Source organism: Mastigoproctus giganteus, chromosome 1, assembly GCF_048544385.1.
Source record: "Mastigoproctus giganteus isolate SK-2022 chromosome 1, ASM4854438v1, whole genome shotgun sequence".
Lineage (NCBI taxonomy): Eukaryota > Metazoa > Arthropoda > Arachnida > Uropygi > Thelyphonidae > Mastigoproctus > Mastigoproctus giganteus.
The window spans coordinates 68,766,267-69,850,240 of NC_143575.1; the positions used below are offsets into that span (position 1 = coordinate 68,766,267).

At 37.8% G+C, this 1,083,974-nt stretch overlaps 2 protein-coding genes across 7 annotated transcripts in view; both read right to left on the reverse strand.

The window, feature by feature from the left end:
• Positions 1-48,944: 48,944 nt before the first annotated feature.
• bru3 (CUGBP Elav-like family member bruno 3) lies at positions 48,945-763,321 on the reverse strand. 6 transcript variants are annotated; one of them, XM_090373320.1, is made up of 13 exons: positions 763,200-763,321; positions 551,623-551,671; positions 393,835-393,963; positions 343,407-343,486; positions 333,100-333,243; positions 312,046-312,190; positions 256,776-256,802; positions 235,398-235,526; positions 219,933-220,004; positions 189,186-189,266; positions 182,369-182,512; positions 156,142-156,298; positions 48,945-50,577 (listed from the first exon to the last, which is right to left on the reverse strand). In XM_090373320.1, exons 2-12 carry the CDS (start codon positions 551,669-551,671, stop codon positions 156,171-156,173), a joined length of 1,128 nt encoding a protein of 375 aa, XP_090229446.1. In that variant the 5' UTR covers positions 763,200-763,321; the 3' UTR covers positions 48,945-50,577; positions 156,142-156,170. The 6 variants fall into 6 exon arrangements, with proteins under 6 accessions (XP_090229446.1, XP_090229438.1, XP_090229464.1 ...); XM_090373312.1 differs by having other exon boundaries at positions 763,186-763,258; XM_090373338.1 differs by lacking the exon at positions 763,200-763,321 and adding an exon at positions 763,069-763,091.
• Positions 763,322-815,354: 52,033 nt separating this feature from the next.
• LOC150090877 (CUGBP Elav-like family member 4) overlaps positions 815,355-1,083,974 on the reverse strand; it is a 358,549-nt gene continuing 89,929 nt past the window's right edge. Inside the window, exons 3-4 of the mRNA XM_090375848.1 lie at positions 848,416-848,457; positions 815,355-815,564 (exon numbers count right to left, since the gene is read on the reverse strand). Coding sequence (XP_090231974.1) covers positions 815,355-815,564; positions 848,416-848,457 — 252 coding nt within the window. The remainder of the gene's footprint in view (positions 815,565-848,415; positions 848,458-1,083,974) is intronic.

Consider the following 1,083,974-nt stretch of genomic DNA (forward strand, 5'->3'; position numbering starts at 1 on the left):
AAATAACGATCCCGCATTACCCTGTACTTGGTGATTAAAAATTTGAATTTTTTTCTATCTTCCTATGTATAGAGAAACTTTTACTGCATCTCTGAAGGATTTTTTTAGTTTTCACAGTGTAACAGTGCAAGAGCCTGCCAGGTGACCTGCAACAAAGTTTAGAACCCATGATTATATAAAGTTTCACATTACTTATTTCTACTTTTCCACTGATTCAATAAAGATATGTAGAAAGCAAGATATGTAGTTTAAAATTTTGTGCGCTGTGAAGCATGCCAAATTTGAAAAAATTTGTGTATATACATATACACCCTTTTCTAAAATGAGGCTTCCAAACCTATATGCAATACGGAAGATGCAACCAAACCACTGTCTTATATATATATTTTTTTTATGAAAACCCCAAACACGAGAGGTATTAGAACCTATAGTACTCAGTACCATGCTTGGGTTGGAAGTTGAGAAAACGAAAGAAGATATTTGTTGACATTATACTTGAACTTCTGAAGACTGTAATTTTCAGGAAATACGTATGAAGGAAGGTTGTTCCAGAGAATGGCAGTTGAATTAATAAATGAGGAAGATGAAAAGTTGGTTCTGTGAGTTTGAAGTTGGACAGTAAATGGATTTGGCTGGTGGCAGCATGTGTTCGGACTGTTTTGAAAGAGAGAGTGGGACTTATAGAAGACAATTCAGAAGAACAGCGCCCATAGAAGTATCTGTAGAAAAGGCATGCAGCAGAAACAGTATGTCTATGAGACAGTGAGTGGAGCAGACTCTGTTAGAGATGAGTCATTAATTAACCTAACTGCCCTCTTCTGAATGGAATCTAGACGCCTAAGAGAGGTATTGGGGGCACTGCCCCAGATGTGGGAACAATATTCCATGGTAGGGGGATTTTCAAAATTTGTACGGAGTGAACAGCTGTTTGAAAGAAAAGTAACCCCGAGAGCAAAAGAGACAACCAAGTTTTTTTGATGCAGAGGAAGAAATATTTGTAATGTGTTTGTGCCAAGAGAGATTAGAAGTCAAGGTAATCCCAAAAAGAGATATATCATTTTGCCTAGAAATTGGAATGTCACCAAAGATAAGCATAGGAGCAGAAGAATCCTTTTTGCGAGACATAAGACAAGACTGAGTTTTAGAATGATTGAAATCAACTAAGTTGTCTTTGCCTCACTGGAGAATTACCTGCAGATCGGCATTTAAGGTATTGGAGGCGGATATTCGAGAAGTTTAAGTTGATTGAGCAGGGCAAGGTTTCTCAAAATGGAAAGTGGAATACAACATGCTATCATTGGCAAAACTATGGATAGGATTTCCAGTCAATGGAAGAAGGTCATTAATATACAAGAGGAAAAGAGTGGGGGAAAGAACTGAACCTTGGGGGACACCAGCATTAGTGGAGAAGTCAGACGACAGAGAGCCATCTACCTTCCCACTCAGTGAGCGATCAGAGAGAAAATTGGATAACCAATTGCAAAAAACAAACACGATCGAAAGCCTTTAAGATATCAAGAGCAACTGCTTGTGTTTCCCTGAACTTTTCCATTGAATTTATCCATAAATGAGTAACATAAGCCAGAAATCACCAGTGGATCGACACTGACGGTATGGATAGGATAGGGTACCGATCATTGATCAGATGGAAGGTTTCTAGGTAGCTTAAGAGTTGGCAGTTAATTGATTTCTCCATTACTTTAGAAAGAGTAGAAGTAATTGCAATGGGACGATAATTGGATGGGAGGGATTTGTCACCCTTTTTAGGAATTGGCTGGATATGAGCAAATTTCCAAGCAAAAGGAAAAACACCTTTGGAATAAGAAAGTGAAAAAAGGCAGCAAAGAACAGGAGTAAGTTCAGGAGCACAGGTTTTGAGAATAAGTGGAGAAATACCATCAGGACCTGGAGCTTTCTTAGCATCAAGATTCGTCACAATCCTTCTGACATCCTTTTGATGGAAGACCACAGGACGCATTAAATGGAATGTGTTGGGAAAGGTAGGTGTTTTACCAAGATCATTAATCCATGAGTTCAAAGAAAAATGGGATGCTAGCAGGTCAGCTTTATCTTTGGCTGAAGTGACAACAGAACCATCTGGTTTTGACAGAGGTGGGAGCACAGATGGGCAAAAGTTGCGGCCAATAGCTTTGGCAAGAGACCAGAATGCCCAGGACCATTAGGGCAAGAAGCAAGTTTTCTACTCTTAGCCTGTTAAAAATCTAGTCTGAACTGATTAATAACTGCTTTACAATTGTTGTGATCTTTGGTGTAGGCAGAAAATGAAACTAAAGAATTGGAAACAAACCAATTGTGTTTGTTTGTTATTTGATTTTTAGGAGCATTAGCAACTAAGGCCATATTCCTCCGTGAATATGCGTTGGTCATTCCCTGACCTTTCCGCATCCTCCATATTTGGTGGTGATGGGCTCAAACCCCGGTCTAATCAAAAAGCGTGTGCTGCGCACTGCTGCTCCTTCTCACCTGTCTCCAGAGGCGCCTCAAGCCAATTATGATATGCAACGTTCTTCTGTTGAACAGCCTTAGCACATTTATCGGAAAACCAAGGTTTAAATAAAGGACAAGATTTTAAAGTGGAGTGTGGAATAAAGGATTCCATTCCTACAAGAATAATTTCACTGACACGATCTAAGCAAACTTTGACATGAGAAGTTTTGAAACAATAATCCGACCAAGGAAAAGAAATCTCGCAGGTCATCCCATTTTGCATTCTTGTAATGCCAAACAATACGAGGTTGGGAATTGCCATGAGATAAAGGCTCCATTGGAGAAGAAACAATCACCAAGTTGTGATCTGAGATGCCTAAAGGACCACTCACTTTGACTGTGTACTTAAGGGGTTGTTTGTGAGAAAAAGATCAAGCGTGTTGGCTGTATGGTTAGGATTGTCTGGTAATCTTGTAAGTAAAAATCAACCTTCTGTGCAAGGTCATTAGTAATTGAAAAAGCCTCAGCATCTCGACCAGCTGGAGTTGTGAACATTACAATCACCAAGTCTCTGACAGGGAATATCGGAATTGACATATGCACAAGTACCACCTTTGAGGCAAAAGAAATCATACAGCGAATAATTTGGGCAACTAAGATGACGTAATGGGATAATCACCTCATTGCTGGCAAAATTGCTTTATATCATTGCTAGAACCTCCCTAATTGCTTTTTGTTATGCCTTGTAAGAATATAAGTTTTCCATTGGTCACTATATATATGCAAATTTCAAATCTGACAAGAAAATGAAGTTTTAAGCATTTTTATGAAATTTGATTCCAGTGTCATTTTAGTGGATTAACATATAGTGAGCAGCTGTACTCACATTTCAGGGGGAAAAAAACCTTTGTGGTAGAAAATGTACACTTAGGGTGGTAGAAAATGAAAAAGACATGGCAGTAATTGTGCAGTCAAATATGAAATTTTCTGAGCAGTGCAGACAGGCTGCCAGAGCAGGTCATGGGGTGTTGTCAATGATATACAGGAATTTTGCTAGTAGGGAAAAGGAGGTGATTATCCCTCTGTATAAGGAAATGGCCTCCAGACCTGTAATGCAGTACTCCTTGAGTACTGCATTACAGGTCTGGAGACCTCATTTTAGAAAGGATGTAGAGTATATATCACCTTTTGCCTTTCTTACTTTTAGAAAACATAAGAGAATATATATATATAATAGAATTCCGGTTATCTGAACTATTTTTCAGAATTTTCTGTCCTGTCTCTCCGTCGGCACAGAACAACTTGATAAACAGTATGTGGACTTTAATAAAAGTTTATATTTAGTTTTTTAGAAAAATTTGTCGAGCCATCCGAAATTTCATAAAAAAAAAAAAAAAAAAAGGGAATCCAGCAGTTATTATTTCTTTATTTCCACAGATTTGTTTATTTCTTTTTTTTTTGTATGGAAAAAAAGAAATTCATAGATTAAATGTAGTTTTAATGTTGTAGAGTTATGTAAGACTCATGAAGATGGTATCACTTGATGAGATATATATATATAGTAGAATCCAGATAAGAAGTTTTCCAAGGGACTGGAGGTTTAGAACTTCTTATGCGAGACAACTTCTTAGAAGGGAAAATGGCCTAAGAGTATGAAATATTAACTACACAAATAAAAATGAAAAGACACATACATATGAATGATTATGTGAATTGTAGGAAAAATATATGAAGAATAAAAATTGTCATTTAATGCAAAACAATATTTATTAGTCACGATTTAATAAGATTTCAAAATCATAACAAGGATGCAGTGAGAAGAAAGGCAATGAGAATGATAAAAATCAATTACAATAATTATGAGTAGTACAAAAAAAAAAAAAAAAAAAAAAAACTAAAAATGTTTGTAATTTTTTTCAAGTAGCTATCCAGAGAAGACTGCTTCAAATATTTTGGCGAGAGCTTCATACAGAATAAATCAATTTCCCTAACACATTTCAACACTGACTCAGGAACGTCAGGTACACTATGAATGAATTGCTGCAGTGAAGAGAAGCCAATCATTGCATCTCGGAATGTTGGTACAGTAGGCTCATCTTCTTGTTCAGACTCACTATCAGTCATGTTTTGATCTTCCTTGCAAATATCTTTAATACTCTGCAATTTACATGCGATAACATCATTGTCTACATCAACATAATCATAAAAATTTACTGTAAATCCCAAACTACTCTGTAGGAAATCCTTTCCTTTTCATCACTTTCAACACTATCAACATTTTCTTCTTTATCATTATAGAATGATAAAAATCATTCTGAGGGCCTTTTAAAAGGAATCATGAGGGGGCCTTTTAAAAGGAATTAATTTTAACAAGAGGGCTTAGGCTCAGTGTAATCCATGATGCTTCTAAATAATGCATTGCATCTAACAAAGAAAATTTCAAATTTTTCAGTTTTTCCATTGTTTTACAAGGGTAAGCAATTTATGTACAAGGTGCTTACGAAAATATATCTTTAAAACTTTGATCACTCTTAATCTGTTGGTTGTACAACTAACGTGGAATCCCCAGGGAAGAACTCCACGTGGACATTGTCAAAGTGCTCACTGTTTTTAGGATGAGCAGGGCAGTTATTGACAAATCAAAGAATTTTTCTATTCTCTCTTGCCATCTTTGAATCTAGATCTCTTAAATACTCATCAAAAAGAGCACAGGTCATCCAATGCTGTTTTATTGTTCCTGTATTTACATGGAAGTGTTTTTACAATCTTGAAACCATGGTTTCTTGTGTTTTTGTATTGGAAGCAGTGGTAGTTGTTACAGTGGTAGAAAATGTACATTTAAGGTGGTAGAAAATGAAAAAGACATGGGAATAATTGTGCAGTCAGATATGAAATTTTCTGAGCAGTGCAGACAGGCTGCCAGAGCAGGTCATGGGGTGTTGTCAATGATATACAGGAATTTTGCTAGTAGGGAAAAGGAGGTGATTATCCCTCTGTATAAGGGAATGGTCAGGCCACTCCTTGAGTACTGCATTACAGGTCTGGAGGCCTCATTTTAGGAAGGATGTAGAGTTGCTTGAGTGAATACACAGAAGGGCAACAAGATTGGTGAGGGGAATGAAGGGGGGTCCTATTACCAAGAAAGATTCAAGTTCTATGAATTGCAGAATCTGTAGACTAGGCACCTGCGAGGTGATCTGATTAAGGTGTATAAGGCCTTGAATGGGTTGAGCAGGCTCAGTTTTGATGGGATTCTTCCTCTTGCTTAGATTATGAACTTGAGGGTGCATAAACTCAAAGGGTAAGCTGTAGAATAGATGTGCGGAAATTTGCCTTTAGCCAGCAAATAGTTGATTGCTGGAACAACCTTCCATCTGACGTGGAAGTTGATAGCTTAAATAAATTCAAAGAGGAATTGGACAAATGTATAGACGGAATGGATGTGTGAAATGGTTTTTTTTTTTTTTTTTTTGGCTGATGCTAAATAAGCTTGCTTTCTTGCATCACATGCCTCTGCTGTTGCTGCTACAACTACTACTAGTTTCTCTGAGGCATTCATATTAGACCCACTAGCACTGTAATTCTCTCCTTACTCAGTTTACCACCATGGCTAGTTGCTTGTTTTTGGTTTTATTGGCACATCAGCGACTAAGGCTATAATGTGCCTTACCACCATGGAAATTCTGTTCTTTGAATGCATAAGTCTTATTAGGAAGCAGGCTATAAAAGAGTCCTATAAAGAGTCCGAACAGGTGGATCAGAAAACTGATAGCTTGGGGAAATACACAGACCAATACATTAATAGAGTTGAGCAGAGGTGAAAGTGATTCTTGCACTGCTTCTATTGGATCATGCAGCAGCCCGGAAAGCAAGGTGTCAAGGATTTTGAGCCCTGCTTGCAGGTCTTCATGGAATAAGTAAACACATTGGTGTGTTAGGATAACTAAGAGTAAGAACGTGAGCATGTATACTAATGTTAGGAGCACTGTAAATAAATTTCATGAATTTGAAGTTTTTTTTTGATTAAGTAATCAAATGCAGACATTGTGGGAATATCAGAGATATAGTGTACATAAGGGATTGAGAATTTGAATATGGGAGTACAATATGTACAGAAAGAACATAATGTATAGTGTAATTTGACTAGCAGCACCTGGAGTTCCCTCCAAACTCCACAATTGGGTCTCTGTGACATGTACAGAACTCTGTAGAGGCCAGATGGTGTGAGTCAGTGAGTGTTTGTGAAGTGCTAGTGTAGGGTTGTGTTATGTTATTCATCTGGCCACTTAGCCTAGGGATCTGTGGAGGCAGCAAACCTTTAGTTATCGTCCTTCACCACAGGTCGGGTCAGTAGGAAGAAACAAACTAACGGGGCAAGCCCTGGGGTTGCCTGAGCTTCACAGGGAGGACCCAGGAAAAAAAAAAGAAAAAAAGAGAGGGATAAAAATGGAAGTGGAAAAAGGATGACAGTTGGAAGATCCCTGAAACTGGATTCCCATCCTGCTGAAGGGGGTGTATTAAAACAGGAAGTGGATTTTTTTACCAGGTGAGAAGGGGCTCCATCTAGGGAGAGGAGGGGAGGAAAAGTAATAGGGAAAGGGATCCTTAGGGTAGTGAAGGGAAGGATAGAAGGGGGAGTTGGAGTCATGCTCTTAGTTTAGAAGCATATTTAATCTAAGGTAGTGCATCCAGTTAACATGGACTGCCAGTGCAATGTTTAGTCAGTTTGGTGTGACATAAGCACTGGGAAAACGAAAATAGGAGTGTGCTATAGGCCTAACGACAATGATCAGTATAACAAACAGCTATACAACGGAATAGAGTGAACCAGCAAATCAAAATATCTAATAATGGGGGATATTAACTTTCTAGATGCTGATCGGAACTTGAGGGATGGTCAGTCACACACTACCAAGAATTTGTGGATTTATTGGGTGACTGTTTTCTACAGCACAGCACCATGTTAGGGAAGCAAGAGACCAAGAGGAATACTACTCTTGATCTGATTATCAGCAGTGACTCTTGATGCATTAAGACACTGCAGGTAAAGGATCCTCTGGGTGGCAGTGATCAGAGTGTGCTGATGTTTGTCTTATTTAAAGACATGACTACTATCAAGGGTAAAGGGAAGGGCTTTTGCTTTTGTAAGGGTGACTACAATGGTCTCTGAGAGGTTTTAAATTCTGTATTGTAGGACTGTCTATTGATGTTTCCAGCAGCAAATACTATATGGCAGCAAATACTATAATTGTAGATGCTACTAGGCTTGTACTACTTACTACTAGACTATCTACCAAGAAATACATTCAATTTAGACTTAGACCTAAATGGATGTTAGATAAACTGACGAGACCTGTGGCTCAGAAGAAAAATGCATAGGATGCACATAAATTATCTGGTGATACAGAAGTCTATGATATATATAAACTAGTCTGTAATCAAGTCACAAATGAGGGTAGGCAAACTAAGGCGATTACAAGAAGTCTCTGGCAAACGGTACCATGAAATGCGGAAAAGACTTCTTTACTTATATTAACAATAGAAGGAATGGAGTAAATCACACTGTCCCACTTGATGGGCTCCTCCATAGCCAGGTGGGCATGAGCAGCAGTGCATAGCACATGCTTCTTGATTAGACCGGGGTTCAAGCCCGTGACCACCAAATACGGGGGATGCAGAAAGGTCAGGGAATGACTACTGCATTTCCCCGGAGCAATATGGCCTTGGTTACTAATGCTCCTAAAAACCAAATAACAACAACAACCCACTTGATGACAATGGTTTAACTGTTGATGATCCTGCCTAGGTGGCTGACAGATTTCATAGGTATTTTTAATCTACATTCACGCACGAGTTCTTTACTGAGGGGGAATTCTAGAAGTTCAACAGAATTTAGTTCAACATGGAACTAAATAGTTTTTAATAACTGAGAGGAAAGTGGAAGAGAAATTGTTGAACCTCAACATGAAAAAGGTGCCTGCATTGGATGGGATCTATCCAATTATATTCATGGAGGTGGCAAAGGAGGTAAGCAAACCCTTAGCCACAATTATGAGAGCATCTCTGGGTTCAGGAGAGGTCTCTCTATGAACCAGAAATGTGAAAAGGTATTCCCAATTCACAAAGGGTAACAAGTAATTACAGACCTGTTAGCTTATCTTCTGTTCCAGGGAAAATAATGGAGTCTCTGGTTAAAGAAGTAATGCAGAATCATCTAGACAGGAATGAACTTATACTGCAGTCGCAGCATGGATTTGTTAAGGGGCAATCTTGTCTGACTAATATGACTGGATATCGTAATGCAGCAACAAATAAACTGGATGCAAGAAATAATTTTGATTTTGTACTTGTAATTCAGGAAAGCTTTAATACTGTCACACATAAAAGACTGCTGTACAAATTGGAGCTATATGACATTAAGAGTAAGTTACTGTTCTGGATAAAGGGATGGTTAAGTGCGAAAAGACAAAGTGATTTTTAATGGACAATGCTGTTCATGGAGTAATTTTATTAGCAGATTACCCCTGGTTTCTGTGCTGGGTCCATTGTTGTCTATATCAAAGGCTGACACAAGTAATTATAGACCTGTGAGTTTAACTTCTGTTCCCGGAAAATTAATGGAGGCACTGGTGAAAGAAGCACTGCAGGATCATCTAGACAAGACTTCAGTTATAGCTAGGACACAGCATGGTTTTGTTAAGGGGAAGTCTTGCCTGACCAATTTGATTGGATACTATGATGCAGTCACAAAAGAACTGGATGCAGGGAATAACTTTGATATTATATACTTGGATCTTAGAAAGGCTTTTGATACTGTTGCACATGGAAGACTGCTGCACAAATTGGAGCAGTGTGGCATTGGAGGCAAGTTGCTGCTATGGATAAAGGGGTGGTTGAGGGGGAGAAGACAGAGAGTGGTAATCAATGGACACTGCTCATCGTGGACTAATGTTATTAGTGGAGTCCCTCAGGGTTCAGTATTGGGGCCTTTATTGTTTTCTGTATTTATAAATGATATTGATGATGGTATATCAGGCTTAATGTCCAAGTTTGCAGACGATACGAAGGTTGGCAGGGTTGTCAAGGACACTACTGACACTATGCTGCTGCAACAGGATTTGGAAAGGTTGAGCAGATGGGCTTCGAGGTGGCAAATGAAGTTTAACATTGACAAATGTAAAGTACTACATATGGGAAACAGCAACCCCAGAGCAACGTATCAACTCTGTGGTACTACACTGACAGTGGTAGAGAATGAAAGGGACCTGGGGGTGGTGGTGCAGGCAGATATGAAGTTCTCTGAGCAGTGCAGACGAGCTGCGAGAGTAGCTCATGGTGTATTGTCAATGATATATAGGAATTTTTCTAGCAGGGATAAGGAGGTGATTATTCCCTTGTATAAGGCAATGGTCAGGCCACACCTAGAGTACTGTATACAGGCCTGGAGGCCTCATTTCAGGAAGGATGTAGAGCTGCTGGAACGAGTACAGAGAAGGGCAACTAGATTGTTGAATGGGACAAAGGGGTTCTCTTACGAAGAAATGCTTAAGTTTTGCAAATTACAGTGTCTGGAAACTAGGCACCAGCGGGGTGATCTGATAGAGGTGTACAAAGCCTTGAATGGTTTTAGCATGCTCAATGCTGATGGGATTCTTCCTCTAGCTCAGAAAAATCACCTGAGAGGGCATAAATTCAAATTGAGGAAAGACAGATGTAGGATAGATGTGCGGAAATTTGCCTTTAGCCAGCGGGTGGTTGGTGGGTGGAACAGACTTCCATCCCTTGTCGTGGAAGTTGATAGCCTAAATAAGTTTAAGGCTCAGCTGGACAGGTATTTCGAACGAACAGAGGGGTGAAGTGGAAGTGGTTATTTTTATTTATTTATGTTACTTTTTTTTTTTTTTTGGCTGATGCTGCATAAGCTTGCTTTCTTGCATCAAATGCCTCTACTAATGCTAATGCTATATTTATTAATGAAACTGATGAAGGTATATATCAGGCTTAATCTCTAAGTTTGTAGATGATACAAAGATTGGCATTGTGGTTAATGGCAGTAATCAGAGTAGGCTTCTGAAACAAGATCTAAACAAATTAGGCCGATGGGCTGATAAATGGCAGTAGAAGTTTAACATTGATAAATGCAGGTACTGCATATGGGTAGCAGTAAATCCAGATTAATGTACCAAATGTGGTATTACACTCAGGGTAGTGGAAAATGAAAGAGATCATTCAAATAATGAATTTCTCTGATCAATGCAAACAGGCTGCCAGTCCAGCTCATGGAGTTTTGTGTATGACATACATTAACTTTGCTGGTAGGAACAAGGAAGTGCTTGTATAAGCATTAGCATTTAGCATTAGTAGAGGCATATGATGCAAGAAAGCAAGCTTATGCAGCATCAGCCAAAAAAAAAAAAAAAAAAAAAAAAAACTTCCACTTCACCCCTCCGTTCGTTCGAAATACCTGTCCAGCTGAGCCTTAAATTTATTTAGGCTATCAACTTCCACAACAAGGGATGGAAATCTGTTCCACTAACCAACTACCAGCTGGCTAAAGGCAAATTTCTGCACATCTATCCTACATCTGTCTTTCCTCAATTTGAATTTATGCCCTCTCAGGTGATTATTCTGAGCAAGAGGAAGAATCCCATTAGCATTGAGCATGCTCAAACCATTCAAGGCTTTCATCATCAACATCATCAGCCATTTTCGATCCACTGCAGGATGAAGCCTTCTCCAGCAACTTTCCAGTTCCTTCTGTTTTGAGCACTGGCCATCCATTTACTACCCACAAACCCATGAATTTCATCTATCCATCTCCACCTTTGTCTTCCAGGTTTTCTTCTAGCTCCTCTTGGGTACCATTCTTTTATTTTCTTAGTCCATCTGTCATCATGTCTACGAGCTATGTGTCCTGCCCAAGACCATTTTAGTTCTTTAGTTTTGATAAGAATGTCCTTTACTTGTCCAATCCTTGGCAAAGGATGCAAAGAAAAACAGTAAAGAGTTCTTTACCTTATTTAAACTCAAGAAGGAAAGGGATGAATCAGATTGGTCCACTGGATGTTGATGGTTTAACAGTTGAGGATCCTGCTCAGGTGGCTAACAATCTAAACAAGTATTTTGCATCTACATCCACACATGAGGAGTTATTCAGGAAGGGGAATGTCGTAGGTGAAGTAAACATTGGCAGTGAGCTAGATGATTTTCTAATAACTGAGAGAAAAGTGGAGGAGAAATTGTTGAGGATAAACATAAAAAAGGCACCCGGGGTGGATGGGATCTATCCAGTTATATTAAAGGAGGCAGCAAAGGAAGTAAGCAAACTCCTAGCCATAATTACGACAGCTTCTTTGGATCAGGGGAGGTACCCATAGACTGGAGATGTGCAAATGTAACCCCAATTCACAAAGGAGGATCAAAGGCTGACACAAGTAATTATAGACCTGTTAGTTTAACTTCTGTTCCAGAAAAATTAATGGAGGCACTGGTTAAAGAAGCACTGCAGGATCATCTGGACAAGAATTCAGTTATAGCTCAGACACAGCATGGTTTTGTTAAGGGCAGTTCTTGTCTGACCAATTTGATTGGGTACTATGATGTAGTCACAAAAGAACTGGATGCAGGGAATAATTTTGATATTATATATTTGGATCTTAGAAAGGCTTTTGATACTGTTGCGCATGGAAGACTGCTGCACAAATTGGAGCAGTGTGGCATTGGAGGCAAATTGCTGCTATGGATAAAGGGATGGTTGAGTAGCAGAAGACAGAGAGTGGTAATCAATGGACACTGCTCAACGTGGACTAATGTTATTAGTGGAGTTCCTCAGGGTTCAGTGTTGGGTCCATTGTTGTTTTCTGTATTTATAAATGATATTGATGATGGTATATCAAGCTTAATGTCCAAGTTTGCAGACGATACAAAGGTTGGCAGGGTTGTTAAGGACATTACTGATGCTATGCTGCTGCAACAGGATCTGGAAAAGTTGAGCAGATGGGCTGAGAGGTGGCAAATGAAGTTTAACATTGACAAATGTAAAGTACTACATATGGGAAACAGTAACCCCAGATCAACGTATCAACTCTGTAGTACTACGCTGACAGTGGTAGAGAATGAAAAGGACCTGGGGGTAATTGTGCAGGCAGATATGAAGCTCTCTGAGCAGTGCAGACGAGCTGCAAGAGTAGCTCATGGTGTCTTGTCAATGATATACAGGAATTTTTCTAGCAGGGATAGGGATGTGATTATTCCCTTGTATAAGGCATTGGTCAGACCACACCTTGAGTACTGTATACAGGTCTGGAGGCCTCATTTCCAGAAGGATGTAGAGCTGCTGGAACGAGTACAGAGAAGGGCAACATGATTAGTGAATGGAACAAAGGGTTGCTCTTACGAAGAAAGGCTTAAGTTTTGCAAATTACAGAGTCTGGAGACTAGGCATCGGCGAGGTGATCTGATAGAGGTGTATAAGGCTTTGAATGACTTGAGCATGCTCAATGCCGATGGGATTCTTCCTCTTGCTCAGAATAATCACCTGAGAGGGCATAAATTCAAATTGAGGAAGGACGGATGTCGGTTAGATGTGCAGAAATTTGCCTTTAGCCAGCGGGCAGTTGGTTTGTGGAACAGACTTCCATCACTTGTTGTTGAAGTTGATAGCCTAAACAAATTTAAGGCTCAGCTGGACAGGTATTTCGAACGAACGGAGGGGGGTGGTTGTGTTTTTTTTTTTTTTGGCTGATGCTGAATAAGCTTGCTTTCTTGCATCATATGCTACTGCTAATGCTAATACTTGAGTTTGCTGCCTAATCCATGTGTTTCTCTTCTTATCTAACAGTCTGATTCCCAATATAATTTGTTCCATTCTTCGCTGTGTAGTTCTCAGCTTCTCTTCCATTCTTTTGGTGAGTGCCCAAGTTTCACATCCATAAGTCATGGTGGGGAGTATACATTGGTTTATTATTTTACATTTCAGACAAACTGGGATATTGCTCTTCAGTATGCGGCTATATTTCCTGAATGCTATCCATCCAAAATTTATTCTCCTCTTGACTTCCAGCCATTTATCATTAGTAAAGCTAATAACTTGTCCCAGATAAGTATATGACTCCACCTTTTCAATTACTGCCCCTTCAATCAATATGTCCCTTGGTGTGGCATACTTGTTCATCATTACTTTTGTTTTAGCCATATTCATCTTTAGTCCAAAATCTTTACTAACTGTGCATAACTGATTAAGATTTTCCTCTAATTCTTTGGCATCGTGGCTTATGACGACAGTGTCATCTGCAAATCGTAAATGGTTTAGGTACTCTCCATTAACATTGACTCCTTTCTGCGACCAGTCTAATCTTCTGAAAGCTTCCTCAAGGGCAGCAGTGAACAGCTTCGGAGATATTGTGTCTCCTTGTCGAACTCCTTTCTCGATTTTAAATTTGCTACTGTCTTTGTCTAGTTTAATAAAGGAGGTAGCACTCTCATATATTTTCTTCAAAATCATAATATGTGGGGTATCTATGCCTTGTCTTTCCAGTGCCCGAAACATTGCCTTATGCTGTATGGAGTCAAATGCCTTTTCATAATCCACAAATGCCAGGCATAATGGTGTTTTATATTCATTTGCTTTCTCCATTAGCTGTGATATTACTTCAAGGTGATCCATAGTTGAGAATTCTGTCCTAAAGCCAGCTTCCTTTTTCAGTTGATTCTCATCAAGTATTCTTTCTAATCTGTTAGTAATGACCCTTGTGAACAACTTGTAGATGTGGGATAACAAGCTAATTGGTCTATAATTTCCAATTTCTGATTTATCTCCTTTCTTATGCAGCAAAACTATGATTGCATTATTCCACTGCTAAGGCGTGATTTATCTCCTTTCTTATGCAGCAAAACTATGATTGCATATTCCACTGCTAAGGCATCACACCTTTTCTTATGCACTTTGTGAAGTCTTGCCAGTTTTTGTGTTATGTCTCTTCCTCCCAATTTTAACAACTCTACAGTAACTTCATCTTCCCCAGGGGCTTTCTGATTCTTCATTTTCTTCAATGCATGTTCTACCTCATCAGGAAGAATATCGGGTATGTCGTATGTGTTGCTACTTTGCAATCCATCTTCCACACTGCTGGCATCATTCCCTCGTTTGTTATTTGGTTTTTTGGAGCATTAACAACTAAGGCCATATTGCTCCGGGAATATGCGGTGGTCATTCCCTGACCTTTCCGCATCCTCCGTATTTGGTGGTGACAGGCTCGAACCCGGGTCTAATCAAGAAGCGTTGCATCATTCCCTCGCTCCTTGTATAATTCTCTATAGTAGTCTTCTGCTTTTTGAATTATGCCTTCTCTGCTGTTAATAAATACACCATCGCTATTCTTCAGTTGTAGTATCATTTGTCTTTCTGTATTACTCTTCATGGCTGCTGATTTAAATCCTTTGTTTTCCCTTAATGCTTGTTCTACTTTTCTTGTGTTAAATCTTCTTATGTCCTCTCTGAGTCTCTTTCTAATGACTTTGCATAACTCAGTATACTGAATTTTTTCCTTGTTAGTATTTATCTTGCTCTTCATTTTTCGCCTTCAGTTCATCATATCAAGTGTTTCTTGACTAATTTTTTCTTCTTTGGATTTCTTTTTCCCTATAGGTTTCTTGGGCTTTATCGCTTTCAGAAAGTTGTAATATTCCTCGTCAATATCTTGGTCCTGAGCAGTATGCAGAAGTTCAAACTTGTTCTTAAGTTTCAGTACATACTGCTTTTTCTCCTCTTCTGTTATCTCAAAGACCTTTGTATTATTTACTTGATTTCATTAGTTGTTAATCCATTTAGACTCTTCCATGTTCACCCTTTTCTTGAAAAAAGTGTTCATTACTTACAATCCTTGAGATTCTGCAAATTCCACAAGTCTTTCTTTCACCTCTTTCATTTCTTTCACCAATTCCAAAATTTCGTATAGTTCCCCTTTCTGCACTTTGTCTTTTTCAAACTTTAGCATTGAAGTCCTCCATAATAATAGTGTAGTGGGTTTTCTGCTCATCTAGAAGACTCAATTTCGGTGTACATTTCTTCAACTTCTTCATCATCACGGCTCGATGTTGGTGCATAAATCATTATAACCTTTAGTTCAAGGCTTTATACACCTCCATCAGCTCACCTCGCCAGTGTCTAGTCTCCAGACACTGTAATTTGCAAAACTTAAGCCTTTCTTCGTAAGAGCACTCCTTTGTTCCATTTACTAATCTTGTTGCCCTTCTCTGTACTCGTTCCAGCAGCTCTATATACTTCTTGAAATGAGCTGTATACAGTACTCAAGGTGTGGCCTGACCATTGCCTTATACAAGGGAATAATCACCTCCTTATCCCTGCTAGAAAAATTCCTGTATATCATTGATAAGACACCATGAGCTACCCTTGCAGCCCGTCTGCACTGCTGAGAGAAATTCATATCTGCATGCACAATTACCCCCAGGTCCTTTTCATTCTCTACCACTGTCAGTGTAGTACCACAGAGTTGATACGTTGCTCTGGGGTTGCTGTTTTCCATATGTAGTACTTTACATTTGTCAATATTAAACTTCATTAATCACCTCTCAGCCCATCTGTTCAACCTTTCCAGATCCTGTTGCAGCAGCATAGCATCAGTAGTGTCCTTAACAACCCTGCCAACCTTTGTATTGTCTGCAAACTTGGACATTAAGCTTGATATACCATCATCAATATTATTTATAAATACAGAAAACAATAATGGACCCAAAACGGAACCCTGAGGGACTCCACTAATAACATTAGTCCATGATGAGCAGTGTCCATTAATTACCACTCTCTGTCTTCTCCCCCTCAACCACTCCTTTATCCATAGCAGCAATTTGCCTCCAGTGCCACACTGCTCCAATTTGTGCAGCAGTCTTCCATGTGCAACTGTATCAAAAGCCTTTCTAAGATTCAAGTATATAATATCAAAGTTATTCCTTGCATCCAGTTCTTTTGTGACTGCTTCATAGTATACAATCAAATTGGTCAGGCAAGACTTCCCCTTAACAAAACCATGCTGTGTCCGAGCTATAACTGAAGTCTTGTCTAGATGATCCTGCAGTGCTTCTTTAACCAGTGCCTTTATTAATTTTCCTGGAACAGAAGTTAAACTCACAGTCTAAAGGCAATTACTTGTGTCAGCCTTTGATCCTCCTTTGTGAATTGGGGTCACATTTGAACATCTCCTGTCAATGGGTCCCTCCCCTGAGTCCAAGGAAGCTTTGATAATTATGGCTAAGGGTTTGCTTACTTCCTTTGCTGCCTCCTTTAATATAACTGGATAGATCCCATCCACCCCCAGATGCCTTTCTTGTGTTTATCTTCAACAATTTCTCCTCCACTTTACTCCCAGTTAATACAAAATCATCTAGCTCACTGCCAGAGTTTACTTCACCTCTGGCATTCCCCTCGCTGAATAACTCCTCATGTGTGAATGTCGATGCAAAATATTCATTTAGTTTGTTCATCAACATCAGGATCATCAACAGTTGAACCATCGATATCAAGTGGACCAATCTGATTCATCCCCTAATGATTCATAAGGTAACAGTTGGGCCAAATCTTGAGTACTGCATACAGGTCTAGAAGCCTCATTTTAGGAAGGAGGATGTAGATCTGCTGGAATGGGTGCAGAGAAGGGCGGTTATACAACACAGGCTTCAGTTCTGAAAACTGCAGCATCTTGAGATTAGGTACTTGTGAGGTGATCTGATTGAGGTCTTTAAGGCTTTGAATGGATTGAGCAAGCTCAATGCTGAGGGCATTCGTCTTCATACTACATCCATGATGGGGCATAAATTCAATTTGAGGAAGGATGGTTGCAGTATAGATGAGAGGAAGTTTGCTTTCAGCCGGTGAGTGGCTGGCTGGCTGTTGGCAAAAGTTTCATCTGGTGTTGTGGAAGTGTGAATAAATTCAAGATAAAATTAGACAAATTATTGGAGGGATGGACAAGTGATATGTCAGGTCCCCCCCCACTGATGCTTTATAAGCTTGCTTCCTTGCGTCATATGCCACTAATAATAATAATAATAATCCATAAGACAATCTCACACAACAGACTGGAGATAACCCTTATCCAGTATAATATATTTTAATTTGACTGTACTCTCTTTCTTCGAGAGTCATCAATAATATTGAAATTGTCACAATCTTACTGGAAATCCATACAAGCCATTAAAAACAAATTAAGAAAATATTAAAATCAAGTATTAGAAATCATTATGTATTAGTATTAGCAATCATTATTTATATCATTATTAGTATTAGCAATCAGGGCTGCCACAAGTGGGTAGGCGAGGTAAACGTCACTTACGGGTGGCAGCTCAAGAGGGCACCAAAATTTTTTTTTGATATTGTTTTCTGATTGACAAATGCTTATCGGTATTCAACATTTAAGGCAGCAGATTTTGCTTTACTTACTAGCAGCACAATTCTACTGTTAGCAATCATTATGTTCATTCTGCACTGTAAAACAGTCAGACTGGCAGGAGTACTGATAAAGTATTTTCTTTCATGGAGTAAAGACACTAACAACCATAAGAACTGTATGAAGCAACAGCATTAACTAGCCATGCAATGTGTCGGAGTTCAAGAACAAAGTGGAATGTTATGTAATCACTTCCACTGCACACATGCAAACAGCAGTTTCTATGTACTCATATATGTCTGATCACATCTTCATAAGAGTGATAACATTATGTGAATGAAAACATATCTGGGATCACAATAAGCAGTGCGCACTGTATACTATATAGAAAGTAAAAAGCTGTAGAGTGCATAAAATTTCCCCACTCTTTCTTTCTTCTTAATACAGGCTCTCCCTAGCTTACGTAATACTCAACTTACAGAAATTCGACTTTATGTAAGATTTTGCCGGCTGATGCACACCCGTTGCATCCCGTAGGAATAAATGGAGGTATCGTGAAAATATCGTAATGTGGACCCAATAACACATTGTTTTTTGACATTTCATTCCAAGACCTCGGAAGTTGAAACTTTCGCTATATAACTTTAGCTCTCTAATCTATCTAAAAGGCCATTTTTATAATGGAAATTGACCATACTTTCATCGTTATCATATGTTCCATTATAAAAATCAAATTTGAACGCCTTTGTGATATTTTTCTAAAACACATTTCTGGAGGTCACTACCATAATACAATAAAAACAGTTTGCAATTTCTGGTTTATTGGGCTTTTCTGTTATTATAAACAGGTAGTAAACTCAATCTTATTGCATTTGTGATAATGCCGATAACTTGAATTGTGTGGGATTTTACATTACAGTATTATGGTGAAATGAGTTCCCCTTCACTGAAACCTTCAATCATATAAAAAACAAATAAATTTTCAGAATCTTCTCTTCATTCCTATTCACTTATTACAATGGTGAAGGGAAAGGGACCAACAGAAAGTTCAAGTGCTGGCAGTGCTAGGAAACAAAACAAAATTGATTTAGAAATGAAGATAATTAATTAAGAAGTATGAAGCAGGACAAAGTTTGTCATCTATTGCACAGAATTAGGTCTCATTGCTTCAACAGTGAATACTATTTTAAGGGACAGTGCACACATAAAAGAATATGTTGAAGGATAAATGCATTTAAGATCAGTAGTGATCACAAAACAGTGTTCAGGTGCTATATATCGAAGATGGAAAAGCTATTAATAATATGGATGGAAAATCACATTCAGAAGTGCCCCTGAGTCCAATGGGCATTCAAGCAAAAGCAAGAAGTATTTATGAAGATATTAAGGATAAGTACAGCAAACCCCAAGCCAAATTCATGGCAAGCAACAGATGGTTTAATAGGTTCAAGCATCGCACTGGTTTCCAAAACATTAAAGTATGCACTGAAGTCCCCAGTGCTGATTCTGCAGCTGCAGAGAAATTTTATGATGTGTTGGAAAAAAACCCTTCAATCTTCACAATCCTCAACTTCCACAGTGGCGTGCTTATCAGCTGGAGTGTTAATTCTGGCAACAATGCTTGAAAGGTAAAACTTGCTGAGGTTTGCCTGTCTCCTCTCTCTTTTTGTAATTTTATAATTTTGAAATTTTTGTAATTTTTCCTGCGCATGAGATAAAAAAATCGAATAAATGATTCTATTTACATGTTCATCGAACATTTCTTTTTTGCTTCAATCAAATTCAGCACACATAGTTGCAAGTGCTGCATAAGCATTTAGGGAAATTCCGACTTACGTAGAGTTCTGCGGAAAACAACCCTTACATAAATCGGGGAGTGGCTGTATATAGCTTATTCTTCTATTCCTTATTACTATAAATTGTTTATCTATGAGGGTCATACAGTCATGAGACTGATTTTATGTGGCGTTTACAGCATGATCTGCATTTGCCTATGGAGACATTCTGTCGCATTTCATTGTGAACAGAATTCATATCCAGGTATAGGAAAACTATGCAGATGCCTGATTTGCCTGGAAAATGACAGTAGTGGTGGGAAGAGGTAAAAAATCATTATTTCAACTTGTGAGATAAAAGCACATCATTTTTGGGGACTTGTGAGTTAAAATTTGCAAAAATTACTAATTATTTATCTTATTATTATTTTGACTACGGGAGACCATGATTACCTACACTACTGATTGTCAATCAGTAATTAGTATTAGCATTAGCAGTGGAACTGATGAAATGAAGCAAGCTTATAGAGCATCAGCCCAAAAAACAAACATTACTCACCTTATGTGACCCCCCCCCCTCTAATAATTTGTCTAATTCTTTCTTAAAATTCAAAGTACCCACCTCCACATCATATGGAAATTTATTTCAACAATCTCTTTCTAGCTGAAAACAAATTTTTGTACATCTATCCCACAACCATACTTTTTCAATTTATATTTATGTTCCCTTATGTCTGTCATCTAAGCAAGAGTTAGGATGCCATCAGTATTCGATTTACTCAATACATTCAAGACCTTAAATACTTCAATCAGGTCTCCTCACAGGAGCCTAGTTTCCAGATGCTACACTTTTCTAGAACTGAAACCTATCTTGGTAAAGGGTACTCTTTTGCATCCCTGACTAATTTTGTTGTTCTTCTGTTCAAGATTCAGACCTAAATAGATGTCAGATAAATTAACGAGGCTCGTGGCAGAGAAAAAAATTGTGTGAAGCATATATAAATTATCAGGTGACACAGAAGCCTATAGCAGATATAAGCTGGTCTGTAATCAAGTCACAAAGGAGGCAAGTGAAGGCTGATTACGAGAAATACATGGCAAAGAATGCAAAGAAAAACAACAAAGACTTCTTTACTTATGTAAACTCTAGAAGGAAGGGGTGAATCCGATTGGTCCACTTGATGCTGGTGGATTGACTTTTGATGATCCTGCTCAGATAGATGACAAACTGAATGAGTATTTTGCAGTGTACAATCACACATGAGGAATTCTGTAAGGAAGGGGAAGACAGACAATAACTAAACTCTAACAGAGAACTAAATCATTTTGTAATAATGGAGAGCTAAGTGGAGGAGAAATTGTTGAAGTTAAACATAAAAAAGGCACCTGGACAGATGGAATCTATCCAGTTATATTGAAGGAGATAGTGAGGGAAGTAAGCAAACCCTTAGCCATAATTATGAAAGCACCCTTGGGTTCCTGGCGCCTCCGTAGCCAGGTGGGAAGGAGCAGCAGTGCGTAGCACAGGCTTCTTGATTAGACCGGGGTTCGAGCCCGTCACCACCAAATACGGAGGATGCGGAAAGGTCATTCAGGGAATGACCACCGCATATCCCGGAGCAATATGGCCTTAGTTGCTAATGCTCCTAAAAACCAAATAACAACAACAACAACCCTTAGGTTCAGCAGAACCTAAGGGTGCTTTCAAATGTATCCCCAATTCACAAAGAGTGACACAAATAATTATAGACCTGTTAGTTTAACTTCTATTCTGGGGAAAACAATGGTCACTGGTTAAAGAAGTGATGCAGGATCACCTAGACAAGACTGCAGAAATAGTTCTGACACTGCATGAGTTTGTTAAGGGGAAGTCTTCTCTGACCAATTTGATTGGATACTATGATGTGGTCACAAAGGAACTGGATGCAAAAAATAATTTTGATGTATACAGCAGACTCTTGATTTTCCGGGATAGATGGTAAAAAAAAATCCTCCATAATCGATTTCCTGGTTAATCCAAAAATACAGTAAATACCCGCATACGTAAGAGATACATTCCAGAAATTCTTACGTAGTTGAGTTTTGTGTAACTCAGGAATGACAAATAAAATATTGCTACTATATCCCTGATATGCCAAAATTTTAAAAACCACATAATATCCTCAGAATAAAAATAGTTATATATTTTTAATTCGTTCAATTAAAAACTTTATCTGGGGACAGCGGTGAAGTAGCCAGAGTGGCACATAAGAAGAGAAAACATAAAAGGAATAAAAAAAAAATGCATGATTTTGTAAATGATGTCTTTACACCGATATTATATAATTTTTGTACTGTAAAAACCAATTCGTATTTCATAGCCTTGGCTATTATAGTTGATTCATTGGTGCCGATCGCTTCACCGCTTCTTGTAGTGTCTTTCTCCTTTATTGTGTTCACCGTTGGCACTGACAAATCTGAATTCCATGCGATACGTCTTAATGTTTGGCCATTTTCATACATCCTTATTATTTTAATTTTCTGATCCAAATTGATCGCTTTCCTGTTTTTTATGATGTTGATTTTTAATCGAATAGCTTCCCTTTATTTTTTACAATGTCGCGTATGTTTTGGTCACCAACATTATAATTAGAGATTTAACGGATCCACAGTTTTGAAACTTTTGAATAATTTCAAGTTTTTGTTTAATTGAAAGCACAACTCCTTGCCCATCATTTTCATGATTTCTAAACAAAAAAAAAAAAAAAATCTGGAATTCCTGACATAAATAATGAAACAATTTGTCCTTTTGCAGTGTGACAGAACCCAACAATCAACACGACACACTAAAACAAACTAAACATTTGGTCTCTCTCTCTCTCTCTCTCTCTCTCTATATATATATATATATATACAGGGTGATTCACTACCAGTGCGACAAACTTGCAGGAGATGTAAGGGGCACAAAGCAGGGTCCGAAATGCCTTCGTCATGCGGTAGAGGACGTTGAACGGGAGGTCGCGTGAACAGCGATCCCGCTGGAAGTCAGCATTTGCGAACCGGTTCCCGAGGCAGTAGGATGGATGAGTATTCAAACATTGAACTGGCCGACATGCACCTTGCGTATGGAGCTGCGGACTGTAATGGGCGCGCCGCTCTGCGCTTGTACCAGGAACGTTTCCCGCACAGGCGTGCTCCTCATCATACGATTTTCGCACGTGTGCACACAGAAGGTTACGTGAGACTGGTTGTTTCATGAGAGGTACCATGAATCAAGAGCGAACGACGAGGATGCCAGACAATGAGGAGAATGTCCTACGTCTTGCAGAAGGCAATCCAAGTACGAGTACTCGAGCGATAGGCCAATGATTGGGTATTTCCCAATCCACTGTATGGAGGATACTGTCAACAAACCAAATGATCATTCCCTGACTTTTCCGGATTATCCAATCCGGAGGACTTTTGCTACTTGGTTTCTTCAACAGAAACGGTTCGCAGATGCTGACTTCCAGCGGGATCGCTGTTCACGCGATCCTTCCGTTCAACGTTGTCTACCGCATGACGAAGGCATTTCGGACCCTGCAATGCTATGTGATTCTGATTTGTCTTTTTACTCCCTACACCTCCTGCAAGTTTGTCGCACTGGTAGTGAATCACCCTGTATATATATATATATATATTTTTTTTTTTTTTTTGAGGGCAGATTGTGAAGACAGCGGGGGTTGCAAGATAATAGGCACACAAATGTTCCAATGCTGACTTATAACGCCGCTTCTTGTCCCTTGTTTACAATTTTGCTGCAAAATATCTGTTTATACCCATTCTAGTTATTACTTGAATTTTATGATTTCTGGTTGATTGGTTTTTTTTTATTTTTTTAATTTGGAATCTTGAAGTATCCCTGTTAATCCAATCCCGGTAAATCGAGAGTTGGATTTCAGGAAAGTTGATGCTGTTGCACGTGGAAGACTGCTGTACAAATTGGAGTGGTATGGCATTAAGGGCAAGTTGCTGCAATGGATAAAGGGATGGTTGAGTGGGAGACGGCAAGAGTGGCAATAAATGGACACTGCTGTACGAGGACTAATGTTACTAGTGGAGTCCCCAGGGTGTTCTGTGCTGGGCTCATTGTTGTTTTGTGTATTTATCAATGAAGTATATCAGGCTTAATGTCCAAGTTTGCAGATGATACAAAGGTCGGCATGGTTGTTAATGAGAGCAAAGACAGTATGATACTGCAACAGGATCTAGAAAAGTTAGGCAGATGGTCTGAGAAGTGGCAATTGAAGTTTAACGTTAGGTAGCAGTAATGCAAGAGAAATGTACCAACTGTGTTGTATTACATTGAGGGAGCTGTTGTTGTTGTTGTTATTTGGTTTTTAGGAGCATTAGCAACTAAGCCATATTGCTCTGGGGATATGCGGTGGTCATTCCCTGACTTTTCCGCATCCTCCATATTTTGTGGTCATGGGCTCGAACCCCGGTCTAATCAAGAAGCGTGTGCTACGCACTGCTGCTCCTGCCCACCTGGCTACGGAGGCGCCTATATTGAGGGAGGTGGAGAATGAAAAAGATCTGGGGTAATTGTGCAATCAGATATGAAGTTCTCTGAGCAGATGGGCTGCAAGAGCAGGTCATGGAGTTTTGTCAACGATATATAGGAATTTTGCTAGCAGAGACAAGGGTAGAAAATGAGGGCATGGAAGGTTGCAGAACAATGAACAGTAATGAAGCTTGTGACAGCTACGAGTCTGATCTGTGATGGTACCACAGAAGGGGTTAAGCTGGCAAAGGTTGATTATGCAAAATTTACCTTTAGATGGGGAGAAGTTTACGTATGTGAATAAAGAAAAATATTAATCAGACTGGACCCCTGTGTAATGGATAAGGGGAAATGGATAATGGAGTCTTAGCTCACTAGCTGATTAATTGAAAAGGTACTTTGCATTAAATGAAAAGGTACTTTGCATATACAGACAAACAGTTATGAAGGGAAACCGAGCAGTATGACATCAGCAGTAGTTACAAATAAGCAAAAAAACTTTCAATTAAAAATTAACAAAAACTTTGAGCTTAAAGGCATATAAGACTCCTGATGTTAGAATTAGTATTGGTATTGTCAAATGATGCAAGGTAGCAAGCTTATATTGCATCAACCAAAAAAAAAAAAAAAAAAAAAACCTCACTTCCCACATCACATGTCCAAACTTTAATAATTTGTCTAATTCCTCCTAAAATTTATTCAGACTGTCCCCTTCCACAACACCACATGGTAGTTTGTTCCAACAATAAACCATCCACTGGCTGAAAGCAACCCACAAATCTATCCTGCAACCATCCTTCCTGAGTTTAAATTTATGTCCCCTCATGGAGGTTGTCTAAGCAAGAGGAAGATGCTATCAGCATTTAGCTTACTCAATCCAATCAAAGCCTTAAACACCTTAATTATATCTTCTAACTGGTTGAATTTTGAGGGAGGTGGTAAGAGGGTGCACTGAACCACCAAGATTAATTATAACAGCATCACTGGACTCAGGAGAGATTTCTTTGGACTGGAGAAGTGCCAGTGTATTGTCAATACATAAAGGCAGTTCTAAGAGTGAAGTGGGTAACTACAAACCCATCAGTCTGATTTCAGTAAAAGGGAAATGATGAAAAATGCAATACTAGGACATTTAGATAAAAATTCCTAAAAAAAAAACAAACAAAAACGAAACAGATTTTTAAAGGGAAATCATATTTTAACCATTATAGGAGCTGGAACATGTTGGGATTATGGGTTAGATCCAAAAATGAATTGCAGGTGGCTGCAGGGCAGGAGGCAGAGGGTTGTGATTGTTTTTTTTTTTTTTTTTTTTTTTTTCCAGATTAGTCTAAGGTAAGAGGGGTCTCACCACAAAGATCAGCACTGGGTCTACTATTGGATTTTCTTAAATGACATCAATGATGGGATGAAGGGTATGATTTTGACGATTGGGAGAGCAGTTAATGATTACTGCCAGACAGTGCTCTTTCAGGATGACTGGGTTAAGCTTCAAGGATGGTCAGAAAAGTGATAGTTATGTTTAAATGCAGCAAAATCTTACACTTGTGGGAATAGCAATAACAAAATAACCTTTACACTTTGTGGGGTTGAGTTAAAAACAGTGTGGAGACAGGCAGCAAGAAAAAACCCAGAGTGTTATCAATGATTTAGCAAACATATGCTTGTAGAGATAGGGAGGTCACAATCCTGCTGTATAAAGCAATTGTAAGACTGCACTTGGAATACTGTGCCCAAGTCTCTGGAGCCCACACTTAAAAACAGACTTAGTGCATCTTAAATGGGTCTAAAGCTATGCAACACGCCAGATGAGACTGGTAAAAGGGTGCCGACACAAGGAAAGACTGAATATGTGGGTTAACAGAGTTTGATAACCTTAGAGGGGGATCTGACTGAGGCCTGTAAAGGTCTGAGTTGGGATAGTATAATGCATGAAGGTGAAATTTTTGGTTATAAATGATTCCAGAGCCAGCGGCAATAAATTCAAATTATAAGGGAAGAGGTTTTTAGACTGGATTGTTTCAAGTTTTCATTTAGCTAATGAGAACTATTACTGGACTAGCTACCGTCTGTGAACAGTTGAGTCTGATAACTTGGAGAGGCCGACGGGGTAGCCAGGTGGGTAAAGTGCCTGCCTGGCAACCCAAAGGTCGCGGGTTCGATTCTCACCTCGGGCTTGGATCAAAGTACTGCAAAAACCTTGGGAGGTGCATTATGGCTACAGAAGCCTATGCGCCAACAACTACCAAAAAAAAAAAAATAAAATAAAATAACTTGGAGAAATTATTCAATTTCCCCAAGTGGATAGGTATCTATGAGAGGAGGGCAAATACACAGGTATTTCACTTCATTTTATTCTATTTTTTTAATTTTTTGCTTATACAGCAAAATTCTGATGCTTCCTTTGTACTATACCATTAATACTGATATAGTATTAACAACATGGTGCAAAGTTACTCACGTACTGACCTATATATAATGTGGTGAATTTATAGATAATGAGGGAGGGGCATTAGAAGAATTGATTAACGTATAAACACAAAAGTGTAAACAAATATCACTATCAGTTGAAAAGATTTTCAAGGGAGAGACACACCAAATCTTATGATCAAATTATGGCAGATCACTTTTCATTTGAATTAGATGAAAGATAGGAAGGTACATCAGTGAAAGATATAGTCAGTTCAAGTCATCCAAGGTGGGCTTATTGAAGTTCCTAAAGGTTTAATGAAACAAGTAAAATATTATACTCATATCATGTCTTGGTGGTATGGTTTGACCCTATTAAGAAAACAGATAAAAGAGGACTGATAGAAAGTATCATAGAAATAGGAGTTGTAACTTACAGGAGGTAAATACATATAAAAATAGATATATAATTTTTAGAAATCAATATAATAAACTTATATATGAAAAAAAGAATCACAGACATCCTTACTACAATATCAAAGTAATAAACACCCTTGAAATCTTACACACAAGATAATGGATAAGATTAAGTTGGACCCCATATTATTATATAGTTAGGCAGTAAAGAGGAAAAAGGGGTTTAGGGCTGAAAACCTCAAACTACGAGAAATTTACTAATCAAACAAGTTAGTGCATAGCATAATTTTAGGTCGTAGTAAATCACCAAAGTAGGTGAAATGGCATCATTTTTGTTACATCTTATTGTGAATGCCTTCGCAATAAGTTGCCCTGATATTGTACTACTTCAAATAAACAACGCTTTGCCAGTAAAGAAGACTAATGTTACTTATTCTCGGTGGATACCACCACCTAAACCCCTACTTAGTCTTCACTGTTGTGCATTGTGGAGTTATATTTCATAACTGGGTTGTCACTCATTGTATCACCAGGGTACTCATCCACCCACCCACCAATGACAGGTCAACAAGCTTTGAAACAGTGCCATCTGGGTGCTGGTATCTGTCGAGAATAAGTAATATTAGTCTTATCTTCTGGCAAAGCATTGCTTATTCACGGTAGTGCAATATCAGGGCGACTCGAGAAAGCATTCACAATATGAGATGTAACAAAAAATAATGCCATTTCACCTACTTCAGTGATTTACTACAAACTAAAATGATGTCATGTACTAACTTGTTTGAAAGTTGCGCAGTTAAATGGGTTAGAAACTCTGAATTGGAGAGAGTCAATACAGAATATTTTGGATTCACCTTTTTAAGATGAAGAGATATCAGATGAAACTCAGTTACAAAAAGATATTCATTCAGCAAATGAATATTATTGCACTGAAATTACTGAATTTGAATTTATGTATCAAGAGGTAACAAAAGCAGTAAGTTTAATTAGAAACAGGAAAGCTAAAGCTCTGGGGATGGATTTGGCAGAAAGTAAAGTTGTTAAATGCTTAATACCTCAAGATCCAAAGTACTAAATTTGTTTTTAATATAGTTCTAAAAAGTGGGTGTTATCTTAAAGATGAAAACAAGCAGCCATCAGGATTTTTTGACTTAGATCTGGGAATGTGGGGTTTTCAAGATCCACATGATATTGTGAATTTTGTCTACTCGGTCCAGCCAACTGATATATCTTTCAAAAAAGAAGTGTTTTCATTGATTTTTCCATTGAAATCAAAGATAACTTTTCAGATATCCCTGTTAGTTATCACACAAACAAGAAAAATGCAAGATCAAGTTATGCCTATTCTTGATAATTATATACATATGTTTAAAAACTAGAATATAAAATTAGCTGCATCTCTCATTGAAGTGTACTGGCTCATGTCCAGTCGCTAAAGCACACAGGTTTTTCAATTTCTATTTAACTTGGCATCACTGTTGGTAAGTAAAATGTAAATCATAACCCAAATAAGGGAAGTAATAAAAAAAAAAGCATGTCTACAGCACTACTGAAAGGATTTTATTTAAAAATATATTATATATTTTTTTAAATTAAATTTTTTATATTAAAGACAAAAATAAGAGATTGAAAATAAAGGTGGCATCAAAAAGTGAACAATTCTGAATTATTTCTTGCTGATTTTTAAGGTTACGAATGGGGTAACTTTTTACAAGTGTATGTGGGATCCTCAAAATATATTGGCATGACAGGTTATGGATTAAAATCAAATAAAATATATAAAGATCCAAACACACATAGACTAACAGCACTCTTTACATACATTAGGTAAGATGATGGAGAAGTTATTAGTCTGGAGGTTCAAAATAAGTATCTGGAACCGTGTAAATTCGAAAAAACAGTTAGGATTCACAAAGGAATTTGTAAATCCAAACTAATGTTGGAAGCTATTAAGACATTTGCTGCCACATATATTTGAGAGAGTTTATCCAATGTGCCACAATTTTTTAAATGCTGAGGAAGAACAACATTCTGAAAATTTATAAATAATGGATGAAAAATAAAGGTCTGGAATTTATAACTGAAAGCGAACACTTACTTTTGGGCTGAACTTAAGAAATCACAAAATTTTATCAAAGTTTATTTTGTGTACACAAACCAACCTTAACACAAGCTTGTTGTTATTTGGTTTTTAGGAGCATAAGCAACTAAGGCCATATTGCTCTGGGGATATGCAGTGGTCATTCCCTGACCTTTCCACATCCTCCGTATTTGGTGGTGACAGGCTCGAACCCCGGTCTAATCAAGAAGCGTGTGCTACACACTGTTGCTCCTTCCCACCTGGCTACGGAGGCGCCTCTTAACACAAGCAAAGGCCAACCGGGCTAGCCGGGTGGGTAAAATGCCTGCCTGGCAACCCAAAGGTCACGGGTTCGAATCCCACCTCGGGCTTGGATAAAAGTACTGCAAAAACTTTGGGAGGTACATTATGGCCACAGAAGCCGATGTGCCAACAACTACCAAAAAAAAAAAACACAATCAAAGAATAAATGAAATTGGGCAACAAGTTTATAAAGAAAAACCAAGTTTTGCTGCAAAAAGCAGTGTTCAGTCAGTGTGCTGATATTGAGCCTTGTTAATTTCATGTGCCTTTACTTTTACAGCAATCATTTTTTGAGTGCTTAAGAATAGCTGCTCATATGCAATATGACAGCACCTTGGATGCCTTTTTTTGAATGTAAAGTTTGAAACAAAAAGCTGTACTATTATGCATAATGGCACTGCACTTCTAGTGCCATTTAATGCTTATTTGCATGAGGCAGCAAATGTGTTAAAAGAGTTATTGATATTGTTCAAGGTTCAAAGTTTAAATATATATTGAATATATCAGTAGATATTTGAGGAACTTTTAATCATCTCTGGAATCAAAGTGCATTGTAAAGATTTAGCCAGTCTAATTTTCACAGAATTGTGAAAGATTACTTTAGAAATCAGAAAATTATAGTAAGATGTAACTGATGGGATCCACCAGTTATATTAAAGGAGGCAGCAAAGGAAGTAAGCAAACCCTTAGCCATAATTAGGAGAGCTTCCTTGGACTCACACATGGACTGGAGATGTGCAAATGTCACTCCAATTCACAAAGGAGGATCAAAGAGGAGACAAGTAATTACAGACCTGTTAGTTTAACTTCTGTTCCAGGAAAATTAATGAAGGCACTGGTTAAAGAAGCACTGCACGATAATCTAGACAAGACTTCAGTTATAATTCAGATACAGCATGGGTTTGTTAAGGGGAAGTCTTGTCTGACCAATTCGATTGGATACTATGATGTGGTCACAAAGGAACTGGATACAAAAAATAATTTCGATATCATATATATGGATCTTAGAAATGCTTTTGATACTGTTGCACATGAAGACTGCCACACAAACTGTAGCAGTGTAGTATTGGAGACAAATTGCTGCTATGGATAAAGGGATGGTTGAGTGGGAGAAGACAGAGAGTGGTAATCAATGGACACTGCTGTTCGTGGACTAATGTTATTAGTGGAGTCCCCCAGGGTTCAGTCCATTTTTGTTTTCTGTATTTATTAATGACATTGATGATGGTACATCAGGCTTAATGTCCAAGTTTCCAAACGATACACAGGTCGGCAGAATTGTTAATGACACTAATGACCTACGCTGCTCCAACAGGATCTAGAAAAGTTGAGCAGATGGAGTGAGAGGTGGCAACTGAAGTTTGACATTGAAAATTTAAAGTACTGCATATGGAAAGCAGTAACCCCAGAGTAATGTATCAACTGTGTGGTACTACACTGACAGTTTTAGAGTGAAAAGGACCTGGGGGTAATTGTGCAGTCAGATATGAAGTTTTCTGAGCAGTACGGATGGTCTGCAAGAGTAGCTCATGGTGTCTTGTCAATATTATATATAGGAATTTTTCTATCAGGGATAAGGAGGTGATTATCCCCTTGTATAAGGCAATGGTCAGGCCACACCTTGAGTACTGTATGCAGTTCTGGAGGCCTCATTTTAAGAAAGATGTAGAGCTGCTGGAACAAGTGCAGGGAAGGGCAACAAGATTAATGAATGGAACAAAGGGTTGCTCTTACAAAGAAAGGCTAAGTTTTGCAATTTACAGCATCTGGAGATTAGGCACCTGCGAGGTGATCTGATTGAGGTGTATAAAGCCTTGAAAGGGTTGAGCATGTTCAATGCTGATGGGATTCTTCCTCTTGCTCAGAATAATTGCCTGAGAGAGCATAAATTCAAATTGAGGAAAGACAGTTGTAGGATAGATGTGCGGAAGTTTGCCAGCGGCTGGTTGATTGCCAGAACAAACTTCCATCTGTCGTTGTAGAAATGACAGCTTAAACAGATTCAAAGCAGAACTAGACAAACATTTGGAGCGAGTGGATGGGTGACATGAGAAGGGTTTTTTTTGGCTGATTCTATATAAGCTTGCTTTCTTGTATCATGAGCCTTTACTAATGTTATTGCTAAAGAACAAAATCCAATAAAATAGTGAAAGACAATACGTGTACTGCTTAAAGAGATACACTAAGAAATTCACATCATAGAGTAGTTATAATAATTTTTAATTCAATTCCATATGCTTCACAGATAGATATCTTGGAATTTATTTTGGTGAGAGATGTGATTTCTTTCCTATGTAAGTTATCGCAAAGATAGGATTAAGACTGTGTAAGTTAAACTAGAAAAGGTAAAGCCTTGAACTTATAATTGTGTGTTTATTCCTATGATTTCTTATGAAGCCAGTATCACAGAGCAACTAATGTGGCAATTAAGAAATATCTGTTTCAGTAAAGAGATTTATCCTTAACCATATCAAGAGAGCTTAATATGGTTATTGAGAGCTATACAGATCGGTCTCAACAGATATTTCAGATATTAACAGGAAGGCCACTTGTGGATTTTGTTGATTACTCAGAAAGGAATGGAGTATTTTGTTAAACATGGCTTGGAAGTAAAATAGATTTTAATAATTATGTTATTTATTAGTATAAGGTCTGGCAACAGAGGTAGGTAAATAGTTAGAAAAGTCAAGTAACCATTTATTTATTCTTGATGTGAAAATAGTAAATATCAAAAAGAAGCTTTGGACAAATTTTGGTCTTTCTGCAACTTTTCTTATTACCGCTTACACTTCATAAAGTAGGCTATTTGATAGCAATACAAAATTTTAATCCCAGGGGCTCACATCTGGTGATCATGGGCTTGGCACACACAGGGTCCTGAGCTAGATATCATCATTCTTCTCTTTCTTGGTGATGATTCCCTTCTACATCTGACTCTTGTTCTCTTTCTGGGTAACTCAGAATTTTTTTTTTTTTTTTTTTTTGGCTGGTGCAGAAAAAGCCTTGGACTTCCTTGCACTATATGGCTAATGATAATAATAATAAAAAGACCTTCCTAACAAGGTCAAAACGACCCTTCCTAAGGGTCGAGTCCTGAATTTTTTCAGGATCAGTGGTGATCCATAGTGTTTCTACTGCGTGGATTCCTATTTTGTTTCCAGATCCCAGTAATGCATCCATATTTCATCACCAGTAACAATTCTTGAAAGGAATCCTTGTGGATTTGCATCATATGTGCTCGTATATTTTCCTCACAAAATTCAGCTTTGCACTGTTTCTGAAGAGGTTTGAGCATTCTTGGCACCCAGTAAGAACTCATCTTTGACATAGCTTTTGACATAGCATTGACATATGATGAGAGCCTTGTCGATCAATTTGGCCCTGGAAAGATTGTGCAAGGCTCAAGGGGTAGAATTTTTTTCAGCCTGGTCTGTACTTGTCAACAGAAGGGACTGCTTCTACAGGGATTGGATACACTTAAATAGAAAGGGTGCAAGAATATTTACTGATGCTATCGAGGCAGTGTTAGGTGGGTTGGAAAACTGCTAGCTTGGGAGGATACAAGGACTAATAGATTAACAGTAGCCACTGGCAGAGGTGAAAGTGATTCTTGCACTGCTTCTATTGGAATGAGCAGAAGCCTGGAAAACAAGGTGCAGGATATTTCAGAGACTGCTGGGAGTCATTGCGGTACAAGTAAACACATGGCTTGTGTTAGGGTAGCTAAGAAAAAGAACAGGTGCATGTATATTTGCGTGTCCACCAATGCTAGGAGTTTGGTAAATAAATTTGATGAATTTGAGGTATTGCTCAAAGCATCAAAGGCATATATTGTTGGGATATCAGAGACGTGGTGTCACACAGATATAAGGAATGCAGAACTGGAATTTGGGGAGTACATCTACAGAAAGGATAGGAAGGGAGGAGTGGTTATGCTATTAGTTAAGAAACACATAAAATCCAAGGAAGTGAAGCCAGTCGACATCGCTGGACAGTGCAGTGTCGAGTCAGTTTGGTGTGACATAAGCATTGGGAGGGCAAAATTGATAGTAGGAGTGTGCTATAGGCCTAATGACTCTGATAAGTATAATAAGAAACTGTACAGGGAAATAGAGTGGGCCAGTATATCAGAGAATCTTATAATGGGGGATTTTAATTTCCCAGATATTGACTGGATTTTTGTGGGTTGGTCACTCACACACTAGCAAGGCTTTTGTGGATTTATTGGATGATTGTTTTCTACATCAGAATGTTCGGGAGGCAACTAGAGGGAGTAATACTCTTGATTTGATTATCAGTAGTGATTCTTCATGCATTAAGAATCTGCAGATAGAGGAACCACTAGGTGGCAGTGATCACAGTGTGCTGAAGTGGGATTTACTCAAAGAGGTAACTACCATCAAGGGTAAAGGGAAAGGTTTTTGCTTTCGTAAAGGCGACTACGATGGTCTGAAACAGTATTTAAATTCTATACAGTGAGACCAACTGATGATGTTACCAACAGCAAATTCAAAATGGGAAGCATTCACCGAACTTATCTTGGAAGCTACTAGGCTTTACATACCAACTAAGAAATATTGTTCAAAGTTTAGGCCTAAATGGATGTCAGATGAACTAATGAGACATATGGTAGAGAAAAAAATGCATGGAATACATATAAATTAACACGTGACACAGAAGCCTATGATAGATTTAAGTTGATCTAAGTTGATCTAGATTTACGTTACAAAGGAGGTTAGGCAGGCGAAGACAGATTACAAGAAATCTTTGGCAAAGGATGCAAAGAAAAACAGCAAAGAGTTCTTTACTTATGTAAACTCTAGAAGGAAGGGGATGAATCAGATTGGTCCACTTGATATCGTTGGTTCAGCTGTTGATGATCCTGCTCAGGTAGCTAACAAACTAAATGAATATTTTGCATCGACATTCACACATGAGAAGTTATTCAGCAAGGTGTATTAAACTCTGGAAGTACGCTAGATAATCTTGTAATAACTGAGAGTAAAGTGGAGGAGAAATTGTTGAAGGTAAACACAAGAAAGACACCTGGAGTGGATGGGATCTATCCAGTTATATTAAAGGAGGTAGCAAAGGAAGTAAGCAAACCCTTAGCCATAATTATGAGAGCTTCCTTGGACTTAGGGGAGGTACCCATAAACTGGTGTGCAAATGTGACCCCAATTCACAAAGGAGGATCAAAGGCTGACACAAATAATTGCCTTTAGCCTGTGAGTTTAACTTCTGTTCCAGGAAAATTAATGGAAGCACTGGTTAAGGAAGCACTGTAGGATCATCTAGACAAGAGTTCAGTTATAGCTCGGACTATGATTCTGTTAAGGGGAAGTCTTGCCTGACCAATTTGATTGGATACTATGATGCAGTCACAAAAGAACAGGATGCAGGGAATAACTTTGATATTATATACTTGGATCTTAGAAAGGCTTTTGATACTGTTGCACAGGAAGACTGCTATACAAATTGGAGCAGTGTGGCATTGGAGCATTGCTGCTATGGATAAAGGCGTGGTTGAGGGGGAGAAGGCAGAGAGTGGTAATCAATGGACACTGCTCATCGTGGACTAATGCACTGCAAATTAGTGTCTGGAGACTAGGCACCAGCAAGGTGATCTGATAGAGGTGTATAAAACCTTGAATGGTTTGAGCATGGTCAGTGCTGATGGGATTCTTCCTCTAGCTCAGAATAATCACCTGAGAGGGCATAAATTCAAATTGAGGAAAGACAGATGTAGGATAGACGTGCAGAAATTTGTCTTTAGCCAGTGGGTAGTTGGTTGGTGGAACAGACTTCCATTCCTTGTTGTGGAAGTTGATAGCCTAAATAAATTTAAGGCTCAGCTGGACAGGTATTTCTAACGAACGGAGGGGTGAAGTGGAAGTGGGTTTTTTTTTTGTTTTTTTTTTTGGCTGATGCTGCATAAGCTTGCTTTCTTGCATCATATGCTTCTACTAATGCTAATGCTATTAGTGGAGTCCCTCAGGGTTCAGTGTTGGGTCTATTATTGTTTTCTGTATTTATAAATAATATTGATGATGGTATATCAAGCTTAATGTCCAAGTTTGCAGACGATACAAAGGTTGGCAGGGTTGTTAAGGACACTACTGACACTATGCTGCTGCAACAGAATCTGGAAAGGTTGAGCAGATGGGCTGAGAGGTGGCAAATGAAGTTTAACATTGAGAAATGTAAAGTACTACATATGGTAAACAGCAACCCCAGAGCAGAGTACCAACTCTGTTGTACTACACTGACAGTGGTAGAGAATGAAAAGGACCTGGGAGTAATTGTGCAGGGAGATATGAAGTTCTCTGAGCAGTGCAGACGGGCTGCAAGAATAGCTCATGGTGTCTTATCAATGATATACAGGAATTTTTCTAGCAGGGATAAGGAGGTGATTATTCCCTTGTATAAGGCAATGGTCAGGCCGCAACTTGAGTACTGTAGACAGGTCTGGAGGCCTCATTTCAAGAAGGATGTAGAGCTGCTGGAACGAGTACAGAGAAGGGCAACAAGATTAGTGAATGGAACAAAGGGTTGCTCTTACGAAGAAAGGCTTAAGTTTTGCAAATTACAGTGTCTGGAGACTAGGCATAGGAATGGTGATCTGATAGATGTCTATAAAGCCTTCAATGGTTTGAGCATGCTCAATGCTGATGGGATTCTTCCTCTTGCTCAGAATAATCACCTGAGAGGGCATAAATTCAAATTGAGGAAAGACAGATGTAGGATAGATGTGCGGAAATTTGCATTTAGCCAGCGGGTAGTTGGTTGGTGGAACAGACTTCCATCACCTTGTGGAAGTTGATAGCCTAAATAAATTTAAGGCTCAACTGGACAGGTATTTTGAACGAACAGAGGGTGAAGTGGAAGTTTTTTTTTTGGCTGATGCTGCATAAGCTTGCTTTCTTGCATCATATGCCTCTACTAATGCTAATTCTTGGAGATGGTCAGTACTGACCCATCAGAAATATTATAGTGAAACCTCTCTATGGGGAACACCACTGGGACAGAAGAAAGTGTCTGCTTCGCTAGTCTGTGTTACTTAAGACAGACTTTTTTTTATTGTTTATCATTATACATTTGTGGTTCAATTAACTTTTAATAATGCTTAATTACTTTTTAATAAATAACAAACTTTTATTTGTTATTTATTATAAAACATTAACTTTTGGTAAATAATTTACAAATTTCTTTGTTTAGAGTTTTGATTTTCTTGTGGATAATTAGCTTGTTTTATTCCCTATTCATCATTTTTGCTCACATAGAATTCCTTTGAAGATGTATTTAGGTAACTAATGCATCAGAATATTTTTTTAATTTGGAGTCATGCTGTTGTTCGTCCTTTTTAAGTTGTTCGTCTTCCTCTATAACTTCTTCATTGTTCTTACATTCCCTTACAATGTCCTTTACTTCAGTGTATTGCCTTCCACCATTACATTAGAGTCTACAGAAACATATTCATCACTGCTCAATGAAGAATTTCCTAGTGTCCATAGCAAGCCATTAAGTGCAGACACATTTGCAAAGTCACCATCACACTCACTAACACTCAAATCAAATCCTGCTTTATGGAAGCAGTTTTTAATTGTAGAGGGGCTCATACATTCTATGCTGAACTAATCCAGATTATTGTTTGTAGTACATTTATACTTTTGCAAAGTTTTGAACAACTTTTTTCTTCATTAAGTTTTGAAATCAGGTGTTTAAGAACCATTTGTTGACCTTAAAGTTTGCAATTATTTCTTGATCTAGTGGTTGAGAGGTGAATGTGATGTCAGGAGGTAAAAACATTGTTTTAACATTATTCAGTTTAATATGTGGATAAGAAGTGGCACTGTCATGAAATAAAATAATTTTTCCATTCTGGCAACTTATTCTTTTATCCAACTGCATCAGCCATTCTGCCATTATCTCCCTAGTCATCCATGCCTTATTATTTGATTTCCAATGCACATTGAGTTTGCTTAAATCCAAACCTTTAAAACATCTTGGTTTCATAGATTTCCTATAACAAGAGGTATTTCACAAGTATCCAGTCATGCTTGTTTGCAAAAGTACAGTTAGACGTTCCTTTGCCACTTTACCTCCAGTACATTTTCCTTCTAAGGTGCATTGTTTTATCTGGAACTGTGGAAAAAAAAAAAAAAGAAAGACCTTTTCATCAGCATTCAATGTTTTCTGGTGAGTAAGCAACAAATACTGATGGCCGCCTTTTTTTTCCACTCAGCAATGGTTTCGAAATTAATATCAGTAGACTCCTCACAAATTGCTTTGAAAGAAATTTTGATGACTATGGAACTTACTAACTAGCCATTAGATGCTTTAAAGTCAATGATGCTAATTTCTTTAGCAATTTCTAAAGCACTGGTTTGAGTCATAGTCCCAGAGATGGGAATGTTTTGACTGCATACTCAACTAAACCACTCAAATGTCAATTTATCCACCAAAGCACCTTTTTTTGTCATGACAAAATGTATGGTACTGCTTTCCATTTCCCCACCACTGTTTTAACAAAGTTTCTTGATTTTTAATAATTTCTGCTGCTGAAATCTTTACAACTTTGAAATGATCAGCTAACTTACAACTCCATACTTTTATTTTCTAGAATATCCTATCAATTCTGTATTTTCTTTCAAAGTTAACTGCTTTTGAGACATGCTGTAGTTATAGTACAAGTATGTAACTGTAAATTCTTACCTGAGCCTGGAATTCTGCACAAAATTTCACAAATGTCCAGAATCTGTCCACTTGAAATTTACTACAGTACTATAATAACCATACCCTCTGAGGAAACAAAACTGAGCCTTACAGAACGGACACATGGTAGCACCAAGTTTCCATTCTGTCAAGCTCACATATCTGGTAGTACCAGATATGCGAGTCTGTGTTTCTACACTTTGAAGATCTAGACATATCATTTGTTTAGTGGTGATGGACTATGGAGCAGTTTAAATCAAAGTGTTTGATTAAGTGTGACTGACAATTTTATTAATGTAGCATGTACTTGCAGAGGACTAATGAAAATGCACTGGAGTCTGTTTGTTGTGTTAAATTTTTTTAAAGAAATTTATTGTAAAGCACTGTATTACAAATGAATTCTCATGTTCACACTAAAACTCTCCCCTTTCCCTCCTAGCAATAGCATCTCTCAGGTTTACAATTTTATTGCCTTGCTAAGTGATGCGGATACCAGTAGAACATTTTTAGACAGTCAGAACGAAGTTTGTAAATTCAATATCAGCAGTGGTAAGCATATTAACAACATATTCTGCAATCTGCTCCATAAGAAATCCATGGATATCAGAATTTTAATTAGTGTCACTGTTAATGTAATGACCTTGAAGTTCGCTTGCCTTCATGGCTAAATGAAGACCTATAAAAATGTGTAGGTTGTGCCACCAGCAATGAATGTGTTTATGTGGAATGTTAACGCTGAAAAAATTTAAGGGTCCACTGCACGGAGGTCGAAAAATCAAAAAAGACAGCTAAAAAGTGTCTGCGTCCATACTAGAGTGTCTACTTTGGAGAGGTCAGTTAACATGTAATTTCAAATACTTATGGCCAGGACCCAAGCGTGAGTGTCCAAAAGATGTGTCCACTTTGGAGAGGTGTCCATTAAAGGAATTTTCACTGTACATTCTTTGGCACTCGTAGGTACTTTAATGTCTATCCTGAAAAGCAGGGCTTCAGTTTTTTAACACATTTTCTAGAGTTGTTACTTTTATCAGTTGTCCCAAGGTATGGGGGGGGGGGGTCATCTACCGTGCAATTCTTGATCTGATTTAAATTGCTTAGACCAAAATTTTAGCTGGTATTCAGTGGAGGTAGCATCACCATATGCAGCTTTCATTCATTCATTCATTCATTCATGAATAACTTTTTGTCTGTTCCCTTGTTTTGTCAAAATTTGATGACGGTCTGATGCTTCGATTTTGTGACATCAATCTTTTCCTTTGGGTTGGCTATTTTAAATATATTCTGCTCTTCCATACTTTGCTGTATTGGATTGGACTTGCCCAAATAAAATACAGACATTTATGGGATTATAATAAAACTAGTTTTGTATATATATATCAGTCAAGGTACGAGGAGCAGTATGAAAGTAATGCCTCCTATTTTTTTCCTCAGAAAATTTAATTCCTACAGCTATGCCTTTTACATCAATTAATCCTCAATCATTAATAAACACACTGTTATTTTTCCACAAAGTCACCATCATTTTCTGTGTACTTCTGCCATCTCTGAGTCATATTCCAATCCTGTAAAAGTCGCTACTCTTGCTCTGGAGGTTTTGCAAACACTGTGCCTGAGCTAGTTGTTGTATGCAAAATGGGTTACATGGAGTGCAAGATCCGGGCTATGAGATAAGGATGAGGAAGAACATTGCACTCCAGTTTCTCCAGTGCACCAACAGTGCTCAAGTGTCAGCATTTTCAGGACCCACCAGGTGCAAACCATGTTGTAGCCTAGCTCCTTTATGATGGTTATTACAGTAAGTTTCCCTGCATCGCACAATTCGTGTGTTGTGATGAAGCGGTCCGCTTTGATCAGCATGTCGATCCAGTTCTTGTTATCTGTTATCACTGATGTTACTGGCTGCTTCAGGGCTTGTCAACAATGTCACTTTCCCCACTTTTAAAGTGTCTTACTGAATGTCTAACTGTACTCATATCAGTATTATCACCATAAACATTTTTGAGATGCGTATGGATTTCGATAGGCGTCACTTCTTCCTTGTCAACAATGTCACTCTCCCCATTCTTAAAGTGTTTTACCCAATGGTCTAACTGTACTTACATCTATAGTATTGTCACGATAAACATTTTTGAGATACGGATGGATTTTTATAAGAGTCACTTCTTCCTTGGTAAGAAATCCAATCATGACTCTGCTTGATACGTATATTTGTAACATCCACCCTTTTGAACTATCCATGTTCTGCACTCACGAGACCGATCACAGCGGCATTCAGTGACACACAAAATGATCTATGGTGCCACATTTGAAAGCAAAAACTTTCGTACCACTCCTCGTAGATAACTTACTGAACACTTCTTATAACAATAACCTGATATAAATCAACTTTTCTGCATAACTCGGGAAAAGTATTAAACAGGATGAGAATTTACAGTTAAAAGAAGCCATTGCACTTGCTTGACAGCATAATGTTCCATAAAACAATCAAGTTGATTGATCACAATTTGTGAACTTATGCAATGAGCAAATTGCTCATTTGTACAAAATCTAAATGAATTTTGCAAATTTCCCTAACCTAATATACATAATGAACCTGTTTTATATAGTTATATAATGGAAATCAATTAAAATACTATACTAGAGAATAAGCTCAGTCAACAAGTAGTCAACATTCAAGTACACATTTGAATTTACTCTGTGAGGTGGTTGCCAATGACTAAGTTGGCAAGTGGAAATTTTCATATCCATTTTAAGATCTGTTTAAAATTAAAAGTTTTGACAGCAAGTAAATTTTCTTCATTTTGATAATTTACACATTCATTCAATAGTGGTACAATGCATACAGGTCTGCAGAATAAAATTAGCATCATGCATCTGAACAGTAAATAACGTTAAACAATCTACTCATTAAGTGATAGGTGGGAGTAACAGATAACAAGCTGATTACCTTCTAAGCGTAATAACAGGCTATGATCATACCCTTAAGGTCATTGACTAACGTGGTGATTTAGACCAATAAAATTGCTTAACCCATTATCAGTGATGAAAAGGATTGTTCTTATATGCATGTGGGTCAAAGTGACCTCATGCATTTGAATTTGAAAAATCAGCGAAAAATAATTCAAAACCTTTATTTTCAATATTTTCTGAACACAACTGCAAAAAATCCAATTTTTACATTAAAAACATATTTTTAAGTAATTTTAAAATTAAAACTCCTTTTAGACCTGATAGCAAATAAAATGCAAATCAAGAACCCTATGTGCTTCAGCAAACATCCAACAATTGGGTGCCAGCCCATCACTAATAAGAGCACTGCTACACAAAACATGAAATGCAGGCATCAAGATTCTGATTCCAGATGATGTTCATTGTCATGAAGTCAGAGGGCATTACTGATTAGAGGAAAGTAACTGTCAGGAAAGCTTGCTTTCTTTAATCGTACATGACAGATGCCATTCAGCATGTGCATATAATTGGGTTTAATTTAATTCCTGAATTTTTGTGCAATAATTTATTAGAAAAATCAAAGAAAACATTTTCAAAATCAGCTCTTAGGAGTTTCAATTGTTGTTTGTTTGTTTGTTATTTGGTTTTTAGGAGCATTAGCAACTAAGGCCATATTGCTCCGGGATATGCGATGGTCATTCCTTGACCTTTCCGCATCCTCCGTATTTGGTGGTGATGGGCTCGAACCCCGGTCTAATCAAGAAGTGTGTACTACGCACTGCTGCTCCTTCCCACCTGGCTACGGAAGTGCCAAGAGTTTTAACTGTGTGGCTGGAGTAGATGAAGGCATGAATTGCTGAAATATTGTCTGTGATCTCATTGACACCATGTGCCACTTGGGGTTAATTAACACCTAAGTCCAAAACTTTTTTTTTTAAAAATAAATGAGTAATAATTGATAAAATATTCACTAAAGGAAAAGGCTAATAGCAAAGTATGGTAGAATTATAGTTATCTGAAATTTTGATCATCCAAATTTTATTTTGCTTTTAGTTTCTCTCATATTTCACTCAAAGATATTGACATATTTCATATTTAAACTGTAGGAAACAAAATTATAACCCAAATATAATAAATTGTGATTCCACTTAAAGCATTATGAATGAAAAAAAAAATAATAATAAAACAATAATAATAATAAATAAAATTAAAAAAAAAAATGATAAGAGTAAATTTTATCAGTATTCCTTCTGTGCAATATAACCACACTAATATGATGCATAAAACCATCATCAAAATTTAAAAAAAAAAAAAAAAAAAAACTCCATAAATTCACAATTACATAAATTACTGCAGTTTAATCTGTTTTCAGCAAAGTTTTATGCATTATATTAGTATATTATGTAGAAATGGCATGGATAATTTATCTGACACATCAAGCTTCTTAGTATTTTCACCCCCTTCATATGCCTTGTTTTTTTAAAGTGTTATATGTATAGTCACTAATTTTAACTTTCCATAAACAGGAAGTTTTCCCTATACAGTTTGATGACTTCTGTGTAATAAATTCTTTCTACATTTTAACAGAAATGCACAAAATCAGAGATGAAGCATGAACTGTATGTCGTAAGTAGGTTTCTTTCATAACCACGTGACTTTGTTTGTGGATAAGACTAGCATGGTCTACTACCTACTAATTACTGAATTTGCTCTCATCAATTTTCTTTCTGCTTACTTTTTGTACTGTAGCTAGAGTGTTTAAAATTGATTATCCAAAAACACTGACTATCCAAAATACCATCAGTCCCAACCTTTTTGAATAAACAGGAGTCTACTGTACTGTATTTGCACTCAATAAAGAGGTACTGATAATTCCCCTTAATTTAAAAAAAAAAAAAAAAATGTCAAATGGAAGATGGAAATATATTTTTCAGAATATTTTGATATTCTGTGCAAATGCCAATTAAGTTAAAAGCAATTACAGTTTTTCAATAACAATGTCAAAGTTAAAAGAGAAAAAGAATTTTGTAATGGTTTGAATCATGTTCTGCAGGGTAGGATTAGGACTAAAATAACAAGTTTAAGTCAGTAAGTTAGGCACAGCACTCAATATTTCTAAAAATATATGTAAGGTAAAGTGTATACAGTATTTAGTTTATTGAATATTCATTACTGATGAAGTGACATCACTGGCAAACTCAGTGATATCATTTTCTAAGTAGCAGGGTATGAGCGACAAATGTGAAGCCATGTAACACAATGATGGCTGTGCGAGTTCACCATTTGCAAAAATTTAAAACAGCATGTGGCAGATTTACACATGAAATATGCTGATCCCAGAGGGCTAATTTTTTCACAAGTAATCTAGTGTGGAAGATTAGCCTGTATTTGGAAGACCTTAAACCACAATTGGCAGAATTATTAAAAAAACAAAGAGCTGTCACAAGAAGAGTGAAGACTTGATTTGTGGTGAGATTGTATGTCTTGCTGGCATTATTCATATCACAGTTTATACCATTTTTTTTTTTTTAGAACATCTGATGAATCAAAAAATTTCATTTCTTTGGGTAACCCACCTTCTGTCTGAAGGCAAAAGAGATAATCAGTATGTAATGTCTTTGTTACTGTCCAGCTGGAAAAGCTTTCCTTTTTGCAGTAAATCACTGCAAGTGTAGTTACAATGTTTTGAACTTGAATTAATCCTCTTGCTGCTCATGTCCTAAGAAATAAAAGGAACAAATATGCTTACGCGGCACCTTTGAGACACCTTTTTTGTTTTAATTATTAAAAAACAAAAATAGTTGCCTTGTTTTACTGAACTGAACATAGTGTTCTTATATGATTTTCTAAACTCAATAACAGAATATTGAAAAAAAAAAAGTAAATGAGAGAAACCAATCATAATAATAATGTTTTTATCATATTTCCCAGAACTTAAGGCCACTCATCCCCAAACTGAGATGCAATAGCTTATGTGGCACTTGGCAGACACAACAGAATGTGATCATCTGCATTTCTGTCAAGCTATTTACATTTAATTTCTAGGATGCTGGCACAATCAAGGCCCTACAGCAAATTAGGCAGCTCTCACTAGTGTCTCACATTAGTATAGTATAGGGCTTGAGTACAAGAAACATGGATTTTATCACACATTTGACATCTATTTTAATCCCAAATAAAGAATTTATTTCTCATAATTCATAGTATACCAAAATGAAGACAGAAAATTCTGTAGAGAATATTGGTAGGAAATGGAACACAGGAGGATTTTATTTCCAAATTTAAAAAAAAATAATAAAAATTTAAAAAAGTGGTACCAGTTAGATACTATATTAGCAGCTGATTAAAATGGCTATTTGATTAATGGCACCACCCTTCATCTTCCAGACTCAAGTAAAATGAAACAAATGGCCATTGTTGCTTACACATTCTCATATATTCTTGGCATTCATGTTGCACAAAGGTCAACAGTCATTTCTAGTGAAATTTGGAGAACTTCAACTGTAAAAAAGCAATCAGATAAATTCTGAAATATGACACAACCTATCAAGGTCTGTATATAGTAATATATGTATATATAGTACTACTATATATATAGTTATTGAGCTGTTTTCTGGGAGGTTTTTACATATGATCTCAGTCCTCAAAATTTTGGGTTATTTTCAAAGGATGAATTCTTGTTAGTATTAACAGTGGCAAATGATGCAAGAAAGCAAGCTTATACAGCATCAGCCAAAAAAATCCCATTTCACTTATCCATCCCTTCCAATAGCTTGTCTAGTTCTTTGAACTTAATCAAACTATCCACTTCCACAACAACAGACGGAAGCTTGTTCGAGCAATCAACCACCTGTTGGCTGAAGGTAAACTTTTGCACATCTGCTCTAAAGTCATCCTTCCTCAATATGAATTTATGCTCTTTCACGTGCATAGCCTGGGAGAGAAGGAAGAATCCCATTAGCACTGAGTTTGCTCAAGCCATTTCAAAGCCTTAAACACCTCAATCACATCACCTTGCAGGTGCCTAGTCTCCAGAAGCTGCAATTTGAAGGAATGAAGCATTTTTGGGTAAGAGCATCCCTCTGTTCCCGCACAAATCTTGTTGCCCTTCTCTGTATTCTCCGGCAGCTCTACATTCCTCTTAAAATGAGGCCACCAAACCTGTATGCAGTACTCAAGATGTGGCCCAATCATTGCCTTATAGAAAGGGATAATCACCTTATCCCTGCTAGCAAAATTCCTGTATATCATTGACAAAAACCAAGGAGCTGTCCTGGCACCTGTCTGAACTGCTCAGAGAACTACATATCAGACTGCACAATTACACCCAGGTTCTTGGCTAGCAATAGGCAGCCTCCCCAGATTTCACAATTTAAGTGTTAAACTTAATGCTAATGCTAATATAATGAAAACACTTAAAGGAGATAACACTAATATAAGATTTAAGTAAAATTCAGAACTTATATGAACTTCATAAATATTAATAGTCATGAGATTGCAAATATTTACAGGGAAATATGTGAAAATATTTTAATATATTTTTTTCGCTAATGCTACTGGTGCATACAGTACTCTACTGGCATTAGCGAGGCCCATGTGCTTCCAGAATCATTTGTGCAGCCCACTAGCACTTTTGAGTTTGATACCCCCTGCTTTAGAGATATAGTAAACATCATGTAATTCTCACTGTGAAAGGAGTGATAGATGGTATTAGCTAGATGGTTGATTAAAGTTTGGTGGCAAACTTTATGGTTGATTAAAGTTTAGTGGCAAACTTTTATCAACAAGTAGCAGGATACTGAAGGTTCATAACTGTACTTTGTTCAGAATTAATAATAAGCAGTGTGCAAAACTTATTGACGAGTTCTCATATTCAAGAGTTACTTCTCCATGTTAAAAAGAGAGAGAGAGGGAAGAAGAAAAGAAACATGCTTATTAGGATGATACTAATAAGGAATAAAAGAGAAATCTCATTACTTTTGTAACTGCTTCAGGTGAAAGAACTGTGAACAAAATATATCTAAGTAATTAAGGGAAAAGATTTTTAAAGTTGTATTATTACATAATATTATGTATATATTGCAAACTTTTGATAATTTTCTGAAGAATAATAATCCATTTAAGAAGTGATAACTGAATTCTCCGAATCTCTTATTAAGAATAAAAAAAAAAAAAAAAAGAAAAAAAAAAGTGGACTGAAAACAACATCATCTACTATACGTATAATGTGATCGTTAACAAAACTCCACCTTTTAGGCTTCAATAATATACAAGGTAACATTTACATACATTTTCATCCAATATGTAAAATGGTGGTGTAGAATTGACTATTCAATGAACATGTCGTAGAAATGAATCATCAAAATAAAGTCTGCACTTTTTTTTTTTCCAAAGCTGTATTTTATTGTTATAAGGTAAACATTAGGGTACAAGTTTGATATAATGAATCTGACAGAATAGGCCTAATACAGTGTTCATGATAACAAAGTCTGCAGTTGCAGAGATTGAAAATGGACCATTCCACTAAAAAGAATAACTTACAAGAAATAATTACTGAAGAAAATAAATGCCCTTTTTTTGCGAAATCACAAGCCTTTGAAAATGCGAAGTGTAGCAAATATATATATAGTCACGAAAGTTTCGTGCTGAATATAAAATAAAAGCTTGCTGTTGTGCTATGTATTCTATCAAGCCCTGTTTTCTGTAATACCACTGCATTCAGATCACAGGAGGAATATACCTTTCCGAACTTAACAGTTGGTCAGTCACTTCAATCCACAGAAGAGGAATGGCCCAACAGAAACATGCCATGAAGCCTGCAATATTCCCCACTAGAGGAGCGACGAATGACTTTATAATGTGGTGTGGCACGGCAGGGCAGGGCAGGGCATGAAATTAAAGGAATGCCTTCCGTCCTTGTAATGAGTGATATGCTATATACATTGTACAGTCCAGGCTCTCATAACATTTAAAAACTGCAGCAATACCATCAGGTACCCTAGAGAAATAAACTACTTAAATAGTTCGAAGGTGCTGTACAAATAAATAAAATAAATAACTCTACCTCTGTTTGTAGAGAACTAACAAACCACGGCGGCCATAATTAATGGTAGTCAATCATTTCCAACCATCAAAGTGCATGATCTATATAATAATAATGAAACTCTTAAACTACATGTATTAAACAAAATGTGTAATTACATTCTATGCAATAAAGAAGCAGAATAATATATGCATATATGTGTGGAAAATTATGTAGACTCACATATATGTATATACATCCTAATGGTGATCATGAACTGATACAACTTGAACCAAGCATCCAAGTGATGCTGGTACCTGAAACATGTGCTTATACTTCTAATCAATGACCTTTCATCAATCATAAAATCACTTTCCTCATTATTTACTAGGCAATGCTTATCTACTGATATATTATCTACATTTTCTCTAAAATTGTGAGAGAAGCAACATGATGAATGATATCACTAGGTCTGAACTAATTACAGGGCTAAGCTAGTCATTATATATAACAGTAACTATCAATCAAATAATATTACAAAATGGGGAAGAGATTTCTTAGTTGACAATACACCAAGTTGTTGTTTTGGCACATCTCACAGCAGTTAACTATGCCAAAGAAATTTCATCCATATAAAATGTCCATATAAAAACAACACTATGGAGTCAATTCCCAACTTAATATGCTCAGTGAAAATGGCAGCACTATATAATTCTAGTTTATTCAGACAAAACAATATTAATGAAACACTATTTTCCTGACTGACACAGCACATAAATTATGCTTCCAAACGTAGTTCATAGTTTTGCTATTTAAAACAGTTATTTAGTAAACAATAAAAGATCATCCTATTAATGGAGATAACAGTACTCTTGATAGAGATATCACAGTATGTAGTGTTGTCAAGCTCTGACATGTCATTATCAATTATATCATTAATGTTAGGTTTCTGTACAAGATCAATACAACAACATAAATCAATGTTTTTTTTTTTTTTTAATTCATCATGCTGCTTCTCACTAAACTACTACTGGCGATATACTAAGTAGTATGTAAACTAAGTTATTGTGAACCTACTACTAACTGAGGTAAATACATGACAATCCTTTCTCTCTATTCCCTCTACTCTAGACTTTATCTGCGATAGTCCAGAGTAAAAGGGAGAATTACCTAATATGGCAAAATTTGAGAATGCACACAATGGTGCAATCTTTTGTGCCAAGGCATTTGATGTGTATTCACTGTTTATGTGGTGTGTTCAGTGAGTGAATGGCATGTGTCTTTTTGGCGTATTAACATGTTTGTTTCAGTATTACCGTATTTATATCTACGAAAAACATTTTTATAAAAAACACCTTTGGCAACTGGGACAGGAAAAGCATCTTCATCTGATACATTCAAGTCAAAATTTTTTTTTTTTTTCGGTGCTTATTAAAGACGGGAGAAAGGGAAGGGGCGGGATGACCCAAAAGAGATATTTTAACTTTCTATGGAGATGTGGATACCAACAAAATTTCTTTTATCTCCCTAAGCCTTCTTAATAGGAAGCTCTGACAATGTGGATTATTTTTCTATTTAACTTACCATAGAAAAACTAGGGCAATAATTGCCTTACCCAGTCCCCAATATAATTCCCAAAACTTCTTTCCAAATCTCCCATAAGAAAGGTGGAGACCTGTTATCTGCTTCATTTTACATATGAAAAATGATTTTCTTTCTTTCTTTCTTTTTTTTTTTTCTTTTTTTTTTTTGGTAATAGGAAATGATGTCCAATGCACATGTTTGATAATTAATGTAGCTACTTCTATAATAAACAGGTAACATCAAAAAGTGCTTTTCCCCATAAAAAAGCTAATTTTTCTATGAACTAATTCACAAGAATAGGTTATAAAAAAACATTAAAATTTAAAATAAAAGGGATAGGGGAAATGAACATATGAAAAAAATCAGCACACACCGCAAAGATATATATATTTAGCATGCAACAAACATTGCACTGAGATGGAATGAAACACTACTAAGTACAGCAGCTGGAATGTTGAAATGGAACCTACAACTGTACCTATGATGTAGCCTAAACATTTTTATACAAGTCATTTAAATTGAAAATAGGTCTTCTCTGGCAAGAACCATCTCAAGACACAGTTGGGACACGATGTTGCCTGATATCATTAATGTTAAATGTAACTTTCAAAATAAACTCCGCAGGCAGCCCAGGACAGGTGTGCTTGGTCTCTCTTTCTCTAGTCTTAGAAGAGGGACCTCTAAACTATCCAGATTACTGGTACTGCTCTAACGGTGGACATTACCCAAGGTCTAGGAGTGATGAACAGTATAAGCTCGTTGAAGTATGGTAATACTGTGAATCCTTAGTCACACAAGAGCTGTTAACATTAAAGCCATTGACGATGGTGGGCAAAAATACGTTCTTGCCCATCTAAGTAACAAGATAAAAAATGTAATGTCCAACCCATTCATCCAGCACAAAATCTCTTATACATTTAAACCAGTATATGTAAGGCTCCTTGCTGTATGCTGCACAGTATAAAGCTGAACGAGGAGCTATCTCCAACAGAGAATGATACGACCAGTACTTCTCACAATGGAATCCTGTCATCATATGATATGGTAAAAGTAATTGTCTTCTTGTACAGCATTTCACAATTTTCCACACAGACAGTAAACAGTCTTGCATTTCAGGTATACTGTGACTTCAGGAAAGTTAATTTTCCTATATATGCTGACTTTGCAAACCTTAATCTGCCAATGGGTGAAATCATACCCTGTAATATGTGGTTACTTTACAAGTAGACTAAAGGCAGGAACTACCCCCCCTTTTTTTTCCATAACACTCCAGATGGCTGTGAATGGCACTAATTTTCACTTTTTTAACACCACTAAATTCCTTAATACAAATTCACAGAAAACTATTCTTTTGAAAACATCATGAATATCCTATATCTTCTTATTTCAGTCAGAAAAAGTTTTGCTGAAAAAATGATCGACCGTAGTTTAAAGTATCACTGAAGAAATTTTGTAGAACACAAAACTTTGCAAACTCTGGACACTATAATATGAGTGGATATAAATTTAAATGCTGTTATCAAAATATTCTGACAAAATAGTGTGCAGATATGCTACATTAACAGGTTATGAGTTTCAAGATACTCATATAAATATCTTTTTCCCTTGAAATACTGATTCTTGGATCACAGTACATCTGGAGTGTGCCCCAGCTAAAACTAGCAAATCTGAATAAATATTATACAGTCCATAAGTAAAGGTTTGCAAATACTATCCTACATCTATAAATGCTTGTTTTAAAGCTTCATATCTACAAGGTCCTTCTATGATAAGAACTTTCATGAAAGCATTTTTTGAGGGTCCACTTTTAGATTCTATGTAAAATTAGTGCCTGGTACAACATGATGGAGATGAAATGGTCATAATTCTTTCATCCTTTCTATATTTCATTCAATCCTATATCTGTTCAAGGCATGAAGGATCTCCTACTTAACTTAGCTCTTCTGTGGCATCTGAAATAAAAAAATATATATATATATAATGAAGCAAACAAATTAATATGGTGTTTCTAACTGAAATATCAAACCAGCAAACTAAAAAATTTATTAGTCATCTAGTTATTCTTAAGAAAAACAAAAAGACAAAGCATGTATAAAATATAGCTAAATTTACTTTATTCAAAAAAATAAGCTAAAGCAGAGAGAACAGAATAAGGGAAACTATTAAATTAAGAATAAATATAAGAATTTTCAAATCCTATTAATCTGGTAATGGTCACTCCTTGATAAATGCAGCAAAAAGTATCTTTGTAATTTTTGGTTCAAGGTGTATTCTCTACTTTCCTAAATATAGACACTATTTTACCACAGTAGTTTTTGAAGTGAAATTTTACATTTTTAACAGAGTAATTGCATGAAAGAAACTGTCATGTGTTGCAACCTATATATCTGCTGTATGCATGTACAGTATAGAAGTGTGTATGTATTTTGTGTGTGTGTGTGTGTGTGTATATATATATATATATATATATATATATATACATACATACACCTAATTGGTCCTTATACACCTAATTCCCTACAGATAAATACCATTTAATTAAATAAAATCGACCAATATATATATATATAATTTAATATTTATATACTAGCATATATGCAGAATTGTGTGCATATGTAATTTTGAATTTCATGTGATTATAGCATGAGAAATTTGAAAATGGAAGTGATTAACAATTTAATGTTTACATTTTATAATTTTTTTTTAAAAACTAAATAAAAGTTGTTTTGTTGAAAACTGCATGTAAAAAAAAAAAAAAAAAAAAAAAAAAACCATTCTTAAATTTTCAAATTTTTCATTAAAAAATAAAAATTTCATATAATAATTAATGCAATTCATTATTAGGAGATTACTCATTATTATTAGCATTAGTAGTGACAAATAATGCAAGAAAGCAAGCTTATAGAGCATCAGCCAGAAAAAAAAAAAAAAAAATAATAATAATAAAAAAAATCACTACTCATCTCATTCATCCATTCCCTCAAATAGTTCTTCTTTGAATTTATTTATGTTATCAACTTCATGCATTAAGAATCTCCAGATATAAGGAACCACTAGGTGGCAGTGATCACAGTGTGCTGAAATGGGATTTACCCAAAGAGGTAACTACCATCAGGGGTAAAGGGAAAGGATTTTGCTTTCGTAAAAGCGACTACATGGTCTGAGAGAGTATTTAAATTCTATACGGTGGGACCAACTGATGATGTTACCAACAGCAAATTCAAAATGGGAAGCATTTAAAGAATTAATCTTGAAAGCTACTAGGCTTTACATACCAACTAAGAAATATTGTTCAAGGATTAGACCTAAATGGATGTCAGATGAACTAATGAGACATATGGCAGAGAAGAAAAATGCATGGGATACATATAAATTAATGGGTGGCATGGAAGCTTATGATAGATATAAGCTGGTCTGTAACCAAGTCACAAAGGAGATTAGGCAGGAAAAGGCAGATTATGAGAAATCTTTGGCAAAGGATGCAAAGAAAAACAGCAAAGAGTTCTTTAACTATGTAAACTCTAGAAGGAAAGGGATGAATCAGATTGGTCCACTGACATTGATGGTTCAACTGTTGATGATCCTGATCGGGTGGCTAACAAACTAAATGAGTATTTTGCATTTACATTCACACATGAGTTATTTAGGGAGGGGAATGTCAGAGGTGAATTGAACTCTGGCAGTGAGCTTGATGATTTTGAAATAACTGAAAGGAAAGTGGAGGAGAAATTGTTGAAGATAAACATAAAAAGAGGGCACCTGGGGTGGATGGGATCTATCCAGTTATATTAAAGGAGGCAGCAAAGGAAGAAAGCGATAATTATGAGAGCTTCTTTGGACCCAGGGGAGGTACCCATGGATTGCAGATGTGCAAATGTGATCCCAATTGACAAAGGAGGATCAAAGGGCAACACAAGTAATTATAGACCTGTTAGTTTAACTTCTGTTCCAGGAAAATTAATGGAGGCACTGGTAAAAGAAGCACTGCAGGATCATCTAGACAAGATTTCAGTTATAGCTCGAACACAGCATGGTTTTGTATTGCCTGACCAATTTGATTGGATACTATGATGTGGTCACAAAGGAACTGGATGCAGAGAATAACTTTGATATCATATATTTGGATCTTAGAAAGGCTTTTGATACTGTTCTACTGTTGCACATGGAAGATTGCTGAACACTGTGGCATTGGAGACAAATTGCTGCTATGGATAAATCGATGGTTGAGTGGGAGAAGACAGAGAGTGGTAATCAATGATCACTGCTCATCGTGGACTAATGTTATTAGTGGAGTCTTTCAGGGTTCGTGTTCGGTCCAATGTTGTTTTCTGTATTTATATATGATATTGATGATGGTATATCAAGCTTAATGTCCAAGTTTGCAGATGATATGAAGGTTGGCAGGGTTGTTAAGGACACTAATGACAGTACGCTGAGAGGTGGCAAATGAAGTCTAACATTGACAAATGTAAAGTACTACATATGGGAAACAGCAACCCCAGAGTAACGTATCAATTTTGTGGTACTACACTGACAGTGGTAAAGAACAAAAAGGACCTGGGGGTAACTGTGCAGGCAGATATGAAGTTTTCTGAGCAGTGCAACTGACTCATTAAATGGTGAATTTCTGTGGAATGAGTTTTTTTCCTGGAATTTTGAAATTTTTATATAAATGCTTTAAAATCAAATCTGAATTTAAAAAGTATATATATATATAAACTAGTCATTCCCCCCCTTTTTTTTCTGATGTAATATCACCCCGATAGAATTTGGCAATTTTTTTTCTCTTTTTCAATAAAATTTCAAGTTACCATATGTTTATATACAAACGGTGGTAGTATTTTTTGGATGTTTCGGTATTACTTGAAATTTCTAACCGGCTGTCATCTACACAGCTGGAGTGGATCCATACACAGGCAAGTAAGGCACATGCGGTAATAAGTAAATGGTTGGGGGCATGTGCAGGCCCATAGTTTGTAAACTGGCCTGTACACATGGGTTTTCTATAAACTGAAGTTTGATGTACTAAAACATCCAGAAAGGAGAGGGTGTTATTTGTCTTTAGTTCAATCATAAACTGGATGAAGGATGAGAGGGAGTTGAGATGTTGCAGCAGTAGGGTTTCAGATCCCTGGGGGACAAGCAGACACCCACTCCTTTCTGATAGTTTTAGTACATCGTATGGGCCCACATTTAAAAACTTCAGTTTATGGAAAATGCATGTGTGCAGGAAAGTTTACAAACTATGGGTCTGCACATGCCCCCAACCATTTATTTAGTACCACACATGCCTTACTAGCTCGGGTATGGACCCACTCTAGCTCTATAGATGACAGGCAGTTAGAAATTTCAAAGGTAAAAGCTGACTTTTCAAGGGCGGTTATCCAGCCCATATGCTAAATGAATGTGATTTACAAGCCCGTGAGTTTGTTATGCAGCCTAATAAATCCTGTAACAACAAAGTGATCTCAACTGCCTACATGCCCAGTCCTATTTTGACATTCTATATACATTCCCTATTACCCAGGGCCTTTCATAATGTCTTTCCAGAATCCTACGTCCTGCCATATAAGGCGTTTACAACTTCCAGGCAGAAAATTGCGATCACTACTTTCTAGGGTGAAAACACCAATCACACCTTTCTACATAGTCATACTCTACACCGAATCACCTGCTGTGATTGCGGTAGTTGTTACATGGGTGAAATTGCTAGAAGGCTGCAAGATCGGGTTTTGGAACACAAAAGGGCCTTCCGGTCTGCTGATACCGAACATTCCGCAGTTACCGAACGTTATTGGTTTGAAAACAGAACGGCCTTGATCCCCGATATGATGTGGAGATTACTGACCACTCACGTAACTACTGCAAATGCATGTGGCTTAAAGCTTTGCACATTGCCAAATGTAGTAGTGTCTTCAATCACAATAGAGATTTACACATGCACCCAATCATAGAGGCAACTGATTGGGTGCATGTGTGATGAACACTGGCATATGTCTCATCCTGCCCAGTGACTCATTCATTGATTATAACGTACGTCCACCTCATGCATGCACCTACTTTGTCAAATACATGGTCAGGCCCAGTCCTATTTTGACATTCTATATACAACATATTTTCAGCTGAAGAAGGGGCACGTTGTCCCAAAAGCTCCTGTTTTGTATTTGTACCTTATTTTATTCTCTAATAAATACAGTGTTTTCAGAAGTCACAATATTCCTTATTGAAATTATGGAATTTGAAACTAAAGGCCTATTCATATATTTGATAAGGAATGTTAATATGGAAATAACTATGGTATGTGATCTTCTAACAACCCACTAACACTGCATAAAACTACCTATTCCACAAATACCAAATATTGATATCTATCCCCCACTACCCTGAGTGCAGTACTACACAGTTTGTAGGTTTCTCTGGGGTTACTGCTACCCATATGCAGTACTTTGCGTTTGTCAATGTTAAACTTCCATTGCCACCTCTCAGCCCATTTGTAGATCCTGTTGCAGTACATACTATCATTACTGTAATTAACAATCCTGTAACCTTTCTTCATCTGCAAACTTCAACATTAATCCTGAGATACCTTCATCAATATCATTGATAAATATAGAAAACAACAATGGGCCCAACAACAAACCCTGGGGGGATTCCATTATTAACATTAGTCCATTGATTACCACTCTATATCTTCTCCCACTCAACCATTCCTTTATTCATAACAGCAACTTGCCCTTAATGCCACCAAGCTCCAATTTGTATAGCAGTCTTTTATGTGCAACAATATCAAAATCCTTCCTGAAATCCAAGTATATGCTATCAAAATTATTTTTTTGCATCCAGTTCCTTTGTGACCACATCATAATATACAATCAAATTGGAAGAGGTTAAACTAACAAGTCTGTAATTACCCATGTCACCTTTTGTGAAATGGGGATGCATTTTTACTTCTCCAGTCAGTGGATACAACCCTGAATCCAAGGATGCTCTCATAATGGCTAAGGGTTTGCTTACTTCCTTTGCTTCCTCCCTTAGATCCCATCAAGTGCCCCTTTTCTTATGTTTAACTGCAACAATTTATCCTCACTTTTCTCTCAGTTATTACAAAATCATTTAGCTCCCTGCTAGAGTTTGATAAACTTCTGGCCTCCATTTCCCTACAAAATTCCTCATGCGTGAATGTAAACGCAAAATACCATTCAGTTTTTCAGCTACCTGAGCATTTAAAATAGTTTCCGTAGAACAGTTTACGAGACTTAATTTTATGTGCATTGTTCCCACCTCTGGCCTTTAGGCAATTTAGGTAGTCTGAAAGCACGAATTAAGGGTTAAAGAGATTACCATTTCATAATGTTAATGTTGCCCATAAAACCTATGCAGCCACCTATCCCACCTACTGCGAAGTTGCATAAGTCAATATGCTTTCCATAGCTAGTCAGAAGAGTAAGGCGTATTCCTGACACATATAATTGCCTTCAGTCAACCTGTGTTGTGGTTCCCCTTTACTCTGGAAAGCAGTCATCTAGAGTGATCCGTGCCTTTCAGTAAATTTCTCCTGTCTAAGTTTACGCGGTCACAGTAGCTTAATATCCAAGTGATTCTGACAGTTTTATTCAATGAACTAGTCACAGTAGTGATGTTTTGGGGGGGGGGGGACAACTAAGATATTAAATAAATTTGCAAAGATGAAATGTTGCCAGATTTTAAAACTGTACAGTGGTATTCACTGTGAAGAAAATGTTCCAAAATATAATGGTATACTGGCAATAATAATAAAAAATAAACTGTATGCATTATATCACCAATCTCCATAAAACCAGCACGATTTGACGATGATTGCTAAAGCACTTGAAGTGGAAATTATAAAGGTTGGTCATGTGTTTGGGCCACGATGGGCAGCTTGTAGCTTGCGGATGGCAATTGTGGTTTGGAGGAATTAACCTGCTGTGTGCAAACATTTTGAATTAGAAGTTAAATATTCTGTATTATTAAACCAACTTATAAATCTGGAATTACGATCTGGAATCGTAAGAACACGATTTAACACTAATGTTTGCCATCATGCAGTAGCTCTCTTACCTTTCAGAAGCTTTACAAAGTTGCAGCATCACTATAGTAAAAAAGCAGTTAAATTAATTATTCGAACTATCGATGCTATTGCTAATTTGAAAAATTCTAAAAGGAAATTATAAAGCTAAAATTGAGAGCATGTTGAAGTCAAAAGAATTTGAAGGAATCAAAATTGAAAGTAAGAACACATCTAAAAAATTACCTCGTGACAAATTAAACTGTATTGTTTTACCTTAAAGGATTGGTTATAATTTTAAATTAAATAAAGAAAATAATGATGTCATTAACAATGAGGAATTGAAAGAAATTTTAAACATATATTACCCAAAATCGTGGAATAGAGAACTTTTGTCTCCATGGCAAGAGACATGAGAGCCATATTTTTATTTCATATTAAAATATGAAATAAAAATTAGTGATTTCAGAAATTTTATCAGATTTTATCTTTAAAATCGAGTGAAATTCCCTTTTCAATTAAAAAAGGCCAGAAACATCCTTGAAACCATCGCGATTAGCACAGCTGAAGCTGAGCAAGCTTTCAGCATAATGAATAATACTGTAACAATAAAAATCTTTGACAATTAAACATGTTGCAGATATGATGACCATACATCTAAAATGGAAAACCATTGCTTCAAATTGATCCAGGTTGTTACATCAAATCTTTCCTCTGTAATCATCGCTCAGCTATTGAGAAAATCAGAAGACTGACAACAAATATTAATAAAGTAAATTCTATATGGCAATTCTTAGAATAAATTTTTCTTGAATATTTGTGTAATAATTTTTTTTATGTAATCTATGATTTTTGTGTACCTTTTCTAGAATAGTTTGTTTTTTTATTGTAGAATATTTTGTGATATATTTTATGTTATTTGTGATATGAGAAATATTTCATGCAATTTTTTATTTGCAATATTAAAATTTTATCAGGAAAAAAAAGTATCCATTATATTTTCCTAGTTGAAAAAAAACAGAAAAGAAGAATAAAAAGTGGCACATGTACCAAGCACATGCAGTAGATGGTTTTATGTGAAATTTCCTTCACGTTTATTTTAGGTATTTTTATATGTATATATTGATTACTTGGGATGATTTTGGGATGCTGGAATATTCAAGGCCTTTCAACTAAAAGAAACTTTCTTTCGGATGAACTGCAAAAATTCAAGTTAGACATCGTCGTGTTATCAGAGACAAAGAAAAAGGGATGTGGAGAGGAAATAATGGGAGAATACTATCATTTTTGGAGTGGAGTTGATAAGAGTGAAAGAGCAAGAGCAGGAGTTTCTATTGCTGTTAAAAAGAAATTGAGACACAACATCAAAAACTGGCAATTTATTAATGAAAGAATGATCTCACTGGAACTGAAAATGCACGGGAGAGAAATATGTATGTTGGGAATATATGCCCCAACTAATGACACTGCCTAATGAATCTGAGAGAACTAATAGAAAAAATTCCTAAGAACAAAGAGATATTTCTAATGGGAGATTTAAATGCAAGAGTAGGAACTGAACAAAATAGCAAAGTTATTGGAAGATTTGGAGAGAAAGAGAGGAATGACAATGGAGATAGACTGTGAATAGTTCGACTTGAGAATAAACAACACATTTTTCCAACACAAGGATATCCATAAATATATTTGGTCACAGGAGACAAGTCAAATTAGATCAGTTATAGATTACATTATTTCAAAACATTCAGGGACATATGTATTGAAAGATGTCAGAGTTTATAGAGGAGCTGAATGTGGATCTGACCATTTTCTTGTTAAAACAACAGTGAGGTGGAATTGGATTAAGAAAATATGTGTGGACAACCAACAATGCAGGGAAGGAGAAATGCTACAAGTGGATCAATTTAACACTGACCTACTCCAGGACGGCAGCATTAGAAACAACTTCACCCAGAGACTGGATGCTGCAATTAACATAGAGATAAAAGTTAATACTGAAGAAATCTATGAATATTTAAAAAATACTGTTAAAAAACATAGCTCATGAAAGCCTAGGCAAAAAGAAGAGCCAAGGACCAAAAAAGACCTGGATTACAGAGAAAGTAAGAGCTGCTGTAGAGGAAAAGAAACTTGCATATCAGAAATGGCTGGGTGATAGGAACATTTATGTTGAAAAAACATTTATGTTATGATGCATATAGGAACATTTATGTTGAAAAAAAAAAAAAAAGAAAATAGCCAATCGGTTAGTAGTAGAAGCGAAAAATGAAGAGTGGGAAAGGAAATGCACAACTATTAATAGCAAATTGGGCTTCAATTTATAAGAAGGGCGATCAGAAAAGCTGTTCAAATTACAGAGGAATATGCATCCTGAACCTGCTAGAAAATGGATCAGGAATCATTTAGAAGCCCGAATCGAGGTATCAGAAGAACAAAGTGGTTTTTCAGCTGGGAGGTCATGTATAGATCATATCTCAACAGTACGACAGATCCTTGAAAAACGCCAATCAAAAGGAAAAAAATCTTGGATTTTCATTGACCTTGAAAAGGCATATGACAGTGTTCCAAGAAAACTCTTATGAGAAGCACTGAAAGAGGCAAATATTGATGGACAACTGATTAACATTATTAAGGCAATTTACAGGAATAATAGATGCAGAATTAAAGTGGGATCAGCTTTGTCACCTGAATTCCACACTTCAAAAGGCTTATTACAAGGTTGTTGCATGTCACCAACACTTTTCAAAATTTATATTGACATCTGCCTAAGATCCTGGTCAAAAAAATGTAATAAAATGGGATTGCCGATTAATAAGAACACCTATATTCACAATTTACTTTTTGCAGATGATCAGGTGGTGATAGCACAAGACTTAGAAGATGCAAAGTATACATGTCGACAATTGTTTGAGGAATATAAACAATGGGGTCTAAAAATCAATTTTAGCAAGACTGAAATGTTGTCTTCAGGGCCAGGACACGTTCTAAATACTGCAAGTTTTAAAATCAAACAAGTCGATAAATTCAAATATTTGGGATCAATCTTACAAAGTGATGGATCATCCCAAGCAGAGATCAATAAGAGAATTACAGATGGCAGAAAGGCTATCGGCATGTTAAACTCTGTTCTATGGAGCAAAAATATCCTAAATAAAACAAAGAAACTTATATTTCAAATGATTGTACAGTCTTCTATTGTATGGAGCGGAAACATGGACATTGAATAGGCGAGCGGAAAACAAATTGCTCTCCACAGAAATGGATTTTTGGAGATGCTCAGCAGGAACTTCTAGAAGAGACAGAAAACGGAATGAAGACATACGGGAAAAAATGGAAGTGAAAAAGACTGTTATTGACACCATCAAAGAAAACCGTCTAACATGGTATGGACATGTAAAACGGATGCAAGAAAACAGATATCCAAAGGCTATCCTGGAAGAAGGAGAAGAGGAAGACCTAGGAGGACATGAATGGATGGAGTATGGGAGTGCATGACAGCCCGAGGCTTAACCGACCAAGACACCTTCAACCGCACTTTATGGCGGGAAAAAATTCCTAACAAGAAATAACTTGTAGGCCGAGGAAACCCATTAAATGGAAACACTCCTCTTGAAGAAGATATATTGATTACAAAATAAAAGAGCTTTTGTATTGTAAATATTTTATTGATCATTCACAAATTTCCACAATTTATGGAAGACAAGATACAATGGATTTATGATAACTAAAGTAAGAGACGTGTACTTGCAACTGCAACGTATCTAAATGTCTCTGAAAAACAGTGTCGACCGAGGTATCCAACCTTGAAGTTGAAATGACATAGGCAGCTGTTGGGTGCACCTAATAATGGAATGTAACGAAAATGCAAGACGAAAAAAGAAATTGTTGACCAATATTTGTATTGTTGCAATCATACTTACTGCAGGAAGTATGATTGTGGCATCACACTATTCAAAAATTATAAAAAGTCAGAACTGAAGATATCTGAAGAGAGTATAACCTTGACTTGTTTATCACCAGTGATTATTCATGCATTAATAATCTGAAGATACAGGAACCACTATGTGGCAGTGATCACAATGTATTGATGTGGGATTTACTTAAAGATGTAACTACCATCAAGGGTAAAGGGAAGGGTTTTTGCTTTCATAAATGTGATTACAGTGGTCTCAGACAGTTTTTGAATTTCATCCAGTGGGACCAACTGATGATGTTGCTATAAGCCGATTCTAAATGGGAAGCATTCAAAGAATTAATCATGGCAGCTACTAGGCTTTTCATACCAACTAAGAAATACTGTTCAAGGTTTAGGCTGGAATGGATGGCAGATGAACTAATGAGACTCTTAACAGAGAAGAAAAATGCATGAAATACATATATATATTATTAGGCGACACAGAGGCCTAGCTATGGTAGATATAAACTTGTCTGTAATCAAGTCACGAACAAGGTTAAGCAAACAAAGAGAGACTACAAGAAATCTTTGGCAAAGGATGCAAAGAATAACAGCAATAACTTCTTTATGTATGAAAACACTAGAAGGAAGGAGATGAATCAAAGTGGTCCACTTGATATCGATGGTTTAACTGTTGATTATCCCGCTCATGAATGAGTATTTTGCATCTACATTCACACATGAGGAAGTCTTTAAGTGGAGGCCAGAAGTTTATCTAATTCTAAGAGGAAGCTAAATTATTTTGTAATAACTGAGAGGAAATTGGAAGAAAAATTGTTGAAGTTATTCATAAGAAAAGTACTTAGGGTGGTTGGACTCTATCCAATTATATTAAGGGAGGGAATCAAGAAATGAAGTAAGCAAACCCTTATCAATAATTATGAGACAGTCCTTGGATTCAGGAGTTGTTCCCACGGACTGAAGATGTGCTAATGTATTCCCAATTCTCAAAGGCGTGACATGAGTCATTAAAGACCTGTTAGTATAACTTCTGTTCCAGGGAAAACAATAGTATCACTGGCTAAAGAAGTAATGCAGAATCATCTAAACAAGACTGCAGTTATACTTCAGACACAGCATGAGTTTGTTAAAGGAAAATCTTGTCTGAACAATTTGATTGAATACTATGATGTAGTAAGAAAGGAAGTGGATGCAAAAAATAATTCTGATATCATATATTTGGATTTCAGAAAAGCTTTTGATACTGTTGCACATAAAATGACTGCTGTCCAAATTGGAGCAGTGTGGCATTCAGGCCAAGTTGCTGTTATGAATATAGGGATGGTTAAGTGGGAGAAGAGCAGAGAGTGGTAATCAGTAAACTAATGTTATTAGTGGAGTCCCCCAGGGATTGGTGTTAGGCCCATTGTTGTTGTCTATATTTATCAATGATACTGATGAAGGCATAAGTAGAAAAAAGGTAAGCAACAGCCATTATCGATCCACTGCACGATGAAACAATTCATCAATTCATGTTGAGGGAAATGGAATATAATCTGCAATGCTGTTCCAGTGCGGGTTGGCAGATTGACTGTATTTAGCAGTCAGGGGCTTAAACACCGGTCTACTCAAAGAGCATGTACTACTGCACTCTTCCTCCTGGCCACTCAGCTATGGAGGCCTCTATGAAGACATATAACAGGCTTAATGTCCATGTTTGCAGAAGACAGAAAGTTTGACAGGGTGATTAATAAAAGTAATGATGGTACACTACTGTAAAAGGATCTAGAAAAGTTAGGCAGATGAGCTGAGAAATGGCAGCTGAAGTTTAACATTGACAAATGAAAAAAAACTGCACACAGATAGTAGAAAATGAAAAAGACTTGGGGGTAACTGTGCAGTCAGATATGGAGTTCTCTGAACAATGCAGCAGGCTGCGAGGACAGCTCATGGGGTTTTGTCAATGATACACAGGAATTTTGCTAGAAGGGTAAGGACATTATTATTTTATTATTATTATTAGCCATATGGTGCAAGGAAGCCTGATGCTTATGCTGCACCAGCCAAAAAAATTTTCAGCATTACCCTGAGAAAGAGAGTCACAAGTAGAAGGGAATCACCAAGGAAGCAAGAAACAGAAGGACCCTGGGTTATCCCATTGTATAAGACACTGGTTAGGGTATGTGTTCAGTACTGCAAACAGATCTGCAGGCCTCATTTTAGGATGGATGTAGAGCTGCTGGAAAAAGTACAGAGAAGGGAAACAAGAGTGGTGAGGGGAAAAAAAAGAGGTGTTCATAACAAGGTAGGCTTCAGTTCTGAAAATTGCAGCATGTGGAGGCCAAGCACCTGTGTGGTGATCTGATTGAGATGTTTCAGGCTTTAAAAGGATTGTTGTTGTCGATGCTGTTATTTTTGGCGCAAGGGATGCTTAGGCCATATTGCGCCTATCAGTGATATGAAAGTTATCAATGGTGACTGTTATGGAAACAGTCAGAGAGGACTGTATAATCAAGATCTTATCTCTACGAGGGTTAAATCAGCTTGTTAAAAAGTAAAAGGTAATTTACTTTTATTAAAATTTTGATTGATCATACGTTAACTCTTTGTGCTGTGTTTATTCTGCATATGCCTGCAGAAGGACAAAGACCACAGCTTGTCAGGCCAATGTCAAAGCTACTACACAGTTTATCTTCTGTTTTCTCCTCGGTTTGTGGTCAGCCCTGAAGCAAAAGATTAAATTTAGATTGTGCTCACGGGGTTGGAAAAAGAATACACCGATTATTGCCATACAGCTTAGATTATCAGAATAGTTTTCTTCAGTTACAAACACACTTGTGATTCTCGTTTTTTTCTCTGTTTTAATTAAAATTAACTTCTCATATTCGTAAAAAACTGACTGCTTCTCCCCAAAATTATCCGGGTAACTATCGAAATCAATATGAGTGAGAAAGAAGTTCAAAATCTTGAAAATGAAAGCGTAAGCTACTCTACATGATCCAGGAGCAAAGCTCCCTCTGTTGTGGAAGAGATAAACAAGTCCATCAAGGATAATTTCAAGAAAAAGGAGAGAAGTAGAATGATATCGGCTACAGATTCTGTAACACCTAAAGACACACCTGTAGAGGGCGGAAATGAGTCCTGCAGTGATTCAGAATGTGAAGAATCTATAAGTCAAGTGCCTAAGCATCAAGATCCCCCACTAACGGGTTCTCCGATTGATCAGATCAGGACAATCAGAGTGTCCTTAGAAAAATATATGGCAAAGCAATCGAGCAGGATCACTGCTGCCATCAGGTCTGATTTAATTGGTATCTTCAGCAAAATGGAGACTGGTTTTAAAACTCCATGTAGAACATGAAAGATCAGAAGCCAAAATTGACGTCCTTAAACAGGAGCGAGGAAATCAAATGCAACAACGCCCCTGCTTCTTCGCAGAAGCATTGAGGAGTGGTGCAACACAATCGACCACCAGTTTACCTGAAAAAGTACAAGATAAAAGGATAGCCAAGAAGCCTGAGTAGCATGTAATCATAATTAAACCAGCTGAAGATGCACAACTGGAAACTAGTGATGCAGTTAAAGACGCCTTAACAAAAAAATATGAAGAACCAGATGAAAACCATTAGAATTAAGAGCATCAGGAAAACCAGACACCCTGGAGTCATAATTGAAACTAGTACCAGGGAAGAGGCATTAGCCATCTTAAACACAGAAATGACCAACTATGGATTAAGAGCTGAAACCCCCCCAAAAAATGGGCCGTCGATTATACTTTTCAATATAGACCAGAATATGACCCCAGAGGAACTCAAAGAAGAGATCTACCATAAAAACTGAGTATGTAACTACTGGATGAGACTGCGATAGAAGACATCAAACCAAAATACAGAGCTAAAACGAAATCACCGACAAGGGTTAATTGGATAATTGAACTATCCCCAAGAGTGTGGCAGCTCGTTGAAACCCAAAATAGAATTTATATTGGCTGGGGCAGCCATAGGTTTAAAGAGCACATATCGGTTCCTAAGTGCTATAGGTGTCTCCGCTTTGGGCATACGTCCCATACCTGCAACCAGCGTGAGACCACCTCTGGCCACTGTGCTCAAAAGGGCCATGTTTTTAAGGCCTGCCCCAACAAGGTACAGTCACCAACCTGCGCAAACTGTAAGGCTGCTAGGGCACCACACAATCATTCATTTCGTGACACAAACTGCCCAGTATACAAAAAAGTGAAGTGCCTTTACCAAATGAGAGTAAATTATGGATAGGTGCCCCACAAGAAAGAGACGACAAGAGATCAAGTTACTGCAACAAAATATGCAGAGAGCGAGAGTAGTCACAGACCAGCTAAAGATCAAAGCTGAGGAAAATCAAATTGATGCCATGATGTTGCAGGAACCCTACGTCCACTCTGGGAACATCGTGGGATATCCCACTTCATATAAAATCATTTACTGCAGTGAAGATCATCCATGGGCAGCTGTCGTTGTGAGAAGTCCAGAAATAACGGTGACTAAAATCACGCCATTATACACCTCCATCAGCACCTGTGCGCAGATTATGACATCTCTTGGGTCCCTATTTCTTCTCTCACTATATTCTCACCCGGGTGAGGATATTACTACTGCAATCTCCATCATCCAGGAAGCATTCAATCTCCTCCCAGGTGGGCGGTTGCTGATAGGCATGGATGCTAACTGCCGCTCAGCACTTTGGCATAGCCTAACTCCAGACAGAACACCAACCAGAAATGGTACAAGACTTGAAGATTACATAATTTTGTCTGGTCTGCAGATCCTGAAACATCCAGGTCACCTCTCCACCTTCAGCAGTTCCCTCTGGGAGAGCACAATTGATGTCACTATAGCAACACCTGACATTGAAAGTAAACTAATCAACTGGGCTGTTCAAGAGTCATGGACAATGTCAGACCACAGAGCGATCACCTTCTCTCTCTTTCGTTCTGTGGAACATGCACCACCAATTCCTAGAGACATAGTTAGATACAACACTAAAAAAGCAGATTGGGGCCGATTCCAAGAGGAATTGGTCGTTTCTCCCAGAAGATATTCCACTACCTATTACATTCACACCTGAAGAAAGCGTTACCAAGGTAACAACTGCCATCAGGAGTGCCTGTGATGCTTCCATCCCGTGTAGAAGACAATACAGGTATGCGGTCCCCTGGTGGAATACAAATTTGCGAGATCTGAGAAGAAGAGTCTACCTAGCCAGGAAGACATTTCAACAAGCCCGTGTACACCTTCCCCCCAGAGAAGTAGCTGTGGCATGGGAGGCTTACCATGTGATAAGAAATGAATACTCCAAAGAAATACGCAGATGTAAGGAGTCATGGCAAACTCTAGTTTCCACAGTGGGAAATGGCGATCCATGGGGCATTGTATTTCGGATCATTACAAACAGGCTACCCAGAGGTGAAGTTTTGGAAACCACACTCAGGCCAGATGGAACCTCGACATACTCTTGGTCTGATTCTCTCAACAACATACTGGACAATATCTACCCAACTGATGACTTGGCACTGACACTGGAGCAACAAGAAATCATTGACAGAAACAGGGCATACATATTAGATACTAGTGAACCGCTCTTCACATCCCTGGAAATGAATTTGTCCCTGGACAAAATGAAAGAGGGTAAAACCCCAGGCTTGGACTTGCTGGAAGTCGATGTAGTAAAAAAGTTCACAGAAGACTATCCTATAACTCTCTTAAGTTTATTTAATAGATGCCTTGCTGAAGGAACATTTCCTGATTTCTGGGAAATTTCAATGCTCAAGTTAATCCTAAAACACACGAAAAAACCACCTCAAGTACCGACTTCTTACAGACAAATAGCCCTGCTTTATGTTTTGGCCAAACTCCAAGAACCTCTTCTGCTCTCCCATCTCACCAACTACTACAGAGAGCAACAATTACCATCTCCGCATCAATTTGGATTTAAAACAGGCTGCAGTACAGAAGATGCTATCTGCAGATTAATCTCTCTAGCTACCCAGACAGAATCTTAATACTCTCTAGCCATAATAGTGGACTTTGCGGGGGCCTTCGATCGACTATGGTGGCCCAACATACTTCAAAGACTTCGGCAGGCCAAGACGTCCGGCAGTCTATATAACAGTATAAAGTCTTACCTCAGCAATAGAACAGTGCAGGTAACCAACAAATACCAAACAGTCACCATGAATATACTGCGAGGCTGTCCTCAGGGCTCTGTTCTTGGACCATTTCTTTGGTCCATTGTCTTGGACGAGTTCCTGGGGATGGATCTCGGCGGGGTCAAGCCCCTGGCCTTTGCTGATGATCTCGTACTGGTTGTTCATTCTGGTACAAGAGCCACATTGGAAGTACAAGCCAACTTTGCACTGGGAAAACTTCAAGACTGGGCTGCCATGCACAAATTAACAATCTCCAATGAAAAAACAAAGTCCATCCTTCTAAAAGGAAAGCTCCAAATCCGACGGCCACCAGTGATGAAAATTAACAACACCCCGATCCGTCTCTACACAGAAATCAAGTATCTGGGCCTGTATCTAGACACCAACTTATTTTTCCACCCCCACTTAATATACCTGTCAGCTAAAATCCGAAAATACACTGCAATGATAAGGTGGATTAGTAGAGTGGATTAGTGCCTAAAGAATAAAGCTCTATCATTAATATATAAGGCAGTATATGTCCCAATTGTGGGCTATGGAGCCTCATTTCTGGTGTGAAAAGGCAATCCTGGAAAGGAACAAGCGCAAGCTTGATTCCATTCAAAGATTTATGTTACTATCGGTTAAAAGGGTGTGCTGTACTGTCAGCACCCCTGGATTACAAGTCATTGCAGGATACTTACCTATCTGGAAGTTGTCAAGAGGGGTCTCTTCCAGCGCCTGAAGAAGGGAATCCCAATGCAGTTGTTAAATCTGCAGTTGAATCATGCAAATGACCCTAAGAAGGAAAGAAGAAAAATTGCAGACCACCTACAAAACCTATGGCAAGAAACATGGGACACAACGCTGAAAGGAGCAATCACCAAAAGGTTTATTCCCTTAATAAGTCAGACTTCCCCAAAGCCTCCTTCCTGGTACTCGCCTGGATTGCAAGTCATCTTCCTGCTTATAGGCCACGGACTGTTCCAGCAAAAATGAACAGCCATGGGAATAGAAAATAACCCATATTGCCACTGTGGTGAAGAGGAGTCCCGGGAACACCTTATGTACGAGTGTCTCACTTACGACAATGCCAGACTTCAATTCCTCACAGAGATTCAAGGAAACCACCACAATCAGGAGTCAACTTTACTTCAAGAAGAGGCCACATAACACACTACCTTAACACGCTACGCCCAGGCTGTTTTCAATTCTAGAAGAGCAAGACTTGCGGAACTCAGGGCAGAATAGAATAATGTGCCACCCCTGCGATCCCCGACTGGGGTAGGATAATGCAAGCACCCTGGGTTCAGGATTCACACAGGAGCACCTACTCCTGCGATTTTCAACTCCCTTCTCCACCCTCTACCTTAGAGTGGACTGCCTTCCCTATTGGTCTACTCCAACTATTGTTCCCCACATTCTGACCTCTTCTTCTCTTACTCCCCCATATGCTCTCTTCAGAAAAGAAAAAAAAAAAAAAATCCTTTTATCTTTTTATTTTATTTAATTTTTTTATAGCCTGAACCTTTTTTTTTTTTTTTTTTAATGGCCTCTGTCAGGAAGCTCAGGCAACCATGGCAGAGTCAGCCAGAGTATAATGGGCAGCCTGGCTCACCTCCCAGCGGTTGTGGCAGGCAACATAGGGTCCCAGTAGTGGCCCTGTCAAGCAGCTAGACACAACAACAGAACAAAGCACAATACTACATTAACAAGACATTACACTTTTTTTCTGGCTGTGCAGTAGTTCTGCATTCCACCACAGAGTACATATGGTGCAGATGTGGGAAACCACCGGTGGCACCTGAACCTAAATACTATGCTACTATGTATAATTTTATTGATTAAGAAAGCAGAATAACTCTATGGGATTAGCATCGTTGCCTATGACATGAGAGAGTTTTAAAGGTTCTTTTAGATTTGGAAGGAAGCTGAAAGAGCGTTGCCAAGCTTGTTTGTACAGAGTGCATTCAACAAGAATGTGCTTCATTGTGAGTGGACAGTTGCAGTGAAAACACTGTGGAGGATCATTTCCTGTGAGGAGAAATAGGTGAGTAAACTGACTGTGACCGATTCGTGCTCTGGCTAAGATTATTTCTTCCTTTCTATTAGCATGAAAACTATAGGTCCATAACTGTGGTTCTGGTTTTATTTGCAATAACTTATTATCTGTGTGAGCTTGCCATAGAAGTGTCCATCATTCCTTATATATCCTTCATATCATAGATCTGTAATCAACATATGGAACACAAAAACCTGAAGATGCTGGGTTAGATGGATGTTTTGCAGCATAGTCTGCGCATTCGTTTCCTGATATCCCAGTGTGCCCTGGGATCCAGCAGAAGATGACTACTTGCTAGCGTTCCTGAATATGAATCATCTTACTTCTTATGATTTTTATTAAAGGATTGGTTGGTGAGAAGGTGTTTTGTAAGGCTACTAGTGTACTCTGCAAGTCCGTATATATTAAACTTTTTTTGATGGAGAGATGGAGAATATTTTCTAGGGCAAGCTTCATGGCGAATAACTCAGCTGTATAACTGCTGCATTCAGTAGGCAGAGATACAGAGATAGTGTTAAAAGGAAAAACTGCTGCAACACCTACTCCACTATCAGACTTTGATCCATCAGTATATATTTTCGTGAAATGCAAATAATTTTGTGTGCAAGCAGTATGAAGTTGTTGCATGTTGATATTTGCAAGAGAATCTTTTCCCCAGTTTAGGAAGTAATTGTCACAGGATGGATTAATACAGGACCATGGGGGAACTAAAGTGTTTGAATCTTGGAGGACTTTTTCAAGGTGTACATTCCAACTTTCTGATAGTATCTGTCTGCAATCTGATAAGAGTAGGTTGAACTACTCTGGGTTTATTTCTGTAGAACATTTTAAACTGTGGATCACTAAGTATTGGCCAAATGGGATGGGTAGGCATGCTTTGAATTTTAGCAGCATAATTCAAAATTAACACCTTTCTTCTGAGACAGAGTGGAACTTCGAAAGGATTGAGAAATCTCAATGCTGATGGATTTTATTTCTCTTGGTCAGACTATGCATGAGGGGCATAAATTCAAATTGGGGAACAATGGTTGCAGAACAGATGTCTGGAAGTTTGCCTTTAACCAGTGAGTGGTTGATTTCTTTAACGAACTTCCATCTGTTGTGGAAGTTGATAACTTAAATAAATTCAAGAAAAACTAGATAAACAATTGGAGGGAATGGATAGGTGAAATGGGAAGTGGTTTGTTTTTTGGCTGATGCTGTAGAAGTCTGCTTTCTTGCAACACATGCCACTACCTATGCAAATATCATATATTTGCAAGTCTGAAAGCTTTTGATACTAAAAGATTCTTTTGCATTAAAACATTGCAACACAAACTTGAGCAGTGTAGCATAAGGGCAAGTTCTGCTATGAAAAAAGGGATGGATGAGATAGGAGACAGAGAGTGGTAATCAATAGACACTACTCTCTGTGGACTAATGTTATTAGTGGAGTCCCTAAAGCTTCAGGGCTGGGCCCATTGTTGTTTTCTATATTTATTAATGATAAAGGTGTATCAGGCTTAATGTCTAAGTTTGTAAATGATCGTAAGGTATGTTAGTGCAACAAGAAGTAGACAAATTAGGAAGATGGACAGAGAAACGGTAATTGAAGTTTAATATTGAAAAATGCAAAGTACTTCATATGGGGAGCAGTAATCTCAAATTAATGTGCGAACTGTGTAAGTATTATGCTCAGGAATCAAAAAGACCTGGGGTAATTATGCAATCAGATGTGAAGTTTTCTGGGCAATGCAGACAGATTGCCAGGGCAGCCTATTGGGTTTTGTCATTGATATACAGGAATTTTGCCTGTAGGGATAAGGAGGTGACCTGTTGTATAAGGCAATGTTTAGGCCCCATTTTGAGTACTGCCTAGAAATCTAGAAGCCTCATTCATAGGATATGAATCTGTGGGAATGGATGCATAGGAGCAACCAGATTAGTGAGGGAAAACAAAAGGATTCTTTTGCCTGGGAAGGCTTCATTTCTGCAAATTGTAGCATCTGAGAGATCTGATTGAGATGTTTAAAGCTTTGCATGGATTGAGCAAGATAAATGCTGATGTCATTCTTTCTCTTGCTCGTACTATACATGAGGAGGCATAAATCCAACTTGTGGAAGGATGGTTGCAGGATAGATGTGTGGACAGCTTTGCCTTTGGCCAGCAGGTGGTTGATTGCTGGAACAAACTTCCATCTGTTGTTGTGGAAGTGGACAATTTGAATAAATTCAAAGAACTAGACAAAATATTGGAGGGGATGGCCAGGTGATAATGTACGAAGGTTTTTTTTTTTGGCTGATGCTGTATAAACTTGCTTTCTTGCATGAATGGCCACTATTAATAGTAACAAGACGAAAACACTTCACTTGGGATGGGAGTTAAAAAGGGAAAAGGTAAATTGCAGCCATTATGAATTCACTGCAAGATGGAAGCCTTCTCAATGATTTATGTCGAGGGAAATAGACCATAATTTGCCACGAAGGTCCAGTGAAGATTGGCAGATCAACTGTATTTAGCAGTTAGGAGCTTGAATCCTGCTCTACCCAAAGAGTGTGCATTACTACACTACCGATCCTGGCTATGGAGGCTGCTTTTTCCATTACTTTAGAAAGAGTAGAAGTAAGTGAAATGGGACAGTAATTGGATGGGAGGGATTTCTTACCATTTTTTGGAACTGGCTGGACATGAGAAAATTTCCAAGAAGGGAAAACACCTTTGGAATAAGAAACTGAAAAAAGGTGACAAAGAACAGGAGTTCAGGAGCACAGATAAATTGAGCAAGAGGAGAAATACCATCAGGACCTCAAGCTTTCTTAACATCAAGATTGATCAAATTCCTTCTGACATCCTTTTCATGGAAGACCACAGGAGGCACTGAATGAAGTGTGCTGGAAATGGTGGGGGGTGGTTTATCAAGGTCATCAATACATGAGTTGGGAGAAAAATTGGATGCTTTAACCTTTATCTTTAGCCAAGATGGCAATAGAACCATCTGGTTTTGACAGAGGTAGGAATTGAAATGGACAAAAGTTGTGGCCAATAGCTTTGGTAAGAGACCAGAATGTTTGGCTACCGTTTGGACAAGAAGCAAGTTTTCTACTCTTAACATGTTTGAAATTTATTTTCACTGATTAATAACTGCTTTACAATTGTTGTGAGCTTTGGTGTAGGTAGAAAATGAACCTAGAGATTTTGAAATATGCCAATTATGATATGCAACATTCTTCTTTTGAACAGCCTTAGCACATTTATTGGAAAAGCAAAGTTTAGGTAAGGGACAGGTTTTTAAGGTGGAGTGTGGAATAAAGGATTCCATCCCTACAAGTATAATTACACTGACATGATCTTAGCAAATGTTGACATCAAAAGATTTGAAACAGTAATCCAACCAAGGAAAAGCAGAAAATAAACCTCTCAGATCATCCTATTTTGCATTCTTGTAATACAAAACAACACGAGGTCGAGAATAGCCATGAGAGAAAGGCTTCACTGGAGAAGAGACCATCAACAAGTTATGATCTGAGATGCCTAGAGGACCACTCACCTTGACTGTGTACTTAGACGGGTTGTTTGTGAGAAAAAGGACCAAGTTCGTCAAGATGCTGAGGCTTTTGCAATTATTGACTGATTACTAATGACTCATTTACCTAGCAGAATACCAGACAATCCTAACCATGCAGCCAACACACTCTCTTCATAGGTGGTACTTGTGAACATTAAAATCACCTCACTATTAGGAAAGTTGGACTAGAGAGAGAGAGAGAGAGAGAGAGAGAGAGAGAGAGAGAGAGAGAGAGAGAGAGAGAGAGAGAGAGAGAGAGAGAGAGAGAGTCAAGTTTCAAAGAGAGGAAGTTAAAGAGTTCCAAGTGATTAGTGGAGTTGGGAGAACAACAGAGGCAACAGATGAATTTGATAGGATGTGGTAGAGAGATTTTAAGCCAGTGAGGATCGAAAAGAGGTAATTTCAAATGACTAGATCTCTGACAAGGAATATGAGAAAGGACATATGCACAAGTACCACCCATGAAGAGAAAGAAATCATACAGCAAATAATTCAGACAACTGAGATGAGTAGTAGTTGAATCAACTGATAACTGGGATTCTCCCAGAAAAAAATACATGGGATTTGGCACTCTGTAAGCGGAAATGGCCATCATTGAGATTAGAACTGAGAATAAGTATATTTATGAAATGAACAAGGCAGTGTTTGGGAGGTTTAGATCTTTTCACAGATAAGTTTGTTCTATTAGTTTGACAATTCATAGCGTATACAGTAGTAAAAAAAAAAAAGGTGAAGGGGGGAAATGCTGTATGAAGTAATGAAATTTTTGGACATTGCATACACATGGTAAGAATATACTCAGCTCCTTCACATAGCATGGCTTTGACAATGTCCCCCCCCCCACATACACAGTACTAAAACTCCCTCCAGCCACTATCTGGCAGAGTAGAGGCAGTGAGAGTATACACTAGCTGATTTGGAAGCCTCCTAGAGATTTACCAATAGGTTCGGTCTGGTGAACTATCTAGCAGCTGGTCTGCGAAAATCATTTTAGAGCTGTACCCTTGAAATTTAAGGAAGATTGGATCTTGCCATGGTGTCCATCATAACCTCAAAAGACATCAATCATACTGAATGATGGAAGAAATAATATGTATCAATATCTATAAAACCATAGAGGAAATTTTTGGTGTGGACTCAAAATCTTAAATTCTTCTGCCGTTTGAACTCTTTGCTATATACAGATAATGTTGAGAAGGTGGCAGTTGATTTATTGTTTGTGAATTGAGTTCACAAACAATAAATCAACCCTTTTCCAAGTTATAAATAAATTTTATTAACTTATAACAGGCACTTCTCTTTTGCTAAGAGTTATTAATTTCCAATTCCTAAAAAAAAAACATAGATAATTAATTTACAATTCCTAAAACATGGTTTCGAAATGATTAAAAATTGCAAAAAAAAATTAGCTTCCTCTTTTTGAATCACTGATATTTACAGGGTATACCAAAACGACAATCTAGTATTAAATGCATATAAACTCAAATTTTATAGTGACTCCTGGGAATTATAAAAATGGTTGTCATATTGAAAGAATGTTACATCGATAGTTCATAAAATCAGAAAAGACCAAAGAAAAGTTGGAAAAGTTAATGTAGGCCTACTAAATACAATACAGCATAATCTAATTTATAATATGTACTACAGTATGAAACAAGATAAAGATTATACATTCTGCATTAATTGTATGGTGTAGTAAGATTAGTTTGTAAATTACATATGTATAGTAATTGCTGTATACCTGTATGGTATCTATGCATATATGAGGGACAGTCAGTAAGTATTTACCCTAACATAAAAATGAGTTAGGGATTTGATATTATGTGTATATATATACTGCTATTAATTCTCATAAGTTAATGTATAATTATTTGATTTTCTAGATCCATTAGTTACCTAACTAGAGCTATGAATACAGTGAGAGGTGGTATGTTGGAGAAGGCTGAGGTCCAAACTGTTATAAGGTTTCTTCATTTGTAAGGCAAAGAAGCAAAACAAATGCACAAGGAGATGAAAGCTGTATTGAGGAAGATTGCCCATCATATGAGATTGTGAAAAATTGCAAAGCCAATTCAGGTGTTGGCAAAGGAGTGTGCACAATGAAACAACAAAAGGAAGACCCAGCTCAGCCACAGACCCTGCCATTGTGCCTAAAGTGGAACAGCTAATCATTGAAGACAGATAAATTTAATGACAAACAAAGTGGACAAAGCCACATTTGTGTTTGTACTATAATGCATGAATTCCTGCACATGTGTAAGGTGGCAGCCTAATGGGTTCTGAGACTGACACCTTGAAAGCTCCAAAAGGAAGTGTTCTGCACAACTATTGAGAAAGAATGTTGATGATTTCTTTAACCAAAGTGAGTTGATGGATGAATGCTGGGCACATCATTATGACTCAGAAACAAAACAGATGATCAAACACTGGGAAACATACATTTTGCAACAACCCCCAAAAATTCCAAGGTTCAATTTTTTGCCAATAAGGTCATGTTGTCAGCCTTCAGTGACTCTAAAGGTTTCATAGTTACAGCTTACCTCCCAATATGCAATAGCATCAATGTGGAGTAATACAGAAACCTCCTGGGAAGGTTAACAGAGGCTGTCAAGTTGAAGAGACATGGAAAGCTTTCCAAAGGTGTCTGCCTCCCAGCTGACAATGGTTCTGCTCTTACAGTGAACTTTGAAAATCAATTGTGGCATCGAAAATCTGCAGCATGCACCTTATTCTCCTAACCTTTCACCTTTAGACTTTTATTCTTCCATAAAATGAAGAAACAATCATGGGACCACCAGTTTCAAAATGAGGGGGTAATTAATGAAGTGGAAGCCTGGTTTTCTGCTCAAAATAAGGAGTTCTATTCAAAATGCCTGAAAGAGCTTATCCACAGATGGGAAAAATGTGAAGAAGATAGCCATATAGGAGAAGATCAATACTTATTGATTGCCCTCTCATATATATATATATATACTTAATTTATTTATATATTATTACCTTTTAAAATTATGGTACTACTTGGGAGCATCAGGTTTGTAGTAACCTCAACCGGTACTTTATCCAGTACCCACATAAAATCTTAGAAATGCGATCTGAAGCAACTGGGTAATACGAGATGTAGGCAGTAGAGATTGTCTTGTCACTATGGGGGGGCATGGAGCTGGAATGAGTCTAGGCCCGAGAGTGTAGTGTGCGTGCAGTACTTTTTTTTTTTTTTTTTTTTCCCTTTGTTATTTGGTTTTTAGGAGCATTAGCAACTAAGGCTATATTGTTCCGGGAATATGCGGTGGTTATTCCCTGACCTTTCCACATCCTCCATATTTGGTGATCACGGGCTCGAACTCCAGTCTAATCAAGAAGTGTGTGCTACGCATTGCTGCTCCTGCTGACCTGGCTACGGAGGAGCCGCATGTGCTGACCTGTAGTTGGTAAATTGGCCAATGCACATGGGCTTTTGGTGGACCAAAGTTTCCAGATGTGAGCCTACGCGTTGCTACAGAACATCCAGGAAGGAAAGGGTTTGACTCTAATCTACTGCGAACTGGATGAAGGAAAATAGGGAGTTGAGATGTTGTAATAGTTGTGTCTCTGAACCTCGGGGGATAATAGTGAAGACATCGTTGACATATCTACACCAGAGGGTGACGGGGACTGGCAGGTTCAGGAATATATGTTCCTTCATCGCAATGTTTGCAACAACTGAACTGACTAGGGCACCCATAGCTGTGCTGTGGATTTGTCTCAAGAGGGAGTTTGCCAAACATAACCACACTGCTGGACAAGCACAAGTTAAGGTACAAATATCCTCCGTGGATAGTGAGGTTCTGTCTGGTAAGCTGGTGTCACTATTCAAAAGGTGTCTGGCATATTATGATGGCTTGCTGCACAGGTATGATGTGAATAAAGAGACAACATCAAAAGAGGCCATGATCTTGTCTTCAGGGATAGTGAGGTCTCTGATAACATGCAAGAATCCTTCACTATTCAAAACGGTATAACTGGTATTTCCTACTAGGGGTGTTAGTAGGAAATCAGTCTTAAAGGAATGCCTAGCTTGTACACTTTCGATAGGCCATAGAAGTGGGGGAGCTGGCAGCCCGTGGTGTGTAGTTGCCAACGTGTGGACTATGAAATCTTCTCGGACTTGAACCAACCATTAACTAACTTATTGACCCTAGATTCCAATTGCTCCAAGATTTTGATGGGAGGGTCTTGCATTGGTTCACAGACACTGGGATTGAGTAGAAGGGAGAGAGCCTTACTTAGATATTCAGGTCGATCCATCACAACCATACAGCGCCCCTTGTCAGTGGGTAGAATGGTATAAGGGCCGCATGCTGGTGACAGTTGAGATTAGAGGCAATGGGGTGGATATGCTGAAGAACTGAAGCCATCTTAAAGCGAATTTCATTTGCAGTTTCCTCAGGAAGGTGGGTTAGAGATGCCTCCACCTCCATAGCAAGCTGTGTGATGGGAGGTCTATGTGGTAGAATAGCAAACTTCATACCGAAGGTGAGGAGTTTGGTCTGCTCACTAGTTAAGTGTTTGATGCTGAGGTTTAAGACAAAGTAAGAATTGTCTGCTCAGGGATTCTTGCACATGTTGGAAGTGTGAGCCTCTTGGAGTAAGCCCTCGAATTTATGCTGCTAGCAGAGGCAGAACTAGGGTGGTACAAGCGGAGCACTAGCCCCAGGTAGAAATGCGATTTTAGCATTTTAAGGGCATATTCTACCATTTATATTTTAAAATTGCTTAATTTTTGATTTAAATACAGTCAGACCTGTGTTTAATGAACTTCTTTATAGAGAATTTTTTGAATTCCTTTTGGTAATTACATTTCAGGAATGAAGAAAATTTTCATATAAAGAACGGATCACGAGTGACTTAACTTTGTATGCTTTGTTTCCACCTCTGGCCTTTATGCAGTTTAAGCGATTAGAAAGTGCAAGTTAAGGGTTAAAGGGATTACCATTCCACAATGTAAGGTGAACGTAAAACGTATGCAGCCACCTATCCCACATACCGTGAAGTCATGCTACTTTCAACTGCCTTCTATAGCCAGTCAGAAGATTAAGGCATATTCTGGACATGGATAATAGTTTCTGATCAACTTGTGTTCTTTGTTTAAAATAAAAATAAAAATTTTATTAAAAGAAATACTGCATTATCTTTCTACATGCTACTTATGATTCCAGAATTTTTTTTGACAGTGAAAAAAATTATAAATTCGGCATTTATAATCACTTACGGAAAAAAATATCAGGGAGGAACAGTGTTTTACAAATTTTGAAAATAACAGAAACTCCAATTACAAACTTGTATAAAGTATGGTCCGTTTTGTGACGTCACACCTCAGCTTTTTGGTTTGTCCTCCAGTGCTAATCACTGGAGGACAAACCAAATTTTTCAAATATCTGTTGATATTTCATCAGATATTTGAAAAATTATGTTTTATCAATTCTACAGGATATAAAATTTATAAAACGCTGTAAACTACAGCCATTATCAACCCACTACAAGATGGAAGCCTCCTCAACAATTCATGCTGAGAGAAATGAACCATAATCTGCCACGCTTGTCCAGTGCAGGTTGGGAGATTGACTGTATTTAGCAGTCAGGGGATTGAATCCCGTTCTACTCAAAGAGCATGCGCTACAGCACTCCCGCTCCTGACCACTCGGCTACGGAGGCGTAAACCTGTAACCCCTTTACAACCTATCCAATTCATTCATGAGTATTGTGTAATAAAATCTTATCCAAATATAGAAATAGCTTTATGAATTTTTCTTACCCTGCCTGCAACAGTAGTGTTTTATGAAATGTCCTTCAAAACGAGAAAAATTAAATTAAAATACACCTTCATTGCATATTTTTAGTTTATGTTATAATGTTAAAAGTACTATATTTCACATATTTTGTTTCTATGATTTTATACTAGATATATAAACATAAACTATCTGGTTTTCTGATTTCTTTGTAGTTATATGTACTTTCTTTGTAATTTAGAATTAAATTCTCTGTAGATAAAAATGAATATTTGTAAGTTTCTTTTTCTTTAATATTTTTGTTTTGTTATATTCATTGTATTATTTAAATTATTTTATTAATAAATATATACAAATCATAGACCGTTGAAATGGTACTATTTTATAAATTCATAAAAATTGCAGAGTCATAGCAAGGGGGAAATTCCCCCAGGTGCCGAGCTTCAGGGGCACACACTGAAGGAATTATCTATCACAATCAGGGGCACTGGGAAGAGATGTTCTCCCGGGCGTCGACAACCCTAGCTAAGCTACTGAAAGAATGACTACCTGCATATAATAGGGATGTACTTCTAACACTTTTGCCCCAGGCATAGGATTGCCTAGGCTCTGGCTGCTAGAGCGAGCAGTGTATATAAATCAAGGTTGTCTAATCATAGATGGGAAATTGGTTTCAGATTTTAAATCAATCTTTCAAAATGTGCTGTTTCACTGGCACAACATGCTTCAAAAGGAATTAGGAAGGCACATGATAGCAGTCAGCTTGTGCTTTAAAAAAAATTTATATACAAGTTCTAATACTTGATGAGTGTCCTTCAATAAAATTTCTTGATCAGCCACAGTATGTTCTCATCTCCATCACTACAAATTTCATATTCCTTTTCGTTGGTGCATCGGCTTCTGTGGCCATAATGCACCTCCCAAAGTTTTGCATTTTCTACTCTGATCCAACCCTGAGGCGGGATTCGAACCTGCGACCTCTGGGTTGCCAAGCAGGCACTTTACTCACCCAGCTAGCCTGGTTGGCTTCAGGTTCCATTATGATTACAATGTATTCTCTTCATTCGGGCATATCCTGAAATACGTAATGTCTACATCCAGTTTGGTATAGCCTTCAAAACCTTTTTCCCTCTATTTTTTAGGCAATGATGTACAAACTCAATTTTTTTCAATATTATGGGACTGTTCTTCACAATTAATTGGGTAAGAAAAACAAAAATGAGAGTAGGGGTCTGTCAGTAGTATTAGTACAGTCAAATTTGTCAGGCAAGACTGCCCCATGCTGAAGTAACAAACAAACTTTTAAACAAACCTATGCTGTGTCTGAACTATTACTGCAGTCTTCTCTAGATGATCTTGCAATATATCTTTAACCAGTGACTCAACTATTTTCCCAGGAACAGAAGTTAAACTAACTGGTCTTTAATTACTCATGTCACCCTTTGTAATTAATTACTCATGTCACCCTTTGATCTTCCTTTGTGAACTGGGGATACATTTGCACATCTCCAGTCCATGGTGACTTCCTCTGAGTCCAAGGATTCTCTCATAATTATGGCTAAAGGTTTTCTTATTTCCTTTGCCATCTTCTTTAATATAACTAGATAGATGACATCCACCCCAGGTACCTTTCTTATATTTAACTTCAGGAAATTTCTCCTCCACTTAGCTCTCAGTTATTACAAAATCATTAAGCACGCTGTTACAGTTTGATAAACTTCTGGCATTTTCCTCCCTTAATAACTCATGTTTGAATGTAGATGCAAATTGTCATTCAGATTATCAGCTATCTCAGAAGGATCATCAACATTTGAACCATCGATATCAAGTGGACCGATCTGATTCGTCCCAGTCCTAGAGTTTATACAACTAAAGTCGTCCTTGCTGTTTTTCTTAGCATCCTTTGCCTTTGCTTGCCTAACTCCTTTTGTGACTTGATTACATACTAGTTTTATCTATCATAGGCTTCTGTGTGTCACCTGAGAATTTATATGCATCTCATGAATTTTTCTTCTCTGCCAAAAGTCTCATTAGTTCATCTGACATTAGTGTCATTAGTGTCAAGATTTAGGTCTAAATCTTGAACAGTATTTATTAATCGATTGAAAAGCCTTCCACTATTACTTCCTTGAATGCTTCCCATTTAGAATTTGATGCCGGTAACATCATCAGTTGGTCCCACTATATAGAATTTAAAAACTGTCTGAGATCACTGTAGTCACCTTTATGGTAGCAAAAACCCTTCCCTTTACTTCGGATGGTAGTAATATTTAACCCAGGGGGTTCACATCTGGTGAGTATGGGCTTGGCACACCCAGGGTCCTGAGCTGGATATCATGGTGATTCCCTTCTACTTTTGACTCTCTCTCTCTCTCTCTCTCTCTCAGGGTTACTCGGGAACTTTTTTTTTTTTCCTGGTGCAGCATAAGCCTCAGGCTTCCTTGCATCATATGGATATTAATAATAATAATAATAATAATATCTTTAAGAAAATCCCACATCAGTACAATGTGATCACTGCCACCCAGTGGATCCTTTATCTGCCAATTCTTAATGCACAAATAATCAGTGCTGATAACCAGATTAAGAGTATTGCTCTCTCTGTTTGCCTCTTTAATGCATTGCTGTAGAAAACAATCATCCAATTAATCCACAATAGTCTTACTAGTGTACGAGTGGCCAACTCACAAGTTTCAGTCAATATCTGGGAAGTTAAAATCCCCCATCATTAGACAATGTAATTTTCTGGCCCACTCTATTTCTCAGTACAGTTGTTTGTTGTACTCATCAGAGTCATTAGGCTTATAACACACTCCTACTCTTATTTTTGCTTTCCCAGTACTTATATCACACAAAACTGACTCAACATTGCACTGACCATCTATGTCAACTGGATGCACTTCCTTAGATCTTGTTTCTTCACTAACAGCATAACCCCTTCTCCCTTTCTATCTTGTCTGTCCTTTCTGTACACTCTGTACTCCCCAAATTCCAATTCTGCACTACTTCTATCAGTCTGGCACAAAAGTCTTGCTAGTGTGCAAGTGACCAATCCACAAGTTCCAGTCATTATCTGAGAAGTTAAAATCCCCCATTATTCGACAGTCTGATTTACTGTCCCACTCTATTTCTCTGTACTGTTGTTTATTGTATACATCAGACTCATTAGGCAGCCTATAGCATTAGTAAAGGCACATGATTCAAGAAAGAAAGCTTATACAGCATCAGCCAAAAAAAAAAAAAAAAAAAACCTTCTCATTTCACCATCTACATGTGTTCCAAATGTTTTCTAGTTCTGCTTTGAATCTATTTACGATATAAACTTCTACAACAGATGGAAGTTTGTTCCAGCAATCAACCACCCACTGGCTAAAAGAAAACTTCTGCACATCTATCCTACAACTGACTTTCCTCAATTTGAATTTATGCCTTCTGAAGCGATTATTCTGAGCAAGAGCAAGAATCCCATCAGCATTGAGCATGCTCAAACCATTCAAGGTTTTATACACCTCAATCAGATCACTTTGCAGATGCCTAGTCTCCAGACACTGCAATTTGCAAAACCCAAGCCTTTCTTCGTAAGAGCAACCCTTTGTTCCATTCACTAATTTTGTTGCCCTTCTCTGTACTTGTTCCAACATCTCTACACCTTTCTTAAAATGAGACCTGTATATAGTACTCAAGGTATGGCCTGACCATGCCTTATACAAGAGGTTTATCATGTCCTTATCCCTGCTAGAAAAATTCCTGTATATCATTGACAAGACCCATGAGCTACTCTTGCAGACTATCTCAGAAAACTTCATATCTGACTGCACAATTACCCCCAGGTCGTTTTCATTCTCTACCACTGTCAGTGTAGTACCACACAGTTGATACGTTACTCTGGGGTTAGTACTTCCCATATGCAGCACTTTACATTTGTCAATGTTAAACTTCAGTTGCCACCTCTCAGCCCATCTGCTCAACTTTTTTTTATCCTGTTGCAGCAGTGTACTGTCATCAGTGTCATTAACAACCCTGCCTAACTTTGTATCATCTGCAAACTTGGACATTAAGCCTAATATACCATCAATATCATTAATAAATACAGAAAACAACAATGGACCGAACACTGAAACTGGGGGGCTCCACTAATAACATTAGTCCATGAAGAGCAGTGTCCATTGATTACCACTCTCTGTCTTCTCCCCCTCAACCACCCCTTTATCTATAGCAGCAATTTGCCTCCAATGCCACACTGCTCCAATATGTGCAGCAGTCTTCCATGTGCAACAGTATCAAAAGCCTTTCTAAGATTTAAATATATAAAATCAAAGTTATTCTCTGCATCCAGTTCTTTTGTGACTGCATCATAGTATCCAATCAAATTGGTCAGGCAAGACTTTCCCCTAACAAAACCATGCTGTATCCGAGCTTTAACTGAAGTCTTGTCTAGATGATCCTGCAGTGCTTCTTTAAACCAGTGCCTCCCTTAATTTCCGTGGAACAGAAGTTAATCTAACAGGTCTGTAATTACTTGTGTCACGCTTTGATCCTCCTTTGTGAATGGGGGCCACATTTGTACATCTCCAGTCCATGGGTAACTCCCCTGAGTCCAAGGGAAGCTCTCATAATTATGGCTAAAGGTTTGCTTCTTTAATTTAAGTGAATAGATCTCATCTACCCCAGGTGCCTTATGTTTACCTTCAACAATTTCTCCTCCACTTTACTCTCAGTTATTACAAAATCACTTAGCTCACTGCCAGGGTTGAATTCTGGTATAACACACTCTTACTCTCATATTTGCTTTCTCAGTGCTTACCAAACTGACTCAACAATGTACTGACCATCTATGTAAACTGGATGCAATTCCTTAGATTTTGTGTGTTTCTTAACTAACAGCATAAACCCTTCTCTCTTCCTATTCAGTCTGTCCTTTCTGTACACATTGTACTCCCCAAATTTCAATTATGCACTATTTATATCAGTGTGACACCATGTCTCTGTTATCCCAACAATATTTGTCTTTGATGTCTTGACCAGCACTTCAAATTCATCAAATTTATTTAGTATACTCATAGCATTCGTGTTCATGCACCTATTCTTAGTTACTCTAATACTGCCCATGTATTTATTTGTTCCATGATGGCTTACACCATTCCCTCAAAACTGCAGCATCCCGCCCTCCAATCTAATAGAAGGAATGCAAGAATCACTTGCACCTCTGCCTGCGGTTGCTGTTAATCAGTTAGTCTGTGAATCCGGCCAAACTAGAAGTTTTCTGACCCATCTAACACTGTCTCTTCTGTTAGCAAGCACAGACCATGCTGAAAAAAATTCTACTCTGTGAGCCTTGCACACTCTTTCCAGGGCCGTATTGATTGATAAGGCTCTTATCATATACTCCCTCCTATCATGTCTGGGCAGAATTGCAGACTCTTTAAAATTTAACCTTAACTCACGATTTTTTTTCAACAGTGACCTATATTTGTTAAGTAAGTCTGCAGATCTCCTACTCTTAATGTCATTAGTGCCAACATGTACAACAGTATCACCCTTTGTGCCCTTAAAAGATGATATCTGCTATGCAATGTCATCAACTTTTGTCCCTGGCAGACACACCATGGTCCTATTCCACCTATCCTTTTTACACAATATATTACCTGTCTCCCTGACAATGGAGTAACTGAAAATAACTATCTCCTGAGGGACCAGCACATTCTGCTTTTGAGACTGACGCTATGTAGCCTGATGCACACGAGGGAAGTCTGGCATTAAGTTGGACAGCTAAAAGCTTGATGGGTCGCCCACTTTAATACCTTCGAGGGCATCTACCCAACTCCTCAAACTCTCACAGGCACTCACCAGAATGCTGAGTTGGTTCTTAATTTCTTGATTCTCTCTTTACCTAGCACACACAAAGACATCAACCATGGCTAGATCGTGTCCTGTTCCAGAATGATCCACAAATATTTCACAAGCTGCACATTTTTTTAGGTTGTGATGCATTGGAGAATCACCCTCCTCGGTTCTCCCCCATACCACAGCATTCCTGGAACTTTGTGCTCATTGCTTTGCTGCTCTAGTCTGGGCCATGATATCTGATTGAATACAATGAAAATTAATAAGATTAATCAATACTACTCTATCTAATAGAGTTCTAAATGCAGTGATATGTACTACGCTATCTAGTTTTATGTTAGCTACCTATTTACAACAATTAAAAATTTGCATATTATGCATCTGCATCAAGATCACTGATAAATATACAAAACAACAATGGGCCCAACACTAAAACCCGGGGGGGGGGGGGGGGGGGGGGGCTCCACTAATAACATTAGTCCATGAAGAGCAATGTTCATTGATTACCACTCTATCTTCTCCCACTGAACCATCCTTTTATCCATTGTAGCAACTTGCCCCTAATGCCATACTGCTCCAATTTGTACAGTAGTCTTTCATATGCAACAGTATCAAAAGCCTTCCTGAAATCCAAGTATATAACATCAAAATTATTTTTGGCATCTAGTTCCTTTGTGACCACATCATAGTATCCAATGAAATTGGTTAGACAAGATTTCCCCTTAACAAACCCATGCTGTGTCTGAATTATTAATGTACAGTAGTCTTGTCTAGATGAACCTGCAATGGTTCTTAACCAGTGACTCCATTATTTTTTCTGGAACTTAAGTTAAACTTAATCTGTCTGTGTCTCCCTTGGTGAATTGGAGATACCTTTGCACATCTCCATTCTGTGGGGAACTCCTCTGAGTCCAGCGATGCTCTCATTATTATGGCTAATGGTTTGCTTACTTCCTTTGCTGCCTCATTTAATATAACTGGATAGATCCCATCCACCCAAGGCACCTTTCTTATGTTTAACTTCAACAATTTTCCTCCACTTTGCTTTGTTATTACAAAATCATTTAGCTCCCTGTTAGTGTTTAACAAGCTTCTGTTCTCTAGTTCCCTACAGAATTCCTGATGTGTGACTGTAGTAGCAAAATACTCATTCAGTTTGTCGGCTATCTGAGCAGGATCATCAACAGTCAAACCCTCGATATCAGGTTGACCAATCTGCTTCATCCACTTCCTTCTAGAGTTTATATAAATAAAGCAGTCTTTGCATCCTTTGCTAAAGATTTCTTGTAATCTGCCTTTGCTTGCCTAATCTCCTTTGTGACTTGATTACAGACTAGCTTGTATCTAACATAGGCTTCTTGTGTCGCCTGATAATTTATATGCATCCCAGGCATTTTTCTTCTCTACTACAAGTCTCATGAGTTCACCTGACATCCATTTGGGCCTAAACCTTGAACAATATTTCTTAGTTGGTATGAAAAGCCTAGTAGCTTTCAAGATTAATTCCTTGAATGAATGCCTCCATTTTAAAATTTTCTGTTGGTAACATCATCAGTTGGTCCCACTGTATAGAATTTAAAAAATGTCTGAGACCACTGTAGTCACCTTTATGAAAAAAAACCTTTCCCTTTACCCCTGATGGTAGTTACATCTGTCAGTAAACCCCACATCAGTACACTGTGATCACTGCTGCCTACTGGTTCCTTTATTTGTTATCAACATGTTGGAAAAGATTTTGTAGCTCCAGAAACACTAAGTTTTTGATAGATTTTTGCCATTTTATTGACTTAATTGTCATATTAATATATTTTATAGAAGTAGCTTTATAGTTCAAAATAAACTATGGAGTCGCGCTCCTTAGTTTATTTTGAATTTAGATAGAGATTTTGTAGTTTACTATTTAATATCTGTAGAATCTTCTACCATTGAAAACTTTCTGCCATTGTTGCAGTATATAACATATCGATACAGAATAGCGTAACATGTATCTTGAACTTGATAATGTAGGTTATAGCATAAAACTAAATAACGTAATACATAGCACTATATTAGGAATCTGTTAGCTTAGTATAGTATTGTCAATTATCAATTTAATTTATTAATCTTATTAATTTTCATTGTTAATTAAACTTTAAGGAGAAATAAAATTTCTTTTGAGTGATGTTTTTTTACTTTCCTTAGGCATAATTTACGGTTGGAATTTAATTCACAACAAAGAAATTATTCCAATACAGTTATTTATAACAAAGTTTAGTAATACATACCTGGAAAAATTTATAAACAATGAAATAAAAACCAAAACAACCTTACAAAAACCTTAAAAGTCATGAACTGCACGCTTCAAAGTCACAATTTTTTAAGGTCTGAAAAAAGCTGAAGTTCAATAGCACAGAACCTGACACGGGAATTTTCCAAAAAAAATAAAATATGGGGATTCCCCAATAATTTTTTTTTCTTACATAACAACTAGTGAGTCAACAGCAGGGTTTCACAAAAGAGAATGGAAATGTTGAAAAATGACATCCAGCAAAATAGCAGGGTTCCCACTGCACAAAAGTTCAAAAATACAGTGTGATATGAGGTTTGCTGCAATTCTCTAACCGTCTTATATAAGTACTGTGTTGTGGAAGGATTGAGCAAAACCATGTTGTAGAAGTACCGTAATGGGCGATGCTTGTATAATGAAATATTTCGTACCTTACCTTATAAGATATCTTCTTCAAAATAACTGCCTTGAGCTTGCACACACTGTTCCACGTTTCTTCAAAGTACAGAAATATTTAAGGAAGTCACCTTTTGTAAGCCCTTTTAACATTTAGATTGTTTTTTGTTTGTTGTGTCTTCAATGGACTGAAATGGGTTCCCTTACTTTTCAATTTAGGGAAGAGAAAAAAGTACAAAGGATTAGGCCTGGTGAGTAGAGTGCACATTCACACACAGGGATTTATTTTTTGGCTGGAAACTAGTGAACAGAGAGCAAATTGTGTGCTGGAGCACTGTCTTAATAGAGCATCCAATCATCCTTCCACAAATTCAGGTGTGTTAGAACTTCAATGTACTATGCTTGATAGACAGTCTGATTTGGTGGGATGTATTCAGCCATAAAAATTCCTATAATATCAAAGAAAAGAAGCATGGTTTTCATTTTTGATTTCGACATTCTTGCTTTTTTTGGTCTGGGGGACTAATTTGTCTTCCACTGCACCGACTGTCTTTTATTTCTGGATCATACTGAAACAGCCAACTTTCATCACAGATAATTACAGTACTTAGAAAGTCTTGATCTTTTTTAATGTTTTTTAAAAGATCTTCACAAACTTGGAGGCTTCTCATCGTTTGATCTTTATTCAAAATTTCTGGCACCATCTGGGCACATGCACGCACACACACTTTTCTTATGCCTAAATTTTCAGTTAAAATTTGTTAACTGTTTCTTTGTCCATATTGAGTTCTGATGCAACTATTCTAATGGTTAAACAACAATCACTTCTAATCAATATCCTTACCAGGTCCACATTTTCATCAGTTTTCATGGATACCAGATAGCCTGGTTGTTCATTGTCTTCCACATCTCTTCTACTAAAAATCTTTTATGCCATTCAAACATGCAAGCTCTTGACACAGTATCTTCCCCATAAACTTGACATAACAAATGATAACTTTCATCATCAAAGAATCAATTTTGAGATTGATTCTTTGTTCGATTCTTTTGCTGTCATTTTTCTGGCAAACTGCAAAAATACAAGGTAATGAACATCTGTCTAAATGCAAAGCAAATGAGCATGTTGGATGTTGTTGTTAGATTTGTTGGTGCAACAGCAACTTAGGCTATAATGCACTGAGCATGCTGGAACGTGATTTTGCAGACAACTAGGTAAAGGTTCAAAGTCAACTGCTGTGCCTTTGAATCTGTAATGGCTGTGCACACAGTCTCATTATTTAATAGCCACCCTCATATATATATTTTATATAATGTGCAATCAAATGTGAAATAAAAGAAAAAGTGCAGTAAAATATCACAAAAAGATAGTTTGAAAAAACTAAATTCAAAAAATAAAAATACAAAATATATCATAAATCATAGCTATTTTATCAAGATGCCACAGCACTGCCATAGTTTATGGGCAGATTATTTCAATGACTAGATAATTCAGTTTTTATGGATTGAATGGCAATTTAGCAAATGTTAATTTCAATAAAAACTGTTTCAATAAAACTGAATTGAATAGCACTGACTTTGATACTTTGTTTAACATTGACTGTAAAACAGATATATGATGAGACAGAGCATGCTGGTCTTGCCTGCTATGATACAAATTATTATGCGTATCCCCTAGATTTTGGTAATACATCTAGTTAATTAATTTTGATAAAAGGTTGGAGATATAACACAGATACAAACATATATATGATTTTAAATACACATTTTGAAAAAAAAAAAAAATATATATATATATATATATTCAAATGCAGATGTAATGATCATGAAAATTAAAAAAAAATTAGTGAGGAATGATCATGAATAGAAAAAGTTATTGCCTTCTATGGAGGGGTTTTTCAATTCACAGTATTGGAACAATCAACACAGTCAGCTTAGTGCCAAAGCAAGTATATATACAATATATACAGTTGTAATTGCTGACTTCAGAGTAGTTAGTTAGTTAATTAACTGTACAGTATTGGGAATAAACTTTCAAATTATATTTTCGTTCAACTTGGTAACCAAAAGACATCAATTTTGTTGAAACTGCTTTTATATAAAATTTGATGAGATTCTGTAAACCAATTTTTGATAGATTTTTTAAATGCATTTTTTAAAACCATAATTTCAGATGTGGAAATTTTATTTGATTTGTATAAATATAAATCAAATAAAATTACCACAACTGAAATTCAAAATTATGGCTGGCCCTCTTATTTTCTATATATTCGTTTCAAAGTTATCTGTCGGGGTAGCTATAATCTTGCCTGTTTGCTGATAAATTTAAATTATAACCAAATTAGCCTTTATGTTTATGTTTAATAATTGGACTTAGTTAAACAGGCAGATAGCAATCAGAAACAGATAGCTCTGTTAATTCTTGGTTGGATATATTGAAAGGGGTTAGCCCTCGAAAGAGTTCCATTCAATGTATTTATATATCAATAATTAACTACATAATCATTATTGTATTATATATTTATATATTATTATTGATTATATGTTTATTTCCAGGGATGGCATTGTAGACCTACACAGGCTATCTTAGTTTTTATAAGTTATTTTGGCCTTATGGCCCACTGTATACTGTTATGTTTATATACATATTCAGCATCTATATAGTACATATTATACTTTTACTATAATAACTACACACACAGTCGAACTTGGTTACAAGGAGCATGGAAATAATGAGATCACGGCTATAATGAGAAAAAAGCCGTAATGATTTTAATTTACATGTATTCCCATACATCACTCACTGTTATAACGAGGGTACTACACAGATAAACAGAACAAATTTTGATAACTATGCAAACATTCTTAATTGCTCGGGTAGTCAAAAATACCCAATTCTTGGAATAGATGAAAATGAAATGGGCGACTTAGCTTTATAACCACCTGAATCGGATTAGAGGCCAGTTTATGACCTTGTTCTACTGGGGACAGGGCTATACAATAGTGCATTGGTGTTCTGCTTGTCGTTACCCTATTTACAGATTGTCTTGTATTCACTGAACCATAAATTTATTTCAGGATTTCTAAGAACTTTGTATTCAGATCACTTTATTATTTTAAAGTAAAATCAGTTAGAAACCAACCCTTCCTTCGGAAACATGCAACTAACAAAACAAAGTGTCTCTCGATTCGCAAAAAGTCAAAATTATTTGTAAATCTGAACATGGTGCAAAAAATGTTGAAGTGTGTAAAAAGTTTTATTTGTCCTGTTCAAGTGTATCAACATTGTGGAAGAATAAAGATGTTTGCATATCGGCACTGGAAAAGAACATAACTGAAAAAAAAAAAAAAAAAATTAGAAAGTGCGAGTTACAAATGTTGAAGCACTGCTTCAATGGTCCACCACACAAAGAAGTGCTGGAAATTTGCTAAACAATTTGGATGCAAAGATTTTGTGTGTAACAACGGTTGGCTGGATCTATTTAAAAATCAACATAACATCATTTCATGCAAAAATTAGCGGAGAATCTCGATCTGCAGATCCAACAATGGCAAATGAATGGATTGACTGTGTTTGGGCAGAAATCAGGAAAGATTTCAATGAAGAAGATATCTACAACAGTTGTACTACTGTAACTGGATCTAGAAAATTTTTGCAGATGGGCTGAGAAGTGGCAACTGAAGCTTAACATTGACAACTGCAAAGTACTGCATATACGCAGAAGTAACCCCAAAGGAACATACCAACTGTGTGGTACTACACTTAGTTAGGGTGGTAGAAAATGAAAAAGATCTGGGAGTAATTGTGCAGTCAGATATGAAGTTTTCTGAGAAATGCAGACAGGCTGCCAGAGCACATCATGGGGTATTGTCAATGATATACAGGAATTTTGCTAGCAGGGAAAAGTGTGTGGTTGTCCCTTTATATAAGGCAATGGTCAGGTCTTAAGTACTGTATACAGGTCTGGAGGCCTCATTTTAGGAAGGATCTAGAGTTGCTTGGCATTTACAGAGAAGAGCAACAAGATTGGTGAGGGGAACGAAGGGGTTCTCTTACCAAGAAAGGCTTAAGTTCAGCAAATTGCAGCAGCTGGAGCCTAGGCACCTGCAAGGTGATCTGATTGAGGCGTATAAGGCCTTGGATGGGTTGAGTATGCTGAATTCTGATGGGATTCTTCCGCTTTCTCAGATTATGAACCTGCAGGGGCATAAATTCAAATTGAGGAAAGACAGCTGTAGAACAGATGTGTGGAAATTTGCCTTTAGCCAGCAGGTGGTTAATTGCTGGAATAAACTTCCATCTGTCATTGTGGAAGTTGATAGCTTAAATAAATTTAAGGAGAACTGGACAAACTTTTAGAGGGAATGGTTGTTTGTTTGTTTGTTATTTGGTTTTTAGGAGCATTAGCAACCAAGGCCATATTGCTCCGTGGTATGCAGTGGTCATTCCCAGACCTTTCCGCATCCTCCGTATTTGGTGGTGACGGGCTCGAACTCCGGTCTAATCAAGAAGCATGTGCTACGCACTGCTGCTCCTTCCAACCTGGCTACGGAGGTGCCAAAGGGAATGGCTGTGTGAAATTGTTTTTTTTTTTTGCTGATGCTATGTAAGCTCATATGCTTGCTTGCTTTCTTGCATCACATGCCTCTATTATTATTACTACTACTACTATAACAACAACGCTGATGAAACAGGACTTTTTTAAAATTTGACACCTGACAATACATTTAAATTCAAAGGAGAAAAATGTGTTAGTGGAAAAAAAACAAAGGCTTGCTTGATGGTGCTCGTATGAGCAAATATGACAGGAACTGATAAAAAAAAAAAAAAAAAAAAAAAAAAAAAACTGTTTGTTACCAGAAAATCATTAAAACCTCAGTGTTTAAAAAATGTAAGGAAATTTCCTGTGGATTACACTGCAAACAAGAAAGCTTGGATGATTTTGGATATTTTTTGGGAATATGTAAATGATTGGAATAAGGAGCTATTCAAAAATTAAGAAATATATATTATTATTAGTTGATAACTGTCCTGCACATCCCCAGATTCAAAATTTGTCCAACATTAAGCTAGTGTTTCTGCCTCCCAATGCGACATCAGTTTTACCACATAAGCAAATTAGATTATCAGATTATGAAAATAACTTACGTTATTTGCATAATCATAAATTGTTTCCATAGCACCACTACTCAGCTATACTGTACTGTACTGTATAAAAGCAAAGCAGTCTCTTCAAAATCATAGATGTTTGCCTGCACTACAGCAGCAATGCCAACAGCGTTGCAGGAAAAGGTGCTATTAGTGAAGCTGTACTATCAGAACAGCAACAATGCAGCTATGGCTATTAGAGAATTCTGGCGTCAGAAGGGCATAAGGTGTGGACCTATGATTGTTTGTGCTGTCTGCAAAATGATTGCAAAAATTTGAAGCAACATGACATCTTGGTGTTCAACCAGGTAGCAGTCGAAAACGAGTGGACTCCTCTCATGTTGAAGATGTGGCTATGGCTGTCGTGGATTTATCAAGTCAATCTCCATGTGGTAGCGCAAGTGTACCAGCTGTTTCCCGTATTCCACTGTAAGACTAGTAATGCATCAGGTATTGCGGTACTATCCTTAGAAGATGAACATGCTACAGCAGCTAAAGCATGGTGATGCAGATATTTGTTTCACATACGCACTTCAGTTTCTAGTGCGAATGACAGTGCATATCACTTGGCCATGGAACATCCTTTGGAGTGATGAAGCCCACTTTTGCTTAAATGGACAAGTGATTGCGCACAACTGTTGCATTTGGGCAACAGAAAACCATCGAGTAATCCAAGAGGTCCCGTTGCATTCTCCAAAAGTGACAGTGTGGTGTGAATTTACGGCCACATTCATGATTAGGCCATTTTTTTTTGAACAGGTAACACCGACTAGATCCCGCACCTGTTCCGTCACTGGACAGCGATATTATGAAATGTTGGCAAATTTCACAATACCAGAGCTGCAACAACGTGGGTGCCTTCAGGATGCCATATTCATGCAAGATGGTGCACCACCCCATATCTACTGTTGTGTTTAAAGATTGCTAAGGCAACACTTTACAGGTGAACGGGTCATCAGCCGTTGTTTTCAGACATCTTGGCCACCTTGATCACCGGACCTCACCCCATACGACTTCTGGTTGTGGATGTTTTGAAGAACCAAGTGTATCGGGAAGGATGTCAAACTGGCAGATCTAAAGGACAGCATTGGAAGTCATGTGCTGGCTATTCTAGTTGACATGTTACGTTCTGCTGTAGAAAATGATGTTCTTCGAATGGAAACTGTTGTTGACTAAAATGGAGGCCACATTGAACAATTGTAGCACTATTCAAGTGATTTGTATTGCCACAGTGCCATATAGTGACAAATTATGTAACTAATTTTTTTCCCCAATAAATGCCGAGCGTATTCTTTATTGTACATGTTGTCCAAATTTCTCTTCAGTACGAGCCTTAGAACTTGCTCCAGAGCCCTCTACATAGGGATACTTTAATTTTAACAACCCTGTACTTATATTATTTTTTCCTCTCTATTTCTTTTGTTTTTTGAATCTATCTTTTTATCAAGTTATTGAGAATTTAAAAAAATAGGAGGTAGATTGAACTCATCACTAATATAAAGTGATCATTATTTAACAGCCCCAGGGGGTTTCCCATCTCTGCTATCACTGATATAGCGAGTAATGGTTATAATGAGGAAATTTTGTCCGTCTCTTGCTACTCGTTATAATCTAGTTCAACTGTATATATAAATATATATAGGTAGTTCCTGACTTTACGAGTTAATCACAGATGTGATGTTAAAAAACGGGGTTATGTTCTGAACAATGAAATTTGACCCTAGTAATGTTAAATAAAGAACAAACAATGCTTAAACAATGATCTATTTATCCAAAGAAATGAAAACATAGCCTTTAAAATCAAGAACATTATAATAAGAAAAGAAATTATTTATGTCATACAAAATGTTAAAGAATGTTTATTCTTATCATCATCGACTAAATGCACATTCGATGATGGTTCATCACTCACTGTCGGCTCGGCACTCGTTGGTTTGTTGAAAGCACAGGAAGTAGTCTTATTCTTCTTTGGAAATTTTCAAAAGTTGTTTGTTTCCAAGACAGTCTTCCCTTTTCTTATAAATTTCAAGATAGCATACATAAGCATTTTTTAAATCTGTAGCAACTTTTCTAGTGTGCTCAAAATTTGAATCTTGTGACTTGAAAATCTTAATTGGTTTTTCTGTGTTGAAAAGCTTCATCAAGCCCCTTGAGAGTTAAGGAACGAATAGGAATTTCAGATGCTAACGCTTCTTCTTTCTAAGCTTCTTCACATTTTGTCATTTCACAATGAGGTCTTCATTTGTGAGCTCTCCATTGTGTACTTGAAGCAGATCAGTGATGTTCAGTTGTAGAAACCTCAAGCTGCAATTGGTTAGCAACGTTTATGACAACTTCTGTTTCATTTTGTATGATTTCTGCTGGTTCTTGAAATCCTTCCCTCATCAATAAATTCATGATACGGTTTATTCCTTCATGTTCTTCTCTGTAATTTTGTTCCACACTCGTTTTATTATTTTGATTTATCTAAAATATGGAATTCTTTCTAAAATTCTTTAGGAGTTGAACCTCCCTCTTTATCTGTGCCTGAACAAACAAACAGACATAGAGTAGCACTTTATTGTATAGCTATGCGAGTGGTTTGAAATGCTGTATTTATGAATGTTTAGCATTTATTTATTTCAAATAGTGTTTATATTTTCGATGGTCTTGATACTTGAAAAAAGAACTCGTAAAGAGAAAACCCGTAAAGCGGGAACTGCCTGTATATATATTAGATTTTGGAAGTCAAACGCTTCTGTTCTATACATCATATTGTTAGTATTTAAAAATCCAGAAACATCTTTATTATTGTTTATAATCCACATACATTTTAAGTTATTTAAAACATGCAGACATGTAAGTTAGTGCAAATGGATGATATCTATACACAGTAAGTTAACCGAAGTTAATTACGATGGCATCATTTAATTACATCTCACAATGAGTTGCATGGGATCCATTTATAAAGGAACCACCAGATGGCAGTGATCACAGTGTGCTGAAGTGGGATTTACTCAAAGAGGTAACTACCATCAGGGGTAAAGGGAAGGGTTTTTGCTTTTGTAATGGTGACTACAGTGGGACCAATGTTGGTAACTGGTGATGTTACCAACAGCAAATTCAAAATAGGAAGCATTCAAAGAATTAATCTTGGAAGCTACTAGGCTTTTCATACCAATTAAGAAATATTGTTCAAGATTTTGGCCAAAATGGATGCTGGTTGAACTAATTAGACATGTGGCAGAGAAGAAAAATGCATGGGATACATGTAAATTAACAGATGACACAGAAGTCTATAATAGATATAAGCTGGCTTGTAACCAAGTCACCAAGGAGGTTAGGTAGACAAAGGTAGATTATGAGAAATCTTGGGCAAAGGAGGCAAAGAAAAACAGAAAAGAGTTCTTTATTTATGTAAACTCTAGAAGGAAGGAAGGGGATGAATCAGATTGGTCCACTTGATATCGATGGTTCAACTGCTGATGATCCTGCTTGGGTAGCTAACAAATCTAATGAATATTTTGTATGTACATTCACACATGAGGTGTTATTCAGGAAGGGGAATGCCAGAGGTGAATTAAACTCTGGCAGTAAGCTATATAATCCTGTAATAACTGAGTAAAGTGGAAGAGAAATTGTTGAAGATAAACATAAGAAAGGCACCTGGTTTGTTTGTTATTTGGTTTTTAGGAGCATTAGCAACTATGGCCATATTGCTCCAGGATATGCGGTGGTCATTCCCTGACCTTTCCGCATCCTCCGTATTTGGTGGTGATGGAAAGGCACCTGGGGTGGATGGAATCTATCCAGTTATATTAAAGGAGGTAGCAAAGGAAGTAAGCAAACCCTTAGCCATAATTATGAGAGCTTCCTTGAACTCAGAGGAGGTACCCATGGAATGGAGATGTGCAAATGTGACCCCAATCCACAAAGGACGATCAAAGGGAGACAGAGGTAATTAAAGACCTGTTAGTTTAACTTCTGTTCCAGGAAAATTAATGGAGGCACTGGTTAAAGAAGCATTGCAGGATCATCTAGAGAGGACTTCAGTTACAGCTTGGACACAGCATAGATTCTTAAGGGGAAGTCTTGTCTGACCAATTTGATTGGATACTATAATGTAGTCACAAAGAAACTGGATGCAATGAATAATTTTGATATCATATATTTGGAACTTAGAAAGGCTTTTGATACTGTTGCACATGGAAGACTGCTGCACAAATTGGAGCATGTAGCATTGGAGGCAAATTGCTGCTACTGATAAAGGGATGGTTGAGTGGGAGGAGACAGAGGGTGGTAATCAATGGACACTACTCTTAGAATTAGCATTAGTAGAGACATACGATGCAAGAAAGCTAGCTTATGCAGTATCAGCCAAAAAAAAAAACACTCCCATTTCACCCCTCCATTCGTTCCAAATGCCTGTCCAGCTCAGCTTTAAATTTATTTACGCTATTAGCTTCCACAATAAAAGATGGAATCCTTTTTCATCAACCAGTGAAATACCACCACTTTGCTTATTGGAGGCTTGAAGTGGTGAAACCCGTGTTTAGTCTCTAGAGCAAAGTTTCCGGCATCCCCCTCTCACCATACTGCTCCTTCAACCCATGCACGGTACTAAGTACCATAGGTTTTGATACCTTTTGTGTTTGGGGGTTCTCATAAAAAAAAAAAAAAAAAATCAACTATGTGCTGGCTAAAGTCAAATTTCTGCCCATCTATTCTACAACTATCTTTCCTCAATTTGAAACTCAGGTTCTTAGTCTGAGCAAGAGGAAGAATCCCATCAGCATTCAGCTTGCTCAACCCTTCAAGGCCTTATACACCTCAATCAGATCACCTCGCAGATGCCTACTCTCCAGGCATTGCAATTTGCAGAACTTAAAAGTCTTTCTTGGTAAGAGCACCCATTTGTTCTCATCACAATTCTTGTTGCCCTTCTCTGTACTTGTTCTAGCAACTCAACATCCTTCTTGAAATGAGGCCTCCAGACCTGTATACAGTACTCAAGGTGTGGCCTGACCATTGCATTATACAAGGGAATAATCACCTCCTTATCCCTGCTAGAAAAATTCCTGTATATCATTGACAAGACACCATGAGCTACTCTTGCAGCCCATCTGCACTGCTGAGAAAACTTGATATCTGCCTGCACAATTACCCCCAGGTAATTTTTCATTCTCTACCACTGTCAGTGTAGTACCACAGAGTTGATACGTTACTCTGGGGTTACTGTTTTCCATATGTAGTACTTTACAATTGTCAATGTTAAACTTCATTTGCCACCTCTCAGCCCATATGCTCAACCTTTCTAGATCCTATTGCAGCAGTGTACTCTCCTTAGTGTCATTAACAACCCTGCCAACCTTCATATCATCTGCAAACTTGGAATACCATCATCAATATCATTTATAAATACAGAAAACAACAATGGACTGAACCCTAAGGGACTCCACTAATAACATTGGTCCCCAATGAGCAGTGTCCATTGATTACCACTCTCTGTCTGCTCCACCTCAACCACCCCGTTATCCATAGCAGCAATTTGCTTCCAATGCCACACTGCTCCAATTTGTGCAGCAGTCTTCCATGTGCAACAGTATCAAAAGCCTTTCTAAGATCCAAGTATATAATATCAAAGTTAGTCCCTGCATCCAGTTCTTTTGTGACTGCATCATAGTATCCAATCAAATTGGTCAGTCAAGACTTTCCCTTAACAAAACCATGCTGTGTCCGAGCTATAAATGAACTCTTGTCTAGATGATGTGCTTCTTTAACCAGTGCCTCCATTAATTTTCCTGGAACAGAAGTTAAACTAACAGGTCTCTAATTACCTCTGTCTCCCTTTGATTGTCCTTTGTGGATTGGGGTCATATTTGCACATCTCCATTCCATGGGTACCTCCTCTGAGTCCAAGGAAGCTCTCATAATTATAGCTAAGGGTTTGCTTACTTCCTTTGCTGCCTCCTATAATATAACTGGATAGATCCACCCTGGGTGCCTTTTTTATGTTATCCTCAACAATTTCTCCTCCACTTTCCTCTCAGTTATAACAAAATCATCTACCTCACTGCCAGAGTTTACTTCGCCTCTGGCATTCCCCTTCCTGAATAATTCCTCACGTGTGAATGTAGATGCAAAATACTCGTTTAGTTTGTTAGCCACCTGAGCAGAATCATCAACAGTTGAACCATCAATATCCAGTGGACCAATCTAATTCATCCCTTTCCTTCTAGAGTTTACATAGGAAATCTCTAGAAGGAAAGGGATGAATGTTTTTCTTTTTTTCTTTGCATCCTTTGCCAAGGATTTCTCATAATCTGTGTTTGCCTGCCTAATCTCCTTTGTGACTTGGTTACAGACCAGCTTATATGTATCATAGGCTTCCATGTATCCCATGCATTTTTCCATTAATTTATATGTATCCCATGCATTTTTCTTCTCTGCCATATGTCTCATTAGTTCATCTGACATCCATTTAGGCCTAAACCCTGAACAATATTTCTTAGTTGGTATGTAAAGCCTAGTAGCTTCCAAGATAAATTCTTTGAATGCTTACCACTTTGAATTTGTTGTTAGTAACATCAGTTGGTCCCACTGTATAGAATTTAAATACTGTCTCAGACCATCGTAGTTGCCTTTACGAAAGCTAAAACCCTTCCCTTTACCCCTGATGGTAGTTACCTCTTTGAGTAAATCCCACTTCAGCACACTGTGATCACTGCCACCTAGTGGTTCCTTTATCTGCAGATTCTTAATGCATGAAGAATCACTACTGATAATCAGATCAAGAGTATTACTCCCTCTAGTTGCCTCCTGAACATGCTGATGTAGAAAACAATCATCCAATAAATCCACAAAAGCCTTGCTAGTGTGTGAGTGAACAACTCACAAATTCCAGTCAATATCTGGGAAATTCAAATTTCCCCATTATAAGACTCTCTGATTTACTGGCCCACTCTATTTCCCTGTTCAGTTTCTTATTATACTCATCAGAGTCATTAGGCCTATAGCACACTCCTACTCTCAATTTTGATCTCCCAATGCTTATGTCACAGCAAACTGACTCGACACTGCACTGTCCAGCAATGTCGACTGGCTTCATTTCCTTGGAATTTATTTGTTTCTTAACTAATAGCATAACCCTTCCTATCCTGTCTATCCTTTCTGTACACATTGTACTCCCCAAATTCCAGTTCTGCATTCGTTATATCTATGTGCCACCACGTCTCTGATATCCCAACAATATATACCTTTGATGTTTTGAGCAATACCTTAAATTCATTTATCAAACTCCTAGCATTGGTGTACACGCAATTATACATGCACCTGTTCCTATTCTTAGCTACCCTAACAAAACCCATGTGTTTACTTGTACCGCAATGACTCACAGCAGTCTCTGAAATACCCTGCATCTTGTTTTCCAGGCTGCTGCTCATTCCAATAGAAGCAGTGCAAGAATCACTTTCACCTCTGCGAGTGGCTACTGTTAATCTATTAGTCCTTGTATCCCCCCAAGCTAGCAGTTTTCCGACCCACCTAACACTGCCTCGATAAATTCAGCAAATATTCTTGCACCCTTTCTATTTAAGTGTATCCCATCCCTGTAGAAGCAGTCTGTCCTGTTAACAAGTACAGACCAGCCTGAAAAAAATTCTACCCCTTGAGCCTTACACAATCTTTCCAGAGCCAAATTGATCAACAAGGCTCTCATCATACACTCCCTCCTATCATGTCTGGGCAGAATTGGAGACACTTTTAAATTCAACCCTAATTCACAGCTTTTTTTCAACAGTGACCCATACTTGTAAAGTAATTCCGCCAGTCTCCTACTCTTAATATCATTAGTGCCAACATGTACAACAATATCACTTTTTGTGCCCTTAAAAGATGATATCTGCTCTACTACATCAACCATTGCCCCTGGTAATCATACTCTGGTCCTGTTCCACCTATCCTTTTTACATACCATGTTCCCCGTTTCCCTGACAATAGAGTCACCAACAACTACTAGTTATGTTGTAGATCTTTAATTTTATTTTGGAGAGTGCTAATTTTGATGCCTATATTTTTCTTATTTTTGTGGTGGTGTTTGCTAATTTGTGTGCAAATGGCATTAAATGGCGATTGATTTCCTCTCAGGGGCTCGCATCTGGTTAGTATTGGCTTCAGGGTCCCAAGCTGGATATCATCATTCTTCTCTTCTCTTCTTTGGTGATTCCCTTCTGCTTATCTCTCTCTCTCTCTCTCTCTCTCTCTTAGGGGTACTTAGAGGGTACTCTCTTAGAGGCCGCCGTAGCCTAGTGGTCAGGCGCGCGGGTGCATAAGTACGCGTGTCTTGAGTGACCGGGGTTCAAGCCCGTGACTGCTGAATGCGGTGCTGTTTCTTGTAAACTCCACTGACCGTTTGGTCGTCCCGGAGTATAAACAGAAAATTTAAAGGCCGCCGTAGCCTAGTGGTTAGGCACGCGGGTGCATAAGTACACGTGCCTTGAGTGACCGGGGTTCAAGCCCGTGACTGCTGAATACGGTGCTGTTTCTTGTATTCTGTCTACCTTGTTAACTCTTCTGACTGTTTGGTCGTCCCGGAGTATAAACAGAAAATTTATTATTATTTATTACTTAGAAATTTTTTTTTTTTTGGCTGGTGCAACAAAAGCCCTAGGCTTCCTTGCACTATATGGCCAATGATGATAATAATATTTTTTGGTATGATAATAACAGGGTGCAAGAATATTTGCAGATGCTTTCGATGCAGTGTCAGGTGGGTCGGAAAACTGCTAGCTTGGGGGGGATACACAGACTAATAGATTAACAGTAGCCCCTGGAAGAGTTGAAAGTGATTTTTGCACTGCTTCTATTGGAATAAGCAACAGCCTGGAAAACAAGGTATTGGGGATTTTAGAGACTGTTGGGAGTCATCACGGAACAAGAAAATACACGGGCAGTGTTAGGGTGGCTAAGAATAAGAACAGGTGCATGTATACCTGCCTATAAACCAATGCTAGAAGTTTAGTAAACAAATTTCATGAATTTTAGGTGCTGGTCAAAACATCAAAGGCAGATACTGTTGCGATATCAGAGATGTGGTGTCACACAGATATAAGGAATGCAGAATTGGAATTCAGGGAGTACAATGTTACAGAAAGGATAGGAAGGGAGGAGGGGTTATATTCTTAGTTCAGAAACACAAAATCTAAGGAAGTGCATCCAACTGACATGGGTGGATCGTGCAGTGTTGAGTCAGTCTGATGTGACATAAGCACTGGAAAAGTAAAATTGAGAGCAGGAGTGTGTTATAGACCTAATGACTCTGATGAGTATAGTGAACACCTGCACAGAGAAATAGTAAGCCAGTAAATCATATTGTCTTATAATGGGAGATTTTAACTTCCCAGATATTAACTGGAACTTGCGGATTGGTTACTTGCACACTAGGAAGTCTTTTGTGGATTTATTGGATGATTGTTTTCTGCAGCAGCTTGTTCGATAGGCAATAAGAGGGAGTAATAATCTTGATCTGATTGTCATAGCGATTCTTCATGCATTGAGAATCCGCAGATAAAGGGACCACTAGGTGGCAGTGATCACAGCGTGCTGATGTGGGATTTACTCAATAATGTAACTACCATCAGGGGTAAAGGGAAGGGATTCTGTTTTCGTAAAGGTGACTTCTGTAGTCTGAGACAGTTTTTAAATTCTATACAGTGGGACCAACCGATGATGTTACCAACAGCAAATTCTAAATGGGAAGCATCCAACAAAGTAATTGTTGAAACTACTAGGCTTTTCATACCGATTAAGAAATATTGTTAGGCCTATGTGGATGTCAGATGAACTAACGAGATCCATGGTAGAGAAGAAAAATGCATGGGATGCATATAAATTATCAGGTGACACAGAAGTCTATCATAGATAGAAGCTAGTCTGTAATCAAATCACAAAAGAAGTTAGGCAAGCAAAGGCAGATTACGAGAAATCTTTGGCAAAGGATGCTAAGAAAAACAGCAAGGACTTCTTTAGTTATATAAACTCTAGAAGGAAGGGGATGAATCAGATTGATCCACTTGATATTGATGGGTCTACTGTTAATGATCCTGCTCAGGAAGCTGACACACAATGAGTATTTTGCATCTACATTCACACATCAGGAATTCTGCAGGGAAATGGAAAGCAGAAACTTATTAAACTCTAACAGGGAGCTAAATGATTTTGTTGAAGTTAAACCTAAGAAAGGCACCTTGGATGGATAGGATCTATCCAGTTACATTAAAGGAGGCGGCAAAGGAAGTAAGCAAACCCTTAGCTATAATTATGAGAGCATCACTGGACTCAGGGGAGTTCTCTACAGACTGGATATGTGCAAAGGTATCTCCAATTCACATACGGGATATAAACGGTGACACGAATAATTACAAGCCTGTTAGCTTAACTTCTGTTGCAGGGAAAATAATGGACTCACTGATTAAAGAAGCATTGCAGGATCATCTAGACAAGACTGCAGTAATAATTCACACATGGCATAGGTTTGTTAAAGGGAAGTCTTGTCTGACCAATTTGATTGGATACTATGATGTGGTCACAAAGGAAATGGATGCAAAAAATAATTTTGATATCTTATATTTGGATTTTAGGAAAGTTGACACTGTTGCAGTATGGCATTAAGGGCAAATTGCTGCTATATATAAAGGGACGGTTGAGTGGGAGAAGAGTGGCAGACCCAGGGTCCAGAACTGAGTTGGAAAAAAAAAAAAAACAGAGAGCAGCAGACACACATGTGACTGGTAGCAGCACTGAGCCAACCGACCAAGCAATAGCATGGCAGTATAAGCAGCATATGGGCAGGAAACAAATGTTTTCAGATTTTATTCATTTGTGATCTTTGATAAGAAACTTTTAACATAATTAAGATGTTAAGATATTAATTATGTATATTAGTGTTATTCAAGAATCTAAATATAAAATCCTGTTTATAATAAAAATAATCTTTATTATTTGTTATTGTCTAACAGTGAAAACATAAAAGTTTTATACTTAATAAAAATATTTTTATTGCCAAAATTTTTAAATTTTAGAAGTCACAAATGTACAATTCTCTAAAATCAGTTAACAAATACTTGAAAATTTCGCCAATTAATTGTTGTCATAATGTGGCAACATTGACAATGTAAAATGCATTTATGTTCATAGTATTGTCTGGGTTATTGTATTACTGTGGCTCATCTATAATAGAATATAAGGATCTTGTCTATGCAAATTATGCCTCACCTGCTTGGGTCATGTTGTGCACATGAGTGGCACTCAACAAATAAACTTTCGGGTTTCAGAGCTTTTTGAATTTCAGATAAGGGATTGTGGACCTGTATTAATATCTCATAATTGATATAAGAAACCTAGTATCATCTATGATTACTTCAAAAGAATGCTTACCATTTAGAATTTGTAGCTGGCAATGTCATAAGTTAGTCCCATTGAAATGAATTTAAAAACTGTCTAAAATCATTTTATATTTTGGACTTTACGAGAGTATTATGATCTCTTCCACAAAGCAGTTCTTATCTAGGTAAGGATATTCTTAATGCATAAGGACTCACTGCTGATAAATGAAGTAGTGTTGTTTTTTCTTGTTGCCTCTCTCAAAATCTCTTGTAAAAAACAGTAATTTAATTAATTTAGAAAAGCTTTGCTACCACGTGAGTGACTGATTCACAATTTACAGTCAAAATCTGGAAAGTTAAAATCCCACATTATAAGACATTCTGATTTAATGGCTCATTTTATTTTTCTGTGCAGTTGTTCATGACGATGAGGCTAGTGGGAGCCAGAGGTGTTCAAAGCTGCTAAGTGGATTTTCTTATTTATTGATTTGAAATTATTGTTTTTCTGTTTTTCTAAAACTTTTGATTTAAAATTAGTAGTACAGCATTATTTTGTGATTTTCTGATTAATCTGGTGTATGTATTTATTCTTTACTCGGCCTTGTAATTGCATAAAAGTATCGGTAAGGGTATCAAATCCACGTGTTACAAGTTGCAGCTCTGCTGAACGAGAAGTTTTATAGCCATATTTAGCCGCTTTATTGACCAATTGATACATCAAATTATTTTCTATAAGTAGCTTATAGACCTAGTCAGGATCGTTAGTTTTTTCTGAATTGAGACAGTGAGATTTCGAAGTTAATACTTAAGCGTCCGTAGATTTACCGTTCGTAACTTGCCGGCATTGTTTTAAGATACAACGTTATATCCTGAACTAGACAGCGTTAGTATAGTGTATAATATAATATTGTCAATTAAATTGTACTTTTAACTAAATACATATAACGACTTAGATTACAAATGTAACATAATTAATTAATATATAACTTGATACGGAAGTTATATAAATGGAACTCGTAGATAATACTTGATACTGAAAAATATATATAGCGTTATAACTGTTGGGATACAAGTTTAGAGTTATAATTTTGTACTAAAATTGAAATTTTATTGAAATTAAATCAAAATCATGACTCAGACCAGAGCAGCAAAGCAAAAGGCTCAAGCTAATGGGAGTGCTGTGGTTCAGGGGAGAACTGAGGGGGGCAGTTGCCCTCTGAATCACAGCCTTTTAAAATGCACTGCTTCCTTGATGTTTGTGGAGCAATCAGGTACAGAACATGATATTGCCATGGGGGATGTCTTTGTGTGTGTGCGCAATGCAAGAAGTGTAACAAAATCAGGCGATAACTCAGAGTTGTTATGGGAGTTTGAAGAGTTTATATGAGAGTTTGAAGGACAGCGTGGATGCCCTCGAAGGATCTAAATTGAGGGGCCCATCAAGCTCTCAGCTGCCCACATCAACGTCAGAGCTTGCACTTGGTCATCACACAACACAGCGGCAACCCCCAAAGCAGAATATGCTGGTCCCACAGGAACTAGTAGTTGTTGGTGACTCTATTGTCATGGAAATGGGGAACATGCTTTGTAAAAAGGATAGGTGGAACAGGACCAGGGTATGTCTGCCAGGGACAAAGGTTGATGACATTGTAGAGTGGATATCATCTTTTAAGGGCACAAAAGGTGATATAGTTGTACACGTTGGCACTAATGATATTAAGAGTAGGAGACCGGCAGAATTACTTAACAAGTAGAGGTCACTGTTGAAAAAAGCCATGAATTAGGGTTGAATTTGAAAGTGTCTGCAATTCTGCCCAGATACGATAGGAGGGAGTGTATGATGAGAGCCTTGTTGATCAATTCGGCCCTGGAAATATTGTGCAAGGCTCAAGGGGTAGAATTTTTTTCAGCCTGGTCTCTACTTATTAACAGGAGAGACTGCTTCTACAGGGATGGGATACATTTAAATAGAAAGGGTGCAAGAATATTTCCTGATGCTATCGAGGCAGTGTTAGGTGGGTCGGAAAACTGTTAGCTTGGGGAGGATACAAAGACTAATAGATTAACAGTAGCCACTGGCAGAGGTGAAAGTGATTCTCGCACTGCTTCTATTGGAATGAGCAGAAGCCTGGAAAACAAGATGCAGGATATTTCAGAGACTGCTGGGAGTCATTGCGGTACAAGTAAACACATGGGTTTTGTTAGGGTAGCTAAGAATAGCAACAGGTACATGTATACTTGCGTGTACACCAATGCTAGGAGTTTGGTAAATAAATTTGATGAATTTGAGGTATTGCTCAAAACATCAAAGGCACATATTGTTGGGATATCAGAGATGTGGTGTCACATGGATAAAAGGAATGCAGAACTGGAATTTGGGGAGCACAATGTGTACAGAAAGGATAGACAGGATAGGAAGGGAGGAGGGGTTATGCTATTAGTTAAGAAACACATAAAATCCAAGGTAGTGAAGTCAGTCGACATCGCTGGACAATGCAGTGTCGAGTCAGTTTGGTGTGACATAAGCATTGGGAGATCAAAATTGAGAGTAGGAGTGTGCTATAGGCCTAATGACTCTGATGAGTATAATAAGACTGTACAGGGAAATAGAGTGGGCCAGTAAATCAGAGAGTCTTATAATGGGGGATTTTAATTTCCCAGATATTGACTGGAATTTGTGGGTTGTTCACTCACACACTAGCTAGGCTTTTGTGGATTTATTGGATGATTGTTTTCTACGTCAGCATGTTCGGGAGACAACTAGAGAGAGTAATACTCTTGATTTGATTATCTCTAGTGATTCTTCATGCATTAAGAATCTGCAGATAAAGGAACCACTAGGTGGCAGTGATCACAGTGTGCTGAAGTGGGATTTACTCAAAGAGGTAACTACCATCAGGGGTAAAGGGAAGGGTTTTTGCTTTCGTAAAGGTGACTACACTGGTCTGAGACAGTATTTAAATTCTATACAGTAGGACCAACTGATGATGTTACAAACAGCAAATTCAAAATGAGAAGCATTCAAAGAACTTATCTTGGAATCTACTAGGCTTTACCTACCAACTAAAAAATATTGTTCAAGGTTTAGGCCTAAATGGATGTCAAATGAACTAATGAGACATGGCAGAGAAGAAAAATGCATGGGATACATATAAATTAACATATGACACAGAAGCCTACGATAGATGTAAGTTGATCTGTAACCAAGTTACAAAGAAGGTTAGACAGGCGAAGGCAGATTACAAGAAATCTTTGGCAAAGGATGCAAAGAGTTCTTTACTTATGTAATCTCTAGAAGGAAGGGGATGAATCAGATTGGTCCACTTGATATCGATGTTTCAACTGCTGATGATCCTGCTCAGGTAGCTAACAACCAAAATTAATATTTTGCATCAACATTCACACATGAGGAGTTATTCAGCAAGGGGAATGCCAGAGGTGTATTCAACTCTGGCAGTAAGCTAGATAATCTTGTAATAACTGAGAGTAAAGTGGAGGAGAAATTTTGAAGATAAACACAAGAAAGGCACCTGGGGTGGATGGGATCTATCCAGTTATATTAAAGGAGGCAGCAAAAGAAGTAAGCAAACCCTTAGCCATAATTATGAGAGCTTCCTCGGACTCAGGGGAGGTACCCAAGGAATGGAGATGTGCAAATGTGACCCCAATTCACAAAGGAGGATCAAAGGCTGACACAAGTAATTGCCTTTAGCCTGTGAGTTTAACTTCTGTTCCAGGAAAATTAATGGAGGCACTAATTAAAGAAGCAGTGCAGGATCATCTAGACAAGAGTTTAGTTATAGCTCAGACACAGCATGATTTTGTTAAAGGAAAGTCTTGCCTGACCAATTTGATTAGATACTATGATGCAGTCACAAAATAATTGGATGCAGGGAATAACTTTGATATTATATACTTGGAACTTAGAAATGCTTTTGATACTGTTGCACATGGAAGACTGCTGCACAAATTGGAGCAGTGTGGCATTGGAGTCAAATTGCTGCTATGGATAAAGGGGTGGTTGAGGGCGAGAAGACAGAGAGTGGTAATCAATGGACACTGCTCATCGTGGACTAATGTTGTTAGTGGAGTCCCTCAGGGTTCAGTGTTGGGTCAATTATTGTTTTCTGTATTTATAAATAATATTGATGACGGTATATCAAGCTTAATATGAAGTTTGCGGACGATACAAAGGTTGGCAGGGTTGTTAAGGACACTACTGACGCTATGCTGCTGCAACAGGATCTGGAAAGGTTGAGCTGATGGACTGAGAGGTGGCAAATGAAGTTTAACATTGAGAAATGTAAAGTATTACATATGGGAAACAGCAACCCCAGGGCAACGTATCAACTCTGTGGTAATACACTGACAGTGGTAGAGAATGAAAAGGACCTGGGGGTAATTGTGCAGACAGGTATGGAGTTCTCTGAGCAGTGCAGATGGGCTGCAAGAGAAGCTAATGGTGTCTTATCAATGATATACAGGAATTTTTCTAGCAGGGATAAGGAGGTGATTATTCCCTTGTATAAGGCAATGGTCAGGCAACACCTTGAGTACTGTATACAGGTCTGGAGGCCTCATTTCAAGAAGGATGTAGAGCTGCTGGAACGAGTACAGAGAAAGGCAACAAGGTTAGTGAATGGAACAATGGGTTGCTCTTACGAAGAAAGGCTTAAGTTTTGCAAATTGCAGTGTCTGGAGACTAGGCACCGGCGAGGTGATCTGACAGAAGTGTATAAAGCCTTGGATGGTTTGAGCATGCTCAATGCTGATGGGATTCTGCCTCTTGCTCAGAATAATCGCCTGAGAGGGCATAAATTCAAATTGAGGAAAGAAAGATGTAGGTTAGATGTCCGGAAATTTGCCTTTAGCCAGCGGGTAGTTGGTTGGTGGAACAGACTTCCATCCCTTGTTGTGGAAGTTTATAACTTAAATAAATTTAAGGCTCAGCTGGACAGGTATTTCGAACGAACGGAGGGGTGAAGTGGAAGTTTTTTTTTTTTTTTTTTGGCTGATGCTGCATAAGCTTGCTTTCTTGCATCATATGCCTCTACTAATGCTAATGCTATTAGTTGTCATATATGTGTAACTACAAATCTAAATTAAAATAAACTTGTAATGCAGTAAACCTTAGAAATTAGGATTATTTTTCACTTCAATGCTCATACTCTAAAGCATGTATTTGGTGTTTCATATTTAATAGAAATATGAAATATTTGTACACATCATATTTTTTTATGTACATTACTACAAGAGATACAATTTATTATTTTATTCCAGAAGACCCAATTAGCCCTTTTCTTATCTATTATGCCAAAATCAAATTTTCTATCTCTTCTGAATATATTTGCACATTCATGCAAAAAATAGAAATAAAATAAAATTAATTAAACAAAATGATATATATATATATATATATATGTATGTCCGGGGTGTCCAAAAAAAATCTTATACCCTTTATCTGACCTTTTTTCTTTTTCAGTTGCAAGTTGTTGGTAATAATGGAGAAGACCAGACTTATATTTGAACAGTGGAAATTTGTGTTCCATTAGAAGTCAGAAAATATCAACGAAGTCCAGAGACAGTTTAGGAGTGAATACCACAATGAACCACCAACACATCTCACAATTTTGCATATTCGTGATAAATTTGAAGTGGATGGTGCTGTGCAAAATGTGCATAGGCTGGAATACTTCGCAAATCAGGTTGGTTGGGTTTTTTTTTTAAGGAGCATTAGCAACTAAGGCCATATTGCTCAGGGGATATGCGGTGGTCATTCCCTGACCTTTATGCATCCTCCGTATTTGGTTACGGGCTCGAACCCGGTCTAATCAAGAAGCGTGTGCTATGCACTGCTGCTCCTGCCCACCTGGCTACGAAGGCACCCACAAATCAGGAAGACTTCACATATCCACAAGCCCCACGAGATCACAAATCTGTCTGACAAGCGCCTCGTGAAACCTCAACTCCAGTGTGCATAACATTTTAAAGTGTGCAAAATGCACTTGCTTCCGGAATCAATCATCCCACAGATTCGTGAACTATTTGAGGACGATGATGAAGTTTATTTTGAACACAATGTGGCACATCCCCATTTTCATCGCGATGTTAGGGCTTATTTGGATGAAACTTTCCCAAACAGATGGACTGGATGAAGAGGCCGTGTTGAGTTCCCTCCGCATTCTCCATATCTAACGCCATTGGATTTTTATTTATGGGGATACCGCAAAGATAAAGTTTATGCCACAAAACCAGCAACAATCACTGAATTATGGCAAGCAGAATTTGCAGCAATATCACAAGAGATATCTTAGGCGATGTATGCACTTTAGTTTCTCGACGATGTCAACAATGCCTGGATGAGAATGGAGGACAATTTGAACACTTGCATTGATGTATATTTTTTTTTCACATTTTTTTTTTCATTACAAAATTATAAAACTGAATTTATGCAAATAAACACAGAAGTTATTAACAATCAAAGTGTGTACAGATTTTTTTTTTCGACACACTGTACCCAGGGTGTTGAAAAAAAGTAGTTTGAAAATTGTAGCCAATCGGTGGGTACAAGTTTTCTAGACTGTAAGGCACCAAAGAGCCGGGTGTATTATCTGTAAAATATGTACAAGCCTGTATGCAGAAGGATAACAGCTAGCTATTATATTATGGATATCAGCTAGGTGGTGAAACATCTTTTTACATTTGATGATATGGAGTGCTTTGTTTTAATTAATTTAATTTCTATTTTAACATAACTGACTTAAACACACGAAGCATACTCCCAGAATTATGTTCAGGGTCCTACTACAGGAACGGAAAATGCAACCCAGGACTGCCTGAGCCTGTTTATTTTCCTTCGCCTTCCGAACTCTTTTCACTGCCTTACTTTTTTTATTTCTCGTGAGCCATTAGTGTACCGAACACAATATTGAGATGCTATTTTTCTACTATAACATACTTTTCTCGCCTTTCACAAAGTTTAGTGACTATTTCCGCTACTTTGAAAGCTTATAATTTCTCTTCTATCCTGGAACGTACTACTTCATTTGTGTAATGCTGATATCCCTATACCCTTGTAATTTTAATTTTGTCTAACTTACTGTCTCCCTTTTCCAACAAATGGAGTCACTGTGACATACCATAAATACTTCAAACTGATTACCAGTACTCCTTGGGCTTCATACCTTTGCAGCATGCAGTGTCTGTCTCTCTCTCTCCACTGTCTGTATACTGTCTTGAACCCTGTTTGGTATTACAGTAAGTTATTTTTCTTTTCTTTTTTGCTGTCTCACTTCTGTGCCTTTGTGTGGTAAGCCATGAAATATATGTTAGCTTTACTCTTGCTTACCATTACTATTTGACCTTACTTCTGCTACCACTTAATTTAATATTTAATATGGCTTCACCCTTTCCACCACGTGCTATGTATATTTCATGTCAGAAACAGAGGCCTTCTCGCTGTCTTTCCTGTGGCTTCGACAGTTGACCCTTGATGAAGACGTTGAAATCATGGCCTCTACAGCATTAATTACTGCTTTTCATTTCTTATTTTTATTTTTCATGTACCTTCTGGAATTTTCCGTAGTTTCGACTTTCAGTTTGGTTAGCTCATTCCCATTCTCTTCTTCACTTTCTATCTATGTATATTCCATTATGGTCATTGGGTTCTTTCTACTATATATAGTAGGTCCTGGTCCATAAACAATCTAAATAAATTTCAATTTAACCATTTTCTACAACCTCTTATTAATACATTATATATACAGTGTCAGACAAAAAAAACTGCATCACTTGTGACTTTTGTAAATAATGTGTTTTGCACTGCATTGTGGGTTGCAGAAATGTTTGAAATGCATTTCTTAGATGAGATATATATCTCTGTGAATGAAATCCAATAAAAAGACTCCCCCTGGTATACCTAATTAATGGAAATATGAAAAATCACGCAAATGGCAATCATGACAACCAAACAAATTTTATTGCATTTACATGTACAAATTGAAATGACAAGTTAACGTAATAGTATTATGTACTGTAAATCGGCAAAATAAGTCCTCGATATTTTGTTGTTCCTCCTTGAGCTGCAATTACAGCCTTGCAACAATCTGGATAGAGTTAATCAACTTCTGGATATCTGGTTGCCCAATTTCATGGTACCACCCTTACAATGCTCTCCTGCAGCTAAATTTTACTTGTTGGCTTCTTCTGAGCAATTTTAGATGACATTATGTACCAGCAATTTTCAACAGGGCCAGTCCAACACTGTAATGCCAGCATTTCTGAGGCATGACTACACCTTAAGGGAGAAAAACGAGGGAGAACATTGGTATTAGTATATTTTAAGCCTTGTGAGACAAGAAGACAAACTTATCATTAAATCTAAATAGCATAAAACTTACCAATTTGCTGTGTGGTAGGTGCTGAGTCCTGGTCCTGTTGAAAGTTATGTGTAGTGATCACTAATAATGGGTTTCAGGCACTCCTCCAAGATAGCAGTGTAGGTTTCTGCATTCACCGTTCCGTTTATAAACTTAATTCGCCACACCCCTTTGTTTGTTATACATCCCCAGACCATCTGACCGGTGGGGAACTTTACAGTTGGTGTTATGCAGTCAGGATGGTATTCTGCCAATTTTCATCTTCTGACATTTCGCTTACCATCTGAGCAATGCAGGTTGAATTTCAATTCGTCAGAAAAGATGACAGTGTCCCATTGCTCTTTTGTCCATGAAACATGAATTTTAGCCCAAGAAAGTTGCTTCTTCCTTATTTGTTGAGTCAATAAAGGTTTCTTGGGCCAATAGGCATGCAGACCACATTCCAAAAGCCATCTTTGGATAGTTTATGCATTTGTTTCAACACCAGAGACTATCTAAAAGTCCAGTTTTATATCAGGAGCACTAGCAGGCTGATTATGAAGGCATTAGCCATTTCAAATATCGATCTTAGGAAGGTGTAGTTACTCTCTTACGGCTTGATCCAGGTTTTCTATTTACATCACCGGTTTCATGCTTTAATTTCAGCACCCAGGATACTGTTGACTGGTGGCAGCCTATTTTATCAGTGATAAAATAGGCTGCCACCAGTCAACAGCACGTATAGAAAGCCCTTCCTGGGACAGAGACAGCTACACTTTTTTTTCTTGGTGTCAACTGAACATATGTAGCCATGCTTACACCTCCGCAAAACAGGATACTAATGAGTGTGTATACCCTTCCAATGCCGTATTTACACAAATGGCTGATGCAATACCTTGCAATCACTGTACCTGATGCAATAGAAGTGTTATCTGATGCAATACCATTGCTTTGTGACAAACAAAATGACTGTAATCAAACAATATCTTATATGTTTCACTACAAATGTTCCTTTTTTTAAGATGATGCAGTTTTTTTGTCAACCACTGTATATATTTAGAATTTCTTTGTAAAATAATAAGAAAAGTTTACCTCAATATACAAGGTAAATTTATTTAACCAATATATGAGGTATTTTACCAATTTATTTTACCAATATACAAGGTATATTTATTTTACAAATATTGATGAGGCGCCTCCGTAGCCAGGTGGGAAGGAGCAGCAGTGTGTAGCACACACTTCTTGATTAGACCGGGGTTCGAGCCGTCACCACCAAATATGGAGGATGCAGAAAGGTCAGGGAATGACCACCGCATATCCCGTAGCAATATGGCCTTAGTTACTAATGCTCCTAAAAACCAAATAACAACAACAAATATTGATATCAACGTAGAATGTATTGAGCATTACAGCTCTGGTTCATACTATCTAATTTAGAATTTCTTGCTATTAACCTTCTGTGCTTAGTCATGCAGATATAATACTGATATGGTTCAGCCCTGCTTCACCCCAGAGAATTAAAGGGACCATTTCTGAATGCTTCCTTTAATTCTCACTCCAGATTTGCCATTTTTATACATATAATATTTTATTTCTCTTAAAAAAAAAGTTATCCTTGATGCTATATTTTTCTAAAATTCAGAAGAACAAATTTTTAGATGCTTTGTTATACTTAACAGTTTTTTTAATATTAATGTTTTAATGTTAATACTAAACAGTTTTTTTGTCATGCACTCATAGCTTCTCTATAATTTGTCTTAGTGCAAAAATTTGATACTGATATTCTTTGTTTAACCCCAAACCTAACTGTTCTTCCCCAAGATTACTAAAAATAACATTAACAATATAGCATTCACAATACTTCTAATGCTCTTCTCTAATATATGTAGATTTAACTGGTAGAACTCACAAGAAGCAAAAGTCCTCTGTAATTTCCACATTCAGCTTCAGTACTCTTCTTCTATACTTGTGCAATTAATGCCTTGATCTAATATTAGTATTAGTAGTGGCAAATGATGCAAGAAAGCAAGTTAATACAGCATCAGCCAAGAAAAAAAATAAATAAAAATAAAATAAATATATATATATATATATATATATTCTAGAAATTTCCCTTTGGAAAAGGACCTTAGATAATATGATGTGGCCACCGTGATACTATTTTATCTGGTTTTCAGTAGTTTTGGTCTAATTTCATCTAATGCTTTTGCCTTTCCATACTAGAAATTTTACATAGCTTTTCTACCTTAATAATAGAGATATTATCCATAATTACTAATTTCCACCTTTTAATCTTTTCTTCTTCTTGTACTGTGATTTTTCCTTTAGAAATTGATTAATGCATTTACTCCATACTTCTAAAACATCCTTCTATTCTGTTTTAATTTTATTCTTATCATTTCTGATTACCTTGGTTATAGTTTTACCCCGTTTTGAGATGAGATTTTTAATTAAACGGCAAAACATTTTTGCACCCTCCTGATACTTGTTTACCATGCCTTTCAAAATCTTCTCAAGACATTTCTTTAGCCACTTTCTTTATATTCCAATAAAGAGTGACTAATTTTATTTGCCAAAATTTTTTTCTAATATCATATTTTTTCTTTTCTATAACTACCTTTCCCTTTTTGGATCCTCCAGAGGCACCTTGAATTTCCTGTCCTGATCATCTTCCTGCACCACCTCTTTCAATTTCCCCTAAAGTTCTCTTAAATTTTTGAAAAAATTCAATTCAATATCAAAAAATTCATGTTTATCATCAGACATTTCATTTAACTTTTAAGTAAAAATGTTTCTATTTTTAATCGTTGTTAAATCTTACGGGTTTTTGTTTTAACTTTTTTTATTCTTATTTTTGGCACTAATTATGATTTTTAATTTGCTCAATACGAGGTGATGGTTACTTCCAGTCTTGAATCATCTATATACCCTTGTACCTTCATATAGTTTTTTCAGTTCCTTTCCTATATTAAATTGTAAATTATACTTTTCCTGTTTCTGTTATGTTTTCTCCATGTAAACTTGTGACTACCTTTATGCTGAAATACTATGTTCAAAATTAAAAGTGCATGATTTGTCCAAAATTTTAATAGCTTTCTACCATTTTTGTTAAATTTAATTTTTTTTTCTCTACATTTTCTAACTGGTTAAACATCCACCCATTACTATTTTTGTTTTTAAGACTAGTTTCCACTGCTATTTCTGATATATTAAATAACTCCTTCTATTTGCCCTTTTCTTGAGCTATCAATTGAGCCATATGCACAGACTAATGTTATCACTCAACTTTCCATCTTAAATTTTGTCCACATAACTTTACTGAATAATGCTTCCCAATCAATTAAACTTTCTTCTAAACAAACTCAAAAAGCTACTGCTATACCTTCCTTGCACTGTACCTTACTATCAGAATAAATCTGTTTGCAATTATTAAGATACAGTTTACCTCAATTCATCCTCTTGCTTTCTGTGATACTTGGTATTCTAATATCATACTGACCTAATTCTTTCGCCAATTCTACTTCTTTGATATTTATCACTAACATTGATGCTACTAACAAAAAGGCGCCTTCATAGCCAGGTGGGCAGGAGCGGCAATGCGTAGCACACGCTTCTTGATTGGACTGGGGTTCGAGCCCGTGACCACTAAATCCGGAGGATGCGGAAAGGTCAGGGAATGACCACCACATATCCCCAGAGCAATATGGCCTTAGTTGCTAATGCTCCTAAAAACCAAATAACAACAACAACTAACAAAAAAACTCGAAAGGCTTTTCTTTTTAGCTGTTCAAGCTCAATATGCTACTTTTGTGGCTCTGCAAACATTTGTTCCCTTCTGTTCAAATTATCTAAAGGTGTTGACAATCATGGCAGAAAATCTTCACTACCCCCAGAGGGGGGGAAAAAGGGGAAATGTAGATTGGTCAAATGAACCAGCCAAGGAATTGTTTATTCAGGAATATTGTAACCACATTAACCCATTAGTTCTTGCTCCAAATTCAAAAACAATAGTGGGTTATAATTTATCTTATATGCTAATTAGTGTTTTGGTGGGAAAAAACAGCAATAATTCAAAATTGTTCACTTTTTTTTATTTTTATGCCACATTTAATTTTAATCAATTAGGAACACAACTATACACAAACCATTTTTAAATATTTTTTTTAAAAAATATCTCCCCCTCTAGTACTCGTTCTAAATCATCTCACAAACTTAGGTGTACTCTTGGCAATTTCTGTGTGAAGAAAAGCTCACTGTTATGCCTCTTGTAATTACAACTAGCTGAGAGCATCTCAGTATAAATGAAATGCCTGTGTGATACAGTACATAGCCAACAACATCAGAAATTGGAGAGTCTGCTACATAATGCGACTCAAGTGTCCTGAATAAATGAATGTGAGAAATTTTGCTAATCTTAAATTCTTGTTTTAGAATACTTGATAATTATATGCAGAAAAGCATAAAAAAACTATTTTATTTTAAATTTTTAATGGCCAAAATCAATTAATGATATGATACAAATTAAACATTAAATCAATAATGAAAAAAAGACTAAAATTCACTTGATGTCACTGTAATAGATATTTTTATTTTTAAATTTATGTTGTTTTGGCATATGGAATAAACCAGCATGCTCAAAAATGGGTTATATATGGTAGCACACCACTGTGCTAAGAGAAAGCATCTGGTTTTTCATATAAAGGCAGAGGTTTCAGCTACACCTCTAGTATATTGCATTAGGTAATAATGTAAATTGTTGATTTAGCAAAGAAGAATAGCCCATACACTTTCTTTCAGTAGTATTTGTTAGTTGTTAATAACAACTAACAAATAACTTTAAGGCTATCCCCGAAGTATTCAATATAGGTATGCAAATTTTCAGTGCCCTCACAGCTAGCAAGTGGCTGTGGTATTTCTGCACCACATAGAAAAGGCATGGATTCAACATAACAGGTTTTCCCATCAAGGATAGGAGTCAAACCCATGCTAGATTAATAAATGCTTAAAGCCCTACTCCTTTACTAATAACTAACCTTGGGCATAGGTTCATAGTTGTACCCCCCCTCCACCCAAAAAGAAAAATCAGTAATCAGACACATACAATTTACAAACACAACAGAGGCCAACTGCTGTCTCAGGCCATGACTGCCTTTCTTTTATTCTAAAATCCAAAAATCCAATGGATTTTCACCTCTTCATATACAGGGCAAGTAAAAATTATGCATAAACATTTTGACCTGGTGTATCTCAGAAAGTTTATTGAGTACAGATGAAACAAAACCAAAGGATTTCAAACAGATATACAGAAATGGAATGCATTTCATAATTATGTCAAGTGTTCAAATGGCTGCCTCCAGCAGAACACATATATGAACAGCATTGGACACATACATGAATGACACCATTTTTCAACAGCATGACCAGAGGCGGATTTAACGGCGGGCGCACCGGGCACGCGCCCTGGGCCCCGACTTCTGAAGGGCCCACGCAAAACCCCAACAAATTAGTTGAACATATTAGTTCAAAACTTTGTGATTATTATTATGCTATTATTAATTATATTATACATATATTATATTCAAATTGTATTGGAAATAAAAAATTAATAGTACATAATATTTTTTATTTATTTTAAAAAATGGTTAACATGTAATTTTATTTTCCCTGTCTCTCTCTTTTTTTTAAGGGGCCCAATATTTTCTTCTGCGCCCGGGGCCTCAACCGACTTTAATCTGCTTCTGAGCATGACATATGGAAATGCACCTGCTTTCTGTTATAATCACTCACAAATCTTGCAGTATTTGATATTCATGAGTATGCACTTTATCTTTCAGGTATTTTCATGCAAAATAAGTCCAGGGAAGAGGTCTAGAGATCTTGAGGTATTCAAATACCACATCTACCCCTAGAGATCTTGGGACAGATGTGATATTCAAAAGAATTCACGCCACAACTTATCCACCTCACAATATTTTTTGAGAAATGCACAATCCAGAGGGTAGCAGGCATCAGAGTGAAAGTGTGGAAGTGCACCATGTATTACTGGATACACTGAATATGCACCAATTTTTCTGGGCACACATTTTTTTATTATGGAAATTGCATAATTTATAAAAAAAAATCAAGATAACTCTGCCAAATAAAAGTCTCAATAAATTTTTAAGGTCCAATTATCTCACTGAGTAGAGAGTCCTATCCACACAAACTTATCCCTGGTAGATTAACATCTTTTTGCAGAGTAAAGTGAAGACTGTTTCTGGCCCAGTAAACAGAGATGTGACAATTCAAATGCTGTTAAGTTGGTGATTTTTGGATGTAATCCAAAAATCACCAACTTAACTGGTCTTCTGACAGTGCCACTTACAGAACTTGTCTAGATGGATTATTACCCTGAATGGCATGCAAGATATGAAGGGTTTGAACTTTGTGCCCTTTACGATTCTCACAATAATCAAATGACTAAAATGCGGTTCTTGGGAATTCTGTCTTATTGATTTTTTTTGGGGACTTCAAATGGCTTGAATGTTTTTGGCATTTCTTGATGTTCTTTTCCCATAACTCTCTTTATTAAAGTTGTGAATCTTTCACAATGTTAATAAATATTATTTATGCTCATCACCAAGGCGTAGATGTATTGGTACATTGTCAATTATTAACATTCCCATAAATGCTGAACCCCAATGTTTTGATAATTTCCACTACCAATATCATAATACCCTTTTTTTTTTTTTTCAAATGTTAGTTAATTATTCTCTATACTCAGTGGGCCAGTACTAAGTATAGAGTTCATCTGAAACAAAATAAAAACTTATCTGTTCATTTTAGCTTTAAAATGAACAACTTTTTATTCAGACTTGGTAATCCATCTACAAAATATGGTTATTTAAATTGCTCGTACATAATTTTGATTCATCCTGTATGAAGAGTAAGTCTGTTAAATACTTCACTGAGAAGAAACATTGCCTCATCACTAAAAAAATTTTTGAGCAGTAGCTGTTATCATCAGTAAAAATTCATAACATTTTACTTTGTCATCCCCTGCTACAGGCTATAACATTTGCAGTTTGCAAGGGCAAGATGATTTCTGGAAACTTTCACTCTGCTGGCTGAGGTAAATTAAGTTTACAACTGGCACAATGCATAAGTTTCCTTGAACTACAAAGAAAGGAATTTCAAACATGCTCCAACGTTGCTGCGCTATTAACAGACTGTTCACAGCTTTCCCCATTGAAGTTGTATTTATTGTGGGTAAGTTTTCAATACCAATAATTTATAAAATTCTTCTTTAACAGTAATAATAGATTTTGTTGTGTAATAGGTGACTTCAAGAAACATTTTTTGGGTTGAGATACCATTTTCAAGGCTGAAAAAGCAGTGCCTCATGAGGAAGAAAGGCATAACAGCCAATAGCTTTTTTATGCTTTTGTTTATTAGTATAGCTTACGTTTCACTATCTCTTTCTTAGTTTTTTCATGATACATTTTTAAAATCATGAAGTTCATCTGCAATAACCTTGTATATCCAATCCCTGGTGGTGCAAACTTGATCTACAGCATACATACAATACAGCAGTCTCTGACCAGTGGCAGCATTGCCTACAAATCATAAATCACTACAAATCATTGCCTACAAATCACCCAGTATTTAGCAGTTATCAATGAAGATATAGAAAGCTTATACATGATCTATAAATCAAAACTAAACAAGTAATGGAATGTAAGTATTATTTCAGTATATCTTAAACCTGAGTCTGACACATGGGGTTGATGAGAAGCCAGACAATACTTCAGCAATTTGTGTGCCTTATCTACTCTGTCCAAACAGCTGAAACTCCTAATAGCTGTATTTTGAAAATGTTTTCTTTGATTTCTCCACTGAAGGTGGAGAAATCAACATGTGCATATAATTAGTTAAACGTAATTATATGCACATGTTGAGTGGCAGTTGTCATGTACAATTACTGATAGCAAGTTAGATTTACTGATGTGTGCTTCCTCCAATTGGCAATGTTCACTCACTCTGTGACATTGAAGCATCATCTGGAATGAAACTGTTGTTGCATGCATTCGTTGAAATGTGTGGGTTTTTGATTGCATTTCATTCACAAATAGGTCTAAAGGAGTTTTAATTCCAAAATTATATGTAAATTAAAAGTATGTTTTTAATATAAAAAATGTATTTTAATGGTTACGTTCAGAAAGATTGAAAATAAAGGTGGCATCAAAAAGTTAACAATTTTGAATTATTTCATTTTCTGCTGATTTTTCAAATTCCCAGGAGCAAAGAGGAAGATCAATTCTTCACACAACTGTTGAGAGGTTAAAATCAAATTATTCCACGCCATTTCTATATTTCATTAAAATATTAAAGAGAAAATACTAACATTTCAAATGAAATATATAAGGATTAAAAATTCCACAGGAACAAAAATTTATAAATAAGCATACAAGTATAAATTTAATAAAAATGACAAAGCTACTGGAGAAAAAAATTACAGAGTTTGATTTAAATGGCTAAATCCCATTGAACTGACAGAGAAAATAGAACCAAAAGGACCTGATTGAAGCAAATAAATAAAAATCAAAATGGACAAATTTAATTAGAAAAATTAAGGTGTAGGAGGCACTGATTAGGGATGAAAGACAGAACTTAGTTAATGGATTAGTTCTAAGAAACATTTCTGAAATGACCTTTAATTAGCAAATATCAAAATAAAAATGTTTATTTAAAAAAAAAAAAATGAAAATAATTGGTCAATCAAATGGTTTTTTAAATATAATTTTCATAGCATCATAGATTTCTTTTATGTTTGATCAATGAAACTGCAGTAAATGACCTATATTAATACATTTCTAAAATTTATACCTGCCATGTATTTCTAGATTACACTTCAACAATAGTCATTTTAAAGTCTGCTCAAAAGGGACAACATATTATTCTGCTATTAACAGTAAACTGAATCATTAGCCTTATACTTAACAACATACCAAAGACATGCTAAAGCAACATATGTGAATGCTATTATCTACAGAATAATCTAAAAGTTGCAAAAATGCACAGTACAAAATACAGTAGCACCAATGGATATTGAATGCCATATCCTTAACTACAGCTATTGCAGTGAGCTGTCAACTTTCTAAATTACATAAAAAAGAAGCATGCTGTGTTAGTTAACACTATAAAGCCATTAAAAAATAATAACAGCAAACCCATAAAACACAAAACAATGTTGAGCACAACTATTCACCACCACCAACCACCACCACCATCATCACAAGATACATCTAACCCTCACAAGATACATCCAAAATTAAGCAGAAGTGTAGCACAGCACTACAGATACCAACACACCACAACAGCGTGACTTACTGAGATGCCACAATATTGTTGTGGTGGTGTGCTTTCCCCCTTTGATGGCACTGATTCCATGGAACTAGGCCAGAAAGACCAAGAAATATTTAGTAAGTACTTTAGTAATTTAGTGGATTTTCACAATTCTAAAAACTTATTTTGAAGTTATATGAACAAAATATTTGTTTTTAACATTATCAATCTGATATTTTCAATAAAATTTTAATCTATAAGCTGCTAAACAAAAAATACTATAAAAATACAAAAAAAAAAAAAAAAAAAAAAAAGAAGAAGAAGAAAAGAAAAGGTAATTAAATAAATAACTTGTATAAAATATCAATAATAATATTAAACATTTTTATATATAAATTTAACAACAAAATTAATAACAATATAATTTTTTTACACTGTAGAAAATTGGATAAGACATATATATTAGGGCTGCCAACTGTATATTTATAACATGGAGACTCGAGATAAGAACTCTTTCTCTGGATTCACGAGTTCATTAAAATTCTCTGGGTCAGCATATCTTTCAAAAAATAAAATAATTCTTGGCATGCTGGTAAAGTAATCTTATAATTAATTCAAATATAATCTAGAAATTATCACTAAAAAGTGAGCATCATTAAAATTTGTTAAACATTTATTTTTCTTCCAAATATTTTCGGTCTGATTTCGTGAAAAAATGCAAACAATATGCCTTTGTAAGCTATATTTAGAAATACATATGAATAACACTGCATTACAATAAAAAAAATTAACTTATTTTATCATTTTAATCCCCTCCCATACCACAAAAAAAAGGACAAAAAAAAGAAAGAAAAGAAAAGTCTCCATGTCAGCAGCCAAGTATTAGAAACCCTAATATATATATATATATATATATATAATTATATTTAAATAATGTTGAAAAAGAAGTATTACTTAATAAAAATACTCTCCTTTGCTGTACTCTCCTTTTACTTTTATTTTTATTAAGTAATACTTCTTTTTCAACATTATTTAAATATAATTATGTCACATGATAGTATTGGGCAAATTGCTAACGCTGTGCCTGTACTGCCATCTATAGTTTATTCATTTATATAAACGGGTTAAGTGTATTTGTGTCAGTAGTGTGGCTTTGCACTGGAGTGCTTTTGTCTGTTCTATTTTTGATTTTCGCTGCATCAGGACCACCGCTGTTCAATTCCCTGCATTGGCGGTTCGATCTGTGGATCGGTGTGGCGGACTGATCTTGCGGTCGTTTCGCCTTTGCGGTGATTTGTTTAGCGTTCGAAATGCAGCGATTCCCTGACCATTATTGGCCTTGTGGTCCTCTGTTGAGATGGGGCATAATGGTCAGTCTATATTTTATATTTTTGTTTTGTTGTGTATGGTTTAAATCTCTGTTTGGTGATATTTCACATTAATTTGGACCTGGTGCCCATCAGAGGGGGCACCACTAAATTTCTATTTAATTGGCTTTAAATTTTAATGAATTATTATTCGTATAATTAGATTTTCTAAATTAATTTAGAGTTTCCATTGCAATATTTTATTCTTACTCCCTCTCTCTTCCCTCCCTGTTTAGATTTGAATTTAGGTTTAATTTTGTTTTTTCGCTCTAGTCTTGCCGTACTGCTGGTATTATTTTGTTTTATTTTAAACCTTATTCTAATTTATATGATTATATATATATATATATATATGTGTGTGTGTGTGTGTGTGTGTGTGTGTGTGTGTGTAGTGAGAGAGAGAAAATCAGTTATTGTGAATAATGCCTATAACATCAAGACTACTATAACAATCATTATTCATATACCATCAGTTCAACATTAAATATAAGGAAATTTTACAACTATAACAAAATAAATATATGTAAATATGAAACTGTTCACTATGACGAGTGCTTTGAACTGCAGTAATGATGTAATTTTTGTCAAGCATTTTTGCAAATATATAAGAATCTAGTTTAGTTTACTGTTGATGATAATAATAATGATTTACTATTCTGCTGTTGATGCAACTTTACACATGCTATAATGTTTTCATTCTTTAGAGTTATGGGAGAAAGTCCACAGCTTTAGCATAAAACAACTACTCAACAATGAATCTAAATTCAACAATATAAACTTATTATCATGCAACAATACACAATATGCAATTGCAAAACAATGAAAAGCCATTGTTGTATGATTTTGGTTTACAAAAGCTAAAATACTTCTGAATTCAGATCGAGAAGTTTATGAAATTGAGGCAAATGATATATAAAAAGATGAAGAGGACAGTATCACATCAATGATTTTTACATTTTTTTTAAACCGATTAATTTTTGACAATAATTACACTCTCTAATGTTGGGCAACCAAGTCAATATCAGAAAAAACATTAATATTTAAAAGCATTTATGTACAAAATTTAATTTTTAAGAACTTTCAAAATTTCACAAAGAAATTCAAGCCAGTCCCTAGCAGAAAACTCGCTACTCGGGAGCCCATACACCTTCAGGAACTCTCTTTGGAAAGGGTTAATTAATCTGAAATGACTAACAATTGAAGGAGGTGCTATTTTAATCATCTGTTATTATAAAAATGGTTCTTCTGCCCTGGGATGCTTTAAAGTGTTAGAAAATGGGGAAAAAGATAAAGAAGAATTGTGGTCCATGCTCTGCTAAAGCATTCATTGCTGTTCATGAAAAAATTTAAACAATGGAAATGTGCTTCAGAGAACTTGAAGAGTTAGGCATTTGTAAAGATGCTAACTGAAATGTGGATATTCCACAGAGGGTTGTTTTAAAAGTCTTGAAGAAAACATATTAGGGTTACATCCATGTGAGCTCAAGTCTGTTCAATTAGTAATTACAAATGATCATGCTAGCAGATAAAATAAGCATCACATCACTTACACTGAACTGTAACTCTTCTCAAGAATGTATTTTGCAATTTTAATTACACAGAATGTCAATATTAAATGATCTCTGTGAAGCTCTGATTTAAATCCTAGTGGCTTTTGCATATAGTGATTTATGAAAGATTGTGCCTGTAAAACTCAGCCTTCAAATTTATTAGAATTGAAACATGCAGTTTATAAGAGAGATTATCAATATTGTTCCAGAGCACTTTAGTAACTCTATACGTAATTCTGCTTCTTGATAGCCTTAATAAATGAAGGTGATCATATTGAACGCTTGAATTGATACTTTGCCTCAAACATATTTTTCAATATTTTATATACACTTGAACTAATAAATAAATATCTGTTTATACATTCATCATGGGTAGTTATTTTATACCTGTATACAACTGGAGGAGTGAATGTTTCAAGCATGAGAAAGAAGTTGAGCACTGCAGTTATGTTGCATATCATTGAAATGATGAAAGGAAAGAAGAGCACGCCTGTCACTGTTTCTATGGGGGCAGCATTAACCACCAGTAAAAATGAAAACTGCTATTTCTGCCCTAAAAAACAATTCAGGATTTCCAAAGGGCAACAAAAATAAAATTTAAAATATCAGAATGTTGCTTTTGGGATGAAGTCATTCTTACAAGGTCTTTTTACTCCTCCGCTACCAGTTAATTGGAAAAAAAATTCCCATTTCACAATAATGAAGAGGACACGATGGAAGATCCAAGTGACATTCTAGAGAAGCAAGGAACCATAACTAATTAAAGAAAGTTATCTCAACAATCTAATATGTGATTTAAAATCTATAAAAGCAAAAGGCAGAACTTGTGGAACCAAGACTGCAAGAAAGGAATTGGTTAGCTGGTACAAGAATTTCCATATTTAGAAAGAGAAATAAAAAAAAAAAAAACACCAACAACAATTGTTGACATTTTATGGTATGCAGGATTCCTTTTGAGTGAGCCTAAATATAAATGGACTACGATCTTTATGCAAAGATGAAGAATGGCAGCTGTTCATTATTCATCGAAAGTACATTTAAAGGAAATTTTATCAAATAATGAAAATGCAAGGCCTTTAATGCATGTAGCCCATTCTGTTGAAATGATGCAAACATGTGAGAGTATGCTCCATATACTGAATGTAATCAAATATAAGAAACATCACTGGTGATTATGTTGATTAGTTTTTTAAGATTTTCATTTATTTGGACTGCAGGCTGGATTTCCCATCCTATTTCCTGTCCTTTTGGGATAGTTCATCAACAGAACAGCATTATGCCATCAGGGATCAGCCAACACAAAGAAGTTTTTTCCATGGGAAAGGTAATGTCAGATATGTGCCACTGGTGGATTTTCAAGTGATACTTCTGTTTCATTTAAATCTTGGTTTAATAAAAAAAAAAACCCAACTCTGTAAAGGCCTTGGAGAAAGGAAGTGTTACTAAACTCTTGATTCATTACTGGATCACAAATTAGGAAATTGCTGCATGATAGCAGTCTTTTAAGTCCTTAATTCGGTGGTTTTGAGGTAATAATGAAAGAACCATTGCACTGCCAGATAGCTTCTTAAAATACACTTTTTACATTCCATCTGGATTTCCCCCTGATAACTTGTACACTTTTAGTGATGATCCAAGTGAATAGGTTGATTAGAAATAAATAAAATGGAAGAATGCAACAAATAAAGATAGAATCTAACATAATGGGTGACTAATTTTGGTTCTTGGAAAGAGAAGGTGAAACCATGTATAAGAGAACTTACTGAATTAACTTTTAAGTTAATTTTTAGTTACTTTTATATATTTTTGTCTTAATCTTTCTATACAATGTAAGTATTTTTTAATGAATAAATATTTATTCTCATTTAAACATTATTATTTCAAAATGCAATATATGCTCATGGGTCACATTACAACTTTTCTTATTCATTTTCATGATCAATGTAGGTAGCAATTTTAGTCAAATGTAGCTTATTTTATCAATAAACTTCATTTTGTATTATCAACAATGCAATCATTTTGTTAATACAGATTAGAAAAATTATTATTGATAGATTATAATCAATAATAATTAACAGGGTGCTTAATGATTTTGTAATAACTGAGAGAAAAGTGGAGGATAAATTGTTGACATTAACCATAAGAAAGGCTCCTAGGGTGGATGGGATCTATCCAGTTATATTAAAGGAGGCGGAAAGGAACTAAGCAAAACCTAAGCCATAATTATGAGAACATCTTTGGACTCAGGGGAAGTCCCCATGGACTGGAGATGTGAAAATGTATCACTGATTCACAAAGGGGATCGAAGGGTGACACGAGTAATCAGACACCAGTTAGTTTAACTTCTGTTCCAGGTAAAATAATGGAGTTACTGGTTAAAGCTGCACTGCAGGATCATCTAGACAAAACTAAAGCAATAATTCAGACGCAGCATGGGTTTGTTAAGGGAAAGTCTTGTCTGACAAATTTGATTGAATACTATGATGTGGTTACAAAGGAAATGGGTGCAAAAAAATAATTTTGATATCATATACTTGGATTTCAGGAAAGCTTTTGACACTGTTGCACATGGAAGACTACTGTACAAATTGGAGCAGAATGGTATAGAGGGTAAATTGCTACAATGGGTAAAAGGGTGGCTGAGTGGGAGAAGACAGAAAGTGGTAATCAATGGAAGCTGCTCTTCGTAGACTAATGTTATTAGTGGAGTCCCACAGGGTTTGGTGTTGGGCCCACTGTTGTTTTGTATATTTATCAATGATATTGATGAAGGTATATCAGGCTTAGTGTCGAAGTTAAACACAATTAAACTTCAGTTTAATATTTGTCAATATTAAACAAGAAGTAACCCCAGAGGAACATATTAACTGTGTAGTACTACACTTAGGGTGGTAGAAAATGAAAAAGACCTGGGAGTAATTGTGCAGTCAGATATGAAGTTTCTGAGCAATGCAGAAAGGTTGCCAGAGAAAGTCATAGGGTTTTGTCAATGATATATAGGAATTTTGCTAGCAGGAAAAAAGAGGCGATTATCCCTTTGTATAAGGCAATGGTCGGGCCATGCCTTGAGTACTGCATATAGGTCTGGAGGGCTCATTTTATGAAGGATAGAGATTTGCTTGAGTGTGTATAGAGAAGGGTGGCAAGATTGGAAGGGGGTGAAGGGGGTCCTCTTACCAATAGAGGCTTAAGTACTGCAAATTGCAGTGGCTGGTGACTAGGCACCAGCGAGGTGATCTTGATTGAGGTGTATATGGCCTTGGATGGGTTGAGCATGCTGAATTCTGATGGGATTTTTCCACTTGCTCAGATTATGAACCTAAAGGGGCATAAATGAGGAAAGACAGCTATAGAAGAGATTTGTGGAAATTTGCCTTTAGCCAGTGGGTGGTTAATTGCTGGAAAAACTTCCATCTGTTGCTGTGGAAGTTGATAGCTTAAATAAATTCAAGGAGGAACTTGACAAAATTTTAGAAAGAATAGTTGTGTGATTTTTTTTTTTTTTTTTTTAGCTGATGCTACAAAAGCTCATAAACTTGCTTTTTTGCATCACATGCCTGTATTACTATTATGATATCAATTATAATACCATTTTTGATGCACAATAAAAATTATATATTATTAACTGGAATAATGTTAAAAAACCCTCAACTAGTTCCTTTATCACATGCATCTATTACTTCCATCAGGCAAGAATACTTTAATGTATAGATTAACTCAGGAATAAGGGCAATGCTTGATTGCTAATAATGTAGAATTTAGACCAACCATCCTTACCTTACCCAGAAATCCTTAGTGTCTCTTCACATAATTCTGTTGATTGTGCTATTATTAAGTTTTCTGTTAAAAATAACTTGGTTAATTTTTCTTTTTCACTTGAAAATTATGGGGAAAGACGGATTTTGTAAAAATAAAAATTGAAAGAGTTATGTATATCAGAAAATTGAACAATAAAACAATTAAAAAACAAATATAGAAAAAGACATTAGAGAAGATGAATAAACTTATTTGGAAACAGAATTTAAAGGCATATAGTTGATACCAAGAAATTAAAGTCAAGTTAAGTGTACAATACATGTATTTACAAGGCAGAGGATGAGAATAAAAGAAAATTAACAAATCAAGTACTGTCTTAATCACTGGGTTAATGGCCATCTTACTTATGATGAGGTCACCCAAGTTTTAGTGTGTATTCACTGATTGTAAGGTATTTCTGCTCAACTTCAGTAGTGGATGCATCTGATCAAGGAGCCAGCAAGGCTTTTTAATGCTATTTTTTAGTAAATAATTAACTTTTTTTTTTTCTTTTTTTTTTTTATTGTGAAGTAAAATTACTTTGAAAACTGAATTGGAAATTACAAACTAACTCATGAAACTACTGAGACATTTAAGGTCGTGATTAAGGTTAAATAAGGCACTTTACTAGTTTGTAGCTGGTACTTCTAATAAAAATACAAAAATATTCCTGTACATTACTGACAGAACCGCACGAAGTGTTTTGTTAATATGTAACTGGTACTACAACTGGAGTGCTAGGAAAGAGAAGGGGAGGGCTAAATGCTACATAGAGAATGCTATGTAAAATGTTTATTGTTAATTTTTCAGAATCAACATTCTAAGTACACTGTCAGAATAAATTTACTGGAAATTTATTCAATCAACCAACTAACCAACCAATTTTCTGGCGGAAAGAAAGCAACTATTCTACACAACTGCTCTGCACCATTTTTTTCCGAGTTAAATTTATGTCTTCTTGCATGTATCATCTGAAAAAGAGTAAGGTTGTTATCAGCATTTAGTGAGGCCCATTTAAAGCACTAAACAGGTCACATTAAGTTATAGATGTCTAGTTTTTTTTTTTTTTTTTTTAATGCTGCAATTCACAGAAAAATGTCCATCTTAGGAGAAGTATTCTTTTTTGCCACTGATTAATCTTGTTGCTCTTCCTTGCACCCATCCTAACAGATTTACATTCTCTCTAAAATGAGGCTTCCAAACTTGTATGCAGTACCCAAGATGCAAAATAACCTTTGCCTTATAAAACAGAATAATCACCTCTTTGTCCCTACCACTGGTAGAATTCCTATATATATCATTGACAGAGCCTCATGAGCTATCCTAGGAGCCTGTCTAACTGCTCAGAGAATGTTGCATTGGACTGTACAATTACCACTAGGTTTTTTCAGTCAACAGTAACTTTAGTTTGGAGCCACCCAAATAGTATGTTATTCTGGGTTATTAATATCCATATACAGAACCTTTCATTAGTACATTTCATTCATCAATGTTATGCCTCGACTTCCATTTTTAAATCTGCATAATTTATCCACATCTGTCTATTTTGGAATAGCATACCATGATTACCATCATTAACCACCTTGTTCAGCTTATTGTCATCAGAAAACTCATATATTAAACTTCACATGCCTACATATCACTAATTAAATACAATAAGGGGTGCAACCTTGAGTGCTGAGGCTCCACGTATAATATTAATTCACATTAACAGCGACTCACTGAAACATATCCTCAGCTACCAAACCATCTGATTACATTCCGCAGCACCTTGCCACAATGCTCAAATTTGTACATCATTGTTCATGCTGTATTGTATCAAAAGTCAAGCTTATAGGTTTATAATTATTTACTTTGCCTATAGATCCCCACTCCCCTTTGTGAATAGAAGAATTAAGAGAGGAGCATACTGAAGTCATGGATGCTCTCTTAACTATGGTTAAAGGTTTATATCTCATTTGCTGTTTCTTTAATAGAAATGGATAGTTTCAATCAGCCTCAAGTGCCTTATTTACTTTTAGTATCAACAAATTCTTTTCCAGTTTCCTTTCAGTTATTATAACTGACATCTATTTTTGTCTAAACCTTGCACAATACCCTTAGTTGGTATAAAAAACTTAGTAGCATGTACAATTACGTCTCTAAAAAATTTAGCATTTGCATTAGTTAACATCAGTTTATGCCACTGAAAATAACTCAAACATTGTCTTAATATTGTATTTGTATTAATATTGGCAATATTATGCAGGAAAGCAAAGGTTACACAGTGCCTGCCAAAAAAAAACAAAAAAAAACCCCAAACACCACTTTGTTTGCTTGCTTATTTCTTTCTTAAATCCCACCACACAATACTTGGTGAAATTTTATTCCAACAGTGATTATTCTTTGGGTGAATGCAAATTTCTGCACAGCTTCTCAGTTAATATCAACCTTCATATCATTGATGATATGAAGGTTGATATTATATGAAGGCCAATTTCTATACATATGCAGAGAACTAGAAATACAGAAGGGAAATTCAAGCAAACATATATAAATATGTTTGAAACTCAAAAGCCATGGATCAATAACTTAAAAGTCTACCAGCCTTAATGAGCCTTTGAACAAGCTTCTATATATATAAATATGGTTCTAAACCACAAGTACAACCTTGCAAATTTAAATGATCTTTACCAGCCATTTCATTGTAATTTTACTATTATTTATTTACTGTTATTTGCCTTTATTTTAATTTTATCATTAATTTAAAATTTACTTGCAATTCTATTGTTATAACAGAATTTAGGCCTTAACAGCAACCTGCTGGTACTGTTTTGTTGTTGTTGTTTGAGAGCTATTGGCACAAGAGTAGCTTAGGCTATAATCGCCTAGTCTAGATTAGAGAGTTTCATATTTCGACATTTTTCATTTTTCTTGATGTTGTTTAGAAGGAAGCCAAGATTTTCTTTTATAATTATGTCGCTGTTTCGTAAATATTATACTATTAATTTTATGTTTTGGTAGTATCAGATTAACTCAAGGAAAAAGAAAATGTTGTTAATATTTGGCTAATCATCTAAAATTGTTTTTAGCATTAGGTTGTTTTGTGCATTCATTATTGTTTGAAAGGCTCTTATACGTTCTCTATTAAATCTTGGACAGTTCACCATGAAGTGATGGCTGACCGTAACTTGACAGTTTTGGCATTGAGGAAGGTCATATGGGAATGCCTGATCCGCAATTGAGCAAGGATCATTTCTTCATGTCTGTTGGATTGGCAGCTAGTAGTCTATGGTCAAAGTGTTTGTTTAATTACACGAAGTTTGTTGTTAGTTTGATCTTGCCAGTGTTGTTGCCATTGTTTTGAACTGCTTTGGTGGATTAATGACTTGTAATTGGTATATGGCATTGAGTGAAAGGCATAGTCAGAGGTAGCAGCTTCTCTTGCTGCTTTGTCTCCTCTTTCATTTCCAGTTATTCCTGTGTGGCCTGGGATCCAGCAGAATCTGACCTTGTGATTATTTTGTAACAGCTTTGATACTGACTATTGGACTTGTTGTAAAACTGGGTGGCTTCGGTATTGGCATTCTGCAAGGCAATGACAGAGCTAAGCGAGTCAGTGAAAATTATGCTGTCTGCTATCTGTTTATGTTTAATTTTGTTTATGGCCATCACAAAATGGCTTGTAATTGGGCTGTAAAGACACTGCATTCTTTTGGAAGTCACTGCATGAGAGTACCGCCTTTGAAGTGAATCACAGCTCCTACACAAGTCTCTGTTTTTGACCCATCCGTGTGTATTAAAGGGTGATGTTCATATTGTTCTTTGTATGCTGCACGTAGCGGCTGGTAGTTAGTTCTCGGGAGAGTTATTTTCCCCCATGATTGAAAGTGCAGGTCATATGCAGGTTAAATGGCGGAATGATCTGTGTAGTCATAGAAGTTATGCTGTCATAATTAAGCTTTCAGCTTAACAGTAAGTTTTTTTAGATGGATGTTTGCAGGTCGGTTCATCCGTGGGTGGGCTTGGTATAAATTTTCCCACTAAGATGAAAACAGAACCTCTCTATTTAGATGATCGGTGATGGATTTTATCTTGACAGCATAGTGTAATAATAAGTTCTGTCATCTAAGTTGAAGTGAAGGTTCATGGGCTTCTGCATATAGGCTTTGTACAGGTGAAGTGTGAAAAACTCCAAGTGCTATACAGAGTGCACTGTGGTGTCGTGAACAGGTGCTCCCTAATCCAGCTTGGAACGTACTATTGCTTGATAAAGTTTAAGTAGTGTATGTCGATCTGCACCCAAAGTTGTAGTGAAAAGAACTTTGAGTAGGTTTAACTTCTTGATGCATGAATGTCTTAGTTGCTTAATATGTTCAAGGAATGTCAGTTTCCTATCCAAGAGAAGCCGTAAGAATCTTATGTTTGGTACAACTGGGATCATATACCTGTTCAGTTTAAGTTCAAGATCAGGGTGTAGATTTCGTTTCCTGCAGAAGTATATACATGCAGTTTTTTGTGTGGAAACTGGAAGCCATTTGTTTGCGCCCATTTGCTTATTTTATTTATTGCTCCTTGTAGCTGCCGTTCTATACTTCGCATATTCTGAGAGTGATAGGAAATACTGAAATCGTCAATGTATAAAGCAGTATCAACAGGTTTGGTATATGTTCAGTTATGGAGTTTATTTTGATAGCAAAGAGGGTAGTGCTAAGCACGGACCCCCGAGGCATGCCCTCTTCTTGGGTGAAGACTTTTGAAAGAAAGGGTATTCTGCAACTTGACTTGAAATGACCTGTGGTGTAAGAAATTTTGAATATATTTAGTAAGATGTCCATAATCCAAGGTGATATAGGTTTTGGATAATTCCATAATGCCATGCTGCATGATAAGCTTTTTCTATATCAAAACTGATAATTACCTGGTAATCTTTCGGATAAAGGCATTCCGCACAGTGTTTTATAATTTGATGAGTAAATCTAGTGTTGAACGATTTTTCCTGAAACTATGGTGTTCTGGATTGAGAAGGTTATTTCTGTTCAAAAACTATGTTAGACCAGTAGTTGCGTGGGTGAGAGAGAGAGAGAGAGATCTTTCCCTGGTTTTGGGAAAGCAAGAATTATTGCATGACGCCAACTGTCTGGAAAATGGTTTTCTAGGAAGATTCTGTTATATAGTTCTAGTATTGCCATTTGGGATTGATCATCTGCTTTAACATCATATAGTGAATTTTGTCTTGTCCTACAGACTTTGCTTTGTCTGTGATAGAGTACGTTTCAATTCATGGAATGTTAAAGGTAGGTACTCCATCGTTTCTTGTGAAAAAATTCAGTTTATGTCTTTCTATTCTTGCTTTGTATATTTGAAAACTGGGAGTATATGAGGTGGTCGCTGATATTTTGGCAAAGGTTTCGCCCAGTGCACTGGCTATTTCTGACAGCTCTGCAGTGACTTGTCCACTCGAGTTTAGGTTTGGAGTTGGAGTAAACTAGTATTTGTCATTCGTTTTGTTAATTTTATTCCAGACAGTTTTAGATGGTGTGGAACTTGTTAATGTAGATGCAAATTTTATCCAGGATGTTTTCCTACTGGCTTGCCTAATATATCTGGCTCTTGCTCGTACCTTCTTGAACAATATGAGGTTCTCTATAGTTGGATATCTTTGAAAAGTATTCCAGGTTTTGTTTTGCTCTTTTTTAGCCTGCGCACATTCTGCATTCCACCACGATTTTGGATGGCAATAGTCAGGTAATGCCTTGAGTACTGTGTACAGGTCTGGAGGCCTCATTTTAGGAAGGATGTAGATTTGCTTGAGCATCTACAGAGAAGAGCAACAAGAAGGAATGAAGGGATCCTCTTACTAAGAGAGGCTTAAGTTCTCAAACTGCAGTGGCTGGAGACTAGGCACCTGCGCGGTGATCTGATTGAGGTGTATAAGGCCTTGAATGGGTTGAGCACGCTGAATTCTGATGGGATTCTTCCACTTGTTCAGATTACGAACCTAAGAGGACATAAATTCAAATTAAGGAAAGACAGATGTAGAATAGATGTGCGGAAATTTGCCTTTAGCCAGCGGGTGGTTAATTGCTGGAACAAACTTCCATCTGTCATTGTGGAAGTTGATAGGTTAAATAAATTTAAGGAGGAACTGGACAAACATTTAGAGGGAGTGGTTGTGTGAATTTTTTTTTTTTTTTTTTGGCTGATGCGGCATAAGCTCATACACTTGCTTTCTTGCATCACATGCCATCACCACTACTACTACTACATGTTGGAAAGTGAGACGATGTTTTTTGGATAGAGTACTCAGCGGTTTGAATTATTTTATTTGTTACATATTGTACTGCTGCATCTAACGGTTTTTGCTTGATAGTATCAACATTTAGTTTTACACATGATTTATAAGTTTCCCAATCTACTTCATCTATTTTCCATCTGGGAGAATAAACTGGGAATTTTACGTGACTTGCATGTGGTTCCTAATGCCATGGTGATGATTACTGGATAGTGATCGCTACTGAGAAGACCACAGTGCACTGATCAATCAAGTATTGGTGAACATACAGACAGGTCTATAGCTGTAGTATTCCCTGATGGAAGGTGTGTATATGTATGTGTGCCATCGTTCAACAAAGTTAAATCATTCTCATCTATCCATTTTTCAATTTGTTTTCCTCTCCGATCTGTGGTTGTGTTAGCCCACACAGGGCTATGCCCGTTGAGATCACCTAGTATGCAGAAGGGGGTAGGTAACTGCATTACTATGCCTTCTAAGTCTTGTAATAAATCTTGGTTTGGTGGAACATAAATTGTTATTACTGTTATGAGGGATCTAGTGGCTATGCATACTGCAACAGCTTCAAGGTTGTTTATTGGAACAATCTGGGAAGGAATGCGAGAATTTACTAGTATTGTCACACCATCATGGGTTAATCTGTTAACCACCTGTTAATCTGTCCTTTCGATATACTGTATAGTTCTTTAATAAGGAAGAGTATTGAGGTCTGAGGTAGGTTTTTTGTAAGCAAAGACATAGCGGTGCATACTGTGCAATTAGATTGTATATGTCACCTATGTTAGTGCAGAATCCTCTACAGTTCCACTGGATTATGGTTTTCATTATTTGGTTTTGGAGAGGTTTTCGGACTGTTTCCTAGATGCTGTTTTAAATCTTTCACACATAGGTTTTTTCTTTTTGGAGAAATATGGTTTTCCGGTATCCATCTCTTCTTCTGCAAAAATCTCTAGTACTGATTCGTCTGGTCTTGGTGCATTATAGCCTTAGTTGCTAATGCACCAATAAAACCCAAACCAAACCAAAAAAAACCTGATTCGTCTGCTTGGTTGGTCACTTCTGTCTCCATTTGTTCAGTTTTTTTTTTTTTTTTTTTTTGATTTGGTAGTTGTTGGCGCATCGGCTTCTGTGGCCATATTGCACCTCCCAAGGTTTTTGCAGTACTTTGATCCAAGCCCGAGGCGGGAATCGAACCCGCGACCTTTGGGTTGCTGGGCAGGTACTTTACCCACTCGGCTAGCCCGGTCGGCTATTTGTTCAGTTGACTTCTGGCTTATGACATTACGTTTTCCTTTTGGAGCGCTTTCGTTTCTGAGTATTTTACAACGGGAGATACAGATAGTGGTGTGTTGGTGAGTTTCTCTTGATGTTTTGGCTGGGTTACTGTAAATAGTGCTCGTGCCCAGTCTGAGATGGACTTCTTTGAAGGAATTGTAAAATCTGTTTGGGTTTCTATTGTATGCCGATTTGTTATGACCTGTGCATAGGAAGGTCTGTTTAAGATAGTCGGGAGTACAGTTCTCTTAGCTTCTTGGTATGTGACAGAATGTTCTACATTATACAGTTGAATCTGCTTTTCTCTTTTCCACTATTCACAGTTCTTGGAATAGGCGGAATGGTCCCCCTTGCAGTTTGGACATTTTGGTTTCTCACCTGAACAGTTCTGATTGCTGTGCTCCTGAGACCCACAGTTGGCATTTAAATCAGTGGAGAGGATTCGGAATGTATGGTCTGATGTTGCGATTTAGGTATCCGGCCTTCACAGATGTAGGTGGTTTAAGAGTATTAAACGTCACTGGTTGGGGTAAGTGTCCCATTTCTAGTAATTTTAATCCTTCTCACAGCTATGATGCCTTGATCTTCAAGTTCATTTTTAATTTCTTCTTCAGAGACGCTGATAAGGTCCCATTCAGAAATTACTCCTTTCGATGTATTTAGCATATCATGGGGAGAGAAGTTTACTGGGATCCCACTAAATGTTTTCATATGAAACATTCTGCATGTTTGGAATTTGCTGTCTTGACTAGAATGTCGTCTGATTTTAGTCACTTGACATTTTTTGGTGTTCCAGTCACACTTTCTAAACATTTCTGGATCACAAATGGCGACAGTTTTCCTAATGGCTGTTCTGTCGTAGAATGAAAGACAATAAATGTAGGTGCAAGAAGCGATGTCACATCCTTTTTTTGTCTATCAGTTACAATAGTCTCATTATCCTCATTTTTCCGACTCAAAGGAGTCAGATCTTTGGGATCCATGGTTGTAATGTTTGGATCATTCATGTTTGCTCCTTTTAGCCCTGGAAGTGAGAGCTTTTCCTCCTAGGTTTCTGGCCCCACCATGGGGAGGCAGGAGCAGTGCCACCTAGTGACCAATCGGAAGTAGATTAGTGGTTAGTAGGACTAGGATATAAATAAAAGGTGTCTTTCCTTTCTTAGAGACCATTGCACTGACACGTTTCAGCAACTATATATATATATACAATAGAGAATTAGCTTTAAACTCTAGATATAAGTAACACTATCACTTTAGAAATCACCTGATCACTAGAAATGCTTGGCACTCTGGGCCCAGTAACCTGCTGTTCAGGAGCAAAACCATTTGGGTGCGTAAACTGGCTAAATATTCTTCAGCCATCCTTTTCCAATTTAAATTTAAGTCCCTTTCGGTTTCATTTCAGAAAGAGTAACGACTACCATAAGCATTTAGTTTACTTATTCCTTTTAAATCCTTATATGCTTTAATTATGTCATTACACAGATGTCTTGTTTCCAGAGACATGTGTGTAATGACCAAATATAAATCTGCAATTTACAAAACCCCAGTCTTTTTTCGCTTTACTTTTCTTCTAAACCACTACTCACTCTGTACAATGTCAAGATATACAGTGTCAAGATATTTCTAGGTCCTGCATCATATCAGGTTAACTGAATAAATCTTGATATAAAATATTAGCATTAGCATCAGTAGAGGCATATGATGCAATAAAGCAAGCTTATCCATCATCAGCCAAAAAAAAAAAAAAAACTTCCACTTCACCCCTCCGTTCGTTCAAAATACCTGTCCAGCTGAGCCTTAAATTCATTTAGGCTATCAACTTCCATAACAAGGGATAAAAGTCTGTTCCACCAACCAACTACCCGCTGGCTAAAGGAAAATTTCCGCACATCTATCCTATATCTGTCTTTCCTCAATTTGAATTTATGCCCTCTCAGGTGATTATTCTGAGCAAGAGGAAGAATCCCATCAGCATTGAGCATGCTCAAACCATTCAAGGCTTTATACACCTCTGTCAGATCACCTCGCCGGTGCCTAGTCTCCAGGCACTGTAATTTGCAAAACTTAAGCCTTTCTTCGTAAGAGCAACCCTTTGTTCCATTCACTAATCTTGTTGCCCTTCTCTGTACTCGTTCCAGCAGCTCTACATCCTTCTTGAAATGAAGCCTCCAGACCTGTATACAGTACTCAAGGTGTGGCCTGACCCTTGCCGTATACAAGGGAATAATCACCTCCTTATCCCAAGGAGGTGATTATTCCCTTGCAAGAAAAATTCCTGTATATCATTGACAAGACACCATGAGCTACTCTTGCAGCCCGTCTGCACTGCTCAGAGAACTTCATATAAGTATTTAACATGCCAAACTAATGAAAATGCCACATTCGTGAATCTGCATGGTGAGAAATGTTTTTTTTTCCCCACAGATAAGTGAAAATGCATGTAACATTTTCAACCACTTGGCTTTGAAATACACATACACGTCTCTGGCGTGGTGTAGTTGACCAAGAAACAACCTCAAGAATGAATTTAGGTAAAATGTGCCAAATTTGCATATATGTGCTGATGATATATGCACGTTTACTAAAGAAGATATAAGATTGAATAGGACTTTTATTATACAAGGACAGATTGAACAAATATATTTGGAATTTACCTGTTATTTAAGTATCCTTCTTTGGAATTTCTTTATCAGGATATTGACAATCTATATACTGTTTACAGCAGCTCAATACTTTTAAAAAATGTGCTACAGGCTATTTTCCAGGAGCAATTTTAGTACAGCAGAAGAGGCAATTTCTGTACTGCTTGAGAATTTATTATGCCCTCATATTTGTTTTTTTTTTTACATTGTGTTCCACCAATGCTCAATAGAACATCTTGCATCACTTGTGTGATACGAGGTCTTCCATTATTCTGCAAAAAAAAAAAAAAAAAAAAAACCTGTGGTACATCTTTCAATTCAGGTTTTGATTAGTGGAAATAGCCTAGCTAAATACACTCACAATATGTTAGCATAATAAGTATTACAGTTCAATTTTCTGGGACAAAGTGCTGTAAAATTTTTCCAGGTAGTATCAAAAAACAGAATCAACATCAATATTTTAGTAGATTGATCAACACAGAATTTCTTTTAGCAGCAGCTATTCCTTATGCTTCTGAATACTGGATTACTACTCAATCTCTGGATCATAACACCATATCCATCATGATTTGTCAGAAGTGACAGATGAGAATAAAAAATCTGGGTTGTGTTCTGCCTGTGCCAGTAATCAGTGACAAATTTCAACTCACTTTTTATTTTTCTGTAAAGTCATGCAAAAACCACCTGGTAGATATTCAATTTTGCTGCTAATTCTCACTACATCTTCTGTCTTTCTTTAACAGCTATTCCAGTTCTACTCTTGCAACATACATATCTGTTACAGTGGTGCTCAGTTTGCTGCTTTTTTGCTGGTTTTTCACAACTTTTAAAATGTTTTGCCACTGCAATTCTAAATGCATGAAGAGTCACTGCTGATAATCAGATCAAGAGTATCACTTTCTCTCATTGCATCTCTAACCTGCTTTTGTAGAAAATAGTCATCCACTAAATCCAGAAATTTCTTGCTATGTGAGTGATTAATCCACAAGTTTCAGTCAATATCTGAAAAGTTAAAATCTCCCATTATAAGACATTCTAATTTACTGGGCCACTCTGTTTGTAGCAGCCATCACAGTAGTTTGGTCTAAAACACACTCCTCACTTTTTTTGTCTTCAAAGTACCTATGTCATACCAAGTCAACTCGAAATTCCACTGGCCACCCGCACCAACTGAGTGCACAGCCTTATAATCTAAATGCTTTTTAACTAAGAGCATAACTCCAGCCTCTCTCTTGTCTCATTTGTCCTGTTTATTGGTGAGCTGCATGAACAGTACAAAAGAAGGATAAATTATGGATAATCACAATACTCACAAAGCACTGAAGTTCCTCAAATTAAATGGTTAAAGAACTCATGCTGTAGTTGGCCATGTGAAACTCAAAACTAAAGAGTAAAACATAGGTATCTTAACCATCCAGGAACTGTACACTCATGGGGGTGTGGTCAGAGGTTACTCCCGATCCTTCAGGGTGGTGGCAACCACACCTGACAGAACCCTAAGAGAAACCTACAGAACCCTCAGAAACAATTACAGAACTATATAAGGTGCAGGAAAAGAGTCCTGGCAACAACTAGTTGGGACAATCAGGAATGCTGACCCTCGAGGAGTTGTATACTGTATTGTCACAAACAAGCTTCTGTTAGGCAAGAAGGTAAACAGCACCACAACCACGACTGGTATCCCTACCCTCACTTGGGAGAACAGTGAATAACATCCTAGATGCTCCATTCTCCAATGAAGACACAGCTCTGATTCCAGCCAATCAGGAAATTGATAATAATAACCTAGTCTATCACTCTACTGAGAAAGAACCCCCCTCTCCTCTCCAAGGTCAAACTAGAGGCTGCTCTAGACCACATAAAAAATAGAAAATGCCTTGGACTAGACTTACTGGAGGTGGAAGCTATTAATAAATTTGCTTCAACAGACCAACTACTTCACCTCTGCAATCACTGCCTTGCCCATCCCAGAGAATCCACATACTAAGCCCAGATCATATCAGCTGATAGCTCTGCTACCTGGGTAGGCTCCTGGATAGATTGGTATTGTGCCAGCTACTCAACAACTACCAGACAGTAGCACTGCAACATTCTGATAAACAATCAGAATGTTAGAGTGCTCAGTTGAGTGGCCACTCAACTGAAGATGCAATGCAACAATTAATAAGTGGAGGACACACAGCAGAAATACATGCTAGATTGCTGTAGATTTTGCCAGTGCCTTTGACACCCCATGGATGCTCAGCATTCTCAGAAGGCTACACCAGGCTAATGTGCCAATTGATCTGTACACTACCTTTATTGATAATAGAAATGTAACAGTTCAGTGCTTGCAAGTTCTTGGACATGGACCTGGAATTTGCAGTGCAGATGCCTTTGCTTTTGCAGATGATCTTGTTATCATTGTAAGGGCAGAAATACCATGAAAGGCTAGAAAACCAAGCAAACCTCACCTTCATGCACTGTGGACACAACTCCATAAAATAAAAATCTCTCCAGAATAAAACAAAAACAATTCTGCTGAAAGAATCACTAAAAAGATCACCTGTCATAAAAAAAAAATTATGTTCCAGGTACATAATGAGTTGCTGCCGCTAAAAACGTCTTTACTGCAAGAACTCATTATGAAACTGGTACAGTAAAATAAATAAAAAAGTATTGCTACATTATTTTTATTGAAAAAATAATTTCAGTACAATTAAATACAATGAATGGAAATTTTCGTTGTACTAGCGTACAATGAAATAATTCGTATAAAATATATTATAATAACACTAAAATTATTGGTCTATGGTAACTGAAATAAAATATATAATTTTGACACTGAAATGATTTTAATTCCCAAGTGAATACTCCATCAATCGTCATTCCATTACGTGTGGTATTTACTAAAGTATTTGACTTAATATCTAAATTTAAGACATCATTCATAAATTTAAAAAACTACTTTCCAGCTTCAGAATTTAATTCTAGATTGAAATCACCAGGGAGAACTATAGGTATATGATCCAGTGGCCCTTTCAATAATTTTGCACCTTCAATGGAATACGGCATCAAATTCTTGTTTATGAATTTTTGAATTATATCTAATGACATCCCTGGAGTGTTGTAAATGGCAACGATGAAAATAGATTCACTATTGAATTTGCACAAAGATCCACAAATGTCTCCAGTTTTTCATCTGATACTGCTGTCGCATTGCTGCTATTACATTGTGCAAAGATATGTGGTGTACTGATGATAGTTGAACCTTCATGTTGATATATCGCAACACCACCACTACAAACATCCAATCTTTTAAATTGAGTCACACATCGGAATGGTTTAAGTAATATATGTTCATCATTATCCAACCACGTTTCACTTAATATCAAAATTTTCGATTGCTGTAAGATTGTGTCCATTTCGATATCTCGAACATGGGCCTGTAAACTTTGTACATTCACTGACGATATAGATATACCACTTTGTATGAAATTTTGCAGTTCATCCTGTAGAGATGGTAGCTTATTTTTCAAGCAATCTAGTTCAGCATGAAGTTCTATATTACTAGTAGCTTTGCCATGGTGAAATGTGAAATCATCCTGGGAATTTGTAATATTTAAACCTTGGAATGAGGTCACTCGAGATAACGCCGTGTATACAAGTTGCTGTTGATGATCTTTCTCATAATTATACACAACTTTGTCGAAGGTCCCTCCTTGAGATTTATGTATAGTCAAAGCACAAGAACATACTAAAGGAAATTGTGTACATCTACATGTTAATTTCGTATTGTTCTTGAATGGAATCATAGTTGATCGTTTTATAATAGGTACAGATTGACTAGGCAAATGTTTATCTTTCACATATTGTTTCTAATGAAATTGAAGTTATGTCCTATTTTTGACTCAGGAAATTTCATCCATACTCGTTTAACTGTTTCGTCATCCTCAATTTTGAAATATACTAAAGTACTGATTGCACCATTTACCAATCCATCAACCACATCTATATTTGTAGTAATCGTGTATGGTTTTCCTTTCAATAATGGTAGAATGTATGGAAGTCCTGCAATTTCAGTCACTGACATTTTATGAATTTTATTTCGAATCCCTTGTGGACATAAATTAGTAGCATTTTCTTTGGTAACAAATCTCGATTCTATAATTTTAAGCTCATCTGATAATAACGCTTCTCCATTGCCTATTTTTGTAAGAATTTTAGAAATTATACTATCGGACTGTTGAACAACTTGTACTAATTCATGAAATTGTAGTGAATGCCATAATTCTGGAGCAATCTCTAATGACTTCTTTATAAATTCTTTCAATTCCAATATAGAACGAGTAATGTTAGCTGTTATTCCTAGTGATTTAAATGCAATTTGCAAATTTTCTGCGGTACACATTCGCATAATTTTCATTGCCATATATAGCAAATGTTTGGGAGTTACTCCCCAACATTTGCTATATATGGCAATGCAAATTATGCGAATAATTTTCACGATGATCAGACCTACAAATTTCACTCGATGCCATCATAAAGGGAGTAATTTTCAATCCAATTTTAAATTTTTGTGCATGTCCCAAATATATAGCTGGAAAAGAAATTCTTCTATGTGTATATGAAATATGAAACTTGTTGGAGATGATTTCTGACCCGGTGCTATATATAAATATTTATCTTCAGACCATAATAATGTTTGTTGTTGAATTAACAATAGTTCATCATCATTGTTAGCAGTTTCCACAATTTCATCTGAATGTTCCTGTTCACTATCATCATTTGTCCCCAAGAAATCGTCACTCACTTTTATGCTGTGGAATTTATACAAAGGTGAATTTATCAAATACCGTAACCATATTTTCATTATTTTCTTCTGCACACATCCTTGTAGATATGATTTATGTATGAGTCTTCATTTTATATGTACATTAATGGAATAATCGTCATCTAATTCTTTAGGTAATTGATGAACCATCATATTTACGTTAACTGGTACATTTATTACTTGTCCAATGATCCTATATTCATAACATAAACGACGAATTTGCATAAAGGGTAATTGTGGGATATCAAATGCTTAGTTACAACATCCAGTGGAGGCAAATGAGTAGTATATGTAGGATATATAAATCCATTTGACGTGGCCATAGTTGGTATCTATCCCTCTTTTAATGAAGCATGACATGCATTACACGTCATGGAAGTACTCACTTCTTGTAAATAAAATTCATTTTGAAGTAATTCATATGAAGTTGTTGGAAATGGTTTCAAATCTAACTGAAACCATAAACGATCACAAACATTACAACTAAATCCAAATGGGTTTTTGTATACTAGTTTTTCAAACTCACTGTCAGCTCATGTAGACACTATAGGGATATAATCAGGAATCTCATTACCATTTCTAATTTTGCTTTTTTTCGTGCACGATATTCCTTCATTTATTCTGCTGGAGTTTTAGATTCTTCATAAGTATCAGGAATCAAAGTAGAACTCTGTGGTTGAATTTCATTATTATTCGGAATAGTTTGAATGTCTAATTTCCTTTTCTTCCATTCAAGATATTCATTCGTTATTTCAGCTCGAGTTTTTTTGGGTTCAGTTTGAGAACTCCCAGGCATAATGAAACACTCTTGTTGAATTTAATCTGGATTCACATTTCTGTCCAACTTCCCTTTCTTTCTTTTCCTGATATTCCTTCGAATGCTGGGCTGTAGATTTTGGCACAGTCCCTCGAATATTAATCATTATGGTGATTAATGTACAAGTTAGTGCATTCATCATTTCTGTACATAGCCAACTACATAAGTAGTTATAAAAAAATTGGCATCATTAAGTATATCTCATATTGTGAATACCTTCACGAGTTGCCATGATATTGCACTACCTCGAATAAGTAATGCTTCATCATAGGAGAAGACTATTGTTACTTATTCTCAGCAGATACCATCACTCATACGGCACCGTATCGGAGCTTATTGGCTCCTCATCAGTGTTTTTGGTTTAGTTTTTTTTTTTTTTTAGGAGCATTAGCAACTAAGGCCATATTGCTCCGGGGATATGTAGTGGTCCTTCTCTGACCTTTCCACATCCTCCGTATTTGGTGGTCACGGGCTCGAACGCTGGTCTAATCAAGAAGCATGTGCTATGCACTGCTGCTCCTGCCCACCTGGCTACGGAGGCGCCTCTCCTCCTCCTCATCAATGGGTGGGCAGGTACCCTGGTGTTGCAATGATGACAACCCAGTTGAGAAGTATAAATCCACAATATGAGAGATGCCTGATGGTGTGGAGTAATTTAGATTACGGTATAGTTTAGGGCTAAAGCCTCAGATTACATAAATAGTTTAACTAATGTACAAGTTAGTGCATTTGCATCATTTCTGTACATAGCCAACTACATAAGTAGTTATAAATTGGCATATACCATAATCTAAATTACTCCACACCATCAGGCACCTCTCATATTATGGATTTATACTTCGCAACTGGATTGTCATCGTTGCAACACCAGGGTACCTGCCCATCCACTGATGAGGAGCCAATAAGCTCCGAAACGGTGCCATATGGATGATGGTATCTGCTGAGAATAAGTAACAATAGTCTTCTCCTATGATGAAGCATTACTTATTCGAGGTAGTGCAATATCATGACAACTCATTCTGATGGTATTCACGATATGAGATATACTTAATGATGCCAATTTATAACTACTTATGTAGTTGGCAATGTACAGAAATGATGCAAATGCACTAACTTGTACATTAGTTAAACTATTTACGTAACCTGAGACTTTAGCCTTAAACTATACCGTCATTATAATGGTATAATGTAGCACATCACTGCTCACTTGTACTTGTTGTGTCACTGCACTTGTTGCATCACTGCAGCAACAAGTACAACACATGCACATCGGGTTTCATGATGACTTTTAGGTAACGTAACGCTTTTTTTCAAATAATGCCAGTAAAAACATTTTTAACGTCAAAAATCTCAGATATCAAAATGATGCAGGAATTAAAATACCTTGGTATCATTTTTGATAGCAAGCTCTCTTTCTAATCCCATATTAACTAACTGGCCAAGAAACTTAAGAATTATGTAGCCATGATCTGGATCACCAGATCTAACTGGGGACTTAAAAAAAACACAATTATTCTGATCTATAAAGCTGTTTTCATTCCAGTCATGTCTTAGGCTGAATCTGGTATAACTGAACTACAATATATAGAATTAAAAGAAAACTAGAAAGTATACAGAGAAACATTCTACTAGCCATAACAAGAGCTTGCTGTATGATAAGTGCCCTGCCCTCTTGGCAGGTTCTCTCTGCATACTATTTCCAAATCCTGCCAAGGGTTTTGGGAAATAGCATGCCGAGGTCTTTATCATAGACTTAAGGAAAAGCTATGCCCAATCAATATATGTGTATCACCCTAGATTTGGCAGTTGATCCAAAGAGAGAAAGAAAAAGAACGGCAACTGAGCTTACACAGGGGTGGAAAGCAAACTGGGAACAGTCCACAAAGGGAGAGATGACATGATGGTTCATACCAAATGTGGCTATAGTCTTTCCGAAATCACCTCCTTGGCTTGCCAGTTGACTGTATATGACATTCCTATTAACAGGATATGGGTCCTTCAATCTGATGACCTACAGTGTGCCCGGTGTGCACTTGCAGAATTGGAAACACTTGCTATGAGTGTCCAATCTGCGACAATAATCCCCAAAGCTTACTTATCTCAAGGATTGGCCCACTCCCTTCAGATCAAGGACACCTCTTTATCAATAAAGAGGAATACTACAAAGCTTTTGCAGTATGCCCACTCTATATTTGAAGCAAGGAAACAGAACATTAGACAAAATAGAAATGCTACTCCCCAGGCACCTTGCATCACTAAATTGCATATGGTACTATAATTCAGGCCCAAAACCTTCAGGCTGATCTGCCCCTAGTCTTGACGTTACCACCCAGACAGTGAACTATGCTTGACTCTTAGAGCCCTGTCTGGTATGAATGCTACTATATGAGGTGGTACTATCCAACCTCAGCCTACAAAAAAAATAAATTAATTAAAAAAAAAAAGCTTGAACCATCTATATTCTGAGTGATGTGACAAACAGGGATAAATGTTGGCTGAATGAGAATGCACAACTGGCTGTTTAATTTTATTTAATTATGCACAATGAATATATGGTCCTTTTTAGTCCTCGAGGCTGTCACAGACATTCTCTCAGGTATGCCAAGTTGGGCTTGCTACCTGGGAGTCTAAAACGCCGATGGAACTGATATTTCGGTTACACACAAATCAAGTGGATCTAATTTAGGCAAAGTCCGGTTGGTCTGTGACAGCCAAATTCCCTTCTTGTACCTTCACGATGGTGGGACTGTTAGTAACCCCAGGTATAAGCTCCATGTGCAAGCCCTGAAATATGACACCCAGCATAATGTAGATGACCACCCAGGCGTACACCAATGTAAGTAGGGGTTGAGGTGTGCCACACACAGCATGCAGAAGAATGTCACCCCTCTGTGTTACCAGGCAATACTAGGTGGTAGATGACTCTCATCAACCAGTGAGTGCAATACCACCACTTTGCATACTGGAGGCTTGAAGTGGTGGAACGAATGTTTAGCCTCCAGAGCAAAAATTCCAGCAATCCCCCCCCCCCCCATATCTCTTTCATCATGCAATATGATTGATATCTTTTGAGGTTATAATGGAAATCATGGAAAGATCCAATCTTTCTTACATTTCAAGGGAACAGCTCTAAAATGGTGTTTCTAGGCTGGCTGCTAGATAGTCTAGCAGACCGAACCTATGGGTAACTCTGTAGGGGGCTTCTGAATTAGCTAATGTATAATCTCACTGCCTGCACCCTGCCAGATAGTGACTGCAGGGAGCCCAAGTAGTATGCATGTGGAGAGGGGGGCATTGTCGAGGCCATGTTATGTGAAGGAGCTGGGTATATTCTTAACACTGGTACCAGTATACAAAAATTTCATTATTTCATACAGCACGAATTGTCAAAATAAGATAAACTTATCTGCAAAAAGAAGTAAACCTCTCAACTACTTTCTCATTCATTCCATATATATATATGGAATGAATCTCTAGAGCCCTATGTCTCAGTGCTAATACCCATGATGTCCATTTCCACTTACAGTCTGCAAAACCCCATGTGCTTTTTAAGAAATAATCCCAGGCATCGGTTGATTCAACCACTGCTCATCTCTGCTGCATGAATGATTTGCTGTATCATTTGTTTTGCTTCAAAGGTAGTAATTCTGCATTTCTGTAATTTGCAAAACTTAAGCCTTTCTTCATAAGAGCAACCCTTTGTTCCATTCACTAATCTTGTTGCCCTTCTCTGTACTCGTTCCAGCAGCTCTACATCCTTCTTAAAATGAGACTTCCAGACCTGTATATAGTACTCAAGGTGTGGCCTGACCATTGCCTTATACAAGGAGATAATGACCTCCTTATCCCTGCTAGAAAAATTCCTGTATATCATTGACAAGACACCATGAGCTACTCTTGCAGACCGTCTGCACTGCTCAGAGAACTTCATATCTGCCTGCAGAATTACCCCAGGTCCTTTTCATTCTCTAGTACTGTCAGTTTGGTACCACACAGTTGATACATTACTCTGGGGTTACTGCTCCCATATGCAGTACTTTACATTTGTCAACGTTAAACTTCAGTTGCCACCTCTCAGCCCATCTGCTCAACTTTTCTAGATCCTGTTGCAGCAGAATACTGTCATTAGTGTCATTAACAACCCTGCTGACTTTTGTATCACCTGCAAACTTGGGCATTAAGCCTGATATACCATCATCAATATCATTAATAAAAACAGAAAACAACAATGGACCCAACACTGAACCCTGGGGGACTCTACTAATAACATTAGTCCACGAACAGCAGTGTCCATTGATTACCACTCTCTGTCTTCTCCCACTCAACCATCCCTTTACCCATAGTAACAATTTGCCCCCAATGCCACACTGCTCCAATTTGTACAGCAGTCTTCCATGTGCAACAGTATCAAAAGCCGATCTAAGATCCAAATCTATGATATCAAAATTATTCTTTGCATCCAGTTCCTTTGTTACCACATCATAGTTTTTTTTTTTTTTTTTATTTGGATTTTATTGACGCATTAGCAACTAAGGCTATAATGCGCCACGACCACCGCATCATAGTATCCAATCAAACTGGTCAGACAAGACTTCCCCTTAAAAAACCCATGCTGTGTCTGAGCTATAATTGAAGTCTTGTCTAGATGATCCTGCAGTGCTTCTTTAACCAGTGCCTCTATTAATTTCCCCTGGAACAGAAGTTATACTAACAGGTCTGTAATTACCTCTTGTCTCCCTTTGATCCTCCTTTGCGGATTGGGGTCACATTTGTACATCTCTAGTCCATCGGTACTTCCCCCGAGTCCAAAAAATCTCTCAGAATTATGGCTAAGGGTTTGCTTACTTCCTTTGCTGCCTCCTTTAATATAACTGGATAGATTCCATCCACCCCAGGTGCCTTTCTTATGTTTATCTTCAACAATTTCTTCTCCACTTTACTCTAAGTTATTACAAGATTATCTTGCTTACTGCAAGCGTTTAATACACCTCTGGCATTCCCCTCCCTGAATAACTCCTCACGTGTGAATGTAGATGCAAAATATTCATTTAGTTTGTTAGCTACCTGAGCAGGATCATCAGCAGTTGAACCATCGATATCAAGTGGACCAATCTGATTTATCCCCTTCCTTCTAGAGTTTACATAAGTAAAGAACTCTTTGCTGTTTTCCTTTGCATCCTTTGCCAAAGATTTCTCGTAATCTGCCTTTGCCTGCCTAACCTCCGTTGTGACTTGGTTACAGACCAGCTTATATCTATCATATCTATCATAGGCTTCTGTGTCACCTGTTAATTTATATGTATCCCATGCATTTTACTTCTCTGCCACATGTCTAATTAGGCACCTCCATAGCCAGGTGGGAAGGAGCAGTAGTGCGCAGCACACGCTTCTTGATTAGACCGGGGTTCGAGCCCATCACCACCAAATACGGAGGATGCGGAAAGGTCAAGGAATGACCACCGCATATCCCGGAGCAATATGGCCTTAGTTGCTAATGCTCCTAAAAAAAAAAAAACCAACAACAACAAAAAACATGTCTAATTAGTTCATCTGACATCTATTTAGGCCTAAATCTTGAACAATATTTCTTAGTTGGTATGAAAAGCCCAGTAGCTTCTAAGATTAATTCTTTGAATGCTTCCCATTTTGAATTTGCTGTTGGCAACATCATCAGTTGGTGCCACTGTAAAGAATTTAAATACTGTCTCAGACCACCGTAGTCGTCGTTATGAAAGCAAAAACCTTCCCTTTACCCCTGATTGATACTCTGGTCCTTTTCCACCTATTCTTTTTTCACACAATATGTTCTCCATTTCCCTGACAATAGAGTCACCAACAACTGCAGTTCCTGTGTGGAATAAATAAATAATAAAAAAAATATATGCTCTTTTTTTGCAGGCTAAGCTGTATGATGAATGTGGTATCATGTGTTCTGTCTATTTTAAAAAAAAAAAAAAAAGAAAAATGCATGTGATGTTTTTTATCTTTTTATTCAGGTGCCATTTTGCCTGAGTGCAAGAGTGATGGGCAAACGATAAGTGAGTGCAACTATGTCAGTGTTTGGTTACTTGTGCACATGAATATATGTTAAAAATATATATATTTGTGCCTTATTTACATTATAGAAATGACAGGTATGTGCCAGTCTGGTGTGGATGTATTGTGTTCTTGTAATAGAAAGATCCCAGTGCTCTGCTGGCACCATGCTGTTTTCTCCTCTTAGGCAGTATTGTGTGGAATGTTTCATTCTGACTGAGCAGCCAAGATGGTCACCTGTACCCCCCCCTCACTTAGGGCACACTGGGTATAAGACTTTAACCCCTTCTTTCTGTAGGACCATGCCCACTTCCCTCTCCACCCTGCCACCTCCACCATCCCAAACACTTTCTCTACTCTTAACAGTCCTGCCTTATGGAGGGTTGGTTGCCTCTACAGGGTGCCCCTCTGTTCCTTTATTTTCTAATTCTTGGTGGAAGTCTTCTTACCATCTACCCCATTATCTTTCCTCCAAGGCTCAAACTGTCACTCTTGTGCTTGTTTCTAATAAAAAAAAATTTCCTTTTTTTGGGCCCTCCCTGGCAATGCCTAGAGAGATTTATGCAACCCCATTGCATGGCCACCTCTACGTGGTAAAGGATGGGTAGTGGTAAGACCTTGGGTTTCCAAGGGCCCAAGAGCAAAGAGGCCAGATATAAAACAGACCAACACACTCCAATAGTAAACTGTGCAAACTACACTCTGACCTATTGGCATTTACGAGGTCTGTTTTGAGTCACAAAAGATCACTGTGGAGTTAGGGAACCCCCTGGGCCACAAGATCTGCAACACTATATATTCCTTCAGTGCACATTGTACTCCCATTATTCAAATTCTGCATTCCATATGTCTGAGTGTCACCACATCTCCATTATCCCTACAATGTTTGCATTTGATGACTTAACCAGTACTTGAAATTTATCAACTCTTGTTTACTACACTTAAAGCATTAGTTTACACACAAGTATACAGCATCTGTTTTTATCCTTAGTCCTAGCACAGCTCATGTATTTGTTTGTTCCATTTTGACTCCCAGAAGGCCTTGTAACTCCTAATACCTTGCTTTCCAGGCTGCTGCGTCACAATAAGTGTCACAATACAAGCACTCATGCGTCTTCTTGCAGCTGCTATTAATCTATTATTCTACAGTTAATTCTGTGTATCTCTCCATCTCCCCAAGCTAGCGGTTTTACAACCCAATTCAATGGCATTAGAAAATATTCATGCATTTTGTATCCTATATAGATGAACAGTGCACTGTTGAGTCAGTTTGGTGTGACATAAGCACTGCGAGAGCTAAAATAAGAGTAGGAGTGTGTTATAGGCCTAATGACTCGAATGAGTACAATGAATTATACAGAGAAATAGAGTGGGCCAGTAAATCAGAATGTCTTATAATGGGGATTTTAACTTCTCGATATACTGACTGGAACTTCTGGGTTGGTCACTCACACACTAGTAAGACTTTTGTGGATTTATTGGATGATTGTTTTCTGCAACAGCATGTTCGAGAGGCAACCAGAGAGAGTAATATTCTTGATCTGGTTATCAGCAGTGATCATTTGTGTATTAAGAATTTGCAGATAAAGGAACCACTAGGTGGCAGTTATCACAATGTACTGATGTGGGATTTACTTAAAGATATAATTACCATCATAGGTAAAGGAAAGGATTTTGCTTCCGAAAAGGTGAGTACAGTGGTCTCAGAAAGTTTTTAAATTCTGTACAGTGGGATAAAATGACGATGTTACCAAGAGTAAATTCTAAGTGGGAAGCATTCGAGGAATTAATTGTGGATGCTACTAAAAGTTTCATACATAATAAGAAATATTGTTCAAGGTTTAGGCCTGAATGGTTATCTAGTGAACTAATGAGACTCATAACAGGGAAGAAAAATGCATGGGGTACATATAAATTAACAAGCGACTCAGAAGCCTATGGCAGATATAAGCTAGTCTGTAATCAGGTTACAAAGGAGGTTAGGCAGGCGAAGGCAGATTACGAGAAATCCTTGGCAAAAGATGCTAAGAAAAACAGCAACGATTTCTTTACTTATTATATAAACTCTAAAAGGAAGGGGATGAATCTGATTGGTCCACTTGACATCGATGATTCGACTGTTGATGATCCTGCTCAGATAGCAAACAAACTGAATGAGTATTTTGCATCTACATTCACACATGAGGAATTATTAAGGTTTGAAAATGGCAGAGGGATACTTAATGATTTTGTAATAACTGAGAGCAAAATGGAGGAGAAATTGTTGAAGTTAAACATAAGAAAAGCACTTGGGGTGGATGGGTTCTATCCAGTTACATTAAACAAGGCGGCAAAGCAACTAAGCAAATCCTTAGCCATAATTATGAGAGCATCCTTGGACTCAGGGGAGGTTCCCACGGACTGGAGATGTGCAAATGTATCCCCAATTCACAAAGGGGGATCGAAGGGTAACACGAGTAATTACAGACCAGTTAGTTTAACTTCTGTTCCGGGTAAAATAATGGAGTCACTGGTTAAAGATGCATTGCACATTGCAGGATCATCTAGACAAGACTGCAGCAATAATTCAGACACAGCATGGGTTTGTTAAGGGAAAGTCTTGTCTGACAAATTTGATAGGATATTATGATGTGGTTACAAAGGATCTGGATGCAAAAAATAATTTTGATATCATATATTTGGATTTCAGGAAAGCTTTTGACACTGTTGCACATGAAAGACTTACAAATTGGAGTAGAATGGTATTAAGGGTAAGTTGCTACAATGGATAAAAGGATGGTTAAGTGGGAGAAGACAGAGGGTGGTAATCAATGGTTGCTGCTCTTCGTGGACTAATGTTATTAGTGGAGTCCCACAGGGTTCGGTGTTGGTTCCACTGTTGTTTTGTATATTTATCAATGATATTGATGAAGGTATATCAGGCTTAATGTTGAAGTTTGCAGATGATACAAAGGTTGGCAGGGTTGTTAATGACAGTAATGGCAGTGTGCTACTGCAACAGGATCTAGATAATTTGGGCAGATGGGCTAAGAAGTGGCAAGTGAAGTTTAACCTTGACAAATGCAAAGTACTGCATATGGGTAGAAGTAACCCCCAGAGAAACGTACCAACTGTGTGGTACTACACTTAAGGTGGTAGAAAATGAAAAAGACCTGGGAGTAATTGTGCAGGCAGATATGAAGTTTTCTGAGCAATGGGAGGTGATTATCCCTCAGTATAAGGCAATGGTCAGGCCATGCCTTGAGTACTGCGTACAGGTCTGGAGGCCTCATTTTAGGAAGGATGTAGATTTACTTCAGCGTGTACAGAGAAGGGCAACAAGATTGGTGAGGGGAATGAAGGGATCCTCTTACCAAAAGAGGCTTAAGTTCTGCAAATTGCAGTGGCTGGAGAATAGGCACCTGCGCAGTGATCTGATTGAGGTGTATAAGGTCTTGAATGGGTTGAGCACGCTGAATTCTGATGGGATCCTTCCACTTGTTCAGATTACGAACCTAAGGGGGCATAAATTCAAATTAAGAAAAGACATCTATGTAGAATATATGTGCGGAAATTTGCCTTTAGCCAGCGGGTGGTTAATTGCTGGAACAAACTTCCATCTGTCATTGTGGAAGTTGATAGGTTGAATAAATTTAAGGAGGAACTGGACAGGCATTTGGAGGGAATGGTGTGATTTTTGTTTTTTTTTTTTTTTTTGGCTGAAGCTGCATAAGCTCATACACATGCTTTCTTGCATCACATGCCACTACTACTACTACTACTATCTCTGTAAAAACAGTCTTTCTTGTTAACAATCACCGACCATGTTGAAAAACCTCCACCCCATGAACCTTGCACTGCATAGTCTGTCCAAAATGAATTGATTGATAAAGTTCTTATATATACATTGTATATTTCATTACCATATACATTTCCCTATACTTGTTAAATGAATCCTCCTCGTATCTCCTACTGATAATATTAGTAGTACTAACTAATATTAAGTGTAGGAGAAATTAGTGCCAACATGTACAACAATATCACCTTTTGTGCTCTTAAAAGAAGAAAGCTACTCTGAAAAGTCATTACCTTTTGACTCTGGCAGACATAAACTGGTTCTATTCCACCTATCCTTTTTACAAAACATACTTTCTGTTTCCTTGACAAAAGATTGTGACAATACTGTGGGACCAACACATTCTGGCATGGTGGATTTTGTATCATGTTTAGCATGGCATAGTTTCAGCATTGTGCTGGGTGGTTGAGTGCTTCATAGGTTCCTCTTTTCAATTTCTTCAAGCGCATAAACCCTAGTCCCTATGCATTCATAATACCATCAGAATGCTGAATTGGCACTTAAACTCCTTACACTGTCTCTAACAATGCACACAAGGACATCCCCTTTGTCCCTATCTGGTCCTACTATAGTTAATTGGCGCATCCGTAGCCAGGTGGGAAGGAGCAGCAGTGCATAGCACATGCTTCTTGATTAGACCGGGGTTCGAGCCCGTCACCACCCAATACGGAGGATGCGGAAAGGTCAGGGAATGACCACCGCATATCTCGGAGCAATATGACCTTAGTTGCTAATGCTCCTAAAAACCAAATAACAAACAAACTATAGTTAATTCTGAAAAAATGCAATAAGCAGCACAACAAATGTAGCTGTGATTCCCAAGGGAACCACCATCAACAGTTCTCTTCCAAGTCAAAGCATTCCTGCTAATTTGAGCTTTTGCTTTGCTACCCTTGTTTGAGGTGTGATTCTATTCCAAATTTAATATAAAATTATTGCATGATCTAAGAGTTATATGAGAGTATGGCTAAACAATGCTATTCTCAAATTTTGCCACACAATATGTACTTTACTGTTATGTTTTTAAATACATTCCTTACTTTCTTAATTCCTAGCTTAACACAAACATATGCAAACCTAAGTGATTACGACCTTTAAGATACTTATTTATTAAATTTAAAATACTGCACTTACTATTACGATGTAATACACTACAAGTTATTAATTATGGGATACAATTTTTTCACTAAAATTGGCAAGGAAAGAGGCTCTAATAATATTAAGTTGTAACTTATAGAAATTTGAAAATAAGCTAATGTACATGATTTGGATAATTAAAACTACTCATTACGCACAATTTAATATGTTAATTAAGTGAAAAAATGTCAAAATATTCCAAAAATTTATCTAATTTCAGCAGCTTGAAATTTTCTGCCTCCAGTTACTGTAATCCTTCTCTCCCTTTGTCAGGCGCCTCCGTAGCCAGGTGGGCAGGAGCAGCAGTGCGTAGCACATGCTTCTTGATTAGACCAGGGTTCGAGCCCGTGACCACCAAATATGGAGGATGCGGAAAGGTCAGGGAATGACCACCGCGTATCCCCGGAGCAATATGGCCTTAGTTGCTAATGCTCCTAAAAACCAAATAACAAACAAACAACAAACAAACTCCCTTTGTCAAGCAGTATTGGAAGGAACAAACGAAATCTCAATGGCAGAGCCTTGCTGGCTTTTGATAATGTGCCTGGCCACCCCAAATGAAAAAATGAGAAATGAGAATTTCAGCTGTTTCTCTCATCTTAAGTGATATCTTGCGGGATAACATTTCACTAACAATGTGGTTATATCAGCAGCAAAACAGTATTACAAGTGACATGACATCAGGGTTTCAAAAATTTCATTAAACAATGGGATAAATATTTGAATATTCATGGTGATATATTGGAAAACAGACTACTTCCTCTTTGTATCTACACAATTTCTTTTCTCTTCACCAAATGTTGAAAACAAAACACTGGATATATTGCTTTCTGATTTTTTGTGCGCACGTGCGTGTGTGTGTATGCAAGTAATGTGTATGTGGGGAAAAATACACACAAGGCATTGAAGAAATGATTCTGTGTTGCTTGATCTCCCTTTTTATGTTTCTCTTATCAAAATTTATATGTTGTATTTCTAAATTTCCAACCTAGGCATTAAGAAATGTAAGATGCAAGCAGATATAATAGTCTGAGATTATTATTATTATTTTTTAATAGATATAATCAAGTGATTGATTTAGAAGTTATAAATATATGCAAAATATTACATTTCTTTATTCATTTGAACACAAATATCAGTAATTCAACTGCCTCCAGATTGGGTTAGACTGTTAAAGGAATTTACTCAGGAAACTAAGGCCATAACATGTTTGTTTTTTTTTTTTTTTTTTGGTAGTTGTTTGCGCATAGGCTTCTGTGGCCATAATGCACCTCCCAAGGTTTTTGCAGTACTTTGATCCAAGCCCGAGGCGAGAATCGAACCTGCTACCGTTCGGTTGCCGGGCAGGCACTTTACCCAACCGGCTAGCCCGGTCGGCTGCCATAACATGTGAATGTCTCAGTGCTTGCGTTTAGAATCCAACTCCAACTTAAACAGGCTAATGCAGTTCTGAGAGAGAGAGAGAGAGAGAGAGAGAAGAGACCGGGAGGCCTTTCACAGAACATTTGAACTGTCTATAATGTCAATGATTAGAAGTGAATCCCATATATATTTTCAAAACAGGGGTTATATGGCATAGCAACTATACCATCCAAAAGAACCTTTCACTGTAAATGCACATGTGTGTGTGTGTGTGTGTGTGTGTGTGTGTGTGTGTGTGTGTGTGTGTGTGTGTGTGTGTCAGGATGCCAAGTATAGTGAAGCATTAAGTAGGATGAAAGAAAATGCCAAGACAGGACAAAAATCTGAAGATTTTTGATTACAACACATAATTTTGATTACTACATATAATATTTGAAAAAGATACTGTATATTCCGACACTCACCTTAAATAAACTTCAATGGGATGGGAATGTTAATACGGTCTGTTGGCATCTTTGGGGCGTTTCAACTGAACCTTGAGGCGTTTCATTCCTATCTGAAACCCATTCATAGCTTGGATGGCAGCCTGGGCACTGGCAGGGTTGTCAAAACTGACAAAACCTGGTTTTGGGTGGGGGAAGAAAAATCAGTGGTATACGTAAAGATAATATAAAATAATGATCAGTCACAGCCAATAATCATAAGTACAAAAACCCCTTGCAAGAAGATACATAAATAAATTTCTGTAACTTTTATATACAAACCAGATTTTGAAATTCCACCAGTTCCTTGTGGAATTTCAAACAAAATATAATGCCTTGGCAGCGCAGAAGCTTGCTGCTTTATAAATCATGCTGACAAATTGCTTTCATGAATGCTCTGAATAATTTAGAAATTACAAGGAACTCTTTAAAATCCAGCATTCACAGTTGAAATTCTGGATTTTAAAATTTTCCAGATTTTAGAGAGGTTACTTAGCAGTTAAACAATTTTAGAGAAGGACATTTCAATGAATATTAAGCACTAATAACTGAACTTGTTTACATATGCAAACATTTACAATGACTAAAAAATAGTACTAGTAGTTAAAACGTAAATGGTTTGTTAAATTTAAACAAAATCACAGCACATGTTTTCAAGTACTGTAATGCCAATTTTTAATGCTTGCCTTGTTACAGCATCAGAGAGAACAGCGATGAATCTGCCTTAGAGAGATTTATATTTTATTGGCGCAAAAACGACTGTGGTTATACTGCACCAAGAAAACTGCCTCAGAGAGAAAATACTGACTTGTAGAGTGAGTATCAGAGAGAATAGCAATAAATCTGCTTCAGAGAGAAAATACTTTCACACTGGAGGATAAAAAAAACCCCAACTAATCTTCTCAAGGGAATAATTATAAAGAGGCATGAGCAGTTTTAATCAATCCACATGATATTTTGATTCTAATAATGTACCTGGAGAAATTCAACCAATTTTTTACACATAATAACAAATATTGCTAAGTTTTGTTTTTGCTGCCTTTATTACTGTAGCAGATACAAAAACAAGAAGGGGGGTCATGATCACTCAACTTGGCTTCCGAATTCTCACTGACACGGTGGAAGAGAAGGTCTAATGACTGACCTAAGTTGCCTGTTGTTTTTCCCTACTTGAGTCCTGCAGCTGATGAGCTATATCAGTGGTGTCCAACCTTCTCCTGTAAAGGGGCCATATTCAAAGTTAGATTTGTTTTGTGGGCTGTACTGAGTGATTTGAGAAAGAGTAGTGTGTTACATTTTCCATATCATGTTACATGTAAAAGGAAATTTCTATTTTCATGTTGCCGTTTTTTATTTTCAGGCTATATATAAAAAATGGAAATTCACAACACCTTTGTGTGCAACAAATCTGTGTCAGTGATTTATTTTTTAGATGTTATTAAACATCATAAAAACATTACTTACTTTTGTTTTTTCTTTTAAAAATACTTTACTTTTGCTTTTAGCATTAGCATTAGTAGAGGCATTTGATGCAAGAAAGCAAGCTTATGCAGCATCAGCCAAAAAAAAAAAAAAAAAAAAAAAAAAAAGTAACATAAATAAATAAAAATAACCACTTCCACTTCACCCCTCTGTTCGTTCGAAATACCTGTCCAGCTGAGCCTTAAACTTATTTAGGCTATCAACTTCCACGACAAGGGATGGAAGTCTGTTCCACCCACCAACCACCCGCTGGCTAAAGGCAAATTTCCGCACATCTATCCTACATCTGTCTTTCCTCAATTTGAATTTATGCCCTCTCAGGTGATTTTTCTGAGCTAGAGGAAGAATCCCATCAGCATTGAGCATGCTCAAACCATGCAAGGCTTTGTACACCTCTATCAGATCACCCCGCTGGTGCCTAGTTTCCAGACACTGTAATTTGCAAAACTTAAGCCTTTCTTCGTAAGAGAACCCCTTTGTCCCATTCACCAATCTAGTTGCCCTTCTCTGTACTCGTTCCAGCAGCTCTACATCCTTCCTGAAATGAGGCCTCCAGGCCTGTATACAGTACTCTAGGTGTGGCCTGACCATTGCCTTATACAAGGGAATAATCACCTCCTTATCCCTGCTAGAAAAATTCCTATATATCATTGACAATACACCATGAGCTACTCTTGCAGCTCGTCTGCACTGCTCAGAGAACTTCATATCTGCCTGCACCACCACCCCCAGGTCCCTTTCATTCTCTACCACTGTCAGTGTAGTACCACAGAGTTGATACGTTGCTCTGGGGTTGCTGTTTCCCATATGTAGTACTTTACATTTGTCAATGTTAAACTTCATTTGCCACCTCGAAGCCCATCTGCTCAACCTTTCCAAATCCTGTTGCAGCAGCATAGTGTCAGTAGTGTCTTTGACAACCCTGCCAACCTTCGTATCGTCTGCAAACTTGGACATTAAGCCTGATATACCATCATCAATATCATTTATAAATACAGAAAACAATAAAGGCCCCAATACTGAACCCTGAGGGACTCCACTAATAACATTAGTCCACGATGAGCAGTGTCCATTGATTACCACTCTCTGTCTTCTCCCCCTCAACCACCCCTTTATCCATAGCAGCAACTTGCCTCCAATGCCACACTGCTCCAATTTGTGCAGCAGTCTTCCATGTGCAACAGTATCAAAAGCCTTTCTAAGATCCAAGTATATAATATCAAAGTTATTCCCTGCATCCAGTTCTTTTGTGACAGTATCCAATCAAATTGGTCAGGCAAGACTTCCCCTTAACAAAACCATGCTGTGTCCTAGCTATAACTGAAGTCTTGTCTAGATGATCCTGCAGTGCTTCTTTCACCAGTGCCTCCATTAATTTTCCGGGAACAGAAGTTAAACTCACAGGTCTATAATTACTTGTGTCAGCCTTTGATCCCCCTTTGTGAATTGGGGTCACATTTGCACATCTCCAGTCAATGGGTACCTCCCCTGAGTCCAAGGAAGCTCTCATAATTATGGCTAAGGGTTTGCTTACCTCCTTTGCTGCCTCCTTTAATATAACTGGATAGATCCCATCCACCCCAGGTGCCTTTCTTGTGTTTATCTTCAACAATTTCTCCTCCACTTTGCTCTCAGTTATTACAAGATTCTCTAGCTTACTGCTAGAGTTGAATACACCTCTGGCATTCCCCTCGCTGAATAACTCCTCATGTGTGAATGTCGATGCAAAATATTCATTTAGTTTGTTAGCTACCCGAGCAGGGTCATCAACAGTTGACCCATCGATCTCAAGTGGACCAATCTGATTCATCCCCTTCCTTCTAGAGTTTACATAAGTAAAGAACTCTTTGCTGTTTTTCTTCGCATCCCTTGCCAAGGATCTCTCGTAATCTGCCTTCGCCTGCCTAACCTCCTTTGTAACTTGGTTACAGATCAACTTGTATCTATCATAGGCGTCCGTGTCACGTGTTAATTTGTATGTATCCCATGCATTTTTCTTCTCTGCCATATGCCTCATTAGTTCATCTGACAACCATTTAGGCCTAAACCTTGAACAATATTTCTTAGTTGGTATGTAAAGCCTAGTAGCTTCCACGATAAGTTCTTTGAATGCTTCCCATTTTGAATTTGCTGTTGGCAATATCATCAGTTGATCCCACTGTATAGAATTTAAATACTGTCTCAGTCCATTGTAGTCCCCTTTACGAAAGCAATACCCCTTCCCTTTACCCCTAATGGTAGTTACCTCTTTGAGTAACTCCCACTTCAGCACACTGTGATCACTGCCACCAAGTGGTTCATTTATCTGCAGATTCTTAATGCATGAAGAATCACTACTGATAATCAAATCAAGAGTATTACTCCCTCTAGTTGCCTCCCGAACATGCTGATGTAGAAAACAATCATCCAATAAATCCACAAAAGCCTTGCTACTGTGTGAGTGACCAGCCCCCAAATTCCAGTCAATATCTGGGAAATTAAAATCCCCCATTATAAGACTCTCTGATTTACTGGCCCACTCTATTTCTCCGAACAGTTTCTTATTATACTCATCAGAGTCATTAGGCCTATAGCACACTCCTACTCTCAATTTTGATCTCCCAATGCTTATGTCACACCAAACTGACTCGACACTGCACTGTCCAGCGATGTCGACTGGCTTCACTTCCTTGGATTTTATGTGTTTTTTAACTAATAGCATAACCCCTCCTCCCTTCCTATCCTGTCTATCCTTTCTGTAGACATTGTACTCCCCAAATTCCAGTTCTGCATTTCTTATATCTGTGTGACACCACGTCTCTGAAATCCCCACAATATCTGCCTTTGATGTTTTGAGCAACACCTCAAATTCATCAAATTTATTTACTAAACTCCTAGCATTGGTGTACACACAAGTATACATGCACCTGTTCTTTTTCTTAGCTACCCTAACACAACCCATGTGTTTACTTGTACCCCAATGATTCCCAGCAGTCTCTGAAATATCCTGCATCTTATTTTCCAGGCTGCGGCTCATTCCAATAGAAGCAGTGCAAGAATCACTTTCACCTCTGCCAGTGGCTACTGTTAATCTATTAGTCCTTGTATCCCCCCAATCTAGCAGTTTTCCGACCCACCTAACATTGCCTCGATAGCATCAGCAAACATTCTTGCACCCTTTCTATTTAAGTGTATCCCATCCCTGTAGAAGCAGTCTCTCCTGTTAACAAGTACAGACCAGGCTGAAAAAAATTCTACCCCTTGAGCCCTGCACAATCTTTCCAGGGCCGAATTGATTGACAGGGCTCTCATCATATACTCCCTCCTATCGTGATATACTCCCTCCTATCGTTTTAAATGCTTACTTTAGAAATTTTACAACCTGAAAAGGATCACTGCTTTTCAATATTAAGGTGAATAAATAAATATAATACAAAAAAAAATTTGTATAAACTTTGGTTAAAAATTTGTGAGGCCAATTCTCAATACAGAATAAAGATGCTTATCTGTTATTGTTTCTTTTAAAATATTTATTTGATTTCTTGCATGAAAAAGTTTGCTTGCAAACATACATTAATCCAAACAAAGTAGCTATTTTCATGGCATTTTCTTTTATTAGCGGAAAATCTTCAGATGAGAGAGAGACTTGTAGAATTCAAGTAGTTTTTTTACCCAGTCCATATACTTATTTTTGAACAATGTTTTAGCTTTAAGATCAATAATTTGAAGTTGCAAGCTGGGATTGCAACTTCAAACTATTGAAGTTTTCATCTATAGAAGTACAGTAGAGCATCAGTTATCTGGAATAACTGATGTCAGACTTCATCTGGATAGCCAAATTTTCCGGATAATTGAACGTAAGGTAAGATTAAATAAATTTAGATTTTACCTTACCATTAAATTAAATAATGTGTGTGTGTATATTGGTTTATAAAAAAATTTTATAAACCAATCTTGGAAAACAGATTCATCCAGGCATTTTTATGATTTTTATACAAAACAGGGAAATTAGAAAGATTTTTAAATGCTCTCAGTTTTTTCTACTTACCGATAACGAGCACAAACAATCTGTTCATCCCAGTAGCATTTGCACACATAGCAATTGTAACTCGCTCTTTTCTCATCTTAAAATCTGGCACGGGCATTTCTCTTTTAGTGGCTAGGGTTTTTCTCAGTAATGCTTACCATAATAAGCCTGTCTTATCAACATTATAAATGTTTTCTTTCTCATAATTTGCTATAACTGAAGCAAACTTGCAAGGACACCGCTGCTGATTCATCTGCAGAAAGTTTCTTGCTAGTTCATGTATACGATGTCTCAGTTTAAAATTTTTTCAGACAACCTGCGCTTGCCTTAAAATCTTCATTACCTCTTAATTTTTGATTAAAATCCAATGCTTTTTCACACAAACCTTGGGCCACACACTGGTTCACCTAAACTTTGCTTCTGAAGAAACCATAAATAAAGTGCACTCTCTAAAGTGGCATTCTCAGGTTTTGACATTGTCTTTTTCCTGCCAGAACTTCCTCACAATCCATAATCGACACAAATTCCGTTATAGCATTGGAATTTTTCTTGATGTCATAAATTGTTGAAGTTCCCACATTAAACTCTTTGGAGAGATTTCCTAAAATTTCACCTCTTCTAATTGTAATAATTTCCACTTTATGTTGCAATGTTAAAACTACGCCTTTTCTTTTTGTTCACATTTTCCCGTAAAAACAACTGAGAAACAAAATAAATCTCACAGTTTCGGGCCGATATTATTCTTACCGAATCTGGAGCTAAACTAATCAGAAATTCACTCATGGTTTCCGAGAAAACCCAGTAGTCTCTGTGTTATTTTTCTAAAGCACATTTCTGAAGGTTACATAAGATTCTAGAGGTCACTACCATAAAACAATAAAAACAATTTGTAGTTTTCTTTTTATTTTTCTGTAATCTGTTATAAATGGATAGTAAACCTGATCTTTCACTGATTAGAATCAAAATTCAATTTGCAAACATGATCACTATAACTGGCGATACCGTACTACCGTTAATTAAAAGAAAGATCAGCCTTTCAAGTTATTCTGGATAAATGACTTTCCATATAACCGACATTCTACTGTAAATGAATTCGCAAACAAGCTTGTCTTTTTCACAGGATCTTATATCAGCAATCAATTTTCAGACTCGTCAAAAACTAATTGTAATAACGAGAGGCAACGATTTTTTGAAAATAAGCGTTTCTCTTTTAGCTTGGTACAACATTCAAAGTGAACTATATTGTCTTGCTCAGTATAGAATTTAAACAATAATGACTTATTCTGAAATGATTTGATGTTACCATACAAATGAGAGGCCAATTGTCCTTTCCCTTGTGGTTTTAAATTAAGAGCATTTATATAACTAGAAATGTCTGTAAGAATTGCAGGATAAAACAGTCACTCCATATTCAACAGTTGTTTCATTGGTTTCCTCTTTTCTGTCATAAAAATATCAATTTCATGATGCAGTTTAAAGAAACAATACAACACTGTGCTACGACTAAGCCAACTCACTGCAGTAAGTAAAATTACATCTTCATATTCAGCTTCAATTTCTGAAAGAAACTGTTCAAACATAGGGTGATTAAGACCATGTAAAATTTACAGTTGAAATATCCACATTCATAACATGTTGGAGATACTTTTCCACAGATAGCTTCTTGATGCACAATGCAACGAATTTCAATCGGAGGTTCAGCTCTAACATTTTCTTGGTTATTCTACCCATAAGCCCAATGTTTTTACCAATCATAATTTTTGCACAATCAGTTATGACTCCTACTAGGTTTGTAATATTTAATCCTAACTTTTCATTAGACTGGCAAAAATTTTCAAAAAGATTTTCATCTGTAGTTGTTCCGTGCATACTCTGTAGAGCAGCTAAATCTTCAACTGGTACAAAATTATCATTGATTCCACATATGAAGATAAGGAGTTGGGCTGTGTCATTTACATCAGTACTCTCATCCAGTGCCACACTAAAATATTAATATTATTTAATTTGTTTTATATTTTACAAAAGTTGTTGGAACAAATTCTTTCAAATATCTTCTACTCTTCACGTAATTGTTTGTCAAGACAAACTAATGTCTTGTATCATTGTTCCTTTCTCTGGACAAATTTCTTTCACGACTTTTAACAAACAACATTTACCAAATTCACCATCACTGAAGGGTTTATTTTAAAGAGCAATCAAATGTGCAACTTAATAACTGACACTTACAGCAGATAAATTTCTTGACTGATACGTTTTCAGTGTGTTTTGATGTTTTCTTAATTCCTTTTGTAACTTTAAACACTTTTCTTTTCACAACACTCATGTATATTGATCATAAGATTTAAGCTGGGAATCATAGTGTCATTTTAAATTATATTCTTTAAAAACTGACAGTCTTCTTACACACCAAACACACTGCTTTTTTGTCGTACTCAATGAAGAAATAGTAAGTCCTTTGATTAAAAACACGCCACTCCAAACTGATTTTCCTCTTTCGGAACACTTTTAAGAATAATTTTTTAATTCAGTACAAATTAATAACAATTCAATACAATGAACAAGTTATATCAAATTAGAATTTCGCAATATGAAAAGATTGATACATAATATGACTGCACTAGACTACATATACATGTTTGATACAGTCCAGCTCAATGCTTGCATGCCTGTACACACAGTGGCACAACTCTCTAAATTGCTGTTTTAGTTCACTTTCTGCTCAAGACATATTCTGCCCATAAGTTGGACACCCCTGAGCTATATGACTAATTATAATGGAGGAAAAAACCTTAGTTGTGATGAATTAAATTCATTGTTTGTGCACATCTACAAGTTACTGTTTGAAAGAGATTAGCATTAATAGAGGCATATGATGCAAGAAAGCAAGCTTATATAGCATCATCCAAAAAAAAAAAAAAAAAACCCCACCTTCCAATTTCACCCATCATTCACTCCAGATTGCCTTGAACTTTTTAAGTTGTTGACCTCCACTACGATAGATGGACGTTTGTTCCAACTGTCAACCACTCGCTGGTTAAGGCAAATTTCTGCACCTCTATTCTACAATTGTCTTTCCTCAATTTGAATATATGTCCCCTCAGGTGAGTAATCTGAGCAAGATTATTTTTTAATTAACCAAAGATTTGATGAAACATACATTTTCCAACTGTATCCACACCAGACATTTATTATCTTTCTTCTAAAGTGACATCAAAATGGTAATCAGCTCATATAAATGCTGCATGACCAGTCACATAGCTGTAATTTGCAAGAGCAGTTTGCACTAAAACAGAGAGATTCCAATAACATAAGGTAAGCTGTATGGCTTAAGGTAAGGCTTTGATTCGTGTCCATTGATTACCATTATCAGTGTTATCAGTGTTAAAACCTCAACACTTTTCAGCCCATCTGCCTAATTTCTCTAGGTTTGTTGAAGGAATAAGGATAATCTACTAGGTTGAAGTAGATTATCCTTATTCCAGTCATTAACCACACTACCAACCTTTCTATCATTAGGAAACTTAGACATTACACTAAATATGCCTTCATCAACATCATTAAGGAAGTTTATCAAACTGTAACATGGTGCTTAATGATTCTGTAATAACAGAGAGCAAAGTGGAGGAGAAATTGTTGAAGTTGAACATAAGAAAGGCAGCTTAGGTGGATGAGAGCTATCCAGTTATATTAAAGGAGGCGGCAAAGGAAGTTTGTTATTTGGTTTTTAGGAGCATTAGCAACTAAGGCCATAATGCTCCGGGGATATGCGGTGGTCATTCATTGACCTTTCCGCATCCTCCATATTTGGTGGTCACGGCCTCGAACCCCGGTCTAATCAAGAAACATGTACTACGCACTGCTGCTCCTGCCCACCTGGCTACGGAGGCACTGGCAAAGGAAGGAAGTAAAGCCTTAGCCATAATTATGATAGCATCCTTGGACTCAGGGGAGGCCTCCACGGACTGTAGATGTGCAAATGTATCCCCAATTCACAAAGGGAGATCTAAGGGTGACACGAGTCAATAGAGTCATAATGGAGAAAATAATAGAGTCACTGGTTAAAGATGCATTGCAGGATCATCTAGACAAGACTGCAGTAATAATTCAAACACAGCATGGGAAAGTCTTGTCTGACAAACCTGATTGTCAGACAGTTTCAGATTGGATACTATGATGTGGTTACAAAGGAGCTGGATGCAAAAAATAATTTTGATATCATATACTTGGATTTCAGGAAAGCTTTTGACATTGCTGCACATGGAAGACTACTGTACAAACTGGAGCAGTATGGTATTAAGGGTAAGTTACTACAACGGATAATTGCTAAAATGAGTGGTTCAGTGGGAGAAAACAGAGAATGGTAATCAATGGACGCTGCTCTTTGTGAACTAATTAGTGGAGTCCCAGGGTTAGGTGTTGGGCCCATTGTTGTTTTGTATATTTATCAATGATATTAATGAAGGTATATCAGGCTTGATGTCAAAGTTTGCAGATGATACAAAGGTTGGCAGGGTTGTTAATGACAGTAATGGCAGAGTGCTACTGCAACAGGATCTAGAAAATTTGGGCAGATGGGCTGGGAAGTGGCAACTGAAGTTTAACATTGACAAATGCGAAGTACTGCATATGGGTAGAACCAATCCAAGAGAAACGTACCAACTGTGTGGTACTACACTTAGGGGTAGAAAATGAAAAAGATCCAGGAATAATTGTGCAGTCGGATATGAAGTTTACACAGCAATGCAGACAGGCTGCCAGAGCAGGTCATGGGGTATTGTCAATGACAGGAATTTTGCTAGTAGGGAAAAGGAAGTGATTATACCTTTGTATAAGGCAATGGTCAGGCCATGTTTTGAGTACTGCGTACAGGTCAGAAGGTCTCATTTTAGGAAGGATGTAGAGTTGTTTGAGCGAGTACAGGGAAGGGCAACAAGATTGGTGAGGAGAATGAAGGAGTCCTCTTACCAAGAAAGGCTTAAGTAGAGCAAACTGCAGCGGCTGGAGAACTAGGCACCTGCAAGGTAATCTGATTGAGGTGTATAAGGCCTTTAATTGGTTGAGCATGCTGAATTCTGATGGAATTCTTCCACTTGCTAAGATTACAAACCTGAGGGGATTATAGATCCAAACTGAGGAAAGACAGTTGTAGAACAGATGTGCGGAAATTTGCCTTTAGCAAGCAGGTAGTTGATTGCTGGAACAAACTTCCATCTGTCGTTGTGGAAGTTGATAGCTTAAATAAATTCAAGGAGGAACTGGACAAACTTTTAGAGAGAATGGATGTATGAAATTTTTTTTTTTTTTTTTTTTTTTGGCTAATGCTACACAAGCTCATACGCTTGCTTTCTTGCATCACCTGTCTCCATTATACTACTACAATTAATAAATACTGGAAACAATAAAGGCTCAGCATGCAAGAGGGACTTCACTAAAAAACATTAATTCAAGAAGATCAATGTCATTTATAACTACACTCTGCCTTCTGCCACTAAACCATTTTGCTCTGACTAACCATAGCAAAAATTTGCATCAATGTTGTACTCCAATTTGTACAGCAGTCTCTCATGCAGAGTTGTGTTAAAAGCTTTGCTGAAATCTAAGTATACATTGTCAAAATAATCTTCTGCTTTCAGTTGCTTTGTTCCTATATCATAGTGGCTAATCAGATTGGTCAGACAAGATCTCCCTTTATGATTTCTGTACAACTGCAGCATTCATCTTTAATCACTGACCCCACTGTTGTTGTTGTTGTAGTTGGGTTTTAGCAGCTTTAGTGACTAAGGCCATGTTACTCTATAATGTGCAAAATGTTTGCCGACCTTTCTAAAACAGGAAATATAGCTAAGGAGGATGCCTTTGTGTGTTCTAGGTGTTTCAAGAAATTAGGTGTTAACTGAGCATTCTGATGGGAGTCTGTGAGAGCTTGAGGTGTAGGGTAAATGCCTTCGAAGAAATTAATATGAGGTGCCCATCAAGCTCTCAGCTGCCGAGCTCAACAACAGAGCTCACTCCTGTGCATCGGACAACACAGAGGCAATCTCCAAGGCAGAATGTGCTGGTCCCAAAGGAACTAGTTGGTGACTCTATTCTCAGGGAGACATGGAATATACTATGCAAGAAGGAGAGATGGAACAGGACCAGGGCTAGGGCCAAAAGTTGATGAATTTGGGCAGATGTCATCTTTTAAGGGCACAAAAGATGATATTGTTGTATACATTGGAACTAATGACATTAAGAGTAAGAGATCTGCAGATTTACTCAACAAGTACAAATCAATGTTGAAAAAAAAGTCACGAGTTAGGGTTGAATGTGAAAGTGTCTGCAATTTTGCCCAGACACGATAGGAGGGAGTATGTGATGAGAGCCATATCGATCAATTCGGCCCTGGAGAGAGAGAGAGAGAGAGAGAGAGAGAGAGAGAGAGAGAGAGAGAGAGAGAGAGAGAGATTGCGCAATGCTCAAGGGGTAGAATATTTTTCAGCCTGGTCTGTGCCTGTTGACAGGAGAGATTGCTTCTACAGGGATGGGGTACACTTAAATAGAAAGAGTGCAAGAATATTTGCTGATGCTATCAAGGCAGTATTAGATGGGTTGGAAAACTGCAAGCTTGGGTGGGATACACAGACTAAAAGGTTAACAGTGGCCGCAGGCAGAGGTAAAAGTGATTCTTGCACAGCTTCTATTAGAATGAGCAGCAGCCTAAAAAGCAAGCAAGGCAATGGAGATTTACAGAACTGCTGGGAGTCATAATGGAACAATTTTTTTTTTTTTTGGTAGTTGTTGGCGCATCAGCTTCTATGGCCATAATGCACCTCCCAAGGTTTTTGCAGTACTTTGATCAGCCTGAGGTGGGATTCGAACCCGCGACCTTTGGGTTGCCAGGCAGGCACTTTACCCACCTGGCTAGCCTGGTCGGCAGTGGAACAAATAAATAAATGGGCTGTGTTAGGATAACCAAGAGTAGAAACAGGTGCATGTATACTTGCTTGTACACCAAAGCTAGGAGTATAGTTAATAAATTTGATTAGCTTGAAGTGCTAGTCAAGAGGTCAAAGGCAGATATTGTTGGTATATCAGAGACGTGGTTTCACACAGACATAAGCAGTGCAGAATTGGAATTTGGGAGTACAATGTGTACAGAAAGGATTTTTTTTTTTTTTTTTTTGTAGTTGTTGCCGCATAGGCTTCTGTGGCCATAATGCACCTCCCAAGGTTTTTGCAGTACTTTGATCCAAGCCTGAGGTGGGAATCGAACCCGCGACCTTTGGGTTACCAGGGAGGCACTTTCCCACCTGGCTAGCCTGGTCGGCCCAGAAAGGATAGACAAGACAGGAAGGGAGGAGGGGTTATGCTGTTAGTTAAGAAACACATAAAATTTAAGGAAGTGCATTGAATTGATGTTGGTGGACAATGCAATGTTGAGTCTTTTTGGTGTGACATAAGCACTGGGAAAGGAAAAATGATAGTAGGTGTGTGTTATAGGCCTAATGAATCTGATAAGTATAATGAGCAATTGTGCAGAGAAATAAGAGTGGGCCAGTAAATCAGAATGTCTTGTAATGGGGGATTTTAACTTTCCAGATTTCAATTGGTACTTGTGGGTTGTTTACTTGCATACTAGCAAGACTTTTGTGGATTTATTGGATGATCGTTTTCTACAGCAACATGTTCGAGAGGCAACCAGAGGGAGTAATACTCTTGATCTGATTATCAGCAGTGATTATTCATGCATTAAGAATTTTCAGATAAAGGAACCGCTGGGTGACAGTGATCACAATGTACTGATGTGTTAATTACTTAAAGATGTAACTACCATCAAGGCTAAAGGGAAGGGCTATTGCTTTCGTAAAGGTGACTACACGGGTCTCAGAGAGTTTTTAAATTCTGTACAGTGGGATCAACTGATGATGTTACTAACGTTGAATTCTAAATGGGAAGCCTTCAGGAACTTAATTTTGGAGGCTACCAGGCTTTTGCTTTTCATTCCAACTAAGAAATACTCTTCAGGGTTTAGGCCTAAATGGATGTCAGATGAACTAATGAGACATATGGCAGAGAAGAAAAATGCATTGGATGCATATGAAGTATCAGGTGACACAGAAGCCTATGGCAGATATAAACTAGTCTGTAATCAAGTAAAAAAGTAGGTTAGGCAGGCGACGGCAGATTAAGAGAAATCCCTGGCAAAGGATGCAAAGAAAAATAGCAAAGAGTTCTTTACTTTTGTAAACTCTAGAAGAAAAGGGATGAATCAGATTGGACTACTTCACATATATGGGTTGACTACTGATGATCCTGCTCAGGTAACTGATAAACTGAATGAGTATTTTGCATCTACATTCACACACAAGGAGTTATTCAATGAGGGGAGTGCCAGAAGTTTATCAAACTCTAACAGGGAGCTAAGTGATTTTGTATTAACTGAGACATAAAAAAGGCATCTGGGATGGATGGGATCTATCCAGTTATATTAAAGAGGCAGCAAAGGAAATAAGCAAACCCTTAGCCATAATTATGAGCATTTCCTTGGACTCAGGGTAGGTCCCCATGGACTGGAGGTGTGCAAATGTATCACCAATTCACAAAGGGGGTTCAAAATGTGACACAAGTTACTATAGACCTGTCAGTTTAATTTGTGTTCTGGGGAAAATAATGGAATCGCTGGTTAAAGAAGCATCGCAGGATCATCTAGACAAGACTGCCGTGATAGATAAGACACAGCATGGGTTTGTTAAAGGGAGGTCTTGTCTGACCAATTCAATTCTGTGATGTGATCACAAAGGAACTGAATACAAAAAATAATTTTGATATATACTTGGATTTCAGGAAAGCTTTTGATACTGTTGCACATGGAAGACTGCTGTACAAATTGGAGAGATATGGTATTAAGGGTAAGTTGCTACAATGGATAAAGGGATGATTGAGTGGGAGACGACAGAGAGTTGTAATCAATGGACCCTGCTCTTCATGGACAAATGTTATTAGTGGAGTTCCTCAGGTTTCAGTATTGGGCCCATTGTTGTTTTGTATATTTATCAATGATATTGATGAAGGTATATCAGGTTTAATGTCCAAGTTTGCAGATGATAGAAAGGTTGGCAAGGTTGTTAACGACAGTAAAGACAGTATGCTACTCCAACTGGATCTAGATAAGTTGGGCAAATGGCAACTGAAGTTTAACATTGACAAATACAAAGTACTTCATATGGGTAGCAATACCTGAAGAGAAACATACCAACTGTGTGGTACTAAACTCAGGGAAGTGGAAAGTGAAAAAAACCTGGGGGTAATTGTGCAGTCGAATATGAAGTTCGCTGAGCAGTGCACATGGGCTTGCAAGGCAGGTCATAGACTTTTGTCAATGGTATATAGGAATTTTGCTAGTAGGGACAGGGAGGTGATTATCCGATTATAGAAGGCAATGGTGAGGCCACACCTAAAGTACTGTGTACAGGTCCAGAGGCCTTAGGAAGGATGTCGAGTTAGTAGAATGAGTACAAAGAAGGGCAACAAGATTGGTGAGGGAAACAAAGGGGGTGCTCGTACCAAGAAAGGCTGAATACACGATCAGTTATTCTCTGGCTAAATGCAAATTTCTGCATTCGGCCAGTAATATACAGTTCTGCAAATTGGAGAGTAGGCACCTGTGAGGTGATCTGAATTGAGGTGTATAAGGCCTTGAATGGCTTGAGCAAGCTGAATGCTGATGGGATTCTTCCTCTTGCTCAGATTAAGAACCTGAGGGGGCATAGATTCAAACTGAGGCAAGACAGTTGTAGAACAGATGTGCGGAAATTTGCCTTTAGCCAGCAAGTGGAACAGACGTCCATCTTTTGTTGTGGAAGTTGATAGGCTAAATAAATTTAAGGCTGAGCTGGACAGGCACCTGGAACGAATCGAGGGGTGAAATGGGAGGGTTTTTTGGTTTTTTTTTTTCAGCTGATGCTGCATAAGCTTGCTTTCTTGCATTGTATGCCTCTACTAATGCTAATGCTATCTGTAAATTGCGTGTGTTCTGTGGTCAGTTTTCTGTTTGCTGAACAAAAAAACAATTTCTGGGAGAAAAAAACTGTTATCCTCACCTGAGACCGACTAAATCAGCCATGCTGTGAAAACGGCTCATAAAAATTCCTCACGTCACCAACCCCACTGACGCCCATTATTTTCTCTGGATGAGAAGTCAGTTTTACAGGTGTGTAGTTGCTCACTTTGCCCTTTGATCCCCTACCTTTATGAACAGGAACGATATTTACATGCATATCTGTAATCTGTGGGGACACAACTGAATCCACGAATGCTCTTATAATAAAGGCCAAAGGTTAAATATAATATAAAGGTGGTGAATTAATTAATACAGTAACTAATAATAACAATAGTAATTCATCATAACGTTATAAAATTTAACTATTATAGAAGAACACAAATCTGCTTTCTTGGGAGAAAGCACATGCTGAATTTTTTTAACAGTTATGCGCATAGTTTAAATATTCAGAGATAGTTTTTATTATATAATATTGTAGCTTTGATCCTTATAATCTCCACAAAACAACAGTCATCAGTATTAAGTCAAAATGTTAGCGCATACTGCCATATTCATATAGCAGTTTACATATTTGTGCAAGAAATAAAGGATGCGGCTTGTATGTTGTCTCCGGTATGGGTGCTGCGATTGTCCAATTTATTTTAATAAGAGGTATAAATGGTCCAACATGATTTCAGTAACTGAATCGTCTTTAAAATTAAATACATAATACTGCATGTATTTAGTTTTTAAATACCATACTGTGAGCAAGTGTTGAATGTCTTGAAAAATGAATGGTTTTATATGTTGAAAACACAAAGTAACAATTATGAAGAGCATATGAAACATGTAAAACAGAAATAAATTGGTGCTTGAAAATTATTAATAGAATAATGCATAAATCCAGCACCTGTGGTGCTTGCTTGCCTCCCCCCCCACCCAAGTTCAGCTAGCCTATTTCTTTCATGCCCTACTCATACACACGATTATATCCAGACATACTGGAACAAGAAATTTTTACAAGAGGCTTTAATTTTATTAGGAGTAACAGAAAAGAAAGAATGGGAGAGAGATGCACTAATTCTGCCTCAAAATTTAACTATTACAGAAGAACCAAATTAGATAACTATGAAGCAATCTATACAAAATTAAGCCTATAAAGAGAGAAGAGACATTTAATATAAGAGGGCACAGCAGCTGACCACATTTTGACTGTATGCTACACAGAGGAAAGAATATAGCAGATGATGATAACTAGTTTCAAGATATGAAGTTGTCTCAGTACCCATATCTTACAGAGAGAGAGAGAGAGAGAGAGAGTTTTAAGATAGTTGATGTGAGAATGAAAGATAAATGAAGTATCAAAGAATATCCCCCAGACCTCTAAAGGACAGAAACGATACAAGCTGAGTTCCAATATGAGAGGTAGGAATTAAAAGGAGATATTTTGAGAAGGAAAAAGATACTAGCACTTAGTATCAAAAGGGCTAAAATAATTAGTAACTGCAGAAATAGCACTGTTAATTCTTAGTTTGTTTTGCTGTGCTTCTCAGGTGAGGTGGAAATGAACCAGATTTTAACGTCTCAGTTTGGGGCAACAAAGGATATTCTTACCAAGAAAGATTGTGGTTCTGTGAATTGCAGCCCTTGGAACTAGGCAGCTCAGTGGTGATCTACTTGAAATTTATGTTTTAAAAGGGTTAAGTAAATAAAATACTGATGGCATCTTTATTTTCTTTCTCAGATGATATCATGGGACATAAATTTAAATTAAAAAGAATAAATGCACAATCAGTTATTCTCTGGCTAAATGCAAATTTCTGCATTCAGCCAGTAACTGCTTGTTGGAAAACAATTAATTACTCACTGGCTCATTTGTAAAGGAAGAGCAAAAAGAGCTTATCATTCAAAAATCTAATAGACAGGAGGACCGCCTCTGGGTTGTATGATAGCATCCACTAACATGGGCATCTTATATCTCAACTTATGATGGATACCAGCTAGAATTTACCTCCATTCTTCCTGAAAAGCAACTGCTAGAGAGCCAATTTGGAAGAGAATTGTTTTGGCAGCAGCCTAACCTGGTGCTTCATTTCATTCTGCAGGCGGGATTGAGATCTCAGGTTTGAGCTAGCTAAGAAAACTTGATGTCATTATTCACAAACTGATCCTGTGTGACACGGAGTGTTATCATGCCATTACTGACAAGGCTCATTCCATAGTGCTGCCATGGCATAGGTAGCACATAATTATTGAAGACATTCAAATAGGTCATGGATCTCATGGTTTCAGACATCACCACAAATGGACCAAGTTCAAAACAGCCCCATACTATCAAGCCACACCCACGATTCACAGTAAATGGTTCTTGTCCAAGTGTATCAATCTCTGATGAATACTCTGACATGAAGCATCCTGAAGGCAATCTCTACATCTAAAGACATCCATCAGAAGGAAACTGTGTATCAAGATCCTTCACTCTTAGCGCCCCCTTCTGACAAGGTTCTAGAGTTCATGAATGTTGGAATGACACCACTCTAAGTGAAAAACAGCACTGGTAACTGTGATACTGGGTTAGGCACAGCTAACCGAATATCAGCTAATCCTATAATCTAAGGATATGCAGTTCTTGTGACCTCTTGGACCTGCTCCATGATGTTTTTCCACAGATGACATGCACAAAATATGAATTATGACCTTCAGGATTCATCAAACCTATTCCATGGGTTTGTGAGGCTGACCAGACTTTTTTTTTTTTTTTTTGAGGCATCACCGATGGTATTCAATCATGAATAACTTATGCCAAGCAGATTTTGGGAGGTTCAGATTAGTCACAGTTGTGCACTCTGAAAAACTGATGATGAGGCATAAAAACAACATCCAAAATTGAAAGTTTGTAAGTACTCACTCAGAAACTCACTATTTTCTAACATAATCAGACCCACATGATTTATGTTGGTAATCTGAGCTGATATACATATATAGGGGACTTCTAGGGCAGTACACAATATTTTGTGGCTGTAAGAATACTTTTTGGCCATTTCAGTGTATATTCAGGCAAGTCTGTTAGCCATTGTTTGGGTACTACCAAATAAACATGAATTAATCTATCCACTTAGTTAGTATTACTGGAATTTAAAAAAAAAAAAAAATTATTTCTAAGGTAAGAAACAGATATAATAATACATTCAAAATTGCATTAGTATGACATCTGCATTCCAATACATTATTGGTAAGCCAAAGCATATGCTATACAGTAAACCATCAATTTTACAGCTTAATGGAAGCAGGGAAGGGAATGTGTATTGTTACGAACTGCCCATTAAATTAAAGGTGTTTTTCTTTCTTTTTCCCCATACACCAGTCTAAATTCTCTAACAGCTTTAATTTCCATGCAACACTCAGTGCACACACTTTCACTTTTCACCAGTTTTCTTAAGGGTCATGATGATACACTGCAAGTGAGGTTATAATAAAGAAGCAGGGCATAGATAAGCACTTAATATGATAGAAAGAATATCCATAAACAGATTGAGAGTTGTTTATGGTGGCTGCTATGACTCACAAGTTCATACTCAATACTGACAATCATGCTAATGCAAAATTTTTCATCTGGTAAATCGAATGTCCATTAACCCTCCGTTAGTGTGGCAGGGTATCCTATACTCCATCACACTTAATTTGTAAGTTACCTAATTAATTAAAAGAGTATCGTCTCAACACTAGCCTTACAATACGTAGACATTTAGCATTTCACTTGTACATTAGCTAGCGGTGAATTTTCATGATAATACAAGTCTCTGGGGTGCCATGCACCCCATAGCACTAAGCATGTAATTTTGGTGTATAAGTAAAGTTTCCAAGGCAAACCTTCACCTTGTCTCTGTCGGTTGTAGGGCTATCCTCATGTGGAGCATTTATTTGATTGAAAATTATTTTCAACAGACCAAATTTTAATAATTAATAAAAAATAGATAAACTTAATTCTAACATATGACAGTTAAGCCAGCTTCCAGTATCTTTTATCATCATGTATATTTTTTGCATCATGTGGTCACATGCAACAATAAAGTACTTCTTCCTCACTGAACAAAAGAACAGAATCTTCTCCTTGTCCATGACCTTGGCAGAAGAAAAATCTATGACTAAGTCAGAATCATCCTTCTCGGTTAGTATGCTGTGATAATCAACTTCCAAAATGGAAGTGGACAATGTACAAACTGTTGAAATAATAAATGGGAAAATAAGATTCTTCAATATCTCTAAGATAATGACCTCAGTAGTACATGGACGAGAAGTATTCTGGATTGAAGAATTATGTTTAAATTTATGTTATTTATATTATGTTAAAATTTTCAAATGTTGTCATAATTGTTTAAAAGAAACATGCAATCTGCTTTATTCAAATCTGAAGGGAGGAACATAAAGAGGCTTTTTGCTCAAGTGAGAATAACAGACTCAATGGACCAGTTTTGGATTTGCAATTCAGAAGTTCATTTTTCTTGAGTTCATCAATTTGCCTTCTTTCAAACTTTTGGATCATGAATTGGATTTTAACATGAGTCAGTGCAAATCACTAGTGATTACTTGTTGTACTTTTCAATTTGGTAACTTTGAAAAATGTTCCCATGGTTTTTCTTCCACTTCTAACTTCTTCTTTTTAAGTAGACTTGTTAGTAGCATACATCTATTGAAATTGTTTAAATCTATCTTTCCTTGTAGCAATTCTTTCTCAACAGGTATTAATTGTCTAGAAACTAACTATTCACCAAATATCTGTCTTCATAGGAAGGCATGCGGTCCCCTTTTCAGAACTTAAATTAATTAGCTGACAAAGCCAGCCAATTACCACCAACTGCTCAACTCCTGTTTTAATACCCTTGCTCCTCTAGTTTTTAGTCATACCATAACTGAGGCATTATTAATGATAAATGCCAGACAGTTTTTTGAGGGAATTCCACTTTCAGGTTGCTCAGAAGATGCCTGATGCTGTACCCAGTAGAGGCACCTTCCTCTACACTTCGATTACTGCCACCTGTAGCATCAAAAAATGGCCCATTTTTCAGAGACATTACTACCACTTCTTTCCCTATCTGTGTATTTCCACTAGCAATGCCTGTTGTTTTTGTATTCCACAACTGTATTTTTTTTGCTATTTCAATATTGGGAAATATATAAATTTATTGTAAAATGTATATAAATGTTGTTGTTTGTTGTTATTTGGGAGCATTAGCAACTAAGGCCATATTGCTCCAGGAATATGCGGTGGTCATTCCCTGACCTTTCCGCGTCCTCCGTATTTGGTGGTAATGGGCTCGAACCCCGGTCTAATCAAGAAGCGTGTGCTACGCACTGCTGCTCCTTCCTACCTGGCTACGGAGGCGCCTGAATATATATAAATGTATATATTGTATATAAATTTCTTGTTAAATTATTGTAAAATGTAAAAATGTGCCTGTATGATCAGCACAACTTAGAGGAAGATTATGTTCTACAACAAAATATGACAACAAACACTTGGCATGAATGACAACATTAGCTAATGTGAAATGCTACATCTATTTTTGTATTTATTTTTATACACTGCATGTCATTATGTTTTGTTTGCAGTGTGATTACATCACTTTTCTGCCACTTAAAATTGAAAACCACACATGCATACAGTGCACAAGGCAAACATATTGCTTTTTTAGATTTTACAATATATGGAAAATTGGGCCTATTATTAAAAGTTAACTGCAGCCATTATCAACCCACTGAAGGATGGAAGCCTCCTCAACAATTTATGCTGAGGAAAAGGGACCATAATCTGCCACACTGGTCCAGTGTGGGTTGGCAGATCGACCGTATTTAGCAGTCAGAGGCTTGAACCCCCGGTCTACTCAAAGAGCGTGTGCTACTGCACTCCTGCTCCTGACCACTCGACTACGGAGGCCGCTGGGCCTATTACATGTCTTCTGAACTTTAATGTCATATTTCTTTGGCTTCTTATTGAAAGAAATTGCTAATTAGCTTTGCACCACACAAGTGTCATGATATGGTTGAAGTATAGACAACAAAGCTATTATCCAGTATATATATATAAACAAATATAAATATATATAAACAAATAATAATCCATTATTATATATATATGTGTGTTTTAAAGGAAGCAACAGTTTAAGATATTATTAATAATAATAATAATAATGGATTATGGACCTGGGACACTGCTATATGTAGTAAGTACCCAATGACCATAATTTCTACATAAGTTAGTAGTCGTGAAGGGCAGCTAACTTTACGGTACTAGTAAACTAATCGCTATCACGGTGAACAAAGAAGGGAGCTAAGATAAAGGAGAAGTAATAAGGAATAATAAGAATAACTTATTATTCTTAAGTTATAAAAGGAGGAAACGGCAATAAGTGGGTATAGCCTCTGGCTATACCCACTTATTGCCATTTCTTCCTTTGATTTCAGCGGCTGGCCACTGAAAAAGGTGCTGAGGTCACAGGACAAACAGCACTAAGTTATTCTTATTATTCCTTATTACTTGTTTATCTTAGTTCCCTTCTTTATTCACCGTGATAATGATTTCTGTTCTGTTCACCCTTTGTTCTCCATAATTAGCGTTACTAGTACCGTAACGTTAGCACATTGCCCTTCACGACTACTAACTTATATACACTAGACTCCCGGTAGTCCGAACTAATTGGGACCGAGCCCTGTTCGGATTAGCAGAATTTCGGATTAGCCGAATAACTGCAATAATGCAGAAGCAAGCAGTAAAACAGGTCTGGGTTATTAAGGAATGAATGTATAGTAAGCCTACTAGCGTTTGTACGCGAGCGTAACACACCGGAAGCAACCCCCCCCTCCACGTATGACTAATTGCACATGACATTGTGCATTAAACGTGAATGTTTATATCTTCGCTCTACATTACATTGTATAGTTTAGTTTAGTTCAGTCTGCTGCCACAATGGCCACGAAACGGAAACACACAACGTGTACATTGAAAGATAAGCTGGAAGTTTTGAAAAGACTGGACAAGGGGGAAAGTGCAACGAAATTAGCAATAGAGTTTGGAGTGGGCAAGGCCACAGTAACTGACTGGAAAAAAAACCGCGCAAAGATCGAGCAGTTTTGTACCTCTACTTCAGAAAAATCAGTTGAAAATCGACAAACAGTAAGGCCCTCAACGTTTGACAAGCTTGATGAAGCCTTATTCACATGGTTCACTCAGGAAAGAGGAAGGGGAACACCCCTAAGTGAACCTCTTGTTAGAGAAAAGGCCATTCATCTCAACAAACTAATGAAAGGTGATGAATCATTGAGTGCGAGTACCAGTTGGTTTGATCGCTGGAAGAAGCGCCATGGGATTCGCCAGCTAACGATCACCGGGAGCAATTATCAGCTGATCATGCTGCAGCAGAGAAATATTTGGGTGAGTTCGCTGATTTGGTATCACATTATTCACCTCAGCAGATATATAACGCTGATGAGACAAGTTTAAATTTTAAGGCTTTGCCCACAAAAAGTCAAGCATCTCAACAAGAAATGCGTGCCCCAGGTTTTAAAATGAATAAGGAGCGAGTGACGTTGATAGCTTGTAGTAATGCTTCAGGAAATCACAAGCTACCTTTGATGATGATCGGTAAATCAGCGAAGCCGAGAGCTTTTAAAAATATGAACATTAACAATCTTCTAGTTCATTATAAAAGTCAAAAAAAAGCTTGGATGAACAGACAGCTTTTCATTGAGTGGTTTCATAATCAATTTGTTCCAGCAGTGAAACGTTTCAGCAATGAAAATGATTTGCCACCTTGTGCCATTCTCCTCATAGACAATGCGCCGTCGCACCCAGACGTTTCCGAGTTGACATCAGGGGATATAAAGGCAGCTTTTTTACCGCCTAATGTAACACCATTATTACAGCCCATGGACCAAGGGGTGTTACAGTCTATCAAGCTTGCATACAAAAAGAAATATCTTAGGTCCTTGATAGAAGATAACACCAATTCACTTTCTTTACATGAGAAAATTAAACAAGTGAACTTAAAAGATGTTGTATATTGGGTTGTTGAGTCGTGGGAGGGTGTAACCGAGCAGTCCATACAAAGATCATGGAAGAAATTATGGCCCTCTCTCAGCTTTGTCGATAGCTCTGACGAAAACAATGACATAGAACAATTAATTCATCTCGTAGAGGAAATTCCCGGGTGCGAGGAAGCGATAAAATCTGACGTTAACGAGTGGATTGCAGCGGATGGAATAGGTCATGAAAACCTGTCGGATGAGGACATCGTGGCAGCTGTCACCCAAGAAGACTCCAAGCAGAATGATGACGAGCCCGGTGTTTCTGAGGAACTTGTGTCGCACAGAGACGCGACAGCGGCCCTTGACCTCGCTTTACGCTACTTAGAACAACATCCCAGCGTTACACTGGCAGACTACATGTTTATGAAGCGGTGGCGAAACAGCATCATCTAGCCGATTTTCATCGTTACGTCAAAAGAAACTAACAGAGTTTGTTACTTCTGAAAAATGACTTTTGTTCCTGTTTTGGTGTGTAAGTATAGATCTGTAATTTTAATAGGCCATGTCAAACACTGATTTATTAATTTTGTATTAGTACAGTACTACAATAAAATACAATTGTTTTGTGGAATTCTAAATGTTTTTGTACCATTAATGCCATTTAAATTTAACTGGAAAATACAAAAAACGTATATTTTGCGAACTAAAAAATTTCCTCTCCGCCGACCGAAACGTGTTCGGATTAGGCGGATGTTCGAATTAGCGGGGTTCGGATTAGCGGGAGTCCACTGTATATATATTGGCTTACAACTTACAACCCACTGGTAACTTGTAAGCCTAAATCAATAACATACTGGTTACATTTTGAAAAGTATAGCACATTTGTTTATTTAAAAAAACACATATTACAGACTTCACTGAAATCCAGACAAAGTTACATTTTTTGTAAATTTTAGAAACTATTTCTTAACGTCTTAATTTTGACATTAAGAAACTAAATTCTTTTAATTTCTTGTCTCAGAGGATTCTTAATGTTTTTTATCTTTTAATATTTGTTTTTAAAGTGTTAAAAGAATGGATTCAGTATGTAAATTGGTTTCAAAGCATTTAATTTGTTTTTAAAGTATGGACTTATTGTCCTCGATCACTCAAAGAGTAGGGTTGGAGATTCGATGTATTCTGGGCTTGGGGTCCGCAGGCCTCCGATTCTGGGGTGCATTCAATCATTGATTTCGTCTGCGAGTGTGAGGAATACATGTAAACTATTTGTATAAGTGATTCAACAAAGGAGAAAATCAGCACAGAAGTGTTCTACACGACATCACAGAGGCAATTCCTCCTTTTCTTAACTAAAAGAATTATTCAGCACAATAAATGATTTGAAAAAAAACCCAGAAGTCACTTGAATATAATATATTCCTGATTTTAGAAATTAAGGAATGTAATAAAAAACATGGCAATTAAATTAAGTACAAAAAGGTATTTTAGTGCAGTATCAACTCATATTTCTATCACATTCAATATTTAACAGTCATGTGAAAATGGCTGCACATGTTTATTTCACAATTTTGCCGTATATACCATGGCTAGAAGAAATTACACAATTTTGCTTTTGGTAATCCTGATAAAAACAAAAAAAAAAAAAAGTATATCAAGTGTCAAAACAAATTATCATATGGTTACTTATGCAACAAAAGTACATATGGTTTGTAATGGGATAAACTTATTTTAATTTGTACAAATTAAAAAAAAAATAAAAGTTATGTTATACATCTGGCACCTTGCTTTTACATATGCACATTTTAGTGTTAAAATGCAGGGGTCTGTAATGTTGTTTTCTGATTTTTTTGTTTTTTAATTATTTATTTCAGTTGATACGTTCTACAGTTGCTTTCGATACTTTCAATATATGGAGAGAAAGTACCCAAAATAAGGTGGGGGTGAAGAAATGGTGATAGAAATGGTTGGAGAATTTTTCTGTATCAATTAAGATATACACTGGCTGAAGCCAACGTTTATAAATATATATATATATAAATAAGGAATCCTACCACATACTTTCAATCATACGTTTCCTATTAATTATTTTTTTCCATAAGTATCTGCAGTGTCTCTTATTTATAACTTTTTTGTGGTTAAACATCAAGTAATGTTTTACAAGTTTGCTGCAGAGTGATGGCGGGTCAACCACATTTACCCTTTTTCTCACTTGAAAACTCAGACAATGCTCTGATAATCAATCTGCACAAATAAATAAATAAATATTAAAATTTATTTTATCATTTGTTTTATTTAATTATTTATGCTGAGTTCAACAAAGTCTTCATATACACTCTGCTTTGCATACAGTGTCTATATGATCCAAACATTAGATATATCTACATTCCATGTGAGCAATACATATTACTATAAGTATGATTTTGATAACTCTGCCTAAAGTAACTGGAAGTGGGAGAAGGAAAATTAGTTTGGTGACTATGTAATGTATGTAAATGATTTTAGTAATATTAAGTTTAATTTAAGTGACAATAAAATTTAAGTCGCAGTTTAATCTTTTCCCGTATCAATTCAATTCACAGTTTAGTCTTTTCCTCAATTGTGTATTTCATACTTTATATTACATTACACAGAAAGGAAGAAATATTTTAACAGGCTCATGATATTAATCAAAATCATACCAAAGCACTTGCTTTGATTAGTGGCACGATCAATGAAGACTTTTGCACTGATGACACTGCCAAATGGCATGAACATCTGCATTAATTCAGCATCTCCAAATTCTTGAGGTAAATGGTAAATAAAGAGATTGCAACCCTCAGGACCTGAAAGAAATTAACATTTGTACTTTGCTGCAAGTTAACAAAAATGTTTTTTGTATAAATATATATATAAACCTTTTATTTACAGTTAATAATATATTTGCTAAAAGATATTTTATCATAGTGTGTGTGTGCGCGTGCGCTCGCACGCATTAGATGCAAAGAGGGTGAAAAATTTTTTAAAAATCTGCAATTTTGATAGATGTGAATAAATGTGCCCTAAAGAAAAGGAGCTGATGCCCTGGAAAATATCAAATAAGAAGACATTATGTACTGATATCTTCCTATTAGATTTTAACTTTCTAGATACTGATTGGAACTTGTTTGTTGGTCATTCATGTAGTAGCAAGGTTTTCTGGATTTATCGGATGCAAGAATATTTTACACATGGTTTTAATAGTTATTTAGTAAAGACTTATGTTGCCTGTTTGATACTCTAGATGAATGAAATACACTTAGATATTGTGTTGCCAGTATTGTTAAAACATATTTCACTATGAACACAGTAATTCAAACTGTTTCGATCAGCACATTTGATGTTAGTATAAGATTATTATTATTATTATTATTATTATTTATTGCTCTTATATTATTTCTCCCTGATTGGTGTTCCACCTCATCATGGGTATTGCTACCAAGTACACAGGGTGGTTGTTGTTATGTCTGGTGTTACTGTTGGTTGAGGAACTCTCTGACTATCCTAGAGGTGTTCAGGACTGTGACTTTCTGGAGTTCCTTGTAGGTGTTTGCTGGAAGACCTATTGCTGCTAGGCTGTTATGTAGGGTCTTTGGCACCATACCCGTGGTTGACACGATGATTGGAATGGTTGTTACTTGTTACATATGCTACATCTCTTTCATCTCCTGTCTTAGGTTCATGTACTTCCTGATTTTTATCCCATGGGTTTTCTGCAGGTTGCCAGTATTGGGTACCATTATGTCAATCAGATAGGTAGCTTTTCCTTCTTGTCCACAAGGGTTATGTCCGGCTGTTTTGTGGGATTGTCCCATCCATTATTATGGTGCAGTCCCAGTACAGCTTGTGGGTTGCGGTCTCTAGTACTGCCTGTGGTTCATACTTGTAGTATGGTACACTTTCTTCGATCAACTGGTATTTCCTTGCTAGCTTCTGATGTATTATCCTGGCTACCTGGCCGTTTCTATGAGTGTACTCAATCTGGGTGATCACCTTGCATCCCGCAGTGATGTGTTGGAATGTTTCTGAGGCCAGGTGGCATCGAACAATCAGGGCTATTTGGCTATGTATTTTCTATAGCTCCTGATGTTGATTACTTGGTTCTTGGATAGCGAATATGAATCCTTCAGTCGCGGGGAAGAGCGCCCTGCTCGTGAGCCATGCATTGGAAGTAATTTTATCTACGTGATCTTGATGGAGATCATTGTAGTGTCTTCTCTGCCCATCTTTCTAGCCTCGTTTGTGCCTCCTGGTTTGGGGGGGGCCTCCTCGCTTAGGGTGAGTGGGGCATATCACTTGTCTATCTTCCTTATGGCTTGCTGGAATTCTGCTGTGTGTTTTTGGAAGTAATCCTTCAAGTTAACTATCACTGTCTTCTGTTGCTCAATGAGGTCTATCAGGCCTCTTCCTCCTTCTTCCTGGGCATTTGTAAATCTCTTCACGGCAGATTTCGGGTGATGTTGGTGGCTTTTGGTCATCATTGTCCTTGTCTTTTTCATGATATCCTCCAGCTCGGTGTTAGTCCAATCTACGACCCCGAAGGAGTACGTTAGTACTGGGACTGCATAGGTGTCTATGGCTTTAACTGTGTCCTTCCATTCAGCTTTGCTTTCAGCAGGTTTCTGAGTCTTATTATTATTATTATTATTATTATTAGCAGTAGTAACAGTGGCAAATAAGGCAAGGAAGCAAAATGGGGGGGGAAATACTATCCGTTCATCTGTCCATCCCTCTCATGATTATGTCTAATTCCTCTTTAAATTTATTCAAACTCTCCACTTAAACAAGAAAGATGTGTCTTCCAACAATCAATTACTCTCTGGCTGAGAGCAAATTTTCACACATCTATCATGAAGCCATACTTTTTCAATTTAAGTTTATGTTCACTTGTGTGTTGCCCAAGAAGTGTTAGAATACCATCATCAATAAGTTGAGTCAATCCATTTAAAACAGATCTCCTTGCACTTCAAAACAAGGCAAGTGTCTAGATTCCAAGGGCTGAATAAGGTAAGAGAACTGTCTTTGTGTTCTTGACCATTCTGGTTGATTTTCTCTACTAGTTCCAAGAGATCCACATGTTTCTTAAAATGAAGTTTCCATACCTGTATGAAGAACTTCAAGATGTGGCTTAACTATTATATTATTAAATGGGATAATTAACCTTCTTGTCCCCACTAGCAAAGTTCCTGTATGCCACTGACATGTTCAACCTCTGTAAGGCAAGGTAGTTGATTACAGGAATTTTTTCCTCAAATTTTCTTAAGTGAGAGAATTTTTCATTCACACTATATATTTGCATTTTCAGATGGATGTATAAAACTTATGTTTATATAACATAATATATATAATACACAATTAGTATAATTATAATTGAATTATAATTGTAACTATAACACTTATCAGTTACAATGCAATTATAACTGATAAAGCATTATACTGTTAATAACTTTCAAGATGATTATAATATACAGGATGTCTCAAAAATATTGGTACAAACATTTAGGGGAGGTAGATAACATCTAAAGGAATGTGAATCGCGTAGGAACCCATAACCGGAAACGTCATGGGAAAGTAGTAGCAGAGGCACAAGAAGCAAAAATGACACAAGACAGCAATTAGTGGCAAACATTTATTTGACATAATATTAACAATGGATGCATTTCATGATGTTACAACAGATGCTCGAAGGTTCCACCATGAGACGCGATGCATGTGTGACACCGATGCAGCATGGATTGGCGGACACGGTCGAACACACCTGGAGTTTCTTTGACAGTAGCAGCGCAGACGAGTCTCACCACGAGATCCATTTCCATCTCCACAGGCGATTCATACACGACAGATTTGAGGGCCCCACCCACAGAAAGAAATCAAGGCTCGATAAATCAGGTGAGCATGGGGGCCAGGCAATGGGTTCACCACGGCCAATCTATTGATGCCCAAAACGCCTGTTCAAATGGTCACAAACACACCTTCCATAATGGGCAGGCACCCCATCATGTTGAAACCAAATGTTGTGTCTCACATTTGCTGGAACATCGTCAAGTAACTCTGGTAGAACTTGTTCAAGAAAGATCTGATATTTAGCGGAGTTCATGTGGGATGGTAACAGGTATGGGCCGACTAAGCAGTCACCGACCATACCTGCCCACATTTATTGCGAAGCGATGTTGTGCAGCATGGGGGCACACGTTGGGTTGTTGTGAGCCCACACATGAGCATTGTGTTGATTGAATAAGCCTCATCGTGAAAAAAACATAGGCTGGAAAATTCAAGTCTTGAACACTTTCTTGGAGAAATTACTGCACAAAAGCCACACGTGCAGGATGATATTGGGGGAACAGTAACTGAACCCTTTGGAGATGAAAGGGGTGTAATGTAACGTCGTGCCAGACACGCTGTATACTGCAACGAGACACTCCAAAGGCAGAGACAACGGCACTTGTGCTGGTAGTAGGATTATTCTGGACAGCATTCAACACACTTTCTTCCATGGCGGGAGTTGCTTCAAATGTGGTCTGCCCGCACTACTCCTGTTACCTCTAAATGACCTATAATCGCACAAATTTTGATGCACACATGCAAATAAACGATGGTCTGGTATATGTCTGTCTGGGAAGCATTCTCCATAAATTCGTTGAGCGGCTCGTCCACTGCCCTCTGCTAATCCGTATGCTAGGTGCTTGTCTGCCAGCTCACAGTTTGTATATCAATGCATGCTCTTCGTGCGGCAACTACTGCTTGAATTAGTAAACCAGAAATTTTCCCTCTCGCGAACTGATGAACAGCGCCATCTACCGACTTACAGTAACATTTCTGGTTATGGGTTTCTATGCGATTCACATTCCTTTAGATGTTACCTACCTCCCCTAAACGTTTGAACCAATATTTTTGAGACACCCTGTATATGTATATATCACTCCCATGAATCGATGCCTTATCATGGCAGGAGTGTTTGTGCATGTCAATGAAGCTGTCATCAGGAACATATACTCCTATCAGAGACACCTATGATGGACAGATCAAAGCTAAGATACCAGACTAAATCGGTTCGATCCAAAATCTGCCAACCAGCACTGGACCAACATGGCAGATTATGGTCTATTCCCTCAACATGGCTTCAAAACAAAATAAACAGCCCTCATTCCCCCAGAGGCCTGCGAGCTACTACCTAAGGCAGCAGGAAAACCAGCTCAATGGTAGAGGGTGCTACGAATCACTAAGCTCGATCAGGCTGCTTTTGGACATTAGAACACTTATCATTCAGTCTATGAGTACAGATAAATGCTTTTAAGAACTATTGGGACATCATCCGTTTATGTGAGATTCAAAAAAGATTTGGTCAAACTAGAAAATGGACATTGGCTATACTACAAAGGAACAAATAATAGACTGTGTAGTGAAATTGGGTTCCTGACCAACAAAAGCTTTTAAATGCTTTTAAGATGCTAAAATACTTTTAAGCCAAACAGCCATTATTTTCTTCAAATTATTCAAGCTTATGCCCCTACAAGTAATCATAGTAATGATGAAGTTGAAGAATTTTATGAAGACATTTTGCACCTTTACAAGCAGGATGATTACCATTGTACAATTGTAATGGGCAATTTCAATGCAAGAATTGGTAAGATCAAAAACGGAAAAATCTGTCAGCCCATATGGAACTGGAAAAAGAGATGATAGAAGCAGTCTAATTGAATTTGCGGAGGAGCAAAATTTTTTCATCATGAATTGATTTTTCAAGAAGGCCCAACAAAAATGGACATGGAATCCCTCTTTTTTTTTCCCTTTTGTTAGTTGTTGCCGCATTGTCTTCTGTAGCCATAATGCACCTCCCAAGGTTTTTGCACTACTCTGATCCAAGCCTGACCTTTGGGTTGCCAGGCAGGCACTTTACCCACTCAGCTAGCCGGGTCGGCGAATGCCTCTTGGAAATGCTAGTGAAATTGACTTTGATAAACAATAAAATGACATTCACTGCTGCTCAGTCTTGAACCATTTTAATGTTGGAAGTGACCACTGATTACGGAGAGCAAAAATCAGAATTGACACAAGAAAGAAAGAACAAAATTGGTCAAGTCAAATAAAGTTCGACACTAACCAACTATTGAAAAAAATTGTCAAAACTTTGAACTAGAACTGTGCAATCATTTTTGTGTGCAGCAAGACCTTCCCAACACAGGTATTTTGACTGATAATGACAAAGTCACTAAGACTATTGTAGACACTACCTATCCCCTTGCACTTACTGTAAAACAAGAAAAACCAGCCAGAATATCAAAAGAAACAACTGCCATGATGAAAAAGATAAGAGAAATGAAGCAAAGGCAACATAATAAATAAAGTACAATATGTAGAAATGTCCAAGACCATAAGAAAGCACATAAAAGAAGAAATGTGCAAGTTCAACACTGACCTCATTGGAAGAACAATAGAATAAAATCAAGGGCTAAAGAAAGCAAAACAAAAAATGGTTATACACAAGAGTCAAATGTTTGCTTTGAAGTTTCAGGATGGCACAACAACAACAAATACTAAAGCAAGTGGAAGAATTTTATTCAAATCTTTATAATGATAAAGGACAACAACTAGATCTAACACCAGATGCAGAAGCTGTACCAGCAATTTTGGCAGAAGAAGATGATGCTATAAAATCAATGAAAAATGGTAATGCAGCAGGACCTGATAAAGTCACTGTTCAAATGTTGAAAGCTGGAGGCCAGCCGCTATGTAAAGCTCTAGCCAAACTATTTTCAAAATGCCTTCTACTTAAAATACCCGTAGAATGGAAAAATGCAGAAGCAATCCTACTGCACAAAAAAAGTGGCTTTCAAACAGATTTGAAAAACTATCGACCAATAAGCCAACTGCCAGTTGTTTACAAGGTTTTCACAAGATACTTTCAAAAAGAACAGGCACAACACTTAAGCAACACTTACGACCCAAATTATTGCAAATAGTGGTGCAAACACTACAACCATTAAATAACTTCAACAATTTATAATTACAATATATTCGTTTTGAAATTTTGGCCTGTATAGAAGTTCCTTACCCTGTTTGAAACAAAAATAAAAATTATTTCCTTTATTCAAAATATTCAGTGATGTACAGACTTTAAGCAAGACGTAACACAGTTGCAAAGCAACACTGTTATAAGGGTGGTCTCATATTACATTAAGAATGCCTCACAGGTGTGTTACACCTGTGAGGCAATTTCCATTAAAAGACAAAAGAAAAATTTTTTTTTTAAATATAACATTACATTTTCCAGGGATTTCCCCAATGTCAGTAGCAAAAGGCTTATTCCACTTCAACAGTCCTTTTAAAACCCTTATTACATTACTAACTCTTTTCAAAACTAAATTTTTGAATTTTGTGAAAACAAATAAAAGTGTAAAGAATTTCATTTCTCAAAAACAGAATTTTTGATTCAACATAAATAACTTTTGTATATTTAGAAATGATATAAAAATTGCTTACCTTCCCTTTGAGTTTGTGGAACCACAGCAGGCTGCTGTGTTAAAGCCTGGGCAAACTGGCCATATGCAGCTGGGTATGTAGCTAGGGAGGAGGTGAGAGGCAGAGCGGGGAGAGAGCAGTTTATATAATTTATATAACATAAATAAATACATAGATACATAAATTCAAAAGTAAAATTAGAGTTGTAAAATATAGTTAGGGAAGGACGTTACATGGTTGTTTTCCATTAAGATTATTACTAAATATATTACCACTCTTATACCATGTGAAATTAATAATATAGTTTATTAATCTACCCAATGCACATCAGGTTTTGGTGAGCACTGTCAAGAGGAGTCTTTCAGCAGTATGGTCTGATGATGGGTATCTGTAAGATACCTGAAACTACCTTATGTATAGTAGTTTAGGTAGAATAGATAATAAACTACATTATTAATTTCACATAGTGATAGTAAACTATATTATTAATTTCACATAGTGTAAAAGTGGTAATATATTTTTTTTTTATATTTAAAAAATGCATAGTATTAGCAGGGGCAAATGATGCAAGAAAAAAAGCTTACAGAGAATCAACCAAAAAAAAAAAAAAGACACCTCCCATTTCACCTATTCATTCCCTCCAGTAGGTTGTCTAGTTCTCCCTTGAATTTAGCATTAGTAGAGGCATACGATGCAAGAAAGCAAGCTTATTCAGCATCAGCCAATAAAAAACAAAAAAAAAACACACCACTCCCATTTCACCCCTCCGTTCGTTCGAAATACCTGTCCAGTTGAGCCTTAAATTTGTTTAGGCTATCAACTTCAACAACAAATGATGGAAGTCGGTTCCACCAACCAACCACCCGCCGGCCAAAGGCAAATTTCCGCACATCTATCCGACATCCGTCCTTCCTCAATTTGAATTTATGCCCTCTGAGGTGATTATTCTGAGCAAGAGGAAGAATCCCATTGGCATTGAGCATGCTCAAACCATTCAAAGCCTTATACACCTCTATCAGATCACCTCGCCGGTGCCTAGTCTCCAGACTCTGTAATTTGCAAAACTTAAGCCTTTCTTCGTAAGAGCAACCCTTTGTTCCATTCACTAATCTTGTTGCCCTTCTCTGTACCCGTTCCAGCAGCTCTACATCCTTCTTGAAATGAGGCTTCCAGACCTGTATACGGTACTCAAGATGTGGCCTAACCATTGCCTTATACAAGGGAATAATCACCTCCTTATCCCTGCTAGAAAAATTCCTGTATATCATTGACAAGACACCATGAGCTACTCCTGCAGCTCGTCTGCATTGCTCAGAGAACTTCATATCTGCCTGCACAATTACCCCCAGGTCCTTTTCATTCTCCACCACTGTCAGTGTAGTACCGCAGAGTTGATACGTTGCTCTGGGGTTACTGTTTCCCATATGTAGTACTTTACATATGTCAATGTTAAACTTCATTTGCCACCTCTCAGCCCATCTGTTCAACCTTTCCAGATCCTGTTGCAGCAGCATAGCGTCAGTAGTGTCCTTAACAACCCTGCCAACCTTTGTGTCATCTGCAAACTTGGACATTAAACTTGATATACCATCATCAATATCATTCATAAACACCAAAAACAACAACGGACCCAACACTGAACCCTGAGGAACTCCACTAATAACATTAGTCCACGTTGAGCAGTGTCCATTGATTACTACTCTCTGTCTTCTGCCACTCAACCATCCCCTTATCCATAGCAGCAATTTGCCTCCAATGCCACACTGCTCCAATTTGTGCAGCAGTCTTCCATGTGCAACAGTATCAAAAGCCTTTCTAAGATCCAAATATATAATATCAAAGTTATTATATATTTGTATCTTAGAAAGGTTTTTGATACTGTTGCACATGCCTTTCTAAGATCCAAATATATAATATCAAAGTTATTCCCTGCATCCAGTTCTTTTGTGACTACATCATAGTATCCAATCAAATTGGTCAGGCAAGACCTGCCCTTAACAAAACCATGCTGCGCCTGAGCTATAACTGAATCCTTGTCTAGATGATCCTGCAGTGCTTCTTTAACCAGTGCCTCCATTAATTTTCCTGGAACAGAAGTTAAACTAACAGGTCTATAATTACTTGTGTCAGCCTTTGATCCTCCTTTGTGAATTGGGGTTACATTTGCACATCTCCAGTCTATGGGTACCTCCCCTGAGTCCAAAGAAGCTCTCATAATTATGGCTAGCGGTTTGCTTACTTCCTTTGCTGCCTCCTTTAATATAACTGGATAGATCCCATCCACCCCAGGTGCTTTTTTTATGTTTATCCTCAACAATCTCTCCTCCACTTTCCTCTCAGTTATTACAAAATCATCTAGCTCACTGCCAATGTCTACTTTACCTACGTCATTCTCCTTCCTGAATAACTCCTCATGCGTGAATGTAGATGCAAAATACTCGTTTAGATTGTTAGCCACCTGAGCAGGATCCTCAACTGTTGAACCATCAATATCCAGTGGACCAATCTGATTCATCCCTTTCCTTCTTGAGTTTAAATAGGTAAAGAACTCTTTTCTGTTTTTCTTTGCATCCTTTGCCAAAGATTTTTCGTAGTCTGCCTTTGCCTGCCTAATCTCCTTTGTGACTTGGTTACAGACCAACTTGTATCTATCATAGGCTTCCATGTCGCCCATTAATTTGTATGTATTCCATGCATTTTTCTTCTCTGCCACATGTCTCATTAGTTCATCTGACAACCATTTAGGCCTAAATCTTGAATTTATTTAAGCTATCAACTTCTAAAATGACAGATGGAAGTTTGTTCCAGCAATCAACCACCGACTAGTTAATGGCAAACTTCTACACATCTATTCTGCAACTGTCCTTCCTCAATTTGAATTTGTGCCCCCTCTTGCGTCGTCTGAGCAAGAGGAAGAATCCCATCAGCATTGATCTTGCTCAACCCAAACCCTTAAACACCTCAATCAGATCAGATCACCTCGCAGGTGACTAGTCTCCAGACGCTGCAATTTGCAGAACTGAAGCCTTTCTTTGTATGAGCACCCCTTTGTTCCCTTCACCAATCTTGTTCTCCTTTCTACTCAATCTCAGCAGTTCTACATCCTTTTTACAATGAGGCCTCCAGACCTGTATGCAGTACTCAGATGTGGCCTGACCATTGCCTTATTCAATGGAATAATTACCTCCTTATCCCTGCTAGCAAAATTCCTGTATATCTCTGACAAAACACCATGAGCTGTCCTCCTGGCAGCCAGTCTGCACTACCCAGAGAACTTCAAATCTGAATGCACAATTATTCCCACGTATTTTTCATTTTCCAGTACCTTGAGTGTGAGTGTAATACTACACAGTCTGTACTTTACTCTGGGTTACTGCTACCCATATGTAGTACTTTGCATTTATCAATGTTAAAACTTCGATTGCCATTTCTCAGCCCAGCTGCCTAAATGTTTCAGATCCTGTTTCAGTAGCATACCATCATTACTGTCATTAACCACCCTTTCAACCTTTGTATCATCTGCAAACTTGGACATTAAGCCTGATATATCTACATCAATATCATTAATATAAACAGAAAACAACAATGGACCCATCACTGAACTCTGGTAGACTCCACTAATAACATTAGTTCACAAAGAGTAGCTTCCGCTGATAACACTATCTGCCTTCTACCACTCAGTCATCCTCCCATTATCCATAGCAGTAACTTGCCCTTAATGCCACACTGCTCCACTTTGTAAAGCAGTCTTTTACTTGCAACAGTATCAAAGGCTTTCTTGAAATCCCAGTATATGATATCAAAATTATTTTTTGCGTCCATTTCCTTTGTGATTTCATCAGTATCCAATCAAATTTGTCAGACTAGTTTTCCTCTTCACAATGTTGTTGTTGTGGTGTTTTCTGGTGCAAGGGCAACTTAGGTCATATTGTGCCTCACAAATCAATTGAATTTATGTATATGAACTGCTTGTGCAGCACTTTGAAACGGTCATACATTTGAATTTGTTTTAAATAGAAAAAGAATTCAGAGAGAGAGATTTGCTTCTTTACCTATGATGCTATTGAGAAACAGAGGTTGTTGTAGACCTCAAATGAAACTAAAAGCCGTTCTTCGGGCATTTCTGAACAAGCTACATTCAAGGAGTATATGTTTTACTGTAAGTGGTTGCGAGCAGTGCGCACACCGAGGATAATCATTTCCTGTAAGCTGATATAAATGTGTGAGGTGAGTGTGACCTATTCAGATTCTGGCTAAGATTACTTCTTTTCTATTTTTATGAAGGCAAGATGTCCATAATTGCGGTTCAGATTTTACTTGAAATAGCTTATTTGTTTGCATTTTCCACAGAAGTGTCCACTGTTTCATGCATGTTCTCCATATATTGTGTCTATAATCAGGATATGAGACTAGATCATTTGCACATTCATTTCCTGGAATACCACTGTGGCCAGGGATCCAAGAGAAGATAACAGTTTCCTGATGCTCATATAGTTGCATCAGCTTATGTCTTATGAGTTTTAATAAAGGATTGTTAGGTGAGGAAGTGCCTTTTAAAGCTAAAATAGCACTTTGTGAATCAGTATATATTATGCTTTTATTTATTGACAGGAGTGAGATGTTTTTCAAAGCATGCTTAACGGCATGGAGCTCAGCGGTATAACTGCTGCATTCGGATGGAAGTGAAAATGAGACAGTTGAATTAGGGAAGACACCAGCTGCACCCACTTCATTTTCACACTTTGACCCATCAGTATAGATCTTGGTAAATTGGGGATACTTTTTTGTATGAGCAAAATGGAGTTGTTGGATCTTTGCTATGGAACATTTACCCCATTGCTCAAAGTATTCATCAGAAGAAAGTGTGAAGATAGTCAGTCCACAGTGGATCTGGATCTTTTGATTCTGAAGATATTATCAAACTGAATGTTCCAGCTTTCTGTTTGATTCTGCAGTCTGATACCAGTAGGCCGAATTGTTCTGGGTTTATTTGCATAGTGAGTTTTCCACTGAGGATCATGAAGTAGTGAACAAACAGGATGAGTAGGCAGGCTTTTAATTTCAGCTGAGTAGTTCATCAGCAACATCTTTCTTCTGATGCTAAGTGAAGGTTGGTGAGCCTCAACATAAGGACTTTGAACTGCTGATGTTCTGTATGCACCATGACTATCCTAAGAGAAGAGTGTTGGATGGGCACAAGTCGGGCTAAGGTGTTCTCCTCCCTAGCTGAGTCATAAACAGGTGCTCCATAGTCTAGCCGAGATCTAATTAGGGACTTATATAAGACCCTAATTAGATCTCAGCAGATGACCCGGAGTATATTCATTTTCTTTGCACAAGTAGTTCTTATTTTATGTGCTCCAGGAAGTTTAACTTATCAAAAATTAGCCCTAGGAGATGAATACTGTTCACGACTAGTAGAGGGTAATTGGCCAAGTGCAACTCAGGTTCAGGATGCATTCTGTGCTTTGTGCAGAAATGTAGGGCTGTAGATTTGTGGCTTGACAGTCTGTATCTATTTTGTGCCATCCATAATTCAATGTTATTTATGGATATTTATAGATGCCTCTCGATACAGTTCATATTCTGGGAATGGCAGGATATGGTAAGGTCATCCGCATAGAGATATGAGACAACAGTGTTTGGAATGCGGTTTGTGATATTGTTTATTCGTATTGAAAACAGAGTGCCTAAGAACAGAGCCCTGTGGTATTCCTTCTTCTTGTATGTATGTTTGAGATAAAACCTGCCAGTACCTAACTTGGAAAGATCTGTGTTGAAGGAAGCTTTGAATAAAATATGGCAAATGCCCTCTCATATGAATAGAATGGAGATCTCTTAGGATACTGTATCACCATGTGGTATCAAAAGCCTTCTTTATGTTGGTTTCTGATGAATGCGTTTCTTATGTTTGATTCAGCTTTTGTCATGAGGTCTAGGGAAAATCTATTCTTTTGAAAACTAAACTGATTGTTAATGATTATGTTTCGGGATTCAAGATACCAGCTGAGTCGATGGTGAACCATTTTTTTCCAAAGTCTTACTCAAGCAGCTGGTGAGAGAAATTGGTCTAAAATTGAGAGGAATTGAATGATCTTTTCCAGGTTTCGGTATAGCCATTATACATGGTGTTTCAAAAGTGATGTTCAATAAATTAAAGGTGAACTGTACAGTCTACAATATGCAAAAAAAGCCTAGTAATCACGGGTCCTTGAGTGAATCGTTTTTGAGATATTGCACATTTCTAGTTGGGATCCACCACTGGCTTGTTTTTTTAGGTTAGGTTATGTTCATTCTCTCCCTTTCTCCTCTCTCAGTGCTCTGAGACGTAGCAGGCACACTAGTACTTGCCAAAGGATAGTCAACATGGAAAGAGGTTACAGCAATGAAGAGTATGCGGACATGCACTTCATGTATGGTAAAGCCAATGGCAGTGCATGTTTGTACCAAGAAGCATTTCCACACCAAATGCAGCCCAGCAGCTGCACATTTATCAGGGTACGTCAACACCTTAGACACCATGGGCGCTTCACACATGGAGTACGAGCAGGTAAGTCCAGCAGCATAACACCTGATGTTGAGGAAAGGGTGTTAGAAAGAATAGAACAAAATCCAGGAATTTCGACATGGAGGGTTGCTCTGTAAGAGTATGTACTGAGTCATAGCAGTGTGTGGCAAATTTTACATAGTCAATTACTGTGCCCCTACCATATCCAGCGTGTACAAGGTCTCAGAAATAAAGACTACCCTCCCATAGTGAACTTCTGCCAGTGGATGCAACAACAGCATGTCCTGAACCCCCAATTTTTAAACAACATTTTGTTCACTGATTAAGCTGGGTTTACTCGTGATGGTATTTTTAATTTTCATAACTGTCACGTTTGGTCTGACGAAAATCCTAAGTCACAATATTAGCAATGTTTCTCGTTGAATGTCTGGGCAGGACTACTAGGAGACTGTCTAATTGGACCATACTTTCTGCCACACAGGCTAACAGGAGAACTGTACCTTCAGTTCCTGCAGAATGTTCTTCCAGACCTCCTTGATGATGATAATGTTCCACTTCAGCAAAGCCAGAACAAGTGGTTTATGCATGATGGTGTACCGGCACATTTTGCTCGAGTTGTGACTCGGTATCTAACTAGAGGGGAACAGGCATACTGTGTGTTATCCAACACTCAGTCTAGAACTCTGATGGATCCAATATCTTTCTATTTCAGAAGATTTAGGAGAAGTCCGGTTGGTCTGCCTCCCTAAAATCCACTCATGCACACCTTCTCGACGGTAAGCCCTGCTACGTCACTTAGGTGGCAACGAACGTGTAGAGTGGTTCTCTTCAAGACGTCTTTGGTCAGCATGAAGAGGAAAAGACCAAACCCTCCAGCACATGACGCCACAACAAAACAAGTGGCCCTCAGTCCCCAGTGGCTTTCACTCCTCCTCTTGCGGTAGTGAGTGGAAGCAGAGGGTGTAAAGAATCTCTGGGTATGCCACGCATGGAAACTGAACTTGGCGTGTTGCAATGTAAGTATCATTCATATCTTAAGATCACTATCATCAGTGAAGATAGCATATTAGAGCTGGAAAAGGAATTAGAAAATGTGAATAGGAATATCATTGGTCTGGCTGAAGAGGAAGAAATGAGAATTATACCACTTAAAGTTTATCAAGTGGAAATCTACTGTACACCAATGGAAACAGTGAAAGGAGCGAAGGTGGAGTTGGATTTCTAGTCCAAAAAGATAAAAAAAAAAAAACAACATTTTGGAATTCAAAAGTAATCACCAAGGGTGTCAAGACTGCTACTCAGGATTTCTAAGAGGTATAAGCTAAAGTTTATAATGATTTATGCACCAACATCGAGCCATGATGATGAAGAGGTTGAAGAAATGTACACCGAAATTGAGTCTTTTAGATGGGCAGAAAACCTTCTATACTATCATTATGGGAGACTTCAATGCTAAGGTTGGAAAGAGACAAAACAGTGCAGAAAGGAGAACTATAGGAAATTTTCGAATTGGTGAAAGAAATGAAAGACTTGTGGAATTTTCAGAATCTCGAGGATTGTCAGTAATTTACACTTTTTTCAAGAAAAGGGTGAACAGAAAGTGGACATGGAAGAGCCCAAATGGATTAGCAACTAATAAAATTGACTTCAACCTCACTATCAGAAGATATCCTTTCCAAGGAAGTGAAGTCGACATTGCTGGACAGTGCAATGTCGAATCAGTCTGGTGTGACATAAGCATTGGAAGATCAAAATTGAAAGTAGGAGTGTATTATAGGCCTAATGACTCTGGTCAGTATAATAAGAAACTGTACAGGGAAATAGAGTGGGCCAGTAAATCAGAGTGTCTTATAATGGGAGATTTTAATTTCCCAGATATTGACTGGAATTTGTGGGTTGGTCACTCACACACTTGCAAGGCTTTTGTGGATTTATTGGATGATTGTTTTCTACATCAGCATGTTTGGGAGGCAACTAGAGGGAGTAATACTCTAGATCTGATTATCAGTAGTGATTCTTCATGCATTAAGAATCTGCAGATAAAGGAACCACTAGGTGGCAGTGATCACAGTGTGCTGAAGTGGGATTTATTCAAAGAGGTAACTACCATCAGGGGTAAAGGGAAGGGTTTTTGCTTTCGTAAAGGCGACTATGGTGGTCTGAGACAGTATTTAAATTCTGTACAGTGGGACCAACTAATGTTGTTACCAACAGCAAATTCAAAATTGGGAAGCATTCAAAGAACTTATCTTTAGAATTTATTAAATTCTTAGATAAAAGAATTTATCTAAGATACTCAGATACTAAATGAGTATCTTGGAAGCTACTAGGCTTTACATACCAACTAAGAAATATTTTTCAAGGTTTAGGCCTAAATGGATGTCAGATGAACTAATGAGACATATGGCAGAGAAGCAAAATGCAAGGGATACATATAAATTAATGGGTGACATGGAAGCCTACGATAGATATAAGCTGATCTGTAACCAAGTCACAAAGGAGATTAGGCAGGCAAAGGCAGATTATGAGAAATCCTTGGCAAAGGATGCAAAGAAAAACAACAAAGAGTTCTTTACCTATGTAAACTCTAGAAGGAAGGGATGAATCAGATTGGTCCACTGGATATTGAGGGTTCAACTGTTGATGATCCTGCTCAGGTGGCTAACAAAACTAATTAACCCCAGGAGCCTGAGCTGGATATCATCATTCTTCTCTTTCTTGGTGATTCCTTTCTATTTTTCTCTCTCTCTCTCTTCCTCTGTGTCAGGGTAACTCGGGAATCCCCCCTCCCTTAAATCAGCAGTCATGTGCATTAATACAGAAAGACAAATGATACTGAAACTGAAGAACAGTGATGGTGTATTTATAAATAGCAGAAGACTACTACAGAGAATTATACAAGGAATGAGGGAATTATGCCAGCAGTGGGGAAGATGGATCACAAATTAATAAAACATACGACATACCTGATAACCTTCCTGATGAGGAAGAACACGTGTTGAAGAAAATGAAGAATTGGAAAGCCCCGGGGGAAGATGACGTTACTGTAGAGTTGTTAAAATTGGGAATGGCACAAAAACTGGCAACACTCTTCACAAAATGAATTAGAAAAGGCATGATGCCTAAGGAGTAGAATAATGCAATTATAGTTTTGCTACATAAGAAATGAGAAAAATCAGAAATTGGAATTTATAGACCAATTTACTTGTTATCCCACATCTACAAGTTGTTCACAAGGGTCATTACTAAAAGATTATAAAGAATGCTTGATGAGAATCAACCGAATGAGCAAGCTGGCTTTAGGACAGGATTCTCAACTATGGATCACCTTCATGTATATCACAGCTATTGGAGAAAGCAAATGAATATAAAACACCATTATGCCTGGCATTTGTGGATTAAGAAAAGGCATTTGACTCCATACGGCATAAGGCATTGTTTTGGGCACTGGAAAGACAAGGCACAGATACCCCACATATTATGATTTTGAAGAAAATATATATGAGAATGCTACCTCCTTTATGAGACTAGACAAATACAGTTGGAAATTTAAAATCGAGAAAGGAGTTCGACAAGGAGACACAATATCTCTGAAGTTATTTACTGCTGCCCTTGAGGAAGCTTTCAGAAGATTAGACTGGTTGCAGAAAGGAGTGAATGTGAATGGAGAGTACCTAAACCATTTACGATTTGCAGATGACATTGTAGTCATAAGCCATGATCCCAAAGAATTAGAGGAAAATCTTAATCAGTTATGCAGAGTTAGTAAGGATTTTGGACTAAAGATGAATACGACTAAACAAAAGTAATGATGAACAAGTATGCCATAGAAAGGGATAAATGATTGAAAAAGCAGTAATTGAAAAGGTGGAGTCATATACCTATCTGGGACAAGTCATTAGATATAATAATGATAAATGGCTGGAAGTCAAGAGAAGAATAAATTTTGGATGGATAGCATTCAGGAAATATAGTTACATACTGAGGAGCAATATCCCAATTTGTCTGAAATGTAAAATAATGAACCAGTGTATACTTCCCACCACGACTTATGGAAGTGAAACTTGGGCACTCACCAAAAGAATGGAAGAGGCTGAGAACTATACAGTGAAAAATGGAACGAATTATATTGGGAATCAGACTGTTAGATAAGAAGAGAAACACATGGATTAGGCAGCAAACTCAAGTAAAGGACATTCTTACCAAAACTAAAGAACTAAAATTGTCTTGGGCAGGACACATAGCTCGAAGACATGATGACAGATGGACTAAGAGAATAACAGAATGGTACCCAAGAGGAGCTAGAAGAAAACCTGGAAGACAAAGGCGGAGATGGATAGATGAAATTCATGAATTTGTGGGTAGTAAATGGATGGCCAGTGCTCAAAATAGAAGGAACTGGAAAGTTGCTGGAGAGGCCTTCATCCTGCAGTGGATTGAAAATGGCTGATGATGATCTTACTAGAAGATATGATCAATGGTGGATAGGTAGACGTGGGCCTGTAATGTGGCCTCCCAGATCACCAGACTTAAATCCTATGGATTTTTGTATCTGGGGTCATGTAAAAAGCTTGGTGTATACTTTTGACATTAACACAACTAAGGAATTGCAGCGTCAAGTTGAACGAGCCTTTCAGCAAATCAGAAATGACCCAGGAATGCCTGAGAGGATTCGCAACTCAATGCAAAGAAGACTACAAAGCTGTGTATGGATGCAAGAACAGCATTTTGAACACTTTTTGTAACATCCTGTAAAATCCTGTGGTTTTGAAACCAAAAATTAAAAATGTATTATCTTATGTTTAATAAAACCATCCTTAGCAAAGGATCCACAACTTTTTGCTACTATAGTCAGTGGCAGATCTTAACAGAAAGTGTGCATTATCTCGAAAACGGTTCATATGCGGCCCGATGTTCACTGGGCTTTTTTGCTTATTTTAGTTTGTAATTTTCACCTTTAAGTTATTGACCATAATTTTTGAAACACCCGAACAATATCTCCTGGAGAGTGAGGACAACTATAAAGCCTTAACTCAGTTTGCGCAGGATCTTTTTACTAGAAGAAGAACATACTCACAACCTTAGCTGGAATTTTCTCACAAATTAACCACTCGTCATCCACAATAAAGATCCTTAGATGTGTCAACCAAACAAAAACCTAACAGCTACAATCTGAAAAACTAATCATTAACTTAACCTGGATCTGACCACTGGCTTAAACTGGAGTCATTATCTGGACTTGACCACTCATACAGACGGGACAACATATCCCAGGAATGGCATACGAAGACCTGACAAAGACATTGTGCAGTTTGCTGCCGAAACATCATTAGGCGATCTGAATCGGGTACCCTCACTTGGTTCACTTTCTTTCCCTTCCCTTGGCAGGGACTGGTTACTCTGTAGCCCCCCCTGCCATCCCCTATCTTCACCTGGTGAGGCATGGGCCTGCCCTGCCGACTTTTGGGGTTATCCCATTGACTATTGACCCCATATTTCTGTCTTTCACCCCCCAGTCTTCAGTCTCCCTTCCCTCTCTAGCTATCTTGCGACTAGTGTTTGACCCTTGCCAAAACTACTCAAGCCCCACACTAAATTAAAAAAAAAAAAAAAAAAAGAACTCTAACCCATATAACTTATATCTCGGCCTGACCCAATTTCTAGCTTTTCTCCCCCCCCACCCACCATTTTTTTTTTTTTTTTTTTTTTTTTTTATAGGTCCTAGCCACTGAAATCTCAGGAAATTAGGTGGCAGGACCTGCTAGAGTAAATAGTAAATTTCTAAAATACTGGTGTACCTGGTCTGCCTCCACGAGGTATAGTGTGGGCAACGGTGGGCCTCAACGGTGGACCCAACGGCTAAAAGACCAGATGAACAACGGTACAAAACATTACATGCCACAATATCCACACACTTTTAAACCTCTGGCCTCTACAGTGTTCTGTATAACACCACAATGTATATTACGCGGAGATGGGGGAAACCCCTGGTGCCGTTAGACCCTAAACACACTATACACTATATAAGAATGTTGTTAGGAAGTGGGGAATATATGTTCTGAGAATATCCGATTGAAAAATTTTAGTAATGATGATAGTGGTTTCTGATTGAGAAGTTGAAGCATTGTATAGTAAACCCCTGTCAGGGCCAGGAGCACTGTTTCTTGAAGTATATATAGATTCTTTCAGTTCAGATTTTGTGAGTGGCTGGTTATATAGTAAATGACATGTAGCATTGAAATTCAGTTTCCTTTTCTCAGTTTTGGCTTTAATTTTTTGGAAAGATAGTTGATATGCGCTTGAGGCAGACAGTTCACAGAACACAGTTCCTAAGGCCTTGGCAATCTCTCCAGGAGAGGAAATCTCCTTCCCATTCCAGTTAATAATATGAGAAAGTGATACATGATATTTCCCGCTTAGCTTAGCTTCTTTATTTTTTCCCAGATTATTCGATATCGGTATCTTTGTTGATTGTGAGGATGCAAATTTTACCCATGAATCTTTTTTGGCCTTTCGCCAGATGAAATGAGCTTTGGCTCTCAGTCTCTTAAAGTTAATAAGGGTGGCAGTGTTGGGATATTTGTGGAAGGTGTTCCATGCTGTGTTTTTTTCACTTTGTTACAATCACCATTCAAACAGTGATTGATATGCCGATTGTTTCTTATTTGAGACTGTGGGATGGCAGCTGTTACAGCTGTTAGTATCTGCGTTGTGATATGATCAGTGGCAGTGTCAATAACAGAAGACTCAATCATATCCTCATCAAAAGATACTTGATTGGTAAATTTTGTCCAGTTCACTTTGGAAAATTTCCATTTCGTTTTTGTTTGTTTGTACTGGGCGATTTGAATGTTAATCAGCGGAAAATGATCACTGTTTAGAGGATTGTCACGTACTACCCACTTTATAGTTGGGAAGAGGATCAGAGAGTAGATTGAGAGAGCTATAGCAGTGCTTGGCCAAGTAGGAAAATGGATGTAAGTGGATAAGCCAGTGTTCATTAACATCAAATTCTCTCTGTTAAGTAGCATTTCAATAAGCTCACCATGTCTACCTGAGACCAGAGAACCCCACAATGGATGAAGTCCATTAAAATCTCCTAATAGACAGATAGGAGACGGTAATTGAGAAATAAGGTTTTCCAGATCCTGAAATGTAGTAGTAGTGGCATGTGATGCAAGAAAGCAAGTGTATGAGCTTATGCAGCATCAGCCAAAAAAAAAAAAAAAAAAATCACACCATTCCCTCCAAATGCCTGTCCAGTTCCTCCTTAAATTTATTCAACCTATCGACTTCCACAACGACAGATGGAAGTTTGTTCCAGCAATTAACCACCCGCTGGCTAAAGGCAAATTTCCGTACATCTATTCTACATCTGTCTTTTCTTAATTTGAATTTATGCCCCCTTAGGTTCGTAATCTGAACAAGTGGAAGGATGCCATCAGAATTCAGCATGCTCAACCCATTCAAGGCCTTATATACCTCAATCAGATAACCGCGCAGGTGCCTTGTCTCCAGCCACTGAAATTTGCAGAACTTAAGCCTCTCTTGGTAAGAGGATCCCTTCATTCCCCTCACCAATCTTGTTGCCCCTCAAGTAAATCTACATCCTTCCTAAAATGAGGTCTCCAGACCTGTACGCAGTACTCTAGGCGTGGTCTGACCATTGCCTTATACAGAGGGATAATCACCTCCTTTTCCCTGATAGCAAAATTCCTATATATCATTGACAAAACCCCATGACCTGCCCTTGCAGCCTGTTTGCATTGTTCAGAAAACTTCATATGTGACTGCACAATTACTCCCAGATCTTTTTCATTTTCTACCACCTTAAGTGTAGTACCACATGCATGGACAGTTTGGTGGAAGATATATCAAGACTACTGTCAATGTGATACTGATAATTATACGTGTGGCAACAACTTCTAATGATGTTTTCAAAGATGCACCTGGCAAGTGCAGCTACTCTTCGATCGGGGACTGTTAGGTTTAGATCAATCTTTACTGAAGATGGTGTTTGGAGATTTTTAGTGTTAAATTTGTTTCTTGTAGGCACATGGCATCAAGATTGAAATAGTGAATTAATTCACAGATATCGTCAATATTGATGTGAAAATCTCTGCAATTCCATTATTTAGTTTTGTGAGTGGAAGATGAGTCTGTCTGTTTTTTGTGGGTGGCTTGTTTGAGTTTTGATTTTTCTTTTCTTGGAAAATTAGGGTGTCCTGAGTCATTGCTTTCTTCCATATTGTCATCTGCATGTATTTCAAGCAGATCTTCTTGGTTGGTTGTATCATCTGTGTCCAAGCTTGATATATGATATTGCTTCATCTCAAGAGGATCTGATTTCTGCAAATTATCTACTGCTTGACAATGGGGAATTCTCTGGGATGGAACTGTCAGTGGTTTATTGTATTGGTCTACTACATTTGGTAGAGATGGATGCTGGAGTCCAGTTTGAAACTGATGTGTCTGGAGGGATGGTCACTTCTGTCTGACATACTACTGATTGGTGACTGTAAGTAGCAGAAGCATAAGTGCATTTTGGCATACTTAATTTTACTTGTTTTCTTGCATCTTGGTAGGAAAGCTTATTTTCAATTTTATATTTTTGTATTTTTTTCCCCCAACTTCCAGAGGTTGCAATCTTTGGAATATGCTGGATGGTTGCCCTTGAAATTCAGACAATGTTGATGCCTTACATTCTGTTTGTGCATGAGTTTCACACCTACAGTTTGCACATGTTGCGTCTCCACAGCATGTTGTCTGGGAATGGCCAAATTTCTGGCATTTAAAACATCTTAGAAGGTTTGGGATATAGGGCCGAATGCGACAGTTTAATGTGACCGAATGCGGTGCGTTGACTGAAGATGGTAGGTTTGGAGAACTGAAAGTTAGAATTATACACTGGGTAGGAACTAAACTGCCATCTTTACGGTTCTTGATCCTTTTTGCCCGAGTGACTTTTTTGATCTTTAAGTTGCTGAATTATTTCATCTTCAGGAACGTTCATAAATCTCATTCAGTGATCACTCTCTTTGAAGAATTGAAGGTGGTATGTGGCATGATCTGAAGTGGGATTCCACTCAAGGATGTCAGACGTAGTAGTAGCTCAGAGTGTCTAGAATTGGTAGTCTCTTTTAACAAATCTCCAGATTGAAGACGTTTCACCATTTTTGGTGAACCTGCAGCATGTTCAAAGCATCTTTGAATGATGATGGGGGGGGGGGAGTTTTCCAATAGGTTGTGTTGACAGTGAATGTATAATCAGTAATTCCTGTCTGCCAGTGTCTTTCTTCATTCTCTTCGAGATAGAGAAGTCATGGTCAGTATCGTGATTGTCACTTTGTTGAGAGCTCTTTGACTCTAAACGTGGCAATTCATCTGTTTTCATCTCTGATATTTTTAGCCCTGAGGGTTGTCTTATCCACTAGACCCACCACGTGGAGGCAGGAGCAGTGCCACCAGTGACCAAGTGGTTGTTGAAGGAAGTAGAGGGTTGTAAGTAGTAAGTTGAAGTAAGTAGCGTAATGAATATATAGAATAAAAAAAAGGAAAGGTGAATTTCCTTTCTAGGTTCTTACTTTTAACCTTTAAAGTACAGAACCACTTCTGTACTTTAAAGGTCTTTAAACTATATCACTTTGGGAGAGCACTATATATTTGCAGGAAGAAAATTGCTTGTCACTCAGGGCCTCCTCTTCACAAACCCATACTGTTTCTGAAGTATAATTGTAGCCTTGTCCAGACAATCCTGCATTGCTTCTTTAACCAGTGACTCCATTACTTTCCCGGAACAGAAGTTAAACTAACAGGTCTGTAATTACTCATATCACCCTTTGATACAAGTAATTACGGTAATTACTGGAGATGTGCAAATGGTTCTCCGATTTACAAGGGGGGGGGAGTAATTACTCCTCCCTTGTGAATTGGAGATACATTCACACATCTCCAGTCCCCAGTCCCCAGGGCCACCCCTGAATCCAAGGATGCTCTCATAATTATGGCTAGGGGCTTGCTTACTTGCTCACTGCCTCCCTTAATATAAATGGATAGATCTCATCCATCCCATCTCTTCCACTTTCCTCTCAGCTATTACAAAATCATTTAGCTTCCTGTTAGAGGTTGATAAACTTCCAGCATCCCACTCCCTAAAGAATTCCTCATGTGTGAATGTAGTTGCAACATTCAATTACATAGAGATTTAAAAATTTTGCAAATAAATGGTCAGTGCTGTCGGGCAGTTGCTGATGAAATAAGGGTGACTACCATGGAGCATTGTATAGACATTGTTTGTATCCAGGAGCCATTTTATTCCTCACAAGTGGGAGGGGCAGCCCATAAGATTATGGGTTTTTCTTCTTCTATTAGAATAGTAGCAGCTGTGGATGTTCCTCCAAAATCTGTTATTGTGATTTTTAATCAAGACCTTGTTGTAACGTCGATCACGGGTTTATGCTCGGCGTGAGCATAAACCCGTGATCGACATTCTTAACATTTTTGGCACAGTGGATATACTGATATGAGAGGGAACCAATTTTAAGATCTCATAACAGGCCTCCATAGCCGAGTGGTCAGGAGCGGGAGTGCAATAACACACACTCTTTGAGTAGACCGGGGTTCAAGCCCCTTACTGCTGAATATGGTCTATCTGCCAACCCGCAATGGACCAGCGTGGCAGATTATGGTCCATTTCCCTCAGCGTGAATTGTTGCGGAGGCTTCCATCCTGCAGTGGGTTGATAATGGCTGCACTTTACCTTTTTATTATCTCATAATCTAGTTGTTCAAAACCTTCCAAATAAGCCGTTCACCTTTTCAACTGTAAATGGCGAGTCTAATATTGACGTTACTGTGACATCTCTTCATATGTGCGATTCTATTTTGAAATGGGAAGTCAATTCTGGCTAAGTAAATAGTGATCACCATGCAATTTCATTTGATCTATGTTTCAAAGGAGGGGGAAAAGGGCTTCGCTATGAGTGATCTGTCTAGATTTTGTATGGACTGTGTTAACTGGAACAATTTCGAAATTTATTTGACTACAGTTTTCAAGTGATAATAGTGAGATACCTGGAGAGAGTTTAAATGCTATGACAGCTTATGAATATGTAAACTATGTACAGTATCATGTTTTCCAGGCTTGTGTGCACTCCACCAGGAGAAAAAAGGACTAAAAAATTTTCTGTCTGATGGTGGACTCCCTGCTTTGTCTGCTCTAAGATCTCAGGTATGGCAGGCTAGGAAAGTACACCAAAGAAATAGACAACTCTTTAGTGTTGATGTGGAATAATTTAAAAATGCCTATAAAGAGAGAAGAAAGGCTTTTCATAAGGCTATTGCTGAGAGCAAGAGAACTTGTTGGCAAAATTTGGTTAATGAGGTTGGTAACACTGATCCCTGGGGTCTCGTGTAAAAAATTTCTCATAATAAATTGCTTTGTGGAGAAATATACAACGCTGTATTGAACAATAATGATAAGACATCGGATTGGTTTTCTACTATGGAAACGATTGTTAAAAGACTATTTCCTCAGGATCTTCCTCATGATGATTCACCTGAACAAGAGCAGATGCACCAGATTAGGTCTGAGTTTACAGGAGCAGGTGACTCTGATATTGAACTGTTCAGTTTGGTAGAGTTGGGTGCAGCTGTAGCTAAATTAAATGTTAAGAAATGTTCGGGTTTGGACTTAAATGAAAATCAAGTAATCATTAAGTTTTATGATTTTCCTCAAATTATGTTAAATTTATTTAATAAATTTTTCCCTAAGGGTACTTTTCCAAGACCGTGGAAGCTGGCACTACTAAAGATATTGCATAAACCTGGTAAGCCTAGGACTGATCCAAGAGCATACAGACCAATTTCTCTCTAGGCGAACATGGGTAAGGTTTATGAAAGATTACTTGCTCCCAGAATTTCTGCGATGTTAGAGGATAAGCATCTGTGTTCTGCTGATCAGCATGGATTTAAGAATGGGCACTCTACAAAGGACGCCATAACATCTCTTTTAAACTACATCAAGGATTCTTCTGATAAATATGTTCTTATGGTCTTTATAGACTTTGAAGGAGCATTTGATTTGGTATGGTGGGAAAGTGCCCTTCAATCTACTGTGCTTGCACAGTGTATGGTGGGAAAGTACCCTTCGATCTCTTGTGTTTGCACAGTGTATGGTGGGAAAGTGCCCTTCGATCTCCTGTGCTAGCACAGTTATAGTGTTAACTATGTAATAGTTACATATTTAACATTATAAGGTCATTTTCAGGAACAGATTTATTACTGTGTGTGCACGTCATCTGTCATATAGTGCCGGTGTCTCGAGAGGTTGTCCTCAAGGTTCGGTTTTGGGACCTCTCTTTTGGAACGCAGTTTTAGATCAGTGGCATGTTAAGGAGGGTACAGAGTTTGTTAAGATAGCCTATGCTGATGACCTTGTGATTGGAGTTTCTGGGCACTCCAGACTTATATTGGAAGAAAAAATACAGTCAGTTTTAGATGATTTAATGCAGTGGGCCGAATTGAACAAATTGAAGATCTCTGCAAGTAAGACCTGTTTTATGGTTTTTAAGAAACAATTTGATTACAGCAGACCTCCAAGAGCTATTTTAGGTAGAGTTCAGATTCTTATGTGGCTAAAACTAAGTATTTGGGATTAATCATAGATGACAAACTTTCCTTTTTGCCACACGTTTCATACCTGAATGTAAAAGTAAGACACTTTACAGCCTCCATTGCTAGGATTTCTCGTAAGGAGCGGAGATTGAATAAGAGAGTGTTGTCATTGTATTATAAGACAATTTTTATCCAGATAGTGGCATATGCTGATGTTGCTTGGTTTTCTGTGGTAACTAAAACTAGGATTCGATCGAAACTTTTATCGCTTCAGCACTCGTATGTTACTAACTTTACTGAAAGTACCTAGAACAGCGTCTACAATTACCCTACAGGTAATTGCTGGTATCATGCCATTGGATTTATTTATTGTCTACAGAGGTTTTTTGTACAAATTGAGAGAAAAAGGGTATGTTGTTAACTTTTTTGGATATCACAATCGATTTGGAGAATAATATTAAAGAATAAAAACAATGATTATGGAAGAAATTAATGGATTTATGGCAGACCAGATGGGAAAGTGGTGATGTTGGAGCTGTGACGAGGAAATACATTCCCCAGGTGAACTATGCATTGTGAAAAACCATGGCATTTTGGTTTGCGTCTTCTATGTATACTTCTTTTTTGTTAACAGGACATGGCTCACTTAGGGCCAAATTATATGAGAGAGGATTGGAGACAGATCCTTTCTATACATGTGGTGAACAGGAGACTTGGATGCATGTAATTTTTTTATGTCGGGAGTATGAAGACCAAAGGCAGACTCTGATGACACCATATTCCTTATCTTTGATACAATACATTTACTTATTGTAAATCGTGACTGTTTTAATTATTTTCAGGAGTTTTGCTCCGGTTAGTTGTCTTTTGTGCAGCGATAATGAATACTTCCTTCTGGATTCTAGGGTGCTGGACCTGTTTCACTGCTTGGGGTCTGGTGCTCTAATGGTTCTATTATGGTGTATAGTTGGACATTTGCTGGAAAGTACCTTTATTGGATTTGGAGGTTCCAGTGCATGTGGAAATATTTAGTCAAACTGTGATTTTTGAAGTTTATAGTTGTGCCATCCAGACTACTGATTACTAGTGGTCCCCCCCCCCCCGCTGGCTACCTGGTATGGACAACCGGGGAGTGGGATTGCTGGCACTCACTGGTATTGCATTACCTCCAGTGGGTGGGGGATTTCATGCACGAATTGCGCTACAGTTAAATCAGACTCAGGTAATTCTACATACTTTTCCAGGCCTGCTTTGTAAAGACTACATATTCACAAGTTCTCAGGTAGAGTTGGGCTTATGCCTGGGAGCTACCCTGATTAAAGAACACACATACATACACGAGTGTTTAATGATATGTACAGAGCATCTAATTATATGTAAATATATATTGTATAAAAATCATGTATATACTTTGATGTACATAATCTTGAGACTATATATTGTGTGTATTTAATAAATGAATGAATGAAAAAAAAAATGTATATATATTCAAGATCTGCCTTGGAAGCATCAGCCAGAATAGTCCTAGAAGACCTACAGATTTGTACCCACGAAAATAAGTCCTTCCAAGACCAAGTTCATGGTTCTTGGGGGTAAACTTGACATCCGGCATCCACCTACGTGTAAAATTGGCAATGCTCAAATCCCTATGGTCAAGGAAACTAAATTGCTGGGAGTTATTATTGACCAGAAATTGAATTTTGGGGTGCATTTGTCAAGCCTTGGTGCAAAATTTAAATGCTTTACCAATGCTGTAGTTAGAGTTTCTCGAAATGAGTTGGGCCTCTCCAGATGATCCTTGAGGCTCTACTAAACAGCTGTGTTTGTCCCTGTAGTGGCCTATGCTGCAGGCACATGGTTCCATAGGGTCAAAATTCTAAAGCTCCAAGCTAAATTGATGACACTTCAGAGAATAATGTTACTATGTGTTCTGAAAGCCTGCCGCACAGTCTCAACGGACGCACTTCAGGTCCTGATGGTTTTTCTGCCTCTCGACTTACACATGATCTACAGAGGATTGACCTACAGACTAAAACATAAAATTCCCTCATAACTCTTTGGAATCACAATTCATTTAGACTCTGAGGTCAAACATGAATGTAAAAGAATTTGGAATGAACTAATAACCATTTGGCAATCTAGATGGGACACTTCATCAGTTGGCTGTGTTACGAGAAAATTCTTCCCCGAAGTCTACACATTGATGAACAAGAAGATGAATGTCTAGTTCAGTATGGATGTGTTTACTTCATACTTGTTGACTGGTCATGGTTCGATGAACATGAAATTATATAAATTTAGGTTGTCAACAGCAGATCTATATCAGTGTGGAGAGATTGAAGACTGGCAACATGTACTGTATTCATGCCCAAACTATACGGATTCTAGGGCAAGGCTTAGGGAAGCAGCGCCTACTCTTTCCAGTGGTCAAGAGTCAGTGTTGGTGCAGGATGCTGATAATTACCGAGCACTGCACTCTTTTGCAAAAGAAGCTTTTATGAGAATTGTACAGATTAAGATGACAGCAGTTATTCACAGCTCTGGCCCAAACCCAACTTGACATTCAATTTGATGTTTATGACAAACTGTTTGGCTGTGTCCTCACCAGTTTATAGAACAATAGATTTTGCTGTATTATTATGTTCTTGTTTATACTCCGGCACGACCACCAGGTCAGTGGAGTTTACAATAAATCAATCAATACAAATGTTAATCGTATTTAGTAGTCACGGGCTTGAACCCTGGCCCACTTAAAGAGCGTGTACTACTGCACTCCTGCTCCTGACCATTCGGCTTTTTTTCCCTCTGGAGTAGGCCACCAGGGGAATCTGGCCCACTTTTTGGCAATATCAGGTGGGTCAGAGTCTCGAATTGAGACATCACGAGTACTACTGGGACTGGCCCACCTTCCTGTGGTGTGGATGAGTACCCAGAATCATCTGTCCAGGTGACTGATGCTTCTGGATAGCCAAGAGGCCAGAACAGAACACACATAAAACTCCATTACACACATACCTGGCCCATTTGCAGTGATACTGTTCTTCACAGAGATATGAGGTGGAGTTGAACTGACGTTCAAGGAGCCGCCCTTTACAAAAACAAATGTCCACACATGTATATATATTGGGGCAAGATTTTATTTAAGTGATTTTTATTTGTGTGGGAGACATTTCAAGCATTAAGGCCTGACTGTCTGGCCCAGATTTTCACACCAAAATTCAATATAGGGGACTATGTTGTGGTGATGTATAATGATAACTATTATACTGGGAAAATCATTGACTTGGATCAAGATGATGTGCAAGTTAGCACAGTGATTAGGAATGGTAAGTACTGGAAATGGCCAGATAAGGAAGACATAATATTGTGGACTAGAGGCAGTACAAAAAAAAAAAAAAAAAAAAAACTGCTGAACCCAAACCTGTGAGCAAGAGGCCTATTTTTTTGTTGATACGAAGCCATGAATGAAATTTTTGGCTTCTCAATTTCTATGAAAATTCATACCTATTATTCATTTTTGATATTTAAAAATAAATAATAGGTATGAATTTGGCATAATACACGAATTGTATTATGCCAAATTCGTACACGCAGAATACACGAATTGACCTCAGTACATTGTGCCTTAAAGTTTCTGGGTTTTGTTTTATTTTTTATTTCTCTAAAATTAAAAAAAAAAAAAAAAAAAAAATTTATTACAGGACTAAAATTTTATTTGTAATGTCTCAGAATTATCCTTGTTGGAGTATCTTTGGGTAACAGGCCTGTGGAAGCAGGGCCGACTCAAGGGTTTTATTTCTCTAAAATAAAAAAAAAAATAAATAAAATAAAAATTATTACAGGACTAAAATTTTATTTGTAATATCCCAGAATTATCCTTATTGGAGTATCTTTGGGTAACAGGCTTGTGGAAGCAGGGCCGACTCAAGGGTATAGGCACCCTTAGGCCACATTGATGGATGGCATTCCCCCTCCTGACAATACGAAGATTTTCATTTTTTAGAATGATTAATTTTACTAATTTGCACCAAGGTTTAGAGGGTTTGCACCCCCCCCAAACCTTGCCGCCCCTAGGCCAGTGTTATTTCAAGGAAAAATCACGATGTCCCAAAGTCACTCCACTCCACGGGGTGACATTAGAATAACAAAAACTTTTGCTTTTTCTCCTTATAGCATTCACCAAAACTGAAAATATCTTAAATGAAATTGTAACAGAAGAGTGTGACATTGATGCTGCGTACAGATCAAAGCTAAATCGGTCACCTGTTGGATGTGAGAACAAAAAAACATGAACCATCAAACCATTCCACTGATATACTGGTTTATAGGATTGCGCGAGATGTTTTTGGGCAAGGATACCACATTGAGAGATAGAACCTCACTCTCTAGAGATGATATTTGTAATGCTCTCAATCTGTGTTTAATGGGGGGGGGGGTGATCATGTTCAATGACTCTCTGTTGTGCCAAATACAGAGCACGGCTATGGATGCCCCTGTTAGTCCTATTGTGACCAATATCACCATGAAGGATCTTGAGTCAGATTTTCTTGAACTTACCTATTCCTATCGCTCTCTGGTGTCGTTAGGTTGACGATATTTTTGCAATAGTACCTCAGGGATCAGAATATGGGCTGCTGCAATATCTCAAATACCTGTCGCTCATCATTCAGTTTACGATTGAACTAGAGGTTAATAATACCCTTCCTTTTTTAGATGTGTTAGCCGAAAGCAGGAATTCACGTTTAGTAACTTCCGTTTTCAGGAAGCCAATGTGTGCAGGCCAATTTACCAATTATGGCTCTGCGCACACCCCTGGTCATTTACGTAGCACTGCTCGTACTTTATTCTCCTGCGCTTGGATGCACTCTAGTTCGACTAATGACAGGCAATTGGAGATTTCTAAAATTAGGGGGCTGAGCTTTCAAATTGCGGCTATCCACCTCATGTTCTAGATGGATGTGAGTTTCAGGCTCACAAATTTTTTACGAAATCTAACCCACCTCGTGTCAATCGATTTATCTCTCCACATATTATCCAGGTATATCGGAACGTCTTGTTAGGATTTTGCATCTCCATCATATACGATGTGTGCAACTTCTGGAAGGAAATTACAATCTATTATTTCTAAGGTGAAAACACCTGTTCCTCCTTTCCTACGGAGTGGTTCCATATACCGTATTACATGTCCGGATTGTGGGGGGTGTTATGTAGGTGACTCTGGCAGAAGATTGAAAGATCGAGTTTCTGAGCATGAGGTGGCTCTACGAAATGCCAATTTTGAACACTCGGCAGTCGCCGAACATTATTGGGTTGAGCAGCACAATCTTGATCCCCAACGGGACATTGAAATCGTCGACTATTCACGTGATTACCGCCAGCGCTTGTGGCTTGAAGCACAACACATAGCCACCAATAATAGTACTGTGAATCGGACGAGGGGAGTACGCTTACACCCTATTATAGAATGTACTGTATTGCAGTGCGATGAGCACTGACGATCATTACGTGTACGTAATTCTGCTTTACCGATGCCAAACTTGTGATACATGATCATGCCCAGCTGACTTGTGCTATTGTAACCACCAATATATACTGAAGTAAACCATTCACAGACTAGCTGATGAAGAGGCACTTCGCTTCGAAAGCTACTATGTATTTTAACGCTTTTATTATATTATATTTTAACTCTTTTATCTTATTTTTTAATGTATTTATCTTATTTTGTTTCTGTTTTATCTTATGTATATAACATTTTTATTTTAATAAATTTATTTTAACCAGTTAGTCGGTCGTCGCAAGAAACTTTGATGATATAATGCAACCCGACGTACAAGGCCTGTTTTCTAATAAAATTGTGTTCATTCATAAACTCCACTGAAGATGAAGTTGGCCACCAAAGAACGAAAATTAGACTTTGTGAAAACAGTGATGAGGACCAATGCTTATACAAGAAGCATAGTGAAGGAGCACCGATAAATGGGTAATTTTGAAAGCACAGGCACTTAAATTTCATAAGTTACTTTGTGGAGATAATGACACATTTAAAGCTTCCAAAGGGTGGCTTCAGAGATGGAAAGCTCCTCGCGGGATATCTCAGGTTAGTCTTGTAGGCAAATCTGCATTTGGTGACATTACAGCATCAGAAGTATTATCTGAATTTCTGTGTAATTCAATTTAAGATACTGTGAGCAAACAAGCCTGGAAATCACAAGCTGAAGCCACTGTACATCGGTAAAAGTTGAAGTCACCAGTGTTTTAAGCACATGAACATGAAATCTCTATCTGTGGTTTATAAAAATAGCTCCAACACTTGGATGAGAAGTGATATTTTTTCTTCGTGGTTTGAAAGTGAGTTGGTACCATCGGTTAGATGCCATTTGATTTCCAAAAAAAAAACTGAAGAAAAGGCTCTGTTACTATTTGATAACTGCCTGGCTCACCCTTTGGTCGATGTCCTGAAACTGAAAGATGACATGATCAGAGTCACGTTTCTGCCAAGGAACACAACTGCACTAATTCAGTTCATGGATCAGGGCATTATTTGAAGCCTAGTAATGTGATGAGCTACTTTCTGGTGTTATGAAAGCAGAAATTCAAGTTTTACAATTTCTGAAAACATTAACACTGAGAGATATTGCATACAATATTAGATTAGTGTGGTAGAAAGCTCAACAGCAACTGAAACTTGCTGGAAAAAATGTATTGGAAAAGATGAGATCACTAATAATAACAATGAATCAGCAGCATTTTCAGAACAAGAAGCAGAGGCTGCTTGTAATGAATTTGATGGCAGTCTTGGAGCAAATTAACTGGCTGCTTGGATTGAGGTGGATGCAAAAGCTCCAGCTGCACTTTACCTGAACAAGGAAGAAATTGCAGCCTCTGTGAAGAGAAGACAATTTACAAACAGAAGGCCAGTGAAAATAAGGAGTCCCTCAGAAGAAAGTATGGATGACTTGTGCAAGGAAAAAGCACCAGAAATTAACAAGTGCTTGAAAACATTAATGAGGTGATGGTGTGGTTAGAACGTCAGAGCGATAGTAAACATCTTCATTTATTGCATCTGACCAGACAAGAATTATGTACTGAAAAAACACTGTCATCAGTTCTGGCAAACTAAATTACATGACTATTTCAGAATGGATGTGTAAAGTGTAAGTCCATAACAGCATTGTGTATTAGTAGAATGTAAAGAGAATGATATAACTTTTAATACTTTGTATTTTAGTCTGTCTGTATATTCATAAAACATTAGTGAATAAATTATTTATTTACTAATGTAGTAAATAAATACTTTATATACCAACAACAATACACAGTACAGTCCGGGACTGGGCTTATCAAATGTTGGCCCGCCAGGTTGTTTGAAATGGCCTGCCAATTAGTAGCTGAAGAGTATGGAAATTACAGAAAAATCAGTATAAGTTTAATAAATATGAATTTATTTTCATAAAAGTTATTTTGAATCTGTCGCCAAGCTGAGAACAACTAAGTTGTTTTATTACTGATATTACATGGTGCTACCCAAAAGTTCCTGAAATGTATTTATAAAATAAATTAGACTCACCATGGATCTTATTCCCCACAGTCACCTTTGAAGTAGTCCCCTTGAGAGCATAAACACAGATCCCAGCACTTCTCCCATGATTTGAATGCGTCCTCAAAGTCCTTCATCATAGTGTTCAGCACCACCTGCGATTCGATTTGGATATCCTCTATGCTATCAAATCTTCAGCTTGATTTTCATTCTTGAGAAGAAGAAGAAGAAGTCATGGGGGCTAAGTCTGGCAATTGGATTGGATTGGATTTTTCTGGCGCATTAGCAGCAGTGGCTATGATGCATTCTAGAAAATAAGGGGGGATGAGGGACGACTGTCGTGTTGCTGGAAGCCAAAAACTGTGCCACAGCGAGAGATGTGGGGACCAGTGTTTTGTCATGATGAAGGACTTAGTTCTGCTTTGGACGTTTCCTCCTGACAGCTTCCCTTAACCACCTCAGGACGGATGAATTCCTTATGGATAATCCCGTCAATGTCCAAAAAACAGATCAGCATGGACTTCACATTGCTCCTCACTTGTTGGGCTTCCTTTGGTCAGGGCGAAGATGGACTATTCCACTGGGATGATTGTTGATTGGTTTCTGGGTTATACCCATATATCCAACTATTGTCACTAGTGACAACTGTAGATAGGAAGTTTTGATCACTCCTGACCTGTTCTTGAAGGTGTGCTAACTTCCATGTGATGCTGCTTTTGGTCTTCACTCAGTAACTGTGACACGAACTTGGCTGCAATCCTTCTCACGTCCAACTCGTCTGATAAAATCCGCTGACATGTGCAGTACATGTGATAGTCCCACAATGTCACAAATGTTATGGATGGTCAGCCTGCGGTCTTCACGGATCGCCACCCGAACTTTTGCGGCATTTTCCAGGGTGGTGCTTGATGATGGATGCCCAGAGCAATCATTGTCATCAACCGACATTCAACTGTTTTTAAAATGGTTAAACTAGTAGTAGATTTGCATCTGGCCTAAAGCATTGTCACCAAAAGCTTGTTTCAACTTATTATGAGTTTCTGCTGCTGTATCATTAAGAAGGGAAAAAAAACTTGATGCAAGCATGTTGTCCACTCACATCAGCCATTGCAACAATCGCAAACTATGCGAAACACACTGCCAAAGAACTACGCATAAATATTCAATGACTTTATCCAGCCTGACGCCACGTGCGACACTGATTCACAAAGGATGCATGCAGTGTTCCCTAGCACCATAAGTCCATACTAGATGTAGTTCCTGCACAACATTCAAATTTTGGGAAAATTTGGGTAGCACCTTGTACCACTGGAGCATAGCAATTCTCTGTCATCGTGAAAGTCGCTTCCTGAGAGCTAATATCTACATGTTTGCCAATATAGCCATTTTATAATTAAATGTAAATGTTTGAAATCTAACCAATTTTCAGAACTTGAATGGCTCTTTAAAAAAATTGAAAATTTGTTCTAGAGTTCCTGAATTTGTGTCATTTACATAGCAGGCTTTTTAAAACTAATTGTTCATATAAATGAAACAAAATTAATTACACCCATTTTTTTTATCTTTATCAGATGGTGATATTGTGTTCTAGCAAGCCATGAGTTCGCATGAACTGTATTATAATTGTTTTATTTTTTTTATTGTTTTTATTCAATTTTAGCTGAAAATGTCTTTCTTCAAATGAAGGAAAGTTCACAGTGAAAAGGGTCAGTTTAAAACAGAACGGACAAACAACTTTTGTTTCATACTACTTAATAATTTACCCGTGTGTTTAATCTGTAACGAAATTCTGTCAGTTGTTAAAGTATGTAATCTGAAAACACATATGAGACCAAGCATAATGATTTTCATGTAAAATTTCCCCAACTCGAAATCCAGAGAAAGTAAGCTAGATAACCTGAAAGCATTATACAGGAAGGCCAACATAATTTTGAGGATCTTCTGCATCACAGGAAAAATGTATGGAAGCTTCTTTGAGAGTATTGTGGATTCTCGCTAAGAAAATGCTACCCTTCACTCTTAATGAGGTGGCGAAACAATGCATATAAACAGACAGTAAAAATATTAGAGGGGAAGAAACAGTGAAAAAGTTTCAAATGATACGGCTACACTACACTGTCACGAACTTGCAAACAATGAAGCTGATCAATTATTTTCTGAACTGTCTGTAAGCAAATACTTTTCTTTAGCCACTGCACAGATACAGCCCAGCTTGCAGTTTTTTGCAATTCTTTAATGGTACTGTATTTGTTGAAGATTTGTTGGGACTGATAATTCTACATAGATGGGCAACAGGTGAAGTAATCTGTAATGAAGTTTTAAAATTGTTTACTTCCAAAGAACTTCGAACTGAAGATGTGCTTTCCATTACAACAGATGGGCTCCAGTGACGACAGGTGAAAGCAGAGGTTTGTTGGCAGGCTTAAAGAAACAATATACAATTTTATTTCCTATCACTGTACATACTGCAACACTGTTCGAAACTGAGTGGGAACTTTCTCCTGACTGAAATGACCAAATCAGTTAATTTTCTCGATCAAAATCTGCACTGTCACATAGGCAGCTAAAATAGTTTTTAAAAGATGCTGATGCTGCGTTTCCTGACCTGGCTGCTTACCACAACATGAAGTGGTTAAGCAAGGGAAGAATGCTGAAAAATATGGGATTTATGAAGTGAAATTTTGAGTTTTTTGCAGTAGATTCAAGACAGTTACAAAACAATATTTTGCTGACATTTTGAGGGATGCTCAATTTTTCCAATCTAGCATTTTTGATTGAGAGGGAAGCAAAAAAGAAACTTTAGCTTTTTATTGAAAATGTAACGAATTTATTTTCTTCCCACTCTTCAAAATTTTCAAGATAAAGTGACAATGAAACTGATATATTATTAGAAATATTAAAGAAACTGAAAAGTGAGTTTGATCAGAGATTCATAAATCTGGAAGGCAAAGAGAGTGTGCTGCAATTTGCTGCCAACCCTCTATCAGTAGATATCACATATGAATGGATGCAGGAAATAAAAGAATGTTTTAAATAGATGAGGCCCAGTTTAAATTGGAAATGTGTAAATTAACAAAAAAATCAAGGGTTACCGAATTACTTAAGTCTACTTACTACACAAAATTTTGGATAGAACTACACACCAACAACAAATATCCTGAAATCATAACAGTGGTTATAAAAATTCTAAAAATGTTTGGATCAACCTGGATTTGTGAAGATGCTTTTAGTTCATTAACATTCATCAAGTCAAGATACAGGGGCTCACTTACTGATGAAATCATGGAACAGTTCCTGTGCATTGCACACACCACCTATGAGCCAAACTACAAGGATATGCCAAGGAACCAGAAGTGTCACTTTCCCCACTGACTGACAACTGGCCCAGCAGAGATTCAACAGTCAAAGTTAGTGGCCGTTTACTTAGTTTAACTGAGAAGCCTACATCGAGGAAATATGTAAAACAAGAAGAAACTGCCGTTTGGAAATTATTAATGGAACCTAATGCACAAATCTGGCACCTTGTAGGGTCAACTATCCTTAAAGAGAAATATTCGCTAATTCAGAGAGGATTCAAAAAAGAGAGGGTTTAAAGGCCTCTTCAACTGGGAATGCAGTTAGCCAATCTCAGGTGGGAAGAGTAGGGTTCCCCCATGAATTATTCCAGGCTTTTCATCCTACGTAACATGTAAATCATCAAATGAACTCAACTAATACATAGAATGAAATAAATCGTTAGATGCTAATGCACTATATAAAACAACAAAAATAACACACATGCAGATATTAAAGCATTTAAAGTGAAAAAGCGGGAGAGATTTTACATCGTAAATTACTGTTTCATATGTGAATTAAAAAATACCTACACCTATCTTTAAAAGGAAAAATGAAATTTCTTAAAAATTATGAAAACTATTCATTGTGTAAATTCACATAAGTTGCAAAATAATTTGTAGAAGTACAAGATCTTTAGCCCTTCAGTTGGTAACAAAAGGGAAAACTTCACTATGAAATAGTTTTTAAAGAAACTAAATATAAAACAATTAATAACCAGCAGCCACATAGTGAGTTCAGGGAAATAATAATGACACATGAATATTTTAACTTACGAATGCCTGGATAAGGCTGCAAACTAGGATATGCCGCAGGCTGGAGTGCATCACCATTGGGTATTGCTTGGGCTGAAAGTAATATTTTATATTTTAATATATGATATTACATGTGTATGAGAGAGAGAGAGAGAGAGAGAGAGAGAGAGAGAGAGAGAGAGAGAGAGAGAGAGAGAGAGAGAGAGAGAGAGATATTGAGGATTAATGGTAAAAGAATTACAACAACCATATTGAAGCTGTATATCAGCTACTGATAGGGAAGAGGTATAAAGCTTACAAAAGTAATAAGTTAATTCATTTTCAATAACTATTCAATCAAGTTAGCAATATTTTCCATAAGGTGATATAAAGGCTCAGGCAGATTCAACAAAGATATAACAGTTGCAGTCCCATCAGTCTGACAGGGTGTGCAGTCTGTAAGATATGTTTCACAGTTAGCTATCTAGAGGGTGTGCAAAAAACCATAATGAGAGTTATGGTTGGTTTTTTCCCTATGCTCTCTACTTCGCCAATCAGATTTTTAGGAAGAAAGAAAGTAATGGGAAACAAATTTTTTTTTTTTTTCATAACTCTGACATGATACTGTGCAAAAAGATCATTTTAAAAAAAGACAAAAAAAAAAACCAAACCACGTGCTGAGCACATTTGGTTTTACGTGAAACATCCTTGGGGGGACACCTACAGTGGATTTATATAACTAAAGTAAGGGATGTATACTTCCGATTACACCATATCTAAATGTCTCTGGAAAACAGCATCGATTGAGGTACCTGATACTAGCGAACTTCTTCATTATTTTCTTAGTTTTTGTCACTTTCATTCTTGCTCGATACTCTCGAGAACGCTCTGCACTTGACTTCGGCTCTTTTTTTCATCTTGCATTTTTGTTACATTCCATTGTTAGATGCTGCTATTGTGGCACCTAACAATGGATTGTAACGAAACTGCGAGATGGAAAGAGAAATAGTTGACAAATATTTGTATTGTTAGCATTAGTAGAAGCATATGATGTGAGAAAGCAAGCTTATACAGCATCAGCCAAAAAAAACCCCTTCTCGCTTCATCCAACCATTCACTCCAAAAGTCTGTCTAGTTCAGCCTTCAATTTTTTAAGCTGTCAACTTCCACAATGAGAGATGGTTGTTGTTGTTGTTGGGTTTTTAGAAGCATTAGCAACTAAGGCCATATCGCTCCAGGGATATGCAGAGGTCATTCCCTGACCTTTCCGCATTCTCCGTATTTGGTGGTTAGAGACTCGAACCCCGGTCTAATCAAGAAGCGTGTGCTACACACTGCTGCTCCTGCCCACCTGGCTAAGGAGCGCCATGAGAGATGGAAGTCTGTTCCAGCAATCAACCACCTTATGGCTAAAGGCAAATGTCCACACATCTATTCTACAATGACAACTGTCTTTCCTCAATTTGAATTTATATCCCGTCACATGATTAATCTGGACAAGAGGAAGAATCCCATCAGCACTGAGCTTGCTTGCTGAAAACTATTCAATTCCTTATAGACCTCAATCAAATCACTTCGCAGGTGCCTAGCCTCCAGACACTGCAATTTGCAGAACTTAATCCTTTCTTCATAACAGAAACCCTTTGCTCCACTTACTAATCTCGTGTCCTTCTCTGTACTCGTTTCAGCAGCACTATATCCCTCCTAAAATGAGGCCTCCAGACCTGTATGCAGTACTCAAGATGTAGCCCAACCATTGCCTTATACAAGGGGATAATTACCTCCTTATCCCTGCTAGCAAAATTCCTATATATCACTGACAAGACAACATGAGCTACTTTTGCAGCCTGTCTGCATTGCTCAAAAAACTTCATATCTGACTACACAATTACCACAAGATCTTTTTCATTCTTCACTACTCTTAGTGTAGTATGAGTGTAAAATACCAACTGAGTGCACAGTTGGTATGTTACTCTGGGGTTACTGCTACCCATATGCAGTACTTTGCATTTTTCAATGTTAAACTTTAGTTGCCACCTCTCAGCCCATCTGCTCAACTTTTCCAGATTCTGTTGCAGTAGCATACTGTGCTTGCTGTCAATAACAACTCTACCAACCTCCGTAGCATCTGCAAACTTCGACATTAAGCCCGATATACCTTCATCAATATCATTGATAAATACAGAAAACAACAATGGGCCCAACACGGATCCCTGGAGAACTCCATTAATAAAATTTGTCCATGAAGAGCAGTGCATTGAATACCACTCTCTGTCTTCTCCCACTCAACCTTCCATTGTAGCAACTTGTCCTTAATGCCATACTGCTCCAACTTGTACAGAAGTCTTTCATGTGCAACAGTATCCAAAGATTTCCTAAAATCCAAGATTATGATATCACAATTATTTTCTGCATCTAGTTCCTTTCTGACCACATTATATTATCTGATCAAATTGGTGCTTCATGCTGTGTCTGAACTATAACTGCAGTCTTATCTAGATGATCCTGCAGTGCTTGTTTAACCAGTGACTCCATTATTTTCCACAGAACACAAGTTAATCTAACAGGTCTCTAATTACTCGTGTCACTTTTCGTTCCCCCTTTGTGAATTGGGGGATACATTTTCACATCTCCAATCTGTGCAGCCTTTCCCTGAGTCCAAAGATGCTCTCATAATCACGTTACAGAGGACAAATACAGTAGAGTCCCGATTATCTGAGATCCGATTTTCTGAGGTTCTGTGTTATCCAAGATAGCTCTTGGATAACACAGAACAATAAATTGTTTATACAAATTGTCAAATTTACAATAAATTGTCAATACAAATATTTATCATATTTAGTAGTCACGAGCTTGAACCCTGGTCCACTCAAGAAATGCATGCTATGCACTCTCGCTCCTGATCATTTGGCTACGTCAGGCCTACGACTAGTTTATCGCTTCCGTGTGGCTTCTTTATTTTTATTTTATGTACGATGGGTGCAAAATGGAAACATGTCGTGGTTTCATTAGAGACTAAGTTTGATGCCATCAAACGGGTAGACAAGGGCGAAACAATTAAAAAGCTGTCTAGAGAACTAGGTGTAGGTGAAGTGACTGTAGGTGAGTGGGTGAGAAATTGACAGAACATTGAAAAATGGTGTTCACAAAGATCATCTAAGAAAAGTGATGAGCACATGAGAAGAAAAGCAATGAAAAAGGGAGAGTTTGAACAAACATCTGAAGCACCTTTTTTTGAAGTTCATACAAATGAGACAGAAACGAAGCCTTATTCCTGGACCGATTCTACAAGCAAAGGCTCTGCAATTTCAGGAAAATTTTCGTGATGGTGATAAAAGTATTTACGGCTAGTGTGGGATGGTTAGATAGATGGAAAAAGAAGTATGGAGTAAGACAGCTGAACACAGCTGGGAAAAATTATCTACTTGTCAGGAAGAAGTGCAGTCTTTTACCAAAAAGTTGGCAGAAGTCAAAAAGGAGGAAGATTTAAGTTTGGATCAAGCTTACAACTGTAACAGGTTTAAATTATTGAATGCTTCCGACCAAAACACTCGCATCACAAGAAGAAAAAGAAGCACCCGGATATAAACGTAGTAAGGAGAGACTAACAGCATCGGCATGTTCAAATGTTCAGGAAGTCACAGTATCCAATAAGTAGCAACATAAGTTGCTACTTATTGGATAGGCTAAGAAACCAGGAGCCTTCAAACACATACATGTGGAAAGTCTTCCTTGTAAATATGCTAACCAATCAAATGTGTGGATGGATTCATGTTTGTTGAAAAAATGGTTCCACGAAGACTTCGTTCCTGCAACAAAGAAACTACCAGAAAAAGCATTGTTTCTTCTGGACAATGCACCATCTCAACCAGATGAAACTGAACTAGTCTCTGGTGACATTAAAACTTTTTTTGGCTCCTAATGTAACGTTTCTAATCCAGCCACTAGATAAAAGTGTCCTGGAGACTTTGAAATGGAACTACAGACAACAACTTTTAAAACAACTCCTGGAAGACCTTGAAAATGGTAGAACTGTTGCTGAAAGCCTTAAAAACATAAACGTGAATGATGTCATTTACTGACTGGCAGACTCATGGGAAGAAGTAAAAACATAAACTATCATGAAGTCCTGGAAAAAAAATTCTCAGTGAAGCTGAGGCAGAAGATGACGATAATCTTCCGCTTACAGAGCTAGTAAAAAATCTTCCAAATTCAGAACCTATTACGGCAGAAGACATTCAAGATTGGATGAATGAGGATGAACAACAGGAGATAACTGATGATATGATTGTAAATTTAGTGAGTGAGGGAAAACAAGAAAGTGAAGGTGAAGATGATGTGTCTCCAGGAGAAGGCTCAAAAATTTCATATATGGAAAGTCTAAATGCGATTGAGACCACACTGCGATACATCGAACAGCAGAATGAGAGTACGCCCACCGACCTACTGTTGTTGAGATGCCTGAGAAACATTGCAGCAAACAACAAGGAATTTCTTTAAAACAGAAGACTTTTTTCATAAAGCCTGATGCTGTAATCACGATGATGCAAGCACTGTACATACAATATGTACAGTACAATACTATGTAAGTAAATAAACAGGGGCTAAGGTAAAGAAAGTCCACTCGAGAAGCATGGAAAATTTCGGCAAAATTTAGCCATGAAAGTACAGTATACATTACCGTACTGCACATGTAGTGTTGCTTGCTCAGTAAACAGAAGGTAGATGTTATCAGTCTGTAGTAGAAGTCGATATTGATTGACAGGTAGGCGTGACAAATGATGTACTGATTAGTGCATGAACAAAACAGATGATAACATCGGTTTAGTCATTGGTTGGCATTATAATGTGTATTAATGAATAAAGAACGGTGCATAATTAGTTTCGGAATGAACGTCATATAGACAATATTAGCAATGAATCTTTTAAAGTTGGAAGAAATTTGTGGGGAAAAATGAAACGTTGCTTCAACTTCCTTGATTTTTTGATGAAATCTAAATTAATAAGACCAAAACTGTACTGTTTTAAGTGCAATAATTATTTTAAACTAATTGAATCATGAACCGAGTCAAGTAGAGAGTTCTGGTATTGTAAAATACTGTATGTTCTGCACGAGTGAGTGTCTTTAAAAATAAAAATGAAAATACAGCAATAATAAACAAATTATCCTCTAATACACCCATGATTCTAAAGAAAAAAGGTCAGGTTATCCCCTCCACTCGGGGAGGGGTTCAAGCTCCCATGGGATTCAATTTTTACTCCTGCCCGATAACACCCAGCGTCTGTTTACTGAGTGAGCAACAATACAAATGCCATCATGGATTTGCCATACTTGTCGTGTGGGATTTCCTTATCTTCGCCATAAACACAATTACAGTATGTAATTACATACATACATGTACATGTATTACTTTTCTTACAATACATGGAGAGTGATGACATTCTGGGGGATTTCCTTTCGCGAGTAAGTACAAGTTTGTGAGATGCGTATGTCCGATGTGCAGTCTGGTTAGACTGACTTCTTCGTGCCGATTATTACAGAGACTCGAATTCCATGGCTGTTCATGTTTTATTTGAAAAAGTTTATTGTTTTTGTTGATTTTGCCAGATTTGTGACCCTGAATGTTGAGAATCTGTTCGATGATAGGTCTGTAATCGGAATGTGGAACTTTGTAAACCCTTAGGTTTGTATATGTAGGGTTCTTTGCTGCTCGATCAGCACTTTCATTACAATAAATGCCTGCATGTCCTGGGATCCAACAGAAATTTACTTGTCTTCTTTTTCTTTTCAGCTTCACAAGATGGGCTTGTATCTGGTGAAGGATGGGATGTGATTGTGTCTGCTTTTGTTGGAGAGCACATATTACACTTAATGAATCTGTGTATATGAGATGTTTCATTAGAGGAGAGGATTTAATGTATTTTAAGGCTATTAGTATGGTGAACAGATACTACATTCATTTGGGAGCTGCTCTGAGATGACAGTGTGTGGCAGGACCATAGCAACATCCAATTGGGTATCTGTTTTGGAGCCGTTGTATATATTTTTCCCCGTTGTTGAAAATAAGTGTCACAGTTAGGTGTGAAGGCGTGCAGTGCAACAAAGACAACGTTTAACGTTATATACAAGATGCAGGATATTTCAGAGACTGCTGGGAGTCATTGCGGTACAAGTAAACACATGGGTTATGTTAGGGTAGCTAAGAATAGGAACAGGTGCATGTATACTTGCGTGTACACCAGTGATAGGAGTTTGGTAAATAAATTTGATGAATTTGAAGTATTACTCAAAACATCAAAGGCAGATATTGTTGGGATATCAGAGAAGTGGTGTCACACAGATATAAGGAATGCAGAACTGGAATTTGGGGAGTACAATGTGTACAGAAATGATAAACAGGATAGGAAGGGAGGAGGGGTTATGTTATTAGTTAAGAAACACATAAAATCCAAGGAAGTGAAGCCAGTCGACATCGCTGGACAGTGCAGTGTCCAGTCAGTTCGGTGTGACATAAGCATTGGGAGATCAAAATTGAGAGTAGGAGTGTGCTATAGGCCTAATGACTCTGATGAGCATAATAAGAAACTGTACAGGGAAATAGAGTGGGCCAATAAACCAGAGAGTCTTATAATGGGTGATTTTAATTTCCAAGATATTGACTGCAATTTGTGGGTTGATCACTCACACAGTAGCAAGGGTTTTGTGGATTTATTGAATGATTGTTTTCTACATCAGAATGTCGGGAGGCAACTAGAGGGAGTAATACTCTTGATCTGATTATCAGTAGTGATTCTTCATGTATTAAGAATCTGCAGATTCTTAATGCATGAAGGTGGCAGTGACCACATAATCACTACGATGGTCTAAGACAGTATTTAAATTCTATACAGTGGGACCAACTGATGATGTTACCAACAGCAAATTCAAAATAGGAAGCATTCAAGGAACTTATCTTGGAAGCTACTAGGCTTTACATACCAACTAAGAAATATTGCTCAAGGTTTAGGCCTAAATATGTCAGATGAACTAATGAGACATATGGCAGAGAAGAAAAATACATGGGATACATATAAATTAATGGGTGACATGGAAGCTTATAATAGATATAATTATAAGCTGATTTGTAACCAAGTCACAAAGGAGATTAGGCAGCCAAAGGGAGATTATGAGAAATCCTTGGCAAAGGATGCAAAGGAAAACAGAAAAGAGTTCTTTACCTATGTAAACTCTAGAAGGAAAGGGATGAATCAGATTGGTCCACTGGATATTGATGGTTCAACAGTTGAGGATACTGCTCAGGTGGCTAACAAACTAAATGAGTATTTTGCATCTACATTCACACACGAGGAGTTATTCAGAAAGGGGAATACCAGATGTTTTTGTAATAACTGAGAGGAAAGTGTTGGAGAAATTGTTGAGGATAAACATAAAAAAAGTACTTGGGTGGATGGGATCAATCCAGTTATATTAAAGAAGGCAGCAAAGGAAGTAAGCAAACCCTTAGCCATAATTATGAGAGCTTCTTTGGACCCAGGGGAGGTACCCATAGACTAGAGATGTGCAAATGTGACCCCAATTCACAAAGGAGTATCAATGGCTGACACAAGTAATTATAGACCTGTGAGTTTAACTTCTGTTCCAGGAAAATTAATGGAGGCACTGGTTAAAAAAAGCACTGCAGGATCATCTAGACAAGACTTCAGTTATAGCTTGGACACAGCATGGTTTTGTTAAGGGAAAGTCTTGCCTGACCAATTTGATTGGATACTATGATGAGTCACAGAACAACTGGATGCAGAGAATAACTTCGATATTATATATTTGGATCTTAGAAAGGCTTTTGATACTGTTGCACGTGGAAGATTGCTGCACAAATTGGAGCAGTGTGGCATTAGAGGCAAATTGCTGCTTTGGATAAAGGGATGGTTGAGGGGGAGAAGACAGAGAGTGGTAATCAATGGACACTGCTCATCGTGGACTAATGTTATTAGTGGAGTCCTTCAGGGTTCAGTGTTGGGTCCACTATTGTTTTCTGTATTTATAAATGATATTGATGATGGTATATCAAGCTTAATATCCAGGTTTGCAGACAATACAAAGATTGGCCGGGTTGTTAAGGACGCTACTGATGCTATGCTGCTGCAACAGGATCTGGAAAGGTTGAGCAGATGGGCTGAGAGGTGGCAAATGAAGTTTAACATTGACAAATGTAAAGTACTACATATGGGAAACAGCAACCCCAGAGCAACGTATCAACTCTATGGTACTATACTGATAGTGGTAGAGAATGAAAAGGACCTGGGGGTAATTGTGCAGGCAGATATGAAGTTCTCTGAGCAGTGCAGATGGGCTGCAAGAGTAGCTCATGGTGTCTTGTCAATGATATAAAGGAATTTTTCTAGCAGGGATAGGGAGGTGATTATCCCCTTATATAAGGGAATGGTCAGGCCACGCCTTGAGTACTGTATACAGGTCTGGAGGCCTCATTTCAAGAAGGATGTAGGGCTGCTGGAATGAGTACAGAGAAGGGCAACAAGATTAGTGAATGGAACAAAGGGTTGCTCTTACGAAGAAAGGCTTAAGTTTTGCAAATTACAGTTTCTGGAGACAAGGCACTGGCGAGGTGATCTGATAGAGGTGTATAAAGCCTTGAATGGTTTGAGCATGCTCAATGCCGATGGGATTCTTCGTCTTGCTAAGAACAGTCACCTGAGAGGGCATAAATTCAGATTGAGGAAAGACAGATGTAGAATAGATGTGCAGAAATTTGTCTTTAGCCAGCAGGTAGTTGGTTGGTGGAACAGACTTCCATCCCGTGTTGTGGAAGTTGATAGCCTAAATAAATTTAAGGCTCAGCTGGACAGGTATTTCAAACGAACAGAGGGGTGAAATGGAAGTGGTTTTTTTTTTTTTTTTTTTTTTGGCTGATGCTGCATAAGCTTGCTTTCTTGCATCATATGCCTCTACTAATGCTAATGCTAATACGTTGTTAAAGCTTAGGCCCCATTTTGAAATAGTTCTTTTAGTCGTATTCCAGCTAGTTTATTTAGTGTGGGTTTATTGCTGTAGAGCAGGGGTTCTTACTCTTTTGCTTTAAGCGAGCAAGGTTTTGCAGCTTAGAATATGTGTGCACTATATATTAAAATATGAATTTTGTTGCTTAAAGATTAAAAGATTAATTTTTAGTCGGATTATTCAAAGAAGAATTATATTTCGCAATTAAAATTTTTGGGCGCTAAAAATTAACTATTACCTTATCAGTGTGAACCTTGACTTTGAAGAGATGATGCCAAGCGTATGAAATTAATTTCTCCATTATGAACAGATAATCACAAATATTCTTCAAAATGTGATGTCAACAGTGTTGTCTTTTTTTTTTTTTGTCTTTGATTTTGAAATCAATGAAAAAGAATTTTTACACGTGTATGTAGATCCAAAAATAGAAAGTACTTTGAACACTTCTCTTTGTAATAAAGGAAATTTTTTGCACCCGGAAGAACCCCAGAATTTTAAAATACTTCTGTGTTGGAAAAGATATTTCTGAGCTAAAGATGACTGCATATCCAAACGTCTAACTTGGTAGCTGCTACTTCATTTTGATGAAAATTTTTTCCAAGTTAATGATTTCAAAATTTGTTTAATTTATCGTAAATTCAAATTTTAGGAGCTCTTTCAAGTATTCAAATCTTTCTCGGAATTGGTCACTAAGTAACCTATTGTTAACTACATTTATTACAAACAATGGGCACTCCCAGCAGTTTCTTCCAGACATGTTGTAAGAGTAGGAAAATGAAGAAAATTTCCTTTTAAAACTTGATTCTGAAAAACCTGAAGTTTTTTCTCAAATGCAATAATCTCCTCGTATTAAACTACCACAAATTTATCTTTTCCCTGTAGCTTCAAAATTTAACTCATTTAAATCGTTGAAGATGTCAACCGTGAATGAAAGTGTAATCTCGAAATATTAAGTAAAAATTTCAGTGAAAAGGTTTTCTTTATTGCTTTCTATCAGAAAAGCTTTTACTTCTTCAAACAACTCCAAAATTCTGGAGAACACCTTTCCACAACTGAGCCAATGAATCTCTGTATGGGTAATAAGATCAGAATGTGGTGCTTGAATATCTTCCAAAAATAATTTTAGAAGTCGCTTGTTGTTGTTATTGTTGTTGATGGGGTTTTAAGTGCAATGGCTACTTAGGCCATATTGTACTTATGAAAGTGGTTCATACTGCCTGTGTTGGTTGATTTAGAAGCAGTTAGAAATGGCTATACAGTCCTATTCATTTTAGGAAGGAGAAGATTTCTCTGAGATTTGATTTTTCGCCTATGATATAATTAAGCAACAAAGGTTCTGTTAAGCTTGCCAGAGAACTGAATGACACTAGTCGAGCATTATTATATAGAGTACATTCAAAAAATATGTGTTTGACTGTGAGTGGTGTATGACAATGATTACACTGAGGAGGATCATTCCCTGACAAAAGGAACAGATGGGTTAAATGAGTATGGCCGATTCTGGCTCTAGCTAGAATTACTTCTTGTCTGTTTGCAATGACGCTGGAAACCCATAATTTTGGTACAGGTTTCATTTGAAGTAGTTTATTATGAATTTTTGCTTGCCATTGAAGAGTCCATCGATCTTTACATATAATTTGTATATTTATTTTATAATTTCTGAATGGTACTAGGGAATTCATTGGGGCTGAGCTGGATGGATGTTTGGCAGCATGATCCGCAGTTTCATTTCCTGGTATTCCAGTATGGCCTAGGATCCAGCAGAAGATAACCTTTTGTTGATGCTCTCTGAGACATACCAACTCTGTTCTAATGGGCTTTAATAACAGGTTATTAGGTGGAGAATTGCTTTGCATGGCTAATAAGGAACTTTGCGAGTCTGTGCATATTATGTTCTTTTGAATTGACATATGGAAAATATTTTCTAAAGCAAAGAAGTCAGTCGTATATAATTTAGTCGTGTAACTACTACACTCTGTTGGAAGATATAGAGAAATGGTAGTATCAGGTTGTACCACTGCTGCACCTGATCCACTCTCAGACTTCAATCCATCTGTATATATTTTAGCAAAGTCAGAATAATGTTGAGTATGCGCAATGTGTAGCTGTTGGATGTTAATAACTGATAGAGAGTGTTTTCCGCACAGGTTGAAATAATTGTCACAAGATGGCATGATGACAGACCATGGAGGGATCAGGATCTATAGGATCTTGAAAGATTTTATTGAAGTATATCCCAATCTTCTGATAGTTGCTTTAGCCTAATACCAGCAGGCCGAACTGTCTGTGGTTTGTTTCTATAGAAGGTCCTAAAACTGGAGATTATAAAGTATCGACCAATTAGGATGGGTCACCTGGCTTTGGATCGTGGTTGCACAGTTCGGCAGCAACATCTTTCTCCTGATATTTAGAGGAAGTTCATGGGCTTCAGCATACAGACTTTGAACTGGAGATGTTCTGAACGCACCTAGTGCTGTTCTAAGAGCTGAATGTTGAATAGGGTTAAGGCGAGATAAAGCACTCTCCCTAGCAGAATCAAAGACAGGTGCACCGTAGTCCAGGCATGATCTGATTATGGATCTGTATAAATGAAGCAGACTGTAATGATCTGCTCCCCATGCTGTGGCTGATAAGACTCTGAGTATGTTCAGTTTTTTTTGACAAGCAGTACGGAGATGTTCAATGTGCTTTTGGAAATTTAACTTACTGTCAAAGAACAATCCTAGTAGACGAATACTATTAACTATTGGAAGAGGATGGTTATTCAAGTGGAGCTTGGGTTCAGGATGCATACTGTGTCTGGTACAGAAGAGAATGGCAGTAGATTTCTAGCTGGATAGTCTATAATAATTTTGTGTCATCCATGTCAGGATGCGATTGGTTGATATTTCTAGTTGGCATTTAATGTAATGCATGTTTTGAGAATGACAGGAAATTGTGAGATTGTCTGTGAAAAGATATGAATCCACAGTTTTTGGAATGAGTTCAATTATATGATTCATTATCATTGCAAACAAAGTGGCACTGAGAACAGATCTTTGTGGAATTCCTTCTTCTTGGATAAAGTTTTTAGAGAGGGTCCCCCGATAACGAACTTGAAAGGATCTCTGTTGAAGGAAATTTTGGATAAAATATGGTAAATTACCTCTCAGACCAAGAGAATGTAGATCCTTAATGTAGTGTCAACATCAAGACAGACCATGATGAGATGTTCCTTTTTGATGAAAGCATTTCTGATATTTGTCTCGGCTTTGATCACGAGATCCAATGAAGATTGGTTTTTCCGGAATCAAAATAAATTGGTTGTTGTTAATCAAGTTTTGAGACTCGAGGAACCAAGTGAGACGGCAATGTATCATTTTCTCAAGAGTTTTGCTGAGACAGCTGGTAAGGGATATAGACCTGTAAATTTGAGGAACAGAATGATCTTTACCAGGTTTTACAATTGCTAGTACATAAGAATGACGGCAGGAACTTGGGAAGGTATGTTCAGAAAACATTAGATTATAAAATATGAGCAGTGAAGAGACTGATAAATAGAAACCAGATAAATAGTAGAAAAAATGCAGAACATAATTAAGAGATCGATAAAAACCAAAAATACTACTCAAGTGAGAATGGCAAATACAGGATTAAATGAAATTAATATCACTAAAAATAACTTAAAAGATGCGATTAGTAGTCACCCCAATAAGGCAACAATAGGAACAGACCAATCCCCACTATTCAAGATAAAAATATGAAGTACATACATAAATGATTCAATCCATACTTATTTCAAAAAATATTCAAAGGCATTATTCTAAAAATTATAGAATAGCCATTATGTAGAGCCAATTAACCAAAATCAACAATCCTAAATCCAGTAAATATTTCAGGACATATTCATCCAATGGCCCACTGCCATTGGATGCTCTCTGTAAAAAGTATTTAAAAAAGCAATCTTCAAAACCACCAATTGGCACTGCTTTGGTGACACACCAGAATACTAAAACTTTGTTGTTCCACAAAGATCAGCTGTAATCAATAAATCAACAAATTTAATCAAAACAATACAATGCAGCAGGTATTAAATAATAAACAGCAGTTGGACATAATTTTTTTTTTTTTTTAATGTAGCATTTGACATCTCTATCCCAGCATGGAAAGTAATCCTGAAGGAGTAATTTAATATTACGGGAAGCATCTTAACTGTTCTAACCAACATTCTCCAGGAAAGACAAGTTTGCAACCAATAGCAATAAAACAGCAACTTAATATGTGACCAGAAGCGTACCCATAAGGGACTTCTTGCTCATTACCCTCTTTTCAGTGCTACTTGCCAAATATCTGGCACAAAACTGTAAACAATTCATTATCTATGTGGACGATATAAAATTTTTTGTTGCTTCTTAAGATGTTTGTTTTTTGGTTTTTAGGAGAATTAGCAACTAAGGCCATATTGCTCCGGGAATATGTGGTGGTTATTCCCTTGACCTTTCTGCATCCTCCGCATTTGGTGGTGACGAGCTCGAACCCCGGTCTAATCAAGAAGTGTGTGCTACGCACTACTGCTCCTTCCCACCTGGCTAAGAGCTAAGAGGCTTCTTAAGAGCAAGAGACTGCATTTCAATATAATGAGGAAGCAAACAGCACAATAAGGAAACTTGAAGACTAGCCAGACTGTATTAGTTTGAAACTAAATGAAAAGACAATTGCCTAAATGATCCTCACAAATGGAAAGAATCAAAATCACATTACAATTTTTGTGAATAATACAATAGTACAAAAAGTTCAATCTTAAGTGGGGTGATGGGTTAACATGTCTCATCTTGAGTATGTAAGAAACACGTATGCAGCACTCTGGATCACTAGACAGCAGCTCACCAGCCTCAGAAACCTTCTCTAACGATAAAATATGTTGTTAAACAGGTTAAACTAATTCTGCTTTATGCATCAATTATATGTCAATGTTCTCTTAGAGTAATATCAAGGCCTTCCTAGGCAGAGAATACCAGCTGCTGAGATGGCTAAATTGGTCTGCTGGCAAACCATTTACCATTTCAAGAGAAGTATTGTATGTAAACCTGGATTTCGCATTTCAGATACAAATTACTACAACAAGAAACATTTAACTCTGCCTCAGTTATTAACAGACAGACTAGATGCACCTAAAGTGAAAAGTTTGACAACTGAACCATGGGTGATGCAAAAGAAAAGGTGAAGAACCAAAACTCAAATTTATATACAAATCAGTTTTGCAGTTAAACATACTATAATTCTAACTGAGTAACTAATTGAGTAATAAAAATATGAGAAATGGACAATTAGAAGGGATAGGCAAGCAAAGTGGATTATTTTTATTATTTTTTTGGCTGATGCTATAGATAGCACCATTGCTTTCTTGCATCATTTTGCACTACTAACACTAATTGTGACATCCAACACAGTGAATTTTAGGCAGTTAAGACAAGTTGCAGCTGCACATACAGAAAGATTACTATGTCACATCCAGCTATCATCCTGTTTTGAAAACCTACAAAATTGTAAACTGGTTTCTAATGTACTATAGCTGCACTTGGCTGGACCACAAAATTTTGGTATGTCTGAGCTGAGATACATGTGTAGTTTACTTCTGGCACAGTGCACAATATTTGTGGTGGGATGTCTGATTACATTTGGACACAAAGCATATAAATTACTGGATTGACTGTATTGGAAAATGGAGACAATAATTTGTTTACTAATGAGAATTATTTTGATGGGAACTATCAAAATTTTTTTATGCTCCATAAAATAATTCTTTGAGTTATAAACTCATCTGTCTTGCTCTTAAAATGAGCGCTATTTACTCTGTCAGAATTGGTACTGAGAGCTAGAATAAAGTTGTTTATGAAATTTAAAACTCTCATTGAGATTCTTCCCCATATTCCTGACTTTTTTTTAAATATCAGCTACTATTTCTTCCATATCTAATGAGGAAAAATTTAGTAAAATGGTATCACAAAATTTTCTCACTATATTATCACCATACTGTTTTCCCTTGTGAATTTTCTTACCACAATAGTCTTTTGTAAACTGCAAAAGTATAATCCTGTAAAACAGTTACAATACATATTTTAAACAAATATTATTTCAGATGAAAAACACAAAACACTGTGAATTGGTGTAACTATGCTCAAGCATACAGCTGTTCACATCAATATGAGATGCTCAGATTCATTAATTGACAATTATTAGTTAGTCATTTTTTATAAATACGGTGATAAATAATAATCACATTTTATGTATTTAATGTAAAAAGACATTGCAGTATAAAAAGAATGAATAGTCAGTATAATAAGCAATGGAGAAAGAAGATCAAAAGATTTATCGACCAAAGAAGAGCATGTAAAATATCTTTTGGTTTATATTTCTGAAAAGTATTTATGGTAAATTAATTCAAAATTCCATTGTAAATTTAGCTAGATGAGGTGCTATCAATGAGTTGTCCAACAACAACACATACTTACGTGGATAGTGTGGCATACCATTAGCATACACCTCAGCAGTTTGGCCATTAGCCTGAGCCATGGTGAAATTCGGCATTGTAGGGGAAGGCAAATTAGGGATAGCACCATTCACTGGCTGGGTCCCTGCACCTATAAAAAAAATCGAATAATATTAGAACTCATCTGACACTGAATATGGATCTAATTAATATTTTACAGTAGTAAGTAGAGATTTTATATTTTAAACTATTTAGATGAAAATTATTTATGGTTATTGGAGATTTGGATATGATTAATATTTTACAGCAATAAGTAGAAATTTTATATTTGAACTATTAATATTAAATTATTTGTGGTTATTAATAATGAGGGTGGATATATAATCTTCTCATTTGCATGTCAAAATTCATGTAACACCTGGAATACACACTGAATAGCAAATTTAATAGGTACACCAACCTAATAGAAGTAGCAACTCAGTTCTCAAAACAGACTCTAATCATCAGAGCATAAACTCCACAAAGTCCCGGAAGTTTTCTGTGCAAATGCTGGGCAATAAGACTTAAAGTTGCATCAACAAGCCTGTGAACCAAGAATCTGCCCCCCCCCCATCTGACTGCTTCAGATAGGAGGGGGGGCAGATTCTTGGTTCACAGGCTTGTTCCACTTCGTCAAAAAGATGCAAAATCAGGTTGAAATTCTTAATTTCTTTCAACGTTTTTAAACTAGGCTTCACTAAACACAAAACAGAACTCCACAAGATACTGATAATAAAGTCACTCTTATTGACCCTGGAACTATTTTGGAATGGTTTCTGCTTTAAGACATGGTATATTATCCTGCTGAATGTTAGCATTACCAGATAAACTGTGAGCATGAAGAAATGCATTTAGTTGGCAGCATCAATATTCAAACAGGCAGGTACTCAAACACTAAATGCTTGTCAGATATATTAGATATATTAAGAGGTATAACATGAAAAACACACATCACACTTTCACCACCAGTGAATGGTGTTGACACCTAGCACTAGACATCCATTGATTTATGCTATAATTAGCATGGAACATATAGATATGGGATTCAATGAACCAGATAACCTGCTTTCCATTTCTAAAATGGCTGGTGTTGGTGTTCCCGTGTATATTCCTGTATCCATTGTACCTACAGCTGCTTGTTTTTAACTGACAGGAGTGGAATCTTGTTAGTTTATCTGCTACTATACCCCACCCATGAGACGACTGAATGCACTGTACATTCCAACATGCCTCCTTATACACACCACTGATATGATTCAGCACCATGATTCAAATGAATGCAACTCATCTGTTAGACCAGTGGGGTGCAAATTGTGATGTGCTACCCCCAGAGGGGTCACAGAAATTTTTAAATAAATTTATTTTTTGTGCATATAAAAGCTAAAAACCTGTTGTTAAAATTTTTTTTTTAACACTGTAGATGTAGAGACCTTACTACTCAAACTAAGTCTGAGATACGAATGAACCCTACTCTGTCGGAAATATGCCTTAATTTTCTTCTGACTATGGACATACAAAAAGCAGCTGACTAGTGCAACTTCTCAGTATGCATTAATACTTCTCAATACTACTCAACAATTGAGTAGTACTGCTTAATTAATACTTTTAGCTCTTAATTTGCACTTCCTATCCTACAGCACAAATTCTCAATTTACCTAAAGGCCAGAGGTGCAAATATGCAGTAGCAGTAAATACATACAGCAAACTCTCAATTTACCAGGATCGGATTAACCGGGACACTTAAAGACTCCAAATTAAAAATCAACCAGAAATCATAAAATTCAAGTAATAACTAGAATAGGTATACACGGATGTTTTTCAAGTCATAAATAAGTGACAAGGAGCGGCATTATAAGTCGCCATTTGGAGATTAGTGTGCCTATTATCTTGCAACGCCCACTGTCTTCACATCCGCCACTCAATAAAGGAGACCAAATGTTCAGTTTGTTTTAGTGCATCGCGTTGATTGTTGCACGCACCGCAAAAGGTCAAATTTTGTTTCATTATTTATGTCAGGGATGTCAGATTTGTTTTTTATAGTGTATATATATATTTTGTTTAGAAATCGTGAAAATGATGGGCAAATGCAAGAGTTGTGCTTTCAATTAAAAAAACACTTGAAATTATTCAAAAGTTTGAAAACAATGCATCCGTTAAATCTCTAAAGAACCATTATAATGTTGGTGACCAAACCATACACGACATTGTAAAAATTAAAGGGAAGCATCGTATTGGACACGCAGTAGTGCATGGTAAGGTTTTTCATTTTTTATCTATTGGCATACTTTTTTATGTAGGTTGCTGAACATTTTTTGATACAGTAAGTCCCCAACTTACGTAGCTTCAGACTCACATTACGTTATTTATATATATATATATTTTTTTTATATGACTGAAGATTTCGGTGAAGGGGACACATTTCATCATAATAACGTAAAAACTCACAGAATTCCAGCTATAAGTATCATCGCAAATGCAATAAGATCGAGTTTACTACCCATTTATAATAACCCAGAACGTGTAGATTGCACTAACAGAAAAGCCCAATAACCCAGAAAGTTCAGATTGCACTAACAGAAAAGCCCAATAACCCAGAAAGTGCAGATTGCACTAACAGAAAAGCCCAATAACCCAGAAAATGCAAATTGTTTTTATTGTTTTATGGCATTGACCTCCAGAAATGAGCTTTAGTAAAATGTGAGCTCGTGTGGGGTGATAATACAGTAGCGAATTTTTGCTTTAACCGTGTGAAGTTCTTTTCAGAAAATTTAATTTTGACCATTATCATAGTGCCGACTAAGAGAATAAATGACAGTGGTACTAGTAAACCTATCAGGAAAAGGAAAGCGATCGAGTTGGATCAGAAAATTAAAATAATAAGGATGTATGAAAATGGCCAAACATTAACAAGTATCGTGCGGAATTCAGACTTGTCAGTGGCAACGGTGAATATAATCATAAAGGAGAAAGACAGAATATGAGAAGCAGTGAAGCGATCGGCACCAATGAAGTCAACTATAATAACCAGGGCCACGAAGTAAATATCAATTTTTACAGTACAATAACATGCGTTTTTTGTTCCTTTTATGTTTTCTTTTCTTATGTGCCATTCTGGCTACTTCACCGCTGTCCCCAGATAAAGTTTGTAATTGAACTAATTAAAAATCTATAACTATTTTTCTTCATTATTCTGAGGATATTTTGTAGTTTTTGTAATTTTGGCATATCACGGATATAGCAGCAATACTTTATTAGTCATTCCCGAGTTACATAAAACTCGACTTACGTAAGAAGTCCTGGACGTATCTCTTACGTATGTCGGAGACACTGTATTTTTGGATTAACCGGGAATTTTTTTTTTTACCATCTATCCCAGAAAATCGACAGCCTACTGTACATACCAGTTTTTACAGTACAATAACGTGTTTTTTCTTCCTTTTATGTTTTCTTTTCTTATGTGCCACTCAGGCTACTTTACCTCTGTCCCCAGATAAAGTTTTTAATTGAACTAATTAAAAATATATAAATATTTTTCTTCATTCTTCTGAGGATATTATGTGATTTTTTGTAATTTTGGCATATCAGGGATATAGCAGAATATTTTATTAGTCATTCCTGAGTTACGCAAATCTCGACTTACGTAAGAAGTCCTGGAACATATCTCTTACGTATGTCAGAGACACTGTATTTTGGGATTAACCGGGAATATTTTTTTACCATCTATCCAGGAAAATCGAGAGTCTACTATATAGCAAGTGTCAGGCACGCTTTATTCTGCTTCATAATTTGGTGCTTTCATATCTACTTGGATGTGTTTTTGATTCTTCTACTACTTTTATATTGCATGTTTCATTTGTTATTATTGTTGTTTTTAAGAAGAAAAAAATAATAATAATACCATTGATAACTGGTAATCAGAACAAAATGCCGAGAAGGAATATTGCTACAGCTATTTCAGAAGCTAATAAGGTAAGAAATATTACATCATGTGAAAATTTGGACACTAACAATATTTCAAGTGTAGTGCAACCATCAATTTCTGGTAGAGAGCCATCATATTCCAAATCAAAAGGAATGAAAAAGAACAGAAAATATCGAAGAGAATTTATGAAGTACAGCCTCACCTACAGTGTTGTTGATAATGGGCAACGTCCCATGTGCGTAATATGTTACTAAAAACTGGTTAACGAAAGCATGAAAGCTGTTAAATTAAAAAGACACATACGAAACATCCAGAGCTAATAAAAAAAAAATTAATCCTTTTTCAAAAGCCACGCCAATGCCATACATGGTCAGAAATCTTTCATGAAGAAACATACGGCAACTCCAGGGGATCACATCTTGTGATTATGGGCTCGGCACATCCAGGGTCCTGGGCTGGATATCATCATTCTTCTCTTTCTTGGTGATTCCCTTCTACTTCTGAGTCTTGTGCACTCTCTCTCTCTCTCTCTCTTTCTCAGGGTAACTCAGAAATTTTTTTTTTTGGCTGGTGCAGCAAAAGCCTCAGGCTTCCTTGTACCATATGGCTAATAATAATAATAATAATATAGTTCCTTGTAAAGCTTTAAGAGCATCATTGGAAGTTTTGTTTTTAAAAGGAAAAGAATTTGAAATCACATACTACTGCTTAATCTCTTGTTCTCCCTGCTGCAATAAAAATGATTTCAATAATGCATGAAGAAAAGTAGCAAAGATTCAAATCCATTCCTCTATCCAGAGACACAGTCTCGCGGACAACATAAAATTCAATTTATTAAATCGATTGAGAGAAAGTCCGATTTCGGCAATGCAGTTAGATGAATCCATAGATATTTAAAACCTTGCTCAACTTATTATATATGTCAGATACTGCTACGAGGAAGATATTTTGTAAGGATTTTCTATTTTGCAAAGCTTTGGAAGAAAGAACGGCCGGCAAGATTTTTGCGGTAAATATTTTCTTTCAAACAAACAATCTACCGTGGAACAACTGTGTTTAAATTTGTACTGAAGGTGAGGCTGCATTAACAGGAGAAAATAAAGGTTTAAAAGACAAAGGAAAGGAAATTGGTCCAAATATAGGTTTTAATCATTGCATTATACATAGGGAAGCAATAGTATCAAAGGAAATGCAAAATGATTTGCACAAGTATTGAAAGATGCAGTAAGTGTGATCAACTTTATTAAAAGTAGAAGCTTAGATAGTAGACATTTCATTATACTTTGTAATGAAATGAGATCTGCTTATGAAATGCTTCTTTTATATATGAAAACGAGGTGGTTGTCCAGTGGTAAAGTGTTGCGACGTCTTTTTGACCTCAAACATGAAGTTTTATTGTTTTTATCAGATACAAATCAGAACCTTGCTCAATTGTTTACAAATCAAAAATGGCTTGGAAAACTTAGTTACTTTGTTGATATATTTGAAAAACTTAATTTAAATTTAAGTTTTAATGATAGGTAACAAATATATTAATACTCAGTGATAAAATAGAAGCTTTCAAAAAGAAGCTTAATCTTTGGCTATGGAAAACCAAGTAATAACACTAAAACATTATCACGATTTTCTTATTTTGTTAAAAGCAATAATATTGACATTTTACATTGCAACCCACCTGACAATGCCAATTAAGAATTTTTCCAAATGATTTATTTTTCTCCAGAAAAAAAGTTGTATTGGATTCGTGATCCCTTTGCTTTTGATATTTCTTTATGCCCCGAAATTACCAATCAGCAAAAGGAAGATCTATCAACCTGTCGTTTGAAAAATCATTACATGCTTGTTTCAAGACAACGTGTGAAAAATTCTGGATTTCTTTTCGAGATGAGTATCCAGAATTATCGAAAATGGCAATATAAACATTGCTACCCTACCTTTGGGGTCTACATATTTGTGAGGTTGGTTCTCAAAATTAACAGATATAAAAACAAAATAGAGTTCCAAACTTAATCCAGAAGATGATATGAGATTAGCATTTTCAAATATTGAGCCAAATATGGACCAAATATTATCGGTTATCCAGGCTCATCCTTCTTATTAATTGCTTTGTTTTGTTATTGTTAATTCTTTATTGTTTTATAATTGTTCATTCTTTATTGTTTTATAATTGTTCATTCTTTATTGTTTTGTAATTTTAATTGAAGAATAAGAAGTTCATTTGTTATTTTTACTCTATTCAATTAAAATACAGTGGATTCCAGTTATTTGAGCCACCGGTTAATCAGGGCAGCCGTTTATTTGGGGCAAATCTTAAAAAACAGAACCTAATCAAGAAAATAGCCAGGGTTTACTTCACTTAATTGGGACAACATGCCATTTAATCGGGGGAGGAGACTGCAGCACTGGAGATTACCCTATGATTATCTCCGACCGTACCACTTGGTTCGGTCGGATTTGTGGAGGTCACAACCATAAAACAATTAGCAGTCACCTGTTTATTGGACTTTTTTGTTAATGAAATCTATCATAAACTGATAGTAAACTTGATCTTATTGAATTTTTGATAACACCGACAGCTGGAATTCTGTGCGTTATTATGGTAAAATGTGTTTACACTTCCATGGAATCTTCAGTCATATAAAAAATTAATTTTCAAAATCTTCTCTTCATTCCTATTTTTAAAGCTTCATAACTTTTACTCCATTCTCACTTGCGAGTATCGTGTTACTTGCAATTTATGTGTGCAGTGTTCTTTGTTATTGATTGCTTATCTTTTTACTGTTTTAAATTTTAACCCCCACCCACAAATGTCAGTGAACAGCAATGTCAACTAGTTAGTATATGTACATATTACAGTACGTATTAATTATTCTGATTATAACGTATCATTTAATTTTTTTAATTGGTAAGGTAATAAAGGGTAAATTACTGCTTAATATATCTTTACTTTTATAGCCTGTGGATAATATTCCTCCTATTTTCACTAATTAGAATCGTTGTTTAATAGAATTAAAATTCAATTCACAAACGTGAGCACAATGACCAGTGCTTACTAGACATCATATACTGAACAGTACTTTACTATGGTGAGTACATCGTAACATGATTTTATTGTACAGTGAACCAATTGTAAAGCGGGGGTCCATTATATTTTTAACTATTTACGTGAAACTTCGGATAATTGGGGCAGCCACTTAATCAGGCCAAAATGCACTAGTCCTGATGTGTCCCAAATAACCGGAATCGACTGTATTAAACTATTATTTTAATGTGTAAATTAAAAAGGAAGCAATTTTTTTTTATTCCTTTCTCAGTACTCAAAATTTTCTATGATATAAAAATTATTCTTTGCATCCAGTTCCTTTGTGATTATATCATAGTATCCAATCAAACTGGTCAGACAAGACTTCCCCTTAACAAACCCATGCTGTGTCCGAACTATAACTGAAGTCTTGTCTAGATGATCCTGCAATACTTCTTTAACCAGTGCCTCCATTAGTTTCCCTGGAACTGAAGTTAAACTAACAGATAGGTAATTACCTGTGGTGCCCTTTGATCCTCCTTTGTGGATTGGGGTCACATTTGCACATCTCCAGTATATGAGCCCTGAGTCCAAAGAAGCTCTCATAATTACGGCTAAGGGTTTGCTTACTTCCTTTGCTGCCTCCTCTAATATAACTAGATCGATTCCATCCACCCATTTGACAACCATTTAGGTTTAGGCCTAAATGGTTGTCAAATGAACAAATGAGACTCATGGCAGAGAACAATGCATGGGATGCATATAAATTATCAGGCAACACAGAAGCCTAGGATATATATAAGATAGTCTATAATCAAGTCACAAAGGAGGTTATGCAGGAGAAGGCAGATTACGAGAAACCCTTGGCAAAAGATGCGTAGAAAAACAGCAAGGATTTCTTTACTTATATTTACATTAGAAGGAAGGGGTTGAATCACATTGGTCCATGTTTAAGATGGTTTAATTGTTGATGATTCTGCTCAGGTTGCTGACAAACTGAATAGGTATTTTGCATCTACATTTACACATGAGGAGTTATTAAGGTTTGAAAATGCCACAAGGTTATCAAATTGTAACAGGGTGCCTAATAATTTTGTAATAACTGAGAACAAAGTGGAGGAGAAATTGTTGAAGTTAAACATAAGAAAGGCACCTGGGGTGGATGGGATCTATCCAGTTATATTAAAGGAGGCGGCAAAGGAAGTAAGCAAACCCTTACACATAATTATGAGAGCATCCTTGGACTCAGGAGAGGTCCCCACAGACTGAAGATGTGCAAATGTGTCCCCATTTCACAAAGGGGGTTCAAAGGGTGACACGAGTAATTACAGACCAGTTAGTTTAACTTCTGTTTCAGGTAAATTAATGGAGTCACTGGTAAAAGTTGCATTGCAGAATCATCTAGACAAGACTGCAGCAATAATTCAGACACAGCATGGGTTTGTTAAGGGAAAGTCTTGTCTGACAAATTTGATTGATTATTATGATGTGGTTACAAAGGAACTGGATGGAAAAAATAATTTTGATATCATATACTTGGATTTTAGGAAAGCTTTTGACACTGTTGCGCATGGAAGACTACTGTACAAATTGGAGCAGAATTGTATTAAGGGTAAGTTGCTACAATGGATAAAAGGATGGTTGAGTGAGAGAAGACAGAGGGTGGTAATCAACGGGTGCTGCTCTTCATGGACTAATGTTATTAGTGGAGTCCCACAGGGTTCAGTGTTGGGTCCACTGTTGTTTTGTATATTTATCAATGATATTGATGAAGGTATATCAGGCTTAGTATCGAAGTTTGCAGTGATACAAAGGTTAGCAGGGTTGTTAATGACAGTAAAGGCAGTGTGTTACTGCAACATGATGTAGAAAATTTGGGCAGGTGGGCTGAGAAGTGGCAACTGAGGTTTAACATTGAAAAATGCAAAGTACTGCATATGGGTAGAAGTAACTGCAGAGAAACATACCAACTGTGTGGTCCTACACTTAAGGTATTAGAAAATTAAAAAGACATGGAAGTAATTGTGCGGTCAGATATGAAGTTTTCTGAGCAATGCAGACATGCTGCCAGGGCAGGTCATGGGGTGTTGTCAATGATATACAGGAATTTTGCTAGCAGGGAAAAGGATGTGATTGTCCCTCTGCATAAAGCAACGGTCACGCTACGCCTTGAGTACTACATGCAGGTCTGGAGACCTCATTTTAGGAAGGATGTAGATTTGCTTGAGCGTGGACAGAGAAGGCAGCAAGATTGGTGAGGGGGGAATGAAGTGATCCTCTTACCAGGAGAGCCTAAGTTCTGAAAATTGCAGCAGCTGGAGACTAGGCACCTGCCAGGTGATCTGATTGAGGTGTATAAGGCCTATAATGGGTTGAGCATGATGAATTGTGATGGGATTCTTCCATTTGTTCAGATATTACGAACCTAAGGTGGCATAAATTGAAATTGAGAAAGGACAGATGTATAATAGATGTGCGGAAATTTGCCTTTAGTTTGGTTTTTTTAGGAGCATTAGCAACTAAGGCCATATTGCTCCGGGATATGCGATGGTCATTCCCTGACCTTTCCGCATCCTCCGTATTTGGTGGTGACGGGCTCAAACCCCGGTCTAATCAAGAAGCGTGTGCTACGCACTGCTGCTCCTTCCCACCTGGCTACGGAGGTGCCAGTAAAATGCATATTAAAATCTGAGCACTAAATTAAATTATGTTTTAGGGATAAAATTCTGTCACAGGACTTGCACAGAAGAGGGTCACCAGCCCTCAGCAAAAACGAATGTGTCAGATGACTGTGTTCTATGGGGGTCTGGACAAAACCAACTTCCCTCTTTAAGATTCCTGTGCAGACTAGACTGCCACAGTTCAATTACAGGCTTTATCTGATGAAATTTATTTATAGTCTATCTATTCCATGAATCCTGCCATTGGGAGTTGTCTTTTGGCGTATTATTTGCTTGTAGTCTGTACAACTTATAGTTGTACAGGGGACCGACAGGCAACAATTATTAGTGGGAATTGCTGATTTGGTGGCGGTGTCAGCCAAATCATTGCCCCTAATCCCAATGTGGCTGGGAATCCATCAGAAGCGGATATCGTATTCACATTCATGGAGAAAGCGGATCTTCTGCTGAACTTGAGACAGAACTGGGCGAGGATTATATCTCACCGATAGTAAAGTCTGTAAGACACTCAAAGTTTCAGAATATAAAATGAACAGTTGGTGCTGGTATTTACTAATGTGGTCCAGGGCTAACTCAATAGCGTGCAGCTCTGCAGTAAATATTCTGCATTCAGAGAGAATCTGCTCTGATATAGTGGTGTCTGGAGAGACAGCAGCATATCCTACATATGATTACGACTTCGACCCATCTGTGTAAACTGGCACAAAGTCAGAATGTTCAGCTTGGTGTGTTGAATAGAGATGCAGGTAGACAGATGGAGTATCTGACTTTCCCCAGTTTTTAAGGGAAAAGTCACATGTTGGAACATGAGCATGCCAGGGTGTAATGGGCTTATTTGATGTTTGGGCAACCTTGTCTACCTTCATTTCAAACACTCTGAGTGAACACAAATACCAAAAGGAAGATTGGCAGTCTGATGAGCATTGTACAAACTTTCCCATTGGGGCTCAAAAATGGATGGCCACATAGGATGGTCTGGCAGGGATTTAAGTTTTAAAGCATAATTTAGAGACAACTGTTTAAGTCAAAGTGATAACAGTGGTTCATGTGCTTCAACATATAGGCTCTGGACAGGAGATGTTCAATATGCTACAGTAGCAAGGCAGATATGTAATAGAATGTATCAGTAAATATGTAATAGGATGTATCGGTCTGCACCCCAAGATGCAGAGGACAGAGAGCAGAGAATATTCAGGCCTCTTGTTCACTTTGTGTGGAGTTCATGGATGTTTCAGGAAGGTTAACTTTTTATAAAATATGAGTCCCAAGAATTTTCTCTCTTGCACTACTGTAATAGCATTTTGTCCAAGACTTAATTCAGGTTAAGGATGAAGATTCTGCTTATGACAAAAGTCACAAATGGTCTTCTGCAGCGAGAGCCTGAATCCATTAACAAGTGCCCAGGAATTAAGGCGATCAATGGCTTGTTGCAGTTGTCTTTCAATAATCCCCATGTTGCATGACTGAGAGAATATGCTAAAGTCATCAACATAGGGGGTGCTGTTTACAGTACTCCCTTCTCTTGGCAAAAAGAGTGAGAGTGAGGATCCTCAAACTTGGAAAGGCCAACTGACTAAAATGTTTTTAATTAACATGGGATGATGCCCTCTAAGAGCGATGCGATATAAATCTTTTAAGATGCCAAATCTCCAAGTTGTGTTGTGCTTACTCCATATCCGATTTGATTGGATACTATGATGCAGTCACAAAAGAACTGGATGCAGGGAATAACTTTGATATTATATACTTGGAGCTTAGAAAGGCTTTTGATACTGTTGCACATGGAAGACTGCTGCACAAATTGGTGCAGTGTGGCATTGGAGGCAGATTGCTGCTGGGGATAAAGGGGTAGTTGAGGGGGAGAAGACAGAGAGTGGTAATCAATGGACACTGCTCATCGTGGACTAATGTTATCAGTGGAGTCCCTCAGGGTTCAGTGTTGCATCCATTATTGTTTTCTGTATTTATAAATGATATTGATGATGGTATATCAAGCTTAACCAAGTCTGCAGATGATACGAAGGTTGGCAGGGTTGTCAAGGACACTACTGACACTATGCTGCTGCAGCAGGATCTGGAAAGGTTGAGAAGATGGGCTGAGAGGTGGCAAATGAAGTTTAACATTGACAAATGTAAAGTACTACATATGGGAAACAGCAACCCCAGAGCAATGTATCAACTCTGTGGTACTACACTGACAGTGGTAGAGAATGAAAGGGACCTGGGGGTGGTTGTGCAGGCAGATATGAAGTTCTCTGAGCAGTGCAGACAGACTGCAAGAGTAGCTCATGGTGTATTGTCAATGATATATAGGAATTTTTCTAGCAGGGATAAGGAGGTGATTATTCCCTTGTATAAGGGAATGGTCAGGCCACACCTAGAGTACTGTATACAGGTCTGGAGGCCTCATTTCAAGAAGGATGTAGAGCTGCTGGAATGAGAACAGAGAAGAGCAACAAGATTAGTGAATGGAACAAAGGGGTGCTCTTACGAAGGAAGGCTTAAGTTTTGCAAATTACAGTGTCTGGAGACTAGGCACCAGCGAGGTGATCTGATAGAGGTGTATAAAGTCTTGAATGGTTTGAGCATGCTCAATGCTGATGGGATTCTTCCTCTTGCTCAGAATAATCACCTGAGAGGGCATAAATTCAAATTGAGGAAAGACAGATGTAGGATAGACGTGCGGAAACTTGCCTTTAGCCAGCGGGTGGTTGGTTGGTGGATCAGACTTCCATCCCTTGTCATGGAAGTTGATAGCCTAAATAAGTTTAAGGCCCAGCTGGACAGGTATTTCAAACGAACAGAGGGGTGAAGTGGAAGTGGTTTTTTTTTTTTTTTTTCCTTTGGCTGATGCTGCATAAGCTTGCTTTCTTGCATCAGATGCCTCTACTAATGCTAATGCTAATGCTATCAAAGAATACAGATACAAGATGTTCACATTTTAGGAAAGCATCCCAGGTGGATGTTTCCAGTCTAATAATATGGTCCAGAGTGGACCAGTTCTTCGGAAGCTGTATTGGATGCTAGAGAGAAAGTAATTTGATTCTAAATACCACATTAAACGAAAATTAACTATTCTCTCTAGGATTTTGCACAGAGAGCTGATCAGAGCAATACGACGATAATTAGTAGGGATTTTAGAATCCTTTCCTGGCTTGGCAAAGGCAAGAATGATTGCCTTGAGTCAGGCATCCGGAAACTGCTCTTCAATGAAGATTCTGCTATATAGAAGGATTAGCTGATCCACAGATTTTGGTGAAAGATGCTTAATCATTTCATAATGGATGCCATCTGATCAAACAGCACTTGCCATAGACAGGATGAGAGCTCTTTTCAGTTCCTGTACAGTAAATGGCCTGTTGTAGGGATAAAGGCCCTTTAATGTAAAATTAAGTGCCTGTTTTTCGATTTTATGTTTCAGGACCAGGAACTCTGGGGAATACAAAGATGTCACAGAGATGTTAGAGAATGTTTTCCCTAGAGAATTGGCTATTGCAGTTGGATCTGCAATAGTGCATCCATTATAATCTAGGATTGGGGAAGCATGGGATGTATATTTTCCCTTCATTTTCTGTATTTTTTCCCAGACCAACTTAGTACAGTAAACCCCCTATTCGCGGGGGTTACGTTCCTGAGAAATGTCATGAATACCGAAAACGCGAATACTGAGTAATGGGAGCCATAACTCATATAGTAATAAAGGGTAAAGTTCCAAAGCTAGAGAGAAAGTAATTTGATTCTAAATACCACACTAGTTTAAAATTTTGTCTACATATGTATTATATGTACCTTCATAATATGACTATGTATATAGACAGTACATAGTGAAATGCATGCATATAGCATCGAAATGAAAATAAGAAACAATTTAATATTAAATGTAATATTTATTAGAAATTTCAAACCAGTGCCTTTGCTAGCAAAAAAACTTATCCCACCAGTCCTATCACCAGTTTCGCTAAAGTGTTGATAAAGGAGTTTTGTCTTTTTACGAATGATGAGTGAACTTAACGGAATTTTATTTTGAGTTTGGTCTTCTATCCACAGATTTAAAGCCTTTTCCATTTTTTCTAATTTAACATCACGAGTTACAGAGCAAATTTTTGAAGCAATTAGTGCGTTTTCACGAATTTTTTCTTCCGATTTTTTGATTGATCGTACCGTTGACTCATTGATTTTATAATGTTTTGCCACTGAGGAGACACTTTCACCATTAGAAATTTTGTCTAATAACTCAATTTTATTCGATAATGTCATCACCTTCTTTGATATTTTCACATTTCCCTTGTTATTCGTAGCCATATTTTTGTACGGGTTAGAAAGAACTTGTCCACAATAAAGTCACTTTTTTCCATTAACACACTCAAGAAAGTCTGTTTTACTCTGCAAAATGGTAGATTTATCACTTTTTTAAGCATATCAATTTATAAATTGATAAATTTATTCAATTTATAAGATTATAAATTAAAAGCAAACGACGATACCTTCCATGGCAAGCACATAACACACGCTTGCCATGGAAGGCTGTACTGTACAAGGATTAGCGAGAAATATCCACGCTCGCGAGTTTGTCACCCCTCCCCCCCCACCCACTGAGCGGTTTTTTGACCGGGAAAGATAATTTTAGCCACACCCATGTTTTTTTATGGCAGAAAATGTTCACGGCGCTTTAAAATTCACATTTTTTTAGGTTTCATTTTATATTAAATCAGCAATCGCGAATATGTGAATACAGATACCGCGAATAGGGGGGGGGGTGTTACTGTACTGTTTTTTTTTTTTTTTTTGTTAGTTATTGGCGTATCGGCTTCTGTGGCCATATTTCACCTCCCAAGGTTTTTGCATTTGCTACTCTGATCCAAGCCTGAGGCGGGATTCAAATTCACGACCTTTGATTTGTCAGGCAGGCACTTTACCCACCCGGCTAGCCCGGTCTGCAACTTGGTACTAGTGGACTGAGTAATTGATGAATGATGTAAAATGAATCCACGATTCCTCTTGACTCTGACGGCAGATGTGGCATGCTTTGGCTCATGCAGATTTAAAGGCTATAAAAATGGCTGCAGTAGGATATCGTCGGAATACCCCACAGGCTTTGTTTTGAGCTTTTTTGCTGCTGTGCATTGTGAATTTCACCATGGTTTGGTAAAAGGTGGATGTTTTTGGAATGGTATTTGCAGCTGTTTGGATGATATTTTTTGGGATGTACATGACTGCATTATTGATAGGCTCCTGACTGACTGCAGCGATGTCAAACTCTACCAGATGTTGGAAGGCTGTTGTTGTTGTTGTTATTTGGTTTTTAGGAGCATTAGCAACTAAGGCCATATTGCTCCGGGTTATGCGGTGGTCATTCCATGACCTTCCCGCATCCTCTGTATTTGGTGGTGATGGGCTCGAACCCCGGTCTAAATGTTGGAAGGCATTCCAGTCAGCCTGATCAATCTTCCACCGCAGTAACTTATAAGGAAGACATAGTCTCCCACTACTGATCACTTCCGTATGGGTTCCCCTCCACTTCCCAAGTGAGTGAAGGGAGTAGAGAAGGAGATCAATGGCATAAAACGTATGGGCAGGCATGTGGAAGAAGGTGTTAGTTTCCACATTTAGAAGGGAAAGGTCAATATCATTGAGCATATGCTCTATGACTTTTCCCCTTCCATTAATACTAACACTACCCTACAGGGTGTTACGCCCATTAAAATCCCCGAGAAATAAGAAAGGGGAAGGCAACTGCATTACAAGATGATTAAGGTCTTTCTGGGAGATGTCAGTCATGGGTGGCAAATAAATGGAGCAGATGGTTAATAAAAATCCCACTGTAAGGTGAATTGCAACAGCTTCTATGCTGGTTGTAAGTAGCAAAGGCTGAACTGGATGTGGTTTCCCACAAGAATGTGCACTCCTCCATGAGCAGGACTATCCGCAATTCTATCCTTACGAAAAATTGTGATGTTGCGCATGGTGGAGTCATCATTTGACTCCACCATGACTCTATCCGCAATTCTATCCTTACAAAAAATTGTGATGTTGCGCATGGTGGAGTCATCATTTGACTTTAGATAAGTCTCCTGCAAGCAAAAGCACACTGGCTTGTGGTTCTGCAGGAGGACCTTGATATCATCAGTATTTCGCCAGAATCCACATAAATTCAATTGTAGGAATTTAGCCATTATTTTGGCTTTGTGGGTCCATCAGTCAGCTTCAAAGGTGATGAAGGCTTACTTTTATCAGTTGGATTTATTTTTTTTTTGGGGAAGTATGGACACTGTCCCGTGTCCATTTCCTCCTCTGCAAAGAGTTCCAAAACTGAATCATCCGGTACTTCCTTCTCCTTGACGTCCATTTTTTCTTGGAAGCTACAGTATATTTCAGGCTTCTTATTCTTTCCTACAGTAACTTCTTTGGGTACTGCTGGAGCATTAACAGGTATGGATATAGGAGTGGCAGCTGATTGGTCCTTCTGTGTGGGTTTTCTACCTGTTAAGGTAGCATGTGATAGGAGTGAATGACTCTTTTGGTGGAATGGTCATTTCAGTCTGAGTTCCAATGGAAAAGGCACCTCTGTAGCCAGGTGGGGCAGGAGCAGCAGTGCATAGCACACGCTTCTTGGTTAGACTGGGGGTTCAAGCCCGTGACCACCAAATACGGAGGATGAGGAAAGGTCAGGGAATGACCACCGCATATCTCCCGGAGCAATATGGCCTTAGTTGCTAATGCTCCTAAAAACCAAATAACAACAACAATCAATGGAACATCTCCCTGCTATCTTCTAAGAATAGGTGGGTTTGTTTGTATTCATAGTTTTCACCATTTTTCTCACCTCCCGATATGATATGTTCAGCCCTGCCTTAAGTCTTTGAATTTCTTTTCCTTCTTTTGACCTCTAGCATGCTTGCAAATAAGCAGGGTATTTTCCTTGGCAGTTAATACAGGTGGGTTTTGTGGTTGAACACATTGTAGTTTCACGGTCCTCTGCAGCACATTGAGCATATGTAAGGGCTCCACGATAGGCCATTTGCAAGTGTCCGATTTCTAGCACTTAAAGCACCATAAAGGATCTCGTATGTATGGACGGACTGGACAGTTAATATAACCAGGATTGAACTTCAGTATAGGGTATAATAGTCACATCCCAATCAGTGCTGTGATTGGTGGTTAAGTTCTGTGATTGGGTGATTATTGTGGAGGCATTTTCTTTTTGATTGTTTTGTGTGTCGTCGAAGAGGGGGGGGTGCTTAGCTTAGGTAGGGTATTTATCCCCCATCCCGCTGTTTTTGAATCGGAAAATGAGTTCACGATCTAAAAACAGTGGCAAATGGGGGGGGGAAACGCCCCAGGTAGATCAACCTAGGAGGACAGTGGGCGGAGTCACACCTTGCCGATCACTGCTTTCCCACTGTTTTGCTAGCTGCCATGTTGGATGGCATACCCTAATCTGCAGCTTTACCATAGCCAACTTTGATTTCATTGGGAGATGTTGGTGAATTAAATGCCAGGATGATATTTCTTGTTGGAACAATTTTCCCATTCCTACGCATGGATATTCGTTTCACAGTTATCACTCCTTGCAGGTTTAATTCAGAACAGATTTCCTCTTCAGTCATATCCATAAGATCCCATTCCACAATAATACCATGGGATGAGTTCAAAGTATTGTGGGGGTGGTAACAGTGATGGGCATTCCCCCAACAGATGTGGCTCAGAGGAGCTGGTCTGAATGTTTGTCACTTCTGGTCTGTATAAGTATGTTGCCTGATCGAAGCTGTTTGACAGATTCAGGAGAACCTTCCAACCCTTCCAAATCCTTCTGGATAAAGAACGGTGACATTTTCCCTAAGGGCTTCTCACCAGTGGAGTGAATTATCAGATAGCAAGGTGTTGGGGCTGATTTACTCGTAGCTTCTGTTTTCTGTCTTTTAGCATAAGTGATGTCATCTGGGTCAACGGTCAAATTTTCAGACAGGGACCGGGTTGTGCCCCCAAAAGGTATATATTTATCAGAATTCATGAAGTTTTTGAAGTGATCCAGTGCCTAGACTCCCCACCCACCACGAAGCCCAAAGGAATGCCCACTACCCGGCAAGCAATAAATGTGCACAGGATTGGAACACCAGGGCTACCCAGACACCATACCTGCACCACAAAGCCAGCCTGAATCCTGTCCCTCGGACCATGGCATTGACATGGTTGACCCTTGCAGGCAAACCCACTAGTTGATTGATCCTAGCCGGGCCATCCAGGACTACCTGTCTTATCAAAGTAGGGGCCGGCCAAAGTGGTGTGTTGAAGATGGGCCCCTCAACCACCAGGATCCCCCTTTCCCAATTTTCATGGGTCGCATCACATGGCAAACATGCCGGATTCTATTGATGTTAGCCTGGAACCTAGGTTGTGGGCATTGGATCCTAGTAATACTGATCTGGAAGACCAGCAGCGTCACTGGGAGGTCCTCTCACCATGTACAGGTGCCCAATTGAGGGGCCATCTTGTGCACTTTTCTTCTATGCCACAAGGGACACCCACTACCTGGCAAGCAATAAATGTGCACAGGAAGCAATAAATGTGAACATTTGGTCTAAGCCTGGAATGGTATTTCTCAGTTCATATTAAAAGCCTAGTAGCTTCTATGATTATTCTCCTGAATGCTTCCCAAATGGCACCTCCATAGCCAGATGGGCAAGAGCAGCAGTGCGTAGCATAAGCTTTTTGATTAGATCGGAGTTCGAGCCCGTGACCACCAAATACAGATGATGCGGAAAGGTCAGGGAATGACCACCGCATATCCCCGGAGCAATATGGCCTTAGTTGTTAATGCTCCTAAAAACCAAATAACAACAACAGCTTCCCAAATAGAATTTGCTGTTGGTAACATCAGATGGTCCCACTGTATAGAATTTAAAAACTGTCTGAGACCACTGTCCTTACAAAAGTAAAAGTCCTTCTTTTTACCCTGAACAGTAGTTAGGCCTTCAAGTAAATCCCACTCAGCATACTGTGATCACTGACACACTAGGAAAATGACATACACATCACTAACATATTTTTACATTTATACTTTACCTACCAGAAATCTGTTTTATTTTCAAATTTATCCCACCAATCTTTCTGGAATTCATGGAAGGCCACTTAAAAATTTTTTTAATATATTTGTGCATAATGATTGCCTATGAATAAAGATTTCAATTTACTCACTCTGGCATCTCTGTTAACTTTATTTGTTTAAATTTACTGGTATGTCAGAGTGTATAATAAAATGCAAACAACTGATTATTGTAATGTGAATTCTATTCTGAATCTCAACATTCAATTTAGCAGAAAAATTCTTCAGCCATAATAACATATTTTCCCAATTACAATATCTATAATTGTTTGGTCTCTTCAAAACATCTGAAGCAATTTTACTGCATATAAAAATAAGCATTTCTGGAGCCAGGAAAACTAGGTGTGATTTATAAAATATGAACTATATCCTGGGTGCCTTGCATGGGGGGGAAGAGAGAGAGGTGGAGGTCCACTCATACTACTAAAGACTGTTTCAATAAAATTCAACTTCAATTGTGTAAAGAAGTTGACAATTTATAAGAAAAATAAATTTTCTCTGGATGGGCTATGGCCACAACTTTTTAAAGTTTCATTATTTTACCCCAGGGGCTTACATCTGTTGAGTATGGGCTTGGCACACCCAGGGTCCTGAGCTGGATATCATCATTCTTCTCTTTCTTGGCTCTCTCTCTCTCTCTCTCTCTCTCTCTCTCTCTCTCTCTCAGGGTAACTCGGGAATTTTTTTTTTTTTTTTGGTTGGTGCAGCATAAGCCTCAGGCCTCCTTGCGCCATATAGCTAATAATAAGCCATCAGACCCATGCACATTGAAAATGTTTGTTTGTGGAATGTCTTCACTTGTTTTTATAAAAGTGATTTTTGATTGCACTGTCGTTCCTCTTTTTTTATAGTTTCTTTTGAAAAACATCAAGTTGTTTTCTTTTCACCAAATTCTTCACAGGCTTTCAAAACTTCATCTATCAGTTTGTGCCAATTACCATACATTCCAGAGTATATACACACTTACAGTAAAGTTTGTCTTTTATATTTTGCCTTAAAATTCCATGCTTGATGAATTATATATTCACTGTATAAGTTGATTCCCTTTTTATAAATCATCTTTCACATACTGCATAGTAGTATATTACAGTAAAATCTGCATTAACAAATACTGTCTCTACTGTACTTTTCATTTTTACTCTTTCCTTTAAAAGGTTATATTGTGACATTTTAATTACACTCACAGCTGTAAAGAAACCAATAACCATACAGAATACTCCTTAATGTGGAGGATCTTGAAACCAAAACCTACAGGTTGGTTGGGCGATTTCATTTTCAATGACACATTGACAGTTTAGGCTGTAATACATCAAGTCAACCAAAACCTACAGGCACAGATCATAACTTAACATTGCTGTTATTGATTCTATATGTATAAACGTGAAGATTTAATTAAGTAATTGAGCCATTCCCTGTTGACTGTTAAGTACTGTACTGTAAAAGATTTCTCTGTAAACAATGCATTGATATGGAAGAACATTCGTTATAAAACACTGATAATCTTAAAAGTATTTTTCTAGAACTTGAAAAGTAAACCGGAAAGCAAACCTTCTGATGTATTCTACAAACTATCACCTTATGAAGAAGATAAACAAATTATTTGTTTTTAAAAGGTGAGAAACAATATATTTGTGTAAAAACATATAAGTAATAAATTGTAAATGTACTGGTATTATTTCATACCTTTCTAACACTAATCAAGTACTTTTAATTATTTAAGATTAAGAGTTTTATACTCAGCGTATAAGTCAACTTTAAAATTTTTCACGAATTTCTGATACTGCAAAAGTCAACTTATTTTTGTTTTTGGTTTTGGTTTTTTTTTTAGAAGCATTAGCAACTAAGGCCATATTGCTCCGGAATATGCGGTGGTCATTCCTTGACCTTTCCGCATCCTCCATATTTGGTGGTGACGGGCTCGAACCCCGGTCTAATCAAGAAGCGTGGGTACGCACTGCTGCTCCTTCCCACCTGGCTACGGAGACGCCAAAAGTCAACTTATGTGCTGAAGGTAGCTCCTTCAGCACATAAGCATAAACCATGAATTGAAAAGCCTGCAGGCTTCAACAAATGAACACCAGTCAAACATAATAAAATCTGAAGCAAGCACATGAAACAGTTAGGAGATGCTCTAATAAGACTGCACGTTTTATTAGACGTGAAGCCAGCATGCTCCGATAATTTTAAATTCTTGCTTCTCGATAAGTTGCCTTAATTAGACTTAGGAAAGCAAGTTATTTTACTTTTTTTTTTATAGCCAAACTTTTTCAATAACAGAACAGTTAATGATATAGATCAAAAGTTGAACAAAAACTACAATATTTTTTGACGTCACTTTAAGTATTTTAGGTTTAAGCTGTTTTGAACATATGGCATACCCCATTGTGCCCATCTCATGGTTACCTATTTTAAAATCTATCTAGTTATCTATTCTAGAAATTTTTTCTGCCAAAATGTTTTACTGTTCTTTTCTAAAGTTATTTAATACATTAATGTGATATTACATTTGAATATCCTGAAAAATAACAAACTGCATTTTCTTATATATTCACGTTCATATATATTCACAAATTTTACTTCATATAACTTTTTATAGCACAAATTTTAAAAAGGGATGAAACAGAGGTATTTACCTTCATGAAACAGGACCGCATCAGTGGCTAAAAGAAATCAGAGAAGGTGTGCTGTTTTATTAAGACATTGTAGTACTCATAACACAAATCAGTAGTAATCATATTTTCATTATACATGATAAAATAATTCTCTTCATTTTGAAAAGCATACACAAGTTAATGAAATTATAGTCAATCAAGCCATCACCAACAGTATGAGGATATAGAAAATAATTAAAAAAAAAAAAAAAAAATGTTTTCCACTTCTACTGTATTTTTCAACACCTTTCAAAGATGTTCGGAAGGATGGTCCAGTACTAATAAACTAAATTTAAATTCAGTAAATGTGTAAATCAAAATTCATCTTCCAAATGCCTTCACTCGTAAATTTTTTTGAACAGGCTTAGCTACATTTACTTCAGTGAAGTAGAATACCTGCGGCAGTTGTTATTGTTGACAAAATATCATAGGGCCAATATGTGCCTTTCAATTTCTTTAACTATTTACAGGTTGGTTTTGTCAGCTAGCAATACCAAACCAGGTAATACATTTGGAGATGATTAAGATATAGGAATAATTTACAAATGCCAGTGGCATTAAAATTAATGGATTTTAAGCTTAGAATCAATTGAAAACTTCGCCTCAAACAGAAAATGGGTATGGACAATCTATCAATATATGCCAGACGGTAAGTTGACTGACAACTAGTGCATATTGGCAGTTTTCACTGCAATGCAGATAATATGTGAAGGTATGCCTAATGTATAACGAGAAATGAAGTTTCTTTTGGGGGTTGTGTTACATCTTTTCTCTCTTTTTTTGAGACCACCAGTATGATTGCATGCTGTCACGAAGAGAACTACTGGTTACTGAAAAATATACAATTTATACAGATCTAATTAATTATTCAAAGCATCTAAATAAAGACTGCATATTATGCTATAATACGAGAGTTGATCATTGAATTTTCGGACTGCAGCTAGATTTTATGTTTACTATGCGAACTTTCCATAACTGCCGCTAAAGGCACTCTCCCTGATCGCTACTGAGCAGCAGACTGTGTGCACAATCCAGTACTTGGTTATATGAAGAGAGATTTGCTAATCACATGTCACTTGCGATCGTTTTGAGATAGCATCATGTCTGACATACAGATTGAACTATGATATGTAATCCGTTATTGTGTCAGATGGGGACTTAAATGCATCAGAAACAGTTAAAGAGATGAATGAAGCATATGGTAATGAGTGTCTTGGTAGGACAGCCATATTATGGTTTGACCGAACATTCTGGTGTGAAGTAGTTTCTCCATCAAGACAATGCCAAGCCCCATACGGCTAATATTGTGCAAGCAGTTATCACTGCCATAGGCGTTGAGGTTTTGCCACATCCCCCCTTCTTCACTGGACTTAGCCCAATGTGATTTCTTCCTGTTTCCTCATCTGAAGAAAGCACCTGAAAGGCAAGCATTTTGCATCCAAAACAACGATGCTCGCAGAGCCATAAAAGAAGCATATAATGCATGGATAAGAGTATTTCGAGACAGAGAAATCCACAAAAGATTCAGATAAGACAATTAAGATAAGATCTTGCACCAGTCTGCAAATTAAATGATCATCCCTCGTATATTGTCAGATTCAGCTTACTTCTGGACACATTATCAAAGGTTGCAATTAATTCGGCTTTTAACAAACACTGATTGTACAAGTAAGTCACAGCTATTCAGAAGTTTATAGGAATTTTTTCAGCCAGTGTTTTATATAATTGAAAAATCCAAAGTATATGAAGAACTGCACATTTGAGCAAAGAAATTCATAAGAACTTTAATCATTTGATTAGTAGAGGCTGTTGTTGTTGTTATTGGTTTTTAGGAGCATTAGCAACTAAGGCCATATTGCTCCAGGGATATGCAGTAGTCATTCCCTGACCTTTCCACATCCTCCGTATTTGGTGTTACGGGCTCGAACCCCGGTCTAATCAAGAAGTGTGTGTGCTACGCACTGCCGCTCCTGCCCACCTGGCTACAGAAGTGCCATTTGTAGAGGCATTTATCTTGGCACCTCCAATGGAATATCAGACACTAATAGAGAGGATATCCATTATCCTTCTATCAGATCTTACGCTATTAAATTACTATCAGATCTTACGCTATTAAATTACTATCAGATCTTACAGTGTTCATTCAGCTTTTGTTTCCTTATAAACATAAAGATTGGTCATGATGACATATTTTCAAAATTTATTCACAATTTTGTTTTCATTTTTCCAAAACACACTCTGGTTCACCATGAATTGTAATACTTTCAAATGTTTGAACTGGACTGAACTCAGAATTCAGCAGCTCTTAGAATAGTATAATAAAACATTTGAACGAAAATGTTTGTTTCGAGATCAGCTAAGTTGCAGTTCTCAAAAAAGAGTTATTTTCACTAAAGGAATGGCTCTCTCTCTCTCTCTCTCTCTCTCTCGCTCTCTCTCTCTCTCTCTCTCTCTCCCCCTTTCTAAAACAGCAGTTTGAGCGAATCTCTTCCAGTACACTTTTATGAAGTTACAAATTTTTTTTTTTTTTCCCCTGCAAATTATTACTTATTTGGGTCTATATCATGCATATTATAGGAAAGTGTTCATTATTACTGAGATCCTGTTGTCTGTATTTGTGAACAGTAAAAGGGAATGTAGATAAAGCAAAAGCTGTCATCAACAAAATAGTATCTGTTAACAAAATTATGTATATATGTAATCTTGAGTTTAAAAATTTAGTCCAGTGGTTCCCAATCTTTTGTCACTCAAGTCACACTTTAAGTTAAAAGATGAATATTAATGGCATACCAAAATAGTGATTTTCATTGAACTCAATGTAATTTTTCCTAATTTAGGGGCACACTTGAAAAGGGCCACAGCACACCGGTTGGGAAACACTGCTTTAGTCTATCAAAGGTCATTCATAAAATATCTTATCAAAGCTTTGATAGATGCATTTCTTAAATGCAAACCATAAAAGATGGTGTGCATTCATGCCACCTGGTAAAGAATGTACCAGGTGGCTTGGATGCACACTTAAGAATGTGTCATTGCAGTAATAGTATACTGTTGAAGAAGGAGACAGCAGTCTCCGAAAGCTTCAGGTTTTATTGCTTTTAATCCAGTTTATTTTAGATAATTTTATTGCTTCGGTATATTTTTAACGTTTTATCGTAGTTTATTTTATCGTAATTTATTGTAATATTTTAGTCTTTCGATAGTGTATTACATTATTTTATTATTTTTATAGTAAAAATTTTTTATTCCTTGGCTGGTGTTTGTCTTTAATTATTGCAGCACCTGATAAAGAGTTCAGAGCCAATATCTAAGTTCAACTCACAAAGGAAGACCACACAAAGACCAATATCACAGCTATTCTTGCCACAAAAACTTCAAGATTGGTGTGTAAAGAGATTGTTTTATAAGTAGACTAACTCAAGTAATTTTTGGCTAATTAAGTTTACTGAATCCATATAGCTGTATATCGAAGCCAATACAGTGAAAGTGAAGCCAATTTTGCAACTAATTTTGCCAGTGGCAAGGTGTCACTCTGCTATATCGAACTGTATGGTATTAAATGAACGCTTACATTACAAAACAATGAAAACAAGAATTAATTAGAAGATACAAAATATGATATAGGATTTTTCACTTGAAATATATAATAATCATGGCTAATGTAAATAAGTACATTGGCAACATGACGCAAGGAAGCAACACATATACAAACTACCCCTCCATAACATTAGTAAGTTTATTTCATCAACTAATTTAAATGTATTACTGCTAACGAAAATTTCCACACATCTATTCTGAAATATTCCTTTTACAATTTAAATTTATAGCCTTTGTGTATTTCACCTGAAAAAGGATAAAGATGTCATCAGCATTTACTTAACTCTTTTAAAGTCTAATACAAAAGAACCTTCAATTAGGTCACCATGCAAATGCTTAGTTTCTGCAATTTACAGAACTGGTCTTTCCTGGAAAAGATATCCTTTTATATCCCCAACTAATCTTGATGCTCTTCTCTGCACACTTTCCAACAGATTTATTTCCTTTTTAAAATGAATTAAAATAGATTTGAATCAATTAACCTTCTTAAAATGAAGTTTGGTACCCTCATTTTAAGAAGAACATGTATGCAGCATTCTGGACGTAGACTAACTATTGAATGATAAAATGGAACAATCACCTCTTTATCTCTAATGTCAAAGTTCCTGTATATCATTGACAGAATCCACGGGCTATTCCAGCAGCTTGCTTCCACTGCTCACAGAATTCCATGTTGGACTGTAAAATTACCTCTAGAGCTTTTTCATATTCCATCACCTTGAGTTTGGTACCAGCAAGTATTAATTAAAAATCTCTTCTTCTTCTTCTTTACTGCTGCCGAATGGCGTTTGCGACTTCGTTTTGATATTGTTCTCTGTCTAGCGCTGCGTGTAGAATTTGTGCTGTTGTCATGTGAAGCCAGGTGTTGATGTTATCTAGCCATGCCATTTTCGGTCTGCCTGGGCGTTTCTTGCCTTCGATCTTTCCCTCCAGGATGAGTGGTAGTAGGTGATATTTTTGTTGGTTCCTAGCGATGTGACCTAGGTATTTGCATTTCCTGCTGATGATGGTTTTGAGCAGGTCCCGTTCCGTGTGCATGTCCTGCAGGACCTGTGCGTTGGTTATCTTGGCTGTCCACGGAATTTTCAGCATTCTTCGGTAGAGCCACATTTCGAAGGTCTGGAGCTTTATTGTAGTGGCTGATGTTAGAGTCCAGGTTTCTACACCGTAGAGCAGTATTGGCCAGATGTAGCATTTCAATGTGCGTAATCTATCATTGAAGTTTTCAAGGGAAGGATAATCCAAGTAGTTTCCCGTTGCTTTCTTGGATCACAATTTAGTTGAAAAGGTCGTGTGTGGACCTTTTGAAACGGGTTTCGTCTGACGTCTCCACTGAAACCTTTCCGCCATGGGAGGCCCTTCTGGGAGCATATATCTTTCGGTGCTTTAGTAGTTTAACCAATTAAACTACTAAACCTGCCGCAGCCATATAAATGGAGTAGCTCTTATTCAGTGATGAAGCTGCCTCGTGATGTCATAATTTTACGCAATTTATGCCGAATTTCTAGTCACCACTGACCAAGCAGGTGGCACTGCTGTAGTTTTATCTCCTGGAAACATCTAATGGCTGACTCGGTAAAATTACTGTGACCTTGAAAATACCAATAATGTATAACTCAGCAAAACGTGAGTATTTTTAAATACAATTTGGTATCCTGAAAACTTCTACATCAAAGCTATCATGTAGCACAACTATTCTACTAAGAATTCCCAGTGACTGATTATAGTTCCTTAAAAATTTAATGACCTTGAAATTTCCTATGTCCGAACATAATAATGATAACCATTTTAAAAAGTTCAGTCCAAAAAATAAAACCACGTTTAGGTCCCAAATCTTAACCTATCACTCACCCACACTTATTTTATCTAAAATATAACTTCTTTTTGAGCAACACTCCCGAAAACCTTCTTTATTTATTAATTTTTAAGAGCGCACTAATTTAGCTAGCATACAGCTGGTGCCACCAGCGCCTCCTATATTTAAAAATCTCTAAATCATTAAAATCATCCTTTTTTGATTTGAATATATATTCAAATAAAAAAAGGATGATTTCTAGATAGATGTGTGAAAATCTGCTTTTTTCCAGAAATTAACAGAAGTGGAGATGGGCAGGTGATGTTTTTTTATTTTATTTTGCTGATACTGTATAAGCCTGCTATTCCTTGCATAATTTGCCATTACTAATACTAATAACAGTAACTGCACTTTTCGCATGAGGCTATGCATTTGTCTTCCGACAATTAGATTCAAAATTTTGGAGGTTCAGAGAATCCAAATTTAGGGATGATAAGGATCTAGTAACATATTTCAAATAATTTTGCATTTCATGTTAAATGCAAGAAGTAAAATACAAGCAGAAGTATGGAGAGAATGTGTGGTAATCTGCACCATCAGCAAGCATACTTTGATGTACATGCATTTAACCTTATTCTCTCTGATACATCTGTCAGATTTCTTTCATAGAGCTTTATGTAACAGCTTCATTATTATATTAAATTAAGTAAATTTGCAAATGTGCATAGTTAGTAGTCAAAAATAAAGTTCATAATTAACGAACATTATTTTTGACTTTATGAACTTTATTTTTTTGGAAATACAAATGCATAATGTTGCATTCTCCCTTTATGACTGCTTGGAATTTGTGGAATATTTGTTTCTTCACTTCACAAACTGAAAGTTACCTTATTTTAAATATTCCTCATAGTTTTCTCCATTTAACAGAAATAAACAGTTTGCATTCATTATATGTTATTTCAAGAAATTTATGTAGTTAAAAATAGGGAACATAGATAAATCAAAAGATAAACCACTCATTATTTTGTAACATTGTTTATTATATCAATTCAGTATAGTACTACTTTTCTATTTGTTCTATTTTAAATTTAAAATACAAATAAAAAGGATGCTGGCAATAACAACACTATGTATGCATACACAGTCCTGTTGCCACCAGCTTTCACTGCCTTGAAAATATTTAAATGCTCAAAATGGTTCCAAAACACTCACTATTAGTATTCAGGATTGAATGATTTAGTTTAGGGGCTTACCTAGGTGTAATAGATTTCACTGTAAGGTTCAATAAACATAATTAATTAAGCAAAATATGCAAGTTAATGAACTTTATTTATATATTTTGTAAGATCTAGTTTAATGTGACCTTGGTGCAACAATCAAATGATGTGTTGCAATCCACTCCCCTTTTGCAAAAGGACATCCATTTATATCCTTATGGTATATAGGATACTTCTGTAATTCTGAATTGTGTTTGGGATGATAAATATGTTTCCTGCACAGATAATCTTATGAGTTTGTACTGTTGCACATACCTTTTAGTTACTTTGAATTTCCATTATTTGGTCTTTACATCATGGGATTGGTCAGACTTTTTGTATTGGATCCTTTGGTTTTGTCGTGCTGATTTTGCCCCCCCTCCTTTATTTATTTATATATATATATATAAAAACCTGAAGTTTTTGTAATAGTTTTTTTTAAAAGATATCAGATTTTTTGCATTATCAGAAGGCTGGGTAGCAGTTTTGTTCAAACTACGGGCTTTTGCCTAGAGTTCAGTGGACATGTTAATGAGAAAGGTCATCTCTGTGTTTTCACAGACTACCACTACTTTACTATTGAGGTACATGTATACAGTGTTGGCTGGATAACATATTTTTCTGGGATTCCATGTATGTTACCTTGTGTTCCACTCTGTATTACTGCATTTCTCCTCTGTTTTCCACACTTCACAGTTTTTCATATATCAGTCACCATCTGCTGAAGTTTTTGAGGCATTCATTCTATTATGAGATGAGTATCTATTACAACTCATTTTTGCACTGAGATCTCTTTTCACCAGGTTACCAGCTCTACCATGGAGCGGCAGGAGTAGTGGGTGTGATCAAGCAAAGATTAGTAAGAATTTATAACTAAACTGTGCTTTTCGAACTTTTTTTTTTGTTGTAGGCACAGTATGTGTGTGCCAAAAACAATTTGACATCCCACCCAAAATTATGTTATCATTTGATGTCCTACCCTTTCGGTTCCTTATCTGTAAAATAATGGTATATGCAACTGTACTCAATTTCCTTTGTTTTGGGTGAAAACCATGTAAAGAAGGAAAGATGTGTGGTATTAAAAATAAGTTTAACTAAGACCACCTAAAACTGATTACATCAATTATTAGCTTTCAAAAAGTAAAAACATATTCCAGAGCTCACCATCTGCTGCATTTGAAGCAGGTGAAGAAATAAATATTGGAAATTTTTAAAGTATTACTCAAAAATTGTATTTTAATCAGTCATTTATAACAATATATACAGAAAAAGGAAATCAGAGTGTAGAGAATGCTGATATGATGTCAAAATTAGAAACATCCTTTGGGACATGATGTGGACTCCAAAGTGTTGCAACGAAAAGTAAATTGGAAATAAGGTTTGATAAGAACTAGGCCTCAAAAAAAAAAAAAAAAAAAAACCCTGTAAAATCACACTTGAGATGCATAGATAACATCCTGCCACAAAAAATGCTTGGCATCAATACCAAAAGCTCTCTGGATACAGAGAGCTTTTGGTAGTGATGAGAACTGCTTGCAGCAATGAAGTGCAACTATAACTTTACTATTAGTAAAGTTTATTTTTGTTCTTTATATGATTTTGTTATAGAAGGTTGTCTATATGCTAGCCATTTTATAAGTTATTGTTTCAAAGTTTTAAGGAAAACTATCAAAAATTCCATACACAGTAGTGCGCAATGAAATAACATCACCTAGATTTTTAGTGTTTATTGATATCTTGAGGGTAACTGCTTAACTGAAATTAGCATAAGATACTAATGCACAGAGTATTTAGAAAAAGTATGAAACCAACTATAGTAAATTTTTATTTTCTTTCTGCTCCATTGGGACTGGCACAAGGACTGAGAAAACAAAAAATCCAGATATAGGTCAGTTATTTCTAATTGTTCAATAATAAAAATTTATATAAACAATGTATAATGCAACAAAAAATCCTTGGTCTTCCCCTATTAGCATTGGAAGAGAAGCAACATCTGAAAGTTTGAGCTAAAACCATTCTTATGAAAACATGCCAACGTTAGCATTAGTAGTGGCATATGATGCAAGAAACCAAGCTTATACAGCATCAGCCAAAAAAAAAAAAAAAAAAAATTCCAATTTCATCCATCCACTCCAAAGGTTTGTCTAGTTCAACTTTAAATTTATGTAAGCTATCAACTTCCACACTTGAGAGATGGAAGTTTGTTCCAGCAATCAACTGCCCACTGGCTAAAGGCAAATTTCTGCACATCTGTTCTACAACTTTCCTCGATTTGAATTTTCCCCCTTCAGGTTTGTAATCTGAGCAAGAGGAAGAATCCCATTAGCACTGAGCCTTATCAAACCATTCACAGCCTTATACACCTCAATCAGTTCACCTCGCGGGTGCCTAGTCTCCACACACACAGCAATTTGCGGAACTTAAGCTTTTCTTTGTAAGAGTAGCCCTTTGCTCCCCTCACAATTCTTGTTGCCCTTCTCTGTACTCATTCTAGCAACTCTGCATCCTACCTAAACTAGGCTTCCAGACCTGTACTCGGTACTCAAGGTGTGACCTGACCATTGCCTTATACAAAGGGATAATCACCTCCTTATACCTGCTCGAAAAATTCCTGAATATCATTGACAAGACCCCATGTTCTGCTCTGACAGTCTGTCTACACAGCTAAGAAAACGTCACATCTGACTGCACAATTCCCCAGATCTTCTTCATTCTCCACTACCTTGAGTGTAGTACCGAACAGTTCTATTGTTACTCTGGGGTTACTGCTACCTGTGTGCAGTACTTTGCATTTGCCAATGTTAAACTTTAGTTGCCACCTCTCAGCCTATCTGATCAACTTTTCTTGATGCTGTTCCAGTAGTGCACCATCCTTACTGTCATTAACAACCCTACCAACTTTCGTATCGTCTACAAACGTAGACACTAACCCTGATATACCTCCATCAATATCACTGATAAATACAGAAAACAACAATGGGTCCAACACCAAACCCTGGGGACTCCACTAATAACATTAGTCCATGAAGAGAAGTGTCCATTGATTATCACTCTCGGTATTCTCCCACTCAACCATCTCTTTATCCATTGTAGTAACTTGCCCTTAATGCCATATTGCTCCATGTTCAGTAGTTTTCCATGTGCCACAATTTCAAAAGCTTTCCTGAAATTCAAGTATATGATATCAAAATTACTTTTTGCATCCAGTTCCTTTGTGACCACATCATAGTATCCAATCAAATTTGTCAGACAAGACTTCCCCTTAACAAACCCAAGCTGTAACTGAATTATTACCGCAGTCTTGTCTAGATGATCATGCAATGCTTCTGTTACCAGTAACGCCATTATTTTCCTCGGAACAGAAGTTAAGCTAACAGATCTGTAATTAGTTGTGTCCACCTTTGGTTCCTTTTTAAATTGGAGATACTTTTGCACTTTACCAGGTCGTGGGATCCCCACAAAGTCCAAGGATGCTCTCATAATTATGGCTAAGGGTTTGTGTACTTCCTTTAATATAACTGGATAGATCCCATCCACCCCAGGTTCTTTTCTCTATGTTTAACTTCAACAATTTCTCCTTCACTTTCCACTCAGTTTTTACAAAATCATTTAGCTCCCTGTTCGAGTTTAATAAGCTTCTGTCCTATAATTCCCTACAGAATTCCTCATATGTGTGAATATAGATGCAAATACTCATTCAGTTTGTCAGCTATCTGAGCAGGATCATCAACAGGCGAAACATTGATATCAAGTGGACCAATCTCATTCATCCCCTTCCTTCTAAAGTTTATATCAGTAAAGAAAGTCTTTGCTGGTTTTTTTTTTGGTTTTTTTTTCCCGTCCTTTGCCAAAGATTTCCTGTAATATGCCTTTGCTTGCCTTAACTCATTTGTGTCTTGATTGCAGACTAGCCTATATCTACCATAGACTTCTGTGTCGCCTGATAATTTATTAAGTTTTGCTGCCTGAGTTTTTGCAATGGTTTGCATAACATATACCTTTTATCCTATGTCTTTTTATTTGTTATTATTTGTTTTAATGAAAACCTCAAACACTAGAGGTATTAGAACCTATAGTACTTAGTACCGTGCATGGGTTGGAGGTTGAGAAGATGAAAGAAGATATTTCTTGGCATTAGATCTGAACTTCTGTAGATGTAATTTTCAGGAAATATAATATGAAAGAAGGTCGTTCCAAAAAAAAAAAAAAAAACAACCAGAAGTTGAATGAATAAATGAGAAAGAAGAAAAGTTGTTTCTGTGAGTTTGAAGTTGGACAGTAAAAGGAAGTTGACTGGTTGCGGCATGTGTGCAGACTGCTTTGGAAGAGAGAGCGGGAATTAAGCAGCCAATTCAGAAGAACTATGCTCATGGAAGTATCTACAGAAAAGGCATGCAGCAGAAACAGAACGTCTATAAGACAGAGAGTAGAGAGACTGTTAGAGATATGCCATTAATTAATCTAATTGCCCTCTTTTGAATGGAATCTAAAAGCACAACAGAGGTTTTAGGGCAGTGCCTCAGACATGGGAACAACTTTCCATGATAGGGCAAATTTGCAATTCGTACAGAGTGAACAGCTGTTTGGCAGAAAAGTAACATCGAGAGTGAGAGACAAAACACAGTGTTTTAGATACAGAGGAAGCAATATTTGTAATGTGATTAGGCCAAGAGAGATTAGAAGTCAGGGTAATCCCCAATAGAGATATATGATCTTTCCCAGCAATTGGAGTGTCATCAAAGATAAGCACAAGAGCAGAAGAATCCTTTTTTGCGAGATATAAGACAGGACTGAGTTTAAGAAGAATTGAAATCATTAGCATTAGTAGAGGCATATGATGCAAGAAAGCAAGCTTATGCAGCATCAGCCAAAAAAAAAAAAAAAAAAAAGAAAAAAGAAAAGAAACCACTTCCATTTCACCCCTTCGTTCGTTTGAAATACCTGTCCAGCTGAGCCTTAAATTTATTTAGGCTATCAACTTCCACAACAAGGGATAGAAGTCTGTTCCACCAACCAACTACCTGCTGGCTAAAGGCAAATTTCTGCACATCTATCCTACATCTGTCTTTCCTCAATCTGAATTTATGCCCTCTCAGGTGACTATTCTTAGCAAGAGGAAGAATCCCATCGGCATTGAGTATGCTCAAACCATTCAAGGCTTTAAACACCTCTATCAGATCACCTCGCCAGTGCCTAGTCTTCAGAAACTGTAATTTGCAAAACTTAAGCCTTTCTTCGTAACAGCACCCCTTTGTTCCATTCACTAATCTTGTTGCCCGTCTCTGTACTCGTTCCAGCAGCTCTACATCCTTCTTGAAATGAGGCCTCCAGACCTGTATACAGTACTCAAGGTGTGGCCTGACCATTCCCTTATATAAGGGGATAATCACCTCCTATCCCTGCTAGAAAAATTCCTGTATATCATTGACAAGACACCATGAGCTACTCTTGCAGCCAGTCTGCACTGCTCAGAGAACTTCATATCTGCCTGCACCACCACCCCCAGGTCCCTTTCATTCTCTACCACTGTCAGTGTAGTACCACAGAGTTGATATGTTGCTCTGGGGTTGCTGTTTCCCATATGTAGTACTTTACATTTGTCAATGTTAAACTTCATTTGCCACCTCGCAGCCCATCTGCTCAACCTTTCCAAATCCTGTTGCAGCAGCATAGCATCAGTAGTGTCCTTAACAACCCTGCCAACCTTTGTATCGTCTGCAAACTTGGACATTAAGCTTGATATAAAAAAAAAAGTAAAGGGCCAGGATGGAAGCCTCCTCAACAATTCATGCTGAGGGAAATGGACCATAATCTGCCATGCTGGTCCAGTGCAGGTTGGCAGATCGACCGTATTCAGCAGTCAGGGGCTTGAACCCCGGTCTACTCAAAGAGCATGTGCTACTGCACTCCCGCTCCCGCCCTCTCGGATACCATCATCAATATTATTTATAAATACAGAAAACAATAATGGACCCAACACTGAACCCTGAGGGACTCCACTAATAACATTAGTCCACGATGAGCAATGTCCATTGATTACCACTCTCTGTCTTCTCCCCGTCAACCCATTGATTACCACTCTCTGTCTTCTCCCCCTCAACCCATTGATTACCACTCTCTGCCTTCTCCCCTCAACCCTTTATCCATAACAGCAATTTGCCTCCAATACCACACTGCTGTAATTTGTGCAGCAGTCTTCCATTTGTAACAGTATCAAAAGCCTTTCTAAGATCCAAGTATATAATATCAAAGTTTTTCCCTGCATCCAGCTCTTTTGTGACTGCATCATAGTATCCAATCAAATTGGTCAGGCAAGACTTCCCCTTAACAAAACCATGCTGTGTCTGGGCTATAACTGCAGTCTGTCTAGGTGATCCTGCAGTGCTTCTTTAACCAGTTCCCCCATTAATTTTCCTGGAAGAGAAGTTAAATTCACAGGTCTATAATTACTTGTGTCAGCCTTTGATCCTCCTTTGCGAATTGGGGTCACATTTGCACATCTTCAGTCTATGGGAACCTGCCCTGATTCCAAAGAAGCTCTCATAATTATGGCTAAGGGTTTGCTTACTTCCTTTGCTGCCTCCTTTAATATAACTGGGTACATCATCCACCCCAGGTGCCTTTCTTGTGTTTATCTTTAACAATTTCTTTTCCACTTTACTCTCAGTGATTACAAGATTATCTAGCTTACTGCCAGAGTTGAATACACCTCTGCCATTCCCCTCGCTGAATAACTCCTCATGTGTGAATGTTGATGCAAAATATTCATTTAATTTGTTAACTACCTGAGTAGGATCATCAACAGTTGAACCATCGATATCGATATCGATGGCAATATCTGATTCATCCACCTTCCTCCTAGAGTTTACATAAGTAAAGAACTCTTTGCTGTTTTTATTTGCATCCTTTGCCAAGGATTTCTCATAATCTGCCTTTTCCTGTCTAATCTCCTTTGTGACTTGGTTACAGACCAGCTTATATCTATCATAGGCTTCTGTGTCACGTGTTAATTTATATGTATCCCATGCATTTTTTTCCTCTGCCACGTGTCTCATTAATTCGTCTGACATCCATTTAGGCCTAAACCTTGAACAATATTTCTTAGTTGGTATGTTAAGCCTAGTTGCTTCCCATTTTGAATTTGCTGTTGGTAACATCATCAGTTGGTCCCATCATCAATTCCCACTGTATACAATTTAAATATTGTCTCAGACCATCGTAGTCGCCTTTACGAAAGCAATAACCCTTCCCTTTACCCCTAATGGTAGTTACCTCTTTGAGTAAATCCCACTTCAGTACACTGTGATCACTGCCACCTAGTGGTTCCTTTATCTGCAGATTCCTAATGCATGAAGAATCACTATTGATAATCAAATCAAGTATATTACTCCCTCTAGTTGCCTCCCGAACATGCTGATGTAGAAAACAATCATCCCATAAATCCACAAAAGCCTTGCTAGTGTGCGATTGACCAACCCACAAATTCCAGTCAATCTCTAGGAAATTAAAATCCCCCATTATAAGACTCTCTGATTTACTGGCCCACTCTATTTCCCTGTACAGTTTTTTACTATGCTCATCAGAGTCATTAGGCCTATAGCACACTCCTACTCTCATTTTTCCTTTCCCAGTGCTTATGATACACCAAACAGACTCAACATTGCATTGTCTACCAACATCAATTTGATGCACTTCCTTAGATTTTGTTTCCTAACTAACAGCATAATCCCTCCTCCCTTCCTGTCCTGTCTATCCTTTCTGTGCATATTGTACTCCCCAAATTCCAATTCTGCACTGCTTATGTATGTGTGACACCACGTCTCTGATATCCCAACAATATCTGCCTTGGATGGCTTGACTAGCACTTCAAGCTCTTTGAATTTATTAACTATACTCCTAGCATTGGTGTATATGCAAGTATACATGCACCTGTTCCTATTCTTAGCTATCCTAACACAACCCATTTGTTTACTTGTACTGCAATGACTCCCAGCAGTCTCTGAAATATCCTGCATCTTGTTTTCCAAGCTGCTGCTCAACTGCATTTCAATAGAAGCAGTGCAAGAATCACTTTCACCTCTGCCAGCGGCTGCTGTTAATCTATTAGTTTGTGTATCCTCCCAAACTAGCAGTTTTCTGACCCACCTAACTCTGCCGCGATAGTATCAGCAAATATTCTTGCACCCTTTCTATTTAAGTGTATCCCATCCTTGTAGAAGCAGTCTCTCCTGTTAACAAGCACAGACCAGGCTGAGAAAAATTCTATCTCTTGAGCCTTGCACAAATCTCCAGAGGGCCGAATTTATCGACAAGGCTCTCATCATATACTCCCTCCTATCGTGTCTGGGTAGAATTACAGACACTTTCAAATTCAATCCTGACTCACGGCTTTTTTTTCAGCACTGACTTGTACTTCTTAAGTAATTCCACCAGTCTCCTACTCAATATCTTTAGTATCAACGTGTGCAATAATATCACCTTTGTGCCCTTAAAAGATAATATCTCTACAATGTCATCAACCTTTGCCTCTGGCAGACATACCCTGGTCCTGTTCCATCTATCCTTTTTATACAATATGTTCTCCGTATCCCTGACAATAGAGTCACCTATCACAACTAGTTCCTTTGGGACCAGCACATTCTGCCTTGGGTGTGGCCGTTGTGTTGCGTGATGTTCAAGTGCAAACTCTGGCATTGATGTGGGCAGCTGAGAGCTTGATGGGCCCTCAATTTAAATCCTAAGAGACCATCCACCCTGTCCTTCAGGCTCTCATATAAGCCCATAACAATGCTGAGTTGGCACCTGATTTCCTCACACTCCTTACATTTTACATTTCCTCACACTACTTTCAAGAAGACTTCACTTACATATTCGTATAATAAATATAAGAATAAGAAAGAATCTCTTTATAAATGATTATCTAAAGTCATGATTTCACCGAGAACCAGGGATCAAATTTCTTGAAAACATTGATGGGAGAGTGCTACATGACATGATCATGTTGCTACTTGTTACAAATGCATTAACTATAGCACATGTAGTTGAAATAATCTGAAACAATCAGCAATTACAATCAGCAACAAATACATGGGCAAGGTTCAGTGAACGGTATGTTTGTGTGTCACAGGTTGTCAATAAAAAAAATAAGGTTGCCTTTGAAAGAAACAAAACAGAATTTGTGGAACTGTTTCTGTAGATAAAAATATTTTATTGCTGTCAATATAACTAAATTTTAAATGTCCTTGAAAAGTAAAAGGAGACTCAGAAAGTCCAAAGAAGAAGAATCTTATAAACAAAGGGTGGGAAAAAAAAAACCAACTAGGGTATAATTCTGCCTCACAAGGTTAAACAGTTCACCCACTGTTTATGAAGCACTGATTAAAAATGTTATCAACAGCTCCCTAATAATTCTTATTAATTCAGTTTGAACAGATTATTAATTGATTTAAATCTGCTCATATTATGTTTAATGAAAAGCATTAGCCTTTTGAACTGGCTCCATAATTCTAAATCATATTATTCCCAAAGTTGATTTTTGTAAAAAATCAAAGTGGTGCTGGATTCCAAACTTGTGTTAAAGGGCCTATTAACTGGTTAGAAACTACGTGTCTGAATCAAATGTGGATTCTTTAGCAAAATCTTCTTGTTTCAGATAAAGTTATTCTACAAAAACAGATTCATTCATTCTCACCTTTCCTTCACAATGTATGGAAATGAGACAGTCTGTTTTAGTTAACCCCCCCAATTCTTAATACCTCTTTTCAGTTGAATTTTTGAGCCTTTAATGGACCACTTTATTTCCCTGGTATAGGTCCCATATTCTAGATCTAAATCCCATCTAAAATTTCCCTCCATTTATAATTTTAAATCACATTAGATGAGAAATATATTTACAAAATTATATACACTGAATACAAGTCAAATTGCTCATAAACTTTTAGTGTGGTTTAATTAGTTCTCAACCTATTTTGGATAAATTCAGGTGGCACTTCACCCCCTCTCCCAAGAAAAACACAAAAAAAACCTGCCCTTCTTCTTCTTCCATCAGCCAATAGGATCATTTCAGTGGATAAGTCAAACACCCCATCAACTGCCACGTTGCTTCACTGCTCTATCGTAGCAGTGAAGCAACACAGCAGTTGATGATCTCCACTCTGTACCAGTGGAGGCACAGTATTAGATTTAAAAAATATGGAATAAATATCCTTCCAAGTAAATCCAATAAGTCCCTAATTTGCTAGATTTATGAGGTTCTGCTGTATTTCATTTCCTTTATTGTTAAATCTCTAGTCTCAGTCATAAAGGGTAGGTGTCCTAGAAAATTTCTGTAATAAGTGTTTATGACCAATGTAATTCGTATTTATTTTATTAAATACTATTACTGCTCTCACAAGTTCAAGAGGCTGCACTATATTTGTTCCAAAGAATACTTTCAATAAGCAAACAAGAGTTAGTCTGATATGTGCATACATGCAACATAGTTGCATGTATGCATGCACATATCGAAGTAAGTAATTTGTTGCTCAAAATCTGATTCAGTAATAACATTTTGCATTCTGTGTTCTGAGAAAAGAGTCAGTAAGTCACAAAGTAAAGAAAAAAAAAAGTAAGAAAGAACTGACCAGAACAGATAATTTATTTTTCAAGATGATCCCAAAAACATTTATATGATTTCTCCATTTGTTTATCAATTCTGAAAGTTCGCTATATAAAGACATTGTACAGGTAATGTACATCATTTTCAGCCTCTACATTGTCAGTAAAATGTTTGCCACCAAGCTGTTGTTAAGCAGACTAAATAAAGGAAAACTATTAAGGACAGAAACTGGGTTGTAAGCAGAGTGATGGAGTTTCCACCCCAAATCATTAATAGTCATTTAGTTTGAATATGATGTGTGCAGCCTTGTATCATCATGCAACAGCTGCACTAGTCTTGAAACTCAAATCATTTTCTGTGAACTGAAGCATTCAACAAATTTCATGGTATCTGCAAACCTTTGAAAATGCACATGGAGAATGCAATGACAGTCCCAGGAAAAAGTCACTGTTACCTTCCCTGCTGACAGCACAGCCTTAAACTCTTAAACTTCTTTTTTCAGGAATGAACCAGGATACATCTGCTTCCAATGCATCAATGGAAGTTTGGATTTGGATTGAAAGTGAAGAACCCAAAATTTATCCCATGATTACATTTCTGACAATGCAGAGGTTGAAAATGATGTCCCTGGTTATAAAAGCAAACATCTTTTTACATAGTAGATTTTTAGAATTTGATAATGCAATGGGACAAGTGTATAAATGTCTTTGGTAATTATATTGAAAAATAAATGCTATGCTCAGGTCAGCATACTTCTTCATTCTTTTGTAATTTTTTCCTTGTTTTGTGACTTATTTAGTGATTCTTCCATGCACAAAACAAAACAAATATCAAGAAAACAGTAAAATACAAGACACGAATTTTGTAAAAATTTGCCAAACATACTCCTAATTTTTCCAGAAGAAATGCAGTTTTCTGAAATGATAGATTATAACTTAACCTCTTCTGCACAAAACCGTGTGCAAGTATCAGTCAATATAGGTTCAAATCAGTACGGTGGAAATATGTAGAATGGGAACATTCCTGTCCTTTATTTACTATTCTATCCGGCAAAAAAAAAAAAAGAAAAAAAAAGTCTTTCTAATATGGTCTTAGTTCTCTCACCTGGCAACTTCGCCTTTTCAATGAGCATTGCACTAATTTCTTTGCAAGTGAGCCATCAAAATGAGCTTGAATTGGTATGATGGAAGTATGAAAAATGGAAGGAACATCTCCATCCCTTTATCCTAAGAAAAAGATAAAATTTGCATCACTATTTGGTGTCCATCTGCTCTTTGATGAGACAGCATCACAAAACAGCTGTCAAGGCAGAAACATCTTTTAAATAAATGAAACTTTTGGTGGGGGAGATATTCTGTTTATCTGAAAGGAGGCCAATATTCAGACAATTTACAGAAAGCCAATGGCTCCAAATGAGAGAACTAAGACCACCTTTTTAAAACTTTTGTCTTTTCTGCAGACTAAAAAGGAAATAAAGGGATGACAACATTTCTTATATTCATGTTATTTCCATCAGTTTCACTTAGCCGGTTACTTACCTATCATTATTTTTGTATCTACTATTCTAAATACTTCCATAATTCACTTGGCCTACTACTCACCTATCTTTAATTCTTGTAAATGAATCATTATTTTCTAACAAGGATGCAACATTCCTAATTTATCTGAGTGTTATTTAACAACTTACTGTGTAAAGAGTATTTTTGATGAAAAGAGTAAAGGACAAAATTCATATAGCACGGTGCAACTATTTCATTCCTTTTGATTATCCTAAGCATGAGAAAAAGATGAATCTTATGGTTTTAGTTCTCTCATAAGTAGCCAACTTTAGATTATAAAAAAGCAGCCACTTATTGAAATATTAAACTTTCAAGCAAACAGCTACCAAAAGGAACAGACTGCTATTTATTTAAAGGGTGTCACTGCCACATCAGAACAGTTCTTCCATTACTCTGCATGGATTTATATGCATGGCCAGCCAAACTCCATGAGAAACAGTAATTTAGGCATGAAAAAAAAAAAAAAAAAAAAGCAGCATTTGTTGTGATATTTGTTAGTTTTCCTTCTGCACTGTATAATAATGGACAGCTGCAGAAATCTGGCCAAGTCAAAGTAGAGACCATCATCTCTGCACTCTTCACTGTTGCTAGTCACAATTAGGCTTTAGAAGCACAGTTATTACACAATGGTAAGGTTAATTAAACCTAAGTTCAGTAACCAACTATGTACCTGAAGTGCAAAAGCACACAAGAAATAGAGCACGATCCAAAAGTTTAAAAATTACTATAAAAATACTTTTAGGTTTTTACTTTTTATAAAATCACTAGTAACCAGATTAACAACAACAACATTATATACAATAACTGTAATTGCATTAAAATGATCCTATTGGCTTTTAGATGAAAGAATTATATGTAGAGTCATTTAAAAATATGGGATGCAGGAAAATGTGTTAAACGACAGTTTTAAATAATTAAAAAAATAATTATTTTTTCAATGAACTTCATTGAAAAAGGATGGAATACACTCGGCAATTTCTCTAGAACAGGCATGAAACTCTGCACAGTACCCCAAGTGATGTTTACTATTACAGTTAACAATTTAAATCTATATGAAAATAATGATAAATTGTGATATTCAAAGCAGATACATTAGCATTAGTAGAGGCATTTGATGCAAGAAAGCAAGCTCATGCAGCATCAGCCAAAAAAAAAAAAAAAAAAAAAAAACATTAATATATAACATTTAAATAACACTTATAAGTTAAACAAACCTTCATATATATTGCTGATCATGAGTCACATATTTTTGTACAAGGAAAAATAGTGAAAATCTTCAATATATTTCTTTCAGTTAGCATTCTGTGTGCACACAAATGCAGCCCAAGATCCTCAAAAAAACTGTTGTTTCACCTGCCCACAAGAAATCAAATCCTCACAGTACTTGAGTTTCAATGCTACATGTGGAAAATATATTGAAGCAATCACTGCACCATTTCTTGTATATTACAAAGATGTATGCTTTATATATCATCCCACCCAGCTGTGTTATTGAAAAGGAAGTGACCGCTCGATAGTCCTAATTGGCAGAAGTTTACTGACGTGTTGTTTATAAAACTTCTCTTTAGGAACTGTCGTTTCCTGATTGGGAGTTGCTTTTACCTACAAACAGTGCAGTAGCACCGGTTAGCAATGTTATTTTCAGTTTAGTTTTCATTTCCAGGCAGTTGTGATTTATGTATTGTTTATAAGCATTTTGTGTCCATATGGCTGATTTAGTGTACTGTGTAGGTAGTCCCCCCCCAACCCCGTCCTTTTTAATGGCCCTAAAGATCAAGTCAGACAACTAGTGCTAACACAAAAGATGGTGAAAAGCTGTCTGAAAACCTTTTGTCTGGAAACCAAATTGAGCATTCTAAAAAGATTGGATTTGGGAAAATACTAGATTAACACTGCATTTAATGGCTTTGGGCAATTTGAAAAAAATCAACAGTATTGCAAACTGTTATTATAAATAATGTAAGTACAGCCTAAATAAGGAGGTATCAAAAAGTTCATACCCTTACCTATAAATAATAGCCCTAGAAAGCTGAAACTTCACAGGAACTTGAATTCTTTTCTATGTACTCTCCATGTATAGTAACACATTTCTTTCATCTATGGATCAGTTGTTTAATGCCTTGATCATAGAAGACTACTTTTTGTTTGAAACCACAATTCCACTTCACTGATGACTTCCTGAGACAAATCAAAGCAGCATCCACACAATGGTTTCTTCATTTCTCAAAATGAAGTATGATGGTGCTAAGTCAGGAGAAAGTCTGGAACTGGGTGCTGCAGCAGTTCGAAGCTGCACTGGGCAGCAAAGTTGGTGGTGGCGGCAACAGCCGTGTGAGCCACTGCATTGCCTGACAGAAGACAGACACCTTTGGTTAACATTCCTGCCTTTTCACCTTCAAAGCATCATGTAAATTTTTCAAAGATTTCTGTAGTATTCTCCAGTAAGTGTGGAACCACGAGGTAGGTAATCTGTCAGGATAATCCCTTTTCTGTTCCAAAACACGGACAACATCACCTTCTTCACAGATGGAGTGGTCTTTGCCTTTTTGGAAGGAGGTGTGCTTCCGCTGCTTTGACATGTCTTTATCCTTCTGATCATACAGGTACAACCAGCATTCGTCATTTGTCACCAAATGATCAAAAAAGTTCTCAACATCTGCATTACACAAATCCAACAGTTGGCAAGAACATTGCTTCTGCAAAGGCATCAGCAATCTTGGAACCCATCGTGAGGAGACCTTAGACATGTGCAGATGGTCATGTAAAATGCCGTGGACAGACCTATCACTAATTCCCACTGCATTTGCAATGAAATGTCACACGTTTGTCTCTCAGCACCAGCAACCCAACTTTTGCAAACGTTTCACTCTCTGTGGATGTTGATGGCCTTCCTTCTCTTGGCTCACCAAGGACACTTGTACAACCACACTGGGACTCCTGTTTTCATTTTTTTACAGTGTCATAGGATGGACAATTCTGCCCATACACAGATTTCATTTCTTCGTCAATTTCCTGAGCTTTGTTGCCCTGCAAATGCAGGAACTTGATCACTGCTAAATACTCCAATTACTCCAATTTGTCAACCGTAAAGTCCTTCCTCAGATTCCGGGCTCCACCTCTGGCGTACGATCACCTACGGGAATGAAATTTTATATGTTAGTTATGAATACGTAGACAACTTATATTAAAAACAGCATCTTCCTACTGATGTTTTATCTAGGTCAGGGTATGAACTATTTGATAGCCCCTCATATAAGGTTCCATAATTTTAATTAAGCTTTCTTACATTTGATTAAGCATATAGTGTATTTATGTTTTATTGCATATATTATACCAGCGTTTCGTGGAACACTAGTGTTCCATGAGATGTGAACAAGTGTTATGCAAAAAATCGTAATTAATATTTAAAAAAATAAAATAATTAAATTTTGCATATTTGTGGTTTGTTGTTTGTTATTTGGTTTTTAGGAGCATTAGCAACTAAGGCCATATTGCTCCGGGAATATGCGGTGGTCATTCCCTTGACCTTTCCGCATCCTCCGTATTTGGTGGTGACGGGCTTGAACCCCAGTCTAATCAAGAAGCGTGTACTACGCACTGCTGCTCCTTCCCACCTGGCTACGGAGGCGCCCCATATTTGTAGTATACACCACTTTTGTATCATTATAATATTTAACATAATTTTTTTTTTCGGTTATTAATATACGGGCATAGACTAATAATCAAATAGATCGCAGAACACTTTATTTTGGTGGGCTCTGAATATAAAGTATGCGTAGAGGAAATGACAGCTAGAAAAAAAGTGTGATCTAGGTGATCAAAATGTGGTGATCTAGTAGGCCATTCATATGCGATTTAGCCTGGAGTACATGGATTGTGGGAGAGGAGAAAGTGAACAGATATCATAACTAAACTCACTTCCTTGTATAAATTTTTTTTTGATAATTATTAGTATTTCGAAATATTATTATTAAAATATGTGACCATGGATTTGTGGCTGGAAAAAGGAACTTTAAAATGCGAAGCAAAGTACTTCTAGTAGCACAACTGTGGTCAATGAAAACAAACACAATATTGTCACACTTCAAAATGAGCATGAACAATCACAGCCTTTTTTTCCCCCAGAAATCTGAAGTGAAAAAACAGGAACCAACTAACAAAAGTATAATGACAGTTATTTCAATTTCGGATTTACATGCATTGGAAATAAAGATGCTCCTGACACAGTATGCCATATGTAATAAAATATTAGCAAACAGTTCTTTGGCCCCTGCTAAAAATGTGTTTTTCGTAAGTGTTCCGTGAATATGTTATAAGATGAAAAGTGTTCCGTGACTAAAAAAGTTTGGGAAACGCTTTGGAATTTTTTTTTTTTTTTTAAATTGGAAGCCAAAGGTTTTAGTCAATAATGTTTTACTAAACTTCATCCTGCTTAATCATATTTTTGTCATCACATTAAAATCTTGTTGTTAAATTTACATAATTTAACAACAATTTCACGTATAGAAATTAATTGTGTTCACATTCGGACAGTTTTTTTCATCTAACCACTCCACATTTATTTCTGAAAATATTCTTTCAGCATTTCTATTATGTTCAGAATGGAAAACAGAAAGTCACACAATTTTTTAATTTCAGAGGACTTCTCTTGATGGGGGCGGGGGACCACCAAACATTTCTCACTTTTGGCACTGTTAAAAAGGAACTTTTAGGCAAAGAAAACCGATTAAATATTAAGACTGTCAATTTGAAATAGCATATAAATAATACATGTATATATATATATATATATATATATATACACAGTAGACCCTTGCTAATCTGGATTGAAATATGAAAAATTCTATTCACAGTTGAGTACTGTAATTGGAAAGACACATGACATTGAGGAAGGTAGATGAGTCACTCTGAGTGCACAGAGAGAGAACATATACCACATTGTCTTGCATGTTGTTGACTCCGAGTCAGAGGGATGATCGCTTATATCGCTTCATTTACGCACTTCTTTATACGTATATATGTACACAAGTTAACATATTTTATATATTATGAGTTTATATAATTGTTGGCCAAACCATAACACTATTGCCTTGTTGAGGTCCTTGTATGAGATCCTTTCATTGTTTTTCTGATAGTCATGCATAATGTCATGTATGGTTTGGTTACCAACATTATAATGGTTCATTAAAGATTTAATGGATGTATGGTTTTCAAACTTTTGAATAATTTCAAGTTTTTGTTCAATTCAAACCAACTCTTTTGCATTTAACCATCATTTTTCCGATTTCTAAACAAAAAAAAAAATATATATTTACTATAAAAAAATTGACACTCCTTACAAAATTTGTCAGGAAACAAAATTTGAATTTCTGCAGTGCAACAGAACACACTAATCCATGCGACGCACAAAAATAAACTAAAACTTTGTTCTCTTTCCATTGTTTTTTTTTAGTGGTGGGTGTGAATAGGTACATTCATCTCTCAATCACGACTCATAATGCTGCTTCTTATTACTAATTTATGGCTTGCGAAACATCTGTTTGTATCCATTCTATTTATTACTTGAATTTTTTTTTTTTTTTTTTTTTTTTAACTTTGGAGTGTTGAAAGTGTCCCAGTTAATGCGATCCCGGTAAATTGAGAGTCTGCTGTTCAACTTCTGAGTCTTCTGTTGATAGGTAAAAAAATGTATTGTCTTTTTATAGTTTTAAAATAAAGGCTCTACAGTGATATTTTTTAAAATTTATTTTCATTATCACCTATATCATTAAATTTTCTATTTTTTTGTGTTTTAAGTTTTTTTGTCTTTTAGGGATATCCAGATTAGCGAGGGTTTACTATATATAATTTTTTACTATATATATAAAATATCATCATGAAAACACCGTAGACAATCCTTAAAGGAAAAAACTGCGATAGTGGTGTTTTCAACTGTATCTCATATTGTACTCATCCTTCACGAGTTGATGAAAGGCCAACAAGCCTTGAAACGGTGCCGACTGGGCTAGCCGGGTAAAGTGCCTGCCTGGCAACCCAAAGGTCGCGGGTTCGAATCCCGCATCGGGCTTGGATCAAAGTACTGCAAAAACCTTGGGAGGTGCATTATGGCCACAGAAGCTGATGCGCCAACAACTACCCAAAGAAAAAAAGAAAAAAAACAAGTCTTGAAACAGTGCTGTCTGGGTGGTAGTGCCCACTGGGAATAGGTAACAATAACCTTCTCTATTAGTGAAGTGTTACTTATTTGAGGTAGTGCAAAACATGGTAACTTGTTGTGAAGAATGAGCAAAATATGAGATACAGTTGAAATGATGCCCTTTACACTACTATCGTAGTTTTTTCCTTTAAGAATTGTTTATGGTGTTTTTCCACAGATATTATATAGATAATTATATCTCTTAAAAATATTATGGCTAGTTACATTTAGTCTTACTTAAATTATTTTTTACATACTTCATTTTGTACTTCCTCCCAAACTGATGTATTTGTTTTAAATGCATTCATTCCATAATTTTTAATCTATTGAAGGGTTCAGCTCATAGGTGTAGGTATTCATAAGTTGCTTCATATATATCAAATATTTCACCTTTAAATCATTTAATTTCGTCATCCTGAATATAGTTCAAATTTTTCAAGCACTTTTTTACTTGTTCAACTGCAATATAAGCAAGGAAGAAAATTTTTCTTAAATGCATTATTTCAGCATTTTGATCATCTCAGGCAGTTAATTTATAACTTTTATTTGCAATTTTCAGAACTTCAGTTATTAGTAATGAATATGTCAACTACATCGTACAAATTCTAATAATTGTATGGTATAAACTTAAAGAGTGAGCCTTAAAACTGAAATTGAGGATTTGGAAAGACAAAAGACAATGGACAGCAATAGATGAGTTGAAAAAGCGAATATTTAAAAATATTCTGCTTTTGGACTTCTCAGTTTTTTGTTCAACGTATTTCTGTGGGTGAATATTTTTGAACATGAACTATATTAAAAATAAACAAAGAAACCATCTGAACAATGTGACTCTCTCAGCATCTTTAAAGATGAAAATTATGGCATACTTGCCTAATGTTGAGAGACTCGCTCAAGAAGTCCAGCAGCAAAAGTAACGTTAATTTGTACATAGTTGGATGTTTGTTAAATTTTTTCAGTATTAATAAATATTTCAAAATATATATATTTCAAAATACCGGGTGGTTATAAAATAAGTTTCCCTATTCAGGATACCCTAGTGTCAAAACTGTTAGAGATGGCTGTGAAAATCAGTGGGTATGTCATTTTAGAGTATGGGGAAGCGATTTGTAAAAGAAAAAAAATTAATTCAAATTTCTGCAACCAGGGAAGAAATTTGCACTATAAACATGAGATGGAATACTTAACTTAGGATTACATTTTAATATCAGAACTTAAAAATCTACAGATATTGTTCTATGTGCTTTCCTTCACTTGAGATGATATTCTAAAAATGGAGGACTGCGTGCAGCACAGTTTCGCATAGCATCTTACTGGGGGATGTTTGGCTACATGCTGTTTAATGCTTGCTTTCAAATCTACAAGCATCTGTATGCCACCATGGTAAACTTTCTGGTATCCCCACAGTCAGAAATCACAAGGATTGAGATCTGCTGATTGGGCTGGTCAGAATTGCGGAAAGTCTCTAGAAATGATGCGATCATTTCAAAAAGTTGAACAGAGCAGTATCTTCATTTGTCGACCAACATGGGGAGGAACACCATCTTGCATGAACACTACAGTCTCCAAGTATTGCCAGTCTTGAAGAGCAGGAATAATGTGATCTCTTAGAAAAGCACACTACCGTGCACTAGTTACCACACACCTTACGGAGCCATGAGGTGTAGACCCTTCAAAGAAAAATGGTCTGATTATAAATTCTGCTGCGAATCCACACCATACTGTAATGTATGAACTTTGTAGTGGTCTTTCATGCACAGCAGATAGATGAGAAGTTCCCCCATATTTGGCAGTTTTGTGCATTTACAACTCGATGAAGATTGAAATGTGCCTCATCGGACCAAAACATCATTCGAGCCAGAAATCGTACAGCAAAGTCTGTTCATTGTTGTTGATCACATCACAAGATTTTATTAGTTCTTGTTTTATGTGAATCTTGTATGGGAACCAGTGTAAAATTATTCAAAGCACTTTACATACAGTAAACCAAGGAAGGTTCACGTCTCTCGATACACCTCTGGCACTACTGACTGGCAGTGTTTTGCATTCTGGCCATTGCAACCTCCACTTCATCCACTACATTTGTTCTTATAAGTGGTCGTCCCCTGCCTGGAATTACACCTAACTTCCTGGTCGCTTCAAATTTCTTTATTAGTTTGCAAAGCCCCACTGATGTCGAAGGTCCTTTACGCAAACCCTTAAGTTACAGATATTCATGTAGTGGTGCATTAGTGTTATTATTATTCTGGTAGAACAGTTTTACCAAACAGTTTTACCAAAAGAGCACATTCCTTTTTTGTAAGAGCCATAATGGTTATTGGCGGTGGCTTTTCTGCTTTTATCTAACAGGATGTCACTGCGTAAGCAGTGTCTTGAAATAAATGACAACTTTTACATATGTGCAGCACCGTTTTTACCCTGGTGGCGGAAATCCAAACTAATTTTTTTCTTCTACAAATTGCTTCCCCATTCCCTAAATGACATAACCACCGATTTTCACAGAGCTAACTCTAACCGTTTTGACTAGCCTCAGGAAATTAGGTGGCAGGACCTGCCAGAGTGAAACTAAAACTACTGGGTTCCTGGTCTGCCTCCACAGGGCGAAGGTGGGGCAATGTTGGGCCTCAGCAGCTAAACGACCAGAAGAACAACGGTACATGATACTACACATATACAATATCCATACACTTTTAAACCTCTGGCATTTCCAGCAAACTGGTACACCCACAATGAAAGCAACACGGAGATGGGGGGGAACTCCTGGTGCCATCTGACACTAAATACACCTTACACCTACCGTTTTGACACTAGGGTCTCCTGAATGGGGAAACTTATTTTATAACCACCTGGTATATATATTTTGGCTCTTTGGATTCTCCTTTTTTTTTTTTTTTTTTCCAACTAGATCAAAAATGGCTCCTCATTCAAAAAAGGTTTCTGATCCCTGTAATAGAGTCAGCTTGTCTAGAAATCTGAGTATCATCAAAGATGAGCACAGAAGCAGTAGACTTTTTTTATGTGAAAAAAGAAGTCTACTGCTTCTGTGCTCATCTTTGATGCTAAAGAATTACATGGAGATCAGCATTTAAGGAATTGGGGTGAATATTCAGGAAGTCAAGGCTGTTTGTGTAGGACAAACCTTCTGAAACTGAAAGATGGAATGTAGAGTGCTAGATAGAATTGACAAAATTATGGATAAGGTTTTCAGTCAGAAAGAAGGTCATTAATAAAGTGGATGAAAAGAGTGGTTGAAAGAAAAGAACCTTGCAGAACACCAGCATTAATGGAGAAGCCAGCAGGTTACAAGCCATATACCATAACTTATAGTGAACGGGTCAGAGAGAAAACTGGCTATCTTATCACAAAAAACAGTTGGCAAGCCATAAGATGCGAACTTATTTAGAAGACACCTTCACTAGCCAACATGATCAACAAGACACCTTCACTAGCCAACAAGCCTTAGAAATGTCAAGAGCAACTGCTTAAGTTTCATCAAATTTGTCAAAAGATGAATAATATAAGCCAATATATCACAGTAGACTAACGCTGATGAAATTCATATTGGCAATAATTGATCAGACAGAAAGTTTCAAGATAGCTTAAAAGTTGGCAGTTGATAGATTCCTCCACTACTTCGGAAACAGTACAGGCTGGAGGGATCTGACACCCTTTTCAGGAACTGGCTGGATTGGGTAAAAAATAGTGCAATAAGTAAGTGTAAAAAGGTATACAGAACAGGAGCAAGCTCAGGAGAATATTTTTTGAGAACAATCGGAGAAATACTATCAAAACCTGGAACATTCTTAGCATCAAGATTGTTCAGAATGCATCTAACATCACCACATCGTATTCAGTAGAGTGTATTGGGTATGGTAGGAGGTGTTTACCAAGATCATCAAGTAAGCTGATGATGCAACAGAACAATCATATTGTAATAGAAGTGGGAGTACAGATGGGCAAAAGTTGAGGCCAACAGATTCGGCAAGAGAACAGAATGCTTAGCTATTCATTTGGACAAGAAGCAAGTTTTCTACTCTTAGTCTACTCAAAACTGAGTTTTGATTGATTAATTACTTTTACAAGAGTTGCAAGTTTTAGATAGGCAAAAAAATGAAGCTGGAGATTTGAATACAATGTTCTTATCTTGAACACCTTAGCACATTTATTGGGAAACCAAGGTTTACATAGCTGATGAGATTTTAGGGTGGAACGTGTAATAAAAGATTTCTTCCCTACAAGAATAATATCACTGACCAATATAAGCAAACATTGGGAATCATAAGATTTGAAATAGTAATCAAACCAAGGAAAGAAGAACAGAAATCATTCAGATCATCGCTGTAATATCAAACGATATGAGACTGAGAATAACTGCTAGAGGGAATCTTCCATAGAGAAGAGACGTTGTTTGTTATTTGGGTTTTAGGAGCATTAGCAGCTAAGGCCATATTACTCTGGGATATGCGGTGGTCATTCCTTGACCTTTCCGCATCCTCCGTATTTGGTGGTGACGGGCTCGAACCCCGGTCTAATCAAGAAGTGCGTGCTACGCACTGCTGCTCCTTCCCACCTGGCTACGGAGGTGCCAGGAGAAGAGACCATCACCAAGTCATGATCTGAGCTGTACAGAGCAGTGTTTCTCAATCTTTTTTTGTTTGCGTAGACCAAAGAACCATGTTCTTATTTTTGTACCCCCATATATGTATGTCTACTATATTTTACTGCAAGTAAACCTCTACACTTGAATTCTAAGTGTTTTAAAAAATGAGTTAACTTCTTTGTACTTATATAGTAAAATAGATGATAAGATGCCTTTTATGCATGTTTTGTGTTGCATGACAAATTGTCGAAATTCAGACATTTATTCTCATTATAATATCGCTTCTACAAAAACAGTGTTTGAAAGAAATACAAACATTTATTCACATTATAAATAACAAAAATTAAAAATAATACAAAAATTTATTCTCATTATAAATAACAAATATTAAAAACTCAGTGAGATTACTGAGCTTGTTTTGTTGAAGCCAGCAATTCAATTTGTGGCTGAGTAGAAGTTAGGGCAAGAATGATCGCTGACTCTGGATTCAAATGGTTTCTGTCCTTAACTTTTATTGATATTAAGGCAGAGAAGCCTTGTTCACACAAATAAGTTGAGGGAAATAAGAGAAGCGTTGAAAGAGCTTCATCGCTAATTTATTTGAACTGTTTTCAAGTTTTGGACCAAAAATCGCATATTATCAAGCTTTCAAAAATTGTTTTCAATGAATTGTCAGCTGCAATTTCTAATAAACTCTCTTTTAAATTGACTGGAATGTCAGCAGTTATGGCATTGGCTGTGACGAAAGGATTTAATACCAAATCGTTTATTTTTTTTTTTTTCGTTCTTGATAAGCAGAAAATATTGTGTGAGGGCTTCACTCAGACGCATCAAGTGACATTTAATTATTTTAGTCACACTGACACTTACGGGAACTCCATTCTGAACAGTGAATTCGTTAAGATCTGGAAAAGCTGCGATATTTCCATCCTTGATACATTTTGCTCACAACAATAATTTATTATAGAAACCTTTTATTTTATGTGTCTTGAAAATATTACTGTTGAATTATTGAAGTTGGAGATTAAGTTCGTTTATCTTGCTGAAAATATCAGAAAGGTAACTGAGTTGTGAAAGCCATTCAATGCTTTCAAAATTGGACACACAGTCCGATTTTATTTTGTCTAGGAAGCACTTCACTTCCTCCCTCAGTTCAAACAGACGAGTTAAAATACGTCTTCGGGAGAGCCACCCCACCTCGGTATGCAACAATAGGTGAGTGTGTGCTGAACCCATCTCTTCACACATGCATTAAAAAGCTGTGAATTTAGTGCTCGAGACTTGATCAAATTGACTACCTTAATAGCAATACTCATTACTTCATGCAACTCTGGAGTCAGCCAGTCGATGTCAGGATTCATTTCACGTACTTGCAATAAGACCACTTTTTTGTCCGGGCATTGAGTCCGCTCCATCTGTGGATATGCTGTTATATCATTCCCACTGGAGTCCTAATTCAAGTCTCACAAAATTTTCCAAAGTTTGAAAAATATCTTTTCCCTTTGTATGTTCTGGCATCCGTTTAAAACCCAGTATGTCATCCTTAATAGCACCAATTTCAATATCAAAATAGTGGACAAACGCAATAAGCTGGGCATTGTTTGAAATGTCTGTAGACTCATTGATTTGCACTGAAAATCTTTTATCCAGTTTGATCTTTTCAACAATTTGCAGAATTACATCTTGTGCAATTTCACAAATTTGGTGACCTACAGTAGTATCAGAAGTTGGTATTTTTTTATTATGTTTGAACACTTTTTATCTAACATTTTATCGGTGATAATTAAGGCACCAGGAACGATGACTGTTTCAGCCGCTGTGTGCGCCTTTTTATTTTTAGCAACTAATAAATCTAATTCGTAAGCTGTTTCTAAAGAATCTTTAGAATTCGAAGTTTGGGTAAAACTTTGAATACCGTTTTGATTTTTATCATAGAGTTAGCTTTGCGTTTAAAAAAATCAATAGCTTTATCTTTCAATTTCACACGATTTGTTACAAGATGTCATTCTAATAGAGAGGTCTTCATGCTATTATTAGACAAAGTTTATATATTGCATATTACACAGACTGGAAGAGGTGGATCGCACTTGTTTGAAATGAAACTATAATTAACATAACTTTCATTATAATAATGATATTTGGATTTAGTCTCAGCTTTCAAAGATTTTGCGGTATTATGTTTAGTTTTAGTAGATTTTACAATGACATTCTCAACATCACTCGGTTCAGATTCAGTAACAAGTGTAACTTCATTAAATCTTTGCAATTCATTATTTTCACTACATACACTGCTGTTCTCACCTTCACATTTTTGTTTTAAAATAAACTTATCCATAATGGGGTATTAAAATAATCACATGGAAGAATTAAAAGGAAAAATCACCACACAACTGCAACCATGCACGCACAACCGTCCCAGAGAGCTTACAAAACAGAACTAAAACAAAATGGATGGTGAACGGCCAGTAATCTAACAAACATTGGACTCAGTTCGGGTGATTTCATAAATACTCTGTAGTACTAGCAAAATCCAATTATACGCACATTCCATTTTTGGATTAATTAAATTTGATTAAAAAATTTGATTAAGAACAAAATTGGATTATGTGTATTAATACCCGCCAAATTAAGGGGCAGTAATTTTTTTTTACCACTAAATTAACAATAATTAAAAAGAAAATTTAATTATAAAGCATCAATATATACTTAAAAATATCACCATTTTGCATTTCTTAATAGCATAAATAAATATAGAGATAAATTAGTTTTTTTATTAGATAATCTAATCATGTATTTCATTAATTATTAACTCCATAAAGTCTTAAAAAATCATTTTTTTAATATAAATTTTTCGAAAATATATATCATTTCGATCAGAATGTCAAAATTTTTAATCAAATTTAATTAATCCAAAAACAGAATGTGCGTATAATCAGATTTTGCCGTACCTCACACTTCAACGCAGCACTTTGGACGAATCATCATTTAAATCGCAATAGTGTATATACAATGATACAAAACACGCTTAACTAAAAAATATGATAAAACATTAATTCTAATGAATCACCACTTAGCTTAATAATGGCAATAGTGTAATTACTACAGAATCTGGTTAAGTAAAAAATACGTTTCAATTGTTCCAAAATATTTCTTGTTAATATCTCTCGCGTACCCCCGGGTTGAATAATGCTGGTCTAGAGGACCACTAACATTGACATTTTACTTTGAAGGGATGTTAATGAGGAAAAAATCACGAGTGTTGCGTGTGATTTTAGGAATGTCTAATATTCTAGTAGGTAAATGAACAAGATTGGACAGGTAAGTAATAGCAATTGCTTCAGTATCTCAATCAGCCGAGTCTGTGTAGCTAGAAAACTGAAATTTTCTTTGGCGATTTTAATGTTCACTGTGAACATTAAAATTGCCAAAGAAAATTACTTCACTGTTATGACACTTATGACTGGAGAAAGTTCAGTTTCAAAGAAAGGAAGTCAAGAGTTCCAAGTAATTAGTATAGTTGGGAGAATGATAGAGGCAACAGATGATTTTGACATTATGGGGTAAAGATATTTTAAGCTAGAGCAGATGAAAATTAGAATATTTCAAATTAGGAAATCTTTGACAAGGTTGTTGTTCTTTGGTTTTTAGGAGCATTAGCAACTAAGGCCATATTGCTCTGGGGATATGCGGTGGTCATTCCCTAACCTTTCCGCATCCTCCGTATTTGGTAGTCACGGGCTCGAACCCCGGTCTAATCAAGAAGCGTGTGCTAGGCACTGCTGCTCCTGCCCACCTGGTTATGGAGGCACCTCTTTGACAAGGAATTGAAGAGTGAATGTATGTATGCAGAAGTATCCCTTACAGTGAAAGGATTCCCGAGGGAAAGTTTGGTAAATCTAGTTTTCAACTGAAAATTAATTCATACAAATGGAGATGATAAAAACTGCTGGGTCAACAATCACTTAAAATTTCAGAAGAAACAGGGCATTTACGCATCCAAAAAATTTTTCAGGACCCCCCAGGACATATGGTCACTCATTTACAATGCCAAAATATCTTGACAAATACTTCCACTGTACAGCTCAGAGAAATAAAAATAAAATTTAATAACAATTGATATCAGCCAGTTCTTTACACTTTTCATTTCACACTGTAGACTTAACAAACAACATACCTATGCAGTTCTCAGTAAAACAATGCTTAATACAATAAAGCATATAATAATAATGCTTCCATATCCTTCATTAATGAAGCTTTCTTCCAAGCAACCATTATTACTAAGAGGTTTCTGAGCTACACTGTGATGTTTTAATTCTTTTAATAAAAATATGTTTTTAAATTCTTTAGAAATGGCTTGACTAGAAAACAAAATTAATAAAAAGTTAGTATTCTCTGCAATGTTATAATTTGCTGAAAATTAATTAGATGAGATCGACAAAAATGCCTAGTTAGGTTGAAAAAATTAAAACAAAAATAACAGTTCCTATAGCAGGATATTTCCTATAGCATGATAAAAAATAAAAATAATTGTTTTTATAACAAGGTATTTTATTTCTGATAATACACAGAGTAGGCTCAATAAAAACTCTCTATTCACTATCATGTTACATAAACCTTTAACACATTAATCAAGCAGTAGTAATCTGTATCCTCACAGGGCCAGCTGTAAAATATTTATTGTTGGTGACTCACTTGTTAGGAATTAATAGTTGTTACTTTGTGTACCTTCTTACTGGCATCTTTAGCCTTGTATTTGATGCATTCACGTTGTTACAAATTGTGATCCCCTGCGAGAGGTGCCATACCCTTTATATTACTTTATGTTGTAGTTGCCACATACAATTCGTTATTAGTAGACCACGTTCTTTAGGCACAATGCTAAGTTACATATGTATTTTCAGTTTTCGCATTAGTAGAGGCATATGATGAAAAAAAGCAAAATTATTAGAAGGTACATCAGCAAAAAAAAAAACAAAAAACACCTTCCCGTTTCACCATTCATTCACTCCAAATGTTTGTCCAGTTCTGCCTTGAACTTATTTAAGTTGTTGACCTCCATTAAAACACATGGAAGTTTGTTCCAATTATCAACCACCCGCTGGCTAAAGGCAAATTTCCGCACATCTATTCTACAATTGTCTTTCCTCAATTTGAATTTATGTCCCTCAAGTGAGTAATCTGAGAAAGAGGATGAATCTCAAAAGCAATGCGCTTGCTCAAACAAGGCCTTATACACCTCAATTAGATCACCTCGCAGGTGCCTAGTCTCCAGAAGCTGCAATTTACAGAACTTAAGCCTTTCTCGGTAACAGCAACCATTTGTTCCACTCACCAATTCGTTGCCCTTCTCTGTACTCGTACCAGCAGTTCTACATCTTTTCTAAAATGAGGCCTCCAGATCTGTATACAGTAGTCAAGGTGTGGCCTGACCACTGCCTTATATAAGGGGACAATCACCTCCTTATTCCTGCTAGCAAAATTCCTGTATATATCATTGAAAAGACACCATGTGCAACTCTTTCAGCCTGTCTGCACTGCTCAGAAAACTTCGTACCTAACTACACAATTACACCTAGTTCCTTTTCATTCTCGACTACCCTGAGTGCAGTACCTACCACCCAGTTGATATGTTACTCCGAAGTTACTGCTACCCATATGCAGTACTGTATGTCAAAGTTAAACTTCAGTTGCTACCTCTTAGTCCATCTGCTCAACTTTTCTAGATTCTGTTGCAGTGGTGTATTATCTTTACTGTCATTAACAAGCATGCCAACTATTGTATCGACTGCAAACTTAGACACTAACCCTGATATACCTTCATCAATTAACCCCAGGGTGAGTATGGGCTTGTCACACCCAGGATCCTGAGCTGAATATCATCATTCTTCTCTCTCTCTCTCTCTTAGGGTAACTTGGGAATCTTTTTGGCTGGTACAGCATAAGCCTCAGGCTTCCTTGCACCATATGGCTAATAATAATAAATAATAATAATAATCAATATCATTGATAAATACAGAAAACAATTGGCTCAACACCAAATCTGGGGGACTCCACTAATAACATTTGTCCACGAAGAGCAGTGTCCATTGATTAACACTCTCTGTCTGCTCCCACTCAACCATCCTTTTATTCATTGTAGCAACTTGCCCATAATGCTAAACTGCTTCAATTTGTACAATAGTCATGTGTCACAGAATCAAAAGCTTTCCTAAATTCCAAGTATATGATATCAAAATCATTTTTTGCATCCAGTTCCTTTGTGACCACATCATAGTATCCAATAAAATTTGTCAGACAAGACTTCACCTTAACAAATCCATGCTATGCCTGAACTATAACTGCAATCTTGTCTAGATGATCCTTCGTTGTTTTCTTAACCAGTGATTCCATTACTTTCCCTGAAACAGAAGGTAAACTAACAGGTCTGTAATTACTTATGCCACCCTTTGTTCCCCTTTGTGAATTGGGCACACATTCACGCATCTCAAGTCCATGAGGACACCTGAGTTCAAGGAAGCTTTCATAATTATGGCTAAGGGTATGCTTACTTCCTTTGCCACATCCATTAATAAAATGTGACAGATCCCATCCACTGCATGTACTTTTCTTATGTTTAACAGCAAAAATTTCTCCTTCACTTTGCTCTCAGTAATAACAAAATCAGTTAGCTCCCTGCCAGAGTTTGATAAGTGTCTGGCCTCCACTTTCCTACAGATTTCCTCTTGCGTGTAAATGTAGATGCAAAATACTCATTCAGTTTGTCAGCTACCTCAGTAGGTTCATCAACAATCAAACTGTCGATGTTAAGTGGCCCAATCCGATTCATCCCTTTCCTTCTATAGTTTATGTAAAATAAGTAAAGAGGTATTTGCTGTTTTTCTTTGCCAAAGATTTCTCGTAATCTGCCTTTGCTTGCCTCACCTTCTTCGTGACTTGATTACATACCAGCTTATATCAATAAGCTGGTATGTAATCTATGTCTTCTATGTCACATGATAATTTATATGCGTTCCATGCAATTTTTTTCTCTGCCACAAGTCTCATTAGTTCATCTGCCATCCATTTATACCTAAACTTTGAACAGTATTTCTTAGTTGGTATGAAAAGCCTAGTAGCTTCCAAGATTAATTCCTAGAATGCTGGTGAATTTGCTGTTGATAACATCATTAGTTAGTTCCACTGTATAGAATTTAAAAAATCTCTGAGACCATTGTGGTCACCTTTACAAAAGAAAAAACCCTTCTCTTTACCCCTGATGGGAGTTACATCTTTAACTAAATCCAACATCAGTACACTTTGATCACTGCCACCTAGTGGTTCCTTTATCTGCAGATTCTTAATGCATGAAGAATTGCTGCTAATAATCAGATCAAGAGTATTACTCCCTCAAGAGTTGCCTCCCGAATATGGTGCTGTAGAAAATAATCATCCAATAAATCTACAAAACCTTGTTAATGTGTGAGTGACCAACCCACAAGTGCTGTAGAAAATAATCATCCAATAAATCTACAAAACCTTGTTAGTGTGTGAGTGACCAACCCACAAGTTCCAGTCTATATCCAGGAAGTTAAAATCCTCCATTATAAGATAATCTGATTTACTGGCCTACTCTATTTCATTGTACAGTTGTTCATTGTACTCATCAGAGTCATTAGGCCTATAGCACACTCCTACTCTCAACTTGGTTTTCCCACTGCTTATGTCTGACCAAACTGACTTAACACTGCACTGCCTACCCATGTGAACTGGATGCAATTCCTTAGAATTTATGTTTCTTAACTAACAGCATCACCCCTCTTCTTCTATCCTGTCTACCCTTTCTGTACACATTGTACTCTTCAAATTTCAAATCTGCATTCCTTATCTCTGTGTGACACCATGTCTTTGATATCCCAACATCAGCCTTTGATGTTTTCACCAGTAGCTCAAATTCAAGTTTATTTACTATACCCCTATCATTGGTGTAAATGCAAGTATACATGCACCTGTTCTTATTCTTAGTTATACTAACACAACACATGTATTATTTACTTGTTCCTTAATTACTTCCAGCAGCTCTTAAAATCCCCAGTACCTTGCTTTCCAGGCTCATAGCTGGTGAGTATGGGCTTGGCACACCCAGGGTCCTGAGCTGGATATTATCATTCTTCTCTTTCTTGGTGATTCCCTTCTACTTTTGACTCTGTTTCTCGGTAACTCCGGATTTTTTTTCCCCCCTGGTGCAATATGGTGCAGCATAAGCCTCAGGCTTCCTTGCACCATATGGCTATTAATAATAATAATAATAACAAGTCTGCTTATTTCCTACTCTCTTAATGTCATTAGTGCCAACATATACTACCAGGGCAGACATACCCTGGGCCTACTCCACATATCCTTTTTGCACAATATATTTCCCATCTCCCTGACAATATAGTCACTGACAATAACTAGCTCCTGTGGAACCAGTGCATTTTTGCCCTGAAGGTTGTCACTGTGTTGACTGATGCATGAGTGAGCTTTGGCGTTGAGTTGTACAGCTGAGAGTTTGATGGGATCCTCAATTTAAATTCCTTTGAGGGCATCTATCCTACTCTTAAAATTCTCATAGATGCCCATCAGAACGTGAGTTGGCACCTAATTTCTTGACACTGTGCACCTAGCACATACAAAGACATCCTCCTTGGCTAGATCATGTCCTGTTCCAGAAAGATCCATAAACATTTCACAAGTTGCTCACTGTTTTGGCTGTGATGCATTGGAGAATTTCCCTCTTCGGTTCTCCCCCGATCCATAGCACTCCTGCTATTTTGTGCATGTTGCTTTGCTGCTCTAGTCTTTTCTGCTGTAGTAAATAATTAACAATGAAAATTAATAAGGCTAATAAATTTAATTGATTAATTTACTGTACTATACTAAGCTAATGCAGTAATACGTATTCTGCTATATAGTTTTACGTTATACCTTAGCTAAATACAAAAAATATATGCCTAAAAAGTGATTAAAACCATCAAAATACTTATTTATTACAATTAAAACTTTACTATTCTTCTGCACTACTGGTTATGCTACGATATTCCCGTCAAAACACCAATATGATAGTGGTACGGTAGGGTGTTGTAACTTACAAAGTCACTAGCTAAATTTAAAAAATACATTAACGAATGGTACTAAGCCTATTAATCTCTTTGTAAAACACAAATTAACACATTAACTAATCAAAAATATGATACAATTTCAAGGAAAACTTATCCATTTGCAGCAGCTACAGAAGTCTCTATTTTCACTAAGTGACACCTGGTGGCCAAAAGAATGTTTTTATATTTGAATTATTACATTAAAATGTACCTTTTATTATTATTATACAATTAATAACCAAATTTCATGCAGTAAATGTCACAGGAACCTTGAAAAGAATAGAGATGAATGATATTATGTAATTATTTTATTTTAAGTTTACATAAATAATAATAATTTATTACTTTTATTTTTACTTATTTTTTTCACTTAAAAATGTTAATTTGAAGCTGTTTTCTGGATAAATTCTTAGCACTGGAATAATGCCAAAGTTCTGCTCAATAAACATCTTGACAATTTTAAATTTGGCAGTAATTAATAAAAGCAGCATGCTTAACTTTTGTACCAAACAATTTTTGAAATTTTAAGCATAATTAATAAACTTTTTTTTGTTTTATTAAAATTAACAAGCATTTCTAGTGGTCAAAAAAAACACAGCATTTTAAAAAAAGTTGAATTATTATTAAAAAATAACATGGAATAAACTTAAATAAGTTTATTCCAATAAATAATATACACAAAATTCAAATTACCAAACACTTTGCTTAAAACGTAAGGTTAAAGTTCACCTCTGTCAGGCAATGGCATACCACTTATGGAAGTGGGTCATATTACAGCAGGGTTAATGTATGCAGAGAATAACATTTCAAGCACACTAGTAAACAGTAATAATTCATGATTTATGAAAATAATGAACTGAGCAAATAGCAACAACTTTTATGTGTGAACCAAGAACAATTCGAAGCAAGAAGCATTTTGTTTCAGTGTATCTGCCATACTGTTCATTCATTCCTCTAATCAGTGCAGGACAAAAAACAATATTCAGTGCTTCAGCTACAGTATAAGGTGAGTCTCTGTAATATGTATGAAAAAAAAAAATAATAATAATAATTTTCTGATTTTAATGAAATCTGGGATTACTTGACAAGTTTTTCTCAAAATCAAAATGTAAAATAGTGGATGGAAATCCATCCACTAGGAGTCTAGTTATGACAATAGGTGCTTTACACACACACACACACACACACACACACACACACACACACACACACACACAAACCTCCCTGAAAATGCAATTCTATAATTACCAAGAGTATTTATGATAATTTCTATTGGTAAAAAATATGAAATAAAATAAATTAAATAAATACTCTCATTATAAAATTTGTATTTTATTTTTATGGTGCATATCAGGAAAAAAAAAACAAAAAAACCCTCCATGGAAAGGTTTCATATGCAGATGCATATGAAATAATAAGCTATTAAAAGGGCAACTTAGAGAAGTAGGAATTTATAAAAATATTTTTAAGTTTATTTTTTTATTTATTTGAAACTTAAAATGCATCATTATTATAATTTACTTTTACACAAAATGTAGTGTTACTAAGAAGAATAATATATTCATATCTGGCCACGTTATAAATTTATTAAGGTTGAGGAGTGAAAATTAGCCTCTGTGACCAATCAGGTACAAAGTAATTTTCTATAAAAACACAAATGACCAAGAAGATAATATAGAAAATCCCCCTGCATATGTAACCAAGGATAAAAAAAAAAAAAAAAAAAAATGAAAATCATTCATATGTGACATTATAAGCCTTTAAAATTGGGATGTTTCAGACAGTACTTGCAACCACTCATGACAAGAAGTCTATCAACCGATGAAGGGTTAATTAATTAGTAGCTGGAAAGGTGAAGAAGAGACCCATGTAATAATTATTAAATAAAGACTTTTATCTGTCATTTTGTTTCACCAATGGGGAAACAAAATGACAGATTCACCAATGGATGTGCATATATTAATGTTTTGTCAAATAAATAAAGAAATAAACAGATCAATAAGAATAATAATAAAGACAAACATTTGTACAATAATTAAACATAAAACAAAGAGTACCTAATTTCTGTAGTAGATGCCTCAGCCATCAAGTGAGATTATGTCATGCTGAAATCGAAAGTAGCAAGTTGAAGCTGAAAGCAAAAATAGTAACACAAACAGTCACACATCATCTGACAGGTTCTTTACACATATAATTCGAAATAAACAGTAGCTGTTCATTTCCAAACCTCTTGAAATAAAACTTTGTCTACATTTAAAAAGGTACAGAAAGTTTCAACCATTAACTTTGAACCACAATATTTTTTTCCAATTGTTATTTTGGAGAGGGACCTGTCAGGTATTACACGAGCAATACAGTAATGGGATGTTCCTATGCTTTTACCTCTCCAGTGCATGGAGGGGGAAAAGCATAGGAACTAATCACATATACTCAACAACAGCAACTTGAATTCAAAAATAACAGTTTGAATTCAATACAAAATCTTTGCTGCTTGTACTGGCATTGCTTAGTCTAAGACCTGCAGAAGAGAAAAAACATACAGGAAGTGGCTTGCTGACAAGTTTCAGTCAAGGCCATTAATAAAGTTAACTATTTCTAAATGAAACTCTGAATAATTATAGTATAAAATTAATCCTTTTTTGGAATTAACCCAGCAATGGTTGTGCAGGACCTGAAAGGTTCCTCTCCAAAATAACATGCATTAATTGTTGGTCCAGGATTAATGTTGAAACTTTCTATGCATTCCTAAATAGAGAAAAAGTTTTACTTCAGTAGTTTTGGAAGTGAATAATTATTGTTTACTTTGAAAAACAACAGAGGAAGAAATGTATTTGGGGGTTACAATACCAGCAGACATGAAGTTCTCCATGCAGTGTAGACACACTGCATGGTGGCCTTTCAATGATTAATTTACTTGTAAAGATAGAGAAGACATGATTGCACTGTATAAGGCAATTGTAACACAGCACTTGGAATACTGCATCCAAGTATACACTATTCCAAGACAAGAATCTATAAGGCTCTGAGAAGGAAAAGTAAAATTAAGGTAAAATTACGGTAAAGTTATAAATAATTCCAGAACTAGGGGCTATAAATTCAAATAACAGGAATAGAGCTTAAAGTTATTGTAGGATTTTTTTTTTTTTTTTTTTTTTTTTAAGTTAACAAGTTGTAAATTAGAATAAGTGACTTCCATGGGCAGATGAGGCTGACAGTCTGGCAAAATTAAAGGTAAGCTGGATAGGTGACTACATGAGTAGGGAAACAGACAGGTAGTTTATTTTTATTAGTATTATTTTGCTGGTACAGCAAAAGTCTGAGGCTTCCTTGTACCATATGGCTAATACTAAACTAATACTTCTTATATTTGTAAATGACCTGTTAAGGTCCTGTGTGACCATTTGCAATACTATTTTTTCTTACCACTTCCAACTTTTGACTTTCAGTGTAACATAAACAAATACATTTTTCACCTGATGATTGGTTGATGCATCTTTCTACAGAAATTAGATACTCCTTGTTTCATGTTTAATTACTGCATAAAATGACTTTTTGTCTCAATGTACACATATATATGTTTGAATTTTCACAAGATTAATATGTTTTCTGAACTGGAAAATGGAAGTGACTATAGTTTCATTTATTTTTTCATCTATTTTTTTCCTTTTCATTTTCAGCAAACATTAATTAATAAAAGTTTCATTTCAATGATAACAGGTATAATAAACAAAAAATTTTTAAATTGTCAATTTTTCATAAAAAAATAATAATAAAAAATCACATTTAATGAATACTGCAATTCGTTAGTAAAAGATCAAGCATCGGTGTACTTCAAGCAGGATTTAAACATATATAAAATGAAAACCTTTTCCATAAATAAAAAAACAAAATCAGGCACCTGTCAGGTGCTGCACAGCCACTTCTATTATTCAGGCTGTGACCAATGCTGGGTTAAGTATAAAGAAATGTATATAGAGGAAAGTATATTGGGTATTTAGCAAAATGAACTTGAAAAACACAGTGGAAAATGCTTGGGATTATTGTAATAATTTTTTTATCAAAAGTGAACTGTAGACTCTCTCTTTTTCTAATTATAGATGTTGTTGCTTTTGGTTAACCAGCTGCTTTAGTCATAGTTGCCAACATATATGTAATTCCAATTCATTTGGCTTATTGTATATTATATCAGTATTAATGGGTCACAGATGATTATAAAATATATTATTGATTAATATAAATACATAAATGCCTCTTTGTTTGTTTGGTTTTTTTTTTTTTTTTTTTTTTTTTTTAAGGAGCATTAGCAACTAAGGCCATATTGCTCCGGGATATGCTGTGGTAATTCCCTGACCTTTCTGCATCCTCCGTATCTGGTGGTGATGGGCTCGAACCCCGGTCTAATCAAGAAGTGTGTGCTACGCACTGCTGCTCCTTCCCACCTGGCTACGGATGCCTCTTTGCCTTGGTGTAGTTGCTTATTTGCCAAAACAACACACGCAAAACACTATACACAATTCTAGGTCCAACACTGTGTGCAGAAATATGAGGATCAAACTTTTTTTTTATGAGATAATGGCTGAAACAGTATTACAGTGACAAACCAATAACCATTAAAATGACATGTAATACAAAAATGTAAATATTAATAACTTCTGCAGAAAAAATTAATAACTTCTGCAGATAATCAGCACTGAAGAAACCTGAGGGCAATTCTCCATGAGTCATTGTCATGTGACTGTTGCTGATATCAAACTGCACACAGGGATGGACTGGCCCAGGTGACTGGTCAAGTGACTACCGCCAAGCCCAATAGCAAATTTTATCCATGGATGACAATGCAACCATACTCAGAGAGAGAGAGAGAGAGAGAGAGAGAGAGAGTCATACTGCCATGAGAGCGAACTCAAAGTCACCATGAAATGCAATCTATTTTAGTAGTAAACAGGTGATGGGTGCGACCATGATCCTTTGATTTTTAGATTAACTCTAATTTTAAACAAAAAAGTAACAATATAAGTGTACAATGCAATAATGTAAAAAAATTGATTCTGATCTTGGTTTATAATATATCTATATTCATCCCCTTTTTCCCCTACTTTTTATTCCCTCTACTTCTTAAAAAGACTGTTTTCTGGTGACCTTTAGTACTTCCTTGACATTTCACTCTGTGCATGTTGATATGCACACTCTTATCACTCTCTCTTCAAAGATAATCTGTTCATTAACAGGACTGAAGTAATAATAAAATATTTCCATGGTTAACTCAACAAAATTTTCTTTTTGTACTCTGGGGTGATCACATAGGATCACAGGAATTCACAAGGTAGAAAGAATAGAAGAATTTCACTGCATTTAACACTCACTCAGGCCTGAACCATATCAACTCAAATACATGTACTACTGCATTTTTTCAATTGACCACTCATGAATAGTGGCTAAAAAATATAAAATTAAAAAATCCATAAAATATATATAAAAAAAACAAAACAAAAATTCAGAATCATTAATAAATGCTGCAAGCATTCATGTATATGTCAGAAAAAGGAAAACCAGTCAAAAGTTAATAAATAACAAAGTGACCAAAAACTGAAAAAATTACATCAAATTCAGATGATGTGCTGTTCAATGATTGACAGTTTTATTCTTTGACAGGTACAGAACAACACCACAAGAAACTGCAGCAGATCGTACTACTGATGCATAAATCATGGTAATTTGTTAGAACTGGTGTTGTTACACTGGTTGTGTGGTATAGGGTACATAAAAAATAAATGGGCTGAATCTTTTAAGAAAAATAAGACAAAAATACTCTGGGGCATATTTGGATTAAAAACATTGCTTCTAAGGAACTGACAAACTTCTTCCAGAACTCCTAGAACTCTTGAGTTCTAGTACTTTTTCAATCTGCATCAAAACTGTTTTTCAGTGTTTCTATTGAGGTGTAATAAAATTAAATCTGTAACATTTTCAATAAAAATAGCTTAATCTTTTCACGTGGTAGATTAAGTGCCACTTATTGTATTGTATTTCATATCCATAAGATGTATAACCATTTAATGCTCCTATTTGAACTAATTAAAACCAGAAGAAACTTACTGATATTGTAGATTATAATTTTTAGGAATAAATAACAAGGAGGGTTGTTCCAGAGAACAAAAATAGAGATACTAAATGACGAGAAGAAGAACCATTAATATGATGAGTATGGAGTCAAACCACACCTTCCTGCTCTCTAGTAAATGCACATATTCAGAATGGCTTGCAGGAAAGGCTAAATACAACTGCCAATTCAGAAGATCAGTGCACTGTGAATTGCTAGTTATAAATTTTTGTAGAGAAAAAGGCATTCAGAAGGAAAGAACAGTGTAAATATCAACAAAAAAGGCATTCAAATAGAAAGTGTGTGTGTGTGTGTGTGTGTGTGTGTGTGTGTGTGTGTGTGTGTGTGTGTGTGTGTGTGTGTGTGTGAGAGAGAGAGAGAGAGAGAGAGAGAGAGAGAGAGAGAGAGAGAGAGAGAGAGAGAGAGAGACCAATTAATCTGTAAGAGAGGAGGTTTAATTAACCAGACTGCTCTTTTTTGGGCAAAACCAAAGAATCTTAAAATTGTTTTAGGGGACCCTCTGCACACATGGAAAAATTTTCATCTGCACACAGCTAGCAGCTCCTTGGAGACAAAATAAACACCCTAAGTGAAAAATAAAACATTTTTTTTTTTTTTTTTTTTTTTTTGCTGTAGAGGAAAAACACAAAGAAGTTAAAACACAGAGTTAATCCACGTAAAAATATATCTTCTTGTCTAGAAATCTCAAATTTGAATATGACCATAGGTGTTGAGAAAACAGAGTGCCACACAGCGTAAGCTATTTAGATTAGAGAGAGAGCAGGCGAAATTTCAAAAAAAAAAAAAAAAAAAAAAAACCACAACAAATTATACCCCATTTTGTACTGCTCAACTCACCACTATAATCTAATCTACCTTTTCCCAATTTTAAAAACTTAACCTACTTTTTTGTTGTAAATAGTTCAGCCATATTTCAACAAAAGATACATTTTATCTTCTAAGTTGTTCTACTGTTCTTGAATTTCTATGAATCACTCCTTGAGATTTGTTAAAAGAATATTCTATTGATCTATCAATTGAGTAACATGGCCAGCCTTACATTGCTAACAACCTATCTTCTAAGATTCCAGAAGTTTCTGAGGCAGTGAATTATATGGTAGGATGAAGCAATCAGTTTGTTAGCAATGTAGACCTGAAGGACAAATTCCTTTGCCTTGTCAGCTTTAGCTAGAAATAACTTTTATCCCTTTCTTTACTGTTCAGAGTAGTGGTAGCAAGTAAGTGCTAGACAATTTTCAACTTAATTTTTTTTTAATTAGCCAGGAGGAAGAAGCCATAGTACATTAAAGGTATACAGTCTTTTTCTTCATTATGGTAACTGAAATTTTAACATGTAACAATACAGTGCAGTGCAATCTTTTTCATATCAAGTCAGTTTTGCTTTTAAACAAATGCTAAAATTATTTTAAAAAAAAATAGGAGCCTATGTTACAGAGGATTGCTGAATATAACTCTGTTACCATGTGGTAGGTTTCTCTAAAAAAATAATGGAGCAGTTTCTCATCTCTAAGATTAAACTTGGCAAAAAATATTCTTTCTCAGAAAATATAGCTCATCCTCTTCCTCCACTGATACAGTATGGGGTAGTAATTGGAATTTATGTTGTTTCAAATGCCTCACTCTTCTGAAAATATGCCCATTTGGCTAGACAACCCATTTTTACAACACATAATTTACAATATTTCATTTATTTGTGATAAAATAAAATGTTTAATTAACAAGCTGCTTCTAATAAATATCCTTTAATTATTCCAACAAAGTTGTTTATACAGCTGGAGAATCCTTATAATATATTAATTTAAAATAACATCTATATGGACTTAGGAGCATTTTTATCAAATATTAATTAAGCCCATTTATAAGAAATCATTATACATTAATCCCAGGGGCTCACATCTAGTGAGTATGGGCTTGGCACACCCAGGGTCCTGAGCTGGATATCATCATTCTTATTTTTCTTGGTGATTCCCTTCTATTTCTCTCTCTCCCTCTTGGGGTAATTCAGAAAAATTTTTTTTTTTTGGCTGGTGCAGCATAAGGCTAAGGCTTCCTTGCACTCTGTGGCTAATAATAATAATAATAATAATAATAATAATTTAGAACTCATAAAACCAGAAAACCAAAACTTTAATACTAAACATCAGAACTTTTGACACTAAAAATGCAACTATAAAAATATGAATTAAAACACAGAGAAGCCATGAGGATATATATATTTTATCAAAAAGAGGCCATTTCAAAGCTTAACTGAGGAGCTAATCTTTATTCAGGAAGTGGTGAAAAGGTGGAAAAGGGTTATATAGGGTGTTCCTGAGGAGGGGAACTTAAAGGTGACCATATGTCAATGGTAGAAACTTCATTGTTTAGAGTTTTAATAATACTGACAATGGTTATATTATTGTAAGATGAGACATCAAGATTTCAAAAATGGATGTCGAACACTGATATCAGTAATTTCAGTGTATATACTGGTAGCTTTGGAAATTAACTGTTAGCTTATAAAGAACTAGCAGTCTATAATGGACCTGGAGGGGGAGATTCAGAAAGAGCATGGGCTGTGAGTTTAATGGCAACAATACATTTTGAAGACAATGTCACTGAAGATGAAAGGAGTCATATTGCTGGTTGAACTTATGGAAACTAAATTACAACAGCAACGAATAAGAAACTATGGCTATTAATTATTAAAATTTTGGGAATAATCAAGATTAGAATGGAAGCCATCAGAAAGTTGGCAAGCAGTGTTAGTCCCCCCCCACCATTTCAAAGCTAATCAATAGCATAGGTACAAACTCAATTGAACTAATCTCTTTTGAAATACTTTCACCCACTGCTGCTTCCTCATCTATAAAACTACTTCAGAGAAGTATTCTTACTGCTGTCAAAAAATAAATTTTCCCATTCCACTTTTGGGACATTCATTATGTGAAGAAAGCTACCTCTCCTGTTGATAATTGTTAGAGGCATCCATACTTCTTTCAAGACATTTTAATCAGAGAGCTCATCTGAATCTGAACTACCCTGGTACGACTTCACCATTTGATCTGGCCAACCCTTTTATTCTTGCCTCTCTACTAGACTCTGTTTATGTGGGATTGACAGTAATAAATTCCCCCCCCCCCCACACCAAGTAATATCCATTTTTGCACAGTCATGTTAATAATGTTTCTGTGCTGATACATTGAAATATTAATAGTGTTGTGTTGTCTTGATGCAAATAAGCAATCTACCTGGAAATTTTAGTAAGTGAATAATGTCTTTTTCTGTGACCTTCACAAAACAATTTGGATGTATCAGAGGCATCAGACATTAGATATACTACGCAGTATGAATTCAATAAAGAGAACAGTGACCACAGTGATGAAAAAAAATTCAATATGTTTTTATGTGAGAAAGTGTTGTCACTGGTTTCAAAATTTCAAGTCTGATGGTTACAGCATAATTGGTAATGACCAATCAGGAAAACCTTTTGAATTTGAGAGTGATATTGGCTGATGCCAATCCTATCACAACAGTCAGGGAACTTGCTGAGAATTCAACCCATTCCACTATTTGTTGCCACTTAATATGACTGAGAAAAGTGCAATCCCAGCCACACAGAATAGCCAAATGGATTTTTAATGAATATCTATAAAAGCTTTGTGTTTCTTCCATAAAAAGTTTATAGAGACCTAGATAAAATTTATTTCATGCATCTATTACTCTAACAATCAAAAAAAAGTACATTCCTCTCTCTTCCCTATTCTCCTCCGCACTATACATTGCTGACAACCACTTCTAATTCTAACCTTAAACTCTTTTCAGCTGAATATAATAATGTGGAATGGGCCATCATTAAATCTGGCTTTCAGTCCTATTTCTAGACCCCAAATGCCAGCTAACCTTCAGTTTCCTTCTTTATCTTTAGGATTAAAGTGTACATCAGTTACATTCTTTCAAAGTTTCATTAAAAATTACATAAGATACTAAAGTGCGACAACCCTCCCAAAAACACTAGGTTTACACCCCCTTTTATTACTTCTAGACCTCTTTATAACTTCTAGATAGTATAATTAGATTCAGAAATAGAATGTTCTCATCTCCTATATTTAAGGTTAACTATACAAGATTAATTTGGCCCTGTCTTTATTTCTGATGATGCTAGCCATTTTAAACAAACTGCTAAAAAATTCTAGAAGATAAAACATTACAAAGTGTTACTTTGATATCTGATCAATATATTAAAGTAACTAAACTTTACCTTGTTGACACCTGTACTGCTTTCTTCAAACAGAATATTTTCTCTCTCTCTCTCTCTCTCTCTCTCTCTCTCTCTCTCTCTCTCTCTCTCTCTCTCTCTCTCACACACACACACACACACACACACACACACACACACACACACACACACACACACACACACACACACACTTTGTTTCTATTTGAATGTCTTTTCTGTTGATATTTACACTGTTCTTTCGCCAACCAGGCTAGCCAGGTGGGTAAAGTACCTGCCTAGCAACCCAAAGGTCGCAGGTTCGAATCCCGCCTCGGGCTTGGATCAAAATACTGCAAAAACCTTGGGAGGTGCGTTATAGCCAAAACTACCAAAAAAAAAAAAAACTGTTCTTTCCTTCTGAATGCTTTTTCTACAAACATTTATAACTAGCAATTCACAGTGCACTGATCTTCTGAATTGGCAGTTGTATTTAGCCTTTTGTGCAAGCTATTCTGTGTAGACCCACATAAAGTATGAGATCAATCTTGTAAACCTATGGTTCACTTCTGAATTAAGAGATGTACACACAAAGCAATAAAAAATAAACGTTAAAATTTATTTGCAAAACAAATATTAGAAGCACTACACAAAATTAAAAAATAAAGATATAAAATGTAAATCTGGCTTTACATAATCTGACTTGAAAGTTCTTCAAACCTTAGTCATGTATTTATAGTTGGTTTTGGAGTTTAGATTTTATGATGGTAATTGCTAACAAAACAGTTTTGTTAAAAAAACTGCCTATTTTGTTAAAATATACCTGTGCTAACACAGCTACTCGGAAGCCAGCAATGATCAAGAATTCGTTTTGCCATGCGCTATATGACAACATTCCGTATCTCAGATAATGAGCATTTTCATATTTCCAGAAGCAAATTTAATTTGGGAATGATGCAATATTATTATCTTCTATTTTCCTCTCCTGCAACTTCAGCTTATCTTTGAAAGCTGTGAATTTCTCATTTAGCCTTACAATGGCTTTGTACAAGAATAGTTGAGTTACTGATTACACCAAATATATCTGAAATATAAACTATTTCAACATCCACTCTAAATGTGAGAAACTTAGAACCAGAGAGGTGATTTTTTTTTCAGACAAGAAAGTTCCAATCTCATTGCATCATACCACAACTCATTACGGACAAAGCCTTGTGACAATGACCTGACCCCAAAATGGTAAAAGTATCTACCATCATCATACCTCTCAATATCTGAGCACGTCAAAGTAAAAATTGTACTGAGTGACATTGTTCTTATGAAATTCACAACAATGACCTCTTTCTTCACAAAATCCAACTCCACTAACGGCCTCTTAAGAAACAGTAAAAAGTGTTCACCTGCAGATTTCCTACCTTTACTCTGGCATATAAATCATGGATATTTTGAATATTGAAGGTACACCATCAGTGCATACACTGAAACAATGATTCCAGTTTAAACCACCTTCATTAAAATATGAATTTACTTTTTAAAAAATATCTTCACTAGCTGCGATGACAGCTGGTGGCTGACAAAACAAAAATTCTTCTTTTATACCTTTTAGCCCTGGAAAACAGTCATCCTAGGGAGCTGTGCATCATAATTTATAACAGTTGTTTCCTCCAGGTCAAGGTTAAATTGCCCACTTGTTTTTTTAAAGAAGTAATTACCTGTTCTTTGATTTCACCCAGCATAACACAGACACATAAAATGGTGTCATTCAACAGTAGATCTGCTTGATTTTCTTAGCAATGTCATCTCCACAAGTAATGGGCACAATGTTAATAGACAGAGGTTTCACCAGTTTTCCTTATTAATGGTGTGTGGCTCATTCTGATTTGTAATTTGTCAAGCAATCTGATGAGGCTAGAGTGGTTTACTGAACAGAATATCCAGTTGTTTGATGTAGTAATTTGATTTGGTGTTCTTTCATTTCAAATTAGCATAGGACCTTACCAACAGAAGTGCCATGTATAGCTTCAAGAAGCTTCCTTAGCTTATTCTGCTTCAATGAATCATTATTCAGCACTTCACCACAGATTGCATGCTGTGGTTTGACTACTCCATACTCAGTGATGAACAGGAACCTAGGTCTAAAATCTTCTCATTGTACTAATGTGTTGCCATATGAAAGTGTTATACATGTCTAAAATTTAATAAATATAAAAATAAATTCACTATTTACAAAACATAAATAGTCACACATTCACAAAGCATGCAGTGAAAAACACATCAAAACATTCATCAAGGCACGTGAACTAACAAGTACCTGCAATGAGTAAACAAAAACCTAAGTTTTGAAACAGATATACTCACAACAACATTCAAGAGAATTAGTGCACTGGCCATTAACATTCTGGAATAGCTCATTTGTGTAGAACTGAAGGACTGCCAGACTTCTATTATAGTATCATACCTACATTTTCTAAGAAATCAGTTATTCCCTTCCAATACAATGGCAAAGCTGCTATTTTATCCCAGTGACAATAGATGAAAAGCAAAAGGATTTACTCCTGCTGAGAGGTCTATAAATTATTGCCAACAGAGCACAAACATGGAGGACTTTATTCAGGCCCACAATGGAATGTGACAAATTAGTACCTGTCATTTATAGCGATCATAGCTGAATAGTAGGGGGAAAATTTCCTATTTTTCTTTTCTTTAATTTAGCCTATTTTTCAGGCTGCATTTTTTTTTTTTTTTCCCCATTACAATCACAGTTGAAGCATAGATCTTCTCATGAAAATTACTGTATGTTCTATTTATTAGGATGATACAACACATACTGAAAAAAGTTTTCATACTAATACTTTCTTCTGAGAAAACAAGTAATACACATTTCTGCCACAATATTAAAATTTTAAGAAAAACTGTGAAGACACAAAGTGTAGAATTTAAGCACTTTTATAAAAAAAAGAAATCAGTCCCATAATCCCTCAGCTAATTGTCACTATGCCCTGCCAATACAAAAGATTAGATTCCTGCTCCACCACGTTACATCATTTGAAAATCTTCTGCCTGTGTGATGAACTTTACTCACCCCAATTCTTGTTACAGCTTCCACATCAATTTCCATGCTAATAAACAGCAAAAATTTGAAACATTTAACTTTTTTTTTTAATAGCAAGTATCCATTTTTAAAATAGATTAACAAGTACTTTGCAAAATAATAATAGACGTTTACCTCAATAGAGTACGTAAAACACTTCCGTATGATACTCTCCAGAAATTAAAATGAACAAATCAAAAAACTTACATTAGAGTAAAAAATAATTTAAAAAAATTTTAAAATAATTAAAAATCAATTTAACACGAGGAAGGAAAATTTTTTTTCAATTTATATTGTAGTTTTAAATGTTTTTTATAACCTTATGTATTAAAATATACTGGGTTAAGAACAATAAAATACATTAAAATATACTAAATTAAAAGCGATAAAACCATAGCGTTCGAAGACTCCTGCCTTCTTCTTCAGCGGTATTTTCTTTGTTCTGCGGTGTGTCTTTAAATACCAGCAGGTTCACGGTACTCATCACGTGTTTCATTCCCACGTGTTCCGTTCTCTTCTGTTATGGAATCGGAAGTGGCTCGAGAGTGGGCCGTATGGAACCGTTCATCCCTTCTGAGGATAGTAGCCCAAAAGAGGGGATGGATCCACGTTCCTCTAGCTCTATTAATGTTCACTGTGGAACAGATCCGCAAACTCTCGAGCCACTTGCGGTCCCAGAGGACGATGCTATCATCACCGATCGGGCGCATAAGTGGGAATGAAACACGTGATGAGTACCGTGAACCTGCTGGTATTTAAAGATGCACCGCAGAACAAAGAAAATACCGCTGAAGAAGAAGGCAGGAGCCTTCGAAAGCTATGGTTTTATCGCTTTTAATTTAGTACATTTTAATGTATTTTATTGTTCTTAACCCAGTATATTTTAATGCATATTTTATATGTATATTTCATATATTTTAGTTGTAAAGTTAAATATAGTTTATTGTAAATACAGGCAAATATAATTTATTATAAATAGATAGTTATCAAGATTCCAGTTTTCTTTTCCGTTGTGTTTTATTTCTACATAAGGTTGGTGAAAAACATTTAAAACTACAATATGAATATACCCAACCTCAGAGACCTGTTTGAAGAATTGTTTTGCAATTTTTTCGTTAATTGCATTATATAGATTTTTAATTGTGTTAAATTGAGTTTTATCATGTTAAATTGATTTTTAATTATTTAAAAAAATTTTTTAAAATTATTTGTTACTGTAATGTAAGTTTTTCAATTTTTTTGTTTTAATTTCTGGAGAGTATCATACAGGTGACCCCTACTTAACGCTGATAATTCGTTCCCAAAAAACAGAGTGCTAAGTGAATCCGCGTTAAGCGAACGCAGCATGCCCATAAGGTAATATATGTATTTGTGACTTGCGGTCAGTGCCATAGGATATTTCCTAATTAATAATAAATAGCAGTGAAAAGATGCACAAATGTTGGTCAAAATATTTAATATTCAAATATTTGTACATATAAAATATTCTGCATTACATATTTATATAATTATGTGGTAACTACTTATGTATCAAAATTAAACTTAAAATTCCAATTAAAATCATGAATTTAATTGATCTAAATTGATTTAATTTAATCATGAAAAATGTTTCGATTTTGGGTTGTACTTTGGTTCTCTTCCTGATAAACTAAAATGGGTTTTAATTTTAAAACCCCTGCAACATTACCACCCAACAATAAAGCTTTGAAACGTGGCATATTTTTTTCTTCTTTCAATATGAAACTTCTTTTAGGCATTCATTTCCAAAAAATTCCTGCTTCACCTATGTAAAAAAAATGTTGAGAAGTATAACACATAATACCCCTCATCAATAATTTTAACAAGTTTTTTTTGAAAGTTTCGGCCCCTTGATCTGCACTTGCGGATTCTCCCTGGATTTTAAATCGGTTCAACCAGCCCTTACTAGTTTTAAATGGTTCCACATTTTTTTTTTTTTAGGTAAGTCTTCTTCAGATCATCATACAGGCTAATCTCACTCCCTCTATCTTTTTTTTTTTTTTTTTTTATAAAATTTAACTTAACTGAATTCTGCATTGGATATTATCTTCAATAAAATTAGTTAAAGTCTCTCCATTTCAATCCTAATAGCTGGCCCAGCCCTAGTTTGCTTGCAGTGGAACAGTTGTATTTCCGCTGCTAAAATTAATTCTTTATAATTGTTCTTATAGTAAAAACTTGTCAGTCCTAAATTATGGCAGCCATCCACTTGTCGTTGACCGGAATCAATTCACTTCAAAATGTCTAATTTAATTTTCAAATTCAGTCTTTTTCTTACATTTGTAGTCTTCGTACTGCATCCAGACATTGTTACATTTTCATTCTTATCCGACATTATTAACTCTTCGAAAATGTAACTGTGTTGGTTGCATTAAAATTATGATTCAATGTGCAAGTAAACTGTCCATTACGCACGATGTTTAATACTGTACTGAGTGATGACTAGACTTCGGATAAATGCATATAACGCAAATATTACCAGCAATATAATTGATCATTTTTTTTTTAAATGTTGATCTCGGAACTACGTAACAAGTCACTGTACTGCAATTAAATTAGCGTGCGAGAAAATTTCACTAAGCGTGGGAAAATTTCTCAAGTCAGCTTTTTAATGCTGTTTTGCTATTCATTTTCGAGATATCGACTCCATCAGATGAAACATTTTTGTTAAATATGCCAAAAAATGCAATCTATACACTGGTAAAAGAGGGTTATAGTGATTTCTAACAGTGTTATAATCAGATACGGGTTATATATAAGAACAGTGTTATAGCGAATCAGCATAAAGCGAACTGCGTTATAAAGCGGGCCTGCTGTACTATATTGAGGTAAGCTTCTCTTATTATTTTACAAATATTGATTTCAACGTAGAATGTACTGAGCATTACAGCTCTGGTTCATACTATCTAACTCAACAAGTACAAAATAAAGTTACTGCTACTTTAACTACTATTCTCTCTCTCTCTCTCTCTCTCTCTCTCTCTCTCTCTCTCTCTCTCACACACACACACACACACACACACACACACACACACACACACACACACACACACACACACACACACACACACCCACACACACACACACACACACACAGTAAATAATATTTACCTGATGTAGGTGTAATAGCAGGACTTGCCAGGCCATTGGGTACAGCACTCATCTGTGGCAATTGTGCTGCTGCCAAAGCAGCCATTGGGTTTATATAGCCTCCCTGGGCTGCTGCTGCCATAATTGCAGCTTGCTGTTGTACAAACTATAAATAAAATATTAAATTAATTATTTATGTATAACAATGAAAAAAGAACAGCCACAAATTAAGCTGGAAAGAAAGTCAAAATATGCACCAAACTTTCACTTATTATTTAAAAATAAACAAAATAATATAAAATTAAGAACAATTCTAGAGATTTCTCTGTTTATGCGATAGATGTGTTCCTGAGACCCTCACGTAAACAGAAACTGCATAAATTGAAAAATATTTTTTCATTCAAATACATGCAAAACAGGGAGGTGCATCCTATCGCCACTGAAAACAATAAAAATAAATAATAACAAACGCATTTAATTAATACATACCATTAATATTAAATACAGAAAACAACTTATATGAATTATTTGACATTTGAGGGTTGGGAATTCTCCTTGGGGCAGGATCATTAGCTTCTTTACCTTCCTCAACTTCTAACTCAACAAAGGGCGAACACGATGAAGCATGAGAGAATTTCTTAATAGGAAACAGCAGATTCCATTTTTCTCCTAACCATAGATCTCCTGTCCATGTTGGGATCATCTTCAAATATCATAAGGCAGGATTTAAGATGTCGAGAGGCCTCCTTTAGGCATTTCACTATAAGTTAGGGGCCTGGTCGCTGGTGGAAGCCAATACTGCTTCTTGATCTTCTTTTGTGGCTATTTTCCCCATCTCCAATATCTCTTAAATACTTGATTCTATTGTCTAATATTCAAAAAATGAGATTCAAAAAATTTAATTTAATTTTCATTAACTTCATACAAGTCAGCTCTTGAGGCCATCCTGGTGCTTATCGATAATAGCAGTGCTAATGGTGTCATCCACAATGAAGCCTTTAGAGTCATGGCAGAATTGAGGGCACCGTTCCATCAACCCACCATTCATGCATTGCTGTGGAATTTCGATCTATGCAGACTTGATTAATCAACGGGACTGTTTTATGGTGAATGCCTTCCAAAATTCTCTCAAAGAAATGTTTAAATTGTCCATCTGGTTGACAATTTTCGACATTGTAGAGGGCACATATTACTTACACATTTTAATTATACCTTGGTCCATCGACTGCACAAGTGAAGTCATATTATGTGTCAGAAAAACAACTTTGATGTTGTCACTCTTACTAATGGTCTGCACGTGACTTGGGGAATTATCTAGGATGAGAATTTTGAAAGGAATTTCTTCCTGCATGCAGTAGGACTTTAATTCTGGATGCAGCTCTTTGCTGATGTAACTGCTGAATATGCTGCTTGCCATCGTGTCAACCACAGGTATGGTGACAAAAACCCTATATAACAGCCTAGAAGCAATAGGGCTCCCAGAGAACACCTACAATGAACTCCAGAATGTTGCAATCCTGAACCCCTGTAGGATAGAGAGTTCCTCAACCAACAGTAACACCAGACATTACAACCACCATGTGTACTTCATTACAGTACTCGTCACGAAGTAGAATCCCACAATCAGGGAGAAATAATATAACAGCAACAACAATAATAATAATAATAAAAAATGATTTACAAAAACAATGGGCTTGCAAATTTAAAAAAAAAATAACAATGGGCTCTCGCAAGCCCATATAGCTCACCACTGTTAGTACCACCCATTAGTGATCACTTATACTTTTCAATGCGGTAACTCCGAAAACTGACCATATGGCTTTTCTTGGCACTTTATTCTTTAAATAGACTTTTCAGAGGTTACCATTGGCATTAGTAGAGGCATATGATGCAAGAAAGCAAGCTTATGCAGCATCAGCCAAAAAAAAAAAAAAAAAAAAAAATCCACTCCCATTTCACCCCTCCGTTTGTTCGAAATACCTATCCAGCTAAGCCTTAAATTTATTTGGGCTATCAACTTCCACAACAAGGGATGGAAGTCTGTTCCACCAACCAACTACCTGCTGGCTAAAGGCAAATTTCAGCACATCTATCCTACATCTGTCTTTCCTCAATTTGAATTTATGCCCTCTCATGTGATTATTCTGAGCAAGAGAAAGAATCCCATCAGCACTGAACATGCTTAAACCACTCACGGCTTTATACACCTCTATCAGATTACCTCGCCAGTACCTAGTCTCCAGACACTGTAATTTGCAAAACTGAAGCCTTTCTTCTTAAGAGCAACCCTTTGTTTCATTCACTAATCTTGTTGCCCTTCTCTGAACTCGTTCCAGCAGCTCTACATCCTTCTAGAAATGAGGCCTCCAGACCTGTACACAGTACCCAAGGTGTGGCCTGACCATTGCCTTATACAAGGGAATAATCACCTCCTTATCCCTGCTAGAAACATTCCTGTCTATTATTGACAAGACACCATGAGCTACTCTTGCAGATGTCTGCACTGCTCCGAAAACTTCATATCTATCTGCACAATTACTTCCAGGTCCTTTTCATTCTCAACCACTGTCAGCGTAGTACCACAGAGTTGATACGTTGCTCTGGGGTTACTGTTTACCATTTGCAGTACTTTACATTTGTCAATGTTAAACTTCATTTGCCACCTCTCAGCCCATTTGCTCAACCTTTCCAGATCCTGTTGCAGAAGCATAGCATCAGCAGTGTCCTTAACAACCCTGCCAACCTTTGTATCGTCTGCAAACTTGGACATTAAGCTTGATATACCATCATCAATATCATTTATAAATACAGAAAACAACAATGAACCCAACACTGAACCCTGAGGGACTCCACTAATAACATTAGTCCACAAAGAGCAGTGTCCATTGATTACCACTCTCTCTTCTCCCCCTCAACCATCCCTTTATCCATAGCAGCAATTTGCCTCCAATGCCACACTGCTCCAATTTGTGCAGCAGTCTTCCATGTGTAACAGTATCAAAAGCCTTTCTAAGATCCAAATATATAATATCAAAGTTATTCCCTGCATCCAGTTCTTTTGTGACTGCATCACAGTATCCAATCAAATTGGTCAGGCAAGACTTTACCCTTAACAAAACCATGCTGTGTCCGAGCTATAACTGAAGTCTTGTCTAGATGATCCTGCAGTGCTTCTTTTACCAGTGACTCCATTAATTTTCCAGGAACAGAAGTTAAACTCACCGGTCTATAATTACTTGTGTCAGCCTTTGATCCTCCTTTGTGAATTGGGGTCACATTTGCACATCTCCAGTCTATGGGCACCTCCCCTGAGTCCAAAGAAGCTCTCATAATTATGGCTAAGGGTTTGGTTACATCCTTTGCTGCCTCCTTTAATATAACTGGATAGATCCCATCCACCCCGGGTGCCTTTTTTATGTTTATCCTCAACAATTTCTCATCCACTCCTCTCAGTTATTACAAAATTATCTCTCAGTTTCCTCTCAGTTATTACAAAATTATCTAACTCACTGCCAGAGTTTATTTCACCTCTGGCATTCCCCTTCCTGAATAACACCTCATGTGTGAATGTAGATGCAAAATACTCGTTTAGTTTGTTAGCCACCTGAGCAGAATCATCAACAGTTGAACCATCAATATCCAGTGGACCAATCTGATTCATCCCTTTCCTTCTAGAGTTTACATAGGAAAACTCTAGAAGGAAAGGGATAAATGTTTTTCTTTTTTTCTTTGCATCCTTTGCCAAGGATTTCTCATAATCTGCCTTTGCCTGCCTAATCTCTTTTGTGACTTAGTTACAGACCAGCTTATATCTATCATAGGCTTCCATACCCATTAATTTATATGTATCCCGTATGTCTCATTAGTTCATCTGACATCCATTTAGGCCTAAACCTTGAACAATATTTCTTAGTTGGTATGTAAAGCCTAGTAGCTTCCAAGATAAGTTCTTTGAATGTTTCCAATTTTGAATTTGCTGTTGGTAACATCATCAGTTGTTCCCACTGTATAGAATTTAAATACTGTCTCGGACCATTGTAGTCACCTTTACGAAAGCAAAAACCCTTCCCTTTACCCCGATGGTAGTTACCTCTTCGAGTAAATCCCACTTCAGCACACTGTGATCACTGCCACCTAGTGGTTCCTTTATCTGCATATTCTTAATGCATGAAGAATCACTACTGATAATCAAATCAAGTATATTACTCCCTCTAGTTGCTTCCCGAACATGCTGATATAGAAAACAATCATTCAATAAATCCACAAAAGTCTTGCTAGTGTGTGGGTGACCACCCCACAAATTCCAGTCAATATCTGGGAAATTAAAATCCCCCATTATAAGACTCTCTGATTTACTGGCCCACTCTATTTCCCTGTACATTTTCTTATTATACTCATCAGAGTCATTAGGCCTATAGCACACTCCTACTCTCAATTTTGATCTCCCAATGCTTATGTTACACCAAACTGACTCGACTCTGCACTATCCAGCGATGTCGACTGGCTTCACTTCCTTGGATTTTATGCGTTTCTTAACTAATAGCATAACCCCTCCTCCCTTCCTATCCTGTCCTGTCTATCCTTTCTGTAGACGTTGTCCTCCCCAAATTCCAGTTCTGTATTCCTTATATCTGTGTGACACCACATCTCTGATATCCCAACAATATCCGCCTTTAATGCTTTGAGCAATACCTCAAATTCATTAAATTTATTTACCAAACTCCTAGCATTGGTGTACACACAAGTATGCATGTACCTGTTCCTATTCTTAGCTACCCTAACACAACCCATGTGTTTACTTGTACCGCAAATTGATTAACACACCAGTGGGATGACAACAAATTCTGCTTCCCTGTGAAGTTTGTATTACCCCACCATGGTAACACACTTGGCAGTATGATTATTTCACCACTGTGTAACAAACTGAAACATCCTGAACCCGGGATTTTAATATAGAACAATATGAAGTTCTCTGAGCAATATAGCAAGGCTGGGTGGCGCCTCCATAGCCAGGTGGGAAGGAGCAGCAGTGCGTAGCACACGCTTCTTGATTAGACCGGGGTTCGAGCCCGTCACCACCAAATACGGAGGATGCGGAAAGGTTAAGGAATGACCACCGCATATCCTGGAGCAATATGGCCTTAGTTGCTAATGCTCCTAAAAACTAAAACAACAACAACAACAACAACAACAGCAAGGCTGTTAGGATAGCACATGAAGATTCTTTTAATGATACAAAGGAATTTTGCCAGTAGATATAAAGAGGTCTATCATTTGAGTGAGCTATCATCAAATCGCCACAGCTTTCATCTACATGCAACTTATTGTCATCTGTCTATTGCAACAGACCTCAACATATAGTTGGAACTGTTAAAACAACAAACAAAACAACAACAACTGTAACAACTGTTAAAACAACAAACAACAACCCCACTTGGCTGAACTAAAGAACTAAACAAAACAAAATAAAAAGATTTAACAACTGACCATTTAGCCTTGTAGTGGGGATTGGCCATCACACCCTCATCATGTGTTACTGTTCCCATCATGAGGTCTCTATTATCTTAATCTCCTCCAAAAAAACATTTTTAACAAAGTCACAGAACATAGAAAAGATTCTTTAGATGTAAAGAGTACACATGCAGTGTCCTCATTCAGAGAAAGCATTCCTTGCTACAGAAGCCCACATGAGTCCATATACTGTGGACATTGCAGCATTATGTAGAGACCGATCTCTGGCTCTCCACAAGAGCACAAATCTGAGTTGACCAAGCCCAGCTGGAACAACCTGGACCTCAAGCCACGTCCAGTCAGGATGAAGCAAGCTGACATCCCAAACTGCAAATGTAGGTTAAGCTTCTGGTCAGCAGCTCAAACAGAGGGTAAGAAAGTATATAAATACCTTCCTTCCTCATAATTCATCCACTGGCCTTGCCACATGGTATCTGATTCATCATGAATATGCTCCCTTTCAGATGATAAAACCAGATCACTAGCTGCCCAGCCAACTGGGCACCAGACACCCAAAATTTATTTGGGAATCCCTTTCATCAAGGTGTACACAGCCAAGCCTCGCGTAACGCGAGTTCAATTAACACATTTTTCAGTTACCGCTATTTGAAAAAATTATACCACTTTTCACTTTACACGATGCAAATTTCCAGTTAATGTGATCTTTTTTTTTTTTTTTTTATGCGAGAGTTGAAAAATATTTTAATCGCACATTAAGCTTACTGCACGTCGGATGGGCAATAAACAAATGTTTGCCTGCTGCCCGCCTCAGTGTGTTCCATCAACCATCGGAAAAAGACGTTACTTCTTTGTGTCCCGCTAATAAAGTCAATGCAGACTTGCATTTAAAAATTAAAATTTTTAAATGAGCCAGATGAAAATGTTACCGCAAAGGAGATAATGGTAAAAGAACTAGATGAAATCTTTCATATCGCAGAGAATCTCAAACAAAAGGTTTGAGGTTCTCTGCGATATTTATTTTGCCAAGGCCCAGAGAAGATTGTTGTCAACTATCGGAAATTGACTGATGAAAAGAGAAATTCAACACTGTTCAAATATATCTGCAACAGTCATTTCTTCATTGTGTATTTTATGTCAGAGGTTCCCAAACTTTCTCGGTTCACGGCGCCCTTAGTGTCTCAGTAATTTTTTCACGGCGCACCTAGACCAAAAGAAATACCTAACAGTTCCGTTTATTAAGTAGTTAGGTCCAAACAACTTAATAAGAAATGTTGAAATTGTGAACTACCTTGAGCTAATAGTTTGCGCAGTATCCAACAGATGTCAAGTATTACCGTGTTTCCCTCGAAAATTTTAAATATTCCACGGCGCAGTTTGGGAACCGCTGTTTTACGTAATAAACATTTAATTACATAATTATTTTCATTATCTTCTACTTTGTATACAGTTAAAAAGTTATTTAAAAGGTATTTTTAAAATTCTTTATGGACTTTCCAGAGGGTCAAGGACCAATTATAATTTTTCCTATTCATTATTATATTCGATTAACGCATTTCCATTTTGTGGGATGTGCTTGCGGAACGAATTAATTGAGGCCAGCCTGTATTGTAGACAAGACCTCACCACCAGCAGGTCAGCATGGATCTTCCCTGCTAACACATAAGGCTTCGGTGGTGACATTTTGACAAGCCCTGGTGATGCACTCAGAATAATCACCTGAGAGGGCATAAATTCAAATTGAGGAAAGACAGATGTAGGATAGACGTGCGGAAATTTGCCTTTAGCCAGCGGGTGGTTGGTTGGTGGAACAGACTTCCTCCCTTGTTGTGGAAGTTGATAGCCTAAATAAGTTTAAGGCTCAGCTGGACAGATATTTTGAACGAACAGAGGGGTGAAGTGGAAGTGGTTTTTTTTTTTTTGGCTGATGCTGCATAAGCTTGCTTTCTTGCATCAAATGCCTCTACTAATGCTAATGCTAATGCCCAGAACAGCAAATCTGTGCAGAAAGGACTTCCAAACTTCACTGTTAGTAGCTCTCCCTCCCCAAGCCCTGGCTGTATATTGTCATGATTGAAGTATGTTATCATAAGGGGGATGGAGGGCTTCCCTTTTATATCCCAATCACCGCACATGATGCACCAGAGCATGGCGTACATGCTTCATCTTTTCCTTTACATAATATGCATGGGCTAGAAAACCCATCCAATCCCAAAAGCAAACACCCAGGTACATATATCCTAGAACAACAAATGGGTGGCTGCATCCAGCTAAGCTCCCCCCCCCAGCGATAGAGCCACAGATTTTTGCACAGAGATTTCTAACTTATACAGACTGGACAGCAATATAACAATAGAATGGATCCCAGGATAACAACAGATGGGCACCAAGAGAACAAATGGTCCAAGGAGGCAGGTGCCTTTTCTTCACGCTTCTTGAGGGAGTTGTGCCTTACAAGGAAAACCAAATCACCTGTATAAATGATAATTAACATCATGCACCAGTAAGAACTCAACGAGCACCATACTCCAGAGAACAGATCCAAGGACAGACCCCCTGAGGACAGCCACATTCCATGGTCCTAGTCTGTTCAGTGTAGGTTGTCCTAACCATCACCTGTCTCTTTTTTAAATAGTCAAAAATCAAATTGGAGATTATGGAGGCAGAGGGATGCTCAAAGCCTGCAGAGGACACTGTCCCACTACAGCACATTGAACAGCCCTCGATAGTCCACGAACAAGTCCAGGATGTTCATTTAAAAGGGACATTCAGAGATGTCCCTTTTAAATTTAAATTGTCTATAATAGGACAGGCCCTGAGCACCATAATTAATCATCAAGCACTCAAGGGTATGCCTCTCCAACACCTCGCCCAAAATGGGCAACAAGGAAATAGGTTGATACAAGCAAGCCTCATTCATGGGCTTCTCTGGACTCTTGAGGATAAGCCTCAATATAGACTTTTTCCACACAGAAGGGGAAACTTCCTTCTCAAGACAGGTTTAAAAAAGTCAATGAATAAGCAAGGACAAGCATTAGCAGCAAGAAAGCAGGCTTATGCAACATCAGCAGAGGCATATGCAGCAAGAAAGCAGGCTTATGCAGCATCAGCCAAAAAAAAAAAAAAAAAAAGCGTATAATGGACCTTTAGAACAACTGCTTCCAGATTTCCTTGATGATACAAAATAATTTTGCCAGAAGACATAGAGCAAAGTAGTGATTGGATGTATGACTCTAACTAGGTAAAAAATTTACATATTACAAATAACAAACCTTATGTGGCATTGATGTATAGATGCATCCTCTCCATTAGTCTAGACAAAAGAATGAAACTGAAATGTATAGTCATATATTTGGTTTGAGTGGCATAGTTCTGTTTAGATGGATTCTTTAGGGATAAACTTTGACTTCAACAAATGAATGCAAACATGCTGGAAAAGTGTATCACATCCCCTCCAACATTCAATATAAATATGAAGGTATTTCTTCCATTGTTCCAGGAAGTTGGAACATATCTCGAGATCCTACTACAAGAAAACTAGTAATAAAAAGGAACACACAACCCAGTAATAAACCATGCCTATGACATGGTTTATTAACCAGGTTGATATACACCCTATCCTCCTCTTTTTCCAGATTCTTTTATCTCAACTGAAATAATCCGGAATTTCCTCTCCACATTCTTTCAGTCTTGACTGAAAGAATGTGAAGAGGAAAGAGGATGGGGGAGGGAGACTCTGTGTGTTGGGAAAAATAGTAAACAGTGGAATAGCCATTCTGAGCATTGACAAAACCATGAAGTTCTTCTATAGAATCATCAATATTGTCCAGAATCACAGAAGAAAAGAGTTTTTTAATACCAGAATGATACAGACAAGCCCATAGAATTTAAAACAGAAACAGAGAAAATCCTCCATCCCATGGCTTGAGATCTACAAGCCATGTGTGGGGGTCAACTTTTATCTAGTCAGAAGCCTACCACATAGTGCCAAATATAGGAATGCAGGTTTCAGTTTCATTATTTTACCTGCAGTCTAACAGAAAGGCTGTATTTGCATATCAGTGTCATATAAGTTTTATTATTTTCAATATGCAAATTTTGTATATAGTTTATTTTCGGCTACCATGAAAGGACAAAAGGAATTGCCAGAGACATAATTCTAATTATAAATTTATTTTAATGTACACTATCCAAAATTTTAAATTAAAGTATTCAATTTAGAATTTCAGATTCTGGTAACTGATTTGTAGAGTATACAAATCAGTGGTCAAACCACATCTTGAATACTGTATTAAGTTTGGAGGCCAGAAAGATATCAACTTACTTGAAAGGGTACACAGGGGAGACAATCAATAAGACTATTTGTTGATGCAAAGATACATTCTTATAAGAAGAGATTTTAGTTCTGCAAGTTATACAGATTGAAAACTAGATCTAAGTGAGGTATACAAGGTCTTACGAGTGATGAACAAACTTAATGACTGCAATGTACAGCACACTTTCAGAATAACAGAACCTTCGGGGATTAAAGGAGCCATTATTTTGATTTTACTGTTATCTAGAATTCTTTATTTTTAATATATTTAATGCAGAAATAATGAGGCTAAATAAGAAATGAAGAGATTAAGAATGCAATTTTATTAACTAAAACATAAACATCCTGCAATACGCATACAAAAAACATAAACTTGCTTTAGTATATAAACATAAAAAATATAAACATACTTTAGTATATAAACATAAAAAAGCAAAAAAAAACATTTCTATTCTAGATGATCTCCTTCAAATATGTCTCCTTTAGATGTAGAGGGTGCCATTTATTTCTTCTAATGCTTCATCTCTAGTAGAAGGTACATTTTCTTGATGGTTTTCTTTAGGAATAGAAACTGCTTTTTTCAAAAAATTTCTTATATCACTTTGTTTCATCGATGTTCGTTTTTTTTTTTTTTTTTTTTTCCATTATCATGGTGTTTCACAGCACGTGCGTATTTGGTCGTATTTTCTGCCAGAGGCAGAAAATACGACCAATGTCCAGACTCAGAAAAGGAAAACGCTATTACAACACCAAATCTAGTAATCCTATGTCCCACGGAGGAGAAAAACAACACCAGTGAACAAATTAAACAAAAGGTAATTGAAAACACGAAGAGAGATTTTGAAAACACAAGGATTAAGTCAATAAGAAAAACTAGAAACCCGGGGATAGTAATAGAAATGGCAAGTAAAGAGAAGCCGAACAGATCCTAACAAATATCAAAATAACAACGCTTGGGTTAAGGGTGGAGATCCTGAAGAAAAAGGGTCCCTTCATGGTCGTGTTTAACGTTGACTCCGAGATGACAGCTGAACAGCTAGCACACGAGATCTACAAAAAGAATCTAAAACATGAGATCTCAGACCAAGAGGCCAAAAATCTTATAATACCGAAATTTAAAACAAAAGCAAGAAATGGAATTGACTGCAACTGGAGCTGGCCCCCAGTTGCTTGGCAAGCGATCAAGGCACAATCAAGAATCTACATTGAGTGGAACTGTCTGTGCTACAGGGAGCACGTGGCCATTCCAAAGTGCTTTCGATGCTGTAAGTTTGGCCACACTACACACACCTGCTCCCAGAAGGAACCGACCTGCAGCCACTGCTCCGAAAAAGGGCATGAGTTTAGAAACTGTCCAAATAAAGCTAGCGAACCTGTTTGTGCCAACTATAAAAGCCTTGAGTTAGAGCATGCGCACTCCTTAAGAGACGCAAAATGTCCAACATACATCAGAACCAAGGAGTTATACTGATCCAGGATTGATTATGGGTTCTCTCCCTAAAAAACCTTCAACACCGGGATACTGAAAATACAACAGCTTAATGCGCAGTGTGCTCGGGCAGTGGTCGAGCAGATCAGAAAGAAGGCAGACGAGGAAAACACTGACCTCATAATTGTACAGGAACCGTACACCCACCAAAAACAGGTGAGAGGATACCCCATATCTTACAAAATTGTGCACTGCACAGAGGATACACCTTGGGCAGCAATAATCAAAAGGAATACGGATATAACTGTTACAAAAATCCAGCAGCTCTGCACACCTTGGGCAGCTTTTTTTTTTTTTTATGGAAACCCCAAACACGAAGGTATCAAAACCTATAGTACTTAATACTGTGCATGGGTTGAAACTTTGCTCTAGAGACTAAACATGGGTTTCACCACTTCAAGCCTCCAATAAGCAAAGTGGTGGTGGTGTTGCACCGGTCGATGAGAGTCATCTACCACCTGTGCCCAGTTAATCACTTCGATTAGAACCATTTACGTCACAGCTCTGTACAGTAGACCTGTCATAGAAATTGACTTTGCCACAGCATACTTAGAGAACGTACAATCAATCTTAGCCGGACACAAGATAATTATTGGGGCAGACGTGAACTGCAGATCACCACTGTGGCATAGCCGCACCCCCGACTGCAGAGGAACGGCTAATGGACAGAAGTTGGAAGACTTCCTAACAAACTCGATATTCACTGTTATTAACTAACCCTTCTGTCTCCGAACAGTCTGCAACACGCTTTGGGAGGCAACCATAGACATCACTATGGTAACAAAAAATATAGAGAATTATATGACAGACTGGACAGTCCAAAGTGATTGATCAACATCTGACCATAGGACAATTACATACTCCATAAAAAGAAACCTACAAAGAACACTGATAATAAGGCAGATGCAGAGCAGATTCAACGTTCACAAAGCTAAATGAGACGTATTTAAAGAGAAATCTTCGTAACCCGGAGCAACTCTACATGGAAACGCATGGAAATCTGGCTCCTGAGGTGGAAAACCCAGAAACACCGCAAAGAGAAGTGACCGAAATGATTACCATGGCAGCCGATGTAGCCATGAAAGAAGAGTACCCAACACCGGACTGAGAAAGATAGTACAAGCGAAATGAAAAGAATTCCAAAGGGTAAGAAGAACGTGGCCGGCAGCGGAAGTTGCGGAACTGAGAAACCGATATCGTCAACTCAGAAACCAGCACACAGACAAAATCAAAAAGAGCAAAAGGGAAAATTGGCAGAACTTTGTCCAAACAACAGGAAATATTTACCCCTGGGGGTGGTGTACAAAATCACAACCAGCAGGCTGCCCAGAGGCGAAGTGACAACGGCAATCTAAATCCTGCAAGGCACTATGACCACAACGTGGAAACTCAGTAACAAATATTCTTGCAACAATCATACAGGAACTGCCAACAGAGATGACATTGGAGCAGACAGAAATATGCCAAACAAACGCGCAATATGCAAACACCCAAAGAGAACCACCAATTCACTCTTGAAGAGATATAAGAGGCTACAAGCAGAACAAAAAACAAGCGATGTCCAGGTTCAGATCTAATCGAACCAGAAATGATTAAAAAGACAGCAGAATATGTTCCCCAACTCCTTCTGTGACTCTATAACTGCTGCTTGGCACAAGGCCACTTCCCAACTCAATGGAAAACAGCTATACTAAAATTGATACCAAAAAGCCAAACAAAACCGCTGGAGTTACCATCATCGTATAGACCGATAGCCCTGTTATCGACAGTTAGCAAGATTTACGAAAGGCTATTGCACAAGAGAATCGAACACTACTACACAGAAGCAAATCTCAGCACTCCAAAACAATATGGCTTTAAACAGGGTTCTTCAACCACAGATGCAATTCTGGATCTTCTCAACAAAGCCCCGCAATGCACCAACAAGTATTTTCTAGTGATTGCAGTGGACTTTGCTGGGGTGTTCGACACCCTCTGGTGGCCGAGCGTCCCGGCAAGGCTCCGTGCTGCATCTTTGCCACAAAATCTTTATGACAGCCTAAAATTCTATCTCAAAAAACAGGGAAGTGCAGATCCTCACACCATATGCTAGCCTCACCCGTCTTGTCCGCAGGGGCTGCCCCCAGGGATCGGTCCTGGGACCACTCCTGTGGAACATTGTTCTAGATTACTTTCTCTGCAAGGACCTGGGCAATGTGGAGGCACAGACCTTTGCTGATGATTTGATCTTATCCACAGCAGCGGACTCAAGAGTAAATCTGGAAAAGCAAGCAAACAAAGCACTGCAAACCCTACGGGAGTGGGCCAAAATAAACAATCTAAAAATAGCAACGGAAAAGACCAGCTCCGTCCTTCTTAGAGGAAAGCTTAAATTAAACAGTCTGCCACAAATCAAAATAGTAGGTACCACTGTCAGACTAACCAACCAGAAAAAGTACCTAGGGATAATTATAGATAGCAATCTCTCATTTAAACCCCCATCTAAATTACCTCAGGAAGAAAATATACAAATATACAGGACTCATACTAAGAATAACACAAAAGGACTGGGGACTAAACAGGAGGACCCTCTCCTTATATTATAAAGCCTTATTTATACCAGCAATTATCTACGGCTCACCTGTATGGATGACGAAGACCAATACAGCAACAAATAGGAAAATATTAGAAACAATACAAAGGAACATACTACTAACCATCACTAGGGCAAGCAATACAACTAGTATGGCAGCACTTCAGTTCACTGCTGGTGCACTGCCCCTTGACTAAGAGGTAGTACGAACTGGATTAATGTATTATTACAAAAAGGTAATACCAATCACAACTAACGGCTTAACCCTCAATGTTACCAATGATTGGAAGCAGGAGTAAAAAAGAACGGATGCACACCTAACTCACATTTGGCAGACAAGGTGGAATGAAACCACCAAAGGAGCAATAACCCACAAATTTCTTCCCCTTGTAACAAAAATGTACCCAAAAGCACCAGCATGGATATACCCGGGCCTCAACACTACCTACTTCTTATCAGGCCATGGCCCGTTCAGAGATAAACTAAACACAATGGGCATAATAGAAGACAGGAATTGTCCATGTGGAGAACCAGAGACTTGGAGTCACATCATGCATGACTGCGACAACTATAAAGATATAAGAGCAAGTCTTATTGTAAGAATTCAGTATAACCCAATCCACCAAGAGTCTCGACTATTGGACACTCAGGAAGAGTACACAGCACTAACTAACTAACTTCTCAATACAATTATTCACAAGAGGGAAAACAATTATCGAATTCAACCTGATCCTCGGGAGGATAATAACACCAATAGATATATCACAAACCAAATGTCATGGATGAAGTAAAAATAAAGGGGACACACAGAAGAGTCAAAGCAAGAGCAAAAGAATAAAATCTCAGCATGAAGAAATAGACATGCCATTTGAAACTCAAGAGACCTGCATAGGGCTACTCATCCTGGGAGAGACCAAAGCAAGAATCCTGCAGCCGACCATCTCTGACTTGATACAAATGCACCACAACGAAGTTCCTGAAAATGATGAAAACTGGAATGACATCAGAACTAGAGTGCCATCTGGCTATCAAATCTCGCACCTGCGAGATTTCTTTAAAACCCTAATCCCTGGTGGGGGGGAGAGACACGCTCCCTTCCCCCTTGCCTACCCTATTTCCCTCTGGTGAGGCATGGGCATGCCCCACTGAAAAACAGGGGGGGCACCTTCTCTATCGACCCCTTTGCTTCCTATTTCACCCCCAGCCTTTTGCCTCCCCACCCAAATCTGTCATCTCACACGGCGATTAGCCCTACATCAAAATTCTAAGCCACACCAAAATTCTTGCCTGACCCAATTAGGCTTTATCAAAACCTTCAGCGTAAAACCCCAAATAGTGCTCCTAAAGCAAAAACCCAAATTCGTTCGCAATAAAACATCCTCGCAACTATTTATTTTTCTAATTTTTATTTTGGTCCTAGCCACTGAAATCCCAGGAAAGTAGGTGGCAGGACCTGCCAGAGTACTGATTCAATCACTGGTAACACCCGGCTGGCCTCCACGTGGCTGGTATTGGTAATGTCATGCCCCACTAGGGACCTGGCGGCTAACAGGCCGGATGAACAATGGGCACAACATACTACATAGTACATATTCCATACACTTTTAAATCTCTGGCTTGACCGATACAGAGAACATATGCGGAGATGGGAGAAATCCCAGGAACTGTTAGACCCCCAACATTTTTTTTTTTTTTTTTTGATTTGGTAGTTGTTGGCGCATCGGCTTCTGTGGCCATATTGCACCTCCCAAGGTTTTTGCAGTACTTTGATCCAAGCCCGAGGCGGGAATCGAACTCGCGACCTTTGGGTTGCCGGGCAGGTACTTTACCCACTCGGTTAGCCCGGTCGGCGACCCCCAACATACCAAATACCAAAAATATCAATCAGACTGACTGTGGTGCTACACCCCAAGAAGTCCACAAGCAAGATCCCATCTTTGTCCCAAAACACTTTTGCCATGAATTTACTGACAGAAGGCTGTCATTTCAACTTTTTCTTGCATGGTGAATTTTGATGGTGCCACCATAGACTTCTTCATTTCAGGGTCATAATGATGGACAAAGGTTTTGTTACCTGTGACTATGCATGAAAGAAAAACCTCTCCATCACTTGCATAGCGCTGGAGAAGTTCTGTACAGATGACTTTCTGAGATTCTTTATGCTCATTTGACAGCATTTTTGGGAGCCAACCGGGCGCAAACCTTGTTGTAGCCTAGTTCCTTTATGATGGTTATCACAGCAAATTTCCCTATACCTAAACCTACTGTATCACCCAATTCAATGTGTTGTGATCATGTGTTGCAGCAGTTGTCTTTGATCAGCACGTTGATCTGGCTCTTGTTGTCTGTAGTCACCGATGTTGATGGCCGGTCGCTCCGAGGCATATCAACAATGCCACCTCCACTCAAGTGTCTTACCCAAAGCCTAACTGTATTCACATCTACAATATTGTCACCATAAACATTTTTGAGATACGTATGGATCTTCTTCCTTGGTAAGAAATTCAATCACCACCCTTTGCTTGATATGTATATCTGTAACATCCACCATTTTGAACTATCCATGTGCTGCACTCATGAAACTGATTACAGCGCCACTCAATATGGTGAGACTAGAGACCTCTAGTGACCACTCAGTGACATGCAAAATGATCTATGGTGCCACATTTGAAAGCAAAAAATTAGGAGGCATTACTTTCGTACCACTCCACATATTTTCCATGCTTGATTCTGCAACAGCCTAAGTTATCTTTTCAGCTGTGCCAATGTCCTCTTCTACATCTGAACAAATTACATCATCTAGTTTCCCAGGAGTAATGACAATGTCAATGATTTCTCGATCTGAGAATGACTGTGATAATTCAGCTCGTTATCAATGGCATGCCATGCATCAATATCTCCATTTCAAGAATATGTACAGGATTTTCTGTTGTGGTGGACTGCACTGTTTGCATTATGGAGGGTTGATTCAGACTTTTGATAATGATTTTGACAGTCCTTTAAAACTACAAAATTCTGTGCCACCACCACCGGTTGTGTTCTCTTTGTTTTCCCTGCTCGTGGACTATCGCATAGCATCGCAATTTCTATTGAAGTAAAGCCCACCATAAAACTGCCAAGTCGATCTTGTCCCATTCCTGCTGGCAGACTTTCAACAAACCTACAACAGTTCTGGGGCGGCAGTTTATATCTTCAAATGGGATTAATGGAGACACACAGAAGATTCAAAGCAAGAGCAAAAGAATAAAATCTCAGCATGAAGAAATAGACATGCCATTTGAAACTCAAGAACCTGTCACCTGAACGAATACCTGTCACCGCTTCCATTCTCTGCAAAAAAGCATGGGTGGAATGTGACTGTGGCTGGATACCTTATCCTGGTGCACCAAGACCTTTTCAGCATCAGAGCCGTACAATGTGGGTATTTCACGTTCAAACCACGGCTGCAGAACTTCAGTCTGGTAATACACTGAGTTGACTTTCACATTTTTAGCGACTCTACACACAACTCAAATTTGCCGTTATAACAAAAACCAGCTACAATTATAAAACCTTGGCCAAAACTTTCCTTGCACTGATGCGCCCATGTTGGAAAGGCCTTGTCACCCTGTGGACGGTAATAAATTGCCCGAATATTTTTGCAAGGAGAGGTATACCCACGCTTCGTCCAATGTTGCTACGAATTTCCATCTTTCAGCTGCCAGATATTTTTCGTAGAGTTTTTCAGCATTGACCCACCACTCTGCAATGTGCCTTGCTCCTAGGTGGTGTACGAGGGCCTTGTGCTTCTTCTCCAGTTGCAAATTTTCATTGATTATGTGACAAATGGTTGACTGGTACGTTCCCACATGTCACACTATAGCTCATTGGTTTTTGGATTTTCACCGACGAGCGACTGCACTTTTCATACTACCTCCCTCGTTCTACTTGGAGCAGGTTGCAGTTTCTTCGGTGTTTTCCACCCACTTGCAGCAGCTTCGTGGAATTTACCTTTGCCATTCAAAACCTTATGGATACCGAACTTCGATACACTAAAATTTTTCGACTTGCACCTATCAATAATTTTCACATAACTGTACCATTCTTCAGAAATTGTGGTTATATAACCTTCCAACCATGGGTCCAATTTCCGAGGCATGTCAACATTAAAACAACTTCTACAAGTGATACATCTGTTCATAAGGTTTGGGACTGCGCCTGCAGAAAAAAAATTACATTGCTGATATGTCACAAGCAGGATTAATGTCAAAATCATTATCAAATGGCTGAATCAACCATCCGTATTTCTTCAATACTGCTTTGCCTTGACCTTTCATTAAAACCATCAATATCATCTTCATCACTATCTCCAGATCAATCCTACAAGCAAATCTGGGCACCATTCCCTGGAGACATATTATCATGACAAAAAATGTCCTCACGCTTGCATGGCTTATAACGGAGCAAACTGATACTCCATCGGTATTCACATTAATCTCAGGCCCGGGGAGGGCAAGAGGGGAGCACCCCGACTCCTGTCTCCCTCTGCGGCTTACGTTGTCAGCCTCAGAGGGACAACGTATCAATGCTCACGTTGTCAAGCATTGATTCCCTGAGGAATGTTTCCACCCAACTGTATTCGGATCTTCAATAAATTTAGGATCCACCCTGATAGGTTCTGTGAAGACAACCCCTACAGGAAGGAAATCCTCAAGAACTGCTACCAGATAATGAATCTATGATACTCACCAGCTCCTGGACATGACTGACTGTTGTTTTTTTTTTTTTTTTTTAACTTGCCTATTTGTATTTGACAAAGACTTTTTGTCTTCATGCAATTATATATTTTGTATATTACTGTATATTTTGTATATTATTGCATATTTTGTATATTTAATCCTGTAAATGTCTCAGGTCAAGACTGCACGTACTCTTGTTTATTGTACTTGTGTTCATCACACTTTAGTCTGTAAATATTCACACCATTCTGGCACAGAGCTGTCCTGGGGTGACCCAAAATTTCTTGGAAAATAAATTGATTTTAATAATAATAAAAAAGTAAGTTGGCAGACATGACACTTGGCCATAATTTCCTCCATTCTCAAACAAGAGTGTTGGGTTTCACAGTAATCGAAGCAATTGCTATAGAATATATTGCATCTCTAATTGTGAAGCCCTGTTGACAGTTGAGAATGGAGATATCCTTGCTAATCATTTGTTTCATAAAAGAACTTCAGTAATGACATTTAAAATTTTGGATAACTCCTTGATCCATGGACTGAATGAGAGAAGTGACATTGGATGGTAAATAACAGGAAAAAATATTTCCACAATCAGAAACTAATTTGGATTCATGAGAATGGTCTCTACAGTTATCACGAAATAAGACACATTTAGAATTTGGACTCTTCCACATATCACATAAATTCTTTGAAACTGCTGGAAAAAATTCATGAGGGAACCAATCTTGAAAAATTTCCTTATCCATCCAATCATTTTTTTGGGCCTTATAAGTCACTGGAAAATCCATAATTCCCTTCAAGCCTCGTGAACGATGGTATTTACAAATTACTAAAGGCTTAATTCTATGTTTGCCCTATGCATTTGCACACATAAGCACTGTCACTCTTTCTTTATTTTGCTTAAAACCGCTTGCACTTTTTTCCCTTGCAACCTGCCAATATTTTTTGTGGCAAACGTTTCCAGAATGTTATTTGTTGTTATTTGGTTTTTAGGAGCATTAGAAACAAAGGCCATATTGCTCTGGGGATATGCGGTGGTCAATCCCTGACCTTTCTGCATCCTCCGTATTTGGTGGTCAGGGTTCAAACCCCGGTCTAATCAAGAAGCGCGTGCTGTGCACTGCTGCTCCTGCCCACCTGGCTACAGAGGCGACACATTTCCAGAAAAGACTGGTTTCGTCAGCATTGTATATGGTTAGCTGTAAGATTATTGTCATTAACAAACTTCTCAAATGTCACACTGTATTCTTTAGCCACCTCTGTGTCAGCAGACTGTTTTTCTCCCACAATGTCTAATTTTCTAATTCTGTGTCTTATCTCATCCATCAGTAAAAGCAATTGTTGTATAAATGCCCATTTTTTTCTTTAAAAGCTTTTGCTACTGCAATAATCATTAACCCTGGTATTGCCATACCTTCTGATCATTTTAATAAAAACCACTCATGCAGCACTTTATCTAAGTTTTCTAATTTTGGTTTGTGTAATCTTTTTCTATCATCTATCTTATTGTTAGGTTCTGAACATGCAGTAAATTCTAAAAGTTTGTGCTCTGAATGTTAATATCATACAATGTGGATGATCCAATGTTATATTCTGCTTTTCACTCCAACTTAAGACCCATTCTATTTTCTTTATTATATCAAGTTTGTCACTAAGCTTTAATATTGTTCTTTACTTCTCTGTGTGAGGTTTATTAACTTTAGGAGCCATAGTGAAAGGTTTCTAATTTAAAATAAATGTAAAACAGCAGTATAATCCGTGATATCAGTACAGAATTCATTTTCAAAATGGTGAATGCAAACAAATACAGTAATCGGCTGACTTGTCATTTTCTTTCCTTTTTTTTTTTTTTTTTTTTTGACACTGCAAGACATCTGCATTGTATGTAAACATCTGATCTCAATATGCAGTTAGCTCAAATGTTCCATTATTTGGGATGCCATTATTTCGACAATTTACAGTATTTCATCTTTCAAGGAAAATACACACAGAAGGAGAGAGAGAGAGATTCAAGTTAAGAAAAGATAATAGTAGATAATGGAGGGTTGCATTGGATGTGCTGCAATAGGGCTCCCAACCTAGGGGGGCCCAATTGAGTGAGCCTCAAAGTTTCAATATAAATAAATGAGGACATTAACCCCCTTTACATCTTGGGCCCCAAGTACTTTTGCACTGCCCTGCTGGAAAATATAGATTAGTAGGTATTGTAGAGTTGAAGAACTCTTGTGGACTTAAGAAGGGGTCAGATAAATGTTTGGAAGAAGTGGACAAAATATAAAAGTATAGAGAAAAAAATAAATAAATACATACATTTTTTGTTGTTGACAGCAGGTTCTACAAAAGTTTTGTTTCTTTCTAGCATTCTGTCATTTTAATACTAATTGAGCCTGTAGTTATGTATAAAAAATATGCTTCTTTCTTAAATGCTATAGGTCACATAAAAATTTAAATTAAACCTAGAAACAGACTTTACTCAAACAAAGAAGGATAAATTTTGAAAGCTTCTTACCTGTGCATAAGCACCATAAGCACCAAATTGATTGAACATAAATGGATTAAGGAGACCCATGTTTCCTGCCATCTGCTGCATTCTGCGTAACTGCCTTTCTTTTTCTGTATCTGCAAACTTAACCACCAAACTCGATGAAGCTCCCTATAAAATCATAACTTTGTAAAACTATACATAATATTGTTATAAATTTTATTTTATTTTTTAAAATTCAATTTGAATTTGTAGACAATTCAATTCAATTTCCTCTACAGTTAGTTGAATCTGTATTATCTATGTGAAAAATAACTTTCTGTAATTCCATGGTAAGCAAAAAAGGAAAGAAGAAAACTCTCATACACTTTCATTCTGAAATAAAATTAATCACAACCCTCTTCAAGTAATTTAAAGTTTCAAAATCAGCATTTGGGTGGGGTGTGCATACAACATTGGCGGGTGTGTGTGCGCGCGCGCGTGTGTGTGTGTGTGTGTTCCATACAATAAAACACTTTCACTGTATGGCAAAGCAAACTTACAAGGATAAGATCACTGGTTGTTCAGTATTATACCCTTCCAGAAATAAAACACAGCCACCTGTCTCATAATTGCTCTCTTTCATATTTTCTGTTTTTGACAATTTACAGAAAGAATAAGAATTTCAGATATTACTTTTTATTTATTTATTTTATTTTGTGAATAAAACTGTTCTATATACTTCTCCCTCACCAATATTCTCTATGTGATTGACTATTTTCTTGCTTTTGTTTCAATTATTATTATCCATATGATGCAAGGAAGCCTGAGGCTTATGAAGAAGAATGATGATATCCAGCTCAGGACCCTGGGTGTGCCAAGCCCATACTCACCAGATGTGAGCCCCCGGGGTGTCTTTATCTAAGTTACAATTTTGTTTCAATTTATCTAAGTTATTTATCTGACACATGGCATCCAAGTGAATATACTTTTAAATAAATTTGGGATTCATTATTATGGCATTTACTAATCATGGGTAATATTTTGCAACCTCAAAAACTGATGGCAAGTACTCTACATTAAGGCTTTGTCTTATGTCCAACTTAGAGAAAAGTATTGTTATCCACAGTTTTGCCTAAGTTGCTAATCTAGACCCTGCATATATGCAATTTAAAGACAAAACTGCATTTATGAGGGATACAATGGGCAGATTATAATCCAAATTTCAGCCCCCCCCCCTGGCTAACCTTCTAAAATAGTGCATCCACTACAATAGTGGATGTACCCATTGTTTTTCTATACATGGCCTGGATTTGATTCATGTTGGGATGGAGGAGCTTTTATGAGCTATTTTCATAATAGTTGGGCTAGTTCTGTGTGGCAGGGCCATGGCTTTTTCTCCAAGGAACTCTTGTTTTAATTGAGAGAAAACAGTGTCATTAAAAGGTGCTGTAACTTATGTGTGCTTCCTATATGGCTGGTATGCCATATAAGAAACACCCATAACTGACACCACAGGCAGTTAGTATCCATTCCTCCCCACCCTCTGTATGACACTGATATTATTAATGTATTCTTTGATCAGTAGTTTTCTCTTATTCAGCAGAATAAACTATGGTAGAAGCCAATGATAAATATAAATAAGTATGTAATCAAGTCACAAAGAAGGTTAGGTAAGTGAAAGCAGATGAGGAATCTTTCGCGAAGGACGTAAAAAAAAACAGCAAAGACTTCTTTACGTATGTAAACTCTAGAAGGAAGGGGATGAATCAGATGGGTTCACTTGAAATCAATGGGTTGAACCATCAACCCATCGATGCTTCAATGATTCTGCTCAGGTAGCTGACAGACTGAATAAGTATTTTACATCTACATTCACACATGAGGAATTCTCTAGGGAAGGGAAGGCCAAAAGTTTATCACACTAACAGGAAGCTAAATGATTTTGTAATAACTGAGAGAAAAGTGAAAGAGAAATGGTTGAAGTTAAACATAAGAAAGGCATCTAGTGGATGGGATATATCCAATTATATTAAGGACGCAGCAAAGGAAGTAAGCAAATCCTTAGCCATAATTATGAGAGCATCCTTGCATTCAGGGGAGGTCCCAGTGGACTGGAGGAGTGCAAATGTATCCCCGATTCACAAAGGGGGATCAAAGGTTGAAACAAGAAATTACACACCTATTAATTTAACTTCTGTTCCAGGGAAACAGAATGGAGTCACTGGTTAAATATGCAATGCAGGATCATCTAGACAAGACTGCAGTTATAGTTCAGACATAGCACAGATTTGTTAAGGGGAAATCTTGGTTGACCAATCTGATTGGATACTACGATGTAGTCACAAAGGAACTGCGTGAAAAAAAATAATTCTGATATTATATACTTCAATTTCAAGAAAGCTTTTGATACTTTTGTGCATAAAAGACTGCTGTACGAATTGGAGAAGTGTGACATTAGTCCAACCATCACTATGCCACCACTGATTTCATCAGCTCTGCACTTCAAGTCTAAGGTGAATGCTAATTTATTGTTCGTTTTTTATTTTAAGATGTTTTATGACTATTTATTAAATAATCATTATAAAACACAAATTTTTAATGTAAAAATAAAGTGTAATATGTAAAAAATACTATTTCATGTGTTGTTGGGGAACGGATTACCATCGGATGTTGGGACCCCACTGTATATGTTTGTATACAGTATAAGTTAAACACAAATATCCAAACTATTTCACTCGCATTCATATTCCTGAATGAGAATGAAACTGAAAGGTTAAACAGAAGTTCGTATGATCAAGCTACAAGTTCATAAACTGGAAGTTTGGAAATTGAGTCATTACTGCATTTTTAAAATATTTACCACACAAAATTCTGCATTCAAAAGCCAGCACTGTATCAGAGATAGAAGAGAGCAGAAAGAGTTTCAGCACTGTTCAGGAATAACATGGCCAACTCAACGAAACTTTCTATACTGAGGACTGGTAAATCACCGAGGCCAAGGTATTCTATAGGTGTTAAACCCTTTCTGGTAAACTATGAATCGAGCAGAAATCATGGTGTTCATTCAATTGTTTGTCACAAACAAATCAAAGGTTTTTTTTTTTTTTTTTTTTCTAGTAAACAACTGTTTGGGCACATACTCTCAGAATATAAGTATGCTTACAAAAATACTCATAAGTCTACAAGTGTAATGCTTTTAATGAATGAAACAAAGAGCTGCTACATAATGTGCATATTTAAATTAAGTTTACTGAGTAGTTAAAGATATAATTACAATATTAATAAAATACTGAAAACTTTATAATAAAATCCAAGCACAACACTAAAAAAAAATATTCCTACATTTTAAAATTCACTGTGGAATTTCACTGCTGTTATTTTAATGGCACATCGGCATCTTAAGCCATACTGCACTGGCATATTTTCTTGTATTCTGTGTATCTTGTAAACTCTTCTGACTGGTCGTCCCGGAGTATAAATAAAAAATTTATTTTTTATTTTTATACTGAAAAGAGTAATTCTTAGGCTGATTTGTGTGTTGTGAGGAACCTTAACTCCCTTCACCTTACCTAGAATAACAAGTCTGAAATTCCATTCAGTCTGTTGAGGCTGTAGGTTATTTCTACAGCCTAAACAACAGACTGAATGGAATTTCATCTTTACGTAATGAATAAGAAGTCATAAAATGGAAATGTACATTATTCCAGTTGTAACATAAAGATATTAATATGTTTTATACTAGTTCAGTTATGAAAATTATTTATGACTTACATGAAAAACATACACTTAATGAAAACTGATGTATAGCAAGTTACATGCATATTGGCTGTTGCTGATTTTATGAAATAAAACAGAGATACAGTAAACCCCCGCTATTCGCGGGGGTTACGTTCCTGAGTTATGGCTCCCATAGTAATAAAGGCGTTCCCTTCCAAAGTATGAAATATATAAGAAAAACTAGTCTAAAATTTTGTCTATGTATGTATTACATGTACCTTCATATTATGGATATGTACATAGTGAAATGCAAGCATATGGCATCGAAATGAAAATAAGAAACAATTTAATATTAAATGTAATATTTATTAGAAATTTCAAACAAATCTTTCAAACCAGCGCCTTTGCTAGCAAAAAAACTTATCCCACCAGTGCTATCACCAGTTTCACTAAAGTGTTGATAAAGGAGTTTTGCCTTTTCACGAATGATGAGTGAACTTAACGGAATTTTATTTTGAGTTCGGTCTTCTATCCACAGATTTAAAGCTTTTTCCATTTTCTCTAATTTAACACCACGAGTTACAGAGCAAATTTTTGAAGCAATTAACGCGTTTTCACGGACGCTACGGCAGATTTTTTCTTCCGATTTTTTGATTGATCATACCGTTGACTCATTGATTTTATGATGTTTTGCCACTGAGGAGACACTTTCACCATTAGAAATTTTGTCTAATAACTCAATTTTATTCACTAATGTCCTCACCACCTTCTTTGATCTTTTCACATTTCCCTTGTTATTCATAGCCATATTTTTGTAGGAGTTAAAAAAGATTTTGTCCACAATAAAGTCGCTTTCTTCCGTTAACACACTCGAAAAAGCCTGTTTTGCAAAACGGTAGATTTATCATTTTTGTAAGCATATCAATTTATAAATTGATAAATTTATTCAATTTATAAGCATATAAATTAAAAGCAAATGATGAAACCTTCCATGACAAGCGCATAACACATACTGAACAAGGATTAGCGAGAAACATCCACGCTTGCGATTTTGTCACCCCCTCTCCCCCCACCCACTCAGCACTGGTTTGACCGGGAAAGATAATTCTAGCCATGTTTTTTTATGGCGAAAATATTTACGTCGCTTTAAAATTCACATTTTTTTAGGTTTCATTTTATATTAAATCGGCGATCGCGAATACGCGAAACTGTGAATAGCGGGGGTTTACTGTATATAAGTCATAAATACCAATATCTAAAATTTTTTGTGATAGACCACTATATTTTGAATTTGGGGAGTATGATAAAGGTTGAGATGCCAAGAATACAAACAAAACATTTAAACTATTTAAAAGTTTATAATATGGATTAAATATAATATAAATTTCAAGAGCTTCATAAACAAAATCTTCAAGTTACAGAAAAAAGGTATATAATGTCTCAAAAGCTAGTGAGCAGAATCAGTGTTGTATAAATGTAGTTTGAATAAGGTGGCAAGATTATACATCTCATATTGTGAACCACTTACAACTGTCTACTCACGCAATCTGAATAAATAATGTTTCCAACAGATATGACTGCTCTTACTTATTCTCAGATGAGTGCCACCACACAGTGGTATAATTTCAGGGATTCTTGTCCTATCATCAGTAGGAGGGTAGGCACCCTGAGTGTAGTGCTGACAAGATGGTTGTGACTTGATTGTAATGGCATCTCCATAGCTAGGTGGGCAGGAGCAGCAGTGCATAGCACACGTTTCTTGATTAGGGCAGGGTTTGAGCACGTGACCACCAAATACGGAAAGGTCAGGGAATGACCACCGCATATCACCGGAGCAATATGTCCTTAGTTGCTAATGCTCCTTAAAAAAAAAAAAAAAAAAAAACCCAAACCACAAAAACTTGATTGTAAGACAGAAGAGGTACCAAATGAGTGCTGGATTGTCAGCTGCACTCAGGGTGCTTGCCCAGCAATGAAGTTCAACAATTCTTGAATCAATGCTGGCAGAACTCAACTGAAAAAAATAAAAATAAATAAATAAAAATAATAACAATAGTCTTCGCTACTTGGGAAGTATTACTTATTCAAAGTGCATCATTAAGCAACTCGGGAGGTATTCACAATAGGATATGTTGTATAATGATACTGCTTTGTTGTAAACTGCTTTTATATAGCTATGTATAAAACTAATGCTATGCAACTAGCCTATACAATGTTATATACCTTTTCTACAGTTTGAAGTTTCTGCTTGAAAATTACTGGAGAATTTAAACTTCCTACACTTTTTGGTATTTTTCATATTGTTCAATTAAATCCCAACTGGTTTATCAGCCCTACACTCAAAGTGCTTACCTACTCACTGACAAAGGGACAACAATCCCTGAAATGTAGTGACACTAGCACTCAACTCAGACGTCTCTACTTGGGAAGCATTACTAATTCAAAATGTGTGAGTAAGCAACTCTTCAAGAGTTATAATAATTATAGTGGAAACGTTGGAAAATTACATCCAACATAATAGCAAGGTTTTCCCTGCAAAAAAGCTCAAAAATTCCCTGTTATGCGAAGTTTACCGAAATTCTCTAACCGTGTTAGAGCGAAAACATGTTTATATAAGTATCGTGTTGTGCAAGGATTGCCGCAATTTATCAATCGTGTTAGAGCGAAACCGTGTTGTAGAAGTACTGTGTTATACAGGGTTTGCCTGTAGTTGAAACTTTGGATTCCTTTCCTGGCTTATCAAAGAAAAGAATGATTGCTTTATTCCAGGAGTTCAGAAACTGCTCCTCAAGAAACATTATGTTATATAAAAAGAGCAGGTATTCCACAGATTTTGGTGAAATATATTTAATCATTTCATAATGAATATCATCTAGTCCAACAGCTTGCTTTGGTAAGAGTTTAAGCAGTTTTAACTCTTGTGTGGTGAATGATCTATTCTTAGAGTGAAACTTTTTGATCTGAAGTTAAATGCATGCATTTCATTTTCCTGTTTCAGATCTGGAGAGTATGATGTTGCAGAGATGCTCAAAAAAAATTTCTGCAAGAGCACATCCATTAATATTCTAAGACTTTGTCCCAGACCACCTTAAGGCTGGTCAACAGGGTAGAGGTTTTAAAATGGATCTGTGATTCCTTTTGGCTCCAACATCAAACATAATATGCTTTTGTACATGTACATTTAGACTAGGAGATGGGTCATGGTGGAATATCATCATAATATCCCTCAACTTTTTTTTTGGGCCATTACAGTAGCTGTGCATTCTGAATTCCACCATAGATTTAGAAATGGTACAACCAGGTAGTTGTTTTTTGAATTGCAATTGTGGCAGCATGGCCAATATTTTCTTTGATAAATCATCAGTACATCATTGACCAGAACTTGACTGTAATGATATGTTTGTTATTTGGTTTTTAGGAGCATTAGCAACTAAGGCCATATTGCTCTGGGAATATGCGGTGATCATTCCCTTGACCTTTCCGCATCCTCCGCATTTGGTGGTGACGGGCTCGAACCCCGGTCTAATCAAGAAGCGTGTGCTACGCACTGCTGCTCCTTCCCACCTCACTACGGAGATGCCTGTAATGATATAAAACTCTGCCAAATAAGATATTCCAATCAGCTTGATTAACATGCTGAATACTGCACACGGGTCTGGATGTCACACTTGGGGAAAGATATGTATCTTTGGAGTGTGTGTAGAGAAGGGCAACAAGATTAATGAAGGAAATAAAAGGGTACTCTTATGAGGAAAGGTTTCAGTTCTGCACACTGCAGCATCTGAAGACTAGACACTTGGAAGGAAATCTCACTGAGGTGTTTAAGGCTCTGAATGGATTAAATAAGCTGAATGCTGATGGAATCCTTCCTTTTGCTCAGACACACATTAGGGGGACACATGCAGATATTTGTCTTTGGCCAACAGGTAGTTGATTATTGAAAAAACTTCATCAATATCATTAATAAATAATGATTAGTAAGGATCCAGCAATGAATCATGATTTCACTAATAACATCAGTCCAAGAAGATCAATGCCCATTTACAATAACCCTCTGCCTTTTGCCACTCAATCATCCTTTTATCCATATCTGTAACTTTCTCCTAATGCCACACTGCTCCAATTTGTACAACAGTCTTTCATGTGGAAGTGACAAAAGCTTTACTAAAATATAAGAATATCATGTCAAAATATTTTTTTCCATCCAGATCCTTTGTTAATGTGCCATAGTAGATAATCAGATTGATCAGACAAAATTACCCTTTAACAAATCTAAAACTTGATTTATGTAAACTAATGCTTATGAAGTGATCCCACAACACTTCTTTATCCTCTGACTCCATTATTTTCTATCAGAACTGAAATCTTAGAGGAATCTAATTGTCCGTTTTATGCTTTTGAAAGTAAAGACATTTTCACATCTCCAATGTATAGGAACCTCCTCTGAATCCAAGGGTATTCTCATAATTATGGGACAAGGTTTGCACACCTCTTTTGCTGCTCCTTTTAACACAACTGGGTAGAACCTATCAGCCTCAAGTGTGTTATTTACTTTTGGCTTCAACAATTTCTCTTCCACTTTATCCTCAGTTATGACAAAGTCATTTGGCTCCTGGTTATAACATGGAATACTTTTGGTATTCCCATCCCTAAAAACTTCTTCTCAACCTAAGTGAACCTAAATGTGACCCAAATTGGTTCATCCTTCTCCTTCTAGTGTAAAGATATCTTTGCTATTTTTCTTTGCATTCTTAGCAAAAGACTTTTCATAATTGAATCTAGTTTGCATAACTCCTTTGGCACTTGACTGCAGACTAGTTTATATTTACTGTAGGTTTCTGTGTCCCCATATAATTTCTGATTATCCTATGCATTTTTATTTCCTGTCCTTAGTCTCACTAGTAAAGCTAACATCCATTTAGGTCTAAAATTTGACGAATATTTCTTAGTTGATATGAAAAGCATAGCGGCTTCTAGGATTATATCCCCAAATACTTACTATTTAGAATTTGCAATTAGTAACATCATCAACTGGTTTCACCGGAAAGACTTTTTAAAGACTGAAAAATAATATAATATGATGGTAATCCACACAGGTGATGAAGTGAAAGTAGGTGCAAAACAATGGTTTCAACAGCACCAAAAAAAATTAAAAAAAAAAAAAAAAAAAATGTTTCAACTATGTTAAGGGTTTTTTTTTTTTTTTTTTTTTTTTTTTTAAATAAATGACCAGTTACTAGCCAAATTTTATATTTCATTCGGTATTTTCAAATAGTTTATCTTTACAGAAAAACAATACTATTACAATAATTTTAATGTAAAACCATTTCATTCAGTATTTTGTTAGTATTTTCTTAGTTGTAAAGGCTTAATGATAATCTTCTATTGAGGAATCAAACAGCGCCTGTATGTTAATTAGTTTAAGCATTTATATATACTAAGTCAGGGGCTGGCAACCTTTAATGAGTGAGGTGCTGAGTTTGCTGAAGTGGAGAATCTATTGCTAGCAGTGAATTTTGAAACAAGGGAGTATGTGTAAGGTAACTATCTGCTGTTGATTCCACAAATCAGTGCTTTGAGGGAGTGAGGAATTTCTGAATCATATATAGGGCTTTATTTTGAAACTAGATAGAGCAAAGACATACCTGAGTCTTTCAGTGGATTTCTGTAGATATGCCTTGTTGGATAAATAAATAAATAAATAAATAATTCATCCTTGTTGGATCAATAAATTCAATTGTCTGGTGATACTATGTCAGTACTGCCCTTGGTACTAGTGTTGTTTTGTGTGATGCATGTGATGCCAACCCTTGGATAGGCTTTAAAGTTTCAAATTTAAATTTTCCAGCATTAAGTGTTCAATAATCTAATTAATCATATCACAGATGTCATGTGAAGAGTTTTCATTTTGCACATAAATGATTCTCTTGTTAACCAGATGAGTAATCCACCTCTAAAGCTTCTAAAGAAGGTGGAATGAGAAATGTTAAGGCTTCGCTAGGTGGCAGTAGGGCAACATAGGATGGTACAGAGACATAATATCTGAAACCTTCTTTATACATTGAAATGTTCACCACAGAAAGGATCATGATGATTAATGGATACCCTGCCCTACCAAATTTGAGAAATTACAAAGGCACAAACATCCAACAAATACATAGTCATCCTTCTAATATTAATTGGAAGAGCTACTATAACAGATGTACGGTGCCCAGCTATTTTTGGTCACCCGTAAACATTTCAAAACAGGCTTTGTAAAAAAATTCGGCGCAACGTAAAATCTTGTGCTTGACCTACTTTGAACCAGTACAGTATCTACAGACATAGCAGACATACTCAAGTGAGAGCTTATAAGCTCAACTGGTAGCTATAAGAAATTGAAACTAAATAATTCCATTATTTATATATATTTGACAGTATCTGTGTAACATACACAGTAATCACAAAAAGTCAAAATGTGGTTCTTTACAAACATTGTAACTTTACAGAAAAACCAATGCCAAAAATTGTACTAAGTGCACCTAAATTATGAAAGAAGCAAATACAGGAAAAGCAACATAAAGTTTTCTAAACCAGTATAAAGAAACAAATAGCTTAAGCAAAATAACTAAATGCTACTACTTTTATTTACTTACTGGCATTGTTTGGCTACCATGTAAAGCATTAATTGCAGCCTGAGCTTCAGAATGAGAACTAAATTTCACAAAGGCGCAGCCTACAAAAAATAATAATAAAAAAGTTTATATATATATATAAAAAAATTATATACACACTTTTATAGAATTTATAGTATGTGCACGCTTTATATCTATATTACATAAACATATACATTTCCCTCTTTCTATCCTCTTTATACTTATGTATTTTGATTTTATATAGTTACAATACTGTATGGGTAGTGGCAGTTGATAATGATATATTGATTAGTTTTTTCTCATTATTTAAAGCAGATTACTGGAGTTCATGAGTGGGCTGAAATTTACTTACGGGTACACCCTCCAGACTGCTCAGTCTTAGGGTGTTTATTCTCCCTTCCTGCTGTTTTAAAATAGAAAAATAACTTCTACTGCCACTACCGATAACACGCACCATATGTAGAAATCATTTTCCTATTTTAAAACAGCAGGAACTACAACTGAAGCTGTTGTTTGTTTGTTTGTTATTTGGTTTTTAGGAGCATTAGCAACTAAGGCCATATTGCTCTGGGGATATGCGATGGTCATTCCCTGACCTTTCCGCATCCTCCGAATTTGACTGAGGCAGTCTGGAGGATGTACCCATAAGTAAATTTCAGTCACAAAGGCATTCCACTCATGAACTCTAATAATATGCTTTTAATAATGAGAAAAAAACTAATCAATACATCGTTATTGACTTCTACTGCCACTAACGATAATACACACCATCTGTTTACCAAGAATGCAGGGAGAAACCACGGTAGAGGGAAATGAGTTTGTCTGTTAAGTTTCCCAAAGTTTGTTGTGGTTCTCGTGTTGGCTTTCTTTATTTAGGAAAGATATGACAGAAATAAAATTCAGCATTCTGGGTAGTGTTCTAGAAATTCAACTTTTTAATTTACAACATTATAAACATTTCTGGGTTTACCAGGTAAGATCCACCACTATAGATTTGCTGATTGCTAACATATATTCAAAAACAACCCCAGAAACAGGTAACACATGGATGGGTAGATGAAGAGGTGTACTCCGAAAATATAAATATTATCAAGATAAAATTTGTTGTTTTATTTGTCATGAACAGCTTTCACAAAACTGTTACACAATTTAACACTGCTTAAGTTTAAAGCTATTCTTAAGTAAATAGCGATGTTTGCCTGCACTACAGCAGCAATGCCAACAACGTTGCAAGAAAAGGTGCTATTATTGCAGTTGTACTATCGGAACAGCAACAATTCAGCTGTGGATATCAGAACAGCAACAATTCAGCTGCGGATATCAGAAGAGCAACAATGCAGCTGCGGATATCAGAAGAGCAACAATGCAGCTGCGGCTATCAGAGAATTCCAGCATCAAAAGTGCATAAGGCGTGGACCTATGACTGTTTGTACTGTCCGCAAAATGATTGCGAAATTTGAAGCGACAGGACATCTTGGTGTTCAACCAGGTAGCAGTCGAAAACGAGTGAACTCATTCGTGTTGAAGATGTGGCTATGGCTGTCATGGATTTATCAAGCCAATCTCCATGTGGTAGCACAAGTGTGCCAGCTGTTTCTTGTGAAGTGGACATGCCGTATTCCACTGTAAGGCTAGTAATACGTCAGGAGTTGCAGTACTATCCTTACAAGATGCATATGCTACAGCAGCTGCGAATATCTGCATGGTAATGCAGATATTAGTTTCACATATACACTTCAGTTTCTGGCATGAATGACAGTGGATATCACTTGGCCATGGAACATCCTTTGGATGTGATGAAGCCCACTTCTGCTTAAATAGACAAGTGAATAAACACAACTGTTGCATTTGGGCACCAGAAAACCCTCGAGTTATCCAAGAGGTCCTGTTGCATTCTCCAAAAGTGACAGTGTGGTGTGGATTTACGGTCACATTCATGACTGGGCCATATTTTTTGTGAACAGGTAACACCGATTGGACCCCGCACCTGTTCCATCACTGGACAGTGATATTATGAAATGTTGGCAAATTTCACAATACCAGAGCTGCAGCAACGTGGGTGCCTTCAGGATACCATATTCATGCAAGATGGTGTGCCACCCCACATTCACCGTTGTGTCCAAAGATTGCTAAGGCAACACTTTACAAACGAATGGGTCATCAGCCGTTGTTTCCAGATCTCTTGGCCACCACAATCACCAGACCTCACCCCATGTGACTTCTGGTTGTGGAGGTTTTTGAAGAACCAGGTGTATCGGGAAGGATGTCAAACTTTGGCAGACATCATGTGCTGGCTATTCTAGTTGACATGTTATGTTCTGCCATAGAAAATGCTGTTCTTCACATGGAAACTGTTGTTGACCAAAATGGAGGACACACTGAACAATTATAGCACTGTTCAAGTGATTTGTTGCCACAGCACCATATAGTGACACATTTTGTAACTATTTTTTTTTTTTGTTTCCCAATAAATGGCAAGAGCCTTCTTTATTGTACTTGTTGCCCAAATTTCTCTTCAGTACTATCCTTAGAACTAGCTAAAGAGCCCTCTACATAGGGATACTTTAATTTTAACAACCCTGTATATACAAACAAAACACAAAATATTAATGTGGATTAACAAAATGTTAATCCACTGATGATGATATCTTTGCTTACATTACTCATCCTGAGATAAGTTCAGTGAAACTCAAGAAGTTGCTGTAGGCATTTCTGAAATAAAGGTCATCTAAACACACTGCCATATTATGGTTTGTATTTATAGATGTAAATGTAGTAGTGGTGTATGTTTAGGTATAAAAGCAACAATGGCTGTGGGGGTGTCAAGTATATTGAGGTCTGTATACTGAATATATACTTTGGTTGGTTTGCCTCTTTGCTGGACCAAAAAACCTGTGTTTTCAGGAGACAAAATTATGGAATCCTTGCTGAAGACTGACTACTTCAACCACATGCTGTTTCCTACAACTGGCTAGCCAATTTTCTCTGCAACTACTCATAGTGAGTGACAGAAAATGGCTCTATATCCTTTCTCAACCAATGCTGGAGCTCCAAGATTCTGCTCTTTCTAGTACTCTTTTTGTCCTGTATATAGTGACCTTCTTTCACTAACTGCAAATTCTGCCAATAATTTTGATGAACATGGCACATTATATTTCACCTTCTATGTGACATATCCATGTGTCATTCTCCAAAATGATGCTGTATGTTGTTGTTGGAGTGAGTTTTTGGGCAAGGGTTGCTGTAGAAGGGCCTATTATGGCCAAAATGCACCTATTCCTGTGAAGTAAGTAAGACTGTGCATGTTATTAATATGGCTTTAGAAGAGAATATATAAATTAATCAGTTTTAGATAGTGTAAAATGTCAGTTAGATTGTAATTGTCTCCAATAATATGACTAACCTGCAGAGACACTTGAAAGTTAGAGAGGGATCAGGATGATGTAGATCTAGCAAAATTATGACGATGGGTGCATTCAATAAGAATATGTTTTACAGTTAGCGGTGAACCACAGTGAAGGCAAGGTGGGGGGGGGGTCATCTCTAAGCAATAAAAATAAGTGGGTATGACCAATACATGCTCTGGCCAGCAAAACCTTTTCATGACTGTTTGATCAGAAGCTGCATTTCCATAACTGTGGATTCTGTCTTATGTTTATTCTTAACTCATTACATAAATAGTTATGCCAAATTTCTATCTACTTTTCAATGCATACTCTGTGTATGATTGATTTATAATCTGTATAAGGAAACTGGATGTGGTTGTTGTCAGAGGGTTTCTTGATAATTTATCTGTACTCTCATTTCCTGGTATTTCAGCATGCTCAGGGATACAATAGAATATGACAGTCTCTGTTTACTGTTATTTTCAATTGATCACTGAAAATTGTTTTGGAGGGCTGCTGTCACTGCACCCAAAGAGTGTGTATATACATAGCCTTTGGACTGAAATCACTGGGAAGAAAGCTCAAAGCCATCTTAATGCCACAGATCTCTGCAGTGAACATGCTATGTCCCTGTGGTGATGAGACAGAGACAGTTGATGTTGGCAGGACCACAGCAGCTCCCACAGCTGTGTCACTTTTGGAGCTGTCAGTATAAATTTGCAAAATTTGTGCATCGGCCAACATGTAGGCTGCATGTTGGCCAATGCAGCCTACATTTCAAAAGGTTTGATTGTTCAGGAACACTTTCCCCTAACAGTGGAAGGAATTATCACATGAGAGTATGTAAATTTTCCATGGAGATTGTATAATTTTTGTGTCTTGATGAGTATTGGTCATACATATATTCTACTGCTGAATTAGAACTTGTAGGAAAATTCCTGTGGATCTGTTTTCATGAGATTTATTTCTAAAAAGGTTTACCCACTGAGGATCACAGTAGATAAGATGACCAGATAGGATGAGAAGAGAAGCTATGAATTTTAACCACATAATTAAAGAGCAGAATCTTTCTCCAAAGGTGAAGTGAAGGTTCACTGGATTTTCTATATAGGCATCAGACTGATGATGATGTCCTGAACCCGCCAAGAGCAATCCTAAGCGCACTATGTTGTACAGCATTGAGACAGGCTAATGGAGTCTTTGGAGTACAGTCATAAATGCAGCTTCATAATCTAATCAAGATCTCATCAAGGCTCAATATGGGTGGAGGAGGATTTAATGATCAGCTCCCTATGTCGTGGACAAGATGGCTTCAAGTATGTTTGGTTATTGAGTAACCGGGGTTCAAGCCCGTGACTACTGAATACGGTGCTGTTTCTTGTAATCTGTCTATCTTGTGAACTCCTCTGACCATTTGGTCGTCCCGGAGTATAAACAGAAAATTTATTTATTTATTTATTATTTCATATAGAGAGTTTGTGTTCATAGTATATGTTTCTGGAATTTACTTTGGTGTCAAACATTATGCCTAAGAATCAGATATTATGGATGAGTGGTATTGGTTGAGTTCCCAGAAATAATTCAGGTTCCGGAGGTAGGCATCAACTCTCTTTTGCAAATGTGAATAGCAACAGTTTTTGAAGCCAATAGTCAATAACCATTATGACACTATTTTTATTATTGTGAGCTGTAGTTGTTGTTATAGGGAATATACACTGGTGTGCAAAACTTAAGGACCAACACTATTTCTAAAGGTTACAACCACAAAATCTTTACTTAAGATACTCTTTACTGATGAGAGTAGATTCAGTCTCAGCAGTGATTCTGGATGTCAGCTAATCTGGCAAGAGGTTGGCGCATGGTATCACCCTGCAAACATCACTGAAAGGGACTGATATGGCGGTATTGTAACTGGTGCACGCTACTGAACTGAGGTAATCCTTCCCCATGTGCATCTGTTCTGAGGTGCTATTGGCCCCGAGTTCGTTTTTATGGATGATAATGCCACATCTCATCGCACTGCAGCTGTTGATATGCTTTTGGAAAGTGAGGACATTGTTTGTATGGATTGGCCTGCCCGTTCCACCGATCTAAATTCCATCGAGTGCACATGGGACGTTCTGGGGAGATACCTAGCGGCATGTTCACACCCACCAGAAAATGTTCACCAGCTGAAGATGGCACTGACAGAGGAATGGATGATGTTACCACAAGAACTCAACAACATTGTTCTAAGTATGGAGAGGCGGTGCAAAGCTTGCATTGACATTAGGGGGTGGCCATATCTCCTACTGAGGACCACCTCTTCCTTTGTTCCATCTTTGGCAGTGATGCATCTGTATCATGGCAGCCAATGCTATGTTGCCATTTTTGAATAAAGTCCCCCTGTACAGGTTTATTTCCATAGTAGTGTTGCTGTTGTTTCCTTCATCATTTCTGCACCTCACGAGGTTCCTTTGGTATGCTTTTCCCATATCCAGGCCACCCCTATCAGAAGCTACAGGTGAAAACCTGACTGGCCCTTAAATTTTTTGTATATTCTGTAAGTGGAAGGATATTGCAAGATCATCGGCATAAAGGTAGCTGTCTACAATATCTGGAATATTGTGTGATAAATTGTTTATTCTAATAGCAAGGAGCGTAGTGCTGAGCAATTATATCTGTGGACAACAGATTGCAAAACAGCATTGCAAATAACACTTGAAAGTTCTATTTTAAGGCAACTCCCTATAATCATTAGTAGTTCACTTCAATGCAGGGCTGCAGTGGAGGATATACACCATATACCCTCTGAAGTTTCTTAGATGAATAGCATATACCTTCTGGTTTCAGCATATATATATATATATATATACATATGGGTACATACATATACATACATATGCCATATATCCTCTGGAATTCCATTAATAAGCACAGCGTAGTCTCTGCATACATAACATTCACAGAGTATAACTTCTGCTAATTTTACGACTACAGCACTGCCTCAGAGTCCTACGGCATACAGATTTTGAAGAATGCCATGGCGGCAGGTCATGTCAAATGCTTTTTCAATATCCAAATATACCATGGCAAGATGATTTTATCAGATAAAAGTGTTCCATATTTTTACACTCAGCTTTCACAATAAGGTCCAACGTGGATCAATTTTAGCAGAAGTCATACTGATTATAATTGATAATTGAGTGGGATTCCAGGTACTGTACAAGTCTATTTTGCATCATCTTTTCTAAACTCTTGCTCAAACAGCTAGTAAGGGATCTCAGTCTATAGTCACATGGACTCATCTGGTCTTTTCCAGATATAGGGAAAACTAACAGTGAACCACATTATAACAAGAACCACATTCACTTTACGCTGATTCGCTATAACGCTGTTCTTGTATTATAACCCATATCTGACTATAACACTGTCACAAATCACTGTAACACTCTTTTGGCATTTTTAACAAAATCGTTTCATTTGATGGAGTCAATAGCTTGAAAATGAATAGCAAAACAGCATTAAAACGTTTCAAAAGGCGACTTGAGAAATTTTCCCACACTGAAATTTTCTTGCACGTTAATTTAATTGCAGTACAGTGACTTGTTACAGAGTTCAGAGACAACATTTTAAAAAATGATCAAATATACTGCTTGTAATATTTGCGTTATATGCATTTATCCAAAGTCTAGCCATAACTCAGTACAGCATTAGACATTGTGCGTAATGGACGGTTTTACTCGAACATTGTATCATAATTAATGCAACCAACACAGTTACATTTTCGAAGAGTTAATAATGGCAGATAAGAATGAAAAAGCAACAACGTCTGGACACAGTACGAAGACTACAAATGCAAGAAAAAGACTGAATTTGAAAATTAAATTAGACATTTTGAAGCGAATCGATTCCGGTAAACGACAAGCGAATGTGTGCCCTAATTTAGGACTGGCAAGTTTAACTGTAAGATCAATTATAAAAAATAAAGAATTAATTTTAGCAGAGGGAAAGACACCTGTTCCACTGTAAGCAGCTAGGGCTAGGCCGGCTATTAGGATTGAAATGGAAGACTTTAACTAATTTTATTGAAGATAATATCCAATGCAGAATTCAGTTAAGTTAAATATTATAAAAAAAAAAAAGAGAGAGATTAGCCTATATGATGATCTGAAGAAAACTCATCTTAAAAAAAAAAAAAAAAAAAAAAAATGTGGAACCATTTAAAACTAGTAAGGGCTGGTTGAATAGATTTAAAATCCAGGGAGAAGCCACAAGTGCAGATCAAGGAGCCGAAACTCTCACAAAAAAACTTGATAAAATTATTGAAGAGGGGTAATATATGTTATACTTCTCAACAAGTTTTTAACATAGATGAAGCAGGACTTTTTTTGGAAACAAATGCCTAAAAGAAGTTTCATATTGAAAGAAGAAAAAAACAAGCCAGGTTTCAAAACGGCAAAGGATCGGTTGACTTTATTGTTGGGTGGTAATGCTGTGGGGGATTTAAAAATTAAAACCCATTTTAGTTTACCAGGAAGAGGGACAAAGTACAACCCAAAATCAACACATTTTTCATGATTAAATTCATCAATTAAATCCATGATTTTAATTGGAATTTTAAGTTCAATTTTGATACATAAGTAGTTACCACATAATTATATACGTATGTAATGCAGAATATTTTATATGTACAAATATTTGAATATTAAATATTTTGACCGACATTTGTGCATATTTTCACTACCGATTAGGAAATACCCTATGGCACCGACCAAAACTCACAAATACATATGTTGTTACCTTATGGGAATGTGGCACTCACAGTTAGTGCGGATTCACATAGTGCTCTGTTTTTCCGGAACAAATTTTCTGCATTAAGCAGGAGTCACTTGTGTGTGTGTATATATATATATATATATATATGTGTGTGTGTGTGTGTGTGTATATATATTCATAGTCAGACGACGATGAATCATTTTTACAAGGGTTTTGCTCAGACAATTGGTAAGTGAAATTGGTCTATAGTTATGAGGAACAGAATAGTCTTTACCAGGTGTTTTGGGATAGCCGGTACGTAGGAATGACGCCAGGAGCTTGGGAATGTATGTTCAGTGAAGATTAGATTGAAGAAGATGAGCAGTGACAAGTGTGATTTTGGATCTAAATTTTTGAGCATAACATAAAATTTTCCCATCAGGGCCAGCAGCGCTGTTCCTTGTGTTGTTAAGAGCATGTTGCAGTTCAACCATGGTGAATGGTTGATTATACGTTAATGCACATGCGTCAGTGAAATTCAGTTTGGATTTTTCAGTTACATCTTTAATTTTTTGAAATGATTGGTCATAAGCAGTTGGGGACAAATGAGAAAATATAGAACCTAGTGCATTTCCAATTTCTGCAGGGGTAGAAAGTTCCTGACCATTCCAGTTAATTAGTGGAGTAGATGTTGGAGGAAATTTGCCATTTAACAGTTTTATCTTGTTACAAATTAGTCTGATGTCTGTATTTTTATTGACTGAGGAAACGAATTTAATCCAAGATTCTTTTTTTGCTTTTCGTCTGATATAACGGTCTCTTGCTCTAAGTCACTTATAATTAATAAGATTCGAAGTGGTTGGATGTTTGTAGAATTGATTCCATGCTTTGTTTTTCTTTTTTCTTTTTTTTTTGTTTGTTACACTCTTCATCCCACCAATAATTTAATTCTCGTATTTTCCTGACTTTTTATTGTGGAATGGCAGTAGTTGCGGCTGTTAGAATTTGGTTTGTAATGTGTTCAGTAACATGGTTGATAGAAGAGCACTGTATGATATGGTTGTTGAACGAGACAAGCCTGCTGTATTTTATTCAGTCAGCCTTTGGAAATTTCCATTTTACTGGATTATCTCTTTGTGATGAACAGGAAGTTTGAACTTTGCATATTATTGGGAAATGATCGTTGTTGTGAGGATCATTAAGAGTTACCCAATCGATACTTGGATAAAGCACTGGAGAACAAATGGAAAGGTCTATTGTGGAGGTTGATCCGGTAGGAAAATGAACATAGGTAGGTGAGCCAGTATTCAACAATGTTAAATTCCTGCCTGTCTATCACCATTTCAATATGCTTACCACGACTGTCTAAGCTAGGTGAACCCCATAATGGATGGTGAGCATTAAAGTCACCTAGTATACAGAAGGGAGGTGGTCGTTGCAACACAAGATCTTCGATTACCTGAATAGAGTATGGACAATTAGGTGGAAGATAAATCGAAACTAATGTAACAGTGATTCCAATTACTATCGTGCGGCAATGGCTACTAAGCAGGTTTGCAATGGAATGCATTTGGAGGGAACTCTTGAATCCAACAAGATGGCTACTCCTCCATGAGCACTATTAGTGTCGGAACTATCCTGTCTGAAGATAGTGTAATTTTTGACTGTAGGGAAAACTTGGGGCGTCAAGTTGGTTTCTTGTAGGCACATGGTAACAGGATCGAAGCAGTGAATTAGTTCATTGATATCATCGATATTGCTGCAAAAACCTCTACAATTCCACTGAATGATTTGTTCCATTATTTGATTTTATTCGTGGAAGATGTATATGGCTGCTTTTTATAAGCGGATTGTTTATGACAATCTGGTTTTGATTTTTCATTTCGAGGAAAAGTGGGACATCCTGATTCATTGCTATCGTCCATATCACCTTCTGCATGTATTTCAAGCAATTCTTCTTGATCGATAGTATCATCTGTATCCATGCTTGTTAGGCATGATTCTTTCGCCTCAACAGGATACGATCTTGGCAAATTTTCTGCTACTTGAAAATGCGGAGATCTCTGGGATGGAATTGTAAGTGGCGTATTGTTGCTTTGGTCTACTGAATTTGGTTTATATGGATGCTGGATTGAGAGTACTGATCGAGCCCAGTCTGATACTGATATATTTGGGGAGGGGGTCCGGAAAATTTACTGCCAGCAATTTACCGTCATGTCAGTTTTTCGGTGGAATTTTTGAAATCAGAAAAAGGAAACCCGAAATTGTGCTTTAGTGGACATTTGTTTTATAAAGACAGGCAAAATGAAACAAAAATTCATTGGAAGTGACAAAATTACCGAAAAACCAAATGTGCTGCTCGAGTTACTACGGTAGATAACACCATCGTTAAAACATGGAAGGAGCACAATCATTGTGGAGACGCAGCAGGAGTTGAGGCAGCGCAACTTCTTGATACCATTCGAACTTATGCAGAAACAAATAATACGCCTCATAGTATTATTTCAAATGTTTAAAAAATCTGTAGCCAAGCAGCAGCCCCTAAGCTTCCAAGTGTAGATACAATGAAACGAACAATCCAAAATATAAGAAACTGAAATTTTGATGTAGAAACAATCAAATTGTAGAAACAATGAGAATTGTTTCTACAATTTGATTCTGGACCCGAGTACAGTCGTATGTTAATTTTCAGTACGAAAAGAAATTTGCAGTTGTTAGCGCGAAGTGAACACTGGAATGCCGATGGGACTTTCAAAACTGTTTCCTTATTTTTTTTATCAGCTGTATATGATACATGGATTCAAGGACAAAAGATCGCTTCCATTAGTTTATGCATTATTGCCTAACAAGTCTGAGGAAACGTATGTATCTCTACTACAGCAGCTGAAAGTATTGGAACTGGCTTGAGAAGGCAATGATGGCCAGAAGAGTTTTTTCTGACGCTTCGCAACAGGGTTATTTTTTCCACTTTTCACAATGTATTTTTTGTTCCATTCAGAATAATGGATTGAAATAACATTATGAAACTGATGCTAATTTTGCTTTAAATATGCAAATTTTGGCAGCAATTGCATTTGTGCCCATTCCTGTTGTGACAGTCATTTTTGAACATTTGTATGAAAATGGTGTTTTTCCTCCAGAATCGCAAGAAGTTGTTGATTATTTTGAGGATGCATGGAATAATTCTGTTGAAGGGTGGCATAGAGGATTTGAGGAACAAGTCGCTGCTTATCATCTCAACATTTGGAAATTTATCGATTGCATTCAAAAAGAACAAAGTATTAACGAAATGCACATTGAACAATATTTAAGTGAAAGTTATCCGGGCAACAAAAAAAAAAGAAGTATCGTGATTGTGATGATCGAATTAAAAGGCTTGTTAGTGCATACAATGAACGGGGTGATATCTAAGAGGTATAGCACATAATATTTCTTATTAATAATGTACATACTGTGTTGTAAATATTACAGTTTCTTAATAATTAATTATCCCAACATGACTGATTCTGAAGATTGCATAAACATTCATTTTGAATTTTTGCAGTGCACTATGACATACCTAATGTTATAATTAGTTTATTTTAAAATTAACCAATTCTTATATTGTTCAAATAATGGATTTTTTACTATTTTTGTGATACATGTAACTATTAAAATACATAATCTACCTATTAAATTACATATTTCCATACGTGTTTTTTTTATTTTTTATTTCCGTACTATTCCCTCATAGTTCATAGAATTCCAAAAATATGCTAATCATAGCTTAAGGCAGAAACTTAAATAAAAAATAACTTTTTATGATTTGACCAAACACATCTCATTGCTTCTAGACGGTAAAATGCGATAAACTGACACGGTGGTAAATTTTCCTAGACTCATTTGGGGAGATGGATACTTCTGTCTGACATACTACCGATTGCTGTGTGTGAATGGTAGAAGCATAAGTGCATTTTGGTATACTTAAGTTGATCTGTTTTTTCGCTTCTTGATAAGAGACTTTATTTTCAGTTTTATATTTTTGTATTTTTTTCCCTATCTTCCATAGATCACAATCTTTGGAGTAAGCTGGATGCTTGCCACTACAATTAGGACACTGTGGTGTTGGAGCCTTGCATTCTGCTTATGTGTGTTTTTGCAGCCACAGTTTGGACATATAGCATCTCCACGGCATGCTCTCTGAGAATGGCCAAACTTTTGACATTTATAACATCTAAGTGGATTTGGGATATATGGCTTAATTGCGACAATTCAAGTAACCTGCTTTGACAGAACCTGGTAGATTTGGAGTACGGAAAGTAAAGATTATGTTTCGCGTGGGAGTTAAGTTGCCGTCTTTTCTGATCATGATTCGTTTTGCATGAGATACATTTTGCTCTTTTAGCTCCTGGACAATTTCTTCCTCAGAAACGTTTAACAGATCCCATTCGAAGTTCACTCCCTTCAAAGAATTCAGTGTGTTATGTGGGGTAACCTTAATCGGTATTCCACTTAAAGAAGTTTCCACTTAAATATTAAAGGAGGCAACAAAGGAAGTAAGCAAACCCTTAGCCATAATTATGAGAGCTTCCTTGGACTCAGGGGAGGTACCCATAGACTGGAAATGTGCAAATGTGACCCCAATTCACAAAGGAGGATCAAAGGCTGACACAAGTAATTATAGACCTGTGAGCTTAACTTCTGTTCCAGGAAAATTAATGGAGGCACTGGTTAAAGAAGCACTGCAGGATCATTTAGACAAGACTTCAGTTATAGCTCAGACAGAGCATGCTTTTGTTAAGGGGAAGTCTTGCCTGACCAACTTGATTGGATACTATGATGCAGTCACAAAAGAACTGGATGCAGGGAATAACTTTGATATTATATACTTGGATCTTAGAAAGGCTTTTGATACTGTTGCACATGGAAGACTGCTACACAAATTGGAGCAGTGTGACATTGGAGGCAAATTGCTGCTATGGATAAAGGGGTGGTTGAGGGGGAGAAGACAGAGAGTGGTAATCAATGGACACTGCTCATCGTGGACTGATGTTATTAGTGGAGTCCCTCAGGGCTCAGTGTTGGGTCCATTATTGTTTTCTGTATTTATAAATGATATTGATGATGGTATATCGGGCTTAATGTCCAAGTTTGCAGACGATACAAAGGTTGGCAGGGTTGTCAAGGACACTACTGACACTATGCTGCTGCAACAGGATCTGGAAAGGTTGAGCAGATGGGCTGAGAGGTGGCAAATGAAGTTTAACATTGATAAATGTAAAGTACTACACATGGGAAACAGCAACCCCAGAGCAACGTATCAACTCTGTGGTACTACACTGACAGTGGTAGAGAATGAAAGGGACTTGGGGGTGGTTGTGCAGACAGATATGAAGTTCTCTGAGCAGTGCAGACGGGCTGCAAGAGTAGCTCATGGAGTATTGTCAATGATATACAGGAATTTTTCCAGCAGGGATAAGGAGGTGATTATTCCATTGTATAAGGCGATGGTCAGGCCACACCTAGAGTACTGTATACAGGTCTGGAGGCCTCATTTCAAGAAGGATGTAGAGCTGCTGGAACGAGTACAGAGAAGGACAACAAGATTAGTGAATGGAACAAAGGGGTGCTCTTACGAAGAAAGGCTTAAGTTTTGCAAATTACAGTGTCTGGAGACTAGGCACCAGCGAGGTGATCTGATAGAGGTGTATAAAGCCTTGAATGGTTTAAGCATGCTCAATGCTGATGGGATTCTTCCTCTAGCTCAGAAAAATCACCTGAGAGGGCATAAATTCAAATTGAGGAAAGACAGATGTAGGATAGACGTGCGGAAATTTGCCTTTAGCCAGCGGGTGGTTGGTTGGTGGAACAGACTTCCATCTTGTGGTGGAGGTTGATAGCCTAAATAAGTTTAAGGCTCAGCTGGACAGGTATTTTGAACGAACAGAGGGGTGAAGTGGAAGTGGGTTTTTTTTTTTTGGCTGATGCTGCATAAGCTTGCTTTCTTGCATCAAATGCCTCTACTAATGCTAATGCTAATGCTAAAGTGAGTTGTAGTATTAACTCAGAGTGTCTTGAGTGAGATGTCATTATCAGACAATCTCCTGATTGGAGACATTTGACCATTTTTGGTGAACCTGCAGCATTTTCTAGGCATCTCTGGATGATGAAAGGGGGGGGGGGTTGCTCACAGGTTGGGAAGACAAAGAATTTACTATAAGGAAAGATGGAAATTCCTGCTTCCTATTTTTAAGTTTCTATTTAAGCACTCTATTTTTAAGTTTCTTTGAAAGCCAGAAGTCATGGTCAGTGTCACTGTCATATTCATGTTGAGAGCTCTAAGCGTGAAAATACATCAATTTCCATTTCTTCTCCTTTTAGCCCGAAGGGATGGATTTTTCCTCAGGTTACTGGCCCCGCCACGTGGAGGCAGGAGCTGTGCCACCAGTGACAAACAGGATATTGAAGTTAGTAGAGTGGTTAGTATTTGATATGAAGACTAAGAAAAGAAAGGTGGATTCCCTTTCTGTGTTTTTACTTCTGACGTTGCAAGCAAAAAACCACTTGATGCAAATAAAAGAGGAGAAAATCGCATGAGAAAAGAAATAAAACTATTTTTTTCAGAGCACTCTATAAATCACACAGAGAAAAACGCTTGGCACTCGGGGCCTATGGAAGAAAGGGAGCAGAGTGACAGTTAATAACAAGCTGTGGTGTTTTTAACTCGTTGGAATGATGTTGTATAGGCTGATGCTGCTAAGATTTCAGCAAAAGTATTGCCCAAAGCATTAGCAATATCTGAGGGATTGGACAGATCTTGCCTATTCCAGGAAAGGATTTCTGTTAATGCTCGATGCAAAATGTGTCCAGGATTCTTTATTGGCTTGCCTTTGTATGAAATGTGCTTTTGCCCTTAACTTCTTAAAATTAATGAAGTTGGCTTTGTGTGGCTGTTGTCGAAATAAATTCCAGACTTCATTCTTTTTTTTCTTTGCTTTTGTGTATTCCTCATTCCACCAGTTATTATAATGCTTTTTGCCCAGAGGATATGATAATGGTATTGTGTCTTTGGCCACTTTTAAGAGATGTGATGTGATGTAAGCTGTCACACTATCAATATGATGGAGGATTTTTTGCTGATTGAGAGAGAGAGATCGGGGACTGAAATTTTGCCCAGTTTGCTCAAACAAATTACCATTTCATGCATGATTTAGTTGAAGGCATCTGTGCTAGTAGAAAGTTGCATACAATTGGAAAAGTCACTGACCATGGGATCATTTAGAACGTACCATTCTATGGTTGTGACCAGCACAGGAGTATGGGCTTGGGAAACCCAGGGTCCTGAGCCGGATATCATCATTCTTCTCTTTCTTCCTTTCTTGGTGATTCCCTTCTATTTCTGACTCTCTCTCTCTCTCTCTCTCTCTCTCTCTCTCTCTCTCTCTCTCAGGGTAACACGTGGGAATTTTTTTTCCCCTTCCTCAGCAAGGAAGCCTGAGGCTTCCTTGCTGCATCATCATCATCATCATCATCATCATCATCATCATAATAATAATAATAATAAAAATTCTTCTTTAAAGGGGCACGATGGCCCAGTGGTTAAGACACTGGACTATCAACCGGATGGACCCAGGTTCAAATCCCACCTTGGTGGAAGCAACCACGGCTCTATTACGCTGGGAGACCGATATAATAATAACATTAAATGATGATAATAATAATAATATAAAAAAAAAAAAAAACATCGCAAAAGTTACTCCACTGGACTTGCATTCCCCAAGGGCGGAGTGATGGCTGAGGCACATAGTGGTGGCATCTGGTGTCACCTGCAAGAAATAAAAACCACTGAACATAAGCTAAACAAGTCCACTGCCATAGATGGATGATGTCGCAGAGAAATATTATTCATACTCGAAAAGTTGGAGACAGTCTCCCAAGCAAGACAATGGAGCAAGTGGCACTGTCCCCCCTAAGGCCACCACAAGAGAAGGGCAAGACTATCCAGCCCCATCAACTGGAAGTGCTTGTTGCGGAACTGTGCTAGTGACCACCCAGGAAGGAAGAAAATGCCAATACATGAAGTGGAGCATTGAAATGAATACATACACCATGCGAGCATACTATGAAATAACCAGGCTAGAGACCGATATGACAATGTACACGTCGCGACTACATACCAAGTGGTTGGAACGATACAAGGATATTCAGGTCACCAAACAGCGATTAGTGGACCACAGAAGGATCATCGTCACAAAGAACCTAATAGCTCCTGCCATCTTCGAAAAAATCAAGCAGGACATAAGCGATCAACTAGAAAGCACAAAAAATATGGTCAATTTGGAACCAGGATTCGAACAGAATTCTGTTCGAATCCTGCTTCCTTCGCTAACAGAATTCGAAGGAATGGACCCCAAAAGAACCCAGGTGATACCTAAGAAGAGGCCAAATAAAATCCTGTGGAAAGTAGCAGACCATCTCAATCAGCAAATAATGCCACATTACCTTGACAACAATGGTGCAATGCTGGAGGCTATCCACACAGCCATATACTGTGCTGCCATAGCAGCAACTAGGATTAATGGAAAAGAAACGAGAGACCAGCAGCAGAAGAACCAAAAACACAAGGAACTGCCAACTTGGGAAAGAAGACTTCAGCAGAAGATAGAAGAATTAAGAGCCAAGATAGGTCAGTTCACCCAGTACCAACAGGGTAATAGAAGTAAGAAATTGATTGGAAAGGTGAAGAACATCCTCAAGAGAGACGGCTTCCATAGCAAACATGAGACCAGAAACCAGAAAATAGGAGAATACTTGGACACACACTGAAGCAGAACCTCCTCGCACTCAGCAAGAGACTACACTCATACAAAGAGAGGTCCCAGAGGAGAATAAACAACCAAATCTTCGATGAAGACCAAAAAACCTTCTACAGGAAACTGAGTGAAGATGAGAAAGCAGGAAAAGGACCACCCGAGAAGAAGATGATCGAGGAGCTCTGGGAAAAATTTGGAGCAGTGAAGTAAGACATAACAGCAGAGCACCCTGGATAGAAGTAGAACGGAAGAAAACCAAGGACATACAAGAGATGAGAGAGAGTGGGAGATTCGAGAAGAAGAAGAAGTAAAACAGTCAATCAGAAACACCAACAACTGGTGAACCCCAGGAACTGATAACATCTACAAATACTGGTAAAAGAAGCTCACCTGCACACACACAAGCACCTAGCAGAGCAGTTCACTCGAATGATAAGGCACCCGGACACAATCCCGAAGTTTCTCACTGAAGGAGTCACATATCTTAAGCCTTAAGATGAATATCAGACCGATCAGAGAGTCAGAACTTAATGGCCAAACAGCAGAAAGGATGCAAGGAGAAATTAACCATAGATGCCACAGTTATGGAGCAAGTCTACAAGAAGCACCGCAACCTATACATGGCCTACATCGATTACCGCAAGGCCTTCGACTCCATACCTCATAGCTGGCTAATAGAGACCTTGAAGATCTACAAGGTCAATCCGATAGTGACAAACTTCCGAGGAGCAACAATGGTGAAATGGAGTACCACCATTAAAGTCGAGAACATCACAACCAAGCCAATCCCCATTAGAAGAGAAATTTTTCAGGGAGATGCTCTGAGCCCACTGTGGTTCTGTCTAGCACTCAACCCACTATCCAACATGCTTAATGGCATCAAGTATGGATATAACCTCAAAGAAAGAAGAAAGAACCTGTACACCTTCATCCACCTGATGTACTTAATTGACATCAAGCTCTATGTGGCAACCGAGAAGCAACTACAGCAACTACTCCTGATCACCGAAGAATTCAGCAAGGACCTCAGGATGGAATTTGGTCTAAACAAATGCAAGACTCACACACTGCACCAGGGAAAATTAGTTGGCCGAAACACCAGCTGCAGACTGTTAAAGAGATCGAAGCTATGATAGAAGGAGATGACCTACAAATACCTAGGGATGATGCAGGCTCAGCAGTTAGAGCAAAAGGAAATGAAGAAGTGCCTGACTGAAAAATATAATCAAAGACTCAGAAGCCTGCTGAAAGCAAAATTGAATTGAGGAAACACAGTTAAAGCCATAAACACCTATGCAACTCCAGTTCTAACGTACATAGACTGGGCTAACACCGAGTTAGAAGATATCATGCGAAAGACAAGGACAATGATGACAAAGAGCTGCCAACACCACCCGAAGTCAGCAGTGGAGAGACTAATAATAGCCTGGAAAGTGGGAGGAACGGGCCTGATAGACCTGATAGAGCAACAGAAAACAGTGATAGTTAACTTGAAGGATTACTTCGAGAACAACACAGCATCACTCCACCAAGCCATAAGAAAGATAGATAAGTGGTATACCCCACTCAACCTAAGCGAGGAACCCACTCCTGCCTAGACAGCACAAGAATTGAAGCTAGAAAGATGGGCAAAGAAAGCCACTCCATGGCAGATACTACAATAACCTCCATCAAGATGACATCAATAACACTGCTTCCAATGCATAGTTCATAAGCGGGATGATCTTCCCAAGACTGAAGGATTCGTGGTGGCCACTGAAGACAAGGTAATCAACAATCAAGCCATGCATTGCTTCCAATGCATGGCTCACAAGTGGGATGCTCTTCCCAAGACTGAAGGATTCATGGTGGCCATCCAAGACAAGGTGATCGACACCAGAAACTATAGAAAATACATCGCAAAGGAGCCCAGAATGTCAGATGATACATGTCAACGATGCCAACTGGCCTCAGAAATGATCCAACACATCACTGCAGAGTGCAAGATGATCACCCAGAATGAGTACACTCATAGACACGACCAGGTAGCCAGGATAATACATTAGAAGCTAGCGAGGAAATACTAGTTGACTAAAAGAAAGTGTACCATAATACAAGTATGAACCCCAGGCAGTACTAGACACCCGAACCCACAAGCTGTACTGGGACCGCGCCATAATAACGGATAAGACCATCCCACACAACAGACTGGACATAACCCTTGTGCACAAGATAGAAAAGGTTACCTACCTGATCGACACAGCGGTGCCCAACACTAGCAATGTCAAGAAAACCCATGAGGAAAAAGAAGTACACGAACCTGAGACATAAGGTCAAGGAGATGCAGCATATTCAAGAAGTAGATTATCCCAATCATCATGTCAACCACCAGTATGGTGCCAAAGACTCTACATAGCAGCCTAGCAGCAATAGGTCTCCCAGAGAACACCTACAAGGAACTCCAGAAAGTCACAATCCTGAACATCTGTAGGAAAGTCAGAGATTTCCTTGATCACTAGCCATTACAACCAGCCTGTGTACTTGGTAGCAATACCTGTCAGGGGGTGGAATCCCCCAATTATGGAGAAATAAAATAAGAGCAACAATGATAATACAGGAATACCTCGCATAGCACAGTTTCGAACAGCGCGAGTTTCCCTATAGCGCAGTTTACAAATTTAAAAAAAATTAGCTGCATTATGCTCCAATACATTTGATATGTATGTATGTATTATAATGCCAGCACGTAGGCCAATGCGCTATGGATTCAAGGCCATGCTGACTGTTGTCGCAACTCCCATTATATACGGACTCTGCTAGCATTCATACATTAGTAAACAGTCTGTTGTCACAACTCCCATTATATACGGACTCTGCTAGCATCTCTGTGCATAATTTATGGTAAGAGAGGTTGTTCACTGTGTGTAAGCTGTACAAATATTTTTCTCTGTGTATTTTTATTAAGGATTATTTTTTTAAAAACGTTACACCTTTTATATGCAAATATGAGTGGAAAGAAGAAATGTAATGGCGCTGAGAGTTCTTCTAGATCCAAACATCGAACAAGGTATGAAAGTAAGGCAGGCATTGCAAAATGACATTCGATGTTATAAAGAGATGTATGCAGATAAAAAGAAGGAAAAAAACTGTGCAAACTAAGCTGATCAGTTATTTTTCAAAATAAAAATATAGTACTTACTTCAATTATATTCTTTTGGTATATACATACTGCAGTAAAAATCATTTGCACTGTACTTACTAGTATTTTTCATTTTTATCATTTTAATTTCTTTTTTTGCAAAAACTTCGTGTACATCAATTTATGATAAACGAACACCTATATATTTTTGCAACTCCACCCATATAATCAAATTATCCGAAAGCATTACATTAAAATACATAATAATAATACCTCGATCAGCGCAGTTTCGCATAGCGCAGTATTTTTTCTTTTGGCACGATTAACCACACTATGCGAGGTATTCCTGTAATAACAATATCAAAGCTCTACATGAGTGTGTGCACCAGTATTGAGTATTGTGAGATTTTGTACCTCTAGAAAGTGTTCAATGAGTCGACTACGTCTATCTAGTTTAGGATCGCCCCATACAGGGTGATGCCCATTAAAATCTCCTAATATACAGACAAGTGGAGGTATCTGTATGAAGAGATCTTCAAGATCTTTTAAAGGATAATTATGGTTTGGTGGTAAGTAGATTGACACAAGTGTTATTGACATATGAACAGTTATGCATACAGCAAACAGCTTCTAATTCAGTCTGAAACGGGATATGTTTAGTTGAGATCTTTGCATTTATCAGAATTGCTACACCACCATGGGGAGCATCTATATTATGATCTCTTTGATAAAGGCAATATTTCTTTATCGAGAAATTTGCGAGGTTAGGTAAGTTTCCTGAAGAAAAATTGCAAATGGTGAATATTGGTTAATTAGGTCTGTAATATCATCTGTGTTGCAATGAAAGCCTCTGCAGTTCCATTGTAAAATATTAGTTTAGAAATAGATTTCCCTCCATGATGTCTTGTAGAACACTTCAGTGCTGATACTCTCCGTAGTTGAATAATTATAAAAATAGATTTCGTGTATTCCACTCCCTCATAGACAAGATCAGTGACCCAATGCACCCCGTAGACTTGAGAACCCAAAAATATATTGAATCACAACCCCAATCTTTGGGCGAGCGAATACAACACATCCGTATTATAAAAACAATTTAAATGATTTGAGACCAAATAAATACATAGTGAATCCATACTCTTAATACTTTACAAACTAATATTAAAACATAAATATTAGTTTTTAAAGTATTAAGAGCATACACAAGCAGATTGTTGAGGCTGAACAATCTGCTTGTGTATGCTCCTTGGAACTACAAATAGGACTCATGGCATCACCCCTACATGCCTGCTGGGAGTGTCCGTATTTCTGGCATTTAAAACAATGAATGGGATTAGGAATATAACAATAGAGTCACCAACAACTAGTAGTTGTTGGTGACTCTATTGGCAGGGAAACGGGGAACATGCTTTGTAAAAAGGATAGGTGGAACAGGACCAGGGTATGTCTGCCAGGGGCAAAGGTTGATGACGTTGTAGAGCAGATATCATCTTTTAAGGGCACAAAAGGTGATATAGTTGTACACGTTGGCACTAATGATATCAAGAGTAGGAGACCGGCAGAATTGCTTAACAAGTACAGGTCACTGTTGAAAAAAAGCCGTGAAATAGGGTTGAATTTGAAAGTGTCTGCAATTCTGCCAAGACACGATAGGAGGGAGTATATGATGAGAGCCTTGTCGATCAATTCGGCCCTGGAAAGATTGTGCAAGGCTCAAGGGGTAGAATTTTTTTCAGCCTGGACTGTACTTGTTAATAGGAGAGATTGCTTCTACAGGGATGGGATACACTTAAATAGAAAGGGTGCAAGAATATTTGCTGATGCTATCGAGGCAGTGTTAGGTGGGTCAGAAAACTGCTAGCTTGGGGGGATACAAAGACGAATAGATTAACAGTAACCACTGGCAGAGGTGAAAGAGATTCTTGCACTGCTTCTATTGGAATGAGCAGAAGCTGAAAAACAAGATTCAGGATATTTCAGAGACTGCTGGGAGTCATTGCGGTACAAGTAAACACATGGGTTGTGTTAGGGTAGCTAAGAATAAAAATAGGTGCATGTATACTTGCGTGTACACCAATGCTAGGAGTTTAGTAAACAAATTTGATGAATTTGAGGTATTGCTCAAAACATCAAAGGCAGATATTGTTGGGATATCAGAGACTTGGTGTCACACAGATATAAGTAATGCAGAACTGGAATTTGGGGAGTACAACGTCTACAGAAAGGATAGACTGGATAGGAAGGGAAGAATGGTTATGCTATTAGTTAAGAAATACATAAAATCCAAGGAAGTGAAGCCAGTGGACATCGTTGGACAGTGCAGTGTCGAGTCAGTTTGGTGTGACATAAGCATTGGGAGATCAAAATTGAGAGTAGGATTGTGCTACAGGCCTAATGACTCTGATGAGTATAATAAGAAACTGTACAGGGAAATAGAGTGGGCCAGTAAATCAGAGAGTCTTATAATGGGAGATTTTAATTTCCCAGATATTGACTGGAGTTTGGGGGCTGGTCACTCACACACTGTGAGTGTTTTTGTGGATTTATTGGATGATTGTTTTCTACATCAGCACGTAAAGGAGGCAACTAGAGGGAGGAATACTCTTGATTTGATTATCAGCAGTGATTCTTCATGCATTAAGAATCTGCAAATAAATGAACCACTAGGTGGCAGTGATCACAGTGTGCTGAAGTGGAATTTACTCAAAGAGGTAACTACCATTAGGGGGTAAAGGGAAGGGTTATTGCTTTCGTAAAGGCGACTACAATGGACTGAGACAGTGTTTAAATTCTATACAGTGGGACCAACTGATGATGTTACCAACAGCAAATGCAAAATGGGAAGCATTCAAAGAACTTATCTTGGAAGCTACTAAGCTTTACATACCAACTAAGAAATATTGTTCAAGGTTTAGGCCTAAATGGATGTCAGATGAACTGATGAGGCATATGGCAGAGAAGAAACATGCATGGGATACATACAAATTAACACATGACACAGAAGCCCATGATAGATACAAGTTGATCTGTAACCAAGTCACAAAGGAGGTTAGGCAGGCGAAGGCAGAGTACGAGAAATCTTTGGCAAGGGATGCAAAGAAAAACAGCAAAGAGTTTCAGAATCAGATTGGTTCACTTGATATCGATGGGTCAACTGTTGATGATCTTGCTCAGGTAGCTAACAAACTAAATGAATATTTTGCATCGACATTCACACATGAGGAGTTAATTAGCGGGGGAAAGCCAGGGGTGTATTCAACTCTAGCAGTAAGCTAGAGAATCTTGTAATAACTGAGAGTAAAGTGGAGAAGAAACTGTTGAAGATAAACACAAGAAAGGCACCTGGGGTGGATGGGATCTATCCAGTTATATTAAAGGAGGCAGCAGAGGAAGTAAGCAAACCCTTAGCCATAATTATGAGAGCTTCCTTGGACTCAGGGGAGGTACCCGCAGACTGGAGATGTGCAAATGTGACCCCAATTCACAAAGGAGGATCAAAGGCTGACACAAGCAATTATAGACCTGTGAGTTTAACTTCTGTTAAACTCACAGGAAAATTAATGGAGGCACTAGTTAAAGAAGCACTGCAGGATCATTTAGACAAGACTTCAATTATAGCTCGGACACAGCATGGTTTTGTTAAGGGGAAGTCTTGCCTGACCAATTTGATTGGATACTATGATGCAGTCACAAAGGTACTGGATGCAGGGAATAACTTTGATATTATACACTTGGATCTTAGAAAGGCTTTTGATACTGTTGCACATGGAAGACTGCTGCACAAATTGGAGCAGTGTGACATTGGAGGCAAATTGCTGCTGTGGATAAAGGGGTGGCTGAGGGGGAGAAGACAGAGAGTGGTAATCAATGGACACTGCTCATCGTGGACTAATGTTATTAGTGGAGTCCCTCAGGGCTCAGTGTTGGGTCCATTATTGTTTTCTGTATTCATAAATGATAATGATGTTGGTATATCAAGTTTAATGTCGAAGTTTGCAGACGATACAAAGGTAGGCAGGGTTGTCTAGGACGCTACTGACACTATGCTGCTGCAACAGGATCTGAAAGGTTGAGCAGATGGGCTGAGAGGTGGCAAATGAAGTTTAACATTGACAAATGTAAAGTACTACACATGGGAAACAGCAACCCCAGAGCAACGTATCAACTCTGTGGTACTACACTGACAGTGGTAGAGAATGAAAGGGACCTGGGGGCGGTTGTGCAGGCAGATATGAAGTTCTCTGAGCAGTGCAGACGGGCTGCAAGAGTTTGTTGTTTGGTTTTTGGAGCATTAGCAACTAAGGCCATATTGCTCCGGGATATGCGGTGGTCATTCCCTGACCTTTCCGCATCCTCTGCATTTGGTGGTGACGGGCTCGAACCCCGGTCTAATCAAGAAGCGTGTGCTACGCACTGCTGCTCCTTCCCACCTGGCTACGGAGGTGCCAGGCTGCAAGAGTAGCTCATGGTGTATTGTCAATGATATATAGGAATTTTTCTAGCAGGGATAAGGAGGTGATTATTCCCTTGTATAAGGCAATGGTCAGGCCACACCTTGAGTACTGTATACAGGTCTGGAGGCCTCATTTCAAGAAGGATTTAGAGCTGCTGGAACGAGTACAGAGAAGGGAAACAAGATTAGTGAATGGAACAAAGGGGTGCTCTTACGAAGAAAGGCTTAAGTTTTGCAAATTACAGTGTCTGGAGACTAGGCACCAGCGAGTTGATCTGATAGAGGTGTATAAAACATTGAATTGTTTGAGCATGCTCAATGCTGATGGGATTCTTCCTCTCGCTCAGAATAATCACCTGAGAGGGCATAAATTCAAATTGAGGAAAGACAGATGTAGGATAGATGTGTAGAAATTTGCCTTTAGCCAGCGAGTGGTTGGTTGGTGGAACAGACGTCCATCCCTTGTCGTGGAAGTTGATAGCCTAAATAAGTTTAAGGCTCAGCTGGACAGGTATTTTGAACGAACAGAGGGGTGAAGTGGAAGTGGTTTTTTTTTTTTTTTTGGCTGATGCTGCATAAGCTTGCTTTCTTGCATCAAATGCCTCTACTAATGCTAATGCTAATGCTAATAAGGTCGAATTCTGCAGTTTAAACAGCCAGCTTTTACTGAGGATGGCAATTCTGGGGTGCTGAAAGTTAAGATTATGGATCGTGTCGGAACGAGATTTCCATCCTTTTTTGTCATTACACGTTGGCACTGATTACTTTTTGATTGCTCAGTTCTTGAAGTAATTCCTCTTCAGACAATGTAATTTGGTCCCACTCTGTGATGACACATTTGGTCGAATACAACATATTGTGGGGAGTGACAGATACTGGCAGCACACCAAAAGTTGTTGTTTTGAGGTTGTTGTTTCAATCAGGAGGTTTTCAGATTGTAGCCGTTTAACCATTTTTGGTGTCCCAGCAATGGATTCCAAATATCTTTGAATGACAAAAGGTGATAACTTGCCTATAGGCTGGGCGGAGAGAGATAGAGAGAGAGTGTATCACCAGAAATTTTGGCATCTCATTGCACTGTGCTTCTCTTTGAAATCTTTTCGGTTGATTTTGTCATTGACATCAGAAGGAAGTTTTCTACTCTCAGCCTCTTCAAAATCTAGTTGGGACTGATTAATAACTGGATTACAATTGTTGCGGGCTTTGGTGTAGGCAGAAAATGAAACCGAAGAATTGGAAACAAGCCAATTTCAATATGCAACATTCTTCTCTTCAACAGCCTTAGCACATTTATTGGAAAACCAAAGTTTGGATAAAGGACGAGATTTTAAATTGGAGTGTGGAATAAAGGATTCCATTCCTACAAGAATAATTTCACTGACATGATCTAGCAAACATTGACATCAGAACTTTTGAAATAGTAATCCAACCAAGGAAAAGAAGAAAAGAAATCTCGCAGATTATCCCATTTTGCATTCTTGTAATGCCAAACGACACAAGGTTGGGAATAGCCACAAGATAAAGGCTCCATTGGAGAAGAGCCAGTCTCCAAGAGGTGCCTAAAGGACCACTCACTTTGACCATGTACTTAGAAGGGTTCTTTGTGAGAAAAACATCAAGCATGGTGGCTGTATGGTAAGGATTGTCCATTATTCTTGTGGGTAAATGAACAATCTGTGCGAGTTCATTAGTAATTGCAAAAGCCTCAGCATCTCAACGATCTGGGTCGATGTGACTAGAAAACAGAAGCCAGCTGGAGTTGTTTAACATTAAAATCACCAAAAACATAAAAAAGTGAACATAAAAAAGTCTGACTGGAGAAAGTCAAATTGCAAAGAGAGGAAGTCAAAGAGCTCCAAGTGATTAATGGAGTTGGGAGAATGGTAGAGACAACAGATGAATTTGACAAAATGAGGTAGAGAGATTTTAAGCCAGAGAAGATCAAAAAGAGGAGATTCCAAATTACCAAGTCTCTGACAGGGAATAATTTGGGCAATTGAGATGAGCAGTAGTTGAATCAACCGATAACTGATGGTTGGTTGGTTAGGTTTTATTGGTGCATTAGCAACTAAGACTATAATGCGCCAAAACCTGGTCATAAAAAGGTAAAACTTTCAGTGAACCGATAACTGAGATTCAGACAGAAAAAGTATATGGGGTTCAGCAGACTGCAAGTGGAAATGGACATCTATGACATTAGAATTGAGCCCAAGTATATTTGTGAAATGAACTAGGAAGTGTTTAGGAGGATTAGATCTTTTTGCACATAAGCTTACTGTATTAGTGTGAGATTTATTTTTGAGATGCCCATATGATAATAATATGGAAAAAGTGCTAAAAGTCTTAATTGCTAATGTGTATTCTACTATTAGCCACACAATAGATATTTGTGATGTGCTTGTGCCAAGACAGATTAGCAGTCAGGGTAATCCCTAATAGAGATATGTGACCTTGTCTAGAAATTGGAGTGACATCTTCGATGGAAGATAAGCATAGGAATAGTAGAAACATTTTTTTGAGGTATAAGAGAGGAATGAGTGGTGTCTCTGTAGCCAGGTGGGCAGGAGCAGCAGTGCATAGCACACGCTTCTTGATTAGACTGGCGTTCGAGCCCGTGGCCACCAAATACGTAGAATGTGGAAAGGTCAGGGAATGACCACCGCATATCCCCGGAGCAATATGGCCTTAGTTGCTAATGCTCCTAAAAACCAAATAACAACAACAACAAGAGGAATTAATTTTAGGAGGATTGAAATCAATTAAGTTCTCTTTGCCTCACTTGAGAATTGCACGAAGATCAGCATTTATGTTTTGGTAAAGAATGTTTTGTTTGAGAAGTTGAAGCTGTTTGTGCAGGGCAAGGTTTCTCAAACTGGAAGGAAGAATGCAATGTACTATCATCAAAACCATGGATAGGATTTCTGGTCAATGGAAGAAGGTCATTAATATACAAGAGGAAAACAATGGGAGAAAGAACTGAACCTTGGGGAACATATGCATTAGTAGAGAAGTTAGAAGATATAGAGCCATCTCCCATCACCCACAATGAGCAGTCAGGAGAAAACTGGATACCTAATTACAAAATACAGTTGGCAAACCATAAGACAGAAGCCTTTGAAATGTCAAGAGCAACTGCTTGAGTGTCATTAAATTTTTCCATTGAATTTGTATACAGTATACCTGGATAAAATAAATGAATATATCACCAGTGGATCAACACTGACGGAATCCATACTGGTGGTCATTGATCAGATGCATGATTTCTAGATAATTTAGGAGTTGGCAGTAAATAGATTTCTACATTTCTTTAGAAAGAGTAGAAGTATGTGTAATGGGAGGATAACTGGATGGAAGGGATTTATTTGTCACCTTCTTCAGGAACTGACTGAATATTAGCAAATTTCCAAGAAGGGAAAAACATGGGTGAAATATGAAACTGTAAAAAGGCAACGTAGAATAAGAGTAAGCTCAGGAGCATAGGTTTTGAGAACAAGTGGAGAAATATCATGAGGACCTGGCACTTTCTTGGCATCAAGACTGATCAAAATTCTTTTGACATCCTTTTGACAGAAGACCACAGGAGGCATTCAATGGAATGTCCTGGGAATGACAGGAGGTGGTTTAGCAAGATCATCAATACACAAGTTAGAAGAAAAGTAGGATGCTAGCAGATCAGTTTTATCTTAAGCTGAGGTGGCAAGAGAACCATCTGGTTTGGACACAGCTGGGAATAGAGATGGGCAAAAGTTATGGCCAATAACTTTGGGAAGAGACCAGAATGGCCAACAACCATTTGGACAAGAAGCAAGTTTTCTACTCATAGCCTGCTCAAAATCGAGTTTGGACTGATTAATAACTGCTTTACAATTGTGTTGAAATTTTGTGTAAGCAGAAAGTGTACCTGGGTATTTGGATGCAAGGCATTTGCGATATGCAACATTCTTAACTTGAACAGCACTTGCACATTTATTTGAAAACCAAGGTTTAGATAGAAGACAAAATTTCAAGGTGAAGTGTGGAATAAAGGATTCCATCCTTACAAGAATAATTTCACTGACATGATCTGAACAAATGTTGACATTGGAAGATTTGAAACAGTAATCCGACCAAGGAAAAGAAATCTCGTAGACCATCCCGTTTTGCATTGTTGTAATGCTAAACAATGCAAGGTAGAGAAGGTTCATGAGAGAAAGTGTCCACTGGAGAGGATTACAAAGTTGTAATCTGAGGTACCTGCCTAGAGCACCACTCACTTCAACCATGTACAGTATGTTGATATAAATGCACCCCAAAGGACTAAATACATTTTCTGACTGTTTGCATTTCTTGCTCCAACTCAATTAATCAGATGGAAGAAAATTCCATTATAAAAGAGGCAGAGAATTATTCACAAATTTGCAGAACAAGTCACAGTAAAATACTACGACATGAGTGCTGGTTTTTTGGAAGTGTGCTTCTTATTGATATCATTTTGACAATTCCGGTTACTGTATCAACTGTGAAATGCTCTTTCCCAAAATTAAAATTAATTAAGAATCATTTGAGAAACACCATGGGACAAGAATGTCTATCAGAGCTAGCACTGCTGAGCATCAAAGCACAAGAAAGAAGCTGAAAGAATGGATGTTTCTAAATTAATTAATGATTTTGCCATTGCCAAATTTAGACAAAAACCATTCTAAATTAATAAGTCAATATATTACTTCATTTAAAATCATTAAATTCATTCAGAATTTAGTTTACATTTTTATATTTACAGAATTTAATATTATTTTTGTTTTTATATTGTATTCATGAAGATTTTAAATACATGTTTACCGTTCTATTGTTAATTTTTTTATTTTTACCAAAGACCCACCCACACTGAACTTTGCATTGGGGGGCCCGCTCTTTCTAGTTATGCCATTGGATAAAGAGCACTGCTTCCTTTTGTTGCTTCTCTAATATGCTGTTATATAGAAAACAGGAATCCAATAAATCCACAAAAGTCTTGCTAGTGTGTGATACCAACCCACAACACCCATTATAAGACATTCACATTTACTGGCCCACTCTATTTCTCTGTATAGCTGTTTGTTACATTCATCATAGTCATTAGGCCTATAACACACTCTTACTCTCATTTTTGTTTTACCAGTACTTAGGTCACACCAAACTAACTGAGCACTGCACTGGCCACTGATGTTGACTGGATGCACTGTCTTATATTTAATAAACTTCTTAACTAAGAGCATAACCTCTACCCCCCATTCTGTTTCTCCTTTCTATACACATTATTCTCCACATATTCAAATTCTGCATCCCCTATGTCTGAGTGTCACCATGTCTTTGATATCCCCACAATGTCTGCATTTGATGACTTAATCAGTACTTGAAATTCATCAAATTTATTTATTATGCTCCTAGCATAAGTGTATGCAAGTATACATGCACCTGTTCTTACTCATAGTTACCCTAACATAGTCTGTGTATTTACTTTACCATGACAACCAACAGCAGGGCTGAAATCACTGACACATTGCTTTCCAGTCTGTTGAAAGATTCAATAGAAGCAGTGCAAGAATCACTTTCACCTCTGCATGTGCCTCTAGATGACCTATTGGTCTGTGTACCCCCAAGCTATCAATTTTCCAACCCACCCTGCACTGCCTCGATAGCATCAGCAAATACTCTTCCACCCCTTCTATTTAAGTATATCTTATCACTGTAAAAACAGTCTTTCCTGTTAATAAGCACAGACCACGCTAAGAAAATTTTACCCCATGAGCCTTGCCCCGTCTCTCCAGGACCAAACTGACTGACAAGTACTCTCAACATGTACTCCCTCCTATTGCATCTGAGCAGGATTGCAGTCACTTTCAAATTTAATCATAACTCATGACTATTTCCCAAAATTTCTCTGTACTTAGTAAGTCCTCAGATCTACTCTTAATATCGTTAGTGGCCACATGTACAACATCATCACCTTTCATAACCTTAAAAGGTATTTGTTCTGTAACTTCACCTACTTTTGCCCCTGGCAGACAATCACTGGTCTTATTCCACCCATCCTTTTTGCACAACATAATTCCCATTTCCCTTAACAAAAGAGTCACTGACAATAATTACCTCCTGTTAGACCTGCACATTCTTGCCTTGGGGATTGGCACTGTGTTGTATGACACACAAGTGATGGCTCTGGTGTTGAGTTGGGCTGCTGAAAGCTTGATGATCCCCAATTTTAATTCTTTCAAGAGCATCCAGCCTGTTCTTCAAACTCTCATAAACACCCTATCAGGACGCTGAGTTCATGCCTGATTTCCTCATAATTTTTGCACTGAACATACACAAAGACAACTCCATTGGCACCATCATGTCCCATTCCGGATTGTCCACAAACGTAGCACAAGTAGCACATTTTGTTAGATCGTGATTCATAGCAGAACCTCTCTCCCCACCACTTTGGTTCTCTCCTGGGGGCAGAACTCTCTCTGCTTTGCTGCTCTAGTCTGAGGCATGATTTCCATTTCAATTCAATTTAACTTGAGAAAAATACACTAAACTGATAGATACCTAAATGCAAAAATAGGTATTATGCTATCAAGTTTACATTATATGCATTATGCTATCAAGTTTACATTATATGTATTATGCAATACTGATACATTCATAAAGTTTTAAATTAGTTATAGCCTAACTAGAATAAAGATTATAAGCTAAAACAAAATATATATATATATATATATATATATATATATATTTTGTTTTATTTATATACACCAGCCTATGTGATTAGAACCTATAAGCTAATTCTTTACCACAATTAAAAACCTACAATTCCATTATTATACACTACATTACAAGTTACGTGATACTATATTCGAGTCAAATCACCAATACAAAAGCTCCACTTCTATTAATGCCATATTTATGTACTACTGACAAAGTAAAGTTATTAAAGAACATTTTTATTGCTATAAATTCTAATTTATAGGTCTCTACTCATCACTGATTACACTGGTATAAAACTAGGTAGAAAACTCCAAATATCGCCTATATCAATACTATAGCAATAGCGGCAGAAGTCGACATACCATAGCAGAACTCATTATCATTAAATGCTATGTCATTTCAGGTGCCATCACATTTCCGTTAGCCCTATTATGTCTTCATTAGATGTCCCATCTAGCAGTTTGAATTAACTCATTTTATTGATGACATTCCTAACATTACTATATATACAGTTGTTGTTGTTGTTGTTTTTTTTTTGTTGTTTGGTTTTTAGGAGCATTAGCAACTAAGGCCATATTGCTCCGGGATATGCGGTAGTCATTCCCTGACCTTTCTGCATCCTCCGTATTTGGTGGTGACAGGCTTGAACCCCGGTCTAATCAAGAAGCGTGTGCTAAGCACTGCTGCTCCTTCCCACCTGGCTACGGAGGCGCCTATATATACAGTATTAGTATCAGCTTTCCATTTATTTGAAATGTTCACGTGAATTTATTTTATATGTTCTCATCTACAGAATAGGTACTTGTAATTGTGTCATATAATTACACAGCACTATGAATATTTGAACAGAGATGCTTTGAAAATTTAGGTTAATACAGTATTAGTATTAGCTGTATGATGCAAGCACGCCCTGAGCTTTTCTTGCACCACCCAAAAAAAAAAAAAAAAATATATATATATATATATATATATATATATAAATATATAATAATAATAAACCACATGATTGACTCCCTCCTCAAGTAGCCATCTATCCAGATGAACTGTGAAATTCTCCAACTTATTCTAATAATTAAAATGTCACTAGCAAAAAGAAAACATCCTATAATTCAGTCTACCTCCCATAATTTGAATTTATGGCCCCTAGTTCCAGAATCATTTATAACAGTGAAAATTTTGCCCTTGTTCATTTTATTTTCACCTCTCTGAGCCTTATATACCTCAATAAAATCTTCAACATGTCTAGTTTCTAAGCACTGCAGCCCACATATTTGAAATCTTTCCTCATTTGGGTGTCCTTTTGCTAATCTCACCAGGCATTGGTTGCCTTTCAAGAAGTGCAATGTCTTTTCTTAGATATGGTCTCCATACTTTGACACAGTACTCAGTAAGTAAGTGTGTGTGTGTGTGTGTGTGTGTGTGTGTGTGTGTGTGTGTGTGTGTGTGTGTGTGTGTGTGTGTGTGTGTGTGTGTGTGTGTGTGTGTGTGTGCAGTAAGTGTGGTCTCACAACTGCCTTATATATTGGCATTATGATCTGCTTATCTCTACAAGCAAAAATATAGACAGAGATAAAATTAAAGCAATTAAATAACTTATGAATACAGAGGCAAAGAGAAAGAAATTTTTTACTTCAGATTGACAGAATAAAAAAAAAAAAACAAAATGGCCCAATCCACAAAAGTGATATGCAGTACAACTCTCAAGTTGAATCCAAGGAAGGATTAAGCTTGACAATGAATACAAGGGTTCGAGCCTGTCACCACCAAATATGGAGGATGCAGAAAGGTCAGGGAATGACCACCGCATATTCCCAGAGCAATATGGCCTTAGTTGCTAATGCTCCTAAAAACCAAATAACAAACAAACAATGAATACAAATTTTTGCTTTGCCACAGAAAATATACAGCAAGCACCAGTTAGAGAGAAGGGGGAGGCATATTACTCCACATATCCCCAGAGCAATATGGCCTTAGTTGCTAATGCTCCTAAAAACCAAATAACAAACAGTCACACATACATTTCAGTTGACTATGATTCAAGCCCAGATGACTGCTAAATATTATTAACAACTGCCTTATTGTTAAAATTATTAGTTATAAACTCCTCTGATCTATCTGGTTGTTGTGCCAGAGTATGAACAGTGTTTTTTTTTTTTTTTGTTTTGTTTTGTTTTGTTATTGGATGAAAGGAATAACTTTGGCATTATCTAATAAAGTGCACAAAATGTTAACATAATTAAATGTTCCTAAGCAAATAATTCATTCAATAATAACTGTCAAAAATGTTATAAATTTTCATACTCAGATTCTGAGAAAACACATATTCCATCACATGTTTAATATCTCCTCTACTTTGAAAAGTTCCTTAAATCATACATAAATGTTTTTAATGATGCAACAACGTGTTCTCTTGCAAGAAACACCACACGAAAAAATTATATAGGTTCAAGTCTATCCTCAAAAGTAGCCAAAAATGGTAGTTGCAGTTAAACAGGATAACACAAAACAATAATATGTGAAGGCCAAAAACAGTGTGCAAAAAATCCAACATGACATTAGCTATACTGGAGTGATGCAGCCTTGAATAAACCACTCAGTGTTCAAAGGAAATTGCATTGCCATAAGCCAGTAAAAAATGATTAAGAAGCATATGTACTACTATATGTTAAAAGTTTTATTCAAGAAGAGTCTAATAAAACCATGAACTGACAGGGCTATTACCTACAGGGTCACTTTCCCTCAGCAGCTACTTTTCTCATGAAGCTGGTGGGAAGATTCTGCTGCCCAGAATTCTGCTTAAATGAAAATAAGTTTCATCTGAAAACCTGACTGGGTAAAACTGAATTTCTCTCCTCGGCCTAGAAGAAAACTGGAGTCTTCCCTGCTTATCATTTTTAGAAAGGTTTATGCAGCATTCTAATCTTGTACACCAACATCTTGAAATCCCATTTAAGCATTCATTGAACAGAATAACAAGATATTTCAAATTAATGAGCTGCTCTTCTTGTTGGCATACTTGGAATAATGCTACATTACAATTCCAAGGGCTTTAGTACCTTCCAGAGAACAAACACTGATTGTACGGCATTATTTCATCCATTATGCAGCTTTCCTCTTCAAACTACTAGGATAAACATAGAAAATCAAATCATGTTTCCCGAAATGCATAGGAATAAAGTATTCCCAGCAATTTTAAAATAAGGCCCAAAATGTTCCTTGTACATAAGTTACACACAAGTTTCAGAGACAACAAAGCAAAACTTTAGCCTTCAGCTACACTGTAACCACAACTTCTCCATCCTGCTTATGGGAGCATCTGGGGTTAATGTACAGTAAGTCCCTGACTTACGTAACTTAGGACTTACATAAACTTTTTTTCACTGATTTTTTTTTTTTTTTTTTTTTTTTAGGATTGTAAAATTTAAAACAGTGTAAAAAAAAAAAAAATATATATATATATATATATAATAAATAAGCAATCGAATAACCCCAGGGGCTCACATCTGGTGAGTATGGGCTTGGCACACCCAGGGTCCTGAGCTGGATATCATCATTCTTCCCTTTCTTGGCGATTCTCTTCTACTTTTGACTCTCTCAGGCGCCTCCGTAGCCAGGTGGGAAGGAGCAGCAGCAGTGCGTAGCACATGCTTCTTGATTAGACCGGGGTTCGAGCCCGTCGCCACCAAATACGGAGGATGCGGAAAGGTCAAGGAATGACCACCGCATATCCCCAGAGCAATATGCCCTTGGTTGCAAATGCTCCTAAAAACTAACTAACTTCTCTCTCTCTCTCTCTCCCTCTCTCTCTCTCTCTCTCTCTCTCTCTCTCTCGGCACCTCCGTAGCCAGATGGGCAGGACCACCCGTGACCACCAAATATGGAGGATGCGGGAAGGTCAGGAAATGACCACGGCATGTCCCCGGAGCAATATGGCCTTAGTTGCTAATGCTCCTAAAAAAAATTAAATAAAATAACTCTCTCTCTCTCTCTCTCTCTCTCTCTCTCTCTCTCTCTCTCTCTCTCAGGGTAACTCGGAAATTTTTTTTTTTTTGGCTGGTGCAGCATAAGCCTCAGGCTTCCTTGTACCATACAGCTACTACTACTAATAATAATATTAATAATAATAATGACAAACACAGCACATACAAATTGCACAAGTGAGTTATGGAGTTACAAGTTTACAGGGCTTAAAAAACAAGAATGAAGAGAAGATTCTGAAAGTTTATTTATATATATATATTTTTTTATATGACTGAATATTTCAGTGAAGGGGCACACATTTCATCATAATAACGAAAAAACGCACAAAATTCCAGCTATCAGTATCATCGCAAATGCAATAAGATCGAGTTTATTACGCATTTATAATGATTTACACTAACAGACTAGCCCAATAAACTGGAAAACTGCAAATTGTTTTTATTGTTTTTTGGTAGTGACCCCAAAACCTTGGTTTAAACTGATGATACATCGATTTAGATCAGAAAATTAAAATAATAAGGATGTATGAAAATGGTCAAACTTTAACAAGTATCGCACGGAATTTAGATTTGTCAGTCAATGTCAACAGTGAACACAATAATAAAGGACAAAGGCAAAATATGAGAAGGGGTGAAGGGTCAGCACCAATGAAGTCAACTATAATAACCAAGGCTATGAAATACATATCAGTTTTTACAGTACAATAACATGCGTGTTTTTTTTTTTTTTTTTTTTGTTCCCTTTTATGTTTTCTTTTCTTATGTGCAACTCCAGCTACTTCACCACTGTCCCCATATAAAGTTTTAAATGAAACTAATTAAAAAGATTAACTACTTTTCTACATATACAACTAATATAAAAAAAATAACTAATTAAATGAAAAATATAATTATTTTTCTTCATTCTTCTGAGGATATTATGTGGTTTTTCTATGGCATATGAGGAATATAGTAGCAATATTTTATTAGTCATTCCTAAGTTACGTAAAACTCGACTTACGAAAGAAGTCTTGGAACATATCTCTTAAGTATGTCGGGGACTTACTGTATATGTAAAGTTCTGTAATGACTTAACAATGATGTCTAAGAAAATTTCCAGCAACTACTGCAGATTACTACCAACTTTAAATGAAATTAAACAAAGCTTGGTTTAAACTGATGATACAAATGTGCCAACATTTTCTTTTATTCCCTAGATTTTTGCAAAGCTTTTTATACATTGCCCAAAATTATATAACAATTCTTCAAATAGGTCTTGGGGGTTGGAAAAGTTGACTCATACTAACGACAATCGAATACACCAAGTGTATATGACTAAAACTTTATTAAAATAAATTAAAATAAAACAGGAAAAAAATTATCCTGTTTTATTTTTATTTTAATAAAGTTTTGGTCATATATGGCTCGTGTATTTGGTCATATATGGCTGGTGTATTCAATTGCAGTTAGTATTAGTTAAATAACAACTGTTTCATGATGATTACACAACAAATTATATAACTGTTGCATAAAGTAGAGCAATATGATATTAAAGAAAAGTAACTATAGATAAAGGGATGGTTATGTGGCAGGAGGCAGAGAGAAGTTACAAATGATCACTTCTGTTCATGAACTGATGTAATAAGTGGGTACACCATAGAGATCAGTTCTCAGCCCTTACACTTCTGATACTTATTAATGATACTGATGTCATATGAATTATGTGCATTTTCTGAAACTCACTGAGCACCTGTGAGGTTCAAGCAACATGATAATTTGTTTATTGCAGCAGTCTAAAGAAAGAGGAAACTGCACCTTATCTACTGATCCCCCCTAAATATTTGTCCTTCCTTATCTTTATTCAGACTACTCAGTATCACAACACCAAATGGAATTTTGTTTCACTAAATAAGTATTCTCTGGCTGAAAGAAAATTTTCCACACAGATATTCTGCAATGATTCATTTCGTTTTAAATTTATATCCCCTTAAGTGTGATATCTGAGAAATTAGAATTAGCATTAGTACAGGCATATGGCATATGATGCAAGAAAGCCAGCTTACGCACCATCAGCAAAAAAAAAAAAAAAAAAACTCTCCCATTTCACCCCTCCATTCGTTCCAAATGCCTGTCCAGCTCAGCCTTAAATTTATTTAAGGCTGAGCTGGACAGGCATTTTTTTTTTTTTTTTTTTTTATGAGAACCCCAAACACGAGAGGTATTATAACCTATAGTACTTAGTACCATGCTTGGGTTGGAGGTTGAGAAGATGAAAGAAGATATTTGTTGATATTGGACTTGAACTTCTGTAGATTGTAATTTTCAGGAAATACGTATGAAGGAAGGTTGTTCCATTTGACATTTGTGTTTGACACCATTCCGTTTGACATTTGACGTCTGGACTGGCAAATAATAATAATGCCATCAGAATTTAGTTCACTTAATTCATTTAAAACCTTAAACACTTCAATATGGTATCCTCAGAGATTCCTAGTCTCGAGGTGCTGCAATTTTCAGAACCAAAGTCATTCTTGGAAAGAGTGCCCTTTGGTGTTCTAACTAATCTTTCTCCTCTGCTCTGCGACCATCATAGCAGAGTCATGTTATTCCTTAAATGAGGCCTCCAGACTTGTAAAGCAGTACTCAAGTTGCAGCGTAACAATTCTTATACAATGGATTGATTACTTCCTTCTCCCAGATGGGCAAAACATCTGTATCTTGGGGGTTGCCGAAACCCCCAAGGCAGAATTTGCTGGTCCCACAGAAACTAGTAGTTGTTGGTGACTCTGTCAGGGAAACAGGGAACATACTATGTAAAAAGGATAGGTGGAACAGGACCAGTGTATATCCCAGGGGCAAAGGTTGATGATCTTGTAGAGTGGATATCATCTTTTAAGGGCAGAAAAGGTGATATTGTTGTACACGTTGGCACTAATGATTTTAAGAGTAGGAGACCTGCAGAATCACTTAACAAGTACAGGTCACTGTTGAAAAAAAGCCGTGAATCAGGGTTGAATTTGAAAGTGTCTGTAATTCTGCCTAGACAGGATAGGAGGGAGTATATGATGAGAGCCTTATCAATCAATTCGGCCCTCGGGAGATTCGTGCAAGGCTCAAGAGATAGAATTTTTCTCAGCCAGGTCTGTGCTTGTTAACAGGAGAGACTGCTTCTACAAGGATGGGATACACTTAAATAGAAAGGGTGCAAGAATATTTGCTGATGCTATCGAGGCAGTGTTAGGTGAGTTGGAAAACTGCTACCTTGAGAGCATACAAGGACTAATAGATTAACAGTAGCCACTGGCAGAGGAGAAAGTGATTCTTGCACTACTATTGGAATGAGCAGTAGCCTGGAAAACAAGATGCAGGGTATTTCAGAGACTGCTGGGAGTCACTGCGGTACAAGTAAACACATGGGTTGTGTTGGGGTAGCTAAGAATAGGAACAGGTGCATGTACACCAATGCTAGGAGTTTGGTTTAATAAATTTAATGAATTTGGAGGTATTGCTTAGAATGTCAAAGGCAGATATTGTTGGGACATCAGAGACGTGGTGTCACACAGATATAAGGAATGCAGAACTGGAATTTGGGGAGTACAATGTGTACAGGAAGGATAGAGAGGATAGGAAGGGAGGAGGGGGTTATACTATTAGTTAAGAAACACATAAAATCCAAGAAAGTGAAGCCAGCCGACATCGTTGGACAGTTTGGTGTGACATAAGTATTGGGAGATCAAAACTGAGAGTAGGAGTGTGTTACAGGCCTAATGACTCTGATGAGTATAATAAGAAACTCTACAGAGAAAGAGAGAGGGCAAGTAAATCACCGAGTCTTATAATGGGGGATTTCAATTCCAGATATTGACTGGAATTTGTGGGTTCGTCACTCACACACTAGCAAGGCTTTTGTGGATTTATTGGATGATTGTTTTCTACATCAGCACGTAAAGGAGGCAACTAGAGGGAGTAATACTCTTGATCTGATTATCAGTAGTGATTCTTCATACATTAATAATCTGCAGATAAAGGAACCACTAGGTGTCAGTAATCACAGTGTGCTGAAGTGGGATTTACTTAAAGAGGTAACTAGCATCAGAGGTAAAGAGAAGGGTGTTTGCTTTCATATAGGCGACTATGGTGGTCCGAGACAGTATTTAAATTCTATATAGTGGGACCAACTGATGTTGTTACCAACAGCAAATTCAAAATGGGAAGCATTCAAAGAATTTATCTTGGAAGCTACTAGGCTTTACATACCAACTAAGAAATATTGTTCAAGGTTTAGGCCTACATGGATGTCAGATGAACTAATGAGACATGTGGCAGAGAGAAAAATGGATGGGATACATATAAATTAATGGGTGACATGGAAGCCTATGATAGATATAAGCTGGTCTGTAACCAAGTCACAAAAGAGATTAGGCAGGCAAAGGCAGATTATGAGAAATCTTTGGCAAAGGATGCAAAGATAAACAACAAAGAGTTCTTTACCTATGTAAACTCTAGAAGGAAGGGGATGAATCAGATTGGTCCACTGGATATTGATGGTTCAACTGTTGATGATCCTGCTCAGGTGGCTATCAAACCAAACGAGTATTTTGCATCTACATTCACCCATATTCAGGGAGGGGAATGCCAGAGGTGAGTTAAACTCTGGCAGTGAGCTAGATGATTTTGTAATAACTGAGAGGAAAGTGGAGGAGAAATTGTTGACATATTTATTAATTGTTAAAATAAAAAAATATAAAAAAAATATGAATTGTTAAACATAAAAAAGGCACCCGGGGTGGATGGGATCTATCCCGTTATATTAAAGGAGGCAGCAAAGGTAGTAAGCAAACCCTTAGCCCTAATTATGAGAGCTTCTTTGGACACAGGGGAGGAACCCATGGACTGGAGATGTGCAAATGTGATCCCAATTCACAAAGGAGGATCAAAGGGCAACACAAGTAATTATAGACCTGTTAGTTTAACTTCTGTTCCAGAAAAATTAATGGAGGCACTGGTTAAAGAAGCACTGCAGGATCATCTAGACAAGACTTCAGTTATAGCTCGGACACGGCATGGTTTTGTTAAGGAAAGTCTTTTGAAAGTCTTGCCTGACCAATTGGATTGGATACTATGATGTTGTAACAAAGGAACTGGATGCAGGGAATAACTTTGATATCACATATTTGGACCTTAGAAAGGCTTCTGATACTGTTGCACATGGAAGACTGCTGAACAAATTGGAGCAGTGTGGCATTGGAGGCAAATGTTGCTATGGATAAAGGGATGGTTGAGGGGGAGAAGACAGAGAGTGGTAATCAACGGCCACTGTTCATCGTGGACTAATGTTATTAGTGGAGTCCCTCGGGGTTCGGTGTTGGGTCTATTGTTGTTTTCTGTATTTATAAATGATATTGTTGATGGTATATCAAGCTTAATGTTCAAGTTTGCAGGCGATACGGAGGTTGGCAGGAATGTTAAGGACACTAATGACAGTATGCTGCTGCAACAGGATCTAGAAAAGTTGAGCAGATGGACTGAGAAGTGGCAAATGAAGTTTAACATTGACAAATGTAACGTTCTACATATGGGAAGCAGTGACCCCAGAGTGACGTATCAACTCTGTGGTACTAGACTGATAGTGGTAGAGAACGTAAAGGGCCTGTGGTAATTGTGCAGGCAGATATGAAGTTTTCTGAGCAGTGCAGACGGTGTGCAAGAGTAGCTCATGGTGTCTTGTGAATGATATACAGGAATTTTTCTAGCAGGGATAAGGAGATGATTATCCCTTTGTATAAAGCAATGGTCAGGCCACACCTTGAGTACTGTATACAGGTCTGGAGGCCTCATTTTAAGAAGGATGTAGAGCTATTGGAATGAGTACAGAGAAGGTTAAGAAGATTAGTGAATGGAACAAGGGTTGCTCTTACAAAGAAAGGTTTAAGTTTTGAAAATTAGTGTCTGGACACTAGGCACCTGTGAGGTGCATAAAGGCTTGAATGATTTGAGCATGCTCAATGCTGATGGGATTCTTCCACTTGCTCAGAATAATCACCTGAGAAGGCATAAATTCAAATTGAGGAAAGACAGATGTAGGATAGATGTGCAGAAGATTGCCTTTAGCCAGCGTGTAGTTGGTTGGTGACTTCCATCCCTTGTTGTGGAAGTTGATAGCCTAAATAAATTTAAGGCTGAGCTGGAGGTATTTGGAACGAACGGAGGGGTGAAATGGGAATGGTTTTTTTTTTTTGGTTGTTGCTGCATAAGCTTGCTTTATTGCATTATATGCCTCTACTAATGCTAATGCTAATCTTATTCACAGAAACAAAACACATGAGCTGCCCTAGCAGTCTGTACAATTATCCATAGTTCTTTTCACTTTTTGCCAGCTTGGGTGTGGAACCACCTAATTGGATTGTTATTCTGGGATGACTGCTACCTATATGCGGTATCCCAATATTGCATAAAAGTTAGACATTCAGCTTGATATGACGTCTTCAATATTATTAATAAATATTGAAAAAAGTAAAGACCCAGCAAGAACCCCAAAGGGTCTCTGCTAATAACACTGGTCCAAGAAGAGCACTGCCCATTAATAACCACCCTCTGTCTTTTGTCACTAAATTATCCCTTTGTCTATTAGCTGTAACCTTTTCCTAATGTCACACTGCTCAAATGTGTATGGCAGTGTTTCATGTGGAACAGTGTCAATAGCTTTACTAAACTTTAGGTATACGATATAAAAATTATTATCTTTATTACCTCAACCCTGCAATGGGGTATGGTATACCAGGTGAATAGGGTAGTTGTTACATCCAGCTATTATTATTGCCAAACTCCCTGGCTTCCAATGTATGGCTCGCCAGCAAGCCATGCATTGGAGCACTCTTTCTATCTATGTAGTCTAGATTTTTTTTTTTTTTTTTTTTATTTCTTTGTCATCATTCTTTCTTTGTTTCTTCATTATGAGTGGTGGGGTCTCCGTGATTGTCAAACTTCAATTGTGACTTAGCCCATCTGCCAAATTTATTTAGGTCTTGCTGCTGTAGAATGGCTTGAGTTCAGTAATTACTCACCCTGCCAACTACAAATCATCTACAAACTTAAAACCCATACGTTTCATAATCTTCAGCAGTCCTTCAAATACTGTAAACAGCAGGGAGCCCTGCAAAGAACTATGAGGGAATCCCTGAAATCCATCACAGTTCCACTAATAATATTTTTTCAATATTTATAAAGATTATTTATATTTAAAAAGAATCTACAAGAAGAACAGTGCCCATTTATAAACAGCCTCCATCCTCTGCCACTCAACTATCCCTTTATCCACAGCAGTAACTTGCTCCTAATGTCACACTGCTTAACTTAAATCTAAATATATGACATTAAAATTATTACTTCCATCTTCCTTTTGTTATGATCATAGTAGATAATCAGATTGGTTAGAGAGGTTCCTGCACATTTAAAAACCCATATTAATTTCATTCATGTCAAGATGATCCTGCAATATTTCTTTAACTACTGATTCCACTATCTTCCCCTGGAATGGAAGTCAAGCTTACAGGTCTATAATTGCTCATGTTGTCCTTTGATCCCTCTTTGTGTAAAGGAAACAATTTACACACCCTCAATCTATAGAAACTTCCTCTGAATCCAAAGATGTTCTCATAATTAGGTCCAAAGAATTGGTTACCTCTTTTGCTATTTCTTTTAATCCAACTGGATAGAGCCCATCAGCTCCAGGTGTCTTATTTACTTTTACCTTCAGCAATTTTCCTTCCACTTTTTTCTCAGTTACAAAAAAAATTATTTAGTTCCCAGTTTTAACTTAGCGTACTTCTAGTGTTCCCTCTCTAAAAGCTTATTCATCTGTGAATATAGATGCAAAATATTTATTTAGTTTGTCAATAACTAGAACATGATCATTAACAGTTATTCCATTCTTCTAGTGGACCAATGTTGTTCATTCCTCCCATTCTAATGTTAACATAAGCAAAGAATTCTTTGCTACTTTACTTTGCATCCTTAGTCAAGGACTTCTCACAATCTGCCTTAGCCTGCCTAACCCATTATTGACCTGACTGCAGACTAGTTTGTACTTTGTTAGATTCCATGTCTCCTGCTAATTTATAATCATCCCACACATTTTTCTTTTCTGCAACTAGTTTCAACAGTTCATCTGACACCTGTAACTTCTAGGATGATTTCCCTGAATGCCTCCCACTTAGAATTTTCAGGTGGTAAACATAAGTTAGTTCCACTAAAAGAATTTAAAAACTGTCTAAGACCACTTTAGTCAATTTTGTGATAGCAAAATTCTTTCTCCTCACCCTTGACAACAGTTATATCTTAAGTACATTCCACATCAATATATTATGATCACTGCCACCTGGCCGGTTTCTTTATCTGGATATTCTTAATGCATGAGGCATCACTGCTGATACACTGTAATCTCGGCAGTCTTCTCCATAAACAGCAACCATTTCTTCATGGATTGTTTTGGGTATTTCCCCTTTGCAGAAAGAGGAACCGAATCACTGATCGGTATTCCTCTTCATCTATTGTGACCTCCCTTCATTCGGTGTTGCAAAGAAAAAATAAATAAATTGTCAGATCAAAATTTGTGTGATTTCTAGGTATCAAACAAAAAAAATTCATCTTTTTATCACAGCTACTTCTGGGTGAATACAAATATTTTTTGAAACCCTCCCCCACAGTGGTTCCTTTGTCTAGATATTCTTAGTGTGTGATGAGTCACTGCTGATAATCAGAGCAAGAGTATTGAATTATCTTGTTGCTGCTCTAATGTACTGCTGCAGAAAAGAGCATAAAATAAATCCAGCAAATTTCTGCTATTCTGTGAGTGACCAAGTCATAATTCCAGTCAAAATTTGTAAATTAAATCCTCCATTATATGACATTCTGATCTACTAGCCTACTCTACCTGCCTGTGTAGCTGTTAATTATATTCACACAGTCACCTGACCTACAGTGCAGACTCCTATTCTCATTTTAGTTATGTCATGCCATTCTGACTCAACATTGCACTAGCCACTCCTATCATCTATGTCTAGTGGTCAGATGTGATTCTTCTAGCATTAATGTCATGATAAGGAAACAAGGGTTAGCATTAAGGATCTGAATTAGCCCTGCCTAACCTCCCTCCCTTGGCTTCATTGCAGACTAGTTTGTTACTGTTTGTTTTTGTATCCTCTAATAATTTATAATCATCCATTCATTTTTCTTCTCTGTCACTAGAGTCATCAATTCATCTGTCATCCATATAAGTCTCAACCTTGAACAATATCTCCTTAGTTGTATGAAATGTTTCATAGCTTCTATAATTACTTCCATGAATGCTTCCCAATTAGAATTTGTAGTTCGCAACATTATCTGTTGGTCCCACGGAAAAGAATTTAAGAACCATCTAAAACTATTGTAGTCTTAGATAGTTTTTAAATTCTTTCTTCATCTTCCAACTGACAACTGCATCAGTTGAAAGATGAAGATTGATGTTGTAGTAGTCAAAGGTAAAGGCATCGGTTTTAATTTCCGAAGGGGGACTTTGACAGTTTAAGGTATTATATAGCATCTATTAATTGGGTAGATTGCAGAGTAAGGGTGAATACATTTGAATTAGGGAATACCTTTAAAGCAAAAATCACAGAAGCCATGAATGCATACATAACATTAAGAAAATATTTCAGCAGGAGGATGCTGAAATAGATGAATGAGGAGAAGGCTAGTGAAAGTTAGCATGGGATAGTTACAGAACAATGAAAACTATTGAAGCCTACAACAGGTAAAAACTAATTTGTAATAGTACAACAAATAAGGTTAAGGATGCCAAGGCTGCATATGAGAAAGCACTGGCTAAGAGAGCAGCAAAAAATGGGGACAAGGAATTTTTCATGTGTGTGAATACAACAAAGAAAACAAATCAGACTGAACCCTTGTGCATCGGGTGCGAGAAAGTCTTAGATAATCCACCTGATGTTGCAGATGAATTGAATAGATACTTTGCATCTGTCTTTACTGACAAAAGACCTTACGTGCTGAGGAGAGACTGTGTGAGTGAGGCTTAGCCATATGAAATTACTGATTTCAAAATTACAGATGACTGTTTATAAAAAAAAAAAAAAAAAAAAAATTCCGAGCATAAACCATAAGGCTCCCGGAATTGATGGCATATACCCAGTGATTTCTGAGGGAGGCCGTCACGGAGTGTATCGAACCACTGAGGTTAATAATGAGGGCATCTTTGGACTCAGGAGAGATTCCTCTGGATTGGAGAAGTGCCAACGTATCACCAATACTTAAGGGTAGTTCTAAAGAGAAGTTGGTAACTACAGACCAGCCTACAGACTTGACTTCAGTGGTAGTGAAAATCTTAGAGGTAATGATTAAAATTGCAATTCAGGGACATTTAGATAGATATGGCATTCTGAATTCATTTTAGGGGAAAATCAAGTTCAACTAACTTAGTAGACTATTTTGATACAATTACTCATGAGCTGGATGTAGGGAACAATTTTGACATAGTTTATTTGGATTTTAGCAAAGAATAACTCAGTCCATCATGAGAAGTTACTGTATAAGCTGGAACATGTTGGGATTACTGACTGGAAAGATTCTAAGATGGATTGTTGAGTGGCTACAAGGCAGAAGCCAGAGGCTTGTGATTAATGGATATTCTTTAGTCTTCAGATTGGAATGTCAGGAGTGGGATCCCATAAGGATTATTCATTCTTGAACTACTGTTGTTTCTGATTTTCATAAATGGCATCGAGGAAGGAACAGAAGACATTATGTCAAAATTTGTAGACAACATAAAGATTAGTACAGTCGTTAAAGGTCAGTGCCAAGTAGCATTCCTTCAGGATAACTTGAACAGACTTCAAAAATGGTTAGAAAAGTAGCAGCTATGTTTTTATGTGGCAATATGCAAAGTCTTACAACTTGGAGTAAGCAACCCCAAAATAAATCATACACTTGGTGGGATTCAATTAAATTAAAAACAATAGAGGAAGGAAGGGATCTGAGAGTTATGATGTGGGCAAATATGAAGTTTTTTGAGCAGTGTAAACAGGCAGCAAGGAAAGCCCATTGTGTCCTTTTGATGATTTATAAAAACATTATTCTGCAAAGACCACATTTCAAATACTATGGTCAGGTATGGAGACCTCATCTGAAAAAAGATATTGAGCTTCTTGAAATGGTCCAAAGAAGAAGAGCATCTAGCATGGTGAAATTGGAAAAAAGGCAACTGTACAAGGATAGCCTCTGATTATGTGAGCTTGGCAGCCAGGCACTTCAGAGGTGACCTGATTGAGGTTTATAAGGCTCTGAGAAGGGGTTAGTAAAATGAATGAAGATAGAATTTTCACTGTTATAAAGAATTTCAAAAATAAGGGCCATAAATTCAAATTACAAGGAAAGAGGTTTAGACCAGATTGTAGAAAGTTTTATTTTAGCCAGCGAATTGTTGATTGCTGGAACAAGCTTCACAGGTAGCTGAGGCTGACAGTTTGAATAAATTCAAAGTTAGTTAGTTAGTTTTTTTTTTTTTTTGGTAGTTGTTGGCGCATAGGCTTCTGTGGCCATAATGCACCTCCCAAGGTTTTTGCAGTACATTGATCCAAGCCCGAGGCGGGAATCGAACCCGCGACCTTTGGGTTGCCAGGCAGGCACTTTACCCACCCGGCTAGCCCGGTCGGCTGTTAGTTAGTTATTTGGAGCATTAGCAACTAAGGCCATATTGCTCTGGGGATATGCGGTGGTCATTTCCTGACCTTTCCACATCCTCCGTATTTGGTGGTGACGGGCTCGAACCCCGGTCTAATCAAGAAGCGTGTGCTACGCACTGCTGCTCCTTCCTACCTGGCTACGGAGGCGCCTTAAATTCAAAGGTCAACTGAATAGTTACCTATGTGAGGATGGAAGAACGTATTTTCTTATCTGCTTGCTTTTTTTTTTTTCTTTTTCCAGTGCAGCAAAAGCCTATGGCTTGCTTGCACTACGCAGGGTTGATTCAGCCTTTTGATAATGATTTTGACAGTCCTTTAAAACTATGACATTCTGTGCCGCCACCACCGGTTGTGTTATATTTATTTTCCCTGTTCGTGGAATATCACATGGCATCACAATTTCCATTGAAGTAAAGCACGCTGCAAAACGGCCAAGTCGACCTTGTCCCATTCCTGCTGGCAGACTTTCCACAAACCTTCAACAGTTCTGGGGCGGCGGTTTCCGAGAGCTCTTTTCAAAAGTCCGAAGCCGCAAAAATCTATGGGTGCGGCGTCAGGTGATTTAACAGGTATATCTTCAAAGGGGATCGAACAAATAGCTGTTGCCACTTCAATTCTCTGCAAAAAAGGAGGGGTGGAATGTGACGTGTGGCTGGACACCTTATCCTGGTACCTTTTCAGCATCAGAACCATACAATGAGGATATTTCACGTTCAAACAACGGCTGTAGAAATTCAGTCTGGTAATACACTGAGTTGATTTTCATGTTTTTAGCGACTACACAACTCAAATTTGCTGTTATAACAAAAACTAGCTACAACCATAAAACCACGGCCAAAACTTTCCTTGCAGGTTGGAAAGGCCTTGTCACCCTGTGGACGGTAATAAATTAGCTGAATATTGTTGCAATCAAAGATATACCCATGCTTCGTCCAATGTTGCTACAAATTTTCACCTTTCGGCTGCCATATATTTTTTGTAGAGTTTTTGAGAATTAACCAAAAACTCTATGAAATACATTGCCACTCTGCAATGTGCCTTGCTCCTAGGGGATGTATGCGGGCCTTGTGCTTCTTTTCCCGTTGCAAATTTTCGTTGATTATGCAACAAATGGTTGGCTGGGAGGTTCCCACACTTGATGCTATAGCTCTTTGGGATTTTCACCTGACGAGTGAAAATTGAAGTAGGTAGTACTAAAGTGCAGTCGACAACGACTGCACTTTTAGTATTACCTACCTCATTCGACTTGGAGCAGGTTGCAGTTTCTTCGGTGTTTCTGCCCACTTGCAGCAGCTTCGTGGAATTTTCCTTTGCTATTCAAAACCTTATGGACACCATACTTTGATACACTAAAATTTTTCGACTTGCACCTATCCAAAATTTTCGTATAACTGTACCTTTCTTCGGAAAGTGTGGGTATGTAACCTTCCAACCATGGGTCCAATTACTGAGGCATGTAGACATTCAACTTCTACAACTGATGCACCTGTTCATAAAGTTTGGGACTGTGCCTGTGCAAAAAAAAAAATTTACATTTCTGCCATATGTCACAGGCAGGATTAATGTCAAAATTGTTATCAAAAGGCTGAATCAACCCTCCATATATGGCAAATTCTATGTCCACAGCCTTGGATTCTGTGATGTGCTTTTTAACCAAGCACAATCCCCTTCACTCCCTTTGGACTTGATAAATTTTTGTCGCTGATTTCACAATGCTTTAATTTCAACTGTAGCAATGGTATCACTGTATGTGGGAAAATGTATATTAACAAGGTATTTTTTTCAAATTAAGAAATCAGTGAAAGCCCTATAGAGCTAGATCTGATGAATATGGGGAATGCTCCAAAATTTCAAAGCCACACTTAAGAAGTGCAGCCATGTTAATGACAGACTTGTAAGTAGGTGCACTGTATTGTTAGAACAAGACTCCTATCTATGCTGAGTTTTCCTTATTGTTTGTCTTCGATGTTTTCATGCAAATGCCTCCCAAGGTCTCTGTGACTGTCTGGCCTTACCGAAGGTAATCCACTAGCAACACTACACCAGCATCCCAAAAAACCAGTGTCATCACCTTGCAAGAAGAAGGAATTGAACTGGCTTTCTTTCGGGGGGGGGGGGAAGAAGGCTGTGTTTCCACTGTTTGGACTATTTCTTTGTCTCTGGATGAAAGTGATGGACTGTCTCATCCATGGTTATAAACTTTGCCTTGACTTGAAACTTCTTGTGTGTTTTTGATCTGCTGTCAACAACTTTGGGACCAATTGTGTTGACATCTTTATCACAGTTATTATGTAATGCAAAAAATCCAGATGAGACGCCCAAGATGTGGTAATGTACCAAACTGTCACTCATCACCAGATCTTGCACACTATCAACAACTTTTGGAGTGATGAATGTTGTAGGTCTTCCATGCTCCCCCTCACTCATTTAAATTCTGCTGCTGACTTCTTAACCAGGGAATAAGAAGGGGCATCTTCCCCAATGTTGTAACCATATATTCATGAATTGCCTTTGGCATTAATTCCATTTCCCCCCAAAATACTAGATGAATGTACAGTGACTGATTTTGTCTGTCTTTTCTCTCTCTCTCTCTCTCTCTCACACACACACACACACACACACACACACACACACACACACACACACACACACACACACACACACACACACACACAGTTGCTCACCTTTTAAATCCTAAGAATTTGTTAAGAGGGAAGTTTGAGTAGTTAACGGCCTGAGTATGATGAAATGGCAGTGGTAGTACAGTGTTAAAAATTTCTATACTTAATGTATAACATTACAAATAGTAGCCCACCAAATTTCATGCAGTTTTAGTAATATATTTTTTTAATTACAGGTCCTAACAAATCATTTGCTTGTGATTTAAATAATATCAATATACTCCATTATGAAAGTACTTTAATCTCACAGCATTTCAGAACGTAGTAACTGGTCATCAGTGATAAGGTGGGTCATAGTAGTATGAAAAAACTGAAATCACTGAAAGACACTTCTTTTTAGGCTTACAACAGTAAAGTGTACCAGATTAGTTTTGTTACTCAACAAGAAATTTTATCATTTACTTGCTTGTAGCTCATCTGATTTTATATTGTATCCTTTTACATCATTACCTGTTCTTGCTTAACAAGTCAACCGGAATATATATATATTTTTTTTTCCTGAAAGTGTCAAGTATATGCAAAGCTTATGTGCACAAAACACTAAAAAAAAAACTGCAAATCTTCTTAAAACACAACAGCATTAATAAAACAATCATTTAATAAAGTAAGAAATCAAGGAGATCGCTTAGTTCTTATTTCTCTTGAAGAAATTATACTCCAGAAAAGAATCATACATCATTTTATAAGCTCACGGTGTCAGATATTTGTATCTTTATATGAGTTACTAAAATTCCTTAGGGCATCCCGACAACCATGTAATATGTTTAGGTAAATAATTGGTGAACTGTCCTCCTCAGGTTTAGTTCTATTTCTGATATGCTACTGGCAGTAGTAATTTCCCATGGTAAATATTTACCTTTACTCTGTCCATCTGGCCCTCTCAGGATCGTGCACTCTTCTATTGTTCCATATGGCTGAAATAACTGTCTAACATCATCTTCTGTTTGCTGTTTACTTAGCATGCCTACAAATAACTTTCTGTCTTCTGAAAAAATAAAAAAGAATATCCCTAGAGCATTGCAGATATATAACAAAAATGTTTAGTGCGTCAGCTAAAACTTTCACCATTGAGTTTCAGTCAAATTTTATTCTACAACTGCTAACGGTTGACTAGACTTTTCTTTGAAGGAGCCAGCCATTTCCTACATTATAAAACTGTTTCCTGCTATTAAAAACTTTTAAAAGTGTATCCTTCAGTTCCCATACACAAGGATTATATAAAAACAAATACAAGAAAAGCATGTTAACATGAACTATCTTGATATTAAAGGAAAATTTTAAGGATACATCAATATAGGATAAACATATTTCTTCAGTTCAGCTTTATGCTATAATGGCTGAACTAACATAATGGTACTGTCATTATAGCAGAAAGACATTGAATATATACACTTCTTTTGTATTTAATACCTTACAATTTGAATTGGGACATGGAAGTTTGCAAATCATTTGCAGAAATTAGCTGGATATGACTTTGGAGTTTAAAAATTGGCTGCATAACAACAAATCTTAATTTAAATTGAAAAAAAAATTAATTTAATCTTCAAAAAACACACACACAAAGTTGTATATTTATTGCTGAAAAAAAAGCATAAAGAAACTAAAGAGAAACAAAATTAATCAAACAGAAATTATTTATTATTATTATATTACAATGGGGAAAAATAATGTAAATATCACTATCTAATGAGTTCTGGTTTGATCTATGTATTTAAATTAATACGAATACTCAACACACACACAGAAAATGGGAACAACAGTCCTATCTAATATTAAGTCATAATGAACTATGACTCACAGTTTTTTTTTTTTTTTTTTTTTAAAGATACAACTCCAAGAGGCACCTCTACAGTCAAAATACAAGTAGTAATTATTATTCTTCAGCCTTCTATGATAATGAAATCAAACTTCAGGGTGTACAAAAACTTAATGAACAGCTGCAGGTAAGGGTACTCTATTCTTTTAGGATAGCATGCTTACTGTGACAAAACAGCTAGAGATATGGAAAAGTAGTCCTAAAGAATCAGCTTGTTATTTGTATTACTGCAATTAACATATAAGTAAACTATTAATCAGTAAAATCAGTCACATAAACTTACCTATTCTATTTACTCCATCCCTGTTACTAAGTAGGAATGGAAATGGATTCACTGCTATTAATTACTTTATCATTCAAAAATGTGGACTTCCAAGGTTAAAATAGTTGGTATTTAAAAGAAAGAAGAAATTTGACAGTATTATATGTGAGGCAGATATTCAATCAATGGTTAGCAGAGGTATTATTATCATTTAAATCCCTTTTTTTTTTCTTTTTTTTTTTAATGTGGTATTAATCATACACTTAACAAATTTATTTTTGAATCAGGATGAATAATATCAATTAATGGAATTAATTCCCAATACGCAAAGTTATCCTGCATATCAGGTAACAAAGGACTTCAAAATAGATGCATACTGATCTGTTATTCCAAAACTGAACCAACTGACTGATACACGCAAACAGTGTATCAGAAAATGACCAGATTTCAAATAACCAAATCAACTTTTTGCTTGTAATGTGCTTTACAATCAAACATCTATTGGGCCATTAAATAAAAAAACAACTGTAAAAAGGCAAGTAGCAATTGATATACTGTTACACCACAATTATTACCTTTGTTAACAGTATTATGTTCTAAGACTTCTTCCAGTTCCCTGGTAAGATACAGTAGTACATGTGATTAAGTGCATTAATTGGTAGTTATCTCTTAATGGAAATAAACTGAAAAGGAACTGACTCCTTTAAATTCACATTTAGGAAAAAATAAAAATGGTACAAAAAGAAATTTCTCTGTGCAGACTGGAACCTTACTACACTCTTCCAGTGAGGCTGCAGCTAGTTCTCTGTTTAACCCAGGACATCTGTTCTGAGATCTCAATTTTTGTTCAGAAACATTAAGGTGTTCAATTGACTGATTCATAATTGAGTCAGATTTCGGCTCTGGGATGGAAATGAAATATTCACCTTCCTCAAACCATGACCATACTTTGTGGTAGGGAGGACAGTCATGCTGATACAAATACAGCCCAACTCAAAAGAACTTCCAAATTACAGATAAGGCAGAATTGTTCTGAATATCACAAGAGACAACTGCAATCATGGATTTATCAATGACAACTAGGAGACCAAGTCCAAATAATGAAAGAGTTCTTTCTGATGGTTGTTAGTCCTACTCTATCAACTGTCTCTTGTTTAAGCTCACAAAGGGTGCTGTTGTGAGTTTTAAGCTTTTGATTGGTCTTATGACATTAATGGTGATCAACTTGGCTTGGGAAGAATGGTTGCATTGCTATTTACGTATATTCTGCATAGCGTGATGCTGTACTCCACATAGTGGAATTCGAACCATCATACTTTTATAAGGAATTGTTAAATTATTAAACTGACAGGAAACCATAACCCACCCCATAACACTGCTATATATTTGTACTGTGCAAGCAGCAAGAGGGGGGGGGGAGAGTTGTATTATAACCACCAAATTTGTTACATCCTCTACCATTTAGTTCAACTTTTCCAAGAGTATAAGTTATTTTAAGTTTACTATCTCCCAAACTGTTTTAATGCTCCAAAATGCAAAACCTTTCATACTGGTTCATTAAAACAGAGTTTCCACTATCTGACCATTCCCAAACCATATCCAAGTTGTCTAGAAGCTGCTTGATGCTGTTCATTGACCACTCCAACAATCTTGACAACAAATTTTGACATCATTAGCATCATGATGTGGTTAAAAAGGAACTGGATGCAAAAAATAATTTTGATATCATATATTTGGATTTCAGGGAAGCTTTTGACACTGTTGCGCATGGAAGACTATTGTACAAATTGGAGCAGAATGGTATTAAGGCTAAGTTGCTACAATGGATAAAAGGATGGTGGAGTGGGAGAAGACAGAGGGTGGTAATTAATGGGTGCTGCTCTTCGTGGACTAATGTTATTAGTGGAGTCCGACAGGGTTTGGTGTTGGGTCCTCTGTTGTTTTGTATATTTATCAATGATATTGATGAAGGTATATCAAGCTTACTGTGGAAGTTTTCAGATGATACAAAGGTTGGCAGGGTTGTTAATGACAGTAATGGCAGTGTGCTACTGCAACAGGATATAAATAATTTGGGCAGATGGCCTGAGAAGTGGCAACTGAAGTTAAACCTTGAAAAATGCAAAGTACTGCATATGGGTAGAAGTAACCCCAGAGAAACGTACCAACTGTGTGGTACTACACTTCAGATGGTAGAAAATGAAAAAGACCTGGGAGCAATTGTGCAGTCAGATATGAAGTTTTCTGAGGAATGCAGACAGGCTGCCAGGGCAAGTCATGGGGTTTTGGCAATGATATATAGGAATTTTGCTAGCAGGGAAAAGGAGGTAATTATCCCTCTGTATAAGGCAATGGTTAGGCCATGCCTTGAGTACTGCGTACAGGTCTGGAGGCCTCATTTTAGGAAGGATGTAGATTTGTTTGAGCGTGTACAGAGAAGGGCAACAAGATTGGTGAGGGGAATGAAGGGATCCTCTTACCAAGAGAGGCTTAAGTTCTGCAAATTGCAGTGGCTCGAGAATAGGCACCTGCATGGTGATATGATTGAGGTGTATAAGGCATTGAATGGGTTGAGAACACTGAATTTTTATGGGATCCTTCCACTTGTTCAGATTACGAACCTAAGGGGGCATAAATTCAAATTAAGAAAAGACAGATGTGGAATAGATGTGCAGAAATTTTCCTTTAGCCAGCGGGTGGTTAATTGGTGGAACAAACATCCATCTGTGGTTGTGAAAGTTGATAGGTAAAATAAATTTAGGGAGGAACTGGACAGGCATTTGGAGGGAATGGTGTGATTTTTTTTTTTTTTTTTTGGCTGATGCTGTATAAGCTCATTCATTTGCTTTCTTGCATCACATGCCACTACTACTAGTATCAGTAAAGGCATATGATACAAGAAAGCAAGCTTATACAGTATCAGCCAAAAGAAAAAAAAACAAAAAAAAACAAAAAAAAAACAACCTTCTCATTTCATCCATCCAATCGCTCCAAATGTTTGTCTACTTCTGCCTTGAATCTATTTAAGCTATCAATTTCTACAACGACAGATGGAAGACTGTTCCAGCAATCAGCCACCCACTGGCTAAAGGCAAATCTCTGCACTTCTATCCTACAACTGTCTTTTCTCAATTTGAATTTATGTCCTCTCAGGCGATTATTCTAAGCAAGAGGAATAATCCTGTCAGCATTGAGCATGCTCAACCCATTCAAGGCCTTATACATCTCAATCAGATCACTTTGCACATGCCTAGCCTCCAGACATTGTAATTTGCAAAACTTAAGCGTTTCTTCATAAGAGCAACCCTTTGTTCCATTCACTAATCTTGTTGCCCTTCTCTGTACTTGTTCCAGCAAATCTACATCCTTCTTAAAATGAGGCCACCAGACCTGTATACAGTATCAACGTGTGGCCTGACCACTGCCTTATACAGGGGGATAATCACCTCCTTATCCCTTCTAGAAAAATTCCTGTATATCATTGAATAGACACCATGAGCTACTCTTGCAGACCATCAGCACTGCTCAGAAAACTTCATTTCTGCCTGCACAATTACCCCCAAGTCCTTTTCACTCTCTACCACTGTCAGTGTAGTACCATACAGTTGATATGTTACTCTGGGGTTACTGCTTCCCATATGTAGTACTTTACATTTGTCAATGTTAAACTTAATTCGCCACTTCTCGGCACCGTACTGTCATTAACAATCCTGCCAACCTTCGTATCATCTGCAAATTTGGACATTAAGCCTGAAAGACGAATCTTGCAGCCACTGTTTTTGTATATAGTGGTAGGGAATTCAAATTTTTAATTGAGGTAGTTAGGTAGCTCTAATGTATAATTTATAGAGTCGTTTTTTTTTTTTTTTTTTTTTTTTGGAGCATTAGCAACTAAGGCCATATTGCCCCGGGATATGCGGTGGTCATTTTCTGCATCTTCCGTATTTGGTGGTGATGGGCTCGAACCCCGGTCTAATCAAGAAGCACGTGATATGCACTACTGCTCCTTCCCACCTGGCTATGGAGGCGCCCCTATAATTTATGGAGTAATATGCTTCACTGTTTCTATTAGATAGCATAGTATTGACATTTAATTTATTGATTTTATTAATTTAAAGTATCATGCCCCAAACTAGAGCAGCAAAGCAATGGGCACAAAGTGGCAGGAGTGCTGTGACTCGGGGGAGAACTGAGGGGGACGATTCTCCAACGCATCAGAGCCTAAAAAAATGTGCGACTTGTGAAATGTTTGCCAAACTCTCTGGAACGGAACATGATATTGCCATGGGGTATGTCTTTGTGTGTGCGCAATGTAAGGAGTGTAAGGAAATCAGTCGACAACTCAGCATTGTTACGGGCCTATATGAGAGTTTGAAGGACAGGGTGGATGCCCTCGAAAGATCTAAATTGAGGGGCCCATCAAGCTCTCAGCTGCCTACATCAACGCCAGAGCTTGCACTTGGTCATCACACAACACAGGGGCAACCCCAAAGCAGAATGCGCTGGTCCCACAGGAACTAGTAGTTGTTGGTGACTCTATTGTCAGGGAAATGGGAAACATTATTTGTAAAAAGGATAGGTGGAACAAGACCAGAGTATGTCTGCCAGGGGCAAAGGTTGATGTTGTTGTAGAGCTGATATCATCTTTTAAGGGCACAAAAGGTGATATAGTTGTACACGTTGGCACTAATGATATTAAGAGTAGGAGACCGGAAAAATTACTTAACAAGTACAGGTCACTGTTGAACAAAAGCCAAGAATTAGGGTTGAATTTGAAAGTGTCTGCAATTCTGCCCAGACACGATAGGAGGGAGTATATGATGACAGCCTTGTCGGTCAATTCGGCCCTGGAAAGAATGTGCAAGGCTGAAAGGGTAGAATTTTTTTCAGCCTGGACTGTACTTGTTAATAGGAGAGACTGCTTCTATAGGGATGGGATACATTAAATAGAAAGGGTGCAAGAATAATTGCTGATGCTATCGAGGCAGTGTTAGGTGGGTCGGAAAACTGATAGCTTGGGGGGATACAAGGACTAATAGTTTAACAGTAGCCGTAGGCAGAGGTGAAGGTGATTCTTGCGCAACTTCTATTAGAATAAGTAGCGACCTGGAGCATGGGGTGTTGGGGGTTTCAGGGACGGATGGCAGTCATCCTGAAATAGGTGGGTATATGGGATGTGTTAGGGTAACTAGGAATAGGAGTAGGATTGTTTTTTGGTTTTTAGGAGCATTAGCAACTAAGGCCATATTGCTCCGGGATATGCGGTGGTCATTCCCCGACCTTTCCACATCCTCCGTATTTGGTGGTGACGGGCTCGAACCCCGGTCTAGGAGTAGGAGCATGTATACCAATGCTAGAAGTATAGTAAATAAATTTGATGAATTTGAAGTGTTGGTCAAGGCATCAAAGGCGGATATTGTTGGGATAGTAGAGACGTGGTGTTACACAGACATAAGGAATGCTGAACTGGAATTTGGGGAGTATAATGTGTACAGAAAGGATAGACAGGATAGAAAGGGAGGAGGTGTTATGCTGTTAATTAAGAAAAACATAAAATCAAAATAAGTGCATCCAGTTGATATAGATGAACACTGCACTGTTGAGTCAGTTTGGTGTGACATAAGCACTGCAAAAGCAAAAATAACAGTAGGAGTGTGTTATAGGCCTAATGACTCGAATGAGTACAATGAACAATTGTAACAGAGAAATAGAGTGGGCTAGTAAATCAGAATGTCTTATAATTGGGGATTTTAACTTCCCAGATATTGACTGGAACTTGTGGGTAGGTCACTCACACACTAGTCAGACTTTTGTGGATTTATTGGATGATTGTTTTCTGCAGCAGCATGTTCGAGTGGCAACCAGAGAGAGTAATACTCTTGGAAACCCTTGGCAAAAGATGCTAAGAAAAACAGCAAGGATTTCTTTACTTATATAAACTCTAAAAGGAAGGGGATGAATCTGATTGGTCCACTTGACATCGATGGTTCGACCGTTGATGATCCTGATCAGACAGCAAAGAAACTGAATGAGTATTTTGCATCTACACTCACACATGAGGAATTATAAAGGTTTGAAAATGCCACAAGGTTATCAAATTGTAACAGGGTGCCTAATAATTTTGTAATAACTGAGAACAAAGTGGAGGAGAAATTGTTGAAGTTAAACATAAGAAAGGAACCTGGGGTGGATGGGATCTATCCAGTTATATTAAAGGAGGCGGCAAAGCAACTAAACAAACCCTTAGCCATAATTATGAGAGCATCTTTGGATTCAGGGGAGATCCCCACGGACTGGAGATGTGCAAATGTATCCCCAATTCACAAAGGGCGATCAAAGGGTGACACGAGTAATTACAGACCAGTTAGTTTAACTTCTGTTCTGGGTAAAATAATGGAGTCACTGGTTAAAGATGCATTATCATATAGACAAGACTGCAGGATCATCTAGACAAGACTGCAGCAATAATTCAGACACAGCATGGGTTTGTTAAGGGAAAGACTTGTCTGACAAAATTGATAGGATATTATGATGTGGTTAAAAAGGAACTGGATGCCAAAAATAATTTTGATATCATATATTTGGATTTCAGGAAAGCTTTTGACACTGTTGCGCATGGAAGACTACTGTACAAACTGGAGCAGAATGGTATTAAGGGTAAGTTGCTACAATGGATAAAAGGATGGTTAAGTGGGAGAAGACAGAGGGTGGTAATCAATGGGTGCTGCTGTTCGTGGACTAATGTTATTAGTGGAGTCCCACAGGGTTCGGTGTTAGGTCCACGGTTGTTTTGTATATTTATCAATGATATTGATGAAGGTATATATCAGGCTTAATGTCGAAGTTTGCAGATGATACAAAGGTTGGCAGGGTTGTTAATGACAGTAATTGCAGTGTGCTACTGCAACAGGATTTTTTTTTTTTTTTTTATTTTATGTGAACCTCAAACACGAGAGGTATTAGAACCTATAGTACTTAGTACAGTGCTTGGGTTGGAGGTTGAGAAGACGAAAGAATATATTTGTTGACATTGGACTTGAACTTCTGTAGGTTGTAATTTTCAGGAAATACGTATGAAGGAAGGTTGTTCCAGAAAACGGCAGTTGAATGAATAAATGAGGAAGATGAAATGTTGGTTCTGTGGGTGTGAAGTTGGACAGTAAATGGATGTTGGCTGGTGGTGGCACGTGTTCGGACTGTTTTGAAAGAGAGAGCGGGAATTATAGAAGCTAATTCAGAAGAACAGTGCCCATGGAAGTATCTGTAGAAGAGGCATGCAGCGAAAACAGTGCGTGTATGAGACAGCGAGTGGAGAGACTCTGTTAGAGATGAATCATTAATTAACCTAACTACCCTCTTCTGAATGGAATCAAGAAGCCTGAGAGAGGTTTTGGGGGCACCACCCAGATGTGGGAACAATATTCCATGGCAGGGTGGATTTGCGATTTATACAGAGTGAGCAGCTGTTTGGAAGAAAAGTAACACCAAGAGCGAAAGAGAAAACCAACTTCTTTAGATGCAGAGGAAGCAATATTTGTAATGTGCTTGTGCCAAGAGAGATTAGAAGTTAGGGTAATCCCCAAAAAAAATATATCATTTTGCCTAGAAATCGGAGTGTCACTAAAGATAAGCATAGGAACAGAAGAATCCTTTTTGCGAGATATAAGACAAGACTGAAGTTTTAGAAGGGTTGAAATCAACTAAGTTGTCACTGCCACACTAGAGAATTACCTGAAGATCGGCATTTAAGGAATTGGTAGCACATTTTCGAGAAGTTGAAGCTGATTGAGCAGGACAAGGTTTCTCAAAATGGAAAGTTGAATGCAATGTGCTATCATCGGCAAAACTATGGATAGGATTTCCAGTCAATGGAAGAAGGTCATTGATATACAAGAGGAAAAGAGTGGGGAAAAGAACTGAACCTTGGGGGACACCGGCATTAGTGGAGAAGTTAGAAGACAGAGAGCCATCTACCATCACCCTCAGTGAGCGACCAGAGAGAATATTGGATAACCAATTACTAAAAACAGTTGGCAAACCATAAGATGGAAGCTTGTTTAAAAGACCTTTATGCCAAACACGATCAAAAGCCTTTGAGATGTCATGTTTCACCGAACCTTTCCATTGAATTAGTCCATAAATGGGTAACATAAGCCAGAATATCACCAGTGGATCGACTCTGACTGAATCCATACTGGCGATCGTTGATCAGACAGAAGGTTTCTAAGTAATTTAAGAGTTGGCGGTTAATTGATTTCTCCATTACTTTAGAAAGAGTAGAAATAATTGCAATGGGAGGGATTTGTCACCCTTTTTAGGAACTGGCTGGATATGAGCAAATTTCCAAGCAGAACGAAAAACACCTTTGGAATAAGAAAGTGAAAAAAGACGGAAAAGAATAGGAGTAAGTTCAGGAGCACAGGTTTTGAGAACAAATGGAGAAATACCATCAGGACCTGGAGCTTTCTTAGCATCAAGATTCATCAAAATCCTTCTGATATCCTTTTGACGGAAGACCACAGTAGGCATTGAATGGAGCGTGTTGGGAATGGTGGGAGGTGTTTTACCAAGATCATTAATACATGAGCTGGAAGAAAAATGGGATGCTAACAGGTCAGCTTTATCCTTGGCTGAAGTAACAACAGAACCATCTGGTTTGGACAGAGGTGGGAGCAGAGATGGGCAAAAGTTGCGGCCAATAGCTTTGGAAAGAGACCAGAATGCTCGGCTACCATTAGGGCAAGAAGCAAGTTTTCTACTCTTAGCCTGTTCAAACTCTAGTTTGGACTGATTAATAACTGCTTTACAATTGTTGCGAGCTTTGGTGTAAGCAGAAAATGAAACTGAAGAATTAGAAACAAGCCAATTACGATATGCAACATTCTTCTCTTGGACAGCCAGCACATTTATTGGAAAACCTAGGTTTAGATAAAGGATGAGATTTTAAAGTGGAGTGTGGGATAAAGGATTACATTCCTGCAAGAATAATTTCATTGACATGATCTGAGCAAACGTTGACATCAGAAGTTTTGAAACAGTAATCCAACCAAGGAAACAAAGAAAAGAAATCTTGCAGGTCATCCCATTTTGTATTCTTGTAATGCCAAACAACACAAGGTTGTGAATAGCCATGGGATAAAGGCTCCATTGGAGAAGAGACAATCACGAAGTTGTGATCTGAAGTGCCTAAAGGACCTCTCACTTCGACCGTGTACTTAGAAGGGTTGTTTGTGAGAAAAAGATCAAGCGTGTTGGCTGTATGATTAGGATTGTCCGGTATTCTTGTAGGTAAATGAACAATCTGTGCTAGGTCATTAGTAATTGCAAAAGCCTCAGCATCTCGACCTGCTGGGTCAGTGTGACTAGAAAACGGAAGCCAGCTGGAGTTGTGAACATTAAAATCACCAAAGAAAATAGATAATTTGGGCAGATGGGCTAAAAAGTGGCAACTGAAGTTTCACCTTGACAAATGCAAAGTACTGCATATGGGTAGAAGTAACCCCAGAGAAACATACCAACTGTGTCGTACTACACTTAAGGTGATAGAAAATGAAAAAGACCTGGTAGTAATTGTGCAGTCAGATATGAAGTTTTCTGAGCAATGCAGACAGGCTGCCAGGGCATGGCATGGGGTTTTGTCAATGATATACAGGAATTTTGCTAGCAGGGAGAAGGAGGTGATTGTCCCTCTGTATAAGGCAATGGTCAGGCCACGCCTTGAGTACTGCATACAGGTCTGGAGGCCTCATTTTAGGAAGGATGTAGATTTGCTTGAGCATGTACAGAGAAGGGCAACAAGATTGGTGAGGGGAATGAAGGGATCCTCTTACCAAGAGAGGCTTAAGTTCTAGAAATTGCAGTGGCTGGAGACTAGACACCTGCATGGTGATCTGATTGAGGTATATAAGGCCTTGAATGGGTTGAGCAGGCTGAATTCTGATGGGATCCTTCCACTTGTTCAGATTACGAACCTAAGGGGGCATAAATTCAAATTAAGAAAAGACAGATGTAGAATAGATGTGCGGAAATTTGCCTTTAGCCAGCGGGTGGTTAATTGCTGGAACAAACTTCCATCTGCCGTTGTGGAAGTTGATAGGTTGAATAAATTTAAGGAGGAACTGGACAGGCATTCGGAGGGAATGGTGTGATTTTTTTTTTTTTTTTTTGGCTGATGCTGCATAAGCTCATACACTTGCTTTCTTGCATCACATGTCACTACTACTAATAATAATACCATCATCAATATCATTTATAAATAGAGAAAACAACAATGGACCCAACACTGAACCCTGAAGGACTCCACTAATAACATTAGTCCATGATGAGCAGTGTCCATTGATTACCACTCTCTCTGTCTTCTCTCACTCAACCATCCCTTTATCCATAGCAGCAATTTGCCTTCAATGCTGCACTGTTCCAATTTGTGCAGCAGCCTTCCATGTGCAACAGTATCAAAAGCCTTTCTAAGATCCAAATGTATGATATCAAAGTTATTCCCTGCATCCAGTTGCTTTGTGACTGCCTCATAGTATGCAATCAAATTGGTCAGACAAGACTTCCCCTTAACAAACCCATGCTCTGTCCGAGCTATAACTGAAGTCTTGTCTAGTTGATCATGCAGTGCTTCTTTAACCAGTGCCTCCATTAATTTTCCCTGGAACAGAAGTTAAGCTAATAGGTCTATAATTACTTGTGTTGCCCTTTGATCCTCCTTTGTGAATTGGGATCACATTTGCACATCTACAGTCCATGTGTACCTCCCCTGAGTCCAAGGAAGCTCTCATGATTATGGCTAAGGGTTTGCTAACTCCTTTAATATAACTGGATAGATCCCGTCCACCCCAGGTACCTTTCTTATGTTTATCTTCAACAATTTATTCTCTGCTTTCCTCTCAGTTATTATAAAATCATCTAGCTCACTGCCAGAATTTAGTTCATCTCTGGCATTCCCCTCCCTGAATAACTTTTCATGTATGAATGTAGATGAAAAATACTCATTTAGGTTGTTAGCATCCTGAGCAGGATCATCAACAGTTGAACCATCAATATCAAGTGGACCAATCTGATTCATGCCCTTCCTTCTAGAGTTTACATATGTAAAGAACTCTTTGCTGTTTTTTTTTTTTTTGCATCCATTGCCAAAGATTTCTCATAATCTGCCTTTGCCTGCCTAACCTCCTTTGTGACTTGGTTACAATCCATCTTATATCTATCGTAGGCTTCCATGTCACCCATTAATTTATATGTATCCCAGGCATTTTTCTTCTCTGCCACATGTCTCCTTAGTTCCTGTGACATCCATTTAGGCCTAAACCTTGAACAATATTTCTTAGTTGGTATGTAAAGCCTAGTAGCTTCCAAGATTCATTCTTTGAATGCTTTCCATTTTGAATTTGCTGTTGGTAACATCATCAGTCGGTCCCACCGTATAGAATTTAAATACTAGATTAACTGTAAATTATATTAATTTACTAAAAAAATTATATTAATTATATTAATTTACTAAAAACAAACTAGATTAATAGTAAATTCAGTGTTCTACAAGAGAAAAAATGGTAAATTTTTTTGGAGAAAATACCACCCTTAGTGTTTGTCTACTGATAAAATTTTGTGTAAAAAGTATTTACCTATAAAATTTTACCCCAAATAGTTTTTCTAATGGATCCACAGCCTTGGACATCAGGTCTGAAGCGGCACAGGAATGGAGAGTGTGTCAAAACCGATGACATTGAATCAACTTTTTTTTTATATGTCATCACATACTGACACTGAATGTTATTTAAGTGATGCAGATTCTGAATCTCGTTCAGATGCATCTGTTGATGTTAGCATTATCATAGGCATATGAAGCAAGAAAGCAAGCTTATGCAGCATCAGCCAAAAAAAAAAAAAAAAAACTGCTCCCATTTCACCCCCCCCCCATTCATTCCAAATACCTGTCCAGCTCAGCCTTAAATTTATTTAGGCTATCAACTTCCACAACAAAGGATGGAAGTCTGTTCCCACCAACCAACTACCCACTGGCTAAAGGCAAACTTCCGCACATCTATCCTACATGTGTCTTTCCTCAATTTGAATTTATGCTTCCTATGTGATTATTCTGAGCAAGAGGAAGAATCCCATCAGCACTGAGCATGCTGAATCCATTCAAGGCTCTTATACACCTCAATCAGATCACCTCACAGGTGCCTAGTCTCCAGACACTGTAATTTGCAAAATTTAAGCCTTTCTTCGTAAGAGCAACCCTTTGTTTCATTCACTAATCTTGTTGCCCTTCTCTGTACTCGTTCCAACAGCTCTACATCCTTAAAATGAGGTCTCCAGACCTGTATACAGTACTCAAGGTGTGGCCTGACCATTGCCTTATACAAGGGGATTATCACCTCCTTACCCATGCTAGAAAAATTCCTGTATATCATTGACAAGACACTATGAGCTACTCAAATGTTAGAACTCTACACACGACACATGCTGGCATTACTTGGAGTGACAATCCTTCAGAGATCAAATTCCTTCCATTTACCAAAAAAAAAAAAATGGGGGGCTATTTGTTCCAGCTCTCCAGAGAAATAATCCAATTAATTATTTTGAACTGTTAACAACTGATGAATTTTTTCAGTTGCTTGTAAACAAAACTAATGCCTACAGAGCCATCCATCATAAGATGTAAAGTAGGCGTGAAAACCAGCTCACAAATAAATGCATGGAAAGATGTTAGAATGGAGGAGATGGAATTTTGGAAAAATTCTTAGGATTAGTTCTTTAGACAGAGACAATGCTGTGCAGCAAAAATCCAAGACTGCTGTAAAAAATACCAACTATTTGCAATGAAGTATTTTTCATGATTCCTCAGGAGAAACAGGCTTTTAGTAATAATAAGATGCCCACACTTTGCCAAAATGTCAAACTGCCTACACACTGTCTTTATAAAATTCAGCCTTTATTGGACCACCTAAATGGCACAATGCCAAAAACTTATTATCTGGGAAATAGCTGTCACTAGAAATCCATGATCCTCTGTAGAAGCCATTTACTTTTTTACATAATACATGCAATGTAAAAGAGACGAGTGTGGCATAATATATATGTGCTGACTGAGCCAAATGGTCTAGTACTGAAGTGTTTAGTACATACAGGAGTATGGGTGATTTGGGAGGAAAAGGGTTTGTCACAATGTAGTTCTGAAACTTCTGGAAGAAAAATTGTATGTTGGACATTCTCTACACATGATGGATAGTTTTTACAATTCCTATGCTCTTGCAATACAATTACTTAAAGCAACACATACTTTACTGGTACATTATATGCTGACAGAAAAAAAAATTCCAAAAAGAATGTCTCAACAGTAAAAATAAAAAAGGGTATGCTGAAGATGGTATGGCTGTTTCATAATGGAAAGACATGAGAGACGTTCTAATCTACCATGGGCTTTCCTGACTGCTTGTTTACACTGCTCAGAAAACTTCATATCTGCCCATATTATAATTTCCCGAACCCTTTCGTCTTCTACTGTTCTTAACTCAACCCTACAAAGTGTATGAATTTTTTTGGGGTTGCTATTTCCCAAGTGCAAGAATTTGCATTTTGCTGCATTAAAACATAGCTGCCACTTTTCTGATCATTCTTGAAGCCTGTTGAAATCAACTTAAAGGGGTGCTGCTTAGCACTGAGCATTAACGACTCTCCCAATCTTTACATCATCTACAAACTTTGACTTTGCACCCTTTATTGCTTCGATGATGTGCTTTATGAAAATGAGACACAACAGTGGTCCAAAAACTGATCCTTCTGATGTGAGGACCTTACATCTTGGTGTAATATTAGAAGTCTGGACCCCACTTCTGACGTTACACCAATCAGAAGAATATCCATTGTTCACAACCTTCTGCCATGCAGCAACTCTGCAATCCGTCCGTCTTAGAATATTTCCAGTCATTCCAACATGTTCCAGCTTATAGAGCAAGCTTTCACGAGGGACTGAATTATATGCATTTCTATAATTCAATAAACTATGTCAAAACTGTTCTCTACATCCAGCTCATGAGAAACATGATTTTCCTTTAACAAAACCAAGTTGTATGTGTCATCCAGAATGCCATTCACTCTTAGAACCACTTTTATGTACTGGTTATACATTGGTACTTACCCAATCCAAAGGAATCTCTCCCAATTTCAATGTTGCCCTCATAATCAACCTCACTGGTTCTATACACTCTTTCACCATCTTCCTAAAAATTAATGGGTAAATGCCATCAACTCTGGGAGCCTTACTTGCCTTTATGCTTGAAAGTTATTCTAATAACCAGTTATAGGTATGCCTTCGGCATTGGGGGACTTTCATCAGTAAAGAGAGATCCGAAGTATCTATTTAATTCATCAGCAACATCAACTGGATTATCTAAGACTTTCCCATACCTAGTAAACAAGAGTCTGATCTGATTCATTTTAATTTTTTGTATTCACATGCATTAAAAACTCCTTGTTCCCATTCTTTGCTCTCTTAGTCAGTGCTTACTCATACTTAGCCCTGGCCTCCCTAACCTTATCTGTGGTGCTATTACAGATCAAATTTTCATCACTCTGAAACTTTTCCATGTTGTCTTTTTCTGCTCTATTAGACTGGCCAGCACCGTATTCATCCATCCCTGCATCCTTCACGTGATATATTTGCTTAATGGTATATACACATTCATGGCTTCCACAATTATTGCTTTTAAGGTATATTTCATGATTCTAGTGTATTTGCCCTCCCTCTGCAATCTATTCAATTAACAGATGCCATGTAGCACCTAAAATTGTCATAGTCCCCTCCTCTGAAATTAAAACCAGTGCCTTTACCTTTAAATACTTCAACATCTTTCTTCATCTTCCAACTGATGACTGCATGATCACTACCTGCCAATGGTTCCTATACTTTAAGCCCTGTGATGTCATCTGATTCATGAGTAATGAGGTCAAGAATATTCTTACCCCTAGTATTTTTCTATGACATGCTGTTAAAAATAATAATCATCTAATTAATTTAAAAATTTTGCTTCCTGCGACAAGTTTCCCTCCGCTAAGGGGCACATTGAAGTCACCAATAATAAGATTTCACACTTGCTTGCCCATTCCATCTGCGTATAGAGGCTCTTGTCATACTCTACCCAATCTTCTGGTCTCTACATTACTCCCATACTCATTACACCTTTGCTTCCAACTAACTCACACAGATTTTATATTGTCAGAAGTAAACTTCTGACTGAGAAAAGGCTCTTTTCATGCTCAGATTTCTTTTGATAAGAAGCATGACCACACTATCCCTTCTATCTTCTCTATCTTTCATAAATACATTATGCATACCATAATGGAACTCATCATCCCAATTTCCAAAACTGTCATTCCAAGTTCATTCTAATACTCGATCACCTTCTGGATGAAAGCAAATTTTTCTTAAACCAAACTTTCTTAAACCATACTTTTTCAAATTAACTTTATGTTCTCTTTATGTGTATTGTCTGCAAATGAGTACTGGGAAATATAAACTCTTCCTCCCATTCAGATTTAAAACTTTGATATTTTCTTCTTTTTTATATCTTCTTCTCTTGTTATCTGACATATTAAAAAATAATTTACATTATTTATGATTGTATCAATCATATCAATAATTCACTGAGGATAATCTGATTATCCTCAATGAATATTTAAAAAAAACCTGGAAAGAGGAGTTTAGAAAATCAGAAAATTTCATTTAAAAATCCATAATCCATCAATTATGGTTTGTTATTTGGAGCATTAGCAACTAAGACCATATTGCTCCAGGAAATGCGGTGGTCATTCCCTGACCTTTCCGCATCCTCCGTATTTGGTGGTGACGGGCTCGAACCCCAGTCTAATCAAGAAGCATGTGCTACGCACTGCTGCTCCTTCCCACCTGGCTACGGAGGCACCATCAATTATGGTCCTTGAAGCTTGTACTGTATGACGAACTAGGGCTTGCTTCTGGAAATCTAAAACACTGATAGTCAGGCAGCACTTCAGTAAAGTATTCTAAATTTTGGTGAAGTCCAGTCATTCTGCAACAACCGAATCCTCTACTTGTACTTTGCGATAGTGGGACTGTTAGTAATCTTGAATATAATTCCCGCATGCAAGTCCTGAAATACAGCACATAGTATACTGGAGTTGACTACCCAATGTAAGCAGGGATCATCAAAGTGTGGTTTCCACACTGCACAGAGGAATGCAGCATCTCTGTGTTACAAGACAACACTAGATGGTAAATCACTCTTGTAAACCAGCACAATACCACCACTTTGCTTATTAGAGGCCTGAAGTGGTGAAACCCATGTTTAGTTTCCATAGTAAAACTATGCCAACCCTGCCATCTCTTTCATCATGTAATACGATTGATGCCTTTTGAGGTTATGATGGGTACAGCTCTGAAACTGTTTGCACACTGGCTGCTAAGCAGTTCACTAAACAAAACCTCTTGGTATCTCTGTATGAGGCATCTGAATCTGCTAGTGTATAATCTTGCTTCCTCTATTCAGCCAGAATGGAGGGAATCCGAGAAGTGCAAATGTGGGGGAGTGGGGAATTGTCAAGGAGCTGGGTATATTCTTAATATATAAAAAGAGCTACAATGGCTCAATAAATCCCACATTATATCGATAGCTAGAAAATATAAGAAGTTACCTTAATTCTGCTTCGTAGGATGTCTTCCATTCAACACTCTCCAAATATAACCGACCAAATCATGTGCCATTATTATTTACGCATGTGCCAGAACAAATAATCTCTTATAAGTATCTTAGCTTGCACATGCTTTGCGTCATTTTCCAACCTGTGAACAAGATAATAGTCAAAAAGCTGAGTCTGCTTAAAGGAAGGAAATCATTCATAAATTAGTTTATCTCATTCTCGCAGTTTTATGGAAATTTTATCATCGAAATTTATTTTTATTATTGAAATTTATTCTTATGCTATAATGTATTTGACAATGTCTTCTATCACTCGGGTCTATGGGGATTTGATATGTTTTGGGGTCGGGTTGGGGCCTTCATCTGTGATCTCAGGGTGTCGGATAATTCATGGACTATGAGTGAGGAATACATTAAAATTATTTTAAGTGTGTTAGTAAAGTTTTAGTGGATTATATTTGGAGAGTGTTGGATGGAAGACATCCTACGAAGTAGTATTGAGGTAGCTTTTTACATTTTCTAAAAAATTCTTGCTGTGTGTACAGCATAAACAAACATTTAATTTTCTCATAAAACAGCACCCCCCCACCACATTTTATTTACTGCTGAATACATCAATAACAGTCAAATTAATACTTCTGACTTTTCCGACAACTTTTTCACACAGCATTCAGTCAATTTCAATTGAAAAGGGCACAGATATTTTTGGACATTCCTCTCAATATGACTGAATTAATCAGTCATTAATTCAAAGAAAAAGTTTTAACACTACGCTGATTTTCCCCCTCCAGGTGGATTAAAAATCTGAAACCACATATGGTCTCAGTTCCAATTTCAAAGATGCCCATTTCCACTTAGTCTGCAAAGTCTCACTTACTTTTTCTGACAGAATCCCAATTATTGGTTTATTCAATCACAGTTCACCTCAGTTGTCCTAATTATTTACATACCAGAATACCAGACAATCCTAACAACATAACCAACACTTCGAACTTTTTCCTCACAAACAACCCCTACAAGTATATGGATGAGGCGAGTGGCCCTCTAGGCACCTCAGATCACAACATGGTGATGGTCTCTTCTCCAATGGTAACCTTCTCATCTGGCCATTCTCAGCCTTGTGTTGTTTGTCATCACAAGAATGCAAAATGGAATGATCTGAACTTTCTATTCTTCTCTTTTTTTTTCCTTGGTTGTATTATTCTTTTATCAATTTTTCTGGTCTCTTGCCAAAGTTATTGGCCATAACTTTTGGCCATCTGTACTTCTACCTTAGTGAAAACCTAATGGTTCTATTGCCACCCCAACTAAAGATGAAGCAAACTTGCTAGCATCCTACTTTTCTTCTAAATCTTGCACTGACAACCTTGGTAAACCACCTCCTATCATTGTACACTCCATTCAATGCTTCCTGTGGTTTTCTGCCAAAAGGATGTCAGAAGAATTTAGAGCAATCTTGATGCCAAGAAAGTTCCAGGCCTTGATAGTATTTTTCCATTTCTTCTCAAAACCCATGCTCCTGTTCTGTGTCACCTTTTTACATTTTTTATTCCACTGATGTTTTTCCTTCTGTTTGGAAATTTGCTCATATCCAGCCAGTTCCTAAAAAGGTCGATAAATACTGCCATTCAATTACCATCCCATTCCACTTAATTCATCTCTTTCTAAACTAATAGAGAAATCCATTAACTGCCAACTCTTAAATTATCTTAAAATTTTCCATCTGATCAACGATCACCTATATGTAATCATTGATCAGATGTTGATCCACAGGTGATATACACAGACTTATGTTACCCATCTATGGACAAATTCAATGGAAAAGTTTGGTTTAATTGAAGTATCTGCTCTGCACATTTCAAAGGCTTTTGATCGATTTGGCATATTCTTCTAAATAAGCTTCAATGTTAAAGGATGCCCACTGTTTCTGTAATTGGGCATCCAGTTATCTCTAGTAGCACTCACAGTGGGTGATATTAGATGGCTCTCTGTCTTCTAACTTCTCCACTAATGCTGTTTTTACACAAGATTCTTTTCTCCCATTGTTTTCCTCTTGTATATTACTGACATTCTTCTAATAATTGGAAATCCTATCCATAGTTTTGCCAATGAAAACACACTGCATTCCACCTACGAGTCTGAGAAACTTTGCCCTGCACAAATGCTGATCTCCAGAAAATTCTCCAATGAGTGCAAAGATAACTTAGTTTACTTCAATCCTTCTTAATATCAGTCCTGTCTTATATCTTGCAAAAAGGATTCTTCTGCTCCAATACTTATTTTCGATGACACTCAGATTTCTAAGCAAGAACCACTATTAGGGATTACTATCAGAGAAGTCAGTTATTAGGGAAGTCAGAGTAATCCCTAATATCTCTATTAGGGATTACTCTGACTTCTAATCTCTCTTAGCATAATCACATCACAAACATTGGTTCCTCTGCATCTAAAAAAAAAAAATAAATAACTGTGTTTTCTCTTTTTACTCTCAGCATTCTTTTATTCTACACAGCTATTCGCTCTGTACAAATCTTAAATCCACCCTACGATGGAATATTGTTCTCACATCCTGGATGGTGCTCCCATAAGCACTCTCAGGCTTCTAGAATCCATTCAAAAGAGGGAAGTTAGATTAATATAATGATGCAATTACAAAATCACTCCATTCTCTGTCTAATAGACTTTCCATTTCTGCTGTATGTATTTTCTATAGATACTTCCATGGGCACTGTTCTTCTGAATTGATTTCTATATGTTCCTCTCTGTATTCCAAAGCACACCCAAACACATGCCACCACAAGTCATTTATTGGCATACTTCAAACTGATATCAGCTACTTTTCTACTTCTTAATTTATCCCTTTAACTTCCATTTTCTGGAACAACCTCCCTTCACTCCATTTCCTGAAAATTACAACCTACAGGTATTCAAGTCAACAAGTATCTTCTTTCATCTTCTCAACCTTCAACCCAGATATGGTACTAAGTACCATAGGTTCTAATAGCTTTTGTGTTTGGGGTTTTCATTAAAAAAAATAAATAAATAAAATAAAATAGTAATATAAAATATTTAAAAATCAGGAGTAATTTATTATAAGCTTGGTAGGAAAAGTACCGTGAAATAACTTGTGATTTGTGAAGGTTAGAGGTAGCACTGTCAAACAAAACAAGGTGGTAGATCAAAACAACATAAAATAAAATAAATTTTCTGTTTATACTCCGGGACGACCAAACAGTCAGAGGAGTTCACAAGATAGACAGAATACTAGAAACAGCACCGTATTCAGTAGTCACGGGCTTGAACCCCGGTCTCTCAAGGCACATGTACTTATGCACCCATGCGCCTGACCACTAGGCTACAGCGGCCGATCATAACACAGAAGCATAATAACTTGTAACAACAAGTCAAACGATTGTGGACGAGCAATGAAAATTATGTAGGCAAGGGTAGCGCATGATGTTGAATCAAAGTTTTATGCAATCTCATTTATTTATAAATATGCTTTATATTTATATATGCTTTATATAACTAAATTTAAAGTTGACTAATATTTTGTTGTAAGCAGCACTGAAGGTATGAAAGAGATGTATGCAGCTAATTACCCACAGTTTAGCCATGTCAGTTATATAATAATAGGTATGGAAGCTCGAAGAAAAAAAAAAAAAAAAATTTCATGATAACTGAATATCACTAATGCTACTGTGCCGTTATTAATCAAAGAAAACTGGGTGCAACTCTTACCTGTCCTTACTACACTCACTTCATGGCACAAACTCATGACAGTCACTAGACCAAGAACGAGAGGTTCTTGGTCTAGATTTGATACAATTATCTTATCCTCTAAATCTGACTTTCCTGCTTTTGCTCATTATGACAGCAAAACTTTCTACCCTGGAATATCACTTCTTGGCACCTTCTTATATATCCAACTTCTAATAAGAAGTATATCCAACTTCTTATTAGAAGTTGGATATACTTCCTACCATAACCCTTAGAATTTCTTCTGCTATTCCCAGGCTGCCTGGGCTGGGAATAGCAGGCTGACCAGTTGACCTTGGCTTTTCCTAGGTGGATCAACTAACTGCACCTCTTCCTGATGTGCATTTATGGACAAAGTGGAGTGCCTCCATCTGTGTGAGATCCTTTATGAAATTTCAAATGAAAACGTGGTAACTGTTCAAGGGTGGAATAAACTGCTGGCTCTGAACTTGTGTGCAAGCTAATAATCTTCAAATTTCCACAAGCTATTCCTATTCTAACAGCCTCCTGCTTTTCAACCCATCAGGGTTGAAAACCTTCCTTTTCTTATTAAAATTTTCATGGGCTAACCTTCCCACACAAGTACCTTGCAAATGGCCCACCTTCTTATGGCAGAGGTGGGTACTAGGAAGAAGCATTCCATGTGAATGCTGTTTCTGGTAGTTAAGTGGTTACTAGATCACATAATTACCAGGCTACAATACACACAAGAATTACAGTGGATATCAGTGGAGGAACCTCAAGAATTGCAACCACATCAGATATATAAAAAATGCCTTTCTTTAGTTCTCTGTAGTAGCTTTGTCAGCATGATATATAACCATCTGCCACCCATTTGGAGAGGTCTAGGTTTCATTAACAACTGTATTAATTTCTCAAGTTCTTTTCAATTGAGGCTGATTTCAAGACAAAAAAATAGGAGTTTTACAGCTCACACAACATGCAAATGTACTTGTGAACACACAATACACATATAGATAGGAACAAACTCCAGTGTCATTAACATTGTTTAGACTGACAAAAAGCAGTTTACATCAGGAGCTGTCATAAACATTATTAAGACCCTGTTTGGGAGAAAAATAAAGTTCTCATTGGTTTTGGTCAATCATGTAATTTAAGAGGTCAAGTGGACCAACGAAACTTTGCACCTTGTGAGATCACGCACATAAGCACGGACAGTAAAAAGTGCACAGCCAATTGTTAAATTGTTGTATTGGTATATATCAACCACAGGGTAGTAAGATACCGAGTGGACACTTGCTCAATTACTTCCAGCACCATCATTGTATGAACATGGAACTAACACAGCCATCAAAATCCAGAGAGTACTAACATGCATGCCCAATGCTAATAAAGCCGTTACTGTATTTGGATTTGATTAGTGTTAATGGAGCACAGCAAGTTCGAATTACATTGCTTTTATCGTTATTACAATTATAATTATTTGTGTAGTTGTCTACTGACATCACGGACAGAAAGAAATATTTCTTTTGTAACACAGCTGGAGTGCGATTCCACCAATTTCCGAAAGAACATTTAAGGTAATTTCTCGTAATTTGATACAACTGGAAAATATTTAATGAAATGTTTAAAAAAAAAAAAAAAAAACTTAATGGCTATTTAAGTTTTTTAATGGCTAATTGTTAATGGCTAATTAATAACTAATTCATAACTTATTACATTAATTAATATGAATAATGCATTAATATTAATCGAAGTAATGGTTTATCGAATAGTTAAATAAATTAAATCTAGATATTTCTAGATGACAGCTCCCACTTGTTTTAGTCTAGTGAACTGTCCACAAGAATGTTCAAGGCGTCTCTGTAGCCAGGTGAGCAGGAGCAGCAGTGCGTAGCACACGCTTCTTGATTAGACCAGGGTTCGAGCCCGTGACCACCAAATACGGAAGATTCGGAAAGGTCAGGGAATGACCACCGCATATCCCCGGAGCAATATGGCCTTAGTTGCTAATGCTCCTAAAAACCAAATAACAAACAAACAAAAATGTCCACAAGAAAGTCATAAGCATGTTTCAGTCTTTATCTGTATCTTTCTTAAAACTGCAATATCAAAATTATCTGAATTTTGTTGCTAGAGTTGTAAGAAAGATACTAATATTTGTATTAGCAAAGGAAGAAAAGCTTATCTCCCAGTAACAGCATGGAATATATGTCATAGCATCTTTATCATTTATGAAATCAGGGATTGTATTAAAGACTGTGACACACTGCTTTATTATTAATTTATTTAGTTTTGTTGCTTGTACTGGGCATTTAAGTTTAGTTTTGCTTTTAATTTTATGACTTAAATCAACATGCCTTTATATATATATATATAAAAGTTTGTATTATTATATTGAATAAAGTATGCATAAATGGATGTGAAAGTTATACAAAGTGCCAGTAACTAGAAAGGTGAGGATAGCTGAAAAAGAAGTGTAGTAGATATGTGAAAGGTGAAAGAATGTTAATATCCTAAAAGTTATGATAATTAAGAAAATTATGGGCTAAATTACTAAGCCAATAGAAGGTGGGAGAACTGTAAAATAAAATTAGTACAGCAAAATACCAATAAAACAAAAATAAAAATAAAACTAGAAATTGGTACAGCTGTTATCATGTGTCAATATTTGTTTCAGCTTATTAAAATTTCACTTATTGCTCTGTGATATATTCGACCATTATCTAATTATGTTCCCCCCCATATCTGATGACAGCTGTACCACTTTTTACTTTTATTTTATTGGTAGTTTGCTGTACTAATTTTACTTTACTGTTCTCCAACCTTCTGTTGGCTTAGTAATTCAGCCCATAATTTTTTGGATATTAACATTGTTTCACATTTCACATATTTACTACAATTATTTTTCAACTATCCTCACCCTTCTAGTTACTGGCACTTTGTGTAACTTTCACATCCATTTATGCATACTTTATTCAATATATATATATATATATAGTGCTTTTTTTTTTTTTTTTTTGAAAAAAATAGGTGCCGGTACTGAAAAGCTGAAAATTAAAAGGATATGAACAGTACTCTAAAATTTTTTTTCCTGATATTGTTACTTTAGTAGTAATGTTTTTAGAATAAGAACAACAAATTAAGTATATTAACACAGTTTATTAAGCATAAATTTATTATTCAAGTATAAAAAAAAATAAGTAAAATGTGAGTAAAATAAGTAAAAAATAATAACATAAATAAAAATAATTTGTATTGCAATTGTGTATTGTACTTAATAAAAGTTTTGAATATTTTCAATTTTAATTTTACATGCAACAAGATATGGAAAATGTAACGCACTAAAGAAATCTAACTTTGAATATGGCCACTGTATGGGGAAAAGGTTGGACACCACTGCAGTAGAAGGTGGGCCAGAGCCCATTCAGAATACACCTTGAACTGCTCACTCTTGACCAGTGCGACTTCTCCATATGTGGGACAGGTAAACGGATAGGTTTTACCAGATACCACCAAGTTGTAGAATGGTAATCCCTTTAGCTCTCTTAATTCGTGCAGCAGCAGCACTAATTGCTTAAATGCCAGAAACGCGAACAGTGCATACCGAGTTAATTCTCTCCTAATCGGTTCGCTATATGAAAATTTTCTTTGCTCAACGGAAACTATTTTTAATGTAACTTCCAAGGGGAATTCAAAATAATTCACTATAAAAGGACTTTGTTAAACAGAGGTCCGACTGACTAATTTAGAATTATAAAAATAGTTATACACTTTTATATAGTAAATATCTTAGCAGTAGACAGTAAAAAATGCAAATTTAGTTAAATAATTTTAAGCTTATTTGAATAGTAGGTAAACGTGAAAAAAATTTACGGAATACAGTATTACAAATTTTGAAGTGCATTGCATCCGAATGTCACTGTTAATAAAGGTGCCGGTATGCTGTACTGTTGCATACCATCCCAAAAAAAGCACTAAGTTGTGTGTGTGTGTGTATATATATATATACACACACAACTTATATATACTCTTGTATCCTGTAATGCTGCTTTGCACTTTTAGGTGCATCTGTCATACCTGACTTATTAATCTTTCATTTACTGAAACTATTTCATCAACTGAATACCTTTTTATTCAATGTAACTTTTGAAACATTACCTTTAATGGATTACATTTAATATTCATTTTTATATATATATATGGCTAAATTAAAATAGAATATTTGCAGTAGCACGGCAAACCAGTAGAGTGAAAAAGAACTTAACCAAATAAAATAACATAACAATAACAGAAAAATATATATGCGGGGGGGGGGGGAATAAAAAAGAAAAGGGTAGTGTTGAAGCAACGTTACTAAAATAATTTAGAAAATTAAGCCAATTGAAAGAAATTTAACGGCATTCCCTCAATGGCACCTGTTTCCGAAATATGTGAATTGCTAAGGTGGAAAAGTAGACTAACAACATTACAGGACCAAATAAACTGAAAATAATAATTAACAAAATGAAACAAAACACTTACTATTCTACTTTCCTACTATTTTTAATATATATTTCATTAATTTCTATCTCTTTATTTAATTTTTTTCATTAATTTGATCATATTTACATGGGGCTAGCATGATGATGTGCGAACGCTGCGTTCGTACCGCCATCTATGGCCTAATTTGATTCTATATATTTTCAGTTCAACTATTGTTTTGTCAGTGGTAGGGTTTGGTCATGCGAGTAATAGGCTTTCTGTTTTATTATTTTTTGCTGCATAAGGACCACCGCTATGCAACTCTATTGCATCGGCAGTCTGATCTTTAGTATCATTCCTGACTATTATTGGCCTCGTGGTCCTCTGTCAAGATGGGGCATAATGGTCAGTCTATTTTATTTCATTTTATTAATTACTATTTTCAATTTATTTGTCATGTAATGTTGTTAGTCCACGTTTTCACCTTAGTGAGATTTCACGTAATTTGGAAACAGGCTAGGGAGTGCCACTAAATTTCTTTCAACTGCCTTAATTTTCTAAATTATTTTAGGAACGTTGCTTCAACACAACCCTCTTCTTCTTCTATTTCATTTTATTAATTACTATTTTCAATTTATTTGTCTTGCAATGTTGTTAGTCCACGTTTTCACCTTAGTGAGATTTCACGTAATTCGTAAACAGATGCCATCGAGGGGGGCGCCGCTAAATTTCTTTCAACTGCCTCAATTTTCTAAATTATTTTAGGAACGTTGCTTCAACACAACCCTCTTCTTCTTTACCCCCCCCCATATATATTTTTCTGATATTGTTATGTTATTTTATTTGGTTTAGTTCCTTTTCACTCTACTGGTTTGCCATGCTACTGGCAAATATTCTATTTTAATTTAGCTTATTATAAGCAACATGTAGTGGATTGTGCTTTTCTGCTGCCACTGATGTTAGCTTTCGTACTATTTCTTCTTATTTATTTTTAATATGTATTTTATTAATTTCTATCTCTTTATTTAATTTTTGGATTAATTTGATCTGATTGATTTGATATATATATATATATATATATATATATATATATATATATATATATATACACGATCAAATTAATCCAAAAATTAAATAAAGAGATAGAAATTAATAAAATACTGTATATATTAAAATAATTAATAATATATATATATATATATATATATATATATATATTAGTATTTCTGGTTAGCAGCTAAATGATGCAGGGTTGTTTCATAGGATGCCAGGCCTAAATTAATAAAAAAATAAAAATTAAAACCGAAGTCAAAAGAAGTTCAATTCATTAAAAACCATTAAAATATTTTTAAAAAAATTGCTTATTAAATTATTATATATGTGTGAAAAGATAAGTAAATTACCATATTACACTGAAGAAATAAATATAAAGTATAAGAAGGATAAAAAAAGGGGGGTAAGAAAAACGTTGGGGCGAAAATAAATGAATTTGGACTGAGGAAGGAGAAAACCAGAGTCTGCAGCGCTCCCACACGGCTATCATAACCACTGTTTTTCTATTCTTGAAATATTTACTTATGTTCAAAGTTCACTATTCAGCCGTCTTTCATAGCGTCTTTTTTTGTATAGATATAATAATTAATTATGAATATCTCATACTAATAATCAGAGAATCGATATAGTATCCATCGCAACTACAAAACTATAAAATTCTCCAGGAACTCTTTGCAATGTTCCGGCCTGTTTCCATGTTCATACAATGATGGCTCCACTTTCTATACGCTAACATGTAAAAGGAATTAACATTATCGCCTAAGGGAGTGTCCACTCTGTATCTTATTGCTCTGTGATATATTGCTCGACTGCAATAAAACAGTCACAGGGAAGCTGCACTCTTTTGGCCTAGGCATCCAGAGTAGAAATAGAAATTTATTTTTTAGAGTGCAATTTCGATATAACGGAATTCCTCAAACCGCGGTTTCGGATATACCGTGAGTATAATCATGTATCCCAAAACGAATGATGAAAGAAGTTATTCGAAAAACTAGCAATTTCATACTGGAAAAAGCGAATCCTACTAACGTATTTCCAAAAGGGGAAATTAGCTGTATATTCGCTTCGATGTAATCAGTTGCAGAGTAAGTTTCGTAAATAATAGGACGCGTCAGATACTAATTACTATAGACATCAAGTTTCTCCACTCAGCAAGAGATGCAATAAAAGAGTATACTAGTGGAACGCTAATTACAAACAACTACCTACAGAGGAGAATACGGCTACCGTTCGTCTAGTCTAGTGCCTTACATTAGTTACAAAGTAAATTTTTGTAAACAAAAGCACATGGCATCCTTTCTTCAACTGGAATTTGCAAGTTAAGATAGCAAAATTTGTTAAGGGCTAAACTAGACAAAAATATACATTAACTGACAGGTTATTTATGGAGAAATTACGTGACTTCACTTCGGCACTATGGTAGGCTGCATAGTTAGGTATGATCACGTTTTCTCAAAAATACTGTAAATAATCAGACCTCAGAAATAAATACACGGCAAAAATTTTGTAAATGAGTTGGAATAAATTAATGGCCACCAAAAGGAAAAAAATTATACAGTTAAACAAAAGTTAAAGATTATCGAAACAGTTGAGTGGAGAAACCAAATGCAGTATATTTCGCGAATGTGGAATTCCAGAAGGAACGATCCGCGATTGGATGAAAGAGGAAGAAAAATTGCGCAAATTAAGACTGAGAATCACAAGCTAAAGCCATTGTGCATCAGTAAAAGTTGGAAGTCCCCAGTGTTTTAAGCTGGTCAACATGAATTCTCTACCATGGGTGACGAGTGATATTCTTGCTTTATGGTTTAACAGTGATTTTGTACCATTGGTGAGACGTCAATTGCTTCCAAAAAAAAAAAGAAGAAGAAAAAAGCTCTGTTACTGTTGGATCACTGTCCAGTTCATCCAACAGACATAAAACACACAGCACGGCAGATGAATTTAATTATTCGGGTGGCCTAAAAATAATATAGTTGTTGTCCAGTTCATTCAGGACAACAACTATATTTCCATGTACTGATTTCGGGACATCATCCTTCGGCTGATGTCCTGAAATCAGTACATGGAAAGATCAGAATCGCGTTTCTGCCAAGGAATACAACTGCACTAATTCAACCTACGAATCAGGGCTTTATTCGACCTTTCAGAGTCTACTATCGTAGTGAGCTACTTAAGTGTGATCTCAGAAATTGGAGTTGTGAACTCAGAAATTCAAGTTCCAAAATTTCTAAAAATTACTTTGAGCAAGTTGCATACAATGCTGGATCACCGTCGGAGAAAGTAAACTCAACAGCAAATAGAAACTACTAGAAAAGACGTGATCAACAATAACAACCGAATTGAAAGCAGTTTCAGAACGAGAAGCAAAGGCTGCTCCTTGGACAAATAACCTGGCTTCTGGGATTAAGGTGGATACGGAAGCTCCATTTGCGCTTTACTTGAGGGAGGAAGAAATCGCAGCCTCTGTGAACAATGGGAAGACAATCGAAAAACAGAAGGCCAGTAATATGAGGAGTGACTCAGAAGACAATTTGGATTACACTTGTGCGGAAAAAGCGCCAAAAATTATCAAAATACTTGAAAACATTGATGAGGTGATGGCACGGTTAGAACGTCAGAGTGATAGTGAACATCTTCATTTATTGCATGTGACCACTATTAAGAATTATGCATTGAAAAAATACTGTCATCAATTTTAGAAAACTAAATTGCATGACAATTTCAGAAAGGATGCGTAAAATCCATAACAGAATTGTGTATTAGTAGAAGTACGGGATGATATTACCTTTAATACCTTATAATTTAGTCTGTATACTCATAAAATATTAGTAAATAAACTATTTATTTACTAAATGAAGTGTTTTTATATTAACAAACTGTGGAATCTGTTTATATTAAATTTCTTTATTTTTGTTTTCCAAAATTTTGTTTTAAAATTTTGAGCGATAGTCAGTTGGCAAAATGATTGGAAGGGAGAGATGGAAAAATAATCGAAAGTTTCTGCTTTTAAATATTTCTTAAACATTGTGGTCGTCACTACGGTAAAAGTTTTCTCATTTATCATATTTTTCCGTGTTGGAAATGTTTTTATAGAATAGAAAGCCACAATAAATCTCTCGGGTGGATTTTTTTTAAACACCTTTCAAGTAAAGCGAGAGTAAAAAGCGAAGAGGAAAGCCTGAATATCTACAGCCTGTGTAATTTATGTTACTTAAGAGAATTTGACAAGTTGGGAATGTTACACAGATGTATCATTCTCTGAAATGCTCATCACTACTGTACTACTCTTCAGACTTTATCATGAAAAGTCTCAAAAATAAATAAATAAATAGATAAGAGGAAAGAAAAGGAGTACAGAAACATTAATGAACCATTAAGTGAAGAAAAATGCAATGCATAAATGATATCACTCTGTACATTAAAAAAGTTTTCCTCCTAGTGATATTTATTGGAGCCAATGGGAGAAGAGGGCGGGGCAATTCTGTCACTACAAATGCGCAGGTAAATAATTACATTGTTGTCTCCCATTGAACGACAACCGCCTTCCTAACGTTCACCAACGTCGCGCATGTTCTTCACTCTGTAATACAGTACATGACCACGCATGGCATCATTTGATGTTCCATTGTAATGTCAGCTGATGAAGAGAACCGATATAGTTTGTATATTTGTAAACAGTTTATTATTTTGTAATTATTTTAAATGTTTGTATAGTTGGTAAACATTTTAGTCCTGCTCTTTCGGATGCAACAATATTCCTCATGCATTAAGAAACCCAAAGCAAAAGGCCTTTTCCTAAGTGACCTAAGTAAACTTTTAATTTAAAATATACAATAAAACAACAACAATTTCACTGTTGAACTTATTTATCTGCACGAAATGTGTACTGTTGTTAGGCATAGAACAGACCAAGTTCAGACATTAGCATTAGCAAGGGCACATGATGCAAGAAAGCAAGCTTACATAGCATCAGACAAAAAAAAAAAAAAAAAAAAACGCACATATCCCCTTCTCATTTCACCCATCCACTCACTCCAAATGTTTGTCTAGTTCTGCCTTGAACCTGTTTAAGCTATCAACTTCTATTACAACAGTCCAATTATCCTACAACTGCCTTTCCTCAATTTGAATTTATGCCCTCTCAGGTAATTATTCTGAGCAACAGGAAGAATCTCATCAGCACTGAGCATGCTCAATTCATTCAAGGCCTTATACACCTCAATCAGATCACCTCGCAGATGCCTAGTCTCCAGACACTGTAATTTGCATAACTTAAACCTTTGTCTGTAAGAGAAACCCTTTGTTCCATTCACTAATCTTCTTGCCCTTCTCTATACTCGTTCCAACAGATCTACATCCTTCTTAAAATAAGGCTTCCAGACCTATATACAATACTCAAGGTGTGGCCTGACCATTGCCTTATACAAGGGGATAATCACCTCCTTATCCCTGCTAGAAAAATTCCTAAATATCATTGACAAAACACCGTGAGCTACTCTTGCAGATCGTCTGGACTGCTCAGAGAACTTCATATCTGCCTGCACAATTACCCCTAGGTCCTTTTCGCTCTCTACCACTGTCAGTGTAATACTACACAGTTGATACGTTACTCCGGGCATACTGTTTCCCATATGTAGTACTTTAGTTTGTCAAGGTTAAACTTCATTTGCCATCTCTCAGCCCATCTGCTCAACCTTTCTGGATCCTGTTCCAGCAGCGTACTGTCATTAACAACCCTGCCGATCTTCGTATCGTCTGCACACTTGAACATTAAGCCTGATATACCATCATCAATATCATTAATGAATACACAAAACAACAATGGACCCAACACTGAACCCTGATGGACTCCACTAATAACATTAGTCCACGAAGAGCAGTGTCTATTATTACCACTCTCTGTCTTCTCCCACTCAACCATCCCTTTATCCATAGCAGCAATTTGCCGCCAATGCCACACTGCTCCAATTTGTGCAGTAGTCTTCCATGTGCAACAGTATCAAAAGCCTTTCTAAAGATCCAAATATATGATATCAAAATTATTCTTTGCATACAGTTCCTTTGTGACTACATCGCAGTATCCAATCAAATTGGTCAGACAAGACTTCCCCTTAACGAACCCATGCTGTGTCCGAGCTATAACTGAAGTCTTGTCTAGATGATCCTGCAATGCTTCTTTAACCAGTGCCTCGATTAATTTCCATGGAACAGAAATTAAACTAACAGGTCTGTAATTACCTATGTCTCCCTTTAATCCTCCTTTGTGGATTGGGGTCACATTTGCTTATGTCTGTGTGTGTCACCACGTCTCTAATATCCCAACAATATCTGCCTTTGATGTCTTGACTAACACTTCAAGCTCATGAATTTTTTTTTTTTTTTTTTTGGTAGTTGTTGGCGAATCGGCTTCTGTGGCCATAATGCACCTCCCAAGGTTTTTGCAGTACTTTGATCCAAGCCCGAGGCGGGATTCGAACCCGTGAACTTTGCGTTGCCAGGCAGGCACTTTACCCACCCGGCTAGCCCGGTCGGCATCAAATTTATTAACTATACTCCTAGCACTGGTGTACATGCAAGTATACATGCACCAGTTTCTACACTTAGTTACCCTAACACAGCCCATGTATTTACTTGTTTCACTATGACTCCCAGCAGTCCTGGAAATCCACATTGCCTTGCTTTCCAGGCTGCTACTCAACTGCATTTCAATAGAAGCAGTGCAAGAATCACTTTCATTTCTGACAGTGGCTACTGTTAATCTATTAGTCCGTGCATCCCCCAAGCTAGCAGTTTTCCGACCTAACTAACTCTGCCTCGATGGCATCAGCAAAACATCAGTTTTGCTGATGCCATCGAAGCACTAAAAATAACGTCGTGCTGCTATAAACATGGAATTAATTTAATTAGTGGCATCAATGGCATTATTATAATGGTGCATAGATAAGGCATTCGCTACCAATGTTTCAATACACGATTTCATGTAAAAATCGAAATTATTCATATTAGTAATAAGCAGACCACGTTTTCCTGTTTATTACTTACATCACGTTTTCATTACCATGTAACAAGGAATATTTTTAGTTTATTATTTTTATTTATCCCTCCCTTCCTACCCACCACCATCAATAAGCTTAGGTTTGTACGGTAAGGGGACCACCGTTCACAGGCCACAAATTCGTGAAAATAATTTGCCTGGAATGAATTGTGAAATCATGTGTCTATACCTCATGACGGCATCCGGGAGAACTTATAATTTGGGACATACATAACGGAAACTCCCGATTTCTCCTGAGCTTGAATTTTCTTTATCTCTTGGAGTTATGAAGACCACACATCTGTAATTTTCAATATAAGTTGTTCCAACCCAAAACCTCTGATATTTAACGCTGTTGAAATGCTGTGTGCAGCTTAAGCGCGTGCATCCAGATTTTGATATTTTCTAAGCCTTCATATTCCACAGAAAGAGTGTCTCATCACTGTTCGTTTTTAATATACCACCGTTTTATTTTTAAATTAGTGTAGGGACACTCAATTAAATAAATCTGAATTTAAATAAATATTAAGATTTGTAAAGACTACTCAAAATAAATTCAATCCTAAACTTACGAAGATATTCTTGTTTCATTGCCGCCTGAAATAGTCTCATTATTTGTTAATTATTACTTCGAGCATATTAATTCCATTTCTCATACTACCTTTCTATTGCTCGAACCTGGTTATCAGTTGGCAACTTAGCTCGTACATTCCCAACAGGCATGTCGCGAAAAACTCGAGGCGTGCAACAAAAATTTAACACACATGAATTTTAATGAAGTACGGGCTAGGCTCTCATAGTCTACAATCGCCATAACTCAATATAAAACACCGTTGAATATAATTTAAAGTAATTAATTCTGCAGAACCAGTAGCAACAAAAGACTGCAAAGACGCGTGACGCTTGATATAGTACCACCACCACTACGCCACCATTGATTTCATCAGATCTGCACTTCAAGTCTGTTTTTTTATTTTTTTATTTTAAGATGCTTTATGACTATTTATTAAGTAATCTTTATAAAAAAAACCTTCATTTGTAATGTTAAAATGAAGTATAACAACATGCAAGAAATACCTATTTTATGTGTTGTTGGGGAACGAATTATAGGAAATCAATGTATTACTGGTTTCAACTAACAATATTTTCGACTAGGTTTTGTGGAACGAATTACCATCGGATGTTGGGGCCCCTGTGTGTGTGTGTGCGCGCGCGCGCGTCAAAAGCCGAGGCTGTACTTTAAATGAAAGATAAGAATTAAAACTTTTGGGAATTAGAAAACATATACCACTCTTTCATTACGCATTTTATGAAACAAACCTTATTTCTCAATATATAAAAAAAAAAAAATATATATATATATATATATATATATTTTTTTTTTTTTTTTTTTTAAATTACAAAGTTTAAGAAACGACTATAACACACCATTACTAAAAACAAGTATATTTTTTAGCATTACGTAAATAAAACACTCGACTTAAAAAACACACAATCTGGTTTATCCAATGATATTTTATTAAAAAAAAAAAAAAAAACCCTACAACTATCGGAGGATAATATTTAAAAATATACAAATATTAAAATAAAAATTTGGAACTTCAATAGTATATATTTTGAAAATAACATTTAAAACTATTAGTAACGAACTTTTTTTAATAGTTGTTTCCATTACCACTGAACAAATGGTACTTGTTTCTTCTGAACTACATTTTCCGCGTGTCAAATTTCTGTCATTTCTTTCCATTAAAACTTTACTTGTTTTTAGATTTTTTCCAACAAAATTCCATCTCATGAAGAATTTTCATAATTTCCCTTTGACAATTAATTTATTTTTCGTTTTAATTAGGATTAAATTAATTTAAAATCATAAATATAGGGTAGCCACTGAAAGATTTGAAAAAGTCATAACTTGTTCATTTTTAATCTTTTTTATTTTCTTTTTTTACAGGTTATAGAGCATCCCTTGGAGATTAAAATGTGGCCACTGAAAGACTGACCACCCTTTCAGAATCTTCTGAAGTGATGTTCTGGCGATGCCTAGTTGAGCAGAGCGACGACGGGTAGAGGCAGATGGATCCTCAAGGACACTCTGCCGTACAGTTTCCACCGCTGCGTCAGTGCGCTTAGGACCCCTTCTCGGAAGATCGGTGACTGATCCAGTTCTTTCAAACCGGGTGATTGGGTTTCGAATCACTTGGGTTATCGCTTGGAGGACTTTAAAATGTTGCCGGTATTTTCTCTGAGTTTCAATAATTGATCTTTCACTGGAATAGAAAAACCCAACGAGTTTTACTCGTTGCTGGATATCATACGTAGCCATTTTAATCTCCAAGGGATGCTCTATAACCTGTAAAAAAAGAAAATAAAAAAGATTAAAAATGAACAAGTTATGACTTTTTCAAACCCTTCAGTCTTTCAGTGGCCACCCTGTATAAACATCCTGGATTGTTCGCCTTATGACATTGCAATCAAACTGTTCCATTGTATAAGATTTTTTTTTTTTTTTTTTTACGTTTCGTGGGCGATAAGAGACTTGGACAAAGTTTACCTTTTTGATTCACTTAAGGCCGCCGTAGCCTAGTGGTCAGGCGCTCGGGTACATAAGTACACGTGCCTTGAGTGACCGGGATGAAAGCCCGTGACTACTGAATACGGTGCTGCTTCTTGTATTCTATCTATCTTGTGAACTCCTCTGACCGTTTTGTCGTCCCGGAGTATAAACAGAAAATTTACTTTTATTAAATCCTTTTCATGAATCGCTCTGAAAATCCTGCTGTTTACTTGACTGGGTATACTATCATTTATTTTTATTTATTTTATTATTATTTTTTTTTTTTTTTTTATCAAAATGATCATAAATTTTGAATACAATTTTCTACCCTTAATTATGTACAGATTTCCCTAATTTTCTCTTTAATACAGATGACGGTTCATCTATTTGTATATTTTTACAATGATAATCACTTGTGTATAACCATGAGAACACAGAAACGCATCAAAACGTACGTTTAAATCTATCGCTATGATGTGGCTCTTCCCACTACAGAAATGAAATACTCTTAGTATACTGCCAGCGAGGGGACTAACTAACGTAGATGATTACTATAAAATCCCAAATATTTTTGTATCATGTTTCACACCGTGTCAGCTCCTTGCAACTACGGGAACTCGATGCGCTCTGACGCTGACCTCTTACAGTTGTCACGATCCTTGATGCTGAAGGAATTAAAATTCAGTGAACAGGAAACTTTGGCTTTATGATGTTTAAGGTATTTCATAATTTTGATTCATTCTTTCAATAAATACGCATTAGTCTAATTATGAAGAAAAGCTGTTTTAACCTGTCTATTTTTACCACTGAATACAACTAAACTTTAGTACAAAGGCTACATTAAGCGCAATGGGGTAAGGTACTGATGAGAGTAGATTCAGTCTAAGCAGCGATTCTGGACGTCAGTTAATTTGGCGAGACGTTGGCACACGGTACCCCGCAAATATCTCTGAAAGCGATCGATATGGCGGTAGAGGTGTTCTGGTCTGGGGAGGCGTTATCTTCGATGGACGTACACAACTCTGGATACTGGAAGGCGGTACTGTAACCGGTGCATGCTACTGTACTGAGGTAATCCTTCCCCATGTGCGTCTGTTCCGAGGTGCCAATGGCCCTGAATTCGTGTTTATGAATGATAATGCAGGTGGTAGATGGCTTTCATCAACCGGTGAAATACCACCACTTTGCTTATTGGAGGCTTGAAGTGGTGTGAAACTCATGTTTAGTCTCCAGAGCAAAGTTTCCGGCATCCCCCTCCCTCCATACTTCTCCTTCAACCCTAACCCAAGCACACTACTAAGTACTATAGGTTCTAATACCTCTCGTGTTTGGGGTTCACATAAAAAAAAAAAAAAAAAAACCATCGAACTGAAGCTGTTGATATGCTTTTGGAAATTGAGGACATTGTTCGTATGGACTGGGCTGCCCGTTTACGCCCGTCTAAATCCCATCGAACACATATGTGACACACTGCGAAGACGCCCAGCGTGACGTCCACACCCACCAGAAAATGTTCACTAGCTGAAGATGGTGCTGACAGAAGAATGGACGATGTTACCGCAAGAACTTATCAACAACATTGTTCTAAGTATGGACAGGCAGTTCAAAGCTTGCATCGACATTAGAGTGGCCATATCTCCTACTGAGGACCACCTCTTCCCTTTGTTCCATCTTTGGCAGTGATGCATCTGTATCATGGCAGCCAATGCAATGTTGCTATTTTTGAATAGTCTCTCGGTACTGTTTGGTTTCCGTTGTTGTTTCCTTTATAACTTCTGTACCTCACGAAGTTATTTTGGTATGCTCTTCCTATATCCAGGCCACTCCTATGAGAAGCTACAGGTGAAAACTTGACTGGTCCTTAAGTTTTGCACACCAGTCTATTTAAAGCAATCTTTAGTGACTGAGAAAAAAATTAATAAGCATAATCTATTACCAAAGTCATACCAGTCTAAAATTAGTTATATATATGTGGTAAAAATGTTTAGTCTCTAGAGCAAAGTTTCCGGCATCCCCCTCCACCCATACTTCTCCTTCAACCTAACCCAAGCACGGTACTAAGTACTATAGGTTCTAATACCTCTCGTGTTTGGGGTTCACATAAAAAATATATATATATATATATTTTCTCCCCCCCCCTTTTTTTTTTTTTTTAGTTTGCGTGTCCATGTCTCTCGCATTCGGAATGATGACAAAGAACAACACGGTGGCACCTAAAGCCTCAGTTGCACCCTAACGAAATGTTTCAGAATTAAGATCATAATGCGTTAGGAATAATCCCTCCCTGAGAGATAACAGTCAAATGTAATTGGGAATGATTATTTGGGGCTCACATCTGATGAGTATGGGATTGGCACACCCAGGGTTCTGAGCTGGATACCATCATTCTTTTCTTCCTTGGTGATTTTCCTTCTACCTCTCTCTCTCTCTCTCTCTCTCTCTCTCTCTCTCTCTCTCTCTCTCTCTCTCTCTCTCTCTCTCTCTCAGGGTAAGACAGAAATTTTTTTTTTTTTGGCTGGTGCAGCAAAAGCCCCAGGCTTCTTTGCACCATATAGCTAATGATGATAATAGTACATGAAGCTATTATGAGTACAACTATGTGTGTGTGTGTGTGTGTGTGTGGTAACTTTGCCTAGACAAATTTGTGCATAAATGCCTGATCTGGTCAACATTACTCATCACACCAGTAATTTATACACCTTTATAAATAATCTAAACTTAGTTTTTGTAGTTACATTTTAGCTGTTTTAGAAAAAAAAAGGTTTACTGCTAATCCAAAACGGAACAGAATTTTTACAAAAAAAAAAAAAAAAAAAAAATTAAAGTAGTTCACAAACCTGAAAACGCAACTTTCTTGCTTAAGCTCAATAGGTGCACAAAAGAAAACTCCCTTTGAGCCGAGGGAGGAAAGGTATTGTCCTACCATACACTAGATGATATGACTTCGCTGGCAGATTTGGGGGTGGGGGGAAAGAGCAAAGAGATAGAAAATGTAAGAAAAGACCATGGAGAGACAAACTAGGGTGAACAACATTCCTGATGACTTCAGCCCCCTGGTCTCAGCGTAACACAGTTGTAAACGTGAGATCACTATGCGACATTCGAAAAAATTCTTTGCGGTAAATGAAGCAATTGATTGTGGCATACAACACTGCTGAGCACAGTAGTTCCAATATACAGATTTCATTCAGTTTGATGCGAATAGCACTTTTTCTATAATTATTTTAAAGGATTAGCGGCTATATCCAAGGATATTAGCACTTGACTGTTCATATTAAGGTATTCTTCCGCATATTTCTACGGTTCTGTCTATGTATTCCCTCCCATTTTTAACTATAATTAATTTCAAAGCACAAGTTGAGATATCAATTGCTTGAACGGCGTATAAGATGACCGGCTTTTCAAAATAGTTAAGATGGATGAGAGTGACGAATTCCTCCAGGAATTGGGGCAGCAACTAACCAAGAACCAAGACAGCGTTGATTGAAGTGCAAAGTCTGAAAAGCTGAAAATGCCAGACGTGGAAATTTCAGAGAAAACATCAGAACTATTACTTGCTCTTGCAGTGGACAAGAAGAGTTCTATGAAAGTGTCATATGGGAAAGTCTACCGAAAATAATGAACGACTTTGGACTTCTCCCCCCACTAACAAAATAATAATTTTCTGTTTATATTCCAGGGCAGCCGCATGAGGTCAGAAGACTATGCAAGATATCCACACTAATTTACACACTACGACGGAATGTTAAGAAGAGTCCGTCGTAGTGTGAATATTAGTGAGTAAATACGCCATAGGATTTACTAACACACAAATTTTTTCCATTAGAAAATGTTCTTGTCTATATTCAGGAACAACTACCAGGTCATAGGATTTTAGAATAAATTGCGAATGCAATCGTTAATCGTATTTAGCAGTCATGGGCTTGAATCACGGACCACTCAAAGCGCTACTAGCAACCGCGCTCCTGACCACTCGACTACGTCAGGCCTGGTGATGAGTTAAAGAAGGGAATCGAACCCGACTTCTCCAAACAAGTGACATTCCATTTATTTGTACACACAATTATTTACAAATTATATACAAAACTTACAAAGTTGTTGTTTGTTTGTTATTTGGTTTTTAGGAGATGCAACTAAGCAACATTAGCAACTAAGGCCACATTGCTCCGGGAATATGCGTGGTCATTCCCTGACCTTTCCGCATCCTCCGTATTTGGTGGTGACGGGCTCGAACCCCGGTCTAATCAAGAAGCGTGTGCTACGCTCTGCTGCTCCTTCCCACCTGGCTACGGAGGCGCCAAAAACTTACAAAGAAGATATATATACAATTTTATATACATTAGCATTCTCATTATACATATAAAAAATACTATATTATATATATATGAAAACTGTGTGTGTGTGTGTGTGTGTGTGTGCGCGCGCGCGCGTGTGTGTGTGTGTGTTTTACCTGTATCAAGGGTGGCTCCTAGGCCTTAGCCCATCTCCACCTTGCACGTCTGTGTTTGTGCAGAAACTCTGCAAAGCTTTTTATCGCTTGTGTACGTCCACCTTGCCACCAGGGAGCAGCCAACACCTAGACAGCCACTGCCCGCCCCCAGGCACAAGCAGTCGAGCCTGGGTCTACTATCACCTTTAGTGCCTTGTGCACAAATCCCGCACCCAAACAAGTGACGAAACCACTATACTGTCATGGAAGACGGGATGGCATGTAAACTTGTGTATACCTTATTGTTGACATACCCAATTCACTCGCCGTCCTCGGATATTCACACTTCTGTCTGCAAGTAAGGCCTTCCACTTGTGGAATGTCCATTCGATTTTGCTTCACCATTGTCAATTTGTTTTGCATGATGTTGTGTGTTTTCTGCTAAACTAATTAAGGTCATGAGACGCCACTATACTGGATCTGTATGCTGCGTTAATATTTTACTCTTGTCTAGGATCGCTTTAAACTTTTAATTAAGTGTAAGACGTTTTAAAAATATAAAATAAAATCCTACCGGATTGGAAATATCAGTGAAAAACTCTCAAAAATAGATAAACATTTCTCGTTAAACACTAAATCTGAACGCCATATGAAAAAGAAAAGAAACCTATTATCCTCCTCTCCGGCCACTCTAAACAGGCTATAGTCAACTTCTGTGAAATACGCTCTTATGAGAACAGCACCACGGGTGATCGCTGTAGGTGAGTGTGTATTAATGGTCATGTCAATAAAATAAAATAAACAAATATAATAACTAGGTGCTCCGGCCCCTGCTCGCTAACCCTTGCACACGCTTTTCTACGTAATATGTAGAGGTATGACGGAGCAAGTCAAATCTTTTCTGCGTAAAAGACGCCTGTGAAAAGCACTGGTCGATATCTAATCAGGAAATGACCTATGCAATTATTTACCTGTGCATTTGTAGAGCGTGGCATTCTCAAGCTCGAATAAATATCACTATGTAATTATTTACCTGTGTTTACATAGGTCACTTAGGAAAAGGCCTGGTAAAAATTCAGATATTGGGTACCACACCATACTTCGACTAAAAGTCAGGAAGAAGGCAGTGATTAGAAGGAGCCACTCACTTTAGCCCTGCCCCCTTTTCCCCCCATCCCCCACTTTCCACTGTTTTAAAATCGGGAATTTGACCATACAATCACCCCGTTCTACTTGTCTCCACTGCGCGAAGACAAGTGGTACCCAAATAACAGATTTTAGCCAAAGGCCTTTCGCTTCGGGTTCCATATTGTTGCATCCGAAAGAGCAGGAATAAAATAGTTAACTGAAATATTTACAAACTATATAAATATTTAAAATATTAACAAAATACTAAACTATTTACAAATATACAATATTCATTAATATACAACAAACGTTACAATAGAACGTCACATGTTAGACAGTGAAGCACCTGCAAGAGGTCAGTGAACGTTATGGAGGCAGTTGTCAATAATTAATTGCATTTGAGGTGACGTAATTGCCTCGCCCTCTTCTCCCATTGGCTCGAATAAATATCACTAGGAGTAAAATGTTTTTAATGTATAGAAAGATAATAATAATTATTATTATTATTATTAACATTAATTGATAACAATTATTATTAGAAATCTTTATTGTAATACGTATATAATAATAGATGAATAAATAAATGCGTGCAAAACGTTGCAATATTGCCCCTCATAGCCATCAGACCAGGAATATGTGAAAGATGGTAAGTTAAAATGAATAAATAATAATAAGATGCTTGCAAGAGAATTAAATTAACAAGTTACACCTTAAAATGAAAACAGAAATACCTGGTATAGATGATCCATTCAGTTATTATTATTATTATTTATATTTTATTTCATCATTAAAAATGATCCACAAAAAGTATGCCCCAAGGACGGTTCCTCACGTTCAGCTCTGAAACCTATGTATCTTTCTCAATACGTTCTGTGGCAATTAGGGCTTGCATAAAACCGAGTTTAACCGAAGTTTACTCTTAAAACCGGTTTTAAAACCGATTTTCTCAGATTTATGGAAAATGATTAAAAGCTTATAACACAGGTATATTGGGTAGATTGTACAAATCGTAATCAAATCTTTTAAACAAAATCTATCACCTCTTATAGTAAAAAAAATAAAAAAATTAAAATGCTCCAAAAAAAGTAACCAGCTTGAGATTATACAAAATTACAAATTGTATTCAAATCCTTTGAATAAAAACTATCTTCTCGTATAGTAAACAAAAAAATAATAAGCCCTATAATAATAATAATAATAATAATAAAATAAAAATAATGTGAAAAAAAAAACAGCTTGGGAAAATTACTTTACTATTTATTGCTCAGATTTTTTCTGAAAATGATCCTTTAAAAAACACAGTATATTAAGCATTTTTCCTGATAGACTTGACCTTATTTTTGTGTTAAAGAGACCAGTGATCGAAAACACTCTCTCAGATTGGACACTTGTTGGTTTAATGGTCAGCAGCGCCCTGTAAACTTTCTCCAGCTTTTCACTTCTACTGCTAGTTGCCTCCAAAATTTTAAATTCTTTGATGATTTCCAATTCACTCGGATATTTTGAAGGCTCTTCAGTTAATCTCTTTATTACACTATCATACTCTCGCATGAGTGTATCTCCAACATCGGAACTAGATGAGTCTTTGTTTTCTTCTAAAAGAACAGTTCGTTTATTTTCAGTTTCTTCATTCAACGCTAAGACTCCTTCGGAATGTTTTGCAAATAATCTCTGATAAATCTCTTCAGCATGCTTTTTCAAAACTTGCTTACTTGGGAAATCAAAAGTTCTTAAACCTGAATCTTCTTTCCTAAACTTTTTGGGGTTGTGTAGATAGCTTAGCAAAGCCACAGTTTGGCAATTTCGTCTTGAATTGTAACCCTGCAAAAGGCTTTGGTGAAACTTTAAAGCAAATTGGTTTTCTGCTGTATCAAGCTTAGCAAGCATAAATTCTAATGAAGACTCTGCTTTAAGTAAGTCTGTATCTTCTGAGGTTATAGCCTTCAGAATAATTTCAACTGGTTGCAAAGTTTCACATAGCAATTCAAGTGTTTTCCAGTCATCGTCAGACACAGCTTCAGTTGACAGTACTGCACATAGAGCATTTGGAATGCAATTTTTCAATTTCAAAAATCTCTCAATCATATAGAATGTGCTATCCCATCTAGTCTTGCAATCTAATATAAGTTTATATTCTTTCCCATTAAATTTTGCAATTGTCATTTTTGGTAGGCGATTTTCGAAAATGCTTGCACATTTTTCTGACTTTGTTAATAGTTTGTGCAATATTGGCCATTGGACTGAAGAAATAAATGAGCTCATCGGTAAAGTCGGTTTGATAAAGCATGCCTTGCTGTCTTTCTTCAACTTCTTCATCATCACTACTTTCTTCATTATTTTCATTTTCTTCATTGTCTTTGGGAGACTCAGAGACTGTGGCACCATAACTGATTACTTTTTCATAAAGCACATCTATAACTGACAGATGTATACAATGGGCTATACATTGTTGATGATTAGGCGTAAATTGCTTGCCAAACTTAATCATCATTGCTGCTCCATCGGTAGTGCAGGCAACAATATCCTCATCCAAGTTCAAACCAAATTCCTTCAAGTGTCCATTCACAGTTTGCTCAGTTCTTCTGCTATCAAGTGAACCATTAATCTCAATAAGACCTAACACCCAATGATTGTCTTTTGAATGCATATTTATATTCATATACCTTTTATTTTGTATATAGACGTATATTCGTCTAGAATCAATGAATACCGTGCACCCAAAACCAATGAATGTTTGAAATGCTGAATGAGTTCTTCTTTCTTAGTTTTATAATAATTCAGAACCATATTTTTAATTCCATTCACTGAGGCTGGTGGTAATTTATCGTATTTATTTCTCTGAAGGTGAAGGCTTGATTGTATAAACTCACTCTTGGCAATTGAATTAAAAGAAAATCCATCTAAAGCAGCTAATTTTGAAATCTCTTCTTCCATAGATTTTTTAACGATAAAGTTTTGTAATGTTCTTATCATTTTTACGGGAGGTTCACTGTTATCTTGTTTAATGTCAATCTGATGCATTTTCTTTAAATGCAACATCAAAGATGATGTAGATCCTCCAGACGACTTCATTATTTTCTGACATTTCGAACATTGTGCTCCATCTTTGCTTTTTCGAGCAAAATAATTCCATACATTTGATTTAATCTTAGACATATTAAGAGTAATAAATATTAATTAGTAGGAATTTATATCACCGACAATTTTAAATAAAAATATTGAAGGTAACAAAGGCACAATACTATGCGTCACTCCTGCAAGCACTGAATGAAGAGTCTAAACGAGGCAAGTTTCAAAATTTTCACGAAAGAAAGTTTTAATTTTTTTATCTTGCAATTTTTTCCCCCAATTAAATCTATTGTATTTTCAAAATTACATAAAAGCTAAATTTGGTGAAGCTGCTTTTTGGAGAACATTTGATCGCAAATTTAATAGGAATAAAGAAGCAAAAAACTTTCTACGATTGAAATTTTATGCAATATTCAGCGAATCTGTTCCTAGTGGGTAACCATCAATAATGCGCGTTCCATAACTTGCCTGGCGAACAAGATAGATGGAACGGAGAAATTCTGAGCATTTTCTTTTACGCTATCGTTCCGACTCACTCAGTCGTAAATGAGTACACCTGCATCGTGCCATGATACAGGTGGGAAGATAAAAGGTACCCCTCCTAGATTTGGGCCACTTGCCCATGAGATTCGTACCTAAACATAAAATCAAATAAAATAAAATAAAAAATGTTTAAAACATAAAGCAGTTGAACGATCCAGACAAACGAACAAACAAAAGAAAATGTGCGTAACAAAAAACTATATTCGAGGGCTAACTAAGAAAATATTCAAATCCGGTTTTAGAAGCTTGGTTTCGGTTTTAACAACTCCATATGAAAACCGATTTAACCGGTTTTATAAAACCGGTTTGCAAGCCCTAGTGGCAATATACAATGGCCATCGCTGTTATATTACACATAATATGAATAGTGGAGAAAATACAGTAAAAGTTTATAGGGTTATTCAGTACAGATCCAAAAGGTTGATTTCATTTTGCTGAAGAGTATATATTTTATGGCACCACCCTACACATTAAAGGCAGCTCTTAGAATGCAAAAAGAAAAACAGTAGTAGAGTGCACAGTTCAACTGCCATCGTAAAGGCCAGGTGCTCCAGCAAATGTTTGTTGACACAAGAGTTAGGATTCGCTTACATTTCGATACAACACAAACAGTCTTGAAAGAACAGCATATGTTCTCCAGACTGGTACCAAATTTCATCTCCTCAGCTGGGCTTCACATGCACACAGAACAAACAATCTTCTCTAGGAAGTGAAAGCTAAAGTGCTGGCTCTTCCAGAAATGGCAACTAGCAGCTTCATTACCAACAGAAGAGAGCAAGTGGGCTGAAAAGACTGAATTAATCGAATGCAGCACTTAAAAACCAACGTAGCTAGCTCAGCTATACATGTAAAGAAAATTACATGAAAAGTTAATATCAAAATTAAGAATAATAATGCAATATATAAAAATTTCAGTAATCGTGCATTATATTTTCATATACCAGGGTGTGTGCCAATTTGTTACAAAGGAGCTCGCGTAAAAATAAAAAATAAATAAAAAAAAAAAATAAAAAAAAAAATTCAGCTAAAGTTCATTCCCGGTTAAAATAGTCTGTTATATTTTACCAAACAAATTTTTTTAACAAGGGGCTCATTTGAGTCCCTACCAGCGCGCGCGCACGCATATATATATATATATATATGCGTGTGTGTGAAAGAGAAATGTACAACACACAGAGACATTATGTTTTCAATTCATTAGTTTGTTTGGTTTTTTTTATTCCAAACTGATGAGTTTAGAACATACACTGCTGTGCAAAATTTAAGGACCAGTCAGGTTTTCACCTTTAGCTTCTTACAGGAGTGGTCTGGATATGGGAAGAGCATACCAAAGGAACCTCGTGAGGAACAGAAATGATGAAGGAAACAACAACGAAAACAAAACGGTGCAGAGGGGACTTTATTCAAAAATGGCAACATAGCACTGGCTGCCATGATACAGATGCATCACTGCCAAAGACGGAACAAAGGGAAGAGGTGATCCTCAGTATTAGATATAGCCACCCCTAATGTCAATGTAGGCTTTGCACCGCCTGTCCATACTTAGAAGAATGTTGTTGATAAGTTCTTGCGGTAACATCGTCCATTCCTCTGTCAGCGCCATCTTCAGCTGGTGAATATTTTCTGGTGGGTGCCGCTAGGCGTCTCCCTAGAGCGTCGCATATGTGTTCGATGGGATTTAGATCGACAGAAACGGGCAGGCCAATCCATAGGAACAATGTTCTCACTTTCCAAAAGCATATCAACAGCTGCAGTTGCGATGAGGTGTGTCGTTATCATCCATAAACACGAACTCGAAGCCAATGGCACCTCGGAATAGACGCACATGGGAAGAATTACCTCAGTACAGTACCGCCTTCCAGTATCTGGAGTTGTGTACGTTCATCCAAGATAACTCCTCCCTAGACAAGAACACCTCGACCGCCATATCGATCCCTTTCAGTGATGTTTGCGGGGTGATACCGTGTGCCATCCTCTCGCCAGATTATCTGACGTCCAGAATCGCTACTGAGACTGAATCTACTCTCATCAGTAAAGAGTACCTTAAGTAAAGATTTTGTGGTTGTAAACTTTAGAAATAGTGTTGGTCCTTAAGTTTTGCACACCAGTGTAGGTTATTATTCGCACACAGGATATTATAATAATAAATACTGCATATTTTAGTATCCGAAATACCAAAACAGCGCAAAAACAAAAATTCGATGAGACCCCCCCCCCCCAAATGTAGTCAGTTAAGTTAATTCAAAATGTATATGCTGTTAAAACCATAGCACCATCGCTGCTTGTTACTTTGTTGATTAAATTTTTTTTTTTTTTAATTTCAAAAACTAAGTAATAAATAAATGTATATTAATGAGAAGAATACGGACAAACACATTAAATATCATTACTGACTGCGATAGTACGGTTTTAGGAGCATTAGCGACTAAGACCATATTGCTCCGTCTATACTATCTATAAATTACGTGCGTTCAGAGGTCAATTTTCTGTTTGCTGGACGAAAAACTCTACTTTTGGGAGAGAAAAAAAAAAACTATGCTCACCTCGTCTGGACCCGACTAACTCAGCCACATTGTGAAAAATACCTATAAAAATACCTCCCTTCATCGACGGGAATCGAACTGAGGTCTTCTCCATCTGGTGTGGAGAGGGGAACAGCGATCCTACCAACTGTACTGTCCACGAGGGTGGTAGGGTCGTTAAGGACAGTAATCAGGGTAAGCTGCTGCGACAAGATCTAAAAGAATTAGGCAGATGGGCTAGAAAATGGCAGTGGAAGTTTAACACTGACAAATGCATGGTATTACATATGGGTAGCAGTAATCCGAGATTACTGCTACCCAATAATGCTAATTAAGGGACAAAATATCACCTTATCGGAAAAGATATAGATTTTTAAAGACAGAGTTTTAATTGGTAAAGGGCTATATAGCCATATAATAGCGCCACCGCTGGAGAAAGACTGGTGACTTACTCCCGTATTTTTCACCAGAAAACTTTTATGAACGAGCTCAAGAATAAATCGATAATGCTATGAAATGTCAGTGGAACAAGAAGAAGAGGTCGGCAAAGGTCACCATCAAGAGCATGAAGGACTTGGAAGAAGCTGTTGAAGATGGAGGCAGCTCGCCCATAAAGTCTACAAAAGTCGGCTGCGACTGAACGGATGAAAACAACAACAATCCCAGATTAACATGCCAAATGTGAGATATTACACACAGCACAGTTGAAAATGAAAAAAACACCTGGGGATAATAGTGCAATCAGATATGAAGTTCTCTGGACAATGAAGGCAAGCGACCAGGACAGATCACGGGGTTTAGTCAATAATATACAGAAACTTTGCTAGCCTGGATAAGGAGGTGATTATCCCATCGTACAAGGCCATGGTTAGGCTGAATCTTGAGTACAGCATGGAGGCTTCATTTTAGGATGTAGAACTGCTGGAACGGGTGAAGAGAACGAGAAATGATATTAATGAACGGAACAAAAGGGTGGTCTTACGAAGAAATGCTTCAGTTTGAATGGATTGAGCAAGCTGATGACATCCTTGCACTTGCTGAGACTGCACACACGAGGGGATGTAAATTCAAATTAAGGAAGTATAGTCTCAACACAGATGTGTGAAAGTTTGCTTTCAGCCAGCGAATGGTCGATTGTTGGAACAAACTTCCATCTGTTGTTGTGGAAGTGGGTAGTTTGAATATATTCAAGGAAAAACTAGACAAATTGTTGGAGCGGTAGCTTCTTTTTTTTTTTTTTTTTTCTGATGGGTCATACGCGTGCTTGCTTGCCACAACTAATACTAAAAGAGATGTAAAGATGTATCAGTGTGTGCGCTATCCTGAAGCAGTATTCTATTACATTGAGTTCAAATTCTGGATGACACGAAGAAAAACACCGCATTCGCAGCACTGATGAAGATATTCATATTCTCTCTATACATATTTAGAGCGCAAACACTAAAAACAGATAAATGCGTTTCAACAGGAGCAAGGTGCACACTTCCAACACAATCCGTAACAGATTTAATTGAATTCTGTGTTCGTTTTTAATAAAATTTTATTGTATTACAAGATGTTTATCAAATCGACATATAATGAATTTTCCTTTATGCGCCCTTATGATCAAACGAGATCAGAGGACTTCGCAAAATAGAGAGAATACAAGAACACTGCTGCATTTAGAAGAAGAGCTCTTTATTATATACAGAGTAGTCATATATAGTAGTCATATTAGCGTGAGCCTCGTATATTCGCCGACTTCGCCACACCGAACAGAAAATATCTGAATTCGAATCCTGCTAATGTTGTGAGGAACTTGTAAATAAATAAATTCCGTTTATTAGTTCTCCGTCACTCGTTCCTACAATGCATGGAGGCAACGTCTCCAGACAAGCCAGTGGTTGCAGGTTTGTCCAAGAGACATCCTGGACAAAGTGCCAGACCAGCGTGGCCAAGTGGAGATGTGCCATCAATACAGTATAATAAACATGCTGAACTTACCCCGGGACAAATAATGCAACAGCTATAGGGGCATACAATAAAGCATAAAAACACATACAATTAGAATACAGTACAATTAATAGGAAAGGCAAAATTATATTACGCACGTAGTTGACATAAAGGGCACACAACTGCGGGACTTGGCTATCACTAAATTCTCGAGATCAGCTCAGCTAATGCATGAGAATTGCGATTTAAAAAAAAAAACATAAAATACCGGAGTTATCTGATGAGTGGAAGGTGGGTGTTCCCCTAGATAGCTAGACTGTAAAGTCAGGATTAAAGGAGAGGAAGGATGTAACATTGTGGTAATACTGTATTTAGTTCAGTGTAGATTCGTTAGTATGAGTTTAGCCGCTTGTGACAGGAGAGCTCTGTTTTGGGCTATTAGGACCGGGGTCGTAATAGCCTAAACGGAGTCGGTTTAGTAAAGGGACTAGTGTTGGCTTGAATCTTACTGCTTTCCTGGGTCTTCTCCAAGCTATAACTTCCCAAATTTCTGGACAATCAATGTCCACGTTGTACAGTTTTGTAAAGAAAGAAAGGTTGTACCAGACTGAATGTGAAAAGTCGGAGGACCCAACCATGAAAGTTCGGGAAGAGACAGGTTCATAGCTGGACTTGAAGAAAGTCCATTTAAGAAACCTTTTTGAAATTTGCATTGGCCACGCCGGCCCATACAGGACAGGGGAAGCATAGAGAATTTTTGGCTTGATTATTTTGGAAAAGAACTGTATTATAATATGGGCAGAGTGTGAGTGTATATGATGAAGGTTTTGTTTTGCCAGCCAAATGGCTCTTGTGAGTTTTTTGGACAGGTAGTTCAGATGAGTAGCGAAGTTGAATTTTGAGTCATAGAAAATTCCCAGATCCATATGGTCGGTTACGATAGGAATTGTTTGGGCATTCAAGGAGGCGGTTATAGGAAAGATGCTCTTTTTAAGCGAGATTTGGAGGTGACTGAATTTTGAGGGGTTGAGTGCGAGATTGAAAGTTTTGAGGTATAAAGCGAACTCTTGGAGGGTGTTACAGATCAGTTCTTCAGTGCATTTAGCTGATTGACTTGAGTTGGCAATGATTTTAACATCGTCCGCATAAGACATTACATGCTTATGGGTTAGTAGGAATGGCCTGATAGGATTTGTTTTTGAAGTTTGCTATCAGGACCCTATCTTTGAGGAGGTTGGCAAAGAGATTTAATAGATTACCGTTGATGAGGTAAAACTGTTCTAGGCGTTTCAGGAGAGAGTGTGTGGAGACCGCATCGAACGCAGAGCTGATGTCTGTATAAATTATATCGATTTGATTTTTTGAATCGAGAGCTTTCAGGATTATTTGGTTTGTTGCGATGAGGTTGGTCGATGTGGATCTTCCGATAATTCCGTAGTGAATCTGGTTATGATGTATTGGAAAGAGTTGCTTTCTCACTGTCGGTAGCATATATCTTTCTAGGAGTTTTATTACAGAGGATGAGTTGATATTGGCCTGATATCTTTGTTGCTTTTGATGTTTTTGCATTTCGGTAGTGGGAATATTTCGTAGTGAGTCCATTCTGGGAGGAAAAAGTTGTTATTTATGGCCTTTAAAAAGAAGACAAGAATGTCTAGAATGTAGAATAGCGATTTTGATCATGAAGATCGGTATATTGTCGTGTCCTGCGGTACCTTTAGAAGGGAAATTTTTAATTGCGTTTTTCATTGCCTCTTTCGAGACAGCAATACTGCTTAATTTGTTGATGGACGGCATACATTCTTTAAATTCTAGGCAGGGATTTGTTTTGCCGTTGAAACCAGTTGTGTGTTCCAACCAGCAGTTGAAGTTGAAATATGACGGTAGCGGATGGGATATTTTGGGGTATATTGTTGAGTTTTTCTTAATCCTATTAGCTGGGAATAGCTGAATTTCTCTTTAGTTTGTTAAATTTATTATGGTGAGCTATAAAATTTAGATAATCGTTTTCCGAGTTAGATTTTTGAAAGTTCCTGAAAGACGTTTGCTTTAATTTGAAAAGAGACTCAAGTTGTGGTGTTTACCAAACATTTGAGTTGAAAGAAGAAGTAATTTCTGATGCCGCGATTTTTAAGATCAAGGTCAACCAAGTCGAGAAGAAGGTAAGGTGTATGTTAATTCTGCAGTACAGTTGACTAAACTGGTCCCAGGGGAAGAGGCTTAGCAGCTCTAGGCAGATGTCCTGTGTCAAATGTTTCAGGTTAAAGGTTTTAGGGAACCTTTTCACAGCGTGGCTGAGTTAGTCAGTCTCAGACGAGGTAGTGGGTTTTCCGCCCTGAAACTCGGTTTTTCTTCCAGCAAACAGCAGAACACACAATTTGTAGACAATATATATATATATATATATATATATAAACTTAAGTGAGAATAATGATTAAAGAATAAAAAAATAAAAAAATAAAAATGCCAGCAGCATGGCAAGACAGAACAGCGAAAATTGTGAAAATATACATAACGATCAAACCAACAGGGAGGGAAGAGAATGAAATTATTGTAGCAGAAACTCTCGAAGATAATTTAGAAGTCTAAATACAAAGATAATAAAATATAATCAATTAAATTTTGTATAGCCAATTAAATGAAATTTAACGGCGCCCCCTCTGACGGGCACCAGGTCCAAATTTATGTGAAATATCACGAGCAGAGATGTGAACAACTACAATAAAATAAAATATAACAAAAACAAAAATAGACTGACCATTATGCCCCATCTCAACAGAGGACCACAAGGCCAATAATGGTCAGGGAATCGCTGCATTTCGATCGCTAGACAAATCGCCGCAAATGCGATTCGATCGAAAGATCAGTCCGCCATCCGATCCCCAGATCGAATCGCCAATGCAGAGGATTTGAATAGCGGTGGTCCTGATGTAGCGAAAATTAAAAATAGGACAGATACAAGCACTCAAATGCAAAGCCACACCACTGTGAAAAGTAATCTAAAAGTAATCTTTAGATTACTTTTGTCAGTATCAGGAACCAAAACAAGGACAATGGTCTTTAAGGATCAATTTTCGAGTAGAAGACCCTCGGTTGTTAGAATGAAAGGGTCGAGCCTAAAATCGGCAAGGCAATTAAAATATCTAGGCATTATGTTTGACGGATCTTTGAATTTCACCTCACATGTTACTTATCTATCAGAAAAGGTGAGGAAATTTATTGGGATGATTACTCGAATCACTAGAGCTGGCTGGGGAATAAAAGGTAAGGCGCTGAACTTGCTATATGAATGTGTATTTATCCCCATGGTAACATATGGTGCACAAATTTGGTTTGAACGTGTAAGTGGAAAGTATTTACTAGAAAGCTCATTTCCATTCAAAGAGTAATGCTCCTAGGATATGCATGGCATGCAGAACTGTGTCGACCCCAGCTTTGCAGATTGTGACTGGAAAATTGCCTATTGATCTGCATTTATTGTATTGTGCATTGGCTTACTTCATCCACCGTAGCATTCCCTGTTATTTTCTGAATATACAAGTGGACATTTTGGCAGATCCCAGGAAGGAAAGGACAAGAATCTGAGATGCTTTGGTAAAAGTCTGGCAAGAGCGTTGGAGTATTTGTGATAAAGGACAGATTACACAAAAATTTTTTCCCAGATTTGCGAAATGCAGCCTCGATAAAATTCAAATGATTTGCCCCAAACTTACAAGCCGTGTTCTTATTAACTGCTCATGGTTCAATTAATGCAAAGTTGCATGATTTAGGAATTAATGAAAGATCTAGTTGCCATTGTGGCGAAAGAGAATCATGGGAACATATTATGTACAATTGTGAGGAGTACTGGGATCTACGAATTGAATTGGTATCTCGGGTTAGTAATCTCAATCTTATGGCAGAAGGCTGCGAGACAATTCTAGTTAATAAACAGGAGAACTTCTTGGCTTTCCAAGCCTCTGCAATATTTTTTAGGCGGAAGACTCTTCTGCATCTGGAAGCCTTGGATTTGTAATGCGGTATGGTGTATGCCGAATTACCTAGATTTCTGTGAAATCGTGGAGGCTTGAGTCTGCTATATCCACTGCAACTCCAGCTCCTTGTGCTGGCATTTCTGTTCTCGGCAGTTCCTTGTGCTGGAATTTCTGCTCTCGGCAGTTCCTAGCGCTGCTGGCTTTCCAACAGACTGAACAGATGCAGATCTTTCCAATGAAGTTTGGACTTTGTCTGAAATTTAATTATATGTATATTTTATTTTTTATGTAATTTGATTAGTTTTCAATTTATTCATATCAATCTTTTTTGGTCATGGCAGGTTTTTTGCCTCCCTGTACTTGGGCACACAGGAGAGGGGGTATATAAGAGTACTGCTAAATTATGTGTAACTGACAGCGGGGTTGCCATTGGTTCGCTGGGACCGCTTTATGTAATAAATATCAAATAGCAATGTACCCTCTCTTTATGTTGCGAAGTCCTCTGATCCCATGTGATCATCCGGACGTATAAAGGAAAATTCATTATATGTCGATTTTTGATAAACGCGTGTACTTCTGTACCCTCTTACTAAATTGGTAAGTTTATCGTTCTCTTTCTTTCTCTGAATTAAGAATAGAACAAACTTCGCAAAAACATTTTATTTGATTTGGATTCTATATTAATAAATAAAGGTTTTAATGTAGCTGAGTTTCCAAACGTGATGCAAATATGCTCCTGAGAGTAACAGTAATTATTATTTTTTATTTATTTATTAAGACAGGCGGTTTTTCCTCTAAGAAGACAGAGAGAGAGAGAGAGAGAGAGAGAGAGAGAGAGAGAGAGAGAGAGAGAGAGAGAGACCTTTAGCACATGCTACCAGCCAACAAATGGTTGGTCGATATAATTGTAGGCCATTTCCCCATTTTAATTTAATTCCTTTCAGTCTAATGGCAGGCCTGTATTGCAAACTATAATCATCAGTTGTTGTTGAAGTATCTCACCCCCCTGCCGCCACCACCATAATTTTCTTATATATAACTGTTGGCAAGAGCTCTTTATTGGCAGCTGGCTTAAGGATGAAACGCTCACAACAATTTTAATGGTTACCTGGCCTACCCACTGCAACATCAAGGACGAGAAATAACAATAATAATAACAGGGCAGTCGCGAAACGATAACTAGTTATAATCGTAAAATAAATAGAAAGTAGATGTGAGATGCGTCAGAACGGTGGATTAAATGGTTGCCTAACTGTTTTAGACTTGAATGGCGCAACGACAGCTACGGTCGTAATGAACCACGTGTTGTAACCATGTACTGTAAATTAAAAACAAAGTTTGAAGGAGGATTGTCCTTCAATGAGGCTCAATGATCTTGTCATCAGAACAGGCTATCAGCGAATATTTATAATCTGAGTCAATAAAATTTGAATGTCCAAGTGGAAAGCTAACCACGTTTGTAGACACCTAAAGACACCATAACATTTACTTAAATGTAAACTCCTGTGGTATGCCTATATACTGTGAATGGTTCTTGTCATTCATTGTTATACAAAGGCTAATATATGAAGATCCAGTATTTCGAATTTCTTAAGTTGTATTAATCTCCTATAATAAGTAAGAATACGTTAAGTAAGTTCAACTATTCGGAATGGGGAAAAATGACTGCTCACTTTAGTTTCTTTCGTGGGCAAGTTAAAGCCATATTGCACAGGTTCCGAATTGGTCACAGTTACGACTATTAGTGTAATTTAGCAGAGTCTGCCGTTTTCTTGTTCCTTGCATGCTGCTTACAGTCACGACATTTGTTAAAGGATTATTTTGCTTCAGTCAGTACACGGAATAAAAAAAGTTCTGTCATTCATGAAATAAATAGCTGTTTTTGATACTTCATATACTAATTCGTTTTCCTCGCTCCCAGTACGGTCAGGGATCCAGCAAAACAGATATCACATTCTGCTTTATTTAAAGCACACAAAATTTGTCGAATACGAGGGAGAATATGTGGGTGGAAATTTTTGGTCCAGTTGGGCTACGAAAGCCAGTTGAAATGATTAATGTTATAAAATGAGTCACCAAAAGTGAGGTGAATGGAAGATAATAACCAAGCAACATTTAGCATGCTAATATCAAAATCAACAGAACTAATTTCTGTTGATTTTGATATTAGCATGCTAAACCAATTTGATGAAAACTTAGGTATTCAAGTAAAAACAAAAATACAATACTTACAAAAAAAAATTAGACAAAAAAGAGACAGGCAAGTAAGATATGCATTCATTTCATACAAAGGAGAAATCAAAACAGAGTAACTGCCAAAGAAAAATAAAACCTTAAAACCTGAAAACATTTTAAATCGTAATAGCACGGTAGCTTTATGGGAAATTCAATTAAAATGGAAAGAAGACTGAAACCTTCCATTTTTGAATTCCATTTTCAACTTTTGAAGTAAACTTATTCAGAAATTTAAAATCTGTGTTTTTCGTATGGTGTATTTGTTGAAAACGTTTAACTAAAATATCATGTGGTCGTGCGTCTGTAAAGCTCTGCACTTTTTAGTAATTTTTTCCAGTGTACGAGAACTCAAAAATGATCCAGGAGTCGTCTAAAAGTGCATGAGATGAAAAATCACAAGGAAGTATTTACCAACAAAAGTAATGCCTGTTAACACAGGTAAATGTTAATGCTAATTAATCATTAACCTCTCAGAAATGTTTGAATTCGTTTAAGAGCACTGTTAGGGGTAGAAAGACACCAGCCCATCAGTAGTGGCTTTTATGGAACTGCCAACGTCCAGTGGGAAGCCTATAACAAACTTTTTTTTTTTACCCTTCTTAATTCGGACATACTTCGCTATCCATTACCAGTTAAACTACGGAAAACATTTCCAGTTAACAAAATAATAAGTATCTCACATACAAAGGGAAAAAAGTAAGCAGAACAGACCATTAAAACCCTTCATCACGGGTTGATAAGCCTGAAGACGTAATCTCCTACTCCACTCCCCCAACCTCAAACATTATATGCAATGAATGACCAAGAATCGCAAATTGGTCATCCAATTGCAAAAGGTAGAAAAAAACATGCAATGGGAACTTATTAGATTTTTTTTTAAAGCCAAACACGATCAAGTGACTTTCAAATCTGTATAGCAAAAGGTGAGTACCTCGCAAATTTTCCATGAATATGTCCAACAATTAGGGATAAAAATTGTTATTGGAGTACTATTAACACCTGCATAACCAGGAGCGTAAATTTTCTGAATGGCACAACGATAGTGTTTAACTTCTGCTTTAAGATTTTTTCGTTTGAGTTTTATGAGGGAAGATACGGATTACTTCACGTGCTGATTTTGAAACTATCTTATTTTATGACCTCACAATTATTATACAAACTATGTTTTTTGTTTGATTTTGTTATAAAACACCCAAATATTGCTTTGTTAATACTGTCGTGTAATTTTTGGACAAGAAACAGCATTTTTCAAGCAAAAGTTTCTAATAGAAAAAATTCGAATTAACTATTGTGTACGCTGATACTGAAGCTGCCTTTGACAGTCTAGACACCATAGTTGTTGCAAATTAGATAGGGATATTCATGTGTTGTTGAGGTGGATCCCATGGTTCCCCCATCAACCGCCGTCGTACATCTTGTGTAAAAGTTTACGCCAAAACCGGCCATTTTTATGGAGTGTGTTGGATGTGGCCGGTTTTGGCGTAAACTTTTACACAAGATGTACCATTTTTATGTAGTGTGTTGGATGTGTAAGTGTAGCTATATGATGTGTTGTTATGTTTTCGGCCGGTACCTGGCTCTTAGCAGATGGGAAGTAGCAATACTTGGTCACCATGTCCCACCCCCTATCCCCGCCACGTTGAGACGGCCAGGATCTACTATCACCTGCTGGACTAACCCAGGGCAAAAGACCCGAGAAAGCACAAATTGGGATGAAATGAAAAGGCTATAGAAGGAGAAATTTGGAAGCTGGAGAGGAGGATCAAACTGAGGAACCGCTCCAATAGTTAGAAGGTAAAAGAAATAAAGCAAGATTAAAGGAAATAGAGGTGGAGAAGGGGATTGACTTCTCATGCTATGGGAAATAATCCCATGGAGGATAACATCCTAGAAGCTAGGATCAGCACGATTTCTTGAGATACAATTGCAGATATATTAAGACATGTGTTTATCCGGTCATACTCTATGGCGCCAAAGTCTGGACTTCAACTGCTACGACCCATCTTTTCGCGGGGGAATTCTGGCTAATGAAGTGGACCATATGGAAATTTCGGCTTCCTCCTGCACCAAGGACGACCCAGATGGCGGCAGCGCTCAACATCAGACGTCTTCCTGCCATCATTCACGAGAGAAGACTCGTCTTTGCCATCAAAATGATGGTCGGCATTATTTCAGTACCAGATTTCTGTGCTAACTGCGGTTGGAGGATCCCGGTCCAAGCCTGAGGGCTAATCCAATCCTACAGGCCATTCCAAACCTGTTAAAGCTAGTTGATCGGTTCCTACCCATGCAAATGCTGCAAGGCATACAATCCTTGGACGGCAGCCTCTACAAATTCGCAGTCGACAAGGAATATAGGCAGAAAGTACTCGGTTGACATCTTTCCCAGGACCACGTCAGAGGACATTAGAACCTTCTCCCGGAGACCTATTCATCACGGCCAGGGATCCATCACCCGATGTTCAAACTTTTCAGGAGTCATAATGTTTTTTTTTTTTTTTTTTGTGTTGTGTTTATTATGTTGTGTAATTTCTTTTATGTAAACCCCTGGCTTGTAGCCGTGAAGGGAGTTGTATACAGCAATGTGCCTTCTGTATATAATAAAGAGTTGTTCTTCTTATGTCTAATCTGTTATAGAAATTGCTCCAGGCACTACCTCAGAGAAACAAGTTTTTGTTTATTTATTTATTTATTTATTTATTTTATTTTTTTTTTTACCCCAAGAATTTACACTATATACAGGAACACGTTCAATGTCCAGCAGGGTATATTTGGTTACAATAAGTATCCAATCATCATCAACTCCTGATAACATTATCCCAAATTAGCAAGTCTAAGCTCCTCTCTTCTTTTAAAAGCACGTGAGGCAAAGGTGTTCAGTACTATAAATGCTGATTGAGATCGGAAAAGCGCAGGTTTATTTCCCAATGTGAAGGTATCTGAAACAAGCTGCAGTTCACGCCTATAGTCTTGATAATATTGACATTCGAAAATAATGTGGTCAATACTCTTCTTGTCCACAGAGACAAAGCAGGGTAGGAGACAATCCTAATTTGAATAATTTTCTGTTAATACTCCCATGGCTGGTGAGTATAAAGGTACAATGTAATCCAGGTGCAAACCACAAAGATTCTCTCTTCCTGAACTCCTTCACCGATGGTAAAAACTCTCTGGACACGGCGCCAAGTTCCGAAGCTGACAAGTCTCTTTGCCATTTATCTACATAAATGGAACGAAGCCTTCTTTTCTCAGATGTTAAAGACGCATCTAGGTCAAATTGCACATCATCCAAAGTAACAGGTATTGATTTCTTCAGGTGATACATCATATCTGTATTGTATTTCATAGTGTAGAGGTAATTTTCCAAATAACAAAACCATAGCAGAAGTAGTCCTATACACGTCCGTGGCATCATCAGGAGGGCAGCACACTGGGCCTGCAGAAGCTGTTTCATAATTGAAAATTATATATATATATATATATATATATAGGTAAGGCGGCTCCCAGAACGTCCGTTCAAATCCGCCTCGTTTCGTTGTACATTATATAAGGACTCTGCAAAAAAAAAAAAAAAAAAAAACACCTCTGGAGACCCAGTCCACAGTTAAAAAAAAATAAATCCTTCACATTCGCTCAAAGCATCCAGAAAGGCATAAGAACCAATCAGGCATATGTCGACCTATGACAAATATCAACTATCTATACAGAGATCTTTTATGTTGAAATACTGCTTGCGAGAACTCTTGAAAAGCATAAAATGTACGCTGCCCAGGTATCAAGGATCCAATAACTCCACAAAGTACCGTCCTGTAGGTTTCATAGAGAGAACAATCATACAAAATGTGATACCAGTCCTCATTAGCGTCACACAGACACCTATCAGTATCAATCAGTCCAAGTGCAAACAACTTCCCATTCAGAAGTGTCACCAAGAACAATGCTTCCAACCCGGAAGATGCCTATTAACCAACAAAATAACGTCAGGGATAAATTGTCGCGTAACTCTTCCTGTAGTTAGAGTGTCCCTTTGTGTTTGCCATTTGTTTATGATTTCATTAAGACACCGCTTTCTGTCACTATTAATACTAGTAAAATTATTAAGCTCAATACCTAAAATTGTAGTGGGTATCTGTCTCTTTTTACAATGACACAATCCACGGTATACAAGAAACAAGTAAAACGGAATCGCTCCGGCAAATTAGATAGTGTGTTTGGGGTCAAACGGCACCAGGGGTTTCCCCATCTCCGCAAATTAGATAGTGGCCTAGTATTTAGGCTCAGGCGCCACCGGTGGTTTCCCACATCTGCGCCCCGCAAATCAGATAGCTGAAGATCTCTACCCTGAAGAGCCCATTCCACAGGTGATCAACTGGATTGAGATTCGATGACTGAAGCGGCCGCCACAGTAAGATTGATTGATTGATTGATTGATTGATGAGTTCTTGGAGCAAGAGCTACTGTGGCTAAAGTGCGCCTTGATGGTTTTATACGGCAGTTCGCCACAGTAAGTTGAATTTACTGTCGTGTTCCTGGAACTATTTCTGTACATTACTGACTTCGTGACAGGGCGCATTGTCCTTTTGGAAGAATTCATTCGCAGATAGATACACCACAGCCATGAAGGGATGTACTTGTAAACAATTTCCAGATAACCTGTGACATCTAAATGTTGCTCCACTAGTAGCAACGGACCCAATGTGCACGATGAAAACACTCTACACCGCCAGCACTAGCCTACATTGCTTACATCTGCCAGGATGGGTTCATTTGACCCCACTGTTTGGGGTCAAACGGGACCAGGGGTTTCCCCATCTCCGCAAATTAGATAGTGGCATAGTATTTAGGTTCAGGCGCCACCGGTGGTTTCCCACATCTGCGCCCCGCAAATTAGATAGTAAGGTAAGGTGTAAGGTGTGTTGGGGGTCTAACGGCTCCCGGGGTTCCCCCCATCTCCGCGTATTTTCTATGTTTCGGGCAAGCCTGAGATTTTTTTAAAAAATATATATGGTTCATGAGCTATGTGGCGTGTTGTGCCCTTTGTTCATCCGGCCTATTAGCCGCCAGGCCCCTAGTGGGACCTGACGTTTGCACAACCTGCCACGGGGAGGCTGGCCAGGTGTACCCAATGAGGCTATTTTACTCTGGCGGGTCGTGCCACTTACTTTCCTGAGATTTCAGTGGCTAGGACCTTAAAAAAAATAATAATAAATAAATATATATAAAATAAAATACATTGGAGAAGTCGCGAGCGTAGTTTAGTTAGTTAAGGTTCTTTTAAACATCGTTTGGGGTTTACACTGAAAGTCTGTAAGGCCTAAAAGGTCGGGCATAAATTTTGGTGTCTTAAATTTTGATGTTGGGCTGATCGCTATGTAAGATGACAATTTTGGGTGGGGAGGTAGAAGACTGGGGGTGGAAATAGGAAGCAAAGGGGTCGATAGAGAAGATAACCCCCGTTTTTCAGTGGAGTATGCCCATGCCCCACCAGAAGGAAAGAAGGGTGGCAAGGGGAGAAGAGGGTTCTCCCCCTGCGAGTAAATGGGGTTAAAGAGGCTCCTGCAGGTGCAGGATCTGAGAGTCAGATGGCGCTCTACTCTAGCTCTGGGACGCTTCAGTGTTGGTCTCTTTCAGGAATTTCGTCAGTGTGACGAGAATTTTTCTTGTCTGGGGAAGTTTTCCTCAAGACAGTTGTTTTCTCCTTTTCCTGTGAGTAACTTTGATTAGTCTTTTAGGCACTAATGGTGCATTTTTCTGTACCGCAAATTAGATAGCTGAAGATCTCTACCCTGAAGAGCCCATTCCACAGGTGATCAACTGGATTGAGATTCAATGACTGAAGCGGCCGCCACAGTAAGATGGATTGATTGATGAGTTCTTGGCGCAAGAGCTACTGTGGCTAAAATGCGCCTTGATGGTTTTATACGGCAGTTCGCCACAGTAAGTTGAATTTACTGTCGTGTTCCTGGAACTATTTCTGTACATCACTGACTTCGTGACAGGGCGCATTGTCCTTTTGGAAGAATTCATTCGCAGATAGATACACCACAGCCATGAAGGGATGTACTTGTAAACAATTTCCAGATAACCTGTGACATCTAAATGTTGCTCCACTAGTAGCAACGGACCCAGTGTGCACGATGAAAACACTACACCGCCAGCACTAGCCTACATTACTTACATCTGCCAGGATGGGTTCATAGACTCATGCTGTGTTCGACATATTTCCTTCCAACAGCGAACGACAGCAGGAACCGGGATTCCTCAGATCAGGCAATATTTTTCAAATCCTCCACTGTCGAGTGTTGGTATTCCTGATCCGGGTGAAACAACACTTTCTCCCCCCCCCCCCCCCCCCGACAGGAGTGGAACCCGGTTCTATCGTCGACTGCGATACTACATCCGTAACAAGTTACGACGAGTTGTGTATTCTGAAATGCCTCTGTGGTAATCAATTGTTGTGGATGAGTGTTTGACTGAAGCCTTTCCAGCAACCCACAAGTCCTTTCAGCTTCCGCTGGCCTCTATCAGTGGGCTGTTTCCTACCACAGAATCGCCACTGTCTGGATGTTATTTGGTTATTCCTCGATAAATGTGAGACGCAGTTAGAGGTGAAAACCCGAACAGGGCTGCAGTTTCCAGGATACTAATTTGCATTTATCCTGGGCTTCTGAAGTCGAAAATCACGCCACGTTTAAAGTCACTTTAATCTTTCGTTATGAGATTCTCGCACTGAATTGCGCACACAGAGCATCTCTACGTATATCTCACCTGCTTTTTACTGCATGGCACTTCAATTCATGAAAAGGGTAGATGTATCTACCAGACTTGCTATTCAGTGCAAAACACATCTTTATAGAAAAGGAAAATTAATAGATATTAAAATTCAGGGTGGGCATAACAGTAGAAATATCGTACAAAGATCAAGATAGCTTTGAAACTAACAAACAACACTAGTGAGTTTTAAATACTTAAAAACTTCGATTTCCTAACGTTTTATTCTAATTCAGTTATAAAAATTATGTGAAGAAACAGAATGCAACATAAAAAAGGCCAATTCTTTTGTTTTTTGTCTTCAGTACAGTTTTGCACAAAAAGTTTGAAAAATTGTAGTTCTTATATGTCCTAATTGCACATGGCTGCCTTAATAATGCTACTATTTTTAGGTTGGTTGCTATCGTCTAAAGTTCATACTAAAAAGAAGAGTACATAAAATTTGCATCCAATTACCACTTAAAGAACGTGCTCAGACAAAAGTATGCAGTACTAGTCATGAGGCTATTGGCTTTCGGCTAGTATAAACATGACTAACCTCATGGAGCCGCAAAGCACCAGATGTTATATAAGTACACAAGGAGCGACGGAGGATCAAAAAAACTGTTCTAGTTTGCAGGTTAATATTTCTGACGTATATTCTCTCCTCTGGGTTGTTTGGCCATGTGTTCAATTTTAATTTAAGGAGTGATGGCTTCCAGTGACCTAGCTTGAAGTAAAAAATCTGTGACACTTTAAGCCGAGGATCTCTAACCTAGAAATCTGTATTACCTCGTGCTGGTACATTACACAGAAGCGGGAGTAGAAATGGGAAGTTATATTTAATCTTTTCACTTCTAAAAGTCAATTATATACATATTTTAAACTGTGTATAGTGGGAAAGCATCAATAATATAGTCTAAATACATATTTTAATTTAAAAAAAGCGAAAAAAAGTTATCTTCCCATTTCCACCCCGCTTCTGTCTTTTCTCTCTCTTTTTCTCTAGTTTATTTTACCTTTTCACTATTTCCACAATTTTAATTCAACATTTATTTCCACAGTTTCAATGAAATAAACATATAAATTAAAAAAAAAAATAAGTTTAAGTAACTTAAACCCAAATTACACGGCACCTCTGGAATGTTATTGCGGCACTCTAAGGTGCCTCGTTGAAAACACCGCCTTACAAAAACTATACCATTTCCGCGGTAAAATAACAGGATACCCTATCTCTTTTAGGGTTATTCAGTCGGAACATGCTGAACCACGTACGGCCTTCGTCATAGTCAATCCTAAATTGGACGCAGGCAAGATTATTAACCCCGGGGATTCACATCTGGTGAGTATGGGCTTGGCACACCCGGGGTCCTGAGCTGGATATCATCATTCTTCTCTTTCTTGGTGATTCCCTTGTACCTCTCCCTCTCTCTCTCTCAAGGTAACTCGGAATTTTTTTTTATTATTTTTTTTTATTATTTTTTTTTATCTGGCGCAGCATAATCCTCAGGCTTCCTTGCACTGTATGGCTAGTAATAATAATAATTAGTCTTACCAATCAACACGCTGTCTGCGTAAGTGTGTCTACTCCTCATGGCTCTTATTTTTTAGTTTCACTATACTTCCCACCAACTTCCGACATTACACTTCATCTTGCCTACCTCGATCAAGTTGTTTCGTTGGTACGTACTGCCAAACTCATTATAATATCAGACGTTAATGCCAAATCCAGTCTATGGCACTCCGACCAAACTGATAACAAGGGTTCACGAATAGAAGACTTTCTCCTTTCAGATGAGCTGACGGTTCTAAATAAACCCGGCTCACCTTATACTTTCAGCTCTCTAAATAGCGAATCAAATATAGACATCACTGCTACTTCTTACACCGTTTCTTCAAACATTAATGACTGGACAGTAAATACCATCAGGCGATCACCTTCTCCGTGACTTGCTCTGCACAATCATATAATCCTCCACTACAGGACCTTAGATTTTCTTTGCGACGCATCATGTGGAACCGGTTTAATGACTCAATCAACACTGATTTCCCAACTGAAACCATAAACTTCATCCACTACTTTACAATTTCTGAATTAGCTTCCTATGTTAATGATACTCTCAGCCACGTCTGTTATAAAGCAGCCAAAAAGAAAATTCAGTCTTCCCATCCCACTCCATGGTGGAACCGAGAACTTACTTTGCTTCGTCAGCAAGTGCATCGGGCTAGGCGTAATTACCAACGACATCGCAGGAGCTGGCCACCTCCTGACGTCGAAAGTCTTAAAACAGAATATGAGGTTCTCAAAAGACAATACGTCAAAATCATCACCACCTGTAAAATAAAATCTTGGCAGAACATGGTTACTTCTACTGGCAATCGGGACCCAAGGGGCCTTGTTTATCGCCATACCAGGAACAAATCCTATTCCCCTGCTGTTTATTAGTCGGTAACCGCAAACGGCACCGAAACTCTCACTTGGAAGGACACCATCAAAACTATCCTGGACAATCTGTTTCCTTCTGATCGCCCAGAGGATGACTTGACTACTCATCAACAAATAAGACAGCTCAATAACTCCTACACTACTACTTCTGCATCTCAGCCATTTAAGCAGCTGGAGGTGATCACAGCTGGCCTAAAAATTAACAACTCTGGTTGTCTAGGCCTCGACCTTCATGAGTGCATCTTTATCAAACAATTCCACAAACTACGTCCAACGGTTCTTCCGACTCTATTCAACAAATATCTGAATGAAAGCACTTTCCCTGTTATCTGGAAGATAGCTCTTCTTAAACTAATTCCTAAAACTTCAAACACCCTGAGTGGTAAGTCCTTTCGTCCTACTGCTCTGTTATCGCATTTGGCCAAAACACTTGAAAGATTGATTGCTATAAGACTCACTTCTCTTTTCACTAACACCTCCCTTGTATCAGATGAGCAATATGGTTTCCGAACTGGACGAGGAACTGAAGAAGCAGTCGTTGAATTTCTTTCTCGAGTTAACTCTGCAAGCTCTAAACACGTTCTTGCTATTTTTGTTGATTTCTCTGCGGTGTTTGATCTGTTATGGTGGTCTAGTTTGTTTGCTCGCTTAGGAGCTGCCGATTGTCCTCTTCCTGTCTATAACCTTTTAAGAAGTTATTTTGAAAATCGTACAGTTTCTGTTATTTCTGTATCTAACTCAGCCTCCCGCTCTGTCACCAGGGGCTGTCCCTGGCTCTGTTCTTGGACCACGCCAATTTATTCTACAACTATCTTTCCTAAATTTGAATCTATTCCACATCAGGTTCTTAATCTAAGCAAGCGGAACTATCCCATCAGTATTGAGCCTGATCACACCATTTGAGGCCTTATACACCTCAATGAGGTTGCTTCGCAGGTGCCTAGTACACAGAAGCTACAACTTGCAAAACTTAAGTCTCTCTCCTTTGTTCCTCTCACCAATCTTGCAACTCTACATCCTTCCTAAAATGAGGACTCCAGACCTGTACGCAGTACTCCAGGTGTGGCCTGACCATTGCCTTATACAAGGGGATAATCACCTCTTTGTCTATGCTAGCAAAATTTCTATATATCATTGACAAAACTCCATGACCTGCTCTAGCAGCCTGTCTGCACTGCTCAGAGAACTTCATATCTCACTGCACAATTATCCCCAGGTCTTTTTCATTCTCCACCTCCCCGAGTCTAATACCAAACAGTTGGTACGTTTCCCTTGAGTTACTGCTGCCCATATGAAGTAATTTGCATTTGTCAATGTCAAACTTCATTTGCCACTTCTCAGCAAATCTACCTGACTTTTCTAGATCCTGTTGCAGCAGCATACTGTCTTTATTGTCATTAACAACACTCCCAACATTTGTATCATCTGCAAACTTGGACATTAAGCCTGTTATACTTTCATCGATAAATACACAAAACAACAATGGGCCCAACACCGAACCCTGGGGGACTCCACTAATAACATTAGTACACGTAAAGCAGAGTCCATTTATTACCACTCAACCATGCCTTCTTCCACTCCACCATCCCTTTATCCAGTGCAGCAACTTGCCCTTAATGCCATACTGCTCCAACTTGTAAAGAAGTGTTCCACGTGCAACAGGATCAAAACCTTACCTGAAATACAAGTATATAATATCAATATTATTTTTTACATCCAGTTCCTTTGTGACCACACTGTAGTATCCAATCAAATTGGTCAGACAAGACTTCTCATTAACAAACCCATGACCTGCTCTGAACTAGTACTGCAGTCTTGTCTAGGTGATCGTGCATCACTTCTTTAAGCAGTGACTACATTATTTTCCCTGGAACATAAGTTAAAATAACATATCTATAATTATGTGTCACCCTTTAAACCCTCTTTGTGAATGAGTGATACATTTGCAAAACTCCAGTCCATGGGGACCTCCCCTGAGTCCAAGGAAGCTCTCATAATTATGGCTAAGGGTTTGCTTACTTCCTTTGCTGCCTCCTTTAATATAACTTTAATATTTGAGTCTTCTTTGCTCATTCGAGGTGAGCGGACGCGCTTAGACAGGGCTCCTCAGTTAAGTGGTTTACTTTTGGATAGTGCTTTTAAATATTTGATTTATTTAGATATTGTTGGATTATTTTGTCATAGGTTTTCCTGTAACTGTTTGATTTTAATAATATTATAGATATAATTTTTTAAAGTTACTTTCATTGATATTTATTTAATTTTATAATGGTAGTTACGAGATCTGCCTTAAACACGTCACAGGGTATCGTGACTCACACGGAAATAGCAGATGGCGATTTACGGGTGAGTCATGATTTAATCCGTTGTGGAACCTGTGGAATGTTTTCCAAGGTCGACCTGGTGACTAATCCTACCTCACCTGGGGATTCTTTTCTTTGTGATCGATGTAAGGAGTGCACCGATCTTAAATTACAATTTGGTGCACTGATGGAACAATTTGAGTCCCTGAAAAAACAAGTGCTTGCCCTCGAAAATAATGCTTCTGGGAGCTCGTCAGGGACTCAAAACTCCAGCAATCTACCAAGTAATGCACACCCGATTCGAGCCTCAAAACAGAAAAACCAAGTGCAAACTACTCTGGTTAAAAAGGACATTGTTTTATTAGGAGACTCCATTGTCAGGGAAACGGGGAATATTTTTTGTAATAAAGATAGGTGGAGCAGAACCAGGGTATGTCTACCGGAAGAACTATTGATGATGTCACCAACAGACTGTCAGATTTTAAAGGGGGTAAAGAAAATATTATTATTCATGTGGGGACAAACGATATTAAACGTACACGATCTGACGATTTGTTGGAAAAATACAGGACCATGCTGAGGAAATGTCGCGAGCTAGGCCATAATGTCTATGTGTCTGCATTCTGCCCAGACACGATAGGAGGGATTATATGTTAAGAGCCTTGTGGATTAACTCAAGACTTTGAAGGAATCTGCAAGGCTTTAGGGGGTAAATTTCTATCAGCATGGCCCACACTTGTAGGTAGAAGGAATTTGTTTTGTAGAGACGGGATACACTTAAACAAAGGTGGTGCAAAAGTTTTTGCCAGTATTATTGAGGATACCTTAAAGGCTCAGGGAAACTGCTAGTTAGGGGGGATGTGGGTAATACTGACACGCGTTTATCTGATAATATTGGTCAATGTAACTCTTGCACATACCTTAAGAGTTCTTATCTGTTACCCCAACTGGACGTATTATCTAGATGTTCTGGGGCCAAAGACGTTTCACGTGAGCGGGTAGCTAATATCAGGGAAGAGAGCCTAAAAAACTTCAAGGGTTGTGTTAGGGTTGTTAAATATACAAGAACAGTAAATCTTAATTGTTTATACAGTAACGTTAGAAGTGTCGTCAATAAAATGAGCGAATTCGAACTGCTGGTTAAAACAAGTAACGCGGACATAATAGGGCTTACAGAGACGTGGTGCCACCCGGAAATTGGAGATGATGAGTTTCAGTATGGCTTGTATAATGTATTTAGGAAGGATAGAGTAGATAAAAGGGGTGGTGGGGTAATGCTTCTTATCAGAAGCAGCCTGAGTGCGACGATAGCTTTCCCGGATTCAGACATTTCACATGCTAGTATAGAGTCTGTATGGTGTGAGATAGTTGGAAACAAAGGTACAATGCGAGTAGGAGTAATCTACAGACCAGGTGATTGTGAAGACTATGACAAAAGCCTCTACATGCAAATGGAATGGGCGAGTAAGCGTCAATGCCTTATTATGGGTGATTTCAATTTGCCTCTAATTGATTGGAGTAAATGGGAAGGAAACTCGACATGGGGAACAAAATTTTTAAATCAACTAGATGACTGTTATTTGTATCAACATGTCAGGGAAAGTACTAGAGAAAAGAATATCCTAGACCTCATCATAACACATGAAGCAGATGACATAACAGGGCTGACAGTAGAGGAACCAGTAGCAGGAAGTGATCATGGAGTTCTACGGTGGATGATGACGAGAGAGGTAGCAGAAGTAAAAGGCAAAGGAATGGGTTTTAATTTCAGAAAAGGAAATTACGATGCCTTAAGGTACTACATGGCCTCTATTAACTGGGTAGATATCGCGCAGAGAATGAATACAATTGAACTGTGGTACGCTTTTAAAACATTAATCACAGATGCCTTGAATGCGTATATACCATTAAAAAAATACTCCACGAGAAGGGTTCCAAGTTGGATGAATAGTGAAGTTGCCACATTACTTGAGCAGAAAAAGGTGGCATGGAAAAGTTACAGAGCAATAAAAAGTACTGAAGCCTATAACAGCTACAAGGTGATGTGTAATAGAGCCACAGAAAAGGTTCGACAGGCAAAGGCAGTTTATGAGAAATCACTAGCAAACAGAGCAAAGAGGGGGGATAAAGAATTCTTCATATATAATTGCCAAGAACAGCAGGACAAACCAGATCGGACCTTTACGTAAGGGAAAGGGGATAGTAATAAATACACCAGCTGCCGTTGCAGATGAACTCAACAGTTATTTTGCATCGATATTTACAAATGAAAAGCCTTTTGTGGCAATGGGAAATTGTGGGAGCGAAGTTAAAAAATATGTAATTAATGATATTGAAATTTCGCAAGATTATTTAATGAAAAAACTTTCAAGCCTACAGACCAGTAAGGCTCCTGGAGTTGATGGAATATACCCTATAATCTTAAGAGAGGCGGCAAGCGAGTGCATTGAACCACTGAGGCTAATTATGCGAGCATCACTAGACTCTGGGGAGATTCCCTTGGATTGGAAAAGTGCAAATGTATCTCCCATACATAAGGGTGGCTCTAAAAGTGAAGTGGGAAATTATCGACCTGTCAGTCTGACTTCAGTAGTAGGGAAAATCATGGAGGCAATGATCAAGGGTGGAATTCAGGATCATTTGGATCGAATTGAAATTCTCAAGGATACTCAGCATGGTTTTGTAAAGGGAAAATCATGTTTAACAAATCTGGTTCGCTATTTCGAAAGGGTCACTCACGAGCTGGATTTAGGGAATAATTTCGACATTGTTTATTTAGATTTCAGCTAAGCTTTTGACTCAGTCCCACATGAGCGGTTGCTTTATAAGCTGGAACAGGTTGGAATCACTGGAAAAATCCTTAGATGGATAGAAGGATGGCTTCAGGGCAGAGGGTTGTGATAAATGGCTGTTCCTCAGATTGGGTCGATGTAAGAAGTGGGGTTCCCCAAGGATCAGTATTAGGACCACTGTTGTTTTTAATTTTCATAAACGACATTGATGAAGGGATAGAGGGCATGATGTCTAAATTTGCAGATGATGTTAAAATTGGTAGAGTAGTTAATGATCACTGTCAAGCTGAGCTTCTTCAGAGAGACCTAGATAGACTTCAGGAATGGTCAGAAAAATGGTAGCTGTGCTTTAATCCAACAAAGTGTAAGGTATTACACCTGGGAAACAGTAATCCCAAAAAAACGTATTCACTTGGTGGTGTTCATCTAAACCCAGTACTGGAGGAAAGGGACTTGGGTGTTACGATACGGTCAGACATGAAATTCTCTGAGCATTATAAACAGGTTGCAAGGAAGACCCATGGTGTCCTATCGATGATCTATCGAACTTTTGCAAGTAGAGATAGGGACGTGATAATCCCATTATATAAGGCTTTTGTTAGACCACACTTGGAATGCTGTGTTCAAGTATGGAGACCGCACCTAAAGAAAGACATCGAGCTTCTTGAAAGGATGCAAAGAAGGGTAACTCGCCTGGTGAGATCGGCAAAAGGGCGTCCTTATGAAGAAAGACTTCGAATATGTGGGTTGCAGAGTTTGGAAACTAGACTCCGTAGAGGAGATTTGATTGAGGTGTTTAAAGCTCTGAGAGGCATCAGTAAAATGAATGAGGACAAAATTTTCAAGATTATAAATGATGTTAGATCTAGAGGACATAAATTCAAGTTACGGGGGGAAATGTTTAGATTGGACTGCAGGAAGTTCTATTTTAGCCAGCGAGTTATAAATTACTGGAATAAGTTGCCTTCATCGGTGGTACAGTTTGGGGAAATTCAAAGGTCATCTGGATAGTACTTTCGGGTAAGGGAAGCACATAGGATGATAGGATTAATTTCCTTTTTATTTATTTTTTATTTCATTTTATTATTTTTATTTATTTATTAATTATTATTATTTATTTATTTATTTAATTTTTGTTTTTATCATTGTTTTGTTCGGATTTTTTTTTTTTTTTTTTTGGCTGGTGCAGCATAAGCCATAGGCTTTCTTGCACCATACGGCCGTTACTAATACTAATTGGATAGATCCTGTCCACCCCAGGTGCCTTCCTTATATTTAACTTCAACAATTTCTCCTCCAATTTGCTCACCGTTATTACAAAAGAATTTAACTCCCTGTTAGAGTTTGATAAACATCTGGCCTTCTCCTCCTTGAATAACTCCTCACGTGTGAATGTAGATGCAAAATCCTTATTTGTTTGTCAGCTATCTGAGCAGGATCATCAATAGTCGAATCACCAACATCAAGTGGTCCAATGTGATTCATCCCCTTCCCTCTACAGTTTACATAAGTGAAGAAGTCTTTGTTTTTCTTTGTATCGTTTGTCAAGGATTTCTCATAATCAGCCTTCCCTTTCCTAACCTCATTTGTGACTTCATTACAGGCTAGTATCTGCCTTAAGCTTCTGTGTCACCTGATAATTTATATGCATCCCACCCATTTTTCCTCTCTGCCACGAGCCTCATTAGTTCGATTTGACACCCATTTAGGTCTCAATCGTGAACAGCATATCTTAGTTGGTATGAAATGCCTAATAGCTTCCAAGATTAATTCTTTGAAGGCTTCCCATTTAGAATTCGCTGTTTTTAACATCATCAGTTGATCCCGCTGTGTAGAATTCAAAAACTGTCTGAGACCACCATAGTCACCTTTACGAAAACAAAAACCCTTCCCTTTACCCTTGATAGTAGTTACATCTTTAAGTAAATCTCACATCAGCAGACTGTGATCACTGTCACCTAGGGGTTCCTTTATCTGCAAATTCCTAATGCATGAATCATCACTGCTGATAATCATATAGAGCATTACTCTCTATGGCTGCCCATCGAACATATTGCTGTACAAAACAATCCTGGAATAAATCAACAAAAGTCTTGCTAGCGTGCGAGTGACCAACCACAAGTTTCAGTCAATATCTGGAAAGCTAAAATCCCGCATTACAAGACATTCTAATTTACTGGTCCACTCTTTCTCTGAACAATTGTTTCTTGTACTCATCAAAGACATTAGGACTATAACAGACTCCTACTCTCATTTTCCCTTTCCCAGTGCTTATGTTACACCAAACTGACTCAACATTACACTGTTCACGCATATTAACTTGATGCACTTCCTTAGATTTCATGTGTTTCTTAAGTAACAGCATAGCCACTCGTCCATTCCTACTCTGCCTATCCTTTCTATACACATTCTACTCCCCAAATTCCAATTCTGCACTGCTTATATCTGTGTGACAGCATGCCTCTGATATCTTGACCATCAATTCAAATTCATCAAATTTATTTACTATATTCCTAGCAATTGTGTACATGCAAGTACACCTACACCTGTTCTTACTCTTAGTTACCCAAACACAGCCCATGTATTTACTTGTTCCATGATGACATCCAGCAGCACTTAAAATCCTCAGCAACCTGCTTTTTAGGCTGCTGCTCATTAAAATAGAAGCCGTGCAAGAATCACTTTCGCCTCTGCCTGCGGCTACTGTCAATCTTTTAGTCTGTTAGACCCCAAGCTAGCAGTTTTCCGACCCACATAACACTGCCTGGATAAGATCAGCAAATATTCTTGCACCCTTCATTTAAGTGTATTCCATTCCTGTAAGCAAGCACAGACCAGGCTGAAAAAAATTCTAGCACATGAAGCTTGCACAATCTCTTCAAATTTCAAATTTAACCCTAACTCGCAACTTTTTTTCAACATTGACCTGTACCTGTTAAGATACAGGTCAATGCAGATCTCTTACTCTTAAAGTTATTAGTGTCAACGTGTACAACATATCACCTTCTGTGCCCTTAAAATATGATATCCGATCTAGAATGCCATGAACATTTGCCCCTGGTAGACATACCTTGGTCCTGTTCCACCTATCCTTTTTGCACAATATATTCTGTCTCCCTGACAATAGAGTCACCGACAATAACTAGCTCATTTGGGACCAGCGCATTCTGCCTTGGAGATTGCTGCTGTGTTGCCCGATGCACAGAAGTGGGCTCTGGAGTTGGGCAGCTGAGAGCTTGATGGGCCCATCATAAATTTCTCCGAGGCATCTATCCTACACCTCAAACTTTCAACTGAGCATTCATCAGAACGCTCAGTTGGTGCCTAATTTTTCACAGTCTGCACCTAGCACACACGAAGCGAAGACATCCTTCTTGGCTATATCATGTCCTGTTCTAGACAGGCCTGCAAACATTTCAGATTTCGCACTTTTTTTTAGATTGTGATGCCTTTGAGAATCGCCCCCTTCGGTTCTCCCCCCGAGCAATTTAATTTAATTAAGTGCAATTTAATTAACAATGAAACTGAATAAGATTAATACATTTATTAATTGATAATACGATACTAAGCTAACAGATTTCTAATACAGTGCTACATATTTTCGCTATCTAGCTTTACGTTAAACCTTACGCTACCAAGTTCAGGTTATACGTTACGCTGTTCCGTATCGGCAAGTTACAAACTTTTAAAATCTACCGACACTACCTATTAACTTTCAAAATCGGTATCTAAATTCAAAATAAACCAAGGAACTTCACTAGGATTATAAAGCTACTTATACAAAATAATTTAATATAACAATTAAGTCAATATAACAGCTAAATATAAATAAAAACTTAGCGTTCGCCAGAGCTGCAAAATATTGTCCAACATGTGGATACCCATGTAACCGGAATTGAATAATAGCAAATGATGCAAGAAAGCAAGCTTAGCATCAATATCAGAAGAGAAGAGAGAGAAAGAAAGAAAACACCACTGTCTGCATCACTTTTCCAACCCTCTAATAATTTTCCTAGTTCTTTCTTAAATTTATTTAAGCTACCCACTTCTACAGCACATATGGAAATTTTTCACACAAACAGCGCTCTGGCTAAAAGCAAATTTCCGCACATCTAGCCTGTGGTATCCATCCTCAATTTAAATCTGTGCTCCCTCCCCCTGTGTTGCCCGAGCTTGAGTAAGGATGCCATAAACATTTCATTTACCAAATACATCCAGAGCCTTAACACCTCAATTATATCCCCTCACAGGTGCCGTATCTCCAAATGTTGCATTACAGAACTGAAGTACAGTACTTCTTCTCCTCACAATTCTCATTGTCTTTCTTCCAAACCATTTCCTTCCTCAAATGGTGCTTCCAGATCTGTATGCAGTACAGAAGATGTGGCCTAATTACTTGATTGATTAAGAGAGAGAGAGAGAGAGAGAGAGAGAGAGAGAGAGAGAATATATATATACAGAAGGGGGGGAATATATATATACAGAGTGATTCACTACCAGTGCGACAAACTTGCAGGAGGTGTAGGGGGCACAAAGACGAATCGGAATCACATAGCATTGCAGGGTCCGAAATGCCATCGCCATGCGGTAGAGGACGTTGAACGGGAGGTCGCGCGAACAGCGATCCCGCTGGAAGTCAGTATTTGCGAACCGGTTCCCGAGGCAGTAGGATGGACGAGTATTCAAACTTTGAACTGGCTGACATGAACCTCGCGTATGGAGCTGCGGACTGTAACGGGCGCGCCGCTCTGCGCTTGTACCAGGAACGTTTCCCGCACAGGCGTGTTCCTCATCATACGATTTTCGCACGTGTGCACAGAAGGTTACGTGAGACTGGTTGTTTCACGAGAGGTACCATGAATCGAGAGCGAACGACGAGGAGAATGTCCTACATCTTGCAGAAGGCAATCCCAGTACGAGTACTCGAGCGATAGGCCAACGATTAAGTATTTCCCAATCCACTGTATGGAGGATACTGTCAACAAACCAAATGAGTTCATACCATCTGCAACGCGTCCAATCATTGGAGCCTGCGGATTATCCACTCCGGGGGACTTTTGCTACTTGGTTTCTTCAACAGAAACGGTTCGCAAATGCTGACCTCCAGCGGGATCGCTGTTCACGCGACCTCCCGTTCAACGTCCTCTACCGCATGACGAAGGCATTTCGGACCCTGCAATGCTTTGTGATTCCGATTCGTCTTTCTGCCCCCTACATCTCCTGCAAGTTTGTCGCACTGGTAGTTAATCACCCTATATATATATATATACCGATGAGCCAAAACATTATGACAATCCAGTCGTTATGAAAATTGAAGCAACTGAAGGTGAACTACAGCGTGTGCGCGGGTCGGGACACGGTATAAACAACATCTGATACTGAGCTCGGTTCATCAGTGTTACTCTTGTTCTTCAGATGAGAAAGACAGCAGATGTGAACGAGTTTGACAAAGGCCAAATTGTAATGGCCAGATGACTCGGTCAGACCCTATCCGAAACGGCAAGGCTGGTGGGATGCTCATGGTTGGCCGTGATTAGTACCTACTGAAAGTGGTCCAAGGAGGGGAAGCCCTCGAACCGCCGGTGAGGTTTTCGACGATCATGGCTCATCGATGCTCGAGGTGAGCGAAGGCTGTCCTGGATGATATGTGGCAACAAAAGGGCGACTGTGGTACAACTAGCCGGTAATTAATTGGAATGCTGGTGACGGGAGTAATGTGTCTCAATTTACAGTACGTTGAACCCTGCTGAAAATCGGGCTGCATAGCCGCAGGCCGCTCCGAGTGCCCATGCTAATCATGGTTCACCGACAACAGTGCCTACAATGGGCATGCGAGCATCGAAACTGGACCTTGAGTTATTGGAAGAACGTCGTCTGGTCCAATGAATCGCATTTCCTGTTGCACCATGTGGACGGCCAGCTACGTATGCATTGTTTACCTGGGGAAGTGATGGCACCTGGATGCACCGTGGGATGAAAAGAAGGCGGTGGTGCCGGTATCACGCTTTGGGTAATGTTCTACTGGGATACCATGGGTCCAGTCATCCATGTGCTGGGCACTGACGTCTACTGCCTACCTAAACATCATGGATTTGCAGGAATTGTCGTAGCATGATGCACATGTTATTTTTAGCTCCTGTATTACCGTGTCAGAACTATGGATTTATTTCGTGTTAAAAGTGCAGTTTGTTACCAAATTGATAATTACAACTTGAGGATTCTGTAGGTAAGCATAGTTCTGTGTTATTAGGGCTCTTCTTCGAGTATCTTCAATTTTATTCTCACCGCTATTGTCTTTGGTCACTCTGCTTAGGCGCTATAGCCGAAGGGAGGTAGCCAAATTGTATTAATGTCCTTATTTCAGCGGATTGCCTGACCGCCACAGTTCTATCGTCGCTAATTTGACTGGGGCTGTTTTTCCCCCTTCCATGACCTTCGACGGCCATTACATCGGAGCTACCAGTTTCACCGTTTTGTGCCAGCAGTGTTTGTTTTAACAGCACACACGCGTCGCAAGTTTTCACCGTTTATAAAGATCTGTATGCCCATTTTCTGCCAAGATCAGCTACCAGACTGCAAGGAGTTGATCTGACTTCAGGTCAACTCCTGGAGAACAGATCCTGTTCTCCTGGACTCTGCAGACTGAAGAGGTTTCAAGATAAACTCTTCGTTTGTCTCACTCATTATTTTTAGACATTAAATTCGCACTACGCATATACTTTGATTTTAGTTAACATGGATGATAATCAACCCTTTGCAGCTGATAACTTTCCTCCATTACCATCTTCTGGTGAGATCTCAACACTTCCGACCCCTCAAGTGCCATTAATTCAATCACCGAAACCAACTATTGCCTGTCAGGAAAGTTCATCTTCCAAAGGTGCTAGTGATTCTCTTTTACAATATAGTCTTGACAAAGAAAGTCAGACGGATCTCCGTTCGAGTAATAAACTTGGAACTGCACGCGCAGATGAGAAAAATAATTTAACAAATGTTCAGGCAAGTGATCCGGGACAGAATTGAAAAAATGAGACGGGATCTCTCTAGTTTCCTTTCTTACGAAGGCAAAAAGATTTCCAAGTAACACTATAATGGATAAATGGCTCAATTTGGAGATGGCTGCGACGACTTATCTCCTTGTAGAGAATGAAAAGCTAAAGGCCCTAAATGTAGAAATAAATACACGTATCAATCTTTTGGAAAGAGTTATAAATAAGGTTTCCAGTATAACAGCAAATATGTCTTGTTTGGCCAAATAATCTGTTCGTGACAGTTCCTCTACAGACAAAGCTACATTAAGATATGTGTCCCCTGCCCCGTTTATCACGGATGATTCAACTTTGCAGGAAAACATAGCTACTGATACCTCTCCTGTCAGGAGCTTTGCTGATGCTACCCGTTCCACTTCAAATGTTCCTAAAATGAAACCTGACAATGTCTTAATTCTTAGAGCTTCTGAAAACAGCAACCATAAGTAAAGTGCTGATGTTAAGACATTGGTGGCCAAAACTCTTAAATCGGATTTAAAAAATGTTAAGATCAAGTCTCTTAGGCTAGTGAGGGACAAAGAAGTCTTGCTGGAAGCGGCCTCTAAAAGAGATCTCGAGTGTTTGTCTTCCTCGGAGTCCTTTATATCTGGATATCAGCTCATGTGTTCCTCGCAAGGGAAACCCCACTGTGTTGATTTTTGACGTCCCAAAGGAACTGACACATGATGAGATACTTGAAAATTTATATAATAAAAATCTTGGCAATTCTGATTTTACATTTCAGGAGGTTAAGAACGGAGCTTTCTTTCGCTTCTCAACTAAAACAAAGTCCAATTTATCTGTAAACTGGGCTGTTCGTTTTTCTCCCATGATTTACAAACATATAATTACTTTGGAGCGCATATTTCTTGCCTGGAGCTCTCATAGACACAGACCTTATACTGTTGTGATGAAATGTTTTCGCTACTTGGGATACGGTCACGCCGCTCAGTACTGCATGCACGAGTCCCCGTCTTGCAGTCACTGTGCGCGTAGTGGTCATGTGTTTAACGAGTTTCCTAACAGAAACGAAGAGCCATCGTGTATCAATTGTAAGAGAAAAAAAAAACGCGACTTTCACCATTCGGTGAGAAATAGCAACTGTCCTGTCTACAAAAAAGCCTTGGAAACAGCACGACTGACGATTGCCGATGAGCAGCACACACAATTCCAGGGTATATAGTGTAAATAATTCCCCTGCTGGTGATGTTAATCGTAAGAACTTGCCTAGTGTTCAGTCTATTAACCTGAACATTATGCAGAAAAACGGGCATCATTCTAGAGTTGTTTTGGACAAGATTAGATTAACAGCAGAACAAAACTCAATCGACAAGATCACTATTCAAGAGCCATATTTTGATAGGGGGCGAATGGGAGATCGTTCAAAGATCATGGGGTATTCTCTTTCCACCCAAGTAATCCAACCTGTTCACCAGGAATGAAGACTTGTATTGTATTAAATGACAAAATTGATGTAACTGTCATTAACGGTATCTGTCACCAAACTGCTACTTGGATCCTTGTCACATATTCTACCATGACCTTCTATATCATCTCAATATACTGCCCCCATTGGAAGACTTAAATAATTCGTTAAATTATCTAGAATCAACATTGAATTTTCTGGGTCCTCATAATGTCCTTATTTCAGCGGATGTAAACGCCAAGTCTAAGTTTTGGTTTAGTGCACGCTCCGATGCTCAAGGACAGTTACTGAAAGAATTTATTATTATTAATAACATGAAGATTCTTAACAGACCTCAACAGTTTACTACGTTCTCCAGCTTCCCCGGCGAATCAAACATTGATGTCACTTTCTCAAATTCCTTGTGTAAGCTAATCAATGATTGGATTTGATTGGATTGATTGTTTCTAGCTAATCAATGATTGGACTCTACAGCCTAACTGGACAACTACTGATCATCGGGCTATTTATTTCTCAGTCTCCATACCTTCTCGTCCCCCAGTTTCGAGTATCTGTGTGCCTGATTTTTTTTTGCTTCTCAATTAATAATATTAACTGGGACATTTTTGAATACTCTCTAAATGCTGATTTCTCCAAACTGACTAACTCTCATTTTGACGCTATGTCTGTGACTGAAGCTGCGACACAGATTAAAAAAATTCTGATTAATGCATCATACAAATCATCAAGGAAAAAACGTGTCAATTCCAAAACTCGTTCCTGGTGGCCATCAGAATTATCTTTGCTTCGGAAACAGGTCCACCACACTCGACGCAAATATCAGCGTAATTGTCATCTGTCTCAGGCTGATGTTCGCACCTTTTATAATTGTTACATTGATCTCAAGAAACGGTATGCGAAGGCGATTGTTATTAGAAAGAAGGAAATGGACAAAATTTGTGTACAACTCTGGTAATGCAGACCCGTGTGGGCTACTTTATAAAATTGTAAGAAATAAATTATTTACACAAGAAGTGTATGAAAAGGAGGTGATTGTCCTTCTGTATAAGGCAATGGTCAGGCCACCCTTTGGGTACTGCGTACAGGTCTGGAGGCCTCATTTTAAAAAGGATGTAGATTTGCTTGAGCGTGTACAGAAATGGGCAACAAGATTGGTGAGGGGAATGAAGGGATCATCTTACCAAGAGAGGCTTAAGTTCTGCAAATTGCAGCGGCTGGAGACTAGGCACTTGCGAGGTGATCTGATTGAGGTGTACAAGGCCTTGAGTGGGTTGAGCACGCTGAATTCTGATGGGATTCTTTCACTTGTTCAGATTACGAACCTAAGGGGCATAAATTCAAATTGGGGAAAGACAGCTGTAGAATAGATGAACGGAAATTTGCCTTTAGGCAGCAGGTGGTTAATTGCTGGAACAAACTTCCATCTGTAGTTGTGGAAATTGATAGGTTAAATAAATTTAAGGAGGAACTGGGCAAGCATTTAGAGGCAATGGTTGTGCGATTTTTTTTTTTGGCTGATGCTACATAAGCTCATACACTTGCTTTCTTGCATCAAATGCCACGGTTACTATTACTATTACTATGACACTAGCTTGGTTTCGTCACATGGTGCATCTAGGCACCATCACTTCCCCAGGTAAACGATGCACACGCACCCGGCCATCCACATGGTGCAACAGGAAACGTGATTCATAAGACTAGGTGATCCTCTTCCAATCACTCAAGGTCCAGTTTCGATGCTCGTGTGCAGATTGTAGGCGTTGTCGCCAATGAACTGCGGTCAGCATGGGCACTTGGAGTCTACGCAGCCCTATTTTCAGCAGGGTTCGATGTACTATGTGTTGTGGCACATTACTCCCGTCACCAGCATTCCAATTACCAGTGAGTTGCACCACAGTTGCCATATACCATCCGGGAGAGCCTTCACTCACCTCGAAGAGCCATGGTTGTCCAACACCTCGTCGGCGGTTCGTGGGTTTCCCTCCTCGGACCACTTTCAACAGGTACTAACCACGGCTGACCGTGAGCACCCCACCAGCCGTGCCATTTCGGATATGCTCTGACCCAGTCATCTGGCCATTACAATTTGGCCTTTGTTAAACTCGCTTAAGTCCGCTGCCTTTCCCATCTGAAGAACAAGAGTAACCCTGATTAACGAAGCTCAGTATCAGGTGTTTTATACCGTGTCCAGAACCATGCACGCGCCGTATTTCACTTGCAGTTGCTTCGATTTGCAAAACGACTCGATGGTTATAATGTTTTGGCTCATCGGTGTATTGCACATACATATAAATACAAATACTACATAGATTTTTATATTTATATTATGAATAATAATTCCTTTATAAATATGTAAACTATGAAGTCAAAATATTTTGTTTTTTGACTTGTAAAATAAAGTAATAATAAAAACAATTTTAATGGAAACTTAACTTATTTATTGGACAATAACAAGGTATAAGAATAAAATTTAAATACTTAACAAGTTTAGTTTAAGAATGCTTTTATATTACACGTTTTCTCCGTTTATTATTATTAGAAATTTTATCACTACTTTAGAAAATATTTACACTGAAAATGAGCTCCCTCTTCACGTGAAGCCCACTGGCCATGGCTCCTTTGGCCGTAGCGTTAAAGCGGCTCTACTTAAACAGGCTACAAGAATGGGCCCTCGTGGGTAGCACAGTTGGTAGAATCATCGTTGTCCCCACACCGGGTACAAAAGACACGAGTTCGGGTTCTGTCAATGACGTGAGTAATCTTTATGGGCCTTTTTCACAATGTGGCTGAGTTTGTCGGTCTCAAGCGACAGTAGCATGGTTTTTCTCCAGGAAACTCAGGATTAACGTCCAGCAAACAGAAAACCGACCACAGAACACATGCAATTTACAGACAGTATATATGGAGCAGTATAGTCTTAGTTGCTGATGCTAGAACAACTGCAAGAATGGTCGGAAAAGTGGCAGATATGCAGCAAAATGCAAGGTCATACGCTTGGGGAATAGCAATCCCATAATAAATTATACACTTGATGGGGTTGAATCAAAAACTGTAGAATAAGAAAGGGATCTGGGAATTATATACGGGCAGATATCAATTTCGATGAGCAGTGTAAACAGGCAGCGAAGTAAGACCATGATTTCCTATCGATGATTTATCGAAAATTATCTTGTAGAGATATGGAGGTCACAGTTCCACTATATAAGACATTTGCAAGACCACATTTGGAACACTGTGTTCAAGTATGGAGACCTCATCTGAAAAAAGCCACTGAAAAGTTGTTCTTCTTGTGGGGTTTTATGAGTATCACCGATTAAGACCAGATTGCTCCGTGTATACTGTCTGTAAATTGCGTGTGTTCTGTGGTCGATTTTTTCGATTTTCTATTTGCTGGACGAAAAAGCCAAGTTTCCGGGAGGAAAAACCATGCTACCCTTGCATGAGACCGACTAGCTCAGCCGCGTTTTGAAAATGGTCCATTAAAATTCCTCACATCATAAATGGGACTCGAAGTTAGGTCTTTTCCACCCGGTGTGGGGAGGACAACAATTCTTCCAACTGTGCTACCCACGATGGCCTTCTTGAAAGGGTCCGAAGACGCGCAACTCGCATGGTGAGGTCGGAAAAAGAGCGACCATATGAGGAAAGGCTCCGCATTTCTGGGATACAGAGCTTGGCAACCAGACACTGAAAGGAGTTGATAAAAGAAATGAAGGTGATGTAGGAAGTTCTCTTTTAGCCAGCGAGTCGTTGATTGATGGAACAGGTTACCTTCGCATGTAGTTGAGGTTGACAGTTTGAATAAATTCAAAGTTCAACTGGATAGTTATTGGAGGGAAGCAAATAATCTGTATTTTCTTACCTAGTCTCTCTCTCTCTCTCTCTCTCTCTCTCTCTCTCTCTCTCTCTTTTGCCAGTGCAGCAAAAGCCTGTGGCTTCCTTGCACTAATGGCTATTACTGTCCTTATTTTTATATTTCGAGCAGGGAAAAAAAAGAGAGAAAAGAAAGAGAAAAAAAACTGCTCACTCGATGCTAAAATCTAGGAACTGCTCTGGCGTTTTATATGTAAATCTGTTTTTTGTTTTTTAATTTCAGAAGAATCCCTCGTCTCGCGTATGGGACTGAAAGTTCGACCCAAGTTCATTCGCTTCCACAAAGGTAAACAGTCCCTCAAAATTTGTTACGCTAACATTCATTAAAAATCCTGGGTGGCTATCAAACTATGGAATAATTTTACCACTGCTGAACAGTTATACATGAATTCAGAAACAGCTTAACTTTTTGTATAAATTTCGCACTCGAAGACAAACATGCAGGCATTAAAGCTCATCCTCGAGCAGGCTGGATGATAGTATACCGCCTGAATCTGAGAATATATATACCTAGCACATCGCTTGAATATCGACCGTAGAGGGAAACGACGAAGAAAAATAAACTGCCTGAGAAAATGACTTGTGTGTGAAACGTGAGAAGAGTAAGCGGACAGCAGGGAAAGAATCGATGAATAGAGGAGATATGATTTGGACTAATGTATAGGTGAGACTGAGTTTAGAAAGCAGGGAGGTTATGTGCAGAATAATTAGTGTGTTCTGAATAGATGAATCTGGAGCTTGCATGAAAGTGGTGTACATTTAATAAGTGTAACGACACAGCAGTTTACGCGCTGGCTATCCTGATCCAAAAGAGCTTATTTTCGTTGGGAATATACAAAAGATCTCGGGTAGAATATGTATAAAATCTTTAGTGCTTAATTTTTAAAATATACGATGCAAATATCTATGAAACATTAGAGATTAATAAACTATTATTAATTGAAAGCACAGTGATACTTAGGAGTTTAAAACAAACCGCTGACATCAGTAATTTACTATTCTTATAATGCCAATCAATATTCACACCTGTTAGAAACTTTTAAATACACACTAATATTTAATGTTACGTATGCTTAATTCCTGAACACCTGTCAGTATTTTATTTTGTATTAGTTTTAGTATTATAAGAGCTAAATCATACAAGGAAGCTGTTCAAATAATTACTTCCTATTTTCGAATACTATTCAAAGGCTTACTCTAATTTAAAAAAAAAATAATAAATAAATAATTTTCGGAAGTAGGATCGAATTTAAGTATTAAAGTTTTAAAATATTATGTTATATTGCATAATTAATGTTTAGAAGCGTTATTGATTTCATTTTGGACATTGACTCATTTTCATTAATGTCCGGTTGAAATGAAACTTTTTATGGCATTCCCAAGAAATCTACCTCCACTTCACCTTCCCCCAAATTGCAGCAATGCATCATGGGAAAAAATGCTTGCAGATTCGCATTAGGACAGTTATGCAATTAAGTGGTGCAATTAATATTTGTTTATAAGCAGTTGATCGGCACCAATACTATGGTACAAGAGTAGGAACAAATAGATGGTATTTGTTCTGAATCATTAGACAATCTCAAGCTTTAGCCATGAAATATCCTATGTTTAGGGTTTTGTGATATAAACGAGTACTAAATGTACTTACCGCTCTCTTTTACAGCTGTACAATGCAATAAAATGTTACAATATAAACTTTTAAAACAACAAAAATTGTTGAATTAAAAATAAGACAGTGGTTCTTAACACAGATTTTATAACAAAAGCGGGTATTGACTTATACGACGAATATATGATTAAGCACGACTTTTTAAGGCAAAAAAACAAAACAAAAACACATGGAGCTATTCACAAATTACACAGCGCAAGGAGGTGAGGCTGGACATATAATGTGACTTGAATTACGTAACGAAATACTACTGTATTTCGTTACGTAAAAGGCTGGAGGGGAGGAAAGTGAGGAACAAGACTTTTGTTACTTTTGTTACGGTGAGAGTACTTAAAAGTTTTAAAAAAAGTGTTACATAATTGTGAATAGTGCCTACAGGCGAAGCATTCTGAAAGTAATACGACTCACTTTCTACTCCCACAATGCCCACATGCATAAACATGCGTTTCCGTGGTACTGGCAGCTTGCCGGAGACAGGCTGATTTCAAACGGTCAGCTAGTTACTTCGTCAAGAATCTGTGACAAAGACCACTAGACGTCAGTATATCGCGTCAGTGAACTACGTGAATTGTGCGGTTCTTTTTGCCTGTCTAGAAGGATAAAAATACCCAAGCCTTTTTCAAACCAGAGATATCAATCGCTAGTCTAACCGCAAGGGCCTCATTTCAAAGGTAGTAAATAAACATGTGCGCTCACGTGTTTGCAAAACACAACAGTGAATTCAAAACTGAACATTCTTGCGTAGTGTCAGGCTGATACCAATGAAATCATTCACCAGGTCATCAGTGTTCAAAAGGCTCAGACGGCATTTCGTCATACTTTTCCATTCTCATAATTTAATTGGGGTTATATGCCTGCACACAAGCGTAGAACTAATTTCACCGTACATCCAAATTTTTTGTGAAAATTTGATGAACTGCACATCAACAGTTCAGTCAATGTGCAATCTAATTAATATATTCGTAGATCCATTTGATCCCATTTTCTGATTCTCTGCAGCGTTCTATGATAAAAGTAATCCTGAGTGCGACTCGTCCTGTAGAGCGATTTCCTTTGAAAAATTCCTCAAAAAAGGGGGTACCCGAAAAGAATGGTCAATCCATTTCCTAGACTACGGAATTTTCTCAGCTATTTCTAAGTTATATGAGGTTCTCCGCGAGAATGGCATTCTCTCCTATTTCCCATGAAGTGAAGAGCAGTGTATGAAACACAAAGAGCTATTGATTTCATGCAAGGCACGATCTCATGGAGTAGTTGCGTAACAGACTATCAATGCTGCTCTTTAAACCTAGAATTTCGAGTTTCTTGCAGAGTAAGGAAAAGCAAACAGATTCGAAAGCATCATAAACATCAAGAAGCAGGGTGTAAGTCCGCAAGTGTGAGTAATTTAGATCGTTTGGGCTTCATGTATACTACAAGAGAATGAAGCTTCTAATGGATTTCAATGTGAATCACGATTAGCACAAGGAAAGTCTTCTGAAAAAGTTTAACCTGTTCTGAGATAATGAGAGTACCCTAATTGTTCTTTTCTATATGGATGATATTATTTTCTACTGGATAGAAAAAGAACTTGGGGGGGGGGAAGTTGAATATGTGCATCAATGGCCATCATGTACTGCCTTCAGATTTCTCGGTGAAATACTGTTCAGGCCAGGATCCCCATTTTTGTGTAAATGGGGATCCTGGGGATTCATTGACTCAACGAAGTAAAGTAATACCACCCCCCGCAATGAATTATTTTTGAATTAAAGACTCAATAAAAAGGAGAATGCCACAGAGGATGTAGAGTATTTAGATAGACAAGACTTGTTGTGGTTTTTTTTTTTTTTAAACCTCTGTTACTGCTGACTATACAAGATTATGTTTATGTGTGTTAGGTGAGTTTAGTGGCGCCTTGAGCTGAAGTGGTTATAATGCGCGACTAGCAACTACGTCTAAAAGGCATCGCCTGCAGGGTGGTCTGTAAGTAATAAAACTATCTTGAAAATCTGCTATTGTAAATATATATAAGTTATTTTAAACAGAGTTTAATTTTTTTGTTATTGTTTCAGAGTATTTTAAACGTAGGAAAGACAGACTTTACAATGAAGTAGAGGACTTAAATCGTAAAGTGACATGCAAAATATGAAAATGTTGCAGAATTTCCACGCCAGTTCAAGGTGTTTTTTTGAACATAAAACACCCATAAAGCAAATTGTGAAGAACACTGATAAAGCGGAAACAATGCACAATCTACGAAACGTGTAGGTCAGACATCTGCTGAATTGGAACTTGTAACAGAAAATACTGAAATAAGACCGAAAAAATCTCAAAGAACGCGAAGTTTGGAACTTAAAATACCTAAAATAAACTTAAATCGAATTATAAAGGAACTTAACTAATTCAAAGGTCATCATCCCATGTTGCTACAAAATTTGAACACGGCGGCTGCCGTAGCCAAGTGAATGGGTACATAAATACACATGCTTTGAGTGACTGGAGATCAAGCTCATGTCTCTACTAAATACGGTGCATTCTTTCGATCTTGTGAACTCTCCTGACCGTGTGGTCGTCCCGGAGTATAAACAGAAATTTCATTTATTTTTATTTTAAAAAGAAGATTGGAATATGCCGAACGTTTTTTGGCCGTGAGTCAAACGCAGATATCGTTGACAACGTTTTGTGGATTAATGAAGTCAAATTTAACTAAATGGAACTGTTAATCACCATAACTCTTAACAACTCCCGTTGATTCTTTAAGGACTTAAACGCTCCTGGCTTGACAGTTTGGGGCGGAATTTTTGACAGGTGTTATTCTCAAACCTTTTTTCTTTAAGTGAGAGGAGAAAAAATCTAAGACCGCTAAAAGACAATCATTCCATTTATATAGCCTAAAATCAAGTTTCAGCATTGTTTTTTATGCAATGGAGCACCAGCTCACTATGCAAAAATTGCCCACGAATTCTCAGACGAAAATTCCCAAGTTGAATCATCGGGGGAATTCCCAATGACTGGGGGAAATTATTAAAAGGAAACAGTATTTAGTAATAAGCTCAGGTTTCTGCTGGAGCTTCAACGTTCAACAGTTACAAAATTTGAGAAAAAAATTGAGGAATTTTTATGTGTCGCAGTGTACTCAAAAGAATACAATTTTGTGAAAACTAAAATGGCGCCGAGATGTAAATTAAAAAAAAAAAAAAAAAATTCTCTAAGTTTATTATTTGCCTTTTCTATTAGGCTAAAATTAATAACAATATACAGGGGGTTTCAAAATTACGCATACACACTTTAAAACTTTATATTTAAGGAAAAATATATACAAATGTAATTTTTTTTAAACAATAAAACTTCACTTTGATTATTCAAAATGCCCTCCATCAGTATTAATGCATGAGCAGCATCTATCTTCAACAGATCTACATACTGAAATGCACAAATCAGGTGAAATGTTTTCTGCTTCTTGTTGAATTTTTTAATTCCTTCATCATTCTAAAAAAACGTGTATGGTTTAAACCTAGCTCTTGTGAACACAGTCTTGTTGATTTTCTTGGGGTGCACAAGATTGCATCTCTTACAGCTTCAACGCTTTCATCAAGAAGTAATTCTTGATGTCCTCTTCCTGCCACATGCTAAGTTATTGATATTCTGAATGGTTCCATGCTACTCAAATTTATCCCGCAAACGAGTAATTGTTAAACGTGTGGGCGCTTTTGTTCCATATCGTGATTTCCAAGCACGCTGAACTTCATTGACATTTTCATATTTCCAATACCATTTTATAATTGCCTTTCTTTCTTCAAAACTTAATTGGGTACTCTCCATCCTTTTAGAGGTATCTATAAAATTAAGCAAAAATTAAATTATTGTAAAAATATTGTCTATTTTTAAGTTCCAAAAATGAGTTTAAGAAAATTAAATTGGTGCATACTGTTCATTAAATATAAATTTTTAAAAAGTGTATCCATAATTTTGAAACACCCTGTATATTTAAAATAGTACTGTTATTTACAGTCAAACGTGTTTCCTTACTTATGGATGAACACCCTGTATTTGTTTGTAATTCCATGCGTTCTTCGATTGGTTTGTTGCTTTATATAACTTGGTTTATATAAAGCAACCTGATTGGTTTATATAACTTGATGGACGAAAACTTAAGTTTGTGGGATTGAAAAAACCAACCACGCAACCCACGCCAGAGACGGAACTATCTGAGACAAGTTGCGAAAAAAGCCCGGCCCGTACAAGTCCCTCGCACTATTGACGGGATTCAAACTAAGGCTTTTCCACCCGACTTGGGAATTCATTTATAGCAGTTAATCTCAAAATAGCCTCTTTATATGCAATAAAATAGAGAATTGCAGATAACTCTACATCACCTTATTTACAAATTAATGTGTTTCATAAATTTTTCGAGGGGTTCAGCTGAAGTTTGCTAGCTAAATTAAAAGAAAATGCATTCAGTCGGAACGAGACAATCAGGTATGGGCAAGTGAAGATCACTGAGAAAGACAATGCAACAGAGTAACCCTGCTGTGCATACGTACTCCTCCCGCCCCTTCTTTAATTAAAATGACACACTCATATGTAAAGCTCAATTTTAGTAACAGTGTGGATAATGTAGTTCAAATAACAGCAGTGAGTCCAAACAAAGAGTGGATTCATCATGCAGAAAAGGAAAAAGAAAGTCTACATAAAAGAACAACAAATTTATTCAGTTTCTCGAAACAAATGAAGAAATCTTCCACCATTTCCTATATCTTACAGAGCAACGTCAAAGAACTCTTTTATTTAGAATCTTGTAAGCGTAAAAATGCAAGGAACATGTGAATCGTAGATCTCCTGAAGCTCAATGTGAACGTGACGAGTTTTTCATCTTCGGTTTGTCTGATTTAGCAAGCCAACCTCGTCAGGTTTCCCACTGAGTGAAGTGTGCTCGATGCTTCTGCGATCATTCCACAAACACAGTGAGACTGTTTCTCGCCGCAGGACTCTACAACTTCCATGTTCTGCCCAGCGGGAAGCGTCAAGTTCTCTGAGAATCGCAGTTCCGCCACAAAAGGAATGCCAACTCTTAAAAGATACCTCCTTTCAGAAAAGCGTGGTGTGGTTTTAGTGGTTTTACTAGGGCAGATAAATCGGGTAAATTTCAGACAAACCAGGCCTTTGGTCTTATCTGAAAACGGTTGTATATGCAAGAGCCTTGCATGCAACTAATTTATCATCAGTAACTTTTAATAAAGGGACCGATCATTATAAATGTAAACAATTACTTTGAAAAAATAAGCAAATAAAACAATTGAGTAAAAAAATCGTTCTTGCTCCTTCTGCTTTCAGTTATATTTTATAGTTTTATAAAATATATTTTATAATATATTTTATAACTGAAAGAAAAAAAATAATAAAAAAAGTTATGGAAATAAGGTACTGATGACAAGGGTGCTTTTTTTTGTTGTTGTTTCTTATAAATAATTTTATGATGTCAGCGAGTAGTAGTAGTAGTAGCAGTGGCACCCGATGAAAGAAAACAAGTGTATGAGCTTATGCAGCATCAGCCAAAAAAAAAAAAAAAAAAAAAAAAATCACACCATTCCCTCCTTAAATCTATTCAACCTATCAACCTCCACAACGACAGATGGAAGTTTGTTCCAGCAATTAACCACCAGAATGATCTGTCGAGAACTTCTAAATTTCATTAAAATAGGCCCAATACAAATCCGGCAATTATTATTATTATTATATATTTTTGAAGCTTATAATATAAGCTATTCATTCGCTGTGTATCGCAGCTGAAGCAATGGATGTTATGTTTGTTGCCGTCTACTGATTGAAGGAATGAACAGGCAATATGACAGATGTACAGGACAGAAATGCTCTCGGTTTGCGCGCATAAAAGAAGCTGCCTTTTTATTTATTTAATATATACACCAGTGTTCACTGAATTATTACCACCTACCTAATACCGTGTTGGGCTACCGCTCGCAGGGATAACAGCCGCTCTTCGCCTAGGCATGAACTGAACTAGATATCTGAAGATGCCGGTAGGGATGTGCATACATGCAGCAAGGCTCTCCACAGTGTCGAAATAGATGACGACAGCGCGTCCATACGCCTAACTTCCCGTTCCAAAGCATCCCACAGGTTTTAGATTGGATTGGGGTCAACCGAATTTGGAGGCCAATCGCGATGGGTGATATCTTCACTGTGTTCCTCGAACCACTTGCACAGTGCAGACCCGATGACATCCAACTTACATAATACTTTACAGTTCTCTTGGTGGTTTGAACAGTTCGCCACCATTCTTTGTACATTTTATCCACAGTGTGCAGTGAGCAAATGACAAGACATGCCGTTTCCTATATGGAAGCACACGACGCACGAGCTCCTACACCCATGCTCTTTTGAAACACCGCGATATCTTTACTACGTCCCATAACTGACACTTCATCACTGTGCCTTACACTACCACATTTAAATTACCACTGCTCTAGTGTAGGAAGCTGTTCGGCTTTTTATACATATTGCGAGCTATACGGCATAGTCCATTACGGATGGTGGTCATAATTCAGTGATCACTGAGTGTATATATAAATCATGAATTATTACTATTTGCTAACAAGCCTTAAATGTAATGCATTGCATACATTAAATAACTTATTTTAATGTATTATGTCCGTACAAATACAAAGATGTTTACGGGCCGAACTTCACGTTGTGCAGAATGAAAAATCTGGAATGGCTGACGAGGAGAACCCCTAATTCCTCTACTTGACATTAAATAACTATAGCCCCTCCTCATCCCCGGATTGAAGAGAGCCTTTAATACTTCCTCCATTCGCCAGCGGATATAAACCCAGACCTTTCCAAACGAATTAGAGTCGAACTAACACATGAGAGAGAGAGAGATTGCTGCATCCTCACAGTATGAAATAAACCAAAAGGTTCAAAATGCGTGCTTTTTTGAATGCAAAATAATTATATTAATATTTATCCTATTCCCCTTTTAGGAATAAAATTGATGTGATTTGCTTAAAAAATGCTGATTCTGTCGAAAATATAACTGAAAGAAAAAAAAATAAATAAATATAAAAAGTCATGAAAATAACGTACTGATGACAAGAGCTTCCCCCTCCCTTTTGTAACAAAGTTTTATTACGTGACCGAGTATGATGCTCAGATCAGCGATTCGTCTTATGGATAAAATCAAACATAAAGAAAGGAAACTGGGGAGAATAAGTAAAACAAAAAAAAGTAATGATAGCTTATTACTTTGACGTAATAAATGTAATACAGATGCATTAAGTTATATATTGACCTGATCAGGAAACTCTCCTTCATTGACGAGAAAGTCTTCGAAGCAGAAAAAATAAATTATTAGGTGAGAATTGGCTGTCTCGACTACGCTTCTTTCTTTCAAAACTCCATTTCTAACTTCGATTTAAGGATGTTAAGAAAATTCCTTATTACGATGGAGGTGCTCATATAGTTATATCCACATCCCAAAATAGCTGCTTATCAATAACTTCCACTAAATATATCATAGCTCAAGTCAAACTTTTCTGCATGTGACAGCACGAACCATCACTCACTGCCGATAAAAATTTTATAATGGCCGCAGCTCCGCCAGTGGTTCTCCGAGAGCGCGTTTTTCTTGACAGTGATGGCTTCAGAAGCAGACGTGCGGTGCTAATATTCCAACAGAACAAAGGCTGCGCTGGGGAGCATAATGAATACACACACACCTGTGCTCACTGACACAGGATAGCCAATAGCATTCACGAAGGATACTCCATATGCCACTAACCATATAATTTAATGACTACAGCAGGGCCGTTTAAAATCACACTGTAACTTTCCACTGCATGTGTGCTAACGAAAAGCAGAGGAAACGTAACAGTTATACACTGTGCAAGTTTTTATTAAATATTTATTAGCGTTTCCAAGCATAAAGAATGAGCTACCAACTTCAATTAAGTGTTCCAAGTTACACGTCGGGAGGCGGAAGAAAACCAAAAGTGGATGGGGAGGAATATTTCGCTATCAGTTTTTAAAGGAGAGTAATTCGTAATAAATACTGACTGATTTATTCGGAAAACTAACTTCTACTGTTAAAGCAGTTAAAAGAAGAGTGTGAACATATCTTATCGCTTTATACATTAGGACCATAAGGTGATACAGTTATCGTTGATTTCTCGAAACTGGATCATTACTTTAGTGGGCAGTTGAATTAAAGAATTATTACTCAATCATTATGATTTCCAATAAATATTCAATGAAAATATGTACTAGTGAGAAACACGGTGCAATGAAAAAGTCTTCATAGTTCATTATCCCGCTACTCATATTATTCTAATACAGGGGCGGGCCAACTTTTCAAGATTACGGGCGATCTAATATCCTAATGATCAGTCGCGGATTATATCTAAGCAACGAATTACTATTCATATTGTATGGTATGCTATTTACGCTTAATAATGTTAAAATTATAACAATAATTCATTTAATTTTATAGTTTTTTTTTTTTTTTTTTTTTTTTTTACATAAATAAAAGCAGCTGTCCTTACAACAGAGAATGAAATTTTTCATGATTAAAACTGGTTGAATGTCAATCATGCTTTCAAATATTTGCCGTAATCATTTACATATTAATTCAGTGGCAACGTATTTGTCCCCCCCTTCATATCTACAGGGGGAGAACTGGTTGAGAGTGCTCCACCATATATTGATGTTGTCATTGGGGCCAAAGTTGGGAATGTGCCTTATTGATTTGTTCATTAATACTCGTGTTTATTTTAAACGTCATGATGTCCACATACTGTTGATAGGATAGTATATTAAAGAACAGGATGATCAACAACATATCTCAAAATATTGGGGTACCAATGAGATCTGAACGAAAACCAAAGTTTTTCACCTACTCGCATGTTCGATAGCGGAAAAAAAAAAAAAAAAAAAGGTTCAACATATAATGTACTCTGCATTAGGATGTCGTTCCTTACTACTAATTACACATCCACCATGCAGAGAATTACAAAGAATATAAGCTCCTAAGTCAAAAATCCCGTTGAATTCAATCATTGGAAATGATACCAACTTGGCTGCCAGCAGCGTATCGATCAAAATATAACCAGTTTCAGGGTCGTCCAACCTTTAGGGCAGGAGTGTTCAAGCTTTTTTTTTTTTTTTTTGGATAGGGGTCAAAGCAGACTAAAATGCTAAAGGTCGCCTTTATATTTCCGGGGTTTTTTTTTTAACATTTCTTTCTATACATTAAAAAGCTTTTCCTACTAGGGATTTTTTATTCAGCCAATGGGAGAAGAGGGATGCGGGTTACATGGTAATACGTAACAGAAGCTTTTACTGTGGTAAAACAAGCTTCTGTTTTAGCGTGGTCATGCACCATTCTTGATTTCCATATGTAACGTATTTATGTATTCGTAGCTGAGGAAGACACACACACAGTGTCGAAAGCTTCCGTAAGTATTTTATTTTATTTCATCAAAAGAAGCGAGCGATGCGCGAAGCCCCCTAGTAATAACTAAATACAAAAACTATTACAGAACACTAAAAACATTCTTATTATATACTTATAATAATATTGTTAAAAAGTAAGGAAGATACATCGAGGAAAATCGAATATTAGTAGATATGGTATTTTCCAAAGTCGATATGAAAATATATTTTGTGATAAGTTACTTTTCAATTCGAAGGTAGGAGTGGGGTTATAGACAACGAAATAAAAAAAAAAATAAAAAATAAAAAAAATCCGTAACTATTCAGAATTAGGCTCATGTTTACGTGAACTTTTTGTTTTCAAAATTGTTTTCAGGTCCTGAATCGATCCTGAAAGTATAACTCACCTGCTATTAAACACCCTGTATGTATATAACGTGTACTATGAATAGATAAAAATCAAATCGACCAAATTCAATCAAACGGAAAAATCTAAAACAGGTAAATCGAAACAAATGCAGTGAATCAGAAACGTGTGATGGTTGAATTTAAAGAAAGAAATAATCATTAAAAAAAAAACTGTGTGTCGAGCACGCACGTATAGCGTAAGTTACATGAAATTTAGTTAGGCGAACATTTATCACTTGACCGAGGATCCCGTATTGACCGCATGAATGCCGCAGGCGACGAATCTGCATGAATGGGAGCCTCGGAAAGATGAGACGTTCCGTTACCAAATCTAGTTTCGGTAAGTGCTGTGGCAACAAATGATATTTAAAACCATTTGACTTCGATAGAGGGCGCCTCCGTAGCCAGGTGGGAAGGAGCAGCAGTGCGTAGCACACGCTTCTTGATTAGACCGGGGTTCGAGCCCGTCACCATCAAATACGGAGGGTGCGGAAATGTCACCGCATATTCCGGGAGCAATATGGCCTTAGTTGCTAATGCTCCTAAAAACCAAACAACAACAACTTCGATAGAGCCGGAATCACTTTGTTCTTGAAAGAGCCAGGACAGCTGCTACTGCGACATTTGACTTATATCCTCATTTGGAAATGCTGTTTGAAGACAACGTGATCTCGAGCTGCTAAATTCTTCACCTCGTTTTTGAACCAAAACCGATCACACACGGTACAGACTGAACCGAAATCATTATCCAGGAATGTACGTTTAAATTGTTCGTGGTTGCTTCGGCGTTTCTTAAAACACCTGTTGCTGCTCCTGCTGTGTATTACACCCGCTACGTGTTGAACGATTTGATGGAGTACTTCTGGCTGTTGTTGTTATTGTTGTTGTTATTTGGTTTTTAGGAGCATTAGCAACTAAGGCCATATTGCTCCGGGATATGCGGTGGTCATTCCCTGACCTTTCCACATCCTCTGTATTTGGTGGTGACGGGCTCGAACCCCGGTCTAATCAAGAAGCGTGTGCTACGCACTGCTGCTCCTTCCCACCTGGCTACGGAGGCGCCTGTGTACTTCTGGCAGTCGGTTTTGGCTTCTCTTTTCATTTACGACTGGGCTTCGATGATTCTTCATCGTTTTCATTTGCAATATCAACTTCCATGATTCTTTCTTCCAAATTCACTTCTAACGTTTCTGGGGAGATGTAAGGCTCTAAAGACGTGGATGGACCGTCTCAGGCTTCTCTGTTCAACTCCAATTGCATGCTGTAATTTCTTCCGCTGTGGCAATAGCTTAGATCTCTCCTTTGTACTCAATGGTGGTGGATTTCGGTGGTCGCATTGCATGTATATGTACTCTATACACCTTACAACGCTCGCTATTAGTCTTCGACATTTTGAATTATAAATGTTTTTTCCGTCGAAAATTTTTATTAAATACTGTGAAGAATGACGAAAGCAATAGCATGACGGAATCAGTAGGGGTACCGATTGGGTCATACGTCGCTCGTGCCTGGTACGGAGTGGTACAATGGTGGAAAGGGAGATGAATAATTTCGTGTGGCATTTTCTTGACCATTTTTGTCAATCCACGGACGCATTGTATGCGTACTATACGCCTTACAACGCTCACTACAGTGGACTCCCGCTTTACGCTTGGTTCACTGTACGATCAAATCACTTAACGATGGACACTCATTAACAAAATACCGTTTACTATACGATATGTAATAAGCGCCAGTCATTGTGATCACGTTTACGATTCTATTAAAATTAAATAGCGAAAATAGGAGGAATATTATCCACAGGCTATAAAAGTAAAAGATTTTATGCACAGATTTACACTTTATTACCTTACCAATTAACAAAATTAAATGATACGTGAAAACCGGAAGAATATTTTCCACCGATTAACAAAAGAAGAAAAAAAAAAAAAAAAAGTTAAGGCAACTACACCGGGTATTCCCAGATGATCACCCTCCCAATTACTAACCCAGCTTCTTAACTTTGGTGATCGCACGGATACAGGGGGAATTTATTCTAATACGATAGTTGGCTGTTCAGAGTGCCTATAACGCGTTTACTTATGACAACGGTCGCATTTTCGTTGCGTTTTTTGTGAATCTACGAACGAAGTTACTCCCATTTGAAAACTGCCTGGAGCGCGCCTATAGAAGTTTCACTTCAAAACAAATAAAAGTATTAATCATTCGCTCACATTGAATTATCAGATCGGCAGTGACATCGAAAAATCTGCTAAGTGGGATGACATGTGTGTTTCTAATCGAACTTTGACTGATGAGATGGCGAAAGCCAACTGAGTAAATGTAAACTTGAACCCTGTGGAATGGTCCTTACCTGGCTTAGATAGTACGAATTTCTAACTGTTAACCTAATTTATATTTTTGTTAAAGAGACATTAACTTTGAGTTATCTTTTCTGAAATGAACACAATCAATAGAAACCTAAAGAAACAGGGAGGAAAAATAACGGTGATGAAAGCTGCTTTAAATGTAAATACTGTACAATATATCGTAATTTAAAAGAGATCTTAATTTGATCAGTAATGGGATGCATAATGTCACATGAAAAGAAGTCGAAAGAATGAGAGGGGGGAGGGAAATATTATAATTCGTTTAAATAAATTCTGGTCTTTATATACTGCAGCGCATTTTTCTTTTAATAAATTTACTATTTACCAAAATAAAAATGCAGGTTTGCCAATGTAAGTTGTTTCCTAAAGTCCATTAAACTTTATAGCAGTTTATCTCAGGATAGCGCTATTACCTTTTAAATGCTACCATTAGTGTAGAAAGAAATTTACCGATTTATTTAAAAAAGCTGTTACACAAATAATCTTAAATTAATATGTAATTAAATAAAAAAAAAAACAAATTTTGAGCAGAAGCGTGAGAGCTACAGATTAGTGCACAAAGGTGAACAATAGCATCAGCCTTATGTTTTAAAGCAAGTAACCACAGGTTGTCTTAATACTACACCCGCAATTCAAATAAAGAGCACTGCTCTGAAAGAGAAGCATGCTAAATGCTGAAGGAGAAAATACTAAAGCATGCTTTCTCTCGTCTTGTCAAAATATTATACCATTGGTTGTGAAGGCTTCACTAACTGTGCCCACCGATGAGTTGCTTGTTAGCACCAAAAGGCAGTAGGGATTACGGTCACATTTCAGATAAATACAGTAGCAGAATACCCTCTCCTTATAGAGCAGTTTTATTTGTACTTTGATGACATCGATGTATTTTGTAACCAACTTAGTTTACGCTTGTCTGTATAGACAATTTGAGTCAATTAGAATACTGCAAAAACAAGGTGCTGTCATAGCAGCACAACTGAGAGGAGTCTGTAATTATGTCGCTATATTGTCAAATTTCGTGTCAATTTAAACTTTTGGAAATTGGTGAAATAATGAGCACTTAAACCTGCTTGGAGTGTACTCTACCTTCAATATTTTAAAGAATTACAGATTATTCTCAGACGTTTCGTGGTACTTTACCACTTCTTCAGTAGAAGAAATGGTACAGGAAGGAAAGAAGGTCGAAAGTACCACGAAACGTCTAAGAATAATCTGTAATTCTTTCAAAAATGAAAGGTAGATTACACTCCACGGTTAAAGTGCTCATTATTTCACCAATTTCCAGTTCTTGATATACCTGCGCACCATGCCGCTAAAAGAATGTTTAAAGAATTTAAACTTTTACGATCAACAATTGCTTTGTAATAAATTTTTGTACATTCACGTTTGCAAGAAAGTGCGACCACGCGGTTGATGTGGCCCTACTCTTATCACTTTGGAAGAGGTTTGCGGTTTGATTGCCATCACGGAAGGAAACAATTCTCTATAAAAGCTTTTTCACTAGAGGAGAAGGCAAGATGTAATCAGCCGGTCTCAGGCTGAAGTTTAAGTGCTTTCTACCGGAAAGAAATCCCACACGTATATCCAAAGTGACACTGAATATACGCAATTTACTCATACTTCATGGCCTTATTTTTGTGTTCCTGTTTATTTTAAACAAATCAACAAGAAAATAAGATAACGGGTTGAAATCTAATTAGAGAGAGAGCGCAAATGGTTCCTCTTAAAAATAACCCGGATGATAAAGGCCCAGGTGGACTTCTTCACCAATCAATAGTTAAATAAACAAAAACAGCAAATACAACGAGCTGCGAATATTCTGAATGAGTAATATGCACGTGTGCTAATTTTTTACGAAACAAAACTCAGTAATCCTATTAGATTGCTGGCGAATTCAAAGCCACCAGTTACTAAATTTAATCGAAACACACCCATTAAAAAAGTTGTCATTAAATCAACTATCAGAGCAATGTGACTGGAATTCTTATATAACTGAGGGGGCAGAATAGGCTTTTCATTAAAACATCACAATTGCTCAGCGACCAATGATGAATTGAACGGTAACTGTACAACTAACATTTCTGAGTGCTGCTACACACGCATACGAGGTGCCACAAAATTAATGAGACCGATTTTATAAAATTTCATTGTAAAATTTTCTGCAAATGAAGGTTCTCTCCTTCAAAGTAGCTATACATCGCCTCCAGCGCTCCATACATCCTTGAAAGTTTTTTCCTGTGAGGTGTTTCAGTGCACCGTTTAAAGCCCTTTGGATGTTGTCGATCGCACCAAAATGATGTCCTTCGGGCGATTGTTGATCTTTGGAAAAAGAAAAAAGTCGCATGACAAAAGATTCAGAGAATAAGGTGGTGCGGGGGTTAGAATGTTTCTGGAGGTCAAAAACTCCTAACAGACAGCGCAATGGCATAGTTCATTATCGTGATGCAAAATCCCATTTTTGGCATTTTCAGATCGAATGCGCAGAACTCTTTTTCATTGGCGTTCAAGGACTTCTTGACAGAAAGTTTGGGTGACAGTTTTACCTTGAGTCACGAACCCTTTGTGCACTACTCCACGCTGATCAAAAAAAAAAAAAGATGGACATCGATTTCATCCTGGATTTGTTCATTCGTGCTTTCTTCTGGAGTGGGGAATTTGCAGTGTGTTATTCTTCACTTTGTCTTTTTGTTTCTGGATAGTACTAAGCAATCCATATTTCGTCAACTGTTATTGGTCGCTGAAAGAACTCGGGCTTTATGAAGGAACTCTGTCAGACCTTCAGTATGATTTTTTGATACCGTATTCTCACAAATTTTGCGCATACTCAAATATTCTGTTAAAATTCATGGGCAGCTCGGTGACTCATGTTCAGCTCACCTGCTATGAACCTGAAGATCAACTGTCGGCCACACACAATCAAAGCTCTTGCCCTCTCACAGTCTACAGTACTCTGTTGTTGCCAAGACAGGTCTCCATGCGCGTGGTTCATCTTCAACGGCTCTTTGTCCTTCCAAAGAGGCCTCGTGCCATCGAAAAACTTCAGATCGGGATAAAACTTGATCTCCATCCATAAGCGCTTTGTAACTTTTCACACGTTTCCATCGCGCTTTCGTTGAGTTTGACGTAAAATTTGATGGCGAGACGTTCCTCCATATTTCTAAGCTTCATTCTGTGTGACACAGCTAACCAACACGGGGTTGCTTACTTCATGATGACTTGGCACATACTGAACGCAACAAGATGCGACTGCTTTCGTTGTGTAGCTGTGGATCACTTTGCACTAATAGCGCAAAGTGATTTAAAAATTAAGAAACCCAAATTTTTATTTATTGCAAAAAATATGCAAAAAAAAATAGTTTAATACTTTAAAACTTTCATAATAGATAGCGCAATGTGCATGGATGAGTGAATATACCAACGACAAACGATAATTCCAGATAATAGACCTGCAGCAGAGTTGTTTTCTCTTTGAAAGTTACTCTTACACATACTTTATTCATATAAACATGCGGTAAACATCAATTATCCATATTTGGAATATTGCTTTTAATGTGGTTTTAATCAGTTCAAAAATGAGTTAGAAATTGGGAATAGTAATCGGTAAATGTTAAAAGAGTCAAGTTTGTGTTCTAATTAACTGATTGATGACCTTAGTTAATCACATCTAAGCGCGAACTCCCAGGTGCAGAAAATGAACGTGCCCTTTGATATAGTGATTCAGCATATAAAATGCATACACTATTACCGGTACCATTTCAAGTCAGGGATTGGCATTTTTTTGTTTGTCTCCGGGAATTTAAAAGTCTTGACACGTCCTTGCATCTAATTAGCGCAACCACGTACATTTACGAATTTTTTAATTCATTTAGTGAAACTGCTATGTACTGAAAATAAATGAATGCAAGAAGATACCAGCTTATGAGAGTTTTGTTTCGAACTGGGAACGCATTTTCCAATAGAAACAATGTGAGCATTTAATTTGTAATTTGGATAAAGCAAATACAATGAATATAAACTTTGTTCTAAAAATTAAAGTAATGAAAAAAAAATTGTAACTCAGAATGATTATTCAAAAAAATCGGTCATCTGTCGTTTGCATGATATCGTCCCCAGCAAAGTCAACCTGTTTCTGTTTTAATTCCCCCCCCCCCCCTTTTATTTCGTGTATCACTTTAACCTCTTCACTTATAACTATGCTCTGAATTCACTGTTACCATTATAACAAAAAAAGTATACTCAGCGGGCTTATTCTTCAGTAACTGCGCTGGATGGGGACATAAGAGCCATAACAGCACTACAACCATCTTGAGTGAACACACAGTAAAATAGAAATACAGAAAGAGATCTAAATAAAAATATCTTTAAATAAATTTCTAAATAGAAATTTCGAAAGCAGGTTAACGATTTAGTGATAATTAGTAATGAAACATTTATTTTTACTGTCCCAGGTTCCTGCGATTACATGAAGCATTCAGCTGACCAATTTGCTGAATACTTTCGAAAAATTTTAGATTGTCTTGTTTATAAACAACGTCGTTAGAGCTTTCACCAACTTGTACTTGAGAAAAAACTCAAGAAGCCGTACTCTATGCAGTCTTCATGTAGTCTTATATCGTTTTCTGGAATTCGTGGGGTGCTTTGTTATGTCCACTATATAACAGAGAGAAATTTCACTGTATGATGCCCTGTTCGGCTGTTGCACATGCTAAACGCGACTCTACTACATCTTTGACAATAATCATTTATTGTCAAAATGTAATTGGTGCAAACTTATGTATATTTTGCTGCTTAAATTGAATTTTATCGAAAAAGTTTTGAAATTTACTAAATGTAAAGTTTATATTAATTTAATAACCATTACTGAAGTTAAAGATAAAACAAAAATAAGTTTTAAGTAATTTTTTTAATTGATACGTATAGGGCTTAAACAGAATTATTGATAAAAACTAGAAAATACCATTACTGACATATCTAAGTTCTCTTAGAGCCCAGGACTGGGCACAAATTTGTGGTCCCAGATAATTTGGAATTATTTTCATTTTAGGATTGATTAAGTAGTAGATGAAAATAATAATGTATATGACATTCAGCACAGGTTTTACGTTATATAGGTTCATTTTATATTTAAGTACTTTTACTTCCTTTCTTTCTTTCTTCCCCCCCCCCTTTTTGTTATAAATATTCGATCAATCAACATGTATCCTAGATTCCTATATGCCTCTGTGTATGTATGGTCTGAACAACAAGGTAAAAAAAAAAAAAAAGATAAAAGTGCAGCCATTATCAACCCCACTGCAGGATGGAAGCCTCCTCAACAATTCATGCTGATGGAAATGGACCATAATCTGCCACGCTAGTCCAGTGCGGGTTGGCAGATCGACCGTATTCAACAGTCAGGGGCTTGAACCCCGGTCTACTCAAAGAGCGTGTACTACTGCACTCCCGCTCCCGACCACTTGGCTACGGAGGCCGCGGACCGAGCTCCAATGCCTACTAAGGGCCCAATATTGAATTTTCCGGTGGTTAAATCGCTCCGTAGGAAGACACTTCCATAGAATGAACCCCTCTGACAAATTTTACTCGTGAAAACGAACATCCTCATTCGGCCAGTATGATCCAGAGAACCTAATGCAGCAGCAACTCACTGTTATTCCTAGGAGAAAACTGCCCAAAGTCTCTCTCTCTCTCTCTCTAAAGGTTTTTACCGTATAGCATGTACGACACCTTTAACTAGCTCAGTGCTCACTGTAAACAGATATGTCAAGATAAAACTTACTACACAAACCACACTTCAACATATCTCCTTCCTCAAGTTCAGCCAGCACCATGTGGATCACAACGCATATAACAAAATGGCCTGTCTTTCACATTAATTAAATTATTATATGTATTAAGTATTATTAATATTAAGTGTTACTACACTGGTGTTCAAAACTTAAGGACCAACACTATTTCGAAAGGTTACAACCACAAATTCTTTTACTTAAGGTACTCTTTACTGATGAGAGTAGATTCAATCTCAGCAGCGATTCTGGAGGTCAGCTAACCTGGCGAGAGGTTGGCACACAGTAGCACCCCACAAACATCACTGAAAGGGATCGATATGGTGGTGAGGTGTTCTCATCTGGGGGTGGGGGCGTTATCTTGGATGGACGTACACAACTACAGATACTGGAAGGAGGTACTGTAACTGGTGCACGTTACTGTACTGAGGTAACCTTCCCCTTCTGCGTCTGTTCCGAGGTGCCATTGTCCCCGAGTTCGTATTTATGGATGATAACGCCACTCCCCATCACAACTGCAGTTGTTGATATGCTTTTGGAAAGTGAGGATATTGTTTCTATGGAGTGGCCTGCCGTTTCTCTCGATATAAACCCCATGGAACACGTATGGGACGCTCTGGAAAGACGCCTAACGGCACATCCACACCCACCAGAAAATGTTCACCAGCTGACAATGGCGCTGACAGAGGAATGGACGATGTTACAGCAAGAAGTTATCAACAACATTGTATGGACAGGCGGTGCAAAGCCTGCATCGACATTAGGGGTGGCCATATCTCCTACTGAGGACCACTTCTTCCCTTTGTTCCATCTTTATCAGTGATGTATCTGTACCATGACAGCCAGTGCTATGTTGCCATTTTTGAATAAAGTCCCTCTGTACCGTTTTGTTTCCGTTGTTGTGTCGGTGTTGTTTCCTTCATTATTTCTGTACCTCACGAAGTTCCTTTGGTATTCTTTTCCCATATCCAGGCCACTCCTATGAGAAGCTACAGGTGAAAACCTGATTGGTCCTTAAATTTTGCACACCAGTGTACTACTAGGTAAATACCTCTTATTGCTATGAAAGGACTCCTTTATGGCGAGATAACCCCCCTGTAATATACGATGTTATAGCAAGAACTTATCAACAACTTAAGACTCCGGTCTTAAGTCGAAGTGAAGAATTCGATTTGATCTATATTAAAAAATTTGATCTGATTAAAAAAAAAAAAAAAAGATATCTCTTTACTACCAAGATTCAAACTACAAGTACAGTAAAACAAACAAGACGGAACTTGATTGGAATATTAATAAGAAGCTATTTGGGAACATCAATATCGCAAAAAGATTTGATCATTAAAAATCAGAATGTATCGCTCACTGGCTGCAATAGTGGCATAACTCAAAAATCGCAATTCTGAGATAACCGATGAGAAAAATTTGGCTTTAAAAATTAGTTTCTTTAGAAACGAAGAAATTATGTGATTGTTGAAATATATTGTGATTCATTTAGTCATACCCAGTGGTACTCAAAATTAGCCTTGTCTTGATCAATTAGTCTTGATCAATATTCCCTTATGGGCAACCAGAATTTTGAAAATTTAACACCCCTCCCCTTTTGAGTTGTGCCACTATTGCGCCAACAAACACTCAAATTTGGGAATTGAGTCTCCTAAAGTTCGAAGGTAAAAACTCAGGAACATGCATGAACTAAATTTTAATCTTTGAGATCATAATTGTGGTAAAACATAAATAAGAACAAGAAGTTCGTAAGAAATTATTGTAGCACAAACAAGCAAAAATTTGGAAGAATTTAGTCATTCTTAGAAAAATGCAATTCTTCCGTAAATTAACTTTTAGACTTATTAAAACCGGCGTGACATTTGGGAATTGTGTTAAAAAAGTAAACTGAAGCCATTATCAACCTACTGCAGGATGGAAGCCTCCTCAACAATCCATGTTGAGGGAAATGGATCCTGGTATGTGTCGGGGATATGACAGTATATATAGGTCGAAGTTATTAAGAGAGTTTGGAAGGTCGTTCCTGTTGTTTTTCTAACCTTGTTTAATTCATGTCTTGCACACGGTACTTTCCCTGTCGTTTGGAAAGTTGCCAATCTAAAGATACTTCTCAAAAATCGTGGCAGGCCTACCTCAGATCCAGCTTCTTATCGTCCTACTGCTTTGCTCCCCGTCTTGGGCAAGGCATTACAGAAAGTCATTGCTTCCAGGATCTTAACAGTGTACAGCTCCAGGGGATTGTCATCGTCTGCACAATTTGGCTTTGTCCGAGGAAAAAGTACTGAAGGTGCCATTGCCTCCTTACTGGCTCTCCAAAGAGAATGCACATCAAAATACCTTATTGGCATCTTTATGGACGTCAAAATGGCCTTTGACACCCTTTGGTGGCAAAGTGACATGGTTCCGGGAGGCTGAGGTCTCTTTACTTCTGTTTAACCTGTTGAAAAGTTCTTTTTCTCAACGATATCTGGTTGTTATATGTTACTAGAGCCTGTCCACAGGGGTCCATCTTAGGGCCCTTGTGTTGGAACTTAGTGTTCGATTCATGGCTGCCCTAAAGGTTTGATGCTACTTCCATGATAGTATATGCAGATGATCTCACTTCCATGATAGTACAGGCAGATGATCTCACAATCCTGATCAATGGCAATTCTAGGAAGTCACTAGAAGACGTTGCCAATCATGTCCTCAAAGACCTTTCGGACTGTTCAGATATTCATGTTACAGGTGTCTACTAGCAAAACCTCACAGATGTTGCTCAAAGGCAGACTGGTTAAAGGGCGCCCTCCTGTGATCAGATATAATGGACAAGCAAATAAATATACTTCTACTACCAAATATCAAGAAATTATGCTAGATGACTCGTTGAGCTTCATCTCGAGTGCAAAATTTATCAAAGAAAAATGCAGTCATTCCTATCCGGACTATGGCAAGTTACCAGAAAAGAGTGGGGCTTGAAGGGCCACACGTTATGTTTATATTACAATTGCATCTCCATCTCGATCCTTGCTTATGTCGCTGGTGCTTGGGAATATAGAGTCACGAAAACAGCTGTCATCAAGCAACTCCAAGCACAGCGGGCGGCAGGTCCTGGACTACCACAGTTGAGGTAGTCCAGGACCTGCAGGACTACCTCAACTGTGGCACCTCAAGTTTTAACAGGAAGATTGCCTATTCATTATGAAGTAGAATACAGGTACTTGAAATATAACTTAAAAAAATGGATATTCTATTTCTCTCGATAATATACAACTTGATTTAAATACTTCAATTTCTACAGAGCTAAAACGTCTTAGATCCATTTTTGTTAACAAATGAGAAGATGACTGGAACACTTCTGTGTTTGGTAAGGTAACAACAGAATTATTCCTACTGTCATAGAATTCAAGAAAGGGAATTTCCTTTGGTTTCCCACTGGTGGGTGTGGATCTTATATACAAAGGGTACTAGGAAAGTTTTGCAATACAGCTTTGTTTATTTAATTTTTTCAAAGTAATTTCCTCTACATTCAATACACCTCTCCATCCTCCGAAACCAATCTTTAAACCAGTTCTGCCAAGTTTCACTAGGGAGTAAAGCACACTCGTTGTCCCAAGCCCGTAGAAGGTCCTCATCACTGGAAAACCGCCTCCCTTTTAGCTTTATTTTCACATGCGGGAACAGTGCAAAGTCGCAGGGAGCAAGGTCTGGCCTGTAGGGAGGGTGCTCGAGAAGTTTCAGTCCTGTCGTGGTCAAATATTCGGTGCAGGCTTTGGCGCGGTGAGCTGGAGCATTATCGTGATGGAGGTACCAGGTGTCCATTCTTGACTTTGGCCGCAGGTTCTTCATAGATCCAATGACTTTAGGCAGGCATTGTTCAGTATACCACTTAGCTGTGACTGTCTTCTGCGTGTCCAAAACGACACGTTCCACAATTCCACTCCATTGACAATTACGGGTGTGTCGTCATCATCAAAGACCCAAACTTTGTTTTGAGCCTTGGTCGGCAGATCGTAATAGTACAGCCAAGTCTCGTCACCTGTCACGATGTTGTTCACATACCGAGATTGTCCCTTATCAAACTTTGTTAACATCTCCCGGCACCAAGTCACACGTCCTGTCATCTGCTCTTCAGTCAGTTGATGCGGCACCCCCAGAGAGAACAAAGTTTCTTCACGTGCAAATGATCTTGCAGAATCGAACGAAATCCTGGTGCATTTAGGCCCAAAGTATCCTCTATCTGTTGGTAGGTCACTCGCCTGTTTTCGTCAAGCATTTTCCTCACAGCAGTAACGTTTTCCTCCGTAACTGACGTTCGTGGCCTTCCCGGCCTCTCAGAATCCTCCAGAGTGAAATTTCCCCTTTGGAATTCTCTATACCACCTGAATATCGTTGTACGATGTGGACAATCATCATCTAGTGCAAGAGTCATTTCTTCTAAGCACTGGTCTATGGTTAAACCACGCACGAAATTATACCGCAAAACTGTCCTTATCTCATTTCGTGACCACGATGCCATCGCAAGCACTTTACACTCTCACTACTAATGAATAACTGAGCCCATCGACTTGGCGCGGCGGCTACTATGCACGTATGAACATGTCTTAACATGCAGCAACAAGCAGCTTCCTGTGATTCATTGTTGCGTCATATTGCAAAACTTTCCTAGTACCCTTTGTATATATTGCAAATACAGCCCATCACGGCCCATGGCTAGGGACAGATAATAATACAAAGGAAATAACATATAATAATCGAATATATAGCAGTTTTTATATAAACATTAACAATTACTAGGAATTATACTTATGAATTAAAAAAGAATTTGCAGAACAGGACATCTGGCTTTCAGTTGTAGTTATTGGGTTGGAGGTATCGCTGCTATTTTATTTTTCTTCAGTTTATCGGATATCTGACTCCTATAAGGCTTCACAGTTCAGTAACCTGTTGCAATCAATGTTTTGATGATTTATGAACTGAAGGAATGCATTGGGGAACATTCTGTCCATTTGTTTGAGCCTGGTGAGGTTGGATTTGAATTGCTGGTTTCTTGAATTTTCCATGTTGGGAGCAGCTATTATATTTGGCTAAGTTTGGTGAATCGCGTGCAGAAGTGATTAACTTTCCAAGAAGCAGGACTCCAGAAGCGTTGATCATCTGTTGCAGAGGCTTTGTTTTTCAGTTTTCATAAAGGTGTTGCCTGGATATTATATAGGGGAAACGAAGCTTACTATTGAACCATGTAAGAACCCAATATCTTTTGGCAAGGAATTTCTTGACGGTTACTTGGGGAGCTCCAGACCAGATTTTGAAGCATAGGACAGAATGGGAGAGAGAGATGCAATCTATGAACATCCTTAATGACTGTTTTTCTGTCTTGAATCGCTGCTGTTTCTTGTTTGATTACCATTTTGCTTTTTGAATTTTTTGAGCAACATATAAACAGTGGGCATTAAAGGAGAGATTTTATCAAAAACAACTCCAAGGTCTTTGTGTGCATAAACACTTGGGATTGGACATCTGCATTTTTTATTTCTGTGTGGTTGGGTTGTTTCTGAAGGGAACAAGTAATTTGAGTAGATTTGCTTGCATTTATAGTCAGATTGAGATCTTTCCGTTACTTGATTATTTCACAAATCTGTGAATTCGCATCATTGATAACTTTGCGAATATCATCACTGGCTTTGGAGTTTCTTGTAGAAGTGGTTGAAGACATGCTGAAAATGTAGTACTGGAGAGAGCGGTTCCTTGAGGAATGCCTGTTGAGACTGTGACGAGAATATTGTCAGTGCTAGTGGGGAAGAGGAGAAATCTGTGATTTAATCTGGACTGAAGACAGGAAATAATCATTGTGCCTTATCTTGAAACGCAGTTTGGATACGCACAATGGTGACAGCTATGCTTGTTGTTGTGGAGCACCCTCTAGTACCAAAATGCATATGGACAGGTGCATTAGAGAAGATTGCATGTTGAAGATATGGGAGTATGATTTGTTCAATAATTGACGAAACAGCGATTGGTCGATGGCCGGTATGATTATTACTGCAAGCTTTTTTAGGAATCAGCATAATCCTGAAAGTTTTCCAATATCTTGGAAGGAATGGCTGGGATTTGCACCTGGAAATGGTATGCACTAACGAATCAATGAAGTATACACTGGAAAATCTAATAATAAAACCAGGGATGCCGTCAGGACCTTCACTACTATCAGGGAGTATTTGGTATGTTGAGGGTCTAACGGTTCCTGGGATTTCTCCCATCTCCGCGTATGTTCTCTATATCGGTCAAGCCAGAGATTTAAAAGTGTGTGGGATATGTACTATGTAGTGCCCATTGTTCATCCTGCCTGTTAGCCGCCAGGCCCCTAGTGGGACCCGACGTTACCTGGTTAACTGCAGGATGAACTGTATTCTTGTTCACAAGTTGGTTAATTAGCAGGGCTTGACCGGGAGACATATCATGTTGCACGCTGTCTGCTTGTTCATAAGAATTAAATTCTATAAATCTGTTTTGTGCAGACGTCAGAATTGCTTGTTTCCATATTGCATGTTATCCATTCGAAAACTAGATCATGCTGTACGGTAGCTGTTGTTTTTGTAGAAAGTGCTCTTTTATTGTGCTTTAGCGTGGACATACATAATTTTTGTACGACTGAATTTTCTTGAGTTGGATGTTGTTGTTATTTGGTTTTTAGGAGCATTAGCAACTAAGGCCATATTGCTCCGGGATATGCGGTGGTCATTCCCTGACCTTTCCACATCTTCCGTATTTGGTGGTGACGGGCTCGAACCCCGGTCTAGTCAAGAAGCGTGTGCTACGCACTGCTGCTCCTTCCCACCTGGCTACGGAGGCGCCTCTTGAGTTGGAACAAAGCTCTGTTCTTTTTATGTGTGCTGATGAAGTGCCGTATTTCTTCCGCTGTCTGTGATATTTTTGCTTACTTTTAAAAGTATGGTTTCAGGTGAGATTTGAAGATATTAAAACAAGTTTGGATGCCGACTCTGTTTTCAGTTGATGCAGCCACTTTATAAGAAGAAAGGCGGCGTCCTGTATAGGAATATTTTTGAGAGAATCCTATGGGTGCGTCCTGTATAGGAATATTTTTGAGAGAATCCTATGGGTAGTATTTTAAGAGCTGCAAAAACTTTTCTTTCTGAAGGAATTTAATTGATAATATTCTTTTGGTAATTTCCAGAGGGGGGCGAGAATTCCAGCAGGAAATTGTTGCTTGCAGTTCTATTCATCTGTGGTCAGATTTAAATGCAATGTTACTGCTAAGTTTTTTTTTGCAGTGGATATCAGGATTTAGATATTGTTGTAGGTCACAATTCTTTAGCTGAATACTGACTGGACATGGGAGTTTGAATCGTAAACTCTATGAACAAGGATTGTCTGCCACTCCATTATGTATTTGTAGGCTCGAGGAAGATGTTGATCACATTCTTGTGGATATAATATAGCGATTTTAGAAATGAGCTGCAGTTAACCAGATGCGTCTTTTCTAATGATAATAAGGCACTGTTGATTCGAAAGTTAGATGCTTTTAAGGCACTCAACTTGGTTGCTATGCGTACTTTCCAGAGAAGAGTGGAACTTAGTCTCTTACGGCTGATTAACATGTTGGATTCTGTCACGTAGACATGATTGATGGTTAGACTGAAATTCACTTGTTTGTTATGCCATAAATCTCTGTTATGTCGTATCGTCAGGTAAATTTCTTTCTTTACGTTTTAAAATTTCGCCTAACTGAAAACATGTTTGGATAAACTGTGTTGATTGACTTGTATATAAACTGTATATAAGGTATTCATTTCTTGGGGTGTAAAGTTCCTAACTGGATTAAATCTGATAAATTAGCTGAATAACAACTTTAACCTTGACGTTTGTGCAACACATCTTAAACCAAGTGCTGTGTCATTGTTGGACCTGTGACTGATGGACTCAGAACTAAACTCTACTCCGTATTTCTTCAAAAGCATGGACCAAGAATGGGAAATTACATTGCTAATTCTGGTGTGATGTGGTACACCAACCTTCTTCATTCCCTCAAGAGGATGGCACCATGGAGATAACTTTAACTTGCTGATCCTGACTGGAAGTGGTTGTGGGATGATTCCCCATGACTGCGGCTTGCTGAAGATCTTCGAATACTGATGTTTCTATGTCGGGATGAGATTTTACAAGGAAAATTTCTCCTGAAAGGTGTGTATTTTACCACTTCCTCCTATGTCCTTAACCTATATTCTTCTATAACTGCCATTTCGTTGGCTGATCCATCTGTTTGATCCTCAGCTTTTCTATACTATTCCCACTGTATCCAATTTTCCTTTCATCCACTAAATTGATCTTTGCTTGGGTTTTACCCTTGTATGGATCAGCAAGATGATAGTAGATCCTGGCTGCCTCCACGTGGCGGGGATTGTGGGTGGGACGTGGTGACCAGGTGCCACTTCCCACTTGCTAAGAGCCAGGTACCGGCTGGTACCTGGGTAAAGTGTAACATTTACACTTTATCCAATACACTCACAGGACAGGACATGGACCCTTCAACCAGAAACTGTTCGGCTTCGGCCTCGCCGATGACCCAAATTGCACGTGCGGGGAGGTCGAAAGCTGGGACCACCTGCTTTACAACTGCCCATAATACGAAGATCTCAGATGCATCCTCATCACGAAAATCCATTACCTCCCCAAAGGACTTGAACATCACTTCATTGACACGGAAGAGGAGTACCGAGCGCTTTCCCAGTACGCACAGGACCTCTTCACAAGGAGAAGGGTGTTAATTGCCATACATCGAGACTGATAGTACAGTAACATAAACAAATCGCATAAGACAGAGACAACTCCTGGAAAAGAAAACTGTGGAAGAAAAGAAAATGAACGGAAAAGAAAGGAATAAAGAAAAGAAGAAGGGAAAAATAATAAGAAAGAGAATCAACGGGAAAAAAAAAAAAAAAAAAAAAAGGACAGGGATTACCCCATGAGGGTCCCAACCTGAATCAAGTGGACAAGAATAGGGACAACGAACTGCACCCTAGCCTCCTTCACCTTTAAACCCTACTCCCCGGGGAGACTATTCTCTGGTCCCCCACCCACATTTCTACTCTGGTGGGGCAAGGGCATGCCACACTGAAACTTGGGGCTGTCTTCCCTATTGGCCCCATACTTCTGTCTTTCTCCCCCTCTCTATCTTGTATGCACGTTGTCTTTCTGTCTTTCTCCCTTTCTCCCCCTCTGTGTATGCACGTTGTGTGTACATTTGTGCATGTATACATGTGTGTATATATGTGCTTGTATACACACATATATGCATGTAATATAATTTTATTTATTTATCTTTTTATTTTTATTTTATTTCTTTACTTTTTTTTTTTTTTTTTTTTTTTTTTTAGGTCCTAGCGACTGAAATCTCAGGAAATTAGGTTGCAGGACCTGCCAGAGTAACTTATGTCTACTGGGTTCCTGGTCTGCCTCCACGGGGCGAAGGTGGGGCAACGTTGGGCATCAGTAAGGGTCCAGCGGCTAAACGACCAGATGAACAACGGTACATGACACTACACATATATAATATCCATACACTTTTAAATCTCTGGCATTTCCAGTGAACTGGTACACCCACAATGAAAACTACGCGGATATGGGGAAAACCCCTGGTGCCGTCTGACACTAAATACACCTTACACCCAACACACTACATAAAAATGGCTGGTTTTGGCGCAGGCTTCAACACAAGCACAATAGCGACTAATGGGGGAAACCCTAGGGTCTCAAACAACAACAACACATATTTCTGAATATCACCCGAGGGAAATGGACCATAATTTGCCGCGCTGGTCCAGTGTGGGTTGGCAGATCGACCGTATTCAGTAGTCAGGAGTTTGGACCCCGGTCTACTCAAAGAGAGTGTGCTACTGCACTCCCGCTCTTGACCACTTGGCTACGGAGGCCTGTTGTGTTTATTGTTCAAAAAAAATTGGACGTCACTGTGCTTCTTTATTGGGGTTCGAGCCCGTGACCACCAAATACGGAGGATGCGGAAAGGTCAAGGAATGACCACCGCATATCCCCGGAGCAATATGGCCTTAGTTGCTAATGCTCCTAAAAACCAAATAACAACAACAACAGCTTCTTTATTGAAATCGGGATGGAACTCTTGTAGGACTCCAAAGGCTTTCTTGTTTTACTAGCGTTAACATTAATTGATTTATATTAGTCGTGTTTGTATGTTGTTTTATAAAAGAAAGAGTCTAAATGCTGCTTTTCTGCTTTAAAGATAACAATATCAATGAAGTGGAACTTCACTTCATCAGTATTTTCATTAAAGTTTATAGAAGTTTGTCGGGCCAAATCTTTCAGGTCATAAAAATTGTAACGACTCTTCTCTATCAGCTTGAAAAGGTTTCCTGTCTTTCTAGCAGCTCTAGTTAATGTAACATATTGTCATGGGAAGAACAAAGGACCAGACTTCAACAATCTTTTAATATTTTTCTAAATTAATGAGTGTGCACATTCAGCCTCGTTTTGCGTATGAAGAAATTTGTGTGTAATGGTTTTAATTCGAAAGTTCGGCGCAGTATACATTTGTTACAATAAATTTCGAGTACAATAGTGGCGCAACAAAAATAATGCCAACTGATATTACAAGTAAGAAGGTTGCATTACTATCCAATATTGGGTAAAACATATTTTTTTTTTTTTTTTTTTTTGGCGCATCGGCTTCTGTGGCCATAATGCACCTCCCAAAGTTTTTGCATTTTACTCTGATCCAAGCCCGAGGCGGGATTCGAACCCGCGACCTTTGGGTTGCCTATATGGGCTGCCTATATGCAGTCTCTCTCTACTGCAGACCTGGCGTCGAGATTGACTTCGCCATTACATATCTCCAGGATGTCCAAACTACCCTAGCAGGACAGAGGATCATAATAGGTGCCGACGTCAACTGCCGATCCCCAGTCTGGCACAGCGCCACGCCGGACCGGCAAGGCACCAGAAACGGCCAAAGACTGGAAGAGTTCCTGGCTAACTCAATATTGACGGTTAAAAATCAACCTTTCTGCCTCCCAACCTTCTGTAATACACTTTGGGAGGCGACCATTGACATCACCCTAATCACAAGAAATATCGATTCCCACGTGACCGACTGGACGGTGCAAAATGCTTGGACCACGTCGGATCACCGTACCATCACCTACAGGATACAGAGAACCACAGCAAGAATCGCAACAGAAAGGACGATGCTAAACAGATTTGCAATCTCCAAAGCCAATTGGGAACTCTACCGAGAACAGCTTATTAGTAGAGCCCAACATGATAGAATTGGGCAAACCAGACAGTATGGCCAAGAAATAAGAGAGGACCCAGACGAACTGCAACAAATAATAACAAACATCATAACCAAGGCAGCTGAAGTTGCCATAAAAAGAAAAACGCTTTCGAGCAAGACCATGCCCTGGTGGACCCCAGAGCTGCAACGACAAAGGAGATTAGTCCAACAAAAAAGGAAGGAATATCAGAGAGCACGGAGGTCGTGGCCACCCGCTGAGGTCACTTACCTGCGCCGCCAATATACAGTACTGAGAAATACTTATACCGAGAGTATAAAGAAAAGTAAAAAGTCCTCCTGGGAACGACTGGTCTCAACTAAAGGTAATGAGAATCCCTGGGGAGTGGTCTACAAGATCACAACAAATAAACTCCCCAGGGGGGAAATAACCACAGCAACTATAACGCCGCAACGCACCCTCACCACAACATGGGACGACTCGGTGGCCAACATTTTGAACACCATTATAAAAGACCCACCGAATATACTCACGGAAGACCAACAAGCTATCATACAGGCAAACGAGACCTATAACACCCAACAAATGGAGCCGCCAATTACCATGGATGAGCTGCAGGAAGCTGCAACACAAATGCGCAACAAGAAATGCCCTGGCCCTGACCTCTTGGACCCAGAACTCGTTAAGAGGGCGGTGGAGCACATACCGGAACCCCTGCTGCACCTCTTCAACTGCTGCTTCAGAGTGGGCCATTTCCCAACTAGCTGGAAAACAGCACATCTCAAGCTCATCCTGAAAAACCCAACTAAACCACCTGAACAACCAAACTCTTACCGTCCCATAGCGCTGCTATCAACACTAAGTAAACTCCTGGAGAGAATACTACATCGAAGAATACTCAGCCACTACAAAGAAGCTAACCTAGAGTCACCCAGACAATATGGGTTCAAACCCGGACTCTCCACGATTGAAGCAATTCGGAACCTCCTAGAAAGCGCAGCACAATGTAATGAAAAGTACTTCCTGGTAATTGCGGTCGACTTCGCCGGGGCGTTCGACACCCTCTGGTGGCCGAGCGTCCTGGGCAGACTCCGCAAGGCAAAAATCCCCATGAATTTATATAATTGCATTAGATCCTACCTCTCAGATAGAAAAATCAGGGTAATGGCACCATTCCGGAGCCTGACAAGATCGGTCCGCAGGGGCTGCCCGCAGGGATCTGTCCTGGGGCCGCTCCTGTGGAACATTGTTTTTGATGAATTCCTGGCACTCGACTTAGGTAATGTCAACGCACAAGCTTTCGCGGATGATCTCGTCCTAACGGTGGCAGCGAGCTCTAGATCACAGTTAGAAGCCCGTGCAAACCATGCACTGCAGGTGCTCCAGGACTGGGCAAACCTGCATACACTGGAGATTTCCCCGACCAAAACGAACTCAATTCTACTGAGAGGAACACTCGACATCAGACGGCCGCCCCAGATAAAAGTAAGGGGAAGCACAATCAAACTGGCAAAACAGATGAAATACCTAGGCATTATCCTAGATTCCAACCTGTCCTTTAAACAACACCTCTTATATCTGAAGGAGAAGCTGAGAAAATACGCAGCACTAGTAGTCAGAGTAACACGCAGAGACTGGGGACTAAAGAAAAGAACATTATCCCTCTACTATAAAGCAATTTTCGTCCCAGCAATTACTTATGGAGCCCCAATATGGTACGTCAAAGCAAGAACTGCAGTAAATAAAAGAATCCTCGATACAATACAGCGAAAAATACTCCTCACCATCACCAGGGCGTGTAACACGGTGAGTACCTGTGCGTTGCAGGTCCTGGCGGGAATTCTCCCTCTGGACCTGGAGGTGGCGAGATGTGGGTTGATGTACTACCTGGCAAAGGGAACACCGACCACGTTTGACACTTTTACACTGGACCCTACAAACAACCACCGAATGGAAAAACAGAAAATCATGGAACACCTGAAAGAAACTTGGCAGAGGAGATGGCAAGAGACGACCAAGGGTGAAGTCACACGGAAATTTATACCCTACGTAGACAAGACCTATCCAAAAACCCCCAAATGGTTCTACCCAGGACTGAACACCACCTTCCTCCTGACGGGCCATGGGCCCTTTAACGCAAAACTGAATTCATTCGGACTGACCGAGGACCCAACTTGCACCTGTGGTAATATGGAGACGTGGCAACATATCATGCACAAATGTGAATGCTATGAGGAACAAAGATCAGTACTCATCACCAGTATAAAATTTGTACCAAAAGACAATGAGCATTACCTCCTGGATTCGGAAGACGAGTACACCGCGTTCAGCCGCTACGCCCAGGACATCTTTAACAGAAGGAGAACAGAAATCGCTATCCGCAACAATATGGAAACATCTGATTAGAAGAACTCCATTGAAACTAACCAAGGAGGAGACTACAGCATGAACATACCGCATGACTACAACCGATCAGAAGAAATTACCAACAAAGATAACTCTCCATTCATGACCTGGTGCAAATGGCCAGGACTGATGCTCTCAACGAATATGACTACCTGAATTGACATCAAAGCAGTACTACAAACTGACCAGAGTCATCACTCCTCTTCCTGATCCCATAAGATGAACACGAGACAAGTGAGACTGAACCAAGACTGTGACCTACCTGAAGCGACACTGAACTGAACATCCAAAAACCATGACTGTGACTGCAGCTACGCTGTTGCCTCGCCTTTTGGCGATCTGGGTTGGACACCTAGTCTGTCCCACTTTCTCTCCATATCCTGGCGGTGGGAGGGGCCTGGACCGTCCCCTCCCCCGTCTCCCCCGTTTACTTCTCCTGGGGCGGCATGGGCATGCCACACTGATATCTGGGGTCGTCTACCCTATTGGCCTCATACTTCTGTCTTTCCCCTCCAGTCTTCAGTCTTTCCCCCCACTCTCTCTCTATACATCACAGTGTACGCCCCACACGACAAAAACTTAAACTTCCAAATTATAACAGCGAAATCGTGCATCAATTCCGAAACTTAACCTCATTAGCGAACCACCCCTTAAAATCGCGTTATTATTATTATTTTTATTTATTTTATTTTATTTATTATTACTATTTTTTTTTTTTTTTTTTTTTTAGGCCCTAGCCACTGAAATTTCAGGAAATTAGGTGGCAGGGCCTGCCAGAGTAAATAATTATGCTGGGTGTACCTGGTCTGCCTCCACGGGGCTGAGTGTGGGCAACGTTGGGCCCCAACAGGGGTCTAGCGGCTAAATGGCCAGAGGAACAACGATACACAACACAATACTTCCAAATCCCATACACTTTTAAATCTCTGGCCTTAACAGTGATCTGTTACACCCACAAAGAAAACCACGCGGAGATGGGGGAAACCCCTGGTGCCGTTTGACACGAACACACTTTACATACTTTACACACCTTTGGGTTGTTAGGCAGGCACATTACCCACCTGGCTAGCCCGGTCGGCCGGGGTAAAACATAAAAAGGGTCACTGTTGTACACACAGACCGCGCCCATGCACTCCCAAGGTCGGGGGCACACAGAAGAAGTGCCACTGTTGACGCATCTCGATGATAAAAACTCAGAGGGCATAACGACACTTGTGCCATTAGCGAGGAAATATTGAACTCACTTTCTCAACCTCATTAGTTGTATTAATTCAAAAATTAATAATTTTTAGTTATGGCTTACTGGAGCCAGTGAACGATATGGCAATCGTATTCTGTTTTTCATTGGGGGGGGGGGGACGAATAGCTAAACTCAACAGTAAAATAATTTAAAAAAGTAATTATAAGTGCAAATCACTGTGTACCAACCATCACCCGATAATTCTCTTGTAACGCAGCGGCAAGCTTTGCTATCAGAGTTTGCTCTTTAGTAGCAGTGTTTTACACGTGTTTCTCTTGTTATATTATATTATATTTTTCCGCAATCACTGGGGGGGGGGAAATATATATCTTTATAGTATTTGTTACTGAATGAATGAAAACTATTCGTGGTCCGTATAAAATTAGGATGGGTGACCGGATGAGCTCAATTTTACCGCCGAAGTGCCCACTTCGCACAACACCCACTTGCTGCGACCCTGTAGTGCAATAAATTTGAGAGAGAGAGAGAGAGAGACTTTTATTAAGATACTGTATAAAATGCAAAATCCCAAATGAATTGAACAAGAATGATCGAAACAACTGAATTCAAGTTTAAATTAAAGGTTTTTATACACTTTCCAACGAGGTAAGTACTGCATAGGGTAGAAGTAACCCCAGAGAAACGTACCAACTGTATGGCACTACCTTAGGGTGGTAAAAAATGAAAAAGATATGGGAGTAATTGTGCAGTCAGATATGAAGTTTTCTGGGCAGTGAAGACAGGCGGCCACAACAGGTCATGGGGTGTTGTCAATGATATACAAGAATTTTGCTAGTAGGGAAAAGGAGGTGATTATCCCTTTGTTTAAGGCAATGGTCAAGCCATGCCTTGAGTACTGCGTACAAGTCTGGAGGCCTCATTTTAGGAAGGATGTAGTTGTTTGAGGGAGTACAGAGAAGGGCAACAAGATTGGTGAGGGGAACGAAGAATCTGATCAAGAAAGGCTTAAGTTCTGCAAATTGCAGTGTCTGGAGACTAAGCACCTGCGAGGTGATCTGGTTGACGGGGGATTCACACTGAACCCACATGAATGGGTTCAGCAGGCTCAATTCTGATGTGATTCTTCCCCTTGCTCAGATTACGCATCTGAGGGGGCATATAAATTCAAATTAACGAAGGACAGCTGTAGAACAGGTGTGCGGAAATTTGCCTTTAGTCAGCGGATAGTTCATTGCTGGAACAAACTTCCATCTGTCGTTGTGGAAGTTGATAGCTTAAATAAATTCAAGGAGGAACTTGTTTGTTTGTTTGTTTGTTTGTTATATGGTTTTTACGAGCATTAGCAACTAAGGCCATCTTGCTCCGGGATATGCGGTGGTCATTCCCTGACCTTTCCGCATCCTCCGTATTTAGTGGTGACGGGCTCGAACCCCGGTCTAATCAAGAAGCGTGTGCTACGCACTGCTGCTCCTTCCCACCTGGCTACGGAGGCGCCTAAGGAGGAACTGGACAAACTTTTAGAGGAAATGGATGTGTGAAATGTTTTTTTTTTTTTTTTGTCTGATGCTACATATTCTTGCTTTCTTGCATCATATGCCTCTACTATTACCTCTGAGCCAGAAACGGCAATGGGTTACTCATAATATCAATGGCAAACGAAACGAAAAATTACGTACAAGATTTGATGGGCGTTTTGTGTGTGTGTGTGTGTGTGTGTGTGTGTGTGTGTGTGTGTGTGTGTGTGTGTGTGTGTGTGTGTGTGTGTGTGTGTGTGTGTGTGTTATTCCTATAAACTGACACATACACTGAAATACTTAATGTCAAAACTGGCAAAGAAAGAAAATTGATAATTCCTTTGCGAGATCGGGATGTTATTCCGAAAATAGAATTTACCGTGTATGTAAACCTTTAAGAGGTATCCCATTTTAGGAATGCACCAGAGAGCTACAGGAGTTTGATACCCATACAGAAGAAATAGTTTATATAAGTCAACGAGTTTCCTCTATCAATCAGCAAATTCTATCACCTTCACATACACAACACATGGTACTTTAGAATAAACAATTCATCGCTGAGATAGAAGCCAGCACACCGGAACAGTTGCATTGAAAATATCACAAAGAAAACAGAGGGCAGAGTTCTTTTGGCTGTTGCTCAAAGTAGTAGAAGACGGCAGCGAATTTTAAATCTTCTTTCATAAAAAGATTTTTATAGGAAGAAAATACTTAAATGGCGAATGCGGGACTAACAAATGAACTTAAATTATCGTTCTACCGAGAGCAACTGCACTATAAAAACAATAATAAACAAGTAATCCGACGAATCAGAATCAACACGACGTTAGTGACTACTACTAACGTCGTGTCAATTCTGATTCGTCGGATTATTTATTTGTCAAAAAAAAAAAATTTTTTTTTGACAATATTTTTTTTATAAACGAACAGAATAGAAAATTTTATAATCAGCATACCAAAATTCTGACAATCATACTACTCTTTCAGTACTGAGATCATTATGCATATACTGTATTATCAAAACCGTTCTTTACTGTACGTATGTTTTTCCATCTTGTCCTTAACTTTTTCATGTACAAAGACGTACAATATATCATTCGAAATATCGTGATGAAGAAGCGAGATCGTGACATTAACCAAAATTAAATAAACCACAGTAATTGAGGAAGGATGGTTGCTGGATCGATGAGCGCAAATTTACTGTCAGGCAGAGGGTGGTTTATTGTTGGAACAAACTTCGATCTGGGTGTTGTAAAAGTGGATAACTTCAATTTAAGAAAGAATTAGAAAAATTATTAGAGGGGATGGACAGGTGATGTGGGAAGTGTTTCTATCCCCAATACTTATTTTTAATTATGAAATTGTGCAGTTAGATGAGAGTTAGATTGCCCTGTGAGTGAAAGGCTGAGTGAAACGAGCAATGTATATTTTTCAATCAGTTTTAGAAACAAACTGCATAATGTGCCATGTAAATAAATAAACAGCTCCAGCTCGGGAGAAGTGTCCTTTCTCCGAGAGTCGTTTTACTGCCCCAGATACTGTCGTTTTACTGCTTCCTCTGGATCATGATACAGGGGATCCTCATTATCAGAGGTTAATTGATTCCAAAATATTCCACTTGAAACGGGGACCAATTTTTGTAACGTTTATTATTTAAATAAAACTAAATAGAACTAGGCATAATATTTTAAGATTCTATATCTATATAATATCGGTGTAGATACAGCAGAGACAACTCCGAAAGAAAAACTACGATAGTAGTGTGAAAGGCATCATTTCATCTGTATCACATATTGTGCTCATCCTCCACAACGAATTGCCCATGTATTGCACTACCTCGAATAAGTAACGCTTCACTAATAGAGAAGACTATTGTTGCTTATTCTCGGTGGGCGCCACCACCCATCGGCACCGTTTCAAAGGTTTTTCATCGGTGGGTCGGCAGGTACCCTGGTATCGCAAGTGAAGCGTTTCTTATTCGAGGTAGTGCAATACATTGGCAGCTTGTTGTAAAGGATGAGTAGATATGGTGTATCTACACCGATATTATATACAATAGTAATGGTTATTATGTACTTGTACATAGTAAAAAATGGATGAAGAAACTGAAAAATGGGAAAATTATTTTAACAGACATTTTTATTATAAAAGATCGTTTTCACAAAAAAAAAAAATATTCAACTGCTTGGTCAATTTTTTCAAGGGAAAAAGCTTTGATTCTTTAATTTTCAAATTCTCGTAACTGCGGGGACTCGGATAATGAATACTCGGATGCCGGGGACCCTCTGTACCAGGAGCAATGCTCCGTCAGCGGGTACATCACGTCGGATCTGTAAATGAACTCAGCCTATACATATTGTTTGCCAAATATACAGGAACAAATCATACTGTGACGTTGTGTGTGTGTGTGTGTGTGTGTGTGTGTGTGTGTGTGTGTGTGTGTGTGTGTGTGTGTGTGTGTGTGTGTGTGTGTGTGTGTGTGTGTGTGTGTGTTTTCGCAAAACATGCGAACCCGTCCTATTTCCTTTCGCAAAATATATTTTAACGTTACATAAGGAAACACTAAAATAATAAGTGTAGAACCAAGAAAGTTAAAACGGCATTATCATATTCTTCTCTTGCACCTCTAGAACGGCGGATGAAGTGAAGTTCTCCACCCTGGGGTCAATGAAATCCAGAGGAAGAGGTAGGAGGAGCTCTAAGAATACAACGATATATATATATATATATTTTTTTTTTTTTCCCCATCAGCTGTTATTATTAATATTATTTACCTGTTGCGTTTCAAGTTGTTGGAATATACATAATGTAGCTTTAAACAAGGCTTTTTCAAAACTGAATTTTTTTTTTTTTTATCCTTGTATTTCATTTACAAATTTGAAACTAAAATAGGGGTGGTGAAGTAGCAAGGCAAAATTGGAAGAGAAGTTTATTTGTTTGTTATTGGATTTTTAGGAGCATTAGCAACTAAGGCCATATTGCTCCGGAGATAAGCGGTAGTCATTCCCTGACCTTTCCGCATCCTCCGTATTTGGTGGTGACGGGCTCGAACCCCGGTCTAATCAAGAAGCATGTGCTACGCACTGCTGCTCCTGCCCATCTGGCTACGGAGACGCCGGAAGAGAAGTGACTTTACAAATTGGTTAAGAACCGCTGCCATCTCACTTCTGTAGCTGTATGGTAAGGAGACCACGACTACTTAGTATCCAAAGCAGGCACCTCATATTTTGTATGAGACGTACCGTCTTGCGAACTACCCCAAGAAGATATCACGAACGTATGCGTTTTTCGGTCAGCACAGAATAGGACATACGATAAATTTGTTTTTAGACATTCTTTATTGTTCAATTTCTCACTGAAGAATCGCCAGTAATGGCGCATCCAAATTGGTTAAAGTTTCTTTAATTACGTAGTGTATAACTAGTCAAAATGCCAGGTATACTGAGTGTACAATTCCAACAGAGCTGTTTAAATAGAACGTCTTTTATTTTTTTATGCCTCTAATTTGTGAGTAGTAACTCACAAATTAGAGGCATAAAATTAATTTATTTTTATCATTAATTTATGACTTCTTTCTGAGTTACTGGAATTTCTGTATATCTTGTATTTGCATATACTGTACTTGTATTAGTCCACCTCAAAGCTGCTTACCAGAATCCGACGTTCTGCAACCTACTGTACTTTATTTACTTATCTTTCTTTGTCTGTAATTTTCTTTATGCTACATTTTTTTATCCTCTTCTATATTCTGTATTTGTATACTTATTTTGTATCCTTTTTGTATCTGTACGCTGTATTCGTATCCGTTGTATTTAGTATTCTGTATTTTATTGTTTTCCTCATGCGGCTACACGTGAACCCCTGGTGGTCGTCGCCGTGATGGGATATTGTGTTGTAATTCTGCACTTCAGCAATAAAGATTTATTTATATTCTTATAAATCCTGATGACTAGCGATCTCGAGTGTATCCTCAGGACTTCAGTCAACTCCCCTCCCCGCAACTGAATAAGGTTCCTGAAGGCGGAACCCTGAATAATTCAAATTCAGGGTTCCGCCCTGAATATAATTCAAATGCATTAATTCTCTTTAATTTTTATTCAATCTTATTAAAAATAAAGAAACAATAAAATCTAATCTTAAAATTTTAAATGTATCTTTATATTTCAGCAGTCCGATCCGGGACCGTGCAAATGAGGGGTGCACTGGATGAGCCGAACCAGGGTGCCCGATCTAGGGAGTTCCAATCGAGGAAGCCATCAAAGTCTCGACAAAAATAAACGAGGTCCCTTAACCTGGTTTTCATCCGGGCCCCCAAGTACCTCTGCATTGCCGTGGTCCGAACAGACTGCATGTTCATGAAGTTAAGTCCAGAATGCGAAAAAGTTGTGCTCTGGTTTGCACTATCATTCATTACTACTTCCAGACAGTACCCAGATTTCTGTTTGTTATTATTCAAAAATGATCGTTGCAACTAATGCATTAAAACTCCATTAAAATTCGTTATGAATTTACTTTGATGTATTAATCCAGCGAAGAGTTACTTAAGTCTTCCAGAGTGTTATTCAAAACGGGTTCACACTACAAAAATATTTGCAAAATTTGTTCCAGTGCGTTCGGCTCGTCTGGACGTACCTTTAGAATATTAGAAATATGCATACATCAAACTTATAAAATCCAAACTATAAGGGAGGAAAGTTTTTATTTTTTCATAAAACTTGCTATATACTGTATATAAGTAAACGAGCTGGAGTTGAATGTGGAGTCCTTGAAAAACAGGGCACAAAGTTACTGTTGGAAAAGATAATTACAGAACAACTTTACTTTAGACATTATCGGAAAGTAGTCTGGAAACAAGGAAAACCGCAGGTAGTAAGAAAGAAGAGTATTTCATCGTTCTGACAGCTGAGGTGTAATAAAACTTGGCCTTCTCTATTCCCATCATAGTCATATCTTATAATGGTATCCTAAGACCTTCGTGACTTACATTACACTATTCTTATCAACCTTTCTCAGTATACACTGAGATAGCGACCGTGTACAGAGATAAGCGCGATCAATCCTACATATTCTACGGTTACGCAGAATACATGTCAAACTGCGATTTTTATCAGCCAGTATACAGCCTAAGAGTTCAAGGCACATCGCAGAAGTAGGAAGGCTTAGCCCTCCCTACATTCTCCTAGTGAAATACGTTCTTCATTAACGCAAAGGTGAGGGCCACAATGCTTATCTGCGAGCGCAAAGACAAAAAAAAAAAAAAAAAAAAACTAATCTGATAAAACAAAATTAGAGTATTCAGTTGCAAAGCAAACCTAGAACTCATGAGAACAAAAAGAAAATCTAAAACTGACCAACAACACCCTTGAGTTTTAGGGTTTCCCATTGCAATAGCTACTTATCTGCTCTGTAAAGATAAAAGAGAAATAAAATTTAATATTCAAATAAACATCGTAAGTAATTTAATTTCTTAAAAAAAAATCTTAATTTCAGGAAATAACGCCGAAGTGTCTAGGTCACAGAAAACAAAACACGCCAGTTAATATAATCATTGCATTACAGTCCAGGTGCGTTAGCAAATAGTAAAAATTCACGATTTATACGAGAGATATCAAAAATAAAAAGTTCGTACCCTTTACCTAGAAATAATAGCCCTAGAAAGGTGAAACTTCACAGGATCTTTAATAATTCTTTTCTATGTACTCTTTATGTATAGTAACACATTTCTGCCATCTATGGATCAGTTGTTTAATGCCTTGATCATAAAAGTCCGCACTTTTTGCCTGAAACCACGATTCCACTTAACTGATGACTTCCTGAGATGAATCAAAGTGGCGTCCACGCAATGGTTTCTTCATTTCTCTAAACAAGAAGAAGTTGACGGTGCTAGGTCAGAGGAATAGAGTGGGTCCTGCAGTAGTTCGACGCCGCACTGGGCAACAAAGTTGGTGGTGGCAACGGCTTCTGCAATCTTGGAACCCATCGTGCGGAGACATTAGACATGTGCAGATGGTAATGTAAAGTGCTGTGGGCAGACCATAACTAATTCCAGGCGCCTCCGTAGCCAGGTGGGAAGGAGCAGCAGTGCGTAGCACCCGCTTCTTGATTAGACCGGGGTTCGAGCCCGTCACCACCAAATACGGAGGATGCGGAAAGGTCAGGAATGACCACCGCATATTCACGGAGCAATATGGCCTTAGCTGCTAATGCTCCTAAAAACCAAATAACTAACTAATAACTAATTCCCACTCCATTTGTGATGAAATGAATTGTCACACGTCTGTCACTGAGCATTAGCTGCTCAACCTTTGCAACCGTCTCACTGTCAGTGGATGTTGATGGCCTTCCTTCTCTTGGCTCGTCAAAGACAATTGTACGACCGCACTGGAACTCCCGTTTCCACTTTTTTACAGTGTCATAGGATGGACAATTCTGCCCATACACAGCTTTCATTTCTTCGTCAATTTCCTGAGCTTTCTTACCCTGCAAATGCAGGAACTTGATCACGGCTCGATACAATACTTTGTCAACCATAGCGTCCTTACTCAGATTCCGGGTTCTACCTCTGGTGCACTATCACCTACGGGAATGAAATTTTCAGATGTTAGTTATTGAATTTGTAGTCAACTTATCCTACTGATGTTTTATCTAGTTCGGGGTACGAACTTTTTAATACCCCTCCTCGTAAATACATGTGTATTTAAAAAATAAAATGGGGCGTATGCCGAGCGTGTGCGGTAGACGGTTTTGTGAAGCATCCTTGGCTTGAAAGAGGTTAGCAAAATCCCAGCCAATAGCGTAATTACCCATTTCATTGTGGTCACTAAATGGCTAGAATCAAATGGCAGCTGCAGGAAGCATAACTGCAACAATGTAAGTTACAATAATTCGCCTCTGGTGGAAACTGCAGATAACGTCACTTCCACGTCGCATTTTCGTGACCGATCAAATTTACTCGGCTGAGGTGCCCCAAGAATGTTTCATATAAAAAAAATAAATAATAATAATAATTAAAAATTAAAAAAAAGAGCAAAAAGCAACGACTTCTATGCATGAATCAAGAACATTTCATTATATGGATAATAATAATAATAACTGCACATTCGCCATATTGTCTATTCATTTCTCCAACCAGGACAACAAACAATACCAGTGCTTCAACTACAACATAAGAATAGCCTATGTGATATGTAGGAATAAAATAAATAATTGGCGAATTTCTACTGGTACGATTTTAATGAAATTTGGTATGGCTTCATAAATCTTTCTAAAAGATAAATCTAAAATTTCATGAAAATCCATCCGCTGGAAGTTGACTTATTACATGCAACAAAGAAATAAATCTTAATTTATCCTACCAAAATAAAGAAATAAAGTATTACATTAGTCAGCGACAAATTCTCTACACGGCAGTAAATATCGGATTTATATTGGACTGTTTCCATGAAATTTGGAATGATTCAAGAAATGTTTCTAAAAGAGCTAAAAATAATATTTCATTAAATCCATGGACTGGAATACATGCGAACTGACCGACAGACGTGATGGGTCTCGTGGGTAGTAGCACTGTTCATAGGATCGCCGTCCTCCCCACACCGGGTGGAAAAGGCCTGAGTTCGAGCTCGTCGTTCACGAGAGGAATTTTGATGGGTCTTTTTCACAACGTGGCTGAGTCAGTCGGTCTAACGCAGTGGTTTTCAACAGGGGTACCGCGGCACCCTAGGGTGCCGCAATAACATTCCAGGAGTGCCACGTAATTTGGGTTTAAGTTACTTAAATTTATTATTATTTTTTTATTTATATGTTCATTTCATTATAAAAATGTGTACAGTATCCTTTTAATTTTGTGGTGATCTATAATTGATGTTTTCTTAGTACCTCTATATAAAGAATAAAATTATATAATATATATATATATATATATATATATATATATATATATATATATAAAATTTGTATTATGAAATGTAATTTTTATAATTATATTATTGTAATAAATATTATATAACATATATATTTTTAATATTTTATATATATATATATATATATATATATACAGAGAACGAATCGGATCTAACAGGCAGAAAATTGAGTACGGGTGCCGCAAAATAAAATAAATTACTTAGAGGTGCCGTTATTAAAAAAAAAAGTTGAAACCACTGGTCTAACGGCTGCACGAAAAACTGGAGTTTCCCGGAAAAACTCTGGTTTTTCATCCAACAACAGGAAAATCGACCTCAGAACACACGCAATTTACATACAATACACACGGGGCAATATGGCCTTAGTCGCTGATGCTCCTAAACCCTACTACAGCAGCAGTAGACATAATGAAGACAACTGGCTCTTTAAGCATATATGCTAAAACGGCACATAAAATTAGAACAGTTTACAGGATAGAAACAATATTACCATAACAATCATATAGAAACAATATGATTGTTACATATATTGCTGCTCAAAAATTTTGAAGGAAATTTTTACAGGAACAGACACACATTCACTAAGTTTTGTTTAAAAAAAAATAATAAATAAATAAAATAAATCGAGAACTAAGGCTCCTGCGCGATAGCCAAGGAGTGAGGGCTGTTATTATCACTTCATGCATTGGCTCGATGATATGATCCTGAAGCAAACCTATGATCTGATTCTCAAATTCAGTGAGATCAGATCATAACCACTTGGAATAACTAACCTGGAATATTCACGTGGTATAAGTGTTTCATTACATAATTATTTTTTGAGAGTTATTTAAATGTACTTTCCCACGTTATTCGAACGTATTTTTCATGGAATACCCCTGGGTAATTCAAGCTAAGAAAAAGGGGAAATGGGGGGGGGGGAGTACTGCAGATTATATTTTTGCCTAAACTTTCATTCGGCAAAAGCTCGACTAACTCTGAAGGCAGTGCAGTGGCCAGTATACTTCCATTGTTAGTATTAATAATGAGCTGCTACATACTTGCAATTTTTTTTTTTTTTTGTTCAAATGTTGTCGTCGTACTTTCATATGAATGCACGACCAATATTTTCGGCACTGTGATCTTGTTATCTATTATTATTTATTTTTATTATCATTATGTATATATATATATTTTTTTTTCTCTTATAGTCTGGGAAGGTCAAATAGAGCCAAAGGAGTTTACAAAATAAAGTACAAGAAATGCTACCGCATTTTGTAACATCATGTGGATTGGAACACGCGGCATGTGTAACCGTATACTTTGACCCTGATCACTCGGCAACAGTAGTGCCTATAATTGTGCCAATACAAGTATTAAACATAAGTTATGATTAAACGTAGTTATATTACTTTTCTACCAGATTACATTTAAATGTGGTCTGTCTCACATATGAACGAATTAAAACACCCAGAAAAAGAAAGGCGATGTTGTATTACGAAATCTAGTGACCTACCCCACCCAGGGCGAATGGTTAAGGTCCCATTCACTTTACTGCAGGTTGTAGGCTTCAATCATGCAGAAATGTCTTCTCCCGGACTGCACACCAGCTCTCCGAGCAACGATAATGAACGGAAGACACGTGTCAAGTTCAGAGGAGGTGGAGCATGGAATCTATGGGATCATTCTCACTCTAGCAGCGCAATAACAAGTTCCGGGTGTTGTTTGCACTGTTCGCTGCTTTAGGAGGGATTCTATGGAGACGCACAGGCAAAATAAATAGAATTCGATAGTATGTAGGCGTTATTATTCGATACTAATATCATCTCCAGTAAGGATTTGGATATTTGAATTTAAATAAAATCTTATTTTATTTAAGTAGTATAGGGAGTTATAATACTGTATATTAGACCTTTGTTTGTTTAAGACTTTTATGGCGTATTAGCATCTGTGGCTATAATGCGTCAAGTCAAAGAGGTGAAAAAATGTAAAAAAATATAATAATATTAAAGCAAAAACTACAGAAAAAGCTTAGGCTGCACCTGATCTCTGTGCACTTCTCTCCTCCTCCTTCTCTTCCATCCAGCCAGCTAGCTCCAGTAGTCAGTATAATACCGACCCTTATTATTATTATTATTTTTTTAGAATTACAGTGAGGCTCAGGTATACTCTCTCTCTCTCTCTCTCTCTCTCTCTCTCTCTCTCTCTCTCTCTCTCTCCAGCTGTTTCTATCTAGCTCTATGTCCACGTGACTCCTAAAGAGATTACGTTCTCTGTCTTTCCACCCAGTGAAAGGGAAAGTAGTCTGGGTACGATTCTCTTCTAGGGAGAGGGACTCTTTTCGCACTCCGACAAACTATCTAGATCCAACCTCACCCATCCCCTGGAAATTCTGAGTTTTCATCCCATGTAACGACCACAGAACAAAAGCAGTTTACAGGCAAAATATTCTGGAATCATACAGCTTTTAGTTATATATATAAGCGCATAATCTAAATTACCCAAACAACAGTATTTATCTCTAATTACACAATCCAAACGACAAAAAAAAAAAAAAAAAAAAAAAATATATATATATATATATATATATATATATATATATATATATATATAATAATTAAATAGAATTCGGTACAATAACGAAATAAATTGAAATTATGAAGTGATTATGAGCCAAGCAGTCTGCTTAGTGAGAGACAAAAAGGGAAAATGATGAAAGCACAAATTAAGTCTCTCTTCCCACCACCATACTGTTTCGCCAATGAGCGATTCGAACAACGATCTTAAGACTAAAATTAATTAAAAATTCGCAAATGATAAGAGAGCTGAGAACGTGACTGCTAGATCTCAGACTGAACTTCCCAGAGAACATATGGCACAATAAGATCGAAAGAATGGACCACAAGACCCAGTTTGACTTATGATTAAAACAGAAGCAACTTGTTTTGGCTAACCACATCAATCTATACAGACGAGAATATTATCGAATTGAAACTGAAGCTAAAACTAAAAATGAAATTAAAACATTACATTTTCACCGATATTTTAAGCGAGAATGGTTAAAATGATCAGGAAGATGAAGCAGCAAAAGGTTTGCGTTTCCAGTTTTGCACTCTAATAAATAAAACTGATGAGAATCCTCGCACCTTCAGTAAGAGTGTCCAGATTAAAAACCACTGTATCGGCGATTAACGAACCAGGAAAACTTGGGTGTAAACTGGGAGCAACAGAGTCTGTGGATATTATGCACCCAATATTCTAAAACATAAAACCAGTGGATTAAAAAAATTGATATACTGTTTATGTATTTATTTCAACAGCTAAGGGTAAATATATCAGGAACAATAATAGTAACGAAATTTTTTTTTTTTTTTTTCTCAGGAACAATAATTGTCTGAAATGAGAAAGTCAACAAGATGAAGCGAAAATTCGGCTTATTCAATATATCAAAAATTACTGAACTAAAAATAAACTTTTATTTAATTATTAAATCTGATATCGAATAGTGCTGAACACATGCTGTCAACAAAGTTATTAATCAACAACACATGTAAGAAATGCAATCCCACTAAATATACTCTGAATAACTCATTGTCTTTTCTTATAGCTGTGGAAAACAGCTGAGGAAAAAAACTGTGAAAAAGCAATTGTTGCCATCTCAGTTTCGTTTCACATGTTTTAGAAAGTAAGTACAGCTATTTCTGGAAACATAACAGAGAACAACTTCATGCATAAATGGTACCATAGCACCACCTGACAGACGGACGTGCCAAGACTGTTAACGATATACCGTCTGGACTTGAGTCCTTTCTGGTCACTATTCTGAGAACGGCGTTATGTTTCTGGCATACGAGTATCTAGGTAACTGCCTGACAAAATATTCAAGATTTACAACACTAAAATGAGTATGAACTTCTAATTTTTACAGCAAAATAGGATTATACGTATAAGATGACAAGAATCAGTAATGTGAATGACAAGAGAACGATTGCCAATATAAAAAAATAAAAATTAAAATTTAATATGGCAACTACCCCAACATATTGAGTTCATCATTTTACTAGACAGATATATTAACTGTGTTGTTGTTTCTGGCGCAAAGGCTGCTTAGGCCACATTGCGCCCATTAACTGTGTATAAAAAAAGTATATTTACTTTACTCATAATGTAACACCTAATTTCAGCCATAAATATGATATTACTGAAAGAGGGGATGATGATCATAATTAGAATAAAAACTCTAGTTTCCATTCCAATTCCGTTTTCTGTCTTGCATGTTTAAGAATGAATGGCCACATAAATTACCTTCTGTGCTAATAAGGACAGCTAAAGTTTTTTTGTTGATGTTTTTCCCCCTCCTTTTGTTTAATAATTCTTCTGAGTAAATATTATCTGGACATTATCTAAATTAGTGATAAATAAAACTCCAAAAACTGAATTTTGAATTAACACGTCACCAATTCATGAACGCTAACGGTTTGAGAATAAGTTGCGATACTCACATAAGGGTTTGGAAAAAGAAAGCAATAAAAATAAAATAAAAATAATAATATCTATGAAAGTGGAGCAACTGACTGAAAGCCAGTTTATTTATTTATTATTATGTTTCGAAATTTCAAAAACCTTGGACAACAGGTCCAAAAATGGCATCATCTTTAGTATGAAAATGAAATAACGTGGATTGACTGAGGTTCTAGAATAGTTTGCCGTAGATCATTCAGTTTCCTTCACAGCAATACAAAGTGCCGGCACAGTTGTCGTTTGCAACTATTCGTTAAGAGTAAAGTGAGATGGATATTAAGAAAGAAAGAAAAAAAAAATGCCCGCAATGTGGGGTACTCCATGGATGCAGTATCCCGCACTGTTATGTGCCTATTACTCATGACAACAGCTAGCATGCAACTATATGAACATCGGCTGTTGCTTTATTACGCTTTCAAAGAAGCTATTCATTGTCAACATATCTTCCTAACTAACGAAGAACGTGATTCTTAGAAAGATTAGTCACCGTTTAAACACAAAGTGCAATCGTTTAATAAGAATTTCGTTCACTCGTATAGGCGAATGTAATCCATTTTAAATAGCTCTGCCACTACCCCTTTATTCATTATCTAGTGTACACTGAAATTTAAACACTTCATTTCATTTCAATTGTGCCTACAGAGGTATCAGACTTCTAAAACTTAATGTAATGTTTCACAAAAGTGCAAAACAACCATCAAAATCACTAATTCACACCTAAGAAGAATCACTCTCTCTCTCTCTCTCTCTCTCTCTCTCTCTCTCTCTCTCTCTCTCTCTCTCTTTCTATTTATATTAAAATAGTTCTAAAAGTTTTATTAGGTCAAAATACTTCAGAATTAATCATTCTGACAATGAATGCAATTCCTAACCACATTTAGCAGTCACGCAGAACCACAGCTGACTCAAATGCAGGGCCTATCTTAGGCCAAGGCAAACTCGGAATGTGTATAGGGTCCGTACTTTGAGGGGGCCCCATAAATGGCAATGGACACAGCCAAAATCAATGATATCAAGGAGCGTAACGACGAGCATGAGCGTCATGCTCAAATGCGTGTGCTACTGCACTCTCGCGCTTGACCACTAAACGTCGAGTTTACTTTTTCTAATTACATTAATAATTATAATAAATGATGATTAGAAGCTGAACTAGATATTCGTCGTCTGGAGAGTAGGCAAATAAGGCCAAAACATGAATAGATTAAGCAATGGTTGACGTTTAGGAAGTGAACACCTAAATACTTATCTATATTGGAATAAGCTTATGGTCACGCAGCACTGATATAAAGAGTAATAATTTTGTCGACTTCGATAAAAAGTAGTTCCAATTTTTAAAAACCCATGTTAATCTAGTATTAACATAAGTATCTAGTATTAAGAATGTTAATCTAGTATTAACATTCTTATAATCTAGTATTAACATATAATCTTTAAAATTAGGTATAAATGCAAATTTCTAATCCTAAGAAAAGAAAGAAAGAAAAAAAAAAAAAAAAAAGACAGCTCAATTTCTAAATTACGATGAATTTCAATATTAAGCAACAAATAGATATCTACTTGTAAACTTTCTTCCTTCATGCTGTTGCAATTTAACCTTGCGGGTTTAAGCGAAAGAAATTATTGATTAATGGCGCATTTTCGTGATTACAAACGCTTCCAGGATAGTGGGAGCTGAGGAAAATCTGAAAACCACAAAGGAGCTTTCATCGCGACACATTAAGTACATGATGTTCAGAACCACTCTTATGCTATCTTCCCCTTGGTCTCTACTTTGGCTATTAACTAAACGAAGGTCAAAACAGATAACTCTGAACATCCACGTGAAAGCGATGGCACAGGCTAATCACAGTGGGGAGCCTCTATGGACGATGAAATGATCTGTAATAGCACATTGGCAAGCTTGATTACAGGGCTATGACTTCCGTTAGCGTTAAATGCGCTTGAGGAGCAATTCGGCAACTTAACCAGAGCGGCTGCGTGATGTCAGTTATCATGAAGTAAGATTTCACTTTTATCTTTGCAGTTATGGTTTGTTTTACTATCATGCAATCAATTAACCTCACTTTCATTCTACGTAGAATGATCAAAAACCTCCAAACGGCGCACTTTTCGCAGCGTTTATTTGCCATTCTCTTCAGCAAATGTATTTTCAATTACAGCAGGTGAAGAGTACAGATACAGGAATGAATGTTCGGCGGCATTATTGCAGAGAGAGAGAGAGAGAGAGAGAGAGAGAGAGAGAGAGAGAGAGAGAGAGAGAGATTACTCCACAATTTGTTTCGCTCGCCATTAAAAGCCTTGTCAGCATAAATACCTGGGCATCTGGATAGATGACAAGCTATCCTTTCTGCCACACATCAGGCATATCGTCAAATCAATCAGGAAAATAGCAGGATGGCTCATTAACATCACAAAAGCCATATGGGGAATTAAATCCTCCACACTAAGCCTATACTACTCCTGCTTGTACATTCCCATTGTCTGCTATGGAGCCGGGGCCTGGGGTTACAGAGCACTGAACTCGGCTTGCAAAAAATACTTATTGCAGTCACAAAGAGTCTTTCTCCTGGCAACCTGCAGAGTATGCAGGACAATTTCTACTGAGGCCCTCCAGGTACTGTGCGGGAGACCACCCGTATACTTTGATGTAATCTACCACTACCTGGCACACAACCAACGGCTAGGCATACAGGCTACGCTGGGAGGAATTGCCAACGACACCAACCAAAGTATAAAAGAAAACAAAGCAAGAATTTATAGGGACATAGGCACAAAATGGCAGGATATCTGGCAAACAACAACTAAGGGAAGAGACACCTTCACCTTCTTCCCACAAATATATCTGCGAGACAAATCCAGGAACTGGTGGACACCAAGCATGCATACTACTTTTCTAATCACAGGACATGGTAGTCTCAACTCCAAACTCCACAAATTAGGCCTAACTCTCTCCCCCCTTTGTCAATGCGGCGAAGAAGAAACAGTGAAACACCTCATACTTGACTGTTACCTCTACACAGATCTGAGACATCCCCTGCTATTGGGGACTAACGTAACTAACGCTGGAGAATTCGCACAACTGATAGCTGGGGCAGAATCGCTCAAACTTCTTTCAGCTTTTGCAGGAAAATTATTCAGGCGAAGGGCGGCCCTCCAGCAGGAAGCACAGAGAGACAGTAGGTAAATGGGAAAATGAAAAGAAGGAATGAAGTGGAAGGGACTCAACAGAACAAGAAAATAGGAAGTAACGCAGAACGGAAGCACAATTATACTGAACTGAATAAGAAGCAAAAGTAAGGACTCAAGAACAAGACATCCCACAGCTTAGGAGCAGCGGAGCACACATAACTGTGATGTAGCTTCCTTGAAATTAGTGACTAACACTGATCATGCCCTAAAGAACTGGGTCGATGTCATAGGCCACATAGTGTCTTCAGTATGTGCGTTTTTTTTTTTTTTTTTTTTATTTATTAGTGAGGACCCTACCTTCATAGGACAGGACCGAGATCTACGAGAAGCTGAGCAATCGAGAATTTCACTTGGTTATAGCCCTACAGGACTGGGTCGAAGCCACTGGCAATAATCATGTTTCCCGTTAACTACCCTGCCACACTGGCTTGTCCGTCCTTCTACTCGCAAAACACACAATGAACTCATCTCCACACACTCTAGGACAGGATTGAGCCCTGCAAGAATGTGTGTCTTGAATGCGGTGCTTCCCCTCAAGATGAAATTAAACCCTGTAGGACGAGCAAAGATAACTGTGAACTGTATAGCTATGATAATTATAAGATATTCTTAACTACCTTAGAACTGTTAAGTTGCTGTTGCGGTAGCGCTGTGGTTAAGGACACTGGTTGTGTCTTCGGCCGTAGTGTTGTTGCGACAGTGGCTGTTTTGCCAAGTATTTATACTGTCAACTGTAAAATTGTAGTAATTACTAACTTAGAAGTGTTCACTTTTGTTCAGGTTTGCTGTGGCTCCGGGGGTGCCGCGGTTGTGGTGCACTGGTTTGTGTCTGTCGCCGCGGCTCCGTCGTGGCTGCCGCAGGTGCATGGAATTGATTGTTACGCCGTGCCCTCTTCTGGCAGGATGGGCCCCTACTAGGGCCAATATTTGGTATAGATCACTGGACAACCTAAACATTGAACATGCTAAACTCACTAGAAACACCCACCACTTTACTGCTCCCCTTAACTAAATCTAAATTCATCCACACGCTATGTTTTAATCTCCTGACGAAACTTAACTTATTTTAAATTATTACCATATTGTATGTAAAACACACTAGAAACATTCACTCCATTAATTGATCCCCACTCAACTAAACCAACTCTATCCACACTTGATGATTTACTCTTTTATTGCTATATTTATCTCTATTTTAATATTATTGTATAAACATATAGAGGTTCAAGAACCTCCTTTTGTGAAAACCAGACTCCCTGGAGCGCCTCCACGTGGCTAGGGACGGGAGTCAGGACGCAAGATATATCTGTTCTTGCCTCCTGGCTGCAAAGTCTCCAGGTGCCGGCATACAACACTCAACAAAACAAACACTCAAACAAAAACCTCCCCATACACACACTCGCCGGCTTAAAAAAAAAAAAACCTACAAGAATCATTGCGGCAATAGGGGAAACCCTGGAGGCTGCAGTAAACAAAAATACTTTGAATATACTTTGTTCAATACAGGCTTCAGCTATTTAACTTCACAATAACAGCCAAAGAAAAGCTCAGACTAGCCTACTAAAATGTGAACAAAATGTAAACAGTCACGCAAGTTCTTTTAAAAAGAACTTTTTTTTATATATAATTAAATTCTTTAATTATTTAATTTTTGCGTGAACACGGCATCTTGTATCCATTTCCATTTATACTCTGGCCGATCGAGACCAACAGAGTTTATAATTTCATTGTAACTGTTTTATTACAGCCGAGAGAGAAAGAGAGAGACTACGTCCCACTATCGTATCTCAATTACAACCGATGGATCAGGCAATTATGCCTGTCTTTAAGCTTTAGAACATATTACCCCTGCCCCTCACCACCTTCTGGGGAGAATGCTTTCGCCCAGGAGGTGGTGAGGAGCGGGAGTATTTCCAACCAATTTAAGAAGGGATGCAATGTATCCAACCAAGCAATGCATAAAAATTCGATTCGATTCCCAGAATAGTGAACGGGGTCTAACAAAGGCACTAGAAAGACTTGGAGGAATTTAAGGAACCATTTAAGGGAATATCGTTGAAGCGAATATTCAGGAATTAACCAATTTCAAGGTAGTGGTTCTGAAAAATGAAGATCTCATTCAAACAAAACAGCATAGAAACCAGGAAGGGGAAATAAATAAAATAAATTTTCTGTTTATACTCCAGGACGACCAAACGGTCGAATGAGTTCACAAGATAGACAGAATACAAGAAACAGCACCGTATTCAGCAGTCACGGGCTTGAACCCCGGTCACTCAAGGCACGTGTACTTATGCACCCGCGCGCCTAACCACTAGGCTACGGCATTTTCGCCCAACAAGGGTCTTAACCAGTAAAAGACAACTGAAATTTTCAAATATCTTCAAGTTTCTCTTTCTTGCTTTTAAAAGTAGCAGTCTATTAATTCTAACATGCAGCACAATTCTAAACTGCAAGAAGAGTTGCAAATAAAGTCAACTGTCATAAAATGCTTTCCACTGGAAAATAGAATCTCAAAATTCAACTACCAGTGGATTCCTTCTACAGGAAGTATCAACCCCTGCGAGCAAAACTAATCTCCTGAAACTGAGACGATTCCTAAAGTTTTGATCATTTATTCTTTTCCATCTTGAGCTTTCATGTGTGATTTCAGTAGTTTTATCACCTCAAGATCTTGGGAAACATTTTAAATGCTCTTCGATATACGCTGATCAATAATTTATTTTAAGATATGTCTTGTTGCAGGAGTGGCCAACTTAATTTGTGATGTGATGTGATGTACTTTTTTCCTTCAAAATGTGCTGCGATTTACCATCTCAAAAATTTCATTGCACAAGATGCACAAATCGAGGGATGACTGTATATTTAAAATTCGTCGTGATCGACCAAAATTAAATCCGCGATCGACTCGTTGGCCATCCCTGTCCTATTGTATTTTTATCTTTATTCTGTACTTTTGCGTATACTTTCATGACAATAAATTCATTAATTTCTTCTGTAATTTTAATGAAGTGAACACATTTGGCGAGCCAAGTATAACAATTTCATAGTCTACATTAGAAGGGGCCCAAACTTCTATACTTGGAGCCCCTTAAAATTTTTCATAAATTTCACGTGTCCCCCAAGTTGCACAAGTGAAAATAAACAGATTTCGCATGAAATTTAGCTATGAATATACATACAGTACTTCTATATATTATGAATCTCAAAGAAATAAAATTCAAATAAAATACGAATAATAGAAATAAATAAATATCTAGATTAATTAGTGGGATGGTTTGTCCATATTTCTTTAAAAATGTGCTTAATGAAAACAACAAGCACCCCCACCAAAAAAATAATATTAATAAATAAATAAATAAATAAATAAAGTGTCCCAGCGAGGGACGCCCCACACTTTGAGAATCTCTGATTTATGTACTATTAAAATTTTATCGGTTTATATATTTTTTCTGTACAATTTTTGCAAGAGATTTAAATAATACAGTAAACTCTGTAAAATACAACACTCTGAAGACTGTCACATTTTACAAAAAAAAAAAAGATTTTATATACAGAAATATTAAGTAGCCAGGCATTCGTATTAACAATCGTATTTTTCTTTATGAATACATGCTAAAAAAGAATGACATTTCTTCATTTATAAGATGCTTACAGGATTATCATGTCCTTCAATCTATTTTTACGGCCAGTAGCATTTATAATGCATAGATTATTGATTCAGTCTTAATTCTCATAGCAGAACAAACTTGCCTTTGCAATTAGTTGCCCTGGTATTACACTACATTCAAACAGATGGCCTCTCCAAAAGGTCATTTCCAAAATTTCATTTGTTTAAAAAATGAGACACGTTGGTGATAGCCTGTTTCGGGGTTAACTGGTCCCTCATCAGTTAGCAGATGTTCTCTAGTAACAACACGCAGACAAAACTGGTGTAAAGAATTGTTCCATGTTATCCCTATATACGAAATCTGTTTTTAAAGTGGTAATATAGCTAAAGCTATATATCTGAAAATCGTGCAATATTAGGGCAACTCATTACAAAGGCAAGTTTGTTCCGCTGTGGAAATTAAGACCATTGTATTATCCGTGTAGTTTAAATCCTGTCGCCGGCAAAAACATATGCAAGCACAATATATTCGTTATAAATCTTTACAGTAAATAATATATTTACAGTGTAAATAATTTCAGTTATTTGAATTTATTGAAATGTGCTCCTCTAAAATTCCCCAACCACTGGGTAAACCTCTCAAAAATCCGGCAAATCCCAATCCCCCAGACTGCTGGATTTTAAAGAGTTTACTGTATAAAACGTTATTCCCATTACAGAAATTGTATTTCCGCACATAACAGCTTGTAGTCACTTTTTTTGTCCAATGTCTATATACAAGCAAGATACAAATTTTGTGTGTGTGTGTGTGTGTGTGTGTGTGTGTGTGTGTGTGTGTGTGTGTGTGTGTGTGTGTAAAAACATATGCAATTCAAACGGATCCACATTTCATTTGTATGCGCCCGTGTGTAAACTTTATCGTGCTATTTTTGTTTGGAAAAAGCTATTCGGAAAATAGCTACGGCCCCACCAAAGAAGATCGTTAAAGTTTATTTTTACGTAAATGATTGATTCATTTTATTGTGGGTTTGGCCACAGCGTCGGAATAGTTGCTCAGAATGTTCGATTTTACTCTCTAAAATTACACAAAGAATCAGTTTCCGGTGGGAGGGAGGGAGGCTGAAGAGAAAAGTAAATCTTAAAGAATTGTTGGATGGTTAAACGTCTTTGGGAAAACAAAATGCAAACCTGTGCGTATATCTTTTCGCCTAGTTCAAAAACAAAATTCCACGTGCTTACTATTATATAGACTTTCCATCTGCAAAGCATAGAAGGCGTGGTTTTAGTACGGTGAACGAGGACTTCAAATTTGTGACCAATGTAGCATGGCAGAAGTTGCCATTTCATAATTCTTCTGATACGCTTACGTTTTTCGGAATTGCAGCGATCTTTACCAATGATAAATGTTGGTCTATATGGGAGGAACCTCATAGCTCTGTTCATCGCTCAAGCGGGAAATCTTGTTTCTTGTTCCTTATAGGCTGTTATAATATATCACGTTCTATTGTCTTCCAATGCCTTTTTATAAGCGAGGCAGAGGCTATGTGAACGAAAGTCTTCGTCTAGAGGAAAACGATGCATGTTCATTAATTAAGAAAAATGGTAACACATAAACATAAAACCCATTGGATACTAAAGTACATGCAAATATTTCTGACATGAACAGTCAAAAGCAGTAAAACTTGATAAAAAAAAAAGTGACGTTTCATTTAGTAATTCGATCACTGTCGTTTCATTAAAGGAAAACATTAAATACACATAAAATACCTAAGATTTTTTGAAACGTGGCTGAGGCGGCTCAGTTAGTCGGTCTCAGGAGAGGGTCTCATGATTTTTCTACCTGAAACTCGGTTTTTTGTTCAGCAAACAGCACACGCGCAATTTATAGACATATTATATACGGCGCAATATGGTCTAACTCGCAAATTCGCCTAAAACCCTATAACAACAACGTTTTGTTTCAATATTTTTCTAAGTTACTTCATGGTGTATACAGAGAGGTTGAAGGTGAAATGCAATTAGAGAATCAATATTTATGAGATGTAACTAATATCATGTTCCTCTCAGGACCGTGTTAGAATTTTAAACGTGTAGACGCAAAAAAAAATTCCCTACATTAATAAGCACAAAAAGTCTGTCCTTATTTTGTCGCCTTTGAACGCTGTGTAAGACTACTGGTCTTACAAGTATTATTATTTATATCGGAGAGAAAAGGAAAAATATATTATTATCATCATTATGATAACTATATACATCTGTATACTGAATGATACTGGAAGGATTTACGTGTAATAAAACAGTTAAACAAAGAAAGGAACTGGAAACTTAAACATTAAAACCGGAATATACAGAATTAATTAGAGATAAAACAAAATTTTCTAGAATTTCTTTAAATAGTAATTAACACAACAAAAGAAGTCCCTTACGTGCCAGCATACCTGAAAGGTAAGGCTAATTACGAAGCAGTCAGCATGCGAACTGGTGCCCAAAACAAAGTAATCAGGAGCAACGCCGTTCGTTTGAAAAAGTGCAATAAAGAAAGAAACGTGAATACTTATAAAATTAAAGGCAGATAATCAAAGGTAACAGTTTTTATTGGGCAATTTCTAATGGGTAAGGAGAGTTATGATAATCAAAAGAGTATATGCAAATTTTCGCGCGGAAATGGGGAATGTGGAGTGGAGATGGCAATTCGATTCTGAGAAGTGAAGATGTAGTTTTAAAGTGTACATATCGTACCTAGAGTAGGCCCGCTCAGCCCTGCCTTAGATAAAGAAAAGAAATAGAATGCAGTGTTTAACCGTGAAGGGCATGTTTTAATAGTTAATAATGAAAAGAAAAATTTTACGTGATGTGAGGAAGGGGGGAAAAAATGGAAAAACGCAGTCGATGGCCGCAATCAAGACAGACTTCCATTAGAAAGACAGCGACCTGTTCCTTATTATGGAACAGGCCATAAGTGTAATGACATTGTCTGGTTGAGCTCAGGTGAACAGTTCTATTACCCAGAAGAATTCGGAACTCGAGACATGAAAATATAAGGTCTGCAGAGAGTGTGAAGTATTCTTACCCCATAAGGATCGTCAGGAGGTTGCAAAGAAGTGTGTTAGTAGGGAAGGGGGGCTAACGTATGAATAAAGTTTCAATCTGAAAGTGAATATTAAGGCAGAATGTATCATTTATTGGTTGGCTGGATCTTTTATATTGCTATTAACACAGAAAATATATGTTGGTTATGATAAACAAGAGTGCATTTCAGATTAGATGTGAAAAGAGAGAGGAAAAGAGAAAATATATGAGAAAGAAAAATAAAACGGTAAAACTAGGTAACAAGTGAAGACAAAATAAATATTGAAAATAAGATAAGCTGAAAATAAACGTTGTAGGTAAGAATAACCAGAAAGTAAATTTCGGTTATGATTGAATAAAGAAGGTAATTAGAGTAGAAGATATTGACTGAATGACGAATTCGGCCCTTATGAATGGTAAGTATTATGAACTGTAGATATTCTCTAAGATAGAAATAGGTGAATGACCGGCTATGAATTATAGTCACTATGTACGATACTATGTGACTTGTGATATGTACTGTAATAAGAACTTAAAAGGAAGAAGACAAAATTGTGCAAGTTTAGTATGATTCAGACAACATTACATTGGCAATATTTGACATATGTTAGTTATAGGGGCTGAATTTGGAAATATATTGGTTGCAATGATACTTAATTGGAAATATACTGGGTATAATGATAATGAATTTGGGAATTGAAGATATACTGATTGCAATGGGGAATGGTTACTAAAGGAAGCAGAATCGCTTCTCTGCCCATAGCTGCTTTTGTGTGATAATCATGTCATGTCATATCATATCATATCATACATGTCTCCTAGAATAAATTTACACGATTCTAATATCCGAAGAGAGAGAGAAAGGGGGGGGGGGAAAACTGCGTTAGCGAACCCATATAGCTCATTTACAATCTCCCTTCGTCGTCTAATCCTGCTTATCATTTCTTTTTCACAACGTTGTAAACGTATTTGCTGCTAGTTTGGATGATTGTGTCAACTGGTGTATAGTCCACGTGAAAATCCACCAATCTTTCTTCTATCAAAAGATCAACGATGGGTGCGATTAAAATTCCAGCAGTATCTACTGTAACTGTCAGTTATAAAGAACGAAATTCCATAATTTCATACTAATTATTAATATTAGAATTAGCAAGAGGAACAAGGAAGTAATAGAAATAATAGCGAACTTTATAAATATTTTGGCAATAAAAATTATTGTCAAACGTATTAGGACACCCGCATGTTTTAAAGAACCTTTTATTGATACAGTATTTAATAATATTGTTTTGTCGATTTCCTGAACTTAATGATGCACTGTATCCTTGTCTGTAGACTCTGAACCAGACGTTGATAATAGGAATGTGGAATTTCGATCTACTCCTCCTCCTCCTTCAAAACAGCAGTCGACTCAGCGATTGATTACAGGCATGTTTGCCTGGCCCGAAGATGACGTTCCGGTTCTTTCCAAAGGTGTTCAATGACGTTATAACGAGCATGACGTTAATGGTAGCCCAATAAAACTTTTGCACGCTCATGTCTTCAAACCAGGTCACTACAGGTGAGCAGCAAGACATGATACATTGGCATACTTAAACAGAAAAGGGCATTCTGTTTTTCTTGGTGGTGACAGCACCTTCGCCAAAATTCACAGTTGGATCACACACTTTGTGGTAAATAATAGGCTTCGAATGTCAAACGCGACCATCAGATCGAAAAACAACATACCATGTTATTTCACTCCATAATACAGCTTTCCAACGATCGAGGGACCAGTTATGATGGGTTGTTAAATTAACAGGAATGTTAACGCGATGCATTGTGCGCCTTGGTGTTTAGTTTGCGTGCTACAACTTTTTCGGCACCTCCGTAGCCATGTGGGCAGGAGCCGCAGTGCGTAGCACACGCTTCTTGATTAGACCGGGGTTCCAGCCCGTGACCACCAAATACGGAGGATGTGGAAGGTCAAGAAATGACCACCGCATATCCCCGGAGCAATATGGCCTTAGTTGCTAATGCTCCTAAAAACTAAATAACAACAACAACTTTTCCGTAAGATACGATGATGTATAGCTACCTAAGTATTGCCGTTGTACTAATATACGAGGAATGACCATTTAATTCCCGGACTGTTGCAAGACCTTATCTTATCATCATCTGAATCTTCTGTGGATTTCTCCTTCTCGAAATACTCTCCCTTGAACTTGACACACTTTCGACCCCGTCGTACGCACGCACTAAATGCTACTTGCAAGCCATTTTTCGAAAGACTGCGAAGTGCTTCCGTTGTGACTCTGCGAGCATCGTTGTATCGGACGCGAAACGCTTGCCTTTCAGAGCTAAGTCTGGTGAATAAGGGGGATGTGGCAGAGATCACTGCCTGCACAATATGAGCCTGGCATTGGCTTGATGAAGAAACCACTTCACACCGGAAAGTTAGGTTACACCGTAATATGGCCGTCCTACCAAGACATTTATCACTATACGCTTCATTCATCGCTTTAACTGTTTCTGATGCATTTACGCCCCATCAGACACAATAACGAATCACATATTGTTGTTCAATCTGTATGTCCGACATGATACTGGCTTCAAAACGATCGTCAGTGACACGTGGCTAAAAAAAAACTCTTCACGCAACACTAGTTCGTGGAAATGCAGCTTTGCTGCATTTGTACGAACAGATTGATTGCTAATATGGCATCTTGTGTATGACTCCTCGCTGGAAGTCGCTAAGCGAAATATCTCTCCTCGTGTTCTGTTTACTTGTAGCGCCAGCGCAGTTGCTTTTATATCTATTTCTGACACCTCGATATACGGTTCATTTCCCCAAAATCCCAGGGTGGCCGCATAGTTTTGGAAGTATAGTGTATATTTTATGGAATTGTTTTGCTTTGGAGTTATTCTGTAGCGATTGTTGTAGGTAAGTATAATTTTTGGTTATTTATTTATTATTTTTTTTTTTGTTTCCTTACAACTTTAGAACATTTCCATTCGCTTTTATCTCTTTAATAAGTTATAAATTTGTTGCTTTACATGCATGTAACAGTGGCGTGCAGTGGCCGTTGATTCATGTAGACGTATAAAGCATTAAAGTAATACTTGCATGTATTGTTAAAAATACTTATCAAGTTTAAATGGGCAGTTTTCCTACGAACGGTATAACTGTACAAAGCACTGTCTAACGAAAGGGTTATAACAAGTACAAATTAGCTGTATGATATTCAAAACAGAAAACTTTATCTCAAGTAATCAGCATTGAGACCACGCATATATCGTTCGGGAATGAAAACCTTCGTAATTTGTAAGGCTGTTCTGCCCTTCGTTGTTTGAAGCAAACTTGTATTTTGAAGAGTCGTAGATACTTGAATTAAATATTTACTATTCAATACTAAAACGTCCACAGAAATGACTATATGTACTCATTTTATTTCTTAAGCAATTCTTTATCTGTTTCAAATAACTTCTCTAATGAAACATTTGTGGCAGGAATCGCATTTACTAGTTCATTTTCTTTCAAGAAGTTAAAATTTTTTGTAGGGACATTTAATTGTTTTGTCGAATGTTTGTACAATAAATTCATTTTTTAGCTTTACAAAATTAAAATAACAACCATGTGTTACATTTATTGGAGATCGAGCGAATTTTTATTGTTTTATTATTTTTCCTGTGTACGGTATGTGTGCAATCAGAAAATTTCCAAACCGCATGTTTTTTCTTTGTACATACGGCATTTCCAACCTTCCAAGAAGTTTCCTTGCACCCCAATACCGCTAATCCTGCGAGTAGCAGTTGGAGTTGGAAGCATCTCTTGTGTTACATGCTTTCAACAGATGCTGTGTTGGACGTTTATTACGACCCAGAATGTCACTATAGTATTTATACTTTTAATTTTATCTGTCACTATTTATACTTCTGTATTTCTGTAAATAAGCGTTTGTAATTAACCTGTACAGTGCAGTTTTTATTTTGTAGCAGGGAACACTCCTTTGAAACCTTTGGTTTATATGCGCTGCCTTTCCACTGATGCTCTCTGTTTTTATATATATCAAAGGATAAATAATAGTACGATACAATATAATGCACCTTTATCATCAGAATTTTGTGTACAGCGAAAACTTAAGGAAAATTAAATTCCTTAAAAACAAGTTTTTACTCAAAAAAATTAAGGAAAATTTCAGTACATTATTTTAACTTCCAGTCATTTAAAAAAAAAAAAAAAAAGTGACTGATTCATTACAAACAATATATTCCACCTTCTTATGACCAGATGACAATACAAAGAAAGTTAATCAATTAGATCATTAAAAAAATTCATGATTAAATATTTGAATAACTGTGAAATCCATATTTATCAAATAAAAATAACATCATCATTATTGTTATTATTTTCTCTTTATGGGAATTTTTCCATCCCGTGATGGATACTGGTACCAACTGCATTGGTGGGTGGTTATTTGTGTCCGGTTTCTATTATTATTATTGTTGATCTAGGAACTGTCTTGCTGGCGTTGGTATGTCGATCAGTTTACTTTGCCTTTTCCTTGTTGAGGAGGGTTATGTCTGGTGTGCGTGATCGTCTTTTCCTTTATTATGGCACGGTCCCAGTATAGTTTGCAAGTAGAGGTTTGTACTTGCAATACGGTATACATTCTTTGATCAACTGGCATTTCTTCGCTAGCTTGCGATGTATTAACCATGTCGACCCTGGTCGTATTTGTGAGTGTACTGCGTCTGAGCGATCATCCTGCGGTGATGTGCTGGATTGTTTGTTTGGCAAGGTGACAACCTCAACATGTGTCGTCTGTCACCCTAGGATGCTTGGTGATTTATTTTCTGTAGTTCCTGGTGTTGATTACCTGGTCTTGGATGGCTAGTATGAATGCTTTGGTTTCGGGGAAGGCGGTCTCGCTGGTGAGCCGTGCGTTGGAAGCCTCATTACCTATGTAGTCTTGATGGGTATCAGTGTAGTCCTGCCATACGCTATTCTTTACCCATTTCTCTGCCTACAGTCCTTCCGTCTTTGTCATCGTTGAGGTTTAGGAAGGTGTTTGTCTGTCTTTTTTATGGCCCGATAGATTGGCGCTCCGTTTTTCAGGTTTTTAATCCCTTTAATCTGTTGTTCGATGAGATTTGGCAAACCCCTTCCTTCTTTCCAGGCTATGGTTAGTCTCTCAACGGCCGCCTTCGAATCGTGTTGGTGGCTCTTTGTCATGACTCTCCTGGTTCTTCTCACGATCTTCCTCAGCTCGGTGTTAGTCCATTCTGAGATGACGAAGGAGTATATTATAGGTGATACGGCTTTGACTGCCTTATCTCGGGTTAGCATTAATTTTAGAAGGAATTTTGCTCTGATGGTACTTCTGAGTCAGGCGGGCGTTGAGCTCCTTGTATTCTAAATGTTCAGCTTGCATCATCCCCAGGTACTTATAGGTTTTTCCCTCTGTCTTGGCTTAGATCTCTTTATCAGTCTTCATTTCGTAGTTTTGTCCTGCCAGTTTTTCCTTATGGATTCCATGAGTCTTTTATTTGTCTAGTCCGAGTTCCATCCCGATGTCAGTGCTGAAATCTTCGGCGAACGGGAGTAGCGTTTCGGTTTCCGCGTAAAGCTTAATATCGTCCATATACCTCAGGTGGGAGAGGGTGTACAGGTTCTTCCTCCCTTCTTTTAGAGTATATCCCTGCTTTCTGGTATTAAGCATAGCGGATAGTGGTATGCGTGCTACACAGAAGGACAGTGGGTTCAGGGCTACTCCCTCGGAGATTCCTCTCTTGATGTGGATCTGTTTAGTCGTGATGTTCACAACCTTGATTGACTTTGTGGGTATTCAACGTCTCTGTCAGCTAGCGAGCTATGAGGCAGTGAGTCGAAGGCCTTGCGGTAGTCGGTATAGGCCATACAGGTTGTGGTGCTTCTTATAGGCTTGCTACGTAACTGCCTTATCGATGGTCAAATTCCTTGCATCTTTTACTCATTTGTATTTGTATCCCTTCTGTTGTTTAGCCAATATTTTCTGGTTCTCTAAGTGGCTCGATATCTTCTTGGATATGCTTGTGGTCAGGTTCTTGTACATTTTTAGAAGACAGGTCCGTCTGTACTTTGACAGATTTTTTTTTTTTTTTTTTGCTATCTTTGTTTTTAGCCTTCATTTAGGACCAGCGGTTCCCAACCCTTTTTGACTCGCGCATCCCTTTCAACATAATATTTTTATTGCGAACGACTAAGCTTATATTCTCTGAACTTGTATAATAGTTCTGAATTTTTATTATGAAATATTTCTAGTACAGTACTATGTTTTTATAAGCGATATTGCGTAATAATAAAAATTATTATTAATGTAAAGTACCTATACGTAATGTGCCTCCGTAGACGAGTGGTCAGGAGCGGGAGTGCAATAGCACACGCTCTTTGAGTAGACCGGGGTTCAAGCCCCTGACTGCTGAATACGGTCGATCTGCCAACCCGCACTGGACCAGGGTGGCAGATTATGGTCCATTTCCCTCAGCATGAATTGTTGAGGAGGCTTCCATCCTGCAGTGGGTTGATAATGGCTGCACTTTAACTTTTCTTTTTACCTATACGTAACGATGGGTCTTTGGGGGGGGGGGGGGAACAGTATATGTTTCCATACTAAAAAAAAAATAGTATGGAAACATATATTTAACACGATATACTATTATAAGGAATTTTGGGAGATGTGGTTTCTTTCGTTGGCAGTTCTTTACTTTATATTTAATTTTAGTCTATTGTTTATAATTAGTTATATTTTGAAGTTTACAAAAATATACTTATGTAAATCTAAGCAGACGCCATTACAAAACTTTTAGTGCGAATCCCCTGGAATACCGTCTCGAACTACCAGTTGGGAACAGCTGCAATTTATTTTGTATGTGATTCCTTGGGTCAAATACTTTGGGATCCTCTAAGGGTGCTTTATCATGAGTGAATTGCTGCCCTAGGTGGTTGCGTGTGTTGCTCAATTTCTTGCACCATTAGTTGTGGATGTTGTTGTTGTGTATTCCTGGCGTTCGCCAGTTGTGGGATTTCCTAATCACCTCGTGAATCTCCCATTCTGTCATCTCTTTTGTGTTCTTGGTTTTCTTCCGTTCTGTGTCTATCCAGGAAGCCTGAAGTTTGTCTAACTTCACTGTTTCATAGGTTGTTCGGGTACCCTCATTCTCCTCTTGTTTGATACTCCTGTAGAAGGCTCTTTAGTTTTAATTGAAGATCCGGTTGTTTGTTTCTTCTGAGTATGCTCTCTCTGTATAGCCTTAGTTTCTTTTTGAGTGCGAGGAGGTTCTGCTTCGGGTTGTTTAGGTATTCTTCTGTGCTCTGATCCTTGGCCTCGTCTTTGTTGTGGGTGTTGATTTTCTTGAGTATGCGCTTCGCTTTTCCGATCAGTTATTATTATTGCTCTTATGTTATTTCTCCCTGATTGGGGGTTCCACCTCGAGATGGGTATTGCTACTAAGTACACAGGGTGGATGTTATGTCTGGTGTTACTGTTGGTTGACCAACTCTCCGACTATCCTACAGATGTTCAGGATTGCGACTTTCTGGAGTTCCTTGTAGGTGTTTGCTGCTAGGCTGTTATGTAGGGTTTTCGGCACCATACTTGTGGTTGACACGATGATCGGGATGGTCGTAACTTGTCTCATGTGCCACATCTCTTTGACCTCTTGTCTTAGGTTCGTGTGCTTCCTGATTTTTCCAGATGGGTTTTTTGAAGGTTGCAGTGTTGGGTACCGTATGTCAATCAGATAGGTAGCCTTTTCCTTCTTGTCCACAAGGGATATGTCCGGTCTGTTGTGCGGGATTGCCTTATCCGTTATTACGGTGCAGTCCCAGTACAGCTTGTGGATTAGGGTCTCTAGTACTGACTGGGGTTCGTACTTCTAGTATGGTACACTTTCTTCGATCAGCTGGTATTTCTTTGCTAGCTTCTGATGTATTATCCTGGCTACCTGGTCGTGTCTATGAGTGTACTCAGTCTGGGTGATCACCTTGCATCCCGCGGTGATGTGTTGGATCGTTTCTGAGGCCAGGTGGCATCGTCGACATGTGTCATCGGATACTCATGGCTCCTTGGCGATGTATTTTCTATAGTTTCTGGTGTTGATTACCCTGGTGTTGGATGACTAGAATGAATCCTTCAGTCTTCGGGAAGAGTTTCCAGCTCGTGAGCCATTTTGCAGAGGTTCTGCACAAAATCAACTTTATCAGGTGGAGATAGATGGAAGTCTAGGTGCCACCTTAGACATAATAATAATAAATAAATAAATAAATAAAAAGCTCGTGAGCCATGCATTGGAAGCAATTTTATCTATGTGATCTTGATGGAAATCATTATAGTGTCTGCTATGGAGTGTCTTCTCTGCCCATCTTTCTAGCTTCCTTTGTACCTCCTGGTTGGGAAGGGACTGCTCGCTTAGGTTGAAAGGGGTATACCGCTTGTCTACCTTCCTTATGGCCTGGTGGAGTGCTGTTGTGTGTTTCTGGAAGTATGTCTGTGTGTTTCCTTCAGGTTAGTAATCGCTGTTTTCTGTTGCTTATTATTATTATTAGTAGTAGTGTTTTAAAATCTTCGAAGTATAGTGTGCGATTGTTCTTGGATTTCGATTATAATTAAATTTCCTGCTCTTCTGGCAAACTTTAATTTTGAAAAGATCAAAAAAAAAAAAAAAAAAAATGTCATGTTTGTATATATATATAACGAATGCAGAGCTTGGGTTGATCTGGCCTGCAGTTGTGGTTCGAGTTTTCTACACAAAGCAGAGTGAGCGCTATCGTTTCGAAGAAACCAGTCGCCATTGCACACTTTCTTAGGACCCTTTCGTCTTACATCTTCGAGTAATCGACGTAGAATTTCTACAGAAATTTTTATCAATTTTTTTCCCTGTTGGACGAATTCTTAATGTAAAATTCCATTAGTATCGAAAAAAGACAATCAATGTACCCTTCACGTTGGAATAGACTTGTTCAGTGTCGTTCGGGTGCAGTGATTTTAGATTCTTTCCTTGTGTAGATTTGCTATATTTCAGGGTTATACCCTATAAAACTCAGTTGCACCACCTGTGATGACAGATCTTTCCTGAAGGCCCTTACACATTAACACGATTCTACTTTTACGCTTCAGTCAGCAGACGAGGCACGAATATCGCAGCAGTTCGTTGTATATTCAAATCTTGCCAAAATGTTCTGACATGAGATTCCAAACGCATTAGCAAATTCACCAATGTGGAGACGCCTGTTCTCGTGAATAGGTGTTTTAATCCACTTTACATTTTTATCCATTTTATCCGGATCATTCCTCCTCAAGGAGGAATGATCTGAATATTTTGCATCGTAAAGAGAAGCCATTCTACTGTTTAACTTTTAATATCCCTGAAATGTTAGCATTTTGCTCAGTGTTTCTCGCTCTGAAATAAATTATTTTAGTATGTCATAAGCTGCCATCGCAGTTTTGCCCACTTTGAAACAGAATTTGATTTGATGCTCATGCACTGACTTCAGAGAAAGTCAGTCATTTTCTGAAAATTGCATATCATGAGGATGACGCATCTGGCGATTTTAAATAAACATCAAGTTACAGCTGTGACAGATTGCGTTCCATCACATCCTAACATGAATTTTGTGTTCCTCCTAATTAGTGATATCTTGCGGCCTGGATGAAGACTTTCGATCATACCTCGTATTTGAAAGCGAACATTTGCGAGAAGACACCATCTTCAGGGAAGATTGACCGGTCGTGTGTGTGTGTGTGTGTGTGTGTGTGTGTGTGTGTGTGTGTGTGTGTGTGTGTGTGTGTGTGTGTGATTCAGAAAGATATACTGTATTTGCTATAGTCTTATAAAAATGTTAAAACCGCCCTTCATCTTTTATAAGTTAAGATTTATTTTTTAAATGCAATTAAAAATCAGTGTTTTATATTAGAGTATATTGTATAGTACGTCCCTATACGAAATATTTTGAGCTAGAGGAGTAAGCTGTAAAAAAAATTAAAGCAAAGTAGATGTTTTCTGAAACTACCTACACACAAAACAGAGTTTCTGTTCTGTTTGTCTGGATTGCTTATTTTAGTATCACGAGGTTATTAGTGAGTCCCCTTCATATTCCTAATTAATGAGTCATGGGTGAAGTTCACCTTGTTGGCGCTGCTTTTGGTAGTCGCCATTAAAAGACTTCGTGCAACGCATCTGTTCTTTCACTAGACTTACAAAAAAATGTCGATAGTTTTTCCAGTTTTTCCAAAAGAGAGAGAGAGACAGACTTTCATTTATTTATTTTTGACAAGTCAGGAGATAAAACTTAGCTCAGAATTATGCGCATAATAATGAAAATACGATCTCTTTCGAAGAGTTTTCCTTGTGATTTTAGCTTGGAGTTTATTTCACAGTTGATGCAACAGCCTTGGGGCTCCATTTTTACCTTCGAGAACTTGCAATCTTTGTATGCATTACAGGTTCGTACAGATTGCATTCAAAAATGTTTCTTAATACAAGCGATAAATGTTCTTTCTTAGAAACTTCATGCTTTAACTGCCATAATCCTGTGTTTATTTATTAATGATCGCACCTGTGGCATCTATAAAATCATTTTGAATTCGATCTGACAATCCGCCAGACACACACACACTGAAGGTTCATCGCTAGTATTTGAATAATGTAACTTATTTATAAGTTTCTTTAGTTCAGAGAATTTTTAATCTTTCATATTCCTCTTAATGCCAATTCTTTCTTACCGAGAAAATAGCAGGTGTGTAGCCGCTTGATGAGGTACCTCTTCTCTTAGCATTTGCATTATACTCTGATATTTGTTCTGTTCTCTTGAATCAATACAAACTTTAACAAAGGTTGCGAAAGATAATTTAGATCTTTATGCACACGTGGGGCTTCGTGCCCTTTTAATAGCATGGTATAAATTTTGCAGATCTTTGTGTCCATTGTTTGCTCATACATTTTTCTCACTAGAAAACGGTAAATATGGCAATTAATAGCAGTGCCTTTTTCTTTCGTCTTTCCTCATTGCCAGTTTGGTTTATTATACGTTATCGTATGAAATAATAGTCAGGCTTAATTCATTTATGTTCGAATTGGTTTAAACATTTATGGAATTTTATTTGTAACTTATCTTAACGGCAACATTCCTTGTTGACATAACGGATGCATAGCTTCGTGCGGTTTCCGACAGATACGCACCCTCCCGTCCGCTCGAAATAACTGGAAACGGGACTCGTCGGATCAGGAGAACCATCTTCAATCATCCAAGGTCCAGTGCCGATGTTCTTTCGCCCAGCTGAGGTGTAGAGTCCCGTGTCGTGGTGTTAGCAATAGAACTTCGGTGAGTCGGCGGCTCGGATAGCCTACTGCAGCTAATGATCGCCTGACGGCTATGGTGGAGACGTTTCTGGCACCCACCTCCCTCGTTGAAGTCGGCGGTGATTTGTGCCACTGTCGCTCTCCAGTTGGCTGAAACAATGCGAGACAAAAGTGTACGGCCAAGTTCATCCACCACAATTCTCTGCCCACAGCGCTGTCTTTTACCCTATAACCTATGCTGCCGGGGTTCTGGTTTCACAGAGTACCCATCATTAAGCTGAAGGAAAAGCTAAACTCTATATAAAGAGCTATGTTACTGGCGACCCATCGAATCTGCCGTACAGTTTCTATAGCAGCTCTCCAAGTTATAGCAGGCACCCTCCCTCTCGACCTTTATGCAATCTACAAGGGGCTCTGTTATCGAATTAAAAAAGGTATTCCGGTAACGATTCTGGATATAGAACTCTCACTAACTACGGATGTAAAGCGGGAGAAATCTTGTTGTCTCAATAAACTCTTCAATGTATGGCAGACCAGATGGGTTACTTCTACTGTAGGGGGTGGTAACTCGGAGTTTTCTTCCGGAGGTAGCCTTTACAACCACATAAAAGAACGCCCGATGGTTCTCCCTCAGCCTCGAATCTTCCTTTCTCATTATCGGACACGGTTCTCTAAATGAGAAACTGCATACACTGGGACTCATTGACACTCCCTACTGCTTTTGCAGACAAAGTGAAAGTTGGAAACACTTGCTTCTGGAGTGTGTACATTACCACGACATCAGAAATCGTCTCCAGAATAACATCCAGGATTTCCACCCCAGCAGATCTGCATCAACTGATATGTACCCAGAACAACCTCGAAGTCTTCCAGACGTTCACAGCTAAGGTCTGAAAGGAGGACACTGATCGCCAATCACCAACATGGATGTCCCGATCATTGTCCGGGATAGAAAACTACTCTCTCATTCTCCTCCCCTCTATCTTTCTCTGCTGGCACCCCCGACTTATCTCTTTCTTTTCACTGTAGCCGGGGTTCGGGATTAAATCTATTTATTTAGTATTTTATTTTATTATTATTATTATTTTTTTTTATTCGTGCTCTCTTTCGGCACGTGGGACTTGGGCTGTCACTGGTGACAGACAGCTTTTTTTTTTCTTTTTTTTTAACCACGGGGATTTTTTTATTATTATTAGTAGTAATTAATTAATTTTTTTATTTATTTTATGTTGTTTTAATTATTTTTATTTATTTATTTTTTGCACCACGGGATATTTTTCTCCCTCTGTGGAGTGGACCCCAGAGAAATCTGGCCCACCTTTTGGCAACATCAGGTGAGTCAGAGTCTCGTATCGAGACAGTACGTACTCCATTGGGACTGGCCCACCTTCCCGAGGTGTGGACGAGTACCAAAAATCATCTGTCCAGGTGATTGATGCTTCTAGGTAGCCAAGTGGCCAGAACATAACAGAACACACACAAACATATACTACTCACATTTCTAGCCCTCTTACAGTGATAATGTCCTTCACAGAGATACGAGGCGGAGATGAACTCACGTTCTAGGTGCCGTCCCTTACAAAAACACATGTCCACATGTTCATGCCCACAGCGCTGTTCACAATGAGATGTTTTTGTTTATACTCCGGCACGACCACCGGGTCAGTGGAGTTCACAATAAATCAATCAATACAAACTTTAATCGAATTTAGCAGTCGCGGGCTTGAACCCAGTCCACTCAAAAAGCGTGTGCTATTTCACTCGCGCTCTGACCACTCGGCTACGTCAAGCCATGTTATACCGGAAATGGCATATTCCCGATACACTCTTGATACTGTCGAACGGAGATAGTGCAATTTCTGTACCACTTCCGCGAGAGAGTGACCTCATGCGTCGGGCACCCACTATCATCCCTCTTTCAAAGTCGGTTTACTCACGACGTTTATCCCTACTGACATCGAATTACAATCTACGTGGATGCAGTCTACCTATATACCTGAGAAGCGGTGGTTTCGTCCACTAGCGAAAGGGGTTAGCCAGCGTCGCGTTGCACAGGAACTGGGTATCCCATGAATTCTGTCCTTTCAGTGTATACTGAGCAGCTCTGGGCTCAAAAACACTGCAGTAAATGATCATTCTCACGCATTCTCCCACGCTTCACAGTGCATCTTCCCACTAATCTACAGTTCAAGTACGTCTGCTGGCGTGCGGTGGTGTTATGAGCAGCAGTTGTGCCAAGTAAATCACTCCTTGCAGCTCCATACGGTTCATGGATGAACTTATAAACTTTCTAAAAGTCAAATGGAAATTTAAAAGTTTGGAAAGGTGCTGCTCAGTTCGCTTTAACCACTTGCTTCAGAGTCGGCTATTCCTGAAGCGCCCACAGTCCCCCCCCCCATCTGCCTACCTAATTGTTCGCCTACAACGTTTCGGGTTGGTCTTACGAAGTTCAGGAGTACGGATGTCGCACGCAATGGTAAATTTTACAGTTTTTACAATTTTACAGGAAGCCAAGAAGCGTAATCGTCAAATACTGATATGACATTTGACGATTAGGCTTCCCCGAAATTCCGATAAGTTCACCGCAGTGATTCATTATGTTTGTGATATTTCTGTTATTGTTTGCACACTTTTAAATATGTCCCTGCTTGGTGCACATCCCTTTCACACAGTTCGCTACACTGGAAGTGGTGTCTACTTACTTTTGATAAAGTAGTGTGTATTCAGATAGATATCACCAAACTCCATTCTTTTAATAAAAATTCAACATTCTTTGTTTCTAATAGCTTTAGCTTTGTTCGCCTTAATTCTTTTCCGAAGGTAATGTAAACCCTAATAAATGCCAAAGAGAAAGGAAAACGACTGCTATTAACAGCTGTACGACCGGTGTCGTTTACTTTTTCTCTCATTAAAAGCATTAATTTTATCTAAGTGTGAACAATCTCCTATTATGTAAGCCAGAACGGTTAGTCTTAATAGCAATTACGTGCATGAAGCTAACCGATATTCGGTAATATGCAAATCTCATGACTCCACAGTTTTAAAAAGTGGGGGGGGGGGGAGAAAAAGAAAAGCTAACTAAATTCCTCGCTCAACAAGTATATCATTATGGAAATCTAAAACTATCTAACAGAAACAGAAGCAGTATGGATATAATTTTGGAGATATTATTTGTCCTAGCGTTCTGGAATGTTCTATCATGTGCAGCTCACAACTAAGATTGAACTACACAAATCAGCAAGGTGGATAATATGAAATAATGGGTAAAACAACAGATCTCAACTTTCAGAAAATATGTATAAGACCACTAGTTTTAACCAAACCCAAATTTCTCCAATGCTCCCCCCCAGATTGTACCCAAAGTTACAAATAAACAAAATTAAAAAAATAAAAAAACTGAGGAACACATCATAAAAATAACATACAGTACAGCTGACCTGCCTTCAAGGAAATAAAAACAATAGGCGGCAATGTCCATTGCCCTTCGATTCGTTACCGCGAAAAAAGAAATTTAAACTGACATAAAAATTGAAACAATTAAACAGCAATACAAGTAATTAATGAAAGTTGTGTGGTCAACGTTGAAATGAATTTGTGAATGTATAAAAATTGTTTTCGACACATGCGAATAATGAATGTTCACGAGCCACCCATGATTTTCCCCTTTACCTTATAACTTCTGTGTGCATCGTTGTTCAGTTTATTCCTAGTTAATGACAGATCTGTGATGAATGCACGTTAACTACTTAATTTCAGGTGCAATGACAGCGTTCAATTACAGAACTCTGCTGATCCTAAAAATGTAAAATGTTCTCTTCCTCCACTTACAACGGACATCTTTCGGTAGGGTAGCAGATAAAGAACATAGTACGCGAAATGAAGATGACACGAACAGCAAGATTCCAACATCTTGGACCAGGTGGCCAATAAGCGGATTTATAACATACAGTACATCCTGAAGAATTTCATGTACGCAGACAGGAACAACAAAAACAAAATAATAAATAAATAATCATAATCTTATCACGTGTATCGTTTACCAGAGTGAACAATTTACATTGATTTGCAATAAACCATTTATGCTACAAAAAGGCTTTTTCAGAAGAGATAGCGGACACCATAAATCACTAAGGCCATTATTCTCCAAAGATTGGATTCATTTCACTCGAATCACTGCACAAAATAAAACTAATGCAACACAAGAAAACAATCTAATATTCTGAATTATTTCAATGGTGAAATAGCTCCTGTTCGAGATTACTACTATAAAGCGTATACAAATAAGTTTGTTTATGTAGAGGTTCCTTAATGTTCTATCCTTATTCTTATTTCTATTCCTTCATCCTAATTAATCATTATTCTATCTGTATAACTGGCTTCTAACAGAGAAACGAAGTAATTAAAAAAAGTTAACAGCTCTTTGAATAAAAGGTGTAATATTCGATAATATTCCTTTTAAAATAAAAATCTAACAAATCAGTTAAATGCTTTAAGGATAATTACCGAGTGCTAAAACAAATTTCCTTCGTCGTTCAGCATATATTACAACAAAAGTGAAATGGCTAAACTTTTTTTTACACAACAAAGGAAAGTATTGTGGATTTGGATGGCACACGGTGATCATTTTCGAATTATCCTGTAGGCGATCTGCACACGATACAGACATAAGCAGTCAATTAATCAACAGAAACGATGCCATACAACCTGTACGTATCTCTTATTCAATCATATAATTACCAAAACCAAAAGGCGCACTATAGCCATAGCAGCTAATACTCCAATAAACAGCCATACCACACATATCCAAAACCAAAGTTGACGCATTTCTCCAATCGGCGAGGCAGACAATCAATTGTAGTGATGTAATCTGCCATGTTTAGGCGACACAATGATCCTGAAACGTTGAATATCTCAATGGGGATAGAATAATGCATTACAGTGGCAACAGGTAGGAATGTTCAAACGAAATTTCCTGAAGAGCGAAGAATAAAACGTCCAGAGCGCTTCCATTGCGTCATGCAACTTTCCACCTTGAAAAGAGAGACCAATCACCACTTGAGTTTCGGATCAAACAGATGTATCCATGTTCCGCCATTGTCAAAATGCAATCAAATAATGTTGCTCTTAACCACCGCCAACGTTAGAAACTTGGCGATGAACAACAAAGAACTCTGTTCAGTACATGTAGAATCTACTTTTCCCAGTGCATAAGTACACGCTTTACATGTGATGTATATGTGGCGATTTTGGGAAACGGCACTAACTGCAACATCAACATTTTGTCCGAGCAAATAACAATCACTCACCACTGAACAGTTTCATATGGGGTGGGGGTGGGGGGGGAACATGGATCTCTAAGCATTTATTCAACAGTTTATGGCATCCTTTGGAATATATGAAACCTAATTCAACCATTCGACACTGTTCGAACATGTGTCCGAATATTAACCTCACTTTCACTTTTTCATGAAAATAGCTGAAGATTGAATAAGCAGACGCTTTCTTGTGCTATTTATACAGTTTGGGAAGTTGATAACAGCACCTATTCATAACGGAAGTCCACTCGCGCAAGCCTTAACATGGTACAGTCGACACAGGAAATTTCCGAAATGTCCCTCCCAAAGGAGCAATAAAAATAAAACAAAATAAACAATTCTATAAAACTTCCAAGTTACTCTCCAGAAAATTAAATTGGGATAAAAATCATAATTTTCGCCCAAACTTAAGATGGTCAATATTGAAATAAATTAAACTTTGTCTATTGGCCTACTTGAAATTCAAGGCAAAAAGTAGCATGCGATGCTTTTCCGAACACAGATCTATTCTTATACTGAACGAATTAAATGTGTGTGTTTTTTTTTTTTTTTGGTGCAAAACTTAAATATATGACTGAAACCTATAGCTCCAATATTAGTTGCTGAAAACAAGGCGTACTACTTAGTAGGGTATAGTCTTACCTCCTCTGTTTTCACTGTCGGCAGGCTTCACTTGAATTGGACGGTTCATCTGAAATGACAAGAATACATTCATTTTAAGTAAAATTTCAATGACTATTTTTTGATACATCCAGAAACAAAAAATGTTACTGAAAATTCTGAACTATCCTACATCTAAACACAGAATAAGAGCTATATTTTGGAGGACGGTCGACCAGGGTTACCCATGTTTTCTGAAAGTTCAGAATGGAAGAAGAAATCTCACACTCAGTAGCAAACGGAATTTGGATATTGCAACAAGATGAGATGGGCACCAGGAAAATAGCGATTTATATTCAGATACAGAGACCAGGTGGAATAAGTTCCATGGAGTTAGCAACGTGATGTTGTGGTATTTTCGTTTTTCCCAAGTAAGTTGTGCAATTTAGAAGAGTAAATGTTGTGAGCACACTAAAATCTTGTGCTCGGAAAAAAAACAACCGGGTTACGGCCACACAGAACATCCACGATGCCATCGCTGATATATTAATATTATTATTAGCCATATGATGCAAGGAAGCCTGAGGCTTATGCTGCACCAGCCAACAAAATTTCCCGAGTTACCCAGAGCGCGTGCGCGCGCGCGCGCGAGAAAGAGAGAGAGAGAGAGAGGGGGGGGGGACCATGATATTCAGCTCAGAACCCTGGGGTTGTTGCTAATTACTGAAGAGTACATCTACTATCAACAATGCAATGTAAAATGGATAAGACGATTAGCTCTTGTTCTTCAATATCCTTCTAAATTAACAAAACAAGTTGCTTCTTATTACAACTAACATATCAGCACCACCAGTTAATAATAAACGGGGAATTTTATAGTAGATTGCAGAGCCAATCGCCCAACGTGCGTATTAATCACCATGTAAATTGCATTACTAGGTTCAGTATTTTTAACTTTTTTTTTGACTGATTCAGCAAAAGCATAGGGCTTTCTTGCATCATACAACTAATACTAATTCTGTATTGCAGAAACATCTCTTGATATCAGTTCAGTGGAATTTATTTGACCCAAAAAATTCTTGATTTTTCATCCAAACCAAAAAATGAGTTATACATTTTGAAGTTAAACAGAGGAAAGGCACCTGGGGTGGATGGGATCTATCCAGTTATATTAGAGGCGACAAAGGAAGTAAGCAAACCCTTAGTCATAATTATTAGAGCATCACTGGACTCTGGAGAAGTCTCCACTGACTGGGGATGTGCAAATTTATTCCCAATTCACAAAGGGAGATCAAAAGGTAACATGAGTAATTACAGGCCTGTTAGTTTAACTTCTGTTCCGGAGAAAATAATGGAGTCACTGGTTAAAGAAGCATTGCAGGATCATCTAGACACTACTACAGTAATAATTCAGACACAGCATGGGTTTGTGAAGGGAAAGCCTTGTCGGACAAATTTGATTGGATACTATAATGTGGTTACAAAGGAACTGGATGCAAAAAATAATTTTGATATCATATACTTGGATGTCAGGAAAGCTTTTGACACTGTTGCGCATGGAAAACTACTGTACAAATTGGAGCAGTATGGATATCTAGGGCAAGTTGCTACAATGGTTGAGTGGGAGACGTCAGAAAGTGATAATCAATGGGTGCTGCTCTTCGTGGACTAATGTTATAAGTGGAGTACACCAGGGTTCGGTGTTGGGCCCGCTGTTCTTTTGTATATTTATCAATGATATTGATATATATACAAAATATACAAAATTAATGCCCACGTATGTGCAGATGATACAAAGGTTGGCAGGGTTGTTAATGACAGTAATAGCGGTGCAACAGGCTCCTACCGGATTGCTCACGAACGGGAAGCTCTAACCCAAGAACGGAAGGAGTCATGCTCGCCATCCAAGACCAGGTACTAACACCAGAAACTACAAGGATATACAGTGGCGGACAAAAAAAAAAAACTGCATCACTTGTGAATATATATATATTCACATGTGATATATATATATATATATATATATATATATATATATATATATATATATATATATATATATATATATATATATCTGAATGAGTAAAATCCAATAAAAAGATCGACCTGATGTACCTAACTGCCATAAATATCTTCCCAAAGGGGAAAATGCGTAATTAATGGAAATATGAGAAATCATGCAAATGGCAATCATGACAACCAAACATACATTTTATTGCATTTACGTGTACAAACTGAAATGGCAATTAACGTAATAGTATTATGTACTGTAAATCAGAAAAATAAGTCCTCAATATTTTGTTGTTCCTCCTCGAGCTGCAATTACAGCCTTTCAACGATCTGGCATAGAGTTAATCAACTTCTGGATATACGGTTGCCCAATTTCGTGGTACCACACCCTTACAATGCTCTCCTGCAGCTGAATCTTACTTGTTGGCTTCTTCCAAGCAATTTTAGACGACATTATGTACCAGCAATTTTTAATAGGGTTCAAATCTAGACTGCTGCCGAGCCAGTCCAACACTGTAATGCCAGCATTTCTCAGGTATGACTGCACCTTAAGGGAGAAAAACGAGGGAAAACATTGGTGTAAGTATGTTTTAAGTCTCGTGAGACAAGAAGATAAATTCATCATTAAATCTAAATAACACAAAACTTACAAATTTTGCTGTGTGGCAAGGTTCTGAGACATGTTTGAAAAATGCAGTTTTGGACGTTTGTGTGGTGATCCCAAATAACGGGTTTCAGGCACTCCAAGCAGTGTAGGTTTCTGCATTCACCGTTCCGTTAATAAACTTAATTCGCCCAGCTCTTTGCTTGTTATGCATCCCTAGACCATCTGACCAGCGGGGAACTTTACGGGTGTTATTCAGTCAGGATGGTATGCCTCTGATTTTCGTCTTCTGACATATCGCTTCCCATCCGAGCCATGTAGGTTGAATTTAGATTCATCAGAAAAGATGACGGCGTCCCACTGCTCTTTTGTCCATGAAAAATGCGTTTTAGCCCAAGCAAGTCGCTTCTTCATCATTTGTTGGCTCAACAAAAGCTTCTTCTTGGACCGATAGGTATGCAGGCCACATTCCGAAAGCCGTCTTTGGATAGTTCATGCACTTGTTTCAACACCAGAGGCTATTTCAAGGTCCTGTTTTACATCAGGAGCACTAGAATGGCGATTACGAAGGCATAGCGGTTCAAATATCGATCTTGGGAAGACGTAGTCACTCTCTTACGGTGTGATCCAGGTCTTCTCTTCACATCACCGGTTTCACGCTTTGATTTCAGCACCCGGGATACTGTTGACTAGTGGCCGCCTATTTTATCAGCGATAGCACGCGTAGAAAGCACCTTCTGGGACAGAGCAACAGCTACACATTTTTTTCTTAGTGTCAACTGAACATATGGGGCCATGCGTACACCTCCGCAAAACAGGATACCCTTCCAACGCCGTATTTATAGAAACGGCTGATATAATAATACCTTGACATTACTGTCTGATGCAATAGAAGCGTTATTTGACGCAATACCTTTTCTTAGCGGCAAACAAAATGACTGTAATCAAACAATACCTTATACGTTTCACTACAAATGTTAATTTTTTTTTTTTTTTTTAAAGGTAATGTAGGTTTTTTTTTTTTTTTTTTTTTTGTCCACCACTGTACATTACCAAGGATCCCGGAGTGACAGATGACACATGTCGAGGATGCCACCTGGCCCCAGAAACATTCCAGCACATCACCACGGGATGCAGGAAGATGATCACCCAGACAGAGTACACACTCAGACACAACCAGGTGGCCAGCATAATACATCAGAAGCTAGCAAGGAAATACCAGCTGATCGAAGAAACTAAACCTTACTACAAGTACGAACCCCAGTCAGTACTAGAGATCTCAACCCACAAGCTGTACTGGGACCGCGCCATAATAACAGATAATACAATCCCGCACAACAGACTGGACATAACCCTTGTGAACAAGAAAGAAAAGGCTACCAACCTGATCGATATAGCGGTGCCCAACACCAGAAACCTCCAGAAAAATCTACGAGGTAAAGGTCAGAAGGTCCAAAGACCTAAGACAAGAAGCTAAAGAAATGTGGCAAATGGAACAAGTAATGACCATTCCGATCACCGTGTCAACCACCGACATGGTGTCAAAGAGCCTCCATAAGAACTTAGCAGTAATAGGTCTTCCAGAGAACATTTAGATGGAACTCCAGAAAGCCATGATCCTGAACACCTGCGGACAGTAAGAGTTCCTCGACAAAATGTAACACCGGACATAGCAACCACCTTGTAACCTCGGTAACAGCACCCGTCACGGGGTGGAAACCCCCCCCCCCACCAAATCAGGGAGAAATAATATGATAATAGCAGTAAATACGAAGTGAACTTTTTTATTATTTAATACAAGTCATTAAACTTGTATTAAACCAGTCATCACATGAGATGGCTAGCAACAAAGTAGAAAACGATGACTCAAAATGTGGGAAGTGAATATATCTTAACTGAGGTGTAGCATGGTAAAACAGCACTCCCAAAAATCCGAGGTCACCATTTGCGGAAAAAAACACCTCCTCGTGTTTTTGCAGAATTTTAACTGCCAATTAATGCAGTATAAGAATACTCCCAACAGGACGAACTTTGCTTTTATCACCAGATACCTTAGCAATGGACTACTCTGCAACAAACAGCATCACTAAAAGGTTCAATCTTCCTTTTATTTAAAAGGTGAATCACCGCTACCACAATGTTTCTTCATTAGACATCAGCTGGTTTCTAGAGACCATCTATTATTTGTCATACCTATCTAATATCTTCATGCATTCATAGAGTGTATCCAGGAATTACACTACCATGTACTAAACTCAAGGCGCTTCCGTCGCCAGGTGGGCAGGAGCAGCAGTGCGTAGCACACGCTTCTTGATTAGACTGGGGTTCAAGCCCGTGACCCTCAAATACGGAGGATGCGGAAAGGTCAGGAAATGACCAACGCATATCCCCGGAGCAATATGGCCTTTAGTTGCTAATGCTCCTAAAAACCAAATAACAACAACTAAACTCAAGTGTGTAAACACTGGAGCGTAGTACATGGCGAGTCAAGAAAAAGAAGTAATTTATTTATCTGGTTCAGGAAATCAAATCTGCTATATCTTTAAAACATGCAAGTGGCAACAGGCATCGCCGTGGAAACAGCTAACTGTGTTTATATGGTTTACCTATGCAGTCCATAAAAATTACTGATGAGAGTGGTAATGAGTTACGCACACAGAATCTCATGTGTGATAAATGCACTAATGTCCAAAAATTATGTTACTGATCATTCTTTTTATTTTGTAACGTAATTGTGTAAATTTTTACATCAACATCAAACACTGAAGTAGTCAGCAGAGTTCTGCATCCTCAATATCTACATAAAATTGGGGCAAGACCAAAATATTTTCATTAGTGGAGTTCACAAATGCTTTAAAGAAGTAGAGGAGCACACTACCACAAATTATGGCTAACTGCAAATGTGCTATAACGTTTTGCTACAGCAGCGTACTTTAATAACTATATATTGCAATGTTTGCAAAAGCTTCTGTATCATTCGTATCACATATTCAGGGGGGGGAGGGGATTGTATTTCTTGTAATGAGATGTTTTGTGAGGTAAATAAACCAATCTGTTGGGGGAAAAAAACCCTTGTTAATTCATTCGAAGGGAGGAGGGGGACTTCACTGAGCTTGCATTTCTCCTTTCTTGTACAGACACCACGATGTAAATGCATAACAGTTTAATATTTATTTACAACAATTGAGAAACACTACCATTTGTCTGCCCAACTTAACTGCCTTGTTAGTTAGTTAGTTATTTGGTTTTTAGGAGCATTAGCAACTAAGGCCATATTGCTCCGGGATATGCGGTGGTCATTCCCTGACCTTTCCGCATCCTCCGTATTTGGTGGTGACGGGCTCGAACCCCGGTCTAATCAAGAAGCGTGTGCTACGCACTGCTGCTCCTTCCGACCTGGCTACGGAGGCGCCCTCAACTACCTTGTAATTTTGAAAATTAAACAATGATACCTCATATCGAGGGTTTAATGTCAGACAACGTTAACTACAAAACCATTTAGTAGTAAAAGTTTTTGTAATTAACCAAGAAAAAGTCACTTGACACTTTCTTTGTTTACTGAAAATGTGCCTATAACCTAAGCTAACTTGTAAAGTACTAGAGAAATATATTTCTATGACATGATATGCATTGTTATTCGTATAAAGTTAAACTAAAATTATCTCAAAACAAAAATGCAATTTTGTAGTTAAAGTTGTCTGACACTAAGACCTCGAAAGTGGTATATTACTGTATACGCGAAAAATGTAAAATCTCAGCTTTAATAAGAAACTAAGGGGCTGTGCTCGCTTCTTTTGATAAAGTAAAATAAAATACTTACAGTAGCTTTCGACACTGTGTGTCTCTTCCTCTGCTATGGATACATAAATACGTTACATATGGAAATCAAGCGTGGTACGGCACAGTCATGTTAAATAAACATAGCGCGTGACCACGCTTAAACAGAAGCTTGTTTTACCACAGTAACACAAGCTTCTGTTGCGCATTAGCACGTAACCCGCATCTCTTTTCACCCATTGGCTGAATAAATATCACTAGGAAGAAAAATATTTTAATGCATAGATGGAAAAGATATGGCATCTCCTTTTGCCTATGCGAATTTTATTTAAAAAGATTTGGATTCTTTTATTTAATTGTGAATAAGAAATGTCTTTTTTTCCCCTTCTTTAATAGTTAATATAACGCAGAGGTGCTGTAATTGATGTAGGTGGTTTAGTATTCCCCCAAAGCCAGCAGTATAAACATGAATACAAATAGTCATTAATGAATTAACTCTCTCCAAGCACGTAAAAATACAAAATTGTTTATCAAAAAGGTTTTTAAATTTAAACGCTGCATTCGATTACCATTTCTGGTCGACGTTCAGAAATGTTACTAAAATGGAAGGGTTTTAATTTTTTTTTATTTCTTTTTTAGTTTTATTTATTTTAATTTTTTTTTTTTCGCGCCATTAGCGAGATAATCAGTCTCAGCTTGTATGCCCTTTCTCTCAGAAACTCTAGTTTTTCATCCAGTATGTAGGCAACCACACCATAAATTATATGCAGTTTACGAACAAGATATACTGACGCCTCGTGACTTCAGCAGCCTTGATGTAAATCCAAAATAACCTGAACTATAAACCATTCGTCAATTAGTCACTATTTAGTTATTCTCTGTTACCACCCTTATAATTTATCACCACATTTTCAATTTTACTACATTTGTTGCCTTAATTCCCTCTTTTGCTAATTATTTTCCGCATACCACTATGATTTTTTTTTTTTTTTTTTTTTTTGTCATCCTTTACTTTTAAAACTTATGTATATATAGGCTTCCATACAGAAATTAAATTCACTATTTCTCTAATGCTTATTTTGTTCAAAATTATATTTTTTAATAAGTTTTATATTTTCAAATATTGTTCTATGTTTTAACATGTTAATTATTACATGATTACCATTTGATTTTCTGGCAATGATTTCTTTAACCTTTACCAAGAAATGATTATGTTTATAATTATTTCGCAAATAACTATTTCTGGTCTTCGAGAGAGAGCCTCGCCTCAGAAACCAGAAAAGATTATACATGCAAATAAATGAGTATATGGAGGCGAATATTGCACTAAGTCCGCCAAGTGCGTTGCACTGACGCAAAGAAAATACGTCATGGTGATGTACGTCAACACAACGCCAACGTTCCCTAGCCATACAGGGTTTCTTCTGTAAACAGTGCCACAAAAATTTTATTTATAATCATATAAATACCAACAGGAACACTATCCCATTTTAAAACTGAATGGAAAGGTACTAAAAATATAAATTTTTAAAATTAAAAACACTTTGCAATGTAAAACTACAGGTAAGAAACAAATGATAATACATAAAACAAATAATAATAATAAATACTACAACGTAAAAGGACTAGTCTAAATAAAATAATCTATAATTTGGAGATCATTTAATGCAGTAAGAAAACACTTATTTCCCAAAATTAGTTTCGAACACCAAGAATAGTTTTAACACCTGTTTCTTCTCACTAGTTCAGTTAAGTTACGTCATAAATAAATAACACGATAGCATAATGAATAGTAAGCTACTAATGAATAGTAGCTGGATCTACACTACAACAGCACGTTAAAGGTTACTTTCCTTGATTACTAAAATCACAGAGATATTATTACGGCTCTTCATAAGAGTGATGTTATTTAAGGTAAGCGCTGAAGCAACTAAGGTCATAAAGACATCCAATACAGAATACCGGTAAACTAGGTGTATTTTATTCATTTTCCATGTCAATGAAAGAAAAAAAATCTATATATCTTGGAGGAATTTATGTGGGATTTGCAAAATGTGCACAATATGTCGAGTTAAGTACAGTTTTTTTTTAAAGCGTTCAATGACAAAAAATAAAACGTCAGAAAAATTTACTTATTCTAATATATCACATTTCAGAGTAATATTTTGGTATGCGTAAAAAATTCAGGATAAAGAGAATAACACTGGCATCAAGGTTACACTCGAGCTAGCAAGCACAGAACGAAGTGAAGACCAGCTAATCAAAACTTTTAAAATGATTCTTTATACCACTAATGGTTAACCATTTTTGTTTGGTATCCCTTAAAATATTTTTGAAAGCCCTTGCATCCCAATATATATATAATGAGTGGCCAGTTTATTAGGTACAGCCCACCGCCATCCCCAAAGAAAGGGGCGGTTTTGTCAGAGATAATACTACGTGTTCGCACCACCTTATATAAATGGAGGAGTCAAATAACGAGCGATAGAGTATATGTGAAAGTCATAGAGGGAATGGGCCAACAGCGCGACCTAAGTGGTTGAGTGCTACATGATTTCAGCGTGCTGGAAAAAAAAAATTCGGTTCCACACATGCTGATGCGAGTATCATGACACTGCTGTCTTGCTGTGGTGTTCTTGTGCAAGAGTGCCGAGAGTGGTAACCGAAGAGAGTTGCTGATGTGAGAGGACGGACGACAAAAAGAATTATGGAGTTTAACCAATTGCCACAATGGGTCAAAAAATAGCACAGTACAACAGTATACAAAGGAATATATCGGATTGCAAAATGCGCCGAACCCTGTCATGGATAAGATGTGATGGGCATACTCAAAAGATTAATAACACTGGTTTACAGTGTACCTGGGGTTTGAGTAAAAGTGTGTGGCAGTTATTTATGCATGTTTACTGATTACCAAACGAAGTCCGTTTGTTTATATCACGTAAAGATTTTTCACAATTCATTAACAAAATATTATACGCAAATGTGTACATAACTATAGTTTTTGCAATGATTTACAAGTTTTATACCCTTATATTCGTAATCAGTATCAAATAAACTCCTCTGACCGTTTGGTCGTCCCGGAGTATACACAGAAAATTTATTATATTTATTTTATTTGCCTCACATACAACAGATTGTGCATGTTTAACCCGTAACTACACACACACACTGCAAGGTAGCCGACTTTGACCTAGGAAGGTAGACACCCCCCCCCCCACCACCCCGCTCTTCCGGCCCATCTGTGATTCCCAGAATTTTATTTTCCGAGTGGAGTCTGGGAGACTGTTGTGTGTAGTTACGGGTTAAACTTGTCTGAGCATGCACTCACTTGTTTGTACAGTCCACTCAACCAAAGAGCTTATATAAGTGGCACATCCCTTATGCTGTCACAGTACTCCTGTAAAAACCGTCGTGAGCTCTCATTGTGTGTTAGTTTTCTTTTAGTATGGCAACCAGAAAGTGTATAAACAGTCCCGACATATTTTGTTACATATGTGGTTGTTTTGTTCCTGTTAAGCAGAGGCGAAATATTACCGATTTTGTAAAAAAATCGTATTATGCATACTTTGACATAAAACTAGGCGATCAGGATAAATCGTGGGCACTGCATAAAGTATGCCATACATGTATCGAACATCTTAGAAAATGGAGTCAAGGAAAAAAGGTGTGCTTGCCATTGCTATTCCTATGGTGTGGCGCGAGCAAGTAAGCCATGCTGAATGTTATTTTGTGTATGTGACCTTAAAGGTTACAATTCAAAAAATAAAAAGGACATCAAATATCCAGATCTGCCGTCAGCCATAAGACCGGTTCCGCATGGACCTGATCTGCCTGTAAAACCTCCACCAGAAACTTTGGAATCCACATCTTCTTCCACCGAAGCAGAAACTAAAGAGATTAGTGAAGAGGTATGTTATCAACCAGAAAATAATTTAACGGTAAATTCACGTGGCAGAGAATACACGTAATTTATAGCCACAGTACACGTGGGTAAATTCATTTACCCACGTGTACTGTGGGTAAATGAATGTAAATGAATGTCCAGTTCGACTTGCAATTCACGCAAGTCGAACTGGACGTTTTAGTAAGGGACTTAAGACTTCCAAAGTATGCTGCTGAAATTCTGGGATCCAGACTTCAAGCGAAGAACTTACTTGCTCCAGGTACATCATTTTCCTAGTACAGAAATCGTGAAAGGGAATTTTTCGCTGGTTTAATAAGTGCCTTAGAAGCTCCATCATATATTCCTAGTGAATGGCGACTATTTATAGACTCTTATAAGACTAGTTTAAAAGGTGTTCTCTTGTATAATGGAGATAAGTACACATCTGTGTCAGTTTCTCATTCAGCCTACTTAAAAGAATCTTATGACAATCTAAAGTTGCTTCTGGAGAAACTTAAATATCAAGATCATGAATGCCAACTACATGGAGACTTAAAAGTGTTATGTATGTTGTTGGGGCAACAGGGTGTGTATACTAAAATGTCATGCTTTATTTGTGAATGGGATCGCAGAGCTAAAGCGCTGCATTGGACAAAGAAGCAATGGCCTCGGAGGCAAAATCTTACACGGGGTCAAAAAATATTGCGCACGAAAGTTGGGTGAAGCCAGATAAAATACTTTTACCTCCACTGCATATCAAATTAGGCATAATGAAGCAATTTCTTAAAGCATTAAATAAGGATGGCAACTGCTTTAATTACCTTTGCAGTAAATTTCCCGATTTATCTGACGCAAAACTTAAGGAGGGTATCTTCATTGGTTCCCAAATTAGAAAATTAGTTTTAGACGGTCAGTTTGAAACTACTATGACTGACGCTGAAAGTAAAGCATGGATTGCTTTTAAAAGTGTAATGGAAAACTTTCTAGGAAATCATAAATTACAGAATTATGAGAAAATTATTCAAAATATGCTCGAAAAGCTTCGCAATTTATTTAGGTTGCAATATGAGCATCAAAATTCACTTTTTGCATGCCAATCTTGATTTTTTCCCCCAGAAAATCTTGCACGGATGAGCGAAGAACAAGGGGAGAGATTCCATCAGGACATAAAGGAAATAGAGCAGAGGTACCAGGTAAGGTGGTATACAAGCATGAGGGCCGACTACTGTGGTGTTTAAAAAGAGAGAAACCTGGCACTGTACATAAAAGAAAAACGATTAAACGTTCTTTTCAAACAAAGACAGGAAGGTCTGATTAATGAAAGTTTCAGAATTTTGATTAATACTTGTTAGTATTTACGTATTTTTTGATATATGAAAATGTAATCCTATCAATTGGTCATTACTAAATACAATAAAGTTATATACTTTTAAAAAACAATGCTTTTTTTTATTTCTTAAATTGTGATGTATCTGGATGTGATAGAAAAAAATCCAAGTAATATTTGAAATCACAGCAACATATTTCGGCAGTAGGACCTATTGAAATTCAAACCCCAGTGAACAAACTTAAATTTGTAAACTAGTGTAATCGATTATGAAATTGGAAAACAACAAAAGTTAAAAAAAGAAAAAGAGATGACAGTGGGCGGATTCGAACTGATGTTATCAAAAACCGAAGATTAAGTCCTGCATTATCATATGCCAATTTCTCTCTATCTCCCTCTCCGCGGCTGATGGTGAAACTGTTACGAGTGTTTTGTGTCCCATTTCGTGATCGTGACATAATAGCGCCCCCCCCTGTTGTTACCGATAGATGAACATCTGAAATGACACAGCCCACTTGAACATTACTGTCGACCGCATGCAGCCTTTCATGCTCACACTTCATCCACCTGATAACAGTCACTTCCAAGAGGCTAATGCTCCACATCACAAGACACTCATCAATCGAGAATGGATCCAGGAGCATTATGATCACATTATCATATTTCACTGGCCTACTCAGTGACAGCACTCAATTTGATTGGGCGTCAATGGGATGAAATGAAACGCACCGTTCACGGCAGGATTCGACACCGTCCACTCAGAGGAAATTGCGGTATGCCATCGAGCTTCAATGGGCTATGAACCCTGTAGAACGATTTGGCACCTTGTGGAGTTATGTCCGACGACTGGAGGCTGTTCTGAGGGCTAAAGTATGTGTTCTAGGGCTTACAATACCGGGGATCCCGGTCATATTTTTCTGGTATTGAAATACTGGTTTTCCGGTACTAATTAAAAAAAAAGTTTATAATTTAATCACATAAAGGTTATAAAATCACCTTTATGTGATTATGACATAGTTATCTCTACTAGCAAATGTTCGATAAATCATCGATAGGACACCATACAACATTGCAACCTGTCCACAATTCTCGGACAACTTCATGTCTGACCGTATCGTAACTCCTAAGTCCCGTTCCTCCAGTACTGACTTTAGTTCAACTCCACCAAGTGTATAAGTTGTTTTGGGGTAGCTGTTCCCCAGCTGTCACTTTCCTGACCATCCCGGAAGTCTATCTAGGTCACTCTGAAGAAGCTCTTCTTGGTGGCGATCATTAACTACTCTACTGATCTTTACATCATCTGCAAGTTTAGACATCACGCCCTCCATCCTTCATAGATGGGATGGAGGTCATGATCATGATCAAACCAAACCAAAGCAAGCAAGATGAAAAGACGTCCGTTGTCAAAACATAAAAATCAGGCAAACAAGGATGTTCAATAATTTGAAAGAATTTTGGAACAGCAGAAATTGCAACGAATATATTTTGAAAAACGAATGTCAGTCACAGATAAGATGCAGACTGTATCTTACCAAGTGGAAAGTGGATAAATTCACTGCTGAACACACAAAGCCACATACAATATCTGAAAAAGTGATTCTGCCTGCCAGCTGCTTGGTTGTGAAAACTTTGCTGATGATGCTGAGCGAAAAGTTATGAAAATTCCTTTGTCGGATATTTCAATTCGCAGAAGAATAGTTGCTATCTCGGCTAATATCGAGAAGCGTGTTTCCGAAAGTATCAAGAATTCTAAATTTGCCACTCAAGTTGATCAATCGAGTGACATTAGTGGAAAAGCACAGTTGCTTGCCTATATCAGATTCATTCACAATAACGAAATAATCACAGTTTTATGTTGCAAGGAACTTGAAAAACATATCAGAGGACAAGATATATTCCAAACCTTGTCTGAGTATTTGGAAAAAGTTGAGATTTCATGGGATTCTTGTCTTAGAATTTGTACAGTTGGAGCCCCATCTATGATAGGGAATGTGAGACACTTGATGTCAATCATCAAACAGAAAAATACAGATGTAATATCAAAACTCACTGTTTTTTTTACACATAGAGGCATTAGACAACAACACCCTTGTAGCTGATTCGAAGTTGGTTCTATATCTGTGCATGCTGCGAACTTCAAAGAAAAACCACTAAAGGCGCGGTTATTTGCTAAACTCTGCAAAGACATGGAATCAGAACACCAATACCTAATTTTGAACACCAAGGTTCGCTGGCTGTCTTGCGGAAAAGTGTTTTAAATAGGGGTTTTGGAACTGAAGAACGAGTTGAGAGCATTTTTGGAACAAGAAGGGAACCCATTGTACCACCATCTCGGTGAGAATGACTGGTGTGCAAAACTGGCATATTTAGCCGATATCTTTTCCCGGTTGAATGTGCTCAACGCCAGTATGCAAGACCGCGATGGCACTATGCTCAGGACTACAGATAAACTAACTGCATTGAAAAAAAGAGCGATGCAACATAACCTCGAAATGTTCCCACTAGTAAAATGTTTAAAAAAGAGCAATGAATTCTACAGCGTTGTACAGGAACATCTTGCAACCCTGGTAGAAAAAAATTGATCAATACTTCCTATCGCCAACAGAAAAATTCGACTGGGATAGAGATTCCTTTGCGAATTCCAACTGTTCAGAACTGACATTACCTGTGGAGGAGGAAATGGCCTGCATTTCGAGTGATTGCCCCCTTGAAATTGAAACACGAGAGTATGTCACTGGACTCTTTTTGGATATACAACAAGAAACGCATCTCTTGTTGTTCATCTTATTCACGAACCTCTTCAAGAGCATTATCCATTCTTCTACAGTTCTCCACGACACATTGTTGTAAACAAGGATTTTCAGTTCTGACAAATATCATTTAAAGACCAGAAAAGAGAAACGCTTATTTGTGTTAATGAGGAGACAATGGTTTGTTTGTCTAAAATTAGACCTAATATAAATGAAATTACCAGACAAAAAAAAAGCTTACGCCTCTCATTGAATTTGTATATTTTGTGAATGAATCATGTTTTTATGTAGCTGTTTTATACTTTCTGGATGTCTCATGATCATATTATAAAGTAGTTATGTTCTAAGTTATGAATAAAGCGTTGCCAGGAGTTGATTTCTTATTGTTTTTGAAGGTATTTCTTATCAATAAAAAATTCAGTGTGGCGCGAACAAATTTTAATTCCGAAAGTGCGGCCCAGGGAAAAAAGTTTGGGAACCACTGTGCTAGATTGTTCTTATTGCTCAGACCTCCCAGCGAAGCTAGAGGGAGGGATGCTCTGTCTCTCTCAGTCCACACTGGTAGAATTGTGTAGTGATAGAATTATATTCGGCAGGTTTGTCGATTTTGTGAAAGGTGTCTTTGGACGCCGGGTACAGTTCGCTGGATAGGTCAACCCCCGTAGTCGGGGTGGAGCCGCCGTCCCCGCCGAGAGGCCAAACGGTCGTTCCTGTTATATTTGACTGTTAATTGTTATTTAAGTTGATTGAGATGACTTGTGTTTTGTATTAATACGATTAACACACTAACCTTTGAAAAAGGTTAATTCAAATCACAAATGACATCCAGCCGTGCAAGATTTTGAATCTCTTCGATGAAGCATGCTTAGCATCAACAGGTTTTACTACATTGCAACCTCAAAGACACAAAGGATCCACCACACTTTAGACTTTAAGCAGCACATAAAACTTAAGAACACTTTTCTGTGTTAATGATTAAAACTTTTAATAATTAAAAAATAATGTATAGTAGGGATATAAACTGAGACTGGTTCGGGAGGACCGTTCTGTGCGTAAATTAGTTCTCACAAACGTGCACACGCTATTACAACATTAGTGACAGAATTATACTAAATATTTTAGTGGCTCAATACACTAAACTGCTCAAGAGATAATATAAACACATTGATCCCTGCTCAAGAAAACCCTGTCTTTTGGCTCATAGAAACCACAGGAACATGAGAATACGGATATAATTATAAAATATAGTCAACTACTCTTTAAATACAATATGACTATTTTTAATTACTGGTTCTCAAAAAAAAAAAATAAAATAAAATAAATATATATATATATATATATATATATATATATATATATGTATGTATACAGGACGAGAACATGCAAATGAAGGCGTGCAACTGTTTCGTTATATACTAGGCCACATCGAAGACCCTTATTTATTCGCAACAGCTGATTCTTGTTTATACTCCGGCATGACTACCGGGTCAGAGGAGTTTACAAAATATAATGAATAAATTTTTTAATCGTATTTCGCAGTCACAGGCTTGAGCCACGGTTCACTCAAAGAGCGTATGCTTCTGCACTCTCGCTCCTGACAACTCGGCTACGTCGGGCCTATATATCTCATTCGCGAACTACAGTTGCGAAAGACAACTCGCGTTAGATTATTGTAGCGATGCATCTGAAAATGTCATCTCAGACGGATTTGACTAAGTCTACCGCTTGGAGTATAATGGGTAGATTGGAGGCAGGGCAATCACAACGCCAAGCTGCGGCATGGCTTGGTGTGTCACAAAGTTTCATCATCAGGAGGATGTGGAATACATTCCAAGAAACCCGGATCGTTCGCAGAAATCCAAGTCAGGGTTGTAGACCATCAACAAATCACAGGCAAGATCACCATCTCTTTTAATCCTTGCCTGTCGCAATCGAGATATACCTGCATGTAGTCACAAGACAGTGACTACATGCAGGTATAGAGATTAGATCCTATGACTCACGGTCTTTCCGTATGCTAGTGCTACAGCCGAAGTTATTCTTAATGGACGATACTCTCATCTTCCAACATATTTTTGAGCACTTGTGCTCTGTGGCCTATGGGATTGAGCGTTCAGATCAATCCCATAGTGTACAGTAATCGTTCAGGTTCGTCCTCATGAACTGGCCTACCTGTTACCCCCCCCCCCCCAACTGATATTATCGAACACGACTGGAACGCTCTGCGAGCACCTAATGCAACTTGTCTGGACTGTCCAGTTTTATTTAATCAGCTGGAAGTTACTTAAACATGAGTGGCGGCAGATGACGCAACATCTCATCTATAATTTGATTTTATTTTGAATGAATCGCAGGCACGAATATGTCCGATCGATGCACCTTCCTTTCCACGATCGGGATGCAGGATATTTTGATACTATCATATCTTAATTCATATTTTAACTCGAGGTAGAAAAATAAAACTAACAAATTTGCTAAACTTCTATGCCATTTGAAATTTCTATAAAGGAAATTTGGATGAGAAAGAAGTTGCACAGAGACAGTCTACTGGATTTTTTTTTTTTTTTTTTTAATATGTCAAAAATGTGGTAAACTTAATGAAAACCAAGAAACGAATTTCGGACATTTTGACAGAAATTATACTACTTAGAAGACTAGTACTCACCATACCAATAACAACTTATACTACCGAAAGATATTTTTCTGATCTCAGGGCACTAAAAAAACTATTTACAATCAACAGTGACACAGCAAAAGGCAGAAGTGTGGCCATTATCAACACCTGTGGGGGACATCATAAAAAATATCAAGCTAAAAACCTTGACGGACAATTTCATAAGTAAGAAGAACATAAGGCAACAAAACATTCATCTCATCACAGTACTAATGAAGAATAAGTTATTTAATTTGTTTGTGCACGTTTAATGGCAATGCTCTAAAAATTATAACAGGAGGCAGTTATTTATTCATAACTGCATTCATATGGATTGTGTTCCTCAAACTACGTTCACACGTAGCAATTGAAGTCCAATTAATCTTTCTTTTAACTATATATTTTAACTTGCATCGTGGGTTTTTTTTTTTTTTTTTTTGCGATAAAACATAAAATAATAGCGGTCTCCAATTATAGTCAATGCCCATCTACAAACACCAATGATGTATACGTGAATAACTTTTTTAAGTATTATATTTCGACAGGGTAATATTACAAATTAATAAAATCAAATTAAAGATATTGTAATGCCACAGTTTCATTGACTTTTTGCAACGATTTTTCCCTGCTATTCATCTTAATCATAAATCAACCGACACTTCAGTATTTTATTCGCAAACCATAAGAGTATCAGTGCTAGACTTTCGCTAAACGTAATTCTTAAGATCAATTGCAGATTATTTTGACACTTAATATTAACATAATACAAAACAGCACACTTCCTCTCATTCCCCAACAACTGATGGAAGATTTAATATTCATTTAATCTGGTAATAAAAAGAATATTCAATGCGTTTATGCATGAGAATGAATAGTACCGTCTTCAGTTTAATTTAGATTTTAATAGTTTTAATAGATTCTGATTTCGTTAACACATGCAAGATACCACCAATAAAAGTGTTACTATCTATACTAAAGTCAACTTATAAAACCAAAATCGATTACACAAAGAAACAGACTGTTCCATTTTTCATGAACTCCACTGTTGCATTGCCAACAGGCAAGACAAACGATCTCTGTTATGATTATGAGAAGAATTAGTCAGAGAACTGCTCACAAATCTGTATAACACAAGCGTGGATTTGAGGAGGGGGAACAGTACCAAGAGGTCATTGTGTTTCTCTCCACAGGTGGAGTGATAAATATTAATATTTTTGGCTGTCAGTTAGTTAGCCAAAAAAGCAGTACTTTTCAGAAATGAGTTTTAATTCCAGCAGTTTTCATCTGTTTAAAAGTTAAGAAAAAATTTAGATCAATATCTACGAGTAACTGATGTTATGGAATGTCATTATTCAGTACACTAAGAATACTGGGTTAATTTTTAACAGTTAAGAGATACTCAACGCAGTTCAACCAGTTTTATAAACTGAAATGCACTTGGGCAGGACACATAGCTCGAAAACATGATGACAGATGGACTAAGAGAAGGGAAAAAAAAAAAACAGAATGGTACCCAAGAGGGGCTAAAAGAAAACTTCGAGGACCACAACGGAGATGGATAGATGAAATTCAAGAGTTCGTGGGTAGTAATGGATGGCGATTGCACAAAACAGAAGGAACTGGAAAGTTGCTGGAGAGATCTTCATCCTGCAGTGGATTGAAAATTGATGGTGAGTATGTAAGTATACAAATATAAAAATTATGAGCAAGCACGTTTGTTATTACTAGCACTTTATCTTATTGTAAAAATATGATTCCCCTCCTGCTGAGATGTTCTGATTAAAACATAACAGTTTAACTAAAAATGTAATTAAAGAGGCAATTGGGGGAGCCTGCGGTCACCTACATATTCTCAGTAAAATCTTTAACATTAGGATGCATTCTTGCAGTTGCGATTTTTACATTGAGCCGTATATGAGCATATCCTTTTTAACTTTAATATCATAAAGAGTATTATTCTTAATTGTAAAAAATTTTACATAGAACACTAATTTATCAACAATGTGTCGAAATAAAAACTAAAATAGCCCGACTGACTCCTCTGTCACAATATTGGTGATATCGTCTCTCTTCCAGATTCGAATCCCGTCGGAGACCAGTAGAATCCTCAAAAGCCTCCATCTCAGACGGACAGGATGCAGCATTTTCCCCAGTGAGTTATTTCGAAATTTCCTAACATGCATAATTTCATGCAGTGGAAATAGTAGTGTTTAGTGTTTCAGGTCAAGCAGCACCAGCATCTCCCCCCCCCCCACAAATCCGTGTTGTGTACGTTTGTGATGCAATACAAACTTTGTGAAAGCTAGATAGTGCGTGTTAATGTGTGCTCTGCGTCGTGTTGTGTTAATCTGGTGTTCCTCTGGCCTCTTAGCCGCGAACCCTTGGAAAACCAAGGTACCCTCGTTTGGTAGTGGTAACAGAAGTAAAAGGGCTAGGTACAACTTTTCTCTATGGTGCGTGTATGCACATGTGTCAAGCAGCACCTCTAACCAACCAACCGTAATCTGATTTTCAGGTGAGCTGGTTGGTTTTCTATAAATCTGTAATCATTTTTCTTATCGCATTCTTTAAGTTCGTGATGCAGCTAACTACGATATCGACAGAAGTGGTAAATTATCAAAAACCAAAAAAAAATAATGTGGTAATGGCAGTTCGTTCGTAGTTGCGTTCAAGCAAACCGTATTGGGCGACTTCAGTTTCGTTATTTATGTTATTCTTGACTACAGAAGCTCTCTCTCTCTCTCTCTCTCTCTCTCTCTCTCTCTCTCTCTCTCTCTCTGTTGCTAAAACATACATACTATATAACGGATTGAACCATATTACCTTTCTTTGAAAAGGGTAAAATTTTCATCGGATACGGTAAATGATGATTACTTGGTATCTAAGCCACGATGTACAATACGTTTATTATATACTGCAGACCACAGCATTAAATATTTCGTGGGCGGTTTTTTTTTTTTTTTTTTTTTTGCGATTATATAAATTAAAACTTTTTTTAACTCTTCTTCCCTTATATAATTTATAACTCAAAAGAAAAACACAATAAGTTTGTTCATCCTTTATCCACTTTCAGCTCTTCTGTCACTATCACTCCTTCCACTCTCTCAGAAGTTCATTAGTTATTAATTTTTGAATGCATTTTCGTCTGAGGTCAAAAAAAATAAAAAAAAAAGAGTGGAACAAAAGTTTACTGGGGCGTACGTTTTTTTAAAACAAATCAGAATGCTGTATGCAAAATTTCAGGTACCTTTCCAGATAACACAGAGTGAGTGGCCACAAGTTGCATCACGAAATAATTTTTGGTCGCAAACTAATAATAAAAAAAATGACATTGTACTTTAAATTAACACATTTTTATACTTATAGTATCGGCCATTACGTCTTTGAGTAGAAGACATATAATGTACTACAATAGAAGACTAGTAGCGTAACGGAAAATCGAGCTTCTCCTCTTCCAGAAAAACTAGCATGTAACTATAATATTTTAAAGTTTATATTTACATTATATGATAAAGCAGGGCACTAAATGAAACACAAAATACAAACACACAGAAAGTAAAGAGTAAAATCATTACAGTCATGGAAAACAAACTATGCATAAAATATTTTACCAAACTGAGCTTGAACAGCAGAAACAAAAACAGAAAGTTAAAAATATTAAAGCAGGAAAAAAATCAATCCACCGTGTGAGCCATCGCTAGAGAAAATCTAGCACCAAAAATCAAATCTAATTCTCCAAAAGACAATTCTAGTTTACTAGGAGGGAATTTTTTATTAACTGTGGACTGCGGGGAAATTAATTAAACTAGAAAATTTAGTTTATATTATAATCTCTACCTACAAAATACAGAGTGATTCAAAATTCACGCAATAATAACTGTAAATTTAATTTTGCATTGACAACTTGATGGAATTTGATTCTAACTATTACATGAGCAGTACTGATGATTCCAGCTTCCAACAGTTATATGTTAACTTTCAGTCGCTAGAGCAGGGAGAAAAACAACTGGACGCTCACGGCACTTGGCTTCCCATTCGATACTAACGTTACAGAAAGGAAAGCTTAGAGAATGCCCATGAGCCGCCTCTAGTTCTTCACCTTCATATAACCAGTGGCGTGTTGTTCACAACGAAGACAGCATGTCATTTTACAAAGTATGGCCCATGTTCACATATGAACATCCATGTTCATCAGATTTCTATTTTATGACCTACTCAAAAGGAGAGATATACACTAACAACTTTAATGTACTGGAAAAATTTAACTGTAATGACACTATGTTGAGTCTTTTCATCAAACATAATCAAAAGGGTTTGTGCTTTCATTTGGGAAGGAACACGCTTTCAACGTTTATTGCAATCTCTATTTATAATTAATAATAATAGAAATAAAACTAAAATATACTGCGGGTTGCGTATTCTTTCAACCACCATGTACTTTATACTTGAAACGTCCATCTTCTAGAATACTTTTAAAAAGATGTTACGAACTCCACCCTCTTACAACATAAAACTGTACTTCAATGAAGCGGTTTTAATCAAACTAACCCTGCATCTTTTTGCCAATACTAGTACTACCATGAATTACACTGCCCCCCCCCCCCCACACACACACACACGGCGCCTCAGTAGCCAGGAGCAGCAGTGCGTAGCACACGTTTCTTGATCAGACCGGGGTCCACCAACCTTTCGACATCCACCAAATACGGAGGATGTCGAAAGGTCAGGGAATGACCGCCACATATCCCCGGAGCAATATGGCCTTAGTTGCTAATGCTCCTAAAAACCAAATAACAACAGAGAGAGAGAGAGAGAGAGAAAATGGGAAGTTCTGTAACATTCCAAGCTATCCTAGATATGAACCAATTCTAAAAAAAAAAAAAAAAAAAAAAAACCAAATAAAATAAAAATACTTAAAAGAGGCAGCTAATAATAACAAGCTAATCAGAAATATCTATCATTAGCATATCTTGGACAGTTAATATACCTCGATTAAATTTGAACATGAATTTTGCGTCTGAGATTGCATTTATAACTACTGTTATAAATGCAATCTTAGACGCAAACTTGGTTCATTTATATGCATTTTTTTTGCGAGAATAAAATATTACTTTAGGAATTTAGAACAATCATTTTAAAGTGTATATATATAGCAATCTGCAACACTCGAACATAAAAGTAACACAATACAGAATATATTTTTCCCTTCTAATACTTCAAGGAGTTACATATGTGATTTTGTGAATCTGATATCATTTCGATAGAGAAGGACATATTTCTGCCAATGGAAAATTGCAACTAAAATTAGTCTGTGGAATTTCATAACAAGAAAAAAATTGTTTATATAGCACTGGTACTTTCAATTTGCATCCCACACAAAGATATTAGTGGAATGTTTGGTTGTCAATTTATTAATTTATTTAATTAATTCCATGTGACAAGAAGGACAATTTATTAATTGTCCTTCTTGTCACATGGAATAAAAGGAAATGCAATTTAGCATCTTCGACGATAAGATGAAAAGACAATGTGAAGCATTCCAAAGGGAAATAATGAAATTATGCAAGGACTTTGGGAAAACGCCACACTAGTTTATCACGTGTCGTTTGACGATACATATGTGGCATATACTATTTCATTTAGTGGAGGGAATATATATATATATATATATATATATCTGTATATATATATACACATACAGGGTGTCTCAAAAATATTGGTACAAACGTTTAGGGAAGGTAGGTAACATCTAAAGGAATGTTTTGTTTGTTTGTTTATTTATTTTGATTTTAGGAGCATTAGCAACTAAGGCAATATTGCTCCGGGATATGCGGTGGTCATTCCCTGACCTTTCCGCATCCTCCGTATTTGGTGGTGACGGGCTCGAACCCCGGTCTAATCAAGAAGCGTGTGCTACGCACTGCTGCTCCTTCCCACATGGCTACGAAGTCGCCCTAAAGGAATGTGAATCGCATAGGAACCCATAACCGGAAACGTCACCGTAAGTCGGTACACGGCGCTGTTCATCAGTTCGCGAGAGGGAAATTTTCTGGTTTACTCATTCAAGCAGTAGTCGCCGCACGAAGAGCATGCATCGATATACGAACTGTGAGTTGGCAGACATGCACCTAGTGTATGGATTAGCAGAGAGCAATGGGCGAGCTGCTCGACGAATTTATGGAGAACGCTTCCCGAACAGATATGTATCTGACCACCGTTTGTTTGCGCGTGTGCATCAAAATTTGTGCGATTATTGGTCATTTAGAGGTAACAGGAGTAGTGCGGGCAGACCACGTTTGACGCGAACTCCCGCCATGGAAGAAAGTGTGTTGAATTCCGTCCAGAATAATCCTACTATCAGCACACGTGCCGTTGCCTCTGCCTTAGGAGTGTCTCGTTGCAGTGTACAGCGTGTCTGGCACGACGATTCCTTACACCCCTTTCATCTCCAAAGGGTTTAGTTACTGCTCCCCCAAGATCATCCTGCACATGTGGCTTTTGTGCAGTGGTTTCTCCAAGAAAGTGTTCAAGACTTGAATTTTCCAGCCTATGTTTTGTTCACGGATGAGGCTTATTTCACTCGGGAAGGCTTATTCAATCAGCACAACGCTCATGTGTGGGCTCACGACAACCCACACGGTGTGCGCCCCCATGCGGCACAACATCGCTTCGCAATAAATGAGTGGGCAGGTATGGTCGATGACTGCTTAGTCGGCCCATACCTGTTACCATCCCGCATGAACTCCGCTAAATATCGGATCTTTCTTGAACAGGTTCTACCAGGGTTACTTGACGATGTTCCAGCAAATGTGAGACGCAACATTTGGTTTCAACATGACGGGGCGCCTGCCATTTATGGAAGGTGTGTTCGTGACCATTTGAACAGGCGTTTTGGGCGTCGATGGATTGGCCGTGGTGGACCCGTTGCCTGGCCCCCATGCTCACCTGATTTATCGAGCCTTGATTTATTTCTGTGGGGGGGCCCCTCAAATCTATCATGTATGAATCACCTGTGGAGATGGAAATGGATCTCGTGGCAAGACTCGTATGCGCTGCTGCTACTGTCAAAGAAACTCCAGGTGTGTTCGACCGTGTCCGCCAATCCATGCTGTGTCGGTGTCACGCATGCATCGCGTCTCATGGTGGAACCTTCGAGCATCTGTTGTAACATCATGAAATACATCCATCTCGTACTCCATTGTTAATATTATGTCAAATCAATGTTTGCCACTAATTACTGTTTTGTGTCATTTCTGCTTCTTGTGCCTCTGCTACTACTTTCCCGTGACGTTTCCGGTTATGGGTTCCTATGCGATTCACATTCGTTTAGATGTTACCTACCTTCCCAAAACGTTTGTACCAATATTTTTGAGACACCCTGTATATATTAGATACGCTTTAGCTTCATAGCCCAGAAACTTTCTAAGAAATTAACCACTAGACGTCCTAAGGCAATCAATATAATCATACATATATTATAAAATATTCAATTACAAAAAATAAATCAATTTGACAAAAAAGTTTTGTTTCAATTATATAAAACTTCACTTTATATTTTGTATTGGTATGTTAATTCTTCTAACAATAAACTACAAAAATCTAACGAAGAAATATCAGTTGATATTTCTTCCCTAGCCGTACCAGTGATCCCGTCATAAAAACGGACAAGATGTACCCCCACAACAGAGCGGACATAATCCTCACTGACAAGAAGGAAAAGATTTACCTACCTAATCGACATACTGGTACTCAACACCAGCAACCGCCAGAGGAAGAGATCAGGAAGTACTCATCATAGAGTGGACCGCCCATCAGGGAGAAATAACTAATTATTATTAGATTTTAATACTAACACTATATCCAGTTAATAAGCTCAAGTGATGATATGACATGTTGGACAGATCAGAGGCAGCCGGTCTAAGGTTTACAAGGAAATAATGGCAATAGACTCAATAATCAGTACATCAAAAACTGAGTAAATCTGCACAAACTGCACTGTATGTTCAATAAATCTATGAAGCAATCACAGAAAAAGCTACTGTGCAAAATCTATTCATAAAAAGGAATATATATGTATCAAGATCCAAAACTGAGCAAAATGCATTACAATATGTTCTGCCAATTTTTGAATATGTAGCCAATTGAACCCATGAGGCAGCTTGACAACTAAAAATGTTGTCAAGAAGTTGTCAGAAGAATGCAAAAACATTTTAAACGCATTTCTCTTTTATTAAACTATTTGATCTTCAACCTTAATTAATCTCAGAAACAATGCCGCACAGCACCTCAACTTCTAACAGACACATCTCAATTGCTCACCGACAGAAATATATATATAAAAGAGAAATATATAAACTCCGGAAAAGAACAGCATCGTTAACAGGCTGTCCAACCTTGAAAATGACAATGAAATACTTTTCGTTTATGGGATCACCATAAAGATTAGATTATATTTGAAAAAATGTATACTCAAAGAGCGATCAGCATATACCTATTCTCAATATATATTGTATATATATATTTTTTTTCTGGTAGAACACTCGGCATAATCATCTTCCTCCCCCACATCGGGTGGAAATGGGCCCGAGTTAGTCAATCTCAGGTGAGAATCGGATGGTTTTTCTCCCGAAAACTCGAATTATCGTACAGAAAATAATCAAATCGACCACAGAATACAAGCAATTTACAGAAATAATACACTGACCTTGGAAATTAACACACACACCTAACCTAATCAACCTATATAATTGCGATCAGCTAATCAATTAATTTTGTAAAGAATCGCATGAATACTGATATCATTTCTGTAGCTAATGGCATAAAAATATTATCCCATAAAGTATTATCGAACAGATATAGCACAGGAGCGTTTCTTGGGGGAGGGGAGGGGAATCCTGCCAGTTCCATGATACCGTGTTCCAAGCAGATCCGTATACTACTGCCGAAAGGGGGGGGGGGAACTGTTTTACGATTAGTGCATTTTTTTTTTTATAAATAACTTTTTTCCCCCCTAAATAATATTTATTTTTATTATATATCACTTAGCATTGCTGTTATGGGTGTTGCATCGGCCATCGACGTAACCTACATATTACTATTGACTTCAATATGCAGGGGGAGTCAGAATTATGTATACACTCTTTAACATTGCATAATTTGTGAATATGATAAAATTTTAAATACTTTTATTATTTAACGGCTGAACTGCATGTTTAGCTTGTATTTAAAAGAAATAAAAAATAAAAAAAAACCTCATTTAAGATAAAAGAAAATGACAATACAGTATACATCCAGTGACAAATTTTAATGACTAAAAAATGGATGTACTGTATACTGTATTGTAATTTTCTTTTAGACATGGAATGCAGTACCACAGGCCCCTTTTCACTCATTTAAGATATTCAAAATATGTCCTCCTCCAGCACGTATGCATAAACTACATCTTTTGTCAACACACCTACGTACAACAGTTCACAAATCAGAAATTCTGCGTGTTTCCTACTATATCAACATCCATGGATTAGTACAATATATTCATTTAATTTCATTTTACAATGTTTTTAATTTTTGAATTTACACCTTATCTTTCAGGTATCTCAATGCGAAAAAAAAAAAAAAAATCTAAGTGATTGAAGTCTGGAGATCTTGTAAGACATTCAAACGCACTCCCCTTACGACATAACCATTCATGAAATTCCCTGTCCTGATAGTTACGAGCGGCAGTTGGAAAATGTAGCAGTGCGCCATCCTGTTGAAAAACGACCATTATATCCAAAAACATGCTGTTTATATTGGGTACTGGATAATTCCCCAATATTTCAATGGTAACTCTCCCCAGTAACAGCACCATTAAATCTATAAGGTCCAATAATCCCTCGAGAGGGCATTCTCATTCACACAGTTATCCCTACCAGGTCAGCATCTTTCTGCAAGGTGAGATGGGGATGATCACTGGTCCACTAAACACAGTTGTGATGATTCAAATGCTCATTTAGTTTGAACGTGGCTTCCTCTGACCACACAACTACATCCTCAAAAGTGCCAATTCCGCCATTTTTACGATAAACATCACTTCATAAAATTTTGTTCGTTTTATCTGGATTATATTCCTGTAGTGCATGCAGTAATAGAGGTCTGAAAGGCTTCAAATTGATGTCCTTTTAAATAACACTCGACTGACTCATTTGCAGTTCTTCTTGTGAACACTGCCATGCTGACTTCTTTGAGGAACGTTCAAATGCATTCATAACAGCTTGGCGCCTCCGTAGCCAGGTGGGCAGGAGCAGCAGTGCGTAGCACACCCTTCTTAATCAGACTGGGGTTCGAGCCCGTGACCACCAACCAAATACGGAGGATGCGGAAAGATCAGAGAATGACCACCGCATATCCCCGGAGCAATATGGCTTTAGTTGCTAATGCTCTTAAAGCCCAAATAACAAACAAACATGACAGCTTTAACTTTTTCGATACTTTGATGCCGTTCCTTCCACTGCTTGGCTTATTGATATTGTGTATAGTTCCATCTTCCTCAAATTTATCGTAGAGAGATTATTTTAAGACGAGTAGCCCGTTTCTTCCATATTGTTTTCCCATCAACGCTGAACCGCTTCAACATTTTTAATTTTTCAGTACCATTTAAGAATCGCCTTTCTCTCATCAAAATTTAATCGCGTGTTCTCATTTCTATGGGTTTTAGCCAAGCTGGAAAAAAGAAATACAAATCGGTAATCTTATTCACGAATTATGGAGTCTTAATTAAAGTGTGTTTATATAATTTTGCAGAGTGTGTGTGAAAGAGAGAAAGGCAATAAGAAAAAATAAAAGTTCTCATTAAAAACGTTATACAGTATAAGTGAATTCAGTCATCAAAACATACATGCATTCTGAAAAGTTTCAGTTAGACTACAGATTACTTTTACAATACTGTTTTTAATATTGTTTTTATAGAGTCAACAGCCCACAACCAATTCTTCATCTCTTTGCAGAAAATCCATTCACGAAATGGAAAGCATTACTATTGTAGGAGCAAATCTGTAGCGCAGCAATGTGAAGCAAAGTACGTGCAAAGTGGATTATTCAGAAACTACATCAGTAATGAATAGAATGAAGCTCTTTTGAAATTCAAAGACGAAAGTATAATTTGTAAAGTAGGCGGTACGATACACACAATTAATGAAAACTAAGTTCCCCCGTGTGTAATGTGTGCGCGCGCGCAATACACCTGACAGTGCAAGCATGGAACGAGAAAACGTACTTGCCCCTTCATCACGTGACCTGCATAAAGTGATTTTCAGTGCAAATGTAGCCCACACCTAGTCTTCAGGAGATGATTTATGACTGCCAATTAGTTCAAAAGAAGAAGAAACATGAATCACAATGCGTGACATAAGTATGGATGATTCATCGGTATCTGTAAGGAAACATTATCCAACGAAACAGATTTCAGCAGTAATTAAAGGGCGCTGCGTTAGCTGCAGTGGAGCAATGAACTGATGCACAAGAAATCTGAAACGATAAACACTCATTCTATCGGCAGAAAGAAGCGCAACTTACATTTTTCCCTATAAGAATCTCTTCCTTCCGCTCTCTTCCTCACACACACAATTACTCTGCAATTGGTGTGTCTACTAGCATCATTCGGTTGTTACTGAAATTACAGTAGTTCCGCAATGACTTATTTTCGGTGTCATCTTGCAAGCAACGAAATTGCTTAGTTGCAGATCAACACAATGTTCTTTCAAAAAATAAAAATAAAATAAATAAAATAAAAAAATACCGCAGCAAGATAAATACAAAGACCTCTTTCTGAAGGAACACAATACAAACAAACAGTAATATCTGTTAAAACCAATAATTTTACAAATAATTAAGAACCAGATGCTTAAAGGATTGATATCTGAAAGAGGTGGAAAGGTAACTTCCCCGAAGCACGGGTACACATTTACACGAGATAAAAGAGGTCTAAAACAAAAATAAGAGGCACACTAATTTGTAACAGCAATTATACGGATAATTAGCGATAATCTCTATATGGCGACTTCTGGGGTGGGGAGGAAATAACTCCTCCAATTTAAATAGCTATTTAATTGTTATTTTTGGTTTTTAGGAGCATTAGCAACTAAGGCCATATTGCTCTGGGGATATGCGGTGATCATTCCCTGACCTTTCAGCATCCTCCGTATTTGGTGGTCACGGGCTCGAACCCCGGTCTAATCAAGAAGCGCGTGCTATGCACTACTGCTCGTGCCCACCTAATTTAAATAGCAGTATACACTATTTAATGCCACGACTATACCAGAGTAGACATCGTTAGCTATTCCTTTGGGTTGATGGCATACACGCAGTAATCTGGAAGGCTGCAGGAGAATACATAAACCATTCAGTTTAATTATCATGGCACCACTGAAATCCTTTGGACTAGAGATGTGTCAGCGTATCACCAATTATAAGGGCGAAATGGGTAACTAACGACCAGTAAATCTGGTTTCAGTGGTAGGGAAAATGAAAGCAATGACAGAAGTGCTGCAATAAACAGTCATTCTAAATGGGATGCTGCAGGAAACAGAGCAAGGGATTGTAAAAGGGTAAATTATGTTCAAGCAACTTGGTTAGCTGTTTTCACAGAGACTTTCGAGCTGTATGTAGGAAATAATTTTGACATTGTTTATTTGAAGCTTAGCAAATAATTTTACCTCAGTCGCTGAAGAGAAATTACTGTATAAGCCGGATCACGTTGGGATCGTGGGGAAGGAGGCAGAGGGGTGTAATTAATGATTAGTCTTCAGATGGGGCTAAAGTAAGAAATGAGGATCCCTAAGGAACTGGAACCTCTGTTGTTTCTGATTTTCTTAAATGGCATCAACGAAGGGATACAGGTAACATGTGGTTAATGTAGTTAATGATCGGCGCTTCCTCAAAATGACTTAGACAGGTTTCGAAGATGGTCAGAGAAGTGGCAGCTATGTTTTAATACATCAAAATACAAGGTATTATACTTGGAGAATAGCAATCCAAAAATAACTTACAAATTTGGTGTGGTTGAATTAAACACACACACACACACACACACACACACACACACACACACACACACACACACACACACACACACACACACACACACACACACACACACACACACCAAAGAGATTCAGGGATAACAATACGGGCTGAAAGAAGTTCTCTGTGTAATGCTGGCAGGCGGAAAGGAGGGCTCATGGTGTCCTATCGACGATTTATCCAACATTTGCTTTTAGAGATGGGGAAGTCATAGTCCCACTGCATAAGGCAACTGGTGAGATGAGTAATGAGAGTTTATATGAGGAAAGACTTCGAATATGTGGGATGCAGTAAACTAGGCCTTAGTGAGGCTAGTAAAATGAATGAGAGCGAACTTTTCACTGTTATAAATGATTCCAAAACTAGGGACGATAAATTCAAATTAAGGGAGATGAAGTTTAGATTGAATTGTAGGAAGTTTTCTTTTAGTTAACCAGTTATTAATTACTGGAATAAGTTTCCGCCATGAGTGGCTGAGGCTGACAGTTGGAAGAAATTCAAAGGTCAGCTGGATACGAGTATGTACCTACGTAAGGATGAAATCACACAGGTAGTTTATTTATTTATTTTTATATTTTAATTTTCTTTTGGCTGGTGCAGCAAAAGGGTGGGCTTCCTTGCATCATATGACTAATCCTAACTGCAGAGTTACGCATCGCAGATGTTCGAATTCACGTAGACTCTCATGAAGTGCCTACCTTCTGCTGACACCTCCGGGTCTATTCAGGGGAAGATCATAAAGAGAATGCTTCCTCTCCCTTCTCCTATTCTCACTTCCTTAACTACCCCCTTCCTACCACACCTTGGTTGGCACGGAGGCGACCGAAGAAATTCTCATGGGCTAGCTCTGAAGACACAGCTCGACGAAAGAGGCCCTCCGCTCCTTCTACTCTTAGAGCCCACTTCCATGTGACAGGACGGGAATCAGCTAAATGCTCTCTAGGTGAGTACTGTCGGCTGGTTACGAAGTGGCCAACCACACAATAAATACTCTACCACACAAAATACAGCAACCTCATCACAGACACCACTACTTAGGCAAATTACGGGAGAAGAGGTTTAAACCGCATTGTACAAAGTTTTCTTTAAGCCTGCGAGTCGTAATTTAACGTCATAATCGCACTCGGGGGATTTGAGGAAATCTTCAGAGCCGCCTAGACAAATACACAATATATTATACATTACGAAACACGTTAGTTAATATATGCAGGGCATTACATTTCAAGAGCATTCAATTTTTTTTCTTAAGTTAATTGATTTTTTTTCTTTATGTCATTACGTAGTTAAGTTAAAAGGAAATATAGTTACCTCCTTATCAATTAATTACCAGTTTATAACTTTCTAAAACACTTAATAAAACACTCTATAGGTTTACGTTCTCTAGACTTAGCCGTTGTTTAGTTACAACTGCATAATAATTCTTACTTTTCTTGCGCACTAGTGGGTAGCACAGTTTGTAAGATCGCAGTGCTACCCACACCGGGTGGAAAAGACTTCAGTTCGAATTCCGTCGATGATGACAGGAATTTTTGTGGACACACACACACACACACACACACACACAGTGTTCAAAGACAGTGCATCACCCCTTAAAACTGTAATTGTCGTCCGAATAACGTAAGTATATGACAATATTTCTTACAGATTGCATTAGATAAGATTGACACGCGTAGGTGATGACGTATTATTGCATCAGCTCTTACTTTCAGCTATATAAGCACGCTCTGCAAGAGTTGCAGTCATTCCTTGCTTGTGTCAGGCTGGCGAGTTACGTGCAGTTGATGCCACTAAGAAGAAAGAGTGCTATTGTTGCTTTACATAAGGAAGGATGTTCTTTCCATCATATTGCTTATAGAGTGCCTTGTAATCAGTCGACAGTGAGTAGATTTCTATCCAAATTCAAGTATACTGGTTCTGCTGATAGGAAAAAAAGGAACCAGATGCAACCGAGTCTCTACGCCAAAACAGGACCGCGTTTTAAAGCGCTTATGCCTTAAAAACCGTAAAGCTTCTTAGTTTGAGCTGAAAAGAGAATGGGAAGAACATACAGGAATGGTAGCAAGTGCAATAACAGTCAGAAGACGCCTCTTCAAAAATGGAATTGTAGCCCGTCGTCCTAAGAAGCAGCCCCTCTTCGCACAAAAAATAAAAAAGGCCCGATTAATTTGGCGTAAGGAGCATGTCAAATGGACCCCCGGGCAGTGAAAGTCAGTTACTTTTCTTCAATGAGAAGAAATTCAACCTGCATGGCTATGATGGGAGACAAACGATTCACCGTAGACGTGGTGAAGAATGCCATCCAGACTGTATGGTGTCTACAGTGAAATTCCCTACCAGCCAAATTATGTGGGGGTGCACGTCGTATTATAAAAGGTTCCATAAATGCCAATGGATACCTGGATATATTGGAAGGCAAATTGATGCAACCATTAGAGACCATTTCAACCTGGCAAGTAAATGCATCTTTCAGGACGACTCTGCTCCTTGTCATCGGGTAAAAAGTGGAAGTAGGCACTTCTGTAGTTACTTTAGGTTCATTTCTGCAGTATAGGTTCGACAGTAATGTGTTTACATTTGTTACAAGTGAAAAAAATGGTTGGAAGAACCGTGTGGAATCTACAGTTGCCAGAAAGAAATCAATGACTCTTCGTGACCTTCAGGAAGCCATAATTCGTGTTTGGAACCACGAACTATCAGTTGATTATCTTCAGAAATTGGTCTTGTCAATGCCTCGACGGTGTGCTGCTACCATCAGACCCAGAGGCGTTTCAACTAAATATTAGTTTGCACCTGGTGAACTTTTCATTTTGTCTTCCCTTTAAAATGATAAACTGAGTGCTTCTGATAACATTTCAGCCATAATTGTCGTGTTTACCAAAATTGTTGTATAAAGGTTGCAAATGCTCATTTTGGAATATTTTGAGAGCACCTGTCAAATATTACTTAGCTTTGCCTTAACTATTAATAAATAGCTTTTGTTTACATTTCTATTTGTGATGCTAGTCACAAATAGAAATATAAACTATTTGTAATAAATATTAATGCTAGTCATTAATGTAACACACCATTGCGAAAAAAGGTTAGAAATGTTGAAATTCCTAGGTGATGCACTTTCTTTGAACGTGTGTGTGTGTGTGTCCCGCATAAAACGGTACTTCTACAACACGGTTTCGCTCTAACACGATTGATAAATTGCACTATACTCGCACAACATGGTACTTATATAACACGGTTTTCGTTCTAACACGGTTAGAGAATTTCGCCAAACCTCGCATACAAGGGTATTCTTGAGCTTTTGTGAGGGGAAAACACTGATATTATGCTGGAGGTAATTTTTCAACATTTCCTGACTCGCTAGTAAAAAAAAAAAAGGAAAAAAATATATATATTAAGAAATCACTGTATCTTATTTTGTTGGGAAATCCCCATGTTATGGTCGGTGCTATTGAACTTGAGGAAAAATCTAGATTTCAAAGTTTTATTACTATTGGATAGCAAGCCAGGCCATCCAAAAGATTTAAGTCATCCAAACGCTGAAGTTATATATCTACCACCACAGTTGTACTAGGTTAATACAACTTCTTTCATTCAGTCATTAGATCAAGGCATTATATTTACCTTTAAAACTCATTACATCAAAAAATCGTTACAATGGATTTTGGAAAAAACTGATTCTGAATCTACTGAAGTAATGGAGGCATGGAAACATTTCTCAATTGTGGACTATATCAGAATCATAGCTTTATCGCTCAAAGAAGCAAAACCATCAACGTTAAATGCATGTGAAAAAATGTATGGCCAGAATCAGTTCATTCAAGAAATACGGTCGAACCGGCAGAAAACGGAATCGGTGCTATAGTAGAAACTACTACGTCGGTAGGAGCGGAAGGTTTTGATGCTATTACTACTAAAGCCCTTTGGCGTTAATGCGCCATAAAACTCTTAATAACCAACCAACCAAACTGAGCCCTCGTGGGTAGCACAGTTGATAGAAACGCCTTCCTCCCCACACCGGGTGGAAAAGATCTGAGTTCAAATCCAGTCGGGGGGAAATTTTTATGGGCCTTTTTCACAACGTGGCTGAGTTAGTCGGGCTCAGGCAGCATGATTTTTTTTCTCCCGGAAACTCGGATTTTACGTTCATCAAAACAGAAAATCGACCTCAGGACAACCACGAAATTTATAGACAATATACGCAGAGCGATATAGCCTTAGTCGCCGATGCTCCTAAAAAAATAAAAAAAGATATGCTTACTCAAGACGATCAAGAATTACTGGTAGAAAAAGAGGCTGGCGAAGAAGATTTGGTGCAAATGGCATGGAAGGTTTTTTTTTTTTTTTTTCTTTCTTTCTTTTGTTAGTTGTTGGCGCATCGGCTTCTGTGGCCATAATGCACCTCCCAAAGTTTTTGAATTTACTCTGCTCCAAGCCCTAGGCGGGATTCGAACCAGCGAACTTTGGGTTGCCAGGCAGGAACTTTACCCACCCGGCTAGCGGCATCGGAGGTAAAACCAAATCAATTCAGAGGATGACAGCGAAGATAAATTCTAAACTTCCAAATTTTACACTAAAAAAAAAAAAAAAAGCATACGGCAGGGCATAAAGTTAGCCGAGCAATTAGAATCTTATTTTTTGAATGCAAATTCTTGAATAAAATGAGCCCAAAAATTCAAAAGAGAGCTTCAAAAATGCTTAGTTCCATACGATGAAATTCACGAAGATTTATCAAGCAAAAGCAAACAAACCCAGATTAATGATTTTTTTTTAAAGAGAGAAGAAGATACACGAAATCTAGAATGGTGTGTTTTTGTTAACATTTTATTAACGAAATAGTGTATTTTTGTTAGCTTTTGGACGGTAACCCCCCCCCCCCCTTTGTACTTTTTTCTTAGTCCCATATAACATGGTTTCGCACAACACGATATTGTATAGGAACCTAACTACTGTGTTTTACGAGGGTTATACAGGGTGTATCGTAAATAGTGGTCCAGAGTAAAGGAGTCGGTACACTGTGTTCTTAGGTATCACGTACAGGAATTTCAGTTACTTTTAGTGAAGATTCTCGGAAAAAAATAAATTTCATTTTTTTTTTTAAATTTCTGTGTCTTGCATCACTAATTTGCCTATAATTTCAACAAATATCAATATTTTTTAATTCTGTTTTTTTATTATTACTCCTGAATAGGTGCACTATCGTAAACAAATACATTCGACTAATTTAAAGTCAAAGGTTTTTAAAGAAATTCATTTTTTTCCTATTTCGATACTCATCTCCAAAAAGTCATGTGACTCTAGGTGCATATTGTCTAAAAAAAAATGTACTACACTGTCAGTGCCTATTAATTTAAAAAAATCATTATTAAATCAAGATTCTAAAATGGTACAACATTAATTGCTAACAGTTCAGAAAAAAAAGTTATTGGCATTTAAAACAAAAAGCAGCTTAATTGCCTAAGATATTTTGGATTCAAAGCTTTTTTATTCTAAGTTCTTTGATTGGGTTTTTTGAAATAAAACATTCTTTTCAAATTAACTATTTATTTCAACTAAACGAAATGCTCAAAATGGCCACCATTAGCGGTGATGCATGCTCTGCATCGCCGAATAAAAGATCGTTTGAGTCTGCGAGCAAATCCGTTTGCATTAATTTCTTCAGCCGCTGTTTGAATCCTTTGACGCAATTGTTCGACAGAAGTGATTTCCTCTTTGTAGACCTTTTCTTTCAGACACCCCCAGTAGAAAAAATCTAGGGGGTTCAGATCCGATGAACGTGGTGGCCATAAAATTGGGCCTAACCGCCCAATCCATCTTTGTGGAAAAGTTTGATTTAAATGTTCTCGTACAATAACAGCGAAGTGAGCGGGACAGCCATCATTCTGCAGCCACATTGTGTCTCGTATTTCTTGGTCGACATCTCTCAATAACTCAGGGAGGTCGTTTCGCAAAAAATTTAATCTTTGCGAATCTTGACTAAAAGTAACTGAAATTCCTGTACGTGATACCTAAGAACACAGTGTACCGACTCCTTTACTCTGGACCACTATTTACGATACACCCTGTATATATATATATAAACACACAAGCCTCACGAGTCTAACGTTACAATACACGCGAAGATTGCATGGACTTCTAAAGCTAGCAATACTGCATTCAAACTATACCCCGAGTCGACAGAAATCATGGGATACATACTAACGCCCAGATGAGGGCAGACACACGGCAAGGCATTGAATCCACTAGTTAACGAAAGCGTTCCACAGGTATTTCCATCCATGCTTGCTGCACCGCTGTCCATCATTCCGTCGCATATCTGGGTGGAGAATCCAAAGCTCGAACGGACCTTTCCACAGCAGTCCAAAGATGCTCCACAGGGTTCATGTCCGGTGAACGGGGAGGCTTTTCCATGGTGATAAAATTTGCGGAATGCTCTTTGGACCATGCTGTAGTAACCACGGCTCTGTGGGGAGGCGCACTGTCCCGCTGGATGAGTCCATTCTCCTATGGGTTTACCAATGACCATGAAGGGATGCATATGGTCTGCAAGGATGGACACGTAACCTGGACCGTTCAGAGATGCGTCTAAACGTACCAGAGGTCCTACCGTGTGCAAGCTCAATACCCCACAGACCATTACCGACCTTCCACTGCCTGAACAGTTCCTTGTTGACATGACGGGTGCATAGCTTCGTGCGGTTTCCGCCAGATACGCGCCCTCCCGTCCGCTCGAAATAGCTGGAAACGGGACTCATCGGACCAGTAGACCCGTCTTCAATCATCCAAGTCCAGTGCCAATGTTCTTTCGTCCAGATGAGGCGTAGAGTCCTGTGTCGTGGTGTTAGCAATGGGACTCTGGTGGGTCGGCGGCTCCCATAACCTATTGCGGATAATGATCTTGGTGGAGACGTTTCTGGCGCCTCCCTCGTTCAAGTCGGCGGTGATTTGTGGCACTGTCGCTCTCCAGTTGGCTTAAACAATGTGAGACAGACGTCGACGGCCACGTTCATCCACCACCTTTCTCAGCCCACAGCGCTGTCCACGATGAGATGTTATTCCGGAAATGGCGTATTCCCGATATACTCTTGAATCACGTCGGGCACCCACTATCATCCCTCTTTCAAAGTCGCTTAACTCATGACGTTTATCCATACTGACATCGAATTACCGTCTACGTGAATGCAGTATGTAGTGTACCTATATCCTGCCAAGTGGTGGGTTCGTCCACTAGATAGAGGGGTGACACAGTCGCGTTGGCCAGGAACAAGGTATATCCCATGAATTCTGTCCTTTTAGTGTACTTAATCTAGGAATCCCCCCCCTCTCCATAGAACTGGAATGAAAAAAAAAAAAAAAAATTTCTATTCGGATTTCTATTCTTCTGAATTTAACGAAATTTGGAATGGCTCGACAAATATTTTTGAAAGGCTCAAATATAAAATTTCGTGAAAATCAATTCACTGGGAATTGATACATGCGAACGAAGGAGCACGGAAATGGTGAAGACAACAGGCGTGTATCATATATAATACATATGAGAACGCGCCTAAAAAAAGCATATCACAGGGAAGGGAATTTCCCGATTAAAATAAAACAATCATTGAACGTTAAACTATAACCATATTTTTCACCTGATTATTTCAATCTCCTTGGCATTCTGATATCCACTTGGATCACAAATATCACAATCCGGCATACCCACAGTTAAGTAAAATAACTATTTGCATATGCAATATGTTTCAGAAGTATACTAAATTTCCAATTGAAGTACTGTTAAATTAATAACAGCACTACGCATTATTAGATATCTTTGAATACAGTGCATTCTTCAAAATCATTTATTACCAAATTAAATCATCATCCACTGTGAGGTCTAAAAGCACTAACTCAGGGATAGGTATTTATTACCAAATTAGATATTACAAGCAAAGAACTCTAAAAAGAGATTTCCGACCACCGTAAGTAAACTTGAATCTCTAAATTTAATAACAATTTGTTATTAAAATGAAATGAAGTGTTTCTCCCATTCTATTTTGTAGACTTCCGTGATTTATATCCTTTAAGCTATCTGAACAATATTTGAATGAACAATATTTGAATCGGAAGATTTAAAGCAGCAGTCGAACCATGGGACATAGAAATTCGTGCACATTATCCTTTTTCACATTCTTGTAATGCTACGACGCGAGACTATGGACAGCCATGCGACAGTCTTCGCCTAAAAAGACACAATCACAAAGTGTTGTGATCTCAAAGATTAGCCCTGTACTTTAAAAGGATATTGGTGAGGTAAAGATCAAGACAGTGGATGAATGGCTAGGAATGAATGGAATTCTGGTAGGTAAATGAACAAGCTTTGTAAGACCATTAGTGTTGTGTCTGTAATTGCGAGTAAAATATCGTTGGGTAACTTTGTTCGTTTTCTGGGCACGCGGTCATCATCCATCGTTACACACTGTGGAAAAGGGTCTCAGGAAAGAACTTTTATTGCCCCCCCCCCCACACACACACACAAGGTGGCCGGATTAGTTGATCTAGGGCGATGATTATATAGGCTCCCAAAAACTCGCGTTTCTCGTCTAGCAAATAACAACCTGACGAAAGAACAGTCGCTATTGCAAACACAGCAGATTATTAAAAAAAAAAAAAAAAAAAGGTGGGGACTGACTTTGTATCTTAAAATTGCGATATCGTAAAGACCTGCAACTTGTCGCAAACATGTTCCGTGACTCATTTGAACATTGAACACAGTAACGCAAGGAACACTCAACTGTTCAAAGTAATTGATTTTTATCTGCAGCAATTCGAATTACCGCGCGTAAAGGAGATGTTTTAATTATTTTGTTGCATTTTAAAGTGATATATATTTACTGAATAGCGAATTTGCCTGAAATTGAGGAAACTGCAACAGAAGCTCGCAAAATCTTAAAAACAGCTTTGGAAAAGACGCTATATATATCGTCCTAAGACTTTTCAGTGGTTCGCAAATTTTAATGAGAGCTGCTTATGCATCAAAGATGATCCTCCATCTGGCCGCCCTTCAAAATCCAACAATTCAATCGGTTGTGTTCGTGATTTGATCGGGAGTGATCAACAAGAAGCTGCTAGTGAGGCTGGTATTTCTTATAGGACATGTGAATCAATTTTAACACAAGATTTGGGAATGAGACGCACTGCAGTTAGTTTGCCTCGGATTCTCGCTGATGATCACGGAGAGGGGGGGGGTCTCACAAGTCAAGATCTTCATCAATATTCTGTTGCTGATCCAGACTTCATTTCTTCAATATTATTGGAAACGAATTATGGGTGTAGGCAAAGAACCAGAAACAAAACAAGTCTTCTCCAAGGCTCAAAAAAAAAAAAAGAAAAGAAAAAAAAAGAGAGTCTTCATCAAATGAAAAGGTCATGCTTGCCATATTTTCTGATTCACACACTGTTCATTACGAATTTCTCCCAAACAGTTAAACAGTGAACAAGGAAACATTTCTAAGACGATTCCGCAATGCTGTTCAAAGTGGGCAGAAAAGTGAGCTTCACTGGCGCTTGCATCATAACAACACCTTTGCAGCTACGCTTTCCATTCAAAAATTTCTTGCGAAGCACTCCTCATCACTTTGTTTCTCCCCCGCCCTCATCCGTCACACTCAGCAGATTTAACTCACTGTGATTTATTTATTTTATTTTTAATTTATTTATTATTATTATTATCATTTTCTGTTTGGCAAGATTAAAGCTCACTTGAAAAGTAACGATTTGCAACGACGGGAAATTTAGAACGTGGCAGAGAAAATATGGGCAATTCCAAAAGCAGTTACAGAATCCTTCCAGAAGTTGAAGAAGAACCGGTAAGTTTCATCAATTGCATCAATTATTTAAAAAATTTCCCAAATATTAGTTGTCCCAAACGTTTATATCACACCTCGTATACTGTTTCACACAGCTTAACCATACCACCACACTGTTTTCGAGCCCGTCACTACCAAATACGTACGATGCGGAAAGATCAGGGAATGACCACCGCATATCCCGGAGCAATATGGCTTTAGTTGCTAATGCTCCTAAAAACAAAAAAAAAAAAAAAAAAAAAAAAAACCCACACTGTTTGCTGAATGAAATACCGAGTTCGTGGGGGGGGGGGGATAAATACCGATTAACTCAGCCACTGTATGAAACAGTCCACAAAAAATTCCCCTTGTCTCGAACGAATTCGAAGCCAAGCTTTGCACATCGTGGAAGAGTGGCGATCTGCAACCCACCGAGGGTCAAATTGTAAACATTAACACGATTAAAGAAAATTACTCCCCTTTTAAAAAGGTTATGCTGAAGAAAGAGAAAACGTTCTGAGTAATTTATCGATTTGGGAGAGCGATAAGGCAACAAATGAATTTAAGAACGGTCTAAAGACAATTTCAATCAAAGAAGAGCACAATTAGCAGTTAAAGACGTCATTACCTAAGTTCGAATGTTTACTTTCGTTTAAACTGACCTATGATATTTTGCAAACCTACAAATTGATCCGCGAATGTTGTTGATCGCTGCTATATATAATGAAAAAAAACTAATCACTGCTGCTGCTGTGCATTATTTTTTGACTCCTTTAGAGAGCAAATATTTTTACTGTTCTATCTACAACAGTATCGAAACTGTTCAGTACAATCAATTACAGTTAAAAAGATATAGTATTTCAATAGTACAAAGGGTACTAGGAAAGTTTTGCAATATGACGCAAACAATGAATCACAGGAAGCTGCTTGTTGCTGCATGTTGAGACATGTTCATACGTGCATAGTAGCCGCCGCGCCAAGTCGATGGGCTCAGTTATTCATTAGTAGTGAGAGTGTAAAGTGCTTGCGATGGCATCGTGGTCACGAAATAGATAAGGACAGTTTTGCGGTATAATTTCGTGCGTGGTTTAACCATAGACCAGTGCTTAGAAGAAATGACTCTTGCACTAGATGATGATTGTCCACATCGTACAACGATATTCAGGTGGTATAGAGAATTCCAAAGGGGAAATATCACTCTGGAGGATTCTGAGAGGCCGGGAAGGCCACGAACGTCAGTTACGGAGGAAAACGTTACTGCTGTGAGGAAAATGCTTGACGAAAACAGGCGAGTGACCTACCAACATATAGAGGATACTTTGGGCCTAAATGCACCAGCAATTCGTTCGATTCTGCAAGATCATTTGCACGTGAAGAAACTTTGTTCTCTCTGGGTGCCGCATCAACTGACTGAAGAGCAGATGACAAGACATGTGACTTGGTGCCGGGAGATGTTAAAAAAGTTTGATAAGGGACAATCTCGGTATGTGAACAACATCGTGACAGGTGACGAGACTTGGCTGTACTATTACGATCTGCCGACCAAGGCTCAAAACAAAGTTTGGGTCTTTGATGATGACGACACACCCGTAATTGTCAGAAAATCCCGATCTGTAAAGAAGAAAATGATAGCTGTATTTTTCAAATCGAGTGGAATTGTGGAACGTGTCGTTTTGGACACGCAGAAGACAGTCACAGCTAAGTGGTATACTGAACAATGCCTGCCTAAAGTCATTGGATCTATGAAGAACCTGCGGCCAAAGTCAAGAATGGACACCTGGTACCTCCATCACGATAATGCTCTAGCTCACCGCGCCAAAGCCTGCACCGAATATTTGACCACGACAGGACTGAAACTTCTCAAGCACCCTCCCTACAGTCCAGACCTTGCTCCCTGCGACTTTGCACTGTTCCCGCATGTGAAAATGAAGCTAAAAGGGAGGCGGTTTTCCAGTGATGAGGACCTTCTACGGGCTTGGAACAACGAGTGTGCTTTACTCCCTAGTGAAACTTGGCAGAACTGGTTTAAAGATTGGTTTCGGAGGATGGAGAGGTGTATTGAATGTAGAGGAAATTACTTTGAAACAATTAAATAAACAAAGCTGTATTGCAAAACTTTCCTAGTACCCTTTGTATATGTAAACAAATCCCTAGTTCAATGCGTTTTCGAACTATGCGTTTTTGTTATTAGGTAATGGTTTTCTGTTATGGAACGTTTTTCACCTAAGACGAAACGCTCCACTGATTACTTGTTTTTTGTGTAGTAGACAAGAAACTAATTTCTTGACAGTTATTTGATGATACTGGGTATATGCCACGAGTGTGATACACATTATATACCCTTGTGCTGTTTTTTTTTTTTTTTTTCTCCCAGAATATTTATGCTAGAATGTAAATCATATCTGTACAAACTTTTATTTTGATTTAGCTGTATCATTAAATACAATGAACGGTGAGGAGACTTAAATGAAGTATTGTCACAACCTTTATTGAGTTTTTTTTTTTTTTTTTTAATAAAAATTGACATTTTCAGCTATTCGTAGTACATATCATTCATTTCAATCATTCGTAGCGCACGCTAATTATATAAAACAGCATTCCAGGAAGAAATTTGTGTTTAGCAACTATTAAAATAGGTAACTTACATTTCATTATTTACAATTAACTTAAGGATTAAAAGTTATACATATAAAAAACAACACGGTGAACGTTCTTATTAAACTCGAAATAACTAGTATCTACTACATTCAGCGTACACCAGGAAGTGAATGAGGAGCGTTTCTAATTTTTAGAATTAAAAGAAAAATTTTGCGACAACATACAATGAAAGGTAATACTTTATTTCCCAGCCATTACAAACATATGGAACATTTTTCAGGATTTGCAACATTCTTACCCAAAATTAACGGAGTTTTTTTTTTTTTTTTCCCCCTTCTTCTTCTAAGTTGATCCTAAGTGAATATTTAACTGCCAGCCAAGGTGAAATAAATAGGCAACATTTCAAAACATCTATCTAGTCACCTGTAGCATGTTCGTAAACTTTTCAAATCGGATTACCATATCCCATTCGTATTAATAGTAGTTCAAATCAACGGTATCTAAGGTCGAGATATCGTAATTGCTCATGTAAACTATTATTACGTTTAGAAGAATATATTATTTAATTAACTATATAATACTGATTTAAATACACCATAGTTTACCCATAAATTTAACTACATAAGTAGTATAACGGCATCGTTTGATTATATCCCATATTGCGGATATATATATATATATATATAATAAAACGATTCCGTTACACTATTTATGTAGTTAAATTTATGGGTAAACTACGGTGTATTTACACCAATATTATATAGTTAATCTCAACCCTTAACATATTATGCCTTGTGCATTTAGTCTTCAAAATATTATTTAACAGACTGGATACTGACAAAGATTAACTGCATAAACAATGCAATGGGTATATTGCAAGCTTATTGGGTAACGAGAACAACGAATATTGTATCATTCGTGGCAATGCAAGATGGGATAACCTGTCAGTTGTTGTAGCTGACAGGTTATCCCATGACAAGTAGCTGACAAACGTATATTTTAGTGTTACAGGCATATATACATATGTGTGTAGCACCAAAATACAGTCGAAGCTCTATATAACGACCCCCCCCAAGAATGAGAAAACGGTCGTTATATCGATTATTCATAAAATAACATTATTAATGAGAAATTGGCCACATAGGAGGATATAACGCGTGGGACGTTAAAAAGAGGGTCACTATAAAGAGCTTCGACTATAATGCTGTATTTTTTTTTTTTTATTGCTAACTTTTAACATCAGTGTATTACACAAAATGCACCAAAGTATAAAATAAAGTTTATAGAATATACTAACGGTAATCCCTATTCATCAGGTTATTCCTAACGGTGATCATCAGTCTCCTCATATAGTGGGGGGCTGTGGGGATGTTATACTCCAGCACGACAAAAAACAGAGATAACAGGAGTTTACACCAAACCGTATTTAGCGGTCACATGAAATCGAACCATGGTCAGTTCAAACGTGTGTAATGTTGTCCCGCGTTGAACATTCCGATAAGAAGCCTATTTGTTCACGGGCCGAAGATTAGATTTTTCATGTACGTAAAAGACTAAAATGAATATAAATTACAGGCCAGTTATTTACAATTACAACTGTCCTCCCCCGCTTGTATCCTTATTTCAATTTCGAATTAATAATTGAAATAGAGGAAAAATACAAGTCATATGAGCACAAAATAAAAACACAAATTATCTATATCTAGAAAAGATTTTCACGAATATCTAAACCTATGCAATCAACTTGCAACAGTTCATAAAATTACCATGCAAAATTTTGGGATGAATTTTGCTCAATGTATTTTGTCCGCGTCGTTTCATATACAGAAACGTCAACTACCTTCTTTATTACTATGCCTGTACACTCAAAACCAAATAGGGACGTCTCTCCTTAAGCTAATCCTAAAAGACATTTAACAAATTACTTGCTTTTAGAAGAGTGCATAGTGTCACGATTTCGGACAGCTGTAGAACCCAAAGTACTGACTTTTAAAGAATATATTCATACACACACTCCTTTTACAGGGAAATCTGTCTCCCATTTTAATCGAAAAGTACTCAAGTGCACAATCTTTCTGAAAGAAAATAACTATATGGCACTGCCTAAGCAGGTATATTAGCCAGATAATGCCCTATACAACATCGGCTGACCTATTGTGTATGTGGGTATATATCGTGTTAGGTCAATATATCAGCATGATAAAACTTTTCGAGATCCAACCAGACACGAATTTATGCAAAATTCTGAAGGCACTAAAATTCTGCGCTTTTAATGAATTATTAATTTATAATAACAATAACGGTAGCATCCTAGTCAGCACGGTACATCGCCGTATGCCACTCGTTTGGATAAGTCTGCGTTCGATTCCATTCCACGACTAGAGGAATTTCTAAAGACCCTTCATTTGAGGTTGTAGCTAAAGCCGATCTAAAGCCGAGAGTGTGGGTTCCCCTCCACGAGTTCTTCGAGTTTTTCAACCATCACAGCATGCAAATTGGTCCCCTGAATGCACGCTTAGGAGCCGTTAATACCACTTTTTTATATACTCGTATATAATACAATAATAATGATAATACTAGGAGGAAAATTATTTAAATATATAGAAAGATATGACTAATGTACATATTCTTAATTTTGATAATCTGATCCTAGATTCAGCCCTCAGAAACTGAAGACAGAGATAAATTGGAAACTACAAAAATCGGCTCGATTGATTAACTATCTGAAATTACAGTTCGGGGAAAAGTGCTTTTCCTTCCTTAAAGAATTTCAATATTGTGCCATACATATGACACTCTCAGGCTGTGATATAATAATAAAAAAATAAAGCACACACGTAGACCCAATGTCCGTAAAATAGAGTGCATTTTCCCCCTCTATTCTCCCCCCCCCCCGTGTGTGTGTGTGTGTGTAAAGTGGAGAATACGCAATGAAGATGAATATACCTGCGCCATGTCGGTTTAAAATGATAACACTTAGCAGATTTAATGTTCCTCTAGGAGAATATTATAAAGGAAGAAATATTTAGAAGATGTGGAAAACGTATAGCGGGCATAACTGCTATAAATCTGCAGCATTATTGTGAGTCGAAGCGGCTTTTTAAAATAGGCTATGGAAGACCGTTTTCCAAATTACGGTTATCATTAATGTCCTTGCGGGCGATAAATAGGCAATCCGTTGAAAGAAGGAAAAAGGGCGATATTTCTTGTGATGGCGATAGCACTATACGTATGGCAGTGATGTGCCACTAGCACACATAAGTGCAATATTGGAGACATCAAGGAGTTACTATAAATGTTTCCTCTGGTCCAATTCACCGAGGAGTTTTCAAATGGCGAAAACTGAATTTTGAGGTGGACGCAAAATAACCGGGATGGTTTCTTCAATACGAATTTTTAAATGTACTCCTCTGTACATATTTGTGCATTTAATTTTTAAAGGATAATGCTGTTTAAAAATAAAAAAGGGGAAAAAGCCAGCTCTAGTATTACAAGATTTGCTTATACGGCAAAACAAATTTAAGGCAGCGTTCTCAGACTAGAAATTAAACAAAGTGGCTTTGAAAAAAAAAACATAAATTAACCAAGTAATTATTTACAATCATAGTGCAATTAAATGCAATATGACATTACACATCATTAATGTTCACCAGAAAAAACGTTGGCAAAGCTGCTTTCATCGTAACAAAACCTAAATTACACGAACTAGCAAACAGATTGATATCCAAAATGAACGTCAGCAACTTACAGCGTATTATACGATCAAGAATATACAGTACATGAAACTTATAACTTTAATATATTGTTTATTTCCATTGTAAATTTTAAATTTATTTAATAAACAGGTATTAGAAACTGAAATGATCTCCCTGAATTACTAAACAAACACCTACAAATTTATTTGTTTAAATTAAGAAAAAGAAATCAAACCGGGAAACATAACAATAGCAATGTAAACTGTTTAAAGTAGTGTGGGGGGGGGGGAATAAAGAACAACCGGATTCCCTAATTTATACGAATGACTCAGATTTACGGTACCGCTATTTTAAGACTTTGGGGGGGGGGGGACACGTTTGGAGAGGCCTAAGGTCGAATGCCGTCTGTGACCGGTGTAATTCATACAGGACTCTTCGCTCAAGGCTATATCAGGAGAGAGTAGGTTTCCGGCATTTTCCTCTTTACAATCATAGTGCAATTAAATGCAATATGACATTACACATCATTAATGTTCACCAGAAAAAACGTTGGCAAAGCTGCTTTCATCGTAACAAAACCTAAATTACACGAACTAGCTGGGTTTTTTAGCCCACGCAACAGGGAAGTACATTTCAATGAATATTAAGCACTAACTTATTCAAACATAGAGGAAGTTTTAAAAAAATGTATAATAACTAAAATGTAGTGCTAGTGGTTATAAATGAAATTACAGAAACAGATGAAAGGAGAGGACTCTCCTTTCATCTGTTTCTGTGATAATCAAGATTTGACCTGCATAGATAATGCGATGATCTTAATTCTCACGGCAGAATAAACTGGTCTTTGCAACTAGTTACTCTGATATTGTTAATTATTAATAAATAGGAGTAATTAGATGAGGAAACACTGAATGTTTAGGTAATACAGAGTTATTCTTATTATATGAGTCATCATCCCCAAAACACAGCGAGTTTCGTCATCATAAGTAACAAAGCGTGCTGCTATTCTACAGATGACACATCTAGCTAAGCCAAGAATGGTCTACCATTCTTGGTCAAAAGTGGTAATAAAAAAAAATATAATAAATAAAATAAATTCACTAAAGGATGAACTAAAATACCACAGCTCGCGTGCCGATTTTGTTCCTTCCATCCACAAGGAGCAGACGAACAAGCTCTCACACTCTGTCAAGTTGGAAAGCAATGACAAATTCAAAATTTATCAGTGTCATCTCCAGCGGACTACACAACGATAATGTGCAGTACACAGAGCCCACGTAATGTAAAAGAAATACTAAGTAAATGTTCACTTCAGGCAGATGTCTAATTAAATAGTCACAATTTTAACGCACATCATCAGTCATAAATGAATTAAAAATGATAAAACTACTTTGTTGAGTAAGGAAACTATCACATGACTTAGAAATCTTATATGAAGGCGATTTTTATGTAATCCAATAAAAATATTACAAACGGAAAACATTCTTAATTCTCTAGCAGTGGTGTGCAATCAGGGTAAGCGATATATCATTTCAGTACGCAGAGCGTATTCAATTGACAAAGGTTTAAAATAAACGTTTCATTGATTAAACATTTTGTTAAAAAACAAATGTCCTCAAGAACAACCATTTTCTTTTTCCTATATATATATATATATATATATATAAAAAAAACTCAATCATGTATCATTTGGTCTGCAATGACATAATTGAAAGCAAGATCTCACGCAATAAGTAAAATGCAAACGCTGCGTCGAATGTTAATAAGGTGTGTAAATACGAAGCATCTCTGCATCTCCAGCCCAAGAAGGAAAGCTAATTCTGCGTTGCTTCATTCACTTCCCATAACCATAACTCCAATTTTCCCTCGGAGACGTTTCCATGATTCTAAAATGCTGAAAAAGAAAAGCAGAGTACGCACGACTAAGGCAGCGTCGCCTCACCTGAATCGACAAATAATAAAAACTGTTTCTTTTCTTTTGGATGCAAGCCTATTAAAGAAGAGGAGAAGCAGTAAATATAAGTTAACATACAGTATAAGAAACATTGAATAAATGAAATCAAAATAGATTGCTGCCAGACACACAACAGGAAGTCCATACATATAGGAATTCCAATATCATATATCTGTACTTTGAAATAGAAGCCCGAATTCTGTACAATAACATCAGTTAAAGCATATAATTAATATATTATTTAAAAATAGACTAGTTTCCATTAAAAGGTATATGTATTAGGAGAAATTTGCATTACGCTAATACGACTGATGAAAAGCAGGTTTTTCGCAAAGCTGACTTTGCATCAGCTTACCAACATGTTAAGAAAAAAATACTTGTGTATGATAGGCCCTAATTTGTACTTTACAATAACTAAATATTGTCAGAAAGGTATCTAACGCATAACTATATTGTGCCTAAGAAAACTACTCATTTATACTTGCATTTTTATTAATGCCTATTTTTATAAAAGATACTCTCATAAATACGAAATATGAATGAAAAATTTCTATTACAAGAAATTCTTCGAATGCGACTTCTAATGAAATTAAAGAAAACTACACTTCAATTTCAAGACCTACTTCACACCCTTCACTAATGTTAAACTCTAAACTCCTTGTTGTTGTTATTTGATTTTTAGGAGCATTAGCAACTAAGGCCATATTGCTCCGGGGATATGCGGTGGTCATTCACTGACCTTTCCGCATCCTCCGTATTTGGTGGTCGCGGGCTCGAATCCCGGTCTAATCAAGAAGCGTGTGCTACGCACTGCCGCTCCTGCCCACCTGGCTACGGAGGCGCCCTAAACTCCTTACTAATGCTACTAAAGCAATGCAGTAAATGGAAATGCTAAACCAGGCTCCTCAAAATCTCGAATGTGGATTCAGCAGAAATCTTTGGGGACATTCGATTGACATCTCCGATCTCGCTGTTTCAGCTGCTGGTGCAAAAACTGGAGTATATATAAAGCTCAACTACCTACATAAAAATATGGAATATGTAAGATATAAGATCACTTCCGTAAGAGAATGTGTTGAATACACATGAGGATTCTACCAAACACTGACCATGTTTATGATCTCCATGTGTATGATCTCCATCAGCCATGATAAATACAAACTTGTGATTATGAGGACCTCAAATTCATACATTATTCATAAAATTCGCCCATATGTCAACTACAAATAGCTTTGCTGCACAAAGAAAGAAATAAATACGGACTGAAACTTAGAAATGAATTTGAAATAAGTACAGGGCACAAAAACATGTTTACAAATTCGGACGGCCATAAAATTACGCTTGGACGATAGAGTGCATTAACGCCCGCGTTTGAACTGATCACGGTTCGATTAGCCCGCATGATTACTAAGTACTTTAATGCTTGTATTTTTTGCTAAAATAATTAGCTGTGAACAATTCCTCTGAAAAAAAAAAAAAACATATTCATTGAAAATTTCTTAAAACACATCCTTAATACTGCATTATGTTCGGAGCACCATTCTAGCATATTCGTAATGGCAACACTTCCTCGTATATCACACTGTAAAGTAAACACCTTAATTTTATTACGTTAAATAGAAGGGACGTTATTTATGAAAAATAAATTGAAAAAAAAAAAAAAAAAAGTGCCCAAAATAACAGGGTAAAGGGAGACAACGCCGAAAGTATACAGCGAAACACAATTCACTACGACACTACCCAACAAAAAGCAGGCAAAGTTACTACATCTCTCTCTGCCACTTCAAGGATTAACTGCGGCATCATTATTCTTAGTGACATTGTACAAGTAAGAGAGAGAGAGAGAGAGAGATCTATTCATAATCATTTGTTAGAAGATAACTATCATATTAAACTCAGAGGAATCGCGAAAATAAATATATTTTCCTTCGAAAATAAATATATAAGCGGCATTAACCTCTGGATGATTTTCATCTTGTGCAAAAATATAAATACTTTGGGGTATAGGGGATGAACAAGGATATTTCATTTCTACGGCTACAGGAATGCCTTCACAACACCAGCTGCATGGCATTTTCGTGAAAATCCCACCGGTTCTATTTCCAGGGATTGGCGGAAATACTGTTGTATTACTAGAACCAAATAATTCTCCAGAAAACAGAGCCGACCGGGCTAGCCGAGTGGGTAAAGTACCTGCCCGGCAACCTAAAAGGTCGCGGGTTCGATTCCCGCCTCGGGCTTGGATCAAAGTACTGCAAAAACCTTGGGAGGTGCAATATGGCCACAGAAGCCGATGCGCCAACAACTACCAAAATCAAATCAAAAAATCCAGAAAACAGTGGCAGCAAGTCACGTCCCACTCATGCAATAACTGAAGTCGCTCACATTTTCTGGTTCTTCCGTTCTTCACGGCGAAAACACCGTCTATCTGGCATCTGCTTTCTGCAAATCATGAAAACGTTCCTATAGTTTCATCCCCATGCGACTTCGTCTTTACATTCTGTTATTGTGTCTACAATTATGCCAGACATGAAGACTTTGAGCGTTAAATGGAAAGTTAGGGGAATAGGCAAGGCGTATGGGGGAAATTTTTTCTCAACTTGAAAAACACATACATATCATGAATTATCGCGATTTATTTTGTGAAGATGGAATTCGCTTGTATTGGTGCAGAGGTATCTGATAATTCCACAGAGAAGACTTTAGGGGTTCAGGAAATCGGCTAATTGGGGGGTTATGGAAGTAAACTGAACCTCGATACTTACTGATCTTTCAACGGTTTATGAAAATCACTATTTGCATTAAAAAACTTAATAGTAGTAGTAATAATGGAGGCATGTGAAGCAAGAAAGCAAGCGTATGATCTTATGTAGCATCAGCCAAAAATTACGCACACCCATTCCCTCTGAACGTCTGTCTAGTTCCTCCTTCAATTTATTTAAGCTATCAACTTCTTTATTCCAGCAATTAACCACTCGCTGGTTAAGCGCAACTCTCCGAACTTCTATTCTACAACTATCTTTCCTCAATTTTAATTTATGCCCCTTCAGGTTCGCAATCACAGCAAGCAGAAGAATCCCACCGCAATTTAGCGTGCTCAACGCATTCAATGCCTTATACACCTCGCAGGTGCCTAGTCTCTAGCCGCTGCAATTTGATTTGCAGAACTTAAGCCTTTCTTCGTAGTAGGGACCCCCTTCGTTCCCCTCACCAATCCTGTTGCCCTCTGTACACGCTCAAGCAACTCTACATCCTTCCTAAAATGAGGCCTTCAAACCTGTACGGAGTAAGGCGTGGCCTGACCATTGTCTTATACAAAGGGATAATCACCTCCTTTTCCCTACTAGCAAAATTCCTGTTTATCATTGACAATACCCATGACCTGCTCTGGCCGCCTGTCTGCATTGCTCAGAACACTTAATATTTGAATGCACAATTACTCCCAGGTCTTTTTCATTTTCTACCACCCTAAGTGTAGTACCACAGATTTCGTACGTAAGTATCTCTGAGGTTACTTCTACCCATACGCAGTACTTTGCATTTGTCAATGTTAAACGTCAGTTGCCACTTTTCAGCCCGTCTGCCAAAATTTTCTAGATACTGTTGCAGTAGCACACTACATTTTACTGTCATTTTCAACCCTGCCAACCTTTGTATCAATTGCAAACTTCGATATTAAGCCTGATATACCTTTATCAATATCATTGATAAATATACAAAACAACAGTGGGCCCAACATCCAACTCTTGGGGGGACTCCACTAATAACATTAATCCACGAAGAGCAGCGTCCATTGATTACCACTCTCAGCCTTCTACCACTCAACAACCCTTTTATCCATTGTAGCAACTTACGCTTAATACCATACTGCTTCAATTTGTACAGTAGTTTTCCATGCGCAACACTATCAAAAGCTTTCCTGAAATCCAAGTATATGATATCAAAATTATTTTTTGCATCCAGTTCCTTTGTAACTTCATCATAGTATCCAATCAAATTTGTCAGACAAGACTCTCCCTTAACAAACCATGCCGTGTCTGAATTATTACTGCAGTCTTGTCTAGATGATCCTGCAGTGCACCTTTAACAAGTGACTCCGTTATTTTCCCCGGAACAGAAGTAAAACGAACTGGTCTCTAATTACTCGTGTCACCCTTAGATCCCCTTTGTGAATTGGGGATACATTTGCACATCTCCAGTCCGTGGGGACTTCCCTTGAGTCCAAGGATGCTCTCTTAGTTATGGCTAAGGTTTTGCTAACTTCCTTTGCCGCCTCCTTTAATATAACTGGATAGATCCCATCCACCCCAGGTGCCTTTCAACAATTTCTCTTCCACTTTGCTCTCAGTTATTACAAAAACATTAAGCACATTGTTACAGTTTGATAAACTTCTGGCACTCTCCTCCCTTAATAACTCCTCATGTGTGAATGTAGATGCAAGATACTCATTGAGATTATCAGCTATCTGAGTAGGATCACCAACAGTCGAACCATCGATATCAAGTGGACCAATCTGATTCATCCCCTTCCTTCTAGAGTTTATATAAGTAAAGAAGTGCTTACTGTTTTCCTTAGCATCCTTTGCCAAAGATTTCTCATAATCTGCCTTCGCTTGCCTAACCTCCTTTGTGACTTGATTACAGTCTAGTTTATATCTGCCAAAGGCTTCTGTGTCACCTGTTAATTTATATACATCCCATACATTCTTCTTCTTCTTCTCTGCCACGAGCCTCATTAATTCATCTGACATCCACTTAGGCCTAAACCTTGAATAATATTTCTTAATTGGTATGAAAAGCCTAGTAGCTTCCACGATTAGTTCCTTGAATGCTTCCCACTTAGAATTTGCTGTTGGTAACATCATTAGTTGTTCCCACTGTACAGAATTTAAAAACTGTCTGAGACCACTGTTGTCATCTTTACAGAAGCAAAAACCCTTCCCTTTACCCCTGATGGTAATGGTTAGCTTTTAACACTGAAACTTAATGCTTTAATTTTTCTTTAAAATAAACACCAAAAAATCCAGTGTATTTAAATTTCGTTCAAATTTTAAAACTAAAGATAACATTAAAGAATTAAGTCTTGCAGGATTACACAAGGCAAGAGAAAAGGACATTTAAAGAACAGCTTCGTAGAAATACATAATTTATAACCTTTATCTACTGAAAATAACGATTCATTAAAAATGTAAGAGCAAGTAACAATTAAGCATAAATGCGATTGTGAAAGATATTTTTCAAGCGTTCGTGTTTGATACTCCTTGTTGTGTGAATGGCTTCTTTCGTGAGCAGAACAGAGTTGGAATAGTTCATTTTCTTTAATTGGATGTAAAGCCGATGTAGAGAATTTGTCCGCTACGCTGAGACAATAGCAAGCTTGATTAGGAACAGCCCATGAATGCAATCCGTGAACTGTAAACTGTTTAAGCGTAAAGTAGGAAATTAGTTTCACAGATGTTTGCGTGATTTCTCTATTGTAAAGACAAATTAGTTGTTTCAAAGAAACTGAAGTAGTAGCTTATTAGCTGGGAAAACAAAATCTGAAGTTCTTAGAAAGCGACAATTTCATCTTCGTTATACAACCTCGCATGAACAATTTGATACTTGAAAAGAATAAGAAATATCTTGGAAGAAAACAACACTTTCGGTAGTCTCATAACATCACTGCAGCTTTTGTAAAAATACTACTAGAAACACTTCTCTTATAAATAATAGTATTAGAAGATGGAGAAATGTGGGGGGGGGAGAGAAACAATTACTTGTACTTGGCTCAATTACTACACCACTTTATGGTCTCACTTATGTATCCCATTTCCTTTCCCATTTAATCCTTTTTCGGTATTTATTTATTTATTTTATTTTTTTTTTTTTTTGCCCTTTTACGTGGTTTCTTATATTATGCGTTTCTTATCACCACCACTTTCTTTACCGACACCCTTCCAAGAGCAACGTCAGTCTATTCAGCAGTGATTGTAGGGAATGGGTAGAAATTATCCTCCTGCAATCTTCTAGAACAAAAAGTTTCTAATGGTGCTTGATCAGTGAAGTGGCCACAGCTAGAAGCTGCAAAGAACCATAATCGAAATACTGTACTCACAAGCTTGATGACGCAGAAGAAAACTGGAATGGCTGAGCAACAGATCAATAGGTACTGTTGATACAGGCTCTGGAAAGACGGCAGCGCTTTAGAATTCGATTTAGGAGAGAGAGAAAAAAATGGCACGCATTAAACAATTTTAAGGGCATAAATTGTCAACTAAATTGCAATACTATAAATCATAATCTAAGAAAACGGACGGCATATACACATATATATATATATATAATCAAGAATAATGATATAGTTAACATGTTCTACCTACAATATTTTATACTTAAAATATTTTATATATATATATATGTGTGTGTGTGTTTGTGGGGATCAACTGGTACCGATGAGACATACACGCACACACCATAAAGGCTGGGGAGGAGTGTCAGTTCAAAATTGCGAAACGTGTCTTTCTGACTTGGTGGGGGGGGGGGGGGGTATGTTTCTTCCTTTCACTTCCGGCGAAATAAAAACACAAGAAAATCTAATGGGAAAATTTATTACAAGTATTTAAGAAATATCAGGTTTTTTTTATGTGTCAGAAAAACAAAAAAAAATTGCAGTGAAACAACTTTCTAATGTAGTTGAAGCTCACATACACCATCAAGAAAACTGTATACTGTCACATAAAAGGGAGGATACGAACAGATTACTTTTCATTATGCTACCTAATGCGCAATTTTTATATTATGTCAAAGAAATCAGATATATATATATATTACTTTCCGTATTTACCGGACCATATAAAATTCCCTAAGTCACAATCCGGAGGTGTACCAGGTCACCGTAGATAAATCACTATATATTGTTAATAACAATAGTGTGTATATATATATATATATTGTTCAAAATAAATAATAATATGTTATTAATAATACGCTGTTTCCCAGCATTTCCGAGTCTCCACCCATGTGTCATTACAATTCGCCCTTCTCAAGAAAGAAAGAATGAGTTCTTGAAATATAACCTCAAGTCTTTCAAGAAATGTAGTCAGCAATGCTCTTAATGGTAACTGGAGACTTTTCACTCCTTGAAGAAAGTTCAGTTCATAACATTGGTAATGACGAGAATGACAGTTGCGAAAAGTTTTTGGAGTTCTACACTGTCAATTTGTTCAGTAAGCACTTGTGAATCGGTTTCAGATATATGCAATAAAAAAAAAATATATATATATATATATATATTTTTTTTTTTTTCCCCCAAAAATTTCCTTCTGCACTGGTGTGCAAAATTTAAGGACCAAACAGGTTTTCACTTATAGCTTCTCATAAGAGTGGCCTGGATATGGGAAAAGCATACCAAAGGAACCTCGTAAGGTACAGAAATGATGAAGGAAAAAACACCGACACAACAACGGAAACAAAGCGGACAGAGGGACTTTATTCAAAAATGGCAATATAGCACTGGCTGCCATGACACAGCTGCATCACTGCCAAAGAGGGAACAAAGGGAAGCGGTGGTCCTCAGTAGGAGATATGGCCACCCCTAATGTCGATGCACCTGTCCATACTTAGAACAATGTTGTTGATGAGTTCTTGAGGTAACATCGTCCATTCCTCTGTCAGCGCCATCTTCAGCTGGTGAACATTTTCTGGTAGGTGTGGACGTGCCGCTAGGCGTCTCCCCAGAGCGTCCCATATGTGTTCGATCGGATTTAGATAGAGGAAAGCGGGCAGGCCAATCCATACGAACAATGTCCTCACTTTCCAAAAGCATATTAACAGCTGCAGTGCGATGGGGTATGGCGTTATCATCCATAAACACGAACTCGGAGCCAATGGCACCTCGGAACAGACGCACATGGGGAAGTATTACCTCAGTATAGTAGCGTGCACCGGTTACAGTACCGCCTTCCAGTATCTGGAGTTGTCTACGTCCATCCAAGATAACGCCTCCCCAAGACGAGAAAAACCTCGACCGCCATACCGATCCCTTTCAGTAATGTCTTGCGGGTTAATTAGTTAGTTATTTGATTTTTAGGAGCGTTAGCAACTAAGACCATATTGCTCAAGGATATGCGGTGGTCATTCCATGACCTTTCCGCATCCTCCGTATTTGGTGGTGACGGGCTCGAACCCCGGTCTAATCAAGAAGCATGTGCTACGCACGCACTGCTGCTCCTTCCCACCTGGCTACGGAGGCGCCTATGTCTTGCGGGGTGATACCGTGTGCCAACCTCTCGCCAGATTAGCTGACGTCCGGAATCGCTGCTGTGACTAACTCTTCTCTCATCAGTAAAGAGTATCTTAAGTAAAGATTTTGTGGTTGTAACCTTTAGAAATAGTGTTGGTCCTTAAGTTTTGCACACAAATGTATAATCTTACAGTATATTCTAAATATTTTAACAGTTATATCCTCGGAATTGCATTCCTTTTTATCGTTCTCGGGAACGACCCAAAAACTGAAAAAATTATTTCCAAAATAAAATCAAGCACAACAAAAAAGAAATAGCATTTATCGATCTGCTACTGTAACATAATAATAAGAATAGAAATACGAGATCCCTTGGCGAAAAGCAATTTCTGTTATAATAACAGAAACAGCTTTTGGTCCAGGGGATATCGGAGTTAAGTTAAAATCACATCGGCCTTTTACAGAAGCAGCCGAGTGGTCAAACACAACGTTGCATAATTGCATGCGCTTTGGGTGACTGCAGTTCAAACTCACATGACTACTAAATACATTGCTTTTTTTTTTTTTTTTTTTCCCCAATCTTAACTCCTCTGACCGAGTGATCATCCCGGAGTATATAACGGAATTATTTACTTTTTTAATTGCCCATGAGCAGTTAGTATGCCACTCTACAACAGACAAATTCAAAAGTGAACCGACAATAATGGCTAATGTCTTTTCTATCTTGTCTTTTCTGTCGTGGAAGTTGAGAAGTTAAATAAATTTAAGGGGGAACTGGACAAACATTTAAAGGGAATTGCTTTTTTTTTGGCTGATCGCTGCATAAGCTCATACACTTGCTTTCTTGCATCACATGCCACTACTACTATTAACCAAAGCGTGCAGAGCGAAACAAGTAACCCGATTTTAACAATCAAAAAATTAGCAAATTAATTCTCGGATCAAGATTTTACATCAGAGTCGCAGTTTTTATCACAATCCAACGAAACCGATAAATTTTTAGATCATGAAATCGTCTAATTTCTGTTCGTGAATTAGATCAGCGGGTCAATGATAAGGGGCGGATCATCAGTTTCGGAGTTTCGTGATTCTTACATGACGCCTTAAACGGTCTACAGGTATTCCATTTATGACGAGTGCTGTACTGAAATGCTTCGAGTAGTGTCTTGATGTTATAATATGTCTGCTTTAAATGATTGGACAACGAGGATAGATGACTTTAAGTTTTATGCAAGAGGACAGCTTCGAAACTTCGTTATTCGGAGTCGATGAAGAGGGGCCATTCAGATGTAACAGCACTTGTGACAATTCCCTAAAAAATCCATTAATAACGTGACAGTAGCTGAGCAGATTACCGCAACGAATCTCGCCGAAACCTGGTTTCTTTTAGTGAGCCAGTGACATTCTTCTTAACCAAATGTTTCTGCTTTAGTTTCGAGGAGAGAAGTCCGGCTTTGGAGATGGCGATCTCTAATGAGGTCACTCAACTCATTTAGAGCAAACAGCTCCAGCACCGCTGTCTCTTCCTCGGATATGTACTCAGAATCGGTTTTCAAAAGAATTTACTCCATGCTATATATAGAGCAGCGTTTCCAAAACTGTGGTACGCAGACCACATATATATATATATATATATATATGCATATGTTATATATATATATATATATATATATATATATATGCATATGTTATATTTATATATATATATTGCATATGCATTTGAAGGAGTCCGTGAACTCAGTAGTTTGGGAACCACCACTATAGAGGTACCGGAATTGGCATATTGTCGTCGTGAGCGATTGGTCTCATCAATGAATCCAGATTTACAAAAACAATGTTGTGCTTATTCTTTGCTGAGAATCCATTTACATTCACATTATAAAAATAACAATTAATATCTTGGTCCTCTGGCTCTCTCCATACCACGGGTATATAACAGCACCGACTCCCCCCCCCCCCCCGTTTGTTCAACCAGTCACGTAATCCATTCGAACAAGCGATACAAATACCATGCAGTAACCAAGCCTTATCCTGATCACCCAAAGCAGTGGTTTTCAACCTTTTTTTTAATAACGGCACCCCTAAGTAATTTATTTTGTTTAGCGGCACCGTTACTCAGTTTTCTGCCTGTTAGATCCGATTTTCTCTCTCTCTCTCTCTCTCTCTCTCTCTCTCTCTCTCTCTATATATATATATATATATATATAATATTAAAATATATGTTATATGATATGATAGAGGTACTCAGTAAACATCAATTATAGATTACCACAAAAATAAAAAGATATTATACACCTTTTTATAATGAAATAAATATAAATTTTTAAAAAAATAAGTTTAAGTAACTTAAACCAAAATTACATGGCACCCCTGGAATGTTGTTGCGGCACCCCGGTTGAAAACCACTGACCTAAAGGATAGTCAAAGTATAACTGGTAAATTTTCCGAATATCCGTCGGAACTGTGATTTAGTAATGAAGAAATCAGAGTCCACATACATGTTTCCCGGTTTGAAGGGGGTTGCATTTGAAGAGTCCACAGCTCTATACAGTCTACATATTTTTATTTCCTGCGTAAATAACGAGAAATTACTGAGTTTCACGATTCGCAGATGAAGCATTAGACTGACGCAACTGATTCAATGAGCCAAACACCACTCATTCAATTTTATTTGTTCTTAACTGCTAATATGCTGTGTGCGTAAAAAATAATAATAATAATAAAGCAAGTAGTCCAGAGGATTACGATGATTCAAACTGCGAACACAAGTCATCAAATTAATTATGGACAAGGTTTGCATTTTTAAAGAAACTTGAGAGCGTGACTTCATGAAGCTTTTGGTGTTTGTTTTTTCAACTGTGTACGTATATTTTAAAGCGGAAATAATATTTTTACTATAATGTACACTTTAATAATTTTCTATATACGAGAGAGAGAGAGAGAGAGAGAGAGAGAGAGAGAGAGAGAGAGAGAGAGAGAGAGATTCATAAGCGTGCCATCATTTTAAACAGGAAAAATAAATAAATAAATATATAAAAACGCAAAACCTGTGCTTTAAAAACAACATAAGCCAAATCATGCATGAACCTAATTTCAAATCTGTACAAAAGAATCTGCTAAAATACAATACAATCTATATGAAACGTATATAACACCTAAAAAATGGAGGGAGATATGGGTGAAATGTATTCCAAAAGAACTCTTTAAATCGCTTGACCCGAGGCTTCGGCACACATACGATCGCTTCTCCGGAGAAGTTTATTTGGTTACTAGAGTAAGAATATCGAACAAAAACCACGACTCTCAAAGAGAAAAATGCAGCTTTACTGCTTTCATTTATTGCACATATTCTCGACTGCAGCCTTTCTGAAACATTTCGGCTAAGAGATAAAACGAAAGAGATTGCAAACATGTTTGCATTGGAGCATTATTGAGTATAGTATATTTCTAGCAAGTAACCCTGCGCAGTGTAAGCTATCGGCCGATGAAGAAAGTTAAAAAAATAAAAAATGTGCGTATTCAACACTGCAGATATACTTCAGGATGGCGGTATACAACCTGACAAAAGTAACCAAATAAGTAATAAGAAGAATCAGTATAAAAACTTTCATGAACTCATTATCATAATACAAGAGAAACTTTATCTAACTTTAATTAAATTAAATCTTAAAGTTAGAAAATAAATCCTTTCCCGTTATCTTGAAATAAAAGAATAAATTAATGAAGCTATATAAACTAATTCTTTTTGGCCGTATATACAGCGCACAGAACACACTGCTCAAAATAATTCAATGTGTACTTCGATTTCTCACGCCACAAATCTAGAATATAAAATCACTGATATGGAAATGTTTAACTCATCAAATGGTAGCTGTTGCTGGGCTACAAAAGGTATATCGTGGCAAAATATTATAATTAAATAAGTAACTATACAATCAAAGAGAAGTTTGGTCTTTCTCTTTAACTCATCTCTTATTTAAAAATAATGTCACAAAAGAGAAGTAACTAATGAAATACTTTTTCTTCCTTTCTACAAAGTACTTTCAGTAACAGCTACCACACCGTGCAATACTCAATGATTCGGTGCATGAGCTCTGGATTTTTTCCCCTCAACGAACACTTTTTGATGTCCTACCTATTTTCTAACCTGAACTGTATAAACTCCCATTCTGATGTAATATGATAAGGATTTTTCGTGCTCCTCTCTAGCATTAAACTATACCAGCAACATAATTATTGTTACAAACTTGAACTTAACTCTTGCTGTAAAGGGATACCTAAAAACTTCACCCTTGACTTTCCCTCAAAGTATAATTAAAACAAAACAAGAATTCAACGCTGATGAGGAAACACAGTTGCCTCTGTTGCCTTGTGGCCCCTTATTAAACAAACAGTAGTTCCCCACGTCTCCGACTGAATCTGTCCTTCTAAATCTGTGAATTAATGTTTCAAACCTCTATTCAAAAATTTATTCCAAGTACTACTTAAGGTACTAATACAGCAACATTAATTCCCAGACTCAGACACGATGAGTACTATTTAGGAGCCGTGGCTAAAACCATATTTAACAATGTACCTAGAACTTGGTTTCTGTACGGATACCAGTGCTTACAGACCTCGGGCAAATTAGCACTGAGATAATCCCAATCGTGATATGTTATGAGGTATAATGCTCCACACTCACACAATCGCGTATGCCACTAGAGTAGAGAAGGATCTAAAGGAGCATAATTCCAATATAGGATTAACGGCTACTATCCTTAATCTCACTCTTTCTTCTACGCAGTCCTCTTCTCGTGATACAGCAGCATATCTCAGTTCCTCTACCTAGGAGAACAATAATAACTGGCTTTCTTCCACACTGCGTGAAAAAAAAAAAAAAAGGTCTTGGTTCAAATGCACATTGCCCGAGGAAGACAATCCTTCCCCCCCCCCATCCCAAACACATCGTGGTCGAGTTAATCAGTGTCACATGAGGAATACGTGTTTTCCCCCACCTCGGAAACTCAAGTATTTCATCCCTCAAATATAAGAAAACCAACTTTAGAATATAAGCAATTCTCAGACACGAATTTACACACATCGCACAGCTTTAAATGCCTCGGTGCAAATACAAAAGCAAGAATTCAAATAAGTTCCTCCCTACTCTACTAATCTCTTTACACTTCTTCACACCGATGTAACGTCAAAACATGCTATCAAGTTGCAAATTATAAATATCAAATCATCAAACAGATCAACTGTTCAATCATATTGCAGCGCCTTTTGCTGCTAGAGAGTCCCCACGGAGCTGGACTGCATCCACAGCTCAGATCTTACAGACAATCAGGGACAGATAACGATCGTCTTGGGAAAATTGGCTGATATAGTACTTGTCGGTCTTCCCTACGCTGTTCATGCTACATCAATTCCACAGCTGACCACACTGTTGTGAAGCTACAGAGTAACGTCATTCCGTTTGACTGAATCAAATACCATATATTCTTATCTCATTTTCTCAAAAACATCTGCAATAAATCGTAATCTTAACATTACCGAACGATATGCGGACATCGAACTCTCACACACACACACACACTCTCTCTCTCTCTCTCTCTCTCTGATTAACGTCACTGTGCTATATAAAAATCCTCTCTGTGAACCCGACATCTAGTAAGTTTTCCAACCCCACGACTGACTGACTGTGCGTAGGTGGTTTCGTCTTAGAATCTTCATTTCTTTTATTTTATTTTATTTATTATTATTATTTTTTTTATCGTATGATGTGAGCAATACACGAAGGAATCAGTTTTTTTTTCCTGCGTCCTTCATGTATCGTGGCCGTGAGGTCCAACAGGAGAGTACAGCACCATCGTAATATCCAAGCCCGAGGCGGGATTCAAACTCGCGACCTTTGGGTTGCCAGGCACTGTCGGCTTTCTTTTAATAAGCTCCCGTTATACATATATAGTAAAATTTAAGAACAATATTATATTAATAATTCTCGGATTCTGCTATGTCGTTATAAACATAGTCCGCCAGTTCACATCGTACTCCATTTAATATGATTTATCGTGCATGTGTAATTTCCGGCCTATCTGGGAGTTTAAAAAAAAAAAAAAAAAAAAAAAAATCTTGAAATATCTGCCAATCGCCGCTAAGATTCACGCTGTCTTTTGAATGTCTTTTTAACTTTAGGATAATCTAAAATATATATTTTTGATTATTCTAAACATAATCTTTAGTCCTCGCGGGTAGTATTGTAGTTATAATCACATCTCCCACCCTAATACCGGATCGAAAAGATCCAGGTTCGAATCTCATCAATAACGCGAGGAAATTTTATTGGCTTTTACAGTGTTTTATTTTTCCCTCGCTCCGTGGCTGAGTTAGTCGGTCTTAGGCGATAATAGCAAGGTTTTTACCTCCCAGAGACCTGGTATTTCATCCAGCAAATTGACCAGAGAACACGCAATTTATGGACACAATTCACATGTGTATATGAGCTTGTTGCAGGGTTACCCTACTATGACAAGTTTGTTTATCTTTTTCTTCTTCTTCTTCTTCTTCTTCTTCTTTAACATACGCTTTGTTGGCTACAATATGGTTTAAATTGGTACATATCCAAAATTTCAGCTTTACTTTTTCCTAGGTTGATGGGACACTCAGATAACTGATTTTGATAACCGCAACACTCTTATCTCCGTACGTGATGGATAATAAAGCTTTTACTGTATCATTAATCTCTATCAAATGCAGTGTCACCGAAAGGATATGTCTCAATAAAAATAGTGAATCAGCTAAAAAAAAAAAAAAAAAACTGATCTTGACCTGTATCTTAAGGACATTAAAGCCCATTTTAAATAAAAGTTAGTCTACTTTTCAAATCTTAACACATTTATAATTATAGCAATCTGTTAGGCGAAATCATTTACTGCAACATTAAACATGAACAAAAAAAGAAGAGTTCATTTGGACAGCTGCTTATTATAGGAAATGATGAAATAGTAAAGGAGAAATTACACAAGACCAATTATTGAATTAGCAATATCCTGTATGACTGAGTGCAAATGTAAAACTACAGACCCTACTATCATTACTGTAATATTTAAATTAGGTAAGCCCTTTTGAGATGCGAATCGTCACGTGTAATATGTACACACACGCATAAATACAATACTGTCCGCAAAACGCAACAGGTGCAAAAATTTATAAATGGGTATAAAAAAAAATAAAAAAAATGAAGATTACGTCCCAGGAAAGAATTTTATAATGAAATTTTTTGGTCAATCCAAATGGATAAATAACATTAATTTTAGGAACATTTATATCTCTAGTACTGCTACTTTCAAATAAACAGCATTTCCAAAAAACAGAAAAATTTTATATTTATTTAAAAGGTGTCTCTGTACCCTGACAGTCACTTTAATGGTACTGTCATCTCATCACAAAGCAGGTACACACCAAACAACTCATACTGGCATAACAGTTAATAAAGTGATAAGCAAGCCAGAAAACATTCCTCATATTCTACACATTTCCATAGTATTCACTTCGTCCGGTGCTCATGTTATATTTAATTTTAATATTAAAAATGGTTTAGAAGAAGGTGGGTCTGAGTGAAGATAAATCCCCAAATCTTTAAATGAATTTGAGTACATTAGGTCTAACCATTCACAGAATAAGTAGAAAATAGGGGCATATCGTGCAAGTAGTTACAATAAAACAAAAATAATTACTTTTTGTTATGCTGTTATACAAGAAATTATTCCGTAACCAAATTACACATTACTGTAATGGCTGGCTGGTAGTCAGCTGCAGACAAAAAGCTTTATAAATTTTAAGACGAACTTCAGACCTCTTAATCTCAATTTTTAAGTTATTAAATAAAAATTATATTTAAAATAAACTAACTCTAGACCCGTACTTTAAAACTATTGAAAACATGGGACTGTTGTGTGAGCATTTAGAATTTGGTTCGAGGGAACAAAGACCATTGGTGCCAAGACATCATTTTTTGATAAAAACAGCGGGCAACAGGGGAGTGTGAAAAGAAAAATTTCTCCATAACGCTCATTCAGAAACTGAAGAACTATTAACAACCACAGTCTAAACCAAGGGTTCGCAACCTTTTTTTGCTTGTGGACCCCCTGAGTCCTAACTTTATGTATGTGGCTCCCCATATACGCATATGTAATATTCCTAAATGAAATATTTATTTGTAGGTTAGTAAAAGCTAATAATTAAACAATTCAATACAATATACAAAATCTAAATTACAAAAATTTTGAAAATTTTAATTGATAAAACTGAAACATATTTTTACTTGTAATGACAGAATTAGTAAAAAAAAAAAAAAAAAAATTTAAATACTATTTCAAACAACATATATAAATTTATTCCTAAACTATTAAATAGGCCCTACTAATGATATCCTTGTGGCTGATGTTTTGATATTAGCATTTTAATATCTGGCTCCAATTTTGTGAGAGTCAGACGAAGATCACCTCTTTTTACTATATCAAGTCGATTACGATATTTTGTTAACAACTGTGTTACACGACTAAAGCCAGATTCCACAAGATAAGATGATGGGAAAACAATAACATACATTTTAGCTTTCTCCCATAAAAGCGGATATTTACATGCAATGTCACTATTCTTCCATACATCATGCTTTCCTTTTTTGAATAGACTCGGACTGTCTCATCAGACCGCAAATCAACAAGTTCCTCTTGTAAATTAATTTCAACATCAGCAGCATTTACCTCAAATGGAATCAGCACCCAATCTAGGATGTTCAGTTCTAGTAGGTCCTTGAACCGAACTTGCATGTCTTCATAAATATTTTTTAAATGATCAACATACACAACACAATCATCATCTTTTAAATCACTGCTAACTGAAGCAAGGTTTGAAAACTCGTCAAACGCACGGCGTGAGATATTAAGACTGTACAATTTGAGTTTTCCTAGGAATACACTAATGGCTTCTTTGCTAGATATTTAATCACAATTATGTCCTTGCTGCAGCTTATTAAGAGAATTCAGTTTTTCAAACATATCTGAGAGGTAAAATATGTCTGTTTTCATGGCAAGCAACTGTTTTCCAATCTCCTTTTTGTTTAGAAATGATACAATACTGTCCCAAAGGACGACGAAGAAAATTGCCTTTAGACAACCATCTCACCTCTGTATGCAGTACAAGACGGTCAAATCCTTCATTTTCATCACAAAATTTGCGAAAGAGACGATCTTGAAGAGCATTAGCCTTTATGAGGTTGACAGCTTTTATTACAAGAGTTACACTCAATCTCTTCGCCACCAGATGTTGGCGGTGAATCACGCAATGTATGCAAAATACTTTTGGCAATGCATTTTTTAAATGCGTGATAATCCCTCTGTACCTACCGACCATGGAAGGAGCGCCATCAGTTAGCACAAGCCATTAAATTTTCGAGTGGAATATTTTTTTCTCTAAAATAAGACTGGACTTCCTTAAATATTGTTTCACCTTTAGTATCTGTTTTGAGGAATCTTGTAAAAAGCATTTCCTCTCTGAGTTGATTATCATCCATACATCTTACATATGCCAATAAAAGTGCTTCATTGCCTATCAAAGTTGATTCATCGAGTTTCATTGCAAACTGTTTCACTCGTAATTGAGCAATAAGTTGATTTTCTACATCTTCAGACATTTCATCAATGCGTCTGGATATTGTGTTATTGCTCAAAGGAAGGTTATCGGTAATTTCACGTGCATTTCTGTTTAACATTGTTGAAATTACAACTTATATCGAAGGCAAGATGACAGTTTCACCAATGCTATATGGCTTTCCAGATTTTGCTATTACTTTGCTGATTTCATATGATGCTAATAAACCGCTATCTTTATTGCTTGCTTGTTTACTAAAAATCTGATCCAATTTGTTTCTTCCTTGAAAATTGTCTCGTAGTTTTCAGAAATACTCCACTGATTTATTTTTCTTTTCGCTCTGCCTTGTCTCTAAATGGTGACGAAGCTTACTTGGCTTCATTCTATCATTAGACAGCACAGTCATACATATAAGACACATTGGTTTTGTGATATTCTCTGGTGATTCAATAAAACCATACGACAGATATTCAGTCAAATATTGTCAATCAATAATAATAATAATAATAATAATTCAGTCAATCAATAATAATATTATTAACCTATAATATTTAATGTTGGAAATGCTCGTAGGTACTAATGGAAATATACTTCACTAGAACAATAACGTTCAATAACATAAACAATAGATTTCATCACGACGATGCCGATTACTCACTATAGAATGAAATGACTGCCTCTGACTGACTCTTTCTAGATCAGTCGGTGCTTAAATAATGTTTTCTTCTTCGAGAATTTTCTATGGAAAGATTTTTTTTTTTTTTTTTTTTTTCGTCAACTAAAGAAGGTACCAGAAAATACGAGTATCTTCTAACTGCGAATTTCTGGACTTTTCTATGACATTAGTTTATTTAATTATTATTATTTTTATTTAACAAATTATTTTATTTGTAATATTTTATCATGAACCCCTTAGCTCATATTATGGACCCCCGAAATACAATTTTTTTCTTGTGGACTCCTCAAAGCTTCTTTGGATCCCTGGGGGTCCATGTGGACCCCGGTTGGGAAACGCTGGTCTAAACCATTCTACAAAACAAAAATGGCGTCATTGGCCTAAGCTTATTATTATTATTTTATTTTATTTATTTATTTTTTTACATATATGCATATAAACAAACACTTTTCATATACAATCATCCAGTTCTGCTGGGAAACTCCGGATTATAAACCATCTCATAAAAATCCATAAAAAGCATTAAAAACATGTATGCATGTAAGTGTTCTTGTAGCGACGGCACCTCGAACGGAGGTCAACTCCGCCAGTAATCACAGTATTGTTTACAGAATGCTGCAGTTGGCCAAATGTATATCACATGTGGTTTGTATGTGCCTAACCTGGCAGCACCAAAGGGGTACCCATTCTTAACACAAGGTGGGCTTAGCTTAATGAATTGTCCTTAAAACATTTATTTATTATTATTTATTTATTTTTTTTTAAGTATGCATTTACCGTATATTCTGGCGTATACGTAAACGAACACGCCGAGTATAGTATAAAATCGTAACTGGAATTAAAGGAAAGATATGAATTAATACCAATATATGTCCTCTAATTTTTATACAACCATATGCTACTGCTCACTTTTTAAAACGAAAGCATTTCGTTTTAAATTCTTCATCAAACGAAAACATCTCAGAAAACTCGACGGAAGTTATCTTTACGGGTTTACTTTTTCAAGTTCTCGAAAAGTAAATTTTCAAGAGTGCCAGTTTCTTAAAGCAAGCATATTTCCAAACTGAGAAATCAATTACGAAATTACAGAGAAATAAATTTGCAGTACAGTATTGAATAAGAAAAAAGGAAATCTCCCATACACGTCTCCAATAACAAGTCACGTCATCGCCTTTCCTGTAAACTTGAAATTTCCTGACCTGCATAAAGGAGTACTGTATACGTTCACCGAATTCTTTTCACTTTACTGTGCAGTGTAATAAAATATCACAATGTAAACTTCTTTTTTTTTTTTTTTTTAGAAAGCTTACATTGTGAATATTATTTCACATTAATTCTACTCTTTTCAAAAAAAGCAGGAATAAGTGAATTAAAAGGTAGACTGATATTTAATAAGTGATTCTTCCACATCTAGTATAATGGTGTCACTACGTGAGATTTGAATGACTAAAAAATGGCGCAGAACCGAATTATATGGCGAATATATGACTAAACACAACCTTAAAAAAATAAAAAAAGAAGAAGAAGAGGAATAAAAAAAGAAGAGGAATTTTAAAAAATATATATAAAAAAAGTCGACTTATACGCGAATATCTGTATTCTTCACTGCCAAAATGATCTAAGAAGAGTGCATATATTTGTACCTATGTCAATCAAAAGACTATGAGAGAGAGGGATTTGTGTAAACACTGCCAGAAAATGGGTGAAGAAGAAGACTATAAATTAAAGTTTTACTATTATTAGGCAAAGAATATCCAGCAATGTTTTTTTCAAGTTATGTACGAGAAAAATTATCAGTCGATGCGAAGTTCTTATCTCCATGGTAAGTATACGAGATCAAACACTTATGATACTGGCAGTATTACTTGGACCTAGGTAGAGAGGAGTAACAATCTCCTGTGTGTGTGGGCACTTTTATTTGTTTTTTGATGAAAATGGAAATCTAATCAAGTTGTTGTTGTTGTTATTATTATTATTTTGTTTTTAGGAGAATTAGCAATTATTATTATTATTTTGTTTTTAGGAGAATTAGCAACTAAGGCCATATTGCTCCGGGGATATGCGGTGGTCACGGGGTCGAACCCCGGTCTAATCAAGAAGCGTGTGCTTCGCACTGCTGCTCCTGCCCACATGGCTAGGGATGCGCCATCTAATCAAGTGCTGGCATAACAGCACTATAACGAGCAGTATATTGTGCTTTTGAACGAATTGCCTTTCTTGGATTCTGCTTGCATGTCCAATAAATCCAGTTAATTTTGATTGGTTAGCGGTGACGTTGGATGAAGACACAGTTCCCTCTTAAGGACGAAAGAAATTCAGAATGCTCAAGGACGAAAGAGCCTATGAAGTCGGGTGTTTGTTGCTATATTCGTATGAAGCGAATTAAAACCAAGCTTTTCAACAAAGTTTAATCTTCAGTATTGCGCGAAAGTGACATAAGAATAGGCTCTTTCGTCTTTGAGCGTTCTGAATCTCTTTCGCCCTTAAGGGGTAGCTTTGTCTTCATCCAACGTCACCGCTAACCAATGAAAATTAACTGGGTTTAGTGGACATGCAAGCAGAATCCAAGAAAGGCATTCGTTCAAAAGTATCCACACCCAGGAGATTGTTACGCTACCCAGGTCCAAGTAATACTGCCAGTATCATAAGCGTTTCATCTCGTACACTTACCACGGAGATAACAACTACTACATTCTAGCAACGACTGATGCTTTTTCTGGTACAGAACTTGAAAAATACACTGCTGAATATTCTTTGCCTAAACTGCAAAGGCTGGCAATCTGAAAAGTCTAGGGTGCACCACGACAGGATCTATCAACTGCTTTATATACCAAACACCCGAAGGCCAACCCAACTTCTAACTGTAGCAATTCTTTTATACACAAGCTCAACTCTATTCAGAGAACTGCATCCACAACAAAATCGGTTACCTAGAAAATTATTCCAAGTGCGACAATTTTTGACATAGCTGAGACACGTGTCTCTCAACAAGTTATGAAATCAGTGTCAGTGCTCCTACGTCATTCTCATGCATACTCCAACAGTATCCAGCAGCATCAACTCATCTCTAGTGAGATGGGGTTGAAAAATATGATAGGATGCACATCACAGAGCTGTTTTCTTGCTGATTAATTTATTTTCCAGATTTTGAGTTGCTCCCATATGTCTTCACTGATATGCTTGTTGCTATTTCAAAACATCATTCACCTAGTCCAGACCACTTGAACTGTAACTGAAACACAGTGTATTTTAATTTAAATTAGATGCGGCAAAGGAAAATAAAATAATTTTCATTAAATACAGAGCCAAACTCTCTGACGTAGGCCTAAAAATAGTTAATAACTGCGGAGCAACTTGTGATTGTTGTAAATGCCTATTGACAAATACAAATTTGGTAAAATTAGGTCCTACACCAACTAAGAAGTCCACTCGCCATGCAAGGGCAGGATTTGTCAATACATAAGAGAGTACACTGAAAGGAAGGATTTCATGGGATACCTGATTCCTGGGCAACGCGACGCAGTCACAGCTCTAGCTAATGGAAGAATCCACCGCTTGGCAGGTATATAGGTACAATACGTTCACGTAGACGGTAATTCGATGTCAGTATGGATAAACGTGAGTTAACCGACTTTGAAAAAGGGATGACAGTGAGTGCCCGACGCGTGGATCACTCTATCGCGGACGCGGTACAGAAATTGCACTATCCCCGTTCGACAGTATCAAGAGTATCGGGAATAAGCCATTTCCGGAACAACATCTCATAGTGGACAGCACTGTAGGCATTCCATTTAAGATGCCTGATCCTACCACTCCCTGTGCCACAGCACATCCGTGGCTAGGATCTTATTTTCTTGGGATCAGGCGCATTATAGCCTGAGTTGCTGATGCGCCAATAAAATACAAACAATCTTGGGATCAGAATCTTAGAATTAAGTTAGTTTAAAATTTTAACTCAAATTAAAAACAAAATAATTCAACATAACGAACAAAACCACTTAGCCTACTCTGAGAAAAATTGCATTTTGAGTTTTCTTTCTCTATGCAACCTAATAAGAATAGTTTCCATCCCTGCCTCGGGGAGACGGGTTTCTTCTATCTAACATAGTCTGCCGTACAAACACATCCTTGACAAATTCATTCAAGTATGAAAAGGTTCTTCTATCCAAGAACAGAATACAAAGTCGACCTTCATCAAGCAAACCCAGTCGGGCTTCCAACCTCCATCTTATTTCAAGATATAAACTGCAGTCTAACATTATATGTTTAGAAGTTTCATTACTTCCACAATTGCACAGACCAACATCATGTAGTTCTAATTCATACAATTTATATTTTAAGCCATATCCCATTATTAAAAATGTTGCATTTAATCCATACTGCAACCAAGGTTTGGTCTTCGGTTCGACCATTCTTACATATGGGAAAAAACAAAGTTTTGACTGCCTTTTTACTGCAGTTAGCCACTTTTCTTGCCACAAATTTTGTATTGCACTCGTTATTTTTTTCTTCCCTTATATCAACTCTTGAATATTCATGTCCTTCATTACTGCAAGTTGTTATGCCTAGAATAGTCTTTCTTACATTTTTCTTTGTATAATACATCATTCCTTTTATTAAGACTTCATAATATGCAGGCATTCTTCCAGCCAACACTTGCAGCGCTTCTGATGAGACAGTTCGGCATGCACGGGTAATCACCAATAGGGAAAACCTTTGTGCCTGAACAAGGTACTTTTATACCATCACCGTTTCCACACGATGAACCCAAGCTCCAGAGGCATAAGTAATGATTGGAACAAAACAGACATTGATATAGTAAGTTCAGGGCATGTCCTTTTATTCCCCAGTCTGTTCGTATTACTCTCCGAAGCTTGGCATAAAGCAATCTTGTCTTGTTCTTTAAGTACTTTACATGCTCAGTGAAAAACGTGTTCTTCCAGTTGTAGTCCAAGATCCTTGGTTGTTTTCACATATCTTATTGCCTCACCATTCAGCCGCAAGGTAGGAGGCCTGTTCATGCTTAATCTTCCTTTTACTAACATTTGGACTGTTTTCCCCAGTGAAATTTCCAGCCTATTTAATTTGGACCATTCATTCAGTGAGCTTAGAGCTATCTCAGCTCTAGCCGGGAACGTGATCCACCTTGGATTAGCATCACTAAATCGAAGGCATACGCTATCATATCTACCCCTTCAAAGTGTCGTTCCAAGAAGGCATCAAGCACGATATTCCAGACATACGGTCCAGCCACTGAACCCTGATGACATCCTCTACACATAACCTAATAATTTGCTCATATTTGTTCTTAACAATTACCTTTCTATCCTTGAAATAATCCCTATATACATTGTACAAATTTTTAGAGCATCTAGCAATTCTTATTCTTGAAAGGATGCTTTCCCAACAGAGTCTGTCAAAAGCACCACGGAAATCTATGAAAACGGCCAGTACATACCTAATATCACTCCCTTCAACAGTACGAACAAGTTTATAAATTGCGTCCTCTGTAATGTTTCTTTTCTAAAACCAAATTGGTTTCTTGAGGACATAGACATGCTTTCATATGTAATTATTAATCGACTTATACATAGTCTTTCATATACCGTGCCCATAAACAGAAGGAGAGCAATGGGTCGGTACGCACCATTCTCGTTTAACAATCTCTGTTCCTTTCACAATTAGTTTCACGTCTGCATCCTTCCAGGCTCGCTCCGAGAAAAACACTCTCATTTAAACATTTATTAAACATTTTAACAAATTTTTCCGGAGTCAAATCAAAAGCTTTTTTCATCACTGCAACTTCAAGGCCCGGCGACTTTCCGTTCTTTACCCGATCTATCTCACCATTAACTTCGTTTAATGTAATCTCGCTTACTTCAGGTAGATACTGCATATTATCCATAATTATCTGATTCTGTTCTTGCATAATTTGTTCTTCCTCCAAGCTTGGAAAAAGGTCGCTCAGTACTCTGTTCAAATCTTTCCAATTCAGTGTTTGATTACCCTCCACTCCAATAGTCGTTGTTATATCCGTCAAATTCCCCATGGATCTCTGGATCCTTGCTCTTCAACGTACATTTTCCAGTGGTTCATTTTAGAATTATTTATAGCTCTAACATAATCACGCCTTTTTGCCTGATATAATTCCACATAATTCCTCACTAAATCTTCATTGCCATTCCTTCGATGTCTTTGATATAATCGTCTTAACTTATTTACATTTTTCCTTAAATTAGTAAGGTCTCTGGATCACCAACAGACCGGTCTGCCAGCAATATATCTTAATTTCATACTAACTTTACAAGATTGTATGATTATATTTGACATTTCTTGAGCATATTCATTTCCATTTAAGTCATCCGAGTTAACTCGATGGATCAGATTAAGATACAGTATTTATCTTGAAATCTAGGCCATGCAGCATCCTTTACTAAAAATCGTTCCAATTTGTACCATTCACGAATTTGATCTTGAATATCCAATTTGAACATAATCGCATTGTGGTCACTCGTAGTGTAGTTCTCCACTACTCTCCAATTTAAAACTTTATTTCGAACAGCCCTCTAGCAAGAGTAACATCAATATGTGAGGAACCATGCACTGTGTATAAGTTGTCATATGAACAGGAACATTTAAAACCTCCATACCTGTTGTGGCTATATACTCCTTAAGCAACATTCCTCTATCATCAGAGTTTTCACCACACCAGAGTGGAGAATTGAAATTTGAGTGAATGGCAATGACAATCCTTTCGGAACCAATTAATCTGTTTAGTTTTTCAAGATAAACCAAACTAGATTATAAATTGTCAGAATGCTGACAGTAAAGTGTTACTAGGTATATACTTCCAAAGTCTCCAATCAGTTCTGAACATACAGCGTTTTTATTACACAAAGTCAGCACTTTCGTAATCACTATTTCTTTTGTTCGAACTATTATGGCTGCATTTGGAAGATCACCCTCCGATATAACTCGATATCCTTTTGGGTAACATCTTACTTGAACTTTAACAGCATAAGGCTCCTGTAAGAGTGCCACAGCCACATCATCTCTTTCAATTAGAAAATTAACTTGCATGGCCACACTTTTGGTTCTCTGGGCATTTAAAAGAATGATTTTAATAGATTTACCCATAGCTTATTTTCTTTTTATAAGTTTCTAAAGCCTTTTTATACTCTGGACAATTTTTGCTCACAGCTGCATGATCTGCCTCCAATCGATTCCTCTTGCAATTACAACAACTTGGTTGTTATTCTTATTTGATCAATCTTTAAAAGAGTGTTTCACCCCACCACAGTGGCCACAATTTGATTCCTTTTTACAGTACTTTGCTTCATGGCCATACATTAAACATCTATAGCACTGAGTTGCTGGGAAGATTTCTTCAAAATCTGCTAGCTGACCAGCCAATTAATAGTCTAGTTCTATATTTCACTCTTTTCCATATATTTGAACTAAACTGCACTATCCAGTTTTCAATGTCCAAGTTCCTTGTTTTATTAATAGTTAACACCCGTATTCCGTCTTGGCATTTCTTCTCACTAACACCCATGTCCTTGAGATTTTTCAACCATATTTCTTTAGAAAAGTCCTCTTTCTTAGTGCCTTTTTCGACATCGAAGATCACAACTTTTGGCAATACCGATCTTGGGATTGTGCTTTTTAACTCCAGGGCATCCAACCCAGAACAACCTTTGATCTTAGCAATATCATCATCTGTTGCTGCCTCCACAATAACTCCTCTATCTCTTATTGGACTTATATTGTTCACTTTCACTTCCTTTAGCATGGGACGAATTTCTTTTAATACTTCCTCTTTAACTTCACTTGTTTTGTATTTCTGAGAAGTTACCTTCAGAATAATAACTTTCGATGGCTTTTCCTGGTATTCCATGTTCTTCTTTGCTGCGCTTACGTATGACTCTTTTCTATATTTATCTTCTTTCTTCTTTAATTTTTCCTTAAGTATTATATTTTCCATAAAGACATCATAAGCCTTTGTTTCCAGTTGGTCCCAAATATCCAATATTATTCGGATTGAAGCAGAAGGAACCTTACTATATTCATCCCAAAAGAAAGTTTTTAAACGATTTCTTTGATCTTGGACAAATTGGAATCCTTCATGCAGAGACAACATTATCAACTTTCTTTTGCTTTTTTCTTGTCTGGGACTTCTTGGATATACTTATGTCAGATTCATTTCCTTTTGATCTTTTCTTTTTCTTAGAGTTTTGTACTTGTGCAACCTGTGAAGAAGTTGCGTCATTTTGAGTTATTTGTGAAGCACCAGGAACAGACGATGATCGACAGTACGTCCAGAGTACGTCCTGAGAAAACCTCAATTTCAATTATTTCCTGAACATGAGAGAAAACCTGTTGGTTAATTTCCTCTCGTTCTTTCTCGGTTAATTCTGAGGCTGCTGACATGATTTCATGTCCCATTGGTTCTAGATAACTACTGTTAGAAATGGACATAGTATAAAATAAAAAAATATATATTTACAATTTAAAAACCAACTGCCAACAGTGGCAAGTGATAGCTATATACAAATTTACAAAATCAAAGAGCAAGGAGCCGTTAATCCAACGATTCCATCTAAAATGGAATTATAAAACTTATGAAAACTTCCACCACCCAAGTTTAACGGGTGGTGGTCCCAGGGACAACTGCCAAAGGGCACAGAAATGCAAAATGCAATTTTCCCAAAATCCCTTCTACAGTCTTTAACCCGTTTAGCCGAGCACGGATTCACCCTGCTCGCCCACCCCAGACTGCGTGGAAGTAGGGCAGCCAAACTACGGCAACTCAAGAACAAGAATTAACGAAAAACTGATATTAAATCAAAAATTCGACAACTAAGTAGTATTCAACTATTTAATTTATTCTACACTAGAATTGCCCCAGAATAGCCCCTGGGGCAGCACTGTGGATAGAGAAAGGTGGCGGATGAACTTGGCCGTCGACGCCTCATCTCGCATTGTTTCAGCCAACCGAAAAGCGACAGTGGTACAAATCACCGCCGACTTCAACGGGGGAGGTGCCAGAAAAGTCTCCACCTAGACCATCAGGCAATCATTACCCATAATAGGTTATGGGAGCCGCCGTCCCACCAGAGTCACATTGCTAACACCACGACACAGGACTCTATGCCTCAACTGAGCGAAAGAACATCGGCACTGGACCTTGGATAACTGGTTTTTTTTTTTTTTTTTTTTGATTTGGTAGTTGTTGGCGCATCGGCTTCTGTGGCCATATTGCACCTCCCAAGGTTTTTGCAATACTTTGATCAAAGCCCGAGGCGAGAATCGAACCCGCGACCTTTGGGTTGCCGGGCAGGTACTTTACCCACTCGGCTAGCCCGGTCGGCTGGATAACTGGAGATGCGTTTCCTGGTCCGATGAGTCCCGTTTCCAGTTATTTCGAGTGGATGAGAGGGTGCTTATCTGGAGGAAACTGCAAGAAACTACGCACCCATCATGTCAACAAGGAACTTGTTTGCTTGTTTGGTTTTTAGGAGCATTAGCAACTAAGGCCATATTGCTCCGGGATATGCGGTGGTCATTCCCTGACCTTTCCGCATCCTCCGTATTTGGTGGTCACGGGCTCGAACCCCGGTTTAATCAAGAAGCGTGTGCTACGCACTGCTGCTCCTTCCCACCTGGCTACGGTGGCGCCTTCAACAAGGAACTGTTCAGGCATGTGGACGGTCTGTAATGGTCTGGGGTGTGTTCAACTGGCAAACGTTGGGACCTCTGGTACGTCTTCCAGCGTGTCCAGCATTGTTAACAATCTGCATCCCTTTATGGTCATTAGAAAACCCACAGGACAATGGACTTTTCCAGCAGGACAATGCGCCTCTCCACAGAGACATGGCTCGAAGATCATTACGCAGATTTTACCACCATGGAATGGCCTCCCCTCCCCGTTCACAGGACATGAACCCTGTGGAGCATCTTTGGGATGCTGTGCAGAGGTCCGTTCGAGCTTTGGATGCTCCACCCAGGAATGCGACGGAATTATGGACAGCGGTGCAGTAAGCATGGAAGGAAATACCCGTGGAATGCTTTCGTGAACTAGTGGACTCAATGCCTAGCTGGTGTGACTGTCCTTATCCGGACGAAAGAGGAGCCTACCCGTTACTTGGTAGGCATCCCATGATTTCTGTCCACTCTGTATATTCTCCTTTAGCAGACAAAATACAAGGCAATAATCATGATAGCAGTCTATAAAAATAAGGAAGACAAAATTTAGCGGACTGTTCGATAACTTTACAATAAATATCCAGTATATAACGTTACCTTCTATTACAGTTCATCATATATCGTTTCACTCATTATAAAAAATAAAAAAAAATTCTAATGATTTAATGCAAAATTTTCAAAGTAATTTTTTAAAGCATCCAGACTTTTAAATTTTATGGTGAAGTGTATCCATCAACTGTCCTTAATCAACTGATAAATAAAACAGGTGCACTGTAGGCATTCTTTGCGAGAACAATTAATCGCACATAAACTCAATATTTATTCATAAAATTACCACAGTAAGTTATTACCATAGTACGGCATGTAGTGAAGTATAAATAGTGTAGTATCAAATTCAGATACAAAATGCGTGTCAGCAAATCACTGCAGGAAGTGAGCAAGAATGGGTGGTGAGAAAGTTCTCAAGGGGTATGTTAATCGGATGTCATTTAAAGGATGAGTCGAGGGGATGAACCCCTGCGATTCTGAAAAAATTAACACCCATTATGTGATGAGGAATACATGTCGATAGGCCTTGATGGCAGTAATCTCATCGAATGGGTTATGCACAGAAGTAAGATAATTGCGATAAATACTGAACGAAACTGTCAAGAAAAGGAGATCATCAACTCAGTGACGTGCACAGGTACTTACTTTATGATCGACGGGGGAAGGACGTAATCAGCACATCGCTTTTACTATTCATTACTGGAACTAACATATAAATGAGTGGTCTGCAAATCTACTTCTAAGACTCTCCCTCACTTATTCTCTATCTTACAGTTACCAACCATGATTTAACATGCATAAGCATGTTGCTTTCAAGGTTTCAGTTTCTTTGCTATGTTAGAGCAAGATGACTGAAATCAACTTTAGTAACATGAGAATCTTTATCAGTTGTAACTTTTTAACAATCAAAGTGCTGTATCATTTCTCTATCTTGGGTATCTTAAATTATCTGTGCTACCTTTTGCGATAAAACGATTTCTAAACTGTTCTTTGTATTCCCTTCTCTTAACATGCCATTCTGCTATTGCTCCCACTTCGTTCTTAATGGAAATTTCTTAGTACTTTAGAGAGAGAGAGTGTGTTATTAACAATATTAAACTGTACTATTCTTATCTAGACTTATTTTTCATGATCTTTTATCCTTTGTATGTTTCTTACTGCTATCAATCTAGTTGTCTTCTACTATCACGCAATTTGCTGAGACAGAGCTGTAATGTATTACATAGTATAATAAATAAAGGAGCTTTTTCTTTTAAAATAAATTTGTGATTTTTCAGTTGCCCATATTTATATTAAATGTCGAAACCGTCATTGCTGTGAAAGGCACAGGAAACTCACAGCTTCAAAAGGCGGCAGACCAATGGAGAAATTTAGGAGGGGGGGGATTCATGTGCAGTATTTCTGCGCTAATTGGGAAGCTAAGCGAGTTGTCAAGATAAAGAATGATCTGCACGAAAACGGGTATTCTAAGGCATATTTTGTTACGATGGACAAGCAGCTGCTTAACAAGCCTTTGATCACGAATAACGCGTGAATGGTAAAGGTTAGAATAAAATACTATATGGTATCGATAAAGACCATGTGAAAAGCTGTAACGTGAAGTGAGGATTCACCTATAACATTATTTCACTCGGATCGATCCGAAAATCATGTGAAATCTTTCGACTTGAGTGTGCAGTGCCACCATTTATAGGGTTATTCCAACGTCTACGTTGACATTCTAGATAACTAACAAACTTGCAGCTTTTAAAACTTAAAATGACAGAAGGAAACGTCTAACGCTGGAAACAGAATGTGTGGGGTCGACGAAGGATGTGCATATTTGGTGATGTGATGTGAAGTGAAGAACCATAATTCACATTATTTCGATGAGACGGGCAAGTTATCTTTTCCAGCAATATAAGGCCCATTACAATGTCCCGTTTAATGGTAATAATATACTGAATAAAAAAAAACAGATACAATACTGAGACAAGAGGGGTGTACTAGAGATTTTAATGCCTTCAGCTATCATCCTACTTGTTATTATCTCGGATGAGTACTACCCTGACTATTCCGTCAAAAGTGCTGTGAAATATTCTGGGGCATCATGTTCGGCCTTCAGGCTTCAGACTTTCAAATACCGGAAAGAAAACATTCACACGATCAATTTAAATGGATGGGAGGTGGTCATTTCATGATGAAACATACTAGACATTTTTTCGAAAATACAAAAATACATACTGTTTTCGCTACTTAAGTGAGGTACGGGGACGAAACTCGATACCAGGTATTATCTCTATAACAAGTGTAGTGGCATAATGTAACAGAGTGCAAAAAGTGGCATGCGTACACTTTTTTGTAAACATCTCGCCGAACAGCGATGATAGTGTTGTATCGAGACAAGCGCACTAATATAGGCCAAGTTTCTCTTGGGAAATCTTTGTATACTGTTAACTAACGTGTTTCCCTCCCGCTTACCGTCAAAGAAGTTACGAATAACACACGTCTCACTAAGAGGAAACAGGGCCTACCTGAGGATATGCTGGCCCTAAGCAAAAGTTTTTTGGGCCCCCTGTAAAAATGTTTATTATGAAACACCCTAATTTAATAGTGAAAATATGGGACATGGGGCCCTCGGAAAATTATAACTATACAATCAATATAAAAATGTAAAGCAAATAAATCTGCATATATTTCTAAGGAAATATATATACAAATTTGAACATATCGGCGGCACGCGCATTTTGACTAGAAGCTACGTTACAACGTGAAAGTATATTTTATTTGCAAATTTTATAAGGAACAGGAGCACTCATGCTTGTTACACTACTGGATATCACCTATTTTGGCTGTGTCCATCCCTTTGCAGGCGTATTTGCCTCATTTGTTTATTGCTTACTTCCCGGTCACACGGGCACTGTTCACTGGCTGTGTCCATTGCCATTTAAGGGTCCCCTCAAAGTATGGGCCCTAGGCACACGCCTAGTTTGCCTAGGCTTAAGATAGGACCTGGGAAGAAAAGAGCGGAAACAGATATAACTGTAAAACGCACTGCACAAAAGTGAGTTGAGAGTCGGCACTTCAAAGATTTTGGAGAATGACAAAGTTTTTCTTAATCTGATTTATCAGATATGGGTAATTTATGCTAGTGAAACATTATGATAGTTAAAAGCTACAGATGAAAAATTACAATGAATTGTATTAGCGATCATCAACACTCTGGTCACGTAGAGTAAATTTCCGTAATGTTGCTGTACGTTTCTGGATGGTGGTGGTACCGTCACGGTTTCAACTCAGGATAACATCAATGATCGACTCTGAATGGTGTAGATTGTCAGCAAATGCGTGAATCGACAAGCCAGCAATGCCACAAAAATAACCTCTCGAAATCAGTCAGCTTGGCACTACGTGCCATAATGATAACAACTAACTTGCGGCTCGCCTTTCTTATACTATATAGCGGTCTGAATCACTTTATCCGGAAAGGTTCAATGGAACATAAAAATAGGGAGTTTTCGGATATTTTGGAAAGTAGTGTACAACGCACTGTCCTAAATTTAAATGTCTAGAACCCTCTCCCTTGTGTAATTTGTACTCGTTAAAATAAATAAATACACATATAAATTACCTTGCTGAAAATTCTTAATCCGCTTGAGAAATAAACACGAGATTTCAGTACCAATCTCAATTACGTCCATTTCTACCTACAACCTTCCAAGCCCCACTTGCTTTTTCATATGATTGCTCTTATATTTCTTCTCGTGGACTTCCTAATATGGAATTGCCTCTAACATCCCCTGGCTTCAAATCTCTTCACCCCATTCTGTCAAATTCATCTGTTGTTCTATCCTTCTCCAAGCTCTACAAACTAGTCAGACACTTTTAACTTGCTTTCTTTGAAATCAATATTCTAAATAATTTTCCTTGCCGATTTTAACGTTATTTAACCCCAAGCGGATTCAATTTATAGTTGCAAGAAGCCAGCCAGTAGAGATGATGATAATTACATATAACACATTCACTTACCTATCAGAATACCAGACACACACACACACTTTGTCTTTTCCTCAACAATCCCTGAAAGTACATAGTTAATTAACATCAGTTGTCCTTCAGGTACCTCACATTACAACCTGGTGACATTCGCTTAACTTAGTTTTTCTTCCATAGTCATTCTCAGCTTCGTATTATTTCGCGACATGGGATGATCTGAGTGATGCTCATTCCTCTTTTCTTTAATTAGACTATCATTTTATTAAATCTACTGATCACAATTTTTGTTCAGACTGTGCCAGAGAAATTCTACCTGTAGGAAGGAATTCTTTTATTATTAACACCATTCTAAATTCTCGCCTTTTATCCAAAACTTGGTTTCCCAATAAATGTTCTGAGGCTGTTCAAGATAAGAACATAACTTATCGCAGTTGGCTTGTATCCAAATCTCCAGCTTCATTTTCTGCCTACATTAAAGCTTGCAACAGTTGCAAAAAAAGTTATCAATCAATCCAAACTCAATTTTGAGCAGGTTAGAAGTAGGAAACCACTATCTTACCTAAATAGTTGCCAAGTCTTCTGGTCTGTGGCCACATGCAATTTCAGTCCAATCTTATTTCTACCCACTGATACCTCCTGACAGTTCTGCTGCATCCTCATCTAAAAATAAAGCTGCTTTATTAGGATCCAGCTTTCCCCACTAAGCTTGTATCGATAATCTTTATAAATGGTTGTAACAATAGAAAATACATTCTATTCGATGCCTCCTTGATCTTCTGATAGAAAGACATTATAATTCTAAACAAACTTGATGCCAAGGAGTATCCATTTCATGACGGAAATTCTCCATTTGTTCTCAAAACCTATGCTCCAGAGTTACTCGTGCTTTGTTTCGCCATTTTACACCCTTATTTTACTAGCGTTCCTTCTACACTATGGTTATACAGTTCTTTGCCACTTTTAATAACTCGATACGACTTCGGTTTTTGAACTGTAATCGACATATGCGGGATTTTTTAAAATAAAAATTAGACCACCAAGATGCTAAGCAATTTATTCTAATAAACAAATAGCTTTCTCCTTTTCGTTATAAAAAGTAATGACACTGAGATCGGAGAAATGGGGTGCTTGTTGTGTCTTATTCTTTCGTCGTCAAGATAAGAATGCTTTTAAATACAGGATGTCACAAGGCCAAAACTGAACAGAATTAGTTCCAGGGACTAATTATGTTCAGTTTTGTGAGTTTGAGAGTGAATTCAGCTTATTGTGGTGGGCTCTCTAGTCACACCAGATCTCAATCCAAGTGAGCACATGTGGGATGAGCTCTTCGGAGTAGAGATTCGCAACCATCCAATTTTCAACAACTGTGAGAAGCAAACGAGTCAGCAAAGACAAAAATCCGCTTCACTATCCACGTATAGGTCTTTGCCACAGTATCTGGGTTGTTCTGAAAGAGGGTCTACTCACTGTTACGTAGCGGTGCCTAATAAAATGGCCACTCAGTGTATGATTTGGGACTGACCGTAGTTCGTTTGGCTGTGCAGCAGGCCAGATTTTGCAGTTTCCCCCATTAAAAACTAGAAAGCCCCCCGCCTTTTTTTTTTTTTTTTTTTTTTAACAAAAGTGATGTCCAAATACTTTTAGCAGTGTAATGTATGTATGCGTGTATTTTCTTACGCATGTTCTATAATTTACATATAAATAAATAAAAATCTGTCATCAACAAATGTTTTTTTAACATATTATTACCCATATCTTTACTGTTTTATGTACTGTACCTAATTACTGTGATCTTTTATACCTCTGAACTTCAGATCTAGGTAAGAGCGCTTAGTAAACTGAGTTTATGTTCCTGCTCTACCATACCATGAATCTTTATTGGAAGATTATAATACCCGTTATTCCCTAAAACGCACAAATCCTTACCTCTCATAAATCAGTTTTACGTACAGGGTTACATCTTCGCAAATTTTACATCCTTTCTGGATCAATTCATGTTTCCTTGAAAATTTCAAGTATAAACGCTACACGTACATTCTCTCTCTCTCTCTCTCTCTCTCTCTCTCTCTCTCTCTCTCTCTCTCTCTCTCTCTCTCTCTCTCCACAATATTTATTTGCATCTATTTTAAACGCATTATATATTCCAAGCGTGTTAGCTGGAAACATGTTCTTGAGGCATGTCAGCTCGTTTAGTATTACACGTAATATTGATTAGAGTTCCAGAATGTCGAGTAAAGATTTATGGTCCAGAGATTAAAGATGTTACATCTGGCTAATCAATTTGACTAGTACCTAGATGAGCCAGAATGTGAGAATTCTAAAACACTATTTATTACCTAGAAGCAGCGTTTAGGTTAGCATACAGGACGGACCTAAATATGGTGAATGAGTTTTAATTAATTTTCAATTATCTAAGTGTGTCCAACATTCCAATCCAAGGAATTTTATTTGGATATGCTCTGGGTGCAAAAAACCGGTACCAAACAGATTCTGTCTTACTAACCCATTTGGCTGTATATGTTCTCCATTTCGTTTTATTACACGTTTACTCAAAAATTAATCCTTCACCAGAAATAAAGCCAAGAGCAGTATGGGGTTTAACTTTCTGTACCCTCAAACGGTCGAGATAAACATTAATATAATTATTTTTTTTTCATGTTTCCTCTTTGTAATTTACACTGGTTTCCATTGAATTATTTCTAATTCAGTAACTTCTAAATAAAGCTGAGTGTGCTCCTCTACCATAAAGATAGCCAGCCTCCTGGTTGACAAAATTTTAACGGTTCAATTCTGACTTTCATACTTTTCCCTGCATTTCACTGGAAAATTGCATTTCTTCCAGTGCCTTCATATCATATAGGATGGCGCCTTCGTAGCCAGGTAGCAGGAGCAGCAGTGCGTAGCACATGCTTCTTGATATAGACCGGGGTTCGAGCCCGTCACCACCAAATATGGAGGATGCGGAAAGGTCAGGGAATGACCACCGCATATCCCTGGAACAATATGGCCTTAGTTGCTAATGCTCCTAAAAACCAAATAACAAAACATAACAACAACATATCATATAGGATAGCAGACAGTTCTTTATATGGGACAATACGAGTTATTGAACATATTTTACTGAACTTTCCTTTGAACTTCCTCCCAAACCGAAAAGTTTTGAGTTGAACAGTAACCCAGCATCCATGAATCACTGGATACAAGCTTGCACTTGACATTTAAATATGTAAGTGTTTTTGATGGCACTCTTTCAAACAGCAACACGAATGACAGACACCAGAGAACAGAATACAGTGTGGCTGCTACTAGCTAAGAAACGTGCCAGATGTGAGTGACAGATTTAAGTCCAATGGGTACCTTACCAGGTAAACTATCTACCAGCACTGCAGAACATTTCAAGAATACAAGAATCACTGTTATCCAAAGAGATTTCGTACAGTGGCGATTTAAATAAAAGCCGAGAAGAAGTGGAGGGGGGATGGCCTGTATTTTTTTTTTTTTTTTTTTTTTTGAATAAGGCTGAGGAAAGGTTGTTCCCAAATGCAGCGAAACAAACTGAAAAATAAGAGTACAAAATTCCAGAAATTTCCAAAGAAAGCTATTCTTCTGAAAAACAACTATTCTCATCCTTGTAGATGACAGTGTCGACGCGGGGAAGAAAAGATAAAAAGAGGATGTCCTTTTAGATAAAAAGTATTAAAAATAATAAATACAATTTCTCTATGTCATCACACTTTGCATATGATTAATTATTGCAATCATTCCTACCCTGATGAATAGCATGTTCACCTTCCAGAAGGAGGGTGTGGGAATAAATATACAATTGGCATATGCACTTAAAATATTATCACGCCTATATAATGAAATCAGAAACAAAACGTAATATCTTGATTAAAAAAAAAAAAACTCCTTGGGACTTTCATGTTTTTAACAAAATGTACCATGTTAATTTTTAGTTAACCATCCTCGGTTTGGCCTTCGGGTTTATCGTTATAGAGCTACCTATAACTACGAGTAAGGTTTTCTAATCCCATTGGGAAATGTACCATTGTGTTCCGTGTTATTTATTTATTTATTTTTTATTTATTTATTTTTTTTTTATGGTAACTCTATGCGCGAAAGTGATTTGAACTTAAAAGTAATCTAGTACAGTGTATGAACTGAGATGACAGAAGATACTTGTAGACGTTGGGCTTGAATTTTTGTAGATAACATTACAAAACTTTTCAGCAATACAAAATTATACAGGTTGGTACAGTCTAGGGCGGATGTGGGGTCAATAGCAGGATGAATTTGTGATTTTGTACAGTTAGCAATTGCTTAGAAAAAACTAGTGCAAAGGGGAAAGACAGAGTTAAGTTTTTTTCGATGTAGGGTTATCAATTTTTGAGGCATGCTTAGATCAAGAAACGTTAGAAATCAGGGTTATCCTGAGTAAAAACGTGTCGTTTATAAATCTGAGGGTCGCAGAAGATGTGAATGGGGGCAGCAGAATCTTTTTGAGAGAATAAAAAAGATAGAATTCGATTTTCGATGGATTAAAGTCAGTTTTTATCTATTCTATACAAAAAAAAAAAAAAAAATTTTTACTCGGAAATCAGGAAACTAATCGTGGATACTCGAAAAGTTGCAGAAAAGAGCTTGCCGAATTGGAAATGGTGATAGTATGGGAGTTAACAGGCATAAAGGCTGCCAGAGCTAAACTGTGCCTTTTCTTTTACCGTACATTACTTAAAATTATGTACTCATCAGATTTTATTTAAAAACGCTCAGGGCTGAATTCGTTTTAGATAAGCAAATCATTCTGGTAAATTTGATCGTCCCTTACGTGTTTAAACAGTGTTAATGGTCTCAGTAAATATTGGGGGGGGGGGGGGATTTGACAGCAGAAGTAACCGAAGAGTAGAAAGAAACGTACTGTCATCAAGAAAAGCTAAATACTGTATATTATTTCCAGTTAGTCAACGGAAAAAGGTTAATAAAAAAAATACAAAAAATACAGGAGGGAAAAATGTTATGAAATAACAGCTAATGTCAGCTGAGAAATTATAAGACAGACAGTCATCTACCACTACAGACACTGGATGGTTACACATTAATAGCCAGTTTCACAGAAGAAACTAGCTACTAATTTCAAAAAGTGCCGACAATAGATAAAAGCAGCTTGTTTAGAAGACCTAAATTTATGCCAAACACCGTCCAAAATTTTAAAAGTCTAAAGCAATTCTGAGTTTCTCCAAACTTTTCCACCATCAGTAAATCTGCATTGATGGAATTCATATTGGTGATCGTTAATCAGGTGGAAGGTTTCAAGACAGTCTACAACTTGACGGCTGATGGATTTCCTAATTACTTTGAAAAGGGTTGCGGTAAGAACAATGGGCCGATAACTGGGCAGAAAGGATTTGTTATCCTTTTTAGGAATTGGCTAAAATGAGAAAATTTCCAAGAAGAAGAAGAATAAACAGTGGAATAAGATAGTGTAAAGCAATGAAATGTAAAGCAGGATTTTTACTCCGATGCACAGATTTTAAGAAAGTGCAGAAATGCCATCAGGACATTAGACCATCGTGGCATCGAGACTGATCATGATTCTGTTAATTTCTTTCTATCGGAAAACCAAAGGAGATATTGAGTGGGATGCGACACAATGGGAGAGTTAACGTAAATGCGTATAAGTTATCTTTATATGAAGATGCGACATTGCGATATAACACAGGCGGAAGTAATAAGTATAGACGAAGAGTAGGGCAATTCTTTGCTAATATTTTCTTGTCTTTATTCAGCTGATTAGGGAGTAGCCATATTATTTCTTCAACATGGTCTCAAGAAATGTTATGGTTTCGTGGTTTCCTCTGTTTCCGCTTTTTGCTGGCATTTGCACCAACTTCTGAATTGAGAGTTCTCTAAATTTTCCTGTGGCAGCTCTTATACATCGGTTTCTTTAAACTGTGCCGCTCTCCACATTGACTGTCCAGCAGCACCATATACAGCACGTCAATTGACACATCTATTCTATCTATATGATAATTTAACACGTTATCTTCGGCTCAAATACATTTGTTTGGCGTTTTACACGCATAATGAAACAAACCAAAACGTTTTAGGGAATTATAGTTAAAGCTATAGTATTAGGAATTATAGTTATAGTTAAAACGCATATCGAGATTCTGAAAGGCAACAAATATTACTTCAAAAAAAAGCCGAGTGACGCGCGTCGACGAACAGTTGAATATGCAAAAGCAACTGGTCCTTCAGTTATGTTGTTTCTCCTTCCTTCCTTCCCTCCCTCCCTTACTCATCCCGCCAGATAACTAGTGACTTTCGTAAATCCAATTTGCTAATAGTTAAAATAATTTGCAGTTATTTTCATAGTAAATTATTTTCAGTACCATGATGGCAGTTGTTTCGTTTCTTTAAAGTGAACAAGAACCAAAATCCATATCATGGCACTTCCCCCAAATAAGAACAAGGATTTTTGTTTCCGCCCTTAATAAAGTTCGCGCGCGAATGGGGGGATGAGTTCATTACGGTCATGAACACAATTACAACGAAGAGGGTGCCAAAACGTCTTTCCTATTTTGTTGTTTCACAATGTTTTTAGCTAGCGGCACATTAAATTTGCCAGCCACTTGGAAGAACACTGGGCAATATCAGGGATAGGTGGGGAAGGGGGGTGAGCATGATCAATGCCTATGGATTGATGAACACGCGAGTAATACATACACAAAACTTAAAACACTGAGGCGTTATGCGGCACAGAGAAACATAACCTTCGTGTGCCAGTATTAAATTTCAAGTATTTGAATCTGCTGAACTCCCCCCCCCCTCCGGATCTGCAAGTAAATCAGGACGAAAACTGCATTTTGTCACAGCTTACGATAACAGGCATGATTCCCCAGCTAACCTGGAATCAATAACAGGGAACGCCTTGGAATATTTCATACTTCCCATTCTAACGTAAGACGGCTATCTAGCTAAAAACAAAAGAATTATAACATTATAAATAATAAAAATGCAACATATGAAGCGGCTTGAAACGTGTTCAAAGTGAAATCGATCGTCTAAAATCTCATAGGCGAGCACACGCATTGACCACTGAGCTAACTTTCAATTGAGTGATTGCATTTCCCAACCAAGGCTAGTAATCCTGTATTTAAGAATTCCGTATTCAAAAAAGTGTTACTCCAAATTCTCCAGTATGAACCAAGGAATTTGTTCAATGGATTTTAATAAAACCTCAAATACAAATTTCAGTAAAACTGAATCATACTTTAAGCGAACAGATTACAGCAAAGGATTGGTGCGAAGTAATAGGAGAAAATCAACGCTGAAATGCAGGGAAAGATAGAAAGTAAATTTAAAGCGCAGGGCGTTCTTTACCACTTATTCAAACAAAATTAAATATTCACCTGTTAAGCTTTGTTACTTCAAGCAATAAGCAGTTATCATTATTAAGTTCTGCGATTAATCCGGAAAACATGGCTATTCAATTCCGAATATTGCAAATCGGCATTTTTATACTGAGCTATTGCTCAGTAATCATACATTTAGTTAGAAACAATGATCGCACAATTCTTGCATTTTGCAACTTGACTGATAAAAACTTGAGCCATAATTATGTACATTGAATATAATGTAGATATATTCAATAATAACTACAACGGCTCAATTTCATTGGTTGGGTGGGGGATCTATAAACGTATTTTATGAAACTTTATCCCACAAGACATCGGAACCATAACTTTCGTCATATCCTCTAGACCTTGCAAAATTTTACAAACAAAATCACGTCGTGGCCTGAACCGCCGATCAAATGTACTCGTACATCCCAAAAGACATATTACTGAAAAGTATATTATTATACAGGTTAAAAGTATTTTACATTTACAAATTTTACAGATTCCCTGTTTCATAATCAGTTGTGAAAATTTCTTAATTTCAAATTTCTAATTTCATAATCAGTTGTGAAAATTTCTTAATTTCTAATTTCATAATCAGTTGTGAAGTAAATGGCTTACACTTCTGAGCATCGTGTATTTTGTACGAAATGGTTTTCTAAAACTGGTAATGTTGTTGAGAAGCAGCACGAATTTTCAGTAAGATCTGATAGCAGAGAATGTTTAACCATATAAGCATTTAACTAGGTTGGTAAAAGATTAAAGCGACTTGGTATTGTGTATGACAAACGGGTGAGGTAATCACAGGCATAAATAAATGTGTGCTAACGCTAGAAAACTTTGGAAAATTACTCATACTCCTAAAAAATAAAAAAATAATAAAACGGTTATGTCTCACCAGGTTGGTTTTAACCAATCTGGTGAGACACAGCTTTAAGCAGAAGCTAACCACTTTAACCATTGTTCAACAAGGTATAAAAATGCTTTCCTACCAAATTTCAGGTACAATCCCTAACCAATAATGACATGATGGGCGATTCAACTTTTTACACATTACACAATTTTTGGAAGACACATTTCGTTATCTCTTATTTGTATCGTTATCATGGATACAGATAAGAGATTTGTATCCATGCTTATTTCTTAAGGACGACGTGTACAAGAATGGAAACAAACTGATATAGCTACTATAGAAAGCATCACTGAAGAAACACAAGTTGCAACAATGGAAAATTTTTCGTATATCTGCAGGTGCTATCAGATGCATGGGAATCCATATTATACTGGAAATGTTTCAATAAAAATTAAATTTCCCGTGCTTCATAACGTCAATAGTCGTTCAAATTTTATCCTTGTTACACAGACGTGTGACATGTTCCGATTTTAATAACTGTATTATAGAAAACAATCAGACTGTATGTACATACAGACTGGAGAAGCCTAAGAATTTGATATTCATATACTCTTAAAAATTATTGCTTAATGATTTCTTAAGTAATATATGCATGAAAGTGGAAATCAAGGTGATACCGCAGTAAAGATACCAGTAATGGAATGATATGTTAATGAAAACTAAATGAACAGCTGTAAACGTTCTACAAATCCTTCCCCGTGAAATCACTACTAATGAATGCTGACATATTTTTCGCATGTCCTCATGAAACATTTACTGATTGGTAGAAATGCTTCACACAAATCTATATATTATCAGAACCGTTCTTGTATTTATTCACGATATTGGCAGCTGCAAATATAAATCATAAACCAATAAGTCTTAACTAATAATCCAGTTCATAATATTAATCAGAATTTAATAAGTTAATCTAAAAATACGAAATTAATCACGCGACTGCCAATTGATACGTTTAAGCAAGCGACTAATCGACATTGTAAATAAACATATTAAAGGAACGATTATGAAAGATATAGCCGACCGGGCTAGCCAAGTGGGTAAAGTGCCTGCCACCCCAAAAGTCGCGGGTTCGATTCCCACCTCGGATTTGGATCACAGTAAAATGCAAAAACTTCGGGAGGTGCATTATGGCCACAGAAGCCGATGTGCCAACAACTAAGCAAAAAAAAAAAAAAAAAAAGACAGATGTACTAGTAGTGTAATGGATAAAAAGAGTTTCATATGTGCTTTTATTACTTAGGGTGTGATGATCATTTCCAGACATAAGAGTCTTTCCCTAACTACTCTTTTGACAGGCAAATTGAACGAAGCAAGATAGATGAGAGATATAGATAAAAATGCATCTCACCAGAAGGTAATTTCTGATTAAATGAACGTTACACTGGAAACTTATTTTAAACCTCATAACCATGGCATTCCGCAATCCAACAATTACTACTCCTATCTTTTGGATCACAAATATCACCTACAAATAGATCACATAATCCAGTACAACCCCAGTAAAGCAAAATTGTGTACTTGGAATATATATTGTAGAAGTATACTAAAGGCGTAATCACAGTACTAACATTAATAACATGCATTCTGAAATATTTCTGGACGCATATCACAATTCAAAAACATTTATTACCAAAGTAAATCGTGTTCACTATTGGCCTAAAATCACAAATTGAGGGGTACGCCTTTATTACCAAATAACAGTCAATTTACAATACATTACAAGAGTTAGACTTCCATCAAGAAAAGTTTATACGAAAAATATTGACTATCAAGAGGTTTAATAAGGTAACACATTATAGCGAAACATGTTGCTAATATCAGTAATTATCGTTATTGATAGCAAGAATTACTCGTATTTTTAATTTAATATCTTTGAAAATTTAACTTTATTAAAACGTAATTCGGGAATGTATGTTGATAAATGTCAGGAGTATAGTTAAGTTTATTTTTATTTTTGTTTAATCCATATGCAAGGCAGTACTTTAATATTACCGAGAGTACCACCGGGTCACGTCAAGTTGTAAAACATAAAAATAATTTTGCAATATTGTATTCCATATAACCATTAACAGTGGTGTACGTTTAATTACACCGCTTCTAAAAACCACACTGCCAAAGCAGGATAAGTAGTCAAACCAGAAATGTCAAGTAGGGACGATAAGCTCAATTTTCTCCTCTATTCCCATGTTTAATTTTTGTTCATCTATGCATTCCTTATGAAAGAGGCATCGTTTCTTTTGTGTCCCCTCTCTAACATGATAGTCATATTAAAACTAGACTGTTATTTACCGCATTGTTCTCAGATGTAATTTGTCCCCATTCTGCTAATCATGTGAACACATGGAATATACTAGACTAAACAAAACTAACCTATAATTTGCTCCTTTTCATAAAACAACAAAATACTGATGTGACAACTTTTTAAAGAACTTGCGCTGTACCATTCGACATTTTAAAATGCTATTTTATTCATCTAACGCTTGGAAAAAGACATTAATAACAAATACAGCTCACAAATAGCTATTTCAGCTATTAAAAATTGTAAATTAAAACAAAAAATTAAACATTACTTTTCTCCTTACGTATAAAAAATTTTACTTGAGCCGGTGTACCGCCGGAAAGATTTGTTGTTGTAGAGTTTTTAGGAGCATTAGCGACTGAGGCCATATTGCTCCGGCATATTGTCTGTAAATTGCTTGTCCAACAAACAGAAAATCGTCGATTTTCCGTTTGCTGGACGAAAAACCATACTACCATCGCTTGAAACCGACTAACTTAGCCACGCTCTGAAAACGGCCCGTAAAAATTCCTCACGTCATCGAGGGGTTCGAACTCAGGCCGTTTCCACCCGTTATGGGGAAAATGGCGATCCTATCAACTGTATTACACACGAGGGCACGGGGAAGAGTATTGCCTTGTGCTGATTTAATTTGGTAATAAATAATTTTGAAAAATCGCCAGTAATCAAAGATATCAGAGAATGTGTGTTATTAAAGTTAACATTACTATAATTACACATTTCGTATACTTCTACAACACATATGTAGACATTTTGCTTTACCCTAAGATATGCCGGATTCTATGATTGACTTGTATGTGATATTTACGATCCAAGGTTACAAATAAGGTTCCAATTCAGTACAGTGGTTAGTTTATTTTATCAGTAAATTCTCTTCCCGGTGACATGCTTTATTTATATCTCTCGTTCATATCACGTCATTCTAATCTTCGGTCGAAAGAATCAAGGAATAGTTAGGATACAGGAAAAACGCCTTAGTGTGAATTTGATCAATCGAACTAATAAAAACATAACCGAAGTAATAAAAATACACAGGAAATTCTTTTAAAGATTACTGATTCAACCGTTATCGATTTACAATGTCAGTTAGTCATTCGGAAAAAAGTATCAATTACTTAATTTCATATTTAAAATTTAACTCATTAAATTCTGGTTAATATCACAAATTCGATTTCTGGTTGACACTTTTGGAATAATATATCATTTATCTTTGCAGAAAGAAAAATTAAAGGCCAATATCGTAAACAAACATATATTCAAGAACGGTTTTGATAACCAATAATAGATTAGCTTACTGTGATATTTCTTACCTGGTTTTCAATCTGCATAATAGGATTACTAGTGCCAAATTTCTTAAACACAGCTTGATTTATTACTTTGTACAGCAGTGATAACATTTAGGAGGAGTTTTTTTTTTTTTTTTTTTGTGTATAAGATCTGCTAAGATCCTCTTTATATCTGTGCACGAGTTTCCATTTCTATCATCAATAATGCGTAAGCAGCTTGCATTAATCTTCTCTTCTCTTCACTATTCGTGGTTGTATACAACACGATGTGATGTCGCCACAACGTTTTCCTTAACACGCAACATGTGCTTTACCATATGTATATCTTGGGAGGGGTTCTCTTTGTGGAGCTATCGCACTGTTAAAAATAACAAAGAACATACGAAATTAACCGTACAGCGGAAAAATAACAACACATCCAAATTTGGCCAATATATAATAGTCGCATTCAGCATCAAGTGACCCGGAATTTATATTCTTTACTACTTTTTCAATGCTCCGGACGGCAACAGTTTCAGAGGTTAAGCTAGCTATATCAATTTCTTTCAAAGAATCATCGTTTTGGTCGTTCTTAAAATCTCCTTTCCTAACTTACATTACACACCCGTTAAAAGGGTATGTGATGTAAACACAAGAATAATGCAGACTACAGCATTCGGAATTTAGATGTTTCGGAAATCATGTTAACTTAAATTATAAATTTCTATTTTAACAAACTATATAAAGGGTACAATTACTTAATAAAATTATCAAAAATCCCAAAAGCAGATAAAGCGCGATCACATATATAATCATCATCGGATTTTAGTTCTAATACGGTATAAAATGAACACTGATTTCTATGAGAGCATATCAACGTGAAATATGTTATTCATGAAAACTTGTCCAAGAAAAAAAAAAAAAAAAAAAAAAACGAACGCAATAAATGGAACTGATAATATTAAAAAGGCAACAACCAGGGAAAAAAAACACGATTTAAAGCAACTATCGACGTAATTCCCTTTATAAAAACTGTCAAAGACTACAAATAAGAAAAATACATATTATTTATACGCATTCAGGATTCCGAAACAACAGCGAAAACCAAATGGCGCATTTTGAAATTTAAAATAAAATTTAACAGAGAAAGCTATAAAATTAACAACATAATTCTATTTATGAATGGGAAATATTCACCCCTTTTTTACCATAACATTAAAAATGAACCATATTTCATAAACTTCATTCGCTTAATAATAAAGTGGTTTATTAAAAATTACCAATGATGATCCAACTGTCAAATACAAAGTCACAAACCGTTTGAGCCCCAGAAATGCGATCATGCATATGCACGATCGCTCTTTTGATTGCGATCATCATATGAGCTGCTCCTGCAATATACGAAATAAAATCCCTGGGTAAGGAAGCTATCTGTTCGACGAAACTGTTCTACGATGCAGTGCAATGTGATACTAATACGGTTTGCTACACATATTCCATACAGAATGCGTGAGGCTGGAATGTTTGTTCGTAAAGTAATTGAAGTAAACCATATGGACCGCCGTTCTGTGTTTCGGTATTAACCGAAATGTAGGAGGTAGCAGCGATCAAACTCAATGTCCCTAAACATAACCAGAAATTAGTTTATCTGGTGAAAATGCAGTAACACATAATAAATATAAGTCGTTCTCAATATGCAACTACGACATTCTTTAATTCAAAGGCAATAAAGCCCTAACTATTTTGATTTGAAATACTTGTAGAAATAGTGATTGTAGGAACGGCTATAATTTAGTTTAACGTTAATAAGTTAACTGTGTTTAATCTCAAAAACAGCCTGCAACTTACGCACGGTTTTGTCGAGACGACCACGGCCATAGCTGAAGGAAGAGCTATCGCACGAGCGATGGAAGAAGCGGCGGTGAGCTATCCTGAGTCGATCATCAACAGCACCCTACTACTAACACACATGGCCCCCTAGACTTTCTCATCGAAGCTGCGCCAGTCACGTGATCAGCTGTTGCCATGGCGACAGAATCCCAGAAATAGGAGCCTACGCTTTTCTCATACATGTGTATGATGAATACATCGTTTTTCTCTTATTATTTGCTGTTGTGATTGCATCGGTTTCGGCTTATTTGGCCTTTTAGATGCTGTAATGTTTCATATCCACGTCAGAGCATTTGACAGTTTTACACAGGAGAAAAGAGAATATAAATATTTTCAAGCATGGGCGCTTGCTGAGTTTCTCGAGCTTCACTGTACACTTGCACCTGCTGCACAGACATCCTACATGAAAACCAGTTGCAAATTTCTATATTCTGATATGATAATTTTGACAAATTACAGAACTGAAATACTAAATTTAATTACAATTCATCCACAGAGAATTAACTTCTCTTATATTAATAAATTGAATAATGAATGACTAAGTCTCTAATTCAGAACCTATGATGATGCATTTTTCCATTCCGCGTGGTAATTACAACATTAACTTACACTACTACATCTTGATTTTAATATATAGTTGCTTGGCATTTAAAAACAAGATACTGCAATGCCTAGCAACATTTCGAGTGTTTGGAACAGCGCGGAGTAAAAGGCAAGTCGAAAATCAAAAAACGTACCATGAAGATAACAAACAGCAAGTTCTAAATGCATTAACATCTATTCCGATAACATGCGGGTAATTACTATGGAAAGGCTCAAGGGATAACAGTTTCCAAAGTTTTATTAAAAATAAAACAGTATGCGCTTCTTACAAATGCGTGGAGTGGCACAATCCTAGGTGGTAGATGACTCTCATCAACCGGTGCAATACCACCACTTTGCTTAATGGAGGCCTGAAATCGTGGAACCCATGTTTAGTCTCCAGAGCTAAGTTCCGGTCAACCCTTCCCCATCTCTTCCATCATGCAGTATGATTGATGATTTTTGAGGTTATGATGAACATCGTGGCGAGATCCAATCTTCCTTATATTTCGAGGGTACAGCTCTAAAACGGCGTTCGCAAGGCCGGCCGCTAGTTAGTACACCGAACCGAACCTATTGGTGACTCTTTAGGAGGCTTCCGGATCAGCTAGTGTATAATCTTGCTACCTCTACTCTGCTAGATAGTGACTGGAGGGAGTCCGAGTAGTCTGCATGCGGGGGGGCATTGTCGAGGCCACGTTATGTCAAGGATCTGGGTATATTCTTACCATGTGTACGCCCTATCCAAAAATTTCATTACTTCATAAAGCATTCCCACCCACTTTTCATCACTATTGAATACACCATATATTGTCAAACTAATAGAGTAAGCTTATCTGCAAAAAAATCTAAACCTCCCAAACACTTCCTAATTCATATCACAAATATACGTGGTCTCAATTCTAATCGCAACGATGTCCATTTCCACTTGAACTCTGCCAAACCCCATGTACTTTTTCTGACAGAATCTCAGTTATCCGTTGATTCAACTACTGCTCATCTCAGTTGCCCATATTATTCGCTGTACGATTCCTTTCGCCTCAAAGGTGGTACTTATGCATATGTCCGTTCCGAAATTTCCCTGTCAGAGACTTGGCAATTTGGAATCTCCTCTTTTCGATCTTCTCTGGCTTAAAATCTCTCTACCTCATTGTGTCAAATTCATCTGTTGTCTCTACCGTTCTCCCAACTCCACTAATCACTTGGAGCTCTTTGACTTCCTCTCTTTGCAACTTGATTGTCTCCAGTCCAACTTTCCTAACAGTGAAGTAATTTTCCTTGGTGATTTTAATGTTCACAATTCCAGGTGGCTTCCGTTTTCTAGTCACCGACCCAGCTGGTCGAGATGCTGAGATTTCGCAATTACTAATGACCTCACACAGATTGTTCATTTACCTACAAGAATAATGGACAATCCTAACCATACCGCCAACAAGCTTGATCTTTTTCTCACAAACAATCCTTCTAAGTACACGGTCGAAGTGAGAGGTCCTTTAGGCACCTCTCACTTCGACTCAGATCACAACTTGGTGATTATCTCTTCTCCAATGGAGCGTTTATCTCATGGCTATTCCTAACCTCGTATTGTTTGCCATTACAAGAATACAAAATGGAATGATCTGCGAGATTTCTTTTCTTCTTTTCCTTGGTCGGATTACTGTTTCAAAACTTCTGATGTCAATGTTTGCTCAGATCGTGTCAGTGAGATTGTTCTTGCAGGAATGGAATCCTTTATCACACACACCACTTTAAAATCTCGTCCTTTATCTAAACCTTGGTTTTCCAATAAATGTGTTAAAGCTGTTCAAGAGAAGAACGTTGCATATCGTAATTGGCTTGTTTCTAATTCTTCAGTTTCATTTTCTGCCTACACCAAAGTTCGCAAACAATTGTAAGGCAGTTATTAATCAGTCCAAACTAGACTTTGAACAGGCTAAGATTAGAAAACTTCCTTCTTGCCCTAATGGTAGCCGAGCATTCTGGTCTCTTGCCAAAGTTATTGGCCGAAATTTTTGCCCATCTCTGCTCCCACCTCTGTCAAAACCAGATAGTTCTGTTGTCACTTCAGCCACGGATAAAGCTGACCTGCTAGCATCCCATTTTTCTTCCAGCTCATGTATTAATGATCTTGGTAAAACACCTCCCACCATTCCCAACACGCTCCATTCAATGCCTCCTGTGGACTTCCGTCAAAAGGATGTCAGAAGGATTTTGACGAATCTTGATGCTAAGAAAGCTCCAGGTCCTGATGGTATTTCTCCACTTGTTCTCAAAACTTGTGCTCCTGAACTTACTCCTGTTCTTTGCCGCCTTTTTTCACTTTCTTATTCCAAAGGTGTTTTTCCTTCTGCTTGAAAATTTGCTCATATCCAGCCAGTTCCTAAAAAGGGTGACAAATTCCTCCCATCTAATTATCGTCCCATTGCAATTACTTCTACTCTTTCTAAAGTAATGGAGAAATCAATTAACCGCCAACTCTTAAACTACCTAGAAACCTTCCGTCTGATCTACGATCGCCAGTATGGATTCCGCCAGTGTCGATCCGGTCTGGTGATATTCTGGCTTATGTTACCCATTTATGGACTAATTCAATGGAAAAGTTCGGTGAAACTCAAGCAGTTGCTCTCGACATCTCAAAGGCTTTTGATCGTGTTTGGCATAAAGGTCTTCTAAACAAGCTTCCATCTTATGGTTTGCCAACTGTTTTTAGTAATTGGTTGTCCAGTTTTCTCTCTGATCGCTCACTGAGGGTGATGGTAGATGGCTCTCTGTCTTCTAACTTCTCCACTAATGCCGGTGTCCCCCAAGGTTCAGTTCTTTCCCCCACTCTTTTCCTCTTGTATATCAATGACCTTCTTCCATTGACTGGAAATCCTATCCATAGTTTTGCCGATGATAGCACACTGCATTCAACTTTCCATATTGAGAAACCTTGCCCTGCTCAATCAGCTTCAACTTTTCGAAAATCTGCTACCAATTCCTTAAATGCCGATCTCCAGGTAATTCTCCAGTGGGGCAAAGACAACTTAGCTGATTTCAATCCTTCTAAAATAAAAAGGAATTCCTAAAATCCTTCTTGTCTTATATCTCGCAAAAAGGATTCTTCTGCTGCTATGCTTATCTTTGGTGAAACTCCGATTTCTAGGCAAAATGATATATCTCTTTTGGGAATTACCCTGACTTCTAATCTCTCTTGGCACAAGCACATTACAAATATTGCTTCCTCTGCATCTAAAAAACTTGGTTTTCTCTTTCGCTCACGGCGTTACTTTTCTTCCAAACAGCTGTTCACTCTGTACAAATCGCAAATCGCCTACCATGGAATATTGTTCCCACATCTGGGGTGGTGCCCCCCAAAACCTCCCTCAGGCTTCTTGATTCCAATCAGAAAAGGGTAGTTAGGTTAATTAATGATTCATCTCTAACACTCTCCACTCGCTGTCCCATAGACGTATTGTTTCTGCTGCATGCCTCTTCTACATTTCCATGGGCACTGTTCTTCTGAATTGGCTTCCATAATTTCCGCTCTCTCTTTCAAAACAGTCCGAACACGTGCCGCCACCAGCCAACATCCATTTACTGTCCAACTTCAAACTCAGAACCAACTTTTCATCTTCCTCGTTTATTCATTCAACTGCCGTTTTCTAAAACAACCTTCCTTCATACATATTTTCTGAAAATTACAGTCTACAGAAGTTCAAGTCCAATGTCAACAAATGTCTTTTTTCGTCTTCTCAACCTCCAACCCAAGCACGGTACTAAGTACTATAGGTTCTAATACCTCTCGTGTTTGGGGTTTACATAAAAAAAAAAAAAAATCGCGAATTAGCATGGTCCGACCTGGGCCGTGCCAATTCGGGATGGTGCCACATTGCAGGTGGCACCATCTTCTGCTTCTAGGAACGCGACTGACGAATCAATCCACTTTCAAAGTTAGTAGGCTAATGAAGAATGCCCCTTTCCGGAGACTATTGATGATTCATTAATCCAGTGGTGGTATAACAGGTATTCGACTGACTATGGAGGTGAAAACAGCCAGGGGCTCGCGCGCGCGCGCGCTCGCTCGCTCTCTCTCTCTCTCTGTGTGTGTGTGTGTGTGTGTGTGTGTGTGTGTGTGTGTGTGTGTGTGTGTGTGTGTGTGTGAGGAATTTTATGATGGGATTTGGCACAAAACGTCGTCTCGAGGACGCAACCCTAAAATTCTGCAGTGCATCTTAAGTTGCCCAGCACACCTAAAGTGACTGTCTACAATAAATAGCAGCCAACTAAACAGCGGTGCTGTTAATTGGCCAATAACACAGAAAATTAGCAACCCTTCATTATTTCTAATTTTCATGCATGGAGTACATTTGTACGAAATCAGAACGTCAAGGAAAATAACGGATTCAATAGTGTTTTCTAAAGCTACTGTAATAAATTTTTTCTAACAACAGCAAAGCAATACCAGTCAACATACACTGCAGCGAGAAGTGGTGTTTCTTGGTATGTTGTAAGCACGGGATTAAATTTCTTCAGAACTTAAGAACGTATATAAACCTCTTCAATCAGGGCTGAGTTAGCCGATCTCAATAAGAGGAGAAGGGTTTCTCCCCCTTGAGTTATTTCGAGTTTTAAATCCACAAATATACAAATTGGCCAGTGAACATACAAAATGATGACCATATGTAAGGCTGGTTTTACCTAAGCTAACAGGGTTGTTTGTTTGGGAAGCTCCCGCGACCTTAATTTATGCCCCCAAAAACAAGGTCAGGGCCTTAGATTACACAAAATCCAGCACTGACCTTACGTAGTACACATCAGGCGATGTGGCAATATATTCCCAGCGAACACAAAGTGTTGGTTGGGAATTCCCAATAGACAAAATACTAAAATACATAAAATCACGCATATGATGTTGATCAACATAATTCTGTAGTTGTAAGATTTCGATATTCTCGGAATTTGATATAGGAAACGGCGCTGTTTTTCATACAAAAACAACAGCATATAAATATTTTTGGGCACAAGTTTTCATCACCATCGCTGACCACAATTCCATAACTGGATTGTTTCGACCTTCTTAAGTTGATAAATAAGAAACTATCCTGCCTATATATATATATATTAAAAAAAAAAACACCTTCATACATTTTATTTGACGCAAAGTTCGCTGAAATCAGCAGTCTAATAGATTTTAAGCAAAATGCTTTTTATAAAGAATGAGCATTACGTGTCGTTAAATTGTGGTTGTCGGGTAAAGAGAAGCAGATTCGGACAAAAACAGTAGTGTGATATTACATAACATCAAAGTAGGAATTTGAAATTTCTTCTGTTTTTCTATAATATCCTTCATTTTTATTTATTTAGGTAGAATCAAAGATGAAGAGTGTCTTAATTAGGATATCAAAATGTAATATTAAACAGCAACAGCATTTCAACAAAAAAAATCTATAGGTGATGCGGGAAGTGAAAAAAACCAATAAAATAAATAAGAAAGCGTTAAATTATACATTGACAAAATCTGCCTCGATACTCTTATTAAATTTGCTAACTCTGACGTGGAATTCGAAAATTATTTCTATGCTCTAGGAGAAACGAAGAACGGCGTTATTATACAGCAATACAATAGGACTTTTATTCAATGGAACATTTCCGATTTCTTCAAAAAGACAATACGGTTGGGGAGGGAACAAATACATCTGATAAATTAATAATTTATAAAGTTTAACACAAATGTTACTTACTGTTTAAAAACTCGCATTATTTGTGTTTTATTTGAATTGAACGCTTTGTATTCCATTGTTTTACAAACAAACATTATCGTAAAATTTTAATTTTGGTCATGTTTCTCTAATATCACCTAAATTAACACATTTTTCTGGATTGTAAATAAATGCAAGGCTTTTATGAACTTGAAAATGCTTTGATGTACTTTAAACTACTCGAAAATATTTAAATATAATTACACTCTATAATTTGGACTACCCTTTCCTCCTACAGTCCGTATTACTGAGGTTCTATTGTACTAAAAGCCATATAGTTAAAAAAAATTAAATAATAAATTTTAAAAAATATATATAAAAAAACAAATAAATAAAAAAAATGGCATCTAATCTCCGGAGGAACAATGGCGTTCTTCGTTGAAATAATTTGTAATAAACCCCTTTCCAAATAATCAAGCATTTGAGTCTTCCAATTCGCAAGTAGTGAGGTGAGGGACTAAAGTATTAACAATACAAATGCATATACATTTTAGCCATTTGCAATGGGGGAATAGGAGATCACCGGTTATGAAATGACACGCTGTGATTATGAAAACTGAAGAAGACAATACCATAAGGCACGCGCAATCAAAAAAGAAATAAAGAAACAACACTAAATTTTTTGACTCAGCTTTATCACTTTACTGCTTTTACGGCTAATCTGAAATTCTCTTCACAGACATACGGAGCAAGATAACAATATGATAAAACTGTGAATAGTTAAGAAGCAGTCTTCACTTTTCAAATCCATGGCTCATATCACACATACTATTTTAAACTCAAGATGTCTTCGGTGGAGTACTGAAGAGCAAGTCTATAGTAGAGATTTCAGGACAACGAAAATAATGCGACCAGAAATTCGAAAATAAGTAACTGAAAACTTCGAAAAAAATTCTAATCGTTTGCAGAAAGTAGTTTTTCGCACTTTTATCTAACAAAATGCAAACAAACTGAAATTTTTCAAAAATAACTAGAACATTCACAAACATGTTTATAGAAGTTCAAAAGAATGTTGAAACCAAGCCAATTATATATATAAAAAATGATTCTCTTTTGCCATGCCACAAAACAAGTTTGTTGCCACATTTTTCTAGATACTCATATTTCACGGAAATTACTTCTCTAAAAAAAATCACTTGTAAATGATACCCAGCAACGCCATCAAGAGAGAAGACCAGATAATGAAGAACTACATGAAAAAGCATAAAAATTATTTTTTAAAAACTGCATAGATATAAAAAAATAAAAAAATAATTTTTTTTTAAATAAAAAAAAAAACATTTTTTTAAATTTTATTATTAGAATGACAGTGTGTGTGTGTGTGTGTGTGTGTGTGTGTGTGTGTGTGTGTGTGTGTGTGTGCGTGCGTGCGTGTGCGCGCGCGCGCCTCAAAATAATGTATACACGCTTTTACAGCCCACAAATAAATATTTTTATTTTATTTTTTTATTTTTTTAGCTGTAACCAATCAAAATTAGGGCTGAAACGAGACTAAACTTTGAAGAAAGGAAATTCATTCTAAAGTGCTATTGGATTTGCGAAAACGTAGTGGAAGGTCAAAGATGTTTCAGAAGGGAGTTTGAAAGAGATCCACCAACGCGGCTCACCATTGCTCGCATTAGAGATAAGTTTGAAGCAGAAGGAAATGTTCAAGACGTCCACAATGATCATTCCGGAAGACCGCGGACGTCCACAAGCCCAAAAAGAGAAAAAACGGTAATGGAAACATACCAACGTTCTCCAAAGAAATCTGTTCGGCAAGCGGCTCATGAGATAGGAATTTCAAAAGATAGCGTTCATCGCATTTTGAAGTGCAGACAATGGAAAAGTTATATTCCAACATTGGTCCATGCCCTCAGTGAAGACAATCCTGACCGAACAGTTGAATCCTGTGAGTGGTACCTGTCAAAATATGCAGAGGACCCACAGTTTCCAAACAAGATTCTTGGGAGTGATGAGGCTACTTTTAAGTTAAACGGCTCAATTAATTGCCACAATATCAGCTACTGGGCAACAGAGAACCAGCATGTTACGGAGACACGCCATGTGAACTTACCAGGGGTTACAGTGTGGTGCGGATTGTCAGCGTTGGGCCTAATTGGACCATTCTTTTTTTGGCAACACTGTAACTAGTGCCGTTTATTTGAACCTGCTGCGGGATTCCGTCATGACACGCATTCGCGAAATGTTTGCGGTTGAGGAGGACTTTTATTTTCAGCAGGATGGAGCCCCTTCCCCACTACCATCGTGATGTAAGGGCCTTTTTTGATGAAAATTTGCCAAACAGATGGATTGGGCGAAGATGTAGAATTGAATATCTCCCTCGTTCACCAGATATCACGCCATTGGAATTTTTTTTTTTATGGGGATACCTAAAAGATAATGTTTATCGCGCAAAACCGGTAACAATCGATGAAATAAAAGCAGCCATTCAAAGAGAATGCGCCCATATCCCAAATGAACTGTTTCATGATGTTTGCAACTCTGTAGAACTACGTTGTCATCAGTGTCTGCACCACAATGGCTGCCAGTTTGAACACTTGCGATAGTGTTCAATGCGAAGTATTTAACACAAGGTCATGATGTTTGCAACTCTGTAGAACTACGTTGTCATCAGTGTCTGCACCACAATGGCTGCCAGTTTGAACACTTGCGATAGTGTTCAATGCGAAGTATTTAACACAAGGTCATGATGTTTGCAACTCTGTAGAACTACGTTGTCATCAGTGTCTGCACCACAATGGCTGCCAGTTTGAACACTTGCGATAGTGTTCAATGCGAAGTATTTAACACAAGGTGCTCGGCACTTTGTGTTAAATACTTCTCCATCTTTTTGTATTTTCTATTAATTCTTTCTAATTTCATCAATATACTTTTGTATCCTGTTTTTGCAGCTTTGCGCATTCAGGTGCAATTCCTGTTTTGTTTTTTTGTTTTTTTTTTTGCTTTTTTTCCCTTTACATTTCCTATTCATGCATACTATATATATATATATATATATATATATATATATATTACAAATAAAAAAAAAGATGATGGTAGTACGAAACGTACGGAAACGATTTGTCGAAACGATTTTTTTATATATATAGCAGGATTTTCACCCTGTTGTTATAATACGCTGAACTTCACAAACCAAAGTTTTATTAATTAGTACTATTATTTTTCACTTGAATGGCAATGATCTCTCACATGAGACAATAACAGCTACGGAACAAATCCGATGCCACCACTCAGAGCTATTCTGATGACCGCCATCTTACAGTGGAAGGAAAGACACCGCCTATTACAGTAAACCTACTTTCAGCACTTCCTTGATTAACAAGGCAACGCGAACAATAAACAGAAATACTCAATATCTTTACTTCGTAAAGAATACTTGACGATGTATTTCTGTCTGTTATTATTGTAAAGAAAGAGATTATATCCATTCAAGATTTAGCAAATTGAACGGTCATATCCGCAGCAGAGTGGTCAGAACTAGGAGTGCGGTAGCACACGCTCTTTGAGTAGACAAATGTTCAAGCCCCTGACTGATAAACACGGCCGATCTGCCAATGCGAACTAGACCAGCGTGGCAGATTACGCTCCATTCCTCTCAACATGAATTGTTGAGGAGACTTCCATCATGCAGTGGATTGATAATGGCTGCAGTTTATGTAGACTTAAAATCAGCTTACTAATTTCATGTTTTTCGGAATCTGTACAACTTTTAAATCAAAGCTGGAGTTCCCGTTGAGGAGGGAAAGAGTGTTACACTTTATTTCTCCTAGATCCAAGTTATATATCCAAATTCTCCTAGATCCAAAAAATATCTTTGAAAACCTTAAAGGGCTTAAAATCGAATATTAAAACCGAGTCTGTGTTGTACGAGCTGAATTACCCACCATCTATTGAAGTGTGTGTGTGTGTGTGTGTGTGTGTGTGTGTGTGTGTGTGTGTGTGTGTGTGTGTGTGTGTGTGTGTGTGTGTGTGTGTGTGTGTGTGTGTGTGTGTGTGTGAGAGAGAGAGAGACTATAATTTTCCATTTAAACCAGTTGGTTAATGTACACAGTGCATCACATGTCAGGAGCGTTCCTTTTTATTTCTTGCCCCGTGAGTTCATTTTTATTTCTATACCTTGTGCGATTATTTTCCTATCTCTTATATACTGCATTTTTTTTTCTATGATTAACGGAAGTGAAAAGTAAATAACTGATCAACTATTTTACGAATTAATTAATTAACTAATAATATATAAAAGTACTTGTTATCGCATCACTGCACATACCATACAACGGAGTATTTACTTAAAGATTTCTTCTTGAATTTTTAATAAACATTGAAATGAAGTATGTATTTTAAGAATCTTCTGTGATTATTAAAACAAAACAGATACCTCAGATTACAAATGCAATCAACAGTGTTATAATATACTTTATTTTATTTCTTTCTGAATTTTAATAACACGTAACTCATACAAGAACTGCAAAAACAAAGTTCATATATATATAAAAAAAAAAAAACATCCGGTTGAACATTTCTTTTTTTTTTTTTTTACTGCGCTGCGTCCATATATTATTATTACCCATTCATTTCAAATCAGCGCATGGCAAAAACAATATACGGTATTATGGAATAATCCGTGTGATAGGCATGTAAAAAATAAATAATAATAAAATAATTGCCTAATTTTAATGAAATTTGGGATGGAAAGGCGAATCCTAAGTCTTTTACAATCGGCCACTGGGAATCAGGTTATTACGTGCGGCGGGACGGGCATAAAAACAACAGTAGCTATAAGCATATATGTTAATAGCCCTTAAAAAAAAAAAAAAGACCTCAAATATGTAAATGAACCCCTGGAAATTTTCACTAGTAGTTTAAACCTATCGAAATGGTTATTAAAAAACCTTCAAGTCCTTCCTGGAGTTTCCAGAGTAGCCACTTTTTCTTTACTTCTCTTCACTTTTTCTGATAATGAATTTTGCATTTCGAAGGAATGGAAAAATTTCCTGTCACCTCCCTCGTCGAAGATCTCCAAAACCGACTGGGAGGATTCGCCTTTTTACGGTTATTTCCACTTTATTTTAAGGAGTTTCTTACTGGTTTCGTGCATTCGCTTTTCAATCTAAATCCATTTGATCAAAGAAGTTCCTCAGGTGTTTCGTATCTTTCCTTTATCGTCTCATTTTTTTGAATAAGCATTATTTGAGGAGACACATATGGAACGGGACAGGGAGCATTAATTGAGGACATAAAAGAGCCTTACTTGAAGGGATAAAAATGGAAGAGAGTTCATTACTAGCTACCGGTTATACAACTATTTGAGGAGATAAATATTGTTCCATGGTAAGAAATATTTAATTCCGTTTTTACATGTCCTTTTCTTATTTCCACTGTTTGCTGATTGTTGTTGGACTTAGGAGCATTAGTGACCAAGGCCATATTACTCTGTGTATACCGTCTGTAAATTGCGTGTGTTTTGAGGTCGATTTTCTGTTTCTGGATGAAAAACCCGGCTTTTCGAGGGGGGGGGGCGTGCTACCGAAGTCTGAGACCGATTAACTCAGCAATGTTGTGAAAAGGGCATATAAAAATTCCTCACGTCATCGACGGGACTCGAACTCAGGTCTTTTCCGCCCGATGTGCGGAGGATGGTGATTCTACCAAACCTGCTATCCACGAGAGTACTGTTTGCTGGACAATATAAGGTATATTTCGAGAGTTGGCTGGCTGTTCTCTACAACTAAGGGCACATTTGTCTTTGAGGATTTACAATCCCTACTGTCAGTTCTTTATAACTGCAATGGACGCACACAGATGTACGTCCACTGCAGTTACAAACACCTTCTGCAGGTGTTTGTGGATGTTCGTATTTCTGAGATGAAAAGCGTCATAGAGGATTTGGGATATATACTCGACCTGGGAAGTTTCGGTATCAAGCTTTACTATTTGGTAGGGGTCAGGGTGTATTCAGGAATTGTTTTGAATGTTTGGGGTTTGTAGTTCCTATTGTGATATCACCTGTTCTTAATCTCTTTACTGTCTTCGGGGACCGTTCTATTTCCTGGAGCCCTTTCTGAATAAATAAAGATTACAGTCTTACAAATTCCTATTCTCCTGTTGAATAGCTTTGCAGAAAGAGTAGTACTACTTCTCGGCATGCTTCTCTTCATTGCCTTTTGCTGAGCTGGATTCTGTTGTTGTGGTATGCGCTAAGTATCAAAGAAACAAGGGTCATGAGGGATCTGAATTAGTACTAAGATCAGTACGTATTCTGTAACTGTAATAGTGTGTATTCTTGGGTCGATTTGGCTGTTTCTTGAATGAAAAACAAGTGTATCCGGGAAATGAAAACTTTAACCGTCGTCCGACTGACTTAACAACGTTGTGTATGTTGGGGGACAGATAAAAATTCTCGTCTCGTCTAGAACTAGATTCGAAACCAGGTCTTTCCTGCGAAGTGTGGAAGGACAGTCATTGTAACCGCTGCGTTAACTGCGAAGCCTAGATTCTTTTGCATGGAGATTAGGTATCTCTGAAAAAGGAAACGAGGGGAAAAGGGTTTTGGGTGCTCATATTGATCTTTTAGACAGAGCTTAAAATAAGTTAATTTGGTTAGTAACAAACAGCAAAAGCGAAAATTACTTTTGATGTTACTTATTCATTTTCTTTATTCTCTTTTGCTTTTTTTTTTTTTTTTTTTTTTTTGTATACTACTGAACAATAAACTTCGAAAATTTTAAAGCAAGTGCAGCAACAAATCACTCAGAAAATTCTCTAAGATCACTAAGAAACTCACTTGGCACCTGAGGCCAATAGGAGGGCGAACATATCAACAATATCACGTGTCATGTCGACGATGATCATAGGCGCTTGATCCGACGTTCAGTGCGCTGCAGAAAACAGAGTACTAAGATTAATGCGCCGATAACCACGGACGTCTGCCGGTAGCTATCATAGTCGAAGAAACTCAAGCAGTTGCTCTTCATATTTCAAAGGTTTTGATCGAGTATGGCACAAAGTACTTCTTAGCTGGCGTGCATCTTGTGGTTTATCTTATTCCTTTTGCATTTAGAGTGCCAGTTTCCTATCTGGAAGCTCAGTACGTGCGACAGTAGACGGCTCTCTATTCCAATTAACAGTGGAGTATCACAAGTCTGATATTTTATTTTTCACGTCATGTATACTACCTAAACAAAAGTATGAGGACATTACTCAGTTTGAAAAAAAAAAAAAAAAAAAAAAAAAACAAGAATTTTAATAAACAAATCAATAAAGTGTATATCACCTCTGCTCTCAATCACAGCACCGCGACTTGAATCCTATTGAACACCTTTGCGGTGAATTGGATCGCTGGAACAGAACGATTCATTTCACTATCCGATAGCATTGAAGTCTAGACTTCTGAATAACTGAATATTCTCTTATACTCAGTACTACTACGAGGAATTATTAAATGTGAAACATGACTTTGGATAATTTATTCCGTGTACACCTATCAGTTCACCAACCAAGACTCACTGAACTACAATTCTATTTCTTTCATAATTCTGACCCGTTATAAGGAAAATATAAAGTACTGATGCTGCAAAACATGTATTACTTCATCTATTTCTTTCAAAAGGTTTCCAGAAATACTGGAAACTTATCCACAAAAAATTTCTAATCTGAAAGTGATACACGGCCAATTGATGAAATTTGTTCTACCCATGCATTTATAAAAACATAAACCAATTCAATGGAAACTGTATAACAAGTAGTCACATATAACAATAAAGTGTATCCTTAATGAAGAAAAAAGAACAGAATCTTCTCTTGATCTAGACTCTCCAAGACTACCACAGAAGAAATGTCTATGAGTAGTCATAATCATCCTTCATCGATATGAGGTACACCGGATTGAAAATCTATGTTTGGATTTTCACTTGTTGGCATAACATTTAAAAAAATAAATAAATTGCTTTCTTCAAGCCAGAAGAGAAGAATATGAACAGACTTTCTGCACAAATGAGGGTAACATGCTTAGAATTATCAGCTTGCTTGGCTTGTTTACGATTACTTTCATCAGAAGTTTGCAAATAAAGTTTTTTCTTGAAATAATCAATTTGTCTTCTTTCAAACCTTTTTGATCAAGAACTGGATTTGATCATGAGTCAATGACACTCACTAGTGATCGCTTGTACTTTTCAAATTTCGTAGTCTGAAAATTGATCATTTGGTGGCTTTTCTCACTACTTCCAACCTCCTCTTTAAACAGACTTATCAAGGTGGCCACTGTTCTACCATATCTAACTAGATTGCAAATGTGTACACACATACCTCAAAACCTTTTTTGAATTGTTTAAATCTAGTTTCCTTTTAGCACTTCTTTCTAGATAGTAGTAAATTTCCATTATATATTCATCCCCTTTCACAGAAAGGCATGAAGCTCCGTTTACAGCACACAAATTAGAAAGATGACAAGTGCGACCTATTAACAAAAAGTACACAATCTCCTCCTTTAATACTCATGCTATTCCAGTTTTCAGGTCACACATAAAAGGTGCATTATCAAAACTAAGTGCCAAGACAGTTTTTAAAAGGAATCCAGCATGCTTTCAGGTTGTTCAAAATAAGATTCTCAGTGATGCATCGTGTAAAATCACCTTCCAATGCTACCAATGAGAGCAAGCTGCTTCTATTTTACATTTTACAAATTATTACGACAATGGGATAATGACGGTGGTGAACAACTGTATAGAGAAATAGCGGACCAGTAAATCAAAATAACTTATAATAGGAGATTTTAACTTAACTGGAACATGGCGACTGGTCACTCAGACAGTAGCAAGAATTTTCTGCGGATTTATTGGATGACTTATCTGCGGCAGCATGTTAGAGAGGCAAAGAGAAAGCAATGCTCTTGATCTGATTATCGGGGCAATTCTTCTGCATTAAGAATCTGCAGATACAAGAACAACTAGGTGGCAGTGATCATGGTGTACTGATGTGAGATTTACTTAAACATGTTAACTACCAACAAAGGTAAACGGAGGAGCATTTGCTTTCGTAAATGTGAACACACTGGTCATACAGTTTTTAAATTCTCTACAATAGGACCAACTAATGATATTACCAACAGTAAATTCTAAATGGGAAGCTCTCAGGGAAATAATCTTAGAAGTTATTAGGCTTTTTATGGCAACTAAGAAATACTGTTCAAGGCTTGAACCTAAGAGGAGGTCAGAGGAACTAATGAGACTTTTGGCAGAGAAGAAAAATGCATGAGACGCATATAAATTACCAGGTGATACCGAAGCCTACAAGAGAATAAACTAGTCTGAAATCAAGTCACAAAGGAGGTTAGGTAAGTTAAGGCAGATTATGAGAAGTCTTTGGCAAAGGATGCAAATAAAAACAGCAAACAGATAAGACTTCTTTACTTAAGTAAATACTACTAGTAGAGGGGGAATGAATGACATTAGCCGACTTAATATCAAAGATTTACTACTGGTGATCCTGCTCAGCTTGCTAACAAACTGAACAAGTATTTTTTATCTACATTCACAGGTGAGGAGCTCTTTAGGTAAGACAGGGGTCGGCAAACTTTTTGAGTGAAGAGCCATTTTGGATCTAATTAAAAAAGAGAGAGAATCCAAAGAGCCGCACTTCAGCTCAAGCTGGGGGTTGAGGGGTGGGGGAGTTTTTTTAAGAAATGGAATAGAGTGGGAAGGTGTTTTATTAAAAATATATATATATTTTTTAAATATTATTGATATTTCTAATATTTCTAATTAATGTGACTTTTGCTGCTGAACGTCTTGAGTGAGTCTCTCAACATCAGGGAAGTATGCCGTAATTTTCATCTTTAAGCATGCTGAGAGACTTGAATTGTTCAAACGGTTTCTTGATTTATTTTTAATGTAGTTCATGTTCGAAAATATTTGCCCGCAGAAATTCGTCAAACCAAAAACTGAGATAAGTCCAAACAGAAAGATTTTCAAATTTCTGTACGTGTCCGGTAAGCTACACCACTAATCGAACATAATTTGGTCTTGCTTTTTCAACTCTTCTAACGGCATCCATTTATGTAGAATTGCAAGGGCAGCATTTTGCCTCTCCAAATCCTCAATTTCTGTTTTAAGGCATTTTAGTCTTGAATTCCACATGTCCTTGATCTTTAAGTCTTCTAACTCCATTTCAAACTTTGTTTCATGTGGGCTAAAAGTTAAAGAGCCGCAAGTTGCCGATCCCTGAGATAAGGGGATGCCAGAAGTGTATCAAATGCTAACAGGGAGCTAAATCATTTTTTGATAAGTGAGAGAAAAGTGGAAGAGAAATTGTCTGATCTATTCAATTATATTAAGGCAACAGAGGAGATAAACTCTTAGCCATAATTATGATAGCATCCTTCGATTTAGGGGGTATCCTAATTGGGGGGGGGAATTGGAATTGTACGAATGAACTGCCACTTCACAAAGGAAGATCAAAGGGTGATATGAGTAATTGCAGATCTGATAGCTTAACCTTTCACTAGTTAAAGAAATATACAGACCCATCTCGACAGCAGTTCAGTTATATTGCAGTCACAGCATGGATCCCAGCATCTCGTCTGACCAATCTGATTGGATACTACGTTGTGGTCACAAAGGAACTGGATGAAAAAAATTATTTCGACATCATATATCCGGATTTCAGGAAAGCTTTTGCTACTGTTGTACATAAAAAAGACTACTGAACAAATTTGAGCAGTGTGGCATTACGGGCAAGTTAATGCTATGAATAATGGGACGGTTCAGTGGGAGAAGACAAAGAGATTGGTTATCAGTGGACAGTGCTCTTCATAGACTAATATTATTCGTGGAGTTCCCCAGTGCTAGGCCCATTTCTGTTTTCTATATTTATTAATGATACTGATGACGGTATATCAGGCTTAATGTCTAACTTTGCAGGGCGCCTCCGTAGCCAGGTGGGCAGGAGCCTTAGTTGCTAATGCTCCTAAAAACCAAATAACAAAGAACAAACTAACTTTGCAGATGATACGAAGCCAGATGGGCTGAGAATTTTCGCTTAAGCTTTAGTTTCATTTGATTATTTTCGGGTCCTCTGTGGTGTTAATCTTAAATTACATGCCGGCTGTCTATATACTCCCCCCGCCCCTTATAACTTTAATTATACTTTATTTCACGTCCCCCCAATGCTATATTTTGATATAATTATATATTGCCATGTGATGTACTTTATGTTAGAAACAGAATACACTATATTGTCGTCTTGTCCTGGTGGTTGACACTTGAAAACAACACCAGAATTGTGCGATATATGACAATATAATTATGTAGTATAATATTGACTTATTTCTTTATATACGTATGATTACTATTATTTTTTTTTATTTTCCCTTCTCACTTTTCTTTCTGTTTTTTGTTTACCGCTCCCGCTTCACAGCCCTTTTTTACTTACTTCTCTTAAACTTCATTTACTTACCTTATATATATATATATACTTCATTTACTCTCTATCTCTCTCTCTCTCTCTCTCTCTCTCTATATATATATATGAGAGAGAGATTCGTGAAAATAAAAATAAGCAAATAAATGAAATTATAAGTGCCATACTCTGATCCAGAATGCAACCCAACCTTATTATATTATTTTCTACATGAAAGATTTTCAGAAATAAGTTTTTAAATATTTCCAATGACTTACTGTAGTTGCTCCAGATAAATAAATTTTTCTGTTTATACTACAGGATGACTACACAGTCAGTCATCCTGTAGTAAAATCCTGGAGTTCAGAATATAAAGAGAATACAAGAAACAGCAACGTATTTAGCAGTCACGGGCTTCAATCACGGTCACTCAAAGTACGTTGTTGTTATTTGGTTTTTAGGAGCATTAGCAACTAAGGCCATATTGCTCCGGGATATGCGGTGGTCATTCCCTGACCTTTCCGCATCCTCCGTATTTGGTGGTGACGGGATCGAACCCCGGTCTAATCAAGAAGCGTGTGCTACGCACTGCTGCTCCTTCCCACCTGGCTACGGAGGCGCCACTCAAAGTACGTGTGCTTAGGCATCCTCACGCCTGAAACACTCGGTTCGACAGGCCTTGTCAGTCTCCGTCTAATAAATTTTCGTTAAATTTATAGTTGTCCTTCATCCCTTGTGACAATCTTATTTTATAGAATAGTCCTTAAAAATTACATCAAATTAATTAAACTACTAAACTCCAACTTTAACGAGATCCTCATTTATTTCGTTAGAGAAAATTAATTCAAATTAATCTATCTTTAATGAAATTTAGCTTTAATGAGATAATAGTGTATAATTAATAGTATATAAATGCCACGTCGAGTGCAATCTAATAATTAAAACATTTAAAGTTAAAGCAATATTTAACACTTTAAAGTGCCTATTTAGAGAAAGAACAGGCACAATACTTCTCACCAGAAGACACTAAAATATTTATGGCATCAAAACATTTGCAAAACAGTAAATGTGATAAGACTATTTCTTACCATCTTTATCGTTGCGCTCCTGAAAATCGTCGCGTAAAGCGAAAAACTTATTTCTGAAACTCTTTCCAGTAGAAAATAATATAATAAGGTTGGGTTACATTCTGGATCAGAGTATGCCACTTATAATTTCATTAATTTGCTTTATTTTATTTTCACGAATAGAATAAAAAAATGTTCCGTTTATACTCCAGCAGGATCAAATAAGCCAGTGGAGCTTACAAAGTAATCACTTTTGACACGAATATAACCACTGATATATTTAGCAGTCACAAGAGTTTTCAACCACTTTTAAGTGAAATGTGTGGGGGCTACTGCGTTCCAGAGCTTGATAACTTGGCTACGCATTCACTCCAAGAGGCGAAACTCGACTGTGTGCCTGAACATAACTCGCGTGTGCTACAATGCGGATGCGCGGTTTTAGTTTTAGAATGGCTAAATGGAAAGAAGCGGACTTTTTCTGCATCTGTCAAAAAATCCATCGTTAATATATTCTCATATTCTCCGTCGAAGTAAACTTCGTGAGATCCACAATATCTGTGCAATCCTAAACATTAAAAAAAAAAAAAAAAAAAATTGTAAGAATAAAATTTGACTATATGCGAAAACGCGTAAATGTTTTCCTGTACAGTCAAACGCGAATATCTGTATTCCGATTAACATTTAGTTTCCACATAGTTTTCTAAGAACATTTGGCCTATTGAGAGATGAAATTCCCACCGTCGATATATTTCATAACCCATACTTACTACCAGATTAAATATGAAAGCAAGAACAAAAAGCATAATTTTCTAATTTATGGATGCAATTAGTTATTAACCGATGTAATATAAAAATCATTAAGTAGAGGAAAATAAATGTTATCACCCAAATTAACAGGCCTATTTAGCATAATATTGTATCAATCATAGCACAGTACTTATTTCTATGAAAAATCTCACTTTTCGCCCACTGTCGGTTTTAACCTCTGCAGTCTATCCTCACGACTATTCCCTTCTCCCCTCCAAGAAGCGAGCGAGCAATTTCCCCAAGCTTTGAATAAGATGATCAAATTGATCAAAGCCTAAAGACAATATGTTTTTCCCACCATTCCCAAACCCCCCTTGTTTTCTGTTATCCTTCAAAGCATGCGGCTCAGTGTTTAAATACTTATGTTTGTGAAAATGCAATTGACAGTCCAATAGTTTAAATACTGTCACAAATTAGTACATATTAATCATTTATAAGTTAATGAATAAGTGCTATTCATAAAATATCTTTTAATTGTTCATTTCCCCCTTCCTCTTTACCGTCCTACATACGTATATTTATCGTATTGGTCCATGTCAGTCCTTAAGATATGGCTGAGGTATCTGGAAATTTCCACTACGGCAAACCATTCACAACAGTGGCCAGTTTATAGCAGTAACTCAGATAACGCAAGAAAGAAGAATAAAAAATCGAATACTGAAAAGGAGAAGAAGAAATATGTACGAGTGAGTTAGCTTTCTCAAAGAGGATACAATGGCTAAAGCTTTATTCCAAGTTATTGAAATTAATTCTACAAATGATAACAGATCTCGAATCCTTCTGTCAAATTAAGCAGCCAAATGTAATGTCTGTTTTAGTGAAAACTACCATTAAAGGATCTTATCCAGCTTCAAAATACATGTAAAATGATAAAACAGAAAAGAAACAGGCATTCCACGTGGCGGAAATGTCGTGATTTTATATTTCTCAAACAAGTTTTAGAAATATAAAATCACGGTTTTGTGCAAAGATTCAAACTAGGCAAGACTGGAACCACAATTTTTGGAATTCCCAGATATTCATTTCTTTCATCGTGAAATATGAACCAATACAGAATGCTACTGCAACCTTCTGCGTCAGTTCAAAGATGCAATTACAAAAAAAAAAAAAAAAAAAAAAAAATCAATGTGGCATGCTCACAAGACGCGTTTTATGGTATTAAAGAAAAAAAAATAATAATAATAAAAGACCAAAAACTAATTCATTCAGAACAATTCTTCATGAACACAGCCAAGACATAACTTTCAAACTGTTGCATCAAATTCGCCATAGTGCGAGACTTAGTTCCAAATAACATCTCATTTTTCTTAAAATTAGGAAGTCCAAAGGAAAGTATTTTGCGACAAACAAGTCTGAAATTGAAACTAAGTAGAGAAAAGGAAACCACAATCACCCGAATACTTTCTACAGTGAATTTAAGGAATGGTACACATGACTGTCCCGGACAGCTCACGACCAAACCAGACACAGAATAACTCACAAGTCTCTCGAATATAACTTTAACAACTTAAAAACAGCTGTTTCAGAAGTCGTCACCAAAATGCAATACCTCTCGTCACTTTATACTTCTTAACATACATTTTATGTTGCGAGCTTTGCAAAATGTATGAAATTTATATGTAGGGAAAGACAGAGTGGCCAACTAAAGGTAATTGTGTGATTCAAAAGAGTATAATTTAAGAAGTTCGCATTCGTAGTGAAAGCTACAAAACAATGCTCATTTTGTTTTCAGGTGTACAATTATATTTTTTTACAGAAAGATTTATTTAATTTTACATATTTTGATTTATCGCATAGCCGCCACACCGTACGACACTGAATTTTTGTTACAAGAAAAACCGGCAAATTACATTTAAAAGTTTATATATTTTAACAATATATCAAAATAATCTAACAAAACGTACAATTTTATTCAAACTACAGTCTTATTAAAATTAAAATATCTTAATTATTACAGTATGCGTAAAAAGCTAATATTTTAATATGAAATTAATCATTTAATTAGACCCGTTCAAAATCTTATAAAGCAATGCATGTTAAAAATAGTGAAAACTGTTTCTTAAAAAGCACGTTTTTTCGCAACTTTTTTTTTATTATTATTTGTCATAAATGATTTGATTGTGTTATAAATTTCATTTTAAAACAATTATAATTGATAAACGGTTTTTCTATGTTTAAAAAGGGCTACTTTAATCGTTAGGATGTTTCTTTAAATTTTATTCGTGAATTACTAAGCAGTTAATCCAGGAGATTATTCGTCTTCCAGTAATAATAAAATTTTTAAATCAGAGAACGAATACCAAAAAATTGTGCAAAGAAATGAAAACTCCGTTCGTGTTATTCAGTTGTTTTATCCATTAGGCCTATTAATTATCAAACCACGAGCATATTCTATTATGATAATTACAGAAATATTTCAAAGATCGCAATTTAAAGAGGGGAAGGGAATATTACGACGCTTCTTAATTAGTGCTGGATATCTAAAGATATACAGAAAAGAACATAAGAAGTTCGGCCTGTCGATGGCTAAAAGAAATATTGCGGCCGCTGCTGCGGGGTCAGATTAGTGATCGTATCGACATTATCTCGGTTTCGACAGTTGACACTGATGACAGAGTGATCTCAATGGTCCGCGAAGCGAGTAAAGGTCAAGTTGAGTTAGCAGAAAATAGCGCGTAACAAAATTATATTCTTATAAGATAATTGAAAATTACCTTCTCACTAAACTTAAAGTGCAACCATTAATTCTAAAACAGGCAACCCCCCCTCCAAACACAACCCCTGTTTACAGAAAAACCAGATCAGTCAATGGACACCTGATTGTTGATCTGATCCTCAAATAATACTGCACGTTGCAGTAGACAGGCTACGACGAAGAAAGAATAAGCTTTTTAACATTATATTTATGAACATTGTAATTTTCACAATAGACACAGCGAAGACATTTTCCCAAAGAATTGCAGTGAAAAGAATGAATAAGGGAAAGTTAAAGTGAAAAATTACATTGGAGTAATTACACGATACCAATTTACGTTGTACATTCTTTTTATTAACAGGTCAAGGATCTTTTTTTTGCTAAACTGAATAGTCTTGGAATCGTATAAAGATGCAACTGTACTTACGGTGATATGGGAACATGTTGTTTTAAATTGTTTAGAATATGATGAGTTGCGTTTGTATTAACTGAATGATGTAGATAATGTAACTCGTCTGGTAGATGGGATTGAGCGAGCACTTATTAAAACAAGGGAAAATTTTACAAATTCAGTTTTCGTGAGAAGGAATATTCTTTTGCAATTGGAAGAGTTAAGATTGAATAATGGATGAATTGGTGGACTGTACCCTTTTTTTTTACATGGATCAGTATGTTATTTTTTATATAGGAATATAGAAATTTCTTTGCAGAACTGAAAGCATATTGGTACCGTTTCCTTTATGGGTGTATATCCACTTCTGCTCCTGCCAACGCAGTTGGCAAGAAGCCTTAGTTGTTTTTCTTGGATTTGATCCTGCAATAACACCTTCTTCCAACTTGGTTTTACTGGTTAATATGAGTAACTTCTGTTGAGCTCTCTGACTGCTGGTAGATGGCTGTTCGTTGAACTGTTTATCTTTGTCGATTACCGGCAATGATTAGTCTCTAGGATGTGATGCTCGTGCTTATCTGTACACAGTGTCTTTTCATCGGTTTTTGCTGTAGACTGCTTATCCAGCTCATTGTACTGTAGCTGAGGGAATGACCACTGCACAGCAAATTGATTTGTCATGTGATAATTGAATTGATTGATGATATACAATGTCTCATGTATATAAGAATGCTGTACTTTCCAGTAGAATGCTTTTGATAATACTGATGAAACTTAGCACAGAGCCAGTTCAGACTTGATAGTGCATAGTTTTAACGATGGTCAATGTATGGCGCTAGTGGCACCGCAAAAAAAAAAAAAAAAAAAAAAAAAAAAATCAATTCTAAAACGTTTCAGGCACATCTTATACAGGGTGTTTCAGTTAAACGTTTCAGAACTTCTAAGAGGGGTAGGGTACATCCTGACAACTCGAAATCATATAGCAATGTGGGGTCGGAAATGCTTTCCTGAAGCGGTGTTGTACACAGAAGCACCATAAAGAAAAGAGCCAGTAAATGAGAAATCGTTTTAATAATACATGAAAAGAAGCAAAAGGTACATGGATTAAAGTAAGTGTTCGAAGTTTCTTCCACGGGCTACAATGCACGCCTCACATCTCCGACGCATGGACATCCGAACATTCTGGAATACTCCAGGCGAATTTCGAATTTCTTGAACAAGAACGCCAAGTTAGTAGGATGGATGATTACACGAACGCAGAGTTAGCCGATATGCATTTGGCGTACGGGGCTGCAAATTGTAGTGGGCCAGCCGCACAGCGTTTGTACGCGGAACGATATCCGACGAGGCGTATTCCCAGTCATAATTTCTTTGCAAGACTGCACCAGAGGTTAGCTGAGAGAGGTTCATTTGAAAGAGCTGACAGGGACAGGGTAAGAACAGCACGGACTCCAGCCGTCGAACAGAATGTGCTGCAGCATGTACAGGGGAATCCAAGAACGAGTACACGAAGTCTAGCAAACGCAGTCGGGGTTTCCCATTGCAGCGTCTGGAGGATTCTCCGAGAACAAGACATGCATCCGTTTCACGTGCAGCGTGTCCAGACACAGCAACCGAAGGATTATGCACCTCGTATTGCTTTCGCACAGTGGTACCTTGGAAAATGTGCTACAAATCCCCTTTTTCCTGCTGAAGTGTTGTTTTCCGATGAGGCATCCTTCACAAGGGAAGGAATTTTCAACACGCATAACGACCATATCTGGGCGGTCGAGAACCCGCATGCAATACGACGTCGTGCAGCACAGATTCGATTTTCGGTCAATGTATGGACCGGTATTATGGGAGATCACCTCATCGGACCTTACCTGTTACCGTGTCGTCTAACCGGACCTATCTACTTGATCTTTCTGCAGCAAGTATTGCCACAACTTTTGAGAGATGAACAGATTTCTGCATCGACGCAACAGACAATGTGGTTCCAACACGATGGAGCCCCTGCCCATTATAGCGGAGATGTTCGTAACTACCTGGATGTCACATTTGGTCAACAGTGGGTCGGACGTGGTGGTCCCGTGCGTTGGCCTGCTCGGTCACCCGACCTATCATGTCTTGATTTTTATTTCTGGGGTCATATGAAATCGCTAGTTTATGACACCCCTGTTGACAATGCCGAGGAGCTGGTTGCAAGAATCGCAGTAGCTGCCGAAGAAATTCGAAATTCGCCTGGAGTATTCCAGAATGTTCGGATGTCCATGCGTCGGAGATGTGAGGCGTGCATTGTAGCCCGTGGAAGAAACTTCGAACACTTACTTTAATCCATGTACCTTTTGCTTCTTTTCATGTATTATTAAAACGATTTCTCACTTACTGTCTCTTTTCTTTATGGTGCTTCTGTGTACAACACCGCTTCAGGAAAGCATTTCCGACCCAACATTGCTATATGATTTCGAGTTGTCAGGATGTACCCTACCCCTCTTAGAAGTTCTGAAACGTTTAACTGAAACACCCTGTATATAGGGACGCCGCTTATTGTAACACTTCCGTACCCATCTGAACTAGCCAGGTGGGTAAAGTGCCTGCCTGGCAACCGAAAAGTCGCAGGTTCGAATCCCGCCCCGGGCTTGGATCAGAGTAAAATGCAAAAGCCACAGAAGCCGATGCGCCAACAACTAACAAAAAAAAAAAAAAAAAAAAAAAAGTGATAATAATAACCGAAGGAACAAAAATGTACCCGTTCAGCACTGTTTATTGATGCAGAGCGGTAATGTGTATATAAAAAGGTGAAAATGGACAGCAAAAAGGCATAAAAATCAAGCAATATAAACTACTTTAATTTTACTGTCCACTGTTTATTCAATAAAAATTAACCGTCGTAACGTTTCTGGAAATCCATACAAACCATTAAAAACACACAGAGGAAATATTAAAATCAAGAATTAGAAAATGGTTAATGTCAGATTCGCCGGATTACACACACAGTACTTTCTTACAAGGAATAACCACACCGACAACCATACGACCTATAATAACAGTAGTAATTGGACATGCAACATTTCGGAGTACAAGAACAAATTGGGATGCTACGCATGAGTAAATGTGATAGAGCAAAAAAGAGACAATACAAACCGAAGTGATGATTACAATAAATGACGTTTTGACGTAGCCCAGTGGTCAGGAGCGAGAGTGCATAGCACGCGTTCTTGAGTGGACCGGGGTTCAAGCCCGTGACTACTAAATACGATAAATATTTGTATTGACGATTTATTGTAAATTCTACTGACTTGGTTGTCGTGCCGGAGTATACACAGAAAAAAAAAAAAAAAAAAAGAAAAAAAATATATTAATTGGGAATTCATAATGATAACATTATGAATCTGACTGTTTTGATGACAACGAAGATAAAAAATATCGGTGATCACAATAAGCGGTATGCACAGTATATATAAATTTTAATTAAGTGAATAAAACGGGCCGCTAAATTTGCTCTAACTGATTGACGTTCCTAAATTACGTTATTTCGATAAGTATTTCTTCTACAACTCCGCATTCTAAATTTAATTACTTCCCCCCACCCCATGTTAACCGTTGTTATTGCAATGGGTTTGTGGGTATTTTTTTTTTATTTATTTATTCGCTTCCTACTTGGCTTGCTTTTCTGCTGACTATTGTTTCCTACTTTACAGATTTTTCTTGGTATTATATATACATATTTATTTTCAAAATTTTCTTTTCAAACTGCAAAAAATAATAATGAATTGTTCTTTTCATGATCATGCTTTGTAATTAAGATTTTGTTATTGCAAGTTCCCCCCCACCCCTCCCTGCGCAGATCCATTCGACTCTTTCTATTCATTTGATGAAGATGCTCAGAAGACAAAAGTTATCAAAAGCTAACTCAGTTTACTCTCAATTTTAATTAATTTAAAAAGACGATACACGTAAATAAGGATTTTTAAAGAAAAACAAAACTAATATTTTGATTCTTAGGGCACAAATTACTTCTCTTCATATATTCATTGGAGGATAAGGGATAAATAAGAGGTTCTTGATTTAGAAAGATGAAGTAATACTTGTCTAAAATTGGGGCACTGCAGTTAGTTCTTTGATATATGCATGCTTTATCATTATTTCTGAGGAATAGACGGATGGCGCTGTTTGCAAAACAAAAAGAAACTGTTGCACTTACATCACAGCTAATGCATATAAATTTATTTTAATATTTTATTGAATTAAATTGACAGCGCCTGCCATTTCTCCATATCCAGTTTAAATAAGCATATGCCAGGGTGATTCTTTAATCATCATATTATTTTATCCGCGCTTGTCATTGAGGTGAAACAGAGTCATGGGGACATTATTATGTACACATGTGAGAAATATAGCGATCTAATAGTGTCGAACTGTTATGTAGAGTGAGTAATCTCAATAAAAAATAAATTTTCTGCTTATACTCCGAGACGACCAACACGGGCAGAGGAGTTCACAAGTTAGAGGAGAGAATACAAGAACAGCACTATTTAGCAGCCACAGGCTTCACTGTTATGGTATAAGGATGTGAAACAATTATAGTGGAAATACAAGATAACTTCTCGGCTTTCCAAGACTTCGCCACTGCTGTATTTGATAGAAGGACGGTTCTGCGTCTGGAAGCCTAAGATTGTTAGTGGAGTGACAGTGTGGTTTATGAGCTGGCTTAGATAGAATTCTGAGAACTTGGCTTCCTGGAGTCATGAGTTCCTGTGCGGAGTCACATTCAAATCCTGATGGGATAGAAAGGGTGCAAGAATATTTGCTGATGCTATCGAGGCAGTGTTAGGTGGGTCGGAAAACTGCTAGCTTGGTGGTATACAAGGACTAATAGATTAACAGTAGCCACTGGCAGAGGTGAAAGTGATTCTTGCACTGCTTCTATTGGAATGAGCATCAGCCTGGAAAACAAGATGCAAGGTATTTCAGAGACTGCTGGGAGTCATTGCGGTACAAGTAAACACATGGGTTGTGTTAGGGTAGCTAAGAATAGGAACAGGTGCATGTATACTTGCGTGTACACCAATGCTAGGAGTTTTGCTAAATAAATTTGATGAATTTGAGGTATTGCTCAAAACATCAAAGGCAGATATTGTTGGGATATCAGAGACGTGGTGTCACACAGATATAAGGAATGCAGAACTGGAATTTGAGGAGTATAATGTGTATAGAAAGGATAGACAGGATAGGAAGGGAGGAGGGTTATGCTATTAGTTAAGAAACACATAAAATCTAAGGAAGTGAAGCCAGTCAACATTGCTGGACAGTGCAGTACCGAGTCAGTTTGGTGTGACAAAAGCATTGGGAGATCAAAACTGAGAGTAGGAGTGTGCTATAGGCCTAATGACTCTGATGAATATAATAAGAAACTATACAGGGAAATAGAGTGGGCCAGTAAATCAGAGAGTCTTATAATGGGGGATTTTAATTTCCCAGATATTGACTGGAATTTTTGGGTTGGTCACTCACACACTAGTAAGGCTTTTGTGGATTTATTGGATGATTGTTTTCTACATCAGCATGTTCGGGAGGTAACTAGAGGGAGTAATACTCTTGATCTAATTATCAGGAGTGATTCTTTAGGCATTAAGAATCTGCAGATAAAGGAACCACTAGGTGGCAGTGATCACAGTGTGCTGAAGTGGGATTAACTCAAAGAGGTAACTACCATCAGGAGTAAAGGGAAGGGTTTTTGCTTTCGTAAAGGCGACTACGATGGTCTGAGACTAAGATGGTCTGAGACATTTAAATTCTATACAGTGGGACCAACTGATGATGTTACGAACAGCAAATTCAAAATGGGAAGCATTCAAACAACTTATCTTGGAAGCTACTAGGCTTTACATGACAACTAAGAAATATTGTTCAAGGTTTAGGCCTAAATGGATGTCAGATGAACTAATGAGACATATGGCAGAGAAGAAAAATACACGGGATACATATAAATTAATGGGTGACATGGAAGCCTATGATAGATATAAGCTGGTCTGTAACCAAGTCACAAAGGAGGTTAGGCAAGCAAAGGCAGATTATGAGAAATCCTTGGCAAAGGATACAAAGAAAAACAGAAAAGAGTTCTTTACCTATGTAAACTCTAGAAGGAAAGGGATGAATCTGATTGGTCCACTTGATATCGATGGTTCTACTGTTGAGGATCCTGCTCAGGTGGCCAACAAACTAAACGAGTATTTTGCATCTACATTCACACAGCCGACCGGGCTAGCCGGGTGGGTAAAGTGCCTTCTTGGCAACCCAAAGGTCGCGGAGTCGAATCCCGCCTCGGGCTTGGATCAGAGTAGAAAATGCAAAAACCTTGGGAGGTGCAATATGGCCACAGAAGCCGATGCGCCAACAACTAACAAAAAAAAAAAAAAAAAACATTCACACAGGAGTTATCCAGGAAGGGGAATGCCAGAGGTGAGTTAAACTCTGGCAGTGAGCTAGATGATTTTGTAATAACTGAGAGGAAAGTGGAGGAGAAATTGTTGAGGATAAACATAAAAAAGGCACCCGGGGTGGATGAGATCTATCCAATTACATTAAAGGAGGCAGCAAAGGAAGTAAGCAAACCCTTAGCCATAATTATGAGAGCTTCTTTGGACTCAGGGGAGGTACCCATAGACTGGTGATGTGCAAATGTGACCCCAATTCACAAAGGAGGATCAAAGGCTGACACAAGTAATTATTCACCTGTGAGTTTAACTTCTGTTCCAGGTAAATTAATGGAGGCACTGGTTAGAGAAGCACTGCAGGATCATCTAGACAAGACTTCAGTTATAGCTCGGACACAGCATGATTTTGTTAAGGGAAAGTCTTGCCTGACCAATTTGATTGGATACTATGATGCAGTCACAAAAGAACTGGATGCAAGGAATAACTTTGATATTATATATTAGGATCTTAGAAAGGCTTTTGATACTGTTGCACATGGAAGACTGCTGCACAAATTGGAGCAGTGTGGCATTGGAGGCAAATTGCTGCTATGGATAAAGGGATGGTTGAGGGGGAGAAGACAGAGAGTGGTAATCAATGGACGCTGCTCATCGTGGACTAATGTTATTAGTGGAGTCCCTCAGGGTTCAGTGTTGGGTCCATTGTTGTTTTCTGTAATTATAAATGACACTGATGATGGTATATCAAGCCACTAATGCATTAGGGCTTAAAGCCTCAAGCTGCGAAAGAGAGTAGACTATGTGTATTTTTGTGCAATTGCATCATTTATACACAGCTAAATATAGATTAGCAAATTTGCAATAGCGGCATCGTTCCAGTTACATCTCATATTGTGAATACCTTCACGACGAGTTTCCACGACATTGCACTACTTCGAATAAGTAACGCTTCACCCGAAGGAGAAGACTGTTGTTACTTATTCTCAGTGGATGCTTGAAATGCTGTGTTGCTGTCCAGCGTGAGAAGAGGAGAGAGGGGGAGGAAAAAAAAAATATATATATATCAGTTATAGTCTGTGCAAAAGCAAAAGGGATATTAAAAAAAAAAACTCAGTCATAGAATAACCACGAAGACGACAAGGGCATCAAATGGTAGCACCGTTTCAGTCAAAGGAAATGAATCACAGGCTAACAATGTTCCGAATGCACTCACCTCTACTGTGGCCATACAAACCTTTTTATGTCAGGTGGTTGATCAAGACGGGACGCCACCCACCATGATAATCGGAAGCGGTCATAATTTATGCTTAGGCCATAATGGTGTGCACTCCCATCATCAAAGAGTAAGCAGTCGAGTGGTTCATACTAGTAATCCACAGATAGCAACAGGAAATACGGCCACACAGGCCGATGCGACGTCTTACAAGTTAAATAATAAAGATGACGTACATGAATATTGTTAAACAGTTGGGTGAAAATATACACCAGTTATGCAAAATACACCAGTATACACCAGTTTTTTTTGTTTTTTTTGCATAACATCAGTTATTCAAAAAAAAAGAAAAGAAAAAAAAAAAAAAAACACGTATCTGCAATTACCACCTCACTGAACTATGCAATGCTCCTGGCTATTGAGTGTGGTAAGCAGTTCATGTTTCTATTGTGCACAATGTTGAAACAATAATAAAGATTTATTTATTTTACTTATTTTTTTAAAATTAAATGCACTTTGAATTATAATTATATTCCTATTTTAGCAGCATAATCAATCAGTCATGCTGCACGAATAATAAATTAAAAAAACTTTGTTAAATTGGTATCATGCTGGTTTTTTTTTTTTTTTTTATTTCAATATTTTAAAATATTTGTTTCATTTAAAATGAAAATAAAAATAAGCGGAAACGTATAGCGCAGATTGTTTGGGATTTTTGAGGACAACTTAGTCAAACAGATGTGTAATTTATTCTAAATGCTGTTCACAACACGGTTACAAACGATCTGTAAGACAAACTCAGTACTATATTAATTAATAAAACCCTCGATAAAATTCATTCAGCACAACGAAAAATTGAAATTTTGGTGTGAACCAAAATTTCAATTTTTCTTCAATAAAAAAATGATTAGCTGACTGCAAGGTACAATTCAACATTTAATCAAATTAAAAACAGGACTACTGTAATAAGCTAAGTGACCAGTTGCATTCGTTATGACTGTAAAGCATGCTAAGAAAACAATTTTGTCATTTATATACGAGTGTGGAATAATGAAACATGCAACTACTGATATGAAATGAAAAGACAGAAAGTTGTTTACTTTTAAACCTGCTAGCATAAAGGGCATCTATCTGCCACTTACAAAAAAGCAATTTCGTCTGGTTCAAGTGAGAGGATCCCATGCCGCTCCTCTCTTTCTCCTTTAGGGAGGGAGAGATGGGAAGGCGAGCACTAGAAAGATGAGCTCAGTAGGTACTGTTGCTTGGAACAGATCAATTCACTCCGCCGACTACTGTTGATTCTCTACGCCGAGATAAGATTAATAACATGGCGAGTTCAAGAATGAAGAGCAGTCTCTCTTCAGTATAACGGAGGATGCGCGAATTTCTTTCATTTTGTGATGCATTTAGTTAATTTATGTACCGCTCATCTAAAATATAAAATCTTAAATGCTGCCGTCAGGTTTTAACTTTTGATGATTTAAAGATAGAAACAGTCCAAAGTCCAAAATAATGTTACGATTAAAATGAAACACACCACACACAGAGAGAGAGAGAGAGAGAGAGAGAGAGAGAGAGAGAGAGAGAGAGAGAGAGAGAGAGAGAGAGAGAGAGAGAGAGAATAACAATGAATTGCAAGTCTAAAGATTGCAAAAACCGTCCAAAATTAATGTTATAGCATCAGACTAAATAAAGCTTCCATTTAAGTCACGAATTAAGGAGAAATTCGAAAGGCTCTATATGAAAACTGTTTTCAAAATAATAAAACTGGAAATAGAGGTAATCACGAAAGAAATATGGACAAATCATACAACTCAAATTCTTCTGTTTCCAGAATGAGATAACAGTAATGTTTTACGCGAGGGGATAAATTGTTCAGATATAGACTGGCCCAAGGAATATAATCCTTCATTTTAGTTTTAAAATACTACAGTCCGAAAGACAAGCCAACGTTTTCACTAATCACAGTGTGCGGATTTAGTGAATGGGTAGATCCTTGGTATACAACTAAAAGAATCATGATTAAATTAACGGCACCTATATCATTTAATGTCATCTTGTTTTGTTCTTTAATGTCTCATGTTATTTAATACCTCTTATCTGTAAACCCCTGGCCTTTTGGCTGTGAGATGGGAATGCAACACATTTAACCAGTTACAATCAAAGGTTGTTGCAATAAAAACTTCGCTCTCTCTCTCTCTCTAATCTTATATAGACATCTTCATTATGTACAGCAGAAACTATTACCTAAACAGTAGAAGACAAAATGGGTCGAATGGAGGGATTAAAAACAGCTTTGGATGCTCTGTGCTTATTTAGCAAAACTGTGACAAAAGATATCATTTCCATTCAGATCCAGAAAAAATCCAGGTTTCACTCAGTACCGTGTTTAAATTTAAACTGCCTCAACAGGAATCTCCTGCTTTTACTTTATTTAACTTCTTTCTTTCATTTCTCCCTTTTTTTTTTGTTGAGATTGGATAATTTTTGGTGAATCAACTACATGAGGTTTGGAACCAGGGTCTTTCCAAAAGAGTGACAAGCACCGAATCCATCATACACTGTCCCGGATGACTCAGAAATCGGTTACGCTTTTTTTTTTTTTTTTTTTTTTTACACTAAAAGTAGTAATTTCGCCAATTACCACTCGTTATGAAGGTCTGGGTTCGATTCCAATCGGCGACTGGGGAAATATCCTCTTCAATCGAGGCTGTGAGGTTTTTCTCCGTGAGTTATTCCTGAATTTTCAACCCCCACAAATCGGGCGGTGAAAACAACTTCTACAGACATAGGTTATGCTTGGGGGCTGTTAAGATGATAATAATAATTAATTTATATTATTAGTAATATAATATCATTACGTAACTCAAATTATTAAAATTCTGTATCCAGAAAAATAAAACTGAAGTTCTAATGGAGTCCCGGAGCAGCCGAGAATTGACTGGAAGAGTAATAGGGGAATTTTAAATGCCCAAAATGGTAAAATATCACATCCTAAACAAATGAAAAGAACTGAGCCGCGAAAAAAGTACAGTCATTAAATAATTATATTTTGTAAATATATATATTAAAAAAAAATAATAATAAAATAAATAAATTTTCAGTTTATACTCCGGAACGACCACACGGTCAGAGGTTGTTGCTGTTGTTGTTTTGATTTTTATTGGCGCATTGACAACGGAGATCATAGTGCGCCAATCGGTCAGAGGAGTTCAGAAGATATAGAGTGAGAATACAAGAAACAGCGCTGTATTTATCAATAACGGGCAAAAGTACACTCAAAGCATGTGTACTTTTGACCCTTTCGCTGACCACTCGGCTACGTATACGTAGAGTGGGCAACTTGTGACATAAAGAAATTCAATTTTTGGAACAAAAGAACGATGCTTTCCAAGGAAACTGTTATATGATAAATGATGATGCCGCATTCAAATAAATTTTCAGCAGATGGACGATAAAAACTAAACTCAACAAGACAAACACTGGTAACACTTATACCAAGCTGACTGACAGAAATTAATTTGGTAAATCAGTTGAAAGCTGCGAACACAAAAAAAAAAAAAAAAAAAAAAGGAAAATAAAATAAAATAAAACATGCACAAACCAGTAAACATAAAAACGAGCATACCTCTCATTGAATAAATAATCTATACACAACGTTCAGCACAACAGTGCCTGTCATGGCAATAACCCCAGAGATTTACATAACATTAGCACAAAGTGTAAATTGGATAACTTAAGATTAAGCACATACAATATTAAGGAACCAGGATTAGAGAAAAAAAAATTAAGTACAATAAGTTGATCAATCGCAATCGTTAAACACAGGGCATCACGAGGTAACGAAGAATTCACTGATACACAACCTATCACTATCCTTAAGCATCATGGCTCTAAGGCTGCGTCAGTCAATATATCTATTTAATTCAGAATCAGATCCGGCTCAGTGAGAGCATTATCGCTGAAGAGAGCTTGAGTAGACTGTTTCTATATTTCTTATTGAATTTCAGATCACCATCCGTGCTTTATAGGTTGGTTAGCATTTTGTTGGGCCAAGCACAGCTTTCCCAGAGGTTTAGTTGGGAGATAAACTCAGCTATCACCCTTGCGGTGAAAACAAATTCTCTCCCACCCCCCCATCCGACCAAGTAATGGTAGTCAGAATTCTTATCTTTAGATAAGAATTCTGCCGCCCCAACATTAGTTGGGGCGGCAGATGCTTAGGTTTCTACACCGTAGCCCTCGCAAGTAACACAGTGAATATATTTGTAAGAATCCCCTCACACCGCGTGAAAATTTCCCGGGTTCGAATCCACTAAAAGTCAAGAGGAAATTTTATGGGTTTTTTTACAATAATGGCTAAGCTAGTGGGTCTCAGCAGGGGTTACATTGTGGGTTTTTTTTATGTGTAAACATCTTTGACGGCACCTGCTAAATTTTGGTCGATAGTAAAATCAATTTTCCACAATTTTGAGACGCGGATATGGCGTTTTTGACGTCATTTCCGTTTCATAACAGAAAAACGGAGTCGGGAGAGGAGATCGCGCAAAGGATCGTGCGAGGTGATCTTGGATGTGCTCAAAGCTGGCATAAACCAGCTGGTTGCAGAAAAACGTTTATGATTCGGGGCATACCACTTAGGTAGCTTTGGGATAACCATTGCCACCCGTGGCAGTAAACTTATGGTAACTAGAGAAATGGATATTTTGAGGGCAGTGATCTTGGATGTGCTCAGAGCTGGCATAAATTTAACCCCAGGGGCTCACATCTAGTGAGTATGGGCTTGGCACACCCAGGGTCCTGAATTTTTTTTTTTTTTTGGCTGGTACAGCATAAGCGTCAGGCTTCCTTGCACTATATGGCTAATAATAATAAACCAGCTCTGAGCACATCAAAGATCATTACATTGCGTGCGCTTCAGCCTTACCGGTTGAAGCGTATGTAATGTATATTTCCACCAAGAGGCGAATCATAAACGTTTTTCTGCAACCAGCTGGGCCAGTCAAGAATATTTGAATCGGTTCGCGACTGGGAGATAACAGACTCCAAATTACATGTCTGAATAGAATCTTTTGCTTGTCATTGGCCATTCTCATTAAATTGCAGATGTCCTCGTTGGTCATCAAGTTTTCGCGTTTCTTTGCAATTGCGCTGAGCCAGTTGAGCGTGAGAGCTTTAGATCCTCATTCATCTCGCTGTTTGGATGATTGTAAAACTTTCGACAGGGTTCTTCTTCTCGCAGTCACGTTACAAGGCTATGGCAGATCATTACCGCATGCTTCGTCAGGGTCAACGCCGTCGTCGTTGTCTTGACCCATCGCCTTACATATTTCAATCGTTTTGCGAATGTCCAAGTCCGATTCATACAATTTACGATCTAGTACGAGTTCTTCTTCATTGTCGTCATAGAACTTGACATATTTCATCTCTGACAGTAACTCTTGTCTCCTCATTGCGAAATGGAATGTGCAGCGTTACCATCTCGCGCTTGTACTCGTTGAGATCCTGAGCAAAGTTATAATTTTGATAGCATATTATGCGAGTATATTGTCGTTTCTTGCAGATCTCGTAGAGCTGCATGTGTAATTTGCGACAAAGCATGACAGAGTAACATGACAACATTATTGTAACAATACAAGTACTTGTATTGTTGCAATCATACTATTCAACAAATGCCTACGAAAAGGGTAATTAGGCTATTGGCCTAACCTCTTACAAACGTTGATTCGGTCGAGTAAGCAGCTCGTTCGTTCGTTATTTGGTTTTTAGGAGCATTAGCAACTAAGGCCATATTGCTCCGGGATATGCGGTGGTCATTCCTTGACCTTTCCGCATACTCCGTATTTGGTGGTGACGGGCTCGAACCCCGGTCTAATCAAGAAGCATGTGCTACGCACTGCTGCTCCTTCCCACCTGGCTACGGAGGCGCCCAGTAAGCAGCGGGAGTGTGTATCCTATTTATCACTAAAACTAATTCGGTAGAGTAAGTAGCGGGCGTGAGCATCGTTCACTCTTTCAGTTCTAGCTGTTCGAAATTTAATAGGTGTCGTCAAAGATGTTTACACATAAACCATCTTCCGTGTGTACAGATGGCACTCTGTTGAAAACGGTGAGTAACGGATCGAGAGGGTATGAACTGAGTGATCTCATCAGAGCCAGTTGTTTCGAAGGAGGGAACACCCGCATTTCAGCAACACTAATTTGGCAGGAAATTAAATAAACTTTGATCATTTACTGACCATGACCGTTTCTGGTATCGAAAATGGCACATTAAACTATTTAGATTGTTCGGGCTTCTTGTACTGTGATCTATGACGTAGAGCACAGTACAAAGAAGCCCGGTATAAGTCCTCTCAAGAGAAAGAAATCAAACAGAAACAGTGCAATTAAATTTTTATATCTTCTCCTGATTCAAAATATCATAGAGTCTACGAGGTCAAACACATTTGACAACATTACACTGATATACTAACAGAAGACAAGTTTTCTACTGTGTGCGCGCGAGCGCGTGTGCGTGCTCGATACTGAAATGATTTATAAAACTTACACACTAATGCAAATTGCAAAACACGAAAAATGCCTAATATGAACACGCACACAACTTCAGAAAGACATCAATCAAGAACTCTGAAATAAGACACGGTTATATCCAACGATTACTAAACCCCATCCATCACAAAAATCATACAATTTTAGAGTGTTGACTTTCTCACTTAACATTATAAACAATTCTGCTAATTAGATTATAGTCCTGAGAATGTTTGTGTTATCTTCTCTTAATAACAGTTTCCGATTCTGGATGCTCTAAAGCAATGTCCAATAAGATAAGCAAAACATTCTGAATTTCAACCAGCAGAAACGGCGTGCTTAATGTTTATATCCAATCAAAAAGGCCATGATTAGCATCACGCTTAACGCCCATAACTTCAAAAGTCAGGGAAAGAGATTGCAGACACCAGAGTTAGAGTTATCCATCATATAACTAATTTGACATCTTTGCCAAGGCGGCTGCTTTCTAGAGACGATGTACCAGACAATTTGCTTTCTCAGCTTTGATATGTCTGTCATAATTGTGCCAAATGATAAATATCGTATTTCTGATATCGATTGTTCTAATGTAATTTTTTCCCTAACTGTCACAGTGTTACGAATAGTTCTTACCACCAGGGCATTTTTGGAAAAAGAAATCAAACAGAAACAGCACAATTAAATTTTCATATCTTCTTCCCTGATTCTCGTGAAGTTTATCTCTTAAATCATTTCTAGAAAATGTGAGCCCGACATTCAAAATGTCGGGCTCACATTTTCTAGAAATGATTTGTGAGATAAACTTCACGATTAAAAGTTCTATAAAGTAAAAACACGTAATATTTAAACGCAATCACACCTTGTAATTCGCTAGCTCACTATTATTATTATTCTCTTTTATTCGCATTTTTGGAATTCATTTCTGCATTCATTAATCTGGGATCAAAAAAATCTAACCGTTATCGGAAAATACCAAGGATCGCAAACGAAAGTACACAGTTGAAGTTAAACTCTTATCTATCTTTCAACTCCATGATACAAATGGCGTTCACACATACAGACTGGGCTTAGAAGGTTACTGATATTTAATCAATCCGGATAAAAATAATAACAGAGGTGTCCAACACCTCTGTTATTATTTTTTAATTCACCAAACATGTGCAGAAAGGTTCTGCTATTAACGGATTCTATTATCTTGAAATAACAAAATGATATGCCTAATTCAGTTAATATTAAAGACAATGTGCACAACTCTATTAATTAAAAAATAATAATAAATATTTTATTGGTTTTAACTCTTAATTTTATCAATGTTCAGAAATCGATGCATAAAGTGCAAATTAAAATTAAAACTGATCAGATATAAAGGGGATCTCATCAATTTTAAGTTTCATTTAATTTTAGCACTTCATATAAATCAAACTATACTGTTTTCATAGGTGAAGCCAGGCTCGAAATATAGAAACATTTACTACTCTGTTCAGAAAAAAAATGGTGCAAACCTCGAAGTTGGGGGGGGGGGGAGACACTAAGTAAAAAGTAATCTTTCTGACTCCTCAGCCATTAAGGTTAGCTTAAAGATATAATTTTACTAAAATTTTCGAAAACCATATGAAAATTCAAAAAAAGGAAAAAAAGAAATAATTAAATTAAAAGGTGAAGAAATAATTTAAGGCCTGAGCAATGGTAGTTATTACACCGCTCATCCAAAAAGTGATAAAAAAATTTAAGTTCGATTCCAGTTGCAGACCAGAGTGACTTCTAATGAAAGCTTTTTCATTCGATGCTGAATCAGCAGGTCTCAGGAGGAAATGTAGCGTGCCCACCCGTATTCCTGTTTTTCATCCTGCACAAGTGCAAGGTGACACGTGATATACACATTTAAAAAAAATGGGTTGCAGATTATCCAAGATTATTCGCAGGCCGATTAATCTGTCACCCGGATAATCAGGAGTCTACTGAAGAGAATAAAAGCAACAAGGAAGAGTTATACTTCTTTCAATTTGTGTTAAATTTCAGATAAATATCGTTTCAAATTTTCAAAAGTTCTACATACGTGATTTATTTGGGAGTACATTTCCGCATATAATTTTACATGCATTCCGCAGCACACAATCAGTTTAAAGGTTGTATAGCTGATTAGATGAAACTACACGCACGGGTAAATGCAGTTAAACCATTCTAGTTGGATTTTTTTTTTTTTTTTTTAAACGCAATAAAATTCTAATAATTCAGTGTTAGGCAATCACGAGTTCCCTGAATGTAAAAGCATTCATGCTACTTTCTTTGAAACAAGGTACAAAAGTAATCCATACCTGTATTTAGAAGCAAACATTGTTTACTCCTCGTGAGGACTTTGCCAATAGTGAGGAGTTTGCCAATTCATGCAGCGGTTCCCAATTCATGCAGAGGGTCCCAACTGGTGGTTTGCGAACCTCTGGGGGTTCGCACTAAACATTCTGTAACGGTGTCTGCTTAGATTTACAAAGGTATATTTTTGTAAACTACAAGGGCCTCCGTAGCCAGGAGCAGTAGTGCATAGCACACGCTTCTTGATTAGACCGGCGTTCGAGCCCGTACCCACCAAATATGGAGGATGCGGCAGGTCAGGGAATGACCACAGCATATTCCCAGCCCGGATAAAGGGTGAGGGTTGGCGTCAGGAAGGGCATCCAGCCGTAAAAATTGCATTTGTAAACTACAAAACAGTTTAATATTAATTTACGCTGTTCGTTTCAAAATTTATACTTAGTTGTGGTTTGGGTCACGCGCCCTTACACAGCGATCATGCATAATAGGATGTTAGTGGGAGGGATAATTGGGTGCGAACGTGCCGATATGTATTGCACCATTCGCATGTGGTAAAACGGGTATATAAATTATAACTAATAATAAGCAAAAATAAAATTAAAGAAAAAGTAAAGAATTGCCAACGAAAGAAACCACATTTCCCAGAATTCCTTATAATTAATTTACTATCATACAGCATATTGTGTTAAATGTTTTCCATACTTTTTTTTCCCTCCCCATTCTCAAAGACCATTGTATGTTTAGGTACTTAATTTTCTATTATTACGCAATATCGCTTATAAAAATGTAGTGCTGGAAATATTTTATAATAAACATTCAGAATAATAAACGATTTCAGAGAATATAGGCTTACTGGTTCGCGATAAAAATATTATGTTGAAAGGAGTTCCAAAGTCAAAAAAAAAAAAAAAAAAAAAAAAAAGGTTAGGAACTGAGTAATGTTTAAACTGTATATTTACTTATATTAATGGGGATTTTAGAGAATGAAATAAAAATCATACCTGAACCTTCATCTTGGGATATGTGCAACTGCAAAATCGACGAATCTGGGCCAAAAATGAATGGGGGGGGGGGGATTCTTTTGCTCGAAGATTTAGTCCGCTACACATCATGAATAACGGTAATTGTGAACCATGGACTGTGTACTCCAACTTAAAAAAGGTCATATAGGGTACGTACATACACTGATTTAAAGATTAAAATTATCTCTGTTTCAAGATCATTAGTTTTACTGCATCCAATTTTATCTAAGTGAACACCAGGATATTTTAATTATCAGTACATAAATGGTAACAACATTAGATATAGGAAATAGCATAATGGAATATAATATATGCATGACTTGAAACTTGAAGATAAAAGGGTATGTACTTCTTAGAGAAATGAAGACCCTCCCCCCTCGGTGCAGAATATCGGAGCATTCTGCATTTTTTTGCCACAAAAGATTTTAAGATAATCTGATCCAAACAGGTCTTCATATTTATGTAACTGAAAATTAGCTTGATTTACAATGATAATAATCATATACATTATGTGTAATTTAAAATCAGCGAAACCTCTCTTGAGGTGTATTACTGAACGAAGTTGAGCTTAGGCAGTATAACATATAAAAAAAAAAAAAATTCTGCTTTAATTAATGATATCTAGCATTATAACAGAATTGCAAAGTTTCGTATTCACAAGTATATACTATTTAAAATAACAAGTTGTTTTGCCCTTGTTTTACAGCGAGCTGAGCAAAACCCCACAACAGGTCGCTTATCGAAAAATCTGAAGAAAGCATAGCTATTAAAAACAAGGACAGAAGATCAATCTTCATTATTAAATTTTATGGACATATAGAGAGCACCTTTGAGGCTATTTTATTTTAAATTACATTTGGCTACCAACTGGCATCTCTCATATCAGATTTAATTGTCACTGTTTTGCCAGGTACTGTAGTGATGGTCTGCCCATTTTCAGACGAGATGGCAACACCGTTAAATAGCTATAAAGATAGTGCCACTCATTAAAATAAACAACTGGTAACGATGGTACGCGTACTCTTGGGAGCAACCGAAGTCCCCTTTCTAGGAGTACGTAGAAGTATTACAGCTGATGTTCCTTCTCACTACGATCACATGGTTCTTACATTTTTGTCTAAAGAATCTTGCATACAATAAGTAATAATATACACGTGTAGAATATTTTAGTTTAAGTATACCAGAATTATGATGTTCTCAAAAAAACGTATTAAGTGGTCCCGTGAATAAAGAATATATTTCTCATTAGGGAGGTGTGTTTCATTTGTGGTGCACTCGGTATAAATTCCTAAAGTCGCTCCCAATAGGAGACAGCAATGCATTTATGACGGGTAGTGGGTTATTTTTATGCAACCTACGGTTTGGTAAGACTATCATAAAACAAGGATGGGAGTGTTCTTATTTTAAACTGTTACAACACTGCCGTTAGCACATGATTTTTATTATTAATTAAAATAAAAATAAATTTATTTTAATTAATATAAAATTATTTTATTTTAATTGAGAATTAATTTTTAATTATTGAATAAAATTTGAGAAAATTTCTTAATTCTTATGAATTAAGAACTTATCTTAATTAAAATAATGAAAATAAAAATTATTATTATTATAATTATTATTACAATTATACAATAACGATAATAAAAATACTTTATCTTAATATCGACTTGGATTGTTTAAAATAGCACTGAAGAAGCTAAGGTATATCTGTTGTGGAAGTACATTGTGCCTGTAAACTGGAGGTGAGAGAGAGAACACATCCCCAATGAAACCGACTATATACGAGGTGCAAGTTCCTTTCCGTTCCGATGAGAATCGAACTGATACCTTCTCCACACGGAGGAAAGAACAATGGACATTGCCACGCAGCCTCGAAAGCATCAACAAAATTCACCAATTCTTGGAATTTACTGACTTCTATATATGAATGATTCGACACTACCACACTGATTTTATTTCTGTGTAAGGAAAATAAGTACTATATTCACTGCTATATGTACCCCTTAATTATTATTATTTTTTTTTATTGAATACGATTATGATTTTAGTCACAATTCTTAAGTTACAATATGCATGGGTGGAGAGGAAATATGTTAGTATGAAATGTGGAATGGTAGGAATATTAAAAAAAACTGAAAGAACCGATTTTCGGGGGGAAAATTCGAATTTTACCCCACCATAATTTATTTAAAAAAATAAATAAATAAAATAAAGAAAGAACAGGAGGGGAATGTTTTTTCACAGGTTCAAGTACCTTCAATGTAGCTAAGAACGCCTGAAATATGGTTGCTCTGTCAAGACCACACATGCATTAAAGCACCTGGCAGCAGCAATGCGTACCCGATTCAAATATGCAACAGTAGATAGAGTGAATAAGAAAAGGGTGGGGTTCCACGAGGGCATTACCACTAACAGTATATAGGGATATATTAGGCTAGGTTCTACTGTTCAATAGCACTGCCTGCTCATAACTATTACAATGCATGGTCTGCTGCTCAGAAAAATTTCAACCAACAGAGATAGATGACGATTAAGTGGTTCATAAAGGAGTGCATGGCAACACTCTCAAGGGCTCTGATTAAAATCAGAGTATAGATTATCTTTGTGCAATTCCTAGTTGAAAGATGACACAGAACTAAACTTCGTTTCTTTATTCACCTCTATTTCTTTTAACTACTATTACGCCTTCTGTAAGTAATATCACAAAATCCAGAAATAAACTATTTCGTTAAAAATCTTTTATTACCAGATTCGTGTTCAGATGCATGGGAACAAGAACCTGGTCAGGCAGACAAGGTTCAGTTAATAATATGTGATCAATAAGTGTTTCAAATAATAAAACGTAATGCCAAGCAAAATAGAGGACTGAGATCTTTGAAACTTTAATTTTTTATTTTCTTGAATTTCGATTCACTGCATACAGTAATTCTCATGCATATGACTCTTTAAATGAGATTGGGAACTGCTGGTGTAGTATGTCATAAAATGTTTCTAATAACACAGTTTTTTGTTGATTATCATCAATTACCCAAAACTGAGTAAGGAGTCGTACATACTCATATGGGATTTACTTAAATATATATAATTACCATCAGGAGTAAAGGAAAGAGTTTTTGCTTCCGTAATTCACCTCTATTTCTTTTAATTACTATTACGCCTTCTGTAAGTAATATCACAAAATCCAGAAATAAACTATTTCGTTAAAAATCTTTTATTACCAGATTCGTGTTCAGATGCATGGGAACAAGAACCTGGTCAGGCAGACAAGGTTCAGTTAATAATATGTGATCAATAAGTGTTTCAAATAATAAAACGTAATGCCAAGCAAAATAGAGGACTGAGATCTTTGAAACTTTAATTTTTTATTTTCTTGAATTTCGATTCACTGCATACAGTAATTCTCATGCATATGACTCTTTAAATGAGATTGGGAACTGCTGGTGTAGTATGTCATAAAATGTATCTAATAACACATTTTTTTGTTGACTATCATCAATTACCCAAAACTCAGTAAGGAGTCGTACATACTCATATGGGATTTACTTAAATATATATAATTACCATCAGGAGTAAAGGAAAGAGTTTTTGCTTCCGTAAAGGTAAGTACAATGGTCTCAGACAGTTTTTAAATTCTCTACAGTGGGATCAACTGACGATGTTACGAACAGTAAATTCTAAGTGGGAAGCATTCAAGGAATTAATAGTGGATGCTACTAAAAGTTTCATATCTATTAAGAAATGTTGTTCAAGGTTTAGGCCTAAATGGTTATCAAGTGAACTAATGAGACTCGTGACAGAGAAGAAAAATGCATGGGATGCATATAAATTTACAAGCGACTCAGAAGCATATGGCAGATATAAGCTAGTCTGTAATCAGGTCACAAAGCAGGTTAGGCAGGCGAAGGCAGATTACGAGAAATCTTTGGCAAAAGATGCTAAGAAAAACAGCAAGGATTTCTTTACTTATATAAACTCTAAAAGGAAGGGGTGAATCTGATTGGTCCACTTGATATCGATGGTTCGACTGTTGATGATCCTGCTCAGATAGCAAACAAACTGAATGAGTATTTTGCATCTACATTCACACATTAAGGTTTGCAAATGGCAGAAGGTTATCAAATGTAGCAGGGTGCTGCTTAATGATTTTGTAATAACTGTGAGCAAAGTGGAGGAGAAATTGTTCAAGTTAAACATAAGAAAGGCACCTGGGGTGGATGGGATCTATCCAGTTAAAGGAGGCGGCAAAGCAACTATGCAAACCCTTAGCCATAATTATGAGAGCATTCTTGGACTCAGGGGAGGTCCCCACGGACTGGAGATGTGCAAATGTATCACAAATTCACAAAGGGGGATCGAAGGGTGACACAAGTAATTACAGACAAGTTAGTTTAACTTCTCTTCCGGGTAAAATAATGGAGTTACTGGTTAAAGATGCATTGCAGGATCATCTAAACATGACTGCAGCAATAATTCAGACACAGCATGGGTTTGTTAAGGGAAAGTCTTGTCTGACAAATTTGATGGGATATTATGATGTGGTTACAAAGGAACTGGATGCAAAAAATAATTTTGATATCATATATTTGGATTTCAGAAAAGCTTTTGACACTGTTGCGAATGGAAGACTATTGTACAAATTGCAGCAGAATGGTATTAAGGGTAAGTTGCTACAATGGATAAAAGGATGGTTGAGTGGGAGAAGACAGAGGGTGGTAATTAATGGGTGCTGCTCTTCGTGGACTAATGTTATTAGTGGAGTCCCACAGAGTTCGGTGTTGGGTCCTCTGTTGTTTTGTATATTTATCAATGATATTGATGAAGGTATATCAGGCTTAGTGTCGAAGTTTGCAGATAATTCAAAGGTTGGCAAGGTTGTTAATGACAGTAATGGCAGTGTACTACTGCAACAGAATCTAGATAATTTGAGCAGACGGGCTAAGAAGTGGCAACTGAAGTTTAACCTTGACAAATTCAAAGTACTGCATATGGGTAGAAGTAATCCCAGAGAAACGTACCAACTGAATTGTACTACACTTAAGGTGATAGAAAATGAAAAAGACCTGGGAGTAATTGTGCAGTCAGATATGAAGTTTTCTGAGCAATGCTGCCAGGGTAGGTCATGGGGTGTTGTCAATGATATACAGGAATTTAATTTTGTTAGCAGGGAAAAGGAGATGATTGTCCCTCTGTATAAGGCAATGGTTAGGCCACGCGTTGAGTACTGCGTGCAGGTCTGGAGGCATCATTTTAGGTAGGATGTAGATTTGCTTAAGCGTGTACAGAGAAGGGCAACAAGATTGGTGAGGGGAATGAAGGGATTTTCTTACCAAGAGAGGCTTAAGTTCTCAAATTGCAGCGGCTGGAGACTAGGCACCTGCACGGTGATCCGATTGAGGTGTATAAGGCCATGAATGGGTTGAGCACGCTGAATTCTGATGGGATCCTTCCACTTGTTCAGATTACGAACCTAAAGGGGCATAAATTCAAATTAAGAAAAGACAGATGTAGAATAGATGTGCGGAAATTTGCCTTTAGCCAGCGGGTGGTTAATTGCTGGAGCAAACTTCCATCTGTCGTTGTGGAAGTTGACAGGTTAAATAAATTTAAGGAGGAACTGGACATGCATTTGGAGGGAATGGTGTGATTTTTTTTTTTTTTTTTTTTTTTTTGGCTGATGCTGCATAAGCTCATACACTTGCTTTCTTGCATCACATGCCACTACTACTACTGCGTGATTAATCCTAATATAGTTATCACTACATTCCGTTAACGGCATGAATTTTCTGCGACTAAGTATTTAAAAAACAAACAACAAAAAAAAAAAAAAAAACCCGGACTGCGGGAAAGAGGAATCACACACCTCAATCAGATAACTCAGCTTCTACTGAATTAGAAGATCCCCACTCTGCAACAGGAATGGAGCCCAAACCTTTCTAAATGGTGATGAGTAACGAAGACATCCGACTTTAGTGCATACAGAAAGAAATAACTATTTCAATGTTAGAAGTTGCAAGCAAGCAAGCCTTTCGCTTCCCTAAGGATAAGGGGTTAACCTAATCGCAGAACTAAATGATGTTTTGATTCTTCTGGTTCAACGAATGTTATTTGGCTGTTCGCTGATTTACGTAATTACGAGTTTTAGAAATAAATTTAAGTTTTCTGTTTATACTCCAGGATGACCACACGTTCAGAGAAGTTCACAAGATAGAGAGAATGCAAGAAACAGCAACGTATTTAGCAGTCACGGGCTTGGACTCCGGTCTTCAAGGCACGTGTATTTATGCAACCTCGCACCTGATGCTGGCTGCACTCTTTTGTCTATGCTGGCTGCACTCTTTTGTAACACGATGCGTACTTCTCGCATGTTTAATATGGCAGGGGGGAACTGTTCCAGGGTGTCTACCCTGGAACAGTTCCGTTATAGAGAAAGGACACCCTGGAACTTTAAGTGTTTTTCAGTTTTAAGTTTCCATAATCTAATAAAATACATAAGACTGAGAAAATTAATAAAGAACCAATCCCCCAAGATGCCACTGAATGGCACTGGTATTCAACCTTTTTCACATTACGTATAGCAAGTTTAATTGAAATTAAACAGGTTGAAACCTGTCGATGTTCTGTAAATCTGCTGTAGCCCAACAAAATATGTTATGGTGCAGTGGCGATTCCAGATATTTTCTCACATCCAAGGCATACCTGAATTTGTGTTCCTCCTCTTTAAGACACCACAGTACAGTACAGCAATACCTCGCTTAGCACGGCTTCAAACAGCACAGGTTTCACTATAACACGGTTTTCAGTTAAGTTTAAGTCGAAAATTTACTGCACATATTAAAACTCAATCAATAGTCTAGACAATGTACTCTACAGATATTCTGCGTTGTTGTAGCCTAGGTATGTGTATATATATGCTGCAGTGCAAACTCTATTGTATCACATGCACCTGTGCCAATAGTTCCCATCAGGCTGTCAGCGGCGATGTGCAACAGTGTTGAGTATTCTTAATTCCATCCTGAGGAGACGATGTGATAGCTTTTCAAACTTTTCATTTCACAATTTATTTTTTACTCCTTAAAATACAATTAAAAATATATTTGCATCTTGGCTAGAAATCACTGCCAACAACATGCGTTCTGTTTGGCAGCATGTTTTGTCTCATTTGGCAAATGATTTCATTGGTTTTTAATCACAAATTCAGACAACTGCTAAAGACATTGTGAAGATCGGAAAAGACTTGGGATTCGAAACTTTGGACACTGCCAATGTATATGACTGCATTGACTCACATGCAAATGAATTAGATGATTCAGCTCTCCTTGAAATTGACGAGCAAACTGCATATGAAGAAGAGGAAAACAGTTGTGAAGTGGATAACACTGAAGTGGCACCAAAAGAATTGGAGAAAGTTTTTTGGGCGGTTGACATGGCCTGCGAAGCGATTATGAATAGAGATCTGAATGTTGAATTAGCATCAAGATACAGCAAATTTTACAAGATGGGTTTCGATGCTACAAAGACTTGTACCCCGAGAAAAAGAAAAAACTGCTTCACCAGACATTATTATTGAAATACCTAAATAAACAATAAAGCTGGTTTCTCATCTCTCGTGATGTTACCTTTTCACTAATAAAATTTTTGCGATATTTTTTATTTCAAATCTATTAATTGGCTATGCAAATTGTTTATAATTTATTATAATTTTGCAAATTGTTTATAGATTTATTATAATTTGTTTATAGACTGTTTCTCTGGTACGCATTCAATTAAAACCCATTATAATTAAACCTCAATCAGCATAATAATACTTTATTATTAGTTTCACATAATACGAAACAGTTTCGGTACCAATTATCAGCTATGCGGGGTATTGCTGTATATAATAATAATAATAATAATAAAGTATAAAATAACAATAATAACAATTTATTATTATTTGAAGTCGAGACCATGGACCGCAAAAAATATTAAATTTTAAAAAGTTATAGTACAAATGTAGTCTTTTTATAATCAGAACGGAAATTTTTTGCTTAACGTAAAACTTTGCGCTTTTATGGATAAATATTTTTAATTCATGAGAAATTAGCAATATTTCTTTCTTTTTTTATTTTTATTTTTATTATTATTTTTTAGTATGCGTTATGTGAAAGTAGCATTTCGTAGACTCGTTAGCTAGTAGGAAGTAATCGTTTGTAGGAAGCCATTAACCCCCCCCCCTTTTTTTTTTGGACGGTTGTGTTGTTTGCGATAGTGCGTAGTCCATTATAAGATTAATAATTCGTTTACCTGAAAAGAAAAGAAGACATCTTTTTTTGCCCATTATGGCTGTGTTCTCACCAACTTTCTTTTAACTTTTAGTGCATTCTGAATATTGACTAATGATTTTGCTGTGTTTGTAATTAACGCTCTTTGTCGATATAATGCTCTGTTATTAATAATAATATACCGCGAATTACTGTTTTTTTAACTAGTCATTATTCAGTAATCATAGCGATGTAGCACCCTCTTTCTTCGTACATAAGAACTAACTCTGCGAATAACTGCTGTCATGCTCGTTTGGTAGAGCTCAGACTTCTGGTGTACCTAGACGTAACTTTTGAAGCGTTTATGAAGAGCTGCGTGACTAAATTCATCGTAATCAATCAATCAATTTATTTATTGTTATTCATTTTGTTTTTACAGAACAAAAAGCATAGCCGACTCGTGGGGCGAGTCGGCTATGCTTTGTTATTTTATACTTTATTATTATTATTGTTATTTTATACTTTATTATTATTAGTGTCTTAAAGAGGCGCAACACAAATGCAGGTATGCCTCGGATGTGAGAAAATATCTAGAATCGCCACTGCGCCATAACATATCTTGTTGGGCTACAGCAGATTTACGGAACATCGACAGTTTTCAACCTGTTTAATTTCAATTAAACTTGCTATACGTAATGTGAAAAAGGCTGATAAAAATAATCTTGATAAAAATAAATTGTATTATATTATTATTATTGTTATTTTATACTTTATTATTATTTTATAATTTATTATTATTATTTATCCAACTTCTTCTGAGGTACAGGTATATTTTTTGAATTCGGGAGTAAACAGTTCTACTCCTGTATCATCTGATATGTAGTACTGTTAATAAATATGTAGCTGAAATGGTTTATTCCGCTCTTTGTTCCACATGTGATTTGAAAACGTTTAGGTTAAGCGCCAAAGCAACTAGAGCTATAGGATGTCAGTATACTGTGTCACTAATTTGAGTGTATCCTTCGGCCGGTTTGGTGTTTACTGACGAAACCCAATTTACCAGAGAAAAAAAAACAATGCAATCATCTGCAGAGACCAATAAACTCAGCCACGCTGTGATAAATGCCCTTAAAAATTATTCGTACCATTGACGGGATTCGACCTTTTCCAGCCAGTGTGGGAAGATTGTGATTATAACCACTTCTAACCGCGTAACAGAATAATCAAGATAAACAGAATTCAACATTTGTTGAATTCTGTTTATCTTGATTATACTGTTACGTAGCAGTTACAATATTTTGATAAAATAAACAATCACGTACTGTACATGGTTCGGAATAGATTGGAACGCTGTTCCACTTCGTAACATATCGGAAATGCCATGCAGTATACTTTATTATAAATAAGATATTTTAGTATTAGTATTAGTATTAGTAACGGCCGCATGGTGCAAGAAAGCCTATGGCTTATGCTGCACCAGCCAAAAAATAAAAAATAAATAAAATAAAATAAATTAAATAACTAAATAATAATAATTAATAAAAAAATATAAAATAAAAGGAAATTAAACCTATCATCCTATGCGCTTCCCTTACCCGAAAGTACTATCCAGATGATCTTTCAATTTCCCCAAACTGTTGGCTTCTACCACCCATGAAGGCAACTCATTCCAGTAATTTATAACTCGCTGGCTAAAATAAAACTTCCTGCAGTCCAATCTAAACATTTCCCCCCGTAACTTGAATTTATGTCCTCTAGATCTAACATCATTTATAATCTTGAAAATTTTGTCCTCATTCATTTTACTGATGCCTCTCAGAGCTTTAAACACCTCAATCAAATCTCCTCTACGGAGTCTAGTTTCCAAACTCTGCAACCCACATATTCGAAGTCTTTCTTCATAAGGACGCCCTTTTGCCGATCTCACCAGGCGAGTTACCCTTCTTTGCATCCTTTCAAGAAGCTCGATGTCTTTCTTTAGGTGCGGTCTCCATACTTGAACACAGCATTCCAAGTGTGGTCTAACAAAAGCCTTATATAATGGGATTATCACGTCCCTATCTCTACTTGCAAAAGTTCGATAGATCATCGATAGGACACCATGGGTCTTCCTTGCAACCTGTTTATAATGCTCAGAGAATTTCATGTCTGACCGTATCGTAACACCCAAGTCCCTTTCCTCCAGTACTGGGTTTAGTTGAACTCCACCAAGTGAATAAGTTTTTTTGGGATTACTGTTTCCCAGGTGTAATACCTTACACTTTGTTGGATTAAAGCACAGCTACCATTTTTCTGACCATTCCTGAAGTCTATCTAGGTCTCTCTGAAGAAGCTCAGCTTGACAGTGATCATTAACTACTCTACCAATTTTAACATCATCTGCAAATTTAGACATCATGCCCTCTATCCCTTCATCAATGTCGTTTATGAAAATTAAAAACAACAGTGGTCCTAATACTGATCCTTGGGGAACCCCACTTCTTACATCGACCCAATCTGAGGAACAGCCATTTATCACAACCCTCTGCCCTGAAGCCATCCTTCTATCCATCTAAGGATTTTTCCAGTGATTCCAACCTGTTCCAGCTTATAAAGCAACCGCTCATGTGGGACTGAGTCAAAAGCTTAGTTGAAATCTAAATAAACAATGCCGAAATTATTCCCTAAATCCAGCTCGTGAGTGACCCTTTCGAAATAGCGAACCAGATTTGTTAAACATGATTTTCCCTTTACAAAACCATGCTGAGTATCCTTGAGAATTTCAATTCGATCCAAATGATCCTGAATTCCACCCTTGATCATTGCCTCCATGATTTTCCCTACTACTGAAGTCAGACTGACAGGTCGATAATTTCCAACTTCACTTTTAGAGCCACCCTTATGTATGGGAGATACATTTGCACTTTTCCAATCCAAGGGAATCCCCCAGAGTCTAGTGATGCTCGCATAATTAGCCCCAATGGTTCAATGCACTCGCTGCCGCCTCTCTTAAGATTATAGGGTATATTCCATCAACTCCAGGAGCCTTACTGGTCTGTAGGCTTGAAAGCTTTTTCCTTAAATAATCTTGTGAAATTTCAATATCATTAATTACATATTTTTTAACTTCGCTCCCACAATTTCCCATTGCCACAAAAGGCTTTTCATTTGTAAATATCGATGCAAAATAACTGTTGAGTTCATCTGCAACGCAGCTGGTGTATTTATTACTATCCCCTTTCCCTTACGTAAAGGTCCGATCTGGTTTGTCCTGCTCTTCTTGGCATTTATATATGTGAAGAATTCTTTATCCCCCCTCTTTGCTCTGTTTGCTAGTGATTTCTCATAAACTGCCTTTGCCTGTCGAACCTTTTCTGAGGCTCGATTACACATCACCTTGTAGCTGTTATAGGCTTCAGTACTTTTTATTGCTCTGTAACCTTTCCATGCCACCTTTTTCTGCTCAAGTAATGCGGCAACTTCACTATTCATCCAACTTGGAACCCTTCTCGTGGAGTATTTTTTTAATGGTATATACGCATTCAAGGCATCTGTGATTAATGTTTTAAAAGCGTACCACAGTTCAATTGTATTCATTCTCTGCGCGATATCTACCCAGTTAATAGAGGCCATGCAGTACCTTAAGGCATCGTAATTTCCTTTTCTGAAATTAAAACCCATGTCTTTCCCTTTTACTTCTGCTACCTCTCTCGTCATCATCCACCGTAGAACTCCGTGATCACTTCCTGCTACTGGTTCCTCTACTGTCAGCCCTGTTATGTCATCTGATTCATGTGTGATGATGAGGTCTAGGATATTCTTTTCTCTAGTACTTTCCCTGACATGTTGATACAAATAACAGTCATCTAGTTGATATAAAAATTTTGTTCCCCATGTCGAGTTTCCTTCCCATTTACTCCAATCAATTAGAGGCAAATTGAAATCACCCATAATAAGGCATTGACACTTACTTGCCCATTCCATTTGCATGTAGAGGCTTTTGTCATAATCTTCACAATCACCTGGTCTGTAGATTACTCCTACTCGCATTATACCTTTGTTTCCAACTATCTCACACCATACAGACTCTATACTAGCATGTGAAATGTCTGAATCCGGGAAAGCTATCGTCGCACTCAGGCTGCTTCTGATAAGAAGCATTACCCCACCACCCCTTCTATCTAACCTATCCTTCCTAAATACATTATACAAGCCGTACTGAAACTCATCATCCCCAATTTCCGGGTAGCACCACGTCTCTGTAAGCCCTATTATGTCCGCGTTGCTTGTTTTAACCAGCAGTTCGAATTCGCTCATTTTATTGACGACACTTCTAACGTTACTGTATAAACAATTAAGATTTACTGTTCTTGTATATTTAACAACCCTAACACAACCTTTGAAGTTTTTTAGGCTCTCTTCCCTGATATTAGCTACCCGCTCACGTGAAACGTCTTTGCCCCCAGAACATCTAGATAATACGTCCAGTTGGGGTAACAGATAAGAACTCTTAAGGTATGTGCAAGAGTTACATTGACCAATATTATCAGATAAACGCGTGTCAGTATTACCCACATCCCCCCTAACTAGCAGTTTCCCCTGAACCTTTAAGGTATCCTCAATAATACTGGCAAAAACTTTTGCACCACCAAAACTTTTTATTAACGAGCGTCCGTCCATTTTGTAAATATTTTCATTTCGACCCCTGCTGCATAATCGAAACTAGCATGGACGCGTTTACAGCATGATACAGTCGTTTGACTCTCAAAGAATTCCTAATTTATAATGTGATCATTAACTAAAAAACGACCGTCACAGGGTGTAGACTAATACCTATGCAAATACTGTATTCCTTTGCTGATCGCAGAGAAAGGGAGTATTACGTTTTTGTCTGCATTGTTATGAAATATAGTTTAGTACTGTATTAATATAATTTATACAAACTGACTGGCCATTAATTTTACCAACCGCACACTGAAATAGCAACATATACGTTATCTGTTTGTACAAGTTTGTTTCATAATCCTAAGAGTACTTTTTATGATTTAACTAATTATTATTATTTTTATATTAAAATATATTACTGATGTCATAAAAAGTAAAAGTCTATTTAAGTATCTTCACGTGTATAATTTTTATAGTCGTTAGTCAAATTTAGAACACTGCCTGAATGTATTATTTTAGGATGAACGGGATCATGACTGCCACCGAACAAACAAAGGTAAAGAAAGAAATATCAATCAAAGAAGTTGCTAGATTGTCCCAATCATTACTACAATCAGCGCAAAACCGGAAATCTTAGCTCATGGTATTATGAAAGTAAATCTTTATTGTTAATTATCTAAAAAAAAAAAAAAAAAAAAATGGCGAAGTTCTAATTTCTCGGGACCTTGCGGCCCTAGTATCATAATAAAGTTCTTCAATTATAAAAATATTGTACGGGTTACGATTCCAATTACAGACATCCAGGGAAATCCAACGTAATATGTTGCTGGGGTTATGAAGTAACATAACATGCACACAAACAGACTAACAACTTTCTACATTATCCTAAACACAATGAAATAGACAACACCATATGCAATCAAGTTTATAAATTACGAAATAATTCAACGTTTAGCAATAACATTATCTAGCAACATTTACAGGCAATCTGCAGGAATCCATAATGGATTTACGATTGTCATCCCAGCAGGATGAAACTTTGGACCACAGATAACAGTTGATATCGGAGGAATTCGGGGCATCGATGATGATATCAGAAAAGTGTCTCCTGAAAGTTGATAGTTTCTTCAAGTTTAAGCAGAGCACTTAAGGACTTTTAAGAGCTCCAACACACGGGCTCCCAGATGTTGATGAAGTCATGGCCTACAGTGTGCAGCGGAAGTCGTTTGAGCTGCGTTTGGAGGCGGTGTAAGACAAGTGAGCCATACACGAGCTCCAGGTATAGTAGTTTTCAACCGGAGATCGCGCAAGAAAGTCCGCGTTCCATTCGCGACAACACGCGAGGAATTTTTATGAGCTTTTTTTTTGCATCAGGGCCAACTTGGACAGGCGAAGGGTGCAAAGTTTTCTTTATTTTCTTTTTCCACTGGAAAAAAAAAAAAAATAGTGCTTTCATGTGGAAAAAGAGGCAAACTGACAGGGAAAGTAAGTAGTTTACAGACACAACATACCAACGCCTTAGCAGATTTGGTGTCTATTCTAAACAATACTACCCACCCACACAGATGCACTCGTTATAAATGTTTTGCACGTTTTCAGATGAATTTTATTTTTAAACGGGCTTCCCTAGGAAAATTAACATAAACGTCTCTTCATTCCAGTAAATTCAAGCATATGATTATGAGCGTACAGTTTTCATGATCATAAAGTTTTCCTAATCAGCACCATTATCTTTAATTACATAATCAGCATCTTTAACATTAATTTGGCACACTGATTTCTAGAGGTAAAGAATTCTTCTCATTTTTGACCCTAATGACAGCAGTGTTGAAGAGAATAATTATATTATCCACACAAGCAAAGAACACCAATATCACTGTAAGGTAAAACTTTCTTTCAGCCTGTAAGCTTGCGATTAAAAAGAAAGTCCAACACAATAGTTCTGACACGGATTATCGGATTATGTGCAAGAATCACAGTTTGGTCATCTTTACTGACCCTCACTACAACCATATAATGATTGTCAATTTAGACATCACCCCACCTCAATGCTCTTGATTTGTTAGAAACCTTTGGTACTATATACCTCAAGAAAGGTTTATAAAAAAAAAAAAAAAAAAACACCCTAATCTGTCAGAGAAGAAAGTAGTTCATTGGAGATAGAAATTAATAAAAGTTTAATATGACATTACAATTCAACAGGCATGGAAATTAATGTTATACTTGCCGCGATAATATATTTTTATAACAAAACAAATTAGTTTAATTTAAGGTAAACTCTGCATACTAATATTTGTATGTACGTCATGCTAGGCGCCTCCGTAGCCAGGTGGGCAGGAGCAGCAGCAATTCGTAGCACACGCTTCTTGATTAGACCGGGGTTCGAGCCCGTGACCACCAAATACAGAGGATGCGGAGAGGTCAGGGAATAAACACCGCATATCCCAGGCGCAATATGGCCTTAGTTGCTAATGCTCCTAAAAACCAAACAACAAACAAACGTCATGATAACATTATTCTGGCACAGTACCTTAGAGTAGAGTTCAACGACAGCAACCAAAATTTATTAGCTGTAAAATCAATGTTAAAAAAAAAAAAAAAACTCTTGAATAAGGAACTTCGTGTGGCCTATTTAAAGTTTCATTTTAAAAAAATTAAAATTATCAACCATAAAAACATTTTCAACAATAAAATCAGCAGCCATCAAACTAACAGTTTTACTCAAATTTCAGGATTATGTACCATCTGATCCACAGAGACCGAAAATCTGTTGGTTTTCGGAGTCTTCACTCGTATTAGGAAACACGGTACTCACTGACCAACCATATATTGGTATACATACAATATATTCAACTTTAAACCGATTTACTTTCCAATATTTTAGCTTTACTGTTCTTTTTGTCCAAACCGAACAGGGCCAAATGAACTTACAGGGAAAACACCATCTTTTCCGTTCTTTAGCAAAAATTATTTTTACCGTTTTTCGCTTCAGAATCCTGAACTATTAGGTCCTGTAGACCATGATCAGATTATGCTTTATCATTTCATCTTTACTTTTCTTTATTACTTTTACTTTTCGATATTATGTCCAACCGAAGACGCTGTACGTTCGGTCGGGTCACCAGTATCTCGTAGCAGCCAATATTTCTATTTTATGGGCCCAAAAATTGATAATAGCGCGTCTCCTTTTCGACCTACCAAAATTTTATCCATATGTACTTATAAATTTTATTTCACATATAAAAATAATTATTTTGGCTTTTTATACAAAGACACTGCAGAAACCCAGGACCCTGCCGTAGTCAAACTAATCTTCGAGGCTGACCCCATAGAAGTCTAGAAGTGATTTCTGTGGACTCTAAGCTACCCTTTCTAACATCTTAATTTTATCTCACCTTATTTTATTTTTATTCTTTACCAATGTCTGTTTTAACATTATTAAACTACCTTTACCACTGGGTTCCTCACAATGAGTTGGGTGCACTGGTCTCACTACTATAACCCATTTCATCTAATTTAAAACATAACCATTTCACCAGCAATATTAATTGTTGTATAATTATTCTATTCAGCCTTATTTGAATCTCTACAAATGGCCCACGATGAACACAAAGCCCCATTTCGAACACGTAAAGATTCTGGCTCTTTTTTTTTTTTTATTATTTGGTAGTTGGCGCATCGGCTTCTGTGGCCATATTGCACCTCCCAAGGTTTTTGCAGTACTTTGATCCAAGCCCGAGGCGGGAATCGAACCCGCAACCTTTGGGTTGCCGAGCAGGTACTTTACCCACTCGGCTAGATTCTGGCTCGCTGAACGATATGTTCTTCACTTATAACTATGAAATTCCTCAAATTATAATCATAATAAGCTCTGCATATGTTGTCTGAAAATAATTCACATAATTCAGTTGTATATTGAGCTCATTACAGCCGTATTACGGCTGAAACATGAAGGAGAAGGTACAACTTCTGAAACACTGACATTAAAAGCACGTATTAACTCAAGGTTACAGTGTGATTGATATTTTCGCATCGGTTTTAAATGATATCAAGTCATCATTTTCTCAAGTTTATATCTATAATGGTAACGTCTTCTGGTTCATAAATCTTAATTCTTAAAGATACATCATAAAAGTCTCTTAATATCATTTGTACATACCCTCGACGGATAACTGGCGGCTCAATTGTCTCACTCATCCATCGATGCCTTTCTATATTTCAAAAGAACGACTAAGTTACTTTATTGATATTCTTCGATATTCTTTTTTCTTCAAACAGGCCTCGTTAATTGAGAAAATAATCACTCATAATAATTGCGATGTATCGGTTTGGTGTATATTATCGCATTTATTCTGAGTGTTTTTGTATTCTTCTAGGACATTTTTAGTAACTAATATACCGATTACTTCATAAGATATAAGTAGCATCGGTTTTATTTTTCTTGTCTGGGCGTCATAAAAATGCTGATTAATTTGAAAAAAGGTGTAGACAAATGAAGTAACATTTTCTCGAAAATTGTGGGTACACAGAACTAATTTTAAAACTTGCTGATGTTGTTTTTGATTTTATGCCAAGACATCTAAGGCCATGAGGCGTCGATGTGTTAGGCCTCTTTCGGGGGTCTCAAATCCGGCTAACTCGACCTGTGTGTGTGTGTGTGTGTGTGTGTGTGTGTGTGTGTGTGTGTGTGTGTGTGTGTGTTCGCGCGCAACCTAAGTTCCTCCTGCCTAGATGGATACGAAACCAGATTCACACAGTGTGAAAACGGCGATCGTAACCAGTGTCAGCAGCGAGGGAGGACAAAATTTACATATTAACAAGCCAATGATTTACAGACGTCCAAAACACAACATACTGTATCTCAGCCTCTGTCACATTCCAATGGAATCATTCGTTCGAACAGGTCTAGATTCGAGTCCCTTCGACGACTGGAGGAATATCTAAAGTCCTCTTCAATTGAGGATGTAGTTAGGCGATCTCAGACGGAGGGAATAGGGTTCCCCCGCAAGTTATTCAGGGTTTTTCAGTCGGCACTACATGCAAACCGGCCCGCGAACATACAAACAAGGATTTGGTAACGCCTGGCGACTCTTAAAATAGTAATAATAATAATTAATCATATAATACCCTACTACAGTTATTTTGTTTAAATTGAAGTGCTCATCTTGTACATATAGTGAAAACCATATATACTACGAGTATATATTGTAATGTTTGCGAGAGTGTGGTCCGCGACCTGATACCATTTACTACTTCCTATGCCTGTTTGAATGTTAAATATCTGAATATATAATACATAGAAAAGATTTTATTTTAAATTAGTGACACCAAACATCTAATGTACTGCCATGTTACATGTCTGTAAAATTTTAAGTCTAATTTTACTTGCATTCGTATGAGTTTTATGTCGCTGTATTTATAAGTGTTTATGAATTTAGGAGTGGATTAAATTTCAGTTAGGCTAACCAACACTTTGTAGACAGCTTTCCTTTTTTTTTTTTTTTTTTCACAATTCAAAATAAGTGAGCAATAAACTAAGCATTTTACTACTAATGATAATTCTGTTGTGTAGGACTTGTAAGATACAGTTTACATGGATTAGCATCTAATTTCTCAGGTGATTTAAGGAAAAAATATTTCATTATATTTCAAGTAAAGAAAATGAAGTAGCGGATTTTATATAGAATTCTTTTCTTCAGTTGATATTAACAACAAAAACTTCTCCTTTTTTTTTTTTTTTTAAATCTAGAAGCTAGTCGAATGTTATGCCTTTTTGCCTATGGACTTCGAACTCGGTGCAGTATAAGTCGAATCCTTATATTTGGTTGTAGTGTTATGGTAACTGAGACGCTATCAGGGCCAGCTGCTTCTTTTGCTCCACTCCGTGTGATGAGCCTCCCAGTTGGCTCAAGTTCTCCCTTCATCTGCATGCGGCCGTTTGCTTTCCATTTCCTTCGGACCTGTATTAACTTGTCAAACATACTGCGGTGCTGTCATAGTCAGATCCCTAGTCTGCTTGTGTAGGGGATACCTACTTACTTCCCTAAGGCTGTTGCAGCATTGCCATATCTATCAGTTATTTAAAGAATGAGGCAGGGTGGTAGAGGAGGGGAAGTATTTTGTACATATGCCAGTCTACAGTATGCACTGGCAACGAGCATGAAATATGACGCGGCTGCAGCTGTAAGAGCTGAAACGAAAGTAGTTTTACCGAGAAGAGGATGACTTACAAAAAATGCAGTTTGTAAATCGAAGTCGGTAACCTATGTGACAGCTTTTGTCAGCGATCTGATACTTCTTATAAAGCATCCTGTATTCTTTGCTAAAGCAGAAAATTCATAACCAGTATGTATGCTTTTAGGTGGAACTGTATAACAGTAGTGTGTATGCGACTCGTGATCAACATTTCAGATTAGCGACTCTCGCCGTCATTTGTAATTATGAAATTTTTGAGGAACAAAAATAGAAATCTATTTATAGTAATAGTGGCATGTGATGTAAGAAAGCAAGCATATGAGCTTATGTAGCAGCAGCCAAAAAAAAAAAAAAAAAAAAAAATTCACACAACCATTCCCTCTAAAAGTTTGTCCAGCTCCTCCTTGAATTTATTTAAGCTATCAATTTCCACAACGACAGATAAGTTTGTTCCACCAATTAACCACCCGCTGGCTAAAGGCAAATTTCCGCACATCTATTCTACAGCTGTCTTTCCTCAATTTGAATTTATGCCCGCTTAGGTTTGTAATATGAGCAAGCGGAAGAATCCCAACAGAATTTAGCGTGCTCAACCCATTCAAGACCTTATACACCTCAATCAGATCACCTTGCAGATGCCTAGTTTCCAGCAGCTGTAATTTGCAGAACTTAAGCCTCTCTTGATAAGAGGACCCCTTCGTTCCCCTCACCAATCTTGTTACCTTCTCTGTACACGCTCAAGCAAATCTACATCCTTCCTAAAATGAGGCCTCCAGACCTGTACGCACGCAGTACTCAAGGCGTGGCCTGACCATTGCCTTATACAAAGAATTAATCACCTCCTTTTCCCTGCTATCAAAATTCCTGTATATCATTGACAAAAACCCAATAACCTGCTCTGGCAGCCTGTCTGCATTGCTCAGAAAACTTCATATCTGACTGCACAATTACTCCCAGGTCTTTTTTATTTTCTACCACCCTAAGGGTAGTACCACACAGTTGGTTCGTTCCTCTGGGGTTACTTCTACCCATATGCAGTATACTTTGCATCTGTCAATGTTAAACTTCAGTTGTCATTTCTCAGCCCATCTATCCAAATTTTCTAGATCTTGTTGCAGTAACACACTGCCATTACTGTCATTAACAACCCCGCCAACCTCTGTATCATCTGCAAACTTCGACACTAAGTCTGACATACCTTCATCAATATCATTGATAAATATACAAAACAACAGTTGGTCCAACACCGAACCCTATGGGACTCCACTAATAACATTAGTCCATGAGGAGCAGCGTCCATTGATTACCGCTGTTTGTCTTCTCCAACTCAACCGCTCTTTTATCCATTGCAGCAAGTTACCCTTAATACCATTACTGTATACCTTGGATTTCAGGAACTCAAAAGACTTCCTGAAATCCAAGTATATGATATCAAAATTATTTTTTGCATCCAGTTGCTTTGTAACCACATAGTATCCAATAAAATTTGTCAGACTAGACTTTCCCTTAACAAACCTATGCGGTGTCTGAATTATTGCTGAAGTTATGGGTCATAACGCAAAAATACAGCATGAAATAAACTAGAAACAGGGACATTTAAAATCTGATGCTAAGACCCCCGTCGTCCATATTAAATTTAAAACAATTTTTTTAACTGTCGCTCAACACTGTCCTCTCACAATTTGAAAAAGAGTTCCTGCTGGTAGCTATTCCCTAAGCTGAAGTTCCCAAACTTTTATAACTTGTGCACCCTTAACATACCGTATTTCCCCGAAAATAAGACCGGGTCTTATACTAATTTTTGCTCCAAAAGACGCATTAGGGTTTGTTTTCAGGGGATGTCTTATTTTTTCATTTACAACAATCTACATTTATTCATATACAAAAATTTATATTTATTCAAGTAGAGTCATGTCATCTTCTTCTGGAACATCGTCATAAAGCTCCAAACCCCGAATTCCGGCCTGAATTTCTTGCGACTCCATTTCCTGTAGAACCATTGGCCCTAATCTCTCATGTCTAGCAATAGACTCTCTTTAAATGAGCACTTCTTGTCCATGGAGCCTGCTCGTAGTGCATTGGCAACACAGCTGTCAGTGATTTTATCCCATGAATTCTTCACCCAAGTCACGATCTCTTGCAGACTAGGCTTCACAGAGTTTCCACGCTAATTTCTCTCCATTCTATTTTCAATGTAATCATTGATTTCCATGCGCAAATGATCCTTGAATGGCTTTTTTATTGCAATATCAAGAGTTTGGAAATAGGCAGTCATTCCTGCGGGAATCATTATTTGATCTATTCTTCTTTCTGCAAGGAAGTTCTTCATGTCTTTAGTGCCGTGAGTGCTGGCTGAATCCCACACTAGCAGACCTCTTTGGCCACCTCGCAAAACAAGTGGTAGCATTAAATCGACCCACTTCCTTATGGCTGCCTGTGTGCACCAGGCTTTTTCAGTTTCAAGAACATAAATGCCTGAAACACGTTCAATCTTATCTTTCTTGCCCTTAGTGATGATTAGAGGAGGGGCTTTCTTTCCATCCAGACGAATTGCCAAAATACAGGTAACACGTGCACTTTCGTAACCAGTGGAGGGGAATGTGGATTGACGAGGCACCCCTCTGATCAATTATCCTTTGAGATCCTCGACCCATAAACACTGCAGTTTCATCCATAGCAATCATGTTGGAGAGTTGGTATTTAGAAAAGTCGATGCCATCAACAAAAGACTTGAATGCAAGTGCACATTTAATAACTTCAGTATCTTCCAGCTTGAACAGTGTTGTCGATCTTCTTAGAGACAGTTCATGTCGCTGAAGGAAGCCATCCGTCCAGTGTTGTGATGTTTTGAATTCTTCTGGGGATATGTCTAACTGTGGTGCCATTGCAAGGGCAAATACCTGAATATCAGCCCTGCGAATAACCAAAACCTTTGCTCTACTGTCAGCAATCCATTCACAGATGATGTCTTCCAACTCAGGAAATAATGGTTGCCGACCTAATCCACACTTGCGCTTCTTAGCATTTCCCTCGTCCACCTGTTGACTGAGGTTACTGTACTCTGATCGCCATTTTCGGACCATTCGGAGATCCAACTTCTCTTTGCAGAAAGCTGTAAGATTCTTGCCCCGGGAGTCCTCCACGATTCCTTTCTTGTACTCGACGGAATAGCTCTTTCTTTTTGCACTCATCTTGTTTGGGGATCAAAATATTATTCTCTTTAAAGCTATTATTAAATCAAGTGTTAATTGAAGACTTACAAGACAGGAGTGGCAACAAAAACCGTTAAGAATGATGGACCACACAAAAGCGAGGAAAAATTAAAGGCACAAAATTCAGAAAACGTTTCTTTATTTCACACGAGTGCATCAAGTAACCAGTGGAGTACGTCCACTGTAATCAAGTACGTCCGTTACAACACACGGCATATTGAATTATGAAGATTCTAATTAGTCACAACCACGTCCGTTCGTTATCATGTGCGCACGTGTGTTGTGTGTGGCTGACCATCTTAACTGGGACTTATTTTTGAGGTATGGCTTATATTACGAGCATCCTGAAAAATCATGCTAGGGCTTATTTTCCGATTAGGTCTTATTTTCGGGGAAATGCAGTATTTCATACACTTCACCCCCCCCCCCCCACTCATTTCAAAACAAGTGCAAATAAACAGATTTGATACCCTCATCGACTATATACTCGTTGATAAGGAGCGACACACAAGACTAGTGGACATCAAAGTCATTCAGAGTGTCCCTCTGGGTTGTGATCACAGGTTACTTGTTGAAGATGATCAAAATAACAAGAGAGAGAAAACTATGTGGAAATTGAAAGAAGAGGGAAAAGAGGCAATGTTCAGAGAACAGTTCACGAAGATGGTACCTAAGACGGTGGTGAACAGCGTGGAATCAGAATGGAAAGCATTCAAAGGCTGTAGGACTGACAGCAGGTATGAGGAAGGACAAGCAACAGAAGGTGATGGAAAGAAACCATACGGTGAAATGAGAGAGGCTGTGAAAAACATGAATAATGCATTCAGGACCTTCCAGAACAGAAATGAGGAGAATAAAGAGAGATATGAAACTGCGAAAATAGAGGTCAAGAGGATAGCCAACAAAGAGAGAAGATTGTGGTTGGAAGAATGGAGTGAAACTCCAAGCCAAGATATCGATGGTAATAAAAAGGTGTCTGCGTGGGTAGCACAGTGGTATCGTCACCGTCCTCCCCACACCGGGTGGAAAAGGCCCGGGTTCGAATCCCGTCGATGACGTGAAGAAATTTAATGTGCTTTTTTCACTCCGTGGCTGAGTTAGTCGGTCTCAGGCGTAGATAGCAAGGATTCTCCCCCCCAGAAACTGAGTTTTTTTTTTTTTTTTTTTCGTCGAGCAAAACATGCAATTTGACCAGAGAATACACGCAATTTGCAGACAAAATAAATATATGGATAGATGTAATCATTTAAGGGTGATCCAATATCATAATTTGGTAATAAAAGGATGCTATATAGCATGGTGAGGAACAGTAAAAGAGATAGTGAGCAGAGCAAATACTGTATCTGATTAATGAGAACCTAATAACCAAGGACGAAGAGATAAGAGAAACTTGGAAGAAGTACTTCGAAAATCTGTTGAACGTACAGAATAGCCAGAAAAAGGGACAAAGGCAGGTTGATCATAAAAGTGAGGATGAAAGAGAGCAGACAGACTTGATGTGGAAAGATGTAGTGCAGGAATAGTAGTACATCAAGACAGGTAGGTCTACTGGTATAGAAGAGATAAACGGGGAGACGCTGAAGGCTACCTGAGAGGCAGGGATAGCGTGGACACAGACTGTTTCGAAAGATCTGGGATGAGAGACAGGTGCCGAAGGACTGGAAAGAAGGTTTCATAATTCCGTTGTTCAAGAACGGGTACAGGAAGAAGTGTTCCAATTATAGATGCATCACACTGGCATCACATGTGAGTAAACTGTACGAGAGACTGTTGGAGAGGAAGATAAGAGGAACGATTGAAAACGAGATGGCTGAGGAACAGTATGGCTTTAGGCCTGGCAGATCGACAGTGGATCTAATTTTCTGCATCAGGCAACTGATGGAAAAATGTTATGAACACAATAAACAAATATGGACGGTATTTTTGGACATAAATAAATTGTTTGATGCCGTGAAGAGAGCGAAAGTGTGGGAAGTTCTGAGAAAATTGGGGATAGAGGAACATCTTGTGAAGAGAATTGAGAATATCTACACCAACACAGTGAGCGAAGTCAGAACAGTGGTGGGGGTTGACAAACAGCTTCGAAATAACATCAGGTTTGAGACAAGGAGGCGTCCTGTCACTACTACTATTCATAGCTGTCATGAATGATGTGCAATGTAGAGTGGAGGAACAACTTGGACAAGACCGGATGAAAGTCAGCGATTCGCAGATGATCTCTGTATATGGGGGAGAGAGCAGGGAACAAATGCGAGGCCTTAGCACAGTGTTTGTGGTGCCTAATGGAAAAGGCGGCCACGTGTCCCTGGAAAGATTTGACCCCCCCCCACACACACACCACCACCCCACGGATATTTTTGTCGTTCAAAATGTCGATGTATATAGTGCCCGAGTTGTCGAGTTGTCCGGTGAACTGACCTTTTTGAAGTTCCGGACACAAGTTTCAAGGAACCCCTAGTTATGTTGGAGAAAAACCTGGAAGACAAATTTTCCCCTATTCAAGGACCTTTAAACTCTACTCATATTTGTAATGACTTCCAAGACTGAACAAACTGGTAGTGCAGCTATTCTTGACTATCTCTTTGAATTAAAAGCAAATATGCTAGATGCTTTTATAGAGGGCTCCACTGTGACACCTATTATGGTCGTTGAGATGTCCAAAAACTGGAACATGGAAAGGTTAGTGATAGATCTAACTATAAAGAATGAAAAATTTAGATCAAAATTAAATTATCTTAGTGTTGAGAGGAAACAATAAAATGTCTTGCCAACCGTTTCGGCGACCACGTATGCGGGTGTGGCTGCCTTAGGCGTTAGCAAACAATCTCAGAGTGATGTTAACTTCCCGGATGTTCAAACAAAGCACGTACTTATAGTTAAAGCAAATGTAGATAGTAATTGTTGAGATGTCCAAAATGGTAGGCGAATAGCCTTGAAACATGCCTGGGTGGTGGTACTCACTGAGAATAAGTAACAATAGTCTTCTCTATTAGTGAAGCGTTACTTATTTGAGGTAGTGCAGCATCATGGCAACTCGTCGTGAAGGCAGAGCACAATATGAGAAAGAGCAAATGATGCCCACAACAACTACTTTGTAGTTTTTTTAAGAGTGTCTATGGTGTATCAAAACACCGATATTATATAGATACGAAACTCTTAAAGTATTATGCCACGTGCATTTAATTATTTTAAATAGTAATTGTAAAACTAGTGAGCAAGTTAAAGCTGAATTTTATAAACACCTTAAACCTGAATTTAAAAAATTAGGGATTAAATCAATGAGAAAAATAAGAGACAAGGGAATTTTAATTGAAATTGATAACGGTAAGCAGTGCTTTTTTTTTTGGGACGGTACGCAACGGTACGGCGTACCGGCACCTTTATTAACAGTGACGTGTGACATTTGGATGCAGTGCACTTCGAAATTTGTAATATTTCGTAAATGTTTTTCAACTTTTCCCTACTTCAAATAAGCTTAAAATTATTTAACTAAATTTTCATTTTTTACTGTCTATTGTTAAGATATTTTCTATATAAAACTGTATAACCATTTTTATAATTCTAAATTACTCAGTCGGGCCTCTGTTTAACGAAGTCCTTTTATAGCGAATTATTTTGAATTCCCCTTTGAAGTTACATTTAAAATAGTTTCCGTTGAGCGAAGAAAATTTTCATACAGCGAACGGATTAGGAGAGAATTAACTCGGTACGCACTGTTCGCATTTCTGGCCTTAAAGCAATTAGTCCTGCTGCGCGAATTAAGAGAACTAGAGCATTCTACAACTTAGTGGTACCTCGTAAAACCAATCCGACCACCTGTCCCGCATATGGAGGAGTCGCGCTAGTCAAAAGTGAGCAGATCAAAGTGTATTCCCAGTGGGCTCTGGCCAATTTTCTATTACTGCAGTGGTGTCCAACCTTTTCCCGTACAGGAGCCATATTCAATAAAATTCAAAGTTAGATTTCTATAGTGTGTTGTAAAAGTAAAATTGAAAATATTCGAAACTTTTATTAAGTACAATACACAATTACATTTACTGAACAAAACATTTAATGAGAATTTTTTTGAAAATTAACAAAATTTAAAATGCTGTTTTAGTTCACTTTCCTCGCGGTTGTAGGTTGGATACCTTTGTGAATCAACTGTAAGCTCTCCGTTCGAGAATTAGAAAAGTGATTTTCTTTTACCCCGACAAATAATCATCTGTTCTTTGGCGGAAGTGCGTTATCCACATTTTTCCGTAAATTTTCCCTATCTCTGTTTACATGACTCAGTACCTGAATATCCGAATGACACCGACATTTTGGACAGTTTCAAAAAAAAAAAAAAAAAAATTCAAATTTAAGAACTAGTGACAATACTGATGACGAGAGACAGAAAATGAGTACAACGAAAGTATTAATCCTTCTAAACATGAATTGTTGGCATTTGGTGAAATTGAAATTAGAAAATTGTCAATTAGGTTACAGTTAAATGAAAGAGATGCAATTCATGGATTTCGGGGTTACCTAATTGATAAGGTTTCGGAAGAATTGAAGAATTTAATGAACGCACTGAGTACGATTCCAATTTCACCGAATGAATGTGAACGAGGATTTTCACAAATGAATCTGATCGCCGACCCAACCAGCGCTTCGTTGATGACAAATACAGTTTCTTCACTACTGTTTCTTAAAATTGTAGGCCCACCGCTGACCCGCTTCGATCCAGCAAAATATGTCGATTCGTGTCTGCTTCGGAAATGTCATTCAGCAACCGACACACAAAGAGGAAGAAATTAAGTCGGCATAGGACAGGAGTCGGCAACCTGCGGCTTGCGAGCCGCATGCAGCTCTTTTAACACAACTGCGATTCTTTAACTTTACAGCTCACATGAAGCACAATTTGAAATGGAGTTAAAGGACTTAAAAATCAAGGACATGTGGAGGCAAGACTAAAATGGCTTAAAACTGAAATTGAGGATTTGGAGAGGCAAAAGATTTGGAGATATCATTAAGAGAGCAGTGATAACGACGGAGAGAAATATACGGACAGGGTATGGTGGCGAGGCGTATTACGTTGACCCGTGGAACAGCAGAACGATGACGGATGATGATACATATTTTTATAAATTAATATGGACTTTAATACATTTAATCTCAAAGACTGCAACAATACATACCTCATAGTTCAACAATACATGCCTCATAGATTAGTAAGATGGTTTGTTTGTATTTCGTTAAAATTCTTCATAAAAGCAACACGTTCCCAACAAAAAAAAAAAAAAAAACACAAGTGCCCCAGTGGAAATTTAGGAAACTCCAGGCTAGAGGCAAATGTCAAAACAGTTCCAAATTAATAGAAGGTAGACAACGTTATTATCAGAACTGATGAAATAAAAAGATATATAAAATGACATTTAGCAAATTTCACAGAAATAATAAATTAACCGACTTTAATGTAATCATCATCATATGTTAACACAACAAGCGTTCACTGAACTGAAGTTAAACGCCAAAACTTAAAATTTCACAGAAATAATAAATTAACCGACTTTAATGTAATTGTAAGGACCCATCCTTACAATAATAATTAATAAAGTCTTGTTAAATATTGGGAGAGTTAATTGTAGAGTAAATAGTTAGTTTTCAGCTCAAACATCATGGGTTAGGAAACACTGGAATTTGAAAGTTATTCCAGACACTCCCAGCTTAAGTTATATCCCTCGTTTGTAAAGGATTCTTTAGTGAGTAGTAATTATAATGGACCGAAACAAATCCCACTTAAGACAGGAGCATATACTCTATAGAAAGGGCACTGAGTGCGGAAGTGGCCCTCTTAAAAATTTCACGGTATGACTACTAGCAGGTGTGGGCGACGTAGTAATGGATGTGAGTGTGAGGTCACAAAGAAGGCCTGAAACTTTCTTAGTTGACCGGAACTTACGTTTTTACCATCTAGAATGATCCCGAAATGATCCCGTTCGGACATAAAGGATGAAAAAACACGCCCACGGAAATGAAAGGAGATGAATAAGAATCACGAAGGAAAGGATGTGGAAGTCAACGATTGGCCAGGAAGAAAGCGGAGGGATTTTTGAGAGAACGTAGAGAAGGGTCTGAAGAAAAATTGATACTGAGGCGATTCGAGGAGTTGAGTTTTGGGGTGATTCGGAAAGAGTCGTGGTCTAGTTTGGGTGGTGGATGCAGTCCTGGGGCAGATGGAAGTTGTAGCGGGAGAATTGTGGTAAGAACTCTGGGTAAGACTAGAGTAGGAAGGAATGTTCACTTGTAGATTTTGAAGCAGTATGGAGGGAGAAAGGAGAAACACACTCAGAGAATTCTAGAGGTAAAGTTTAATCAAATGAGCTGTCGAGCGACTGGTCTACTCGGAAGGCACCTCAGTCCACGAAAAAAATGCAGACTAAGAAAGAATATAGGATCCTGAATTAAATCCAGCCGCGTAGTACCCGGTAGGGAAACATCAGAAAGATTACCGTGATCCCCGGATGGACGACCTTCCGCATTCCAGTCCACGCCTAAGGCAGATAGGAAAGTAAACCGAGCCAGGAGAAAAGCCCAGTAAATCACGTAAGTGTTAGGAAGTTTTCTGAGAATAAATGAACCTAAATTAGTAAGGGAAGGACTATAGGATAATGCTATATAGTTAAGGAGGGATGTCAAAGTGATAAATATATATATAAGAGTACTAATGTAATACATAAAGATAATCAGCCTAGAGCAGTGTTTCCCAACCTTTTTTTTACCATGCCCCACCTAAGTCTTTCTAAAATTCTGATGCCCCCTATGTAACGTTGGGAAACACCGATATACATATTTTTTATATTCAAAAATTGAATTATTTCCTAAATGAAGCCTAATTACAACTTGTTCAGGACACAAAACTTAGGTTTTAGGAAGAAATCATTAGGAAATTATTAAGAAAAAAACAGTAAGTAAATTTTCAAAACATATAATGGACAACTAAAATTCAAGTACAAAATAATTTATATGAAAGATTTTTTTATAATATTTTAATTTTTAGTAATTATTATTTAATTGTTTAATAATTTCAACATTCCATGTGAAGTCACTTCTAGATGAGTGCACTAAATTTAGTGAGACCCTTGTGCTTGATGCTTGCCGCAGAGAGATTTTATATTGGGCTCCAATTTAGTCAGCTTCAGTCTCAAGTCTCCCCGTTTTGTGATATCCAGTCGATTTCTTTTCTTTAGGAACAAATCATTTATGGCACTAAATCCACATTCAGCTAAATATGAAGATGGAAACGGTAACAATAGCTCTCTTGCAAAGTTGGTTGAATTTGGGTATTTAATTTCTGTTTCATCACAAAGCCATGCCATCGCTCCTTTTATATTGAATAAAGTTTTAACTGACTCATCATTTTGCATTTCTGAGAGTTCTTCTTGGTACTGCATTGATACATCAGACAAATCCACTAACATTGGTTGCATCATCCAGGTTGGAAAATCAATTTGTTTTAAATCAGAAAACCTTTCTTTTAAATCAGCGGACAGAATTTTCAGATGATCGACAATAACAAGTACAGCGGTATCAGTCACTTCACATTTTTGCAGCCAACGAAACTGTTCAAAATTTTTGTTACAAATATATTTTTGACATAATTCAATAAATGTAATGAAACCAAATATCTTCGCTTTTGCATCGACGAGAGTTTTATTTGTTCCTTGAAGTTGTTTATTTAATATATTTAGTTTTTCAAAGATATCGGCTAAATAACTCACAAATGCTTTACCATCGACCGTTAACAGATGCTTCATTTCAGGTTTGTCACTTAAAAAGTAACTAATAGTATCAAATAGTTCCATGAATCTTTTCAAGCAGTTCCCTTTCGAGAGCCACCTTACTTCAGTGTGAAGTAAAAGTCTCACATGGTCTCCATTTTGTTCTTCACAAAAAAGCTTGAAGAGACGCTCACATTTGGCATTAGCTTTAATAGCATTGACACATTTTATAACTGATTTTAGTACTTCATGAAGAACAGGCGAAATATTTTTAGCTACCAAGTTTTCCCTATGAATAACACAATGCACAAGAAGCATTTCTGGATTCTCATCTTTCATCAATTTTAAGCAGCCATTTTTCTTGCCCATCATATTAGGAGCACCATCTGAAGCGCAAGATGTTATATTTTTCATTGGTATATTATTGTCATCTAAGTAATTTTTTAGCTTATTATATATATCTTTGGAGGTAGTGGTGCTCTCTAATGATTTACAGAATAACATTTCTTCAGCAAAATTACCTTTATCAATATATCTCACATAAGTTATCAGTACGGCTTCACTGTCTCTCAAAGTTGATTAATCCATTTGCACTGAGAATTTTCTTGTTTTCAGCTTTCCAACAAGTTGTATTTCAATATCTTCACTCATTTCATCTATTCTTCTGCTAACAGTATTGTTATTGAGTGGCATAGCTTTCACGTCTTTGTCATCTTTTTCCAGAACTGTTTTAAGAAATGCTGATATTGATGGTTTGATTAAATTCTCTCCTATAGTATGATTTTTCCCGGATTTAGCAATGAGTAAAGAAATTTCATAACTAGCCTCAAGAGTACGATTGACAGTTGCAGTATGAGCAATAAACAGAGACTTTAATGTTGCTCTTTTTTCAAAATTCTTCTTTAAAGTTTGAAAGTAATCTAAATCTGAATTTACATGAGCATTATGTTTCGCCTTCAAATGCGCCTCAAGACGACCTCGCTTCATTGATTCGTTGGTCAAGCATTGTTGGCATAAAAGACAAAAAGGTGACCTTTGATCGTGGATAGCGGGTATGAAACCAAATTTTAAGTATTCCTCTGAATACTGACGAACTTTTTTTTTACTTGCACTACTCATTTTACTGCGCAACTGAAAGAAATAAATATAAGATAAATCAAAAACTAAAAATAAACTATGCATTAAAGTTAATTTAATTTTATTTTAATATATCAAAATTAATTATTAGTACGCTTTTTGAATGAATAAATCACACGAATTACTGAATTCGGGCTATTAAATCTGTGGTCTCTGTGAACAAGCAGATAAGTCTAATTTGTCAAAAATGAGATAAGTGCACTATAATAAAGTATTTATTATTTACTATTATGTGACATGCAGCTATCTTCGTTATTGTAGTTTTAGCGTGAGTAATAAATATTTGTATATTCGAATATATGCGTGTTTATATGAGAGTGTGAAGTTTATTTTTCCTCTCCTGCAAATTCGAGTTTTTGGACTTATTTGCTTATTTACTGAGACCACAGAAATACATATATGACAAATACATACCATTGTATATCACGGTTCTTCATTAATAATAATTCTGTGCGTGGACAAAGTAATTTTTATTTTAATCTGAGATCGTCAAACCTATCCAAATGTACAGTCACGATGCCCAAACGAGCGTTTGTATGAAAGGAATTACCTATTTCATATAACATGCTGAGTTTGCGGTAGGCTACAGTAGACAACCACTTTGCTTGCACATTGCATATGCCATAAGCAATCGTCCAATACAGTATGTACTATTCCTTCACTAGGCATAGTAAGCAATACTCTCCGAGCAAACTGTAGTTGATATTACTCCAAACTTTCAAGTGCAGCTCTATAGAAAGTACAACATTTAACGAATGCTTATTTAAAATTGAGATACCAACAATTCTTCTTTTGTACAAGTTAAATCATAGTAGGCGGTTGTTTTAAACTCTAGACGAGCAATTTTTGAATTGCCCCCCTGAACAATCAAATTGCCCCCATGTGGGGCGTGGGACCCACGTTGGGAAACACTGGCCTAGAGGGTGGCATAAAAGTAATGTAATCAAGGTGTAAGTAGTCTATAATTGGAAGTGAAGTTCTGTATTAATGTTTGATAGAAAGAAATGACCTATTAAGTAATTAAGAATTGTTAACGATTGGGTAAAGGTTTCCTAACTAGTGTAGAGTTAAAAGTTGAATTTTGAATTATTGTGAATGTTGAATTATGGTGAATATATCTGATTGGAGTAGGAACTGATTAAACAGGTAGGCTATTAATGAGTTGTGGATTAATTGACTGGAAGGGTACTATTTAATTTGGTTGATTAATTTTGACTGTTAACCTGGCTACAAGGAAATGTTTGATTGAATAAATGTACTTTCCTTACAATTTTGGAAAACGAACTCTTAATGAATTTGTTAGCCAGCTCATTGGCTGATAGTTGGTCGTTCATTTATACGGACTGTTTAGGAGTAGAGAGCGAGGGATTGTGTGAGGTGAATACCATGACCTATCGAAGCCTATGTAGAACATGAAGAGACACAATGTTATAATATATAAGAATATGTATTAGAAATGGATAATTGTTGGTGAAATGATTGATTTGATTTCACGATATATACACATTTAAACGTTAGTATGATAACAAGTCTCCAACTAAATATTGTATTCAGTTAAATGTTATTGCAAGTTTTCTTATATATGATATGTCAATAAACAATGTTATATTCTACATTCATGTGTGTGTGTGTCTGTCATTCCGAAGTGGAAGAATACCTATTATATTTGAGGTCCCCGTGAGTCTGGGATTTTCTGAAATCAATCAAGTCAGGTGTAAAAGTGGGAGGGGTTTATAAGGGGATATATAAATATTTATTTATAATAAATAAATAAATATATATAAATTAATACAAAAAAGAAGATAAATACATAAAATAACACGTTTACCACCCCCCACATAATCATCATCATATGTTAACACAACAAGCGTTCCCTGAACTGAACTGAAGTTAAACGCCAAAACTTAAAATTTAAAACCGGCCACTTGGCCTTTAGTATCATCTGAAAAATATTCCAGACATTCAATGGCGAAGTTTCAACCCATGCCACGAGGAGACAGGTCTCTACTACCTTACTCAACTTAAGCATTCCTTTATCTTAAGCTCACAATATTAAAAATTACTTTGTATAAGCTATATATAAAAGAAATCTATAAAACTTATCACAATTAAAAACTCTATTTACACTTTTACACAATAAATACCCAAACATTCACCCACTATATACAAAATCTATTTACAAATAAATGTATAAATAAAATCCAACATTTGTAAATGTATTTTAAAAACTTCAATCGCATACTCATAAACTCTTTTATAACTGTACAATTCTCAAACAGCCTCGATAACTCAATGAGGGAGATATTCCCAACTGCACTATTCGATTCCGCTATAGGACCGATATACAGCCCAATATGCTGAAGGTTGAGAAGATGAAAGAAGATACTTGTTGACATTAGACTATTAAACCCAATTCATAAAGCCTACTCCTCAAACCATGGCCTGTCACAATCATTGTCTGATGTAGGCCAAGACTTGGCAATTTCTTCGTCTGAATGGTTTTCCTCACATCAGGAATCATTCTATATGTTACACGATCCTCGTCGCACACACTCCAACGAGACTGCCAAAGATCATATGCTGCTTCTTTAAACTTTGTCCTCTCCTGACATCCCTTTTGTCATATGACTTCTCAAGAATCGGACAGGGTCGAACTCTAAAAATTGAAATAGATTGATTTTTCTTAGTCATATAACATGATGTTCTCTCCATTATGATCAAATCTATATGCTTATAACTAGCAACTACCTGCACGGCATCACTGGGGAAGCCTGACAATCCCGCGTTATTCCTAGAAGGACAGACCGTTGTGTAGCAACTAATTGCCTTCGAATTGATCCCCGGTCGACAGCCGAGCCCAATGACCCGCAAGCATACGTCATTATGGGAATAAAAATACATTTAATCTCTTAAATGTTATACGTGAGGCAGGAAACTCAGCCTGTCGTCCAGAACGATACCCATATATCTGAACACAGAGGAAAAGCTCAAAGCAAGCCTCTCGACCTTACAATGAGATACCTAATTGTACTCAACACACCACACGCCTTTTAACATTAACTTAGACACTTTGACTTAGAAGCAAATATTCTCTTTTTGTGTATATCTGTCCAAACCTGTAATCTCGACAATGCTTTTTCTGCCCCCCCCAATGACCACCAAATACGGAGGATGCGGAAAGGTCAGGGAATGACCACCGCATATCACCCGGAGCAATATGGCCTTAGTTGCTAATGCTCCTAAAAACCAAATAACAACAACAGACCTCCCACCACAATCTCTAGTCTTGGGTCTCCATACACCACCATCAATCATGTGTAAGCTACAATGTCAGTACCCTCCCAGCCTTGATTTAATAATTAGTCCACAACATAATTCCACATATAGGGCCCAATTATGGACCCCTGTGGATCTCCCCTATTTACTTGCCTTTCGACTGAGACAAACTTATTTCTAACCATCACTATTCCACTCCCACAGTAGTCACGCATCAGTCTATACAAATTTCCAGGATACAAATGGAGCGTAACCTGCTCATTACACTTTCCCACCATATGCAATCGAAGTCCCCTCTGAAGTCAATAAATATCCCTGATGCATCATATTTCTTCATTGAATGCTTCACTTTCTCCAACACCAAAAAATTACATCTGGCTGATCTGCCCTTGGGAAGCCATGCTACTTATCTGAACTCCTCATAAATAATTTAGTACAGTTCGCAGAAATAATAAATGAACTGACTTTAAAGTAATATGTAAACAGCTATTAAGAACCACATAAATAAAACGGAATATCTCCTCTCTAAAATTTAAAAAAAAAAAAAAAAAAAAGCTGATTACAACCATAAAATATATGTAAATAAATGCGTATTTTTAATCAAATACCATAGTTTAAAAAAGTTCATTATTATAATAAACAATAAAAGAAGATCGAAATCGAAACTAGTTTGAATGCATTTAAAAAGGATTGTTCTCAGATTAGGTTAGTGTTCATGTTTTGAGATTCGGTTCATTCACTTCTTGGTTTATACGATGCAAGTTGTTACTATTACGAAAGACGATCATTTGATTTGATTGATTATGTTATATCAGTTGACTTTATGATCAAATAGAATGTATGTTTAAAAAATGAATCCTTTTCAAGTTTATCATATATTTTCGATTAATCCTATATTATCTCTCCATTAATTAGGAACTGCATTAGGAATTTTCACTTATTTATTATTTTTTTTCCCTTCTTTACAGTTCTCATCCTCCTCCTTTCTTTCTTTTTTTCTTAGTCTAACACTCCCCTCATGGTATTAAAATGGCATAATGATGAGAAAAAAACCAACTTTTATCTGCATCTGCCGAAAGGGAGGATTCAATGTCACTTCCATCGTACAAAAAGTGCCTATCCAATTCTTCCTTGAATTCTGCCAAACTCACAGTCTGGACCACCGTTGCAGGCAAGTTAGTCCCACGTTCCACAACATTCTACCCCAAAGGTCTAGTTTACATTACTGTTCTTCCCTAAGATTTTATAGTTGCGTCCTCTGGTTCTTGTCTCACTCATCAATAAGAATATACCTCCCTCGTTCGTTTTACTAATTGCTCTTAGGATTTTATACACATAAATCAAATCACCCCTTCCCACAAGATGTCTAGTTGCTAAGCTCCGCAGACCACATCTTTTAACCCATCAGCGATGATGCTTAGTGCTCTTTACCAATCTAGTCACTGATCTTTGCATCTTCTGCAGTTCTATATCTTTCTTTAGATGCGATTTCCAAACCAAAGCCAATATTTCATGTGTCGTCGCACCATCGTCTCATTGAGAGGGATAATGACCCCCCCCCCTTCTCTCTGATTATTCGCACATAGAACTCCATGTGCCCTTCTCTCTCCTTGCTTACATTACATGATCAACTTCATGTCTTTTTGTACTGTAATTCTCAAGACTTGCTCAAACTGGACGTCCTTAATTCCTCTCCTCCTAATCTATAAACGTGTGTCCTGAAAGTGTAATATCTGCACCCGGAGAAACATGAAACCAACCCCCCTCTAGCTGCCATTTTTCAGACCATGCTTTAGTTAGCCCAAATCCTTTTGAAGCTGTATGGCCTCGTTCTGATTGATAACCATCCTCCCAACCGTTAAGTCATCAGAAAACTTCATTTCTTAATGATATTGTTAACTTCCTCAACAATATCATTAAGAAATAAAAGAAATCAAAAGCGGTCTGAGCCCCCGAGGAACTCGACTTGATACTCTAGTCCACTCTGAAGAATACCCATTGATGATCATCCTCTGTCACTTGTCCTTCAACCAACTGTTCTAATTTCGCGGGCCCTTGCGGCCCTAGTATCATAATAAAGTTCCTTAATTATAAAAATAATGTACAGGTTACGATTCCAATTAGAGGCATCAAGGAAAATTCAACGTAAGGAAAATTCCTAATCCATTGATGGAGCTTCCCTATTGTCGTGATATGTTCTAATTTATCAGTAACCTCTCATGAGGAACTATAAGAAAGGCTTACTAAAATCCGGATATATAAAATCAAAATTGTTTCTCGCATCCATCTGCTTTACAACTTCACCATAATAATTTACCACATTACATCTCCCCTTCACGAAACCATGCTGAGACAAATTTAGAATACCATTCTTGTCGATATGGCCCTGTATTGCGTCTTTAACCATAAATTCCATTATCTTACCAATCACACAAGTCAATCTTACTAGTCTGTACTGGCCATCACTTCTTCACCCCTCCCCCATCTTATGGATTGGGGAGACATTGACAGTTCTCCAGTGCAATGGAATAATCTTTGAATTTATTGATGACCTCACTAGCATTACTAATAGCTGGATGCTCTCACCTAACGCTTTTTTCAACCTGATTGTATATTCACCATCTGACCACGGGCTTCACACACTCTGAGACTGTATCTTTTCACATAAGCACTTCTCTGATATCACATCACTGATTCTGCAGCGGTTCAATTCAGTTCCACTATTTCCCTTGCTACTAATGTGGTTTCAACAGTAAAGATAGTGGCAAAATATTGTATCTGTTCAAATCGGCCGCTATTTTCGCTTGATTCTCAATTATACCACCACTTTTATCTTGCAAGGGTCCTGTCGAATTTACTTTCCACTTCTTTGGATTCATGTACAAGTAAAGCTCATTTTTCTCGTTCTTAACTCACAATTAGTTCTTCGCCAACAATTTTTCATATTCAGCTTTTGCAAGTGTTACCCTACGAGTGGGTTTATTACATATCTGCTTATGGTTACCGTGTGAAGCAGTGTAATGCGATAGCCTATAACTATCCCATGGATTTATTTATTTATTTTTTGTAAAATAAATAAATATAATTATACTGCTTGTATAATTATACCTTCTTGCTGCTTTCAAAGCAGCTTCTGATAAGAGGCACCTCCCTGTACTCTGAACTCACTAATCATCATAACGATATTCGTCAGCCCTTTCTTATGATGGCACCATGTGTCAGTTATTCCTACAATAACAGCGTTAGTTCATCTAACCAGCACTTCGTGTTCATTTACAACAATCCTAGAATTATTATTGACAGGTTAAGTTTTGTATTTTTTTTTTTTTTAATTTATTTACCATAATATTACCCTAACCTTACGCCTACAGAAGAATGAATCATTCGTAGATAAAATAAATATAAAAGTTCTCATTTGAAACTCTAAAATTCGGCACGTTTGGAAATTGAGAGGTGCTGCGGAATAGAGAAGTATGCTTAGTGGCTGTGCAGTTTTATAAGATCGCATTTCAATTATACTGGAACATATAACACTTAGTACCGTGCTTGGTTTAGGGTTGAGAAGACAAAAGATATTTGTTGATCTTAGACTTGAATTTCTGTATATTTTAATTTCCAGTAACTTGCATTTGTAATGAGTTGCCGTAGTATTGTACTACTTTCAACAGATAATTTTAGCTATATTACAACTTTGAAAATTACGAGAGAAGGTCGGCAGCTTACAACGAATAACTTCTTTACAACTAGTAACGAATGTCACTAGTTGTAAAGAATAGTTGTAAAGTTGAAAAAATATGTTGTAAAGAACATATTTGTTCTTTACAACTCTTGTTTGCGGCGTGTTGTCTTCTCTAGTTGTCACTAGAGAAGATCTCATCTCATGAGGAAACCAGTTAGTCCTGAAACAGGCTATCACAGCAGTCTCATTAAACATATGGCCAATTAAACTTGTTGTTGTACGATTTTAGGCGCATCAACAAGTTAGACCAGTTTGCGCCGAATATAACATATCTGTGAATTGCGTGAGTTCTGTGGTTGATTTGCTGTTTGCGGGGGGGAAATCCCCCGAGTTTCCAGGGGTAAAAAAAAAAAAAAAAAACATGCTATCCTCGCCTGAGACCGACTAACTCAGCCACGTTGTGAAGAAAACCCATAAAAATTCTTTATGTTTTCGTTTATATTCATAAAAGAAAACCCTTGACGAGATTCAAACTCATGTTCTTTCCACTCAGTGTGGAGGACCGCAAATATACCAACTGTGCTTCCCACGAGAGTATCAATTAACCTACTGGCGGAAATTCATTGCAAAGTCAAGTTTGTTCTGCTGTGAGAATTAAGACCATGCATTACGCACGCAGTTTAAATGCTGCTGTCAGCAGAACCGATGAAAAGACAAGATAGTCCTGCAAGAAACTTAAATAAATATAAAACGCCACTCTTTTTCGCATGGATTTTTAAAGACAAATGCTTACGAAGGCCGGATTACTTTCTCAATATTTCTAGATTTTACAGAGCTTATTCTACTTCATAATAAATTATATATTTTTTTGTCTATATTAATAGAATATAATTATTTTAACAAGGAATTCTAACGAGATCTGTGAGCTGATGTGAATTGGCTAGTTTACAAATACTGGGTTTCGAGGTAAAGCCTTCTAGGGAGCAGTGGCGCCTACTTTGGGAGGCACTGACAAAGTGATCTTCGACATGGAGTCTACTATAAAATTGGTTTTTGCGAAACAGTTTATTAGATACGATATGTACATACACAAAATGCGTACTACAGAATTTTGTTTTTTATAAGTTATTCGTGAAGTTTCATCACAGTAAACACTATGTGATTTACAATATACATTATCCCTCTTCTTTTTTTTTTTTTTTTAACATATCTCAAATCTTGCTAAAAACAAAGTTGAAGGAACAAAAAATAAAAATTGTAATCGGAACTACCCTGACTGAATTCTTAGATTGGACCTTTAATCATACGAATTTCTGGTGCAAAAATACTCAGAAGTAGTAAAGTATCGTGAACTGTGTTAGAAAAGCTCTCGCAGAAAAAAGAAGAATGTCGCGCCCATTACTTACTTATCAAAGAACTCTGAATATCTAGAAGCGCTTACAACTCATTGCTTCGCTGCTGAGCAGCTATTTTTACCCCCCCCCCCCCAATACCCGTCTATTTATACGGACTATTAAAAATGGTCGAAAAAGACGACGCAAATAAAATCCAAACAAGTTATTTAAAAAATATTTTATAACATTTTTTTAAAATAATGATATCCAGTTCAACGTTCAGTGTGCATACTTCGTGGAAATATATTTCAGTTGATAAAAGCTGAAATATGCATTTTTCTTTTCTCTCTCTCTCTCTCTCTCTCTCTCTCTCTCTCTCTCTCTCTTATTTTTTTTCACCTGCCTCATTCAGATGTTTGGCGTTCCATACTTGGATAGAATGTCTTCCCTTGTATGAAACACCATATTAGGAAAAAGCAAATCGGAATGAAAAATGGTAAAATAAACTTTTCCCACGCATTGATTCATATTTACACTTTAAAAAGTATACGTGTTGAAAATATACTGTAGATATTCGAGTTTTAGAAATTAAATTAATTGTTTGGGTATAGTTCCAGAAAGATAGAGAGACTACTGAATCGCGAATTATATGAATCAATTGAGGCATATCAAGAACTAGACTACAGCAGAGCGTTAGTTATCCGGAATAATTAAGGTAAGACCTCTTCCGCATAGCCAAAATTTTCGGAATAATCGAACATCACGTAAGATTAAATAAATTCTGTTTTATGTAATGTATTAGCGTTAAAAAAAAAAAAGACTAACTATCGTGGGGGGGGGGAATCGAATTCATTTAATTAAAAAATATTAACTCATACAGAAAAATTTGCACTTTTACGTATGTATGTATATTCGGATAGGTATTTTACTGCAAATTTTATGGGCGAAAAAATTTAAGTAACATTTTAAAATAATGTTCTTTTAATAACGTTTCTTAACAATATTACTGATTATATCGCATTCGTCCTGTTTTTCTGCCCATTTTAATGCCGTTTCTTTTCTGACATTTTACTGAGAAAAATAATAAATTGCACAGTTAAGGACTGATAATATTCTTACCGAATCTGGAGCTAAACTATACAAAATATGAAATGAAGAGAACAAAATATGCCATGGGAAATGACTAAACTCTATCAATCATGGTTTCCTAATGCAACATTTCACCACAAGACATAAGTAAAAAAAAAAAAAAAAACACAAATACTCTCCTAACATAATAAATATGTCTTAATACTACCATTAATAAATAAATAAGAAAACTCAGCAGTTCAAATTATTCTGAATAACTGTATTATAATTAAAAACAACCAGGTTCGTCATATACAGATGTGAAGCAGTTTGATCTTGAAAATATTTCCTTAGGCAGTATTTCAGATTGAATCACCACATTTATTATTTCACTGATAGTTCGATATATTTTAGTCTTTTTGGTCAGGAAATACTGAATTATCATGTGAAAGTGGGAAGTTTAGATCCAGCGTAGTTCAGTGGTCAACTTGTAAGTATAGTTAGTACGTGTTTGAGTTGCCTGCGGTTCAATTCATGTGATGACGAAATAGGAGAAATAACATTGTTACATGACTAGTTTTGAACTCTTCTAACCTACATGATCGTGCAAGATTATAAACAGAATATAGTAGACTCTCGATTTTCAGGGATGGATGGTAAAAAAACAAATCCCGAATAACCGATTTTCCGGTTAATCCAAAAATACAGAAGTCCCCAAACATACTTAAGAGATACGTTCCAGGACTTCTTACTTCGTCGAGTTTTACGTAACTATGGAATGACAAATAACATATTACTACTACAAATTGACAAATCTGAATTCGGCGCGATACTTGATTATTAGTTTAATTTTCTGATCCAAATCGATCGCTTTCCTATTCTTGGTAGATTTGGTAGTACCGCTGTCACTTATTCTCTTAGTCGGCACCACGATAACGGTCAAAATGAATTTTCTGTAAAGAACTTCACAGGGTTAAGGCGAAAACTCACATCACCCCGTGCGAGCTCACATTTTACTAAAGCACATTTCTTGAGGTCACTACCAAAAAACAATAAAAACAATTTGCACTTTCCCGGTTATTGGGCTTTTCTTTTAGTGCAATTCATTATAAACGGGTAGTAAACTCGAGCTTATTGCCTTTGCGATAATACTGATAGCCGTAATTCTGTGGGTTTATACGTTATTATAGTGAAATGTGTGTCCCCTTCACTGAAATCTTCAGTCATAAAAAAACCCCCATAAATAAATTGTAAGAATCTTACCTTCTTTCCTGTTTTTTTTTTGCTTGTTTAGTATTTAGTATTAGTAATGGCCGCATGGTTTAAGAAAACTTATGGCTTATGCTGCACCAGCCAAAAAAAAAAAAAAAAAAAAAAAAACCTGAATAAAACGATGATAAAAAATAATAGTAAATAAATAATAATAATTAATAAAAGAAAAGGAAATTAAACCTATCATCCTATGCACTTCCCTCACCCGAAGGTACTATCCGGATGACCTTTGAATTTCCCCGAACTGTCAGCCTCTACCACCCATGTAGGCAACTTATTCCAGTAATTTATAATTCGTTGGCTAAAATGAAACTTCCTGCAGTCCAATCTAAACATTCCCCCCGTAACTTGAATTTATGTCCCATAGTTCTAGCATCATTTACAATCTTGAAAATTTCGTCCTCCTCATTCATTTTACTGATGCCTCTCTGAGCCTTAAACACCTCAATCAAATCTCCTCTAAGGTGTCTAGTTCCTAAACTCTGCAACCCACATATTCGAAGTCTTTCTTCAGAAGGACGCCCTTTTTTTTCAATCTAACCAGGCGAGTTACCCGTCTTTCCACCCTTTCAAGAAGCTCGGTATCTTTCTTTAGGTGCGGTCTCCATACTTGAACACAGTATTCCAAGTGTGGTCTAACAAAATCCTTATATAATGGGATTATCACGTCCCTATCTCTACTTGCAAAAGTTCGATAGATCATCGATAGGACACCATGGGCCTTCTTTCCAACCTGTTTACAATGCTCAGAGTATTTCATGTCTGACCGTATTGTAACACCCAAGTTCCTTTCCTCCAGTACTGGGTTTAGTTGAACTCCACCAAGTGAGTAAGTTATTTTGGGATTAATATTTCCCAGGTATAATACCTTACACTTTGTTGGATTAAAGCATAGCTGCCATTTTTCTGACCATTTCTGAAGTCTATCTAGGTCTCTCTGAAGAAGCTCAGCTTGACAGTGATCATTAACTACTCTACCAATTTTAATATCATCTGCAAATTTAGACATCACGCCCTATATCCCTTCATCGATGTCGTTTATAAAAATTAAAAACAACAGTGGTCCTAATACTGATACTTGGGGAACCCCACTTCTTACATCAACCCAATCTGAGGAATAGCCATCTATCACAACCCTCTGCCTCCTGCCCTGAAGCCATCCTACTATCCATCTAAGGATTTTCCCAGTGATTCCAACCTGTTACAGCTTATAAAGCAACCGCTCATGTGGGCTGAGTCAAAAGCTTTGCTGAAATCTAAAGAAACAATGTCAAATTATTCCCTAAATCCAGCTCGTGAGTGACCCTTTCAAAATAGCGAACCAGATTTGTTAAACATTTGTTATAAAAGTAGCTAAATATCAATGAAAATTAACTTTAAAAAATTATATCTATAATATTATAAAAAATCAAACTGTTCCAGGAAAACATATAACAAAATAATCCAACAATATCTAAATAAATCAAATATTTAAAAACACTAATCAACAGTAATCCAATCCACTTAACTGAGGAGCCCTGAAGAAGCGCGTCCGCTCACCTCGAATGCCAACACTCGAAAACTCCGTATCTCACTCGTTTGTTATGTTGGCTTTTTTTAGGAGCATTAGCAACTAAGGCCATATTGCTCCCGGAATATGCGGTGGTCATTCCCTTGACCTTTCCGCATCCTCCGTATTTGATGGTGAAGGGCTTGAACCCCCGTCTAATCAAGAAGCGTATGTTACACACTGCTGCCCTTCCCACCTGGCTACGGAGGCGCCAACTAACTTGTGCAACTTGCGCCTTCCGTGATCGTCGTTATTAATTGCTTATTTTGCTATTTTTTTTTCTTTTAAATTTTACAATCCTTAAAAAAATAAAACTGAGTGAAAAAAAATTTACGTAAGTCTGAAGTTGTGTAAGTAGGGGACTTCGAAAATGTTCAGCAACCTAAGTAAAAAATATGGCGATAGATAAAAAAAAAAACAAAAAAACTTACCACGTACTACTCGCATGCCCAATACGATGCTTCCCTTTATTTTTTGCGATGTCAATATTAAATCTAATAGCATCCCTTTAATATTTTACGATGTTGCGTATGGTTTGGTCACCAACATTATAATGGTTCATCCTTAAAGATTTAACGGACGCACCGTTTTCAAACTTTTCAATAATTTCAAGTTTTTGTTTAACTGAAAGCGCACCTCCTTTACGTTTACCCATCATTTTCGCGATTTCTAAACAAAAAAATAAAATTATTTACTATAAAAAAATTTCGTCATCCCTGACGTAATAACAAAACAAAATTTGTCTTTTTGCGGTGCAACGGAACACAACAAATGACGCGACACACTAAAATAAACTGAACATTTCTTCTCTCTCTCTCTCCTTTTTTTTTTTTTCTTTTTTTTTTTTTTAGCGGCAGGTGTGAATACAGTGGGGGTTGCAAGGTAATAGGTATACTAATTTCCCAATGACGACTTATAACGTCCATTCTTGTCGCTTACTTACGACTTGCAAAACATCTGTTTATACCTATTCTAGTTAGTACTTGAATTTTATGATTTCTGGTTGGTTTTTTTTTTTTTTTTTGGAGTGTTGAAGTGTCCCGGTTAATCCGATCCCGGTAAATCGAGAGTCTGCTGTACGTTTATTTATTTATTTTTGTACCTACCAGATGCTATGATCTTAAGAAATTAAAAGAGAAAATACACAGATATTATTTGAAAAATTTGCTGGCCATTTCATTCCAAAATTACTGAAATGCAAAATACATCGAATGCTAGTTTGCACTGATGACAGAACATAATGTCTTTTAGCACTAAAAGAACTATAAAATAACAATAGTAAATTTTAAAATGTACTTTAAATTTCCAAACAGTGTAGGAAAAACACGTTTTTGAATAAAGAATACAAAAAATATACTGACAGCTAATCTTGAACATCAGTGTCTTTCAAACCGTACTTTGTGGAACTTTAGGGTTCCGTAAAGAAATGAAAGCAAAAGAAGTGTCCCCATTATTGTAATTTTCACAAAGAAAATCACAATAATGGGGGATAAACTAAATCTTTTGTTTTTAGAGGAATATTTATTATCGACACTAACCTATTTATATTTACAAAGTAAATTAGCATCATCAAATCTTGTACGAGTCTCTGCTTGAAAAAATTCCTAATGAATCTTAACCAACGATCCGCGTGGTTGCAAACCTCGTTCCTTCACACCGTGTGGAAAATCTTGGGTTCGAATCCCATCGAGATGGGAGAAATTTTTATAGTATTTTTTTCATAGTGGAACGCTACACGAAACACCGATACTTTTTTTAAAATAGAGCATCGCGTAGAAGAAAGTTTAAGAAACGCTGAACTCGACTAATAACTGCTTAAACTAAATGATGCATCTATCATACTTTAATTTAATCTAACTTCTTAGTATTAATTTAAATTTACGACACAAATGTAGCGGAATGTTATCTAAAAGAATTCTGTTGAACATAACGACTGCACGCAAGAATTCTTATCGCAATGACTTTTGTAACCTGCACTCTACTTGGAAAAAGCACTTTTAGCACATTACTATTACCTCTATTGGCGGAAAAGGGTTCTCATGAAGAGGAAGAAGGGGTGAAAAAAAAAATCAAACAACTATAGAGTCCATCCTATACACTTATAAATGGTTCGTTATTACCAAAGTACATTTATTTGTCTAGTCGAGGCTGACAGATAAGCTGATCAAATATGATCTTAATCAAGCACCTTAGTTGTGACTAGCGAAATCATCTAATGCACGCACGCCTGCATGTATACCCTTCCATGTAGAATTATGCTTTCCACGCTTGCCACTTCGCACAAGAAGCATGTACTGTATTCTAATCTAAATTTAAAAGGATTGAATTAAAAGATGATTTCGTTGCGACGCTTATAAAAGGAAGCAAACCTTATGCTATATTTATTTTAACCTTCCTAACATGACTTCTCATGTGTACGTCCGAAAATTAGTTTCCCAAATTATTATCAGCTTCGATACCCGCGAAGGTAGCGAAGTGGTTATAATCATCCCCTCCCACAAGGGGCAAAAAAAAAAAAAAAAAAAGCCTCAATTCTTGTCTCGTCAATGACGCGAAGAATTTTTATGGGCTTTCTTCAAAATGCGGATGATGAGTCTGTCGATCTCAGGTGAGGATAGTATGCTTGTTTATTCCCGGAAATGTGAAGTTCTTAGTCCAGTAGACACCATATACTGAAACTTAATCTTAGTTGCTTTGGCGCTTAACACTCCATTACCATAATCACAGTTATTCGCAGAATTAGTAGAGTATTTATTAATATATATCTGATTATTGCAAATAATCCCTGCTGTTTCTAAAGCAGCAAAATCCCGTTACGAATTTCTCAGGGATTCATTAATCATCTCGTTACACCACTGAAATAATAATATCGCTGAAAATAATTTCGAAAGAATCATTTTTGTTCATATAAATTCTGTTTACCTTTTTTAATATACATACACAGAAGTTCCTCTTTATTTTACTTAAATATCGACTTTAAAACCAATAATAAATAAATAGACAAAATGCGTCCTAAAAAGTAAAAATATTTGTTCAGGAATTATTTTTAAAGGCAGTTTATTTATGAGAAGTATGGGTTATAAGTGCATTCATATACAATTTTAATAAACCATACATTCATAAATAGGGCAAGTAGATACAACTTATAATTTGTTGATTTTAATGTTTAATTTTTTTTTTTTTTTTTTTTCGCACACCAATAAGCGTTGAGCTATGTAAAAGGTTTTTCAATTAAATATGTTTCGGGGATCTTTATGAATTTTGCTGGAGAATTCAATAAGATTAATAGGGACAGTGTTCTGATGATGCAGAGGCTTACAAATTGCTCATCTCAAATTTATTCTGTGACAAAAGGCTATTTCAAGAGCAGAACTGTGACTATAAAATCAGAATGTGGATCAATCAAGCAGACGGTGATTAAAGGTTGCCTGAAGGAATAATAATTCGGGCCACTTAGGCAAATCTGATCCTTGAGGACTGGCTTCGTAAGGATTTTGGGAACTTTGCAATGGTGGCACATACTGATGATTTAGTGCTTTTGGTTGAGGGAATTCCAACTGATCTTGGAGAGGATGAAGAACTTGGTGCTAGACGCGCCTAGAAAATGTTGTAGCCTACATCGACTGAAGGTTTCATGCGGCAAAACAAAGACTGTTATTAAAGAGTAGATTGATGTGAAACAGACCACGGAAGTAGTATATACCATGATAGTAGTATATTAGCTTGGTGGCAGTTATTAACTACTGGGGGGGGGGGTGAATTGGATAACATGTTGAACTGTGGGTCACACATTCATTATATCACGGAAAAGGTCAAAAAGGTGTTGAATGGGGCATTAAGGTAAACCACCTGGCTTGCTATGCGATTGCGTCTTCCTGCCCATTGTTACGTATGGCGCTTCCATATGGATGAGGAGTGGAATGTGTAGGCAGCACAGCCGTAAATTGTATTTGGCACAAAGAATGATGCTCTTGAAAATAATTAAAGACTGTCGCACTGCATCAACTGAAGGACTCTAAGTGATCTCTCGTAGGCACCAGTATGGCTTCAGGAAGGGATCCTCCACGGAATATGCCACTGCACCCCTTGTAAAACACTGTACATATTCCACAACAGTCTATGAAATGGCCATCTTTGTGGATTTTGAGGGTGCTTTTGATACTCTTTGGTGGGGGAGTTCCCTCAGGTCCCCTAGACTGGCAAACTGCAATCAATATCTTTATAAAGTCATAAGATCCTACTTCAGTAACAGATCGATTCAGGTCATCGCCCAACACCTGTCATATTCAAAATTTATAAACAGAGGTTGCCACACAGGGGGCGCACGATAGCCTTAGATGCTGATGCGCCATTAAACTTCTAATAACCAACCACACAGGGGTCAGTGCTAAAACCACTCCTTTGGAAATCCGAACTTGACCAGTGGCTCACAAGAAACTTTGACAACTCCGTCAATTTCGCCTAATCAGACGACTTCGTTATTTGCACTGCAGGTTGATCCAGGAGAACCCTTGAAGCCCGAGCAAAGATTGTCCTGGATGACCTGGTAAGCTGGAGCCTCACAAATAAATTAAAAATATCAAAAACAAAAACAAAGCTAATGATCTTAAAAAATAGGTTGGATTACCGCAGACCCCCTAAAGTGCTTATTCACGAGAAGAAAATTCCATATGTGGCACAAACTAAACACCTTGGCATCAAATTGGACAACAGGCTCAGTTTCCAACCACACGTGAACAGTTTAGCAAACAAAACCAAAGCTTTCACCGCAGCAATCATCAGGATCTCCCGTTCGGACTGGGGACTCACCAAAAGAACCCTATCTCTCTATTATAAAGCTGTGTTCTTGCCAGTTGCCTCCTGTGCTGCTGGGGTCTGGTTCCATAGAGTCACTAACAGTAAAATCCGGGCCAAACTCCTTTCTATGCAAAGAAAAATGCTGCTTGTGACACACCGAGTATCAAGAACAACCTCAACTAATTCGGACATGCGACAAATTATTGCTCCTGTGGGGAAGAGGAATCCTGAAACCACATCATATTGTCCTGCCCCAACTATGAAGAACGGACAACACTTAAAAATAAGGTTCAGAACATGTCAGAAGTCATTCTATTAGAATGAGCAGCAGCCTGGAAAGCAATGTAATGGCAATTTCAAGGACTGCTGGGAGTCATGGTAGATCAAGTATATACATAGGCAGTGTTAGGGTAACTAAGAGTAGGAACAGATGCATGTATGCTTGCATGTACACCAATGGTAGGAGTATAGTTAATAAATTTGATGAGCTTGAAGTACTAGTCAAGACATCGAAGGCAAATATTCTTGGGATATCAGAGACATGGTGTCACACAGATATAAGCAGTGAAGAATTGGAATTTGGGGAGTAAAATGTGTACAGGAAAGATAGAAAGCACAGGAAGGGAGGGGGGGATTATGATGTTAGTTAAGAAACACATAAAATCTAAGAAAGTGCATCCAATTGATGTTGGTGGACAATCCCGTGCTGAGTCTGTTTGGTGTGAAATAAGCACTGGGAAAGGAAAAATGAGAGTAGCTGAGTGTTATAGGCCTAATGAATCTGATGCCTAATGAATTGTGCAGAGAAATAGAGTAGGCCAGTAAATCAGAATGTCTTATAATGGGGCGGGGGGTGTTTAACTTTCCAAATATTGAGTGGAACTTGAGGGTTGGTACACTCGCACACTAGCAAGACTTTTGTGGATTTATTGAATGACTGTTTTCTACAGCAACATGTTCGAGAGGCAACCAGAGGGAGTAATACTCTTGGTCTGATTATCAGCAGTGATTATTCATGTGATCAGAATTTGCAAATAAAGGAACCACTGGGTGACAAGTGATCACAATGTACTGATGTGGGAATTACTTAAAGATTTACTTACCGTGAAGGCTAAAGGGAAGAGCTTTTGCTTTCGTAAAGGTGGCTACAGAGGTCTCAGACAGTTATTAAATTCTGTACAGTGGGATGAACTGATGATGGTACCAACGTTGAATTCTAAATGGGAAGCCTTCAGGGACTTAATTTTGGAGGCTACTAGGCTTTTCATTCCAAATAAGACATACTGTTCAGGCCTAAATGGATATCAGATGAATTATTGAGGCTCGTGGCAGAGAAGAATAATGTACGGGATGCATATAAAGTATCAGGTGAAACAGAAGCCTATGGCAGGTATAAACTAGTCTGTAATCAAGTCACAAAGGAGGTTAGGCAGGCGAAGGTAGATTACGAGAAATCTTTGGCAAATGATACAAAGAAAAACAGCAAAGAGTTCTTTACTTATGTAAACTCTAGAAGAAAAGGGTTGAATCAGATTCGACCACTTAACCTAGATGGGCTGACTATTGATGATCATGCTCAGATAGCTAATAAACTGAATGCGTATTTTGCATCTATATTCAAGGGTGGAATGCCAGAAGTTTATCAAACTCTAACAGGGAACTAAGTGATTTTGTAATAACTGAGAGTAAAGTGGAGGAGAAATTTTTGAAGTTAAACATAAGGAAAGCACATGGGGTGGATGGGATATATCCAGTTACATTAAAGGAGGCAGAAAAGGATGTGAGCAAACTTTAGCCACAGTTATGAGAGCTTCCTTAGACTATGGGAAGGCCCCTATGGACTGGAGGTGTTTAAATGTATCACCATTCACAAAGCGGTTTCAAAAGGTGACACAAGTAACTACAGACCTGTTAGTTTAACTTGTGTTCCGGAGAAAATAATGGAATCACTGGTTAAAGAAGCATTGCAGGATCATCTAGACAAGACTGCAGTAATAGTTAAGACACAGCATGGATTTGTTAAAGGGAGGTCTTGTCTGACCAATCTGATTGGATACCATGATGTGGTCACAAAGGAACTGAATGCCAAAAATAATTTTGATATCATACATTTGTATATAGCAGGCCCCCGTTATAACGCGGTTCACTTTACGCTAATTCGCTATAACGCTGTTCTTATATTATAACCCGTATCTGACTATAACGCTGTCACAGATCACTATAACGCTCTTTTACAGATTACATTTTTGGAATATTTAACGAAATCGTTTCATTTTATGGAGTCGATAGCTTGAAAATTAATATAAAAATACGGTTAAAACGTTTCCCACGCCGACTTGAGAAATTTTCCCACGCTCAGCGAAATTTCCTCGCACGCTAATTTAATTGCAGTACAGTCACTTGTTACGTAGTTCCGAGATCAACATTTTAAAAAATGATCAAGTATATTGCTTGTAATATTTGCGTTATATGCATTTATCCGAAGTCTAGTCATCACTCAGTACAGTATTAGACATCGTGCGTAACGAACAGTTTACTTCAACATTGTATCGTAATTAATGCAACCAACGCAGTTATATTTGCGAAGAGTTAATAATGGCCGATAAGAATGAAAAAGCAACAACGTCTGGGCGCAGTAAGAAGACTATAAATGTAAGAAATCGACTGAATTTGAAAATTAAATTAGACGTTTTGAAGCGAATCGATTCCGGTCAAAGACAAGCGGATGTGTGCCATAATTTAGGGCTTGCAACTTTAACTGTAAGAACAATTATAAAAAAATAAAGAATTCATTTTAGCATCGGGAAAGATAGCTGTTCCACTGCAAGCAACTAGGGCTACGCCAGCTATTAGGATTGAAATGGAGAGACTTGAACTAATTTTATTGAAGATAATATCCAATGCAGAATACAGTTAAGTTAAATATTATAAAAAAATAATAATAATAAAAAAGAGAGAGAGAGAGATTAGCCTATATGATGATTTGAAGAAAACTTACCTAAAAAAAAAAAAAAAAAAAAATTGGAACCATTTAAAACTAGTAAGGGCTGGTTGAATAGATTTAAAATCCAGGGAGAAGCCGCGCCGCAAGTGCAGATCAAGGAGCCGAAACTTTCAAAAAAGAACTTGTTAAAATTATTGAAGGCGGGTATTATGTGTTATCCTTCTCAACAAGTTTTTAACATAGATGAAGCAGGACTTTTGTGGAAACGAATGCCTAAAAGAAGTTTCATATCGAAAGAAGAAAAAAACATGCCAGGTTTCAAAGCGGCGAAGGATCGGTTGACGTTATTGTTGGGTGGTAACGCTGCGGGGGATTTAAAATTAATATCCCTTTTAGTTTATTTGGAAGAGGGCCAAAGTTCAATCCAAAATCGACACATTTTTCATGATTAAATTCATCAATTAAATTAAATCAATTTAGGTCAATTAAATTCATGATTTTAATTGGAATTTTAAGTTTAATTTTGATACGTAAGTAGTTACCACATAATTATATACGTATGTAATGTAGAATATTTTATATGTACAAATATTTGGATATTAAATATTTTGACCAATATTTGTGCATCTTTTCACTACCGTTTATTATTGATTAGGAAATATCCTATGGCACCGGCGGCAACTCACAAATACATATGTTACCTTATGGTAATACGGCGCTCGCTTAGCGCGGATTCACTTAGCGCTGTTTTTCCGGAACGATTTATCAGTGTTAAGCGGGGGGGGGGGGTCACCTGTACTTGGATTTTAGGAAAGCTTTTGACTCTGTTCCACACGGAAGACTGCTGTACAAATTGGAGAGGTATGGCATTAAGGGTAAGTTGCTACAATGGATAAAGGGATGGTTGAGTGGGAGACGACCGAGAGTGGTAATCAATGGACGCTGCTCTTCGTGGACATTAGTCGAGTTCCACAGGATTCTGTGTTGGGCCCATTGTTGTTTTGATATTTATCAATGATACTAATGAAGGTATATCAGGTTTAATGTCCAAGTTTGCAGTTCAAAGAAAGGTTGGCAGGGTTGTGAAGGACAGTAATGACAGTATGCTACTCCAACTGGATCTAGATAAGTTGGGAAAATGGGCTGAGAAGTGGCAACTGAAGTTTAACATTCACAAATGCAAAGTACTGCATATGGGTAGCAATAACCGAAAAGAAACGTACCAACTGTGTGGTACTGCACTCAGGGAAATGGAAAGTTAGAAAGACCTAAAGGTAATTGTGCAGTCAAATATGAAGTTCGCTGAACAGTGTAGATGGGCTGCCAGAGCAGGTCATGGAGTCTTGTCAATGATATATAGGAATTTTGCTAGCAGGGACAGGGAGGTGATTATCCCTTTATATAAGGAAATGGTCAGGCCACACCTAGAGTACTGTGTACAGGTCTCGAGGCCTCATTTTAGGAAGGATGTAGAGTTGCTAGAACGAATAAAAAGAAGAGCAACAAAATTGGTGAGGTGAACAAAATGCCTGGAAAGTAGGCACCTGCGAGGTGATCTGATTGAGGTGTCTAAGGCCTTGAATGGGTCGCGCAAGCTGAATGCTGATGGGAGTCTTCCTCTTGCTCAGACTAAGAACCTGAGGGGGCACAGCTTCAAAATGAGGAAAAAAAGTTATAGAATAGATGTGCGGAAATTTGCGTTTAGCCAGAGGGTAGTTGGTGGAACAGGCTTCCATCTTTTTTGTGGAAGCTAATAGCCTAAATAAATTTAAGGCTGGGCTGGACAGGCATTTTGATCGAATGAAGGGGTGAAATGGGAGGGGTTTTTTTTTTTTTTTTTGGCTGATGCTGCATAAGCTTGCTTTCTTGCATCGTATGCCTCTACTAATGCTAAAGTCAATCTTAAAGCCTTAATTTAAAATGAGACTAACTTTCAAACCCTTCAAATCTTCACCAGCGATGTCTTCAGCAGAAGAATGCAGATGTTTCACCACACTGGATAATTCAACAAGCTCTTGATGAGTTGCTCCCTGTCGTCTACCAGTCATCCTGGACTTGAATTCTTTTGATTTCTGAGGTTGTTCAGAGTTGTCAACCTGTGTGTGTTATTTGGTTTTTAGCAGCATTAAGAACTAAGGCCATATTACTCCGGGTATATGCGGTGGTCTTTCCCTGACCTTTCCGCATCCTCCGTATTTGGTGGTCACGGGCTCGAACCCCGATCTAATCAAGAAGCGTGTGCTACGCACTGCTGCTCCTGCCCACCTGGTTACGGAGGCGCCGTGTGTGCGTGTGTGTTATTAATTTAATTTTATTATTATTATTATTATTATTTTTTTTTTTTTCTTTCTGCTGGTACTCAGGACTGAGCATTTTGAGTACAGGATTGCTGGCATCCAATGGTATTACACTATCTTCAGCGGATGTGGGATTTTAGCGCGCTACTAAGGCGCAGATAGTAGATTATACTCGACTCCACGTGCCTTGGGACGTGGCATCCGGCAGCAATTGCTCCGGTATTGGCTGCTCATATTTCAGGCCCTGTTTACACAGATTCTGCAGTCAAGACAGAGACAATTTTCGGAGATAGACACAGGTCCTAGAGCCGCTACAAACAAGCCACATATACACACACATACATAAATGTCGTTGAGTGTGCATACATGCATTTCTTTTACTTTTGAGTCTTTGAGAGTTTTGTTTCGTTTTACAATTTTGTAAGAGAAGCTTCATTTTCTGCAGGAGTTTCTTACACAGGTTCGAATAATTGTAAACAGTGTTTCTGTTTATATATATATTTTTATTAATATTTATGTAAATAAATAAATAAATAAATAAAAACTGATCTCCACCTAGCCTTCAGGGATTTTGTGTTACCATCTCCATCTAGCGGTGCCCTGTGACATCGCTACAATTGCGGTGAGCATAACCAACGATGTGCTTCAGGAGAAAAGGCGTTGTTCAGGTATTTTAATGGGAAAATGGCAAGAGTAATGGGCGTCTTTGAAAGGATGAATTATCTACAAATTTCTTACAGATATACGGAGAAGAAGAAATCTTTATTTTACAGTATATGCAAGTGTTCCTTACAATAAAGTTGCATAGTTTGATCCGAGTCTACAGAGTATGTTCTTGATGATAGGACACGAGTCGTTTTTCGATAAGCTGCATGCACTGGGCATAACAAAACATATGAATCGCGTATGTGGAGTGAGGGAAACTTGATGCAACACATCAACCAGTGTAATGAATATGATGAACTACGTGCTGAACTCGTAAACAATGTGCCAAATTTACAGATGGCGCATTGTTTACAAGTTCAGCACGTAAATCATCATATTTACAACCTCGTAAGAACTAGGTTGCTTTCCAGGTATCTGCAAATAGGGTCTTTAATGGTTAGTGAACACTAACCATTTGTCTACTGATGTTCCTGAGGAGCGATTTCGTACGCGAAACGAGTACATCAATTTTGAAAATGATTATATTATTACCATCTAAATTGAGCAAGCACGGATGTGTGGTATGAGTTTCTTAGAACAGGTGGGTGCTTGCACTGTTTTGATACATAATGAAACTGATACAGAGAAATAGCTGGTGATACTAGCACTGGTATTTCTGAGGGCCGGATGTTCCCTAATTGCATTGGACTGGACTTGTTTTTAGAGAGAAAAATTGGGGATTCTGCAATGTGGTAGGATATGGAGACAGGTCTTGGTCTGATGCCGCATGTGGTGGTATAGCTTGAAATGATCCGATTTTCTTGCTTCGGGTGACATTAACCTCTCAGATTCATATGGAACAGAGACTCCACTATGTGCGGAAATGCTCGTGTCTAACGCAACTCCTTGAACGATGCTAATGATCTTGAACTCTAACAGCGGGATCTCAATTGTTTGATAGCTTGTGTGGTTCACTGTGCCAGCATGATTCCTTATGTTTTAATCTTCCCAGTGAGGCATTCATCATAACTCCTTGTGGTGTAATAGTGACACATTCTGCCATCCTACTGCACCCTCATCTTCCCTGAGAGGCAACCACCTCTCAATTACTGTATCTCATTGTGCCACACTGACTGGCTCCTTGTGCAACGTCGACTACTGTCATCATCAATGTCTTGCTGCGTAGTCATCTTCCACCCCGATGTACTTCACTGAATGGCTCGTTGTCTCACTTTAGGTGCTGCCGCCATTAAGTGCTACTTCTGCTCATTGAATGATGGCATCTTCAATTTGCTTTATTAGCTTGGTGCAGCTCATTATGTTGCGCTGATATTTGGCTATTCTGGCTGAAAGATTTCTCTAGTGCGAATTCGAGATCAGGGGAGTCCCTGGTGCTGAACTCGAGTTCGTAACCTTTTAATACGCTATGGATTTAACTAACAATATCAACCTTGGACTATATTGCGGACTTCACTCACAATCCCAACTATGGAGTATATCCTGGACCATGTCGCCATGGGACACTGAATGAGATTTTTCTATTAGTACTAAAATGCTTAGAATGATAATAGTAGACGGTCTGACTTCACGGGGCAGGAAAGAACCAGTGGAGTTTTTTTTTTTTTTTTTTTTATTTGGTAGTTGTTGGCGCATCGGCTTCTGTGGCCATATTGCACCTCCCAAGGTTTTTGCAGTACTTTGATCCAAGCCCGAGGCGGGAATCGAACCCGCGACCTTTGGGTTGCCGGGCAGGTACTTTACCCACTCGGCTAGCCCGGTCGGCACCAGTGGAGTGGTGAATATTCTTGTGTCACTGGGCTAAGAGTGACGATCATTTAACACACATCACAACTGAACACCATACTACGCAGTCACGTTCTCCACTTCACAGATTGGTTGGCTGTTGTAGAGTTTTAGGCTCATCAGCAACTTTGGCCATATTGCGCCATAGTCCGTAAATTGCTTTTTTTCTTTGATCGAATTTCTGTTTTTTTGCTGAACGAAAAACTCAGGAGAAAAACCATGCAACCCTTGGCTGAGACCGACTAACTCAGCCACTTTTTTAAAAAGACCCATAAAAATTCTTCGCATCACTGACTGGATTCGAACCCAAGTTTTTTTCTACCCAGTGTGGGGAGAATAGTGATTATAACAACTGTGCTACCAAGCGCTCACTGATCGGCTTTGTTGGGTATAGTACTTTGACATTCACATGGAAGGGTTTCCGTAGTCCGGCTAAGGACCGCCATCACACAAGAAATAAAACAAAAGTAGCCTAAAAACGTCAGAATTATTATTAAGCACTGAATGAAAAGTAGTTAGTATAGGTAACTGGAAACTACATGCGGCCACTAATAGGGAAAGAATGTGATGGCAAGTCGAGCCTGATGTGAAGTTAATTTTATGAAAAATTGAGCATTGTCATATCTATTACAGTAATCCCCCCGGAGCTAGGCTATTTACTTACTTTTAACGTTTTCTTCACTTTTTGCGCTTTACGCACACATGCACAGAGAACATGTAAAAGTATGATATTTCAAAAATGTCGCATAATTTTTCATATACAATTGTTTCTTGTTCACAATACTTGGGGTTGAAGCCTTTCGAAAAAAAGAATGACAAAATATTCATTTGTTCTTACTGAGCAGATTCTGCAATTTTCATTTTCTAAATTATCCTCATCACAGTAGATATGCGACTTATGCCTAAACAGCGCTGTTAATACCAGAAAAAAGAAGGCAGATGACTTAACTAGCCTTTCCACTTGACTAAGAATAAATCTTCATTGTAGATAAGCGCGGTTTAGAAACGATTTTTCATATATTTATAATACACATACGAACTGTTTTCTGTTCCCTGGTGTCCCATTACTCGCTCTCCAATACTAAACACAGAGTTGTCGTAAAGATCGGCGCCATCCATGCTCATAAAATTGTACTGTCCTACTCACTTTATTTTCAAACTGAAAAGCTTTCTTTCTTACTTTTTTTTTTTTTTTTTTTTATATATAGAAAGAAAACAGAGTTAGGCAAAATGAATATTGTTTTTGATGTTTTTTTAAAGTTCAACGCAAAATTTCGTAAACATTAAAGAAGTACAGTATATTTTTAATTAAAGACGCTACATTTGAACGTCTGTCTCTAAGAAATATCAGCATGCTATTTCATTATGTTCCAGCGGGTTTTTTTTTTTTTTTCTTCTCCCTCCTTCTCCTGTCTTTTGTGGAGAAAGTTGTTCCTTTAAGCACAAATTTTATTGAGTAATGTCATGCTGTTTTTAGCCGAACTTGTATTTACTTTGTTATATTAATTTCAACTGACATTTTGATTGAATATCAGTCACTTGGATTGATTTTTAGGAAAATTAAATTAAATTTATATATTTAGTGTTGTGTCGGAGAGTTATCTATTTTGGAATACACCTGATGATTTAAATTGCAGATGTTTCGTGTAGTTTGCATCATACATGAATGATAAAGCATATTTATTATACCAAACCTCCTAAAAACTGCAGTAATATACACACCTACCCGATACATCACAGAACACGAAGAATCTAATATTAAAAACAGGAAGCGCTTCTTTTTAAATGACTCATCTCAATATTTGTTGGGTTAAATTATCATGAAAGGAATTAATGAAAGAATTTTAAAACTGACGAGGCGTAATTTTGTTCAAACTGGCCTTATTCAAGCCTGAAATTCATTCCGCCTGTTGCGTTCCTGTTTTTTAAGCTAAAATAAAACTGATTATAAACTGAACTTAATTTTAATGATAAAATCTGGAAGAAGTTTCTTCTCTGAAGATAATACATCTTGTAGCAATATGACAAATTACTTTTTCAATTGCTATTTACTGAAGGACAACAGAATGGTAGTTTATATTATGCTATGGAGCAATCACGTTTTTGGACGACGTTGGGAGGGGAAGATAAAGAGAAGAGGGCATGGAGAGGGAAGGAAAAGTTTCATTTTGTCTAAGTTCCATATTCTTCAAAATGTCAAAAATTCCACAAATTCTTGTGCGAATTAAATTCAGTTTATAATCAGTTTTATTACGTTTTAAAAGACAGGCACACTTTTCTATTGGAATGCATTTCAGGTTGAATAAGGTTGGTTCTTTTATCAAACTTACGCTTCGTGAGTTTTAAAATTCTTTCACTATTCCTTTTATGATCATTTAACCCAACAGCCAGTGGGGCGAGTTACTTAAAAAGCTCTTGATATTTTTAAGATTAAATTGATAAGACACAGTGACTAGATAACTAGAATCCATTGTGCTATAATTAATGTTAATATAAGAGAATAATTTAATAAAATACAAACTAATAAACACAAGTTAAAACTTAAGCTAAAGTTAAAAATGTTAAAATGAAGTTAAAAGTGATAAGATAAACGCAATATAGTATTAAAAGGCTAATATGAAATTAAACGTGATAAAATGAAAGAGTTAAGTTACGTTATATCCTCGCGCTAGAACAGCGGTTATAATCACTATTCTCCCACATCGGATAGAGAAGGCATTAGTTTGGATCCGTCAATGACAAGAGGAATTTTTATGGACTTTTTGCACAGCGTGATTTCAGGTATGACTGAGTTAGTTGGGTTTTTTTTTGTTCCCCCCCCCCCACCAGAAACTCGCATTTTTCTCCAAAAAACCGACCAAAGAATACATATAATTACAGATACAATATACTTACTCCCACAGCCTTAATTGCTCTGATGCTATACGTATACACCTAACCGTCAGAAACATGTTTATATCATTTGCGCTTGAGAAAGCATTACTAAGTATTTGTTGTAACTTGCTTGTCCTTCGGTTTCTGACTTACTGACTGTCCTATACACAACACAGATTGGCCAAATCTCCGGCTCGTTTTCACCATGAGCACCTCTCACAATTTCCCAACTATTAACTGGTACTCCGTACGAGCCAAAAATATTTACCTATCTCAAACAATGTTATAATGCACTTTAAGCCCCAATCACAAACCATTGACGAAGCTGTCGTTACTCTTCAACACAGATTAGATGCATCGTGGCGCTGCTGCTGCTCTTCCGCTACAAAGCACAAACAAACGAACAATGACAACAACAGAAAGTTGTTCCGTTTCCATTTTTGGTGGGAAGTAGTGAAAATTAAGTTGTAGTTGTGGACATATTTGTTTCCTACACAACTGGAAAAGTGCGATATTCTTTAGAAGTTGCTTTCCATTGAAAAACTTCTAAAGGGAAAAAGTGGATCTGCAAACAAAATTTGAAATTGTAAATGCATGTGAGAATAGCAACGTCAGCAAAAGTGAAATTAGTATGAGGCGTGAATTATCTTCATCGTCCCTCTTCAATGTCCTTGAACTCAGCATTGTTCGTCCACCTTCCTTGCTGGTATAGTAAGTTTCGTATTAGCATGCCATCCGTAAATCTCTTTAATAACAGAATTATTATTATTTGATACTACATTTATCATGTTTACAATACACAAGACATATTTAGTTTAACTGAATAAAATCTACTCAGTTTTAATTTATTTTTTTTATTAGCATGCAAAAAAAAGTTGAAGCTGCCAGGTAACTAAATATGCTAAGCCTTTTACATTATGTTATACAAATTTGTATAAGAATACTGTAATCCTAAAACGTATCGTAACTCAAGACCAGCTATTATGTCGAGATTTTGAGTTACGATACAATTTAGGATTCCCAAAGCAAACAAGATTTAACTTACATTCCTCCGAATTATATGAAATGAGAAATTTAATTTATAGATGGTTGTAGGTGCAGTTTTTTGCTATATTGGACACTTTCGTCTTTCAAATATGTTCTAGTAAATAAATCTCTCAAGTAATAGGTCGAGATGCAAGTAACGCGCTGCAAAGACTACAGAATGTTTATCTCCTTGACAGTCTGGAAGAACCAAACTCTTTCCAAGACTGGTTTATGTTATCCTCATTATAGACAATGAATAACAATTAGAACGTTAGATAAAAACTATTATGAAAGTATATATAAGCAATAAGACAATAATATTACATTATACTTTTGCCTTCACAGCCAATAAGCATAAAACTACGTGCTAGGCGAAATATTTCAGTTGTGCTTACATGGTACTTAACATTTCTCTGGACTAGTCAAAGTACAATTAACGCCGCATTTTGCTAGTTCATACTTACGCATGAGTCAAGGGGGGGGGGGGGGAATCTTTCATATAACGAAACCAGAAGCAAGTAATTCAAAAGAAAAGCTTAAATTTCTAGCCATGGCCAAAGCCAAAGACTTTTCAAAGAAAATTATAATCTCAGTTATCAGATAAATGAGAAAACAATTTCCAGAAAGCAATAAAGATGCTAATTGCATAATAGCAGCCACAGCAATAAAGAATGCTCACTAATAGCCAGACGAGCTTAATTAGACATTAATATGTAAATAAAACATTCGCTAATTAAATTTGTGACCACGAGCAGTTTACAGAAACAGGAGTTTTGACATTATGCATAGCCTAACACAATGGAGAAAAGTATCAGTTCTCTCCAACAGCGTTACGATATTTCATAACAATATTTTGTGACTACAGTACACTACAGGTTAATCCAGAAGACAGGGGAGTGGATTAAAAACTTTTTTTCATTTTTATGCCAACCTACTTGTTTGCAAACCATTCAGATTTTTTTGTTAAAATCTGTGGAATATAATAACAGCAGCCCAAATAGCATGACTGATATTGTGAATGAACGAAAAGAAACATCAGTCGTACCACTGCAGAACGGGAAGAAAGAAAAACATCAGCACAGCACCTCAGTTATTAAACAGACTGCTTCTGATCGTAGTAGCAGTTCGTACCTGAAAAGATTTTTCATTTTTGCTCCTATTTTCCCCGACATACACAGTGAAGCACAAGTCACGGCCAGACGTTGCCAAGTGGTCGACAAAAGAGTGCAGTAATGCACACGCGTTTCGTTTGCGTGGGAGTGGACAGCTAGGCTAACTAACTGGAAGTCTCGGTTCACGAGTGGGGTGTCTAATCAGGGCCACACGTGAATCAAGCAGCCCAAATTAATCTATGTTGTTGGCCCTATCACATGCCCCGAGGACGGTATCTACAGCTGCGCTACAAGTGATTGCTGGATCTATTCCTCTTGATCTCTACATTGTTTATCGTGGAATGTTATATGCTATGAGAAAAGAAATCCCTACCCATTATTTGGACATTTCCATCAACCTGGATGCTAGTGTGAAGGAGGAGAAACTTAGAATTTGGAATGGACTAATTGAGATTTGGAGGAATCGGTGGATTTCCTCGGAGGCGGGAGAAATAACAAAGAAGATTATCCCTGCTGCAGATTTTGCTATTTCTAAAACAGTTTCGTCATGGTTTTGTCCTTCAATATCACCTACTATGTGCTGACAGGACATGGGTCCTTTCGAGACAAATTATGTTCTCGGGGTCTGGAGCCAGATCCGTGATGTTCTTGTGGTGAGGCGGAAACTTGGCTGCATACACTTGTTTTATTGTCCATTTTATAATGTTGAGAGGCGTCGTCTTTTTGAACAGATTCCCGATCTTGCTGAAAACAACGTGCAGGAGTTAGTGAACGGAGTGTCTAATTTTCATGAATTGCAGGTTTTTGCTGCTGCTGTGTTCTCCAAGAGATCAATTATAAGGAACCTATCAGAAAATTAACTGGCAGTATACGTTGAGAGTTTTGCTTGAATGCATCTGGGCTTGGGAGCTTCAGACCTGGAAGCTATATGTCAGGTCTTGAAGACCTGGAAGCTATATGTCAGGCTCCTCAGTATGTACCACTACGGTGGTTTTTTCTGGTTCTTGGGTTTGGGCGGCCCAAGACTGGAAAGCTGGCACCCAATAGTATTACACTTTCTCTGTTGAGTGTAGAATTGTGCTTTGGCACAACAGCTAATAATAGTAGAAACAGGTCCGGCTCCACGTACCGGGGACGGGCATCAGTTGGCAGCTGTTGATGTCAGCTGCCTCCTGATGGCAAAGTGGCCTGACATTAACAACACACTAAACACACAAACATTTCTTTAATACATTTTAACCTTTCCTATACAAAATTATGTATTAATTTTAGATACTAGCGTTGAAAATTGTAAACATCTCAAAATTTTCTTGTTTTGAATTCTATTTCTTAGCTATTTATCAGGCCCACTTTACAGTTTTTCTGTATTTCTTTTAAATGTACTAGGTGGAGATGGGCATATGCCCAGGAACCACCCCGACACACACACACACACACACACACACACACACACACACACACACACACACACACACCAAATTAATCAGGAGGTACAAAACAGAACAGATCTCCTTGATAGGATTATTAATACCTGCCCGGCCTTTGTGATGAATTCAGATGCGGCCAAACGAGAGAAATCAAAGGATCTGATGGGATCCGAGGTTATCGATTTTCAGCTGATAAGGGAGCCAGACCTGTCATGTTCAGAACCTAATCATTCTGGGTTACTACCTGCTTCTCCTTTTCCTAGATGACATGCAGACACTGTTTGAATTTCGATACTTTTTTTTTTTGTTTTGTTTTGTTTTTGTTAGTTCTTGGCGCATCGGCTTCTGTGGCCATAATGCACCTCCCAAGGTTTTTGCAGTACTCTGATCCAAGCCGGAGGCGGGATTCGAACCCGCGACCTTTGGGTTGCCAGGCAGGCACTTTACCCACCCGGCTAGCCCGGTCGACTCAAATTTCGATACAAAAGACTGGACAACCGAAAGTCAAAACTGATAATGTTATTATTCTTCGAGCTTCAGACACCAGTGGGTGCAAAACAAGTGGCGATTTTAAAAATCTCGTTACTAAGACCCTCAAGTCTGATCTTAAGACTGTTAAAATTAAGTCCCTACGCATGATACGAAATAAAGGAGTTATTATAGAAACTGCTACCAAGACAGGCTTAGAAAATTTATCTGCTTCTGAGTCTCTTACTTCGGCTGGCGTCTCTCTCGGTCGCCCTCGCATGGGAAACCCGTCTTTGCTTCTTTATGACATTCCAAAAGATTTAACTAAAGACGAAATAATCGAAAATCTTCATGTGAAAAACTTGGCTGACAATGGATTTTCCTTAGAGGAATGTAAACAGGAAATTGCTCTCTTTACTACCCGTGCAAGATCGTCGTCACTTGTGAATTGGGTAATAAGCTTCCCGCCAAGAATGTACAAACGCCTTCTGTCACAAGAAAGGATTTTCTTATCTTGGAGTTCTCACAAATTCCGTCGGTTCACAATTGTAACCAAGTGTTACCTCTGCTTAGGATATGGGCACACTACACAGTTTTGTTCCCACGAATCCCCTTCGTGCGGTCACTGTACCCGCAGTGATCATGTTTTCTCTGAGTGCCCTCATAAGGAAGAGGCGGCTTGCTGCGCAAACTGCAAGCGACGTAAACGGGAGTACAGCCATTCTGTAAAGGACAATGAATGTCCTGAATATAAAAGAGCATTACAAACCGCAAGAATAAGGCCCGCTTATGAGTAATTTGACTCGTCACTCTGTACATAATGTGAACAACACTACCTCTCTAAACGGTTCTACGCCAGTTTCAGGTGGGTCAAGTCTCTCTTGAAACAGTACGTGCTTCACATGGACTGGCCCACCTTCCCGTGATGTGGACGAAACCCAGAATCATCTGTCCAGGTGACTGATGCTTCTGGGTAGCCAAGCGGCCAGAACAGAACACACGCATAATATAGACAACGTATGCTTTTTCCTGTTCCCGTAGGTATCCAGCTGACATTTCATTGTCCCCAAACTGTCAGCCTCTACCACCCACGTAGGTAGCTTATTCCAGTAATTTATAACTCGCTGGCTAAAATATAACTTCCTGCAATCCAGTCTAAACATCTCCCCCCGTAATTTGAATTTATGGCCGCTAGTTCTAGAATCATTTATAACCGTGAAAATTTCGTCCTCATTTATTTTACTTATGCCTCTCAGAGCCTTAAACACCTCACCCAAGTCTCCTTTAATGGGCCTACTCTCCAAGCTCTGCAACCCACATATTCGAAGTCTTTCCCCATATGGACCTTTTTCCGATCTCAGCCGACGAGTTACCTGTCTTTAGACCCTTTCAAGAAGCACAATATCCTTCTATAGGTGCAATCTCCATACTTTAACACAGTATTCTAGGTGTGGTCTAGCAATAGCCTTATATAATGAGATTACGACGTCCTTATCTCTACTAGCAATCGTTCTATAAATCATCGATAGGACACCATGGGCCTTCCTTGAAATCTGTCTATAAGGCTCGGAGAACTTCATGTCTAACCATATCGTAACACTCAAATCCCTTTCCTCCCCTACCGGCTTTAGTTCAACTCCACCAAGAGTATGTTATTTTGGGATCACTGTTCCCCTAACCTTACACTTTGCTGAATTAAAGCATAGCTGCCATTTTTCTGACCATCCCTGAATTCTATCTAGATCACTCTGAAGCTTTGCTTGGCGGTAATCATTAACTACTCTACCAATCTTTACATCATCTGCAAATTTAGACATCACGCCCTCTATCCCTTCATCGATGTCATTTATGAAAATCAAAAACAACAGTGGTCCTAATACTGATCTTTGGGGAACACCATCTCTTACATCAACCCAATCTGAGGAATAATCATTTATCACAACCCCCTGTCTCCTGCCTGAAGCCATCCAGCTAAGGATTTTCCCCATGATTCAAACCTGTTCTGGCTTATAACGTAACCGCTCATGTGGGACAGAGTCAAATGCTTTGCTGAAATCCAAATAAACTATGTCGAAATTATTCTAATCCAAATAAACTATGTCGAAATTATTCTAATCCAAATAAACTATGTCGAAATTATTCCCTAAGTCCAGCTCCTTGAGTGACCCTGTCAAAAAAGCTAACCAAATTAAACATGATTTTTCCTTTACAAAACCATGCTGAGTATCCTTCAGAATTCCATTTTTATCTAAACGATCCTGAATTCCACCCTTGTTTATTGTCTCCACGATTTTCCCTACTACTGTAGTTATGCTAACCGGCCGGTAATTTCCTACTTCACTCTTATAACCGCCCTTGTGTATTCCGTTGGATTGGAAAGGCCAATCCAACGGAATCACTCCCGGGTCCAGTGATGCCCTCATAATTAGCCTCAATGGTTCAATGCACTCAACTGCCGCCTTCCTTAAGATTATAGGGTATATGCCATCAGCCACAGGAGCCTTACTGGCCTGTTGGCTCGCAAGTTTTTTCATTAAATAAACATGTGAAATTTCAACATCATCAATTACATTTTTTTCAGATGTTTATTTAATGAAGAAATTTACGAGCCTACAGGCCAGTAAGGCTCCTGGGGTTGATGGCATATACCCATAATTTCTCACTGACACAAAGGGTTTTTCTTCTGTAAATATCGATGCAAAGTAACTGGTGAGTTCATCTGCAACTTCAGCTGTGTTATCTAATACTGTCCCAAGTCCATTACATAAGGGTCCGATATGGTTTGTCCTTCTCTTCTTTGCATTAATATATGTAAAGAATTCCTTTTTCCTAACTCTTTGATCTCTTTGCCAGCCTAACCTTTTCTGTGGCACTATTAAAGATCAAATTGTTGATGATTTAGGCTTCAGTACTTTTTATTGCTCTGTAACTTTACAATGCCGTCTTTTTCTGCTCAAGTAATCTGGTAACTTCCTTATTCATACAACTTGGAATCATCCTCGTGGAGTATTTTTTAATGGTATATAAGCATTCAAGGCTTCTGTGATTAATGTTTAAAAGATATACCATATTCACTCCCTGTGAGATGTCTACAAAGTTAATAGAGGCCATGTTACACCTTAAGGCATCGTAATTTCCTTTCCTGGAATTATAACCCATTAATTTAACTACTGCTATCTCTCTTCATCATCAACCGTAGAATACCGTGTTCACTTCCTGTTACTGGTTCCTGTACTGTTAGCCCTATTATGTCATCTAGTTCATGGGTGATTATGAGGTCTAGAGTATTCTTTTCCCTAGTACTTTCCTGACATATTGATACAAATAACAATCATCTAGTTGATTTACAAAAAAAAAAATTCCCCCCATGTGAGTTTCCTTCCCATTTGCTCCAATCAATTAGAGGCAAATTAAAATCACCCATAATAAGCTAACTTGCCCATTCATTTGCATGTAGAGGTTCTCATCATAATCTTCACAATCATCTGGCCTGTACATTACTCCCACTCTCATTATACCTTTGCTTTCAACTATCTCACACCATACAGATTCTATACTAGCATGCGAAATGTCTAAATCCGGGAAAGCTTTCGTCGCACTCGGGCTGCTTTTGATAAGAAGCATGGCCCCACCGCCCATTCTATCTTCCCTATCCTTCCTAAAACCATTATACATACCGTACTGAAGCTCATCACCCTTATCTCCGGGTGGCACCACGTTTCTGGAATCCTTATTATGTCAGCGTTACTTGTCCTAACCAGAAGTTCGAATTCACTCATTTTATTGACGACACTTCTGACATTACTGCATAAACAATTAAGACTTAGTATTCTTGAAAAGTTAACTACCCTGACTCATCCCTTAAAGTTATTTAAGCTCGCTTCCCTGGCATTAGCTATCCACTCATTTGAAACGTGTCTGCCCTCAGAACATCTAGATAATATGTCCAGTTGGGGTAACAGATAAGAACTCTTGAGGTATGTGCAAGGGTTACTTCGACCAATATTATCAGATAAACGCGTGTCAGTATTACCCATATTCCCCGCCCTAACTAGCAGTTTCCCTGAACCTTTAAGGTATCCTCAATAATACTGGCAAAAACTATTGCACCACCTTTGTTTAAATGTATCCCGTCTCTACAAAACAGATTCCTTCTACCTAAAAGTGCGGGCCAAGCTGATAGAAATTTCCCTCCTATCGTGCCAGGGCAGAATTGCAGACACATAGACAATGTAACCTGCCTCGCGATATTTCTTCAGCATTGTCCTATATTTGTCTAACGACGCGTCAGATCAGGTTAATCCCCACATGAATAAATATTCTCTTTACCCCCCCCCCCTTAAAAGCTGACAGTCTGTTGGTGACATCATTAATAGTTGCTTCCGGCAGGCTTACCCTGGTTCTAGTCCACTTATCCTTATTACGAAAAATATTTTCCGTTTCCCTGGCAATGGAGTCTCAATAGAACTAAATCCTTCTGTGCCAGAGTAGTTTGCACTTCGTTATTCTGTTCTGGGGCCCGAATCGGAACCCACGGAACCCAAGTCAAACCCAGAAAATAATACTCCCTGAAGTTTGCAATACCTGAAATTATTTTAGAACATCTTAGGACCTACAACTAGGATGCTCACTACAATAAACCGGTGGAATAAGCTACCAATTTGATTGAGGAACAGGTCTTACTGATTTCTGAATGGGTGCCTCAAAGGAGGTAAGAATCAGCGATAAAACTAAGTGGTTCAACAATGATCAAAAACAGTCGTTCGTGACCAAACAAATGGCTTGTCGGAAATGGAGAAATTCCGGATTTAATGAAGACCTTACACTCGATAATAAAAAAAATAATAATATTAAAAAAAAAAAAAAAAAAAAGAGCCATCTTCCTGAAAAAGAAACAACTTGCTCGCTACGCAGACCACTTTTTCAATCACTGGCCTCCGTACCTCCATACCGTGATTAAGGAGAGATCTAAAAATAGCAACCTCGTGGCCACCCTTATCAGAATGCAGAAAGCACTCAATGACAGGATATAGCTGGACGTTATTATTATTATTATTTTTTTATATTAAAGCGGCCTATGATAAAATAGATATAACAGCTCTAATTACCATTCTCAAGCATTACTTCAACATTACAGGAAATACTCTCAGCATAATTAAATCAATCTTGGAGCATAGACATCTCATCATATCACATCGTAGTTTCCGGACAACATGCATTACTCATAGGGGTATCCCACAGGGGAGGAGTCCTATCATCAACCCTATTTGCCACAGTTCTAGAGCGTTTCTTGGCATCCCAAACTGATTTCCAGTCATATGCTGATGACCTGAAATTTTAGATTACATCCTCTAACAAAAAGCAGATTCTTGCCACTACTCTGCAAGCAAATAAAAAAAATCCATCAACTCCTGGCCTCGATTGGTTTACAGATTAACCAAGATTAATTAAGCCTCCAAATGTCATTCACCTGGAAGGAGTCACACACAATAATATCAGCGTCACCATCAATGGATCACGCATTAAAAAAGTTAAAACGCATAAGGATCTGTGGTATGGGACGAGGGTCTGACATTCCAGGCACACCTCCAGAACACGAAAACATAAAGATATTCTACTATGTGGGCAATCTGCCCGGAACTAATGGGGTTACACAATGCTGAATTGTTTAAGAAATACGTTCTTCGATGTCTTTACCCCATTCCTCTTTATGCAGCAACTATTTGGTCATCGGCCCGTATAACACACTTCAACAAGTTCCTCAACCTAGAATACTGGCTCCTGAAATGGCTCAACTGGCGGGCTGGCAACCAGTACACTATTTGTAGGGCCCAACTCCACTTCAATCTCGAAGTCACACCATGGAAACAATGAATTGTAGCATCTAACCTGCTTGCACTGGCCAGACTAATTACAGGATGACTTGACGCTCCCGATATCAGTGACCTAATAAAAAAAAACCCTGAATTGCTGGAAGAAGCCAAGTGGACACAAGGCTCCCGCTGAGTTTCAGTTCCAGCAACCTCAAAGGCCAGAGACGCATGTTCCCGGGGAAACAGTTGATTTGATAAACAATCTAGCCCTCGACATCGATAAATTCTGCCAGCAGCACACCTACAGACACCAGAAGCTAATGGACACATACATAAATCTACCGTTATGACTCACACCACCAGGAAAATATGGACTGGCGCAACTAAGGAAATACCTGCTTGTACATATACTTCACGTTTTATCCAGCACTTTTGATCAAATATTATCTTGCTTAGTTTGAGATACTATGGTACTCCACAGTTATGTAATTAAAGAATTCTGTAATTTCGGTTCCTTTCAGGTTAAGCACAGATGTGGCTCCTCCATGTAACCCCGGGCATATGTCCCTGCCTTAACCTGTGAAGGTAATAATCACCCCTCTAGCTTTCTGCTATCCATGGGGTGGCTCTACAGCAGAACATTAAGCAGATAATAATAATAATAATAAAAGAGAGTCTAAGAAAACTTCGACATAGAAAACGAATTTTTAGCAAAACGGCTATTAAATTTCAAATGGGGGGAACCACATTCAGATGCTGGGGTAAGGAATACTTTGAAGGGCTGCCAGGTGAAGAGAAAGCTACAAATGATCAAGAATATCAGCCGGAGAACTTGGCACAACATTTTATGGCGAAAGGTGGTGTTTGTGGGAATGCATTATCTGACGTTACTGTTTCTAGAGAAGATCTCATTAATGCTATAAATGCCTGACGAATCTACAATCGGCCCCGACAGGTTCCCTAGTTTTATATTAAAAATATGTAGCGCATATATTGTTGATGTGCTGTTGCACATATTCTCTCCGCCCACCCCTCCCGTAATACGGAATCATTACTTTATGAGCCCGGTGGCAAAAAAAGAAGAACCCCCTACAGACCCTTCAGACCACATCTATCAGTTGTTTGCTATTAAAACCTCTTTGAAAAACTTATCCACCCTACCTGCTTTAACCCAATGGTGTTTTGCGCACAGGCCTCTCCACCTCCACACCGTAGTACAGAGGTGATCCACTACCACCAATTTGTTGGAGACCCTCTTCAGAATACAAGTTTTAAATGAAAAGGCCCAAACTGATATCATATTTCTTGATATAAAGGCAGCTTTTGATGTTTCCTTACTTGCCCTTGAAAATATTTTGGCAGTCTCCTTCCGCATTGAAAGCAAACTATTACAGATTATTAAGACCATTTTGAAGACAAGACACCTGATCGTACAACGTCCAGAATTTCGTGGAGAATACACCCTCACTTGGGGAGCATCCCTCAGGGAGGCATTTTATTAACTTTGCTTTTCGCGGCCACCCAGGAACCTTTTCTAGGGCAGAATCATAGTTTTATTTCTTATGCCGACGATATTAAGTATTTTGTTGTCTCTAACGAACGAGCCTTTGTGTCAATTCCTAAGCCAACGCTATATTTAGGTAAGATTGATATTTCGGTATGGCTTAACTATGACAAGTCAACACAACTGACAATAACTAATAAGAAGATAATGAATAGAATCGAGTTATCCATTAATGGAGCACAGGTTAGGAAAGTCTGCACCTACACTGACCTTGGAGTGACGTGGGATGAGGGCCTTATCTTTAAAGGGTACTTTCAGAACACCAAAACAAAAACTCTCGCTGCCATTTGGGCTGTTAGACAAGAGATAACTGGGATTCGAACCAGCAACTGGTGACCCGATACATCCAAAGATGTATTGTTCCTGTTTCCCTCTAGGCCTCAAGTATTTGGTCTTCTGTCACAAATAGCTATATTAAGAAGTTTCTCAGCCTGGAATATTGGATGCTCCGGTGGTTGAATAGGATTGCTGGGAAACCCTTTACAATTTCAAAAGCCATTCTATATGCAAACTTGAATGTTGCTCCGTGGATTCAAAGGGTTACCATGCGTAACATCTGTACTCTTGCACAACTTCTGACTGGAAGTTTAGATGCCCCTCAAATTGATAATCTTGTGGTCAGACCACGCCCTGGGACCCGGAACCACAACCCCCAGTCTCCGAAGCGCTCTCCAACACACGGAGGGATTAAGGCGGCTATTTCCGGCGAACACTCTGAAGCTCTTTAGAAACTTAAAAATTGACCCGAACAGGTACTGCAATGACAAAACCTACAGGAAGCTTATTGCAGCGGACTTGTACACTACACTACAAATTTAATGAAGAGGAGAGTTTTCATTTCTTAAGAATTTGCCTATGAACTCTTGATCATCTGTAATGAATGATTTTTGTGTCTTCAAAAGACTGTAAGGACTGAGGAAATTACGTACTGCGAAATTCTATGAGATTCATTCATTCATAGTGTTATGACTGTTGCTTTGTGACCTTTCCTCTTTATCTGTCTATACTTATGTAATTTCTGATTTTTCTTTCTTGCTATCTAATTTGTTGTTGGATGTCCGTTTGAGCCACCCTCTAAATATTGTCTGTACAGGACTGTTAGATAAATAAACTGATAATGATAATACTAACACTAGGTAGTAGATTACTCATCAACCGATGCAATACCGCAACTCTGCTTATTGGAGGCGTGAAGAGGTGAAACCCATGGTTAGTCACCAGAGCAACGTTTCCGGAATTCCTTCCCCCCATCCCCAACTCCTTCAACCCACGCACTTTACTAAGTACTATAGGTTTTGATACCTGTCGTGTTTGGTGTTTCCATTTAAAAAAAAAAAAAAAAAAAAAATCATTAATTCCTATTTTACCTTTAAATTTTAGCTTACAGTCAAAGAAACAGAACAATCTTGTCTCCGCAAAGATCTAATTCTTCCAGAAACTTCATTACACAAATATACGTGATTTCACTTCCATTCTCAATAATCGAATCTCAATGCCCCAATTGCTTTTTCTGACAAAAAAACAGTAAATGACGCTAAAAGTAATGATCTTCAACAACCGCTGATCTCAGCTGCCATAGGCGGATTCAGGGTAGAGGTGCCGCGGCACGTGCTTCCCCCCCGGTCGTTTTTTTGGAATATATACACCAATAGTTTAAATTCCTTTTAGCTACTCCCCCCGCCCCATTGTTAACATAGGACTATAGCTATTTTTGCACTGTGTTTTAGCTATTTTTTTTTTTTTTTTTTACAGTCGGCAAACTGCTGCTGAGTGACTGCGATTCTAGTTCGAGGCGTCACACAGTTTGGTGGTGCGTTTATTTCAAAGTAATTCAGAGTTTAGCTGTGTGCCTGTGACCACCAGTCACATTGCGTTTCAGTGTCGTATTTCTTTTGTTCTGTGCATTATTTTGTGCCTTTTTTTGTGTGTGTACAAACAAGGCACAAAATGATGGCCCCCTCCTGTCATTTTTTTTTTTCTGAATCCGCCAGTGTCAGCTGCCCTAATTATCACTCTATTGTTGTTGTAATTGAGAGTTTTTGATACAGGGTATTCACTCCATGAATCTTTTCGCTTCTAATGGTATTTGTACATGTATCCGCTCTGAAGGTAGACACAATACGAGATAGAATTAAACCGATGCCTCTACACTACGATTGTAGTGTAGAGGCATCTTTTATGAGCTATCTATGGTGTATCTACTCCGATATTTTATAATACATCCGCTCTGATATTCGTTGTCAGATACTCTTTTTTTGGTCTCTGGATTAATTTATCCCATTCTGTCAAATTCTGATTTGGAAAGTTAGATTGGAGCAAGATTGATATTTTCTGCAATCTAACTTTCCTAAAATTAATATTCATAACTCCAGCTGGCTTGAATTATTCTTGTACTACTAGACTACCAGACAATTCTAACCACACTCAACGCTGTTAATCTTTTCCTCACCAACAACACTTCAAGGTACACAGCCAATGGTCTTCCGGTTATCTCAAATCACAATTTGGTTATGGTCTCTTCTCCAGTAGAGCCACTTTCAATGGCTTCACTATTGGCCATTCTCAGTCTCGTTTCGTTTGGCATTATTAGAATGCGAAATGGGCAGATCTACATGATTTCTATTCCTCTTTCCCTTGGTTGGATGCCCGGTTTAAATATTTCGATCCTAATATTTGCCCAGATCGTGTAAGCAAAATTATTTTTGTAAGGATGAAATTCTTTGTACCTCATTTCCCCATAAAATCTCGTCACTTAACTAAACTTTGGTTTTCAATGAATATGCTAAGGCTGCTAAAAATAAGAATATAGCAATTGGGTAGTATCAAAATCTCCTGCTTCGTACTTTGCTTACAGTTTTTAAAAGTATTATTATTTAATCCAAACATGATTTGGAACAGGCTAAGGGCAGATAACTTAATAACTCTCTAAATGATAGTTGATACTTCCGATCTCTGGACAAAGCCATTGCCGGCAACTTCTGTCCATATATACTTCCATCTCTGTTACAATCTGGTCATTCTGTTTCGTTCTTATCTGAAGATAAAGCTGGCTTATTACAATCCTATTATTTTTATCACCTCCGTGGACCTCGAGACAAAGATATTGGAATTCTGAAAAATCTTAATGCCAAGAAAGCTACAAATCCTGATGGCATTTATCCACTTATTCTCAAATCTTGTGCTTCTGAGCTTGCACTTCCTTTGTATAGCCTTTTTACACTTCTTATTCCACTAGCGTTTTTATTTCTGCATGGCAATTTGTTCATTCCACAGTTAAATGATTGCCAATATGAATTCCCTCAGTGTCAATCGATTGGTGATATTACGGCTTGAAATTACCGTTCTGTGGACAAATTCAATATAAAAAGTTGGTGAAACTCAGGCAGTTGCTCTTGACAGTTCCAATGCTTTTAACTGTGTTTAGCAAAAAGGCCTTCTAAACAATCTCATGGACTGCCATCTACATTTTGCAATTATGCTGCCAGTTTTCTCTCTGATCGCTCACTGCGCATGATGGTCTGATTCAACTAATGCCTGTGTTCCCCAAGGGTTCAGTGCTTCTCCAACTCCTTTCCTCTTTTATATTAATTATTTTCTTCCGCTGACTGGAAATCCTATGTATTGTTTTGCTGATAACAGCACACTACATTCCACCTTGCAATTTGAGAAAATTTACCCTACAGAACCAGCTTCACGAACATCCACCACAAATTCCTTAAATGCCGAAATCCGGTAATTCTTGAATTAGCGACGAAAACTTAGTTAACTTGGATCCTTCTAAAACTTCTGTGTCTTATTTCACTGAGAGAGAGAGAGAGAGAGAGAGAGAGAGAGAGAGGGGGGGGGGGACTGCTTCCATTCTCATCTTCGATGACGCACAGATATTTAGACAAGATCATCATATCTATAATTGGTATTACCTCGACTTCTAATCTCTCCTGACATAAGAATTTCCAAAATACTGCTTCCTCTGCATCAAAAATTTTCTTATTTTGTTCTAGGTGTTGACATTCTTCTAAACTGACCGTGCAAATAGCAAATGAACCTTATCATGGAATATTGCTTTCATATCTGATATTGTGCACCCAAAATGTCTCTCTCAAACTTCCAGACTAATCGCAAGAGACAGTCAGTTTATTTATTGATCCATCTCTTACGAAGTCTCTTCGCTCTGTAGAACAGATATTCAGTTTCTGCTGCATGTCTTTTGAATAGATACTACCATAGACGCTATCCTTCTAAACTGGCATCTGTAATCACATCGCTCCTCTTCCAAATTACTCAAAATCCACTCACTGTCCAACTCCAAAATCACAGAACTAAGTTTTCCTAATTTGTCCCTTCTTTTTTCTGGAACAACTTCCTTCACATGTATTTCCCGAAAGTGCTTCACCACGCCACCATGTCCTATTAATGTCTTGTGATCTCGGTATTTTACGTTTTTTGGCTTATGTAATTTATTCTATTATTAATATTATTATAATTCCCCAACGCTGTACGTCCACCTAATATTTTAGGGTTTTTTTTTTGAACACCACGAAAAATATTCCTCTTCTGTACAAGTTATCTGTGTGATAGTAAAGATTTCATATCATACGACTAATATAATCTTAATAGTTTCATTCTTTTTCTGCCCTATTTTTTTACAGAGTTAACGCTTGCTCGTTATCTAGATGTGAGCAACACATATAGATAAGCTGAATACAATTAAACCATCTCTATGGAAAACCCCCAGCCAACGGCCGTGATGGGTCAAATTTGCTTCTCTGTATTTTAACAAACCAAGAAATAAAGACTTCTTTTAAATGGCGGAAAGTGGCATGATAGTCGGTGCTATACGCGCCGGAACGAATATTTCGGAAACAGCAACCCTGCTGGGGTTTCAAGTACGATTTGTAATTCGGGTGTATTGAGCTTGACCCAATAACCAAATAAGATCCAGCCGACGGCGATGCTATGGTCAGAAATAACTCGCTGATGCGAGAGAACCTTAATATAGTTAAATAACAGTAATTTCTAAAGTGTTAATTTAATTTATAAAAAAGTTTGAATGCGACAGTAATATCACACAATGCGTAAGTTACTTACCTTGTTTAATGTGTTCTAAACAGTGGTGAGAGGATGTCGAGTAGTCAACCACGAAGGTACAGAAATACTCTGAGTGACGATGGTTCTAGGCCGCATAACTACTGTAATGTTCTTCTCTCTCTCTCTCTCTCTCTCTCTCTCTCTCTCTCTCTGTGTGTGTGTGTGTGTGTGTGTGTGTGTGTGTTCACAGTTCTCATATTCCGGCTAGTTTTGTGTGTCAATCTCTGCATTCGAGAGGTATAATCACTTGAAAAATGTAGAGCAATGGTTTGTAGCTATTGTGGAACAGAAAGGTCGAAACGTGACTCGTGACAATGAGATATTAGTAATTAACAAAACGCACACAATGAAAACGAGTCGTTTTCTTCATGGGCGCTATCCATATGGATTGATACTAATTATTTCCACTGTTTACACTAGGAGAAAATCATTTATTATATGCATCAATACGTAACAGCACCTTTACCGGAGAGAAGTGATCGATGTAAAAGTGCTGTGAGATATTTCTAAATAACAAATGATTTTATCATGGTGGATAGAGTGTAAAGTGATTAGTATCAATCTTTATGAATATAGAGAATTATCTACATAATGATTTTATGATCGTTGCAAAGGTATAAATAATATCGTTGGAAAGGTATAAATCAATACAAATCAAGATGATTATTCTGAAAAATAATATTAATTAAAATAATGGTGCTCTGTTAATTAAGTATTCATCTTTATTTATGTAAATAGTAGTGTATGGGAAAATTTAATTTAAAAGCATTATAATGAGACTTCCGTTCAAAATACTACCAAGGATAATCCCTCGCCCTCCTCTCTACCATAGTAATATAAATATTTATCGTTTCCATTCGTGATACAAGACAGAGAACTTGGGAATGACTTTTACAATTAATCTCCTTCTACGAGCTATCCAATACAATAGGTGATATCTAATACAAAATGAAAAAATAAAATAATAATATATAAACTACAATGACCTAAGTAGTAAACAATGTCGATATAAAATTAATATTCGCAACAACTTTTATTTCGTTAACGTAGACTACATGTAAGTGACTTTTACCAGAATCTTTTAGTATTTTGCCTTCGACTGCTCGATACCTCCATGCATGTGCAAACAATGTATCTCTGAAAATCGAAATATCAGTCTTCCATGATCATAAATGACCAAAATCGGATTAAAGAAATTTTCTGTATTCAAAGCTTTTGGAAACATAACCCAATACAAGAACCTTTAATGATTCTTATATTTGGAATGCTTAACAAATCAATAAATCTGGTTTACTCTACCTCAATTACAGAACTGAAAGTCTATTTGTTTGTATAGAATCACTTCTGAAGGAGATATCCATAACACACGAAAAGTTGTTGCCAATATACATATACACGCACCATAAAGCGAAAGAATGGCGTTTCAAAGAAGGAAAGGATTGAAAAGCACCTAAAATTTTAAACGTTATCCACAAATTGGAAGTTGGAGAACTAAAAGAGGAAAATGTAGAACTCATACAACTGATCAATTATCCCAGCGCACTGCACTGATAATAATAGTTTCTACCTTAAACTACGAACCGTGGCCAACTGTAACAGCAGACCTGCATTTCAGGAAGCGAGGAATCACTCGACTCACTCACTGTACCACTTTCGTCAGCTGGCGACTGACACAGTAAATACCTCTCGGTGCGCGACTTTCCGTCTCACAACCATTAACCGTACTCATTGCTGCGTGCGCAGCGAAGTAGACGATTCTGTCTTGCTAACCTCTGATCAAAGTTGTCAGGTCTTGATGGCTTCGACGCCGCTTGTCACTTTGCATTGCTGTTATCGTGATGGTCCCCTGAGGGCGCTAGTATCTGCCTCTCGCTTTTCACAACGCAGAACAAGTAATATAAAAAAAAACGTAGAAAATATAAAGTGAATTGAAGTCCTTGGGGACTTTTCTTTTAACAATGAATTCAAATATGATGAAGGGAGTGAAAGTGATCCGATTTTTTTTTTTTTTTGTATCCATTTTTCGTACTTCCAGATGAGATAACGTTTCCACAAAAATTTCCAGCATGTCACCAGACCAGAGTTATTGAAGCCCAGTTAGCGTTTCTCGCCCAGTAGTGCTGAATTTCTTCCAATTCTGTGGCAGCTTCGCTCACCTTCACCATGGTGCTCAGGAAGTCATTCATCATAGTCGGTTACTACTTTAGGGCAATGTTGACAGCTGAAAAGTTTCGTGAACTACAGAAAAATATAACGATTTTACAAGAGCTCGGCTTTACCACGTTTTATTTTGTGCTACGTAAAAAAAAAGGGGGGGGAAGGTTTTAAAGAAAGAAAAATGCAACTGACTCACAAAAACCACTCATAGGCGTATGCGACATACGAGTGCTCACTACATGTTTCAAATGCAGGGGTGCGTAAATAAATACAGGAGTCGAAAATAAGAGAGAGAAAAGCTGAAACAATATCAGTCTAAAGTGAAGCCAATAACTAGATTATGAATCATTCAACTATGAATGATAATGTCTAAATACCGACCATTTCATTTTTAATTTCAACTCCTATAGGCCTAAGAGATTGATTCAAAATGTGGAGGAAGGAAAATAGCACCATTCTGAGGAAACGATTCATTCGATATCATTCATCTTGCCGAAATCTAATTTTAATTAGTTTTGGAAAAAGGAGGGTTTTTTTTTTTTTTTTTTAATTAAATGATAGAGGTTTCTCGAAGAATAGACCTAAAAAGACAATTTCACTGTCACTATATACGTGATTTGCAGGGCACCATATACGTGAGCCGCGTGAGAGAACAAAGGTGCTCTATAACAATTTCATTGTCTGTAACGACGACGAACGTATTTTTAACAAAAAACAATGTCTTAAATTTTTTGTGATTTCTAAAGCCTAAACATTATGCTGTACACTGGAGATTAAAGAAAGAACTATCTGGAAATTAAGACTATAACATGTGAAATTCAATCGCAATCATGCTATGATGTATTAGCGCATTGAACTCCATCTCCCTCATATTAACAGCGAGTACTAGGTTGCAGTGCTCGCTGTTAATATGAACGAGATCACTACTAAATGAAAAGTTAAAAACATGATTACTATTTCAAATTCAACATCTTTGCCTCACTGCGCATTATACCTTAGAAGTTCATTGCAAGCTGAAGTCTCCTGCACATAAAAGATGTGGAAACTACAAAAAGTAAACAAAGACTGCAGTTTATCCAGAAGGGCCATATGCATCTTAAAATCTGAGCTCCTGCAGTTTCTAAATACTCACCGAACTGTACTAATTAAAGTACTTAAATTAATGAATATCACCATTGCCATCTTCCATTTATTAGGACGATTCAAATATAAAGCTTCCCCAGACTAACCATGTCAATTAACTCTACACAGTGAACGAGAACAAAAACTCCTTACAAGTGTGATCTCTTCTCCGAACTTCAAAGACCTGTGTTCGCGATGCATTCCTCCCCACTTCAACATCCCTTAGCATCAATCAAATTATTAGTAATCGAAATATCCATTTGTTAAATATCGTCATTATATTCATTCAAAAAAGACAATTTCCTTGGGAAAACGTTAGATAAACGAAGGTGCATTAAAAGAAACCTGTACAAAAATTTACTCTCCTCCGTTTCAGCAACGTCAGTTTCTTCCAGACAGGTTGTCTCTATGACAGTATAGTAGTTTCACCAAGTGTCACTAGTTCAGAAAGGTCTGGGTTCGATTCCCATAGATAGCTGGAGGAATTTCTAAAGTCCTATTCAATCGAGACTGATTTCAGTCTCGATTAGAAATCTAATCTCGGAGGGATTAGATTTTTCCCAATGAGTTACTACTGGTACAGACATAATAAACAATGGTGCAATATGGCCAAGTCGATTATTTTCCAAAAATTCAAATAGAATATATATATATATATATATATATATATATATATATATATTTTTTTTTTTTTTTTTTGAAGAGTAATATTTAATTTTGCAATTATGCACTTTTTTTTTATGAAGAACAAAGCTAGAAATTTCTCAAAAGGTGATTAGAATGGAAACAACTTATAGGATATACCAAACAATATAACATATGTTTTTGAACAGTGTTATTACTAGACAGCGGAGTACCTGAAGGGGGAGTCCTCTCCGAATTATTATTCAATGCTACACTAGTTCCCTTTCTACAGAAAAGCCTTGGCGTCATCAGTAACGCAGAAGATCCGAAAATCCTCACAAAAATTTGGCACGATGATCAAGGCGCTGATATCAGCCGTTATAGTAGAGTTTTAGGAGCATCAGCGACTAAGGCCATATTGCTCCGTGTGTATTGCCTGTAAATTGCCTGTTCTGAGGTCCATTTTCTATTTGCTGGACGGAAAACCCGAGTTCCCGGGAGAAAAAACCGTGCTACCTTCGGCTGAGACCGACTAACTCAGCCAAGTTGTGAAAAAGGGCCATAAAATTTCCTCACGTCATCGACGGGACCCGAATTCAGGTCTTTTCCACCCGGAGTGGAAGGACGGCAATTCTACCAAATGTGCTACCCACGAGGGCAGCCGTGTCATCAGTTTGAAATTAAATAATCTAAAGACATCTGCATGACTTTAGAATCAACCCATCTGAGTCAGCCATAATGGCATAATCTCTGAAAAAAAATTCCACACCGCAGTCTCCGTCCCTTTTAATAATCCTGAAATATCAGTAGACTCAATCCATTCTGAACTAGGTATAACTTTTTATCCTAAGGTCACGTTTCATGCAAAAATACGATTAACCAAGAGGTTTCACCAACTCAGATAGACCACCAAAACAACAACTGCAGCATGTAGACGATCCAGTACTCGTCAGAAACTTCGTTTACTCTACATTCTGATATGAAACCGAATTCTGGGCCGCCACCGCCCAGACCACAATTAAGAAGATCTATGCTAACAAAGTACTGGCTACTCCCGTGGGTTACCAATAAGTTACATATCTCTCCCTAACAGAGAACAACCCAGAAGTGCATTCCATTTTAATTAAGACTACTAGACCTAGAGCGGCGCTATCCACCTCATTACCCTCAACGGCGTCACAGAAAACTAGATTTTCTATGATATTCACCAACCAGGAGAATATTTTGAAACGAATTGCATCGTCCCAACTTCCAGATAACACCGTTCTTCCAATACTTATGAAATTTTTTATGACCTTAAGCCTGATGTTTTTTTTTTTTTTTTTTTAATATAACAGTACTCCCTGGCACAAAGCAAGGTGTATGACGGCCTGACTTGGGGGGGGGGGGTCACTGATCGAAAGACGACTCAGCTGCAATCTGAGTACAGCGAAACTGTGTAGGTTGAACTGAAAAGTTCTAAAACTAAAAGATATGTACCTAAGTTACTGTAATGTTTCCTTTTTAGACCATTGTATTAGCACCGAGGAAGATCTGTAAAATCAGGTCGTAATGTACGCAAATTTCGAAATTCGTGGTATTCCAAATTTCAGTTAATGTAACACACAGCGGTTAACAAAACGCAGAAGGTTATCATAAATTGTCAGAATGTTCCACGAGGACCACCTGCTGTATTACGGGTAAAAGTAATCTGAAACCATATTAAAATCTGATCTAATAAATACATTTCTTGATTTTTCTCTGTGGTCCAACACTTTCGATAAAACATGTGACGCCATACACAGAAATTTCACTAAAAGAACAGCACAGAATGGAGCCTTTACACATTATCCGTAATAAACAAAGAGAACAAAGTGCAATGGCTAATAATACTTCCTCGTCTCCCAAAGCTGACGACTCTGTATATCTAAAAAATGCGATAAACATTTAATGGTTATCTGTAGCTCCTATTGCATTCAAGCAGAAGAATGAATCTTATAAATGTCGCTTCAGAGAAATTACCGTTCCTTCAGACCTCGCGCATACAACTGTATTTTCTTTCAATAAATAGAAAGCCATTTGATTACGGTTTCACATTGTGCAACGCAGAATAAAAATGTTAGTACATCCGTGCTGCGCTGTTATTTGAAAAAGAACGCAAGGGGGCTAATTATTAAGTGCTGCGAAAACGCTTTTTAGAAACGGTTATTATAATTTCTCTTCTAATGCATAATGCAATACTTTTCCACACAAGACATAAAACCCGCATATTAATCAACCACAGGCTATTTTACTCATCCCCCCTCCCAAAGAAGAAACTAACTGAAGCCGCTTATGTCAATAACGAAAGCTCTTGTAGCTTGTTAAGCTCACGCTAATTACTACCGTACCAAGGCATGTGATGCATACATAAACAAAGTAATTTTTCTTTTTGAACAAAATTTTGGACACAAAAAATTTGATAAAAATGAAAACAGAGTTGTTTGCTTAATGTCAGTAAACTTCCCAGTCAGGATGGGAGAGCAGGAAAACAAAAAATACATAAATAAAAATGCCAACCGGTCAATCAAAGTAAAATAAGCTTCAGGCGTATCGCTGTTCAAGCAAAGAAAATGAATTTCGTGTATTGTGATACAATTTTCAGAATACATCTATGAAATGATATCTCGCAGACGCATATTTTAAAATTTCATTTTAAACAATGCGTCTATGAACTGATCGAAAAGGACATTCTGATCATCGAAAGTGTGGGTTAGTTGTCTAGAGTTCCTTGTCCTCGACTATTTCGATCATAGTGTTTCGGCTCACATATTACTACATGTGAACTAGACAATCCAGAAGAACTCACTGGAGAAAACTTACTCCTTTCATTTAAGATGATTAACTATAGCTCGATTGCACAGGCCCTTACGAATTCCTCTATTCACCGGAGGAATGCAAACATAGATCTCGAAAAAACAATAACAAGTTGGGAACCGACTATACAGTGAATGACTACGAAAGTAGGGGAATACATTTATTATGTAATTATGTTAAGATTAAATTAGCTGGGCGGGTTCTCATGGAATACGCAATACACGGTTGCGTTAGGGTAACTAAGACTAAGGACTGGTGCACGTACTACTTGCATGTGCACGAATGCTAAAAGCACAGTAAATAAATTTTATGAATTTAAAATAATGGTTAAGTCATCAAATGCGGCCATCGTAGAGATATTGGAGCCGGGGTGTCACTCAGACATGAAGAATTTATAATTTGAACAAGGGGAGTAAAACACGTACAGGAAGAGGGAGGACGGGGTTGTGAATTTAGTTAAAAGGCATATTATTATTATTATTATTATTTAATCAGGTAAGGAAAAGTTACATCCATCCCTAGACAGCAATCAGATGCTATTGGGGGTAAACACAACTATAAGAGAAAATACAGTATCTATTGGGTAAAATAAAAGATACAGAGATCGAGTCAATAATTAATTTCCAAAGTTTAACGCAGATTATGTTCAATTTCATATATACAATGAGTGGACAGAAATATACTTAGCAAGCCCACGGCGAAGCATTGAGTCCACTAGTTCACGATAGCGTTCCACGGGTATTTCCATCCATTCTTACTGCACTGCTGTCCATAATTCCTTCGCATTCCTGGTGGAGGATCCAAGGCTCGAATGGACCTTTCCACAGCATCTCAAAGATACTCCACAAGGTTCATGTCCGGTGAAAGGGGAGGCCATTCCACGGTGGTAAAATCTATGGAAAGCTCTTCGAACCATGTTCTAGTCACCACGCGGTTCTGTGGGGAGGTACGCTGTCCTGCTGTAAGAGTCCATTGCCCTGTGGCTACACGATGACCATTAAGGGACGCAGATGATCTGCACGGATGGACACGTGACCTGGACCGTTCAGAGACGCGTCTAGATGTACCAGAGGTCCCAATGTGTGCCAGTTGAACACGCCTCAGACCATTACCAACCGTCCACCTGCCTGAACAGTTCCTTGGTGATATAACGGGTGTGGCGCCTCCGTAGCCAGGTGGGCAGGAGCAGCAGTCCGTAGCACACGCTTCTAGATTAGACCGGGATTCGAGCCCGTGACCACCAAATACGGAGGATGCGGAAAGGTCAGGGAATGACCACCGCATATCCCCGGAGCAATATGGCCTTAGTTGCTAATGCTCCTAAAAACCAATTAACAACAGAAAATAGCCTGTGAACAGTACACATGGTAGGAAGTATGATATCAGAGTACAGTCCTCTGGATATGACAGTTATTAGGATAATACTAATGCCTATGATATAGCCCCCATAAAGGCAGTCACCTCCCGATTTTCCGATGCTGTTCGTAACATAGGAAATAGTATAGTCAACATGATTGAATATAACCAAGTAAATAACACCGCTAGCCTACATGTCCCAAGCGAAAAACCCAACTCGGATGGAGAATCTTGCCCAGACGTCTCAAATCTAGAGATCCCAAGTGAAACACCCAATTTGGCTGTTGAACCGTACCTGGGATCAACGAAAAATCTGGGTATCAACCAGCTTGTTGATACTCAGATTTTTCGTCGGATATATTTGGTCTGATACCAAAATAAACTACGTTCCTCTGCCTAGACGACCAAAAACTCGATTGCATTGTGAACGAAATAAAAGGTCTAATAATCAACACTCTGGATCGTCAACTAATGTCTCTGATCAAAGCCAAGTTAATAAAACTGTGAATATTACAACCAACAAGGTCCTACTGAACACTCATCGAGGAAATACACATGCCTCATATCGATCAGGTGAGGTCACGAAATGGTGACGATACTAAAGGCACCAGCGACCACCAACACATTACGAGTTATGTTGATCCATTCTCAGAAGCCAGTGTCATCAACCATAAAAAGTCTTCGCTAGAAAGTGGAAATGGGAGTTGGCAACAATCAAAGCAATCAGTAACCCATGATGACAAGCTTGGCACATGTATGTCTATTAGTGTAGCAGAGAATATTCGTCTCCCTTTCCCTTCAAGCGACTGTGGTGTGAATGATATCACTTATCAATCATCGAATAACCCTAATGTAGCAGGTCCTAGTGAGGGATATCTCAAAATAACTGAAGTCAAAACCTCTCGCTGGACCACGCTGAGGCCAAGCGACCGGCATATACACAACTAGTAATCCAGGAGCACAATGACTTAATGAAGACTTTACTAGTGGCCATATCTTGAAGCTAATACTTCATGTACAAGTCTGCGTCATTTTCCCCCCAACCCAGAATGCTTACTTACTATCAGTTTATTAACACAAGGTTCACCCCCTGTACAGCAAGTGGGCTAGGAGGGTGTACAGAAATTTTAAAATAAACATTATACACTTTTGTACAAATTTTCAGATCTTTACAATATAATTATTGTATAATAATAACTATTAAATAGATATATACATTTGCTTAATTGTATTCACTTTGAAATAACATAGATCTTGATAATTGAAGAGTTAAATGCATAGGTTGATTTCTTTATCAGCTACTAACATAACAGATTTATTTATATTCATTACATTATTGCATTTAATTGTTCACATCATCAAATTTCTAATAAAAACTGCTCAATTTTCACAGCAATCCTGGTAATTTAGTCCAGATTTGGTCTATAATTGGCTTCTGTAGGTTTTATTGACTTCGAAAATTTTCTGTTTATACTCCGGGACGACCAAATGATCAGAGGAGTGCACAAGATAGATAGAATACAAGAAATAGCATCGTATTCAGCAATCACAGGCTTGAACCCCAGTCACTCAAGGCACGTGTACTCAAGCACCCGCGCGCTGACCACTAGGCTACGGCGGCCTTCTGTAGTGCTATAGTGTGTCAACACCCCAACACCAAATCGACTGAATAGTATATCATATTGTAACAGCACTAATGCCTCCAAACAGACATATGCTGAAGGAAATCCCTTGCCTGCATGCTCATTTAGCTGCCGAATGACCAGCCGCTACAACTCCGTATCTACAGCCTAGACACAACATCCTAACAACGAGTACTACAGTGGTATGTCATGTGCATCAGCCACCGCTTAAATAAAACCCATGATCGCAAGACCCATCCAACTATCTCTTCAGAAGGGTGACTCTTAAGAGAGCATCCACATATGCGTCCTTCAAAACTGAGTGTGATGAAAGAGATATTAATAAGGTAGCTGCCACCTCCTTCTGGCCTACAGGAGCTCTCATCAGGTCATTTTATCACAATGGCCGTCTGAGAATTAAACCACCACGCTTTGTATTTCCTAGTAAGGCAACCATACAGACACAGGTATGACGCCGAAGCTTGAAATTGGGCCAAGGCAGAATATCTGTGCCTGGTCAGTTATGTAGGATAATGAATCAAATGTCAATAAAATTTATACAATTGTCACTACCCGACACATCATCGCAACACCATGCCTCTTAGAAGCTCCATGGAGAGGATAGTCTATCAAAATGTTAAAAGCATAATAAGTTGGGCATGTTGGAACACTTGCTCTTGTCGTGGTCTAAGGATATCTGTCTTACTGAGACCTGGCTACAGCCACATCAAGAGATTCTAGTCGCTGCAGACTCGGCCGGATACAATGCCTACTTCAAATCAAGAAATAATACGAGGGACAGTGGAGTAGTCCTGTTTGTGCGTGACAATGGATTTTGGATCATCTCGATCTCCTACTCGGATTTAGAGCTTTATGAAGCATTACTTGTTACATTAAAAGTCCACACTGCACTCTTAGATATAGCAGTTGTCTACTTGCCCCCTGCCCCGAATCTAGAAATGATATATAATGTTGTTGACTGGCTTCTCAAGAAGTTACGTGTCAGCCACCCACAAAGTATGAGGAGATTTTAACCTTCCACCACAGATCAATAACCTGCTGCACATCATGTTGAATAGGCTACAACCATGCTCAATCTCACTTATCAATGACCAATCCACAAGAGGTAAAATTGGACTTGACCTGATTCTGTCTTTTGGTAAATGTATAACTGATGTACTGCCCGAAAGGTCTTTTATATCCGATCATAGTCTAATTGTAATCCTCATAATGCTACCGTATATCGACTTTAATGTCAAGAAAAAATGTAAGAGCCAGCTTGTAACTTCCCCGGCCTTTGTGGACCCAAATAAATGCTTATATGCTGTCAGCTGTATCCCTTGGGAATGCCTACTCACATGTTACGCCTTACTCGCAACAACCCTCTTAACCAGTTGGATCAACTCTGTTGCAGAATTTGAGGTTTCCAAATTAGTAAGGATCTCTTCAAAATCGAAAGCCTGATGGAATTCTAACCTAACTTTTTTTATTTAAACAAAAGCAAACTCTGCACAAAAAATAGAAACTGTCAAAAGTTCAACACAGAATTAACCACTCGAGGGCTAGAGCAATATTTAATAGGGAAAAATCTACAGCAGTTAACTGCTATAAGAGGCATAAATCTGAAACACATCAGGAACTGGACGTAGAAGCTTGGATGAACCACATCGGCAGATTCTCCAATATACATCAGGAGGCACAAGCTATGGAGTTTGACTGGGTTCCGTTGGTTGACTATGAGCTGAGCGGGTTACTACCACTAAGGAAGCACTAATACAGAGTATTAGTGCTTTCTTAGGGGCCACTAAAACAGCTGGCGTCGATCACTTCATGGTAAAGTGTCTTAGACCATTTCTAATTGAACAGCTCCAAGCAATTTATAATTCTATCCTTGCTCACAAAGATTTCCCTGAAAACTGGAATAAGTATGCTGTAATCCCAATGCCAAAAATTACAAAGTCTACTCTCACGGAGCACTACAGGCCTATATCTACCGCATCTACACTCTTAAAAATTCTGGAGAGAGCTCTACTGCCAAAGTTGACCGATCAGATACTGACCAGTCAGGCTCAACAAATTCATTATGCAATAACCAATAGATCTACATTAAAAATCTCCTCACAATTCAAACCGAGATATTAAATGCCCTCCAAGCTCGAAATGAAATTGCCGATATAAAAGCAAGCCTTCATAGTCTAAATCAGTGGTTTTCTACCTTTTTTTAATAATGGCGCCCCTACTCAATTTTCTGCCTGTTAGATACCATTTTCTCTCTCTCTCTCTCTCTCTCTCTCTCTCTCTCTCTCTCTCTCTCTCTCTCTCTCTCTGTATATATATATATATATATATATATATATATATACACACACACACATTAAAAAAGTTTTCCTCCTAGTGATATTTATTCGAGCCAATGGGAGAAGAGGGCGAAGCAATTACGTCACTACAAATGCAATTAATTATTGACAACTGCCTCCATAACGCTCACCAACCTAGTGCACGTGCTTTACTGTCTAACATTTGATGTTCCATTGTAACGTTTTTTGTATATTAATGAATATTGTGTATATGTAAATAGTTTAGTCTTTTGTAAATATTTTAAATATTTGTATAGTTTGTAAATATTTCAGTTAAATATTTTAGTCCTGTTCTTTCGGATGCAACAATATTCCTCATACTTTATGGAACCCAAAGCAAAAGGCCTTTGGCTAAAATCTATTATTTGGGTACCACTTGTCTCCATACAGTGAGCATGGTTGTAGAAAGGAGAGTTTGTACAGTCCAGCTCTGTGATTGGGTGATTATTGTGAATCCGTTTTGTTTCTGATTGTTTTGTGTCGTCGAGGAGGGGGGGTAATAGAGTGTAGAGTGTGTTTAGTGTCAAACGGCACCAGGGGTTCCCCCCATCTCCGCGTGCTATACATTGAGGGTGTGAAACAGAACACTGTCAATGCCAGAGGTTTAAAAGTATATGGATTTTGTATTTGTGTAGTGTCGTGTACCGTTGTTCATCTGGTCATTTAGCCGCTGGGCCCCTAATGGGACCCAACGTTGCCCCACTCCGCCCCCGTGGAGCCAGACCAGGTACACTACTTAGTTATTTACTCTGGCAGGTCCTGCCACCTAATTTCCTGAGATTTCAGTGGCAGGGACCTAAAAAAAAAAAACAAAAAAAAAAAAAAAAACGCTATAGGTAGGGGTCAGCCAAAACAAAGGGAGTACTAGTTGGGCGATTTGATGTTGTTAAGTTTTTGGATGTAGGGCTCAAACAATTTGGAGTTGATTCAGACACTAGTTGTAAGTCAGAGAAGGGGAGGGAGACTGAAGACTGGGGGAAAAAGACAGAGATACGGGGTCCATAGGGAAGATGACCCCAAGTCAGTGGAGCAGGCCCATGCCCCACCAGAGTGAAAAAGAGGAGTGGCGAGGCCATCAGGGATGAACTCTCCCTCCCGCCAGGGAGTGGAGGCAAAGGACCACGCAAGGGAGCGTGGCTAGGGAGGCCTAAAGGCAGCAGCTGAGCTGTGCTGGTTGTAGGTTCTGTCACTCCTGGGACGAAGGAAGGAAGGAGTTTTTTTTTTTTTTTTTTTTTCCTTCTCCTGAGAGGACTGTCATATCCAGGAAGTTTCTTACTTTGATCTTCAATGGGTGGTGTTTGGGTGCCTAACCCGTCTAGCAGTGAAGACAGACTGTGCAAACTCTGTAAAGGCGGCATAGCGCTGCTCGTCCATTATAATCAGGTGCTCACAATGCCGGGGACTTTCTTGCATTTTAGTGGCAAACCTTAGCCGGAACTCGTCATATTCATGGCAATCATACATTACGTGATCCCACGTTTCTTCAGCCCCCGCAGTGACACAGCGGATCTTCTTCTATGCCTAGGGATGTTAGCTTCGCTTTAAAGGGTCCGTGGCCTGTAAATAGAAATGTAGTATGGAGGCCTGGTGAGTACCAGGGAGGAGGCTTTGGACTGATGAGGTTCACAGAGGGAATGAACTTTTTGGTTATCAATCCTTTGTTAGTGGTGTCCCATGTTAGTGGTGTCCCATTATCAAGGTTAAGAGTGATGCCTGCTGTTTCGGTGGGAATACTCTTCTTCAATCGTTGATATAATCCTCTTCTTATTACCTCTAGGGGTAGGGGTATACATCCAGCTAGCACCTGTAGAGCTGGGGTGCTTACTGTACGGCACGCCCTTGTTACGGCAAGGAGCATAGAACGCTGTATGGAGTCTAGTTTACGGCGATTTCGGTCGAGGGAGGCCCTAGTACACCATACTGAGGCTCCATAGCAAGCTATTAGCACAAATATGGCATTATAGATGAGGGCCAGAGCCCGGCGCTTAAGACCCCAGTCTGCACGGCTTATACGGATGATCATGGCCGAGTATTTTTTTATTTTGTGTGACATATATTTCAAGTGAGGATGGAAATTTAGCTTCATATCTAAGACGATTCCTAAATACTTGATTTCTGGGTATAATTTTATGGAGGTGTTGTCAATTTTGATAACCGGTGGTCTTCGTAGTTGGAGCGTTCCCTTGAGCAATATAGATTTGGTTTTCTCTCCCGAGATCTTTAGTCGGTGAATGGCTGTCCAATCCTGAAGCTTAGTTAGTGCACAATTTGCTCTCTCCTCTAAATCAGCCCTTGTGTCACCATGCACACCACCAAAACCAAATCGTCAGCAAACGCAAGGGGTTGAGTCATCCCCAAGTCCATCCCAAGGAACTCGTCCAGGACGATGGACCAAAAGAAAGGCCCCAGGACCGAGCCTTGGGGACAGCCTCGGGAGACCTGGCTAGTGACAGACTTGTACCTGGTACTAACATGGACAGTGCGGTGTGGGTACATTCCCCCCCCCTTAATAATGGTGAAAGGGAATGAGATGGAACGCGGTGGACAGATAGACCCGTTAATAACGTTGAAAATGACCGCCAGTGCAGTGTTGCAGAACTGTCGCCTCACAGCAGATTCGAGTGCGACTACCGTGCGAGTGTGGTCTAAAACAGGTGTTCCTGAAGTTATTCGCTTTTTGCAAGCGAAAGGGTCTTCAAGTGACATTCACCGTGAACTGGTTGCTGTGTATGGCGAAAAGGTGATGACAGAGAAGTAGGTGTGTTTTTGGTGCAACCGCTTCAATCAAAAATAATCTTCCCAAGAAGAATCTGGAAATTTCATTGGATGAAAATACTTTCCACGAATGGATGTAACATTTTCCAGGAAGGAACAGATGTGCTGGAATGACTGTTGTCAGTTCATGTACCACTAAATACTGTGATGTTCTTGTATTCTCTCATTTTGCGAACTCATGACAGTATTATGGTCGTTTCTCAGTACAAAGTGAAAATTACTTCACTTTTCACCTGGCATCCCAATATATTTTTCAATCCACAAGACCCTTTCAAAAAAGGAAAACTGGCTGACTTACATCAAAGAATAATATTCTAAATAAAGCGCCAGTTTGACTAGATTGAGTCCATCTTTTTAATATGTTTGTAAGCCTTTTATTACTGATACACTTCTCTATAAATTCAAACAAATACAATTAATAAAAACAGTAACACTGCCAACCAACGGTAATAATTATCTTATAATGCTAATATATAAAAAAAAAAAAAAAAAAAAAAAAGAAAGATTTCTAGATTTCTATACAAATTTCCGCCTGCGGTGGCATTCAAAAAAAAAAAAAAAAAAAAAAATTGATTGGGCCCTTCATACGACTAATCAATAAAACTGATCTGACCAACGACCACTGCTTTCATCGTAACTTTCATGGGCGATCAACAATTACTAAGTTAACTATGACCCTTTAGCAGTACAGTCGGTCCTCGTATAACACGTGTTTGCATTACACGAATTCGATCATACACGATTTATAAATAGGGGAACGTTATCTTATATAACACGAACCGAATTCGCTTATGCACGATTCGCCTTTGTGTTTACAAGAAATGGCAGTCGAACGCGGAATCACCCCAACTGAACGCAACACGATAGGAATGAAGAGAAGATTCTGAAAATGTATTTATGTTTTTTATATCAGTGAAGGGGAAACACATTTCACCATAATAACGTAAAAACCAACACAATTCCAGCTATCGGTATAATCGCAAATGCAATTAGATGGAGTTTACTACCAGTTTATAACAGATTTCACCAGCAGAAACGAAACTGGAAATTGTTTTTATTGTTTTATGGTAGTAACCTCCAAAAATGTGCTTTAGTAAAATGCGATGTGTTAATTAATAGTGTATCTCGGCCTTTACGGTGTTATTTATTCAGTTGCTACACGCGCGCAGCTTTGTTTATGTATATCAAGCGTGCCTCCTCGTTTTGTAATTGTGCTTTAAAAATGAGTAAAATACTTAAAAGGTGTGAAAAGGAAGCGTCCTGGTGAAGACACTACAGATTCACAGAGAAAAACAAAAGCAATATCGATAAACAGAGGCGGACTGGATCAAAAATTGTTACCCGGGAAAATTTATAGTGGCCTCATACCGGTTTATGGCCAAAATCACACCGGCCTCCGGCCCACCGTGGTTTCCCCCGTAAGGCTTATGGCCAGTCCGCCTCTGTCAATAGTGAAAAAATATGAAATTGTGAAACGCTTTGAGCGAAATGAAAGACCATGTGATATTGCACGTGCTACAGATCTAAATGAGGCAACGCCGAGAATTACAAAGAATGCAGAGAAAATAAAAACAACTTTCATAGCGGGAACAACTCAAAGTGTAATTAAAATCCATTAGATTAAGACACAAAGAATTGGAACGGCTGTCATCTCTTTGGATAGAAAATCAAACAAAAAGCAAGTTTGCTTACGATAGAAGCAAAAGCATTAGCAATATTTTATTACGACTTATGTATTATAATTTATACTTACGTATTATAAAATACGTAAGTATTTTATTACTACTATTTTATTTAATATAATAAATTTTTAACGAATAAAATACGTATTTTATTCGTAAAAAATACTTTTTTAGTATTAAAAAATACTAAAAATACTTTATTATAATATAATATTATTTTTATTACGTATTTTAATCGTTATAAAATACGTAAGTATTTTATAACGATTAAAATTACCCGATTATTTATTGTGTTTGGTTATGTTTTGGTTCCAAATGTGTGTTCAATCTTGGGTGGTCGGCACCTAACCCTACTTTTCTCATAGGGCCTGTTGTTCATATTGCACGATTTTGCATTGCACGAGGATTTCTAGGAACGCAACTATCGTGCTATACGAGGACAGACTGTATTTCCCAAACATTATAAAGCCGGGGATCACTTCATTCAGTACCATTTTTTGCTGTCCAAAAATATAAATGCATATAAACGAACGAGAGAGAGAATAATTTTCACTTCTTATTTAATCTTATCAATAACTCATTTATTACACAGATTTCACACTTGTTTGTGTCCCCTGTATACTTTTAAATAACTAAATAGAGAACCAACATGAATAATGTCGATTAACATAGCATAGCAGTTTTAAAACAGGGACAAATGAAGATAATTTTATGCTTAAAACTCGGTCAGACATTCAGTCTTTTTCTGTACTTGTTTATAGAGAAAACCTAAGACGAGAATGTAGTACCCACCTGTATATCGCGACTTGTCGCGCTCATGAGTGTTGCACGATAATAATAGGATGACATGGTATTATTTTTTCAAGGACTGGTACCGGACCGCGGACCACGCTTTGGGAAACGCTACTTACGAGTATCCAAAAATATTCGAAAACCTGAAACTGATATTGGCTTTTTTGACACCCATGCATCCTTCGATAAACATTTATCTAATACACTTTGCCTTCACGCAAATTAAAAAGAACTTAATCCAACTAAAAGTTCTCGCCCCATTCTTCATACAAGAATTTCGAGTAAAACAGTGGTGTATCATCTTACGGTTCAGGTTGTGCTTTGGGGCTCCGAGCTCGAGAGAGGGAATTCAAAAGAAAACGAAAAAAATTAGAACGTTACATAATAATAATAAAAATAATAATAAATAAACAAAAATAACATGTTGCACAAGGGTCCACATTGACATTTCCTGCGGTTTTTGCGTTTCCCATTGTCGAACCAGAGTCCTCCCTACCACACTAACTGCTCTTGATTCATTACTCTTATCACATCGAAACTTCATCTCATACGCTGACAAAAATTTAAAATTCAATCAAACAACAAAAGAATCTTCTCAAGAGATCAGAACCGATATGGGGAACTTATGACGTTGTAATTTGTCTGTTTCTCCAATGAGTCTGGAAATTTAAAAAAAAAAAAATAAATAAATAAATCTGCTCTCAGTTCTCAATTATCAAGCCAAAGAAGAATAAAAATTACATGCGCGTTAAAATTTCCGGCACATGACAAAGATAGAATGAAAAGATTTATTTTTCGGATGACAAAATAAAGATTTAACCCTAATTTAGGATCATAATTTGACATTCATGACCATTCAACGAACTGAAATGAAAATACTTTGCAGCAATTCAGGATTTAAAACAGGAACCCACAGTAATTCAAAACCAGAAATGCGCGGTTAGCATGCCTTAAAAGGTATTAATCTGATATTATATGCTTCAGTAATTTTATTACCACTCCTCAAATATATTTCAGACCAGCCGTTGGACTTTATCAACAGATGATGAGATGGATAAATAGCAAACACAAAATCCCTTTTACATCTCTAAAGGAGTACTCTTTGCAAAGCCTGAAATCAGTTACAGACAACCGTCGAACGTTAAAAAAATAACAGATGGATATCAAAATATTAAAAAAAAAAAAAAAAAAAAACCTTTCCTAACCAGATTACTTAAGATTGAAAAGGGTAGGATATCAACAGTTTACACCCAGTCCACCCACACACAGAACAGATCGATTGTGAATTAAACGCCAAAAGCCATTCCCTAACACCACTTCTTGAGTGTTGAACGTATCTGATGCGTTTCAGTTTAGAGAATACTGTATATTAACAAAAAATATAGCGCCACAAAGTTCTCCTAAGTTACTAATAGTTATAGTAATTCATTAGTTTCGATTTGCTGAAAGAATTTGCAAGTAGAAAAAAACAGGAAAATGGATTTTTCCAAATTTTTCTGAGGTAATTTCGTGTTTAGGAGCTTTTCTCAAATTCTAGGGATTCAGAAATTTTTGTCAAACTTATATAGCGCTTGGAAATCTCAACCACAATTAAAATTGTTATAAAACTGCAACAACAAGAACAAATGGGGATGATAATACTAAAAATAACATTGGGAATGTTATTTTTAACATCATCATTGTAGTTTGAGTTAGCATTTTTTTACCTCTGTAAAAATATTTTTGTAATTGAAATTTTAACAGAAGGTACAGAATGGGAAGTATTTACACCGATGAGCCAAAACATTATGACCAGCGAGTCGTTATGCAAATCGAAGCAACTGCAGGTGAACTGCGGCGCGTGCGCGGGTCGGGACACGGTAAAAAAACACCTCCTACCGAGCTCCGTTAATCAGTGTTACTCTTGTTCTTCAGATGGGAAAGGCAATGAACTTAAGCGACTTTGACAAAGGCGAGATTGTAACGGCCACACGACTGCGTCAGAGCATATATGAAACGGCACGGCTAGTGGGTTGCTCACGGTCAGCCGTGGTTAATACCTACAGAAAGTGGCCCGAGCAGGAAAAACCCACGTACCGCCAGCGAGGTGTTGGACGACTACGGCTCTCCCGAATGATAGGTGGCAACAGAAGGGCGACTGTCGTGCAACTCGCCGGTAATTGGAATGCTGGTCACGGGAGTAATGTGTCACAACACGCAGTACATTGAACCGTGCTGAAAATGAGGCTGCATAGCCGCAGGCCGCTCCGAGTGCCCTTGATAACCACAGTTAAACGGCGACAGCGCACACGAGCATGGAAACTGGACCTTGAGTGATTGGAAGAAAGTCATCTGGTCTGATGGATCATGTTTCCTGTTGCACCGTGTAGACGGCCGTGTACATGTGCTTCGTTTACCTGGGGAAGTGATGGTGCCTGGATGCACCGTGGAACGAAAACAAACTGGGGGCGTCATGCTTTGGGCGATGTTCTGCTGGGATAACTTGGGTTCAGTCATCCATGTGCAAGGCACTCTGACGTCTACCACCTAGCCTCTGGTCAGGCATTGGGCATGCCACACTGTCAGCAGGGGCCATCTTCCCTGTTGGCCTCTTTCTTCTGTTTCCTACTATCCGGTCTTTTGCCCCCCTTTACTTTTCTTACACAATGGCTTTTATTTTTTGTAGGGGGTTTCATCCCCTGCCACCTCCACTCTTCCCTCTGGTGAGGTACTGGGCATGCCACACTGTCAGCAGGGGCCATTTTCCCGGTTGGCCCCCTTCCTTCGGTTTCCTACACTCCAGTCTTCTGCCTTCCCCCTTACTTTTCTCTTACACAACGGGTTTATATATATGCCCCACAGGTCTAAATCTAAACACATCAAAATTATTGGCCGACCAATTTGGTCCTATAACAAATTATCAGCAAACAACACTGCGCTCTGTTAAAATTACAACCATTGCTCAAGAAACAGCGATCATCTCATTCTCAAATCTGGTCCTAGCCACTGAAATCCCAAAAGAGTAGGTGGAAGGACCCGCCAGAGTACTTTAAGATTAGTGGTATATCCGATCAGCCTTCCTATGGCACGGTGTGGTAACGTCGTTCCCCACTAGGGGCTTGGCGGCTAACAGACCGGAGGAACAAAGGGCACAACATAATATATATCACATGACCCCCACGCACCTTCAAATCTCTGGCCTGATACAATGTCATCCGTGGAGATGGGAGAAATCCCACGAGCCGTTAGACACTAACATCCCTTACACCGTGCCTAAATAACCCTTCACGAGGCAAAAAACCCTGCCACAACCTCAGAAACAGACTCAACCAGACAATGATATGGCCTAATCAGCCATGTGTCAAGACCACTACTTGCTTCAGCATACTGCAATCCCTCATGAAGACTTTCAATCTGCACAATAAACGTGCCTTTACAATGCAGCCTCAATTTCACCTCAATCTACCATGACTGCTGCTCCAGTTTTCACCTCCCACCAATTTGATTCACCACTAAAATGCCTCCACTACTGACATTACTCAAATTTGACTCTACGAACAATGACTTCACGCAGCATTGCTGCCAATGCCATGTGGCGATCCTGAACCCGTGCTCCCTTGCATGGCCCTGTTTCTCCCCTTTCCCCCTGGCGTGGGAAGGTGACAGTCCCCTTGTCTCCTCCCCCAACCGCCTCTCTTTTCTTCTGGTGGGGCATGGGACTGCCTCACTTATTTTGAGGTCATCTACTCTATCGACCCTATACTTGTCTCTCACCCTTCAGTGTCTCCTCCCCCTACAGCTTTCTAACTAGCGTTCATCCCAGGTCAAAATTATACTAGCCCTACACCCAAAATTCTTAATTCCACACTGTATAATTTAAAACTCATTTGGCCTGTCCGAACCTCTAGCACTCCCCCCCCCTCCTTAAGGTCCTAGCCACTGAAATCTCAGGAAATTAGGTGGCAGGACCTGCCAGAGTACTTAATTAAAAATACTGGTTTACCTGACCTCCCTCCACTGGGCTTAGTGTGGGCAATGTTGCGCTAAAATCGGTCCAGTGGCTAAATGGCCAGATGAACAACTGTATGCAACATTACACCCAACAATATCCATACACTTTTAAATCTCTGACCTTTAAGGAGTACTGTAGCACATGACAATGTAGACTACGCGGGGTTGGGAGAAACTCCTGGTGCTGTTAGACCCTAAACACACTTTACCTAAACACAACCTTCCTACTCACCGGACACAGAGCCTTCAGAGCCAAACTCACAGCCCTGAGCATCACTGACGATCCTGCCTGCTGCTGTGGAGAGTTGGAGAGCTGGCACCATCTTATGCATGAATGTCAGATCCTAGTGATAAGCTGGCAGCTTATCACTAGGATCACCTTCCTGCCTAGAGACCGGGAAAACCACCGTCTTAGCAGCAAACAGGAATATATAAAGTAAAGTAAAAGTAAAGTGCAGCCGTTATCAACCCACTGCAGGATGGAAGCCTCCTCAACAATTCATGCTGAGGGAAATGGACCATAATCTGCCATGCTGGTCCAGTGCTGGTTGGCAGATCGACCGTATTCAGCAGTCAGGGGCTTGAACCCCGGCCTACTCAAAGAGCGTGTGCTACTGCACTCCCGCTCCTGACCACTTGGCCACGATTATATAGCTATCTCCAAATTTGGAGACCTCTACAAGCGAAGACGTAACGTGATTGCACAACAACTCAATCAACCATGACAGCAATAAAAATGAGGAGGCCCCCAGAAGATAGACTGAGTCTGCACCTATGATAGACAGCTACTGCGATAAAGCTTCTAATGAAGCATCTGCCTCCTGCCTTTTGGCTTATTGAACAGAGCACCCTAACCAGCCCACTTCCTTTCCTCTCCCCTGGCGGGGATGACATCGTCCCCCCCCCCATCGAGCAAATATGGAGATGTACAAAAGAACTGAATGAAGACGAACAGTGGCTGACTTTGGCGGCCTGAGCCAAGCACTCTTTCCCGGCTCTCTAACTCCTCTTCCAAGCAGGGGGACGAATCCACTCGTCGCCTCGCTCTCCTGCTACCCCATTCTCCCCTTGGTGGTTCTTACCACTGCTAAACTTGGGGGGGCGCCTTCCCTGTAGTCCCATACTTCTACCTGTCACCCCCCCTGAGCCTTCAATCTCTCCCCACACTCTTAACATTTGTAACCATGTACGTAAGGACTAAATTTAACTCAAATTCAACAGTGGCTGACTTTGGCAGCCTGAGCCAAGCACTCTTTCCCGGCTCTCTAACTCCTCTTCCAAGCAGGGGGACGAATCCACTCGTCGCCTCGCTCTCCTGCTACCCCATTCTCCCCTTGGTGGTTCTTACCACTGCTAAACTTGGGGGGGCGCCTTCCCTGTAGTCCCATACTTCTACCTGTCACCCCCCCTGAGCCTTCAATCTCTCCCCACACTCTTAACTTTTGTAACCATGTACGTAAGGACTAAATTTAACTCAAATTCAATCAACCTTTAATCCTTTTGGAATAACATTACTAAAGCGATAAGCTTTTTTTAAGGCCCTAGCCACTGAAATCTCCGGAAACTAGGTGGCAGGGCCGGCCCGAGTGTTGAATATAAAAGTACTGGGTACCCTGACCTGCCTCCACTGGAAAAGTGTCGGCAACGGGGGGTGGGGATCCCACGAGGGGCCCAACGGCTAAATGTTGAGAGATACAACATACCATGACACTACCCAACAGGGCACTACCCATATACTTTTTATAAATCTCTATAAAGTCTGCATTCCCAGATCTCTGTGTTACACTTACAATGCATAAAACGCAGAGATGGGGGAACCCCTGGTGCCGGTAGACATCAAATACTTCACACTTCATCTAAACATCATTGCTGCCCACGTACACCCTTTCATGGCAACGGTCTTCCCCTCTGGTGGTGCCGTCTTTCAGAAGGATAATGCGCCATGCCACACCGCCAAGATTATTCGAGACTGGTTAACGGAACATGAGGAAGACTTCTAGGTATTACCCTAGCCTCCAAATTCCGAAGACATCAATCCCATCGAGCATCTCTGGTTTGTGTTGGAACAGCAACTCCGATCTGCGGCGTGTCAACCACGAACCTTACAGGAGTTAAAGGATCTGTTAGTTTTACGTTTTAGTACCAGATACCACAAGACACATTTAGAAATCTTGTAGCGTCCATGCCTCACTTGGTACGAGCTATTTCGGCTGCGTGTGGAGGACAAACATCATATTAGGGAGATGGTCATAATGTTTTGGCTCATCGGTGTATTTATTGGTGGAATTGCGCCAACAAAGTGAAAGAATGAATTTTAATGTCCACTACTTCATGTAACGACGATATATGATCTTCAGAAGATAATACAGTTCAGATTACAGCAATTCCGCTGAATTTAAAACTGTAGATTTTTTTATGTAAAAATTAAAATGTGCTACCGTTATTTTTATCTTAGTTTAATAATATGAAATACCTTATTCCGTAGTCGAGTGGTCAGGAGCGGGAGTGCAGTTGTTGTTGTTATTTAGGAGCATTAGCCACTAAGGCCATATTGCTCTGGGGATATGCGGTGGTCATTCCCTGACCTTTCCGCATCCTCCGTATTTGGTGGCTCACGGGCTCGAACCCCGTTCTAATCAAGTGCTACGCACTGCTGCTCCTGCCCACCTGGCTACGGAGGCGCCCGGGAGTGCAGTAGCACACGCTCCTTGAATAGACCGGGGTTCAAGCCCCTGACTGCTAAATACGGTTGATTTGCCAACCAGCACTGGACCAGCGTGGCAGATTATGGTCCATTTCCCTCAACATGAATTGTCGAGGAGGCTTCCATCCTGTAGTGCAGCGCTTCTCAAAGTGGGCGATATCTCCCCCTGGGGGTGTTTGAATTATCCATGGGGGTGCTAGGCATGACAGGGGGCGATAGGCCATCAACTCTGCAAGGTAAAGAATCTTTACTACTAGCATACGTACGTTTCATAAAAGATGAAAAGTTGAACGAAGAATTATTATTTGCAAGATGTCTAGAAACGTATACCTAAGGCGAGTCTATATTTCAGGTTACTGAAAAGTTTTTTAAAGACGGAAATTCCACTTACAGATGTACTTGATTGTGCAACGGATGGAGCACCATCAATGATTAGCCGTTACAAGAGTTTTATGGCTTATTTAAAAAAAAAATGCTGTGCCAAATATTATTACTGTTCATTGTGTCATTCACCGTCAGCATTTAGTTGCGAAAAAACTTGGTGATCAACTGCACAATTCTCTACAAATTGTTATTACTGCTATAAACAAAATTAAAGCACATTCTTTGAATGATCGTATATTTCGAAAGCTTTGTGATCAAAACAGTGAAGATTTTGAACGATTGCTACTTCACTCCGCGGATCGGTGGCTGTCAAAAGGCAACTGTCTCAATAGATTTTATGAACTCTTTGATACTGTTGTCGAGTTTTTTGAAGATAGGAACAACGACCTTAGTAATGACCTCAAGAAAATGAAAACTGATATTGCTTATCGTGCAGATTTATTTACTAGATTCAACTCAATGAACTTACATTTACAAGGACAAGATGTAACTCTTATTAAGGCGAAAACTCAAATTTCAGCATTTATTTCAAAACTAAAGCTTTTTATGCGCAAGTAGGACGACGTGAATTGTATCAATTTCCAAATCTGTTGGAAATAGAGAAAAAAGAAAAAATACCTGATGAAACTCTACTAACGTTTTGTAATCATCTAGAAAGATTGCACAAAGATATGCAGGAAAGGTTCGAAGATCTCCTTAATTTGAAAATTCCCGAATGGATTATAAATCCTTTTTTAAATAATGACGATGGTGAACGTTTTGTAAAAGAAGAATTGATTGAGTTACAAAATGAAGTTGAACTGAAGCCAAAATTTCAAAATTCATATCAGGAATTTTGGTTACAAAAGAAAATCCCTGACCATTATCCTGCATTGTGGGGAATTGTAAAAAAAATTACTTATTTTTTTTCCAACATCATATCTAGTCGAAACCGGTTTCAGTGCTGTATCTCAATTGCTGACAAAAAGAAATTGTCTGGATGTTGTTAAACGTGACGATTTACGACTTCTACTTACAGATATTAAACCTAATATTGATAAGCTAATAAATCTCCACCAAAAGCTCATTCATCGCATTAAATATTAAAATATAATTAACTATTTCCATTAATATCGTGACTTATTTATGTAATTAATTTTAATTTTTATGAGTTAATTTAAGTGACTATAACTGACTTATTTATGTAATTAATTTTAATTTTTATGACTTAATTTAAGTGACTATAACTGACTTTATTTATGTAGTTGTAATTTTTTTCGAAGAAGGAATAAAGTGCAGTAAATAGTTTTCTTTATAATTCACACACATACATGCAGGGCTGCATTTACATTTTTGGAGGCAAACAGACAAATATTCATTTCAGTTATTTAGCTTCACTTTATATTGGTGGGCTAAAAAAAAGCCCTGGCGAGGACTTTTTTTTAGGGGGGCGGTGATCCAAAAAAGTTTGAGAAGCACTGCTGTAGTGGGTTGATAATGACTGCAATTTACCTTTTTTTTACCTTTCACCTTATAGAAATATGACCAGAAGTTCATTCACTATAATCGAAACAGCTAAGTTTGCACTGACATTTAATTATGTTGTAATAATAATACTGTACAACCTTTAAAGAAATATTGAGAAGACAAGGCTTAAATAACCAAGATTTCTTCAATACAGACTCGCACAAAAATATAAAATTCTAGTTCTTTCAGCCAATTTCTCCGTGAAACCCTTTAGGCCACTTTAGGGAACCTTGGGTTTCCGCAGAGTACAGATTAGGAAACGCCAATTTACAATGCTATTTTATTATTGTGAACTGGAGTATGCAAGTTCTGGCATATATAGAAGTTGACAGGTGGCAAATGCAATAAAGTACACAAAACGAACTACTGCATTCTAATTTTGCAGCGTATGAACGTCAAGGTTTCTATAAAATATTTAAAAAAATTCCGTCTGCACATTATTCCATTGAATCCTACAAATTGGATTTTGTTGCTTGTGCACCTCCAAACACAATTCTATTTTGGTTAAACAGCACTCAATTAACCATCGATTAACAACATTCGAGCTTGTATCTGATTCAACTGAACTCGCACCATATAATATTTTCTTTTTCCGATGAAAAATCACAGGAAACCCTACCCCGCCAAAGAATATCCAACTAACTAACCACAATAAAAAATACTATTGGACATTTCACCAGTAACAAAGGGACCCAAATTATTCATTCAATCTTGCATAGCAGCATGACCGAACAAACCAAAAACACACTGCATTTAAAAAAAAAAAAAAAAAAAAAAAGTTCTATTTTGCATTCAGGAAGAGGCCACAGTGTCAGAGGATTTTGCAAACATTGAGAATACAAAAATATTATAGAATTTTGGGGTATCACGGGGATTCCACCAAGTGGTTGGTTGGTTGTTGGGTTTTATTGGCGCATTAGCAACTAAGGCTATAATGCGCCATTCCACCAAGTGACGTGGGCAACTAGTAATAGTGTACATATTTGCATGTAACTAGTGTATTTGCATGTGATCCTTCGGGTATGGTCGTGCACCAGCACTCGTAGAACGTACGAAATTTAATTTTTGCTTATAATCGATCAAAGAGTCCTCCGTGGCAGTTTAATCAGTCCCCTACATCGTCATCTGGCACTCGTTTGGAGAGGTCCTGATTTGATTTTCTTCGACCATTAGAATAATTTCTAAATTCCTCTTCAATCGGGATTGTAGTAAATTTACCTCAGGCGGAGGAAGCGGAGTTCGCGCCGTGAATTATTCCAGGTTTTTCAGCCCGAACGACATATGAATCGGTCAGTGAATACACATTTCACAGATAAAATACACATATACGGATATGACCGACAAGCTAGAGTACCATTTACTTAATAAAATTACAATACAGTATAACAGATCTAGGCAACACAGTTATTACCACTGTGGTTAATTTAATCAGTAATTTTATCAAATTAACTATTCGTAAGTAAATGTAAAATGCAAAATAGTGAAATTTTTGTTGAGATTTTTTTCAATTGCACTTAGTAAAGTGTAGAATATAGCGAAATATACGTTTTGAGAGGCAAAAATACGATCGCAGCCTAGTGGTCGCCACAAAAGTAGAGTTACAAAGACTAGGTATTCGAATACATGAGATACCAGATTGGTTAGTTGCTATTTTATGGCGCAATGGCAACTAAGCCGAGGAAATGCTTATTCTCAATAATGCGCTGCAATTCCAGAAAATAAGATAATATTCTTGATATCTTTCGACAACTCCTTTGACCGATTACTCAGACTAGGGCAAGCAAATAATTTCTAGGTTTTTTCCGTGCGTGCGTGTTTCAATTGTATAATTATAGCATGTATCCAAAATTAAAATACAATGAGGCTACCCTAACTGCAGTTGTAATAAAAAAACATTCACAGAATATGAATCAGAGTATGCAATCAAATGTTATTCAGGGGGAAAAAAAAGCACATTAAAAGATTTAAAAAAAAAAGTATACACATAATGCATACGATGCAATTAATGTATCATTTAAATCCTTTAAGGCTCTATATTACAATAAAAAAAGATATTAAGGCGTCCTACGTAATTGAACAGATCTTATATAACTGTGTTCATCTGAACTGCAACTGTAATTTGATGATTTTGATATTTATTGTAACTGCATGAGTTACGCAAAGCTTAAAATGAAAACATTACAAGAACATTATAATAGCACAACGCTTATATACATCCTTGTGAGCCTGCCGACTTGGTGGGATGCCAAATTTTCTTTTATCTACATTAAATTTGATGATACGAGATCAAGGCATATATTGCCCCCAAAGAACACTGACCGTGTTTTCAGTACTTAAGTTTTATCCTTTGTTTTTCTTTCTCGCCTCCATGTTGCGTTTGTGGGGGGATGGGAAACAGAGCACTCAAACTTTCGAATGAAATGCTCATAATCTGAGAATAAATTTTCCTTACATAGAGTCGCACATTCCATTAAGAGGAATTTGGCTTGCAGCCGGCCTATTTTTCAGGGGGAAAAAAAAAATAATAAAAATATATATATATATAAATTGTTTGTAAACAGGATAAGAAAAGTTGGAAACTTTTATGAAGTCTCAAGCTTCTTAAAAGGCATTTTTATTTTTATGTTTACACTGAAGTATTCCAGCTACCTGAAGACAATAAAACACCATTAGACATCTAAAGCCACATATCCTCCAGAGAATGCCAGTTATAATGGAACAAGTCAACGCAGAGCTCACGACAAAACGCTTTTCCTGAGCGACAGACAGGTACACGAGGTAGGATTTAAGGTGCCAATAATAGCACAATCCTGCCATTCCATAATACACAAAGGATATACCATCTAGGCGATGTCATCACTGTCAGAAAACCGTCTCGTACAAAGACGAATGAAGCGTGCGGATTATCTTGTGAAAATGGTCGTTGTGCTGTTGGCAGATATGACAAAAAAAAAAAAAAAAAAAAAAAAAAATGGAAATGTAGCCCGTTTTCATAAAAACGAGATATTATTTCGTCGCATCTCTCTCTCTCTCTCTCTCTCTCTCTCTCTCTCTCTCTCTCTCTCTCTCTCTCTCTCTCTACACACACACACACACACACACAGGGTGTCTCAAAAATATTGGTACAAACATTTAGGGGAGGTAGATAACATCTAAAGGAATGCGAATCGCATAGGAACCCATAATCGGAAACGTCACCATAAGTCAGTACACGGCGCTGTTCATCAGTTCGCGAGAGAGAAAATTTCTGGTTTACTCATTCAACTAGTAGTCGCCGCACGAAGAGCATGCATAGATAAACGAACTGTGAGCTGGCAGACATGCCCCTAGTGTATGGATTAGCAGAGGGCAATGGATTTATGGAGAACGCTTCCCAGACAGACATACATGTACCGGACCACCGTTTGTTTGCGCGTGTGCATCAAAATTTGTGCGATTATGGGTCATTTAGAAGTAACAGGAGTAGTGCGGGCAGACCACGTTCCATGGAAGAAAGTGTGTTGAATGCCGTCCAGAATAATCCTACTACCAGTACACATGCCGTTGCCTCAGGAGTGTCTCGTTGCAGTGTACAACATGTCTGGCACGACGATTCCTTACACCCCTTTTATCTCCAAAGGGTGTAGTTACTGCTCCTCCAAGATCATCCTGCACGTGTGGCTTTTGTGCAGTGGTTTCTCCAAGAAAGTGTTCAAGACTTGAATTTTTCAACCTACGTTTTGTTCACGGATGAGGCTTATTTCACTCGGGAAGACTTATTCAATCAGCACAAGGCTCATGTGTCGGCTCACGACAACCCACACGGTGTGCGCCCCCCATGCGGCACAACATCGCTTCGCAATAAATGTGTGGGCAGGTATGGTCGGTGACTGCTTAGTCGGCCCATACTTGTTACCATCCCGCATGAACTCCTCTAAATATCGGATCTTTCTTGAACAAGTTCTACCAGGGTTACTTGACGATGTTCCAGCAAATGTGAGACGCAACATTTAGTTTCAACATGACGGGGCGCCTGCCCATTATGGAATGTGTGTTCGTGACCATTTGAACAGGCGTTTTGGGCGTCGATGGATTGGCCGTGGTGGACCTTGCCTTGCCCCCACGTTCACCTGATTTATCGCGTCTTTATTTCTTTCTGTGGGGGCCTTCAAATCTACCGTGTATGAATCGCCTGTGGAGACGGAAATGGATCTCGTGGCGAGACTCGTCTCCGCTGCTGCTACTGTCGAAGAAACTCCAGGTGTGTTCGACCGTGTCCGCCAATCCATGCTGCGTCGGTGTCACGCACGCATGCATCGCGTCTCATGGTAGAACCTTCGAGCATCTGTTTACATCCTGAAAGTACATAATGAAAAGGGCATTCCATGAAAACCTTTCTCAGGTCGTCAACACAACTGCCCCACTACAATTGCATAATTTCTTATTTTCAAGCCAAAATTCGTTAGATTAATATCATATTTCCATGGCTGTTATTTTGTTTGTTTGTTTATTTGGTTTTTGGGAGCATTAGCAACTAATTCCATATTGCTCCGGGATATGCGGTGGTCATTCCCTGACCTTTCCGCATCCTCCGTATTTGGTGGTGACGGGGTCGAATCCCGGTCTAATCAAGAAGCGTGTGCTGCACACTGCTGCTCCTTCCCACCTGGCTACGGAGGCGCCATTTCCATGGCCACATAAATGTAATTCGCTGATCTTCACTCTTAAACCATTTCATTTAATACAAGACGAATTGAATTTCTGAAAAGCAGAAATGCATGTTTCACAAATACAGCAGGCAGTAAATACAGACATCTTTTTTGCGTCATTTTAATAAACCGGAATTAATATTTTATAAGTTTTCCATTATAACGACATGAAACAAGGAAGTGCCAGACTTATTTTTATCTAAGCAGCGGACTGAGTGTGTTGTGCAAATAAACAGTGCCACATGTAGTGTAATTGTGAGCCAATTCTTTGTTATACTGTAAAAATAACAGTAATCGATATATATCCAAATAGTTCTTAACCTTCAAGTGTGTCCAGAAAACGGTCAGAAAGTAAGATTATACGTAAACTAATGAAATAATAGCAGAAAGCAAACTCGTGTGAAAGTAGAAGTGTTAAAATAATTGGATAGGGGAGAACATATGCCTGATGTAGTTCGAATACAAATTTCAGAACTATTGTGATAGCAAATTCGTACGAATGCCGACGAAGTGAAATAATGAACCATAGTGTGTTACCGTCAAATTCTGCCAGAATTAAAAGGACGGGCCGAAGTTATAGGCAGTTTGGTGAAACTGTTCGTGTTGAAAATATAGACATTAAATAACGACTTCGTTTCCAGTTCTGGTTGACGATATATTATTCCATGTTCCTTAAAGATTATTGCGAGGAGAAAAACTTAAGCAAATCCGCGCTCGCCGTACATAATGCATCTGGACACTATGCGCACGTACTGTTCAATAAACTTCCAGTTTTTAATGATGTACAGCAGTGGTTCCCAAACTACTGAGATCTATGTACCACTTCAAAAATCAAAAACGTTTCACGGACCACTTCAAAAATCAAAAAAACTTTGCGGACCCTATATACAGCCAGGCCACGCATAACGCGATTTTCAGTTAACGCTATTTGAAAAATTATACCACTTTTCACTTTACACGATGCAAATTTCCAGTTAACGCGATCTTTTTTTTTTTTTTTTTAATGCGATAGTTGAAAAAGATTTGAATCGCGCGTTAAGCTTACCGCGAGTCGTACGGTCAATTAACAAACGTTTGCCTGCTGCCCGCCTCAGTGTGTTCCATCAACCATCGGAAGAAAACGTGTTACTTGTTTGTCTCCTGCTAATAAAGTCAATGCACACTTGCATAAAAATTCAAATTTTTAAATGAGCCAGATGAAAATGTTAACTCGAAGGACATAACGGTAAAAGAATTAGATGAAATCTTTCGTATCGCATAGAACCTCAACCAAAAGGTTTGAGGTTCTCTGCGATATTTATTTCGCCAGGGTCCAGAGAAGATTGTTGTCAGCTATCGGAAATTGATTGATGAAAAGAGAAGTCAACACTGTTCAAATATTCCGCAACAGTCATTTCTTCATTGTGTATTTTATGTTAGAGGTTCCCAAACTTTCTCGGTTCACGGTGCCCTTAGTGTCTCAGTAATTTTTTCAAGGCGCACCCAGACCAAAAGAAATACCTAACAGTTTCGTTTAGTAGTTAGGTTCAAACAACTTAATAAGAAATGCTGAAACTGTGAACTACCTCGAGCTAGTAGTTCGCGCGGTGTCCGACAGATGTCGAATATCGCTGTGTTTCCCTCGAAAATTTAAAATATTCCGCGGCGCACAGTTTGGGAACCGCTGTTTTATGCAATAAACATTTAATTCCATAATTATTGTCATTATCTTTTACATTGTATACAGTTAAAAAGTTATTTAAAAGGTATTTTTAAAATTCTTTATGGAATTCCAGAAGATCAAGGACCAATTATAATTTTTCCTAGTGATTATTTTATATTCGATTAACGCATTTCCGTTTTGCGCGATGCGCTTGCGGAACGAATTAATCGCGTTAATCGAGGCCAGCCTGTATAACATTTGCACATGTTTTATATATATATTCTTTTATTATAGATATATCGAGTAAATTATCAGTGCTCGGCGGTTAACAGTTGTAAAAAATTACAAAAAGAGATCGATGAAATTCTGCTTTATTAAGTGATTTACTTAGTAAGAAATTCTTATTGTTCCATTCCTTCAGAAAGGAATTTCTTAATCTTACTTTTTTCAGATACTTTTAGCAACAACACGAAATTAAAACAGGCAAAACACCAAGTGAAATTTAAAAGATATTACTATATAAAAAAAACTTCCGACATCTTTGGAAAGCCGTGCTTAAAACTGAAAGCAGAAATACATCAACTAAGTAAGAGAATCATCAAGGATATCCAAGATATCATTTGTACAATAGTAATCATAACCGAAATTGACGCACATATTCTATTGCAGAAAAACTATTCTTAAAGCTTGTTCACAACTCCACAGACATCTTTAGAAGCCATTCCAGATTAGTCTGACCTTTTAAATAAACAGAGAAGTAACATTAACCCAGCAAAACGAGTTTGTTCGAATGAGCACAAATGGACTATAAATGTTTCCATACAGAAGATTGGCTATGGGACTGGAAATTGGATAAAGGTTCCCGAAAATTACTCACAAATCTCGTTAGATAATAGGTTTCTCCAGTCATTGGAAGAAGAATGAGCTTTACTGTGGGCATAAACTCTACAAAGGCATTCATCTTTTTTCCTTCCTGTATATAGCTGAACATCAAGCTGTGGCTCGAATTAATAACGCGTGGCTGCCACCACACCATTACGCTAATGTTGAGCTGCTAGTACACGCAGCTCAGTAAAAGCAAAGACGTGTTTGGGAGTAGACAAGCCATGGGCCTTTTAATTCTCGCCTTCACGTCTTCGAAACTGAATGCTTCTGAAGAAACTAGAGATGTTTAGGAATTTTGCATTGCTTCCGGTAAACATCGGTAATGATACAATTTTCCAGAAAGAAAAATAAAAAGTGTGTGTATGGGGGGATCATGTAAAAGATAAATGTTCAGAAAGTTATTTTAGCCTGAGTGCTTCTGGAGAAACTCGAGTGTCTTCCCCAACACTCACAGAACGCAAATTATAAAATGGGGTAGGGAGAAAAAATAAAGTGGATCCAAAGTACTGTATACTGTTACTTAATCAGAGCAGGCACGAAAGTCGCACTAGAACCTGTTGCAAAGTTCGTTAACATTTCATCACATCAGAAACGTTTCGGCTTATCCCAATATACGCATGATTCAGGAAGAAAAGTCGTTACTTCAATAGCTGCTGACAGTAGTTATTTTGATATAAACATGTTCATATAATAAGTTCATATAACATGTGTCCAATTCTGAACCGTTAAGTGACTATGGCTATTTGAATTTAAAAAAAAAAAAAAAAAATTACAATGAAGTTTACAATGGTAAAAACAACAAATAAATAACAAAAGCAAACATATACCTATTTGTTGTTGTTTGCATTTACTGGCGCACTTACTGTGCCATGTATAAATAAACATTTTATTATGTATATGTCAGCTCATTCTTATTTATTATTTTTATCATTGAAATCTTAGCCATTTTTAAAATTCAAACAAGCACAATTCTGTAACTTCGGGATCGTTTATATGATTTTTTTTTTTTTTAACTCCAAATGACCACTGCCATCATCTGCCGAAATATAACCTTTCCCACTGAATCAACCAATGTGTGTGTATAACAAAACAAGATAGGGATACTAACCTAGTGCAAGAAAATGGTTCTTATACTATGTATAAAAACCTAATAACATAAAACAGGCGCCTAAGACTTGAACAGAGCTTCCTTCTCTTTCAAGGAACTCGCTACATGAGGTAAGTAACTTAAAGGTTTAGACTGGGATGGGGGAAGGCCTTGAGTGCAATTCGTCATTGATGAAGCTCCCAGATGTTAGGGCAGTGGTTTTCAACCGGGGTGCCGCAATAACATTCTTGGGGTGCCATGTAATTTCGATTGCCCGCATTGCCCGGCCATACGGTTTGAAGATCAATGCTGGTAAGACAAAGGCCCTGACAACAGATGGGTCGCAAGCCACCATCTATCTCGAAGGCGTCCAGATCGAGCAAGTGCAGGACTTTAAATACCTTGGGTCGCTGGTCCAGGAGAAGAAAGTTGCATCCACCATGGAAATTCACAGCAGAATTGGACAGGCGGCCACTGCGTTCGCCTCGCTCAAATGGTGTCTGTGGAAGAGGACCAACATTTCCACAAAGACTAAAATCCGACTCTTCCGGACTTTGATCCTGCCCATTCTTCTTTACGGATCGGAAACATGGATTTGTCTCAAGTTAGATTTGAACAAACTTGAGGTATTCCAAATGCGATGCCTGCGGCAGATCTTGGGCATCTCTCTTCGTGACCGCATCACTAATGATACCATCCGCGCCAGATGCCAACAGCAACCAACCATTGCCGACCAAATCCAGAAGCGAAGGCTCAGATGGTTTGGCCACGTATGTAGAATGGGCACGAACAGAATACCATCCACACTCCTTTGGAGACAAGGACCCACCCAATGGAGCATCCAACGGACCGCGCCTAGGAAAACGTGGGCCAAGCAAGTGGAAGATGACTTGAAGAGCCGACGTCTCGACCTTAACCAGGCCAGGACTGAAGCCATGGATGGTAAGGTATGGAAGAACATCACAGAGCAAGTCCGAAACCCTGCGGCACCTACAGCAGCATACTGGTTGCGTGGCCAACCGCCTCCCCCAGCTGCCAGCTAAGGACCAAAGAAGAAAGAAGAAGAAGAAGAATTTCGATTTAAGTTACTTAAAGCTATTATTATTATTATTTTGAAATGTACTGCCCTTGAACGTCTACGGTCTGCCAGATGCTCCTTTCACATGTAGAAATTATTTCAATGCTATTTCCCTGACCGCTCAATAATTGCCAAGCGCAAATTCTTCCAAGTCTCTAGGAAGGTTTTTCGAGGGTGCCCCCAAGGTTCAGTCATGGGGTCCCTTATCTGGAACATTGTGCTTCAAGACTGGCTGGGCCGCTCTCTCCCCAGAATTGTAAAATTTTGCTTTCGCCGATGACCTGACAATTGTAGTCTCAGGCAGTTCTCGTGCGGTATTGGAGGTGAATGCAAACCGGATTTTAACTGACCTTTCCACCTGGTCATTGGCTAACAAACTTAAAATTAATCCAGTGAAAACAAAAATGACGCTTTTTAAATCCAAGTTGAATCTCAGGTGGCCTTGCCAAGTCAAAACGTTTGACAAGCGGCTCCCTATAGTCACTGAGGCAAAACTCCTTGGAGTCTTTTTGACCACAAGCTTTCCTCATCTGATTCACCTAAGTACTAAAATCAAAAAATTCACAGGGTCAATTATTAGAATTTCCAGAGGGGAATGGAGTCTTCTAGGAAGTGACTCTTTCTCTACTATAATGCTGTTTTCCTGCCCATAGTCATCAATGCAGCAGGAGCTTGGTTTTATCGGGCCACCAATTCCAAAATGAGGTTAAAACTGAATTCCATCCAGCGGAGCATGCTCCTCTCTTTTCTAAGAGTCTGTAGAACAGTTTCCACCACTGCAGTGCAAGTTATTGCGGGGTTCCTTCCGTTGGATCTATTTGTCATCTATCGTGGCCTATGCTTTCGACACAAAAACAAATACCTTCAGAATTACTTGGTATCCAGTTAAATATAAATGAAGATCCTAAAAAAAGAGAAATCCAGATGCTTTAACGAGCTAATTATCATCTGGCAGACCAAATGAGACACCACCCCTACTTGGAGCAGCCACAAGAAAATTCCTGCCTGATGTAACCTTCTTACTCTCTAAATCGGTTAAAACCTAGTGCTCCTTAACTATGGAAACTTCCTTTCTGGTAACTGGACATGGCTCTCTCAATCAAAAACTATCAGTTTCGCTTGCATCACACCGATCTCTTCAGCTGTGGGAATACAGCAGATTGGAGTCACCTGCTCTTTAACTGTGCAATCTACGACAATCTTAGGGTGAAGCTCCGAACTGATGTACCAGATCTCTCTCCAGGACGGAAGGAATTGCTTCTGCAGAATAAGAACCATCTCTCAGCTCTTCAGAACTTTTCCCCCGAGGTGTTTGCTCGCAAAAAGAGAATCAACGCCAGAGTAGCTCACCAAAACAATCCACCAAATACACCTGTGTAAGCGGGACAATAGTTTGCTTCTCTGCTATCCTGGATGACAAAACATTTACTTCAGGGAACACTCAGAAATTTCTGCGCAGTGCTGGGCTGCTCATGAATTCAGCATAATTGCATCAAAATTCGATATATTTTCTTCTATGGTTCATGTACGCAAGAATTGTCACTGCACTGATCCTAAAGGTCACCAGTGCCACATCTGAATTATCCTCGATACAAGAGTACTTATTGAAGAATAACTTTTTCTTTTCTTTTACCAGCACCAGCCTCTTCTTTTTCTTTTTGTTTATTATTTTTTTTCTTCATTTATTATTATTTTTTTTTCATTTTATTATTTTTTTTCATTGTTTTTTTTAAATTTTTATTATTTTTTCATTCCAACTTTTTTGCACTTATGTTTTTTAATATTTATTTTATTTATTTTTATTATTATTTCCCCCCCCCCTCTCTCTCTCGTTCCTCCCCCCCCCCTCTGGAATGGCCCAGAGGATCCTGGCCCACCATTTGGCATCGCTAGGTGAGTCAGAGTCTCTTTTGAGACATTACGTGCTCTAATGGAACTGGCCCACCTTTCCGTGATGTGGACAATACCCAGAATCATCTGTCCAGTTGACTGATGCGTCTGGGTAGCCAAGTGGCCAGAACATAACAACAGAATACACACAAACCTACACCAACACATTTTTGGCCCGTTTACAGTTGATTCTGCTCTTCACAGAGACACAAGGCGGAGTCGAACAGACGTTCTAGGTGCCACCCTATACATATATACACATGTCGAAATTTATACATTTATTTCATTATAAAAAGATGTACGGTATCCAATGTACCGTATCTTTTTAATCTTGTGGTGATCTATAATTGATCTTTATTTAGTACCTCTATATAAAGAATAAAATTATTATATAGGAATATATTAAAAGGTCGAAAACCACTGTGTTATAGGTATTTCTTTTGGCCAAGGGGTGCCGTGAAAAAATTATTGGGACACTAAGGGCGCCGTGAACAGAGAAAGTTTGGAACCTCTGAATTAGGGAAAGTAATCTGACCAACGATCAGGGTAAAAAAAAATACCAGATTGCTTCGTACTGGCAGCCATTTAATATTTTGCTTCTTTGAAACATTAAAATCTGCCTGGATATTATCTGACTTTTAAATAAGGATTTCATGTCTTGCTTAATTAAAAATTACAGCATAATAACATTTATAAACTTGAAACGAGTATTAAATGCGGTATTCATTTAAAAATAAATAAATAAATAAATTTCAGGGTACAAAAGAAAATGAATGATTTTCGCTTTCTAAAACTACGAAACCATTATTTTAAAGTACGTTCCTGATATGATGTCAAATTTTGGGAAAGGAGCTATGAGTATCCAGAAGGCTACACTTAATGGTTGTACACCCAGCCCTTCGTAAACTTGATTATCAATCTTCTCTAACCGATATATTTTCAGCCAAAACTTGTGGTCTGACTAGTATCATCAGGGAATAGGAGAAAACTACCAATACAAAATATCCGTGCATACGAGGTCTAACGAAAGCGTACAGAATTGAAAAGAATTAGCGAACTTAAATAAATTAACCCACTGAATCGAAAATCGAGTTAGATTTCCACTTCCACCAGCTAATGATAATTTGCATTAACTGTTCTATTTACTACCTGTGGGAATAAGTCTGTGACTAATATTTTTTTAATATATTATCCTGAAAGATTATGCAAGACAATCCTGAATACTTACATGATTGTGCTTCATTTTCATTTACTGGCTGCCAAACCCTGTATAATTCCACTGCAAGTTATGGTATATGTCAGCGCCACCTGCAACGACTGAAATCACAGAAACGTGTTGTTGGCATATTACTTCAGTTTGGTGAATTCCATGACAAGAATCTTTCCCCAGTAAGTAAATTAAAACAAAATAAAAAATAAAATAAAATAAAATAAAATAAAACAAATAAAAATAAATTCCGATTATCTTTGCAATTGCTACGGCTTTTGCAACTCCCTGCACAAATTGCTAAAAGTTTTATTCTATTTCCAGCCATTTCAGCAGATGTCAGAAACAGTTTTAACTCTGATGGTAAAATAAATTATTTGCGTGTTGCTCAAAATATGCAAAATCGTGCAAAAAAAAAAAAAAAAAAGAAAAAGAAAAGAAAGAGCATATCATTATTGTGATATCTAACAGAAGATAAAATACTGTACACTTATATAAAACTATGCTGCCGATTATTGCCAATAAGTCGAAACATGTAGCTAATTCCACTTATTAGCATGCCAATAAGGAAAATTCGCATTCTTCTGAGTACACACTAAGAAATAACTTGCATTATAACAAGCACACAATAAGCTTTTCATTAGCAGCATAAACAATGTTTTGTCCATTATCCCAGTGTTTCCCTAAGTCAATTACAGTTGAGCAGGTGTTCTCAACTTTTTATCTCCTCTAGGCAGACGGCATATTCTGTGCGTTAGGTAGAAGTACTGTTAGGTTTTGAGAATACAACCACAAAATTTAATAATTAATTTTAATTAATTAATAGCGAAAACTGAACCTTATAAATAAAGCAATAAAGGCCTGTAAATCATCTCCAGCTGCAAAATTAAAAGCGCTTAATATTTCGCTTTAAGTCGCAGAATGTTTCAGAAGGTTCATGAGCGGAATACTTCGACAGGCCCGTGAAAATACATTTAAACGGGTCGTATCCCCTACAATGTTGTTTATAAGTAAAATAATAAATTTCCTTTTATATTGTATACGAACACCGCGACCACAGCCGCTTACAACTTCACTGTAAGTGTTTTACGGAATCAATAAAACACTGCAGCGCTGACAAAAAGGCACAGATTGTCAGCACTACAACTGACAATAACCTCCCCCCCCCTTTTTTAATTCGCATGGCTGAATCTCGCCAAGTGCGTTCCACTCTCAGCGTACGTCACTCCAGGATCACGGAGCCATAAAGTAGTTTTTAATTCCGATGGGGTATTAACCATTGAAAACATCATAGATTAAAAACAATTTAATCAATTACTTCGATGAGATGAAAATCAGGCATCATCTATGCAATGACTTTTCAGAGACGTAATAGTCAACTGTGAACTTCAGCCGGTCATACCCGAACAATCCCTGGGCCAAAAAAAAAAAAACAATTCTACAGTCTAAGAAGAAATATGTCATACGTTGTACACACTATAACCGTAAGTACAGCTCAGTTATCAATAAAATCGCAGTCTTAATTAGATCATAAATTTATTCAGTGGTTCCATAACCGATATTAGTGTGATTGCATACATAATATGGACATTTTATCATGTCCAAACTTTCACATTTAAACTGACAAATCACCAGCTAAATAAATTTAATTGAAAAAATTATGGACGTGGCTTCTATTATTATTATTACATAGGGCCTCTTCTAAAACAGTGGGAGACTAAACCTCTGATTCCAAAAAAAAATACAATCAAATACGAACTTAAAAACTGGCATATGAATACTAGTGTCACCATACAATTAAGAAATTAAAATTAATTTTTAAAAAAAAATGCCACACCTGTGCCAAGAAACGGGCTTTAAAAGTATCCGGAACTCATTTAATGCTAATGATATGATCAAGTCAATAGCTAATGGAATTCCAGTGCGGTCAGTAATTTAGATGCCAACAGACTGACGCACATGGTATGTCTAAAATTAACCTTGCGAACAATTAGCGGGAATCGTGTGGCGTAGGCTATGTATAAAAGGAGACAGGTAGTTGAACAGCGGCAGCAATTTCAGAAGTGTACGCGAATAGGAAAGTTCTTTTTAGCTGGATAGAGAAGTTTAAGTGCGTGTTGTAGGTGCTCTGTACTATTTTTATTTGATTATTTGCATAACACATTTCAGGTTTTCCTAAACAAAATGTGTGATAACAACAAATCACAATTATACTAACAACGGTGGTTATTTTATTATTATTTTTTTTTATTATTATTTATTTATTTATTATTATTTTTTTTTTTTTTTGTTTGCAAGCTTCAGAGCTAGTAATACTGTACATTTATATTTACAACTTAGAAATCAAAATCGCTAGATGAGAGTTATTAAAATCTAAGGAATGCTGTAGATCAATTAACCAAATAAAAGGGGGCCAGAAAGCTGTACAGATAACTCATATATACCTCAGATAAAAAGAAGAAGACTGAAAAGGCCATCAAGGACCAGTGCTCTTGAATAAAGATTGGAATCGCACCGTGGCGAAACGCAAAAAATACAAAGAAATTGGTGCCTAATTATACACGACTGGGCTAATATCATTCTATGTCTCGATGTTCCAGAAGGCAACATTGTAAATGTTGCATTCTACCCCTAATTCTTAGAATATGGAGAAAGTACCGCTATTTCCTGGAGACGGCGCCAATTGCTTGCACAACAATGCAAAGTGTCATATAGCTACTATGTCGCCTCCCACAAATTTGGGATCGAGCTGTACAGGAGGCCAACATTTCACGTATCCATTTTCGCCAAAGAAACCAATGCTAGGAGGCGTCAGTGTTTATCCAATCTATAAATTGCGTGTGGTCCATAGTTCGGTTGCCTATTTTTCCAGATGAAAATCCAGAATTTCGGGTGGGGGCAGTGAAACTGTCATCCAAGACTGATAAACTTGGCCACTGCTAGAAAAGATCACAAGATCTGAAAGACAGAGATCGTAATCACCATGCTACCGCGAAGGGCTGGGGGAAGGTGATATTATTTTCATTACTTTGTCAAATACTTATAAATAAAACTTGAGGTCCCCCCCCCCCCCTGTAATGGCTGTCATTCCACTCCATTTTGAATAACCCTCACGAAAGTAAAAGATTATTTTTTACATGATACATCCATGACAATTCTTACGGGTAGAAAAGTGAAGGAGGGAATAACTAAATTATTTATATCAACCTATTTGGCATTTTACAAATATTTATTTCCAAACTTTTTTAGCAACACTGCGCAAGTAAATCAAAAGATCAAGAATAGTAAGAAAATAAGCATTTCTTTTCTTATTTTCTCACTATTCTATGAGTGTAATCTGACTAATTTCTTAAAGGACTCATTTCATTTTTTCCCCAACTTTTTATTAACATATATACAAATATAAAAAGACTTTTCTTGTACAATCATCTGGTTCTGCAGAGAAACCCCTTCAGATTATAGACCACCTCATACAAATCCATAAATAATAACAAAACACTCAAAACGATTGTAAAGAAAAACATGTATGCGTGTATACATGCAACTATTCAGTGTAGCGGCGGCACTTGGAACAGAGTTCAACTGCGCCAGTTATCATCGTATTATTTACAGAATGCTATAGTTTGGCCAAATTGAAATCACAATATGGTTTGTATGTGCCACCTTAACTGGGCGGCAGCAGCAAAGCAGTACCCATCCTCAGCATGAGTAGGTGGGCCTGTATTAACTTAATTGCCCAAAAAGGGGGTAGCTCCTGTACCCACCAAAGGCAGTGCTAAATCGGTAGGTGCCAGCAGATTTCTCTAGTTGCCCATACTGGGGGGGGGGGGGAGAAGTCATTGAAGGCGTCTTGAATTTCAGTACTAAGGATAATCCTGAAAGGCAAGGAGGATGTGAGAAGAAAGCATCCATTCATAACGATACATCGTTGGAATTCGTCAGTAACTGCCTTATTAAAGAACTACAAAATATCAGGCGTTTTGTAGTACTTCCTTATGCTGTTACTTCAGTGACCGAAATGCTCTCCTTTTTACACAATCAGCTTCCCACTATATCTCTTATCAGTGTGTGAAGCTGACAGTTTAATAAAGACAGCATTTCAGTCACAAAAGAAGTTATACTGGAAGGGCCACAAAACATCTAAGAATAATCTGTAGTCCTTCAAGAAATTAAAGCCAGATTACACTCTACGCAGGTTGAAGTGCTTATGTTTATCACTCTTTTCTAGCTATTTCCATTTTAAATTCATTATTTAGTCAAGTAAAATCGGTTACAAATGCCTTAAAAATATGCCTGTTACAATTATTCAAAAGGCAACTGCTGCATTTTGAATTATACTACATTTGTTGAATTACTGTATATATATATATATAAATTTGGTATAACATTTACTATACTAAGATGATATCTCTAACAAATCATTTAGGTACAACTGACATTGACTCAGATGATTAGAAGCACAAGCATAAAGGGCAATAAGGCTAAAATGGTGACTAGTCACGAAGAAATGACTACTCCGATTACAGCAATTCGAGCACGTTTACTTTGTGAATATAATACTGGGGACAAAGTACAAACAGCGCGTAAGATACGAACGACATTCAGGGAAGATACAATAAGTAAATATATAGTCAAAAATTGTTTTTGAATCGCCCAATATATATCAGGCGATGAGTCACTTGAGGGAGCACCGACCGTATGACTAAGAAGTGAGGCTTGATTCAAGCCAAATATGTCAAGTGTTGGCCGAAAGATTCAATGTAAGCGATGAAACTTCGTTTACAGTGCATCGGACTGCGAAGGGTATACAAACCGAACAAATGGGTTCCACGTAAGCTCACAGCCGACAACAAACTTCAGAGACAATCAATTAGCATGTCGCCGCGTATGTATCACAATAATGAGCCATTTTTGGATGGTTCGTGGAGACAACAAAAATGGATTATGTCAGGTACACCATTGGTTATCATACTGTGTTCCTTTACAACACACATCAAGTCCCCACTCCACCAACAGAAGATTTTGCTGTCTGGTATCGTTCAATACCAGCTTCTTCGCCCTGGCCAAATAATCACTGGGGACAAAAAAGGGCCTTTTGCTAATTTTTTTACGTATGTTTTAATTTTATCCTAAAAATCGAAACGAACTCCTTTTTTTGACCACGTGATGTTAATTTTTACAATTCCTTATTATGTCGTTCGGGCCAGCCATAGGAGCCAGGGTAGTTTACAACTACAATGATTATTCTTAACGCAATCCGCGTATTTTAGTGCGACCGTTTGAAAAGGAATAAACGCGACGTGCAAAATCTAGTCACCCGCATCAGTTATAATGATCGCCGATAGATAACCAAAGTTAACCTAAATTTTTCAGAAGCATTGTAAGCCCTTTCGTAAAGTGATAAGATGGTTCCTTTGGCTGAAACATTCTATCACAATAACAGTTAACAAAATGGTACGCCCCGATACATGTTATGCAGCTTTTTTTCTATGCTTCTGTTATCTATTCCCCTGCACCCTCTAAATATCTTCAAAGGGCTCGTCTTAATTGTGCATGGGTTATCAGGTGTCCAGAACGTAAATCGCAATTTCACATTAAATGTAAAATTGCTATCTGCATTCGCCATTTTAAAGGTCATCAGGTCTACTTCTATACGGGGAATGGAAACCATTCAGGGTTGAATCTCTCGTGTATGGGCCTGGGTGTCCGGATTCACTGCTCTGAGATTTTTTGGAATATATTCTGAGAACGTCATTTTAAATTTAAACTGGGACACATTCTACTTATCTGTTATTGTTACGCCTTTCGTAGCAATGCATTTGTTGAAAGGATTAAATGAAATGGTCTCGTGGTGCCATTCGGCCAAGCCTTTGATCAAGCCTTTCGCGCCAGTGCTGTAGGTGGCAGAAACCCTCTCCTTTTTGTCCAGAGATATCCCTAAGATTAAAGATTAAATACTTTTACACACAACAATTCAGAACCATAATCTCAAGAAATACTGCCATTTCTTAAAGAACAAGAGCGTGTAACACCAGCACTCTCAACCCAGCATTTAAAAACAAGCAAGGCCTATACTACTGGACAAAATTAACAGAACAAAATGTTTTTCATGAATATTTTATTGTGGTCTCGCCGAAGGTATTTGGCATAATGGGCATCCTGCATGCAAATTCCGAGTACCCAATATAAATCAATCTACCACCTTACAGAACCGCACATTATGCAAATTATTCATGCCTATAAAAACTCGGGTTGCGACCACGTCACTTCGTTCCCGTTTTTTTTTTTTTTTTTTTTAGCTTTCTCAATGGTATAGCCACATCTCCAGTACTCAGAATGGCAAGTCATCGTCGTTTAGTTGATTCTTTGAGATGGCGAGCCGTTGGACGACTTGAAGCCGGGCAGTCGCAGGTGGCACGTTGGACAGGAACCAGAGAATGGAATGAAATGAAAGGTCGACACCGGGCTGAAAATTAGTAACTTGTTTACCCCCCCCCCCCCATTAATAATGTACAACCCTCCTTTAGTGCGAATCACTTCATGAATTGTCGTTGGTGGGGCCAACAACAATTTATTCAGGTGTGGATGCTATCGTTGTCAGACAGTCCTATATGTTACTCTATAGTATTTTACATATCTTCTTGATCAAGTCCATACTATTTGCACGGGCAACTAGAGTAACATCTACACTCTGATGCTTTCTTCGTCACTACAAGCAAGATCCCTACTTATTCTGCACTAGTTTACACTGCGAAGTAGAAATATGGGCTTCAGCGGCTAATAAGAATATCAAAAGGATTTTCACGCTACTGGACGCAAACAATGTCCAGTCGCAGTAGCGGACCACTGAAATGACCTCTGTAAAATAAATAAATAAATAAATAAATTTTTCTGTTTATACTCCGGGACGACCAAACGGTCAGAGGAGTTCACAAGATAGACAGATTACAAGAAACAGCACCGTATTCAGCAGTCACGGGCTTGAACCCCGGTCACTCAAGGCACGTGTACTTATGCACCCGCGCGCCTGACCACTAGGCTACGGCGGCCTTAGTCAGGATAAAAGTTCTAATTGAAGAACAAAGGTTGGTTTGTGTGCTAAATACAGTTGTAGGTCAAATATCAGCTCAGTGTTTCTAGGATCTCTGTTGTTGGAGGGTTCCAATCTCCAACCATCATCCAGATCATCACTATCACGGCCCAGTTACAGACAAATTCTCCCTGTTTAGGTTATAACCGATTCCTTTCATACAGTCTTCTTGTTATTCCTAAGATCTAATTATTAAATGCGAACCTCAACCAATTCCTCAACAGGTTCCGCCAAAAAATCCTGCAATGAAGCTGAGTCTTTTTTGTTAGTACCCACACCAAACAACCAACTCTTTTCACAACAGATGAAAACAACAATCTACAAGTTCTTCCCAAAGTTTTCTAGATTAGCTTCAACCATTTCCGTTACGATGAATCTGTGCCGACCGGGTGGGTAAAGTGCCTGCCTGACAACCCAAAGGTCGCGGGTTCGAATCCCGCCTCGGGCTTGGATAAAAGTACTGCAAAAACCGTGGGAGATGCATTATGGCCACAGAAGCCGATGCGCCAACAACTACCCAAAAAAAAAAAAAAAAAAACACCTGTAACACGATCCTGTAGCATTTACCTAATATGCTCTGTATTGATGTGAATAACAAGTGAAGTCAGGGAAGGGAAAGTCAAAAGCAAAAAATGTACAATAAGTAGCCACCTTATTAGGTATACCTACTCTTTTCATGAATAGGGCACTCTTTCAGTGACAGTATCACGTGTCCGTACAATACGATATAAAGCAGTGTGTACAATTCAGTGCGAGAAAGACGCAAAACAAAAAATTTAAGCAACTTTGAACGTGGAATAGTAGTCAGTGCCAGACATGCCAGTACGAATACTTCACAAACTGAAAGTACACAATGTTTCAGGTGTACTTATATTAGTTAAAATAACATCCAGTAAACGGTAATTCTATGATCGGAAGCGTCCCGATGATCCGAGAGGGTAACGGAAATGACAGACTTGTGCAGGATATTTTTTTTTTTTTTTTTTGTTTTTGTTTTTTTTTTTTATTTAGTTTTTGGCGCATCGGCTTCTGTGGCCATAATGCACCTCCCAAGGTTTTTGCAGTACTGTGATTCAAGCCCGAGGCGGGATTCGAACCCGCGACCTTTGGGTTGCCAGGCAGGCACTTTACCCACCCGGCTAGCCAGGTCGGCAAATGTGCAGGATAACAGGATTACAACAGTCAAATATAAAGTGACCAGACGTCCCAGATTTCAGTCGTTTGCCCCGCATTGGAAAATGTCCCGGATTGGACATGTAGCCTCCATACTTAATGGCAAACATAATGCAAATGATCTGCATTATATTTGCCAGAATGGTGCAAAGGAAAAAGTTTTTTCGGTAGTAAATAAATTGTGGCATCAACAAAAACACAACTGACCGTAGAAACGCTGAAAGCAATACTACAAGTTAAGTGCAATTTTGCTAATTCTTGTTAAGAAATTTACGAAGAAATAGCAAATAATAAAGAATTATTAAGAAAAATTCACTCAGCGGGAAAAAAAATATATTCAATTTCCCTTGTTTTTATTGTTAAAAGAAATATGTATTTTTATTATTAGCATTATTTCACAGAAAAAAAACCTGCCCCGTTTTCACTTATATAAAATGAAAGTCAATTAAAAACATGATCCCTTTAATATGTGAGTGTGTTCCCCCAGCTAATTACAACTATTTTTCTGAGTTCATGTTATTCACGCAACCTATTGTTGGTCACGTAGCGTAACACGAGAGGTACCATATACTGAATTTCAGCCTTTTTGTTAAAAAAAAATTTAATTAAATATAGGCTATATTTTTTTTAGAAGTGTGATGATTTTTTTTATATGTTTAGTTCAAAGAAGTATATGTATTAAATTTATATTTTGTATGTGAATATTATTTTTATAAATAAAAAAAAAGTGTATACCGTTTCTAGGGGGTTGTAAAATCCGCCCCGCCCCCCTAGATGTCAATCATTGCAATACTAAGAATCTAGTCACTTTAGTCAAATAACAACCCAGTACAACATTGGTATCCTAAGAGGCATTTCAGAACGCACAATGCGCCTTAAGACGGATTGTGCGTTCTGAAACTGAGGCTGCTTGCTACAATGCTCCTTCATTTACCTAATTATTGCGCTTGCTTAATATTCAAAATTTTCCAACTTCAGAAATTTTTAATATTCGAAATTTTAACAGTATTCATGTTCTGTTGCAAAAGATTTTTACTACAAGATGATAAAAATGCTTAAAGTTGCTCGTGAAAAGAATTATCTCGATGAACAGGTTGATTCTTTTAATGATAATCTAAATCACTCATAAGCCTATTTTATCTCAGTATAACTTAGATATACTGAACCCATTTTTCTGATTAATGAAAAGCATTATACAAAGGAATGGTCGTCCATGTCTAATACATTATGTTGTGTTTAAAGATTGTAAGTGATAATATTGTATTATATAGTTGCGAGTAAGTTTTATGGACCTTTTATAAAAAGTGGCTGAGTTAGTCGATCTCAGGCTGCATAGTATTTTCTTCTCAAAACACAGGTCCAGAAAACAAGCAATCGACCAAAGAACACACGCAATTTAAAAACATAATACACTGCTGCCTAACTACCCTAGTTGTTTTGGCGCTAACACACACACACTTTTGTATTACAGTATTTTATTTTTGGAACATTTATATTCCGCTGAATGCTGAATATAAATGTACAGACACTGTTCTTAAAAACCGAACAACTGGTTAGAGGTGAAAATAAAGCTGAGCATATGCATTAGCAGTACCGTTGGTATAAATAATTAAGTATCGGAAAATTTGTCAAAAATTGCTAAAACTAAACAGTAATAAATATGCATCTACTAGTTTGAATTGACCATTCCTACTTGTGATCCTCAAAACTAAGCACGAAGATTCTGGTATTGTTAAGGAACAATTACACACCAAAACACTTATTTTGATCTTTATATTATTGACTTTCCACGAAGACAGCATCTGAACAGAACTAAGCTTGAATATTCTGAGTTATTTTAATTATTCCCCAACCTTCAGATTACAGTTAGGATACATAAGATTACAATTCTACCACTTCGTATTATTGAGTTAGACGTTTTTATGACCTTGAGTTAATAATACTGGTTAATAAACCTAATGAACAAATTAATACTATATCAAAAGGAAACGCCGTTAAAACGATGATACATGGCCAGAAAAACAACAACAACAATAATAATAAAAACAAAGAAAAAGATGCACAAATTAAACATGGACGATAAATAAAATTTGTTTAAAATTCTATGATTCAATTTTTATTGTGTTTAATTCATATTTATTTATTTATTTGACGGAGACCAGCAGGAAAGAATGAAATTATTGATCCTCGCTAATACTAAGTACCCATTTTCAAGATAATAAAGAGAGACATGCCTATAACCCATGCCTGAGATATGACAGACTACTCTAATGAGACAAGTTTGTGCACTCCCCTTCTAGGCACATAAACTCCCTACAGAGGCACGAGCACGTTTCAGAGCCTAATAAAGTGCCATTGGGTTTCAGATATATTCTTTCCGGGGAAAACCTGAAAGCATCCAGTGAGTCACACCTTTGGTAACATCCACACCATGGAAACGAGACGGATAAGACGTGCGAGTTTCTGAGAAGAGTGCTGATGAGCTTTGGTATCACCATGGCAACTATGGGGGCTCTTGTTAGGATTAAAATCTGGAAAGTAATGAAGTATCCCTCGGGTGAACCATGATTTCTGACAGTGTTTGGGGCAAATGGGCTGACAAACGGCACTACATAAATTTATGGTCACTGATAAGTTGCCACATGACAACGATTCTAATTATTCATACACAGAAATTTAGTGGGAAAAATTCAAAATAAATATACCTAACTACATTAGAATACATCACGAAATGCACCAAAAAATACGTTACCTTTCTATGAACGATTCCAGATAATTTAAAAGCACCAATAACTAAAATGTGAATGAGACATATGAATACAGCTGGAGAAAGAAACGCTTGATCCAAAAGACAACCATTTAATAATTACCGATCCTGTTATAAATATTAACAGGAAACTCCAATTAATAACTACAGGAGGCAGTAATACTGAAAATATCCTAATATAATCAAACATTATGCAAAATTAATTGTGATAAAATTCATAGGTCGCCTTTCTTTCCATGATGGTCTCTTGCATTAAAATCGTCAGTTTATTATCTAAAACGCGACTCGGGGTTGAAACTATTATTCCTATACTGCCCAGTATGTGAGATAAGCTCAAAACTGGCTGGCATTATGACTAGGTGGGTAGTGAAGACATTAAAATGTCATTAGTCTCCGTCAGATGGCTTCTTTTTTTTTTTTCCCTTCTCTCGAAATTTATTTTCAAGGCAAGTGAACTAATGTACATATAAGATGGCAATATATAATCAGGATAAATTATATGAAAATATATACTTAAAGCCAAAGAACCATCATTCAACTCTCGAAAATTATAAAAATGTAATCAACAAAGTTCTTTATTGACTGTATATAATTTTTCTCCTCACCCCACAAGAAAATCAACAGTTATATATGAAAACGTTTTAAAAAATGATCAAAAGAAAACAAAAAATTTCGCTATTAATTTTCGAAAAATGAAAATTCATAAGGATTTCCAATTTTAAAAGGCATTTTTGAAACTACTTGCAATTCAAAAATTCGAGTATGGGGTGAATAGACATACCCTGAACAGTGAAATGAAATACTTCACACAAAACTCAGGTTAGCAAAAGCCAAACAACGAAGATTATAATATTACATTACCATTGTATTAAATTACTTATTTTATTACATCAGTATTGGCCTCAAGGCCAATATTGTTCGTCGTTCATTTTGTTCCTCCCCAACCCAAGTGCTTTGTACAGCTTAATCAGATACCACCCTGAGATGTCTAGTTTCCACACTCTGTTGCCAATATTTTCGCCGCCTCTTCTCGTGTGGATATGCATTTTGCTATTCTCACCAGACGAGTCGCCCTTTCAAGAAGCCCAATATCTTTTTAAGATCAAGCATACAAAACCTGAGCATGAAACAATGTGCTCCTTCGTAGCCAGCTGCTTACACTGTATAGTAATCTTCATGGCTGATTATAATATTACATCACACTGAAAGGACAGAATTCATGGGATACCTGGTTCCCGGGCAAAGCGACTCTGTCGCCCCTCTCGCTAGTGAACGAATTCACCGCTTGGCAGGTATATAGGTACACTGCATTCACGTAGACGGTAATCCGATGTCAGTATGGATAAACGTCGTGAGTTACAAAGAGGGACGATAGGGGGTGCCCGACACATGGGTCACTCTATCGCGGAGGTAGTACAGAAATTGCATTATCCCCATTCGACAGTAGAGTGTATCGGGAATACGCTATTTCCGGAATAACATAGCATCGTATACAGCTGTGGGCGGAGAAAGGTGGTGGACGAAGGTGGCCGTCCACGTCTGTCTCGCATTGTTTCAGCCAACTGGAGAGCGACAGTGGCACAAATCACCGCTGACTTCAATAAGGGCAGTGCCAGAAACGTCTCCACTAAGACCATCAGGCAATCATTAGCCGCAATAGGTTATGGGAACCGCCGAACCACCAGAATCTCGTTGCTACCACCACGAACAGGAGTGTACGTCTCAACTGGGCGACAGAATCGGCACTGGACCTTGGATGACTGGAGCCGGTCTCCTAGTCCGATGAGTCCCATTTCCAGTTATTTCGAGAAGACGGGAGGGTGCGTATTTGGCTGAAACCACACGAAGATATGCACCCGTCATGTCAACAAGGAACTGTTCAGGCAGTTGGACGGTCGGTAATGGCCTGGGACGTGTTCAACTGGAACACACAGGGACCTCTGGTACGTCTAGACACGTCTCTGAATGGTCCAGATTACGTGTCCATCTTTGCAGACCATCTGCATCCGTTCATGGTCATCGTGCACCCACAGGGCAATGGACTCTTCCTGCACCACAATGCGCCTCCCCCACAGAGTCGTGGTGACTAGAACATGGCTCAAAGAGTATTCCACAGATTTTACCACCATGGAATGGCTTCACGTTCACAGTACATGGACCTTGTGGAGCATCTTTGGGATGAAGTGGAAAGGTCCGCAAGAGCTTCGGACCCTCCACCCAGGAATAGAACAGAATTATGGACAGCGGTGCAGCAAGCATTGATGGAAATCAGTGTAATATTCTATTATATTACTAATGCAATCTTTTTAAGATCAAGCCTCCAAAACCTGAGCATGAAACGATGTGCGCCTTCGTAGCCAGCTGCTTACACTGTATGGTAATCTTCATGGAATGGCCTCCCCGTTCACCGGACATGAACCCTGTGGAGCATCTTTGGGATGACGTGGAAAGGTCCGTTCGAGCTTCGGACCCTCCACCCAGGAATAGTACAGAATTATGGACAACGGTGCAGCAAGCATTGATGGAAATCAGTGTAATATTGCATTACTATTGCATTATATTACTAAGGCAATATCTTTTTAAGATCAAGCCTTCAAAACCTGAGCATTAAACAATGTGCGCCTTCGTAGCCAGCTGCTTACAATGTATGATAATCTTCATGGCCGATTATAATATTACATTATTATTGCATTATATTACTATTGGCTTCACGGCCAATAGTAATATAATCTATTGGCTGTGAATGGTTGTGTTATTGCACTGCAATAAAGATTTATTAATTATATTTATTAAGATTTATTAATTACACCCATCATTCTCGCCAACCAGTGAATAAGTTATTCTTGGTTATTTCCCATGTGCCTTACATCTGACATTAAACGTAACTTTCAGAATTCTGACCATCCACTAACTATGTAGAAATCATTCTGAAGGAGTTAAGTCTGGCTTGCAACACTAATCACCCTACTTCCGACCTTCACATCATCTGCACATTTAAACATCGTATTTTTTATTTCCTCATTGACATCCTTCAACAAAATCACAAACAAGAGTACCGTACCTTGACGAATACCACTTACAATCCTTGTCCACTCTGAAGAATGAACATTTATAACAAATCTCTGTCTCTTGTCCTTCAGTAGTTTTTCTGTTAGATTCTTCTCTGTAACATGACTAGCACTTATCTTAGTGCAGAGATCCATAATCCACTGTAAGCTAAGCGATACTGATATACAGAGATATACCTAGCACACGGCAAAAAGGCCTTTCTACTGGGACGATCGATAAAAAATGACTAGTCAGCCAAACAGCAACATAGGCTGGATTATATATGAGTACCATGTTCGCAGTGCATAGGTCCTAGGTGGTTAATTCTTTTACCCTTCGCATTTACATATAACTGAAAGTCTTTATCCCCTGTTCTCGGCAAAATTGGCTACTGATTTCTCATGCTCAGATTCCAACTGCATACTCTATCTGTGATTACTGTTAGGGTTTAAACAGATTAGCGAATTAAACCATACTGCGGCATTGTGAATTATGTCTGTACAAGTTTGTGTTCCCTATATCAGAGTGCCATTATATCAAATCCGTAGATATAACTAGTAATAACTGAAATTCATCCATTTCATTGAATATACTTTTAACACTACATAAATTATTTAAATTTTGTAGTTGCTGGTTATTCAGTAGAGCATTACGCCATCGTTAGCATCTCGTATATGTATTTCGCCATATTCTTTCACAACGGACCACAGATGACTGATCACCTGTGGAACTTTGAAGTCACGGTTGACTCTTTCATCCTGGAAGACCTCAATCGAACCCCCAATGAAAGCGCGTGAGACTTTGAAATATTATATTTACCAAATGCATATCCATCTTCCCCATCCTGTCTACTATCAGTTTCTCTGAACCCTTAAAGCTCTTCCAATTACATTGGCAGGGGCCCATGCACTTCCTGTATTCAAGTGTATTATTCCATCACTTAAAATCAATTTCTTTCTACCATCTAGTTTATAATTGAATAAAGCACATCAAGTGGCTAGGGAGAAGAGGAACTGCAATTTAAAGGTGATAACTGAAGTATTCTAAGATAACTATATAAAACAGTTAACTCCACATTACTTGGACCTCTCAACTAATTTGGCCGAATATTTTAAGAACATTAATAATCATTTGTATAAAAAGACTATTTCTTATAACGGAAGCACATGCAACAATAAGATGGTTGCATAAATTACACTCCAGGAATTAAAAAAAAAAAAAAAAACTGCGACACGTAGAATTCACAACACAAATTTAGCGAATTGCACGTGTCATTCATTTTGTGAAAATATGCACGACAAACGTTTCACGTAAAATGGAAGTAGCAATTTTGGCCAGAAATCCTCTCACATTCCAATAGTTAGTAGATCCAACTAAATCAAGAACAAGTTGATCACGTTTTCTGACATCGCTAGAATTGTAAATCAAAACTTTGTCATTGAGCCAACCTGTCAATCGCACTACAAAGGAGTTCAAAAGCGGGTACTAAAAGATACAAGTATGTTATAAAAATATCTTAAAAATGGCGCGTTTTTGTTTATTTTGCACGCGTGCGCTTTATAGACATAACCCAGTTACAATGCATGAAACATTATAAACTTGCATGCATCACTACAGCACCTCTGTTCGGGCCAATCTGAATATGTAATAATTTCTGGCTAAAACAAGTCTTCTCTCTTCCGTATGGCTCAGATTTAGTTCTCTGTAATTTCTTATTGCTGCCAACGCTAAACTTCTGCACTTAACAGGCGGAGATTTCATGACAATTCAAATTTCAATAAAAAACGCGGAGGTACTAAAGATTTACAAAACCGTGGCTCCGAAAATGCTTCCAAAAGCAACAAAATTGCTGGATTCGCTGGATCAAGTTTCAACTAAAGGATATTCAAACTTTATTTTGTTGCACCAGTGATTTCGATCTGGTGAATGATAGTTCTCTCCACCAGGTCATAGTGTCGGTCACAGAAAATGTTTAAGTTCTATATCAGGAGCACAATAACAAGGTTAGCACAATTACATGTACAGTTTTCTACAAAAATAGAAGATTCGATAAGGTAGGTGTAATTGACTTTCACTTTTAACCAAGGTCGAAACATTCTCTACTCATTTCCACTATGTAAAAGGTTTGCATAGTGGAGTTTTACATATGCAAAAAAGATTTGCATACGTAAAAATTCTATTCATTTCCACTATGTAAATTATTTTGAAAAATAATTTTTTTTTTTTTTTTTTTATCTAAGTTTCCGAGAAAGAAATAAACCATGCCACCCTCTCCTGGGACCGTCTAACTCAGCCCTTTTCCACCAAGTATGGAAAGGGGGATCATTGTAACCACTGTGCTACTGTGATGACCACATAATTATATTTAACTTTTATACATTAATATTTAATAATATTATAGTGAAAAATAACGGAACATGCAAACAGTAAACTGGCCACTAATATTTACGTGTTAATTTACCATTAGTATACAATGTTCATGAAAAAAAATTCCCGTTTAATTTATTACTTTAAAGTAATTTATAATTAACAAGCTGGAGTAAGTGCTTAGAAGTATTTAAAGAGAGGGTGAGAGGGGCTATCATTAACTTTGTAGGTGATAATTAACAGTGTCAGGCACACAATCTTATTACAGCAGTGCTTTCTTTTCCGAATGAAGAAATTTATCATTTCTGTGCAATCATTTTAGGAAAAGAGATAACACAGCGGACAAAAGTGGAAAAAAATTATATACTTTTATGACATGTGACATTAATTGAAAGCCACCCACTATTGGAAATTCAATTTTACTTAAGAATGATAACCACGCATCGGCATTAAAGCTCAATGAGGTTCTTGCTTGACGATTATCTTTATAATAACGTTTCGTATCGAATATTTAGCGTAATTACGGAGTAATTATGCTCTTTTCAATGCATCATAATACGTTATTAGGGAACTAAGATACTGTCATTTACCTCCTCGCTGGCAATCCTAGTAAAAAAAATTTTACAATATAGAAGGATGTGACTTGTTCAGCATTACAGGTAGCAAAAATGTGTTATCACTGTTTAGAAAAGAACGCACATGTATTACGCATTTAAAGATCCCCCCACCGCCAAGTATATGCACAATCACTTCTATTTGTATTTATATATACAAAGCACAGCATGAATTTGCTCGTCGACCAGTTGATTGCCTATAATGTTTTTCAAAATACTGAAAGCCACCGCAACTATTTTCAGCAAAACAAACAGGCATACGAAGCGAAAGTGACATTCAATCTAAGGCAAGGGATTTAAAGATTTTCGAAATTCGTGGATGATCCAAATATCCAATGGGGTGCAGCTACACCATTCCATTAAAATTCTATACTGGTGTGCAAAACTTAAGGACCAGTCAGGTTTTCACCTGTAGCTTCTCACTGGAGTGGCCTGGATATGGGAAAAGCATACCAAAGGAACCTCGTGAGCTACAGAAATGATTAAGGAAACACCACCGACACAACAACGGAAACAAAACGGTACAGAGGGACGTTATTCAAAAATGGCAACATAGCACTGGCTGCCATGATACAGATGCGTCACTGCCAAAGGTGGAACAAAGAGAAGAGGTAGTCCACTGTTGGAGATATGGCCACCCCTAATGTCGATGCACCTGTCCATACTTAGAATAATGTTGTTGATAAGTCCTTGCGGCGCCTCCGTAGTCAGGTGGGAAGGAGCAGCAGTGCGTAGCACACGCTTCTTGATTAGATCGGGGTTCGAGCCCGTCACCACCAAATACGGAAGATGCGGAAAGGTCAGGGAATGACCACCGCACATCCCGGAGCAATATGGCTTTAGTTGCTAATGCTCCTAAAAACCAAAAAACAAACAAACAAGTTATTGCGGTAACATCGTCCATTCCTCTGTCAGCGCCATCTTCAGCTGGTGAACATTTTCTGGTAGGTGTGGACGCCGCTAGGCGTCTCCCCAGAGCGTCCCATATGTGTTCATTGGGATTTAGACCAAGCGAAACGGGCAGGCCAATCCATACGAACAATGTCCTCACTTTCCAAAAGAATATCAACAGCTTCAGTGCGATGGGGTGTGGCGTTATCATCCATAAACACGAACTCGGGGCCAAAAGCACCTCGGAACAGATGCATATGGGGAAGGATTACCTCAATACAGTAGCGTGACCACAACCCCCATCCAAGATAATGCCTCCCCAGACGAGAACACCTCGAACGCCATATCGATCCCTTTCAGTGATGTTTGCGGGGTGATACTGTGTGCCAACCTCTCGCCAGATTAGCTGACGTCCAGAATCGCTGCTGAGATTGAATCAACTCTCATCAGTAAAGAGTACCTTACCGCATTGCTCTGCCGTCCAGTCCTTGTGTTCGATGCACCACTTGTTTGTTTGTTATTTGGTTTTTAGGAGCATTAGCAAATATGACCATATTGCTCCGGGGACATGCGGTGGTCATTCCCTGACCTTTCCGCATCTTCCGTATTTGGTGGTCACGGGCTCGAACTCCGGTCTAATCAAGAAGCGTGTGCTACACACTGCTGCTCCTGCCCACCTGGCTACGGATGCACCACTGTAAACGGTGTCTCCGATGGGCAGGTATTAAAGGGGCACAGCGTACTGGCCGTCAGGCAAACAGTCCAACCTTTGTGGAGTCGCTTGGCCACAGTAAACCGCGATATCCAGAGTCCTGTGCAGCTGGTTTGCAATGGATCCCACTGTCTGGTGTCGGTCCCTCTTGGCCTGGAGGAGTATATAGCGGTCATCATCGAGCGTTGGTTTTCTTGGACGACCACTACTAGTCCTTCGAACAGCTGTACCTGTCGTTCTGAAGTCCGAACACGCACGTGAGACGATGCTATGGGCGATACCGAACTCTGCAGCCACACTCCTCGCGCTTCGATCTTTCTCGAGCTTCCCAATTATTCGACCCAGGGTAAAGTCATCCAGATGTTGTCTACTGGCCATTTCGTTGTCTGTAGCACTGTATAAAACCAATCGAACGTCTGTAACAATCGTGCTCACCATTCGGTAATTTGCACATAACTGCTGCTTATATTTTGTTTAGGTGAGCCCTCTCATCACAATTCAAACTTTTGCATGTGCACCAGCTTTCTACTGAACGGCCACAGTTATGCAAATAGCCACAGGCTGTTTCGTTTGACTTTGTGCTTGTAACATTTAGAAATAGTGTTGGTCCTCCTTAAGTTTTGCACACCTGTGTAGTTTTCCAGTTTTTCAATGCCACGCCATACCTGTCAGACAAGTAGTACATTTACAAAAGAATCTACATGAAATCCAAATAACAACAGCTGACCCTACAACAGAGCTAACAATGCGATGGATAATGAAGATATCTCTGTGAGATTACGTTCACGACGAATTTAATTAAAAATGCACAAATGAGCCGTATCTTTTAATAAGCATTTCGATTATCGTCTACTGTGGTTTCTTAACATATTAAACACTAAAAGAAGCTCTTTTAAACTATGCAACCCCATGTCTCATATAAAGTATAAAACCTTTTTTTTTTTTTTTTTTTGGTTTAGTTAATACTTTGTTATTTAATTCTGCCAGTGCCTTGCAAATAAGACCATAATATCGGAATATTATTATTTATATTACATAAATAAAGAATTTATGTGCTTGCAAAGTGATTAAGATTCTGGCCAAAATTAATAAAATAAATAATCCAAGAAATTCTGTACCAAAGTCACAGCATCCTACCAGCATACCTTGAAAATTAACCCTAGCCACCTTCACACTAGTTCATTGTTAATTCACTGCACAAAAAAAAAAAAAAAAAAAGTACAACACAACTGAATCTTATGTTGTGCAAAGCTTCAATCACAGCAATAACTTTCATAACGATCTGAAACATCCCAAGCTAGATTTAAATATCATGCTGAGGCAATGCACGTTAAGATGTTGCACGTCACGCTGATTATCTCCATACAATTATAACCAAACAATTTACATAGATTTATTGCCATGTTAAACCAGTCTTATTTTGCCGAAATCTTGGCGCCAGTTGTCTAGAAAACACTCAGATCTACCGAATCTGACAAATATTGACTTATTCGGTAGGGTATGTTCGAACTAAAGCTGAAACCCCCCCGCCCATTACTACATGCTATGCAAACGGTCAACCTGCTAAGAAGATCCCTTATTCAAGTTAGGTGGCGTCAAGACCTTCAGGTCCTACTACAATGCGATTTTTGCTCTGTGTTTTACGGTAACATTCAAAATGACAGTAGAAGACACTACTACCATTTAGGAAGAATGCCAGTTCTTCCACATACATTCAAAGTACATCCTTCTCTGTAATAACCTACCCAACAATTAAGCGGTTTGAACGATTTCTTCCAGAGAGGATGCTAATACCACTCAAAACTATATCTACAATTAAAATTCTGATTAAAAAAAATAAATAATAATAATAATAAAAGAAATCGTTGATGATGGTGCCCTCAGAAAACGCATCATTTCTGTATAGTTGGGTCACTTCCTATTAGGTGGCTGTTAGATTTTAAATGACGTCACTTTCGAAATGGCATTAACGATGCTAACTTAGTCACTAACGTTGAGTTGGTAGGGTAAGTAGTTGATTCTGTAAAGTTCATACTAAGATACGGAAATGACGTCACTTCCTAAATGACGCTAACACAGTCACTAACGTTGATTCGGTACAGTAAGCAGCGGGTAAGGAAGTTCAGTAATATTATGTAAGAATAAAAGTTTCGAAGCCACCGAAGAAGCCTCTCGTGTCGAAAAGGAACGAGTCCAAAATCACGGAGAACGGGGGGGGGGATGCAGACTTTAAAAAAGTATTTCGAAGATGGCTAAAACTCCAGCTAAGGGAAATCGAGAGAAGTGTGCAAGGATAAAAGCTTCAAAGCCAACGAAGAAGCTTTCCAGGTCGACAAAAGGACGAGTTCAAAGGCGCCTCCGTAGCCAGGTGGGCAAGAGCAGCAGTGCGTAGCACACGCTTCTTGATTAGACCGTGGTTCGAGCCCGTGAGCCACCAAATATGGAGGATGCGGAAAGGTCAGGGAATGACCACCGCATATCCCTCGGAGCAATATGGACTTAGTTGCTAATGCTCCTAAAAACCAAATAACAACAACAACGAGTTCAAAAACATAGATAACAAAAAAAATAATAAAAATAATATTCAGAGTTTAATAAAATCTGCTTCTCAAGATTTTGATCAATATCGACCAATATAGGTCGACTTCACGTAATTATATTCAAGAATTTCCTGAAGATTTCCATCCAGAAGATTTGAGTTCAAATGAATTATCTGAGGATTTTCCATTGATTCCTGAACCGGCTAGACAGAGTATACTGCAACAACAAGCTTCAACTGCATCATACAGAAAGAAACAAAATTATATTTCAGCTCAATCGACTGTTGTAGACATTCCACAGGTTTCAACAGTAGTCGAGCATGAAATCATTTACAAGAACGTCGAATATAATCGTAACTCCTATAAAGAATTGGAACGACAATTTCTGAAAAATACATTTGGAGCTGGTTGTGATTTCTGCGATCGATTATGGTATGAAAATGATGTAAAATTGTGCGCTCCGGGAAGTAACCTCCTTAATTCTAACTGCTATGAAGGCTTGTAATACTTTTCGAGCATCTCTCAAAAATGATTCCATTTCAACATTTTCGAAGAGCGACGGTTCCGTTTATCCTGCTTATCCAGCTCATCTGCCTCGATTGGATTTATCAACGGAGCAACTCACATCTCCTCGTATACCATCCATGCAAATTAGAAGACCAAGACATGGTTTCGCCCAATACGGAATATTGGGTCAAATTATAAATGTTCCTGTAAATGTTAATCCGATGGTCAATCATTTGCACTGGAGAATAGACGACGATTGTTGCGTTAACATTCATATCAAACGTAAAAAAAATAAAAATAAATAAATCGAGTTATTTAATGGGCTTGGTTCGTAAACGAGATGTAAGGGTTTGGTTAAAGTATCTACTTACGACTCCTTTGTATTGTCTGTATGATACAAAGGTTGACGAAGCATTCTTCGATGAAAATATGGAACACGACGATGCTCCTACACGTGATGAAATGGATGAAGCCTATACCTATTGAAGAAAGTTTAGTCGCTCAACAACAAACTCTTGTGGAGCGATGACAAATATCTAAGAATAGCTCCTGGTGAACGAAATGTTCCACAAAGTTTGCTTTTTGACGAATATTCCGGAGAATTGCCCTTTCTAGCATTTACCTTGGTCAGTATAGAGAGTTTAGAGATAATTTAAAAGTTACACCGTTTATGGTGGCATCGAGTGAACTTCGCCGTTCAGATTGGCGTGGAGTGGCGCCCTATCATCTTCTTTATATGGCCATGAAAATAATGAGACTAAGAACTCGAGATTCGTGAACAGTTGCTTTTAAATACATCGGAAAAGACACTAAGCTCACCAAACAACAAATCCAATCTCGAGAATAAGTCAATAACTGCATTTAAAACAATCTAGAATTTTAGAAATCGATTCCTAATTCAAACTTATTACTGGACACAAAGTAAAAGTGATCTGTTTGCTATGATCATACAATTGGGTAAACCTACGTTCCTCTTAACTTTGAGTGCAAACGAAATCGGTTGGCCTAAATTGCTAAAAAATTTATACAAATTAAAACATGACGGTTTGGATATCCCTGACAAGCAAGCAAAAGCTCTTCATTTTATGGAAAAAGGCGACATTAGTTAATGAAGAGGCAGTAACGTGTGTGATTCATTTTAATAAACTCTGGATTGTATTTTAACTTTACTTCAGTCTATTTCAACATCGTGGCAGTCCACATGCTCACATTATTTTGTGGCTTAATAATGCTCCTAAAGAACCTGTGGGAAATTGTATGAACGCAACGATAGCTACGATAAATCAGCTAGTCTCCATTTCTATTGCAAAAGCCATGGCTGTTTTCACATAAAATAAAACATCGTTTGTGCGTACAGGGTACACAAGCTGGGTTTTTTTTTATTTATTTTTTTTTTATTTAAACCAGTACACAAGTACGAACGGCTAAATGAAATTCGAGGAAACTGCCATTAGCTGCTAACAGGGAAACAGTGAGCCAACACGTTTCAGTTCCTCCACAATCTCCTGTCGGTGACACAAAGGAAGAAATATCGACCAAGGCTCTCCATCATTTCACACTATTAAACGAGAATCGTTTCCGACATTACTCACCTTCTCAAAAGACATTGGTCACGCGTACTATTCCGTCGAATGTTGCGAATCGACAAAAACTGCTGCATAGTTAAACTACAAGCTATACTTGCAATATTAAACCAGGACGAAAAAGCAAAGCTTATACTGGATATTTGCACACACACATTTCTGTTTGCTACCATTTACAGTATATTCGAAATAGTCTCAACAATCCTGAAACACCGCTACTGGGATCAGTTAAACCGCATTCGAACATTCAGCAATAATGAACGCTCCTTCTCATAAAACTGAGAGTTTATTCTATAAAGAAACTACATGTACCCTTAATACACTAAACTTTAATGATTTAATAATTAGATTCGCAAGACAGCTTAAATAACTAGTACCAAAACTACTGATACTATTTTATAGCAAGAATCCATTACAGCAGACGCTGTTATTATAACACAGAGCCAAAATATTATGACTACCTGTCTAAAAGTGTTAGCAGTGCTGTAGTCGTAAAATTAGCAGAAGGTGTGCTCTATGAATGTTATAGTGGTAAATATTTTAATAATATTTTGTTTTTCAAATCTTTCAAAAGCCGGAAGGTATACGCTATTCACCTAAAAGAATCCAGAGGGTATACGGCGTATACCCTCCACTAGAGCCCTGGTTAGGCCACCTTACGCCGTGATAACCGCTTGCAACCGGCGTGGCATCCACGAGAACACAGAAGGTATTCTCAGCTATCATGGAATGGCTGGACAAAAGGAGCACACAAAACGCTTGGATATGATCCTAGAACCATTCCTACCCAATGCGGGCCTTGTGATACGGTATCTTGTTCAAAAAGTCCAGTACCATCTCGATACACTGTCACCACATAGTGCAAAACTTGGTCCAAAATAATGCGGAGGTAGGATTTGAAGGTGAAGGTGTGTTCAGTAGTGATGAGGGGACAATTGATGTCCATGAAAAATCCCCTAAGTCATGATACCATCGCCGCCGGCCAACTGTGCATTCTGGTTGCATAGTTGGATGATATTCAAGTATTATTTCACTGTTCAACACGTAAAATGTTACGAAAACGAAAATACCCAATCTTAACTAATTTTATGCTGTTAAGCACGAAAATAATATTTGAAATTTGCCGATTGCCTCTTGTTTACGAATTATAGTTGGGGTCTAATTTTTGCGAGTTACTCTACATACCCACCACGCTCTTATCACGTGATCGGCAATGTCGCCTCGCTCTGCATCACGTGATAAGTTGTCGCCTCAAATGCGTCTTCAACTCTGTTGCAGTAATTCTCGAATACGGCTAGGTAGTGGGTGATTTATTCCCAGTTAACGGTTGTTCTCTTTGATATTCCTATATAAATACTAAATTAATTCCTATATAAATATTGCACAGTATTTGTGTCAGTTTTGATTAACATGCCCCGTAATTGTGTGAAAAGTCCAGATGACTTCTGTTATGTATTTGGAGAAGTCACGTTAGCTTCAAGAAAGTGTCCCTTAACTCGAGCCATAAAAAGGCCTATTTCTTGTACTTTGGTGAAAAGTAGGCGACCAGGAAAAGAATTGAGCTCAACACATGCTGCGCTACCTGTTCATCAAAACTCAACGCGTGGGTGAATCGAAAGGGATGTTTTATGCCTTTCACAGTGCCCATGATATGGAGGTAGCCAACGAATTACGCCACAGACTGTTCCTTCTGTATGGTGCCTCCTATTAGAAAAGGGATGACAATGAAGAAAAAGTGGACAGTGGCGTACCCAAATATACCATATGTAATTCGTTCCGTGCCTCATGGTGAAGTACTACTTATTCCTGAACCAACCGACCGTTTTTCTGTACACTCTGATGAATATGAAAACACTGATGAACATGAACTTGATATACACGAAGAGGTACAGCAGCCGTCTACGTCAAGAGATTCGCCATTTTGTCCAAACCTTTATCCTTCTGAACCACATAAGATCTCAGAAAGTGAGCTTAATTACCTCATCAGAGATCTCGAACTGCCGAAGAATAAGGCAGAGTTTTTGGCCTCGGGGCTACAACAGTGGAATCTTCTACTCCGTAAATCAATGCTACTCAAAGTGTGGTCCGCGGACCGGTGCCGGTCCGGGAGGAATTGGAAATTCGTCGTCGACGTCTGGTCCGTGACGATTCTTCCGTTACCAGACCGCGACGATTATACTTTCCAAAAGTACAGGGCCGTGCCGGATTGGATATAAAAGGAACTGGTCCTTCACCACAGACAGTTTAATAAGCACTGTTCTAGATCATTCTGTGAAAGTGACAACAACATTTCGTACTCGAAATAAAGACTACGATAAATTCTATCAAACAGAAGGTGAACTCACTGTTTGTAAGGATGTTGATGGTCTAATGGCAACAATTAGCACGATGCATGTTCCCGAAGAATGGCATCTATTTATAGACGCTTCTAAGGTTATCCTTAAGGCTGTGTTATTACACAATAGAAATATGCTGCCTTCAATACCTCTTGCGTATTTTATTTTATTATTATTATTAAATCTGTTTATTACTCTGCCAAAGAGCCATCCCCTGGACAGCTAGAAGCTAGGGGGGGGGGGTGATATTACACACAGAGGTTAAGACAGGGACATGTGCCTGGCGGTTACATGGGGCCCATGTATGCTTAACCCGACAGGTACAGAACTTAGTGTTTATTATTTTACATCATTAAAAGAATTAAAGGATATTACAGTATTTTCTCAAAATTGCTATAAATTACATAAGCATGAGGGAAATATACAAAATATAAAGAAATGAGGCAGTCCTTCACCGGTTGTTACACGTGGTATCTCTCTTCAATTCTTCAATCTTGAACGTAATAGTGCAGCCAGGCGTCTTTGGAGTAGTAGATTCTAAGTAAGACAGGACCAGTGATGGCTTCACCTATCTTTAACGGGATGCATTGTGGTGGCATTTTCCTTCTGGTGGCGTCTCATAAGTGTATGTTTGCATGTGTGTTCTTTAGTTTCTGACGTCTGTATGAATGCTGTTCGCAGAATCTATCCAGGTCGATGGCTAGATTGTTCATCAAATCTACCGTGTTTCCTGGGAACATGCGTCTCAATCCTTTCAGGTTGTTCAAGCTGATTGTGAGTGGGAGCCTTGGGTCCATTTGATTCCTTCCGGCAATGCGTGGAGTTTTTATTAAATCAGTGATGTCAGGGGTGTCGAGTCGTCTTGTGATTAGTCTGGAAAGTGTAAGAAGGTTTGCTGCCACAATCTGCTGTTTCCATGGGGTGACTTCCAGATTTATGTAGAACTGAGCCCTAGAAATGGTGTATTGGTTGCCAGTCCGCCAGTTGAGCCATTTCAGGAGCCAGTATTCCAGGCTGAGGAACTTGTTGAAGTGTGTTGTGGGAGCAGAGGACCAAATGGTTGCGGCATAGAGAGGTATAGGATAGACACATCGGACAACATATTTCTTTACCAGGTCGGCGTCATGAATTCCCGTTAGTTCCTGGCGGATCGCCCACATAGCGGAGTACATTTTTGTTTTTGTGTTCAGGAGGTGAGCCTGGAATGTCAGCCCATCATCCCACACTAATCCGAGATCTTTGTGCGTTTTAACTTTCTGAATGGGTGATCCATTGATAGTAAGATTAATGTCATTGCGTGACTTCTTCCAGGTGAAGGACATTTGAGCTGTCTTTGTTTGGTTAATCTGTAGTCCGATGGAAGCCAAATATTGTTGTATGCTGTCCACAAAACAGAAACATACGCAAACATGGAGAACATTCTCATAGGCGTACACTATCAGAAGTATGAGTGGCATATATATGGTGATTTAAAGGTAATCGCCATTTTATTAGAACTACAAAAGGATTCTCTGTAGGTGGGATAGTCGTGAAAGGATATGCACTACGAGAAGAGGAATTGGTCTCAACGAAAATCATTAACACCTAGAAAGAAGAACGTAGCATTTGAACCTCTGGTAGATCCAAATAAAGTTTTGTTTTCGCCACTCTATATCAAACTGGAGATCATGAAAAATTTCGCGTAGGCTTTGGAAGTGAACGGTCCTGCATTCACATTCCTGCAAGAGAAATTCCCAAGGCTTAGTACAGAGAAGATTAAGGCAGGCTTTTTCATTGGTCCACAAATAAGGCACCTTTTCAAAGATGAACAGTTTAAATGTGCCCTTTAGTGGAAACGAGAAATCAGCGTGGAAAGCCTTTCGAAATATTCCGACTAGTTTTCTAGGAAATGCTAAAGCAGGCAACTACAGGCAGCTTGTGGAACATCTTCTTACTTCTTACGAAAAACTGGGGTGCAACATGTCATTGAAGATGAATTTCTCGCACTATCATCTGGATTTCTTCCCGCCAATGTGGTGACGTTACCGACAAACATGGTGAGCGCTTCCATCAAGACATTGCAGTGATGGAACAAAGATACAAAAGTAAATGGAGTGCCGCCATGTTAGCCGATTATTGTTGGATAGTGAAAAGTGATACTCCCGAAGCTGAATACAAGCGAAAGGCGAAAAGGTCCAGTGTTTGATACAAGTATGTTCGCAGCTGCCATAAAAATAAAATACACATTGTATAAATATAAAAAAACTACTTTTTTTCGAAAACAAGAGCCAATCTGCCATTTTAAGCACTATTTCCGTGTTTATCACCCAAAAATCTATAACATAAACTTACTTTCATACCAGTAACAAGATATGACCAAAATTTGTTGTTCAGTTTAATAATTATTAAAGAAAGTAATTGAATACATTTCAGAACAGTTTAGCAAAATAACATTTCTGTATGAAAATAAACTATGAAACCCTGAAAACTTAAAACAATGAAAGATATAAATAATATTAAATGAAATATTCATAATTCCAAGCGAAAACTTCAGTAATTTGTATCAGTTTTCCTGCAACGAACAGTTGATGCTTTATCATCAACTCCGAGAACTGCATGTTTAGAAAATTTTACTTATATGCAGTGACTATTACTAATATAATATAATATACTAACAATAGGTGGCAGATGACTCTCATCAACCGGTGAAATACCACCACTCTGCTTATTGGAGAGTTGAAGTGATGAAACCCATGTTCAGTCACCAAAGCAAAGTTTCCGGCATCCCCTCCCTATATCCTTCAACCCATGCACGGTACTAAGTACTATAGGTTTTAATGCCTTTCGTGTTTCGGATTTTCGTTAAAAAAAAAAAGCACGTGGTTCAAGCTCGCGTGTCTACTAAATACGAATAACAATTGTATTCATGATTTATTGTAAACTCCTCTGACCTGATGGTCGTGTCGGAGTATAAGTGAGAACATAATACAGATTTAAATAAGGTTTAGATAAGTAAGTAGATAAACTAAAACTATGGAGATATTTTGTTTTGTTTCATTTTATTTATTATTAATGTTCTATTGTTTTTACGGCATAGGCTACACAAGCCCATTGCTTCGTTGCACTCTTCTGCAATTTTAATATATTTTCTTTTTGTGGAAAATTAATTTATATGGACTAAAACAAAATAATATTACACGTGTTCCAGCAATATTGCGCTACAACTTGACCACAACGAGGTAACAGTGCACTCGGAAAGAAAAAAATTACTTAAAAATGATACCAAATTTAATAACTTGGACGTGATCGTTTATCGACTATGTTTTTACTTGGAAGAACGAACGGTGTTTGTCAGGAAGTATGCACGGAGTGTCAAATCATTATAAAGTCAGTGTGACAGGGTACTTAGTATTGGTATTACAACGGCTAAATTATGAAAATGATTGACCTTTTCTGCATCTACCAAAAAAAAAAAAAAAAAAAGGGGGGGGGGGGGGGGGGGGGTCCCCCAATCATTCATACCTCCCCGTCTGCAAAATGTGGTTATCCATTTTCGGCTTTCAATTTTACCAAACTCTTAGCCTCGCTCAGGCAAGTTATTCCAACGATCTACAACACACTACCGAGGATCGTGAATAGGGGTCAAAAATTTTTAAGTTTCTGACCCCAAGTTCTTGTTTCACCTACCAGTTAAAATACATACAATATATACACCTCACTGATTCATTTACTGATTCCCTTAAAGGCCTTACAGACTTCAATTATTCCTCTCCCTCCAAGATGTCTAGTTGTCAAGCTTTGTAGTTTGCACCTTACAAGCCGTTCTTCACACAGACATCGATTAACACTCCGCAGTCTACTGTGTGAGGTCTGCACATCTATTGTTCAAAGGTTGTCCTCATGGCCAGCGCAGCGATTATGACCAATGTCTTTCCTCATCGAGAGGAAAAGGAAGGTTCAGTTCCTCTCACTGGTAGAATTTGAAAATTACTTCACCTCAGTACGGAAAGAACCTTTGGTGAATAAACTACTACTACTAATAATAATTATTATTAGTATTACTATTATTATGTTATTAATCCCTGATTGGGGGTTCCACCTCGTGACGGGTATTGCTACCAAGTACACACGGCGGTTGTTATGTTTGGTGTTACTGTTGGTCGAGGAACTCTCTTGACTGTCCTACAGGTGTTCAGGATTGGGATTTTCAGGAGTTTCTTGTACGTGTTCGCTGGGAGACGCTGCTAGGCTATTATGTAGGGTCTTTGGCACCATACCTGTGGTTGACACAATGATCGGGATGGTCGTTACTTGTTGCATATGCCATATCTCTTTGATCTCCTGTCTTAGGTTCATGTACTTCCTGATTTCTTCCCCATGGGTTTTCTGCAGGCTTGCTAGTGTTAAGTACCGCTGTGTCAATCAGATAGGTAGCCTTTTCCTTCACGAGGGTTATGTCCGGTTTGTTGTGCGGAATTGTCCTATCCGTTATTATGGCGCGTTCCCAGTACAGCTTGTGGTCTCTAGTACTGCTGGGGGTTGGTACTTGTAGTACGGTATACACTTTCTTAGATCAACTGGTATTTCCTTGCTAGATTCTGATGTATTATCCTAGCTACCTGGATATGAGTGTACTCAGTCTGGATGATTACCTTGCATCCTGCGGTGATGTCTTGGATCGTTTCTGCGGCCAGGTGGCATCGTCGATATGTGTCATCGAACAATCCGAGGTCCTTGGCGATGTATTTTCTATAGTTCCTGGTGTTGATTACCTGGTCTTTGGATGGAGAGCATGAATCCTTCAGTCTCGGGGAAGAGCGTCCCGCTCATGAGCCATGCATTATTATTATTATTGCCTGGTAGGGCACCACTCTACCAGACCATAAGGAAGATAGACAAGAGGTATACCCCACTCAACCTAAGCGAGGAGTTTCCTCCCACCCAGAGGGCACAAACGAAACTAGAAACATGGGCAAAGAAGACACTCCATGGCAGACACTACAATGACCTCTATCGAGATCACACGGATAAATTAGCGTCCAATCTTGGCTCACGAACGGGACGCTCTTTACCGAGACTTAAGGATAAATGCTCGCCATCCAAGACCAGGTAATCAACACCAGAAACTATAGAAAATACTTCGCCAAGAAGTTTTCACTCAGACTAAGTACACTCGTAGACACGACCAGGTAGCCAGGATAATACATCAGAAGCTGGCGATGAAATACCAGTTCATCAAAGAAAGTGTACCGTACTACATACGAACCCAAAGGCTGTATGGGACTACGCCATAATAACTGATAAGACAATCCCGCACAACGGACGGGACATAACCCTTGCGGACAAGAACGAAAAGGCTACCGATCTAATTTAAATAGCAGTGACCAACACTAGTACCCTCCAGAAAACTCATGAGGAAAAAAATCGGGATGTACACGAACCTAAGACAGGAGATCAGAAAGATGTGGCATACGCAACAAGTAAGAACCATCCCGATCATCGTGTCAACCACCGGTATGGTGCCAAAGATCTTTCATAACAGCCTAGCAGCAACAGGGCTCCTAGAGAACACCTACAAGAAACTCCGCATAGTCGCAATCCTGAACACCTGCAGGATAGTCACGGTTCCTCGATCAGCCGTATTGTTGTTGTTTGGTTTTTAGGAGCATTAGCAACTAAGGCCATATTGCTCCGGGAATATGCGGTGGTCATTCCCTTGACCTTTCCGCATCCTCCGTTTTTGGTGGTGACGGGCTCAAACCCCGGTCTAATCAAGAAGCGTGTGCTACGCACTGTTGCTCCTTCCCACCTGGCTACGGAGGCGCCTCGATCAGCCGTAACACCAGACATAACAACCACCCTGTGTACTTGATAGCAATGCCCGTCACGAGGTGGAACACCCAATTAGGGAAATATAATATAATAATGATAATAATAATAACTAGGGCGCTTCGCCCTCTGCTCGCTTCTGTTGATAAAATAAAATACTTACAGGAGCTTTCGATACTATGTGTGTCTCTTTCTCAGCTGTGAATACATAAATACATGCTATATCTAAATATCGATGTAGATACACATAGACAACTCTTAAAGAAAAACTACGATCGTAGTGTGAAAGGCATCATTTCATCTGTATCTCATATTAGGTATTAGTTATGTTCGGGGTCTGACGGCACCTGGGATTTCTCCCATCTCCGCGTATGTTCTTTGTATCGGACAAGCCAGAGATTTAAAAGTGTGTGGGATATGTACTATGTAGATTGTTGTGCCCATTGTTCGTCTGGCCTGTTAGCCGCCGGGCCCCTAGTGAGACCCGATGTTACCAATACCCGCCACAGGGAGGCCGGCCGGGTGTTACCAATATTTGTACTCTGGCTGGTCTTGCCACTTACTTTCCTGGGATTTCAGTGTATCTCATATTGTGCTCATCCTTCACAACGAGTTGCCATGTATTGTACTACCTGGAATAAGTAACGCCTCACTAATACTTATTCTCGGTGGGCACTGCCACCCGGGTGGCACCGTTTGAAAGCTAGTTGGCTTTTCATCGGTAGGTGCCTTTCACCCTACGATCGTAGTTTTTCTATGGTGTATCTACACCGATATCATATAGAATCTTAAACTGTCAAAATATTATGCCTTGTTGCATTTAGTTTATTTAAATAAATACGTTACATACATATGGAAATCAAGAATGGCACAGCGTGGTTATGTTAGATAAACATAGCGCGACACCACGCATAAACAGAAGCTTGTTTTACCACCGTAAAACAAGCTTCTGTTACGTATTTTTGTATTTGTTACGTATTTCCACGTAACCCTCATCTCTCTTCTCCCAATAGCTGAATAAATATCACTAGGAGGAAAATTATTTTAATGTATAGAAAGATAATATAGTAATTTTCAAATTCCAACAACAGAATACATGCAATTTACTGTCATGATATACTAAAGGATATGACTCCTGCATGCTCAGAAGTGGGACTTTTAGGGTTGCTGGGATATATTACTCCCATCGTGGGATCGTTCGTTCTCCGTGAGTTGAGTGCCATTGCAGGAACTCTGATCAACACTTTTTCATCTTTATCCATTCCTTCCTACATACCCTTCTGTAGAGACCCTACTTCCTTCAGGCTCCTGCTCTTCACTTGGGGACAAGCCTTTTTTCTTTCTTTCTCCATTCCACTTCTTGTCTTCCCTGCTCTTAATGATTTCGCACTATCCACTCTGTTCCCTGACCGCCTTTGCTCGGGCCAGAGCATTGGGGACCTAGCAGGGATACTTATCTACCGTGCCTGATCCTGCTCCTCATGCTGCAGACGCTTGTTGGAGGTCCGTTCCTGGTGACCGAGCCTCCCGATAACTAAGTAGCCAGTCGAACAACACACTACTAAACTATTAATATTAGGCCACCCGAATATTAAAATTCATCTGCCGTGCTGTGTGTCTTATATCTGTTAATTGCGTGAGTTCTATGGTCGATTTGTCTGTTTTGCTGGACGATAAATCCCAGTTTCTGGGGGGGGGGGACCTTGCTATCTACGCCTGAGACCGACTAACTCAGTCACGGAGTGAAAAAAACCCATTAAAGTTCCTCCCGTCATCGACGGGATTCGAACCCGGGGCTTTTCCACCCAGTGTGGGGAGGACGGTGACATTATCTGCTACACGCGCAGACGAACAACACACTGCTCACATAACCCACACCGACTGGTTTTGCAAAGTTGTACAACGTCACAGAGTATTTAACGCGGTTTTGTGGGAAACCACAAAACCGCCGCCTAACAATCACACTATGTCGACTAACAGATATGAGTGAGAGTTCGGGTGCTCCATCTGTAATGTAAACACTATCACTAGTAAACAAGTCAAAACTTCTGAACACACGCAACAATTTGTTTGTAATTCAAAACCATATGAAAACAGTATTATTATTACAGGAAGTTACTCTAATTAAGTCGAATCCAGTTGATCTGTGCTACTTCTGTGCCACTATGAAACAATTATTCCTCGAAAATTAAATGAAACTGAGCGTGTGGGAATACCCAAATTCAGCAGAGCGCTTAATGTCATAACTAACGGTTACAACTCGAACGTAACGAGAAACGAACCGTTCCTTAGTTCGATCGATAACCAGCTTCCTTACTATAATTACTCCTATTCGATTCATAGTTGTCACAAAAACAAAAATATTTACGAATGCAATTCAGAAATGATGGCAATTTCGGGACAAAGTTGCATGTTTCAAGGAACTCAACGACAAACGTCTCTAAAAAGCATTGAATAAAGTCTACGAATATGAGAAACGCTTAAATTCGTTAAACAAAAATAAACGATATTTTACTACACAAGGAAATCAAGAAAGAGCTAGTACTAAATGGGAAGAGGGGGCAATGTGACGACAGTAAATAGGAACTGAAAGTTTAATTTGGAATTAATTTATGAATTGTTAGGCAATCGAAAATGTTATCGCTAAACAAAACAAGAGAAAAAAAAAATAGAGAGAAAAAAAAAAAAAGAAGAAAGACACATTATTGGGATAAGGTGCAACGAAAATGAAATTAGTCCATGAGGAGTCAAGACAGATGGCAAATATTCATATTAAAGTCAAATGTCTTAAACTTCCACTGGCAACGATTTAAGAATTTCAAGAGAAAAAAAAATCTGGAAAAGAGCCAACATATTTATTGCGAAATAACTGAATACGAGTTGCAGCTATAGACGTATAAATAATGATAATTTAATCTACTGTAAGAAAGTTACGTACAATAAATTAATTTATAAGTTAGCACTAAATTATCTTTAATATCATACTACGTATACGGATTTTTCAACGCTATTCACCTTAAACCATAAAAGCACTTCGAAAAAATATGAAGACGGAAAAAATTGTTCAATTCAAGACATGTACGAGTTGAGATTCCTATTAGCTAACGTCAAGAAAACTTAGGCCATAACGCATAGGCTTTTCGTGTCTGTGAACTGGGTGTAATCTGGAAAATAGAAAAAATAAATTAATAAAGAACTGCAAGGAAAAACTGCGCATCTCCGTACCAGACCAGCTAACTTAGCGCCCATTTGTCAAGTTCTTTAAGTTACTGACAAGAAGTGACCGAAACAGGTGCGATACGCAATTTTTGAGGAGCATTTTTAATGAGCGTCCATGCCATTTGCATTCTATTCTATAAACAGTAGTTTAAAAAGAGAGAGAGAGAAAAGTTTGTTATAGAATAAGTAAAGTACAAAATGTGTGTGTGTGTGTGTGTGTGTGTGTGTGTGTGTGAGAGAGAGAGAGAGAGAGAGAGAGAGAGAGAGAGAGATTTCCAGGGCCTCTATTCCGATTAACCAAGGTGCATTTTTTACATCGTTCCTCGTTGTCTTTACAGAACGAGTGAGGAACGGGAATTATCACTGCGAGTTTAGCAATGGTATATTTTTATATTTGCTAGAGTAATCCTCTGGATTAACTCGTGGGTTTTTGCGCCCGTCGATATAAATGCTGACAAGTGCTGTAATAATTCCGAGCAGCTACAACTTTCTTGTCCAGGGTGACTTCAGTGAAACAGTACACTGCTGTTTCGCCACTCTAATACAACATATCGCATGACTTTTGTGAACCACCAACAATTTGAAAATAACGATGTAGAAAAGCGTTCGTTGTTAAGTATATAACCAAAAATGAAACCTATGATATTTGTACTAAACTACAAAGTAGTAAGATCCAAACTAAATTTTAAACCAAATACTAGATCAAAAATAGAGAAACAATAGTTTTTTTCCTCGTCCAGGGGAAAGGTTCAATTTATATGAATGATATTTACTTTATATATTTGTCAGTTCAACGTTTGGCTATTTCTTTACAAGTCTGGTAGAGGCAACTACTTGATGAAAATACAGGCGTTTATAATTTTCTGTGGAAATATGACCTGACTTTCACCTTTATATGAAATAAAACTGTATCTGAAAACAATGTCTAGAGGGAGCAATCGCCATTCTGATAAGTTGCGTAATTAGTTTAGTTTACTGTATGTAATTTAGAGAATTGAATTACATCATTCAAAGTTGATGGCGAGTGCCTTAAAAAGAAAGTGGTTTAACCTCTTAAGAGGAATAACAATGACTGTCTTCGATTAGCAAAACTGAACAATAGCAGCTTGAACCAAATACCAAAGGTATCAGTTCAAATTCTGAATGTTTAGTACTCCAATTAGCACTATTTCTTATGAATATGAATTTTCTTATGAATTTCTTATGAAATATAATCGAAAATTACATTTCATAAGAAATAAAATTCTTACTATGATTCATGCTCTAAAACATTAATTCATATTCTAAAGGTTTGGTATCCAAGCGAGAGCCTAAATCATCCTGAACTGAGTAAATATAGCCTTCGCTATATTAACTCACAGTTCACATGTAATTTTGATTGAATAAGAATTTTTAAATCAATCCGAACTGTAGAGAAATGCACAATATTTTTAATAAAATGAAATCAATTCTTCACCCTAATTATAATAATACCTTGCTTGCGAGACCAAATGAAGACAGAGGAAACTGTAAAATTCGGCACTTTACAGTCCGGAATTTTTCGGCAATTTGCAATACGGAATTCTTTAAAAATTGGTACATTTTACAAAATCATCATCATTTTATAATCCAGAAATATTAAAAAAGCAATCCGATGTAAAAAAACAATGACGTTTTACTCTTTTAATGCTACCGCTTATTGAGTAAATTTCGTAATTTAGTGTGAACTGCTCTTGCAAATTGCCACTACGTGGTTAGTCACACTGGGCTTATGTGAGCGGGTGATAACATCGAAATAAACGAGGACACCATTTTAAGAAATACAACTGAGCAGGAACTTGCAATTCGCAAGCGGAGAGTGGATAATGGTCCTGAAGAGTTCATGTCGAAGTCGATATGCTTTGAGGGCATAGCCAAAGCTGCCCGATTTTGTTTATTTCAGCAAATTCCGCGAATGGGATTAATATCAAAGTAGAGAATGTGTCACAAGGATGTCCTTATTTCTTTATTATCATGTTACCAGAGAAAATTTCTCGAGATGGAATACTGGAGCAGTTAAGATGGGTGAACCATGTGCAACCTATTCATCTCCAGTTCCAAAAAACGGCTGACTTTGACATGACTTCTTGAATGACAAATAATATTTACAAGAGGCCTATGGCTATTCTCAGTAATTCTTTCGACTTCGACCAAAGGCAAAACTCGCCGTCTTGACAGATAATCAAGCCCGATACTCCCCCACAAACACCAAATCAAAATAATAGTGTAAGTTTGACTTGTATATCGGCTTAGCAATTTAACAATAATTAAACTGACACTTTATGTCAGTGTGTTTTAATGCATTTACAATTTCCGTAAATATTCGAACACAAGCCGACTTCCAATACATGCCTATCCATAGTTTCCACCCTCGGAAAATCAGAAAATGTCCTGACCCTTGTAAAAGTCGATATTATAAAATTTGCTTTGAAGGCATAGCCAAAGCTGCCCGATTTTGTTTATTTAAGCATAATAAAATGGGTGAAGTGTACAAAGCTGTTTGATAAAAACCTTTTTAGGCGTGTTTCGCTTAAAAAGGCGCTATTGTAGAAAAGCATTTTCTAAGCACCTATTGTCTTAGCCATGTCTGTCCGTTCGTCCATCTACATGTAACGGAGGAACTCCCAGGGGACAAATTTTCCTGAAATTTTGTATTCGGTTGGGCTTGTTAAAAATATTTTTCGAGCCATCAAATTTCATTAAAATTGAACAAATAAAAATCTCTAAAATCAGTAAAATTTAAAATCCAGTACTTCTCAAATCCAAGTGATTCCGCCTTTTTAAGAGTTTATTGCAGCTGCTAGGAGAATCTGTACTCCATGGACAAACATTTCGATAACAAGATTGGCCAACTAATAAGCAGCCGAGTTTATATCGAGACTAGATATTAGATAATGCCAAATAAATTGTCAGATAAAATACTGGATGCCATTCTAGTCCGCAAATTTCTAAATGTCTGATAACAGGGTACATGCTGGCTAGTTTCCAAATGAGAGAGAGAGAGAGAGAGAGAGAGAGAGAGAGAGAGAGAGAGAGAGAGAGAGAGAGAGACTGATGATATGAGATGGGGTGATCCAGAGAACATAACAGCTAAATACAATGACATAATTTCGGTTGCACTAATCACATCGAGTATATTACCGTTGGCAACACCAGAAAAACTGCAGTTTTACCGAAGAAAAGTTAAAATGAAAAGGCAGAGAGAAAACAACCCTGAAGCGAGGAAGAGTGCGCGGTTTCTTCTTAAACACAGCTAAAATTACAGCAGAGACTAACAGATAATGACTGAAATAAATATGAAGGGGAAAATGATAGTTATAAAAAAAAAAAACACTTAGCCTGCAACCATTGGATGGGTGAAGGGGTTTCCCAGAAACTCATACCACGCATATTGTACATACCTCAGAACGTAACTCGGTAGCGGTATACACTCTATATGGACAGTATGTCTGCCAAAGCCATTGTACTTTTTCTGACAGAATCTCAGTTGTCGGTTGATTCAACCATTGCTCATCTCAGTTGCCCAAATTATTCGCTGTATGATTCCTTTCGCCTCAAAGGCGGTACTTGTGTATGTCCTTCCGATATTTCCTGTCAGAGACTTGGTAATTTGGAATCTCCTCTTTTCAATCTTCTCTTGCTTAAAATCTCTCTACTTCATTCTGTAAAATTCATCTTTAGTCTCTACTGTTCTCCTAACTCCACTAATCATTTGGAACTCTTTCACTTCCTCTCTTTGCAACTTGACTTTCTCCAGTCCAACTTTCCTAATAGTGAGGTAATTTTCCTTGGTGATTTTAATGTTCACAACTCCAGCTGGATTCCATTTTCTAGTCAGAGAGACCCAGCTGGTCGAGATGCTGAGGCTTTTGCAATTACTAATGACCTCGCACAGAATGGTTATTTACCTACCAGAATACAGGACAATCCTACAGCCAATACGCTTGATATTTTTCTCACAAACAACCCTTCTACGTACACGGTCGAAGGGAGTGGTCCTTTAGCCACCTCAGATCACAACTTGGTGATTTTCCAATGGAGCCTTTATCTCATGGCTATTCCCAACCTCATGTTGTTTGACATTACAAGAATGCAAAATGGGATGACCTGTGAGATTTTTTTTTTTTTTTTTTTCTTCTTTTCCTTAGTCGGATTACTGTTTCAAAACTTCTGTGTCAGTGAAATTATTATTGTAGGAATGGAACCCTTTATTCAACACTCCAATTTAAAATCTCGTCCTTAATCTAAACCTTGGTTTTCTAATAAATGTGCTAAGGCTGTTCAAGAGAAGAATGTTGCACGTCGTAATTGGCTTGTTTCTAATTCTTCAGTTTCATTTTCTGCTTACACCAAAGTGTAAAGCAGTTATTAATCAGTCCAAAATAGATTTTGAACATGCTAAGAGTAGAAAACCTTCTTCTTGCCCTAATGGTACGCAAGCATTCTGGTCTATTGCCAAAGCTATTGGCCGCAACTATTGCCCGTCCCTGCCCCCACCTATGTTGAACCTGAAGGTTCTATTGTCACTTCAGCCAAGGATAAAACTGACCTGCTAGCATTCCATTTTTCTTCCAACTCCTGTATTAATGATCTTGGTAAAACACCTCCATTCAATGACTCCTGTTGTCTTCCATCAAAAAGATGTTAGAAGGATTTTGACAAATCTTGATGCTAAGAAAGCTCCAGGTTCTGATGTTATTTCTCCGCTTGTTCCCAAAACCTGTGCTCCAGAACTTTCATCTGTTCTTTTTCGCCTTTTTTCACTTTCTTATTCCAAAGGTGTTTTTCCTTCTGCTTGGAAATTTTCTCATATACAGCCAGTTACTAAAAAGGGTGACAAATCCCTCCCATCGAATAATCGTCCCATTGCAATTACTTCTGCTCTTTCTAAAGTAATGGAGAAATCAATTAACCGCCAACTCTTAAACTATCTAGAAACCTTCTATCTGATCAATGATCGCCAGTATGGATTCCGTCAATGTCGATCCACTGGTGATATTCTGGTCTATGTTACCCATTTATGGACAAATTCAATGGAAAGGTTCGGTGAAACACAAACAGTTGCTCCTGAAATCTCTAAGGCTTTCAATCGTGTTTGGCATAAAGGTCTTCTAAACAAGCTTCCATCTTATGGTTTTCCAACTGTTTTTTTGGAATTGGTTATCCAGTTTTCTCTCTGATCGCTCGCTGAGGGTGATGGTAGATTGCTCTCTGTCTTCTAACTTCTCCACTAATGCTGGTGTTCCCCAAGGTTCAGTTCTTTCCCCCACTCTTTTCCTCTTGTATATTAATGACCTTCCACTTTCCAGTTTGAGAAATCTTGATCTGCTCAATCAGCTTCAACTTCTGGAATATCAGCTACGAATTCCTTAAATGGCTCCAGGTAATTCTCCAGTGGGAAAAAGAGAACTTAGTTGATTTCAGCCCTTCTAAATCTCAGTCTTGTCTTATATATCGTAAAAAGAAGTCTTCTGCTCCTATGCTTATCTTTGGTGACACGCCAATTTCTAGGCAAGATGATATATCTCTTTGGGGTATTACCCTGACTTCTAATTTGGCACAAGCACATTAGAAATATTGCTTCCTCTGCATCTATAAAACTTGGTTTTCTCTTTCGCTCTCGGTGTTACTTTTCTTCCAAACAGCTGTTCACTCTGTACAAGTCGCAAATCCGCCCTACCACGGAATATTGTTCCCACATTTGGGGCGGTGCCCGCAAAACCTCTCTCAGGCTTCTCGATTCCATTCAGAAGAGGGCAGTTAGGTTAATTAATGACTAATTTCTAACAGAGTTTCTCTCTCCACTCGCTATCTCATAGACGTACTGTTTTTGCTGTGTGCCTTTTCTCCAGATACTTCCATGGACACTGTTCTAAATTGGCTTCTATAATTCCCGCTCTCTCTTTCAAAACAGTCCGAACACGCGCCCCCACCAGCCAATATCCATTTACTGTCCAACTTGAAACTCACAGAACCAATTTTTCATCTTTCTCGTTTATTCATTCAACTGCCGTTTTATGGAACAAGCTTCCTTCATATGTATTTCAGTCTTCATTCTGTAGACTGAAAATTAGTCTACAGAAGTTCTTCAAGTCAAAAATCAACAAATATCTTCTTTCGTATTCCCAACCTCCAACCCATGCACGGTACTAAATACTATAGGTTCTGATACCTCTCGTGTTTGGGGTTTTCATTAAAAAAAAAAAAAAAAAAAAAAAAAATAGGATAAAAAATGAGAGCTTAAAGATGGAAAGAACCTGAAATTCCTTTAGTCCTGACGTACTAAGTTTTGAAAAACAGCAATCGCACTCCGGCTTTTCCAAACGGGTGACGATAAACCGTTTTCACAGGAAAGCTGCGTTTTACTAATAACGAGCACAACTTGCAGTTTCCGGGTGACTGCTAGTCACTAACACAAAGCCACTGCTAGTCCAATAACAAGGAGGTTTACCCCCAAATTATTAATATTGATTAGCCAAGGAGGCTCATTAATGCTGAGAACTGAAGTTATATCAGCTGAAGTAAAAGAGAAATCAAATTAAAAATGCGAAAGCAGTTTAATAACGGTAAACAAAATTACAACATTACACGATAAAAGCTTCAATACTTTTTTGTCCAAGTGATTCTAAATGCACTTCCCAGTAAGATGATTTTAGATAATTAACAAAAGTAACAAAGCCATGTGACATTATTCAAGAGATATCGTGTCGTTATGATATGCATTTCCGATAAGTTCAGAGGTTTCTTTGCACATCGACTATTTTGGGGTCACAATGTGCCACTGTACATGGATGGGAACGTTAACATGTAGTATTATTACGTCTATACAAATGTGTGCTCAGAGGTAGTTTCCAATGTTGTGCAGACTGAAAAACTTAAAATATTTCGGGGGACCTAGTCCCTTAACTTAGATAGACCAACTGCATCTGAGATTGAAAAGGTAATCCTTCAATACATACCCGAATCTTTGGGAAGATTAGAACTCAGACTGATTTGCGCATACCGCCTTAAAAATAGAAAAATCATGGAACTAACCATGATCTGAAATGCAACTTCGTAGCCCCAAACACAACTCGAATGTCTGCCAAGGAAGATTGAAGGGAGGGAAACTATTAAATTGGAGATAAAAAGCAGTTATTGATAATTATGCAACAGACTAATCAGTTCTTCTTTGATAATAATGTCTCCAAGGGTCTAGAACGATGGTTTTCAACCGGGGTGCCGCAACAACATTCTAGCCGTGCCAAGTAATTTCGGTTTACGTTACTTAAACCTATTTTTAAATATTTATTTCATTACAAAAATACATCATTATAATTATATTATTATAATAACTATCATATAACGTTTTCTAATATTATATATATATATATATATATATAATATTAGAAATATGTGGCACCCCTACTCAATTTTCTGCCTATATATATATATATATATACACACACACACACACACACACACACACACAGAGGGTGTTTCACTACCAGTGCGACAAACTTGCAGGAGGTGTAGGGGGCACAAAGACGAATCGGAATCACATAGCATTGCAGAGTCCGAAATGCCTTTGTCATGCGGTAGAGGACGTTGAACGGGAGGTCACGTGAACAGCGATCCCGCTGGAAGTCAGCATTTGCGAACCGGTTCCCGAGGCAGTAGGATGGACGAGTATTCAAACGTTGAACTGGCCGACATGCACCTCGCGTATGGAGCTGCGGACTGTAACGGGCGCGCCGCTCTGCGGTTGTACCAGGAACGTATCCCGCACAGGCGTGCTCCTCATCATACGATTTTCGCACGTGAGCACAGAAGGTTACGTAAGACTGGTTGTTTCACGAGAGGTACCATGAATCGAGAGCATACGACGAGGACGCCAGACAATGAGAAGAATGTCCTACGTCTTGCAGAAGGCAATCTGAGTACGAGTAGTCGAGCGATAGGCCAACGATTGAGTATTTCCCAAGCCACTGTATGGAGGATACTGTCAACAAACCAAATGAGTTCATACCATCTGCAACGCGTCCAATCATTGGAGCCTGCGGATTATCCACTCCGGAGGACTTTTGCTACTTGGTTTCTTCAACAGAAACGGTTCGCACATGCTGACTTCCAGCGGGATCGCTGTTCACGCGACCTCCCGTTCAACGTCCTCTACCGCATGAAGGCATTTCGGACCCTGCAATGCTATGTGATTCCGATTCGTCTTTGTGCCACCTACACCTCCTGAAAGTTTGTCGCACTGGTAGTGAATCACTATATACATATATATGGCATAAAATTGAGTAGGGGTGCCACAAACAAAGTAAAATAAATTATTTAAAGGTGCCATTATTAAAAGATAGGTAGAAAACCACTGGTCTAAAAAAATGTAAAAAATATCCCAGGGAATTTAAACAGGTTAGCGCAAGCCTATCTAACTCATAGCTCGCAAGTAACACGTTTTCCACATATTATGAAACAATACCTCTGATAATAATAATACAATACTTGCAATACAAAGGGTACTAGGAAAGTTTTGCAATACAGCTTTGTTTATTTAATTGTTTCAAAGTAATTTCCTCTACATTCAATACACCTCTCCATCCTCCGAAACCAATCTTTAAACCAGTTCTGCCAAGTTTCACTAGGGAGTAAAGCACACTCGTTGTCCCAAGCCCGTAGAAGGTCCTCATCACTGGAAAACCGCCTCCCTTTTAGCTTCATTTTCACATGCGGGAACAGTGCAAAGTCGCAGGGAGCAAGGTCTGGACTGTAGGGAGGGTGCTCGAGAAGTTTCAGTCCTGTCGTGGTCAAATATTCGGTGCAGGCTTTGGCGCGGTGAGCTAGAGCATTATCGTGATGGAGGTACCAGGTGTCCATTCTTGACTTTGGCCGCAGGTTCTTCATAGATCCAATGACTTTAGGCACGCATTGTTCAGTATACCACTTAGCTGTGACTGTCTTCAGCGTGTCCAAAACGACACGTTCCACAATTCCACTCGATTTGAAAAATACAGCTATCATTTTCTTCTTTACAGATCGGGATTTTCTGACAATTACGGGTGTGTCGTCATCATCAAAGACCCAAACTTTGTTTTGAGCCTTGGTCGGCAGATCGTAATAGTACAGCCAAGTCTCGTCACCTGTCACGATGTTGTTCACATACCGAGATTGTCCTTTATCAAACTTTTTAACATCTCCCGGCACCAAGTCACACGTCGTGTGATCTGCTCTTCAGTCAGTTGATGCGGCACCCAGAGAGAACAAAGTTTCTTCACGTGCAAATGATCTTGCAGAATCGAACGAATTGCTGGTGCATTTAGGCCCAAAGTGTCCTCTATCTGTTGGTAGGTCACTCGCCTGTTTTCGTCAAGCATTTTCCTCACAGCAGTAACGTTTTCCTCCGTAACTGACGTTCGTGGTCTTCCCAGCCTCTCAGAATCCTCCAGAGTGAAATTTCCCCTTTGGAATTCTCTATACCACCTGAATATCGTTGTACGATGTGGACAATCATCATCTAGTGCAAGAGTCATTTCTTCTAAGCACTGGTCTATGGTTCAACCACGCACGAAATTATACCGCAAAACTGTCCTTATCTCATTTCGTGACCACGATGCCATCGCAAGCACTTTACACTCTCACTACTAATGAATAACTGAGCCCATCGACTTGGCGCGGCGGCTACTATGCACGTATGAACATGTCTCAACATGCAGCAACAAGCAGCTTCCTGTGATTCATTGTTGCGTCATATTGCAAAACTTTCCTAGTACCCTTTGTATAATTAACTTAATAAGGTTGGGGGTGGGGAAGAAATTCTACATACCAGACTGCCGTTCTGCGGCTTCTTGAAAATAATTAAGATGCACAATGGCTTATGCATTTGGTAATGTTTTATTCCTTTTAAAATATTAAAAAATGAATAATCGATAATTGAAACAGTAACAAATATAGACTGCATATCCCAATATCACTTGTATTACTGTACAGCCCAACATGTTACAGGTATATTTATATCCATACCTCCCTCGGCTTTAGATGCATAACATTCACTGGTCAGGGCATGATATAATTCAGAAAATTAGTATTTCTGTGGAAAACTTAATCGACAAAACTGATTTCATTATGCCATTTCTCTGTAACAGTTTATAGAATTAATACTAATAATAATTCATTTCATCACACATTTAGCAAGTGGATCAATAACGCTTGCATTTTGTGATTTGGATGAAGTGATAAATGAGGAAATCTATAAAGAGGCATAAACACAAGACTTGTGCAAACTCATATATGCCTATGAAGGATATATACATACAAGCAGAACCTTGGGATTCGCATCTCTGCAACTTGCTGATTTGTTTATTTCTCTAATTCGTTTTGAAACTTTGTTTCGGGGGATCACGGACAACTGCTTTGACTACACATTATTATAGTTAACACTATAATACTTCGTCCATCACGTGTAAAAAAAAACTTTACCATTATCAAATAAATTCTCTGTTTATATTCGAAGATGGACACACAGAGTCAGAGGATTTTAGAAAGTAGAAGCCAAAAGAATTTCACCGTATTTACCCGAAATTATCTCGTGGATCCGAAAAGTACTCCGTTATGCATGTTACGCGCATAACTCAGTACTTTTATACAGATTTTAATATGTATGTAACGTGAATAACTCAGTACTTTTAAATAGACCACTTGGCTGCGGTCAACTAACTTTGCTTGCCAATTGTATGCCATATGCATCTAAGGGAACTGTGCCTTTCCATAGATTCACTGGTCTGGGAGCACTGTCAGTCAATAAGTAACATTTCCACTGTCAATAAATCAATTCGACGCATAATCTTATTTGCGGTTACAATGTGTGGTATACGCTTTGATGATGCAAGCCTAAGAGTTCCTTTAATGAATAGCACTAGTATTGAACATGCAAATTATGCAAAATATTTCAGTTCGCGTGTTCAACACTAGTGTTGAACATGCGAACTGAAAAACTAAATGTTATGTTGAGTCAGAGTTCTTTTTTGAGTGGCGTATAAAATCAAAATCTGCGGATGACATTACGACCAATCCTGTGAATAGAAAATTCCTATTCACAGCTGGAAAATCAGGACAGCAGTTCATGGAATATTCCCATTCCCGTGCATTTGATAAAGGCTTTTATATTTCTTTGCCTCAAGGCCATCTTTCCGGACGTTCTCCCCCGATTATAGGGGCGATTTCAAAAGTACATATTGTAGTTGAAGTTTTATGGACACCCTATGTATACATAGTTTAATATCTATTTTTTATTATTATTCCACTCCCCGATGACTGGGTTCCCAAGTGCACAGGGTTTTTATTATGTCCGGTTATTGTTACGATTAGTCTAATAACTGTCTGACTAACCTACAGGTGTTCAAGGATTGCGACTTTCTGAAATTCCTTGTAGGTGTTCTCTGGCAAGCTTATTGGATGTCATTGCTATTGTGTAGTAGGGTCTTTGGCAACATGACGATGGTTGACACAGTAATCAGGATGGTCGTTACTTGTTCCACATGCCACATTTCTTTAACTTCCTGATCTTTTCCCCGTAGGCTTTCTGAAGATTTCATGTTAGGCACCGCTGTCGATCAGGTAGGTAACCAATTTATTATTATTAACTTTTTGATAAGGACTTTGAAACCCTTACTGAGTGCATAATGTGATCAAACTGTTGCTAACTAATTGTACTGTATCGTATTATTCGAAATAACAATCATACTTTATTGAATTTTTTTGTTTTTTTTTTTAATATTACACAGTAGAGGATTCTACAGATGCTGTTACAGAAAAAAACTCTCTTAAAGCTGCACTGCTCTGCTTTACATATTTAGCTTTTATTCCTAAATGCCAAGTATCGCCTTGCGCCCTCAGTCCAATTTTGAACACTGTATCAACTTTTCCACTATCGAGCGAGCGTAGTGTTTAACTTTTGAACTTTTTTTTTTCCCCACATTAACTTTTCGAATTCAATAAATTAATAAAAGCAAGATAGTGGATTGTAAAGTTTGTGGTTTATACCACCATTTCTATTCAGTGTACAGTTGGCAGAATCAATGATCAGGCAATATGTAAGTTTTATGCTTTACTAAAATATATATTATACAAAAATATTTTGCAAGCTAAGAAGTAAATCCCACTGCCATTCCCAAAAACCTTTAACTTTGTTGTTCGCGAATTTATAGTTGGCGGGCACTTCCGAGACCGTAACGGTGACGAAGCGTGATCCTACTCTATTTAGATTGGTCGAGATGGTGAAAAACAGTCTTAAACTTTTTATTTTGTTTCTGCAGATAAGCATCTCCCAAATAATGACTGAAATAAGCATAAAGGGAAAATGATAATGATAAGAAACCACTTGGCTTCTAGCCATTGGATGGATAGAAGGGTCCCCAATAAATTCAAGACAAGCATATTGTACAAGCAAAGGGACCTTTCTCACTTGGCCAAACACAATATTCATAAAACACCAGATCCACTAATGAAATTCTAATGTAGATGCATAGTTTTTTGGGACATAAAAGTAGAATTATGTTCATCGTTTGATAGGCATTATATATTTATGTTATATTTAAATATACATTAAAAGTTTTCTTAAGTATAAAATGCATATAAATTATGTTATTAAAGGTACTGACACATCATAGGATAATCACATAATCCACTTTCTCAGGACTTTCCTACGCCTCCGGAGGCCGGTCCTCCTGACATCTGCAGACGAATATGTTTCTAACACAATGGCGCTCCACTCCATTCTTTTCTGACGGTCAGAGCACATCTGAATATGAGATGTCAGTGTGAGCGGACTGTTAGAAGGGGATGATCGAAATGGTTTCCAAGATTTCCCGCTCCTTGATTTTTACATTTGGAGACGAATAAACGATGTATCAGAAACTGTTCAACAACTGCGTGTAAAAATAATTGTATCACTTTTAATTCTTTGTTTTATAACGTGTAATAAACAGGTTTCTATATATTACTAATTTCATTTTTATTTTCCATACAATGCACGCCAGAAAGTAACCTCACGCATCTTTAAGGTCATTTAATCATAAATGACGGCCCAAATCGGAAAAAAAAATTTATTAGACCTGTTTGCTTCAGTTTTTCTTCACCAATTCCCTATTTCTTGAAAATCCATGAATTACTCTATATACAGCCAAGCCCACAGAACTTATATTAGAATGCATTATAATTACATCCAACAAATTATTTTTATCGAAGCTCTCCAACTATGCATATTAATAATTTTATTCGTTATACTCCATTTCGTGCGATCCATTCACAGAAAATGACCACTGAAAATATATGATTATAGAGTGGAAATATAGTTAAGAATCCTGTTCTTCTCACATTACATTTTAAAAACTAATTCGCATCGAACATTACGCTTAATTAGTTTCTGAATAATACAAGTGTTATAATTGATTCTTAATAATGAATAATGTATGTTAAAATAAGTGGGACTTACCTCGAACGGCTGGATATCCAGGTGATTTTTTCTGCAAAAATTACTGATAATAACCAAGTTTAACGCTAAACAAAGATTGTGAGAAAGGTCTATTCCAACTCGAAAGCGATAACAAATGGTCTGCTAAAAGCTTAATGCGATTCCCTACTTCTTATTTTATATAGGTGCGTGTGTGACATACAATTAAAACAAATTTACTTTCATCCTCCACATGTGATACGTATAAACCAACAAGAAAGGAAATTTAGAAATGTAAAAGATAAATGTTACCTGACCACAGAACACAACGAAAACTCGAATCTTGTTACTTACCTAAGCAAAAAAAAAAAAAATAAATAAATAAATAAAAAAAAAGATAACACAGTAATTTAGGATTTGCAACATAGTAAGAACATTGTAACGTGCAATTATATTAACTCACAAGGTTTCGGAAAAGAAATACAAAACATCAATAATTTCTGGCACGATTCAAGATACCTCATGAAGTTTGGTGCTTTTCCGTTCTCATGCATCCCTTTCAACGAATACATGATGCGAGAGCCGCACGCAAAGCAAACACGCAGTTTATGACAGCCAGATAAGAGGGGGGGGGGGGAGCTCTGTTAGCCGAATATCTTAAAAGAAGAAAAATCGAAGCCGTTGCAAGAGAAACATCTCGGAATCTCAGTCTAGAGGCTGAAAGAGCTGAACAAAGGAATAATAATACATAATGTAAACTTCTGTTTAAGACTACACTGCCACAAACCAATAGCGGGATTACTCTAACATCTCACTTTTGCACTACTATAGTAGTTTAATTTCTATCTGCTGGAGAGAGAGAGTGAGAAAATAAAAAAGATATCCATGAGCAGTTCCTATTCGTGTTGCTTATCTCCAGGATTGGCACTTCCAACACACACACACACACACACACACACACACACACACACACACACGAGGGAGGAACAGAATCAAAACAAAAAAATGATCGACTGGTAGGTCGATATTCCTTTATTAAAGTACAATCTAATAATACCCATATTTAAAATCGAATATAATACTTCAGTGAGATTTCGAAATGTAATAAAACTAACTAGTTTATACTGGTTAGTATATCAGTCACTGGTCAGTGAATCAGTTTACTGAGTCATCCTCTAAAAAACAGATGGCGATTTCACTGCCCATTCTCCAGACCTGTAGCAGAAATGTGTAATTGTCAATACGTTTGCTCTTCTGTGGAGTATAAAAGCAACTTTTAAGGGGAGCTCTTAATTTCTGCACTGTCTGGAAAACATAAAAAGGTTGCTGGGATCGTTGATGAAATTAGAACTCAGGTCTTTGCAAACGGAGGGTTCGGTTATATCGACTGTGCTAGAATGAAACACGTCAGAAGAAAAATTGTTCACATCTTTCATTCTGTGCGTGCGCGCGAGCGAGCGTGTTTAACAGTCGAATTCTTAATGTTTGCAAGCGCGGTCCTTGAAATTCACTAATGAAGTGAATATCAAAAGCCGAATAAAATAAAACCTCAGTTGTTTTAAACTTTTGCCGAGGAAAGATCATGAGTCCTCAATATATCGTGCCTGTAAATAGCATATTGTGGGGTCAGGTAGTCTGTTCTACAAGTAGGCCAGTAGTTACACCATCTTGTAGAAAACTCTTGGATTCGAGTCCCGTCAATGAGGACGAATTTTTAGCGTCTCCCCCCCCCCCTTATTTTTTTCCACTGTGGCCATACTGATCAGTCATGGACAAAAACAGTTTTTCCCCATCCAAAAACTCCTGTGTTTTTCCTTGCAACTAAAAAAGCCGACCAGAGAACACACGCAATTTACAAGCATAATTATGCTATGATTCTTTTGAGCTAAATGTTCGGTAACCAGAAAATTGAAGATGTTTTGCTGTATAATAATTAAATTAATTATTCAGTCCAAACATATGAAAATATTCCAAAAAACTACAACAAGTATTATGTTTGCGAAGAACTACTGTTCTCTTATGTTCCTTTCAGTTTTCTGTTGTTAATTAACAGCAGCAACTGAAGGAAAGAAAATTAGAAACTGCCTACACCCAACCACAGGAAGTACCTGCAAAACTCCGCTCTAATGGAAATATTGCTCTCTAAATTCAGACGAAACGATACGGAAAGACGTCCCACGGATGAATGTAGACATCACTTAAACGGAAAAAAAAATTAAATAAAAACAGAAGAAAAGGGCAACAAAGGAACTACAGACGTGATTTCAGGTGAGAGGTGAGACGTCATTTCGGGGATCCACTCTTGTGGATCCCCGAAATGTTGTATTTCCACAGTGAACCTGAAAAGCAGCCAAGCTTTCAAGGGTATAATACATACTCATATACAACTTATGACAACCTTAAATATTCATCTGATAGAAAAGTAAATAATTTTAATTTAATCGATGTGTAATAACACCATATATTTCTTTCTTAATTTTTGTTCTTTGTTTTGAGGGATGAAATCGAATCTCAATGCAACTATTACCAGAAACCGAACAACTCGACCATGGTATGAAAAATTATACAGGGTATGTCAAAATTATGTTAACACTCAAATGGAAAAAACATTTATTGTTATCAACATTATCTGCCATTATATCTTGAAAAAAAAATAATAAAAAGCAATATAAAATTCAAATGTTCATTCCATATAAGTGTTAACATAATTTTGACAATGTTTTTTTCCATATAAATATTAACATAATTTTGACATACCCTGTATATTCCTCCTGTACAGATCCGTTGTGCATAACTACGCGTTAATTACTGCAAGAATGTTTACAGCAGAAAGTCAGCTTCCATAGCGTTATCACACATCATCACACAAACGTATCACACCTCTAAATTCATAATATTAGTGTCTAGGCTCGTTATATAGACTGAAGTCACACACAACACAAACAGACTAATGAAACTACTTAATACGAATGTGCAGCATATCTTAAAATTTACAGGTTGGGAAAAGTAGCACCGGATCAGGGTTAAGTGAATACAGGAAATCGATGATCGTGCACAGACAACAAAAACAATAACATGCCCTAGTACAGCAACATGGAAAATGATAATTTAAAAGAGTTAACAAGGTAATCAGCACGTAAAAATTGAATGAAGAGAGTTGAAAGTACGTTAAGCAAAAAAATAATAATAAATAATTATACTCAACGAAATGTGAATTATGATATAGCCTAGTGATCAACGGTATCACCTAAATACGATAATGCTCTTGTATCCTCTCTGATGTTAACTGTGTCTTACAGAGCCAGCATTAATAGTGTTTTTATATATATATATATATATATAAAATTTTATTTTATTATAATTTTATTTACATTATTTATTATTATTTTATTCATTTATTTATTTTTTGATAGAAGCAGTTTACTGATCTTTGATGAGTACTACGGACCACATATTAATAAATAATTATCTATACAGATTCGTATTCAACGGTTCAGTCAAAAATACAGTGTGGTAGCTCACTGCGTCGGATTTGATCACAGAGCTGCTTGAGAGAACTACAGCCAAGAATTTGCCCATCTAAAAATTCACTATACTGGCGAGTCTTTTCTCTTCTGGCTGTTGCCTTGTCAGAGAGAATGTTATTGTCCATATTACCCATTTCAACAGTGAGTACAAAGAAGTGTTTAAGGTTATGCAACGGCTGGATTTGAATGGGAGAACATAAATACACGCAAGAATCATTCCGTCAAATGCAGTATGATGGCTTATGGCTTTAGCTGACAAAAAAATAAATTTTCAGTTTGGACTCAGGAACGACAACAAAGTTCAGAGGAGCATACAACTAATCATGCAACAAGATTCCCTTAGCCGTGTTTGGGGGTTCATTGCGAATTTGAAGCATGGTCAATTCAAATGCATGTGCTACTGTACTTTTGCGGTCACTTCCAGGCTACACCAAGCATTTCAACATAAGCAATGAAATGCGAATGTTACGTGACTGGTTAAACTAGTAACATAATTTATATTACAAGTATGACCAGTTTTCAATTTCAAGTATGAAGCATATAAAAATTAACTTCCTCCTTCAAGAACGAAATATTTTTCTAATTATACTATTTCTCAGGATATATATTTTTATGTAACCTGACCTTTAGTTCACCTCGAGCCAAAAGTAAGGCTAACATTTAAAAAAAATTCATTAATTGGTTAAGGATTTTTTTTATGGCATACCACAAGACCCCCTCAGATAATCAATGTGATCCTACACTTTAGCATCACTAAACTGATGAAACAAAGTACCCGGCTTTACAGAATGAAAGTGGTCTGAAAACATCTTGACTGCCTTTACACGAATTGGAATTATTTTAACTATTTCATTTCTTTATTTCTTTGAATAAATAAAGAAATTAATTTATTAATTGCTATATATTCTTCACAAATAAATCCAATTTGGTTTCATTTTAAGAAAAATTCTAGGCAGAGGAACAACCCTTACGTCGTCAGCACTAATCACACGCAAGGTAATTTACTTTAGCATCTATTACGCTAGCTTAAATAGCAGCGCGGAGAAAATTGCATTCCCTTGATTTCAATACTAACATGACGTCTGTAGAACTAGCAATTGCGCTTTAAACATTAGCTCAAATTAATGCTTCTAGCATCTCTTTTGTACCAATTGTTTAAGCTTTCTATACCTCCAATACTTTGCCGAGATGTTCGAAATTGCCTTAAGTTTCTGTTAATACGAAGGGAACTGAGCTCGATCCTACAACTAGCTCATCAGTTTGTCACATTTAATTAGCAAGGTCACAGAGTCCATTATATTTATCAGCAAAGCTTCTATCTGTTTGCCAGTAATCTAATCTATCTGGAGAATAAGGTGTTTCAGAGAGCACATTCTGTTCTTGGTGTCGTTTCTAAGAGAAATGGATAATCAACTCAATACCATCGAAGTCTGATTCTATTGAGCTATCTGATGAGCCAAGGGAATTTGTAGTGGTTTGTACAATTGGGTGGAATGTACCATGTCTTATTAGTATGTGATGTTGGTGTTAATATTACTAACTAAAAATTTAAAATTTCACGGTGCAGAAAAATGCGTTATATTACAACTTATAAACGGAAACAATCCACTTTCATATACATGGTCTATGTGTGCCAAAGAAGCAAAATGCAGTACCAACTAGCTGACAGAATCGTGATATAGTTGTCCGCTAATGTTCTGCGATTAAAAAATATACGAAAAAAATAATTTCCTCTTTATTTCTCAATTCTCAACCATATCCACCAAGCTTAGAAAATTTCTTGGCTTGGTCAACCTTCACAACGAGTTTCCAAGGTATTGCACTGCTTTGAATGAAACAAAGTGCTAAACCTCTTAAATTTCAATAGTGAATATTAACCGTAGTCCCATTGCTTCATGCAAAATAATTGCCTTAGTTTATACTATTACACACCATCAGGCATCTCTCATATTGTGGACTTGTACTTCACAACTGGGTTGTCACTATTGCAACAACAGGGTATCTTGCCCACCCACCGATGAGTAAGCCAACAGCTTCGAAACGGTGCCATCTGTGTGGTGATATCCGCCGAGAATAAGTAACATTTGTCTTCTCCACTGGTGATGCGTTACTTATTCAAAGCAGTGCAATACCTCGGCAACTCGTGACGGTTGATTCACAATATATGAGATACAATTAAAACGATGTCAATTATCGACTTGAACAGTTCACTACGAACAAAACATGGTGCAAAAGCACTGACCATAGTGAATCTTAAGCGTAGTCCCATTGCTTCATTCAAAATAATTGCATTATACTCGTATATAACAATGAAAACCATAATGTTTTCATTTGCATTTAATTTTTCTTGTGATTTTTCTTAATTATACGAATTAATATTGTAATTGTTATGAAAAAATTTAGGAACTCTATCATTAAGCTTGGCATAAATAATATACAGACATACATAAAAAAAAATAAGGCAATTCGAATTACAGAGGGTCTCAATCGGTGACGTTTTGCTGTAAATCTAATTTCACATCTTTTTTTTAAGTATGATAATATCTGTGTTGAATTTCCGATTGTCTGCGCTACCACAACTTCATTTTCTTTTTTTGCTCCCTCCCCTTTTTTGTATAAATAATAAAAATCAACTTTTGCATTATGGTACATGCTTTATGTATGTTACTACTGTTACTAACATCAATGTTTCAGTGAGGGAAATGGCAAAATCGAAAAGAGAATTTCTGAGGCGAAGTAAACTAAGAAAATAATGCGAAAATCGAAATCATGTCCGCTTAAAGGCCAACCATAAGCTTAAGAGTCGTACAAGGATAAGTTGCCAAGAGCCAGACGTGACCATTCAAGTGTGGAGTTAAAGCCGGGACCTTGCTACCATCGTCATTGACACAACTCCGGTAATAACAGTGGTTATCTGAAACATGTTGTCATCTGAAATGAAGCGCAGAAGATTGCATTTGTCACTCTGGATGTAGCCCACTGTTTGCTCAAGTACATCAAATTTAAGTGGTGAGCATGGAGGAGGTAACCAATGGTTGGCACATCTGTAAAGAAATAATTAACAAAGAGACCGTAAGCGGCGATGGGCTATGCTACGACAAGGAAATGCAAACCTGGGCAGCATATAAGTGAATTCATTAATCATGCATTACCTTATAACTTATAAATATTATGTAACCAAGAATACAAATAAGCTAGTGTGTGTGTGTGTGGGACACCTTTTAGTATGAAGAGACTGGAAGCTTACTCGACTCTTTGTGTAAGGTTGCAAATAATTCTCTGGTTGATATGGAATCTCTTGTTCCGGCTGCCAATTGTTATTATAAAATATCCCAGAGGTGTTTAGCTGGATTCGGATCAGCAGGTACAATACATTATTCTCCTAAAACCACTATTTGTATCGCCATCTCTAGCTATAATTGTGACAATGCAGTTAAGTCAAACTGTCACAATAAACAGTTGCATTAACGGTTTATAATGGTTAAAATAAATCCTGTCAAATTTCAAATCATATGTTAGGCACAATATGACCACAGTAGCTTTGCGCCGATAAACTTTCACACAAACAACGTCTACTGTAGTTTATCTTTCTTAGGGGGGGGGGGGAGAGGATAAATTGTATAGCAGTACGTATATAATCAGTTAAAGTATAAAAATGAAATATTCTTCGTGGCTTTTTATGAGTACTCGAAATCAGGAAAATTCCAATATCTGGAAAGGATCATCATATTCGGCGTTGGGGATTTGAGAGGTTCGACTGTACAGAGAGTTACACGTGAACGCGTCACTCCTCTACAGATTTTCGTGTTTTTGACGGCTGTATTTGGGACTTGTTTTCGCAATACTTTGAATATTGAGAAGCGTGAGAGGAACCGTGTTTCGCTGCATCAAATGAACGTACAATTTAGGAGATATCAGCATTTTGCGAGCATGTATATATATCCTGTTCCACCATCTTGTTTTTATATTTGTTCTTATTGTATTGTCAACCTGGTCACTGTTTTCTTGATGTATAAAAAGAAAATGAAGTTTATCGTATTCCCCCCCCCCACATATATTTTAATGGCATAATAGTTTTCCCTATCCCCCCCTTTATATGTGGGAACTTTTCCTTGCCAAAAGTGGTACTTTTCAGGAACTTTGTAGTAGTACAGGGATTACTGTACTACTACAAAGAGCACGGGAACCAATTTAAGAATCTCACTACTAAAGAATGTTATTAAGTAACGCGAAAAAGAATTTAAAAGTTAAGTATTGAATTAAAACTGGCAACAGATCATACAGATTAAAAAAGATCCATTAAAATTAATCAGACATCTATAATAATAACTAATGTAACATATCTTCATTCCATTCGTACTACATTAGAATACAATGCAATGTGTACGCCAGTGTTTCTCAAAGGGTGTGCCGCGTCACATTAGTGTGCCGCAAAATTTTCCAAGTGTGCCGCGAAATTTAGAAATTTCTTCTTCTATGACTACGTAGGTGTGCCGCGAAATTTTTCTTCTTTGGAAAATGTGCCACGAGAGTAAAAAGATTGAGAAACACTGGTGTACGCAAAAATTATAACAAAATATATTTTCGGGGGAGGGGGTTTACAAGCATAGCTCCCTCTTCCCTATAGGAAAATAAATAAATAAAGCAGCAAATAATTCTGCTAGCTTCGTTTCATCTGTAAATTATCATCTGAAGAAATTTACCTGTATGATTAAAACAAAAAATAAATAATAAATAAATAAATAAATATGTAATGCAACTTTCCAACAAAGAAAATCCTATCACTGTAAAGAAAGATTCAGCATATAACAAACTGACTCTAGTAAAACATGGAACTACGACCACGTAATAATTCCACACATTTCTGCACGAAGGTTTTCTGAATTCACAGAGAAACTCTGGGGGAGGGGAGATAATAATAAAAAAAAAATAAATAATAATAATATAAAAAAATTCCGTTCTGGCAGTTATCCAGGTGGCGGACTTCCAATAATAGCCATGAATTTGGACAACCGTTAAAACGAGTTGGTAAAGTTTTATATCAAACTGACGACTCTTTCTAACAGCACACTGATTCAATGTTATCAGCAACGGACTTCAATAAACTATCTGATGTACATATCCCGTCTCTCATCAACTACAACAAATGTAAGAAGATATTATCTAAAAGAACAGTATTACTCAAAAACATTATCCTAGCAGTAAGAAGTTCAACCGCAATCTGAGATTAAATATAAACGCAGTAGGAGATGGAGCAAAATATGATATAAGAAATATAACTGAAAAATTAAATTACATTTGTGTATCATCTGTTGATAACTATGTAAAATTTCGAGAATTTGCACAATTTCACCCATCTCAATACGACTACATCACTTAATGACACAGGCCGATGTTCTTAAAGCTTTTTGTTGTTGATGTTATTCTAATTATTATAAGCCAGTGATTCCTATGGGTATAAGAATCACCGCAGGAGTTGAAGCCTTTTACCGGACAGGGGCCCAAGTTCTAAAAAACTACTTGATCAGTCTCGTCAAGGTAATAAATGCACATACAGTACAAGAAAATTTAGATGTTCCAACGCTAGGTAATAAAAAGTAATATTTATTTCAAAGCATGCCAGTTACTAATAAATATTACTTATTTTAATGTTAAGCCAGCATTCGCCGCTAGCACAGTAAAATAAACTACCACCCTGAGTTCGATTACCTTCGTGATGGGAGAAGAACTTCTATGGATTAATTTTTCACTAAGTTCTCTGGCAATTCGCATTGTGTTTTCTCTCAAAATGGTTTTTTTTTTTTTTTTAATCTTATAAAAGAGCGAAACTGATTAAAGAACACACTAAGTTTACTGAAAAATATACTAATGATATACTAATGCCTAATGCTCTTAGGTACATACGTGTTTTAACTAATTTTGTAATATAGTTACAAAAGATTGGACTGGTAACTAGATTATTACGAATAGAATTATTAATGGGAATCCCTAAAACAATAAGGTTCTTGAAAGTTATAGCATGGGAGAACGGAATAAATTGTAACATTTACTTCTATAATGAAACTATTTATAATGAAATGATGACGAAAGAAGCACCAGGAACTGACGTAATTGCAGCAACAAGAGAGCTCCATATCCGCAGCCGAAAAGTCATACAAGATGAAATGTTTTCTTGATATGATATGGTCACTTCCTGCGATGAAGTCTCGAGTGGACTACAGATCGCAGGCTTTTTTCCCTGCTAAACTTGCATTGTGTCTGATTATTATTTTTTTAAACACTAGCTATCTTAATTTATTCTTGCTGCTTTAAATTTATTTATTTTATATTATTTATTTATTCTGAATATTTTTTGTAGCTTCATACCAGATCTCCCATTTTATTATTCTGACTGTTTATCGTTTGAGTTTACACAGTATGCACTCATAATTGATCCGTGAATGGTGTAAACAGCGTAATACCTTGCTGTTCAGGGATGAGACGATGGGCTCCAATTGAATAAATATATAAATTTAAGTACAAGTCAGCTATTATTCTGTGATTGTAACACTACCTTTAAAAGAAGTGAAACGTTAATCTTAACAGTCATATTTTGTAATTGGAAAAATTTTCACAAAAACACATTGTTACGCGAGTGACCAACTGTTACACCTGCTTGGGTCGATTGCAACATATATAAACTGATGTATGAAATTAAATTAATATACCACAAATATTTCGATAAAACTTTTTTTATTCTTGAGGATTATGTAAATGTTACAGTATAATCATATCAAAATAACTTCATACGTTTACTCATAAGTTACTTGCACGGTTCTACTTCTACTACTACTACCTCCACTTTAAAAAATATTAAAAATAGCCCCTCATGTTCCTGTTCAAACCATTTTCATAAATAAATTCTTTATTGCTGATAAGTACAGAACATGTACTAGAGACAATAATACTCATCACGGCGACATGGCCAGGAGTTTTACATTATAATATTGAGATTAATTGGCAAAACTTTTTTTTTTTTTTTTTTTTTTTTTACCATTACATGGAAATTATTAGTTACACAAATTAAACATGTAAAAATGAAATTATAATAATGAAAATATGAGGACTGAACGTCATATGGAGGAAGTTATCCCAGTTCCACCGATGTAATCCACTCGAGGAGCATGTGACGGTATTTGTAGTCGGTAGCCATTTTTTGTAGGTCGACTCCAAGACGGAGCAGTGCCTGAATTTTGGGGAGTGTCTGGGCAGGTAGGAACCGACTACACAGTTTCAGCCGGTTGTATTTGAGGGTTAGTGTGGGCTCTGACCACAAGGATGGCGGAGGATTGTGCCACTGACAGAAATCCCAGATGTTTGGGGCGTTTATCACTCCTGTGTACATTTTTACTGAGGTCATTAAACGCCTGCTGTCAATTAACCTCGGAAGCCTGGGTACATTTAGCTGCTCAGCCATGTCAGTTGTTCTCAATCGAGGGGGTCGGCGATGCTTATTTGTGGCCCATTTCAGGGTCCAGTATTCACACGAGAACACCGGTTTTTGAAGAGAGGGCGACGCAGATGCCCAGATCTCAGCTGCATATAAAATAGCCGGATAAACAGTGGCTTGAAGATATCTGGTAGTGGTTGCGGCATCATTGGAATGAAGTAGGTGTTGTTTCGCTCTCCAGCGTAGGGTGTTAAATCGCTTCCGGAGGTATTCCGTGTGAACATTAAATTTCAGCTTCGGATCAAAATAGATACCGAGATCCTTATGGCAGGTAACTACTGGGATGAGAGTACCTAAAACTGAAGGTTGAATTATTGTTGGTTGGTGTTTCAATGAGTATATCATTATTGCAGATTTTGAAGTATATCATTATTGCAGATTTTCACTTTCTTCAAATTGTTTTTTCTCCCCCTGCATTAAGTGCTGACATAATTCCAGTTTATAAAATGATGGAGAGAACAGTTACCATCCTATCACAACATTTAACAGTGTCTCCGCAATTCTATGAAACGTTAACTTTTCAAGTATCTCGAGCTATCTTTATACTGTTATTTATAGTCACCAAAACGGTTTTTCTGCGAAAAATCCAATCTAACCGTAAAAAAAAAAAAAAAAATCTGCCACTTTAAGAAGTTGTATTTATAGACAAGCAGAGTTTATAGTTTTGGATTCTCTCAATTTTCATATGCAAAGTATAATTTAAAAAAAATAAGTACTTATCTATTAATTCATATTTTATTTAATCGCTCATAACCAAATTATAAATATAATATAAAAAAGTATATTACATTAACTCATTAATATTACGGCGTGTGTGTATATATATATATATATATATATATATATATATATATTATACTGTATTATAGTAACTCAATTCTACTTGTTTGTTGTTTGGTTTGTTTTTTTTTTTTTTTTTTAGGAGCATTAGCAACTAAGGCCATATTGCTCCGGGATATGCGGTGGTCATTCCCTGACCTTTCCGCATCCTCCGTATTTGGTGGTGACGGGCTCGAACCCCGGTCTAATCAAGAAGCGTGTGCTACGCACTGCTGCTCCTTCCCACCTGGCTCAATTCTACTGCTTTATCAAAAATCTCACGCCGCCCTAGATTTTTCTGCAGCCAGTGGTAACTCGCGACAAACAGGTTGAAAACCACTGTTCTCATGGTGCTTCACTAAAAAAAAGATGCACTTTTTTATTGTAAAAAAACTTGCTCTAAAGTTGTATTGCATGGCCTCACGTGTAGCGCAGTGCACAGAAGCACCATCTTCCCCACATGGAAAAGGCCCCGGTTCGAATCTCGTCAATGATGCAAGGAATTTTTATGAGCTTTTTTTTTTTAACAATGTAGCTGAATTGGTCATCTCGGCCAATGCCCCGGAAAAGCGAGTTTTTCATCCAGCAAACAGGAAAATCAACAACAGCAATTTACTAATATAATACATATGGTGTAATATTGTCGCTGATGTGCCTAAAACACAACAAAAACAATGTATTCCATCCTATATCAAAGTGAAGGAATGAGATATCAGGAGGGAATCCGGTTAAAACTGATTTAAAGATACCATTTACCTTCAGTTATGAAATTAGGAACTTGTTTCCGTTTCCCAAATAATATATTTTTCTTTAAATTTGAAGACAAATTTCTTTTGACGTCTGTTATAAGCATATGAAATAAAACTGTGTGAGGGCCCAGGGAATTCTCCAGGATTATTATCAACAAAGTGAGGGATTCGCACACATATACAAGAGAGAAATATCATGATTCCTTAAATTTCGATATTCAATACTACGGAATATAGATATTTGTACGAGTAAAACAGCTAAACTGCTCAACTTGCAAAAGCGTCAATTCACATAGAGAAATAAAAGACGGTACAATAAAAAAAAAACAAAAAAAAAAACGGTTACATAAGGCCACATAGACTAGAGACGAGTTATGACTCATGTGTGTGTGTGTGTGTGTGTGAGAGAGAGAGAGAGAGAGAGAGAGAGAGAGAGAGAGAGAGAGAGAGAGAGAGAGAGAGAGCACATGTACAATCTCAGGATAGAACCAGATGCAGTTGGTAGTGAAAAAAAGAAAAAGTGTCTGTTCTTTCTCAGGATTCAAGCAAGGTAACCTGAGTCGTAAAACGGTGGATTATTGGTATAGTTACCAACAATTTATCATGACAGTGTGCGTGTCAAAAACGGAATAACAGTATTCTTTGTTTCCAGTTGGTACTTATTTTGCTTTTTTTTTTTTTTTTGGTAGTTGTTGGCGCATCGGCTTCTGTGGCCATAATGCACCTCCCAAGGTCTTTGCAGTACTTTGATCCAAGCCCGAGGCGGGATTCGAACCCGCGACCTTTGGGTTGCCAGGCAGGCACTTTACCCACCTGGCTATCCCGGTCGGCACTTCTTTTGCTGACTCTAAAAACACTCGTAATAAATATGAGTGGAATCATTACAATACAAGTAAAAAAAAAAATTAACAATACTGGCTTCCAAATACGCTTGGCTGTGGTTTTGGAGCAGAATACATGGTCACTGGTATGAAAATTGCAGCGCCGAGCCTGTACGCTACCACACACACACACACACACACACAAAAAACATTGTCACTTGTTGTGGTAGTATATCGGCTGCAATAAGACGGTTACAATGAAATTATGGCGATGGCCATATACCGAGTAAAACGGAAAATTTATAATAACCTGACCACTTACTGCTACATAAATAACAATATGAACCAATTCGCGTGGGGTACAAAACTCATCCGAGAGAACTTTACTTACCAAGCGTCTTCTGTTGTACCTATATCTTGTCAAACAGGGTAAACGAATACGACTTAAGGTTGGAAGCCGACGGAGAACTTTCAAAATGACGTACATTTTGTCAATGGAAATATACAGGCCTGCAGAGCACAAAAAGACAATGGTGAAGAGCCTAAATTAGATTTGTCATGTACCAGCGACGGAGCATGTACGATTAACTAGCACAGCCTTATGGAATTAACAAAGTGGGACAGACTTCTTCACCAGCTTGAAGCCTAACAAAATATCTACGTAATACCAAACAGCGGTGTCATTCAAGCACCACGCTGTACTTCAGCGAAAGAAACAAGTCAACTTTAATCGAACACAAGATTAGAAATTATAGTTTGAATATCTGCACTAAAAATAATAAACCTGTTATCCATTATATGATAAAATCATAGTGATAAATACATATTTACAACAGTTATGAGCATTACATTACAATATTCACATGAAAACAAATTTTAACATGTGGACTGCTTGGAGAGGATGGGTAGGATTACATAACTTCAATTTATTATGGCTGGTTTTTATACAGTAATTGTTTTAAATTAATGTTCAAAGTCAATTACTTGTGTAAAAATTCTATATTTACAAACGAGAAGTCTATACGTAAGATGATCAAATGCCAAAGAACAATTTGTAGCATAGTATAGCCTAATATATCTACGAATAATAAAGCAGCAATTTTCTGTATTCATAAGTAAAATGCTGAACCTAGATACCGCCAGGCACAAAGTCAATTTGGTGCATAAAACTCGCATTCAATTCCAAATGAATATGGAGTCCTCAGCGAATAACACCTGCCTCTCCTGCTTAGTATCGAATCTAAACTCATATTTCAACATTTTAAAACTTGCGAAAGAGCCAAATTTAAAAACCATTTTTCCCTTATAATATTGGTTCAATGGTTGTGCTCCTTCCATATCATCTCTTATGGGATTCCTTCGAAAATAAACTCCACCAGCAACACACTGCAGCCTAATGACTTCGGGCCACAGACACTAATTCAAAGCAGCCTGAACTCGTCACAAGCTAAATATATCCCATCAAACGTTGCTTGAATTCGAGGGCTTAGTGTAAGACAACTTTAGTTTAATGTTATACAAATAACAATGCATAATCATGTCATAGAAATGTATTTCTCTAGTAGTTTACAAGTTAGCTTGGGCTATAAGCACATTTCCGGTAAAGCAAGGAAATGTCAAATGACTTTTTCTTGGTTAATTACAAAAACGTTTACTGCAAACTAATATTGTAGTTAACGTTGTCTGACACTAAACCCTCGAATTGGTACACTTCCTATCATCGTTCATTGTCTATGGACGGACGAAACGACATTATTTGGATTGACATACCGAGCCACTACTGTTCAGGTCACCCACACGGTTGAAAGTTGATTCGAAGATAAATGGAGAAAGCTACTTCTTAAACAGTGCATTGTTCAGACAACGCAATTTGAGGTAAGTCAATTCCGTACAACCTATACTTGGCTGTTCTACTGGCAGGATCTTGCATAATCAGTAATAAGCATATGCAAATTAGTCGTTTATGAAATGAACTATTAATAACTGAATTATGCCCATCACTACTGATAACACTCCAAACACAAAACCAGGTTTTAGATACCTGCCTTGAAAAGAAAGACGCTAAGAAACTCATAAAAAGCACAAAATTTAGAGTCAATCCTGGGAAAGATCTTTCGGTTGAGCTGGAGCGCTGAACGAAATTATGATGACTACTTTGAAGAAGGCCTCAAGAAAAAAACAGCTGTATATATCTACCGTGAATTGCCAAAAGTATTCCAAGAAGAACAAAGGCTCAAAATCAATCCACACACATTATTAATTTCCTGAATAAGCATCTGTTATCTTGAAAAGAACTAGTATTCGAATAGTTCGGAGAACAGCAGTGTAATGTAGCCGAGTGTTAAAGGTGCGAGTGCAGTAGTACAGCCACTTGAGTTGACCGCGATTCAATACTCATTATTGCTAAATATGATAAATCATTATATTCTTGTCAAAATTGTACACCACTCTGGTGTACGTGGTAGTTCTGAAGTATAAATAAACCATTTTCACTTGTTCCGGTATTCCTTCCCCATAAATATACAGTTTCATTGCGTACAAAATCTACTCGTTAAATCAAGTGTAGAAACGCTTGACGCTCAACAATTAACTTTTATTGTTATTTACATAAATTTAAGCAGTTACAAACACCGAAGAAAATTAAAATATAAACAGTATTTATATTTTAATAAAGCGGTAGTATTTTCATTCCTGCGTAGCACCTTGTGCTACCTACCTGGAAAAGAGCGTGTGTAGTATGGAACTAAACATGTGAATTTGAACTGAGCCAACAGGCATTGTGTTCTGGCTTCAGTAACGATAAGATTGTGAATACTGCTCTTACTATGTACTGCAGTTGTCTGTCTCAGATTAACAATGGAAACCTTAAAATCTTCGTATGCTAGCTACGTCTAAAATGTATTTTGTCCATTTAATGAAGTGATGAATTTTAATACTTAATCACATTTAATAATAAATGTTTTTGCTGTTTCAGCAAAAAAACCTTACGTAATAAACAATCGACCTCCCCACAAACTTTAATAAATATTGCCCCGACACCATTTTCCAGGAAGGTACATTCAGGAAGACACCTAGATCTCCAAAAATATTTTCAGTTCAACCTAACTAAATTAAAAGCGCCTAAGAGGCTTCAGATTATTTTCTAAGAGGAGGAAACCATCGGTTCCACTTTGTTGTACTAATACCCGATTTTTAACAAAAGCAGTATCGTACCAAAAGATACATGGCTTTCACTGTAAGTCCGTCAATGCTGAATGCACTTCACCAAATACAACTGTTAAATCTCTCTCTCTCTCTCTCTCTCTCTCTCTCTCTCTCTCCAAAAGCACATAGGATCCAAAGCCGTGCTATGCGATTCCGCACAACCCTACAAACCCTCATCACAATGGTTACACTATCGTACTTCCCTGTAAACTGAATTTCTTCAAAAGGAATCGTTTTCTGGCTTGTTATCACACCCAAACTGACATCATATACAGACAGTTGTTGTTGTTGTTTGGTTTTTAGGAGCATTAGCAACTAAGGCCATATTGCTCCGGAATATGCGGTGGTCATTCCCTGACCTTTCCGCATCCTCCATATTTGGTGGTGACGGGCTCGAACCCCGGTCTAATCAAGAAGCGTGCGGTACGCACTGCTGCTCCTTCCCACCTGGCTACGGAGGCGCCATATACAGACAGACTACTCTTCGCTAGAGAATGCACTTCACTCCTTCATATTCCAGATTCTGCGAGCACATCACTGCACCCCTCACCATACATTAAAGTGATCAAGAGCTTGGGGACTATACCTTGTTCAAGGAAACCCTACCAGTGCACTACGCTACATATGGAACATATAGGCTGTATATCTTGTACACCCAGCGACCTTCTGTGCAGTCATTTGGAAACACGAGAGAGTGTTCCGAGGCTTCTTCCTGTTAAGACACATGTGCGATCGAGTTCATGAAAGCATAGCGTTTATGGTTCGACTCTTGCGTGACCAACTGCTTGTCACTTGCGTATGGTGTTCCATACAGTGCTCCTAAACGTAAAGCCTCAACGTAACGCTTTGCTTCGAAAATCGATTTACGAAGGCCCGCGCTCGACCTGTTGGAGACATCTGCTCTAACCAAATACGGTTTCGTGTAAAGAGCGAAAAAGCTGATGAATGTATTTACAATCTTTCTAATAACAATGATCTGTCGGTGTGACATCTAAGCAATTCAAACTAACTCAATATATTTAGGCACACCACTCTACAAAAATAACTAAAAGTAGATACGATGCCGTATACGCACTTGATATATTAACCAGAATTTTATTTATGGACATTAATGCTTGTTCCTTCAATTTTTTTTTTCTTTTTTTTTTCAGAAATTTCAATTAGAAATAAGATCTAATATACATTTAAAAGGTATTTCTGAATACTGCGTATCCCTGAATATCTGAGATTAGCGCATTTCTATTCTAGTCTAATAGCAAATCAACCAACCGAGAAACCAAAGAGTTAAGTACAATATGAATCTTTCCTAGAAACACGAGCGGACTATATTATATGTTCTATTGTCGAGTACCGCTGTTTCCCTCGTTTGAGCAAATCAATGTTCCAGGGAGCAATTCATTACATGTAGTAAAGCAGCTGATGTCATTAAGCAGTGATTAATGACTACGATCACCTATCCGAACGTCAGGCTATAAAGGCGAGTGCCTGAGGCAACGATAGAGTCTACCATGGACGTAGCTACAGTACAAGGCGCCATACTGTCACACAGAGTCCTTTTCCCTTGAACCATACAATAATAAATCCCAACCAGAAGCAAGCGTTGCCGTAAAAGCCGCAGTAAATGTCAGCACCCTTGATGAAGAGCTTTCCACAAAGACAGTATGACCATCTCTATTCAGAGTACAGTGTTTCTGCTGTCAAGGGCCAAGAAATTAAGCTGTTTACGAACACCAATCACAAGGTCACGCCTACAGTCCTTTTCAGTCTTCATTTTCCTTTTTTCCACCCCTTCCAGTAAATATGGTTTTCTGTCGAACAATATAAATCCTAACAGTATCAAAACATGCTACCACTGGTGCGCAGACTACAATTCTCTTATCTTACCGACTAGTTCTTTTTTTTTTTTTTTTTTTTTTAATATATACAGCATTACAGCAATTTCAGTCTCGGACTGTTTGAAAAAAGTCAAACTCTCTACTACTCATTGAGTTATTATTTTTTCTTCTATAAACAGTTTTCAACATTTCTGACCCATCATAACATTTTACTTCCCTGTGGAAACCGTTCATCTACATCACATCCCCATCACACAAAAGAATGCTAAGAAGCGTGCGTCCTACAATAAGAGGGGAAAAAACATTTATACACAATGTATGTTGAATATAAACAGTTCGTGTACTTCAATATATACAGTAAATACAATTATAATTAAATTATTTCAAATACACAAAATTCATTAGCAGTTCAAACAAGCAATACAAAAATACAGAATGGCTATTTCAATCATATTATTTATTGTTGGGAATTTTAATATTTTAACAAAAAAAAAAAAAAAAAGAAGAAGAAGGGGTTTAGATGTGATTACCTTTCCCTGAATAAGAGATCAATGTCGGAAAACATAAACGATGGTTAATTCTAAAGATAATCTTCAGCAAAATATTCCCCCATAACATCACGAGGACTGATTATTACTTCTGAATTCACTGTTGTGTGTGTGTTTTTTTTTTTTTTTTTACATATCAAAGGAACAATCTGAACTTTAGTGTAAATATTTAATTTATCAAAGATATATTTCCTTATATTAAACAGTGCAAGCGCTAGTTAATGTATTTTCACTGCATATGACATATATCACAAGAGTTTTATAACTTTCTTGATTAAGGAAAAAAAAATCCCAAAACTAAATAAACCTGGTCTGTCAGATTGATCCAAACTAAATTTTCAGAGCAGTATTGCTTATAAGCTGTGCTGTGTTGTGTTTAGAAGACACCTCTCCCTATCACTCACGAAATGCCACGCTTCTGCGGAGAACCGGGATTAGGTGGAATGCAGTTCGAAAAACCGTTATTCCAATAAAACAAGAATGAATCTTTTCTCTTACGATTATGAAGAAAAGCTACAGTGAGTACCAAGACAGTCAGGAAACACAGCATATCACTAAATATTGAGTGGGAGGTTTATTTGTTTTGTTTTTTTATCTATTACGTTTGTGTGTAAATATCAATAACGTTTATTTGTTTGGGAACATTACCATAGATACAAATCATTTTTGTTATGACGTGAGAAATTAATTTGTAATAAATACCATCCAAACAGGACCGAAGCAAAATAGTGAGAACTGCATTCGCACCAATAAACATATTCTTCGTAAAGTTACATCACACAAACTGAAAACAGTCAATGCATGTCTAAATGAGCAAGGTGGACACTTCAAGCATATTCTCTAACAGTTTTAATTAAAATTCTTTTTTTCCTTTTTAATAAAATTTTGTTGTAAAATTACAAACTGGGCAGCGTTTTAACTGGATAACCTTGTATTATCACTTCAGAGTGGCAGACTTCCTCATTTAAACAATCTTTTCAAGATTAAACACCCTTGTTACGGAAAATGACAAAACTATGTACAACTCTGCTACATACACTGAGAGGTCACATTATTATGTGTGCCTACTCTTTTTCACGAAGTGAAACAGTCCATCAGAAGATAGTGTGTTCCATACCATGCGAAACAAAGAGAGCAGATACGAGGAATGTTGTGCATGAAATCCAATGCGAGAATGGATAAAACAAAGATTTAAGTGAATTTAAACTTTACATGGTAAAGTTTAAATTCACTTTATGCTTAACATTGTTACATTGCGTTACATGGTAGCACATGGGTATGTCAGATACCAGGTTGTGTTCAAGTAAGACTCTCTCTCGGGTTTATCGAGATTGATCCACTAATCAAATAACAACCAGCCAATGACGATTGTGGGTTAGAAACAGCTTACAAATATAAGCTTGTTGATGCAAGAGGCTAATGGCAACTCAATATTTCCTGAGCGACAAAACGGCCGAAGTCAGTCAAATAATAATCCAGTACAAAAGTAGTAACCAAAGACGCATACCCAAACACACAATTCGCCATAAATGGGGTATCGCAGCCGACGATCGAACTGAATCCTACTCTTGACAGCAAAAAAAAAACAAGGAGGAACAGTTACAGTGGGAAGAGAAACACCAACGCTGAATAGTGGAAAATTGAAAATAAAACGTTGCTTTTTCTGACAAATTCCGCTTCCTGTTGTTTCACGCTGGGATGAGGACCAGAATATAGCGAAAACAGCATGAGTCCATGAAACCATCCTTCTTGGCGCCAACAATGAGGCTGGTCATGGCAGCGTAATAGTGTGGGGTGTTTTCGTGTGCACATTATAGCCCTTGATACCAGTGGGGCAAAAGTTGAATACCACAGGTAATCTGGAAATTGTTCCAGATAAGGCGCATCGCTTCATAGCTGCGGTGATTCTTTCTGCGAATAGGTTCTTACAGTAAGGTAATGTATCATATCGCAAAACCAGAACTGAACAGACCTGGTTCCAGAGGCATGAGAGCGAATTCGGTCTACTACGGTGGCCTCCCCAGTCACCAGATCACAATCTGGTGATCGCGGAGGTTGTAAATCTCTACTTCGAAGAGCTCGTTCCGTCTAATTTCACAGGAGCTCAATGAGGGGTAACGCGCTATTCAGAATAAAGTTCTACAACTTGCTTCAACTGTGGGAAACAACTGAGCCATGGCCAGCAACCCTGGGGCATAAATTCGACACCTTGAGTCCATGCCACGAGGTAAATAGCTCAGTTAAAATGGCCACATTTTAACTGAGATAATGGACAATTGTAATTGTCTATTATCCTCCCGCCAATAGTTACAATGTCACCACTCTAGCAGGGCGACCTTAATCTTAATACAAATATAAACTAATATTTTAGGACAGAAAGCCTCAAACTATGACATTACTTAGTGCATTTGCACAATTACTATATTGTGGTGGTACTGGACTGAAAATAAGTAACAGTAGTCTTCTCTAAGGGGAAAGAGTTACTCATTTGAATATAATGAGGGAAATTCGTTCTGAAGGATCTCACAATTGAGAGATGTTACAATAATGATGCCAATGTACAAATTTCGGTTTGTCTAAAAATTTCAACTATAAAGCAACGATGCAAAATGCACTAACTAATGTCATATATACACTGAAAGGACATAATTCATGGGATACTGGTTCCTGGACAAGGCGATGCTGTCATCACCTCTCTCGCTAGTGGACGAACCCATCGCTTGACAGGTATATAGGTACACTGCATCACTGCTTTCACATAGACGGTAATTCGATGCCAACAGGGATAAACGTCGTCAGTTAACAGAATTTGAAAGAGGGATAATAGTGGGTGCCTGACGATGGATTAATATGGATTTTCCATCCATGTTAATATTATGGATGGAAAATCAGATTCGGAAGCAAGTGGTCCTAAGTCCAATGGCCATTCCGGCAAAAGCAAGAAGTATTCACTGTTGAAGTAGCATGAAGGTAATAAGCACGGCGAACCTCAAGCCAAGTTCGTGGCATGCAACTGGTGGTTTAATAGGTTCAAGCATCGCGCTGATTTCCAAAACATTAAAGTAAAGTAAATGCGGTGAAGTCGCCAGTGCTGATTCTGCAGCTGCAGAGAGAGTTAATTCTGGCAACGATGCTCGAAAGGTAAAACTTGCTGACGTTATGCCTGTTTCCTCTCTCTTTTTGTAATTTTCACTGCGCATGAGATAAAAAAAAAAAAAGAATAAATAATTATATTTACATGTTCGTCGAACAATTCTTTTTTGCTTTAATCAAATTCAATCAAACTTGCGAGTGCTGTATAAGCTCTAGGGAAATTCCGACTTACGTAGAGTTCAACGAACGAAAACTTACGTAAGTCAGAGAGTGGCTGTACTTTTGGTGAATACATTTTTTTTTTTTTTTAAACCCTCCTCGTACTTGCTGATAAATAACAATCCAAACGATAACTGAGTACACTAAATTAACCAAACGCCGAATATGATCTACTATCAGATTCTATTCCTCCTGATAAAACCTAAGAAATCCGCCCTTCTCCACTTCAATATGTAGCCTCAGCCAAAGTAACACTGATCTGAACAACAGCCTCACAACGAGTGGTTACCGTTCTCGGAGTAATCACAGATTTTTTTTCAAATTACTCTCTTTTTTTTTTTTTTTTTTTTTTTTTTTAACATCTCACACGTAAAAGGAATTAAGGTATTCTCCTGCACCATAGTATACAGTGGTTTCCCAAGTCGGTGCGCGAGATAATCCGCAATAAATCAATATTTCTTAATTATGAAAACTTTAGTTTTTCGAAACGTAATTGAAAATAAAACTTATAAATTAATGTTTTTTTTAATACTTCAATAAGCGGCTTAATTTGATCGCGCGGCCTATTTGATCATTTCGTCGATCATGCACGTTCAAGTACATGCATTTTGTACTTGAACTTCAATTCAATTTTGTTTTGTATTTTTTTATTTGTGATCTTTTCAGATTATATGTGATTTTATAAATGCGATTTTAGATAATGCCTTCCACGTAAATGATTTATAAATTAAAAAAATATTAAACTTTTATATTTAATTTTTACTCCAAAGTACGCGTTAGTTCTTTCAAGTAAAATAAGGGTACGCGACCAAAAATGTTTGGAGACCACTGCCATAGTAAATGAAAACCCTCTTTCCTTTCACACAGTGATATTCACGCAGCGCAGTTATATTGATGCTGACGTTCTGATAAAGAGTTTACAACAGACGACCCTTCAGATTAGTTCCAAGCCGGCTGCTATGTTCACACCTTATTTTGAAAATAACGCTAAATATTACGTGCATTTAAATTCCATGCCTCAGATAACACCGACATTTTTGCCTTGTCTATACATCATTCATTTGAAATCTATATCCGTTCTCCTCCTAAGAATTTGGAGTGGCATGGATTAATTATAAACTGCCATATACTTAGTAAGGTTATTATAACCAATTGTAATCATTTATTCTGTAATGACGTACTTATACATATATTATTATTATTTATTGGTGTGTGTGTCCAGCCACACTATGGCAACTCTGCGTTTAATGCGTGTAGTTACCGTACAGATTAAGGCTAATCAGTGTAGTCGCGTAAGTGTATCGTAGAGTAGTGCAAGGTTATGTTGTTGGTGTTGAATGATTGACCTCTTAGCGTAGTCTAGCGGCTGCCGCAGCACGCTGTCACAAGCTAGTTGCCATCCCTGGCACTTGGAGCCAGGCCAGAGATCTACCTTCTAGCACTAAAACCATTGTACATATCAATCCAACATACGGATCCAAAACACTATAGTAGCGTGTTTTGGATCCGTATGTTGGATCCAAAACACTAAAGCAGAAGAGAAGAGAAAGACCAGTAAAAAGCAAAACGGGGGGGGGGGGGGGGAGAAGGAAGATAAGCAGAGGAAAATGAAATAGAAAACGAAGTTCCTATCTACACCGTCTTGCTCAACTAAGTCCAAGCTTCAAGAAGATCCAAACTTTCCGTATTGCCCATGACAAATCGTAGAGCTCTCTGAAATGATGGACAAAGATTGCTTCATACAGAATGATTTCACTTCGATTCTCAACCAAACAATTTGCACGATTTGTAATGATACGATGTACCGGCTTAAGAAAAGAACAGTCCACCACACCGGGACAGAAGAAACCGGATACTAAGAAGTGGGTGCTAGGAGGGACTGAATAGCAGCTAGCGAATGAGTACTAATAATTGGATACTAGCAAAAGCAGCGATTTTTCGGCTGCACTCCCGCCATTTAACTACAAAGATTATTAAGCTTCTTCAAACGTTGTTATAGAAATTTTTTTAATTTAAATATTTTCTGAACCAGTTTCGTCGTAAATCCAAAAGTTACATCAGCCTAGTATTGTGATGATACTAGAGTACATATATGAAGATAAACTATGGTTCGCTGTCAATAAGCAACTGATAAAAAAGAACAAAAAAAAAAAAAAAATCACATACTACGAGTATAACAAAGAGCTTTGACTAACTTTATAATGCTGCTGGTCAAAACCATGCTGTTTCACCATTAGCACATTCTAAAAAATATCTAAATATATTTATGTTGTATATATGCAAGGTCATATAAAAATAAGATAATAAGTACCAAACGATTAACCATATTTTGTTAATGATTTTTGATGGCCAGATGAATGGTCGGTCTCTCTCTCTCTCTCTCTCTCTCTCTCTCTCTCTCTCTCTCTCTCTCTCTCTCTCTCTCTCTCTCCCCCCCCCCCCCCTGGTGTCTATAAACTGCGCGTGTTCCTGAAGGTTGCCTAGTTTGTTAATTAGTAGGGGGTGTCCTAATGAAAATATTCAACCACGTCAATTTCAAGACCTTTCCAAGATCTCAATTTCAAAAGGAGGGAAGGCCGTAGCGTTTCCCATCCTCCCCTCCTCTTTCTCACTGAAATGGATCAGATTCGACAAGCATTAAACACAGACATATAATTATACTAATACGTAGTTTGATATATAATCAAAGCTAGTACTCTTTTCACTACATAACTTCTCAATTCCTTTTACAAGTAACAGTGAGTTGATACAATAAATTAAACTAAAAATACTGTCGTCACAATAGAGCATTTTTAAAAGAAAGGAAGTTATCCATACTCCACACTAGGCAACACTGTGTAGTTACTTTTGCTTTAAATGAGGGTCAATTTTTATGTATTTGTATCATCTGCAAGTTCATGTAAGTGAACGAAAACGGCTTGTGAATCTTTTCTCAAAGCCACGGAAAATATGGCTCTAATGCACAAAATGAGCAGGTGACTCATAATTTAAGAACTAATTCATATTTTTATTTATTATTATTATTATTTTCGACTCTTCCTAAATCATATAATAAAAATATAAATACGAGGGACGTTTGAAAAGTCCATGGCCTGAGTATGAAAGGGTAGTGGTACAGTGTTAAAGATTTCTGTACTTAATGTATAATACTTAAAATAGTAACCACCAAGTTTTATGCAGTTTAATAACGACTGGATTTTTATTTTATTTTTATTATAGGTCCTGAGGTCAACAAAGTTTAGTGAATGAAGAAAGATGGACAAAATCAGCCACCGTTCAGTTATCCAATAATTGGGAATAAGGAGACTAACACCAAAGGCAATTAATCAGGATATGGTTACAACGTTGGGGGAAGATGCCCCTTCCTATTCCATAGTTAATAGGTAGGCAGCAGAACTTAAACGAGAGAGAGAGAGAGAGAGAGAGAGAGAGAGAGAGAGAGAGCCTGGAAGATGACCCACGCTGTAGAAGACCTGCAACGTCCAACACTTCAGAAGTTGTTGACAGGGTACATGATCTGTTGATAAATGATCAATAAGTGACAGTTCGGTTCATTGCCAGTCTCTTGATCATCTCATCTGAATGGCCTACATAACAACCTCTGTTATTATGTAGACGCGTGTACTACATAATAACAGAGGTTTTCGCTGTGAAAATGTGTCAGCACGATTTGTTACAAAGTTGTTGACAACTGATCAAAAACGCACAAGAGTTGGAAAGTAAAGTGAACATAGGAATGTTTTTAAAGCAGATCCAACAAATTTCCTTGCAAGGTTTATAACCAAGGATGTGACGTGTTCCATCACTTTCAGCCAGAAACAAACGAGACGTCCAAACAGTGGAAACACGGCTCTACTCCCCTTCCAAAGAAAGCTAGGTCGATTCCTTCTGCCGGAATCGACTTAGCTTTCTTTGGAAGGGACGACGCAGGGGCAAGTCGTCCCGAGGGTGCACTGTACCCGGGCGCCAACGTTCAAGAGGAATCTGAAAAACCTAAAACTTACATACACATATGAAGAAAATTTTAAAGGGGGGCGCCAAATTACGATTGGCACCAGGGCGCCATATTCCATAGGAACTCCCCTGGGTGATGGCATCGATTTTTTTAGGATGCTGGTGGAAATGTTGGTAGTGCATTGCCTTCAGAAATTCCAGACAGTCAAGGAACGCATTAAGCAGACTTTGTGATGTGTTTGCGTGAAAACATCAGAGACAAACTCCAAGGAAAACTCAGCAAAGGAGTCTTGTTCCATCAGGACAAGGCGCCTCCTCACATCTATGTCATTACCATAGCTACACTTCATGAGTGCGGCTTTGAAAAAACCTTGGACCATTCCCCGTATTACCACATCTAGCCAACGGAATTGCATATATTTCCTAATTTCAACGAATACCTGGCTGGAATCCGTTTTCCTACCGACAGTGACGTTATTGCTATAGAGGAAGTTTTCTATTGGAGCTTCATTCCTGAAGCCCCAATAGAAAACTTTCTGTGCAGCTGGAAATAAGGCACAGCAGCATTGGTGGCGAATATATATCCACTCCAAAAGGGTATACGTTGAAAAGTAATATGTTCCCAAACTCCTCAAGTTAACCCTACATACTCAGGCCACGAATTTTTAAAACGCCCCTCGTAAAATAATAACTATTTAATCATTTAATAAACTAGAAGAATATTAAATTCAAAACAATCAGAAGGCTATAATTACATAATACTAAAAATTTTAATAAAGAAATTAATCAAAAACTAATGAAAACCTGGTTAATAAGTTTTTATTATTGATTTAAGTGAATAATTATGCTGAACGTATCAAAATCACATACCTATACAGAGAAATTCTGTTCACGACCTGACTGGAAAGATGAGCAAGGCGAAGTACGCTGCTTATTTAAACAAGCTTGCATCAATAACTAAAGCACCTGTCTTCGCACAATCAAATTTACTACTAATAATAATAATAATTTGTGTTTGGGTGTATCGTAATTATCCTGTTTTTCTTGTGCGATATTCCCTGAAACTATGATCTGTTAATCAAGCAAAAAAAAAAAAAAAAAAAAGAAATAATAATAAAAAAATAATCACACGAGCTACACATTTAAATTGCAAACAAAAAAGTATTGAGCAACGATCTGGTAAAATTTTTCATGCAATTGAATTAAAGCGTTCTTTTGTTTACTTCTGTACCTTTGTCAAGTGACATTTATTGCATTTCATAAATGATAATGGCGCCATCTTTCATTCATAATAATAACATTAATTAATATCGCAACTATTCTAAGCAAATCGATTTTAATTACAAATTATAAAGCTAATTACAAAATATAATATTTCGTTCATTGAGAGAAACAACTACTTTGTAGGTGACAATAAATAACGGCTCTCTCAATCAAACATACTCGGAAAGAATACATGGCTAGTAACAACTGCATATCAGTAATTTAAATAATTAAAGAAAGAATTATTTAAATTATTGATTACATCCGTGGGTTTACTTAATACGAGACGTTTCAGGTCTCTCTTTCAGGTCTTTCAGGTCTAATATGACTGTTCGCGTATTTTCACTCTTCATACATCCATTTCCAACGAACACAACTAAGTAGTAGTACTGATTACTACTTTTTAATGAAGGAAATTATTAAAATATGCTTAGTTTCAAAGTAATTGCTAGCATATGTTGCTCCTTATTTTTAATCCTAGCTTACTGTGAATATTCTTTGTTGCTGCATACCATTCGTCAGATATTACTTTCGAGAACTACATCAACCATTATATATGAACTTCTTGATGATATGAGTCATTAATCTAGCATATTCGATTAAGAAACATCATTTAGGAGAGCAAAATGTCTAATTTACAGATGAGAAAATGATTTAGAACAAATTTTATAAGGATTTTTTTTTTTTTTTTTTTTTTTTTGTTGTTGGCGCATCAGCTTCTGTGGCTATAATGCACCTCCCAAAGTTTTTGTATTTTACTGTGATCCAAGCCCGAGGCGAGATTCAAACCCGCGACCTAAGAATTTCACCAGAAAAAACCTCATCAATCCTCCTCAGATGGAAACTACAATTGAGGCGGCCCCCGCAAATAAAAATTGAAAATGTCACCATAAAATTCGCGAGCGAGCTAAAGTACTTAGGCGTAATCCTGGATAATAACTTGTCTTTCCAGCAGCACCTGAAATACATCCGGAGAAAAATCAGGGGCTACTCTGGGATGGTAGCCAGGATCACAAAGAAAGACTGGGGTCTCAAAAAGAGAACCCTGTCAATATACTACAAAACAACTTTCCTACCAGCAATCACCTATGCAGCAGCGGTGTGGTTTCCCAAAGCGGCACTGGTTGTGAACAGAAGAACACTTGAAACGATCCAAAGGACCATATTACTCACAACGCGAGCTTGCGGCACAGTAAGCACCCCAGCACTGCAGGTGCTTGCTGGAGTGCTCCCCATGGATCTAGAGGTTATTCAGGCAGGGTTGCTGTTCCTGCTGTCCAGGGGAGTGGCTGCCACCCATCAGGGCTACACGACTGATCCGGCGAACAGCCTAAAGAATGAAAAAGTCAGGTTACAGACCCACCTCCTAAACCTGTGGCAGAGAAGATGGACTGAGACCACCAAGGGAGAAGTGACAAAAAAATTCCTACCGGACATCCGCAAGATATATCCAAAACAACCGGTGTGGTACTTCCCAGGGTACCACATGACAACACTGTTAACAGGACATGGCACTTACAATGAAAAGCTTTTCGGGCTGGGTCTCACCGACGATCCCAGCTGTACATGTGGAGAGAGCGAAAGCTGGAGCCACATAGCTTATGAATGTCCACAATATGAGGACCTCAGACGGATTCTCATAACAAGAATCAGATACCTTCCGAAGGGATTGGAGTCCCACTTCCTGAACTCAGAGGAAGAATACAGGGCGCTCTCCCACTTCGCGCAGGATCTATTCCCCAGGAGGAAAATGCTAATTGCAATCTACAGCAATCAACACAGAGACTGACAAGAAACGCTACCAGATGAAACAGAAAATCGAAATTCTCGGGACACCAGACTCGACCAAATGGAACGCTGACAACTGGAAGAGAAGTTAGGACGGGGATTACCCCATGAGTGACATTGAAAACAGAGAAGAGACAAAAAGCAGCATAAGTGCCAACAGACTGATGGCGACCTGAAGAGGGCACTCTAGCTCCCTTCACCTTTTATTCCCACATCCTTGGGGAGGAGGAGGGAACGACCTTTGCTCCCTCCCCTTCTCGCCACCCTACATCTTCTACTCTGGTGGGGCATGGGCATGCCTCACTGAAAATTGGGGCTACCTACTCTATTGGTCCCATATTTCTGTCTCTCACCCCCCAGTCTTCTGTCTCCCCCCCACTTCTGTCTTTACGCTAACGAAAGCCCCACACAACAAAAATTAACGTGCCAAAAATTCTTTAAGCCTAAATTCGGCATAACAACCTTAGCGATCATACCCCCACGCCAACGCATATAAATAAATAAATAAATAAATAAATCTTTATTGTGAAGTAGAATTACAGCACAATATCCCATCACGGCGACGAGCGCCAGGGGTTCACATATAGATAACATAAGTACAAATTCAAATGGCTACAAAATATAGCGAACACATACAAAAGGCTACAAAATACAGATTACAAATGCAAAAAGAAATACAAATACATCATAAAAACAAGGAGCTGAACACAAATAAAGAAAAACAAATACAACTTGGCAGTGATTCAGGTTTCAAGAGCTTTGATAAAGTTGTCTGTCCTTCTTTTTACTTATTATGGTGTCGATGTCGGCGTCCACACAGTTGAGGGCAGCGAGCATCTGCTTGGGCAGAAATCTTTCGGTGAGTACAAGCCTGTTGTGGTGAGCCACAAGTGCTGGTACCGACCTTAGGCTTGGCTGTGGAATCCTCCAAGAGCAAGCATTCCAAATATTTGGAGATGATATTTGGCCTGAGATGAGTTTGGCTGTGAAGACCAGCCTCTTTTCAACGATCAGGAACTTCAACCTCGGGATGTCGAGTGCTTGTGCCATCATGGTAGTTGTGGTAGCGGGAGGTAGCCGAAGCTTGTTATTCGCCCATTTCAGTAGCCAGTACTCAGCAGTGTACACCCGCTTAAGGTTTGTATGTGCAGCAGAGGCCCATATTTCTGCACCATAGAGAATGGCAGGGTAGACGGTGGAGGTGATGAACCTTTTAACAGTGGCAGGATGTCTGACGTGTAGCAGCTGCTGCTTTGAGATCCACCGTAGACGAGAAAATCTGGTACTGAGTTTGTCGATCTGGTTGACAAAGGACATCTTTTGGTCGAACAGAACGCCAAGGTCTGTGTGCGAGGGTACGTTGGTATTCGTACCCTACGAGTGAAACGTTGAGTACTGTCGGCATGGATTTAAGGGAGAATATAACCTGAGCAGACTTCAGAGGGTTGATTTTTAGATTGAAGTTTGCCAGGTACAATTCTAGATCCTTAAGTTGGGAATTGATCCTGTTGCTGAGCTGGGCGGGGTTGTCGCCAGGGTTAATTGGAGTCAGCAGTTTGAAGATGGATTTTTTTTTTAAGGTCCTAGCCGCCGAAATCTCAGGAAATTAAGCGGCAGGACCTGCCAGAGTAAATCTTAGTCTACTGGTGTTTCCTGGTCTGCCTCCACGGGGCGAAAGTGGGGTAACGTTGGGCCTCAGTAGGGGTCCAGCGGCTAAACGACCAGATGAACAACGGTACATGACACTACAGATATACAATATCCATACACTTTTAAATCTCTGGCATTTCCCAGCGAACTGGTTCACCCACAATGAAAGCAACGCGGAGATGGGGGAAACCCCTGGTGCCGTTTGACCCTAAACACACTTTACACTTTACTTTACCTTTGGGTTGCCAGGCAGGCACTTTATCCATCTGGCTAGCCCGGTCGGCTTATAAGGATTCGATCAAAAGTAGTATACAGTTAATCAATTAATGATAGGCTAATTCTAATTAAAGGAATAAACAGTTAATTATTTAATTCACTAACGGATTCGCGGTTTTTATTTATAGTTTTAGAAAGCAACGCTGCGTTATGTTTTCCAGTTATGACAGTGTAAACTTGGAATTATGTATTCCAAAATCGGCCTACGAACACACACACACACACACACACACACACACACACACACACACACACACACACACACACGTTGCGCAGCCAAAACATGCATGTTTTAGGACTGATCACACAATATGAGAGACGAAGTAGAAGGTAGCTAGAAAGTGAAGTGGAACAGCTTCCTAAAACCTGTCTGCAGTTTGGTAGCAATTACGTCATGTCATACCTTATATACACTCATGAACCAAACATTATGGCCACCTATCTAATAGTATGCTGAGTCGCCTTTCGCCGTGATAACCGATTGCACACGGAGTGGCATCGACTCCACGAGACGGAGGAAAGTGTCCCCAGGAATATACCTGAACCCGCTAGACAGAAGGGCGTCCCGGATTTCGACAAAGCAGCGAGGCATTAGCGTGGGCTGGCGAATGCTGCGTTTCACCGCATCCCACAAATGTTCAATGGGATTGATGTCGGGGGAATTCCGTTGAGAGCGGAGCAGACGAAATGCTTGGACATTATCCTCGAACCACTCCTGCACAATGCGGATCTTTTGATAAGGAGCTTCGTCTTGTTGAAAGTTCCAGTGCCATCTGGATACACAGCCAACTACTGCAGATGGAGGTGTCGACCACCGTCAGTCAATATGGGCACAAACAGGTTGTCTACTCTGTAGGTCTATCTACAAGTGAGCCGGTGGATGGTGTGCTCGGAAACGTTTCTCCGTGCACACTGGCTGTAGTCTGCAGTTAATTGAGAAATCGTGAGCCGTCTATTTTCCTTGACATGACGTGTCAAACACCATTCACCTCAGCGGAAAGACTACCACCTGGTAGTCTTTCCGTCCTGGCATGCTAGGTGTGTGTGTGTGTGTGTGTGTGTGTGTGTGTGTGTGTGTGTGTGTGTGTGTGTGTGTGTGTGTGTGTGTGTGTGTGTGTGTGTCAGGGTGGTTCCCAGGCAAAAGCCCATCTCCACCTAAATCATTTTAAACAGAAAATCTATAAAGTGGACCTGATAAATAAAAAGATAGCTAAGAAATAAGAAGACAAAAGCAATTTTGAAAAGGAATAGGAGGGGGGGGGAATTTTTTTTTTTTTTAAGTTAAGTCAAGTTCGTAAGCTAAGTCAAGTGTATAAATGATTTTTGTATAGGAAAGAATAAAAGTATATATAAGAGAGATATGTTTGTGAGTGTAGTATGTTGTTTATGTCAGGTCACTTTGCCATCAGAAAGCAGCTGGACTTTTCAACTGCAATCTGATGCCCGTCCCTGGCACAAGGAGCCGGACCTGGTACTATATTTAAAAGCTGGAGCGCCGAAGCACAATTGAACACTCAACAGAGAAAGTGCAATAGTGTGCATAGTGTTGGGGGAAAGGCGCCTCCGGTGGTTTCCCACATCTGCGCCATATATACTCTGTGGAGACAAACAGTATCACTGTGAAAGCCAGAAAAATTTTTTGTGTTGTAAATGAAGTATTGTGCTGGGTTCTGTTGGGTGTCCTGGCTTTTGGCCGCAGGGCCCCTGATGGGACCCCACGTTGCCCGCACACACCACTAGGAGGTAGCCAGGCTGCCCATAATTCTCTGGCTAGTCTCCTCCAGGTCACCTGAGCTTCCTGGAAAGAGACCAAGTAAAAAAAAAATAAAATAAAAAAAATAATAGGGTTTAGGGAGTACAGGATGTACTGGAGAGGGTAAAGGAAAGGAGGTATAGACAGAGCGACGGAGGATGTAAGGGAAGGCATCCTCCACAGGTTGGGTGGGAATTCGCTCACCTAAGCGGAAGTGGAAGAAGAGGCCCCTCGAGAGGGTGGGAAGACAATCACGTATCAAGAGAGACACGGATGAAACAATTCAAGCGATCTGAGTGTCAAGTCCAGTAGCTAGAAGTGGTCACAATCTAGGTGAAGATGTTCAGTATATGAGAAAAGGGTGTTGATCAATGTGCATCAGTTCCAGGATGTTGTACCAGTGATCTTCTTCTGGTGAAGAGATCATGGGCGAAGGCAGAGAAAGCGTGGTACTGGTCTTCCTCATTGATCAGAAAATGTTCATTTCCTCGAGGCAAGGCATGTATTTTTGATATGAGCAACATTCGCAGGTCCTCGTAGAGCGGGCAAACATAGAATAGGTGATCCCAGTCTTCGTTTTCACCACAAAGACAGCGAGGGTCATCCACGATGTTCATAGAGGCAAGTTTGTGATTTATGGATCCATGGCCTGTAATCAGGAAAGTGGTATATAACCCTGGGCTGTACCATGCTGGAGCTTTAGGGTAGATCTGGGCTATTTCAGGTAAGAATTTTTTAGTGATGGAACCTTTGGGGGTGGTATTCCATCTGTTTTGCCAGGCGTTAAGAAGGTAGACTGCAAGGCGCTTTTTTTCTTCTTTGATGGTGTTTGCTGGGTTTGTAGTGAAATCCAGGATGGTGGTAGGGAGTCCCTTTGCAAGCCGGAGAGAAAGTGCAATGTGTTCCTGTTCGGGCCATTCTCGCCAATTCACTACAGCATCCCTCGAACAGCCGACAATGCATGCAGGCCATGCCTTCCTAGCGCCGCGAATCATTTCTTGTTTGATCCCATTATGTCTTTTCCTTTTGCCATTGCACGGGCTTCGTACTAAATGATAGGCACTACCGTGGTGATGGAATGGTTATAATGTTTTGGCTCAATAGTCTTCACATATTTTCCTCCCAAATTTCCAAACCAGCTCAGATTATTCTGATGTTTATTAAAGACAAGTTACAGTTAAGTTAATATTCGTGTTAAAATTCTTGCCGTACGATAATATCAAAACATTTTGAAATACAACATTCGATTTCAATGAAGTGAAATTCCCCCGCTTTATATATATATTGGCCGATTTTATTTAATTAAATTTTATTAGTCTGTAGGCAATTAGGTGCATGACATTATACGTGCATGAAATATAATTTCATGCACGTATAATGTCTAATTGACCTATGTACAATCGCATTAACGTTGCACAACTGACAAATTCCTAATTCTATAAATATAAAGTATATATAAAGTATGCTCCATGCAGTATTTTAAGTATGGATTTATAATAAGTATAGATTTATTTAATTTAATGACTGAATAATATTTTAAAATATAATATCTGAAATCAGAGCTGCAATATTCTCTCTTTCCCCCAGAAAGTTTTACCGCGAAACAATCTCAGAATAAATTTTTTATACGTTTCAAGTTGTCTCTATTTCTACTGAACTGTCTTTAATTTACACTAAACTTGCCTATTGTAAAATCGAAACAGCATTGGCTAAACAAGATTCTTTTCATATTAAATTAAAAAAAAGAGACATTCATTTTCGAATTAAAGTTTTCATTAGTTCTCATTATCATATTAAAGCTTGATTTCGAAAGTATTTTTAATTAAAAATTCTCATTTAAATAATGCAGTAAACTTTAGAAGAGATTTCAATTTAGAAAGTTTGGCAGCTGTTAGAGACAGGTAATACTCAGAAGGCGAATTACTGTTAACCCGATTAAAAAAAAAAAAAAAATCCAGAAAGCTCTCGCTAGATAAACGAACAAGAATTAATCCCGTAGAATCTTCCTTGCCTAAGCCATCATGCTCTCCCAAAACAGTTTACGTATACGACTTTAAAACAAAATAAAATCCAGTGTCTACTTTACTTAATTAAGCTAATACTAACCTAGAAGATAAGCATTGTCAAATAAAATAACTCTTTTGGTTTGTTCTAATAAATCGATTAAACAATTTTATATCAATTCTCACTCATCAAAGCCTAATATTCAAGCAAAAGCAGTTTAGCAAAATGCAACGTACATTCTTAATTATACACTGCATTCTTATCTACACAGAACAACTGAAGTTTTGAGTTAATCGATTTTTAGTTCATCTAATTAAAGAAATAACCGAAGACAATCCAATCGGTGTTATTTTCTGCAATATGGCACTGCGACATAAATATGATGGCAGTGTGAAAAGAGAAAGTGAAATTAGTGATTAATTAGTTCTTAAAATCGATTTTTGAACTCACTGTCGAGAAAACGTCCCACTAATGTAAATTAATCCATTTTACACACACACACACAAACAGAAAATTAATACTATCCCATAGAAGGGGATAGAAGAATGCTATCCCATAGAAGGGGATAGAAGAATGCTATCCCATGAAGGGGTAGGTTAGATTCGCAGCAATCTCATTTAGCTCATGCCATAAAGGCTTTCAAGATTAGTGACTAGTATTTGAATCGAATTTTTGCAAGTACAAGAGCAGAACTAACGGTTAATCATACGTTATTCACTATAATACGCTGGATCTATCTGAGCAAAAAGAAGATAATAATAATGGGAAAAAAGCAAGTAATAAAGAATTCAAAAAACTTTAAAGTCACAAAACAATGAATTAAAAAAAAAAAAAAAAAAAACATAGGTACAGTCGACCCTCCCAAATCGGTCAATCTATTACCAGACACTACTCGTTTTCGGACATGTTTAAAAAAAAAAAAAAAAAAATCGACGAATACCGCAAACTATCCAAGAATCGATAATTAATTTTTTTTTGATTGGGCACTCTACAGAGAAGAGTTAGAGCTAACTGAGCAGCGTTTAGTACTTTGCCTTTCAAAATGCACATCACAGTAGGATACAGGTCCTACGAAGGAAAACGGTGTATATGGAGTTTAATTTCAAGAAAGAGAACTGTGCCTAAATTGGCATGCCCTAAACATAGCCCCTACAACTGGGCAGACAGCAGAGAGACTGTTAATAAATTAGAATTATGGAATATCTTTAAAGCAATAGTCACGGAAACCACGAAAGCGCCATTAATGTCAAGAGGGACGAAAGCAGAACTGGCAAATATAACAGACCAGAAAAGGAAGGCATTGGATAGTTACAAAGCGATAAAATGTACTGAAGCCAATAACACATGCAAGTTTATCTGTAATAGTACCAAAGAAAAGGTTAGTCGGCAAAAGGCTGAGTATGAGAAATCACTGACTAAGAAAACAAAGAACGAAGACAAGGAATTTTTCATGTAAGTAAATACAAAGAAGAAAACCAAACGATTCAGACTGGAGCCTTGCATAATAGGTGTGTAAAAGTCTTAGATAACGTACCTGATGTTGCTGATAAATTGAACAGGTATTCGCACTGATCGTTACAGACGAAAAACCCTTCGCAGTGAGATTTTCGAATGAAAGCTGAGCGGATGAAATCAGCGATATTAAAAATTACAGTTTGAGTATTTTTAAAAAAACTTTCGAGCCTAAATGCAAGTATTTGCATTTTAGCATGAGCCTAAAGGCTCCTGCAGTTGATGGCACATACCCAGTAATTTTGAGTGACGCTGAGAAAGAGTATTTAACCATTAAGTTTTAACTTAACAGGGAATTCTAGAAGCAAACTACAATACATGGATAGAGTGCACGGATTTAGAACGAAATGCATTTCTAAAGGATAAACAACTTGAATTTGTTAAAGGAAAATCAAGTTTACACATTATACTACGTTAAAGAAATTGCTGAAAAAACGAAAATGCAACAATTTCTTTAACGAGTGCTTAAAGAGGTATTTACTGTTACCATTTCATTTATTTTAATTATCGGTGTTCTGCCAAAGGCAGATCTACACAAACTCAACTACTTCTCCATATCTCCCTATTCTCAGCCCGCCTCTTCATCTGCTCGTATCCTCCACATCCTCTTTCAATTCATATATCACAGATTTCCTCAATTCTCCTCTAGGCCTCTTTCCAATACGGAAGAGGCACAGAAGGAAATTGAAACCAATGATTTTCATAAATTACATCGACGAAAGGATAAAGTGTGTGATGTCAAAATTGGCAGTAATGTCAAGAATGGGAGAGTGGTTAATGATAAACAAGCAGCGTTTCTTCAGTACCGCTTGGGTAGGTTGCAACGGTTGTAAGAAAAGTAGCAGTTATGTTTCAGTTCAACAAAATGCAATATTTTACACTTGTGGAATGGCAACCCCAAATTAACTTATACATTTAGATGCGTTAAATTACAAACAGTAGAGGAAGAAAGGGATTTAGCGATTACAATACGGCTGAGCTCGAAGTTCTCCGATCAGTGTAGGCGAGCGAAAAGTAGGACCCTTGGTGTCCTACCGATGATTTATCAACCATTTGCTTGTAGACAAAGGTAGGCCATAATCCCGCTGTATAAGGCAGTTGTATCACCGCATGCATGGAGAACACCTCAAAGGGGGGGGGGGCATCAACCTTTCTTGAAGAGCCCAACAATTGGTAACGCAACTGGTGAGAATGGAAAAAAACGCCAATATGAAGAAAGATTTTTCAAATAAATAGACTACAGAGCATGGTAACTTAGGTAGCCTAAAAGGGGATTCGATTGAAGTGTATAAGATTCTGAGAGAGGGGCCGTAAAATGAATGAAAGTGAAATGTTCACGGATATAAAATGACACTAGAACTAGCAGATATAAATCAAAATTACAGGAAAAGAGGTTCAAACTGAACTGTGTTTTCTTTTAATCAGCAAGTTTGTAATTACTGTACTAAATTACCCCTGCGCGTAGTTGAGGCTGACGGCTAGAGTAAATTCAAAGGTCAGCTGGATGGTTACTTACGACGTGAGGTCAGCTGGATGGTTACTTACGACGTGAGGATGGAAATAATAGATACGTGGTGTATTTTTTTATTTCTATTTTTCCTTTTTTTTATTATTTATTTCTAATTATTATTATATTTTATTTATTTACACACACACTCTCTCTCTCTCTCTCTCTCTTCCTCCCCCTGGCTGGCACAGCAAAAGCCTGTTCACTTCCTTAAACCATAAGGCAAATACTAATACTGTACTAAATACCAAATAGACCGCTGCTGCCGCAGCCGATGGTGCAGCAACAAAATCATCATGCGTTCGTTAGTAGATCATGGAATGTTTAAGTTCTCGGTATCACGACAATGAAACATTCCAATGTCAACCGTCCATAAAGTTGTTCGATTCATCCTTCACTAGTACCGCACAAGATCCATGTAGTTCAACAGCTACTAACACGAAATGATTCACATCAATGAAATGAATTTGTTCTATGGTTTCTGGCAAGGATGGGGTCGATAACATGTGGCTGGGCTCATTTTCAGTTAAGTAATAGTGCGAATACCAATAACTACCGTATGTGAAGATCATTACAGTAGTTGTTGACCACTCCATTATCACGTGTTACTATATTCCTTGCACCATATGGCAAATACTAATATTAAATACTAACTAGATCGCTGTAGTTGTTTATTTCTCTTTCGAGACACCCATAGACAGCACGTGGCTAGAGGGTGTGGTTACATTATATCAGTATTTACAAGCATATTTACATGATCTTATTTACAATATTTGGAGATGAAAAAACACAGAGTGTGTGTGGTTAATGAATGTGTTTTCTTTTAGTCAGCGTTGTCGTTGTTAGACCATCAAATGTAGGGCTTACAATACCGGGATCCCGAATACCGGTCATTTTTTTCAGGTATTCAATTACCGGTATTGATACTAAAATACCGGTTTTTCGGTACTAATTTTTTTAAAAAACAATAGTTTATAATCTAATCACATAAAGGTTATAAAATCACCTTTATGTGATTATGACATCCTTATCTCTACTAGCAAATGTTCGATAAATCATCGATAGGACACCATGCAACATTGCAATCTGTCCACAATTCTTGGACAACTTCCTGTCTGACAGTATCGTAACTCCCAAGTCCCGTTCCTCCACTACTGACTTTAGTTCAACTCCACCAAATGTATAAGTTATTTTGGTGTTGCTGTTCCCCAGGAACAGCAACACTATGCATTTAATTTTGCTGAATTAAATGCATAGCTGTCACTTTTCTGACCATCCCGGAAGTCTATCTAGGTCACTCTGAAGAAGCTCTGCTTGGCGGCGATCATTAACTACTCTACTGATATTCACATCATACCCTATATCCCTTCATAGATGTCATTTAAGATAATCAAAAACAGTGGTCACTTAGACAAAAACCTTTCCTTCACTCCTCATCTAGACCAACTCAGGATTAAGATCAGGAAGTATGCTGCCCAAGTCTCAAGAGTTGCCCGGAAGGACTGGGGCTTAAAGAAGAGAACGCTGTCACTCTTCTATAAGGCAGTTTTCATCCCGGTTATCACCTATGCTTCTGGAGTCTGGTACAAGAAGGCCAATACCGTAGTAAACAGATCGCGCCTAGGAACTATCCAGCGCTCTCTTCTCCTTCTGTCCTCGCGTGCTTGTCGCACTGTCAGCACCCATGCGCTACAGGTCCTCACTGGATCTCTTCCACTGGACCTGGAGATTGTTCGTCATGGGTTGCTCTACCAAATAGCCAAAGGAAGAGCAGTTACTTGTGCAGGTTTCACCACTGACCCAGCAAATAATAGAAACGCTGAAAAGATGAGACTTAATGAACATCTAACAGACACCTGGCAAGAAAGATGGCAGACATCAACTAAAGGCGCTGTCACCAAAAGATTCCTCCCTGATGTCAGGGCCTTCTACCCCCTCACACCTGTCTGGTTTTCACCAGGACTCTATGCTACCTACCTCCTCACTGGACATGGCTCCTTCCAGAAAAAACTACATGACTTCAGAATTTCAGACTCACCCCGCTGCCACTGTGGAGAGGATCAGACGTGGGAGCACCTTGCCCACAGCTGTGAAATCTACGAGGACTTCAGGAGGATCCTAATAACAAAACTACGCTTCAATTACCAAAATCAAGAACACCTCACCCTACAGAATGAAGAAACTTACCGAGCTCTGACTCAATTTGCAATGGACTTATTTACCAGGCAGAAAGCACTACCACCACCTTAGTATCCGAATCAATAGGTCATAACAACTATGACTGCCAATTGTTGCTATTCATCATTGAGCCATGAATGCTAATGCCTTGGACCAACTTGCACAAGACTTGACCAGCAGTGCAATCAAAGACAGGGTCCACACATACTTTGACAAATTCCTCATCATTGATTCCTGGACAAACTTTTCTCGACCAGACGTGACACATCTCATCAAGAAGAGGCCTAGCATCGATCCCTGGACTTGACCATTAATCTTGGACTCCCGGTTTTGACCACCCCCACTGTTCGTTCTGATGGACTACTGGACCAGCCTTCAGTCTGGATGCGACAAAGACTCACCAAATGGAGTCCCAATGACGGCACCTGAACTAGACCTTACTGAACATGACCCATCCACCATAGCAGCACTCACACTGCTGGATTTCCAGCAAGTTGTCGGCTCCAACTGACTGGCCGTGCTAGCTGTACCTACCCTGAACTTGCGGGGTATATCTCTCTCTCATTTTTTTTTTTTTTTTTTTTTTTTCCGGCTTTCTTCTGTTTCCTGCCATCCGTTCTTTACTCCCCCCCCCCCCTATTTTTCTCTTACAGAATGATTTTTTTTTTTTTTTTTTTTTATTTATTATTATTATTTTTTATTTTTATTTATTTTTTTTTTTGTGGGGAGGTGGTTTTCGTCCACCCGCCACCCCACTCTTCTCTCTGGTGAGGCGTTGGGCATGCCACACTGTCATCAGGGGCCATCTTCCCTATTGGCCCCTTTCTTCTGTTTCCTACCCTCCAGTCTTTTTGCCTTCCTCCCTTACTTTTCTCTTGCACAACGTTTTTTTTTTTTTTTTTTTTTTAGTTTATATATATATATATATATTTGTGTGTGGGTGTGTGTGTATATATATTTTTATATACACACACACTCATGCCCCCACAGGTCTAAATCTAAAAACATCAAAATTACTGCCCGACCTATTTGGCCCTAGAACAAGTTATCAACGAACAACCCTACGCTCTGTTAAAATTACAACCGTTGCTCAAGAAACAGCGATCATCTCATTCTTAAATCTGGTCCTAGCCACTGAAATCCCAGGAAAGTAGGTGGCAGGACCCGCCAGAGTACTCTAGCTACAGTGGTACACCCGGTCAGCCTCCCCGTGGCATGGTGTGGTAACGTCGGGTCCCACTAGGGGCTCGGCGGCTAATAGACCGGAGGAACAAAGGGCACAACACAATATACAGCACATGACCCCCACACACTTCAAATCTCTGGCCCCGATACAATGTACACCCGCGGAGATGGGAGAAATCCCAGGAGCCGTTAGACACTAACATACCTTATACCTTATAATACAGGACTTTGCCGGAGAGATCTGCAAGCAGTGGGTTAAGGCCCATTCCTGTAGCAGGGCTTGGCCGCTTCCAAGCGTGCACGTGTGTGTGACAGCTCCGTAAATTGTGACCTGGTTTACTAGTTTAAAGTTAGCGCCAAACTCTGGATTTGTGTTAGATCAAAGCCATTAAGGAACTGGAACACCTTGGTGAGTTTTGTTTTAACTTTCCTTGGGTAGAAGTGAGATTCTGTTTGCGTTATTTATCCAACGCTAACGACAATGGGTCTGCCGTTAAAAGCGCCATTGGCTTAGAATTGGAGAGAATGACCACGTGACAACATACGGTCACCACGCCTGAATCACATTCTTAGACTGGGGATTAGTGCCCCCCTGTGCTACTATAGCGTAGGAATGTGCTCCTTCACTCTATGACCTTGTAAACAACATAGTGAAGTAAATGCGTCTTCAAGTTATCCCCCTACCTCCCTTCCTCCCTACCAATAGTCATTGCATGGGCGAGCTACAACTTTTCTTCCGTGCTCCCGCACCCTGGCGGATTCAGTAGGACTTATTGGGAAAATTGGTAGATTATTGATTGCTAATCTTTTGCCCTATATGCGTGTAGCGGGTATTGTTCACCAGCATATTACAGCCACAAACTGATATAAAGATTGACAACCCCGATAATCCGCACGTCCGATTATCCGGAATCTTTGCTGATATGGATAGAAAAAATCACAAACTGAAAGAAACTGAGCCAAAAGGGCAGGACGACGAGATAACCCCCCCCCCCCAGAACAACAGCAGGACACAGAAGACGCCTGTCCAGGGACCCCCCAAACACAAAGCAAGCGTAAAAACAAAAAAACTGTTAACAGCGAAAATAGAGCGGGGAACACGCTCCCAAACTGAGAATAAGGACACTCAGGAAAATGTCAATGCAAACGAAGAAACAAACAACGAAGAGCAGCAGGAAACTCCCCCCATAGATCCCTCCCTACCGGTGGGCACTGTCTATGAAAAGTCACTGGCATTCAAAACAGCACTGGAGTCAATATTTAAAGAACCGAATAACAGAATAACCACCCTTGTGAGGTCGCAAATCGTCACAATCTTTAACAAGATGGAGACTATCCTTTTCAAGACATATGTTGAAAATGAAAAGGTCACCGCGAGGCTGCAGGCGTATAAAGAATGTGGGACAAATAAAATGCAACAGCGTACGCCCACATATGCTGAAAAGCTGAGGAGTAACCAACATCAGGGAAAACAAACTCAGTGCGGGCCCCCAAAAAGGAAGCAACCTCTCTTGATGACACCCAATTTGGTTGTGCTTAGACCTGTGGCCACAGATGGCCCCCAGGAAAAGAGAACTAGTGAAGAAATAAAGACAACTGTGATGAAGGAACTAAGGGATGACCTCAAAGCTACTAAGATAAAGTCCATCCGGAAAACGAGGAATGTAGGACTCGTTATTGAAACGGAGGGAAATGAAGACATACAGACGATAATGAAAAACCCAAAAATTGCCACCTTGGGTTTGACTGCAGAATTGCCAAAAAAGAGAGGACCTGCTATCATTGTCTTTGACATTGACAAAGACCTAACCCCAGAACAGTTAGCCACAGAGATAATAAGCAGAAATCTGAGACCGACCCCCCAGCAACTACAGGAACAGCGAACCCTGGTGCAGCCTAAGTACTCCACCAGATCTAGGGCAGGACCAAACAGAAACTGGGTTCTAGAGCTGGCCCCAACTGTCTGGCAGCAATTAAAGAAACAAGAGAGAATCTACATTGAATGGGGATCCCACCGATTCCGGGAGCATGTGGCAATCCCGAAATGCTTCCGGTGTTGTAAATACGGCCACACAACTCATACCTGTACACAAACAGAATCAACCTGCGGTCACTGCTCTGGCAGGGGACATGAATATAAAACATGTCCAAACAAGGAGCAAGATCCAATCTGTACAAACTGCAAGGCAGGGAAAATGGACCATTCGCATTCTATTAGAGACCCGAACTGTCCAGTTTATCTTAAAGTAAAAGGGTTATACCAGTCACGAACTGACTATGGAGAAACGCCCTAAAGAGTACAACAGATCCAAAATTTCAATAATACAGCATAACGCGCAGAGAGCTAGAGCAGTGGCCCAGCAACTTAGGGTCATAGCAGACGAAGAAGCAGCTGACGTCTTACTACTACAGGAACTATATACCCACTCAAAACGAGTGTGCGGATATCCGGCTGCATACAAAATAGTCCATGATGAGAGTGACACCCCTTGGGCTACGGTTGTGGTGCGCAATCCCAATTATACTGTGACTAAAGTGACACAGCTTTGTGCACCCTGGGCGGCGTGTGCCCACATCTTAACGCCATTGGGCCAAATCTATGCTGTGGCCCTTTACAGCAGGCCGGGCGAGGACATCGCACCCATCACCAGGTACTTGCAGGCCTTGACCGACATGCTCCCTGATCAAAGGATCATAATTGGGGCAGATGTAAACTGCCGCTCACCAGCCTGGCATAGTCTGACCCCTGACAGGAGAGGTACCAGAAATGAACAGATTTTAGAGGACTTTCTCTCCAACTCCCGGTTCACTATCCTGAACAGACCACACAAGATGCCTACATTTTGTAATACCCTGTGGGAGGCGACTATTGATGTCACGTTGTCCACGGGAAACCTTGCAGGTTACGTTGATGATTGGATCGTCAGAGACTCGTGGACGACTTCCGACCACAGGGTGATTACCTTCCAAATCAGAAGATTATTAAACAGGCTACTGATACCTAAACAAACACTAAATCGCTTCGCCATCCGCTGGGCGAACTGGGAAAGGTTCAGAGAGGTTTTAATGCCCGCTGCAGCCCAACACCTGGAAACAACAAACCAGAATGGGGATCCAGACGAGAATCAAAAGAGGGTAACGGAAATAATATTTGCGGCGAGTGAAGCATCAATGAAGAGGAGAAATCCCAAACCGGGAGCAGTCCCGTGGTGGACTCACGAGATCCAGCAACTCAGAAGGGAGACCATGAGAAGAAGAAAACTCTTCCAACGGGCAAGACGCACATGGCCTGCTGCGGAGGTCCAGATACTAAAGGAGCGCTATAGAGAAGCAAGAAACAGATATACGGATGCGATAAACAAGAGCAAACAAAGAGCCTGGGAAAACTTGGCAGGCATAACAGGAAATAATGAGCCATGGGAGGTAGTCTATAGGATAATCACAAACAAACTCCCCAAGGGGGAAGTTATTTCTACCACATTGACACCACAGGGGAGCCAAACCACCACATGGCAACAGTCAATCACAAATATTCTGGGCACTATTTTCCCAGAGACTGCCATGCCTACTTCACCTGAACAGCATAGAATATGCCAAGAAAATGACATATACAGCACTGACTCCCGTGAACCACCGTTCACGTTAGATGACATCAAATCCGCAGCAAATCACTTAAGAAATAATAAGTGCCCTGGCCTCGACTATCTCGAACCGTAAATTGTCAAAAAAGTAACGGATCTGACCCCCGAACTCCTCCTAAATCTGTTTAACAACTGTTTGCATCAAGGCATCTTCCCAAGAAACTGGAAGACTGCGGGACTGAAGCTGATCCCAAAAACACCCACGAAGCCTCCACAACAGCCAACCACCTACAGACCGATAGCTTTGCTACCAGTGATCAGCAAACTATTTGAGAGAATGCTATATACCCGAAATGACACACATTACAAGAGTGCTGAACTGCACATGTCTACCCAATTCGGCTTTAAGCCTGAGTCTTCGACAGTAGAGGCACTTAGACATCTGCTGCACGGTGTGGCCAGTTGCAACAGTAAATACTACCTAATCATCTCCATAGATTTTGCCGGGGCTTTCGACACCATTTGGTGGCCAAGTGTCCTGGCAAGGCTAAGGCGGGCCAACATTCCCTGCAATCTGTATCTCACGACCAAGTCTTACCTTACCGATAGGAGTATCAGTGTCGTGGCACCCTATGGTAGGGCAAACCGCCGTGTCTGCAGGGGTTGCCCCCAGGGTTCTGTCCTGGGGCCGCTGTTGTGGAACATTGTCTTGGATGAGTTCCTGGCCATGGACCTTGGTGACGTCCAAACCCAAGCTTTTGCCGACGACTTAATCTTGAAAATTGCTGCCGACAGTAGAACCCAGTTGGAGGTAAAAGCAAACCATGCCATCAGGATACTACAGGACTGGACCATCTTACACTGCCTAAAAATCTCACCAACTAAGACATCCTCAATCTTACTGAAAGGCTCCCTTGACCTGCACAGGCCGCCTCAAATAAAGGTGAACAACACCACAGTGAAACTCCAAGGCCAGCTTAAGTACCTGGGGGTGATATTAGATTGTAATCTTTCCTTCAAGCAGCATCTCATACATTTAAGAACAAAGATAAGGAAGTACTCTGCACTGTTAGCACGTGTGGTCCGTCGTGACTGGGGACTTAAACGTCGCGTGCTCTCCTTATATTATAAAACGACATTCCTACCAGCTATAACATACGCCTCTGCGGTTTGGTATCACAAGGCATCAACCGCCGTAAATAGACGCATAATCGACTCAATCCATAGAACTATCCTGTTAACCATTACCATAGCCTGTAGCACCACTAGCACTGTTGCCCTACAGGTCTTGGCCGGAGCCCTTCCCCTTGATCTGGACATCATACGTACTGGAATAGCCTATTATATAACCAAAGGAATGCCTTGCACCCACCAAGACTACACAGTGGATAACAATGCAACCCACAAGGCTGAAAAGAACAGGCTGCAGAAATACCTAAAAGAAACCTGGCAAGACCGCTGGACAAACACAACAAAAGGGAATATCACCAAAAAGTTCATCCCGGACGTAGACAGAGTATACCCCATTCTTCCAACCTGGCTGCAACCCGGACTTTACACGACCTACCTCCTTACGGGTCATGGGGCTTTCAATGCAAAGCTTACAGCATTGGGAATAGTGGACGATCCACGTTGTACTTGCGGGGAACAAGAAAGCTGGGTGCACATTATGTTTGAGTGTGTCCAATACGAAGACCTTAGATGCAGACTAATAACTAGAGTTCACTATCTACCGAGGGATCTCGAGTCACATCTACTAGATACGCAAGAAGAATATTTAGCCTTAACTGATTTTGCCCAGGGATTATTTACCAGGCGCCAAACACTAACCGCCATATACAGAAGACCTTAACGGCAAACCTGCAAATAGCAGCGAGACGACATAGAGGAGCCGACTATAAAGACCTTGGACTGACTACAAAATGCACTGGGAAAGACAAGTGACAATAGATTGTCTAACTACAAGAGTCATGATTACCGCCAATGGAAGCGAAAAAACCTTTAAATAGTCGTGACATCAGAACAAAGTGCCCCAAGACTTTGCAGCTTAGACCCACTACAAAATGACAAAAGGTAGTGTAAGGACTAGCAAACATCACGGAAGGAATAAAACTCCATAATGACAGCCAGTAGACTTGATTATGACCCCAAGATAATGACCAGAAAATAGGACCCAGACCACATGCAGTCTGGAAGGATGACATCTCAGATTTAACCCCCTATTAGTGTCCCACCTAGATGAGACTCAACGGCCAGCTTTTTAGGGCCTGCAAACTGATGGAGACGACATCCGGTGGCACTCTCCCGCCGGAACAGCCTATTGGCGACCCAAATCCGCACTCTCTTGAGCGGATCTTTTTTTTTTTTTTTTTTTTTTTTCCCAAACTCCTGGGGAGGAGAGGCTTGCCTCCCCAATTTTCTCACTCTGGTGGGGCACGGGCATGCCTCACCACCTACAGGGGCCATCTACTCTGTCGGCCCCTTATTTCCAATTTCTTCCCCCCAGTCTTCATCCTCCCCCCAAACTTTTGTCTTGCACAGCGTTTTGCCCTACATGTCAAAATCAAAAGAGAACATCAAAATTCTTGCCCGAACCTATTTCGTTTTTAAAACTCACTTTGACCGCACAGCCCCACGTCGCATACTATTAATACTAACTTGTTAAGTATCACTAATATCAACCTCGATTTATTTATTATTATTATTATTTTTTATTTATTTATTTTTTTTTTTGGTCGTAGCCACTGAAATCCCAGGAAAGTAAGTGGCAAGACCAGCCAGAGTACAAATATTGGTAACACCCGGCCGGCCTCCCCGTGGCGGGTATTGGTAACGTCGGGTCTCGCTAGGGGCCCGGCGGCAAACAGGCCGGATGAACAATGGGCACAACAAACTACACAGTACATATCCCACACACTTTTAAATCTCTGGCTTGTCCGATACAGAGAACATACGCGGAGATGGGAGAAATCCCAGGTGCCGTCAGACCCCGAACATACCTAATACTTCTATTGACCCTGTTCAACAGATGCCTAGAGGTAGGGAAATTCCCAATAAAATGGAAAACGGCCAACATCAAACTTATCATCAAAAGTCCGACTAAGAAATCAGAGTGCCCGAAATCCTACAGGCCCATCGCACTTCTTTCAGTAGTTAGCAAATTATTTGAAAGGCTACTGCACAAACGAATCCTCCAACACTACGAAGCAGCTGGCCTCCTAGCTGGGAATCAGTTTGGATTTAAACAGGGATCCTCCACAACAGAAGCCCTCAAAAACCTAACTAACAAGGTCAAAGAATGTGTCAACAAATATTTCCTCGTAATATCGATTGATTTTGCCGGGGCGTTCGACTCACTCTGGTGGCCACCAGAGCGTCTTGGACAGACTCGGGAAAGCTAAAGTACCCATCAACCTTTATAAAGTCAAGAAACCTATCTCTCACAAAGAAAAATTGAGATAAACACTCCATACAAAAAGATCGCAAGAACAGTACACAGAGGATGTCTACAGGGATCTGTATTGGGCCCACTCCTCTGGAACTTGGTATTTGATGAGTTCTTGAGAACGGACTTTGACCTAGTGGGGGGTGCAGGCCTTCGCAGATGACCTGATTTTGACAGTGCAAGCAAACTCCAGAGCCTAATTGGAAATCGCAGCTAATCAGGCCCTGCAGATACTCCAACAGTGGGCCAAGAAGAATTTCTTAACAATTTCACCGACAAAGACATTGTCGGCGCTGCTCAAAGGAACCCTGCAACTGAGACGACCACCCCAGATTAAGATTGATGGGACAACTATCAAGTTTGCTAGTCAACTGAAACACCTGGGTGTCATACTAGTCAATAACTTATCCTTACAACCACATCTCAAATTCCTAAGACAAAAGATCAAAAACTACTCTGCCATGGTAGCTAGGGTCACAAGGCGAGATTGGGGTCTCAAAAAGAGTACCCTAGCCTTAGGACAACCTTCCTCCCAATAATTACATAAGCTTCAGAAATCTGGTATGACAAAACTCCCTTGGTCATAAATAAGAGAACCCTGGATGCAATTCAATGCACCATCCTCCCCACTACCACACGCGCCTGCAGAACGGTGAGTAACCCAGCGCTTCAGGTGATAGCAGCAGTACTTCCACTTGATCTTGATATCGCAAGAACAGGACTCCTCTACTACTTATCTAAGGGAATAACCACCACTTTCTTGGAATTTACAATAGACCCAACAAACAACCATAAGGCAGAAAAGATCCGGCTTCAGTCTCACTTGCTGCAGGTGTGGCAGGACAGGTGGGCAGAAACAACCAAAGGAGCAATCACCCACAAGTTCTTACCGCAACTTGAAAAAATCTATCCAAAATCGCCTACTTAGTTCTTTCCGGGGTTGCAAACAACATATTTGCTAACTAGACACGAAGTCCATTAACGCAAAGTTAATGGACTTCGCCCTTGTAGAGGACCCATGCTGTACATGGGGAGAGATCGAAACCTGGGAACACCTCATGCCTTCCTGTATGCTTTTTAGTGTAAAATTTGGGACTTCAAAATTTCAATCTGCGCTATCATCTGATTTGATCTGGTTTGCCTCCGATTCTATTTCCACCAAATCCGCTTTGCCGGCCTCTTTTTCTACCAGTAATTCGCGAAGGTCTTCAGTAGTGATATCATTAAAACCTTCTCCTATCGACTTAGCAAGTTCTACTATCGCACCGATACTGTTTTCTGCCGGTTCGACCATATTTCGTGAATGAACTGACTCTGGCTATATACCTTTCCAACACGCATTTAATGCTGACAATTTTACTTCTTTGAGCGATAAAGCTATTATTCCGATACAGTCCACAATTGAAAAATTTTCATGCCTCCAACACTTCAATAGGTTCGGAAACATTTTTTTTTTTTTCTTTTTTTCCCAAATTCCATTGTAATGATTTTCTATTGTAATGTGTTCGATAGGTAGATATAATGCCTTGATGTAATGGCTGAATTAAAGAAGTTGGTATTAGGTAGTAGGAACATTACTTCAATATTTTAGATGACTTAAATCTTTTGGTTGGCCTGGCGCGTTATTCACTAGTAATAAAACTTTGAAATCTAGATTTTTCCGCTTTAAATAGTTTTCCATAGCTGGCACAAAACAATTTAGAAACCATTCTTTAAATAAATCGGCAGTTATACAATTATTTCAAAGTTCCTTAAGCATAATTTAGGGCCGGCATTTCATTCACAACAAAGAATTTATTCCAAACGGTTCTTAACAACCAAGTTTAGTAATACATGCCCGAAAAAATTTATAAACGATCAAATAAAAACCAAAATAACCTTACAAAAAACCTTAAAAGTCACGAACTGCACGCTTCGAAGTAGAAATGTTTTATGGTTTCAAACAAGCACAAGTTCAGTAGCACAGAACGTAACACAGGGATTTCCCAACAAAATAAAATACGGGGATTCCCCCCCCCCCTTTTTTTTTTGTTTTTCATAACGACTAGTAAGTGAACAGTGGAGATTCACAAAAAAGAATGGAAACGTTGAAAAATTACATCCAACAGGGTTTTCACCGCACAAAAGCTCAAAAATACCGTGTTGTGAGAGGTTTGTCGCAATTCTCAACCGTGTTGTAGATGTACCATGCTATACGCGGGTTGCCTATTGGTAAAATAGACTATGGGCGAGTTTTCCCGCATATTTCCAAATTTCGAATCTTGCGAATAGTCTTTCTACCAATCAGAGTTATGCCCGTCTCATAACGAGTGTTTGTTTGCCTTCGATATTTGCTCAATCGTTATAACGCTGTTCTTATACTATAACCCGTATCTGACTATAACGCTGTCACAGATCACTATAACGACGTTCTTTTAAAGATTGCGTTTTTGGCATATTTAACGAAATCGTTTCATTTGATGGAGTCGATAGCTTGAAAATGAATATAAAAATACGTTAAAACGTTTTCCATGCCGACGAGAGAAATTTTCGCACACTCAGTGAAATTATCTCGCACGCTAAATTAATTGCAATACAGTGACTTGTTACATAATTCCGAGATCAATATTTTAAAAAACGATCAAATATATTGCTTGTAATATTTGCGTAATATGCATTTATCCGAAGTCTAGTCATCACTCAGTACAGTATTAGACATCGTGCGTAACGAACAGTTTACTTGAACATTGTATCGTAATTAATGCAACCAACGCAGTTACATTTTCGAAGAGTTAATAATGGCCCATAAGAATGAAAAAGCAACAACGTCTGGAGGCAGTAACGAAGACTATAAATGTAAGAAAAAGACTGAATTTGAAAATTAAATTAGACGTTTTGAAGCGAATCGATTCTGGTCAAAGACAAGCGGATGTGTGCCATAATTTAAGGCTTGCAACTTTAACTGTAAGAACAATTATAAAAAAATAAAGAATTAATTTTAGCATCGGGAAAGATAGCTGTTCCACTGCAAGCAACTAGGGCTAGGGCGGCTATTAGGATTGAAATGGAAACACTAACTAATTTTATTGAAGATAATATCAAATGCAGAATTCAGTTATGTTAAATATTATTAAAAAATAATAATAAAAAAAAGAGAGAAAAATTAGCCTATATGATAATCTGAAGAAAACTCACCTAAAAAAAAAAATTGGAACCATTTAAAACTAGTAAGGGCTGGTTGAAAATATTTAAAATCCAGGGAGAAGCCGCAAGTGCAGATCAAGCAGCCAAAACTTTCAAAAAAGATCTTGTTAAAATTATTGAAGGCGGGTATTATGTGTTATACTTCTCAACAAGTTTTTAACATACATGAAGCAGGACTTTTGTGGAAACGAATGCCTAAAAGAAGTTTCATATTGAAAGAAGAAAAAAACATGCCAGGTTTCAAAGCGGCGAAGGATCGGGTGACTTTATTGTTGGGTGGTAACGCTGGGGGAGGATTTAAAATTAATACCACATTTAGTTTATTTGGAAGAGGGACAAAGTTCAACCCAAAATCGACACATTTTTCATGATATGATTAAATTCATCAGTTAAATTAAATCAATTTAGATGAATTAAATTCATGATTTTAATTGGAATTTTAAGTTAATTTTTTTGATACGTAAGTAGTTACTACATAATTATATAAGTATGTAATGGGGAATATTTTATTTTATATGTACAAATATTTGAATATTAAACATTTTGACCGACATTTGTGCATCTTTTCACTACCGTTTATTATTGATTAGGTAACATCCTATGGCACCGACCGCAACTCACAAATACATATGTTACCTTATGGGAATGCGGCGTTCGCTTAGCGCGCTGTTTTTTCGGAACGAATTATCAGCGTTAAGCGGGGGGGTCACCTGTATATGGTATCTGAGGTCGGGTTAATCCGAAATTATTAGCTAGCATATTGCCGCTGTCTCACAACTAATGTTTTCTGTTATATTTTATTCTCATGTCTAACCTCTACCACTCCCGTATATTTTTAGTTAACAATCCCTGCAAGTGGTGCATTTCTTAATATGAGATGTTCTTAGCTTTATTATTTTTATCCCTTTCCAATATATCGCAGTTAAACTCAGCAGATATTACAGAGATAAGTTAATGAAGACGGTATATGCCTACAGTGATCTGCGGCATACATAATCAAATATACCTTGCCAAGACCTACAATTTAAAACAAAATGGTACTGATTTTGGTCAAATGGTTTTTCAATGATTCCAAATTTGTGTTCATAGAAGCACGCATTACCCTTCTTTGAAGATAAGTAAGCGTTACTTACGATACTGTTCATACTCAAAAACCCCAAGTATATTCTTGTCAAGGAAGTTTCAGTGAATTAATACTAAATAGTTATGATAAGTTGATTAGATAATCGAAGTGCTTAATAATGACACACTGTTAGATGTTGAAAATTTGATAGTAAAGTTACGCTACCTAATCATGACTTCGAACGAGCAATTCCATTCGCCAGTTATTTCCATTAAGAGATAACTACAATTCAAACCACTGTTACACTATGATAATCATCGAGGTAATGGTGCTTTAAACGGTAATCTGTTAGAGATATCTGTGCTCTCTTTAGTTACAAGTTTGTCACATCGGAAAAACTTTTACCAAGGACTAGGTTGTTTTAGAATTTTCACCGAAGCGTTAGAAAACTACGTCTTATCTTTGTTCAAGTCTTAAATCTCACGCAAACTCTGAATTTTCTTAAAGTCACTTTAAGAATATCCAGAGTTTGCGTGAGATAAACATGCAGTTCATCTCAGAGATCGACTAATTGGACCAATGTGTATTTACTTATTAAAGAAGGCTGTCCCAGCCAGCTTTCCTGGAAACCCCACTATCTATCGCAATAGAGCACAGGTAATTTCTAGCATAACATATACTACCGCTAGTTAGTTATCATTCCTGGCACAGAGAACGGCCAAGGATCGTCTGCCAGCGTACGATGATATCAAATACAGCATAAATCGTCTGCGCGTACTGATAACATCATACACAGCATCACTATAATACCCCTAATTTGGAGGATATGCCAATTCATTAGCTCATATATCAATGAAACAGCTAAGTCGCACTTAGCTGTTCAGGAGTCTGCTGGTCTTGATAAGAGGATAAGTCTTTCTCACGAGGAAATGTTTAACTGCTTCACCTTATCACAGAAAGTCGACTTTGCAATCACTGCATAAAATCACAGTCCTGATTAGTCAAGAACTTTGTTTCCACAATAACATTTGCAGCTGACGTACCCATCACATAACAATGGTGAAGCTGTAATCAAGAATAACACTGCTCAGGAAATGGAACGCAATCCATATATAGGTCTATGCAGTAATGGAATGAACGGTCAAGGTGCGAAAAAATCTCTTCTGTCTAAAATGAAACCGAGCCCACGTTCTCACTAGACATTATGAATAACAATAATCATAACCACTGTGTCGCTAAGAAAACAACAGCCAACGCTAGATTGTGGATTTCCCCTGTTAATCGAGCTTCACTGTAACATTGTATAGTAGTGCGGGATAAACATTCTTCACACAACGACAATGAAGTTTAATTTCTAACAATGCCACATTTTTCGAAATACTTTTATTTTCATTTTTTAGTTGAAATAAATTATTACACTCTGAAGTTTAATCATGCATTAGGAAGACACTCTCGTGATTTTCTGCCCCAATAAAGAGGGGTAGTTCCTCGATCAAAAACAAATAAAAGTGGTTACACTGACAAAAATAATAATCCTCTACTGCCCAAAGTGTTTTGGGCTGTAGAGGATTAAGATGAGATTCAATAAACAGAGATTCAGAAATTTTCGGTTTTAGATTTTCGTGAGACTGCCCAACTTGAGGTTTCATTGAGTACTGCTCAATAAAACCTCTCAAGTTACATTGAACAGTACTGTTCCACTTCCCGTTACTTTTCATGCTCCTTTCTTACAGCACAAAATAATAAAACAATTTATACTTATTATACACAGAGCTTCAATATTATGACTTGTCAATAATATTTAAGCTCTATAATGTCAATAATGGATACTCATTGACATTACAATGTCAATGAGTATCCATTTCTCTGATGCACTGTTTTATATTATTTCTTTATCAGAAAGGCTCAAGAGGTATACTATTAAGGGTTGTGGTTTCAATATTTATTGTATTCTGGCTGCAGAGCAATACTCGGGATTGCTCCACTGTCATTATCACTTCGTAGTTGAAACTCTCAGAAATAATATCACTCTACATTTATTTCTTTGTTTCCCATTCTTAATCACTACCAGAAGCAGCAATGAGTCTTCATACTCATTCACAAATGTCTCTCACTTTTATTGAGCCTTTATTGCTTTTGCCATAAAACTTTCTAGGATCCATACTAGAAACATTGGAAAAATAACAATGTAAACTATTTAGATGTTTTGTCAAAGATCACTTTACTGCCCCAGGTGGCATAAAAAAGTCACAGAGTTAATTTTCACTAAAAAAAAAAAAGTCACTTATCTTGCTTTAACAATAATGTAGAATACAAATCGAACACCTACAACTTTTTTATTAATTTTAATTAATGTTTTAATTAAAATTAATAAATAGTAATAATAGTATTCACTACAGTTTTCATCCTACGATTGTATATGTGGCATCTAGTGGCACAAAATGAAACTTCATTTGAAGGAAACAGTTTTGGCCTGACGTAGCCCAGTGGTCAGGAGCGAGAGTGCATAGCACGCGTTCCTTGAGTGGACCGGGGTTCAAGCCCGTGACCACTAAATACGATAAATACTGTATTTGTATTGACGATTTATTGTAAACTCTACTGACTTGGTTGTCGTGCCGGAGTATAAACAGAAAATTTATTTATTTTTTTTTTTTTAAAGCAGGGTTGCCATATTCTAACAAAGACACAGTGGTTAACATTCCAGTTTTATCATATTTAATTCATTCATCTTTATAAATTAAATAAGATAAAACTGGTATGTGAATCTGAAGTTACAATGAGCAGAAGTTAATCCTTTCGATGGAATGATACAACGGTTTGTTGGTTTTAATACAAAGCAAAAATCAACAAACTACAATTCATATACATAATATTTAATTCTATTTTATTTAACTTTTAAATCACGAAAATGTTTTAACAGAGTAGTAAACAGTTCGGAGTAATGCTTTATTCTAAACAGCAGTGACAAACATAGAATAAAACATGGCATAATTAGAACGTACCAAAACTGAATTTTTATTTAAAAATAATAATAATTACACACAGAATTTCTCAAAATGATTACTTTGACTATTTGCACATTTCACCGGAAATTATCATCCCTTCAATGAGTTATTTAACTTAGCGCGGAAAAAAAATTAAAATCATATCACAAGGCTAAGATGAACGGCGGAGATTTATAAGACAGTTACATAGTGTTTTAAAACGCCCTGGGAAACTGTCACACTATGAGCAGGAGTACCGCCATGAAGAAATTTAAAAAAATTTTCCGTACATACTTATCAGGCCTCTTCCTTCTGGTTCGCTCTGTCAAGCGCTTAATGATTTCTAAGTATACACTCCTATTGACAATGTGACCTCTTGATATAAATTCCTAAATAATATACTATGTCTTTATAATCAAAACATAATTCTGATATAATAAAATCATTCTAGTATTCCTGCACGTCTTAAAGATAGCGCCAAGTTTCATCTTCTATCACTGTTATGTTTATAAATCCTGGATCACAATCACAAATTTCAGCCAGTTCTTTTGGAAGTTCACTTCCCCCCTCCCCCATCTGATATGCTGTTGACAACTTGGGAATAAAGAAGTTGCATAGGTTTTTCATTTTTAAAAATCAAATATAATGCTTGGCAACAACATATGATATTCCAACTCTAGAAGTTCTATCTTCAAAACTTACTTGACGATCGATCTAAATAATGCTTCTAATGCGGCAGCAAGCTCATCATTTCTCGAAGAGCAAGGTTTACAACACAATGCCAGTACACGCCGAACTAAACAACCTGCTGTTAAAAAAATCGATCGAAACATTCTAGTTTGTAATATATATATATATATTCTCCCTCCCCCACGATCGATGTTCAGATAATTTTAACAAATACAGTCTTGGAACTTTTTAAATCTACCCTGTCTAATTCTTATTCGAAATGCCGTTTCTTTTCAGTAACCTGTTGTTTCAACTGTCAGGTGGAAGAATGTTATGCAATTTCGTATTTATTTGTTTGTCGAAATGGCAGGTGTGCATTTTATTCTGAGCTAACCATGTAACTTCATGTGCGGATCGATGTTGGGTATGGAGGGGAGGGGGAATCCCCATCTAATCACGAAACGTAAAATGCATTTCTTGCCCAATAGAAAATTAAGAGGGAGAAGAGAGACAGAGAGAAAATTAAGATAGAGCATTTCTTTCTTACAAACTAGACGTTGAAAGACGTCATCATCGAATTGTAGATTTTAAAACACAACTAGATTCAACATTATTCTTCCACAGTGAAATCTCGTTGATAATGAATTAATACAAAACAAGGGCCTTTGTTACTTGTGATGTATATTTCAGTATACCTTTAGCGTATTAAATTCATCAGGTCAACCCCCCTCCCCCCAACCACACACTCTTTGTTACAATGACGTTAATAACATATCAAAGACTAGCCCATGTCATATGCGAACGTGTAAATTCGGATCCTTTCGAGAACAATCGCGACAGAGCAGTTCACAGAAAGCCAAATGCATTAATCTTCTATAAAATTCAAAGAAAAATAATCTTTAAACAGCGGAGGGGAAAATTAAACAAGAGAAGAGGGAACTACCATGGCTTTCAGCCATAATAAAGATCACAGATAACGGAGTTCATCAACTTTATTATATTTTTATAGATGATGTATATAATTAAGTGTACCGCTTTGGGTGCCAGCAAGCACATAGTACTCAACGAGATGAAATAAAACTTACGATTTCACCATTACTAATATTTAGTCCTCTGAGTGTTAATAGTAATTTTAAATAAATATATAACCGCATAGTACGAAGTTATTTTTAAAATGCTGGACTGACATTACATCCGTTTATGTCAGTTTATCTTCCATGTTGTTTGTTTGTTGTTTATTATTTGGTTTTTAGGAGCATTAGCAACTAAGGCCATTTTGCTCCGGGGATATGCGGTGGTCATTCCCTGACCTTTCCGCATCCTCCGTATTTGGTGTACACGGGCTCGAACCCCGGTCTAATCAAGAAGGGTGTGCTACGCACTGCTGCTCCTGCCCACCTGGCTACGGAGGCGCCTTATCTTCCATGAAGCACTTTTGGGCGTGCAGTGTGATACTGCCATCATATGAGAGAAGTTACATTAAAACTGCAATTATCATTTGTATTAATCGAGATATATAATTGTAGTAGTACTGGCATATTGGTCATATGAGAAAAAATGAGGACGCCATCAGAGTTTAGCTAACAACACTTTTAAAGATTTAGAGACTTCAATTACGCCATCAAGCAGATGCCCAATTTACAGGTATTCCAATTTACAGAATATCTCTAGTCCTAGTCTCTCGTGTGAAAAATATCCTTTTGTGCCCCCAAACAAATGCTGTTATTATCTACATTCTTTCCAACAGATCTGTACCCATCCTAAAATCAGGTTTCCAAACCTATATTCAGTATTCCAGATATGGTCTGACCAGTGCCTTGTACAATGAACAATATCGTGTTGTGCCTGCTGGCAAAGCTCCTGTATATTATCGACAGAACCTGATGGGCTGCCCTAGAAACTAGCGATGGACATAATCGACTGTTAATTATTCAAGCAATAAATGTAAATTACTGAAATGGAAAACAACAAAAAAGAAGAAACGACAATGGAGGGATTCGAACCGATATTAACAAAACAAAATTTGCCATCATGTGCCACTAGTACTACCAGTGGCAAATGATGGCAATTTTGCAACAAGCAAGCCTACCCTTCCCACTTCATCTATCCATCCCGTCTCACACTTTATCCAGTTCTTCCTTGAATTTATTCAAACTACCCACCTCCACAACACTAGATGGCAGTTTGTTTCAACAATCAACCAGCCTCTGGCTGAAGGAAAATTTTCGCGCATCCGACCTACAACCATCCTTCCTCAATTTGAATTTATCCCCCCCCCCATGTGAGCATTCTGAGCAAGAGGAAGGGTTCCATCAGCATTGAGGTTATGCAATCCATTCAAAGCTTTAAATACCTGGATCAGACCTTCTCGCTGGTGCCTAGTCTCCAGACGCTGCAATCTGCAAAACAGAACCCTTTCCTGGTTAAAGTGCCCTCTTGCTCCCCTCACCAACCTTGTTTCTCTTCTCTGCACCCGTTCAAACAGATCCCCGTCTTTCTTAAAATGAGGCTTCCAGACCTATACGCACTGTCCTAACAGTGCGTCTACACGGCGCAGAAATTTCATACCTGACTGCACAATTACCACCAAGTCTTTTTCATTCCCCACTGCCCTGAGTGTAGTTCCACACAGCTAGTACAATGTTATGAGATTACTTCTCCGCAAATGAAGTACTTTGCATTTGTCAAGAATTTCGATTACCACTTCTCAGCCTAACTGCCTAATTTTTCTATATCTTGATGCAGTAGTATACCCTGATTACTGCGATTAACTACATTACCAACATTCGTATCATTTGTACTTCCAAACTTTGACAGCAGGCCTGATATGCCTTCATCAATATCATTAATAAATATAGAAAACCGATATGCCCACCACTGGACCCTGGGGGAAGTCCTGAATTAGTTCAAGAAGACCAGTGCCCAAGGACAATCGCTCTCTGTCTTCTCTCAATCAACCATCCCTTTATCCACAACAGTAACTTGCTATCAAGGCCCCACTGCTCCATTTTGTACAGCAGTCTTTTATGCGAAACAGTGTGAAAAGCTTTTCTGAAATCTAAATATATGATGACAAAATTATTGTTTGCATCTAGTTCCTTTGTTAGTGTGTTATAGTATACAATCAGGTTTCTTGGACATGATAACAAATGCATGCTGTGACTGCAATATAACTGCATTCCTGTCTAGATGATCCCGCATTACCACTTTAACCAGTGAGTCCTTATTTTCCCGGGAATAGAAGTCAAGCTAACGGGTCTGTAATTACTCACATCTCCTTTTGATCTCCTTTGTGAATTGGGGATACCTCTGCACATCTCCAGTCTATAGGGACCCCTCTGAATACAAGGATGCTTTCATATAACCATGGCTAAAGGTTTGCTTACCTCTTTTGCTCTCTCCTTTAATATTACCTCCCCTGAATAAGGAGTCACTAATTAAAAGACATTTGAGACAGACTAGAATATGTATGCTGTAGTTCTGGACTGCCACTTGTGTATTATAATAATAATGAGAATTCTAAGGAATTCACAAAGTTTGTCAGTTATATTATTGTTAGACGTAAGACATTGAAATTTGAATATTTTATTAAATGTTCTTTGAATTTGTAAGTGTTAATAAGCGATGAGGTTTATTTAGATCTTCTTGACGTACTATACTAAGCATATGGGCTCAAAAGTGGAAAATGAGGTTTAATATTGATAAATGCAAGGTACTGCATTTATCAGTGAAGCTTAGATTAATGGAAAATTGTTGAAGCTAAAAGTGAAAAAGGAATCTGGAATGGATTTGTTTTATTAGGTAATATTAAAGGAGAGCAAAAAAAAGTAAGCAAACCTTTAGCCATGATTATATGAGAGCATCCTTGGATTCAGGGGAGGTCCCTATAGACTGGAGATGTGCAGAGGTATCCCCAATTCACAAAGGAGATCAAAAGGAGATGTGAGTAATTACAGACCCGTTAGCTTGAACTCTATTCCGGAGAAAATAAGGAGTCACTGGTTAAAGTGGCAATGCAGGGTCATCTAGACAGGAATGCAATCACAGCATGAATTTGTTATCATGTCCAAGCAATCTGATTGGATACTATGACACAGTAACAAAGGAACTAGATGCAAACAATAATTTTGTGAATTCTAAGCTGGACATTGATAAATAAAACACATACATTCCAGATTCCTTTTTCACGTTTAGCTTCAACAATTTTCCATTTTCCAACAATTCTCCAACCACCAATCCAAGACCTCTAGATCCGCTGGTAGTACCCCAGCCAACAACACTTGAGTAGCATCATTAGACATGATCTTACATACATTGTACATCGTAATAAGCACAAACATCTGTGCTTATTCCAATAGTGTTTGTCCCGCATTGCAATATAAACTCCTATCAAGTCTGTGTACGTACTACACACAGTGCATACAATAATACCCTGATTCGTTGTAGATCCGCCGCCTTCTCCCCCACCAGCCAAGCAACACTGCAATAATGGCGATGAAAACGCCTAAAAACTTTACGTGAACATATCACTTTCTAAATACAGTCCATTTACTGTGATCACGAAAAATGTTATAATTCATGCAATGTTATCACTTTCATGAAGTCCAGAGCAGACGTATACTAATACACAAAAAAGCCGTTTATTATAATTAGCGCTTCGGTTTATGTTATTGCTTTTTTGCCTTTTGTATAGCGGTTTAGGCATGTGCAACAGAAGCGATTACATAACATTCCGATTTGTTCTGTACTCCGACATGTTGCGTGTCCAGGTAACGCTGTTGCTTCATACAGTTCCTATGGTTGTCGGTGTCGTTACTCCGTGAAAGAAATTACTCTATATGTATTCCTACCAACTTGACCGTTTTACAGTAGAGCATTAATCCTTTTCTAATTCTTGATTTTAATGTTTTATTTGTCTTCGATGGTTTGTGTGGATTTCCAGAAATATGGACAGTTTCATTTTTATTAATGACTTCCTCGAGGAAACAGTGGACAGACAAATTAAAGTCTTTCACACTGCTTGATTATAATGCATTCTTGCAGTCAGCGTACGTTCTACGTACACATTTCCGCTTTTCAATTCATAAACAGCTGCATTCTTATTTCTTCGGGTTTTTTTTTTTTTTTTCCCCCATCAATTTAGCTGTGTCCCGAAGTGATCACAATAAGCGACGTCCACTGTATTTATAATTACAAAAATAAACAAATCTGCGTATATAAGTCGTTTAAAAATTCCTTAGAAATTACAACGTTTGTGAAGCAAAGGGGGGAAAATCAAAATTATCACAAAAACAGGTCTTGATTTATGGTGAGCTGTCGAACTTACCGAATTATGTTACTGAATAATTAATTATACGAAGTAATTTAAATAAAAGAGAGAGCTTGAATCTTTCTAGAATTCAATATACTGTAATATTAAACAAAGAGAGCAGTCTATATTTTAAGTTAGCTCACTGCAAGAAGCAACAATTCAATTAAAGTTCAGAAAATGATTCGAATATATTCTCTTCTCCATGACAGGCAGCTCTTAGCGGACATGAGTTCCTCCAACACTACTATATGATCATCTATTGCTTCAAAGCATAATATCCTCAGTGTTACAATTTTAAAATGAATATTTTTGTCTCATTTAATTAATTTTAAGACACTATCAGTGACCCTTACGTACGGAAAATAGAGCAGTTTGGTTTATTATTAGCGCCTAACACAAGCACGACTAACAGGTTGCAGAGGTTCCTATTTCCAAAGGATAGGTGATGAGAACAACAAGATAAGTTCACCAGTAACCTCGAAAGTAAATAAAGTTCAGAAGCAAGTATTATTTACTAAAGATGTACGAATGCTGAATTATCAAAATATGATAATTCAGAGTTATAACAGGACCTTATCGTACTAAATGATACCACATGAAAAAGAGTATATATATAAGAAGAAGAAATAAGCATTAATTTAAAGACGGTATATGAATCTTTTAAACATAATGGAGTAAATTACAATCCCATTCATTTTGAAACCACCTATAAACAAATGTGTAAGGTCTGATTATCATCTTTTCTACCACTGTAGCTTTTATTTGTAATGGCTAATGTTTAAAATGTAATGCGTATACTATGATATTTTTATAAACGACATTAGGAGAAAATGAAATCATGATCGAAATTCGCTTTCGGTGTGATCAAATTCAATCAGAATGTGCGTGCAAATGTTAAGTAATAACTGATATCAATCACAGCTGACACACCGGTATTCCAAGTAAAAGCACTGTGGATCAATGAGAATGTGTTCCTGATGGTATATTATGAGCCAAAAAACACCCTACCGTTACAAAAGATACATCTGTATGCTCACATAAATGATTAAAACTCAACTAGGAAAATCTGTTCGAAAAGCCGGTAATGCTCCTTTATGTTACAGTAGCGTGATGGTTTTATTGAAAGAGCAAATGCTTATAGTGCTCCTGACATAACGTGAGATGTGTTGTGGAAAACCGAAATTGACGATGACGTCAGGAGACTATTTATCAACTCTTTGATACTGTTGGTCAGCAGTCTGAACAGCAGCACGGTAGAAGGCGAACAACTAACAATAACGGGGTAATGTGAATGGGAATTTCTTTCGATGAAATAAATTCTTAAGATTCAGAAAAGTTCATTTCTTATATCCAGTTCGCTGTCATAAGCGCGATATCAGTGAATCATTTAATCCAAAACTTTCTTTTTCAAAATGCTCTTAAGTTCTTCTTCTGACACAATAAAGTATGTGAAATTAAACATATTATGTGTGATAAAAAAAAAAAATAATAAAATATATATATATATATATATATATATTTATTTATTTATTTATTTATTTTATTATTTTTTTTCCCGGTTTTTCAGGACGAAAAATCCGTAAACTTGGATTTTTTGTCCTGGAAACAGGCAACTCGACCACAGAAAACACGCAATTTACAGACACAATATACTTCGCCTCGTAGCCTTAATTGATTTTCCGCTTAACGCACGCATTCCCAACTTCTGAGTTGCAAAGTGCCTTTCAACCAAAGTATTACAAATTCTTGTTCATCATCAAAACTAACAAAGGGAATTACATGCACACAAAATTTTGTGAAGACAGACTGAACAAATGAAGAAATTCCCAATTCTGAAACAAAATAACATGAAGTTAACTTAAGAAAGAAACAGACTACTTTAATGACGGTGTCCGTAAAACTTCCATGTCTCCATTACTAAGTCAATTTGAAGAGCGTTTTCTTTGCATTTTTGTTTTCTCTCATGCAAATTCTTTGTAATTACGTTACAAGGATACACTAACCTAAATTTCACAAGCAATTACAGTTCGTGTTTTAGAGATCACTACGCTTCCCCATCAAATAGTTCATCAAATAAAAAAGCTTTTATCGTTTTACAATAAATCAATGCTTCTTAAAGGGGGAAAAAAACATCTTTAATTCAGAATACATAATAAGCTAATTTTGTGCAAGAGTATGACGAAAAAATAATACAATTTTTCTGAAAAACAGGCGAAAAAAAGAATACAAATAATACAAAATTTCTTTTCGGCGATTATAACAGCTCGGTGAGCTCAGTTATCAAAGAAGTTCAAAATGAAAGCGATGCTGTTGGTTCAGCTGTATATTATTACCAATACAGCTCAAAGGTCAAATTCTAGTGCAACGTAAAGGAAGAAAGAAGGAAACAATATATAAAGTGATAATAGGCAGAGGAGAATGAGTTCAGATTAAGGAACTGTGAATCGTATTTTTATTCTTATGACGCGAACAAGTTAAAAATTAGTGAGTTCACCGTTATTTCAAATTACATGATAATGTGAATCTAGTACGCATAATTTGAACGGCGAATACAATAATTTTTAACTTGATGTTCACGTCGTAACAGAAAACGCGATTCACTGAGTTTGTTAATCTGACTCCAGTCTCCACAATGTTAATTAGCAATATACTATGCAACCAATCCGAACCGGAAATACTTCAAGCAATATTAACGAAGCCTTTTTCACTTTTATTATATATCACAGTTATAATAATATTCCTACATTTAACGTGAAAATACCACTATCGCATTAATCTAAATTTAATACGCAGCCATTAAATAACACTGGTCAACACCAAAAATGTTTCTGGCTTGAAAACAGTCAATTCTTTCAGCATGGGAAAAACGAATATAACATTTAAAACTCTTAGTTAGCTCTCGGTTCCAAGATATAGCCTCTTTTATGATTTAGGGGAATGGTGTATACTAGGGAATTTTGGAGTCTAGAGGATAGATAGGTTGGTAACACTGAAACAGGAACCGATACTACATTTTATATATATATATATATATATATATATATATATATATATATATATATATATATATATATATATATTTGTATTTCTGTGTATCATTTACCTTGCAAGTGATGTTATGAGTGACGTTCATTTCATTTTTTTTTTTTTTTTTTTCAGGTTTATGGACAAAAATTAAGAAAAAAGCCAGGATGCCACGTAAATGTGTTAACAGTGTTGACAAATTTGTTATGTGTGTGGTGATGTGACATTTTCCACTCAAAAACGCCAATTGACTCCACTTGTGAAGACAGCCTACTACCATCATTTTGGCTGTAAGGTAGGGGATGAAGACAAATCCTGGGCACCTCATACTTGATGCAATACATGTGCTGTAAATCTCCGTGGATGGTTAAATAACAAACGGCGTTCAATGCCTTTTGCCATCCCAATGATTTTAACGGAGCCTTCAAATCATATAAACGACTGCTATTTCTGCATGGTGCCTCCTCTTCAGCACGGCATGTAAAAAAAAAAAAAAAAAGAAGTGAACTGTGGAATACCCAACATCTCGTCAGCTATCCGACCAGTGGCACATGGAGATGGTCTGCCTGTAGAAGAGTACACTTTGGAGTCTGATGAAGATGGGGACAGTGTGAGGAATGATGATTAACCTGGGCCTTCAACATCACAGAATCCTGATGAACTAAAGGTGAACTAAGTGATCTAATTCGAGTCAAGACCTAGATCTATCGAAAGATATAGCAGAACTTCTGGGATCAAGGCTCAAACAGTGGAATCTTCTGCAACCAAATGTCAAGTTGTCCGTATACAGGAGCAGGCAGAATGCTTTGACTCCATATTTTTAAATGGAAAACAACCTTGTTGCCTGCTGTGATGTCAATGGTTTGATGACAGCTTTGAATGTGGAGCACAACCCACAGGACTGGAGGCTATTCATAGACTCATCCAAGCTAAGTTTAAAAGCTGTTTTGCTCCACAATGGCAACGCTCTTGCTTCAATTCCTCTAGCACATGGTTACTTCAGCTTCTTCTGGAAATTGACTTCACAAATGACCAAAAGACAAAAGGTTTATGCATAAACAGAAAATTTAAGTTAATTTTTATTGTGTTGACTTATGTCAATTGTTATTATAAAGATTGGTTTCTGTGAAACACAAGGTTTATGAGAATCATTTAGTAGCTATCTCATTGTGCATGTCGACAGGCTTGAAAGTTCCAGCGGACAGACTAGACAGTGTTGTTAATTGTCCATGTATGTTATATATTGTTTTCTTGGTTCTCAGGAATTCAGAATCTGAGCATATTTAAAAAAAGTATTGTATATATCTGTTTAATATAATAATTAGTTTCTCGGTGGCAGTGAGGACAATTTGTGAAAGTTCTCCACTAGTAATTCATTTATCGACACCCACTGGTATTGCACTACATCCGGTAGGTGCGGGACTTGTGCATTCGGCACAAATATATAACGTAAACCCGGGCCTAGAGAAGGGCACCAGCTGTCTTATATTGGAGGTAGTAAAATACCTCGCACATGTTTTTAGGCTAGATTTGTTGAGGTGGCGATGGCCTTTTCCATAGGTGACACCCTTGACTCTGGGATACAAGTACGCTATGCACCAGGAGCTCAAATATAATATAATGTCTTATATATGTGTAACGGGAATGTTAATGTATATAAAATTGTATATATATCTTCATGTAAGTATCGTTATATATATATATATATATATATATATATAATAATTGTGTGTACAAATAAATGGAATGTCCACATGAGTAACTTCTGTTGAGCTCTCTGGCTGCTGGTAGATGGCTGTTCGTTGAACTCTGTCTTTTGGGGAAAGCCGGCGATGATCAATCTCTAGGATGTGATGCTTCTGCTTACAGTGAAAGTGTCTCCTCATCGGTTTCTGCTGTAGCCTACTTGCCAGGTTGTTGTGCTGTAGCTGAGGGAATAACCATTGCACAGACCAGTTGATTTGTAATGTGAATGTGAAATGTGTATTGTAAATAATTGTATACTGTATTTTCTATATGTATGGTGGATTTGCAAGTAAATTTTTTTTTTTTTTTTTGGCTAGGGGCCGCTTTACTCAATAAAAAAAAAAAAAAATGAATGAATGTCCACATGAAGGAGACATATGAGAATATGAAATAATTCTGGAAGCAATGAAGTACAAAGACCACCAATGGCAGATCTGTGGAGACCTGATTGCAATACTGCTGAGCATGCAGTTGGGATACACGAAGTACTCCTGTTTCCTGTGTAAGTGGGACAGTCGGGCTAGGTAATCACACAACAAGAGAAAAGTATGGCCTCTAAGGCAGTGTTTCTCAAAGGGTGTACCGCGTCACATTAGTGTGCCGCAAAATTTTCCAAGTGTGCCGCGAAATCTTAAAAAAAAAAAACTAGCGTCGTTTTTATTTTAACATCATTGTCCGAATATTTTATTTTGGTTGTAAGAATTGTTTGCATAACACAAATATAATATAAGTATAAATAAAAAAATTGTTAATATTATTTTTCGTTCTATTTATTTAATTTAGAAATTTCTTCTTCTATGACTACGTAGGTGTGCCGCGAAATTTTTCTTCTTTGGAAAATGTGCCACGAGAGTAAAAAGATTGAGAAACACTGCTCTAAGGGAAAATCTGGGCCCGGGGGGAAAAAAATGTCCAGCAGTCCTCTAGTTAATCGAAGCAAAATTCTTCTGCCCCTTTACACATCAAAGTGGGACTGATGAAGAAGAAAATGGGACTCATGTTAAGGGGATGAACCAGGATGGAGAAGCTTTCGAGTACCTGAGAGGATAATTTCTACTGTTGAGTGATGCTAAGATTAAGGAAGGAATCTTTCTTGGATGAAAATTTTGAGAGAGTCCTCCAGGGTAATGAGAATGCAGTTTGGGAAGCCTTTAAAAGTGTTGTACATGACTTCCTGGGAAACAGAAGCGCTGGAAACTATGTTAAGACCGTGAGCAACCTTCTAAAAAAGTATCATCAATTAGGCTGCAAAATTTCCCTGAAAATCCACTTTCTCGACTCTCATCTGGACTTCTTCCCTCACAACTGTGGTGCAGTGAGTGAAGAGCACGGTGAGTGATTCCACCAAGGCATTTCAGCAATGGAAAGGAGATATCAGGATAGGTAGAATGCTTCTATGCTTGCTGACTACTATTGGACAGTAACAAGAGATGCCCCGGAAGTGGAATACAAGTAACAAGCGAAAGAAGGCGCTGTCGTAAATAGGCCACATTCTGAGAAAGTACTTGCGGTTCCTGTGTCCTTGTTTTTTTACGTTTTAATTAAAAACAACTGTGATTTATGTTATATCAAGAAAATTAAATATGGGATTGTTTTAATATTACTTTTCACTCCGACTACTACTGAAATTACTATATTCTTAGACAATAGCGAAAGTACTGTATCTCAAAAACTAAAGCTAATAAAAAATTTCTGAAGTCATATTCGTTTTTCTCGACCCAAAATTAGTAAAGTTTTCCTATTTTAAGAAAGGAAATAAATTCAAAGAATTTTTTTGTTGAACAGTGATAATCAAGTAATCATGTAAACTAAAAAGGTTTTAGGACTAAAAGAATCAGACTAAGGAAAATTCACTAATCGAACAAGTTGGTGCATAGCATCATTTTAGTTCGTAGTAAATCACCGAAGTAGGTGGGTGAAATGGCATCGCTTTTGTTGTATCTCATATTGTGAATGCCTTCACAAGGAGTTGCCCTGATATTGCACTATCTCGAATAAGCAACGCTTCACCAGTGAAGAAGACTAATTTTACTTATTCTCGGGGGAGGGGAGATACCGGCGAGAATAAGTAACATTAGTCTTCTCCACTGATGAAGCGTTGCTTATTTGAGCTAGTGCAATAATCACGGAAACTCGTTGTTAAGGCATTCGCAATATGAGATACAACAAAAACGATGCCATTTCACCTACTTCGGTGATTTACTACGAACTAAAGTGATGCTATGCACTAACTTCTTCGATTAGTGAATTTTTCGTAGTCTAAGGTTTTAGTCTATACTATTGCACAACACATGGCATCTTTCATATTGTGGAGCTATACTTCATAAATGGGTTGTCACTTATTGTATCACCAGGATACCTACCCGCCCACCGAAGGGTGGCGAATAAGCCTCGAAAGGGGGCCGCCTGGAGGAGCTTGATGTTGAAGGAGAAGCGTGACCTATTCGAGGAGTTTATGAGTTTAGTGGGTGTGAGTTTGAGGAGTTACTGCCCCTTTCATTCTTCGACGGCATTTCTTCTTCCTCTCCTACTATCCTCTACTTTCCTGCTTTTCTAGAGTCTAATAAAAACAGATGTGGATAAGAGTTATCCCACACACATACATAACAAGCCTTGAAACAGCGCTGTCTTGGGGCAGTCTGTTACCGAGAATAGGTGGATTTGGCGCATTATAGCCTTAGTTGCTAATGCGCCAATAAACCCCAAACCAAACCAAACCAAACCAAACCGAGAATAGGTAACAACAGTCTTCCCTGCTGGGGAAGCTTTGCCTATTCGAAGGATTCATGAGTAGACCAGTTGAATGAGTTTGATGAGTAACTGGTCCTTTCCACTTTCGACTGCATTTCTTCTTCCTCCTCTCCTACTATCACTTTCATCTAACTTTTTGCTTTTCTAGGTCTAATAGGGACAGAGATGTGCATAACAGAGTTCATTATCCCATACCCATTTACAAAAGGTGCCGTCTGGATAGTGGTATCCGCCGAGAATAAGTAAAATTAATCTTTCTCCACTCGTGAAACGTTGCTTATTCCAGGTAGTGCAATATCAGGGAAGCTCGTGAAGACATTCCCAATAAATATTTGATACAACAAAAACTATGATATGTCACCTACTTCGGTGATTTACAACGAACTAAAATGATGCTATGCACTAACTTGTTCGAGTAATAATGTAATTAATTGTAATGCCACCGACCAGCAATTGGATATCACACGCACGTGTATTATTTTGTTTTATATTAGTATAGTTATAAAGCGTAGTTTTTAGTTTAAAAATATCTGAAAACGTTTAAATCATCATTATATTTTTGAAATTTAAGCTTTTCTTAACTGATAGTTGGCCTAAGAATTACAATATAGCTTCTCGTTGCCCTACAGTTCAACTAAAGTAAAATTTATTAAAATAAGTAAATTTAGTAAATCCATTTGTTATATATACACTCAGTGATGACTGAATTATGGTCACCCTATGCATAATGGACACTATGCAGCATGGCTCGCAGTATAAAATGCCGAATAGCTTCCTAAGCTAGAACAGTGATTATTTGCATCTGGTGAAGGTGATAAAGTAGCAGTTGTGGGACGTAGTAAAGATATCACAGGGTTTCAAAATGCCATGACAGTAGGAGATTGTACATCGGGTGCCTCCATATCGGAAGCTGCACGTCTTGTCGGTTACTCAAGTCCCACTGTGGTTAAGGTGTACAAAGAATGGTATCCAACGGGTCAAATCACCTTCCGCCGACAGAACCGTAAAGGATTACGCAAGGTAAATATTCGTGGTGAGCGAAGGGTGCAGCGCGTTGTACGGGCTCAAGAGCAGATCAGCGTGCGACAACTGACATCGCAATACAATGTTGGGAATTGCGAAAACAATATCACAAAATGATGATGCGCCGCACACACACACACAGACGTATGGGGTTCCATAGCAAAAAACAACAAATACCCTCTCCTCATCGCTGATCATCGTCGACGGCGAATGCTGTGGTGTCAATAACACGCAGGTTGTACAATGGAGGACTAGAAACGAGTGTACTGGTCGGATGAGCCCAAATACCAGGTGCAACGCGCCGAAGGACGGCTTCGTGTGTGGCGCAAGCAACACGAGTCCAGGGACCCATCATACTTTTTTTTTGGTAGTTGCTGGCGCATCGGCTTCTGTGGCCATAATGCACCTCCCAAGGTTTTTGCAGTACTTTGATCCAAGCTCGAGGCGGGATTCGAACCCGCGACCTTTGGGTTGCCAGGCAGGCACTTTACCCACCCGGCTAGCCCGGTCAGCGACACATCATACAGCGTGTCCACTACACAGGCATGTTCCGGTGGTTGCTTAATATGAGGCATGTTTTGCTGGCAAGAGCCGGACGGCTTGCCCCCATTTGCGATTAAAATATCCTCAATTTATATTGTTGAACCCCTTTTACATATTTTCCAACGCATAGTGGAAACTAGGAACGTCTCTAAGGCGGACCTACTAAGTCAAACCGGTTCCAAAAAACAAACTTCACAAGTTACCAACTGATTTCCGTCCTATATCGATCGGATGCTCCCTCCTGAAAATCTTTGAAAAGCTGTTACTCCCTGCAATAATTGACCACTGGCTCGGTGACTGACCGTCACACCTACACACCTCACTGCACCACCGATCTACAATACAAACCTTCTTGACACGCTGTTTCGGATTCAACATGCCATCAGTAACAGATCTCAAATAGACGTCATGTTCTTTGACATAAAATCGGCTTTCGACAATGTGTCAATTCACACACTGCTTCATTTATTAAAGAACTACTACAAGGCAACCGCCTCACTAATCTCCATCCTTCGCAACCTCCTTAACGAAAGGATTCTGATAATATCCTATAGTCGCTACCAGACTAAGACAAAGTTAAGAAGGAGTACTACAAGGTGGGGTATTATCTTCCACTCTTTGCACTCATCTTACAACAATTTCTAGCAAGGTTTACAAACTTCGGCTCTTACGCTGATGATTTGAAGTTGTTCGTCATCTCTGATGGCATTAAAAGCGTTCAAGAAATAAATCAAAACACTGCTGCACAAATTGATCAACTTGACTACTTAGATATGGCAGGGCTCCAACAAAATCAGAAAAAGTCCTCCCAAATATCTATCACCAAGAAACGGAACAACACTGATATCAAAGCTCCAATAAATGGCAATAAGGTCACAAATGTGTGAATGGCAATAAGGTCACAAAGGTGACCTTATTGCCATTCACACAGTCCCAAGTGAGACCAAGGTCTCACCTGGGACTGAGACGAAAACCTTACTTTCCAGGAACATTTCATATATACAATAATGAAAACATATGCAGCTTCTGGACGATCCTGCAGGAGCTTGTTGGTTGCCAAAATACGTCCCTAATAAACAAATACATTGAAAAGTATTTCACGCCCCATCAAGTATTGTAAAGAAATAAATGGCAATTGAATATTGGGTTCTGAGGTGGTTGAACAGGATCCATAGGAACCAGTTCACCATCTCCAGATCTATGCAAACATGAACATGACACCATGGAAGATCAAAATTCTGGAAAAGAACCTCATCACTCTTGCCAAACTATTAACTAATAGGATTGATTCTCCCAATGTGCAAGATCTCATCTTAGCCCATCCAAGAGAGCAACATAAACAACGGTATAGGTCGACTCTTACCAACTTTGCCTGCCTTAGAGATATGTTCTCAGCAAACATTTCAACAATCAGCAAATTAACCCCAACAAACCATTGGATGACAAGAAATACAGGAAGACTTCCATCGAAGCACCGACCTCCAGTGAATCTCGACAAACACGATCAAGTCACTCCATCTACCAGTCCATCATATGCTATCGACAGACGTATAAAATTCTCTGAAAGTTCAAGACTTTGGCTGTCATTTAGTAGACTGAATTTATATTGTAAACTTAATTAATTCTCTGTATATATGTTCAAATGTAAGTTTTCTCCCTCTTATAAATATGCATGCATACGCTATCCCAACTCCAGGCAAGTGCATTGTCAAATGTCATCTATTATCCTTTTAATGTATGTATTTTTCACTTATAATTCTATGTACACCCTTCTAGCCAACCAGCTGTACAGGGGGTTAAATCAAGCTTAATACACTGAATAATAATATGATGGTCAGAGAGTTCCTCGACCAACAGTAACACCAGACATTACAACCACCCTGTGCGCTTGGTAGCAGTACCCGTCACGGAGTAGAATCCCCAATCAGGGAGAAATAATAATAATAATCCAACTGGAAGTGCTTCCTGCACAACTGCGCTAGTGACCACCCAGGAAGGAAGAAGACGCCAACACATGAAGTGGAGCATCGAAATGAATACATACATCATGCGAGCATACTAAGAAATAACCAGGCTACAGACTGATATGACAATGTACAGGTCGCGACTACATATCAAGTGGTTGGAACGATTCTCGGATATTCAGGTTACCGAACAGTGATTAGCGGACCAAAGAAGGACCATCGTCACGAAGAACCTAACAGCTCCTGCCATCTTGGAAAAAACCAAGCAGGATATGACCGATCAACTACAAAGCACAAAGAACATGGCCAATATGGAACCAGAGGAGGAGGAACGGCATACCACGGAACCAGAGGAGGAAGAGCAAAAAAGAAATACAACCCAGAGTAGCTGAAATGGAAAAAGAAGTCGTGATATCCAGAATAGAAGACGAGTGGAAGAAGGCCCCTAACAGTATTTGAAGGAATGGACCCCACAAGAACCCACGTGATACCTAAGCAGAGGCCAAACGAAATCCTGTAGAGAGTAACAGACCACCTCAATCGGAAAATAATGCTACATTACCTTGACAACAATGGTGCAACGCTGGAGGCTATTCACACAGCCGTATACTGTGCTGCCATAGCAGCCACTGGGATTAATGGAAAAGAAACGAGCGACCAACAGCAGAAGAACCTAAAACAGAAGGAACGGCCAGCTTGGGAAAGAAGACTTCAGCAGAAGATAGAAGAATTAAGAATCGATATAGGTCAGTTGACCCAGTACCAAAAAGTAATAAAAGTAATAAACTGATTGGAAAGGTGAAGAGCATTCTCAAGAGAGACAGCGTCCACAGCAAACATGAGACCAGAAATCAGAGAATAGGAGAACACTTGGACACACTGAAGCAGAACCTCCTCGCACTCAGCAAGAGACTAGGCCAATATAAAGAGAGCTCCCAAAGGAAAATAAGCAACCGAATCTTCAATGAGGACCAAAGAGCCTTCTACAGGAAACCGGGTGAGGATGAGAAAGCAGGAAACGTACCACCCGAGAAGATGATCGAGGAGTTCTGGGAAAATATCTGGAGCAGTGAAGTAAGACAACAGCAGAGCCACCTGGATAGACACAGAACGGAAGAAAACCAAGGACATACAAGAGGTGAGAGAGAGTGGGAGATTCGAGAAGAAGTAAAACAGTCGATCAGAAACACCCACAACTGGCCTACCGAAGGAACTGATAAATCCACAATTACTGGTACAAGAAGCTAACCTGCACACCGAAACTGCTCTGCCAGGTGCTCCCAAGCACTTAGAAGAACAGTTCACTCGAATGATAAGGCATCCGGAGACAATCCCGTAGTTTCTCACTGAAGGAGTCACATATCTGAAATCTAAAGACGAAGATACAAGAAACCCAGCGAAATACAGGCCAATCACCTGCCTCCCAACGATGCACAAGATCCTGACCAGCTGCATAACCAAGAAGATATCAGACCACTTAGAGAGTCAGAACATAATGGCCGAACAGCAGAAATGATGCAAGCGGAGGAGCAAAGGATGCAATGAGCAATTAATGATAGATGGCGCAGTTATGGAGCAAGCCTACAAGAAGCAGCACAACCTATACACGGCCTACATCGATTACCGCAAGGCATTCGACTTCCCAGGAGCAAAAATGACGACATGGAGTACCATCATTAAAGTCAAGAACATCACAACCAGGCCAATCCACATCAGAAGAGGAATCTTTCAGGGAGCTGCTCTGAGCCCACTGTGGTTATGTCTAGCACTCAACCCGCTATCCACCATGCTTAACGGCAGCAAGTATGGATATAACCCCAAACAAGGAAGAAAGAACCTGTACACCCTCACCCACCTGATGTACATGGATGACTTCAAGCTTTACGCGGAAACCGAGAAGTAACTCTAGCAACTACTCTGGATCACCGAAAAATTCAGCAAGGACATCAGGATGGAATTTGGTCTAGTCAAATGCAAGACCCACACACTGCACCAGAGAAAATTAGTTGTCTGAAACTACCAGCTGCTGACTGGTAAAGAGATCGAAGCAATGACAGAAGGAGAGACCTACAAATACCTAGGGATGATGCAGGCTCAGCAGTTACAGCACAAGGAAATCAAGACTCAGAAGTTTACTGAAAGCAAAACTGAACGGAGGGCACACAGTTAAAGCCATAAACATCTTTGCAGCTCCAGTACTACCATACACCTTCTGGGACATAGATTAGACTAACACCGAGCTAGAGGATATCATGCGAGAGACAACGACAATGATGACCAAGAGCCACCAACACTACCCAAAGTCAGCAGTGGAGAGACTAATAACAGCTAGGAAAGAGGGAGGAAGGGGCCCTGATAGACCTGACAGAGCAACAGAAAACAGCGATAGTTAACCTGAACGATTACTTCGAGAACAACACAGTACCATTCAACCAGGCCATAAGGAAGATAGATAAGTGGTATGCCAACCGGGCTAGCCGGGTGGGTAAAGTGTCTGCCAGGCAACCCAAAGGTCCAGGTTCGAATACCGCCTCGGGCTTGGATCAGAGTAGGGCAAAAACCCTGGGAGGTGCATTATGGCCACAGAAGCTGATGCACCAACAACTAACAAAACAAACAAAAAAAAAAAAAAAAATTAGTGGTATACCCCACTCAACCTAAGCGAGGAACCCCCTACCGCCCAGAAACGAAGCTAGAAAGATGGGCAAAGAAGACAGTCCATGGCAGACACTACAATGATCCTCCATCAAGATCACATCGATAACATTGCTTCTGATGCATAGCTCACAAGCGGGACGCTCTTCCCCAAGATTGAAGGATTCATGACGGCCATCCAAGACCAGGTAATCAATACCAGAAACTATAGATAATCCATCGCAAAGGAGCCCGGAATGTCAGATGACACATGTCGACGATGCCACCTGGCAGTACTAGAGACCCGAACCCACAAGCTGTACTGGGAACGTGCCATAATAACGGATAAGACTATCCCGCAGAACAGACCGGACATAACCCTTGTGGACAAGATGGAAAAGGATACCTACCTGATTGACATAGCGATGCCCAACACTAGCAATGTCCAGAAAACCCATGAAGGAAAAATTAGAAAGTACACGAACCTGAGACATGAGATCAAGGAGATGTGGCATATTCAAGAAATAACGGCAATCGCGATCATCGTGTCAACCACCGGTATGGTGCCAAAGACTATATAGCAGCCTAGCAGCAATAGGGCTCCCAGAGAATATCTACAAGGAACTTCAGAAAGTCGGAATCCTGAACACCTGTAGGATAGTCAGAGATTTCATTGACCAACACCAGACATTACAACCACCCTGTGTACTTGGTAGCAGTATCTGTGACGGAGTAGAATCCCCAATCAGGGAGAAATAATAACATTAATAATAAGGGGGCTGCGTTCGCTTCTTTTGATAAAAAAAAAATACTTACAGAAGCTTTCGACTCTGTGTGTGTCTCTTCCTCAGCTATGAATACGCAGATACGTTACTATATCTAAATAATATCAGTGTAGATACCCCATAGGCAACAATTAAAGAAAAACTACGATCGTAGTGTGAAAGGCATCATTTCATCTGTATCTCATATTGTGCTCATCCTTCACAACGAGTTTCCATGTATCGCACTACCGCGAATAAGTAACGCTTCACTAATAGAGAAGACTATTGTTACTTATTCTCGGTGGGCATCATCACCCGGACGGCACCATTTCAAAGCTAGTTGGCTTTTCATCGGTGGGTGCCTTTCACACTACGATCGTAGTTTTTCTTTAAGAGTTGTCTATGGTGTATCTACACCGATATTATATAGATACAGAATCTTAAACTCTTAAAATATTATGCCTTGTTACATTTGGTTTATTTAAATAAATACGTTACATAAGGAAATCAAGAATGGTACCGCGTGTTCATGTTAGATAAACATAGCGCGTGACCACTTAAACAGAAACTTGTTTTACCAGTAAAACAAGCCTCTGTTACGTATTTCCACGTAACCCGCATCTCTCTTCTCCCAATGGCTGGTGGCGCTACTGGCTGCTGTCTATGCTGAAAGCAGTTATATGCTCCTGAATTTTATCTGGAAAATGTGGTATTAAGAAGAGTTATTTGATTTTCTTGGTGATCATCTTGTTAACGAAGTTATATTGTAGTATGATTGAGTGGTTTTTCACGATGTCAGGTAATATTTAACTACTTAAAGACATTAGGTTAATTTTAACAGTTGGAACGTTCTTCGTTCTAACCGTCAGTTGATTGTTTACCTATGCTACAGCATAGCGTAAATATTTAAAATTTTAACTGGCTATAATTTAAAATCCTGATGTTTAGAGACTGGAAGACCTTAATTAATGAGAATGGTCTTACTGTTCTGTGTGCCAAGGTTTAAACCTAAGGAAATAATGTAAACTGTAAAGGAGGATTCAATAAGCTTTGGGTAGCATAAGCCGTACTATCGTTTACTTTGTTCAAAGTTTACATTTGCTGATTCTCATCAAAGGATAATGGTTAAGGGTTCAGAAGGCGCAAAGAACAAAGGTAAGATAAGAGAAAGACATTTGGATGACAAGTTAAGGGACAGATGTATGGGTTTAGGTGAAGATATGGAAACACAGGAAAATACAATAATTATGGAAACAAAGAACAATAAAATATTGTTGGGCGGAAAAGAGTGTGATTTTGATGTCAATGGAACACTAGTGAATGAGTTTTGCTCTCACACCAGAGAATAATCAAGACATAGTGGAGGGAAGTAACGATTGCTTAGGATCTTCAAATGACAAGGTTGTTCTAGACGCAACCTGTTCAGGCAAATTGAATAATCTTGGAGAAATTAGTGGAGCTATAAATAGCGAAAGATATATGACTGGATTTGGGGATGAGGAAGTTGATAATGGAGAGGATGAATATAAAGTAAAGTGTAAAGTGTGTTTAGTGTCAAGCGGCACTAGGGGTTTCCCCCATCTCCGCGTTGCTTGCATTGTGATAGGTGTGCCAGTTTACTGGAAATGCCAGAGATTCAAAAGTGTATGGATATTGTACATGTGTTGTGTCGTGTACCATTGTTCATCTGGTCATTTAGCCGCTGGACCCCTACTGAAGCCCAACGTTGCCCCACTTTCGCCCCGTGGAGGCAGACCAGGAAACACCAGTAGACTAAGATTTACTCTGGCAGGTCCTGCCACCTAATTTCCTGAGATTTCAGTGGCTAGGACCTTACCAAAAAAAAAAATAATAAAATAAATATATATATATATATATACCCTTTATGCGCTCACGTGGAAAGGAGGCGCTAGGAATGATAGGCCGAAAGTAGTGGGCGGTGATTTTAGATAGTTTAATTTAGATTGTGTGGAGCATTCGCTTGCATACAGGTAGAGTGGGGGGGAGTAGATTGAAGACTGGGGGAAAGGCAGAGACATGGAGCCGATACAGAAGACAGCTCCAGTTTACAGTGGGGCATGCCCATGCACCACCAAAGAGTAAGAATGGGGGTGGCACATGGGGAGGATGGTGGAACAGTACACTCCCCCACCTGCCCGGGAGGGGAGGAAAATAGTGAGAGGATGAATATAGTGAAATCTACATGTCTGTGGCGAGTCATGAGAAAATAACAGATGCAATATCCACTGGAATGCAAAGAAGTTCTGGAAAGGGTAGGCCAAAGAACATTAAGAATAAAACCGATGGAACATTAACTAAACTAGATACTGAAGAGGAAAACAGAAGTGAAGGTTTGCAGATGACTGGTGGCTTGGGGATGGTTACTCCATTATCTTCCAGAAGTCGTTTTAGAGCAGTTAGGCTTCGAAATAGATCTAATAGAATGGATGACAGTTCAAGGGACACCCCTACCTCGTGGGGCACGGTTATGTCGTCATTCAGTAGATCCCCTCAACCTAGAAAAAGTGCCAAAGGTAAACGTGTGCAACGTTCCAAAGTAACAGTTTGAAAAATACTATGCACAATGTTCAGAAGGATATTGACTTAGCCAGGGCAAATAGGAATTTGGAGAAGTTGATGAAATGCACACCAACTGTTTCCCTTGGTTTGTCTCCATGCGATGGAACACAGAGTATGCTGGATCAAGGGGATTTTTACCTGGATCGTGCGCGGGAACCTGTAGATATGGCTGAGAAAATATCTTTTAAAACATTTAGTGAGCTTTCTCTCTGCCTGCGCAAGGACCTGGAAGAATTTCTTTTTCAGGAGAAAAAAGATGTTGGTATGAGGATTGTAAATAGGGTACTTTCAAGATAGCGCACACTTCAAAGTGTTCTACATGATGTTGGCATTGAAAATGAACGTCTAAAGGAGAAGGTCACTGGCTTAGAGAGGGTACTAGATGTAAATGAGAAACAACTGAGAGAGATCCAGATCAAGGAAGAGTGGCTTACTAAGGAACTGTTTAATGCTTCTTTTGTTGGGAGCAGAAAATAAATGCTTAAAGGATAACATTACATCCTTGGTGGTGAAATTGGAGGAATACAAACAAAGAATTGAAGGACTGAAAAATAAAGACAGTGATATGGTAAGGGAACTATATAGTAAGGTAATCCAGCATAGAACACCTGAGAATCAGGTGAACATCAAGGGACGAGGGCAAACTAGAGGCAGAAATGAAAGTCAGGTGTGCTTGTCTTCCTCGTCATTGGATGGGACATCCAATGACGAGTTAGAAGACTTATACAACAAAAATTTACTAAATATGAAAATCTCTAGGGAGGAAGTGAAGATGGAAATATTTGTCCGTTTTTTGTAGTATTAATAAAGCAAAAACAGGAAATAATTGGGTCCTCCGGGTGTCAAGGCGTATTAGAAGGCATTTGTTACTGCATGGTAGGATTTTCATTGGCTTCATGTCGTATAAGTTCAATGACTTTCATTTAGTTACTTTGTGCTACAATTGTCAAGGATTTGGTCATACAGCCAGAACATGTTATCACACAGACCCTGTCTGCAGTCACTGTGCAGGTATAGGACACTCCTACACATTCTGTACCCATCAGCGAGAACAACCGATCTGTTCCAATTGTAAGGCAAAAAATCGAGCTGCAAATCAGTATGTAAGGAGTAAACAGTGTCCAGAATACTTTAATGCACTTAAGTTGGTCAAAGAAAGGGCACTGCAATTTGATAACGTTAATGGCAGATATTGATAATCACTTAATTTTTAATCAGTTCAATGCAAAATCGAATGGTAACGTACGTATACTACAGATTAATGCTCAGAGATCAAAATCGGTGGCTGATGAAGTTAGACTAGTATGCAGCAGAAAGAATATTGATATAACCTGCATACAAGATATCCACTTTCAGCACGTGTACTCTGTGCAGATGAACCAGACTTAAGAGCTGCAATTGTAGTGTTTAATAAGGACATAGTTATTACTGTTATAAATTCGTTGTGCTCTTCACAGATGGTGTGCATAGAGGTAGAGTCAGATCTTGCATCATTCTATCAGACATCACTCAACAGACATTAATTTCTACATCAGGTACATGGAACTGGTTCAAAATCGCTTGGGTAGTAATTCAGTAATATTTGCGATGGATTCTAACGCAAGATCGGCATCGTGGTTTGATAGAATTATAAATGATCATGGTCGTCAACTAGATGAATTCTTGGCTTGTTGTGGATTGTTTATACAAAATCTACCAAGTTCAGATAGTACTTTCTTCACTGTTAATGGAGAATCAAATATTGACTTGACAATCTGTAACGTAAGGGCAGCTGGTATCGTGGACGATTGGCGATTAAGAGCAGACTGGGTCTGCTCTGATCATCGGGCCATTGTATTTTCTGTCAGGGACATAACAAAACTAGCTCTGTCTCAGGAACAGTTACAACGATTTGCTATCGAAAATGCAAAGTGAAATAGGTTTGACGAATATATTCATGTCCGGCTTGGGAATCTGGGTACTGGGGCATTCAGTCAGATGTCTGGAGAGAATGCAGTGGAGTTACTTAAACGCTCTCTCTCTTTGAGGTTTCCAGCACATCTATGAAGCAAAAGAACTGTAATAGGATTCCAGTTAAATGGTGGTCTGGTGAGTTAAGCCAACTTCGGAAGCAGGTTCATAAAGCACGGAAAATGTATCAAAGAAGTAAACGTAACAATGGGGAGGAGGAAGAAAATGTACTTAAAGTAGAGTATCAGAGGATACGGAGTGCATAAGTGCGTATATCTAAATCAAAATTAACTGCCTGGAGAACGTTGGTTAGAACAGTGGGCAATGAGAACCCATGGGAATTGTATATAAGCTATGTACTGCCAAGACTAAAATATAAAATGGAGATACAGCATACTCTATTGGAGGTGTTGACCAGGAAAGTACGAGTTGGAGAGAAAGTATGTCTGCGATTTTGGATCATCTGATTGGAGATTATCTCTGTGCAAGACGATGAAGAACAGATGTTGATGAAAAGGCTTAATCATGCTTACTCTGGGATACTTGACAAGGATCCCTTTAGCCTGATTGAACTCTGTAATGCAGTATAATACATAAGGAACAATAAATGCCCAGGGATGAACCTCATTGAAGGAGAGGTCATTAAACGGGCTCATCGACTGATACCAGGGATCCTTCTTGAAGCTTTTAATAGCTGCCTGCGTGACGGGGCCCTTTCCATCACCATGGATGGATGCCCTATTAAAGCTGATACTGAAGGGACCATTTAGGCCAAAGAATGATCCACGATCTTATCGACCTATTGCCCTCCTCCCTGGATTAGGAAAGGTGTTTGAAAGGATGCTGGCGAGATGAATTACTGACTATACTGAAAAAAAACCTAGGCTGGTTTGGCAGACAATATGGTTTTACTCCAGGTCGTGGAACAAAAGATGCGCTTCGGGCATTGCAAAACTATATATTAGGCTCAAACAGTATGTCCTTGGAATCTTTATTGACTTTGAGGGAGCTTTTGACTCCATTCAGTAGAGCAGCGTTCTTATGATGATGAGACTTGCAGGCTGCTTCAACTAAGATCTTTAGGGTGGTAAAGGACTACTTCACGCACGGTACAGTGACTGTTAAGTCGTCAGTTGATTCTATTGTACGAGAGGTGACGAGGGGATGCCCATAAGGCTCTGTTTTTGGACCACTAATGTGGAACCTAGTTCTGGAGGACTGGTTGCGTAGGGATTTCGAGCATACAGAGATGGTGGCTTATGCCAATGATCTTGTGTTGCTTATTGAAGGAAATACGCGGATGCAACTAGAAACCAGGTCACAGCAGGTTTTGTTTGAACTTAATAACTGGTGTAGGTTACATAAACTGACTGTATCAGGAACCAAAACAAGGACAATGGTCTTTAAGGATCAACTTTCGAGTAGAAGACCCCCGGTTGTTAGAATGAATGGGTCGAGAATAAAATCGGCAAGGCAGTTAAAATATCTAGGCATTATGTTTGACAGATCTTTGACTTTCAACTCACATGTTACTTATCTATTGGAAAACGTGAGGAAATTTATTTAGATGATTACTCGAATCACTAGAGTTGACTGGGGAATAAAAGGTAAGGCACTGAACTTGCTATATGAATGTGTATTTATCCCCATGGTAACGTATGTTGCACCAATTTGGTTTGAACGTGTAAGTGGAAAAGTATTTACTAGAAAGCTCAGTTCCATTCAAAGTGTAATGCTCCTTAGGATGTGCATGGCATGCAGAACTGTGTCGACCACAGCTCTACACATTGTGACTGGAAAATTGCCTATTGATCTGCATTTATAGTATTGTGCATTGGCTTACTTCATCCGCTGTGGCATTCCTTGTTCTTTTCTGAATATACAGGTGGACATTTTGGCAGATCAGGAGAGAAAAGACAAGAATGTGGGATGCTTTGGTAAAAGTCTGGCAGGAGTGTTGGAGTGTTTCTGATAAAGGGCAGATTACACAAGAAATAGGAGCATGTATACCAATGCTAGAAGTATAGTAAATAAATTTGATGAATTTTAAGTGTTGGTCAAGACGTCAAAGGCGGATATTGTTGGGATAGCAGAAACGTGGTGTCACACAGATATAAGGAATGCTGAACTGGAATTTGGGGAGTACAATGTGTACAGAAAGGATAGAAAGGGAGGAGATGTTATGCTGTTAATTAAGAAAAACATAAAATCAAAAGAAGTGCATCCAGTTGATATAGATGAACAGTGCACTGTTGAGTCAGTTTGGTGTGACATAAGCACTGCGAAAGCAAAAATAAGAGTAGGAGTGTGTTACAGGCCTAACGACTCGAATGAGTACAATGAACAATTGTACAGAGAAATAGAGTGGGCTAGTAAATCGGAATGTCTTATAATGGGGGATTTTAGCTTTCCAGATATTGAATGGAACTTGTGGGTTGGTCACTCACACACTAGTCAGACTTTTGTAGATTTACTGGATGATTGTTTTCTGCAGCAGCATGTTCGAGAGGCAACCAGAGAGAGTAATACTCTTGGTCTGGTTATTAGCAGTGATCATTCGTGCATTAAGAATTTGCAGATAAAGGAACCACTAGGTGGCAGTGATCACAGTGTACTGATGTGGGATTTACTTAAAGATGTAATTACCATCAGAGGTAAAGGAAAGGGTTTTTGCTTCCGTAAAGGTGAGTACAGGGGTCTCAGACAGTTTTTAAATTCTGTACAGTGGGAACAACTGACGATGTTACCAACAATAAATTCTATGTGGGAAGCATTCAAGTAATTCATCGTGGAAGCTACTAAAAGTTTCATACCTATTAAGAAATATTATTCAAGGTTTAGGCCTAAATGGTTATCTAATGAACCAATGAGACTCGTAACAGAGAAGAAAAATGCATGGGATGCATATAAATTATCAAGCGACTCAGAAGCCTATGGCAGATATAAGCTAGTCTGTAATCAGGTCACAAAAGAGGTTAGGCAGGCGAAGGCAGATTACGAGAAATCCTTTGCAAAAGATGCTAAGAAAAACAGCAAGGATTTTTTACTTATATACACTGTAAAAGGAAGGGGATGAATCTGATTGGTCCACTTGACATCGATGGTTCGACTGTTGATGATCGTGCTCAGATAGCAAACGAACTGAATGAGTATTTTGCATCTACATTCACACATGAGGAATTATTAAGGTTTGAAAATGGCAGAAGGTTATCAAATTGTAGCAGGATACTTAATGATTTTGTAATAACTGAGAGTAAAGTGGAGAAGAAATTGTTGAAGTTAAACATAAGAAAAGCACCTGGGATGGATGGGATTTATCCAGTTATATTAAAGGAGGAGGCAAAGCAACTAAGCAAAACCTTAGCCATAATTATGAGAGCATCCTTGGACTCAGGGGAGTTTCCCATGGACTGGAGATGGTCAAATGTATCCCCAATTCACAAAGGGGGATCGAAGGGTGACACGAGTAATTACAGACCAGTTAGTTTAACTTCTGTTCCGGGTAAAATAATGGAGTCACTGGTTAAAGATGCATTGCAGGATCATCTAGACAAGACTGCTGCAATAATTCAGACACAGCATGGGTTTATTAAGGGAAAGTCTTGTCTGACAAATTTGATTGGTTATTATGATGTGGTTACAAAGGAACTGGATGCAAAAAATTATTTTGATATCATATATTTGGATTTCAGGAAAGCTTTTGACACTGTTGCGCCTGGAAGACTACTGTACAAATTGGAGCTGAATGGTATTAAGGGTAAGTTGTTACAATGGATAAAAGGATGGTTAAGCGGGAGAAGACAGAGGGTGGTAATCAATGGGTGCTGCTCTTCGTGGACTAATGTTATTAGTGGAGTCCCACAGGGTTCGGTGTTGGGTACACTGTTGTTTTTTGTATTTATCAATGATATTGATGAAGGTATATCAGGCTTAATGTCGAAGTTTGCAGATGATACAAAGGTTAACAGGGTTGTTAATGACAGTAATAACAGTGTGCTACTGCAACAGGATCTAGATAATTTGGGTAGATGGGCTAAGAAGTGGCAACTGAAGTTTAACCTTGACAAATGCAAAGTACTGCATATGGGTAGAAGTAACCCCAGAGAAACGTACCAACTGTGTGGTACTACACTTAAGGTGGTAGAAAATGAAAAAGACCTGGGAGTAATTGTGCAGTCAGATATGAAGTTTACTGAGCAATGCAGAGAGGCTGCCAGGGCAGGTCATGGGGTTTTGTCAATGATATATAGGAATTTTGCTAGCAGGGAGAAGGAGGTGATTGTCCCTCTGTATAAGGCGATGGTCAGGCCATGCCTTGAGTACTGCGTACAAGTCTGGAGGCCTCATTTTAGGAAGGATGTAGATTTACTTGAGCGTGTACAGAGAAGGGCAACAAGACTGGTGAGGGGAATGAAGGGATCCTCTTACCAAGAGAGTCTTAAGTTCTGCAAATTGCAGTGGCTGGAGACTAGGCACCTGCGTGGTGATCTGATTGAGGTGTATAAGGCCTTGAATGGGTTGAGCACGCTGAATTCTGATGGGATCCTTCCACTTGTTTAGATTACGAACCTAAGGGGACATAAATTGAAATTAAGAAAGGACAGATGTAGAATAGATGTGCGGAAATTTGCCTTTAGCCAGCGGTTAGTTAATTGCTGGAACAAACTTCCATCTGTCGTTGTGGAAGTTGATAGGTTGAATAAATTTAACAGGCATTTGGAGGGAATGGTGTGATTTTTTTTTTTTTTTTTTTTTTGGCTGATGCTGCATAAGCTCATACACTTGCTTTCTTGCATCACATGCCACTACTACTACACAAAATTTTTTCCCAGATTTAAGAAATGCAGACTCGATAAAATTCAAATGGTTTGCCCCAAACGTGCAAGCTATGTTCTTATTAACTGGTCATGGTTCAATTAATGCAAAGTTGCATGATTTAGGAATTAATGAAAGATCTAGTTGCTACTGTGGCGAAAGACAATCATGGGAACATATTATGTACAACTGTGAGGAGTACTGCTATCTACGAACTGAATTGGTATCTCGGATTAGTAATCTCAATCTTATGGCAGAAGGCTGCGAGACAATTCTAGTTGATAGACAGGATGGCTTTCCAAGCCTTTGCAACTGCAATATTTCTTAGGCGGAAGACTCTTCTGCATCTGGAAGCCTTGGATTTGTAATGCGGTATGGCGTATGCCAAATTACCTAGAATTCTGTGAAATCGTGGAGGGTTGAGTCTGCTATATCCACTGCAATTCCAGCTCCTTGTGCTGGCATTTCAGATCTCAGCAGCTCCTTGTGCTGGAATCTCTGCTCTCGGCAGCTCCTGGCACTGGTATTTCTCTTCTCAGCAGCTCCTGGCGCTGGTATTTCTCTTCTCGGCAGCTCCTAGCACTGCTGGCTTTCCAACAGACTGTGATCAGATGCAGATCTTTCCAAGGAAGTTTGGACTTTGAAATTTAATTATATGTATATTTTATTTTTTATGTAATCTGATTATTTTTAAATTTATTCATATCAATCTTTTTTGGTCATGGCAGGATTTTCCCTCCCTGTACTTGGGCAAACAGGAGGAGTATATAAGAGTACTGCTAAATTATGTGTAACTGACAGTGGGGTTGCCAATGGTTGGCTGGGACCGCTTTATGTAATAAATATCAAAAATATCAATATCCCAATGGCTCAAATAAATATAATTATTTATTGTGTATGGACCTAGTGTGTATAGAACAAAGTTTAACTGATAATGTCTAACGGCAACTCTTGGGAGACCATGTGCACCCTGCAATGTTGCATTTTTTCCAGGTTAGAAACAAGATTTTCGAAGACGATAATGAGGCGCGTCATCCGGCCTGCACTGAGCACGAGTGGTTCGAGGAACACAGTGAAAACATCATCCATCTTGATTGGCATCCAAATTCTCTTGACCTCAATACAACTGAACACCTGTGGGATGTTTTGGAATGGGAGGTAAGGCATATAGACTTGCAACCGTTATCTATTCCAACACTGTGGAGAGCCTTGCAAGCAGCATGGCTGCAGATTCCTATACACGTGTTCAGACACATAGTGGAGTTAATGCACTGTGTGTCTGAACACGATTTGAAATTTTTTTTGGGATGCTCTGAATTCCGCGTGCCTGAAAGGGCACGCGGAATTCAGAGCATCCCAAAAAAAAAATTTCAAACCTCGAACAACATCACTCTAGTAATCTCCCTTGGGTCATGACCTCCACATGCCCGGAGGTCACGACTCAAGGTGGATTACTGGAGTGATGTTGTTCGAGGTTTGAGATTCTCTTTGCCAGGCATGTAGTGACGTTACAACATTCAGTAAATAGCTTCATTCATGCAGTGATTTGTTTCTGAACCAGCCTGCACTCCAACTGATGTTCTTTACAGTTTTCGGCTCGCATTTAAATGACTTGAACGTCAAATTACAGGGCTCTGGTAAGACCCTTGATGTTATGTCCGATGACATAAATGCATTTAAAATTAAGATGGGAGTTTTAAACGCGATGTCCACAGCGGCAATTTTAAATATTTCCCAAACCTAAAAAGATACATCGCTGATCTTAAAGACTGATGAGAAAACAGACCGTCAGAGCCTTCAAATGCTATATCTGAACGCATTGAGTCAAGTATAATGAACAGTTTTCTTCAAAATTTGTAAAGTTCAGGAACTGGAAGAAACTGCAAAATTCATTAAGTTTGCAGACAGTGTAAAACTAGCCGAAGTGAACCTGAAAATGTTTCAGTAGATCAACCTGGATGATTTGAGATGCAACTGATTGATTATCAGGGCAGCTCAATTTGGAAGCAAAAATTTATCGATCTCAGAGCGGATTTAGAAAATATTGAAAGGGAACGATTAGTGACGGGTTTAGTAAAGAAAACTGTAGAAAATGAGGTATTAAAAGTTTGGAATTCCGATCCTGAAACTTCTGTCTGTGCAAAAAATCTGGCAAACAGCATTGCTAACAATTTTCTCATCAACATATTCTTGTGAGTCGTTGTTCTCAGTGATGAACTTTGTTAAGTCATAGGAGTAGTATTACGGATGAAACTAGTGCCGCATGCATAGCTCTAAAAGTTAAAGTCTAAGCCTAATGTAAAGTATCTGTCATCAATGGTGCAGCAACAGAAGTCTCACTGATGTTTTATATTTATAATATAAGGGAAAGGTTTATCATTTTATATTAAATTTGTTCTGTAAGCTAAAAGTTACATTTTTGTTACTGAAAGATTTTATTGTAATACCGTTATTAAAACACCTTTGAAATAAATGTATTTTATTTCATTCATTTTTTTTTTTTTTTTTTTTTTTGTTACGCTTTTATCAAGTAAAACATGTAAAAGAAAAATAACGATACTGTACTTTGCAAAATTCCGAGCGGCACGTGAGAGTAGTTTTTTAGCCAATTCTGGCAGGCACCCTTAAAAAGGTTCGCCATCCCTGGCCTAGGCGAATAGAGACGAATGTTTTCCTTGAAGGTCCAACACAGTATTATATAGGTGATCATAATTCAGTGATCACTGAGTGATAGCGCTAGAGAACGGCCACAAAAACCAGTATGAAGCGGGACCCACTTTTTGGAAGTTATTTTTCATCAATATTTTGGTAGATAACACTGCTTACTTTTTAGCAGTGTTTGGCATCTTCGACTTTTTTTTTCTTTTTGCTTAAAAACATTTAAATAAATTAAATATATCTCAAGTATTACTATATAAACTTGATAAATGTAGTATTAATAACAATAATGGTCATTGATGAAATGCATTAATGCCACGTTGGACACACACGATACCATTACTGTGCCAGGGGAGAAAACGGACGAACAATGCTTAATCATTATTATTTTTTTTTTATTTTCATTTATTTATTCATTTTTATTTCCCCCCCCCCACAAATGACAAGTTAAATAGCTTCCCTCAGAAGTTCAAATTAAATATGAAATAAACTAACGTCACCTGCAATGAAAGCTATTTCTATGAAATAAAGCACCATAAACGATTCCTAGACTTCAGTCTCTATCATCCGTTACCCAAATTTCGCGACAATCCTTATATCAGAATTTATTCCTTCTTGGATTTTTCAAAAAAAAAAAAAAAAAAAAAAAAAAAAAATTAGTAAATCAGAAAACTGAGATAGCAGCGAGAAATTCAAAAGACGAAATTTAGGCGCGCGCACTATAATCTACTGAACGGATTATTTTTCACGCTAATGTATTGATACTCTGCAATAAAGAATATTTATTTATTTCTACTTGTTTCGTTTAGGTTAATGTTTTGTCTTGAGAGATATAGTAATATTTTCATTTCGTTTAATATATTTATTTTTATTTTATTTTATTTTATTATTATTATTATTTTTTTTTTTTTTTTTTTTTTGTGGAAAATAAATCTTTTGCTCGCAATAAGTCTCGTGTGACTGGTATCCTCTGGACTCTGAAGCATAGTATGTAAAGCCTTAAAGATAGGTCTCCACATGTTTCCTTATTAAAAAAAATAATAATAAAATAAATCTATATCCACTGGAATCGCAAGGTTATTTGAATCCATCGTGATTTTGCCTGGCGGATGACTGACAGGGTTGCACAAGATCCAGAATGGTTATACTTTCTCCTTAATGGATACGTGATAGGTGCAAATTGTCAACTTTCGATCAGAAAAAACCCTAATGTGCACGTTGAGGAATCACTCCAACCATTAATGGTTACAGTGTGGTGTGGATTTAAGATATACGTTAGTATTGGTTCTGAAAAATCGTTAAAATCAAGGGCAGCTGTGCAGAATTAACGGCATACCATAGAAATGAATGTGGTTTACATGGAAGCATAATTTTATGCAGAATGGTACTACGCAACATTTGAACATAATGTCGAACAACCCCCCCCCCCCCCCGAAAAACTACCGAAAAGCGAATTATAAGTCTCCAAGCTCCGCTTCCCCTGGCCTGAAAGTTTGTGCGATCTAACTTCAGCAGGCTTTTGATTGTGAGATGTTTAAAACACCGTGTTTAAGAGATTTGAACTCATTCAGATTTCCATCGAAATTTTGAAGGCAGCTGTAAAGAAAACACTGCTCCGCCTTCTCTGCTTATAACAAAATAATGGTAAACAAGTAGAGATTTGATCATCAATAAAGATTATTGAAAATTTTACCTGTGTTATTTTTCTAAATTAATCACTTCGCGAGTCCACTAGTATTCACATTTTCAGCTACTTTTTATTGTTAATTTGTCGATAAAAACCTATAAATTTCGAGCTATTAATTTCTAAAAGTGGGAAAGGACTTTATAAGGACTTACACTGCACAGTACACTGTTGGGAGTGGAGGGGAAATGATATCTAAGTGCATCCTTAAGCAAATCCTTTCTATTTTATTTCAATTCATCGTTTTGGAACGGAACTGCATTGCATATCGGACTGTAAACAAAAAAGTTATAAGGAACAAACACACACTGCGCTCTCATAAAAAAAAAAAAAAAAAAAAAAAGTAAAGAAAAAACTAGAAAAATCGCTGGTCTCCACTACAGAATAATTCAATAGTCATTAGTGCATAATCCAATGCACTCCTGGTGCTGATCAGTTCATATTTATAGTCATATTCAGCTAGAAGAGATAGATCACTTGCAATATTTCAGGTGAACTTCCTTAGTGGGTTAATGTTATTCCATACTACGTGAAGTACCACATAACTAATATATTATGTAAAGTAAAACTGTCTACTAATTGTCTAAAACTACAGGTGGTTTAAAGAAATATAAAGACACCAACTGGCCAAAAAAAAAAAAAAAAAATGGGGGAAAAAATTGAAAAAAAAAAAAAAAAAAAACCACTAAAACTAACTTTTAATTCTTCCGCGCCTTTAAAGAGGAATTAAAGACTGCCTTACGTGGAAGAAGTCTTGTTTCAAATTCTGTTATTATTCTTTAAGTAAAGTTTTAACGATCTCCAGGGAATAACTGTTTCAAACGTCCCTATATGCAGTTAGAGCAGAGAAACGTCTGTTCCACTAAATAAACTTGAAAATATACTGCTATTCTGATATCACGGCCATCTGCGGCCCAAACAATTCTACACATCATTTACCTACTGGATAAAAATCTATACTTTCTTTATAGTGGTGTTATGAAATTATTCTAGAAATTGTATATTGACCGACATGGAAGATTACAAATATCGAGAATGTAATATAAAGTTAAATAAAATCATAATCACAACAAATTTTCGCTCTTGAGAATCCTTTTTTCGCTCAAGTAATTCTTTAAAAAAATCTGGTTATAATATACACTATTAAAATGCATCATGCCTAAACAGACTTTTGCATACTTCCGTTTTTAACAAAACATAGTGTTCACTTATTTATTTTATGTAATGCAGATCACGTTTCCAGATCTCAGCCTGTTGCTTATAGATGCACTTGACTTTATATTGATGTAAACTGTTAATTAAGGTTTCTGTGTGCTGATGAATGTATTATTAATACTGCATCCACAATATGTTCTTGTTTTATAACTGCACACAATGCTCTAGCCTAGCGGAATACCAAAAATATACGGATAGTTCCGCGGGGCACTGGGGACCATGATCAACGTTTGCAAAACTTTGATATACAATACATTACTGAATAATGTTAGAGAATCTGATTCAAAAACTTAAAAACCGTTTCATCTACATTTGTCCCCCATTTGAACAATAACTATTTGTAAAAATCTCGCCAAGAGAATAAGAAATAAAATGTTGAATGAACGAATAATCTTTATTATGCACTAAACAGAGTCCAGAAACTTTTTACGTAACACAGTAAAGTGCCAGAGGCTTACAGGAGGAGATAAATAAAAAAAGAGCACACAAGCGAAAATTTTTGTGATCTAAGCAAAAATTTGATTAGATTGCAAAATTATCTTAGATCACTGAAATTATGCTCACAGGAATAAAATCAGTTGTTCCTCGTTCCACTGTGAACTCTCGCCATTTATTATAAACCACGGTTTATGATAAATGGCGAGAGCTACTAACTGTGTACACATCAAAAATTCGTCCTATCATGGAATAATGGTCCCACATCTGCGGTGACGTCCCAGAATGTCTTAAACTAAGGATCCAAAAAAAAAAAAAAAAAAAAAAAGGGGGGGGTGACAAAGATCTTGGTTGGGTTTTAATGGCGCATTAGCAACTATGGCTATAATGCGCCAAAACCAAGTCTCGTATATAAGATAACAGACAAGGATGTTCAAGATAAGAATATGCATATCGCAATAGCTCGTATCCAAATCTCCAGCTTCAGTTCCCACCCACACCACTAAAGCCCGCAACAGTTGTAAACGAATTATTAAATAAACCCAAAATGTATTTGTAAAAGGCTAGGAGTAGGAAACTTGCCTCTTGCCGAAATGGCTGTCTAGCTTTCTAGTCTCCTGCCAACTTCAGTCCACCATAATTTCAATTCTCACATCTTAATGATCCTGCTACATCTTCTTAAGGCAAAGCTAATTTATTATTACATCTTGACTAAACCGTACATAACACAATTCATCCAATGGTTGTCTTAGTTTCCGAACAGAAACTCATAAAATCTTAAAATTCAAGGAGCTGTACAGGTCTTAATATTAGTATTATAAAGGCTAAAAGGTACAAAGACATTTTCTGCATCTGCCACAAAAAAAAAAAAAAAATCTATTATTCATACCTTCCCCGTCGCAAAAAGTCTGGATATTAAATTCCGTTCTGAACTTCACCAAACTATCCAGATTTTGACCACCGTCCTCCCTACATCGGGTGGAAATTTGACGGGATTCGAAATACCTGATTTCGAATCCCGTCAATAACGCGAATAATTTTCATGGGTCTTTTTCACAACGTAGCTCAGTTATTCGGTCTCAGGCGGGGGTGTGGTTTTACGTCCGGCAAACAGCAAATCGACTACAGAACATACGCAATTTACAGACATAATATATACGACGCAATACAGCCTAAATTGCTATAGCGCCTAAAACTCTACAACCTAAACAAAACGGGTGAAGAAGAAAAAGAAAACTCAATTAAATAAAATCCTTGTAAAACCAAGCGCCATCTTATATCTTCAAAAAAAAAAAAAAAAAAAAAAGAATCTGCTGCTTCCATCTCGTCCTCGACATTCGGGTTTCTAGACCTTTACTCTTCTACCTTTACTAAGGATAATCCTGGCTTCTAATCTCTTTTAAAAAACATAACTAGTCCAGCAGCTGGAGGACTAGTGATATGTTATATGTTCGAGAAGTTGCAGCTGTGCTCAAACAGCAGCAACTTCTCGAACATCCACTATCAGTTTCCCAGCTCATTATATGCATCCCCAGGATAGTCTACGGGAAGAAGAAGAAGAAAACTCAGTTAAGTAAAATCCTTGTAAAACCAAGCGCTATCTTATACCTCCCAAAAAAGAATCTGCTGCTTCCATACTCGTCTTCGAAATTCAGGTTTCTAGACCTTTACTAAGGATAATCCTGACTTTTAATCTCTTTTCAAAAACATATCACTAGTCCTGCTTTCCCGGCATCGAAAAAACTAGATTTTCTCTTTCGATCTTGAGGCCACTTTTCCTCTAAACAGCTACTAACTGTGTACACATCAAAAGTTCGTCCTATCATGGAATAATGGTCCCACATCTGCGGTGACGTCCCAAAATTTGTCTTAAACTCATAGCTTATATCAAAAAAGACGAATGTTAAGTTAATTAACGATCCCTCCCATTCACACACACACACACACACAAATAGATGTTTAGCTTCTGACTTATGCCTTTACTACAACATAGATTCCATGCTCACTTCTTTTTAATTAGATCTATAATTTCAAATCTGTCCGAGTTCGTGCATCAAATAATCAACATACATTCACATTTCAGCTCGAAACCACCAATCCAACTTTTAATTTTCCCTATTTACCCCCTCCACTTCTATTTTTTAGAGCAACCTCCCTTATATCCATATTCAACATTTATATACAAGATACAGAAATTACAGTCCAATGTCAACGAATATCGGCTGTTTTCTCAACCCAGACAATATAAAAATACTACAGGTTCGAATATCTTCGTGTTTACAGTAACAACAAAAAAAAAAAAAAAAAAAGAAAGAAAGAAAACCCTGCATTTTACTGAAGAGCTCACTATATTTATTATTCCTTCATTGTAATCAGTTATTTTACAGTGATAGCCATGGTAAATGAACATTACCAGCTAACATAACAATCATCCATATAAATTTTTTTTTCACAATTCAGGGCGGGAGCAAAAATCACATCAAGTTGCCTCCTTCAGTCTATTTTAGAAAGGAAGCTTAATTTCTGATTAACTTCCGTACAGATTTTTCTCAGTCTCTCAACAATAAAGGCTATATCCAGAATTACACCCATTTCTGAGGAAGTCAGGGAGAGGTACAAATGATATACTTCCTTCCGAAACATGAAAAACTACGTCAGAGAAAGTGAGAAAGAGACATAAATCATAATGCCAACTCTCCCCTCCCCAACTCCTTCGCAAGAAATGAGGACCTACTAAATAAGTAGACCGTATATCTTGAAGTATTTAAAAGAATGACAGTACCCAAACTTCGTTTCCAATACTTCATTTCCCCAAATGATTTCACAACTGTAGAATAAAATTGGCACCCGAGAAATGTTCTTTACAGATGTATCCAAAGTAATGACTTAAGTGTAGCCACTCAGTTATTCAACTGGCTCTCTCTCTCCACCTTTCCATCCGCCCACACCTACCTCCTTTAGTATGAAAAATCTTACTCCGCTTGGATGGAATTATTAACCTTCGATTGCTTTAAAAAAAAAAGAAGAAGAAGAAGAAACTGAGAACAGATTTTAAATTCTTCCCCTAAGCCATCACAATTTTTTTATTTGCTAATTTTAATAATTTTGATAACACGGATATTAAAAAATCCACTGCAAACTCAATATTTTTACAAATATTAGACAGTCAAATAGTACAATCAATAAAATCTAATAGGTCTTGACGGTGATTTAAAAAAATCAGAGAAGCGAGAAACGGAATTCAATACTGTAAATAAAAAGTTCTTAAAATGCCGTAACCATCTGCTCTCCTACGCTTACTAATAATGGATGCGCGTTGTATAAGATGGAAACAATCAATAAAATTGCACTTAGCTAAAAAAATCATTAAAACCCAAAGCTGGAATGCATGACAAGCCTTGAATATCTAGTAATAAGCATTATAAGTAGAAGAGAAATACACTGCTGAATGAGCTCTTTAGCCAAGACAAACTCAATCTATCTCCCTTGGTAAGATTGAGACCACTCTTTCAGCCTGAACATAAGTACGAAAAACAAGATTGCACATTTGTTTATATTCATTAACTGTTCCCCTCCCAATAAAAAAAAATTATAATACAAGTACTGTACATGATGTTCTTTTACAAACAAATACAGTGACAGACACTTGGAGAGATCACTCCTTACACGGCACTGATTCGTGCTACGTAGGGTGAATCGCCAGCAGCATAAACGGCAGGGAATATGATTTCTGCACCAAAAATAAAATGAAAACGTTCTGAGTAGTTTTCCATCGGACGACGTCACACCCGGACAGCGATTTGGATTCAAAATGCGATAAGTATCCAGAATACTGTAAAACGAAGGCCACAATGTTCAACGGTGAATTCACGAATGTAAACCAAAGAACCAATTTATTTCATTACACTTCACGCAGCAATTGAACATTGCACAGTATCTGAAGTAGCGTATCTGTTTAGGCAGTCAGCTGCTGAGGGGAAAAGTTTGCTCCTATAACAGATGCTCGAAATGCCTTCCGTGCATATTGTAGCAAACAACAAGAGGCAACATACACATTCTAATATACGGGCTCCACAGTGAAAACGGCTGAATGGAGCAGCGGAACTAAATTTTCCAAGTCTGAAGGCAAACCTGCATAAATCTGTTCCTTCTAATGGCCCTAAAGAAAATAATCCAGTTTTAGACGGGGTAATCTGAGTGGCTAAGGTATACGACCAGCACGGCCTATCCATCTGGCAGAGAACGTACAATGAAGTGATGGCGTACAGAAGTGCCATCGTGTTAGAGTCACATTGTATGGCACCTGGCCAAGAGCACGTCACATAACAAGTCCAGTAGCACAGTAGATAAAAATGAGATGTAATGCTCCCCAGTCATACGATCGTGGAGTAGATGGAGACCTGTAATTATATTACCAAGGATACCGGCCAATACACTGATGCCTCACTGGAGATGCCAGAGGGGCAACATGTCCTCCTGTGTGAAACAAGCCTCGTCAGCTCGCAGATGACCTCTTATTAAAGAAACCATTCGCAGCAGAACACATTATGTTTATATTCTGCAGGCAACAGTTCTTGAACTTGGGAAAAGTGAAATGGGCGCAAGCCATTTTCTCTCATAAAGTGGTTAACGGCAGTATGGTTACCTCCAACGCGCCGAACTAGCGCGAGCGCGTTAATCGCCGAATCCGATGTCACTGCTTCTTCCGTGTCAGGTGGTCGCGTCGAGTGTGACATACTCCCTACATCAACCGTAGGTGCTATACTGCGACCACCTCTTAGGCAGGCATTTGTCAAGTCGCCTGATGACATTGGCGTCGGGATTTCGTTGGTCTAGGTAACGTTCCACACATACACGAGCGGAACACTACATAGTGCACTTCTCTAAAGTGCTCCAATATGCAGGGAACAGTTCGGGGAAATACATCCAACTGTTACCATGCATATTATTATTCATGTACTCCACGTCAGGGTCAATCCTTCCATTATTTGCATGTTTTTTTTTTCTTTTTTTTTTTTTTTTTTGTAAAACAAGTGGAATAGGTTTCTCTTTAAATTAACCACAGCTGATAAGTTTCAGCTACCCAAAATATGGTTCTCATATTGTGACACGTCTGTTTACGTGTAATTTACATGGAAAATGTGCTTTTGGACCGCCTTTTCAACGCGTCCGCTGTGCAGCTTAGTTGGCACGATACACTGCTATCTCCCACTCGCTAGGAAAGATCTGGTCGATTCTCGTCGACGACTGGACGAATTTCTCAGGTTCTCTTCAATCGATGCTGCAATCATCCGATCTCAGGCGGAGACAGTAGTGTTTACCCACCCTCAAGAGTTTTTCCAAGTTTTTTTAAGTCTGCAATAACATGCAAATCTGGCTGTTGTTTATTTGTATATATATTTTTTTTTTCTTTCTTTTTTGGAAAGGGAAAAGATAGAGGTAGAACTTATGGACAAGGGCCACTGATCAACAGAAAGCAACCAACGATCATAACTGTATTATTTTTTGATAAAAGTTGTTGAGAAAAGAAAAGAAAAGAATAGAAAAGAGGAAATGGGGGAGAAGATGGAAAGATGAGAGGAGGTAGTATAGTTACAAATTAAAAAAAGCAAAAAAGCATAATAACAAAAGAAAAAATAATATATTTTAAATGTAAGACAGGAAGGAATATATATATATACACACAGAATGCACTAATAAGAGGTTACAGAGGGAAGTTACAATAAATTTATTTAAATGGTTTAAAATGGTTACCCATTCTCTCCCTTACTTTCCCCACCAGCTTATATTTATCCTGGCGTCCCTTCAAGTGTCAACCGCCAGAATTTCACGAAAAAACGACAATATAGTTAGTCTGTTTTTAACATAAAGTAAAATTAATTAAGGAGAATTAAGGGAAAAGTGGAAGGAATAAATTTAGAATAGTACAAAGTAAAGATATAAGTAAAATGATGCGTATAAGGAAGAATACATGAAAGAGGCATGTAATTTACGATTGACTCGACAGAGGAACAAAATAAAAATATATAGACGGCTAAAGAACTAAATTAAAACCAAGAACTATCAACACAAGAACGTGCCAGGAGTTGCAAGCAGCACGTGGTAGGCATAGTCGTAAGTACAACGTGGTAGAAGTATGTAATACTAAGGCAAATGGGTAGTGAAAACTAAAGAATATATGTACGAAACATTTAGAGAAGGGAACTTACCTATTATGATTGAAACCAACCACAGGACGAGAACAGGGTCAAAAGAACCACGTGGGTGAAGGCATACTATTCAAGGACGATGACAGTAGTGGCCCCAAATGGTCAAAAACGTGCGTGGAAAAAAACGTATCTAAATATTATTTGAATAAAATAAAGTACGGCAAAAGTAGCCTGAATTAAATGCCAGAAAGGGAGATTATATATATATAAGAAATAAGAAAAAAATTCCAGCAAAAGGAATTAGTTTTGAAATCCGCCTACGTATAAAATCTGCAGCTTTAATATCCGAACGGCGCGTTATCTGTATTTTAATACATGTAATTGAAATGAAGGCACTTACTTGCGTGAAGTTCACAATCTATTTATTACTAACAGTATCTAAAATTCATACGTTTCGTGAAGTCTTTCTCCCAGTTTCTTCAGTGATTTCAACCTTGCTGTAGAACGTCAAAAAAAAAAAAAAAAAAAAAAATTCAGTTGGTTCCCTTCCCCCATATTGTACTAAATCTGCTCCTTACAGCATTCGGCAGTTAACAGTTAGTCTGCCTAGTACTGAAATCTGTCCGCGCTAGCCATGGTCTCTTATAAGTGTTTCTCCATCGGAGATCCCTGTTCTATTCCTCAGAGGTATACACTCACTATTGCGATATCAAGTTATTAATTAAATAATGGGAAGCCACTGAGATCACATGTAGTTTAATAATTTGAGAGTTATATAATTTATTTGACATAACAAACACATATATATAACTATTTATAACCATTCATAACTATTTGTTTATTGTATTAGGCAGACCCTGATCAGGAATGAATTAACCAGATTATAGAGTCCAAACAAGGTCGAAGAAACTCCTCAAGTTGCTTCTTGTCAACTATTGTAGCTCAAGCAGCTAGGTTTACTCACCGTCACAAAAAAAATCCATACAATACTATCATTATAATGTGGTATACTATAAACAGAACATTTATGAACACAAAGTGTTCGTCATGAACAGTATTTATATATTAGTATCCTTCACACAATGGCATCCGCTGCTCAAGAACCGAGGTAGCACTATACACTTACAAACAATCCATTACTAAATTTTAACACTCAGTTACGTTTCTGGACTAAATACCAGATCATATCTTTAAGCTGACATATGAAGTAAAATCAGCCGATGAAAACACCGCTCCCATCTACCAAAGATAATGAAAGTAGATGTGGTGGACAGGTGTTGTTGGGTTGTTCCCCCCCCCCTGGTGCTTTCATTGCCTAATTTGTACGCCTAATTTAGTGGTATGATATTTAGACTTGTCTATGCGAACACATCAGGAAATAAAAACAAAGTGAACACTCACTGGGTGCAAGGACAGATGGCTTACTATCCTTTAATTTATCGACTAATGCTAGAGCCATAATACTATTCTTTTATTACTCTTTTCCTTTATATATCAGTGATCTTCCATGCTTTATGAGAAAATTTCTAATTCCCTGTTACTACAGGAGGATTAAAAAGGGGAATTTAAAATAAAATGCAGTTCAGCTTACAACAAAATTTTATTGAAACGAATAAGCATAGCGTATTTAATTAAAACCGTTGCAAAATGTGCTGAAGCGTCCACCTTTCTATGCAGACAATCACTCAGTACTTCTAGTGTGCCTGATGAAATTCTATGAAAAATTGTATATCAATGACGCAAATGCAGTTCTCAGTTACTGAATGTCTCGTGTCATGGCAAAAATAATTAGTACATAAATGGGTTTTTCCCGGAAAGAAACACGTTTCCCTCGGCAAAAGACTATTACTCACTGCTCTAATAAATGTTGTAGTGCTCATCAAAAAGCCCTCCCTACGGGTCTCCGGAAATACCACTACTGTCACAATGAAACTGCCTTCTGCCACCCGTATAAAATACCTTGATCCATAAATGTGCTCTGTTGCCGTAGTTGCCTCGGTACACAACTGTTCTGTTTATATTTCGGCGCGAACATATATGTCAGGAGTTCCATTTTAGCAAGAATATTCACTACTTGACTATTTGGCTACGTCAGGCTACGACCAATGGTCTGCACGATAAATGGATAACCTGTATAATCAAACAATGTATATATACAAAGAAATAAACAATCCTTATTAAAGAAACAAGGTGCCGTGAAACAGCTAAGACACAAAACATCGCAATACAGTATTTAAGAAAGATTCGCAGAGGGTCCTGTGTTTTTAATAAATACTTGCTACTTCATAGTGATATACTGATTTCTTACATAATACAGTACAGTGATTCAATGGACAGAAGTAGTATTCAACTTCGGCTAATGACAAGGCACTAAACGTCCTTTTTGTATTTGTTTTGCACTAAAACTAAAATAGTCTCTCTCTCTCTCTCTCTCTCTCTCTCTCTCTCTCTCTCTCTCTCTCTCAAAAAAAAAAAAAAAAAAAAAAAAAAAAAAAAATCATGATTATAACTCTCCAATGGAGCGGATTAAGGTCGGTTAAGGCCCCGGGCGCAGAAGAAAATATTGGGCCCCTTAAAAAAAAGAGAGGGACAGGGAAAACAAAAATACATGTTAACCATTTTTTTAAAATAAATAAAAAATATTATGTACTATTAATGTTTTATTTCCAATAAAATTTGAATACATGTATAATATAATTAATAATAGCATAATAATAATCACAAAGTTTTGAACTAATATGTTCAACTAATCTGTTGGGGTTTTGCGTGGGCCCTTCAGAAGTCGGGGCCCAGGGCGCGCCTGCCGTTAAATCCGCCTCTGCTCTCCATCCCAGAATATATTATCACCATATAATTTCGTTAATTCCAATACTAACAAAATGCAATTCTATATTATTTTATTTAGTTATTTTCGAGAGCTCAGTGAAGTCCAGAGAAGTCTGGAATAAACAGAGTACAGTTACTTCTTCCTCAGGGTCTAAAAGATAAATTCTCTTGCGCTCCAATTGTCAGTTTTCTTTTAAGCAATTGATAAATCCTATACAAAGCGGACCCAATACATAATTCCTAAAAATTAATTTATGGGTTAAATTTTATAATTTATATATTCCTCCCCCAAAGCTAGCCATTAATCTTCGCAACATGCACTGAATGAAATGAAGTTTTATATGTGTGCGCGAGGTGGGAGACGGCGAGATAAAAGAAGTAAAGAAAGAGGTTGTGCGGTCAAATTAATCATAAGAATTTTCTTAGTGCATGAAGGATCAGGTCAATTCAGACGGAGGAAAAATGCATATGAAATGAATTTTAAAAAACAAATAGTAATAACAATAACATGAAATAAATCGAGAGGGCAACTTAGCTATACAAAGATTGCATAAAAATTATGCTTCCTACATTTAAAGAAATTATTAACAGCCATCGCACAAATTCAGCACTGACATGAGATCAGAGTTTAATAGGGCCTATATACAAAATTCACTTGTTACTAGCATTCTTTTTTTTTTTTTTTTTTGTATTGTAAAAACATTTCTGAAAACCAACCAACTGTGAATGCTCGGCCAGTCATGCTATCCAACATTCAGCGACCACAGTTTTGGGTCATCGATTTTCTGTACCATATATCAAAAATTTTTGCGTCGTAGTTAAAAAATGAAGTTTTTAAGAAGTCATTATCGCATAATATGTGGCTTCGAATAGTGTTCCCAAAAAAATTTGTAATCGGTTGAAATAAGATTTATTTTATTGCATATCTTTACGAGACATACAATATTAAATTAAAATACATGGTCGTTTAATTTACAGGGAACATTCAATCAGAGGGAAGAACCAAATATCTCAAACTGATTTCACACGTATTTACCTAAGTATTTAAACATAATGACAGAAAAGCTGAAAATAAATTTACAAGATATGAACTGCAATTGTATACTGCTCACTCAAATCATGACATGCTTCCTTCTCGGAAATTAATTTGCTATTTATTTGAGAATACCACCTTCCTGACTTGCATTATTGTTATGCATACTAGAGACATAGTTGACAATCCAATGACCATTTAAATCATATTATGAGAAATAATAAATGAGGATCAAAATTGCCAGTTCTGCGATTATATACCGTCGATAAGTACTCAAGTGTGGCGCTGATGTCGCCTAACTACTTTCTAGAGAGATGGTAAATACAATTAAAACACCCGTTACAGAGATAGCACGCGTACATTATAAATATTAATGAAATGTTTATTTGTAGAACAACTGACAGCGAAAACGTAATAATTTAAAACTGTGAATCACTGCCAAACATTTAAGCGCTTTCTTTGAATATTTCCCCATAAGTTAATGGATGCATACGGTTATAAGAAATGTCTTAAGACTGTGTCAAAGCTTACCCGAAAGTCACAAGAGAATACTGATCGTGACATTACAATCAATACAGATGTAACGATGTCACACGGACAGTCATTTTTTGTTTGTTTGTTTGTTTATTCTTGAGTTCAGCCTTCTAATTAGAAAAATATGTACAGTCTGCTTATAATAACTCTCATTTATTAATGAGAGTTTATTTATTAAATACACATTTGTATTAAATAAATAAATACATTTTCTGTTTATACTCCGGGACTACCAGATAAGTTAACAGAAACTCTTAATAATATAAAGCATTTCAGTGGAAAAGCCAAAAAAACAAGTTTCCGCACAGAAGTATCAATTACTGGTAGCAAGTATCTTCAAAAAAGAAAGGGAAAAAAAAGTTTGACCACTCAGGTAGAACCCACTTATTGTGTGCAGGTAAATTAGAAGTGTGTGCGCGTGCAAGCGCGACGATGACGTCCCGCGCACATAAAATCTTAAAAGTTCCAAATTACAAGAATTATCACAAGTTCGATTTCATATGACAATCGGTCCTAATAAAGGTAAATGTTCCTTTCGCATTCACACGGCCACATAGCGTCACAGGGGGTTTTCACAACCACAGAGCAGTACTGTGCTTACGGTGTTAAAATTTTAATTGAAATTACACTTTTGATTACTTTGTGTATCCTGGTGTTCATTTTCGAAAGGCTATGTCTGACACAACTAAATTTTAACGTTAAAATTTAGTTGTGTCAGACAGCATTTCAGCATATTGTTGTGGTCCCTTACTTGATCGGGGTAGAAGAGTCATGTCCTCGTAGGCACCACAATGATTATAATCACCATCCACTCACTCAAGGTGGAAAAGGCCCGAGTTCGAATTCCGTCAATGACTCGAGGAATTTCTACTCACTTTCTACCTCTCTCTCTCTCTCTCTCTCTCTCTCTCTCTCTCTCTCTCTCTCTCTCTCTCTCTCTCAAAGTGGCTGATTTAGCCGGTCTAGAAGGTTGCATGGTTCCTTTTCCAGAAACTTGAGTTTTTCCAGCAAATACCAAACTGACAGAAGAATACACGCAATTGCAAACGCGATATACTGTCACCACACAGGTGTAGGTGCGTTATCATGCACCTAACCCCCCCCCCCCCACCCTCTCTCTTTCGGAAGAATCATGGAAAAGATAGTTTTCAACGATCTTTACAGTTGAAATAACATTCGAACCACGAAGGAATAGTGACAAGGAGCCAGACTGCTGTATATTAAGTGACAATAGCAAATTGTCAAACTGTATTTTAAGTGACAATAGCATCTCGGAGATGAGTCTATTGGAAAAGCTACTGAAGCTGAGCGAATGTATATGTATGTTGTCCACTCCAGGAGTGAGCAGCATACATGCTATACAAGGGATGAGTACGTCAACCCAACGGGATGAGTACGTCATCCCGTTGGGTGATGGTAATCTCAAACTCCAGGACGATACCCCTTGACTGGAGAAGCGTAAATGTCTCTCCAATGCACATAGTTGGTGCGAAAGACGTGATGGATAACTATAGACCAGCGGACAACTGCCGGTTTTGTGTTTTCTGAATTTGACTTCCATGTTGAAAAAGTTCATGCAGCGTGTGGTTAAAGATGTGATAGAGGACCATCTCGATAGGAATAGTATCCTCAATGGATCATACCGCCGGTTCGTAAAGGGAAAGTCTTGCCTGTCAAAAATATAATTAAATTATGAAAAATCATAAAACTGTTGGATGCAAGACACTCCGTAACTAATTCACCTCGACTTCAATAAAGCTCTTTTTTTTTTTTTTAAACTGTTCCACATTAACGGCTATTATAGGAACAGGAAAAAATTAGGATTACTGATAAGATCCTAGGTTGGGTCAGGTTTAAAAAAAAAAAAAAAAAAAAAAAAAAACTAGGAGACAGAGCAGCCATAAATACGCATTCCTCAAGGTGAATCAATGTAACAGTGGAGTTCTGCAGGGATCAATGTTGGGATCCTCAACCCCCCCCTCCTGTTTCTGACCTTCTTACGGCCAGAAACTGGATGGGGGGGAGGTAACCTTCAAAAGAAAAGCTATCAAAGTTCGCTGATTTAAAAGCAGGATGGGCGGTTAGCAACAAGAACCAAGCCGTTCTACTTTAAAATGAGTACATTGATTGGAACGAATGAACCGGTTGCATATGTGGTCTGTAAAAATGGCAACTGAAGTTTAATTCCTCTAAATGTAAGGGAAAACAGAAAGCCAGGAGTTAGTTACAAGCTATGGAACAGAGAAGTTAAAACTCGTTCAGAAACGTATTAAGGGTTACGGTACAATCCGATATGAAATCTACGATGGAGTACAAACATGCGGATAGTAAGGCACAAGGTCTCCTGACTAAGATATATGGTCCTATGGTCAGTTTGTGTTTTGCTGGATGAAAAACGAGTATATAAAAAAAAAATAATAAATAAATAAAATTTCCGCTTGTACACTGAGATTGCCACATTGGATTAAAGGAATTTACAAGATAGAATAAAAGAATAATATTATCATATTTTATGATTCGGGATTCAAACCTTTATAAAATGGTATCACCAAGGTATAATGGCGAAGAAAAATCCCTTAAAATTTCCTCTCTTCTAGCAGTAGCTACAATTTAATAACAACGAAACGGTGATTCCCATCGCTGTCCTCCAACCGTTTCGAAAAAGCGTATATATTCAAATCCTGTCGAGACGAAAAGAGTTTTATAAGCTTTTTTAAGTTCAGACCATGGTCGAGTTAGTAGGTCTCAGGCAAGAGTTGGACGGTGTTATCCATCCCCTTCCCCCAGTAAACGGGGTTTTTTTCATCCAGAAAACCAGCGAATAGATCACATAATTAGCTGCTTTGGTTCAAAACCAAATCACGACTATTCACGAACACTGCTATGAATTTTTAATCATTACTAAACAAAGTATTTAGATAAAATTTTCAAAGACAATGATTAATTTCCGTATATGATACTATTTTAACTACGGAATAATTGTATTACATGCTTATTTTAATATTTAAATTACTCCAATGCAATTTATGGTTTTTCAAAGGCTATAATAGCTTCATTTTCAAGTTACTATTAGGCTACTCATATCAGAGCGGTGGTTTTCAGGCTTGTGGTCTCTGGAATCCTGGAGCTCTTAAAATGTCAAATATGTTAATATGTTTTATTATTAATTTGTTATCAAATTTGAACATTTATATAAATCTGTTTTTAAAGACACCGGAGATGGACAAAATATACAAGCATGCATAAGTATTACAGCTTTAAAGCAATATACAGTATTAGAGATTGAAAAATTATTTGTGTGTTTTGTATTTACGCTAAGGTAATAAAGATTATAAGACGTCAGTCTTGTAATCTTTATTACTTTAGCGTAAATTCTGTCTATAAACTGCGTGCATTCTATGGTCAGTTAACAGGCCCGTGAAATAGCATCCGGAGATCTGGATGCATGTTAGTTTGGGTTCCCCTTTTTGTTATAGCCACATTATAACCATTTAAAAAACGTTTGGGGGATCCCTCCTATGCCAAGGCTCAGCTGCGTCACATCAAGAGCACTCCCCATTTGTACAGCCCTGTTAGCATGTGTTGCTCTCAGAGATGAGAAACTCGAATTTCAAGTAAGAGACTAAAAACAATAATAAAGGAGTAATACAGTCGGTATCGACGTCACGTCAATCGTTTTCACACTGATCTTTCTTGGCTCAATCAATAGGACTCAGCAGAAAGGAAAAATTTTAGGCTTGAAGACTTCATAATCTTTTTCTTCAGGAATGTTCCTAAAACTGAGTTATCAGTCTCAGGTAGAAGCTGTTCGCCATTTTTCTCCGTCAGTAAACCGTTTTTCATCCGGAAAGCAAACAAACAGACGTTTTGAACACATGAAACAAAGAAAGAAAACAAATGCATGGCCTGAGTTAGCTTTCCATTAAACTAAAGAGTCGTACACATCACTTTTTCATAGAATAGTCACACAAGATGGAGTTAGACAAATTTCCGACATAATCTCTAACACGCAATAGTCAAGAATGAAAATGAAAGCTTTAATGAAACGCTTTACAATATCAAACAGTTTGAATGCCTTTATCTTTAGCTCGTCTTGAATATCTGGGTCATCTTAGATGCAAGTAAGCTTCCGCGGATAGTCTCCCTACCAACGTGTGGTCTACGCGAATCCAGTGCTGACTGAAAGGGGAGCAACAGTAAGATCATTGACCCCGCGTCTAGCAAGTGTTACAAGGGAAGAACGGTTTGCGAAATTTACGCATTTTATATTTAGACATACTTTACTTTAGAATCGAATGAAATTACTAAAAGGTTAGTTACTCTATATGAAAATTATCAGAATACCAATTACAAGCATTTCCTTAAAAAATAATAAGAACGCGTTGTGTTTTTTTTTCGCTAAAACTATCAAACCTACAGAAATTGTATTCTGTATTACTGTTATAGCCTTCAATTTGTTAAAGGTACAAAAGCTCGTGCAGCTTTCTGGATGAAAGCTCAAGTGAGTCATTTAATTCCTGAAATAACGAAGAAGCCGATGAACTGTTTAGCAATTCAGGCTCACAAGAAATCTCTTTAAAAATAAAAGGCAGGCAACATATAACTTCATTATGCTTCCTTCCTTCCATTAATACCATACGTATCACTAACACTTCTAACAAAAGCGAATAGTAGGTCCAGTTATCTATCCTACAGCAATTACAGAAGTACTAGAAACACCCAATAACGGAGCTTCCTTTGTTGTTATACGCAGACTGTACGGAAGGAGCCTGGAGAAACAGAGCGATCACTACGTTCTCGGAACAGTCGTCTGTAATTGCAAGGGCTTTTTGTCAATGGTTGAGATCAATAAATGGGCTTGCTACGTGCAGTAACCGGGGTGACCGCTTCAGAACGGGAAGAGCTGCTCTACTGTTTACTCTGATTCTGTCAGAGAGAGAGAGAGAGAGAGAGTTACCAACAGCACCCATCTTCATAATGTACTTGACTGACTTAACTGCATATCAGCAGTTTCTGTATAGACAACAAGAAGAGTTGCTCATGAAAAATGAAACAGTTAAATAAATAAATTTTCTGTTTATACTCCGGCACGATAACCAAGTCAGTAGAGTTTACAATAAATCGTCAATACAAATAATTATCGTATTTAGTAGTCACGGGCTTGAACCCCGGTCCACTCAAGGAACGCGTGCTATGCACTCTCACTCCTGACCACTGGGCTACGTCAGGCCTATTTTCATAAGTTATTTTCAATTTTTTTATCTTAATCACGACTACTTAATAGCAATGTACTAACATTGTGCGCATATCATGAATTTTAGTGGAGCATGAAAAACACCGGGTAACAATTAGGCATGAAAATGAAATGGTGATACATAAATGTATATTAATGACCATCTCCAATAACCAAGGCCAATACGTTTTGTTCGGGTATCTTTAAAAGCAATCTTAAATTACGTATCTTACTCAGTAAGTAAATAAAGAGTAAACATGTGCAAGTACATTAAAAAAGTAAACGTTATTAGTCTTTAATTTCATAATAAATGCTACCTTGAATCAACACATATTTGTGAAGAATGTCACTTGACTTAGAAAGTTTAATGTTCGGTAAAACAAGTCAACGGAACTAAAATTTTGAGAAAACTGAAAAAAAAAAAAAAAAAAAAAAAAAAAAATATATATATATATATATATATATATATATATTTTTTTTTTTTTTTTTTTTTTTTAAATTTTATGGCACTTGATTATCATTGTACTTTAAAACACTCAAATAAGGTTCGTGGTGGGAAGCACCCAAAAATTTCCTTACACATGTGATAAATAAGTGTCTAGAACGACATACTTAACAATTAAGCAATCTTTCAACTAATGGTAATACTGATGACGCAAAGGCATAGGACATGGTAACGTTTCCCTATTCTCGGATCAAATAATGAATAAATAAAAATAACTGCGTAACATAGCACTCACAGAACTCCGCCAATTCACACCAACCTATTTATATGAAGCAAGTTTTTCTGCTATGACGGAATTAAAAACGCACAAACGATTTAATTGCTGTCCTCAGCGGTCTGAAACATAACCATGAAAATCTGATTTCATGCAAACTAGCTGAAATTTCACATTAAATTAATTATAATTTTTCTTGTAATTTTACTGATCATTCATTACTGACTAATGAAAAATCACTAACCTACAGGTTCAGTTTCTCTAAGTCCCAATATGGCCTAAGTTTCTGATGCGCCTAAAACAAACCAATCACTAGTTTTTTTTATTTTTTATTTTGTGAATGAAGAAATAACAGTTAAGTCCATAATTATGAGAGCATATATAAGCCGATATGGAATAGTTTTTTTTTTTTTTTTTTTTTATGGAAACCCCAAACAGGAAAGGTGTCAAAACCTATAGTACTTAGTACCGTGCATGGGTTGAAGGTTAATGTCATCTTTAAAGATCTGTTAAACAAAATTGTAATACATTTAATTAAATTTTTAATTTTTTGTTTTTGAGTGAGCCTGAGCTAAAATAATTTTATAGTAGCGTGTAAAGTGCTAAAGTTGGGTAGAAAAGGGGAGGATTAAACATATTCACAAACATTTCGCTGAAAAGCATCAATGATAAAAACACACCGATAAGGAAGCAAACTATTTTGTTTGAAGAGAAGAGAGCACTGATCGAACGAATTAATGAATCCATTGCCAAAGTCCAAGCAAGCGTATGCGCCAAGCTTGCTTGGAATTGGAAATGCCAATGACAACCGTAAATTTAAGATTTTGTTTGGCACCACCAAACAAAATCTTAAATTTACTGCTTATTATGTTCAAGATACATAAAAAGAAACCAACAGATTCCCAAACAACAAATCTATACAGCAGAATTGCCGAGAAAGGCGTTCTACGGCTGAGAATCATGGTGAATACAATTGAAAATCTCAAAGTAGCCCATCCAGATTTTCGGTTGTACCAGTTATTTCAGTTATATTATCATGTAACCATAATCACGAAGCTGACGAAAAACTATACTATCCCTACTCCTGAAAGCCTCGTTATTATTATAAATGTTCTACACTTAACAGACGGACGGTGCTACATACAAGCAGGAAATAGTATATACTAGACAAGCTACAAAATCTAATATTATTGCAAAATGAAAACAAGCGAAAACATTCCAGCCCCACCCCTTCCCGAGGTAGCTGGCAGGTGTTTTCTGACACTGTCTTGCATCACTGAACAGTTTCCCAGGGAGAAAAAATATCTATTAATGTTGAAATATACCTGAACATGTTTAAAACATTTTAGTATCTTAAGTGCTCAAAAAGCATTGCTGCATTCTCATTTGCAACAAGATAGTTGTCTGGTCCCCAAAATATCCATATCAATCCCCCCATACACCAAGGACAAAGTTTATATTATGTGTTCACTGCCTTTGGAATGAGCTTCCGATATAGCATCACTGATGCTTATGACAACTGTGATGATCGAAAACGTGGATACGAGTATGTTAAGTATTAAACAGAATCTTAAAGACTAACTCACTCAACCACATCAGTTTGAATTGGGAAGTAGCTCATTTTTGTATTAAGTGAGGGGGGAAAAAACAATAACAGGAATACTTGAAAAATGTGACAACTTTTAAAATGTTTTCTACATATTAAACTTCTTGAATTATCTTTCCAAGCTGAGAAGCAATTTGTTAATTATCCTAGTCTTACATGATTTTTCCAAAACTTTCCCTAAAAATATTTGCAGAATAACCGAAATGAAAATTTTAAATAAAAGCTGTGGTAAAACGTTAGAAGCATCCGATTACAAAGCTCATGTAAAAACTAACCAAGAAATCTCTCCCCCCCCACCCCCTTGAGTATAGACGCGCCATAAAATGTACGTTGACAAATTCCGATTAAAATGCCATCAAGGGACCAATTGCCGACTAGAAAGTCCCAAGGTGCAACCGGTGATGCACGAACAACCAACCAAAGATTGCTAATCTATTTTCATCCAACATTGGCTGGATATTTCATAAACAGTAACTTATAACTGTGTATGAATATACAGTTACAAATATTAGGAAAAATATTTACGTTATCCGTCGTAATCTACACTGTACACAATGCCATTACCATATAAAGAATGATATTTATTGTGTAATATATTATTGCATAGTTTGTAATTTATTAATAAGAAATCTTTGCACTGATAGACCGTATGCTAAACGGTGGTGTGTGTGTGTGTGTGTGAGAGAGACTTTTAGTTTCAACACTATCAGCCCACACAAACTGAAAGTCTAATACACTTCAGTCTTCTAAATGTGATAATCCATTTCTCGGGTATGTTTTTAGGAAAACAAGCGAATTTGGCCAACCATTCGAGAATCAATAAATTTAGTTCTCGGATCATTCGACAACGCAATGCGTTAAAGCCGATTGTGCAGGAGGGAGAATTCACCCCAGATAAATGTTTTAATAGCAACAACATCGAGAAATTTGTTGAAGCATGGGATTGTCCAACAGCTATTCGTGAATAAGGTTAGTAACTCATAGATGATGAGCAATGGGTTTGATTTTCATGATTCCTACATGAAATATTACACAGAATTAAAGATTAACTACACACGTTTAGTGAATGTTTTTCGAACTGCCAGACTGCAGTTTGTAAACAACTTTATGCTGGACTGGCCATAGCCCTTCGAATCATTTCCCAGGGGTTGTGGCCTTTCAAAACGCATACACAGGTCCTTGTGTACTGCGGAAAAGGTTTTATTGATAAAGACGCTCACTGCTGAGACAACGGCGAAGGGAATGGGTAAAATCAGGCCCGGGCAAACTATGGCCCGCTGTACATTTTTGTGCGACCTGCGAGCTTTAATTGTATTTTCGAAAAAAGTTTACTTATTTTATGGCCTTTTGCGACGCCTTTTTGAAAAATAATTTGTATATGTAATACATTACAGAATTTGTCGACTTTTAAATTGTTTTATCATCTCTGTATTGTTAAAATTGAGATAGAATTTGAAATTGTTCGCGAACCGGAGCGAGCCAACGGGCGCTTTTATAACGGTATAATTTGCGATTATAAACTAACCGCGCGAAACTACCGTAACAGACAACCGGTGATGACGACAACGGCTTTGCTGCGTTGGCGGAGTAATAGGATAGGACTGCTGACCGGCCGCAGTTCCAATCTGTTTTCTCTGACGGTCAATCCCGCAGTTAGGTTTTTTTTTTTTTTTTTTTTTTTTGCGTTATCATCGGTTATTATCTTCGTGCCAGTAGCGATAAAAATAATATTTACGCCCTTTTAAAAAAGAATAAAAACGAAAAATTCAACAAGAGCATCGTGTCTTCAATGAAGAGTGGAACACAAAATATTTTTTTGCTAACATAAATAACAAAACTATTTGTCTCATCTGCCGGGAGAGTGTCTCAGTGTCTAAGAGTATAATAGACATTTCACTACTAAACATTCCGAATATGGTGCTAATTTAACTCCGGAAGCGAGAAAGAAAACTGCTGATGGATTGATTCAAAATTTATCTAGACAACATAATGTGTTTAGGCGGCTAACTAAGGAACAAGGAACTACTGTAGAGGCAAGTTTTGTTATTTCTCATATAACTGCAAAAAGCAACAAGCCTTTTTCTGATGGAGACTATATTAAAGAATGTATGACTGAAACTTGTGGAATTATATCTCCTGGCATTAAATACAAATTTGAGAATATAAGTATCTCGCCGAACCGTAGTAAGAAGAATTGAATGTATCGATACAAATTTGAATGAGCAATTATTATCAGTACAGTATTAGAATACATAACATGGTACTCGATAGCTCTCGACAAAAGTAATGATTTTCATACGTGGATGTACCTCTAATTTTGAAATTATTGAAGAGCTTCTTTCAATGGAATCTCTTAAAGACCAAACAACGGGCTGATATATTTGAAAAATGCTTAACAATATATAATTTACAATGGAACAAAATGGTAAGCGTAGCAACTGACGGAGCACCAAGTTTGACAGGTAAAAATGTTGGAGCGTTAAAGAAAATTCAGGATAAAATTTATGAAAATTATCCTGATTATAATTTAATTACAATTCATTGTATTATACATCAACAAGTATTATGTAAAAGTGTTACGATCGAGGGGCCTGAAACACAGACAATTCGTTAATTTTCTTCAAGATATTGAATCCGAGTACAAATATATTCCTTATCATAGATAAATTCAATGGCTTAGTTTAGGAAAAGTTCTTCGACGAGTATGGGATCTTATACGATAAATATTTGTATTGACGATTTATTGTAAACTCTACAGACTTGGTTGTCGTGTTGGAGTATAAACAGAAAATTTATTTGTGATTTTGCGTTTACCCTGGACATCGTGACACACTTAAATACTTTCAACACCGTGTTACAAGGGAAAAATTTATACGCCCATGATATGGTAAAAAGTTTGAATGGATTTCAATTAAAACTCCAGTTGTTCCTTCGACATTTATTGATTAACAAGGTAGACCACTTTCCAACCATGAAGTTGCTGAAGATTCCAGAAAATAAATTTGAAAAATATTGTGAAATTATCAACGCGCTGAATGACGACTTTTCACGAAGATTTGGCGACTTCCGAAAAATTGAGACAAGTTTGGCAATAGTGCGCGACCCATTTTCAATAGAAATTGATAGTGCACCGAGTGAACTACAACTTCAGATTATAAATCTACAGTGTGATACCGATTTAAGGGAATTGCACCGTTGTGAGGAAATCTGTAAAATTTACAATACTCTTAATTCGGACAAATTCGACGAACTTTAAGATTTTGCTCGAAAAATTTTGGTTATTTTTGTATCAACCTACATATGTGAACAAACATTTTCCGTCATGAATCTAAATAAAGATTCTTTACGATCGAACATTTACAAGCAGTTTTAAGAATCTCAACTACAAAATTAACATCCGAAATTTAAAAAAAATGTTAAAAGATGTAAAACAGTTCCATTCATCTCATTAAATTCTTGGTTGTTAGAGAATAATTTTTTTTTATGTTATATTTCTTCATGATAACAAATAATATATATAAAAATAGTATTACACGTGCGGCCCGCCTTCTTTTTGAATTCCTAATGTGGCCCTTCAGCCAAAAGGTTTGCCCAGGCCTGGATAAAATGTTTCCCCTTCCAAAATATAACATGCATAGCGGCATTTCATTTTATTTTTACTGTACTGTACTCTAGTTTTCCATGTGTTTTACGTTACATTTCTCTCGAAAATGCTACACATCTACACTACTATGTAAATTATCTATATAATATCGGTGTAGATACACCATAGACAACTGTTAAGAAACTACGAAGTAGTTTGTTGTAGTAGGCATCATTTGCTATGTTTCTACTAAATGATGCCTACTACAACTACTTCGTAGTTTCTTAAGTGTTGTCTATAGTATATCTACACCGATATTATATAGATAAACTCTTAACGTATTATGCCTTGTGCATTTAGTTATTTTTAACTACTATTTAAAATATGCTGCAGCATTGAAATGGGATTTTTTCACCGTTTTATTTTATTTATTTATTTTTTTAACTGATATGACCATCTGAAATCTGGTAAACTGATATTAGTATTAGCCATACAGTGCAAGAAAGCCACGACTTTTGCTGCACTGACCATTAAAAAAGTAAAACAAAACAAATAAAAATTTTCCAAGATACAGCACGGAAGAGGTCCCGAGGGATCCGGATTCTGGAGATTCGGTTTATATCAAAAAAGTGCATGGTAACAATAAGAACACAATCGTACAGGATGATATATAAGATGTATATTAGCAGCACGCTACACATAAGGTCAACAAATTATCAAGAAACAAATTAGTTAAATTCTAAAGACTAAAAAACACACCATAATTCACGTATATGTTATGCTTAATATTCAGTTCAAGTAAATTGAATAGAGTCACATAAGAAAATTATTCGGGCAATTTATTTGTATACGTTTCTGAACTTTTTTTGAACTTCCTTATTCAAGACTGAACGATGTTACTGTAGCATTGTTGAAAGACTAAAACATTAGAATTGCCCATTTGAACCTAAAATATAAGAATTGTATGCCCTGGAACCTATAATGTAATATGTTAGCCATCCACTAACAACCATTATAATTAGCTAATTAGCAACAGATTACAGCTAGATAAATTAACGTAACAGGCTAATTATAACACTGCTACAATCAAACAGGCTGCTTCTATAAACTTCATCAGTAGACTAGAACTCAGTGGGAAGCTGTGTGCGAACTCTTTAAAGTGCAAGAGTGGGCTGGTGAATTGGAAAGTTGAAAAATATACAAAAGGAACAGCACTGAATTGTTCAGCTTTAAGAAGATTTTTATCAATGCATGTTTAGTTGATAATATCACACTGTTATTATTTTTGGTTTCATTTTAAAATGAATTTTACTTTTATTATTTATTTTTATTGTCATTTATCTGATTATACATAAAATTAAAGATGCTTACTTTAATTTTATGTTTCAAAACTGCTCTTGGTTATGCGCTAGAGTAATGGTGTCCAACCTACGGCCCGCGCAGAAAGCGAACTGAAATAGCATTTTAAATTTTGTTAATTATTTCAAGAACCGTGTACATTCAACACTAAAATAAATGGAAATAAAATTTAAAAGACTGTGGCGTCGTGGTGCTATCAAACTCAGTGCGGCCCACAAAACAAATCTAACTTTGAGTATTGTTCCTGTACGGGAAAAGGTTGGACACCACTGTGCTAGAGGATGCTGAAAATGATGCTTACTTTAATGAAACGACTATGCCGGTTTTTTTTTTTTTTTTTTTAAGGTGCTAGCTACTGAAATCTCAGGAAATTAGGTGGCAGGACCTGCCAGGGTAATATTAAAGTACTGGTGTACCTGGTCTTCCTCCAAGGGGCGAAGTGCGGGCAAGGTCGGACCTCAGTAGGGGTCTGGCGGCTAAATGGCCAGAGGAAAAACGATACACAACACTACACGTAAACAATACCCATATACTTTAAACCTCTGGCCTTTACAGAGTTCTGTATCACAAGACAATGTATACCACGCGGAGATGGGGGAACCCCCTGGTACCGTTTGACCCTAAACACACCTTACACTTTAATGAAACGAACGTCTTTGAATTTGTCGCCTTGTGTAAGGTTACCAGGAGTCTTCTTTTCCGAGGACACGTCCAGTTTTTAGGGTGTACTCAGACGTCCTTGCGATTTTTATACTTACGTCCTAGTTTTTTTTTTATAATTTAAAAAATTCATCTCATCATAAAATGGATTTTCATTAAATATTCTGTGCGTTGCACCTTCGGTCAATACAACAGAATAAATAAAAACAGTTCGTTTTTATTTATTCTGTTGTATGTGTTTATTTATTCTGGTGTAAACAAATTTTTACTAAAAAAATAATAAAATTTTAGTAATAAATATAATTATTAAAATATCTTTGTGTCATCCTAGTTTTTTCTAAAAATTTCCTAGTTTTTTTTTGTTTTTTTTTATTATTATTTTGTCCTAGCCTTTGAATTCCAGATCTGGTAACCCTAACCTTGTGACAAATTCAAAGACGTTCATTTCGTTCTGTTTCAGCTGCCTACACCTGCCAGCATAAGTCGTGGAAGCAGAGTATCTGGAAAAATTCAAGGAAGGTTCCCCCCCCCACCCCGGAGATTTAAAGAAAAAGTTCGCTTTCGTAGGCCATTATACCATTTTAAAACTAATATATAACGCGTAGTATTCAAGCACAGAAACGATTTACTTAAAAGGAGGATGGGGACTGGAATTTTTATCGAAAGAGGAATATTAAAAACACAAAATAAACTAAATCTATTTAGAGTGAAAAACCTGAGGTTAAATAAATAAAGAACATGAAATGTGAAATATAAACGATAATATATTTCAGAGACAAAAAAAGTATAAAGAAGAAAACTCCGCTGCTATAAACAGACTATATGAGGAGGAAAACCATTCAAACGAGTTTTATTCTTCATAGAACTTAAGTCATGCGTTTACCTAAAATATAAGGCAAATTACGTCCCTTATAAAACGCATGAGGCAAGTCTTGCATTCATAAAACAGAGACGGCACCTCGAAATAGAAGAGAAAATCGCTGGTTACCAGAAAGAAGATGAGACTATAGGAATAGATTTATATATATAAGCTTCAATTTACAAAATCTATGTCTTAACAAAAAATATGAGCGCACTAGTACTAAAACGAGTGGGAACGTTGACACTGTCCTGCATGCAGACAGCCAACTTTAAAACGTGGCCAATGTAGTAATTACATGCTTTATCGAACTCAGCACGTACCATGTTACAGCAGTGGTCTTAAAATACGTCCGAATAAAATGCAGGACTATCTTTTTTAAGTGCAATTTTACTGCTCTCTTTGGTTCCTATAGAAATCCTCGTGCACCCGAAATATTAAACTCCCCATCCAAGCTGCAAAATATGTTAACGTAGAATCTATTTCCCGTAACAGGACAGGAGGCAGGAATAGAGAGAAAACAGTGATGGACTGTGTTAATACCGAAAATTCGTTCTACAGAGTGCAGAAGAAATCTTAGTTATGAAATTATTTCATAATTTCATAGAATAGAGGTGGCGCAGAAGAGGCTTGAAAGAGTGAAATAGAGAACTAGGTTTAGAATCAGTTAAAGACAGGAGAATAAAATTATGACTAAAGCCAAAAGGAAATGAAAGAAAAAAGTTGAACGGGCAACAGATTGGGAGAGAAGCTTGTTAAGAGATGTGATTGGAAGGGAAATGATGGATAAGAGACCGAGACGAAACATTGGACTACAGTAAGTGACGGAGATGTAACTACCATAGACTTGCGATGTGGCAAAGAAGGTGATGATGATGGCAGGCAATTCGTGGAATGCATGTGGATTCCAGCTGCAACAGATTCTTGTTTCGGATGTTGATATCCCACAGGTGAAACCAAGCTTCGTCAAGGTCATCGTCACCTCTAAATCCGCTACCTTTAAATAGTTCTTTCAACACGAGCATACTGCTGATGTCAGAGTAGTGGAATTTCAATGTTCGTGCACGCTCTGGCGAAATCAGCACGCCGAATTCAGTTAAGAGTGGAAGGATAGTCGCATTGCTTTCAGGGGACTTCACAACAGTTGATTACTGACATGTCGCATACATTCTGGAGTCAAAACTTGGCCTTTCCTAACCCAGATTAGCCTTGCACTTATAATGTTTAACACAAACAGCTTCCGTTTTAAGAAATCATTATATAATTGTTCCAATTGTACACTTCTGCATATCTCTTGTGATGAAATTCTGTCCATAAGCTTTCGCTGCTTTTGCACAAGATCTTGTCGAATAGTAACTTTTATAGAGAAAACAATAACTCTTGATATTCAATAAGCTGGAGAACAGGCTGACTGTTAAACTACACTTCTCAATTTCACAAAAGGAGGCCGCCGTAGCCTAGTGGTCAGGCGCGCGGGTGCATAAGTACACGTGCCTTGAGTGACCGGGGTTCAAGCCCGTGACTGCTAAATACGGTGCTGTTTATTGTAATCTGTCTATCTTGTGAACTCCTCTGACCGTTTGGTCGTCCCGGAGTATAAACTGAAAATTTATTTAAAATGTCCTATATCTTTCTATATATCCACACAGTAAATAAAACTAAGTTTCTCAACTTTTAGATCATCCGGTGCAGCTCAACAGTATTAGGCAGATAATGCAGCAAAGCAGATGTAGAACAAAAAATAATAATAATAAAATAAATAAATAAATAATAAAATAACAAAGTTTATTTTATTTTCTGCATCACCTAAAAAAAAAAAAAAAAAAAAACAATCCATGCGTTTAGTCCTTTTTTTTTTTTTTATTTGGTAGTTGTTGGCGCATCGGCTTCTGTGGCCATATTGCACCTCCCAAGGTTTTTGCAGTACTTTGATCCAAGCCCGAGGCGGGAATCGAACCCGCGACCTTTGGGTTGCCGGGCAGGTACTTTACCCACTCGGCTAGCCCGGTCGGCCCGTTTAGTCCTCTTCCCAGAGCTTATGCGACTCCAGAATTTCTGTTCCACAGATGCAAAACCTTACATTTAGAAGCATTAAATTTCAGTTCCATTATTCGGACCATACATGTAACCGAGCCAAATTTTTTTGAAGGAACATGGCCTGACTAAAATTGTTAACCACCCTTCTGAACTTCTAACCACCAGTAAACTTACTGTAAAATAGATACTGTTATTGTTTACATTGTATTTGTGGATTTTTTCAGCTGGTGTATTTCTGCCCTCTGTAAAATGAAGTGAAACATTTTCTTTTCTCTATCAAACTTCATTAATCTCGAATGTATAATTTATACATCAGCCTTATATAAAAAATTACTATTCAGGCTCATTCGTGATTAATGAAGTTTGATAGAGAAAAGAAAATGTTTCACTTCATTTTACAGAGGGCAGAAATACAGCAGTTGGAAAAATCCACAAATACAATGTAAACATTAATAACAATAACAGTATTTATTTGTTTATTTATTTTTTTTTTTTTTTTTATTTCTGGAATATTTCCACAAAACATTTTTGGGTCATACAGATTAGTTCTACTTTACATTTTTGTTACACACAAACTAAATCTCACTTTAACCTTGCCCCTGATCTACTCATCATCAAAATTAATTACTCACTGCCAGTTTCTCGTACTCATCACTTACTTGGTAGTCCTCTGTTTCGCTTCCTTCGGGTAATGAATAACTACAAAATTGGTTTTACTCTTAATCAATCTATCTATAAGAATTTGCTCCTTATTCTGTTTTCTTAATGTAAATTTTGTGTATATTTTAATTCTAGTATTATTACTGTTTTGCATTTTCTATAACTCCTAGTGTTCTCGCCTTTATTTAGGGTCTGTGTGCTGTGTGTAAGAAACGTGTATATATAAATAAATAAATTAGTAAATAAATAAATTAATTACTGAAACTTCCTATCGTTAATAGTTATAACGAAATGTGTATTCTATTCCTTATCAATATTATCAGATTACATTAATGTCAAAATATATGCAGTAAGAATTACACAATTTGATTGAAATTTTGGGTGATTCTCTATGCGTATCTAATGGTCATTTTATCAATTACGTTCACCTATGACAGACGGACGGACAGGTCGAATCAGTTCGTTTAGTATGGGTTCGTATGTGTGGGCTAAAGCAACTTAGGCTATGAAGAGTCAATATATTGTGTTTGTATATTGCGTGTATCCTGTGATCGATTTGCTTGTCTGCCGAACGAAAAACCCAGTTTCAAAGATAAAAAAACAACGCAACCTTCACGTAAGGCTAACTCAGCTATAGGCTGATGATGCACACTGAAAGGACAGAATTTATGGGATACCTGGTTTCTGGGCAACGCGACGCTGTTACCCCTCTCGCTAGTGGACGAAACCACCGCTTAGCAGGTATATAGGTACACTGCATTCACGTAGACAGTAATTCGTGTCGGTATGGATAAAAGTCGTGAATTAACGGACTTTGAAAGAAGGATGATAGTGGGTACCCGACGCATGCGTCACTCTATCACGGAGGTGGTACAGAAACTGCACTATCCCCGTTGAACAGTATCAAGAGTGTATCGGGAATCCGTTTCCAGAATAAGATCCCATCGTGGACAGCGCTATGGGTGAATGTGGCCGTTGACGTCTGTCTCGCATTCTTTCAGCCAACAGGAGAGAGAGAGTGGCACAAATCACCGCCTACTTCAACGAGTGAGGTGCCAGAAATGTTTCAACCGAGACCATCAGGCGCTCATTAGCCACAATAGGTTATGGGACCGCCGACCCACCAGAGTTCCATTGCTAACACCACGACACAGGACTCTACGCCTCAACTGGCCGAAAGAACATCGGCATTGGACGTAGGATGATTGGAGAAGGGTCTTCTGGTCCGATGAGTCCCGTTTCCAGTTATTTCGAGGTGCGTGTCTGGCGGAAACCGCACGAAATATTATTTATATCACTTCGTTAAATTTTTCCGCCAAAAAAAATCAATATATATGGGGGAAGGGGAAAGGCAGCTATACTGCCCATAGAGTCATAACACTAGACCCCTATCTTTACAAAAAAGTTATATCGCTCAACAGAATTTTTCTGGGCTGTAGTTCCCACAAGTTCAGGCCATTCACTGTGGTAACCAAGTGCTTCCTTTACCTGGGCTATGGGCACACTTCTGTCCACTGCACCCACACTTCTCCAACGTGCGGACACGTTCATGCTGAATGTCGGTACCGAGACGAACTTCCAAGCTGCATCAACTGCAAACGGAGAAAGAAAGACCATCAACACTCAGTTAGAGAGGTAAATTGCCCAGAATATCAACGAGCTCTAGAAACTGCACGGCAAAGGACCACTAATGGATAAGAACCTAATTTCTCAACAACAGCTTACCAGACCTGCCCCGGCAGCATCATCCTCAGCAGCCAGTAATAGTCAGAACTCCGGCCAAATTAAATTACGCATTATGCAGATAAACGCTCACCATTCCCGCACAGTTGCGGATGAAATAAGACAGGCAGCCAAGACTCACCAAATCGACATAATTGCAATACAGGAGCTATACACCATCAAAGTCCCAGCAGAAAACACACACAAGATAGTGGGCTATTCAATGCAGACAAGACTCATACAGCCAGCTAGCACTGACCCTAAGACCTGCATAGTTGTACTCAATAAGCAAATTGATGTCCTTATAATTCACGGGCTCTGCACAAAGTTTGCTACTTGCATCCAGGTTAGGTTCTTTTCAATCACACTATACATCATCTCCCTCTACTGTCCGCCTTCCAGGGATATAGATGACTTCCTAAGATATATTGAGTTTGCATTGACCTTCTTAACTCTAACAGCATACTAATAACAGCAGACGTTAATGCCAAATCCCAATTGTGGTTCTCAACTTCCTTGGATGCACGTGGGCGACTTCTAGAGGAATTAATTCTGAACAGAAATTTAACCATCCATAACCTACCCAACAATCTTCCGATATATTGTAGCACCACTGGACAATCTAATATTGATGTCACACTAACCACCAATGACTTACGGACATGCATCTGGGATTGGGTCACAATACCGGAAGCCAACCGGGCTAGCCGAGTGGGTAAAGTACCTGCCCGGCAACCCAAAGGTCGCGGGTTCGATTCCCGCCTCGGGCTTGGATCAAAGTACTGCAAAAACTTTGGGAGGTGCAATATGGCCACAGAAGCCGATGCGCCAACAACTAACAAATCAAAAAAAAAAAAAAAAAAACAGGACTGGACGATAAGTGACCATCGGGTCATCTATTTTCACACTGGGACCAGGCGCCTGCCGACAGCTACTAAGGAAAGAGTGACAGAATTAGTAAGGTTTTCCCTAAAAACAGTCGACTGGGATGCCTTCGACTTCTCCATCAATAGAGACTTTCCAACACATGATCCTCTCCAATATGAAGAAGCAACACCAGAAGAATACAGTGAAGTAATACAAACAGCAATTACCAGAGCTTCGTATACAGCAACAAGGAAGAAAGTCCCATGCAACAGACCTTGGTGGAACACGGAACTTATGACACTAAGGAGGGAAGTCCACCGCGCACGAAAGCAGTATCAGAACCGACGAAACTGGCCAGCAGCAGACGTCGAAAGGCTACACAGGGAATACTTGAATAAAAAGAATACATACACCAAGGCAATAGCAACTAGAAAGCGAGAAACCTGGCTACATTCGTGCTAGAATCTGGAAATTCAAACCCCTGGGAGTTACTGTATAAAATCACACGGGGAAAAAACCTTCACAACAGATATCTCTGGCACTGTCCAGGCTGATCAAAATGAAACCACCAACTGGACTGACTCTGTCAGTGCCATCATAAATAAGCTCTTCCCAGACGACAACCCCACAGAATGACTTGCCGGAACACAAAAGTATCCGGAAGAAGAATGCCGAATATATAACACCGACCCAAGCTGAACCCTTCACCGGTCTGGAATTGAATCAGGTCCTCAAAAAAGTAAATACGAAAAAGTGCCTGGGACTGAATTTAATTGAACATGCCTTCATCATTAGATTTCACAAATTAAAGCCAGAACATTTTCTATTATTGTACAATAAATGCCTCCAAAAATCAAAGTTCCCCCAGGCCTGGAAGGTTGCACTTCTCCACCTAATACCAAAACCAAATAAACCAATAACAAACCCTCGTTCATACAGACCAATTGCCCTGCTGGAAAACCTGGGCAAGACCTTGGAAAGACTAATGGCCATCCGAATCACGAATCTCTCTCTCCAAAGGTATGATTTCACCAGCCCAATATGGATTCACCCAGGGCAAATCATGTGAAGATGCCCTCTCTGATTTGATCCTGCATCTGGAAACTTCGCAATCCAAATATGAACTCGCTCTGTTTATTGACTTCGAGGGGGCCTTCGATAATGTATGGTGGGAAAGTGCACTGGAACGTCTTCGCACAGCAGAATGTCCAAACAATCTTTACTGGCTGTTCAGAAGCTACTTCTCACAACGTACAATAGTAGTTAAGTCATAATATCACCAAGTCCTTAAACCCATCCACCGTGGGTGTCCCCAGGGCTCTGTCCTGGGGCCCTTGGTGTGGAATATGGTGCTCCAGAGCTGGCTCAGGAGCACCATATCAGTTTTGAAAAAACGAAAATCATAGCATTCGCCGACGACCTCACCATCGTGGTCGCTGGTCATTCCAGAGCAGCCCTCGAATCCACAGCACAGCGAGTACTCAACCATCTCTCTACCTGGACAACAATCAACAAATTGCAAATCAACCCTGCCACAACTAAGATGATGGTGTTTAAAAACTGACTCGACTTACGAAGGCCTCCCCAGGTCAAAATCAACGGAACCCAGCTAACCTTCGTAGAACAGACAAAAGTCCTGGGAGTAGTAATGGACAACCGTCTGTCTTTCTTCCCCTATGTACAGCATCTGAGTTCCAAGACCAAAAAGTTCTCTGCCGCAATTATACGGATCTCAAGAAGTGAGTGGGGACTATCAAAATGAAACCTTTTTCTTTATTATAAAGCTGTCTTTCTCCCAATAGTAACCTATGCTGCCGGGGTCTGGTTTCACAGAGTTCCCATCATTAAGATGAAAGAAAAGCTAAACTCTATACAAAGAGCTATGTTACTGGCAACCCATCGAATCTGCCATACAGTCTCTACAGCAGCTCTCCAAGTTATAGCAGGTACCCTACTTTTTGGATGTGTTTGTGCGTCTTTAGCAACCCCTGAGCTCGAAAAATATGTGTCAGTGAAAATATATGAGGTGGTGAGTCTAGAGGTTAAGTTTTGGGAGTTGGGGTTGAATATTTACACAGAAATAACTGATTTAAATTTTACAACAATTTGTGCTCTCATTTCATATAGAGAAACATTGCTCCATAGGAAAAGCATTGTGGAAATCCTATAGTGAATTTTCCCATAGAAGTTGCATTGGTCCATAGACTTTATATGGGACAAGATGGCTGCCTGGCTTTAATTCTTTTTAAGTGTCCAGGGATACACTATAACAGGGATAGTGACACCTATCTGTGGTGGTTATATAATTTCAGGTGGAATTTTGTTATTAAAATTTGAAAATTCAATGTTTTCCTATGGATGGACTTTTTCCCATAGGTTAACATAGGATTTATGGTGGGCTGGTTTTGGGCTAAAATTAGCAAACCTTTAAAACTCAATATCTGCTTAACTATCGGGATTGAGGTTCTCATCTTTGGTAGGTGAGTTCTTAAAGAAATTACTTATTTTTCAAGATTTTTTCTAGCTCCATCTGGTGATTAGGAGCTGAGATACAGGAACTAGGTTTAGGCAAAATCAAAACTTTTATGCTGATTTTTGCCCATTGGTTAACATTGGAAAATATATATATTTTGAACCAGATTTTTATTGTAGGTGAGAGGTAAGTGTAAGGAATACAGGACAGTCAAGCAGAAGAGGATCCCTTTAATAAATAAATAAAGAACTTTTATTACAGGAAGAAGAGGACTTATTAGAGATAAGGAGAATCGTGGTAGTTTTCTTTAAACAAAACATACATTATGGATATAGAATCTAGTAGGGAGATAGCTGGGGATTTGGATATAGAGGGGGTGTTCTCTGGCGAGTCTGGGGATAAAACAGAACCCCGTAAGAAACAAAAGGGTAAAAATGTTGTTACATCAATCAAGGGAAGTTCTAAGGGTGATAAAAGTAAAACTAAACGGAAATTATTGACGTGGAAAAAGGTAAACGCGATTCTGAGGGAGGTACCTCTACTGACTCGGAGTCATCAGCGTTAAGATCTCCCGAGGTTTTTAAAACATTAAAAGGTCGTAAGGTTCCTTTGACCCCTAGGGTGGTGCCTCATGGAGACAGGGACATAATCAGTAATATAGATAAAGATAATGTAGTTTGCCCCCATAAGCTAATTGTGGACTCATCCACGTTAACGGAGCTAGAGGAAGTAGACGTGTCTGATCCTTCCAGTTCATTTGTATCAGATAAGAATCGGAGAGAAGTGACACAGAGATGGGAATCGATATTGAGCTCCCCACTTGATGATGATCCCGTTTCTGGACAGGTCCAGGAGGTCTCTGGAATATGTTCTGCAGTTTCAAGGACTAAAAAAGCCCTCACAGATTTTTTGTTTTCAGAATCCAGCGGGGTTACTGCTGTTGCTGCTAGTCGGATCTTGGGCTTTTGGGCAGATGTGGAAGCAGTGGACAATGAGCGCTTAAAGGTAAGCTCAGCCGAGCATGAGACTCGTGCGGAACTTTTTAGTAATTTGTTGACGACGCAGACTGAGTCAGGAAGTTTGAATCCTAGATATAAAACATTTGCAAAGGTTGTTGGAAGTGGTTTGATTGGAGAGGATGAACCAGTTTTATCGAAGTCAGTTGGGAATCGTGAGAGTGCTCGCGGTTCTGTTCGCGGGGCTCCTGAATTCCAGTCTGACACTAATAACAGTTATTTTTCGTCCATCAGAAGGCTCTGAGATTGACTCTAGTCTGAGCGGGGGAACATGTTCCCAAACTGTAGCAAGGGACCAACCAGAGAGTATGCCATCTACAAAGGACACCGGAGAAGAGAAGTCAACAGAAGTTCCCTTGGATCCTACCTTGCCTGAAGGCACAGTGTATGAAAAATCTCTAGCCTTGAAGACGGCATTAGAGAATGTTTTCAAAGAACCATCAAACAGAATTACAACAGGTATTAGATCGCGGATTGCAAACATTTTCAGTAAGATGGAAGCCATGCTGATAGAGACCTTCCTAGAAAATGAAAAGGCAAACGTGAAGATACAAATCTACGAACAATGTGGGGCAAATCAAATGCAACAGCGTGCCCCCACATATGTCCAGGCGCTGAGGAATGGCTCAAACCAGTTACAACCAAACGAAGAAGGGCAACAAGAAAAAAGGCAACCACTCTTGAAAACACCAAACTCGGTGGTTCTCAGACCGACAACCCTGGAAAACACTGAAAATGTCCAATCCAGCGAAGAACTGAAGGTTAAATTTATGAAAGACATGAAAGATGACTTGAGGACTACTAGAATTAAAACAATAAGAAAAACAAGCAGCACAGTATTAATAATAGAAATAGAAAATAAGGAAGATATACAGGCAATAATGGAAAACCCAAAACGTAAGTTAGGGCTAACAGCGGAGCCGCCAAAAAAGCGTGGGCCTTCAATTATAATATTTAATGTAGACCAAGACGTAACGTAACGCCTGAACAACTAGCAACTGAAATTGTCACCAGAAATCTAAGGAATTTAGCCCAGGACGCACAAAAAAAATGCATGGTAACACCAAGGTATTCAACCGGTACCAGATCGGGAACCAATAGGAACTGGGTAGTTGAACTAGACCCATCTGCATGGCAACAGCTGAAAAAATGCAACAGAATATATATAGAATGGGGATCCCACCGGTTCCGGGAGCATGCAGCAGTGCCGAAATGCTTTCGGTGCTGCAAGTTCGGACACACAACCCACACCTGTACTCAGACAACGCCTACTTGCGGCCATTGCTCTGGCAAGGGCCATGAGTACAAAACTTGCCCCAACAGGGAACAGGATCCAACCTGTGCCAATTGTAAAGCAGCCAAAATGGAATACACACATTCGATCAGAGATCCAAACTGCCCGGTCTATATCAAAGCAAAGGGTCAATACCAAAATAGAATCGACTATGGAGACAAACAATAAGAAATAAAATAGAATACATCCAAAATAGAGATCATCCAACAAAATGCGCAAAGAGCCAGAGCAGTGGCAGAACAGCTAAGGATAAAAGCTGACGAAATCAATGCAGACATTCTCATACTCCAGGAGCTGTACACCCATTCTAAACGGGTGTGTGGATACCCAATCACATATAAGATAATACACGAAGAGGAAGATAACCCTTGGGCGGTGGTAGTGGTACGCAACCCAGACTACACAGTCACGAAAGTTAAACAACTATGCTCGTCATGGGCAGCTTGTGCCCACGCATTGACGCCGCTAGGCCAGTTCTACATAGTGGCACTGTACTGTAGACCGGGGGAGGACATTACCCCAGCTACACAATACCTTCAAGTTTTGGTAGACTTGCTCCCGGACGAGAAAATAATCATAGGGGGAGATGTCAATTGCCGATCCACCCACCTGGCACAGCCTGACTCCGGACAGAAGCGGAACTCGGAACGGGCAAATACTAGACGAATATCTTTCTAACTCCCCGATCATGGTACTAAATCGGCCGCACCAACTGCCCACGTTCTGTAACACACTGTGGGAGGCCACGTTCGACGTCACGCTGTCCACTAGGAACGTCGCAGGCTATATAAAGGATTGGCTTGTTCGGGATTCGTGGACAACGTCCGATCACAGAGTGATTACCTATCAGATAGCAAGGTCACTTGACAGAGCCCCAATATCCAAGCAAATACAAAGCCACTATGCCATTCGCAAAGCAAATTGGGAACGTTTTAAGGAAATCCTAATACCAGCAACGACCCAACATCTAACTGAGACAAATCAGCTCGAGGAACCCAATAAAACCCAAACTAAAGTAACCAAGATAATAACAGAAGCCAGCAATGCAGCAATAAAAAGAAGAAGCCTGATCCGGGGGGATGTCCCGTGGTGGACCCTGGAAATTCAACAGCTCAGACGGGAAACAATTAAAAGCAGAAAAGAATTCCAACGGGCAAGGCGCACATGGCCAGCCCATGAGGTTGAAGCTTTAAGGGAAAGATATAGAGAAGCCAGAAACAGCTACACAAATGCGATCGTCAAGAGCAAACGCAAGGCCTGGGAGACCTTTGTTAGCACAACAGGGAACACCGAACCCTGGGGTGTGGTATACAAGATAGTGACGAATAAACTTCCCAGGGGGGAAGTCATTTCAACCACCCAGACACCACAAGGTGATTACACCACCACGTGGCAACAATCTATAAGCAATATATTGGATGCCATCTTCCCGAAACCAATAGAGCCAACACTGCCAGAGCAACTTATCATCTGTCAAGATAATGAAGTTTATTCAACAGACACTCAGGAACCACCCTTCGCACGGGATGAACTACAACAAATGGCAACCCTGATAAGAAATAATAAATGTCCAGGCCTGGACTACTTAGAACCCGAAATTATTAAGAAGACCGTGGAGATCGTTCCAGACCTCCTCTTACACCTATATAACAGCTGCTTGGCTAAGGGCATCTTCCCCAAAAAATGGAAGACAGCAAAGGTAAAATTAATCGCCAAAAATTCGAACAAACCACCCCACCTGCCAAACTCTTATCGGCCAATAGCCCTACTGCCGGTTGCAAGCAAACTGCTTGAAAGACTACTCTGCACAAGGATACATCAGCATTACCAGGCAGCGAAACTCACAGAGACATCGCAATACGGATTCAAGAAGGGTTCGTCTACTGTGGAAGCCTTGCGTAGCCTATCGGAATTAGCAGCAAACTGCAATAATAAATATCTTCTAGCCATCTCCGTTGACTTTGCTGGGGCGTTCAACACCATTTGGTGGCCGAGCGTACTGGCAAGACTAAGGCTGGCACAAGTGCCGATCAACTTATACTCCATAATTAGGTCATATCTCTCCGAGAGACGCATCATCATGGAAGCACCTTATGGTAGAGTGAATCGTGATGTCCACAGGGGCTGTCCCCAGGGTTCTGTTCTGGGGCCGCTCCTGTGGAATATGGTTTTGGATGGGTTCTTGGCTTTGCATCTCGGTAATGTGCGCTCCCAGGCCTTTGCTGATGATTTGGTCCTCACCATTGCTGCAGATAGCCGGGCCCAGCTAGAGGAAAAGGCCAATCAGGCAATGCTGATATTGCAAAACTGGACCAGAACCCACTGCCTGATGATATCAACAACAAAGACGTCCTCCGTCCTGCTAAAAGGCAAGCTTGATATACGTAGACCGCCACAAATAAAGGTGGGACCTACCACAATAAAATTAGTGACCCAGTTAAAATATTTAGGAGTTATACTGGATGGTAATCTTACCTTTAAACACCATCTAACTTATATCAGAGCCAAAATCAAAAGATACTCTGGATTGGTGGCTAGGATCGTCAGGCGGGACTGGGGGTTAAACCAACGCACCCTGTCATTGTTTTATAAAACAACCTTCCTACCGATCATCACTTACGCCTCAGCAATATGGTTTTCCAAAACAGGAACTGTAGTAAACCGACGCATCCTTGATGCAACGCAAAGAACAATCCTACTGACAGTTACATGTGCTTGTAGGACAACCAGTACCCTCGCGCTGCAGGTCTTGGCCGGAGCTCTTCCCCTTGACTTAGAGATCATGCGTAGGGGAATGAACTACCACATAGAGAAAGGAATACCTTGTACATACCATGGCTATACTGTGGACGTTAATGCACCACAAAAAAATGAAAAGACAAGGCTGCAAAAACACCTGATGCAAGTTTGGCAGGAGCGTTGGGCCAACTCAAATAAGGGAAATATCACCAGGAAATTCATTCCGATCATCGACAGGATGTACCCCAGTCCCCCAACTTGGTTTCAACCTGGTTTATACACCACCTATTTATTGACTGGTCACGGGGCCTTTAAAGCCAAGCTGGCAGCGCTGGGGATTGAGGTGGATCCGAGATGTGCCTGTGGGGAGCTTGAGTGCTGGGAGCACATTATGTATGATTGCACCCATTATGAGGACCTCAGGTGTAGACTGATCACTGCAATACACTACCTCCCCAAGAACTTGGAATCACATCTATTGGACTCACTTGAGGAATACAGGGAGCTAAAGGAATATGCCCAAAAACTATTTGGTAGGCGTAAAACACTGATAGCCATCTACAGAAGAAGATAAAAAAAAAAAAAAAAAAAAAAAAAAGACACAGAACACGCGTGGAGAGGACTCAAGGAGAACCTCGCCCAGGAACTTGCTTACTACTAATCATCTAAAACCAGCGATCGCAAGAATAACCCCATGGAGCTGCGGATCTTCCCATGATGAAGAGAACCACAGCCATAGCTAACAGACCAACAATGGACCTGACCAGTGTTCATAGCTGAGGAAAAATATGGCTATCAATGACAGAGAAGACCAACGAAGATAGAGAAACTCCAAGTTGCTGCCTCAACGGAGCCATATTGGCTCTATGCTCTGCACTCGCTTGTGCAGTGCAATTCTTTTACTCCCACTCCCGGCAGGGGAGAGAGGTGACGGCTTGCTGTCGCCTCTCTTCCCTGCCACGCCATTTCTTCCCTCTGGTGGGGCATGGGCATGCCTCACTGAAAAATTGGGGGTCACCTACCCTATCGACCCTCTTCTTCCTATTTCACCCCCCAGCCTTCACTCTCCCCTCCCAGCACTTTTTCTTGCACAGCGTATAGCCCTACACGTCCAAATTTAAAATACACCAAAAAATTTCGCCCAACCTTTTAGGCACTTTAGAAACAGGCTTTCAGCGTCAAACCCCATATTAGTGCTTTAATGTAAGTGATTTAAAATCAACCGCGGTCGTTCCAATTTTATTTTAGGTCCTAGCCACTAAAATCCCAGGAAAGTAAGTGGCAGGACCTGCCAGAGTACAATTGACTCAATGGTAACACCCGGCTAGCCTACACGTGGCGAGGTATGGGCAACGTCTGGTCCCATTAGGGGCCTGGCGGCCAATAAGCCGGATAAACAATGGGCACAACATATAACACTACTCATGACCCACACACTTCTAAATCTCTGGCTTTGACAGGGTACTGTCACCGATACATAGAACATTCGCGGAGATGGGAGAAATCCCAGGAGCCGCTAGACCCTCAATACCTCATACCTCAAGGGGCTCTGCTATCGAATTAAAAAAGGTATTCCGGCAACGATCCTGGATATAGAACTCTAACTACAGATATAAAGCAGGAGAAATCTCGATGTCTCAATAAACTCTTCAATGTATGGCAGACCACATGGGATTCTTCTGCTGTAGGGGTTGTAACTCGGAGTTTTCTTCCGGAGGTAACCTTTGCAACCACTAAAAATAACGCCCGATGGTTCTCCCTCAGCCTCAAATCATCCTTTCTCATTACCGGACACGGTTCTCTAAATGAGAAACTGCATACACTGGGACTCATCGACACTCCCTACTGCTTTTGCGGACAAAGTGAAAGTTGTAAACACTTGCTTCTGGAGTGTGTACATTACAACGATATCAGAAACCGTCTCCAGAATAAGATCCAGGACTTCCCACCAGCAGATCTGCATCAACTGATATGTACCCAAAACAACCTCGTCAATCACCGACGTGGAAATGCCGATCATTAACAATTCCACTGCCAACTGAAAGTCACCCCTTCTACAGACTATTTTTTTTTTTTTTCTTTTCTAACCTCCGTTCTGCATTGTTTCCGGGTCCTGCCCTGGAACTAGGAGCAGCTTTGGCTCACCTTTTCTTCTTTCCCACTCTGTGCAGGATAGATAACCACTCTCCCATTTTTTTTTTTTTTTTTTTTTTTTTCCATTCTCTCTCTGCTGGCACCCGATTTACATCTTTCTCTTCACTGTAGCCAGGGTGTGGGATTAAAATTATTTATTTATTCTTTAATTATTTTTATTTTTTATTTTTATTTTATTATTATTATTATTTTTATTTATTCTTTTTTATTTTTCCTCAAACCTGCGTTCTGCACTGTTTCCGGGTCCTGCCCTGGAACTAGGAGCAGCCTTGACTCACCTTTTCTTCTTTCTCCCTCTGTGCAGGATAGATAACCACTCTCACATTTTTTTTTTTTTTTCTCTCTCTCTCTCTCTCTGCTGGCACCCCGACTTACACCTTCCTCTTCACTGTGGGATTAAAATTATTTAATTATTCTGTAATTATTATTATTAATTTATGTATTTATTTATTTATTTTTTTTATTTTTTCATTTACTTAGCTTCATATTTTTTTTTTTTTTTTTTTTTTACTCGTGCTCTGTTCTGACAACTGGGATGTGGACTATCATTGGTGCCAGACAGCTCTCCTTTTTTTTTTTTTTTTTTTTTTCTCATCACAGGGAATTTATTTTATTTTTCTTATTTTATTTAATTATTTTTTTATTTAATTATTTTATTTATTTTTTATTTTTTTATTTATTATTTTTTTTTTAAATTTTATTTTATCATTATTTTTTTATTTATTTATTTATTTATTTATTTAATATATTTTCTTTTGCACCACGGGGAATTATAATTATTTATTTGTTTATTTTATTTATTTATTTATTTTATTTATTTATTTTTTTTTTTGTTTGTTTTTTTTTTGCACCACGGGAAATACATTTTGTTTCTGTTTTTAGTTTATTTAATTTTTATTTATTTTTTTCCCCTCTCTGGAGTGGGCCGCCAGAGAAATCTGGCCCACCTTTTCGCAACATCAGGTGGTTCAGAGTCTCGTATCGAGACAGTACGTGCTCCATTGGGACTGGCCCACCTTCCCGTGGTGTGGACGAGTACCCAGAATCATCTATCCAGGTGACTGATGCTTCTGGGTAGCCAAGAGGCCAGAACAGAACAACAGAACACACACAATACACACAAACCGACATCGCACACATCTGGCCCATTTGTAGTGATACTGTTCTTCACAGAGATATGAGGCGGAGTTGAACTCACGTTCTAGGAGCCGCCCTTTACAAAAACACATGTCCACATACGTCTGTATGGATTTAATCATGTATAGCCATAGCAATGAACACACACAAAACTTATTCATTACACTAGTGGTTCACTGTAAAACTGTATTGAGTTAACCTCATACTATAGATTCCCTTTGAGTCTTTTCGCATGGTATTTGATTTATCTTTGTAGACGTCAAATTTGAAACCAATAACATGAACAAACATATTCAAGAACGAATTTGATAAGGTATAATCGATTGGATGTGTACCATTTTACTTTGGTGTAAGCTCTCCTTTTGTGATAGTGAAATTAATCTCTGAATGGTGTGGATATATCATTCAATCAAAATTTTAGTGTTTGTCCGACTAATCGTTCCCAGTGTACAGTCGAAAGTGGCATGCATTAATTATAAACTACCCAGTATATTTCATTCAGTTTTCGCAAGAGGTGATGCCAAGGTGATTTCTTTTATTTTCAGAAATCGCCCCTTCCTTTCTTAAATATCGATAAATCGCTGGCAATTATTTCCAGATAAATTTATTGTTCATTATTAGTCAATACTGTCCAAAGTACACCTGAAAAACTACTTTAAATGGTTAGACTCGACTACCAAATTTATTTTTTCAGATTGCATGTATGATCTCGCCGATTCGACACATCTTTAACGTGAAGTATGCAATAACAAATAAAAGAAACTTCCGTGTTTATCGGTTAAAATATATGCATACGCACGGTTATTTTATGCAAATGTTTATCTACTTTATCATACCGTATTTCCGATGCGCAGATCGTTTGCTCAAAAGTGGAATATAAAAAAAAAAGACAATAAAAATCACAACGGCATTAAGTTTATCGCTAGTGACGATGAAGGGACACAAGTAAAATGTTATCGGTCATCTTGCACAATACCGGTAGCGATTCTGCAACCATAAAAACTGACTTTTATGGTTTATTTCATAATGCAGCGCCAAATTTTACTATATTTTCGCATTCTCAACTCTCGAGCTGTCTAAAATAGCTCCCTTTTCTCTCGGGTACTTCATATATGATTGGAAGGAAAACATGTAGGCCAACTTCAATAAATAGCTCCCACACCACTGCATATCGTACACAGAATTTAGGACCAGTAGTAATAAAGTAACAGTAGGGTCAGTTTCTCATGCATGCATTTTTGCTAATTTTTATGACTAACCTCGAAAAAAAAAAAAAATTCAAATATGCGTCATCGCACATTTTGACCAAATGCAAATACAGTAGCAGAAGTTCCCAAAGTATGGTACGCACTTGGTGGTGGTTGTTTATTTGTTTGTTATATTTATTTATTTATTTATTTATTTGTGAGGGGGATGTATCTTGTCTGTATGAAGCACTTTTTAGAGAAACAAACTATTTTATTATTATTTTTTTTTTTAATCTTTTGCTTGGTTGACGCAGTTTAGCTAAATATATTTAAGTACATATTAATTTATAAAAATATGTATATTCGTAGCTAAATTATATGGCAAGTCTGTATGTTTGCACTTGTTTTGGAGGGCAGTGGAATATCATTACGAGCTTGGGCCCTACGCAGTGATTTCTTTATTATGCGACGTTCTGATAACCCCCCCCCCCGCTTCCCTGAGCTCAGGGCACTAGTGCAGATGCATAACTTGCACCTCAGGATAACACTGATTTTACCAATGACTCATATATCAAAATTTTTTAAATTTGTAATTACCCTCAAGGCTAAATACAAATCCCACGATTAATAATTCGAACTATTTTGGGATAAGGAGATGGGGATAAGCAAGAGGCCTGGACAACCCTCAGATTGTTACAGTTTTTAATATATTGTAGCCCCCGCTTCTGAAGCATAAGCAGAAATTCCAATTCGGGAAGTCGGCTATATCACGCGTTTTGCCTATCCAAAGTCGAGTTTCGGTTGACGACAGTATTAAGGCAGTAATTCTCAATCATCGGTCCAGGAAGAGTTTTGCCGTTCCGCGAAACCCCTTCTCGTGTGCCCTACGTAACGGCCTGTCTAAGTGCTGAGTAGAAGTCCACCGGTCCATAACACATTTTTAATTTAAGGAGTTAGTGACCTTATCATGAGGGTTCCTAGATTTTAATAATTTGCACAGCGTAAATACAAGGCAAATACAACTTCTAATACGCGTATTTTGGCCGAATAATTTATGATTATATCATTCAGATTTATCTAAAAAAAATTGAGTAATTACACACATGACGGCCATAACACAAATATAACGATACAGGTAGAGAGCAGTTTTACTTCGAACAAATTCAATAAACGTTAGGTGCAAGTCAATGACAGAAAGGAATTCTGATGTCACATCAAATGATTCAATCAGCACAGGCCACCCAATAATTATCGGGTGGACCAGTGCTGATTAAAATCAAGGACATGCCACATCACTTTTAATGTTATCTCTCTCTCTAAGTTGTTTACTTAGAAAGGAAAAATCTAAAGGTTATCTTACTTAGGCTACTTTCAAGTATTTAATGCGTCAAAAACTTAAATCCCTTACGCATCATAATTTGTCCTCTTTAAATGGTCAAAAATAATCTGTTTGTATGACATATATAAAGAATAAATTTGTTAATGCTTAATAAAGCCTGTATCTATTTGAGGTAATTAACTCAGAACTAGCAGGGAGAAGGAAAGATTAATTTCATAAAATTACTAAATACAACCTACAAAACAAGCAGTTATTTTGATATTACAGTGTGTGTGTGTGTGTGTGTGTTAGAGAGTTTAGATTAAATAAATGATTAGCACTGGTCATTTTCTTCACGGAGAATAAAAATTTTATACTGAGAAGGAATTGATTTCTAGAAACCAAATAACATATTACTGAACAGAAAATCGTGAGAGATGGGAGCAGATTAGCACCAAAGTCAAGCTGGGAGGAACAGAATAATTACTACTGTATAGGGCAGGGGCGACGAACCTTTTTAAGGGCGCGGGCCAAAATTGACTAAATCTTTAAAAAAAAACACTACTCTCGCGCGTCCAGGAATTGATTTGCACAAAAGTGGCCAAATCGCCACTTTTGTGCCAAAATTGGGTAAATATTTTAAAAAACTACCCTCGTGTTTCAGAATACAAAATGCATAATGCTTTATTATCCTTCGTAATCATACGAAATCTTTCATTCCAAATTTTTCACTTGAAATTCTCTGCTACTCCCCTCTTCATTTGAACGTTTTTGTTTCTTTGCTGGTTGAGCTGACATTCTAAACAATCTCTAATGAGCAAATAGCAACGAAAATATTTATGGGAATTAATGAAGAATAATCTCCAATCTCCACATCATGTACAAACCGTAATTGATAATGAAGGACGCTACACTAAATACTGAATGTCGATAATACACTGAGTGATCATTAAATTATGACCGCCCCTATGAAAACTGAATGCAACCCGTTGACAACGTTGTTGTTGTTGGAGGTTTTACGGCACAACGGCAACTAAAGGCCATTATGCGCCAACCGTTGACCACGTGAGTTACGAGAGTGCGGAGTTAGTCGACCTACGCAGCATAGATAAGGTGTCAGTGGTTCACTAGGTAGTAAAATTCCGAGCGTGATGAGTAAAAGGAAGGATTTATCAGACTTTGACAAAGGACAGATTGTAGGTGCTTGTGAGCTGGTACCTCGATTTCCCAAACGGCTGAACTCGTGGGGTGTTCGTGAGCCGCCGTAGTTAAAGTGTACCAGGAATGGCATCAAAACGGTCAAACAATGCAAAGGCCAGCGAAAGGTTGATGTTAGCGGTGAGCGCCGGGTCAGCCGACTCGTACAGGCGCAGCACTTTTGAAGAGTTGACTACCCAATACAACATGGGACAACCCGGAACAATATCTGGCGTGACCATGCGTCGCACGCTCGCACGTATGGGCTATACCAGAAGACGACTCCTACGGCATCCTCTCCTAACCAAGGTTTATCGGCGTAAAAGACTCGCCTGGTGCAAAGAGCATGCAAGTTTAGAAGACTGAAAGAAGGTGTGCTGGTCGGATGAGTCACGTTATTTACTACACACCGTGGATGGTCGTGTACGGATTTGCCGTCAACAACGTGAGGCTCTTAATCCATCATGCATGGTATCAATAGTGCATGCCAATTGAGGCGGTTGTATGTTGTGGGGCATGTTTCACTGGCAGGAACTTGGACCCCTGGTGCATGTGGAACAACGTATCAGCGGTCTCCGCTATCGTCAACTGCTTGCTGAATGTGTACACCCTGCTATGTTACACTTTTTCCCGAATGGCGATGGTGTCTTCCAAGACGACAATGCGCCGAGCCATCGAACACTTGTTGTGCAGGGATCGTTTGAGGAACACAGTTCTGACTTCGAACATATCGATTGGCCTCCGAACTCCACTGATATTAATCCCATAGAGCAGTGGTCTCAAACTCAAATTGCATGCGGGCCGAATGCACGATCTGAAAGCAGCTGACGAGCCGGAATTTTTTTTTTTTTTTTTTTTTTTTTAACAAAATGAGAGTGAATATAAGCACCGTATTTACAACAAATACATAATTGAAATGTATTCGCGGGCCGTGTAAAATTGCTTTGGGGGCCGTATGCGGCCCGCGAACCGCCAGTTTGAGACCACTGCCATAGAGCACTTGTGGGACCCTATGAAAAGGCATATCAGGCGTCTGGATACGCCAATCACCACCATACCTGCATTGCTGACCGCATTACACACAGCTTGGTTGGCCATACCTCCCGAACGCTTCCGACATCTTGTTGAATCAATGCCGTGTCGGATAGCTGCTGTACTGAGGGCAAACGGAGGACCTATGAAGTATTAGGTAGGTGGTCAAAATTCAGTGTTCACTCAATGTATATCTTACATAACTTTACGAATAACTTATGTTCTGAATTAATGTGTGAAATATACGAATTTTTTTATTAATTTCTTTTCACTATTTCGCCATTACGAATTTCGCCACTCCAACTTCAAACAAATTCTTGCACGAAGCGTTAAGTGTTTGTTGTTGTCATACAGCAACAAGGGTTTCCCCCATCTCCGCGTTGCTTTCATTGTGGTGAACCAGTTCACTGGGAAATGCCAGAGATTTAAAAGTGTGTGGGAATTGTTCATGTGTAGTGTCCTGTACCGTTGTTCATCTGGTCATTTAGTCGTTGGACCCCTATTGAGGTCCAACGTTGTCCCACTTAAGACCTGTGGAGGCAGACCAGGAACCCAGTAGCTTTAGATTCACTCAGGCAGGTCCTGCCGCATAATTTCCTGGGATTTCGACGACTGGGACCTAAAAAAATATAAATCAATAAATTAAAAAATAAAAATAAAGTCTGAAATTTTTTTGGGATCCTCTGAATTCCGCATGCCCAAAAAATTTGTATGCGTGTCACTTTGGGCACGCGTGCCATGGGTTCGCCACCCCTGCTATAGGGGATAAAGTTTTTTTAGCTGTTAATATTTATATGCGCCAGACCACTTGAATTTTACACTGAAGAAGAGCGTTCCTGCAACAAAATATATCTGAACTCAGTAAGCCAACGAAAATACTAAGCCCAGAGTAGATCTCCCGCATTTTTCTTACTTTTAAAATTCAACACATACTCTTGAATTTAATGTAAAACATGGCATCACACTGCTGAAAAATCGTAGAAAAATCTATTGATATCAAGGACAGGGAAAAAAAATTTGCAAATTTCATTCATTCATTAAAAAAAAAGAAAGAAAATAAACAATAGACGTTATGCAACATAAACGGTCTTCAGTATACATTGCCGAATTTGACTGTTCCTAAATTTGAAGAATAACCATTTTATTCGACTTTTGGACATTTCATCTTCTACTCACACAGTTCGCAAGGGGCTGCCAGTGTTGAATGGATCACAGTTTTACTTCCGGATGGCTTTCCTGACACTAATCATAGATAAGCCATATCTATCACCGTTATATAGAAGAGAAAGAACCCGATCTTCCGTTGACGCAGCTGTCCTACACTTGTACAATGGCTGGTTTCTTTTCCTTGCTTGTAAAGAAGAAACCTAACACAAGTTTAGAAGCAAACGTCAAGACCGAGAACGGAGCACAACTCAATAAATAACGGTATCTTATTATTTTGCATAGTTCACTTTTGTCGGATTCGGTGACTGATAACAGTTTCTCAACAATAATTCTACTCTGTCTCTATGTTTAACATTAAATAAGAAACCAACCACGCCAGTAGGATTGCTACCCAATTCCCGTTTTTACGTATGCATTAAACAAGAATACGAGGAAAGAGTCGCACTTCTCTTGTACCAGTTTATAAGAAAAACGTCCTGAAAAACAAACACAATTCATCTCGGCTTAAAAATAGACAGTGTTTCTGCTGCCGAACAGGTACCAAATCTTTCCAAATCCGCTAGTATCACTCATCCTGACATCTGGTATTTGATACTATGAGAAGAAATAAATTTCACAATCTACGGGTGGCGAAAGTAAGTCTGCATTCCATGACACAAAACACCACAGCTCTAACATGGGTCACTCGTTAAGCCGTCTCATCTCCGAATAAAGCTTTTCTTTAGGAAGTTTTATTACTGTAGACTAGTCACATAGTGTACCGAATGTGGAAGTTGTTCCGCCTCTTCCACTTTATAACTGAGTCGTATTTCAATCATTATCCACTGATCTTTACAAGCTCACTACTGGTCACAGAAAATGTTAGAAGGCCAATGAGTCGCAACTAAAATCATTGGTTAAAATAGCCTCTTTACTTGCTTGCACGGAATATCACTTTTATCGTTTCCAGTGTCCTTTTAATTTATAGTCCGCATTGAGCACACACAAAGACGATAGTGTTTTTCAGTCTGCTGGCTGTCTCACTTATAAAGCTTAACGTAACGAACTCGTTTTCCTGGATTCCTTTGTCATCGCTTTATGCTCCCTACAGCTAAAAGATATAATTTATATCTGAAAGGGGGGGGGGGGGATAGAAGAAATGACAAATACCATTAATGTCAAAGTAGGAACAAAACATATTTATACAACAATTTATAAAATTAATCCCAACACAATTAAGCAAAATTAAAGGGTCTATGCCTTCCAAATATTCTCTCAATTCACCGCAATGTAATTAATATAAACAAGTACATAAATTAAAATGTGTTACAATCATATTAAAAATCACATTACTACTAAATTTCATGTAAGGACTTGACGGAGTTATTTATTCGATTAGTTACTAATAAACAGCGATCCTCCCCACTGCTACATTATTATTGTTCAGTTTAGTAAGCTTGATTTCAACCCCTATAGCTGGTTGGTTAAAAGGATGTATATTGAATTATAAGTGAAAAATAAATACATACATTAAAAGGACAATAGATAATGTTTGACAACCTGAAGTTGGGATAGCATAAATATACAGAGGGAGAAAACTTAGATTTGAACATATATACAGATAACTAATTAAGTTTACAATACAACTTCAGTTTACAGTCTATTAAAAGACAGCCCGTCTTGAACTTCAGAGAATTTTGTGTGTCTGTCGATGGCAAGTGATGGACTGGTAGACGAACTAACAAACAGCGAAGTGACTTGATCGTGTTTATCGAGATTCACTACATGCTGATAACAACAATTTCATAATTCGTGGTGATACAAACCCAACCCAATCGCATATGTTCCATCTTATTGTTCATGGCTATACACCGCGATATACTTTGGGACAAACTAATCACATTTAAACTAATCAAATAGAAAAACACTAGCAATGATATTTTTATGTATAAATAAGAAATCTTATTTCCACGTACAAAGCCCGAATACAGCCTAAATCAATGTACAAAGTATTCTGTGATACCTTTTTTTTTTTTTTTTTTTTTTTTTTTTGTGGAATAGTATCGCAGAATATCTTTGTATAAACTAAAAAATATAAACGGGTGTGCTACAATTTGCCATTCACAGCTGTACACTTTGGACAATACATAACTATACAGTAAGGACTGTCTGCAGGAAGGTGGAGAAGAAAATGGGTATAGAAAAGGATCTAAAAATACCTACTACGACACTAGCAGTAAACCTACGAGATTTTAATATTTTAAGGTTTAGGGCCGGGCACAGAATGAATACAAAACTAACGAAGACTATTCCCTAGCTTTGAAATACAGTACAGAATTTTTATTTTTACGGGTGTTCTAAGATGCGCACACCACAAACGTTGGAAATAATAGTTTAAAATATGGACAGACACGTATCTTAGAATAAAAGCGTTCCTCAAAACATTTTCATGATTGAGGCTAATCTGATGATGTCCAGTTTTGTCATGGCTTTCCTTTCTGACAATCTTTACATAAATAAGTACAAATAAATGGATAACCCTGGTACACATTTTAAAACACTTACTGATTTATAATGCGAAAATCATGAACTTGTACAATTTTTAGATTGTAATTCCAAAATCTGTAATTGATTTTACTCTATCACTTTTTTTTTTTTTTTTTTGTACAAAATAAAATGCAGAAAGAACGCAAAATAGAAAAACTAAATGAAAACGTAATTTTCCATACAGAATACAAAGAACACACTTGTAATCTACATAGGTACTCAGATATCTTATTGAAACAATAACTAGTTCAAAAGTTTTCTTAATTGGTGCAAAAGTTTTTTCCCCCTTCACACGGATGATTTGGTGCTTCCTCCCGAAACTCTGAGCTTATCTCTTTTCAAACACCAACAGTAGTCTGCCATCGTACACGGTTAACAAGTCTTTCCAGGTCCTTTAATCTACAAATGACAATTTTTTTTTTTTTTTTTTTTTTTGCAGCACTCTTGAATGCTAACTTTTCTTTTAGCCAGCGAATTGTTCATTGCTGGAATAAGTTGTCTCCGCAGGTAGTTGAAGCTGACAGTTTTAAGAAACTTAAAAGGTCAACTGTATAGTTTCCTACGTAAGGAGGAAAGCAGAAAATTTGTTTTGTGCTTTCCTATAATCTCTTTTATTTTATTTTATTTTATTTTCGGCTGGTGCAGCAAAAGCCTGTGGCTTCCTTGCACTATATGGCTAATATTAATACTAATACTAAGCTTTCACATCTTTCTGAGACATAAAGTTGTGAAATTATTATCTCGCAACACCAACGTGCTGATTAGCAACGTGTTTTCGACGAGATTGGCAAGCTCCAATCTTCCTTACATTAACGAGGGTATATCTCTAAAACGGTGTTAGCAGGCTACCAGCTAGACAACCCAACGGACCAAACCTACTGGTAACTCTCTTGAAGGCAAGGCATTCGGATCAACTAGCTGCTAGTGCATATTCTCACTGCCTTTACTCTGTCAAAAAATGACTGGAGGGAGTCCTTGTAATTTGTTTGCGGGAAGCTGGTCGAGACCACGTTATGTTAAGAAGCTGAGTATATACTTGCACGCCATATTCAAAATTTTCATTACTTCTTACACATCTCCCACCTTTTCTTTACTACCGAATTTAGATCTGAGAAAAGATCTAAATTCCGAAACTCTTCCTCATTTATTTCACAATATACGTAGTCTAAGTTCCAATCTCAATAATATCTATTTCCACGTTACAGTCTGTGCAGCCCCACTTAGTTTTTCAGACAGAGTCCCAATTACTCAACCACTGCTCATATCAGTGGTCCTAATTATTCGATGTACGAATCCTTTCGCTTCACAGGTACTTGTGCATATGTCCGCTCTAATATTCCCTGTCAGAGACTTAGTAACTTGTAATCTCTCTTTTCGATATTCTCTGGCTTAAAATCTTTCTACTCCATTCTGTCAAATCCGTTGCCTCTATCGATCTCCAAATTTCGCTACACATGGAAATCTGACTTGCTTTGAATTTCGACTTTTCCAAGCCAACTTTCCTAACAGTGAGGTAATTTTCCTTGGCGATTTTAATGTTCAGAACTCCTGCTGGTTTCAGTTTTCTAGTCACACGGACCTAGCCGATCGAGATGTCGAGGCTTTTGCAATTACCAATGACCTCACACAGATTACTCATTTACCTACCAATACGAATACCATACAATCCCAATTACTCAGCCAACACCGTTGCTCTTTTTCTCATGAACAGCCCTTCCAAGTACACGGTCGAGGTAAGTAGTCCTCTAGGCACCTCAGATCACAATTTTGCGATGGTAGCCTCTGCAATGCAACCTACCTCTCTCTCTCTCTCTCTCTCTCTCTGTTGTTTGGCCTGTTCAAAATTCTAGTCCAAACTAGATTTTTGAAGAGGCTAATAGTAGAAAATTGCTTCCTGTTCAAAGGATAGTCGAGCATTCTATATCATTGCCAACGCTACTGGATGTAACTCTGTCAATCTGCATTCTCACCTCTGTTGAAACCTGATGGTCCAATTGTCACTTCAGATAAAGCCAACTTGCTAGCATTTCTCTTCTTCTTCTTCTAATTCTTGTATTGACGATCTTGGTAAATCACCTCCTGCCATACCCAGTACACGCGACTCAATACCGCATGTGGTCTTCCGTCAAAAGGATGTCAGAAGAATTTTGAACAATCTTGATGACAAGAAAGCTCCATGTCCTGATGATATTTCTCAACTTGTTTGCAAAACCTGTGCTCCTGGGCTTTCTCCTGTTTTGTGTCGCCTTTTTGCGTTTCTTATTCCACTGGTGTTTTTCCTTCTGCTTAAAATTTGCTCATGTCCAGCCAGTTATAAAAAAGGTGACATATCCCTTCCATCCAATTACTGTGCGATTGCACTTACTTCTACTCTTTCTAAGGTAAATGCATTAACCGCAAAACCCTTAAATTAGCCTGAACACTTTCGCCTGATCAATGATAGCCAATATGAATCCCGTCAGTGTCGATCCACTAGTGATATACTGGCTTATGTTATCCATCTGTGGACACATTCAATGGAAAAGTTTGGTGAAACTCAAGCAGTTGTTCTAAGTCTAAGTAATGACATATTTTAAAAGCTCTTGATCATATTTGGAAAAGATGTCTTTTAAATAAGCTTCCATCTTATGGATGGTCAGATGTTTTCTGTAATCAGGTATCCAGTTTTCTCTCTGACTGCTCACTGCGGGTGACGGTAGATGGTTTTCTTGTCTTCTAACTTCTAGATTAATGCTAGTGTTCCTCAAGGTGTTCTTTCTCCCACTCTCTTCCTAGTGTATATTAATGACATTCTTCCACTGACTGAAAATCCTATCCATAGTTTTGCTGATACATTGCACTTCACTTACCAGTTTGAGAAACCCTGCTTCGCACAAACAGCTTCAAACTTCTCGAATGTCCACTACCAATTCCTTAAATGCTGATCCCCAGGTAATTCTATAGTAGGGCAAAGATAACTTAGTTGATTTCAATCCCTTATCCTCAGTCCCGTCTTAAATCTCGCAAAAAAGGATTCTTCTGTTCCTATGCTTATTTTCGATGACATTCAGTTATCCAGACAAGATGAGATATCTCTCTATTAGGGATTACAATAACTTCTAATCTCTCTTGGAATAAACACATCACAAATATCCTCTTCCTCTACATCTAAAAAACTGGGTTTTCTCGTACGTTCTCGGAGTTACTTTTCTTCGAAATAACTACTTTCGATACTCTGTACAAATCTCAAGTCCACCCTACCATGGGACACTGTTTCCATATCTGGGGCGGTGCCCCCTTAACCTTTCGCAGGCGTCTAGATTCCATTCAAAAGAGGGCAGTTAGATTATTCAAAGATCCATCTCTAACAGCGTCTCTCCACTCTGTCTCAGACATTCTGTTTCTGTTGCATGCCTTTTCTATTGATACTTCCATGGGCACTGTTCTTCTGAATTGGCTTCTATAATTCCTCCAATCTCGTTCAACCCAGTCCGAACATGTAACACAGTGGTTTTCAACCGGGGTGCCATGGCACCCTAACTTTAACTACTTCGTCCTAGGAAGGTACTTACAGCTTTAGGTACTTACAATAATTATGCTTATATTAATTGTATTTTATTTCAGGTAATTTGTTTTTTAGCATACCGGTTCTCTCAATTATTCCATGGTTATTACACCTGGTATCTCAGCTCAACTACCCTACCAAATACACAAATACTCTGATAATTACCTTTTTGTCTATTTTTCATTATGGTTACCAGTTTTTTCTACGTTTACCGTAGTACCTCGGATCCATAACCCAGTCTTATATATATTTTAATTTCTCATTCCTGTTTACTGACTTTCAGTAATTTCATTGCATCTTTATCATTTTTACACACACACACACACACACACACACACACACACACACACACACACACACACACACACACACACACACACACACAGAGAGAGAGAGAGAGAGAGAGAGAGAGAGAGAGAGAGAGAGAGAGAGAGAGAGAGAGAGAGAGAATCGGATCTAACAGGCAGAAAATTGAGTAGGGATGCCGCAAAATAAAATAAATCGCTTTTTCTTTTTTCTTTTTTTTTTTTTTTTGCCATTATTAACTTTGTTAAAATTTGTCGTAAAACACTGATGGTTTTCGACAACCAGTCAACATCCACTTACTTTCCAACTTCAAACTGACAGAAGCAACTTTTTTTTCTTTCTCATTTATCCCTTCAACTTCCGTTTTCTGGAATAACCTCTATTCGCACGTATTTCCTATAAATTACAATTTATAGAAATTCAAGGTTAATGTTAACAAGTATCTTCTTGTGTCTTCTCACCTTCAGCCCACGCACGGCACTAAGTAGGGTAAGTTCAAATACCATTCGTGTTTGGGGTTTTCATAATTGGGGAAGAAAAGAAAAAAAAAAAAAAAAACTTCACTTATCTCAGCAACTTCTCAACTGAGAAATGGTATCTCTCATTATCCATATCCTAATTTTTTTTTTCTCACTCAATAATCCCACTTTTTTCGTTTTTTTTTTTTTTTTTTTTTGTAATGATGGAATGTGAATAATTCAACTTCACATTTCCTGCAGCTGAATTACTTATAATGCAAGTTGGGTCTAGTCGAGTTAGGTGAAATGTTTTGAATTAAGAGTTAATAGAACTTACACCATGAATTGTATACGTCATTGTGTGTAAACTGAGTGTGTTTAAAATGCTTGTTTGTGGAATAAGAGACAAAAAGGAAGAAAAACGGGATAAGCTATTCAACTACATTACACAGATGCAGAATTTCTGGAATCACATTATAAAAGTGTCTTAGTGATCTCCTTGAGTTGAAATCTGTTTACTGTTAAGCAATAAGAGTTAATCCTATAATGGCAGTTCACAAAAGAGATGTAGCATAAATAGTATGTGGGGATGGGGGAGAAAGCAAGCAACAAGATATTACAAGTTTTCTTCTTCTTTTTTATTTATTTATTGTTATTTATTTATTTATTTTATTTATTTATTTTTTATTTTTTATTTTTTTTTTGAAATATGGCAGAGATTTTCACTTGGTTGTACTTGCACTTGCTTTAGGCTGTATCTCGCTGACTAAAATAAAACTTCCTTAATCTAGTCTGAACCTCTTTATAATATGAATTTATATCTGCTAGTTCTAGTATAATTTACAATTGTGATCATTTTGCTTTCTTTCTTTTTATTATCCCCTCTCCGAACTTTACAAACTTCATTCAGAACCCCATTTAAGGTATCTAAGTTAACAAGCTCTCTAGCCTAAATATTCGAAGTCTTTCCTCATATGGTTCCTTTTCATAGAAAGGACATCTTAGGCCTTTCTGTCGCCTGCCTACATTGCAGAGAGAACTTCGTGTCCACCCGGATCCTAACCTCCAAATCCTTATCTTCCGCTACTGTTTTTAATTCAATCTAAACCAAGTGTCAAGTTAATTTGGGAATGCTATTGCGCTGGTAAAAGACCTTGCATTTTGTGAATCAAAACATTTCTGCCACTTTTCTGATCAGCCTTCAGCTTATCCAAATGAAAGACAGCTGCTTGGAGCTGATCATTAACTACTCTTCAGATCTTGATATCATCTGCGAATTTTGACATCACACACTAAATCCCTTCGTTAATATCATTTAAGGAAATCAGAAACAGGAGTTCTCTCAGTACCGATCTTTGAGGAACCCACTTTTAAGGTTAGCTCATTTTAGGAAATCAGAAACAGAAGTGCTCCCAGTACCCATCCTTGAGGGATATGAACAGTAACCATTAACGACAACGCTCTACCTCTTTTACTGCAACTACCTTTGATCCATCTAGTGTTCTTAGCCGTAACCATCACAAGTTTCAGCTTACAGCATAATTCTCGTGCGGAACGAGTCAAATGCTTTGCTGAAATTCGAACAACAACGTCGAAATTATTCCTAACTGGATGTTAGGATCCAGCTCATCAATAACTGTGTCAAATAGCTAACTAGGTTAGCTAAACAATTTTTCCTTTACAAAATCGTTCTGTGTTTCCTTCAGAATACCATTTGTATTGAAATGTCCCTGTACTACATGTTCGATAATTTCCTCCATTATTTACTCTACCACTGAAGTCAGATTAGTCTATGGTTACCTATTTCGCGCTTAAAACTATCTTTATGTACTAGCGATACATTGGCACTTCTGCGGCCGAGAGGACTCTCGCCAAGTCCAATTATGCCCTTTTTTTTTTTTTTTTTTTTCCGGTAGTTGTTAGCGCATAGGCTTCTGTGGCCATAATGCACCTCCCAAGGTTTTTTTTTTTTTTTTTTGCAGTACTTTGATCCAAGCCCGAGGCGAGAATCGAACCCGCGACCTTTGGGTTGCCAGGCAGGCATTTTACCCACCCGGCTAGCCCGGTCGGCTTAATGATGCCCTCATAACCCATAATGACACTCAATGATACAAAGGGAACGCCCACTACAATCTATGGACTCGCCCTAGAACCAAACAACAACCGCAAAGCAGAAAAGCATAGAATCGTGGCTAACCTGCTACAGCTGTGGCAGGACAGATGGACAGCATCGAACAAAGGCGAAGTGACGAAGAGATTCATACCACTGGTTGCCAAGACGTATCCAAAAGCTCCCCCGTGGTTTAACCCGGGGTTAAATGCAACGTACTTACTAACGGGCCATGGCCCATTCAAGGCAAAATTGAACATGCTGGGTATAACGGAGGAGCTAACTTGCACCTGTGGTGAGCCTGAAACATGGCATCATATAATGCACGACTGTGAGTGTTATGAGGAACACAGAAGCGTGCTAATAACTAAAATACAGTACATACCAAAAAACAAAGAACACCATCTCTTGGACACAGAAGACGACTACGCGGCTTTCAGCCAATTTGCACGAGAAGTCTTCGACCGAAGAAGAACGGAAATTGCCATCCACAATGAATGAAGACAACCCCGACCAAAGTGAGGCCACAAACGGATCAAAGGACCCAACAGGACCCTACAAAGATCAAGAATTTTTTTTTTTTTTTTTTGGTAGTTGTTGGCGCATCGGCTTCTGTGGCCATAATGCACCTCCCAAGGTTTTTTTGCAGTACTTTGATCCAAGCCCGAGGCGGGATTCGAACCCGCGACCTTTGGGTTGCCAGGCAGGTGCTTTACCCACCTGGCTAGCCCGGTCGGCCAGATCAAGAAAATAGCAAAGTGACAAGGAACCTGGTCAGACACAGCCACAGGAACTAACCGACGAAGACGAGTACATGCAAACAAGCCAAGTGACAAAAAGCCCGGACTGGACATAAATGCAGGAACTACTTGCATTACGCCATATGGCGGTCTGAATAGGACTCCCTAGTAATATTCACCTTTAATTCCCAATCCCCAGGCAGTGGGGAGACGGTTTCCTGTTTCCCCACCTGCCACTCCCCGTTTCTCTACCTCTGGTGGGGCATGGGCCTGCCCCACTGCTTTTGGGGACACCTACTCTATTGTCCCCATACTTCTGGCTTTTCCCCCCAGTCTTTAGCCTCCCTCCCCTACTCTGTCTATACACCAGCGCATGTCCCACACAATGTTAAAAATTAAAATATGTCCAAATTCAAACCGCGCACGCAAAACTCTTTCGGCTTAAACCTTTTTCAGTGATGATTATTTATTTTTTTATTTATTTAATTTTTTTTTAAGGCCCTAGCCACTGAAATAGGAAACTAGGTGGCAGGGCCTGCCAGAGTAAAATATCAACTACTGAGTACCTGGTCTGCCTCCACGAGGCTAAGTGTGGACAACGTTGGGCCCCAGCAGGGGTCTAGCGGCTAAATGGCCAGAAGAACAACAATACACAATACTACACTTACAAAATCCATACACTTTTAAATCTCTGGCCTTTACAGTGAACTGTTACACCTACAATGAAAGCAACGCGGAGTTGGGGGGAACCTCCGGTGCCGCTAGACACGAATACACTTGACACTTTTTTTTTTTTTTTTTTTCCCAATGATACAAAGCACACATTCGTCGCCTTCTTCATAATTACTATGTACATGTCGTCAACTTCAGGGCATAATGAAGGTCCAAATTGAGCCATTTAACTAAATGTGGTCAAATTATTTTTGAACTTGTCTATTGAAGGTTGAAAATCTCGGATGCAAAACTGATATCCAAAATATTGTAAAAAAAAAAAAATGCAATCTCATACCTAGCTGAGTGTTCAGTTTACAAGTTCTATGTTGAACACGCGTTTGAAGCGACCGTGGCGTGAGTCCATATGATTGCTAGACACGGTTAATGATTGTATTTTTGTCAAAATGATAACCTGTAAACTTCTGCAACCTTTGTGGTCGTGATGGATATAACTAGAATATTTTATTTAAAATACAGAATCTAAAATAAAAGAAGCCTTTTCTTTTCAATATCAGCAGACCTTTTATATATATATATATATATATATATATATATATATATATATATATATATATATATATATATATATATATAAACCTAGGTTTAAATTATACTTTACTTTTAAACAATTTCTGATAGCAATTTATTTATTTTTTATTTTTTTCCCTTTAGAGCGAAATAACTTTTAGATACTTATGGGCCATTATTAATTTTATTTTATTATTTATTTATTCTTTTTCATTTTCAATATATATGAGCAACTGAAAAAGCTCACACTGCATTAATCCCCGCCCCTTTTAAAAACAGCAATTAAAACTCTATAACCACCAACTCTACTACAACCGTTTCGCTGACTTCTTTATTGAAAGTTTCTTTTTCACCCAATTTATTCTTATTTATTTCCTTATCGATTTGTTATTAATTTGGTTACTTATTATCATCTTATATTTAATGTTTGGTTTGTTAGTTAAATATTTGAACATAATATCTGAAGATGTTGATTTTCGAAATGAAATCAGAAAATACGTTGCGTTTTTAATGCACTGAAAATATCATTAATGCTTTTCTTTTGTAGCAGACTACCAACTTCATAGCAACACACTTGGATAAGATGTGCTAGGGTGTGGAAGGGGGGGGGGGGTTACGGTGTACAAATGCTGTGTGAGCAGTATAATTAGACATTTGCATTGTTTAAAAATGCCTTTGCTAAAAACAAAATGTCAGTTCATGCAAATAAGGCAATTAATAAACGTGGAGAATACCTAAAGGACTTTAAAAGTTGCCGTTCTTGGAAACAGATCAATAATGTAACTTTACTAATGAGGGGAACCGAGGTTCAGTACACGCGCGTGTATACAGTCCATAAAAATATGGGAAAACGCTTCGAGTTTTCACATTACTAAATCTGCAACAGCAAACAAAACACATCGTGGAAGCATTTTATGGGCCATTCTAGGTGCTAGAACTTATACATGTTCATTAGGTATAATGTAAATGTTTAATCACGTAAGTCTACCTAATATAAATTAGAAGCTGAAATAAAACACTCTGGACTTTGATATTTTGAAATTAAAGCAAAAGCTAAAATTCAAGGAAAAAGCTAATAAAATAGTTTAAAAAAGGCCTAACTAAAAATCCAATGAAAATATGGTCTGACTGCTTGCAATATGAACCGGCTCCTTTTAGAATAATCATTTTAAATAAAACCGATCCGACCGAGTATAATGGCATCGTGGAAGCAATAATAAAGCGTATAGTGCAGAATAATTTAGATATAAATAGAATTCTGAAGGAAATACGGCATGGTTTTGTAAAGGAATATCATGTTTAACTATTTTGACAGTGACACTCATCAGTTGGATGAAGGAAATGATTTGGATTAACTTGGACTTCAGCAAAGTTGTTGTTTGTTGTTTGGTTTTTTTTTTTTTTGTTTTTTTTTTTAGGAGCATTAGCAACTAAGGCCATATTGCTCCGGGGATATGCGGTGGTCATTCCCTAACCTTTCCGCATCCTCCGTATTTGGTGGTCACGGGCTCGAACCCCTGTCTAATCAAGAAGCGTGTGCTACGCACTGCTGCACCTCCCCCACCTAGCTACGGAGGCGTCTTCAGCAAAGTACTTGACACAGTCTTGCATGAAAGGTATTGCCTAAGTACCTCTCATGCAAGACTTTTAATGGGGAAAATCCTTAGATGGATCGCTGTAGCGTAGGATGAAGGTGGTTGAAATTAATGGCCACTCTTCAGATTGGGCTAATGTAAGAAGTAGGGTTATCCAAGGAGTGGTACTAGAGTCACTAAATGATATTCTTGAATGGCATCTACTTTGCCATGGTACTTTAAATACAGGATGTAATGTTAAAATTTGCAGATGGTGTCCAGAATGATATATAGAGTAGTTAATGATCAATGGCAAGCAGTGCTTCTTCGGCATGACTCGGATAAACAGGGATGGTCCGAAAAGTGGAAAACTGTTTTAATGCAGCAAAATTCAAGGGAACAGGGACCCCGAAATAACTTATACACTTGATGCGGGTGAACTAAAATTGTAGATAAACAAAAGTAATTACAATACGGGCGCGAAGACATTTTCGGCAGTGTAGACAATTTTTGCTTTTCTCTACAATCAAATGTTCGATAGGGAAATAATAATCCTACTACAAACCGCAATTGTAAAGACTGCACTTGGAATACTTTGTCCAAGTATGCAGCAGCACACACAAAAAAAAAAAAAAAGACATGGAGTTTCTTCATTGAACTGAGTGATGTATATGAGAAGTTAAAACGAATGAGAGTGAAATTTCCACTGTTATAAACCAAGATTACAGGGAAAAGTGGTGTAGACTAGATTTCAAGAAGTTTCTTTTACTAGCGAGTTGTTAATTACTGTTATAAGTTTCCCCCATGAGTAATCCAGCGAAAAGCTCATTGGACAATTCCATTGTAAACGCGGCTAAGCACAATTCTTCTGATCTACCTGGGGACAGGAGCAATTCTAATGAAGTGAAGAAAACTATTTCTTGTCATCAAAATGCAACGGCAGCATGGAATAATCCCGTCACTCAACGGGCAGCAAATTGTACTAAACAAATTAGTAAAACGCGTAAGCCTAAAAAGGTCTGCGGCAGGGCGTCAGCGAAAAGCAAGATTCTTCCCTCCCCGCTCCTAAATGATAACAAACTTCCTACTATCAGCTGTACCGATGTGATTGGATTTCCCCCAAAACCGCGCACATCCCACCTAACGGACCTCGCAGCAATGCTCAAAGAACTCCCTTGATGAAAAAACATGTACGTAGAAGGAAAAGGAATTTGCGCATCTGATACAGACAGTTCAGGAGAATGTTAGAAGAAAACACACCGCATCACCTGAACAGGCTACAGGCAAACTCTATGAAGTCCTCTGTAGAATTGCGAGCACTCTACAGGAAACTCTTAGAAGGCAACCTACGAGTTGCCATAACCTCAGTCCAACCAAGAAAGTAAATACAGCCAGGCAGACAGAATCCACCCGGTCTGGCCAATTACCTAGCACTTCTGTCAAGGCGCCCTTGAATCACTCCTTAATCAAACAGAATACTGTAAATTCTTGAAGTCTTTAGAGAAAAGATGCCAGATTGATAAAGCGGTGATGGATCTGATTGACACACAGTTGCATGAAGCATTAGATTATATCTATTCTGTAGATAAAAATCATAATTCTTCACAACTACAGCGAGTAAATAAAAACTCCTGTTCAAAGAGAATCAGTGATCAACCCCCACATAACAGGAAACCCGATCGAGTCAGTACATCCCGCATGCAGTCAACATTGACCATCCCTACAAGGGCTCTCCTGTTTCTCGTTTTTTTTTTTTTTTTAGTTAGTTGTTGGCGCATCGGCTTCTGTGGCCATATTGCACCTCTCAAGGTTTTTGCATTTTCTACTATGATCCAAGCCAGAGGCGGGATTCGAACCCGCGACCTTTGGGTTGCCAGGCAGGCACTTTACCCACCCGGCTAGCCCAGTCGGCCCTGCTTCTCGTACCAGGCAGCCTTCTGCTACAGCCAATCATCCAGATGCTCTTTCGATACGACGTCCCTCTGCTATCGATTCTTCCCAGACCAAAAGAATCGATGGGAGGGCTGTTCCCTTCGGCCAGCTTCACACTACCTAGCCATAATGCCTCTGAATGAGCCTCTCACTGGCACCTGGGCTCAAATCGCAGCACTTATTCCCTATCCTAGGTCCTCCTAGCCAGCTGCTCTTCGATCTCCAGCAAATCAACCACCCTTGCTCACCAATCAGGGGATCTACTACAAACAGCCTCAAATTGTGTAGAGGTGAATCTCCATCCAATGAAAGGGGGCGTCTGGGCTCTCCCTTCACCACCTCATGAAGTGGCTCCTGCCGATGTCACACTCTCCTTGATACCCAACGTCGAAGTTATGTCCACTTCCAGCACTGACAACAAAGTAGAGGCTATAACTGCACGCAATGGCTTCATCCATGGGAGTAGTGGCTCTTCGGAACTCAAATCGGCTCCTGGATTATCGCATGCTTTTATAACTAGGATTGACCTTGATACAGCCACACAAGATGTTTGGAATTTGATTTTAAACAAGACTGGAGTGCACACCAGCGTCCGTAAAATGCGTACAAAACATCTTATGCATCTTTCGATGTAGCTTGTTCACCCTGTGATTTGGTTGCTATTCTTAATCCTCACTTGCGGCCGCTCAGCTCAAGGGTCAGGGAATTTCGGGAAAATTCTCCAGTCTCTGTGCTCAGAAATCGCCACTAGCAACTAAAAGAATCACAGGACATTGGAACCGACAGACTCTGCTCAATTTTAACTCAAAACGTCAGGAGCATCTACAATAAGTTCCACTCCCTACAATCACTCTTGTTCCTTGAGGAATTGGGGATTATTTGCCTTACAGAGACCTGAATGTCATCCAATAAACAGCTCGACACGTTGTTCAGAAACTCATCTGACCATGCAGCTACTAATGATCGTATGGGAAGAAGAGGGAGAGGCGTTATGATTATTTACCATTGTAATTTTTCACTCTTTCCTGAGGACCAGCAGTACAGAACGCTTTGAAGCTTTGTGTGCCAATGTTATATGTGGAAATCACCAGATCCAAATATGTCTAATTTAACTTTCACCTGATCATACACAAGACTCCAGGGATAAATTGTGATCATGGCTGACGACTCATCTTACCTCTGATAAAACAACCTTTCTTACAGGGGACTTCAATATGCATGCCAACCGCTAAACACTCTGAAACTAGACAAGACTTCACCACCTTCATTGAAAATTTAGAATTGGATTTTCTTGAATCACAGCCTACAAGGGGAGACCAAGCGTTAGACCTAGTATTTTATCGTGCTGCAAATTTGACGCCCACAATACCGACCTTCACTTTTAATTCGGACCACAAACCACTTATGTTTGCTTTTACGTTCCAGTCGATGCATCCTAGAGATGATGAAGTCCTAACCAAAACCATTTTCTCAGTTAATTTCATCAACCAAGATGTCATAATGAGTTTTCTCACCTCAGCCAACTGAGCAGCACTTTCCACCATGCCGATCCACCAAGCCACTAATGGTCTGGCTTCCCTCCTAAAGGCAATGACAATTCAAGGAGCTTCAAAAACAATCAAAATCTCTAAATGGACAAAACCATGGTTCTCAAGAGATCTGAAGCCCGCTTTTCTGGACAAGCAATGTGCCTTCAGAAAATGGAAGAGTACTGGATCCACAAGTGATTTCATTAATTTTAAAAAGAAACGTGCACTTTTCCTGAAGCAAAAGCGACACACCAACAATAGATACATAGCTAATAGGTTAGTATGCTCAAAGCGGCCATTTGCAAAGCATTACAAAGACATTAAGAGGATAAAAGCCTTTTAGTTGGGTGGGCCGATAACACTTTTTGGTAAGAGTCACGTAAAGAAAGAATCGAATCCTCCCATCTCCATCCCATTGCGTCATTTGACTCCCTTGTCAACACTTAATATCGCGAAGGAGATTCTGATGAAAGTAATAAACGAGTTACCGAACAAAGCTACTGTCGGGCTTGACAGATTTCCCTTGTTTATCGTTAAAATATCCTGTCTTCATTGTGTATGCTCTTTTGTACATCTTTAATGAAATTTTGCGAACCTCGACAGCGCCCCAGATTTGGACACACTACTGCATCAAACCCATTCCCAAGATTTCGTGGCCAAAAAATGCAAAGGATTTTCGTCCGATCTCAGTGGGTTCTTCGCTCCTTAAAAGTTTTTGAAAAGAGAATCCTAATTCAACTTATAGAGCACTGTTTCGATCACAGACCTCACCACGTTCATACCGTGGTCCCTGGAAGATCTACTACCACCAATCTCCTTCAAACTCTCACATACAGGAAGCTTTGAATTCTCGAACTCAGCTCGACGTGATTTTTCTTAACATTAAAGCTGCATAAGATACGATTTCCATCACATCCTGAAGAACTTCAGGATCTCCGATAACCTTTTCTCTGTACTCAATAAAATTTTTCAGGAAAGACGGCTCCTTGTGGTCTCGCCCGTTCCTTTACTGTCTGCAGAGGGGTTTCACATGGTGGCATTTTGTTAGCAGCACTGTTTTAAGCTGCTTTGGAACCTCTGCTGGCAAATTTCTAAAACATGATCTCGTACGCCGATGATTTGAAGCTCTTCATTCATTGAGAGCCAGAACAAGCGCTCTCAGTCCAAAGAGCTGCAATAAAGCAAATAAATGAAGTAAACATTTATCTGCATGACATCGGACTCGAGCTAAATGCTGAAAAATCTGCCCGGATGATGTTCACAAAGAGGAAGAGAATAACCCCACTGCACGTCTCTATAAATGGACATCAAATCAAGCTTGTCAACTCCCATAGGGACTTCGGTTTGGTCTGGGATTCGAATCTGTCTTTTCTGGAGCACTTCAAGAAAGCAAGAAAAATTCTACGCAGCCCTTTGGTCTGCTCGTCAGGAACTGGTTGGTTACGGCAATAAGAAGCTAATATTTAGATTTATCCAAACTTGTGTTGTACCCGTGGCTCTCTACGCGGCGGAAATCTGGTTCTCCGCTCCTCCAACCTACCTGCAGCAGTTCTTGGGGGCTTGAGTATTGGCTGCTGCGATCCTTCAGGACATCCCCTTATTATATCTAGGGCTATACTGCACTCACTGCATGGAATGACCACTTGGAAACAAGTAATCACCACTCGCAATATAATGACCCTCTCCAAGCTTATTTCGGGCAGACTAGATGGTCCCATCATCGAATCCCATCATTCTACCCAAAGATAACAGAAGAACAACTAATCACCAAACATTTAAGATCCGACCTGCCCTCAACCAAATCAGCTCGCTCAGTCATATGTTTCCAGCAAACACGATTGGTCTCCTGAACGACCTAAATAATGAACGACCACCTCCGCTCTCCGTAGGCTCTGTTAGAGGACGAACTGCACTCCCCCTCCTGTTACGGACGGCCTTCTACAACTTGCCTCCTCTCCCGCACCGTGCTCTGAAGGATGCTGAATTTATTTAGAACATATATTCTGAACATTGTCTTAGCCTGATGTAATTAATTTGATCTGTATCCTTTATATTAATGTATATATTGTTAATCTGTTATAGTTATGTTTAACCTCCTAGCAAATGTTTGCTGTCTAGGGGTGGAGGTAACCTTTCCTTTTCCTTTACTTGAATAAATAATTAGTTGAGACGGACAGCTTGGCGAAATCCAAAAGTCATCTGGACAGCTATCTACACTCCCGCCTAAAAGTCATCTGGACAGCATCTACACTCCCGCCTAAAAGTCATCTGGACAGCATCTACACTCCCGCCTAAAAGTTTGGAATCACAGCGTATGATAACAGTTTTCATTAATATTTTCTTTTAAATTAGCCATTAAATGTAAAATTTAATATACAAAAAAAACTCTACAAAGTATTTTAAGATTTTTTATTAAGCACTGAAAACTTTGCAGCAAAAATGATTGAAATGTTTAATATTAACAACTATACTGATTTTCATCAAAATATCCTCCAAGAAATTTTATCACTTGCACAAATTTTATCACACGCCTTACACAGACGTGGCATTCTGAGGATTAATATTATAATATTGCTTTGGTTAATATTATTCACGAGATCTGCAAGGTTCCCCATAAATTTTGTGAAGATGGGCGGACTTCACGGACTTGATGCTAGTGATCCCGTAAAAGCTCTACTGGGTTTTACAAGTCAGTCGACTGGGTGGCCGCACCATAATTTGCAATATCCCCTCCTGTTGTTTAGTTGCTAGAAAGTTCCTGCACAGCTTAGAGCTATGCTTCGGGTCATTTTCTTGTTTTAATATAAAATTTCTTCCACAAAGTCATAGTCCACAGGATATTGCATTACGCAAGAATATTTTTTACAGCCTTCTTTTCTTAAAATTCCTTAAATTCTGGTGATGCCTCCCACACCAGAAAAACAATCAACCGCAGATAATGATGAAACCATCACCGTGCTTGCTTGCTTGGTTGTAGGCACTAAACAATGTGGCACCATTTTTCCATCAATTGATCATCTCACAAACTTGGATCCAAAATTTTCAAATGTGGAGGGATGAATCCAAATTTCAAAAATTTGGATTCATCCCTCCACAGTACGTTTTTCGATCCTTCAAATGTCCAATGTTGATGGCTCTTAGCCCAAGCCAACTGTTTCTTTCGATTTTCCGGTTTTAATAAGTGTTTTTCGGACCGCTACACGACCATGGAGTCCTGCTTGTTTAAGACGGATTTTTACAGTGGAAGTTTTACAGTTTTACACGGGAGTTTCTCTCTTCCTACTGAACTCAGCTCGGATTTCAGGTGCAGTAAGTCGTCGTCGATTGCTTTAAGAAATCGGTGTTATGGTCTTATCTTGTGCTTCCGCTGTTACGCGCAGTCGTCCTGATTGTGGTTTGCCCTTTTTAAACTGCCAGTCTCCTTGAATAGTAGTTTGTATTCCTTTAAATGAAACACCTAGTTTGTTGCAAATATTTCTCATGGAATAACTTTCTTTATACAGAGTTATAATAGCACTTATTTTTTCAACACTCAGTTCCTTATTTCTTGCCATGTTCATCACGAAACAAACTAAACTTACATCAAACACTCTGAATGACTGGTGTTCCATCTTATAAGTTACAGCTCTTACTCCTTAATTTATATTATTGCAAAACACTCTAGAACCATCTACTACGTTCAGGATCTTCTACGATGTTATACCACATTCAAGTCTTCTACACCTTTCTGAAATATTCTCGATTATTCTATAAATTTCTAAATATTATTTAAGTTTTTGATTTTTATACATAATAGAAAATATTTTAATAAAAATGTAAACAAGAGTGGTCCTATTTAATAAAAACTTTGAAAATTAAGAAAAATAAAAGGTGATTCCAAACATTTAAGCGGGAGTGTACGTGAGGAGAGAATCAAATATCAAAGACAGTCAGTTAAAAATGCATTGTAATTTTTATTTATTATTATTTTTTTTATTTACCTATTTTTTGCTAATGCAGTAAAAGCCTTGGGCTAATTTGCACCATATGGCTAATAATATTAAAAAAATAAAATAAAATAAAATATTGATATTAAATTATAAAAGTTTTGTTTTATTTTGTTCCGGCATACCACATTTTTCAAAACTTATTACAGGTGATCCCCGCTTAACGCTGATAATTCGTTCCGGAAAAACATAGCGCTAAGTGAATCCACGCTAAGCGAGCGCCGCATTCACATAAGGTCACATATGTATTTGTGAGTTGCGGTCGGTGCCATAGGATATTTCCTAATCAATAATAAACGGTAGTGAAAAGATGCACAAATATCGGTCAAAATATTTAATATTCAAATATTTGTACATATAAAATATTCTGCATTACATACGTATATAATTATGTGGTAACTACTTACGTATTAAAATTAAACTTAAAATTCCAATTAAAATCATGAATTTAACTGATCTAAATTGATTTGATTTGATTTAATTGATGAATTTAATCAAGAAAAATGTGTCGATTTTGGGTTGAACTTTGGCCCTCTTCCAAATAAACTAAAAGGGGTATTAATTTTAAATCCCCCGCAGAGTTATCACCCAACAATAAAGTCAACCAATCCTTCGCCGCTTTGAAACCTGGCATGTTTTTTTCTTCTTTTAATATGAAACTTCTTTTAGGCATTCGTTTCCACAAAAGTCCTGCTTCATCTATGTTAAAAACTTGTTGAGAAGTATAACACATAATATCCCTCTTCAATAATTTTTAACAAGTTATTTTTTGAAAGTTGCGGCTCGTTAATCTGCACTTGCGGCTTCTCCCTGGATTTTAAATCTATTCAACCAGCCCTTACTAGTTTTAAATGGTTCCACATTTTTTTTTTTTTTTTTTTTTTTTTTTTTGTCAGTTTTCTTCAGATCATCATATTGGCTAATCTCTCTCTCTCTCTCTCTCTCTCTCTCTCTCTCTCTCTCTCTCTCTCTTCTCTCTCTCTCTCTCGTCTCTCTCTCTCTCTCTCTCTCTCTCTTCTCTCTCCTTTTTTTTTTAATAATATTTAACTTAACTGAATTCTGCATTGGATATTATCTTCAATAAAATTCTAATAGCCGGCCTAGCCCTAGTTGCTTGCAATGGAACAGCTATCTTTCCCGCTGCTAAAATTAATTCTTTATTTTTTTTTTTATAATTGTTCTTACAGTTAAACTTGCAAGTCCTAAATTATGGCACACATCCGCTTGTCTTTGACCGGAATCGATTCGCTTCAAAACGTCTAATTTAATTTTCAAATTCAGTCGATTTCTTACATTTGTAGTCTTCGTACTGCGTCCAGACGTTGTTGCTTTTTCATTCTTATCCGCCGTTATTAACTCTTCGAAAATGTAACTGCGTTGGTTGCATTAATTATGATACAATGTTCGAGTGAACTGTCCGTTACGCACGATGTCTAAAACTGTACTAAGTGATGATTAGTCTTTGGATAAATGCATATAACGCAAATATTACAAGCAATATACTTGATCATTTTTTTTTTAAATGTTGATCTCGGAACTACGTAACAAGTCACTGTACTGCAATTAAATTAGCGTGCGAGAAAACATCACTGAGCGTGGGAAAATTTCTCGAGTCGGCGTGGGAAACGTTTTATGCTGTTTTGATATTCATTTTTAAGCTATCGGACTCCATCAAATGAAACTATTTCGTTAAATAGTTTCATTTGATCTAGTCCGATAGATATGCCAAAATATGCCGTTAAATATGCCAAAAATGCAATCTGTAAAAGAGCGTTATAGTGATCTGAGACAGCGTTATAGTCAGATACGGATTATAATATAAGAACAGCGTTATAACGAATCAGCGTAAAGCGAACCGCGTTATAACAGGGGCCTGCTGTATTTGTTATTTCATTTATTTATTTTTTATTTTTATTTATTTTATTTTTTTTTAGGAGTATTAGCAACTAAGGCCATATTGCTCCAAGGATATGCAGTGGTCATTCCCTGACCTTTCCGCATCCTCCGTTTTTGGTGATCACGGGATTTTTCAAAACTAGGGCATCATAGCATTTTCAGTGGTGCACTTGATAGTCCTATCACTTAATAATAAAAAATGGTTCTACGTCTCGGCCTACATCCCTTATTATTAGGGTTCTAAGTTTCGTTTGAACGAAATATTTTGAAGAAAAAATTCATCATAACAAATTTTTTTAAAGGCTACTTACGCCTTAAAAAGTTCCTTGGTTACAACGAAAGAAAACCTTCACGAGAGAATTGTGAATGGTATATTGTAGCTCATTCTAAATACGGTTCTGTAGCATTCCCTTGAAGCTTGAAGTTAGAAAAGTTTTAAAAGCTGCAGTAAAAGAATTCATTATAGCACCATTTGCTACGTTTTCCACCTTTGTGAATGACTGTGTTGTTGTTTTTAACGTCTGAGGTACCCACATTTTCAATTGCATTAAAGTTGCATTTTCGTATTAATACGGGAAAGTTAAGCATTAAAAACAAAACTGACGTATCAATAGGTGAAAATATATGATAAGTTGTATTTAATATACAGTTTTTATAAATATGCAGTATTTTTTATAAAATAGTCTTTCAAAACAACAATTTTTGATTTTTTTTTTAAATACACGCATTTCGTCTTTTTATTTATTTATTAATTAATTAATTACTTTAGAGTTGATATTTAAGTAAAATAAAGCAGAAATTACTACTAATATACATTACGAAAGTGCAGCAGAATTTATTTACACAAATAATGACCGTTTTGAAATAATTTTCAGTGATATTGATATTTCAATACAACGAAATTATTCGTACATTCCCAAATAGATCACTGTAACAGGATTTTACTGGAGTTAAAATTGCAATGTAAGTGGTTTTATTGTTAAGTATAAATGATCGTGATTCTTGCTGTTACACTTATGTGGCAATTTTACACCATTAAAATAGAAACAAGTTAATATCTTCAGGCGAGCATAGTATGCCTATTTTGGAATCCACTTCGGTGTCATTACAAATGACGGACTCCATATGTCTGCCACACCTTTACTGAGCCGACTGGGCTAGCCGAGTGGGTAAAGTACCTGCCCGGCAACCCCAAGGTCGCGGGTTCGATTCCCGCCTCGGGCTTGGATCAAAGTACTGCAAAAACCTTGGGAGGTGCAATATGGCCACAGAAGCCGATGCGCCAACAACTACCAAATCAAATCAAATCAATCACCTTTACTGAAAATTTACGGCACTGCTAAATGGAATGTACATATTTGGTATGCTGACGGTTTTATGTGAATCTAGAAATAACATTTCTGATTGTTATTTTTGCATTTGCAAACATTAAAGGGTATAACAATAACAACAAAGCTGCAATACAGTAACTAACCTGCCATAGACAATGCGTCCTGCCCTAAATATTGCAGATATACTAATTCCTGCTAACCTACATACACATTTATTGAGGTGAACTCTAATTCCGATTGTGCCAGTAGAATAACTTCTCACCTCCAATGGCTTTGGGCCTGCCGATAGTGTATAGTGTATAGTGTGTTCGTGTCTAACAGCACCAGGGGTTTCCCCCATCTCCGCGTTGCTTTCATTGTGGGTGTAACAGTTCACTGTAAAGGCCAGAGATTTAAAAGTGTATGGATATTGTATGAGTGTAGTGTTGTGTATCGTTGTTCCTCTGGCCATTTAGCCGCTAGACCCCTGCTGGGGCCCAACGTTGTCCACACTATGCCTCGTGGAGGCAGACCAGGTACACTAGTATTGAAATATTTACTCTGGCAGGTCCTGCCACCTAATTTCCTGAGATTTCAGTGGCTAGGACCTTAAAAAAAAAAAAAAAAAAAAAAGGGGGGGGGCCTGCCGATAAAATAAAGGCACTTCAAAGCAATCAAAACCTCTTACAGAGGCTGAATGGAATGATCTGGTGCTGCACTTTGATCTACCAAAGAACGCTGCACAGATTATAGCCTCAGGTTGAATAAAAACAACTGAGTTCGTAGCACAAATCTATGCAAATTAATGTTCCTTCGTGCACTGTTGCGTGCCATATGCATGATTCATTAGCATGAAACTTGTTCACTGAGGGCTCGAATACCAAAATCGAACAAAGCTGTACTACACAAGCGGTGAAACCATGTTTTTTGGATAACAGCCCGCATATACAAAATGCCTTTGTTTTCACCGTGAGTGGGACAGCAGAGCTAAAGCTGATCACAGAAAAAAAAAAAAGAAATGGTCAAAAAAGAACTAGATCTTACACCAGGAAGCAGTACTGATTCCTTGCCAAAATACCAGCGCTTTGAAATAAAAACGTCTAAAACGCGTATACAACCGTAGGTACCGTTTTAGACGCAAAGAATTCTCAAAAATGTCAAATGGCACTTTTGAAAATTCCTCAAACATAATATTCTCCCTACTAAGCTCTCGTACGTCATACAGCCACACCAATTTGATCTAAGTGACGAATGTTCTTATTTCGCACATACAATATACAAAGCAACACTGGATACAGATTTCATAATAACAAAGTTGTGGAGAACGTTTTCATATTACTAACAACACTACCTTAAGTATACGAAGAAAGATAAGGACGCGTGATTTCGTATAACCAATTTCTAGTATGTACTTGGGGGGGGGGGGAGAGAGAGAGAGAAAGTACAAACGTAGACAACACGGTGGGTAGTTACCTTATATGGCTAGTTGTCAAGTTAAAGTGTGCATTCTCTGATCTGATGGATGACAGCACATCACAGTAAGAGAAACGACGTCTGGCAGCAAGTAAATCTATACCCACCACCCCTTTATTTCGCTTTTCTTGATTCAAACATCTCCCTGTCCGCATCCGACACGTGTAGACAGATCGATGGCCACAACAGCAGCGTCGGAAATGAAAATACACCTAAAGCGTGCAAGAGAAATGTCCCTGCTGCAGACGTGTCTGGTTAGCCAGAATGTTACAGTTTTTAACATATTAAGAAGAAAGCAAATATAGCTGTAGGATGAAGATATTTACTTATTATTTTATTTCCATAATTGAACACATAAAAAATAATAACACCTTTCAAAAATGAAGATGATCAGTATAGTCAACAAGAAATAGTTAATAGTTTTTCTGAGGGATGTAACCGTTGGATCAAATAATGGACAGTGCATGCTGATATTTGATCTGATTGTGTTATGAAAAATCACAATTATATTTCGGTATATAATTATAAGGATAAAATCTAGGTATGTCGAATTATAATTTCACTAAATAAGAATACTTTTATATTACTGATGGGTTATAAAAGCATCGCTCTTCGTTATCGTAACATTAATAAACGTAATTTTTTTTTATCACCCCATCCCAAGCTCACAGCGATTTCAAATACATGGAAAGATTGTAATGACAATGATGATTCGTCATCAGCAAATCTGTGATATAGTGACACAACAATCTTGATCTGATTAATCACATCAAGAATACGGATTTCTTTCATGCTTCTTGAACATTTTTATTTATTTATTAAATCGGTTTATTTCCCAATAAACCTTGGGTCACCCTGGGACGGCTCTGTGCCAGAAGGGTGTGAATATTTACAGACTAAGGTGCGAGGAACACATATTGGCATGGAAAGTAGTCATCCGGCAAATCCAGAAACGTTCTGCTACTGAGTATGCAGTCAACCCTATGAGTTCCAATCAATATCAGAAAATTTAGAATCCCACATAGGCCATTTTCTGATTTGCTGGCCAATTCTATTTGTCTATATAACTGTTCACTATACTCATCACGTTTAATGAGCCTAGATTACAATTCGACTCTTGATTGTTTTCCTGATTCGTATATCAAAACAACCCAACTCCATATTACACTAAAATAAATGGCCTGACGTAGCCGAGTGCTCAAGGGACGTGAGTGCAATAGAACGCGCCTTTGAGTGGACGGGGTTTCAAGCCCGTGCCTGCTAAATACGATTAACAGTTGTATTGATAATTTATTGTGAACTCCACTGACTTGGTGGTCGTGCCGGAGTATAAACAAGAATACCTAGCATAACCCATGTCCACTGGTTGATCTGTATTAGAAACGGTGTTTCTTAATCAAAAGCATAATACTCTACCCCATCTTGTTAAGTCTGTCCTTTCTGTACACATTATGCTCACTACATTCAAATTCAGAATCTTCTATATCAGAGTAGCACTGTTTCTGATATTCCTATAATGTCAGCTTTTGACGACTTAATACTTCAAATTTATCAAAATTATTTACTATTCTTCTATTTGTGTTTGTTGTAGAAATAAACAGTAATTATGCTCTTAGTTGGATAGAATCAGCAAATATTTTTTAACCCCTTCTATTCAAGTGCATCAAGTCTATAAAGATGATCAGTATAGTCAACAAGAAATAGTTAATGGTTTTTCTGAGGGATGTAACCGTTGGATCAAATAATGGACAAATATCAGTGCATGCTGATATTTGATCTGATGATCTGTTTAATTGTTGCGCAATAGCACAACAATTAAACAACCCAATTACCAAAAGAAAAATACGGTCGTTCCAAAACATCATCTCGATGTTTACCAGTTTTTAATGCAAAGTAATCCTTTAAGTGCTTTCATAACTCGTTGATAGCTACACAGGATGGATTTTTCTATGATATAAGTGCACAATGAGAGAGAGAGAGAGAGAGAGAGAGAGAGAGAGAGAGAACCTAAAGAAAACAAAAGCTTTATACTATATAATTGTTTAGCGTCTTACTAATGCAAAAATACTGGGCAAATTTTAATCTGAAATAAAGTTATGCATCAGCTGAAATGACGTCGATAATCCACTGAAACATATACAATAATGTAGTAATCCTCACAGCGCTAGCATATACAGACGTGATGTCGATTCCTGGTGTTGAGTTGTTTGTTTGTTTGTTATTTGGTTTTTAGGAGCATTAGCAACTAAGGCCATATTGCTCCGGGATATGCGGTGGTCATTCCCTGGTGTTGAGAACACAGAGTACATGCCATGTACTCCGTGACAGTGTAGTGGCTTTGCTTAGTGGTTTTTTCACTTGTTTTTTTAAAGATCTCGGTTCAAATCCCGTCGGAGACGGAAGGAATTCTTAAAGGCCTCTTCAGTTGAGGCTATACTTAGCAGATCTAAGGCGCGTGAGTTGGTCCTCCTACCCTGCGTGCTTCTGGATTTTTTCCACCTGCTTAAAATGCAAATCAGCCCATGAATGCAGACACCTCCACGCTGGCGTAATAGTCTCAAATGCTGCTGCGCCGTAAAAACAAAAACAACAAGAATCGTGCTAAAAATTAAACTATTAATTACGACTGCACGTTTCACCCCTCCCCCCGTTTTCGGAGGAAGCCTATAACTACCATCTCTTCTTCCCAGAGCATGCCAGACATGCCCTATTAGAGTGAGTTCTGGGGATCTGGATAACCATTCCAATAAGGACTATTCCCCTGAAGAACCAGTATTCTCTCGGAAAGTACTAGTTCACTAGGTCGCTGTGAAGACATGGATTACCGTCCATTATAAGAGAGTCCGGACCAACAACTCCTGCAAAAGGGCGAATAAAAGGATCAATGATCTCATCCAAATACAACCATGAGAGCATTCACGGAAATGAATGGAAATCTGTACAGCCACAGATATTGATACACCTCACACCATTAAAGCACTACCTGCAAATGTGTCTCTTTCCGTAATGTAAACGGATGGAATCTGGCTTCCTATTCTCTAAAAATGAAAGTACGCCAAAAAACCGATTGAAAACACACACACACACACACACACACACACACACACTCTCTCTCTCTCTCTCTCTCTCTCTCTCTCTCATCAACGAAGAAAACCACAAATCGGAAGAGTAAAAATGCAGTGCGGTATGCTATTATGAGTGCTATCATAGATAAGAGGTTACAAGAAGTGTCTATAAGGTTCCATACTGAAATATGGGAATGGTCTGAGTCTGAAGGTTTGCCGGATTTGACGTTCCTGTATTTATTATTACAGTGGATTCCGGTTATTTGGGCCACCGGTTAATCGGGGCAGCCGTTTATTTGGGGCAAATCTTAAAAAACAAAAACCAATCGAGAAAATAGCCAGGGTTTACTTCGCTTAATTGGGACAAAATGCCGTTTAATCGGGGCAGGAGACCTCAGCACTGGAGATTACCCTACGATTATCTCCAACCGTACCACGTAGTTCAGTCGGATTTTTGGAGGTCACAACCATAAAACAATAAAAACAATTAGCAGTCACCTGTTTATTGGGCTTTTCTGTTAGTGCAATCTATCATAAACGGACAGTAAACTCGATCTTATTGAATTTGCGATAATACCGGCAGCTGGAATTCTGTGGGTTATTATAGTAAAATGTGTTTACACTTCCATGAAATCTTCAATCAAATAAAAAAAATTAATTTTCAGATCTTCTCTTCATTCCTATTTTTAAAGCTTCCTAATTTGTTACTCCGTTCTCACTTGCGCGTGTTGTGTTACTTGCAATTTGTGTGCCCTGTTCTTTGTTATTGATTGCTTATCTTTTTACTGTTTTAAATTTCAGTCCCCACCAACAAATGTGAGTGAACAGAAATGTCAACTGGTTTAGTTAGTATGTACATATTACAGTACGTATTAATTATTCCGATTATCACGTATATTCTTCCGATTTTCACGTATCATTTAATTTTTTAATTGGTAAGGTAATAAAGGGTAAATTTGTGCTTAATATATCTTTGCTTTTATAGCCTGTGGATAATATTCCTCCTATTTTCGCTAATTAGAATCACTGTTTAATAGAATTAAAATTCAATTCACAAACGTGATCATAATGACCGGCGCTTACTGCACATCGTATAGTGAACGGTACTTTACTATTTTGAGTTCGTCGTAACGTGATTTGATTGTACAGTGAACTAATTGTAAGGGGGGGGGGGGTAAATTGTATTTTTAACTATTTACGTGAAACTTCGGATAATTGGGGCAGCCGCTTAATCGGGCCAAAATGCACAGTCCCGATGTGTCCCAAATAACCGGAATCGACTGTATTATATACAGTATATATATTTTTTTATTCCCTTCTTTTCTGTAATTTCCTGGTTGTAATGATGAAGTACTGTATTATACTTTACTATACTACACGGTAACTATCAGGAAAATCATTTTTTACGCTACACAGAGCTGGAGACTATGCTACACAAACTAGGCTCCTTACCTATGGCCTCGCGCTAAATAACTGTACATACATCGTTAAATATCAAATAAATACTTAAATTTATTATTAGTAGTAAATAAAATAAGTTTTCTTGTTAATACAGCTGCAGGGCTGTATTAACAAGAAAATCAAACATCGCAGTAATACAGTACAATCATATTTTGTAAAATTTATGTTGCTAATGTTACAATAATAAATAAAAATACTGCGATGTTTGATTTTCTTGTTAATACAGCCCTGCAGCTGTATTAACAAGAAAATCAAACATCGCAGTATTTTTATTTATTATTGTAAAATTAGCAACATAAATTTTACAAATTATAATTGTACTGTATTTTGCATGTATACACAACATATGTTAAATACATAAATATTAGAATTATTTCAATTTCGAAAAGTAACGTAGTGTGCAGATGATGAAGCGGAGCAAAAGTTCGTTACGACAGTGGTTGAGTTCATACGATCGAATATTCATAAATTGGATGCTCGCAAACTGGGAGATTACTGTATTTTTAGGCGGGCTCACAGGCCTACTACAATAAGAATGTATTTACCCGTGTGTTTAAAAGGAGAAAAGAGGCAGAAGTAAAAAAAAATCATTTTTCGTTAAACAGAGATTATTGCTGTATCTTCCAAGGTAATAACCAAAATGACCACCAGGCTTGAAAATCACTATTTCAGAAGTCATATTCTTACTGTTCCAGACGTCTGATTCCTCTCTGCTGTATGCGACAATGAACCCGTAACGGCAAGCAATCGATAACTTCCGAGGAGAGTAGACGGGAGCAACAATGATAATGACCTTCATAGCTGGATGCCAAAGCAGACGATCGCACAGATACAAATCATTTAATTCTTAAAACATATTAAGCAATTTCTTCATTCTACATCTCTTACAAAATAAAGCTGAAATGTGAAGGACTAATTTTCCACTTTGACAATGCAACTAACAAAGCTGTAGTAATATATATATATATATATATATATATATATATATATATATATAATTACTTTATTGCTGAAAGCATCGATCGATGCTTTTTTGAGTATTGAAGGAAGCTTAGAAACATTACTGCATGTTTCAGTTACGGGTTTAAATTTATACCCCTATATAGTTTTAGAGTACAACGTAAATGATTCCGCTGCTCTTTGCAGTTCTACCAGAGCAAAGTAATCATATTACACCGAATAAAAAGAGAATGGTTGCAAGGTTCAGAAATTTCTGACTTAATATTCTTCAAATGAATTTTAAATAACAACATCTAAACACACAAGTCAGTTCATATACGGTGTCCTTCAAGATGCATCAAAAGTAGAAGTATTTTATCGGTTTAGTATATGGCACTGTTACTATTTATTTTTAGTTTAAAATACTTGTGGTGCTGTGCCTTTAAGCTTTAAACGTACAGTATTTAAATAGGACTACAGAAACTTCAAAAACAGTCAGTTCTCGGAGCAGCCATATTGAAAATGGCTGCTCCGAGAACTCACCGGAGAAGATAAAAATCCTTTTAATGCCGCTCCACCAGAGCATATCTCCAGACAACGGGCGTCCATACTTCGTGAATGTAAATGCTATACTGATGAGCAACGGTCAAGTAAATTAGTGAACGACACTGCTCTAGTAAGGGGAAAAAATAAAAAAAAAAAGCACAGAACGATTGCATCAGTGCTTTGAATAATAATAAATAAATAAAAAACTGTTGTTGTTATTTTGGTTTTTAGGAGCATTAGCAACCAAGGCCATATTGCTCCGGGATATGCGGTGGTCATTCCCTGACCTTTCCGCATCCTCCGTATTTGGTGGTGACGGGCTCGAACCCCGGTCTAATCAAGAAGCGTGCAACGCACTGCTGCTCCTTCCCACCTTGTTACGGAGGCGCCAATAAAAAACTGCTGCTTATACTCGGTATAGCCACCAACGGGCTATGAAACTACAGTTTCACTGTAAACTGTTCAATAAAATCGAAGTATCAATGTCACGGTTAATACTGTGCAGTTCATTATTTTGTGTCAGAGTAAGGGATTCAAAAGCACTACGTCCGTACAAATAATTCAGGGGTATTCACGAAACTTTTTCCCCGAAGACTTGGGGGGAAAGTTTCTTGAATGCCACGAACCTTTACCGACAATTATGAAAAACGGTAGTAAAGTGCTTTTTACACAAAATTCGAGTACTGCAGGAGATGCATCTCTCCAATGAAGAGAAAACCGAAAATTCGGTAAAGGAAGAAAGAATTGATCTCAGTATTTTTGTGATAAATCTACAGCCCGTGATCAACAATAACGTTGATTATAACTTAAAACACATAACGGTGTAAAACTATCTTTTCTAAGGACACTGCTTAAAGGTTGTCATTTTGAAACAATATCCACGTGATTAGTTGAAGCACTCCCCATGGGACTGTATACACTTGCTACCCATCTTTTAATCGTAGAGATTCTTGAAATTCATCCAAAGCTACCTCCTTGAGATGTTAGGCACTTCACTAGAATGCGCCTCGTGGACCGAGGTCCATATGCGCTCTCCTTGAGATGGTCGGTATTTTATGCCATTCTTTTTGGATGGCCTGAAATAATAAATAAATAAATAAATTTTCTGTTTTATACTCCGGGACGACCAAACGGTCAGAGGAGTTCGCATGATAGATTGAATACAAGAAACAGCACCGTATTCAGTAGTCACGGGCTTGAACCCCGGTCACTCAAGGCACGTGTACTTAGGCACCCGCGCGCCTGACCACTAGGCTACGGCGGCCTTTCACCTTCATTTTATTTCGGAAAGAGAGAGAAGTCAGCCCAAGCCTAAGGGTTTATCACGTTAAATGATGAATCTTCGAACAATTAGTGCTGAATGTAAAGATACACTTTCATGAAACAAAAAACAGCTCTGGTTTTATGCATCTGGTCGAATTAAATGAGAGATGTAACAAGTATATAGAGCCCCCATGGGAGCTATTCTGAATGCTTTTCACAATAAATTCTTTCTCTGATCATTTGCTTCCCCCCCCCCTTTTTTTCCAAATGGTGCGTGCGTGTGTTCCTCCCCTGAGTCCTAGTCCTGACGCGTCAGGACTCAGGGGAAGGAGATCCGCGCGGACTGGAGAGGTGAAAATGTATCCCCAATTCACAGAGCGGGATCAAAGGGTGACACGAGTAATTACAGACCTGTTAGTTTAACTTCTGTTCCGGGGAAAACAATGGAGTCACTGGTTAAAGAATCATTGCAGCAGCATCTAGACAAGACTGCAGTAATAATTCATACACGGCATGGGTTTGTTAAGGGGAAGTCTTGTCTGACCAATTTGAATGGATACTATTATGTGGTAACAAAGGAACTGGATGCAAAAAAAAATATTTTTATATCATATATTTGAATTTCAGGAAAGCTTTTTATACTGTTGCACATGGAAGACTACTGTACAAATTAGACAGTATAGCATTAAAGGCAAATTGCTACAATGGATCAAGGAGCCCGCACCCCGGATTCGGTGTTGGGCCCATTCTTGTTTTGTATATTTATCAATGATATTATTGATAAAGCTATATTAGGCTTAATGTCCAAGTTTGCAGATGATACAAAGGTTGGAAAGGTTGTTAATGACATTAATGACAGTATGCTACAGCAACTGTCATTAATGTCAGTTGCTGTAGCATACTGCCCAATCAGCCCAATAAAAGTTGGGCAGATGGGCTGAGAAGTGTACTATAGTCAGAGTTACTTTAACATTGACAAATGCAGTACTTTGCATTTGTCAATGTTAAAGTAACCCTATAGAATCGTACCAACCGTGTGGTACTACACTCAGGGTGGTAAAGAATGAAAAAGATATAATTGTGCAGTCGGATATGAGATTTTCTGGACAGTGCAGACACGATGCCAGAGCAGATCATGGGGTATTATCAATGATATACAGGAATTTTGCTAGTAGGGAAAAGGAGGTGATTATTCCTTTGTATAAGGCAATGGTGAGACCACGCCCTGAGTACTGCGTACAGGTCTGGAGGCCTCATTTTGGGAAGGATGTAGAGTTGCTAGAACGAGTACAGAAAAGGGGAGTAAGATTGGTGAGGGGAAGGAAAGGGGTTCTCTTACGAAGAAAGAGAAGTTCTGCAAATTGCAGCGTCTGGAGACTAGGCACCTGCGAGGTGATCTGACTGAGTTGTATAACGCCTTGAATGGTTGAGCAGACTCAATGTTGATGAGATTCTTCCTCTTGCTCAGATTACGAGATTGAGCATAGATTCAAATTGAGGAAAGATAGTTGTAGAATAGATGTGCACAAATTTGCCTTTAGCAAGCGGGAACAAACTTCCATCCGTCGTTGTGGAAGTTGATAGCTTAAATAAATTGATCAAAGTACTGCAAAAACCTTGGGAGGTGCAATATGGCCACAGAAGCCGATGCGCCAACAACTACCAAATCAAAAAAAAAAAAAAAAAATCTTAAATAAATTCAAGGAAGAACTGGACAAACTTTTAGAGCGAATGGATGGGTGAAATGGGATTTTTTTTTTTTTTTTTTTTTTTTTGGCTGATGCTGTATAAGCTTGCTTTCTTGCATCATATACTAATGCTTATATCCGTTGGATATGAGCATAAGCATTAGTATATGATGCCTGTAGATTGTAATTTTCGAGACGTACATCTGAAGGAAAGTTATTCCGCAGAACAGAAGTAGAACATGTAAATGAAGAAGAGGAAAGCCAGTTCTATGAGTTTCGAGTTGAAGAGAAAATGGATGTTGACTAGTTGAGGCACGTGTTCGGAGTAGTTTACAAGATAGGAGTGGAATTACAGATGCCAATCCAGAAGAAGAGTAGAAAAGAGAAACATCTACAGAAAATGCATGCAGCAGAAAAGTACCTCCTGTGTGACAGAGTACATAGAGAGAGTTTGTCATTGGTTAACCTAACTGCCCTCTTCTGAATAGCGCTAGGGAGCTTGAGAAAGGCTTTTGGGAATTACCACAGATTTTGAACAATATTTCTTAAGAAGAATTTAGGATTTCTACAGTCACTCGCTGCTTAGAAGAAAAGTAATGCCAAACGCTAAAAATAAAATTCAGTTATTATTATTTTTTTTTTAATTTCATTCAGAAGAAGCAATATTTGTGATGTGCATATGCCAAGAAGGGTTAAGGTCACAGTTCTCCCCAGAAGGTATGTGATCTCGTCTGTTATCGAAAATGAGCATGAGACCAGCAGAATCGTTTAGGACCGAAGTTAAGTTTTCTTGTCCCCACGGAAAAATTACCTGGAGATCAAAATTTAAGGAAGTGTTGGTGGCTATTCTAAAAGTTGAAATTATTTGTGCAGAGAAGGATTTCTCAAATTATAAGCTGGAATATGGCGTGAAAGGAATGGAATAAAGAACAGAACTTGGAAAATAGCAGCATTACCCGAGAAGTCAGAGAGCCATATACCATCACCCGCAATGAGCAATCAGAAAGAAAACTATAGCTACCAAATCATACAAAGCAGAAGGCAAATCTTAAGATGGAAGCTTGTTTAGACCTTTACGGCAAACACAACCGAAACTCTTAGAAATGTCATGGGCAACGGCTTGAGTTTCACCAAACATTTCCACTGAATTTATTCAAAGATTAGCATTAGCCGAGGCATCACCGGTGGATCGGAAATGACGGAATCTCAAAAAATATTCTATCACTATCTCGAAAGAACTCATATTAAGTGAATGAAATAACAATTGGAAGGAAGGGGTTTGTCACCTTTTTTTAGGAATTGCTGTATATATTCAAATTTCCATGGAGAAGGATAAACACTAGTGGAATAAGAAAGTGTGAAAAGGCGACTCCGGAACATAGGTTTTGGAAATGAAGACAACCTGAGGAGTTCTTTTCATCAAGGTTATTCAGGATTCTGCTTATGGTCTTCTGTTAGAAGACCATAGGAATGTTTGATACAGCAGTAGCTGATTTACCAATACCATCGATGTAAGGGTTATATGAAAAGTGTTTTCCTGTAACTCTTACATCGGAAAAGCTGAGAAGAAAAATATATACAATGGGTACTAGGAAAGTTTTGCAATACAGCTTTGTTTATTTAATTTTTTCAAAGTAATTTCCTCTACATTCAATACACCTCTCCATCCTCCGAAACCAATCTTTAAACCAGTTCTGCCAAGTTTCACTAGGGAGTAAAGCACACTCGTTGTCCCAAGCCCGTAGAAGGTCCTCATCACTGGAAAACCGCCTCCCTTTTAGCTTTGTTTTCACATGCGGGAACAGTGCAAAGTCGCAGGGAGCAAGGTCTGAACTGTAGGGAGGGTGCTCGAGAAGTTTCAGTCCTGTCGTGGTCAAATATTCGGTGCAGGCTTTGGCGCGGTGAGCTAGAGCATTATCGTGATGGAGGTACCAGGTGTCCATTCTAGACTTTGGCCGCAGGTTCTTCATAGATCCAATGACTTTAGGCAAGCATTGTTCAGTATACCACTTAGCTGTGACTGTCTTCTGTGTGTCCAAAACGACACGTTCCACAATTCCACTCGATTTTAAAAATACAGCTATCATTTTCTTCTTTACAGATCGGGATTTTCTGACAATTACGGGTGTGTCGTCATCATCAAAGACCCAAACTTTGTTTTGAGCCTTGGTCGGCAGATCGTAATAGTACAGCCAAGTCTCGTCACCTGTCACGATGTTGTTCACATACCGAGATTGTCCCTTATCAAACTTTAACATCTCCCGGCACCAAGTCACACGTCGTGTCATCTGCTCTTCAGTCAGTTGATGCGGCACCCAGAGAGAACAAAGTTTCTTCACGTGCAAATGATCTTGCAGAATCGAACGAATTGCTGGTGCATTTAGGCCCAAAGTATCCTCTATCTGTTGGTAGGTCACTCGCCTGTTTTCGTCAAGCATTTTCCTCACAGCAGTAACGTTTTCCTCCGTAACTGACGTTCGTGGCCTTCCCGGCCTCTCAGAATCCTCCAGAGTGAAATTTCCCCTTTGGAATTCTCTATACCACCTGAATATCGTTGTACGATGTGGACAATCATCATCTAGTGCAAGAGTCATTTCTTCTAAGCACTGGTCTATGGTTAAACCACGCACGAAATTATACCGCAAAACTGTCCGTATCTCATTTCGTGACCACGATGCCATCGCAAGCACTTTACACTCTCACTACTAATGAATAACTGAGCCCATCGATTTGGCGCGGCGGCTACTATGCACGTATGAACATGTCTCAACATGCAGCAACAAGCAGCTTCCTGTGATTCATTGTTGCGTCATATTGCAAAACTTTCCTAGTACCCTTTGTATTTTGGGTGCTAATAAATTGGCTTTGCCTTTAGATGAGGATACAATAGAACCACAAGATGCAGCAGAGGTAGAAATATGGACAGAAAAAAAGTTACGGCCAATAACTTGGGCTGAAAACTAGAACGCTTGACACTGTTGTGTAGGAAGAAATGGAGTTGGAAATTTGGATACGACCCAATCTTATCTTATCTTATCTTGTGCAGTCTTAGCACATTTATTGATAAACCAGGATTTATCGTAACAATATTTTAGGGAAGAATAAAAAATAACCCATTCTATCCTTACAGGAATATCACTGATACAATTTAAGCAAACATTCGGGTCAAGAGAATTAAAACAGTAATCTGAAAACAACAGAAATCATGCAGAATATCCCATTTCACATTCTTCAAATGACAGGACAGGGCGAGGGGGGGGGGGAAGAGAGAGAGAGAGAGAGAGAGAGAGAGAGAGAGAGAGAGAGAGAGAGAGAGAGAGAGAATCACCAATTTATAATCTACAGGAATAATTTCAATGACACAATCAGCAAACACTCGGATCAAGTGAAAACAGTACTCCAACATGCAGAATCCTACTTTAGATTCTTAAAATGCTAAACACAACACCTAGAATAGCAATTAGAAAGAGACTTCTTATTGTTGTTGCAGTATGGTTTTTAGGAGCATCAGCGACTAAGGAAATATTGCTCCGTGTATATTGTCTATAAGTTACGCGTGTTCTGAGATCGATTTTCTGTTTGCTGAACGAAAGACTCGAATTTCCAGGAGAAAAAACCACGCTACCCTCGCCTGAGATAAACTCAGCCATGCTGTGAAAAACGCCCATAAAAATTCCTCCCTTCAACGACTGGACTCGAACTCAGGTCTTTTCCCCGGTTGGGGAGGACGGCGATCTTACCGACTGTGCCAACGAGGGCGAGAGAAAGAGAGAGGGGCTCCACTGGAAAAAGAGACCATCACCAAGTTGTAATCTGAGATAAGGTGCCTAGTGGCTGCGCGGTAGCACATTGGTATCGTCACCGTCTTCTCCACACCGGATGTAAAACGGCCCGGATTCGAATCCAGCCGAAGACACGAGGAACTTTCATGGTCTTTTTTCACTCCATGGCTGAGTTAGTCGGTCTCAGGCGTAGATAGCAAGGTTTTTTATTTATTATTTTTTTTTTTTTTTTTTAATTTTTATTTTTTACGTCAGGCGCCTCCGTAGCCAGGTGGGTAGGAGCACTAGTGCATAGCACACGCTTCTTGATGAGACCGGGGTTCGAGCCCGTGACCACCAAATACGGAGGATGCGGAAGGGCAGGGAATGACCACCGCATATCCACAGCCCGGATAAAGGGTGAGGATTGGCGTCAGGAAAGGGCATCCGGCCGCAAAAACTTCATGCCACAACAATAAAAAAATGCTGACCCCATATATATATATATATATATATATATAAAATGGGAAAAGGCGAGGAAAAAAAAAAAAAAAAAAAAAAAAAAAAAGAATATATATATATATTTATTTTTTATTTTTTTTTTTTTTTGTCCTCGCCTTTTCTCATTATATATTTCCTATTTCTGTATGTGTGTATGTATATATATATATATATATATATATATATATTTTTTTTTTTTTTTTTTCGTCCAGCAAAACGGGCAAATCGACCAGAGATCATACGCAATTTGCAGACAAAATAAATATATGGGCAGGTGTAATCATTTACGGTTGACCGTATCATAATTTGGGTTTTTTTTTTTTTTTTTTTTTGCGGTGCCCTGTGAGCCACTAACATTGACCGTGTACTTTTAAGGGTCGTTTGTGAGAAAAAGATCAAGTTTTGGGTGCGTGGCTGACTGTCTGGTATTCTGGTAGGTAACCGGGCAAACTGTGTAAGGTTATTAGTAATTGCAAAGGCCTCACCATTTCGAACAGCTTGGTGCTGTAATTGGAAACTAAAATCACATTAAAAAGGAAAATTACTTCCCCCGTTAGGAAAGTCAGTTTCAAAGAAAAGAAGTAAAAAGTTTTGAGTGAATTGTAGAGTTGGGAGAACAACTGAAGCAACAAATTAATTTGACAGCATGAGGTAGAAAGATTTTAAGCCAGAGGATATTCCATATTGGTGAAATGAATTAAGAAGTATCTAGGAGGCTTAGAGCTTTTCGGAATAACTTTGTTCTGTCAGTGTGACAATTCATGATGCAGTGTGGTAGAGGAGGTAAAAAGTGGGAGGGTCATCCAGCATTTAGTAGGTAATTTAATTCCCTTTAAAAAGCACGGTGTCACAGTTCAACGTCTCCACCAAAATTTTTACAAGCCTTGCGTCACTGGGCGGCTACTTTGTAAACAGGGAATGTTGTTGTTGTTGTAATTTTTGTTTTTAGGAGCATTAGCAACTAAGGCCATATTGCTCCGTGATATGCGGTGGTCATTCCTGACCTTTCCGCATCCTCCGTATGTGGTGGTGACGGGCTTGAACCCCGGTCTAATCAAGAAGCGTGTGCTACGCACTGCTGCTCCTTTGTAAACAGGGAATGAAAGGGGATCAGATTCAATCATCTATAGGATTGCGTCCTGCAATTCAACAGTAATCGGTTTTGTTTGTTTATTTGGTGTTAACGTTCGGGAAGAACTGCTCACCAGCCTAGAAGTTTACTGTGATCAAATCGAGAATCCTAACTGGTCACTCTGTTGGCCTGCGTCGGCCTATCATCTTCCCAACAGGGAAGATGATATCTAGCTAGCTGAGCATAAGAATGGAAAATTGAGGTACACCCTCCCATCCCGCATAAACAGAAGTTCCTGTAAATTTGGTCAATTTCTTACAAGAAAAACAAATGTCTGCAGTTTGTTTTCTTTTCTTTTATTTATCTTATGACGCAATATCAATAGTCCAATAAAAGTCTTGGAAATCATTCCTCGACACGGTAACTTTTGGGTGATTCTGCTGATTACTCGGATCCACATTATCGTGAGAATCCTAGTAATCAGTCAGATTACGGCTGTTGAGCCTGCTAACAAATCAATCCCACGTGTAAAACAGCTTCATCCGACTACAGTACTGTATGTTGTTTAAGGGGGGAGGCTACTTCCATCTATCCAAAAATACTTCGACAAACTCCATCCTTCTGTCAGAATCCTCTGCTTTCGCTTAGTTCATTGAATGCGACTTTTTACGGTTTCGAAAGCTACAGCAGTTTTCACAACTTTCTCCTTGTCAGCGAAATTTGCATTTTTTTCCCTTTTACTGTGTTTCCTCCCCCTTCTTTTTTCGAAATGAAACTTCAAAAAGAAGCCTCGCATTCAGTTTGCGAAATTCTAATTTTGTCTTTTACTTCACATATGTTGGAAAATCTCCAAAGCAGAAAATTTCTTTGGCCGTTGTTTTCGATTTATTGTTGGATAATTTGTTCAACTGTTCATTACTTTTCTACATTTCAAAAGTTACACTTATAGCTTTTCCAGTTCTTCGAATGTAAATTTTTCTAGTTAGCAAAAATATATTACCACTGTCAACTTGAATATCAGCAATTATTCTCTCAAAAGTGATTCTCTTTTGAGTCTTAAACAGTTCAATTTTAGTTTTATAAAATAATGAAAATTGCACACGTCAGCATCTTAGGTATATACATAATTAAAATGACTTATTAAAATGGCAAATCATAAAAGCGAGTCAAATATTACATTCCAGTATTTTGAAAGAATATTCAAAATGAAGTATGAAAATTTTGGGCTAGAATCATAACAGAAAAAAATAAAAAAAACAATAGAAGCCAGGGGCAAAACTGAACGACTAAAGAATTGCTGATATTGTGGCGCTTGGCCAAAGATGTCACGTGTTCTGTATCCATCAATCTTCTTTGATCTCCTTTCTTCCTCACTCCTAAAGTAGTCCTCAAGTTGCCATCAATCCGCATTACTAAATGTTTAATGGACCACACCGAGCAGTACACCTGCAGCTAAGTCTGTCCGGATTTCGCGATGTGGAAAGCAAGCTATAGCTCGTTAACGTCGCCTTCCGCCTTGACTGAATATGTACCTCTGCGCGCTTGTCCACTTGTGCCGCTTACTCTTGTCCTCGGCAATCCCTCTCGGGCCAAAACACCTTACTTTTAACACCGTCATAAACCCTCGGCAACGACGATACTGACAGCAAGAACACAGTATCGTAAGGCAATTCTAAAGTTAGCAACAGAGTAATGAAATTCCCTTGTTTTCTCATCCGCCAAAAGCATTATTCACCAGCCACGCACACAATGTTTTAATAATGGATGAAGTGTTTATGAGGTAGCAGTTCTATAAATGTTGTCTGTCACGAAATGTACAAACTTGGCAGTTTTTTCCCCCCAAACAAAAGAGTACTTTTTAGCAACACGTCAGAGGGGGATAAAAAATTTCAGAGATTCCATGATTTAAAGTCCACGATTAAAAATATCAAAACCTTTGCGGTTGACAGCTTAAAAGAACCAAAGAACCATTCAAGGCATTTCAAAATAATTCTTCTAATGTATCAGCATTCCAGATAAAAAAATAATAATAATAAGCACACAATACGTTCGAGTGGTCAAGCACGAGAGTACATTAGCCCACGCGTTTGAGTGGACTGTGGTTCAAACCAGAGAGATTGCTAAATACTGTTAACGATTCTATTCACTACTGAAATGATAAATTGGAAACTTCTGTGACCGGAGTATTAAAAGAACATTTATATTAGAATAAGCCCTGGTTATCCAAGGCTTATTCAAGTGATGAAATAGGAAATTTTATTAATATGCTGATTAATGAATAATCAAAAACTATAAAAATTAAATAACGCTAAATGATAGAGGTATCACATACTGACTCATTTTATAAAAAATAAATAAAAACCGCTAAGGAAGATTTTCAAAAAAAGTGAAGTAAACTAAAATTGTAAAACTGTTTTAATACCTAGAAAGGTTAGAAAAACAATCAAATGGCCTGAAATACACTTCTGTTATTTCTCCGAAAAATTACATTAGAAATGGTTCAGTCGTAAACCCAATATGATAAACATAATACACGAACAAACCAGTGCGTGACCATACAGATAATAAATACAAAAGGCATTAAATGGAGAAATCAATGAGACAAGTCGCAGTTAGCATTGTAAACCAAAACTGAATTCAATAATTCCTACTTATCACGTAACAGTTGTACATAGCACAGCTAAGTACATAATTCCATTTCTATTCAACGCTCAAAGTATTCAGAAACATGTAGCAGATTGTATAACTGCGACAAAAGCTAAAGTGCACTGATTTTCAGACTTATGGGTTATGTGAAAAGTTAACAGGACGGGTGTAACAAAAACCATACGGAAAAACAAACAACGAGACGTTTTCGGAATTCAATGAGACCTGGGTGTGACAGAATAATCATTTTTTTTTTTTTTTTAAATCTTATTCCTGGATAGTGGCAGAATATTCAAAAAATTTTTATTCAATATTTGCCAAAAGCACACTACACATTTTGGTACAGGCTGGTTTAAGGCAAAAATTTTCCTTAAACTAAGGATTCCTAACCTTTTTGTAACGTCACCTCCCTTCCAATATTGCCCCCTGACTTCATCTCCTTTATTCTAGTTTCAAAATTTATAAACACCTCCTTTATTGTAGTTTCAAAATTTGTAAACAAAAAAAAAAAAAAATATATATATATATATATATATATATATGTGGTCAAAAAATGCAGTTTTTAAAGGACCTTGTTGTTTAGGGTGGCCATTTTGTCCATTACAACAGCTTGAAAAAGAACAGGTGAAACAAACGAACAAAAAAAAATTGTGTATTTTGTGAGGCATTCTCGCCTCCTGCAGGAAGGTGGAATGCCTCACCAGAGTAAACAGCTCCCGGGTTAATAACCCCGCCTTAAACCAACAGACTTCTTTCAATTTAAACAATTCATATTGAATAGGTGAAATTTTCTTACACTGGAAATTTCCTCTTCACAATAAAAGCCCGCCCCCTATTATCTCAAGTCAAAATTGCCCTAGTGGACATGGTTCCTAAGAGTCAGGGAAATTGAACAGGTCACTGTCATTCTCCTGCTGCCATTTTATAACGCCGAATTATGACCAGAGCGGTCGTTAAAATTCCACACCACTAGTCAATCCATGTGGTATTTCCAATTGGAAATATGTCATACTGCTATCTTGCATCGTGCATTGACTAGTGGTGTGGAATTTTAACGACCGCTCTGGTCATAATTCGGCGTAACACCAGGATAGAGAGCACTCATCACGAATGTAGTGGACGTGTAAATAACATCTACAGTCCACACAAAATTCATGAGAATCACAGATTCCAGCAGACACTTAAGGCCAGTGCCTTCACCAATATTGTTTTCTCTGGTTTTTACCATGCGCACAATGCAACTGGAATTAGTCAGACTCTTTTCAAGTCCCCCCATTGTCAAGATCCGGTTATCCTTAGTCGGCTGCAGGTGTTTCGTTCTGTTACATGCATACATTAGTAATGTCCCTTCGCAGTTAATAGCGGAAACGGGTGCTAACAGCATTATCACCAGTCCTTTCACATCAAGTATAGCAGTGGTTTTCAACCTTTTTATAATAACGGCACCCCTAAGTAATTTATTTTATTTTGCGGCACCCCTACTCAATTTTCTGCCTGTTAGATCCGATTGTGTGTGATATTAAAAAATATATATATTATATGATATTTATTACAATAATATAATTATAAAAATTACATTTCATAACACAAATTATATATATATATATATATATATATATATATATATATATATATATATATATATATATATATATATATATAGTATATTATTTTATGCTTTATATAGAGGTACTAAGCAAACATCAATTATAGATTACCAAAAAATTAAAAAGATACTGTACACCTTTTTATAACGAAATAAACATATAAATTAAAAATATAATAATAAGTTTAAGTAACTTAAACCCAAATTACTTGGCACCCCTGGAATATTGTTGCGGCACCCCGGTGAAAACCACTGATGTATAGTATCTTATGTAGGACGGTACCTGAACGAAAGTTCAACTCCGCTCATGTGGGAAAAGTCCTGGGTGGAATACAATCTCGACGGAAAGAACCTTTAATCTTTTTTAACAACATAGCTGAGTTAGTCGGTCTCCGCCAAGGTTACATGATTTTATCTCCCAGAAACTCGGAATTTTCCTATAGTACACCATCGAAAACAGAATATATTGGTGCCTCACAGCCACAGCTGCTCTGCTTTGCTTTGCCAATTAATATGCACCACCACTAGTAGCGATGTGCGATAGCGATTAACATTGATATTAGAGCTGGAAAAGGAATTAGAAAATGTGAATTGGAATATCATCGGTTTGGCTGAAACAAGAAGAAGAAATGAATCACTTATAAGTTTATCAAGTGGAAATCTGCTGTACACCAATGGAAACAGTGAAAGGAGTGAAGGTGGAGTTGGGTTTCTGGTCCATAAAGATTTTAAAAACAACATTTTGGAATTCAAAAGTACATCACCAAGGGTGTCAAGACTAATACTCAAGATTTCTAAGAGGTACAAGCTAAAGATTATAATGATTTATGCACCAACATCGAGCCATGATGATGAAGAGGTTGAAGAAATGTACACTGAAATTGAGAGTCTTCTAGATGAGCAGAAAACCCACTACACTATTATTATGGGGGACTTCAATGCTAAGGTTGGAAAAAGGCAAAACAGCGCAGAAAGAGGAACTATAGGAAATTTTGGAATTGGTGAAAGAAATAAAAGAGGTGAAAGACTTGTGGAATTTGCAGAATCTCAAGGAATGTCAGTAATGAACACTTTTTTCAAGAAAAGGGTGAACAGAAAGTGGACATGGAAGAGTCCAAATGGATTAACAACTAATGAAATCGACTTCATCCTCACTAACAGAAGATATATTGTGAATGATGTTACTGTCCTGAATAAGGTAAATGTTGGAAGTGATCACAGAATGGTAAGATGTACACTTGATATAGATGTAGGAAAGGAAAGGAAAAAACTGACTCGAGTAAATAATACAAAGGTCTTTGAAATAACAGAGGAGGAGAAAAAGCAGTATGTACTGGAACTGAAGAACAAGTTTGAGCTTCTGCAGACTGCTCAGGACCAATTTATCAACGAGGAATATTACAACTTTCTGAAAGTGATAAAGCCCAAGAAACCTATAGGGAAACAGAAATCTAAAGAAGAAAAAATTAGTCAAGAAACACTTGTCATGATGAACCAAAGACGACAAATGAAGAGCAAGAAAAACACTGACAGGGAGAAAATTGAGTATACTGAGTTATGCAAAGCCATTAGAAAGAGACTCAGAGAGGACATAAGAAGATTTAACACAAGAAAAGTAGAACAAGCATTAAGGGAAAACAAAGGATTTAAATCATCAGCCATGAGCAGTAATACAGAAAGACAAATGATACTGAAACTGAAGAATAGCGAAGGTGTACTTATAAACAGCAGAGAAGGCATAATTCAAATAGCAGAAGACTACTATAGAGAATTATACAAGGAGCGAGGGAATGATACCAGCAGTGGGGAAGATGGATTGCAAAGTAGCAACACATACGACATACCCGATATTCTTCCTGATGAGGTAGAACATGCATTGAAGAAAATGAAGAATCGGAAAGCCCCGGGGGAAGATGAAGTTACTGTAGAGTTGTTAAAATTGGGAGGAAGAGACATAACACAAAAACTGGCAAAGCTCTTCAAAAAGTGCATTAGAAAAGGTGTGATGCCTAAGCAGTGGAATAATGCAATCATAGTTTTGCTGCATAAGAAAGGAGATAAATCAGAAATTGGAAATTATAGACCAATTAGCTTGTTATCCCATATCTACAAGTTGTTCACAAGGGTCATTACTAACAGATTAGAAAGAATACTTGATGAGAATCAACCGAAAGAGCAAGCTGGCTTTAGGACAGGATTCTCAACTATGGATCACCTTCACGTAATATCACAGCTAATGGAGAAAGCAAGTGAATATAAAACACCATTATGCCTGGCATTTGTGGATTATGAAAAGGCATTTGACTCCATACAGCATAAGGCAATGTTTCGGGCACTGGAAAGACAAGGCATAGATACTCCATATATTATGATTTTGAAGAAAATATATGAGAGTGCTACATCCTTTATTAGACTAGACAAAGACAGTAGGAAATTTAAAATTGAGAAAGGAGTTCGACAAGGAGACACAATATCTCCAAAGCTGTTTACTGCTGCCCTTGAGGAAGCTTTCAGAAGATTAGACTGGTGGCAGAAAGGAGTCAATGTGAATGGAGAGTACCTAAACCATTTACAATTTGCAGATGACATTGTGGTCATAAGCCACGATCCCAAAGAATTAGAGGAAAATCTTAATCAGTTATGCACAGTTAGTAAGGATTTTGGACTAAAGATGAATATGGCTAAAACAAAAGTAATGATGAACAAGTATGCCACGGAAAGGGAAATAATGATTGAAGGAGCAGTAATTGAAAAGGTGGAGTCATATACTTATCTGGGACAAGTTATTAGCTGTAATAATGATAAATGGCTGGAAGTCAAGAGAAGAATAAATTTTGGATGGATAGCATTCAGGAAATATAGTCACATACTGAAGAGCAATATCCCAGTTTGTCTGAAACGTAAAATAATGAACCAATGTATACTCCCCACCATGACTTATGGAAGTGAAACTTGGGCACTCACCAAAAGAATGGAAGAGAAGCTAAGAACTACACAGCGAAGAATGGAACGAATTATATTGGGAATCAGACTGTTAGATAAGAAGAGAAACACATGGATTAGGCAGCAAACTCAAGTAAAGGACATTCTTATCAAAACTAAAGAACTAAAATGGTCTTGGGCAGGACACATAGCTCGAAGACATGATGACAGATGGACTAAGAAAATAACAGAATGGTACCCACGAGGAGCTAGAAGAAAACCTGGAAGACAAAGGCGGAGATGGATAGATGAAATTCATGAGTTTTTGAGTAGTAAATGGATGGCCAGTGCTCAAAACAGAAGGAACTGGAAAGTTGCTGGAGAGGCCTTCATCCTGCAGTGGATTGAAAATGGCTGATGATGATGATGATGATGATGATTAACATTGGACAACATGTTTTATTTATTTATTTTTATTATTTTTTTTATCTCCAGAAATATCGCTCCACTCGTGGATTCTGATGAATCAAAATTTGAAGCTCTGATGAGCTGAATCAAAATTTGAAATCAGCTATTACCTAGCACCCATTTATAAAGGAATGCGGGTTACGCATACGGGAACTTTTAATGAAATTTTAACAAATAAACGGCGTAAAAATACATTATTATTATTATTATTTTGTTATAGTTACTCTTTCTTTTATAATGATCAAGGTACATCAATGCTCTGCCAGCATTCTACCTTCCTTCTCCATAGTAACAACACCTTGAAAAAATGTTCACGGTTTTCGTCACTGACCGTGTCCAAGGTTATCTGACGATAAAAGGGAATGGAGGAAGTGTATGTTTATAGATACACTGCAACCAAGAGTTGTAAGCTTGTAATAAATTCTTAATAAAGATTTTGCAGATATTTGCTCTGTTGTCCAAAATATGTTCATACGTTCACAAACTCAAAGACATCTCAAAGGCTTTCGATCGTGTTTGGCATAAAGGTCTTCGAAACAAGCTCCCATCTTATGGTTTGCCAACTGTTTTTAGTAATTGGTTATCCAGTTTTCTCTCTGATCGTTCACTGAGGGTGATGGTAGATGATTCTCTGTCTTCTAACTTCTCCACTAATGCCGGTGTCCCCCAAGGTTCAGTTCTTTCCCCCACTCTTTTCCTCTTGTATATTAATGACATTCTTCCATTGACTGGAAATCCTACCCATAGTTTTGCCGATGATAGCACATTGCATTTCCACTTTCCATTTTGAGAAACCTTGTCCTGCTGAATCAGCTTCAACTTCTCGAAAATCTGCTACCAATTCCTTAAATGCCGATCTTCAGGTAATTCTCCACTGGGGTAAAGACAACTTTGTTGATTTCAACCCTTCTAAAACTCAGTCTTGTCTTATATCTAGCAAAAAGGATTCTTCTGCTCCTATGCTTATCTTTAGTGACACTCCGATTTCTAGGCAAAATGATATATCTCTTTTGGGGATTACCCTGACTTCTAATCTCTCTTGGCACAAGCACATTACAAATATTGCTTCCTCTGCATCTAAAAAACTTGGTTTTCTCTTTCGCTCTCGGCGTTACTTTTCTTCCAAACAGCTGCTCACTCTGTATAAATCGCAAATCCGCCCTACCATGGAATATTGTTCCCACATCTGGGGCGGTGCCCCCAAAACCTCTCTCAGGCTTCTTGATTCCATTCAGAAGAGGGCAGTTAGGTTAATTAATGATTCATCTCTAACAGAGTTTCTCTCTCTCCACTCGCTGTCTCATAGACGTACTGTTTCTGTTGCATGCCTCTTCTACAGATACTTCCATGGGAACTGTTCTTCCGAATTGGCTTCTATAATTCCCACTCTCTCTTTCAAAACTGTCCGAACACGTGCCGCCACCAGCCAACATCCATTTACTGTCCAACTCCAAACTCACAGAACCAACTTCTCATCTTCCTCGTTTATTCATTCAAATGCCGTTTTCTGGAACAACCTTCCTTCATACGTATTTCCTGAAAATTACAGTCTACAGAAATTCAAGTCCAGTGTCAACAAATATCTTCTTTCGTCTTCTCAACCTCCAACCCAAGCACGGTACTAAGTACTATAGGTTCTAATACCTCTCGTGTTTGTGGTTTACATAAAAAAAAAAAAAAAAAAAAACCCTTTCTTGACAGGTTTCCAATCTGCAAGTTCCAAAGGATTATTTTATGCCCTATCAAAATGTTCATCTTTCGGTAACTCTGATCTACAAACAGACGAATCCAACGTGCCTGTACTGATTTTAGCAATACAAATGCGTGAAAACTGTAGTTTTAAATATTGAAAGCCATTTCCATTTCACTCCATAGCGTTTAGGAAATTCTTCATTGGATCTACCATTGTGTGAGTTGGAAGTAAAAATATGTTCGATAGATGCCACTTTTTTTCTAGGTACAAGATTCATGCGATGGTGCTAAATCTAGTTTCGTAATGAATGAAATCATTTATTCACTACGAAATCATAATTTCATAACAAAAATATTGTTATAGCTCAATTGTACACCTAAATGGATCCCAATAATTTTGAAATCTCCGCAGTGCCACTTGTATTTATTATACTGTACTTTCTTTAAGAGAAGTTACAAGTTCTCAGAATTCTGTCATGCGGATAGCATGACCAATTGGTACAGATGGATGTTTCCATTGTGGACTAGCACAGATTTAGACTTAATCTCGAAGAGTCGAGGAAAGCCTCCATTCTTTCAGTTTATGTCCTTTTCCAAGGACATCAAGCAATCCATCAACATCATCACAGTGACAAAATGAATGTTCCATAGTAAAATCAAAGAAAAAACTCTTTTTGTCGTTTAAGAAATACAAATACAGTTGTATCTTTTTGCAGTAAATTCCATTCCTTCAGCCAAGATCCCGAAGGCTCTGTCTGTGCCTCAGATTTAAATCACCCAAAAAAAAAAAAAAAAAAACCGTTTAATTCATTTTGAATTATAAGATAAGGCATTTTTTGAGTCTGGGAATTCGTATTTTAATTCAGAGCTTGTATGGTTTTTCACGGAGTTGTCTGTGTTTCCTCTTCTACTGTCCAGAAGCCTGGATATTAGAAGAGGAATAGGCAGTTCATCACTGTAAATAACACATCTAATTGCTGCCAGGATATTCAGATACTTTGATTATTATTATTATTTATTTGTTTGCTTAATCGCTGATCGTAGCTAGTGTGCTACGATCGCTGATTACTTTTCGACCACGGTCTTCAGTCTCTGCGTCCATATCCTGAAGAGTATTAACCAGTAGCGGATTAAGGTCGGTTGAGGCCCCGAGCGCAGAAGAAAATATTGGGCCCCTTAAAAAAAGAGAGAGACAGGGAAAATTAAAATACATGTTAACCATTTTTTTAAATAAATAAAAAAATATTATGTATTATTAATGTTTTATTTCCAATAAAATTTGAATATAATATATGTATAATATAATTAATAATAATCACAAAGTTTTGAACTAATAGTTGAACATATTAGTTCAACTAATTTGTTGGGGTTTTGCGTATAAAGTGGGGCTTTGCATGAGCCCTTCAGAAGTCCAGGGCGCGCCCGCCGTTAAATCCGCCTCTGGTATTAACCACGCTTTTTCCACTCACACGTGTTTTGGACAAAATATTCAGTTTTTGGGCACTGAATCATTCCTTCAATTTTCAATACTGATTTACATCAACACGCCAACACAGCCGCTACTGTGATAATACTAGCATTAGCCATGTGGACTCCGACTATCGTTCCAAATGTGGTCCTAACTTGCCCATCGTGTCATTGCAAGTGGTATCAATAATTTTGTCATCGCGGTGTCTTAGTGGAATATTTAAAGACTACTTCCTGAGTATGATTAACATATTCACAATTCGGATCAACCCATCCTTTGCTACAATCCGACTGTGGCGTACTGAGCTACTGATCTGAAAAGAGTAGTTTACTGGACTGACCTACTTAAAGGCAAAAAAAGGTCATAATGACGTTGAATATTGTCTGCATATTTTGCCCCTCTTCTCAAGGTAGATTAGCTATTTTCCACGTGTATAATCTTCCGCCTGAGACAAAATAACTCAATACAAAGCGGAAACACCCTCAGATGACTTCACTTAGCCATTAACAGAATCCGAACCCTATTTTATTTTTGCATACATTCTTAAGTTGATATATTTTTCTTACTGGATTTTCATTGAGAAACATGATCAGCATTTGATTTAACAATCATGATGTATGACATATGCGGAATTAATTAGTTTAAATCCGAATCTTTCATCATTTGGCTATTCGATTAAAACTTCAAATTAATGCATTTGTGTCGTTAATTATTTTTGTAACTTGACAATTTAAAAAATTATGTTACCCAGCTGCATCTAAGCTTTCATTTCAAAAAAAAAAAGTAGTAAAGCCTCGAAAACCAAAATAATCACTTAGCAAAAGTTTGCGAATGTATTTTTTGCCCACATAAAAATGCTCGTGGAGAGTAATATTTTGCTATACATTACAGCAGCCTGGAAAAAACGGACTCTATTGAAAACCTAAACAATTCTTATACTATCTTAATTTAGTCCACACATTTCTTGAAAAAATAAATAAATAATAAAAAAAAAAATCGATATTTAGTTTAGTTTGGTTTTTAAGGCGCATGGGTGACTAAGGCCAATTATCGATATAATTATCGTTCTAGTCCACTCAACTAGTGGACCAGAAAAATATCGAATAAAGATTTTATTATTAATATTAAAATAAATTTTACACAAAAAAAACAGGTGACAGTGCTTATAACTGCAGATATAAAAACAAATTATCCAAGTAGTAGTAGTAGTAGAAGTATGGTTTTTTAGGAGCATCAGCGACTAAGGACATATTGCTCCGTGTATACTGTCTGTAAGTTGTGTGTTCTGTGATTGATTTTCTGTTTGCTGGACGAAAAACCATGACGCCTGAGACTGACTGAGCCACGTTGTGAAAAAGACCCATAAAAATTCCTCACTTCATCGACGGGTCTCGAGCTAAGGGCTTTCCCACCAAACGGCGCCTCCGTAGCCAGGTGGGCAGGAGCAGCAGTGCGTAGCACATGCTTCTTGATTAGACCGGGGTTCGAGCCCGTGACCACCAAATACAAAAGGGTCAGAGGATGACCACCACACATCCCTGGAGCAATATGGCCTTAGTTGCTAATGCTCCTATTAAAAAAAAAAAAAAAAAATTAATCTCTTCCACCAGGTGTGGGGAACACGGCGATTCTACCAACTGTGCTACCCACGAGGGCGAATTATCCAATAAGAATATAATAAATAACCAAAATAAAAATATTACGATCATTACATAACACAACAAAAGTCATACGATAAAATGAAATCGATATTACATATGCATTATAAGTCCAGACGAGCGATTCATAATTTATAAAGGATTGTATAAAATAAAATTTATAAAAAATTAAGATTTGATAAGGATATTCTTAACTTTCTTAAAGCTTCAATCTTTCAAGAAATTAATATGTAGATCATTAAAGTGTTCTAGATATTTGATTGAAATATATGCATACAAGCGATTAGTTATTGGAAGTTTAACCTAAAGTAACTATGTCCCAAAAGAAGACGTGGTGGATGGGGCATTTAAAATCAATAATAAAGCGTCAACTGAGTCAATTTTTAATCTATTTATGAAAATCAGATTCCAGTATTTTTTTTTTTTTTTTTTTTTTCAAGCGTTAAAAGCTATCTTCTGATAATACAATTTTATTCATGTGCGAATGTTCGAATTTCAAAAAATTCTAGTTTTATGCAAGAAACGTTATGTTCACTCAAAGATTTAAAAAACAAATAATAATAAGTCTCAATCTAGCATCAATCAAGTACCTAATTAACGCAGAAAATCGAAAATTCGAACTGTGTATGATGAAGAATACGGTTATATGATTGTGAGCCTTATCTAGTTAGAATTTCATTAAATAAACGAAACTTAAAATGAAATAAAAGCAACACAAAACAAATCTGCTGGAATACACAAGAAATTTTACTTTAAGATAAAAGTTGAAGACGCTGAAAATGAAGAAAGAGAATGTTTGGGAAACAAATTACAATATCTGAACCTAAATATTCAGCAAATAAATGCGTTTTACCAAAGTTAATTTCTGGAACTTGCAAAATGCAGGGGACGTTTAGCAATCATTTACTACTTAGGAAAGTTTCAAATATCGCTTTAAAAATCAAAAATTATATGATGGAGATGATGAGTCTCTGAGAGGAGGAGGGGGGGACTCGTTTGATAAAATGCCGCTTTAAGTTGCTGGTGAAGGACAAGCCTGCATTCGACAGGGAACAATTTTGTTCACTGAACACGAAGTCCAGAAAGATAACGGCAGAAAGGCGGGACTTACAATGAGAAGCCCAGGTCGTGGATTACGTGATAAATGGATGACTGCAGACAGAATAGCAGATTTTGAATAAGGATGACAGTTTGCATAATAGCTGCTGTATAATAAATAGACGTAATTCTGAGAGGGAAAGGGGTAGGAATTCACAATAGTGAACCTACTATTCATAACAGTAAGATTTGCAAGGTTCAAAATAGGCAAACCATTAAACAACAGTAAAATGCAAAACTGGCGTTCGAAACGTTATGTGAAAGATAGCGATATATTCGAATGAAAAAAAAAAAAAAAAAAAACACTCACATCCAGAAGTGCATCATATTTGGGGGAGGGGGATGTGAAGGGGGAAAAAGTCGTTGTTCCAACCATCTGTACGGCTTCCAATATTTAAGCGACTGATACCACATCACTGTTTTATATATTTAACACAAATTTAATTCAATGGTTCAAATTAAATTAAGTTTTAGTACCCTCCCTCCCTCTTTAATTTTACTTAAATTTCGCTTAATATAATTTGGCAATATCTAATATTTTTTCTGAAACTAGTTGATTTTATAAAAATCCAATGTAATTGGATTTTTGTAAAAATTTGGTGAATTATATCTTCTGAGATAAGCATAAACAGCTGTAAAACTGGGTTTTTTTTCTTTCAAGTTTAAAAAAGGCAAACATGATGCACTTCACTCCAATAACAATAATTCTTTAAATTTTGGATCTATTAAATAACTTAGCACATTCTTCAACTCTACATAAAGTATTTAAAATATTAAGTCAACATAATTTAAATAAAATTCAATAAATTGTATATTAAATCATCATTTTCTCTTAATTTTTAAAAGATGTCTTACGGTAGTAGTAGTATTTATTTACATTCCCCAAAAAATAGTTTCAATTTATAGGAATGAATATTCAAAATTAAATTCAGAGCACACATATAAAAGGAAATGGTACACTATCCTTATAGCAGCGGCAACACAAATTGTAATATGAATCACTTTACAGTTCATCGTGATTGTACCGTTTATATGATGTTGACTTAATTCATCGTGCCTCGAAAATTTGAGTATTTTGAAGAATCTAGTTCCCGCAATATAATCTAGGTAAAAACTGAATATAAGAGATAGAATGATCTGTTTTCTGCTCACGAATTCAACTAATACGACGCAACAGATAGTGGAACACAGATACAGTATTCCGAACTTTTTTGGCAACATCAGCTCGTAGACATGGTTTCGATCGATAAATCTTTGCCACAGATCCAAGAATATGGCGTGATAAGTCTTATTTATAAACTGGACATTTTAACCAATGGGCGGGGAAGGGGGAGAAACCTCGTCTTTCTTCTGATAAAATTAAAGCCAGATCGCAACAGCATACGAACATTTCGATGAAAACGTCTAATATATCACTGCATTTGCTGCTCACTAGAATGTACATATAATCAAATGCTGCAGTTGCTAGGTGTTAGCAGTAAAGAGCTGATCTTTGAATGAAAGAGTAAAGTTAGGACAACCACTGAAATTTTTGACTCTTTAGTAAACGTCTATTCATGAAAAAACTTAATGCAGAATATTCCAGAGCAATACTAGGCAGATTTGTGTATAGTAAGATCTACTTACACTTTTGTTGCAACTCTGCATCTACCTTTTTATTATTACTGAATTTAGCTGTAAATCAGACTGCCAGATCTCGGAATTAATGTCGACAGGCAATAATTCTGAGATCTGGCAGTTCACATCAATATCAAATTTTTAAACTTGGTATTGATGTGGACTGTCATTAAAGTTTCTGTATGGTGACGACGAACAGTAACTGAATTGCGGGTGACACATTGCTATTGGTGAAATTTATATATGTATTTGTTTTTATTTTCAGTTTGGGTTGTCCCATGACGGGTCCAACTTTGTAATTCACCTTACTGTAACAATTGTAGTTCAATTACTAATCAACGACGTCTTCTATTTTTATACATAGAAGACGTTGTCGATTACGTCATACATGTTTATGATTGATTAACTTCTTTCCACAAGACCGACGTCGCCGAGGAGTCAAGCGCGAGAGTGAATTTTTATTTATTTATTTTATTTTTTGTGATGCTGTACATGCTTGTTTACTTGCATCATTTGTCCTGACACCAATAGCACAAGCATTTGAGTGGACCGTGGTTCAAGCAGGTGTAAGGTTAAACTTTTATATTCTTTCGTTATGATTAACTATAAATTCCCCTGCCAGGGTCACGTCAAAAAACAGAACATTAAAATTTAATACATAGCATCATTTTATTTTGTGACAATTATCGCGATCCTCAGTATCAAAAACCCTATGTCTAATGCCAAACTGGCGAGCTACGTGTGACCCTCTGACTTTCGTTGTACGCTCCCCCCCCCCCCCCAAATATCACTGTTCACAGACTAACAATGTTAAACCTCGTGAAAATTATGATAAATGACAATACTTAAACTGTACTAATATAAGATTTAAATCAAATTCTTAAAAATGTTGATGATTGTGAGATACTGTATTTTTACGCAAAAGGAAATGTTAAAATGTTTAATGTCTCTCAGTAATACTACCAGTGTGGTGTGTGTACACTAGTCCGTACCAATTGCTCCCCCGCTACAAGAACTGTGTGCGGCCCACAAGCAGTTCAGTTTAAAACTTCATTTTAGAACACAGGACTATATACAAATTAACTATTCATAATAAATGTTATTCTATACACTTGCAACGGTTCTTTCTTTTACTTCATATATGAAGATATGAAAAGGTCGTGTCTGCTTTTGATAACTGTAGTGTTTATTTTAAAATACTCTGGTTCGCCACAGAAAGATTAAAACAATAAGGGATAAATCGATTTTTTTTTATATCACTGTATATATCCCTCTGCAGGAAACAGGCGGTAATCCGAAGAGGCCATATCTGAACAGAATGGGCGTCACAACAATTCGTATCCTAAATCGTTCTGTCTCTATGTTTACATCAGACTTGTGACTGGAAGAGGATCTCTCAGAAGAGTTCTCACGACGTTAGGCCTTTAATTGTTCATGAATTTCAGTAACAAAGAAGAATAATAGTTATCCATAATGGCTCTACGGATAATTTACCCTTTTTGATGAATATCTCCCCTTCTATGTCCCCAAAAAAAATTGATTCTATCACCTCTGCAGTTCATGGTGCTAGTCTTTTGGCGAAGAGATCCATCATGATAACACTCCAAAGAGCGTTATGTAGTCACTGAAATTATAATAATGAATCCAAGTTTCATTCATAGTCACCAAATGGCTGGCAATCTTGTCTGAACTCCTAGGCAAATTTCAAAAGAATTGCCTTAGCACAATTCACCCTCTCTCTCTCTTTTTCCTGGTCTGCATCCAAATCTTTTTGTATACACATTTCGTGTAAATTTTTTCATGCTCAATTATTTGGGGACTATATGATGGGGGTTCGTTCACAGAACATGTTTATGTCTGCTATGTATTGTAACAAAATCTGCTTTGTCAAACTTGCGGTTAATACAATTCACAGGTCGTCCAGACCTGGGTTCGTGGTTAGTGACTACGGGAAAAAAAAATAATAATAATAAAATAAAATAAAAGGAATAATTAAGATATAACTCTAAAAATTGGGTTACATGCGCGTATATTTATAATTACATATATTCATGTTTATATTATTTTTAAAATAATGAAATGTGCAACAGACCGTGTTAATGAGTCTTCGTTACTGCTGGTGATATGTGATCTCACACTAATATGATTCAAAGCTTACAAGATATGCCCACGCGGCGCGCTCTCTCTCTCTCTCTCTCTCTCTCTCTCTCTCTCTCTCTCTCTCTATCACATCATGCAATTTATGAAACATAAGAAATGAAAAGCAGCATATTTGAAAGTCCAAACAGCTCAAAAATTGCAATCTTAAACTCAAAGTGGTAAGCAGCATCATTTCGCATTACTACAAATATCTACATAGATCACTGACACGTGCAATTATGTTTTGTGATTATATAGCTATTTATTCTTTTTGAAATATGTGAAACGCTCAAGCACATGTGGGGATTGCACGTGTATAGACTTACTATTTACTGACTGAATGCTGTATTTGGAAAAAAGGATAAAGGAGAAGCCTGTAAAACACATAGGGGGATTTTATTGGTAAGCCATACAGATATGCAAGACTCATTAGGAAGAGGATAAGAGCTCAAACGGATCTACTTCTGGATGAGGTCCAAAATGGGTTCAAGGGAGAAAAAGGGTGTACAGATGCAATCTTTGTTCTACAGCAGTTATGTCAGAGGAAAATAGAAAACGCGCTGACTTTCTATAGCTTATGCAAACGTTTGATAGAGTGCCAAAATAACTTTTGTGGCAAGTATTACAGCAGTTTGGGCATAAGGAAAGAACTCCATGAATAGTTTGTAACAATTCGAAATCACATCGAATGACTTCAGTTAAGCCAGTTCATGAAATCCAGCAATTAAAGACAGAGTGTACGCACATTTATTAAAATACTTGCATAAATAAAGGGCTTAAGATTACCAGAGTAACTTGACCGTAGTTGATATTGCTAAATTGTTGATCATAAAATGAAATACAGAAAATTTGAATCTAAGTCTGTAATCGGAAACCTTCCGAAAAATAATCAATTTACACGTAAATGAAAGAAAACACGGGAGAAAAAGTAGAAGACTTTGGAGAAAAGTAGAATAAATAATACTAGGTACGTTCAAGTTATGTCTCCAAATTTATTTCTCAAAAAACATACAAGATACAGAAATGAAACAAGTATTTTTTTCAAAATAATCTCCTAGAAGGAAGACATTTTTCACACCTTTTATTCCAAGCTGTGACGGCCGCTGCGAAGATTTGTTTGGAGGTGTGCTTTTGGCCCACTGGTGAATGACAGAAGCAGCTCCAAGTTGGCTAGAAAAAGTTCTGACACAAATAGTATTCTTTATCCTTGGAAATATCCAAATTCACTAGGTGCAAGGTCAGGCCAGTATGGAGGATATAGGATAACCTCAATTTGTTTTCTGTTAAAAAAAAAAAAAAAAAAAAAAAAAACGCGGAATCACGCCACGCTGAGTTACGTGTTGCTGCAGGTGCAGAGAAAATGATGTTTACTGGGATAGTGAATGAATAATCTTTACACAATTTATTCCCAATGGCACTATACAGTGACAGGAAACTCGTACGAAGAGATTCTGAAGAAAAGTCCACAGAGACTGAAGAATCATACGATTCCATTAGGGCAAGACTCCCCCCCCCCCCCATCGTGTGCTAAGGTGCAAATTTTCTTAAAGAAAACAAAATTGAGGTTACCTCACGTCCTCTATAATCGCCTCACCTAGTGACTTCTGGTTGTTTCCAACGATGAGGGATGCTCTTCGTAGAACTTTCCCCGACCGACACACACAGCTGCTTAACATATCTCCAAACAAACCTTCGCAACTTAGAAGAAAAGGTGTGAAAAATGCGTATTCCTTCTAGCAGATTATGTTAAAATTACTTATGTTTCGTTTCTGTATCCTATGTATTTTATGAGAAATAAATTTGGACATCTTATACCTTGAACGTACCTCAAATTAGAGAAATTAATACTCGTTGACCACATGAAACAGATTAATATCAATAAATTAACTCTCAAATACGAATGTGATCCCCCGCAAAGCGTGCAGTACCGTTCTGTCGTAAGGTCTCGCAACAGTCGTACGACGTGGCACAACATGCTAGTAAACTATTCCTTGAATGCCAAAAAAAAACAGATGACCATAACCTTTCCCGCAGAAGCCACAAAATTTGCTTTTTTTCTCCATGAAAATTTGCATATGATACGTGTCATATTCAAATGGTCATGGGAATACCCTGCGTGCTTCCTACTGATATTCTCAACATCTCTGCCGGTTGCATTACTGTCATACGACGATCTTCTCTCACGATTACAGAAACAGTGTTTATGGTTTCTGTGGTGACAGCAGTGGTTGGAGCTCCAAGACCGGCGATTTTTGCGATTGAATCACGTCCATCTTTAAACATTCTTAACCACCTATGGGCTGTGCTATATGAGGGCACTGATTCACGATAAGCATATTTTAACTTTTCATAACTTTCAGCTAATGTTTTCTTGAGACGGAAACAAAATTTGAGAGCAGAATACTGTTCCTCGCGTGTCGCGTCCATTGTTACGTAGGCGAAAATGAACAGGTATAAACTAGACCGACTGTCAAAGTCACACTGTGCACAAGAGTCAATTGCACGGTTACTATGTGATGCAGATTGGTTTGGTCTTAAATTCAGCAGATGAGCTAGAAATAGCAATCAATAAGGTTGTCCATGAAAAATTATGATCACTCTTAATTGAACAAAGCTCATATGTCACGACAACAAATAAAGCAAAAAGATCAGATTAAAATTGACATCAATTATGTACAGTTTATATATATATATAAAGAAGATCAGATTAAAATTGACATCAATTATGTACAGTTTATATATATATATAAAGAAGATCAGATTAAAATTGACATCAATTATGTACAGTTTATATATATAAATAAAAAGGTAAAGTGCAGCCATTAGCAACCCACTGCAGGATGGAATCCTCCTCAACAATTCATGTTGAGAGAAATGGACCATAATCTGCCACGCTGGTCCAGTGCGGGTTGGCAGATCGACCGTATTCAGCAGTCAGGTGCTTGAACCCCGGTCTACTCAAAGAACGTGTGCTACTGCACTCCCGCTTCTGACCACTCGGCTACGGAGGCCGTACATTTTATATATAGTATCAACGTTTAAGCTGGTTGGTTGCATTGGATATTTTACTGGCGCATCAGCTTCTATGGCTATAATGCGCCAAACTTATGATTTATGGCTTATTCAATGATGGTGTAAAGGCAAATGCAGTATACCAATTGCAACATCAACTGTTAACGGTGTTGCATAATTAGTAAAATTCAGAGGTAAAGGCTCATTTATTCATGCACACTGATTTCCAAAACTTGAGAAGCAAACAGATTTCTAACACATTTCATTCATACGCATTTATATTATGAAACACGCAATGAATAAATTATTAAATATCGAAAGGTGACAAGTCTTGTATATAAAGTGAACCAAAATTACTTGTCAAATTCTTAAATTGTCAACCTGATAATTTGTTAAGAACTGTCTAAAAGGAACCATCTTTCTGAGTCTTTCTGTACTTGCGAATGAATGCAGTTAGAAAGCTTAAGGCGTTTAAAGTTTCAAGCAAGTGTAACCAGGTGATCCAATGATTGTGTAGTTGTCAACAGACTTTAGAGGTTTCTTGGGCAAAGACCAAATCTACTGAATTTGTACATCTTGAGCAACAACCATGAATGAAGACATCTTAGACTGTTGGCAACAAAACACAGGTTCACAATACTATCTCGACTGCGTTCGACCCTCGTGATTGCCACTGAAGGACATCTGCCTCTACCATACAAATGAGGTTACATGAGGGCTGCTTCACACGGTAACCGATGGTATGTGTGTTTTTGGTCAACTTGCAACGACACTATAAATAGCTACTAAACAGATAACTCGTATATCTGACTGAGCCGTATACACTCAGTCAGATTTTATCCGACAATGACAATGTGTCTGCTATTTTTAGCTTTTTGAAAGCAATAAAGGTTTTTAATCGTATTTAAAATTTATATGTTATTGTTATTTCTTTTATTGATTTATCTTTTTTATATATTTGTTATTAGATCTGGACATGGTGGCCTAATTAATTGGGTCACTGAGATGTTAAATTTTTATATATTACCTGGTCTTGGCGCATTATAGCCTTAGTTGCTAATGCGCCAATAAAATCCTAATCAAATTCAAAAATTAGAAGGGTTGAAATCAACTACGTTGTCTTTGCCCCACTGGAGAATTACCTGAAGATCGGAATTTAAGGAATTGGTAGCAGATTTTCGAGAAGGTGAAGCTGATTCAGCAGGACAAGGTTTCTCAAAATGGAAAGTGGAATGCAATGTGCTATCATCGGCAAAAATATGGATAGGATTTCCAGTCAATGGAAGAAGGTAATTAATATACAAGAGGAAGAGAGTGGAGCAAAGAACTGAACCTTGAGGGCCACCAGCATTAGTGGACGAGTTAGAAGACCGAGAGCCATCTACCATCACCCTCAGTGAGCGATCAGAGAGAAAACTGGATAACCAATTACTAAAAACAGTTGCCAAACCATAAGATGGAAGCTTGTTTAGAAGACCTTTATGCCAAACACGATCAAAATCCTTTGAGATGTCAAGAGCAACTACTTGTGTTTCACTGAATCTTTTCCATTGAATTAGTCCATAAATCGGTAACATAAGCCAGAATATCACTAGTGGATTGACACTGACGGAATCCATACTGGCGATCGTTGATCAGACGGAAGGTTTCTAGGTAGTTTAAGAGTTGGCGGTTAATTGCTTTCTCCATTACTTTAGAAAGAGTAGAAGTAATTGCAATGGGACGATAATTGGATGGGAGGGATTTGTCACCCTTTTTAGGAACTGGCTGGATATGAGCAAATTTCCAAGCAGAAGGAAAAACACCTTTGGAATAAGAAAGTGAAAAAAGGCGGCAAAGAATAGGAGTAAGTTCAGGAGCACAGGTTTTGAGAACAAGTGGAGAAATACCATCAGGACCTGGAGCTTTCTTAGCATCAAGATTCATCAAAATCCTTCTGATATCCTTTTCACGGAAGACCACAGGAGGCATTGAATGGAGCGTGTTGGGAATGGTGGGAGGTGTTTTACCAAGATCATTAATACATGAGCTGGAAGAAAAATGGGATGCTAGCAGGTCAGTTTTATCCTTGGCTGAAGTGACAACAGAACTATCTGGTTTGGACAGAGGTGGGAGCAGAGATGGGCAAAAGTTGCGGCCAATAGCTTTGACAAGAGACCAGAATGCTCGGCTACCATTAGGGCAAGAAGCAAGTTTTCTACTCTTAGCCCGTTGAAACTCTAGTTTGGACTGATTAATAACTGCTTTACAATTGTTGCGAGCTTTGGTGTAGGCAGAAAATGAAACTGAAGAATTAGAAACAAGCCAATTACGATATGCAACATTCTTCTCTTGAACAGCCTTAGCACATTTATTGGAAAACCAAGGTTTAGATAAAGGACGAGATTTTAAAGTGCAGTGTGGGATAAAGAATTCCACTCCTGCAAGAATAATTTCACTGACACGATCTGAACAAATGTTGACATCAGAAGTTTTGAAACAGTAATCAGACCAAGGAAAAGACGTCTCGCAGGTCATCCCATTTTGCATTCTTGTAATGCCAAATAACACGAGGTTGGGAATAGCCATGAGATAAAGGTACCATTGGAGAAGAGACAATCACGAAGTTGTGATCTGAAGTGCCTAAAGAACCTCTCACTTCGACCGTGTACTTAGAAGGGTTGTTTGTGAGAAAAAGATCAAGCGTATTGGCTGTATGATTGGGATTGTCCGGTATTCTTGTAGGTAAATGAACAATCTGTGCTATGTCAATAGTAATTGCAAAAGCCTCAGCATCTCGACCTGCTGGGTCGGTGTGACTAGAAAACGGAATCCAGCTGGAGTTGTGAACATTAAAATCACCAAGGAAAATTACCTCACTGTTAGGAAAGTTGGACTGGAGAAAGTAAAGTTGCAAAGAGAGGAAGTCAAAGAGCTCCAAGTGATTAGTGGAGTTGGGAGAACGGTAGAGACAACAAATGAATTTGACACAATGAGGTAGATAGATTTTAAGCCAGAGAAGATCAAAGAGAGGAGATTCCAAATTGCCAAGTCTCTGACAGGGCATATCAGAACGGACATATGCACAAGTACCACCTTTGAGGCGAAAGGAATCATACAGCGAATAATTTGGGCATCTCAGATGAGCAGTAGTTGAATCAACCGATAACTCAGATTCTGTCAGAAAAGGGGTTTGGCAGACTGCAAGTGGAAATGGACATCATTGAGATTAGAATTGAGACCATCATTGAGATTAGTATATTTGTGAAATGAATTAGGAAGTGCTTTGGAGGTTAGATATCTTCGCAGATAAGCTTGCTCTATTAGTTTGACAATTCGTGGTGTATTCAACAGTAAGAAAAAGTGGGTGGGACATGCTGTATGAAGTAATGAAATTTTTGGATATGGCGTACACGTGGTAAGAATATACCCAGATCCTTGACATAACGTGGCCTCGACAATGCTCCCCGCATACACACTACTCGGACTCCCTCCAGTCACCATCTGGCAGAGTAGAGGTAGCAAGATTATACACTAGCTGATCCGGAAGCCTCCTAGAGAGTTACCAATAGGTTCGGTCCGGTGTACTAACTAGCGGCCGGCCTGCGAACTCCGTTTTAGAGCTGTACCCTCGAAATGTAAGGAATATTGGATCTCGCCACGACGTTCATCATAACCTCGAAAGTCATCAATCATACTGCATGATGGAAGAGTTGACCGGAACTTAGCTCTAGAGACTAAACATGGGATTGCCTAGTCATTCTATACAGTGCCTAGGCAAAGTACAATATTTTTCTCGCCCATAGATGTGTTATCTTGGGAAACTAAGATCGCCCTATGATACTGTTATGTAAGTGAATCACGGTTCCTGATTTTTTAGACAAGGGCATTTATACACGAAGTAGAAATACTATTCTGAAGTGAATCTATGAAATAAACTTTTATTTCAACGCCCTATGCTGTCATGTAAGCGAATCACAGTTCCTTTTATGAAATGCCATACGGAAAGGGGAATAGTACTACCCTCCCATATACTGTACTGTTAAAATTAATATTTTATGGAGTTGAGAATAGTATTTTCCCATATGCCGTTGTATAAAAGTCGGGAACTGTGATCGGCTTATGTAACAGCAAAGGTAGATGAAAGAAAAGCTTTTCCTAGGAAAGTATTTTTTTTTTTTTTAAAGTATTTTTATATACTTTTTCGAGGCATTGTAATTTTATTTCATATTTTGCCAGGCACACCATACAGTGCCTGATTTCTACGCTTTGTCAGATATTTAATGTTTTCTGCTGTGAACACATATTACATGGAAACAGACAAATGATCTGCCCTGTTTACTAATAAGTCCATATTTGATCAACAAAGTGATTTGAGACATGCACTCATCTGTAGGTAGCCAGAGACACAACATTTCACTGATATCATTGAAAGCTACATCACTACAGTGTGTGCTTTTTTTTGGTAAGCATCTCTTTGGGTGAGCATGTACGAACATTGAGGGTGAGACTGAGCGTGAAGGTGTGTTTTCAGATTTGAGTCCAAAGGCCATCAGGCGTAAACCAATCATATCTGTAAATTTCATGTAATCCACAGTTGGTTTGCTTGCAAAGTGCAATGAAAACACAAGAGTTTCTAGGAGAAAAAACACAAGCTAAACAAATCTCTCCTCGCCTAAGACCACTAACTCGATTAACAGTCTGTAAAAAGCACACAGACGTTCCCAAGCGTTTTCAACATGGTGTTGAATTCCAAAAATTGTGGCTATCGTGCTAACATGAGGGTGGAGGAGAGGAAGGTGAACAAGGATACAGAAAAATATTCCAAAGCATAGTGACAAAATAAACTTAATGCAAACGTCGTCGTAGCCTCCACTGCACATGTGTGTACAAGGGCAAGCTATTGGCCATTCAATACTGGGGGGGGGGGGGGGGGGGGTTACACCTCTGAACAAGCGCACGCACAGAGATTTCGGTGTGTGTGTGTGTGTGTGTTCGCCGATTATGAGAAGTTTAAAACTAAACAGCCTTCATAAATATAGACGAGTTATTTAATGTAGGCACGCGCATTTCAAGCACGTTAGATTTTTATTTCTTAAATTAATTATTTTTTTCTTTTCTGTGATTAACAGAAGTGAAAAGTAAATAATAACTATTTCTTGGTTACAAGATAACTATCTTATTACAAATTAATTACTAATTTATTAACTAATAATATATTAAAGTATTTTTACTTCACTGCATGCAACTTCCAACGTAATATTCACTGCACAATTCTTAATACTTTATAATCAACAGCAAGTTTTTCACGTATTTTAGGCTCTGTGGATTAATAAATTAAATAACCGCAGTATATTATCAAAGCTTTCGTAACGCTAACCTACTTATTTCTTCCTGAATTTCAATAACAAAAACACAACAGATATTTAATGTTTTCTGCCGTGATTAATATAATAGGCATATTGTAACAATTCGTGATTCATGTAATTAATAAACTGATAACAAAAAAAAACGAACAAAAGGCAACTTTTATGTGCAAAAACCGAGAACGTTTCGTCTCAGCACATCCGCAGCATTGCCCATTCATTCTTCCAATCAGAGAACGACAAAAAAACATAATATACAGAACTTCAGCTGCAATATACGGTATAAGACCAGCCATGTCAGTGGTTTTCAACCTTTTGTTGAAATTTTTTTTCAACAAAAGGTTGAAATTTTTTTTTATTTGGCGGCACCCCTACTCAATTTTCTGCCTGTTAGATCCGATTCTTTCTCTGCATGTATATATTTATAGTTATTACAATAATATAATTCCTTATATAGAGATACTAAGTAAATATCAATTATAGATCACCACAAAATTAAAAAGATACTGTACGCCTTTTTATAATGAAAAACATAAATTAAAAATAAGTTTAGTAACTTAAACCCAAATTACGTGGCACCCCTGAAATGTTGCGGCAGCCCGGTTGAAAACCACTGGCCTATGTGATATGTATGAAAAAAAAAAATAATAAATAAATAAATAAATAAATAATAATAACTGACAGGTTTCAATTGGTCCGATCTGAAATTTGGGATGAGTTGGCAAATCTTCCTAAGAGAGTCAGTCAATATGCATAATTTCACGAAAATCCATCAACTGGGAGTCCAGCTATTACATGCGTTCAGACAGACGCACATGAAGGCAAAAATGCTAAATTTACGCATATATGTTAACGCGCCTCAACTCGCACGTTAGATTTTTGCATGGCTTCCGAAGCCCATTGTTAAGACAATTAATTATATGTAATGAACATTTGATTTCAATTTGCAAACCTGTTGTTAATTAAACAGTAAATCGACTATCAAGTGCCTTCGTGGGCAGCACAGTCGGTAGGATCCAACGGTGACGCGGGGAATTTTTTGGGTCTTTTTCACAACGTGGCTGAGCTAGTCGGTCTCAGGCGAGGGTAGTATGGTTTTACCTCCCGGAAACTCTGGTTTTTCTTCCAAAAAAAACAAGCTCAGAACAAATGCAATTTACAGACAATATACACGAAGTAATATGGCCTCAGTCTCTGATGCTCCTAAAAATCCCACAACAACCACTATCAAGTGAGGGGTAGCAAGGCACCGTTGAATCTACAAATGGTAATCGGTTTAGAAATTAGAAGTGCAAAGACAGCCTGATAAGTATTCCTCTTCATATTCCGTCTTTTACTTTAACTATTTTCTCGCAGAAATAAACTGAAACTTATTTTAAAAGGAGGAGCAGGTACAAAATGTACAAATTAACCACAGGACGTTTATCTGTACTTTCCGATATCCCTGGCTCTTGTTGCTGGATAGGATTTTCTAGTCCAGTTAATATGGTTTTCATTGCATGTGTGAATAAGCTTATGTGTATTCACGGGTCGATTGAATAACGCAGGGAGGAAATTTCTGCCTCCTCTGGCTGAGAAATACATCGGCAAAGAATTATATATCTAGGGTTCGGAAAGAAAACTGTAACGATATTCAGGTTAGTCATATGCATCGATAATGTCATGTATACGCGTTAACTGTCTTCTGTTGTATTATCCTGACGGGAGTTCCGTTTAGTAAATTTTTCCATTTCGAGTCTTGTATATATCTCATAAAATCAATCTAAACCATCATTGCATGTAGCTACACTCAGAACAAGAAAGTTCTTCCCAGAGACACAAAAGTGTAGCTCATGAGACGTTAGCACGTTGGTCTTATATCGCGCGTCATCAGCAACAGTTAATATACCTGTTCTGAGGAATAGGACATTCTCTTCACACTTGATTTAGATTCTAGATGTCGATATGACCGGACTAGCGTGCAGTGACACACACAAACGTGAGTGGAAGGAAAACTGCGACGACTTTAAAAACTTTCAGCTACGCTAACGACTGCTCGTCGGCTACTTGAAAGGTAATAGTAAATAATGCATGGATATATGCCAGCAATCGAAGTGGCAGTGCGCACAGCCACAGGGAAATTGGGTGGATCTTAGCAAATTAATAGTGCTGTGTACTACCCAGAGAGATTCTAAAAAGGATTTCATTTCTGAATTACATACATATTTTATCGTTCTTTAAGTACATCTTCGATATATACAATTAAAGAATTTTTCACATAATAATAGTTCCCCTCCGAGTTAATCTCCTCACAGCACACTACGATATACTCTCTCCCAAATGCGAAAGCGCTGTAGTGGAGGACTGGAGAACAAAATGGAAAAGGTTTCGAAATCACCACACGGAAAATAATACTGATAACCACAAAATATCTCCGCAATTTACCTTTTAAAAAGAAGTCAAATAAAAACAGACAAGTTAGTTAACGTACGCAGCGCATTAACTAACTTGTCAGCCACCAGTTCAGCTCTCTCTCTTATGTGGGCAGCCTCTCCTCACAAGCACCCCACGATTCAATTCATCCCTGAAGTTCTCTATAGGATGGGGGTCAGGGCTCTGGGTAGGGAAGTCCCACTTTTCGACGTTCGTGTCCTCCAACTGTCCGTCATAACGCGAGAAGTATAGCAAGTAAAGTTATCTTGTTGATACGGGTATGGGCCTTTTCCAAAGTGCTGCCACAAGGTAGGTAACGCATTATCGTGTTAAAAAAAAATTGTCCCAGGCCCATCCATAAAAAACATTCCCCATACTATCACGTTCCCTCCGCAAAATTTCATTGTCAGGACGATACAATCCAGAAGGTAGCTTTATCCTGGAATCTGCCATACCCATGCATGACCACCAGACTGGCAGACCATTTAGAGTGACTCGTAACTCAAAAGCACGGCTTTCTACTGGTCTACGGTTCAAGAATGGCGGGACTTACACGAAGCGAGACGGCGTCTGGCATTAGTCGGGGTGATTAGTGGCTTGTGGACAGCTGCACAATCAGAGTAACCCGTATCTGCAGCGTCCTGCGCACTATAATGGTGCTGACAATGTCTCCCAATCGTCTCACTGGGGGCTTGTATATGCAGAGCAATGTCGACTTTCGATCCTAGCGCACGATTCTTTGCAAGGCTGTCCTGTTAGCTTTGGAGGTTTTCCGGAACGTTTCGAAACGGGTTTCAGTACCAGATCACATAACCAATCGTCGACCAAGCGATCTTCAATGCTATTGAATCATCATCGGGTAGGGACAGACTGCTTATGCGGGACCCTATTACTATTCTACGCTGGAGGTCTGTTAACTCCGTTGATCGCTGCATATTGTATTCATATCATAGTTCCGCCTCCTCGAAGGCCCATAAGCATATTTATAGTTGAGTCTAACACGTGGTTTTGTGTAGGATGCGACCATCAATTGAGGGGTGTTTGGATATTAATGGTAGAACAGTTGTGTTTATGTATACATCTATACACATTTTAATTTAAAGAAATTATTGATTCGCCTAGAAGAGTTAGCCCTAAAAGACGTCTTATGGCGAAACTTCCAGCGGTAATTCTCCTCTGTGCGCGCGCAAGCCTTCTCGCTTGTACTCGTTGTTGCAGCTGATTGTTATTGTTTGTTATTTTGGTTTTTAGGAGCATTAGCAACTAAAGCCATATTGCTCCAGGGATATGCGATAGTCATTCCCTGACCAATCCGCATTCTCCGTATTTGGTGGGCACGGGCTCGAACCCCGGTCTAATCAAGAAGCGTGTGCCACGCACTGTTGCTCCTGCCCACCTGGCTACGGAGGCTTGCAGCTGATAGTCATTGAAAATTCGAAATACTGTTAGGCGTGACTGAGTCTCTGAAGAAGTTAATTAATGCCCGGGATCAAATTCAACCGGGGATCCGTCAGAGTTTGATTTGATTTTTATGGCGCAAGGGTCCGTCAGAGACTCAAATGCCTGATGTTATATTGGGTGACTACTGAATTCGGTCCAGAAATGGCTCAACCAGAACAGAATGTTTTGGTTCCTATGAGGTAGTCTTAATTTTTGACACAATTGTGAAACACAACCTTCTACTTATAGACTGAAATACGCGGACCGGAAATACATTACAGTATATGACAAGATTTTTGAACAAACTGAATGATTGCTACTTATCCCAGCACGAGAAAGTAAAAGGGGCTCTAATATCCTAAATCCGCTGTACATTAGAGAGCCTAACTGTATAAAAAATTTTACAGTGGAAGAACCAATAGCAGACAGTAATACTTTCCTATGTGGTGAAAGGTAAACACTAAGTTTAATGAAGCAAAAGAAACAAGCATGGGTAGGATGGTTACAATAATGTGATTCCCATTTGTATGAGAATTATAAAAGAATAAGTAAAAAACCACTGATGAGGTAAGGAAGGGTCAAAGCTGTTCCGAGGAAGCACTAGCAAAAGAGAGCTAATAACGGAAAAGGATGTTCTCATACGTCAATACAAAAATGAAGTAAATCAAATGACACGTGTTAAGGTCCGTAGCAATCCCTGCAAAAATGGCAGATGAGTTTAACAGATACTTCACAACGTTAAAGTTAAAAGAAAGCTCTAACCTCTATGGAATATTAAGGAGGTCACACTGCTCTAAAATAAGTGGTATAATGATCTCTAAGAAACGATACTAAAGTTAAACGAGAGAGTATATATTCAATTGCAATTAAACAGGCTACAGGGGGAGTGCATCAAACTGCTGGGAGTACTATGAGAGCGTCCTTTGACTCAGAAAAGATCCCTTTGGACTGGAGTCCTGAAAAGTTACACTGTGTTAGGCGCGAAAGAAACTATAAGACTATGAGGCGACAGTTTTTGTTTTGTTTTTTTTTTTTTTTTTTTTAATCTGTAATTCCACATATCCTTAGGTCGGTTTGCTGGACAAAAAAACCCGAGTTTCCATAGTTTTGAGACTATGAAAACTATGAAACCCTCGCCTGAGATCGACCAACTCAGCCACGTTGTTAAAAAAAAAAAAAAAAAACTGCTATAAAAGTTCTTTGTTAAGTTAAAATTACTGGTAAGATCATACGCTGGATCGCAGGCTGACTAAAAGATAGAAGACAGAGGGTTTCATAAATGGTCAATCTTCAGGGTGAACGAGTGCAACAAGTGGGATCCCTAGGGGCTCGGTGCTGAATCACCTATTTCTAATTTTCATAACTGCAATTGACAAGGGTAGTCTATTGATAGAATACGGACTCGAGCCTTTTTCACCCGGTGTGGGAGGGCTGTGATCATAACTGCAGTGCTACCGCAGCAGCCGATTCGGTCCCCATTTGTATTTTGAATAATTCCCAGTATGGATTCGTTAAGGGGAATTCATGCCTGACCAATCTGATAAATTAAAATAATATAGTCATAAAACAGTTAGATACAGGTTACAATTTTGACATTATATTGGAGCTCTGAATACCGGAGGCAGCAGTAAAAAAAGAGAAATAGAAAACTTCTGGGGAGTACCAGACCAGATTAGTGATGAGTGTAAATCGATGAACGTATGAAGAGCGACTTGGAAGGGCTGAGGTGCACAGTCTGACAACGAGACATCTAATGGGCGATCTGAATGAGGTGTATAAAGCGCTAAAGGAGTTGAATAAAATGAATGAGAGAGGTCTATTCTCCCTTGCAGGTGAGCGAAGAACAAGAGGACACAAATATAAAATCTCAGGGAACAGAAGACTAGATTTCATGAAGTTCACCTATGGCAAAGGGTTTTCGAATACTGTACAAGTTGACCATCAGTGATGCAGAGGCAGGACGGATCAAAGCGGAATTGAATGGTTACCTTATGGGAATAATATAAATAGTCTGTTTTACTTTTAGTATAATTATTTTATTTTTTGGCCGATGCAAAAAGCTTGCTACCTCGAATCATCTGGCCTTATTCCTAATAATACTATATTAGAAATCAATACAATTGAAGCTTTACAAAAGATAAAGCAGAATATATGAATGCAAACCAAAAGATTTTAAAAGTTTAAGTAAATGAGAATTCAATCACGGGTACATTTTCATAATTTTGAAAAGATAAGAATCGTATAGTACTTCAATAACAAACAAAAAAAAAAAAAAAAAAAAAGGCATAACATAATATACACTGTAGCAATAATAAGAAAGGGCTGCAGTGCGGTAAGCAATTCATAGTAACGTTTGTCAGTTTATTCAAGTCCATTGAGTAAAATGAACTTCAGATGTTCACTTAACTCGAACTATCACAGGTCGAGAGAATTTCATGTCCCTGTTAAGCTTTTTTCGACTAATTCGATACTAGAGAAGAAGGTACCGTCTCGTCTCTGCGCGAGGAAGAAGATTATTCCTCATGATGCATTCGGTTCATCATAACAAGTCAGAGGAAACGATAATCACTGCAGTTATGATTTTAAAAAAAATGCATTAAGGAACTTTTTTCCAGGCAACAACGAATATCTAAAAGGCAATTACGACTGTCACTACTCCACGTGTAACTACCGGAGGAAACATATGCAATGGATGAAAGTTTAAAGCTATGGAATGTAACACAATTCTGCCCGTTACCCATCGATCACTACCTTCCTCCCCCCAATGAAGAGCGTGAACAGGTCCAACTCCCTAGTCTTGGCACGCACACCCACCCTGCGGTTCATGTGCTGTCGGATGAGTCACGTCCCTAAGCTAGATGAGAGATTATCTCCCGCTGCTACATCTACGTCTGAAAGTTTCCCACTACAGTAACCTCTGAGAAAAGTATCAACCAATGAATCATGCTTCCTATCCTCAAAAAAAAAAAAAAAAAAAAAAACTATCGTTATTCCTCCAGTCTGAAAGAATACCCAGAAAGTAAAACACAGCATAGGAACTAGAAGGGAAAAAAAAACTTGCACTAAGCAAAAAATCCCAAGTGGCCAAATGGTAGCAGAAGGCGAGAAGAAAACATCAGAGTTCGAATCCCGTTCATGTGCTAGAAGCTGTTGGTTGCTTGGACCCACCCCCCTCTCTCTCTCTCTCTCACTCTCTCTACGGGTTTCAGATAGTAATAACGAACAGAACTGAAAACTGACATTTGCAGGTAAACCATTTATAGACAGGCACAAGGGGAAAATATGTCTTTAGAACAGTGATTCCCAAGCTACTGAGATCTATGGACCCCTTCAAAAATGAAAAAAGTTCGCGGACCACCTATATATATAACTGAAATAAAAAAAAAAACAATAGTGTGTGTGAACACTGGGTTTTCTGAAAAGAAAATTCAAAGTTTCATGTTTAAAACAACTGAACTTTATTCTTATTTTTACATAAATATATAACTTTATTTATCATCAATTTCCTATACAGTAATACCCCGAAGTTACGCGATAGGTGGGTCCGACGAAAATCGCGTAAGTCGAATTCGCGTAAGTCGGGGTAAAACTTTGCATATAAATACATATAAATTTTGCTTAATTGGGACCAAGGGCTAACAAAAACACTAGTTTAGAAGAAAAATATTAATAAAATTGCAGTTCTTTATACATATTAATACAAAATATGTATTAAAAAAACAAATGACTTACGTTAAAAAGTTATTTCGATGTCGATGGCTTCATAAAATCTAACAAATTCGTCTGACGACACAGCGCGTTCTTTTTTTCATGCAGAATTTCTTCGTAGCAAGCTAATAATTTTTTTATTCCTTGCTTTGTAGCTATAACGCGTTCTTCGTTGGAGTCTATGTTTTCTAAAATTTTTAAGCCCTTTACAATTGAGATCTTTTCAATTTTCAACCTGTCAAGTTTGCAATTGTCATGTGCTTTTCGCCGTTGCTTCATTTAGGCCTGTAGCACGTGCAATATCACACGGTCTTTCATTTCGCTCAAAGCGTTTCACAATTTCATATTTTTTCTCTATCGACAGAGGCGGACTGGCCATAAGCCTTACCGGGGAAACCCCGGTGGGCCAGTGTGATTTTGGCCATAAACCATAGTGTGAGGCCACTATAAATTTTCCCGGGTAAGAATTTTTGATCCAGTCCGCCTCTGTTTATCGATAATTGCTTTTCTTTTTCTCTCTGAATCTGCAGTGTCTTCACCAGGACGCTTCCTTTTCACACCTTTTAATTTTACTAATTTTTAGGGAATAAAGCACAATTACAAAACGAGGAGCACGCTTGATACGCATAAACAAAGCTGCGCGCATGTAGCAACTGAATAAACAACACCATAAAGGCAGAGATACACTATTAACACCTCACATTTCTAGGGGTTACTACCATAAAACAATAAAAATCCAGTTGCGTTTCTGCTAGTGAAATCTGTTATAAACTGGTAGTAAACTCGATCTAATTGCATTTGCGATTATACCGATAGCTGGAATTGTGTTGGTTTTTACGTTATTATGGTGAAATGTGTTTCCCCTTCACTGATATAAAAAACATAAAAGCAGCAAAGTTGAATTTTGTTCATCTTTCGCTCTCAATCTCCGCCGTCGCACCGGATATCGATAACATATGAAAAACGACCTTGAAGATAGTGGGCGGCAGCGTTGCCAAACGAAAAAATCAAGAACCGCGTAACTCCGAGTTCGCGTAAGTCGGGGTATTACTGTACATAGAACGAATAATTTGACCAGTTCCAGAGGATCGTTTCACGGTCCCCATGGAACTGGTCTACGGACCCCAGTTTGAGAACCGCTGCTTTTGAATATTAAGATCTTACTAAGGGCAGTGTATCACAGAACGAATTCATAATTATTGAATACTATCGGGGGATTAGCGATCGATAGCCGCCCTACAAGAGGTTACGATTAATTATAAGCAATATCTCAACGAACTTTAACTCTTCCAGGGAAAAATTAAATTCATAAATGAACCATAAATGAATACTTCGTGAAATAAAATGACAATTCACAATTGTATAACGTTTACAACTTACCTTAAAATGAATTCGAATTCGAAACGCAGAGGAGGGGACTAAATTAATAGCCTCCAGTTTCTTGTAGCAGTTGTATTATCTACACCAGTGGTTTTCAATCGGGGTGCGCGGCACCTTAAGGTGCCCCAACAACATTCCAGGGGTATCACGTAATTTGAATTTAAGTTACTTAAACTAATTATTATTTTTTAATTTATGTTTATTTCATTATAAAAAGGTGTACAGTATCTTTTTAATTTTGTGATGATCTATAATTGCTGTTTACTAAGTACCTCTATATAAAGAATAAAATTATATACTGTATGTACAGCAGACTCTCGATTAACCGGGATCGGATTAGCCTGGAAGCGGATTAACCGGGACACTCCAAGACTCCAAATTTAAAAAAAAAAAAAAAAAAAAAAAAAAAAAAATCAACCAGAAATAAAAAAATTCAAGTAATAACTAGAATAGGTATAAAGAGATAGTTTGCAAGTTGTAAATAAGCAACAAGCGGCATTATAAGTCGTCATTTGGAAATTAGTGTACCTATCATCTTGCATTCCCCGCTGTCTTCACACCCGCCGCTCAAAATTTTTGTCAGGGATGTCAGAATTTTTTTTTTTTTTATAGTAAATTTTTATTTTATTTTTTTTAGAAATTGCGAAAATGATGGCTAAACGAAAACGAGTTTCGTTTTCAGACAAAAACTTGAAATTATTCAAGTTTGAAAACGGTGCACCCGTTAAATCTCTAATGAACCATTATAATGTTGGTGAGCAAACCATACACAACATCGTAAAAAATAAAGGAAAGCTATTAGATATAAAATAGACATCGTAAAAAAATATAGGAAAGCTAATAATAGACTTAAAATGGACATTGCAAAAAATAAAGGGACGCGGTAAGTTTTTTCGTTTTTTATCTATCGCCATATTTTTTACGTAGGTTGCTGAACATTTTTCGATACAGTAAGTCCCCGAACTTACTCAACTACAGATTTACGTAAATTTTTTTTCGCTCAGTTTTTTTTTATTTTTTATTTTAGGATTGTAAAATTTAAACCAAAAATAATAAATAAATAAAATAAGCAATCAATAACGACGATCACGACATGCAGAAATTGCACAAGTGAGATACGGAGTAACAAGCAAAAAAATAGGAAAGAATAGAAGGTTCTTACAATTTATTTATGTTGGTTTTTTTATATATATATGACTGAAGATTTCAGTGAAGGGGACACATTTCACCAAAATAACGTAAAAACCCACACACAATTCCAGCTAACGGTATTATCGCAAATGCAATAAGATCGAGTTTACTACCCGCTTATAATTAGATGCAAGAATTAGGTGCAAATTGTTTAAATGCAGTGACCTCCAGAAATGTGCTTTAGTAAAATGTGAGTTCGCGTGAGGTGATAATAGTGTGTTTTCCCCTTAACCCTGTAAAGTTCTTTTCAGAAAATTTCGTTTGACCGTTATCATGGTGCCGACTAAGCGATTAAGTGACAGCGCTACTAGTAAATCTACCAATAAAAGGAAAGTCATCGATTTGGATCAGAAAATTAAACTGATAAGGATGTATGAAAATGGCCAAACATTAACAAGTATCGCGCGGAATTCAGATTTGTCAATAATAATACAGTTGCAATATGTTATTAGTCATTCCCGAATTACATAAAACTCGACAACGTAAGAAGTCCTGGAACGTCTCTTACGCATGTCGGGGACTTTTGTATTTTTGAATTAACCGGGATTTGTTTTTACCATCTATCCCAGAAAATCGAGAGTCTACTGTATATAATTTGTATAATGAACTTTAATTTTTATAATTATATTATTTTAATAAATATCATATAACATGTATTTTTTATTATTATATATGTATATATATTGAGAAAATTGAGTAGGAGTGCTGCAAAATAAAATAAATTACTTAGGGGTGCCGTTATTAAAAAAAAAAAAGATTGAAACCCACTGATCTACACCATTGTTTCTCACACCGTGTTCCGCGGAACATTAGTGCTAGAAGAGAAGTATACGTGAGATAATGATATCAACGAAAAAGTAGCAATGTAGTGATCTAATATGCGATTTAGCCTGGGGTTCACGGGTTGAGGGAGGCGCCTCCGTAGCCAGGTGGGAAAGAGCAGCAGTGAGCAGCACACGCTTCTTGATTAGACCGGGCTTCGAGCCGGTCAACACCAAATACGAAGGATGCGGAAAGGTCAGGGAATGACCACCGCATATTCCCGGAGCAATATGGCCTTAGTTGCTAATGCTCCTAAAAACCAAAATAACAACAACGGGTTGAGGGAGAGAGAAAGCGAAACGATATCATGTATCGTTCAGGTGGATGAAACAAGCCTTCCGCTGATACGTTCTTGTATGTTTACGTAGTGTTGGTGATGCGGACTTAAGTTCCAGTACATACTGCTTTTTCTCTTCTTCTGTTATCTCAAAACTTCTGTATTATTTATTCGAGTCAGCTTTTTCCTTTCTTTTCTTACATCTATATCAAGTGCGTAACTTACCATTCTATGTTCACTTCCAACATTTAGATTTTTCAGGACGGTAACATCGTTCACAATATATCTTCTGTTATTGAGGATGAAGACGATTTCATTAGTCGTAGTCGCTAATTCATTTGGGTTCTTCCATGTCCACTTTCTGTCCACCATTTCCTTGAAAAAGTGTTCATTACCGACATTCTCCGAGATTCTGCAAATTCCACAAGTCTTTCACCATATCATATTAAAGCCCCATGTTGAGCTATACAGGGTGTTTCAAAAATGATGGTCAATAATTTAAAGGTGAAAAGTACAAACTAAAATAAGCAAAAAAGTCCCATGAACATCGCGCCGCAAATGAACCGTTTTGGAGATAATGCACATTTTCTGTTAAGATCCGCCACTGACTATGGGGGCACTCTGGGAGGGTAGTCTGTATTGCTGAGACCTTGTACACGCTGGATATGGTGGGGGTACAGTAATTGGCGATGTAAAATTCGCCACACATTGCTATGACTCAGTAGACGCTCTTGCATAGCAACCCTCCTTTTCGAAATTCCTAGATTTTGTTCTATTATTTCTAACACCCTTTCCTCAAAATCAGGTGTTATGCCTGTGGGCCTACCTGCTCGTACTCCATGTGCGAAGCGCCCATGTTCTCTAAGGCGGTGATGTACCCTGATGAATGTGAGCCTGTTGGGCTGGGAAATACTTCTTGGTACAAAAATGCAGCCTCGAGTGCACTGCCGTTTGCTTTACCATACGTGAAGTGCATGTCCGCATACTCTTCGTTGTTGTAACGTCTTTCCATGTTGACTGTCCTTCGACAAGTACTAGTATGCCTGCTACGTCTCAAAGAGAGGAGAAAGGGAGAGAATGAGCCTAACCTAAACAAACAAGTCAGTGGCGGATCCGAACTCTGTACAGTTCACCTTGTCAGTGGTGGATCCCAACAACAAGGTTGACTTAAGGACCTATGTTTACTAGGATTTTTTTGCATATTGTAGTCTGTACAGGTCACCTTTAAATTATTGACCATCACTTGAAAAACCCTGTATATGTATACAGGGTGAACTTTTTGTAACTCAACTTTTCAACAGTTCCAAAATTTCTATAGTTTCCCTTTCTGTCCTGTTTTGTCTCTTTCCAACCTTAGCATTGAAGTCTCCCATAATAATGGTGTAGTGAGTTTTCCGTTCATCAAGATCTAGAAGTCTTTCAATTTTGGTGTACATTTCTTCAACCTCTTCATCATCATGGCTCGATGCTGATGCATATATCATTATAGCCTTTAGTTTGTACCTCTTAGAAATCCTGAGAAGTAGTCTTGAAACCCTTGGTGATGTATTTTTGAATTCCAAATGTTGTTTTATATATATATATATATATATATATATAGACCAGAAAGCAACTCCACCTTTGCTTTTTTCACCGTTTCCATTGGTGAACAGCAGATTTCCACTTGATAAACTTATAAGTGATTAATTTCTTTTTCTTGTTTCAGTCAAGCCGATGATATTCCAATTCACGTTTTCTAATTCATTTTCCAGTTCTAATATCCTATCTTCACCGATGAGCGATCTTACGTTGTAACATGCCAAGTTCAGTTTTCGTGCACGGCAGCCTGGTCGTACCCAGAGATTCTTGGCACCCTTTGCTGCTTCCACTCTAATCCTCTAGCTGCCGTAAGAGGGGGAGTGAAAGCTGCTGGGGACTGAGGGCCATACTCCATGATGTCTATTTATAAACATCAATTTCCAACCATTCTTAAACACTGCCTGATTATCATGTTAAAGCCTTGTTTTCAGCTATATATGTATACAGGGGAGAACTATTTGTTTTTTGTAACTCAACAAAACCAAAACTTATTTGCCTTTTCAATTCTTCCTTCATACTGAATGCTAACGAAATTTAATCTAAATACAACTGCATCAACTTTTATTAACAACTACATGTCGTTTTTTAAACAAACAAATATACACGTGCCTTGAGTGACCGGGTTCAAGTCCGTGACTTCTGAATACGGTGATGTTTCTTGTATTCTGTGTATCTTGTAAACTCCTCTGACCGTTTGGTCGTCCCGGAGTATAAACAGAAAATTTATTTATTTATTTATCATGTAATAAGTTAGCATTAGAGAATGCAAGAAAGCAAGCTTATACAGTATAAGCCAAAAAAAAATAAAATAATAATAATAATAAATAAATAAAACCCTCCCCATTTCACCCATCCATTCACTGCAAAAGTTTGCCCAGCCCTTCGCTGAATTTATTTAGGCTGTCAACTTCCACAACAAAAGATGGAAGTCTGTTCCAGCAATCAACCACACGCTGGCTAAAGACAAATTTACGCACATCTATTCTATAGTGTATTTCCTCAAATTGAATTTATGTCCCCTCAGGTGTGCAATCTGAGCAAGAAGAATCCCATCAGAATTGAGCTTGCTCAAACCATTCAAGGCCTTATACACCTCAATAAGATCACCTTGCAGGTGCCTAGTCTCTAGACATTGCAGTTTGCAGAACTGAAGTCGTTCTTGGTAAGAGCAACCCTTTGTTCCCCTCACCAATCTTGTTGTCCTTCTCTGTACTCGTTCCAATAGCTCTACATCTTTCCTAAAATGAGGCCACCAGACCTGTATGTAGTACTCAAGGTGTGCCCTGACCCAGGGCCGGATTTACACATAAGCTAAACAAGCTACAGCTTAGGGCCTCACATTACAAGGGGCCTCGCTCTAACTTAAAAAAAGCTTCTTTTTTTTTAATATAGCTTAGGGCCACAACAAATTTAAATCCGACCATGCCATGACCATTGCCTTATACAAGGGCATCATCACCTCCGATCCCTCCTAGTAATATTTGGGTATTTTTCTTGTATAAATATATTTTTTTGATAATTATCAGTATTTCGAAACATTATTATTAAAATAAATGACCATGAATTTGTGGTTGAAAAATGGAACTTTAAAACGAGAAGCAAGTACTTCTAATAGTGAAACTGTGGTCGATGAAAACGAACACAATATTGTCACACTTCAAAGTGAGAATGAAGAATAGTACCCGTTTATTTCCCAAAATTCCGAAGTGAAAAAACAGGAACCAACTAATAAAAGACCAAAACGAAGGTGGGATGACAGTTATTTGAATTTCGGCTTTACTTGTGTTGGAAATAAGGATGCTCCTGATCCACAGTGCGTCATATGTAATAAAATACTGTATTAGCAATCAGTTCTTTGGCTCCCACTAAACTTGTGTTCCATAAATACACATATAAGTGTTCCATAAATATATTGTGAGATGAAAAGTGTTCCGTGACTAAAAAAGTTTGGGAAACACTGATCTACACAGTCAATATGGGTAACCTCGTCCCACAGAAGAACTATCACAAAGATATGCATCAATGACGCTACTACATTAACGTGGAAAGTGAAAGCGAGAATATCACCGGTGCTAATAACCGAAATAATCCAATAACCGAAATAAAACCTTTAAAGGAAAACAATAGTAATGATGATCTGTTAAGCACATCGAGTGAAATAAAAAATATCAACCCAGCTGTAAGGAGAAAAGAAGAGGAACTGAAAAAATGTTTCTAGAATATGCAAGCTTTTCAAAAGAAAGCAGATTGACTGTTGATAAGATAAAACAGTACAGGTGTAAGAAAATACGAGACAGCATGGAAGCGAACATTTCTTAAGAGCAGTTTAATTTGATGAACGATAGTTAATACGATCTACTGTTTACCTAATAATGTTCAGTATGAACTCATACCAGCCAGAAATAAGCCACCCAAAAAAAAAATAATAATAATAATAATAATAATAGATAGTTTGTGTAATGCAGAAACATAAAAGGGCATCCATCCAACCTGAAATAAATTATTCAACAAAAAACTTGTACTGATCTTTGATCCATATTATAATATTCTTTTTTTTTTTGGTAGTTGTTGGCGCATCATCTTCTGTGGCCATAATGCACCTCCCAAGGTTTTTGAAGTACTTTGATCCAAGCCCGAGGCGGGATTCGAACCCGCGACCTTTAGGTTGCCGGGCAGGCACTTTACCCACCCGTATGGCCCGGTCGGCCTATAATATTCATTTACGTTAATAATGCATCACTGGCAACCGTACTAAATGGTATATTACTCAATTACTCTGTTATATACTAATACAACTAACTATTCTATTATATACTAATACAGTCACAGTAGCCAAGTGGTCAGGAGCGGAAGTGCAGTAGCACACGCTCTTTGAGCAGACCGGGGTTCAAGTCCCAGACTGCTGAATACGGTCGATCTGCCAACCGCACTGGACCAGAGTGGCAGATTATGGTCCATTTCCCTCAGGATGAATTGTTGAGGAGGCTTCCATTCTGCAGTGGGTTGATAATGGCTGCACTTTACCTTTTACCTTACAACTATTCTATTATATACTAATACAACTAATACCACTAACCACGCACCAGCTCCATAGGTGATAACAGGTAGGAGCATTGCACGGTATATGATTGCCGTGCAATGTTCCTACCTGTTATCACCTATGGAGCCGATGCGTGGTTCACCCGCTCGGCCATACCAAGAAACACGAATAAATTAGAATCAATACAAAGGACAATACCTCTCTCTATTGCCAGAGCACGTCGCACAGTTATCACACCTGCGCTATAGGTGCTGGCCGGAGCTCTCCCACTTTACCCGAAAGTAGCCCAAAGAGGCTTGTATTATAGACTTAAAAAGAGGATACCCATAGAATTTCTGGAGATAGCCCTTGATACAACCAACACTTTCAATGCTGAAAAAAAAAAAAAAAAAAAAAAAAAGAATAGCCACAAAGCTCCATCAGCTATGTGGCTATTCTTTCTGCTCCCAAACAAATTGGGAGCAGGAAACCAGAGGTATGATTATCAAAAGGTTTCTGCCACGCGTGGCAATGATTAGCCCAAAGCCACCTAAGTTGTATGCACTGGACTTTTTACATTTATATTGACAGGTCACGGCTCCCTAAAGGCGAAAGTAACCTCCTTAGAGCTGGCTGATAAACCAAACTGTACACCTATGGCGAGAGTGAAGATTGGGCACACATGCTATATGAATGTATAATTTATGACAGCGCGAGAACACAGCTAATAGCACAGGTTGAGCCCCTTCCTAGGGGAGAAGAACATCTATTCATCATAGAACAGGAAAATTATAAAGCCTTTACAACCTCCACACAGAAAATATTCGAAATGCGCAGAACTATCCAGAAGGGCAATTCAGCCTCCAGCAATTAAACAATAGTTAAATTTTCTTACGTCTCCCACCACGCCCAGACAATGACCAAGAAGCCGTCAGGATAGAAGTATTCTGTGCCCTGACAGAAATCTGACACGGCAAAACCGGACTGACCTGGGTACACCCCAGGACCACCCTGCCATGTGTAGGAACCTGAGATCCATACCAAATAAATAACTATTTATGGGATGGGGATGTACAGGCAGCCAGGGAAGCAGATTAGCTGAAAAATATTAGTAAGCAAGTAGCAAAGGGACGAGCAATGTAGAATGAAAGAACAATGGATGAATGAATGGGCTGGGCACTGAGTGGGAGTGAATTATGATAAAAGGGAATAAATGTCAGTTTTGGTAAAAGAGAGAGTGACCCAGCATGACGGAAAGAGAAAGTGAATGAGTGCTATGGTGAATGGGAATGAATGAAAGAGCAAATATAATTGGCCGAAAGAATACAAAGTTAATAATAACAACACGATCACTGCATTCTCCCCTGGCCTATAAAAACTTGCAGCTAGGCCTGCACCACAACTGAAGAATAACAGAAAGTTGAGGTGCCCAGAGAGTGCAGTGCAAAAAGCAAGATCAAACAAATGAAATGAAAGTCAGAAGTATGAATGAGAGTGTAAGTGTGTGAGAGAAAGAACACAAAGCATAAATGTTACACTTAAGTGCACACTAATCCTAGTTTTAATCTTTTATATTTTTACTTATTTAGCTTAATTATGCATTAGTATTTAAATTTACATTACACACCACTGCAACCCCTCCGGAGTGTGAGAAATAAGATGGATGAGTGAGTGTGAGTAATATTTTCTGTTAGGTATATATATATATACCTAACAGAAAATATTTTTTCAAAAAAATTATTATAAAATGTAAGAAAAAAGTATAAAAATAGAATGCAAGTAGATGTTATTTGTTTTTTTTTTTAGGAGCATTAGCAACTAAGGCCATATTGCTGCGTGGATAAGCGATGGTCATTCCCTGACCTTTCCGCATCCTCCGTGTTTGGTGGTCACGGGCTCGAACCCAGATGTAACCAAGAAGCGTGCGCTACGCACTGCTGCTCCTGCCCACCTGGCTACGGAGGCGCCAATGCAAGGAGAGTGACAATGCTGATTATCAATTAAGTAAATGTGTCTCTCCATCCTCACCGGGCGAGGGGGAAATTACTCCCCTCCTTCGACCGTGGATTGCCCAGTGCCAGCTAACATATCCCACCCCAGGATCGGGTTGGGCATTCTGACATGGGCGGGGGACCCCTTCTGTAAACTCTTCCATTCACACGGGCGCCTTCACTATTTACAATAGTGACCAACGGCTGATGCTACTCCAGAATGCCTGAAGAACACAGACATCAAAAATAAAATGACAAGACCAAGGAAACCCAAGATGACAAACACTTGGAGGACACAAAACATCATGAAAGCCAACCTCCTAAATGTAATTCACAACCGAGGAAACGGTTCTCTGCCTTATTATGACCATCGCCAGCGGCGAACCGAACTGGGTGCCCTAACCTGGTCCACTTTCAAGCCCACACCCTTCACAGAGAGGAGGGAGGAGACAGGTTCTGTCTCCTCCTCCTCCCTGCCCATTCCGCCCAGAACAACACAGACATGACCATGCTAACCCGAATATGGTAGGATTTATTGCAGGCACCATCAAAGGTGCGGGATTTAAAAGTTATTGCAAACCCGAAATGGGTAGGATATACTGCTGGCACCGATCTAGGTGAGGGGTCTACAGGAACTATGCCAATGGCAATTACACAAGGACGCCTGTCCCCTGTGACTTGGATATTATGATGTGGTTACAAAGGAACTGGATGCAAAAAATAATTTTGATATCATATACTGGGATTTCAGGAAAGCCTTTTTTTGATACTGTTGAGCATGGAAGACTACTGTACAAATTGGAGCAGAATGGTATTAAGGGTATGTTGCTACAATGGATAAAAGAATGGTTAAGTGGGAGAAGACAGAGGGTGGTAATCAATGGGTGCTGCTTTTCGTGGACTAATGTTATTAGTGGAGTCCCACAGGGTTCGGTGTTGGGTCCACTGTTGTTTTGTATATTTATCAATGATATTGATGAAGGTATATCAGGCTTAGTGTCGAAGTTTGTAGATGATCCAAAGGTCGGCAGGGTTGTTAATGACAGTGTGTTACTGCAACAGGATCTAGAAAATTTGGGCAGATAGGCTGAGAAGTGACAAATGAAGTTTAACATTGACAAATGCTTGTTTGTTTGTTATTTGGTGTTTAGGAGCATTAGCAACTAAGACCATATTGCTCCGGGGATATGCGGTGGTCATTCCCTAACCTTTCCGCATCCTCCGTATTTGGTGGTCACAGGCTCGAACCCCGGTCTAATCAAGAAGCGTGTGCTACACACTGCTGCTCCTGCCCACCTGGCTACAGAGGCGCCTTGACAAATGCAAAGTACTGCATATGGGTAGAAGTAACCTCAGAGAAACGTACCAACTGTATGGTACTACACTTAAGGTGGTAGAAAATGAAAAAGACCTGGGAGTAATTGTGCAGTCAGATATGAAGTTTTCTGAGAAATGCAAACAGGCTGCCAGGGCAGGTCATGGGGTTTTGTCAATGATATACAGGAATTTTGCTAGCAGGGAAAAGGAGGTGATTGTCCCTCTGTATAAGGCAATGGTCAGGCCACGCCTTCAGTACTGTACAGATCTGGAGGCCTCATTTTAGGAAGGATGTTGATTTGCTTGGGCGTGTACAGAGAAGGGCAAGATTTGTGAGGGGAATGAAGGGATCCTCTTACAGAGAGAGGCTTAAGTTCTGCAAATTGCAGCGGCTGGAGACTAGGCACCTGCTAGGTGATCTGATTGAGGTGTATAAGGACTTGAATTGGTTGAGCATGATGAATTCTGATGGGATTCTTCCACGTTCAGATTACGAACCTAAGGAGGCATAAATTGAAATTGAGGAAAGACAGATGTAGAATAGATGTGCGGAAATTTGCCTTTAGCCAGCGGGTGGTTAATTGCTGGAACAAGCTTCCATCTGACATTGTGGAAGTTGTTAGGTTAAACAAATTTAAGGAGGAACTGGACAAACATTTAGAGGGAATTGTTTTATAATTTTTTTTTTTTTTTTTTTTTTTTTTTTGTTTATGCTGCATAAGCTCATACACTTGCTTTCTTGCATCACATGCCACTGCTACTACTTTTAAACTAACACCATTTCCTATGCTTCGACTAAACTAGGGTGGATTAATTCTCCCCTGTCAGCCCACCCAAACTCATTCCCATTTGAATCCTCTCTTCTTCTATGCCCTCTTTTCTATCTCTCTCTCTCTCTCTCTCTCTCTCTCTCTCTCTTTTTTTAATCTATTATTTTATTTATTTATATTATTTTTTATTTATTTTTTATTATTATTATTTTATTTTATTTATTTATTTTTTTTTTTTTTTACTTGGTCTCCGTCAGGGAGCTCAGGCAACCCAGACGGAGGCCAGCCAGTGTATAATGGGCAGCCTGGCTCACCTCCCAGTGGTGGTGGCAGGCAACGTGGGTTCCCTTAGGGCCCTGCAGCCAAGCCGCCCGAGACAGAACAACAGAACATAGCACTACTCTGTCATAAACCAGACACCACACTTTTTCTGGCTTTTACAGAGATTCTGTAATTCTTCACGAAGTACCATGGCGCAGATGTGGGAAACCATCGTTTTTAACAATAGGCTCCTGCCACTGAAATATTCGGAAACAAGAGGCTGGGTCTGCCAGAGTACTAAAGCGATCTCTCTACGCCTGACCTGCCTCCTCGGGCCAAAGTGTGGACAACGGGGGTCCCACTAGAGGTCCAACGGCTAAATGGACAGAGGAACAACATAACACGAAACTACACATCCCTAATACACTCTTGAAAACCTGTCTTTCACAGAGTTTTGCGGTACACAAAGAGAGTACACAACGCGGAAATGACGGAATCCCTGGTCCGTTTGTCAACTAACAATTTACATACTAATACATTATTTCCAATTAATTTTCGATGAAAATCTACAATTTTTATTTTAAAAAACAGAAGTTTGGATTCTTCATTCGTTCACCATAACGAATGCCGCAGTGATACTTATTAAATAAAAACTGAACGAAATATGCTAATTTGCCATTTTATTTGTGTGATGATATATGGATGTTCGCGCGGCATATCGTCCCTTATTTTTTAGTACTGCGAAAAAAGGAGAATATTTTGCAAATCAACAGCGAAAAAACTTCCCAGCAATTGGGAATAAAATACAATAAACTTCATTGGCAATGGAATGGGCTATTTCTGAAATCTACGAAGAAGATTAGCAAAAGGAAATTAAAATGAATACATAAATAATAAACCAGTAGTTACTGAGCGGTCTGTGCTAGGATGCAGTAGCATACACTTTTTAAGTTGACAGTAATTCAACCCCCACACGACTGCTAAAATACGGTAATGGTTGTAAGTATTCTTGTCAAAACGAGTTATAAACTCCTCTGACTTGTGTAGTTGTGCCGGTATTTAACGGTACATAAAATGAACATAATGGTGATTCTCATTGGCTCAAACGACTTAATTCGTTCAATGCTCAGAATGGCAAGTCAAATTTACACTATAAAGTATTTAAGGCAAAGGCCTCATGCTACGAGGTAGAATGACTAATATGTAGGTTAGCGCAAATGCATCATTTTAACATAGCTATCTACCAAAGTAGTTAAATTAATTAATTAAATTGGCATCGTTTTGGTTATATCTCATATTGTGACTGCCTTCACAACGAGTTGCCATGGTATTGTACTACCTCGAATAAATAACACTTCACCAGTGGAGAAGACTATTGTTATTTATTCTCAGCGGATACCACCACCCAGACGACACCGTTTCAAAGCTTGTTGGCTTCTCTTCGGTAGGTTGGCAGGTACCATGGTGTTGAATGTTTTTTTTTGTTTTGTTATTTGGTTTTTAGGAGCATTAGCAACTAAGGCCATATTGCTCCGGGATATGCGGTGGTCATTCCCTGACCTTTCCGCATCCTCCGTATTTGGTGGTGACGGGCTCGAACCCCGGTCTAATCAAGAAGCGTGTGATACGCACTGCTGCTCCTTCCCACCTGGCTACGGAGGTGCCTATGGTGTTGAATAGTAACAACCCAGTATGAAGTATAACTTCACAATATGAGATACCTGATGATGTGTAGTGATATAGACTAAAAAGTATTTAAGGACAAAGGCCTCATGCTACGAGGTAGAATGACTAATATGTAGGTTAGTGCAAATGCATCATTTTAACTTAGCTATCTACCAAAGTACAGGAAACGTGAGTCATCGGAACAGACGACCCTTCTTCCAATCACTCAAGGTCCAGTTTCGATGCTCGCGTGCCCACTGTAGGCGCTGCTGCCGGTGAACCGTGGTTAGCATGGGCACTCGGAGTGGCCTGCAGCTACGCTGCCCCATTTTCAGCAGGGTTCGATGTGTTATGACACATTACTCACATCACCAGCATTCCAATTACCAGTGAATTGCGCCACAGTCGCCCTTCTGTTGCCACGTGCCAAGCGGGAGAGCCTTCGCTCACCTCGAGCATTGATGAGCCATAGTCGTCCAACACCACACCAGCGGTTCGTGGGTTTCCCCTCCTCGGACCACTTTCAGTAGGTACTAACCACGGCTGACCGTGAGCATCCCACCAGCAGTGCCGTTTCGGATATGCTCTGATCCCGTCGTCTGACGATTACAATTTGGCCTTTGCCAAACTCGCTTAAGTCCGTTGCCTTTCCTATCTGAAGAACATGAGTAACACCGATTAACGGAGCTCAGTATCAGGTATTTTTTATACCGTTCCGACTCGCGCACGAGCCGTAGTTCACCTGCAGTTGGTTAGATTTGCATAACGACTCGCTGGTCATAATGTTTTGGCTCATCAGTGTATTTTTCCTAAACGCAAATTCAGGAGGAATCGACAAGCGTTCGATCATATTAATTTTCTTCATCTTCGTGATGGGTTGTTTTGTTGTATATAATTTCTCGTTTGTGATAACTGAATGCAATTTTAGTAAGCTTTTAAATTCCAACGCTAACCAACTTTTGAAAAATCCACAAGTATTTCTTATACAGCGTTTAAAAAGGGCAACGTTTTTCATAATGAATACACTGGCTCTTTAATCAAGTGACTGACAAATTTTTCAGGTCGCCCGACCCCACCTAATGGTGCTCTTTTCTAAAGGTAATGTAGGAAACAATTCTACAGACTGCAGTCTACAGATAAAAGTTTTTTCTTGTGACGAGCTGATGTCATGTTCTCTATTTAAAAACACTTTGTTCATAGACACTCACAATAGCAAAAAAAAAATCTACACTTGAAATAATATGAATATTACCAATTGGTTATCCAGAAAGTTTCCATAGTATTCATTTAAACAAGATTTAGGTTGGTTTACTAATCTTTAAAAGTTTCAAAATTGTCTCTGGAAAATAATTACAGTAATAGTAGTAGTGGCATGTGATGCAAGAAAGGAAGTGTATGAGCTTATGCAGCATGAGCCAAAAAAAAAAAAAAAAAAAATCTATACTTGAAATAATATGAATATTACCAATTGGTTATCCAGAAAGTTTCCATAGTATTCATTTAAACAAGATTTAGGTTGGTTTACTAATCTTTAAAAGTTTCAAAATTGTCTCTGGAAAATAATTACAGTAATAGTAGTAGTGGCATGTGATGCAAGAAAGGAAGTGTATGAGCTTATGCAGCATGAGCCAAAAAAAAAAATCACACCATTCCCTCCAAATGCCTGTCCAGTTCCTCCTTAAATTTATTCAACCTATCAACTTCCACAACGACAGATGGAAGTTTGTTCCAGCAATTAACCACCCGCTGGCTAAAGGCAAATTTCCGCACATCTATTCTACATGTGTCCTTTCGTAATTTGAATTTATGCCCCCTTAGGTTCATAATCTGAACAAGTGGAAGGATCCCATCAGAATTCAGCGTGCTCAATCCATTCAAGGCCTTATATACCTCAATCAAATCACCGCGCAGGTGCCTAGTCTCCAGCCACTGCAACTTGCAGAACTTAAGCCTCTCTTGGTAAGAGGATCCCTTCATTCCCCTCACCAATCTTGTTGCCCTTCTCTGTACACGCTCAAGTAAATCTACATCCTTCCTAAAATGAGGCCTCCAGACCTGTACGCAGTACTCAAGGCGTAGCCTGACCATTGCCTTATACAGAGGGATAATCACCTCCTTTTCCCTGCTAGCAAAATTCCTGTATATCATTGACAAAAGCCCATGACCTGCCCTGGCAGCCTGTCTGCATTGCTCAGAAAACTTCATATCTGACTGCACAATTACTCCCAGGTCTTTTTCATTTTCTACCACCTTAAGTGTAGTACCACACAGTTGGTACGTTTCTCTGGGGTTACTTCTACCCATATGCAGTACTTTGCATTTGTCAAGGTAATGCGTAAAGTAAGTTTCTCAATCAACTACTGTTTTCATGATGTAAAGATAACCTTACGCCACTCTTTCTGAACAGTTTCTAATTTTCATTCAGTATGATAATGATGTGTTGCTCCCTGTTGCACACTGGCAAAATAAAAAGAACGGTTAAGGAAGACGTACGTGGGTGTACGACTTATTTTATTATTTTTTTAATTGGTGGCTTACACAACTCTGATTCTCTCCAGCTCATTTATTTATGGAGTTGTAAATAAAAATAATAAATTTTCTGTTTATTCTCTGGGAAGACCACACAGATCATAGGAGTTCACAAAACAGAATGGGAATAGAAGAACACCACCGCAATTATCAATCACGTGGGCAAAACCAGTCGACTCAAACGCGTGGAAATCAGATCAATAGGCTTATTTTTTTATGAATAGAAGCGTGTTTTCTTTACATATTGCAAAGAAAATAAAAACGGCAGAAAACGGTGTTCGAAAACAGATTCAGATGAACGTAGCATTTGCAGCAACGCAACACTGAGTGATTCAAAACGTAACTGAAGAACATCAAGTCTACCAATTTTAACTCTATCAATTACTGTCTACAATTGGAGCAGCAAACAGTAGTCCAGTAGAAAAATTGGAGTAGGTCTGGAGCAGAGGTATCTAATCTTTTAAAGCAAAATTTTTCCTAGGTTACCCAGTAGTGGCCGACTATTTTCTGTCACATATTTCATTTATTTATAAATGAAATATGTGACAGAAAATTTTCTGTCATATATTTCATTTATTTATAAATGAAATATATGACAGAAAATGAAATTACAGAATAAAAATTAAATAATGCTAAATTTTAACATATAGGTTTGTGCTATAGCGTTATGTTTATATGTAGCCAACTACTAAGTAGTTACAAAATTGGCATCATTTAAGTATATCTGATATCGTGAATGCCTTCACAACGAGTAGCCATGGTATTGCACTACCTCGTATAAGTAACGCTTCTCTAATAGAGAAGACTACAGTTACTTATTCTCGGCAAATACCACAACCCAGACGGCACCGTTTCAGAGCTTACTGGCTCTTCATCGGTGGGTGGGCCATGATGCCAATTTTGCAACTACTTAGTAGTTGGCTACATGTAAACATGATGATATAGCACAAAACTATAGGTTAGTTAACTTCGTAACCTGAGGCTACTGCCCTAAACAAAATATGTAACTGCAAAATTTTAAATAATTTCCAAATTAATGTGTAATTACATACTCATAAGCTATAACCATAATCCTCAATACCTGATATAATCGTTCGAGGAAACAAGTGTATTTCTCATTTAAGGTATATTAAACGGCACAGGTGGGGGATAGTTATTTTTAATATGCGGTCCAAAAAGAAAGGCCTATGAAATCCCTCTGCAAGAGCAGAGAAATCTTTGATAAAAGTTAATGGAAAGGCAGCAGCAAACAGGCTCACTGAAGGGTAACGTTCTTTAAATTATTCATTTCTACTGAGTTCAATGAGGTTAGCAGGTGGCGGTACCTTCTAATCAGCATCCACCAATTGTAGAGAAGCAAGCTCCACCCTAGAGACACTTGTTAGCCAGCAAGGAAGCAAGCTATACATGCCTTTCTAAGGGGCTACCTGATCAACGTTGTACTCTCGACAAAGTTAATTAATATAATGAGATAGGCATCATTGTCATTTCCACAGTAAGAAACTTACTGTCAATGAAGAAATCAAGCATGCAAAAGCTAAAAGCACTAATGAGCCATTCAATAAATAAATTTCACAATATGAAGAACACGGAAATTTATTTTCATTTTAAATAGTTTCTGAATTTTTTTATTCCTTTCTCGCAGTCCATTAAAACTACACCAAATACATCAGGTCAGTCATTCTGTCACTAATTTGACCATCTATCAAAATGCAATTGATAGGATTATAGTCAAAATGCAAACAAAATACTTCCAGTGTTAGCGATTACACAAAATTCACTAAAAGCTTAATTTCACGATTTTCATTCGGATAAAAGTTTGCTTATGATGTGCTCTTTCTTTTTTAAGAAAAGTTTGCAAGTGCATAAAACGCCTATTGTGTTCCCGGTGTCTTTCCGTCCGTGTACAAGTAAAGACTCTACTCCTAGTGTACGGATTTTCATGAATATGTTTAGATCCTCTAAAAAGATCTGACAAGGAATCTAAATTTCACTGAAATCGGAACAGCGGAAATTTAGCTTTTCCTTTTAATGAAATGTAAAATTCTGAATTCTACATATAAACTTGAGTATTATATTTTAGATGTCTGGAGATTACTCGATAAGGAAAAGTCAGATCGACACTGAATTTACAGGGTCGTTCTGTTTGTTTCCGAAAAGGTCTTTTGATCAATTCGGGTTCGACTTCAGCACCAGTTTTCTCCCTACAGAAATAGTTATATTAGTTTTCGCTAATCGGTCATTATTCGGAAGGAAAAGCTGGATGAACACAAAATTTTTCAAAGTATGCTTTCTTGATCTCTGGGAAACATTTCAGACTAATTACGATTCCATTGGTTTCCAATTCTATCACAGACTGACTTGCCATTAATACCCACACATGCATAATTACAATACAGGAAAACTAATAATCTGTGCTGAAACTTTGAGCCCTTATGACAGCCACTAGTCTCCGTAGAACACACTCCACCATTTTTTTTTTTTTTTTTTGCAAAATACCATCTGATTTTTTCTGACATGCGGCCTTCAAAGCGGCGACCAGTCCAGCTCTGCTTTTTGGACAGTCTCTCCTCCCACGCACCCAACGATCCAGTTCATCGCAGAGGTTCTCTAGATAACTGGAATCAGAGTTCTGGATTGGCCAGTCCAAATTTATACACTGAGTGGACAGTTAGAAACGGGAATGTGACCTGTATCCTCAAACCAGTCCAGTGCTGGAAGTCTGTTAACTACGTCGATTGCGACATTTTGCATTCACAATCATAATAGACTTCTCGAAGGTGTACCAGCTCATTTATAGTTGTATATGACACATGGTGCTTGGGTAGGCCGTCACCAACTATCAAGGGAGAGGTGTCCAGATTTCAATGGTAGGACAAGGTGTGTGTACACACACAAACCCCAATTATATATAGAATATATACTGAGTGGACAGAAATCATGAGATACCTACCTAGCAACAGACAGACCCACCTTATGCCCGGATAAGAGAGGCATTGAGTCCACTAGTTCATGAAAGCATTCCACGGGTATTTCCATTCATGCTTGCTACACCGCCGTTCATAATTCCGTCACATTCCTGGGTGGAGGATCCAAAGCTCGAACGGCCTATCCAAAGCATCCCAAAGATGCTCATATGGTTCATGCCCAGAGAGCGGGGAGGCCATTCCATGGTGGTAAAATTTGCGGAATGCTCTTCGAAACATGTTCTAGTCACCGTGGCTCTGTGGGGAGGCGCATTGTCATGCTGGAAGAGTCCATTGCCCTGTGGGTACACGATGACCATGAAGGGATGCAAATAGTCTGTAATGATGGACACGTAACCTGGTCCGTTCAGAGATGCGTCTAGGCGTACTACAGGTTCCAACGTGTGCCAGTTGAACACGCCCCAGACCATTACCGACCGTCAACCTGCCTGAACAGTTCTTTGTTGACATGGTGGGTACATAGCTTTGTGTGGTTTCCGCCAGACACGCACCCTCCCGTCCACTCGAAATAACTGGAAACGGGACTCATCAGACCAGAAGACCCGTCTCCAATCATCCAAGGTTGGTTGGTTGGTTGGGTTTTATTGGCGCATTAGCAACTAAGGCTATAATTCGCAAAAACCTACCAATCATCCAAGGTCCAGTGCCGATGTTGTTTCGGCCAGATGAAGCGTATAGTCCTGTGTCGTAGTGTTAGCAATGGGACTCTGGTGGGTCGGCGGCTCCAATAACCTACTGTGGCTAATGATCGTCTGATGGTCTCGGTGGAGCCGTTTCTGGCACTTCATTGAAGTCGGCGGTGAGTTGTGCCACTGTCGTTCTCTGGTTGGCTGAAACAATGCGAGACAGACGTCGACGGCCACGATCATCCACCACCTTTCTCCGCCCACGATGAGATGTTATTGGGCAAATGGCGTATTCCCGATACTGTCGAATGGGGATATTGCAATTTCTGTACCACCTCTGCGAAAGAGTGACCCATGCTTCGGCCACCCACTAACTCATGACGTTTATCTATACTGACACGAATTACAGTCTACATGAATGTAGTGTACTTATATACCTGCCAAGCGGTGGTTTCGTCCACTAGCGAGAAGGATGACTGCGTCGCGATGCCCAGGGTTCCTGGGCATCGCGACGCAGTCATCCTTCTGTAAGTACACTGTAAGGACAGAATTCATAAATTCTGTCCTTACAGTGTATATTGGCGTTGATCTGAATTCCTTCTTGAATAATGCTCAAAACACGTGCGCGCGCGCGCGGTGTGTGTGTGTGGTCCCGACAGAAACGCTGCATTAACTTTGAAACAGCGGCTCCGGTCATTTTCAAAATTGCAGCATTACTGTTTTTCTGGAATATTCTTTTGCATCTTTGTACCAAATATATCAGTACGTTAGCCCATTTTTCCTACGCACCCCCACCCCCGATACAACAGGGGGGAAATATATATATATATACACACACACACAATTCTCACCTTACGACTACTCAAACGTCACATCGTAACCTTTTTGTGAACAATTCTTTAATACTGAATAGACGGTTTTAAGCATGTTATCTGATAATCGAATGTGCTTTATATGAAGAGCAATACGTACATCTTGTTTACGCATAACTTGTTTATTAACCCTACCTTTAGGGTTTAAAATGATATATTTTATAAATCAGCATTTCAGAACAGTCCGAACAAATACTGCACATGTACTTGCCGAAAAAAGTAACTGATCTATGCAAAGACAACTTCAGACTTATTCACGGATAAAAAATTAGATATTAAGTAGCAACTTTATATTGTTGCATTAAAAGCAATAAGAATTACTCCGAACTTACTGAAGTTCGAATGGCGGGGAAAAAGTAATACAACCAATACACGTTCTTCACATCACATACCTATATCTCTGAGAGGGAAAAATGACAAAGTTAACCATCTTAAATCTATTTTATATATTCTAAATAAATTGCCAATGTCACTAGTCATTTCTTTACTACAGCTAGCGGCCTGAAACCGTAATGTGACAAGATAATGGGAGGAAAAAAAAAAAAAAAAAAGATTTTTTTTTTTTTTTTTTTTTGTCATTTCCGATAATAGCTCGCTGTCACATCTTGTTACTCCGCCATCAGAAGACGTACATTTATTTAGCAGAACTTTTCTTAGCCAGTTCATAAAAATTCCAAACTATTAGAAAATATGCTATTAATTTTTTTGTCAACTGCTTACGCATGTCAAGCGTTTATTTCAAAAAGCCAACAAATTTACATTTATTCTCAATTACCACAAATCAAAAAATTAGCAGAGGTGGAATGCAAAATATTATTACATTTATGCAACAATTCACGTTTAATTAAAAAATATTAACTCTTTTCATATTTCATTGTACTTTACTTATTCCTTATTATTGTACTCTTTTATTTATTTTTATTTTATTTATTTTATTTTTTGTTTGTTTATTCAGGCAACTTTGTCTTTACATTATATTTTTAACCCCCGGCCACTGTCCGCGACGGGCAGTTGCAATTGCAGCACTATGTACATCACTATCTCGCTGTTGCAATAAAAGATTTCTCTCTATTTATACACTGGCTTGAAATCGTAACTGTCTTCTAAGAACTACATCGCATGCTAAAAACCTGAATAACTCAAGAGATTAATATTAGATTTAATAATAAAAATATTAAATACCTAACCAAGGAACATGGACTTTCCCCGGTAAAATTCCTATCATACAATTAATTTTATCCGATCTTCCCAATATGTAATTTGCATTAATGATACCCCCTTGTGTAGGCACAGACTGGCTTGTGACGGTAGTGAAGATTCAAATTTGGGAAGGGCTAAGAGAAAATAGTAGAGAGAATGATTATGGAGGAAAGATGTGCGGGTGACAGTATCTCAACAACAGCCAACATGTTTAAAAATTTCTTGTTTGGTCACTCTAGCAAAGTTACGAAAGGGGCCGCCAGGCAAATTCTTTGGAAATGGAGTGGACTTGAGCACACAGTAATCAAACTTATCATTGAATGTGAAAAGTTGCAGATGCGACTAGATGAGTGTGCAGCGAGATGCTCTCTCGAACCTATCCCCAGGTTCTACATTAACTTATGCTGATAACGCACAAAAAAAACCTAACGCTTATGTCTCTCCTTCTGAACCTTCTGTCCCTAAACAGTCGGCTTCTCCTATCTCAGCCGCTTCTCTGCATCCTCTCAATAAGCAAAATTTACTTATACTTAAGGCTGCACAGAAATTTTCACTTAAAACAAGCCACAATGTGCGTGCAGAAGTTACCAAAACTCTTAGGGAAAATCTCATATATGTGAAAATAACAATAAGGATGATTAGAAACAAAGGTTTAATAACAGAATCTGACTCTGAGGTTGAGGGTGATTGCATTACTTCTCCGCCTGCTTTCCCCGATGCAGGGATTCTATCTTCTTCCCCTAAGGGATAGAAAAGAAATAACCTTTCGCTTTACTACAAAGCCTAATGCAAAGGGCTGCACTCATTGGGTTTTTTAGGCCAATCACCCAAGATTCATAACGTAATTATAAACCTACCTAGACTCTACGTGCGCTGAATGCACGTAAATTTAGACCAATCTTTGCAGTAACCAAGTGCTATACCTTTCTCGGGTACGGAAATACCAGCCACACATTCCGTCAAGAAACACCAACCTTCGGCCATTGCCTGCGTAAAGGACACATTCAGAGAGTGTTCAAATAAGTGGTGCTTCTGTCTGTGAAAATTGTCGTGCCAGAAAACGGGACTCAAAACATTCAATACGTGACTCCAAAATGCTCTCAATTTTTTCCTGCCATGGAGCTTGTAAGACAACGGATCAACTACGAATAAATTGTCTTTTACCAGTTCTTCACCTGCAGATGAATCAATCTCTGAACTTGCCAGCTTAAACTGAATACTCAGCGGTCACGACTGGTGTCCGATGAAGTCAAAAAGGTACCCGACGAAATTATAGTAGCCTTACAAGAACCCTACCATTTCCGTGATAAAATAACTGGATACCCTATCCATTTATGGTTATTCAGCCAGAACATGAACCACATACTGCATTCGTCCGAGTTCATCCTAAATTGGACGTAGTCAAGATAACTAGTTTTACCAATCGATATGATGTTTGCGTAAGTGTCTCTACTCCGTATGGCAGTTACTCTTTAGTTTCACTGTACTGCGCACCAACTTCCAACATTACACACCATCTTGGCTATCATGAACAAGTTAACTACTCTGGTAACTACTGCCAAACTTATTATAATGTCAGATATTAATTCTGAATCCAGTCTTTGACACTCCGACCATACAGATTACAAGGGCTCACTCATATGAGACTATCCTTTCACATAAGCTAACTATTCTAAATAAAACGGCTCAGCTTATACTTTTAGCTCTCTAAATGGTAAATCAAATATAGTCTTCGTTGCTATTTCCTAAACTGTTTCTTCAACTATTAACGACTGGACAGTAAATATTAACATTTTCTCAAGTGACCATCGTGCGATTGCCTTCTCTGTGAACTTGCTCTGCACATATAATCCCCCATTACAGGATCACAGATTCTTTGCAATGCATCATGTGGAACCGGTTTGATGACTCAATCAACATGACTTCCCACTTGAAACCATAAGCTTCATCCATCAATTTACAGCTTCTGAATTAGCTTCCTATATTAATGATGCTCTCTGCCATGGCTGTAATAAAGCAGCCAAAAATAAAATTCACTGCTCCCATCCCACCTCCTTGGTGGAAGCCCTCATGGGTAGCACGGTTGGCAAAATCGCCGTTCTCCCCACACCGGGCGAAAAAAGATGAGTTGGAGTCCCGTCGATGACGTGAGGAATTTTTATGGGCCTTTTTTCACTACGTCCCTGAGTTAGTCGGTCTCAGGCGAGAGTAGCATGATTTTTCCTCCCAGAAACTCAAGGTTTTTTGTCCAGCAAACATAAAATCGTCCTCAGAACACATGAAATTTACAGACAATATACACGGAGAAATATGGCCTTAGTCGCTGATGCTCCTAAACCCTAAGGGCCACCCTGGGTGGAACCAGGAGCTTACTTTGCTTCGACAGTAAGTGCATAAATGCAGGCCAACCACATTGCAGGAGCTGGCCCTCTCCTGACATGGAAAAGCTTAAAAGAGAATATTAGGTACTCAAAAGACTACACATCAAGACCATCATCACCTGTAAAATCACATCTTGGCACAAAGTGGTTACTTCCACTCTCAATTGGGACCCATGTGGCTTTGTTTATCACCTTACCAAGAACAAATTCCATTTTCCTGATGACCATTGATCCTTACATACAAACAGTACCGAAATTTCCACCAGGAAGGACACCATTAACACTATCTTGGACATTCTGCTTCCTTCTGATTGATCAAAATAAGACTGCTCAACCACGCCTACTTCTGAATCTCAGCCATTTATGCACCTGGTGGACACATCTGTCCTAAAAACTAATAACTCAGGTTACCCAGGCCTCAATCTTCATGAAGGTAACTTTATTAAGAAATTACACAAGCTCCATCCAATGGTTCTTCCGACTCTATTAAACAAGCCTGAATGGAAGCACTTTTCCTGATATATTATGGAAGACAGCTCTTCTTAAATTAATTCCTTAACCTTCCAACATCCTGAGTGGCAAGTTTTCTGTTTTCTCATTTGGCCAAAACACTTTAAAGATTTATTGCTATAAGGCTCACTTCTCTTTTCACTAATACCTCATTGTATCAGATGATCAATACAGTTTCCGACCTGGACAAGGTACTGAAGAACTCATTGAATTCCTTTCTCTAGTTCATTCTACCAACTATTAAGTACATTATTGTTATTTCTGATTTCAATGCAATATTTGATCTGTTATGGTGGTCTAGCCTGTTTGCACACTTACATGTTGCTGATTGTCCTCTTTCTCTTTATAATCTACAAAATTAATTTGAAAATTGTAGTTTCTA

Coding starts and splice junctions, on each gene's coding strand:
- bru3 (XM_090373295.1), bottom strand. CDS start 645,693: ATGATCGCATTTCTGGGGCTCAAACGGTTTGTGACTTTGTATTTGACA. Junction 256,803..312,045: donor TGCTATTACACCTACATCAG/GTAAATATTATT, acceptor GATTTCTTTTAG/CCACTGATGCGGTCCTGTTT. Junction 220,005..235,397: donor TGGTATGCCACACTATCCAC/GTAAGTATGTGT, acceptor TATTACTTTCAG/CCCAAGCAATACCCAATGGT.